Raw genomic sequence first — 1,153,433 nt, forward strand, 5'->3', positions numbered from 1 at the left:
ATAGAAGGAAGCCTCTGGAAAAGAAAAAAATCAATAAGCCAAGTCTAAAAATCACTCCAAAAGAAGGAATTGTATCCTGAAGGGCAATAGATGGCTTTGGTATTTGAAATGTGCTAGCTACTTACTGCTGAGCACCAGTTTTATGCCAGGCACTTTAGATTCATTATGGTATCTCCAGTTGTGTTGGTTAGGATATTGGTTAGGTTGCTGTGAAAGGAAGGTCCAAAATAACCATGACCAAAATAAGGTAGAAGCTTATTCCTCTGTCATGTAAAAGTCTGGGTAGTGGTCCGTGGCTGCTATGACAACACATAATCATCAAGGTTTCAGAGGCTTTCTGTTTTGTTGTCCTGCCAATTTCTATCTCAGCTCCCACCATTACAGCTCCATGACATCTGCATTCCTGATAGTTGGAAAGGGCAGTAGATAGCATGGCCCAGAATCACTAAGAGTGACCAACATTCAAGGGTAGGAGGATTAGATTCCCCTCCTGGTAAGGGAGTGACGAGGTCACAATGCTGAAGAGCAGGTGGGTAGGAATATACATTAACCAGCTAATAAAGCAAGTTCTCTGTGAATGCCGTTTTTTCATCTACCGGTATCCACAGAACAAATACTTTTTAAAAGTACATATTTCCTTCTCCATTCTAAAAGGATTTAAGGGATACGTGTTAGATTAGAAATGCCAGTAAAATGAAATAGTACTTAGAGATTTTGGTTGTCAGCATGTTGGAAATGCCCAGTGAACGGTAGCCATAGCCAACTGGGTTCTATTTGTGGATCTGCTTCTCACAAGCTGTGTGAATTTGAGCAGATCACTGAGCTTCTTTAGACCTGACTTTCCTCACTAGTAAAATGAGAAGGATAATATCAATAATTTCTAAGGTCCTTTCCAGCACTAAAACCTACATGAAGACTGAGTACTCTTTCTCTTATTTCCTGCTATCATGATTGGCCGAGTTATTGTCAACTACTAAGCAATTAATTATCTAGTCTATTAAGTGCAAAAGACAACTGTTAAGGAGCAACTAAGAATAGTTAAAACTGTGAGAGCAAAGGCTCTAATCAAATGTTTCTGAACATATGCTCATGGGCTTACTTGAGAAAAGCACTTATTCATTGTTCGCATTAAAATCTCATGTGATGAAATATTAGAGATTGCACAAATTTTGTTATATCCATAATAGTCAATAAAAGTATTATACAATGTAGCTTTACCTGACAGTGGAATACATTTAATTCACAGCTATGTAAAGTAGATCTTTTTAAAAAGTACCTCATCAAGGTTTGATGTTCAGCTTTTCTAACTCCTGCTTCCTTAAAATTCAATACTGGAATCGTTTTGGTTCCCACCCCACCCCTGACCCGCTCAGAACTATCCCAATAACCACTCTCCACCCACCCCCACATATACACATACACACAGCCAAGCTGCTTTGGATGCTCCTGCTCTGCACTCTAGAAGTCCCTCTTGCTTCCTTCTGTGTTGGTACTTGTTACGCTGTATTGTCATTGTCTGTCATTTCCTCACCTACAGTCTCCTCAAGCTGTGATCATCTCGAGAACAGAAGACAACTCTACTGCCAGGAGTTAGAGTGAAGCGTGGACATAGTAGGTGCTCAATGAATTCTTGTTAAATGACTACGGTTCCTTTATTCCCCTTAGGAGATGTTGAAATGAATACAAGCCATGTTCTATCTTATGTCAAATTCCCAAATTCTTCAAATATCCATAATTTCACATAAGCCAATTCTTATGTTGGTGTGCATAGTTGGAGTTTGTTTTGAATGTGCCCAATGCAGAGGTGAAAGGGGAAAGAGAAGCAACTAGTATTAAGGGGCCACTTTACATATTTTTTCCAATAATATTAAAAATCATCATCTTCATAACAACCTATAAGGTAAGTACTATTATTTCTATTAAATACAAACTGAGGCTCAGAGAGAAAAAGGAACTTGCCAGGGATCACGCAGCTTCTGAATAACAGAGGTGGAATTCATCTGACTCTAATACTACACAGCACTCCACAGGGAGGAGCTGGGCTAGGGGTGTGGGTGGAGACTCATTCTCATGCTCTGAACCCTCTGTTTTAAAATCGACCTATCCCCTACATCTATGCTTACTAACCCTGAATTTTAGCTCTTTACATGTAGGTTCAGCAACAAGTGCTCCCCACCATAACTAATACCTCTATTCCTCACCATTCATTATTTGAGCCATGGAGTTTACATGGATGCTATTGTTAAGTTGTTCTCATTAAGAGAGAAATAGGGCGGGACAGGGGAGGAGTGTGGCAAATCAAATCCTCAGGTCAGATCAACCAGATGAACAAAGAAACACAGGTGCTCTTATAATTGAGGTGCACAATGAGCTTGTAATGCATTTGTGTGAAGATTTGGGACTTTTAAAGAAAAATAACATTGTCCTTAATACAGGAATTGCCTTTCCAAGGAAGAAAGTAAGTTTCCATGCTCTTACTGATTGCTTTGTTACATGAAGTTGACTATTCTAGAGCCACAATATGACCAGTAATTGTAAAATTGTAGATTTTACACTTTTACAAATTTGGGCAAAATGATCACAGATACTATTTATGGTTTGTATTGGGAAGGAATATAAATTAATAATTTGCTTTGGAGATTTTTAACATAATTCTCAAACACTTACTTTAAAATAGTTAATACTATGCTGATAAAATTAATATTTTAATTATGTACATATATGTATACAGTCATATATATACATGAGCAAGCCTAAAAAAGTTTTCAACTGATGAGAAACTTTTTTTCCTATTACATGGTTCTTAATTCTATGATGATGTACTCTTTTGATAAAATTTTTCATGTAAGTGGTATTACCTTAATATATTTGATTCCTAGACCTTTCTTAGATTACTTCTGAAATATCAATAAGATAAACAGAAATTATAAAATTGGAGTTTATTTTTAAAGTCTCTATGTGGAGTTTTTCAACTGTTTTTGAAAGAGCTAATAAATCCAGAGAATAGATTAAATCATTAAATATAAAAAATAAAATGTACAATAAAGTCCTACGTATGGCAGATTTTTTATTTTGAATAATTCATAGCTGAGCTGACTTTGGAAAAGTTAAAACTGAAAGAATTAATAATCTTTGTATGTCTTGTGTCTGGATTTAACTTCTTTTTTAGTAATATGAGCATATGTAAATGCTACATGGGTTTCTTTTAAATGGGGACAGATTTCCACTATGAATTATGACAGGTCACACATTTACACAACCTTTTAGTGTTAAATAACAATATGTTTATATATCAATATAAGGAACATGTACTAAAATCTTTATATTAGAGTGTGACAAAGAACTTAAAATTTTTTTAATTTGTAATCATTTTTACCAGGGACTGTTCTTAATGCTTTCTGTATGTTAACTTATTTAATCTTTAGAACAAACCCCATGAAGACAGTTCTAATATTATGCCTATCTTACAGATGAGAAAACTGAGGCACAAAGAGGTTAAGTACGTTACCCAGCATCACAGAGTTACTAAGTGGTAGAGTTGTGAATCAAACCAAGACAGGCTTTAGAGCCCATGCCGTTACCCACCACACTAAACAGCCAAATTAGATTCCCTGGAGAGGTGATTTGAGTAATAAGATGGTTATAAAGAGCAAAACTTGCTACAGGGTTGTGTCTAAATCATCAAAAACAATAATGTGCATCAAGTTTTTGTACATAATGCCTACCAGTGTTAGGCTACGTGCTTTAAATGATCCCTTGCATTTAATCCTCACAATCACACTATGATATGTTTATCTAGCTGTGTAAATTTGGGCAACTTATTTAACTTCCCTACTGAAGCCTCAGTTTCCTCATCAGCTGACGTGGGGAGGATATTCTACAGTGATTAGCGCAGTGTCTAGTACAAAGTGAAGTCTTAATAAATGTCAGCTATTAATATCATTACTGTTTTTAGGCTTTAGAAAGATCAAGCAACTTGTTCAAGATGACATATCTTAAACAGGAAAGAGCTAAGATTTGAACTTAGGTTTCATCAATACCCTAACTACAGTGGTTAAGACTATATTCTTTACTATGCTAAACTGCACTGAATTTTTGCCTGCTGGCCTTTGCCAAAATGCTTTGCTCATTGTAGGTATTTTGATAATAATTAGAGATAGTGATACATTAAAACTAATCTATTTTATTTTAATTCTAAAATAATAAACATTTACTACTGATTTTTTTTAAAAACACAGGCAAAAGGGAAATATAAATCATGCATAATCCCACCTTCCAAAATAACCAGTTACCCTTTCAAAAAACATGATCACTCTGAAGATACAATTTTATGAACTGCTTTTCTCACTTTGAAATATATGGTGAACATCTTTTCATGTTGATATTCATCAACTGTATCATTCCTAATGTCTCCAGAATATTCCATTGTATGATCAGTCTCCTTTATTGACTGATCTGAAAAATCAGTCAACAAAGATGTTCACAATATCATGTTGACTGATGGAAAAGTTATAAATAATATTTACAATTTTTCCATATTTCGAAGAATGCCCCAGCAAATAATCAAAGACCCAAATCTTTGAGCATGTTAATGATTATTTCCTTAAAATAAATTTATAAAAGTGGAACTACTGGATCAATGGATTTGAGTTAGCAGAATTTTGAGTTGGTATATCCCCAACTGCTCAGGAGCAAAATTCCTTTGTATTATATAACCAAAGAAGATTGTAGGAAAAAAGCTCTTATAGCCATCAGTGATTGTTCAATTTTAAGGCTGCACTAAGAAACTTGAATTGCATGAGATAGTCCATGGAAAGTACATAGCGGTTGGCATAGTGTCAATAACATAGCTATTATTATAATGAAACCATCATCAAATTTGTTCTATTTGTCATCCCAAATCTTTTTACTACCTAGGATCTTCTTTAGTTTATTTGGGCCTATTTGAAGTTCTGAATCTTGCTCAAGTCTTAAAAACGGGGAAAACTTGAGAATGCTGACAATTGTGAGGTAAAGCAATAGGCTAGGGGTCAGGAGAACTTTTATAATTTTTCCTCCTTATTCTTTTGTAATCTGGGGCAGGTCTTCTCTGGACCTCAGAGCCTTCACCTATAAAGAGACATTGGATAAGATGATCTCTTTAATATTTCCTTTTTTTTTTTTTTTTTTTTTTGAGACGGAGTCTCGCTCTCTCACCCAGGCTGAAGTGCAGTGGCGCGATCTCGGCTCACTGCAAGCTCCGCCTCCCGGGTTCACGCCATTCTCCTGCCTCAGCCTCTCCGAGTAGCTGGGACTACAGGCACCCGCCACCACGCTCGGCTAATTTTTTGTATTTTTAGTAGAGACGGGGTTTTACCGTGGTCTCGATCTCCTGACCTCGTGATCCACCCGTCTCGGCCTCCCAAAGTGCTGGGATTACAAGCGTGAGCCACTGCGCCCGGCCTAATATTTACATTCTAACTCTTGATACTAAGCTTACCTTAGACCAGTAATTTTTACTGATACCTGTATTTCTTGTATTTTGAATCAAGGTAGATTTTCTTTAGGCAATAGTGGCCATTCTCAACAATTCAACTGTGAGTTTCTGAGCCCTAGGAGTAGAATTTTATGAAGGTCAAGGAGGGCCAAAGAAGCCACTTTCCCATTTTTAATGATCATCCCATTACCTACCACTGAACTAATGTTGTGTTATTCAAACATATAGCGTGGTTTAAAAGGCCACAGAGTAATGGAAGGGCCAGTAACTATTTTTACCTGAAATCATAGCTCACAAAGGACTTCGGCATTTTGTTTGGGTCAATTGTTTCCATTTCTCACTTTACTTTGGACATACCTTAGACACCAAACAGCCAAACATGACTTGAAGGATCTACTTAAGGTGTCTACATTCCCTGCCAAAGACAAGCCACCTTCTCCATGCTCCTCTCCCCAAAGGGTAAGATTTATTCTAAGGGTTCTGAATTCGTCGCATTTATAAACCCCCTGGGCCCGGCACAGCAATTAACATTGGTCCAAACGGTGTCAGTGAACTTTAGCTGCAAAGAAGCTACCTCATTTAAAATTTAAGCGGACCACAGGGAGCAGCATTGGAGGAAAAAGAGGAGACTTTCTCCTTCAACATTTTGAGCATACTGGAATGCCAACCCCCTAGGTAGGCGCCAGGGCCACCACAGGAACCTGACTCGCAGGAGTCGTCCTCCGTCTCTACGCGAAGCGCCCCCTCGAGGCGGCCAGGGGGTAGCGGCGGCGACGCTGGCGGAGCCGCAGAGCGAGCTAGAGAGCGAGCGCGGTGAGACTCTGCGGACGTCTTCCCGCCTGCCGCGCCCCGCCCCACCCAGCCTCCTACGCCTCGGGCCGGATCACCAGGCGAGGAAGATGCGCCTCAAGAACCAGGTAGAAGCGCCTCGGCGCAGGCCCCGCACCCCCGACTCCGCCCGCCCTCTGTTACGGACGCCCGCTGGGCCACGTGGTCGCGACTGGCTTCTCCCAGCGGCCAGCCTGGCCACCCGACTCCCAGGGAGGGGGAGAGGGCCCTTGCAAGAGGATCCTGCCCCCGCGCTGCCCAGACCCGAGGGCTCCTGGCGACCCCATCCGCAGCCCATCTGGCGGCTCTGGCCCCGCATGTCCGGGTCACACCCCTCCCGGCCTCCTGAGACTTCCCGGCCCCAGGGCAGACAGCCGAAACTTGGGTTGACGCGCGCCCCCTCCCCGGCGACAGGCGACCCCGCAGCAGCCCCGCGCCACTCCTCTCTGCGCCTTTCCGTAGTTGTCCTCGAGGTGGCTTTGTTGAACGTCCTGGTGGCGCCAAAAAGTCCAGGCAGCTTCGGGCGATCAGGGCCCCGAGGCGCTGGGCGCGCGGGCTTGGATCCTCAGGGAGCCCCTCTGTGTGACTTTCGCTAATTGTCAAACAGGGAGGGCAGCACGCTCCCCTGTTTTACCTCTATTACATCCCGCTGTGGACCTGGGACTTGGGTATTTCTAGACGAGATTGGGAAGGCGCTTGTGTTACACTAAGCAGTGCTCATGCTTAGCTGAGGAAGAAGGAGGCTCAGGTGTTCGTAGGGTGTACCTGTGTATGTTGTTATTGTTGTCTCTTTGGGCTGGGGGCTGTCATACCTGTAGGATTTAGTAAACACAGGTCTTGAAGTCTTGAACCTGCAGGAGACTCAATTGTTTCTACAAGGAGAGAACCTCCCCTCCCCCAACATATGTTAAGGGATTTAAGGAGACCACAGGGAAACCGAAGGGAGGGACTTCTAGAAAACAATTCCAGGTTTGGGGGAAAATGAGTCATATTGATTCCCAAGCTGTTAGCCAATACCACTCTAGGGTGATAATTCTCATAAAATCTTCCCACTGGGGACTTAAATACCGGGATCCACAACACAGTTTGTTGAGAGCTCTGTGGTGCCTTTAAGCCTATCCATGCCCCTTACCTAAATGCTTTAATTTAGTAGAGCTCCTTAAAGAAGCTGCCTCACATTATCCTCCTGCATTTGTGCGCCTAGCTTTTAATATTTTATAATACTTGCAAATTGACACTGAACAAGCTTTAACCTCCGTCATTTCAGAATAAGTTTGATGTTTTAAGTGAGATGTGAATGGAACTCCATTCATGAGGGAAGTAGTCTGTGTGAAGTGTTTTGTAAATGTGAGTGGGTTGAGTTTAAAACACTGAATAAAATTAACGTAACAAGGAATCAAAAGGTTCACTCCAGATGTTTGCTTCCTTGCTTCTTCAATAAAGTGACAGTACAATGCTGCATGACACCACTTGCTTCCTTAATAAAGTGACAGTACAATGCTGCGCAGCAGCTCTCCTTTCAGTTTTTAGGTAGGGTAGACTGTGGCACTGTGGCTTATGGGGTCAACCATGAGCAAGTGGATGGTTGGATTCCTTCCATTCATTTTTTAAAGCACTAACAAAATCCTTGGGGCCGATGGGGTTGTGACCTACCCACTTATACAGAGGATTTTCCCCCTCTACTAACTACTCTAGAAATACATGAGGGATTTACATGCAGGTTTTTAGTTGAAGAACTAAAGTAATCCTCTTTAGTTATCATTAGTATTAGCCTCTGAAACCTTTACTTGCTTGCTAAGATAAGGTACTTGGGTGTGGGTTGTAATAGAGGTGGAGTTGTGAGTTAGAGCTGGTGGCCTTACTAATTCCTCTACTTACTGTGTGTTTTGGGTCGACAGAAAACTCCTTAGCTTTTGTGTAAGTGCAATATAGTTTAGCATGAGAGATTTTAAATTAGATATTCTTGGTTCCGGTCTGACCTCACCACTCAGTAGTTATGTGACTTTGCATAATTAATTTTTTGGTCCTTCCCCCCACTTTTTTCGCCATAGACACATGGGGTTAATACCAACCTCGTAAAGTTGACATGAGAATTAATAGAATATTATATATGTACAGTGCCTGCCATGTGGGCACTCAGTAAATACTGCTGTTATCAACCAAACATAAACAGTAGCTATTACCACCATTGCTACTACATCTGCTTAAAAATGGCTCCCTGTAGTTGGGGAGGGAGATTTGGCTACAAAGGGACAGGAGGAAGCTCACTGGGGTGACTGAAATATGCTTTATCTTGATTGGGGTGTTGGTTACAAAGGTGTATCCATTTGTCAAAACTCATCAAACTGAACCTTTATGATCTGTGCATTTGATTTTATGTGCATTATATATCAGTAAAGTTCATGTTTAAAATTAACCTCCAGATGTGTAAAGTACATGCCTTTGGGAGGCCTAATTCTGCATAACAGCATACCTTCTTCGTAAGTTTATCCTGAGCCGCAGGAAAGTTAGAGAAGGTGCTTTAATTTTTCAGGTTGATGTCAGGAGTGATGGTCCATGGAAAATAGTGATTGTCTTGTGCCAAGATTATATTTAATTTGGTACTAGTTTTCATTAGTAGCTTAAAAAAAATTGAAATGTTTTATTTGAGCAGTACTGCTCATTTGCATAATATGATAATGGATATGATAATATCCATCCATTATTCACAGTTCCTGAAAAATCATAGTGATTTTGCATCCTTTTTCCTGCTTTCAATAAATTCTATGCATTGTTTTAGTTAAGTGAAATATGTAAAGTGTGTTTAGCACAGTACCAGGCACATGGTAAATACTGATACATGCTAGCTGTTAGTTTTTAAGTTGATATATTCAAATTCATCTTTTTTATAGGGCTGAATCAACACTATATAGATTATAATATCAATCTATCATAAATATGCTGTGAAAAGTTTTTGAGGTAGAAACAAGCCAAAAAATATTAATAAAATGTTGTAAAACTGAAATTTCACTTATCCAAACTTAGTGGTCATGAACTTTTTACAAGATTATGTCTTGGGAATACAGGCAAAAACTATGATGGAAGCAAAAACTTTTCTCAAAAGCAAACATATATCCACAAAGACTATGCTAACTCATTTACTCAGAGGCAAGCTCCTCTCATATTCCCTCAAGTCTTTTTATTTTTACTTCAGACATAGCTCTAACATGTTTAGTTCCTTAGTTTCTCAGCCTAAAGTAGTTTAGAAGCCTTGCTAGATACAAGTTTCAAGAAATATTAGCTGGATGTGAGGGGCGAATGAATTATAAAGATAAGACATGAGAAATCAGTCTTATTCTTGGGTCAAAGTAAAACTTGAATTAGAGTACTGAATATTATTGCTGATTTATTGGAAATTTTAATTTTTATTCCTTAAAAGAGTTAAATTGTATATTCTCTCTAAAAAGTGGGGCAGTATATAATGATGTATTTTAGAAACATTTGCATCTGATAGGATTAGATTACAAACTTTGGTTTGTTAAGGGCAAGCTTCAGTTATCTGGATATCTTAATGTGAAATGACTTATTCACTCATGGTACTGCATAAATGAGGCATCTATCAACTTAAGATTTTTTTATTGGGAACTGGATTTTTAAAATCTATTTCATCTTTTGATAGAACAATATGATGAGATGAATCATACATAGAGTGTTAGTTTGCTAGGGCTGCCATGACAAATATCACAGACTGGGAGGCTTAAACAACAAAAATTTATTTCCTCACTGTTCTGGAGGCTAGAAGTTGAAGATGAAGGTGTTAGCAGGGTTGTTATTCTGAGACCTGTCTCCTTGGCTTCTAAGATGGCTGCCTTGTCTATCTCTTCATATGTTCTTTGCTCTGTTTGCGGCCTAATCTCTTCTTTAAGAATACCAGTCCTGTTGGATTAGGGCCCACTCGCATGACCTCCTTTTACCTTAATTACTTTTTTACAGGCCTTATATGAAAATACAGTCACATCCTGAGATACTGGGGGTTAGCACTTCAACATATGAATTTGAAGGGACTTAATGTAGCCAGTAACACATGGTATTTAGTAAAAAGCTGTATTGATTCTTTCAAAATAATTCAGCATGCAGAATATGAAACAGGTGAGATTTTAATTCTTGTTTTGGAACAGTTCAATTTGGATTTACATGTGAGAAACCCCAAAATACTCATCATGTACCAACACACACACGTACACATACACATACACACACACCCCACACACTTTTTGTGTGTAAAGCTGATTATAACTGAAGCTGAGTTAGGGTCATTGTCCAAGCTGAGTTTAATCTGTGATAAGGTCCACTAGCAATGTCTTTCATTGACCAAAAAAGACAGCTGTGCAGTAGCTTCCTAATCTTTCTGGTTTTATAGTATCTTAGGTGATGGAAGCAGAAGGTTTGACTTTCTCAGAAGAAATCATTTACCACTTTGATACTTTCATACCTCCTTGTCATTTGAGCTCTTTGACCTTCTAGGTATCTCTGAAACAAAATAATTACACTAATCCCTTGATGCATCTTTTCCACATATTCAAACCATGAATTTATGGACCAAAATTTGCCACACAAGCACCTTTGTTCACTCAAATCAGAGTCTGGCAATAGTTTACTCAGAAGAACCTAAACTGCCTACTACATGGTTTATTCTTCTCACTAGTTTGAAGTTCATCTCTGTTCCACATGTTCATGCATCAGAGTATGATATTTTATCCAAAGAAAAGAAAAAAAAACCTCTAAACTTATGTTGTGCAAAAATGACTCCCAAAAGTACTATGTATGTTACTGTTACTACCAGTTTGTGCTAATTTGCACAGCCTCTGAACAACTGGCAAAGTGGCTAGTGTTGACATTGCAACTGCTACGGAGTTCCCAGTTGCTGTAGGAATTTTTAAATTTTATTATTATAATAACAGAGTTTACAGTTATTCACAGTATGTTAATTGCAAATGCTTATTATCTATAGTACCAGCTTGATACTTGATCTTATGTTTCTTTTAATAGAAATACTGCAGCTTTTACATTTCATTATAATGAAGGTTAATCATCACTATGAATTTTCACCTATGAGCAACAATTTTGCAACAAGTTATAGTTGGGGTGAGTCTATTATATTTAAAATATAACATCAAAATGGCTTCTTTTTGTACTTTTAATAGTTCCATTGACAAAAAGTTGCTCATGTCTCTGAGCCTCCTACAACCATTTCAGATGACTGATGGATGATTGGTTTTTGTTTTTTATGTTTTGTGTTTTTGAGACGATCTTGCTCTGTCACCCAAACTGGAGTGTAGTGGCATGGTCACAGTTCACTGTAGCCTTGACCTTCTGGGCTCAAGCAATCCTTCCACCTCAGCCTCCTGAGTAGCTGGAACTACAGGTTCACACCACCAAGCCTAGCTAATTTTTGCATTTTTTTGTAGAGACAGGGTCTTTCTATGTTGCCCAGGCTATTCTCAAACTCCTGGCCTCAAGTGATCCTCCCACCTCAGCCTCTGAAAGTGCTGGGATTATAGGCGTGATTGATTGGTAGATTCAGTGAATGTTTATTGAGTGTCTGGTATGGACCTGGCCCAGCTGTAGCTGTTTAGGGTGTATCAGTGAACAAAACTCAGCTATCCCTGTCAGCAAAGGAACAAGAGAAAGTAGACATTAAAAATAACCATAATCAAGAAGTGCATAATAGAGCATGTTAGACAGTTATAAATGCTCTGTGGGAAAAAAAATAGAGTAAGATAAAGAAGGATAAGGATTCCAGTGGAGGATTGCAATCTTGAATACAGTAGCCCTCACTGGGAAGTGATATTTGAACAAAACTTGATGAAGATGAGGAAGTTTTAGTTGTGTGGGTATCTGGGGGTTATAAGCAGAGGGAACAGCCAGGGCAAAGGACGTATGGCGGGAGTATACCTAGAGGGATTCAAGTTACAGCAAGGAGGTCAGTGTGGCTTGAGAGGAGTGAGCAAGGAGTAAAACTATTGTAAATTGAGTTATAAGTTTTATATGCTGAGTAAATGTTGATATAAATATTGTCTACCAGTAAGTAGATGCTTAGCATAGTGGTTCTCTCTAAATGCTTGTTGAATGTTTCTTTGGCAAATGAATTTGTGCTTATAAGAACTGGTTCTGAAGTGCAATAGAAAATGGAGTTCTGCTGCTGGCAGAAGTTAGATTAAGATCTGGAAAAGGGAGGAAGGCAGGAAAACAACCTGGTAGATGCTGATGTGTAGGTGTCTGAGTCCTGCCTGACCATTGTCACACCCATCTTGCCAGGGGAATTAATTTTTCACTTATCTAGTACTGAAAAATCATTTGGTACAGAAAATTCCCTTTTCTGTTTGATTTTTGTCCTCACGATTGGAACTTTTAACCAGAAATAATAAATTCCAGTGTAAAGAATATACTAGATTTGAAAGTGTGAGAGGTCTGTCAACCTTAGAAGACTCATACCATAGATTGGTATTATTCTTTTCTATTTCTTATAGGATAGACCTTATAATTATTATATTTGTGATTTTGTTTACAGCTTACAAAGTATTTTTACATATATTAATATTATTAATTTGATCCTCACAGCAAATCTATGTGAGAGGTGGACAGCCATTATTAAGTTTTGGGCTGAGTATCTTTCATTTGCCCTTGAGATGTTACTCTCTACCCTTTTCCCAATCCTTTCTGTGGCCTTAGGGCTGACCTTCATAGCTTCATCAACAAGCTCCCTTGCACTCTTGCTTCTGGAAGGATTCAGCCAATACGGAGCACTTACAGGATATCTCTGACAGATGAAAAGTGAGTTTGGAATATTTACTTCTCCAGCCCCCTCCTTTCCAGGTTACTGGCTAGCAGTGGCTGCATGGAGGCCACAGCACCTATCCAGTCTACAACTACAGCTTTCTCTATGAGTTCTCTCAAGATCTAGGGCTGGGTCTCCACTGTTTCTGTCTTCAATGACTTATCTTCATTAAATCCTGCTCAATTTCCCTTTTTGAATATGCCTTCTGTTTCCTGTTGAGACCCTGACCAAGACACCACTTTAAAAATGACAGCCTTGGAGAAGTTGGATGACTTGCCCAATAATAGATATCCAGTAAATGACAAGAATAGGGACTTAAATCCTGGTTTTGTGACTTCAAAGCATGATCAATTTTTTTTGTTTTGTTTTTTTGTTTCGTTTCTGTTTTTGTTTTTGTTTCTGTTTGAGGCAGAGTCTCGCTCTTTCGCCCAGGCTGGAGTGCAGTGCCACGATCTTGGCTCACTGCAAGCTCCGCCTTCCAGGCTCACACCATTCTCCTTCCTCAGCCTCCCGAGTAGCTGGGACTACAGGCGTCCACCACCACATCCAGCTACTTTTTGTATTTTTAGTAGAGACGGGGTTTCACCATGTTAGCCAGGATGGTCTTGATCTCCTGACCTCATGATCCACCTGCCTCGGCCTCCCAAAGTGCTGGGATTACAGGCGTGAGCCACCGTGCCCGACAATCAATTTTAAATATACCACAAAGGAACTTATCCCAACTGGTGGATAGTGTTGAAAAAAATCTTTCTACTTTGACCTTCAAAATTCTATATAGGTCAGGCACGGTGCCTCATGCCTGTAATCCCAGCACTTTGGGACTATCAGCAAGTTATTTATTGAGTAAATGACTTAGTATGAGGCTCCTTCAACCAAAACCTTTACAGGAAAAGTTTTGAAGTTGTGCTGACTTGAGTTAAAATTTCAGAGAGGTAGGGTGGAGATGGGAGTAAGGAGAAAATAAAAAGCAAAAGTTCTGAGTAGTCATCAACTGCAGACTGCCTAAATAGGAAGTCTATGCCAGGAAGTCATGTTTTTGCTGCTGGAGGTTTGAGTAGGACTCTGTACAACTTTGCTCTGTTATGCAACTTGTGATTGATCTGGGTTAGTTTGCTCTGCTGCTATTACAAAGGGATTTCCTTTTCTTTCCCTGAAGATTGGGTGCCCATCTTTTTCCCTACACTTCTGAAAGTAAAGGTCTTTTTATTCTCACAGCATGAGTTTCTGGACAAAAGGGTCATCTGAAAGCAAAAGTTTTGAGGATCTTACTCAGGTCAGTGGAACTAGTGTTCTAGAAGTGCCTGGTGCATGATGGTAATAATAGAAGTCACACCCCAAGTTTGTATTACTAATAAGAGTTTTGTACTACAAACTTTCCCTGTCTGTTCTTGTTGAGGGGGAAATGACACTGAGTGTAATACTGTATGGTCATGCACCACGTAAGTACGTTTAGGTCAACAACAAAGTTCATATGTGATGGTGGTCCCCTAAGATTATACTGGAGCTGAAAAACTCCCATTGCTTAGTGACTTCATAGCCATCGTAACATCGTAGCATAATACGTTACTCATATGTTTGTGGTAATAGTGGTGTAAACAAACCTACTGTGCTGCCAATCATATAAAAGTATAGCACATACAATTATGTACAGTATATAACACTTGATAATGTTAATACATTACTAGGTAGCTGGTTTATGCATTTACTATACTATATTTTTTATCATTATTTAAGAATGTACACCAGCCGGGTGAGGTGGCTCACGCCTGTAATCCCAGCACATTGGGAGGCCAAGTCAGGCGGATCACGAGGTCAGATCGAGACCATCCTGGCTAACACGGTGAAACCCCATCTCTACTAAAAATACAAAAATTAGCTGGGCATGGTGGCGGGCGCCTGTAGTCCCAGCTACTCAGGAGGCTGAGGCAGGAGAATGGTGTGAACCCGGGAGGCAGAGCTTGCAGTGAGCCAAGATCACGCCACTGCACTCCAGCCTGGGTGACAGAGCGAGACAGTCTCAAAAAAAAACAAAAAGTACACCTACTTATTTTAAAAAATAGTTTATTGTAAAACAGCCTCAGGCAGGTCCTTCAGGAATTATTTCAAAATAAGGCATTGTTATCACAGGAGGTGACAAGTCCATGTTTGTTATTGCCCTTAAAGACCTTCTAGTGGGACAAGATGTGGAGGATATTGGTGATTCTGACCCTGTATGGGCCTAGGCTACTGTGTGCATTCTTATCTTAATTTTTAACAACAAAGCTTTTAAAAGTAAAAAAAAATAATAGAAAAAAGCTTATAGAAAAGGATATAAAGAAAGAAAATATTTGTGTACAGCTGTACATGTGTTTATGTTTTAGCTAAGTGTTATTATAAGAGTCTAAAAGTTTAAAAATTTATAAAGTAAAAAAGTTACAGAAGCTAAAGTTAATTTACTATTAAAAGAAAAAACATTTTTATAAATTCAGTGTAGCCTAATTGTACAGTGTTTATAAAGTCTACAGTAGTGTGTAGCAATGTCCTAGGCCTTTATATTCACTCAGAACTCATTCATTGACTCACTCAGAGTAATTTCCAGTCCTGCAAGCTCCATTTATGGCAACTGCCTATAAACATGTACTGTTTTTAATCTTTTATTCTCTATTTTACTGTACTTTTTCTATGTTTAGATACACAAATACCAGCATTGTGTTACAGAGGCCTACAGTATTAACTACAGTCACATGCTGTCCAAGTTTGTGGCGTGTGAACAGTAGGCTATCCCATGTAACCTAGGTGTGCGGTAGTCTATACCACCTAGGCTTTGTGTAAGTGCATTCTGTGATGTTTGCATGATGACAAAATTGCCTGACGTATTTCTCAGAATGTATCCCCATTGTTAAACAACACGTGACTGTACTATAATATGATGTCAAGTTACCATGTTGTTTGGGACATATGACACAAGAACAGAGCTCAAGAAACTTTTGTATACATGGGACAATCTTGTGGGTTGAAAAAATATTTCTCTCACCTTCAAGGGTGTGATTTATTCTTTTTAGGTATAAATTATGCAAGCAAAGCTGGAGTATTCTTACAATAAAATAATTTTAAAAGACAGCACCAAAACATTTTTCCAAATTAAAGTAAGCTTGAGTTATTTTTTTCTGATTTTTGAAATGGAAGAACCAGTCTACGGGGGGAAGTGATCAGAGTAAACTAAAATTTAGTGCTGTGTCCTCTAATCACAAAGTGGTGTCATATAGGGGTCACAGTGGACCATGATCCACTTTTATAGATAAATGATGTTCTGTGGGAGATGTTCTCTAATTCATAAGCTAGAGAACAGACTTAAATTTACAAAACCAAGTTGGGATAACCAGTACTGTAAACACTGTCATTATAACCATGGAGTACTAGATTGATGTGAGATGGATTGACATTCAGCAGGGGTAAGGACAGGATAGGATATATAGGAGGAGAAACCAAACCACAAAAAAATTAAATGGGAAATTTTGAAAGGGGCAGCGTTCTTACCTTATGTTTCTATAGCACCCTTTCACTTTTCTTTTACACTTATCCACGTAGAAAGGTTGTTATAAAGGGATCATAAAAATTGAAGATTAAAAAGTAAAAATGGCTTCACTTGACTAGCCTAAAGAAAAAAAAGTAGTAAAAATGGACCTCCGCATTAATGGTAAGAATTCTAAGATAATTCCTTTTTTTTTTTTTTTTTCCTGACAGTGTCTTACTCTGTCACCCAGGCTAGAGTACAGTGGCACGATCAGGACTTACTGCAGCCTCCACCCCCCAGGCTCAGGTAATCCTTCCACCTCAGCTTCCTTAGTAGCTAGGACTATAGGCATGCACCATCATGCTTGTATTTTTTTGTAGAGATGAGGTTTCTCCATGTTGCCCAGACTGATCTCAAACTCCTGGGCTCAAGCAATCCATCCCCCTCAGCTTCCCAAAGTGCTGGGATTACAGGCATGAGCTACCGCACCTGGCCCAGGATAATTCTTTTATTGTAAGTGTTCTTGTTCCTATATTCACTATTCTGGTTAATGGCACCACCATTTTACCCAGTGGCCCTAGGCAGAAAAATATTGAATCTAGAAATTATCCTAGATTCATTTTTCTTTCTTACTGCCTGCATTAAATTTTTCAGTCTCTGGGTCCAGGTAGTCAAACTGATACCTTTAATTAGCCAACATTTATTGAGTGCCTAGTAGGGTGGTATAAATAAAAATTGCCAGCCTTGTAGAGCTTGCATTTTCTTAAATATCAATCATATTTCTCTGATTCTAAGATAAGATTTCTGAGATGGAAATGCATTTTACAATAAAGTTTAAAAAATACTACCCTAAAACTTAGCAAGTTGTGATGCAGTTGTCATTGCCTATACATGCACGGGCTTAGTGAAGCTCACAGAAAGTACCTGTTAAACTGTCACTTCATTTATTTGCATTTGGAAGCCTCATATAAAATGAAATTTTAACTGAAATTTGGATCCCTGATTGTTATTTAAAATGTTAAGACATAGCCAGCAAACACATAAAAAGATGTTCAGCGTCATTAAAACCATAATGAGATACCACTTTACACCTACTAGCATGGCTATGATTTTAAAAAAAAGTATTGGTGGAGATATGGAGAAAATGGAAGCCTCCTGTTTTGCTTTCAGTCCTTGGCATATATACCCAAAAGAATAGAAAACAAGTATTCAAGTACAAGTACACACATGTTCATAGAGGCATTATTCATAAATGGCCAAAAGGTAGAAAAGGCCCAGATGTCCATGAATGGATGAGTGCATAAACAAATTGTTTTATATAATGCAGTGGAATATTATTCAGCCATGAAAAGAAATGAAATTCTGATACATGCTACAACATGGATGAACCTCCAAAACATAAGTGAAAGAAGCCAGACACAAAAGGTCACATATTATATTATTTCATTTATGAGATATCCATAATAGATAAATCTATAGTGTCAAGGCAAATTGGTGGTTGCCAGGGGTTAGGGAGCAGGGGTAAATGGGGGAAAACTGCTTAATGAATAAGGGGGAATAATAGAAACGTTTTGGAACTTGATAGAGGTCATAGTTGCACAAAAATGTGAACCTACTAAATGCCACTGATTGTTCACTTTTAAATGGTTAGTTTTGTTATATAAATTTTATCTCAATAAAGTATTTTTCAAATATTCCACTGTGCTACAGGATTGAAATGAAAAGTTATTGTATGCCCTAAAGTTTGCCTGTCATATACTGTTCATTACAAGTAAAAACAGAATAAATTGTCAAATCTCTTTATACAAAACCTAGAATTTCAGAGTTCAGAGAGATTGTTATGATCTTTTCAAGTGTCATCAAGGAACGTCATTTAGGCACCTGCCATCTATTTGTCAAAAGCTCGACTTCCAACAGAAGCTGTTTGACTTTTCATGATACATAATTAGGTATAACAGGGGTGTCCACATTCCTTTTCCCCTCAGCAGCTCAAACTACATCAATATGCCGCAATCAGGAATCATAAGTGATGTCATGCTTTGCAGCTAAGTCCTAGAGAACTGGTGGCAGAGTCACAACTTGGCTCAGGATCAAGATCCAGAGCAGTGACTAAGGACTTCATGAAGCAGAATCTCCCGCTCTTACTATGGAGGAGGGCCTGGGTCGGCCTCTAGCTGAGAAGGTGCTACACTGGGTCCTCTGTTCTAACTACTGCACTGCCACCAGTATGATCCTACTTGTAGGGATACTTTCCCACTGTCACCTGCCAAGTCTCAAACAAGTCTCAGAACTCAGTGGCACAGTGAGCCTATGTCTCCACACCTTACAGGCCCAGAACCTGATTTCTCCACACCACTCCCTCTCTTCTTCGTCCATTGTGGCTGGACAAAGTTGTCTGCCTACTTCCCCCGGCCAGGTACCCTGACTGCCTTGTAGCACTCAAGCATGATTTATATCCCTCATTCAAGATAATTTTTCTTCTATTTCCCTTGTTGGAGAGGAAAAAGAAATAGACGTGTGTTTAATATCCAGCACAGAGTATCTCTATACATTTAAAAAAATCAAAGCTTTGAATAACCAAATGCAGAACAAGCCTCAATATTCCTTGATACCTCTTGAGATTATAATATCAATCCTAAAGTATCAAAGAGGTCAAGTTCACCAGCATGGATTTTGAAAAGTAAGGTCCTTATGATGCTCTGCACTTAACTGTCAATGACCAAAAGTGATGGAGAAGATATTTACATAATAGCTTTTGTTTGTTCATAAAATTATATGCCAATTTAGTTTTCAAGGTTTGACTCTTTGCTGGGCTTGAATAGTGGCTATTTTCTTTGGTATTGTTTTTAACCTGAATCCCTTAAGGCAAGGTATGTACTCTCCAGTTAGGCTATAGAGACCGTGGGCCTCCTTTCCTCTTTTTTAGGTCAATTTACACATTTATGTTTCCTACCTATCCCCTGTAGTCATTCGAGTTTATAATTACTAACATAGACTCAAGTTTTAAAATTATATGTAGTTGTATAGATAACTTACAGTAAGACCAAATCCTTAAATAATGCATACTAAATTCTGGGCACTGTTTAAAGTGTTTAATCCATAGTAACTAAAGGAAACCTCACAACCCCATCAGGTAGTGTGGCCCTCATGGAGGTGCACCATTCAGGTCTGCCTTTAAGAGGAAGCTTATGTTTGTTTGCAAGGAGTGCAGTTAGATGACAGTCTCCCGTTGCAGTGCCTGTAGGCCATGCTTTTGCTGGGCGGTCCTAGCCAATGACTGAACACTCTGGGAGTACTAAGGCCTGGCCATTTCTGCCCAGTGTGGGAACTCCCCTAATGGGTAGTCTTTATTTCAGAGCTCTCCATTAGGTTGGCAAGCCTTTGTCTGATCTGCCTCATAGTCTGAGGCTCTGTCTCCAATTCTACTTTCTTCACCCTCCCCACCCCAAAATTTTCACAATAAACTAATAAATCTCTTGCACTTCTGTCTGTCTCATTGTCTGTTTCTGGGCAGACCCAACTAATACAGATAAGTATTATTATTATTATCCTCATGTCACAGATGAAGAAACTGAGGCACAGAGAAATGGCTCAAGGTATCACAGCCAAGTGAGTTTCAGTGTTCTTTATCATGTTTTTAACCATTATGGTAAGTTGCCTTCCCTTTCTGAAATTCATGTTCATCCAGTTAAGTATCCTTTGTATCCCAGAAACTTGGCTGGATGCTAGAAGTATATAGATGAATAACATAGCCTTTGATCTCAAGGAGTCCACAATCTTGTGGAGAAAACAAGGAAAATAAGCAGATAGCATTGGTCTTTGCTCTAAATGCAATGTGAGATACGTGCAGGGTGCCCTGAGAGCCCAGAGGAGGGACCTAATTTGTGTCATTTCTCACTTTTTCTACCTCTGAATGGACTACTCTTCCTCTTCTTGTCCCTGTAGCCATGCCATCATATTTATCTGGGATGCCTTTTATGTCTTTGGACCACCCCAAATTGAGTTGGGCATGACTATTCTGTATTCTTACAGGAACCCTCTGCACTTACCATACCACACCCACCTTAGTTGATATTTCCCAGCCTGTGTCTTGCTTGTCTGTGTGCTCAGTGCTACTTCATGCCTGCCTTGGGCCCCGGCCCCTTGAGGAGCTTAGGAAGTGTTTGTTGAATCAGTGAATGAGGAGAATCATTTGTTTGCTTGGCCTGTAAGGTGTGAATAGAAAAGAGATTTGGAAGAGAATACACAGGAGGGAAAAGGTGGGGGCAGATGAATTCTACCGTTCTCTTGAGAGTATCTCACCTTATTTCTCACTGTCATCAGCAGGTGTGGATTTGGGATGTTTCCATTCCCCTTTAAATTTTTGGTTCAAACATGGACACATGCTTTCTATCTTGCTTCCCAATGATACAAATATGTTAAGCTGAGTTTTTATCCATTAATCCATCCATCCATTCACACATCTATACTTGTTTGTTAAGTCTACCAACCCATATTTATCTAGTACCCTCATGTGTCAGGCCCAGTGCCAGGTTCTGTTCACACAGTGGTGAACAAAAAGCACAATCTCTGTCCTCAAGAAGGTTTCATTCTGGTAGGATAATTGGATTCTAAACAAATGTAACCCGAATGTCCTCTAGACCCCTCCAGTTGGATCCTAGAAGAGGTCACTTTAAATATTTCCAGTGGATGTATAGTCTTCCACCTACAAAATGGCACACTGTCAGCCTTGCTCCTTTTTTGTATCTCTCTGGACATCCTCAAGGCCATTTTTTCCATATGAAATAATGCATATTATTAATAGATTCTTGGTAATTGAGTAAGCGCTTCATACATGGTGAATATTATTTTTATTATTAATGTTATTTATATAATGTGTTCTGCTACTTACAGTTTTGCCTTTCTTTTCTTCTGATGACTCTTCTCACCATATTTCCTGGTCATTGTCTACTGTTGTTTTGTTTGTTGCTTTAAAGCTGCCTGTACCTTTCTCCTATGCTACTGCCACTGTAGGAAACATATACATGTTATATTACCTGATGGTTTTTTAGCTTCCTCTATGGCCACTGTCTCCAGATCTCTGTTCCTATATCAGCATTTGCACTCATCTATTTTGATATGCTTATCTCTCTGGCTAACCACCCTCTTTCTGTAAGACCTCTTCTAGCGTTTCCACCATCACTTGGGGACTTTTGCCATTTTTCGTTTCCAGATCTCAGATGCTCCTCTCTTCCCAGTTTTTGGTGAAGCATTTTCTTCTTGTCTGGCCTGCCTTCATGGTAGTCCCATAGCATTGTGACATGGACCCTAGTAACAGAATTATTTCGTTCTTTATCACACTGCCTTCCTTTTCTCAGACTGTTAAATGTGGCTTTCAGTTAGAACCTCTCACCGAACCTGGAACCACCAATCTCATCTAGCTTTAGGCCCACCGTAACAGCCTCTTTCCTCATGTATGGTCTTTTCCCACCCAGGGATTCCTGTTTTCCCTATTTTCAACTGGAATTGACATTTAAACTAAGAAATAAAGGAAAAGTAGGAATTATCTAGGGGAAGGGGAAAGGCAGGATTGAGTATGGTACGTAGAACAAATGAGAAATCCCAGAGAAGGAAAAGCTTGTGCCAAGTCCCAGAGGCCAGGAGCAGCATGGGTGTGTAATAGAGGAAGGTGTGCTGAGAAACTGCAGTCATTACAATGTGTCTGGTGTGTCTCAGAGTGCAAGGGCGTAGGTGGCAAGAGGTACCCCTGGGAAGTTAGGTTGTATTAGATCAAGGTGGGTCTTTCCTGGGTGTTGAGAACAGAAAGAAAATAATCTGGAAGTGAAACTGGTTGAATTTTCTCAAGTGCAGGTGTTTTATTCTTACCTATTTTTTCCCTGGCCCCTAAGGGCTAGAACACCACCTGCTGACATTCTGTATGTATGATGCATGGCTTGCATTGCTTCTTGGTCCTTTTCTCAATCTTTTTTTCTACTCCCTGGGACTAGACTAATCTTACTATTCATTTTCTAGATCTATTGATTGGCATGACCTGGTAGTTGTTTCAAGTTTCCAGGATCCAGCTATCAGTCCTGCCAACTTCTGGATATGCTGGAACTCTTAGATGAATCTTTTTTGTCTACATACTAGGAATTGGCCTTGTCCAAAGTCACCAGATTTAAATAGTCACCACATGAATATCTTGAAGATACAGTCACCATGACAACCCAAAACAAGAATCATACACCTATGGCAGTGACAGGCTGTTCCCACAGGGAATTTCCCATCCTATTATCTCTCCCATGGGAAGTCTTGCTAGATAGATCTAACATACTTTTCTCTCACTCTCCTTTGAACTCTGGAATCTGTTCATTCTATTCATTTGACAATTAGTAATACCCTCTTACTTTTCATCTCTTACTGTTCATTTAGCCTTTTGTATATTTCTGTCTTGCATCCCCAAGTGGTGTTGAGTTCCGTGAGGGCAGGGAATATAGGTTTAACTGCTTTGAAGCCTCCTCAAGGGCCAGTCTTGTGCCTAGAGACATAGGGGATATTTGGTATATGTTCAGTAAGTGGAACAGTTGGCTGGCAACTAAGCCTAAGGAAGGCATGGAGAACTTGGAGACGGTTCAGAAGAGTGGCCAGGCAACATGGGTATTGGCTGTGGAGTTACTAGACCTGGAGTTACAGCCCAACAAGTCTGCTCACCCCCCGCCTTTTCCTCTCACCTCTGTAAAACAAAGGTGATGGTGGCAACTTAAATGCTTATTGTAAGGATCAAATGAAATAACATATCAGCAAATGAAGTCAGTTTTTACTGTTATTTATAGAAATGGCCTTTTGAGTTAGAATAATCAGAAGTGAAGGAAAAGGTTAGAACAGATTATCCTGGAGAAGACTGGGGAAAGTTCCTATTTGTTTGATTAAGGAAAAGATGCTCTTTCTTAGATTAAGTGCTGCTCTGAGGTTGGACTGCCAGATTTGAATTTTGGTCCCATTGTTTGCCAGCTGTGCAACACTGGAGCAAGTTAACTTAACCAATGTGTACCTTGATTTTATTATAATCTATAAAATAGGAATAATAATATTTACTGCATATATTTATTGTGAGAAGCAAGCGAAATAATCAAATAATCCCTGCAAAGTGCTTTTTAGCAGAATGCCAGACACATAGTATGGCTCGGGGTGGACTGGTTTATTTATTGCTACTTGTATCAGTTACCTATTGCTGTATAATTAACCACCTCAAATGCAATGGTTTGAAACAGTGAATGTTTATTATTGCTCATGAGTCTACAAGTCAGTTCTTTTTATCTCAGTTGGTCTTATTCTTGTGTTTTAGTCAGCTCTTGGGCAAGAAGGTAGCTCTGCTGATCATGACTGGGTTCTTTAACATGTGTGGGGGTTGAGGGCTATAGGCTCTCTAAGGATGGCCTTGGCTGGGCTCACTGGACTATCCTCCATGTGATCTCTTTTCCTCTAGAAGGAGAACCAGGACTTGTTCATATGACAGCTGGGCAGGGTACCGAGAGAGAGTGAAAGTAAGGAAGAAGTGACATGGTGGAATTTCTACTGCATCCTATTGGCCAAAGCAGATGACAAGACCAGCCCAGATACAGGAGTGGGGAAAGAGATTACATCTCTTTCTAGGAAGATCTGCAAAGTCACATTGCAAAGGGCATAGTTATAGGTAAAGATTGTGCTAGTTTTGCAGTTGATCTACCCTACCACCCTTACATTCCTTCTAGAAATAAGAGAAACAAATCATTGTATCATGTTTTACAGATTACAAAGACCTTTTGCCTGTAACCACTGAGTCTTGCAATGAGACTGTGAGTTAAGGATGTTTTAGCCTTCATAACATGCTAGATACTATCGTAGGCACATACTTCTTTTGAAACCTTTTTCTTGTCCTTCCAGCACACATTGATTGCTAAAATTTGAATAGTAAGTTTTCCTCCTAATCCTACTGCTTTCCTGATTCTTCAAGACTCATGTTATTTTCTTTCATCGTTTCATGTTCTACCCATATGCAGAGAAATTGATACTCCAGCCTAAATCCCCCAGAGCTTTGTTTTTCCATGTCTAACTGCTGTTGGCCAACTCTTCGTACTTGTCACATGGCTGCCTCAAACTCAGCATGTCCAGATGTATAACCAGACATGTTATTATTTTAAAATATAATTAGACTCATAATTTGCAGAGTAAAAAATACTATGAAGATACAAAATACATGTAGTAATTGTTTGACTCTTCTATGGCCTGTCTGTATGATTTTTAACCCTCTAAAGTTTTGGATACACTGAAAATGGCTTTCTATAATTAATATTCTTAGGAAAATACTCTCTACACAAAAGCATTTTTTACTCAGCCTTAATCTTAGGTCGGTAGGTAGGGTCCTGAATGCAGATGCCAAAGAGCTTAGGAAATTTTCAGAGTTTTTATTTAGGGTTTCAGTGGTGCTTCTAAATATAGCATGTCCCATTTTTCCTTTTCCCTCAAACTGTCTCATTGATGTAACATGAAACCAAATAGAACAGTGCCGAACAGCTTGAAAGAGTGAATATCATGTGTTGAAAAGGAATATCACAGTATCACCTGGTAAAAATAGCTTGTACCCACAGCAAGCAGAGATTGGTGCACTCTGGGAGAGTGCATGTTTTTTAAAGGTTTTATTCACTTTCCCCTCCCCAAGAAATTGACAGATGTTTGCAAAAGCCCTATCAAGTAAGAGGTTGATGGATTGTAGGAGGTGGGAGGAAAGAATCTTTAAGCTTAGTGGCCAAGTAATTCTTAAAAGGAAGCAACAGAAATGTGGTTAAAATGGTCCTTTACTTTTCCTTGTCACCAATCAAATATGTTCGTATTCTTGAGGATTGAGGTAGTGATTTGACAAAGTTAAGATTAAGAAGCCTGCAGAGGAACAAGTAGGGAACCATATCATGTATTTATTCCATTTAACAGACATTAACCAGGAAACACTCTACCTCAAGTGTCCAGAAGATACAAAGGTGAAATAGACATGGATCCTCAAGGAGTTTCCAGCCATGTAGGGAAGATATATGTGTGCATATAAATATGCATATAAATACTACCCAGTTGAAAGGGACAGATGTAGTCAGAAAGATATAGCTAAACTGATACAGGGTTTGTATGTTCTGTCGTTTATTTATTCTGACAAAAATTGATTGAGTACCTATTGTATCCAGGCACTGTGATAGGTGCTGGGGACAAAGTTTACATTCTAGCAATGCATGTAAATAACAAGCTTATTGTATTAGTCCATTCTCATGCTGCTATAAAGGAGTGCCTGAGACTGGGTAATTTATAAAGAAAAGAGGTTTAATTGACTCACAGTTCCGCATGGCTGTGGAAGCCTCAGGAAACTTACATTCGTGTCAGAAGGCGAAGCACACACGTCCTTCTTCACATGATGGCAGGAAGAAGTGCCAAGCAAAAGGTGGAAAAGCCCCTTATAAAACCATCAGATCTCCTGAGAACTCACTCGCTATCACAACAACAGCAGCATGGAGGTAACCGCCCCCATGATTCAGTTACCTCCCACCAGGTCTCTCCCACAACACGTGGGGATTATGGGAACTATAATTCAAGATGAGATTTTGGTGGGGACACAGCCAAACCATATCACTTATAAACCATTAAACAAACAAAATAATGCAGTTTCAGACCATCATTAAGTGCTGTAAGGAAAATAAGGCAGGTTAAGGGGGTTAGGTTAGGGGAACTTGTTTTCAGTAGGTGGTCAGGGATATGTAGAGATAGGGGTGGCAAATTGAAGATCTTCCTGAAATCCAAGACCATGCATAACTAGACATGGGAGAATAAGGATGTGTTCATGCAAGAGCAGTCCACTTTGGTATGGTGTTGGGTGAGAGGGGGTAACAAAGCTCAGAAATGTTAGTGAACCTCCATATTCTAGTATTTTGAAGGATTTTCAAGGGGTAGAAGACAGGACCAAACTGGGACCAATGGCTGGAGGTTTCAAGAGTGAAAATCTATGCTGTCTAATAGTAGAGTGTAGAAGGGCTTCTGGCATGCTGTTGTTAAAGCCTGGTCAACTGCTTATGAACTCCATAGGGGCACAGGAGTGGTGCCTTTGTCATTGTCAAATCCTTGTCATCTGCCTCAGTGTCTGGCATGTAGTAGGTGATCAAGGGTTGATTTTTGAATTGCATTTCTGACCATCACATGTCTGGTTGTGTGAAATCTATGGATATTCTAGGACATAGTAGGTGATTAAGAACTATGTTTTGAATTGCATTTCTGAACATCGTGACTGGTTGAGTGAAATATATGGATAAGTTGAGATGGCTATGGATTTAAATGGAAGTCTGCAGATAACATTTTCCAAAAAAAAGATCTATTCTGGTTTCAGCATCCCTGGATGAAAAGAATTAATAACAATGCTTTACTTAATAGACATTTTCTCTTTCTAGGATCACAGAGTGGTTTTATTGACCATAGAGCTGTACATGATTTAAACAGGGTATGGTAACTGAATTTCTATTTATTCCATTTATTCACAAAACATTTATTTATTTTAGAGAGAATAAGTATTTTACCCAGGATTTCACAGGTAGTAATCACTGAGGCCTTGTGGCTCTAAGTCAATGCTCTTTCTACTACATCCTGCTGTCTTACCTGAAACAGATTTTATTTCATTTTATGCATTTCTGTTTATGTATCTCTATGTCATATTTTAATTTCTGTAACAGTAGCATCATTTACCAGCTAAGAGGACTGCCTGCTTTGGATGGAGACCTAGCCACTGTGGTGACAAGGACACCTCATTCTCTGTGAGGTCTTCTGCTTAATGAAGCCCTTCGGACCTCTCTGGCCTCTATTATTGTCTCCTGTCTCTGATTACCTAGAGCATTTGTATACTGCTCCACACCTCACACTTAGCTTATTTTCTTGTTAATTCTGGTTGAGTCTTGTCTCCCTAGATGTAGAAAATCCAAAGGCTGTTTTTTAAACCAGGAGCTCCATTGTCCAACACTAGACATGGGTGCCTGTGATCTATTTGTTTGATTTAGAATCATTCATGGCTGAAAGGAAAGTTGAACTCTGGCCCAGAGAAGTTGTCCAATAAATATTTTTTGGATGCATAGTCTTGGTTCCCCTACAACCTTGCAATTTATTCTTGGCATCACTGTTTTCCAGTGTTCCTCTTAGTGATGTTGTTAACCTCACCATCCTTGAATCAAGGTCTGGGGTTTATCTCTGTAATAATAATAGCAGCTTATTTTTTAGCATTATTACTGCATGTAAAGCATCATACTAAGTACTTTATACAAATTCTGTTAGTAAGCCCTTATCATCACTCTCTGAACCTAGAGAGCCTGACCCCAGAAGCCTCACTCCTCACCTGGGTACTATATTTCCTTTGTAGACCCTTCTTGTGCTCACCAACTCACAACGGTTCAGCCCTTATGAATTTCTGGTGAAGGTGTGTTGAAGGTATTACCTAAGTATTGTAAACATTTCTAAGTCCTTTCTATTTTAGTGTCAAGGCTGTTTTTAATATCTTCTATAAAATTCTGTGGTTTCTTTTTCCTCTTAGATAGATTTACTAAGTACAGAAGTGTTGCAGAGAATAGCTAGACTAGCCTAGAATTGATATATTTGCCACTCCTGGATTTGCCAGGCAACAGGATTCCTTGTTTTCCTGAGCTTTCTTGACACTGTTAATGGTGTTGGACATAGAAGGATAATGTGGGATGTAAATAATGGACACTGGAATGGAGTGGGTAGCAGTTCTTGGGACAGTGTTTCTAGTTTTTAGGAAATAGAATAAAACTTCAAAGGCCAGAGAGGGCTGAAGACTGCATTTATTTTCCTGAATCCTCATTTGGATTCCCACTCATTTATTACTATTTGAGAGTGACTTATTGGGTATAGGGAGAATGGGGTCCTCTATGGGACTCCCTGCCTCATCATTTTCATTTTCCTTTTAACTACCCTGTGCTTTCATTTGATAGCAAGACTAAAGAATATGAAAATGCCACCATGGCTGGGCGCGGTGGCTCGTGCCTGTAATCCCAGCACTTTGGGAGGCCGAGGCGGGCAGACCACGAGGTCAGGAGTTCGAGACCAGCCTGACCAACATGGTGAAATGCCGTCTCTACTAAAAATACAAAAAATTAGCTGGGCGTGGTGACAGGCACCTGTAATCCCGCCTACTTGGAGGATGAGCCAGGAGAATCGCTTGAACCCAGGAGGCGGAGGTTGCAGTGAGCAGAGATCTTGCCACTGCACTCCAGCCTGGGTGACAGAGTGAGACTCCATCTCAAAAAAAAAAAAAAAAAAAGCCACTACTAAATGGTGAGGTTTCAGAAGGGCAGATAAAGTTACATAATATTTTTAGGCTTCAACTTTTGGCTTTGGAAATACCACATACTCCATAGGACTGTTGGTGGAATAAATAAGATCCAAATTCCTAACTGTGGCTTGCAACATCCAGTATTATCTGATCCCAACCTGCCTCTCAGACACTCAGATCTTGTTGACGCTTGCTCACCCCATTTCAGTCTCACTGGCCCTCTTGCTCTTGTTCCAGGATGTCCAACTGGCTCCTTAGCGCCATCCTGCTATACCTGCACCTCCAGACCCTCACACGGCTTCCTCCTTCACTTGGCTCAGGCCTCTGCTCTCAAGGACCCCTCCTCAGAACAGTCCTTCTCTCATCTGCGGTCCAGAAGAGCTCTCCCTCCCTCCATCGTTCTGCCTATCCACCTTATCCTGCCTTGTTTTCCTTATACTACTCATTGCTATCTAAAACTATTTTAATTTTGTATTACTTGTTTGCACTACCTTCATTTGAATGTAAACTCTATGAGGGCAAGGATTTTGTCTATCTAGTTTCCTTGTCTCCTCATTACACCATGGACGTAAATGTGCCTGGCACTATTCATTCCACAAGGAATGGATAGACTTCCTAATTTCAGCTTTGTAACAACTTTTTTCTTGAGTTGTGCATCTTTTATTTTTGCGAATGTAGCCAGTAAAACTTAATTTGACAATTTGACTAGCCTCAGAGTCAAATTGAAGTTCATCATGAATGCAACTTCCTACGGACCACATGGCTGCCTTTTGTGTAGGAAACATTAGGGGCAGGCTTATCACTAGCAGGTGATTTTGAGAGAAGCAGCTAAGGTGAGATGGAAAGAATTGAATTTGAGTAGATCAAGAGAACACCAAGAGCTGTATCTGAACATGATGGAAACTGTAACCAAACTGGATGGGCAAGGGGTACCAGAAGCCTTATACTTATGGGGTGACTTTGATCAAGTCCTTTTACTTCCTCTGCATTTCAGTTTCCTTGGGTGTAAAATGAGGCCCATAGATGGAGAAATGGGAGGAGGAGAGGCTGCCTATCACATAAGGGTGTTGAAAAACTGTTGAGAGAACATATGTGATAGCAGTTTATATTGAGTAGCACTCACATAAATTGACATAAATGCGTATAAAGTGCTTGGCATCCAGTAAGTAGTCAACAAATAGTACCTATTACTATTTATATTAACATTATTAAATCACTTGGAAATGATTTGAAACACTTGTAAAGATTTGGATCTCTTACTAGTGTTAATGATTATTTTCTTTGAATTTAAACAAAATTTCAAATTGTCTTCTGTTCCTGTTTGCATTTATAAGCATGGGAGGGCCCATGAGTGCAGTGAGTAAGAATCTGGACTCTAGAGTCAAGACAGAAATGAGTTCAAGTCCTGAAGTAAATGAATAAATAAATAAGCAAATTGACTAAAGTTCAAATCTAATCTTACCCCAAGCAAGCTTTTATTTTCTTTCTCTATCAAATTCCTGTCCATCATCTGAAGGAGACACTGTGGCCAAAAACTAGGAGCAAGAGAAATAAACTGTGAGCTGGGTAATTCATGGATGCCTTTTGTACCTCTCTATGAACGTGAACACCCTGTATTCCTTCTCCAGCAGAGACATGAGCATGCTTTGTCCACATAGCCCCGCTGGGCCTTCTCACTGTTTTGTGAGACAGATGCCAAGACCCATCAGAGTGGCAGCCCCTCACTGCCATCATCACTGATGAATGACAAAAGTTTGGAAAAGAAAGAGCTATGGACAAATCACTCTCTCCCTCAAGCTCATCAAGTGGGGACACAGATCCTCCTTGTCTCAGTGGTTAGAAACTGATGTACCTTGAAGGTCCTTCACATCTGTGGTCTTTGCAACTGCTGGGAATGACATAAATCATAATCCTGATATAAAGATTGATTGAATTCTTGCTAAATGCCAGATATTGTGCTTAATCCTTTATCTGAATCCTTCTACAGCACTAGGAGTTGTAGGTACTATTATTGTCCTCATTTTTACAGATGGGGAAACTGAGGTTTCAAGAGATGAAATAACTTTCCCAAGGTACCCCAGTTAAAAAGTAGAAGAGTTAGGCTGTCAATCAAAGTCATCTAACACCAGAGCTTGTCTGTTGTCTGCCAGACTGTAAACTCTTTGGGAGGAGAGACAACCCTCTCATTCACCTTTAGTCCCCATCTATACCCAGTTTCACCTCAGTTAGAAGTTGTTAAGATGAAATTTTAAGATCTTTTCATGTGGATTATGCCCTAATGTATCATGAGTGTATCTTGAGTTGCAAGGTAGAAGGTGTCTTCACCTGTGCATTCTACTCAGCCTTTGCGCAGACACGCAGTCTCCCTCTAGCCTCACGGCACCAGGGAGTGGAGGGTATTGCTACATCTCTACAGAGGAAGAAACATTCTGCCAGTCCTTCATAGTAAGTGGTGGAGTTGGGATATAAGCTGAGGGCCCTTAACTTCATATTTGACCATTTTCCCTCTTCTGTATCTTCAAACTTTAAAGAAATGTGGAGATTTTGTGGATGGGGACAATGATATTTGACACATTTTTTTTATTATTTAAAAAAATCCTAATTGTGAGGCAAAAGTTATTTTAATCTCTAATACAGGCAAAAATGCTCTACTGATTTTTTTAAAGTAAAGTAATAAAAATCCATGTCCTTTTTTTTGAATAAACATTATCACTAGGTGTTGAGGTCTACAAGATGCTAAATAAGGATTCAAGTAAAATGCTTTGCAAAACCATTTCAATGCAAAATCAATAATATGCATTAAAATTTATGAAAAATGAATTAAGAACAAAACAACGCCTTACCTTTTAGTGGATACACACACATGTGCACAAACACACATGTACACACACATACACACGAAACATTAACATGAAATGTTAACTTTTGGTCATCCACTGGAGTTTGAGGAATAATGGCTTTGTAAATGAGAAAAACACCAAGAGCTTTGTATGAATATAATGATTGCCATAACTAAACTAGATAGGTAAACTAAATGCACAAAGACTCTAAGTGCATAAGAAAGTAGAAGTCTAACACAGGATCCTAGAAATCCCAGAAACTCTAGACTTTCAGATAAGAATCCTATACCTTTAGTTGCCCTCTGGACATCTTTATTGGATCCTGTGAATGAGACTGTGAACTGGTATTTGGCTAGGCATGGCTGCAAAGCATGCTGAGTCATCAGCATGGTAGGTAAGGAGAGGTGAGTGGTGGCCAACAGTACAGAAAACATTATTTTTGAAAGGTTTTACTGGTAAAGCTTCAAGATCAAGGGTCCTGGGGCCATAGACATGCTGGCCTGGCTGGCCGGCTGGGCTGTGCTTCTCTAGTTTATGGCTGAAGCCCAGCCAAATTCCCTTATAGCACTTAGGATTTGTTTTATAGTTACTTATATTTTTGTCTTATCTCTCTGTGAGTTCCTTGAGGAGCCAGTCTCTGACCAGTTCATTATTTTAACTGTTCTTGCTGTATTTACTTCAGAGTAGGCACTCTAGAAATCTCTCTTGAGTGAATTAACGGATGATTTAGAGAGTATTCACAGGAAGATCAGGTACAGAAATGGTACTACAATAATAATGACAATAATTGCTACCATTTACTGAGCACCTTCTATATGCCAGGTGCATTGTTCACATTTCTGATTCCTGTCTTTCAGGTCAGCAACCTTTTGTCAGATATTCACTGAGGCTGATTATATGTCCGGTTTTGTATTGGCTCCGGAGTTTTCAGGGAAGAAAGGGACCCAGTCTATTACCTTGAAGAATTCACATTAAAGATAAAGTGCAATTACTGTATGGTGAGCTCAGTGCTTCAACAGCTATGGGAGTTTATGCACGGTGACCTAACAACCTTGGGAAAAGAGGGGCATGGTGGAGCTAAATCTTAAAGGTGAAATTAGGAATTTGCCAGATGAAGACACTAGAGGCAGGCAGGGGACAGTGGATCAGTCTGGGTAGACAGAACAGTAAAAGCAGAGGTAGGAGGATGCTCAGCTATGTGATGGGTTTATGGAACATTAATTAAGAAAATATATGGAACACTGGCTGTGTGTGTGCTAGGCACTGGGGATGTAATTATGAGCAAATCCTCATAGAGCTTATAATCTAGTATTTATGTTATCTAGGGGATAGCATAAATAATAGTAAAAAGACAAACATTTATCTACAAATTATAGTAAGTTCTATGAAGGAAACGAATTAGATTCTAAGAGAATAGAACATAATTTGGATTTGGTCTTTGTGAGAAAGGTACATTTAAGCAGAGACATAATGGAATAACGAGGAAGTGAGTAGGATGAAGTGTGTGTCAGATGGGGAATTCCATGTGTGTGTAAAGGCCCTAGGGCAGCCATGTTTAAGACAGTGTAAGGCCACCAGGGAGACAGCTAGAAAGAGATCACATAAATTCCTTTAGGAGACATTTTAGGGAATTTGCATTTTATCCGAGGTGTAAGGAAAAGGTATTGAAAGGTTTTAAGCAGGGGAGCAGCATGAGTTTTTTCCTTCATTTTTAAATGAAAAATTTGAAGCATACATCAAAGTTAAAGGAATTTTAAAGTGAGCTCCTGTATACCCATCACATAATACCATTTTCATTTTATTGGATACAAAGGTGATGTATTTTTAAATGCTCTGTCATCTTTGTAGAAGAGTACTGAAGAGGAAGGAGAAGGGAAAGTGGGAGCTCTAGCCCTAGTCTCATCATTTAGTGTCATCGTAGGTAAAGAAGAGCTCCGGCATGGAGGCCTGGAAGGCTGCACTGCACAGTGTGTGGCAGAGGCCAGACCACAGTGGGTTTTTTGTATCATGCCAGAGTACAGATGGTCCTATACTTACAATGGTTCAACTTACTATTTTTGACTTTACAATGGTGTGAAAGCAGTACACATTCAGGAGCTCCTCGACTTAACAGTGGGGCAACATCTTGATAAACCCATCGTAAGCTGAAAATACATGTTGTCAGCTGAAATTGCTTTTTGACTTATTAGATAGATAGATAGATAGATAGATAGATAGATAGATAGATAGATAGGGACAGAGAGACAGAGAGAGAGAGTCTCACTCTCACCCAGGCTGGAGTGAAGTGGCATGATCTCGGCTCACTGCAACCTCCGCATCCCAGGTTCAAGCGATTCTCATGCCTCAGCCTCCTGGGTAGCTGGGATTACAGGCATGTGCCACCACACCCAGCTATTTTTTTTGTATTTTAGTAGCGATGGGGTTTCGCCATGTTGGCCAGGCTGGCCTCGAACTCTTGGCCTCAATCGATCGTCCCACCTCGGCCTCCCAAAGTGCTGGGATTACAGGTGTGAGCCACTCTACCCAGCCAACTTATGGTATTTTCAATGGAGACATACCCCGATAGTAAATCGAGGAGCAGCTATATATGTAGGCCATGGGTAGGTTGTAAAGGATTTCAGTTGAGAGTAAGGTAACCTTTTATCGGTGGTTTTACTTTCCACAGTTTCATTGACCATTGGTACTTGACCTTGATCCCAACCTTGGTCCAAAAATGTTACATACAGTAAGATATTTTGAGAGAGAGAAAGAGATCACACTTACATAACTTTTATTACAATATACTGTTATAGTTGTTCTATTTTATTATTAGTTATCATTGTTGATCTCTTACTGTGCCTGCTTTATAAATTAAATGTTATCATAGGTACGTATGTATGTATACAAAAACACCATAGTATATATTGTGTTAGATACTGTCTCAGTTTCAGGCATCCGCTGAAGGTGTTGGAATGTATACCCAGTGGAGAAGGGGGAACTACTGTAGTGTGAGCAGGCTTGCATATTCCAAGGGTCCTGGAGGCAAAAATGTGTAAAGAAATGTCTGACATGAGATAGAGCTGGGCCTGGGAAGTGAGTCTGGAGCCTTTAGTTCTATGCAAGAAAGAGGATAAGCTGTGTTGTGTAAGGCCAGGGAGAATGGGAAGAAAGAGAGACGGGGAGGGGAAATATTTGACAATTATTTAGGGGTATAATGCCTGACCCATAATAGTTGCTTTATAAGCATTTATTGAGTGAATTAAAGTACAATCAGCAGGACTTAGAGAGTCCTGGTGATGAAAGACACAGAGATGAATTGTAACCTGTGCAAGTCACCCAACTTCTCTAAGCCTCAGCTCTTCATCTGTGAGAGAGGAAAGCTAAGGGTACTTCCTATTATATTAGTCAAAAATCTCCAGAGAAACAAAGTAAATGGGATGTTTCTCTCTCTCTCTCTCTAATACATATATGTTAGATACATGACCCTATACTGTACAGCTTATCCTCTTTCCTAAAGAAGACTAAAGTCTCCAGATTCACCTCCCAGACCCAGTTCTATCCCATGTTAGATACATGTATATAAGTAGATACATGTATATATTTATTAGGTATAGGGGAGACATATAGGGAATTGGCTCACATGATTGCAGAGGGTGACAAATCCCAAAATCTGTAGTCAGCAAGATGGAGACCCAAGACAATTGATGGTATAGTTTTAGTACAGATGCTGGCAGGCTTAAAGCCTGGAAAGAGCCAATGTTTCAGTCTGGGTTCAGTAGCAGGAAAGAATTGAAGTCTCACCTTAAGACAGTCAGGCAGGAGGAGTTCCCTGTTACTTGAGGGAGGGTTGGCCATTTTGTTCTATTCAGGCCTTCAACTGATTGGATGAGGCCCACCCAAATTAGGGAGGGCAAATGACTTTATTCAGTCTAGGGAGGGCAAATGACTTTATTCAGTCTAGGGAGGGCAAATGACTTCATTCAGTCTACTGAGACAAATGTTAATCTCATTTAAAACACCTCACAGACATATCTAAATAATGTTTGACCAAATATCTGGGCACCCTGTGACCCAGTCAAGTTGATACATAAATTAACTATCACACTTACCCTGCTTGCTGTGAAATGCTGTTAAGTTTTAAAATACTGTACACATGAAAGGAAGTATCACTATTGATTCAAAGAGAAAAGGTCACTTTAATGCTAATAGCTTAATTTTATCCAGTGCTTCCCATATCCCAATTATTATTCGGTCTTACTAGCATTATCTCATTTAATTCTCTCAATTTAATTCCCTCTGTTTACCCCTTAGAGAGGTCCATGTCTGTAATTGTTACTGCACACAGTTTCCCTGCATTAAGACATGGTGAAGAGTAACATAGTATCTGGAGCCAGCCTTCCATGGTTTCAATCCCAGCTCTGTCACTAGCTACATGACCTTGGGAGCAAGTTACTAACCTCTCTGTGCCTGTTTCCTCTTCTCTGAAATGGGATAATTGCAAAGTGCTTAGGATAGAGCCTGGCATTTAGTATACAAATATATATACCATGTATGTGTGTGTGTGTGTGTGTGTGTATGTGTGTGTGTGTATATATATATATATAGTATTTGTGTGTGTTTATATATCTATGTGAATATGTTGCAGTAGTAGTGGTGGTGATGACGACAGTGACTACATAGAGAGCAAACTCTCATGCCTTCAGGCACCAGTCAGGTAATATCAGTGTGTGAAGCAATCAATAATAGGTCAGTATGGAGTGGGGGAGGTGAGTGGAGAACTAGGGAGTGTCCTCTTAAATTGAAAGCATTAGAATCCAGGAATTTCCAAAACACTACTTGGGCCACCTAAAACTCATTTTTTTTACCCTCAGGTTGCCATCTGCCAAGCTGTGTAATGAGTGTTTCACAAGTGCTTCCCTTAACAATTGTGCTAGCAGAGTGGCCCATTTTACAGATGTCGAATTTGAAGCTCACTTACAAGATAGTCAGTACCAGGGGAAACTGGGACTGAAAAAAGGGAACAGAGGCCTGACTCCAAAGCCAGTAGGGCTGTTTGGATGGTCTCAAGGTTCCTAGGTGAGTGGAACTGGAACATTCAGTCCATCCTACTGTCTGTCATCTCTGACCCCTTTGAGGATACGATCTCTCACTGATCTCTGGCAGAGGTAGAGCAAGTGAAAGAGGAAAGGTGCCTGTGGTGCTTGCAGTCTCCCTGGAATGTCTTCTGTGCTCTCCCTGTGCAAATCCCACATCCTGCTAACACCACCCTCTCTTCTCCATTCCTGCGCCTATCACATGTGCATCTGTTGGTGGCCATGCAGGTTATGGCTGTTTGTGTTTGTGATGCTCCTTCCATTGTGAGCTCAGAAGGGTTAGACCCATATTCATTTTTCCATCTCCTACCTGTTTGAGTTTCCATTGAGTACCATCCATTAAATACCATCTGCTGGGTCTGAGTTCTAGTTATTATCCATCTCTCATCAAGTGATGAAGTCTGGGTGATTAATTTGCCATCTAAGATGTTCAGTTTCTGCATCTTTTAATTTGTAATTATTTATTATTATTTTTTAGATGGGGTCTTGCTTTGTTGCCCAGACTGGTCTTGAACTCCTGGGCCCAAGAGATCCTCCTGCCTCAGCCTCCCAAGTAGCCACGGCTACAGATGTGTGCCACAACACCTAGCTCTCCATATTTAAAACTGGGATAATAACTGTCACAAGTTGTATTCCCCAGGAAGTAGATTCTGATGTAGACTAGCATGTAGGAGATTTATTAGGGAGCATTCTTGGGATCATCACAGGGGAAGAGAAGGGAAGGAAGCAGGACCAGGCAAAGGGAGAAGAGAGGCTACAGTACATTTTTAATGAAGGTCTCAGCCCTTTCCATGAGAAGCTCTGAAGCTAAGATAGCCTTTGAAAATAGTCCTGAGTCAGGGTGAGGGTTTCAGGTCTTTATACCCTGTGTTGATCACTCACTGGATGTGGACACCTCAAGAAGGGGGCATGACCTTGGGAAAGACAATTCTCTCAGTCAAGGCAGTTTCAAAGAGAGTTGACAGTTGAGGGTTGTCTAAACTAAAGTTATTCTGTTTCAGAGGAGGACCTGGAAGGCATCACAGCCTCTCAGTAACCCAAGTACCCAAGTTGGTTAACCCAATTACTCAAGTAACAACTTCACAGGAAAGTTGATGCATGTGAAAGCATACTGTAAGGTGTTAAACTTAAGGTTTTAGTTGTTGTTAATATTAAGAGTAATATTACTGGGGCTGGGTAAATACTTCTTCAACTGAGTTGATTCTGTGTTTTTAGAGCAGCTTCTCAACAAAACTCATGCAGTTAGTATATACCGTTGTTTTATTCTTCTCACTTCCCAAAGACACCCTTCTCCCTCTCTTTTGTTATTAAGCTCATCTTAGAAGTGCTTATGCCATCCTATTTTAAAACCTCTAGGGTTGGTTTGATTTGATTTCCTTTCCACTGAAATGACTGTTCTGAACTCTCACCTTAATCTGGGATGGTTAGAACAGCTGGAAGCACTTTCTTGACTATCTATCTTCAGACTTTATATTCCATACAGGCTCAGAGAAAGTCTAAGTGCGGTCTTTAAACATTGCTAACATTAACAATTCCCATCAATGAAGTTAATTAAATGTAAATCAGTACTGGCGCTAGCATTCCCAACCTTGTACTGATTCTGGATAGGCTTGTAGGGCTCAGACGTCAGAATATCTTAGCAAAAGCTGACAACAGGAAAAAATGAAAGTTCTAAAGATCAAGAATATTGAGCAACTCTGAGTCAATTCCAGGGACTAGCTGTTTATAGAAAAGAACTGTATATGGGAGTTCAAAGGTGTAATATGTTGTTGATTTCACACACACACACACACACACACACACATACTGATGTGGTCAGCCAATTATTTCCTGAATTCCATCATCATTTGATTTCTCTCAAATATATATGTGTATATATTTCTAACTCACAAATCTCATTGTGTCACTTCCCTGATGAAATATCTTCTGTAGCTCCCTGACATCTCCATCACAAAATCTAAAGTCTTAGCAAAGTTCTTATGTTCCCTAAATATGCCAGAATTTTTATGCTGCTGTGTCTTTGTGCATGTCATTTCCTTTCTGCAGAAAGCTTTCTCATTGCTTATGCATCCTTCAGGTCTCAGTTCAGATGTTACCTCCACTGGACAGCCTTCCCTGGCTTCCCCACAATGACACTTGCTGCTCTGTGCTGCCTTTCGTCCAAGACAGTGAGCTGCAGGATGGAAGGAAATGAATTCGTGGACTAGTAGGAGGGGTGAGAAGATCAGGGTAGAGAGAGAATGGGAGAAATTATATGCAAAGCCTTTGTACTTAAAACTTTCATCTTGCAGAGTCCATACTCAGTTATATGTATCTCTAAAAGTGTGACTTAATATATCTGATATTTGATTTTGTTCTTGGCTTTAAGAAGAACTAGAATCTTTTGATTCAAGGATTAGAAGAGCTTCCAAAGGTAGGCTTTCTGACAAAAGGAAAACTTTCCCCTGACTGCCCTCTTGTGGAGGTGCCAAAATAGCCCAAAGATGGCAAGTCTATAAAATCATCATAAACCTTGATTGAGAGAGCAGTTTTCTGTACTGTCCGTTGTACTGGTTAGTCAAGCTGCCATATGCATATAATTACATATTTTTAAAGAGTTTGAATGTGGCAAGGCATGCCCCAAACTGAATTCAGTTTGTATCTGATAAATCAGATGGTTCTTCAAGAATATAGAATACCCAGAGTGAAGGTTATGAACAGCACATGGAGACAGGCCACATGTGATTAAGAGCGGTCTCTGGTGGATGAAGTGCTAGACGCACACTAGCTTTCACTAGCACTTTAAGTTCCATTTCCCCTAGACCACTGGCTCATGCTGTGCCTAAAAATCATCTGCTGAGCTATGTTAAAATGCTGATTTCTGAGCCATTCATCCAGATTCTGATTCAGTGTGTCTGGGCTAGAGCCCAGGAATCTGCCTTTAATAAGCACACCAGGGTGATGCTAATGGATGTAGCCCTTTTGAATCTTGCAGTGAGGATGGGTTTTATAGGGTCATTTACATACTTTTCTACAACTGGGGCAACTTTCCTATTTTGAAATTTTTTTATTGTTATACTTTAAGTTCTGGGATACATGTGCAGAATGTGCAGGTTTGTTATATAGGTATACACGTGCTATGGTGGTTTGCTGCACCCATCAACCCGTCATCTACATTAGGTATTTCTCCTAAAGCTACCCCTCCCCTAGTACCCCCACCCCCTGACAGGCCCTGGTGTGTGATGTTCCCCTCCCTGTGTCCATGTGTTCTCACTGTTCAACTCCCACTTATGAGTGAGAACATGCGATGTTTGGTTTTCTGTTCCTGTGTTAGTTTGCTGAGAATGATGGCTTCCAGCTTCATTCATGTCCCTGCAAAGGACATGAACTCATCTATTTTTATGGCTGCATAGTATTCCATGGGGTATATGTGCCACATTTTCTTTATCCAGTCTGTCATTGATGGGCATTTGGGTTGGTTCCAAGTCTTTACTATTGTGAACAGTGCCACCATAAACATACATGTGCATGTGTCTTTATAGTAGAATGATTTATAATCCTTTGGATATAAACCCAGTAATGGGGTTGCTGGGTCAAATGGTATTTCTGGTTCTAGATCTTTGAGGAATCACCACACTGTCTTCCACAATGGTTGAACTAATTTACACTCCCACCAATAGTGTAAAAGCATTCCTATTTCTCCACATCCTCTCCAGCATCTGTTATTTCCTGACTTTTTAATGATTGCCATTCTAACTGGTGTGAGATGGTATCTCATTGTGGTTTTGATTTGTGTTTCTCTAATCATCAGTGATGCTTTTTTTCATATGTTTGTTGGCCACATAAATGTCTTCTTTTGGGAAGTGTCTGTTTATATCCTTTGCCCACTTTTTAATGGGGTTGTTCATTTTTTTTTTTCCTGTAAATTTGTTTAAGTTCTTTGTAGATTCTGGGTATTAGCCCTTTGTCAGATGGATGGATTGCAAAAATTTTCTCCTATTCTGTAAGTTGGACTAGGGCAACTTTCTATAGAAGTCATGATTTTACCTATTCTCATCTATTGTCTCCATTAGAGCCCTATTTTTAGACCTTATGCCTTGATTTTTGACTTGAAAAACATGGTTTTCATTTCCATACATGAGATTGCTAGTAAGAATTAGTCATTTGATCTATAACTATGGAACAGACTTTCTTTCCTGTCTCCTTTCCTCCTTCCCTCCTTTTCTTTGTAGCTACCTACCTGTCTGCCTATGTACCTGTGTACCTACCCACCTGTATTTACAAATCAACCTTCATTGTGCCTTGTACCCAGTGAACCAATGTGAACTTCAGAAAAGCCAGCCTTTCAGAATGGAGATTACTCTGGGATTTTGACCTTTTTGATAGGGAAGGATGAAAAAGCATTGGCCAGGAAGTTTAGCTCTCCTAGAGAATAATACCAACAGCCATTTTTTTTAAGATGAGGAGTCTCACTCTCACTCAGGCTGGAGTGCATTGGCGTGATCATAACGCCCTGTAGCCTCAAACTCCTGGGCTCAACTGATCTTCCCACCTAATCCTCCTGAGTAGCTGGGAATACAAGCACACACCACTGTACCTGGCTAATATTTTTTATTTTTTTATTTTTTGAGACACTGGGTATTGGTTTGTTGTCCTGGCTGGTCTCAAACCCCCAATGTCAAGTGATCCTCCCGCCTCAGCCTCCCCCAGCTGCCATTTCTTGAACACCTGCAAGATACCAGGCATTCTATAAGACTTTTTAGGTACATTATTACTAATTCATCAAAGTAGTTCACAGGTGAGGAAATCGGAAGCTTAAAGAGGTTATGTACTATGTAAGTCATCTAGAGTCTTTAAGGTTGAACTATAACTTGAATCAGGTATGTCTGACTTCAAAGCTCCTTCCTCTCTCACTGGATGAGCATATATCTAACTACCTGCAGATGGACACCAATGCTCATCAGCCTTCTCTGGGTCTACTAATTAGTTTTGTTGTCATTAAACATAAAATTTGGGGAGAAAACTCCATATTCAAAAAAGTAAGTTAGCAAATCAATCATTTCTGCAGGGCACAGCTGCTATTTTCCCACTTTCTGAGAAATCTGAAAATCAGTATTGAAATAGAAAGGAAAAGAATGCTTACTGTGAATTTTTAGAAGTTTCTGAAGATTGTTTTAGGACCACACTGGGCAGCCACATATCTTAATTTTGCATTTTGTAAAGAACCTGTGGCATTGTTGACACTCCTGAAGGTCGGTAACAACTTGTTTGATATTTCAAGTTAATTGTGAGTTTCTGCATTTTTGCATAGCTGAGACTTTATTGTTAAAAGGTCCCTTATAAATGCTGCATTCCCCTCATTGTTGAGAGCTGCCTTGAATGCCTAGTATGCCAATGGAAATACATTTGTTGCAGTGGAAAGGCATTTGACTTAACACAGCGTAGTTTATTTTTCTTTAGCCATCAGAACATTTTTAAAAATCAAGTTTGTGTTTTCCTGATTATGAAAGAAGCACAGGTTCAGTGTTAACTGAATTTTATATGTTAGGAACATATAAAACAGTATAAAGATGATAAATCATCCATGATCTTCTTACCCAAGAGTAATTATAGTAGTAATTTTTTTAAAGTTCTTTAAATAAGGCATGTTTACCATGTGTCAACTCTGTTGTAAGGTAGGTGACATAATTCTAATTTTATAGATTTGGTAACTAAGCTTAGAAAGGTTAAATAATTGTCCTGCTTAGTTTACAACATTCTGTTTTCCCCTAGTTGCAAAGCCTGTACTCTCCCACATAACCACTGTTAACACTCTAGATTGTTTCCTCCAAGTCTTTTTTTATGCGTATTTTTCATGGCTGAGATCATACTGTGAACACAGTTTTGACCCTCCCATTTACCCTTCACATAATGGTATAAGCATTTTCCTTATATAATATGGCTCTGCCTCCCTCCCTGCCTTCGTCTCATACCTGCCCCCTTCTGTCTTGTATGCCACACTCCAGTCACATTGGCCTTTTTTCTGTTCCTAGAACAAGTCAAGAATGTTCTTGCCATGGGACCTTTGCACTGGCCATTTCCTCTGCCTCAAACACTCTTGTCTCAGGTCATAATGACTCAATGGTTAGTTTTTTTCTCATCCTTTAGGTGGGTGTCAGCTTAAATGTATAGGTTTTCCCTGAAAGTCTTATCTCACATAGGTCCTGTTTTCTTTCTTAGCACTTGGTGGATTTCCTTCATAGCACTTCTTGTAACTTACCATTAGTTCATTTTATTTGCCTTTTTATTGTGTTCTTGTATCACCTTCACCTTTATAGGTCTGGGCCTAACATGGGCTTATACATGATGCTGCATTGAACATTTTTCTATATAAAACGCTTTCTCTATCATTATGGTGGTTTCATAGAAGTTCAAACTAGATCAAAGTGTAGGAACATTTTGAGGGCTCTTGCTTCACATTACTGCAAAAATTTCATCCCAGCATCCCAAAGTGTATACAATTGTAAGTACTGTGTGGGGGTGCCAGTTTCACTGCACCCTTGCCAGCATCATCAGTTTTTAAAGTCTTAGCTATTTTGATAGGTGACTTAAACCGTGCCTGCACACTGTAGGTGCTCAGTAAATTTCATTTGCTAAAGAGATGATATATAAAGTTGACATTTGGCCAGAGTTCCAAGAACACACACATCCTTTCCTGAACTCCTTTTCCTTTGAGGTCACACAGAGAATATAAGTACAGAGAACAGGAGTAGCCAGTGCCATGGCATACACCTATAATCACAGCACTTTGGGAAGCCAAGGTAGGAGGATGGCTTGTGGCCAAGTGTTCTAGAGAAGAGCGGCAAGTAGAGGTGCCCAGATTGGCTCTATTTTCAGCCTTCCTAATCTGGGCAGGATCTTCTGAAAACTTTATTTTGCTAGGCCTAGAGGTAGCCGTTGCCTAAAAATACAGTTGCCCCTTGCTCCTTTTCCTCTAAATCTATATCCAAATAGTTAAGGAAGGACCTATTCAGAGCAAAGAGAGCATATTTGCGTTGTCATTGCTGGCATAGAGCTGTCCAAATGCCATTTCAATATTATCTCCTTGATAGATGAGGTACCATTTTTATTCAGATATCTAATTAGCAAACGCTTTAAAAATTCATCATATTTAATGCATAGCATGGTAAATACTTTATCCTCTGAGACTTTAACCCAATATAAAGCTCTTGAACCTGACTGTATTTACAGCTGCAAGCCTCCTTCTTAGGGAGGCAGCGAAGGGGGAGATAGATGCAGAGATATCCCCTTAGCATTATTTTCATATGTGAGTTTTAAAACTAGTTGTGAGGGTAGTTTGTTCACCAGTTGTAAGTCCTGTTTGGGGTGACTGTTCATTTGTTTTGTCTGAGTCTGTATTGTCTTTTGTAATACACTTATGTGAGTGCTTTAAGTAGTAAAAGCAGTGATCTTTTTTTTTTTGTATCTTTGGTAAATATTTTTCCAAAAATTCTTGTCTTCCCTGAAACTTTTTCTGTTTTAGACTTCCTGAAGTTTAAATGTACATGTAGGCCATTCTGTCAATATTTTTCCTTGTTAATTGCTTTCAAGCTTATAAGAGTCCAATATTGGCTAATGGGTTACTTTTTTTTTCCTAGTTATTTTATGGTTTGATGAGCATGTCTTGCTTAGAAGGTCCTTCCTACTTGTCTAAAGGAACGTTGAAATTGTATGAATTGTAAATACCTGGTTCCATAGCATTTTCCTTGAAATTGGGAAATTTTTCTAGTTTGGCTTTGAAAAAAATAGGTTTCAAAATAAGGTATAACTAGATAAGATTTAAAGGTATTTCTTTGTTTAGTTCCTTGGAACCATTCAGCTTTTTATATATATATACTCTCTCTGCTCTGCCTCCTGGAATAGTATGCGGAGGAACCCTTTAGCATACTAATATAATAAGGATGCTTTTTATGGCTTAAGAGATCTTGGGAATCCTTGGGAAATTGTTCAGTGACTCTCTGCAATGGAATTAATGTTTTAAAGCCAGAAGCATGCATTCTATATAAGAGATATATTTTCAGAGCTCTTCTTGCTATGAGCTCTCCAACCCCTGCCTCCTACCACCCTGGAAGTGGTGCACCCTCCACACCCTGCACCCTCCACCCCCAGATAATTGGATTGGAGCTACTCTTCTTTGTTGTTTGCTTTTCAGAGAGGGGCGGTTGTGTATTATATTCTGGAAGGAATAGGGACTGCTGTAGTGTGAGTGCATTCTCTCGGGGACTCTGCAGATCCAAGGCCAGTTCTTCATTCTGATCCCCTCAAGTCACTCCTTGGTCTCTGCTGTTCTTTAGCTAAAGGAAGAGATTCCCATTGTTCCCATCTATTTTTCCAAAGGGAGAATGCCAGTACTGAGGAAGAGGGTGGGCTTAGAGAGTCAATCAATTATCTTTTGGGCTTAAAACTAAAGAAAATTAACCCATAGTTCAAGGATATCTACTTCATCATTTGTTATTTTCCATATGAAAACCCCCTTGGAGCAGGATAATCTTTTTCTAATCACTGTACTGAATGGATCCCCAAAACAGCCAACCAGAAATGGAATTTCAAAACATGGTTTATTTTAAATTAATTTATTTTCTTTCTTAAACCAATATAATGAGGAAGCAGAGAGGCATAGAAAGGGCTAGGGACTTAGCCAAGGTGACAGAGCTAATTAGTGACAGAGCAAAGATGCTTGCTGTTCATGTCTTCCACTCTAGTACTTCCTACTGTCCCTTTTCTCACAATCTTCAGAGGTGTATAGTTTACAACTTTGGCTATGAACAACAGACTACATCTTCTAGATTGGAATTTTTTAAACTTAGATAACCTATTGAAGATAAATGTATTTTAATTTTTATAAATTTCACCTTAGCGATGTGACTTAAAATGTAACCACCTCAAGTAGATACTGAATTTTCTACATGAAAAGTTGCTGTGGACTAAATTGTGTCTTCAAAATTTGCATATTGAAGCTCTAGCTCTTGATGTGACTGTATTTGGACATAAGGCTTTTAGGGGGTAATTAAGGTTAAATGAGGTTATAAGGGTAGGGTCCTAGTCTGATAGGATTGTTGGCCTTATAAGAAGACGAAGAGAGAGATCTTTCTTTCCACCATGCAAGGACACAGTGAGGAGGCAGTCACCTGCAAGCTAAGAAGAGAGTCTCCTCTAGAACCCAACCATGCTGGCACCCTTATCTCAGACTTCCAGCCTCCACAACTACAAGAAAACACATTTCTTTTGTTTGAACCACCCAGTCTATGGCATTTTGCTAGGGCAGCCCAAGTTGACTAATATAAAAGCCTTATTGTCTCACTAAATTCTGGTTTCTAGACCCAGTAGACATACAAATTACAAGATCATTGAGGCTGATCTGTGTTTTAGAAAAATCATTCTGATAGTTCCTTTGAGGCACTGTGTGCCTTTTGTGTGATTGAGTTGTGAGTGCTTCAGAGCACTTGCTTTAATTGTAAGGAATAGCTTATTGTTGACTGGAAACATCCTGGCTCACAAATGAAATTGATGAAAGCTGGCCTGTCCTTCACTGAACCAGGAGTGAAGGATGTATTAGCATTGTGATGTCACTGTGGCCAGAGGCCTTTCCTGGACTGGGAACTCACTTCTGAGTTCCTGAAATCACTTAATTATAGGCGAATGCACATAATACCTGAACAGCATCACTGCACTATTTTTGTCTTCCCTTCCATGCTGACTTATTCATTAACATTTGTGTAAACCATCTGAACCATAGAATCCTTTTGGGAGGTCCTCCAGCTCATCTCTTCTCTCTGTAGACCAACTCTTCCTCGAGCATCTCGAACAAAACTCAGAGGCTCTCATCTTCCCCACTGAAGAGTTGGTGCCCTTGAACTGATGGATTCAGCTGATGTCAAAATTGGAAACAAATATTAACAAATATTTAATGCAATCTTGGACAAAATAAGAGATCTAAAAATGTGTGGTCTCAAGCCTCTTAAACTTCTTGAAATCAAAGAAAGCCAACTGCTTGCCTGAAGGTCTTGGCAGAATGGTAATGCTACTTCTATAACATTAACCACCAAAAGCCCTTCATCTCCAAGGACAGACAGGCTCTTTCGATCACTCAGGGCACTAGAAGCCAGGAAACAAGAAAGGGCACCCACCCACACAGCCAGCCAGCACCTCTCATATCCTCCCGCAGACCCTGTTCTCCAAATACTAGACAGCAGAATAATCAGTTAAGCCTTAGTGAGTGCCAGGATGTTTCAGATCCATTCAAATGACTGTATTGGTTTTACTCAGGCTTGGCAATTGTTGTTTGCAGAAGGCTGAGTCTAGCAATAGCCCCATTTCACAGCTGATGGTGCTAACCCATAGCAAGGCTTGAAGTCTCCACAGCAAAGGAATTGAGCAGCTCTGACTACAAGCCACCTGAAAGTGAATGAGCTCCTCAAATATTGTCTGCCATTCTGCCACACTGCCAGGCACTAGGATAAAGAGAACCAGAAATGGTCGATGGCTTTGTAGAATTCTCAATGTAGCAGAAAAGAAAGAATCATAAGAACTTATCATTACAGTGGAAAAGTGCTGTAATGTTGGAAAGGAAGCAAGGAGGCATAGGAGCAGAGAGGAGGGTGACCTAATGCAGATTCTTAAAAACTGGCTAAATTAAATTAAAGATATAAGGCATTGTTAACTTTAAAGGTTTTCCTTTTTGGATTCCAGGATGATCTCTGTACCTTCTAATACAGTTTTTTTGAAAAAACAAACTTGATTTTTAAAAACTTTGGTTTAATTTCAACATTCTCTCATGTTGGCTTTTAAAAATCCTCTTTCTGGCTAGATATGGTGGCTCATTCCTGTAATCCCAGCATTTTGGGAGGCCAAGGTGGGCAGATCAATTGAGCTCAGGAGTTTGAGACCAGCCTAGGCAACATGGCAAAACACCATCTCTACAAAAAAGTTTTAAAAATTAGCCAGGCATGGTGGCATGTGCCTCTGGTCCTGGCTACTCAGGAGGCTAAGGTGGGAGGATCACCTGAGTCCAGGAGGTTGAGGCTGCAGTGAGCCATGATTGCACCACTGCACTCCAGCCTCAGCGACAGAGTGAGACTCTATCTCTAAAATAAACAAACAAACAAACAAACAAAAACCATCTTTCTAACCCTTTCTGTTTTTAGAATGGGCTTGGGGAATGAGGTGTATTTTCTCAGTGATACCATCAGGGATGGGAAGGATAAGGCCAAGTGCAGTGAGAATACAGCTGGTTGCTAGGGTCACCTGCAGAAGAATAGCCAGATGGGGAAACTCAATGCCTAAGAGATTCAGATGTTTAAGAGTCATGTAAAAGCCTCAAAAGCATTTGAGGTCCCAACATGTAAAGTATAGGAATTCTCAGGCTGGTATTTGGGCATCAGAGAGTTGGGTGGAGGTTGTGAAAAGGTCTGCCACAGAGGACAGTTGGAAGGTTCTGGTGCTGAAATCAGTGGGGAATGACAGAGGCTAAACAGGCTCAGGCAGAGGTTATGTACAACAACTGAGTCTCTTTTTTCCTCCGGTTAAAAAGTTAGTGATTTTATCTATCTCAAGTTTGTCATAAGCTATAAATGAAACTCTCACATATAAAAAGACTAGTCCTTGAAAAAATCCCCACCTCTCCTTTCTCATACCCCCTTCCTCTGCATTCTCACACTACTCTTTTTCACTTTTCAGAAGCCAGTAGTGTAGAGAAAGAGCTATTCTAAAATATTCTATACAATGTGTGCCACTAGGCTTCTAAGGGAGATGGTGATGTAGTAACTTTCAAGACACTTAGTCTAGTATTGCGATTGAAAAAAAATTGAACAGTATATATTAGTCAGAATAGGCCAATTACTGTAACAAACAACCCTGAAATCTCAATGGTTTGACACAGTCAGGGTTAGCTCTTGCTCATTTCAAAGTTCAACATAGGTCCATAGGATGCTGTGCTCCACTCAGTCATTCAGGGATCCAGGTGCCTCTCATCTAGTGGCTCTGTTCTCCTTTAGGGCCTCAGGGTTCTCCTTTGTACCTTTTGCATCTACTTGGTAGGCAAAGGAAGAGAGAGAGTGAAGATGGCACATCATACAGAAATTGTTAGAGACTAGTCTTAAAAGTGATGTGCATCACTTCCACCCACATTCCAATGGCCAGAGCTCAATCACTCAGCCCCACTGTATTCCAGCTGTATGGCTAGGCAGAAAAGGAAATAGGACTGGGTGGACACTTGGCAGTCCCTGCACCGCAGTCAGAGGTAGCCCAAAATGAGGCAAATTATTGGAAAAGTAGTGAATGAGCTCCCTTTCACTGAAGGTATGTAAGCAGAGTCCAGTGACCCCTTATTTCCAAGTCCTACTGGGGTAAGGTGGGGGAAATTTAAGCTGGAAGAATGCAGAGGACCTTTCTATCTCTGAGGTTCTCTGATTCAGTAAAGCAGAAGGGAATTGGAGCTGAATTACCCATCTGAATTTCCGGTGACTTAAACTGAGTTCTTGGAGTAGAAATAGAATGTTGAATTTCATTTCATGAATTGTTCTTCCAGCTTGACGTATTGGAGATTTTTAGCACGCACGCTCACACCTGGCTGCTCGCCACCTTCTGCCATCGCAGATACGCTTACAGGAAACCGTAAGTGGATCTGCTTTTGATGCTGGCAGCGTCTTACTAAAATGCTTTTGCTGGCATCATGGAACAGGAGCAGAATTCAGCTGGGACCAATAATGAGGCTATTTAGAAAGTTCTCTCCTCCACCCCCTGACAAGGCAGATGTGGTAGGGATTTTTCCACTCCCATTCTGTCGATGGTGGCCGAAATTAGTTCAAGGCCATCAGAAGTGTTTAGACCTCAAGAGTTGAAACCCCAGACCCATAAAGAGGACAAATCCTCTTCCTCATGTCTAGCAAGAGAAAAAGAAACTCACCCCCAAAGACTCCCAACACAGAAATTTGTCACCTATTGTTCTGTAACAGACTTAAAAAAGGCACAGCCATGTGTCAGTTTGGAAGGAAAAGAAGCACTGACCTCCATTAAAAAATCTCCAAGTAAATTAAAGTTGCTAATGCTTTTCTTTTCCTGAAACCATGTTGTATTGAAACAACATTTTCTTCTAAGCACTTTCACTTCTATCATCTCATGTTAAAATCCCCAGCCATTGTAGTGTGAGGTAGGGATGTCATGTTTTATCCCCATTTAATAGATGAGACTTCTTGAGGTGCAGAGAGATTAAGTGGCTCGCTTAAGGTCTGTGACACATGTATGCAAGATGAGTACCCAGATCTCTATACTTCCAAACTCTTTTGCCTAGACCACACAAGATTGTATCAACTGATATGTTTTTTGGCCATTCTAGTTCATTGTAACTGACTCTTTCCATCTGTTCATCCATTAATCCATCTGCCCATCCACAAACTCTGTACCAGGCATTGTGCTTCAGATACAGAGATAAATAAGGGTCTTTGCCTTCACAGCTTAGTAGGAAAGATGGAAATAGAGATAAATAAATGACGGATACAAGTACATATATAGACAAGTTATGATGGATATGATATATGTGTGGGGAAGGGCCAGGATTGGAAACACAAAAAGAGCATGGTAAGTTCTTCCTTAGAAGGTCAGGGATGATGTCACAAAGGTGACATTTGAGCTGAGTCTTATAGGTGTATGACCATCAGACACACAAGGGGTCAGGGGGCATCCCAGGCGAGGCACCAACTTGTGCAGCATAAAACGTGGCCTATGCAGGGATGTTCTGGCATGTTTCGGGATGGTTTTAGAGAGTAATGAACCCAACGGGGGCACCCTAGCAGCATTGCTGAGCTAAAAGTAAAGGAAGATATTCTATAATACTTGTGTGCACCCTTGTTCCTGGACTCATGTGACATCTCAATTCTCTGACTTTAGGCAGTGGTTTGGGTCTGACCCACACAATTTAGTCTTTGATTATGTACTCTTGCCTTATTCTGCCCATGTTTTCATCATTAGGCCTGGGCTGTCTAGTCTGACTGTAAACACTAATAACAGTACATTGTGAGTGCCAAGGGACTGCTTGGTGATTTTTAAATATTCAGAAATCAAGCAGTGAGCTCAAGAGAATATTAGCAGGATGTAGCACCATGAGAGGAAAAATATATGGACTTTAGTTCAGTTAGGTAAACCAGCACCATGCCAGGCATGGAGGGCACAGATGTTGTTGACGTCAAAGAGCTTACAGTCTTGAGTGGAAGGCAGACAGGGAAGCTAGTAATCACAATTCGATAAGACAAGAGTAACCTGTGGAACAAGTTCTGTGAGAGCTCAAATAGGGAACCATTAATTCTGCCTATTCTCACTCCAATATAAATTCCCAGGGCAGGGGATTTTGTGTGCCTTGTTTATTGTTGAATCCCCAATGTCTGGTACATAGTAGGTGTTCAATAAATATTTGCTGAATGAATTTATTGAAATTAATACTTGAACTTGATTTATGATCATCAAGCAGAAGTGGGGACAAGTGTTCCAGACAGAGAGAGAATAGCTTGGGCAAAGAAACATACATAGGTGCAAGTTTTAATTTGCCCAAATGTTGTTTCCCTGAATGTACTGCCAGAGAGCGTTCTTATAAAGTTTGGATATCATTGAGATTTCTTGACAGTGGCCTTTCTTTCTTTTCTTTTATTATTGTTTGTTTTTAAACTTTTGATTGAATTCTCCCCACACATTACTGTGCTAAGTGTCTTGAGAAGATTGACCATACCGGCACATTTTAACAAGGGCCTCTGTCAACTGATGTCCTTTTGAACCACCTGCATTAGGGTGGACATTGTTGCATCCTCTACCCTCATCCCTCTGTTGGAAACCATAGTGGCTATCAGGTAAAATTGGTCATAGGTAATGTGACCATGTGACCTGGTTTGCCAGTACTGGTTTATGCCTGTTGTCTTGTTGTAATTATTAATAGAGACTCCTTGCACTCTCAAAAATATCTGGGTTTGCCCGAGAGAAGCATCAGTCAAGAAAAGTGGTTGATGTAGAAAGCCCCATTACCAGATATTGGGAGCACTAATTCAACACTTACTCAGCAGATATTTATTGAATGTGATTATATTCTGGACACTTCAGGGACCCATAAGTATGAACAAAACGTGGTCTCTCCTTTGCCCTTAATTCAAATTGATGATTGTACATATCCTATCTTTCTCATGGTTATAAGAATAACACAGTAAATACTCTGAATATTTGTTGAATGATTATAATGAGTAAATGATGTACGTTATTTAACCTCTTTCTTAGTTTTCCTCATATGTCAATGTAGAGATAATAATAACAGTACCTACCTTATAGGATTGTTGTGAAACCAAGTGAGTAAATACATATAAAGAGCTAAGAGTAGTATCTGACATAGTAAATGCTCAATAGATAGCAGTATTGTGTGAAAGCACTTTGCAAACACAACAGAGCTACCTGTAGCTTTCTGCAGCTTAAAAATGAGAAAAGCAGCTATTTGGAAGCTTTGTCTAGGAAAGGTTGCATTTGTTAATTTATTTAACTATCATTTATTATGAATCGGATATAAGCCCCACCCTCAAGGAGCTCAAGTGGGACAGACATGCAAAAGAAGACTATGAATCTACATACATTTACGTCATAAAACCATGTCCTATAAATTTGTGGGTTTTGTTAGAGGTCTGCTGGGTACCACTTTACAGACCATTCATTGACAGTTTCGGCAGAAGGGGTGGATGTTGATTGCTATTAATCAAGGAAGCAATGTGGTTAGATTGGAATTTAAGAAAGGTTACTGTGGCTGGTAGATGGCATTCATTTGAAACTGAAGGTAAAGATACATTGATGATAATAATTCAAGACAGGATCAAGATACCAGCTTTATTTTCCCAGCCCTCTCTCGGTACTTGTGAAACCTGTGTTGTCAAACTTGAGTGTTTCCATTGTTAATTGTTGTACTTCATGTTTCTATAAGTAAAGAATAATTAGCTGGGTGCAGTGGCTCACGCCTGTAATCCCAGCACTTTGGGAGTCCAAGGTGGACAGATCACCTGAGGTCAGGAGTTCGAGACCAGCCTGGCCAACTTGGTGAAACCCTGTCTCTACAATAAATAAATAAATAAATAAATAAATAAATAAATAAATAAATTAGCTGGGCTTGATGGCAGGTGCCTGTAATCCCAGCTACTGGGGAGGCTGAGGTGAGATAATCTCCTGAACCCGGGAGGCAGAGGTTGCAGTGAACCTAGATTGCACCATTGCACTCTATTCTGGGCGTCAGAGTGAGACTCCATCTCAAAAATAAAAAATAATAATAAAAAAAGAATGATTCGGAGGAAGATTAATTGTGAAGCATTCAGGTAGGTGAAAAGTGTGAGAGGAGTAAGCACTGTTATCCTGTATGCTTGGGAGGCCTCAGCAATGGAGACATTCCATTTGGGATTTCAGATAGCAATGACTGAATGGTTCAAAATGAAAGTAACAGACAAGGAGGCTTGAGTTCAGTGGAAGTGCTCAGGGACTTGCCTAAGGTCACATAGCTAGTTTATGGCAGCATTGGTGCTCAAACCCGTCTTTTGACTCCCAGTTCACTTTTCTTTCATTATAGTATTATTTAGACTAGACTAGATTAGTCCCTTCACTGATTACTGAGTTCCTTAGGAACTGCGTGGGTGTGGGGTAGACATTTAGTGAGACCCACCCTTCCCCCAACTAGGAGAACAGCACTGTTCTATTTGTTTATATATGGAGGGTTTTCATAATATTTTGCTTAGAAAAAAGCACTTGCTGTAAAAAAGAAAAAAAAGGTTGAAAATAAATCATCTGAAGCTACAAATTAGCTAAATAGCCTGATACTCCTGTAGTGTAAAACTATATACTCTCCTTTTAAACTAATTTTATATTTATATAATATATAATTTTTACACACACACACACACACACACACATCCATACATATTAACTAATGTCACTGCCTATATAGATACTCTGTTAAGTACTTGCACTTCCTAGGGTTTTCCCAGAGACCTGGTTGTATAGATCTGAGAATATGGGCTACAATATCAGCAGTGCCTTCCTCTTTTCCATAGCTTTCACACCATCCAGACCTATTGGAGTGCTCTGTGACTGAAGACTTCCCAGCTATGGAAGCACAAATTCAGGGGGCAAACCCTCACATTATTCACCAAATAAGGTTGCAGCTGGAGCATCCCCATCTCTATCAATAAAACAGTGCCTGTGTTGAAAGCTCATAGCATGAGCTCAATGGATTTGTTGAGTTTGAAGAGCAACTTCCACTTTCAAATTTCTGGTTTTAGTCACTTGAACATTTCTAAGAGGAATAATACCTTCCTTTCGCAGAGCTTTCTCACATCAGAAAAAAATGATTTTGTGGAAAGGTGGATTCCAAAAGTTTTTGAGTCATCCTTGGGATTCGTCTACTTTTCATGTGTTTCTAAGAGAGGCCATATCTCAGCCTGCCATATGAATATATTTATTTTACTTTAGCAAATATTTATTGAGCACCAACTATGACAGCAACTGTGCTCAGCTGGAGGGAAACAAAGACAAATAAGAACAGTCTTTGCTCTTGAGTACCTTGAAAACAGGTGGGAGAGACAGACCCATAAACAACTGTGGTAATGCTCTGACATGAGTTCTGTGGAGTCAGGAAGAACAAGCTAGTATGAAAGCTCAGATAACAAAGATCATTTTGCTTAGTAAGGCTGAGGCCTTGAAGGATGAGTATGATTTTCCAGAGAGAAAAGGCATTCTAGATGGAAGAAATTACAGGCACAAAGACAAGTGTTGTGAGAGAATAGATGGTCATATCTAGAGCTGTGTATATGGAAAGGAATGTCTTGGAGGTATCAGGAAACTTAAATAAAGACAAAATTGTAAAGAGCCTTGAATGCCATACTGAATAATTGGACTTGAAAAAAGCAATAAGGATCTTAGAAAGATTTTTAGGCAGGGGAGTAACAGAACATAGGGCAAACCATAAGAAATTGACCACGTTTGACTGCTTTTAACCTATAAAAACAATTTCATGTTTCAACCTAATAAAAAATAGTGAACATTTTTGAGTAATTAGCAGCATGTTACACCCCACAATACATGCCTTACATGGATTATCTCATCTAATCCTCACAAGTTTAGGCATTATTGTTGTCCCCAGTTTAAATATGACACTAAAATTCAGAGAGTATCTTTGGACTTAATCAAGGTCCTGGTCCCTGACTTTTAAAAGCCCATGGTTTTAATGATTTTAACCAAACGTCTCCAGTTCTGCATTTTATTAAAATAACTTGGTTAGGCACAGTGGTGCATGCCTGTAATCCCAGCACTTTCAGAGGCCAAGGCAGGAGGATCGCTTGAGCCCAGGAGTTTGAGACCAACCTGGGCAACATAGTGAGATCTTGTCTCTACTAAAAATAAAAATAAAAAATTAGCTGGGTGTTGGGGAAAAGGCCTGTAGTCCCAGCTACTCAGGAGGCTGAGGTGGGAGGATGACTTAAGCCTGAGAGGTCAAGGCTGCAGTGAACCATGATCATGCCACTGCACTCCAGCCTGGGTGACAGAGCAAGACCCTCTCTCAAAAAGAAAGAAAAAACAAAACCTCTGGTGACCAGACTGGACATTAGAGGAACATGCTACCACCCTGGCTCTTTCTTTGAGGCAGATTTAAAAATCTTCTTCAAAAGCTTAATTTCCCTTTAGCCAGCATTATTACAGTGTAAAGTCAGTTGAAAATCTGAGTAAACCCTACTGAAAATTTTGTTTGCTAATTAAAAACTACTTATTTATAAACTCTGACATATTAGAGCTGGCAGAGACTTCAGGAATCATCTAGTTTCATTTCTTATTTACTCAAGAAGATTCTGGTCCAGAGAGGAGAAGTGGTTTGCCTGAGGTCATAGAATTACTAGTAGCAGAGATGAAACTGGCCTTGATGTCTCCTGGCTCTTCCTTTATGTTCCCTAGTGAATTAAAATGGATCTTACTTTCACAAACATGCACTAAGCACCTACTGTGTATAAGGCCCATTGTTCTAGGTATATTCTTCAGTTTTCTTACACATGCAAATGTGTACAAATTCATGTTAGGTAGATGGTTCAGTTTGGCTAACTACTGATACTACGTCAAAGATATAGGGGGAAATCTGTCTTTTAGCTATCCATATCATGGAATTGGCAAACATACATTGATAATAAATTTTTAATACTGAAGATATCCATTAAGATTACTGTTCTGAGTCCTTGTGTGTTTTGTTTCCTTTTGCCCCAAGGTACCCATGTGCTAACAAATAATAAAGAAAAAATTTCAAGCAGGAGTTTTTACATTATTTGAGTTGTGAAACCTTGAAGATGATGTAAGCATTTCAAAATCCTTGAACAAGATGTAAATTTTAATGATATGCATAACATATATGACACACATTGACATTCATAGGATTTTTGAAGGCTAGCGAAATTTTTTGCAAGCATTCTTTTTTCACTGACAATGGAAAAATCATCAATGTGATGATTATTTGATTATCCCATGGTCCATTTTATGGATAATGAAGTGGGCAAAGTAGGTATCAAATAATAAAATTAGTAAATACTCTTTATTCACTCTTCTTAGTAAGGGAGGAATAGCAAGTGGTTAGACTGAATAGTGAGTTCAATATCAATAACCCTTTTAAAATAACTTAAGTGTAATTTCTATAATGACCTAGGATTAACGATGACTTGATTAAAAAAAGGAAAAGTTATGTTTGTGAGTAATTTTAGGGAAGGACCAAGGCTTTTCTAGACACTCAAATTTTGTAGAAGCCTAGCATCATTGTGGTTACCTCAAAATATCATAAAGGAAGGTTAACATGAAATAAGCACTTGTAGCAAATAAGGCTTTGGGTGTTGTAATGTTAAAACTTCTGTTCAAAAACCTTACATTAAAAAAAAGTACTCATCTTCATTAAAGATGTGATCCTTTTCACAGAGGTATTTTGAACTTCAAGCTGCTGTTGCTAAGGGGTTGCTAAGGGAAATGAGCTACTCAGCATTAATGTGTAACTTTACTCTTCTGCTTAAAAGTAGTTAAATCATTTCCCCAGCTTTAGAGTCAGAGAAGGGAAGAACTAAAAAGGGTCAAGTGGAGAGTTGCCTCTTTCTGACAGTTATATAGCATGCCTCTCTTGGTTTTCACATTTTTTTATTCACCTCTCATAGAGAAAGGAATAAACCTTTCTGGGCATAAGAGAGTTGAAAACTAGCCTACCAAGTAGGGCAGGGCTTATAATAAATGTAGAATGTCCCTGGCTAAGGCAGAAGGGAAGTGCCTGACCACTGAAAGAAAAGCAGCCATGGGCTGTTGATCTAAGGCTTCTGCTGGTGACCAACCTCAGGAAAGGGCTTTTTATAATAAGTCAGCATTAAGGATGACTTGATAAAGAAAGTTACATATTAGTGAATAGAGCATTGACCACCAAATAATTATGCCCTAAGCAATTGGTTCCGAAGTTTTTCTGAATTATTTGAAATCAATAATTTATATCTTTTCTTGAGTGCCCACTATATTCCAGGTACTGTTATTCTATGTGCTGGGGTTATAAGGCAAATAACGTACAATTTCTGCCATGCAAGCTCACAGTACAGTGTGAAAGTAACAATGAAATGGCTGGGTGCGGTGGCTCACACCTGTAATCCCAGCACTTTGGGAGGCCGAGGCAGGTGGATCACCTGAGGTCGGGAGTTCAAGACCAGCCTAACCAACATGGAGAAATCCCGTCTCTATTAAAAATACAAAATTAGCTGGGCATGGTGGTGCATGCCTGTAATCTCAGCTACTTGGGAGGCTAAGGCAAGAGAATTGCTTGAACCAGGAAGGCAGAGGTTGCAGTGAGCCAAGATCACACCACTGGTGTGATCCAGCCTGGGTGACAGAGCGAACTCTGCCTCAAAAAAAAAAAAGAAAAGAAAAAGAAAGTAACAATGAACTATAATCCATTGAATGCAATCTGTAATTGAATTGCTTGAAAATTACTGAAGTCTGGAATTATGTTCACAGTGGATTTTTAATAAATCAAATTTGGAAATATTTGTAAAGATTAATGTTTTGGGACTTTAGCAGACAATTTCATCTGAAGATCAGTCACTCTCTACACCACTTCCAAGCCTGAGGAATGGAATAGCACATGCACAAAATAACGTAGACAAAATGTTTCCATTGTAATCCTCATAGGACCAGGGTTCTGTTATCACCTCGTGGCAGAATACTGAATTTACAGGCATAGATTATTTTGATTGTTACTGTTTTAAATGTCAATAGAAGTCAAAGACATTATTTTGAATGTTAGTTTTTGAGTATAGAGTAACACAGAAAATAAGACTTAAATATCTTTAGATTCACACTTTCCTATGTAAGTTGGTATGTTATAGAGAAAAGACTGTGGACCGAGGTTGGGCATACGTAAGCATGAAACCTAAATTGGCCTCTTACTAGTTACATGATCTTGAGAAAATCAGTTAAATTATGTAATCTCTAGTTTTCTTATTGGAAATCTCGGAGTTGTGAGATTAAATGAGATTTATAGGCACAGCACCTACCGTAATGTTCAACACACAGTGAATGTTCCGTCAATATTAATTCTTGTTGCTTTTATAAAGAACGTACTGCATAAGAGGTCTGCCTGTCCACAGTCGTCATATCATAATATCCCTCTATTTATAGCTTTTAAAAGTGGAGGAGGTTGGAATAGATTCAGAGGAGCCTTCATAGGGGTTCTGGCTAGGATGCGATGGCTGTCAGTATCTCTTTCCTTTCCCCCTACCCCACCTCTATTCTTATATGAAAAATATTCTGCATTTTCCTAGCCAATTCTTATCATTCTTTGGACCTCGCCTCAGTTCAGGCTTCTCCCATGAAGCCTTCCCCATCGCTCCAGATCTCATCCTCATTATCAACTATCTCTAACACTTAATTTTGGTATTCTTTTTACATCCTTCCTTAGGCTATTAGGATTCATGTGTAAAAAGGAAAGCTCCTTCCCAACCAGATTTTAAGCTCCTTGAAGGTGGGGACTATGACTTCTATTTCTTTTTATTGTTCACACCAATAATTTAGCGCTGAACTTTGCCCACAAGATTAAGTAAATGTTGATCTGCAGCAGGCACTTTTTAATTAGAACTGGAACAGACCATTCAGCCTTTGTTAGTTATGATTTTCTTGTTATTCTCTAGTTGTTTTGAGAGTCTTTATATCATATCTTCCTCAACAAGATTGAATTATCCTGAAACTAATACTAATGTATGCATTTCCTCCCCATTCTACATATTAGTAATAATTGCTGCCATTTAGAGTGATGCCTCCACCAAGCCTATGTATGTCTTGTTTTTTTTTTTTCTGGCAACAAACCATAAGTGAAGTATTATTGTGCCCATTTTACAGATGAGGAAATTGAGGCTTATGGAGCCTAACATATCATTTTTCCCTAAGGAGATGTTCAGCGACCCCTGGTTGAATCAAACAAAATGGGCCTTGGGACAGTACTTGAAGTGTTAACCAGTGGAACTATTGATCTTCATTCATTCCCCATAACTCAGCACTACTTGGAAATAAGGACATATAACTTAATTCAACTACTGCTTGTTGAGCAACTACTGTATGTAAGGGGTTTTTTCAGGAAAAAAGAGGAAAAACGGGTAAGGTTGGGGACTTAGATACTCATCCTGCTTTCTAAAATGCTTTGCTTTCCAGCTTTAATCTTTTGTACTGGCCGGGCGCGGTGGCTCACGCCTGTAATCCCAGCACTTTGGGAGGCCGAGGCGGGCGGATCACGAGGTCAGGAGATCGAGACCACAGTGAAACCCCGTCTCTACTAAAAATATAAAAAATTAGCCAGGCACGGTTGGCGGGCGCCTGTAGTCCCAGCTACTCGGAGAGGCTGAGGCAGGAGAATGGCGTGAACCTGGGAGACAGAGCTTGCAGTGAGCCGAGATCGCGCCACTGCACTCCAGCCTGGGCGACAGAGCGAGACTCCGTCTCAAAAAAAAAAAAAAAAAAAAAATCTTTTGTATTTCTCCCACTCCAAATTTACAGCCTGATCATAATAATAGATTAAATGAGATATCTTGAGGACATACCTAGCTAAAAGCATGTCACAAAGAAATCTTTTTAAGAAAATATTTTTAAAGAATATTTTTTAAATTTTTTAATCTTGCTATTTTTTAGTTGAGAAAAAATTGAGCATGACTTTCACCTTCCCTTTCCTTTCTCTTCTAGTCTGTGCCCATCTTTCTCACTGATTCAACAAATATTTACTAAGGCTGGGCACAGAGGCTTATGCCTATAATATTAGCACTTTGAGAGGCTGAGGCAGGAGGATCTCTTGAGGCCAGGAGTTCAAGACAAGGCTGGGCAAAATACCGAGACCCCTATCTCTGCCAAAAAAAAAAATTCTTAATTAAAAAACACAAATATTTACTAAGCATATTCTTTTGTGACATAAAGGAAGAGATATCTTACTTTTAGATAAGGAAAACACCTTCCTAGAAGTATGCTTAGATACTATAATTGTCACTACTGTGGGATTGAGTAAAATTGTGTATGTCCAGTGCCTAATACAGTGTTTGGTATACAGTAGACTCCTGGTGAAACATAGTGTTTTCATTTGTGCTTTAGAATTCCTGTTAATTTCGTCCGGGTGCGGTGGCTCACGCCTGTAATCCCAGCACTTTGGGAGGCTGAGGCGGGCAGATCACGAGGTCAGGAAATCGAGACCATCCTGGCTAACACGGTGAAACCCCATCTCTACTAAAAATACAAAAAATTAGCCGGGTGTGGTGGCGGGCACCTGTAGTCCCAGCTACTCAGGAGGCTGAGGCAGGAGAGCCGCGTGAACCTGGGAGGCGGAGCTTGCAGTGAGCCGAGATGGCGCCACTGCACTCTAGCCTGGGCAACAAAGCGAGATTCCATCTCAAAAAAAATAAATAAATAAAATAAAATAAAATAAAAACTCTGCCCTAACTGGCAAGTCAAAAAATTCCTGTTAATTTCGTTATTTCTTCTTCTCCTCCCTTTCTCCCCTCCCCTCCTCTCCCTTTGACCTTTTCTTCCTTCTTTCTCCTCCTCCTCCTCCCTTCTTTTTCCATGGATGTACCTTCTTTGCCTTTTACATCTCTTCCTTTATTATTAGTTACAGAATTATAAATGAGTCCAGAATTTTTTTAAATTCCATATCAAGTCATTTTCAAAAATTTATTAAACTGACCAAACACTATATCCTTTAATGGTATGAATAGCTACTCCATACTTTACCTGCTCGTGCACTTAGATTTATAAAAATTTATATATATAGCAGGGTTTTTTGTTTGTTTCTTTGTTTTGGTTTTTTATTTTTAGTAAAGCTCATCTGAACTGATACGAAAAGGCCCCAAATCCCTTAATGCAGGGATCTTCAGAAATCTCTATGTGTTTTCACATTGACCCTGCTGAGTTTTTGGGGGGGTTATGATGAAGAATATATCAGGGAAAAGTCCAGACAGCCATTCCACCTAAATCAGATGCTTGGATGAATGTGTATTTACCTTTTTTTCCAGAATTTTGTAAGTAAGGTAGTTTTCCCGTACTTCAAACTTTCTTTCCCAGAAAGACATCCTAGTGCTTTAAGAGTATGGTCAAAGGCACATTTGAAAAAGTAAGCATACACTGACTCTGGAAAGGAACCTTTTACTTTCAGCTGCTGCTCTTGCATAAGGCTTAGGAATATGAAGAGAAAGCGGGAAGATGAATATGAATCTACTCTTAGGTCCATTTACCTGCACAGGTGAACTCTTGGCGATTTAGACAGGTTAGACATCCATTTGTCACATTTCCCCCCACAGTAGCATTCTTCTAGCTTTCCCACAATCTGTAGTAGACAAAACTACTTAGGAAGGAGAAAGGCATTATTGACTATCAGGTCATATATCTCACAGAGAACATTCGACAGTGAATTTCTGATAGACTCCTTCACATCAATCTGGTGCATCTTTCTTGCCCCTGTAGTGTGTTTGCGTTTTCCTATAAAAATTGATTTAATGTTTCTATATGATAAAGAAAAAAAAAGACAGAAACCAACACCACAATTCAACAAAGGAAAATTAAGCTTTAAATTTTCTCAAAAGCTTTTACATATAGTATACCATTTTCTGGGCGGACTGATTGTATTTTTCCTAAAGAAAGAAATGCCAGCAGCCTAGGTTTATTTTTCAAGGGAAGAGGTAAAGGATAAAACGAAATTGAACCACAGGAAAATGTCAGGTCATAGTCACTGATGACGCTATTTAAATGGTGTGCTATAATCACATTAGGGCAGAGCACATGGAATTCCTGATTTCTGCATGACAGTGAAGAAGAGCTAGCAATTATCTATATGTGTGTGTGTGGATATGTGAGTGTCTGTTCACTCTACCTTCCCACCCCATTTTGCTAATTCAATTGAGGGGCAAGAAGAGGTAATCCAGACAGCCGGAACAGGAGGAAAAGGTCTGCAGCTGTGTTCGGAGGGACTGGTGTGAAGAGAGAGGCTCAGTCTGACTTGGAGTTTTGTGCTGTTGCACGTGAATGCTCTGGAACTGCCCTAATCGACTGAAAATGAGCCGGCTACAGTCATATGGAACAGGTCTGTTTAGCCACATCGCTGGATAGCCTGGCAGATGGTAGACCGTCAATGGGTGGTATTGATTGGCTGGATTTGCCTTAGGGTAACAAGACTATGGGTCCTTAAAAACCCGCTTCATCTTATTTTCCTTTGTGCAGCTTCATACAGTAGTGGTTTTCTCTTCTCACTCCCCCCAGTCCCCATTATCCCCTTTTTCCCTTTTCAAATTAAAAGTCTTCCTTGGTAATCAAAATAGAGAGGTTACCTTGAGATAAACACTCTTTAAATTAGCACCAAGGCAAGAAAACTTGAGAATATTTTATTTACTAGGCTGATTACATTTTAATGTTTGAAGAAAGTGACATTTTTTAATTAGTGTTTAAGACATATGGTGAGTGTACAAATTAGCTTATTTCATACAACCAGAATTTGATGAGAGCAACTCCTCCTTCTCACTCCCCAGTTAAAAATTGTCACTTGAAACTTAATATATTCAAGGAGGTTCAATGGTATTAAGTGATGCCGTCTTGACTTAAAGATGAAGGACATAGTCACTACTGTGTATGGCTAAATACGGCCTGGATGGGCTGGGAAAATATTAGTGTCAACACCTGTGTTTGCAAGAAAATGTGGAGGTTCCAGACCTCTAATTTTGTCCAGCCAAGAAAAGAAAATCCCAGGTATCTGTGTGTGTTGGTTTCTGTTTTAGACACATGTGGAACATAGAATGGTGTTGCATGCTTTATAAATAATAAGATCCTCCTTAAAATCAGGCCATATAACAATATAAGTGATGTAATTTATTTTTGTTCAGGTGGTTCTATATCCTTTTAACATACCCCAAATCACTTGGAGCTTTCAACTTGGGACATTCTATTTATTCTTGGCAGAGGAGCAGATTAATTGGAATAGAGTGGTACAAAGGAGATACCAAGTTAGCTATACATCCAAAATAGTATACGACAGAAATGTTCCACTTCGAGGCAGATCTTTGGGAAAAAGAACAGCAATGGGTAGAGATATGTGATTGGCTTGCTCTTGTGGTTGTTTATCACTATTCATATAATTGTATTTTCAAAAGAGAGGCTTAAGATTTTGTATTTGTTTTTTTTCAGTGTCTTTACTTTTAAGCTTTCAGTTGTTTCTTATCAGGAAAGACCCATATTAAATAAACCTAATTTCTACTCAGAAGAAAAGTTGCACCCTTAAACTCTTGCCTCCATCTTGTATGTGCTTCATCCACATGCACACTTTTGAGTTTTCATCACTGTATGTGAATATTTTTCTGTTTTTGCTAAAGAGGAATATTTCCATGAGGTTTTTGGCCTTCCCCATTTCTCTGTGTTGATTGTATTTTCCTTGTTCATCCTTCGCTGAATGAAACAAAGCTTGCTTGTGTTTCATTCTTCACAGTTCTTATTAGAATTGGTGGCAGTGTTTTGTTTTGTTTTGTTTCGTTTCCTTGCTTTAAGTCAAGAGAAGGGAGTTTATTTATTTATTTTGACAAGATACAGTGAGAGACAATCTTGCCTGTTAGGATGCTAGTGTTTCTCATGTCACATTTTACACCCAAAAGCTATTCCAAGGGAAAAAAAAAAAGAAATCTTTTAAGATGGTTCATTTGAATCTGTGCACTCTACCCACCTGGTGGTTATATAGTGAACTGTTACTTTAAAGAGTAGTTTAAACACCAGCCATGTTTGGGGCAGGCTGCTCTTGCAAAGAGAGCAGTACATATAACAGGAGTCTACTGTGTGTGAGATAAGGGGAAAATTCAGCTCACTGACTAGAGGTTTTAATGTACGAACTCTAGGGAAATAATATATTGACTGTTCGGTGGTGCGCAAGAAAATTGAAGAACCCTTTGCAGACGGAGTGCTTTGCAAAGGATTCTATCTGTTTCTCTTAAAACAAAATCTGTGGCAAGATGTTTGAAATCAGCAGGACGCTTAATGCTGCTTTGTTAAATAATGAGGTAATATTTTGTCACTTTTTTCTGGGCAGCATCTGTTTTCCCCCCTCTTCTTTTTTTTCTCTATATTTATGAAGGATTCTTTTTTTTCCGCCTCATGGAAGTCAAGGAAATACAATTCACGCTTCCATTTCTGTTCCTTCCTTTTGGTGCTTTTGGAGCTTTTGGAGAATTTGGTTGTCTTTTTTTATTTGCAGTTTCAGCCGGCTGCTGTTTCCTAGCCCATTGTGCCACGTAAGGCTTCTCCACTGCGCGGAGTAGGTAGTTATTAACGCTGAATTGGCTTCTGGTACAGTCCATCTGGACTCTGTGTGGGAAAGCTGGCTGCCGGCGACTGATGCTGAGATATCTGCAACCTTTGGGATGTGTGCATGGTGGCAAGGGGCTGACTGATATGAGATTACTTCTTTTAAGGGAAATTGTTATTAATGAGTCAAGAAACTGCTCATTTATGGTAAGAGGAATACAGCGGCGCTGGCAGCCCCACAGTGCTGGGATATCATTTTTAGGTTGCCTTAGCTGCTTGAGTGAGACAAGTTTCTTTCTGTGGTGGTGGATTGTGGCAGAAAAAAAAAAAATCATGCATGACTAGGAGACTCGCCTGCCTGATTCTTGAGATAATATATTGAGAATCTGTTGCTTTACAAATGTCACATCACTGATGTAGCGGTCAGCCCCTCACTCTGAAAGATGAATGGTACTATTGGAAATGCGATAATAAGGTTGACTTTTCCCAACAATAGGATTCTGCCTTTGTCTTTAGAGAAAAGGCCTCTGAGGACATTTGTGCATTTGTTTGAGGATTCTGTTGAAAGACTTTAGAGTGGAGGTTTGTGGAAAAGTGATCAATATACGAAATGCATGAATTTTTAGCCTAGCAAAACCAGCTAGTTATTTATACTGTATATACAGCTACTATTTTGGAAAAGTGGCCAGAATACCTTTTAATATACCTAATGTTGATTTGTGGTTCATTAAGTGTACTGAGGTTAGTAAGGATGGGAGAAAAGTGTTTTTAAAATTTTTATCTTTGATAACCTCCAGAGAAATCTAAGTAAATATTTTGTTCCAAGTGACCTGTTTTTATTTGTGTTTGTCAGCATTGTCTTAATGTTTACTTTTCACAATATTTTAATATTGGTGAAATTGCACTCAGAGTTTATGTTGTTGATTTGGGGCACACATACCTACTCTGTGTATATATGCTGAACCATTTAGAACACTTTAACCTGTGAATTCACCCTCAGTACACAGTTCAACAGCTACTGTAGTACTATTATGACTCACAGGACATTTTATACATTTGCTAAATGAATTACTTTAAAAGTTTACTTAATTGAGTATTGTTCCACCTTAAGGAATTATAGTTTTAACATTTTTACTTTTCTATTTCATGTATTTTCATTTATGATAGCTGAACATATTCATACTCAAGTCTAATGGATTATGCAGTGTACCCAACACATATTGTTTTATGATGTATCTGTATTTTCTGAAGTGTGAATATATACGTATGTTTATATGTGTGTGTTCATGAAACAGCATCTTGGACAGAATAGTTTTGATCTTGAAAAATGTAAGGTTATTTTCTTTTCTAATAATTTTTCACAAACCCATTTATTCTTGGACTTTGAAACCCAGAAATATAGCATATTTTTTGATCTGTATTTCTACTCTGCCTAGTTCCGTCTCACTGCCAACTCTAGTCAAAGATTAAAGATTACGTTGAATTTTGTCTTTGGTAATATGTGTTACCACTGTGTATTTATTGAAGAACAAATTGATTAAATTATGAGTTAAATAAATAGTAACACATTAGTCTTTTGCATAGGTGTGAAGCATGAACTTCTCAGGTAAGCCACTTAAAAAACCCAAACCAGAACAAAAAATACACTACTGAAGGCTTGGTAGTGTAGAGGTTATTAAATGTGTAAATAGGCAGACAAACTGTATACCTTACCACACACTGGCTAAATGTCTCTTTGCAAATTTCTTAAGAGGCCAAAGAAAAAAAGACATCCCTTTGAAGGAGAGAAGCAAAATCACTTATTTAGTTAAGCAAAATGAGCATTCTGCACAGGTTTTGAAATGAGGCTGTTGTCAAAAGCATGTTTTGCCTTTCTCTAAAGCGGTAGGAGAATGTGTTTTAGTGGATTTTTAAAAATTCAGATCATGCTTCTATCCAACTTGAAAAATAAATTCATTTAAATAAATCATTCATCATCCTCAGTTTTGAAAAGCTCAGACAGAAGACAGAAAGGTAGAGGCTGACAGCTGCCCCTTCCTTACCCCCACCATTTTTTTTCTTTTTGTTTATTAGGAAATAGTTTTCTGAGACAAACTTGTATGAACCTAGTTCACGGAGCAAGCTTAATCCCCAACTTGCTTGCTTTTGAAATGTTGGCCATGTTAGCTGGAGAAGGAGCATTACTTACTAAAAATCAGCAATATCTGGAAATAATAAAGTTAAATTGTAGATGAATTAGCACATTAAAGTGCTTTTGTTGTATCTTTAAGCCTACAGGCAGATCATTAAATATGCATTTCGCTAGAAAGCAACTGTCTAGAAAGATAAGGTGGTTGAAAATATTCTACAGTGGAAAAGCCCTCCATCAGAGGAGTGGGATGGTTTGGCCCTCAGGACGAGAAAAGAAGGACCCTCCCACTGTTAGTTAAGGTTTGCAAGCCTCCAGTGACCTGCAGTTGTTACAGTACTTTTGAGCTGGGAGGAGGGAAAAGGTAAAAATACAAGTATGGCTGTTGTTGCTTCAGCCGGGCCTTAATTACCAGACACAAGAAGCAGTTCAGAAATCTGGTCTCTGTTGTTGTAGAGGTCACCAAATCATTAACATCGTCAATCTGGCAGTAGCTAATTTAAATAGCACCTGATGTTGCAACGCCTCCCTTCGTTTCCCCAGCCAATCAGATCCAGGCTTCGGCTGACAGATGGTCCCATAAATGGATGTAAAAAGGGGAAGCTTCGAGCCAATTTCAGCAAGGCTCTGTTCAGTTGTTCTTATCTACATCCTAGAATCGGGGGTTTCAGCTCACTGCTCCTTTTCTTTTTTTTCTTTCTCTCCCCCGCCCACCCCCCCAAAAATAATTGATTTGCTTTACAATCATCCACACTGTGTTTTGTGGATCTTTAATTATATATAACAATAGTAGTCATTTTAAATATATATTCTGAAATCTTTGCAAATTTTAACAGAAGAGTCGAAGCTCTGCGAGACCCAATATTTGCCAATAAGAATGGTTATGGTAGGTATGACTAGATTTATAATCTGTTGTTTGTGTTGCTGGAGGGAAGAAAAGCATCTACACCTTGACCAGTCTTATGTCTGCACAAGAGTTTAGTTCTGTGCTGCTGTTCGGTTCCTACATTTACTATCTCTTTTGTGTAGAGAGTGCGGGTAGGTCCTTTTATTGAAAAGCAATGGGGATATAAGATTGTCATTTTTAACAAGTCGTTGTCAGTTTTCCCTTCAACATAAAGGCAAGGGGTGGAGGGGGAGGGCTGAAATAATTGCCGGTTTATTGAAAGAGGTTATATTACTTGAGACATAATGGCAAAAGAAGGGTTTTCTTTTTTGTAAGGGAGAGGGGGTTTGTCTACGTGCCTGGGTTTTGTGGGGCTGGGGGTGGATGCAGCAGGGTTAGGAATCTCTCAATGTCCGTGCTGGAAATTTAAACCTCGAGAGGCAGCTCCTGGATACTGAACACTGAGATGGGCAGTTGTGTTTCGGGGGACTGCGCAGTCAAAACGGCAAAGAGAGTGATTTATTTGGGCTTCAGTAAATGCTGCATCTTGTATTTCAAAGAGTTTCCTGTCATGACCTCATAAAAAAGAGGAGGCGGCTTGTATGTGTAGCAGTGCCTGGCGTGTTGAGTTGTTGCTTCCTTCTCTGGGCAGCAGCTCTGTAAGAAGGAATGTCAGCTTTTACATAACGTTCCTTTCCGCTTTTGACACACTGTGTGAGGGTCCATCTTCTTCTGATCACAGATGGAGTGGAATGGCTTGAAGATGGTAAGTGAAAAGAGGAAGGCAGCCTGGAGGTCCCAGCCCTGTGTGTGTGTGTGTGTGTGTATGTGTGTGTGCTTGTATGTGTGTATGTGTAAGGATGCTGGACTGTGCGTCGTAAATCACTGTGCTGATCGTTTGTGTGTGTATGTATGTGTGTGTTTATTAGTATTTCTCTTTTCTGAAAACCAGAATCCATCTCCAAGTGTAATGGCACTGCATGCACACAAGGCACACACACTGCCTCTTCCAGCAAACACACATTTTAGCCAAGGAAGGTTGGTGTCTTTTTTGACAATCAATGTCACCGTCACTGTTGGCTGGCGTGTCCACAGCCTCTGTGAGCCTTCAACGGAATTACACGACTGCTAAAGTTAAAGGCACATTTCTTTTTCAGTCTCATGCTAGGAGTGATGGGGAAGGATGGGAATGAGGGGTGGAGGAGGTGAGATTCAGTACCAGCAGATGCAATTGTGAAACAGGACTTTCGGATGTGGAAGGGGAACTGGAAAACCTTTCTGCCGAAGTAGTAAATCTATTTTTAGCATCATCTTTTTCTGAAAAAAGAAGCAGGGAAACTCCTTGAGTGCCGCTTCTGTCGCCTGATGTTGACCCTGAAGATATGGCACGAAATGGCATGATTAGATGCCACGAGTGCCCACTTTGACTTTGAATTTTCACCAGCAATAGGTTTCACGGGGTTTCAGAGCTGGGTATGGGGGCAGGCTGTAAATTCATAACCATCTTACTTATTTTTCCCTAGAAAAGCCTGGGGAGGACTTTTTGCTCTGCATAGATGTTATAACAAAGCTGTGGTCTTTTTCTCATTCTTAGAGGATTGCCTTTGTCTGGCTGCTTGTTTTGATGGGTGTAAAACAAATAAGATTAGACCGAGCAGCCCAACTGAAAGCGATAGCTGGGAGGAAAACCCAATGAAAGGTTGCCGGGGAAACGAACAGAGGAGAAGCCGAGTAGGGAGCAGGTGGCTATCATGAGAACACACTGCAAACAGTGTAAAAAAAAGGGGAGGGGGACAGGACCTCGATTATCTTTGCTGTTCTTTGTGGCCAGCCCAACTTTAATTATTCGTTATTAATAGGTGTTAATTACATTTCTAACTCTGGTTTACAGTGATTTTTAGAAATCTATTTTTAAGCATCTATTCTGTCTCCCCTGTTTGTGTGTGTGTGTGTGTGTGTGTGTGGTTTTTGTTGTTGTTGTTGTTGTAGTTGTTGTTTAAAAAACCCAGAGAGGAGGAGAGGGGGAAGGGAGGGTAGGGAATCTTGCTTTTTTTTTTTTTCCTTTTTCCCCCTTTTCCCTGCTATGAAATTGTACATGCGAAAAATCTCAAGGAATTCTGTGAGACCATTTGAAAAAAATGTAAATTATATTGAATGAAGTTGACGGAAGCATAATAGTGAACTCCCACAGCTGATAGGTTCTGCAAATGATTTCTTAGAAATGTCCAGCAAATATTCATAGGAAAAATATAGGTAGAATAGATCTACCCTAAGCAATGATTTGGGGTTAGGTGATATTGGTATTTTTACTAAATCGGATGTTGATACTATAGTTTCAGGGGAATTCATTGTACCTCTCATTTTTTTTCCTCAGTAGAAATTACTTTACAAAATAATAAATTAAGAGCTTTTTGCTTTCCTTCTTTCCCCATGCCCACAGTCATAACCACTGCCTTCCATTTGGCATTTGGTCCTGGTTCTGGTCTTGGCACAAACTGAGAGAAAAGCTGATTTTTATATTAGTGTCTTTGAATGTCTGGGACCCATGTGTGCACTGGGTGACAAGCATCTCTCTTTTTTTCTCTAAATGCGTTTTACTAATTGTCTCTTTTTCTCATGATGGTGGGTACCATAAGGATTGAAAGGTGTAGTACTTGGGTGAACAGGAGATAGCGTAAAAACAACTGAAATGGTGATCCGTTAGGGTTTTTTACTAAAGGACAAAATAGATACATGATCAGAGAGCTAATTGTAAGCCCAAAAATGAGAGATTTAAAAATGCTGAAATACATTAAAAGATTAGGAAATATAATTGGCTTTATTGAAAGTACGCTTAATTTTTACTCTCTTCATTGCAAATCCCCCCCCCCCAATTCTTTTTTCCTTGCAGATGCATCTTTTTGTTTTCTCTTCTTATTAGGGGATTTAAAAATTTTGTTTTTACTCTTGAGGTAAAAATAAATAAACTTATGTTTTTTGTCATACACTTGAACCTTGCGGCCATATGTTGAGTGCATAAGCCTGTGTGTCACCTTTAAAAAAATAGAATTTTTTAAGTCTCTAATATAGTTTCCTTTTTTATTTTCTGAGAATTTTCTGGCAATTTTTAGTTAGGGGAAAATAATTTATGTAAGAAGTGTCAGCTTGGCTTGGGTTGCAAAAAAGACACGTGGTTCTGATGCTGACCTTTCTCGATCCTTTGTCTTAAAAATATTAATGCCTACTACCTTCATGTGGAGGTGTGCCTTTATGGAAGCACAAGGCTGAATGTGCATTTATTAAGAAACGAAAATCCAATTGGAAATATTTCTGCAAAAAACATCTGACTAAGTCGTAGTTTTAATGATCAGAATGACCATATATCTCATAGTAACATAACAGCTAAATCATTTAATATTTAAATTTTTGAAAGGGTAAAATTAACATAGATGGGGAAGTAGCTGAAAAATTACTTTGAGAATCGTTGATTTACAAGACAATTTAATATCTCATTTTTTTAAAAGCTAACAAACAACTTAACCATTAATTTGTGATCTCAGTCCCATTCATTTCTACCTGCCATTCATTCAAGTCATTCTCCTGGCCAGATACAGATGGCCTTGCTTCTGTTTTTTGGTTTGCACAAAACCTTAAAACTTTTTCTCTCCCAATACCCCTTCCTTGGTCCTTTGAAAATGAGGGTGTTGTTATGAGAGGAAGGCCAGATTGTTGTGAGATAATAACAATAGAGTATTTAAAAAGAGAGAGAAAGACAATGAACTGCGCATTTGCCTTTTAGTTCTAAACTTAGTCTTGAAATTGGGTTTGGGACACTTTAGACTTCAGATATTTTAAACTTAGGATTTCTATTAGGGATAGGCTATTTGAAATTTCATATCTAGAAATTATTGCATGAATGGTGCTTTGTGTGTGTGTGTTCAATATCTCTAAAAGGACTTGTGGATGAATTGAGGTGTTTTTCTCAAGTTAGAGTTACTATGAACAACAATAGGATTTCCTCAGAGTAAGTCCTTTTCTTTGGTTTGATTTCTTCCCTTTACACTTATTTCCTTATTATAGATGGGTTCTTTTCCTATATGTAGGCCAAATACTATTTCTTCCATGACGAGATATGCTGCTTCATTTAGCCCTGAGCATCTTAATACCTTATTTTAATTTTTTTAAAAAAAGAAACAAATTGTCTGTATGTACCTCAAGTAAGAAATGGTTGTCTTCACAGAGGTCATCATACATAGACAAAAGTACTTTGGCCTTGACAAATTTCTTCATTAGCTCCAGTGATCTGTGGCCACCAGGCAGTTAATTTATATGCCTAGACATTTAATATGTACATTTGTTGGTGAGCTGGCCAGCGGATGCTAAACACACGAGTATGCGCTGGCAAATGCTGCAATGCAGTATTTTTTTCCCAATGTCATTGGGAATTTTGGGGCTAGGAAGGGACATGAACATTTTCAAGCTTTTATCTTACTATTGTCCAGTCGACGGGCCATGTTGTACAGATTTGGTCAATTCTCCTTTTGAAAGTGAAATCAACCTTTCATTTACCACTATCCATTCCCCCATCCATTTAATGTATATGTGGAAAGTGTGTGTGTGCGAGAAAGAGAGGCAGAGAGACTCTGTGTGTATCAGTATAAGTGTGTTGCGGATTCCTGCACCTGTCTTAGGCTTTCCTTATTTGGTATTACTAAACATGTATACACACTTACTTGCAAGTATATGTGCATCTATAAATGGAAAGAAAACCAAACTGGGCTGCTTCCCATAAGAACTGGTTTCTCTTCATGACTCCAAGAGTTCTCTTATTAGAAAAATATGAAATTTCAAATATTCATTAAAAAAGATATATTCAGACCCTGCAGTCTGTTAGTAACCAAACACCTTTCTTTAGCTGCCACTTAAGAAATTATAAGTGTGCAAATCCATAACAATGTGTGTGAGCTAAAAGCCATCCCTTCAATCAAGGGCCTGGGTATGAATTAAAATGTGTGTATGTGGATATGTGTGTGTGTATGGGGTGGGTAGGCAGGATGTTTTTCTTTGAGGGCATTTGAACCTAGTCTTTACCATTGATAAAAATAAGGAGGAGGTAAGATGGAAGTGTTAACATCTGTGCTTTGCTTTGTAAGTTGGTGTGCAAGTGTGTGTGTATTAGGAACATCCTTATATTTTTGAAATCTCCACATATTTTAGGGGTAAAGGGCTTTTATAGGTCACTGGTTTTCTAAGGGTAAAAAAAAAAAAAGAAAAAGTGATCTGTGGGTGGGTGGGAGTCACAAGCAGTAATTGTCTTAAATTAGCTATTTAGCAGTGAAAAGGCAAAAAAGGCTGGAGGACAAGAGTGTAGAAGAGTACCAACATGTGGGTCTGCATCTTTCCGGTATAGGAGATAATGAGTGATAAATTTGAACTGGTGCAGTGCAGGATGCCCGATAATTTCTCAGAACCTTGACTTTGCAGGTCCATTACTTCCTTGCTTGCTTGTTCACACCTTTAATTATATCCAGTTTGGGATGCTAGCTGGGGGCACCAAAGATAAGCCATTTTGTTTGTTGTTTACTTCATTAAGTATTCAGGCAGTGTATTCACAGTAGCTTTGGAGCATCAGTGTTAGGAATTGAGCAGTTTGGAAATGGAATTGTTAAAAAAGAACAAAAAAATAAGACAGCAATCAGCCAGCTAGCTTGCTTTGGATGTTCACATCCACTCTGCTTAATGGTAATATTTATGCTTTCCCTTGTACATTAATTAAGAAATAACTTACGCAGTGTCAGGGCTCTTAATAGGCTGGTGACTTTCTCTCTCTCTCTCTCTCTCTGTCTCTCTCTCTCTCTCTGTCTCTCACTCCAGCTCCAGCTATCTCTTTCTCTCCACCCCACCCCTGAGACTGTCTTTGCTCAGACCATTTTAGGACCAACCAGTTTTGCTTTAGGGGAGCTCATATTCAGATCCTTGTTGTATCTAATACCAAAGGTATTTCTCCCCTCAATGAAGATCCCCTTCTACAAGGATCAAGAAATGCTGAGAGCCCTAAAGGAATCCTTAAATACATTTTGGTTGAGAAAGCAGTAGAAGTGTTGAGGAAATAAGGTCAGTGTAATTTTTGTGCTTGCGTTTTTGTTTTTTGTTGTTTTTGGAAAGTCTTATTTTTAACCCCAAAAGTAAAATGCAAAACTAGCATATGTGATTTTTTAATGAAAAAAAATATATGTCATAGGTCTCTCCTGAAAATAACTTCCCTTGGACTCTTCATTTGAAAAATAACATGTAACCTTTAGCTTAATTTTTGAATTACTCATTTTAAACTATAAAATACGGTTCATAAATATTTTTTCTAAAGAAAGTTTAGTTCTTTTTTCAGGCTATGGGGAAGCAGAGAAATGACCCAGCAAAGATGGTTAATTCTGAAAAAAACACAGCATGGAGGTTTCCTCTGTCTGCACTTCGTGGCATTGAATCTTCTCCTGCTTCTATGAGTTATCCTTTAGCCCTTGAAGTTGTTTTGCCAACAGTGTTCATAGTAGAGACTGGCTGTCATTCCTTGTTGGGTGAAGATGTATTTGTTGAGGACTTACTATGTGTATTTCTTTGGAACATGGAATCCAAGGTCACCATTTCTTTTTCTTTTGACAGTGGTCAAAAGACATAATTAATTAGAGGATAAGTCTCTGTCATTGGAGATAAAGTTAGGGTGAGGGATTTTTAAGGTGGCACATTGCACAATGAGGTTTGTGTCAAATAATGAGAAAAGGTCTTCTGGAACATTCAAGTACATATATGTCTTTCCTTCTGTATTTATAAGCATCTAGGTATGACTCCAAAAGATGGAAATAAGAGATCTTTTGGACATTTTAGTCTATAAGGTTTCATGTGTCCACATCTTCAGCCTCAGGAAGAAATATTGAAGTTTGGACTGTTGAAAGGAACTTGTCTTTCAGTCAGCGTCCCATGAAGCTTGGTTGGAACTGGTTAATTTTACAGAAACACGAATGTCTTGCCTCCTTGCTTCTGACATAAGTGGCTTTTTGAATTCCTTTTCCTCTGTTACCTCCCAGGAGCTTCTGAACAGATAGTGACCCTTTTGGCATGCCAAATTGGAAGTTTGCTAGTGGAGCAGAAATCATAGTTACTTTGTCATATGCATCTAAATGCTGTGGGGTGCTTGTGTGTGTGGCGTGTGTTGTAGACAGCTGTGAGCCCCGGTGTGCCATGGGATGTGCCAATGATGGCTTCTCAAGTACTCTGTGTTTTCCTAAGCTGCCAGTCTAAACCCTTTAAAGGTTTGCTTTCTAATTTGTACATGAAAAATAACAGGCTGAGTTGAACTTTTTGTTTTCAAGTGCCCCCTTTGAAGATGCAGCAGTAGTAAATACTGCTCTAATGATAAACTTTAGTTCTAAGTGCTACTTAAAAGTCTGTAGCAGAAAGGCTGAGAACTTGCCATCTTTACTAATGAAACTTCCATTAGGAAAATGCTCACTTAAAAGGGAGTAAACGACCAAGTCCCTGAAATTTGTGATTTTGACCAGATTTGACTTATCTTTTCTTATGTTACTTTTTGTAATGCAGCCAACCGCGCATCCAAAATTCTTGGTATTATACATGTCTTCAACATTAATTATCTCTGTTGACGCACTGGGTACAGATAGTACAATTCCCACAAGTCCAGATTCTTACTGTAACACCAAAACAAAAGTGATATTTGTGAATAATATTGGGAAAGTTGTCCTCACAGTAACCATTTCCCAAAGGAAGCTTTACATAAATGTGTACTTACTATTCAGGATATTAAAAGGGAATCCTTAGCTTTTACTTTTTAATTTGGGCTAAAATATGTAAATTGGTTTTATTTTGGAGTTTCTCTGTTTTAGGTGACTTTGGGGGAGGATAACTTTCTAGCTTGATTACATTTTAATCACCTCTGTAGTGGAAAAGTTAATCTTAAAAGCAACCTGGTTATTGTGATTAGGACCCAGAGGGCCTGTGTTCAGATGGGGCTAAAAACGTATTATATTGACCTGTACACATGTAGAAAAATTAGATTTGTTTCTACTAGATACTACTATTACCATGCTTTTGTTGGCAAGGCTATCTGAGAGACCAGAGAACCGTGAGTCTGCCTCTGGCCTCCGAGGAACATCATGGTGTGCCTGTACAGACAAGCCTCTAAAAAGATTGTTCTTTGTCTTAAGAAACTGGCAAGTGCAAAGGACTTCAGAGTTAGTTGAACTTAAGTTGGAATCCTAACTCTTCCAGTTACTAACTGGGCAATCACAGATGAGTTACTTCAACATGAGCCACAATTCCTCATCTTTAAATGGTGATGAGAATATCTAACTCACAGGGTTTCTGCAAGAATCAGATGAGAAACAGTATTTGAAGGCACCAGTTATACATAGGACTTGAAAATTGAAGGTACTTTGAGGGTGTTAAGTCTCTTCCAGTCTGTCAGTCTTTCTGTCCCTTGGCAAAAGCCCTTCCCCAGGAAGAGGCCCATCTGCCCATGCCAGATGTCCTGGGCAGTGACATTGCATGCTACCCTCACAGTCTCCATACTGTCCCCAGCATGCAAGAAGGGTGGCACACAGTGTTGTTGTTTTTTTCTATATAGACAAGCCCTCAGTTCTTTCTCGGAATTGTATGGCTTTATTAAGTTTTCTGTATCCTCCTAGGATTTTACAGGCTATATCCATGATCTCCTTTGGAATTAGAATTCACTTGGGATTTAGTTGTCAAAAGAGAAAAATGATGAAGATAAAATTCATTTTAACCAGTGCTGTTTTTTTAATTTCATGAAAGAGCCTGTTAGGAAAGTTAGAAGTCAGCCAGAAAGAAAATAAAAATAGGCTGAGCTTAATTGATATGGTCCCGTCTTTGCTGTCTGTATATTGTAACTTGCAAATTATTTGACTTTTTCCCAAAAACCAACTTACTTCAGATCTATTTTTTTCCTCTTCACTATATCAGCTTTTTTCCTCCTTTCCCCTTGTTTTCCCAATAGGCTGAACTTTGAAGTTCTGTTTCTCACGGAATGGTGAAGAGGTTGAGGCAAAAAGTGGCTTAATGAGATTTTTGTAACTTGCCGTCAGTTTTCCTTCTGCTTGGCAAGGCAGGATGATGGATGGCTTTGGCAGTGTGAACACCTCTAGAAGTGATCAGATTGACTGAAGAGATGTGCAGGATGTGAGCAGAATGCTGACCCTCAATTCATTACCCTCCCATTTGAAGAAAAAAAAAAAAAGAGAGAGAGAGAAAAGAGGAAAACAACCACAAAAGCCTTGGCGTAGTTGTTGATTACACACACTTGGGAAGGGGTAATGGGTGGCATCAGGACTGGTGTTAGGTTAAACCTAATTTTGTACCTTTTTCCCAAGGGTCTGAAAGGGGAAATAAATAAATAGGCACCATAAATAAATTCACAAATTGTTCTAAATGGGGACCTGTTGCTGTGACCTGTTCCCGTTATGAGGAAATAATACAAATTGTCCTGAAGGGATTCAAGATCCAAATTGAAAACACAATCTTGAAACACTGATTTTGAATTCTACTTCATATGCTTACAGGAAGGGTGTAAAGGGAAGTCAAAGTTTTTCTTCAATTTAATCCTTAAAACTAGGAAAAGGGGTTATTAGTTGATCTGATATCCCAAATGCCATTTTTGCAGGTCTTATGCTAAAAAAAAAAGAAAGAAGAAAGAAAGAAAGAAAGAAAGAAAGAAAGAAAGAAAGAAAGAAAGAAAGAAAAAGATCCTTTGCTATGAAACAGGCAGACAATAAAACTTTTCTCTTTCCATATGAATCTATTTTAATCTTCACCAAGAATCTTTGGAGGATTTTGCAGGTGTGTGTCTATACATATTGTATGTGATGTGCAAGCTCGCTGGAAGAATTTGGTTAGTTTTTAGACTGTGTTTGTATGGGCAGAAATATATCTGTAAAAAGCGGGAGGGACTTGATTTTGGAGAAGGGATGGTATAGAAGATGTTTCTCCATATTTTAGCCTTGGAAAATCTCATGCCTATTAATGAAGGACAAAAAAGAAATGATTTAGTGATTTGAGCAGGCAAAGTGAGAAGGTTGGATATTCTTAGGACCTTCTTGCTAGGTAGGTGTTTGTTTATTTAAAAGTTAAAAATTCATCCATATTTAGGTCAATACTTGAATCTCAGTTCCTTCTTTTTTTTAGATTTCTGGCTGAAGTTTTTCATGAGAAGAAAAAAGACTTGGAGCTTAGAACTGCTTTAGTAAGAACTCTTAAACAGGTCTCCAGTCATTGAATTTTGGAGACATGGGCTTGCAGTTGGTATAATTTTAACAGTATTCTTCCTGAACTATCCCATGTCCATTTCCCAAGAACAGAAGAACAAGTTCGCCTTCTAGAACTTCAGCTGTTCTCAGCATAATTCTGCTCGTAACAGATCTGTGACCATAGAGATCATCTTTCATATTCACTCAGCCTTGTATAATTTTTGCCCTATGGTGTCAGTTTGATCTCTTTAATGTAATTAGGGCAGGTACTCTTAACTCTTTTTTATAGAAAATAAAGCTTAGCCACTTGACTAAGCTTGCATGTTTAGTAATATCAGAAGTCTTTGCTCCAGAGCGTTTGGGAATATGTCCAGCTCAGCCAAAGTTTACTTTTCTTGGGGGAAAAATAAGGTAATTTCTTTTCTATATCAAATTTTTCATTGGAGAATCAACAAATATATATATATATATAATGTCTGTTGCATGTAAACCATATTCTAGATGCATCCTGGAACATCATAGTATTTAAAATATAGTAAGCAAGGACAATGACAAGCAGAATGATGTGGACAGTGTCTCAGCAGAGGAGGTACAATATACAGAAGAGGGAGACATTAGTTCTTGTTGGGGGAAGGAGACAAGCTTCATGGAGGAAATGCCATTTGAGTAGAGCCAGGGAAATTGGATAGATGGAAAAATTAGAAGAAAGGGGAATTCCACATGGAGAGAATCATATGAATAAAGACATAGAGATGGGAACTTACAAGGCCTACTTAAGAAACTGTAAGTAATCTGGTGTGAATGCAGCATACGTTGTGTAAAGATAAAGCTACAAAGAGATAGATAAAAGCTATGATTTAGGAAGGTTCAGTTGTTTTGACTTGGCTTTTACTTTGAAGTGGTAGCTATGGTATGTCTTAGGTCAGAGGACTGTCCTTTCTTAATTCTTTTTCAGGGTCAAGACCTGTCTTTATTAAGCCATTATTTCTCAGAAGTTGAAGTCACCCTAAAGATACTTCTAAATTAGATATTGGTTAGGGGAATTGGCATTAGAGCACTCTTCTGGTCATAATGTGATGTTATGATGATGATGCTCATTGGTGAAGTCACATTAAGGACTGCTTTTAGGGTTACAGTGGCAGAAAGCAGTAGGAGGAAAAACATCAACTTTACTTCAGATTGTAAAGAAATGTGTCATTAGAGGAGTACACTGCATTCTCTCACCAACAGGTACCCAGTGCTCATTTTGTGGGATAATGTGTGGCCAGAGAGAAGATGGTGGTGAGTGGGGAATATGCTTATTTTCTCCAGTATAAAAATGTACCCACTTCAAACTTGCAAGTACATGTACCAAGGCATGCTTGTCTTGACTGGTCATCTGTTAGCCCTGGAGGGCATAGATCATGTCAAATCCTCTCTTATTTCAATGTCTAGTACATAGTAAGTACTCAAAAAAATGTTTATTGAATTAGGTTGTCATAATATGGCTTTTGTTGGGGGTTTTGTTTTTATTTTTGATTTTTAAAGAGCCTGAACTACAGAGTTAGACTTGTGGATCTTGGATCTGTCATCAACTTCTGGGAGCCTATTTAGCCCAACTAACCTAACCTTTCTGACCTTCAATCTCTTAATCTGTAAAACAGAATGAATACAACTTCATGGCTTAATGGGAGGATCCGTTGAGTTGTATCCTTGATACACTGTATTGGACAGGATAACAATATTAGTAAGTTACTAGATTCTAGTTTTACCTGTGGATAGTTTATTGGGTCTTAACTGGCATTAAAAATTAAAACAATGGAATTATAGAATTGAATGAAATAGAAAAGAAAGTATCATTGGGTGGTACTTATTAAGGGTAAGTATTATTTCATGAATCTTTGTTTCAGTTACCTATGTTCTGAGTTGTGATATGAAGCTGTGGTGTTCAGTATGGTGTTCAATATGTTCCTTACTTTTTTGTTTTACTTTGTTGGGTCATGGTCAGAAAAGTTTGAGAAATACTGGTCTAGATAATAGTGAGTGCTGTACTATCCAAAGGAAAAATAACAGTCAGCTTTTTTAGAACTATGCAATGCAAGATTTCTGGTATCTTCCGAATTATTCAAGAAAGGATGACTTCTAGTTGTTTTAGATTTAATATGAAGCATCATATCCTATATCTTTGATAACTACTGATGTCTGCGTGTTATATGTTGGGGCTCTCTATTAACCAAAGTATTTATTAACTAGGAAACCTTATGCCTTGGTTGTGCTATGTAGCAAAACCTGCAATGTAATAATAAAAGTGACAATAATCAGTAGTGAAGGTGACCTAGAGGTGAGACTAGAAATCATAAGATTAGCTTTCATTTCTTGAGCTCTTGATATGAGTCAGGCACTGTGCCTTACAAACACCATCCCTTTTAATCCTTAGAACAAACTTGAAAGGTAAATGTTGATTTCTCTATTTTATGGACAAGCTAACTGAGGTTTTGAGGAGTAAATTAAGGTTACACTGCCAGTAATTGGTTGGGCCAGGATTTGATTTGAACCCAGATTTGTCTGATTCCAGAATAAAATTTCAAAAATTTATTCAGTTCCATGAAAATGTATTAAAGTGCCTACAATGTATTAGCTCTGTACTCCTCTACAAAGATAAGTCAGTCTCTGTCCTTGAGGGTTTACTAGCTGCCCTTTGTGTTTTACTATGTGAGAAGGTGAATAAGGATTTATTTTATCACAACGGGAGATAGGACAGGGACATAGAGTACTGTATATTTTACTTCAGAAGTGTTAAGTGCCTGGCACATAGTAGGCATTCACTAAAGATTTATTCCATTGAATTGAAGTTGGATTAATTGGATTAGTTGGATTAATTCTCCTCTAGGGATTAGGCAACCTTTGTACTAAAGAAACACTGTACATTTTTATATGTTTAGCTGTATATGCCTAGTGGCACGGGTATTCTTACCTGCAATGTAGGCAGATCCATCTGTCCCAAATCCATTCAGTGCCTTTTGGAGCTCCTAAAACTGGCAGCACAGAAAAGCCAACAAGAGCTCAAGAACTCAAATTGTAAACTTCAAGTTTCATTCAGCCAGAGAGAACATTTTCCATCTTAGTGTGAAAAGCAAATCCCATGGCAGAGACATTTGGAGAATGATAAATGGAAGGTGGGCTTCCTTAGAATGGAAAATTGTTACTATCATTGTTATTGTTATTTTTACAATGCCATTTACTAGCTTTATAAATTCAAGCAAGTTATATTACCTCTCTAAGCCTCAGTTTCCACATTTTTAAAAGGATTAATACCACTCGGGATTGTTAGGATTAAACAGACCCATTTGATAAAAACTTACTGAGACTTACTATTTGGTAGTCTGTAAATATTTAGTAGTAAAGGAGACATGGCCCCTGCCCTCAAAGAGCTGAATATCTGGTGAATGTGCTGTGAGAAGTGGGATTCAGACTCCCACCACCTGCACAGGTCACTACTGATAGGATGCAGCACTCTACAGTCCTCCTTGGGGTATGTATATATTGTCATATACATGTCTCAATTGCATCATCAGAATTTCAAGTTTATTGAGGGTGAGTGAGCTCAGATATTCATCTGTTTATCTCCGCCTACCCCTAAGTTTCATCCTTGCCTGTTGACACAATGTTACCTCATACAGTAGTTGCTAGATGAATCCAGCCCAATTCAGCAAATATTTACCAAGTGGCTCAGGGTATAGTGCTGAGAAAGGGAGGGTAACATTTGCTAAACAGGGTTGAATTTAAAACAACTTTAGAGCATAAAAGGGGAACAGTGTCATGAAGTGGTGATATACTACACTAGTGCTAAAAATACCTGTGATCTACTCAGGAAGAAAATAGGGCCCTAAAGAAAATTCGGCAGTAAGCCTAAAAAATAATGTATTTTTTCACTCTCCCAGTTCTGTTTTGTTTGTATTTCATGGAGAAACAGTGTATTTGCTATAAGCACACAATTAAGATGAGATTTCAGAGATGGCTACTTAATTCATCTGTGGCTCAGGACCAAGTCTAGGTAGCTTCACAAAACCCAGGAGCTCCTCTGTGGCCAGACTCCTTCTCTCCTTTCCAGCCTCCCATCTTGGGTCTCTTTGCCTTCTGTTCATGCTCCACTGTAAAACTGCACCACGGTGTTCCCTACCGATGCTCACACAGATCCCTCGGTCTCCAACATCTTTCTGCTTTCTTCACCTGGCTTCGTGAGACAAATAGGAGGCCTGTGTCACCCAGAAAGGCTTGCCTTAACTCACTCTGGGTTGTAGCCATCTGTGTTAACACTGCCAGCATCATTCCATCATTGGTCTTCCACACTCCATAATCAAATGTTTATTTTTCTAGGTTTCACCACTGCCTCAACAATCAGCACTGAGTTTATCTTTATGCTTGGCACCAAGTAGGTGCTCAGTAGTTAATTGTTAACTGATGTAGTCAGATATTAATTAGGTGTTTCATAATGTGTTCTCATCAGGTGCCCCCTAGCTTATGAGTGGGATATTGGACCCAAATCCCCCTTGTTATGAAGACTGGTTTTGACACAGCTATTGCTCACCAACCCCAGTTCTGTAACTTTGAGCTGAAGATCTTGAGTATATCTATTTACATGAAACTTTTTCCCTGATCACCATGACTCACCTGTAATTCCTCAGTAATTCTTCTTTCCTCTAGATTCCTTTATGTCACTTGCTGTCTGTACCACGCAGTTAACAATGACACATCACAATAATAGTGACCCTTTATGTAATGTGTGTGTCAGGCTTTGCAGAAAGAACTTTACTTAGGTTATCTCATTAAATCTCACAGCGATTCTAAGAAACAGATATTTTTATTCCCATTTTGAAGAAAGAGGACAACGTAGTTTAAGTAACTTGTACAAGGTTACATGGCTAGGAAAATATCAGACTGGGAATTTAAAACCTGGTTTGTTTCATTCCAAAGCCCATGTTCTGTCTCCTATTTTATATTACTCATCCCTTAAAAGGTAGGAATTAATGAGAAACATTTAGCCTAGTGGTTATTAATAGGGATTTTTTTTTTTGAGATAGGGTCTCACTCTGTCACCCAGACTGGAGTGCAGTGGTGCAATCACAGCTCACTGCAGCTTCAACTTCCCAAGGAAATAGAGACTTTTGATCAAGACTGCCTGGATTCAAATCCTGGCTTTATCAGTTGTGACCTTGGGCAAATCATTTCCACTCCCTATGCCTCAAAGTTTTCATCTGTAAACTAGCGTTGTTGTGAGGATGTGATGGACCAATGAATATTAAGGATTTAAAACAGTTGCTTGGCATATAAAGTGATAATGATCATCATCATTATTGTTATCATACAATATTAATTTGTGTCCCATTCTTCAAATTTTTGTTGAGTGCCTGCCAGACACTGTTCTAGGTAATGGTGATAGCAGTGACTAAGACAAGTCCTTGCCTTTATGGAGCTTTCATTTTAGAGGAAGAAGACAGAGAATAGAGTAAATAAGTAGTAAGTAGATCATGGCATAGTAGTGTGTGCCTGTAGTCCCAGCTACCCAGGAGGCTGAGGTGGGAGGGTCACTTGAGCCCGGGAGTTTGAGGCTGCAGTAAGCTGTGATCACACCACTGCACTCCAGCCTAGGTGGCACAGACTCTGTATCTTTATTAAAAAATAATAATAATAAAAGTAGATATTATATATTATGTGGTGTTTTATAATTTCACATAGTGAAATGCTGTTTAAAAAATAAGAGATGCTAGATTAGAGAGTTACACTAATGAGTCCTTGTTTGTGGCACACAGTGAGGCCACAATAGTTCAGCCAGTGCCTTGCTTCTACTTGATGAGCTGGAACAGTCAATGCCCTACTCTGAAGGGCTGAGCTTCATATGTCCAACTACTAACTCTTGGAGACAGGCTTGCCTGACCTGCATTTGGTGTAAGGTGGTCATCTGTGGAATGATTGGACAGTCGGACTGAGGTGTCTGAGCCTCAAGAAAACTTAACACAGAGAACTCATAAAGAGGCCAGGGGTCCCAGACTTTGAAGAGAGGTCCTATTCTGTTTCCCTATATTAGACTGTGAAATGGGATGAATGTTCCAGGAGGGTCAGGAGGAGGATTTGGCCAATCATTCAGCTAAGGACACAGGGTCAACCAGAATGTCTTCTCAAGTAAGGCTGTTAAGATCTCCTGATAGCTCCTTGCAGGAGCCTGAACCCGGAAGGTGAGTTAGTCTTGGCATTATCATAGGATTCTACCTTTCCATGAGTATTCTGCTGGTTAAGGGCATCTTAGGAGTCTTCAAAATGGGGTGTTTTTTTCCTTCACTTACTTGTAGTGGGGTCTAGGTAAAGTCATTAGCTTGTCTGAGCCTCAGTTTCCTTATCTGTAAAATTGGGCTAATAATACCTTCCTCCAAAGCTTGTTTAGAAGATGAACTAATTAACATGTTTAAAGAACCTGATTCAGGGCCCGGCACATAGTAGGCATCTAATAAAGGAAGATCTTTAAAATAAGTTCAGTCCCCCTAGGGTGTGCATTTTAGGTATTGGTAATTTATTTTGGGGCTCACAGGGAGAGAAGATTTAGACTGAAAAATGAGAGCTACTTCCCATTCTATAACTTTCAAAAAAGTGAGCAGATAAATCTCAAAACCAAAGATATGTCATCTCAGAAAGGACTGTGAAGAAAATAAGATTAGATTTGCTGTAAATCAGTATGATTGAGACTGGTTTCTGTCAAAAACAGAGACCCATCCTCTTGGTGTCACAGGCTCTTAGAGGCCTGGGGCTCTGTGAAGAAAAGCACTTGTTACAAGTTGGTTAAAAGGGCTCTGGAGTCTTAAATCTTGAGTCCAATTCTTTCTAGTAATAAGTTAGAATATTTACTTTTTAGTGGGGGGTGAAGGGGATGGATGATTTGATTATTTTCATAGGTCAAAAATTTCAAGGAAGGACTCCTGTGCTAACTGGAATTATACATAAACCTTATTGATGCTCTGGTGAGAGCAACTGGAAAGCACTAGTTTTAGAATGTAGACATAAACCTTTATGTATTGTATCTCCTCTCTCCATTGTGTATACTGTTATTTAAAATTAAAGATTAAAATTAAACTTTTAAATTTCACTGATTAAAATCAATTTACCTGATTAAAATTAAGATTGACGAGAGAGAAAAAAGCACAGTTTATTCTCATCCCAAACCTCCTTTGTTTTCATTAGCAATGTGTAGACTTGAAATTACCTTAAAAACAAAACAAAACTCCCCCATGAAACACATTTAAGAATAAAAGAATGATTTTCCAAATATTTGTCAGTGCACTTTTTGTACAGGGCACTGAATGAAACTCTAAATATTTTTTTCCTCTTGTGGTTAGTGATATGTTAGTATTGTGATTCACCCAGAATTTATTTGACCCCCTTGATCACTAGTTCACATTTGTTTTAATCTTGATGGCTGCACTCATCTGAAATAAACAGAGCAGGAAGAGTAAGAGAACGCTTTTAAAAAAGCATTTTAAAATAAAGAGTCACCCGTTCCTCTTATGATTATCTCAGCATGCTGAGAAAGAAGCCTGATGGGTTGGAGATAAGGATGTCTCCTCCTATGTCCCCGTGTGCTCTGCGTCTAAACTCTCCTAGCACCCTGCACCTGCCTCTGATTGCTGATCCATTCAGTGGGCATTGGCTGAATTCCCCAGGTACTGCATGCTGGGAGTAAGAAGTCAACCAAAATTCAGGCCCTATTTTCAAGGCATTCCCTGTCAGTGGGGAGACAGGCAGGTAAAAAGCGACTCAATATAGGGTGGTGAGTACCAGGACAGAGGAGAGAGAGGAGTTGTCTGAAGCTATGTAGGTCAGGGAGGTGGACTCCAGGGAGTCTTGCAAAATGGCAGGGTAATTTAGATGGCGATGGCGAAAGCATTTCAGTGGACACATACGCAAAGACATGAAAGGGACATACTGCCAAAGGCATTCAGATTATGGTACTTGCCTCACTGCATCTGGAACTTTGTTTTCAAATGTCTACTAACCTTCCAAGACTGAATTCCTAGAGGGCAGTGATCAAGTGCCATGGAACTCAGTTATCCAACAATAATAGATTTAATCTTTGCCACATTCCTGTGAACCACATTTCTGTGAAGCCTATAACATTATCCTATTGATATGCCCCAAGTTACATTTGGAAAACTGAGACACAGAATGGTTAAGTGACTTGTCCAAGGTCACACAGCTAAACAGGAATTTAAACCTGGGCAGTCAAGCTCTAGTGACTGTTTTCTTAACTATTATGCTATGCAATTAATATTTAATAAGTGTTTGAATTGATGTTAATTGAATGGATGTAGAAGTGATTACATGATAATTTATTTATTCACTTATTTAAAAGAAATAACATGCCACGCATGCCCAGATCTAATAGTTGTTGCAGGAAAATGTCAAGAGCCCCCATTGGCTTTGGCTTTGGCTTTGTGACTTACAGAAACTCTTACAGGTAGAAATGTTCTGCGGGGCTGTGAACCTCAAGATGGTACTGCAGATTTCAGCCAAATTCAGACGCAACGTGAAAATAAAATATGAGTTTAGGCCTGAAACAGAGGAGATCTAATTTCCTATGTGGAGATGAAGAAACAAAGGCTGTAAAGATGGCCTTACTTGGAAAATGGAAGGCCCTAGGTTTTGAAAATAGCCTCTTGGGACAGTCTGAAGGAAGTTGAGGGAGACAACAATGATAAGGGCAATATAGCTTTAAAAGAATGAATTCACTCCTACTTTTGCATTGATTCTGAAGAGGAGAGATAAGAGAGGTTTATGGTGAGAGCGAAGTGGTGATGAACAGGCAAGGAAAGCAGATTTGGCTATAGAAAGCAGGTGAGGACCTAGAGAGTCATCCATTTATTCATTTATTCTACCAGCAAAATCAGGAGCTCTGTGCTGGTCCCTGGGATTACAAATGAATCAAACACAGTCCCAGTCCTCAAGAAGCTCACAGTCCAGTGATAGAGAAAGATAGGAGTCTGGAGAGTTTCAATGCTGTGTGGCACATGTCCGTAATGGAAATGTGTATGAGGGACAAAGGTAAGAGCCATGATGGGGGATTGGAGAAGGGGCATGTTAGGTCTGATGGCAGAGAGAGGAGGGCTTTCCAGGCCAAGGGAGTGCTTATGTGCGGAGTGTGGCACAGGAGAGAACACAGTGTGTTCTGGTTTGTCATTGCTGGCTGCAGAAGGCTACAGAAGGCTGTGGCCTGGAATGTGCATTCCAGGGCTTATGGAACTTGTAGTGGGTAAAGAAGGAAGATGGGAGTCAGTGACCAGAAGATGGCAGTTCAGATCCAGGCTCTGCACCATGTGAATAGAGGCTAGTTAGCTTTACCTTCCATTTGCTCCTTAACCCTTAGTTTGCTCACCTGTAAACTGCAAGTGATAGCAAGGGAAGATACCACCTCTCAGGATCTTCAGGAAAATTAAGTGGGGTGGTGAGTGTGAACATACTTACAAAATCCTCTGAGTCCAGCATGGAATTTAATTATTATAAATTATTATAAAAAATTATTATTTTGTAAGTGAGGTTTTGTAAGGGCTTTGTAAGAGTCTCATTTCTTCAGGGGGAATAACACTTGCTCTGTTATCTCTACACTTCCCACCGCACCTTTCTGACTGTGCCCTGGAAAAATCCTCTTGAAGTGCATTCTGTCAGTTTAGCTGCTTCTTGGGGTATACAGTAAGAAAGGAGCAGTCCAAGTGGAGGATGGACCAGGAACAAGCCTGCTCTTCCACCCTGAGTTTCCTTGTGGAGAGCCGGAAAAGCCCTCTGCTGTCAGTATGCAGAGTGCACTGTGGCAGTGATCTGAAATTTCCCAGGAAAACATGATAGTTTTCCTTGTGGGAAATCAGAAACCCTAATGACTCTTATTTACATTTGAAGTACCTGACTTGAGCCATTCACAGTGGATGGCTTTTTGAAAGGGCAAAAGATACCAGAAATTGTGTTTGTAAGTGTCAAACATGGTACTTTCATTATTTCTTTTTTAGAATCCACGTAGCCCCTCCGCCTTGCTATGTGTTTTCTGGTTTGGCATTATTGTGAGAGCTTATTAGTGGATGTTTGTGGAGCATTGTGAAGATGAAAGGAATAGCTATTGGCATAGGTGGTGAATAGTGATGTCTTTAAGTATATTTTTCTATTTCAGAAATTAAATTCCAAGGATAAATCTTACCAGTTCTTAGATTAGTCAACTTTGCCACCTGCAGCACATTTTAATGGGCACATATTTCAGAATGTTACCTTTTGGACAAAGAAAATGAACATGTACTGAGTGCTTACTGTGTACTGAGCTCTGAACCAGGTGCCCTCAGATTTGTTGTTTTTCCTCACAGCAACCCTGCAAGGCAGATAGAAATGAGTAAACTTAAATTGCACTGCAGAGAGTCTGAACTGGCTAAACTAAGGTCAAGGCTGGTGGTGCATTTCCAACCCAAGTCGGATCACCTCCAAATCTCATGCTTTTTCCATTATACCATGTAGAATTTTGAATTATGATCTTTCCTATAATACCCATTTATTGGGCAGTATTTACTGACTAATAAACAGCAGATACACAGGCTAGTTGATTTTAATAGGATTAGATAATTTACATTCTCTAAGATTACTGGGTTGCATTTCATAGTGATAGGAAAAGTCCTCAGACTTAGAGATTGAAGAAAGGGCACAAATTTGGTTTCAGCCTTGGGTTCAAGTTACAATCCTAGTTAAGTGACAGTGGACACTGCCTGAAGCCTCATTTCTCCATCATGTGCAGAGTGACAGCACTTCTACATCTGTAAATGAGAGGAATGACAATACCCACTTCTCAAATTTGTGTGAGAATTAAGTGAAGTGATGTATGTAAAGACACCTCTCACCATTTCTTATTAGTAGTATTGGAAGGAGTTAATGATAATTACTTGCCTAAATATTTTCCTGTGTAACCCAAAGCACTTTTTAATCAGCATTGTAACAGGATTTCCCTTTATTGAGTGTTTGTCATATTCCAGGCACTTTGTATGTACTTTTCCATTACTACACCTGTGACATTAGACAGTAATTTCGTATTTACTTATTTATTTACTTCCTTGCAGGCAGGAACTCTTTCTCTCTCCTTCATATCCCTGGCATTCAACATAGTGGTTTCTGGCCCATCGAAGGAACTCATTAATGTTAGGGAATTTAGCTTGGCTTTTGTTCCTTCTTTTGAGAGCTAACTTCAGTTTGGGGGAAGGGCTGTTCCAATGAAGTACTAAATTAACATCATTAAATTGTGGCTCATAACTTGCCCTCAAATATATACCTGTAACTAAAGAAATTTTAGATTGCTCTAATTGACAATGGATGATTCGGAATATGTGTTAACATTTTACTTTTTAAAAAAGGTAAATTTCTGGGATAAAAAGAATATATTGAGTTGCAAGAGTTTACCAAACAAATTTTCTTTGTATCTGTGATTCAAAGGACAAGCTTACCCTACTCAAAGAAGTAATGTTTTAGTTTCAAAATACATGTATTATATCCATTTGATAAATATACATGATAATATACATGTATCATGTACTAAATATTCTTAGGGACATAGTAAATTAATTCTAAAAGGGTCTTATCTGAGAATTGTAGATTATGCAGCTTGAATTATAATACAAATGTAATTTTTGAAATTTTATCATGTCTTTTTTATAATTTAAAAGTTTTATTTTTGATTTTTAAAAATACCAACTTGACTTTTGCCCAATTAGTGAGTGTGACCTTTCAAAAGCATATTTTGAAAAGGTAAAAGATTGTGAAGACAGAAATACTAACTTATTTATTCTCTTATAATCTAAAATTCTATTTTTATATGGCAAATCATGAAAATACATATAGTAGGAGTTTTTTAAAAAAATAGAACAATTGGCCGGGCGCGGTGACTCACGCCTGTAATCCCAGCACTTTGGGAAGCCGAGGCGGGCGGATCACAAGGTCAAGACATTGAGACCATCCTAGCCAACATGGTGAAACCCTGTCTCTACTAAAAATACAAAAAATTTAGCCGGGCATGGTGGCACATGCCTGTAGTCCCAGTTACTCGGGAGGCTAAGGCAGGAGAATCACTTGAACCTAGGAGACGGAGGTTTCAGTGAGCAGAGATCACGCCACTGCACTCCAGCCTGGGGACAGAGCAAGACTCTGTCTCAAAACAAACAAACAAACAAAAAAAATAGAACCATGAAGAAAGTGAAGTTAAGGGAAACTAAGAGGATTTTAAAAAGATAAATTCAGAAGTAAAATTTATGTTTAAAAAAAACATAAGTTTGCAGTGAGGTCCTATGCTCTTTACACACAGAAAACTATAAATTTGGCACCCATTTTCCTAATATTGAAAACAAAAGCAAACCCATCACGCAGAGGACAGAGAATATTAGTGGTTTAATGTCATAAAAAGTGCTTGCCTCAGAGCAGACGTAAGTATTCTGATACTTGTGATTTCTGGATTTTGTTTGTTTGTTTTTTTCCATTTCTACTTTCCTTGCTTCTTGTTCATGATAGTTTTAATGGACACGTATTAGAAGGATGTTCAAATGCAAGAAAGAGAGAGAGAGAGAGAAGCTTAAAAAGCGTGGTATGGAATGCCGCTTGACAGTGTCATACATTCACAAGATGTCCTTGAAGATGGAGCACAGAACAGAGATCAGGGAAATTTTGGCAGCTGCAGTTGGGAAAATAAATGGCTGTTGTGTGATTGGGCAGATCCTGAAAGCAGACTCCTGCTCAAACCATGTAATTAACAAAAGTGGGAGCTTTTGTCCAAGTGCAAAATGTTCATAATATCAGAGTTTGTCAGCAGGAGCTTTTAGAACGGATCAGTACTTTTCACTGCCTGATCCAGGGAATGGTTTCCTTATAAATCATCTTCTCTCCTTGCTGTCCTCATGAAGGTTGCTGCCAGGCAATAGCCAGACTTAAGATTGTAACCTTGCTAATTCACAGTGATTTAGGTGAAGGGGAGACTGAACCAGAGACTGTTTCTAGAAATGTGATTTTTATTCATCTGGGCTCCCATGTGTACTCTAATGTAGGAACAAACAGAGTGTGTCCAAGGAGAGATCCTACAGGATAGCTCTGGGGAGGAGACAGAATCATTTTTAATACTGTGGCTCCAAATTGGTTTGAAGGACTTGACATTTTCTTTCTTTTTTAAAAAGCAACTTCCTTTCAGATTATAAAACTCCTGTATTCTCACTGTAAAAACAAAACAGAGTTGACAAATAAGATGGAGAAAAGTGTAACAATCACCTGTAATTCTGCCATTTATTGTAGTGTTTTTTATTTTTCCCTCCTACTCTGTACTTGTTTATATAATTGAGATAATCAATCTTTTATTTCACTTCTTTTTCTACATTGATCATATACATTTTCTCACATTATAAAATCCCATTATAAACATAACTTTAACAATTGCAGAATACTGTATCAAAAAACTGCACAATGAGTTATTTAGCCATCCTCCTTGTTGGACCCTTGGGCTGTTTCCATTTTTCTCACTCCTTTTAATATAACTCATTGTGTGTACTTTTGGTCTGCAGAATTTTGGATTCTTTTCTGAGATTCAGAATGGACCAGTGGGTCCAAGAATATGAACATACGAAGAGATGTGCCAATTTATCCTTATACCCATAATTATGAGAAAGACTATTTCACTGCATTTTAGAACTTGACAGTTGCAAACCTTAAATTTCTAGTTTCCATGTAAACATGTTGCCCACAAATAATTCAAAGGCACACTTCTCCTCACTCAGGCCTGAATTCTCACCAACATTGATTTGGTGGAGTCCAGTTTTACTCCTGCCTCCACTACCTTCCCAGGGAATGTCTAAGGGCAATGGTATCCAACTGGCCCTCAGAGGAAGTTTGAGGGATAAAGTTCTCCTATCAAGTCAAAGTGTTCTTTTTTTCTAATATTTATCTCTTATAAAAAGAAAGAAAGAAAGAGAAAGAGAGAGAGAGAAAAAGAAAGAAAGAAAGAAAGAAAGAAAGAAAGAAAGAAAGAAAGAAAGAAAGAAAGAAAGAAAGAAGAGAAAGAGAGAGAGAAAGAAAGAAAAGCAGTGAAGGGAGAAATTAACAATAAACTTTCAAGTGTGATAAAGTAATTTTCAGATTTAAAACTACTCTATCAGAATGACATTCAGGATCTTTTCATGAATGAACATGTAGCTATATGAGGCTATATGAATTGTCCATGAGTATAATTTATCATGGCCAGTTATATATGCATTGAGGTGCTAAGAACCATTTTATTTCACTTATTATCTTTACCTTCAGAATGACTTAATTTTTTGAATTGCATGATTAGAAGAGCCGTTGACCTTACACAATTTCTCTTAAAAAGAACAAGACTTCCACAAAGATTTTTCTAGAGACAAACTCCCTCTACTCCCTTTTACTGCTCCCCTCTTCCTCACCCTGGTTATGTTAAGAAAACAAGTGTTAATTTTCAAAATAAAATATATTTCTATGTAGATTTCTGAAGAATTTAATCTGAGTGTGCGTAAAACTTATTTTCAGAGATGTGACCTAATGCTTTAGATCATGATACATATGTAGAATAGCGCCTTGCTGTTTACAAGTAAACCTCAAGAGTTTGCTGCGACTGAGCTATTAGCCAGGCATTTTATAAATATACAATACTAATGTTTACATGAATTGTGCCATTGGCTATTGTTTATGCATTTAATTGGAAAGATAAGTCTGGCTTAATCAGTTTGTGGGCAGTTTTTCAAATGATTCATTAATTATGAGAAAGACTGTTCTTTGTATGGAAGATGAAGATAATGTATTTCCCATCACAACTGGTTCCCATCCCAACAAGTATCCAGAGATTATTATTAGGCATTTTAGTTATTTTATCCACATTAAACCTTCAGAGTTCAGAGGGACTTAGGGAGCAGAATGGGAAGGAATTGTTTTCCAATCGATTTTTTTTTATTAGAGCTGATACTTTTGCAGGAAAGCTGAGCTTGCCCACAAAATTGTATTTTTATTAAAATGCAAACATTTGTCTTTTTCAAATCTGACTTAAACAAAGAAAGCTTATTGAAAGTATGATACTGTATTTATTTATTTACTGGCCATTTTGGAAAAGAGAACTGAATTGTGGGGGATGAAGGAAAGGTTCCCTCATCTTTATAATGTGCTGAATGATCAAGCTGTCCCTCACCTCTGGAGAGTTTGCTGTAAAAGTCAGTTAAAACCAAATACCCAGGGGTCTTACCAGAACTGCATCAGGATGGACACACCAGGAAATCATCTTAGGCCCAAAATGAAGCTCTAAAGAAACACTGTAAAATGTAAAGGAGGCCAGTATTTATTTAGGAGGGGAAATGGGTGTGATGTGTCTGGGGAAGATGATTAAAACTTGGATTTCTGTGAATTTGAGAATGATGCCTATGAGAAATTAAATTTTGATTATGCTTTTCATATCCGTGCGGGCCCTGCTATTTTAAGTATTAATGCCTCTTGTTCTCTCCAGTGGCTGCTGATTTTTTAAAAGCCCTGACTACCACCACTGAGAATACTTTTGGCATGCCTTGTGTTCATCTCCAGAGCAGAAGATGCTGTTTGAAAGAAGGGATGCCTCACGCTTACCTCATTGTTACAAATATAAGTTCCTTTTAGATTATAAAGCGTTATATTCTCATTGTAGAAACAAAACAAAGAGTTGAGAAATAAACAAGTCATTTGTTTAGGATGTAGTAGGCATTTATACCAGGAAAAGGACTGTCAGTTCAGCATCAAATCAGGTAGGATTAGTCTGAGTGTATACGATTTATATGCTTTTGCTGAAGAGGGGGTGTCATTTGAGAAACTCTGAAGGGGACTGCTTAAAAGAAAGGGATATACAATTGATTTTAATGAATTATTTGTTTGCCTGCCCTTCTCTGCCATCCTCCCAGCTTCAACCCTCTGCAGGTAGGGACCAAATTATTTTTGTTTTCCCACCTTCTAGAAGAATGCCTTGGCTTATAATTGCATTCAATAAACTTGTGTTGAATTGAATACACTTGTTTTAAGGATATGCTGAGAATTTATTACCACATAACTTCCCAGAGTAAATAGGTCTTTCAGGTTATTTGTGCATCTGCCCAAAGGTATTATTAAGCTGTCAGCATGTGTTTCTTGGATGGAATTAAATATTTTTTTCTAGAGTTTTCTAGTTACCTTCTGGCAGAAGCTACAGAAACATGGTATGAATGGTTTTGGGGAAGATGAGTGCAGTCTTTAGCCACAGTCCCCTAGTCCAGTGGTCTTTGTGAGTCATTACCTGTAATTTGGTTGGAAGGGTGGTATTTCCAAGTTCCCTTTTCCTAGAGTTATCAGATCATCAGTCTCAGCCCCTCCTCTTGGGTGCCATTAATAACATATGTCTCCTTCACAGTTGAATCATAACCAGGAAAGTGTTGCATTTCAAAAAAAAATATTAACCTGAAGGGACTTGAGCAAATTAAAGCCTCTTGAAAAGAAGGACGGGAGAGAATAGATTTTATGAGCTGATCTAAGACACTTTAAAGAAATATGAAATTGGGGAATTGTAAGGACATTTTTAGTATCTTTTAAGGAGCAAGAAGAGAAGTGAGGAATTTTACAAAAAAAAAAAAATGTCTGTCTTCAGGAACACAGAGCCTGCTGTGTAATTTTCTAACTTTGGGAATTTGTTTTTCAGGCTTGGAAAGGCGGGTGAGATGCAGTAGTCTGGCCTATTGCATCCACCAGAGTCTATAACATACTGCATGTCAGAATTTTACAAGGGTTAAGTGGGAAATGCCTACAAAGAGAATTAGGACTTTTATTTTTGTTCTCATTAATTAAATCTATTTCTTTAATGGTTCAATTCAGTGACTGCCCTTGGTAAACATTATTCTTCATGCACCTGAGAGAGCTTGTTCTATTACATAAGGGTTAGCTTTATACATATATTTTCAAAAATCCTTCCAACATGGTAAAAGAAAACACCTTTACATACTCATTAAAATGTTTAATAAAATACATGCGTGAGTCTCAGGTGTACACACCTGAGACATGTTTGCAATCGGTACATTCCTTTAACATCTTTCTCATTTCTGGGAATACTGACATTGAAAGGTAGCTGAAAGTAGAGGATAAGGGTATTTGTAAAAGAAACATCATGTTCCTGTGACCTTCTTTGGTTCTTTCCTCTTGATCCTTTTGCATGAATTGTGCAGTGAGTCTCTAACTCTGCCAGAAAACCAGGAGTTAAGGACTGCCAAAAGTATGGTGACAGGTGTACAAGAACCCTGCACTGGGCTCTTAGATGATGAATGTCAGTAGTGAGTTCTATATCAGGTCAGGTTCCTGTAATGTAAAGTTGTAACCTTTGATTTGCCTCATGAAGTAAATCCTAAAAGTAGGTATAGGTTAACTAGATTAAAATATCTAAATGCAAAACAATAAAGTGACGTTGTAGGTAGGTAAAGTGGAGGGGATAGGGTAAGACAGGGTTCTAAACCTTGCTATTAAGAAGTAAAAGAGGCCGGGCGCGGTGGCTCATGCCTGTAATCCCAGCACTTTGGGAGGCCGAGGCGGGTGGATCACGAGGTCAGGAGATCGAGACCATCCTGGCTAACACGGTGAAACCCCGTCTCTACTAAAAATACAAAAAAATTAGCCAGGCATGGTGGCGGGCGCCTGTAGTCCCAGTTCCTCGGGAGGCTGAGGCAGGATAATGGCGTGAACCCGGGAGGCGGAGCTTGCAGTGAGCCGAGATCGTGCCACTGCACTCCAGCCTGGGCGACAGAGCAAGACTCCGTCTCAAAAAAAAAAAAAAAAAAAAAAAAAAAAAGAAGTAAAAGAGTGTTAGTCTACACTGAAGTATTCCAAAAATGTCACAGGCTTGAATGGGAAGGAACAGTTTGGGGACTTTCCATCTTTGTTTTTATACTACCATTTTTAGGGAAAATATTAGGACAAGTACACAAGATTGTGTGGTTGGCAGGATGGTAAGAAGACTATGGTAGCAACAATGATTCTCCTCCATTGTGAGGAGGGGGATCGATCCTGTAACTCTAGCCTGATTGCCCCAAACTTGAGAAAATTAAAGCTTTGTGAAGAGTGGAGGATGGAAGGAGGTATAAGAAAGTCATGAGCTAATGGAATAAATATCAACTACTAAGGAGGTCGAGGTGGGAGGATCACTTGAGCCCAGGAGTTCAAGTCCAGCCGGGGCAACGTAGAGAGATCCAGTCAAAAAACAGGGAAGGAAGGAAGGAAGGAAGGAAGGAGGGAAGGAAGGAAGGAAAAAAGTTTTAAGGGAGCTTTAAATACATTTTTAGTACATCCATACACTTTTAGATTTTAGAATAGTCTTGCTTAATATACTTCAAAGATTTTCCTGGTCGCAAGACATGCTGCTGTCTCTCCTCTGACATGTGGACCCTTCATCAATAAATATTTATTTGATTAGTAAATTAATGAATTCTGAGAGCAAGAAATCACATGAAAAGAGTGGTTTGGGAAGGAAGGAAAGGTTTTACTTTTGATTATATTGCTAATCAGCTTTTCTTGTCTAACTCTTAACCTAGTTTCTTAGGTATTGGTTTTTATCTTTCTCCTTGTTCTCTTCTAATAATATTAGCATCAGTCACCACTAGCATCTGTGGAGGGATTACCATGCCAGGAATAGTGCTGAGTGCTCCATGTACATTATCTCATTGAGTCCTTTTTATACCAGTAAGAGCAAAGGCTGCCCTGAACCACCAGGTTCTATTCTTTTCCTTTTGACTCATTAAATAGGGCTGAGATAAAAGTGTGGAGGGGCCGAGTGAAGATGATAGACACTATATGCTGCCAACATGCTTAATTAACAGTTCTCAGCCACCTTGGTGTGAGGTAGGTAGTGGGCAGAGGGTAGGTCAGTGGAAGGGCTGGTGTAAGGCCGTATTCTAAACTTTCCTATCAAGAAGTGAAAGAGTGCTAGTCTACACAGAGGTGCTCCAAAAATGCTGCAGGTTCGAATGGGCAGGAACAATTTGGGAACTTTCAATCTGGAGATAATAGATTGGCTTTAGTGAACATAAAATGCTGTTTAAGTGTACATTTTTCTGAGGATATAGGGCCAAGGCATTCAATAGATTTTCTGAGGATATAGGGCCAAAGCATTCAATAGTAGACCCATGCCAGCCAAAGGTTTAACCCTCCTGCTTGAATGAGTGCTTTTTTTTTTTTTTTTTTTTTTTTTTGAGGTGGAGTCTCGCTCTGTCACCCAGGCTGGAGTGCAGTGGCGTGATCTCGGCTCACTGCAACCACTGCCTTCCAGGTTCAAGTGATTCTCCCACCTTAGCCTCCCAAGTTGCTGGGATTACAGGCACAGGCACCTGCCATCATGCCTGGCTAATTTTTGTATTTTTAGTAGAGATAGGGTTTCTCCATGTTGGCCAGGTTGGTCTGAAACTCCTGATCTCAGGTGATCCTCCTACCTCGGCCTCCCAAAGTGCTGGGATTACAGGCATGAGCCACCACGCCCCGCTAACGAGTGCTTCTTAAAATCTGCATTTGACATAGAGATGGAAAGTAGAATGGTAGTTGCCAGGAGCTGGGGAAAATAGGGGAATGGGGAGGTATTGTTTAATGGGTATAGAGTTTCAGACTTACAAGACGACAAGAATTCTGGTGATGGCTGCAAAGCAATATGAATGTACTTAATACCACTGAACTGTACACTTGAAAACGATTTAGTTGGCAAATTTTGTTATGTGTATTTTACCACAATTTTAAAAATTGAAAAAAATCTGCATTTGAAATAATATTTAAGTGTATGCCTGGCATATAATAGGTGCTCAATAGGTGACTGCTTGCTTACCTGTCCTGTTCTTTTGTTATCTGTAAAATGGGGATGATATTAGTACTTTATTGGCTTGTACTTCACAGGGTTGTTTGAGAGATCCAGTAAGCTAATGGACATGTAAGGACTTTCATTCATTCTACAGTCCTTTATCTGGGACCTACCAATTGTTAGGCTTTATTCTACATTCAGGAATGCTGTAATAAGCAAAACAGATGTGATCTCTGTGCTGTGGACCTCACAGTTCAGGTCATGAATTTTAATGAACTGTAAAGTTCTATACTCAGAAAACTATGGAGGTAGACATGTCTCCACACGTCTGTTGAAGTACATTCTGGTCCTCCACTTTAAAATTACAGGGTTGGGTTTCATGGACCCTAATGTTCTCTGGTATCTGTTGCACATCCACACTGTGAACTCAAAAAGGGTCTGCTCTTTGTCTTTGTTATCTCTGTATCCCCAGAGTTCAGCACAGATCTCAGCTCCATCTCTGTTTATCTAACATACCCAGATCTAGCCGTAGTGGAAGTAAACCCTTTTTAAATGTGCGTATGAACTGACATATCCAGGAAGTAGTGTTACAGGTAACTTGGGTAGACAAAAGGAGCCTGGATTGTGTTGAGAGAGGTGCCAGAAGGGAACAGAGGGGTGGCTTTTTATTTTCCCGGAGCAGGAGGCTGGCTGAGCCTCTGCTCCTTACCTCCCCTCTGCAGATATAAATGACCCTGGTGATGATCCAGCAGCTGCACGTCTGAAGCTTTCCCTCTTGCTTTTGTTGTATATTTTGCAGAAAAGAGTGGTGGGAGGGGTGAGGTTAATGCGCTGAGTGTGAGTAATTAGTCATTCAAACCATCGACATTTACAATGACAGGATTTGAGTGCCTACGTTATTGTGCACCGCTCTAATAGTTTATCCCTGAAATTTTCTGCCTGTATAATGTTTCTTAAAATATATCACAGAAACATAAAAGATTTAATGTAGTGCTTTGTACAACCATTAGAGTTTGAAGTCAACTGAACCTCCTCAATGATCTATCCTGGATGCTGACTGTAATTCTGTTCTTAATTGCTATTCAAATGAGGAAAGGAGGGCAAGTCAGGGGTTTGGAACCTGGTCAGCTGCAAAGTTGGCTGTGAGACCCACACAGAATGTTTCATTAAAGTACATATGCACTCTTGAGTAACTGATATATTTATTTGCAATGAAAATTGTGCTGTTAGAATATCAAAGGCGTTAGCCTGAGGAAGCAAGTGTTCTGATTTTGCCCAGCCAGCCTCTGTACTTACTGGAGGATGTGCTTTCTACCAACACACATCTTTTCTACTCCTGTTCTGTCCCTCTGTTTCCCAAGTAGAGAGAACAGGTGTCCTGTCTTTGAGATCTATCACGTAACCTTAAAATGCTGTAGTTTCATATTCGTGCATTTAATATCTTTACATCTTGGCAACTTCTCTTATTTTCCAGGTAATGTTTTAAAATCCTCTTGGTTCATTCACGTGTCAGATTTGATTCTGATGTCTTACATTTCTAATTTTTTTTCAGACTGTGTTGCATACTAAGATGCATCATTAAGACCTGTGAGGGGTTTTATTATAGGATGTACATTAACACATTTGCAAATGTTTCTCAGCTTTCAGACAGTACATTTTTATTGAGAAGACTCTCTTTGTATGTGTCCATTTGTGTGTTTTCATCAGTTCCTTCTGGATACACAAAAGGATAACTGTGTAGTAGATGCAGAGCAAAGAGAGCTCCATCTACATTGGATGAGAATGACTTGACCTAATTTATAGATGTGGTCAGCTGAAGCTGCTCAGTGGTGAACATTGTATCTCATGGCTCCTTTTAGAAGCTAGTTGGGACCAGTTGGGCTGTCTAATCTACAGATAGGACTCACCTCCTGGAGTCAACATAAATTAGGAAATCCACATAGAATGCAAGGAAGGCCACAAAGCTGATGGAGGAACTGAAATTACTTTGCTGCAAGCTTGTTACTTCATAGGCCTTCCTGGAGGAGGTGGATCTGTGAGATGTTCACGTGGACAAGTTCTGGCTTTCACCACGTGTCTGAAAACGAAAGATGAACCTGACTGTCAGGTGACGTTTATGAGTTTTGGTCCCACAGAATCTCAGCATGAAATTCTTCCACATACTCCATCACTAGCACCAAATAAGCTGCCTTAGTGTGGGATATTTTCTAGGTGTTTGTCAGGGAGCTGAAAGAAGAGTAACCTGAAAAAGGTAGAGAATAGAGAAGGGTTTCTAAAGATTGTGGGGCTGGGGGGTTTTTGCCATTAAATCAAATGTAGTAGTCGGCCCTCCTGAATGGATAAATTCTGATTTTCATGTTCATTATCGAGTTGGCAGTGCTTCTTATGTTTGTTGCCTGGACACCTGACTCAGTGAAGCAGTGAGACAACACAGCAAATGGAGGCACTGCAAAGACCCAGAAGGCCCCACAGCTTGGCAGAGCTGAAACCTGCCTCCTAGCCAGGAGTTGTGCTGATGCTCTGTAATGCCATCCCTTTAGCATGCCTCCTTCCCTGGGGACCATCTCCCTGATTCTTTTCCTGGACCCTTGCCTCGAAGGCAAAGTGGCTGAATAAGCTTTGCTGGGTACAACTTCTATCAGTCCTGAGGGGAGCTTGATTTAAGAATCTTCTCAGAAGCTTTTTGCTTTCTCCTTGCTGTCTGGACCAGCCTTCTAGAATCCTAAAGTTGACCTGAAGCCAAGAAGAAAATTCTGGTGATGGGAGAAGTGGAGCCACTTAAATTACTTACATGATGGTAAAGAATCTTAGATGCTCCCCATCTTTCTCAGTCTGCTTTATTTCCTTGGCTCCTCTTGAGCCATGTTTTCCTTTTTGTTTCATTTATCATTTGTGACCGTCAGAAGATGAAAGAATTAGAGTAACACTCACCTACGTGGGGCATGATGAGGAATAATCATTATGATGCCTCTGGGCCCTTTGTATTTTAGACATTTAATGTACATTATCTCTCATCCTGAAGATAACCCTGCATAGCAAGCTTTTTATTCCAGTTTTGCTGAAGAGGAAGCTGTGGCTCAGAGTATTGAAGTAACCTGCCTCAGATCACACAGCTAATAAGTGGTGAAACTACGTTTTTGTTTGTTTGTTTGTTTTTTTGAGACGGAGTTTCACTCCTGTTGCCCAGGCTAGAGTGCAGCGGCACAATCTTGGCTCACTGCACCCTCTACCTCTCAGGTTCAAGTGATTCACCTGCCTCAGCCTCCCGAGTAGCTGGGATTACAGGCGTGCACCACCACACACACACAGCTAATTTTGTACTCTCAGTACAGACTGGGTTTCTCCGTGTTGGTCAAGCTGGTCTTGAACTCCTGACCTCAGGTGATCTGCCCACCACGGCCTCCCAAAGTGTTGGGATTACAGGTGTGAGCCACCGCACCTTGCCTAGAACTCAGATTTTAAATCACCTGTTGTCTTGACTCAAACACTCATTCCATTTTTACTATACCACTCTGCTTCAGATGAGAAAATCAACAAAAACAAAAACAAAAAATAATCTCTGAACATTGATGAGGATGTGGAGCAACTGGAACTTTCATACTCTGCTGGTGGGAATATAAATGGATATAGCCACTTTGAAATACTGTTGGCAGTATCTACTGAAGCTAAATATACATACACCCTATGATCCCAAAAATAGAATCCTAGGACTATCCCCAATAGAAATATGTACATTTTTGTACCAAAATTTTGTACATAATGCTCATAGCAGCATTATCTATAGTAGTTCAAAATTAGAAACAATCCAAATGTTCAACAGATAAATAAAATGTAATATTTCCACACAATGGAAATTGCTATAGCAGTGGGAAGAACAATGCATTGTTACATGTAACAGAGCAGATGACACTCCATACATGTGTGAAAAGGCACAAAAGAGTATGTGTTGTATGAGTCCATGTACATAAAGGTAAAAAAAATAGGTAAAACAAATCTGTGGACTAGAATTCAGAATAGTGGTTACCTTTGAGGGGTGAGGTAAATGACAGGGGTGAGAACCTGAGAAAGGCATTTGGGGTGCCAGTCATGTTCTGTATTGTGATCTGAAAGGTAGTTACCCAGTTGTGAATTGTGTTCACTTTGTAAACATTCTTTGTGTTGTACCCTTAAGATTTATACACTTTATTACATGTATGTTATAGTAAATGAAAATGCTTCCCCCCCAAATCCTCTGAGCAGGCAAATGGTAATAATAATGGAAGCTACTAGTTACCAGATGTCTGCTATGCCTTGATTTCCTCATCTATAAGATGTAGAGAATATTAGAATATGCCTCATTGCCTTCTTGTGAGGAGACAGTGAGAGAAGTCACATTGGATGATTGACAGAGGAACTAATAAGCATCAGTGATTGTGGTTATGTGGCCACCACTGTTCTGGTGCTTTACATAAGTCATATCACTGGATCGGTTCTTACCGCTCTGCAATACAGGTGGCATTGTTCCCATTTTTCAAATGAGGAAAATGAAGACTCTTAGGGCTTAAGTCCCTTGCCAAGGTCACACAGCTAGTAAGTGGCAGAGCACGATTTCATTTCCAAGGAGTTGATGATCAGTTTCTGAGGAGATGGAAGCCATTTTATGATGGACAAATAGAGGACGGTGTAAGACAAAATGGAAAGTTGCGAATTATGGGCTGCGTTTGGGGACAGGAAATCCGGGTGCAGGCCTGGACTTTGCCCCCATTTTTCCATGATAACAGAGAAGTAACTGGATATCTCTGGGCTTCATCTCGAATGTGAGTGTTGAGCTAGATTTTGTTCCCTTAAGTGCCTTCTGGCTCTGCAATTTTGCAATTCTCCATGTTTGTCATCCCATACAGGGCATCTTCATGACCTGACTTCATGAGCTTAAACTCATTTTTCATATAAAACCCTATTCTAGCATTTTCTCAGAACTGTCCCTGAATCTCCCTATCCTGTAAGCAGAAGTAATTGCTTCTGTATTGCATGATTATTGCCCTACACCAGCTGTTTGCCTGTCTGTGTCCTCTATAGACTATAAGCTCCCTGAGGATAGGGATTCATTCATTTCTTTATTCTCATGCATGCTACCTGGAACATTCACACCAGCCAGAAATCTTTGTTTAATTAAATATTTTAATCAAGAGAAAGTCCTTTTTGAGTAATATGTGAGTGGACAGCCTCAGGTGGTGTTGGACCTAACATGGAGACCTAGAGAAAAGTTTGCCTCCATGTTTTTTGTTTTATTAGAAGTCTGGGAGAAACAATAACAGAATGGCTAGATTTAAAAAAAAAAAAAGACATTAGATGACTTTGCAGCTCCCTAGCATGTACCTGTAAAATCTAAAATTTGATCAGTGATTAAGCATCAGTGAAAATTTAAACCCTTCCCATGTTGAACAACCCCACTTAATTTAATGTCATTTTATTTTATGAGATAGTTAATAAACAGGTACTGTATTTGATCTTGTGAGTGTAGTCCTCTATATTTAGCTTTTTCAGCTTTAATGGAACTATAATTTTAATCATGATTATTACTTTACATTTTAATTATAATTTGGTGTGGCTTAAGTATACATTTCTGAGAGTGATTGTGTAATGAAAACAGGAATTAGCTTTTCATTAACAAAATAATGGGAGAGTTCCTACTGCATTCTAGTCTGTGTTCAAAATCTATGGGCTGGCCTAAAAATAGAAAGGGGAGTTTAACATTTTGGTTAAAAACATGCTTCTAAATTGGCTGTGTTCACAACCCAGTCTCTTGCTCCATCTTGCTTTATCTTCTTCTCTTTCTTTTCAAAAAAATAAATAAACTTTTAAAAGAGACTTTAAGGTAATTGTGTCTGAGATTTCAAAAGACTTTTTCAATTGTTTTTATTTTTATTTAGATAATTAGCACCATGGAGCCTCAGGTGTCAAATGGTCCGACATCCAATACAAGCAATGGACCCTCCAGCAACAACAGAAACTGTCCTTCTCCCATGCAAACAGGGGCAACCACAGATGACAGCAAAACCAACCTCATCGTCAACTATCTACCCCAGAATATGACCCAAGAAGAATTCAGGAGTCTCTTTGGGAGCATTGGTGAAATAGAATCCTGCAAACTTGTGAGAGACAAAATTACAGGTATGCACAGGATTTGAAGCTATGTTGTTCCATTAGATGTGCAGATCTTAGCAGAAATGCACATGTGTGATGGTGCACCTGAATGTCTATATCATGTACCCTGCATGCAAGATGGCATGGATACACAGTCATAAACTCACACTACATACACCACATAAGACCTTATTGTAGATTGGTACTACTGGGGAGCAGATGAAGATTTTGGTACATCTTCATCTTCATGTAAAATGATCCTTTGATTTTGTCTCCTTTTATTCTTAATCAGCCATTCCTTCCCTTTGTTCTATAGTTTCCAGTCCCACAACTCTGCCCTCCCTATACTATACACTAGTTTTTGTTCATGTATTCTTCTCCTCTCAATATTTGCTTCGTGTGTGCCCAATGTTCTTCCATGTGCCTGAAACAAGTGTTTTAAAGGGGGCCACTGTGGATGTGTGGACGGTTGACACAACTGCCCTTGTCCCTGGGGTGAAACAGGCCCTAAGGATAGCAGATGTTTCTGGAATACAACTACTCTGCAGTAGGAGGGAGATGCTTAATGAAGATCTGCATTTGAGGTATTTTGTTTTATTTCATCTGTCTGTTCGTTTTGATGATACTCTTTGAGAAGTGAGGAAATTTTTACTTGAAAGTGAATCAACACCCTATACAACTTCAATACATGAGATTTTTAGGTTCTGATTTTCTCCTCATTGACAACTGTTCATTGAGAACCAAATGTTTGCCAGACACTGACACTATAATTCTTTGGGGGAAAGTTTCCCTATAATCTTACTGGCAGTGAGAATATTTTCTTAGAAATATATTAGGCTACATAATGATAGCAGTGAAGCTGCTACTCTTTGATACTCCACTCCTGAAATCATTCATATCCAACTTTGATACTTGTCAGTTTTGAGTCAATACTCAAAACTTTTGTTTCCCTTTCTCTAGACAGTTTAATTAATCAGCAACTGTCCTAGAGTTTTTTTTTAAAAGGAAGCTGCATCATTAAAATAGGGATATACATCATCTTTATTTTAAATCAAAGAATACATTCTATATGTGTGCATGTAAATATATACATTCGTCTGTTCTCATAATTCACATGTAAATCTGTTCCCCTTATAAATTAAGTAGTTTGCAAAATCATAAAACTTAAATACCACTCCTACTTTCCAAAATACAAGTCACATAACACTCCAGACATAATTTTCTTATTTGAAAAACTGGAAGATAATGCTTGTCTCAAAGGGCTTATTGTGAGGATTAAATGAGAAACTAGATATATTGCATCTAGCACAATGGCTACTGCATAGTGGTCCCTCAGTAAATAAATCTATCATTATAAGTACAGCTAGTATGCTTCAAGGAAAGTGGCCAGAACAGAAAAAAAAATATCTATCAAGTTCTCCAAATAGGGCCAGGCTTTGATGATCTTGTACCAGAGCACTGGAACATCTATCCTTAAACAGAATTTCCCATACGTTCAGAAAGCCAATATTTAGATTCCTGAATAATCTTTATATAATAGGATGATAATTCAAACCAAATTAAAACCAGTTAACCATATGATTCTTCCTCCTACTCCTATATAGAAAATGTATTTTTAGTATAGCCTTACCTTCAAAATACAGACTCTGCCAGCTATATTAGTGAATATTATTAATCACCTTTTCAGAATTCCTTCAGAACTGTAGTGAGATTTTTGAGAAGTACTGATTCATGGTGTTGTTCCTTGTTTTCTAAAGACACATGTTTAAACAAGCAGATTCCTTTACTGAAAGAATGCTAATTTGGTAGTTCACCGAGTGGATTTGAATAGGAGTGACAGCTTCGAAGACAGCCTTTAATTTGGTATACAAAACCAAAATTGTCAACTTTGGTTTGTTTAGCACCCTCTCCAGCACAAGCAGAGACATACAGTAGCATCTGAGCTTAAAGAAGAAGCTTATGGGGTTGAAAGCAGAAATACAATTCAGGCATAAATTTATAATTATGCATTCTTCTTAAATTCAGGCCCAAAAAATTTTTATTTGTAGAGAGCCTATGGGAATGAGGCAGAGAAATATGTAGAGAGACCAGAGATATTTGCCCTCATTTGGTAGCAGTGTTTAATAAAAGTACAACTTGTGGTTGTAAAGAGTGCTTATTAAATTCTTCATTTACACTACCTAATTAATTCTAGCATTTTAAATTAACAGTGAAACTAGTCCCTGCTGTACCATTCCATAGATGCAGCATATTTCCTCCATCCGCCCGTTGTTCAGGTTTAATTGGCTATGCTAAAAGTCAGAGAAGGAGGGAGAGATAGGGCTGTGGGGAAATGGGGAAGGAGTGGGAATTGCTCTAGCGGAGGACCTCCCCGAGGCCAGCATTTGGGGTTAGGTCACAATGCAGGCTGGAAGAGGTGAGGTATATCACACCAGGCAAGTGGAGAGGCTGCAGCTGGTGGTTCAGAAGTCAGGGTAAATGACATCATGGGTATTTTTGTTGCCCTGATTTTTAACATCCTAGTCCCCCCTTTTCCTCCAACACCTCCTACAGATCTCAATGCATCTCGATCCTGTGAAGTTTACAAGGAGTTCTAAATATCCAGTGGGAGGATTGGGGGGTGGGAGGTGGCAAAGAGATAAGAATTCAAGATTAAGATTTTCCAACCACTCCCTAAGAGAATGTAATGGATTCCCTTAGAAGGTTCTGGCTTCTGTAATGTTAAAATCTCTTTACAGAGAGAGGAAGTGACTCTGTTGATAGCCTTACCAGCAGGCTAGATTCATCCCTGGCTGTGAATTGTCAATGAATTCTCCATTTGAGAACAGATAGAAGAAATTTGGGCGTGGACTTAAGTGTTATGTTCTGAGGACATAAACATCACCATTTATCAAGCACTTCCTCTGTGCTGGATACTTGCTAAGCGCTGGACATACCCTATTTCATTTAACACGGAGAACAGCCTCCATTTTCTTAGATGAGGAAACTGAAGCTTAGTGATTTCCCCAGGCAGCACAGTTATTAGCAGGTGGTGGAGCTGGGAGTCACCCCTAGTTTCCAAAAGCATGATTTTATTTGGAGGCATGTACAGGGTAAAGACCCTGCCTAACCCCACTTCATAACCCAATGCAACATTGTGTTCTGCTGAGCAGAGGTTGCTGGGCACCCTCTGGAGAATCTATCTAATGCACCATGGCTTTAAACAAGACTCATGTGTATAAAGGGAGGCAAAGATAACAATATTTATCATCCTCTGGGGATGTAACTCAGCCTTTGTCTTCCTTCAGAGTAGAACCAAATTTACTGAAAATGCCAGTTTTAAGATACCTTGCTTTTGGACATCTCTGTTACTTATCTTCTCAGAGACATTACATTTTTCTTTTTCCAATTGGGAAAGGACACTTACCAGAATAATCCAGGTACCAGGGAGAAGAAAGGCATATCCTGAGTTGCTTTTGTGTACAGCCGTGATACATGATGGCATTGGAAGCTAAGTCTTTAGCTTTTCTTCTTCATCTACCTGCAGACTCTGCTGCTGGGGAAAAAAAAGGAAGTGGCATGTGACCCACAGAGTTCATGCAACCTAGAAACTCAGGCAAAGAACACCAAATACCTGGTAGAAATTATATTATTCCCATGGACTCCAAGGAGTTGATTTAGTTTCTTATTTTTTTGTTTTGTTACCATTTTGGTTTTGGTTTTGTTTTGTAAACATTGAGATTGCCTTACTGAATCCAAGTTCCTATGTGATCAGTATTTTAGGGGAGAAAACATGTGGCTTGACCAAGGCAAGGTTAGGTGGCTCAGGGTGTGTCTGGAAACCAGCAGAGCTGAATTATTATTATTATTTCTTTGCCTTTTTTGCATTTTTTAAGTGTTTATCTTGTTACCACCCCAAAACAAATAAGGAAAGGAAAAAAAAGGAAAAATCTCTAGAAAGAAATTAGGCCGGGCGCAGTGACTCACGCCTGGAATCCCAGCAGTTCGGGAGGCCAAGGCAGGTGGGTCACTTGAGGTCAGGAGTTTAAGACCAGCCTGGCCAACACGGTGAAACCCCGTCTCTACTAAAAATACAAAAATTAGCTAGGCGTGGTGGTGGGTGCCTGTAATCCCAGCTACTTGGGAGGCTGAGGCAGGAGAATTGCTTGAACCTGGGAGGTGGAGGTTGCATTGAGCTGAGATTGCACTCCAGCCTGGGTGACAAGTACGAAACTCTGTCTCAAAAAACAAAAAAAGAAAAAAGAAATCAGTGTAAGACAACAAACAATTTTGACCTGCCTATTTACATTGTGTGATTATTTGCATCACAGTGATAAAAAAAGAATTATATTTTTACTTCGTGTCACTCTCTGTGTATCCATGCAGTGTCCTTTTTTTTTGTGAGATGAAGTCTCACTCTGTTGCCCAGGCTGGAGTGCAGTGGTGCGATCTCAGCTGACTGCAACCTCCACCTCCTGGGTTCAAGTGATTCTCCTGCCTCAGCCTCCTGAGTAACTGGGACTACAGGCACCCGCCACCACGCCCGGCTAATTTTTGTATTTTTAGTAGAGACAGGGTTTCACCATATTGGCCAGGCTGGTCTCAAACTCCTGACCTTGTGATCTGCCTGCCTCAGCCTCCCAACGTGCTGGGATTACAGGCATGAGCCACTGTGCCTGGCCACAGTGTACTTTTTAAGGGTAGTTTTCTATTCATTTCAGGTGAGTGTGAGCTCTGAAGGGGAGTTTTTGAGGACAGGACAGACCAAACTGAACATTATCAATAACAAAACTGAATCTATTAAGAGACAAGTATATGGAACATGCTATTAATATATAAGTGCTATAGGTGGTTGGAAGAGGTGAGGTTGGTGTTAGCTAGAGCTGTTGGGGAAAGTTTAAAAGATAGGGTAAGGATTTAGGTAGAGGAAAGATAGGCAAAGGAATGGAGCTAAAATTTTAGTCAAAGAACAAAAGCATTTTTTATTCCTCTGTGCTTTGGACAAAAGAAGTAGGGCTGGAACGTGTCTCTTTGAAAGCAGTGGTCTAATATGAAGCAGCATGGTCAAATGAAGTTAAGCATACCAAAAACTTAAGTCAGTTAGAGTTGTACCCCAATGGACAAAGACAACATTTCATAAACACCACTTCCAATCCATGTCTTCATTTCTTCCTTTATAATACATCGCTTTGGTTTAATTAATATCATTTAGTGGAAAAAGAATAAGGCCAAATAAATAACCTTCACTACTGTGGGCAAGAGGGTGAATATTTTGCTGCTGCCTTTGTATCTGAATTTACAACTCTAATTAAAGGAACCAGCTCAGTTTTGATGCAGTAACACTGGGTAACTTGTGTTCTTTCTTGAATTTCTGAAAGTGCTAACAATCCTGTGTGTGTCTCTCTCAGTAGGTGAGATGTGGGAAATGGACCACAGCAGTGGCCACAGTATCTATTACAGTATCTAGGCTTTGAGTCATGACAGAGTACAGTCTATTGGGTTGAAGAGGAGAGGGGAGTGAGGGTTCTGGATTGTTTTAATGTACCTTAAATACTTTCATGTACTGGACTTATAGGAACACTATGGGAGTTTGGTTGAATTTTACTTCTGAGATAACTGTATGAACAATAAAAGGCTCTGAAAAAGCCTAAGATATAAAAATTCCTTGAACTCACTCCCAAAATGTGAATTCAGCCCCAAGGTGAGTTTATTGGCATAATTTCTTTTTTTTTTTTTTTTTTTTTTTTGAGACGGAGTCTCGCTCTGTCACCCAGGCTGGAGTGCAGTGGCGCAATCTCGGCTCACTGCAAGCTCTGCCTCCCGGGTTCACGCCATTCTCCTGCCTCAGCCTCTCCGAGTAGCTGGGACTACAGGCACCCGCCACCACGCCCGGCTAATTTTTTGTATTTTTAGTAGAGACGGGGTTTCACCGTGGTCTCGATCCCCTGACCTTGTGATCCGCCCGCCTCAGCCTCCCAAAGTGCTAGGATTACAAGCGTGAGCCACCGCGCCCGGCCTGGCATAATTTCTTACAACACCCAGCAGACATATAAGAATAACTGCAGCAGCGTTTATTTTTTGTGTGTGCCTTAATGTGTTTACTGGGCACTATAATAATGCTTTAAATATAGTAGCTTATTTAAATAATAAATCAAGCTATCTTGGAGAATCGTAATGGCCAATGCTTTTGAGTACTTACTATGTGCCAAGCATTGTGCTGAGATCAGTAGACGGAGTCTCACATAATCCTCAAGGTGGCCATTTTACAGATGCAGAAATTTGAAATTAGGAGCAGTTGAATTACTTGCCAACGTGACTTAGCTTCCAAGTTAAGGGAGCTGGTACTTGAACCCAGCACTGTCTAATTGTGAATTGTCAATTTTATACTTTATCTCTGGCAGTTTCCCCCAAAATACTAAACTGACTCCTCCCCTTTACAAACCAGCTCAGCTTGTATACCTAGGGAATGAAATTTTTGAATACAGGGAAAACATAATTAGAGCTCAGAATCTTTTGTTTTGGAAAATAGCACACCGTGCATTAAAAAGATAAATTTTTGGTATTAAACAGGTCACTGCTTAGCTAAACAAAGAAGACTAGACTTGGAGTGGTTTTTTCACTTCTGATATTCTCTTTTCATGAAATACTCTTCAATATATTCACCTTTTCTTTATTGTGCAAACACTGTATTGAAATGGATGCTGCCTACAATTTAAGCATAATAAAAACCCAGCCTCATTTAGGCATATCCAAGAAAATCCCAAGATATTGATTAGCTAAATGAACTTTTCTACATGCACATAAGACGGAGAGTGATTAGTGTTGGGAAGAGTACAGCAAATGGTAGCATTTATCAGCATATTTTGCTGCTGATTTGGAAAATGTGCTTAGTACGATGTGATGTATCTCCTGATTTCAGAGGAAAATCGGGCAGACTTGCATCTGTCATTTTATTTATCACCTCCCTGCAGTCATACATATTCTACAAAGAAGAATAAAAGAGTTTTGATTTGTTGACTCTGGAAGGGGGTTGGTTATTGTTGGAGGTGAGTGGAAAATTTTTAGGTATGGAGAAGATTTGGCAGCCTAATGGGGTTACTAAACAGGAGAATTGGAGTCTGCCTTATTAAGGGAAACTTGAAGAACGTCAGAACATGAAGTGCAAACAGTAAACCATGTAATCATTGTGCTTCTTACACACTCATCAAGGGGAATCAGAGACTTTCCATCCTTTCTAATTAGGGCAGGTTGGCAGTTGAGTGGAGCTGTGAGGTTTAGGGTTTGTGCAGGTACATTATGCATCTTCCAACACAATTTTTTCCCAGGATGGCAGTAGTCAGGATTACAGACCAAGTATGGTTTCCTTTTGCCTCCTGGCTGTGTTCCCCTTCATCTTACCTTCCAAATCAGACAGTTCTGCCCTGCTTCCGAACTCAGATAACCGTAGGAAAGTATTCTCACATCCCAGGAGAGATGTCTCAAAGGATTTTTACCTAGGATGTGAATCAGGCTGGGTATTTTAAGAATTTTCTATTTCTGTACTTTAGCTGACTGTTGGGTTCGTAAGACCAATTCCCCGTTCACGCAGCCTTCTCTTCTTCCCCCAACACACACACACACCCCCACACATTCACTCACTCACTCCTCCCTTCTCTGTAGAATGGCCTGGTTGATTGAGACTAGGAACTAAGGAGGAAGGTAATGTCAAACTGAAATTTCCACACATTATCTAAAAATGTAATTCATCAGCTTCAGGGTAGGAGGAAAGTGCTTTCTGAAATGTGTTAATGGGAAATTCATTTTCTTCTTGTCTTCTGTGAGGTGTAGTAGTGGTGATTTCTTTTTTCAATCTGCCCCCTCGCCCCCATTCCACATCTCTCTGACTGCTCTTAACTGATAAACTCTATATCTGTGTTTATTCCTCGTAAGAACTAAAGATCTTTAAGTTGCTTTTTCATTTTTTCTACAGTCCCAAAATTGAGCTTTGATAAGAGAAGATACTTCTAGTTTGGAGAGAAGATAAAATTCAGATAGAGATCATATATTTGTATAAGGTTTTTACATTTGTAAAACATTTTCAATCAACCAACAGTATTTATTTAGTGTCTACTTTCTCAGACCAAATAGATATTATTCCTTTTCCTTCCCTTCTCTGAAATTCTGTATCACAGTCTGTGAGGAGGTCAAAATGGATAAGACATAGTTTGTGCCCATGTGTTGCTACAGGACCAATGAGCCAGGGAAACCAGAACAAATGACAGCCCTTCATGAAAGTCTGGAAGTGACGGGGAGCTGGCTGCTTATTATGCATATTAACTACACATCTACCTTTGCTGTTTTGTGGGTGGGGGCAAGAGGGAAGTGGAGGTTGTTTTGTTTTGTTCTTCACCAAGGCCCAATCTTACCTTTCCTTGGTCCTGGCTATTAATGTCATTGAAAGGATAGTGAAAAAGGATTCATAATGATACAATGAAGTTGGAGGTTTGATGGAATGCCTACTGTGTGTCAGCTACAGTGCTAGGCATATTATAGATGTTATCTCATTAAAGCTTTATATCAGTTTTGCCTGATCAGTGATTTTAGTCCCATTTTGCAGATGCAGAACCCAAGACCTAGAATTAGTCAGCTGGTGAGTGGGGTTAGGGCATCTGACTGCAAAGTCTATGGTCTTTCTGTTACCTTACCACTCTGTCTGTGCTGAATGAAGACAACATCAGTTATGGGTGTTCAAAGGAGAAAAAGATGACAATAGACTGATTCTCAAAGCAAGTGTCAAAGAAAAGCGAGCCTTCGACTTGGCCCTGAATTTGGTAGAGATTAGATTGTAGGAGACCAGTCCATGCAGAGGAGGCAGCTGAGCCAAGCTTCAGAGACGTTGTTATGGAATGAATGTTTATGTCCCCCCAAAATTCTTATGTTGAAGTTCTAACCCCCAATGTAATAGTTTTTGGAGATAGGGCCTCTGCGGAAGTAATTAAGGTTAAATGAGGCCGTAATGGTAGATCCCTGATCTGATAGGATTAGTGATCTTATAAAAAGAGGAAGAGAGACGGGAATTTTCTCCATACGCATGAAACAAGCAAGAAGGCAGCTATCTGCAAGCCAGAAAAAGAGCCTTCACTAGAACCCAACCATGCTAGCACCCTGATCTTGGACTTCCAGACTCCAGAACTGTGAGAAAATAAATTTCTGTTGTTTAAGCCACCCAGTCTGTGATATTTTCTTATGGTAGCCCAAGCTGCCTAATACAGACGTCTTCAAGAGACAATGAATAGAACAGGCAGGACTACTCTGTTGGGTAAGTGGGGATACCACTTTTGTGTCAGTGAAATATCTGAAGCTCAGAGATGTTAAATAATTTATCCAAGGTCACAGTTAATAAGTGGTGGAGCTGATATTTGAACCCAAGTCTGATTCTGAGGTCTGCATTCCTTCTACTTTGCTAGTAACTAACTCTACCTAGCACAGAAGGAAGTTGACAGCTTTCAGACTTCCCATGGCGTCTGTGATCTGAGAATCATTATTTATCTCTCTGAGGTGATGTACCCGTTTGCTCAGTGACTTGCTTTCCACCTACTTAAAGTTCTTGCGGATTTCTAAGTTGAGTTTTCTGCATGTCCCTTATTTTGTAGTTGAATGTCTGGTGAGATACACGGCCTCATAAACACAAAGTGGATACAGCTAACTAAGGTAATAACTCTAATTCCTATGGCCACTAATGGAATTTCTCATCACAAACATCTGGAATCAGATCAAATAATTTTATTGGTGGTATAAGCATAAAATATACACTTAGCAATCCCTGATATTTGCCCTTTGTGTTTGTTTTCAGAGGCTTTTATACTCAGTACTTCCTTTGACGAGTCAAGAGCACTTGGCTTCTTATTTGTCTTGCTCTTTCTTCCTCTCTTTTCTTTGCCTGGTTTGTTGTTGTTGTTATATTTTGTGTGTGTGTGTGTGTGTGTGTGTTTTTGTCCTGCCTCCTCTTTCTGCCTTCTTGTTTTTTGACATGTCACTTTGATCCAAAAAGGATTTTCATTGACTTATTAGATAGTATGGAAAAAACTAAAATTGAAATAGCCATCAATTTTTTTAAAAAACAAAATAGAAGGAAATGGATATAGAATGGTAAAAGGAGACCAGAGGAAAATTAGTAAATTAATTGTGGTTAAATGACTCAAACGGACCACCTAGTTTGAGTTTTCTTTACATCAGTGAAATGAATGGTGACAACTTTGGTTCCTTTCTCAAGTGGTTACCAGAATCCCAACCCCACACACACCCTCTCCCACCACTGGCCCTGTAGCCCTTTCTCTGGAGACAGGCCTCTGATTGCAGAGACACTTGCCCACTATAATGCGGGATTGGATAGAAAGCCTGAAATCACATACATGGAATTTTCCTCATCTTTCTTGCCTGGGTCCATTTTGGATTGATTGACTTGCTTTTTATGGCTAGGGCAGGCAGTAACACAGAGAAGCTGCCTGAGTGGAGTTCTTGTTTTTATTAACATAAGGTATAAACAATGTGCCCTATGGAGGATGTGTTCTGAAGCAGGCCTTCCTTGCCTGCTGCCCTGAACTGAGGTATTACCGAGGTATTACTGCTTTCTGAGTCACTTCAGTCTTTCCTCTCCCTTCAGACCCCAAGGCTGGACATGCAGGAAGTTCAGTTTTCAGCTTCCGTCTTTCTGGTGAGGGTTTCTGCAGTGAGTTCTGTCTGGTTTCTCATTACGCAGAGCCCTGAGCTGGCCAACAAACAGGAAACTCAAATGTCACTCTCATATCCTGGTCCTAACTATGGAAACTGGAACTAGTCCTCAGCCACCTTTGCTCTTACCAGTGCCCCTCACCAGTCAATGGACACAGATCACCCTCTAAGTACGAGAGAGAGACAGCACTACCCAAGAGCTCCACACACCCCAGCACGCACACACATCCCCCAAACACTTTTCTGGCGTGCTTGTGCACACACAGGCACACACACATCCCCCAAACACTTTTCTGGCACGCATGCGTGCACGCAGGCACACACACACACACACACACACACACACATATCCCCCAAACACTTTCTGGTCAGAAATACCAAACCCAGTGCATCAGACTAACCAGAATTGAGACAGACTTCACTGAAAGTCCTGCCTTGCCTTCCCCACCCCCATACTTGATAGATGTATTTGAAACCTTATGTAAGTCGTGTTATCCGTTTGGAACTCCATTTCCTCAATATACAGTAGAGAAGATAAATCTTAACCCTACCTTCTTTGGATGGTACTTGTGAATTCAAACCAGGTGATACATGTGAAGGCACTTTGTAAACGAAAGCAATCTATAAATGGGTTGCTCCTATCTGATAACTCCTAACCACTTCTCATCAAGGGTGTTAGCCCTGGGCCAACAGATGGATAAAGGGGGAGGAGAGGGAAGGTGGATGTCTGTTCCTGGTTCAATCCTAGGTTATGTAATTCCAAGTAGGAAGTAAGAGATGGCATCTGAGAAGGCAGGAGAATAGAATGGAAACTTACATTTACTAAGCACCTGCTAGATGCCAGATGTTAGATGTCACCTTATATTTATCTCATTTAATCCTCACCACATCTACAGTAGGTAGACATTAGTGACTCCCTTATTTAGACAAGGAAACCAAGGTTCTTGAAGTTTAACGTGACTAGCCTAAGGTCACACAGCAAGCAAGTGGCCAAGCCGGCTGCATACCCATGTCCGTCTGCCAGCTGGGACGAGAGACCTTCACGAGAGAGGGTTTCCCACATTCTTGCTGTTTCATCCTGAGTCATGAATGCGGCTGTAGGTTGTATTCCAGTAAGCCTCAGGAATAGCTGCAGAAATAATGAACACCAATTTCAGTGGTTCTGGAAGATTGTAAATGAAAGCCTTTAGTTCAATAAGATGCTCCTCCATTTACAATGGGATTATATCCTGATACACCATCATAAATTGAAAATATCGTAAGTTGAAAATGCATTTAATACTCTGATAACTCCATTGTGAAGTCAAGAAGTCATCATAAATCCAACCATTGTAAGTCGGGGATGGTCTATAGTTGAATATGTCAGGATAATTTCTGAGATTTTTTTTTTTAATTAGGCCACTTCTATGAGTGGTAACATGATAAAGTGGAAGGATCCACTAAGTTCTTGTTCTCGGGCTAGCTATGGGACTTTTGGTGGATCAAGCCATTCTGTGCCTCGGTTTGTTGTGCATAAAATGGAGATAATACTGACTTTTCGCACTTTTCTGTATGTTGTGAGATCAGATGATTTGCTAATGTGCTGGTAAATTCAGGATATTACTGTGGTCACCTATAAGGACATTGTAAGCAGGGGATTTATGAGGGTAAAACAAACACTTAAACCCCCCGTGATAAGCTATCTTTCCTTCCTAGTCTGCCTTCCAGATGTTTTGTTCAGTTATCTACGTACATCTCAACAAAAGCTGATTAACTCTCTTAGACATCAGTGTCTAACTGTTATTAATGCTCAAGCTGATCAAATTACAATGCCACAGATCCTACTTGTGCTGTTAATATTAGATTTTGGATTCCGGTCTATAATGAATGATTTTTCCTCCATGCATTGGGAAAATTGGTTAGCAGAGTTCATAAGAAAGTTTAATTAGCAGGCTGTTTGTGAAAATAGCGGCTGTGAGTCATCATTCAGAATGAACTAACATTTCTCAGGCTTGAATTTGTTCTTCTCTTCCTTGAGCAGCCACATAGGATCCTTGTGTTTGGGAAGCTGGTGTCCACATGTTGCCCATTTGAATGGCACCATGTAATAAACTAATGACCAAAACATCAGATTTTAAAAACCAGAGAGGAAGAGGAGGTATAGGGTGTTCGTATATATAGATATGTGTATCTGTGTCTGCTAAGGGAATATTTTAGGCCTAAGCTAATCCAGCACTGTGCTAGACAGGATAGTCTAGTGATTAAGAGCTAGACTGCCTGTATCTACATCTCTGCCTTATCATTTACTAGCTGTGTAACAGGCAAATTCTTAACTTATCTGGGCCTCAGGTTTATCATTTATAAAATAGGGATATTGATAGGATTCTTGTGAACATTAATTTATGTAAACTACCCAGAACAACACCTGGCATGTAGTAATATAATTCTTACAGGAGTTCTGTGAGATGTAGGTATTATTAGCCCCATTTTATGGATGAGGAAACAGCTGTGTGATCTTGGATAAGAAAGTAACTTATCTAAGATCACACAGCTTCTAAGTGGCAAAGTTGAACCAATGTTCATTTGACTCCAAAGCGTCTGTTTGTATTTACTGTACTGTACTAGCTTCCAGGGTCATATGCCTAGATCATTAAGTGTAGATACTCTGTGTGTGTGTGTGTCTGCATGTGTGTATGTGTGTACCTATGAGAGTTTGCTCCTGTTTGACTATCCATACAGCCACACACACAATTGTTTTGCATATTTTTCCTTGGATCTTTGGTTCTCCTAGTGAAACTTTGGGAACTCACTGCTGACTACTCACACAGTGAGCTAGAACCAGACTTGTACAACGTGAAAATGTGTCTTCAGATGTCTGACTCCCCTCCCCACTATGCAATTCTGTCCTGTGTCTAGATTATCCCAGAAGCAAGACTGTGCGATGTCATCTGAGAAGCCAAATCATAGACTGTCACAGTGAAAAGAGACCTTGAAAGTACTCCATGGCAGCCAGGCCTGGTGGCTCACCCCTGTAATCCCAGCACTTTGGGAGTCCAAGGCGGGTGGATCACGAGGTCAGGAGTTTAAGACTAGCCTGGCCAAAATGGTCAAACTCCATCTCTACTAAAAATACAAAAAAAGCCGGGTGTGGTGGTGGGCACCTGTAATCCCAGCTATTCGGGAGGCTGAGGCAGAGAATTGCTTGAACCCAGGAGGCAGAGGTTGCAGCAGTGAGCCGAGATTGTGCCACTGCACTCCAGCCTGGATGACAGAGCAAGACTCCTTCTCAAAAAAAAAAAAAAAAAAAGAAAAAGAAATACTCTGTGGCTTGGTCTTATTTTCAACTGGCCCGATTGTTATCTCAGGAACTATAGTTCAGGTTTGGGGACCAGATCCCCCACCTTAAGTAAAAATCTTGAGACAGTATTCAGTCCTGTTTCAAATGGTAATATTCATTTGAGAATTCCGTCTAAAAATCTTTCCCAAAGGTGCTTAATTGATAATGTTTTTTAAAAGGGGTTCTGTGACCAAATGAGTTTGAAAAACTGAAGTGAACCAAGTTTAAAAGGGATTTCTTGGCGGGGCATGGTGCCTCATGCCTGTAATCTTGGCACTGTGGGAAGCTGAGGCAGGCAGATCACTTGAGGTCAAGAGTTCGAGGCCAGCCTGGCCAACATGGTGAAACCCCGTCTCTACTAAAAACCAAAAAATTAGCTGGGCTTGGTGGTGGGCGCCTGTAATATCAGCTACTCGGGAGACTGAGGCACGAGAATCACTTGAACCTGAGAGGCGGAGGTTGCAGTGAGCTGAGATCGCGCCACTGCACTCCAGCATGGGTGATGGAGCGAGATTCCGTCTCAAAAAAAAATGGGGGGCTCTTTTTATCATTACTTCTTTGAACCTGTGCTAACATGATGTAAAAAGGAATGGCATAATATGGAGCATTACCCAAGGAATCTTTTTCCCCCTGGCATTTTGTATACTCTCCTTTCCAAGCCAGGAGAGAAGAATGGAGGTCCTTGGAGGATAAATTTGAGGGTGGGAGACAAGGAGGCAGTTTGCAACAGTTCCTACATGATGACTTCATTTATTTCATTAAGAAAGAGGGGAGATCTGCTGCTGCCCCGGGGTGGGCAAGTAAAAGCGTTGGTGTCCTGGGAAAGTCTCACCTACTCCCGGGAGGAACAGAAAATGATGCCATATGGATCCAAACTCTAGCATCAGCACAGTCCCATCTCACACTAGGCATTTTTTTGAAAATTACTGAGTACTGAGCACATTCTGGGTATGATTCAAACCGTGGGTTCATTTGGTGTCCTGACTGTCAGGGTGACATTTCATTTTCCATTGCCTGGAAGAGCTCAGCCATTAGAAGGTCTTCGTATTTTGCACTCTCACTCGTATTCCTGGGCACTCCTTCATTTTCACATCTGCCAGGTACTTGACTCCATGTAATGAAGCTGGTCATTCTTGCTTGGTGTAGCCATTCCCCAAGAATCTCCAGCTTTTTAGAAAATCAAAGAAGATGACGTTCCCCCGCAATTTCTACCCTAAAGACCTATTTCTGCATGAGTTGTTCTTGGGTTTTTATGTCTTTATTTTGCCTTATTTCCTACCTGCAAGTTAAATAGCAATGAAAAGGGAAAACACACTTTTGTTTCTTGTTTTTTTTCTTCATGGATTTGGGAATTTCTTTCTTTTTAAACATTTGTTGAAATCAAACTAAGATGTTAGAACATGGTGGTGAGCTTCATGCCTGGCACTTTACTATCAGCAAACTCCTTGATGATAAGGACAGAGGTATCCATTTCTGCATTTCACACAGATATTAGTGGTAGATCCAAGGCCAGAGAACACCTTACCATTATTTCAGAAAGGACACGCTGACAGAGGTTTTCAAAGTCCTTCAGCTAACATTTGGCATCCTGACTTATCTCTGTATGGACAAGTTATTTATCTCATCTCCTTGAGTGAGAGCCATAAATGTCTTTTACTTTGAATAAGGCAGTTTTAATGGATTTATATTCAGTTAATGTTTATGAAGTATTACTCTGTGCCAAGCCCTCTCACATAACTTATCCCTTTTGATCTAAATCCCAACATGATATCAGGAGCTTCTACATGCCCTTTGTAAGAATGGTGTCTGGTGGGAGTTTTAGAAGCCATTGTCTTAGTGTTAAATATAGCAGTTCCTTTCATGCACAGACATTTCACCCACAGAAAGTCTCATTTTGCCCAAAGGCTAATTACAGTGTATGTAATTAGTATTAACCTGATAATTTTTTCTACCTCTTCCTCTTTTGTTGCTAAACCCTCGTGGTTAACATCAGCTGCATTGCCGGAATCACCTGTTGGTTTGCATCCACTCTGGGTGGAATGTCTTGTCTATCTGACACCCAGACCTTTGTTTCATGTGAGAGTAAGCCAACCAAGAATTAAGAATTCTGGTTCATTTTTCTGGCTAGCTGGGAGTTTGCCAAAATCATCCTCTTTTTTTTTCAACCCTTGTTAAAAATATTTTTAAATGTGTGACTATTCTTTTCTGTCTTGTAAGAATATTCTGAACATAATTTAATTTAATGTTGCTTCGATTAAGAATCTTTCATTGCCCCAGGGTCATCAGTCTGAATACTCCTTCTTTTTGTATGATAAATGCTGAAGGTGAGATAGTTGTCACTGAGGCTTCTATTGTCCTAATGGGCTACTTAGAATATCCTTTCCTTTTCAGTTTTTTTTAACTAAGTACTTGATACCAGCTTTTTATCTTACAAATTTCCTTTCTTTTCTGAACAAACAGAAGAAAAATCAGGTTCAGATTAGTTCAGTTTTTCATTTATTGAAGTGTATTTTTGAAATGTGTATTTAAAGATCTGTCATTTGGAGCAATTTATTTTATATAACAAACCAAAAGGGTGGGGAAGTGGAAGACAAGAAAATACCTCCTTTGAGAAATAGTTGGTTGGCCTTTCTTTTGTTTGTTTTTTTGAGACAGGGTCTCCCTCTGCCACGCAGCCTGGAGTGCAAGGGCAGCATCATGACTCCCTGCACCTCCTCCTCCCAGGCCCAAGCAATCCTCCTGCCTCAGCCTCCCAAAGTGCTGGGATTATACGTGTGAGCCACTGCGCCCAGCAGTTGGCCTTTCTTAATGAATAGTGTAGCTTTGTAATTGGTCTTTCCGCTTTTGGGACTGCTAGAAATGAATGTATATAGTCTGTGCATTTTCATGTTCAGAGACATCATTTTACATCTATGTGAACAATTTGGCTATCTTCTCTGAAATCAGAAACTCTATTAAAGGCCTGTGTGGGCTTTGGAGCTGGATGGATATTCAGATCTTGGAATCTGAGGCCTCCTTGATTATAAATTGCAATGATAATGCTTACCTTGTTGGATTGCTTTAGACAATAGATGAAATGATAGAAATAAAATGTTTAGTATACTGACTGGCACTCAAAAAATGATAACTTTTTTTTTTACTATTCATTCACTTATTGAATTCATTCATTCATCCATCCATTCAACATAGATTTCTTGAAAATCTACTATGTAACAGACATTGGTCATAACAAGATCCATGTGGGTCATAATAAGACTCACACCCTGCCCCCCCCGCCCCCCCGCCCTTAAGGAACTTAGGGTCTATTGAGAAATACATTCAGTTCAGCAAGCTTATATTAAATACCTACAGTAGGCGAGGCACTTTGCTTGTTGCCATCTTGATGCCACATGATGAGTACAAACATCTACTTAGGAAGCCAGAATATACCCTCCGGAAATAACCAAGGACTGGCCCAAGGTAATTTTAAATACTTTGGGAATTCAAAATAAGGGAGACTAGGTCCTGGGTTTGTTGTTGTTGTGTTGATGTTATTTTGAGACAGAGCCTTGCTGTGATGCCCAGGCTGGAGTGCAGTGGTGTGATCTCGGCTCACTGCAACCTCTGCCTCCCGGGTTCAAGTGAATCTCCTGCCTCAGCCACCCAAGTAGCTGGGACCACAGGCACATGCCACCATGCCCAGCTAATTTTTGTACTTTTTGTAGAGACAGTGTTTTGCTATGTTGGTCAGGCTGGTCTCAAACCCTTGACCTCAAGTGATCCACCTGCCTTGGCCTCCCAAAGTGCTGGGATTACTGGCGTGAGCCACTGTGCCCAGCCAGTCCTGTTTTTTTAAACAATATTGTTGGCAGAGAGCAGACACACTCAAAATTACAGATGTTTAAATGCTTCCTGAATCTCTGCCAGAGAGATAAGGAGATCTCATATACACATATGAGGATGGATTCAACTTAGAAATGGTATTGACAGTACAGGTTGACATCAACAACAAGTGGAAGTGATGACTATAAATTTCGTGACAGTTCTTTCTTCTCAAGGAATGGGTGCTCATTGTGTCCTCTCCTTCTGGAATGCCCTACTATACCTGTTGCCCTTGACTGCCTATTGCCTGGCTGTCTCCTGTCAATTTTTTCAAATTAGTCTCAATTCAGATATCACATCCTCCAGAAAGCCCTCTCTCATCTCACTATTGTAACACTTAACTATACTGTACTATCACTGATGATTCATGAGTCTGACTTTTCTACTAGATCATGAGCTCCTTGCTTCTTTCTTGGTCCTCAGTTTCCACATCTGTAGTAGGGATTTGAAGATGGCTGATACTAAAGTCTTTTCCAAGATCATCATTCTATGATGCACCAGATCCAGTTTGAAAGGCACAGCCAAGTTGGGGGATGGGAATGGGATACTTTGGGATATATATTGGAATTAAATGGGAGAACAAAGACTTGGAGTTGGTACTAGAAAACCCATGCTCTCTCGCCGGGTGCAGTGGCTCACGCCTGTAATACCAGCACTTTGGGAGGTCGAGGCGGGCAGATCACTTGAGGCCAGAAGTTCGAGACCAGCCTGGCCAACATGGCAAAATCTCGTCTCTACTAAAAATACAAAAATTAGCCGGGAGTGGTGGTGCATGCCTGTAACCCCAGCTACTCGGGAGGCTAAGGCATGAGAATTGCTTGAATACAGGAAGCAGAGGTTGCGGTCAGCGGATATCATGCCACTGCTTCTTAGCCTAGGTGACAGAGTGAGATTCAGTCTCAAAAAGCAAACAAACAAACAACCCAAACAAACAACCGCATGCTGTCTCAAAGTCTCAGGCATACTATGCTAATGTCAGGTATTTAGCATACAAATGAGCACATATTCAAGAAACCAGGGCACAGCAGAAAGTGCACTGGCTCTAGAGTCAGATGGACCTAGCCACTATTTTCTAGACAAGAAAGCTGCTTCTCCCTCTGGGCCGTAATGGGCCTTAATTTCCCCTTCAGTAAAACAGATATCAAAATACCTGCCTCAGAGGGTTGTAAACATTATGTAAGTAATGATGTAAGTGAAGTGCTTGGCCCATAATGGGTGCTCAAAAAATATTCGCTATTATTTTTATTTTCTCAGTTAGAAATAAGTATAAACTGAAACCCACTATGCGCATTGAGTCTAAAATAAATATAATTTAGAACCTTTGAAGGGATCTTATGGGTCAGTCTTACCGACTGCTCTAGCATCCTCGGACAAATAGTAGGCTTCTGTTTGCACATGTCTAGGCATGGGGCTCTCACCACCTCACAAGGCAGCCCATCCGTTAAAAAAGCAATATTAGAAAGTTATCCTTTTATAAAGGCAAAAATCTGTTCCCGAATTTTCTTCCACTGCCTGACTCTCATTCTCTCCTTCGGGGCCCCACATAGCAAGTCTACCCTTATTTTCCCATCATGACCTTTCAAAATATTAGAAGGGGCTTTGAGGTCAGGCACAGTGGTGCGTGCCAGTGCTTTGGGAAGCCTAGGTGGAAGGATTGCTTGAGGCCAGGAGTTCAAGACCAGCCTGGGCAACACAGCAATACAATATAAAAAATAAAAGAAAGGGCTTTGGATACCTCTAGAGTCTTCTGTCCTTCAAACTAAATGCCCACAGGTCTTTCACATGTGTCTTATGGGATCGGGTTCCGCTTACCAACTTCCAATGGACATGGGTAATGCTCTGGTGAAAAAAAGATTTTGCTGCTTTTACTGGTCCTTTTATGTTTGGTATTTGGGAGACTGAAGGTAGGTAGTTAAGAGAATGTAAATATCCATGTGAATAGATAATATTCATTAGTTTACCCAACAAACATTTACTGGATCTCCAATAATGTCATGGGCCCTTTGTTAGTTCCTGGGGGAACTGAAATGAATAAAGCAGCATCTTGTTCCCATGTTGTTCCCAGTCTAGTGGGGAACAGAGACACATTACAAGACAGTTTTCAAAAGATGTGTCAGTGAGAATGTTCACCTGATCTGCAAGACTGAGGGGAGGGGGCCGCTGTAGTTTTTTCATACATGTCTTATTCAGCAGCATGGTAATTCAGATTGAAGAAACTAAGGGTGCCCCTTTCCTCTTTTCAGTCATTTGACAAGCATGATAATGGATTGCCCTCACATTCACTTGTGCCACTGCTCCAACATGCCAAGCACATTCCTGCTTCAGGGCCTTTGCACATGAGATTCCTTCTTCCTGGAATGTCCTTTTCTCTGATAGAAGTGACTGGCTACCACCCTTCAATCACCCCAGCCCTTTCCCTCAGATCTCTGCTCTAACATCACCTTAGCAGTCAGGTCTTACCTGACCATCTGTATTAGTGAGGGTTCTCTAGAAGGACAAGAACTAACAGGATATATATATATATATATATATATACACACACACACATACACACACACACACACTCATATACATATAGGTATATGTATATACATATATACTATGTATACATATAGGTATATGTATATACATATATACTATGTATACATATAGGTAAATGTATATACGTACGTATACATATACACACACATACACATATATGTATATGTATACATATACATATATGTATATGTATACATATATATGCATTCTTATATATGTATATATGTATATATACATGTGTATATATGTATGTGTGTATACATATATATGTGTACATGTATATATGTATATATACCTATATGCATGTATATATACGTATGTATATATACATATATACACGTATACATACGCATGTATGTATATATACATACATACGTATATATACATATATGTATATATACATGCATATATACATATATACGTATGTACGTACATACGTATGTACATACATACGTATATATGTATGTATATATACATACGTATACATATATGTATATACATATATATACTTATATACATATACATATATGTATATATGTATATACGTCTATATACATATATACATATATGTATATGTATATATGTGTGTATGTATACATACATATGTGTATATGTGTATGTATACATACATATGTGTATATATGTGTGTATATATGTATATATGTGTATATATATGTGTATGTGTGTGTGTGTATATATGTGTGTGTATATATATAAAGGGGAGTTTATTAAGTATTAACATACACAATCACAAGGTCCCACAATCGGTTGTCTGCAAGCTGAGGAGCAAGGAGAGCCAGTTCGAGTCCCCAAACAGAAGAACTTGGAGTCCAATGTTCGAGGGCAGGAAGCATCCAGCACGGGAGAAAGATGAAGTCTGGGAGGCTAGGCCAGTCTCTCCTTTTCACGTTTTTCTGCCTGCTTTATATTCTAAGGCAGCTGATTAGACCATGCCCACTAGATTAAGGGTGGATCTGCCTTCCCTAGCCCACTGACTCAAATGTTAATCTCTTTTGGCAACACCCTCACAGACACGCCCAGGATCAATACTTTGTACCCTTCAATCCAATCAAGTTGACACTCAGTATTAACCATCACAGGTCCACCCCTTGTCGACTTGAACCCATACACATCTCTTGAGGTTATACTTAATCTTCAAATAAAGGCAGTAATAAGCTCATGATTACACCTAACATAATGCAACTATCCTTCAAACAACCAGAAATGCACCAATCCCCAACCCAAATACCATTATATTAAGTTAACAATACTTAAATGCTGATATGAAGTCAGTAAATCTTATGTCACATGATAAAGGAAAAGGAAATAAAATAAAGATATTTTCTTAGTACAAGTGTATACATGCACAAACATGTTTTTAGCAAAAGAAGGAGGAAATACCCATGACAATTACAGTCCCTGTTTCTGTACCCATTTGTATTCCCTTTGCCTTCAGCGAGCACCTCAGCAGGTCATGGTTTTTTTCCTGGTGGAATGACCCAAACCTTCATTCCTGAGGTGTCTGGGCCATTTGCAGTCCTGCCTGGATTGGGCTGTTGTAGTTTCCCATTGACCTTGATCACAGGGCGTGGTAATACTAAGAGACACCCTAATGAATCCCCTATATTCCATGTATATTCTTCCTTACCTCCATTGTGGAGTAGTAGACTAATTTCATCTTGATAGTCTGGGTCAATCACCCCAGCCAACACTGCAACTCCCTTCTTAGCCTGTTGACTTAAAGGTAGGAGGAGCCCAAAGTGTCCAGGCAGCAATCTTAACTTACAGTTTAATGGAATCATTATTGTGTCTCCTGTTGGCAGCGTTCCTCCCTCTGGAACTAAGACCTCTAGACCAGCAGAACGTGGTGTTGCAGGAACCGGAAACAAAAATTTTGCTAGTGGATCACTAGGGGTGATGGTGAGAGGTGCCACTTCCACTTCCACCCCTTGATTCCTGGACCCGTGAATCCTGGCTGTGGGAGAAACAGTACCATATATTGGACACTGATTCAGAGCATACACAGCCTTCTGGAGAACTTTGCCCCAGCCCTGCAAAATATTGTCACCTAGTTGGTTTTGTAATTGTGACTTCAAAGGCCATTCCATCATTCTGTCAATCCAGCTGCTTCAGGATAATGGGGAACATGGTAATATCAGTGGAATTCCATGAGCAAGAGCCCACTGCTGCACTTCTTTAGCAATAAAATTAGTGCTTTGGTCAGAGGCAATGTTGTGTGGAATACCATGATGGTGGATAAGGCATTCCGTGAATCCATGGATGGTAGTCTCAGCAGACGCATTGTGTGCAGGATAGGCAAACCCATTTCTGGAGTAAGTGTGTATTCCAGTGAGGACAAACCTCTGCTCTTTCCATGATGGAAGAGGTCTAATATAATCAACCTGCCACCAGATAGCCGGCTAATCACCCCGAGAAATGGTGTCATATCAAGGGCTCGATATTGGTCTCTGCTGCTGGCCAATTAGGCACTTAGCAGTGGCTATAGCCAGGTCACCCTTGGTGAGTGGAAGTCCATGTTGCTAAGCCTATGCATAACCTCCATCCCTGCCACCATGGCCACTTTGTTCACAACAGGGGTGGCTGGGGAAAGAGGCTGAGTGGTGTCCACATAACGGGCCATTCTATCCACTTAATTATTAAAATCCGCCTCTGCTGAAGTTACCCATTGGTGAGCACTCACATGGGATACAAATATCTTCACAGTTTTTGACCACTCATAGAGGTCCATCCACATACATCTCTCCAAATTTCTTTGTCACCAATTTTCCAATCATGCTTCTTCCAAGTCCCTGACCATCCAGCCAAACCATTGGCTACAGCCCATGAATCAATATATAATTGAACATGTGGCCATTTCTCCTTCTATGCAAAGTGCACACCCAGGTGCACTGCTCAAAGTTCTGCCCACTGGGAAGATTACCCTTCACCGCTGTCCTTCAGGGATGTCCTAGAAAGGGGCTGTAGTGCAACAGCTGTCCACTTTCGGGTGGTGCCTGCATAGCATGCAGAACCATCTGTAAACCAGGCCCTAGTTTTCTCTTCCTCTGTCAACTGATCATAGGGAACTCCTGATGAGGCCATTGATGCAAACTGAGGAAGAGAAGGCAGGGTGGCAGGAGTGTCCCCAGCTTCATTAGGATCCTCCCACACATCCCCATTCCAAGTTTCAGGGTCCCATTTTTTTCCAATCAATGCCCTCACTCTAACAGTAGACACCTGGCGAGGCTGTGCATGCATCTTTAGTTGCGGGTCAGCCACTCACATGATAAGAGCTCATGTCTGTTTTTCCACAATTTCAGCTCTTTCTCTGCAAGAGATAAGATTCTTACTCAAGGCAATCTTAGCAGATTTGAAGCTCAGTATCTGCTTCTGAAGCTGGGAGACAGAATCCCTGAGTTCATCATTTTCTTTCATCACTTTGTCCACTGAACTTAGGAGCAACCAACCAGCTTCATTATGTTCCTTGGTTCTCCACATACAGTCAAAGGTATTATGTATAGAGTCACTAAACTCCTTGCCACTCACGAGCGGTGAAATCAGGAGTATCAAATGCATTTATTTTGCATAACGCTCTAAACAGTTCATGCCAAAGACTATCAGTGTTCTCTGTACTATTAGAAGTAGAATCCTTAGCATTTTGGGGTCTAATCATATCAAGCAGCCAACTCCAAAAATCCCAAAACTAATTAAAGAACTCCATCCTTAATATTGTGTTCCTCGCCTATAATCCCAGCACTTTGGGAGGCTGAGGCGGGCGGATCACGAGGTCAGGAGATCGAGACCATCTTGGCTAACACGGTGAGACCCCGTCTCTATTAAAAATACAAAAAATTAGCCAGGCGCGGTGGCGGGTGCCTGTAATCCCAGCTACTCAGGAGGCTGAGGCAGGAGAATGGCATGAACCCAGGAGGTGGAGCTTGCAGTGAGCCGAGATAGCGCCACTGCAGTCCAGCCTGGGCGAAAGAGCGAGACTCCTTCCCAAAAAAAAAAAAAAAAAAAAAAATCTGTTCCTCTAGAACCACTCCTGGTACCAAAATCTGTATTAGTCAGGGTTCTTTAGAGGGATAGAACTGATAGGAGATACATATATATATATATATAAAAAGGGGAGTTTATTAAGTATTAACTTACATGATCACAGGGTCCCACAATAGGTTGTCTGAAAGCTGAGGAGCAAGGAAAGCCAGTCCGAGTCACAGAACTGAAGAACTTGGAGTCTGATGTTCAAGGGCAGGAAGCATCCAGCATGGGAGAAAGATGCTGGATCTCTGGGAGGCTAGGCCTGTCTTTCCTTTTCACATTTTTCTGCCTGCTTTATGTTCGCTGGCAGCTGTTTAGGTGGTGCCCACCAGATTAAGGGTGGATCTGCCTTCCCCAGCCCACTGACTCAAATGTTAATCTCTTTTGGCAACACCTTCCCAGACACAGCCAAGAGCAATACTTTGTATCCTTCAATCTAATCAAGTTGAAGCTCAGTATTAACTATCATACCTATTTAAAAACCATCATACCTATTTAAAAACCACAACTCCACCCCCTACACTGCCTTTCCTTCTTCTCTGCTTTATTTTCTCCCTACAACTCACTATCATCTGAAAAACGTTATATTTTATTTATGTATTTCTTGTCCATTTCCCTCAACCCCAATCAGAATGTAAATTCAGTGATGGCAGAAAACAAGTAGGTTTTGTTCTCTTCTATATTTCTAGTGAATGGAATATGCCTGGCACATAACACATGCTCACTAAATATCTGTGGGATAAATGTGGTACTTAGATTCAGCCCTCAAGTTGGAATGTCATCATCGTGATAGGGAAACTCTATCAAAACTCTGCTTTATCTTCAAAGCCCAGCTCAAATGTCTCCACCTCCATGAAGCCTTCCCTACTCTGCTCAGTCAGAATCAATTTCAGCTCCCTGTCTGTTCTTATATATAGCTTTAAAAGAAAAATACCTGTTATATGTATTGTTTTTGCTGGGCTGTAATTAGTTTTTATACCTGTGTTTTCCTTCTACATTATAAGCTCCCTGAATGCGGGGACAATATTTTGGTCATTTTGGGGTCTACCCATAGTGTCTAGCATGTGGTAGGTGCTAATTATATGTGGGATTTGTGTGCGTGTTGAATATTATATGCTCCAATGTAAAAGAAAGGCATCAGAAGCAGCCTGTACCTTCAAGAAGGTTGTGGTTTCATTGAGGAATAACATTCACATAGACCACAGTGTCAGATAGTATCTCGTGGGGCATGAGAGAAGAAGGAAAAGGAACCAACATCTATTGAGCATCTGTTTTATGGCAGTGACTTAACATGCATTATCACTTTTAATCCTCCTATTAACCCCTTGAAAAAAGTAATATTAGCCCCATCTTATAAATGAGATTATTGGAGGAGAAAGACGCAAAGTAAGAATGTAAATTTTGGGGACAAAAAGAAATAGCATGTACCAAGAAATTCTGAGAGCTTTCCCATCAGAGCTTCCCTTCTCTGTTACCATGAGTTGGGTGTGTAGTATCCCCAGAAACCAAGGCACAGGGAGGTTAATTTAACTTAGCCAGAATCACACAGCAGTAAATTGAAGAACTGGGATTCAGACACACGTCTGACCAACTCCAATTCCCTTTCTTTCCAGTGTTTCTCATCGTACTTTAAACCAATGCTTCTTAATCCTCCATGTGCATTTGACTTACCTGAGGATTTTGTGGAAGCACAGATTTTGATTCAGTAGGTCTGGGATGGGACCTGAAGATCTGCATTTCTCACAAGTCCCTGGGTGATGCCAGTGATGCTGATACAGGAACCACACCTTGAGTAGCAAGGTTTTAAACCATGCTTAAGCTGGGCATGGTGGCCTGTAATCTCAACACTTTGAGAGGCCAAGGCAGGAGGAATGCTTGAGCCCAAAAGTTGGAGACCAGGCTGAGCAACAAAACAAGACCTGATTTGTTAATAAACAAATAAATTTAGCCAGGTGTGGTGGCATGCACCTGTAATCTCAGCTACCCTGGTTGCTGAGGTGGGAGGATCGCTTGAGCCCAGGGGTTTGAGGCTGCAGCAAGCTGTGATCATGCCACCATACTCCAGCTTGGGCAAAAGAATGAGACCAAACAAACAACAAACCCCCACATACTTAGTTTGAGGAAATTGTGTGAATGACCAAAAGAAAATAAATCCTCTGACTAGTTGGCTGTAGTAACACTGAGCTTGCAGGAAATAAGCCAAGACTCATTGTAAGCCTCTCAGAGGTGGGATGGGAGGGAACAATCATAGGTGCTCCAGAACCCCAAGGGATCCCCAGTCAGTGTGTTAAGAAGGAGAAGAGACCCCCAGTGCAAGTGAATGTATCCCCTTGAGTAACTGCCTGATGCCAGACACTCTGCGGGACACTTAAACTTGGGCCAGTCCCTGTAGAGAGAAAGCAACAGACTGGAGTTCATTCAAATCCTAGCCTTGGAGCCTACTTGCTGGTTGACTTTGGACAGATTATTTAACATTTCTCAAGCCTCACTTTCCTTATCTGCACAGTAGGCCTGATGATACCCATTTCACACAGAATTAAATGAGGTAACATTAATAAGCCAGTTAGCACAGTGCCTGGCACAAAGTAGGCACTGAATAAATTGTAGCTGCTATTAGTCCCCATGTTAATATAATCTTCACAGTGATACTTTGATTGTGAGAATTAAGGGATTATCTCTATTTTTTCCAGATAAGAGAGCATACTGATAAAGCTTAAATGACTTAACCAAGGTTATACAGTAAGTAGTTTTGAACCACACACACATTGATACATGCAGTAACAACCATTCATCTGACCCTTTCTTGGGTGTGTTTGGGTAGATTTAAGCCTGCTGAAAGCACGAAAGACCTCTCAGAATGGGCAGTGAAGGAGTCCCAGGATATGGAGTTGGCTGCAATTAACCTAGTATGTGGATTATTGCCATGCATGTGATCTTGAGGTGACTGGGGATTGTATCACGCGCTTTGAGAACAGGATTTCAGCCCAAACTAGGGGTTCTAACTTCCATAAAAATTCCTTACTCAACTCAGAAGTTTTCAACAGCAGCTACCCATCTGGCTGCCTCCTCAGGGGCTTTGTAGAAGAGGGGAGTAACTGTTCGGTTTCTGGAGAATGATGATTTTTAAAGAGCGAAAGAGCAAGGTGTGCAGATTGGCAGTGCAGAAATGCTGAGGTTCTTTCTGGCCAGCTTCTCTACTGCAGCCATCAACCATGAGGATGTCAGGATCAGAATAATCCCCAGGACCCAAAAGGCAAGGAAAAACTACGTCTATCCAGAATGGCTGGGAAAATAAGGGGTTATAACCAGCTATACTCTCAACACTTTCTAGAGATTAAATATAACAAAAATGCTTAACACAAACTACTGAAGATAATTTACTTTTTCATAGCAGATTCAAAAATCCTCTGATACATTTCAGGGTCTCAGAATCATTGTTATTATAAAAACATTTTAGTTCAAATGGAGTAACTAGTTGTGGCAGAGAGTACAGGATTTGAAGTCAAATGATCTAGACCAGAAAATAACAAACTACAGCTCATGGGCCAAATTGGGCCACTACTGCCTGTTTTTCTAGAAAAAGTTTTATTGGAACACAGCCACACTCATTTGTTTACATACTGTCTACGGCTGCTACACAATGGCAGAGTTGTCAGGGACCATAAGACCTACCAAGCCTAAGCTACTTACTGTCTTGCCCTATACATAAAAAAGTTTTCTAACCCCTGATCCAGACTATGATCTAGCCTCTGTGATCTTAGGCAAATCACCATTTTCTCTGAGCTTCAATATCCACATCTATAAAATGATAATTATCTCTCAAACAGGGTTGTTGAGAGAATCGAATGCATAGAAGGATGGGAAAGCATTTCGTAAACTCAGAATCTCTGTGGAAAGGTGGATAAGGGTGATTTTTGTTGTCCATCTGATCTGTGCCGGAGGAGAACCTACCCAGGACATTTCTTGTTTGTGTTTTGTTTTCCAGTCCCCGGAGTCAGTTTGTTGTTGTGTTCTCTCTTTCTCACAAATGCAAAATTAATTCCCGGGTACCCCCTCTTTTCCCCCCTTCCCCCAAACTTACCAAACATTCTGGTCATATGCTTTCAGTAATGGAGGACTAGTACAAATGCATACATCCATTCTTTCATTTATCAAGCATTTGTTGATTACTTACTATGTGCAAGGATACAAACTTCTATGAGCTAGTTATTATGGGAAGATGTGTTTGGTTTCTAAGGGGAAAAGTTGGATATACAAATTATTATAACAGAATAAAGATGTTGCCATGTCATAGTAGGAGGAGACATTGTGTATTTGTGTGTGTGCCTATGTGCCTATGCTTTATAAAAACAGAAATATTGAAGTTCAGATTTAAGAACAGCTTGTTAAAAACAAAAACCTGTTTAATTCAAAATACTCTGAAGTGCTTTAAAGTGTAGCCATTATGTATAGCAATTTTCTCTTGGAAAGTACATTCTGAATTATAAGTTTCCATCTCAAACTGCCAAGAATGCATTTCCTGCCCATGCATGATAACTGGTGACCATTCACCCATGCCTGCTGGACAGGATTATTAGGGACTGGTCACAGTAAGGGTTGTAGGTCACCTGGGCACCAAGGGGCCAAATGCTCACTATAGTTTCTAAATTTTGGGGGCAGTCTTAATTTCATATCTTATTTTTTAATAAAGAGGATTCAATAAACATAACTGATGATTTCCTTTTTGTTTGTTCAAGTTCCCATCAAAATAAACTCATAAATTGGGAACAAAAATACAGCTTGTTTTAATTTTCTGTTCTGAAAATACTGTTGCCAACCCTATGTTCTCAAATCTTGCTACTGCTGATAAAGGGAGAAAATGTAGCCATTTAGAAAAAAAAAGAATAATAAAAAGATATTATTTCTGGAATGCAGATACAGATACACTAGCTCTAGGCTCCAGACTGGATGCCTCAGGCCCTCCCAGCATAGCATTTCTCTTGGTCCCCATAGAAAAAGTGTTGCTATTTTTTGTGAATGTGTTTCATCTATTTTTTTCTAGGTACACTTACATACAGAACTGCAAATCTAAAACCCATCACCAATATATGGCCACCAAAATTAAAACATAAAATTTTTCCTCATTTTACTCTCCTTACTACTGAAATAGTTTCTAAAAGAAGTAAAGCTTGGGTTTTTATATTTTCTACTTAGAGATTTAATCCTCTATAGGACATGTTAAAAGTGAATGCTTAGATCCATAGAGTATTTTTTATTAGACTTAGCTGAACTCCTATGATGGTGAGAAGCATGTTAAGAAAATCTGTTCATGAACTAGGCTAACCACAGGTAGTTTCACTGTGGTGCCAGACTATCTCATATCTTTCAATTCACAGGCAAGTTTTTCTGCCTCTGTCCTCCTCTTGTTCAATGCAGTGTTCTGTTTTAGAGCTTGCAGTTCATTATTTTATATCAAGGAGAATCATCATCTTTTTTTCCTCTTCCTTTCTGAAATGATGTTCATCTGTTTTTTTTTTTTTTCGTTTTCCCAAAAGCACCTTCATTCTTGATGTTAAATGCAATCTCTCTCTAAAGCTAGAGCAGGTGATAACACAGTTGTGCTAATTGCAGTCAGGAACTAAGGTGATGGTGGATTTGGGACTGATACAAGCGGGTGGCTTGACATGATACATCTTGCTGGGCAGGGCTCCTTTCCCTCATTTGACTTTCAGAATCTTCCTAGGACTTGAATGTATTTTCCTTCCTCCAGAAGCAAAGGTCTAAAACAAAAATAAAATATAGAATGTAAAAATTATGCCCATTATATTTATTTTAGATTTTCATCAATATATGAGCAATTTTAGAAAGATGGATAGTGTGTCAGGAGCATGTGCCACTGGTAAGCATGATTCCTTCACATATATTCCATCAGTATAAATAAATCAAGTACTACTCCAATGTGAGTTAGGTCTAATGTTTGCTGTTAAGTGGTATTTTGTTTATATTTTTCGTAATTTATTTTAATTTTACACAAATTAAATTGGGCTGGATAGATTGACCATCTGACCAGTTTCCTAGAACGTATGCATAAGGTTTATCATTGAGATAATTGTTTTAAAAATATCCTTTAAAAGCAGCTCAACTTGGTGAATGACTTTTTAAAAAGTGACTATAAGAATACTTTTTTGTACAGCAATTTTTAAAGCTTCTCATATATGCAAGGTAAATATGACTGAGAAATTTGCATGATGAAAATGTATTTAATTAGGTGAATTATTTAGCTAGGTTTGATGAGGTGGCGCCAAATTTCGGATAAATGATATTTTTAAACCAATGAAATTGGTCTCTGTATTTTTGTATTTGCAAAATGAAATTTTTTGGAACATATGGCAGGGTCTTGTAATTCACCTCTCCCTGGCCCCTCCACACACACACACATACACACACACACACACACACACACACACACACACGCACCACTCACACACCACACTTACACAGTGAGTTGGAAAGAGAAGGGTCCCAGCAGCTGGAGTGCACCCAGCATTCTCTCCTTCCTCTTCAGTTACTAATCCTGGCTGGTGAAGGGCAGGTCTGGTAAAGTTTGCCCCTGTCTTTCTTCTTCTCACCCTGTTCTTCCAAAACAAAGGAATATCCTAATGGAAGGTGTTGTCATTTTGGGTTTTCCATTTGGGGTCAAATGCCATTGAGCTTTCTTGTAATTCTCTTTGCTCCATCCTATAACAAAGTCACCCATTTTCTCATCCAGAACCCAACTTGTTTTCCCAGGTTTCCTCCTACAACCAACACAAACACAGACATTTACCAGCAAAACAGAAGCTGTTGGAAAGATTTTTTGGCCGCTGAAATGGGCTCCTGTCACCAGGACATGGCAGGCTTTTTGCTGTATTATCTCCCAGCCCTGGCCCCAGTACTCCAAAGAGATCTTTATGTAATCAGTCTTTGCTGACATGTGACGTCCTGTCATTTTCCTCCCCTTCGGCTCTGCTGCCGCCCACAAATCAATAACATTGCTTGGGAAGTTCAAGCTGGTTTTGCAGCCACCCCAAGCTCTGTGTTTCTTAAAGGGTATGTCAGAAAATGTAGTTTCCTAATGATATTTCTGGCTGATGACACATGGCAGAGCTGATGGACTATTTATAATCAGTGGCACGATTGCAAGCACATTATTTTTATTTCACTTGGGGGGAGCCCTGTCACTTGCTACCTCTCTTTGCAGACAAGTTGATGCCATCTCCACCTAAAGTAGCTAAATCCTCTTTTCAGAGTGTATTTGCACTCTTAGCTTTGTGTTAGGAGCTCCCCAGCTCTTTCCAGTAGAAACCCCCTCTCCTTTTTCTTTATTGTTCTTTGGCTCAGGGGATGATGAGGGTAAAGAATGATTTGTAGCAACTGCTTTAAATTCTAGCCATGCCTGCATCCTTCACTATACACATCTCTAGTCTTTGCTACTCAAATCTTGCTACATCCCTCTGAATGTGGGTGTGGCTGGCATGACTGAGGCAATAGACACTGCTACTGTGTCCAGCACTTGCCTCAATTTTACAGGCCTGAGCAGAGCATAGCTGTCTTTTGTTGAGCATCTACTCCAATCTAGGCAATGTACTTGGTAGGCATTTTATGCACAATCTCTCACTCTCTCAAACCTACCTGAGGTAAGTGCTGTTATCTCCAGAACAGAGATTGGAGGTGGGAGGGGGAGAGAGATTAAATGACTTCCTTACAAAGTCGCGGAGCTGATAGGGAAAGCTCTAGGACTCCAGTTTAAGTCTCTTCTGACAAACCACATCTGTTCTCTTTCCACTACCATGTCCTGCCTCTTCCTGATTATGTGGACACTTGTGTATCTCTTGTGTGGCTGTGCAGGGGCACTTACCCAGTTTTAGCTTGCACAGCTCCTAAAGTTTAATAGCCAATGAGAGTGAGAGTTGGAGGAATTGGAAACCTCTCAATCTGGGGGTAAACCCTGGTGTAAGAGGAACTGTATACCAAAGGAGAGTTTTGACTCACTGCAGTGGGAAGTGTTGCCTCTATAAAGATACTGAGCATGCTCTCTCTCTCTCTTTCTCTCTGTCTGTCTCTCTCTCCCTTTCTCTCTCTCTTTTTAATATTTCCACAGGACAGAGTTTAGGGTATGGATTTGTTAACTATATTGATCCAAAGGATGCAGAGAAAGCCATCAACACTTTAAATGGACTCAGACTCCAGACCAAAACCATAAAGGTAAGAGGTGATGTGCTGGCTCCTGATTCAGGAGGCACTGGTTAAATTTCATTCTGGTGATCTGGTAAATCCAGGCTATGTGGGGGCTGGAAGCAGTGTTCTTGATTTATTCAAAGAACATTTACCATCCACTATACTAAATGGGAGACACAGAGTGTTAACAGAAGAGTGAGCTGAGGGTTGAGTAGAAGGAAGGGACCACAAGCTGTGAGACCTCCAATTAAGAGGGCAGATGGGATATTTGGGATTCAAGACCCCACAAAGAGGACCTGTGAGCCTGAGTCTGCAAAGATGGCCAGAGCTGAGCCAAGGGAAAAGGCTGAGGCAAGGAAGCTGTTCCAGGCAGAGGAAACAGTGCATGCAAAGCTGTGAAAATGTTAAGACGTTGTGAGCAGGGACAGCGTATAAATAGTGTGGCCTAAGTTTGGATGGGAAGGTGAAAAGATGAGGATGGGAGGTGGCAGGGCCAAATCAGGAGGCTTTGCATGCCAGGCTGCAGCTTGGCTTTACCTAAGCGTGGCTAGGACCGTCCTAGTCGAGACTCGAAAAGGGAGCATCAGTTATAAATAAACGCACCAGTGTAACAGGGATGGGTACTATAATAAAATCGATGAGAACATAGTATGGGAATGACAGAAAAAGTAACATTTCAGCAATCTGAAAATAATTAGATGGGTAGATAATATCTCAGGAAGGGTTGTTTTAAGTCAAAAAAGAAAAACAGTAACCCAGAGCCTGCTCCTCCAGAAGGAGGTTTAAGTTTCTGTCACTGGATAGTCATACTCTCGTTCAGACTTCACTTGTGGGATCCTCCAGGAGGTAGTGCTGTTTGCCTTGGGGATTCCCTTGGGCAGCCGGTGGTGGTCTAGTGGATGGAGCCTGCCTCCTCCTCGGCCTTCCTTCCCTTTCTTCCCCCACCTCCAGGCAGCGTCCTGCTTAGGGGCAGCTGCCAGCCAATTAATGAGTCCCCATCTTTCATAGCCTATTAAACTGCAGGGAAGTGTCTCCTGGGCGCTCTTATCCTCACGACAGCAGGTCTGATGCAAAGTAGGACAAAAGAGAAACCTCTCCCAGAATGGAAATCTATAGATGGCACCAGCTCTCAGCATCTGAAAACACAAAACCAGAACTTTTTAGTCCAACAAAGCTACTTTTCCAACATCCAGCCTGATAGAGGAGACTACTGGTATAAGATAATCTTAGCTGGAAGGTAATCAAAACAAAAACAAAGCAAAACCTTTCTCTTTTTAGAATATGTGATTATCTTTCTTTCTTTTTTAAGCACCTTTACTTTTGCAATTGAGTTTAGCTTATTTCTAAAGATGATTGCTTTCCCTGATCTCATACAGCCTGGTACACAAAGATCCCAAAATGGACCTGATTCAGGCCCCTCAGTCTAGGCTTAGAATCATTTCCTATGAGTTCTCTAATGAGGAAATAATCAAGAGTTGTTTAATTATGGGGTAGTCTTCTGAGAGGCAGGAGGATTAATTTCTTTCAAAGTAAAAACATACCTATTTTCATGCTCTAAGTAAAGACCAGATGCTCATGTCACCTGACTCTTTGATGAGGCCACACTAGACTGAGAGCTGTATTTGTAGGTTTGATTGATTTTCTGTGCTATCCAGTTCAGCATTAGAATGTCAGACGTTTACTCTTCCCTTGACAGACAGCCTGACCTTGAACTGAAAAAGGTACTTTTCTTTACAGTTTTCTTGAAACCCCAACTCTTCTCCAGGGGCTTAGGATCAAATAATCAACCTTCCATTTTGCTTTTTTTTTAAGTATTCCATAAGGCCAATTTGGTTTCCCCAAAGACTGAGTAGACCTGGCTTTTCTGGTCTCAGATGTACCCCCTAGCCCATCATGCCATCAGATGCTTTATCTAAGTGGATCTTAGAGACAAGGAACATTGATTATTTTCTTTCTATAAAGAGTCAGTCTGCCTCCTTCCGTTATCTATATTCCTTTCCCCACCCCCTCACCCACCCTGTGCTCAACCTGCATCAAAACGCTGCCAACACATTTGCACCCAGCGGTAATGTGGGCTTCTGAGGCACTGTAGGATTCAAAATGCACGATGCCACGGCTGAATCAATAATTTCCATTCTCCACTACGAATGAAAATTTAATGTGCAAACCTGGGAATTTCAGCCCTTTCATTAAAGCAGTTTATTTGCTGTACTAAAAATTAAGTTTGAGTGATAGGTTCCTTTATTAACTTTTCTTCCCTTTTCTAAAGGGACACAATGTTTAAGGTAAAAATCATATTAAAGGGAAGAAAAAAGCAAATCCCTTTTGTGTGCCGTTTAATAGTCTCATCATTTATTAATTTTTTTAAATTGCTTTTTTGTCTTTTAGGCCACTGTTTACCTCTGCTTCAGTTTGCTTTGATAAGTAACATGAGATTTATCTCTTTGCTCTAACTCCCATGAAGGAATAGTTAACTTGCCTATCTGGAAAAAAACCAAGTATCTTCTTTGGAAGTGTACATTACAGAGGTCTCAGGACCATCTAGTACATGTTTGTGAACTTTGGTCAAATTTCCCCCTCCTTTTCAAATTTCTGGAGTGCAAAACATTCTACTTTAAATGTTATGCACAAAATAGGTTCAGGCAAATCAATAGTTAATTCCAAAGCTGTGAAGGTTAGTGATTAACAGCTGGATTCAGGGAAGGTTCTGGAAAGCTCTAAGGGAGTGGTGTAGACTGTAGTGAGCCGTAAAGAGGACAGCTATTCTGCTGCTGCTGCTAACTGTTTAAACCCAGATTGTTGCCAGATCTACCGGTTGTTCAATACACATGAAAATCTAGATTTTTTGGCTGGGCGCGGTGGCTCACACCTGTAATCCCAGCACTTTGGGAGGCCCAGGCGGGTGGATCACGAGATCAGGAGATCGAGATCATCCTGGCTAACACGGTGAAAGCCCCGTCTCTACTAAAAATACAAAAAATTAGCCGGGCATGGTTGCAGGCGCCTGTAGTCCCATAGTCCCAGCTACTCGGGAGGCTGAGGCAGGAGAATGGCCTGAACCTGGGAGGCGGAGCTTGCAGAGAGCAGAGATTGCACCACTGCACTCCAGCCTCAGCGACAGAGCAAGCCTCCATCTCAAAAAAAAAATAAAAATAAAGAAAATCTAGATTTTTTTCATGCCAATCTTCCAATTTTTAAAAGCTAGAAAATAACTCAAAGAATTTTAAGAATTATGTAGGTGGGCCAAACAGAACTTAATAGTTGACCTTTTCACAGGTAGTTTGCATACCACCCCCCAACCCACCCCCACCAAAAAAAAAAAAATGAACTCAGATTTAAATATGCAAACATCATTTTGCCAGTTGGTAGTGAATGGCTCATTACAGGTCCACTACAGGCTGAGCATCCCAAATCGGAAAATCTGAAACCCAAAATGCTCCAAAATTTGAAACTTTTTGAGCACCTACATGACACTCAAAGGACATGCTATTGGTGCATTTTAGATTTCAAGTTTTTGGATTAAGGACATTGAATCAGTATAATGCAAATATTCCAAAATCTAAAATCTGCAGTCCCATTTCTGATAAGGGATACTCAACCTGTACTAGGAGGTACACACAAATGATGGTTCCCACTCAACAAATATCCATTTCCCTTTTATTAGGGGCAGTGTTATGTGACTGTGTGTGAATACTGACAGCATTCAGAGAGCAGTCTGACCTCTGTTCTCCAGGAGCATGCAGTCTAGGCATTGGCACAGCACCAAAGCAGAGAAAGAGCATGATGTGTAATTAAGCTCCCAATGCATAGTGTGGATGGTGACTCCAGGGGAATTATTCTTTGGGTTATAACTTCTTTAGTGGGAGAAAGTTCCACACATCTTGGAGATCAGGCTCAGAGACATGAAGTGACTTGTCCAAAGCCATACAACAGGCCAACAGTGGAGCTCAAGTTAGCTTCAAAAGGGCCTCTCAAGGATTCTGCCAGAAGAGGAGCTGCTTAATATGTTAGCATGAGCTTGAAATAATAATAATAAAGATTAATAGTAATGCTAATTTATAGTGAGTATTCACTCTGTATCCAATACTATTATAACCCTTTTACATGCTTGATATCATTTCATCTTTGAAATATCCCTAGAGCTAGGTGCTTTACACACATCAACTCTAATTCTTAAAATAGCCCTGTCAGGAGGTACTATTACCTCCTTTATACAGGTGAGGAAACTGAGGCCCAAGGAGGTTTAGAGACACACCCAGGATGACACAATTGATAAGCGAGACTTGGAGTAAGAAAAAATATTTTAAAAATAACTCTCTGGCAGTAGGTCGTAAGTGTTGGAATGTCACACTGCCTGCTTGCTCAGCAACACGCGCATTCTGTGAGGGTGTGTGGGTGTGTATTTGGCTCTGTGCACACATGGGTTATACTCTCTGGCATGGGAAGGAGAATAAAAAGCAAACAAATGAATTGTGTGTCTCCTCCAGGTTCTTTAGTAAACAGATATGGCTCAGAGCTTCTGCCATCAACCTAGGGACAGACCTGACTTCATTTCTTCCTGGGTCCCTGCTTTCCAGGCTCTGTGCTAGGTCCTCAGATTTAGGTGAATCAGAAATGGCAGTGCCCTAGAGATTCTTCCATCCATGTGAGTCAGAGAGCTATGGAGTATGGACCATGGGCTTACATTCACTAGCCTGCCAGAGGAGCGTGGAACCCCACTTGGGAAACTGGGTCATTGTTCAGTGTTTCAGCCCTCAGCCCAGTGGAGATGACTTGCCTCATTTAGGAGTTTGGGATGCGATTTGTTTAGCTTTGTTTTTGGTTGTGTGTGTGTGTGTGTGTGTGTGTGTGTGTGTGTGTGTGTGTGTGTGTGTTTTAGACAGAGTTTCACTCTTGTTGCCCAGGCTGGAATGCAATGGTGCGATCTGGGCTCACCGCAACCTCTGCCTCCCGGGTTCAAGCAATTCTCCTGCCTCGGCCTCCCGAGTAGCTGGGATTACAGGCATGCACTACCACGCCCGGCTAATTTTGTATTTTTAGTAGAGACAGGGTTTCTCCTTGTTGGTCAGGCTGGTTGTGAACTCCTGACCTCAGGTGATCCACCTGCCTCAGCCTCCCAAAGTGCTGGGATTACAGGTGTGAGCCACCATGCCCGGCTGGCTTTGTTTTTTAAAGTCGTCTCCAATAGGGATCATTTTAGACTCTGGAAATGGCTGTGGATTCTGAAAAATTATTCCTGGTACTCCTTGACCCCACACCTGATGCCTGTCCCAGGCCTGACCTTCTGTTGGGCTCCAAAAGAACAGCTTCTGAATTTACATTGTAATTTTATCCTTTTACTAAGAACTGCTTCAGTGAAGTTGCATTTGGTCCAGCTCTGTCACATTAATCAGGAACAAAGAAAATTAGTACCTTCAAAAGAGAAATACGTTTACAAAAGTTTTGGATTGGTGTTCAAGTTACATTGAGAACCTTCAGTAAAAAGTGATCCAAAATGGAATGTGAGGGTTTGGTATCACACCCCCTAAACCTTTTGGAGTGTTGGGACACCTATTTGGGTTTTGACCTAAATGTGAGGAGTAGGATTAAACAAGCGTTCACTGCTGGCTCTGCCTCCAGAAGCTCCTGTCTCATGGGGGACACAGACATGCAAAGGACCAACTCTAAAGCAGTGGGACGGGGCAGTCATGGGGCTGCAGAGGTTTCTATTTGATATTGGGGTTGGGGAGATAGGGAGCTGTGCAAGGTTTGAGTGAGTGAAAGATCTGATCAAAGTAAAGTTCCAAGAAAGTTCATCTGTCAACAATGCACCACATAGAATGTTTGACAGATGAAACCAGAGCTTGCAGGCTGCTGTGGTAGGTTTTTGTCAGCCTTAGACATTGGTTTTCATCAGCTCTATTAGGAGCCTTATCCACTCATTTTTAAAGCAAAACATGCTTCTTTGTAAATAATTTGGTATGTACAGAATCATATCATGAAGGCAATATCAGCCATTCCTAAGCCAACAGTGTTAACATTTTTATATATTTATATATTTCCATCCTTTTTTTTTTAAATTGAGACAGGGTATCACTTGGGAGTGCAGTGGTGCAATTCTAGCTCACCATAACCTCCACCTGCCAGGTTCAAGCAATTCTTGTGCCTCAGCCTCCCGAGTAGCTGGGATTACAGGCACCTGCCACCACGCCCGGCTAATTTTTGTATTTTTAGTAGAGACAGGGTTTCACCATGTTGGCCAGGCTGGTCTCAAACTCCTGACCTCAAGTGATCTGCCCACCTTGGCCTCCCAAAGTGCTGGGATTATGGGTGTGAGCCACTGCGCCCAGCCGATTTCCATCCTTTTCTTATTGTATTATATGTACACAAATGACTTAGTGACTTACCTTTTTTTAATAATTATATTAAGCTATTACCCAAATAATTAAAATATGACTTTAAATATTTCCAGAGGACAGGTATTGTGGACGATTGCAGGACTGGATCTGGGATGAAGGGGTAAAAGAGCTGTTCCTGCCACTCTGAGCAAATCTATGAGAGTTAGCACTCAGGCAGGCAGCGGGTGAGAGAATAAGAAAGACATTTAGCCATGAGGCAGCGGCCCAATTCTGGAGGGAGCAGGAGCAGAGAAGGGGAAGGTGTGTGCGGGAAGGCTTTTCAGAAGGAAACACCTTCCTTCTCTGGGAAGGAGAGTGAGCTCCTTCATTTCCACCTCTTCCTGTTGTGATGCTGCTTAACCACTTCTCCATTTTCGCTTTATTCTTCTAATACACTAACGGTGCCTCCGGGGGTCTTTCCACACTTGAGCTTTGCAGGTTCCAGTTTGCCCCTCCCACTTCTTTCTCTTGCCAGGGTTCGTCAGGGAGCTGCGCCTCCCCCTCTCCTCCCTGCATCCACCTGCCTTGCTAAGGGTCTCCATTCTGCTGAGTCATCTTTTCTTTGCACTCGGCATAAGCAATTATTTCTCCTATCACTGCTCTTAATGCTTCCTGGAGAGTTAGCAGATTATTTTTTGCTGACGGATATCACCCCACCCAGAAATGATGGACTGCCTCCCTCAGTCTTGTTAATAATAAAAAGGCATTTTCTCTCCTCCTTCGTTTCCGCTAGAGTCACAACCTGGGCGAGAATGCTTCTCTGCCAAGGTCAGCAGGGGCAGCTGGATCACTGAATCCCCAGGGAGACAAGAGAGAGCACGTGGCAATGCCAGCGGAAACCAGAGACATGTTTACCCCAGTTGTACTAGCAGCCCTCTCTTTCTTGTGGGAGATTTTATTTGACTGCTCTGCTTCCCAGTGCCCTGTTCACTTCCTTTGAGTGAATAATTTCAAATACAAGGATAGGAGTTGGAGAAATGGAAATACAATTCCCCTCTTCTCTCTGCTCAGTGAAGGTGATACGATCCCAGTATCTTGAAGGTCATTCATAGTGTCCTGTGTCCACATCTAAAAAGGAGATTAGACCAGTATGGGTTGGGAAGGCACAGGTTTTCAGAAGTACATGGAATGGGGTCTGGGGGCTTTAGCTGTCTGCAAGTGTAAAAGAAGCCAACAATGTGATGTGAGCTGCTTCAAAAACAAAAAAAAAATCAGCACAACTTTAGCTGTGTTGGGAGAATTATGGACTCCATATCACAGAAAATAGTGGTCCTTTCTTGTCCACTCTGGTCAGCCCATCCTAGTGTCTTATGTCCCATTCTCAGCTTCATATTTTAAAAGATTGTCTAAAGGTGAATGACAAAGATGGGAGAGAAGTCTCTGCACCCACAAATTCACCTCACAATGGTTGCTTTTCTATTCTCTAGGAAAGAAAATTCTGCAGTGGCCCTGAGGCATTAGTTTGATCCTACATTTCAAGAATCTGGGAAGAGAACCTGTGTAGCTATCAGAGTAGAATGTTTGCCTTGGGTGGTAGTGAGGCTCCAATCATCGGAAGCATTCAGATGAACTCATAAGGGATGATGTAGATGGGATTTCAGCCCCACAATGGAGTCTGACTAAATGATCCTAAAGGTCCATTCTAGCTCTAAGATGCTATAATTTTGTGTTGTTTCTGGTTGTAGAGCTGCTCTGTCCAGCATAGTAGCCACTAGCGATACATGGCTATTTATATTTGAATTTAAATTAACTAAAATTTAATAAAATTCAAAGTTCAGTTTCTTAGTCACACTAGGCATGTTTGAAGTGCTCAGTAGCCACTTGTAGCTAATGGCTACCCATATTAGACAGCACAGATAGAGAACATTTTCCTGATCCCAGAAAATTCTGTGGGACAGTGCTGGCCTAAAACATCAGTGGCCCTGAGGATTAAAGACTCACTTCTCCATGGTGCTCCTGCAGCCTCTGGGCAGGATGGCTGGTCTGTCAGTGATCATAGAGCACCACACTCCTCTTCCTTCTCCCCTTTTGTCCATTCAAAAGAGCTCTGAGTTCAGATGGAAAGTCAAGTTCCAACTCTGTCAAAAACTGCTAAGGATGACCTTGGGCAACTTACTTTACTTCTCTGGACTGGTTTCCTCATCTGCAAAATGATTTTTTCCAGTTCCAACAGTATAACTAATGAATTATAGTGTGATCTTTCTGGCTTGGTAACCTTTCAGGGAAAGTAACAGTTTGTGCCAAGCACACGACTTTTATTTCACTGTCTGGATTAGTGTGCCATAGTGGAAACATCCCAGAACACGGAATTATATCCCAGTTTGTCTCTTAGTTCAGCTGTGTGACCTTGGATAAGTACTGATCTCACTGAGCCAGAGTTTGTCATCTGGAAAATGGAACTAATGATATGTTACTTGTAGGGAATCGTAGCTTACAGTGGATGCTCAAGAAATGCTCCCCAGGATGAAGATGATGGTGAATGGTGCTATCCCTAAGGTGAACATTACATGAGGAGAGGGGAGGACTTTTTTCCATCTACATGTTTCAGAGATGAGTAAGGGAGTAAAGAATGAGTCTGAATTTTACTAAGACTCGGGCAACATATATAAAAAGCTTTGTATAGGGGAAAGTATTATGAAGCTTCCAGCTGGCCACAGTAATCGTATCAGTCTTTTATAAAGCAGGAGCCAGGAGTTGCAGTCTAGTGAAGAGACTGAATCTGGGGCCCTGAGCCCAAGACGAGATATTCCACTAACCAGGCCATGAGACCTTTACACAGCTCTCCCTTCTGGAGGCCGCTACATAGACAGAGAGAACTTAGTACGTAATAAGTATGCCCCTTTGATAATTTGATAGATATTTTAGAAGAAGTTGCAACACACATGAATCTATCGTCACATCTTTTCTATTCTTTAAAAGAAATACTTGTCTGGCCTACTAGGTGCCAGACACCCTTATGATATTCGTAGATACCCTTTAACTGCTTGATTCTTTCTGGCTTCTTCATCACGTCAGAGTCAGCTCTTATAAAAGAAGCTAAAATCCGCGACATACAGTATATGACACATTTCATTTCACTTGAGAGAGCATTTTTTTTTTTTAGCTCTTGCCCTGATAAAGCTTTGAGACTAGATGCCACGGGGGTCTATGGAGGTCACCAGAATGCTCAGACTCATAGGGCAGGTAAGGTGTTATCACACTTGTAGTGCCTGGGATCAGCCTGGGATCTGGGATCAGGATGCCTGTAGTGGGAGGTAGGGTTAGTGTAACTATTGCCACTGAAATATACTGCCGTGTATCTTCTGTGGAGTCAAAGGAGAGGAGAGTAATTTGTGCCTGGGACTCGTGGAGGAGGTGGCATTCAGTATGGGCCTGGAAAGATGGGCAGGAGTTTATTCTGCCATGATGGTGAACAAACAGCAAAACAAAGACATGGAAGTAGAAATTTTCTGGACATATTCAGAAAACTGTGACCATGTTTTTGTCTGAACTGGAGCATAGGGTGCATGAAGGGGTTGGCAGGAGATGAGATGTTGGGCCAGATTCCAGAGGGCTTTGAATTCCCAGGTAAGGGGTTTAGACTCCCATCACAAAATGGCACAATTGGAACTCATTAGAACCATTACCATGAAGTTTTACCTCTGATAAAAGAATAGCACGTATCAGGTGGCAGGTAGGAGAAGTGTAAAGAGTGGTGCTACATAAGCAGATGCCTGTCCTGCCTGTGAACAGGCCTACAGCCACAGGCACAGAGGTAAACTGATCCTCACAATCAAAGCTGCTGTTTCCAGGAACCAGTTGGCTTCTTTCTTCTGTCCCTGCTCCTAGAAGTGGGATTGTAGGTCCTTGAGAGGATTTGTTCCTAGAAGGCCCTGGCAGCATCAGAATCTGTTCTCTGATTCCATTCTCCTCATCTCCCCAGGGATTTGTCTGCTCTGGGGAGTTTGTATGCACTCAGAGAAAAGGGTGTTACAACAGATTGGGGAAAATCTGCAGCCTGATCTTCTGAAATGATTGGTTTGTGTCTGTGTGTGTGTGTCTCCTCTGCTAGACTAATAGTCCTACATGTCAGGGACTGTTGTATTCATCTCTACACCCTTGGTGTCTAGCATAAGGCCTGATTACATAGCAAGTGTATCAAAGCCATTGTTTATTGAGCATTTACTGTGTGCCAGGCATTGTGCCTAGGAGTCTTAAATGCATTTTCTTGTTTAACCCTCAAACAGCTCTATAACAGAGCTTCTAAACTATGTATTCAAGTGATGCATCTCAGAAAGGTTAAGTGACTCACCCCATAGTCACACAGCTAATAAGGGTCAGGTTTCAAGTCCACATCTTTCCAACCCCAAAGCACTTGCTCTTAATTGCTGTCTCCTTTTCATTCTAGAGCAGGTGCTCACTTTCAGTTAAAGTAACATAAACAAGAACTTCTTTGGAGTGATTTGTCTCAAAATATAGTTACCCAATACTCTAACTAGCACCTATCAATGAGACTCATAGGATAAGGGGTGGTAGGGACAGAAAAGATGGCCCTGGAGTGTGAAGCTAGAATAATAATAGGAGAAGAATGGAAGCTACAGGGGAGACAGATGTGAACTCAGTAGAAGGAACAACTTTTCAACCATTAATGAGGCTGGGCATGGTGGCTCATGTCTGTAATCCCAGCAGTTTGAGAGGCTGAGACAAGCAGATCATCTGAGGTCAGGAGTTCGAGACCAACCTGGCCAACATGGTGAAATCCTTTCTCTACTAAAAATATCAAATTAGCCGGGCATGGTGGCGCATGCCTATAATCTCAGCTACTTGGGAGACTGAGGCAAGAGAATTGCTTGAACTCAGGAGGCAGAGGTTGCAGTGAGCCAAGATGGTGCCACTGCACTCCAGCCTGGGCGACAGAGTAAGACTTGGTCTCAAAAAAAAAAAATTAATGATGGCCAGCAATAGTGTAGGATGCCTCATGAAGTGGTGAGCTTCCTGTCCTTGGAAATGTATACATTGAATGTTTGGCTGTCTTGGATCATGCCGTGAGCTTTTGGGGCCACTTCCAGCATCAAATTTCTTTGAAGCAGATTTCAGGAATATAACTTTCTGCTGAGTTCACCATTGCCACCGTATGTCACCTTTATGTGACACTTACTCTGTCTCCACTTACTATGAACCACAGTTACAGAAATTTGCAGTTTTGTGAACAGAATGCCTAGCTCATGAAAAAAATCCAGTCGATGATAGAGGCCACGTCATTACTCTAATCCAGAGGGGCCCAACAAATGGCATTGCTGTTTTCCACATCCAAGTTCTAAACCAATTGAGAAGTAAGACAAAAGAGAAAAGTGTATGGAATCCGAAGGTCATTCTTATTGCCAATTAAGGCCTGGATGGGTTGCATGGACACAGTGGGCTCCATAACACTGAACTTTACACTTTGACAGACTGACATACCCTGTCACAAGTGCTCTAGACCCCACAGGCCGAGAGCAGAGCCTGCCCCCATAAGACTGAGAGCCTGGAACAGAATGTGTGCTTCCAGCTGGCGTCTGGCTCCCAGAAGGGAAGAAGCAGGCAGCATCTGAGCCTCACATGCCCATTTCTTTTATTGAAGCCTCCATTCAGAGGAGTCACTTCTTTTCCCTGGAGAAGAGTGGGTGAAGATTATTGCTATAATAGGCCTGGTCTGTTACTGCAGGGGGTCCTCTCCACATGGAAGGAAACACTGGGAGTGGGAAATGAGTATCTCCCTGTTGGAAGCAGCCCTCTGTATTGCATGCTTCATTTGTTTCCTTTCCTTTGCAGACTGGGATTCTTGAAGCAGAGACACTCCCAACACCCATCCCAGGGCCTGGCACACAGTAGCTGTTTAGGAAGGGGAGGAATGAATGAACTCCCATCTTCTAATGCCAGTGTTTTTCTAAAGTAGCAATTTTCTGGGGCTGAAAAGGATGCCTTTTCCCTCTCATTTTATCCTCCTCATTGCACCCAACATGCCTTTATCATGTTTTCCATGTCCTCTCCCTTTTCTGTATTATGGAGGACAGACAAGGAGTGAGGTATTGCTGGATGATTCAGGGAACATTCTTCCTCAGGTCATGCTGTTCTTCCCACCCTGCCCAGGCCAAGCCCTGTGTATGAACAGGTAAAGGGAGTTGTGGGTACTGCATGGGAAGAGGCAGCCCCCAGCCCTGGTCCTGATGCCCCATCTGTGATGAATGACAATGCCTGCCTTACCCACCTTGGTGAGACTTGCTGAGAGCAGAATTGGGAAGTCATTTTGGAAAGCGGAAAGTACTTTGTCGGCATAAAGCAGTGGGATCTGTGGAAATGTGTTAGAGGACATTCATGTCAGTAAAGTGGTAAAAGATGGTCCAGACCCACCAGGGTGGCAGAGGAGGGCAGTGCCTCTATAGGCATTCCCTGGTAGTGTTACACATGTTTTTTTTTGTTTGTTTTTTGGGGTTTTTTTTTTCGGTGAAATTGGAGGGTATGTCCCAATGGGAGCTAGATTCCCAGGCTGGCCCACAAAAGCCTGTATGACTCATCACATAATAATATGTGTAAGTATCTACTAAGTTCTAGGTATGTGCTAGACATATTAAATATATTATCTCAGTTCTTACAATAACCCTTCAAAGGATAATTGACCCCCTTTTTACGAGCAAAGATGTTGAGACTTACCAAGATCAAATTAGTTGCCCAAGGTCATGCAGCTAGTGAGTACTGGAGCTGACCCACAGTCAGGGATCATAAGCACGATGCTATAGCATCCTTCTGGTGGAGGATGGGAAGACTGTGAGCACCAGGGACGGGGAGAGCTGAGGAGCTTGGAGGGACTGCAAATCTTCCATAGAGATCATCTGTAAAGTCAGCTGCTCACAGTCACCTGGCTTTGAGCCACCCCTACCCAGAGAGAGGAGTGGCTTCTTCACTCCCAGCTCTTTCTGAGTTCCAGAAGGAGGTCAGTGCTGGCCTAGAGATGCCAGTCTTGTCTTCAGAGATTCTGGATGAATGAAGCAAACAGGATCCTGACTGAGGCAAGGGGAGTTCTCCAGGGCGCTGGCTCCAGTGTTGGAAGCCCTGTGACTCCAGGCCACTGGCCCAGGGGCATTAATATGCCATCAATGCTGACCCTGAAAATTGGCAATTTTTTGGAAATCTTTCAGCCTAACCAAGGGCCTGACCACTGTAGTCATTCAGTTAGAATTTAATACATGTATATGGAAAGTTGAAAATTTTAGATACTAGGATGAACATTTGGATATTCAATGCGGGAAGATCTTTTTTCTGTCATTTTTGTCTATCCATACCCCACAGGTTTCATGGACAGGAGACTGAGAGAACAATAGACTTAAGGTTCCATTTAGGTGAGAAATACTAAACAGGAATTAGACTTGGTAGAGAATGATTGATGTCTGTTCACCTTTGGGATTTGTTGCTGCCTTTGGGGATTTAGGGTCTGTCTCTGGAGACGTGTTGCAGTAATTCTCCCTGGCTGAGATTCTACCTATGTTGGAATCAACTTTTGGGGAAATGGTTTTTGTTGTGTCACCAACTTTCAAGTGCCAGCTCCTCTTCCCTGGCAGGGTTCACCCTGTTCCCTCTGTACCCTAGCTCTGGCTGTGCAGAACTAATGGGAGTTAAGGTCATGACTATCTATTATGCATTTATTGGGTCCCAGGTACTGTGCTAAGCCCTCGATCTTCATCACCTCATTTGTCCTCACGACAGAGGAAGGCTATTATCAGGCCACCATTCCCTGACTCCACCACCACCTTTCTCACCACCAGTCTCAGCTCAGCTCTCTCTCCTTCCTGGCCCTTTTAACCTTTGATTAATCTCTCCCTCCTCTGTGTTTCAGTCACACTCATATGTATCCCTGGCATAACACACACATCTTGTGGCACTGTGATAATTGGTCTATATGTTTACTCATCCAGTCTTCTGTTCAACACATTTTATTGAGTGCCTCCTATGTGTTGTCTGTTGCCCTCTTTGGACTTGGAGTTCCTCTGCAGCAAGAGACTATGCCTTGTTCTTGCTGTGTTCCCAACACATACCACTGTACCTGGCTCATAGTAGATCCTCAGGAAATATTTGCTAAGAGAAGGCCTCTATGTGATGTCTAGTCCTAGAACAATCTTCTTTCAGTCCTTCCAGCCCCAGGCATTGGAAAATGGGAAATTTGTCCCTTAGCTCTTAGCTTGGTGGAGAAACACAGCTGGGATTCTGGGTGCCTGACTCTCCGTGGTCCACCTTACTGGAGTTACAGTTAACTCCAAAGAGCCAGTAATATCAGCATCATTTCTCATGAGCTGTGGGTATTTATTCATTTTTTCAGTAGGTGTTGAACACTCTATAGGTATCAGGCTATGTGCTGGGAGCTAGAGTCACAGAGTTGAATAGGACACACACACACACGCAAGACCTACAACCTAAAGAGATCATCAGCCTAGATGGAGAGGTGGTCAGTTAAGGTTGAAACGGGTTAAGTACCATGGTTCATTGAGAACACTGCTGGGGAGATTTTTAGGAGAAGGTGAGATTAGAGAAAGCTGCCTAGAGAAGATGTCATTTGATCTGAGCCCTGAAGAGGAGTAGGATTTGGACTTGAGGAAGTAGGTAGGAAAAAAATGTCTGTATGAGCAAAGGCATAAAGGTGGTAGGTTGTGTTTTGAGGGAGCACAAATGTCATTCAGATAATTAATTTGTCAGTAATTGGCAGGGTGAAACAAGGGTGACCCTCATTGCCATGGGCATATCACTATGATGTTTTTATTTCCTTCTCCTACCACTTCTTCCTCCTACTCAAAAAATAGTTCTGCTAATGACACACTTTGTCCCTTAAAGAACAGGGGTGGAAGAACCTTCTGTGGAGTGAAGCCCTGTCCAGACAGTCACATGGGGGTTCTTAGTCCTTCAGCCCACACCCCAAATGCACACACTGGGACCCCCTATATAAAGGCCCCTCTACATCTCAGCCATGTGCTGGGAAGGAGCCCAGAGAGGCCTCCCAGCCCACCCATGAGTTTCTAGAAGATGGAGATACTGAAGGCAGCTGCCTCACTCCATCAGCAGGAGGAGGCCAGCGAGGCAGATTAGTCACTCACATCATTTTATCTGTTGAGTCAACATCTATTTTTAGGCATGGAACCCATAAAGGGACCTGGCATGTCTGTCATGGAAAGGGGGAGAGTGCCATGGATGAGGGTTCTGCTCATCCTTCATCTTCTTTCCTAAACCCGTTCTCTCCCCTGAAGGTCACAGAAGCAAGGCCCGTATTACTGCTGGAGGTTTAGGTCTTAATGTCAAAGGTCTGGTTTAATGTGTTCAATTCCTTTTGCGCACATGCTTTTGTGTGCACGCACACACACACACACTCTCACCCCTACAGTCTTAATAGGTCTTATGAATCAGTTATATGGATTAAATAAAACTTCCAACTGAAAAATGCTAAGGCATATAGGTCTCTTCCTGTCCAACGTTGTCAGATGTGCTCTGAAATGACTGTTTTCATCATCTATTCTGAGCCATAACCACCCCAGAAATAGCTTTAGCAGGAAAGTGCTTTTGTTAGACTAGCTGTAAATTGTATTTCAAATGTCTGATGTTGTTTTCTTAAAAAATAAATAAATAAGTAAATGAAAGTCTAAAATTAATGACTGCTGGGGTTTGCTTTGCTTATGTGTACTGCTACAGATTTGGCTTCTTGCAGATGGAATTTCAGATCTGTTTACACTTCTGTGTTAGCTTTTTGGGGGAAAAAAAGCAGTTGAGAGATCTGGGAGGACAAATTTACAAAGTCGAACTTATTATAACCATTGGTGAGGCTCTCTTCTCTCTCTCTACTGCCCTTTCCTTCCCTCCTTTCCATCGTGCCCCCATTTTGTTTGTTGTGGTTTTTATCTACCCTGCTTCAAAGTTAGAGGCAACTGGTCCTTGCAGATGTGACGACAAGGTCACATATCCAGTTTCGCAAGCAGATGTTCATTCAGCCCTATTTCACCAGCACTTTGTCATTTGGTGAGAGCAGACCTCATGGGAACAGACTGGAGCAACACAAAGGATGGAACATAAAAAAAGCTTGCAGAGAACCTGATTGCTTTTATGTATTCAGGAAGAAGGGGATGGGGGTAGGGAGGGTGGCAAGGAGAGAAATGTGCAGAGCAGAATTTCATGAGGTTTTTTTTTTTTGGTTTATTCGAAGATTATTATGTGTTGGATACAGTAAATCATCTATACACCCACTTCCAGGAGGTAAATCTTCAGAACTCCATGCGTGGGTAGCTCTGCATTTAACAGCTGCCATACAGTAGCTATTTTGTTCTGCACTTAGAGACCCTTATCTGTGCATTTGTTTTAAGTTATCGTCAACTCTCCTCTTGTTCCTCTATTGTTGTTCTCCTGGTTCTCATTACTATTACAGGGGTAGCTAAAAATGTGAACTACTGAGTGATTTAAACTGACACCATGAGTTGTAACGGTAGATGAGGGGCTGTCATCTTGGTTGTGGACTCAGCGTCTACTCTGAGGGTGATTGCCTATAATGGAATTAGCTCCTCTTGCCTTTTCCTAGGTCTCATATGCCCGTCCGAGCTCTGCCTCAATCAGGGATGCTAACCTCTATGTTAGCGGCCTTCCCAAAACCATGACCCAGAAGGAACTGGAGCAACTTTTCTCGCAATACGGCCGTATCATCACCTCACGAATCCTGGTTGATCAAGTCACAGGTTAAGTGTTTCTTTGTAATTTCTTTCCATGTATATCAATGTCATCAGCCCTGTTACTCATAAGAGCAGAAGGCTGATGGCTGCTTAAGGCAGATGATATGGGTCATGAATAGACAGATTTTTGACTTGGAAGAAAGACTTCTTATCGGTCAACTGCCCAAATTTAAAATGGGCCATCTTGGGAGGTAGGAGTTCTCCATCATGGTACTTGTTTTAGCAGCAGCTAAACTACTTGGCAGGGTTGTAAAAAGGATTCAGGCATCAGGTTGAGAGTGGAACTGTATGACCTTCAAAGTCTCTTTCAGCCCTCAACCAAATAACATTACTTTTGTATGTGAAAAGAACCTGTATGCATAGCTGTAACTCCAATTCATAGCATTATAGAGTTAGAAGGAATTGTCCCATTTCACACTTGAGGAAACAGGTTGAAAGTGGGGGATCTGACTCCCCAAAGCTAGTTAGTAGTAGTACAAGGATCCGAACCCAGGATCTGGTACTGGGGTTCTTTGTCCATAATAAAGAAAGGCAGCCACCACCTCTCAGTAAGAAATGTCAGGTACTCTGGGTTGCATTTTTAATGCCAAGGTGTTTTCGCCTACCTCCAATTTGATTCCAATTTAGAACTCACCCCCTGAGAATAGTTTAGCACGTTTATCATGTGATGCATGAGACAAACCTTCATAGAAGTCAGCTCTGCCCTAGACATTGTGCAGAGGGACACTGGAGACCAAGAAAGAAGCAGGCACTGCCCCGCCCTTACAGGACTCCAGTGTGGAGTCCAAATACTTGCTAGAAGCTGTCAAGTGCCCCTGAGAGCTCAGGAGAAGGTGTGCCATGCCTGGTGGGAATTGCTGGGAAGGCCCCATTGAGGAGGCAATGTTTGAATAGGGGTTTGGAGGATGTTTCAAAGGTATCCAGCAAAAAGGAGGGACAGAGCATTCTAGGTGGAGAGGAGAGCATATCCCAAGGCATGGAATCAAGGAAGAACAGTCTATTCAAGGAGGATCAGGCAGTTCAGGGTGGCTGGTGTGAGCCTCAATAGGGAATTTGGGGCCAGATTGCCAGAGGCATTGAATGCTGTGCCAAGAAGTCTGGACTTTCTCTGGGTGCAGAATGGAGCCATGGAAGGGTATTTTGTAGGTTTTGTTTGTTTGTTATTCATTTTAGAATGGGAGTCAGTGAAGAATAGGTACTATGCACAAGGTACAAAATTCAAAAAGTACAAAAGAGATATAGAAGATGTTTTTAAAGCATATGATGTGGTCAGAGTTCACTTTTCAAATAGATTGCACACTCGCTACATGTGGAGGACACATGAGAAGACTAGAAACTGGACAGTGAGTGATCAGTTATAGTAACTTTTGGGAGGTGACGATGGAGCAGAGCAGTGACAGAGGACTAGAGGGGCCAGATGCAAGAGAGCCCTATGTTCTGTGGCTGGGAGGCATCAGTCCAGAGCCATGATAGCAGGAATGCAGGTAAACGTGTTTTGATGGGTGAGAGAGATCAGGGAGCTGGGCTCAGCCCTGGCCCCACAGGTGGGCTTACTCCTCACACAATATCCATAGGACCCATCTCTTCCCAAAGATGTTTACCAGTTTGGTGTGTTCACTCTTTACAAAGGCTCTTTCTCTTTCCCCAGGAGTGTCCAGAGGGGTGGGATTCATCCGCTTTGATAAGAGGATTGAGGCAGAAGAAGCCATCAAAGGGCTGAATGGCCAGAAGCCCAGCGGTGCTACGGAACCGATTACTGTGAAGTTTGCCAACAACCCCAGCCAGAAGTCCAGCCAGGCCCTGCTCTCCCAGCTCTACCAGTCCCCCAACCGGCGCTACCCAGGTCCACTTCACCACCAGGCTCAGAGGTTCAGGTAGGCATGCCCAAAGAGGAAGAAGGCCTGCTACAGGGGTTCATAGCTGGGCAAGAGCCAGGGAAGCCCATGGTCCTGACAAATGGGGCAAGGGTAAAAGCTTCCACCCCCAGGAATCACTGTGCAAAACTCCCCCTGAGCCTCAGTTTCCATTCCTGTAAAATGAGACAGTTGGAGCAGATGCCCTTCTAAGCCCTCTTCCAATTTACTACTGTGACTGTATAAACTTCAGATTCTTTGGTAGAAACAAAATTTCTGTGTTTAACCAAACATGAAGGTTCAGTTTCAACAAGAGTTAATCACAGATCAGCGACCACATTCAGCAGATTAGACTTAAGGCTGGACAGCGGCTTTTAATAAATTCAAAAAATAGACCATAAGGCAGATCCTTGCCAGAGGGAGTGGTTTTTCCTGTCTTCTTTTCCCTCGGCAGGTAACTCTGTTGAGTTCAGGGGAGGGGGGACTGTCTTTGGTGTTAACCTTATTATGTTAAGTCAGTAGATTCTGGGAAGATAGGGAAGAAGATCCTGTCCAAGCCTGATTAGTGTTTCCTTCGAGTACCCAACCCCCAGGAAGCTCCTGGGGCAGGGGGGCATTGCCCTTCTCCTGGAACTTTTCTAAGACAGGTTTCTCTCCATGAAAGCAGTATGACCTTGACTGGTCTCTATTATACAAGAGATAAAAATATTTTTGACTTACCCATGATAAATTCTAAACAATTACTTTATTCCACACCACATCCCAGCTTCCCTTTGATGAAAATATTTTTCTATTTGAGAAACTTCACATGGGAAATAGTAGGTCCTTCTATCTAGGATAGTATGCTTCATCTGGCTACGTGAGGAGAAAAATCATCCTCTTTCGTGTCCTCCTATGCCCTGTGAATTTGAAATGGTTAATGATTTCATGAAGAGTCCAAGTCATCTAATTTTTATTTTGCTTGAGAGCACATGCAGTATTTATGTAAAAAGCCTCTCCAGCAGACTTCTAATGGTGGAAACTATGGTTACTACTGCCCTATGGTGTGAATAGCTTGTCCCCAAGTAAGGTAGTGAATGTGAGGAAGATTATCGCATAATGGCAGTTTGCTGGGAGGTGCTATCAGGCAGTAAACAGTAAGCCACTTTTTAAAAATCTTAACCTGCAAACTCCCCCTGCCTCCCAAAAATGTGTGTAGTAAGATGATTTAGTTAATGTAGCAAGGCTAACAGAAAAGTTCTGTTCTGATACATATTGTGTGCCTGTGTATTGTTAATCTGGAACAGAGACCTTTATTTACAAGTTTAATTATAGTAAAAAGGTGAACAATTTAAGAAGCCCCCGCTTTGAACAATTTCACATATAATATAAAACAAAATCCACACAAATGTTCTGAGAGGTGGGGGGAATGGTATTAATTCAGACCTTGAAAGAAAGGGAGACTCATTAGACACTTGCTTTAAACTCTAGCATTGACCTCAACATGAATTACTTGCAGTTAGAGACAGAAAAGGGGGAAACTACTGGTGGATAGACTCCTAAGCAGTGGGGAAAGTTGTTGAGCTTTTCTTCTTTGAAAATGGAGCATTCTTATTAATAGTTCCATTGAGCGATCTTGCCATCTGTGAGGCATTAACCCAGAGACCCTCCTTCTCTTTGCAGGCTGGACAATTTGCTTAATATGGCCTATGGCGTAAAGAGGTAATTAAAACTCCACAGATTGCCAGATGTCCATGTTGGCACAGACTGGGGCTAGAATTTTTTTTTTTTTAATTCACTAACTTTACTTTAAAAAAAAAAATTCTTCCTTTTTCTTCCACCAGCATGTCAAATTCTTAATTTTAATTTCAGACCTCAGTTGATTTTGTTTCTTTTAGGGCACACAAAATGAATTTGTGTGTTTGTTTCACTTTTTCTTTTATTTGCAGGTGGGCTTCTCCTATGGTTCAGGTGCCACAGCTACCAAGCCCTTAATAATCTGGTCCTTTGAATGGCTCCCCTAAGGGGAAAGGCTCCGACTCTTTGCTGGCTGGTTTTGCAAACTTGCAGAGCAAACTGTTTTGCATTAGCAATGCCAAGATTCAGTTAAGAGGGCAGATTCCAGCAAATCAGAATTAGAACGTTTTGCTAATTGTGGTTGACAATCTTATGATTTTTCGGTAGAAAAATTAGATTTTGGACTACCAGCTCTGGCCAAAGGATAAACAAACACATGGATGACTTTCTAACTCCTGCCCCCACTTCAGTGTGCATTTCAGAGCACATCCTGAGAATGAAGTGTATCTGTGTGCACCTCAACCAGGGGTTTCTTTTGTTACAGGTTTTAACAGTTCTTATAAATCCTCCCTTGGTTATATGTTATGTGTGTTTTAAACTTGCTGTTCCTTTCACTGAAAGGCTTTTTGTGGGGTTGGGGGCCCAGAGTCAAGGCTTTTGGGGCTCTCTGAATGCAGATTCAAAGTTTTCCAGACCCAGTATGAAATCTGAATCTTGGAAAGTTGGGTGTGTGATGTCACTGTGTCCATGAGATTCCCATATGTGCTTCTGATAAGCTCCACTGCACTGCTAGGGACATAGTGTTTTCATCATCTTGCTCAGTAGAGCTGCACACTTTAATTCCCCTTCCTACAGTCAAGGGAAAGAGATGTAGTCTTTAATAGTCCACATCACACTCCCAGTTCTTTCACTGGCCATGCATGGTAAGTACCCTGACTCCGGGAACTGGTGCACAGTAGAGGAAGTAACCTGACTGCAGACTTCACTATCAGAGGACCAGCCTCTCAAATCTCAATCCCGGCATCAGTGAGGTTAACTATGAATTATCTCCACATTTCCAGCACACTGTTTGCCTGTTCCCAGGGATTTTACATCTTTGCTAGCTCTATCTCATTCCTTTGCTCCTCTTTGACGTTAGTGAGGTAGTGCTAAATGTTGTGAAAAGAGAAATGCTTATAGATAAGATAGGGGAAGACACAGCTGTGGTAGGCCTGCCACCACCTCCTCCACTGCCCCACCCAGAGTAAACATCACTAGCTGATAATAGCATTCTCTTTTCCTATTGAACCCAGATTTGGATTTAGAATGCTTCCTACCAAAATGCTACAATTAACTGTCACCAACTAGGATAGAGGCTGTACTTGCAATCTCTTTGCTGGCCCTGACCTTTGACTTATAATAAATACTTAGCTGTTTTCTACCTATAAACAGAAAGAGGTCAGTTCACCAGGGTCAACTCACCTGGTTGGAGGAGGGAAGATTAAAAAGACAATCTTCAGGTTACAAATAGACATGGATCTGCATGTCTAAGAATCTACACCATGATATTTTTTGGCTTTTTCTTGTTAATAGTTTTTAAACAAAAGAGAAGATTGACTTAGTGAATAATAGCAAAGATATTGTCTATTGAGTTGTTATACTTAGCATATATTCAGTAGCCATTTGATTATCCAAATTCTAGTTAGATACAGAACTATTCTTTAATAGAACTTTCAAATCTCCAAGAATATTTGCTTATTTTTAAAAACAGTTGTAGCTCACATTTTACACCATGCTCTTCCCTAGTTTTTGCTTTCTCTCCTTTTCCTATCTCCCCCAGTAAAACCCCAGCCAAATGAAAAGTAAGAAACTATTCAGTGTATAGCATCAAAACTCCCTATATAAGCTCATGCCTATAATCCCAGCACTTTGGGAGGCCAAGGTGGGTGGATCACCTGAGGTCAGAAGTTCAAGACCAGCCTGGCCAACATGGCAAAACCCTGTCTCTACTAAAAATATAAAAAAAGTAGCTAGGCATGGTGGTGTGTGCCTGTAGTCCCAGCTACTCAGGAGGCTGAGGCAGGAGAATCACTTGAACCCAGGAGGCAGAGGTTACAATGAGCCAAGATAACGCAACTGCACTCCAGCCTGGGTGACAGAGTGAGACTCCATCTATCTCAAAAAATAAAAATAAAAATAAAAAAAATCTCTATGTAAGCTTGATATGAAACAAAACATTAACAAATATTGTTCTGCTGTAGGCACTGGTAACCTAATTGTTTCATCTGGTACATCCATCACAAATCACACAAGGATTTATTTCATCAGACAGTGAATAGAATTTAAAGAGTCATTTTTTCTTTTCAGGATTACACAAAAACTGAGATTTCTAAGCCTAATACAAAAGCAGTTGTAATAGGGCAAATAATTTTATGCTTTTCTAATGTACAGCGATTCAAGATATATAAATGCACAAACCACTTGAAGTCTTGCTCCAGTGATACTTAGGAATAAATTCCAGATAACATAGCATAAAGGAGTAATACATCTTTATAATTATTGCTTGAGTTTGTGGGGGAAACCCTTTTGAATAAATGCTAAATGAAACATCTGTTTAATAGCAAGACATGCCTGTTCATTGTCACGTATCTCCATCCTCACTAAGAAACATTTGACAACCATAGGTCAAGGGAGTGCAAAAATGGTAGACTTAAGCACTTTAGGGCCATCTCATAATCTGCCTTTAAAAAAAAAAAAAAAAAAAAACAATGAAATTTCCCAAGCACTGGCCAAAGTTAGTCACTAATTCAACCAATAAATATTTATTGAGCATTTTCTATGTGTCACTATATCTGTGAGATTCCCATATGTGCTCCACTGAATAAACAAGTAGAGCCACAGAATGAATGAAATAGACCCTTTCCCCCAAGAGCACATTGTCTATTGTTGGGGTGGGGTGGAATCAGGGTGGGGTACGCTATGAGCATATACTGTCATAGAAGTGTTACAGAGCCTTGCTCTGGGAGCCCTGGGAGTCCCTCATGGTTTTTAGAAATTGACCTAGGTCTTTCTCTCAGCATGAACATGCCCTAGCCAGTCAAGCCATTCCCATCAGAGGAAATGACATAGACATTAGTTTTTACATTTTGGTTTTTGAACCCTGAAGACTCTCCTGTAAACACTCACTCAGCCCTCTGCCCCGTGTCTGTGTCTGTGCATCTGTGTGTTATCCTTGGTCAGACTGATGTCTGGACCAGTCCCCCCTTCTGCTTGTCCCCCCAGGTTCTCCCCAATTACCATTGATGGAATGACAAGCCTTGTGGGAATGAACATCCCTGGTCACACAGGAACTGGGTGGTGCATCTTTGTCTACAACCTGTCCCCCGATTCTGATGAGAGTGTCCTCTGGCAGCTCTTTGGCCCCTTTGGAGCAGTGAACAACGTCAAGGTGATCCGTGACTTCAACACCAACAAGTGCAAGGGATTCGGTTTTGTCACCATGACCAACTATGATGAGGCGGCCATGGCCATCGCCAGCCTCAACGGGTACCGCCTGGGAGACAGAGTGTTGCAAGTTTCCTTTAAAACCAACAAAGCCCACAAGTCCTGAATTTCCCATTCTTACTTACTAAAATATATATAGAAATATATACGAACAAAACACGCGCGCACACACACACACATACACGAAAGAGAGAGAAACAAACTTTTCAAGGCTTATATTCAACCATGGACTTTATAAGCCAGTGTTGCCTAAGTATTAAAACATTGGATTATCCTGAGGTGTACCAGGAAAGGATTTTATAATGCTTAGAAAAAAAGAAAAAAAAAACAAAAAAATACCTTTGATGCATTGAATGTTCTTTCATAGCTGTCGTTGTTGAATATAATATACATAGATAGCGATGTGCAGGGATTTTTACCCAGCCAGCTAACTTTACTACCTTCCTTGAAGGTGGATCTTTTTAAGATGACCATTCGCTCATTTGAAGAAGAAAAACAAAAAACAAAAAAAATAATAAAAATACAACAATTTTTACAAAGTAATGGGATTCAAAGAAAGGAAAAAAAGATTTTTCTTTTTTGTCAAAATGTTGATCCAATCAGATTGGTAAAAAAAAAAAAAACCCCACACAAATTAAAGAGGAATAATAAAAATTGCAAAAATAAAAAAAAAACTTTTGCAAATTTTTTTATTTTTCCTTTTTTCTTTTATATCATGTGAACTAAAACAGTCTTCTGTTAGGGGATGGGGGCAAGGGGGATACCTGATGACATTAACAATTTAATAACATTAACATTGTTGCCAAAGAGGTGGTCTCTTTGCTGAAAATGGGTTTCAAGAAAAATCTATTTTTATAAAATATAAAGAATTTTTACAAGAGAATCTGGATTTGAGAAAAAAATATTTTGACTGGCTAATTTAGGGGAAATTGACAACTTTGTCGCGTTCATACTGCACTGGTAACTTTTTAGAGATCAAGATGTGTGTTTTAAACTGGATTCGTAGACTGTTTTTTGAAGGATGGGCTATAAACAGATGATCTTCATATCTTTTCATAGCATGTAATAATAATTAAAAAACAATTATTAATTACTAGGGGAAAGGAGTGTTCGTTCTACCCAGGGTACCACAGTTCCCCACAGTCAAAACCCAAAAGCAAGGAGATGAGTTGAAAGACAGTTTTTCTTTAAGTCATCAGTATGGGATGTCAGCAGAACAAAAATTAAAAAGATTAATTTTCCTTTTGATCTAAAACTTCCTTAGTTTGAGCAGTAGGTGCTACAAAATTATTTACATATCTTAGTATCATAGTTAAATGTAATGTGTTTAGGAGAGGAAAACAAAAGATACATTTGCTTTAAATTCATTAAGAAATTTTCAAATTCACTTTGTAGCCCATGCTGATAGAATTGGGCTGTGTTGGTACATTTGAAACACTGTTTATGTTGCTTGAAACACTTATTTATTTAATCGCCGATGTGATGATGCCTATGGCCGAGATCAAATATAGCTAGATTGGCTAGACTACTTATTTGTTTACTTAAACTATGGGAAGAAGCATATTATTGTGTCATTCTGTTGTGTGTGTATGTGTATATACAATATAAATATATATATATAAAGTTATTTTTTCTTTGGGTTAATTTATTATAAGTTGTAACACTTGGCTAGTTTTGTTTGTATATGTCTTAAAATGTTTTCTTATGATATTTAAGTGACAGTTAAAGAGGTATCAAGGTAACTTGTGTAGAACTATTGTTTGATATATTGTCATGTTTGTTGTGAATATTTTTTCTTACTGCACAGTAGAAAAATAAAAACAACTGAGTCTTTATTTTAATGTAACTCAGATTGGGGAAAACAAAACAGAGCTAAGGGAACAAAATGACTGAGGGAGCACCCTCCCACGTCCAGTGCACTGATCATTTTAGTATGTTTGTGCTTTGTACGGTTATATATTTAAAACAAAAACAAAACAAAAAAATACAAGGGTTCATGCTCTTCCCTGGGTAATAGAAACAGTTACTCGCTATGCATAATCTAGTTGATAGTTAAATTTGCTATTGCTTTTCTTGTCTTGTTATATAAAATCTTTTCAATACAAGTTTAGTCTTAATGGTAATAAAACGTTATGGTTATTTATAACTTGTGCTTATTTTGTGCATTTTTTCCCATGCTGAACCCACTAAGTGCATGTAGACAGGACTGTTGTTTTCACACTGAAGAGGCAAACTTTGTAGTAGTCGTTGTAGTGGTAGACAGATAACGAATACCAAGGCTGCATCATAGACTCCTCCTTTAAATTTTTTTTCTGTTTTTTTTTCCTCTTTTCAGTTTTGGATATAACACCAGATTTCAGTTCAGAGAACACTCGTTCAACATTCAGGGAAAACTTTTTACGTACCTGCTATGAATGAACGCAGTTTGCTGGCAAAGTTTTGATGCATTTGCTAAGCATTAGTGGGAAAGGCATGCCAAAATCTTCTCTATAATGTGTTCAATCTTGGGGGAAAAAAAAAGGAAAAAAAATCTTAGGACCAGGCAGTTGTATACTTTAGTTATTAATGAATGACTTCATGTTAATCTTGCTAGTTTAGATGATTTCCAAGGGAAAGTATTGTAAATGTTTTTTTTTCATAATCTTGTTGTGTTTGAATTATTTGTACTTTATCTGTCCAGACAATAAATGAAAGTGTGTAGAATGGATTTGACTTCCCAAATTTTTAAATGTGTTTATTTAAACTTTTTTTCTGTACCATCTTCAGATTTCCCCAATATTTTTATCATTAAACCAGGGAAAAGAAAAGGCAGAGTAAAATTCTATTTTACAGCTTAGCCCAGTCTCTTAAAGTCAGCTTAATATTCAGAAGTCACTGTTCTGGTTCCATGCTATTAAAAGTCTGGTGGTCCCCAACCAGCAGTATCAGCATCATCTGGGAGCTTGTTAGAATCTGCATTTAACCAGATCCCCAGGTGAATGAATCACTGGTACTTTCAAGTTTAAGGAGCACTGCCCTGGTTGATAAGCCAAAACACTTGGCTTTACCTTTGGTGTTATGATACATTAGCGCCTGTTATTCATTTATAAGAAGGCTTGTGACTTGTTCAGAGGACAGGGAGCCACCATTTGCAGAGCACGTATTATGTAACGGGCAGGCTGTATGGTATCCTCTGCATTCTCTCACTGTATCCTCAGCAACCCGAGGAGTGTAGACAACATTATCCTCATTTCACAGATGACAAGACTGAGACTCAATAAGAATAGTAACTTGACACCACAAGCAAGTTTCCAGCTGAGATTTGAATCCAAGTCTGATTCCACCGCACAGCACCTCAGCATTAAGGTTGCAGAACTTGAGCATTAAGAAATATTAAGAAAGCAGACCATTTGTATTGAAAGTGACAGCTAAGCAAGAAAGGTCACCTTTTTATTTTAGCACTCATTTCTTTTTAAAAGTAGGAAATATTTGGCTTTCTTACCTTTGAATAGAAACTCAAAACAAGGAATTACTCATAATGTGTCTAAAGAACGTGATTTAAGCTCAACCTAGGGAGAAAAATACTGCCCACATTATCATGAAGTCACATTAAAATATGCCCTGAACTTTACAGATTAGCTTTTTAGTGATTTCCTGATACAATCGCTCCCTGATGATCTACTGTCTTTCATTTTCATTTCCTCACTAACTGAAAATTCATACTCTATAAAACATTGCCATCCATAAACTGACACTTCATGAAATGCCCCCACTGAGCCAGATGAACAAATAGTCAGATTATCTTCTATTTCTAATTAACCTCTTTATTATTATTATATTAAGTTACCACATTGGTTGGAATAATTAAATTCAGGGCAAAGAATGAGATTTAATTAACCAAGCTAAATATTAAACCTCTAAGTCAGCCTAAACCTCATATAGTTGAACTTAAAGGTTCTTATTATAGTTTTATCTTAAAGACAAGCCCCTATGTTTCTTTTCTGGAGAAAAAAAAAATGGGCATTCAAAAGAACAGTTTCCCACAGGGATAACACAGCTTTACAACTGTGTTTGTAGGTCTAAAAATGTTGCTGCCAAACCTATGATAGTTGCCAGTCATCACCACCCCTGCTCCTTAAAAGTGTCATTTTAGTGTACTTTAAATGGACGGCTGCATTATTTTGGAATATCCGAAGTTGGTAGAATCTTCCCAGTTCATATAGTTCATTCACTAGCCTCCTCCTACAGATCTATGCTGAAAGTTTTACAAATAGTTGTAGGTATTTAAATAGGTCTTGAAAATGTCCATAGAAGACATTCTACATATACTCTGTCAGAAACACTTTCTAGCATCAGCACAATGTGTCTGCCTAACATCTAATAAAAAATTCATCTTGTTGCGAATATAAGCCTGTTGCCTTAAATCTCCAGGCAAACATAATATAGTTTCTGTAGGTGTTTGTGGAAAAGGTCTAACAAATCACAAGAATGCTGAGATTACTACATTTCTTTGAGGTCCTAGGTACATTGTATTTTGCTTGGTTGAAAAATTGCATGTCATAGAAAGCTGACGGCATTTACTTAGTGTTATTTTTGTCAACGTGATAGGAGGAGTGAAAAAAAAATGTGTTTATGTCTAAAACCACCTCACATCATCACCATCAACATCAAAACTTTACCGAAGATCAAACACTGACCAAATGGTGGTTACTGCCAGAAATTTTTATCAGCTGGGGTCCTGTTTAAATGTCTTTCATCAAGATCAATCAACCTTTGTTCATTTGTAAATAAAACATTTTAACCCCCAAAGAATAACATTTAAATGTACATTTGAAACTCACAAGGTCTTGTGGCACCCATACTCTCCTTGAGTCAGTATTTGGGTGTAGATACTTTTAACCTTGTCAAAATGCAGTACACAATTGCCTTTGCCATAGGTAATTCCGGAAACTCCCAGTCCTTGAAATTATTTTGCCCTTACTTCCTGTAGGCACTATGCATTTGTTCCTTAACAGACACACACAGGCAAACAAACAAGGCAAGTACTTGTATAATTATGAATTTTTTAACTTTCATCTGTGAATTCAAAAATGATACCTGATAAGATAGCGTTAACTACAAGAGTGTGTTTTCTAAACCACAGAGTCATTAAAATCTTAATTTGAGGCCATCCTGCCTGGATCCTTCCACAGCCTTCATGAAAGCTCACAGAACACAGTTTCTAATATCCTTGCACCCTTGACTGCCTTTGTTCTACCCGAAGAAGAGAATAATAAAAGGAAATTACATTTTATTTCCATGAGCTGAAATCAAGTTTTAATATTGTCCAAAAATGACTCGTACCATTCCCTTATCTTATTAGCTTTTTGGCATATTAGGTAATAAGATAATTTCTCATGGTACAGTATTTATGTAAGAATCATATTTCTCTCTGTGCAGATCACTTACAGAAGTGTCTGTTAACAGGAGAGAATGATACATAATCGGCACTTAAGATTAAAATAGACCTGAGAACATAAAAGTGTTCCTTCAATTAAAGGAATAGTGTTTCTCCTGTCTCATCCTTTTTGTTTCTGCAGCAGAATGAAAACTGGTTTAAAATCACCCAAACCCGGGTTAATTCCCAGAAGGCTTTTCTATGCGAGTTCAGCTTCATCTACTAGTGGTTCAAATGCAAAGTGGACTCACATGACATGCCAGTATGCCATGTAATTATTTCAAACAATTTTCAGCAAAGTCCCTAAGGTTTAAGAAATTGTTTCTAGAAAGACCACTGGCATTTATTAAGTTTTTCCTATGGCAGGCACTCTATATGTATATAGTGTTAGTGAGGGGTATCATCCCTCTTTTACCTTGAAAAGAAAGAAACAGAGAGATTAGGTATTTTGTGAAGGTGAGTAAGTAGGTGGCAAAGCCAGAATTCAAACTCAGGTCTGTCTGACCCCCAAGATCCCCAGTTATACACCGTGGCTCCAAGTCCATTATGCTAGAATTAGAGCCAAAACAATTACCAAGTGGTCCACACTTCAACTAAAGGTGAGATGAGTCCTATTATGTAGGAAATAAAGGAAATCACATTCATGTACTGTGCCTGAGTCTAACCCTCTCCCCAAATCTTAAATGGAAAAACAGACCAAATAACAATGGTTTACAAGCAAATTAACAAAGAAAAACTAAAAGTGATAGTTTTTAAGCACTGTTGCTCAGCAGTATTTAAAAATGAAATTAGTTTGTTAATAGGTCTATTTTAACCACCACAAATCATTGAGGTAGAAAGGAGTTGAGGATAGGACAGACAGGTAAGAATGTTAACAAGCCAACTTAAGGACCCTCAGAGCTGGCCCCATGGGTCTCCCCAAGTGATAGTTCCCACTGTGATACACAGATAGGTCCATTGTGTGGACCAAGAGCACCATAGTGGCCACTCCTTTCACTATCTGTATTGCCTCTGAATCCTCAGAACAATCCTGGGAAGCACATAACATAATCCCCATTTTACATCTAACAAAAACAGAGAAGTTAAATACCTCGCCCAAGGTTACACAGCATGTTGCAGAGTGGGAATTTGCACAAAAGTCATCCGGTTCCAATCCAATGTCTTTCCACTAAACCATATTGCTGGCTTTCAATGTGATACCATTTGTTGATCATCTGCCTAGCTGTGAGGTATGGCAGGGTGGGGGTTGAGGGGAATCAGCCTAAGCCTTGTCTACACTAGAATCCTTACTCTGAACACCTGCCATATGCCAGATACTGAGCTAGGGGCATGACAACAAATAAACATGTCTAGCTTCTTCTTTTTTTTTTTTTTTTTTTTTTTGGTATACCTGTTTTGTGCATGAAATTGTGCAGTGGGTTATGACAGAAAATCAAAAAAGCAGGAAGGGAAATTTAGAGTTCTATTACAAAGACAAGACCTGTGGAGCAATGATCTAGCCACAAAGATGTAGCACAGGTAACTTTTGTGTTGGAGGGAGAATTTCAGATTTTGAAAATCTGTGGGGAGTGAAAGGAGCATTCTGGGACCCAGGAAGGAAGGAGAGTTTGCCCTGATGGAAAGAGGACTAGCGTTAGTGAAAAAGTTTTGGGTTTGGGTCCCTGGGACAAAAATTTAAGTCTCTGAAATTCCTCATCAGAGAAGGGAGGATTAGAAGTAAAATATGCCAAGTTCCTGGCACTGAATGAAGAGTAGCAGGAATTAAACAATAGCCAGAAAGAGTTCCCAGAAGAAGAAAACTTGGGCCAGACCCTTTGGCAGGGAGAGGTGGGTTTGGTGGATGCCCCTGAATGTAAAGAACCCAGAAATCCTGTTTGATCACTTCAAGTGAGGGAGGGAAGAAATAGTAGGAATACATGTGGGAATAAGTTGCTGGGAATCTCACTTGGCCTCATGGAACTTAAGCTGCTTTTGAAATACAGTAACTCCAGCCACTTAGCAGCAAAAGCTCTGATTGCCCTCAGCAACCAGAGGCCCTATTGGTCCCTCCTCTGGTGTCTGGCCATTACAGTGACTCAGCCACTCCTTCTCATTCACCCCTGAGAATTAGACTGCTGGGAGCATCATGGAAGAGTCACAGAGACTTCCCCTCAGGGTAAAGGAGTGGTGGCCACACTAAGGAGCTTAGGTGGGCAGCAGTGGAAAGGGAGAGCACAGGAATAAGAGGAAAAGGGTTGGTCATGCAGGCTGAGGCAGGAAACATCTTTAGGAAAGCAGAGTACCAGAAGGCTTTTGAGCAAGGAAGTGAGGGCCCTTCGTTCATAAATATCTGGTAAAGGGCAAATATCTCCAAGCCCTACTCCTCCTGGCTGTAGGAATAAGAAAGAGTCAAAAGTTCTGTCTCAGCCAAGATGGGAAATGAATCCAATTAAACCATTTGTAAAGGGTAGTCCTCCCCTGCTTGTCACACAATCAGGCTTGTCATTGCCTGGTTACTTAGCTCTGGAAAGCCCTTGAAAGTCAGTTCAACTTCCTCATTTGAATCCTTGGGAGAAACAGGGTTTTGAGTTGTCCAGCCTCCACTTCACCCTATGTAACTAGTTTTCATCTTATTCCACAAATATTAGGGTTCTTCTCCTTAAAATGCCCTTTCCTCCACCCCAAACCCACATTTTTCTCAAAGCATGCATGCACCACCCACCTGGCTAATCCTGCTTGTTCAGCTCGGGATTCACTGCCTCTTGAAAACCTTTCTTGACCCTTGATAATCCCACATCCCTCTGCTTTCCTGCATCACAGCATACTCACATACCATATTTGTACTGCTGCATGCAACCTCCAGGGGGACAGAGGAATCAGGCATGGTGCCTGCGCTGGAAAAGCTCAGGTGTAAGCAGAGTATAGAAGGGCAAGAGCAAAGCTGCAGGGTGTTTGGGGAGCATAGAGAAAAGAGCAGTCAATTCTAACTTTGCGGGGTGAGGTAAGGTTGAACTGTAACAAGAAAGGAATCCTAGACATGTTTAGGAATCAGCTGTCTCATGAAGGATAGAACAGACTTGGACAGCTAGGCATTGGAGTGAGGCAAGGAGCATCCCACTGGGAACAATGGAAGTGATCCAGGACCAGGAGTCAGAATCCTCAGCTCTGCCCCTGACTTGCTGTGTAGTGTTGGGCAAGTCACTGCCTCTCTCAATTTCCCAGAAGTTAAAGGAAGGCGTGGGACGAGATGGTCTCTGATGGTTTTGCTCCTGCTGACTCCTAGACATTCATCTGCCCCTACATTTTTCATAGGGTCAGCAAATATTTATTGGCCACCTATTATGTGTCACTGAGGAAACAATGAAAGGACGAAAAAGACAGCTATATACAGCTGAGGTGAGTGCTGTCAAGGTCAAGTACAGGCTGTTCTGACAGTGAGCAACAGCACCAGCCTGGCTGAGGAGGAGGAACACCCTTTCTCAGACTGTGGCATTTGAGCCAAGATCTGAAGGATGAGGACAGTGTGTCCCATCCCAGGCCAGGAGAACAGCATGGGCAAAGGGCCAGAGTAGAGGGGAGCAATGTTCAGCTGAGGGACTGAGAGGAACCCAGTGACTCAGCAGTGGAGAGGGGAATGGGGCTGGTGGTAGCAGGGACCAGATTATCAAGGGTCTTGCAAGCCACAGAAAGGACTTTGATCCTTAAGAGTAATGGGGAGTGCCTACATTTCAGCCAATGGATTCTCTTCTCTCAACCTCAGTTTACTCATAGTGATGAGTAATAGTAAATAATAAACCCCCTCTCATATATCTATATCTAACCTATATATTTATATCTTTCAATCTATCATCTCCTGTCGGTTCTTTTTCTCTGGAGAACCTTGACTATTACACTTACCTGTAAAATAGAAATGACTGATAACAGTACTTATAAGGCCTCTTATAAGGGCCTTATTCAGTGTTGAGAGGGTCAAATGCATTAATGTGTGTTAAGTGCTTAAAACACTACCTGGCAGATAGTAATAACTATATAAATGTTTGCTATTACTATAGCTATCATTCTTATTATTCATCTGGCTAATTCTTACACATGCCTCAAAATTCAACATGAATATCCTTTCCCCTGGAGCTCATTCCTCAACCTCTCAGACCGTTATGAACCATTTCTCTGTGTTCCCAAAGTCCTCTCTTACCCTGTAGAATAGTTTATTGTCTACCTCTATGCCTTCTCCCCTAAACCATAAGCTCATCAACGGCAAGAACTGTGCCCTATTCATCAGTACAAGATTGTTCACAAAAAGAATGCCAGTGAAGGTGTGCAGCTGTGGTAGGCTGAATAATGGCCCCCTAAAGATGTCCACATTCTAATCCCAGGGCATGTGAATATGTTATCTGTCTTAGTCTATTTGTGTTGCAGGACTTTTCCTTAGCTCAGCTAAAGACAGGGTTCTTTGTCCCACAGCCATGAAAATTCAGGCTCGCAGACAATTTGGATGGTGAGTAAGACAGGGTTTTATTGGGTGAAGTGGAAGTAAAGGGGGCACAGGGACTCTCACAAGGCCAGAGTCCCTGCTAGAGCACTTCCCACCTGGCCATTCGAATCCTGGGTCCCACACAGGAAGAGGAGGGGCCAGGCTCCTCCCTGCTGCAAATGTCGGGAACTTCTCCAGGCTGCTCCTCAAATGGGAAAGCTGGATAGAGTTTCTTCACAGACCTCCTCTCACTTGACTGTCTCATTTGGGCTGCTATAACAAAACATCTTACAATGGATAATTCACAAACAACAGAAATGTATGGCTCACATTTCTGGAGGCTGGAAAGTCCAAGGTCAAAGCACTAGTAGATTTGATGTTTGGTGAGGATTTGCTGTCTGTCTCATAGTTGTCACCTTCTTACTGTGTCCTCACATGGTAGAAGGGATGACCAAGCTCCCTCAGGCCTCTCTTATAAAGGCACTAATACCAGTCAGAAGGGTGGATCCCTCATGATCTACTCACCTCCCAAAGTTCCCACGTCTTAATAACACAACATTAGGGATTAGGTTTAAGTTTACTAACTGAAGGAACATAAACATTCAGACCATTGCATTACCTTAAATGGTTAAAGGGACTTTACAAATGTAATTCAGTTAAGGATCTTAAGGGGAGATTATCGTGGATTATCCAGGTGGATATATATATATAAATGTTTGCTATTACTATTGCTATCATTCTTATTATTCATCTGGCTAATTCTTACACATACCTCAAAATTCAACATGAATATCCTCCCCCCTGGAGCTCCTTCCTCTACCTCTCAGACCAAGTTAGGTACTATTTCCAGGATTCCCCAACATAATCACAAGAATCCTTTTAAAAGGGAGGTGGGAGGATTCAGAGTCAGTAGTAGGAGAAGCAACAATGGAACCAGATGATTGTAGTAATGCAAAGAAGGACCCATAAGCAAAGGAATGCATTCGGCCTCTAGAAGCTGAAAAAGGTAAGAAAATTGATTTTTTTTTTCCTGAAACCTCCAGAAGGAACACAGCCCATCTAACAGCTTGACTTTAAACCTCTGACCTTCAGAACTATAAGAAAATAAGTTTACATTGTTTAAGCCACTACATTTGTGGTAAGTTTTTATAGGAGTAATAGAAAACTAATACATCAGCCAAGCATAAAGCAGGAGTTAGAAAAAGGATAGTTGTGTGGAGAAGCCAGTGTTCAGTCCAGACCCTCCCTGGCTCCTGGCATCGGTGAGAATAGGAACAGAGTTAGTGGTAGCCACTGTATCTACCCTCTTAGCACACGCTGATCACTCTGGGCCCTCAGGAAGCAAGATACCACCACCATATTAACATCATCATTCCTGGATCTCATGGACTTGGTGGATGGTGGAGGGGGAGAAAAATCAGTGGGTCCAAAGATATCAGTGAACTGTCATGCTGGGCTCCAGAAGAGACAATTTGGAGTGTAAATTAGGGTAATAGAACAATGGCCTGGAAGATCTAGTTCCTGACCCAGTTCCTGGGTTCAGTTTTGCATGTGATTCTGAACAAATTATATACTCCATACTTGCTCCTTCTCTTATGTTCCACATCTCAATTAATTTTGGGAAACCCAGGAGTATTCCTAAACTCCCTCCCCTCCCCTCAACCATCTAATCAATTACCAAACCCTATCAATTTTATTCTCCTGAAAATTTCTCAAATTCATCGCCTCCTACCCTCTTTATTGTCACTATCCTGATTTAAGTCTTATTACCTCATTCACAGGCTATTAACTGAGTTCCTTCTATGTATAAGGATTCAGACACTATCCTTATACGAGACCTTCCCTCCTCACCTTCTGCAACTCCACCCATCCCCTCCATTAGGACAATCTATCTAAAACACTCATCTGGCCAAATCATTGCCCCACCTAAATCCCATCAGTGAATTCCCATTACCCAGGTGATACAGTCCAGACTCCTGAGCATGACTTACAAGACCCTGAATCATCTAGGCTCTGGTGGCTTAAGCAGCCTCATCCTCTTCCTCTTCCTGCCTCACAGTTTGTGGTCCAACTCTGCAAAATTACTACCTGCTCCCCGAATACAACACAGTGCTTGTCACAGGCCTACTCCTATTAATTCTCTTCTTCCTTACTAACAGAATCCTGATTTTTTTAGGGCAACAAAATGTCTAGCTACAATTTGGCTAGACGTTCACATCACACAGCTCTGGCCAATGAGAAGAAAGAAGTCCCTTGTGAGTCTTCTAGGAAAGTTCCTTAAATGGGAGCAAACTCAACTGGCACACTGTTTTCCCTTTGCCATTGCCCTCTTTTCCCTCTCCCTTCTTCCCATCTGGAATGCTGGTGTGATATCTAAAGCTGCATGTGCCATATTGCAACTATGAAGGAACAGACAAAAACCATGAATGGCAGACTAGGAACACCTGGAAAGCCTGTGTCCTCAATGGTATCCCTAGGCGGCAACAGCCCCTGGATTATCTCCTCTGAACAGCTTATTATTTGAGAAAAATACACTCCTTACTGAAGAGCTTCCCAACAAATGAACACATTCTTTATTAATGTGCTTAATTTATTTCTTCAACCCTCTGATCAGACAGGTGGGGCCCTGTGCTGTTAGAGTCCCCAAGCCATTAATCTCTGGCCCCAAACAGCCCATCCCTCTACCCTGCTGGGCCATACAAACATTTTCGTATGTGTACTGCTGTGTAACAAAATGTTACACAACTCTGTCTCCCTGGTTTAAGTCTGATTATTGCTCTATCCCACTTGACCATTGCCTGTGCACTGAGATTTCCAATATTCCTCCACGTGTCTCCACTGCCAGAAGCTCCATCACCACCTGCCTCCAGATTTTCATCAACTTATTGCTGCCTGCATTAGTCTGCCACGCATCCAAGACTCCTCTTGGGCCACCGGTCCAGTAGCACTGATCTATCTTTGACCCCCAGTGCTCCTTGGGGCCTCAGTTCCTGCCATCATACTGACTAGAATGTCTCAACATCTTTGCCCACCTCCACATCTCTAGAGCTCCTGTCTCTCTCCCCAGCTCTCCAACCCACCCTCTTGCTCTCTCACTCTTGCTTGTCATCAAAGATGCACCTTTCCTTTCTTTCATCCCATTTTGATAAGGAAGGAACAGTTCTACCACAGAGTTGCTTGGATCCCTAATGACTCAGTACAATATATATTTGCTGGCAGGGCCCAGTCAGAGAAGGCTAAGAAGAGCTTTACACTATGCCTACAAATAGTGCTCTTTAGCCCTGAACCCATTTGCTACTGTGGTGCTCAGTGCTAGACTTTCTCCTCACCTAATATTTTTTTCCCAGGAGTCCCCATTATCCTTATTATAATCTGGATTCCCATGCAATGCCCCCATCCCCATGACCTCAATGCCCAGCAAATAGGCTTATATATGCCTCATCCTCCAATATGAACCATCCAAGTTCTTACTTACGGGGTCTATGCCAACCCAGGGATGTAGCTAGACATGAGAGGGCATGAAATGTACATAGAGTCCTGAGCTTCCTGCTACTGAATGAATAATTAAATTCTCCAAGTCTCAGTTTCCCCATCAGTAAATGTAATAGCAGGACTACCTGGTCTCGGTTTCATCAGCCTGACACCAGGAGGAACCCCAGGGACAAGCTTGAGGCCCCAGAGTACTTTAGAACCAGTATAGGAGCCAGGAGAGAAGGAGAAATGAGGGGGAGAGGAAGTTTTCAATCAGGTGCTGGGCTTTCACTGCCAAAAAATTTCCCACAAACAAACCCACCCCAGCAAAGGAAGCTACTGTTGGCTGGCATGCTGCAGAAAAGAAGGCGGGCATGAGGCCTCATTAATCCGGCGGCTGTGGGATCAGTTGCAGATACCCCCCAGCCCACCCACTTTTTGCCATCTGCTGCTGCTGCCGCTGAGCCAAACGTATGCAGCTCTGGTGGGAGCCCAGCCGGGAGCCAGAAGAGGGGCCCAGACCCTTGTGTATGGGGCAACCTCAGCAGCAGGGACCCTTGAGCCCAGGCTCTTGCCCCAGCTGTGTCTCCCAACCCCACCCCCATCCCCCATGCAATGCCACAACACTCCACAAGTTGGAAGCCGCTGAGGGAGAAGTCCCAGGGCCCTGAACAAATATTAGACAAATAACTGACTAAACTGCATTGACTGAGAACTCACTGTGTGCCAGACACATACATTATATCCCATAAATACTATCCCAAACCACACAAAGTTTTCAAAACTACATCTGTCATAATTCTTGATGATTTCAATATGCACAAAGACAATCTTTCCAATACCTCAGCTCCTCAACCTACACTCCTCCTTCCACCTACACTCCTCCTTCCACCTCAGTTACTCCCTCCCTGCTCCTCCCTTAGGGCTTAATAGCTTAATTTCAATGGCAAGCATCCTCTTGTCAATACCTACTTCCTATCTCACTCCCTTTACTATCCTGACTCAAAATAACCCTTCAACCCTCCTGGGACCTTCAACTCACTTTTACTGTCCCTCACCACCACCATGTCCTCACTTCCCTTTCTACCTAGTTTAAATTCCATATAAAACATATCGTCCTTCCCTTGTGTACACTTTCATTTTCCTCACCCCTCCCTCAGTTCATTGTATTCTTTTGTTTCAACCAAAGCTCTCCATCTATTGTGTACCTGCACCCTCACAGCTGAACATGCACTGCAAGAGAAAAACACATATTCATGCTGACCAGACTCCCTTTACATTAGTGACCACCAGCCTTGTGTGGGCCCTAAAACTGTCTGAAGCTCACACTGTATTTCTCTAGTTCAATCACTCTCCCTCTCTCCTAGATAGTATTTTCCTACTTTCTCCTCTTTCTTCAAACCTCTAACACCTCCCTCATCTCCCTCATCTTCATTCTCAACTGAAGACCCAGCTTCTTATTTCACTGGAAATTGAAGTAATGAGAAGAGAACTCCCACTAGCTCCCTGCTCCCCCTTCTCTTCTGTTACCATGGATGAGCTGTCCATTGCTCTTCTACCTGTGTGTTAAATCCCACCCCTCACCAACTCAAGAACATAGATCTAGCAGTTCTCCTCTCTTATCCTGCATCATTAGATTATTCCCTCTCTACTGAGTCATTCCCATAAGCATACAAACATACTTTTACTTCTCCCATCTTAAAAAAAAAAAAACTCGCTCTTTACCCTAACTCCTATTATTACCCCATTTCTCATTTTCCCTCAGCAAGAAAACTCTTAAAGTATAGTGATATTCACTGTCCAATTTCTCTTTCCCCATTCTCCATTGAACTTTAGTAAGATCTGCTTCCCCACTACTCTTCCCAAACTGCTCTTGTCAAAGTCACCAGTGATCTCTCCATTGCTAAATCCAAATGGCAAGTCTCAGTCCCCGTGGTACTCAATCTTGCAACAGTATTTGTCTCAGCCAATCACCTTCTCCTCCCTGAAATGCCTTCTTTACTTGCCTTCTGGGACTCCCCATTTGGCATATTTTCTTCCTACCTTTCTGGCCATCCCACAGTCACCTCCTCTGTTTGACCTCTAACTGTTGGAGACTGAGTTCTAGGAATTCTCTAACTACTGTCACTCCCCATGGTCACTCATCTAATGTCGTGGCTTTCAATACAATTAATGTTCTAATGACTTCTAAATATATTTCTAGCACAAACTTCTCTCCTGAACTCTGGAGACATATGTTCTACTGTCTAGTATACATTTCCACCTAGCTACCTAAAGGACATCTCAAACTTGCCCCTCCCCCTGCAAGAAAAAAAACCCACCCAATTTCTTTTTGCTCTTTCCACCCAACCTGCTCTCTCTCCATCTCAACACATGGAAGCACTATCCTCTCAGGCACTCAGGCCAAATCCCTTAGAGTTACACTTATTTCCATTTTTTCCTATTATTCTCTAAAAAGTCTTCCCATTATGTACAGATTTGTATCTGTTTTGCTTACTATTATAACTTCAGCTCCTAAAAGAGTGCCTGGCCCTTAGTAGGTATACAATAAATACTTGCCAAATAAAGGTATAACTAAATTAATCAGCTGTTCATTCAATAAATAAAATAATTATTACAGATTGTGATAAGGGATAAGAAAAACATGCTATGGAATAAGATAACTGAGAGGTTCTACTTAGAAAACAACAGAGGGGTTCTTTTTCCTGAGGAAATGACTTTGAAATGAGACGGAATGAGACATAGTGGAAAGAGCCAGGAAAAGAACACTGATGTAAAGGCCCAGAGGTAGGTATGAGCTTAATGGGTTCTAGGAAACAACAGATGGCCAGCATGGCAAAAGAACCAAGAGAGAAGGGAGAAAGGTACTGGGAGACATTGGGGAGCTGGAGAAGTAAGCAGGAGCGAAGTCATGAAGAGCCTTGAATGCCAAGTGTGGTCATTTTTGCATCAGCACAGAGATGAGGCCCAGAAAGCCTCAGGAGAGGGAGAGGATGGGGTGAAAGTTAAAGGCCAAGGGAGGGCCACCAGAGACTCCTCCAGATTCCGAGGTCTGCACCTCCTGATATATAGAAAGCCAAGGACTAGAGTGGCTCACTCTCTTGGTCCAACCCAGGGTTTTATTGTGGGTTTGACAAAACTAACCAACTAAAACTCCAGCTAAAAGCAGGAGTGGATTGGTTATTCTAACTTAGCTATAAATCTAGTAACTGCTTTTATTTACCTCATGTCACATAGTTTAACTGTCTCTATGGGTGCCCCAGAGGACAGACACTATCTGTGGTTGAAATATGTCTCTCTCTACAAACCATAATTCTAGGCCCTCCTAAGCTCAGGTCTGGTAAGAATCTCTACTGCCAAACAAGTCCCTATAAGATGGCATTTAAAAGCAGTCCCTCATGCACTGCAAACCTTGAGTGATAATATGGAACTCATAGCAATGGGCACTCTATCCCCATCCTCTGACTTTAGGACAGGGACTAAAATCTAGCACAGAGCACTCAGTGGGTACTCAAAAATGTCTGTTCAATTGAATAATAGGAAGGAATAAATTCAACATCAGTGAGAGCTGCATGGGTAACAATGAGTGAATGAATGAAATCCTTTAGCCTCTCTCACTTGCCTGTCTTCTTATAGAAGGTTCAAACCTCTTCCATCTTAAAAACAAACAAAAGACCACCTTGCTAGATCTCCAGCTCTTCCTTCTAGACTTCTCCTGGAAACCTTATCTCTCAAATTCCTTTATAGACAATTTCTTGGGTGTCTATACTTACCTTTTGTGGGAGATTTTACCCAATCATATAAGTACAATTTGTATTCTGATGCACAAATCTGTGTCTTCAGCCTCAACCTTTGAACCTAGGTTTCTGGTATCCATTAGACCTCTTCAACTGGATGTCAACAGGCACTTTTGGATATGTCAACTTGACACGTCCAAAACAGAACTTAGTATCTTCCCCTTGAAATCTGTGCCTCCTGAGGTGTTCGCATGTCAGGGGCTGTCACCTTTAATCATCCCCATTTTATCTGAGTTTTGCCCTTGACTCCCCATTCTCCCTTATACACATCCCACCAAACAGTAAGAATTTCTAGATTCTAAATCTTGTCTCTGAAATGTCAGTTCCCCTTGAATTCCTTCTGTAGGAGGCGTTGTCACCAAGGGTGGCCCCAAACTGTGTGAAGGATAGAGATCAGCCAGAAGCTCCTGGGAGCCTGAAGGGAAGGAGAGTCCAGTGGCCCAGCAACGCTTGGTCCTTACTGTGAGCCTTCCCAGAAATTCTCTCTATGGCAGTGACTCATGGTGGTGAGACATGTCCCAAAGAGTTAAATCAACCAAAGACTAACAGAAATTCTTAGTTTTCAGGATGGCAGATAAGAAAAGAAACAACCTGTCAAAAAATACTGAAACTCCCTCCTCTTATGAGATAAAAGAACAGACTGAAATCAGTTGGAAACAAGATGCCCAACTGGAGCTTGCACAGAGCGAGCTTGCTGACATCACAGCCACCATGTTTCATACCAACTCCTCCCTAATTTGCACATGCAACCCATGAGTTAGCATGAAGACATAATTGTGCATGCCCAAGGAATTTCCCAACCTCCCATTTCCTTCCACTGATCACCTACTTGCTAATCTCAGAATCCACCCCTTGAGCCTTTTCTGGTAAAAATACTGCCTTAAAGCCAGCACGAGGAGACAGGGTTGGGCTTGACTCCTATCTCCTTGGGAGTCAACTCTCAATACAAAGCTTTTCTTTTCTCAAAAAAAGCCGATGTCATAGTATTGGTTTCCAGCACATCGGGCAGCAAGCCCCTTTTGTTTTATAACAGTGGCACCTCTACCATCCCTCTTCACCTCCACCAGCATAAGTTCTGGTCAGAAACCCATGAAGATGATGTCTTGGGAAAAGCATGAGGGAGTTCACAAATACTTTGGAGGAGGCAAAGGTAGATATGAGCCACCCAGAAACCAGAAAATCAAGATGAACAGAAAGAAAAGGACTAGGGATGAAGTGGCTCCCTGAGGAAGACCCCAAGTGTGCAAGTTCTAAGATGGAAGTCCCACAGCATCTCCTGGCTAGGGTTGGTTATCCTGCAGATGAGATGGAGGTGGGGCACCAAAGTGAATGAGTGACTTCACAGTAACACCTTCTCTCTTTCTTCATCTCCTACATCTAATTCATCAGCCCATCAGCAAACTACCTTCAAAACAAACTCCAAATCTGACCATTTCTCACTGCCTGCCCCACCACTACTGTTGTTTTATACATATATATATATAGTCTTATACATATGTAGAGGTGTGTATATATATATATATAGATGTATATATAGAGAGAGACAGAGAGAAAGCGAGGCAGAGAGAGAGAGAGAGAGAGTCTGTTTGCCACAGTAGAAACTAAGCTGCATTGGAATGGGACCTTGATCTTGTTCACTGTTTTATTTCCATCAGCCAGTGGGGGAAAATGGCTGGTGCATAGTTGAGGATCAATAAATTTTTACTAAATAAGTGAATATAAATGGGTAGATTGATGGATGGTTGACTGAATGAACCAGAGAGACTGTAACTTGAGTGTATATCAGTCAGAATTAGCTAGGTCATGCTACAATAACAAATAACTCCAGAGTCTTGATGACTTAAAACAACAAAGGTGTATTTCTCATTAGATATCCATTGTGGATCACCAGGGAGGCCTTGCTCATTGCAGTCACTCAGGCACCCAGGATTATGGAGGCTTTATCTTGACTGACAGTGGCTTTCACCACAGCAGGGGAAAGAGAACAATCTTGCACTGGTTCTTAAAGCTACCTTTTGCAGGTATTACTTCCAGTCATGTAACTAACTAAAGTAAGTCATATGGGCATGCCTAAATACAAGGGAGCAGAAACATGCCTGAAAGGGGAAGATAAGTGAGATCTCTGTGGACAACCTTATGATTACCACAGAGTGAGTGGGTCATATCCATGGAAAGGCATGTGTGCGATGTGCAACTAGTGTCAATGATAGTGGAATGAATCTGCATGCAACTCCAGGGGAAATCAGTAAATGCTTACAAGAGTATGTTAGTCAGTTGTTCATATTCTCTCCCCCTCTTGCCCCCTCTTCCACCCTTGGTGGAATCTGGTCTTGTTACCCAAAGGCCTTTCCCTGTGTCAATGCCATTTTCAGAGTACTCTCTCTACTGAGGATAGACAGTCTGGGGCTCCACTGCACCTCAACACCACTGTCTTTTGACAGAAACCCTAAAACATTGGGCCTTGCTTTCATTAAAATAAAGCCCCTAGACTCCTGGAACTTGGTGATTTGACCACCTGCAAAGCAGACCAACAATTCTATTTCTTTCAATTTCCCCATTCCTTATGTTAGCCAGTTTCCACTTTTCATTTGCTCTTTCTTCTTTTCTAAGGACTCCTGATATACTGTATTGCTGGCCTTCTCCTATCCCCATCCCACATACGTACTCTAGCTCTGCTCTAAAAAAAGACACAAGCATTACGGAAAGAACATGGGGTTGGGGTCAGACCTAAGCTCAAATCCTGACTGTACCACTTACTGACCATATGACAGTTGGTTTTCTTGTCTTGTAAAATAGGGACAAAAATGACAACCATATGGATTACTGTGAGAGTTAAATGAGAAAATATATGTAAATCACACATAGTAAATTAAGACAGCTGTTTTTGCTGTGGTGATCTTATGGCCATGTGTCAAATCTTCCCTACTAGACTACAAAGTCCTTGATGGCAAAGACCTAGATTCTTGCCAACACTGACTCCCCGGCCTCAGCAACTAGGGCAGTGTCTGAAACCTGATAGGTGCTTAATAAATTTTGTCAATGAATATAAAGAGTTTTGTTAATATCAACTAAAGAAGATCCTGAGACAAGGCAGATAGCATAGACACACCAAACCAAAGCTGGATCTATCCTCTCTGAAACTGGCATCCAGTTGTTATCATTTTTATATATATCAAGAATTGCACACATTATTAAAATCTCAAAAAGTGACTTCCCTCCCAGCTGGCCTTCTGCTGCAATGAAATGACAAAGATCTGACATCTTCATCACACAATTACTAAAACATTCTTTTGAGTTGTCATTTTAAAATATTTGCCCAATTTAGCTGGAGTTTGAGTTTAATTACAGGAAGAAATGTGGGCTTGAGTTAGGTTACACTGGATTCGGGGAAGGGAAGAGCAGATAACTGGATCCCTCCCACTCACTGAAAGACTTCAGCTGGCCAAGACAACTCCCAAATAAGACTAGACATGTCAAATAAAGCAAGAAACACAAAAGAAACTTGGAAACCTTGAAAAGAAAGACAAGGTCATGGAACAGGAGTTTAAGCAGGCCTCGCTGAAGCTTAAAATCCTTCACTAAAAAAAAAAAAAAATCCTTCACTGTACCTCCACGGCCTCAGAACACAGGGCAAGATGCCTAGCCTGGCATTCAAGCTTCCTGGGATCTTGCCACCCCTCCAATCTCTGTAACCCTTTCTCTCCTCCCTTTCCCAACTTCCCCCCATCACTATGAATCCCACTGACCTATGGACCTTGGGGTCTCTTCCAGCTTCTTTCTTGACTGGGCCCCCTTTTATTTCTTCTTCACAGTGGCCTAGACTGGGCAGGCCTAGTCCATCTGCCAACAAATACTTATTTGGGACTTCTTATGCACCCAGCATGGTTCTAGATGCTGGGGACAAAGCAGTTAACACAATAAAATAAAATTCCCTGGCCTTGAAACAGACAATAAGAATAACCACATAAAAAAAAAACTATAGCCTTTTAGATGTTGACAATTTCTTACTAACGTAGACATTTTTTCTTTTTCTTTTAGGACTGGTAAGTGAAGGTAATGAAACAAAATTCGTGCTTGATTCAAGGTACAGTTTTTGCAACATCTTTCTTTGATCTTCTAAAAACTCAAGGCAACACCCAGAACCTTCCCTTACTATTGTATTGTCACCCATTAACTGATATTTCTTGCACATTATATTGTCCTTCTGACTTGATAGGGAGCTACTTGGGGGCAGGGATGGAGTTTGATTCTCATGAAGCCACTGGAGACTATCTGCTGAATGAATGAAGGGGAGATTGTGCCAACTCTGAGCTGTCTGTCTAAAAAGGTCTTCTAGGGATAAAATCCCTAAGAGCTGAGATGCCTGATGACTTTATAGCATCTTGGAGAGAAGCATGGCTATTTCTCAACCCAATTCCATGGAAATAATTATTGCAAAACTCACCATCTAGTGAGAATCTTCTATTGCCAGACACCATGCTGGGCCCTCAACATAGAATGTCTTTTTAGTAAGTAAAAAGTTCTCCTTGGTAATCCTCACAGTGCCAATAACTGTGAGAAGTACATGGAAATTACTAGCTGCTATCAATATTACTGTGTCTAAAACTACCGTTTTCCCCTGCATTAGAACAATCTGAACATTGTTAGGCAAAGACATCTAAGCAATTTTAAAATTATTTGAGTCATGACAGAGAGACTCACAACTGAAATATTTACCTTTCAATTTCAGGTGAGGACGTTCCCGGAGATTGAAGATGTGACAAGTTCCCGCATCGTGTGAGCATCAGAGAAAAGTTCCCCTGACAAGTCACGTGCAGAGATAGGAACTGTTGATTAAGGAGAGGATTAATTTTATCTTCCAAGTATTTCTACCGGGAAATACTCTTAGATTCATAGAATAGTGGGGCTGAAAGAGTCCTTCAAGGTCTCCTCCTCAGCTTTGTCTTATGGATGGGGAAACAGAGGCCCAGAGATCAGAATTGCATTCTAATTATTCAGCCCTCCTTCCACTCCCCCCTCCAATCCATCCTCCAACTAGAATTTATTGAATGATTAAAGGAATAAAAATGAAAGAGGCATTTGGTCTTGATTCACCCATTCATTTGTTCAGAAAGTATTTATTGAATATCCACTATTTGCCAGGCACTGTTCTAGGCACAGGGAACAAAGCAGTAAACAAACCAGACAAAAATCCCTGCCTTCATGGAGCTCACATTCTAGAGAGAGGCAGTAGACTACATAGATTGATGAATGGTTATAAATGCTAGAAAGAAGAATAAAGCAAAAAGGAGGGCCAGATATATGGTTTGGCTCTGTGTCCCACCCAAATCTCATGTTGAATTGTAATTTCCGATGTTGGAAGAGAGACCTGGTGGGAGATGATTGAATCATGAGGGCATATTTCTTCCTTGCTGTTCTCATGATAGTGAGTAAGTTATCATGAGATCTGGTTGTTTGAAAGTGCATAGCACTTCCACTTTCACTCTCTCCTCCTCCTGCTCCAACATGTGAAAATGCCCTTGCTTCCCCCTTACCTTGAACCATTATTGTAAATTTCCTGAGGCCTCTCAGCCATGTTTTCTGTACATCCTGCCAAACCGTGAGTCCATTAAACCTCCTTTCTCCAAAAATTACCCAGTTTTGGTTGGGTGCAGTGGCTCACACCTGTAATCCCAGCACTTTGGGAGGCTGAGGCAGGCAGATCACTTGAGGTCAGGAGTTCGAGACCAGCCTGGACAACATGGTGAAATCCTGTCTCTACTAAAAATACAAAAATTAGCCGAGTATGGTGGTAGGTGCCAGTAATCCCAGCTACTTGGGAGGCTGAGGCAGGAAAATCACTTGAACCCAGGACGCAGAGGTTGCAGTGAGCCAAGATCACACCACTGCACTCCAGCCTGGATGACAGAGCAAGCTACTATCTCAAAAATAAAAATAAAAATAAATTACCCAGTCTCAGGTAGTTTTTTTGTTTTTTGAGGGTTTTGTTTGTTTGTTTGTTTTTTGTTTTTTGTTTTTGAGACAGAGTCTCACTCTGTCACCCAGGCTGGAGTGCAGTGGCATGATCTTGGCTCACTGCAAACTCCGCCTCCTGGGTTCAAGCAATTCTCCTGCCTCAGCCTCCCAAAGTGCTGGGATTACAAACACATGCCACTATGCCTGGTTAATTTTTGTATTTTTAGTAGAGATGGGGTTTCACCATGTTGGTCAGGCTGGTCTGCAACTCCTGACCTCGTGATCTGCCTGCCTTGGCCTCCCAAAGTGCTGGGATTACAGGTGTGAGCCACTGCGCCTGGCCTCAGGTAGTTCTTTATAGCAGTGTGAGAATGGACTAATACAGAAAATTGGTACCAGGAGTGGGATATTGCTATAAACATACCTGAAAATGTGGAAGCAGCTTTGGTACTGGGTAATGGGCAGAGATTGGAACAGTCTGAAGGGCTCAGAAAAAGACAAGAATATGTGGGAAAGTTTGGAACTTCCTAGAGACTCACTGAATGGTTGTGACCAAAATGCTGATGATGACATGAACAATGAAGTCCAGGCTGAGGTGGTTTCAGGTGGAGATGAGGAACTTACCGGGAACTGGGAACTTACTGGGAAGTAAAGGTCACTTTTGCTAAGCTTTAGCAAAGAGACTGGTGGCACCGTGCCCCTGCTCTAGACATCTGTGGAACTTTAAACTTGAGAGAGATGATTTAGGGTATCTGGGGGAAGAAATTTCTAAGCAGCAAAGCGTTCAAGATGTGACTGGCTGCTTCTAAAAGCATATGGTCATTTACATAAACAAAAAAATAAACTGAAACTAGAACTTATATTTAAAAGGGAAGCAGATCATAAAAGTTTAGAAATTTTGCAGCTCAACCATGTGGTAGAAAAGAAAAACTAATTTTCTGGGGAGGAATTTAAGGCTGCAGAAATTTGCATAAGTGAAGAAGAGCGGAATGTTAATAGCCAAGACAATGGGGAAAATGCCTCCAGAGCATTTTACAGACCTTCACAGCAGCCCCTCCCATCACAGGCCTAGAGGCCTAGAAGGGAAAAATGGTTTTGTGGGCCAGGCCCAGGGCCCTGCTGCTCTGTGCAGCCTCAGGACATGCATGGCACCCTGCATCCCAAATGCTCCAGCTCAGCCATGGCTAAAAGGGGCCAAGATAAAGCTCAGGCCATTGCTTCAGAGGGTGCAAGCCTCAAGCCTTAGTGGCTTCCACATGGTGTTAGGCCTGTGGATGTGCAATAGGCAAGAGTTGAGGTTTGGAGTCCTCTGCCTAGATTTCAGAGGATGTATGGAAACGTCTGGATATCCAGGCAGAAGTCTGCTGCAGGGTCAGAGCCCTCATGGAGAGAACTCTACTAGGGCAGTGCAGAGGGGAAATATGCGGTTGGATCCCCCACACAGAGTCCCCACTGGAACACTGCCTAGAGGAGCTGTGAGAAGAGGGCCACCATTCTCCAGACCCCCAAATGGTAGATCCACTGACAGCTTGCACCATACATCTGGAAAAGCCACAGGCACTCAATGCCAGGCCCTGAAAGCAGACACAGGGGATATACCCTGCAGAGCCACAGAAGTGGAGCTGCCCAAGGCCTTGGGAGCCAACCCTTTGCATCTGCATGCCCTGGATGTGAGACATGGAGTCAAAGGAGATTATTTCAGAACTTTAAGATTTAATGACTACCCTGCTGGGTTTTGGACTTGCATGGGCCTATAGCCCCTTTGTTTTGGCCAATTTCTTCCTTTTGGAATGGAAGAATTTACCCAATGCCTGCACCCCCATTGTATCTTGGAAGTAACTGACTTGTTTTTGATTTTACAGGCTCATAGGTGGAAGGGAGTTGCCTTGTCTCAGATGAAACTTCCAAAGTCTCTTGGACTTTTGAGTTAACATCGGAATGAGTTAAGACTTTGGGGAACTGTTGGGAAGGCATGATCGTATTTTGAAATGTAAGAAGGACATGAGATTTAGAAGGGCAGAAAGATATGGTTTGGCTCTGTGTCCCCACCCAAATCTCATGTTGAATTGTAATCCCCAATGTTGGGGGAGGGGCCTGGTGGGAGGTGATTGGATCATGGGGTTGGATTTTCCCCTTGCTGTCCTCATGATCGTAAGTTCTCATGAGATCTGGTTGTTTTAAAACACATAACACTTTCCCCTCTTTGCTCTTTCTCTCTCCTGTCACCATGTGAAGATGTACTTGCTTCCCCTTTGCCCTTCCATCATGGTTGTAAGTTTCCTGAGGCCTCCAAGCCATGCTTCCTGTACAGCATGCAGAACTGTGAGTACATTAACCCTCTTTTCTTCATAAATTACCCAGTCCCAGATAGTTCTTTATGGCCGTGTGAGAATTGACTCATACAACCAGTGAAGGGGAAGTAGGTACAACTTTAATACGATGGTCAGAGAAGTCCTCTCACTTAGAAAGTGATGGAAGCAGGGAATGGAGCCATGTGGCTATCTAGTGAATAAAATCCAGACAGAGGGAATAGAAAATGTAAAGGCCTGGTGGGTCCAAAGAGCAGTGAGGAGGCCAGTGTGGCTGGAGTGAGCAAGACGTGAAATGTTTGTTGGACATCAGCCCAGAGAAATAATAGGGGCTGGGGAGGGGGCACCATATCCTGAAAGTCCTTGTACCATCAATGGTTAGTTTCCTCTCATACTCCTCCTCCCCTTCTCTGTACTGCTTCCTTGTCCTCGGGCTTCTGGCTAGATTTGGCCAATGGAATGCACTGTCAGGAGATTAGAGAGTAGGAAGGAAGAAAAACCAGGTCTCTCTTTTTCAAATGGTGTCTCTAGCAGGGGCCACATCTCTGGCTCTAGCTTCCAACAGACAGACCTGCCATGTTTCTAGCTCCAGTGGGGCAGCTCCAGCTCTCAGATTCCAGTAACATGGACTCCTCTCTTTATTCCCACATGTCTTGGGAGAATTGGTGGGCCCTACATTTGTTAAACTTGTGGTTACCCCACTTTCTCTTGGTTACTCTTTCAGCTCTTCTAGCACATTTATAACTAATTCCCTACATTAAATAATCTCTACTAAATTACCTGGTATAGATTGTGTTTCCCAGTTGGACTCTGACTGATAAAGACTTCATAAGCCCCTGTAAGACTTGGGCTTTTACTCTAAGTAAAATGGGCAGCCACTGGAGGGTCTGAGTAGAGATTCATGAGTTGCCTTGAAGACTGAATGAATAGAAAAACAGTTGTGTCTCCAAAAATGTTTCTTTAATTGAAGACACCTGCCCAACATCACACAGAATTTGTGATGGGACAGACTCATGGTGCCTGCTCCTCTGCTCTCCACTCCATTTTAAATAAATGGCATTGAGAACCTCAGAAACTTCAAAAACACAGAGAGATGTCTGCCTATTCTCTAATAGTTTTGTACAAGACTCCAACTCTTTGAAGGCCTTTGGAGGTCAGAGATGACACTGAGAAGGGCCAGTCATCATTGACAGGACCTCACCAATAATGCAGAGGAAGGTTTTTGTCTGTTTGATTTCCTGGGAGAGTGCCAGTTTTAGCAGAAAAGGGGAAGAAAATCCAGCCCCTGAGGAGCCCCTGCAATATCCTAGGCACCCTGCCAAGCAATTTTACATCCAATGGCTCATTTAATCTTACAAGGACACTGCTCAGTGGATATTAATATCTTTATTTTGAAAAAAGTGCTTTCAGAGAAGTTAGGTAACTAGTCTAAGGTCACACATCCTCTTATTCCATCAACAAGTGGATCAAGGACCAGTCTAACCCCTCAAGGTGGCCATGAAGGCAGCAGAGTGTGGGAGTCTTTGAGCAAATTCATTGAATGAGAAAGCCAGGTCTTTGGACTAAAAGTCATTTTGCCTCTCTGAGTCTCAATTTCCTCATCTTTAAAGTAGGAATAACAACAGTGCTATCCATTTCAAATGTTTCTGAGCATTTAAATGAACTAATGTGTGGGAAGCACTTGGCAAATTTTAAAGCTCTGTACTAAAGACCTTTAACCCCAGGTCCATGTCTGAGCTTTGAGGTCTATGAACCTCTTGAAGATGATGCTAAATTTTATATATACAAGCAGAGACCTGCTGGTCCATCACACAATCTGAATTCCCCTGTGCCTCTTATATGTAAGCTTCTTGCTGTGCTGGAAGTGATTCTATTATTTAAAGAAAGACTTTTTCATACAACATGGCTCCCAAATGTAAACCAACTAACTTCTATGTAGATACTGCACTATATACTCTGAACTTTTGAGGGCATTCACAGGATTTGCAAGGGTAATTTCAACTACATCTTATTTTTGTCTCACAGACTATCTTTAGAGCTGAACACCTGAACATGATGTGACTCCTCTGTGCATTTGTGACTGGAGAGTCCATGGCTTCCAGCAGCAGATTCTTAAAGAAGGTTATTTAAAGTTTATTGGGAAGTACCATTTTAGACAAATACTGGAAATATTAAGATGTTAAAAATGATGAATATGATACGATAATTATAAGTACATATACATTAACTGAGCATCTACTGTGTGTAGGGCACAATTCAAGAGTGAATTAGAGAATACACTAGCTGCATTCTATAACCATATCCCCTGAGGGCTCATAATGCCATGGGGACAACAAACCACATGTTGCTGGCAGATTTCTTGGAGGAGGTGGGATATGAGCTAGATCCTAAATGATGCTTGGAATCTTAACAGGTGAAGTTAAGATAAGAGCCTGCCAGACAGGAAGACTGTATTGACAAAAGGCATGGTGTAAAGAATGTAGCAGGGCCTGCACAGGGAAAGGTGTGAGCCTACTATAGGCTGAGATGTGGAATGAGCAGGGAGAAGGCTGAAGTCAGAAGAAGGCCTGGGGTTCAACGTCAGCCAGGATGCAGACTCTATTCTCCATCTCAATTTCCACAACTCATTCAGCCCTTTCTCTCCCCCAGCACCGATTCCAGAGCTAAGCACCCTATGGATGCTCAAGGATGTCTTGCTTTGGGGGAGGGAGACCCTTAACCTGACAAACTTGGATGCTGTCCTGCTTCACCTACTAGCCAGCTGTGTGACCTTGGGCAAGACCCTTTGCCTCTCTGAATCTCAGTCTCTTAATTTGTAAAATGGGAATTGTCATAATTCTCCTGCTGATCATGCAAAACAGGGTGTTTGCCTCTTAGTGGAAGACCATCTCATGTTAGTTAAACTGCCATCTTATGGGGTTCTTGGGGGACATCAAAGAGGCAGTAGATGGTTTAATGCTTAGGAACAAAGACCAAGGACAGCCTCAAAGTCTGCATTATTACCGTGGTCACCATGCTTGAGCAGCTCTCACGTCCTCCAGAGGCAGCAAACATTCAGCCTTCTCTCATCACGGCACGTTCCTCCTTCTGCAGCAAAGGAGACAGAAAGGAGATTGATCAATTGCCTGGGCTGAGGCCAGTCATTGAAAGTCTCCCAATGCATGCTAATGCCATCGACCCTTGCTGAGATGTACTGGGCTATCAAACAAACTTATTTGACCCTGATTCACCTCTGGATAAGGTAAAGGTTATGCTATTGGTATGAAGAAATACTAGGAGAAAAGTTGTCCAAACAACTCTCCCCAGACCTCAATTTCATAACTTCTGATTGAGTTAAGATGATACAACCCTTCTTAGAGATGCCATCATACTATCATTCACTCACTTGAGTATCTAACAAGTGCTCACTTTAAGTAGACCCTGTGCTGGGTCCTGGGAACACTGAGGGAACATAGGGAAGACTCTGTGCTAAAGAAGCTCACAGTCTATGGGCAAAAAAGGGGAAAAACCCTGAACTCCAACAATTGTGAACATTGAAGTATGATGGGTCATTGGACTGGGATAGCCCAGGGTGCTATGGGAGCCAAAGAAGAAAGCACTCACCAGCCTGAGGTGGGGTTTTAAAGACACAAGGCCTTCTACAGACTGGGCCCAGTTCCAGCTCAGCACTCCCTGTTGCAGCACCTGCTCACACCATTTGCACCAGCCATGCCAATGACTTGCAGCCTTTCATTTGCACCAGGCTATTTTATGCATTCTTGCCCATGGTGGAGCATGTAAAAACAAGGCTTGGGAACCAATAAATGAATGCCCTTCCAGAGGAGGGTTCAAACAAGGTCTCATAGGGAGGTGCTTGGTCTGGATCTTGGAATCAGTAGGAGTTCACCCAAGGAGTGGTCAAGGGGAGCTGCATGGCATTTGGGTAAAAGAGAAAGCATACACAGGGAATAGTAAGAAGTTCAATGTAACTAGAGCATTAGATAAGTGTAGGGGAATTTGTGAGAGTTGAGGCTGGAGGCAGGAGCAAGGTCACCAACGGCATTGGATGCCAGGCTAAGGAGTTAGGACTTTATCCTGTGCATAATGAAGAGGACTTCAATGAGTTTTAAGCAAGGTAGTGACTTGCTCAACCAGAATAATGACCCTGGAGCCCTTAAAGTAAGCTCATAAGAGCCCAGGCTTCTATAAACTAGTAGAAAGAAAGCCTCTGAAATTTGACCCAAAGGCAAGAAAGAGCATTCCAGGCCCCTACAGAGATTAGGCCAGCAAGCAATCCCTCCCCCTGCTAGACTCCAAAGGGACCAAGACTTCCCAAGGTCACCTTCTCCTGATAGCCTTTGACATCTCCACAATTTCTTCACCCTCCAAGACCATTGCCTTTCAGCAGTCTCTGTGCCAAGGACAGATCTGATAGCAAGAAAATGGCCCACTGGAGAAATAAAATGCCTGTGTTTCTTCAGCAGGGAAAGCTGTTGGGTTTTTTTTATTATCATTATTATTATTTTTCTCTGAGCTGAACAAGTGACAGGACATAATAATATCATTTATTCCAACTTGCTCTTGCAAATCAGAACTTTTTAATATTTTCCTTTCAAATGAAAATGCCATTTATCATTATCAAATGAAGTGCTAATGAAAACAACATGTAGAAAAAACACATTCACACAGCAGAGCATGATGGAGCACCTTGTCAGCAGTCCATAGTCTCGCCGTTAATTTGATTTCTGCCAAAAATCACTTAAGTGAGGCTTGGGGATTTTTTTTTCTCAATGCTCCAGGCCTTTCTGCTGAGGCCTGTTTATTCCTGTCTCCTGAGAAGGCACTGAAATCCCGAGTTCATTTTAATCTGACTTTTAATGGAACTCCCATTGATTGCATGAGGGAAGTGTGCATGTCAGGGTGCATAAGGAACTATTCTTGCCTGTCTGTGTGTTACTGCCCATTTCTTTCACCCAACACATATTTGGCTGGTGGGCTTTGGCTGTGTCCTTGTTTAGGTAGTGTGTGCTTGTGTACTTCAATCTGGTGTGCCGCTATGGGTGATTATATGTTTGTGTCCACGAGCCAGGAGGACAGTAATTATGTCTATTTGTTAACCACTGGAGGCCCAGCACCTGGCCTATTGCCTGACACATAGTAGGCCCTCAATAAGTATTTGCTAAATGAATAAGTGAATGTTTCTGTATGTTTTCATGAAGCATGTGTTTTAGTCTGTATGGGTTCAGATATATGTGCTTCTAATCCCAGGAGTGGGACTTTCAGGGACAGGAACTCTGAATCTCTAGTGTTTATGTAGTACTTGACATATGTCAGGCACTTAGCGGATATTGTTTGAGTATATATATATATATGTTTCCATATTTTTTAAATTAGGTAAAGTTTACATAACACAAAATTAACCGATTTTAAGAGTACAGTTCAGTGGCACTTTGTACATTCATAATGTACAACCATCACCTCCATCTAGTTCCGAAACATTTTCATCTTCCCCCAGAGAAACTCTGTACCCATTAAGCAGTCATTCCATATTCCTCCCTCCCCCAGCCCCGGCAACCTGCTTTCTGCCTCTATGGATTTACCTATTCTGGATACTTTATGTAAATGGAATAATATAATATGTGACTTTTTGTGTCTAGATTGTTTTGCCTACCATAATGTTTTCAAAGTTCTCCATATATGCTTTTACATCTGTGTGTATTTAAGTCTGTAGGTGTGTGTTCATGCGTGGAATGCTTGGCACCACAGCAGCATCCCTAGGGCACAGGGCCTGACAAAGAACAGCTGGGCAATGAGGAAAACTCTTGCCATTCCTTTCCCCACTTTCCTGCCAGGTACTCCTTGGCCCAGATCATCTTTCCTTCCTTACCCTGACCTCTGCTGTTTCCTGGCTAGCTCTGAATGATTACTTGGTGATCTGTCCAAGTGTCATCTATTCCAGGAAGACTTTCCTGACCCCAGGCTAGGTTATAAGACTCTCCTCTGGACTCCCACTGCCCTTGTGCTTTCTTTTGTCATCACCTTGCCCCCTTGTGAGATCACTGTCAATTTACTTGTCTCTCTCCATTAGATCATGAGTTCCTGAAGGAAAGGGACTGCATCTTCTTCATCTATGCAGTCCCAGTACTTAGCATGATATTTAGCTTACACTGGGTGTCCCACAGGTGTTGGTTGAATGAATGAATGAATGAATTTTGGGGGAAAAGTCATTCCACATAGAGAGAACAGCCTGTGCAAAAGCCCTAAGGCATGAGAGAACACATTTGTTATTAAAAAAATTATAACAGTTTGATATGACTTGAAGCCTGGCATATGTGAATGAGGAGGAAAGTGAGAGTTAAGATAGGAAATAAGAAGTAGGCATTGGCCTATCATAAACCTTCCTGATGGCAAAGGGAAATGCGTCAATGGTTTAAGCAAGGACATGACATAGTCAGATTTGTGGGCTAACCCTTAATAGCTAAGGATTCCTTAGCTATTAAGTGAAGAATGGATTAGAGAGGATGAGAGTGGATGAGGATGGAACATTTAGGAGACTACTGCAGAGTCCAGGCAAGTGATGATGGCTTAGTTCAGGGTGATGGCATAGAATTAGAGAAAGAAAACTTGAGCAGTGCTCAACAAAGTAGTCTCTGAACTGGGGCTGATCTGTGAACTATAGTCCACAGCAAGACAAGTACAAAAAGCAAGAGAACAAGGACTTTATAGTAATTCGACATTTCTGAGACATTTTTATTGTATTTTACAAAAGTATCAGTCCACAGCATATTGAAAATGGAAAAATAAAAGGTACTTCACCACAGATAGTTTAGGGGACATGCTAATAAATGGAGTACATTGGCAGGTGGGAGAGAGAGGAAGCAGGGATGACTCCGGCAAGACTATCAATGACACAGGCATGTCAGAAGCATTTCTCTTTCCTTCCTTGGGGAGGAAATGTTTGCTAACTAAACTTCCAGGGTTCATCAAAAGCTGATGGTTTTGAACAATGTCAGGGATTTCACAGGATACCAGAAAAGATGAGGACAAAAAGCTGGGTTCAGAGAGAAAATGTATCTGGGCCTAGGTGGTCATCAGCCACTGAGAAGAACAGCTATGCTTCCTTCTTCATCTTCCTCCAACTTTTCCCTTCCCCTGCTAAAAGGTGTAAGATAGTATGAGCTTTGGTGGAAACTGGGAGTAATGCTGAACTCCTCCCTGACTAATATGGTTTGACTGTGTCCCCACCCAAATCTCACCTTGAATTTTAGCTCCCATAATCCCCATGTGTTGTGGGAGGGACTCAGTGGGAGGTCATTGAATCATGTGGGCAGGTTTTCCTGTGATGTTCTCATGATAGTGAATAAGTCTCACAAGATCTGATGGTTTTATAAAGCAGGGTTCCCCTGCACATGCCCGCTTGCTTGCTGCCATGTAAGATGTGACTTTGCTCCTCCTTTGCCTTCCACCATGATTGTGAGGCCTCCCCAGCCATGTGGAACTGTGAGTCCATTAAAACTCGGTTTCTTTATAAATTGCCCAGTCTTGGGTATGTCTTTATTAGCAATGTAAGCACAGACTAATACAGTAAATTGGTACCATGAGTAGGGTGCTGCTATAAAGATACCCCGAAATGTGGAAGCGACTTTGGAACTGGGTAACAGGCAAAGATTGGAACAGTTTGGAGGGCTCAGAAGAAGACAGGAAAATGTGGGAAAGTTTGGAACTTCCTGGAGACTTGGAAAGCTCAGAAGACAGGAAGATGCAGGAAAGTTTGGAACTTCCTAGAGACTTGTTGAATGGCTTTGACCAAAATGCTGTTAGTGATATGGACAATAAAGTCCAGGCTGAGGTGGTCCCAGATAGAGATGAGGAACTTGTTGGGAACTGGAGTAAAGGTAGCTCTTGCTATGCAAAGATACTGGCAGTATTTTGCCCCTGCCCTAGAGATCTGTGGAACTTTGAACTTGAGAGAGCTGATTTAGGGTATCGGGTGGAAGAAATTTCTAAGTGGCAAAGTGTTCAAGAGGAAGCAGAGCATAAAAGTTTTGAAAATTCACAGCCTAATGATGCAGAAGAAAAGGAAACCCCATTTTCTGGGGAGAAATTCAAGCTGGGTGCAGAAATTTGCATAAGTAACAAGGAACCAAATGCTAATCACCAAGACGAAAGGGAAAATGTCTCCAGGGCATGTCAGAGACCTTTCTGGCAGCCCCCTCCCATCACAGGCCCAGAGGCCTAGGAGGCAAAAATGGTTTCTTGGGGTGGGTCCAGGACCTCCCTGCTTTGTGCGGCCTCGGGACTTGGTGCCTTGCATCCTAGCCACTCCACCCATGGCTAAAAGGAACCAACGTACAGCTCAGACCAGGGCTTCAGAAGATGTGAACCCTAAGACTTGGCAGCTTACATGTAGTGTTTGGCCTGCAGGTACACAGAAGTCAAGAACTGAGGTTTGGGAACCTCCACCTAGATTTCTGAGGATGTATAGAAATATCTGGATATCCAGGCAGAGGTGTGCTCTAGGGCTGGAACCCTCATGGAGAACCTCTGCTAGGGTAATGTGGAAGGGAAATGTGGGGTCAGAGCCCCCACATAGTCCGCACTGGGACACTACCTACTGGAGCTGTGAGAAGAGGGCCACTGTCTTCCAGACCCCAGAAGGATCCATCGACAGCTTGCACCATGTGCCTGGGAAAGCCACAGGCACTCATCACCAGCCTAGGAAAGCAGCCAGGAAGGGGGCTGTGCCCTACAAAGCCACAGGGGTGGAGCTGCCCAAGGCCATGGGAGCCCACCTTGTGCATCAGCATGACCTGGATGTGAGACATGGAGTTAAAGGAGATCATTTTTGAGCTTTAAAATTTGACTACCCTGCTGGATTTCAGACTTGAATGAAGCCTGTACCCCCTTGTTTTGGCCAATTTCTCCCTTTTGGAACATGGGTATTTACCTAATGCCTGTGTTCCCATTATATCTAAGAAGTAACCAACTAGCTTTTGATTTTACATGCTCATAGGCTGAAGGGACTTGCCTTGTCTCAGATGAGACTTTGGACTATGGACTTTTAAGTTAATGCTGAAATGAGTTAAGACTTTTGAGGACAGTTGGGAAGCCATGATTGGTTTTCAAATGTGAGGACATGAGACTTAGGAGGCCCTGGGGTAGAATGATATGGTTTGGCTGTATCCCCACCCAAATCTCATCTTGAATTGTAGCTCCCATAATCCCCACGTGTTGTGGGAGGGAGCCAGTGGGAGGTAATTGAATCATGGAGGTGAGTTTTTCCAGCGCTGTTCTCATGATAGTGACTAAGTGTCTGATGATCTGATGGTTTTATAAAGGGCAGTCCTTCTACACATACTCTCTTGCTTGCTACCATGTAAGACATGCCTTTGCTCCTCCTTTGCCTTCTGCCATGATTGTGAGACCTCCCCAGCCATGTGGAACTGTGAGTCCATTAAACCTCTTTTTCTTTCTAAATTAGCCAGTCTCAGGTATGTCTTTATTAGCAGCATAAGAACAGACTAACACACTGACCTTCATCCCTCACACTTAAGCAGCTACCAAGCACTGTGACCTCAAGAAGCAGTATAATGTGGGGTTTAGGACATGGACTCTGGAGATAGTCTTCTGAGTTCAAATCCTGACTGACTCCACCACTTACTAGGTATATAACCTTGAATATGTTTCTACAGCCCTCTGGGCATGTGTCTTTGGGTTATTGTGAGAACTAATTTAGTTATATATCAAGCACTTAGAACAATGCTTGGCATATAGCAAGAATTCTATGTGTTATCCATTGATTACTATTATTGTAGTGGTTGCTTCTACTTCTAAGTATCTTGTGAATGAACTCCATTCCTTGTACTGCTGCCCCAGTCCAGGCAACCACCATTCCTCCCCATATACAGCAACAGCCTTCACCTCAGTGGCCTCCCTGTCTTCTGTTGGGTCCTCTCCTATTCCACTCTGGCCCCAAAATGCTCTTTCTGAATCATAAATCTAGCATGCCACTTTCCTGCTTAAAACCTCTCTGTGGCTGGTTATCCATGGTACCCAGGCCTGGCATGATTCAGCCCTTTGCCCCTCACAGCCTCAGCGTTTGCTGCAAATTTTTTTGCCCTCCATGTGTCAGTGGCATGAGCCTTTCTCAGTTTCCCCCAATGGCTTTTGCATATTCTGCTCCCTCTGCTTGGGCCACCATCCCCATCATCAAACCAGTTCTACTGCTTCCTTCAAGTCTTAGCTGGGTAGTTATATCTTCTAAGGTGTCTTGCTTGACTCTCCAGGCAGAATTAGAAGCCCAAAATTTCTGTTCTCATAGCTCTTGTGCCTCCTTGACATAGCACTGACACAAGAATGCCATCTTTGCTGTCACATATCTGCCTCCCGAGACTGTGAGTCCCTCCAGGGCAGACCCTGGGCCTGACCCATCTGTGTAGATACTCAATAAACTCATATGAAATGGGATTGAATGGGAACCAGCCCAATATTGCATTTTAAGAGCCAGAAAGCAGAATAAAGTGGCTGAATCCAACTACTCCAGGAGCGGCTCATGCGTGGGCAAGGGGAGCATGAGATGTTCTTTTCTCACACCATCCTCTTCCTGCTGCCAACCCCCTCCTAGCCGCGTGAGTCTCGTGAGCCAACTCCAGAATGGATGGGCTTGGCAGCGACTGCCTGGCTGTGTGCCCACCACCCGTGGGCGCCCAAGAAACATGCCGAAAGGAGCTGAGCACCACCCAAGCAGTCCTGCCCTCTGACTCCTACCATAGGACATTGGAGACAGGAGTAGGTGGAGCACAGAAGGGGAGTCACCTGAACCTACAATATTTCTAGGCCTCAGTCTTCTCTCTGCTAGATGGATTCAATAATCCTGCCTTAATGGTTGCAATGGGGAGTTAAAGAGATCACAGATGTGGTCACATAGTGGTCCCAGACTTGCATGGGGCCTATACCCCCTTTGTTTTAGCCAGTTTCTCCCATTTTGAAGATACGTATTTACCCAATACCTGTACCCCCATCATATCTATGAAGTAACTAACTTGCTTTTGATTTTACAGGCTCATAGGCAGAAGGGACTTGCCTTGTCTCAGATGAGACTTTGGACTGTGGACTTTTAATGCTGAAATGAGTTAAGATTTTGGGGGACTGTTGGGAAGGCATGATTGGTTGAACCCTGTTAACCCTTCTGCTTGAACCCTGTTAACTTTCTCATAATCACCAGGGAAACTGAGGTGAAGAGAGTGAGGAAAAGTACAATTTTGGGTAGGATCCCACTTCAATGCAGCATAGGTGAAAGGTGCTCTGCAAATGTACAATATCTTCTGAGAATCCGATTCATTTTTAAAAGCCTTCACAGGTGGGGAACCTGGGCACAGATTTGTAGTGGTAAGGAGGCAGAGATGAGCCGTTCAGGAAACAAAAGATTGCATATGGAAAAAAAGTGAACTGAAATACACCACTGCCAATGGTATCTAACATTTATAGAGAGTACTTATTATGGACAGGGACTGTGTTAAGTGCTTTATATGTATAATCTCAATTAAGCCTCACGATAGCCCTATGAGTAAGGTATTATTATTATTTCCATTTTACAGATGAGAAAACTAAGTCAGAGGGAGTTAAGTAATTTCCCCAAGGACCAGAATTTGAACCCAGTGGCACCTGATTCTCAAGCCCCTGCTCTTTCCATCCTATGTTAGATGTGGTCAGTTCGTCTTTCATGTACCATCATGGCTGGAGACCCGAGAACTACATTTTTCAGACTCCCATTCCAGCTTGGTTCCAGTCTGCTCTGCAGCTGAGGGACACACATGGGCCATCAGAAGGCAGGAAGAAAATTGAAGCCATTGTTGGCTTCTGTCATCTGTGGGAGTGTGGGCTCTTGGATTCCAGGAGCTGCACTGACATCGGCTCTAGGAATGTCTCTTCAGGGGTGCAGCCTCCACTGTCTCCCTTTTACTTCTTCGGACCTGGGATCAGTAATGGCTTCCCTATAATAACTAATCTCTAAGGAGCACCCCCTTTCCCCTTTTGCTCTCCAGTCCATCGATAGCTTTGTAACCAAGTCTTCTGCTTGAAATGCCCAAAGGGATTTGCTTCACTGCAAAGTGAACCCTGGTTGACATGATGTTACTCTTTCTGCTCCTTCAGCTAGAAGGAATACCCATTTATAGGATCAAGGTGTCAGCCAAGTAGGCTGAGGGCAAAGCTGAGGCCTCTTTAGGACACTGGAGGTCTATCAGGGAAACTGCAGCAAGCATCTACTGGGCCACCACCAAGAAAGGAGGATATGGATCAGAGAGCTCCCAGCAGGCATCCAACACGCCAGGCTCAGGCTGTGAGCCCAATTCCAGAACCCACCCACTATTGAGGCTAAGCCCAAAGCCATCCTGCCAGCTTCAGGATGGCTCAGGGCCTGGGCAATGCAAGAGAGCCTTGGGGCTGGCAGCTGAGCAGGCTAGCAGGTGAGGACCAGCAGAGTGTCTTCTCCCCACCGCTACTGCCCCTGGGAACCCATATGTGTTGACTGGTCTCTTCATTTGGGAACTTGACTGAGAATAAGCTTTGGGAAATTGACAAATCTGGGAGCCCTCTGACCCATATTCCTTACCAGCTAGTTCTGTGAGTAATTTGGTTCCCCGAACCTGAGTCTCAGTCTCCTTATTTATAAAATGGGGGCTGTCATGCCCACTGCACAAGTGTGAGGATTGAATGAGATAATGTATGCAAAATACTTACTTCAGCTCCTGGCTGGTTGCAGGTGCTTAATAAATAAATCTCCCATTCCCCCTCCTTCTTAAAAATAAGCTTCCTTATTTAGTTATTTACAATATCCTACATACGTGTCTCTCAAGCTCCATGATAAGGTCTGAGAAAATAAAGATATGTCTTAGCCTTCTTTGCCTTGCTTAGAGCATCTAGTTCTTTAAAAAATAATAATATGCCTTTAATAATAAATTAAAACCTTCACACTCATAAAAACTAAAAAGAGGGAGATGGAGAAAGAGAAATGAAGCTTCTCTATTCATCCTGAATATTTTGCATCAAGAAAGTCTAAAACTTTACAATCGGCTCAATTTATTTTAGTATAAATTCATTCTTCTTTCCTTATCAGTCTCCTTTCTTCCCTCCCTTTCTTTCTACCACAGATATTTATTTTCAAGGCCTGAAAATGCAAAGACAAACAAGTAGAGTCCTCACCCCGAGGAGCTCAGATTCTAATGGGAGAGACATCATGTCAACAGAGGATGACAACCCACTGGTACAGACACAGAACATTATGGATCTACACTCCCGTAGCACAGATCGGTGCCATGACAGAGGGAAGCACAGTGGTGTGGAGGCCACAGAGGAAACCTGAGGAGCCGGGGAGGCTTCCTGGGAGAAATTACTCATGTGCTGCGTCATAATAGAAGAGTGGAAAGAAGTGGCGTGAAGGCGGGGGAGTGGGATGCAGTAAAGGAGCACGGACACAGAATCAGGCAAGCCAAGTTCAGAGCCCTCCCAGCTGTGTGACCCGGTGTGACTCATGTCCCCCCCTTCTGTAAGGCAGAATAATAATACCTGCTGAACAAGGTGGTCACAGGTTCAATGGCAATACAAAAAGTACCTGGTGTAAAGTAGGTGTCAAGGAAATCAGGTGCCTCCTACCACCACTGTGACAACGGCCTTTCCTGAAAGACAAAGGAACTCAAAGTTAGAAGTGTGGGAGACTAAAATCTCTCTCTCTTCTTTTTCAGAAGAGTTTACTTAGGTTTACAGAAAAAAATGAGCAGAAAGCACATATTTTGCATATATCCTTACCCCATCTCCACACGATTTCCCCTATTATTTTTTTTTATACTTTAAGTTCTAGCGTACTTGTGTGCAACATGCAGGTTTGTTACATATGTATACATGAGCCATGTTGGTGTGCTGCATCTGCTAACTCGTCATTTACATTAGGTATATCTCCTAATACTATCCCTCCCCCCACCCCATAACAGGACTCAGTGTGTGATGTTCCCCACCCTGTGTCCAAGTGTTCTCATTGTTCAATTCCCACCTATGAGTGAGGACATGTGGTGTTTGGTTTTCTGTCCTTGCGATAGTTTGCTCAGAATGATGGTTTCCAGCTTCATCCATGTCCCTGCAAAGGACATGAACTCATCCTTTTTTATGGCTGCATAGTATTCCATGGTGTACATGTGCCACATTTTCTTTTTTTTTATTCTTAAAAATAAAGATTTTTTTTTAATTTTATTATTATTATACTTTAAGTTTTAGGGTACATGTGCACAACATGCAGGTTTGTTACATATGTATCCATGTGCCATGTTGGTGTGCTGCACCCATTAACTCGTCATTTAGCATTAGGTATATCTCCTAATGCTATCCCTCTCCCCTCTCCCCACCCCACAACAGACCCCGGTGTGTGATGTTCCCCTTCCTGTGTCCATGTGTTCTCATTGTTCAATTCCCACCTATGAGTGAGAACATGCAGTGTTTGGTTTTTTGTCCTTGTGATAGTTTGCTGAGAGTGATGGTTTCCAGTTTAATCCATGTCCCTACAAAGGACATGAACTCATCATTTTTTATGGCTGCATAGTATTCCATGGTGTATATGTGCCACATTTTCTTAAACCAGTCTATCATTGTTGGACATTTACATTGGTTCCAAGTCTTTGCTATTGTGAATAGTGCCGCTATAAACATATGTGTGCATGTATCTTTATAGCAGCATGATTTATAATCCTTTACGTATACACCCAGTAATGGGATGGCTGGGTCAAATGGTATTTCTAGTTCTAGATCCTTCAGGAATCGCCACACTGACTTCCACAATGGTTGAACTAATTTACAGTCCCACCAACAGTGTAAAAGTGTTCCTATTTCTCCACATCCTCTCCAGCACCTGTTGTTTCCTGACTTTTTAATGATGGCCATTCTAACTGGTGTGAGATGGTATCTCATTGTGGTTTTGATTTGCATTTCTCTGATGGCCAGTGATGATGAGCATTTTTTCATGTGTTTCTTGGCTGCATAAATGCCTTCTTTTGAGAAGTGTCTGTTCATATCCTTTGCCCACTTTTTGATGGGGTTGTTTGTTTTTTCTTGTAAATTTGTTTGAGTTCATTGTAGGTTCTGGATATTAGCCCTTTGTCAGATGAGTGGGTTGCAAAAATTTTCTCCCATTCTGTAGGTTGCCTGTTCCCTCTGATGGTAGTTTCTTTTGCTGTGCAGAAGCTCTTTAGTTTAATTAGATCCCATTTGTCAATTTTGCCTTTTGTTGCCATTGCTTTTGGTGTTTTAGACATGAAGTCCTTGCCCATGCCTATGTCCTGAATGGGATTGCCTAGGTTTTCTTCTAGGGTTTTTATGGTTTTAGGTCTAACATTTAAGTCTTTAATCCATCTTGAATTAATTTTTGTATAAGGTGTAAAGAAGGGATCCAGTTTCAGCTTTCTACATATGGCTAGCCCGTTTTCTCAGCACCATTTATTAAATAGGGAATCCTTTCCCCATTGCTTGTTTTTGTCAGGTTTGTCAAAGATCAGATAGTTGTAGATATGTGGCATTATTTCTGAGGGCTCTGTTCTCTTCCATTGGTCTATATCTCTGTTTTGGTACCAGTTCCATGCTGTTTTGGTTACTGCAGCCTTGAAGTATAGTTTGAAGTCAGGTAGCAGGATGCCTCCAGCTTTGTTCTTTTGGCTTAGGATTGACTTGGCAATGCAGGCTCTTTTTTGGTTCCATGTGAACTTTAAAGTAGTTTTTTCCAATTCTGTGAAGAAAGTCATTGGTAGCTTGATGGAGATGGCACTGAATCTATAAATTACCTTGGGCAGTATGGCCATTTTCACGGTATTGATTCTTCCTACCCATGAGCATAGAATGTTCTTCCATTTGTTCGTATCCTCTTTTATTTCATTGAGCAGTGGTTTGTAGTTCTCCTTGAAGAGGTCCTTCACGTCCCTTGTAAGTTGGATTCCTAGGTATTTTATTCTCTTTGAAGCAATTATGAATGGGAGTTCACTCATGATTCGGGTCTCTGTTTGTCTGTTATTGGTGTATATGAATGCTTGTAATTTCTGCACATTGATTTTGTATCTTGAGACTTTGCTGAACTTGCTTATCAGTTGAGGAGATTTTGGGCTGAGACAATGGGGTTTTCTAGATATACAATCATGTCATCTGCAAACAGGGACAATTTGACTTCCTCTTTTCCTAATTGAATACTCTTTATTTCCTTCTGCCTGATTGCCCTGGCCAGAACTTCCAACACTATGTTGAATAGGAGTGGTGAGAGAGGGCATCCCTGTCTTGTGCCAGTTTCCAAAGGGAATGCTTCCAATTTTTGCCCATTCAGTATGATATTGGCTGTGGGTTTGTCGTAGATAGCTCTTATTATTTTGAGATACGTCCCATCAATACCTAATTTATTGAGAGTTTTTAGCATGAAGGGTTGTTGAATGTGCCATATTTTCTTAATCCAGTCTATCATTGTTGGACATTTGGGTTGGTTCCAAGTCTTTTCTATTGTAAATAGTGCCACAATAAACATTTGTGTGCATGTGTCTTTATAGCAGCATGATTTATAATCCTTTGGGTATATACCCAGTAATGGGATGGCTGGGTCATATGGTATTTCTAGTTCTAGATCCTTGAGGAATCACCACACTGTCTTCCACAATGGTTGAACTAGTTTACAGTCCCACCAACAGTGTAAAAGTGTTCCTATTTCTCCACGTACTCTCTAGCACCTGTTGTTTCCTGCCTCTTTAATGATCGCCATTCTAACTGGTGTGAGATGGTATCTCATTGTGGTTTTGATTTGCATTTCTCTGATGGCCAGTGATGATGAGCATTTTTTCATGTGTCTGTTGGCTGCATAAATGTCTTCTTTTGAGAAGTGTCTGTTCATATCCTTTGCCCACTTTTTGAAGGGGTTGTTTGATTTTTTTCTTGTAAATTTATTTAAGTTCTTTGTAGATTCTGGATATTAGCCCTCTGTCAGATGGGTAGATTGTAAAAATTTCTTCCCATTCTGTAGGTTGCTTGTTCACTCTGATGGTAGTTTCTTGTGTTGTGCAGAAACTCTTTAGTTTAATTAGATCCCATTTGTGAATTTTGGCTTTTGTTGCCATTGCTTTTGGTGTTTTAGACATGAAGTCCTTGCCCATGCCTATGTCCTGAATGGTATTGCTTGGGTTTTCTTCTAGGGTTTTTATGGTTTTAGGTCTAACATTTAAGTCTTTAATCCATCTTGAATTAATTTTTGTATAAGGTGTAAAGAAGGGATCCAGTTTCAGCTTTCTATATATGGCTAGCCACTTTTCCCAGCACCATTTATTAAATAGGGAATCATTTCCCCATTTGTTGTTTTTGTCAGGTTTGTCAAAGATCAGATGGTTGTGGATATGTGGCATTATTTGTGAGGGCTCTGTTCTGTTCCATTGGTCTATATCTCTGTTTTGGTACCAGTTCCATGCTGTTTTGGTTACTGCAGCCTTGAAGTATAGTTTGAAGTCAGGTAGCAGGATGCCTCCAGCTTTGTTCTTAGGGTTAGGATTGTGTCAGTAATGCGGGCTCTTTTTTGGTTCCGTATGTACTTAAGTAGTTTTTTTCAATTCTGCGAGGAAAGTCATTGGTAGCTTGGTGGAGATGGCATTGAATCTATAAATTACCTTGGGCAGTATGGCCATTTTCACAATATTGATTCTTCCTATCCATGAGCATGGAATGTTCTTCCATTTGTTTGTGTCCTCTTTTATTTTGTTGAGCAGTGGTTTGTAGTTCTCCTTGAAGAGGTCCTTCACATCCCTTGTAAGTTGGATTCCTAGGTATTTTATTCTCTTTGAAGCAATTGTGAATGGGAGTTCACTCAGGATTCGGCTGTTTGTCTGTTATTGGTGTATATGAATGCTTGTGATTTTTGCACATTGATTTTGTATCCTGAGACTTTGCTGAAGTTGCTTATCAGTTTGAGGAGATTTTGGGCTGAGACGATGGGATTCTCTAAATATACAATCATGTCATCTGCAAACAGGGACAATTTGACTTCCTCTTTTCCTAATTGAATCCCCTTTATTTATTTCTCCTGCCTGATTGCCCTGGCCAGAACTTCCAACACCGTGTTGAATAGGAGTAGTGAGAGAGGGCATCCCTGTCTTGTGCCAGCTTTCAAAGGGAATGCTTCCAGTTTTTGGCCATTCAGTATGATATTGGCTGTGGGTTTGTCATAGATAGCTCTTATTATTTTGAGATACGCCCATCAATACCTAGTTTTTTGAGAGTTTTTAGCATGAAGGGCTGTTGAATTTTGTCAAAGGCCTTTTCTGCATCTATTGAGATAATCATGTGGTTTTTGTCTTTGGTTCTGTTTATATGCTGGATTATGTTTATTGATTTGCATATGTTGAACCAGTCTTGCATCCCAGGGATGAAGCCAACTTGATCATGGTGGATAAGCTTTTTGATGTGCTTCTGGATTCAGTTTGCCAGTATTTTATTGAGGATTTTTGCATCGATGTTCATCAAGGATATTGGTCTAAAATTCTTTTTTTGTTGTGTTTCTGCCAGGCTTTGGTATCAGGATGATGCTGGCCTCATAAAATGAGTTAGGGAGGATTCCCTCTTTTTCTATTGATTGGAATAGTTTCAGAAGGAATGGTACCAGCTCCTCCTTGTACCTCTGGTAGAATTCGGCTGTGAATCCGTCTGGTCCTGGACTTTTTTTGGTTGGTAGGCTATTAATTATTGCCTCAATTTCAGAGCCTGTTATTCATCTATTCAGGGATTCAACTTCTTCCTGGTTTAGTCTTGGGAGGATATATGTGTCCAGCAATTTATCCATTTCTTCTAGATTTTCTAGTTTATTTGCGTAGAGGTGTTTACAGAATTCTCTGATGGTAGTTTGTATTTCTGTGGAATCGGTGGTGATATCCCCTTTATCATTTTTATTGCATCTAATTGTTTCTTCTGTCTTCCCCTATTATTAGCCTCATGTATGAGTGTGGTACATTTGTTATAATTGGTAAAATGCCTGTTGAAGATGCTTAGCTGGCTGCAGCATGTGAAACAGCTCCCACCTTCCCCCACTAGATTTCCTTTCTGAGCAGGGGTTACTGCTAATTACAACATTTTAAAAACAGCGAATAATGAAGAATCCAATCCCCTGCTCCCACCCCGACACACACATCCCTGAGGTTAGGACCACCCAGAACACAAGCAGTCCAGGAGACTCACCAGATTTTGGTGAGCCCCTCTCAGTTCACATCTTCTCTGCTCTTTTACATTTGAGACACCACGACACAAGAAGAAACCATCCCTGACTTTCTTCTTCCCTTTTCAAACTGAACAAGTTCCTGAACTTGTCAAACATAAATGCAAAATTATGAAAAACAATCGTAAGTGAAAACTCTACTTATTAAAATGTATGGGGACTAATTATTGATCTGATAATATGCTGAATAAAAAGAAAGAGACACGCTTGGATAAATAGAAATCTTTTAAAGTCATTAATATACATGTGCTTATTTTTCCTCATCTACACTGGAAGCTGCAGCAGGGCTGTATTGTCTAACAAATTAGAAGAGGTGACAATGCCATGTTCAGCCCTATGTGTGCTGTCTCTCTACTCAGACTTATTAATTTCTGCCAAATTAAAACAAGCCCTCCCCACCCCCGCCTGACAGGCTGTAGGAATGTGTAGTGCAAATACAAATGCCATCAGGAAGACCTCGCCTTTGGGCAGCTGCCGGGGAGCCTGCACACTGGCTTGAAGCTGTTTCAGCACAGACAAGAAACTGCTAGGAAATTGCTATCCCCAAACTAGGCGCTATCAAAAGGGGAGCTCTTCCAGGCATGGGTGCACCTTGGTTCTCTTCCTGGTAGGGTGATCCTTCCCACTTGTCTCTGCCTCAGTTTTCCCCAGGGGCAGTCCTGAGTCCTGTGCCACTGACCCACAACCCCATTTCAAAATGATCACCTTGGTCCTGAGCCTTGGTTTTTACAGGCATATTGGCCTGGCCAGCTGACCTCTGACTACACACTCTTCAGATTTCTGCAGGAAACTTGGGCCCAGGGCCTTGGCCTCAGAGTGTGTTTGGAACAAGTTTGAGTATCTCTGCTCATGTGCAATTCCTATCCTGCTATGCCACATGGCCAATCCTTCCAGTCTGTGTGGCCTCCTTCAGGAAGTCTTCCTGGAGAGCCCCCTACCGCCTCTGGTGCCTCAAGTTATGATTACGCCTTCAGATGTCCATCTCTCCCATCTGCAAGTGAGCACCTGGAAGGCAGGGTGTAAGTTGCACCCAGCTCTGAGCCCCAGGGCTCAACACAAGGCCTGGCCCTGGAAAACGGACACAGTAGCTAACATTTATTCTGGACCAGGCCCTGGGCTAACCAATTCACAAACACAATCTCATTTAACCTCACAATATTTCATAAGGTGAGAAGAAACATCATACAGTTTTACAGATGAGAAAATGTAGGCTCAGAGAAGTCAAGTCCCCTACTCAGAATCACAGAGTGAGTGAGTGGTGAATCCTGATGAGACTCCATGTCTGTCTTCCTTAGAGCTTTAGCCACTCAAGAGCCTCAACCTTAACCACTGCTCCTTAGGGGAAAGAAAGGAGGGGGAAAGGAGGAGAAATTGCCTCACTTGTCCCTCTCAGCTCTGACTGGGGCAGGGACATCAGTTAGCATCCAAATGGGTGAAACCCCGTCTCTATTAAAAATACAAAAAAAAAAAAAAATTAGCCAGTCGTGGTGGTGGGAGCCTGTAGTCCCAGCTACTTGGGAGGCTGAGGAAGGGGAATGGCATGAACCCAGGAGGCAGAGCTTGCAGTGAGCTGAGATCACGCCACTGCACTCCAGCCTGGGCGACAGAGTGAGACTCCATCTCAGAAACAAACAAACAAAAGCTGACAACAGCCTCACTAGGGCAGGGGGAAGATGAGCTGGTGGTAGAACAGAGAGATGCTTAGGAAGAGGCACCTTCAGGATCTGTCCACTTGCTGAATGAGGGAATGCCAAGGGAGACAGATGGATCAATAGGTAGATAGTGTTGCTGTTGACAGAAATGTGAACTTTGAATCATCACTCTATCATCAGCATCACAGATAAAGAGAGCTAACTTCATGCCAGGCACTGTACTAAGTACTCTTCATACATTGTCCCATTCAGACCTCATGGCAACCCTGTGAGAAAGTATTATTGTCCCCATTTTATATATGAGAAGATGGAGGTTTCCAAAGAATACCCTGTTGGGGACAGTTTACATAGAAAATTACCTGAACCTTATAGAGAAATATTTTTTTTTTTTTTTTTTTTTTTGAGACAGAGTCTCGCTCTGTCGCCCAGGCTGGAGTGCAGTGGCACAATCTTGGCTCACTGCAAGCTCCGCCTCCCGGGTTCACGCCATTCTCCTGCCTCAGCCTCTCCGAGTAGCTGGGACTACAGGCGCCCGCCACCACGCCCGGCTAATTTTTTGTATTTTTTTTTAGTAGAGACGGGGTTTCACCGTGGTCTCGATCTCCTGACCTCGTGATCCGCCCGCCTCGGCCTCCCAAAGTGCTGGGATTACAAGCGTGAGCCACCGCGCCCGGCCGAGAAATATTTTTACTGAACTCTTTTAACCATGAAATATGTTCCCTGGCTTCTCAGTCCTTCCCCTTAGCATAAAGAGATTGGGGTGGCCTGCAACCCCTACTTATTGCCCCATAGCCACAGTTCCAACATGGGCTTGGCCCATGTGGGACAGAGGGATTGAGGCAAGGAGAGACACTCCACAAAGTTCCAGTGTCCCAGGGCCTGCCAGTCCCCGAGACATTCCCCAGCTACCTCTCCAGCAGGTTTAACAAGTCTGCCCACAAGTAGAACAAACGGAATAGGCATCCAGGAGTTCTCCAGGGGCACAGGCAGATCAGCATCCCCCTCACTGAAGTACCCAGATTTCTGACGGCCACCTGGGGCCTACATTCCACTGCTCCTGAAATCCCCTGACTTTCCCACCCTTCCTGCTCAAGGACTCACTCCGTGTCAGGATCACAGCCACTTGGAGCTCCCACCCCTGTAGAGCTATCAGAATTGGGTAAATGCAGCTGTTGTTTTGAAGGAGTAAGTTGAAGGCACTTAGCGAATCAACTTCCTAATGAATCTTTTCAGGTCTTGATGGGAGCTGGTCCGTTACTATGGAACTTGGCTTGATTTGGAAATTAATGTGGTAATTTACAGCCACTCTGCCAGGCAGGAAGATTAAAAGAGAGAGAGAGAGTGAGGGGAGAGAGAGTGAGGGGAGAGAGGCCTCTGCAGTGGCAGAACCTTAAGAGGCACCAGCTTAGTGCATGTCTGGAGGGCTGGACCACATGCACTGGGCACCATGAAGGTGGTGTCAGCTAGGCTGGGCCCATGTGGGACAGAGGGATGGAAGCAAGGAGAGACACTCCACAAAGTAGATCAAAAATCAGTATCTCAGGCCCATTTGGGATTGTGCCAGTGCAGGGAGTCCTCTCTTTAGAGATTGTGTGTGTGTGTGTGTGTGTGTGTGTGTGTGTGTGTGTGTGTGTTTCCCTAGCTTCTGGGATTCATTTCCCAAAGTCAGCTTTTGCCATGACCATAAGTCACCGATATCATTATTTACTTTGTTTTTCTTTAAATTTCCTCAATTTATATCTTAAACGAGTTTTATATCACTTCTATCATAAATGGAAAGCCAATATTACATACTAAGAAGAAAAAGTAAATGTAAAATTAATTGCACTGAAAATAAAACAAAATTACTAAATTCTAGAGCAGTCCTTGCCTGCCAGAGGCTCTGAGTCTGAAACCTGCCCCTATTTGGGGAAAAGCATGTTAGAGACGTGCTCAAGACATATTAGTGCAGAACTGAGGTGTGAGCACCTCTTGATGTAATCAGACAGATTGAAAGAAGAGTTAAATGGAAACTACTTTTGCACTTGTGAGTCAGTGCTGTGTAATGCTATGATCTTCGCATTTTATTTATTTAGCAAACATTTACATAGCACATACTATGTGTCAGAGGCTGTTCTAAAAACTTTTTAAAAATCAACTCATTTAATTCTTTTACTAACCCTAGATAGTATAGCATTATTTCCATTTTAGGGAGAGGAGACTCACGTATGCAGAGGTTTGGTATCTTGCTAGAAGTCACCTTAAACCATCTAAAATCCTGTACTGGTCATTCTACACTTCAGTGGGCCAGGGTGGCCCAGAGCCCCTCCAGCCACTGTCTGGACCAGAGCTACAGACATATGGGAAGGAGCAGTATGCAGACAGGAGTTCTAGATAGCTGCAGACTGATTCCTCAGGGCCAAGGCCAGGCCAGGCCAGTGGTGGCATCGCTGGGTGGACCCTGGGGGTCACTCCTCCTAAGCCCTCTGAGGCTCTCCACCTGACTGTAAATCTGGGTTCTGTGGGTGGTGGGCAAAAGACAGTTGGATGCTGATCCAAACTATAGTCTCCAGGAGAGAAGAGAGTGATTTTCTCGCTTTTTGTTTTCTGAAGTTTTTTAAATATATAAAGAGATATAACACAAGCCCCTAGAGATGCTGCTTTTCTCTGCTAACTGTTCTTGGCAGAAGTCTCTGAAAAGTGCTCTAAGGATCAGACAGGGGCTGCCACTTGTAGTCTGGTGGCTGGAATCTGAGGAGATAGCAGGTTCCCTTGGCACAATGGCAGTGGTGGGTAGAGACGGAACAGTGTAGAGATGAGGGGCCCTCTTTGGAGGGAGGGCTTCTGTGACTAGCTGCCTCTGCAAGTGCAGGGAGGTGCCCTTGAGGGGCCTACTGTGGCAGTCCCTCCCTGGACAGCCCATGCCTTTTTCTGGCCTTGGGATGTAAGACATACTGCAATCCAAACTACAACCTGAATTGGGTGACGGGGCCCTGCATCATTATTAGGATAATAAAAAAGTAGCAGAGGGAATATTTTGGAAATTAATAAAGCATTATTCTCTTTTGCATCCCCAAGTACATGAGTCTTGCCCCATCTAACTAGCATGAAGTTGAGAATCTTTCAAAAGGGATTCCAAGAGAAAGATAAAGTAATATTCAGCCTCTGACATTTAAAAAGAGGCCAGAATTTTATGCTGACCAGAACTAAAAGCAAGAGAGGAGGCTCAGAAGGAAAGCCAGATCATCAACAGAAAAAAAAAAAAAAAAACATTCTTTCTGCAGATTTGAGTTGGAATGTGAGTTAAATTTGAAACCCTACTAAATAGCTCACATTGGGCATTTCCTTTGTGTCAGTTCATTTATTTGCCAAATGTTTTATATGTACAGCCTCTTTTAATCTTCTGAATAATCCTGAGGTTGGTGCTGTTACTATCCCCATTGTATGACTGAGGAAAGGGAGGAGGTTAAGTAACTTGGCCAAGGTCAGACACCCAGGAGGCAGTAGATCAGGGATTTGAATCTTCAGGCATTTCTCTAGACTGTAGCAATTGTCCCCAAGAGGCTACTAGGCCCCATGGCCACCATGATTCATACCTCCCAAGAGCAACCAGAGCACATCTTAAGAGAGAATCTGTCTTGTCTTCAGATGTCAGAACCAAAATTCTTGGGCTCATGTCAGTCAAGGCCTCACCCAGGGACCCTCCATGGGCGTTCTCAGGAAAGGAGTGATGATCCTCAGCCAGCCCGTCACAGATGCCACAGCACATAAAGGACGGAAAGGCCACTGGAAATGCATGGGCCCCACACTAGAGGATGTGAACTGTGGAGGCATTTGCCTCTTCTGGGCTCCTTACACAGGCTAGGCATGTACTACCACACAGATTCCAGATCTATCAATAATGCAGATCACACATCCTCACCAGGATCTGGGGCTTTACTAGTTTTCTCAGCAGCCCAGTGAGCCCCTCAGCTTCCAGAGGCTCAAGGCACCAGCCCACCAGCCCACTAGCCCCACTGAGGGTCCCTGGTCCCCTTTCTCCAGTTGGAAGCTCAAAAGTCAGGCAGGATCTGGCTTCCCCACTGGTCCCCTGGACATTGGAGAAGGTCTGCCTCACCTGTCTACCTTCCCAGCCTTGTACCCTTTAGACATAAGCCCAGCAGAGAAAGCATGAGGCCATGTTCATCTGCAGACCTTGCCCCCTGGGGTATCCAGATCTCTCCCCTTAAGCCCGAGGCCTGAAGGCCAGCCTGGCTCTGCTAATGCTTGCCACATGATCTTCAACAGGTGAGTTACTCTCTCTGCATCTCAGTTTCCAAATAAAGGGTTGGAGCCTCTGAGGTTTAGCAACCACTGTTCCCTCAGTCTGGAACACCCTTCCTCTCTACTTCTTAGACTGGCTAACTTCTAGGTCTTTCTAGACTCAACTCATCAGATTGTTTAGGAGGCCTTTTTCCATCCTCCATCTTCCAACTCCTATCCTAAGCTGAATTGCATTTCTCCTCTCTGCTCCAATAATTATTATTATGTTTTCGGTATAATGTCAAACTTTTATTAAGCACTTACCGTATGTCAGGCACTGTTCTAAGACTTCACATATACGAATTTATTTACTTTTCACAACAAGTCCATAAGGTGGATGCTAGTAGTGTCCTTATTTAACTAAAAAGGAAACTGAGAAATAGAGGCAAAATGAATTACCTGAGGTCATCTAGCAAGTAAGTGTCTGAGCTGGTATTTGAACTCCTCCATGGTTCTAAAGAATGATGAGAAAGTATGATGGGGCATGAGGGAAGCCACCTTGCCTGTCAGAGCTTCCACTGTGGTTATGTGATCCTGTTCAGGGAGGCCCAGGCAAAGTTTATAGTCAAATCACTTCTTTTACAGCTTAGCAATGGCCTCCAAGCCCAACTTGCTGCTCCCAGCATCAGTAATTTTGTCTGTTGTCATTGTCACGATTACCCCAAATTCACCCCAGAATAGAAGTCCGAGCTGTGGAAGGACAAGGACATGGCATCATGAATCAGAAAATGGGGTAAGATCTGAGGCTGAGTGTGATTTGGGCAAGTTACAGCTCCTCTCTGAGCTGTTCTCTCATCTGAAAAAAATGGAGATACAATACCTACCTTAGAGATTTGGGGAGGATGAAATAAAAGAATGGGTGTCTTGGGAAGCCAAGGTGGGAGGATCGCTTGAGGCCAGGAGTTTGAGATGAGCCTTGACAACAGTGAGGCTCCATCTCTACAAAAAAGTTTAAAATTCGCTGGGTGTAGTGGTGTGCATCTGCAGTCCTAGCTACTCAGGAAGCTGAGACAGGAAAATTGCTTCAGCCCAGGAGTTTGGGTCTGCAGTGAGCCATGACCACACCTCTTAACTCCTGCCAGTGACAAAGTGAGATCCTGTCTCAAATATGTATGTGTGTGTGTATATATATATATATATATGTGTGTGTGTGTGTATATATATATATATATATATATACATATGGCGTCAAGGCCCTGAGCAATTAATTCATTCAATAGCTATTCAGCAAGGACCTAGGGCTGTTGCTGTCAAAGAGGGAAAAATGTCCCTGCCCTCAGAGAGTTTACATTTGAAGATGGTATTTGCACTAGAGTTGTTCCCCAGATCAGCTCTTCCTGAAGGAAACTGTCTCTATTCATGAAATCACTGTGTTCCCATCGTAAGAGAATCTCAGAATCCACATTGACAGGTACCCTACTGCCCTACTCACTGCTATCTCCTCTTCTCCCTCCTCTGTCCCCACCTAGGTAAATGAGAGGCCTCTGACAGCTCACCCTCTTCTCTGGGTATTCTCCCTCCTCTCTAAAATAAGGAGTTTGGGTTGGACGGATTTCCAGATCCTTCAAGGTGGCCATTGATTACTGAATGGTTTACTACTTCTTCAGATGGTGAGGGTGGCAGATGGGTAGAAGGATAAACCAAGCATCTATGAGGACCTTAGGAGATTCCCAGGCATGTCCTCATTGAGCCTGAGGCACTAAATTTTACTCTCTGGTCACATCAACACCTTTAAATTCCCTTCACCTCCTGCTGAGAATACATTCTGGTTCTCACCTATGTGCCTTTGTCTATGTTGTTTCCTTTGTCTGGGACACTTTCCTCCATTCCTTGCCTTCCTAGCCAGTCCCTATATTACCTTTAAAACTCAGAGCAGAAGTTGCCCCCTCCCTAGTCTGCTACTTTTGCATTCAGTGCATTAAAGTATAATCTCATCATCTGAATATCTGTTTTTCCCACAACACTGAGGGCTCCTCAAGGACATGGACTGTATTTTATAAGGTCGTGTCCCCAGCCCCTAGGTCAGTGCCTGGCTCATAGTAGGTGCTTAATTGGTATTAGTTAGATTGAATTGAATGTGATTTAAAGTCACCTGCTGCAGTACCCAATATCAGGAAATGGCAGAACTAGGACTTGAACCCAGGCCTGAAGACTCCAAGTCCAGCACATATCTTCTCCCTGCAGCTGTCAGGAGAGGCAAAGAGAAGACCCACTGGCAGAGGAGGAGTGTTCAGACCAGCTGCTTTCATCAGCCTTCCACAAGGTTGGAGGAATCTGTGGGAGGGGTCCTCAGGGCACCCTGAGGCCTCTGTTTGTCCATGCTGCCCATACTGTTCACTTCCCCTTTTCCCCTTCAGCCCAGCCCCTGGCTTTCTGGGGATTGAAGTCAAGCCACACTTCCCCACTTCTGCTCCCTTTCCCCAGACCTCTGTAAATACAGTGGGAACCTGGCTTTCTGAATGAGATGGGAGGAGACAAAGAGAGCCACCCACCCCCATGCCTGTCGAGTGCCCAGTTCATATTCCTGCTGCGACTGTATCTAAATTTGCAAATCGTCACCCGGTGCCCCACCATCATGTGTCATCTTTTATGCATGGCCACCTCTGCCGCGCTGCTCGGCCAGTTGCTATGCAACCAACGACAGCGCCGCAGGGGCCTGACATTAGTGAAAGCAAATTGACCAGAGGAGCCTTCATCCTGCATGCAAAGCAGCCAGGGCCTCACTCTTTGGAGAGGCTGCCAGAGCTGAGGCTGGGCCACCTCTTTCTATGGGGGCCAGACCCTTTGGCCGCAGCCTCCCCAGCCTAAGCTGCAGACACTGGGAAGCCTTAGTCCTCCTACTTCTGGAAAAGGCTGAAATCTGACAAGTGACAAGAGCTGCTTCCAAAGGGAAGTGTGGGCAAATGCATCTTCAGGCTCTAAAAATCTAAACCTCCAGAATGATGGACATTAGCTCCTGAAGCAAAAGAGTTACTATTCATTGAGCACTTACTATGTACTGGGCACAATATTTGGCACAAGAACAGTACAATGCAAAAAGCTCTAACTTCCTGGATCCCAGCCCAGCTCCACCATTACTCAGCTGTGTGTTATGCATGCAAATTATTTATCAGGACAGAGCCAGCCACTGAAGGCTGTCCCTAGACATCTTGGAAAGCGATAAAAAGCTGGATAATGGGGAGGGGGAAGGAAGCCAGTATAGCAGCAGGAGTGAGAAGATGAGAGAAAAGAAGGAAGGGAGGATACTGCCTTGCACTCCTAGTATTGGAGGCCTCTGAGCCTCCTGTTGGGAAGAACAGAGGAAATTAGAAGCTGGTAGTTCTGGTCTCTCCTTCTGCACAACCTGCCATGGCCCCCACTCCCAGGTATGTGACCTACAGTTTCCCACTTGAGCATGCATACACCATTTTGCCCTGGGAGGTAGCAAGTTGTGCTGGAAATAACAAGGCTTTGGAATTCATTAGAATTGACCTCAAATTCTGGGGCTCACCCTTCCTAGCTGTGTGACTACAGCCATTTACTTCTTTTTTAAAATTTCAGCTTCTCAGTCTGTATAATGGGCATGATGATACCTACCTTCACAGGGTTAAATGGCTGCCATATGTAAAGCACCTAACAGAAAATCAGTAAATGCTACTTCCCTCCCCCAAACTTCAATGGCTCCCAATTGTCAGAAGAACAAATCCACTTCCTTAGACTGACATTGTTCCCACCCACCTCCCCAGCCTTGCCCTCCTGACTCCCTGCACCTCTGCACCTCTGCATTTTTCCTCTGGTGCAGCTTCTCCCTAGAAGCCCTTCCTCCTGCTTTTCGTTTTCTAAAATCTAGTCCACCTCTAAGGACTATAAAACAAATTAAAATTAACTTCAGCAAGGAATCCTGCCCACCAGGCCATCCCCCAATCCACTTTCCAGTGGGAAAATTCTTGGAGCGGGGGATCAAGAAAAGACTCTCTTTTCTTGGGTGGTGAGTTTGAGAAGCTATCTCTCAAAGCGCAGTCGCCCATTGAGGAATGTCGTTCTGTGGCTCCTGTATCCTGAGGGCTACATCTCACCCTGAGGATGGGCATGGAGCAACCTCACAAAACACAGCTCAGGGACTTGCCAGACACCCAGCATTATTCTAGGTGCCATTATACCACTGTGGTTTTGTCCAGGGTTTAACACTCACAACCACTAACTAATTCACAATTACTCATTAACATAGCAACATAATCTTTACTTTTCATACAAATCAGTGAGGTAGACATTACCCCCACTTACTGAGGAAGAATGGAGGCTCAGAGAGGAAAGGCAACATGTACAAGATCACACAGTGGGTGGGTGCTGGTCAAACTGGGGCAGGTGTGCAGTTGTATGTGAAAATGGGCTATGCGGCTGTAATGTGTGGACTTTGTCTACATCATCAGTCATCATTAACACTTCAGACTGGTTTACCCATGTAAAAAAACTCACAAGTTGAAACAAAAAACCATTTACCTATTTCTTGAAAAGACAAAAAACCTTTACCAAACCCAGAGAGAAGCAGCATGGGGAGTGCAAAGGGCACCAGCTCAGTTGGATGACCCTGGGCAAGTGACTCCATTCTCTTGAGCCAGGGGTTCCTCTCTCTGAAATGCAAGACAAGGTTACCTGCCACACTCTCAGGTCTATTTTGAAGGGCAAAAATGATATAGACAAAGAAAGTGCTCAAGTATGGAGTTTTGATAGGTATTAGTATACCCTTAGAAGTAGCATTCCTCCAAACCAGAGGTTCACAACCTGTTTCTGACAGATGCTTTTCTTTAATTATTCAAAGTTGAGAACTGTGTTGTTGCTGTTTAAAAGGAGATGTGCCGATTGTATTGCCTTCATGTTGTATTGAAAAGCATTTCTTCATTATTTGGACTAATTTCCAAACAAATGAAAAACTGTTGTAGCAGTCAAGCTCTGACTGCTCCATCCATTAGATTCAGAAGATGGCAAATTCCTTAAAACACAGATATGAACAATTCTGGTAACACAATCTGATTTTATAATTAATTTTCTGCCTGGGAAGGCAAAAGTTCTCCTTCTCATGTTCTTTGTCCTCAAGTTCCCGACTGTTCTCCCACTTCTGGCAGACTCTTAATTAAGGAAAAGCAGATTCTGTTACCTGGAATTCTGTTGTGTTGCAGGTAAAAAGGCAAATTTTTTCTCAAATGTGCTTTGATCACAGAGATGGTCAGGGTAGAGGCAGTCAAGAAGATCTTCTGTGATCAGACCTTAGTGGTTCCTGTTCCTACCCTACTGCAGCCACTGTGAACACATCCTCATCAGAGTGTGGTCACTCAGCAAGCCAGCCCTTGTCAGCAGCCTTTAGAGGCCCCATACTATGCCAGCCTGTGGAGGAAGATGTGTCCTGGGAGTGCTTAAGGTCTAATACATGTGAGGCTGAGACAAGAAACATGTGAGCAACAGGTTGTTTAAATATCAAGAGAGTGGCACACTGGGCCCCTTGTGAGATGATGAGCATATTAGATGGGTCCAGATTTAGTCTATGACTAGGTCAGGGCCAGGTTTATGACTCAATCTATAGCCAGGATCAGTCCTCAGCATGGACCAAGATCAGGGCTCAGGCTGTGACCAAGATTGAGGTTCAGAGAATGATCAGATTTAGGGTTCAGTCTGTGGCCAGAATCAGAACTCAGGCTAAGGCCAGGATCACTCAGTCTGTGGCCAAGATCAGGGCACTTAAGACCTGAGGTCTAGGACCAGTCATTGGCCAAGACCAGGCTAAACTGTAGTCAGGATCATGACTCAGTTTGTGATCATGGTAGTGGGATTCATGAACGACTTAGATCTAGTCTCTGCTCAAGTATTCCATAGTCTTCTCTGGGAAACATTAAATTGAAATGATTCTATCAACTATTAAGAGTTATGACAGAGGGAAACAGGAAAGAAGAACACAGGAGAATGCCTCCTTTCCAGTCTGGGGCTAGGGGTGGTGGATGTGCCAGGGAACACCTTCCAGAGAAGGTGATGCTAAAACTGTCCAGAAGGGCATGAGTAGCTTCATTTCAATTTCCTTTTTTTGTATCATCACCTTGAGCACATGGCTTCATTCCCTTTGCAATTTTCCAATTTCCCCCAACACTCTGCACTGGATACAATGTGTGCTTTGAGGGACACTCTTGTACTTCCTCTGGACAAGATCCTGGGGAACACATCATTTTCTTCAACCTCAGTATCTCCTATTATTTTCTGTCTACCATATAGGCACTCTGTGTGGCCATGACACTAACTCCCAGCTGCCTTTGTCTCTTGTTGGATGCACTGAATTTCTATACAGGGATCCATTTACTCCCTTGTACTACTCATCTTCATCTTGTAGCACAAAGCTATGAACATTTTCCTCATGTTTATTTATAGATCCAGTAGCTCACAGAGAAGCAGCATGGTAGAGAAAATCAGACGATGACATCAAGAAAACCAGGGTAGGTGTGTGGCCTCAGGTAAGTCACACAGCCATTCAGAGCTTCAGTTTCTTCATCTAGTAAATGAAGTTGATAGCTTCCCTGCCTTTATTGTAGGATGTTTTGGAGGCCCATTGAGAGAACTGATGTAAAAGGGCTCTAAAGATGAAGAGAATTACAACAAATCACTCATGGATGGAGGCAGAACAAGTTCAGCTCAGCTTCATGGGACTGGCCAGTTCTTACTGTGGTCCTAGGAGGTAGGATTCATGGTCTTCTGTGTCTGTTCACAGCCCAAGAACAGGAAGAAGGGACAGAACATGTTTCTGAGCTCCTGCACTGGGGCATGAACACATTTTGCCCTCCTGCTTATATGTCAATGTCTGTACCCATATATACAGTTTGTATTCACGTTTATATGTCAATGTCTGTACCCATGCATGGGTCATAGGTTGGCTTCTTCAGAGCAGACCTTGACATGGAGATTCATATGCAAGTGATTTATTAAGGAAATGTTTCTAGGAGAAACAAGTGAGGGAGTAAAGAAAGCAGGATAAGAAGGAGAAGGAGCCAAATAAGGCTGTGTTCTCAGGCAAAAGTCCTGCAGAGGGTAGATTTGAGCCTGATCCTGAAGGGGAAGTCTGAAGTATACATCATCCCAACTCAAGGCAAGGGAGCTGGGCTTTCACTCTCCCCCTTCCAACATCCAACAATCATTGTAAACTCCCAGACACCTCTAGCTGTCTGTACTAATGGGCTAGTGCTAATTCCCAGTAGCCTAAGAGCCATTCACCAAAGAAGAGCCAGGAGTGCTTTTGAAAGCATATTAAGTGAGGTGTGGGGACTTCTGCAGACCACCAACATTTTCTGCTAGAATGTTCCTAGGTGTGCTGGTCTTCCCAGCCTCACTGGCTATCTCTTCTCAGTTTTCTTTAAGAGTTCCACTTCCTCTATGCCTTAAATGATGGCATTTCACCTGCTTAAAACTCTTCCCTGGTTCCTGACTGCCTTGAGGATAAAGTCCAAGTCCCTTCACATGATTAAGAAATCCCTTCATCCTTTGCCCTCTGCTGACTACCCCCAAGCCTCATCTTTCACATGGCCCCTTGCTCTACTGCAACCAGACAAGACCTTGCTGTTGTATAGGAATTGTAGAGGAGTCCCACAAAGCCTTAAAACTGCTCACAGACCACTGGAGAAGACAGAAATGTGACAGGCAAATCTAGAACTTTATGGGAATAGAGATAAGGTACCTAACTTAGCCTGGGTTCAATGAAGACTTCCCATGGGGAACAAAAGGCAAAGCAGGAAGATAAGTGTAGAAAGAGTGATCCTGGCAGGATTTGCAGCATTGGGGAGAGGCGGAGAATTGTGAGCAGGCATGGAACAGAGTGGTCACAAAATAAATATTTGTGCAATGAATACATGGGTGAATAACCACATAAGTTTTACACATTATGGGCTTTGGAATTTAAAAGCCTTGATTCCTGTCTCCTCCTAATTACTCACTGAGAAACCTCAAACAACTTATTTAACCACTCTGAACCTCAGTTTTCTCATTTGGAAAATGGGGCTAATGAAAATATCTGATATGAAACAATGGATGCAAAAATATTCTGTAAGCTGCAAAACCCTGTTCAAATGTTAGCTTTCATTCATTTATTTATTCAAAGAATAGTTTTGAGTTCCTACTGTATTCCAGGTCATGCACTGGGAATTTGTCCTGGAAATAGGAACTAGATGGGGACTCTGTTTCCAAGTAGAGAGGAGAAAAGTTTAGGAGAGGAGGCAAGGAGACAAGGAGAGGAGAGAAGTTTAGCTCGTAATGAGATATGTTGCCATAATCACAATCTGGGAGCTGAGAGAGCTCAGTGAAGGTTTCACCAAGAAGGTAAAATTTGTATAAGTGTGCCCTGATGGCTGAGGGTGGGTGCGTCAAGTGAAGGAGGGGTCCAAGTAGAGAGACAACATATGAAGACACAGGGGGTAAAAAAAATGGTGTATTTAGACCACGGGGATTGGTCTGGATGGCATAGTGTATGGGGGATGGTGGTAGGATGTGAAAAGATATGAGAAAATCTTTTGAGGTCAAATCATAGAGAGGAAATTTGAATATTTTTCTATAGGTATTGGGGACCCTTTTGGGCAGGAGAGTTGCAGTGGCACTGAGATGACAGGAATAAGTGAGCAAAGCCTGTTTGAGGTCTAGGAAGAAGAGTTGTGGTAACAGTACCTTAAGAACTGGAGAAACTTCTGGACTTTCACTGCCAATGCACAACCATCACCGCCACCAAGCTTCAGCAATCTCTCCCTTGGACAGCTACCTGCTGTGAAAATACTTGCTCAGTATGGTTCCTCTTGAAAATGTTTTTCCTACATTATGACTTTCATTACACATTTCCCAATGAGCTTTGTTTGGTTATTTTACTTGTGTTTCTATTGACAGGGCATAGGATGAAACACCTTCTAATTACCTCTGAATATCTTTACTGGTTATCTATGGCTGCGTAACAAACCATCCAAAACTTAGTGGCTTAACACATCCATTTACAGAGCTCATGATTCTGTAGGTTTGTATTTGGGCTATCCTCAGGCAGGCAGTTCCACTGCTGATCTTGGCTGGGCTCATTCACTTGCCTGTGTATAGTTTTGGGTCAGTTGGGAAGCTCTGCTTTGGAGATAGGCTGGCTATCAACTCTGTGGTTATGGGTATCAACCGAGCCATGTGTTTTTTATCATCTAGGAGGGTAGCCTCAGCTTGATCACATGATGGTAGTCTCAGTATTCCAAGAAGAGCAAGAGAGGCACCTGCAAGGCCTCTTGAACTAGGCTTATAACTCACCCAGTGTCATTCATTTTATTGGCCAAAGCAAGTCACAAAACCAGCCTGAAATGCACTCCACCTCATGATGGGAGAATTTGCAAAGTGCTGTGGCAATTTTCCCAATATACTTCAAGGTGTATAAACTTTCTTCCATTAATCCTGGCATACTCAAGGAGGAAAGAATGGAAAACATTCCAAAGAAAGTTTTTGTTATTGTTGTTACTTTCTATAACCATAACAAATACTGGAAGCATGGTGAATTTCCTATTGTTTACACATTATCATTATTATTTATTGAGCACCTCCTATGTGCCAGAGACCAGTCAAATAACAATGAAAAAGATATACACAGTACTTGTTCCCATGGGGCTTACAGTCTAATAGAGAAAATATATTAAACAAGTAATTCCAATAACGTGATAAGTATTATGTCTAAAAATTTTATAGCTTTATTAATTTTTCCTTTATGTTTTTGTCTTTGGAGTCCTGAGTTTTAAAGACTTCTCTGGATTAAATAAATATTAATTTCTATAAAAGGGCTTTTGAAAGTTGCACCCCTAGCAGGAAGCTCTTTTACCTTGGGATGCCCAGTGAGCAAACCTGGGCCCAGCCAGAAATTTAAGACCAAAGGAGAGAAATCCCAGTTCATCTCCAGACGCAAGCTTTCACCCTTTCTGGAAAAAACCAATACTGTGCTCTTTTCACATTGTGTCCTCACCCCAGGTGATCACCCTTCTATAGAGGTTAAAGGCCCTACTCCATCAGCTTAGGCCTGATATTGACACCCCAATTCCAGGCTGTTTTCTGTTGCCCAAGTTCCTGTTGGGCCCCTACCACAGGTGCTTTAATGTACAACTTGATGGATATTTAGAGCTCTTGGAAGAATTTGACTGGACTTCATTCCAGTATATACATACATACATACATACATACATAGTGATAGACAGATAGCTAGATAGATGATAGATAGATAGATAGATAGATAGATAGATAATAGTTTTCTTTTTTCTTTTTTCCATTTAACATTGTATTCGGAATCTTGCCCTATGATGTTAAACAAACCCATCCTGGGGGATATATCATGGATAAATGTATATTAAAATATCCTAAAAGAGAAGCTGTTTGTCCAAGCATCTCTCCTTAGAGGGCCTCTCTACCCCATCCACCCATTGCAACTGGGTCAGCTCAGCACTGGGCATAGGGGTAAGCCCCACTCTCTCTTACTCACTCCCTCCACTTTTCTGGGCATTGGGTTAATATTTCCTTGAATCACAGTTGTAAGATATGAGACATAGATTTGGGCATTGGTGGCCTGCTGTAGTGTGGGGAAGTGCAATCCTAATGAGCTAGGGGAAAGGCACATGCCCAGCAGCCCAGCTCAGCTCCCTGGGGTTCTTGGTGCTAGGCATTGGAATGAAAACCTCAGTTTAGAGTAAACCGTGTCTGGTTGCTCCAGTTGATTTGCTAGTCCCCACCCTGTGCAGTAATATCCTTAGAAACATTGAGAGGAGAAAGGGAGGAAAGGGAGGCTTCACCATAATGGGATTCAGCTGGTCTTGGGTTCCTCAATCATAGCACCATGTAGTAGTAAACTGGTCTTACAAATATTTCCAACATTCAGCATGGAATGCCGTAGGAGGGAAGCCCACTTCATTCATTTATTTGTTCAATAAATATTGTCTGTTATGTGTGGAGCTCTTCTAGATTCTGCGGTTGCAACAGTAACTAAAACAGACCTAAATCTATGCCCTCCGAGAGTTTGCATTCTGGTGAGGGGCTGAACATAAAGTGTGTAAGAAGAAAAACAAGGGAAGCAATAAGCAATGTCTTGGGTAGTAGCTTTAGATTGGGTGGTCAAAGAAGGCCTCATGGAGAAAGTGACATCTGAGCAAAAACTTGGAGGAAGTGAAGGAGGGAAGAGTGCAGGAAAGCAACACAAAAATAAACAGCAGAAATGAAGAAGGGAGCAGAGGTATACCACATGTGAGCCCAGAGAACAACACCTAAGCCTATTTAAGGAAGCTTCCCAGGGAGATGATTGCTGAGAGGGGACTTCAGGGATGAGTGGAAATTTGGCCAGCAGACACAGGCAGAAGGGCATTCTAGCAGAGAAAAAATGTGTGTGCAAAAATACAGTGAAGACATGAAACATGTCTCAGCTGTGAACCATGAAACCCAGACCCAGAGGGGCTCAGCAACTCAGTCAAGGCCACTCAGTAATAACAATAAAACAAACTAATATTAACAATGATATGTATAATCAACACTTGGTGAGCCCTTACTGTATGTCAGACCCCATGAAATTCTTTCTTTATGTTGACTGCCTTAATTCTCACAACAACCCCATGAAGTACTGTGCGCAATCCCATTTTGCTAAAGAAGTTGAGAACTCACCCAAGTTTACACAGCTTTTAAGTGCTAGAGCCAAGCTTTGGTGCCAGTAGGCTGGTTTCAAAAGCCACACACTGGGACCCAGGACTGCATCCTTCTCCACCAGGCTGCTTCACTGACTTCTAAAGTTCCTTTAGTCCAGCCCCCCACCTTTGGACTAGTAAGAGAAGAATGGCCTCCTTTGACACACTAGGCCCCTGAGGCCCAGGAGATAAGAGCCCAGTCAAGGTCACACAGGTAATGATAAAGACCATTTCCATATTCCAGGGAATGTGACCATCTGGGGATCCACCTCACAGGAGACTTTCTTTTCTTTAAAGATGAAGCTCCTAGAGTTCATCCAGTCCAGTATTTCTCAGTCTTTTCTTAACACCACAAATATACTATGTACCTGTTTATGTAATACACATATATTGTTTTACACATTAAAATAAGAGTACACTCTTTCCACCCTCCCAAGAACCAGTTTTTATCCTCTTGAGGGCAACATCACCCGCTTTGAGAATGCATGATCCAATCTAGCCCTGTCATTTTATAGTTGAAGAGACTGATGCCAGAGAGGTGAAGGGAATGCCTCAAGGTCACTTAACTCAGACCAAATAGAATCAAGAGCAGATCCCAGGGCTACTGACTCCTCCACTCCACACTGCCTCAAGCATAATCATGGAAGCCTTTGCTACCCCTTCTCCTAATCTAACACTCTCTGCCTTTCCTTCTGCATCTAAGGGCTCCATCCAAATTCAGACCTCCCACTTTCTAAGAGTAAGATGGTCAGCAACTAAGGAGCCAGGTACCTCCTAGACACCCCGGGTTAACAGTCAGGGACCAGCCCATCAGGAGATCCAAAGGGGCACCTGGGCTTCCTTCACAGAAGGCTAGCATGAAGGGACAAGCATTGCTCAGCCTAGGTCTTCACCATTGGGCCAACAGAGATCACACTGACAGCTTCCTTAGAGGTTCAGCTCCATCACCTTTTCCAAATGCAAGACAAGCATAAAACTACTTCAGCAATGGAAAAAAAATAACTTGGAAATAATTAAACAGCAAGGCAGCCACCCATAATGATATTCTGCAGCACACTTTGGGGACAGTTTGCTGCAAAAGCGCCCGAGCACTCCGGTTGTTTAATTAACATTGAAACGGCAGTTCCACAAGAACTAAAAACCCTGTTAATTTATGTGTCTCTTAATGATGCTCATTTAAATACTGTCAACTTTCCGTTGGTTTAATATTCATGATTTTGCGTCATTAAAATGCAATGATCAGCTTGGGGTGAGGGGGGAGACTTTCTTAAACACCCAGAAACACAAACTGTCTGAAGACAACAATTTCTAAATCCATACGTTTCCAACCCTCCCCGCAAAAGTTCAGCCCCTTAGAGAAGTTGTAAACCTGCTGGAGTGCTTTCAGAGCTGCGGACTATGCAAGAGGTTGAGTGTAGTTTTATTATTTACTGCCCACTCACCTTTAAAACCAAGCTGGGCCTGATCTCATTGTCAGCAGATACAGAGCTGGGGAGCTCAGCTGGCAAATGCAGGCACTTGATATGCACCAAGAGACTAGGCTCCACACCCAAGGGTGTTCAGAAGTATTTTAATCATGTCTAGGAGACACGAGTTACCCTGAAATATATTTCTGACAGAGAGGGACATTTAGGGCTGGTCAGGGTAAGATACTAATGAGGGGAGGAGGCATAGGGCTCAGAAGGGGGTGGGAATACCCTTATAGGGAACATGTAGGAAGTCAATGCAAGGCCCAAACAGGAGCTACACACACCATGCAAACTATGGTGAGCCCACGCAGATAACCCACAGACTCAACACCCACAAGTACTGACAGAGACACAAGCTGACTCTCTGTCAGAGCATGGCCAGTAAGAATTCTGTCAATCCAATTCAGGATTACTGAACTCTGACTACAGTCCACACACTATGATGGGCTCTGAAGATTCCAACCTGATCAAGTGGGGAAGACAAACAAGTGAACAGGCAATGACCAAGAGAAGAGAAAAGAGCCAGGGCAGATGATAGTGGGAGGATGTGGGAAGCTATTTAGAGGAAGGGGCACAAAGGTGGGAAGTGGGACTGGCATCAGAACAACACGCTGGCACGTGAAAGACACATTCTAAATGTTAGTCCCACCCTCTTCTCAAGCTCTCTCTCTCTCTGCAGAACCAGTTCACAACACTGGATCCTGCTTTCACTGAGCTCAAAACCAAGTCCCAGGGTAAGTCAAATATCAGCAGCTCCTTATTTATACATCCTTCCCAGACAGACCATGATAAGTGCCATGGGAGTTGACTGGAACAGAGGTCAGAGCACTGACCTCAACTCTACCTAGAGCAGGGTTCCACTTACTACTCATATGACCCTGGGCAAAATCAGTTAATAAGTAAATGTCTGAGTTTCTTCTTTGCAAAATTGAGATAATAGCACCCAATGTTATTTGTATTAAAAATATTTGTTAATAGGCGTGTCTTCTCCACTAGAATGTGAGCTATAATATCTGATTTATCTCCATATTTTTAGGGTATGGCACATAGCAGGGACCAGAGGTATGCTGAACTGAACTGAACGGCTGACCTCACAGGGATGCCTTAATGAATTAATAAAATGAAAGATATAAAGAGCACTTAGTAGGTGCTCAACAAATTACTTTTGGCAAGGGAGAGGATTAAGGCAGGCTTCGAGAAGTTTGAATTTAAAGTAGACCTTAAAGGGTAGTGTAATGTGAGCCAAAGAGAAAAATTTCTTAAGTTGAAAGAACAGAGTACACAAAGAACCAGGCCGGGAAAGCCCAACCCCGCCTGTCTCCCTCTCCCCACACCTGGCTCCACCTATTTACCTCCTGCTGATCATACCATTCTCTTTCACAACTTCTTTTCTGTCCTCAGAATATTATATTCTCCCTCAATCACCCAGCTAACTCCTATTGGGTTTCAAGAACTGGTTCAGGAGTCACGTGTTCCAGGAAGCCTCCCTGCCCTCCTTTAGGTTCCCTTTCTGGGATCCTGAAACTTCTCTGTCTCAGCCGCAGCACACCATGTTGTCATCACTGCTATATGCCTGTCTCCCAACTTGGAAGACAAGGTCTGGTTCTGAATCATCACTGCAGGCCCAATGCCCAGCACAGAGCCTGACACAGAAAAGTTTTTGTCTTATAGATGGTATGATGGTTAATTTTGTATATCAGCTTGACTGGGCCAAAGGTGCCCAGATTAAATATTATTTCTAGGCATTTCTGTGAGGATGTTTTTGGATGAGATTAGCATTTGAATCATTAGACTCAGCAAAGTAGACTGCTCTCATCAATGTGGGTAGGCCTCATCCAATCCACTGAGAGCCTAAATAGAATGAAAAGCAGAAAAAGGAAAGATTCATCCCCTTCCTGCCTGCATGTCTGTGCTAGGACATCAGTCATCTCCTGCCTTTGGACTGAGATTTACATAATGGCTCCCCTGGTTCTCAGGCCTTTGGACTTGGACCAGAATCACACCACTGGCATTCTTGAGTCTTCAGTTTGCAGAGACAGATCATGGGGCTTCTCAGTTTCCATAACTGCATGATGATTCCTTATTTTGTGTGTGTATATGTGTGCCTGTGTATTCCACTGGTTCTGGATTCACTGGAGACCCTGACTAGTACAGATGACAAGCAAACAGTCTGGGTTTGAACAGCAATTCAAGAACATCGCCCTCTGTACACTGTACACAGACAGCTGTCTGTAGTGGCCACCTGGGCCAAGTCACAAAGGCCTGGGCCAAGCCAGCTTTTTCCTCTTCCTTCCTCCACCCACCATCCAGTCATCATGCACCAGAAGGTCCATTAGTCTAATAAGATTCTATTCCAGTCTGGATGTGGTGGCTCATGCCTGTGATCCCAACACTGTGGGAGGCTGAGGTGGGAGGATCGCTTGAGCTCAGGAGTTTGAAACCAGCCAGGGCAACATAGCAAGACTGCATCTCTAATGAAAAAAAAAAAAATTAAAATTATCATATGGGCATGGTGGCATGTGCCTGAAGTCCCAGCTGTTCAGGAGGCTGAAGTGGGAGGATTGCTTTAGCCCAGGAGATCGAGGCTGCAGTGCCGTGACTGCATCACAGTACTCCAGCCTGGGCGACAGAGTGAGACATTGTCTCAAAAAAAAGAAAAAAAAAAAAGATTCCATTCCATCCATCCCTCCATCTCTCTGTCTCTTGATCCCTATTCCCACTGCCCCCTACTCAGTCCCCAACAACTCTCTAGCCTTTTTATTACTTGCCTTGGGTTGCCACTCTCTCCTGCAATCCATTCTTTATGCCTAACCAAAGAAATTGTGCTAACAATCAGGACTCTTCCTCAGAGGAGATACAACAACCTGACCTGGAAGGCCCTCCGGATACCAGCACTGCCAACCCCTCTGCCGGTCCAGCCTCATCTCTCTACCCTGATGGCTCCAGCCATTCCCTCTCTCATCTCCAAACCTCCCACCTGCTATTTCCTCCACCTGGAAAACACTTTCTCCTCCTCACTCCCCTTTCCCAGATCACTTCTTTTCAGCTTTCAAGTCTCAGGTGCCAGTGTCACCTTCTCTAGAAAGCCTTTCCTGACCCTCCTCAGGCTGAGTTAGGCCCCCTTCTGCCTTCACTGAGTCTCTCCCTTAGACAATGGGCATTTGTCAGATAAGAGGGAAGGTGCTCGGGTAGTCAAAGATAACATTATGGGGAGGGAGAGAGTCTCCAGTAGGGCTTCTCTTTTCTGGTTTATTTTACAATTGGGGCAGCTCTAAGAAGGTCTCCCCCACCAGCACATCTGTGGGGAGTTGGCCAGAGCGGGTGAAGCTGCTAGAGCAACAGCAGTTTCCTCCTGACCTTCTGCCTCTGCATGTTCCCCTGACTCACTGATGGAAAACTTCCACCCTTCTGGGCCTCTTCCTTATTTCATCACTTTAATAAATTAAGAACAGATTGAAAAGCAGAAAACATTGTCTCCCGGGCCCCAGCACCCACATTCCAACTCAATGACAGGATTTGTTTTTGGGACTGGCCAGATGCAGAAGCAACTGAGATGCAGCAGAAAGAGTGAGAGAAAGAGTTGAGATCAAGAGACCAGAGAAAGTAATTCCTATCCCAGCTCAGTCACTGACCAGTGGCCTCAGGCAAATCCATTCACCTCCCTGAGCCTCCCCATCTCTCCTTATCTGGAAAGTGGGTGGTAACAATGACACATGCTTCACAGGGTGATGGGAGCATGTCAAATGAAGTAGAGGATATAAAACTGCTATGTAAATTGTCAAGTCCTAGACCACGTGAGAAATAGATTATTTCTATTCTACCAATTCTCTTGATCAGAGATGACATGGCATCAGGCCCTCCCTCCCTTCTAATAGCTTAGCTTTGGAACTTTGAACAAAAACTCTTGTATTCCTTGAGGTCAGATCTTCATTCTCCCACTCCTTGTAGCAACTAACACTGGAAAGAGGGACTCTGTGGATCTTCAGTTATAAATGCAACAGGTGTCATTGTTGTTGTTGGTGGTGTTGCTGCTGCTGCTGCTGCTGTTTTCAGTTGACAGCCAGAGTGCTCTTTTGGAAAAAAAAAAAAAAAGTATAGGTCTGGGATAGGTCTGGGTGCGAGCTGTGAGACATAGTTTTGTTCCTGGTTGCACCACTTGATTTCTTGCCAATTACATCACTTCTGTGGCTTGCAGTTTCAGTTTCTCCATGTATAAAATGAGGGCAGAGGGGCAATGAGTTAATCATCCTTATCTTGATAACCTCATAGGGTGGCAATTAAGATCGAATTAGACCTTTTATAAGCTGTAAATTTCTATAAAAATATAAACTGTTGTTAAAAGAATATTAATAATTCAATTATTGTAATAGTTACTAAATAGTGATGATGAGGAAAAATATCTTAGCTAGATGATAATGTCTCCTCTTCTTCAGGGGAGAGAATTGCACAACCTCTTTTGCTCAGCCCTTCTGAGTTCCCCACAATTTACAATATTGGAAGTCCTTCCTTTCTCTAACCCTATTATCTCATGCTTTAGGTTAAGCCAGTCTCATTTTCTGCTCTTAGTTGGAAAGGAGAATAAGGTCACCATATTCTTTAAGACAACTTTCACCCAATTTAAGGCCATTCATAAGTCACACTTCTTCCTTCTGACATGCTATCTGAAGACAGCATGTTGGAGGAAAGAGATGAATTCTGTTTTGGAAAGGTGAGTTAGAGCTGCATGTAGAACTTTCAACAGGGATGCACAATAGACTAGCTGGAAATAAAGTCAGGAGTTCAAGAGAGTGCTCTGTGCTGAAAATAGTGGTTCAGGAAGCCTCAGAATAAAAGTGGCAGCTGAATAGCTTCAGTCTCATTAAACTACTCTCTATTTCCTGGCCAAGCCATTCACTTTCATGCCTTCCTGCCTTTGCTCCACTGTTGTTTCTGCCTAGAATGTCCTTTCTCCCTTATCAACTCTGAAATCCTATGCATCACCTCCAGAGAGGATCTAACATTGCTAAAGTTTTCACTCACCCCACAGCAAAGTATTGCAAGGTATCTTCTATGTTTCTATGTTTGCTTTACTAGCTCTTTCCTACTTAGTCCTCACAACACCACTATCAGATAAGTATCATTTTTCTCACTTTACAGATGAGAAACTAACTCATCCATCTAAAGCTACACAGCTAGTTAGTGGTAGAACTAGGATTCAAACCCAGATCTTCAGATAACAGTTAGTCCAAAGATTTCAGTGCAACAAGATTCTGCCAACTACTCCAACAGCAAGAGATGTATGATGGAAAAGGACTAGCTTCCAATTCTGAAGTCAAATTCAGATATCAGCCTTACCTGGGCTGGGTGCAGTGGCTCACGCCTTTAATTCTAGCACTTTGGGAGGCTGAGGCAGGTGGATCACTTGAGGTCAGGAGTTCAAGACCAGCCTGGCCAACGTGGTGAAACCCTCTCTCTACTAAAAACACAAAAATTAGCCAGGCATGGCGGCACATGCCTGTAATCCCAGTTCCTCGGAAGGCTGAGGCAGGAGAATCGTTGAACCCAGGAGGCAGAGGTTGCAGTGAGCTGAGATTGTGCCACAGCACTCCAGCCTGGGCGACAGAGCGAGACTCCATTTCAAAAAAAAAAACAATAGATATCAGCCTTGCCTGAATTTTGGACAGAGTCACTCTGGCTTGGGATTGAGTTGACCAGGTAAATCAGCTGGTGAGCAGCCAGGGCTCTCCTTTGAGGTTGGCCTCCCTTGGAGCTCTCCGTGGTACTGACACAACTTCCATCTGCCAGCCCTGAAAGCTTGATGCATTCGCTCCATAGCAACTGCGTGGGTTTGTCAGGGACAGGACCGTGGCCATTTCCCAAACATATCCCCCATCTCCAAACTTTAATCTTGTTTATTCCTATGCCAGATACTGCTCCTTCTTGTACCTGGTGAATTTCTCATCATACTTCAAGACTTGGCTCCCATTGGCTTCCCAATATGAAGAAATCTTCTTTGGCTTTCTTAGAAAGAGTTCTTAGCTACCTACCATGCATGTGTCAGGCACAGTGGTGATGACTTCCATAGGCAATACCACTTATTACATACCAACATAATATATAATTTATTATTTATGATATTCATTATTTATTGTCTCTGGGGAGCCCTTCTGGAAGTACCTGCATTAGGATGAATCCTGAACAATATGATAGAAATTTTGGACTCTGTTTTAAAAATTATAAGTAGTAGGATAATCAGGGACAAATTCCAGGACTTAGGATCTTGGCCTCTTTATTGCTGTCCTCCACTCTATCAAACCTTACTGTAACCGGCCCTGGGAAACCCACACCATCAAGACTTAGGTATATGAGCATACTTTATTTAAAAGATCCTCATTTCCTGCCTCTTTGTGAACTTCCATTTGTAGGCAAGGTGGTAACAAGGGTAGGGTTTGCCTTCTCATGTAAAACAACCCCACTCCCCCTGAAAAAAAAACAGACAAAATATATAAAACAATGGTTTTTAAAACAGTGGATATGAAGCAAAAATAGTTTGTATTGTTTCTCAAAGAACAATAGTCATCTCTGAGAAACAAGCAAGGTGGGCCCTACCATTGCCCCCAACTTACTGCTTGAGAATTTCCATGCCTCAGCACATGGAGGGAGGATCTGGTGGACTCCCTGAATAGTAGAGTCAGAGCTGAGAGTCCCAGGAGAGCAAAACTACTAGAGTTCACAGGAAAGAGTACTGGAGAGAAAGACAGCACTGCACAAAGAGAGAATTCTAGAAATCTGTGAAGGTTTCCCACTGAACAATGAGTGCATATGTGTGAAGAAACTACACGAGGCCAGGGAAAGACCCATCAGAGTCCAGTACTCACACAGGATCAGAAACAGTATCTGTTCCTACCAGGCAACTTGAAAAAAAAAATCATAATTCACAGGGCATTGTGTAGAGCACTCAGAAGAGTCTTCTCTTAGTTACGGGGAATAATTTGCTCTAGATCACAAGCTGCTCTGATCCTGCCTAACAAATCTTAAAATAAAGACACAAAAGGATCAAAATGTTTCCAAGTAACTTAACTGCATCCCAGAACAAATCTCAAGAATACTTAAGGAAATATAAAAATAGCCAGCCCCAAACAAGGTAAAATTCACAATGTCTGGAATTCAGTCAAAAACTACAAAGCATGTAAAAATGTAGAAGAATAGGACCCACATTGAGAAGACGCACAGTCAATTGGAACTGACACAGATATTAGAATTAGGAAATATAGACAATAAATAGTTATTATGACTGTATTCTCTCTGTTGAAAAAATTAAGTAGAGTCACAGAAGACATAAAAAAGGATTGAAATTAAACTTCCAGAAGTGAAAACTGCAATGTCTGAGATGAAAAATTCAATGGAGTAAATTAAAGACAGATTAGACCTTGCAAAAAAAATAGTAAAGTTGAAAAAAATCGAAACTATTCAAAATGAGACACAGGAAAAAAAGAAGAAATTTTAAAATGAAAAGAACATCAGCGATCTACAAGACAACCTCAAGAAACTTAATATATATATAATGGCAGTCCCTGAAGGAGTAGAGATGCAGAAAAATTATTTGAAGAAATAATGGCTGCAAATTTTTCCAACTTTGATGAGAACTATAAACTCATAGATCCAAGAAGCTCAATGAACCCCAAACACAAGAAAAATTAAGAAAATTACACCAAGGCACATCATAATCCAATTTCTCAAAACCTGTAATAAAAGAAAAATCTTAAAAGCAATCATAAAGAAAAGAAATGTTATAAAAAGAGAAACAAAGATAAGGTGAAAAAGGAGTTCTAAAGAGAAATAATGAAGCCAGGAGACAATGGAGCAGCATCTTCAAAGTATAAAAAGAAATCTGTCAACCTAGAATCTTATACCCAGTGAAAATACCTTTCAAAGGTGAAGACAAAATAACTCTTTTTCTGACATATAAAAGCCAAAATAATTCACCACCAGCAGAATAGCACTAGAAAAAATATTGAAGGAAGTCCTTCAGTCAGAAGAAAAATGAAACCAAATGGAAATATAAATCCTCACAATGGAATGAAGAATACCAGATTTATAAGATTTTGAAAATATGATTTAAATCTCTTTAAAGGATAATTGATTGTTTAAATGAAAATAATAACTATGTATTATGAAGTTTACAAGTAAAATTTATGACTAAATTAGCATAAAGGCAAGGAGGAAAAAAGGGAGGTATACTATTTTAAGGTTTTATACTACATGTGAAGTGCTGCAACAATGCTTGAAAGCAGACTGCAATGTTAAAGATGTATACTATAAACCCTAAGGTAGCCATTGAAATTACACATCAAGGAGCTGATAAGACAACAAAAGAAATAAAATAGAGTCACTTAAAAAACTATCTGAAAGATACTGCCCCAAAAATGATAGACTGAAACCCAACCACATCAATAATTACATTAAATGTAAATGGCTTCCGTCTCCCTTAGCCTGTTGAAATGAACATCTGAAAAGTACTCATCCCTCATTATCTGGATTCAGCCCTCAAAGCCATCCTCTGAGATAGATAGATCACAAGTTATTGTCTCCTACCACAGATTAGGAAACTAAGACCACCTGAGGGAAAGTGACTTGCTCAGGTCAACAGTAAATTAGCAAACGAATCCTCAGTCTTCCCAATTCTAAGAAGAAGCTGCTTCAACCAAGCCCTGAAACAGACTCTTCCCTTCAGAAACTCATTTATTCCCACCTGCTTCTACTCTTCCTCTCTCTCTCTCTCTCTCTCTCTATCTCCCACCACCCCCTGCTCCCCCCCGACACCACCACCCCGCCCCCCTCCCCCTGCCCTTCTCAAAAGAAAAAATACAATTTGGCATGAATTAATGATAAGCCTGCTTGGCCAATTACCAGAGCTAAGTGCTCTCCCGCTGGGAGTGGCTCCCACAAAGCACTAAGTGATGTTGGACTAGCTAAGGGGCCCCGCCCAGCCAGGCCTAAGGCCCTCCTGGGTCCAGGCTTAGAGGAAGCAGCTTTCCAATTAGCTCTTGCCAGACAGACTGGCTTCTCTGCACAGCAAATTGGGTTACAGAGCTCTCCTCCAGCTGGTCTCCCTGTCTGGTCCCCTCCACCCCAGCAAAGAGGATGCTAATCAACTGTAGGCCAAGCCTGCAGATTTCAAGCACCATGGAGAGAGGTATGTGCAGACCCAGACCCTGTCCCAATAAGGTGGCATTCCATAAGCCAGTAGATATGCCCTATACCAGTCAGACAATGGCCTCAGAGCCCTGAAATCCAGGCTCTTGAGCTAGTCACAGAAAGCAGTGCCTAAAGGAAAGAAGCTGAAGTTCTACACTTTCAGCCTGCCCATAGCTATCTCCTGCTCCCACCTCCCACCCCCACAATAAGGCAGTGTTAGGGCTGACCCCTTGCCATCAGGCCGGGTTTTCTTTTTCTAATTTCCTTCTCCTCTAGCAATTCAAAGATAGCCCAGCTTGCTCTTTAAACCTGGAGAGAAGTGCTGAGGAAAGGGGAGCCAGGGACCTCAACGTGAAGCGTCCTGGACCCTGCATCCCCTCTTTCTAGGCCAGCCTGAGTTCTAGCGCAGAGCTGGCATCCACTGTCCCCATGTCTCCAATATAAGGGCCTGGCCTGCTCTGCCACTCCCCCTAGTGGGCATTGCCACCTGACAGCACTGAACTTTCCCCCACAGAGAGTAAAAACACAGCACTTCACAGTTTACAAAATAATTTCAGAGACATTGTTTCACTTGATCCTCACAATTACTCTACTAGGTATGATGAGCAAGGGTTGTAACTCCCATTTAAGAGGTCAGGAAATGAATTTAGACAGGTGAAGAGAGAACTCAGAACCAGTTTGAAGCAGAGCTGGTCCTGAAGCTCAGGCCTCTCTCCAACCCACTGTTGCACTGGGGAGTGTTCTCAGGTCCCCTTCATGGACAGTGTACCACTATTTGACTCAGAGCAATAGGGAAGGGTCTTAGCACAATTTACCCACATATCCATCCAACCATTCACCCATGCAGCACATACTTGTGAGCAGCTACCATGATCAAGGTACTAGGGACACCAAAGTGAATTAAACCAAGTGTCTGCCTTCAGGGAGCCCACAGACTTGTGGGGAAAATAAACAGATAATGACAACACAGTGTGAACAGTATAATGATGGAGGTGCCCCCAGAGACTGGGAGGTGCTCAGGGCAGGCTCCTGGCCCAGAAGAGAGTGACACCTGCACCAAGAAGAAGAACAAGTAGGAATTCACTAAGCAAAGACGGAAGCATGGGCAGATGGAGAATATCCCAGGCAGAAGGAACTATAAAGAAAAGTGAAATCACAAGTTGCCTTCAGGAAACTTTTCAGTAGTGCTGTAGCCTGGAGCATGGGGGCATAGAGGCATGGCATGGGGCTGAGATGTGGCAGGGCCAGACCATAAGCATTCATGCATGCCCAGATGTTCAGGTCAAGGCTTTGCCAGGATGAGCTCTCTGCAAGGTGCTGGCTGCAATCCCACAGCTAGCCAGGTTTATGGCCAAATGTTCTCATATCAGCCAGGGGGCTGAGCAGAGACAGGGCCTTTGGGGAGTGAGCAGCTGTTGATGCTGGAAAGTGTCTGCCAAGAGAATTCAGCTGAGAACACTTCCCATTCCCAAGAGGTCAAAGAGCCCTGTTGCTCCTCCCTAGTGGAAGCCCTGAGATCACACTGTCATTCATAATTCACTCAACAAACACTCACTGGGCCTCTGCTTGTGCCAGGCTCTGAGCCAAGCTCTGGGGACACAAAAATAAAAAGGCATGGTCTCTGCCCTTGAGGAATGCACGGTCCTGGAGTGGAAGAAGAACAGACTTGGAAGTTATTGCAGTACAGTGAGAGATGGGCACAGAAGGGGAGCAGAAAATCCTTTATGGGAGCCAAAAAGGAGCGGGTGTTGAGCTAGGTTTTAGAGAATGAGTTAGAGTCTGTCATGTAGGAAAGGGCATTCTAGAAAGTAGGAAGAGTGTATGAAGCATAAGCCATAAAGGGGCACTGAGACACAGGAGAAGTGGCTGTGTGTTGGGGTAGATTGGGGGAGATCAGACCACAAGAAACTGGTTTTTACAGGCTGAGCAGGGATGTTCTCCTAAGGTCAGGTTTGGATTTTATAAAGATGACTCTGGCAAAAAGAGTGACTGAAGCTGGGGGCTGAAGCAGAAGGATTAGGTCTCAGAAGCACTAAGACAGCGTTGACAGGGCCAGGGGACTAACTGACTGACTATGTGAGGAGAGACATTCATTTGTATCTTGCTTTTTAAAATTGCCATGCTTAGCTAAGTGAACCTCTTCTGCAATGCAAATGTGAGGATTCAATAAGCTAAGGTAAGTGAAAGCCCATTGTACAGACCCCCACCCCTATGCCCATTAGGTACAGAGTCAACATTCAATAAGGCTCTGCTATACCTGACTCTCTACATGATGCAGTGAATGAGTAATGAACGAACAAATGAATGAGAAAATTGATGGCCTATGGGTCCCCCAGCAGGCAGTATCAGAACCACACAAGTCTCTATGCTCCACCAGAAGTTCTCTGAAAAGAAGGCCAGCTTAATGGTGTGTGTTTCTCAGAGACACCCTCAGGGAAAGTCAATCTCAGCAGCTGCCTAGGGGCTTGAGGTCCAGCTGACTCCTTGGAGGATCTGGCCTTCATTCTTTTGGTAGATGTAAGGCAGTGGAGGAGTGATATGTCTGTGCCTGACTCTGGGAAGCCCTCATATCTGGGATACAGGTTTGGGCCTGGCTATACCAGCCTCACTGTGCAAATATCAATAAGACAGAAGACAACATGTGAGAAACAGAATAAAGCTCAGGGTAGTAATTGACATCATCTAGTCACCTACTATGCAGAGGCCTCCTGCTAGGTACATTATGTCTATTATCTCATTAAATATAGCAATCCTGGAAAAAGGAGGATTTATCCATAGTTACTGATTAGGAAACTGAAGCATAGAGAGATGTAGCTTTTCTTAGGTCATACAACAATATTCTGGACCAAGTCCATCAATTTATCTATACTTGAAGCAACACATTACAGAAAGTTGGAAACAAAGTAAAAGAACTTACAATTTCATCATCCCAACACAGCAACTATTATTTTGCTTATCTCCTGCATGTTGGGTACATACTTGAGATTTTATTATTCATACAATTTGGTATGAATTTTATTATTCATACAATTTACTTTTCTCCTTATTTAACATTATATCATAAGCATTCTTTCAGATTACTATGTTGCCTTCAGAACCATTATTTTTCATGACTACAGACTGTCAAATTGAGTGTAAACACCGGATTTTATTCAACCATTTCCAATGGCTAGGTACTTAAATTGCTTCCAATCATTTGATATCATAAATAATCAATCTTTTCTTTTATTTAGAATTGTCTTATTTTGGAAAGATTGTTTCCTTGAAGGAGACGCCCAGAAACAGAAATACTAGGACAAAGGGTATGAACATTTTTAAGTTTTTTGATACTTGCTACCAAATACCTTTCTTGTGGGGCCTTTCTCCTTCTCCCCCATGTCTGGATGCCTGATTTACCTCTCCCTCTCTCTGGTCCCCCTGGCAGAGGCACAACACCCCCCGGACCCTGTCTCCTCATCTATGAGATGGAGTGAATGACCGTCCTCTGCCAACCTCATAGGCTGGAGAAAAAGTGAGTCAAGACCCTATGACAGGCAATACCACAGAGTGGTTAAACAGCATAATGTTGGGACCAGACTACCTAGGTTTGAAGCCCTGATCTCCTACTCCAGAAGCTGTGTAACCTTGGGCAGGTTACTTAACTTCTCTGTACCTCAATGTCCTTATCTGAAAAACAAGAGTGATGAAAGTAATAGCAACTTTTTAGGGTTGTGGATGAGGCTTTAAAGAACTATTTTATGCAGAAATCATGTAAGGAGAGCTGTGGTTATTATAAAGGTGATGTCTGATGTGGAAGGCAGCACTAGCAAAAAAAGCTTCAGCATTCCTTCCCACAGGGGCTGCCCCGAGGGAAGGGGGCAAGAGCCAGGTGCCTAACAGGCTTTTTGTAGAAACAGCTGATCTAGCTCTAATGGTAATGACCATTACTCCCTCCCTGCAGCCTCCATAGTGCAGGGTCTCAGTCTCTTTTGCCACCCCCCCCGCCCACCACCACCCACCACCACCTCCGCCCTCTGGCTGCTGTGGCCAGATCTTATCCCTTTTTCATCAGGCTGCCTAACTAACCGGAAAATGCAAACGCATCCCTAAACGCATGCAACTGCTCCCCACCCCCAGCACTCTCCCCCTTTCCGGGAAGCCAGGCCCCAGCGCCAGCCTGACAAGCAGCACTTAATTCTTTATTGAAAACCATTAACTGGAGTTCAGTTCCCTGAGCCCCAGTTTCAAATTACTCACAGGAAACGCCAGACCAGGAGAGTGGCTTTCAAGGGCAGAGCCATCTCCTTTAACAGACTGGTTCCAGGACCCTGGCTATGAGGACTTTTTTATTTTGAGAGGCAATAACAACAACAAGGACACAGAAACAGCAGCAATAGCTTCAACCCCTACCACACATAAGAGCTGACAAAGCACCCTCCTCTTCCTCTCTTATTAACAATAGCCCAGTGCAGCAGGTCTGGCAGGAAGTAGTGCCACTCCCTGATAGATGAGAAAACTGATGGCCTCGGAGTCACACAGGCAGGCAGAAATTGAACTGGGCTCCAGATCCCCCTGCCAGTGAGCCCACGACCCCGGCCCTTCACAGACTTCACAGACCACCCACAGTGGGGCCTAAACTGTGGTAGGCACAGCAGGGGAGACAGGTGAAAAAGATGCGACACCTGCCTTGAGAAGCTACCTGATTGGGAGAGGGACGATGAAAAAGAGTCCTTGACTAGAGCCTCAGAAATCCTAGTTCTATCCTGGGTCTGCCACTAACTGCCTGGCACACTGTAGGTGTTAATTATCATTGATGGCACAGGCAGGAAGGAATAAGGCCAGGAGAAAATGGACAAGAGGAGTGAGGGAACAGAAAAACAAATGTGTCCTTGGTCACCTCTATCAATATTTCTAGCCAACCTAAAAGAAACTCTATTCAGTCATTCATTTTGAATTGCCTGAGGTCTTGTATGTGCCAAGCACTGAGAAAGTACTTTACAAATATTTCTCATTGAATTCTCCAAATAGCCTTTTGGAATAGGTACCATTACCATAACTATCACCATTGACCAATGAGGAAAGGGAGGCTCAGAGAGTTTAGGTAACTCATTCATGATTACACAGCAGTGTCAAGATTTGAACTCAGGTCAGCCTGACACCAAGATTCCCACTGCTCATTGTGTTACTATTAATAGTATCATTATGGTTCTATAAACAACTACACAGTGACCCAACAAGAGCAGAGAGAATAACAGGCCTGTGTGGGATGTCAAGGAAGTTTCCTCAGAAGCTGTAGAATCTGAGTTGAAGGATGGGTGAGACTTGGCCAAATTAAAAAGGCAGGGGAGAATGTTCCACACAGGGACGGTAGCATAGGCCAGGGCCAGGAAGTATCAAAAGACACAGCATGTTAAGGCAAGTCAGGAATTGCTGAAACGTCTGAATTAAGCACAGAGAGTACAAAGGGACACTGGCCTCCAGGAGTGTACAGCCCCAGAGAGATGGAAATATGTCAGATGACTTGGTTTTTGAGGTGAACTGGGTAAGAATTTTTATCCAAGAACAAACAGTGTTCTGCTTGTGTATCTCACTCACCTCTTCCATACAGCAGCCCTGAGAAGTAGCTGAACAAGGATGCCCTTGGCTGGGGCAGGCAAAGGGCTCTGGCCTCGGAGTCTAGGGGCCTGTTTCCCAGAGGTTGTGCTACTTACCCCCTCTGAATCTGGGTTTCCCCTTCTCTACAAAGGGGTCACTGAGAGCCACTTCCTAGCACAGTAACTTCCAAGTTACTGTACTTTCCAGTAGCCTGGAAAGAATACATTGGGGTTTATTTTCATTTACTTCCTTTTAAAAATGTGGTCACTGAGGCTCAGAGACTTGCTTGCGGACATCTTCAGAAAATGCTTGATCTGAAATTTGATCTCAAATCTGATGGATTTCTCTGCCATGCTGTCACTTCCACCTACTGAGTCTAGTTTAGCCCTCTGAAGTCTAATACAATAAGCCTGCTTCTCCATCCACAATACTCCCTTGGATGGATGAAGACAACAGCTGTGTCCCCAAATCTCCTCTTTCCAGCCAAACACTCCCAGATTTTCACCCAGTAGGATTTCCCAACCCTCAACAGGGCTTAGTTGCCCTTGAGGAAGAAACAGGAAAGAAGAACGATAGGAGTTGCCTAGTGCCCTGGCCAGGACTGAAGTATCCCCACCCTCAGAACCAGCAGCCAGGCACAGAGAGTATCAGCTGCAGCTAACGCCCCATGGAAAACAGCAGTCACAGCCTGTTTGCCTTCTCCAGTCCACAAACTGCCATGGCCAAGCTGAACACCAGCTTGGAAACCCAAGGGACCTGTCTCCATCCCAAACCTTGTCTCTTCCCTGCCCCAGATGGCCCTTATTTGAGCTGGATCCATTTTCTTGGCCACCTTACTGAATGCGGCGCACACTCATTCCAGAAAATGCTGACCTCTGCTCCAAGCCGCCTTGTCGGCAGTTTCCCAGACATAGCTCGACTGTTTATTTATTTATTTTTGTGTTAGCAAAGAGGAGAAAATCACATTGGCCTAAAATGAATACTAATGAAATGCCTTCGTTAGCGTCCTTTGTGATAAGAATGAAAAATCGGATTTCCACAGAATCACAAGCTATACATTTCTTTTCCCCAACCTTTTTTTTTTTTGCCCTTTCCTCTGACAGAAAGATTAGGGACAGCCTGGAAGGAGAGTAAAATCATTTCATTTAAAATATCTGCATTTTTAAGGGCGCCTTTGTTGCAGAGGGACGTGGCTGTGCAATTTCTCCAAACCCACTTTTCTCAGCCTGTAAAGCAAATGTACCTATTTGTCCTCTGCTGCAACAATGCCAGCTGCATTCAATCAACTGAGAAGCTGCAAGCCATAAACCTTCTTCCCCAGCTAAGGGGGGATGGGGGTGGGGAGAGGGAGCAAGCAAGAAAGGAGGCATGCCATAAAAATTCATCAGAATAATGTAGGGATGAGACGAGCTCCGATCGCTGGCAAGCAATCAACCAATCACTCATCCCGTGGCATTTACAGCACGTCTCATTCCCCTGTTCCTTAAGGACAATTGATTTTTCCTGATTCCATTAGCATAACAGCGTGGAAAATGTCTGCAGTGCAATATTTCTGGAAAGTTCCAACAAGTAGGCTGGGCACTGGAGTGTGACCATCTCCATAAAGCTTCCTCAGGCTCTGCGGCAGACGCTGCCATAGCCGCCACAAAAGGCCCAGAGAGAATGATTCAGTCTTCAAAATTTGGGGGCCAAGGGCACCTCAGGGGTGTCAAAGAAGGTAATTGGCACCGATGTGAAACCTCTTATCTTCTTGTCCCTGAATACAGAAGCACTCTTTTCTGCAAGATGTGATATCATGGGGTGGTAAGAAGCAAGTAAAACCCACCTGGCCTAGGAGTGACTATGTCACACATACTGAGTCCATTTGTAACCTTCTAAATCTCCTGCACTTAGAAGCTGAGGAAAGAATGCTTATTGTGATTATTCCTTTGTGTGTGAACAAGAAGACTGCAGGGGTGGGTGCCCAGGGGCCTTACTCTGCTCTTCTGTCAGCTAGGTCTCCACCACATTGTCCACTGAGACCACATATGCATGAGAAGGGAATGTGAAGCATTTGGAACCATGCAGACCTGGGTTCAAATCCTGCCTCTTCCTTTTATTTGTGTGTTTGGCCATGGGCCACAGGTAATTAACCTCTCTAATCCTCAGTTTCTTGTTATAAAATATGAAGACCTCATTACTTCACAGGTTGTTGGGAGAATTAAATGAGACTATGTAAAAAGCACCTAGCATAGTGCTGATGCATAACAACAGCTCAACAAATCAGATTCTCCTCCTTCCCTGTTTCTCTGCATGTCATTTTCCTACTGCCCGCCAGCAGTATAATTCCCCCAGTATCAGCTTCTGCTGGTCAAGAAATTGAAACTTTCCAATGCCAAAAGAAAATGTATAAAACACAGAATATTTCCATCTGCTTTTGCAAGCAAGATTAAAACCTGGCTATGCCTTTTTAAATGTGCTTTGGGAGACTTCTTCTTATTCAGTCTCCTGAGTCATTCCCTATCTCTTCTCTCACCCCTCCTCTATTCTCACATTGCACCAGAAATCTCTCTAAAACACATGTGACCTTGTCACACCCCTGCTTAAAACCCCTCAGTAGCTCCTCACTGCCATCTTCTGTCTTCAAGATTCACCTCAGGCTGTGTCTCCTCCAGGAAGGCTTCTTTGACCCTCACTCTCCTTTAGGATCCCACAACCCCTGTGCACATTCTCACACTCTGTGTCCATGTCTTGTCCATCCTAGACTGTGGGCTCCTTATGGGCAGTTTTCTAGTTCCATGTCCCCAGAACCTGTCATCTCACCTTATGTTTAGTAGATGTTCAGTTGATGTTCGTTGAGAAAACCAACTTACAAAGGCAGTGCTGATCTCATCACCAAGGCTCTAGGTTTATTTAGCTCAGTGTTTACGGAAGGCAGTGTGGGTGCTGGCCGTGGTCCTGAATCTGTAGGGCCTGAGGAGAGAAAATGCAATCAAGAAAACTTGAGTGTGGTGAATACAGTCCTCATTCATTCAAATAACCTCCAGACAGATGGCACTTTGTTTGGAAAGTGGAAGGAGGGCAGGGATTCTGGAGACTTCAGTTCCAGTCCTGGCTCTGCTATGAACGCTCTACTCAAGACACAAAACCTTTCTGGATTTCCATTTTTTCATATGTCAAGTGGAAAAAAAACCTGACCCTCCCATGTCACAAGATTGTTCTAAAGATTACAAAAGATGATGTCTGTGAATCTCTTTGTAATCTTTTTTAAAGTGCTTGCCATGGAAGACCTCAAAGGTTCCTCCCAGCCCTTTCAGTGCTCACTGGTTGAGAGTTATCTACACTGACCACCTCCAATTCTTCACCTCCAGCTTGCTCCTCGGTTCACTCCCATGTGGCTTCTGGACTTATCATCCTGACAAAACAACTCTCAATAATGACCTCATGCTGCTAAACCTATTCTTCAATCCTCATTATACTTGCTCTCCTAGGACTATGTTTTTCACACTCCAGCACTTACCCCAGGATATAAGTATACATTCATTTATGTGCCTGTTTTATTAATACTTTCTCTTTAACTAGACTCCATGAGGACCCAGAGTTCCATGAGTGAACTCCATGAGGCTACAAATCGTGTCTACTTTTGCTTGCCATTGCACTCACAGGTCCTGGTACAATGATCACAAGAAGCAGCCTCCCCCATGACTTGGAAGGTAGGCAATGTGCCCAGAGCAGGCCTGGCCATGTCCAACACTGGCAGATACCAAAAGAAATCCTGGAACCTCTATGGAAGTCCCAGAGTCAACCTTCCTGTGCTCCACTGCCAAGGCTTCTGCCTGATGTGACTTGGAGCTCCAATGAGGCCTCTGCCTCTTGAGAAATACAGAGAGTACAAGGAGGACTGCATGATACCCAGCAGCATAAGCACAAGAGGTGAGTATGTGGGGTAAGATCTGGAGCACCACTGAGCCCAGCTGCCCTGCTGTGTAGAGAAAGAAAACTAAGACCAGAGAAGAAATGTAATCTAAGATCTTACAATGAGTTGATGTCATTCACAGCCCAGAAAGAGCTAGAGGCAGGAAATGTGATCTCTCAGATCTCGTATGATCCCTGCTCTGGGACACCATGAGCCTTGGGCTGCCCTCTACTATAACACATGTCTGCCTGGGTTGCCATTGTCTGTTCACATGTCCACCTTCTCCTGGAGGACAAGGAGAGTGTCTGCTTAATCTTTGTATTCCCAGGGATAGCCCAATGCATGACACATAGTAGGACTAAATCAATGTTTCTTGACTAGACACTGGATCGCAAAGAGATTAGGAGAGTGGATGCCAAATGGTAAGAAGGCTGACTGGGAGCCAGCTCAGAATCCCTCTCAGCCTGAGACCCACCCACCCCCAAAGCCCAGAAATAAGGAATAGTTAGTCTCAAGCCTGAACATCCCCAAGATCCAGTAATGGGCTCCATGGTGAAGTCCCTAAAATAGATCTGCTACTGAATTCCTGCTGAATTTCCAGGCTGTTCATCCAAGAAAGCCAGTGCCATCCTGCAACCTCCTGGGAAGAAGAGAGCTTTAGAGTTTATGATTTGCCCTTACAGGTAACACAAAGCACAGAACATTATTTGCATTTGGAAGCCAGGGAAACTGAGGTCCTTTATCCATTCCATAAAGATATAGAAGCAAGGTATATTATTCAGGATTTTCCAGAGAAACAGAACCAATGAGATAGATAGATAGATAGATAGATACATAGATAGATAGATAGATAGATAGATAGATAGATAGATAGATAGATAGATAATAGATAGATAACAGGGGATTTATTATGAGAATTAGCTCATACGATTATAAAGGCCAGGAAGCCCCACAATATGCTGTTTGCAAGGTAGAGAACCAGGAATGTCAGTGGTATGATTCAGTCAGAGTCTGAAGGTCTCAGAACCAGGAGCTCTTAAGTTCAAATGCAGAAAAAAAAAGGATGTCCCAGTTCAAGTAGAGAGAGTGAATTTGCCCTTCCTCCACCTTTTTTTTTTCATCCAGGCCCTCAGTGGATTGGATGATGCCTTCCCACACTGATAAGGGAGATATTCTTTACTCCTCTACTGATTCAAATGCTTACATCTTCTGGAAACACCCTCACAAACACAACAAGAAGTAATGTGTTGCCAGTCATCTGGGTATCCCTCAGCCAGCCAAGGTGACACATAAAATGAACCATCACATAGGGGCTTTGCAGTCAAAACCCACAACTGTGAATTCCGACTCCTCTACTTACAGCCATACACCCTCAGTCTACGATGTGGATTTGAGTGGATATAGAAGATATTGACTCTACCTTCAAGGAGCTTACAGTCTAGTGATGGAAAAAATATGTCTACAAGAATTCTAGTGCCAGGCAGAATGTGATTCTAGCAGGAGGCTCACAGCCTACTGGGAGAAAAACTTAATGGAAAAGTTTCTCATTTGAGTCTTTAAAAATGCACGGGATTTTAATGGCAAAGAAAGGAAAACATTCTTGGTGAAGACAGAAGAGAGCATGGGGCATGTTCCTGGAATGGGAAGTAAGTCTGTTTGGCTGGAAGGCTTAGGGATGTGTGGAATATAAATGAGATCTGAGGCCATGAAAAAGGAGTTGGGAGAAAGAGAGATTTGAATGCCACTCAGGTGCTCAGAAAGGTTAAATAACTTGTCCAAGGACACAAAGAATCAGTGGAGGATCTAGGACTGGGCTTCAGGACTCTTTCCTTTCACCCCTCTGCCCTCATCTTCAACATTAGTAAGGCACAGTGGCTGGCAGGGGCCGGGGGCTCTCCCATTATAAAAGCACATGAAAAAGAAAGTCAGAATTAGTGTGGCTGTAGGGGAGGAGCTCAGAGCCGTTTGACAAATTAAAAAGGGAATTTCAGGATGAAAGCAAGTAAGTATGTTCTGTCCCACATCTCTACAAGTGGCATATTCTATTGCCCATCAAAGCCATGCTTAGAATGAGTATCAATCTTTGCTATGGGTACATCATGTTAATATAGTTAATATAAATTAAACATCCCTACACATATTTTTTCTTCAGAAATAATTACCTTTGCTAAGACTTTTCATGGAAAATGCAAAGGTAAATTTCAGGCCCACTCACAAATTCTGAATTTTTGCAAATTTTGAACGTTAGTAGAGAGAAACTGAGATTGGAAACATGTTGATTGACTGAAATATTCGGCATCTTCAGAATAGTCTATCAGAACGTTTCAGAATCTCCCAGGCTCTAACATATTTGAGCAGGGACTCAGCCAGACCCAGGTCCAAGGACCCACTCAGACTCTACCTGTCTGTATGACCCCGAGACCCTCACACCATCTCTCTGGACCCACCTCATATCCTAAATATAAAATAAATCAGATAATGGATTTGGAGTCCATCAGGGATCTCATAATCTAGAGGGGGAGACAGCAAAGGAATAAAGCAGGTGAAATAGGATGCCCCAGCTCTGCAGGGAGGATTCCAGGCCAGAGGTAGACAGCTATTTGGGTGTTGATGGGAGGCATGAGGCCATCTTTTCCTCCTGACACCCTGAGAGGTACTAAACTTAGACTTTTATGTAAGTTATGTCTTACTATTGTAAGGCAGGTTATTATGTCTCCATTTTACACAAGAGGTGAATGATGCTCAGAGAGATTAGTTACTTACCAAAGGCAAAAGAAGGGGCAGATGCAGATTCAAAGCAACACGTCTCTAAGGGTAAAGCCTGAATGCCCCATCTCTACACTATGCCACCTTCTGCGTGAAGTCTGCTGGGTGTCACTGGAAATCTCATCTGCACATCCACCTTGGAATTCTGGGATATCAGCAGTCTTTCTACAGTGGGGCTCCAAGAACCTTGGGAGTAATGGCAAAGGGAACTTTGTGACTGAGGCTCATGTAAGAGTCACAAATTAGAAGGGGAAATTCAGACTGTATCCACCCAGGATGGAGGACTAAGGCAGAGGCTCCATATGAGGTAAAAGAGCAGTCTCCCTGGGGAAACTAAAGAAGCCCCAAGGTTGGGAGGAGAGCTCCAGCTCATGAGTTCAAAAGCAAAGTGGTGAGGAGGGGTTGTGCTGGTCCCAGGCCAAGGCTCTCAGGCACTTCCTGCTTCCCACAAGGATGAGTGAGACTCAAGGTGTGGCTGAGGACAGGGAGGACCTAAATGTACCTGGCTGTGGAGGGGTCTGAGATAGAGGAAGAAGCTGAAAGTTGGGCAGAGACTCTTCTGATGCTCATCCTCTTAGGAAGGCACATGCCTGATCAAGGAAGAGCAGTACCCAACTCTTCTGCATCCTTCAAAACCCTACTTTGACTTCACTGGTGTTAAAATGATTTCCATGAGCTCTTCCCTAGATTTAATTAATCTCTCCCTCTGAATTTCTGTTGAAACATCTTCTTGACCACATTGCCCTTGTCAATGTACATATCTATCTCCTTGTCCAGAGTGGGAGATTCTCTGGGGTACAGACCTACATCTGAGGCATCTCTGGGTCTCTGAGGCCTCGCACAGAATCCTGCATGAGTACAAGCTCAAGGACTTTTTGCTGAAGTGGAAGACAAAGAAAGTGAGCATCCAAAAATGACTGCAGAGGCATGAGAAGAACAGGTGTGTGTGTGTGTGTGTGTGGTGTGTGCGCCGCGTGTGTGTGTGTGTGCATGTGTAGAAGGGATGCTTTGGGAGGAGGGACATGAGAAAAGGAAAGCTTTGTCTAGGGAGAGGAAGAGGCCAGGCTCTGCCCCTGACCCCTGTGGGGAGCAGAGCTCATTTTTGAGCTCCCTAGGACTAAGCTGAGCCTCTTGTCTGTACCAATTCCAGAAGTTGTTCAGCTGCCTTCACAGCTTTTAGGTGCTGTAATGGGGTTCATCAACAATTACTGGTGTTTTCTAATGAAGTTCAACTAGTTAAAACCATCCTCAAGCTAATGAACATTGTTGGGGACTTCCAGGAAAAAAATGCAGATGGACACCCCATCCTTTGCCAAACAAGTCCTCGAATATTTAAATTGGGGTGATTGAGCAGACTCTTCTTCACAGCCATCAGAGGGATCTTCCCTAAGCCTGTTCACATCATGGCCAAACTTAAATTTTAAGGCAGTTAGCCCTCTGCCTCAGCCATATTGCTCTCCTCACCCTTTGCCAAGCATAGCTTGCTTACTTCTGTGTCTTTGCAGATGCCGTTCCCTCTGCTAGAAATTCCCTCCCCATCTCCCCATCCCCACTTCATCTGGCTCAGCTGTCCCAAACATAGGGTCTGATGCATTTTAGGAACTTCCTCAGTTTGGGTTTCCCCAGAAGCAGATTCTAAAGTAAGGACTCAAGTGCAGGTAGTGAATTTGGGAAATGACCCCAGCTGACACTGAAGGGACATTGAGAGGTGAGACAGAGTAGGGAAAGCACCAACAAAGATGCATTTTTCAAGCAAGTTACCTCCATGAGTAACTAGAACCTAACTCTGGGAGCCAGTGTAGGACTCCTGTCTCAGAGTTATCCCACCCAAAGGAAGAAGTGGGGTTTCTATCCACCAGCTCCTATACACATTGGCTGAGACCTGCTCTGGGCAGCGGGGGCCAGAGGAAGGCGTGGCGTTAATGCCCCAGTACTTCTAGCCTGCCCCTTGTACTCAGAATTGGTCAATGCCAGGTGCATGTGAATGGGCACTGATGGCATCTGCTTCAGGCACATAAATTTTGCTGAATGAATGATTGACACACAAACAACTCAATAGTGATAATAATCATAACTACTATTTATTGTTTGGTATGTGTCAAGCACAGTTTAAGTACTTTGTACCTACTCACTTTCTGCATCCTTTTAATAACCCTTCAAGGTAAGCTATTATTATGTTCCTTTTACAGAGAAACAAACAGAAACACAGAGAGCTGAGTAACTTGCCCAAGGTCACGCAGCTAATGATTGACAGAGCTAGGATCGAACGTTAGCAATCTGGCATGGAGGTGCTGCAATCACTCTACCTGCACACTCAGGAGATGCTCCACCTCAAAGGCCTCTGCCATCTCTGACACTCCCAGTCTTACAATTCAAACAACTTCCTCCAACCTCCTAGGACCACCTCACTCTGGTACACAGACCCTCATGGGCTCCATTTTTCTATTCCATGAAGCAAAAGCAGCCCCAGCATCCTGAGGGTTCTTCCACTCTACCCACTGAGCTAAGGATCTCAACACATTGGCTACAGGAAGCTCCAACCCAGAGCCGGGGCTGGGAGTCAGATTCATCCTAGCTCTACCATCTCCAGCAGTATGGCCTTTAGCAAGTCACTTAACTCATTCACGTTTCAGTCTCCTCATCTGTAAAATGATGATCACAATCCCTGCCCTAAAGGATTGTGGTGAGCTTGTGGGAAGCCCCAGGCATATAGTGAGTGCTCAAGGACAGGCAATTTCACATTCTTTGCTCTGAAGAAGTACACGAATATATTTCCATCAGGGTAAAACAAAAATATCTTAATGTTCACTTTATTCTAAGCCCTGGAGGCCTTTAGCAGGGCTGACAACTTTGTCTGGAGGATGGTAAATATTTGTTTATTTCAGAGGCAGTATTTATCTTCTAATGCACTCGTGCCAGTCCCCATGCTGACAAGCAACTTGTTTATTTATTACCTTAATAACAAATATATTGTCAGGCCTGGAGGCTTCGCACACACTGACTTGAGGATGGGCCGCTTTGAGCCCCAGCCAGCCCAGGCTCTGTCCAGCCCTGGGGGTCTGGGGAGCTGCGGGAGTGGGGCAAGAAGGGACCTGGCTGCCTTCCACGTCCTGCCATTTATTCTTTCATTTGTTCTACCCGAACTCGTCCCCTTATCGAGCCCATACTGTGAGCCTTGCCATGGGCTGGCCCTGGGCTGCAAGGAAGAACCACACACAGCCACTGTCCTTAAAGGGTTCAAAGTCTAGAAAGAGGGAGATGATGGTGATAAAAATAATAAGGATAATAATAATAATAATTAATAATGGCCGGGTGCGGTGGCTCATGCCTGTAATCCCAGCACTTTGGGAGGCCAAGGCAGGTGGATCATGAGGTCAGGAGATCAAGACCATCCTGGCTAACAGGGTGAAACCCACCTCTACTACAAATACAAAAAATTAGCCAGGTGTGGTGGCAGACGCCTGTAGTCCCAGTTACTCGTGAGGCTGAGGCAGGAGAATGGCGTGAACCTGGGAGGCGGAGCTTGCAGTGAGCCGAGATGGTGCCACTGCACTCCAGCCTGGGCAACAGAGTGAGACTCCATCTCAAAAAAAAATAATAATAACAATTAATAATAATAATAATAATAACAGTAAACACTCTGTGCCAGGCACTGTGCTAGGTACTTTACACACATTGACTCATTTAATTCTACTTATAAGTAGATACTATTATTATCCCCATTGTATTGATGAGGTAACTAAGGCATAGAAAGTCAAGGGGCTTACTCAAGCTTACCCCTACAAAACTATTACAGTACACAGCAGGGGTAGATACCAAAACTACATAATAATTATGCAATAATAATACTTACATTTTTTATGATAGCCGCAAGGCTTCCTGGCTATTTTTCCCACATATCAGACACACTCCTGCCTCAGAGTCTTTGTGTTTGCTGTTTCCTCTTTCTAGAAGTCTTCCCCCAAAATCCACCTTGCTCACCTCCTTCAAATCTTTATTCAAAGTCACCTTTTCAGTGGCACCTCCTCCGTTTATCATTGCTGCCCCATCTGACCCTCCAACCTCCTTTGCTTAATCAGCTTCCATAGCACTTACCACTATAACATGTCCTACTTTTGTTTGCCTCTTCCCACTCAAGTGTACTGCCGTGGGGCAGGGTTTTTTCTGCCTTGTTCCCTGATGCATTCACAGTATTCACAGACAAGAGCCTGGCACATAGGAGGCATTCAGTTTGTTGAGTGAATAAATTATTCCTTACGGTTTAATCTCTGCAGCCCTCCCCTGAACTGCTGGCATTTCTCAGGATCCAGACACTGCTTCTCCTTTCTGGTGTCACCAACACACTCTCCTTGGAGGATTTCACACCTTCCAGGGATTCAGGTTCCAGCCTCCTCTGAGGACTCTAAGATCTTTGTCTGTAGACCAGATCTTGCTCTTGTGTTGACCTGCTTACGTAAGCATCCAGGAGACTTCTCCACCAGAGCTCCACCTAAGTCAGAGTCCAAAGCCTTCTCACCACCTTCTACCCACATGCACCCCTCCTCCTGGGGAACCAAGTCCCAGTCACCCAAGCCAGGAACCTGGGGGTCAAGCTTCAACTCCTCCCTCCTTCATCCCACTATCAACAGTCCCAGGTTCTAAAAAGCATCTCTGGTCTTCTCCTTCTCTGTCACCACCTCAATTCAGGCCATTATCGAAAGGGGACTATAGCTCCAGCCTTCCTCCAGGACTGCCACCAGTCCCTCCCTGTGAAACTATCCCCTATGGTGTTTCTAAAACACCAGCATGCCCATTTAACTCCCCTGCTCCAGGCTCTTTAGTGGCTCCCCATTGCCTACTGATTAAGGCCAAGGCCATAGCCCCAACCCACCTTCCCAGCCTCATCATCCCAGCCTTGGCATTCCCCCTTCCCCAAACACATCACGCACCCACATCTGTGCTTGGCTCACTCCCTCCACTTGAAATGTTTGTGCCCCTCTCCTCTGTGTGTAACACTCCTCTTCACCTTTCATGATCCAACTTAAATGTCACCTCCTGCATGCATCCTTCTCTGAGAGGAGAGGAGGGGCATTGTGAGGACATGGACACAGGAAAGAATGAGACAAGTTTGGGCAATGGACCTTGCAGCTTCAGGGACCCTCCATCAGGGCTGGGCTCCTGGAATCTCCTGTGGGTGGTGAACTTACCACTGGCTTCAAGGTGGGGGTTGTAATTGCCCGTGGCTGGGGCTCTCAGTGTGAGTCACAGACCTGACAGACACACAAAGCACCTGGACCCTCAAGAGCTCATGTTAGAGGTGTCTGGTGCCTGAGACCATGGGAACTACCAACCACATGATACGCTCTGGGGAAAAGACCTTCCAGATATCTGAGGTATCCTCTCCTGCTGCTAATCACAGGAGGCCAGGGCCCCAACAGTGATCCTGGGAGCTAGTGTGAGGCAGTATGCTGTGGTGGTTATGCCCATAGAGATCCTAGAGCTAGGCTGTCTGGATTTGAATCCTGGCTCCGCCACATTCTACTGCTGAGGCCTTGGATAAATTACAAAAATATTCTGTGCCTCAGTTTCCCTATCTAAAAAAGAGGAGTATTCATTGCACCTACCTTATAGGGTCATCATGAAAATTAAATGACTTACCACAAGTCAAACATGTAAAATATAGTAAGCATTATTTAGGTATGGTTATTATTGATGTGATTATTCACACTGTGGTTTGTGGTTTGGCAGGCGAAGCCCAGAAATGAGACAGAGCAATGACTGGGCATTGCCTTCCAAGAGGGTAGTGGCTTGAAGGGAGTGACCATGGGGCCAGGTGGGGCTCCTCTGTGTCATTCTTCAGGACTCAGCTCCAGCCCACGCTCTCCATTATCCAAGTAGCCCTCCCTGATCCTGGCCCTCCTGAGGTCCCCTGCAGCCCCCCACCTCTGTATCACCCTATGTTGTCATTATCTGCTTACGTGTCTGTCCCCACACCCAGGCTGTGAGCTCCAAACTGGCATGGTCCACCCCAGTGCAGCTCTTGGAGCCCCAGTGCCTTTCTTGGTGCAACATATACTCTACAACTGAGCCGAGCTGCCAAGTCCTCCCCAGCCCAGAGCCTGTGGCCTGAAATCTAAAGCCTTTAATGCCTGCCTCAGAGCTGGGTGCCACAGGAGGGGTCACACCCTCAGACCTGGACATCTTGGGGGAAGTTTTGTTTCTTTCCAGAAAGTAACACCTCCAAAGCCACTGAGACTCCTCACAAGCTGGACTTCAAGACCTGGGAAAAACCTAGGGTGTGTGTCTGGTAGAGAAGGATGGGGGCAGGGCCCATTCCCTGTGAGAATCTTCCCTAGGTAAAACTGGAAATTTAACAACAGGCTCGACCCAAGGCACTGACCAATCTGGAGACCCCTGCTATGCTCACCATTAACCCTGCACTTGCTTGACCACGGGAGGGCTGAGGATCCTAGGGGAGATGACAAGACAGCTATTTGCCAGCCAACATAAAAATATTTCAGTATTTTGACAACCAGCAGGTCTCTATTTGTACAGCCCAGCTATTAGACCTGAATACAGCAACGAAGGAGACTCAAGCTCTTGTCCTCCAGGAATTTACTGCCCAGTGGGTTGCTGGGGAGCCGAGGCTGAGAGACAAGCAAGCAGTCATCCCACAATGAGACAAATGCTATAAAAGAACCGCATGCAAAATGCTATGAGAGTCCAGTGAAGGAGGAGTACCCAGGCTTGGATGAATCTGGGGCTACTGAAGAAGGAGGAGGTATTTTGGAGGCCTTGGAGTTCTAGCCAGCCAGATTAAGAGGAACAGTCACTGCAGGCAGTGAGAACAGCAAGGACAAAGGCCTGGAACTGGGCAGGTATGGGGCATGTCGAGGGAACAAGGCTGGTAAGGAATGTAGGAGACAGTGGAGGAGGAGCAGGCAGGGGTCAGACTGTGAAGAGTGAGACTCATATGCCCCGTCAAGAAGTTTGGAGTTTTCCACAAGTGCCAAAATAAACATACGTGTGCATGTGTCTTTATAGCAGCATGATATAATCCTTTGGGTATATGCCCAGTAACGGGAGGACTGGGTCAAATGGTATTTCTAGTTCTAGATCCTTGAGGAATCGCCACACTGTCTTCAACCATCATTCATCTGTTGTTAAATTTCCAATTTTATCCAGGGAAGACTCTCACAGGGAATGGGCCCTGCCCCCATCTTTCTCTACCAGACACACCCTAGGCTTTTCCCAGGTCTTGAATTCCAGCTCGTCAGCAGTCTCAGTGGCTTTGGAGGCATTGCTCTCTGGAACGAAAGAGAAACCTTCCCCCAAGATGTCCAACCATTGTGGAAGACAGTGTGGTGATTCCTCAAGGATCTAGAACTAGAAATACATTTGACCGAGTCATCCCATTACTGGGCATATACCTAAAGGATTATAAATCATGCTGCTATAAAGACACACGCACACGTATGTTTATTGAGGCACTATTCACAATAGCAAAGACTTGGAACCAACCCAAATGTCCATCAATGATAGACTGGATTAAGAAAATGTGACACATATACACCATGGAATACTATGCAGCCATAAAAAAGGATGAGTTCATGTCCTTTGTAGGGACATAGATGAAGCTGGAAACCACCATTCTGAGCAAACTATAGTAAGGACAGAAAAACAAACACCGCATGTTCTCACTCGTAGGTGGGAATTGAACAATGAGAACACTTGGACACAGGGTGGGGAACATCACACACCAGGGCCTGTTGTGGGGTGGGGGAATGGAGGAGGGATAGCATTGAGAAATACATCTAATGTAAATGACAAGTTGGCGGTTGCAGCACACCAACATGGCACATGTATACATATGTAACAGACCTGCATGTTGTGCACATGTACCCTAGAACTTAAAGTATAATTTAAAAAAAAAGAAATTTGGAGTTTTATTCAATTGGCAGAGAAAAGCCAAAAGTGTATTTTAGATAGGCAAGTGACATGGCTAGATTTGGCAAGAAAACTAAATCTGGCTTCAATGTGGAGAGTGGGTTGGAGGGGGCCAGATGGGAGGAAGGGGGGCCAAGCAGAGACTGCTGCAGGGCCCCCATCAGGGAGAATGTGGAGTGGCCAGTGAGACAGATGAAAGACAGGGGGCATAAGTGGGCAGCATCTTCTCAGAAAAAAAATCAGCCACATTAGGCCAGTCTCAGTCAAAAAGAGTAGTTCATCTTCCGGATGGAGGGAACCACAAAGCATCTGAGAGCCAATGGGATCCTGATAGATAAGGAATTTAATCCTCATGCATTTAGCCAGACCTGGGAACAACAAACAGGGGCGGGTTATCGGCTGGGTCCCCGTAGTATGCTCCCATGCCATGACTATCTATCTGAGTCACCCGTTATAACCCCCAGACCTTGAAAAAGACAGGAAGAAGTAGCTCCAACTCACTGCACAAGGTTCAGTCGCCATTTATCTTTCAACGAGCGGCTCTGTGGGTCAGCATTTGTCATTCGACCCATCAGAGAACAGCTGCAAAGCATGGACTCAGAAGGCCGTGGTTTGAGGCTGAGCCACGGAATGGGTTCTGGGCCAGGGGTCCTGCTGCTGCCACTCACTGGCTGTGTCAAAGGGGACAAAGTCAATTCCCTGCACCTCAGCCTCAGTTTCCTCATCTTGAGAGGGGGACTGTTGTGCACCTCACCTGAGGATGGCACCTCTGCTTGCTGTCCATCTTCTGCTTTGAGGTAACGGGCCAGCTACCTAGCTTCTCAGCTGGCACAATGACAAAAGCAACTATTCATTAAGCACCTAGTGTGTGCCAGACTCTGCAAAGGACACTATAAACACATACATGCACACATACACACACACACACAGACAGACACACACACACCCCAAACCCTCCAATGCAGACAGACACTATTATTACCATTTCAGAAATATGAAAATAAGGCCGGGCCCAGTGGCTCACACCTGTAATCCCAGCACTTTGGGAGGCTGAGGCGGGTGGATCACTTGAGGCCAGGAGTTCCAGACCAGCCTGTTCAACATGGTGAGACCCCATCTCTACTAAAAATACAAAAAAAAAAAATAGGTGGACGAGGTGGCACATGCCTGTAATCCCAGTTACTTGGGGGGGTGGGTCTGATGACCAAAATGAATCCGGGAGGTGGAGGTTGCAGTGAGCTGAGATTGTGCCACTGCCCTCCAGCCTGGGCAACAAAGCAAGACTATATCACAAAGGAAAGGAGGGGAGGTGAGGGGAGGGGGGTAAGGGAGGGGAGGGGAGGGGAGGGGGGTAAGGGAGGGGAGGGGAGGGGGGTAAGGGAGGGAAGGGGAGGGAGAGGGGTAAGGGAGGGGAGGGGAGGAGGGAGGGAAGGGGAGGGGAGGGGAAGGGGGAGGGGAGGGGGGTAGGAGAGGGAGGGGAAGGGGGAGGAGGGGGGTAGGGGAGGGGAGGGGAAGGGGGAGGGGACGGGGTAGGGGAGGGGAGGGGAGGGAAGGGGGAGGGGAGGGGAAGGGGAAGGGGGGGAGGGGAAGGGGAGGGGAGGGGAAGGGGGAGGGGAAGGGGAGGGGAGGGGAGGGGAGGGGGAGGGGAGGGAAGGGAGGGGAAGGGAGGGGAAGGGAGGGGAAGGGGGAGGGGAGGGGAAGGGGAGGGGAGGGAGGGGGAAGGAGGGAGGGGGAAGGAGGGAGGGAGGGAAGGGGAGGGAGGAGGAAGGAAGGAAGGAAGGAGGAAGGAAGGAAGGAAGGAAGAAAATGAGACTCAGAGAGGTTCAGTCTTGTTAAGACCACACAGGGAATAAAGGGCAAACTGGGATTAAACATAGATTTGTTGGATGCTAATTGTACAAGTTTCTGCAAGACTAGGCAGATTAGGCAGGTATGAGAATGTGAACAGGACTCAGATGGACTCAGGGCTCCTTGTCACATTCAGCAAACTGGAGGGCTGGGCAACAAAGCAAGACTATATCACAAAGGAAAGGAGGGAGGGAGGGAGGGAGGGAGGAAGGAAGGAAGGAAGGAAGGAAGGAAGGAAGGAAGGAAGGAAGGAAGGAAGAAAATGAGACTCAGAGAGGTTCAGTCTTGTTAAAGACCACACAGGGAATAAAGGGCAAACCTGGGATTTAAACATAGATTTGTTGGATGCTAATATGTACAAGTTTCTGCAAGACTAGGCAGATTAGGCAGGTATGAGAATGTGAACAGGACTCAGATGGACTCAGGGCTCCTTGTCACATTCAGCAAACTGGAGGGCCCTTCCACTCCCTCAGGGCTTGCCCTTCTCTCTGAAATATACACAAACCACCTGAAATGGCACACTAACCATCTGCCCTCTCATCCTTTAAAAAAAGTCTTTCTACTTCCCAGTGGAAAATGAAAATATGATTATGGCTCCACCTCCTTATTGTTCTTATAGTTCAGTGATGAAGAGTTTTGACTTTGTTATCATTCAAACCTGTTACTTTCTAGTCGTGTGACCTTGGACAAGTTGATTAACTCCTCTGAGCTTTGATCCTATCATACATAAAGTGAGGACAATGACAACAATAATCTCCTCCTCATGGATTTGTAGTTAATTCATAGGGATCATTTTGCTCCAAGCCTGGCCCACAGTAACAACAGTATCCACAGCACAGATTCTAGACTTAGACTGGCTGGATTCCAATTCTGGCTCCACCATTGGGTAACCTTGGGGAAGTTATGTAACCTCTCTTTGTCTCAGTTTTCTCATCTGTAAAATGGGATCTTATAGAACCTATCTCATAAGTGGTTGTGAAGATTAAACAAGTTAATACATGTAAAATGCTTGGGAATTTTGGGGCATCTCATCAGCACTCAATAAGTGTTGCCTATTTTAGATCATCTTCACCATCTACTATAAGATATACTATAGAAAACCATTTATAGACACTTTGACTCTTATACAAATATCTGGCAACCTACAGAGAATAATTAGAACAAGAGAACTTAAATTGGGGAAAGGGGATAAAAGGGGTATCAACTGGGATCGGCAGGGTTAAAGAACCAGGTATATACTGGAATGTTGAAACGGAACTCAGTGCAAAGTGCTGGCTAAGACAGAAGGAGTTGCCTCTCTCTCTTTCTCTTCCTCTCTTCACCTCCCTCCCACGCTCCCTCCCACCTTTCTTTCAATTGTTGTAAAAATAAAATGGGATGATAATGCATGACAGAGACTAGCTAGCTCTTTACCAAACCCATGTCCTCTTCTCCTGGGCACATGTCTAGACTACACTTTCCAGTCTTCCTGTCATTAGGATTAGCCATACATCTGCATTCTGAACAATGGAATCTGAGCGTAAGTGATGTATGCTACTTCCTGACCTGGCACATAAAAAAAAAACTTTCATGCTCTTTCCCCTTCTGCCACTGGGTGTAGATTTAGAGCATGCCTCTAGAGCCACATGTTGAACTTGAAGAGCCACAGTACATAAGGAGCCTGGTCTGACTCACCTCTTGAAGGAGAGCTTCCCATCAGTCAAAACACCCATTCTGGGCTTTATCAGAGAAAGAAATAAACTTCTATAGTGGTTGAACCATATGCTTTCATGGACTTGTTTGTTATAGCAGCTAATGACAGCCTAACTAATGCTACTGCTTGCAAAAAGTTTAATACTGTATCTAGAACATAGTGAGCACTTAGTTTATAGTAGCCAAGAATTGAGGAGATCAGAAAGCCCAACAATGCTGCAGATTATAAGATATCAAAACTTGCACTGGTTTCAGAAAACAAGCCTTTTGCACCCTCTCTTCTAAACCCACAAAAGCATAGAGGAGCCTCTTTGGGTCTCTGTGAAAAAGACTTATTGAATCCATCCAAAAAAGTGACCCCGAGGTATAAAGAAAATAATTATAATAACTAACATTTAACCAAAATATGGATGTGCATTAGGCATTTAACCATTGACTTCATCTGTATTACCTTACTTATTCCTCCTAAGTACACTAATAATTCCCATTTTACAGGTAATGAAACTGAGGGTCAGAGGTTAATGCCCAAGTCACATAAATAGTAAGTAGGCAGCCAAGCAAGGACTTCAACTCAGGTTTGATTGATTATACAGCCAAACTCCTTAAACCACTCCCCTTCCCTGGGTGAGGAGAGGCCCTCCAGGGCCCATCTTGGCTGACTGGCTCCACACCTGGATCCTCAGCCAACAGGGAAGGAAAGTTGACCTTGGAGTCACAAGGGACAATAAGTTGAGACTCAGTGTAAGAGATTTTGGGTCTGTCTGACTTAACCCAGCTCTCCAGGCTTAGCTCCCTCCTCAGCCTCTGCGACCCAGCCAAGCTGCAGCTAGACCCAGTATTGATGCAGCATGTAAAAAGCTGGAAAAAAATAATGGGGGAAAATAGGTTACCAGTAGGGATGAGGAAACTTGTCATCCCACTCCCTTCCACCCCACACTGACTACCAGGAAGCAGTTAGACATTGGGCCCTGGCTTTCCCCGCCAAGGTCACCTTCATGACAGTTCCACCAGGGCTTCAGCTGGCAGCACCCGCCAACGCCAGTCCATGATGGATTACTGCTCACTCTGGCTACTGTTCACTGCACAATCCAATCTAGGAGACACACATATTTCTCAATTCAGGGACTTATTTTATTTTATGAAAAAATCTGCCAGCTGCTCAGGCACGAGTAGCTGGGCTTGGTGAGTGCTGTGGATTTTGTGAGTCTCCTCCAGCCCTGTTGCCTTCCTGAACTGCTCTTCCTTCTGTCCTATCCATTACCCACTCTCAGCCCCATAGAGTGTGGAAAAAAGAGCCCAGGCTTTGGAGCCAATTAGTCCTGGGTTCGAGCCCCACATCTACCACTTACTCTCTGGGGGATTTTGCACAAGTTGCTCTCTGTGCAACTTTCCCTGAGCCTCAGTTTCCTCGTGCATACTGTGATGGTGAAGCTACCCACACTCCAGAATTATTAAAAGGCATAAATGAGTCATGAGTGTGGTGTTCCTGGCACAGCAAAGAGCATACCTGCAACTACTACACATAGGAACCTATTCAGTTTCCTCTTCTCCATCTCTATTCTTATTCAATTTCTCATTTTCTCTGTCCTCTGCTCTTCCTCCCTCTTCCTCTTCTCTCATCTCTGCTCCTCTGTAGGTCATATCAACTTTAAAACTTCCAGAGAATGTCCCAGACTGTTCTGTCCTAAAAATAAGAGCAATTACTACCACAAGCCCCTTGAACTAAACTTCTTCTTTATGCTCTGCCTTTGTATGAACAACTATGGTCTATCTTGTGTTATCATTAGAACATAATCCTTACGACTTGGAGAGTGGTTCTGAAACTGTGTTTCTGACTTCTGGAAAGGCTGATTCCAACCCTTAAATCTCTTGTCACCACCCTTCCAAATTCTAGTAAACCATTGTTCTCAGTTCTTTGCCTGCTTTCTATATTTCTTATTTTATTGAGGTACCCCCACCAGCTCAAAGACAGAGGAAAGCATTCTCTGTGGGAAGTGATCAGGGGATTATCTTTATGAAACTGAGCAAAAGAAAAAAAAATAGGCTGGGCGTGGTGGCTCACGCCTGTAATCCCAGCACTTTGGGAGGCTGAGGCGGGCAGATCATGAGGTCAGAAGATCGAGACCATCCTGGCTAACACGGTGAAACTCCATCTCTACTAAAAATACAAAAAATTAGCTGGACGTGGTGGCAGGTGCCTATAGTTCCAGCTACTCAGGAGGCTGAGGCAGGAGAATGGCGTCAACCCGGGAGGTGGAGCTTGCAGTGAGCCGAGATCACACCACTGCACTCCAGCCTGGGGACAGAGCGAGACTCCATCTCAAAAAAAAAAAAAAAATAGTAGCCTGATCTGGCCCAGGAGTCCAAGCTCCCCACCACTTCATGAATCATTTGAGTCATCTTGTTAATAAACGTTTAAATGGAAAGAAAAGCAAGGAGATGAGTTAGATTGAAAAATCAAAGCTGGCCAGGTGCTCAAGCCTGTAATCCCAACACTTTGGGATGTCGAAGCAGGCGGATCACTTGAGGTCAGGAGTTCGATATCAGACTGGCCAAAACTGGCGAAATACCATCTCTACTAAAAATACAAAATTAGCCGGGCACAGTGGCTCATGCCTGTAATCCCAGCTACTCGGGAGGCTGAGGCAGGAGAATCACTTGAACCCAGGAGGCAGAGGTTGCAGTGAGCTGAGATCACACCATTGCACTCCAGCCAGAACAACAGAGCTAGACTCTGTCTCAAAAAAATAAAATAAAATAAAATAACACAAAATAAAATAGTAAAATAAAATAAAAATAAAAGCCAAATTAGTGCTTTAAATGAAGACGAAAATTGAGCACAATCTTAGAAGACATCTCTATGTCTCCTTTTGCTAGTGCCAGCTTGAGGGTTAGACAAGGTTGTTCCTTCATGTCAAAGGAGACCAGAGACCCTGGATCAGAGACAGCCCCACTCTGAGTACTGGCACCAACAGCCAGAATAGAGCTGGAGGCCTTGGGGTGCCTGAATTGCCTGCCGCCATGTCAACATCAGAACACAACATCAGAACATCTTCTCAAACACCTTGACTTCCCCGCCTTCCCCACTCAGACACTCAACCATTCTCCAAGCCCTCTCAAATACCTAGCAAGTCCATCCTCTTCTCTCCATCCCATTTCCTCTGTCTTATTCCAGGCCCCATGACCTCTCACCTGAGTCACTGCACTAGCCTCCTCCCTGATCTTTCAGCCCTTGCCCCACCCCAATCCTCTCTCTGCACAGCAACAAAGTGATCTTTCAAAAATACCAAATTGACTGTGTCTCTCTTCTCTGTGGAACCGTCAAAGGCCTGCCACTGTTCTCAGGCTAATCTAACTTCTTAGGCCAGAAAACTTCTGTGAAGGGCTACAAAGTAATTATTTTAGGCTTTGCAGGCAAATGGACTCTATTGTAACTACTCAACTGTGCCATTGTAGCAAAAGTGGCTATAAACAGTAAATAAATAAATGGACATAGCTGTGTTTCAATAAAAATTCAACTTACAAAAACATGCAGTGAGCCAGATTCAGCCAGCAAGCCATGGTTTGCCAACCTCTGTGACTTAAACCAACCCATGATGCCCTGGGTGACTTACCCACTGCCTCACAGAGGCTATCCTCACCAATCATCATGCTTAATTTTTTCTTTACAATCACAAAGTATGACTCAGTTCCTCCAAACAGGCTGTGTTTTGTCAAACCCCCATCAAAACTCTTTCTTTCCCCTCTCTCTTTTTCTTTTCTTTTTTTTTTTTTTTTAGAGACGGTGTCTTGCTCTGCCACCTAGGCTGGAGTGCAGTGGTGCAAATGTGACTCACTGCAGCCTCAACCTCCTGGGCTCAAGCAATCCTCCTGCCTCAGCCCCGCAAGTAGCTGGGCCTACAGGTGTGCACCACCACGCCCAGCTAATTTTTGTAGAGATGGGGTTTCGCCATGTTGCCCAGGCTGATCTCCAACTCCTGAGCTCAGGCAATCCACCAGCCTAGGGCTCCCAAAGTGCTAGGATTGCAGGTGTGAGCCACTGGGCCCAACCCAAACCTCTTTCCATGCTGTTCCTTTTGCCCATGGCTTTGTCTCTACTGAGACTCAGCTCAGTCTTTGAAGGGAAATTTGGTCATGTCCATCAAAATTTGGAACACATATGCCCTGTGTTTCCTCAACAATTCAACTTCTAGGAATTTGTCCTACAGACAAATTCAAACAAGTGCTTAAAGTTGTACCTGTGAGAATGTTTGTTGCAGTACTGTTTGGAGTGCTAAAGAAAATTGAAACAACTTAAATGTTGATCAGTTGGGGAGTGATTACACTGTGGCACACACATGTCATGAATATTATACGGCTATTTAAAATAATGTAGTAAAAAATAGAGTAGATCCAGATGTTCTGATCAGAAATGATTTCCAAGATTATTAAGAAAGCAGGATGCAAAAGATTGTATGTGACATTCCATTTGTGTAAAAAAAAAGGATACACACATACACGTAAATGTTTGATATGTATAGGACATCTGAAATGATACACGAGAAATGTGACAGTGGTCTTACTGCTGAGGAATGGAACTGCAATTGAATGGTTGAGTCAGGGCTGCCAGGTATTGTGGTAAAGCTTGTGCACTGTGCAAGCCCACTTGGAGCCACACATCTAGACCATAATGGCAACAGTGTCCCCTGGAACTGTGCAACATAGCAGAAGCTCTGATTTTAGAGAAGGGAAACTTTTCATTACCTGCTTTGATAATACTATTGGAATTTTTACCACACCAAAGTGTGGAGCCTAAGAGTGAGCCCTAGATTTGAAGACTGCAACATAGCTATTTGTCAGCCTGCCAGACTGTGAATCCTTTGAGGGCAAAAAGCCTATCTTATTCACAGCACAGTGTAAGTCATGCCATCAAAGAAAGGTGTAAAAGATACAAACAGAGCACAGGTTAGCCTGATTTGGAACTGGATCTTGCCAGATAGAAAAGCAGGGAAGAGCACTTAAGCCAAAGGGAAGAGCAAATGCAAAGGCATAGATAGACGAAAGAAGCTGCACAGTCAGGAGATGTTCGGAGTGATACAGAGAAATACCTTTTGCATATGTGCAAGTAGGTATTTGATTTAACAAATAGTCACCAGAACCTACCATGTGCCAGAAAGCACATTAGACAAGTCATGACGGTCTGTGATTCCAGGGTTCCTAGGAAGGGAAAGAAGATGAGAATAAGCTCAGATTCCCTTAGGATAAGACAAACTTTATTGGCATGCTGGAGGTCAGAGGCAAGAGACAACTTCTAACAGGGGCTGTAACAGAAAGCTTCTTGGGGAAGCTGGCATATGACACGGTGAATGAAGGATGAGGAAGATTTCACCAGGCAGAGATGGAACAGGGTAGTACAGGGGTGGGCAACACCTTAAGCAAAGGAAGGGAAATAAGAGCGCCCGGGACATGTTCAGAGAGCTGAAGGACAGAGCCACATGAGAGGAAGGCTGTAGAGAAAATAGGCGAGGTTGGTTTGTAGACGGAAAGAGCTTTGAACATGAGGCCAAGGATACTGGCCAGTTTCCATGCCTCTGGTAGAGTCTGGGTTTCCAGCTGACATTCTCGGAAGCTAAGGGTCATTATCCAGGACATTAAGTGGCTAATGGGCCCACCCCAGTACCCTGTGCAGCCTGGAGCACAAATGTTTTCCAAATGCCATTTTTATCTCCTGGCAACAGTGAGGCCAAGCCTTCTGAGCTACAAACCTGGTACTTGTTGTGGTTCACTCTCCTCTCTACTGCTCATGGCCTAAAGCCCTAAGAACTGTCTCCTCCTCATCACCCTAGCCCAGCCCCAACCCAGCTCAGCCCTTCTCCAGAAACAAAGCCAAGCCCACACCTGCTATCTCTGACCTCATTTCTTCCCCACTAATTGACCAGAATACAGTAATAGCAGGCATCAGGAGGACTAGTCCCTGATGGACCCAGGGCTCAGGAGAGAGCCTCAATTACTAATCCTGCACCAGCTGCTGGAGCCAACGGGTCTCCTGGGTGCCCAGAAGGGTTGCCTGGTACTGGATAAGGATGATGTCAGAATGGAGATGGTGGCTGAATAAGATGCAGCAGCTCATCTGGAGCCATGGGACAACAGGATCTGGTGCCCTGCCCTGAGTAGAGAGACCTGCTGGCCATCCTTGGTGATGCTGAGGGACAAGGCCATTTGGAAGGCCCTGAGGACACTCTTCCCTGGCCCTTCTGCCATAGGTGACTGAGGCCTCCCCTTCTCAAACAGGCCCCCTGCATAGAACCAGAGGGAGAAGAATAACAGAGACCTTTTCCAGCCATCTCAACTAGGTCCAAGCCCAGCACCACGCAAGTTTTCTCTCCATAACTCTGAGGGACCTACGCCTGGGCATACAAATACAATTCTCCCACCTCTGCTTGCCCTAGCTGCACCTAACCTCCATGGCTAACCTAACACAAGACTCGCCTCCTCCAAGAAGTCCTTGACTGATTCTACCCTCCCTGGCTCATATCTTTGCTAAATTGTTTTTATGCTGAGCCACTCCTTGGACTCCACAGAATTATTGCCTGTTTTGCAGTGTTCTTTTATGGCTGTGAGCAGCTGCTGTATTCTTATAAACTTTTTAAGGACAGGGCTCTGTCTTCTCCTTGCTTGTAGGAAAAGGGAAAAGGCGCAGAACTGGGAGTATACAGGAACAGGTTTCAAGCCTGATCTCTGCCACTAACAAGGTGTGTGACCTCAGAAGTCACCCAACCCCTATGAGCCTCAGCTTCTTAATCTGCAAAATGGAGAAGATAACAATTACAGCCTCCCCAGACACGTTGAGAGGGCCAGTGGCGCTGTGCTGCCCCCACCTCCTTATCAGGAAGTTCCACCTCTCACTGGGCCTGCTATCCCCACTCCCCACAAACATTCTGCGCTCTCCATAGGACTTTTACTTGTTTAATTAAAAATGATATAAAACAATGTATGTATTGATGATTTATTGCACTCACCAGGCTGCTGATATCACTTAAGGGGCATGTTCTAAACAGAACGGGTTCCATGCTCAACAAAGAAATACATAATAACAATACCTCTTAAAGTGAAATTCCCTGGCAGATAGGCCAGGAGCCAGGCATGACCCCGGGATAATTTTAGAACTTACTGCTCTTGCAAGAAGGGACTGAGAATTGTGGGAGCCAAGACAGCCATGTAGAAGTAGACCAGGTCTTGGAATCATCAAATATTAGGTGGTTCAAATCCTACCTCTTCTTTGAAAGTGGTCAGTTTTCCTCTGAGCTTGGGTTTCATAATCTGGGGATAATCCTACCTCAAAGCATTGTTGCAAAGAGTAGCAACAATCTCTGTAAAATGCCTGGCATATAGTGGGTACTCAATAAATAGTAGCTATTGTTTTGCTGTTTGGGGGCGGGGGTTGATCAGCTTTCTTGAGGATAATCCATATGCCATAAAATTCACCAATTTTAAGTGTATAATTCGATGACTTTTAACAAATGTATATAGTCATGTAGTCACCATCAAAATCATGATATTAACAATTCCATCATCCTAAAAGCTTTCCTTGTGCCCCTTCTCAAGCAATACCCACCCCCTGACTCATGGCCCCTAGCAGCCACCAATCTGATTTCTGTCCTTATAGTTTTCCTCTTCTAGAATTTCATATAAATGGAATAACACATTCTGGAGTCTTTTTTATCTTTCTTCTTTCACTTAGCGTAATACACCTGAGATTCATCCATGTGGTTAAATGTATCAGTAATTCATTCCTTTTTACTGATGAGTAGTTTTTCAGTGTATGGGTATACCATAATTTGCTTATCCTTTTAACAGTTTGATGGACATTTGGGTTGTTTCTATATTTGGCCTATTATGAATATCACTGCTATAAATATTGAGTACTAAAGCTGTGGTTATTAGTTATTTGGAATCACAGAAAATCAGAGCTGGACAGTTCCTCAGAGATCACCAAGTCTAGCACCTTCATATTGAAGATAAAGAAAATGAGCTCACAGGGGAAAGCTCATGGTTTAACTCCTTGCCACTGAAAGTGTAGCCCATGAATCAGCAGCATCAGCATCAGCATCACCTGGGAGCTCATTAGAAATGCAAAATTCAAGGCCCCACCCTGGACTTAGTGAATCAGAATCTGCATTTTAGCAAGATCCCCAGGTGTTGAATAGGCACATTCGAGTTTGAGAATCACTAGTCTAGCAGACAATAAATGAATTTGGGATTAAATAATAAGTCACCTGACTCCTGGCCCAGAGCTGCTGTCTTTGAATCACAATGATTGGCAGTGAGTAGTGGGCAATTAGGGCCAACAGCCTCAGGTCCTGAAGAGCTCTTCTAATCTAAGAGGATCTGCTGGTTTAGTGAAGGGTCTGCTGCCTCTATGGCCTCTTGGGGACATAGGGCCTCACAATGTCTGGGTCAGCTTAGGTCCCAGAGGTCCTGGGATCCTTAATTGAAAAATCATAATTATTTATTTAGATGACACTGCTGTTAGCATGCAGAATTAATGACAGCCATGTGGTCTAGGTTGAGGCAGGCAGAAATGGAGGGCAAAAGACATCTGGGTGGGGCTTTCAGAGCCCAGAAGTGCTCCATAAACTCATCTTCATGGACACCCCTTAACCATGTTATGTTTATTAAACAGATACACAAAAGCATAAGCACACTTTCCCTTAAAGCTTAAATAATAGCTATGAACTGTTTCCAGTTTTAACAAATTATAAAATAGTTTGTTGTTCTTATTACAGGTCAAGCATCCAAATCCAAAAATACAAAATACAAAATCCTCCAAAATCCGAAACTTTTTGAGTGCTAATATGATGGACACTCCAAGGAAATGCTCATTGGAGCTTTCTGGATTTGGGATGCTCAATTATAACTGCTAATATTCCAAAACCTGAAAAGATTTGAAATCCAAAACACTTCTGGTCCCAAGCATTTCAGATAAAGGATACTCAACATGTAATTGGTGATAATTTCAGGATGATGGGTTTATAAGTGAAAATAATATTGCTGTCATGAAATTTTCTTTTATTCTGTAATTGGCTCTTACAGTATGTTTCTTGGCTAGGAAACAAATGTGATTCACCCCAAGATGGGCCAACCAGCCAACTCATCACCTAAGAGAGAGGGTATCTCTTTAAGGTGTCACTGATCTTTAGACACTTACTGGATGTCTATGATGTTCTGCCAACTGAAAGCAGGGGATAGGAAGACTTGGATAAGTACCTGCTCTCTGAGAGTTTATAGGCTAATGAAGGAGGGAACAAGATAAAGCTGAGACACAGATAAATAACCATACACAGCAGCCTATCCGTGACCAGAAAGTGGTACCAAGTGTCAGTATTTGTGTAGCTCAGAGAGCAGAATACCTGTGACTGGACTGAGAAAGGCCTTTAAAAAAAAAAAGAAAAGGAAAATGAGAGAATGCACCACAAAGGAAGAACAGCTTGAGCAGAGGTGTGGAGGTGGGAAATCTACATGCTGCAAACAGTCCTTGTATGGCTAGAGTGAGGAGTGGAAGATGACAACGGTGTGAGAGAGATCAATCTAGAGATGGAATTAGGAACGTATTTATTTATGTAAATAAATATATATTTATATAAATACAAAATCAGTAGTCAAATATGTAGCCCCTATATAGCCCACACCAGGCTAAGAAGGCAAGACTTTATCTTAAAAACAACAGGGATCATTGAAGAGTTTATACAGGGGCTTGATGTGGTCAGACTTATAACTTTCTCTTGAGGAAATTATAAGCCCATAATGTATTAGATACAGGCAGAAGCAATTTGTGCACATGGAGTGTAGTCCACAGACACAATCACCTTATTGCTTGTTAGAAGCATAGATTCCCAGGGCCCATTCTGGGCTAAATAAATGAAAGTTTGGGAATATGCCTTAGTTTAATAACACTGATTTTAAGGCCCTTGTTTTTTACAAGGGGAAACTGAGGCTTAAAATGACAAATGAATTTCCCAAAGGCCATACAGCTGGTAAGTGGCAGAGCCAAAACTGCCTGATTCTAGATACCATCCCAGAGCTCTTCCTTCACCAGACTGATTGAAAGTGTGTTGTGTTTTGTTTTATTTAAAAAAAAAAAACACATTATCCAGACATTGTGCCCTTTAGACATATCCAATAGGACTATCCTACTCATAGCTTTTCCAGCAGGAAACATTCTAGTACTTTCTGCACACCCATCTCCACTAGCTGCCTTCCAACCTTAACTCCCATCCATGCCACTCAATACAGACCAGACAAGGCTGGTCCACATCAGTCTTCTGAGGATCTTCCTATTACTGTATATAGAACACTAATGCCTCTCAGCATCTGCCGGACCCAGGTGATGGGTGTCACATGAGCAGATTAGGAGTTGAGAAGGGAGAAGTCAGTCTAATTGCATTTCATGTCACAGAACACTGAGATTTCATCGAGGGTCAAATTATGCAAAACAGTTATGCCTTATCCCATGCAATCTTCCTTGATGTGTCCTGCCCTCCAGACTGAGACCCTCGGATCTCATTCTCACAGCTGGGCTAGAAGGAAAGGGGGCATGGAATCATACCTCCTGGTACAGGTGCCCCTGCTTTAAGTGAAGATCCAAAATACAAAATCAGGAGTCAAATAATAACATGCAGCCCTTATGTAGCACTCTGTGCTAGACACTGTTCTAAGTGCTTTACATTTTTAGCCCTTGTAACAAACCCATGAGGTAATTACTATTATTACCCTCAGTTTACAAATGAGGAAATTAAGACCCAGAGACATTAAGTGACTGGCCTTGGGTCTTCAGGCTAGCAAGTAGTAGAGTTGACATTCAAACACAGGCAGTCTGGGTCCAGAGCCCATGCTCCTAACCACAATGCAAAACCTACTGTGTGCCAAATCCTGTGATGGAAGCTGAATAAAAAGCTGAACCAGACCTAGCATTGAGGGAGCTCACAGTCTAAAGGAAGGACATAGTAGTCACCAACACAGACAATAACAACAGTGTAATCAGTGCTGGACAGAGAGAAGCCTAGGGCTCTGGAAGCCCAGAAAAGATTTTCCCAAACCCAACCCAGGGATCAGAAGGCATCCTGAAAGGGGAGGTACCTGGGTTGCCCGTGAAGGATAATCAGCTGCCAATAATTGCTCCTCAGGAGGCAGGCATTAGTGTTTCCTGTGCCTGGGCCAGCTCTGGTCCTGATAATCCCTTCCCTTCCTAATTAGATCTGTTATTCACAACCGGATCCTGCTCCTAGTGAGAGAAAACTCAGCAAAGCCCTGCTTCCTGGATTCCGAATATTCAGGTCCCATTGGAGGCTCCAGCTTAACAGTCTCCCAAATATCCATGACTACACTGTGGAAGAACATTGCAGTAAACCTTCCAACTAAACACAATTCAATTATGTCCCCAGATCCCAAAATAGAATGATTCTCTTCCCCTCTCTTTTTTAGAATCTTTATGGAGAAAGGAGCACACATGGGACACTGGCTTAATCCAGCTACTGGAAGGTTTCAGCAAAGGAGAGGCATAACAGGGAAGTGGACAATAGCCCCCTAGGTTCCTGCCCGAATTATGGGGAGGACAGTCCTTAACTGAGATTATGAACAAAGGATAGCATGTCTTGGCTAAGGCAGCCTGAGCAGCTGAAAACATGCCTAGGGAGTATGCCAGCTGTATTAGTCTTCCATCTGGAGTCCTTTGAACACATAACAAAGCACCTGTGGCTTGGTGTTTGTTTGCAGGGGCACGCCATGCAGAGATGGGCATCCTAACCCATCTCTGGGATTTTATCAAGCACTTCCAAGGCTAAGTACTGAATGGAGGAGAAGACCAGAACTGCCCCCATAGCAAGGGGGAAGTCCAAGAGAACATGACTCTGGCCTGTCTTCCAAACAGACTTGCATGAAGACAGATTTCTGGGCACTAGGAAACTGAGGGTTGGCTGGAAAGAAATGGGGGAAAGTGACCAAGATTCAGCTTCTGGGCTTATCACTTTCTCAGAGTCTCAGTTTTCTCAGCTGTGAGTTGAGGCTAATTATCTGTGATAAACTCATTCCTAGCTCACAGAACTGTTGAGGGAATTGGATAGGATAATGGCTGTGAATTCTCTTTGTAAATGGATTCAGGGTATAGATATGGGTTTACAATAATAAAGCCCAGTTTTCTTTATGCTCAATCACTTATCCTCATTCAGGAATACAACTACACTTTTGTTTGTTTACACCTATCATTTTATCATCATGGGTATTTTTTTAATTCTATACAATTTCTGTAAGGTAGATAGGACAGGTATCTCCCATCCCATGGACAAGAAATCAGGAGCCCAGAGATGTGACTCAAATATAACCCAGGACATTTTCTTCTGTATCAAGCTCTATATATAGGAGGAATAAAAACAATTGACATATATATTGCTTTATTAGTTTATAATTGACAAAACTCTTTTCCTCAGATATTTCTTGATTATCCCTGCAACCCTGGAAAGAGGAAAAGTAATCCTTCATCTTATGGGACAACTGATAGTCCTAGAAGCAGGAGCAGCAAGTGCAACGCTACACAACCAGAAAGAGACGAAGCCAGAACTGAAACTCAGCCCTTCCAATTGCTTCTCTCCAGTGTTCCAGCTCAAGCCACTCCTAGGCAGAAATTCCTTCTGGTCAGTGGTTTCAGAAGTTGGGAAATGGATTTTAGCTTTTCGTTCCTGACCTTGACTGACTTTGATTAGCTGAAATGAAGTCCTTTGAACTTCAAATGTGCTACTCTATAAATGGGTGCCCCTCCTTTGCAACTACTCTGAGCCCCACATAGACTCCATCATTGCCTGTGACACTTGAATGTACCCGATTATTTCCATGCCCCACCTTCTACTAGCCTGAGAACCCTCTGAGAGCAAAGACTCTATCTTACCCATCCTGTGGCCCCAGTGTCTACACACAAACGCCTGCCATAAATGACTTTATATTATTATACAAGTCACTCATTTATTTAGATTTCTGTTTCCCTGTCTATAAAATGAAGGAGTAGGAGGAGGAGCAATCACTCTCTAAGGTTCTTCCAGCATTAAAGTTGTTGGATTTCTTGAGAATTATGTTTCCTCTACCTATCAAAATCTCACTCACCTTCCAGTGACAGGTCAGCTCCCACCTGCTCTCAGAGAACTTCTCTAAACCCTGACAGGTCTTTGGAGTGAAAGCAGTGACTATCTGAGCCATTCATCAGACTTTAACCCATACCACCTCATTCTATTACCTTTTTCCTGAGTACTTGTACCTTGTTTCCACACATTGGATTGTGTAGCTTATTGCCACAACTGTATTGTAGCTTCAGAGCAGAAGCCATGTATTATCCTTCTATTTTCCCTCCCTATGTGCTAATTTCAGCCTTGGGTTCATGGATGGGAATCAGGAGAGCTGGGTCCTACCCCTAGCTTCTTCATTGACTCTCTATGTGACCTTGGACAAGCCACTAGACCCCGACCCTAGTTTCCTTTGGTGTAAAATGGGACTAACACAACCTGTTTCTAAGATTATTGTGAGAATCAATTTGAATAACAAGTAAAAGCACTTTGTTAACTATAATAATCTTACAAAGGATTGTGCAGTGTAATTGGTACTCTGGTATGGCTGTTATTGAGTACCAATTGCACTATGGCACTGAGGACTATGGAAGAATAAAAACAGCACGCATGTATTCATTTGTTCAAAAAAGCATTCCAAGCACTAAAATAGATTCCAGATGAAAATAAAGGTGAACAAGACATGGCCTCTACCCTGAAAGTCTTCACTGACTACAGGAACCTCCTAGTGAAAACAGATCTGAATTTAGTCAGAGACTTGGGCTTGAATCTCAGTTCTGTCACTTACAAGTTCTGTGACCTTGGGTCAAGTCATTTTACCTCTCTGAAACCCAGGCTCCTTACATTTATGAGAGGGGTGAACCAGGCCATCCCTTCTAGCTCTAAGAGTCTAGGATTTTATGAGCATAAGAAAATTCATGTCATTTTTCAAACTCTAGTAGATCTGGGGTAGTGGAGAAGGATACATGATTAACTTCTGAGTGGCTGCTGTCACGCATAGGAAACAGAAAAGTGCACCATGCCTTAAGTGGAAGGCACTGTCCTCAAATAACACATCTCATAAGCACCACCGGGTCCTGGCCTGCCTGTGTCCTTTGTCGAGGCCGCGAGGCAGATGCTGTTTCAGAACCATGGATAGCTCCATGGTGCTGCCCCCATGGCCTGCAGCCTAAACAGGCCTTTCCACCACCAACCAGATGTTCCTGTTTCCTCAGCCAGCTTAAGGCTAAAACAAACCTTTTCAACCAGGGTTTATCAGAGTTTCTAAATTACATACTGGGAAGAAATTTAATTGGTTTAATTAAGAAAGTTTATTTCATGGTAATTCAGTTTTGTTATGCTGCAGGACTTAATGTGTCCTCTGGTAGGAGCGTCTGTTATAAATATTCATTGCCTCACTCAGATACCCTCTCCTGACCCTAATCTCCCTCCCTTACCCCGTAAGTTTGAAAATGTGTCTGAAGAATATTGAGGAAAGTGAGGCCTTCCTGAGCAAGGACACCAGTCCTGGACAAGGTCAACTGAATTCAGTGTAGAAGGCATAGAAGGTTGGAGCTAAAAGGGACTTTACAGCTATAGTGTGCTGCTCCTGCATCTTATAGATAGGGAACTTGGGCTTAGAAGGGAAAGGAGAAAGGGTAGGTAACACACTTAGTCAATGGCAGAGCTGGACATAGGGACCAAATCTCCTGATTTCCAATCCACTGCTTTTGTCTCACAAATTCTAAAGTTAAACTATTTTAAAGCTAACTCTAGAGATCATCTGGTCAATTTTCTTATACACAGAAGAAGCTAACTTGTCCTAAGCCACATACAAACCCATCTACCTCCCTTCTTCTGCAGGATTCCCAAGCCCTGAGAATCATGCAACCTCTGCTGGATTACCCTCAGTGAAAAACATTACAGTATTACATTTGTGCACCTAATGCTGGTCATTAGGGGATGAAATTGAGATTTGACATTACTTTTCCCTGAAGGAGTTTACAGTCTAGTTGGGGAAAGGAGATAAAATGAAAATAAGAGACATAAATGATAATAATGGGCTGAGCTCAGTGGCTCACGTCTGTAATCCCAACACTTCAGGAGGCCATTGTGGGTGGATCACTTGAGGCCAGGAATTGGAGACCAGCTTGGCAAACATGGTAAAACCCAATCTCTACTAAAAATACTAAAATTAGCTGGGTGTGCTAGTGCACACCTGTAACCCCAGCTATTCAGGAGGCTGAAACATGAGAATCACTTGAACCTAGTAGACAGAGATTGCAGTGAGCCGAGATCATACCACTGCACTCCAGCCTGGGCAACAGAGTGAGACCCTGTCTCAAAAAATAAAATAAAAATAAATTATAAAAAGGAACACCCCTTATGCATTGCTCAAACTACTCACAGTTTCTCTAGTGTGCCCTGATCTCTCCTGCATCTGTGCCTTTGCACATGGGCACCATTCCCCAATGCAGCTGCTTTGTCAACCTCAACTCATTCTTCAAGACCCTGGAAAACTTTTCCAACCTCTCCCCTGACACACAAAACCATGACTAAGTCTTTCTCTCCTGCATGCCCCACTCTCCTCTACCATCCTTTCTCATAGCATTTATCATACTGAACAGTTACTTTTTTCACTTGTCTGTCTCCCCACCCGGGTAAGCTCCTTAGAATCACCAGTGCCAAGAGCATTTTCTGGCAAAGACTAGAAGTTCAGCAAATAGTAGCTAAGTGGATGAGTATGAAACGGATTTAATGTGGAGTTTCAGCTCACTGGGTTATAAGCCCAGAATAGTTTTATTTTTCCAATAATTGCTACCAACTGTGCTCTGTTGAACCCTCCCTTTTCCTGCTGGGTAGCAGACTGCCTTAACAAACTCAATCTGAGGCCATAACTTTTCAGTCACTTTCAGTTACTAGAACAGTTTCACTGGGTTCTTTAGGATTCAATCCTATTTAGTTATATTTTGTATTTTTGATTCAAAGCTCTTCCTACCCAGCCCCTCTTATTCTCTGCCTCCTCCCCTCACCATCCCTAATCCAGTTCCAGCATCTGCTCCCACTCACCTCCTCCCTCTTCCACTGCTCCGGCATTGAGGTGTGAGGAGAGAGACAGGAGGTAGCAGACTTCGGGTGTAACAGCTCACAGTGAGACAGTCCTCTCCTAATTGTACCCTAGCTGCTGACCTGATTTTTTGTCTGTGGGCTCCTTACAGGTGCAGGGGAGACCCCCATAAACTCTACCGATAGGGGCCCTCCCTGACCAGCTTACTATGCAGTACCAATCCCAACTGAGATTTGCCTCATCATTGACTGACACCCACTGTCATAGTCTCAGAAACCCAGTGCCCTGATGCCCCTCACTGTATGAGGTCTCTAATCTCACCCAAACTCTGTAGGGAAGAAAGTCTTTGCCCCTTTTGTCTGGCTAAACCACCACCCTTTTCTCTCTATGCTCTTCCTTTGCTATGGCATAATGAGGCCAGGTAGTTAAATGAAGAAACACAATGTCAGTCTACTTTTCTTTGGGAAAAAGTTCAATCCTTTGTTTCTCCCAGGGAAATGGGAGAGGAGGTAATAGCTTTTTCTCCCCTTCTAGGGAGAAGAGGTCAGAGTAGGGCTGGTTTTTAAAACAAGGAGCCCCTCAACCAGTCCTGTGAGAAGGTGGGCACCATGACTCTTAGTTTCTTTAAAATGTAAAGACTTTGTGCCTTTTTCTTTCAAGCAGTAAACTTTAGGTGTCAGTTCCTAGTTGGGGGCAGGGGGAATGATCTACTCTGCACTTCACTCTGTCCTTCACACTATTTCCTGGAATTGAGGCTAGCACAAGTGAGGTTTTAAAAAGAGTGCTTCTTTGTGGGTAAACAGGGGAAACTTCCTTAAAGCAACAGTCTGAAGTTGAACCTTAAAGATTAGAAAGAATAGAATTGCTGAAGAAAAAAATGTGATCTCAGCATGGGGAAGAGGAAAAGGAATCATCATGACATTGTTCAGGAGATAGCACAGTGTTCAGTGTATAGTAGGCATTCAACAAATAAAATGAATTAAACTGCTCTACCTACAACTGGAAGTTCTTTCTTAAACAAAACAAAAAAAAAGCAGGGACTGTGTAGCTGGACAGAATGAATTCAGACCACCACCCTCCCATTCATTTGGCATGTTCTCTAAGTCTTTTGATCTCTCTGAGCCTTTCTTTCCCCAGATTTTTAAAAAAGGATAATAAAATCATTTAGAGAATTGCTATGAGCACTAACAAGGTGCATAGCACATTGTAGCTGATAAAATGCCATGTGTCCACCAAATAAGTTTATTTTCCTCCTAGGCACACAGTTGCCTTAAGGAACCAAGAGTCTGAATCCTGGTCAGTAGAATGTCGGCAGAAGTGAGGCATGCCACTTCCAGCCTTGGCCCCTAAACCTCCCATACAATCTGCCATAATTTTCTCTTGCCCTTATCAATGAGGCTGAAAGTGAAAGAATCCAGGAAGGTAAAGTTAGAAAAGATCTGTTCCCAAGAGTCACTTGGTCTACCACTGACTATGGTGGTTGAGATATAAACTTTTGTTGTTTAATCCGCTGGGATTTGAAGGTTGTGTGCTCCAGCAGCAAGCACTTTACTTCAACTAATACACACATATAAAGTACTTGGTAAATGTTGGCCATTATTGTTAATCATATTTTTATATCACTCTTTAGTTCACAAGTACTTTTCATTTCTTCACACAATTGATTCTCACAGTGCCCTTGTAAATGAATATGGAGAACAGAGAATACTGCCCCATTTTATAAATGAGGAATCTGAGATCAAAACACACAAGTGAATAGAGGTGCTCACTAATTACACACAAGAAAGGAAGTCACATGACCAAGACAAAAACCATTATACTTGACTGAAGGCCCGTCTTATTCTGCCTGAATCTGAACAGCTGTTTGCTGGGTCACATTACCAGCTCTAGCCCTGCTGGGATCTTTCCAGTCCACAGAGCAACAGTGCCAGGTAGATACCCAAATTTCTTAGGGTCAGTGGCAAGACACAAGAAGTTAGTAATTCCCAGCAAGCCTCAAGTACGAGCAGATAGGCTGGATATCAGATACTAAAGTCAGGTGAGGTAACATCATCGATTCAGAAGACCACATGCCACCATGGAAAGAATGAGAGGATGTGGATTCTAGTTGTAGTTCTGCCATTATCTTGCTGAGCAGCCTTGGGCAAGTCACTGTGCCTCTCTGGACTTCAGTTCTGAATCAAAGTCTATAGCACAACATCAGGACTGACAGGTCAGACTTTCCCGGGAGGCCTGGGGCCCTCTTGGTTGCAGAGTGATTAAAGTATCCCACCTCCAGGGGACCTCAGGGTTTCCCCTCAGAGGCCAGCTGAGAGTGGGCCAGCTCCAGTCCCCACCCTTACCCCACTCAGCTCCTCATGCTCCAAAATCCCAGGCAAAAGGCATCTGTCACCAAAACAAGTGGCCTGCCATTCCAGCAGGGAGCAAAAGCTGGGAACAAATGGTGTTTTGTCTAAACAATTGTTTCTAACAGCAATTCGTTTTCCAGGATGGCTTTTTTTTAAATTATGTTGGTTCCCTAATTAGGTTGGGACACAAAAATAATTTCCAATGTACAGATAACAAATGCCTTCATCTGAGGGAATCAGCTGCCCTCAAACTGCCAACCCTGGTGAATCACCACCTGCCAGGGATGGAGGAGCCTCAGAACCAGAGACCACAATGTGAGATCCTAAGAGGAGAGGGTAGGCCAGGCGCGGTGGCTCACGCCTGTAATCCTAGTACTTTGGGAGGCTGAGGTGGGCAGACCACGAGGTCAGGAGATCGAGACCATCATGGCTAACACGGTGAAACCCCACCTCTACTAAAAAAAAAAAAAAAAAAAAAAAATACAAAAAATTAGTCGGGCATGGTGGCAGGTGCCTGTAGTCCCAGCTACTCGGGAGGCTGAGGCAGGAGAATGGCATGAACCCAGGAGGTGGAGCTTGCAGTGAGCCGAGATCGTGCCACTGCACTCCAGCCTGGGTGACAGAGCGAGACTCCGTCTCAAAAAAAAAAAAAAAAAGAGGAGCAGGTAAAAGGTCACACACAAATTAGAGACCAGAGACAATGCACTCTTGACTCTGAGTGTAATGTCTGGCCAGTAACTGTTACTAATATAAATATTATCATTATTGTCATTACTATTGTTATTATTTTAGAAGCAGACAGAGCTAGGCTTGAATCCTGAGCCTCCACTTACTAGTTATATGCCCCTTTTTAAGTGTCAACTTTTTTATCTGCAAAATGGGTGAATAATTTCCATCATCTCAGGATGATCAAATAAAAAAAATACGTAAATTGTCGGGCCCTTAGTAAGCAACTTATCATTCTTAATTAACATTTAAAAATAGGTAGAAAAAGACCCAGAGGAAAAAAATAGCACCGTGGTTAAGGGCACAGATTTAGAGCTGGATTGTAGGGGTGTGAACCCAGTTTATCATTTATTAGCTATGCGGCCTTAGGCAAGCTACTTACCCTGTAGCGCCTCAGTTTCTCCATCTTCTAAATGTGGATAACAATGATTATGATAGTGATGATGGTGGTGATAATTCATATGTCATAGGGTTGTATGAGAATAGATGCATACAGTAAGTATTATAAAAGTGCTAGCAGTTATTAATTCCAATTTTGCCTCATTCCCGCTAGGTCTTGAACTCAAGTTTCCAGCTATGAGTCCCGAGCTCCTCCCGGCCTCTGACAACAGCTGCCTAGGCCATGGGGCAGAGAGAGGAGAGAGGGGTCCCCCCCACTTTCCACCAACACTGCCTCAGTTCTGTGCCAGACCTAGCTCTGCCATCTCTTGATTGTGTGCCTTGAGCAAGTCCCAAGGCCTCTCTGAGTCTCCTCGCCTCCTCTTTAAAGGGGGTATAATAATTTTTGTCCTCCCACCTTCCAGGCCACAGTGAGAACTTGGTGTGAAAATTCTTTGAACGCTGAGCAGGAGTGAGGCAAAATTGGAATTAATAATTGCTAACACTTTTGTAATACTTACTGTATACACCTGTTCTCATACAACCCTGTGACATATGAATTATCACCACCAACATCCCTAGCATAATCATCATTATCATCCACATTTGGAAGATACAGAAACCGAGGTGCTAGAGGGTAAAAAGTGCTAGTGGCGGAAAGTGGACCTAGGAGCCACGTGAACCAAGAAGATGAGTGAGAACAGACAACACTGCATGGCTAGCTACGAAGGTGGGCAGGAAAAGCAAAGGGTGATAACTTTACCTGAATTGATTTGACCTGTAGGGCCATTAACTTAATGCCTCCCAGTTGGTTAGGAGCAAAGCCAAGCCTGACTGCAGCTACTTGCAGCCTATTGCCTCTGCTGTACAGAAGATTAGAGAGAAGAGAGCAGTTGCCACAGAGGAGGAGGCCAGTCAGGGTCGGGAGTAGGGTGAGATGAGCAAGGTGCCTAGGGCACAAAACTTAAGGAGGCCCCCACCCTCCAGATTGTGCAAGTGCCTCCTTGGTGCTTCACTTGCCTTACCCTAGCCCTGACCCTGAGATGAAAATAGGCCCCTGCCTGGGAATCAGGACCCCTGTATTGAGGTCCTGGTTCTGCTACTTGCCAGACAATTAGGGAACTGGATTTACCTCTTCCCAAAAATAGAGGTGTGCATCCCTACATTCAAGAGTGATGTGAGGACCAGGTGAGAGGTGCTGAGCTCATACAGTAATGGCAGCCTTTAGTGACCTGCCCTGCAGACAACGAGACATGCTCTCCACCTGCACTCACCAGCCTCTCCTTTACCCCCACTCCATAGCCCAACCTGTGTGTTCACTCCTAGTCTAGGCCCCACATCCCTGCACAGGCTGCTCTTACCTTCTCTCCAGGCCACAGGACCCTCCCCTTCTCATCTCTGGCTGTCCCAGTCTTCTACTTTTCCTTCTCTAACTACCAAGCTCCTCCTTGCATTCCTGCCCCATTAGCTCCACAGGACACACATGAGCTGCTCTCGCCCCAGAACCATTTTCTGTGTGCTGGCCTCAGATCTCCAGCAAGAAGGGTATTATGGACTTAATTGTGTACCCCTAGAATTCATATGTTGAAGCTCTAATCCCCAGTGTGACTTTCTTTATTTGGAAATAGGACCTTTAAGGGGCTAATTAAGGTTAAATGAGGTCATAAGTGTAGGGTCCTAATCCAATAGGACTAGTATCCTTCTAAGAAGAGGTAGAGATGCCAGGAGTGTGCACCCACAGAGAAAAATGCCCCGTGGGGACAAAACCAGAAGGTGCCATCTACAAACCAGGAAGAGAGGCCCTACCAGAAACCAACCCTGATGGCATCTCCTGAACTGTGAGAAAATTAAGTTCTGTGGTTTAAGCCTGTGGTATTCTGTTATGGCAGCCTGAGCAGACTGATAAAGAGGGCCTGTGTCACATTTCACATGTGATCTTGGATGGTCACTTCCTTCCTCCAAGACTCTTTCTGTAGCTGAGAAAAGGAGTTGGCATGGCTAGGTGGTTTTCCACCAGCGAAGTCACAGAAGCTTGAAACAGATGAACTGCACTGCCAGGGAAGGTGTGCTCTGAAGAAGCTATGTATGATGAGGCTAAGGGGCAGGGCCAGTTGTGGGGGTCCTGCTAAGCCACGCAAAGGGCTGTCTCCTTTCTGAGCAGGGCAGAAAGGAGCCATTGGAGAGTTTTGAAGAAGGGAGTGATATGGTTTGTGCTTTAGAAGGGCCACTCTGGCTGCTATGTGGGACCTGGATTGGAAAGGCAGTGAGGAAGGTGACATGGAAAGCCAAACATGGGGTGCTGCAGGAGGAGGGACAGTGTGAATGACATCGGAAGACAGAATGGATGGGATGTGCTTGTCTGGATGGGGGACAGGGAGGTTAGGGATGCTGTGCCCCATTCTCAGGCAGTGGCTGGGTGGGCTGGACCAGGGTAGAGAGGGGCCTATGGATGTGGAGGTACTTTCTACATTGTGGTGGCAGGGGCCAGCGGGGGGTGCTGTTGTCTACCCTAGCAGCAACAAAATACTAGGTACATGACAAATGCTTGAAAAATATTGGCTCAATAAATAAATATGAAGAAATGAAATGTTAAGGTTACCACCTTAGTCACACTCTTCTAAAATGGAATCTCAGCTCCCAATAATGAAGCTGGCAATCCCTTTAATTACCTCTTTGACCTCTCAACCAGCCATACCTCAGCAGGACCAGAACCAGAACTCAGATCCTCCTACTCAGGGGCCATTTGCTACGGGACAGATGCTTTCCCACTCAATACCTCATTTAATTCCTGCAACAACAGTCTGAGGGAGAGGAGATCAGCCCCATTTTAGAGATGAGGAAACTGGGGCTCAGAGAGGCTCAGCGGCTGCTTCCAGGCCACCTTCCTTCACTCCATCCCATGGTTTCTTGTTTCCTTGAAGGCTATGAACTCTTCACCTTTGATAGAGAACAAGAACAAATTCCTGGAAGTCCTCTGCTGCACCATTTGGCTGGAAAATATTTCTTTAAAAAGATATGCTGTCATCTTCTCCTTTTTTCTTCATATTTCAGAGTCTTGGGCTACAGCTCTTAATCTGCTGGAAAATATAGCCTACCCATGTATCCTGTCACTCTGATCTGAGGCACAGCTCTCAACCACAAATTATTTCCACTTCTCATTAAGAATATTCATTCATCACATTCTATCCAGGGCCCAGTTATTCCTCCCTGAAACATATAATTAGAATAAAATTAAAAATTCAGAGTGTCAGAATATTCCCTGGCCTGACCCCTTATTGTCACATGGGGAAACTGAGGCCCAGAGAGGAAAAGGGGCCAGCCCAGCGTCACATAGCCACTCCATGAACTTGAACCCCCATCTCCTGACTCCCCCTCCAACTGTCCTCCCACAGTCCTTGCGTACTGTAAATGAAATCAAAAACTACATGCAGGTCACTCTTGCCAATCTGCCGTTTTGTTTGAGATGGATTCTGTGTGGTTTTATTACTGAGTTCTGAGCTGCCCACTGGGCCCTCCCTTCACTCACTTGCTTCTAAAAGAGAAATAACTATGTAGCAGAAACACATGCTAACACGGTGGTGTAAAGACCCCATGGAACAAGAAAAGGTGAGCAGAAAGAGATTTGGGGCAGTTGAAAAAAAGGTGGGAGCTAAAGAGCAAAGAAGCAAATGAACCCCTATTTTGAACATCTACTCATCTCAGACACTGTGTTAGAAAAGGTGCGTTCATGTTCTTATTTAATCCCCTATGAGGAGATTATTAAGACTCCCATCTTAAAGATGAGCAGATTGAGGCTCAGGGAGATTAAAGTAACTTGTCCAAGGTACCTTGCCAATGGGGTGGAAGGATTCACAGTCTGTTTAACCCCAAGTCCAGTACTCAGTCTGTTACACCTGGCTCTCTCTCATGTACAGATTATGTGCCCCTGGGTAGGTCTTTTCCCTCAAGTGGCCCCATCTGGAAAATGAAACAAGTATAGCTTCATCACTGGAGAAAACCAAGAAAAAATAGAACAGTAAGAGACACTATTAGAAAGAGACAAAGGGAGAACCGAGCCTCTCTGCCAACCAAAGCCATTAACAGCAAACTCTGCTGATCAGAGCAGAGGTGGGTTTGTGTGCGTATCCACTGCCATCCCCACCCTACCCCCCAGGTGTCCACTTTAATATGACTCAACCTCTCCCAGGTTGCTCCTTGGCTCTTTGGAATGTCCTCCCACCAAGGGTAGGACCTCTGATGGGTTTCCTCTTCCCTGCACTTGGCTCCCAGACTTTTGAGGACCTCCCTCAGTGCCAGCCCAGCAACAGGCTCACAACCTCCCTTCCTGCCAGGGAGGCCAGGACAGGGAAAGGAAAGGAGCAGGGAAGCCTGAGTCCCTTCCAAAATGCCCATCCTGTCCATACTAGGTACTACAATCTCACAGTCATTCAAGTATGTGTGAGGCCCTATGCAGGGACAGAGAAAGACAAAACTGCAAACAAAGAGCATTAACCTAGTTGAGCCTCAGTTGCCTTATCTGTAAAATGGGCACAGTCTTCTTCATTTAATCCACACACAACCTGTGAGGTAAGTGTAATTGTTAACCCCATAAAAGTTCAGCCCAACTCGTAGGAAGTGCTCAGTAAACTAGAACTATTATATTACACAAAAGCACAGTCCCTGCCCTCAAAGAGCTCCCATCTTAGTGAGGAGGGTGTGTACCCAAGTAACAATGTTTGCTACCATTAGATGAACAGCTCCTCTTTTCAGGCACTCAATCTGTGGTATTTCTAACCTTCACAGAATCCTACAAGTCCTAGCATCTTCCATTTGGCACTGAGGAAGCTCAGGCCCCTAAAAACTTGCTTTGGGTCACTCAACTAGGATTCCAAATATTAATACCTCCTCTCAGCCCCCTCTGTTAAAAAGTAGAAATCAAGAATCTCTGGAGTTGGCATCCAGGCCAAAGTCTGTATTATTCCTCCTTAGCTCTTTTGGAGGCCTAGATTGGGACATTAGAAGAAATCAAGCCAGGAGGAAGTCCCAGCCAGCCAGCTAGGGGCTGGCCCAGAACTGTAGAGGCCTCCGAGGCAAGTGGGTAGCCAAGCCAGAGAGTGCCCACTTCATGGAGTTCTTAGAAGGAGCCACTGGGAAGGGCCAAGCTTCCCCGCTACAGAGCCTCTGGGAGGGTCCGGCAAGACTGACAAAGAGGCTGGGGCCATACCCTGGTGGCAGAGAATTAGGCCTCACCGTGACTATGAAGATGCAGAGGAAAGGATGCCCTGTCAACAAGCATCCACAGGACTATCCACTTCAACACTTTGGGGGATACAAGGAAAATGCCTGAACCCCCACCCTCCTGAAGCCTTCACTCCCCTCTGTGGGAGGGGCCCTAAACATAGGAGAAGGGAATAAATTATTCTTCATAACAACACCATGCTGCAAAAGTTATCACAAATCCCAATTTTCAGATGAGGAAACAAGGCTCTGAGAGGGGAAGCAATTTGCTCCAAGTCACACAGATAATGAAGCTAAGCCCCTCTAGTTTTTGCCCCTCTGAGCCACATCACTCATCCCCTCCTTGTCCAGTTTCTCTTGTTCTTATAAGAGGAGAGGAAGGAACATATGGACCTTCACCATGGTGTTCCTATGGGCTGGCTGCATGAGATGCACTTCTAAAGATTTTTAAACATACTGATCCCAGATCCTGCCCATGCAGATTCTGATTCAGATGGTTTGGACAGATCCTATAAATCTGTTCTTTTAAATAGGTGCTGAAATTAATTCCAACTTTCAGTGGGGGCTAAAAGCAAGAAGACTCCCTTGAAATATTCCTCATTTCCTACCTCTAGCTCAAGGCCCAGTGAGTAGCATGAAAAGCAGCTTCTGCAGAGCAAAAGAAGCTACCACCAGAGTGAACAGGCAACCTAGAGAATGGGAGAAAATTTTTGCAATCTACTCCTCTGACAACTATCCAGAATCTACAAAGAACTCAAACAAATTAACAAGAAAAAATCAAACAACCCCATCAAAAAATGGACAAAGGATATGAACAGACACTTCTCAAAAGAAGGCATTTATGCAGCCAACAGACACATGAAAAAATGCTCATCATCACTGGCCATCAGAGAAATGCAAAGCAAAACCACAATGAGATACCATCTCACACCAGTTAGAATGGTGATCATTAAAAACTCAGGAAACAACAGGTGCTGGAGAGGATGTGGAGAAATAGGAACACTTTTACACTGTTGGTGGGACTGTAAACTAGTTCAACCATTGTGGAAGACAGTGTGGCAATTCCTCAAGGATCTAGAACTAGAAATACCATTTGACCCAGCCATCCCATTACTGGGTATATACCCAAAGGATTATAAATCATGCTGCAATAAAGTCGCATGCACACGTATGTTTATTGCGGCACTATTCACAATAGCAAAGACTTGGAACCAACCCAAATATCCATCAATGATAGACTGGATTAAGAAAATGTGGCACATATACACCATGGAATACTATGCAGCCATAAAAAGGGATGAGTTCACGTCTTTTGTAGGGACATGGATGAAGCTGGAAACCATCATTCTCAGCAAACTATCACAAGGATAAAAAACCAAACACCGCAAGTTCTCACTCATAGGTGGGAATTGAGCAATGAGAACATTTGGACACAGGAAGGGGAACATCACACCCCGGGCCTGTCGTGGGGTGGGGGGAGGGGTGAGGGATAGCATTAGGAGATATACCTAATGTAAATGATGAGTTAATGGGTGCAGCACACCAACATGGCACATGTATACCTATGTACCAAACCTGCACGTTGTGCACATGTACCCTAGAACTTAAAGTATAATAATAAAAAAAAGGTCATTTCGCATAGTGTGAGTTGTGACACTTCATATTTTCCATGCACGGATTTTCTCTACAGTCTATAAGAATTAAGATTCATTTATTCTCTGGCTTACTAATTCTAAGAGACTAAGTTCTATGATTCTGCAATTTTGTTTATTGGTCTGGCTAAGCAGGGGATGGTGTGGACTCTGCAGGTTCCTGCTAAAGAATAAAGAGGAGACAGGCAGAACAAGCCTGGGGGCATTGAAAAAAGGCTTTGCCCACTATGTATCATTTGGCCAGCCTATAGCACAGAAGCTAGCAGAGTGTAAGTGGTCAATGAATACTTCTTAAGTGAATAATGTATTTATCAGAGTTACAAGTTTTGGAAAACCAGCTGAAACTTGGCTAGATTTCAAGAGGAAGGAGGCCAGGCACAGTGGCTCACACCTGTAATCCCAGCACTTTGGGAGGCTGAGGCAGGAGGATCACTTGAGCCCAGGAGTTCAAGACCAGCCTGAGCAACGCAGTGAGATCCTATCTCTACCAAAAAAAAAAAAGTAAATTTAAAATAAATTTAAAAGGAGAAGAATACTGAAGTATCTCCTATGACTGAGGTGCAGCTGGGCCTCAGAAATGTTAGAAGCCAGGGCCTCAAATGCCCCAGGCCTCTCTCTTCACTCATCTTGACCTCTTTCTGCGTATCAGAATTATTTCATCCATGGCAGAAGTGACATTGCCCCACACGGCACAAAATGAAACCACGTATACCTCCCACGCCTCATATCCAACAACTCCCACCATCAGAAAGACCTAGGACTTTCTTCCCTTCATTCCAGTTTTTAAAATCCCAAGGAAGCCCCTTGATCAACCCAGCTGAGTTAGGAGTGCACCTCTAGCCAAGTGGATGGGATTAGTTACTGCAGACACTGTTCCTAAAGAAGAAGGAATTGTTATGAGTCAGGCAGTTACTGCTATTGGTGACTATTACCAAAAAAAAAAAAAAAAAAAAATTAGTATTTCTATTGTATAGCATGGCAAAGTCAATCTTGCATTTTCATATTCTTATTTTTGGTCCTCAAAACAACCATGATTGGGGCAGTAGGAAAGAGATAGTCTTCCTTGTTTGACAGGCGAAAACACTGAGGCTCAAGAAGGTTACATGGGGCATAAGGGCACACAGCTAAGTTCCAGAGCTGGGACTAGACCCAGGTCTTCTGACTCCTACTCATGTATTTGATGAGCAAACGAATAAATGAATAACAATGGTAACAGTTACCATTCAGTGCCGGGCCCTTTACATAAATTTACACTTAACTCCTACAACTACCCTATAGGTATAGTTTATGGGTGAGGAATTTGAAACTCAGAGTTGTTCTGTGGCTTATTCACATCTAACTCAGAAGGGGCAAAGCTAGGATTGGAGGTATGATGTCTCTCATGTGAAAATCTGAGCCCTTTCTTTTGCTACATTCTGCTGAAAGGCTACAATACCAGCATCATATGGTTTGGGGAATGCCAGAAGGTCTCTCAGCTCAAAATCTTCTCTCCCATTGGCCAGCTAAAAATGTATGGCATTCCTAATTTCCTGAGTCCAAATCTGCTCTTATTCAAATGCATATGTATACCAGGGCAAGGGCTAACCACTCTAAGTCAGTGGTTCTCCAGGTGTGGTCCCTGGACCAACAGCAACAGCACAGCAGCTGGGAACTTGTTAGAAATGCACATTCTGGCCGGGCATGGTGGCTCACATCTGTAATCTCAGCACTTTGGGAGCCTGAGGTGGGCAGATCACTTGAGGTCAGAAGTTCGAGACCAGCCTGGTCAACATGATGAAACCCCATCGCTACTAAAAATACAAAAATTAGGCAGGCGTGATGGCACGCACCTATAATCCCAGCTACTTGGGAGGCTGAGGCACAAGAATCACTTGAACTTGGAGGCGGAGGTTGCAGTGAGCCAAGATTGCACCACTGCACTCCAGCCTGGGTGACAGAGTAAGACTCTGTCTCAAAAGAAAGGAAAAAAAAAAGAAATGCACATTCTATCACATTCTGTGGCTACGATGCAAAAGTCAGAAAATAACTGATGCTGGCGAGGTTGCAGAGTAAAGAAACACTTATACACCGCTGGTGGGAATGTAAATTAGTTCAGCCATTGTGGAAAATAGTCTAGATACTTCTCAAAGAACTTAAAATAGAACTACCCTTCAACCCAGCAATTTCATTATTGGGTATATACCCAAAGGAATAGAATCATTCTACCATAAAGACACATGCATGCATATGTTCATTGCACCACTATTCACAATAGCAAAGACATGGAATCAACCTAAATGCCCATCAACAGGATAAAGAAAATGTGGTACATATATATCATGGAATACTAAGCAGCTATTTTTTAAAAAATGAGATCATGGCCTTTGCAGCAACATGGATGAAGCTGGAGGCCATTATCCTAAGTGAATTAATGCAAGAACAGAAAACCAAGTACTGCATGTTCTCACTTGTAAGTGGGAGCTAAACATTGAGTACACATGGACACAAAGAAGGGAACAATAGGCACTGGGACCTACTTGAGAGTGAAGGGTAGGAGGAGGGTAAGGATTGAAAAATTATCTATTGGGTATTATGCTGATTACCTGGGTGACAAAATTATCTGTACACCAAACCCTGGCAACATGCAATTTACCCATGTAACAAATCTGTACATGTACATCTTGAAATTAAAATAAAAGGGAAAGAGCAAAAAACAAATGCACATTCTAGGGCTCCACCCAAGGTCTACTGTTGTAAGCTGAATTATGTCCTCCCCCCCAAATTCACATGTTCAAGTTCTAACCCCAAGTACCTCAGAATGTAACTCTATTTAGAGATAGGGTCTTTAAAAAAATAAAGTAAAATGAGGTCATTAAGGTGGGCCCTAATCCAATATGACTGGTGTCCCTATGAGAAGAGGAGATTGGGACATAGACACACACAGAGGGAAGACCATGTGAAGACACGAGGAGAAGACAGCCATCTACAAGCCAAGGAGAGAGGCCTCAGGAGGAATCAACCCTTTTGAAAGCTCAATCTCAGACTTCTAGTCTCCAGAAATGTAAGGAAATACATTTCTGTGGTTTAAGCCACCCAGTCTGTGGCACTTTGTTATGGAAGCTCTAGGGAACTAATACACTTAACTAAATTAGAAATTCTGGGGCCTAGCAGTTTGTGTTGAAACAAACCCTCTGGGTCACTCTGATGCACACTAGAGAGAACCACCACTCTAACCCATTATCAGACATTTCTCCCTCTTTGTTGTTGGGTTGTGTAAATGTAAGCCTGGGCCTAGCTTTGGCTATTGTTCTAGCTTGGTGGGGACAGTCCACCTAGGAGAATGAAGTCATATGCAAAGAGAAGCAAAGATTAAATATATATACAGAGAGAGAGAGAAGGAGTGAGATGAGAGTGTTCGAGGCCATCGAAAGCCACTCTAGGATGACCCTGGCCAGCTTACTCCAAAGTTTTGATACAAAGTCATCTTTGTCAGTTTTATGTCCATAAATAGAGTATAAGCTCTCAATAGATAGGGCTGGGATTTTTTTCCTTTTATATGCTCCACAGCCCTGAGCACTAGATTCATGGAATAACAGTTGTCTTCTAAGTAATTTGCCCAGTGAACTCTCTGAGAGCCACCCTCCTTTCCATCCCTATGGCCACGGCTGAGTGCTGGCCTCATCAACTCTTGCCTAGATCCCTGTAACAGCCCTTAACTGGTTATCCAACCTCTCTTCCTCACCCTCCCACATCTACCTTGTAGCTGGAATAAGCCAGTTAATCCTCTGGCACTTCCTGACCACATCACTTTCCTGATGAACACCCTTCAGTGGCGCCCCCTCCCCCCCCACTGCCCTTAGAGTCAAGATCAAGCTCATTGCTCAGAATCAGAGTCCTCACCTTTGGACTGCCGCTTCTCTGGGCTGGTGCATCTCTTAGTCCCAGAACCTGGGGCAGGAGACTGGCTAGCTAGTCATCAAAACCACTTCACTTTCCTTCTGGGAACACATCTAAACTATAGTCTGCAGACTGCCTTGCAGATGTCCATGAGTTAAGTTCTAGCCAGTGAAATGTAAGGGGAAGTGATGAGTGCCACTTCTAATCTTGGCCCATAAAAACTTCTTGCATCATCCTGCATGCTTTCTTTCCCCATTTGCGGGCTGGATGTCAGTGCCCAGTGTGACCTTGGAAGCCACATGGACAATGGCAGAGCCTCCGTTAGCCTGTGTTACTGAATAATGGTAAGGTGCAGAGTACCCTTCCTCCTCCATTGCCACTGATTGAACTTTATGTGAGCGAGAAATTAACATCTATTACACTAAGCTATTGACCTTTTAGAGTTTTAGCTGTTACAGCAGCTGGTGTTAAGTAGAAACCAAGGTCTTGGTTATTCCCGACTCCTTCAGGGACTTCAAAAGAGCTTTGCTATGTCTCTCTGTTCCCTCTGCTTCATCCTCCTCTCCAATGTCAACTACCCTTTAAGTCCAGCTCCAATCTCTCCTCCTTCACAGACACCCCACACTACAGGCTAAAATAGACCCCTCCTCTCTCTGCCCTGTGATATAGTTGGCATTTACTGAGTGCTAATCATGTGCTAGGCTCTGTAGTGAGCCACCACAATCATTACCTCTTCTAATCCTGGCTACTACATGAAGTAGATGCTTCTATTCTCCCCAATTTAGAGACGAAACAGAGGATTAAGTCACTTGCCCAAGTTCACATAGCTAGTAAGTGGCAAAGTTAGGATTTCACCTCGGGAAGACTGGCTCCAGAGGCCCCACCCTTCACTGTGACATGACACTGCCTCTACATACCACCACTAATGTTCTCATAACCTCCAAGAATTTCTCCTATGGTGGAATTTTTTCAGTGCAAATTAAATACAGTATGATCCTTTAATTAAAGAGTGCAATTTATACTGAGCAGATCACAGTTAGTTATAACACAGTGGAGGGGAGGAATCTGCTACAGGTGAACTAGAGAAGGAGGTGGTAGGCGCTGAAGAAGGCATGTCCTGATGTCTTTAGGATGCCTCCTTAGAGGGACTCGATGCTTTGTTACTCCAGCAGAGGATGGTCAAGGTGATTGGAGGTCTGAGCTAGTGATAGTGCTGGGTGACAGGAGAAAAAAGGCTGTTCCTCTTGAACAAAATCATGAGGAAGTCTAAAACTGGATTTGCTCTGTGATGTTCATCTTTTACAACCATACACTTATAGCTGTAAAAGCACCTTTATTATTGACATTCCTGAAGGAAAAATAACATTTTTATGGTGAGTCTGACACTCTCAAACCCCTAACCTCATTTTCCCCATTGAAGCAATTGTCTCTGTAATTCAATTTTTTATAATACAGGATTTCTTAAGAATGCAAACTCCACATCCTAAGAGAGCATAGCATGCAACTGATATCTTTCACGATGTCTGTCTCTCCCTGATTGAGCTCCCCAAGGGTGAACATAGGTCAGCTCCATAGCTGGGGCCTTAGAAACCAGCACAGAGACCAGTCCAGAGCCTGGCATGGAGCAGGTGCCCAACGGCTGTTTGCTAGGTGCTGCCTCTGCCACCACCTGCCATCCCTCCTGAGAACCCACCCTTTATTTCTCTTCTCTGTCATGTCCTTTGGTAAATGTAACATCTCCAGCTGGTTTAACCTCCCCTGATCTGTCTCCTGCAAACAGCCTGACTCATTGCATACCAGCATTGCCCAGAGCCCTTATTCATGTGAAATCAACACACACCATCTTATGCTGCCACCACTACCATTACAAAACTCTTAGCAGCCCATAGAGAACTGAGTTCAAATCCCACCTCTCCTTGCCACCAAGGAGGCTAGGTGGCAAGCCCTCGATCACACAGTTCCCACAGACCCTATCAGCTCCTTCTGCTTTCATACACAATTAATTTAGCAGACCCCAGAGGCTCCCTCAAGGCAGGAAACAGTACCCTGAGAGGAGGGCAGGTGGCTCTGATGGTGGCCAAGGGTTTGAATAGGCCAGCCAAGTCTACAAACTTAGACACTGTGAACTAGACCTGCTGTTTGCCTCAATTTCTCTCTAAAAGCCCAAGACCACATTAGCCATGGGATGGTGACACTTCTGCTCTGGTGACACCACTGACAGTCCCGCATCAAGAGCTGGAAGCACTGGGCATTACCTTCTATTCACACAGTCGGCAGCTGTGTGACTTTGACTTCCCCTCTCTGACCCTCCATTTCCTCACCTGTCCTTCTCCAGGGATGCTAACAACTGCCTTGCACAGTTATTCAAGGATCCCATGACCTATTGGGCATAAAGTACCTAATACAAGACCTGGTCCACACAGGTGTGCTCAGTAAATGGAAACTATTTGAAGATTATGATGATGGTGGTGATGATGACGATGATGATGATGATGATGACGATGACGATGAGGATGATGATGATGATGATGATGATGATGATGAAAATCTCTTCTCAGCAAAGTGAGACCAAGGCCTCAGTGAGATTTGGGGCCCACCTGAATAAGCACTGAGCATGTTTATCCTGATGGGTCAGGGGACACTATTAGAAACCAGGGTGAACCCAGGTGCTACTGAAGGTTATTATGCCCAAATCTGCCCTGCCTTCACCTTCTTCAAGTCCTTGAGTGAAGAAAGTAACCAGGACAATAATTAGAAAATAGAAAGTTAAGTGACACTGATTTTTAACAGAAGCTTTGGCCCCAAACTCAGTGCTGAAAATTGAGCTGGCCTATGGGGAAGGCTCCTTACCTGGATGAGGTGAACCCCTCTGGTCAGAAACTAAGCAGGCCTCCAACTGATTAGTTCAGTCCATGACCAAATGGAAGTTCCAAACATTGGCAACACAGCCCCTCTGCACCTGGATAAACAGAGAAGGAGACCAAGGATGAAGGAGAGAGGCTGACCAGTGTCAAGAAGAGCAGAGATGAAGCCCAGACTGCAGTGGGGGAGAAAGAAAGGCCACAGCCATGGGCCGAACCTTGGTCACCTCTGAAGTCTCTAGAAGCCCCTGACCCAGAAAAGATCCCTCAGAACAGCTCTCCTCTGAAGGACAATAGAGGGGCCCCCAGATTCCCCCAGGGCCTCTGGGTGGGCCCAGTCCTCTGCAGCTGGCATGGGAGCTGCAGTACATGCTGCAGGCCCTGAGCCCTCCCACTTCATTTCTTGCTGTCCCTGTGTCTCTGCTCCAGCCAGGCCAGCCCCTTGCTGGCTATGGCAGGCATTGAGACCTGGCTCTAAGGATTCACACAGACACTGTGCCTTGGGATCCAACCCAAATCCTTTAGTCTGGTGTTTCAGGCCCAGGTCTCTCCTCCCTACAGCACCAGACACAGTGCGACTCCATTCCACTCATCCACATCCCCATCTTCCCATGCTCATTCCAAGCTCTATTGCCTCCAGGAAGCCCACCCTGCCTGCCGCAGTCCCCTCCCTCTTCTGAGCCCTCACCATTCTTCCTCTCTGGTCCCTCATTTGATAAATCAGCTGTAAAATATTTTATCAGAGAACACCTTGCATTGCTCTGTCTTTATTTAGGTTCCTGATTCCCCAGCTCTAGAGAAAGCCCCTTGAGCTCTTAATCTGGCCAAGCTTCAGTTTCCTCATATGTAAAACAGAGACATTGACAACTAGATTTTTAGCACCCACTCTATTCCAGGCCCAATATTAGGGGTTGTGGGGAATACAAGAAGGAAAATGCACAGTCTCTGATCTCAAGGAGCCACTGGACACTCATAACAAGAACCCAAGGTGGTGTGCAGTAGAGGGACAAAGCAGAGACAAGCTTTGTGTGGTGAGGGTTCAGGGGAGGGAAAGACGTGGGCAGTCTTCTTGAAAGAGGTAGCATTTGAGTGGTCATGAGAGATGATTGGTCTTCAACAGGCAGATGTGGGATAGAGAGCGGATTCAAGGTAGAAAGATAACATGAGCAAGAACATGGAGGAGGGAAATTTCAGGGCCTGTTTGGTAAAGTAGATATTTCCATTTGCCTGGAATCTATGGTACCAGTAGGCTGTAGAGGAAATACTGCCAAGTGATTTCAGCCTTTGGAGTAAAGCACCTTGAATGGAAGAATGATAAACTTGCTCCTATTCTGTTGATGGAGTGTTTGAAGAAAACCAAGGATAACATGACCAAAATATCTTCATAGAAAGATTAATCTGGCAGGGCGAGAAGAATGGATTAAAATGGGAAGAAACTGGGGCACAAATAGGTCACAATGAAGTGCCATTTCACATTCACTAGATGGATCAAAATTAGGATGTCTAATAACACCAAGTTTAGGGAAGATATGGAGCAGTCGAAATTCTCAGACACTGGTGGTGGGAGTATTAATTACTACGGCCATTTTGGAAAACAATTTGGCATTATCTTACATAGCCAAACATTTGCATATGTTCTCTGCGACCCTATAACCCAGCAATTTCACCCCTAGACCAGTATTCTCCAGAGCAGCAATTCTCAAATTGTGGTCCAGGGACTTGAAACTTTTTCAGGGGATCCATGAGGTCAAAACTATTTTCATAATATATTTGAAAAGTATTATTTGACTTTTTTACTCTTGTCTCACAGGTGTACAGTATTTTTCAGAGGATGCATGGTGGATGATATTGCAACAGACTGACCATGGATGCAGATACAAGAATTCATCTGTCTTCTGTTAAGCCAGACATTAAAGAAATTTGCAGAGGGTGGAGCCAAGATGGCCGAATAGGAACAGCTCCGGTCTCCAGCTCCCAGCCCGAGTGACACAGAAGACGGGTGATTTCTGCATTTCTGCTTGAGGTACTGGTTTCATCTCACTAGGGAGTGCCAAACAGTGGGTGCAGGACAGTCGGTGAAGCGCACTGTGTGCAAGCCGAAGCAGGGCGAGGCATTGCCTCACTCGGGAAGCGCAAGGGGTCAGGGAGTTCCCTTTCCTAGTCAAAGAAAGGGGTAACAGACGGCACCTGGAATATCGGGTCAGTCCCATCCTAATACTGCGCTTTTCCAACGGGCCTGGAAAACGGCACATCCGGAGATTGTGTCCCGCACCTGGCTCGGAGGGTCCTATGCCCACAGAGTCTCGCTAATTGCTAGCACAGCAGTCTGAAATCAAGCTGCAAGGCGGCAGCGAGGCTGGCGGAGGGGCGCCCGCCATTGCCCAGGCTTGCTTCGGTAAACAAAGCAGCCAGGAAGCTCAAACTGGGTGGAGCCCACCACAGCTCAAGGAGGCCTGCCTGCCTCTGTAGGCTCCACCTCTGGGGGCAGGGCACAGACAAACAAAAACTCAGCAGGAACCTCCACAGACTTAAATGTCCCTGTCTGACTGACAGCTTTGAAGAGAGTAGTGGTTCTCCCAGCACGCAGCTGGAGATCCGAGATCGGACAGACTGCCTCCTAAAGTGGGTCCCTCACCCCTGACCAGCCTAACTGGGAGGCACCCCCCAGTAGGGACACACTGACACCTCATTCGGCCGGGTACTCCTCTGAGACAAAACTTCCAGAGGAACTACCAGACAGCTGAATTTATGGTCTCATGAAAATCCGCTGTTCTGCAGCCACTGCTGCTGACACCCAGCCAAACAGGGTCTGGAGTGGACCTCTAGTAAACTCCAACAGACCTGCAGCTGAGGGTCCTGTCTGGTAGAAGGAAAACTAACAAACAGAAAGGACATCCACACCAAAAACCCATCTGTACAACACCATCATCAAAGACCAAAAGTAGATAAAACCACAAAGATGGGGAAAAAACAGGGCAGAAAAGCTGGAAACTCTAAAAAGCAGAGCACCTCTCCTCCTCCAAAGGAACGCAGTTCCTCACCAGCAACGGAACAAAGCTGGATGGAGGATGACTGTGACGAGTTGAGAGAAGAAGGCTTCAGACGATCAAACTACTCTGAGCTACGAGAGGAAATTCAAAACAATAGCAAAGAAGTTAAAAACTTTGAAAAAAAATTAGAAGAATGGATAACTAGAATAACCAATGGAGAGAAGGGCTTAAAGGAGCTGATGGAGCTGAAAGCCAAGTTTTGAGAACTACGCGAAGATTGCAGAAGCCTCAGTAGCAGATGCGATCAACTGGAAGAAAGGGTATCGCTGATGGAAGATGAAATGAATGAAATGAAGAGAGAAGGGAAGTTTAGAGAAAAAAGAATAAAAAGAAATGAACAAAGCCTTCAAGAAATTTGGGACTATGTGAAAAGACCAAACCTACGTCTGATTGGTGTACCTGAAAATGATGGGGAGAATGGAACCAAGTTGGAAAACACTCTGCAAGATATTATCCACGAGAACTTCCCCAATCTAGCAAGACAGGCCAACATTCAGATTCAGGAAATACAGAGAATGCCACAAAGATACTCCTCAAGAAGAGCAACTCCAAGACACATAATTGTCAGATTCACCAAAGTTGAAATGAAGGAAAAAATGTTAAGGGCAGCCAGAGAGAAAGGTCGGGTCACCCACAAAGGGAAGCCCATCAGACTAACAGCTGATCTCTCGGCAGAAACTCTACAAGCCAGAAGAGAGTGGGGGCCGATATTCAACATTCTTAAAGAAAAGAATTTTCAACCCGGAAGTTCATATCCAGCCAAACTAAGCTTCATAAGTGAAGGAGAAATAAAATACTTTACAGACAAGCAAATGCTGAGTGATTTTGTCACCACCAGGCCTGCCCTAAAAGAGCTCCTGAAGGAAGCACTAAACATGGAAACACGGTACCAGCCACTGCAAAAACACACCAAATTGTAAAGACCATCGAGGTTAGGAAGAAACTGCATCAACTAATGAGCAAAATAACCAACTAACATCATAATGACAGGATCAGATTCACACATAACAATATTAACGTTAAATGTAAATGGGCTAAATGCTCCAATTAAAAGACACAGACTGGCAAACTGGATAAGGAGTCAGGACCCATCAGTGTGCTGTATTCAGGAAACCCATCTCATGTGCAGAGACACACATAGACTCAAAATAAAGGGATGGAGGAAGATCTATCAAGCAACTGGAAAACAAAAAAAGGCAGGGGTTGCAATCCTAGTCTCTGATAAAATAGACTTTAAACCAACAAAGATCAAAAGAGACAAAGAAGGCCATTACATAATGGTAAAGGGATCAATTCAACAAGAAGAGCTAACTATCCTAAATTTATATGCACCTAACACAGGAGCACCCAGATTCATAAAGCAAGTCCTGAGTGACCTACAAAGGGACTTAAACTCCCACACAATAATAATGGGAGATTTTAACACCCCACTGTCAACATTAGACAGATCAACCAGACAGAAAGTTAACAAGGATATCCAGGAATTGAACTCAGCTCTACATAAAGTGGACCTAATAGACATCTACAGAACTCTCCACTCCAAATCAACAGAATATACATTTTTTTCAGCACCACACCACACCTATTCCAAAATTGACCACATAGTTGGAAGTAAAGCTCTCCTCAGCAAATGTAAAAGAACAGAAATTATAACAAACTGTCTCTCAGACCACAGTGCAATCAAACTAGAACTCAGGATTAAGAAACTCACTCAAAACCGCTCAACTACATGGAAACTGAACAACCTGCTCCTGAATGACTATTGGGTACATAACGAAATGAAGGCAGAAATAAAGACGTTCTTTGAAACCAACGAGAACAAAGACACAACATACCAGAATCTCTGGGACACGTTCAAAGCAGTGTGTAGAGGGAAATTTATAGCACTAAATGCCCACAAGAGAAAGCAGGAAAGATCCAAAATTGACACCCTAACATCACAATTAAAAGAACTAGAAAGCAAGAGCAAACACATTCAAAAGCTAGCAGAAGGCTAGAAATAACTAAAATCAGAGCAGAACTGAAGGAAATAGAGACACAAAAAACCCTTCAAAAAATTAATGAATCCAGGAGCTGGTTTTTTGAAAAGATCAACAACATTGATAGACCTCTAGCAAGAGTAATAAAGAAGAAAAGAGAGAAGAATCAAATAGATGCAATAAAAAATGAAAAAGGGGATATCACCACCAATCCCACAGAAATACAATCTACCATCAGAGAATACTACAAACACCTCCATGCAAATAAACTAGAAAATCTAGAAGAAATGGATAAATTCCTCGACAAATACACCCTCCCAAGACTAAATCAGGAAGAAGTTGAATCTCTGAATAGACCAATAACAGGTTCTGAAATTGTGGCAATAATCAATAGCTTACCAACCAAAAAGAGTCCAGGACCTGATGGATTCACAGCTGAATTCTACCAGAGGTACAAGGAGGAACTGGTACCATTCCTTCTGAAACTATTCCAATTGATACAAAAAGAGGGAATCCTCCCTAACACATTTTATGAAGCCAGCATCGTCCTGATACCAAAGCCTGGCAGAGACATAACCAAAAAAGAGAATTTCAGACCAATATCCTTGATGAACATTGATGCAAAAATCCTCAATAAAATACTGGCAAACCGAATCCAGCAGCACATCAAAAAGCTTATCCACCATAATCAAGTGGGCTTCATCCCTGGGATGCAAGGCTGGTTCAACATACGCAAATCAATAAATATAATCCAGCATATAAACAGAAACAAAGACAAAAACCACATGATTATCTCAATAGATGCAGAAAAGGCCTTTGACAAAATTCAACAACTCTTCATGCTAAAAACTCTCAATAAACTAGGTATTGATGGGACGTATCTCAAAATAATAAGAGCTATCTACGACAAACCCACAGCCAATATCATACTGAATGGCCAAAAACTGGAAGCATTCCCTCTGAAAACTGGCACAAGACAGGGATGCCCTCTCTCACCACTCCTATTCAACATAGTGCTGGACGTTCTGGCCAGAGCAATCAGGCAGGAGAAGGAAATAAAGGGTATTCAATTAGGAAAAGAGGAAGTCAAATTGTCCCTGTTTGCAGATGACATGATTGTATATCTAGAAAACCCCATTGTCTCAGCCCAAAATCTCCTTAAGCTGATTAGCAACTTCAGCAAAGTCTCAGGATACAAAATCAATGTACAAAAATCACAAGCATTCTTGTACACCAATCACAGACAAACAGAGAGCCAAATCATGAGTGAACTCCCATTCACAATTTCTTCAAAGAGAATAAAATACCTAGGAATCCAACTTACAAGGGACGTGAAGGACCTCTTCAAGGAGAACTACAAACCACTGCTCAATGAAATAAAAGAAGATACAAACAAATGGAAGAACATTCCATGCTCATGGGTTGGAAGAATCAATATCGTGAAAATGGCCATACTGCCCAAGGTAATTTATAGATTCAATGCCATCCCCATCAAGCTACCAATGACTTTCTTCACAGAATTGGAAAAAACTACTTTAAAGTTCATATGCAACCAAAAAAGAGCCCGCATCGCCAAGTCAATCCTAAGCCAAAAGAACAAAGCTGGAGGCATCACGCTACCTGACTTCAAACTATACTACAAGGCTACAGTAACCAAAACAGCATGGTACTGGTACCACAACAGAGACATAGATCAATGGAACAGAACAGAGCCCTCAGAAATGATGCCACATATCTACAACTATCTGATCTTTGACAAACCTGACAAAAACAAGAAATGGGGAAAGGATTCCCTATTTAATAAATGGTGCTGGGAAAACTGGCTAGCCATATGTAGAAAGCTAAAACTGGATCCTTTCCTTACACCTTATACAAAAATTAATTCAAGATGGATTAAAGACTTACATGTTAGACCTAAAACCATTAAAATCCTACAAGAAAACCTAGGCAATACCATTCAGGACATAGGCGTGGGCAAGGACTTCATGTCTAAAACACCAAAAGCAATGGCAACAAAAGCCAAAATTGACAAATGGGATCTAATTAAACTAAAGAGCTTCTGCACAGCAAAAGAAACTACCATCAGAGTGAACAGGCAACCTACAGAATGGGAGAAAATTTTTGCAACCTACTCATCTGACAAAGGGCTAATATCCAGAATCTACAATGAACTCAAACAAATTTACAAGAAAAAAACAAACAACCCCATCAAAAAGTGGGCGCAGGACATGAACAGACACTTCTCAAAAGACATTTATGCAGCCAAAAAACACATGAAGAAATGCTCATCATCACTGGCCATCAGAGAAATGCAAATCAAAACCACAGTGAGATACCATCTCATACCAGTTAGAATGGCCATCATTAAAAAATCAGGAAACAACAGGTGCTGGAGAGGATGTGGAGAAATAGGAACACTTCTACACTGTTGGTGGGACTGTAAACTAGTTCAACCATTGTGGAAGTCAGTGTGGCGATTCCTCAGGGATCTAGAACTAGAAATACCATTTGACCCAGCCATCCCATTACTGGGTATATACCCAAAGGACTATAAATCATGCTGCTATAAAGACACATGTACACGTATGTTTATTGCGGCACTATTCACAATAGCAAAGACTTGGAACCAACCCAAATGTCCAACAACAATAGACTGGATTAAGAAAATGTGGCACATATACACCATCGAATACTATGCAGCCATAAAAAAATGATGAGTTCGTGTTCTTTGTAGGGACATGGATGAAACTGGAAAACATCATTCTCAGTAAACTATCGCAAGGACAAAAAACCAAACACCGCATGTTCTCACTCATAGGTGGGAACTGAACAATGAGAACTCATGGACACAGGAAGGGGAACATCACACTCCGGGGACTGTTGTGGGGTGCGGGGAGGGGGGAGGGACAGCATTAGGAGATATACCTAATGCTAAATGACGAGTTAATGGGTGCAGGAAATCAACATGGCACATGGATACATATGTAACAAACCTGCACATTGTGCACATGTACCCTAAAACCTAAAGTATAATAAAAAAAAAAGAACAAAAAAAAAAAAAGAAATTTGCAAACATGTCAACAACGTCACTCTTTTCCATTTATTTTGTCTCAGAAAATAGTTATTTTTCACGTAAAGTGTGTGATTTATGTTAACATACAATGAGTTTCTTACCATCATTTTAAAATGAATTAATAAGTACATTTTTCTCAGCTTTAATTTCTAATATAGTGAATATCTTTAGATATAACTCACATAAACAAAAGCTCTTTGGGATCCTGAGAGTAAAATGTTTGATAACCACTGCCCCACACAAACTCCTGCACATTCTTCTGAGGCTGTGAACAAGGACGCCTGTAACAGCACTCTCTTAGCTAAATATTTGTAGTAGCAAAAACTGAACACAACTCAAATGTCCACAGCCAGGAGAATGGATAAAATAAATTGTATATTTATTTTGGTATATTATACAGCATTGTATATTATAATGGTATATTATACAGCATTGAAAATAAATGAACTACAGCTTTAAAAAAATAGATAAATCTTAGAAAAATACATTGGTAAAAATAAGACAGGTCCAGAAGACAACAAATATTGTATCATTTTTAGAAAGCTCAAAAACTAAGCTAAACATGTATACTTAAGAATACACACATATGTGATAAAGCTTTTTTTAAGCAAGAAAATAATAAATACACAATTCACCCTTTTGGATGGAGTCTGAGGATTAAGTTAAAGGAGGAGCACATACCTCTTGTTGATAATGTTCCAATTCTTAAGTTGGGTTGTGGCTGATAGGCAGCCATGTTACTATTATGCTTCATAATTACATAAATAATACATATACTCTTTTGTATGTACCAAATATGATCTTAAAAAGATAACCCCTAGCACCCAGACTGTGGCCTCTAAATATCATTTCCCACTGAACAAACATAAAGGTTCCTCGGAGAGGCAGATTGCAGTTCTGGGGCAGGAAATGTACAAAATGGTACATCTTGTCATTCTAGAAAGCAGGGAAGCTAGCAGAGACTACTGGGATAATAATCAAAAGGGCTCGGAAGCCAAGTTGAAGAGGTTTCCATTAGCCAAAAACAGGATAATTTGAGTGTCAATAAGGATAAAAACTGAGCTTCTCCGAGAAAACACCAAATGGCAGATGACGCCGGTGCAGCAGGGCGAGGGGGAGGCCCTGGGGACCCTGGGATGGGGAACCACAGTGGCTTCCGTGGAGGTTTCGGCAGCGGCATCCGGGGGCCGGGGTCGCCGCCACGGACGTGGCTGGGGCTGAGGCCGCGGAGCTCACGGAGGCAAGGCCGAGGATAAGGAGTGGATGCCCGTCACCAAGCTGGGCCGCTTGGTCAAGGACATGAAGATCAAGTCCCTGGAGGAGATCTATCTCTTCTCTCTGCCCATTAAGGAATCCAAGATCATTGACTTTCTCCTGGGGGCCTCTCTCAAGGAGGAGGTTTTAAAGATTATGTCGGTGCAGAAGCAGACCCGTGCTGGCCAGCGCATCAGGTTCAAGGCATTTGTTGCTATTGGGGACTACAATGGCCACGTCGGTCTGGGTGTTAAGTGCTCCAAGAAGGTGGCCACTGCCATCCGTGGGGCCATCATCCTGGCCAAGCTCTCCATTGTCCTTGTGCGCAGAGGCTACTGGGGGAACAAGATCGGCAAGCCCCACACCGTCCCTTGCAAGGTGACAGGCCGATGCGGCTCTGTGCTGGCGCGCCTCATCCCTGCACCCAGGGGCACTGGCATCATCTCGGTGCCTGTGCCAAAGAAGCTGCTCATGATGGCTGCTATCAATGACGGCTACACCTCAGCCCGGGGCTGCACTGCCACCCTGGGCAACTTCACCAAGGCCACCTTTGATGCCATCTCTAAGACCTACAGGTAACTGACCCCCAACCTCTGGAAGGAGACTGTATTCACCAAGTCTCCCTATCAGGAATTCACTGACCACCTAGTCAAGACCCATGCCAGAGACTCCGTGCAGCAGACCCAGGCTCCAGCTGTGGCTACAACATAGCGTTTTTATACAAGAAAAATAAAGTGAATTAAGCTTGAAAAAAAAAGGATAAAAACTGAAATGGATTGAAACATATCTCAAGTATTTAAACCCATATGAACTCATTATGAGTTCATAATGATACAAAGTAATCTCATTGTTTACCTTTGGATAATGCTAGAGAACAAATTCATTATTTTTAAAACTGAAAACAAATGGGGAGAATCAAGCATTTACCCTGCCTTTCCTGAATGAACAGTACCTCCGGGTAACCAAGTAGTTTATGAAAGGATGTTACCCTTTATAAAAATCCAGCTAACAAACAAAAAAATGATAAACTATTACGGCTAAGTGCAGGGGCTCACACCTGTAATCCCAGCACTTCGGGAGGCCAAGGTGGGCAGATGGCTTGAGTCCAGGAGTTTGAGACCAGCCTGAGCAACATGGGGAAACCTCATCTCTACAAACAATACAAAAAATTAGCTTGACTTAGTGGTGCATGCCTGTAGTCTCAGCTACTCGGGAGATTGAGGTAGGAGGATCACGTGAGCTGGGAAGTCAAGGCTGCAGTGAGCCGCGATCATGCCGCTGCATTGGCGCAAGACTTTGTCTCAAAATAAATAAATAAATAAATAAATATTACTAATATGCAAATTCTGAAGAAATAATGGATCTAGTCAGTAATCATCAACGGCTGCTAATAATAAAAAGAGAGCGGACAATTAGGCAGTTTGTGCTCCTTGGTAAAAGTTTACAGCACCACCTCTGAGGCGTTCTTGCCAAAAATGAAATCCGAATCTGATGAGACCTCTAGATGCAACTAGTGATATACAGGAAACTCAGGGAACAGATGAACACATTAAACACCACCATGGGACTCATTCAGCAAAATCCAAATGTGGAAAACAGATAAACAACCCAGTTTCTTCAACAAATACACAGCTGAGGAAAAATAAGAAGAGGGATGAGCGTATACATTAAAAACGAATAAAGACACTATGAGCCAATTGCAACATATGAAATTATTGGGATCCTGAATCAAACAAATTGTAAAACAATAAAATAAAATTATAAGTTAACCTAGGAAGTTTAAATGCTATATATTTTATAATATTAGGGAATTTTTTGTTATTTTTAGGCATGGTAATGATATTATAATTATATATTTTAATGCATCATTACATTGATAGATGTGATGATATGCTGTTTGGGTTTGTTTCCAAACAACCTGGAGGCAGGATAGGATGAGACTAGTGAGCAGCAGCAGGTGAAACAAGATTGGCCACGGGCTGGTAACTGCTGAAACTCGCTGACAGGTACATTGGGTTCATCATGTTATTCTCTCTATTGTTGTATAAGTTTGAATTTTCCATAATAAAACATTTTTTAGAGAGCAGAGACAAAATAAAAATATTTCCAAACAACAACAAAAGAGAGATAATGAAGAAGTCGCAATTGTTCAGATGGAGGCCAGTGATGCCGTGAAGACAGAGCAGAAGCAGCCTGGAAATGCTGACTCTGAAATGCCACACACCATTGTTTAAATATCCAACCAGAAATCAGTGTGTCTTGGAAAGATCATCTCTGGGTCACTAAAGAAAAACATCAAAACAGAACCAAAGACAAAAACCACATGATTATCTCAATAGATGCAGAAAAGGCCTTTGATAAAATTCAACAACCCTTCATGCTAAAAACTCTCAATAAATTAGGTATTGATGGGACGTATCTCAAAATAATAAGAGCTATATACGACAAACCCACAGCCAATATCATACTGAATGGGCAAAAACTGGAAGCATTCCCTCTGAAAACTGGCACAAGACAGGGATGCCCTCTCTCACCGCTCCTATTCAACATAGTGCTGGAAGTTCTGGCCAGAGCAATCAGGCAGGAGAAGGAAATAAAGGGTATTCAATTAGGAAAAGAGGAAGTCAAACTGTCCCTGTTTGCAGATGACATGATTGTATATCTAGAAAATCCCATTGTCTCAGCCCAAAATCTCCTTAAGCTGATTAGCAACTTCAGCAAAGTCTCAGGATACAAAATCAATGTACAAAAATCACAAGCATTCTTGTACACCAATCACAGACAAACAGAGAGCCAAATCATGAGTGAACTCCCATTCACAATTGCTTCAAAGAGAATAAAATACCTAGGAATCCAACTTACAAGGGATGTGAAGGACCTCTTCAAGGAGAACTACAAACCACTGCTCAATGAAATAAAAGAGGATACAAACAAATGGAAGAACATTCCATGCTCATGGGTTGGAAGAATCAATATCGTGAAAATGGCCATACTGCCCAAAGTAATTTATAGATTCAATGCCATCCCCATCAAGCTACCAATGACTTTCTTCACAGAATTGGAAAAAACTACTTTAAAGTTCATATGCAACCAAAAAAGAGCCCGCATTGCCAAGTCAATCCTAAGCCAAAAGAACAAAGCTGGAGGCATCACGCTACCTGACTTCAAACTATACTACACGGCTACAGTAACCAAAACAGCATGGTACTGGTACCACAACAGAGATATAGATCAATGGAACAGAACAGAGCCCTCAGAAATGATGCCGCATATCTACAACTATCTGATCTTTGACAAACCTGACAAAAACAAGAAATGGGGAAAGGATTCCCTATTTAATAAGTGGTGCTGGGAAAACTGGCTAGCCATATGTAGAAAGCTAAAACTGGATCCCTTCCTTACACCTTATACAAAAATTAATTCAAAATGGATTAAAGACTTAAATGTTAGACCTAAAACCATTAAAATCCTACAAGAAAACCTAGGCAATACCATTCAGGACATAGGCGTGGGCAAGGACTTCATGTCTAAAACACCAAAAGCAATGGCAACAAAAGCCAAAATTGACAAATGGGATCTAATTAAACTAAAGAGCTTCTGCACAGCAAAAGAAACTACCATCAGAGTGAACAGGCAACCTACAGAATGGGAGAAAATTTTTGCAACCTACTCATCTGACAAAGGGCTAATATCCAGAATCTACAATGAACTCAAACAAATTTACAAGAAAAAAACAAACAACCCCATCAAAAGGTGGGCCAAGGACATGAACAGACACTTCTCAAAAGAAGACATTTATGCAGCCAAAAAACACATGAAGAAATGCTCATCATCACTGGCCATCAGAGAAATGCAAATTACAACCACAGTGAGATACTATCTCACACCAGTTAGAATGGCTATCATTAAAAAAACAGGAAACAACAGGTGCTGGAGAGGATGTGGAGAAATAGGAACACTTTTACACTGTTGGTGGGACTGTAAACTAGTTCAACCATTGTGGAAGTCAGTGTGGCGATTCCTCAGGGATCTAGAACTAGAAATACCATTTGACCCAGCCATCCCATTACTGGGTATATACCCAAAGGACTATAAATCATGCTGCTATAAAGACACATGCACACGTATGTTTATTGCAGCACTATTCACAATAGCAAAGAGTTGGAACCAACCCAAATGTCCAACAACGATAGACTGGATTAAGAAAATGTGGCACATATACACCATGGAATACTATGCAGCCATAAAAAATGATGAGTTCGTGTCCTTTGTAGGGACATGGATGAAACTGGAAAACATCATTCTCAGTAAACTATCGCAAGGACAAAAAACCAAACACCGCATGTTCTCACTCATAGGTGGGAATTGAACAATGAGAACTCATGGACACAGGAAGGGGAACATCACATTCCAGGGACTGTTGTGGGGTGGGGGGAGGGACAGCATTAGGAGATATACCTAATGCTAAATGACGAGTTAATGGGTGCAGGAAATCAACATGGCACATGGATACATATGTAACAAACCTGCACATTGTGCACATGTACCCTAAAACCTAAAGTATAAAAAAAAAAAAAAAAAAAAAAAAAAAACCTAAACAAACAAGTTCCAACACTGCCATAGAGATCCCGTCCTTAAATGCTTTTTATCCTGGAAAGTGGTTGCTTATCTCTCCCTTGTGTTTCCTGTCCATAAGCCAGATCTGCTTCTGTGACAGTTTCCCCAGTCCCATGGTGACTCAAATGTGATGCAGCAGTCAATACCTTGGAAACCATTGGAAAAGGGAAGAGACCCTGTTGGGGGTCCCAGAATGCTTCTCAGATTAAACGACTTCACTTCTCCTGCCAGAGAGAAACTGAAGCCTATAGAGCTGAGGTCACTCACTAGTGCCCAGTAGAACCACCTGAGAAAGCAGGGAATGGAGAGTCAGTCAGAGGACCCTGGAGCTGAGCCCAGCCCTGCACTCCCTGGGCAAGTGACCCTAGAAAGCCTTTGATTCCTCATTTGTAAGGTGGGGCCTGCAGTCACACATGCATCACACAGCAACATGCAAGCACACATGGCATGTAAACTGCTGAGCACGTTTCAATTCCTGGATGGTGGTTATTTATTATTTAGACAATTCAAGCCTGGTGCCTCCTACCAAGGGCCATTCTACTGTGCCATCACCAGCAATAGACATGACCTGAGCATCTACTCAATACCAAGCATGAGTCTTCTCTCCTTTCTTTCCTGGTCTTGTGTGAGACACTATCATAGTTTTCTCCTTGCTAATGAATCCTGCCCCAAAATAGCCTGGGAACTGAGTCTCCCCTACCTGAAGAGGTGCCAGGATGAGCACAGACCATGGCCTCTGCCTTATATTGGGCTTCCTAGAGACAGATTCTGGAACTAAGAGTTGTGTGCAGAAGGCTCATTGGAGAGTGCTCTTTGGAGTCGCACCTGCAGCTGGGCATGGGGCCAAGCTGACCCATAATGAATTGCAACATCTCAGTCTATCCTCTATGGAACTTTGGAGCTAGGGTGGCCCCTCAGAATTGTCTCAAGTTGGGGAAAGAGGGCTGGGCTTTTATATCCCTGCCTCAGCCAATCGTGGTCACAGCACCCCCTGAAGGGAAGAGTATGCTAGAGTGAGGCAGTTCCCATAGCCAATAGCAATTTCCAGTGAGCTGGCACAGGACTAGCCAGCAACCAAAATCCCCAGCAGGTGGGGGGTGCTGTGTCGACCCTGGAGAGGGGATCTAGACAGAAACACCACAGTATCCACTACAGCCTCAGAGAGACCTGAGTTTCAAACTTCTGTCACTTACAGCTTTGTCACCTTTGTGCAGATCTGCTGCTTACTGGATATTGGGAGTCTTAAATAAAAAAGACTGGATAAAATTGTCTGGATAAAAATGAATTGGATAAAAATTGAACTTTAAGTCTTATCTGCTTGCCTTCTCTATACTCTCTCCCTTAAAATAACAGGAAAAGAGAAGATATAAACCCGTAAGGACAGGAAGAAAGGAAGACGAGTCATTTATGGATGAGAGAGTTCAACAAATTTCTATAAGATTAAAGGGAGATGGAGGTATGAGTGGCAGAAGCCACAACACAACCTAAGCTTTCATGATCCACCAACACTGGGTGAGCATTCTCAGGAGAGCCACACTCGCCAGTCTCTCTACAAACATTACGGGCTGAAAACCTCGTCAGGTAGGCTGTTCCTTCGAATGCCCAAATACATCACTTCCAGTTCATCTGTCTGCTTTCCCAGAAACAATTGCTTATTCCCAAACTTGTTTATGCCAGTGGCACTTGCATTTGTAATTATGTGATTCCATTTAATATTAATAAACCAATAAAATATGGTTGTAAAAAGGGAGTTGTTTTATGAAAACCATGTTGGACGCTTTGAAAGACTCAATGAAAGCAGATTGCCATTTAAGAAAAAATGTTTATCTGAGTTACAGACAAGCAGTTGTAACAGACTTGGAGGAAATCACACAAATCTAGAAGGAATCTGTACTCAAATTGTTCCATAAGTGCCTTTTAAGTTTTAGTTGCACAATAAAGGTGAACCTGGAAACGGTGGACAATGTTTTATGCATTGGGATTTGTGCAAGAAAGACCTCACAGAATTCCAACTAACAGGTCCAAACTCAAAGAAAATGGAATAGGCATCAGTATGTTTTCAGTCAAAATAAAATAAAATCATTTTTAATGATTTATTGCTTGAAACAATTTTTTTTATTAGCCAACTGGTTTCTATTGAGTTAGATAAGACCTGCAGAAGGCGTACCAATGAGAAGAAAGGCAACTGCCTGTAGAGGGGGAAAAGGGCATGAGATTTGGAGGCCAGAAAGGGCTGAAAACAGCATGATTAACAGAATCTGCTTAGGGGACAGCCAGATCCCCCTGCCCAAGCCGTCTTCCCACTCTATAAAGAACATAGCAGTGACTCCAGACCTATCACTATATGCCAGGTTAAAAACTTTACATAAATAAACTCAACAACCCATGCAGTACTATTCTTATTAGGCCTAATTTACAGATAGGAAACGCAGAGAAAGATTAAGTGACTTGTCCGTGGTCATATAGCTAGAAAGTGGCAGAGTTGAGATTCAAACCCAAGTGGTCTGACACCAAAATCCATCCTCTTCACCATATCCATCCTACCTTACTGAAGAAACAGGGCAGTCCCAAAGAAAAGTATTCCCCTTTTTTGATATTTATGTGTCCCCCCCACAAAACAAAAGGCCAAGTCCTGTCTGGTCCACCCAGAGGGAAATCGGCCCCATCTGCCTTCACAGACATCCAATGCCAGTCAACTTCTTGGACACTTATCCTTAACTATGGACAAAAGCCAAGGACCAGTAAAGATTAAAGAAGCCTCCATCCAACAGGAGGAGAGATGCAGAACCACAGAGAGACCACAATAAAGCAACCAAACAAAAGAGGGAAGCTGGAAGAGACAGAGATAAGTCAGCAAACAGGAGGAAAAAAAAAATCACTATTGATATCCTCAGAGAGATAAACACAGAGGCTGTATCTATGTTGTGGGGTGGGGGGAAGGAAGAACAGAGAATGAACAAGTATGATAGCTGAAATTAAAAATTCAGTAGAATGGTTGGGACATATATATAACGGAATAGCCTAGAGAGTAGAAGAGAAAGACAAGGAGAAGGGAAATACAGAAAAGTGAAAAGACACAGGAAAAGCAGTGCTGGAGGCCCAAGCTCCAACTCGCAGGAGTTGTGGAGAGCAAGCAGACAGAAGATTACTAAGGAAAAATAAAGTTTCACAGGACTGAAGGACACAAGTTTCCACATTGAAAAGGGCCACCCAGAGCCTAGCACAATGAATGATAAAAGCCACCATGTGACATGTTTTGTGAAATTCCAGAATTCCAAAGATTAAAAAAAAAAATCCTCAAAAACAGCCAGAGAGAAAGAAAAGTTGCACATAAGGAACATTAATCAGAAGGCATGAAGCTTCTCAAGGGTCACTCTAGGTGTTCAAGACAGTGCAGGGCACCCATGTCTAAAGGAGAATGATTTCCAACCCAGAATTCTATGCTTAGCTGAATTATTGATCAAGTGCAAGGGCAGAATACAGAAAAGTCCACATGGATGAAAATTCCCCCACCCCTGCCCAATTTCTTAGGAAGCAATTAAAGTTTTCAAAAGAAGGGAGCAAACCAATAGAGACAGAGGACCATGAAATGATCCTGGAGAGACACCCTTGGACCAGAGGGTTCCTGCAGACAGCTGGGTAGTGCAGTTTGGGAGGGAGCATTCCTCAAGGCAGAATACCGAACATGACAGAGGAGGTTTTGTCGGGAAGCTATAGGATGAGAAGCCGTGGCAGTTCTGATACAGGTTTTGGGAAAACTAACAGCTCCATTTTCTTAAAAGGAATGCTGATCACTGAATTACCTAAAAATAGTGCTTCAAATAATACCAGGCATGCGCATGGGGCTGGAAGACAGCTAATTCCTTATTTATTCTAACAGGGAGACAACAAATAAAGTCTAGCGTTGGTAAATTAAGAAATCGCAGCATGAGCATATTATTTTGAAGCATGAGGGTAAATGCCAGAAAATACAGGTAAAAGTGGCTAAAGTGGTTGCCATCAGAGTGCAGAACTGGGAGGATGGATTGGGTGAGGCAGGAGATGGCTGTTTTTCGATAAAAGCCTTTCTATTTGCATCCAGCCCGGGCCTCAGATTTCCTGAAGCACTTTCACATACAATACGAATTGGTTTCCTCAAGAACCCCTCATTACAGAGACAGGAAACCGAGGCCCGGACAGAACAGTGACCGCTCGAGGTCACGCAGCAAAGCCTGGGACCCCAGCGCTGGTTTGGTAGACCCCATCCCCACCCCGCCACCCCGTCACCCCACACCCAGAACCAGAAACCAGCTAAAGACCAGCTGGGGCGCCAAACGACTCGCCCTGCCCCGTCGACGCCCCAGACGGTGTTGCCGACCTCCGCCCCGCAGCGCTGGTGTGGGCGCGGCCGGACCTCACTCAGCCTGCACTGCCCCGCGCCGCCCGCCGCGTCCACACCGTCCTTGGGAGGACGCGCGGGGAAGCCGCGCACGATGCGGCAGCGCCCCCTGCCGGGCTCCGGACGCTCCGCTCCAGCCGGCTCGGCGAGTGCTCCGGGAAAGGGGTCCGGACCCCACACGCACTGGGGTCCAGGACAGGCTCTCGCTCGGGCTGGGCCGACTCTGGCCCGCCTAGGCCCGGCGCACGCTCCAATGAAAGCGGTACCCTTACCACAGTCACAGAACGTGTCTGCTGCCCGCGCGTCCTCCCAAGGGCAGTGGACGGGAGCTGGGGCTGGAGAGGGTAACGACCTGCCCAAGGTCACACAGCACCGCAGTGGCACAGCCAGGACTGGCACTCATACCTCCCGCGGGACCTTGCAGGGGCCCAAACCACCTGGGTTCTGGAGCTCCTTGAACCGGCCTCTTGGGCTTTAGGGAAGAGCTGGGGACGAGGGAATGGGGTGGGGCCACACCACATTAGCACGGACCCTTGGGTGACTTGGGCGGGAAGTGCTCCGTCTCGGGGCCTCGGGGCCGCCTGCGCGCGCGTGACCTCCAAGGGTCCTTCTGGCGCTCCTCCGGCGCTGCGTGCGGCGCTTGGCGGCCGCCCACCCGAGACACCGGCGGCAGCCGCGGCTGCCCCCTACTGGCGGAAGGAAGAGTCGCCGCTCCGAGGCCCTTGGCCGCGGCTCTTCGCGCCTCCTTGGCCTGGCTGCCACCCTCCCACCCTCGGGGGAGTCCCCGCGCTCTGTGCTCACTCGGGGAAGAGAGGCTCAGTCACGGGCCCGGACCAGCACTAGGGGCCTAAACGCTCTTCTCAGTGTGCGTGAAGCCAGGTCCTCAAATCCGCCTTCAGTAAGGGCAGCACAGGGTCGTGGTTAAGAGCATGGACTGCAGAGCCTGGCAGTATGAGTCCTGGCTCTGCCTCTCCTCAGCTGTGTTACCTTAGGCAAGTTACCAAAACTCTCTGTGTCTCAATTTTTGCTACCATAAAGTGAAAATAGTACCTAATACATAGACATTGTATGTATGTGAACGCTTAATTTAAGTGCATAGCAACCCTATGACTTGGTATAGTTATTCCCATTGAATGATGAGCCACAGACAGGTCAAGTAACAACCAAGTTTACACAGGAAATAAGTGGTGGAGTTAGAATACAAATCCAAGTAATCTGGCTCCAGGATCCCTGCTTTTATACACCATGCTAGACCCGGATGGTAATAGAACCCACGTTTTAGGGTTGTCCTGAGGGTTCTATGAGCTGACAGATGTAAAGTGTTTAGAATGGTGACTGGCACACAGTAAGCAGGAGGTAAGTGTTCACTGAGCACCTACTGTGTGGCAGCACTGTACTGGGCACCTGGGATACAGCAGTGAGCAGGCTGATCCAGCCACACCCTAGTGAAGCTGCCAACCTAGAGAGGCAGACATTGAACAAGCCTGACAAACATTTAGGGTGCCCTGAGAGTGAGGATCCCAGGCCAGAGGGCGGCCCAGACCCATACCCAGCCACTGACAAGAGGGCCAACCCCAGGGAAGAATCCAGCACAGAAATCTCAGAGTAGGAGAGAAATACCCCAAGCTGAGAAAGGCACTCAGAGGAGGTGGCTTCTGACTTGAGCCCTGAGAGCTGAGGTGTTTGCCAGGCAGAGGTGAGATGGGATAAGGCCCCCCATCTTGCAGCCATTCACTCCGCCCCCACCTGGAAGTCCTCAAGTCCCCCCTTCTAAGGCAGGAATCGCTGGCAAGTTGGTTTGGATCCACAAGACAAATTATCTTGGTTTAAAGAACCACTCCCAAAGCCCAGAGAGAATATTTTTCCAGGTGGGGGAGAGGTGTGATGAGGGGAGCATGAGGCCCCAGAGAGATTAACTCTAAATGGGCCACCTCAGAAGGCAAAGAACTCATCTCCATCAAGGTGGACAAGAGGCTGGAAAGCCACCTGCAGGGGTCCTGTGGGGGCCTCCCTGTGTAGCCAGAGCAGTGGAACAAGCTAACTTCACTGGTTCCTCCCTGTGACAAATCAGATTGCCCTTTCAAAATGTCCTTGTTGATGCCCCTCGGAGGGCTGAATGGATCTCAGCCGCTCTTCCCCCGTGCCAGCCAGTTTAATCAGATGGCTTTCCTCCGGACTCCTGACTGCAGCCTGAGCTTGCCAGAGAAGGGAGATGTTAATCAGGTAAGGATGGATTCTAGGAGAACAAACAGGAGAACTTCGGTGGGCTGGACAAGCGGCAGACGTTTGTTGAGCCCTTCTTTTGTGGCAGATCCCTTACTAGATGCTTTATATCTACGGTTTTATTCTTAATCCCCAGAGCAGCTGTGTGAGGCAGAAGTAGTATTTATTATTCCCCATCGTCTATGTGATTGAACCAAGACTCCGGAAGCGGCAGAGCTTACCCCAAGATCACAGGGCTGGCGAGCAGCAGAGACAAGATTTGAAACCAAGCCTGGGTAACATTAGAATGGGAATCTTTTCCACCACATTCCAGTGTTTCCTCAGAGGGGCCTGATGCGGGGTAGAGGCGATGGGGGAGCAGAGGGTTGGGGAGAAAAAGATGGAGGAGGGGTTTTTGCCAGGCAGGCAAAGACAAAGAAATGCAGGTTAGAAGGGGACAATGTCTCAGCCAAGGTCTTCATTTTCTCCCTAGGCCACGTAAAATCAGCTGGGCCGAGGCCTCCTCCCTCTGCAGGGTATTTTTAAAACCACCCACCTGTAAATTTCTTCTGTTCCTGTGCTTAAAGTTCCTCTAAAAAGTTGGAATAAATTTGCCTGTCTTTTCTCCCAGACAAATGCAGAGGAGGAAAACAAAAAGAACACGTATTTTATGAGCGCAAATTTGGGACAGCGACACCTCCAATCATTATTTTATGGCATGATGATATACAGTAATTAGGTGTCAAGAGTAATCTATGGCCACAAGAACAGAGTCATCTCTGCGAAAAAAAAAAAAATGCTCTTTCCTCCCAGAAGGAAATCTGAGTGTGGAGAGGGAGGGGGCGGGAACTGAAGCCTGCAGAAGGCAATGCACAGCTGCCTACTGGGCATGAGGCGAGGAGGCCCAGCAGCTGGGATAGTGCTCCTGGGGGGAGGGAGGAAGGGCCCTTCCCTGGGGGTCAGGAGGAGGCCTAGATATGAGTCTGACCTCCTGGCTCTGACACCCCTTTCCTGTGACCTTGGACAGAACTCGTTCCCTCTCTGGAAGACATTTCCTTTAATTGCCAGGACCTGGAGCCCTCCTGGAAGGTTTCCTGAGAAGTGGAGCTGGAGTTGGGCCCCAAGAGATGGGAGGATGTGGATGGGCATGCAGAAGCAAGAAAGGCCTTCTGGACTAAGAAGCTGGCCCAGGAAAAGGTATGGAAGAGGGAAATCTGCCTTGAGGACCCACTTATGAGGAGAATTGTTTTTAAGACAGCATCATTCACGACAGCTGCCATTTATTCTTTTATTTCTCTGAGATAAAATGCCGAGTTTTTACCTTTGTTTTCTTTCAAAAACACTACCTGAAAGGGCAGTTTGTATCTGATGACCTGGGCTCAATTTATCTGTACCACTTCCTCAAGCAAGTAACTTAGCCTTTCAGCCTCCGAAAGAGGTATAATTTTATCTGAGGCTATTGAGAGAATTACATGAAATAATATAACCAATTCCTAGGCCAGGGCCTGGAATGATCCTCTCCCAGACCTTCACATGGCTGGCTTCTCCTTGTCACCTTTCAAACCTTAGATGGGTCAAAGGTTTCTCAGGGAAGGCTTCTCTGACCACCCAGCCTGGAGGAGGTGTTCCAGTTCCTTCCATCTCAACATCCCCTTCACCTCCAGGATAACATCACAAACGAAAGACAACCTGTTCATCCATTCAGCTGCCTGCTGTCTGTCTGCCCCACGAGAATATAAGCTCCGTGAGGGCCCTCTGTCTTGTTTGCAACTAGAGCGCCCCCTGGCACATGATAGGTGTTCAGTTAAATTCCTGTGAAGTAAATGAATAAATATGGAACACAGTAGGTTTCAATAAATGTTAGCTTTGTTCCTTACCCTGCCTCATCCTGTCATTTTTACCTTTCTCCTTTAGCCAGGATTCCACTGGAGTGAAGCAGAGAAGCCCAGACCATATGGCCTGCCTTACAGGTCTCTAAGACTTGACATCTTCAGCCTGTACTGTCTCAGGTTAAACGGAGGCATCTAGAGAGGGTCAGTATGTTGCCCAAGGTTACACAGCTCATAAGTGACAAAGCTGGAACTGACACTGTAGCAGCAAGTCCAGCTACAGAGTTTATGCTTTCAAGCACTATACCATATGCCTCTTCTAACTAACGCTATTAGGAGCCCAAAACAGCTCTAACTACTTCACATATTTTTTTTTTACTTATTTTATTTTATTTTTTGAGACAGAGTCTCGCCCTGTCGTCCAGGCTGGAGTGCAGTGGCGTGATCTCAGCTCACTGCAAGCTCCACCTCCTGGGTTCACGCCATTCTCCTGCCTCAGCCTCCCAAGTAGCTGGGACTACAGGCACCTGCCACCACGCCCAGCTAATTTTTTTTGTATTTTTAGTAGAGATGGGGTTTCATCATGTCAGCCAAGATGGTCTCGATCTCCTGACCTCATGATCCACTCCCCTCGGCCTCCCAAAGTGCTGGGATTACAGGCATGAGCCACCACGCCTGGCCATATTTTTTTATTTTTAAGTGATCACTATTCTCCATTATCTTTTCTTTTACAGTTGGCAGAAACTGAGGCTCAGAAAGTTTATGAATCTTGCTCAAAGTCACCGACAAGTCAGTGGCAAACCTAGCCTCAAACGAAGGTGGACTTGACTTCAAACTTATCAGTATATTTTTAACAAATTTTATTTTTTAAGAAGTTTTGGTTCACAGCAAAATTGAGCAGAAGGTACAGAGAGTTCCTGTATACCCCCTGCCCCCACACACAGCCTGTCCCACTATCAACATCCTGCATTAGAGGGCTACATTTTTTACCATCAGTGAACCTACAATGACATGTCATTATCACCCAAAGTCCATAATTCACATTAGGGTTCACTCTTGGTGTTGTCTCTGGGTTTGGACAAATTTGTAATAACACATATCCACCATTACAGTATCATACAGAATATTTCCACTGCTCTAGAAATCCTTTGTGCTCCACCTATTCATCCTTCATTCCCCACTTGGCATCTTTTTTAGTGAAGTGTGTGTTCAGGTCTTTTGCCCATTTTTAAAATAAGGTTGTTCATTTTCTTACTGTTGAGTTTTAAGAGTTCTTTGTGTATTTTGGATAACAGTTCCTTATTTGATGTATCTTTTGCAAATATTTTCTCTCAGTTTGTGGTTTGTCTTATTCTCTTGATGGTGTCTTTCACAGAGCAGAAGTTTTAAATTTTGATGAAGTCCAGCCTATCAATTATTTCTTTCATGGATCGTGTCTTTGGTGTTTTATCTAAAACATCATTACCATGCCCAAGAGCATGTAGATTTTCTCCTATGCTATCTTCTAGGAGTTTTGTCATTTTCATTTTACATTTAAATTTATGATCCTTTCACAAAATTAACAAAAATGATCTAATTTTTGAAAGGTTTAAGGTCTATATCTAGATCTGTTTTTTGCATGTGGAGGTTCAGATGTTCTAGCACCTTTTGTTGAAAAGACTATCTTTTCTCCATCGAACTTTGCCTTTGCTCCTTTGTCAAAGTTCAGTTGACCGTATTTATGTGATCCTATTTTGGGGCTCTCTGTTCTGTTCCAATGATCTATTTGTCTATTTTGCCAATATCACACCATCTTGTTTACTGTGGCTTTGTAGTAAGTTTCGAAGTCACGTAACGCCAATCCTTTAACTTTGTTCATCTCCTTCAATGTTGTGTTGGCTATCCTAGGTGATTTGCCTCTCCATATAAACTTTAGAATCAGTTTGTCGATATCTACAAAACAACTTGCTGGGATTTTCATTGAGATTGTATTGAATCTATAGATCAAGTTAGGAAGAACTGTCAAATAGATAATATTGAGTCTGTCTATCCATGAACATGGAATATGTCTCCATTTATTTAGTTCTTCTTTGAGTTCTTTCATCAGAGCTTTATAGTTTTTCTCACACAGATGTTTTACATATTTTGTTAGATTTATACCTCAGTATATCATTTTTCACGGTGTTAATGTAAATGGTAATGTGCTTTTCATTTCAAATTCCATGTGTTAGTTGCTGGCATATGGAAAAATCATTAACTTTTATATGTTAACCATGTATCCTGCAACCTTGCTAAAATTGCTTATTAGTTCCAGAAGTTTGCTTTGTTTTGGTTTTTTTGTCAATTCTTTCAGATTTACTACACAGATGATCATGTCATCTGTGAACAAAGATAGTTTTATTTCTTCCTTCCCTATCTTAAGCTTTTATTTTTTTTTTCATTATTATACTTTAAGTTCTAGGGTACATGTGCACAACGTGCAGGTTTGTTACATATGTATACATGTGCCATTTCTTGTCTTATCAGATCGACTAGAAATTCTAATGCAATGTTGAAAAGAAGTGAAGAGATGGGACATGCTTGCTTTATTCCTACCTTAGTAGGAAAGCTTCTAGTTTCTCATCAAGTATAATGTTAGCAGTAGTTTTTTGTCTGTTTGTTTGTTCGTTTGTAGGTTTTCTTTATCAAGTTGAGGAGAGTCCCCTCTATTCCTAGCTTGCCAAGGATTTTTTTTATCATTAGTGAATGTTGGAGTATGTCAAATGCCTTTTCAGCATCTCTTGATACAATTGTGTGATTTTTCTTCTTTAGCCTGTTAATATGAATCACAATAATTGATTTTCAAGTGTTGAACCAGCCTTTCATACCTGCCATAAATTCCACTTGGTCATGGTGTAAACAAGCGTCTCAATACTTTTTTAAACTTTTCATTATGGATATGTTGAAAAATATACAAAAGTAGGGAGAATGGTGAACCTGCATGTACCCATCTCCCAACTTCATCAGGTACCAATCCCTGGCCAGTCTTGATTCCTCTACATTTCTACTCAGTCACCCCTTCCAAACATTTGGGTTGTTGGGTTTTTTAAGAATCAAATTCCAGCCGGGTGTGGTGGCTCACGCCTGTAATCTCAGCACTTTGGGAGGCCGAGGTGGGTGGATCACCTGAGGTCAGGAGTTCGAGACCAGCCTGGCCAACATGGTGAAGCCTCATCTCTATTAAAAATACAAAAATTAGCCAGGCGTGGTGGCACGCGCCTGTAATCCCAGCTACTTGGGAGGCTGAGGCAGGAGAATCACTTGAACCCAGGAGGCGGAGGTTGCAGTGAGCCGACATTGCACCATTGTACTCCGGCCTAGGTGACAAGAGCGAAACTCCATTTCAAAAAAAAAAAAAAATCAAATTCCATTCATTTTATTCCTAAATATTTCAACATGTATCTCTAAAAAGCAAGGATTTTTTTCTCTGTTTCAAACAAATACCCTACCCTACCTTAAAATTTTAATAATTTATTAATATCATTAAAAATTAAGTCAGCCAGGTGTGGTGGCACATGTCTGTATTCCCAGCTACTTGGCAGAAGCTGGGATCCGAACAAAGGTCTACTTGGAGTCTAAAGCTCAGCACCCACCCACCCTATCCCAGGCCATCCCTCTTCTAGAATCACAGACTGAGCCTCTCTCACGCTTGCTGATGGCCACCCAGCCCCTTCCAGTGAGCATGTCTATTCAGTTTACTTCCACAGTCACTGAGCCAACAGTGCTGCTCAGGACTACCTAGGTGGATACCCAGGGTCCAGTACCAGGCCTTTCCCAGGTACTGGGGTTTGTGTACCAGAAGGAAAACCTCCACCTTCTGAACCTCAGAGGCAGACAGAGAGGCAGGGAGAAGAGGGTCTCCAGAGCACTAAGAGGAAATCAGCTATCTATCCGACACCTTCCCCTTCTCTCTCATTTCCCCCCTTCTCCTCCCTTCCTCTTGGCCTCCCCTTCCCATTCTCTCCAGTTTCGTCCCACTCCCCTCCTTCACCCCCATCTCCTCCTCCCTCCTCCTCCCAGTCTCCTCCGCTGTCCCACAGCCACCTGCACCCACCATCCCTACTGACAAACCCCCCATCCCCTTCACCAACTGTCTTCAACAAGTGAGGGGAGAAAACATAATTTAAACTTGACCCTCAGGAGAAAAAGACAAAGGAGGAAAGCAGAAATGAGAGTGGCTCCTGCAACAAGGAGTTGTCACTGCCTTTTAGGTCAGTGCCAGCAGGGAGACCACCCTGGACCCTGTCATTCTCTGGGCTTCTTATCACAAGCAACCTGTGCCCAGCCCTACTAAAAACCAGGAGGGAGAACAAAGGAAGAAAACAGGAAGAAAAACAGGTGTGTGGGGGAGGGCTGAGACGTGTGAGTAATGTCACTTAGTTTTAGCCACCTCTAATTTTTCATCTTGTCATCTCATACAATTTCTTCTTCCCTCTCCTCCCCATTCCCAGCTGAACAATGATTTCCAAATTAGTGGCTCATTCTGGCTTTACCATACAATAAATCTGTGGGCAGCACACTTCTCTCACGGAACACATCAAGTAGGTGAGTGCACTAAAATGGGCCCCCATCTTCTGAAAGAAAGGGAGATTAGGGGCGCTTGTCATCTTTAGCTCCATGACCTTCAGCAAGTTATTTGGCCTCTGGGCATCAGTTTTCTCATCTCTAAAGTGGGGATATATATAGTGGCTGTCTCATAAATTGATGGAGATTGAAGGAGTTAATATGTGTAAAGCACCTACAGTGCCAAGGACATAGGATTAAGTGCTCCATAAATGCTACCTAAGTTATTACTGTGATGGGCAGCATCCTCAGCTGCAGCTCTGTGGCCGAACTCCGCCTGCCTGAAGCACGGGCTGCTCCTGGGGGCACAGAACTGCTGTCTGAATACTCTTAGATTTCACTCAGGATACAGACTAAAGCTCAACTCTCATGACTCTGGGGTTTGCATGTGCTTTTGACCCGGGGCACTCTTTTCCTCCTTCTCCTTATTCCTCTTTGAAGAGCTGTGCATCTTCAAGACCCAGCTCAAATGTCACCTGTTCTAGGAAGCCTTCCTGACTTCCCAGACCCTTAGTCCCTCTTTGCTCAGTGTACCTGTGTCACGTTGTGCAGAACCTTTACCTAAGGAAGCAGAAGGGCTCTCTGTGTCCAAGGTGTGGTTAGTATCTGCTCAGCCACTTCTGCGCAGCAGGCGGTGAATACATGTTCCCTGTGTGGAGCTCAAAAATGGATCCCCTGGATGCTGGAGATTAGTTGTTGATTCATTAGCCAGCATTCCACCACAAAGAGTTAGTGAGGACCTGCTGTGAACCAAGGACCAGGTCCTTGGAGTTTTAATCCATAGCTGAAGAATTACCTATGTCAAGAAACAGTCCGTACCACAACATTCTAAACCTCAACCATGTCAGATGTTTGGTAGAAAACAGGACACACAATATCCTCACACTCAGAGTCTTTGTTCTACCCAGCCCAGCTTGTAAGTCAGTAGACATACACAGAGAGAAAGAAAATACAGAAATACAGCAAACCTAAGATAGATTAAAACCAGCTGTCCCCAAAGGAGATAAAAACCAGCATTGTGGATCAACTATTTGTTGCCGGAACTTTACATTCCCTGTGTCATCTCATCCCTGTGAGGCAGGGACTATTATCATTCCCTAGATAAGAAAGCTGAAGCTCAGAGAGGTAAAGTGACTTGCCTAGGCTCACAGTCAAATGCGGCAGATCTGAGACTGCAGCCCAGTTCTGTCTCACTGGGAAATGTGTGCCTTTTCTGCTTTATGAGGCTGCCCCAAACACGTGCCAGACGCCATCAAATAATCTCCCCTCCCTCCATTTGACTCGGCTGCCTCCTGAGCTTCGTTCACATCCTGAGGTTGTTTACGAGTTCACCATTAATCAGAGATCAGTTGTCCACATATATTCTGACTTTGCAGCAGCCATGAGGGAAAAAAAGACCTCCAATCTATTCAAAGCTCTGTGTCACCAAGGCCACCTCTAATATACAGGTGTTCAAGTGAATTACCATAGACATGTGTGTCAGGGACTCAGTCAGATGGCAGACAGGACTCGTGTAAACAAGAGAAATAAAACTGTCTGCTGCACATTATAACAGCTCCATAACTGGGTGCAGCCGTAAGGTTGACAACACATAACGGAAGATAGATGCTAAATTTCATCCCTATAAAACTCAGGTTAAAAAGGTGACATAAATATTTTAGCCCTTTATCTCAGGCTCTGCCATTAAAGAATCATGTTTTTTTGGCCTCTTTCCATTTTTAGAGAGCATGTCCAACCTGAAAGACCTCCCTCTGTAACACCCACACCAGCTCAAATCTCTAAGGCCCTCCCTCATGTCCTAAAAATAACAGCATGTAAAGCCCACTCCACCCCGCTCGCCTTTTCTTTCTCCCCTGCCACCCACCTGAATTGGGAAAGATTTTATGCAGCTGCAAAGGTGTTTGCTGTTTAGATGGCAACTCAGGTAGAATCCATTAGTAGCTAAACATCTTTCTGTTGGAAGCCTCCTGCTCCAAAGGACAGCAGAATTACACAGGGACTGCGGAACTGCACGGTGCCAGTGCCTGCCTTTTATTTTGTTATTTACATAGAGCAAATGCGTAGTGTACATGGCCCTTGCAAACAAGCACTAATCTGCAGAGAGCAACCATCCTGTGCAATATTGCTGGCTTCTCTGCCATGCCAGCTGGAGGGGAAGGCCATCCCCGGGACAGGGAATAATGAGTCCATGAGACTCCAACCTCCTTCTCCTGGTCCCTGGGCAGGCTCGTGATTTCTGTTTGGTGACATTCAGAGCTTTCCAGCTGCCCTCACAGCACTGCCTGCCTAGAGGCCTCTGTTGAGTTCTCCACCTCTGCAGCTGTTGCCCTCTCTCGTGTGGCCCTGGCCAAGATCAAGGAAAAGATCTGGAACAATTGAGTCTCTCAGACTGCAGTGCTAATTCTAGCTCTGCCAGTTAATGGCTGTGTGACCTTGGGGAGGTGACTGAACCTCTCTGAACTTCAGCTTCTTAAGGTATAAAGTATCTGACGTCCAGATTGTTCCAGTTCTCATTAATGGGCTTCCACAGAACATGTGTCCCATTCTCTTCAAGAACCTGGGACAAGTATTTGCTGGAAGTCTGGCCTGAAATACATGTTAGAGTCCCTGCTCAGAAGTTCCTCTCCTCTGAAGACAGATCACTGAGTTCAGTTCCTGCCTGGACTCCTTTCCCAGATTCCAGGGACAGGTTTTGTTCCCTTTTCTTCAATTCAAGGCTTAATATTGGTGTCCTTAGGTCAGAGTTTTCTTTACCCATCTTTCTCCCAGAAAACCAGTGCATCTCCCTGCAAACTGGAGTCCCGGTGAGCCATCCTAACACCAACACTAGCAACAACCTCAGCTAACAGAACTGGGTACTTACTAGGGCTAGGCCCTGTTCTGAGCCATGTGAGCTGTATTATCTCATTTAATCCCCAGCATATCCCTGTGAATAAGCACCTGCCTTTTACAGATGAGGAAGCTGAGGCACAGAGAAAGAAGCAGCTAACTCTGAGAGAATCACGGAAGACACCCTGGAGGAGGTGACTTAGGAGCTCACTTGCTGGATGGAGAAGGGGGAGGGTCTTGCACGTGCCCCTCTTCCCCACTGCCTTTGTAGCCTAGTGGCTGAAATTCTTTAAAGTTCAGATCCCAAGTTCTTCAGATCCCAGCCAGGCTCTGGCAGAAGCAAAGTTCTTAATTTTTGTGCCCATTTACTTATCAAACTAATGCAAGCTGAAAACACAATCTTTCCCAGTGCAGTTTAAGCACAAATTACAAAAGTTTCCTTTGACAAGGAACAGACTCTATTCTGGCAAGCATACTCAAGGAGGAGCGACCTGGGGAGTAGGAGTTGTGCCAGTGCCCAGCGACAAGAGAGAGAAGGTGGGAGAGGGACAGGGTGAGCTGGGCCCAGCTCACTCCAAAAGAGCAAGGGAAAGTGGAGGTGGGCATGACCTGGACCTGCCCACAGGGTGGGGTCCCCGGCCCCATGGTCAGAGTAACGACAACCTCAACTCTAGTCAGGGTTTCTGTATTTGTTGCAGAGTGAGGAGAGGCAGAGACCTTGGCCACACGGTGTGATCATGTCAGACGGCCTCATGCCCCACCTGCTGAGAGCTGAGAGGGCTCTGAATGGGGCAGGCCTGGACCTGGACATTTGGGATGTCATGCACCAACTGCACAGAGAGCTGGTGCAGATAATGGGGAAAGGATGTGAAAGAGGTTCTATCAGGAAAAGTTCGGACCTGCCTTCTCACCTGTCCCAAACTTCTGTGACCTCTTGACTCATTATAACTTCTAAAGAGTGCCTGAATGTATTAAAATTTTCTCCAGTTGCCAAGTTAGATAAATTCTGAAATCTCAATGGCTTAACATAATGAAAGTGTATTTCCTGCTCACATTCCTGGCTGGACAACCTTCCATGTGCTCCTTCAGGAACCCAGGCTCCTTCTATATTGTGGTTCTGCCCCCAATAGGTCTTTGGTGTGCCCTCCATCCAGCCAGGAAATGGAGAAAGAGAGGGCATGGGGGATTCCATCGGAGGTTTCAGGGGCCAGGCCTGGCAGTGGCTAATGTCACATCTGCCCACCTTCCTTTGCCAGAACTCAGCCACACAAACACATCTAACTGTAAGGGAGGCTGCAGAAACAGTCTGTGTGCCCAGGAAGAAAGGGAAATGGGTTTGACAAACATCAGGCCAGCGTTTGTCACTTCAGATCACTTCTTGGCACTTTGAATCACAGAACCCTAGAATCATAGACCCAGAGAATATAAGGACTATGAGAGAATCTTAAAAATAGGGAATTGTTGAACTTTCATGTCTCGTAATCATAGAATCCCAAAATAATACAATCCTAGCCTTCAAAGAGTTGGTTGTGGATGTGTCCATCTCCTCCATCAGATTGTAAGTTACTTGAGGGAAGGGAGGGTATGTTCTGAAACTTCTCAGGACCCACCACACTAATTATCATGATCATAGTGGCAGTCATGGTTGTAGAAAGTACATGGTGTCTACTATGTACCAGGCTCTCTTCCAAGCCCTTTGAATATTTTAATTCATTTAATCCTCACAACAACCCTATGGGGTAGGACTGTGATTATCCCAATTAACAAATAAGAAAACCGAGGCAGAGAGGTTAAGGGATGAACTAGGGTTCAGGCAGCTAGTAAGCATTCAATAAATTATCTGTTGAATGTGTAACTGTTGAACTAATGTGAATTGCTGTCCAAATCTGGCTGTTTTCCCTTCACTTTATCTCTCCAGTTGCAAAAGACAAGGACAGTAAGTCGTCAGGACATAATTGAAATATAAAATAAATCCACAGATGGAGAACAATTCACTTTGTCATTTGCTCCCCACACTTCTGAAATGAATTCCCTATCACAATGGGAAAGCTGTCAGAGCCTTATTAATTTCTGGGAGGGGGTCCGAAGTCGGTTTGAAGCAGAGCTATGGTGGGGCTTATCCAGCCGCTCATGGAGGAGGCCTCGCTGGCTCCATCTAATTAACAATAAGCCAGATGCCCCGACACAATCCACTTCTACATCTGTAACACGCTGACAGTCTAAAAATGCCAGCCTCCTCCTTGTGTGTCAGCTAAATGTCACTGGCGACATTTGATGCAATTCAGAGATGAAAGTAAATCCAATATTATCACTGACTAAATAACCACAGGCCCAATCAAGGGCCCCCAGGCCCCAGAGCAGGATAGGGAGAGGAGGCAGCACAGCCGGAAGGCAGGGGAGCCAGCTCCTTCCCCAATGTGCCCAACCCCCAGATGCCCACAAAGAGGAAACCAACTTGCTGGCCCAGTTCTGCTTGGGAAGATCAGGGCTTGCAACCCCCAAGGCCACTGGTTAGGGACAGAGGGCTATTTCTCCTCTCTGAGCCTCAGTTTCTTCACCTGTGAAAGGAACAGAGGCAAAACATGACTTCTAGGGAAGAACTGGTGCTGCTGTGATGTGCAGTAATTTATTCATTCAGTCAACCCCTATTTACTGAGCAGCTATTATGTGGCAGGTACAGTTCTAGGTGCTGGGGATATATCACTCCTTTAATCATCTTCTCCACTAGACTGGAGGCATCATGAAGGTAAGTACCAGCTGTTCTCTCATGTTCACCTCTGTATCCTAGCTTGGCCCACATAGGTGCTCAGTATATATCTGTGGATCTGTGGAATGAATGCATGGATAAATGAATGAGTCTACTTGCCTGTCTTCCCACTAGCCAGGGAACTTCTTGGAAGGCTGTGTAATCCTCAAGGGCAAGGATTAGGTGCTTCTTATCTCCCGGTGCCCAGTTCCCAGGAGAGCAATGACAATCATGATGCAAATCGTACCAATTCCCACCATGTGGGACACAGGTGAGGGGAGCAGGTGAGATACTGCCTTGTGTTCCCAGCATTTTAAAAAATTTAAAACACGGCCAGGCATGGTGGCTCACACCTGTAATCCCAGCACTTTGGGAGGCCAAGGTGGGTGGATCATGAGGTCAGGAGATCAAGACCATCCTAGCTAACACAGTGAAACCCTGTCTCTACTAAAAATACAAAAAAAAAATTAGCCAGGCATGGTGGCGGGCACCTGTAGTCCCAGCTACTCGGGAGGCTGAAGCAGAAGAATGGCATGAACCCGGGAGGCGGAGCTTGCAGTGAGGCGAGATAGTGCCACTGCACTCCAGCCTGGGTGACAGAGCGAGACTCCGTCTCCAAAAAAAAAAAAAATTTTAACACATAGACCAGGGGATCAAAATAGCATCATCAATGAGAGGCACATGGACATTGCTTGCCTCTAGATGTTACCCTGAAAAGGACACCTTAGTGTCATTGTTATTCAGTGCTGCAGCCAGCAATGCATCACCTGAATCTAATCACAGGGAAACATCAGACAAACCCAAAACAGTCCATTGAAAAAGGAGCTGGGGGTACAGGAGGCGAGGAGGAGGGTGGACGGACTGTATCTTCAAAAATGTCATTGTCAAAAAATGAAGAAATGCTGAGGAACTGTTCTAAGTTGTAGGAGACTAAAGAAATGTGACAACTAAGTAAGATACGTGATTGCGGACTGAATTGCGCATTGGAGAGAGAAAATGCTATAAAGAACATTACTGGGGCAATCGACAAAATCAGAATTGATGCAAGTATTCGTGTTAGTTTTCCATTGCTGCTATAACAAATTGTGACAAATTTAGTGCCTTAAAACAACACAAATTTATTTAGGATGTGAACATCTTTGGGGGGGCCAATATTCTGCATACAACAGTCATTGACAAAAGTATTATATCAATGTTAAATTTACTGAAGTTGGTAAGTGTCCTGTGCCTACGTAAGAGAATGTTCTTATTCTTTAAAAACCTACACTGATGTATTTAGAGGTGAAAGGTCAACTTACTCTCAAGCAGTTCAGGAATAATAAATAAGAGAGAGAGAAGAAGAAGTGATACAGCAAATGTGACCATTTGCAACAGGTGATTCTGAGAAAAAGGATGTGGCTATTCTTCCTCTTATACTTGCAACTCTTGCAAATTTGAAATAATTTCTTAGTTGCATGTGTGTGCTGAATTCTCAATAAGTGAGGCTGACAAAGAGCTGAGAGAAAAGTTTTCCCATGTCTTGTATCATAGTTCCATCTCACCAAGTAGATCAAGAGTTCCTCAGGGGCTCCCCATTGCAGACAGAAGAAAACCCCATGTCCTTAATGTGGCATTCAGGCTCCTTTGTGACCTCCAGCCTCCTCTGACAATCACATCTTTCATCTCCCACCTATTCCTCTACCACACCCGGTTACTCACCATCCCTCAAAACTGCATCATAATAATTGCTGCCTTCATTAAGCAACTGGTCTCTGGTACTGGGTACATCCCTGGGTCATTTTATTTAATCCTCACAACGGCCCTTCAACTTCGGTGCCAGTATTTCCTCTAACAGATAGTGAATTAGAGGCTCAGAGAGGCTGAGTGGCTTGCTTAAGATCACACAGCTAGACCCAGACTTTAAATCAGATCTCTTTGATCCCAAAGCCAGGCACTTTCCAACATATTGCACTGCTTCACCCTCCAAGTGCTGCTTGGATAAACATTTGCTAAGCCCCCACTCAGTGCTGGGCTCTGTGTTAGGCACTAGGGGTACAGATGCAATCAAACCCCACTCCCAGTCTCCAGGACTGATGATCTGGCCAGAGAGAGAGGGTCAGGGCTGAGGCACAGTTGAGGGTCCCCTGTCAGGGGTTAGTGTCAGTGTCAGGGTTCCAGAGTCTGGACCTCTGACCCTCGGAGCTGATCTCAGCAAGAAGGTTGGGCCTAGACCAAGTGGTGGTGCAGGTAGAGTTGAGAAATCCTTCCCCAGCCCCCGATCCTGTGAGTCAAGCTTGGCACGGGTTTCAGCCTGCTGCTGGGTTAAAGTGCTGGCGTTTTCCATTAGTCAAGTCTCTGCTGCCCTCTAGTGGTACATACAGAGATGACAGGGAAGAGGCTTCCCCAGGAAAGAAAGAAATCTCTGATAACTCCACTATGCTCAGCCTAGGGTTTGCGAGCTGGTTCCCAAGTTTGTGAATAGACAGACCTGAGTTTGAGCTTGCAGTTGTGCAGGGGTCAGTCTGCTTCACCAGGAGAGATGCTCGACTTCTCCCAGATCATACAGTGAGCACAAAAATAACCCCAGACAGAGCCCTGCTAAGACTGAGCCATGACCGTGGCCTGATCCTGACCTTGGCCATAGACTGAGTTCTAACTTTGTCTAGAGACTAACCCCACCTTCAGAATCCACCAAACATACGCTGTTACCCTCGCCTGCCTCCCGGGAGCCCTTTGGCAGCATTCTGCAGCCCTGGACCTCCTGAGGGCCTCTGGGCCTCTCCCCTGCTCTTTTCTTTCAGCTGAACCCACTGCTCCTTCCCCTGTTGCCTGGGTGACCCCAGGTGGATCATCTGAACCAGTACTCACAATACCCTGCACTCCTGCCCTCCTAGTCCACGGCCCAGTGACCCACACCCACACTCCACCATCTATCTGCTCAGCTGCTGTGCTGGCTGAAGTAGGCTTCCCTGCTGTGCAGAAGGCTCCACCACACCTGGTCCACCCCAGCAGGGCCCCCACACTGCCCCACTCTTGGCTCACTCTCTAGAAGCACTTCCTCCCATTCCCCTTTCAAGATGCCTGCACCACTGTCCTCCAGCTCATTCAGCCCCACCTGCTATGCTCACCTCTCACTACAATGGGAAGATTGAGGCAACAGGCTGGAAGCACCCCACACTCCCCTCACACACTATAAACCACTCCTGCCACTTCCCCTTCCATCTTAGAAGATGAGCATCCCTCCTGTGTCCAAGTCCAGCCTGTCCCCAGTGCCTGGACCCTCAGGGAGCACACATCAGCCCCTCTCAACTGGGCATCATTAACATCTCCTCTCAATCTATAAACACCTTCAAGTCTCTTCTGCCCTAAAGAGAAAGAGTGAGAGCGAGCAAGCAAGCGAGAGAAAGAGAGAGAGAGCCTCCCTCAACTCTTTTCCCTTGAGCTTTACCAGTGTCATCCTTATCCCATTTCATAGTCAAGCTTCCTCCAGAGGTATCTACCCTCATAGATGAACTTCCTCATTTGCGCACTTTCTCTGCATCACCTGCAGCCTGACTTCATCTGCATTCACCCAGCACTGTTCTCAAGGTCCCCATGCATCCTCATGTTGCAGTGGACTCTTTTCCATCATTCCTTGTCCTGGTTGCATTTGCAACCACCTTTCCTGATTTTCCTCCTGCTCCTCAGTCTTTTTTGCAGGGCCCTCTTTCCCTCCCCACGTGGGAGTAACATGCTGGTGGTCCCCAGTCTTCCATCCTAGGCCACCTGCTCTTCTCCCTCCACCTACTTTCCTTGGGAGATCTTGGTTATTTGCATGTTAGTTGGGACTCTTGCTGGTAAGGAACAGAAGCCCCCTGAAGTCAGCTGAAACCAAAAGGGTTTATAAGGCTACAGGAAATCTCAAAATCCCAAGGACAGATGGTCTGTGATACGGAAAGGAGGCAGGGAAGTGCTGCGTAGAGAGGGGCAGGGTCCCTGGTGAGGGCTCTACCCTCAGGCCTGTGCCCACAGACCTAAGTGAGGACAAGCACTCCTGTTTTTGCACCCAAATGCTGCATTTTCCAAGACCAGTCTGGCCCATCACACCCCCCATCCTGTGCCCATTAAAAACCTGGGACCACGGCAGGCACACGCACAAGCAGCTGGACATGAAGAGGAGCAGAAGAGCACACCAACAGATACCAGCAGACACTACAGGCCATTGAGGCAGGATGGTGCAGAATTCGGTCAGGAGTCCAACTCCACTGGAAGACCACCTTCCCACTCCATCCCCCTTCTGACTCCCCATCCACCTCACTGAGAGCTACCTCCACCACACAATAAAACCTTGTGCTCATCCTCCAAGCCCACGTGTAATCTGATTTTTCCAGTACACTAGGGCAAGGTCCTGGGATACAGAAAGCCCTCTGTCCTTGCGATAAGGCTAACTGAGGGTCTAACTGAGCTGATTAACACAAGCCACCTGCAGACGGCAAAACTGAAAGAGTGCACTGTAACGTACACCCACAGGGGCTTCGGGAGCTGTAAACACTCAACCCTAGACACTGCTATGGAGTCAGAGCCCCATGACCTGCCCTCTGCATGCTCCGTCAAGGGGTTTGAGCAGTGGTGCACCAAAGAAGCAAGCCACACCCCTGCTTCACACCCTGTGAGGGGGATAAGGGAACTCCTCCCGTTTCATCAGGATCAGACCAGACCAGGGCCTGGAGCACTGTAGGGAGCCCAGGAATTTCTTTTTTTTTTTTTTTTTTTTTTGAGATGGAATCTCACTCTTGCCCAGGCTGGAGTGCAGTGGTGTGATCTCAGCTCACTACAAGCTCTGCCTCCTGAGTTCATGCCATTCTCCTACCTCAGCCACCCAAGTAGCTAGGACTACAGGCGCCTGCCACCATGCCCGGCTAATTTTTTGTATTTTTAGTAGAGATGGTGTTTCACTGTGTTAGCCAGGATGGTCTCGATCTCCTGACCTCGTGATCCACCCACCTCGGCCTCCCAAAGTGCTGGAATTACAGGAGTGAGCCACCGCGCCCAGCCAAGCATTTCTTTCTCTTGGTGTCTCTTTTTTCTCTTAACATCTGCCTCATTTTTCTCTATTTCCAAAACCACTGGACAAAATATTCCTGAAACAAATAGTTCCCAAATTTATATCTCATAAGAATCTCTGAGTCCCAATTTCAAATTTCCAGGAAAGGATGCTGATCGACCCAGTGTCAAGCACCCTCCCCAATCCCCAGCAAACAACTGTGGCCAGAGCTGAGGTTTCTGAAGAATATGACATTTCTACAGCAACCATGAGAATGGGTCAGAGTGAGTCCCAATTCCAAAAAAGCAGAGGGGCTGGGCAGAGAGAGCACTGGTATCACGGGTAGTGAGCCAGAAAGCTGGGATAAAAAACAGGTCTGTGCTGGGCGCAGTGGCCCAAGCCTATAATTCCAGTAATTTGTGAGGCCAAAGTGGGAGGATCACTTGAGCCTAGGGATTCGAGACCTGCCTGGACGATGAGGCAAAAGCCCACTTCTACAAAAAATACAAAAATCAGCTGGGTGTGGTGGCAAGCACCTGCAGTCCCAGCTACTTGGGAGGCTGAGGTAGGAGAATCGCTTGAGTCTGGAAGGTCGAGGCTGCAGTGAGCCAAGATCATGCTACTTCATTCCAGCCTGGGCACCAGAGCGACACCTCGTCAAAACAAGGCTGGAGGGAATCTACCTAAATTTGATGCCAGTGCTCTTTTCACCACGATATTTCTCAGAGATTATATCTGTTTATTTGTTAATTTATTCATTCATCAATTATTTATTGGGCATCAACTGAGGACAAGGTTCTGAAGTTTCAGCTGTAAACAATACAAACAAGGCCTCTTTCCTCACAAACATCAGAGACTATTAGGAGCAGATATTGATAGATCATTTTAACATCACATCTAGTTTCTGCATGAACACTTCCAGTAATGGGGAACTTATTACTGCATGCAGAGGTCAAATCCATTATCAGTCATCTCCAGTTAGGACAACAGATGTCCACAGTTTGGAGAGGAGCTTCAAGATAAGCAGATCCAACCCCCTACATTCTTCAGGCCAATAAATGAATCAGTCTTCCAGGATGTGAACTGCTACACATGGCCTTAAAAACTTGGCAGGAAGGTTCATCCGTTATCAATGGCTTAAATGCAAGAAGAGTTTTGTTCTCTCTTTATCTCCAAGAAGTCCAGAAGTAGTCAGTGAATGATTAGTAAAACCCTCCACATGAGGGGGACCCAGGCTTCTGTCCCGTTTCTCAGCTATGCTTAGTCTCCATTTCCAAGGATACCTCAGGATTTAAGGCAGCTACTGGTAGAAACATCTATACCCACATTCCATCTAAAAGGGAAAAGAATAAAGAGAAGAAGGGCACATCCAATCTCTTAAGGACATCTCACATAAGTTTTGAGCATCACTTACATCTCATTGACCAGAATATAGTAACGTGGCTGCATCTAGCTGCAAGGAAGACTGGAGAGTGCAGTCTGTATTCTAGTCAACCTTATGTTCAACAATGAAATGAGAGCTTTATGGGTATTGGGGACCAGCAGTCTTTACCATAGAAGTCTTTCCTTATAGCTCCCTCCCAGTCATCTCCATTATTGGTATAGATTCTGTTAGGAGCTACTTAGAGCAAAGTTGTGCCCTTTTTCACCCAACAGCAGTGCTGTGCTGGAGCTGACTCATACCAGATTACAAGAGCCAATCATTAAATTTGGAAGTATCTTGCAAACCAGTTGGTAAAATCACTATTATTAAAAATTAAATTATATAGCCTGTAATCCCAGCACTTTGAGAGGCTGAGGCGGGTGGATCACAAGGTCAGGAGATCGAGACCATCCTGGCTAACACGGTGAAACCCCGTCTCTACTAAAAATACAAAAAATTAGCCTGGCATGGTGGCGGACGCCTGTAGTCCCAGCTACTCGGGAGGCTGAGGCAGGAGAATGGCATGAACCCGGGAGGCAGAGCTTGCAGTGAGCCAAGATCATGCCACTGCAATCCAGCCTGGACAACCAATCGAGACTGTCTCAAAAAAAAAAAAAAAAAGATTTAATGACAATAATTTTTTTGAAAAAGAGCAGATTGAGATGCAATTCCATCTGTCAAGTTATGGTTGAATCACAACCATCAGTTAGCCACAGATATGAGTTTGGCAAAAAACAGTGAAAGAATCCTGAGAAAATCAACTGGCTATTTAGAATTTACATTAAAGAATATTGTATATTTTATTATTATAAATTTGGTGTTACTCATATGGGTAAAATTTATAATGAAGTTATGTATGTATAAATATACATACATTTTTGGAGAGTTGGTTACTAAAATTTTGCTAGCACACTACTGGCCAGCAGCCCTTTCAACACCCTGAAGCAGGAAGCTCTATCCCTCCTTCCATAAAAGGCCTAATTTACTCACGTCTGCCTGCACCCAGCCCCCTGGTACTAGGGACCTCACCTCCGTTTTCCCCGCTCCCTTTCTCCAGAACCCCTACCTTTCAGAATTTGGACCTCTGATTTGTTGTATTTTTGCTTATACATTTTCCATCTCTGTCTTCCTGCTTTACCTCTCTAGATATTCCCTCAGCTTTATCTCATAACTCCTCATAATTGAGTTTTTTATTTATGCTCTCAAACGTTTAACATCCAAGAGTTTTTTTCTTCCCTGATCATTCCTTGTCATGGCATCTTGTTCTTCTTTAATGCATGCAACAGCTTCTCTTGGCTCTGAAAATATTAATGATAGCAAGTTGACTGCTTTTTAAGTCCTTATCTCCCTGGTTAGTCTCTGCTTCTGCCAAGTAACTGGTATCTGTTTCTTCTGTTTTGTGTCTATCTTTCCTCCTGGAAGCTCTCCTTGGCTTTCTCATTATCTTTGGCTGTCTTTATGTGAGGCATTATTTTAAAAAACAAACAACAACAACGAAAAGTTTCCTTGAAAAACTGGCTAATTCCTGGCCTGGGGTGGGAAAAGTAGTAGATGAGCCCAGAACATCTCTCTGTGACAGAAAGTATTCAAAGAATTCAGGACATATACCAAAATGACATAAGAGCCAGCTTGAAGGGGCCTCCAATGGGGAGACATAGAGCAAACTGGACACACACACACACACACACACACACATATATATGTAATAACAGACTATGGCTTTTGGTTGAAATAAAATCCAACAGTCTGCATTGATATAACTTAATAAATAAATATATGGGACAAAGATGTTTTGAGAGCCCCCAGCTAAACTGAAGTCCAGTGCCAGAGTGGCTATAGCCACCCAGCCCTAATGGGAGACAAAGGGAGCCTGGATGTGGGTGTTTACAGTGTGTCTTTCACAGGATGCTTCTTTTAGCTGGCAGATGGCCTAATGCCTACTTGCCTAAATTGTGACCGAGAGTCCCTCACACAGGAAACTTGTTTAGACTGCCAGATGTATAGACCGCTGTGACTCCTGTCTGACCCATGTCTGTTCATGCCTGCCTGACCATCACTCTGGCTCTGGGAACCTGACCTTGTGTTCTCCCTGGTAACCTGGGGAAAACCCAGCCTGAGGTCGTCCCTGGTTCTTTGGATGCAAGGCACAAATTCAATGCGCCACCATAAAAGGAAACAAGTTCAAAGATTCTTTACTTGCAGATCCTGGGCAGGGAGGGAGCCATGAGTTGGGAAAGTTGTCCTCCATCCCCAGATCATGTGAGGCAGGAAGGAAGAGTCTCTCGTTACAGGCTAATGCAGATGGTGACTGTCAGTTGAAGCCAATGCTCATTTACTATTCTAAAAATCCTAGGGCCCCTAAGCACTATGTTAAATCTACTCTGCCCGTGCTCTAGAAATGGAACAACAAAGCCAGGATGACAGCACATCTGTTTACGGCATGGTTTACTGAATATTTTAACCCCACTGTTGAGACCTACTGCTCAGAAGAAAAGATTCAATTCAAAATATTACTGCCCACTGACAATGCACCTGTTCCCCCAAGACCTCTGATGGAGATGTACAAGGAGATGAATGCTGTGTTTATCCCTGCTAACACCAAGTCCATTCTGCAGCCCATGGAGCAAGGAGCAATTTTGACTTTCAAGTATTATTATTTAAGAAATACCTTTTGTAAGGCTATAGCTGCTATAGATAGTGATTCCTCTGATGGATTTCAGCAAAGTAAATAGAAAACCTTCTGGAAAGGATTCACCATTCTGGATGCCATTAAGAACATTCATGATTCATGAGAGGAGATCAAAATATCAACATTAACAGGAGTTTGGAAGAAGTTGATTCTAAACCTCATGGATGACTTTTAGTGGCTCAAGACTTCAGTGGAGGAAGTAACTACAGATGTGGTAGTTACATCTGTAGTAACTACACTAACTACTTTTAGTGGCTCAAGACTTTGGTGGAGGAAGTAACTACAGATGCGGTAGTTACAGCAAGAGAACTAGAAGTAGAAGTGGAGCCTGAATATGTGACTGAATTGCTGTAGTCTCATGATCAGGTTTGAACAAATGAAAAGTTGCTTCTTACAGATAAGCAAAGAAAGTGGTTTATTGAGATGAGTCTACTCTGGTGAAGATGCTGTAAACATTGTTGAAATGACAAGAAAGAATTTATTATTTTACTTAAACTTAGTTTATAAAGCAGTGGCAGAGTTTGAGAGGACTGATTCCAATTTTGAAAGAAGTTTAACTGCCGTTAAAATGCCATGAAACAGCATCACGCACTACAGAAAAATATTTTGTGAAAGAAGAGTCAATTGATGGCAAACTTAATTTTCATCTTATTTTAAGAAATGGCCACAACCACCCCAGTCTTCAGCAACCACCACCCTGATCAGTCAGCAGCCATCAACATTGAGGCACCAGCAAAAAGATTACCACTCACTGAAGGCTCTGATGATTATTAGTGTTTTTTAGCAATAAAGTATTTTTTATTTAAGGTATATAAATTGTTTTTCAGATATGGTGCTATTGCACACTTAATAGGCTGCAGTATCATGTAACCATAACTTTATATGCATTAGGAAACCAAAAACTTTGTCTGACTTTCTTTGTTAAGATATTCACTTTATTGTTGTGGTCTGGAACTAAATATGCACTGTCTCCCAGGTATGTCTGTATATATATTTTTTCTTTTCTCACTCTTTCTGAATTTTTTCCTGATAACTTCCTGGTGGCATCAAGTAACCTCTGTGGTGAGTGGCAGTCTCCATTTGTGCTTCCCGCTTCTTGGTCCAGCTGATTATCTTGGGTCGTTTTGGTTCAGTGCATAAAGATGAGGAACACCTGGGGAAGAGGTGCCTCATTGTAGACTCATATGCCGCTTTCTCCTGTTCCAGAGTGTGCCCATCACTCCTCTGAAGGATCAGGGTCAGTATCTACCAGTACAATCATTTTTAAAATTACTGCTAGGGTTGGCTCCCAAACCCCAGGAGTGCGGCACTAGAGCTTTGAATGTTTACAGGCAGCAGCACTGAGCAAAACTCACGCAGCTTCCATGGGAGATTTGCATTTATCTAAGAGCTTCTTTACATCCACTGGTGTCTTTAGTGGGGCAGGGATCAGGTGTTCATGGCATTTGTATTTGCCCACTACAGTGCCAGTGATTAGACCCATGTACCCCCTCGAGTTGGGGACAAAAGGAGACAGCAGCAAGGATTGTGGCAACAGAAGAGGCACATGCCCCAGTGGCACCTACTCTTGCAAAGCTTCATGAGGACTCAGGTGAAGTCACCCCCCTCTGAGGTTAGGGTTAGGCAGTTTGATCCTTTCACCCCAGCTCCACGTCAGCAACACAGAAAGCCCAGCATTGTATCACCCTCTCTGACGTTCCTACGGGGGAGTCCTTGCTCTGCAGGAGCCTGGGAGCCTATATCTCTAACACCACCGAGATGGAGGTAGAGATCCACCATCCTGACCAGCTCGCTCTGGCTCAACACCAGGATTTCACAACCTATAGCAGCACAGTCCTTATCACTAACAAGATCTTAGGTCACTGGAACTGTGCACCTGGCACAAAGGGCTACATAACCTAAAGTAGTAGCCCATTGTTTAAGGACCCAATCCTAGGAAGGACAGCTGACGCCATGCAGGAAAACACATCCTTCTTATACTGGGACCTGCCTGCAGAGAGCTGCAGGGGGAGTCCTATGGCTCCAAGTGCTATCCACAGCCACCACAATTTCAAGAGAATCCCCAAGGCAATGCCTGACAACAGCATGACACAGCAGTGCAAAGCAGCTATAGTTACTAGCAAGCAGTGGTTCCTTCCCAAAGGGACTGGGCCATCTGGAAGAGGCCGTTAGTACGCCATTCACAGCTAACAGACATTGTGAGGTGTATACCCTGCACTAACACATCCCATCCTTCATGGCCAGTTGATTTGAGAGCCCCCAGCTAAATTGGGATTCCAGTACCAGAGCGGCTAGCAATGCTGTTCTAACAGGAAATGAATGGAACTGGATGAGGCTGTTTATAGTGTGCCTTTCACAGAATACTGGTTTTACCTGTAGGATGGCCTAATGCCCATCACCAGGGGGCGCCTCACACGGGAAACTTGTTTATGCTGGCAGATGTCCTGGCGGCTCTTGTCTGACCTGTCTAGTTTATATCTGCCTGACTGTCGCTCTGGCACCAGGAATTCAACCTTGTGTTCTCCCTGGCATACTGGGGAAAACCCAGCCTAGGACAGCCCCTGGTTCTTCAGATACAAGGCACAAATTCAATACACCACCACAATAGGAAACAAGTTCAAAGCATCTTTACTTGCAGATCCTGGACAGGGAGGGAACCATGAGTTGCGAGGGCAGCAGCTCTTCAGCCCCAAATCATACGAGGCAGGAAGGAAAAGTCAGGCAGAGACAGAAAAGCGTGAGGCAATTGAGAGGAAAGCGTGAGGCAATTAGTGGCATATATTAGGGAATAGGGTGAGTCACTAAGTTTACGAGCAAATGTCTGAAAGTCCATTTAAAGGAAGTGGCAGAAAAGTAAGGAGCCCACTCTGCTGGGTGGGAGAAATATCTCAAAGAACTCTCTGAACACTGGCTCAGGCCATTTGGGTGTGGTGTAGACCTGGAAACTGTGTCAAGGGTGACTGAGCCCTGCTCCTATTATGGGAAATTTAAACATATTCAAAATGAATGCAGAAGGCCAGGCGCAGTGGCTCAAGCCTGTAATCCCAGCACTTTGGGAGGCCAAGGCAAGCAGATCACTTGAGGTCAGGAATTCAAGACCAGCCTGGCCAACATGGTGAAACCCCGACTCTACTAAAATACAAAAATTGGGGCAGGGCCAAGATGGCCGACTAGAAGAACCAAAACAGCATGCAAATCCCGCACCAGCAACTGAAGTATCCAGGTTCTGTCATCAGGTCTGACTAGGCGACTGGCATGACCCATGGAGAGGAGGGAAGAGCAGGGTGGTGCGTCAGCCCACCCGAGAGCCACACGGGCCAGGGGAGCCCCTACCCGCAGCCAAGGGAGGCGGTGAGAGTGAGCATGCTACCCAGCCAGGGAAACAATGCTTTTTACTTGGAATTGTGAGCCCACACCACCGGGCCTTGGGTCCCAACCATGGAGCCACGCAGATTGTCAATAGCCACTCGGCTGGAATCTGCCTAAGACCACCCAGTTCCCAGTGGGAGGGGCGGCCATTATCAGTGCTGCTGCCGAAGCCATCTGAGCTCCTTGGGGGAGGGGCGTCAGCCATCACTGCGGCTGTAACGCGGAGCTCCCTAAGGGAGGGGCGGCCGTCACCACCGCTGTTGCCTGCTGTCTAAGCCGTCTCAGCTCCCTGAGGGAGGGGCAGCAGCCATCACTGCTGCTGCTAGCTACGTAAGACACTAAACTCCCAGGGGAAAGAGCGGCAGCCATCCCTGTAGTTCCAGGCCGCGTTTTTCCCCTTCTGGAGCCGGGGAGACTGGACAGCTTGGTCCAAGAGGTATTCCCCACAGCACAGCACACTGGCTGCGGCAGGCCGTGGCCACATTGCCTCTTTAGGCCGGACCCTGTCTCATCCCTCCTCACTGGGCAGGACCTCCCGGCAGGAACTCCAACAACTCCAGCCAAGGGCTCAGGGACAGAACTCTGATCTCTCTGGGCCTGAGCCCCTAGTGGGAGGGATGGCCATGGTCTCCAAGGACCAGCAGTCTTAGTCTTTCCTCCTGCAAGCTCTGAGGAATCCAGGCAACCTAGACAAGTGCATTTCCCCCAGCACAGCACACCCCCGCTACCAAGGGACAGCCAAAGTGCTTTGTTAAATGGGTCCTGGTTCCTGTACGCCGCAACTGAGTGAGACTCCCCAACAGGGGTCACCAGACACCCCATACAGGAATGTTCCCACTAGCATCATGTTGGTGCCCCTCGAGGTCAGAGATCCCAGAGGAAGGAGCAGGCACCCATTTTTGCTGTTCTCCATCCTCCTTGGGTGACACCTCCAGGTGCAGAAGTGACCCAGATGAATAGAGCCTGAAATGAACTCCCAGCAAATTGCAGCAGCCCTACAGTAAAGACAGTAGAGGGACTTGACTATTGAAAGAAAAACAAACAAACAAAAAGCAACAACAGCATCAACAAAAAAAATCCCCACGAAAACCTCATCCAAGGGTCAGCAGCCTCAAAGATCTAAACCAAACAAACTCATGAAGATGAGAAAGAATCAGTGAAAAAATGCTGAAAACCCAAAAGGTCAAAGTGCCTCTTCTCCTCCAACTGATTGCAACACCACTCTCAAGCAAGGGCACAGAACTGAATGGAGGATGAGATGGATGAATTGACAGAAGTAGGCTTCCGAAGGGGCTTAATAACAATTTCACTGAAGTAAAGGAGCATGTCCTAACCCAATGCAAAGAAGCTAAGAACCATGATAAAAGGTTACAGGAGGCCAGGCGTGGTGGCTCATGCCTGTAATCCCAGCACTTTGGGAGGCTGAGGTAGGCGGATCACGAGGTCAGGAGATCGACACTATCCTGGCTAACATGGTGAAACCCCGTCTCTACTAGAAAAAATACAAAAAATTAGCCAGGCGTGGTGGCGGGTGCCTGTAATCCCAGCTACTCAGGAGGCTGAGGCAGGAGAATGGTGTGAACCCGGGAGGTGAAGCTTGCAGTGAGCCGAGATGGCGCCACTGCACTCCAGCCTGGGCAACAGAGCAAGATTCCATCTCAAAAAAAAAAAAAAAAAGGTTACAGGAGCTGCTAACTAGAATAATCAGTTTAAAGAGGACAATAAATGACCTGATGGAGCTGAAAAACACAGCATGAGAACTTCATGAAGCATACACAAGTATCAGTAGCCAAATCAATCAAGCAGAAGAAAGAAGATCAGAGCTTGAAGACCAGCTTGCTGAAATAAGGCAGGCAGAAAAGGTTAGAGAAAAAAGAATGAAAAACAAACAAACAAAAAAAAAACGAACAAAACCTTGAAGAACTATGGGACTGTGTAAAAAGACTGAACCTACAACTGATTGAAGTACCTGAAAGAGATGGGGACAATGGAACCAAGTTGGAAAATATACTTCAGAATATCATCCAGGAGAACTTCCCCAACCTAGCACGACAGGCCAACATTCAAATTCAGGAAAAACAGAGAACCCCAGTAAGATACTCCATGAGAAGATCAACCCTAAGACACATAATCATCAGATTCCCCAAGGTCAAAATGAAGGGAAAAATGTTAAGGGCAGCCAGAGAGAAAAGCCAGGTCACCTACAAAGGGAAGCCCATTAGACTAACAGTGAATCTCTCAGCAGAAACCCTACAAGCCAGAAAAGAGTGGGGTGGGAGGGGCAATATACAACATTCTTAAAGAAAAGAATTTTCAACCCAGAATTTCATATCTGACCAAATTAAGCTTCATAAGTGAAGGAGAAATAAAATCCTTTTCAGACAAGCAAATACTGAGGGAATTCATCACCACCAGGCCTGCCTTTCAAGAGATCCTGAAGGAAGTACTAAATATGGAAAGGAAAAACCAGTACCAGCCACTGCAAAACACACTGAAATACAAAGATCAATGACACTCTGAAGAATCTTCATCAACTAGTGTGCAAAGTCACCAGCTAGTATCATGATGACAGGATCAAATTCAAACATAACAATATTAACCTTAAATGTAAATAGGCTAAATGCCCCAATTAAAAGACACAGACTGGCAAATTAGATGAAGAGTCAAAACCCGTCAGTGTGCTGTATTCAAGAGACCCATCTCACGTGCAAAGACACACAGAGGCTCAAAATAAAAGGATGGAGGAAAATTTACCAAGAAAATGGAAGGCAGAAAAAAGCAGGTGTTGCAATCCTAGTTTCTAACAAAACAGACTTTAAACCAACAAAGATCAAAAAAGACAAAAGAAAGGCATTACATAATGGTAAAGGGATCAATTCAACAAGAAGAGCTGACTATCCTAAATACATATGTACCCAATATAGGAGCACCTAGATTCATAAAACAACTCATTAGAGACCTACAAAGAGACTTAGACTCCCATACAATAATAGTGGGAGACTTTAACACCCCACTGTCAATATTAAACAGATCAATGAGATAGAAAACTAACAAAGATATTTGGAACTTGAACTCAGCTCTGGATCAAGTGGACCTAATAGATATCTACAGAATTCCCCATTCCAAAACAACAGAATATACATTCTTCTCAGTGCCACATGACACTTATTCTAAAATCAATCACATAATTGGAAGTAGAACACTCCTTAGCAAATGCAAAAGAATTGAAATCATAACAATCTCTCAGACCACGGTGCAATCAAAGTAGAACTCAAGATTAAGAAACTCACTCAAAACCTCACAACTACATGGAAACTGAACAACCTGCTCCTGAATGACTCCTGGAGGAATAATGAAATTAAGGCAGACATCAAGAAGTTATTTGAAACCAATGAGAACAAAGAGAAAATGTACCAGAATCTCTGGGATGCAGCTAAAGCAGTGTGAAGAGGGAAATTTATAGCACTAAATAACCACATCAGAAAGCTAGAAAGATCTCAAATCGACACCATAACATCACAACTGAAAGAACAAGAGAAGCAAGAGCAAACAAATCCAAAACGTAGCAGAAGACAAGAAATAACTAAGATCAGAGTGGAGCTGAAGGAGACAGAGACATGAAAAATCCTTCAAAAAAGTCAATGAATCCAGGAGTTGGTTTTTTGAAAAAAAAAAAAAAGTAAAATAGGTAGACTAATAAGAAAAGAGATAAGAATCAAATAGATACAATAAAAAATGATAAAGGGGATATCACCACTGACCCAACAGAAATATAAACTACCATCAGAGAATACTATAAACACCTCTATGCAAATAAACTAGAAAATCTAGAAGAAATTGATAAATTCCTGGACACATACACCCTCCCAAGACTAAACCAGGAAGAAGTCAAATCCTTGAATAGACCAATAACACAATAACAAGTTCTGCAGTTGAGGCAGTAACAAATGGCCTGTCAGCCAAAAAAAAAAGCCCAGGACCAGACGATTTCACAGCCAAATTCTATCAGAGGTACAAAGAGGAGGTCATACCATTTCTTCTGAAAGTATTCTGAACAATTGAAAAGGAGGGACTCCTCCCTAACTCATTTTATGAAGCCAGCATCATCCTGATACCAAAACCTGGTAGAGACACAACAAAAAAAGAAGACTTCAGGCCAATATTCCTGATGAACGTTGATACGAAAATCCTCAATAAAAACTGGAAAACTGAATCCAGCAGCACATCAAAAAGCTTATCCACAATGATCAAGTCAGCTTCATCCCTGGGATGCAAGTCTGGTTCAACATATGCAAATCCATAAATGCAATCCATTACATAAACAGAACCAATGACAAAAACCACATGATTATCTCAATAGATGCAGAAAAGGCCTTTGATAAAATTCAACATCCCTTCATCTTAAAACCTCTCAATAAACTAGGTATTGATGGAACATGTCTCAAAGTAATAAGAGCTATTTTTGACAAACCCACATCAAATATCATACTGAATGGGCAAAAGCTGGAAGCATTCCCTTTGAAAACCAGCACAAGATAAGGAGGCTGTCTCTCACAAGTCCTATTCAACATAGTATTGCAAGTTCTGGCCAGGGCAATCAGGCAAGAGAAAGAAATAAAGGGTATTCAAGTAGGAAGACAGGAAGTCAAACTGTCCCTGTTTGCAGATGACATGATTCTATATCTAGAAAACCCCATAGTCTCAGCTCAAAAGCTCCTTAAGCTGATAAGCAACTTCAGCAAAGTCTCAGGATACAAAATCAGTGTGCAAAAATCACAAGCATTCCTATACACCAACAATAGACAAGCAGAGAGCCAAATCATGAATGAACTCCCATCCACAATTGCTACAAAGAGAATAAAATGCCACCTAGGAATACAGCTAACAAGGGATGTGAAGGACCTCTTCAAGGAGAACTACAAACCACTACTCAAGGAAATAATAGAGGACACAAACAAATGAAAAAACATTTCATCCTCATGGATAGGAAGAATCAGTGTCATGGAAATGAACATACTGCCCAAAGTAATTTACAGATTCAATGCTATTCCCATCAAACTACCGCTGACACTCTTCACAGAATTAGAAAAAACTACTTTAAGATTCATATGGAAACAAAAAAGGGCCCATATAGCCAAGACAATCCTAAGCAAAAAGAACAAAACTGGAGGCATCACAGTACCTGACTTCAAACTATACTATAAGGCTACAGTAACCAAAACAACATGGTACTGGTACCAAAACAGACACATAGACCAATGAAACAGAATAGAGACCTCAGAAATAAGACCACACATCTACAACTACCTGATCTTCGACAAACCTGACAAAAATAAGCAATGAGAAAGGATTCCCTATTTAATAAATGGTGCTGGGAAAACTGGCTAGCCATATGCAGAAAACAAATTGGATCCCTTCCTTACACCTTATACAAAAATTAACTCAAGATGGATTAAAGACTTAAATGTAAAACCCCAAACCGTAAAAACCCTAGAAGAAAATCTAGACAATACTATTCAGTACCTAGGCATGGGCAAAGACTTTATGATGAAATCGCCAAAAGCAATTGCAACAAAAGCTAAAATTAACAAATGGGATCTAATTAAACTAAAGAGCTTCTGCACAGCAAAAGAAACTATCTTCAGAGCAAACAGGCAACCTACAAAATGGGAGAAAATTTTTGCAATCTACCCATCTGACAAAGGTCTAATATCCAGAATTTACAGTGAACTTAAATAAATTTAGAAGAAAAAAGAAAAACAATCCCTTCAAAAAGTGGGCAAAGGACATGAAAAGACACTTCTCAAAAGAAGACATTCATGCAGCCAACAAATGTATTTTAAAAAGCTCAACATCACTGATCATTAGAGAAATTCAAATCAAAACCACAATGAAATATCATCTCATGCTAGTCAGAATGGTAATTATTAGAAAGTCAAGAAACAACATATGCTGGCAAGTCTGTGGAGAAATAGGAACACTTTTACACTGTTGGTGGGAATGTAAATTAGTTCAACCATTGTGGAAGACAGTGTGGTGATTCCTCAACTATCTAGAACCAGAAATACCATTTGAACCCAGCAACACCATTACTGGATATATACCCAAAGGAATATAAATCATTCTATTATAAAGATACATGCACACGTATGTTTATTGCAGCACTATTCACAATAGCAAAGACATGGAACAAAATGCCCATCAATGATAGACTGGATAGGTACATATACACCATGGAATACTATGCAGCCAAAAAGGGATGTGATCATGTCCTTTGCAGGGACATGGATGAAGCTAGACTCCATCATCCTCAGCAAACTAACACAGGAGCAGAAAACCAAACACCATGTGTTCTCACGCGTGAGTGAGAGTTGAACAATGAGAAACATAGACACAGGGAAGGAAACAACACACACTGGGGACTCTCAGTGAGGCGAGGGGAGGGAGAGCATCAGGACAAATAGCTAATGCATGTGGGGCTTAATACCTAGGGGATGGGTTGGTAGGTGCAGCAAACCACCATGTCACATGTTTACCTATGTAACAAACCTGCACGTTCTGCACATGTATTCTGGAACTTAAAATAAAATTTTAAAAAGTAAATAAATAAATAAGTGAAAAAATGAAAACCTCACATTCTAAAAAGCAAATAAACCAACAAAAATTACAGGCACATGCCTGTAATTCCAGCTACTTGGGAGGCTGAGGCAGGAGAATTGCTTGAACCCAAAAGGTGGAGGTTGCAGTGAGCCAAGATCACATCACTGCACTCCAGCCTGGGTAACAGAGACTCTGTCTCAAAAAAAAAAAAAAAATGCAGAGGCAACATAATTTCTAAGAATTCACTACACAAGGGAAAGCTCTTCCTGATAGTTGAAAACAAACTGATAAATATAGAAAAAATAGTGGAATTAGAAAATTACCACCAGATAGCATCATTATAACAGTTGATTCAAGCAAGAATCATCAGAGATGCTAAAACTAGTAAGAGATAGGTGCTTATTAATTACAAAATGAAAAACAATAACTACACTGGAGAAACCTGGCAGGCACCTCCTTAAACATGTGATTAAAGTTAACTTCACCAGCAACGGTAATAGATACCATGTGCCTCCTGATATGATGCACCGAGAAAAACACAGCATCACTTCTGTGATGCTCCTGCCAACAGTGCACAACCTAAATGTAGCTTGTAGGAAACATTAAACAAACTCAAACTGAGGGACATCCTGCAAAATACGTGTCCTGTACTCTTGAAAAAAATGTTAATGTCATGAAGGCAAAGAAAAACTAAGGAACTGCTGCAGATTAAAAGAGACTAAAGAGACATGACAACTAAATGCAGTACAAAATCTGGAATTTTTCTGCTCTAAAGGACATTATAGGCACAGTTGGCAAAACTTAAGTAAGTTCGGTAGATAAAATAATAGCCCTGAATCAAAGTCCCTTCCTTCCTTCCTTCCTTCCTTCCTTCCTTCCTTCCTTCCTTCCTTCCTTCTTTCCCTTCCCTTCCCTTCCCTTCTCCTTCCTTCCTCCCTTCCTCCCTCCCTCCCTCCTTCCCTTCCCTTCCCTCCGCCTTTCTTTCTCTCTTTCTTTCTTTCTTTCTCTTTCTTTAACAGATTCTGACTCTGTCACCCAGACTGTAGTGCGAGTGGCATGATCTTGCCTCACAGCAATCTCTGCCTCCTGGAATCAAGCAATCCTCCCACCTCAGCCTCCTAAGTAGCTGGGACTCCAGGTGCCCATCTCCACACCTGGCTAATTTTTTTTTTTTTTTTTTTTTGTAGAGATGGGGTTTCACCATGTTGCCCAGGCTGGTCTTGAACTCTCAGCTCAAACCATCCTCCTATCTTGACCTCCCAAAGTACTGGGATTACAGCATAAGCCACAGCGCCCAGCCTACAGCCCATTTCAAAGTTTAAAAGCATGTAAAGGGATAAAGGGGCATCCTTATATTTTTTAAAATGCACGTATTAGGGCAATCTGGTGTGAAGAGTAGATAGGAATTCTTATAATTTTTTCCCTGTCTGAAATTAAGGGAGAAAAGTTTTTTAAAAGAGAAAATTTACAAGCTGGTCAGGAACTGTGTGCACATGGGTCTGGTTTGTTGACAGTAGGCATCCCTGGAGTGGGGGTGTTCTGACTGGGCCATTTCATTGGGTGTCTCCCCACACCAACTCAGTACCATCTTCCAGTCTCCTGCCTGGAAGGAGGTGCTAGGAGCCCAGTGAGGCAGCAAAAGGGTGCTGTGCTGAACATGCAGGACATAAACATTCACCTAATCTGTGTTCAGTACGGGGTTCCCACCCCCAAGCACCTCCCCTCCCAGGCCACAGACCCTCTGTTTTATCCTCTCTAAATAAACCTCTAGTCTTCCGGACTAGAGGAGGAGAGTGTCATCTGACTGCCGGAAGAAGAATCAAGGGCTCTAACTACTTTCTGTTTTCAGCCTAACCTACTTCTAGAAGTGCCTGAGTATTTTGGGGGTTCCCAGTGTAAATCCAGTTGCTCATGTAGACCTGTTAGGGTGTAAGATGCAGCTTTCTGAGGTCTGTTGAGTCAAATGTTGCTCTCTGCTCCAGCTTCCAAAATGCTGCTTGAAATGTGCTAGGAGAGTAAGCCTTAAGTATTCTCACTACACCAAAAAAGAAAAAAAAAGGTAACTAGGTGAGGTGACAGATACGTTAATTAGCTTAGTTGTGGAATCATTTCACAATGTATGCCTATATCAAAACATCATGTTGTACACCTTAAATATATACAATTTTTGTCAATTATACCTTAATACAGCCAGAAGAAGATTTTAATGCTACTGGCTTTGCTGTTGTTCTCTTTGTCCTTGTGGGTTTTAATATTTTAATAAAATCTCTTTGCTGTCATTTTAGTGGAGTTTCAGGAAAAACCACATGTCCAACCTGTCATCATCAATTGGAAGTCCTTTGCCATGTTTTCTAATCTTCTACAATGACATGCATTGCTTGTGCAATTTTAAAATATATTTAAGCACATAAAAGAACTAAATGTTGTGAAACCATATAAAACAGTTTAGAAATAGGATGTTCATCGGGCTTCTGACGGGAGGATAATTAAGCTCTGAAAAGCGGCTGGGTGATGTGAAAGAACTTGAAGATGCCTTGGGCTCACATCCCAATGCTGCCTCTCATTGGCATTGTGACATGAAGGAGAATACAATCCTCTGTGAACGCATTTTAACCCTCGATTACCATATGAGGGGAAGCGTCTGTAAGGTGAACTGCACAAGGCTTGAGAGTTCAAATCTCGCTGAATTCTAGAGGCAAAAAAGGAGCTCTTGCACCCAGGCCAAAGCCCTCCTTTGGCGCTGAGGCTCAGGAAAGAGCACGTCAGTACCCGCAGTTAACTCGGAACTGAGGCTGCAGCCAGGCCTCTGTCCCCCGCACCAAGAACAAGGTAAAAATAAATCCAGAGAGTGGGTCAAGTCAGGGGCTCGGCGCCAAACCCACACCCCCGGCCCGATGGATGCATAGGGCGGTCCACACCTGTATCTACCAGCGCTCACCTCCAGCTTGGCAAACCCAGGTGCGCGGCGGCCGGGGTAAAAGTGGGGCACGCGAGGAACTGACTTTCCATATTATACCACACGGGGGCAGCAGAGGACAGGCGGAGAAAACCGAGAGGGTCTTGGGAATGGGGTGGGAGAAGGTAGGAGACTGGGAGAGACTATAAAGGGACAGAAAATACACTAAAAAGAGATGGCAGAAAAAAGAAGGGCGCGGGAGACAGACTCGGGGCGATAAAGGGAGGAAGCATTACTAAGGTAGTGATCCCATACGTATGGACAGTTACTATCTGCAAGGTGCTGGGCACTCACTGTGTCATGGAATACAGGAGCTCATTTCATAGTTGAAGAAACAGGATGGGAGGTGGCGTGGCCAGTCTTCAGTCACAGCATGGGCACCAGCACTTACTGGCAGGGTTATTTAACTTCTCTGTGCCTTGCTTTTCTTATCTACCTCACAAGGTTGTGAGGATGAAATGAGATAACACGTGTAAAGCTCCAGAACAGCACCTGGCACATGGTTAACATTCAACAAACGCCAACGATGATGATGGTGGTGGTGGTGGTGATGATGATGATGATGATGGTGGTATAATGATGATAGTGATGATGGTGATGATGATGATGGTAATGGTGGGGGTGATGATGGTGGTGGTGATGATGGTGGTGATGATGATGATGGTAGTAATGATGATGGTAGTGATAATGATAATGATGGCGATGATGGTGATGGTATAATGATGTTGGTGATGATGATGGTTATGATGATGATGGTAGTAATGATGACGGTGATGATGGTGGTGATGATGATGATGGTGGTGATGATGGTAATGGTGATCATGACGATAATGGTGATGATGGTGATGGTGGTGGTGATGATGATGATGGTAGTGATAATGACGATGATGGCGATGATGGTGGTGGTGTAATGATAATGGTGATGATGATGATGGTGCTGATGATGGTGATGGTGATGATGATAATGGTGATGATGGTGGTGGTGATGATGATGGTAGTGATAATGATGATGATAATGATGATGGTGGTGGTGATGATGATGGTGAGATGAAGATGCTGGTGGTGATGATGATGGTGATAATGGTGATGGTGATGACGATAGTGGTGATAATGGTGGTGGTAATGATCATGATGGTAGTGATAATGATGATGATGGTGATAATGATGATAGTGATGATGGTGGTGATGATGATGGTGATAGTAGTGGTGATGATGATGGTGGTGATAGTGATGACAGTTGTGATGGTGATGGTGATAATGGTGGTGGCGATGATGATGGTGATTATGATGATGATGATGATGGTGATGATGATGATGATGGTGATGATGATGGTGATAATGATATTGTTGAATCCCTACATGGAGGAGGACCCTTGGTTTCCAGGTTTGTGGAGTGCTGTTAAAAAAAATCTTCCAGACCGGGCGCGGTGGCTCACGCCTGTAATCCCAGCACTGTGGGAGGCCGAGGCGGGCAGATCACGAGGTTAGGAGATCGAGACCACGGTGAAACCCCGTCTCTACTAAAAATACAAAAAAAAAAAATTAGCCGGGCATGGTGGCGGGCGCCTGTAGTCCCAGCTACTCGGGAGGCTGAGGCAGGAGAATGGCGTGAGCCCGGGAGGTGGAGCTTGCAGTGAGCCGAGATTGCGCCACTGAACTCCAGCCTGGGCGACAGCACGAGACTCCTTCTCAAAAAAAAAAAAAAAAAAAAAAACTTCTCCCATATTACAGATGGGGAAACTGAAGCCCAGTAAGATTGCATGACAGCACAGGGACCTAGAGCCATGCAATACAAGAGCCAGGATTCAAAATCAGGTCATTTGACCCTTTCCACCTCACCCTCTACCTGAGCACAGGACAGAAAGTGCCTGTTCATCCCAGTTGCTAAAATATGTGCCACACTTATCTGCTGAGTGCAGCTCGATGCCAGGCCCAGGGCTGACACCATGTTTTGCTCTCAAGCAGCTTACTCTTGGGAATGAAAGGTCAGAGCTGAAGAGCAGGTGGGAGGTCTGTTGGATGTGCTCACCATCCCTGTCGTGGACAAAGAGAAGAGGATCCGGTCCTGCTCGTGTCCCACATGCCCAATTTCTGACCTGTCAGGGACAAATATCTGGATAGTGAGCATGCCAAATAAATGGCACCAGGAGAGGGAACATGTTGCTATGGGAGGAAGGCTGCACCTGGTCTGCAAAGCCTGACCTCCAATTGCGGCTGAGTGCCCCTAGGTCAAGTACTTAAACATCCTCCTCTGCCGCAACCTCTTCATCTGCAAAACGAGAATAATAGTGATCCTTTCTTCCTCACAAGGCAGGGTGAGAAGATGAAATGATGCGATTAATGCAAAGGGTCAGCCTGGCACACAGGATTCTCCAAGCAGGGAGTTCTGTTATCTGGAAAAGCAGAATGATAATATTCTCACTGGGTTATTTCATAGAGTGAGAGAAATTATTGATGTTCCAGTGCCTGAGACACAGCAGAATTCAATCAGCTCTGCTGCCTTAAATCAGATCTGCTGCCATGCTTCATAGCATTTGAGGCCCTCACAGGGATGCAACGTCCCAGTACAGGTTGGCCTTTTCAGCCAACGACAATAACTTGGGAACAATGCCTTTGCACCTCTCAACCATGTACCTCAAGAAGAATGTGTGCATGGGACGGTGAACACTTCAAAGGAGAGTGAGCTTCAGGACCTCCTTCAAGGAGCCCTGGGTCAGCCCCTGCTGTGTCCACTGGTGACTGTATGGTCCTCTCTCCTGATGCATCCCCTCATTCCTTGGCCCTCACTCTTAGCGGGTGACCCCAGACTGATTCAGAGCCAACTGTGGCCCCAAAACAAGCCCTACCAGCTTTCTCTTCAACAGTGGCCAGCAACCTCCACAATCCTTGCCCCTGTCCTTCTGCCCCTCAGAAAAGCAGAGTCCTTTCTCTGGCCCAAAGCTGCCCTCTGCCCATGCACCTCTTCATCCACCAGTTCCTCTCTCCTGGCAGCTTCCCACCAGCAGTGAAGCTGGCTCCACACACCAGCAGATCACCGCCACAGTCTTCGCTTTCTCCTCTTCTGCCCAAATGCTCCTCTCCTCTCCCCTGGCTTCCACCTCCACCCCACTCCTCTGAAACAAAGGCCCCTTGTCGCCTCTTGAAAGTTCCTCATCCTCTCTGAAGAGGCTTAGTGAATTTTCCAAACAAGCAATGAAAGGAAACCTCTCTATTTACCAAAGCAGCCCTTTAGCAGCCTGAAGCAGTGTCAATCCTCCCTCCTTAAAAACCTCCCATGCTCCTTTGATGCCAGCGCTCCAGGTTTTCCTCCTACCTCTCTGACCACATCTCCTTTGATTCCTCAGTAGACTCCTCTTTTTCCCTGCTGACAATTCCCTAAATCTCTGTCTTCAGCCCAAATCTTTCACCTGAGCACAGACTCACATGCCCAGCTGACTCCTCTCCATCTCCACTTGCATGTCCCACAGAAACCTTTGATCCAAAGTGTCAACAACTGAGCTGACTTCCTTCTCCCCTCCTCAGACTTTGCCATCTCCATGCCCTCAGCCAACCAAGCCCAAAAACTCCGCCAGACCCAGTGCTTCTCTTGTTCTTATCCCCATGGCCAATCAACCTTCATGTCCTGTCAACTCTGCTCTCCAAAACTCCCTTGGGTCCACCTTCCTCCAGTCAGCCCAGGGAACACTCAAGACTACATTCCTCCAGTCCACCTGCTCTGGGAAGTCTTCCATGCTTGCCCCAGGCACCATTAGGGGCTCCCTCCTTGGAGCCCCCTGCCCTCTGTACACCACAGGTTGTGAACTGGCCACTCAAGGACCACAGCCAGCCTTCAGATGTATAGAGTTTTCCTTCACTATGAAGGCCAGCACAGCTTTTAAAAACAAGTCACTGCCAACTGTTGCCTAGAGCTGCGTAACATAACTGGCTGACTTAAAGCAACAGAAATTTATCCTGTCACAGTTCTAGAGGCTAGGAGCCTGAAATCAAGGTGTCAGTTAAGCATGCTGCCTCCAACGGCTCTAGGGGAAAATGCTTTCTTGCTTATTCTAGCTTCTGGTAGATGCCAGCAATACTTGGCATTCCTCAGCGGTGGCAGCATCACTCCAATCTCTGTCTCTGTCTTCACATGGTCATCTTCCCTCTGTGTCTCTGTTACTGCTTTCTCTTCTTAGATAAAGACACATTGGATTAGGACCCACCCTAATCCCTATGACTCCATCTCACATCTGCAAAAAAACTATTTTCAAATAAAGTCATATTCTGAGGTTCCAGGGAGACATAAATTTTGGAGGGAAACTATTCAACTCAATACTTTTTTTCTTTAAGTGATGAGGTGTCTCCCTATGTTGCCCAGGCTGGTCTCAAACTCTTGGCCTCAAGACATCCTCCCATTTCAGCTTTCCAAAGTGCTGGGGTTACAGGCATGAGCCATGACACCCACCCTCAACTCAATACATTTAAAATAAGGAAATTTCAAATAAATATCCAGATTACCACTTCTCTTTTAAAAAATTGGATTTGGCTCCACATCCTGCATCTCAGATTCTTGCACAGTTGCTAGAGCTGAGAAGCAGCCTCCTCAGCCCCATTTGCACCGGGCATATATTCTCCACTTATCACAGTCCCTTCCACAGGGGTTCCAACAACTGCAATGGCAGGAAAGTATTAAAGAAATATCCCAAACTTATCCCCCTGGAAACTAGTGGTAACTTTCTGTCAGAGTAAGAGAAAGCGGCAAAGGGGAGAGTTGTGTGCAACTTTTCAAGAGGAACCTGCTGTCACCCCAAGCACTTGTCTCATTTACGTTATCTGCCTTGCCCCTGTAGGAATTTTCATCTGGAGCACAGCTGTACAACAATGGCATGTTCATGAGACTCTCACTCACTGGATGACTCTGTCCATACCCCACCCACATCCCCTTGTCCTTATTTACCATTCCTCAGCCTGTCTACTCACCTTCCAACTTCGATCATCTATGTTACTTTACCTAAGGGCTTCCTCTGGCTACCAGAGCCCCTTCTTCCTACCCATGGGCCATCCCTTAAGCACGGATTGACAAAAGTTGGTGTATCAATACACCAGCTCCCTCACCCCTCAGGTGGAATCATTCTAAGGCATGAGTTCTACACTGGAGTGCTCAGAGTCCCCCCACAGGGTGAAGCTCCACCTACTCACAGTGGCAACTTGTTTCTGTACCATACCCTCTGTTGGCTCACTACCTGCCCTCTCTCATTTCCCTCTCTCCTGGAGAAGTGCTTCCTGGGATCCCCTCTCTAATAAGCTATTTGCACACGAGCCCTTCTCTCAAGGTGGGCTTCTGGAGAAAACCAAATTGGAGGACAGAAACATGGCCTGCTTGCCATATTCATCTCCCCATCCACAGAACACAGCACAATTAATGAACACATCATAAAGAGTATTCATTATTCATGCATTTATTCAGCTATATGTGTCTAGCTCTACTTCATGCCAGGCCAACATAGTGAAACCCCGTCTCTACTAAAAATACAAAAATTAGCTGGGCATGGCGGCACATGCCTGTAGTCCCAGCTACTTGGGAGGCTGAGGCAGGAGAATCTGAACCCTGGAGGTGGAGGTTGCAGTGAGCCGAGATTGCACCACTGCACTCCATCATGGTGGAGGGAGACTATAAAGGCTAGGTAGGAGATAGTTTATTGAAGTGGGTGCTCCTGTAAGTCGCTGCTGTAACTCAAGATTTCACATCCTAACAAGAATGTGCAAAGCCAGTCTTAACACATAGCTAGAATAGTTCCTTAAAGCGTGAAGTACTTTAAAGCTTGGGGTACTGTACAGGCCTACAGCAAATTAGGTAGAAATGCCGTAACTATGTTGGCAGAGTATTACGGAAGAGATCAGAAGGCTCAGAGAAGTGGGCATGCTAGAATGGATTTATGGCATAAGACCAAACAGCCACTAAGTTGTGTAAGAGGGCTAGAGAACACTCAGCTAGCTAAACGAGTGTGCACTATAGAATAAAGAATGCACTATGAGAAACTCAGTGGTGGTTTTCCTCTGTAAGCCAAGTTGATGGTAAAGATGTAACTGTGGAATTGAGCTATCTAGTGTAAATAGGAAGATAGATTCTTACTGTCAGGGTCCAGGAAGTGACACTTAAACATCAGAGGCAGGGTGTGTGTTATAGGCAGCAAAACTGGAATTTAGTTTTGTGGTCCCAGCTACCTCCCAAGTAGCTGGGACCACAGGTGTGCACCACTATGCCCAGCTTTTTTTTTTTTTTTTTTGAGACAAGGTCTCACCATGTTGCCAAGGCTGGTCTCAAACTCCTGGGTTCAAGTGATCTTCCAGCTCCCAAAGTGCTGGGATTACAGATATGAGCCACCACACCTGGCCTGTATATATTTAAAGTATGTGATGTTTTGGTATATGTATATATTGTGAAACAATTACCACATTCAAGCTAATTAACATATCCATTACCTTACATAGTTATGATTTGTGTGTATATGTATTTGGTGAAACACTTAAGGTCAACTCTGTTAGTAAACTTCAAGTATACAAAACAGTATTATTAACTATAGTGTTGTACATTAGATCTCCAGAGTGTATTCATCCCGAATAACTGAACCTTAGTACCCTTTGACCAATACCGTCTCATTTCCCCCATTCCTCAGCCCCTGGCAACCACCATTCTACTCTGCTTTTATGAGTTCAACGTTTTTTAGATTCCACATATGAGTGAGATCATGCTGTGAATCTGTTTCTGGCTGATTTCACTTAGGAGGATGTCCTCCAAGCTCATCCATGCTGTCCCAAAGGGCAGGATCTCCTTTTTAAAGGCTGAATAATATTCCATTGTATATATCTCTCACATTTTCTTTATCCATTCATTCGTCAACTTAGATTTTTTTCATATCTTGACTATTGTAAATAATGTTGCAATGAACATAGGGGTGCCGATATATCTTCAAGATACTACTTTCATTTCTTTTGAGCATATATGTGCCCAGAAGTGGGATTGCTGGAACATATGCTAGCTCTATTTTAATTTTTTGAGGAACCTCCATACTATTTTCCATAATGACTATACCAATTTACAATCCCTTCAACTGTGTATATGGGTTTCTGTTTCTCCACATCCTCACCAACACTTGTTTTCTTTTGACAATGCCATTTTAACAAGTGTGAGGTTACATCTTGTGCTTTTGATTTGCACATCCATTAGTGATGTTGCACACCTTTTCATGTATCTTTTGGCCATTTGTATGTCTTTTAAGAAATGTCTATTCAATTCCTTAACCCATTTTGAGAGAGGGTCTTTTTTTTTTTTTTTTTTTTTTTTGCTATTGAGTTGTTTGGATTTCTCACATATTTTGGATATTAACTCCTTATCAGATGTATGGCTTGCAAATATATTTTCACCATTCTGTAGGTTGCCTTTTGACTCTGTTGATTATTTCCTTTGCTGTGCAGAGCTTTTTAGTTTGATACAATCCTATGCAAATCCTTTTGCATTTGTTACCTTTGCTTTTGGTGTCATAGCCAAGAAAACATTGCCCAGACCAATGTAAGGATGCTTTATTTCTACGTTTTCTTCTAGTATTTTATGATTTCAGGCTTACATTTAAATATTTAATCCATTTGAACTGATTTTTCTGTGAGGTGTGAGTTAAGGGTCCAGTTTCATTCTTCTGCATGTGGATACCCAATTTCCCCAAAATCATGTATTGAAGAGACTATCTTTCTATTGCTGCTGATGTGAGTAGGCAAAGAATAAAATAAAACCAAATTTGAAAGTATAGAGACCATTCTTGACCCATTGTGTGTTCTTGACACCTTTGTCAAAGATCAGTTGACTATAGATACATGGGTTTATTTCTGGACTCTCCATTTTATTCCATTGGTTATATGTCTGTTTTTATGCCAGTACCATACTATTGTGATTACTGTAGCTTTGTAATATATTTTGAAATCAGAAGTGTAATGCCCTCCAGCTTTGTTCTTTAGGCTCAAGATTGCTTTGGCTATTTGGGGTTTGGTAAGAATTTTAAGACATTGTTTTTCTATTTCTGTAAAGAATGCCATTGGGATTTTGATAGGGATTGAACTGAATCTGTAGATCACTTTGGGTAGTATGGACATTTTACCAATATTAATTCTTTCAATTCATGGACATGAGATGTCTTTTCATCTTTATCTTCTTTAATTTCCTTCATCAATGTTTTATAATTTTTAGTGTACAAGTCTTTCACCTCTTTGGTTAAGCCTATTCCAAAGTATTTTATTCCTTTTGTTGTTATTGAGAATGGGATTACTTTCTTTCTTTTTTTTTTTTTTTGAGACGGAGTCTCACTCTGTCACCCAGGCTGGAGTGCAGTGGTGCCATCTCGGCTCACTGCAACCTCCACCTTCCGGGTTCAGGCGATTCTCCTCCCTCAGCCTCCCAAGTAGCTGGGATTACATTACACCTGGCCAATTTTTTTGTATTTTTAGTAGAGACAGGGTTTCACCATGTTGGCCAGGCTGGTCTTGAACTCTTGACCTCAGGTAATCCACCTGCCTCAGCATCCCAAAGTGCTGGGATTACAGGTGTGAGCCACTGTGCCTGGCCTGGGATTTCTTTCTTAATTTTGAATAGTTCATTGTGCATAGAAACACAACAGGTTTTTTTTTTCTTTTCTCAACTTCTGTTTTAGGTTCAGGGGTTACATGTACAGGTTTGTTACATGGGTAAATTGTGTGTTGCTGGGTTGGGTATCCAAATGATTTCATCACCCAGGAAGCAAGCATAGTACCCAATAGGTAGTTTTTCAACCCTTACCTCCTCTCATCCTCCCCACTGAAGTAGGTCCCTATTGTTCCCATCTTTGTGTCCATGTGTACTCAATCACAACAGATTTTTGTATGTTGATTTTTTTATCCTGCCATTTTGCTAAATTCATTTAAGTCTAACAGTTGTTTGTTGAGTCTTTAGGGTTTTCTACATATATGATCATGTCATCTGCAAACAGATAATTGTGCTTCTTTTCTGATTTGAAGGCCTATTTCTTTTTTTAATCACTAACCTCTTTTTAATTATTGATTGATTGATTGACTTTTTACAGATGGGTTCTCACTATGTTGCCTGTGCTGAACTTGAACTCCTGGGCTCAAGTGATCCTCCTGTCTCAGCTTCCCAAGTAGCTGGGACTACAGGTATACGTGCCACCCACCTGGCTTATTTTTTATTTTTTAATTGACACATGTAATTGTGCATATTTATGGGATACAATTTGATATTCCAATACATATATACATTATATAATGATCGAATCAGGGTAGTGAGCATATCCATCACCCATGTATTTATCATTTCTTTGAGGTGAGAACATTCAAAAGACTGGCCTTCTGGCTATTTTGTAATATACAATACCTTACTATTAACCATTGTAACCCTACTGCGTAGCAGAACACTCCTATCTTACTATAACTTTTTTTTTTTTTTTTTTTTTTTTTTTTTTTTTTTTTTTTTTTTTTTTTTGAGACGGAGTCTCGCTTTGTCACCCAGGCTGGAGTGCAGTGGCGCAATCTCGGCTCACTGCAAGCTCCGCCTCCCGGGTTCACGCCATTCTCCTGCCTCAGCCTCTCCGAGTAGCTGGGACTACAGGCGCCTGCCACCACGCCTGGCTAATTTTTTGTATTTTTAGTAGAGACGGGGTTTCACCGTGGTCTCGATCTCCTGACCTCGTGATCCGCCCGCCTCGGCCTCCCAAAGTGCTGGGATTACAAGCGTGAGCCACCGCGCCCGGCCCTATCTTACTATAACTTTGTACTTGTCTCTCAACCTCTCCGCCTTCCCTCCTCCCCAGTCTCTGGCAACAACTGTTCTACCCTCTACTTCCATGATTTAGTTTTAAGATTCTACATATGAGTGAGATTAAGCACTATTTGTCTTTCTGTGCCTGGCTTATTTACCTTAACATGATGTCCTTCAGAGTCTTCCATGTTCTCGCAATTGACGGTATTTCATTCTTTTTATAGCTGAATAATATTCCACTGTGTATATATAACATATTTTCTTTACCCATTCATCCATCGTTAGACACTTAGGTTGATCCCATATCTTGGCTATTGTAAATAGTGCTGCAATAAATATGGGAGAACAAATATCTCTTTGATGTGCTGATTTCATTTCCTTCGGATATATGCCAAATAATGGGGTTGCTGGATCATAGAGTAGTTCTAGTTTTAATTTTTTGAGGGACCTCCACACTGTGTTCCATAATGGCTATACTAATTTACAATCCCCCCAACTTTCTATTTGGATGCACTTTCTTTCTCTTGCCTGACTGCCCTGGCCAGGACTTCCAATACTATGCTGAATATAAGTGGTGACAGAGGACATTTTTGTCTTTTGCCAGTTTTCAAGGGGAATGCTTCTAACTTTTGCCCATTCAGTATGATGTTGGTTGTGTGTCTGTCATAGATGGCTCTTATTATTTTGAGGTATATTCCTTCAATACTTAGTTTATTGAGAGTTGTTAACATGACGGGATGTTGAATTTTATCAAAAGCCTTTTCTGCATCTACAATTTTTAATACACGTACTTGACTTAAGATCTAAAGTTAAAGAAGAACTCTACCCTCATTTATATTATACAGTGACTTAAATCTTTCACTCCAATCACTTCCTCATATACATGTTATCATTTTATAATATTTTTGTTCCAACCTTCTGTTTATACCACTAAAAATCAACCTTTATTATCACTTTATATAATAAATGCTTATTTAGTAAGCCGAAATTTATGTATAATTAAATCTATATATAATTTTTAAATTATCATTGTATTGTACATTTATTCCTGAGTTAGATTTCCTTCTTTTATAAGTATATCCTTTAGTTGTTCTTTAACCATAGGTCAATTACTGGTAAATATTTAAGTCTTTATCTAAAAAATTTTCCCCCTTACTCGAATGTTTCTTTATTTGGGGATAAACTTCTAGGTAGATACTTATTTTCTCTAGCTACTTTGACAATATAATACTGCTGAACAACTGAATACCAGCTTCTACTGTTGCTATTGATAAGTCTAAAATTACTCTGATTTTTATTATCTGTGGCTAATATCTTCATTCTCTCCAGTTATTTCAAGATATTCTATTTGATTTAGGGGTTTTTCATTTTCACTTCAGTGTGTATATGTATAGATTTTTTTTATCTTGCTTAAGATATTTTAGCCTTTCTACATCTGAAGATTTATGTCTTTCGTGAAGTCTGGATAATCCTTATTTGAAATTGCTTTGAATATTGTCTCTCCCTCCATTCTCTTTATTCTCATCTTCTGGAAATTTTATTAGATGAATGCTAAACTTTCTCTTTCATCCCCTATGTTTCTGAACCCATCTTTTACATTTTCCATCTCTGTATCTATGCATACATCCTGGGTAATTTTCTCAGTTCTATCTACCAGGTCACTAATTCTCTCCTAAGCTGTGTTTAATCTCATATTTAGTCATTCATGGAGTTTTTAATTTTAATGATTATATTTTTCATTCTAGGAGTTCTATCTGATTATTTTCCAAGACTTCTTTTTTCTATTTCATAGTGTCTTGTGCTTTCATTATGTTAAGCAGATTCAGGGTTGTTACTAAGGTACAGCCTGGCTTAGCCTGCCTAATTCAGTATGCTTATTTGCACTGTTATTGTATGTCTCCCTACTAGATTATATGCTTATGAGGGCAGAAACACATCTGTGCTTAATCAAGTGAGGTCGTTATTAACTTTTATACTCCAATTATTTCATCTTTGGCCAAGGAGAGCCAATGCTGGCTTCTATGTGCTTTTGACCCAGCTCCACTTACTTTTTTGACAGCATCATTACTTTCCAGTAAGAGAAGGTGTCCCAGACTCATCTTGTACATTACCAGCTTGTGACCTGGAATCAGTCATTTTTCCAAAGAGCCCTGGTTCCCCACAGTACCATGATGAGGAAATATTTAGGACCAAGTTCTGGGTGATAGGAGTACTCATTTCTCCTGGGATGCTTCTAAGCTTTTTCATTGAACACAGTGAATAAATAGAAATATGTTAATATTTTAAATAGTGAATTTAATTTAATGTTTCTAATTCAAAATTAACATTATAGGAGTCTTAGTTAATTCCTTTGATTTCTTAATAGCTTTATGGATGCATAATTTAGACACAATGAAATTCACTCTTTTTTTTTTTTTTTTTGACAGAGTCTTGCTCTGTCACCAGAGCAAGAGTGCAGTGGCACGATCTTGGCTCACTGCAGTCTCTGCCTCCCATGATCAAACAATTCTCCTGCCTCAGCTTCCCAAGTAGCTGGGACTACAGGCATGCGCCGCCAAGTCTGGCTAATTTTTTTGTATTTTTAGTAGAGATGGGGTTTCACCATGTTGGCCAGGATGGTCTTGATCTCCTAACCTCGTGATTCACCCGCCTCGGCCTCCCAAAGTGCTGGGATTACAGGCATGAGCCACTGCGCCCAGCCGAAATTCACTCATTTTTAGGTATACAATTGTGTAACATCAACACCCTAAAATATTTTCTCATGCCCCTTTGCAGTTGATTCCCTCTCCTGACCCTCAATCCCTGGCAACTACTGATCTACCTCTGTCATTTTAGTTTACCTTTTCTAGAATTTTACATAAATGGTATCACACTGTTAAGCAAAAATTATAGGGGGCCTTTTCTGGGGGGGAAATGGGGTCTCACTCTGTCACCCAGGCTGGAGTGCAGTGGCATGTCACAGGTCACTATAGCCTTGACCTCCCGGATACAAGTGATCCATCTGCTTCAACCTCCCCAGTAGCTAGGACTACAGGTGTGCACCACCACATTGGGCTAATTTTCTTATTTTTATTTTTTGTACAGACGTGGTCTTGCTGTGTTGCCCAGGCTGGTCTTGAATTCTTGGGCTCAAGCAATCTTCCCACCTTGACCTCCTAAAGTGCTGGAATTACAGGTGTGAGCCCATGCCCAGCCAGGATGCCATTGTTTTGGACTAAACTCCTACACTGGGCCACAACGGACGAGACTAAAACTCAAAATGGAGTTACCCAGGCTCACCAAACCAAAACTGAGCTGTTATCCGGCCTTTTGAGAAAACAGAAGTGAGAAAGAGCCTAATTTCCCAAACAGGCTAATTTCAACCTTCTATCAGCATGAGAATGAAGTTTCCTCTGTTTTAATCCTTACAACAAAGTAACCTGGAGTAACCTGTTGTTAACCCATCAGTTATCTTCCCATTGTTCTGTCTTCCTGTCCCTGACTTACAAAGAAAGTAACTTTGAAATGACCAATCCACTTTTTGTTATTTGTTTTGCTTTCTTCAGCCCTTTTACTGTCTATAAAGCCAACATCCTCTGTTTGAGCCATGGGAACAATTATTCTAGTTTATGGAATAAGTGTTGCCCAATTCTAGAATCTTGATAAAGCCAACTGAGACCTTTAAACTAAATTTGTTGCAACTTTTTTTGATAATATGATATGTAGTTTTTTGTGTCTGACCTCTTAATGCTTTTGAGATTCGTACATTTCTGCATATATTAATATTATGTCAGTTTTTATTGCTGAAAATATAATTCTGTTGTATGAGTATACAACAGTTTCTTTATCCATGATGGACATTTGCGTTGTCCCCAGCTTTTGACTATTATTAATAAAGCTGCTGTAAACATTCCACTACAAGTCTTTGTGTGGACATGTGTTTTCTTTTTCTCTTGAAAAAAACACCTAAGAATAGAATTGTTGGAAAATATCAGTGCATGTTTAATTTTATTAGATATGCCAAGCTGCTTTTCAAAGTAGTCGAACAATTTTGCATTCTCATCAGCATGTATGAAAGTTCTAATTATGCCACAAGCTTGTCATCACTTGTATTATCAGACTTTTTCACGTTAATGATTCTAGTGATTGGGTAATGGTATCCCATTATAGTTTTCATTTGCATTTCCCTGCTGATTGGTGATATTGAACATCTTTTCTATGCAACTCAATTTTATAATTTTCTCTTGCACTAAAATTATAATTTTATAATTTTCTTTTGCACTGAAAATTATGGTTGCTAACAGCTGTTTGTTTGCATTAATGGATTTATTTCCCTATATCTTTTCCACTGCTATTAGTTGCTGGCTGTAAGATTCAATAATTCACGGGAAGCAGCAAAGTGAGACAGTGAGGCTTTTGGGGTCTGTATTGACCCTGTACCAACACCTTCAGGCTGAGTGATCTTGTACAAGTCCCTTAAGATGTCCAAGCCTCTGTTTCTTATTTTTTAAATGGAGATTGTTATCATCAATAATGATTGCTATTATTAACTACTGTTCATTAAACACCTTCTAAATTCTAGGCTTTATGCTAAGTGCATTACTTACATACTAAGTATGGTTATGTTATGTAAAGTACTTAGAACAGTGCATAGAACAGAGTGAGCACTGTATTTGTATTATATTTTTAAAATTTATTTTTATTGTGGTAAAACAGTCACAACATAAAATCTACCATTTTGACCATTTTTAAGTGTACAATTCAGTAGCATTAATTACCCTCACCTTGTTGTGCAACCATTACCACCATTCATCTCCTGAACTTTAATCATCCAAACTAAAACCCTGTACCCATGAAACACTAATTCCTCTTTTCCCCTCCCTCCAGCCCCTGACAGCCACTGTTCTACTTTATTTATCTATAAGTTTGACTATTCTAAATACCTCATATAAGTGTAACAATACATTATTTGTCCTTTTTGTCTGGCTTATTTCACTTAGCATAGTATCTTCAAGGTTCATCTATGTTGTAATATGTATCAGAACCTCATCCCTTTTTAAGGCTGCCTTGCTTATTTTCTGCCTGGTTGTTCTATCCATTATTGAAAGAGGGTTACTGAATACTATGACTATTATTGTAGAACATTCTACTATCTTCAATTTTGTCAACTTTTCCTTCATATATTTTGAGGGTCTGCTATTAGGTGTATAAATGTAGTAATCATTATCATCATTGTTATTAATCTTGATGATTAATAATTTTTTTTGAGACGGAGTCTCGCTCTGCACCCAGGCTGGAGTGCAGTGGCAGGATCTCAGCTCACTGCAACTTCCTCTTCCTGGGTTCAAGTGATTCTTCTGCCTTGGCCTCCCAAGTAGCTGGGACTACAGGCACGGGCCACTATACCCAGTTAATTTTTGTATTTTTAGTAGAGACGTGGTGTCACCGTATTGGCCAGGATGGTGTCAAACTCCTGACCTTGTGATCTGCGCACCTCGACCTCCCAAAGTGCTGGGATTATAAGCATGAGCCACTGTGCCCGGCCAAAGTAAGACCATTTTCATCCCCATTTTGTATATGAGGAAAATAATATACAGAGAAAAGAAGTATCTTACCTGAGGTCAACACTTATGATAATATTTTTTTTTAAAGAGATTAGGTCTTGCTATGTTGCCCAGGTTGGTTTCAAACTTCTGGCCTCCAGTGATCCTCTCACCTCACCTTCCCAATGTGCTGGGATTACAGGCACGAGCCACTATGCCTGGCTCATAATGATAATTTTTAAAAATGCATTTATCACTATTGGAGATAGCTATGGTGTCCATTCTTAACTCTGAATTTGGCAATTAATGGAAATTATTAAGCATTGATCCTGACTTTCCTATTTAAACTGCATGTCAAATTATATATAACCATAAAGCCTTGGCTGATGAGGAAATATTTATTTCTTACAAAAGAATTCCAGCTAGAAAGTGTTGATGAAATTAGAAAAACACTTTTTTGTAACCCCTCATGGAATAATATTCTAGATAATAATGAACAATGGATACAAAATGCATTTGATGAAAGTTCAGTGGATATGTTTCCTATTGCTATTGTAACAAATTACCAGAAAGTAAGTGGCTTAAAACAATAATAAAGTAAGCGTATCATCTCATAGTTCTGAAGGTTAGAAGTCTAAAATGCATTTCGATGAGCTGAAATCAAGGTTCACACAGGCTGTGTTCCTAATGCAGGCCTGTCCTAGTCTGTTTAATGCTGTTATAACAGAATACCACAGATTGGCTAATTTATAATGAATAAAAATTTATTGCCTCACAGTTCTGGAGGCTGGGAAGTCCAATATCAAGGTGCCAGCACCTGGTAAGGGCCTTCTTGCTGCATCATGGCATGGCAGAAGGCATCACATGGTGGAAGGGCAAAGAGAGGCAGGAGAGGGCCAAACTTGCCCTTTTATAATGGCATTAATCTCACCCATTAGGGCAGAGTCCTCATGGCCTAATCACCCCTTAAAGGTGATTTAATTACAATGGCAATTAAATTTCAACATGAGTCTTGGGGAAGATAAAGATTCAAACCATAGCCAGGCCCTAGGAAAGAATCAAATTATTTGCCTTTTCCAGGTTCTAGAAGCTGCCTGCATTCCTTGGCTAGTTGCCCCTTCCTCTTTCTTCAATGCCAGCAGTGGAACAGCTTCAAACCTCTCTCTGACTCTGACCCCCTCTAAGCCTCCCTTTTCCACTTTAAAGGACCTTGTGATTAATTGGGTTCACCTGCGTTATCCATGATACTCCCATGATAATCTTTTTAAGGTCAGCTGATTAGCAACTTTAATTCCATCTGCAACCTTTATTTTCTCTTGCCATGTAACAACATATTCACAGGTTCTGGAGATCAGGGCATAAACATGTCTAGGAGAGGGCATTATTTTGCCTGCCACAATGGGGAACTGGAGACTTATGAGGCGTCAAGTTATCAACTCACAGATTAGAGGTTGGTTATAAGGTGGAAAACACACCTTAACAATGAAGGAGTCAGACTATCCCCACCTGAACCCACTGGTAGATCTTAACACTTCTAGAGGTGGAACCATCAAACATGGCATGCATTCTAATGTTATGTAATATAAATAACATTGCCTATGAAATATTCTTACCAAGAAAGCTTTATTTTACTTTAAGCAACCTTTTGGGTCTTTCAGTTTACCAGAAATACAGGGAATAGTAGAAACAGTTAAATGATACCATGAAAAAACAATCAGACAAATCCTGAAGATGGGTCATTCTAGTGGAAAGCTGCCTCTATTTCCTTAGTAAATCACTGGTATTAAAAAAAAACAGTTGGGGGTCGGGTGTGGTGGCTCACACCTGTAATCCCAGCAATTTGGGAGGCCGAGGTGGGCGAATCACGAGGTCAGGAGATTGAGACCATCCTGGCTAACACGGTGAAACCCCGTCTCTGTTAAAAATACAAAAAATTAGCCAGACATGGTGGTGGGCCCCTGTAGTCCCAGCTACTGGGGAGGCTGAGGCAGGAGAATGGCGTGAACCCGGGAGGCGGAGGTTGCAGTGAACCAAGATCGCGCCACTGCACTCCAGCCTGGTGACAGAGCAAGACTCCATCTCAAAAACAAAACAAAACAAAAAAAAGGTGGGGACTGCTCTGGATTAAATGATACTGGTTCCTCCAGGAGCAGACCCTGATACATGGATCCAAGTTTATTTGGGAGGTACTAGAGATACCAGTAGAGAAGTGAGGCAGTAAAACAGCAAAAGAAGAGAGTCCATGATGGGTTTGTTGTTGAACCGGCCACCACAGTGAGCAGCCGGACCTCAGTCCCAGGAGAAACTCACAGTGACACAAAACACCAGATTCACAAAGGGCAAGGCAGCTGAAGTATTTATACACTGACTCACAAAAGTAATTTGTAGAGAACTGGTCCTTGGGTGTGTTAATTTGGCACCTTGGGCCTGTGGAAAGCAGGGAAAGCTGTCTTTTACCAGTGGTGTGCCCCAAATATTTCACACCTGTGGGCCATTGCAATTGAAGTCCCTTTCTCTATATGAAAAATTAGGTTCATAAATTATTATGAAATGAAAGTAGTGGGAAAAATCACATAGATAGAAAAGAAATGCAGACAGTGACAGTTCTTTTGTTGAACTCTGTATGTGTAAGTATGACATTATAAAATAATATTAAATAAAAATTACAAGATCAAAAAGGAAAACTTAAACACTTTAAAGATAATTAAAACCTTACATTACGTTAAAGCCTTATAATTCAATTTTTTTTTCTTTAAAATGAGTGAGTTGTGTACAGGGGGGTTAAATGCTTTTTAGACAAGAAAAAAAACTGCACTAGAATCAACTTATTCATCATCATCTTCTTCACCTTCATCTTCCTCCTCCTCCTGATCCTCTTCATCTTCCTCCCCTTCCTTCTTCCTCTTGCTTTTTTCAGCCTTGATGACTCCCTTTTTTGCTGCATCAGGCTTTCCTTTAGTTCAATATGCAACAAGATCCTTTTTGTATTTTTCCTTCAGCTTCACAGCTGTCTTTTCATAAGGCTGCTTGTCATCTGCAGCAGTGCTATTCCACATGTCTCCCAGTTTCTTTGCAACGTCACCAATGGACAGGCCAAGATGTTCTTTGATTTTGGGGCAACACTCAGAACAGAACACAAACCAGGCTGCAGGAGGCCGCTTGGGTGCATTGGACTTGAACTTTTTTGTCTCCCCTTTGTGGGGGCATATAGATTTTCATTTCTCTTTCATAACGGGCCTTGTTTGCCTTTGCCATATCTTCAAATTTTCCTTTCTCTTTAGCAGATATGGTCTACCACCTCGCTGAGCACTTTTTTTTTTTTTCCTGAAACAGAGTCTCTCTGTCGCCCAGGGTGGAGTCCAGTGGTGAGGTCTTAGCTCACTGCAGCCTCCGCCTCCCGGGTTCAAGCGATTCTCTTGCCTCACCCTCCCGAGGAGCTGGGATTACAGGCACCCGCCACCACATCTGGCTAATATTTGGATTTTTAGAAGAGATGAGGTTTCACTATGTTGACCAGGCTAGTCTTGAACTCCTGACATCAAGTGATCCGCCTGCCTCGGCCTCCCAAAGTGCTGGGATTACAGGCATGAGCCACCGCACCTGGCCTCTCTCTGAGCACTTCTTAGAAAACTCTGAGAAGTTGACTGAAGCTTCTTATGCTCCTTCTGACAAGTTTTCACAAGAAATGCATATGATAACATTTTGCCTCTCGGCTTCTTAGGATCTCCTTTGCCCATGTTTAGTTATTTTTTTCCTCAGTGAGCCACAGAGTCACCCAGTGCTCATCTGGCTTGCCCTGGCGCTGTCTCTGTGGAGCTCAGTGTACTGTAACAGCTGTCAGAGCAGGCCTCCTCACTCCACTCTGTGAAAATTTCTTTTACATGAAGCAACCCATATATAAATGGTTTGTCAAAGATTCCTAAAAACCAATTTCACAAGTTCCAAAAATGATAATACTGTACATTACTTTGTTTTAGGGGGATGAATTCTAGTGGATTTCAATGGTCTCCAGAATTGAAAATTTCCACTAGAGCATTTTCACAATTCAACACAAAAACAAACAAACAAACAAACCCCCCCATTTTACTTTGAAAATCCGATAATATGGCTGAGTGATAGCAAATATTGGCATTATTTGAGTCATTGCTTTAAAATGAGTATATAGCTCTTGGTAGAAATGATCAAGTCATTCAAGCACAGTCTTTTTATTTATTCTGGCATCTTTTGTCACTTCTCCTGGGATTCTTCTTCAAAGTTTGATTCTTTTTTTTCCTTGTAAATATCCATTCTTTTTGTGTGGCATAGCCAAAAGTCTTCTCCACATTTTTTATGTGCCAGTGTTCAAGACTGAGATTTACTGTACATTACTCAAGGCTGATTCTGGCTCTTCACAAAAATTTTTGTCTTATTTTAATAAATGGCCACAACCACCTCAACTTTCAGCAATCACCAAGCTGATAAGTCAGCAGCCATCAACACTGAAGAAAGACCTCCACTAGCAAAAAAAATTATGACTTGCTGAAGCCTTAGCTGATCACCAGCGTGTTTTAGCAATAAAGTATTTTCAATTAAGGCATGTACATTGTTTCTTTAGATATAATGCTAGTGCACATTTAATAGACTATGGTATAGTATAAACATAACTTTTATACACACCAAGAAACCAAAATCTGTGTGACTTGCTTTATTATGATATTCACTTTATTGCAGTCATCTGAAACTGGATCCATAATATCTTGAAGATATGACTGTATTTCGAAAGTCAACATTAACCTAACATCGCAACTAAAAGAACTAGAGAGCCAAGAGCAAACAAATCCCAAAGCTGGCAGAAGACAGGAAATAACCAAAATCAGGGCTGAAATGAAAGAAATCGAGACACAAGAAATCATTCAAAAGATCAACAAACCCCGGAGCTGGTCTTTTGAAAAAAATTAATAAAATAGAACACTAGCTAGACTAATAAAGAAGAAAGAGAGAAGATTCAAATAAACACAATCAGAAACAACAAAGGGGATATTAACACTGACCCCATAGAAATACAAACAACTGTCAGGATAGTACAAACATCTCTGTGCACATAAACTAGAAAATCTAGAAGAAATTGATAAATTCCTGGACACATATACTCTCCCAAGACTGAAGCAGGAAGAAAATGAATCCCTGCACAGACCAATTAATGAGCTCTGAAATTGTCAGTAATAGCTTACCAACCAAAAAAAGCCCAAGACCAGATGGATTCACAGCCGAATGCTACCTTATGTACAAAGAAGAGCTGGTACCATTCCTGCTAAAACTATCAAAAAAAATTGGGTAGAGAATCCTCCCTAACTCATGCTATGAGTTCAGCATCATCCTGATACTAAAATCTGGTAGAGACATAAAAACAAGAAACAAAACAAAACAAAACAAAAAACCCACTTTAGGCCAGTAATATCCTTGGTGAACATTGATGCAAAAATCCTCAACAAAGTACTGGCAAACTGAATCCAACAGCACATCAAAAAGCTTATCTGCCACAATCAAGTAGGCTTCATCTCTGGGATGCAAGTTTGGTTCAACATATGCAAATCAATAAATGTGATGCATCACATAAATACAACTAAAGACAAAAACCACATGATTATCTCAATAGATGCAGACAATGTTTTCAATAAAATTCAACACTGCTTCATGTTAAAAACTCTCAATAAACTAAATATTGAAGGAATATATCTCAAAATAATGAGAGCCATCTATGACAAACCCACAGCCAACATCATACTGAATGGGCAAAAGCTGGAAGCATTCTCCTTGAAAATCAGCACAAGACAAGGATGTCCTCTCTCACCACTCCTATTCAACATAGTATTGGAAGTCCTGGGCAGGGCAATCAGACAAGAGAAGGAAATAAAGGGCACCCAAATAAGAAGAGAAGAAGTCAAACTATCCCTGTTTGCAGATGACATAATCCTATATCTAGAAAACCCCATAGTCTCAGTCCAAAAGCTCCTTAAGCTGATAAACGACTTCAGCAAAGTCTCACAATCCAAAATCAATGTGCAAAAATCACTAACATTCCTATAACCAACAACAGCCAAACCAAGAGCCAAATCAGGAACACAATCCCATTCACAATTGCCACAAAAAATTATAAAATACCTAGGAATACAGCTAACCAGGGAGGTGAACAATTTTTACAATGAGAACTATAAAACACTGCTCAAAAAATTAGAGATGACACAAACAAATGGAAAAACATTCCATGCTCACAAATAGAAAGAATAAATATCATTAAAATGGTCATACTGCCCAAAGCAACCCATAGATTCAATGCTATTGGTATTAAACTATCATTGATATTTTTCACAGAACTAGAAAAAGACTATTTTAAAATTCATATGGAACCAAAAAAAAAAAAAAAAAAAAAAAGCCCGAAGAGCTAAGGCAATCCAACTCCACTCAAAGTATACTACAGGGCTACAGTAATCAAAACAGCATGGCACTGGTACAAAAACAGACACATAGAGTAATGGAACAGAACAGAAAGCCCAGAAATAAGGCCACACAGCTGAAAGTATCTGATCTTCAACAAAGCTGACAAAAATAAGCAATGGGGAAAGGATTCCCTGTTCAATGAATGGTGCTGGGATAACTGTCTGCCCATATGCAGAAGATTGAGATTGGACCCCTTCCTTATACCATATGCAAAAATTAACTCACGATGAATTAAATACTTAAATGGAAAACCTAAAACTATAAAATCCCTGGAAGAAAACCTAGGTAATACCATTCTGGACTTAGATTTCATGATGAAGACACCAAAAGCAATGGCAACAAAAGCAAAAATTGGCAAATGGGATCTATTTATACTAACAAGCTTCTGGACAGCAAAGGAAACTATCAACAGAGTGAACAGACAACCTATAAAATGGGAGAAAATTTTTGCAAGCTATGCATCTGACAAAGGTCTAATATCCACAATAATGCAATCCACAATAATGCTATCCACAATAGTGTCTATCAGGAACTTAAATAAATTTACAAATAACAACAAACAACCCCATTAAAGTGGGCAAATGACATGAACACTTTACAAAAGAAGACATACATGAGGCCAACAATCATATGAAAAAAAGCTCAACATCACTGATAATTAGAGAAATGCAAATCAAAACCACAGTGAGATACTATCTCACACCAGTCAGAATGGCTAGTATTAAAAAGTCAAAAAACAACAGATGCTGGCATGGTTGTGGAGAAAAGGGAACACATCTACATATTGGTGGGAGTGTAAATTAGTTCATTGTGGAAGACAGTGTAGCAATTTCTCAAAGACCTAAAGACAGAAATACCATTCGACCCAGCAATCCCATTACTGGGTATCGACCCAAAAGAATATAAGTCATTCTATCATAAAGACATGCATGCATGCATAGGTTCATTGCAACACTATTCACAATAGCAAATACATGGAATCAACCTAAATGCCCATCAACAGAAGACTGGGCAAAGAAAATGTGGTACATATATGCCATGGAATACTATGCAGTCATAAAAAGAGTGAAATCATGTCCTTTGCAGGAACATAGATGGAGCTGGAGGCCATTATCCTTAGCAAACTAACTCAGGAACAGAAAACCAAATACCGCATGTTCTCACTTATAAGCAGGAGCTAAATGATGAGGCCACATGGACACAAAGAGGGAAACAACAGACACTGGGGCTTACCAGAGGGTGGAGGTTGGGAGGAGGGAGAGGAGCAGAAAAAATAACTATTGGGTAGTAGGCTGAGTACCTGGGTGATGAAATAATCTGTACATCAAACCCCTGCACCACGAGTTTACCTATATAAAAACCTGCACACCTGTATCCCTGAACTTAAAAGTTAAATAAAAAAATAAAAATAAATTGTCCTTACTGTGCACACAGCTTAATTTGCCTGGTATAATCTGTTTCACTGTTATAACTACATTTGGCAGCATTTTTTATAGATGAGGAGAGATTGAAAAGAATGGATAATGTTTTTTTCTAAAAAGATGAAACAAAAATTTTTTATTGTAAATTGACAATTTATATTTGTATAAATTTATGGGTTACAAAGTGATGTCATAAATTGTGGATACAATGTAGAATAATTAAATCAAGCTAGTTAACATACCCAATACTTCAAATACATTTCTTTTTTTTTTTTTTTTTTTTTGAGATGGAGTTTCGCTCTTGTTGCCCAGGCTGGAGTGTAATCGTAAGATCTCAGCTCACCGCAACCTCTGCCTCCCGGGTTCAAGCAATTTTCCTGCCTCAACCTCCCAAGTAGCTGGGATTACAGGCATGCGCCATCACGTCCAGCTAATTCTGTGTTTTTAGTAGAGACATGGTTTCTTCATGTTGGTCAGGCTAGTCTCGAACTCCTGACCTCAGGTGATCTCCTGCCTCGGCCTCCCAAAGTGCCAGGATTACAGGCGTGAGCCACCACAGTTCAAACACATTTCTGTGATGAGAACATTAATTTTGAAATGTATAATACTCCACTATTAAGTATATGCACCACTCAAAAAAAGTATAACAGAAGTGTACAATAGAACTCAAAAAGAGTATAAAACATATTTTTCCTGTCTGAGATTTTGCACCCTTTGATCATCATTAAGTTTTTTTTTTTTTTTTTTTTGGAGACATTCTCACTCTGTCACCCAGGCTGGAATGCAATGGCACAATCCTGGCCCACCACAACCTCTGCCTCCTGGGTTCAAGTGACTCTTCTGCCTCAGCCTCCCCAGCAGCCAGGACCACAGGCACGCGACACCACACCTGGCCAACTTTTTCTGTATTTTTAGTAGAGATGGGGTTTCGCCATGTTGTCTAGGCTGGTCTTGAACTCCTGACCTCAGGTGGTCCGCCCACCTCGGCCTCCCAAAGTGCTGGGACCACAGGTGCAAGCCACTGTGCCTGGCCTAAAATTTTTATGAGGCAAAATATCAATTTCAAAACAGCATCAAAAAGTGAGGAGGCCAGGCACGGTGGCCACGCCTGCAATCCCAGCACCCTAGGAGGCCAAGGCATATTTTTCTGTACTAAAAATACAAAAATATTTGTCTCTACTAAAAAATACCAAAAAAAGAAAAAAAAAACCCACCGGGCATGGTGGTGCATGCCTGCAATCCCAGCCACTTGGGAGGCTGAAGCAGGAGAACCGCCTGAACCCAGGAGGCAGAGGCTGCAGCGAGCCAAGATCACGACACTGCACCCCAGCCTGGGCAACAAGAGCGAAACTTCATCTCAAAAAAAAAAAGAGTGAGCGTATTTAACCACTCATTTCATAATAGAGCAAATAGGTCAACAGAATAATAATTCATGCTGTTGCATGAATAATGAACTGGCAACAAGAGAAAGTTGGTGGAAGGAAAGGCAGAGGAACTGTGTCTTGTAAGAATTAGAATCAAGGGGCCCCATAATCATCTGACATCCATTCAGTGTTGTATCTATGGTTAGAAATGTACATTATAGGGACTCCAGGAATCTTACAGATTTTTCTTTTAAGGTCCCAGTCAACTGTGGCCATAATGTAACACTTACGCTGAGTTATTTCTGTACTAAGCAGTCATCTGCATAGGTTCCTTGGTGTGTACATGGTAATAGTTCAAATCTTGGATCCTTGGTGATCCTTAGAGCCACTTGATACTTCTGCCCCAATATCTCAATTTCAGCCATTACACAATCAGTTATACAAGGGATACACTTGGCATACAGACAGTCCATCACTGACTGCACTAAGTCCAGTTTGGCTTTTATGGAAAAGTTGATAAAGTTGGTATCAACGAGGATGTGGTAAGGTGGGCCGAGCTGTGTATTATATTGGAAAAATAAGCAGGAAGGGTGTTGGGGAACTTCTCTTTCCTTTAATGTGCTGGGATCCTTCTTTTCTTTCTTTTTAGGTTTTAATCTATCCTTTTCTTTAAGCCTCTGATCTCTGAGACTAAGCATTCGCTTCATGGTTGCATGAAAACAAAAAAAAACATTTCCTTGTTTTATTTTGCTTCCCTATGGTCACACCACACTTCTGTTTCTTCCATAATCACCAACTGAATGGATAATTTTTTAAACAAAGTTTGAACAAATGTCACACATTAAAAACACTTCTGAAAGTGTGAACACCATAAAGATTCAGAGAATGATTATAAAAGAGACAAGTAAAGATTTGGGATTAATATCTCCCATTTTTATGTGAACTGCACCATGCATACCAAACAAAAATATTGTGCCTCAGAATTCACACTTTGTTTTACTGTTTTAAATTTTTAACACAAATAAAATCTCTAAGAAGGCACATAAAGTAACAGATTTAAATAACTCAGGTTCTGATTCTTCACCTTCAACTCACTAAACTATCATTTATTTCGCATCTACCATTTAAATAGGAATATGTAGTACAACAGAGTTTGGAGAAACAAATGGCACCCTAAGCAAGTGCCCACAGTTCCAAACCTTTACAAACTTACTCTTGAAATAAATGTGGCTCATATGCTGAGTCTACATATGTTGGGACGGACTGTTTAACTGGGATTCCTCTGAATTAACTTCCATGTAGAATACAGTGCATAGTGAAGAATATGTAATTTAAAAGTGATCATTTGGTTCTGGTTCCAGTTAAGATGAAGTAAGCACATTCCACCCTGTCTCTCACATTGAATGCAACAAAAAATCCTGGAAAGAATGCATGAAGCAGCGATCTGAGGACTCTGAAAGGTAAATAGTAACAAGAGGATTGGGAAAGGAAACCAAAACTTGAAGAATCATTACTATAGTGGTGAGTTTTCTTGGTTTTTATTCCTCCAATATCTCCCAGCCTGGACTTAGAGACAGCCCGAATCCCAGAACACCACACCCAGTACTAATACCATATTTAATGGGGAAAGACTGAACGTTTGCACTCCAAAATGGGACAAAGCAAGAATCTCTATTCTCATCACTCCTATTCAATATTGTAGTAAAACTATCCGTACTTACAGATGACATGATTATCCATGTAGGAAATTCCAAGGAATATACAAGCAAAGCTCCTATAAATAATAAGTGAATGCAGCAAAGTTGCTTGATACAATGTCAGCATTCAAATATGAAATGTTCATCTATATAATAGTAATGAACAACTGGAGACCAAATCGGTATAAATCTTTAAAAAAAAAAAAAGCAATAGGGGGGCCAGGCATGGTGGCTTATGGCTGTAATCCCAGCACTTTGGGAGGGAGGCCGAGGTGGGCAGATCAAATTGAGGTCAGTAGTTCAAGACCAGCCTGGCCAATATGGTGAAAACCCATCTCTACTAAAAATACAAAAATTAGCCAGGTGTGGTGGCACATGTCTCTAATCCCAGCTTCTTGGGAGGCTGAGGCAGGAGAATCACTTGAACCTAGGAGGTGGAAGTTGCAGTAAGCCGAGATTGTGCCACTGCACTCCAGCCTGGGTGACAGGGCAAGACTCTGTCTCAAAAAAAAAATAAATAAAAATAGAATTTAAAAAGCTAAAAGCAGGAGTGAAAGAAGGGACATTACTACTGACCTTACAGAAATAATAATGAACAAATTCCTTATTATAGATATATGTTATAGATCTGAACAGATCTATAACAAGAGATTGAATTAGTAATTAAAACCTACCCATAAAGAAAAACCCAGACCCAGATGGTTTTATTGGCGAATTCTACCAAACACTTAAAGAATTAATACTAATTCTTCACAAACTTTTCCAAAAAATCAAAGAGGAGGGACCATTTCCTAACTAATCCTATGAGACCAGATTATTTTGGTACTAAAACCAAAGACATCACAAGAAAAGAAAACTATAGACCGGTATCTTTTATGAATATAGATTTAAAAATTCTCAGCAAAATACTAACAGGCTAAATTCAGCAACATACAGAAAGTATTATACACCATGAGCAAGTGGGATTTAACCCAAGATTATGAAGTTGCTTTAAAATTTGAAAACCAATTAATAGAATATACCATATCATGGCAGGGTGCAGTGGCTCATGCCTGTAATCTCAGTACTTTAGGAGGCTGAGGCAGGCAGATCACCTGAGGTCAGGAGTCTGAGACCACCTGGCCAACATGGTGAAACCCCATCTCTAGTAAAAGTACAAAAATTAGGCAGGCATGCTGGCATGTGCCTGTAGTCCCAACTACTTGGGAGTCTGAGGCAGAATCATCACTCAAACCCAGGAGGTGGAGGTTGCAGTGAGCCGAGATCACATCACTTCACTCCAGCCTGGACAACAGAGCAAGACTCCATCTCAAAAAAAAAATAAATAAATAAATAAAATAATATATATATATATATACCATATCAATAGAGTAAATGATAAAAGCCATATGATTTTCTCAACTGATGCAGGAAAAAAAATTCTATAAAATTTAACACCTCATTATAATAAAAACATTCAGTAAACTGGAATAGAAGGAAACTTCTTCAACCTGATAAAGGACATCTACAAAAAATAATAACTAACGTGATATTTAATGGGGAAAGATGAAATGCTTTCACCTGAAGAACAGGAACAAAACAAGGATATCCAGTCTTGCTGCTTATATTTAACATTTTATTGAAGGTTCTAGCCAGGAAAATTAGGCAAGAAAATGAAATAAAAGGCATCCAGATTTGAAATGAATAAGTGAAACTATCTGTTTTCAAAAGACATAATCTTGTAAAAGGAATATCCTAAGGAACCCACTTAAAACAATTAGAACTAACAAATTAGTTTGGTAAGGATGCAGGATACTAGGTCAATATTCATAAATCAATCATATTTCTATACATTTGCAAAGAACAATCCAAATATGAAATTAAGGAAACAATTCAATTTACAGCAATATCAAAAACAGTAAAATACTTAGGAATATATTTAGCAAAAGAAATGCAAAACTTATACTCTGAAAACTACAAAGTATTGTTGAAAGAAATTAAAGAAGACCCTAATAAATAGAAAGACATCCCATGTTCATGGATGAAAGACTTAATATTGTTAAGATGGTAATACTTCTCAAGTTTATCTACAAATTTAATGCTATTCACGTCAGTTTCCAGCTAACTGCTTTGTAGAAATTGACAGGCTGATTCTAAAATGTATATGGAAATTCAAGGGACACCATGTAGTCAAAACAATCTTGGAAAAGAAGTTGGAAGACTCATACTTCCCAATTTCAAACTTACTACAAAGATACAGTAATTGATACAGTGTGGTACTGGTATAAAGATAGGTATATAAATCAATAGAATAAACTGGGAGTTCATAAATAAGCCCTCACATTTATGGTTAATTGAGGGATTATTTTCATTTAGGTTTTTTGTTGTCTTTCATTGCCAAAGTTCTTCTCAGGGTTAACTGAGTTTTGACAAGGGTCCCAAGAAAATTCAATGGGGAAAGAATAATCTTTCTTTTTAAAATCTTTGTACTTTTAATTTTTGTGGGTACATATCAGGTATATATCTATTTGGTATGTGAGATATTTTGATATAGACATGCAATGTGTAATAATCACATCATGGGAAATGGAGTACCTATCTCTTCAAGCATTTATCCTTTGAGGTATAGTCTTTTCAACAAATAATGCTGGGACAGTTGGATATTCACATGTAAAAGAATGAATTAAGATAGTATCTCATACATATGCAAAAATTAACTCAAAATGAATTAAAAACTTAAATATAAGAGCTAAAACTATAAAACTCTTTGAAGAAGAAAATCTAGATGTAAATCTTCATGACCTTGGTCTAGGCAGTGGCTTCTTAGATGTGATACAAAAAATACAAACTACAAAAGAAAAAAAAAAAACAGATGAACTGGACTTCATCAAAACTCAAAACTTTTGTGTTACAAAAGACACCACCAAGAAAGTGAAAAGACAAACCACAGAATGGCAGAAAATACTTATAAGTCATCTAACTGATAAGGGGCTTGTATCTAGAAGATATAAATAAATTTTACAATTCAGTAGTAAAAAAACAAATACAATTTCAAAGTAGTCAAATGACTTGAATAGACATTTTTCCAAAGAAGATACACAAATGGCCAGAAAGCACATGAAAAGATGTTCAACATTATTAATTGTCAGGAAATATAAATCAGAACCACAACGAGATGCCACTTCACACCCACTAGGATGGCTAGAATTAAAAAGATAGATAAAAATTTCCAGGCAAAGTAGCTCACACTTGTAAGGCCATCACTTTGGGAGGCAGGGGCAGAAGGATTGCTTGAGTCCAGCAGTTCAAGATGAGCTTGGGCAAATAAACATAAGGAGACCACATGTCTACAAAAAATTTAAAAATTAGCTGGGCATGGTGGCATGCATTTGCAGTCCCAGCTACTCAGGAGGCTGATGTGAGAGGATCACTTGAGCCCAGAGGTCAAGGCTGCAGTGAGCTATGATTGCACCACTGCACTCCAGCCTGGGCGACAGAGTGAGATTCTGTCTCGAAAAAAAAAAAAAAAAAAACAGACAAAAACAGGTGTTGGTGAGGATGTGAAGAAACTGACACCCTATTGCACTGCTTGTGGGAATGTAAAATGATGCAGCTGCTGTGTAAAAAAAAATTTGGTAGTTCCTCCAAAGGTTAACATAGAGAAAAATTACCCAGCAATTCCACTCCTAAGTATATACCAAGAGAATGAACACATATAGCAGAAGTATTCATAATAGCCAAAAAGTGGAAACAACCCAAATGTCCATCAACTGATGAATGGATAAATTTTATATATTTATATATATATGAATATATATATGAATATTGTTTGGCTATGAAAAGGAATGATGAACTGATGCATGATACAACAGGGATGAACCTTGAAAACATTTATGCTAAGTGAAAGAAGCCAGTCACAAAAGGCCATATATTGTATGATTCTATTTACATGAATTGTCCAGACTAAACAAATTTATAGAGACAGAAAGTAGATTAGATGCAGAAACTCCTCTAGGATTGGGGAGGTATTTACCTGGAGAAGTGAAAACTTGTGATCACACAAAAGCCTGTTTGTGAATGTTTATAGCAACCTCATTGGTAATTTCCAAAAACAGAAACAACCCAAATGTCCTGTAACTGTGAATGAATACACAAATAGTGATAGATCAATACAACTGAATATTATTCAGCAATAAAAAGGAATGGACTATTGACACGTGCAACAATTTGGATGGATCGCAAAGGGATTATGCTAAGTGAAAGAAGCCAGTCTCAAAGGCTACATACTGTCTGGTTTCATTTGTGTAACATTCTGGAAAAGAAGAAACTGTAAAGACAGAGAACAGATCAGTGGTTTCCAGAGATTAGGGGTAGGGGAGAGGGTTTGATTATAAAGGGGCAGCACAGGGAAGCTTTCTGGGGTGACAGAGCTGTTCTGAGTCCTGATTGTGATGGTGGTTAGACAAATATATACATTCATCAACCTTTTAGAAATGTACTATGAAAAAGTCAATTTTACTGTATGTAAACAAAAAAATAATAGTTGTGACAATTTGTGATATATATAAATAAAGAAATATGTATAGTGTGTGTGTTTGTGTGTATACACACACACATAATTTAAACTCAACAATCACTGCAGGGATTGTTTAGAATTTAGACCACCAACAAAAGTTCTCTGAGGTGAGAAATATTTTATCTCTGACATTGTTCAGAATTGCTGGGAAATGGTAATAACTTAAAAAGCAGACCAACTTTTAGTATTATTATTGTTTTAAATATTCTACAAACAATGAGCCTTCTTATTGCCTTCTCTAGGAAGGATGGGTCCCATCATTACAACCCTGGTATGTCTCTCCCTTTTGTGGTTCTAGAATGGAAGCCTTTAGGCACAGAGAAACTGATCTTGGAAGTTGGAAATCAGTAGACTGAAAGGTCAAGGGCTATGGGTGGGGCTCTGACAGTGTCTGCTACAGGCAACCAAATCCTGGTTTGAACAAATCAATTGTTAAATTTAAAAAGTATTTCCAACTGGGGCAATTAGATAAATGTTAATATACATTGAGTATTAGGTTATATAAAGGGATTATTTTTAATATTGATAGTATACTAATGTACTGTGGCTTTGTAAGAAAATGTCCTCATGTTTTAGGGATGAGGTATTCATACTGAGGTATTTCAGAGTGACATTTCACAATGTCTGTAATTTGCGTTTAAATACATCAAAGAAAAACTAAGGTGAAATAAATATGACAAAATGTTAAATAGTTATTAAAGTTATGAGATTAGTATACAAATATTCAGATTTATTATACTATTCTCTACTTTCTTATACACTTGAAATTTTTCATAGTAAAAAGTTTTTAAAATAAAAAACACATTGGAAAAGCATTTCTTAGTGCCAAAGCCAGTGAACCCTCACTCTAATAAGATCCCACGACCCTGTTACGGCACATCACAAGATGCTGAATCAAAGAACACCTGGAGCATCTCAGTAGGCTTTGGAAAGGAAAATGGAAAAGCAAGTAACATCCTTCTAAAGCTCCTACCCTAAAATGCTAAGACAAAGACAATTTAGGGCTGAAATGGGCAAACATTCAGCTATCCTGAAAGCTTAATTTTCCAGTAGGTCCCATTCCCTATTGGTTCTGGGATGGAAAGATGACAAAAGTCTAGTCAATGAGTCATTTCCAAGATGTTTTGTTTAACTACAAAAGAGAAAGTAGAATGCAAGCTGAGGTCACCGATGGCCATTTGCACTTCATTTGGAGAAAGTCTGCCTGACATGAAGACAACTTAGAGTACAGCTGATCTAAGAGATGGAGAAAAGCAGCTCAGGTGATGGTGTTTGAGCACCTGGTTCCGACTTTTCCTAAGATAAACTCTGGAAATTTTAGTTGTAAATGTCTGTAATTATTATTGTCATTACTATGAAGAAGAAAAAAAGGAGAAAATTCCTTCTTTTTAAGTCAGTGTGACTTGAGTGTCAATAACTTGCAAATACACTCTTGTCACATTCTCTGACCTATGAGGTTAGGTCACAAAAGGCCCTGTAGCTTCCACTTTGCTCTCTGGGACATCTGCCTTGGAACCCTGAGTCAACATGTAAAAAGTCTGATATCCTGAGGATACCATGATGGAAGTGCTCCAATTAACCGTCCAGCTGAGCCCAGCCTTCCAGCCATCCACACCAAGGAATCAGACATGTGACTGAACCTGTCTTGGGGTCTCCAGACCAACACATCTACCAGCTGAATACCACCAAGAGATCTTGGTCAACAATAAAAAAAGCTCTGCCCAAATTTCTGACCCATAAATGATACAATAAAATGGTTATTGTTTAAACCACTACATTTCAGGGTCATTTGTTATGCAACAATAGTTAACAGGAACAGGCAGCCATGAGGGTGCAGCTAAACTGGGCAGTGGCAGATGCAGTTTTTTTGGTTTTTGTTTGTTTGTTTGTTTTTTGTTTTTGAGATGGAGTATCCCTCTGTTGTCAGGCTGGAGTGCAGTGGCATGATCTCTGCTCACTGCAAGCCCCATCTCCCAGGTTCACACCATTCTCCTGCCTCGGCCTCCCAAGTAGTTTGGACTACAGGTGCCTGCCACCACGCCCAGCTAATTTTTTGTATTTTTAGTAGAGATGAGGTTTCACCATGTTAGCCACGATGGTCTTATCTCCTGACCTCGTGATCCACCCACCTCGGCCTTCCAAAGTGCTGGGATTACAGGCGTGAGCCACCGTGCCCAGCGGGCAGTTGCAGTTTTTAATGGGGCCTGAAGTTTTAAGATAGAAGTCACTTGACTGTATGCACAAAGTGCAAGACCTTGAGAGGAACATGTCAGGTGTGGAGACCTGAAGTTTAAGCTTCACTGGTTCACCGTGAGTCCACCTGTGAAACTGGACCCTAAGGAAGGTGGGGAGAATCCTTAAAGAGAGGAAAACGAGAAGAGCTTTCCAGGCAGAGGTGACCTTCATGGACGAGGCATGGTCTGTTATGTTAAGAGGCCAGTCCTCTTGGCACCAAGAGACATGGTGAGAGGGTCTCAACACCTCTCCCAGGCCCATGGCCTCCACTAAGGGAGTCCTGTGTCCTCGGGGGACAGGGAGCTGTGCCAAGATAACAGCTGACTCTTTCTACCATTTGGTATCCATGCTGAGAAGACCTACATGTCCCTCAAACTCTGAAGTTGAACATGAAGCTTCTTCTCCCTGCCCTCAAATCTTGTCTCTGCCCCAGGTGGGTATCAGCCCTCTTCCTTACTTACTCCCAACACTGGATCAACAGTGGGTAGTTTGGCTCCTAGCAGTTCTTGAATGGGCCCTCTTCTCTCCCTCACACTACTTCCACTGATCCCTTTTTGGCACAACCATTTGTCACGGCCCCTGAGGGAGAGGTTGGGCCTGTCTCCAAATAATCTACCAAATCCAGATGCAAATCTTACCAGGTCCTGTTGTCAATAGCTCCCAGTACTGAAGTCCAGGCCCAGTTTCTGGCACTCAAGTTTCTCCATGATCTAACCTCTGACTCTGTGCAACCTCAACAGCCTGTCTCCCCCTCCTCCCTTTCCATCTGCTAGTCCAGCGGGACCCCTGACTGCCTCCCCAATGTCCTACCACAGATCACAATGCTGCCCCTCACCAAACCCCTCAGGACTCAGCTCACTTCCTCTGAGGCATTTACAGAACCACACTCTCCCATCTGTCTGTGTGGCCCCATGCCCTAGGCGGGGTGTCTCCCATAATCTGTGACACTTTAGAGGGCTCAGAAGCCCCATTTGCTCCAGTCACTGGATCCCTCTGAGCCGTTGACTCCTTTGTTGAATGGGGCCACACCATCCACACCAAAGGATATGAGAATGGTAATAGTGAACACCTAGTGAGAAAGCACTGAGCTGAGAGCTTTTGGATATTATTTCATTTACTTCTCACAGCACCCAGAGAGACAGACCCCACTATTCCACCATTTAATTGAGGCAGAGTGCCTTGAGGAAGTGGCCTTCCCCGGCCAGACCTCCCTTGTGTGCACTTGTGTATCCCAGGGTCCTAGAACTGGGCCTGACATACATTAAGTATTTAGCAAATATTTGCTGACTGAAGTAATTCAAGAAAGAATAATCCCAGCCAGCGACTGAGCCTGGACCCTGGCTCTAGGCTCTTCCTGGCCCACTGAGCAGGATTCTGCTGGGTAACATGGTTGATACAGGACTTGGCATACAGTAGGTGCCAGTATGTCGCTGCTGCTGCTGTTGTGCAGGAGGGGTGGGGCGGGGAAGCTCCCCACCAGCCGGAGCTACCCGCGGCGGCCCGGGTTCGCATCCTCCCAGTGCCCAGACCCAGTCGGCTCCAGCTTGCTTTGGGAAGCATTCAGGAATAAACGTGGACTGTAGCGGTCAGGAAGGGGATTCCCGTTTCCCCTTCTCCCAGAAGCAAAAGAGGTAACGCTGCTGCCACTGCCCTCTCTTTCCAGGGTGCGAACGCCGCCCGAGACTGGGGTACCCCACACTCCTCCCTAGCGCTGATCCCAGCGGAGCTCAGGCCGCAGTCCCCTCCTGCCGGCTGCGGAAGCTCCCAGAAGCGGAGACTCACTCGCCCCCCTGCCCCTGCTACCAGGCCAGAGAGTCTGGAGCTCAGATACTGGCTCCCTGGGGCCTGGGTGTGCGACCCCAGGCCGGTCATTGCAGGTCTCTGCGCCTCCCTGTTCCTGACTGTGCAATGGGCAGCGGGTCAGGGGCGCACCGTGGGCGCAGTACGTTCCCAGGCGCCAAGGGCTGTGACTGACTTACCTGGTCTTCCTCCGCGGGGCCTGGGCCATGGAGACGCTCCGGGCCCTGTAACGGGGGACCTCGGGTGCCCCACTACCTCACTCCTAGAACGCCCACCGCTCACGAAGCCTTCCTGAGCTCTACCGGAAGGTGCTGACAGCCTGGAGCTGAGGCCTGGGCGCTTGGGGTCACGCTGCTTCTCTCTGGGCCTCCTGTGTTCACGGAAGGAGAGTTTCCGCAAACCTCCCACTCTCGGCCAGCAGACCCCGCCTCATGCGAGGAGAAGGAGACCCACTAGGGGCGGTGGAGAGGCGAAGTGATCCAGGGTCCGGGAAAGTTGGACAATTCCCTGGACCAGATGGCCCTCAGTTTCCTCCTCTGTAAAATGGGGCCGGTAGTAAGCAACTCTCTGGATTCACCCTGGTTTGCTGTGAGGGTGAACTAATATAATAGTCTTGAAGTCTGTGACGCTCCAGATGTTCTTGGGAATGAGTAACGCGGGTCCACAGGCCGCCCCCTCGGGTCCGGCCAGAGCACCGAGAGGAACCGAGGAGCCTCGGGGGACCCAGGTCCTTCCCGAAACCAACACCTTGGGTGCGGTGGGGCAGAGGACGGGGATGAGGCGGCCAGAACCGCCCTGCGGAGAGGCTGGGAGGCTCCGAAAACCTGGGGTAGGGGGAGCGCGCGGGGGCTTTAGAGGGCGCAGCGGCCAAGGGCAAGAAAGTTTACACTCCCAGAAGCTTCCGCACGCTTTCTCCCGCCTTCCTCTTTTCTTTCTAACTCTTCCCTCTCCTCTCTCCTCTCGCCCTCTTTTTTCTCCTTTTTTATCCCCTTTTCGTCCATCGCTCTTGCCGGCATCTTTCTTCTCTGGGTCCTTCTCCCCCACTTTCATCTCATCGCGCTCGCACTTCATCACCAGACAGCCAAACCCCCTTTCCAATTAAAGTGGAATTAGGCAACTCAATCAAATTAGTTCCCCATTAAAGCCCTTCTTTATTAAACCGTTTTCTTGTCCTGCTATTAAGTTTCACTGCCTGGCGGAACTCGAGCCGGCCCCAGAAGTTTACCTTGGGATGTCGCCGGACCCAGCCGAGGAGAGGAGTCACTCTTTTCCTGGAGCGGGGGAGTCACCCTGCGGGGAGCGGGAGGGACTGGAGTTTGAGGGAGAGGGTCGGCCCCGGAGCGGCTAATTTGCTCTGCTGGGCTTGAGGAGGGAAGGTGAAAAGGGTGAGAGACGAGGTCTGGCTCGAAGTCGCGTGCTCACGGCCATTCTCCCAGATTACACTTTTTCAAGGAAGGCAGCATGCCACCCCAACTCCCCAGAACTCCATAACTCCCAGGCTGTAGCCCTTGTCAGGAGAATGGTAGCAGCCACCCTGCCCAGCCGTCACCTTCGCTGCCTGTGGTTCCAAACCTGGGATGGGGAGCGCGCAGTGTGCGGCCCGAGCTACATCCAAATATACACCTGGGAAAGAGGGGGGACTGGGCCCCCAGCCTTGCAAGATCCCTGTGAGGACTCGGGCCGGCGATCCAAAAACTAAGAGCCGGGGCAAGGCGACCCCTCCGCAAGGGTGCCCGAGCTGGGGTACACACTGGGTTCCCGCTGCTCAACGGTCGCGGGTCCTTCGGGAGTTGTGAGCCCCGCGCCACTCTGGTGGGATAGGTCCTCCGGGTACCACGGGAAGTCTCCTCTCCCAGTAGCCCGAGGGTCGGAGGTCCCATGGGACCTCGGACAAGCGTCTCCTTAGCGCCGCGGCCTGAGCGGGAAATCAGGACCTTCCCCAGCGCCCCCCCCCCCACCCTATTTCTCGAGGAGCGGGACGGGATTCGGCATTGTTTTCTTAGAAAATAACATTTATTTCTAGCTCATATCTATGCAAAGGAAAGCACAAAGTGCTGCTCTGCAGCAGCGTTTTCCGCTGCGGGCCCTTCAGTCAGGGCGTTTGGCGAGTCCCGGGAGGCGAGGATGGGCCCGCGAGCGGGCGGTTCTGGCTCAGTCACACGTCGCTCTGTTCCTGCTTCAGTGCGCACCTTGACGGCTCCTTAGGGACAGACCAGCCGCAGGCAAGAGGGGCAGGTGGGCAGGGTTCATCCCGAGTTTCCAATATATTTAATCTATAAACCTGATAAGTACAATGCGCGCATAGTCTAATTTTTTTCCATTTTGTCCCTTTTTTTGCTTGTTTTTGAATGTTTTTCACGTTAATACCGAGGTCACCTACAGATTACAATTAATAACTTAGAATTCCATTTTATAACATTATACACTGGCTTGTATATATATATGTATAGATTATATATAGATTTATACATATATAAAAACACACTGCACCAAGGAAACCCATGCTTATCGGCATAAGCAACAAAGAGAGCGACAAATACCGCAACGAGGAAAGTGCACCTTAGAACTTGTTTCCTTTTTTTTTTTTACAATTGTATCGATATATATGTGTGTCCCAAAGACTCGACTCAGTGCCAAGAGATTTATACATCCTAAATTTATATTTGTTAGAGCGAATATTTAAATTTTTTAAAAGCGGGGGCTGGGGAGACACAGAAAAGACTCTCGGATTATCCTGCCATCCACTGAGAGCCGGATGAGCACAGCTAAGGAGCCGCAGGAGCCTGCGCTGCTGTCGCAGCCTCTGAATTCTCATGAATTCCCAGCCTTTTGGAAAGGGGGCCGGGCGAGGCTGGAAGAGGGATCCGGAGGTAGGAGATGAGGACCCAGGCCGCGTACCCCCTCCGAGAAAACCTGCACCTGTCTGTAGCTGCTCCCCCTTTGCTCAGCCTTCCCCACCCACCCTCCTACAGAAAACCCAAAAACCACCTTGCAGTGAGAAGACCCCAGCCAGGGCTCAGAGACAGCGCTGGGCGAAGAGGGGTCGACGGCCCGCGGGGACAGGGCTGGGGTTCCTGTTTGGGGACCGGCCGGCTGCCAGGCCCCTCGCCCTACTGCTTCTCCGGAGCGCCGTTGACCATAGGCCCGTACAGGCCGCCGCCGTAGGTCGGCTCCTTGTGCACCGCCGCAGCAGCGGCGGCCGAGCGGTCACGCATGAGATCGCTGAAGGCGTAGTCCATGGGCGGGCGGAAGCCGAGCGTGGGCACCAGGCCGGCGGTGGAGTAGGGCGCCATGAAGGCCAGACCGCGGCTGTGCGCCGCCGCCGCGGAGTAGGCCAGGCGCAGGGGGCTGAGGCCGAGCGGCGCGCCCAGCGGGTAGGCGCCCGCGTCCGCACCGAAGTGACCGGCGTTGGGCTGCAGCGGCGAGAAGGCCGAGCGGCTGCTAAGCGAGCCCAGCGCCCCAGGCGCCATGGCGCCGGCCAGCAAGGGTCTGTGGTGCGGGGGTGCGGCGGGCCCGGCCTGCAGCGGCGCAGGCAGCCCAGGCCCCGCGGTAGCGGCGGCGGCGTCGACGCGGCTGGGCCACGCGTCGTCTGCAGCTGCTGCAGCACCCACGGCGGCCTTATCCGGGGGCGCCGCAGGGCCCAGGCCGGCCGCCAGGCCTCCACGGTGGTGGTTCAGCACCTGCTCGATGGCCTGCACCACGTCGCCGCCGCAGCCCTGCAACACCAGCTCCAGGACGCCTCGCCGATGGCCTGGGAACACGCGTGTCAAGATGTCCAGCGGCGTCCGCTGCCGTGGACCCGAGCCTCCGCCCAGCCCTGGCGCCGGCGCGGCCTCACCCTCTTCTTTGTCAGCCTCTGAACCGGATTCAGAGCCCAGAGGACTAGCGGAGCCCGGGCTGTCCTCGTCGCCGCCACCGCCGCCGCCAGGGCCAGCGCTGCCTGGGCAGCTGCCACCTGCCTCTTTGGAGGCCCGAGCTAGGGGCGAACCCGAAAAGGACTCGCCATCACCGTTCTCCGAGCCTGAGCCGGGCCGCACCTCCGGGGACGACGTCCCGGGCCCCGAGTCTGCGCCGTCAGGTGATAAGGGCTTCACCGGCGGCGGCGGCGGGCTGCCCGGGCGGCCTGCCTGAAGCAGCGTCTTAGGAAACAGGTCAAACTTCTGCAACTTGGCCTCTGGGAGGGGAGAAAACGTGTCGTGAGGAGCAGTTAGCTAGAAGACTGCGGTCACAGCACCTCGGCCCTTTGGATCTCAGTTTCCTCTCCCTCAGCCCCACAGCCCTTATTCACTAGGCCCCAGTGCCCCTCTTTCTTTTTGCTCTAGCATTCCTTCCGCTCTGAGCCCCTACAGCCCTGACCACAGGGCTCCCTCTCTTTCTGTACTCCTCAGAACCCCAACTACCTGCGCCCTGTAAACTCGATGTTCAGTGCTGCTTTCCCCACATCTGTGCCCCAACACCTCCACCCTTAACTTCCTTTCCAGTCCTGCCCTGCCCTGGAGAAGTGGCCAGGTCCAGGGTTCAAACAAGAGACAACATAACTTCTGCCTAACCACGCTGTACAGGAGCCCACTGTATAGAAGATGCCTGCCCTGGCAGTGCAGCCTGTAAGGAAAGGCGCCCTTGATTATCTAGGAGGTCCCAAGCTTCTCTACAGGCAGAAGTAGAGCCCCTATTTCTAATCCACCCTTTCCAAAATTGAGACCTGAGAAGTTCTTCCCTCCCAAGTTTAGAGCTGATCCCTCCTTTCCCTCAACGCTGGCCTAATTTCTTCCCTCCCCACAAAAAGCCACGGGGGTCCGGAAAAAGAGGGTGGGGCTAGGCAGGGAGTAGGAAGCGACGCCAAGAGGAAAAGACATAGGAAAGCAGACCTGAGAAACCAGGGAGGGTGCGGAAGAAGCTAGAAGGAGGGAGGGCGGACCGGGTCCAGGGAGGGCATTAGGAACGCGAGAAGGGGAAAAGAAACTAGGGCGTCTCAGAACCTAGGGAAAGCAATGGGGTGGGTGTCAGTTAAACGGGGTGGGGGAATTCCTTAAGAGAGTTGGGAAGGAGCAGAGGGAAAGGGTCTGTGAAGAAGCGCAGAGCGAAGGAAGATGCGCAGGTTTCCACCTGGGGAGAAGACGAAGCAAAGAAGCAGGGACCTGCCTGCGTTTGGGTAGAGGCGAGTAAAAAATTTAAAGCGTGTACATTTGGGCCCGATGCAGGAGAAAGGGGTAAAGTGCAAATGCTCCAGAAGCGGGAGAAAGGAGAGTTTCCGTACCCACCCTCCATACCCGAGGCTGGGCGAGCGGCGAACCCTAGCAGTCGCGGCCACTGGACACGGGGGTTCTACTCTTTCTGAACCGAGACAAGCCCCTGGGCCGCGCGCCCCAGAGCTACGATCCTGCTGCCCCTACCTGCGGCCTGGCCGCGCTCTCACCTGAGCCCCCTGCGCCAGCTGCTCCGCCTCCGGTCCCCGCGGGCGCTCCCGCTCCAGGTCCCCCGCCGTCGGCGGCGCACACTGAACCGAAGACCTCGTAGGCGGGCCTCGGGGGGATGATGCCGTTGGCGGCGGCCAGCGCCAGCCCCTCGGCAGTGCCGTAGAGCAGCTGCAGCTCGCGCGCCTCATTCTCCTCCTGCGCTTGCTGCCTGCGCAGCGCCACCTGCGCCGCCATGACACGCTGGCGCTCGGCGATGAGCGTGCACTTGGCGCACAGGCAATCCTTCCAGCGACAGTAGCGTTTGTGGCCCTTGAGTGCCGACACCACGCCATGGTTGCGACAGCGCGCGCACTTGGGGGTCCGCGGGTACTTCTCAGCTGCCCGCAGCAACAGTGGCGGCCCCCGCAGCAGGCCGCCTGCCACGCTCACCGGTAGCGATGCGGCGGCCGCCGCGGCTGCCGCCACCGACGCCACCGACGCCACAGGCGGCCCCGTCGCTGTTGCCGCCGCCGCCGTCGCCGCGCCGGGCACGCTGGGCAGCTCCGAGCGCAGCTCCATGACAGGACCTGACGGGAAAGAAGGTGGGAGAGGGGAGAGATCTGGTGAGGAGCACACCGCGCGCTAGGCCAAAGCGCAGCCTTGAGGAACCCAAGCTGGAGAGGGAAATTTGGGCCGCGGAGGCTGGGCTAGCGGGGCCAGAATTGCTGGGAGGAGGTGCAGTCGGAACCTCCTTGTGAGCCCTAGCGCCTTCACCCCAGTCCGGCCACGGCTGCTCTTAGACTTGATTTACACGCTGGGGGTAAGATTTTGTCTGAATCAGTGATTCCGCTGGAAAAAATAAAGAGACATGTAAAGTGTGAAAGTCACTGATTCAGATGGCTGTAATGAGGATTTGGAAAAGTTAAGATGATACCCCAAAGCTTAGCCTAATCGGGGTGAGACGGGTGAGAGAAATGTTCGTTTGACGGGACTGGGATTAGAGCGACAGTTTTGGCCCAGAAGTTAGGCTGATGCCAAGGGCAAAACAGGAAAACCCGGAGCAAAACGGTCAGTTTGGTGGAAGGGTGAAGAGGAGAGAGATGTGAAGGCGCAGAGTTGAGCTGGTTGGGCCGGAGTTTTGTTTCTTTTTGTTTATTTTTAATGCAGTTTGGGGCAGAAGCTTTGGAGAGAAAAATCAGCAACAGAAAGAATAGCTTTAGGAAGCAGAGTGGGGGCGAGGAAACAACTCAGGCAAAGTTAGGCCCAGTGGCTCTGGGACCCATAAAAATGTGAGCCCTAAAAGTTCCACGGTGCGGGCCTCCAGAGAGTGAGAGAGAAAATGTGTGTGGAGTTTAGTTTAGGTCTGGTAGTATTAAAGAGAAAAACTCGGCCAAAGAAACTTTCTGTATAGGCAAACCCAGCCCAAAGATAAGCTTCACGGGCAAGGAAAACAGTGAAAAGCAGCTGATCTGGGTGTCCGGGATCCAGGGGCCGCGACTGGGAGAGGAGAATGTGTAAGAAAAAAAACCCACAGGCAAATGCCGGGGGAGGGGATTGGGTAAAACCTGTGGTGCAATTTTTTAGCTTCGCAGTCTGGAGTAGTAGTCGGGGCGGAAGACGTATCCTGCGAAAAGTTAGGCATTTCGGGAGGGGGATCTTTCTCGAAGACCACCTCGCACTGCCCTCCCCTCCCCTCCGGGTTTAGGGACAGAGTCGTCAGACACGCCCTCCCCGTCTTGGGGTCCCAGGGGACCCCGCTCGAGAGCAGGCTCCTGCGTTCTGATCTCAGAGTTGGGGTCCTAGGACACGGATGGCCCAGCAGGCTGCACCAGGCCAGGGGAGTCGCCTTCGCAACTGGCCATAAACGGACACCAGAGTCCCGCCCACGCCGCAGCCCCACAAGGCCCAAGCAGGCCCAGCTCCCCGCTTCTGCCGCAGTCTCCTCTGCTTCCCGCGTTCCCCGTCCCTGCCAGAGCCCGGGACAGAGTCCTTGTGTCTCCGTCCGAGAGTCCCAGACCTCCTCTCTATGAGCGTTGCCTCCTCTCCCAGACCCCTCGGGCGGCGCCGTTCCTAAGGCCCACGGGGCCCAGGCCTCCTCAACAGGGGCCGCAGACCAGGTCGCCACCCACTGCTCTCCCTGCGGCCCTCAACTACCTGCCTTGGGCTCCGGGATCCTCCTCCTCCGCTGGCGCTGCACGCGCCTCCCGGCTCCACTGGCGACGCTGGCGCTCTTGGCCTCTTCCCTTTGCCCCCGGCCCCTTATCTGACCACGTCACCCTCCTTCAGTCACCATGTCCGAACTTCTGGACCCCTCAGAACGCAGCGCAGTACAACCCTCCCTTCAGAAATCCGGGTCGGAGGCTCGTCTGCGGGCCGCTTGATTGGAACCCGCGACCTGACTCTCGCCGTGCTGGGTCCCCTCGCGGTGCGCGCCGGACGCTGCGCGCAGCCGGGGCCCAGTTGCCCGGCGCTGCCAGACTCTCAATGAGCCGCTCGCCCGCTCTATTGTTGCTCCTTAGGGCTCCATTAGACAGAATTGGACAACAATGTGGCGCCTGCCATTGGCCAGGGGAGGCACACGGCGCTCTGATTGGCCGGGCCCGCGCCCGGGGAGCCCCGCATTCTACAGTGTCCGAAAGATTCGAAACTCCAAAAGCTCCACTGTGTGCCTCCGGGAGGGGAGGGGGCGCGCCAGGAAAGGAGTGGAAAAAAGTGGGCGAGGAGGAGCGTTGAAAATTTCGTGACAAGTAGTTTCCGTGAGCCCGAGAGCGTGTGAATTGCTCCTAATTACCGTGTCCGGTGCGCCTCTCTGGGTAGACTTGTGTAACCTCTCGGCTTCTGGGGCGCCGGCTCGGCTGCGCCGCTCTCACTGGCCGGGAGAGCTTGGCAAAGCCGAGCTTCCCAAGTGGCCCTGGAGCCCTGGGGCGGAATGGGGGGCAGGTGACAATTCAATTACTGCGGTCGGGGTGGGGGAGGGACAGGGGTGCGGGGGTGGGGAAGGGCATAAAATCGTTCAAGGCATAAATGCCAGGACGATTTTTCCTGCCTTCTTCCTGCTGTGTTTGGGCGCGCTCCCAAATCCGACGAGTTTGGGGTAGTTGGGGGCTGCTTTGGTTTTGTCCTCCTGTCTCCTTTAAAGCTCAGTTACTTTATTTTTAAAAGTCCTGATACGATAGTCATCCTGGAGGGTAAGTGTGGTTTATGAAGATTTTCGTGTTTAAAGAGAAGCTAAGCGAAGAGAAATGAGATTGCGCTTCCTGTCGGTGCCTGCCGCGTGCCTCGCGCCCTGAGCCTTTCCTCTCCCCGCCCCTCTTTCGCGTCCCTCAGCCCCTTTTTGCTTTTTCCTCATTTTTCAGCATCTCGATTTCTTTTCCGTGGTGGAGGGATTCTTTTTGTCGTTATTGTAAATGAACAAATAGACCCCCCCTTTTATTTTCTTTTCTAAACGAAAGTAAAAAGTGGCCTCTGTGTCTTCGCAGATTCTCGTAAACTCAGGACGCGCATCGGTCTGTCCGACCTTCCCGGCAAGAGACAAAGTCACTGCTGGGAGGCCCCTCGGACAGTTTTCAGTTTTAACTTTCGCCTTATTCTCATCCTGTCCTGATGTCACGGCCCTGAGGAACAGCTCGTTCTGCAGAAGAGGTAACAGGTTTCAGATTTTGTTTCCTTTTTGAAAGGCAACATCTGGAGTTAATGCCGCGGCCCTCGGACGAGTCGCCCTCGGTTTCTGTAGCTCTGATTCTATCTCTGTGTCTTTTCATTCTGTTTTTCCCTCTAATTTCTAATGTTCTGTCACTCTCGTTTTTGTTCTCTACTTTTCTCTCTCTCCTTCAGAGCAAAGAAAATTCGTTTAAATAATGAGGAAAATGAGCGTTCCTGTCGTTCTCCCTCTACTCTTGACTGTGCGTCTCTGCGTCGCTCTTTCGAACCTCCAGGCCGGCGGGAATCTAGGCACGTAGACTCGGCCCGGGGCGTCGCGGCCTCAGGACGCAGCCCCTCCCGCCTGGCACGACTACTGGGCCGCACCTTGTCAGTCTATCCTCTTCTGAGCCCAGGAGTGGGGGTGGGGGAAGGACGGTGCGACCAACAGGCGCCCACCCGAAGACCACAGAACCTGGCGCCCCGGGAGAGCCCTGGAAGAAGCCCACCCGGAGGCTGAGGCTGGAGGGAGGAGTGGGTGGGGGTGATGCGCTGGAGGACCGGGCGGAGAGCTTCCAGAAAGTTCACCAGGCCCCAGCGCGAGGGCGCTCCGACACGGACAAGGTCTATGATAGCGATAAAAACCTGGTCACTCGCTCCCAGAAAATGCCACTTGCTGGAGTCTGTGAATGGGTTTAGGAGAGAGAAGGGTGTCAACCCCCGCGAGAGTCTCCCGCGTGAAGTGAGGATAAGGGAGTGCTTCAGGGAGAATATGTCCTCTAGGAGCGCAGGACCCAGACCCCACCTTCCAACACCTGGAGGTTCCGAGGCCAAGTACGTCTAGCCCCGGCTGCAGCTGGGGACGAGAGCCATGGGGTGGGGGGAAGAGCGCCCACGACCGCCGGATTCCGCGCAGGGGCCACCAGGTGCCTGCTCCCAGAGCTGCTTTGGACAAAGTTTTCGGGAAATTATATTAAACCGAAAACGAAATAAACTATACAAATCTGTCTAGCTTTTGGGGGGGCGGTGGCCCAGGTATGCTTCTTCGCGCTTGAGGCCAGGTCAGCGTGAGATTTCCCCACTCCGGACCGGGGATCCCGCAGAAGCCAAGGGTGTAGCCACGAGGACTCGGGAACCCGAGGCGGCCCCGCAGATGCGTGAGGAACTTCATTTTCTCAGGAGTGGGAGGAGGAGCATCCTGGCATCTAACACAGCCCAACCAGAGAGAATCCGCCCACCCCTAGTGGAGGCACCTCTCTGTTCTCTCGCCCCTCTTTTCTGGCATTCACATCCCCACAGGTCTGGGACCCACAGCCTTTTCTCCCACTCCCCGGAGGTTAGGGTGTTCATGTGAGTGAATGTGTTATGGAGAGAGGCAAAATAAACCCGTTACGGAGGGAGGCAAAATACACCCAAGGTCATCTCACCCACACTTCGACCGGGCAGGAATCCTCTGCCCAGCTTCCCAGGCCGCTCCAGGGCCAGTTCCTCCTGATTTGGATCGGGTTGGTCGGAGGGGAAAGCAAGGTCATGGCCCAACTGAGCCACCAGCACTAGAAGAGCACGCCCAGGTTGAGGCAGCAGGGTCTACCCCCTCCCCAACCTGAGTGTAGCTTCACACTTGGACACACCCCCTCCCACGTGCGTGTGACCACTCTCTGCAAAGTTTGGGACACACTCTCATGCCAGCATTCACAGAGCACCACCGGGCCCAGCTCAACTCTGATGCTACCCTCCGGTTCAAGGGGACCCCTTCAGTGAGTTTGACCTCACAGTGTTCTCATAAGCATGTCCGCATCCTGGGACATCCACTTGGTGTGTGACATTCCCAGACTCCCACAGATTTCCACCTCGGTGATAGCACACGCCGACAGGAGCACATCCTCACGCACGCATGCCCTGGTTTATGCTCGGAGCTCCAGTCTTACTTCTACGGTTGGGCCCTGGGCAGAAAAAGCCACAGCCTTCCGGGACAAATGAGGCGGCTGAGAGCAGACGGTCTTCCTCACAGATTCACACGCGTACTCTTAGCTCAGAATCATTTGCTGACGCCTCTGCTGTGCCAGGGGCTGGGGGCCCGGGTGAGAGGGCCCAGCCAAGAAAATCCACCCCATCCCTATTGGCCACCGGCCCCATCCCCCACGCCCACGCCCAGGAACTGGTGGCGTCCAAAGGGACTGCGCTGGGGTGAGGCCGGGGTTGAGGGCCTAGGGCGCAGAGCCGGCTCGAGGCGCGGCGTGGGGAAGGGGGCCGAGGGTGAGTAGTGTAGCGCTGAGTAAAAGAGCCAGGGGCGCCTACGGAGGACCCGGGAGGCATTGACTTTTGCGCTGTTTGCCCGCGGCCTCGGAGCAAGCAGACGCCATCTGTTTGCCGGCTGCGACGCGTCCCGTTTAATTACCCTCCCGGCAGCCTAATAGAGATGATATTAAACTAAATCTTTCTGACATTAAAAGTAATTATCCCCAAACCGGTGGCTCCGGGACGGAATGGCCCCTCCCGCACCCATCCCTTCCCTGGCGATGCCGGATTCCGTTAGTTTGGCTGATAACTCTCGCCCGGGAATGAGGCGCAGAGGAAAGGGGGAACGTGCCTTTGGGAGAAGGAGTCTCCACGGGTTGCCCGACACGCGTTTTCTCGCACAACCACAGACTCTCCTGTTCCTATGTGGACACACGCACGTGTACACACAGACACGTAGCGACATTTTCCTCCAGATCAACTCATGAGTCATGCTGATTAAGACCCTCAGCCGCTCACACCCTCTGTGGACAGGGAGACGCGCAGCTTGGTTTCCTGTCCCCGTCCTCTGACACCGCTAAAATGGTCATTTTCCGTGGTCATAGCCACGGATCTATGCCAGGACTGGGGACCGGGCATAATTTCGGAGACAGAAAGAACTCCTATGGTGGCGCCGGGTTTCTCAGGCGCTCTTCCAGCTAAGGGCCAGGCGCCCAGCGATTTCCCTACAGTTGCTTACTGAAGTCGCACCACTCTCTGCGAGGCAGGTCCGATTATTCCACTTGTCAGGTGAGGAAACAGACTTGGAGAGGTGAGATGACTTGTTCCACATATCACAATTAGTGCGTAACAGTGCAAAAATAAAACCCGGGAGTACCCTCAGCCAAAGCCAGGTCTGTCTGCACAGTGCAGGCGCGGCGGGCGCTGCGAACCGGCTCCTGGCCCAGTGCACCCCTCCACACCCGTTGGCCGGGAACCCGCTGGTGCTCAGCTTCTTCCCGGACCCTGGACCTAAAGGCCGGCCAAACAGCCAACTGAAGGTGGAGGAGCGAGGGCACTGGTGCTGAGTGAGCGGCAGGAGCCCCCGAGGCGGAGTTCCAGCGGCTGCAGCCCTCCTTTGGATCAAGCCCTCGCGTCTGTGGGGCAGGCGAAAGGGAGGCCTCTGCCCAGTGTCGCCAGGCTTCTCACGATTTTCTGGTTGGGAGCATCTAAGCCTGAGACAAACGCGTGGAGAGTGGTGTTCACCGCCCCACTATTCGTTTCTATTTGTGAGCGCCTACTGAGTACAGCCACTCTGCTAAACACTTGGTGTGTGCTGTCTTGCTTGGCACGCAGTCCTTGGGGGAAGATGCGATGTTCCACGTTTCAGACACGAGGTAGCCAAAGTTCAGCAAGGCGACATAACTTGCCTGGGGCCAGAGTGCTGCCGAACTTCGAAAAAGACAGAAATCCAGATCCAGACTCCCACTCTCAGGTTTTTTTCTCCTCACCTTCCGTTCCGGGTAGGTAGGATCAGACCTAGGGGCTTCCGTTTGGTTCGATTCCATTCAGTTCACTGATCATTCACAGAAACATGAAAGTAGGAGTCATTCATTCATTCACTTATTAATTCGTTTATGTAACAGCACTTGTTGAGCATCTAGTATGTGCCAAGCTCTACGGATCCGAGACAAATCAACCATAATGGGCCCTTACAGAAATTGTTAGCCAACTGGGGACACAGTCACCTATCAATGACCTCACAGTGAGAAGCTAATCTTGGGAATAGGGGAAGGAGGATGAGGGGAAGCTTCCCCAAGAAAGGGACCTCTGACGTGAGAGGTTAGGTTTCCCAAAAGGAAACACTGTTATTGTTTGTTCTGATAGAATAAAAGTCTTACAAAACATTTTAGAAAATTCAGCAAAATATATTTGGTGAATTTTGCTAATTTTTTTCCTGTGTACCCACACTGACAAAAATATACTTTACAGTACTTGGTTTTTGTTTACAAATATAAGGGTTTTAATATTAATCTATCTATATAACCTTTTAAATGACTGTTTAATGTTCCATTGCATGGATCCATCTTTCTTTGGCCATTTCCCTGTTAATAGGTATTTTGTTTCCCGTTTTTGCTCTAATAAATATTGCTACCACAAACATCCTTTGTGAATTTGCCTAATTATTTACCTAGGATAAATTCCTAAAAATAAGGTTGATCGGCCAGAGGCTTTTTACATTTTTTAAAGGCTTTTGATAGCTATCAAATAGCCCACAGGAAAGGTATCAATGAACACACTCAATGCAAGCACACCGTGCTGATCTTTTAAATCTTTGTCACTTTAAACAAGAAAAATACTATATCATTGTTATAATTTGCATTTCCTTAGCTATTCCTTACTTTTTCCTACATGGATCGGTCAGTTAAGTTGTTTTAAAAATTATTTATATATATCATTTGCTTATTTTTCAATCATAGAGCTTCTACTTTCCTTAATTTGTAATAGTAGTTTATATATCAAGGACAATAGTATCTTCTGTCTGTAACACGTGCTGCATTTCCTCACTTTTTTGTGACTGTCTTGCTATTGTAACGCTGGAGTTTTAAAACGTTTATGTAGACCAAAGTTTATATATTTTTTGTAGATTCTATTTACAGTTGTATATGTAAGTATTTCTCAAATCCAACCGTCTACAAGCATTGGCCTATATTTGTATTAGCTCTTTTTTCATTATTTACATCTTTAGTTTATTGGAAATTAATTTTGATGGAAGGTGTGGTTTGTAGCTTCATTTTTCCCCAATAATTAGCCATTTATCACGGCACTCTTCAATGAACCCTTTCCCCTACTGACCATATACTATATACCAAATTCTCAGATGGCTGTAGGTTGATCTCAGCATATTCTCTTCAAGGGAGCTGTTTACTCTTCTTGCACCAGCCTCACTATTTTAATTATTGTAGTTCTGTAGTATCTGGGAGGGCAAGTCATCCTTCTGATTTTTCTTTTTTCCACATTCTCATGGCTATTTTCAAAATACAGGCTTCTGAATAAATATTTTAGGAATTTTAAAGCTACTTCCAAAAAAGTAAAAAATATTGGGGGGGGGAATTTAAGTACCTTTAGAAATTAGTTTGAGGGAGATTATGCATCTTCACAATGTGAGACATTTCCATCTAGGACTTGGTGTGACGTTATCATGACTTTCATGTATCTTGGTAACTGCTGTCATTTTTTCTCAACAATTCTGTTTCTTAAACATATATCCTCCCTTCCATATTTTATGTAGCTATTGTGAATGGAATCTTTTCACCCACTACAGCGTCTAACAGGTTATGACAGGAGCATAAGAAAGTTACTGATAATAGTATATTTCTCTTGGAACCCGCCGCCTTTGTGACCTCTCTCCCATTAACAATTTTTAAGTTAGTTTTTACAGTTTTCCCACCCAGCTGAGTTTGGAAGGACGCGGAAATGCCCAGGAAGAGGGAGGGATGAGGATGTAGAGTGTGATTTGCAGGTCTTCCTGGGACATTGCGGATGGTGTGCACCGGCTACGTGGTCTTCTTTGGGCCATCCTTCTCCTGGTTTCCATCTCCCAAGAGGACCCCTTGAAATAGCGATTCCGAGAATCGGCTCCGGGGCTGATGAGCTATCCAGATACGGAGCTTCCGCCGCTCTGTGTGACCGTGAGCGAGTCGCCAGCCCTTTCTGGGCTCGCCTCCCGGCCACGCCGGAGTCAGACTGCCTGGAGGACAGCGCAGCCAGGCCACTACATGTGGAGAAAGGAGACTGTAGAGAGGAGGGGCATTCGAGCTGGTTCCTGGGCCGGGTCAGCCTGGGTTTGAGTCCAGACTTCCTCCCTCCGTAGTGTGGCGAGTGACCTTCGGCAGCCAGGTACTCCCAGCCTATTCCCAGCCTGTGACCTTCGGGTCACCGGTACTCCCAGCCTATTCCCAGCCTGTAACCTTTGGGTCACCCACCAAACTGGAGATAAGGGGAACAGGTCTGGGAGGGGGAAGCCTAATACACACACACACACACCCCTGTTGGCGGCTTTCCCTCAAATAAAGAGGGAAAGCCGGACTTCTTCCCCCACCCCTCACACTTCCTGCTGAGATGCAGTCTCCTAGGCTGTGTGTGGACTAGGGAGTTTCTAGCTACCTGACTGGCTCAGGGCCTGCCTGGCCCATCCTTCTTCAACTTGAAGCTCGATACTAGTTGGTGCACAGCCCAACATAACTCTTTCCTGGCAGGGTCGGGGTGGAGGAGCTGGCTCACAAGCAGACAGCCTGCTGCGCTGGGCGGTAGGGACTCCAGGCTTGCTGTGGCACTGATGCACATATGCCTGCCTCCTACAGATTCCCAGTCCCAGGCCAGTCAGTTACCTGGAGAACTTCTACTCACCCTTTACGACCCAGCCTCAGAGATCTTGTCAAAGGCACAATAGGCACACACTGACTCCGCAAACTCTCCAAGTACCTCTGCATTCTACCCTCTCCGATGCCACACAGTTACCCATCTTTACCTCTGATTTATACCAGAGGAAACTGAGGTATAGAGAGCAGGTGACTTTCCCAGGGGCATACAGCCAGTGGGGGGACGGGTGAGAACTGTTCTTTGGGTCTTCAGGAGAGAGCTGGTTGGAGACTTGGAAGTGGTGGGATTGAGGCCCCTTTCCCTCCCCAGTTCCCTGAACTGGCCCCGGGGGTTGGGGCACAAGGAAGGGAGCTTTTCCTTCGCTGTTTGAAAGAAGCCTCTTTCTTTAGGGGCTTCTTCACTCCCTTCTGTGCACCTACAGCCTCCTTTACCCCCCAGGATGGACTACCCTGTGTTCTCACTGCCAGTCAAATGCTTGACAGCCCCTTCAAGTGTCCTCAGCACCTCTGGTCACAGGGCCTGGGCTGAGCAGGGCTACTAGTGTGGAAACTGAGCTGGGCTGGAGTCCTGCATTTATTACATGTAACATGGGGTAGAAGCAAAACTTTCATTGGGTCATTGTGAGGATTCAATAATGCAATTCATGTAAAGTCCTTCTCAGTGCCTGACATAAAGCAAACACTCAAGAAGTGCTGGCTATTATTTATTAGGCAGTTACTGAATGAGTGAATCCCTCCCTGCCTTCAGTCCAGAGAGGAACAGTTCCCTTCTCAGCACCCTTCTGCCTTCATGAGAAGGAAGACTGGGGAGCTGGGATCTGGCAATAGGAGGTGCCTTCTCAGGTGCCTCTGATTTTGAACCATAATCTTAAAACTCCCTTCAGAACCAGAATTCTGGCAGATTTGCATGGCCCAGACCCTTTACTGGCCTGGGATGCTCAAGATCCCAGAGAGATTCTGGGCCATCTCCTTCCCTAGGTCACTTCATCCACTCCACTTACCACCCTCTCCAGAAGCTCCATTAACCAGAACCTGTTTGCCACAAGGCACAAAGTGGTGCTGCCCCAGCAAACAGGGAGCAACACAGCCCCGGGCCTGCCCCAAGCCTCTATGGGAAGTGTACCTGCCCCCCTTCACCCCATCTCTTCTCAGGGCCTCCACTCTTTGGGGCACACCCTAGCACTGCTGGCTTCTAGTGGGGCTCCCCAAAGGCAGGGGTTGGGCTCCATGCCCCCATGACACAGTGACACTTTTATTGCAGAGAATGTGTTCTTCTCTCTGAGCCCGTGACCTCCTGCAACATGTAAAAGATGCATAAAATGCACAGCTGGAAGAAACCAAGGCATCCAAGTGATAGCTGCACAAACTAGTTCCTCACTGATGCTTGCTATGGTTAAAGGCATGCCAGAATGGAGGCTGTGGCAAGTCACTTCACTGCTCTGAGCCTGTTTCTCCATCTATAGAATGAGGAAAGGTAGACCTACTGCATTTGGAAATGATCTGAAATGAGACAAGGACTATGTAAACACAGTTAGGAAGATTATGATTCTCGTGTGAGATGCTCAGCTGAGCCCTTGGTGCCCATCTCTGGGAATATACCAAAGTTCCTGACTGCCCACCTGGTTCCCCTTACCTGTGCTTCCACCTGACCCCCAAATCAGAGAAAAGTTTCAGTAAGACTCTCCTTGTTGTCTCCTCAGAAGTCCTATACAAATGTTACCAGTGTGTAAGGCAGGTAACATTTCCAGGAGCCTGGAGATCTGATCCCAGAAGGGCAAGCTCCATTCTGATCCTGTAGGATGCCTCCTTTTTCTAATTCCGGGATCTCAGACTACCAGGCTCCCAGATGGGGTTTACCTATTCCCAGAAGCCTTTCTGACAGCCCAGATTGGGGGCCTCCTCTGGGTTCCCACAGCTCCTGGAACTCTTCTAGCACCACCCTGAAATTGGTGGCCCCAACCCACTCCAGCTTGGAAGTTTTGGGTCAAAGGTAGAGGCTGATGATCTGGTGTTTAAAGACAACAATGAATGGATGAGTCAAAGCTAACCTGCTCTCCATAAGGCAAAGGTACTTAAGTAGTACTTAAATTAAATGCTGGTCTGCCAGAAATGCATGGTGGGAAAAATATTTGCTTTGGAGATAGACAGGCTCAATCATGGGTCATGGATATGTCATATAGTAGTTATGAGACTTTGGGCAAATGACTTAACTGCTCTAAGCCTCAGTTTATCAATGTATGAAACAGGTATGCTATGATCCACCTCATAGGGTAGTTTTGGAGTTCATTCATTCATGTAACACTTATTGTCTGTGCCCTGTGTCAGGTCCTGTGAAGATGGACCTGTCAGGATCCAGAGAGGGAGACTTGTGTACAGGTAATCACAATAATGTGATAACTGCTTTGCTAGGGGCAAAGAAAGGGACTAGAAGAGGACTTTGACTTGTCCTGGGGGTTGGGGAGCCTTCCTGGAGAAATAGTGAAGTATAGTACTAGCCTGAACTCTGGAGCCAAACTGCCTGTGCTTGAATCCTGGATCCTTCGTTTACTAGCTTTGTGAATGTAGGCAAATTACCTCTTGTGCCTCAGCTTGCTCACAAATAAGGTGAGGATAATAGCTCCTAGTTTATACGGTTGTTGTGAGGAGTAAACGAGTTAAAACAAATAAATCTCATAGTGACCGGCATACAATAAACATGATATAAGTGTTCACTATATTATCAATAGGTACTTATCAAGCACCTATGCAGGGTCAGACCTGTGATGAGGATAAGACAAGTCAGATTGACCCTACTCTCATGGAGTTTAGACCTTACGCAAAATCAAAGTACAAATTGCCTCTTATCTAAGGAGAGTTTAAGAGAAGAGCAGCGAACTGAGGAAGGAACTCAGGGGCTGCTGACGTTTAATAGGCAGGCAGAAAACCCTACATAAGAGACAGAGAAGGATCTTTCAGAGGGGTGAGAGGAAAATGAGGGCAGTACAGTATCCTAGAAAGCAAGGGGGGTGGGAATGTGTGAGGATTTTTATTATACTCTACTCTCTGTGGGTTAGAAGTTCCACCACTGAAGCATCTCAGGAACGGGGACCTCATCAATGAGGGAAAAGAGCAAGCATGAGCTTTGGGCACAGATCCAGAGTAGAAGCCCAGCTCCTCTCCCTACTACCTGTGCCTCTGAGACAAGTGACACAATCTCTCTGAATGTTTTCTTAGCTGTAAAGTAAGGATAATAATAGTACCAACATCACAGAATAATTCTGAGAATGGCATGGGAGGACAGAGTATATTAAGTCCCTAGCATTGGTGCTGGGCTTACCTAGGTACTCAAAACCAATTCCTTTACTCTTTTTCTTTCCTCAGCAGCTCCAGTTGGTTTTGCTTCAGCTCCAATTAATTAACAGTTCAGTAACCATTGGGTGTGTGACTGTTATGTGCCAGATCCTGGGCTGACTCTGGAAATAAACAGATGATTAAGATCTGGTCTCTGCCCTCTCAATGTTCCCACGAGTTGGATGCTAGAGATGGAAGTGGACATCTAATTAGTACATGGATGCCATTATTTATTTTTATAAATTCAGTTAATAAATCCAAACTTACTGTGTGCTTATTATGTACTAGCCATTTTACTAGGCTTCAAGAATATGAAGTGACTCAGGCCCTTTGCGGGGGTCCCAGTCTGGGGGTTAGGGGAGAAAGAGTATGCAAGCTGAGAGTTACAGTTCAGAGTGATCCAGTGCTATGAAAAGGGCAGCAAGAAGTCTGAAGACTCACAGCACTCCTGTGTCTAACCCGAGGAGTGTGAGGAGGGTGTGGCAATGGTCAAGAAAACATCTTGAAGGAAGTGAAGTATAAACTGAAAGTGAAGGATGGATGGATGGTAGGAGTCTATTAGGGCAGAGGACACAGTGTGCAAGGCCAGAGATGACAGAGAACTGGCACTTTCAGGAAACTGCAGGTAGCTCAGGGTGTGTGTTGAGGGCATGGCTGGAGATACAGATGGGGAGGGAGGTAGGGGCCAGATGACAGAGTTTTAAATCCAAGCCAAGAGTTTGGATTTTATTTGGAGGGCAACAGCAAGCCTTTGAGAGGATCAAAGCAGGGTGTGACACAGTGAAGCAGGTGTTTTAGAAAGCTCTTTTTGGCAGTTGTGTGGTGACCAGTCTATAATAGAAGGGACTGGAGAAAGGGAGATCAATTAGGATGCAGTTTTTTTTTTTTTTTTTTTTTTTTAAGATGGAGTTTCACTCTTGTTACCCAGGCTGGAGTGCAATGGCATGATCTCAGCTCACCGCAACCTCCGCCTCCCGGGTTCAAGCGACTCTTCTGCTTCAGCCTCCTGAGTAGCTGGGATTTGAGGCATGCACCATCATGCCCAGCTAATTTTGTATTTTCAGTAGAGACGGGGTTTCTCCATGTTGGTCAGGCTGGTCTTGAACTCCCGATCTCAGACGATCCACTTGCCTTGGCCTCCCAAAGTGCTGGGATTACAGGCATGAGCCACCGCGCCCGGCCTAGGGTGTAGTTTTATAACTCAAGTGACAGACAATAAGGTCTGAAGGGAAGAAAAGGTAGTGGGATGAAGGTTGAAGGAGCAGAGAATGGATTTTGAAGATGTCAATATAAGTAGAATATATAGGATCCGTCTTAAATCACTGCATGCACTTAAAAGGTATTGCTTAAATTCTAGCTCCTGACACATTTCTTTTTTTTTTTTTTTTTTTTTTTTATTATACTTTAGGGTTTTAGGGTACATGTGCACAATGTGCAGGTTTGTTACATATGTATCCATGTGCCATGTTGATTTCCTGCACCCATTAACTCGTCATTTAGCATTAGGTATATCTCCTAATGCTGTCCCTCCCCCCTCCCCCCACCCCACCACAGTCCCCGGAGTGTGATGTTCCCCTTCCTGTGTCCATGAGTTCTCATTGTTCAATTCCCACCTATGAGAGAGAACATGTGGTGTTTGGTTTTTTGTCCTTGCGATAGTTTACTGAGAATGATGTTTTCCAGTTTCATCCATGTCCCTACAAAGGACACGAACTCATCATTTTTTATGGCTGCATAGTATTCCATGGTGTATATGTGCCACATTTTCTTAATCCAGTCTATCGTTGTTGGACATTTGGGTTGGTTCCAACTCTTTGCTATTGTGAATAGTGCCGCAATAAACATACGTGTGCATGTGTCTTTATAGCAGCATGATTTATAGTCCTTTGGGTATATACCCAGTAATGGGATGGCTGGGTCAAATGGTATTTCTAGTTCTAGATCCCTGAGGAATCGCCACACTGACTTCCACAATGGTTGAACTAGTTTACAGTCCCACCAACAGTGTAAAAGTGTTCCTATTTCTCCACATCCTCTCCAGCACCTGTTGTTTCCTGATTTTTTAATGATGGCCATTCTAACTGGTGTGAGATGGTATCTCACTGTGGTTTTGATTTGCATTTCTCTGATGGCCAGTGATGATGAGCATTTCTTCATGTGTTTTCTGGCTGCATAAATGTCTTCTTTTGAGAAGTGTTTGTTCATGTCCTCTGCCCACTTTTTGATGGGGTTGTTTGTTTTTTTCTTGTAAATTTGTTTGAGTTCATTGTAGATTCTGGATATTAGCCCTTTGTCAGATGAGTAGGTTGCAAAAATTTTCTCCCATTCTGTAGGTTGCCTGTTCATTCGATGATAGTTTCTTTTGCTGTGCAGAACTCTTTAGTTTAATGAGATCCCATTTGTCGATTTGGCTTTTGTTGCCATTGCTTTTGGTGTTTTAGACATGAAGTCCTTGCCCACGCCTATGTCCTGAATGGTATTGCCTAGGTTTTCTTGTAGGATTTTAATGGTTTTAGGTCTAACATATAAGTCTTTAATCCATCTTGAATTAATTTTTGTATAAAGTGTAAGGAAGGGATCCAGTTGCAGCTTTCTACATATGGCTAGCCAGTTTTCCCAGCACCATTTATTAAATAGGGAATCCTTTCCCCATTTCTTGTTTTTGTCAGGTTTGTCAAAGATCAGATAGTTGTAGCTATGCGGCATCATTTCTGAGGGCTCTGTTCTGTTCCATTGATCTATGTCTCTGTTGTGGTACCAGTACCATGCTGTTTTGGTTACTGTAGCCTTGTAGTATAGTTTAAAGTCAGGTAGCGTGATGCCTCCAGCTTTGTTCTTTTGGCTTAGGATTGACTTGGCGATGCGGGCTCTTTTTTGGTTCCATATGAACTTTAAAGTAGTTTTTTTCCAATTCTGTGAAGAAAGTCATTGGTAGCTTGATGGGGATGGCATTGAATCTATAAATTACCTTGGGCAGTATGGCCATTTTCACAATATTGATTCTTCCAACCCATGAGCATGGAATGTTCTTCCATTTGTTTGTATCCTCTTTTATTTCATTGAGCAGTGGTTTGTAGTTCTCCTTGAAGAGGTCCTTCACATCCCTTGTAAGTTGGATTCCTAGGTATTTTATTCTCTTTGAAGAAATTGTGAATGGGAGTTCACTCATGATTTGGCTCTCTGTTTGTCTGTTATTGGTGTACAAGAATGCTTGTGATTTTTGTACATTAATTTTGTATCCTGAGACTTCGCTGAAGTTGCTAATCAGCTTAAGGAGATTTTGGGCTGAGACATGGGGTTTTCTAGATATACAATCATGTCATCTGCAAACAGGGACAATTTGACTTCCTCTTTTCCTAATTGAATACCTTTTATTTCCTTCTCCTGCCTGATTGCTCTGGCCAGAACTTCCAGCACTATGTTGAATAGGAGCGGTGAGAGAGGGCATCCCTGTCTTGTGCCAGTTTTCAGAGGGAATGCTTCCAGTTTTTGCCCATTCAGTATGATATTGGCTGTGGGTTTGTCGTAGATAGCTCGTATTATTTTGAGATACGTCCCATCAATACCTAATTTATTGAGAGTTTTTAGCATGAAGCGTTGTTGAATTTTGTCAAAGGCCTTTTCTGCATCTATTGAGATAATCATGTGGTTTTTGTCTTTGGTTCTGTTTATATGCTGGATTACATTTATTGATTTGCGTATGTTGAACCAGCCTTGCATCCCAGGGATGAAGCCCACTTGATCATGGTGGATAAGCTTTTTGATGTGCTGCTGGATTCGGTTTGCCAGTATTTTATTGAGGATTTTTGCATCAATGTTCATCAAGGATATTGGTCTGAAATTCTCTTTTTTGGTTATGTCTCTGCCAGGTTTTGGTATCAGGATGATGCTGGCTTCATAAAATGTGTTAGGGAGGATTCCCTCTTTTTCTATGATTGGAATAGTTTCAGAAGGAATGGTACCAGTTCCTCCTTGTACCTCTGGTAGAATTCAGCTGTGAATCCATCAGGTCCTGGACTCTTTTTGGTTGGTAAGCTATTGATTATTCCCACAATTTCAGAACCTGTTATTGGTCTATTCAGAGATTCAACTTCTTCCTGGTTTAGTCTTGGGAGGGTGTATTTGTCGAGGAATTTATCCATTTCTTCTAGATTTTCTAGTTTATTTGCATAGAGGTGTTTGTAGTATTCTCTGATGGTAGATTGTATTTCTGTGGGAGCGGTGGTGATCTCCCCTTTGTCGTTTTTTATTGCATCTATTTGATTCTTCTCTCTTTTCTTCTTTATTAGTCTTGCTAGCGTCCATCAATTTTGTTGATCCTTTCAAAAAACCAGCTCCTGGATTCATTAATTTTTTGAAGGGTTTTTTGTGTCTCTATTTCCTTCGTTCTGCTCTGATTTTAGTTATTTCTAGCCTTCTGCTAGCTTTTGAATGTGTTTGCTCTTGCTTTTCTAGTTCTTTTAATTGTGATGTTAGGGTGTCAATTTTGGATCTTTCCTGCTTTCTCTTGTGGGCATTTAGTGCTATAAATTTCCCTCTACACACTGCTTTGAATGTGTCCCAGAGATTCTGGTATGTTGTGTCTTTGTTCTCGTTGGTTTCAAAGAACATCTTTATTTCTGCCTTCATTTCATTATGTACCCAATAGTCATTCAGGAGCAGGTTGTTCAGTTTCCATGTAGTAGAGCGGTTTTGAGTGAGTTTCTTAATCCTGAGTTCTAGTTTGATTGCACTGTGGTCTGAGAGACAGTTTGTTATAATTTCTGTTCTTTTACATTTGCTGAGGAGAGCTTTACTTCCAACTATGTGGTCAATTTTGGAATAGGTGTGGTGTGGTGCTGAAAAAAATGTATATTCTGTTGACTTGGGGTGGAGAGTTCTGTAGATGTCTATTAGGTCCACTTTATGTAGAGCTGAGTTCAATTCCTGGATATCCTTGTTAACTTTCTGTCTCGTTGATCTGTCTAATGTGACAGTGGGGTGTTAAAATCTCCCATTATTATTGTGTGGGAGTTTAAGTCCCTTTGTAGGTCACTCAGGACTTGCTTTATGAATCTGGGTGCTCCTGTGTTGGGTGCATATATATTTAGGATAGTTAGCTCTTCTTGTTGAATTGATCCCTTTACCATTATGTAATGGCCTTCTTTGTCTCTTTTGATCTTTGTTGGTTTAAAGTCTATTTTATCCGAGACTAGGATTGCAACCCCTGCCTTTTTTTGTTTTCCAGTTGCTTGATAGATCTTCCTCCATCCCTTTATTTGAGTCTATGTGTGTCTCTGCACGTGAGATGGTTTCCTGAATACAGCACACTGATGGGTCCTGACTCCTTATCCAGTTTGCCAGTCTGTGTCTTTTGATTGGAGCATTTAGCCCATTTACATTTAACGTTAATATTGTTATGTGTGAATCTGATCCTGTCATTATGATGTTAGTTGGTTATTTTGCTCGTTAGTTGCTATAGTTTCTTCCTAGTCTCGATGGTCTTTACAATTTGGCATGTTTTTGCAGTGGCTGGTACCGGTTGTTCCTTTCCATGTTTAGTGCTTCCTTCAGGAGCTCTTTTAGGGCAGGCCTGGTGGTGACAAAATCACTCAGCGTTTGCTTGTCTGTAAAGTGTTTTATTTCTCCTTCACTTATGAAGCTTAGTTTGGCGGGATAGGAGATTCTGGGTTGAAAATTCTTTTCTTTAAGAATGTTGAATATCGGCCCCCACTCTCTTCTGGCTTGTAGAGTTTCTGCTGAGAGATCAGCTGTTAGTCTGATGGGCTTCCCTTTGTGGGTAACCCGACCTTTCTCTCTGGCTGCCCTTAACATTTTTTCTTTCATTTCAACTTTGGTGAATCTGACAATAATGTGTCTTGGAGTTGCCCTTCTCGAGGAGTATCTTTGTGGTGTTCTCTGTATTTCCTGAATCTGAATGCTGGCCTGCCTTGCTAGATTGGGGAAGTTCTCCTGGATAATATCTTGCAGAGTGTTTTCCAACTTGGTTCCATTCTCCCCATCATTTTCAGGTACAGCAATCAGACGTAGGTTTGGTCTTTTCACATAGTCCCAAATTTCTTGGAGGCTTTGTTCATTTCTTTTTATCCTTTTTTCTCTAAACTTCCCTTCTCTCTTCATTTCATTCATTTCATCTTCCATCAGCGATACCCTTTCTTCCAGTTGATCGCGTCTGCTACTGAGGCTTCTGCAATCTTCACGTAGTTCTCGAAACTTGGCTTTCAGCTCCATCAGCTCCTTGAAGCCCTTCTCTCCGTTGGTTATTCTAGTTATCCATTCTTCTAATTTTTTTTCAAAGTTTTTAACTTCTTTCCTGTTGTTTTGAATTTCCTCTCGTAGCTCAGAGTAGTTTGATCGTCCTGACACATTTCTATATAACAGTAGCACTAAGAACCGTTTGAAGAATGAGTATTTTGGAGAGCTGAGTTTACTATAAAAATATGACTTTACCCCTCTTAGCATCCACGAATACTTTAAAAATGTTATTATTATTGCCATTATTAATTGCAACGCATTAGGCTGGGTATGGTGGCTCACTCCTGTAATCCCAACACTGGTAGGCTGAGGCGGGAGGACTGCTTGAGCCTAGAAGTTCAAGACCAGCCTGAGCAACAGAGCAAGACCTTGTCTTTACAGAAAAAAAAAAAAAAAAAAAAAAAAAAAGAAATGCCTTGGTCAGATATGATACTTTCCTTGAAGACACCGTATTGTCATAAACACAGCAGGCGTTTTTGAGTCAAAGGTCTTGGTCCAAAACTCTGCTCTGTTCTTTACAAGCTGTTGAACTCAGGCAAATCATCTCACCTCTTTGAGCGTGTTCCCTCTTCAAAATAGGGCCAAGACCACCATCTCACAGAGTTATTGTGAGGTTACACGAGGAAAGAGGTCTGTAATGCTCCGAGCACAGTATCGGGCACACTGTAAGTGCCCAGCAAGTTCGTTCTCCTCCTCCTCTCTTCACATCATGTTCTAGGCTTTTCTGTAGACACCCAGAACACAGTGACATTGTGCAGGGCTCTCTGACCCTTCTCTGATGGGTCCTAGAGCAGTGCTCCTGGACTTCCTGTGTCTACTTTTCACATTTTCTGTGTCCTCGCCCATAAACAGACACTTCTCACTGCTGCCATCACCCACTCTCCCTTCCTATGATAATCCCATCAGTTTACAGAACTGGTAATAGCTTCCTAACTGCTCCACATTAATTCACTTAATCTTCATAAAACCTTATCAACCAGGTGCTGTTATTTTCAATTTATAGTTAAAAAGTTGAGGCACAGGAATGTAAATGCGAAATGACTTCTTAAGGACACGTTGCTAGTAAGTGGAGGAGTGGCTCAGACTCAGGCGACATGGTTCCAGAGGCTGTGTTCTTAACCACACATCATACCACCTCTGAGAGCCAAGAACCCCAACTAACAGACAGCATATAAAGAGTTTATAGACTGAAGACTGGAGATCATGTCTCTTTTATTAACATTTTCTTTCAAAATGCAGCAGTGAGGAGCTGTATGGCCAGTTGGGGTTAAGTGTCACCTTCCAAAGCAGATTATTTGAGACAAGGACAAAATACTAAATGCAGAGATATTCAAGGCAAGAAAGTCTCTTGATTGTATTTCATCCTCTGGAGGTTTCTTTTAGATAAAAATATGGCTTGATAAAAAGAATGGACAGATTCTTCTCCCCAAATAGAATGATGTAAATGGTGATTCTTAAAATTTTTTGATCAATAGGTCCCACTGAGAATCTCATGAATACAGATTCCCTTTCCAGGAAAATACATGTTTAACTTTTTTTTTTTAAGAGATGAGGTCTTACTCTGATGCCTAGGCCAGAGTAGCAGTTGCACTATTATGGCTCACTGTAGCCTTGAACTCCTGGGCTCAAGTGACCACTCTGCCTCAGCCTCTACAGTAGCTGGGACTACAGGCAAGGACCAGTATGCCTGGCTAATTAAAAAGTTTTATTATTTATTTTTTAGAGACAGGGTCTTGGTATGTGGTCAGGGCTGGTCTTGAACTCCTGGCCTCAAGCAATCCTCCTGCCTTTGCCTCCCAAAGTGACGTTTAACTTTTTATGTACAACTGTAGAGGATTCCAAGATCCGTTCTTGAATATAAAATTTAGAGATTCTTGGCCGGGCACGGTGGCTCACGCCTGTAATCCTGGCACTTTGGGAGGCCGAGGTGGGCGGATTACCTGAGGTCAGGAGTTCTAGACCAGCCTGGTCAACATGGTGAAACCTTGTCTCTACTAAAAATACAAAAATTAGCTGGGCATGGTGGCACATGCCTGTAATCCCAGCTGCTCGAGAGGCTGAGGCAGGAGAATTGCTTGAGCCTAGGAGATGGAGGTTGCAGTGAGCCGAGATCGTGCCACTGCACTCCAGCCTGAGCGACAGAGCAAGTCTATACTTTGGGGGAAATTCGCCAGAACTCTCCACCTCTTAAAAAGCTATTCCACTGACCACACACTTAGATGTTATTATGTGACTAATATGTTTCTAATGTAAGCAGCCAGTAAAATCTATAAAAGCCTAAATCTTACTCTCTTATGTTAAAGAGATAGATTACATAAAAGATGCTCTCGTTCAACTTTGATTCTGGATGCTTACAATCCAGAGATGAACATCTGTGTGTGCTATAAAACTAGTAGTGCCAGAGAATGGCAACATCCCAAACCAGAAACCTCCAAAAAAATCCCTGCACCTTCTTAAAGGCAATGGGAAATTGGCAACACTTCCTTTAACTTTCAAACTAATGCTGCAACTGCACATCCAGCAGTCCAAGAACACTAGGGAGTAAACTGGAATGGGGAAGGACAGAGTCCTGGAGCTTCACTGTCAATAGTTGGGCATAAGAATGCCGAGCAAATATTCAGATTGATTCACTTACTGGGCCTGGAGGCTGGGATATAAAGCCCAAGGAAGCCTAATGGTAGGAGGAAGAACTGCAGAGGACACTGCTATTTCTGCGGTGATAGGAAGTCATTTTAATGCTCTGCTTGTATGAAAAGGTATAAAATTGCTTTGGCCTTTTGTCTGAAGCTTAGTAGACCATCATGTCCTGAGCGAACAGTGACAATTAGCTGAGGCCTTTCCCAGTTATGAGTCCTAGAGCATAGGAAATCATGGGGCTGAGTAGGCCAGAAGAACTTTCCAAGGCAGGTTGAAAAAGGTTGTGTCAACTTCACACACATTCAAGTAGCATTTAATAACTTCCATGAAATTGGCTTTAGAGTACAGTCTATATTGTTGTAATACAGAAGTGAAGGTGAGTGGGAGGGAACAATATAATGAAGAAACCCAAGTCAGATGGAACAGGTTAAACATGAAGGTGAATTCAGAGTACCTTCCCTCAAGCCCCATCCACACCCCTGCTGCTGTTCCTGAGTATGACCTGAGTTCAGGGCTGCAGCTTCTTCACAGCAGCTACAGAGCAAGGTCTACGTAGAAAAAAAAGAGGTGGTGCCCTGGTGCATCTGTAGCACTGGAAATGACTATCCTGTAGAGCCATTAGATTAGGAAGACAGGAATAGAGCTGGATAGAAGTGTTCAGTTTGAACTCCCCTGAACACCCCCCCGAAGGGAGACCCATGGGTCTCTCGGCCTCCCTAGAGAGACCCCTGGTGCCAGAGAAAGCCCATACCTAGGCAGATGTAGCACTAGTCTATGCTAGATAGTAATCTGGAGAGGTCCCTGGTTGGAGCATCAGAGAAGACACAAGGTGTAATTTTCCTAGCCAACATCCACTTCTGGGCAGAAGGAAAATGAGCAGGCCTATCTCCAGCTTTGGTTAGAGTCTTCTGAGAACCCCTTGGCCGAGGCTGGGGAACAAACCCAGCACTTGAACTCTTTTTTGGACAAGTACAAAATGTTAAAATCAGCATCCTAACCCCTAGGATAAAACCCACAGGTGACACAAAAACAGATATGGAGAAATATTTCAAGACTAAAAATAAATCACTGGCTGTGAAGGTATAAACGGTGTTCCCACGATCTAAACCCCAAAACCCAAATCTTTAGATTAAGAAAAATCCACACTTACTAAATCAAATCAAAAATTATTATATGCAGGTTTCAGGCAACACATGTCTTCTGAGTTGAGTCCCCAAGTTTGCTCTCTTCAGCATATGAAGTCTGATTTTTCAGCCACAGAATGAGATCCCTTTCATTTGAGTCCAATATCAAATACTAAAACATTAAAAGAATAAAATAATAGAGTAAGTTCCTTATTACAGGAGAGTCCATGGGGCTGCTGATCAGATTTTGTTGATAGACAAGGTGCTTAAACACCAAGTGACAAGGTCCAAATGTGTGAGGGAGTAGAGAGAGAGAAAGCAAGAGAGAATTGTGTTCAGTTTACACTGATGGACTAGCAACTTGGGGGCTGGTATCTGTGAGGTTCTAACTGCCCAAATGCAAACCTAACAGTAGCCTCTTGCCACTGGGCCAGATACTGAAGTTTTGGTACTGGCCTCTCTGCACGTGATCTCAACATTTACACTGTGTGCTTGAACAGTTTCCCTATGCTGCAGTGGAACAGCAAATACCTCCTAGGTAGGACCTGGAGACCCAAGGCAGCAGCAGTAAATAAATATCTTGCATATATGTCAAATTCAGTCCTCAAACAAAACCTTCCATCTTAGTAAAGCCATCAGAAAGTACTAACAAAAATGGTATACTTTTTTCCTACAATGTTTAATCTCCATGCCGACAATGTCTCATTTGACTTTTTTTCCCTCTGCCCCTTAAAATTAGGTGATGAAGTAGAAATTCAGTCATGAAAATAAAGAGACATATATTAAATATACAGCATCCTGGCGTCACAGAACAGACAGAACTGTCCTAGACACTGTGGGGAAAAGATGGGCACTGGAGAGGTAAAAATTCTATTTAGTGATCACTCACACTTGAACAATGTATTCGTCATTGAAGGAGGGTGACGTACAGGGGGTAGGGGAGGGTGGCAGAGTTGTAATTCTCTGTAATAAGGGTTGGGAATATATACTCATGGATGGGAAATCTTAAGTAGCTATATTTATTATTACTTTTTCCAGCAATTTTGCAAGAGGCAGAAGTGTGACACTGAATTGAGTGAGACGAGCGTGTGGGTGGGTTGGCGAGGAGCCCTTCTCCTGACGCAGGCTGCTGGCTTGTCAAGGAATGGCTGGTTCCACCGCTGGGCCGTGTTTACTCTTTTGCTTCAAGGAAAAGGGTTTCTTGAGGGAACAACTTTACCTCCAATAATGATTTATTTGGGTCCAGTTGAGTTACCTAAAAAGATGAAGAACACATATTCAAAAGAGTGAAACAAGCACTATATCCTCTACATGGCCTTCATTTTATCTATGCACACTGATTCTGAAACTATGCACTGGCAATGAAGAGTCTCACAGTATCTTAGTTGATCTTCAAAATAACCTGCAAGGCAGGTGTTATTCTCATTTTATAAGTGAGGAAACCAGGGCTCAGGAAAATCGAATCTCGTAGTTGAGTTTGGGGGAGGTACCTTTCCTGCACAGCTCCGCCTGGCTGGCAGAACAGGGGGCCCTTGGGAAAGGTGCTGGTTAACAACTGACTGGCATTCCTAGGGACCTCTGCTTGGTTAGCCCCTAATAGAGGGGAGGGACTTTTCTGCTTGGTGGGACTACAGCTAAGTCTTTGGGGCTGATCTTCCTCTTAGAACTACATTATAAACTGTAGAATGGCCATTCCACTATGCCCAATGATGAATATCTCCCCTGGTGAGGGGAGGCATATCATATCCTTGTTGATGGTATATTTAGTTTGGAAAAAAAAGAGTCAATGTCATAATAAAACTTTATATCTTAAAAATTAAAAAAATCATAATTTTGTAATATGAACTATTGAAAGTCAAGCTAGACAAAATCTTGGCTCAGTGGGATACGTTAATCATACAGGGATCCTAAATTAGGTTTATGCCCTCCTAGGCAAGGGGTAGGGATGGGACATGAAGGTCTTCTGAATCTGTGAGTGAGAGAAGAAACAAAACTTTCCTGTTTATCAAAAGAGGTCATAATGTTTAAAAGTTGAGTAATACTGGTTTAGTGGAAAGGACACAGGCTTTGGAATTAGAAAGACTCTAGTTTAAATTACAGCTGTGTCGGCTATCAGCTTTGTGGCTTTGTAGTTAGTATCAACCTTGCAGGACTCATTGTGAGAATTAAATGAGAAAAAATATATAATTAGCAAAGTGTCTTGCCCAGAACAGGTGTTCCATAATGGCTGCTGTGTGTGAGAGCAACTGTAAAGATGGTGGACACACAGATAAATGGGCAACTCCAAGTGTGTGATGAGAGGGCAAACAATCTCTAGTCAGGCTGAGGCTGCTGCTCTGCTGCTCTGGGCCTGACTGCAGCACCTGAGGCAGGCAATCTTATCTTCTGCTTAACTCAAGCTGCTCCTAATAAGATGGTTCTGGTGTCTTCTTCCATGGAGGGGTGGGGGATATGGGGAAGCGGAGGCCCTGGGGGCCAAGGCCAAGTATCAAAGGCATGCTGGCAAGCGGAAGGGGAAACTATCTTCAGCTGTATCTAGATGGAAACCTGGTATGCTCAGGAGGGTCATTAAAAAGACACATCCGCCCCTGGAATCCTCTCTGCTTATAAGGAACTCAGAGCAAAGCACACTGTATTTGTATCTCTTGGGTTGTGGGCAGATGGACAGGCAAGGAGTGGGAAGGGCCTAGCCTGCTGTCTATCTTCCAATGCACTGAGGGGCAAGCTGCTGGCAAATGTTTACCCACTTCCCCAATTAACGTACAATACTCATTGGCTTCTGTCAACAAACAGAGCTACACTGCTTCTGCTTCTCATTCGTTGGCATTTTCTGCCCAGCTGTTTTTGATATTGTTCTTAATTAATATGCCAGAGATCTTCCAGCATCTTCTACTTTGTTATTTGTGGCTTGTAAATATGATGTTTGCTGGGAGAAACCATCATTGTAATAGTGTGCTAGGAAGCAAAAGAGGGTGGGAAGCTGAAGTATCGGGCCTGAGTTGCACCATGCTGGGGTTGTCATATGCAAGATTAGAGGTTCATAAACCACACCCAGTTTTCATATGAGAAAGTTGCGTCCAAGAAAAGTGGCTTTCTTTGGTCACTTTGAGTGGGAGAGCTGGAATTTGAGAAAGAGGAAACTAAAATTTCTTGAATGCCTACTATATGCCAGACAACATATCCATACAACAACTATGCAAGAGAGTGGAGATGATTAAATTGAAGCTCAAAGTGGTTACCACTTGTTTACAGCCATATGGTTAATAAGTGTCTATACAGCACAGAGGTTAAAAAGAGTGAAGCAAACCTAGAGTCAAATCCTAGGTCTGTCACTTCCTACCAATAAGACCTTGAAGAAATTATATAACCTGAGAGCTAGTTTTCTCACCTGTAAAATGGGAATCATAGTTTCTCCTTCATAGGTTGTTGTGATGATAGTTAAATGGAATAATGTTGGTGCAGCCTCTGGTACAGTGTCTGAGCCAATGAGTACTCAGTAGGGTTGTAGCCATTACTGACTGGGAAGGGGCCCTGATCTTTCTAACTTCAAAGCTGCAGCTCTTTCACCAAAACCTCCTGGAACCCTGATCTATACTAGGCTATCTTTCTGGTTTCTTCCCCACTGCCCAGCAAGAGTGCCCCCCTTTTCCTGATCAGGTAATGCCTCCATCTCTGGAGACCCCCGTCTAGTCTACAGCCTCGGTGAGGCTGTGTCACCATTGGATTGCTTCGAAGCAAACACGGCTGTGCTGACTGCTCCCTCTGGTGCCCTAAAAATAAAATCAAGCAATTTTTTTTTCTTTGAAGGTCATTTTAGGTAAGAATTTCAAAGTAAGCAAGGACAATCTCTATTTCCATTCTCATTTGCCTGGCTTGGACAAACCAATTGAGAGAAACCTAGGGGGATGTAGGACATCATGTTTCTCCCCAGCAAGATGGTGGCCATGCTGTGAAACTGTCCTGCAGTGCTCTGGGCTCCGTTCAAGAAGGACATGGAGCATGCCAGGAGGGACCTCCTGCTTAGGGAAGAGCCTAAAAACTATGTTCTCCGAGAGACAGCTAAAGAATGGGAGATACCTCCCTGGAGAGGGGGCACTGAGAAGTGGTGGCGTTGATGTTGCTATACGGGTAGGGAGGGGGCTGTGTCAGCCCTCTTTGAATATCTGAAGGGCTGATAAGTAGAAGACAGAGAAGATGTGTTCTGTGCAGCTCTGGTGGATACATCTAGGGCTGGTGAAATAAAATGACAGGGAAGCAGAACCCAGCTAGTCAGAAACAACTTTTTACAGACAGACAGCAGCTGCCGATGTGGCTACTACTGCTTCTCTTATCTTTCTCCCTCCTCTCTCTGTTCTTTATTTTCTTGTTCTTCAGTCATCATCATAGCAGCAACTATCATTTATTGAGTGCCTACTATGTAGCTGGGAACCATGCTAAGTACTTTATATACTTTTCGTATAGTACCTTAACTAGTCCTCACAACAGCTCAGTGAAATAGGTATGATTCTTTCCATTTTATGGATGAAGATACCATAGGTTATCTTGCCCAAGGCTGCAGACAGAATAAGGTTTCATACTCAGGTGTGACTCTAAAGCTGATAATATGAATGATTCTGACTAACATGTCAACAGGCTGCCTTGGGGAAATGGAGGGGTAGGGAGGGTGGGATGGGGCAACTCTCTGCTGTTCCCAGAAGCACTCAAATAGGGGCTTACTTGCAGATGATGACTACAATAGCTAATGTTTATTGAGCATTTACTTTGTGCCAGGTATATTCCAAGCACTTCAATATAAAAGGTAGGTTATCTGAGGTAGGGACAATTATATTAATTTTATTTTATTTTAATAGTTTTTGGGGAACAGGTGGTTTTTGGTTACATGGGTTCATTCTTTAATGGTAATTTCTAAGACTTTGGTGCACCCGTCACCCAGGCACTGTATATTGTACCCAATGTATAGTGTTTTATCCCTCATCCCCTGCAACCTTCCCGCTGAGTTCCCAAATTCCATTATATCATTTTTATGCCTTTGCATTGAAGTAAGGACAATTATTATCCCCATTAAGCCATAAAGCCAATGGAGAAATTGAGCCCTGGAGCAGATTAAGTAACTTGCCCAAGGTCTCAGAGCTATTAAGGGCAGAGCCAGGCTGTGAATCAAGGCAGTCTAGATTTGGAACCCGCTACATTATATTGTCAGAGGAATTGCTGAGAGTAGTTTCCACATAGAGAAAGAAGTTGGATGAGATGATCCTGAAGTTGTTTCTAACTAAGCTTCCGGGATATAAGATCTTCACTTTAAGAATGGCAATAGGTCAAGGGTCAGGAAAAAAGTCCTGAAATGTTTATAAAATATGAATACAAAAACCCAATCTGAGCTTGTGTTGTGCCATTTACTTGGGACTTTACTGAATTATTGACTCTCTAAATCAACAAAGAAGCCCACCTTTTGGGACTCCTTGGGGGAGAAGGGTCATTCTCAGATAAGAGGTATGGCTTGACTTTGTCTATGGTTAGAAAAGGAAAGTCAACCATCTTGACATTTTCTTCACTGTACTTAGAAAACCTGAATGGATATATTTTCTCATTAGCTTACTAATTTAGCAAATTGGCTTTGTGAAGCATGTTTATGTAACAAAAATGGGACAGGTGTTCTTTGCCAAACAGAGCTATTCCTTTCTAGATCAATTTTCTTAGCAGACTGAAATTTCATATACTGTTTCTATTACTTCCCTGGGCTTCGGTTCCTTTTCTAAAAAGCCTATCACTGCTGTTGAGAAAAATGTGAATCCATGTGACAGATTCTCATCCTAGGCCACACTGCGAATCCTGGAATGTTTGGGGTTGGGGGGAAGCTCCTTAAATGCCAAATTATCTAACCCCTTCATTTCATAGAAGGGCGATCTGAGGCTTAGAGAGGTCAAGTGACTTAGCCGAGGTCACACGGTTGAATAGGAGCAGATGCAGCACTGCATATGCAATACCCACAGCTTCTGACTTCTGTTTTGGGGCTCTTTCTAGTCACATCATTCTGCCTCTCACTTTTTAGTACCTGAGCATAAACTACAGGATGAGTATCACTAATGTAAAAATCCAAAATATTTCAAAATCCAAAACTTTTTGAGTGCTGACATGATGCTCAAAACAAATGCTCTTTGGAGCATTTCAGATTTTGGATGTTCTGATCTGGGATGCTCAACCAGTAGGTAAATGTTCCAAACTCTGAAAAAATCCAAAATCCAAAACATTTCTGGTCCCATGCACTTCAGATAAGGGGTACTCAACCTGTACTATTAGGTTGGGAGCGACCTGAGGGCAGGAGGTGAGTAATACTAAAAAGAATAGCAGCAGCAATACTTGCATAGCTCTTCATAGTTTGTAACATATTTACACAAACATTAACTCACAATCATGTGAGGAAGTTAGATCTTTTACATTAAATATTTCTGAGGTAATGCTTTTATTTTGAAATTGAATAAAAGAAAGTCTGGATCTAATATTTTACTTTTAGAAAAAATGTTAGGTTGGATTTTTTTCTTCTTTTTCTTTTTAATGTTCCTAATGCATTTAACAGTTTATGGCGGAAATGCATTGCAGTAGTACTTGGAAATCAGCCCCACTCTGTAGGTGAGGAAACAAGACCCAGAGACTGGATTTGTCTACGAGCACATAGGCAAGTGGTAGAGGCAGAACCAGAACCCAGGCCTTCCGCTGGTTCCCTAATAATTTTCATAGTAACTCTCCACCTCTTACAAGTAGCCTAAAAGGGTTCTCTCTCATTCCATGAGTTACAGGCTTCAGGTTCAATATGTGGAACTGGAAAACAATAAACCAACAGAAGCTTCTCAAAACATATTCCTGTTTTTTTTTTTTTTTGAGATGGAGTCTCGCTCTGTCGCCCAGGCTGGAGTGCAGGGGCATGATCTCGGCTCACTGCAAGCTCCGCCTCCCGGGTTCATGCCATTCTCCTGCCTCAGCCTCCAGAGTAGCTAGGACTACAGGCGCCCACCACCACGCCCGGCTGATTTTTTTGTATTTTTAGTAGAGATGGGGTTTCGCCGTGTTAGCCAGGATGGTCTCGATCTCCTGACCTAGTGATCCGCCCGCCTCGGCCTCCCAAAGTGCTGGGATTACAGGCGTGAGCCACCACGCCTGGCCTATTCCTGCTTTTAAAGTAAAATTTGCATTTGAGAAAGTTCCAGCATCTTAAAGGCAGAAAAGCTCTCGTTACCAAATTTTGTCTAGTATTTGTTTGCTTGCCTCTGGTGACCAATAACCTTCATTCTCTAGACTGTGTGCTGATATCACTGTGAGCTGAGGGGACCCTGCATAGCCTGACTCTCAGGAGCAACCCTTTGCCACGCTGGCAGAAAATCTGTAAGTCTCTTTGAGTCCACACAGAGATCAAACTCCAGAACCTCATCCATTCTCGTCTTACCTCTTACGCCAATGTCAAGGACAAGCAGGTCTCATCCTCTACATTAGACACAGACAGAGCAAAATAAGTTTCTCCAAGCTTTAGGAAATCCACCCCTTCAGTTATGGACTATGTACTCCAGAAAACCCTCTCCTCTCTGAATTCCTCTGTGCTGACTGCCAAGGCTGTACATTATCTAATGTTATCAGGATATAAAGGACCAGACTACATGGGTTCCAGTCCTGACTCTAGCAGTATGACTTTGGACGAGTCACTTTTCTTGTCTAGGCTTTAATTTTTGCATTTTTAGAAGTCTGAGGGCGAGTCAATGGAGTAAACTGGATTGCAGTTAAGCTCTGGAAATATAATACAAACACTTAAATTCAAATCTCTTAGCCGAGCCAGTAAGATGCTTACTTGTGCTCTAGTTCCCTTCTCCACTGGGTGAAAGGTTATTATAGGGGTTGAAATAGCCATCAAGGGCCTGACACATGGAAGCTATTACGATTCAGTGCCTTCTTTATGTGTAAATAGATGTTGTCTGTGTGGTCTGAGTTCCCCAGTGGCTGGAACTGTTGAAGTGTGATCCCAGGGAGGGATACCTGGGTTGGATTCCCATTGCTATAACCTCCTAGCTGTCTGATGACCCTGGGCAAATTCAGTGTTTATTTATAAAATTGAGACATTTTTTTGCCTCCCAGAGTTGTTGTGAGGAGTCAATAATATAAAACTTACAACTCTTGTTGGGGAAGTATTTATTTCACATTTATGTATCCACATGGAGTGACTTCTGGATGTATTCCCCATCTCCCACACAGGGGTGAGAACGAACTTATTTGCCTGGTGAATTTGGGAGAAGGATCTGAGCTCAGCCCCTTCCTTTTCCTTTTCTGGAACCAACCTGCTCTCATGTTACAAGGTACGAGGGCCTGCAGTGTCCAGCTATACCATGGACTGAGTGGACAAGTGTGTTTAATTTACAGGCAAATAATACATCAGCAAGGCTCTTGGCTGCCTAATCTCAAATCACAATCTCTGATCAACTTTTTTGGTGATATTTTTATCCCCACCTGAGTGCTATGTCTATCTTTCAACTGGTCTTATATCTTTCAATTAGTCTTGAACTAGTTAAGTGAAAGGGTATTATTTAATGACTCCTAAAATCCCAAAAACCTCAGAGCACTAAGCAAGTACTTAACAATTAGGTTTTGATGTAACATGATACAAGGGTCACAGCCTTTTTTTTTTTTTTTTTTTCCAAAGTCTGTTTGGTCTTGATTAAAAGATGGGAAAATCAACTAGTCAGGGCATAAATAAATTTTAAAATACATTTCCCATCTGTAACATAAAGCCACAACAAAGATTATTCTTAAAGAGATGCTTCTTTAAAGCCAAGCTATTTGAACACAAAATGAATGTGCTACTAAATTTCGTTCTGAAGAATGCATACATAATAATATTATTTTACAGTTCTCAAAACACTTTCACATATATTATCTAAACCTTAAAGCTATCCTAAGATTGGATTCATTTATTTTCATTTTTACAGATGAGAACACTAAAGCTCAAATACGGACATTTCTTATGCACAGTCGTACAACCAGAAATTGTCGGGGCTCAGACTTGAACGCAGGTCCTCTCCTTTCAAATACTAAGCTCTTTGTACTCTGAGGCATATTTATGGGCTGCATATGTAAGTTCCCAGATTATAGTGAAGCTGACTATATTTGCTTTTGATTTTGTTCAAAATTAGCATTTACTTTGAACTTGGGGGAACAACTTTTTCTTTTTTTTCTTTTTTTTTTTTGAGACAGAGTCTCACTCTGTCGCCAGGCTGGAGTGCAGTAGCACGATCTCGGCTCACTGCTACCTCCGCCTCCTGGGTTCAAGTGATTCTCCTACCTCAGCCTCCCAAGTAGTTGGGACTATAGGCATGCGCCACCATGCCCAGCTAATTTTTGTATTTTTAGTAGAGACAAGTTTTCACCATGTTGGCCAGGATGGTCTCGATTCTTGACCTCGTGATCTGCCCACCTCGGCCTCCCAAAGTGGTGGGATTATAGGCATGAGCCACCGTGCCCGGCCTAACTAATCTTTTTAGTATGCTATGAGTAACCTATTCTATTAGTTACTCTATTAGGAAAACATGCTATTAAATATCAGAAGCTTAATAAGTAATTATTAACATCATCCCTATAAAAAGTTACCATGGCTGGGTGTGGTGGCTCATGCCTGTAATCCCAGCACTTTGGGAGGCTGAGGCAGGCAGATCACTTGAGGTCAGGAGTTCGAGACCAGCCTGGCCACCATGGTCAAATACTGTCTCTACTAAAAATACAAAAATTAGCTGGGCGTGGTGGTGCACACTGTAATCCCAGCTACTCAGGAGGCTGAGACAAGAGAATTGCTTGAACCTGGGAGGCAGAGATTGCAGTGAACCACAGTTGTGCCACTGTACTCCAGCCTGGGTGACAGAGCAAGACTCCATCTCAAAAAAAAAAAAAAAAGCTACCATTCATTTGGTGTTAGGTGCTAGGCACTAGGCTAGTTGTTCTATATATTATCTAATTAAATGGTCACAACAATTCTATGAGATAAGTACTCCTATTATTTCAATTTTACAGATGAATTCTCTGAGGTCAAAAACGGTTCAGAGACTTGCTCAAGATTACATAGCTAGGAAAGAGAAGGCCAGAATTGTACCCTGGTTTGTGAGCTTCCAGCCTATATCCAATCATTACCCTTCACTGCCTCTCAACTTCTGACCTACTTCTAAACGGAGGACAGTTAACATGACTAACTGGCTTTCTGTTGGGCATAAAAAATGCTGCACTCTGCTGCTATGTCATGGCTCATGTCCCTAATGGGCTTTGTTGTTCCACACAGGAACTCAAGCTGTCTTTTGTTACTGTCAACTTAGTCCTAACAACTAATCGTCTATTTTCTTTAAACACCTTTTGATGAGCTAGGAATCCCTAAAGAAAGCAGTTATACCCACAAAGTATCAGAGGGGGAACTTAGGGGAATTGCTGGGCATATGCTGAGTCAGGGTATAAAAAAATCTTTGGTAATAATAAAGTCCTTTGCAACATAAGGGATTACGATTATTAATAATAATTATTATAAACAACTATGACAACAATGCCAATTGTAGCTCTTAGCAATTTCTTCTCTACCTTTGCTACACACCCCAAAATGAAAATTCCAATCTGGAAGGGTCCCACTATGAGACTACTCTGTGGTTTATCTCAGCTTCCTATGCAGTTGCTAGGCCAGTCTGTCTCACTGGACCACAGGAAAGAAGTGGCACTGGGGTGAGGGCTTCCAGGAAACAGTGACAGATGCTCCTCTTTTCATTACTGAACTGTGACAGATCAACTAGGGTGCTAGAGAGTGAGACTGGGTGGGCATCTGTGGCTGCAAAGCATAGGTGTCAAGGACATTTTCTTTCTTTGATGACTTTTTTAAGGTGGGAAAGAGAATGAAAGAAAAATTAAAGGAAGAACAAAGGGAGAAAAGACTAAAGTAAGAGAGGAATAGAAATTGTGTCTTGCAGGCTGCCCTGTTTGTTCTGTTTTATTAAATTATAATAATGGTAACAAGAGCTAACATTTATTGGGAGCTTACTAGGTGCTAACTGTGCTAAGTGCTGTATAAGCACTACTGCAACTCTATGAGGGAGGTATATTACCTCCACTTTAAAAATGAGGACAGGAGGCTCAGCGAGATTATATAATCTGCCTAAGAATGCACAGGCAGGAAGTGGCAGAGCAAGGATTTAAACCTAGGTCTGACTTCAAAGTCTGTGTTCTTAACCACCACACTAGATTATTTTAGTATTGTAGTCATGCACTAGACTATTTATTCTAAGTCCCTTGCTTGGGAGGACTCTACCCTTCATGTAACTGAAATGCATATTTCCCCCATAACAGAGTGTATTACCTTAGGCATTTGGGTGAAATTTAGTCATTCAATTATGACAGAGCTAGTAATTGTTAGAGCTAGATGGGTCTTTAGAGGTCATCTCTGTAGCACATGGGGACAGAAAAGCCCCGTGAGTGGAAAGAACTTACCCAAGTTTATTCAGCATTCATGGCAAATCTGGATTCTTCATTCCTAGCCTGTGCCTTTAGATGGACTGTTGAAGGCACCAACTCTAAGGTATTATAATGTTAAAATGGTCTCAAACTTGGCACACTGTCAGGGACACCCTGGACACCAAACAAGAGCTGTAACCTTCTCCTTGCAGTGGCATCCTTGATGGTGGCTTTGGTCACTATACTATTAAATGACAATATAAGTGGGGAAGGCCCAGAGAGGATTCTATTAAGAATGGAATGGGGAGGAAAACACCTTCTTAGTCTAAAAACAGGAGATGATCCAAGTCTTCAGAATGAGAATAAAGAACATAAAATGAATATAAAAAGAACAAGAACAGGCATGTTTCCCCATCCTGGAAAGTCCTGGAATCTGGAAGACATAATTTCAAGTAAATAAAAGAAAGTCCCGCTTTACAGAACAATTTGCAAGCTCATTGCCCCTGAAAGCATAAACTGGACACAGGCAAATTCATGAGTGAAGATTCTGTAGTGTGGCAAGACAAACCTAATGCAGATGAGCCCCAGCAGTGCGCCCAGCTTGCAGGTATGCTAAGATACTGATTCTTCTCAACTCTTGGGGCAGCCAGGAACCTCAGAGCTGGGTTGCTTCTGACTCTGAGCAGCCTAGTATGGTTCTCCAGTAAGACACACAAACACCATTTTCAATGTGTCTGGTGACTTGAAAAAGGCTGGGAATCACTGAGTTAGGGGACATGCCTCACTTTCCGAGGCCAATACCATGGAAGAAGCCAGGACCTTGTATAAAAGGTTGGTCCATAATGCTAACCACTGTGTTTGGAACAAGACATTGAGAGACAGATGAAAGGGGAGACACCTGTTTTCTGGTTAGATTTAGAACTGTTAATTCAGCTTAAAAGCCTTCTGAGAGATCCTGATTATTGTTAGCCTCAGAGTTTCACTAGTAGCATGGATTAAGTGCTAATTAGGGAGGCAGTAAAAAAAAGCACTGGTGGCTTTTAAATCCTAGCACTGCATGTGTGCTCTTGAGTAAGTCATTTAACCTCTTACCATGAGATAAGATCCAAATTTCTCATCTGTAAGTTGGTGACAACATCACCCAACACCACATGGTCTCTTAATAGACCACATCCTTCTGGGTCTATCTCCTTCACACTTCCACTCGTGAGAGTCGAACAAAATGTCTGATCCTGTCCTGCTCCTTCTCAAAGTTCTTAAATGACTCCTTGCCAAAACAGGACAGTCCCCTTTTGCTTTGGCCTCACTTTCCCAGTTTGTACATGGTAGTGTTTCTGAGAAGGCTCCCAGCAGACCTTCAATGAAAGACGTGGCTGGAAAGACAGTCTGGACATAGATCGTTAAGAGCTCAAATACCTTATTAGGTATCATTTAAACTTCTGAAAAAATCTTTTCTCCTTGGCTTCAGAGAGATCTGGAGTGGTGGGCTACATGTGCTTCTCAGGTCGAGTGGGCTAGGGAGAAAGTGAGCATTTTGAATGAATTTTAATATCCAAGCAGGGCCATGCGAGCTGGTGTGTGTATTGCTCTGCACGCAAACACCACTCAAGAGCTGGGGCTTTGAACAGGAGTTAAAAGAGTTTAGTCCCTAACGACATACAAAAGACTTGCCGGTGTGATTTATTCTGATGTATTTACTTATCCAATTACCAAAACAGCAGGAGATCATTAAATTTTCTAGTTACCAGATGCAGCACGTTCAATATCTTAAATGTTACCAAGGCTCTCTCTGAGCTATTTTGATAGTACATTTCATCTACCCAAAAGCTTATAAAACTGGAAGGCAAGAATCATGAACAGAGCAGGTGTTTTCTTTGAAGGCTGGTCCAGCAGCGGCCTGTACAATACCAAACCTATACCCCAAATTCCCAAACTCCTGGGCTTAAGCAAAAGTACCATGATGAGAAAGAAAAGTATTTAGGAAGAGAGGATGCTAGGAAAGTGGTACTTGAAGGTGGCTGGAGATATGTATTTTACCTGGCCAGCCTTTTCTTCATGCTTATTCCCTATCAGTTTAGTTGCCATATCCACAAAGGGTCAGGGCTCAGAACTGGGGAGGGGAGTCAGAGAACAAGCATCATTTGGGGAACTGCAAACCTGCCTCCTGACCCTAGCATACTGCTCTGATTACCTGTGTGCTCTAGGACAAGTCACTTTTTGTCCTCTGAGATTCCTTGTCTGTTAAACAAGGATGTTGATATCTGTCTGGTGTATCACCTTATGGACCTGCTATGAGCATCATCACAGCTTATCACAGTAACGACATTTTAGAAGTGGCAAAATATTTTCTCTCAAAAGATACATCAAATAAGGGAAATCTGGGTCTAAATTTTTGAACAGGTGGTAGGGGCTTGGCCCCAACATTGCTTACTATGCTGATCTCTAAATATTATCCTCTCATAGACCCTATGTGCCAGACAATTAGAGCAGTTTGCTATTCCTCAAATATGTCTTGTGCTTTTCCTCCCTGAACCTTTGCTGTGTTGTTTCCTCCACCTAGACTGTCCTCTCTCTCCAATTCTACCTGTCCCAACCTATATGTCCTTCAAGGCTCAGCTCAGATGCTACTTTCTCCATAAAATCAGGCCTGAGTGACAGAGCCTAAATTAATCTTTCTCCTATTCCTATAACAGTTAATCATAGCTGGAATCATTCCCTAGGCCATAGGCTCATGGAACACAGTGACCATATATGTTCATTGTGGTCTCTCCCTTATATGCCTATCCCATTATCCTGCATGTGGTCAATCCATGTTTACCGAACTAATACCTTTATTTTACCTTAGGATCCTCAGACAAGGCAGTTGCCAAGGTCTGCTGGCTGACACAAGGTCAGTGTTTAAAGTGGAAAGCAGGTACTGGCAATGCCAACCCTGTCTTTTGCTAAAACAGCATTCTTATACTTTGACCAGGCAAGAGATCCTAGAGGATCTAGCTCAAGGGATCAGCCACAGTCTCACACTGAGTTATCTGTTGTGCCTTTTGATTATTTGTTTATGAGTCTGTCTCTCCAGCCAGGTTGAATTCTGAGGGCACATAGAGATTTTACTGGCTACCTATCCCCAGGTCCTAGCATACTGCTGGAAACAGTGTAAGTTCACTACATGTTTGCTGAAAGACTGATCTACTGAATGACTAAATGGAAACTCCCCACTCCTCCCTAGAGCCTCCATGAATCCAAAGAAATAGAGTCTACAGGAGCTGCATCCTCAGACCTCTTCCCCCAGCCTCATTCCTACAGCAGGCAGACTCCGCTGGTGATACCATCAGCAGGTCATTCCAGCAGCTCCCTTGGCTCTGGAAGTTCTCTGGCTCTAGCTTCTGTCAATTCTGCTGCACAGACACAGGGGCTGACAGTAAGTCTGCATCAGTTGCCCTTTCAGAGGGGACAGAATTTTCCCTATTTAAACTGCTGTTGGAATTGGCTAATTAGAAGGATTTAAAAAATCTTAATACTCTAAACAGAGAAAACTGGTTCTGAATTATTAAGCAACACTTTCAATGCATTTGAATAACCTTAAGTGACTTAGCTGCCACCTGATCCTAAGCTCTAGCTCAGATAAATAAATGTGAAATATTGTCAAAGCCTTGGCTTATAGGAGCCTCCAGCTACAGTAAATAAAAGCTTAAGTCCTCACAAACTGCCTGGGACAGAGATACCGTCGTATAAAAAGAAAGAAGATGATCTTAAATAAAGCCAGTAGGACCAGGAAGCCAATGGTTTTGTTCTAGTTTTCGGAAGAGAGTTGTCAATGGGGCATGTATTATCAACATCCAGGTCATTTAATCACAGAATCACATAATATCAGAGCTGAAAGAAAATTAAGAAAACACTTAATCTCTTCATATTTTAGATAAAAAAAAAAAGACCCAGAGACATATGTACCTTGCTTGAGATCACATAACAAGTGGCTAGAAGAATTAAAATTTTGCCCCAGGAGATGTGGCTCCCAGCTTAACCCCCTTCCTACTGCACTACATTCTTCTCACTTTTGTTTTTTTGATTAAAAAAATTCTGGGGGCCAGGCGCATCACTTGAGGTCAGGAGTTCCAGGCCAGCCAGGCCAACATGGTGAAACCCCGTCTCCACTAAAAATACATAAATTAGCCGGGCAGTAGATGGCATGCACCTGTAATCCCAGCTACTCAGGAGGCTGAGGCAGGAGAATCGCTTGAGCCTGGGAGGCGGAGGTGGCAGTGAGCTGAGATGGCACCACTGCAGTCCAGTTTGGGTGACAGAGTGAGACTCTGTTTCAAACAAAAAAAAATTTTTTTTTTTTAAAGATGAGATTTCACTATGTTGCCTAGGCTAGAGTGCAGTGGCCTATTCAGGCTCAATTATAGTGCACTACAGCTTGGAACTCCTGGGCTCAAGTTATCCTCCTGCCTCAGCCTCCTGAGTAGCAGGGACTACGCTGCAGGCTTGTGCCACTCACATTCTTCTAAGAATGTCTTGCTGGAGATGTCAAAATGAGAGGCTGACAACTGGCTATAAAAACACATCTGAAAATTTTAATCAGATGGGTCACTTCTGGTGCTTGAGTTCTAGAAACTCCATGCTCCTGCCATGCCTCCTCCCCCAAACTTGGGAGTTTTACTTCCAAGACCATGTAAGGAGGAGGTAAGGGGAGGGTGAGAGAGAAAGAAACCAGGAATGTCACTATAATGTGGCCCCTCACTTGCCTGTCCTCAAGCTATGAAGATATATGAGTTTCTGACTGGTAAGATGGAAAATATAAAACCAACCAACCAAACAAAAACAGTGGATGAATAGCTGGGAACATTTTATTTCTTCTAATTTATTTACTAAACAAGTATTTCCGGAGTGTTTACTACATGTAAGAAACCATGCTAGGTCCTGGATTATAAGAGTAAACAAGACACTATTTCTGCTCTCAGGAGTATACAGTCTAGGGCAGAATGCTGACAAGAAAAGAATTTAGAACACTGAAATTCAGAACAGTAAAGGGCCACAAGAGGGAAAAGGGTACCAGGAAACTACAAAGGAAGGCAAATGCCTGGCTCAGCCCTAGGGTGTCAATTAGTTCCACATTTTTCTTTCCTCCTTGTCTCAAACTTCATGTGTACAATTTTTTGTTTAAAAAATGTATATCTTACCTTCACTTTGTGACTATGTAAACTTGAACCAGCCATTTCTGCTTTTGGTTTTCCTAACCCTTGGGCAAGTTACTTCCCATTTCTGCATCTCAGTTTTTTCATCTAGAAAATAGGTTATTTGCCCCTAGTTTTCACAGTAAAGAATGCATGCATGAGGAAGGCTTGTTCACACAAGGTCTTACATAAAGCCAATTAGAGGAGGGAAAGTGAAAAAAAAAATGGAAATAGCAAAAGAATCTTCAGGTTTGGGATTCAGCCAAACCTGAAGATTCAGATTTAGACATTAAACCTGAAGGCTTGAGGTCCTGGTTCTGGACGAAGAACAGGGTGTGGTTTTGGTGAAGTAGGCTGGGGATCCAGTTGGCACTGTGGTGAGGTCCTGGGGAATCTGCCATTTGATGCATGCGCTAATGACGCACTCTAGAACTCCAGTACTGGCTTTGAAAATTATAAGGAGTGTCTACAAAAGGTTAATCTGCGCACATACACATTTGCAGTTGTTTGTGTTTACAATGGGGTTGTTATACAGACTTTAAGTGAGCAAAGCGTGTCTGCGAAAGCAACTAGAATACAGAGCACAGAACTAACAATTTTTAATTTATGGCTGGATAGAATCGGATTAGATTGTATGTACAGCCTTCAAAACTTATTTGATTTCTTGGTCAGGTGTGGTGGCTCATGCCTGTAATCCCAGCACTTTGGGAGTCTGAGGCAGGCAGATTGCTTGAGGTCAGGAGTTTGAGACCAGCCTGGGCAATTCGGTGAAACCCCATCTCTGCAAAAAAAAAAAAATACAAAAATTATCCAGGCATGGTGGTGTGCACTTGTAGTCCCAGCTACTGGGGAGGTTGAGCCTGCTGTGATCACACCACTGTACTCCAGCCTGGGTGACAGGGTGAGACCCTGTCTCAAAAAAAAAAAGTAAAAGTTTATTTGGGGAAGGGTAAATAATTTTGAAAAGGTTATCGATCGGGCGCGGTGGTTCACACCTTTAATCCCAGCACTTTGGGAAGCTGAGGCGGGTGGATCACCTGAGGTCGGGAGTTCAAGGCCAGCTTGACCAACATGGAGAAACCCCGTCCCTACTAAAAATACAAAATTAGCCAGGCATGGTGGTGCATGCCTGTAATCCCAGCTACTTGGGAGACTGAGGCAGGAGAATTGCTTGAACCTGGGAGGCAGAGGTTGCAGTGAGCTGAGATTGAGCCATTGCACCCCAGCCTGGGCAACAAGGGTGAAACTCTGTCTCAAAATAATAATAATAATTTTGAAAAGGTTTAAGTATATCAATATACATAAACAGTAATAGTCACTCCATTTTATGTTCGGCATAGTATGGGGAAAGGACCTGGGTTTTGAGAATCAAATACTGATATTGACACTTACTGGACAATACTGAGAAATTTAAACTCTTTGAGCTTCAGTGTTCTTATTTGTAAAATGGAGACAATATCTATCTTTCAGGGAACTAATACCTGGCATACAATAGGCACAAAAAGAAATAGCTATATTCATTGTCATCGCTTCCCACCATTCCAAGTCCTTTGTAAATAAGTTAGAAAGCGGTAAAGGCAAATTTTTTAAGGCTCTGAATTCTACTCAGCTCATCTGAAATGGTTGTAATAACCTCAAACACATTTAAAAAATTCCTTTGTGCACTTCTTTGGTCAGAAGCATACAATGATGGGTTTTCTCATAAAATGCCACTGGTTCCCTCAATATGTCTGTGGTTTAGCAACTCTTTCCTCTTTTTGCCATCAATTTCATCATAATGGCTTAGAAATGCTGAGCATTTACTATGCTAGTGCTTTACGCATATCACTTCATTTCATTTTTACAACAGCTCTATGAATTTCGTACTATCATTATCCTTATCCTACAGCGAGGAAACTGAGCTACCTAGAGGCTAAGTAATTTACACAAGATCAAACACCTAGGAAATGGTAAAGATGAGATTTAGTCTGGGACTCCAGAACTCAGTCTCCCCTGCCCCGCCGTTTTTTTTTTTTTTTTTTTTTTTTGAGACAGAGTCTTGTTCTGTCACCCAGGCTGGAGTGCAATGGCACTATCATGGCTGACTACAGCCTCCACCTTCCAGGCTCAAGTGTTCCTCCTGCTTCGGCCTCCTGAGTAGGTGGGACTACAGGCAAGTGCCACCACACCTGGCTAATTTTTTTTTTTATTTTTAGTAGAGACGATGTATTGCTACATTGCTGAGGCTGGTCTCAAACTCTTGAGCTCAAGTAATCCTCCCACTTTGGCCTTCTAAAGTGCTGGGATTACAGGTATGAGCCACCACACCCGGCCCAGAACTCAGTTTTTTAACTACTACCCAATAAAGTCTCTCTATGGCTTATCTTCAAATCTGCTCCAGTCACTGCCAGGGGCATTTTCTGGTGTTGAGCCATCCTCACAGTTTAAATCTCTATTCTCTGCTAGAAAGTACCACCTAGACTTTCTCCTGGCCCCTCAGACTCAACAAATCCCAAAGTGAACCTGCCTCTCCATTTATCTGCCTTGATTTTTGCCTGTGGTACTATACCATCTTTTTAGTTGTTCAGGCTCGGGACCTCTAAGTCACCTCTGAAAACTCCTTCTTCTTATCCTCCCTCAACCTTGACATAGCCAATTATTAAATCCCACTGATCCTTCCTTCTTCCTGATTCTGCTGCCTTCTCTTCATCCCAAATTGTTGCCATCTTGGTACTGTCTCCCACAGCCTGTTTAATTTTCTAGTGCAATAGTCATATCTGGTCTCCCTTTCCCAGGCTTTCACTACTTTAATCCTTCCTAATCAGAATAATCAACAGTGTTGAGAAGTGGGGAAAAGGCAGAAATGTAGAATCAAAAGACCTAGGTGAAGCCACTGCTCTGCAACTTAGCTTGGTCAGTTTGTATAAGCCACTTGGCAGCTCTAAGTTCAATCTTTCATTTTTAACATAGGGCCTAATACCTACCAACAAACTAGCATTATAAATGGTTTTATGAGGGCAAGAATTCTGTCCTCAATTAGTGGACGTATAGTAGTAAAGAATTCTGTGGAGTACTATGCATGTAATATACTCATTTTTCCATGTATAGTTCTTCATAGAATTATTCACTACCATATCCCAAACGTCTTGTGCATAACAGGTGCTCAAAAATATCGGTTGGATTAATACGTAGAAAACTCTTCCATATTTTTTCATCTCTTATTTTATTTCCCTTTATACCTGACTTCATAGCCTAAATTCCAATCACAGAAAACTGTATGCAATTCCCCAAACATATCATACTGATTTATAATTCTATGATTTTGTTCACGTTTCTCCTGCTTGGCAAATGCCCATTCCTTTCTTTCTGTTTTCAAAATGTCTTTTTTTGCAGTATGTTTAGTGTCATGTTTTTCACATTTGTGTGCTTTTTGTTAGTGATTTTCCTGTTTAAAATGGTTCCCAATCATAGTGCTGAAGTGCTGTCTAGTGTTCCTAAGTGAAGGAGGGCTGTGATGTGCCTTGTGGAGAAAATATGTGTGTTACATAAGTTTCACTCAGGCACGAGTTTTAGGACTATTAGCTATGAATTCAATGTTAATGAACCAACAGTATATATTAATGTGTCTATACATATATGTGTGTATGTGTGTGTGTATGTGTATATGTGTGTGTGTGTGTATATACACACGTTTTTTTTTTTTTTTTTGAGGCAGGGCCTGGCTCTCTAGCCCAAGCTGGAGTGTAGCGGTGCAATCATAGCTTACTGTAGCCTCAACCTCCCAGACTCAAGTGATCCTCCCACCTCACTCTCAAGTATCTGGAACTACAGGATGCACCACTATGCCCAGCTAAGTATTTGTGTGTGTGTGTGTGTGGTGTGTGTGTGTGTGTGTGTAGACAAAGGGTCTCACTATGTTGCTCAGGCTGGTCTCAAATTCCTGGGCTCAAGCCATCCTTCTGTCTTGGCCTCCCAAACTGCTCACTGGCGTGAGCCACAGCACCTGGCCTAAGTAAAGTGCCTCTAAACAGAAACACACATAACATACATAACAAAGTTATGCATTGAGTGGTTGATGAAAATGTGACAAGAGGCTCACAAGAACTTAACCCTGTATTTCCCCTAGGAACAGTGGTTGAGTATCCACTAATTCAGTGTTTGTGGCAACATTATACAATATAACTACTGTGAATAATGGGAATCAATTGTATTTCCCAGTTCTAAAACCAATAGCTCCCCACAGCCTATAGAATAATATTCTAATTTCTTAACCTCAGGTGTATTATTACAGTCTGCACCACTGATAGAGGACTTTTTATTCAGCCAAATCTGTGTATTTTTCATGTTGTATCTAGCTTGACAGTATGTGCCACAAGTCTGTCAGGATGATCTTCTCCTGTCGTTATCTGCCCTGCCAGACTTGGTTGGCCCTTATAGACAAGACTGTGTTGTAATTATCATCACACCCTTCAAAGTGTATACCTGTCATTCTTCATCTATCTATCCATCTACCTACCCACAACTCAGCGAGCCCCTACTCTGTGCTAGACCTGTGTAAGTCCTGTGCCAGAAACTGGGGGTACAAAGGCAAATAAGACAGTATAGCTGCTGCCCTAAATGAACTTATACAGAGCAACTCCCAGAGGGCCCTGACATAAATGAGGTAAAAAATCTCTATGAGGAAATACACCTGTCTCTCACACTAGGAAAAACACCATAAAGTAACTCAGGAATATTTCCAATTATGAAAGAAATCTGCTGGTTTGGTAAAACAGAAGACAAATGTTAAACTCTAGATATTTCTAATTGAACATCACTCTCAATCTTTTGTTATTAGGCATGTAAGGCACATTGTTTGATATCTTTACTTGAAAACTGGTAGTTTCCAAACAGTTAATACTGGACAAAGATTCTTTGTCTTCTTGAAACCAAAACACAGAAAAAAAAAAAAGAAAAAAAAAAAGAGATAGGAAGGAGGGAATGGGGTTGGGGAGAAAAATAATCACCATTACCATCACACCAGCTACACTATTAGATTCTTACCCTGTGTTAATTTTATATATATTATATATTATATATGTTATATATATTTTATATATTATATTATATATTAATATCAATATATAATATATCAATATTATATATATACACACACACACATATATATATAAAACCTTGGGAGGTTGTGCCTGGTTTCTCCTGGACTTTGCCCATGTACCTTTTCTCTTTGCTGATTTTGCTTTGTATCCTTTTGCTCTAGGAACTCATAGCCCTGAGCATAATTATATGCTGAGTCCTATGAATCTTCCTAGGAAATCACATATATATGAATGAAACATTTTATATCGATTTTTAAATGCTCACTACATGCTTCTGAAGCAGGTATTGCTACTTCCATTTTACCAAGAAATTAAGTAACCTAAGATCACTCAGTGAAGAGTTGATCCATTTGACTCCACAACCTGTGTGTTTTCTTGATTCAGTCTACAATGCCCATGAAATGTGACTGGGGAGAGGTAGTGTTGATCCTTACAGTGTTGATCTGTATTTGTTTATTGTAACAAGCAAGAAAAACAAATATCAACAACTCTTCCCCTTTTTAAAGTAGCCAATTTGAAGAAAGTATTCTCCCTAGGCAGTGAGGGAAAGTGGCTGCAGGCTCAAGGACAACCGTAGGGGTTTGGAGCAGACCATTATAGAATTTGGGGCAAATTTGCATTGAACACGCTCATACTCTACACGCCAGGTGATGGCTATCTCTAGGGATTGTGCTTCCCTCATGATGTCTTGAAAATCTCCTTTGAAAATACAGGTTGATTGGTGCTTGTTAGGATTCTTCTGACACTACTTTTATACCCTTTGCTACGGGACTAAGTTATGTTTGAAGAGAAGGTGGCAAGTTTCTCTGTCTACAGAGGGCCCCTTACATACCTAGCAGTCAACTCCAGAAGTGAATTTGAGACAAGAGTATCTTAAAAAACAAAGTTACATGTTCAGAGAAAAGTTAACACAGCAGGACTGCTAGTGTTTGAAAGGCCTGCTTACAAGGTTGGCAACTAGAAACTTGGGTTTGAGAAGGGTTACCATTATTCCCAGAACTGGTAAGAGTAGCTCATTATGCCTAAACTGTTTGTGCAAACAATATAGTTTATGATGAACACTTGCTTTCCTTCTGGGAGTCTGGCATTTTGGTATATGTCTGGCAGAGTGTACCTATGTGGTCAGCCCCCAATAAAAGCCCTGGGCAGAGTCCCTATAAGCTTCCTTGGTTGGCAACATTTCACAAGTGTTGTCTCAAATCACTGCTGGAGGTAGTTAAGCACGTCCTGTATGATTCCATTGAGAGAGGACCCTTGGATGGTTGTGCCTGGTTTCCCCTGGACTTTGTCCATGTACCCTTTTTCTTCGATAATTTTGCTTTGTATCCTTTTGCTGTAACAACTCATAACCACAAGTGTGATTATATGCTGAGTCCTATGAGTCTTCCTAGGAAATCACTGAACTTAGAGATAGTCTTGGGGACCCCCAACACATTATATGAAAATGTTTTCTGTTTAGGGTAAAGAGCATAGACTTTGAGGTTAGAATCCCAATTATCTCAGTTACTATGTGTGTGGTGCTGGAAATAGCACTTAACGTCTCTTAGCCCCAGTTGTCTAACCTGTAAAATAGGACTATCTATGCTTTAGGGTTGAATGAAAATTAAATGAGAGAATACTTTCTGAAATGTCTGCACAAGGTCTGGCATGGAACAGAAATTAATAATTGTTAATTCCTCTGTCTGACTGAAAGCTAGAAAAGGCTGTAAAAACTGAAGAGGTCCTGAAATCAGCCATAAAAATTTCACAGAAAACCTTCACATCGGAGATCCACCACCTCTTGGAAGGCTCAGGCCCAACTGTTCTTAGAACTAGGCAGAAAATTCTACCAACAAAAGTCAATCAAAACTTCTCGGATGTTTGGTCACATTTCCATGTAACCCTTGCTGAGAGGATTTTGCTTTGTGGAAAAAAGTAATGTGGAGAAAAGACAGAATATGCTTCCTTAGAGGAAAGTAGGAGTGAAAGTGAGATGGTGTGGTGTCATCCTATACACCCAGAGGTAGGTCTAGTTGGTGAGCTGTGCTATTCTTTCCCAGCACAAGGTCTACACATCTTAAAGCCTCACATCTTGAATGCACCATGTACCATGTCTGTGTCCTCACATTACCTCACTTAATTCTTTATTTTTAAATTTTTATTTTTTATAGAGATGTGGGTGTCTCTCTATGTTGCCCAGGCTGGTCTTGAACTCCTGGGCCCAAGTGATCCTCCTGCCCTGGCCTCTCAAAGAGTTGAGAGGCTGCACCTGGCCTTCACTTAATTCTTATATCCAGCGCAAAGGAGGTTATTATTATCTGCCTTTTACAGGTGAAAGAACCAGTTTAGTGTGGTTATGTGACTTGCCCAAGGCCCCCCTAATTGTTGGTTCTTTGTGTTATATCATCATGCTGTCTCCCTGTCATTGCCAAGACTCAGAACACATTTTTACTGCATTTTACTAAGGGGACTGCAATAAACAGTGGACTTTCTTCCAAGGAAGAGTCTGTTATAATGCAACTGGCAAAGTGCAAGTCACTGTCATATTAAGAATGAAGAATGTGTCTAAAAACTTATTTTTTAAAAGGCCAGAGACAGGTCAAAAGTAGTGAATTTTGGGACATGGATTAAAGAGGTTTAGCCATTACCAACTCAAATGGCATGGCCCTCTGCCAGTTACCAAGTATTTTCATTATCACTTTTGATCTTATCATCACAATTTATCTGTGAGGACACATGACATTATCCTCACTTGAAAGATGAAGTAGCTGAAATACAGAAAAGAGTACTCAGAGTACCTCAGCTAACAGGTGGAAGTGCCAGCATTAGAACAAAGATCTGTCTGACTCCAAGTATACAGAGGACAGGAGAATCTATGGGCCATTTACCAAATACTTAGTCTGGGCATTGGTAACCTTTACATCCAACCATCTCTCCAATCTTCCCCTGCCTGGTGGTATTTCTATCATCTCATTTTAAAGACTACAACACCCTTAATTATTCTTCTGGCTTCAGTCTTTATTCCATGTTAATTCATCTTTCCAGGTTAACAGTGAGATATAACAGAAAGAATCACTACCGTCACATTTAAGTGCCAGGTCTGCCACTGCTTGGCTATGTGATCTTGGTTAAAACACTTAATTTACAGTTTCAGTTTTGAAGCTATAAAATGGAGATAATATCTGCCTGGTATAAAAGGTTTTGGACATGAGTTTGAAATCTGCTTCTTTGAGCTTTTGATTTCTTAACTGTAAAGTAAGGATACTCCAATCTCATAGGGTTGTTGTAAGAATTCAATTACATAATACCTGTAAAGTGCCTAGCACTTTAACATATAATGGGAACATATAAGGGGAACTCAGTAGATAGAAGACAGCATTATTATTTTTTCACAGGCTGTTTGTTCATTTGCATCATTCATTCATTCATTCAACAGGTATTTACTGCACATCAGTTAGGTTTCAGGTACTGTCCTAGGTGCCAGGAATGTATTAGTTAACAAATAAAGTTCTTGCCCTCTAAGAACTTTTATTCTAGTAGCAGGGAGACAATAAACAACTATATACTTATTATGTCAGATAGTGAACAGTTCAGTGGAGAAAAAGAGAGCAGGATAAGAGGAATAGGGGTTGTCAGTCTGGCAGGGTGGGGAAGGTAGGGCAGAGAGGGCAGGGAAGGAAGACTATTATTTTATATGGGTTGGTCAGCAAAGGCCTCAATACAAAGGCAGTATTTGAGCAGCTATCTGAAGGAAGTGAGGGCATGAGCACTATCTAGAGGAAGACTATTTCAGCAGAAGAAAGTGCAAATGCAAGGCCCTGAAGTAGGAACATGTTTCATGGTGTTGTACAAATAGCAAAGATGCCAAGGTAAATGGAAATGACTGAGTGGGAGAGGGGTCAGAGAAATGCCAGGAAGTTAGATCGAGAAAGGCCTTTCATTCTGAACTGATGGGGAGCTATTACAGGGTTTGAAAAGAGAAGTGACATGATTTGCCTTATTAAAAAAAATCACTGTCTTTTTTGAAAACAAGATTGAAGGGGATCACAGATGGAGGCAGAGGCCAGTAGGATATCATTATAATAATCTGAATAAGAGATTAAAGTGCCTTTGGCTATGGTTCAGTTGTAGAGGTAGTGAGAAGCAGATTCTGGGTATACTTTGAAAGTAAAACCAACAGATTTTGCTTATGAGTTGGAGAAAGGACAGAAAGAGGAGGATGACTCTAAGGTTTCTTGCCTGAACAAAAAGAATGAAGCTGCCATTTAATCAGATAAGGAAGACTACGGGAGAAGCAGGTTTTGGGGGAGAGTAGGAATCAGGAATTCAGTTTTGACTATGTTTCATGTGAGACGCCTACTGGATGCAAAGTGGAGATACTAAGTAGATAGTTGTATGTAGACATGTTTGGAGTTGAGGAGAGAATTTAGACTGGATATATATATTTGTGAGTGGTAACTCTGTATATCACATTTATTGCCACAAGACTGGATGAGAGCGCTTAGATAATGCCAATAGAAAGAGATCAAAGGACTGACATTTATTGAGCACCTGCTATGTGCCAGGTAATGTAAATCTGTAAATTACGGAATAATGTGTGGGTAGTTATTCTTACTGTGATGAGAATAATGGATGACTACATCATTCTGTTACTCAACAAATTTTATGTGGAATAAAGCCAAGCTCCTTTGCCTAGTATTCCAGTTTTATATATCCTGTCCCCAAACCTCCTTCAGCCTTTTCTCAGGATTTTATTAGACAAAGCCCTCTTGTTTCAGCCAGTCTGGTCTACACTCTACCATCTAGCCATGGCTTTGTGCTTTTCAACATTAGACCTTTTTCCTCAAGCTGTCCTAGCTGCTGGAGAATGTTCTCCTCTTAGCAACCTACCAAAAAATCCTATCCATCTCAGTTTTGTTCAACTGCTATCTCTTTTACACAATCTCTCTTTGTTACCCACGCAAGCAGGGATCTATTGCCCCTTTTGCTTAACTATTCTTTGGACCCACTGCATGAACTGCAGTATGAGGACTGTTTGTATGAGAGGCTGAAATATTCCTAAATGTGGGACCATGACTTATTCCTTGGCACTAAGCAGAGTGGCTGGCAAAATAAAACTGTATTGGATAAACAGGGTGTGAAATACAACTAAGTGTATATTTTACCAGCATCTGGCAGTGACCCAGAAATAGGAATTATAAGGTGAGATGAATAAATCAGAGATGATGAAATCTTTCCAAATATGTAACACCGAGCTTCATTTACACATTGAAAATATTTTTCTTTTTTTTCTTTTTGAGACAGGGTCTCACTCTGTCACCAGGCTGGAGTGCAGTGGCGCAATCTCGGCTCACTGCAACCTCTGCCTCCCGGGTTCAAGTGATTCTCCTGCCTCAGCCTCCCAAGTAGCTGGGACCACAGGTGCGTGCCACCATGCCTGGCTAATTTTTTGTATTTTTAGTAGAGATGGGTTTCACCATGTTAGCCAGGATGGTCTCGATCTCCTGACCTGATGATCTGCCCTCCTCAGCATCCCAAAGTGCTGGGATTACAGACATGAGCCACCATGCCCAGCCTTGAAAGTATTTTTCTAGATGATAATCCACCTGACTGATTTATTTCTTATTTGGCTCAGGAAGCATGATGGCATAAGGATTAAGAACACAGGCTCTGCAGTCATATACCTAAGGTTTATATCTAGTTCTGATATTTACTATGACACTGGGCAAGTTACCTAACCTCTTTTGTGCCTCAGTTTCCCTATTCCAAAGCAGGGATTGAGTATTTTAAACGTTCTCACCTTTAAAAAAAAGCAGGTGAGGTGACAGATATGCTAATTAGCTTGATTTACCCTTTCTACAATGAACACATATATCAAAATATCACATTGCACCAGGCACAGTGGCTCATGCCTGTAATCCTAGCACTTTGGATAGCCAAAGTAGGCAGATCATCTGAGCCCAGGAGCTCGAGACTAGTCTGGGCAACATGGCAAAATCCCATTTCTATAAAAAATACAAAAATTAGTTGGGTGTGGTGTCATGCACCTGTGGTCCCAGCTACTCAGGAAGGTGAGGTGGGAGGATCACTTGAGCACAGGAGGCTGGGGCTGCAGTGAGCTGTAATTGCGTCACTGCACTCCAGCCTGTATGACAGAGTGAGACTCTGTCTCAAACAACAACAACAACAACAAAACTGCATCACATTGTATCCCATAACAATATAAAATTATTATATGACAATTAAAATTTTATTTGTATTTATTTTTTTGAGACAGAGTCTTGCTCTGTCTCCCAGGCTGGAGTCCAGTGGTATGATCTTGGCTCACTGCAACCTCCGCCTCCCAGGTTCAAGCAATTCTCGTGCCTCAGCCTCCCAAGTAGATGGGATTACAGGTGCACACCATTACATCTGGCTAATTTTTGTATTTTTTTTTTTTTTTTGAGATGGAGTCTCACTCTGTCACCCAGGCTGGAGTACAGTGGTGCGATCTCAGCTCACTGCAACCTCTGCCCTCCGAGTTCAAGTGATTCTCCTGCCTCAGCCTCCCAAGTAGCTGGGATTACAGGCGCCTGCCACCGCACCTGGCTAATTTTTTGTATTTTTAGTAGAGACAGGATTTCACCATCTTGGCCAGGCTGGTGTTGAACTCCTGACCTCATGATCCACCCACCTTGGCCTCCCAAAGTGCTGGGATTACAGGTGTGAGCCACCGCACCTGGCCTAATTTTTGTATTTTTTTAGTAGAGGCAGGGTTTCATCATGTTGGCCAGGCTGGTCTTGAACTCCTGACCTCAAGTGATCTGCCTGCCTCAGCCTTCCAAAGTGTTGGGATTACAGGCGTGAGCCACTGCGCCTGGCCAACAATTAAAATTTAAAAAATTTAAAACTTAGAATTTAGAAAATAAATTTCTTAAACAAAATGAATAACCTGAAGAAATATAAACTGCCCTTGCCAGTATTTTTCCCTCTAATTAGGTTGCTGTTGTGTCAGATTAGAGTTTCATATATAGGCCTATTTAAGCAGCAGCTGTATTATTCTTTTAAATCTTTTGCCATTTACTATTTTTTGAATGTTGTAAATATTATGTAAACAGTTTTTACCAAATGACTTCTACTTAAAAATTAAGGTGTCCTGTCAAATAATCCAGGACCATTTTTCTTTACAACATAACTTTTGAAAATAAGCCAATCAAGAGGCCTGGACTGCAGTCCTCAGTGGTCATTAATTAATTGAATGTACACTCTCAAGAAAGTAATTTCACCTCAAGACCTCATGTTCCCCATCTGCTGAATGATATTAACACCACACCTGTCTTGGTATCTCCCAAAGCTGACAGAAGAGGAGTGGGATAATTCTGTAACTGTATTTTGTACCTTAGTGAGGTCTCTTGTTTCTTTCAGTCAAGCAGTTTATGGTTTAATGATGAGATGCATGTGCTGAGGAGGTAATCAGAAGAAGTGAGAAAAGGAGATGGTGTGAAATTTTGAAGATTTTGTATGCCATGGTAAGGAGTTTGGACTTTTTCCACAGGCCATTAGAACCACTGGAGGCTTTTAAGCAGGAGACAGACAGAGATCATCAAAACCGTTTAAAAAAATCACTCAAGAGACAGTGGGGAGCACAGATGTGGGGAGGCAAAACTGGAGGCAGGGAGATGAATTAGGAAGCCATAGGTTTAATTTGGGCTATGACGACTTGGGCAGTGGTATAGAGGGAAAGAGAAGAAAAGAACAGATTTGAGAGAAGTTTAGAGGCAAAATTAACGTTGCGACCATCTAGATACTAGTTGTGTTCTATTACACAATCATAGTTCTTTTTATCTGAATCTTGATTATTTAGGGATACTGAAAAATGTCAAATAACCAGATATAGTGATATAAAATACTTGAGGGGAATGGAACAAGCTCAGCAGTAGTACCTTTAACATATATTTCACCAATTAGATGCTTCATCTTGGTTTATTTTGAGAACAAAGCTTTTAAGATACAGTCATTCAATGGCATTAAAGTTTTTCCTTCTGGCTCTTGTTTTTTTAAAAAATAAAACTTAGTCTAATATAAATTGAAAATCAATCCCACTGCAATATTAGAGGTATTACCATAGGAAGGTTTTTGAAGTACAAAATATTTTTAAATACTGGTGCTTGCAGCTGCAATTTATTGCATTTACTAGGTGGTCTCTAATGTTGATTTTTCTAGTTCTATGACTCTAATTTTAAAATGGAGCTCTATAATTTATTAACAGTTTTTTAAATGGACTCAATAATCTCAAAAAGCAATGGTCGTAAGAAAACTTGGATGTCAGTATCAGCTCTGCTTTTATAATTGTTCAAGTGACTTAAGTGCTTAATTTTACCTGCTTTGATTCTCCTACCAGTAAAGTGGCAGCATTGGCCTTCATATCTCTGAGATCCTTTGCAAATATCAGATATTAAGATTTCAATGATATATTCTTAAGCCTGGGTTACAGCTAGATATTTGTAACTCAAATTTGATATCCATCACTGTTCTAGAGAAAGAATTCACTGCTGCCACATTTTCTTTAACTGTAAGCCCTTCCCACCTCTTCTGCCTCTCTCTATTTAGGATTATTACAGCAGATACTGTTTTATGTGCTATGAATATAGTAATTTATATTCACTTAATATAATTCTTACCACAACCCTGTCAGACATTATCATTTCTCTTTCAAAGATGCAGAAATAAAAGTTCAGCAGGGTCAAGTAAGTTGTCCAATGTTCAGTATGATGGAGTGGGATTCACATGCAAGACTAACTACCACTGAACCATTTACTTCTGACTTTGCTATTCTGCTTCCACTCACTGAACATCTCTCTGTGCAAGGCTCAGGTAAAATTAACTTCCTTTATAATACTTTCCGTTATCACTGCTGGCTGAAATTACTTATCCTTCTAACTGTGGGTATAATTTGCAATGCAATTTGTTTTGGATGTGTGTTTTTACTATAATGTGAACTCTTCAAGGTCAGTAACAATTTTTTTAAAATTTCTGTATCACCAGCACCTGGTATGAAGGCTGAAACAAGAGCGGTTGCCCAGCAAATGTTTTGCTATAATGAGAGAACAAATACATGAATTAAATGCGAATTAAACTGCTTCTATCTCCTTATGGTGGCAAATAGTATCCATGTGTTATCAATGAAGTCAAGTCAAACTTCACCCAGCTGTAGCTTCTGGATTCAGACTGTAAATTCTACAAGGGTGAGATCGATGCCATTGTTTTTCTTCACTGTGTTTGCAGTGTTTAGCTTGGTGCTTAGCATAATAAAAGTGGATGGGTGACAGAGGAAAGAATTTGTATACCCCGAATTTGAAAGGCTTTTCCCCCAGTACATTTAAACAAACTTTTACTGAAGGTCTACTCTAGGAAAACCATGCTGGAGCTTGATTATACTCATTCTCCTATTCCTTTAAGTCTTAGAGGGAGAAACAAAAATTAAGAGTTATAGTTACAAAGATAAAAACCTAGAAAGCTGGGGCAAAATATAAATTCCCTCATTACTTTGTTTTAGACATAAAATATAAGAAAACAGTTTATTCCTGAATGCATGTCTGTCTGTTTGGGGATTCACATCTATAGATCTAGAAAAAGGCATGTTCCCTAGGCTAGAACAGGGGCTGTGTCATTATATCATTGGCAATACATATGGGCTATCAGTGGACTCTTAGAGTTCATCTGCCATTCCTCATCCTCCTTTCCTAGGATTTCCACTCATTTTATAAATTGAAAGGTCTCACTTTCCAATTGTAGATAGAGCTCCTCTGAGGGATGTGGATATGGGTAGGCAAAAAATGGAAACAGAGTAGGCAGAAAGAAGAGTTGTGGGATAAAGAAATAAGGAGAAGGGAAGAATGGAAAGATGGGGGAGAAGATAAAACAGGTAAAATAGGATTGGAAAAAAGGGAAGGGGTAGAAAAGGAAGGAGGAGAGAAAAGGGAAGATAAGGAAGTGGCACAGAAGAGGAAGGCTGGGGGATACTGACAACCTCTTACCAAGTGGCATGAGTGATAATCAGCTTTTCTGGGAAGGGCCTATGTTTGGGCTACCGTAGGTCTGGAGGGGAGCTGGGGGAGCTGGCAGCAATCCCTTACTCTAACTCAGAGACAGGAGTTGGCCTACAGGAGGAGTAGTGGGGTGAGCATCATTACTCAGCTTTTAGGACTCAACTACCTCATTTCCAAGGCAATGCCCAAGTAAGGCAAATGGGCTACTGCTGTTCACATGGCTCTAACATGTCCAGGAGGTAGAGCTCCGGAAATCAATACTATTCCTTCTCTTGGTAACTGTTATTAGCAAAATTGGGGAAAACACACACACACACCACACACACACACACACACCCCGCCCAAAACCAAGTAACTCAATGCTTCCACAACTTGAATCAGCTTTTCTGGGGAAGGTCTATGTCTGCGGCTATTTTGGTTGTCCTACAGTGCTCAGTTCAAGGAAGTATGCTCAGCAGACATTTAGTAAATGGTTAGACAGCTGGGAAATATTAACATGAAGTATTGTTTTGGTTGGGGGCGGGTAGCAGGCATGGGAGGTACAGAAGAACACTTATCAGGTCCTCTGTTGAGAAACCAGTCTCTGCTTTGTGGAGAAAAGGCTGAAGACACAATTAAGACTCCTAGAGTTAAGGCTTATATTATTTGTTATTAAAGAGGCAAGGCCTTAAGATGTGCTTTTTAACAGTCTTTAGTTTGGCTGTAATTTAAGATGACTTTTACAAATTAGATCCTAATCCTTACAGACACAGATGGCTGTTACAGAATAGCCTTGCAAAAACACTAGTCATTTGACTTGAAAGAGAATTCAGAGAAGAATGAAGGGCCTTTAACTCTCACCCCACCCCTGGCTCTAGGAGGCCTAAAGAGTCCTGGGTGGGCTTTCTTAGTTTAGGTCTTGAAATCTGGGTGGGCCTAGAGCATCTGTTCTCATTTGGACCAGCCTCTCTGTTCATTCTGGAACCAGAGATTAGGGGAGCCTGAGGTTATTAACATTCAACAACAGTTACTGATGCTTATATATGAAGCACTATGCTGGCAACCACAGGGAGATAGTAGCAGGCCCAAGAACACTCTACATTTCACATCACATTTCCCCAGTTTCCTTTCAACAGCAACTTTCCACAGTCCAGAGTTTTACCCTGTGGAAAGAGGTTCTTAATAATGACCAAAAAGCCTAGCTCCTTTTAAGATATTTTCACCCCATCCCTGTCAGTAATAAGCTTTAAAAATTAATTTGAAAGAAAGTAAAGTTTAATTTTAAAATGCAAAGTCCTTAGACTCTATTTCTTTCAGTATTTCCACTTTTAAAGATGAGACCCATTCAGAAAGGGAGTGACTTAAAACTAAGGGTTGGGAAGGGCAAACTTAGCTCCTAAGTTTTTTGTTTTTTTGTTTTTTTTTTTTTTTTTGAGACGGAGTCTCGCTCTGTCGCCCAGGCTGGAGTGCAGTGGCGCAATCTCGGCTCACTGCAAGCTCCGCCTCCCGGGTTCACGCCATTCTCCTGCCTCAGCCTCTCCGAGTAGCTGGGACTACAGGCGCCCGCCACCACGCCTGGCTAATTTTTTGTATTTTTAGTAGAGACGGGGTTTCACCGTGGTCTCGATCTCCTGACCTCGTGATCCACCCGCCTCGGCCTCCCAAAGTGCTGGGATTACAAGCGTGAGCCACCGCGCCCGGCCGCTCCAAAGTTTTTTAAGTTCTCTGAGGTGAGATTTTCATCACAGAACATAAAGTATGAGAACCAGGCTGATCTTGAACCCTTTGATAATGGTTCTTTGTTAAATGTTCACACACTGAGAGTTCAACTTCAGTGACAGAAGTTAAGGTAGTTTTCATACTTGGCTGTGTGGTAAGAACATATGCAGGCATGTGTTCCCTTGTGCATGTTTGTGTGCCTTATATACAAATAAAGGGGATGACCTTGGAGCAGTAGGCAGGGCCAGTGAGAAAAGGAACAACAGTCAGCACCTGGGATCCACTACAGTCTCCTGGGCTTAGAAATAAGTGGCAAGATCCTCATTCCACCCAGAGGGGATATTACTAGTTTCTGTCTCTATCCTGCAAACCTGACAGCCAACGTGAGGAACTTAGATGTGCCTTAATGAAACTCTTGGTTTTGGTATGCTAGGTTACTATACCTAGATCATAATGGAATCACAGTAGATTTACTGTATATTTTAGAGCTAAGCAAGTCCAAGTCCCATCCCATATAAAGCAGGAATACCAGGGATGAATCCCTCTCCATATGTATCTGTTATTGCTGAAAAGAGCAGTACTTGGTAATCTCCAATGATAGGAAAATTAACACTTCATGACATAAGATATTCCTTTCTTAGAAAATGCTTTGTTACACTATGCCAAATTTGTCCCGTGTAACTTTCAACTCATTGGTCCCAGTTCTGCCCCTGGAGCCTCAAAAAATCAGATCCCTCTTTTACAAGGCATGCCCTCAAGTAGCTGAAGACAACAATCACATCTCTCATAGTCCTTCCTTCTTTAGAGGTAACGTTCCTTAAATGACATGATTTCCAGCTCCCTCACCTTCCTACCAGCCCTGCTCCAGACATGCTCCTATTTCTTCGGGCTTCGTTTTTCAGCATGAAGCCTAAAGACTATTTCAGGGGTAGTTTTTTTTTTTAAATTTTTTATTTCCATGGGTTTTTGGGGAACAGGTATTTGGTTACACGAGTAAGTTCTTTAGTGGTGATTTGTGAGATTTTGGTGTACCCATCACCCAGGGGGTAGTTTATCTTAGTGCAGAGTTAAACAGGACCATTAAGTTAAACCTCTGATTGGGATTACACCTCTAAAACAGGAGCTAGCTTTTTTGTTGGCAGCCACAACGCGTTATTAACGTGTATTCAGCTTAATTCAACCATAACCTCTACTAAAGGAATCTATTTCTACACATTTCTGTGAAATTTCTGCAGCTTCATTTTGTGTAAGTTTCAGTATTTTAAGATTTTCTTGAATCTTATTTTTCATAATCTATAAATCTGATAAAGTCTTCATTTAGGTTGCCAATAAATATGGTAAGCAATAAAAGATTAAATACAGAGCCTCTTGGTTCCCTAGAAGGAAATAGTGGTTAACATTTTTTGGACGTAACCATTTAATCAGCAATGAATCTAACACATCTATATCTCTCTACTTTGCCCCAGAATACTATGAGAGACTATCAAATATTGTGCTGTAATGCAAGCACACAGTGAATACAGGCCACCCTCTGTAACTTCCCAGGGTAGTAAGACTATCAAATCACAAAACACTCTTTGTTTTGCATGACTCATTCTTAGTGAACCTGTATTTGTTGACCCTGATATCTCACTGTTAAGCTGTTAAACATACAATTCTCAGGTATATTCTGAGGTCTACAGAATATATCTCATTTGAGGAATACAGATGAGACCTCAGCATGGAATGCTGGAGTAGGGAAAACAGCTAGGAAGGAAGATCTAGTACCTAATTTCTTACATAGGCTACTGGGTACATATCTGCTGGCCTGGGAAGCCATACTTTCTCCAAAAGCTAAGGAGAGAATGGTGTGCAGAACAAAGAAGGACTCCTGTTTGTCTTGTAGTTGCCTGCACCATGGGACTTTTCTTGAACTACTTTGTTCAGCTTTAATGATGGCACATCTCCCACCTGGATATAGTTCCTGAGATAGGTATGGGAACTTACATCTCTCCTAGGAAAGGTGCTCAGTAACTTGTACTCATCCCATGGAAATCCTTTGGAAGCTACAAAATCAAAGACAATCTGGAGCTTGTTGCTGGCCAGGAAACGCCGCTCCAAGAACTCGCCACTGGGGGTCCGGATCCGCAGTTTGCTCACAGGCTCAGCATTTTCTTCCTTTGGCTCAGGAGGCAGGGCTTGCTCTAAGGACAGCCGGATGGCCTAGGGAGAGCAAAAACCAGGTGTTAAAATGTGGGAAGGACTGGACTATGGAGAGTGGGGAGGAAGAGACCAGAAAAAAAGCTGCTGCTTTCTAGAAATTCATTGAAAAGTCACTGCCCCATTTATTAGCCAAGCCAAATGCTTGAACAATAGAATAATGTATTTTTCATTTTCTTAGTACTAGCCCAATAGGCAACTAATTAAAATAAATTCCACCTTGATGACACACATTATTAAATATATAGGAAACTACACAGAAAAGGCATTTTTTAACTGAAGGGCTCAGATATTTGTGATCAAAGACATTCATATCAATTACCCAATTGATACCTTTCTAGGGTATGAATTAAAGCTATTAGATGCATTCAGAAAAGACACACACAAACACAGAGATATATTTATATTTGAGAAATACAAGTAGAAGTAACTGCAGAGTTTGTAGAATATTGGATTGTTATGTTTATGTCAAAATGGAATGGGGAAATTCTGTTCAGGGTGATGAAACATTTTGGAAATAGTGGTGGTGGTTGGACAACACTGTGAATACAATCAGTGCCACTGAATTGTATACTTAAGAATGGCAAGTTACTGTATATATATTTTGCCACAATAAAAGTTTTAAAAAATGGAAAGAACTTCAAATATCAGGTTTATTGGCAGAAGGAGACCACAGTCCTAGTTCTGGCTTTGCCACTAACTCGCTATGGGATTTGGCCAAATCTTAGTGGTTGATTTCTGGACCTACAGATAGACCAAACCCTTCATTTGACTTAAGCACGTGAAGCAAACTGTTGGAAGGTCTCATGGCTAGCATGGGCTTGAATCCAGGTTTTAGTATTACATTGTTTCACATTTGTGACATTCCATTAGAAGGAGATTGTCTCTGAGGTCCCTAACAACATTGGAATCTATAAAAATCACTAAAACCTTTTTTGTCTAGAACCCTGAGAAAGACTTCATGTTAGAATCCATGAAATTCATCTAAAGCAGTGCTCTGAGGAAATTCACAGCCTTAACATTCGTATGCCATTATAAATTAAAGAATAAAAATAAGTGAATTAAGAATTAGATTTTAAAAGCTAGTGAATTATCAGTGTCTGGTAATAAAAAAATTTAAAAGCTAGTGAAAAAAACAATAAAATAAGTGGAAGGAAAGCTGAGAATAAAAGTATAAAGAAATAATTTAGGAAAAAAAGAAACATATAACTAGTCAGCTAATAAATAAGCTGGTTCTTTGGAGGTAATAAACTTACACAAATAAAAAGAAGCAAAAATGGTAACCCCCGAGGGTAGGGGAAACAAGGTGGAAGAGGTGACAGCTGGTGTTTTCTGCATATGCCTTTCTATTTTGACCTATGCAAATTATCTGTTAAAAAATGTTTAAAATAACCAACAGAAAAAGTTTGCTCAGATACAAGTATGGATAAGAAATTAGGTAATTTGTGTCATGCAGGTGAATTTGGTTGGTTCTAATACTGAAGTATTTTTTTAAAATCATTCAAAATTTCTGCAATGTATAGACAAAGCTAGTCTAGCCTATGACTGAGGTTACTTTCCTTCTGGAGGCACTGAATAACCACCTACCTTATAGGGGATTACAGAGATGGGAATTATATAGATCATATATATATAAAATTTTCAGTATGGCATCTGACACATAATAGGCTTCAGTGATAGTTGCTTTTCTTATAATGAAGAGATCTACACAGAATATCAGATCTGGAAGGGGCTGCATTTGTCAAACAGCCCAATACTCTCATTTTTTATATGGGGAAATGGATGCCCAGAAATGGAGACATAAGAAATATAGTTAAAAATATATTTTTGCTTTTTTTTCAGTCACTCTTGCCCTTTTTTCTGATAGCATGAGTGGCAGTTTACCAGATATTGGTGTTCTGCGACAGCAATGAGTTTCGGCTGAGTATTTCCAAATATTAAATTATTTTAGTAACATTATCATATATTAGTAACCCAATGAATGAACATCTGTGTATATCAAAATTAAATGCTAGTTGATATGTCAATTACAGCATTCACTATTTAGTACCATAGTTATTTATTTAATGCCTGGCCTTCTTACTAGCCTGCAAGCTCCATAATGGCACGGGAGCATGTATTACTTCTTATTCCAAATATAGTGCATAGCACAAAGTAGATGCTCAATATGCTCTTGGAAGGGAAGGAATAAACTAACATGCTAACTGAAATAATGTATGTAAAAGTGCTTAGTATAATTGTAGGCACATACTAGGTGTTCAATAAATGCTAGAAGAATGTGAATCTCATAGCCTCTACTTTTAGTAACTAAGAATTAAACATCTCCTTTCTCTGAGGTATGACTCCTCCTTGCATTAACTGTTCAGATTAATTTTCCACATGTGTCCCTTAAAGGGAAACCATGAGTTGCTTGTAAGTATAAACTTCTGTGGATTAGAGTTATACACATTTTCTAAACTGTTAATGGGATCATCTATTTCTCAGTTACAGTGGTGGTTCTTTTTTTTTTTTTTTTTTTTTTTTTTTGAGATGGAGTCTCACTCTGTCGCCCAGGCTGGAGTGTAATGGCGCAATCTCAGCTCTCTGCAACCTCCATCTCCCAGGTTCAAGCGATTCTCCCACCTCAGCCTCCCGAGTAGCTGCTGCCACATCTGGCTAATTTTTGTATTTTTAGTAGAGATGGGGCTTCGCCATGTTGGCCAGGCTGGTCCCCTGACCTCAAGTGATCCATCCACCTAGGCCTCCCAAAGTGCTGGGATTACAGGTGTGAACCACCGCACCTGGCCACAATGGTGGTTCTTTACAACCATATCTTTGAGATTATAAAACATTTTTCCTGATTACAAAAGTAATATAAATTCATTGCAAAAATAGATTAAAAGTAAAACATTAAAACTAATCTGTAGATTCACTATCAAGATAGCCATCACCATCATTGTTTATATCCATTAATTTTTAAAATATTTTAACCATTGTTAAGTGTACAATTCAGTGGCATTAAGTAAATTCACAATGTTGTACAACCATCATTACTATTTATTTCCAAAACTTTTTCATCACCCAGATACTCTAATTTTTCAGGCATATTTTATATATTTGAAACTTTTTTCAAAATTTGAGTCAGTGTTGTATTGTATAAAGCTTTATCCTTTCTGTTCAAAATCATGTATTTTGTAATTGTTTTAAAGTTTTTATTAAAATATAACATACATATGAAAAAGTGCACAAATCTTAAGTGTACAACTTGATAAAGTTTCAAAGTCAACATATCTGTAAAACTAGAACCCTGATCAAGTATCTCAGAAGCATACCCTTTCCTGGGAACTACTTCCCCTTAAAGTCAGTATTCTGACAGTGCAGTTTAAAAAGTTTTAATTAAATGCAATGTTATGGTTAGAAACATGGGTTTTGGGGTATGACAGACATGCACTCAAATCCTGGGAATTAGGCAAATGACAGTCTTTATGAATTTCAGTTTCCTCATAGGAACAAAGCCAATAACATCTTCCTCACAGCATCCTTCCATAAGGTGCAGAATGTTTTTCGGTGGGCCGCCACACCACACTGCTCTTCCTTCCTCTCTGTGGATCACGCCAGCTGCCTAGTCAGTTCTGACGAGAGAACCTGAATACTTGGTTGCTGGTGCAGGATTCACATGCTAATTATGGTTCTTTTTGATGGGCGACTCTGCTTCTAATCGGCCATCTTGGCCCTGTCCCTGACGCCACTTAGCAAATGCTGACACTTGGTCAGCACTCAGTGACAAGTGCTGAGCATTGATCCTCATGCGATACGTAATACTGTGATCAACATATGACAGTTGTTAGTGTTATCATTTTTGTTATGATTATTCCTTTTCACCTACTTTAAATCAGAACTTAATGTGATATTTCTTGGTTTTCCCTCCTTTTGTCCCTTTAATCCACCTGTCTGCTTGCTTTCTGTTTTGACATTTCCCTGCATAGTATAACAGATGCTACATTATTGTCTGAATTCAACCAATTATATTACAGAAGAATAAACAACAGTAGCTCGTTATTCCATTCATTGTACAGACAATGTCTGCTCCTCAATGTATACAGTCTCCAGGGCTTTTCCCCAGAAAGAAAACAGACCTCATACATCCCACACCAATGGACCAACGTGGAAAACAATGAAGAGATACGAGGTAAATCAGCAACCTTGAGATTTGAATACCCAACAGTTCTACTGCCAAAAAAATAACAAAAATACATCAGTAGTTCAGTTTCAAACATACTGGCTAAGAGCAAGGGCCTCCTGTAAGCAAACACTGTTGTAAAACAACAACATAAAGGACACCGACGCTCAAACAAGTCATAGTAAACACCAGTGTTAAACTTTAGTTTGATTTGCTCAACAAATATAGTTTATTTGCATTATTTTTGGTTTGTAACAAAACAAGGAAACCTGGTATAAGTTAAAATATGAACTGATCTGGGACTTTTTTTTTCTACTAAAAATACGTGAGTATTTAAAGCATATCTGAGGAATGAGAAATGGGGCTATTTTTTGAAGTGAAATTAGGCAGTGAAAATAGATACCCACAAAAGACTGTCGCTACACAGTTACATTTTTTAAACAGAAAGAATAATACACACAACAGTCTCTTACAATAAGAATCAAAGACTGCCTTAATTTACTTATACACACAGATGTATACATAAATACATACACACACACAACAACCTCTAGGCTTCTATGAGTATGTACAAATAACAGTTTATAGCTGGCTGAGGCACAGTGTTAAATAGGCTAAAGCTAACATTCATTAATTCCATGCATTCTTACTGAGCATCTTCTGAGTCAGGCATTATTCTAAATGATGGCAAAATAGCAGTGAACAAAATAGATAAAAAATTCTGCCTAAATGGAGCCTACATTCTAGTAGGGTAGGGATAAAGACAACAAAGACACACATAGGAAAAGACAGTATGTGCCACATAATGACTGTTCAGTCAACGATGGACTATATACCATGGAGGTCTCATAAGATTATAACGGAGCTGAAAAATTCCTATTGCCTAGTATTTAGTGCACTATACTTTTATTTGTTATTTTAAAGTACACTCCTTCTACATATTTTTTAGAAAAGTTAACCATAAAACAGCCCCAGGCAGGTCCTTCAGAAGGTATTCCAGAAGAAAGCATTGTTATAATAAGAGACGACAGCTCCATGTGTGTTACTGCCCCAAAGACTTTCCAGCAGACAAGATGTGAATATGGAAGACAATGATACTGATGATCTAGACCCTGTGCAGGCCTACCCTAATGTGCGTGTATCTTAGTTTTTAATAAAAAGTTTAAAAACAAGGAAAAATTTTTAATAGATAAAAACTTATAGAATAAGGATATAAAGAAAGAAAAGTTTTGGACAGCTGTACAATGTGTGTTTTAAGCTATTACAAAATAATCAGAAAGTTAAAAAAATTAAGTTTACATAAAGTAAAAAAGTTATAGTAAGCTAAGGTTTATTCATTGCTGAAAAAAGAAAAAAAGTAAACCTAGTATAGCCTAAGTGTACAGTGATTATAAAGTCCGCTGTAGTGTAATGTCCTAGGCCTTCATATTCACTCACCACTTGCTCACTGAGTCACCCAGAGCAACTTCAGTCTTGCAAGCTCCATTCATGGTAAGTACCCTATACAGGTGCAACATTTTTTATCCTTTGTACTGTACCTTCTTATCCTTTTTATTGTACCTTTTCTATGTTTAGATATACAAACACTTACCACTGTACTACAGTTGCCTGCAGTATTCAGTACAGTAACATGCTGTACAGGTTTGTAGCCTAGGAGCAACAGGTTATACCATATAGCCTAGGTGTGTAGCAGGCTATACTATCTATGTTTAAGTAAAGTCTAGGATGTTTGCACATCAACGGAATTGCCAATGACACATTTCCCCATCCTTAGGTGATACAAGACTATATCATTTTTCACAAAGTGGTGAGTGCTATGGAGGGAGTGCAGGGAATGCTGGTAGAAGGTGGGGGGAGGGGTAAAATTTTAAATACTGTAAACCTCAGTAAGCAAAGGTCTAAAGGAAAGAGGGTTCCACATGGATATTTAAATCTAAAAGAAGTATATTATAGGCAGCAGTCACAGTAAGTAACAAGGACCAGGTGCCTGGCTTGATTGAAGAATAGCAAGGCAGCCAATGTGGCTGGAACGGAATGAGCAAGGGGAGAGGGGTAGGAGTTAAAGTTACAGTGGAAACAAAGGAGATGGGTGATTAGATCATACTTGGCTTTGGGAGGGACAATTAATAATTATTTTCCTATTTTAAAATTAAGGTATAATTTATATACAGTAAACTCTATCCTTTTAAATGTACAGTTCTGTGAGTTTTGACAAATACATATAATTTGCATAAGTACCATCACCAATAAAGAAGAGTTCTATTACCTCTCTCCCCATTCAAATTTCTTCATCCCTAGCTACTAACCTCTAATCTTTATTCTGATCCTAGTTTTGTCTTTTCCAGAATGTTATATAAATGTAACCATAAATGTTACATAAATGACTTCCTTCACTTAGCATAATATATTTGAGATTCATCCATGTTGTTGAATAGATCAGTAGTTTGTTCCTATTTATTGCTGAGTAGTATTCCACTGTATAGATACACATACAGTTTGATGACCCCTTCTCCAGTTGAGGGACACCTGAGCTGTTTCCAGGTTTAGATGACTACAAATAAAGCTGCCAAAAACATTTTCATACATATTTTTGTATGAATGTAAACTGCTTTATGTGAAAGCAGTTTACTGTTACTTTCATTTCACTTGTGTAAATACATACCTAGGAGTGTGACTGCTGGGTCATATCATATATGTATGTTTAACTTTACAAGAAAGTTTCAAGCTAATTTCCAAAGTGGATGTACTATTTAGCATTCCCATCATTAATGTGTAAGAGTTCAGGCCGGGCGCAGTGGCTCACACTTGTAATCCCAGCACTTTGGGAGGCCGAGGCGGGTGGATCACGAGGTCAGGAGATCGAGACCACGGTGAAGCCCCGTCTCTACTAAAAATACAAAAAATTAGCTGGGCGTGGTGGCGGGCGCCTGTAGTCCCAGCTACTCGGAGAGGCTGAGGCAGGAGAATGGCGTGAACCCAGGAGGCGGAGCTTGCAGTGAGCCAAGATCGCGCCACTGCACTCCAGCCTGGGTGAGACAGCGAGACTCCATCTCAAAAAAAAAAAAGAGTTCAGTTCTTCCTCATCTTTGCCAATACTTGGTATTGTCCCTTTTTCTTTTAAAAAGTCTTCTAAAAGGTGTACATATATTGTGGTTTTAATTTGTATCTCCCTAATGGCTAAAAATTTTGAGCATATTTTGATGCACTTATTTGCCTTCTGTATATTTTCTTTGATGAAGTGTCTTTCAAATATTTTGCTCATTTTAATACTTGGGTTGCTTTCTTATTATTGAGTTTTGAGAGTTCTTTATGTATTCTGGACATCAGATATATGATTTTCCCCTTGTCTGTGGCTTGTTTTTTCAATTTCCTAGCAGTATTTTACAAACAGTAGAAGTTTCTAATTTTGATAAAGTCTAATTTAGATATTTGTTATTTTATAGGTTGTGTCTTTGGTGTCAGATCTAAGAAATCTTTGCCTGACTCAAGGTCATGAAGATTTTCTCCTATGTTTTCTTCTGGGACTTGAATAGTTTTAGATTTTACATTGAGGTCTATTACCCATTTTGAGTTAATTTTTGCTTGTGATGCAATATATGAATTGAAGCGTTTTAAAACTGGTTTTCTATGGTATTTTTTTCGATATAAATATTCAATTGTTGCAGCATCATGTGTTGAAAAGACTATCCTTTCTCCATTGAATTGCCTTTGTATCTCTGTTGAAAGTCAATTGACCATATATGTGTGGGTCTATTTCTGGACTCCATTGATTCATGGGTCCATTTTTTTTGTAAATACCACTATGTCTTGATTATAGTAAGTCCTGCACTCTAGTAATGTCCAACTTTGTTTTCTTTTTCAAAATTGTTTAGACTATTCCAGTTCTATTGCTTTTTCATATAAATTTAAGAATCAGTTTATCTCTACAGAAAATCTTATAGATATTTGATTAGAATTACTGTAATAATTCAGGTTTTATTTTGAGATGTAAGCCACTGCAAGTTTTTGAAGTGACATGATGTGACAAATGATTTTTAAAGGATTTATTAAGACTATAGGAAAGGCAAAAATGGAGATGTGGAATCAAGTTGGGAGGTTACTAAAGTAATCCAGATAACAGGCAATAGTGGCTTAAATGTGGGTGATAGTGGTGGAGTTAAACATTTAAGTTTTGCATATATTTGCAGAGCCCACAGGATTTACTCATTAAATATAGATGTAAACGAGAGAAGTCAAGGATAATTCCAAGGTTCTGGCTCTAACAACTGGAAAGATTTTCCATTTACTGAGACAGGGAAGACTGCAGAAAGAGCAGGTTTGGGTGGGGAGGGTAGGATCAGTTGTGCAATTTAAAACATATTAAGTTCTGATGTATATGAGACATCTAAGTAGACATGATGGGCCAGCAGTTAGATATTCAAGTCCGGAGTTCAGGGAAAGGGAGGAGCTGGAAATATAAATCTGGGAGTCAAACGTATAGACAATATAATATAGTCAATATAATAATCATAATACTGGATGAGATCACCAAAGGAGTAGAATGGATCCCATATACAGACAGTTGATTTGACCCGATTCTGCAGTCAATCTCTGCTCCTGGAAACCTGGAGAGTATGGATAGCTTACTGCTCTTCTACTATGACCTCATTTCTGAATAAAGTAAATAAGGCAAATGATTGTATTTCCTAAATCAAAATTCAAATAGATGATTTTTGGTTGCTTCTGGATATAAAGAACAGTCTGTAGGCTGTGATTTGGACACCATGAAGCTAGAATTTCTGGTCTGTTTTAATGGTTCATGAGAACAATGGAACACTTCACACTGGAACTACTGAAGAAATAGTGGAGATAGATATAGTCTCCATAATTATAATAAGGTATATTTATGTATTGGCACCTACCTTATTGAACTGTAAAAATTCAATAAGATAAGTAATGCCTATAAAGTGATCACCACTGAGTTTAGCACATATTAACTGCACGATAGTGGTGATAATGCCAATGATGATGATGACAGGGATGATTATTATTATGGCCCAGTGTGGACAAAAGCAACTTACATAAGATAAAAATACAAATTATAAAGAGCAGTTTTACCTTAATAACCAATTTATGGTCCCACCTTCATTCTTTGAATTTGGATTAATAAGTAGAATGAATACTGGATAGAAGCTCTGGTTCTGCTCTTATCAGGCTTATGTTAGCTAAAAATTTAAAAGTAGGCTTAAAAATATCTTTTTAAAACTATTTTTTTTTTTTAACCAAACACCACATGTTCTCACTCATAGGTGGGAATTCAACAATGAGAACACTTGGACACAGGAAGGGGAACATCACACACCGGGGCCTGTCGTGGGATGGGGGGAGGGAGGAGGGATAGCATTAGGAGATATACCTAATGTAAATGACAAGTTAATGGGTACAGCACACCAACATGGCACATGTATACATGTGTAACAAACCTGCATGTTGTGCACAGGTACCTTAGAACTTAAAGTATAATTTAAAAAAAGAAATTATTATTATTATTATTTTAAATAGAGATAGGGTCTTGTCATGTTGTTCTGGCTGGCCTTGAACTCCCAGGCTCAACTGATCCTCCCACCTCGGCTTCCCAAGTAGCTGAGATTACAGGTGTGTGCCACTGTGTTTGGCCAAAAATAGGCTTTTAAATCCTGCTATGATCTTACTTTCATCCTCTGTAAAACAGTAATAATAATATCATCCTTACCAATTGTATTAGTCTGTTTGCACACTGCTATAAAGAACTACCTGAGGCTGGGCGCGATGGCTCATGCCTGTAATCCCAGCACTTTGGGAGGCCAAGGCAGGCAGATCAGGAGGTCAGGAGGTCTAAGACCATCCTGGCTAACACGGTGAAACCCCGTCTCTACTAAAAATATAGAAAATTAGCCACGCGTGGTGGCAGGTGCCTGTAGTCCCAGCTACTCAGGAGGCTGAGGCAGGGGAATCACTTGAACCCAGGAGGCAGAGGTTGCAGTGAGCCAAGATTGTGCTACTGCACCACTGCACCCCAGCCTGGGCAACAGAGTGAGACTCTGTCTCAAAAAAAAAAAAAAAAAAACAAAAAAGCCAAAAAACCAAAAAAACGACCTGAGACTGGGTAATTTATTAAGAAAAGAGGTTTAATTGACTCACAGACTTAACAGGAAGGATGACTGGGAGGCCTCAAGAAACTTACAATCATGGTGGAAGGCGAAGGGGAAGCAAAGCCCTTCTTCACATGGTGGCAGGGGAGAAAGAGAGAGAACAATGGAGGAAGTGCCACATTTTTAGTCCATCAGATCTTGTGAGAAGTTCATCATGAGAACAGCAAGGGGAAACGGCGCTCCCATGATCCAATCACTTTCCACCAAGCCCTTCCTTCAACATGTGGGGATTACAATTTGATATTAGATTTGGGTGGGGACACAGAGTCAAACCATATTACCAATTTTGTAGAGTGGTTGTGAAGGTGAAACAGAAAACTGAAGAGAAAGTGCCAAGGTTTCTAATTCCATGTTCTTCTGTTTTCCCACTTAGTAGTCATTAATATTACTTAATATTTTCTACTTGAGGTGGCACGAAGGCATAAAAGGAAACAAGTTTGGGTAGACAGGCAAAAATTAACTTTTCTTTCTAGAGAACCATCAGCAAAAGGGAATAGCTTAGTAACTATTCTACTTCACCCATGATTCGCCAAAATTCAGGCTTTTTAGCCATAGCTCTAGTAATTTGACTATGTTCTAAGTTTGTTCATTTACTGTTCCCTGAGCAAGCCCTGTGCCTTTCTCCTTTTGTTCATGACTACTTAACTCTTGCACTTCGCTTTGATGTCCATCCAACCATCCATCCATCTATTCATTAGTCCAGACAAAATGTTCTTCTACTTCATCTTTAACCATCAAAGTCTGTGAAGTCTTTTTTTTTTTTTAAATTCACATCTCTACGGGTGCACCGTGAAGTCTTTCTTGTTGCTTTCCTAGTTAGATATCAGCTTCCTCCAAATAAACATCCTGTGCTATTTTAGTGGTTTTTATAATATATGGTATCTTTTCCTGTAGTGATTTTGCATTTGTCTACCCTCTTGCATTAGTAAGCTCCTTGAGGGCTGGAGTATGCCTTGCACCTACAGCATAATGTCCACAGCACCTGATTTAATAATTTGCACACAGAAGGAAATTAACTAAATATTTGCCAAATACTGAGTGAATAAAAGATCTGAGACTCAAAAACCTTAGCTGAAAATTTCTCTGCTTACCGAAAACTCAGTAGAAAAAAGCAGTACTCAGGAAGGCTTTCTTGGAGTATACATAGTTCACGCATTTCTCTAGTTACTATAAAGTCCATCCCTTAATCAGAAAAAATGTATTACTTGGGCCTTTGCAGGGATGATTTTACTGTATTATACTTCAGCCTTATGATTTAGAATTACATTTAAAAAGTTTTAAGGAGCTGTCATACATAACTTGCCATTGTCACAGTAGCTATTAGATATAGTTGGGGTTAGTATTCACCACATTGCACAGCTTCCTCTTGAACAGGAATACAGGAAACGTTGCTCTAAAATCTCAGTGCTAGAAAATGTGGAAAAATTCTGAGAAACTAGCCTTTAGATCTGATGTTACGCACAAAGTAAAACTTGTAAACTATCATATTTTCCTTTGTTTTGGCCCAAGATAAGTACAGAACAGATTTTATGGTACATGTGGAACAAATGTACAGCACCCTATCACATGGATTTGGTGCTTGTGCTAGATTATCTGTTGCCAACATGTTAGTCTTATCTTTGGCATTATCTTCCTTTGTTCTTTTCCTTTATTTCTATATCTATTCTTTCTTAATCCCTTTGAATTGAATGTATTCATGTAAGTTTCTTGAAACTGATTTTGGAAAGAATGAGTACATATATAAATTAATAAAACACGGGAGATCTTTGCTATTGTTTTTCCTTCAGAATAGTCTTATAGCCTTTCTCCTTATTAGGGCCAATGACCAGATCAATAAACTTTTCTAGATGTTTGATTTCACTCCAACAGTTATCACACAGCAAAATGAGGCTAACTATTAAGGAATTTCCCTGCAACCAAGGTGATTTGACTGTTCAATACTTCTTTTTTCTAAAGGATCTTAGAATATTGAAGATAATCAAAACAATAAAACCACTCTTGTTTCTCAATGTAATTATATGGGTTAGGATTTCCAGTTAGAAGACAGGTAGTGTTGCAGTGAAAAGTCAGGTGACCCGGCTTCTGATCCAGATTATGTGTTCAACCAGTTTGGTGACCACAGGTAAACCATATAATCTTTCTGGGTCTCAGTTTTTTCAGAGGTTGCACAATACCAGCTTTTCCCAAACAGTGGTTTGTGATACACTAGGGTGCCATGATATGTTAATTGTTGTTCCATTAAAAAAAGGGGCAAATAAGTTTGGATAAGATTGGACTAAATGAAAATAAACCTTTTCTTAATGGTGGGATTTATAAGAGCCTTTGTGACACTTGGTTGAGGGAGAATAGAGTGCATAGTATTATCCAAACTTGCATTTTATGAGAGCATATCAATAGAAAAGTTTAAGTAATGACTAGGTGCAAAATATGACCTGTCCTCTCCCCCGCTGTACCCCAACCTCTCACATGTTAACAGCTGGAACACATAAAGTGAATTTTGTTTATAGGGTCTTCTGTAAGATGATGGGCTTTATCTACATTTAGAAAGAGAGAAAGTTTCAGCTCATGGTAAATTAGATAAATCATCAGATGAAATTACATACGCTGCCAAGCTCTAGATCCAGAACATTGAGTTAATTGTGTACCCTTGACATTTTAGCAAGCCAGTATGGTTGACGATACACTAATACACACACAAACACACACAGAGCGAGAGAGTGTGTGCATGTGTGAATGACAGCATAAAGCAGCAAGAATCCTAAACTATATTTCTTGAAATAGCCTAAAAGGATAGTGACTAATTTCTCCCTTATCTAAACTTTTGTGAAACTTGGCATATATGAGTCCTGTGGACACAATGATATAGGGCTTTGTACTGGAATGGAGTATAAGAAAGAGCTTTATAGTCATAAAGTCCTGGATGAGAATCTCAGCTGTTCTCATTTTTGTATGTGTAACTCCTCAGTGAACTTCAGTTTTTTCACTTATAAAGATAAATCTCTAACCTTGTAGCTTGTTTTAATGGTTAATTGATAAGGATATGTAAAGCAGCTAGCAGACTATTTAATACACAGAAGACATTCAACAAAATATTTTCTACCTTCCATTATTGACAGTCCTCAGAGTGCAGAGACTAGGGTTTGTTTTGCATGCTATCTTGTATATATGTGATAGATACTCATAAGAGTTTTGACATGAATAAACTGATTTCCAAACAGTTAAGTTTCACATATCTTTTAAGACCTGACTCAAATATTACTTCATCTGTACATTGTCTGATTATCTCAGCTGTAAAAGATTTTTCCTTTGGCCTTGAACTCTCTTAAGTATTTGCTTTTATTTCTATGTCATTTAGCACATTTTTTCTTGATTTGCTGTTACTCCTAGACAGGCTGTATCTTCCCTCTAAGATATAACATCTTCTTATAGGCAGAAAACATTTCATTATCCTTTGTTTCCCTTGCAGTGCTCAGCACAGGTCTTCTTCAAAAAACATTTGTTAAACAAGTGAAAGTGGTGGCATACTTTGACTGAGAGTAATAACTAACAGAGTTTTCCTCAACCCCAGTTAGGGCCCTTCAGGCCTTTCCATTGCTTGTTAGATGGCTTCCTCTTTTTATAAGTGAATCTTGCCATTAATCCTACATCTGAAAAAAAGTTCTGAATGTTCTTTTCTATGAAGCCAGCCTAGGAAGTCATTTGACCCCCATTCTGTTTGTGCCTACTGCACCTTAGGCATACCTCTATAATAACGTTTGGTGGGGGTACGGGGGAGGGACAGCATTAGGAGATATACCTAATGCTAAATGACGAGTTAATGGGTGCAGCCCAACAACATGGCACATGGATACATATGTAACAAACCTGCACATTGTGCACATGTACCCTAAAACTTAAAGTATAATAATAAAAAGAAAAGAAAAAAAAATAACCTTTACATATAGTATTATAATTCTATTTTTGTAAGAGTAGGAACTCCTGGAGGGCAGGATCCATGTCTGCATCACTGTTCCCTAACAGATTTGGGGCATATAGTACATATCCCAAAAATGTTTGTAAAATGAGTGAATGAAAAATCCTCTATATTGCTATGGACATGACATGAACTCAGGGAAAAAATCTATGAAGCTACATGAATTTCCCATATTTGGGGGCTCAATGCAAGCTGTTACAAAAGTAACTCACAGTATCTTTTGGTGGGTAAAATGAAGGCTGTGGAAGGGAGAAGAGATACAATCTTTCTATTCTTAAGGTGAAACAATATCCAGGAACGATGAGAAATATTTGCCAACAAATATTTGTCGGCAACAAAACGGAAAGATTATAGAAAACCATGAATCTAGTACAAGATCAAGTTTTAGTTCTAAGAGTTCCATACAAGAGATCAGGAATAATTAAGAAAACATTAGGTCTTCCATACTAAAATGAGTCTAGGAAAAGTAGAGAGAAATAAGTTGTAAGAAATATTAACAGTTTTGCAGCTGGGTGTGGTGGCTCACGCCTGTAATGCCAGCACTTTGGAAGGCCAAGGCTGGTGGATCACTTCAGGTCAGGAGTTCGAGACCAGCCTGGCCAACACGGTGAAACCCTGTCTCTACTAAAAATACAAAAATTAGCCAGGCATGGTGGTGTGCGCCTGTCAACCCAGCTACTTGGGAGGCTGAGGCAGGAGAATCACTTGAACCTGGGAGGTGGAGGCTACAATGAGCCGAGATGGTGCTACAGTGAGCCCAGATGGTGCCACTGCACTCCAGCCTGGGTGACAGAGCGAAGACTCCATTTCAAAAAAAAAAAAGAAAGAAATATTAACAGCTTCAGTATCAAATACAGTGGAAATACAACCCAGCTTCTGAATAACTTTTCTTAAAATTATGCCCCACCTCACGTTCCTCTTCTTGTTCTTTGCGAATCTGCTCCAAACGAAACTGTTCTGCCATCTCTCTCTCGTGAGCTTCCCTCTGTTGATAAAACAGAAAAAGAACAAGCACTTAACACATACTTGTTTACAAAGAAAGAGAAATAAGTAAAGAGAAAAAAGAAAAGAGGAAAGAAAGAAAGAGTACGTGACATTCAAAGGCTCATTGTCAACATGACTCAGAGGTATATTGTGGTAATGGAAATGTTTCTTTCTAGAACAAGAATGGAAATGAAAGCAAAAACAAAGCATAGGTCTCTGATAATGTTAGGTTCCTATTCAAATACCTTTGATAGCTCTGGGTAAAGTGCCATTCAAGATCCTTTAGGACATCCTTTGGTCTTCCTTTCTGACCTTTTCTATCTACCCTGTACTGAAATCTAAAGCTATTTAATCAGCCTCTATCCATCCTCCATGCATTCTGGACCCTTGATGCTAGCTTATACTGCTTCCTCTTCCCTCCTACTGCTCTTTCTCTGTCCAGTTCACATATATTATCTCTTCTTTGAAACATTCCCAGTACAGTCCCACTCCCTGGCTCTCCAAAAAAAAACCTGGAAAAAAATTTCCACTGAAACTCCTACTCACTGAACTCTCACAGAACTCAGTGCTTCCCTTAGGACATTTAGGATTCTTGGCTTATGTTACAGCTACTTGTATTCTTTACTTAATCAACTCTACCACATTGTGAAACTTCCTTTGAGAGCAGAAATTGTGGCCTATTCATCTCTCTCTCCTTCAAAGCTCAACAGAGAAGCAGGTGCTTAAGAAGTATTCAATAAATCAATAGTTCCCAACGCTGACTGCACATGAGAATCACCTAAAGAGCTTTCTAAAAATTGCTGGTTTCTATCATAGACCAACTAAGAAACAAATGAGATAGATACTAGGTTCATCTTTGTTCTCATTTTTCATGAAACAAACTTTGTCAAAATGAACCATGCTTTAATAACCATGGATAGGATTATATTCTTTCTGTTAACTAAATCTAGCTTTCTCTATTGCAAACCCAATATTTTTAGGGATCAAAGTGATAAGGGCTGGCATTTAAATAATGAACAATTGAGTTCTTTATCCCAGAAGTACTTGACCAAGCCTACCTTTGCTCTGTCAGCCTCAAGTGAAAGGCGATAGGCTTCATCTTGCTCTCTCTTCACATTTTCTCTGGCTTCACGTTCATCCTTAAAAAGATTCAAATATTTGTTGACATATTACTTTTTTTTTTGAAGAAAAGAGAAAAAAACTAATGGTAATCCCCTTTTTTAAATTCCTATATGAACTTATAATTAAATAAGAGACTTTTAAAGTGTATAGGACATAAATAAGCAAACAAACAATAAGATGAGCAGCATGGTACATAGTGGAAATAAGAATGCTTGAATCCTAACTCTACAAACTGTGTGACCTTGTATAAGTTATTTAACTTCTCCAGGTCTCAGTTTCCTCAATTGCAAAACAGAAATAATATTTGTCTTATAGGGTCACTGTGAGAATTAAGTACAATAATATGCAAACTATCTAGCAAAGGACCTGACACTTAGTTCATTTTCATTATTAGTTCTCTTCTCCCTTTCTCCTGATTTTTCTGAGATAAACTTGGAGACTGTCAGTATTGGAACTAAGGACTGGGAGGGAGAACAAAGACTAGGAAGTAATCCCTGGGTCAGTGTAGAAAGAGGCCAAAAGCAAAATACTCTGGTTAACCTCATTCCATACCACACCACACCACACCACTAAAGCTCTGGTTACCAATTAAGTATTTCCCCATTACATTCACACTCATGAAGCGTGAATAACAAAAGTTATCTAAGTTGAAAATCTCTTAGAATATTTTTAGCTTCTGAAATGATTATACCATATGCCCATATTTAAATCACAAATTCATTTAAAATTAAAAGTTAATTCATGAACAGAATTTCCCATTTGTTATATTCAGAAGTATAGCCAATATACATATACTTAACTTTAATAATAAATACCCATACCTGTCTACACTAGAGTGTAGGTTCCCTTTTTGGTCATTTATTTATTAAGCAGAACCATATAAAGCTACCAATATTTGTGACCTATAAAACTGGAAATTTCATATAGTTAATTTCTCACTTTTTGTCTCCCCAACATATGCGTACTCAAGGCTGAATATATGCTCAGCATTCTCTTAGGTGAGATACCTAATTGAGACTGGCCTTATTCCTGAAGCCTAATACATCTTCTAGTTCCAATAATTCAACTAATTCCTAAAAGCTCTGGTATGAATAGGAATATTTCATTGCTTCCTAATCTTTCAAATAACAAAACATGAAAAACCATGTGAAACCTGATAATGTCTACTCTTTCAGTCATCGATTAAAGGATTAAACTTTTTTAAATTTTTTTTGAGGGGGAGTCTTGCTCTGTCACCCAGGCTGGAGGGCAGTGGTATGATTTCCACTCACTGCAACTTCAGCCTCCTGGGTTCAAGTGATTCTCCTGCCTCAGCCTCCCGAGTAGCTGGAATTACACGCACCCGATACCACGCCCAGCTAATTTTTGTATTTTTAGTAGAGATGGGGTTTCACCATATTAGCCAGGCTGGTCTCGAACTCCTGAACTCAAGTGATCTGCCTGCCTTGGCCTTCCAAAGTGCTAGGATTACAGGCATGAGCCACCACACCTAGCCAAGGATTAAACTCCTAAGGATCCTATGCCTCTGCAGATAAGTCTATCTTTTCAAATTTAGATATCTCTTGAATGTAATCAACCAACTATGAGAGTAATCTTACCTTTCTATATTTTAAATGAGGGAAATGTACAAGATGTTTAAAATTTTAATTTGACCTTACTTTCCTGACTTCACCCTTTCAAATTAAAGTTTCTCACAACATTCTGTACTTTCCCTTTAGAGCACTTACCATAATTGTAATTAATTATGACATAATTATTTATTTAATCCAAAACTACCCCATGACACTGTAAGCTCCACAAAGACAGGGAACTTGTCTATATTATGTGTCTCTGTATTCCACATACTGCCTAGTCTTTGGGAGGTGTTTAATAAGCATACGTTAAATAAATAAATTATCTTTCCAGGCATGAAATACTTATTGTCTACAGCAAAAATTAAAGAAAAAGATATAGCTCATCCACAAAATGGCTGGCCCAATCTGAGCCTGAAATTGACTGGCTGGGCAGGAATGACTTGTTATGCCACTGTGTACATATAAAAAACGGACCTTCTAAAAGCAATCACAGCTGGAAGCCCTTTGATCACAAATACGGTTTATAATAAAAGAGGGTAAACAGCTCTGTTGTAAAACAGACTGTAGCAGATACGAAAGGTCATCAAATACAGGGATCTCTGCCACAAAATGTGGCACCTGTTGTGTGTTCTTTCCCTTGCTCATAGCTCTCCCTGACCATCCTGACAGATGGGCTGGCTTGGGCATGTGGCTCAGGATTAATTTTCCTAAATTTATCATGGTCATAGCTTCTTGTATGTTTGGTAGTTGTTGGTGAATGGTTATCATTTCTTCTTATCTGCTCCTCAGATTTTATACTTGCCTCTCCAACTGTCCTCTTCAGAGTCATCTCCAATTTTGAGAAAGAGAAAACTGCTTATGTGTTTCCCCCAAATTATTCTATATTATCAGATTTTTTAGAAAATCCCAGGTATTGTGGTTAACACTTCATGTATAAATTTGTTCCCATAACCTGTAGATGTGCCTCTGGAACTTCTCCTGTGTCCTACAAATACTGTCCTTGTAGAGGTTCCCTTTGCTAAATCTAAGAGGGGACACATCAAAGTAACTAGAAATTTTTACACATTGATTGGGTGGAGGTAGAACGGCTAGATTATGAGATTCAGAAACAGATCTTACGTGTTGCCTCGGCTATGGCTTGGGCTACTTGTTATTCAAACACTCCTTGTCACACCAAAGTGAGAAGCTGGATTGCTCAGAAGTAAGTAATAGCCCCAGTAGGTAACTTTCTTTGTAACATACTTGTCACTGCTCTCATACTGCGCTGTGCTACACTCATTTGTGTATTTGTCTAACTGGTCCCTACCTGAGCTCTACACTCCCAGGGGTAAAAGACTCTATTTCATATGTCTTCGTATTTCCTATAGCATCTAGCGTACTATCTTACATATGACAAGCATCTAAAGTATATATTTGTTGGATGAATAAATGGAATTATCAGTGCTCAACAGTTACATACCAGAAATTCAGGAGCCTCTAGGTATTCTTCAGTCTAGTAACTTTTATGTAAATATATTTTCTATCCTGAGTATTATAATGAGTTGTTAAGAAGTGTCAGAATTATAATTTACTTATTTGTATTTAAAAAATTTTTTTGAGTACATAGTAGGTCTACGTATTTATGGGATATGGGAGATATTTTGATACAGGCATGTAATGGGTATTAATCACATCATGGAAAATGGGGTGTCCGTCCCCTCAAGCATTTATCCTTTGTGTTACAAACAATCCAGTTATAATCTTTGTGTTATTTTTAAATGTACAATGATTTTGACTATAGTCACCCTGTTGCGCTATCAAAGGCCAGTATTATTCACTCTTTCCATATTTTTTGTACCCATTAACCACTCCACCTTCCCCCACACCCCACTGCCCTTCCTAGCCTCTGGTAATCATCCTTCTACTCTCTATCTCCATGTGTTTAATTGTTTTGATTTTTACATTCTACAAATAAGTGAGAACATGTGACGTTTGTAGTTCTGTGCCTGACTTATTTCACTTAACATAACGGCCTCCAGTTCCATCCATGTTGTTGCAAATCACAGGATCTAATTTTTTTTTGTAGCGGAATAGTACTCTTGTATACATGTACCATGTTTTCTTTATCCATTTGCCTATTGATGGACATTTAGGTTGCTTCCAAATCTGGCTACTGTGAACAATGCTGCAACAAAAATGTTAGTACAGATATCTCTTTGATATACTGATTTCCCTCCTTTTGGGTATATACCCAGCAGTGGGATTGCTGGATCATATGGTAGCTCTATTTTTAGTTTTTAAAGGAACCTCTACACTGTTCTCCGTGGTGGTTGTACTAATTTACATTCCCACTAACAGTGTACAAGGGTTCCCTTTTCTCCACATCCTCTCCAGCATTTGTTATTCCCTGTCTTTGGGATAAAAGCCGTTTTAACTGAGGTGAGATGATATCTTACTATAGTTCTGATCTGTATCAGAATTAGAATTTAAACATAGTCATTCTCACCATAAAGCCTGTTTTTTCCCCACTGTGGCACACTAGGTAGTTCAGCATAGTCCTCTATCTCCGAGACAATAGCCATTGAATTTTATTACAATTCACTGAAAATGATGTCTATTAAAAATAAAATATTTTATGAGTTGCCAAATGGTTCCTACAGTAAGAATTTAACAACAAAAAAAGAAATTTAGATGTAATTTATGACACCCTCAGTAGTGTTAAAGATTAGTAATCAACAGTTAACTCCTAAAAGACTAATTCAAAGTTCCAAATTATTAAACTGAAGTGGCTATAGACTTTTTTCAAATACTTACCAAATGCATACACACATAGAACACTTATTGGTTTTTCTGAATCCCCAGGTTAGAATGCATGCGCTGCTCCTTGCTCTACCAATAGGTCCTTGTCATCAGAGACATGGCCCTGCTATCTATCTCTAGAGATACAGATCAAGATAACCTGAAGTTCTCTCAATATAAATACTTAGAGATAGTAGGTAAAACATAACAAATATGTTCAAAAGCATTACTAAGCATGTCAGAAAGAAAGAAACAAAGAAAGAGAAGTTTCTAGGTACCAGAAATAAACAGGAAACTGAAAGTGAGAGATGTAAATGATGAAGTAATTCAGAACCTGACAAGGTAGGTTATCCATCTTGATAACCTAGAAGCCCCACTGTGATCAGAGATCTCATTTTGGACTTAAGCAAGGTGAGGAGGTGTAAAAGTTATCTCTGGGGACCAGGCGCAGTGGCTCACACCTGTAATCCCAGCACCTGGGAGGCCAAGGCGGGCAGATCACCTGAAGTCAGGAGTTTGAGACCAGCCTGACCAACATGGTGAAACATGTCTACTAAATACAAAAAATTAGCCGGGCATGGTGGCACATGCCTGTAATCCCAGCTCCTTGGGAGGCTGAGGCAGGATAATTGCTTGAACCTGGGAGGCAGAGGTTGCAATGAGCCGAGATTGCACCATTGTACTCCAGCCTGGGCAACAAGAGTCAAACTCCATCTCAAAAAAAAAATAATAATAATAATAACTTTTGCAGCCTAATGTAAGTGAAGTTGGAGTCTGGGAATGAGGTGTGGGGGTGAGGGGAAGAAAAGTTACTTTAAGCAATAATGGTTGAAATTTTTTCAAATTTGATGAAAATGAGAAAGCCACTGATTCAAGAATCTTAACAAATATTAAGCAAAAGAAACATGAAGAAACTACACCAAGGCACATCATAGCCAAATTACTTAAAGTTAATAATAAAAAAAATCTGAGAAGCAGCAGGAGAAAAGAAAAGACATAATATGTACAGGAAACAATGACAGCTGACTTTTCATCAGAAACAGTGCAACTGAGAAGACGGTTGGGCAACATCTCTAAAGTATTGAAAGAAAAAAAACAAAAAACAAAAACAACCATCAACCTCAGAATTCTATACCCAGTGAAAATATTTTTCAAAACTGAAGGTAAAATAAAGACTTTTCAAACATATAAAACCTGAAAAAATTCATCAATAGTATATGTATTACAGTAAAAGTTAAAGGAAGTCTTTCAGGTAAAAGGAAAAGGATACCATAAAGGAATGGCTTTGTGTCTAGACAAGGGAATAAACAAAACTAGAAATGGGAGCTTCATAGGTAAATTAATAGACTTTATTATTCAAAACTCTTTTTTTTTTTTTTTTTGAGACGGAGTCTCGCTCTGTCACCCAGGCTGGAGTGCAGTGGCGTGATCTCGGCTCATTGCAACCTCCGCCCCTCCAGGTTTAAGCAATTCTCTGCCTCAGCCTCTGGAGTAGCTGGGATTACAGGTGCGTGCCAGCATGCTTGGCTAATTTTTTGTATTTTTAGTAGAGACAGGGTTTCACCATCTTGGCCAGGCAGGTCTTGAACTCCTGGCCTCGTGATCCACCTGCCTCAGCCTCCCAAAGTGCTGGGATTACGGGCGTGTGCCACCGCGTCCGGCCTCAAAACTCTTTAAGAAACAATTACTGTATCTCAATGCCATTTTTTACAGAAACAGAAAAATCCATCATAAAATTCATCATAAAATTCATACAGGGCCGGGCGCAGTGGCTCACGCTTATAATCCCAGCACTTTGGGAGGCCGAGGTGGGCGGATCACGAGGTCAGGAGATCGAGACCACGGTGAAACCCCGTCTCTACTAAAAATACAAAAAATTAGCCGGGCGTGGTGGCGGGCGTCTGTAGTCCCAGCTACTCGGAGAGGCTGAGGCAGGAGAATGGCGTGAACCCGGGAAGTGGAGCTTGCAGTGGGCTGAGATTGCGCCACTGCACTCCAGCCTGGGCGACACAGCAAGACTCCATCTCAAAAAAAAAAAAAAAAAAAATTCATACAGAATCTCAAGGGACCATTAATAATCAAAACAGTCTTGAAAAGTAACAAAGTTGAAAGACTCACCTTTCCTGATTTCAAAACTTACTATAAAGCTACAGTAATTGAAACCGTGGTACTGGCATAATGATAGACATATAGAACAATGAAATAGAATAGAAAGCCCAGAAAGAAATCCTCACATACATGTTGGATTGATCTTCAACAAGGGTGGCAAGACCATTCAACGAGGAAAGAACAGTCTCCTCAACAAATGTTAGGAAAGCTGGATATCCACATGCAAAAGAATAAAGCTGGACCCTCATCATACCTCATATTAAAAAAAAAAGCTTAAAATGAATCAAAGACCCAAATTTAAGAGCTAAAACCATATCATTCTTAGATAAAAACATAGGTGAAAATCTTCATGACTATGGATTAGGCAATTATTTCTTTAGTACGTCATTGAAAGCATAAAAAGAAAAAAACAGAAAAATTACACTTCATCAAAATTAAACCTTTTTCACTCAAGAGAGTGGAAAGATAATCCACAGAATGGAAGAAAATATTTGCACGTGATATCTGATAAAGGATTACTATCCAGAATATATAATAAACTCCAACAACTAAACAACAAAGAAACTAAACAAGCTAATTAAAAAATGGTCAAGGGCTGGGACAACTGTGATCCCAGCACTTTGGGAGGCCGAGGTGGGTGGATCACCTGAGGTCAGGAGTTCGAGACCAGCCTGACCAATATGGTGAAACCCCATCTCTACTAAAAATACAAAAATTAGCTGGGTATGGGGGCGCATGCCTATAATCCCAGCTATTTAGGAGGCTGAGGCAGAAGAATTGCTTGAACTTGGGAGGTGGAGGTTGCAGTGAACCGAGATCATGCCACTGCACTCCAGCCTGGGTGACAGAGCGAGCCTCTGTCTCAAAAAAAAAAAAAAAAAAAAAAAAGTCAAAGGACTTGAATAGACATTTTCCAAAGAAGATGTATAAATGGCCTGTACACACATGTTCATAGTGGCATTATTTACAATAGCCAAAAGGTGGAAATAATCCAACTGTTCAACAGATGAATGGATACACAAAATATGGTATATGCCTACAGTGGAATATTATTTAGCTATAAAAAGAATTTTAATTCTTATATATACTATAACATAGATGGACCTTAAGGACATTGTGCTTCAAATGTGAAAGGATCAACATTGTGTTTCCACTTACATGAGGTACCTAGAATAGGCAAAGTCATAGAGACAGAAAGTAGATTAGAGGTTGCCAGAGTCTGAGGGGAAGGAGAATGGGGAGTTACTGCTTATTAGACTGGCTAGAACTGCCAATTCAATGGTGAATAGAAGTCATATGAACAGATATCCCTCCCTTTTTCCTGATCTTAGCAGGAAAACATTTGATCTTTCCCCAGTAGGTAAGATGTTAGCTGTGGGGTGTTTTTTTGTTTTGTTTTGTTTTGTTTTTTTTTTTTTTAAATAGATGCCCTCTTTATCAGGTTAAGGACATTTTACTCGATTCTTATTTTACTGAAAATTCTTATCAGGAATAGATTAGCTTTTGTCTGATGCTGTCTCTGCATGCACTGAGATGATTATATCATAAATTACACTGATTGATTTTCAAATCTGATAAGGCAAGAAAAATTAATAAAAGGCATCTACAATGAAAAGGAAGTAGAACTCTCTTTATCCACAGATAAAATGATTAGAAATGTGGAAAATTCTATGGATTCTACCAAAAACCTATTATAACTAGTGAGTTTAGTAAGGTTGCAGAATATAAAATAAATAACAAGCAACCCCCTCCCCTTCCCTCCCCTTCCTCCCTTCTTTCTTTCTCTCTTTTTGCTAGTCAAGTGACGCAGTGGGAGTGGAGAAAGAACAAAGAAATTTGTTACTGGTTGTGGCCAATTAGCTGTAAACACCACTGCATTTGGACCAGCCTATATTTCTATATACTGGCAACAAATACTGGACTTACAGTTTAAAACTATTATTTATAATGGCATAAAATACATGAAATACTTGGGGATAGATTTGACAAAAGATGCAAACAATCTGTATGTTGAACATCACAAAACACTGCTGAGAGAAATTAAAGACATAAATAAATGGAGAGATAAACAAGTCATTCTCGTGGAATAGACGAATCAATATTTTTATGTCAATTCTCTCCAAATTATCTATCGATTCAACATAATTCCCACCAAAATACCACCAAAAACTTTTTTGGTAAGCTGATTGTAAAATTCATGTAGAAATGCACAGGACCTAGAATAGCCAAAAGAATTATGGAAAAAAAAAACTAAATTAGAGGACTTACACTACTTGATTTCAAGATTTATTACAAAGCTGAAGTAACAGTAATTCTGTATGGTACTGTTGTAAAGATAGAAAAAAACAAATGGAAAAAAAATAAAGTCCAGATATAGACCTATGCATATATGATCAACACACACGTTTGACAAAGGTGCAAAGGCAATGCAGTGGAAAAAGGAAAACCTTTTAAACAAATAGCACTAGAACTACTGGATATGCATCTCTTCCTGACTCTGAAAAAAATAACTTCAATACATACATCACACTATATACAAAATTTAACTGAAGTGGATCATAGACCAAATGTGAAGTCTAAAGCTATAATACTTATAAAAGAAACATAGGAGAAAATAGTGACCTTAGGTTAGGCAAATATGACCCAAAAGCATGATACATAAAAAAAAATATTTAAATTGGACTTCATCAAAATTTTAAATTTATTTTCTCCTAAAGACAATTGAAAATGATATTGAGTGTGCCTATGTTAAAATATCACGTGTACTCCATAAATATGTACAACTATTATGTATCCATAAAAGTAAAAATAAAAAAATTAAAAATCAAAGTTAAAAATTAAATGTGAGGTATGTAGAAGACAAATATTACTACAATTATAAGCTGTTCATCTAACAGTAGAATTAAGAGTTATAAAACATTTCTTGACTAGGGAAGTGCTATCTAATATTTATTCTGTGAATTATCATGACATAGTAAGGAATATTTTTGGATGGTAAGCAACAATAAAATAAATCTCTGTATATTATGTTCCCTCAATAAAACTATAATTCTACTACTAAATGCAAAATATTCACTGCAGAATACATTGAAATAAATTGGTATTTGTGAAAAAGAAAGTAATAGTGACAAAACCATAGACTGAGAGAAGAATCTTTGCAAATCACATTTCAAGTAAAAGACTTGTATCTAAAACACATAAAGAACTCTCAAAATACAAAAATAAAAGGACCCCAATTTTAAAATGGACAAAAGATTTGCAGACACTTCATCAAAAGACACATGGACAGCAAATAAGCATGCCAAAAAATAAATGCTGTCTCATTAATTGTCAAGAAAATGCAAACTAAAACCACAGTGAGACACCACTACACACCTATTAGAATGTCTCAGTTTAAAAGACTAACCAGGCCAGGCGTGGTGGCTCACACCTGTAATCTCAGCACTTTGGGAGGCCAAGGCAGGCGGATTATGAGGTCAGGTCGAGACCATCCTGGCTAACATGATGAAACCCTGTTTCTACTAAAAATACAAAAAATTAGCCAGGCGTGGTGGCAGGCACCCGTAGTCCCAGCTACTCGGGACACTGAGGCAGAAGAATGGCGTGAATCCAGGAGGTGGAGATTGCAGTGAGCCGAGATCGCACCACTGCACTCCAGCCTGGGCGACAGAGCGAGACTCTGTCTCAAAAAAAAAAAAAAAAAAAAAAAAGAAGAAAAGGCTAACCATACAAAGTGTTGATAAGGATGTGGAGGCACTGGAACTCTCTTATACACTGCTGTTGGGAATGTAAAATGGTAAAACTACTTTGGAAAACACTTCAGCAGTTTGTTAGAAAGTTATGCATCTAACTACTGTATGATCCAGTCATTCCAGTCTTAAGTAGTTACCCAAGACAAATGACCATATTACCATATGCCTATACAAAATGTGTACACAAATGTTCACAGCAGCTTTATTTGTAATAGCCAAAAACTAGGAAATAATCCAAATATCCATCAACAGGTGAACATTCAAAAAATTGTGAAAAATATAAACACTATTGAAAGCAGCAGTAGTGGCTTTTATTGGACAGAGCAGACAGGTATGGTAACCTCTGTTGTAATGTAACTATTTATCATCATAAGATTTCAAAAAATAGGCATAATAAGCCCTTTATCAGTGGCTTTCACATCAACTTTAAGCCAATCATAACTGGGTTTGGAGAACTGAGTTCTCTAATAAAGACCAACTCTCAGTTAGAGACTCAAAGGAAGAGTGTGCTTAGAACTGAGTGACTTAGGGTCAGCAACACAAGGCAGACTCTTAAAACCCAAGAAGACAGCACAGAAATGCAAGATGAGACTGCTCAGCCTCATTCCTAAAACAGGATATGGAGAGAAGAAACAATTTAGTGAGAACTGAAACTACCCATTCATAGCTTAGCCCACTTGATTTTATTAGCAAAAATAATGATGGTTACATACAGGGTTGTATCAAAGACTGACAATCTTTTCACTGGAGACGGGGCACATCAGTATTCTGAGTGAATTAGGTAAAAGTATAGTATTGGTTTCATTGACTGTTTGACAGGAACTAAGGTCAGGCAGTTGACTCACAAGTATAAATTGTATAACCATATCATAGTGCTCAGTGGCTGCTGGAGGCTGGACTTGCCCTATATGTCAGCAGCCTGTTTTAAGATCCAGGTTAGCTAATAATAAAGTATTGGGGTCTGTTGGAATACTATATTTTAGTATAGCTGAATATTCAAGCTTTCTTGGGTGTATGTGTGCATGATGGGCTACTCCGAAAGAAAAATACAATATATTGTATTTGAGCTATTTTGCTGTGTTTTTAAACTTTTTTTTTTTTTTTTTTTAAAGAAACAGGGTCTCACTCTGTCACCCAGGCTGCAGTGCAGTGGCATGATCATAGCTCACTGCAGTTTTAAACTCCTGGGCTCAAGTGATTTTTTTTTCCTGCCTGAACCTCTGAGGAGCTCGGATTACAGGTGAGCACCACCATGTCAGGCTAATTATTCTAATTATTATATTAAAAATGTTTTTAGAGATGGGGTCTCACTATGTTGTTCAGGCTGGTCTCAAACTCCTGGCCTCAAGCAGTCCTCCTGCTTTAGCCTCCTGAGTAGCTGGGATTACAGGTACGAGCCACTGCACCTTGCTCTTATTTTTAAAAAGGCATTTATTCAAAATTTTTAAATATAAATGTTAAATTATCCTATTAACACTGTCAATAATTGCTAAATGGTAGTTGTACAATATTGCGAATACAGTAAACGCCACTGAATTGTATACACTACAGTGGTTAACTGTATCTTATGTAAATTCCACTTCCATAAAAAAATGTATATATATTGTTAATGGGCCAGGTGCAGCGGCTCACACCTGTAATCCCAGCACTTTGGGAGGCAAAGGTAGAAGAATTGCTTGAGGCTAAGAGTTTGAGACCAGCCTAGGCAACACAGCAAGACCCCTGACTCTACAAAAAATTTAAAACAATTAGCTGGGTGTAGTAGTGTGTTTCTGTAGTCCCAGCTATAGGAACCTGAGAAGACTCACTTGGGCCCAGGAGTTTGAGGCTGCAGTGAGGTATGACTGCACCACTGCATTCCAGCCTGGGAAACAGAGTGATTCCCTGTCTCTTTTTAAAAAAAAAATGCTAAAACCAAAACAAAAAAAAGTAACATGATGGTATATCCATGTGGTGGAATACTATTCAGCAAGTAAAAGGAATGAATTATTGATAATATGCAACAATGTGGAGAATCTCAAAATAATTACATTGAATGAAAGTAGCCAGACTAATGAGTATATACCATATGGTTTAATTTTTAATAAAATTCTAGAAAATGCAAGCAAATCTATGCTGACAGAAAGGTCAGTGGATATGTGGGACTTGGCCTGACAGACAGAGACAGCAGAGAGGGATGACAAAGGTACAAGAGGAAGCCCTTGAGAGTGACAGTTCACTATTTTGATTGTGGTAAGGATTTCATGGGTGTATACATATGTCAAAACTTGTCAAATTATATACTTTATATAGGTGTGGTTTATTGTATATCAATTGTACCTCAATACAGATTTAGAAAATAATGAATACTGCAAAAAATTAATACATAGATGAAACAGTAGCTTGGACATAGGTAAAGGGAGAATTAATGAAATGTGAGTAATCTCAAGAAGTTATCTAAATTGCAACACAGAAAGATACAGAGAAATAAAATATGACAGAGAAGTTAAGAGACATGGAAGATACAGTCAAGAGTATCTAATATGCATCCACTAGGAAGCCTAAAAGAAGAGAATACAGTGGATTAAGCAATACCTAAAGAGATCATGTTTTTGAATTTTCTCGTATAGATGAAAGACAAGTACCCAACATCAATTTCGATGAAACAGTAGCTTGGACATAGGTAAAGGGAAAATTAATGAAATGTGAGTAATCTCAAGAAATTATCTAAATTGCAACACAGAGATACAGAGAAATAAAATATGAAAGAGAAGAGACATGGAAGACACAGTCAAGAGTATCTAATATGCATCTACCAGGAAGTCTAGAAGAGAATACAGTGGATGAACCATACCTAAAGAGATCATGTTTTTGAATTTTATAGTAAAGATGAAAGACAAGTACCCAACATCAATTTCAAATGGTAACCCCCAGTTTTAATGAAACTCCTAAACTGAATAAACAAATAAATTGGTTGTTCTCTTCATAGTCAAGGACTAGATCACTGAAGCCACCTCACCTATAGAATACCAGCCCTGATTCTTAATGCTGCTGATCCAATGATAAGACCCTGGATGACTAGGTTGTAGTAATAGAAATAGTACTTAGAACCTTGTTAACCAAAGTATGGTCCAAGGACAAGCAGTATTGAAATCAATTTGGAGCTTGTCACAAAAGGAGAATCTTGGGCCGCATACTTCAGAATAACTGCATCAGAAATATGAACTTTAATAAGACCTCCAGGTGACTCCTATCATACGCAGATTAAATTTTGAAAAGCACTGCTTATAAGACTGTAGAAGTCTTCTGAGTGGGGGATCTTACTGATCTTATAGAAAGCAAGAATATTTTGATTAAAGTAATATATCTAACACTGCTTAAGTGAAGAGTGGTTGGGATGTTATTTTTGCTTTCAGGAAAGACATAAATGGGGGAAGTTAATCCACACTGGAGGAGAAGAATGGTTAAATACCGGAACTGGGACCTAATCCTTTAGCAGCCAGTCAGGAGTTTGGAAGACAAGACCTGTGCTTTTGAACAGACACCTCACAATAGGTTCCCAAATGGATATGGAAATTCCTTACCTAGGAATATGTTCACTGAGAGCATACATTCTGAGAAAGGCAATAGAAAGAGACAGCCAAACACCTATTCCTCTCCAAAATGGCAGCCTTATGTGCTATATCCGGCTAAATGGTCTAGAGAATTTTGGGGGTGTGTGTATGTGAGTGTAACAAAGAGATGATATAATGGTCACTGATAAAAGCTGAATACTATGTTCTGTGGATACTTCTCCAGTCAGGATTCCTTCCTGAAAGGAGACAGATAAGACAATAGAAAAATGCTTACTTTCAATCACAGGTTAGTAAACTATGTATGGTCATTGGGCCAAAGCTGACTTGTGGCCTGTTTTTATCAATAAAACTTTATTGAAACATGGTTATATTCATTCATTTGCATATTGTTTATGGCTGCTTTTGTGCTACTATGACAGAGTTGAGTAGCTGTGACAGAAAGTATATGGTCCCCAAAGCCAAAAATATTTACTATCTAGTCCTTTATAGAAAAACTTTGCTGACCTTTAAAATCAATATAAATGTTGGTTTCAGCCTTTTAAACTTTCAACTTTCAGTAAGTAGGGAATAAAATCCTAATGGGATTTGAAGTTTAGAAAATCTAGGGAGAGCTTCAGGAAAAGGAAAGGTCAAATGGAAAGAGTAACTAATCTGTTCATTACAAAAAAATCAGAAGCTATAATTTAGTTCTGACACTAGTGTGAAAGATTTAAAGACAAAGGTCTCACAGCAGCCTTTACATGTGCCAATAGTAGAAAGTCTTGAAAGGGATTTTGAACCACAGATAAAAATGATTTGATTAAGCATATGAGGGCAAGGGAAGAATGGACAGGTTTCTAGGTATCTAGGAAAAGTGGAGGAATAATTTCTAATTATAGACACAAAAAACCCACCTGTCTCAGAGGCTTATATATAGAACTTTTTATTCTGAACCACTTGGTATTTCAGCTTTGTTTCAGGTAATGACTCTAATGAACACCTAATCTTTTTTTTTCTTCCCATAGTTTTTTTTTTTTTTTTTTAATTGTACTTTAAGTTTTAGGGTACATGTGCACAATGTGCAGGTTTGTTACATATGTATACATGTGCCATGTTGGTGTGCTGCACCCATTAACTCGTCATTTAGCATTAGGTATATCTCCTAATGCTATCCCTCCCCCCTCCCCCCACCCCATAACAGTCCCCGGAGTGTGATGTTCCCCTTCCTGTGTCCATGTGTTCTCACTGTTCAATTCCCACCTATGAGTGAGAACATGTGGTGTTTGGTTTTTTTGTCCTTGCGATAGTTTACTGAGAATGATGGTTTCCAGCTTCATCCATGTCCCTACAAAGGACATGAACTCATCATTTTTTATGGCCGCATAGTATTCCATGGTGTATATGTGCCACATTTTCTTAATCCAGTCTATCGTTGTTGGACATTTGGGTTGTTTCCAAGTCTTTGCTATTGTGAATAGTGCCACAATAAACATATGTGTGCATGTGTCTTTATAGCAGCATGATTTATAGTCCTTTGGGTATATACCCAGTAATGGGATGGCTGGGTCAAATGGTATTTCTAGTTCTAGATCCCCGAGGAATTGCCACACTGACTTCCACAATGGTTGAACTAGTTTACAGTCCCGCCAACAGTGTAAAAGTGATGAACACCTAATCTTAACATAGCTGGCCTTAGATACTTTTATCAGCTTCACTGTCTGCTTTTCTCTTCCATATACTCTACGCTTGACCCAAACAAGCCCTCTCACAATTCTCTGAACAGACTAGACTTTTGGTGACTCTCTGCCTTTGTCCATCCTTTATCCTTGGCCTGGAATACTCTCCACCCCTTCTCCTTCAGGCAAAATCACATTCATCTTTCAGGCCCAACCTAAGTGTCAGCTCTAAGCAATCACAGGTACTCCCTCCTCCCCAAATCCTGGATTGAGTGGCTTCACTTCTGTGCTCTATTCACACTGTATTATTATAATTATATATTTACATATTTGTCTCTCACTAGACTGTGAGTACTTAGCCGGGACACTTTTATTAACTTCTGAATTTTCAGCATAAGTTAACATATGGTTGATGTTTGGTAGTGAATGCTTACTATACATACCCTTCTAATTATTTTACACATTATTATCTTATTTAATCCTCACATATGTTGAGGGACAGATGACAGAAAAGAGGAAAGAAAAGAAGTGACCATATACACAACAATAGAAAAAAGGAAAAAAAGCTAAGGTACCTGCTGTAGAAACTCATGGATCTCAAAAGTGTCAATAGCGTTTGCAAGCTAAATGTTCTTGCTTTACCTTCTTCTTCCTGCCATTACTGCCATTACCTCTATCTTAAGTTCTGAGATTTAAAAGATGGCTGGAAGAAATGATAATAGGGAGGAATGGGAATGGGAAAATAGCTCTGCTGAGGAAAATTATCCTTTTGTGTGGAGTGCCAGGTTATTCCAGGACTACTACCCTTTGTAACATAATCTACATGCATGACATATTTCTTTTCATACTGGACACAGGGCAGGGCACTTAGTAGGTATTCAACAGATGTGCACTGAATTAAACTGCAAGGAAAACTAACTGACCTCCTGAGTCACTAAAACAGACAAGCAAGCCCCTGCCAAATTTGTAGACACAGTGATGTCAAAAAGAATAAAAGTAAAGTAACTCAAATATTTGATAATTTGAAGTCAAGTTTTCAAAATCTGCCCCCAAAGCTAAATTGATAATTACATTTTCTAAGTTAGTACCTGGCTGGTGTGAGAACAGAGGAAGCAGAGATATCAGTAATGAAAACATTTTTACGGGGATTAGGTAGGCACTAGGAAGATGTTAAGAATCTGCCGGGTACAGTGGCTCATGCCTGTAATCCCAGCGTTTTTTGGGGGCCAAAGTTGGAGGATTCCTTGAGGCCAGGAGTTCAAGATCAGCCTGGATAACATGGCGAGACCCTGTCTCCGCAAAAAATAATAAAAAAATTAGCTTGTAGTCCTAGCTACTCAGGAAGCTGAGGTGGGAGGCTGTTTGAGCCCAGGAGTTCGGGGTTACAGTGAGCTACCACCACGTCACTGCCTTCTAGCCTGGGCAATAGCGTGAAACCCTGTCTTAAAAAAGAAAAAAGGTAAGAATTTGTCTCAATTTCTTCTTTAGTGTTTGAGCGGTGAAAGGTTTTTAAAAAATTTTCCCCAGGTTATGGTCTAATCAGGATAGAATTAAAATTCAGATATTTCAGATCTTATTTTTGAAAATTTCTCAGGTCATAAGACATTCTGATAATCTTGCTTATGAAACAAGATATCTACATACTACCAGATATTTTCAAAGTGTCAGAATTAGATATTTCTACAAAGAAGATATATTAATGGCTAAGGACACAAAAGTATGTTCTACATTAGTCATTAAGGAAATGCAAATCAAAACCACAAACAAGATACCACCTTTATACCAGGATGACTTTTGTTTTTTAAAAGGAAAATAAGCGCTGGTGAAGATATACAGAAATTGGAACCCTTGTACATTGCTGGTTGGAATGTAAAATGGTGCAGCCTCTCTAGAAGGTTCCTTTTTGGTTCCTTAAAAAGTTAAACATAGAATTACCATATGACCCAACAACTGTACTTCTAGGAATATGCCCCAAAGATCTGAAAACAGAAACTCAAAAAGATTGTTAACACATGAATGTTCACTGCATCATTATTCACAATAGCCAAAATGTGGAAACAACCCGAATGTCCACCTACAGATGAATAAACAAAATATTATTTAACAACAAAAAGAATGAATTACTGATACATGCTACAACATGGATGAACCTTGAAGACATTAAGTGCAAGAAGCCAGACAAAAAAGTCATATATTGTATGATTCCATTTATAAGAAATATCTAGAACATGCAAATCCCTCAAGACAGAAAGAAAATGAATGTTGTCAGGGGCTATGTGTAAGTGTGTGGGGATGGAGAGTGACTGCCTGATGGGTATGGGGTGACAAAAATGTTTTGGAACTAGACAGATGTGACGGCTGTACAACCTTGTGAATGTACAAAATACCCCTGAATTGTATACTTTTTGATTCTATTTTATTTATGTGAGATGGAGTCTCATTCTGTCACCCAGGCTGGAGTGCAATGGTGCAATCTCAGCTCACTGCAACCTCCACCTCTCAGGTTCAAGTGATTCTCCTGCCTCAGCTCCCGAGTAGCTGGGATTATAGGCATGAGCCACCACACCCTGCTAATTTTTTTTTTTGCATTTTTAGTATTGACGGGGTTTCACCATGTTGGCCAAGCTGGTCTCGAACTCCCGACCTCAGGTTATCCACCCACCTCAGCCTCCCAAAGTGCTGGGATTATAGGCGTGAGCCACCGTGCCTGGCCTGAATTGTATACTTTAAAATGGTTGATTTTCTGTTACGTGAATTTCACCTAAAAAAATGATCAAAATTACAGAGGGAGGCCATACGAGCTGCTGTCTTGATGGCTACCAAGCCAATGGCTAAACAACAAAATGTGGTATTATCCATACAATGGAATATTATTCAACCATAAAAAGAATGAAGTGCTGATACTTTATGGCTAAACAACAAAGCTGTCTGTAGTGAAAAAGAGAGAAATATTTTAATCTTTCCACATTTAAAGTATAAAAGATGAGGGCAATACTTAAAAAAAAAGTTAAATTGGCACTCAAAAGAAGTGCAGGCCAGGCACAGTGTGTCATGTCTAGAATCCCAGCACTTTGGGAGGTTGAGGCAGGAGGATTGTTTGAGCCCAGGACTTCCAGAACAGCCTAGGCAACAGAGTGAGACCCTATCTCTACAAAAAATTTAAAAATTAGCTGGGTGTGGTGGCACAAACCTGTGGTCCCAGCTACTTGGGTGGCTGAGGTGGGAGGATTGTTTGAGCCTGTGAAGTTGAGGCTGCAGTGAGCTGTGACTGTACCACTGCATTCCAGCTTGGGCAATGGAGTGAGAATGTCAATAAATAAAATAAGTATCAAAAAAGCAAAAGAAGTGCCTGGTAGTATGGGCTTCCTGGAGTACTAGGACCAGGACATTCATCTTCCAGCCAAATGACTTGGATTCCAGTCCTCCTTTCATCTTGGTGGCCAAACAGTACAGGGAAAAGGTCACGGGCTTCAAATACAGATAGCCTTGGTTTGAATTATAGGTCTGCCACTTAATTTCTGTGCCCTTGGGCAAATTCCTTGACCGCTTCCAACACTGACCAATTTTATCTCTAAATTTAAAAAAAAAATGGTCGGGGCTGGGCACGGTGGCTCAAGCTTGTAATCCCAGCACTTTGGGAAGCCGAGGGAGGCGGATCACGAGGTCAGGAGATCAAGACCACGGTGAAACCCCGTCTCTACTAAAAATATAAAAAATTAGCCGGGCATGGTAGCGGGCGCCTGTAGTCCCAGCTACTCGGAGAGGCTGAGGCAGGAGAATGGCTGAACCCGGGAGGTGGAGCTTGCAGTGAGCTGAGATCGCGCCACTGCACTCCAGCCTGGGCGACAGAGCGAGACTCCTCTCACAAAAAAAAAAAAAAAAAAAAAATGGCCGGGTGCAGTGGCTCATGCCTGTAATCCCAGCACTTTGGGAGGCCGAGGTGGGTGGATTGCCTGAGCTCAGGAGTTCGCAACCAGCCTGGGCAACATGGTGAAACCCTGTCTCTACTAAAATACAAAAAAATTAGCCGGGTGTGGCGGCGTGCACCTGTAGTCCCAGCTGCTCTGGAGGCTGAGGCAGGAGAATTGCTTGAACCTGGGAGGCGGGGGTGGCAGTGAGCTGAGATGGCACCACTGCAGTCTAGCCTGGGCGACAGAACGAGACTCCGTCTCAAAAAAAAAAAAAAAAAAAAAAAATTTTTTTTTTTAAATTTAAAACTCCAGTAACTAGATTAACAGAAGGATGAAATGAAATCAATATATCACATAGCACCTGGGACTATGGTATGTAATTGATGAATATTAACCTAATAATAATTCCAATAATATTAATCTTCATCCTTCTAATAACTAGATGTGTGACTTTAGGGAAAATAGTTGAATTTTCCCTAAGGACTGTTTAGGGAGGACCTGGGGCAAATCAGCTGTCACTAATAGCATCATTTTTCTATAGGAAAAATGGAAATAGTAGAGGGGGGGAAGCAAGGGATGATGCAAGAATAATTACATGAACATGAGCCTCAGGTCTCTGAAGCGTCCTTCCATTAGTCCCTAACCGACTGTTACATCCCACCACCCAAGTCAGTCCCTATGTGCCAGGGCTCTGATGAGTGTCCCAGGGCCAAAAATAAGAACATTAGAGGTCTTAACCATGGATTATGCACCAGATGGAATTCAGAAGAAAATACTTAAACTGTAAATACATTTCGGAAGTCTGACAACATGCTTATTTTTCTCACAATGATTACTTTGACTTCTGAAATACCAAATTTCAAAAAGTTTTCTCTTTTTTTAAGGACATACATAAACGAGTAATTTTAATATACTAGTCAGAATAGAGATTACATGTAGAGGCAAAAGATATTTGAGAGGGTTACTAAAGCAGTTTCCAAAATATTGTTATTAGTCCATTTTTTAACTCAGTGTTGAGTACATAGGTGTTTATTTTAAACTCTGCCTACATATTATATACATTCTTTTATATGGAAGACGTATTTTAGCTATTAAAAAGTCCCCAAATTCTAGAAAGTTAATTTCTTGTCTTCCTAGATTATACATTGAGTAATAAGCTCATCAAATGGGAAAAATTATGTAAGGCTCTCCAAATGCATTTAAATACAGCAAAAGCAGTAACAGCCATGGTAGTAGTAATCTCTTCGCCCTAATTAGTGATTGCAGTTGAGGCAGATTAGTGAAGTGAGCCAGGAGACTGGTGACCCAAGTGTCATCTTTCTTTTTTTTTTAATTACTTTTAATTATTTTTATACTTTAAGTTCTGGGATTTCATTATTATACTTTAAGATCTGTGTAGAATGTGCAGGTTTGTAACACAGGTATACACATGCCATTGTGGGTTGCTGCACCCATCAACCCGTCATCTACATTAGGTATTTCTCCTAATGCTATCCCTCCCCTAACCCCCCACCCACCCCAACAGGCCCCGGTGTGTGATATTCCCCTCCCTGTGTCCATGTGTTCTCATTGTTCAACTCCCACTTATGAGTGAGAACATGTGGTGTTTGGTTTTCTGTTCCTGTGTTAGTTTGCTGAGAATGATGGTTTCCAGCTTCATCCATGCCCCTGAAAAGGACATGAACTCATCCTTTTTTATGGCTGCATAATATCCCATGGTGTATATGTGCCATATTTTCTTTATCCAGTCTATCACCGATGGGCATCTGGGTTGGTTCCAAGTCTCTGCTACTGTGGACAGTGCTGCAATAAACATATGTGTGCATGTGTCTTTATAGAATGATTTATAATCCTTTGGGTATATACCCAGTAATGGGATTGCTGGGTCAAATGGTATTTCTGGTTCTAGATCCTTGAGGAATCACCACACTGTCTTCCACAACGGTTGAACTAATTTACACTCCCACCAACAGTGTAAAAGCATTCCCATTTCTCCACATCCTCTGTAGCATCTATTGTTTCCTGACTTTTTAATGATCGCCATTCTAACTGACGTGAGATGGTATCTCATTGTGGTGTTGATTTGCATTTCTCTAATGACCAGTGATGATGAGCTTTTTTTCATGTTTGTTGGCCACATAAAAGTCTTCTTTTGAGAAGTGTCTGTTCATATCCCTCACCCACTTTTTGATGGGGTTGTTTTTTTTCTTGTTAATTTGTTTAAGTTCTTTGTAGATTCTGGATATTAACCCTTTGTCAGATGGACAGATTGCAAAAATTTTCTCCCATTCTGTAGGTTGCCTGTTCATTCTGATGATAGGTTCTTTTGCTGTGCAAGAAACTCTTCAGTTTAATTAGATCCCATTTGTCAATTTTGGCTTTTATTGCCGTAGCTTTTGGTGTTTTAGTCATGAAGTCTTTGCCCATGCCTATGTCCTGAATGGTATTGCCTAGGTTTTCTTCTAGGGTTTTTATGGTTTTAAGTCTTACATTTAAGTCTTTAATCCACCTTGAGCTAATTTTTGCATAAGGTGGAAGGAAGGGGTCCAGTTTCAGTTTTCTGCATATGGCTAGCCAGTTTTCCCAACACTATTTATTAAGAATCCTTTCCCCATTGCTTGTTTTTGTCAGGTTTTCAAAGATTAGACGGTTGTAGATGTGTGGTGCTATTTCTGAGGCCACTGTTCTGTTCCATTGGTCTATATATCTGTTTTGGTACCAGTATCATGCTGTTTTGGTTACTGTAGCCTTGTAGTATAGTTTGAAGTCAGGTAGTATAATGCCTCCAGCTTTGTTCTTTTTGCTTAGGATTGTCTTGGCTATAAGAGCTCTTTTTTGGTTCCATATGATATTTAAAGTAGTTTTTTCTAATTCTGTGACGAGAGTCAATGGTAGCTAGATGGGGGTAGCATTGAATCTATAAATTACTTTAGGCAGTATGGCCATTTTCATGATATTGATTCTTTGTATTCATGAGCAAGGTTTCTCTTTTTATTTTCACTGTCTATCTATTGATTTGGGAAATCTGCTCTGTTGGTGTCCATAAGTGCTTAGTCTGCCTTTAGGTAATCACACTCTAAGTGCAGAAAGTGGGGACAGATAGAGGAGGAAGGTACTTTTTTTGTATGAGGGCCCAGAGCAAGCCTCTAGGTTTGCTCTACGTTAGGGTAGTCCAGACTGTGAGGATCAGAGGGAAAAACAGATGGTGGGACTCTGCTCTGAAATGTACTAAGCAACTCCAGGCTGGAAGGAAAAATCAGCAATGACTTAGAAGGCCTTATCTATGTGATAAAAATGAATTCTCACCGGCTAGGTGTGGTGGTTCACGCCTGTAATCCCAGCACTTTGGGAGGCCAAGGTGGGCGGATTGCTTCAGCCCAGGAGTTCAAGACCAGCCTGGACAACATGGAGAAACCCTGTCTCTACCAAAAAAAATACAAAAATTAACCAGGCATGGTGGTGCATGCCTGCAATCCCAGCAATTAATACTTGAGAGGCTAAGGCAGGAGAATTGTTTGAGCCTGGGAGGCGGAGGTTGCAGTGAGACGACATCGCGCCATTGCACTACAGTCTGGGTGACCAGAGTGAGACTCTGTCTCAAAAAAAAGAATTCCCTGGCCCTAGGCCTAACTTATCACTGTGGTTTCCATTCTGCAAAAAGTTCTCATTTGGTTTCCATTCTGCAAAAAGTTCTCGTTTCCTTGTTTAATCTCACCAAATCTACCATTAACTAAGTATTTGCAAAGGAAAATGTACTAAGTACTAATGAATATCCTCCTACCTATATTTTTATCTAAGACTTTAAATCCTTTGAAGTCTTATATTTCAAAGTTTACAAAGCACTTTTACATGTGATACTCACAACAATTAGGCTGGCCAGGAAGGGACTTTTATCCCTATTCAGAGATGAGGAAACTGAGACTCAGAAAGCATAAGTGATTTTCCCAGAGTCACACAGCTTGTTAGAATGCAGACCTCCCGATACCTAATATACAGCTCTTTCTGTTATTTAATTTATCTTCAACCTACATGCTTATTGTATTTCTCCACCTCTACATTTTCTTCCTTCCAAACAGTACAAATACAATCCTTCAATTAGGGTAGCAGACTGTTACAGAATGACTTTCCTGGGTGTGTAAGGAATAATCTGTTTCAACTTGCTGAATGAATTGTATAGGAAAAACAAATATGGGTTTAGTTCATTTAATTCTCAATGGATTCTCCTTAGAGAAGAGCAAGATGCTAAGGAATGATATTTACCTCCAGCCTTATATTATTCTGCAGAGTTGTCACCATTTATTTATATGTCTATTTCTCTTTTCAGACCTTAAGCAAATTGAAGAGACTTTGTCATATTTATCTCTTTATTCTGACCCCCAAGCAGTGCTTGGTGCTTGGCAGATTTTTAAAAAATGACCACCAAATGAGCATTTCGTTCCACATACATCTGCATTATAAGTTCATATCTGCTAAATGGATTTGTCTGTAAAATCATTATCTGCTGGTGCTCAAAAACAGTGAAATAAGGATTATGGCAAATCTGACATGACATTCTTTCAGGTTACTACTTATTATATCAAAGATTGAGCCTTTAATATAATGTTAGACTAACTGGTTATTTTTTTAAACTCCAGTAATCAACAGTTTAAACAGAGAAATTTCAAAATAGTCCATGTAGGACTATAAAAACAGAGATGAATTCACAAGTAGCAAGTAACTTCCAAGTCCTAACTGAGATTGTCTTGCTTTGCTAGAATGTAAGTCTCTGGAATTTCTGATGGAGATATTTAGAAAAGATTCTTTTTCATCTGGATAGAAGTGGTATGTGGGAGTCAGCTAAAAAGCCGGATTTAGGACTGGCTTACTAATTTCTTTAGTGGCAGAATTTCAAACTATGGATTGCCATCTTAGTGTCTGCTTTAGATGAAACTGGCTAACTAGTGAGAGTTTATGTTAAGGCTAAACCAATCCAGAGACGATGTACACATCTGCCTGGTAACCTAGGATGGAACCTGCACATTTTCCAAGAATGATGCCTCAGTTGAGATCCTGTCATCACTAACTCACAGATTATGGCATTAGCCTGTTAATAAGTCTCCTAACTTCCCGTTTTTCCCCATAAAATTTGTTCATCCACTTACACATTTATAAATATTTACTGCACACCTACAAGATGTAGGCCCTGTGTTAGAAACTGGAGATAAGATGAGTAAGACAGTTTCCTTCTCTCATTAGTTGTATGAGATACATATAAAAGCTTAGAAGGGAAGTCAATATATAGGAGGGCCTATTATGGGTTAGTCATTTTACATATGCTATTTCTTTTCATTCCCACAATACCACAATGGGGTATTACTTCTACTTGACAGATGGGGAAACTAAGACTTGAATTGGCTATGTAACTTGCCCATGGTGTATATCTCATAAGGAACTGAATCAGATTTTGTATGTAGGTCTGTTTCTAAAGCCTATGTTCTTTCCACTAAACCAGTGGTTCTTAAATTTTAAGATACATAGAAATCACTTGTTATATAGGAAATTTGTGAAAACACAGACTCTCTGGCCCACCTGCAGAGATTCTGATTCAGTAGGTCTAGCTTGGAAGCCAAAGGTATGCTCAAAGACCACAGTTTGAAAAGCACTGTAGTTCAGAAAGCAAACAAAATCACAGAAATTGTAACAAAATGGTATTATCATAAAGATAGGAACAAAGTGAGTAAGCAAATGTCATGCCTATCAAGTTAGTTTCCTAAATTGCAAATCTAATCTTGCTAATTTCCTGCTTAAGAGAAGCGATGAATACTTACTGTCCACAGTTTAAGGTTCAAGCTTTATAGCAGAACACAGACATACCTTCAAAAAAAATGTGCCCTAATGCACATTTTCAGCCTTCTCCCTGCTCACTTCTGTCTATGAACAACTCCTTCTTGCCTTACTGAATTACTTCTTTCCCACATATCCCAAGCCATTCGACACTTCCAAGCTGTATCACACACCCAAATTTTTATGTTCTTCTTTCTTAATCCAAATGATTCTTCCTACTCATTCTTCCAAACTTAGTTTATATTATTAGTATTACTGCAGATAATATTTCCTGATTATTTACTAGATGTTAGGCACCAGTCTAAGCACTTTACATGTATCAACTGATTTAATCTTCACAACAATCTTATCAAGTGGCTACTAACTGAAGTACGTGAGGCACAGAAAGATGAAGTGATTTTTCTCAAGATTATACAGCTGCTAGGTGGAAGAGCTAGGATTTGAATTCAGGCAATACAGCACTGCACACTCTTAACCACTAACTTACAGCTATCTCTCATGAGTCATGGACTCTTCCATTTACCCAGGGCCTAATTCAAACCCTCTCTCTTAGATTCACCTAGCCTATCCTCATCTCTTATTCTTCTGAACTTCCTTCCATTCCACTTGTTTGTGGACTATATCCCTCCGTTTTGAACCAATCTGGTCTCTAACTGCTTCAGGTACTGAGGTTTCATTTTTAGAGATCAGTGGCAAGTACCCTAAAGGTAGAAACCATATTACCCTGTGTATCTTGGCTTGGACTTGTCACATGGCAGACACTGAATGAATTTTTCTTGGACCGAAATACCGAGCATGCATTTTACCAACTAAACTATATTCAGTATTTAAAGAGATAGCACATGAATGGGTAGAGTCCCTCCAAAGTGAAGAGGGAGTGAGTAGGCAGGTATATGTTAGACAGCTCCTTTCTTGACAAAAGACTGAGAAGCAAATGCAAAAAGGCTCTCAAGCATATGTAGGTTTGTTCTCCATGGTTGGCTGGTCCTGACTTTCAAAGTGAAATCCTGTAGTTCAATCTTCCAGTAAACAGTAATTAGATATCTACAGCTATACATTCAAATTTATCTTTGGATTAAAAAGCTGCATAGAAGGTTTCACTCCCTTTCCAGATAAGAGATTTTCACAAACACTTTGGATTGGTTGCAAAGTTGAATCTATCTACTGCTTTGCAGCATGAATAAACTAGTTCAGGATTACAAAGTGTATGTTCTTTGTCTCAGTTACACCTGGAATATTTGCAGTGAACAGATTCCATAGGTTGTATTCTTTGTATTTACATATCATTATTCTAGTATATCTTTTCCTCAGGGTAAATATTTTACAACCGCAAAAAATGGTATAATCAAATACATTCATGTGCATGTAAGAGCGTTATGAAAAAGAGAATTTAAGGCAGTATTTTTCTAATAAAAGTTCATGTACAAATTTTTTAAAAGAAAAATGCTATTTAAAAACAAAATGCTAGAATTCAAAATCATTTGCAAATCTTTTTCCCCAGCTCCTGCCCTTACCTACTGGATGCCTCCATTATAAGATAACTATTTAATTTGAATTAAGATAAAATAACACTAAAAGGAGAAAAAATAACAACACAAAAGGCCTGACTCTGTAAGTGATCTTGGGCAAATAACTCATATAGGTCTCAGTTTCCTAAACTGTAGAATAATGAAGTAAGATTAAGTAAATTCTAAAGTTCCTTTCAGATGAGCCTAGATTAAAAATAACAGCAATAATAGATACTTTTATTTACATAGTGCTTATTACATACTAGGTACCAGTGCATGTTACTAGCAGGTAGGTACTATCATTATCCCTATTTTATTTAAGAGGAAATTGGAAACTGGCAATAGATCAGAGGCCCAGGAATGTATTTTGAACAAGCTCCCCAGGTGATTGTGATGCTAGTAGTCACTGTACTATATTTTGAGAACTCCCACACCAATGGCTGCAGTCTATATTGGGAAAGATTGCGCAATCCCAACTGTTGTCTGTCAAATAAGACATTTATCCAATTAGCATATGACTTGGGAAAGTCATTAAATACTCTGTGTTACAGTTTCCTTTTCTATAAAACGGGTATAATAAAACCTGTCTTACAGATTTTGCAAATGGCCTAGTCTTATGCCTATAATGGTCACCATTATCAAAGGCATCCAAAAAGTTATTAACACAAACGAAAGAACAATAAAATTTTGTTACAACCCATTTTAAAATCCATTCCATAAACTGTTACTTTTCCTTCATTTTATTTTCAAATGAACATACAGTAAAATGGATTATTTTTAATGACCATTCTATGAATTCTAACATATGTATAGATTCATGTAACCATCACCACAATCAGGATACAAAACAGTTTCATCACACAAAAAATATCCTTTGTGGTATCCCTTGCAGTCACACACTTTCCTGAATACTCTCTAGCAACTGCTGACCAGTTCTCTGTCCCTACAGTTTTGCCTTTTCAAAAACATCATATAATAGAACTGTACAGTACATAACTTTTAGAGACTGATATATTTTACAAAGAATAATGCCTTTGTGATACATTCAAGCTGCTGTATGCATCAAAGTTCGCTCCTATTTATTTCTGAGCAGTATGCTTATTCGTTTACGCACCGAAGGTCAATAAAGGATACTAAAGGACATTTGGGTTGTTTTTAGTTTTGGCAATTATGAACACAGCTTCAGCTTCTATAAACACTCATGCACAAGTTTTTTTTTTTTTTTTTTTTTAGACGGAGTCTCACTCTGTCGCCCAGGCTGGAGTGCAGTGGTGCCATCTCGGCTCACTGCAAGCTCCGCCTCCCGGGTTCACGCCATTCTCCTGCCTCAGCCTCCAGAGTAGCTGGGACTACAGGCGCCTGCTACCATGCCCAGCTAATTTTCTGTATTTTTAGTACAGATGGGGTTTCACCGTGTTAGCCAGGATAGTCTCGATCTCCTGACCTTGTGATCCGCCCGCCTTGGCCTCCCAAAGTGCTGGGATTACAGGCATGAGCCACTGCGCCCGGCCACAAGTTTTTGTGTGAACCTAAGTTTTCATTTTTCTAGAGTAATACCGAGCAGTAGGTTGCTGTATCATAAGTTAAATGTATGTTGAACTTTCTAAGAAACTGTCATGAAACTGTTCATCAGAGTGGCTGAACCACTTTGTATTCTTGACGGCAATGAATAATAGTTTTGGTTGTTCTCCATCCACTGAAATTCCCAAAGCTGTGCAAAACCGTGATGTGTATTTTAGCATACAAGCAGTGAATTTCTTCAATGAAACAACAGTGGGCAGTTGAAAATTCCAAAAGCAAATCTATTAAAATAGTTTTCACAGCCAGGCGCGGTGGCTCACGCCTGCAATTCTAGCACTTTGGGAGGCTGAGGTGGGAGAATCACGAGGTCAGGTGTTTAACACCAGCCTGGCCAGCATGGTGAAACCCTGTCTCTACTAAAAATACAAAAATTAGCCAGGCGTAGTGGTGGGCACCTGAAATCCCAGCTACTCGGAGGGCTGAGGCAGGAGAATCGCTTGAACCAGGAGGCGGAGGTTGCAGTGAGTCAAGACCACGCCATTGCACTCCAGCCTGGGTGACAGAGTGAGACTCCGTCTCGAAAGAAAGGAAGGAAGGAAGGAAGGAAGGAAGGAAGGAAGGAAGGAAGGAAGGAGGGAGGGAGGGAGGGAGGGAGGGAGGGAGGGAGGGAGGGAGGCAGGGAGGGAGGGTAGGAAGGAAGGAGGGAGGGAGTGAAGGAGGGAGGGAGGGAGGGAGGGTAGGAAGGAAGGAAGGACGGAAGGAAGGAAAGAAAGAAAATAGTTTTCACTAGTCCGCTACAATTTTTGATGGGGGCGTTTTGCCTATGTATGTCCAGGTGTAAAACCAAAAACCTCTAACACATTTTGGTGTGGTTTATGCTAAAAATACTCTGCAAAGATGAGTATAATAGGAAATGAGAAGTATGTATGGCTATTGTTAAAGTGAAATATCTAATCTGAAATTAGAATCTTTCTGCCTAACCAAGTACCCCTAACTTAATCATGATGTGTGTTATTGGCTGATAGTGTATTCCTCCAATCTAACCATCAATTAGAAAAGTACCCTTCTTTCTTCTAGAAGATACTTCTCCACAAGTCTACCTGCCACAATGCTGCTAATTTTTTGTGTCAGCTTTAAAAAATTCTCCCTGGTGTGGCCTAACTCTCCTAGGCAGCTCTAACACCCTACATGTATCTCCATTAAGGAATTTATGTCATAATACATGCAATCCTTTGTTTGCATGTCACCGATCATATAAAGGAATGCATCATCCAAAGGAATGCATCATCCATATATCTCCTGGTGTTGAGCACAATGCGGATATATAGCAAGTCCCTAAAAAATGTGTAGATTTAATGGTCAAAACAAATTAATGGTAGTTTACCTACTAAATGTCTACATATCATCCTTTAAGACTCAAATGTTTACTCCTTAAGAAGTCTTGTTTGTGTCATTTCTGTATCATACTTATTGCCACTGCTGTTTTTCATACCATATTGTAAGTACCTGTTTCCTGGAATGATAGGTAATTGGAAAGAATAACCAGGGTCAAGGCAAATCTGTAACTGGAAGAAAAATGCCAGATAATTCTCAGTATCCCCCATGAGAGACATGAAAATCAGGATAAAGTAATTTGGAGAGGTAAAAGTGACTTGTCAAAAATACTAATGGAAGGCAACTGAATATCTTTCTCTCTGCTATTTTTTCTATACAAATTGTCTACTTTCTTCAAACTGGACCAACATGAATTCAACTTCTTTACACTATTCCTTTGCTCATGTTTTCCCAACCTTGCAATGATCTCTCCTTTTACCTCTGCACATGCAAACTGTACTGTGCTTTCCAGAACCAGATCAAATCTTACCTCTTAGGCCGTGCACAGTGGCTCACTCCTGTAATCCCAGCACTTTGGGAGGCTGACACAGGTGGATCACTTGAGTCCAGGAGTTCAAGACCAGACTGGGCAACATGATGAAACCCCATCTCTACTAAAAATACAAAAATTAGCTGGGTGTGGTGGTGCATGCCTGCAGTCCCAGCAACTGGGAGGGAGGCAGGAGGATTGCTTGAGCCTGGGAGGTCGAGGCTGCAGTGAGCCCTGACTGTGCCACTGTACTCCAGCATGAGCAACAGAGTGACACCCTGTCTCAAAAAACCAAAAAACTTTACCTCTTTAGAAAAGTCCTTTCTGAGTATAAAGATTGTTCCTTCTGAATTCTTCTAGATCATATAACAAATCTTTGCTAGGGATACTTTTTGTAAGGATATGCTTTGGCTCTCCAACATTAGATGACAAATTCCTTAAAGAACAGGACTGGCACTCATACTGTTTTTTATATATTAATTCATTTATTTTTAATTGACAAAAATTGCATATATCATGTATAATCTGATGTTCTGAACTATATATACATTGTAGAATGGCTATATTGAGCTAAATAACATATGCATAACCTCACATACTTATTGCTTTTTATGGTGAGAACTCACACTGTTTTTTTAATGTCCCCAGAAACAACAAGTGGTAGTCCCTCAGTTTGGTAGCAAACAAGGTAAAGGTACAGTACACATGAAAGTGTACTTTCAGCTCCCAAATTCTCAGAAACATGGCCATATAAGGCCCTGTGGGAAATAAAAATTCATGAGGAATATGACTGTCTCCAAACATAGGAATTTAAGTTAGTGTTATATTTAAGACAAGAACAGTTTCTTCCGATTCTTTTTAAAAGAATCTGTATAAGAAGAAAAAAATGTTTCTAGGTGCCTGTCAGGTTTATGACATTGGGAAGGTGTCAATAGCCTCTGGAGAAGGCTTTAGAAGGTTTTAATTTTTATTTGGAAAATACTGAGATGGCTACTTTTTAAATGTTACATAAAAGAAAATATAACTGGATATATTACCCCCAAAGTCAGCTAATATTTCATAACTAGAAAATTAAACATACTTTCTTAGGCCTTGCCATTACTGAAAACAAAAAGTGGACAGGTTGGGCCAGCTATTTAACAATGAATGCTTTTACAGTAATAAATGGTGACAGCCCAAATCAAAAAAGAATGCATTACTGAGATATCATCAATTGTGTTCTGTCATTACATGGCAACTCCACCCAGTCTAAGCTTGTCAAAAAGTGTTACTGTAATCCATGAAGAAGTCTTCACCTCAGGCAAAAGGGAAAAATGTGGAGGGCTGGCTCTGAACAGGTGTGCTGAATTGTAATGCCAATGTTGAGTCACAAATCTCTTTACATCAGTTTCATATATGACAATTATTAACTTCTACTGTGAGGTGTCAGACATGGATAAACTGATCTATCAGCAGGCACTTTAAGAACAACAAATGTAAACAAGGAGGGTATGGATACATCTTTTGAGCATTATTCCATGCACAAAAGTAGAAGTACGCAGTTAAGAGAAACTTTCTTATTCTAATCTAGTGAATATAATATTTGCGAATAGGGGAATGTCTGATCTGCTCTTCAGATCATCCCACTCAGATCCTACCTAATCTTGGTAAGAGCACTGATTCAGTTTATCCCATCAATCTTTAATATAATTGTACCTCAGTTTTACAAGGGATCATGATGTATCAAAAGCACGTAAGTGTGTATTCTGGCCTTTACATAGTTGTATTACCTTGGGCAAATTGCTTAACCTCTATAAGCCTCAGTTTCCTCTCTCCTCAGTAAATGGGGGCAATTACTATCTCTTAAGATTATCATAAAAACTAGAAGAGATGATTTAAAGGAAGTATCTAACAAAGTGCTTGGCCCTAGCAATTCACAGCACAAGCTTAGTCCCTTCTTTAAGATACTTCACCTGACTCCTTACTTCCCTATGAAATAAAAGTTTGGAATTTAATAGAGTAACAGACTGCTCAGGATTAAAGTTCATGAAGGCAGAGCTTGAATCCTTTACACTCTATGTCAGTTCCCAGTAGTACCCAGTAAGTACTGAGCCCAAGAATCAATAACTTTTCCAATTTCCAGCCCATAGTAACCTGTCACTTCTCTGCACTCAAGAATTGAAAACTATGTGTATTATTTGAGCTCTTTATTATTACTGTAAAATATACATAACATACAATATAGTATTTTAAGCATACAATTTAGTGGCATTAAGTACAATCATAATGTTGTGAAACTGTCACCACCATCTATTTCCTAACATTTTCATTACTCAAAAAGAAACTCTGTACCCATTAAGCAATAACTTCCCAATTTATCCTACATCTTTAGTTCCTGGCAAACTCAAGTCTACTTTCTGTCCCCATAAATTTGCCTATTTGATTGTTTTCAAAAATTTGCCTATTGATGAATCATACATTTGTCCTTCTGTGTCTGGCTTATTTTACTTAGCATATTTTCAAGATTCATTTATGTTGCAGCATTTATCAGTACTTCAATCCTTTATTAAGGCTAAATAATATTCCACTGTATGGATATACCATATTTTTATCCATTAATCTGTTGATAGATATTTGGATTATTTCCACTTTTTGGCTATTATGAATAATGATGCAATGAACTTTCAGGCACAAATATCTATTTGAGTCCCTGTTTTCAGTTCTTTTGGGTATATGGCCAGGAGTGGAATACCTGGTTCAAATGGTTACTCTATATTTAACTTTTTGAGTAATCAACAAACTGTTTTCCATAGCAGCTGCCATTTTACATCCCAATCAGTAATGTACAAGGGTTCTAAATTTGTGTCTACATCCTCATAAATTCTTATGTTCCATTTTTAAAATTATAGCCATCCTTCCAGGTATGAAGTGGCATCTTATTTGTGGCTTAGATTTTTATTTCCCCAATGACTACTGACATTGAGCATCTTTCCATGAGCTTGTTGGTCATTTGTGTATCTTTGAAGAAATGTCTATTCAAGTCTTTTGCCGATTTTTAAATTGAATTGTTTAATTTTCTGTTGTTGAGTTGTAGGAGTTAATATATTTAATATATTCTGGATATTAAACCCTTATCAGATGTATGATTTGCAAATATTTTCTTCCATTCTGTGGGTTATCTCATTCTTTTTTATGGATGTATAGTATTCCATGGTGTATATGTACCACATTTTCTTTATCTAGTCTCCCACTGATGGGCATTTAGGTTGATTCCATGTCTTTGCTATTGTGAACAGTGTTGCAATGAACATAGGTATGCAAGTGTCTTTCTAACAGTACAATTTATATTCCTTTGGGTAAATACCCAGTAATGGGATTGCTGAGTCGAATGGCATTTCTGCCTGTAGGTCTCTGAGGAATTGCCACACTGTCTTCCACAATGGTTGAACTAAATTACATTCCCACTAACAGCGTGTAAGCACTCTTTTTTCTCTCTGCAACCTCGCCAGCATCTTTTTTTTTTTGACTTTTTAATAATAGCCATTCTGACTGGTGTGAGAAGGTATCTCATCGTGGTTTTGATATGTATGTCTCTAATGACCTGTGATGCTGAGATTTTTATTCATATAATTGTTGGCCGCATGTATGTCTTCTTTTGAAAAGTGTCTGTTCATGCCCTTTGCCCACTTTTTAATGGGGTTGTTTGTTATTTGTAAATTTAAGTTCCTTATAAATGCTAGATATTAGACCTCTGTCAGATGCACAGTTTGCAAAAATTTTCTCCCATTCTGTAGGTTGTCTGTTTATTCTGCTGATGTGTGTTTTGCTCTGCAGAAGGTATTTAGTTTAATTAGATCCCATTTGTCAGTTTTTGCTTTTGTTGCTATTGCTTTTGGTATTTTTGTCATGAAGTCTTTGCCCATGCCTATGTCCTGAATGGTATTGCCTAGGTTGTCTTCTAGGGTTTTTATAGTTTTGGGTTTTCCATTGAAGTCTTCCATCTATCTTGAGTTAATTTTTGTATATGGTGTAAGGAAAGAGTCCAGTTTCAATCTTCTGCATATGGCGAGCCAGTTATCCCAGCACCATTTATTGAATAGGGAGTCCTTAACCCATTGCTTGTTTTTGTCAGCTTTGTCAAACATCAGATGGTTGTAGGTGTGCGGTCTTATTTCTGAGTTTTCTATTCTGTTCCATTGGTCTATGTGTCTGTTTTTGTACCAGTATCATGTTATTTTGGGTACTGCAGCCCTGTGGTATAGTTTGAAGTCAAGTAGCATAATCCCTCCATCTTTGTCATTTTTGCTTAGGATTGCTTTGGCTATTCAGGCTCTTTTTTTTGGTCCCATATGAATTTTTTTTTTTTTTGAGACAGAGTTTTGCTCTGTTGCCCAGGGTATAGTGCAGTGGTGAGATCTTGGCTCACTGTAACCTCTGCTTCTCAGGTTCAAGTGATTCTTCTACCTCAGCCTCCCAAGTAGCTGGGATTACAGGCACCTGCTACCATGCCTGGCTAATTTTTGTATTTTTAATAGAAGCAGGGTTTCACCATGTTGGTCAGGCTGGTCTCAAACTCCTGGCCTCAGGTGATCCACCCGCCTCGGCCTCCCAAAGTGCTGGGATTACAGGCGTGAGCCACTGTGCCTGGCCCCCATATGTATTTTAAAAGTTTTTTTTCTAGTTCTTTGAAGAATCTCAATGGTAGTTTAATAGGAATAACACTGAATCTATAAATTGCTTTGGGCAGTATTGCCATTTTAACAATATTGATTCTTCTTACCTTTGACATGAAATGTTTTTCCATTTGTTTGTATCTTTCAGATTCTTTACAGCTAGTATACAGAGATACAATAGATTTGTATGGGTTAATTTCATATCCTGCAAGTTTGCTGACTTTGTTTTAAGCTCAGTTTTTTTTTTGGTGTGGAATCTCTAGGGTTTTCTCATATAAGATCATGCCATCCGCAAATAGAGATCATTTTACTTCTTCCTTTCCAATCTGTATGCATTTCTTTTTCCTACCCTAGCTAGAAGTTACAGTACTACGTCAAAAGGCAGCAGGGAAGTTGGAATCCTTGCTTTTTTCCTGATCTTGGAAGAAAAGCTTTGAGTAGTTCACTATTGAGTACGATGTTGGCTGTGGGTTTTTCATATGCAGGCTTTATTATGCTGAGGAAGTTGCCTTTTTTTCCTAGTTAATTGTGTGTTTTTATCATGAAAGGGTGTGGATTTTGGCCAATGTTTTTTTCTGCATCAGTTAAGTCTTGTTAGTATCAGTTACAGATTATGTTGCATAATAATGTGAATGCAAAATACCTGCATGCATATTTCCAGTCCACTCTTTCATCTTAATTTGTGTTCCGTATAATTCATTGGTAAAGAAGCTGACATTAATTCCTTTAATACTGAGTACATGATACTCACCCAGATGCAAACCACAAATTTTAGGAAAATTTTTAAGATCATAACTTTTAGATAATAAAAATGAAACATAATATTTAAATAATACTAATGATAGTTTCTAAACAGTAGAAGTAATTGATATTGTTTGTGATATTTCACAAAGGTTATTTATATCCAGTTTAATGACTCCTGTTTTGACCTGTAGGTTAGCTTTCATATCCCATTTTTTGTAGAGATAGGGTTTTGCCATGTTGCCTAGGCTGGTCTTGATATCCTGGGCTCAAGCAATTTGCCTACCTTGGCCTGCTCATGGTGGCATGAGCCACCGTGCCTGGCCAAAACAATTTTAAAATTATTTATTATTTCTAGGCTGGGCGTGGTGGCTCACACCTGTAATCTCAGCACTTTGGAAGGCTGAGGTGGGAGGATCTCCTGGGCCCAGGAGTTCAAGACCAGCCTGCACAAAATAGCGAGACCCCATCTCTATTAAAAAAAATAGTAATAAGTTTATTATTTTTAAATAATTTAAAAATTTTTTCATAGAGATGGGAGTTTTTCTGTGTTGCCCATGCTGGTCTTAAACTCCTGACTGCATGCAATCCTCGTGCCTCTGCCTCCCAAAGGGCTGGGATTACAGGCATGAGCCACTGTGCCCAGCCTCCACCTTTTGGCTATTATGAATAATGCTACTATAAACAGTCATGTACAAATGTTTACATGGACACTGGTTTTCATTTCTCTTGAGTATATAACTAGGAGTGGAACTGCTGGATTACATGGTAACTACATTTAATCAATTGAAGAGCTGCCAGACTGTTTTCCAAAGCTGTTGCACCATTTTACATTCCCACTACCAGCCAATGAGGGTTCAGATTTCTCCACATCCTTGCTAACATTTGTTGTTACCTGATGACTTTTTTTTTTTGAGACAGAGTCTTGCTCTGTTGCCCAGCTGGAGTGTAGTGGCGTGATCTCGGCTCACTGCAACATCTGCCTCTCAGGTTCAAATGATTCTCCTGCCTCAGCCTCCTAAGTAGTTGGGACTACATGTGCGTGCCACCATGCCCAGCAAAGATTTTTATATTTTAAGTAGAGATAGGGTTTTGCTATGTTGGCCAAGCTGGTCTCAAACTCCCAGCCTCAAGTATCTGCCCACCTCCGCCTACCAAAGTGCTGGGATTACAGGAGTGAGCCACTGTGCCGGGCCCCTGATGACTTTTTTGATTCTACAAATTGTAGCAGGTATGAAGTGGTACCTCATGTGGGCTTTGATTTCCATTCACCTGGTGAGTAATAATGTTGAGCTTCTTTTCATGTGCTATTGGCCACTTGTATATCGTCCTTGGAGAAATGTCTTTTCAAACTCTTTGCCAGTTGTTGTTGGGATAATTTGTCTTTTTGTTATTGAGTTGCAAGAGTTCTTTATATATTCCAGATATAAGTCCCTTATTATTAGATTGATGATTTACAGTAATTGTCTCCCAATCTGTGGGTTGTACTTTCACTTTCTTGGTGGTGTCCTTTGAAGTAGTTAGTCAACAGCACTGATTCTGCCTCATCTTTTAAAATTTAACTCAGCTTGCAAAATAATCACTAAGTGAAAAACTTCTCTTGTAATATATATTTCTCATTGATAATAAAGAGTGATGACTACTTCCAGCTCTTCAACATACATACAGCACATATGACAAGAACTGATTCTTACTTTGCACACATTAGTAGTTTCATCCAACTGTAAAGTATCTCTCAAGTAGTGTCCACAATATAGTTATCAATCTTCCATCGACCACCCCATTACCATTGCATATGCCATCCAACAGTGTCATTTGATGAAGTATTTAACCCAAGAACTCATTCTGCTGTCTCTCTCTCTCTCAGAGAGGGTCTTACTCTTGCCCAGGCTGGAGTGCAGTGATGCAATCACAGTTCACTGCAGCCTTGACCTCTTGAGCTTAAGCAATTCTCCCACCTCAGCCTCCCAAGTAGCTGGGACTACAGACATGCACCACCATATTTGGCTAATTTTTTTTTCCCTATTTTTTGTAGAGATGGGGTTTCCACATGTTGCCCAGGCTGGTCTCAAACTCCTGGGCTCAAGTGATCCTCCTACCTCAGAATCCCAAAGTGCTGGGATTATAGGCGTGAGCCACTGCACCCAGCCTGCTGTCTCTTTTGAGCATTAGCATCTTATGGCCAATTTTGCAGCTGGCTTTACAAGTTTCTTGGCAATAGTAGAGTTTGCATCCATTTTTACCTCGAGTGTACTTGTAAACAATTTCTCCTCTGGGATTTTGCATCTTCTCTGCTTTTAGCAATAGATTTTTTACTTTAGTGATATTATTTTTCTTCTGTTTTGAAAAAAAATCTATTGATTTAACAGAGAAGTAGATCATTAGGCTTTACTTAATAATGAAGCAAAAACTTTGAAGGGCTCATGCTTTTATCAAAAAATGTTCTAAGAGAGAAACACTGACACTAGGGGTAAATGGATTCCTTCTCTTATATGATCAATTTTTATATGTTCACTTCCTAATCAAATTTTCTTTTATGGAAACTAGTATGAAAATAATCACACTCAGATTCAGCTGCCTTGGCATCTTCTATACTGGTACTGGAGTTCTTTGAATTATTTCTATACTAATGTTGAACTACAGTTGACCCTTAAACAACATGGGTCTGAACTGTCTAAGTCCACTTATGTGGAGAGTTTTTTCAATAGAAGTTACACCGAGTGTGCCTGCCTCTTCTGCCTCCTCTTTCATCTCCTCCACCTCTTTTGGCTCTGCTTCCTCTAAGACAGCAAGACCAACCTCTCCTCCGCCTCTCTCCTCAGCCTGCTCTACGTGAAGGTGACAAGAACAAAGACCTTTATGATAATCCACTTCCACTTAATGAAGAGGCAATATATTTCTTCTTCCTTAGGATTTTCTTAATAACATTTTATTTCTCTAGTTCACTTTATTAATGTGCTATATAATACATATAACATACAAAATATGTGTTAATCGATTATGTTATTGGTAAGACTTCTGGTTATCAGTAGGCTGTTAGTAGTTAAGTTTTAGGGGAGTCAAAAGTTATACCTGCATTTGACTGTGTCAAGAGTTGACACCCTAACCTCCACGTTGTTTAAGAGTTAACTGTAGTTTGAACTACACTAGTTTGTACTGGTTTGCAGTATTTATTATACTATATTCATCATTACTTTTATGCTTCAATGAACCATTGTTGAGCCATGATCCATTTTGGGAAGCTGAGAATATAATTAAGCAAGGAAGAATGAATGTAAATCTAACAATAACATATGAATGAAATGAAGTTCAGATGTCAGAGTCAAACACCTCTGTTAAATGAATGCTTGCCAAGACAAAACAATCAATGCAATCAATCCTTATTATCTATTAACAGTCTAATACGTTGTAACAGATATGACAAATTAAATGGGATTTGGAAGAATATAATTTATCTTACATTCAAAATGTGAAATAAATGTGAACAAAAATCAACCTGTTGCTTATTCATACCTAACTGCTTGGGAATCTTAGTAGATAGGTACTCCAGTAGTTCAGGAATCACACTGAGAAACACTGCCCCAGAAACCAGAAACCTAGCATGTAGCAGGAAGTCGAAGAATAGCTGTTATTATCTACATTCTTACCTGTTCTACCTGCCTTGTAGCTTGAGAACATGTCTGGCTCACCCTGGCTAGATGCTCCCTGGGCTTCATCCACCTGATTAGTTGATAGACTTTATTGGAATTTCTGGGTTGTAAGCCTAAGGACCTTGTTTATCTTGCTCACAGCTGCGTTCTTAGGCCCTACACAGTGTCTGCTATACAGTAAAAGCTCAATAAATATTTATGAAATGAATATATAAATCAAAGTGAGAGAAATTAATTTTCTGTGATATGGGCCTAAGAAAGGGAAAAATCACTGGATAAATAACTATTTTTCTAAGCAGAATGTAGCTACCTTCAGAAAGGCACCTATGGTGTGGTTGGCTAACCATTTAGTAACCTAATCATCAACAGTTAACACAGCCCTTTCTCCTTGAAGTTACTTCTAAATATTAGAACTTTTATAACTTTAGCATTTTCAGTGGAATTCTAATGCTTAAAAATACCATATTTTTTGGATTTTTAATCTCACATATAAATTTATATAAAGCTATCTCAGGGAAAACTCTCTTAACAGAACTACTGACCAGTGAGTAGTTCTGCTAGCTTTAAGAAGTGGTGTGTGTGTGTGTGTGTGTGTGTGTGTGTGTGTGTGTGTGTGTATGTATATATGTATGACTGTGTGTGTGTGTGTATTTTTCAAAGAATAAGAGTGAAATCTCCTTTTAAAGGTCTGTTTCATAAGTTTTGCTTTAATTTTTGTACCAAGAGATTGTTTTTGTTCTCTGTGTCTTGAGATGATTTATTCCTGCTTTAAAGAAAACAGCAATAACTCGTGGTCATAGAGAGTAGAAGGATGTTACCAGAGGTTGGGAAGGGTGGTGGGGGGAGGTGGGGATGTTTAATGGGTACAAAAAAAATAGAAAGAATGAATAAAGCCTACTATTTGATAGCACAACAGGATGACTACGGTCAATGATAACTTAATTGTATATTTTAAAATAACTTAAAGAATGTAATTGGATTGTTTGTAACTCAAAGAATAAATGCTTGAGGAGATGGATACCCCATTCTCCATGATGTGCTTATTTCGCATTGCATGCCTGTATCAAAACATTTCATGTATTCCATATATATATCTACTGTGTACCCAAAAAATGAAACAAACAAACAACAACAACAACAAAAAACAAACTGCAACAGAAGCCAGAATCAGTATTCTGTTTGTCATTGTTAGCTTTGCAAACAGAATGGGTATGATGGTGGTGAGATTTTAAACAGAGGAAAGGAAAAGGAATGCACTGCTGAAAACAGACTATGACAAAGCTTAGGGGAAATAAGTTACACACTTGTAGCAAACAACAAAGCCAACAATTTCCTTTGGCAACAAAAAGGCTGCTGTGAGGTAATAAACATATCTTCCCTACAGTGTGGCAATGCAGTTTTTAAATCCTAAACTAGAAGCCTTTAAAATAAGCCTAGAATGCCCCTCTGGTATATTTTGCCCATGTTCCACTAATGTATGCTTAGAATTCCTAGAGATGAGAATGATGTAACTGCCCTTGAAATCTGCCCTGATCTCCAGCATCTGGATTGTGATCATTACCGAGCTATTGTTCAGATACAAGTTAATCAGAGAGGTAAGCATGGAAGTGAGTAATCCTTGCAAGCAGGATAGAGGATTATAAACAAACTTGTGTTGAATGAATAAACAAATGAAACAATAAATAGATCACGAACTAAGTATCACAAACTCTTGATTATCAGAGGTTTCTAGGTAGCTTAAAAAATAGTGCATATAAAAAAATCAATCCATTTACATGTTAGAAAGCATCTATTATTTGAAATTAGGCTTTAGGCAAAAATAGATTCTAAAATATCCCTACTGTAATGCAGTAATACTTGTTTTCCTCCTCACCCACTCTTTGCCAATAGCCCCTCATTAAAGCAAAAGATTTCTTTGTCCCAAGGACCTAGTCCAGTGATATGTACTTAGTAGGTACTTTGTAAACCTTTACAAAACCAAACTAATACTACTAATGAAAATGTCTAAGAGAAAAAGCTACAGGCAGTTCTGTCAAAAACAGAGATCCATGTAATGTATATACCCTGGTTAAAAATAGAGCAATCAGTGATATAAAGGTTAGTCCTTTCTGGGCCACTGAAGAGTGATTCAGTGTATAAATATGGTTCAGGCTTGGGTTTATTTAACAAAATTTTAAACATAGGTGTCTCCGGTTGTGCTATGGAATCATCAAAGTGATGAATGTAATTTAAAGTTAAATTTAAATAAATTCAGGCCTAGGAAGCCAGCCTCCAAACCTGTTCACTGATTTAATTTTAATTTCAAACTTAAATAAAGTCTTATTTCTAATTTTTTAAAAATAAAGGCAAATTCACAATTACAAGGGACAGTGTTTCTTGTCACATATTCAGCAGCTACCAAATCATTATGGTCTATGTATAGTCCAAAAGAAGTCTTTAAAGTTAGAAATGCTTTTCTTAGGAACTCTATTATAACTTGAGCTATAACTTTCATGAAGACACACTAAAAACAAAGAGAAATCCTTACCTCTTGCAATTAAATTTCAATAAGAATTTCAATTATATGGAGCATTGGATTTTTCCTGTAACCCTCATATTAAATTTTGTGCTCAGTATTAAAGGAATTAAAGTCAATTTCTTTACCAGTGCATTATGGGGAACACAAATTAAGATGGAAAAATGAACTGGGAATAAGCATGCAAATATTGTGTATTCATATTCTTATACAGCATAATCTGTAAATCTGGTACTAATGAGACTCAAGATTTAAATGGCTGAAGAATGTTTTTAGTGAATTATTGTCAATCAATGCCTCTGTTCCAGGATAAATGTAATCTTGAAAGGCAAAACACCTATTATTACAAATTCCTAACTAAGTACAGTACTTCATTATTTCAAAATGTCACTGTCAATTTATAGAGTAACAGATAAACATCTTTCCACTATATATCTGAATGCCTTTCCTTCAGAGTAAATGAAACACTGACTATTAAGAAAAAGAATAAACAATATTTTTATAGCAATAGAAGATACCTAGTGAGCATTAAAACTCTATAAACTAATTACAGTGCTCCAAATTTTCATATTTGTTAATGTGGATATATTGGGTTTCATTTTTTAAAAATATTTTAAAATTTATCTGTTTGGTTTGTTTTTAAGAGACAGGGTCTCACTCTGTCACCCAGACTGGAGTATAGTGGTGCAAGCATAGCTCACTGCAGCCTTCAACTTGTGGGCTCAAGTGATTCTCCCACCTGAGCCTTCTGAGTAGCTAGGACTACAGGCATGCACCACCATGCCCAGCTATTGTTTTTAAAATTTTTTTGTAGAGATGGGGCCTTGCTATGTTGCCCAGGCTGATCTCAAACTCCTGGCCTTAAGCCATCTTCCTGTCTTGGCCTCCCAAACTGCTGGGATTACAGGTGTGAGCCACTGTGCCAGGCTACACTTGTTACAGGGTCCCACGTTGTTGCCCAGGCTGGAATATAATGGCATGAACATGGCTCCCTGTAGCCTCAGCTCTTCAAGTAGCTGGGACTACAGGCACGCAACACCACCCCTGGCTAATTTTTGTATTTTTTGTAGAGATGGGGTTTCACCATGCTGCCCAGACTGGTCTCTTAAATCCTCAGCTCAAGTGATCCACCCACCTTGGCCTCCCAAAGTGTTGGGGATTACAGGTGTGAGCCACCCCCTGGCCCTGGCCAGGTTTTATATCATTGTAATCAAATATATTTTTTTCAAGTTACTTTATTTTATGTAAATTCAAATGTTCATTTATTCAATCGCTTAACAAACATTTACTAAGTGCTGACTTTGTCCTAGGTACACTGTTAGGGGACAGACTTACAAACATGAATATGGTATGACTCTTGCCCTTAACGAACTCACAGTTTAATGTAATACAGGGATAAATAAAGTAAAATACAACAGTTCAGGGTTATATTAAAATTGTCTCTGTGTTTCACATTTGCAATACCTAAAGGATAGTCTATTAAAACTATCCTTAGAAACTTTTCGTCATTCTTCAGAAATAAAACTCTCCCTTACTTGTTCTAGGGAAATCTTTTAAAAAGAAATTTAAAACAGATAAATTAAAAATGATAATCTTACCAACATCTGTGAACATAACATCTCAAATTAACAAATGCTAATATTTGTTTCATACTTTAAGGCTATTTTCTAAATCCAGAAATTTCTTGAATGATCCAAGTAATAATGACTTCTTGAGATAATTATTTATAGCTCCTACCAGCTATATGGACATGGGCAAATTTACTTAACTTTGACTCTCAGTGTTTTCATCTGAAAAGGACAGATGATCATACCAATCTGTGCTAGATTATCTGCCATTTACCCGCTCAGGATCCATGTTCTCTACACAGCTTTTTGCCCATGGAGGCTCTCCTACCTTCCAGCTTCTAATTAGGCTAAATTAATAGGGATACTAGCAGAAGATTAGAGAAGGAAGGTGAAGCTATTCCCTAGTTTCCTCTCTGTTAGGCCACCAAGGTTGGCTATATCCCTCTGTCAGATGCAGTCCTCTCCATATAGCACCCTCTCCTAGGCTTTCAGGCCTAGAGATGATGATGGTTCCCTTTAGCCTTGGGGTCTATATGATCTTCTGTTGATTATTTTTTTGAGACAGATTCTCATTCTGTCACCCAGGCTGGAGTGCAGTGGCATGATCTTGGCTCACTGCAACCTCCACCTCCCAGGTTCAAGCAATTATCCTGCCTCAGCCTCCCGAGTAGCTGGGATTACAGGCACATGCCACCATGCCCAGCTAATTTTTGTATTTTTAGTAGAGACAGGGTTTCACCATGTTGGCCAAGCTAGTCTTGAACTCAGTGATCGACCTACCTCAGCCTCCCAAAGTGCTGGGACTACAGGTGTGAGCCCCTGCGCCCAGCCTCTTCTGTTGATTTTTGAAAACCCTGCCCACATTTTTAAAAATGGTCACCTTATTAAACTCTTCTTAAATAACCTAGTTTGAAAGTGTCTATTTACTGCCAGAACACTGACTGATATACAACTTCATGGGTTATTTTGAGGATCATATGAGATGATGATTAGTGCTTAGCACAGTGCCTAGCACATAATAAATACTAGGTAAGTATTGAACACTATTGTCATCAATAATGCTTTTATTATTATTTTATTTGAGGTTCTATGTTCATGTTATCTATAACACCTGAATATGTTTAGGAGGTTGAGAAAACACCTGAATATGTCTAGGAAGTTGAGAAATTCAGAATGCTGGAGATCTTTTGCTAATTCTCACAGTACTTCAAAAATATATTCAAATGTAAAATGGGTTTATTGCTAATTAAGCTCAATATTTAAAAAGAGTAAGAGGACCGTAAAAGTGAGTTTGATAAAATCCATATAGTAGACATAATTTCCTGGACTACAGTTTCTTCTATAAACATGCTTCTGAACTAATTTCTTGCAAATCGACTTCCTATAACCACCCCAAATCTAGCAAAGTGTAAACAGTCCATAAATTAAAACAAATTATTGGGTCTTGGGGTCATAAAAAGAATGGACTGAAAGGTAAACTCCATAGCATGAAAACCCTTGGTAAATTTGGAAATGCATCTTCATCATCCTTATTTATCGATCATATCATAGGCATGTACCATCATTTGACAAATTACCTCATCAAAATCCTGTTAAAGATCTGCATAACACAGCCATAAAAAATGATGAGTTCATGTCCTTTGTAGGGACATGGATGAAACTGGAAATCATCATTCTCACTAACTATCGCAAGGACAAAAAACCAAACACCGCATGTTCTCACTCATAGGTGGGAACTGAACAATGAGAACACATGGACACAGGAAGGGGAACATCACACTCCGGGGCCTGTTGTGGGGTGGGGGGAAGTGGGAGGGACAGCATTAGGAGATATACCTAATGCTAAATGACGAGACGAGTTAATGGGTGCAGCAAAACAACATGGCACATGGATACATATGTAACAAACCTGCACATTGTGCACATGTACCCTAAAACCTAAAGTATAATAATAAACAAAACAAAACAAAAAATCTGCATAACCTTACCTCGTCCTTTATATCTTCCTGTTGTTGGGCTGTGAAGATCTCCATTGCAGCCATGAGTCTCATCATTAACTCATCTACTGTTGTGTTCCCTAAAAACATATAGAGATTGCCAAACTTTAAGCTTTTTATATATAACTTCAAATTATTAAAGTATTAGAAACTGGAAAGTCATTCTAGAATTAACCAGAAAGGAATAATCAGTCTAAAAATATTACAGTTAAAATACTTTTGTGGTTTTATTGAAATGTTTCATATGTTCAGTAAGAAAGAGTAGTATACTGGCAGTTGAAATTTCGGAACAGTTATATTTGAGGGAGCAGTTTCTTAATGAGAAGGACTTTTAGCACCACATAGAAGAATGTCCAAATCATGAAGCTCAAAAGTTCTGTCAAATTATGAAAACATATCTAGTTAACAACACTAGCAACAACTACCAATTGTTTACATATCACTGATTAGGCTAAGCACTTTTATACCATCTCATTTAATCTGTACAACAAATCTATGAAGGATTCATTATGATTTGGTTTTAAAGAGAAGAAAAGTGAGTCTTAGCTCAAAAAAACCTGTCTGACTAAGGCCAAGCTGGTTAAGTGGTGAGGCCAGAATCTGAAACCAGAAGAAGCTGACTCAAAGCCTGTCCTCTTTGCCGTCCACCTCAGTCTATTACCTTTACTTAGAATTATCTTCTGTCACCAAAAATCCTCCAGTGAAAGAAATAGTAATTCAATTTCTGAAAAAAGTGATTTCTTTTTTTTTTCCCAATTGATATTTCTCCCTTTCAGCTGCTTTTAAATGACTCTTATGATCTTTATAGAGAAGGTATTTTTAATGTTTGATTTTCCTTAATGTCATTTTATTCCAACCAAGTCCACAACAAACATATAGCACATATGTGCCATTTCCTGAACACATTTAAGTCATTGTTATTTGCCTGGGATGTACTACAAGAGAAAAATTCATGAGGATATATAAAGATATGACAATTCTCTTCTCTCAAACCTACAGGCAGAAAGAGTTAGGTTTTCTCCAAGGCTTGAGAAGGGATCTTCTTCCTCATTAATGCAATGGCCACCAACAGGACAATAAAGACCAAGCATTCTTGCTGGCATTTTTCCAGAGGGCTTGACTAACATGATCTTTCAGTGGTCCTTTCCCTAATTATCCTTATGACCATTGGCAGCATGGGTTTAGGGAACATCTATGGTCCTTGGCAAAAGAAATGATCGAATTTGTTCACATCAGTACTACTCAGTAAATGAGCTACAGGACAAATGTTATCTTGGCACTAAGAAAACAGAACTGGTTTTATAGTCAGAGTTCTAACTCTAATTCCATTACTTATAAGCTATATAATCTAGTACCTGGAAATTGGCACATGACAAAGGCTTTAATGAATATTTATTCAATAAACAAATAAATGAATAAGTGAATAAATGGACTGTAGCTCTCTAAGGATCAATTTCCTTTTCTCAAAACAGAGATAACAGTATGTAATGTTCTTAGAAGGAGTGGAGATAATGTAAAGTATACACAAATCGTTGGTAGTTAATATTAATAGATATGACAGATGACAAAAGAAGTTTAGGAGCACCTTCGATGTAGAATTTTTATTCTTTTGAGACAGGGTCTCGCTTTGTTGCCCAGGTCTCAAGTGATCCTCCCACCTCAGCCTCCCAAGTAGCTGGGATTATAGGTATGTGCCACCACACCTAGCCAATGTAGATTTTATTATTGGGTAAGTCTCTGGGTTTCTATGTTTTATTTAAAAACTGTAGTGGCTAAGACTCAGAGCATGGGAAATGGGTACTATATGGAGTATACTGGAATCATCAGTGGGAAAATACTACAGTTGTATATAGGTTGACTACACACTGGCCATTAATTTTTAGGCTTAAGTCACTGCTTATCAGCTATGTTTTAGCCCTAACTGGAAGGATCCATTGCCAAACTGGACTTGTAGGTACTTCATACTTAAGCCCTTATTGATCAAAGACAGAGAAAAAGTATACCAGTTAATGCAGTTCAGGGCAAACTTACTCTTTATAGTTGATTGCAGCAGTTCTCAAACTTTTTGGTCTCAGGACCCCTTTACACTGTTAAAAATTACTGAGATCCCCAAAGAACTTTTGTTTATGTGGATTATGGCTATTAACATTTACTGTGTTAGAAATTAAAATAGAAATATTTAAAATAAATTTATCAATCCATTTAAAAGTAACAATAATAAACCCATTACATGCTAATATAAATATTACATTTTTAGAAACATGACTATTTTCCAAAAGAAAAAGTTTAGTGAGAAGAGCAGCATTGTAACATTTTTGCAAATCTCTGTAATGTGTGTGCTTAATAGAAAACAACCGTATTCTGTATTCTCGTACCTACATCTACACTAACCAGTTACAATATATTGTACTGGTTGAAATTCACGAAGAAAATCTGGTCACACAAAGATATGTAGTTGGAAAAGGGAGAAGTATTTTCATAAACGTGGATATTCTTTGATAATACACTTAAACTGACAAGTGTAAGTTTTCTTCAAATTAGATGCACATGGAATTTGAAACCATATCAATGAAATCTGTGTACTCTGTTACATTAAAATCTATTGCCCTTTGAAAGGATCTTTTATCTATACATGATTTTATAATATACATTGGTCATTTGTAAAATATTGGTTCACTGAGTTATGCATTTCTCTGCTGAATGCTGACACACTTCATTATAGGATATTAAAAAAAAAAATCACAGAAAACATCTTGGCAACTACCCAGACTACATAAGCATAGCTTGCCTGTCAGTAATATTTTCAAGTAAAAATAATTTCTATAAGAAATAAAAAGCAAGTATTTCAGTGTAAGCAACCACACCAGTGCTTTTCTTCGAGACCACCAGTATACTTTAGTATGCAGCAGAAGTGCTTTACCCACACCTCCCATTGTGCCACACAAACTATTAAAAGGGTTAAAATTTAATAAAAGTAATAATTTTTACTGCTTCATCAAAGACATTCTTAAGGCTTTTTCTTTTCTAACTAAATACATGGCAATGAAGAATAGGACTACTATTGCAGTTTTGTGTTATGGCTTTGATTCGTGCTAAGGTGCCAGGAGTTTTTATAAACTATTCCTTTTGAGCTACTAGTGCAAATGTCAACACAGTAAAGAAGGCAAAAAAAAAAAAAAAAGAAAGTCTTATTACAGTTAGGAAAATAATTTTGACCTTACAGATATCCTAAAAGGGTCTAGTCTGATGTCTACAAACCACACCTTGAGAACCATTAGTTCTTGCAACATTGCCTCTGACAGGGAAAGCAGGAAAGAAGTGTTATCTTCATTATCCATTTACCCTATGCAAATCAGTTCCCCTGGAGGTCTTTTTAAACACTGTTTATGAAATCGAATGCCCTGGCTATAGAGAAAACATAAAATGCTAGAGGTCTGGTTTTATTTGGGTTTTAAAGGCACTGCAATTTACACATATCCCCTCCTCCCAATCAGACTTAAATGGAGGCAGAAATTAGCATCACAGATACAGTTTTAGCTTGAGGCACTTGAAAAACCTTTTCCCCAGTGGCATAGAGAAGATACACTGTTCAACCTAAGCTTTGTAATGAACAAGGTAATATTTTACACCAACCCTTGGAGTGCATTAGGAACAGTAAACAAAACAAAATCATTCACTTCTTTTTTGGTAAAGAATGTGCACTGTGGTGAAATTCACAGGCATCCGACAGCTTCATGCTTCAGGGTTGCACCCTAAACATGGAATCATACAAATAAGAAGAAACAACTGTCACTGTGAAAAATTCAATCTTCAATATACAGTGACTGGATTTTCTATATAACTAAAGATAAGTACTTCTTCCAATTAATCAACATTACAACAACAAATCAATATAAATAGAAATGTCACACTTGACAACTGATTATGTCCTAATTGCTAATTATATAATTTAGCAATTCTGAACATTTAACTTGAACATCCTGTGCCCCAAGGGTTGTGCAATTTTATTAAGACGTTTCTTTTAGATTTTCATGCAGCATATTATTTTTTACAGCACCTATACTTTTTGAAGACATTTTTCAGGATGTTCTATATTTTCAAATGCAAACATATTTACTAATAGAAATATTGTCAGCTTCGGCAGAAAAACTATAAAGTTATCACATACCAAGGCTTTACTCTCCTCGTGACATGTACTTTACCTTGTATCACATTCAACACTTCATTAGATGATCGCTTTCCCATAATAATCAGGAAAAGCGGAAACTGATCTGTTTTTTGAGTCCGAATGGTTTGTGCCACAACACTGCCAAAGTGTCTATTGCACATAGTGAGAAATCTAAAAGGAGACAAAATACAAAGTAAGTTTTGCTTTGTAGTTTAATAGATTTACTAGTACTTCAACAAAGAACTCATTGTGTTATTAGTTATGTTAAATTAGACAGCCTGCCTGATATCAATATGTAAAATCTTGCTATATTGAGTTTTCAAACATATCTGACATAATACAGAAGTGATTATCATATAGAAAAGCAGGAAGCATACCCTAAACGCTGTCTGGGGCTGACAGCATAGGATTCTTAGTCTTTTTTATTTATTTGTTTATTTTTTGAGACAGAGTCTCTCTCTGTCGCCCAGGCTGGAGTACAGTGTTGTGATCTCGGCTCACTGAAACCCCCACCTCCCGGGTTCAAGCAATTTTCTGCCTCAGCCTCCTGAGTAGCTGTGATTACAAGCTCCCGCCACCACACCTGGCTAATTTTTTTTTGTATTTTTAGTAGAGACGGGGTTTCACCATCTTGGCCAGTATGGTCTTGAACTCCTGACCTTGTGATCCACCTGCCTCGGCCTCCCAAAGTGCTGGGATTAGAGGCATGAACCACTGCGCCCGGCAGGATTCTTAGCCTTAAACACTACAACACTACCTTTAAACTATGAGAAAAACAAACTAAATTAATTTCAAGAGGATAAAATTTCTTAAATAGAATAATATAGTGTTATACAAAGATAAATTGACTAGCATCATCCTAAAAAACAGAATTTAGCAACATTTTCACAAGTCTTCAGAATCAAGAACTGTACTTTACAATTATGTTTTCTCCAGTAGTAGTAGGTCTTTTAGTTTCATACTTAGCATGAGATAAAAATAATAATTCTAAGCTTTTGACCAAAAAAAGCTCTGAGATATTAGCATACTGAAGTCTAGCATTAGTATTCTTAACACGATCTGGAATAAATGAAAAAACTGATAAAGCTTTTCTCTTCTATTAGAGGACTGTTTGAAATTAGCATTTCTTTCAAGAGAAAAGGGTAGCTTATGATATGTTTTCAGATCTGATGGTAAAAAGTAAATGTCATAATAATAATGAATTATGAAAGACCAAATGCAAATATAGAATGCTTTAATAAGATCCAATTTAATAAAGTCTGTAAAAATAATGGACTTTTAATAACACAGGTCACAAAAGGCAAAACAGTGGAAATTCTGGGGACTAGCCACTGGTACTGGCTTATTAATTCTTAATTATGTTCATGAAAGGCAACTTAAATCGTGTGTTTTCTTATGCCTTATGATAATATTTTAGGTAACAACCCCTCTGAAATGTATGTTCTAGCTGATGAGCAAAGTCCTGTCATCACATGCATTAGAAGGTAAATCTATTTGAAAAGACAAACGGCATTAAAATGTCATGTATTCAGATTCATTTGATATCCAAATTCAAAACAGAATCAAACCTCTTAATTTTTAAAGCCAATACATTTTGTCTATAGAAATTCATCTCAGAAATTTAGACTGAATCCTCCATAAAATCTGTGCTATGACTACAGAAAGTAGGTGCTGTTAAGGGCCACTAGAACTGTTGGCAAGAGTGTTAAGTTAGCACCATTGCAATAAGTTCATTGGAAGGTAGATTGAAGAGCAATAACCAGACCTCATGGCAATTTCATATCCGTGCCACCATGAAAATTCAAATTCCCACATTCCACAACTATGATGGGATAAAAGGTGCTCGAGCAGCCTAACCTTCTATGCCAAATTTCACACCTATACAGCTTAACTCATCGATGGGGATGTATGGATTGTGAGACTAGAAAATTAGGATCTTTTTGTGCTTTTTTCTAAAATATTTTGAGTCAGTCTCGACTCTGGCCTGATCATTGGCAACCTCTAAAATAAAAAGATGTCAAAAAAATAGTTGGAACGTCATTTCCTACAAAAGGGAGTAAGTCCTTGTTGCTTTCACACCAATGGATTAATTAAGCAGATATAACAAATTACCTGCCCATAAGTGCTATTAAGTACTAGCTAAACAGGATACCTACCAAAAAAAGAAAGAACAAAGAAATAAAGGAAAGAAAGAGAGAGAAGAGAAATAAAAAAAAGGAAAAGCAGGCAAGTTTAGTGGTTTTAAGAATTCCATCTCAAGATAATTTTGCCTGGAAATTGTGTACTTCCCATATTCTTTTTGTGAAAATGGGCAAGAAGATAAAATAATTATGAAAATGTAAGTATCTTATTGGGCATAAAATATTATATAACAAAACTTTCACCACTATACAAAGCACATTTGAGGTGCAGATCGCAAAGCACACAGCCATTCAATAAATTATAAAAAAACAACAACAAAGTGATCAATTTTCTGCTAGTTATTGGAAAATCACTCTAATTTTTTGGAAGTAGTTGGGAGATACACAGGGATCACACAACCAGCTGACACTTTATGGTAGCCTTAACCAACAATTTGTTCTAATCAAAGAGAGACTTAAAATTTTAATTAATCTGATCAATCTTCCTAAAATATGAATTATGTTTGAGATTTTCAAATTGCAATCATCAAGAGCCTGTAGGGCCGATGGACAGTATGAAATTGTAAAAATTCCTACTTGTCAGTTCATTCCATTATAATTAATAAGAAGGTGGTACTTCATGGTACAGATGTCAAATCTTTCTCATGGCTAGGAGACTCTGCTTCTTGCTCCCAAGATCATTCATGCACAGGGCTACCATTCATAACACTACCAGCAGCAGAAAATTCAGTTAAAAACATTAGAAGGAAAATAGATGGGGAAAAACCAGTCATTTTAAGATAAAATGCATGGTTCTCATAATTGTGGTATTTTCTTCCTTTTGAAGAGATAAAAGTGTACCAGTACACCCAGTGGCAGGGCCAGAGTTGTCAACCCAACTGCACATGGCATTCATCAGAGTTAGATGTCGTGAAGGGATAAATGGTTTCCATAAGTAAATTCTTGCAATCTCAAACCCAAAGTGGGGAAGCAAGGGCAAACCACTATAACAAAGGGAAATGGCTCTGTTTTTAAATAATACAATTTCTGAATAAATCAAACAGCCTACCCATCATAGAACATTTGAGGAGGGGACTAACAAGTTGCCAAATCAACCCAAGGCCAAATGTTAAAATTACAAATTTGAAAAGACAAAGAATAAATGCCCTCACTAAAGGAATGATACAAGGGAAGAAGGGAGAGAAGGATGAAGGAAGGGTTGAGGCAATGAGTGCAACGAAATAGTTAATCATAAGTCAGATATACTTTTATATTTTCCAGTTCTTGCTATTAGAAAACTGGTAAGATAAGATGAAATGGTTTTAATCTAAAGTTTGGAGAGAAATATAAACAGAATATCTGATGGTTAGCATATATTAATCACATAAAATTTTTCATTGCTGAAGCATAGATATTTCTATCTTGTTAATGGAAACCAGGATTACTAATAAATCAGATATGGCAAAAAGTAATCTTGTTTAAATTCAAAACAGAATATTGTTTAATTTCTTTCAACTTAAGTCATAATTACCTAAGTCACTGGTTTTCACCAAGCTGTACTCTCACATAAAATATATATTAAATGGAACCTAGCAATTTAGGGGAAGGGAGATGAAATTCCACAAATGCTCACTGCCTACCTACCGTATACCAGGTACTGTAAAAGGAAGAATATTTGATAAAAAATAGAGGGCACAAAACTGTCAACTACTCTATTTAAGGGTTCCTGATTACTACATATTTCAGTGTGATTCTCATGAGTTTAAAAGAGCCTCAGGTATAGAGTGGGAATAACACTTACCTTTAAAACACTTGTCTTCTTGTAAGGATGAAATAAGTTAAGATACAGAAAACACTTGGACTTGTGCCTCAAATATGGTAGGCTCTTAAAATTGGTCGCTATTTTACTATTATTAAATGCATAATAACATTTAACACTTTTATCATCATTTCTTTTAGGATTAAAAATGATAGTTTATAGCTACAGGCCAGCTCTAAGAGACTTTATTTTGCACAGGAAGATACATTAGCAAAGATTTGTTGACTAAACCAACACTGTCACTGTTTTTTTTTTTCATTCAGAAAATGAATGGGCAGGTATCAATATTTCGAAAATAAGACAAGACATTATAGATGCTGCATTTGTACAATACCACAAAATTTTAAACATTTACAACTGGATACAAAACTAAAATCACTATTTTCTTTTAAATACATTTATATTTAATCATAACATGGCGAAAGGTCAAGGGGGAAGTGGATCCATGTGGAAAGGGCATCCTCTCTTTATAACAACTTGCTCTCCTGGGAAGACATCCATTCCTGGGATTACTAAACTAGCTTAATGAGAACAAGAGGGAGACCCCCCTACCATGAGAATAGTCAAGGACATGGTGGGTCCATGACCCAGACATCTCCCATTAGGCTCCACCTCTTAAAGGTTGCACCTCCCAACATTTCCACACTAGGAATTAAGGTTCCCATATGAGTTTCGGTGGGGATGCTCAAACCATAGCATAATCCTAAATCTTTGGTTTAAACTAAACTAAGTTAGGAAAACAGAGCGTATGACTAAGCTAGGGGAAACTAAAGGTAAAGGCAGTGATCCTAAACCTTTAGTGGCCTATAAATCACCTAGGGAACTTATTTAAAAGGCAAGTTCCTCAGCCCCATTCCCCCAGAGAAGGTGATTCAAAAGATTTGGGGTGAGGTTCAGGAAACAGCCTTTTTAATATGTCTCCAACCCCACCCCAGATAATTTTGATGCAAGTGATTAATGGCCACACTTTGAGACACATTGCTTTCTGGACACAGGACTCTCTTTGTAAGACTTTAATCTGTCTCTGAAGGCAGTTCTTAAAAGAAGTCATCATAAAAATGTTTTGGGCAATGACAGCTTCACTGGACCAAGTGTCTAGTCTCCTGAGGCAACCACTTTAAAAATATTAATTCCCACTTGCTTCATTTGTATGGATAGACTCCAATCTGATCTGAAAAAATACTAATAAATACCTCAAAAGTCTGTGAGCTCCATGTGATGGAGGGAGAACAAAGCAGGGAAGGGGAAGTTGTAATATAAAATAGAGTGGTCAGGGAAAGTCTCAATGAAATGCTGACATTTGATCAAAGACTCAAAAGAGGTGAACGAGGAAATGAAATATTTATCTCAGGGAAGAGAATTTCAGGTGTAGAGAACGGCAAATAAAAGACATTGAAGTTGGAAACTATCTAGCATATTTGAAAGGTAACAAGGAGGTTACTATAGTTGGAGCAGAGTGAAGCATAAAAGACAAAAATTGATGAGTTTTATTACACTTACATGGTAAAACACACACATACACACACACACACATACACACACACACACACACACACCCCCCACAGAAAAAAACAAAAACAAAAACACCATAACTAGGCCAAAAGATAAATAATAAACGGGGAAATTTTCTGAATTCCGAACCACAAAAAAGAGGCCAATTTACTCATTATATATAGAATTCTTACAAACTAGTAAGTAAAAGATCAACAAAAAATAAAGTTTCTAGAAATGGAAATAGTAATAGCACATAAGCATATTAAAAAGATATGTAAAATTACACATACTGAATTTGCTCCTAATTAAAGCTACATATATATATTCGAGATGGAGTCTTATTCTGTCACCCAGGCTGGAGTGCAGTGACGCCATCTTGGCTTACTGCAACCTCTGCCTCCCGAGTGATTCTCCTGCCTCAGCCTCCCAAGTAGCTGAGATTATAGGTATGTGCCACCATGCCTGGCTAATTTTTGTATTTTTAGTAGAGACGGGGTTTCACTATGTTGGCCAGGCTGGTCTTGAACTCCTGATCTCAAGTGATCCACCTGCCTTGGCCTCCCAAAGTGCTGGGATTATACAGGTGTGAGCCACCATGCCCGCCTAAAGCTATATTAAAAAAAAAAAAAAAGAAAAAAGAAAAAAAAAAAACCATTTTTCACCTGTCAGATTAGTAAAGAAAAAGAAAACTGGCTTTGGCAAGGTTACAGGAAAACCAGGAAAAAGTCACTACTATACACTGTTAGTATAAGTGAAACGGATACAATTCCTTCATGGGCAATTTGCCAATAAAAATTATAAATGCATACATACTCTTAACCAAGCATTTAGTCTACAGATATATTTTCATGTGGAAATCACCTATGTACACACAGTGAATTACTGGATGTTTGTAACAGCAGAATACTGGGTGTAACCCATCAATTACTGGATGCAGTAGCTCACACCAGTAATCCCAGCACTTTGGGAGGACAAGGTAGGGGGAGGAAATTGCTTAAGCCCAGGAGTTGAAGACCAACCTGGATAACAAAGCGAGACCTGCCTCTACAAAAAATAAAAAAAATTAGCTGGCATGGTGGCATATGCCTATAGTCCCAGCTACTTGGGAAGCTGGGGCAGAAGGATCGCTTGAGGCCAGGAGTTTGAGGTTACAGTGAGCCATGATCATGCCACTGCACTCCAGCCTGGGCAACAGAGTGAGAGCCTGTGTCTAAATCAATCAATCTTGGTTAAATAAAATTACAGTATATTATGGAATTTAGAGATACTATGTAGCCATTAAATAGATTTCTTTATTAACTGATATGGAATATCTTTATGAAGTAATGTTAGCGATAAAAGGAAGGTATTAAATTATGTTTACCATTTGTGTAAAACTGGGGAAAAATAAATACATATTAATTTGGTTTCTTTCTTTTTTTTTTTTTTTTTTTTTTTTTTTTTTTTGTGAGACAGAGTCTCGCTCTGTCGCCCAGGCTGGAATGCAGTGGTGCAATCTCGGCTCACTGCAACCTTTGCCTCCTGGGTTCAAGCGATTCTCCTGCCTCAGCTGAGTAGCTGGGATTACAGGCACACGCCACCACGCCTGGCTAATTTTTGTATTTTTAGTAGAGATGGGGTTTCACCATGTTGGTCAGGTTGGTCTCGAACTCCTGACCTTGTGATCCGCCTGCCTCAGCCTCCCAAAGTGCTGAGATCACAGGCGTGAGACACCGCACCCAGCCATTAATTTGTTTATATACAAAATAACCTCTGGATGGATAAATAAGAATGTTGCCTCTGGGGAGGGTCACACAGATATGGGTTTAAGAAGGAGACTTTTTATTACATACCTTTTTATGCCTTTGAATTTTGATTAATGTGAATGTGTTAGCCAATCATAAAACTGGTAAAAGAGCAAGTCCCTTACATGAAGAAAAACTGCATATAATCCCAAACCTTTAACAGTGTTAATCACATTTTTCTATTTTACATGAGTCTTCTGTTCAAATCTATCTTTTTTGCAGTGGTGTGATATTGGCTCACTGCAACCTCCGCCTCACGGGCTCCAGTGATCCTCCTACCTCAGCCTTTGGAGTAGCAGGGACTACAGGTAAGCGCCACCAGGCCTGGATAATTTTCGTATTTTTTTTGTAGAGATGGGTTTCACTGCATTGCCCAGGCTGGTCTTGAACTCATGGGCTCAAGCAATCCACTGGCCTCAGCCTCCCAAACTGCTGGGATTACAGGCATGTGCCACCATACCCGGACCTCAGATTTTTTTCTAAATGGACAGTATAATGCCTCACCATGCAAATGCACATATTGTATGCATGTTGGAGAACCCAAACCAAAGGTAATTTTAAGAAAACACAGGATGAGATTTTGGGAGAATTTAACCTAAAAAAGCATATCTCATCTGCCTGAGGCTTCCAGTAACAGTGAACTGTTAAATTATCTCAATAGATTAGTAGTCAGAGATTTAAAAAGCCATATTTTTTTTTTTTTTTTTGAGATGGAGTTTTGTTCTTGTTGCCCAGGCTATAGTGCAACGGCGTTATCTCGGCTCACCTCAACCTCCACCTTCCAGGTTTAAGTGATTCTCCTACCTCAACCTCCCCAGTAGCTGGGATTACAGGCATGTGCCACCACGCCCGGCTAATTTTGTATTTTTAGTAGAGACAGGGCTTCTCCATGTTGGTCAGGCTGGTCTTGAACTCCTGACCTCAGGTGATCCACCTGCCTTGGCCTCCCAAAGTGCTGGGATTACAGGCATGAGCCACCGCGCCCGGCAAAAGCCATGTAATTTCTTAATCTTTCTCCTTGTTGCCATCTAGAAATAACTCAAATGCAAAAGGCTTTGAGGCACTGAAAGTTTAATAACAAAGGTATAGCTAAACTATAGGAGACAATTTATCCTACTTTTTTTGAGGAACAATAATCATAAATAATAATTGGTTTTTCTTACCACTAAGTAAGAACATAAACATTTAAGTACTTGAAAATTTCTTCATAAAAAGGGTGTTTACTTTTTCTCAAGTGTTGATCATAGACTCTTAGGAGGGATAATAGAGAACATCTAATTCAATCTCTTATCAAATGCAGAAATTCATTCTCTAGCAATGTAAAGAAAAGATTCACTTTCCAGGGCCTGAATAAGAGAGCCAATTTATGTTTAATGTCATATAACATTTCTTCTGTGTTTTTGCCTTTTACCAATCAATAAATATTTATGAGGGCCCACCAAATATATGACGAGATAAGACATGGCTTTTGTCTTTAGCATAGTAAGAATATTTTGCCTTTGATAAATCAAGGCCCCCAAACAGTAAATGTAATCTAGTATATTACTGGGGCCTAGATTTAGTGGTTCAGATGAAGTGCTGGGGAAAATCAGAGAAAGGAACGGGTGCTTAGAAGTCAGGGAGAACTTGATGTTGTAAGGTGCAACTCCTAGAACAGCTAGTAGAAGAAGAACCATCGCTTACTCACCTCTGTATTCCTAGCACCTACTATATTTGTTGCATGAATGGGCCAACTCATGCTTCAATAACCTTTATCTTCACTATGACAATGTTGACCATGCAATCTTCCTTTTTCTCTTCCAACTACTTTTGAAATCAGTTTAATTCAAAGACAGTCAGTGTGAATAATTACAGTCTTCAGGACCCTTTTCACTGTGTTTCCACCTCCACAGGCCACTTGAACCCTCAAAATAAGCAGGTGTTGGTCCACAAGTTTATGATTCTAAACTTACTGTCTGATTTTTAGCAAACTGCACTTTTTATATAATTTCATCCTGTCACCACCCACTGACTGAAAATGTGACTTAGAAAAGGTGTAAAATATCCAAATATTAACATATTAGAGAAATTAGGAATTGCTACAAGCAGCATAGTATTGTGGGAAGAACAAAGACTATGGAGTCAAACAAATCTGATTTTGTAAATTAGCTGTTTCTTTGGATAACTTAAGGGCCTCAGCTTTCTAATCTATAAAATGAAGATAATGATACCTGCTTTTGGAATTGGTCTGTGGATTAATAAATACTACTTCTTTTTCTTTCTTTTTGTGTGCTTCAGAGTCAAAATTGGTTTTTCCACCCCCATCTCTCCAAATTAAAGGTATGGTGAAATGTTTCCTAAAATAAGTTATAGCACCAATCTCAGACTCAGATCACTAAATAGGAAGTTATTCTTTACACCATGCTTGCCACTGTATTATACTGCTGCATAACTTCTAGAATATGCACCAACATCATTGTAAGATAACGTCCCACTCAGAGCAGAGATTTAAAGTATATGTATCTCTACTTTAAATCTAGCTATATATTTAACATTGTCATGTTCCCTAATTTTTTCTAGCTGCCAAATTTAGAGACTTTGTTTTTTGTTTTGGATTTTTTTTTAAAGGGATGGGGTCTCACTCTGTTGCCCAGGCTGGAGTGCAGTCACATGATCATAGCTCATGGAAGGCTTGAACTCCTGGGCTCAAGCGATCCTTCTGCCTCAGCCTCCCGAGTAGCTGGGACTACAGGCATGCACCACCATGCCCAGCTAAGTTTTAAAAAAACAAAATTTAAGGCTGGGCATGGTAGCTCACAACTGTAATCCCAGCACTTTGGGAGGCTGAGATGGGCAGATCACGAGGTCAGTTCAAGACCAGCCTGGCCAACAAGGTGAAACCCCATCTCTACTAAAAATACAAAAAGTAGCCAGGGCGTGGTGGTGGGCACCTGTAATCCCAGCTACGCGGGAGGCTGAGACAGGAGAACTGCTTGAACCAGGGAGGGAGGTGGGGGTTGCAGTGAGCTGAGATCCCACCACTGCACTTCAGCCTAGGTGACAGAGAGAGACTCCATCTCAAAAAACAAAAACAAAAACAAAAACAACAACAAAAAAATTAACAGACACAGACTTGCTATATTGCCCAGGCTGATCACAAACTCCTGGGCTCAATCGATCCTTCTAAGTAACTGGGATTACAGGCATGAACCACTGTGCAGAGCCAAATTTGGACACTTTGTGATTTTTATCATTATATAAAATGTTTCAGCATCATTTATTTCAGGGTTGGTTGGTTTCTCTTGGAACCTTGACATTTACATATAATGTCCTTATGTATTTGAAAACAACTATCACCCTAATGGATATAAAAATGTGGGAGTGCATGGCCGGGCGCGGTGGCTCACGCCTGTAATCCCAGCACTTTGGGAGGCCAAGGCGGGTGGATCACGAGGTCAGGAGATCAAGACCATCCTGACTAACACGGTGAAACCCCGTCTCTACTAAAAATACAAAAAAATTAGCCGGGCGTGGTGGCAGGCACCCGTAGTCCCAGCTACTCGGGAGGCTGAGGCAGGAGAATGGCATGAACCCAGGAGGCGGAGCTTGCAGTGAATCAAGATCGTGCCCCTGCACTCCAGCCTGGGTGACAGAGTGAGACTCCGTCTTAAAAAAAACAAAAACAAAAACAAAAACAAAACGTGGGAGTGCTTCAGTTGCAATCTCACCCACAGGAGGAAAGTCTTTAACAGATAAATGACCAGGAAAACAGAATATTGGCATCTTAGTCACTCATCAAAGCTTTCAAGCAAGAGCTGATTGTAACCCCGCACTTATTAAGGCTAATTGAGACAGCTGATGTTTAACACAAAGAGCTGAATAGACAGGTTGACTGTGTAGGCTTTTCCTCTAAACTTTATACCTGTTATGAGTTAGGTAATCAAAAAGGAATATTTAAGGACCACATCACCTAAACTCCCTAAAGAATTATCATTACTGAAAAAAAGATTAAATACAAAGCCCTCTGCTTTTACAGGGGATTTATATTTTAAAAATCTATTTAAAATAATCTCTCTTCTGCAAAACAACAGTAGAAGTTTATTGTCTATTACTTTTCCTAAGGACTCTCAAATAAAATCATGCAACAAAATTCTCCCTTGACTTCAGTGTCAGGAAATCTTGAGAAGAACTATTATGATTCCATATGTCAGACAATGAGAACTGTAAATGGTAAAATGTAAATGCTCTCAGGTGTATGATCTGGCACATAAGAGAAATACAATAGATACATATGGAATGGACAGATGAATAAATGATTATATGCCTATGACATTTCCTTTCTCTCCTTTACCTGCTGGAATTCTACAGCTAAACTTCAACTCAGGTGCTTATAAATATTCATATCTATTTGCTACTTTTAATTGGTTTTCATCCAATTTTATTTATTTTCCTATTTTATATTGTATGTACAGAGATTATGAGATTACGTATAGAGATTATGTCAATTTTTTAAAGGAGGCAAACTGTAAATGCTAAATGGAAAAAAAACATATATACAGAGGGAAAATAAGAGGAGCAAGAATGTTTTCCCAATTCAAGCACAGTATATGGTACACAGCTTAACGGTATATAGTACACAGTATATGGTACACAGCTTAATGAATACCTTTTTGGATAAAGAAATGAATAGCTGGTAGAATGAACGAGACAGTAAAAAGCTAAAATTAATGATAATGAAGTAACTATCATGAGGAATCTGTGTCCCTAAAAACATGTAAATACCATGATTTTAAAATGTACAGACCAGTAAACTTGCTCACAATACCCTATAAAACTTTAAAAAGTCACTTAGAAAGATGGTTTATGAATAATTAGAATACAGTAGCGATGAACGGCAGGCAGCATAGGCCATTAGGAACATACTATTCCCAAAACTAACTGAGTTTCCTAGACTGAGAATGCATCAGCATTCCATAAGTTTTGACTATCTGGATTTCAGTAAGGCATATAATAAGGTGTTCCAAAAGATCCTTTAGATAAGATTCAGAAATACAGGCTAAGGTAGACAAGTTCATTTGTCATCAGGAAACTGAATCTGTAGAACGCTACCAAATTGAGAGTAGTCTCAAATAGTTTACTAGCTGGCTTTGTCCTGTTAACATTTTCATAAATATCTGAGACAAATAAAATATTTACATGTAGATAAATGCACTGAGCACTTACTCTGTACCAGACTTTAAAATCAATCATCTCATTTAATTCTAATAACTCTCTGATGAAGAGAGTACCATTTCATGGTACGAAAACTGCAGGCCAGGTGCCGTGGCTCATGCTCATAATCCCAGCACTTTGAGCTGCCAAGGCGGGCAGATCACCTGAGGTCAGGAGTTCGAGACCAGCCTGGCCAACATGGTGAAACCCTGTCTCTACTAAAAATACAAAAAAAATTAGCCAGGCATGGTAGCGTGCATTTGTAGTCCCAGCTACTCAGGAGGTTGAGGCAGGAGAATCGCTTGAACCCGGGAGGTGGAGGTTGCAGTGAGCTGAGATCGTGCCACTGCACTCCAGACTGGGCAACAGAGTGAGACTCTGTTTCAAAAAAAAAAAAAAAAAAAAAACTTCAGCTAGAGGGTTTAAGCAACTCACCCACCACAGTCACTATGGTGGCCTAGCAGCATAGCTAGAATTCCAATCGTGGTCTGAATAAATCCAAAGCTCATTCATATTCTTAATCATCATGATGTTCTGAATTCTTATAACATCAACAAATAATTATTTAGCATTTTAAGAAGAAACAAAAGTGGAAAAGATTGATATAACTCTTATCCTTATAAAGCTTATATTAATTGGAAGAAATAGAAAATAAATGTTAAAGTAAGCAAAAGTAATGGCTTATTATGGAAAGTTCTAGGAGAGTGCTATGAAAAAGAATGATGGTGAAGCCTTCTCTAGAAAGGTTCATCAGACCTTTCTGAAGGAATATATAGACAGGACAGAAAAATGGGCTCATTTCTGTCTTTCTGATAACTTATTCTCAAGCAACTAGTGGGGGCAGCTGGGGGGGAGGTAGAGAGGGGAATGATATATTTGGGAAATGAAGAGTAGTATGAAATAGGTATCTCAGTTAGGCGAAGAAAACTAACTAGAGAATCCCAAATCCCAGTGGGCTTGCCCAGCATTATTGTGTGCTTATTTGAAGCTTGTGTTTATTTAAAAGAGAGAGAGAAAAAAGAGAAGAGAAGAGAAAAGACAGTGTGATTTTCTCTAGCTCTGTTCAACTGCAAGGGTACCAGTATACAGAAGGTGAACAGGTGGGTCTGACAAAATGAGTGTAACAGAGAGAGTTTAAAGTATCACAAGGAAATTATAATGATGAACCTCAAAATCTAAGTAGGATGAGGAATATGAAAACTGGATACAGGAAAGGGTAGATGGGGTGAGAGAAAGGTCAATAGATTGGAAGGCATGAGGAGATAAAAAAATCTTTAGGACCAGTGATACTTGAACAAATAAATAGGAGTGGCAGGAAGTGATCAGAGCCAGATGTTTGAAATCAAAATATATGTGGTGATATAGTTTCTGTTAGTGACCATCTAAATGTGGTAAATACAGGGAAGAAGAAAAATTTTCTGGAGAACGTGTCTAAGAACCGAGAGGATTATCAAGAATGATGACAGGAGTAGAGATGATGAGGACTTAAGACTCATTTGTGGGTGATAAAACTTGTGAAGGTCAATAGACAGAATCTGAACCCCAAATGATCTTGCCAATCAACTGCATTAGTAAAGAATGGCAGAAATCTGGTTTAGCATCAACTCAAGTTGGAAAGCAACAATGGGGTTTTAGATGATTCCCTGAGTTCAACAGAAGCCCACAATAAAATTTCAGATAGAACTGTGCATAGCACCAGACAAACCTCCTCTAGAGCACTATGCTTGATCCCAGCACCTTTAGAAGGGGCTGGGTCTAGACACACTATCATATGAAGAACAGTGAAAAGAACTAATTATATTTGGTAGGAAGAGGCAGGGAAAATAGGACAAATGAGAGCTAGAGTTACACTGATAAAAGGCTATAATGCTATAGAGAAGTTAGGCTTATATCAGGTAACTGCAAAACCAGAACCAAAAAGGATAAAGTTGCGGAAGCTCTCTATAGAAGAAGCATTGTAGTAAAGACATTTCCAGTTTTCAGAGCAGCTAAAAAAAAAAAAAGCTATCTTTTGAAGCTTTCATTTCCTTGTCTTGGCAATATTCAAGCACAGGCTGGAGCAACATCAGCTAAGCATGCTATAGAAAAAAAGGCCTGAGTGGCTGCAAGTTGTACTGCTAAGGACACGTCTAATCCCTAACTCTAAGATTGGGTGAATTTCATGTTTATTTGTTCCTTGAACAAAAGGTCCATGGACTTCCCTTATACCTCCTGCAGGACTTTGCACACTAGATAATTATCTAGTACATTTCTGTTGCTGAATCATTCAGCATGGCAAGATCATGGGGAAAAAAGCATTATGTGGTAGAAAAGCACAGGTAGCATTTGGGATTTATAGCTGGTATAGCCATTGCAATGACCTCACAGAACCTCTCTGAGCCACAAATAGTTTCCTCACATGTGAAATGGGATCTTGCTATTTACCCTGCAGAATTGTGGAAAAGATTAAATGAGGTAAAAAAATATATATATACACACACACACACATACAGAGAGAGAGAGTATTAAATTAGCACATTTATATAGTGTCTGGCACTATAATTAATTAAGTAGGTACTTAATTAATGGTTGTAGTTGTCATTATGTAGTTTGGCTTTTTAAAAAGCAGTACTATAGTCTTGCTCTTAGCTACTAATATACTTTTAACAGATATTCCTTGTTACAAAATGAAAGAAGAAGAAAATTACTGTCGTCTTCTTCACTACACCCCACTAAAATCACTCTGATCAGATTATCACAAATTGTTAAGGGTAGCATGCTTATGTTATAATCTGATATATCAAACTTCACCAAAATTTATTTTAAAAATGAACCCTTGCTTACCTCACATTTTTCTACTGAAAACAATTGTATCCAAGTCAGAATATTACAAAGGTCTCAGGTCAAATAGGTGAGTCACTCTCCAAGAAAGATCTAGAAATGTTATACTACTTGTCTAATATCATCTTGTTTTTCATATTTCCAGCCTGACTGAGTCTTACTTCTCAATTGCTCTACATTCTATGATGACTGACATCTGTCTGTCTGCATAAACAATGAGAAAACAGTTGTACTGAAAAATCATAGTTTCTATGAGCCCAGAAGACCAGCCTGAGCAACATGGTGAAACACCTGTCTCTACAAAAAAAAAAAAAAATAATAGCTGGGCATGGTGGCATGAGCCTGTAGTCCCAGCTACTTCAGTCAGGAGGCTGAAGTGAGAGGATCACTCGAGCCCAGGTGGTCGAGGCTGCAGTGAGTCGAGATCGTGCCACTGCATTCCAGCCCAGGTGACAGAGCGAGACACACACACACATACACACACACCGGGACCCTGACACACACACACACACACACACACACACACACACACCCAAAATAAAACCCTTCTAAAAAGCTTCTGCATAGCAAAAGAATGGGAGAAAATACATCCGACAAAGGATTACTATCAAGAATCTACAAGGAACTCAAACAAATCAGCCAGAAAAAAACAAATAATCACATTAAACACTAGGGAAACAACATGAACAGACATTTTTCAAAAGAAGACATACAAATGGCCAGCAAACATGAAATAATGCTCAATATCACTAATCATCAGGGAAATGCAAATTAAAACCACGAGATACCACCTTACACCAATCAGAACAGCCATTATTAAGAAGTCAAAAAATAATAGATGTTGACACAGATGCAGTAAAAAGGAACTCTTACACACTGTTGGTGGGAATGTAAATTAGTACAACCTCTATGAAAAACAGTATTCAGATTCCTCTAAGAACTAAAAGTAGATCTACCATTTGATTCAGCAATCCCACTACTGAGTACCCAAAGGAAAAAAGTCATTATATCAAAAAGATACCTGCATGCATATGTTTATTGCAGCACAATTCACAATGGCAAAGATAGGGAATCAACCTAAGTACCCATTAACCAATGAGTGGATAAAGAAAATGTAGTATGTATACATATATATATATATAAATTAGGTGTGTGTATATATACATGGTGTATATATATGGTATGTGTATATATGGTATGTGTATATATTATATATATGGTATATATATACATATATATATATATATATATTGTGTGTATATATAATGGAATACAACTCAGCTACAAAAAAGAGTAAGGTCTTCAGTGAAACCCCATCTCTACTAAAAATACACAAAAAATTAGCCGGGCTTGGTGGCGGGCGCCTGTAGTCCCAGCTACTTGGGAGGCCGAGGCAGGAGACTGGCGTGAACCCAGGAGGTGGAGCTTGCAGTGAGCCAAGATTGCACCACTGCACTCCAGCCTGGGTGAAAGAGCAAGACTCTGTCTCAAAAAAAAAAAGAATAGGGTCTTCTGCAACAACTTGGATGAAACAGGAGGTCATCATGTTCTCACTTACAAGTGGAAGCTAACTATGGTTATGCAGGGGCCTATAGAGAGGTATAAGGGACACTGAAGACTCAGAAGGGGGAAAGTAGGAAGGAGGTAAGGAATGAAAAATTACCTATTGGGTACAATGTACACTATTTGAAAGACAGGTATACTAAAAACCCAGATTTCACCACTATACAATTCATCCATGTAACTAAAAACCACTTGTACCCCTAAATCTATTGAAATTTAAAAAGAAAATTGGCCAGGCAGAGTGGCTTATGCCTGTAATCCCAGCACTTTGGGAGGCTGAGGTGGACAGATTGCATGAGCTCAGGAATTTGAGACCAGCCTTGGCGACATGGTGAGACCCCATCTCTACGAAAAGATACAAAAATTAGCTGGATGTGGTGGTGCACACCTGTAGTCCTAGCTACTTGGGAGGCTGAGGTGGGATGACTGCTTGAGCCTAGCAGGTTGAGGCTGCAGTAAGTTGAGACTGTGCCACTGCATTCCAGCCTGGGCACCAGAGCAAGACCCCTGTCTCAAACATGACATGATATAACATAACATAACAACATAACATAACATAACATAACATAACATAACATAACATAACATAACATAGAAAATCAGTTTTCTTTAAGAACAGCAACTGGAAGAAAACCTAGACAATACCATTCAGGACATAGGCATGGGCAAGGGCTTCATGTCTAAAACACCAAAAGCAATGGCAACAAAAGCCAAAATTAACAAATGGGATCTAATTAAACTAAAGAGCTTCTGCACAGCTAAAGAAACTACCATCAGAGTGAACAGGCAACCTACAAAATGGGAGAAAATTTTCACAACCTACTCATCTGACAAAGGGCTAATATCCAGAATCTACAATGAACTCAAACACATTTACAAGAAAAAAACAAACAACCCCACCAAAAAGTGGGCACAGGACATGAACAGACACTTCTCAAAAGAAGACATTTATGCAGCCAAAAAACACATGAAAAAATGCTCATCATCACTGGCCATCAGAGAAATGCAAATCAAAACCACAATGAGATACCATTTCACACCAGTTAGAATGGCCATCATTAAAAAGTCAGGAAACAACAGGTGCTGGAGAGGATGTGGAGAAATAGGAACACTTTTACACTGTTGGTGGGACTGTAAACTAGTTCAATCATTGTGGAAGTCAGTGTGGCGATTCCTCAGGGATCTAGAACTAGAAATACCATTTGACCCAGCTATCCCATAACTGGGTATATACCCAGAAGGACTATAAATCATGCTGCTATAAAGACACATGCACACGTATGTTTATTGCGGCACTATTCACAATAGCAAAGACTTGGAAACAACCCAAATGTCCAACAACGACAGACTGGATTAAGAAAATGTGGCACATATACACCATGGAATACCATGCAGCCACAAAAAATGATGAGTTCACGTCCTTTGTAGGGACATGGATGAAACTGGAAACCATCATTCTCAGTAAACTATGGCAAGGACAAAAAACCAAACACCGCATGTTCTCACTCATAGGTGGGAATTGAACAATGAGAACTCATGGATACAGGAAGGGGAACATCACACTCCGGGGACTGTTGTGGGGTGGGGGGAAGGAGGAGGGATAGCATTAGGAGATATACCTAATGCTAAATGACGAGTTAATGGGTGCAGCACACCAACATGGCACAGGTATACATATGTAACAAACCCGCACATTGTGCACATGTACCCTAAAACTTAAAGTATAATAATAATAATAAAAGTTCAAAAAAAAAGAAAAAAAAAGAACAGCAACTGACACATTTTAATGTGTACAAGTCTGCTTCAAGAACTAACAAGTTAACACATAGCTTTCCTAATAGCCACATAATAAAATTTGTTGCTGAGACAGTAAATTATTTGAGAGCTGCTCAGAGAATCCAGTAGTTCATTTATTACTGGGACTGGGCTATGTAACTTCTCAGATTTGAGGTACGGCAATCAAGCCTTTTAATTTTTCACATAACCTTGCCTCATTCTTTCCTTAGCTGAGGTGTGTAGAAAAATATTTGCTGAAAAGGACTTTCTTGGTGCTGATCATGTATTGAGGGGGAAAAAAGCACATGAAAGCAATCTATTTAGGATTCTTAAATTGTTGCTGTAGCTACAGACTGAGTCAGCCAACAGTAGATAAACTGTCAAACGGCTTTTAAAAAGTCTTTATAGTTAACTCTGTTTTGAATAATATAAAACTATCTGTCACTCCTCTATTACCCTAATGCTATTAAGTAGAGAGACACAAACATATGCTTGAGGAAAGGACACCCAATCTATTCTTTAATAATTACCTGAACACATCAGAAACAGGATTCCACCTTACTCTCCAATTCCAGACTAACAGAAACTTTCCTTTTTTTGGTGGTATATTTACAGATTAGAACATTAAGATTGTTGGGCTTTAAAATATCTTTTAGCATCTATGTAGACTGACAAACACTGTAAAATATGTCAGAGGAACCAAATTACTTATGTGGTTTCATATCACTGAACTAACATGTTTCTTTTATAATTTCTCTGACTGTTTTACTATCAGTATTTATAGAAGAGGAGAAATGTGCTACCAATTTCAATGGCATAGGTGATATGATTTAGTAAAAAGTCTGCTGAAATATCATCAATATAAAAATTATTAATGAGAGCAGTTAAGGAAACAAATCTTTTCAGACCTTTTTAATTTCAGGCAAGAAGAAAAGCAAAATACATGATGGCATATACATATTTAAGATATTTCACTTTATAAATATTTATTTACTTACTTACTTACTTATTTATTTAGATACAGGGTCTTGCTCTGTTGCCCAGGCTGGAGTGCAGTGGTGCAATCTCGGCTCACTGCAACCTCTGCCTCCTGGGCTCAAGCAGCCTCCCAAGTATCTGGGACTATAGGCATGTGCCACCATGCCAGGCTAGTTTTTGTATTTTTAGTACAAACAGGGTTTCACTATGTTGGCCAGGCTGGTCTTGAACTCCTTGCCTTAAATGATCCACCTGCCTCAGCCTCCCAAAGCACTGGGATTACAGGTGTGAGCTGCCACACCCAGCCCAAATATCTTATTTTTAGAAGAAGATATTTATCTTATTTTTAGCAGAAGATATTTATCTTATTTTTAGAAGAAGACATTTATCTTATTTTTGGAATTTGTTTCATTAGATTACTCATGTTTTATATCAATATAAAAACTGTATGTTCTATAATACAAGCATAACCAGCTACTGAGAGTAACTATTTGCATATAACTATACATGAGTACACTGGTGGGGTGGGGGGACGGGTTACAGAATGGGGAAGGATTCAGCAACACATCACAAACAGGGAAAGGTTTGGAATTAACCTCAACTTCATCTTGAGACAGTGATGATTCTTTTAATTCTGTGACTCTCATAATCAAGATACCTAGAATATTCAAAAAATATTCAAAACACAGAGTAATTGGGAGATGACCAAGGAGAACACCAACAGACTTGAAGAAAGATCTAGTGCATGACAAAAATAGAATTTGATAGAAACTTAAAATGTTATTCTTTTGGAATGACTTGCCAATAATATCACCTTTGTATCTTAGCTTCTAACAACAGTTTTCATAGGCTATTTATTGACAACTGTATCTGAGTTAAATGCATATTTCCTGAATAGCATTAATTAGATTAGTGCAGAGGAAAATGGTCTCGTTTTTAAAAACAAATGCTTTGATTCAAATACGATGCATGTGCAACCAGGCAGTTACAACTGTAGTACTAGGTAGGAGCGTGGGAAGTATCCAAATCAGAGTAAAAAAGGCTCGTAAATTGGTAATTTTAAATTATCTCAAAGAACATTTTTAAAAGGATAATCTATTTTGGCCGGACAAGGTGGCTCATGCCTGTAATCCCAGCACTCTGAGAGGCCAATGCAGGTGGATCACCTGAGGTCAGGGGTTCGAGATCAGCCTGACCAACAAGGTGAAACCCCATCTCTACTAAAAATACAAAAATTAGCCAGGCATGGTGGCAAGTGCCTGTAGCCCCAGCTACTTGGGAGGCTGAGACAGGAGAATTGCTTGAACCCAGGAAGGGGAGTTTGTAGTGAGCCAAGATCACGCCAGTGCACTCCAGCCTAGGCAACAGAGCGAGACTCCGTCTCAAAAAAAAAAAAAAAAAGGATAATCTGTTTTAAGAATGTTGAATGTACTATAAACAGTTTAGCCATCAACTATACAGAGACTGGCTTATTCTCAGTTGTAAGTGGCCATCACTTTTATCCATTCCCCCTTTCCTTTCCTTTCAGTACTATTAGGAAACTATTCACAAGTGTACCCTTGGACAATGCTGAGCAGTAATTATGACTTGCTGACAAAGAGATATGAACAATTACTGAGCCCATTTTGAAACCCTACACTAATAAAGTCATTAGATGCTGCCCTTGCCATGATCCCTCTAAAAGCTTCTGAAGTTACAAGAACACATGGCATTGTTTGCAGGGACAATTGCTGCTGGCAGAACGCAAACCTTGAGTTAAACCATGCTGCAAATTGATCTTGACATTCTGTTAAGACCGCCACTAAAAATCAAAAGCAGAAGAGAAAAGGAGAAAATGAGTGGGTAGGATGTAATCATGGAACAGGAGGGGTTCCTCCTCATCTTCTCTCCTCCCTCTTCACAAAACAAACCAGGGAGAAAGTGACAAACTCTCCTGGTGTTTTGGAACCTTCATTTTAAAGCATTAATTAAGCCCTTGACCTGGGATGTTTAGGATGGCAATACACTTCCTTTAAAAGCACTGGAAGGAAAATGTTGCACAAAGGGAATAAAGAAGTTCAGGGAAAATTATATGGAAATCTGGCATGAAGGCTCTTCTGAAGTCTTAGTACCCTGACCACAACATGTTCATCTGTTTTATCAGCTACCTCTGCAGAATCCATATTTGTACCTAGGGTAGCAGCTAGAAATTAATACTCCTGTGCCTCCCATGCAGACTCCACACCTGGGCTATATTTGCCGGATCAAATGGAAGTGTAGGGTTAGAGTAACATGGTCAGCAAGGCTTCAGCCAGGCATGAACCACTGAGTAGTCTGGAATTAAGGGTAAGCCACTGTGAATATGGCTAATTACTGAGATGGAAAGTACATGTGAAGACAGCTTACTGATAATAAGTGCTTTAAGTCAATTAACTCTTGCCAAAGATTAAGTAATGTGGAAAACTATCACTTGAATATTAAGCCTAACAAGTACCTGTCAGCACAGCACCGGAAGTTTGCAGTGACCCGAAATACCACACCCAAGGGCATTAAGTTCAAAAGCTAATACTGACAGGCACAGAATTCTGTCTGTGAATATTGGTATTAAATGTGTGTACAAAATTTAATACAATGCTATGTGTATGTTACAAGCAACCTGTGTAACCCAAGCACTATTGGCAACTCCTGGGGAACTGTTTACAGCTACTCTGAACACTGCTTAGAAATAGTGTGCAATACCTGATTTAACACTTAGTAGCATGTACACTGATGTGCAAAACATTTTAATCTCAGGTACTTACATAAGCAATTCATTTTCCAGCACTCATAGCCAGCTGATTACCCAGTTGGCACTATTCCAGTCAAATTCAATGTTTGATTCTAAGTGTTCTAGAATTAGATAATCTAAACCAGCACCTATATTTGCTTTGTGGACCCTCCTATTCAGAATAAGAGATACCCACTAACCCACTTATTACTGGTTAATACTGGTGGTTCATTGTGTCACATATGTGATGTGGCTTTCCTTGATGAAGCAACTTCAGCCAAGAATCCACAGCTCAGCCTGGAGGGCACAGCCTTTATAGAGGGAAACAGATTAATACTTACTATGCTGGTGCTTTACATACTACTATTTGTGGTTAATTCTGATGGTGTTCTAATAGAACATGCCTGAATGCTTGGTCTCTTCCACCATGTAGCCACTCTAGCACTCCAGGCCTAGGGACATGTTGAATCAGTTCTCCCACCATTGTAGAAGGTTCAGTACCATCCCAGAATGGCCCAATTCGGGAGGCCAATTACTTCTGGGGTATCACACAGGTTTGGTGAAGTCTGGGGAAGAAACTCTAGAACCAGGATGAACTCATCTGGGTTGGAATTCAAGCCACTTTCCAGATGGCCTGGGAGCACCTGAGGCACATGAGCATACACCATGACATTCTGGGACCCTACAATGCCAGCAGAAGACCAAGTATCCAATCTGAACATTTTTAGTTTATTCTGTAAGGAGAATGAAGGCTTTAGTACCATATATTAGTACCATTAGTGGCTACAGGGGAAGATCACACAATTAGAGGAATGTAGCTGTATTTCCAATATTCTTGCCATTACCCAAACTGGTACTCTCTTGTTATTTTTCAATAAGCCTATTAGAGATTATTTGTTTATTATCAATATAGTACTTACTCTTTAAAAGGTAGTTGTGGCCGGGCGCAGGGGCTCATGCCTGTAATCCCAGAACTTTGGGAGGCCGAGGCGGGTGGATCATGAGGTCAAGAGTTTTAGACCAGCCTGGCCAATATGGTGAAACCCCATCTCTACTAAAAATACAAAAATTAGCCGGGCGTGGTGGCACGCACCTGTAGTTCCAGCTACTCAGGAGGGTGAGGCAGAAGAATAGCTTGAACCTGGGAGGTGGAGGTTGCAGTGAGCCGAGATCACGCCACCGCACTCCAGCCTGGGTAACAGAGCAAGACGAAATCTAGGACGGACAGACGGACGGACGGAAGGAAGGAAGGAAGGAAGGAAGGAAGGAAGGAAGTTGTGTAAAGCAATGGGATTACAGACATAGCTCCCTCAGGGAGCTGACAACCTAGCAGGGAGATAGACAATGACCATACAATGTAATGAGTGCTATTAGTACAAGTTAGTATAGATATATTATGGGAGCATACAGAATATGCATTTTAACCCTGACTGAGGCAAGAGAAGGATGGGGAGAGGCAAGACTTCCCGGAAGTGATACTTGTCTTGAATTTTAAGAAATTATTCTTTCATAGCTAAGCACTCATTCATTAAGAACACATTGTACTAGCAATATTTTTATTGTATTAGTTAAATCTATGATGGTTTTCTACATGTTACATATCCAAAAAAAATCTTATCCCTGCTTCACTGTCTGCCTGTAGACATATGCCAATGCTGGATGAATCATTAACAAAACATCTTCTTTGGATTTGTCCATGTTGGCTGGTTGACTTTAATTCTCAATCTGGTTCAGATTATAGAGGATTATATTAGCTGGCCGGCTCCCTCTATTCCTTCTGTCCTCAATTATTTCAACCACTGACCCTTTGTTCCCCATACGTAATTATGAGGTTTTAAACACCAATGTCCTTTAGTAAAGAACAGCAAAATCTGCCACCCAAAAGACTAGGAATGCTACTACGGTAATATAAAAATCTCTAAATAGAAAGAGTAAAGTTCTAACTTCATCTTTCTGTGTATCATCTCTTTCAAGTCCCTCTTTGACCCCCTTGGGTACAGCAACTCAGTATAAAGTTCATCTATACTCCTAAAGTACTTTGTACATACCTCATATTATATATTAGCTCTATGTCTGTTTTGCCTACTAGACTATGAGTGTTTTGAGGGTTAGGATTGTGTCTTGTTCCACCTTTCATTCTCAGATGACAGCACCATTCCTGGTTCATATTAAATATTCAGTGTTCACTCAATGAACAAACATAAGAAACACAGTTGGTCTTGTGCATCTGTCAGTTCTGCATCTGTTGATTCAACTAGCCAAGTATCAAAAATATTCAGAAAAAAATTGTGTCTATACTGAACATGTACACTTTTTTCTTGTCATTTTACCTAAACAATACAGTATAACAACTATTTACACAGCACTTACACTGTATTAGGTATTATAAGTAATCTAGAGACGACTTAAAGTAGATGAGAGGATGTGCATGGGTTATATGTAAATACTATGCCATTTTCTATCAGGGACTTGAGTATCTGTGGATTTTGGTATCTGCAGGAGGTCCTGGAACCGATCCTGCATAACTACAAAGTGATTTGCAGGATCTTCTAGTTTACTATTACCTATCTGTTTTTAGCTTTTTCTTTTACAGGTACATCCTACTATTTCCATCAGAATTACTGGTCAAACCAATATTTAAGAAATTAGAACAGGGCATGGTGTCCCACACCTGTAGTCCTAGCTACTCGGAAGGCTGAGACAGGAGGATTGCTTGAGGCCAGGAGTTTCAGGCTGCAGTGCACTATGATTATACACTCCAGCCAGGGCAACATAACGAGACCTTGTCTCTTAAAAAAAAAAAAAAAGAAATTATACCTTTAGCACTTCTCAAGACTACCAAGGGCTTCCTGTCACTGTTTTAAGAATGGCTCTGAAATCCAACTAGACATGGTGGCCCAAAAGATTGTACAATATTTTCCAAGGAAAAAACCTTCTATTTAGATATGCAATATTGAAATTATAAGCAACATTCTTAGATGGAAATAAATGCATACATTTATATTTGCTAAATGCTTTCTGGGTTTCTTTTTCCTAGAATTTAAAAAAGTGCCTTGTTTACTGAAACCAACAAAACGAATAAGCCCTTCCAGGAGATCACAATTTAGTAAGGGAGATGACAGACATTAATCATTACAGCTAAAGTTTCATGTTTCAGTTCATATTTGGAATGTTCTAAGATCAACCTAAGAATTATTCCAACATATTTTATACACAGTGGGCTGGAAAATCTAAGTATTCAACTAAGAAAGAAGGTTATTAGAATTATTTAAGAGGTGTAAAAATCCAAGTCATCAACATCACAGGGGTTATGACATTCTACAAAAATGTTTCTTTTTTTATTCCAATTTGTTAGAGAAATTAGGAAATTTAATTTATAATAGCAAGTGATACTCATATTCTGGTGACTTCATCAAAGCATTCACTTAGTTTAATATCCTTCACTTACCTCCTATATACATGAGAGATCCATAGTAAACTGTGATTGAAGAACTAATGCCTCTATAGGCTTAATCAGAGTAATCCTTAAGCAAAAGTATATCTGCTTGGCAAGTCTCTTCCCATCTTGGATATCAACATCCTCAGCTATAATATCAGATGGTAGTCCTAGGAAACCACTAAGAAAACATCCAAATAGCTTACAGGTCCAGGACTTTCTAAATTTTTATGGCCTGTCTGAACTAGGTTAACCAGATATGGGACCAGGAAAGCTATTAACCTGGACTTTATTTCCAAACGTACATCTATCATAAAGAAGTAACAGTTAAAAGGAAGCCCACAACAACAATCTTACTTGTGATGCCTAGAAATCCCTTCTGTATTTCCATATATTAATATATCTCCATTTCAGCTTGCTAACAATATGCAAATGATGTCATAACACCTTTTGACATGTACCCCATGGATCAATAAATATTAGTGCAAGCAGTCATCTACTGAATTGAGAGTGAAAGCTTGAGGTTTTGTTACTCAAAGTTAAAAGCATCTAATGAGTGATGCAATCAGTTTTCATGATAAACACCTCTGGATAAATGTGGTGTAAAAATCCAAGAAAGATAATACAGTAGGAAACCCAATTAGACAATTTTATTTAGATGAATCTGTGATATGATAGGTGGCAAGAAAATTGTGGTTAAGTTAAACCCTTTTTTTGAGCAATAAACCAGCCTAATTAATTATCTTACAGTTTCGTATGTCAAAGTCAATCCCCTTTTTGGGAATATGTCATTCTAATGAATTTTCACCTTGTGTTTATAAAATGTGTATTTTCCCATTTGCCTTAACAGTAATAACGATGGATCAAAAGTAGCTATGTAATTTTGTTACTTTTTTTTATTACTTGCTTTTTAATTTTTTGACATTTAAAAAAAACTTTTACGTTTGGAGGGTACATGTGAAGGTTTGTTCCACAGGTAAATTGGTGTCATGGGTGTTTGTTTTACAGATTATTTCATTAACCAGGTATTAAACTCAGTACCCAGTAATTATCTTTTGTTACTTTAATATAGAGAAATATAATATCTTTTAAATTTGTAATATGGAAGAACTATTAATAGATTTTGAATAAGGATGCCAAGTATCTTAAATTATAGAAATCATTCCATTCCCCTATTGCCCCATTTGTGGTTCCTATAAATGTTTATTAAATTGAATTCCTAGATGTTCCTATTTTCAGTCTTTAATATTACCTTTTACAAATTTTCATGACAGTTACTTAATTCAAAATGTAGACTGAAATATCCTATCATACTTAATAGTCAGTCCTGCAGTTCATTGAGAAATAGCTCTAAAGCCTTAAACAACACCTTTATTTAGTGTTTTTAAAAAAAGTGTCATAAGGAGTTAATAGGACACAGCTGTACTGGCTCTTTCTAATAAGCAGCTTCTGTCGCTTTGGTCACCACAGGTGTCTCTGTAACCTGCAAACTCTTATTACTAGTGTATCAAAGTTGTGCTACTTAACAGACTTCTTTAGTAAAACATAACAAAGCAATTACATGGCTGTTGATTGCCAGTCATAAAAAAAAAACCCTCAAACACTGTTTTTCAAAAGAAACTACACTGCAATTTTTTGTCATTGTAAAATAAAAGGAACTAAGGAATTAAATGGAGGATAGAACAAAATAACAGCAGGTAGCCCACTGAACTTAGCCACTACAGATGGTTTAGAAATAGTGTTTCCTTCTCCATCAAGTTGTGGATAAAAGGAAAGGAGGAGATTCCTCACTGCCAGTGAATGGCAAAAGATTTAGCCAAGTCTCCAGTCTCTGTATTTTGCCTCATGAAAGACCTTCGATGTGGCATTTTTATCTGTTTTTGGCACTGCTTTTCATCACCTTTAACTGAGTGTGAATAATAACCTGATTTAATTTAAACAAATACAGGTGCTAAAGATTCTTTATTTATGTATAACAGGGAACATTTCCAAGGCAAAACGAAGTCATCTCATGAAATTTCCTAACCATTTGCTTAAAGAAATGAAGTATTAGATTATGAAATAGCTTCAACATTATTTTGCCTCACATTTAAGGAAAGAATCATGTTCTTTTCTGATTCAGATTAAATAAAACAAAGTTTGAATGATGATCAAAAATTCAGTGAGCCATAAAATAACAAAAAGACAAATCAGATGGTTTCTAATTGTTCTATAATCGTTTAAATTAGGTAACTAAAATATGCTTGCCTTGAAATGAATTAATTTAATCTCCCTGTTCATAAACCAGCAGCCTGCGATTATGATTGTGTTAACACACCCAAAGTAGCATCATGGGATGTTACGGCCACATGTGTAATTAAACATGATGAAATATATTTCAGGTGGGAAACTGAAATAGGCAAAATATGAAGAATTGTTAATCACTTGCAGATACTATGATTAACAAACTAAGTAAACTCATCCTGACAACTAGGAAAGGAATTTTTTTTCCCTATTGAGAATATGGATGTATTGTTGGCTGTGTGCAAAAGAATGTGTGCAATAAAGCGATTACATCAATTAGCATATGCTAGAGTTAAGCTATTACCAACTCCACTGGACTTGTGCAGAAAGTCCTGCCTTCTTCACTGAAGTTATTAAAAAATAAACTTACTACTAGGATTATATATTAGACTTGTTTTGCCTTTTCTGAATATCATTAAAAACATCAGGTTTCTCTAAAAGTTCAAAAACATTAGAAATGTCTGTTGCACTGCAAAAATAAGATGAGAAATGCATTTTTGTTTTCAGGTTATTCTTGAATTTAAAAAGTTTTTATAAGTTAAGGCATATTTTCACAATTGCAAATAACTGCATGCATTAGCTGCAACCAGCAGCTTTTGTCTAATGAAATGCAATGGTAGAGAGTTTAATGCTGAGGACGAGAAATGTTTATGATGATGACAAACACAATGATTTTTTTTTTTAATAGAAGCCCAACTTACAGCTTGTGAACAACAGTATTACCTTGCTCTGTTGGAGTCCTTTGTTAGATCCCAAGCCCAGGTTATAAAATTTTGACTCAGATAAGAAACAATGGATTCAGCACAAAGCATTTGTGAGCAGAACACGTTGGTTAACACACTTTCATCATGGTGGAGGTAGATAGCAAGAAGCTTTCTCTGAAAAGGGGAGAAAAATCTGATCAATTAAAATATCCACTAATGAAAGATTTCTTAAATTTTAGAGAGGCATAATTAGTCTATATGAACAGCAAAGACAAAAATTAAATGCTACTCCCTAAAAGAGTACTGTACATTTTGGAGTTCCTAAAGCATCTAAAATATCAAAAAATTTTACTTCCTTACACTTTAAAAAGGCTGGGATGATTATATCTAATTTTGCAGACTGCTATTGCAGATTTCTGTTGACATGTGCAAGCCTATCTCAAATGAAGTTGCAAAAGAATTGTATTTTGCTTAAAGGAAATGGATTTACTATTCTTTTCATTTAATAGATATATGTAAAGAGAAATATTAACTTTGAACTGTTCAACAATACAGAGAAAAAATATTCTTTAAAACAGAATGACAAAATTCCTCTTACATATTTTTTATGGTTTTAATCGGAACAATGGATAGTCTCCTCCATTTGAAAGGAAAAGGTCTGAAATGAAGTTTTCTTTTTGTTCTATAGATAATTTTAAAGTCCTTAATATATTCTCATATTAAGCCCTTATTTATCAGCATGTAACACATAATTGCCATTTGAAGAGACAGAAAAATACTCAGTTCACATGCATTCTTTCTAGTTTATATTTCAGAAAATGTCCACTGTGGCTTTTCATATAGAAAATTAATTCTTTTCCTTTTGCCATAATAAAAGTTGCTTTCAATAAATGACATTTGGTCTCTTAAATGTGTCTTCTGTCATAGTTAGATACTCAGTGCAATAATTAAAACTAAAAACTGAAATTGAACAAGGTAATAAGTATAATAAAAACAATGGGTATAAGTAGCCATTGATGGTTTGCAACATGTTAGCTTCACCAACCATGACTATATAATGATTAAAGAGCTTAAATTGTTGACTAACTTCTTGGTACTACCTCAAAGAAGAGCTGAGTTTAACAATACTCACAATTACCAGGGAAAGGAAAGATAAAATTTTATGGTAAAGACAACATACAAACCAATCTTTGAAATTCTGTCAAAGGAAAATTTCAAGGAAGCTTAGTATCTTTCCCTTCATGTTAAGTAAGAATGTGATGACAGCAAATGAAAATTTGCTGTGTGGGATTCTGAACAAAAGAAGGAAACTTACAGAAAAATATAAGGCTCATGCTGATGAAAGGCTAATGAAATCTGATGTTAGGAATTATCTAGATAAAGAATCCAAATAATAGTAATAGTAATCATCATTAAAATTATTTTCTTCAAAGGTAAATTTCGTAATAGATGAGGGTAGCCACAGTTAGGTAGATTAAGATTCTAAAAGCATCTACTATGAATAGGAGACACTGTTACTTTCACAACCATTATCTACTTTAATTTCCAGAATAAATCTTTAAAATAGCATCCTTAACCCCATTAGCATATGAGGAAACTGAGGTTTAGAAAGCAGACTTGTCCCAAATGTCACAGCTAGTTAGTAAGTAATACAATGAGGATTGGCTCCCAGATTGTCTAACTCCAAGTCCAAGTAAGTGTTTTTTTCTCGATACTACAGTGGTAGCAGGGAAATCAACCACACCGTAGTCAAGGCTTATGGAAGCACTCACATAACATGAAGATGCCAGACTGCTTTGGACTGAGACTCAGAGACAGCTTGTAATGGGAATAAGGGCAGGACTCCTGGGTATAAGTAGCTCAGCTGATCCCACCCTGCTTCTATGTGTTAATTCATTTATTCATTCATTCAACAAGCATTTGTTGAAATACTCTTTGTGTCAGGCTCAGCAGGAAGCAGTGGCAATAAAATGGTGAACAAGAAAGACTCAAGGTTTCTTCATCTATGTTGATGTCTGCAGAGAACAGTATCAGGCTTCCAGGAAGTTTGTAATCAGATACATTGTTAGAGAGATACTTATCTAGTAAATTCCTACTCATCCTATAAGGCTCAAAACAAATGTCTCTATGAAACCTTTCGTGATTCCTCAGGCAGAGTTAAGAGCTTCCTTTCCTGGGCCTCTATCTCTTTCCATTAGTATTGTAACTGTTTACCAGTTTCCCCTCTAGACTAAATTTCTCAAGAGAGAGAATGAGGTCTCTTTCAGTCTTCTTTGCATCTTTAAACTAGCATGGGTCCCAGCCTGTTTGATGAAAGAAACAAGAACACTGATACAAGCCACAGCCCCTTGGCAAAAAAGATACCCAATAGCAGTGGCAATGCAAAATCAGTTTTAGTAAATGAATCAAGAATTCTGATGCTTTAGGGAAAGTAACGTGAACCTGGCACCATTAACAAATTCAGAGCTCTTCTTCTTAGGAGCTCTCTAACTGAATAGACAGAGGGATGTCAACCTCTAATTCAGCTTGATCGTATCTCAGCAACTACATTTAATGAGACACTGGGAACAAGAGAGCTGTCCACTTTTAAATCAGCATATTTCTAACCAAACAATGGCAATGGCTAAATCTTTAAAATGCCTATTTCTCTCAAGAACACTGCAATGGAACATTTAGACTTTGGGAAAGAGATTAGTGATTTACATTGCTATCTCACTGATTTAATTTAAATGCTCTTCCAAACCAAACACACATGTGCCGAGGAGGCTACTAAGAAACCCAACATGCAGAGTTCCCTATAAGTGCAGCCGACAGTGTTGACTGAAACTAAACTTGGAAATCCAGGGCACTAATGCACAACATCAAGCAATAAAACAGCATCTCTTTGGCAATATTTAATTTAAAAAAGAAGAAAGACGCAGGCGAAGATCAGGCACTGTCTGTTTTGGAGGATCAACCATTCTGCATTTCAAAGCATTGGTCCCTGCAATATCCAGGTTACTGTGCTAGAATCTCGACTATTATATCGCAGTTGTGAGAGGGAGGGCAAAGATGTGTTTACTCAGTGATTAGGCCCTTAGAATAAGCCTCTAGCTCCTAGAGAGACAGCTCACCACTTATTCATTTGGGCCAATTCACAAAGCCTAGGAAGATTAAACATCCATGCTGAGAAGACAAGCGAATGCAGACGGTGAAAAAGAAATAAAAATTCTTTAAAAACTCTGAGATGACTTCATTATTTTTCCACAAGGAAACTTTAGGAAAGTGTTTAGTTAGAGAAAAACCCACATTGACCTCTCTCTAAACCCTTAATCTTTCCTTTGTGGTGGCACTGCTTTGTGGTAAGCGACTGGCTCGCCTCGCCCCTCTTTTCACTGGAAGCTGAGAGAAAAAAGACTCTGGAGAAACAGTTTTCGTTCCAGGGACACAAACCCCTGACACTGTTAAACATGAGATGCCAGGAAAACACACTTAAAAAAAAAAAATTCCCACTTTAAGCTCTAGACTGAATGTGAGAAAGGAGATGATAAAAAGAGTATAACAAGAAGATCTTCAGGCTGTGGGTACCCCAAAGTAGCTTTCAAAAGGAAAACTAATAATTTTAAAATAATCTTTTCTCTGACAAAAAATTTTCTGTTGCTTTGTAACAATAAATAAGCAAAATATAAAGACTCAATAGTATGGAAGTGCTAGTAAATTTAGGCTCTATAAATCTGGTTAAATTACAGTCACAGATAAATGGACTCCAGACTCAGATTTCTGATTATCTTACTGAGCTCAATTAAGCACAGGCCAAAAAAGTGAGAACTGGGTTAAGCATATCAACCAATCTGGAAGAGGTGAAATGGCAAACTAATCAGAAAACTGCTTTCGTGAAGAAAAGCAGTACCACAGAAAACGAGTAAGAAAATGTTTTGATTTCTATTACTATAACCAGTTTTTCCTTTGGCCCATTAATAATTTAGTTCAATAACATTTAAAGAGTACCTATGTATTAGGGATTGAGACTATAATAAAGATGAATGAAACAGTTTCCTTACCCTCAAAAAGTTGTGGGCAAGAATGTGCAGAGGCAAACGTTTAATTGTAGTACCATGTAACAAATGATAATATTGGGGAATTAAAAAGAATATATTTTATTTGTCCTTTCTAATTTGGCAGAGAGGGTCTAAGTCTGGTGGACCACAAAGGCAAACAACCAAGCTACATTCTTCTGATTCCCTCTCTGTAATCTAAGTTTTAGTAACACAGTGCAAAAGGAAGTCTCCAAGCTTTAAAGTAACAGAGAGCTCTGTTCTAAACCCAGTTCTGCCATTTAGCAGCTGTGTGACCATGGGGCAAATGGGTTGTTGTAAGCATCGCAGATAATGTAGGTTAAATACCTATTTACAAGGCCTGGCCCATAGTAGGTGCTGAATGAAAGGTAGCTGTTAGGATGAAGATTCCTGAACTATCCATGCAAAATAAAGGGGTTTGAAAGCAATTTCAAGAGAAATAATGGCCATGAAAATGTATTAAAGATTAAGCAGCTCCTTCATTTTTCCTACTGGCAATAGTGTCTGGGATGCTTATTGTGTCTCTGAGTTCGGTGCCTCACTAATCTTCACATTCAAATCCAGGAGCTAAGGTACTAAGTTGATGCTTAAGAAATGCCCAGCTGACAGCAACCAATGTGACTTGGCCTTGGGCTACAGTAGCTATTGTATTTAGACTCTTAGTGTCACAGAACCATAGAATATTAGAGCTGGAAGAAATGCGCTGTGTCTCAAAATAAGCCAGGCAGAGAGCAGATACTAAGGAAATATTTGCTGATGAACTAAAAAGAAAGGGTTGCATTTTGAGTACCAGAATATTCATAATCTGCATGTTCAATGCTTTTAAAGTTGATATGACAATTTCTGGGAATGGTACAATGTAGTTCATAGTTTTTTTCAGTGTTAAAATTATAGTATAAAATAATTTCCTTTGTGTAAATTGGACCTGACTTGCTTCCTCTCCTTCCCATTTCTGTTCTCCTTTTCCCTCATCATTATCACCACCATAGTAATCAGAATCATTATCACTATCACTTTTTGTTTTTAAGTTTGGAGATGGCTCATTGATACAAACAATGGATACAATGATACAATAAACACCTATTTATTCTTCACCTAGATTTACCAATCATTAGCATTTTGCCGTATTTGCTTTATCATTCTTTTAATACTTTCCTGAAACATCTGAATGTTTGCAGACACCATGACACTTCTACCCTAAAGAAATCTGTCTTGAGAATAATACATTCCCTTACATAATCATCATATTTATATCACACCTAAGACATTTAATATTGTTACAATATCATCTAATATACAGTCCATATTCAAATTTCCCCCAAGTACTCCCACATGTCCTTTGTAGCCGTTTTATTTATTGTTTTAAATCCAGCATCTAATTTGGATCATTCCAGTACTTGCCAACTTCTACAATGCTATTCTTGTATATGGATGTTCACAGGTACCGCACAGCATACAATCACGACTCAAGATAAGTGCAATGTGAGAACAGAAGCAGGAGAGTAGGAAGCCACACTATCTGGGTTCAAATTCCTGCTTTGCCATTGCCCAGCTATGTGACCTTGGGAAAGTCACTACATTTTTTTGTGCTTGGGTGGCATACACTTCTGAAGGTTAGAAGTCTGTTAAAACTCTTTTCTAGATGGGAGTAGTGAGGAAGTAAGGCTGGCAAATTAGTAGTAATGAGTAGTAATAGAGGAAGTCCTGGGGTCTAGGCATGAACATCAGATTGGCTGCTTTTTTATGAAGATGATACTTTAAAAAAATTGTTTTTAATGGAGATGGGGTCTCACTATGTTGCCCAAGCTGGTCTCAAACTCCTGGGCTCAAGTGATCCTCCTGACCTGGCCTCCCAAAGTGCTGGGATTACACACCTGGCCTGCGAAGGTGATACTTGAGCTGAATTTTAAAAGTAGGACATCAATGCTATAAGTAGAAACAAACAAACCACAGTAAAAGCAGGAGAGAGTGACTTCTCTGTGACTGAAGCTGAATTTTTCTCTTTTTTTTTTTTTTTTTGAGACAGAGTCTTGCTCTGTTGCCCAGGCTGATGGTGCCATCTCAGCTCACTGCAAACTCTGCCTCCCCAGTTCAAGCTATTCTCCTGCCTCAGCCTCCTGAGTAGCTGAGATTGCAGGCACCTGCCACCATGCCCGGCTACTTTTGTGTTTTTAGTAGAGATGGGGTTTCACCATGTTGGCGAGGCTGGTCTTGAACCCCTGACCTCAGGTGATCTGCCCGCTTTGGCCTCCCAAAGTGCTGAGATTACAGGCGTGAGCCACTGTGCCTGGCCTGAAGCAGAATTTTAAATATACGTGACAGTGAGAAAAAGAAGAGTAAAAAGGATAAAAAACAAAGGAAAAGTTTGGGAAAGGCCCAGCAATGTCAATGGCCCCATCTGTTCAAAGAACTCCAAGCTAGTTATCTTTAAAGAGTAGAACACCAGACTGCAGGTTGTATTGTGAAAAGAATCACAAAACTTAGCCCTGTTTAGCTCCTGAATATGATTTCAGAGACCAACAGGCATCAACCAAATTGGAGAGGTTCCAAAAAGAAACAGTCAGCTACTGAAGATGAGGAGATGCCAGGATGGTGTCTTTGTCCCCTCACTTTTTGAAGCAGATGTTGGGATAGCATTCCGAAATCTTGATGACACAGATATCTGAATCTTGTATAGGGAGCACTGTCACATGGAAGTCAGAGGGTTAAAAAAAAAACAAAAAACAAAACAAAACAAAAAAACAAAGCCTTCCCTAGGTGCAGTGGCTCACGCCTGTAATCTCAGCACTTTGGGAGGCCGAGGCAGCTGGATCACCTTAGGTCAGGAGTTCAAGACCAGCCTGGCCAACGTGGCGAAACCCCATCTCTACTAAAAATACAAAAAATTAGCTGGGTGTGGTGGGGTGCGCCTGTAATCCCAGCTACTTGGGAGGCTGAGGTAGAATTGCTTGAAACTGGGAGGCAGAGGTTGCAGTGAGCTGAAATTGTGCCATTACACTCCATCCTGGGCGACGGGGCGAGACTGTCTAAAAAAGGAAAAGCCTAAAGTAAAATCAAACTCTCAAAATAAGCTGGCAGATGTTCATTGGGTATAGATCTTTATCAGTTTTCATTGCTTAGACTGTAATACTCAGGTAATATAATATATTTGAGGAAGGCCACCATGTGGCTAAAGTTTTTATGAATAAGGACACGAGAAGCTGAAATGATTGGCCCTTACAGCAAATTATAGAGAAGCAGGCATACTCTTTGGGGAGGCTGGAAGAGGGATGGGGTAGGCAAGGAAGTACACAGTGTCAGGCCAACTCTCATTGGTTTTCCAGGTAAAATTTAGACACAGTACTAAGGACTTTGGTATAGTAGTCTCTTAAAAGTGCAGGAAGGATTTTTCTAACCCTTTACTATTCTCTGTGGGGACGGATAACACTACTCCTAGTCAGCAATAGGCCTGTTAAACAAGCATGACAACAGGAGTGCGAATGTCAAGTGTACTCCTCTCCCCCACTTTTAGGACACTGAGGAAGAGAACAAGAACCCATAGCCTACTTATATCTACTTCCACATTCCAAAAGGTGACAGACTGTAGCAGTAAAGACTTGAAGATAAATTAATAATTTTTCATTAAAAATATATTAATAATGCATTCTTACTGAAAATCATAAGAATTACAATGATTTATGGGTATACATGTTCAGTAGCTTTTTAATACCATCAAATATTGTCTAACAAACAGATTTCTAAGTAGAATATTACATATTATAAAAACAAGCTGTGTTTAAGCATATAGAGTTGTATTAACTCTTTTTTCTTTTTCTTTTTTTTTTTTGAGATGGGTCTCGCTCTGTCACCCAGGCTGGAGTGCAGTGGCATGATCTCGGCTCACTGCAAGCTCCGCCTCCCGGGTTCACGCCATTCTCCTGTCTCAGCCTCCCGAGTAGCTGGGACTATAGGCACTCGCCACCACGCCCGGCTAATTTTTTATATTTTCAATAGAGACGGGTTTTCACCATGTTAGCCAGGATGATCTTGATCTCTTGACCTGGTGATCCACCCGCCTCGGCCTCCCAAAGTGCTGGGATTACAGGCGTGAGCCACTGCGCCCGGCCAAATGGCAGTGTATTTCTAAACTAGTAAGTTTTGAACTAATTTAAGAAATAATTTTAATATGGGCACTAAAGATTATTGCAATTTTAATTAGGCAGATCTGATAATTGGGGAATTAAAGGCAAATTCTAAATGGTACTAACAGATACACTATTTAGTAGAAACATCCAATTACAGAACAGCAGGTTTGGTATGGTTGTATTTATATAAACTATATCAGCTTTTTGACTGATATACATGTTTATAGATTTTTTTAAAAATCACATTTAGACAGTAAAAGCATTTAACAAATAGTGGTTATTTTCAGGTTTGGAATTATGTGGTGTCATTTTCTACTTAAAATGCATCTGTATTTTCATTCTCTTACAGCAAATACAGTATTTGTATAATTCAAATATATTTTTCTAAAAATATATATTAGCTTTCTAAGTCTTATTTCACACATGTGCAGGATGCTGTCCCAGCTGTCATACAAAATTACTATAAAAGACATTGTTCTGACTTTGAGGAATTTAAATGGAAAAAACAACACAGACAAGATAAGCAGACTGGGCATGTTTTCCAGAGCACAAAGAAGTTTGTTTGCCTGGTTTTCTGGATATTGTGTGGTGAGCTAGAAACTTACCAACTACAGCTGTGGCCTCAAATTTGTATAGAACTTATTTTTCTTAAAAGACAATGATCAATGATGGCATTTAGATTTCTTTCAACATGAAGCAATAGAAACAGCATGACTTTAAAATGGGCTGATTTAAAAAAAAAAATATAATAAAATTTGATAACTAAGAGCACTGTTAAACGTGAACTACTAATTTTAGTGGTAGAAATGCTCATGGGGTTCTCAAAATTCCTTTCTGAAACTGTTCCTAGAACTAGTTCATAATTGAATGAGAAAATCAGTTTTCTTATTTTACAAACATTTCTCAAATTTGTCCAAAACTGCTTAATGGCACTATCTATCTTATCCACAGTGCTGGGTGCACTTATGGGTAGCATCCCGCTTAAGTCTCAAAACAATCTGTATAAAGTAAATACTATCATCACCATCATGTTTCTTCCATATTAGACACAGGCTCATTACTCATTTAGGGCCACAGAGCTACTAAGTGGGAAATCAGCAATTGAGTACTGATTCCCTTAATTTATGTATAATATTTGGAAAAAGCACTGGTGTGAAGTCAGATCTTTGGAGCTGTAATGAAATTACTAATATCAAAGCTCAGACTCCCAAAGGGATGCTTGGGAAAGGAACAATCCTTCACATGGGAGATAAGCCCTGCCATTGACATTTTTATTACTGTTGATTTTTAGTTACTATAAATGTCTAATGATTCTCTAGGGTACTTTTGGTGGTGTAGAAGAAGAGAATTCAGGGACAGTAGGCATGAGAGGTGGGGAGGCTCCAAGGAAAAAAAAGAATCATCTCTGCACCACCCCCCTCCCCCCAGCCCCTGTACCAAGATAGGGTCTTGTTCTGTTGCCCAGGCTAGAGTGCAGTGGCACGAACATGACTCACTACAGGCTGGAACTTCTGGGCTCAAGTGATGCTCCTGATTCAGCCTCTTGAGTAACTGGGACTACAGGCACATGCCACCGCACCTGGTTAATTGTTTTTGTTTGTTCGTTTTTCTTTTTTTTTTTTTTTGTAGAGATGGTGATCTCACCATGTTGCCCAGTCTGTTCTAGAACTCCTGGGATTAAACGATCCTCTCACCTTGGCCCCTCAAAGTGTTGGGATTACAGGTGTAAGTCACCATGCCCAGCCTAAAAACAGATTTTAAATGTCAGCTAATGCCAGGGCATCACAGGCCCCTTCATGCCTTGGCCCCCACTGATTGTATCAGCATCATGCCTAGCAATGCAACTCTGTCCTGCATTTTTTTGCTCCAGTAATACCAAACTGGTTGTCGTTTCCTCACTTTAATCTTCCATTGCCTTTACTTTTGTTCTTCCTTCTGTTTAGAATTCTGTTACTTGCCTAAGTTTTTCTCATCATTTAAGATTCAGGTCAGAAATCTCTAGAAATCTTCCCCCTAGGCCGGGCGCAGTAGCTCATGCCTGTAATCCCAGCACTCTGGGAGGCTGAGGTGGGTGGATCACCTGAGGTCAGGAGTTCCAAGACCAGCCTGGCCAACATGGTGAAACCCCATCTCTACTAAAAGCACAAAAATTAGCAGGGTGTGGTGGCACACACCTGTAGTCCCAGCTACTCAGGAGGCTGAGGGAGGAAAATCGCTTGAACTCAGGAGGTGGAGTTTGCAGTGAGCCGAGATGGCGCCACTGCACTCCAAACTGGGTGACAGAGTGAGACTCCATCTGGAAAAGAAAAGAAAAAAGAAAAGAAAGGAAAGAAAAGAAAAGAAAAGAAAAGAAAAAAAGAAAAGAAAAAGAAAAGAGAAAAGAAAAGAAATCTTCCCCCTGAACTTCTAAGGTAGTTGAAGGTACCTCTTCTCTTTGCTTCTATGGTATACTATACTATATGGATCTGTTTATATTGTTTTATTTACCTCATTAGACTGAGCAAAAGCAGGAAACCTGTATTTCTCAGATCCTTAGAGAGCATGTGATAAACATTTATAGCCCTCAACTGGATGAGTGTCCTTCATAGTTAAGGGCAAGGAAGGAAGTCATAAAACTGATCAGTACATTATCAGAAGTCAATACTTTGTCACGATATACTTAAAAGAAACATGAAAACTTAGAATAACTACTTTATCAAAGTTGGAAGCTCTGCTTCATACAGTACTGTAAATTCCTCAAGAAAAAAGGCAAAAAGAACTATGAGTACTCTCACCACCAAGTGCTCTCAAATGAAATCAGTTTGAAGCAGTTTTCATTAAGATGGATTGAACATGGCATCGTGAGAAACACTTTATCAAATGTAGTGTTTTACTTAGTGATTAACTATATACCAGTTGATGAAGCTCCCCAAATCCTTTGTAATCCCACCACTCCAATAAACATTTAATGAGTATATAAGTTCAAAAAGCCTAGCAGAGGATTTAAACCTTCAATCTTGTTTTTATTTACTCTTGGAACTCAATTTCTCACTTCAAGTGAAGAATGCTGGTGTTTGAGGCTCATCTGTTGCCCTGGTAAAATTAATGTGCCTCCCACAGTTTAAATTAAACATGTGATATTTACGATGAAGAAAATTTAGTAAGAGTGCCACAGTATCTGTCACATTTGCCTTAAAATGTTTGAACATGACAAACTGTTTTCTGAAAAATGATTCATTCAAAAGTTTTAAAAAATAATCTTGAGCAAAATCTGTTTTAACTCTCAAGTGTGAAATATGAAAAGGAGAGATGAAGTTTGGTCATTAAATCCTGCAGTACAGCAGTTAGCAATGAAAACTCAAGTGTGATGGGATAATGTAAACCATATTTACCTGTCATGGAACATGTGAGCTCTTACTTGGTCCCTACTACTTACTATCAGTGTGTTGTAGGCAAGTCATGTAGCTTTTCTGGACTTTCTCATCTCTAAAATGGGAATATGAGGATTATATATCCCTATTTCACTGTTTGGTTGTGGAGTTCAAATGAGATATGTAGAGGAACATGTTTTATAAACCACAGAGCATCATAGAATTCTGAAGTAACATTACAATTACTATACTTACACAATTAAAAGAAGATGTATACAATCTGCTTGATGACTTCAATAAATGAACCTGTTTAGATTTAATTTTGAATAATTTATCTCTCATGGAGTTAAACTTTACTTAAGTTTATAGAAATGTAATAAACTGTACATAAACTGTTGATCTGTAACTTGGAAAAGAGAAATGAGGAAAAAAAAAAAGCCCTGGACCAAGGAATAAAGATAAAGACATTTTTATCAGTCCAGAGAGGTCAGTGGATTTTGGTTACAAATCTAATATGAAGCAAAATATTTAATTACATGAACCAATAATTTTTCATCTGCTAAAACACCTAGACACTAAGAAAAGCAAACAATCAATTGTTTCATTAGAAATATCCAGGAGTTAATAAACAAGAGCTTATATTCCTCAGAGGATTATCAGTCTGAATAAATCCAAATGCCAATTTACTGTACAAGACACTTAGTAAAAGTTCTTTTGTCTACGATACACTGTATTTTTAAGTGTAAGTTATCTGCATTTAAAGCTAAAATGTGTGAGGTATACATAGTATATCTTACAGAAACTTTGGAAATGGGTTTTTAAAAATATCTATACCTATTTTGGGAGCTACGATTTAAGTTACAAAAGGCTGTGACATTTTCTGCTTACTTCGACTACTGGTAAGCAGAGAAAGATATATCTTAAATGCACTATTGTCAAAGAATAAGTTGAAAAATACATTATTTTAAAACTATAATTAGATATTCTTTCAAACATATTTATGTCTAACATGGCCATACAATGAAAGACTCCATAACCATTAAAAATCCTTTTAAAATAAAATATTCAGCATTATTTTACAAAGCATTCTTTTACAAAGCATTTCACCTAAATCTAACAAAGCTTTTAGACCTAATACCCATTTTTCAGGAAATCAGAAAAATAATATAACAAGGAAACAATCACACAAATCCAGAATTTGGAACCATCTACAAGTCATCCAGTCTGATTTCTTCACAAAGCAAATGCCAGGGGGAAAAAATGGGGAGAGATGGTGCTTGCTTAAAAGGTATTTAAGATATCTAATACTCAAATATAACTTGTGATCCTTGAGTGGATTGTGGTTCCAAAAAAACAGCTAAAAAGAAATTCTGGGGATGACTGGTGAAGTTTGCATATGCACTGGATAGTAGATAATATTAGGGAATTATTGTTAATTTTGTTATATGTGAAAATGGTATTGTGATTACGTAGGAGAATATCATTATTTTTGGAAAATGCATGCTCAAGTTTTTAGGGGTAAAGTATGACATCTATAATTTATTTTGAAATGGCTTAGCAAAAAATAATAAATATACAGGATACCCTAAATGTTTCTGTGCAGTTTAAGTTTCAATAACTTCAAAAGCTTAACTGCTATAAACTATTAAAAAATTATTTGAAGTTTTAATTATTTATATTTATTTTATACTCGTTTGTTTTTGTGAATTTTGAATAAATTTTTAATTTATTTTCTGTTCCAGTCAACATTTGTCATTTTTAATCAGAGAGGAACTGAAAAATTTATCATAAAAATTGATTCATCAAAATCACAAATCCAAATCAGTATAAAAATATAAATAAATTTCAAATGCTGCTCTTTTGTCAATCTGTAGCATTAATCCTTTTAAGTCATTAAGCCTTAAAACTCCATTAAGATTTTGAGATGCCTATATATGGAAGATACAAATATGGCAAAATTTTCCTAATTATTAAATGTAGGTATAGGGGATTTGGCTATTTATTGTACTATAGTACTTTTTCTGTATTAAAATTTAAATAATTTTTTACAATAAAAAGTTAAAATACTATAAAAGAAGTTATAATTAAGAAAATGATCATATAATATTAAAAGGTAAAAAAAGCTGTTATTACAGGATTATAACATGACTAAATTTTATACTAAAAATCCAAAAATATGCTCACCTAAACATACAATAATATGCAAAGAGCATAACAAAGTTAACAGTTAATCTGTGTTAGAATACTTTCTCTTTGCTTTTCAGTATTTTCTTTTTTCCTTCCGAGAAAGAATATCACCTATTATCCAGGCTGGAGTGCAGTGGCATGATCTTGGCTCACTGCAACCTCCACCTCCTGGGCTCAAGCAATCCTCCTGCTTCAGCCCCCCAAGTAGCTGGGACTAGAGGCATGCGTCACCATGCCTGGCTAATTTTTGTATGATTTTTTGTAAAGATGGAGTTTCACCAGGTTGCTCAGGCTGATCTTGAACTCCTGAGCTCAAGTGATCCACTCGCCGTGGCTTCCCAAAGTGCTGGATTACAGGCATGAGCCATCATGTCCAGCCCAGTATTTTCCATAAACCTATATTTATGAACACCATAAACATATATTGCCATAAACATGCATTTCTTTAAAAATAGCCATTTTTATATAGATTTAACAGTTGAAAGATATTTGCTTAAAACAGCTTTTAAAAGGGCTATTCTGCTATTCTTAGGGTAAAGAAGTTTCTTACTCTAAATTCATTAGACTGTCAATTATAGCTCTAATTTGATTAATCATCTTGGAATTTGATTTTTAAAATTTATTTTTAAATGAATTTTTCTTTGTATCAGAATTTAACATAATCTGGAAAATAGAAATCTCAGAGGCATCCTTGCACTCTGTTCTCAAACTCCTTGCCCTCTTTAATTCCAATAGCTTTCCCCTCTACTCCATGTACACACTATTCCTTCCTTCTTCTCTTTCTTTATTCCTTGATTTATTAAACATTTACTGAATTTTTACTAAGTACAGGGACATAAAGGATAGTCCCTGCCAAAAGAAAATCAAAACTCCTGGGAAGACATATGTAGAATGGATAATTATAAAGACTGTGTTAAGTGTAACAATAAGAGATAAGCAGAGGGTTTTTCACTGGGAAGTGCTAAAGGGGTAGGTGCTGCCAATGTGAGAGAAGGGGAGGAGCTGGAAAAGGTAAGTTTCAGAGGAGGAGGAGGAGTCATCCAGGTAAAGAGCAGAATGAAAGGCATTTCTAGCAGTGGGGAAGCATGAAGAAAGAGTAAGATTATGGGGAAATACAAATGGTACACTATTGCCAGATTTATTAAGTGTGAGGCAGGGAATGGGAAGAGCTGAAGCTACGTAGATAGGCAGGAGCCAGATTACCGATGTCTTGACTGCTACGACAACATACAAATAGTGATTCAAAATTTATCTTCTAAATTCTTGTTATGGGCTTCTTATTATAGACTTCAAGATAACAAAGTCCATTTCTATGTTTAAAACCTTTTTTTTGGGGGGTGGGCAGGGGCCCAAAGTGACTTTTGGGGAAAAATATTGCAGTTGTTAGATATATATCACTACATAGAATAATCATTTTGGGAAAAGACTAAAGAACAAATCTATCAAGAACTAGTCATTTGCATAACTGAAAAGAATACAAATACGTAGCCTGGTCCCTTCTAAGCACATCCACCTTTTTTCCCATTAAAAAAAAAACACCCTATTTCAGCGCTTCACAAGGCCTTCTGCAAGAGCCAGCAGTACCCCTATCACATTAATGTCCCTTGGGAAATGGGTATCTTGGTGAAGACTAGGTTAGCAGATGAACCAGAAACAAATGAAGTCTCCAATCTCAAAATGAAAACAGAAAACGGTGCTTGCTTCAGCAGCATGTATACTAAAATTGGACTTATACAGAGATGATTAGCATGGCCCATGCACAATGATGACATACAAATTCGTAAAGAGTTCCATGTTTTTGGAAAAAAACAAAAACAAAAACAGAAAGCATTTAAGCATTGCCTCAGCCCTAGTGGTAAACCTGTGGGATGCACTTTTTAATCAGAAAAGGTCAAACTGTACTTACATCTCGGGCTTTCACATAGAAGGCCTCTTGAAAAGCAGCTTCTAATGAGCCAATAAAAAATACAGGATGGCAATCACCATATCTATAGGAAAAATTGACTCTATTAATTAGAATACATTTCAAATTCACTTCAAATTTCACAAGTCTAATCAATGACTTTTAAGTAAATGTTGGGGCTAACGTCTAGTGCATACTAAACATAAAAACATTTCTTTAAAAGCTTGGCAATGAGCTTTATTGGTTTTTAGAATTCTTCTTGGCCTATACTGATATACTAAAATACTGGAATTTTAAGTACACTTAGCAAATGAATTTAATAAGTGCTATAAAACCATGCCATTTATAAGAAGAAATTCCTGGTTACTCACTTTCATATGATTTTCCTAGTTACATTAGCGTTATTTTCCCACTTTAGTTCATTTAATCCAGAATTCCAATAGAGGGAAAAAACTGTTTCTTTTAAAAGTTTCCATATTATATTTCAACAGAAAATATCACTAAAACAATATCATTTACACCAAATTGGGGATTAAACATTAATTCTCTTAATATTTGAACACCTCAGCAGACTCTCAAATGCATATAAAACATTTTATATTTGACACTTAAGGAAGAAATGTAAAACAATTCCAAAAGAAAAAATTAAAGGAAAAAATTCACTTGGATTTAAAATGTTTAAAGTATTTTTAAATTTAATATTATTTTAAAGGATTTTCCATTTGACTGTCCTAAGATACACTAAAAATTATTATCCTATGTCCTAGTCCTTTGGGAATATAATAAAAATATTAAATTAGGATCCATTTATTGAACGTCCATAAAGATACAGAAATCAGTTGAATCTATCTCTGAAGTGGCATAAATGGTTTACTAGTTATTTATGTGTTTCACTATTAGGACTACATAAATTAACAAGTATATCCTTTGAATACTTTAAGGAGAAATTTTAAATAATCTATAATTAAAATTGCCCAAGAAAAATCACAGTAGCATAAAACAGCATCAATTTTATATAGTTAATATCCTAACCCTACCTTGAAGAAAACTCTGCTGTAAATTGTAATAAGGCATCTCCTTCATTTTCTGCGTTTTCTGGCACTAAAAAACAAACAAAAGAAAAAACAAAAACAAAAAAACAAAACAAATAGACACAAAAAACAAACCACATAACATCTAATCCCACATATAAGAAATATATTTAATCAATAAAGAGGAAATAAAATTAAATTTTAGCTTCTGTGATATATCTGAGGGGATAGTTTAACTCAACATATATTAGATCTCATCAAACCAGAATCAAAAAGAATCTTAAAATAGTCCAAGCTCATAAATTTTGAAAAACCAACGGACACAATCTGCTAAGCATTTAAAATATGTGCCCAGTTGTCATTTAGGATTTCAATGTTTTCTTGAAATAGACATCTTGTGATTAAATTATATTAAATGGGTCTGATATTATTTTAAGGACTTCATTAATTAGGAAAATAACCAATTTTATGTAAATATCACATCTATTTCTGCCCACAGGAGTTCTCTAATTTCACAAAGTAAATAGGCCATTATTATTTTAGTGGTCATTTTGCACGTAGCATGTCTTGTTATTCTATAGTACGCGTCTTGTAAGTGGAAGTGAAAGAGATGGTACATTTAGTTTACTTTTTTCCTTCCAAAGATGGGTACCGTTGAATAGAAAAGTAACATTATTACTCTTAAAACTGATATCTCTAATAAGATGTGGGGAAACAAGTATCAGTCACAGAAAGTACACCTGCTTGTTAATCAGCCTCTAGGTTTAAAGAGAGACAGTCATAATTAATTATACATGTAAAACAAAAGTTACACTACCTTGCATTTTTAATGAATTTTCCTAATGCACTGAGAATTTTTGAGTTTAATAAAATCTAAATTCAAAAGGCTCTGGTTCTAATGAAGAATGCCTACTCTCTATTATCTTATCTCCTCAAACCTGGAGGTCAGTAAGAGATGTTTAAGTTTAATGTTCTTCATAAGTTTGTGTACTAGGAGAAAGAATTCTATTGCTGGACCCAAAGAGCTATTAATACTCACTCATTGGAGATTTTCTCAAGGCAGATGACGCCATGCCAAATACTTCTCCATCATCCACCCCAAATTCTGTAGCATCTTCAAAGTCATCTCCATCGCTATCACTAACCATATGAACATCGGTGCTTTGCTATTTAAGGAAAGTCCTGATTAGTTTCATATGGATTTTGGCCTATCAAATTCTAAGAATAAGTTACAATAACAACAACAAGACATAAGCATTATAAAATTTTTATCAAATAAACTCATTTGCTAGAGTAAAGCTTACTATTTTTTCCTTTTAAGGCTTACATACTTTCTAAACTTTCTGTGATACCTGTAGACCAAAGGTCTCCAACCTTCGGGAAATGAAGAATGCTTACAAACTAAATAAAGACAGGGATTTTTGTCTGTTTTTTCCCCAGCATATAGTATACAAGTAAGTGCAAAACAAATGAGAAAATGGGTACAACTGGAGAAGTCAGAGACAAAGTAAGCTATGAGTCTCTCAAAAAGCTCACAGTAATTTCTATTTGGCAGGTAGAAGCAATGGTAGCATTTTCAAACTTTCCACTTCCTTACTGCAGTGGTTCTTAGGTTTCTCCTCGTGAAATATGGTACACTATCCTCACATTCTTATGAATAACATGAAATACACTATATATGAAAGCTCTTTGTAAACTGAAGATGAGATGTAATAATAATGTTTTTACATATGAGCTGTAGTAATAATGTTTTAATTCAGTAAAAATTACTGAGAATTTACTACCTGCTGAGCACTGAGGAATATGCTCTGTTTATTTTGTTTTCAGCAACATCAACTGAAAAGGTATTAAAAACATCTGCTTCAAAGAACTAGGCTGTTATTCTCTAGGTTAGAATGTGATTCTGAAATACTGAGATGTAAAACTTTTGGACTGGGCCGTAAGTACTGCTGAATATTCATGCCTTAGGTAAGAAGACGTCCAAGCAAGACATCTGGCTACATGCTTGTCTGTCCTATGTTCAATAAATAAAGTCTATAAATATTACTTAGTAAATAAAATTTCTATCTTTCAAAATGTGGCACTATGTACTTAAGTTATAAAATGGGGAAACTAATTGATCCCTCAGTCTATGTAGAATAACCTAACATAAATATTTTGCCAGAAAAGCATTAATAGAAACAAAATATAAGACTCATAATTAGCCTGGGCAACATGGCCAGATCTCATCTCTACATAAAAAAAAAAAAGAAGAAGAAAGTCTGGCATGATGGTGTGCCACTGGTCCTAGCTACTTGGGAGGCTGAGGCAGGAGGATCACTTGAGCCCACGAGGTCAAGGCTGCAGTGAGCCTTGTTTGCACCACTGCACTCTAGCCTGAGTGACAGAGTGAGACCCTGGCTCAAAAAAAAAAGACTCATAAAAATTTAGCTAGAGGGAATGTCAGAGGTCAGACAGTTGTTGAATCATAGATTTTAAAGCTGGAAGGATCTTAAAAAGCTGTCATCGGCGGTTTTCTAACTTATTTTCGTAGGGTTACCTCCCTCTCCTAGGCCCAAACAAAATCTTCCAATACAGAAAAGTAGGACTACTCTGGTTGATACAGGGAGAGGTCAATGGGGAGCTTAATGCTCTTGGAGTTGGCCTTTTCTTCCTTGTATCTGTTGACACCTGGGGTATAGCCAGAGGATCTCAGGACCCTGTTAAACACTTTTTAAAACTGCTGATCTAATGATTCTAAGAGTTCCAAATGAGGAAGTCAAGATATTTCTCATTTGACTTAGTGTCAAATGTCAGCATTTCCTCCTCAGGCATACCCAAGCATTAATGCAGAGAATCATAATCATAATATTTTCCCTCTCAACTTTAAGACAATCTTTCTAATGCTTTGAATAGACAAGACAATGAAGACACGTTTGTTGGATGAATAAATAAATGGTCCTTCCCTTAAGCATTTACCTCCTATCTTAACTCTATTTCTCACAGAAACACTGGTTCTCCTCCCTTAATAGTTTGTTCGTAGATCTAAGATCTCCTCCAGGTTTAAGCTAGTCAACAGCTTAAAAATCCACAATGCCTTCTCATTTTAGAGCAGTGAAAGAGCCTCCTCCACAAAACAACACATTTACTAGGACAACAGTGCTTGAGTTCCCGCTGCGTTTCAGGTAGTCAAATATCTGGCGCATGAAGTTCCCTTTAAATTTGAGGCTTAGTCTTAAACAGGTAAAGGCTCAAGATTTACAAGATATACCACATGTTCTTTTACAGTGCCTAGCCAGGTTCACAGGCAAATGAAAAGAAACAAAGGACGAGTATGACAAATATTCTCACATCCTCTATCAGGTAAGCTATCATCTCAGTCTTTGCTTAATCTTGCCTAGTACTCACCCCCTCCTTTGAGGCATCAGGTTAAGAACAAGGGGTGGGAGACACAGGGGAGAAAAAAGGGAATGTTCTATATATACTTCTTTCTATACTTACCCCTTTTACTTTACTGTCCCACATCTATCCTCTTTCTCCAAATCCTGTTCAATAAATTAGCTCCTTTTATAACAACAGGACCTTACTTCATAATAAGATAGTGATTTTAATATTCTTCATATGTCTCCATTATTCATTTTCCCTTCACAAAGTAGAGAATCCCCAAACCTCTTAAAATCCCAGAAAACAAAATCCTATAACCACAACATCTTCAAAGGGAGGTATCTAAAAAGCCAATTTTGTTGAAAAAAGTATATTTCAAATATGAATTATTGAAATATCTGCAAGAATGAACTACTTAATTATGTATAAGGAACTCCCAGTCTCTTCATATTTTCTTATCAGCCATCTAACAGGTTAGAAAAAGCTTTTTCTAAAAAATAAGATAAACAAACTTTTTTTCCATTAACGTTTGCTGATGAGAATAGATAATCTCTTGGTATCTGTCATGGCTGCCCTAAAATTCTTTAAATCCAGAAAAGGTATTTATTCATAATTTTAAAAACAGCTAAAAAATTAGTGATTATATTTTGGGCTGTTTATTGCATTCATTTATTACCTTTAACATTTAACAAACATTTACAAATCACTGTTAAGCGCTACGCTGTTTGGACCTGTGTGAAAGATACAGTATATCCTCTCTTAAGGAGCACCATATATTATACACAGAGCGATTAGTGCTATGACATGTAAATTCAGAAGAGAGGACCTAAATCATAGAGGGTAGGAATCAGGAAAAACTTCCTGGAGGAGATGATAACTAAACCATTTAAGGCAAACATTTAGAACTCATAACTGGCATTAAAGCAAGCTTGTAATTGACATAGATGTTCCTTTCAGCAACATTCACCAACTACCTATTATATCAAGGCACTATGTTAAAAACTAGGTATGTCAGCCAGGCATGGTGGCTCATGCGTGTAATCCCAGCACTTTCAGAGGCCGAGGCAGGCGGATCACTTAAGCTCAGGAGTTCGAGACCAGCCTGGCCAACATGATGAAACCCCATCTCTACTAAAAACACAAAAATTAGCCTGGTGCGGTGGCAGACGCCTGTAATCCCAGCTACTTGGAAGGCTGAGGCAGGAGAATCGCTTGAACGTGGGAGATGGAAGTTGCAGTACGTGCCACTACATCCAGCTAATTTTTATACATTTTGTATGGACAGGGTCTCACTATTTGCCCAGGCTGAACGTGAACTTATTTTAAACTATTTGTCAGGCAATTCGTGTATCTCTAATTCTTTAGGGTCAGTTACTAGAGTTTATTGTGTTCCTTTGGTGGTATCATCTTTCCCAAATTCCTTATGATCCTTGTATTCTTGCAAAGGTGTCTGTGCATTTGATGAAAAAGTTACCTCTTCCAGACTTTATGGGCTGCCATTAGTAAGGAGAGACCTTCACCTGTGGGTGTGGAGAGAGGGTAGGGAAGGAGAGAGGCACTCTGGGGCATGCTGTGGCACTGGGCCTAAGGGCACCAGATGCCAAGTGGTGTGTGTGTGTGGTGACTTGAGGTCTGGGGGGACACTGACTCTTGTCAGCTTAGACAGTTAAGAGTCTGTGACATTGGCACCTGTGTGATCCTTGATGGCAAAAGTTGTGGGAGGTCTGCAGAGGCTGCAAGGGCTACTGGAGTCCTCTGCTGTGCCTGTGTCCAGCAACAAAGGGCCATGGCTAGCAACAATGAAGGCCAGAGCCAGTGAAATGCACATCCTCTGGTGTAAAGGCTGGCTGCAGACATGCCTTTGGCAGCAGATCCAGATGTAGCCTCATGCACTGGGCTAAGTGCTGGAGACAGAAACAGGAGATGGGCAAGACTGTAAGAGCACATGTGGGATGGTCAGGGCTGGAAGCTTGCTTATGCTCAATTGCAGGCACCAGCTAGGGTTAGGTGACAGGAATTAGACTATCTGTGTATATGTGGGCTATCTGTGTATATGTGGGCAGCTGCAGGGCCATCTGTGATTGCAAGCACAGTGGTAGGGGCAGGAGCCAAGGGGCAAGATCACCTACTTATACACATAAAACTGTGGCAGCCAGGGCGGGCAGCATGCAGTAGCCTAGCTGCTGGGGTAAGCCTCAGGTACATGTAGTGGTGGGTTTGAAGCCTGTGATGAATGGTCACAGAGCTGTTTTCAGGCACACATGCAGTAGCTGTGTTTGTGTCCCTGGGCCAAAGAACCCATGGAGGCAGCAGCTGGGGTGGCTCTGGGGAGGAGGAATTTCAGGTGCTTATGCACCTGAAAAATACGAAGTCTGCTGAGGAAGGATTCTAGACCCAAGCAGGAGCAGCTCAGGTGACTCCAGGTAGGGGGGAGGGAGAGGGGTGGTAGGTCACACACCCAGAGACTGTCAAGGCTGCTGGGCTGTGGTCCCAGGCCAGAGCAACTACAGCAGTAGCAGTCTTGCAGCTCGGTCTTTGCCCATTTTTTAATTGGGTTGTTATATTACTTAGTTTTAGGAGTTCTCTATATTTTATAGACATTGATCCCATATTAGATGTATGATTTGCAAATATTTTCTCCCATTCTGTGGGTTGCCTTTATACCTCCATTGCTAGTGTTTTTTGATGCACAAAACTTTTTAATTTTCACAAAGTCCAATTTTTCTATTTTTTCTTTTGTTACCTGTACCATTAGTGTCACACCAAGACATCATTGCCAAATCCAATGTCATAAAACTTTTGCCCTATGTTTTCTTTTAACAGTTGTATTGTTTTAGATCTTACAGTTAGGTCTTTCATATATTTTGAGTTTATTTTTGCATATGATATTAGGTAAGGGTCCAACTTCATTCTTTCGCATGTAGATACCCAGTTTTCCCAGTACCATTTGATGAAAAAACTCCCCTTTCTCCATTGAATGGGATTAGTGCTCTTGTCAAAAACCATTTTATCATATATGCTGGCATGCTGGGGCTCTCTGTTATATTCCACTGGTCTATATGTTAGTCTTTATACTAGCACTGCACTGCTTAGATTACTGTATCTTTTTACTAAACATTGAAATCAGGAAGAGTGAGTCCTCCAGCTTTGTTCTTTTTTAGGATTGTTTTTGGCTATTCAAGGTCCCTTGAAATTCCATATGAATTTTGGGTAAGTTTTTCTATTTCTGCAAAAAACCACCATTGGAATTTTGATAGGGATTTCTGTAGACTGCTTTCGGCACTATGGACATTTGAACAATATTAAGCCTTCCAACCCATGTACATGAAATGTGTTTCATTTATATCTTCTTTAATTTTTCAGCAATGTTTGGTAGCTTTCATAGTACAAGTCTTCCGCTTCTTTTATTAGTTAATTCCTAAGTATTATTCTGTTTGATGCTTTGTCATTGGAATTGTTTTTCTAATTTTCTGTTCAGCTTGTTGACTGTTGGTTTATAGAAATGCAAGTGATTTTTGTGTGTTGACTTTGTATCTTGGTATTTTGCTGAATTCATTTTTTAATTCCAATAGTTTTTTAAAAATGTAATCTTTGGAGCTGTCTACATATAAAATCATCATCAGTGAAGAGAGATTATTTTAATTCTTCCTTTTATTTCTTTTTCTTTTTCTTGCCTAATTGTCCTGGCCAGAACTTCCAGTACTACGTCAAATAGAAATGGTGAAAGGGGTCATTCTTGGCCAGGTGCGGTGGCTCACACCTGTAATCCCAGCACTTTGGGAGACTGAGGTGGATGGATCACCTGAGGTCAGGAGTTCGAGACCAGCCTGACCAATATGGTGAAACCCTGTCTCTACTAAAATTACAAAAATCAGCTGGGTGTGGTGTTGTACTCCTGTAGTCCCAGCTACTCGGGAGGCTGAGGCAGGACAATCACTTGAACCCAGAAGGGGGAGGTTGCAGTGAGCCAAGATTGTGCCACTGTACTCCAGCCTGGGCAACAGAGCGAGATTCTGTCTCCCCCCAAAAAAAAAAAAAAAAAAGGAAAGGGGTTACTCTTATCTTGTTCCTGATTTTAGAGAAAAAGTTTTCAGTCTTTCACCCTTCAGTATGATGTTTGCTGTGAGTTTTTCATATATGTCTTTCATTATGCTGAAGTAGTTTTCTTCTATTTCTAGTTTTACCACGAAAGGGTGTTGAATGTTGTCAAAAAACGATGACGTGTTTTTTCCTTCATTCTGTAAATGTGCTGTATTACATTGAGGATTCCATTATCTCTTGCTTGCACTAGTACAACAGATTCATACCTGATTTCTGTGTCTTCTGTCTTGTTTCCCTTAAATCTAGCCTGTGTACAGCAGAGTGCTCTTCACTAAACTGTGTATTTGTGGGGAGATATCACTCCCCACTTAACAGTCTTTTACCGCTGGCCAAGTGCAGGGGCTCATGCCTGCAATCCCAGCACTTTGGAAGGCCGTGGCAGGTGGATCACTTGAGGTCAGGAGTTACCAGCCTGGCCAACATGGCGAAACCCTGTCCAACTAAAAATACAAAAATTTCACCAGGCATGTTGGTAGGTGCCTATAATCCCAGTTACTCAGGAGGCTGAGGCACGAGAATAGCTTGCACCCGAGAGGTGGAGGCTGCAGTGAGCCGAGATCGCACCACTGCACTCCAGCCTGGGCAACAGAGCGAGACTCCATCTCAGAAAAAAAAAAAAGGGCTTTTACTGCCTTCTACAGTTCCAAATTCTCAATCTGTCATACAAGACTTACTCACTTTCACCTCATCTCTTATCTTCCTTTTCCCCCGACTTTCTTCTGCACTAACAGCAACCTATACTTATCTCTTCTCATTTGCTACATCAAATCATGCTTTTTTCTCTGAATGGAATGAATGGAATATGATTCCTTTGATTCTTTATTTGGCTGTGACTCATTCTTTATAATCCAATTTGGATGTCACCTCCTCTAGTCTTTTTTTCTTTTATTTTCTTTATTTAAAAAATATTCATTTACAAATAACTATTCTGTGTCTGTTACATGCCAGGCACTATGCTAGGTGTTAGGGCTACCGAGGGGAGAAAGGCAAACAAAGTTCTTGCCTGCAACCCTTCTTGAAAGTTACAACCCACCCCCATATCTATGCTCCCCTAGCATCTCCTGCTTGCCTCAATTTTCTCATTAATCATATAATATAAAATTATCAATTTATATTCATCTGACTAGTACATAGTGAGCATTCAATAAATGTTTCTTTAACCATAGTTATAAACTAATGCTTTTAACATTACATTAAAACTTTTTTTTGTTGTTAAGTTTTTGGATTGCTTCTCCTTCTTCACTGTCAACTGAGAACTGAACAATTCCCAAGGAGCCAGGGTCAACAAGGCCCCTACACTATCTCACCCAAGCAACTGAGGATAAATTGTTACCTAGCTAGGTATCCAGAAATATGGGAAAATCATTACATGGGGGCTCAGGAATAAGGGGAGGATGAGAAAAAAATTATTAAATGATCATAAAGAAACTGTGTCTGTAGGGCCCAAGAGATGATGTAAGAATCAAAATTCTCCCAGCTAAAGGACATATAACTACAATCCATAAAATCTAAAACTTGAATTTCACTGCTGGTCTCAAATATTTCCTTCCTAACTCAAAGTTTAAGAAAGTCAATAGCAAAATGATTATTGTTGGCTGGGCGCGGTGACTCACACCTGTAAACCCAGCACTTTGGGAGGCCAAGAAGGGCAGATCACTTGAGGTAAGGAGCTTAAAACCAGTTTGGCCAACATGGCAAAACCCCGTCTCTACTCAAAATGCAAAAATTAGCTGGGCATGGTGGCACATGCCTGTAGTCCCAGCTACTTGGGAGGCTGAGGCACGAGAATTGCTTGAACCCGTGGGGAGAAGGCTGCAGTGAGATAAGATCATGCCACTGCACTTCAGCCTGGGCAACAGAGCAAGACTCTGTTTCAAAAAAAAAAAAAAAAAAAAAGAAAGATGATTGTCTTAAAACACACAAAGTCATGTAGGAGTAGAACCGGAAGACAGCAGTAGAATCACTGGGTAGAAGGTACAATTACACATATTTCAACTTAATATAAGGAAGACAACAGAAAAAGCTTCTCAAAAATGAAACTGGTTATTATAGGAGGGCAGAACTCTAATAATAAGATATTATTATTCAGTAATAATAAGATATTACCGAGGCTGTGACTGTTTTAGGTTGGCAAAGCCTCCCAATGCCACACTACCATTTTCTCAAAATAACCTAAATAGTGTGCTAGCCTCACAAACACTGCTCTTCACTATACGGAACTGACTTCTCTCTGCTGATGGGACCACCCAAATAACACATATAATGGTGAGGGTGAGAGAAGAAAATAAATGAAGTGAAACAGTTACCTGTCACCTCTCAGATAGGACACAGAATAATTAAAAATTTTGGTTGGGGCTAGTTGGCCACCTTTTAATGTTAGTGGATTTATCCATTAAAGAGTGGAAGTATGACCTACTCTAGCCGTTAAAAACAGACTCAAGCACTTTAAAGAAATATCTCATTAAATTATGTCCGGCAATTTCTGCCAAGCAGTGAAACTCAATATTATCTTTCTTTCACAAGGGCTAGTGAGATAAAGTGCTTTTAAAAAAAAATGGTTTGGTCTCTTGAAAAGGAATAAACATTTTTGGAGACCAAGTACAGTACAGTATAATACAGCACGGTCGTATTATTAGCAGGGGAAAACGCTTCCTTCTCTGTGGTTTTCTAAAAAATGTTAAAAACCGGAGTGGCAAATTATAATTTTCACAGGATGATTAGAGACTACAACTTCAATTACGTAGTAGCTCCATTTCTCTTTCACACGTTTAAGTGATATAAACACGTATTCAAAGGATGGCTGGAGAAGTCCTGTCGTAGCTTCCATAACAGGTGTCCAAAATATATAGGCAGGTTAAATAAAAATGAGCAACCACATTTTGTATAGAATGTAAATGGAAAACATTTTTTATCATACTAGCCTAAGCTTTTAAATACTTGAATCGTGCTCTGTCTTAAAAAATTCTAGTTTAAGGCCAGGCGCAGTGGCTCACACCTGTAATCCCAGAACTTTGGAGGGCTGAGGAGGGTGGATCATTTGAGATCAGGAGTTCAAGACCAGCCTGGCCAACATGGTGAAACCCCGTCTCTATTAAAAATAGAAAAAAATGAGCTGGGTGTGGTGGCGCGTGCCCGTAATCCCAGCTACTTGGGAGGCTGAGGCACGAGAATCACTTGAATCCAGGAGGCAGAGGTTGTAGTGAGCTGAGATCGCATCATTGCACTCCAGCCTGGGTGACAGAGTGAGACCCTGTCTCCAAAAAAAAAAAAAAAAAAAAATTATAGTTTAAATAAAGTTCATCTGTGCTATTTAGTTATGACCTCCATTGTATACACTTTTAAAGTCTTGGTGATGACTTTTCCCAGCACATAGTAAGAGCTCAATAAATATTTCTTAAATAAGTTAAAACATCCATGCTCTCTTTCCCATTTCCTTATAACCACGGTCAGAGTTGAGCATGAAAGTGCTGTTTGTAGCCATGGAATAGAATTTAGATATTTCCTTATAATACTCTTTAGGCTTGGGCTGGGCATGGTGGCTCATGCCTGTAATCCCAGCACTTTGGGAGGCTGAGGTGGGTGGATCACAAGGTCAGGAGCTCGAGACCAGCCTGGCCAATATAGTGAAACCCCGTTTCTATTAAAAATACAAAAATTAGCCAAGCATGGTGGCGGGCACCTGTAGTCCCAGCTACTTGGGAGGCTGAGGCAGGAGAATCGCTTGAACCTGGGAGGTGGAGGTTGCAGTGAGCCGAGATCGCTCCATTGCACTCCAACCTGGGCAACAAGAGTGAAATCCCGTCTCAAAAAAAAAATTTTTTTATATATATATTCTTCAGGCTCACATAGACCCAAATAGGCACAACACACACACAAATGTGTTCAATCTTACCTGCCCCTTCTCTTTGTTTCTTTAGGACCCTTGTGTGCAACACTATCACTGTATTTTTTACATTATGCCATCATTATTATTATTTTTTTATTTTTATTTTTATTTTTGAGATGGAATTTCACTCTTGTTGCCCAGGCTGGAGTGCAATAGCATAATCTCGGCTCACGACAACCTCTACCTCTTGGGTTCAAGTGATTCTCCTGCCTCAGCCTCCTGCGTAGCTGGGATTAAAGGCATGCACCACCACGCCCAGCTAATTTTGTATTTTTAGTAGAGACGGTGTTTCTCCATGTTGGTCAGGCTGGTCTCGAACTCTTGACCTCAGGTGATCCACCCACCTTGGCCTCTCAAAGTGCTGGAATTACAGGTGTGAGTCACTGCGCCCGGCCACTGTTATTTTATCTATCACCTTTGACTCTGAGCATTTTGGTATAAGTACAGTGTTATTCATCTTTGTTATCTAAAGATATCAAGCACAGTGTCTGCCTCATGGTAAGTGCTCCAACCCAATGAGTTAAAGGACTTCCAGGGTCAATCCTAATGAATCTACTCAACTACAGAGTCAATAGCAAAGAAAGTTTCTTTTTTCTTTTTTTGAGATGCATTCTCATGCTGTTGCTCAGGTTGGAGTGCAGTGGTGTGATCTCCGCTCACTGCAACCTCTGCCTCCTGGGTTCAAGCAATTCTCATGCCTCAGCCTCCCAAGTAGCTGGGATTACAGGTGTCTGCCACCATACCTGGCTAATTTTTGTATTTTTAGTAGAGACGGGGTTTTACTGTGTTGGCCAGGCTGGTCTTGAACTCCTGGCCTCATGTGCTCTGCCTGCCTCGGCCATCCAAAGTGCTGGGATTACAGGCGTGAGCGACTGTGCCCAGTCTAGAAAGTTCTTTGTTAGCCCAATGGTTCTAAGTAAAAATCATTTCAACCAATCCATCTGAATTCTGTCTGTTGAAACATGCAACTAACAGAGTGGGAAGGAGCACATTAGTAGTAACCTTGCATGGACAGTTTCTGCCTTCAAGAATTTACCGAGATTTAATTAATGCTACATTAACTCTATCTGTTCATTGCTCTGGCAGATAAAAAAGAAAGGGAAGTGGGCATGTAGGTGGGGGATGGGCCTTCTGTTCAATGAAAAGCTGGCAAACAGGCTTACTTCTTCCGACTGTTCCCGGGTCTGTGCAGGTGAAGATCTTCTTCCCACTGAAAGTCGATGGCAGGGATAAGAGAGCCCTGATTCAGCAAGACACATCTGCAAAAAGTAGAATCCATCATTTGTAAACAAAATACGGCCATGTTTCACAAAAGGATTTTACTTTTCAGGTATTTTCTATTATTGCTGAAGCTAGATTAGAAAGCTAACTCTAGTATCCTGGGTATTACATTACCAGGAAGGCTTTGAAAATTTGAAATTTTTCCACACATGGGATGTTATGGTAGCCAAGGCTAATTTTCATTAGATGATAGACTGAGGTTCTAGGAAACTGTAATGAGCCCAAAATAAGGCAAATCATACATATTTGCCCCCAATCCCCCACTGCCTCAATGTGCATCTGCTACTTTTCTGATTAGCAGAATAATACCTCATTTTCCTAACTCCGAGGGCAGTAGGGATAGAAATATAAAATTGTAGGTGAGATACAAAATTTAAAATTTCCATAAGATACATATATCAAAAATATACAAAAACCTAAGTTTAGGTTTTACACTAAAGGAAGCTGCCTTGTATTTGAGTAGTTACAAAAGTTCTCCTATTACAGGGTGCTTCCTCAAATACTTCATTTTCAATATGCTGTTTGGACAGATTAGCCTCAAATAACCTGAGTCAATGATGCTTCAGGTTCTCCCAGAGTTTACTTGTCAAAACTGGCTAATAAAGAAGACAATGATAAGACATGATTATTCCTAGAGCTCTGTATAATCTCACAATTGCAAGTATTAAAAGTCCTTATAAACCTGTCTTTAAAAGATACTTTGAAAAATGTCTTGGGAAGATGATGAATATACACACATAGGACAAATGAAACCAAAACAAAACAAAAAATAAGCAAATGAAAAAATTACAACTGTCCTTAATGACACCTAGATATAGTATTTGATTATTACTTTCTCCACAGTGTAGGGATAATAAGGTTGAGTTCATGGGTAAAGCAATGAGAAAATGCCTAGCACACAGTAGTGGCTCAACAAACATTACTTTTTACTAGTCTGTGAAGAATACCTGTGGCTTGAGATAAAATGTCCAGCGAGAAGGATGGACTCTAGAAAACATGACTTTAGCAGAAACACCTTCCTCACCTAGACTGTTAAGCCCACTGTCACCTTATATTCTGGGGTCTTTCTAAGTTAGCCTGTTCCTTAATTAACACAAGAGTAGTCATCTTATTCAATTCAATTATTTGGTCTTTACGATGTCAACCAAAAAGAAAAAAAAAAGTGACCCTAGTGGTGATGATGATGCTTATATATAAAAAATGCCTATAGAATTTGAATAAATATCATGAACTATGAGGGTAGCCACAAAAGCAGTATTTGTAAATTAACATTACATAATATTAACATTATTTTAGGTATATGTGTCCAATTAAATAATTTGACAATTATACTACATCAACACAAAAGGTTTATGCATTTAAATTATCCAAAGAAAACCCTTTTTCACAAAAATAATAATTATTTTACAGCATTTATATTTTTAAGGCCACATCTTAAGGAAAAAGTAGCTATAGTTGGAAAGAATTTAATTGTTCTTGTCAGCTGTCAATGATTAAAATATAAGGATGGTAAATCATTTTTTGACAAGACATGAAGAAAAATGAACAAAATTAAGTAAATTTGTTCTGTTAAAAAGCAATCCATGGAAAAGGCAGGCACTTAACAAATTCTTTTTGATCCCTAAAGGAACTTTTTCTATTTAATAACAGGAGACGGCTAAGTGTAGAATGGACTTTTAAACTCAGAGTGTCTTCTACTATTCACTCGAATCAATATTTTCCATCTCGAAACAGTTTCCTGGCTGGGCGTGGTGGCTCATGCCTGTAATTCCAGCACTTTGCAAGGCTGAGTCAGGAGGATAGCCTGAGCTCAGGAGTTCAAGACCAGCTTGGGCAACATAGTGAGATCTTGTCTCTAAAAACATAAACAAAAGATTAGCTGGGTATGGGGGCACACGCCTGTAGTCCCTGCTACTTGGGTTGCTGAGGCGGGAGGACCACTTGAGCCCAGGTGGTTAAGGCTGCAGTGAGCTGTGATCATGCCACTGTACTCCAGCTTGGGTGATAAAGTGAGACCCTGTCTCCAGAAAAAGAAAAACCAATTAGCTGGGCATGGTGGAACACACCCATAGTTCAGCTACTAGGGAGGCTGAGATGGGAGGATTGCTTGAGCCCAGGAGGTCAAGGCTGCAGAGAGCTGAGATCATGCCACTGCATTCTAGCCTGGGTGACAGAGCAAGAACCTGTCTTAAAAAAAAAAAAAAAAAAAAAAAAAAGGCTAAGTTTTCTGTTCTATAAAATTAACATGACCTTTCCTAACAGGCTTTCTGTGAGGATGGCTTAAATGAGAATACACTTGCTACCTAGTAGATATTCCATCGGTGAGTGAGTACTCAAAGTCCATTTGAAGTTTTTTCTTTTCTTCTTACAAACAGTATTTAGTGTTAAGAACATACTGTGCTGGGCACGGTGGCTCACGCCTGTAATCTCAGCCCTTTGGGAGGCTGAGGCGGGTGGATCACCTGAGGTCAAGAATTCGAGACCAGCCTGACCAACATGGTGAAATCCCATTTCTACTAAATACAAAAAATTAGCCGGGCATGGTGGTTCATGTCTGTAATCCCAGCTACTTGGGAGGCTGAGACAGGAGAATTGCTTGAACCTGGGAGGTGGAGGTTGCAGTGAGCCGAGATTGCGCCATTGCACTCCAATCTGGACGAGTGAAACTCCGTCTCAAAAAAAAAGAACGTACCATGTGATTTTCAAAGTATGTACTATAGGCACAGGGTTCTTGAGATTCTTTTAGGAGTTCCATAAGGTCAAAATTATTTCATAATAATACTGAAGTGGCATTAGACTTTTTCACTGTGTTTTATTTATTTATTTATTTTCTTGAGAGGGAATCTCACTTTGTCACCCAGGCTGGAGTGTGGTGGTACGATCTTGGCTCACTGCAAGCTCCACATCCCAGGTTCAAGTGATTCTCCTGCTTCAGCCTCCGAAGCAGCTGGGATTACAGGTGTGTGCCACCATGCCTGGCTAATTTTTGTATCTTTGTAGAGATGGGGTTTTAACATGTTGGCCAGGCTGGTCTTGAACTCCTGACATCAGGTGATCTGCCCACCTCAGCCTCCCAAAGTGCTGGGATTACAGGCCTGAGCCACCACGCCTGGCCACAGTGTTTTTATACTGATGTTAAAAAAAAGCAATAGTGGGCAAATCTGCTGGTACTTCAGCACAAATTAAGGTAGTAACACCAAACTGTTAAAAATCTCCAGTTCCATGTACTCACTGTAAAAATGGCAGTTTCATTTAAGAACGTCCCTGTTAAATCAGTAAAAATTATTATTTTTAATTAAATTTTGACTCTTAATACATATCTTTTAATATTCTATGTGACAAATGTGAAGTACGTATAAAGGACTTCTACAGCATACCAAAGTATAATGGATGGGTTGAAGAAAAAGCACTTGTGTTTGAGTTATATGCTGAATCAGCCACTTTTTTTCATGAAACACCATTACTACTTAAACAAATGATGGGCAGACAAACTGTGGTTATTTGGATTTGGTATTCAGACAAGTATCCCTTACTCAAAATGCTTGGGACCAGAGGTGTTTCAGGCTCAGAACTGTTTTGGATTTTGGAATATTTGCATCATACATACCTAATAGTTGAGCATTCCGCATCTAAAAATCCAAAATCTGAAATGCTCCAATGAGCATTTCCTTTCAACATCATGTTGCTGCTTAAAAAGTTTCAGATTTTCAGATTACGGATACTCAACCTGTGATTGAGTATCCCTAATTGCTGAACATTTTCTCCAAAATGAATGAAGTGAGACTACTACTTCAAGGAACAGATCTGACAGTATTAATTGCCAATGACAAAATTTGAGTTTTCACGTAAAAATTGAGAGTTTTAAAAACTATCAGCCATCATGAGCTTGACAGCTTCTCAATGCTTAAAGCCTTTGTGATGAGTTCAGTGGTTATATTAATATAATAGATGTGACTTTTTATATCATGTAATGAAATGTGTCAACATTTAGAAAATCTGCATAACTCACAAGACCAATATTCTCCAAATGAACAGTGATTGCATGATGTTATAAAATTATGTATGGATAAAGGTTTAATTCAAACTGTGAGGCAGACCAATGTATCTTACTATGACAAAGTATTAATACAAAATGTATACTGATAGGGCTTCAGATTCGATATTGAAAGTAACATTTAGCTTTACCCGAGAAAGCTCCTTGCCACATATACACACACACAAAAATTAAAATAAAAATAATAAAACTAACCTTTAGGAAACTACCACTTCTTGAGTTCTAGTGTAGTATCAAATAATAATATCTATAATTATTTGAAAAGACTATTAAAATACTCCTCCTTTTTCCAACTATAGATCTGTAGGAGGTCAGATTTTCTTCATATTTTCAATCAAAAAAATTCATTACAACAGGTTAAATGCAGAAGAAGGAAGACAAGAAAATCCAGTTGTCTTCTATTAAGACAGACATTAAAGAGATTTGTAAAAGTATAAAAACAGTGTCACTTTACTTACTGAATTTTTAGAAAATATAATTACTTTGTATAAAAATGCTATTTATATTAACATGTATTCACTTGTCATCTTAAATATTATTTTCTTCAATATTAATTTTTAGAATGGTAAATGTCAATGAATATAATCCACATAAACAAAAGCTCTCTGGGGTCTTTGATGATTTCTTTGCAAGTGCAAAAGGATCCTGAGACCAAAAAGCTGTGAACTGCTGAACTATGCAATGTGTACATGTGCAACTAATTTTCATGAATAATGACAACTATTATTTGAAACAACTGAGAAGACAAAAAAGCTCTTTCGTGAAATCTTAGAATCTTTTCGATGTTTCTTCTTTACACAATAAACAAAGCATATAGTATTTTCTTTGTATTATTCTTTATATTATTCTTCATATGAAAATAAAATACTAGGACAATATGCAAAGGGAAACTCCTGTAAACCATCATGACTGATTACTGGCTATGTCTAACAAGTTGTTAGTAAAACACAGTATTATCATGTTAAGCTTGTCCTCAGAGCATTTAAGGCCATTCTTAATACTTCTTTCTTTAAAAATATGAATTAGTAGGCTGGGCATGGTGGCTCACACCTGTGACTCCAGCACTTTGGGAGGCCAAGGCGGGCAGATCACTTGAGGTCAGGAGTTCGAGACCAGCCTGACCAACGTGGTGAAACCCCGTCTCTACTAAAAATACAAAAATTAGCTGGGCATGGTGGTGGGCGCCTGTACTCCCAGGCACTCGGAAGGCTGAGGCAGGAGAACTGTTTGAACCCGGGAGGCAAAGGTTGCAGTGAGCTGAGATTGAGCCACTGCACTCCAGCCTGGGTGAGACTCAGTCTCAAAAAATATATATACATTCATATGTGTATATATATATACACTATATATATTCATATGTGTATATATATATATACTATATATTCATATGTATATATATACATACTATATATTCATATACACATATACATTCATATAGACACATATATATTCATATACATATAAATTAGTTCTTCAAAGTATTTTTTATTTTATAGCCAAATTTTAACCCTCTCCCAAATACATGTTTGCAGTCTGTCTTTTTTTTCTAATTATAAATGACAAAGACTAAGACATTTTAAGAGTATTGGAAGCTATAAAACCTGTTATGGGACCTTGGGTCAGTAACCAAGAGTCTTAACATCTCCTTTTGTAAAATATAGGTACGACCAACTAAATGGCCTCTCAGATCCCTTCTAGCCCTAATGGGCTATGATCTTCATACATCACTAAGGAGATTTGGTTATGTCACCTGCAGACTCCTTGCTCTGCATGTGACACACCCAGTAACACAACTGAATGAGATTCAAACTACAGCTTTACTGTTTGTATCTTTTATTCACTCAGTTTGTAAAATACAATTCTCTTGTGTTTTAAGAAGAACAATTAATATGAGACTTTTTTTAAAACCATATCTCAAGCTTGTCATCATCCTAACAAGGCACTGACGTAATTTCATCCAGATTTGGGAATGCTACTGGATATCAGCATTGACTACACTGCACTGATGATCTTTTTAATCTGTGTATTTGTATGTCAAGATGTATCCAACTGTACACTTAAAAAATGTATGGCTTATTACAGGTCAATTATACTTCAATAAGGCAATATTCAGTGCTATTAATACATGCATTTATATCCTCATATAAAGTATTGCTTTTTTTTTTTCTTTTTTAGACAGACTCTCACCCTGCCACCCAGGCTGGAGTGCAGTGGTGTGATCTCAGCTCACTGCAACCTCCATCTCTCAGGTTCAAACGATTCTCCTGCCTCAGCCTCCTGAGTAGCTGGGACTACAGGTGCATGCCACCAAGTCCAGCTAATTTTTGTATTTTTGTAGAGATGGGATTTCATCATGTTGCCCAGGCTGATCTTGAACTCCTGATCTCAAGTGATCTGCCCGCCTCGGCTTCCCAAAATGCTGGGATTATAGATAGGAGCCACCTCCCCCAGCCTAAAGCATTGCTTTTTGACATATACACATACACCCAGGAAACCATTCAGTATTTTAAAAACAGTTGTACAATAACTGCTATTATTAAGAGCTCAATATGTATTGTTATTACACAAAGTGCTTTATACGCACTACCTCACTTAATTCTCACAATAACTCTGCCAGGTAAGGATTATAATCCCCATTTTAGAGATGAGGTTACTAAATCTCACACAGAATAAGAAAGTTGCCCAAAATCAAACAGATACTGACTGGTGAACCAAAATTAAAACTCAGGCACTTTATCTCACAACCATTTAAAAAGTATCCAATCAAACAACTATTAAGGCTCTAAGATATCTTGTCTTACTATCTGATAACCAATAATTACTTTCTTTGGCTTAATTAAAACAGCTACTCCTAGAGACCATCAATTAGTCAGAAACTACATAGTAAGTGCTTAACATATGTCTACCATACATGACAACTCTGTAAATTAAAGACCATCATGATTGTACAAATCATAAAATAACCTTAGAGTGGTGGAGTAACTTGTCCGAGATAAATCGGGTACCAGATGGCAAACCAGATTTAACTCCAAAAGCCATGGAGTTTTCTATTACATCACATTTCCAACGTAAATAAGGCTTTTTATAGTACGGAGTCCTGAAGATGACTTCTGGAATACCCCTTTTAAATTTTCAGATGCTTACTGTTCAGCTAAATAGATTACTGAGGTAGTTTTAAACCAAACTGAGTCATGAGGCTAAAATTTCATTTACTGCCAAGCAAAGCGCAAATCAAAAAACTTATTTATTTTTATTCGCAATCCGAGGTTTCTTCTGCCCTTCCCCCAGCCATTTTTTTTGTCACTTACGTGCTAGAAAAGTCACACAGAGCTTTAATTTGTGGCAGGTTGAAGCAAGCTTATCAAGAATGCTAGTTACCAAGTATACATGCACTTGTCTGGACTAGCCCACTGCCACATTCTTGTAGCAGGGTTAAACAGCAGTTTAGTCACCTCATAAAAAGGCACACTGTTAAAAAGGAAGTGACTAATAATATTCTGGAACCAACAGAATATTAAAAGACATGTGCAGGTCAAGATCAATTATCAACAAAACTCTTGTGTAAATAGCTCAAAAAACTGTTCTCTGCCTGGCCTTGCTGTGTTATTGTCCTCAATTGATTTGGCAAGTTGGTAAGTTTAATGAAATAAACACCAACAGTTACAAGTTCTCAGGCTTTTTGCTATGTACATAAACACAAATGCTACCATGTAAGCAACCAGAGTTGGAAGAAACAAGGATGGCTGCTATACATGGCTTCATTTTACACACAAGATACTAGATTTGGAAGAGTCCTCAGAATTCATCAGTTGCTTGTATCCCAACCAGGAGATCTTGAAGCCTTAGCCGAGTCGAGTGCTGCTGCCATACCTTCCCCCACCCAGCATCTCCCTTGTCCCATTCCAAGCTAGTAATGAGAATTTTCAGAGAGAAGGTATCAGCAGCCTTCTCTTAAACTTCTATCAGTGATCCCACCATCCCCAACAGATTCCAAATGAAAGGCAGTTTCTCCTCACAAGATAAGGGTCTAATCCTCTCACTTAACAGGAAAAGAAACTGAGGTATAGAGAGGTAAAGTGTTTGTCCCAAGTCTCACATCTGCTTAATGATAGCACAAGCATGTTCTCTTCTTGACTCCTAATCTCGGTTTTTTTCTTCTTTTTTTGTTTTTTGAGGCAGTCTTGCTTTGTTACCCAGACTGGAGTGCAGTGGTACAATCACGGCCGACTGCCACCTCGATCTCTCAGCATCAAGCAATCCTCCCACCTCAGCCTCCTGTGTGGCTGAGTCTGCAGGTGCATGCCACCATGCCCAGCTAATTCTTAAATTTTTTGTAGAAATGAGGGTCTCCTTATTTTTTGTAGAGATGGAGTCTCATCATGTTGCCCAGGCTGGTCTTGAACTCCTGGGCTCCCCATTTTGGCCTCTCTCAAAGTGCTGGGATTATAGGTGTGAGCCACCACACCCAGCCAACTATGTGTTTTTTAAAGATGATACAGTTAATTGTAAAATACTAACAAATATCTTGATTTAATTATCTTATAGTTTCTTTTTAAAAGCCTTTGGAAATATATATAGTAATTTTAAATGCTCCTGACTTACTTTTTTGGTTTCTTTCATTTAATCTGGTGGGACTCTCAAAATCAAGGAGAATCACCTGATGCTATTTTTCCACATTATAATTACCTACTTTTATGCTTCCTTATACTGTCCCAACATTATCTTGAGATTTTGGCTATCACAGAGAGGTTGCTCAATATAAAAGGTTTTTTTTTTTTTAATCTTCTAGGGCATTTCATCCCCTAAAACCAGATTATGTCATAGGGAGATAAAGAGCTGCTCACTGTAACAGAATTAGCACAATTTCTAAATGGATATGCTTTTATAACTAAACACAGACATCAATATTCTTGTACTTCATTACTTATTGATTTTAGTGAGTACACTAGAAGAGGTTCTGAAGTATTTTACATCATTAAAATACTTCTGAAGTCCGGGCGCAGTGGCTCACACCTGTAATCCCAGCAATTTGGGAGGCCGAGGAGGGCAGATCACAAGGTCAGGAGATCGAGACCATCCTGGCTAACACGGTGAAACCCCATCTCTACTAAAAACGGAAAAAATTAGCCAGGCGTGCTGGTGGGCACCTGTAGTCCCAGCTACATGGGAGGCTGAGGCAGGAGAATGGCGTGAACTCGAGAGTTGGAGCTTGCAGTGAGCCAAGATCACACCACTGCACTCCAGCCTGGGCGACAGAGCGAGACTCCGTCTCAAAAAAAAAAAAAAAAACTTCTGAAGAGCATTAAGTTACACAATAAGAAATATAGCCCCGACCAGCCTAACACTGTCTAATGGCATAGTCCCTCATACCTATTTAGAGAGAATGGTCAACTTTACCTATATAAAAAAGTACTATCCTCAGGTAAGTAAGTGCTCAAGATGTTATTTGTAAGGCAACTTTAAACCAAAGTTATTTCAGCTCAATCAAGAACTCTGTTTCAAAGTCAACTTTTTTTTTTTCACAGAGGCCAATAATGCACACTGTGAATTAAAATAGCCCTTCTTTCTCAGTTCCTATCACTACAGCTTTATGCCATTTAGTTGCTTATGAGCACCCTCTGGTGGAGGGCAGAAGAGGGAAAAGAACATATTAAACATATTGCCTATAACCAGTAAGAAGGGTGAGGGGGAAAGAGAGATCTGGAATATGTGCAGATTTCACTTGACTCTGCTTTTCTTCCTCATATTATTTGATAATTTAGAACTATTTGTTGAATGTTATACTAACCATATAGTTACTCAGAGTTGATAACTTATTAAATAAATATTAAGTTATTATATGTCAGGCACTTGGATCCAAATAACCTGGTCTTGGATCCTGGCTTTGATATCTAATGTCATTTCTCAGGAAAGCTGCTTATCTCAAAACCTCTCAGTTTCCTTGTCTGAGAAGTGGGAATAATATCTTTGTTGACAGCAATAAAGAGATAAGTGAAAAAATATGTAGCATAGTGGACTAGATTTTCTTTTTTTTTTTTTTTTTTTTTTTTTTTGAGACGGAGTCTCGCTCTGTCGCCCAGGCTGGAGTGCAGTGGCGCAATCTCGGCTCACTGCAAGCTCCGCCTCCCGGGTTCATGCCATTCTCCTGCCTCAGCCTCTCCGAGTAGCTGGGACTACAGGCGCCCGCCACTACGCCCGGCTAATTTTTTTTTTGTATTTTTAGTAGAGACGGGGTTTCACCGTGGTCTCGATCTCCTGACCTCGTGATCCGCCCGCCTCGGCCTCCCAAAGTGCTGGGATTACAAGCGTGAGCCACCGCGCCCGGCCAGATTTTCAACTTTAAAAAAATAAAAATCACACACCACCTCATCTTTGTCTCCTTGCCAGAAGGATTATCATATAGGTGTTTTCAGTTGCAATGCCCAATTATTTTTAAGAATCTAAGCCTAGATGGCAGAATTGGTATCATTTAAGTATTTTATATCAACTTATGTCAATTAAATTTAACTGTATTAGTATATGTTCTAAAACATACAACAACCAAATATATTATTCAGTCTTTTCCATACCAAAGATATCCAAATGATGCTGACCAATATTAAAGAAAAATTTCTTCCTAAGTGAACAAATTTAAATTATTAAGAGAGAAGGGTTTCTTATCATTTCCCACATAACATTCTTGTGAGTGCCAACCTGTGGAGAGCATTTTTGTTTAGATATATTGTAGCTGTGAGAGTTTCTAAGGGCCCATATCTTACATCACTCATTACCTGCTTACGACTGAGAATTTCGAAAGGATACATTACATAGCCATGTCCAAAAGTGGAACTTGCTTCAGGTTTCCCATTCAATTCCTGCGAGAGGAACTAAACCAAAATTGACAGAAAGAACAACAGGCTATTGGAGGCAAAAATAACAAGAACAAAAACAAACAAACGAAAAACTAAAAAGGGTATCTCTGTCTGCTGCAATGACTTTGGGGGACCAGTTAAGCCTCCTGAGAACATTTAGCTTAAAAACATTTAACTAGCCTGTAAGCCACTTTTTTTTTTTTTTTTTTCCTGTTGCCACCATTAAAGCAAAGCAAGAATTGTTCTTTTATGTCTTTAGGCTTCATGGTGCCCTTGTATGATTCCTTTCTGCCATAAGTCAGCCAGTGGTATGATTCCATGTGTGTAAATACTTGGGAAGAACACTATACATAGAGCAAAGGACCTGGGTTAAAACTCTAAATCTGCCTCTTATTCATTCTGTGACCTTGATCAACTCTCTTCTCTAAGTTTTATCACCTGTATGATGAAAAAATTGGACTAGATGATTCTTATGTTTTCTCTCACCCTGAAAACTTTCTCAGTCTGATGTTCAAGGCCATAACCCTGCCCACCTTTCCAGCCATTACCTCCCACTATTTTTGTATACAGGTTTGTTTGCTCAATGATCCAAAAATATGCCTTGCATGTGCCTACTCTTAGGCTTCTGCTCATTCCATTACTCTTGCCTGGGTTTCCCTCACCATTCTTTTCCATCTGTCTATTTCTTAGGTATGTGAAGATAATATGAGAAAAATTTAAGTGACAAAACTTCTTCAAAACTCAGCTCAATCACTTTCTGAAAGCCTTCTATATGACCTCCCCAATTTCACATTTTTCTCTGTCGCCAAAACACTCGGTATCTTTTGGTAGTCAATCGTATCCAGTGACACTTGGACAAACCTTCCAGATAAACCTCATTTATTCAGCTAGTTCCTAAGGGGAGACCCAGAATCCCAGGTGGGAACCGAGTAGACAGAGGCAATGTGGATGTCACAGTGATGCAGGGCAGGCGAGTCCCAAAACTGGGGCTTAGCACAGGAGGGTTCTTGGCTTTGCCCAGAAAAGAATTCAAGGATGGGCTGGAGGTGTTAAGACAGCAACTTTTACTGAAGTGGCAGTGTACAACAGTGGCAAAGCTACCGCTCCTTGCGGAGCAGGGCTCCCCCGTAGGCAGTGTGCTCAGAGTAGCAGCTCAAAGGCTGTTCTGCAGTCATATTTATACTTGCTTTTAATTACATGCAAATTAAGGGGTGATTATGCAGAAATTTCTAGGAAAAGGGGGGTAACTTCTGGGTTGTTTAGTTGTTGACAGGGAAAGGGGCAGTAACTTCTGGGTGTTGCCATGGTAATGGTAAACAGACATGGCACAATGGTGGACATATCTTATGGAAAGCTGCTTTTGCCCTGTCCCTATTTTAGCTAGTCATCAATTTGGTCAGGTGCCTGAGCCCTGCCTCTGGAGTTCAGTCCCACCTTGCACCTCAATAGGCAAAGGTTTTACAAGAGTGGGTCAGGAACTGGACCCAAAGGAGGGGAAAGCCAAATTCCTAGGGATCAAAAACTCTGTCATCCTATGTCTGTGGAAGTCTGCCCAGGCCATAACCATGTATGACATTTCTGTTCACTAGGGAAATGGTAGTCCTAAGACAGGCTGCAACATTGCTTCAATGAGTGCAACGGATGAGGGGACCTGCTGTCCTAGGAGGGGAGGGGAAGAAGTAGTATCTTACTGAAGAAGGAGAAATCTTACCCCAAAATGTCCCCCCATATCTCTCAAATCATTTGTATCATTGACAACGAAGTGTCTGGAAAAATGTGTCATTGTAAGGTAATTTCTTTGGTAGGTAGATGTCACTATACTTCGTTGGAGAGCTATAAAAGCAGAGAAATTACGAACTTGGACTCCAAAGCCATTCTTCTAGGGTTTGAAATCCTGGCTCTGCTGGTTAAGAGCTTGTATGACTCTGGACAACTCTCTCACCTTCTCAGTGCCTTAATTTCCACCTCTGTAAAGTCTTATAAGTTACAAGACTGTTGTGAAGATTCAAGAGTATGTGTATCTAAGTCTGTCTATCAACCAATGTATCTATCTATGCTTGATTGTATGAATTTTGCTAAATCACTCTAGGGGAACAGACAGACAGTACTATAAGTAGAGTGCAAAATACCATTATCCACTCACTTAACTAATAGTTACTGAACAACCACAATGTGTCAAGACCTCAGCTGAGTGCTAGAGATACAGACAACGGTGAACAGTTTCTGCTTTGATAAAGCCAATAATTTTTCAGGCTTTAGGTTTGTGAATAAAGTATAGATCATGCTAGTTCTATTTTATGCTATTCTGCCTAATCCTTGTTATTCCCTCTTAGTGAGAATGAACCTGGCATAGCTTGCCACATTGCCATTTCACAGACAAGAAAAATGAGGCTCATATTTTCACCCAGGGTTGATCACAGAGCTAACAGACAGCAAAACAGAGTCAGAACTAACTTAATCTCTAGTATTTATTTGAGGCAAGGTCTCACTCTGTCACCCAGGGTGGAGTGCAGTGGCTTGATCACAGCTCATTACAGCCTTGACCTCCCAGGCTCCAACAATTTTTCCACATCAGCCTCCTGAGCAGCTGAGACTACAGGCACATGCCACCACACCTGGCCAACTTTTTTTTAATTTTTAGTAGAGTCTTGCTATGTTGCCCACACTGGTCTCAAACTCCTGGGCTCAAGCAATCCTCCTACCTTAGCTTCCCAAAGTGCTGGGATTACAGGTGTGAGCTACTGCGCCTGAAGATTCCCAGCTTTTAAAAATGACATCATCTCCACCTGAAACGTAAACCAACCAGGCTGACTTGTCAAGCTTTTAATTTTGGGGATGCAGGAACATGGTAAAGCTGAATTATGGGGAAAAAAAAGTTAAGTCATTAGATTGCCCAAAATAGAACTATATTTTAAGACCATGAAAAGAATAAAGAGAACAACTTACGTTGCAAAACCACATGTTTCACCTGTTTCCTCCCCCACAGTTAGCTTCTATAGCCAGGAAATTCATAAACAAAAATCTCACTTTGACTTTTCTATACTCTACTCAGGTCAGGCAAACATAGTCATTAGTGATTTGAATTATTTTGCTAAATAAATTAAAGTATACTTTTAAAAGACAGCTGTCAAAGAAAAAGACAATGGATTGTGTTTGGAGAACAGATTGAAAGACATTGATCAAATCTTCCGTGTTCTTACTGTACTCCAATACAGTGGTGTTCTTATGATGACTTGCAGGTCATTCAGCTCATTCACATATATGTATTATCTGTTTCATAAACGATCCATATGATGACATGTTCAATACACTGAATACCTCTCAAAGAAACTGAAAACCAAACTTTCAAGCATTTTTCTAATTGTGGAAGTATCCTTTCCCAAAAGAGAGCACAATTTTCTACACATTACTTGAGATTTCACACCATAATGGCTTACCAAAAAAAGAAACAGGGAAAAAGTTTTCTGTTATTAAAACTACTTAAATATCAAAAAGAAACCATGTTAAAATAAAAACAAATGCATGTTTTTCAACAATTTATATTTCATGTTAATTGTTATTGTTGTTATTGTTTAATTAGGCTGTATGAAAATATCTCTTGAAAGGTATTTAGAAGTTTATACTAAATGGGTGAAAAATCTATCTTGGATGCAGTGTGCTCAGGTTATAAAAGCATCAGTGCTTATTTTATCTCCCCACAAAGTGTTGCTGAGATAATTACTGCTGACAGCTTTATTCAAGGTTCATTTCACTTTTTCTGCTGTTTTTCTTGGTTAGAAGTTCAAGAGAGCCCATGGGAAGCCACACCCCTCACACCTGTTAGGCTTCTTCATGTTACAGAGGGCCAGTATGGACATGTCACTTCAAATTAGCATTGTACCAAGGCACTAACTGTGACAATTACTTATCACAGGTTTAACTAAAGAAAAAAAAAGTTTCTAATTCAACCACAAAAACAGTGTCACAAAATGTAATTTAAACCTGTAAAAGCAGGTTGCATAAAAAACATTCAGAGAGCTACAAAATAGGTTCCCAGGGTCGAGCTTTGTACAGCATCTGAATTATGCAGGAATGCTATACAAGTGAAGATTTCCTTTAAAACAAAATCAAACCAAAAAGGTAAACAAGGCAGCGCCAGCAATTACACTTTACCAGCCAGCAATGGTGATGAGTTGGCCTCTTTAAATTTACTTCATTGTGCTGGAGTATTTGATTCACTTTGTTAATTCTTTTGTGTCAAGTTACTAATTCAATAATGAAATTTCTAGTTAAAGCAAAGCAGCTACTTTTAGACTTATGAAAGACTTAGCTTTATACTAGGGAGAAAGAATTTTCTTCTAATATTTGCTTTTTTCCACTTACAAACCAGAAAATTACCATTAGATAAGGTAGATATTAACACAAAAAGAAAAAGGAAAAACCTCACACCCTTGTGCTTTAAGCTAGTTATTATAAGCCTCTCTGTTTCAAGTGCAAAATAATCTCAAAATTATGCTACCTCTGAAAGACCTAGATAGTTTGAGGTAGTTAATACGGACTGCTGTGAGGCTAATTGTGGATCTTGAGTTAATTACTTTCTGCTGATAGCAGATTTTAAAAATAAATAAGATGGTCTTTTACTCCATTTTTACTTCAATTTAAACTCAAGGAAACACGAGATGATGATGGTTAGGCTCTGAATACTTCATTATTTGCTGCTGCTATTTAGATGAAGACCCAGAAAGTCTGAGAAATATGTCCACATCATAATCAATGCTAATGTTCACTAGGAAAACAAGAGTGGACAGATACATATTTTTCACAATGCACACAATTTGATTGACAAATACCCAGTGTACATTACTTGGTCAGAGTTAACAGGAATTAACTGTCATTTCTCACCCCCCACCAACCTCCCCACATACCAACACACGTATATACACACGCACAGGCTGGAGGACACAAAGCAGAGCTCATGGAAACTGGCTTTGAAAGAGAAAGTGTTAAACACTCATGAAAAGCAAAGGGCAAAATAATGACGCTGAGCAGGAAATTCAACAGAAGAAATTGCTTGTTTGCAGAAAATCACACATATTGGTGAACGAAAACAGTTTGATGGTAATCTTGGTATGGCCACATAATTTCAGTATCTTAATAGTTTGAAAAATTTAAAAACCATCATACACAGGAAAAGTGCATTATTAGAAATGTAACATTTTCTGAAGATATTTTTCTTCATTTTCCTAACATTTAGAAAGTCACATTAATAAAAGCATATAAAGTCAACACGTGAAATATTGATTATAACAGTCTAGGATCTTATCAAAACAAGCCCTTTACCTTATTCTACAATCACAACAAATTCACGGAGAATCAAGACGAAATCTTCAGTTATAATGAAAAGGTTATTTTACCTCAAGCAGATTCCTCATTTTATTATAAGTTTGATAAATAAAGAGGTTCTGTTAGTGGAGAAACCTCATTATTTTAGAGAGCTACTGTATTAATCAGTGGTCATTTCAGCTCATCATAACCACAGAACCTTCAAATATGCAAGGATACATCTCAAGCCTGCTTTGTATGCATGAAGGGTACCAACCAGCCACTTGGCACATGTCGAGTCAATAGTGAGATGCCATTTACCCCTCAACACTGTGGAACTCTTTGGATAGCAAATATAAGAGCTCTGGATATTTTTCCAGCAGCATCTAATTCCTTGGCAAAACCCAGGCAGTTATGCTAACAACTTTGGTCTCGGGACATGGACATGCTGCTGCTGGGCATCTTGTGCTGGCTTTTCCTCCTAGGAAAAAAGAGTCTGAATTAACTATACCATGTTAGGCACACCAGCATAAATGGGTACTATCTAGAAACAAGAAAAAGTAATTTCACCTTGCCAGTTAATCCTTGCTGGCTCAGCCTAGCCAAGTAATTTTTTTCCTTCTGCTCAACTCTTACAACCCTTATTGTGAAGCTCTAGAATTTGTGTTTTGTGATTTAAAAGAACTACAACTTTCATTGTATCTGTGTTTAGGTGACTCTAAGGTCCTTGAAGACACAGCCTGGATCTTACATTCTCATTTTTAGTTGTCACAGGGCTCTTAGTAGGTTGCTTTGTATATGCCATGCAATAAATGTCTAATGCTCTAATTTATATGGGTACTTTTCCTACTTCCCTTGCCAAGATAAAATATGAAAGACTTGTAATTTTCTAAATAAATATATACCTACCCGGTCCTATAATTCAAAGCCTGGAAACCACTCCAAAGTGAGATAAACACTAAAAACTATCATTAGAGTTTAAATAACTATCTGATTGACATCTGGGCCTCAGTGAAAAGTATAAGGTTCAAAAGCATTCTGACATGATATGGCATATTAAATTTAATTTAGTAGTCACAAAGACTTAAAACTACTCATCAAAATATGCAAAATAAAGACCAAATTTACCTTCAACATAATTTGAACTTATGCATCTTCATTTTCTGACAAAGACATACTGTTTTTATTTCATACTTAATGCTTCTGTATAATTAGCTTTGCATTCTAATGTATTTCATCTCTGTGGACTTCATGGGTCCAAATGTCATTCAGTAATCCAAATGTCATTCAGCTCTACTTTGTAAGACATGATTGCTCTTAAATTTATGGGGATGAGTAACGTAGCTAATAAAAACATTTTCAAATTTATATTGTATATTAAACATTAAAAAAAATCCAACAGACTTTAAATGTCTCACATAAGAATAATACACAAGGAATTATACTTTTTAGGACTCCCACTCAAATAAATACAAGAAACAGTAAGTAATCACTCAACATACATGTGTTTATTTACTGGTTCTTACATATACACATGTATTGCAAGAAAAATCTTTTATATTTAAAAAAAAAAAAAAACCAGGCAGGGCATCGTGGCTCACGCCTGTAATCCCAGCACTTTGGGAGGCCGAGGCGGGCGGACCACAAGCTCAAGAGATCAAGACCATCCTGGCCAACATGGTGAAACCCCGTCTATACTAAAAATACAAAAATTATTTGGGCGTGGTGGCACGTGCCTGTAATCTCAGCTACTTGGGAGGCTGAGGCAGGAGAACTGCTTGAACCCAGGAGGCGGAGGTTGCAGTGAGTCGGGATTCCAGCCTGGCGATAGAGCGAGACTCTATCTAAAAAAAAACAAAACAAAACAAAAAAAACCAAAAACCAAGAGACAAAAATGAGAAAACCCTCAGATCCAAAACTCTTTTCAAAAATATTTTGGCACATGGTAAAAGAATGATCCATTCCCAAGACAAGCCATGTATTCTTTGGGCAGACTCATACCTGCAGCACTTATTTACATCAATGCCACAAATCCGAAAGCTGTGAAGTGTTAACTCTTCAAACCAGGAAGAAACTATTGTTGTGTACTACTAATCCGATTATTCAAAAAACTAGTTTACCTGTAACTTCAAGCTGAATAAATGTATTGAAATATTAGAGTTAAGGGGGAAAAAAAGGAATGTTTATGTGAGTGTAAAAAAACTAAAAACTGAAAAATATTTTCTAGAGACTGAGAACAAATCATTTTATAAATTATTTTGATCAACACATAGTAATAATATTAGAAATCTTCCTTTAAAAACAAAACAAAATGGGCCAGGCGTGGTGGCTCACACCTGTAATCTCAGCACTTTGGGAGGCCAAGGCGGGCAGATTACCTAAGGTCAAGAGTTCGAGACCAGTCTGACCAACATGGAGAAACCCCATCTAAAAATACAAAATTAGCTAGGCGTCATGGTGTATGCCTGTAATCCAAGCTACTTGGGAGGCTGAGGCAGGAGAATCACTTAAACCTGGGAGGCAGAGGTTGCAGTGAGCCGAGATTGCGTCATTGCACTCCAGCCTGGACCGCAACAGCGAAACTCTGTCTCAAAAAAAAAAAAAGACATTTCCCAGCAAAATGAGAAAAAAATGACGTGAGAATGCGAGCATGATTTTTTTATTTTTATTTTTTAAATTTCAACTTTTATTTTAGACACAGGGAGTACATGTGCAGGATTGTTACATGGGTATATTGCACCCAGGTAGTGAGCATACTACCCAATAGGTAGTTTTACAACCCACACCCTCCCTCCCTGCTCTAGTAGTCCACAGTGTCTACTGTTCCCATGTTTATGCCCATGTGTGCTCAGTGTTTAGCTCCCACTTGTAAGTGAGAACACAGTGTTTGGTTGTCTGTTCGTGCATTACTTAGCTTAGGGTTATGGCCTCCAGCTCCATCCAGGTTGCTGCAAAAGATATGCTTTCATTCTTTTTCCAGGCAGCATAGTATTCCATGGTGTATATGTACCACATTTTTGTTATCCAATCCACCATTGATGTCCACCTAGGTTGATTCCATGTCTTTGCTATCGTGAATAGCACTGCAAGTGTCATTTTGGTACAATAATCTATTTGCGGGGGAGGGGCTGTATATACCTGTAATGGAACTGTTGGGTTGAATGGTAGCTCTGATTTAAGTTCTTTGAGAAATCTCCAAACTGCTTTCCACAGTGACTGAACTAATTTACATTCCCACTAACAGTATATAAGTGCTCCCTTTTCTATGCAATCTTGCTAGCATCTACTGTTTTTTGACTTTTTAATAGTCATTTTGTCTGGTGTGAGATGGTGTCTCATTGTGGTTTTAATTTGCATTTCTCTGATGATTAGCATTTTTTCATGTTTGTTGGCTGCTTATATGTCTTCTTTTGAGAAATGTCTGTTTATATCCTTCGTCCATTTTTTAATGGGCTTGTTTTCTGCTTGTTTGTTTCAGTTCCTTATAGATTTCTGGATATAGAATTTTTGCTGGATGTACAGTTTGAAAGTATTTTCTCCCATTCTGTATGTCATTTACTCCGTCAATAGTTTATTTTTCTGTGCAGATGCTCTTTAGTTTAATTAGGTCCTACTTGTCAATTTTTGTTTTTGTTGCAACTGTTTTTGGCCAAAAAAATCTTTGCCAAGGCCCTTATTGAGAAGGGTATTTCCCACGTTTTCTTCTGGGATTTTTATAGTTTGAGGTTTTACATTTAAATCTTTAATCCATCTTGAGATAATTTTTGTATATTATAAAATTTAAGGTGCCTAGTTCCATTCTTTTGCATATGGCTAGCCAGTTATCCCAGCACATTTATTGAAAAGGGAGTCTTTTCCACATTGCTTGTTTTGTTGGCCTTGTCAAAAATCAGATGGTTGTAGGTATGTGACTTTATTTCTGAGTCTTCTATTCTGTTCCATTGGTCTATATGTCTGTTTTTGTATCAATACCATGCTATTTTGGTTACTGTAGCCTTACACTTTAGTTTGAAGTCAGACAGTATGATGCCTCCCATTTTGTTCTTTTAGCTTAGTATTGCTTTAGGTATTCAGGCTCTTTTTTGGTTCCACATTAATTTTAGAATTTTTTTTTCTAGTTTAGTGAAAAGTAACATTGGTAGTTTGATCGGAATAACACAGAAGCTGTACGTTGCCTTCGTCACTGTGGCCATTTTAATGATACTGATTCTTCCAATGCATGAGCATGAAATGCTTTTCCATTTATTTGTCATCTCTGATTTCTTTCAGCAGTGTTTTGTAGTTCTCACTTTAGAGATCTTCCACCTCCTTGGTTAGTTGTATTCCTAGGTATTTCATTTTCTTTGTGGCTAACGTAAATGGGACTATGTTCTTAGTTTGACTCTCAGCCTGGGTGTTATTGGTGTATAGAAATGCTACTGATTTTTGTATACCGATTTTTTATTTTTTGAGACAGAGTCTCACACTGTTCCCCAGGCTAAAGTATAGTGGCACGATCTTGGCTCACTGTAACCTCCACCTCCTGGGTTCAAGTGATTCTTGTGCCTCAGTCTCCTGAGTAGCTGGGATTACAAGCATGCACCACCATGCCTAGCTAATTTTTGTATTTTTAGTAGAGTCAGGGTTTCGCCACGTTGGCCACACTGGTCTCAAACTCCTGACCTCAAGTGATCCGCCCACCTCTGCCTCCCAAAGTGCTAGGATTACAGGCATGAGCTACCGCACTCATGCTGTACACTGATTTTATATCCGGAAACCTTGCTAAATTGTCTATCAGTTCTAGGAGCTTCTGGCAGAGTCCTTCGGGTTTTCTAGGTATAGAATCATATCATCAGCAAAGAGATACAGTTTGACTTCTTTTTCCATTTGGATGCCTTTCATTTCTTTTTCTTGCCTGATTGCTGTGGCTGGGACTTTCAGTACTATGTTAAACAGGAGTGGTGAGAGTAGGCATCCTTGTATTGTTCCAGTTCTCAAGGGAAATGGTCACAGCTTTTGTCCATTCAATATAATGTTAGCTGTGGGTTTGTGGTTAATGATAGATGGCTCTTATTATTTTGAGGTATGTTCCTTCCATGCCTCGTCTGTTGAGGGTTTTTATCAAGAAGTGATGTTCAGATTTTATCAAAAGCTTTTACTGCATCTATTGAGATGATCACATGGTTTTTGCTTTTAATTCTTTTTATATGTTGAATCACATTTATTGATTTTTATACACAAATCAATACAACACAAAGTTGTAAACCAACTTTGCATCCCAGGGATAAAGCCTACTTAACTATGGTGAATTAAGTTTTTGAGGTGCTTCCGCATTCAGTTTGCTAGTATTTTATTGAGGAGTTTTGCATCTTTGTTCATCACAGATATTGGCCTTACTTCTCTTTCTTTATGGTCTCTGCCAGATTTTAGCATTACGGTGACGCTGGCCTCACAGCATGAGCTAGGGAAGGAGTCCATCCTCTTCGGTTTTTTTTTGTTTTGTTTTTTTAATAATTTCAGTAGCACTGATACCAGTTCTTGTTTAGGTGTCCGGCAGAATTCAGCTGTGAATCCATCTGGTCCAGGGCTTTTTTTGGTTGGCAAGTTTTTTATTATCGATTGAATTTCAAAGCTTGATACTGGTCTATTCAGGGATTCAACTTCTTCCTGATTCAACCTTGGGAGATTGTGCGTTTCCAGGAATTTCTCTATTTCCTCCAGATTTTCTAATTTGTGTGCATAGAGTTGTTCACAGTACTATGAATATCTTTTGTATTTCTGTGGAATCAGTTGTAATGTCATCTTTGTCATTTCTGATTGTATTTATTTGGATCTTCTCTTTTTTCTTTTGTTAATCTAGCTAGTGGTCTATCAATCTTACTTATTTTTTCAAAGAGCCAACTCTTGTTTTCATCTTTTGTACGGATGTTTGCATCTCAATTTCATTATGCGTTTCTCCAATTTTGGTTCTTTTCTTCTGCTAGCTTTGGGGTTTATTTGTTCTTTTAGTTTTTTTAGGTTTAATGTTAAATTGTTAATTTTAGAGCTTTCTAACTAATTCATGAGGGTGTTTAGAGCTATAAACTTTCCTCTTGGCCGGGCGCAGTGGCTCATGCTTGTAATCCCAGCACTTTGGGAGGCCGAGGCGGGCGGATCACGAGGTCAGGAGATCGAGACCACGGTGAAACCCCGTCTCTACTAAAAATACAAAAAATTAGCCGGGCGTGGTGGTGGGCACCTGTAGTCCCAGCTACTCGGAGAGGCTGAGGCAGGAGAATGGCGTGAACCCGGGAGGCGGAGCTTGCAGTGAGCCGAGATCGTGTCACTGTACTCCAGCCTGGGCGACAGAGTGAGACTCTGTCTCAAAAAAAAAACAAAAACAAAAACAAAAATAAACTTTCCTCTTAACACTGCTTTAGCTGCATCCCAGAGATTATGGTAATTTTCTCTAATACTGGTGTTCACTCAGGAGTTATTCTGGAGCAAGTTTTTAAATTTCCATCTGGTTGGTGTAGTTTTTAGAGTTTATTTTTTTTTTTTTTGTATTTTCAGTAGAGATGGGGTTTTACCATGTTGGCCAGGCTGGTCTCGAACTCCTGCCCTCAGGTGATCTGGCTGCCTCGGCCTCCCAAAGTGCTGGGATTACAGGTGTGAGCCACTGCGCCCAGCCACCTAAATCTTTTTTAACGCCAAAAACTTGTTTTATGAATCTGGGTGCTCCAATGCTGGGTGTGCATATATTTAGGATAGTTAAGTCTTCCTGTTGTGTTGTACCCTTTATCATTACATAAGGCCCTTTATTGTCCTTAATTTTTACTAACGTTTGTTTTATCGAATATAAGAATAGCAAAGCTTGCTTTTTTTTTTTTTTTTTTTTTTTGAGACAGTCTCACTCTGTCGCCCAGACTGGAGTGCAGTGGCACACTCTCAGCTCACTGCAGCATCTGCCTCCTGGGTTCCAGCGATTCTCCTGCCTCAGCCTCCTGGGGAGGTGGGATTACTGGCATACACCACCATACCACCATGCCCGGCTGATTTTTGTATTTTTAGTAGAGACATGGTTTCACCATGTTAGCCAGGCTGGTCTCGAACTCCTGACCTCATGTGATTCACCAGCCTTGGACTCCCAAAGTGCTAGAATTACAGGTGTGAGCCAGCACACCTGGCCCCTTGCTCTATTATGTTTTCTTTCTGCGTGGTAGATCTTTCTCCATCCCTTTACTTTGAGACTGTGGGTGTCATTATGTGTGAGATGTGTCTCTTGAACACAACAGATGGTTGGGTCTTATCTTTTTATTCAGCTTGTCATTCTGTGTCTTTTAAGGAAGGGATTTAGCCCATTTATATTCAAAGTTAGTACTGATATATGTGATTTTGATCCTGTCATTGTGGTGTTAGCTGGTTGCTATGTAGACCTGAATGTATAATTGCTTTTCAGTGTCTGTGGGCTATGTGCTCAAGTGTGTGTTTGTTGAAGTGGTATTATTCTTTTGATTCCAAGTTTAGTACTCCCAGAAGGACCTCTTATAAGGCTGGTCTATTTGAAACACATTCCCTCAGCATTTGCTTGTCTGAGAAGGATTTTGTTTCTCCTTCACTTATAAAGCTTAGTTGGCTGGGATATGAAATTCTTGGTTGAAATTTATTTAAGGATGCTGAAAATAGGCCCCAAATCTCTTTTAGCTTGTAGGGTTTGTGCTCACAGGCCTGCTGCTAATGGGGTTGTCTAGCCTGATTGGGTTCTCTCTGTATATGACTTGACCATTCTCTCTAGCTGCCTTTTTTTCTTTTACATTGACCTTGGTGAATCTGATGAGTACATACCTTGGAGATGGTCGTCTCACATAATACCTAACCAGGATTCTCTGTATTTCCTGGATTTGCATATCAATTTTTGTAGTGAGATTAGGGAAATTTTCATGGACTATATCCTCAAATATATTTTCCAAGTTGCTTATTCTCTCTCCTTCTCTCCTAAAAATGCCAATGAATAGATTTGGTCTTGCTCTTTTTTTTTTTTTTTTTTTTTTTTTTTTGAGATAGAGTCTTGCTCTGTCGCCCAGGCTGGAGTGCAATGGCACAATCTCGGCTCACTGCAACCTCTGCCTTCCAGGTTCAAGTGATTCTCTTGCCTCAACTTCCCAAGTAGCTGGGAGAACAGGTGCCCACCACCACACCTGGCTAATATTTGTATTTTTAGTAAAGACAGGGTTTCACTATGTTGGCCAGGTTGGCCTCGAACTCCTGACCTCATGATCTGCCCACCTCGGCCTCCCAAAGTGCTGGGATTACAGGCATGAGCCACCATGTCCAGCCTAGATTTGGTCTCTTAACATAATCCCACATTTCTTGGAGGTTTTGTTCATTGTTTTAAATTTTTTCTTTATTTTTGTCTGAATGAGTTGATTTGAAGAACCGGTCTTTGAGCTCTGAGAGCCTTTCCCCCTCTTGGTCTATTCTGTTGTTCATACTTGGATTGTATTATGAAATTCTTGTAAACTTTGCAGCTCTAGAAATTCAGTTTGGTTCTTTCTTAAAATGGCTATTTCATCTTTCAGGTCTTGGATCATTTTGCTAGATTCCTTGGATTGGGTTTCAATTTTCTCCTGAATCTCAATGCACTTCCTTGACATCCAGATTCTCAATTCTGTGTCTGTCATTGAAGTCATTTTGGAATGGTTAAGAACCATTGTTGGGAAACTAGTGGACTTGTCTGGAGGTAAGGGGACACTGGCTTTTTCAACTGCCAGAGTTCTCATGTTGATTCTTTATGTGTGGGTGAATTCTTGAACTTGGTTTCACAGGTGTATATATTAGCAGGATAATTTTTGTTGTTGTAGTTTGAGCTGCGATCCAGTAGATGGTGCTTAAGAGTAATGGCCAGTAGCTAGGCAAATATCCAGCCATATAGATCTTTTGTACTTTTTTGCATTCTCAGGTGTGCTCCGTGGTGTGGGAGGGGAGGAGATGGCTCCCTCACCAGGTCTGCTTCTGAGCCTTGGGGGTGCCCCCTCCAATCACTGGCACTGTGCCCGCATTTTCTTTCGTTAGGTGTTCCGGGCCATGGGGCCCCCTCAGGCAGAGGCTGGAGCAGGGAGACATGCCGCACACTTTCCAGACCAGCCCTGTGGAGGGAGGCACACCCTGCTCCTACCCTAGCCCAGGAACCTGCACTTCTCACTGTTCTCAGTCCTCTGAGGGTGGGGGCTCCTCCCCGCTCAAGTGTTGGCCTTAGATCTTGGCTCCATACTCCTAAGCTACATGCCACAGCCCTGGAAGTACCAGGAAGTCCCACAGCTCAGGGTGGGGTTATGGCTGTGCTGGGGTTTCTGATGTGCTCCTGGGTCACTGGGAAAGTACTCAGGTGGAATAATGCACTCTGGCTGGGCTGCAGAGGGGGTGCTGTGTACACGCTCCTGCAAGGCAGCTAGGAAGGGGCCTTTCGCAGGAGCCAGTGAGCAGGAGGGCTTGCAGAAAAGATATGCCCCAGTCTGACGGGGAAGTTAGCCCCGTACTTTCTTTTTTTCTCTCTTTTTTTTTTTTTTTTTGAGATGGAGTCTCACTCTGTAGCCCAAGCTGGAGCGTAGTGGTGCAATCTCAGCTCACTGCAACCTTCGCCTCTGGGGCTCAAGTGGTTCTCCTGCCTCAGCCTCCCAAATACCTGGGACTACAGGGGCGCGCCACCACACAGTTAATTTTTTTATATTTTTAATAGAGATGGGGTTTCACCATGTTGCCCTGGGTGGTCTCGAACTCCTGAGCTCAGGTGATCCACCTGCCTCGGCCTCTCAAAGTGCTGAGATTACAGGAGTGAGGCACTGCACCTGGCCCAGCCCCGATCTTTCTTAGGTTGGAGGTTACCTGGGGCCAGCACCTCCTAGAGGAAGATGAGGAGCCCTGGAGGGTGGGTGTCTATGGCTAATCTCTGCCAGAGCTGACCAGCACACAAAAGCTCCTGGGCTCCGTGCCGACCACACTCCTGTCTGTCTTGCTCCCTAGAAAGATTCCCCTGCTGGCCAGGTGCAGTGGCTCACGCCTGTAATCCCAGCACTATGGGAGGCCAAGGCAGGCGGATGGCCTGAGGTCAGAAGTTCAAGACCAGCCTGGCCAGTATGGTGAAACCCAGTCTCTACTAAAAAAACAAAAATTAGCCGGGCATGGTGACAGGTGCCTGTAATCCCAGCTACTCAGGAAGCTGAGGCAGGAAATCACTTGAATTCCGGAGGTGGAAGTTGCAGTGGGCCGAGATTGCACCACTGCACTCCAGCCTGGGCAACAGAGTGAGACTCCATTTAAAAAAAAAAAAAAAAAAAAAAGATTACCCTGCCAGCTCACATGTCCATGGAGGATAAAGGGTCCCCCATAGCTAGGTTGGTCTGTGGCAAGAGTGGGCTATCCCTCATTTCTTTCATATACCCCTTTCCCAAAAGCTATTCAGGGCCAAGAACTAGCACCAGCATTCAGATACTCCACACGAGGTTCCCAGCTTCCTCCCTCTTCAGCCTTGGCTTCAGCATCTCCTCACCAACCACTCTTGGCATTTTCTCTCCTAAGAGTTGCCCAAATTATGCTGACTTGATGATTTGGTCTCTCTCGGTAGAAGTGGCACTTCCAGCCTGCATTTAGTTAGCTATCTCGTCCAGTCTCTTGAGCATTATTTTTAAAGGATATTAGTACAATTGTCAACCAGGAGTTTAATATTACTTGAAATTTACCTATTTTTAATTGATCCATTTCATTTGCTGAAGGACATGTATTAGAATTTTACAGAATCATAAAATTTCAGAGTTAAAGGAAATCTTGGACTTGGGGGTGGGGAGGATGGTATAGAGGAACAGAGAGGATTCCAGTATTTATTGGACACCTACTATGACCTCCTCTTTACTAAAGTGGGATATCCCTGAAAATACTGTTAAGCGTAGGGGAATTTGGCTTCTCTGGAGAACGTTTGATGGTATACCTGTGCACATCAGGGAGCAGTGGTAGACACAATTGGTCATAAATGAGAGGTAGCTTGAAGTTTCTTTTAGATTCTACCCTTATTCCTCAAATCCTCCTCTAGGACCTGATTCTCCCCTCATTATCTTGGACTTGGTGGTAATCCCATACTGTACCCTAGTTTCTGCTCCCTAGGGCTCATTAATATCATCTTCTCCTACACCATGACCCTGTTCTCACTGGTTCCCAACTTTACTGAACTTTACCTGTATTGCTTCATTTCCTCAGATGCTCAAGTATCAATAAGCTCAATAAGTGCATCAAGTTCAAATCAGCCCATATGAAGTAAAGAGCATTTGAGGACACTGCTAGATTATATTCATTCATTAAAACTGTAGCATTTGGGAGATGATCTTCCATTTTGAGTGTAGTTTGGGAATTTTTAGAAATTTTGGCTCAGGTTAGGATGGGCGCGGTGGCTCACACCTGTAATCCTAGCACTTTGGGAGGTCAAGGCGGGTGGACTGCCTGAGCTCAGGAGTTCGAAACCAGCCTGGGCAACACGGCGAAACCCCGTCTCTACTAAAATACAAAGAAATTAGCTGGGTGTGGCGACGTGCACCTGTAGTCCCAGCTACTCGGGAGGCTGAGGCAGGAGAATTGCTTGAACCTGGCAGGTGGAGGGCAAGCTGCAGTGAGCTGAGATCGTGCCACTGCACTCCAGCCTAGGCAACAGAGTGAGACTCTCTCTTGAAAAAAAAAAAAAGAAAGAAAGAAAGAAAGAAAAGAAAAAGAAATTTTGGCTCAGGTTTAAAAAAATTCCTCATAAACCAGAGCACAAATGATGCCAGGTGTGGTAGCTCATGCCTGTAATCCCAGCACTTTGAGAGGCCAAGGTGGGAGGATCACTTGAGCCCAGGTGTTCAAGACCAGGCTGGGCAACTTGGCAAAACCCTGTCTCCACAAAAAATACAAAAAATTAGGGAGGCATGGTGGTATGAGCCTGTAGTCCCAGCTACCCAAGAAGCTGAAGTGAGAGCCCAGGAACCAGGAAGGCAAGGCTGCAGTGAGTTGTGATTGCACCACTGCACTCCAGCTTGGGTGACAGAGACCCTGTCTCAAAAAATAACGAAGAAGAAAGAAGAAGAAAGAAGAAGAAGAAAGAAGAAGAGGAAGAAGAAGAAAGAAGAAGAAGAAGAAGGAGGAGGAGGAGGAGGAGGAGGAGGAGGAGGAGGAGGAGGAGGAGGAAGAAGGAAGAAGAAGAAGAAGAAAGAAGAAGAAGAACCACAAATACAAATGGCACTGTTTGCTAGTGTTGCTACTAGAAAGACCACGTAGTTCTGTAGCAGACAGTCAAGTAGAAATGACTAGTCCTAGTCCAGACACAACTTTCGAACTTTTTTTTTGAGACAGAGTCTAGCTCTGTCACCCAGGCTGGGGTGGAGTGGCGTGATCTCAACTCACTGCAACCTTCACCTCCTGGGTTCAAGTGATTCTCCTGCCTCAGCCTCCCAAGTAGCTGGGATTATGGGTGCCCACCACCATGCCCAGCTAATTTTTTGTATTTTTTAGTAGAGACAGGGTTTCACTGTGTTGGCCAGGCTGGTTTCGAACTCCTCACCTTGTGATCTGCCCGCCTCGGCCTCCCAAAGTGCTGGGATTACATGCATAAGCCACCGCGCCCAGCCAACTTTCAAACTTTCTAGTGTTCTTGCAAAAGTAATTTATCTCTCTGAATCTCAGTTTCCTTATTTGTAAACAAAACAAACAAAAACAGTAACTCCTTTGCCTGATTAAGCAGATATGAAAAAAATGAGTTAATCTATATCAAAGGATTTTAAAACTGAAAAACAGAGAGGGCTTCAACATATGAAAAGGAAAACAAAAAAGGAAAAATAGATAATTGATTTTATTTCTCCAACATTTTCTTTTTTTTTTTTTTTTGAGACAGAGTCTGGCTCTGTCCCCCAGGCTGGAGTGTAGTGGCAACATCTCGGCTCACTGCAAGCTCCGCCTCCCGGTTCACGCCATTCTCCTGCCTCCGCCTCCCGAGTAGCTGGGACTACAGGCGCCCACCACCACGCCCTGCTAAATTTTTTGTATTTTTAGTAGAGACAGGGTTTCACCATGTTGGCCAGGATGGTCTCGAACTCCTGACCTCGTGATCCACCCACCTTGGCCTCCCAAAGTGCTAGGATTACAGGCTTGAGCCACTGCGCCCGGCCTATTTCTCCAACGTTTTCTAACTAGGCTTATCCTATGCTCTAAATAAGAACAGCATTACCATATCTCTAACTTTTCACATATATTCACTTTGTGTGACTTACAAGACCCCAAAGTAAAATCCAAGTGTCATAAGTAGATGTGCAATAAAAACATGTGATTGCTAACCTTCTCCACCCAAAGTGAAATCAGGTTTAACTCTCCCTTTTATACAGCACCAGAATCCCACAGTTTTTTGTTTTTTTTTTTTTTTGAGAAGCAGTTTTGCTCTTGTTGCCCAGGCTGGAGTGCAATGGTGTGATCTCGGCTCACTGAACCCTCCGCCTCCCAGGTTCAAGTGATTCTCCTGCCTCAGCCTCCCGAGGAGCTGGGATTATAGGCATGCACCACCAGGCCCAGCTAATTTTGTATTTTAATAAAGACGGGGTTTCACCATGTTGGTCAGGCTGGTCTGGAACTCCTGACCTTAGATCATCCGCCCACCTCAGCTTCCCAAAGTGCTGGGATTACAGGCGTGAGCCACCGCGCCCGGCAGAGAATCCTACGCTCTTAACAACAATACAGGGAATCCACTACTGCAGCATAAATTTGTTCTGATACAACTTCTCACACCTTAAAATCTGGCCATTCCTCATTTCTTCTGGGCATTCTTCTCTAATCATCCCGTCAACAAATATTAAGTATCTACTATGTACCTAAGGATAGAGAGAGAAAAAGAATGGTATTCTTGCCTTTGAGGGGTTCACAAACAGTAGTGAATAAACTTATACACAAGAAGTGTAACTAGTTTTACCAATGTGGTTAAGTCCCACAATCAATGCTCTGGTAGTACAAGAAGAGATAATGTCTAACTTCACCTGAAGACTTCAAGGGAAATGTCACAAAGGAGTGTCAGCTGAGTCTTAAAGGATGATTTAATTAAAGAGTAGGGCAGGTGGAGTGTAAGCACCTTAGAAGAGAAGGAAATGATATACACAATGGCAAGAAAAAAGGTAACACATCTAAGAAACAAGTAGTTTAGAGGGGTTGGAGGCCAGGTAAGGCACAAAATGGTGAGGAACACAGGTAGGAAGGGAGGCATTGGTCAGATTATGAAGAGTCAAATATGTTCCATTAAGGAGTTTAGACATTATCTTGTAGGCAATGGGAAACCACTGAGGGATTTGAAGCAAGTAAGTAAAAAGATGCAAATGCATTTAATAAGATAACTCACACTCCTCAAGTTCTGAAGAATGGAGTGAGGAAAGCAAGACAGAAAGATCTGAAACAGGGAAATCAGGAGAAAGTTATGAGAGTCTCAACTATGGTAAGAATGGTAGAACTACAGGAGAGACCGATCAATTGATCAAAAGAGCTGAAACCATACTTGTCATGTTTTCGCATATTCCAAGATCAAAGTGAAATTAAATAATTATAATCTTCAGTAGCAAGAATCTATCTGCTTGGGTATAATGATCCCAATTCCTTATATTTTGTTATTGTGTTATATTTTCACATGTGTTTCCAAATATGTCATCTTATTTGAACTGACAACAATGTCACAGTTGTTAAGAATTGGAAACTGAGTTTTAGAGAGGTTTATTCATTCAAACAATCTTTATTGAGCACCTACTATCCAAAGGGATTAGGTATGCAATAATGAACAAAAACAGATATATGCCCTTGTGGAACATACGGTATAAAATAGGAAATAATCTCTAAGTAAAATATAAAATCACAACTGTAAATGCAATAAAAGGACAGCTTCCATGAAGAAATGTTTGAGTTGAAAGAATAAGAATTATACAGGATATATCAGGGAATAGGATAAAAAGCCCCAATGATGGTACCTCAGAAGAACTCTCAGACCAGTGTAGCTAGTGAACAGAGAACAAGAGGCAGTAAAATATAAGATAACACTAAAGAAGCAAGCAAGAAGTAAGACTACTTTGCAGAAGTAAGCAAGAATCAGACTATGCAGTGCCTGGTTAGTCGTATTAAGGGGTCTGGTCTTTAGATGGGAAGATTTAAGCAGGGAAATTACTTAAGTAGATTTGTATCTCTTTTAAAAAGTGCTATTCTGATATAGTACAGAGAGCTGATTGAGGGGAAGTGAGAGTAAATATAGAAGCCCAATTTGGAAACTTCTGCAATAAACAGTCCACAATGAAAAGTTGGTATCTTATATTGGGGTAGTGGCAGTGGAAATAGAAGTGAATGAATGGGAGATACGTAGGAGCTAAAATGGACAAGAATTAATGATGATTTACATAAAGTCAGCAAGACAGACAGAAATTAAGAATAACTCTTATCTGGCTTGTGGAACTGGATGGATTGTGATGCCATTCATGGAATTAGAATACTTAAGAAGAAGATCAGGCATGGGCAGGGAATAATATGAATTCAATTTTGGATATGGTGAATTTAAGTTCCTTTGGGACCTCTAAGTGAAGATGATAAGAAGGCTCTTCTCGAGCTAACATGAGAAGATGAGGCTAGAAATATAAATTTGTTAACAATCTCACATGAGTGATAATTTAAATTGTAGATATGATAAAGAATACCTAGGAAGAAGACACTAAGTGAGAAGACATGAGTACATGGAACTGAGTCTTAAAGAACTCCTATATTTAGTGACAGGGTAAAGAAGGATGAGCTTGCAAAGGAGATAGAAAAGGAGAAACCAGGAGCCAAACGACAAAGTGTCTCAGGAAGGAGTTTTCAACAGGTTCAAATGCTCCTAGAAAGTATTTTAAATAGCCCAGAAGTGAAAACTATCTAAATGCCTGCCTCATCAATAGTAGAACAGATAAAGGGGTGAAATATCCACACAATGGAATATAATAAAGCACTGAGCATGAATGAGCTATAACTACAGAGAAAAATATGGATCCATCTCATAAACGTAAGGTTGGACAAAGAAGGAAGGAAAGGAGGAAAGGAAGGAGTGAAAGAGACAAATAGTACATACTGCATGATTCATAATATACAATGTTCAAAACCAGGCAAAACTAATTTATGGTCTTATCTTTTAGATAAAGGGAATGTGAGGGGGGCTTCTGGGATACTTTAAAATGTTTTCTTTCTTAATCTGGATGCTGGCTACATGGCAGTATTTACTTTCAAAAATTCATCAAATTGTACATTCATGATTTGTATATTTTCCTGAACAATTGCTTTCAACAAAACTTTTTTTTAAAATGCTGCTAAGAAGTCAAGAACAATGAAGACTGAAAGTCTACCTGATTTAGTAACATGGCAGTCATTCGTACCTAAAGAAAAGCTATTCTGGTGGAGAAACAAATTGAAAGCCAGAATAGCATGAGTTGAGGAATAAGTAGAAGGAAAAAAATTGAGATAGTAACTGCAGGTAACTCTGAATTTTGGCTGTAAAGAGAAGAGGAAGTAGTAGCTAAAGTCAGGGAGGATTTCTTGGTTTTGCTTTAATGGTATGTTTATGTTTCTGTGTGTGTGTATGCATGTGTGTTTCTGTTAAGATGAGAGACTTGCCATGTTTAAATGTGAACAGAATATCTAGTACAATGAGATCAAAGAAAAAATATATTAGATACTATTGATAACATATGGTTCCTGAGAAAATAGAAGGTGATGGGGTACAGAACACAGGTGAAGAAACTTATTTTACTCAGCTTCAACTAGAAACAACATTTTCTGTCCCCATATTCATTGCTCTTTTTCTACACACAGCTATCTGATTTGAAACTGTGGGATTTTGGTCAGTGGCAATACTCTAATGTTCAGTATAAGGAGGTCCCAAGTTTTAATCTTGTCTCTGTGGCCTTGGACAAATTTTAAAGTACCTAGCCTTTTATCTTCATGTTTAAATAGGGATATTTAATATCATTTCTGAAGTTTTATGGATCAATTAGTAAACCCTTGGCTAACAGTTTTAGAGATGAAAAAGGCTAGAAGGACAATACCTTCTCCTTCTTGGATGTCAAAAGCTTAAAAGTGATTAAACTTGTCAACTGTCTCTAGACCAGTGCAACTAAAAGAATTGTCAAACAGGTGCACACAGTAGTCACACCTCACAGTAAATTACAGAAAGACCTAGTTACCGTTTTCATCTCACATTCCATAAAAATGGAACTATGGCCACAATGTGTAGCATGCTCATCATGAGTTGCTACACAGTGAACACTATTCACCTAAAGAACACAGATGACAGGTTTTCACAGACATCCTGGCACTGATCTTCCTCTACTACTAAGAGAGGCAAATAGTGTGGTAAGGCCATTCTTTGGGGGTTCAAATCTCACTGCTACTTATTATTTATGTGGTCGTATCAATATAATTCAGTTTGCTCAACCGTAAAATGGGGTGAATAATAGCCTTCAGCTCATAGGGTTGCTGGGAAGGTTAAATGAGTTATTATATGTGCATTAGACTAACACCTTGTATATAATAATTTTTTTTTTGTTTTTTTTTTTTTTGAGACGGAGTCTTGCTCTGTCGCCCAGGCTGGAGTGCAGTGCCGCAGTCTCGGCTCACTGCAAGCTCCGCCTCCCAGGTTCATGCCATTCTCCTGCCTCAGCCTCTCCGAGTAGCTGGGACTACAGGCGCCCGCCACCGCGCCCAGCTAATTTTGTTTTTTGTATTTTTAGTAGAGACGGTGTTTCACTGTGGTCTCGATCTCCTAACCTCGTGATCCGCCCGCCTCGGCCTCCCAAAGTGCTGGGATTACAAGCATGAGCCACCACGCCCGGCTAATAAATATTTTTAAGTGATATCTATTATTGTTATTCCCAGAGAGGCATGAGCTAAGGCAAAAAGATTAATCTTACAGATCCAGATAGATTTTTTTTTTTTTTTGAGACAGAGTTTCATTCTTTCTTGTTTCCCAGGCTGGAGTGCAATGGTGCGATCTCAGCTCACTGCAACCTCCGCCTCCCGCATTCAAGTGATTCTCCTGTCTCAGCCTCCCAAGTAGCTGAAATTATAGGCGCATGGCACCACGCCCAGCTAAGTTTTGTATTTTAATAGAGACAGAGTTTCAGAGTTTCATCATATTGGTCAGGCTGGTCTCGAACTCCTGACCTCAGGTGATCTGCCTGCCTCAGCCTCCTGACCTCAGGTGATCCGCCTGCCTCAGCCTCCTGAAGTGCTGGGATTACAGGTGTGAGCCACCGTGCCCGACCTCCAGATAAGATTGTTTAAGGAAAATCTCTGACTGTGCATAATAGGTAAAACTGGGGAACTATGCTAGGGAAGAAAGGATAAGAACTTGGGATTTAAGATTCATAGGGAAATAGCCTTTAGTCAAACATGGGTCAAGATCCCTTTTCAATACCCCTTCTTTCTGTGTTATTCGACAAGTTATTAAACCACCCTAAGCCTCAGTTCCTTAATGTGTAAATGTGGGGATAATAACATCTACCCTTCGGGATTGATTAATGTGAAGATTAAAGATATAACATATAAGGCCAGGTGCAGTGGCTCACGCCTGTAATCCCAGCACTTTGGGAGACCGAGACAGGCAGATCACCTGAGGTCGGGAGTTCAAGACCAGCCTGACCAACATGGAGAAACCCCGTCTCTACTAAAAATACAAAATTAGCCAGGCAAAGTGGCACATGCCTGTAATCCTAGCTACTCAGGAGGCTGAGGCAGGAGAATCGCTTGAACCTGGGAGGCGGAGGTTGCAGTGAGCCGAGATTGCGCCACTGCACTCCAGCCTGGTGACAGAGTGTGCCTCTGTCTCAAAAAAACAAACAAACAAAAAAAAACAACAAAAAAACATATCGACGTTCAGCAAAATGCCTAGAACAAAGTAAGATACATAAATACTGTTCCTGTTACTAATCATTTATTAACAAAGCAAAAATAATACACAGGTCAAGAGAATGGTTACAGTTCATGTAAAAATTTATTTTGGTTCCCTGGAGTCAAGTCACAAAAATACTCCATGTTTAGTTGTAAGACATATTTTGCATTAAACTAAAATTCAAAAAGCGATTTTAGTGCTCACTTCAAAACTTGTGATGTCATACTGTAAAAGGCTAATTTTCATTATTTTTGACTTTACAAACATCTGAAAATAGATAAATATCATAGGTAAGAACTATGATAGCATTTTTGAACTTCTGGATTCAGGGATAAGTTGCCATGTTAGTAAAAAGAGCCAATTCCCTGAATATAATAACCGTTTTTTAACATGCAGTCTCTCCACATTTTTTGAGACTATATGCTCTTTCCCCCTATTCCATAGGTTGCATAATTTTGTTTGCTTTCTTATTTTGTTTTTAATAGCAATTATAAACTGATACTTAAGTATTCTAAAACACCGAGGGAATGACATCCAGTGAGAAAGACCTTCTCAGTGGATGGCAAAACTCTGAGAAAGACTCTTTAAATGGATAACCACAGTATTGAAAAGTATATCATATAATAATACAAGTCTTACAAATCTCTTTTCTCTCTTTTGTTTAATATCGTAGTCTCCCCTTATTTGTGGTTTCACTATCTAGTGTATCATATCTTTTTTTTTTTTTTTTTTTTGAGACAAGAGTCTCACTCTGTCACCCAGGCTGGAGTGCAGTGGCACGACCCCAGTTCAAGCAATTCTCTGCCCCAGCATCCTGAGTAGCTGGGATTACGGACACCTGCCACCATGCCCGGCTAATTTTTGTATTTTTAGTAGAGATGGGGTTTTACCATCTTGGCCAGGCTCCTGACCTCGTAATCTACCCACCTTGGCCTCCCAAAGTGCTGGGATTATAGGCGTGAGCCACCGTGCCCATCCTCTTATTTTCATTCTCCTACCATTCCTCTGCCACACTGCAGTTATCTCTACTGCCTAAACGCATTTTTTTCCTAGCTATCCTGTTCCATTGTTATGAAATGGAACTCCAGTAGTCCCTCCTTATACTGGACCACAGTTCATTCTACTTGCTTCCAGTTTAACTGTGAATTACATTTACATTTTAGGGGTAAGATATCTAAATGCTTCCTATCTCCCAGCAGATTCGCATAGTTCAATTTGGGGTAGTGTCTCCGATTCTTCTTGACATTTTTTGTTTTATTTTGTTTTTGGTCTTTTGCCTCTTTCTCAATAACATCAACTACCTAGACAGCGGTTTCCAGCTCTCAAGGTGTCCCACACTTGTGCATTGTTTGTGGTATTCTTCTTCTTCCAGAATTAAGATTATTAACTCTCCTAGCTTTAACAGTCTAGGTGAAAGTATTGGCTTCTTACGACCTCCTCTATGATCTTTCCAGGCAGAATTCTATTTTCTATAGTTATTTCTTGAACTGCTTTCCTTCTCAGCATTCTTCTCCATCATCACAGGTGTTTTCTTCTGAATTTGAGCAATTCAGATAAGGTGCTATTTTTAAATTATCTATTTTTAATTATTGCAATGCTGAGAATAGTGAAATTATAAATACCCCAGCCAAGAAAATGTTAAAATAAAGCTACTTACCTCTAAACAACAAAATGTTGAAGCAATAGTTTCAAATGAGAAAATGGTAACAGAATTGAAAGATAATTTCTGCACTTTGGGTGGAACAGCCAGCAGGGTTCACAAGCAATTCAGAAGTTGGGTGCATTTACTTATTGAACAAGTGGCTAACTATATTGCCACTAATAGCTTAAAATGTCCAAATTAACTTGTTACATATGGTTGGCGAACATGTATTGATTCTTTAAAGTTTTATTCGTAAAATCAGTCCTGTATCTTCTAACCTGTCATAATTAATTCTGTCTCCTTGCACTTTGAAATCTCCACAATAATAAGAACTTTATCAGGCTGGTGTTGGTATGAAGTGGCACAGCAAAACAAAATCCCACGGGGAGCAGTCCACAGACTTCTCTCCTAAGCAGCAAAAAGCTGTTATCATTTTCTGAATTACAGGAACTATAAAAGGACACTCTACTCAAGCTGCCGCTGAATGTCACCTGAAAAGCAATCACAAAAGGGCTCTGTCTTGGCTTATCTCTGAGCTCTGTCACTACGGCAACCAGCAGGGAATAAGTATCTGTGGGTCTATGAATTTCAGAATCCCATAAAAGCCAGGGCTAAAAAGGCATGTGCAGCCTCTCAGAGATTGACTGCATTAATACATTAGCAAATACTGTGAAACACTGGATAAATGTCAGCAATTATGGAAAAAGCATCTAATAACGATATTCGTTGCCTGTCAAACCCCCGTGAGGTTTGATATGTAACTGCCACTCAAAGCTGTCTGTAATTTTATCTCTTTTATACATCTGAATCCACAGCATTCAAATTTGTACTTTGAAAGTAATAAACTGTAAAGCAGTTCATTCCATGTTGATCACAACTGTCAACAAACATACAATAAAAGAACAAAAAGACTTTCATTGGCTCTGGGAACAATCAGTACCAGCAATCTCCTGTGGATATTTATTTTTTAAAAACTATATATGTTTTACATGTAGAATATTAAACAATGTCATGATGCGAAACAACAATTGATTTGACTGTTGATTAAGTCACCTTGGGTTCAAAAGGCTACTTACCATGCATAAATGTTCATTTTCAGCCTTCCTTTTGGGTGAGAAAATTTGTAAGACTTTATAGCCAATTAGACACAGTTGTAAGCACCCCTCTATTTTTGCACATCAGAAAAAAAAAAAAAGAATTTATGTTACCTCCAAAACAGGTTATAATGCTAGCTTCACAATCTTTCTCAAATACAGAATTATAGGTAATTGATTATGTTTAAAACCCAAGGGTCTAAAAGTACATCTTAATAAGCTGGACTACTACTTCAGCAATATTTCCATTGCTCAAGAAAATGACTTATTAAGAAATCGTATCACATATGTTACAGCTGTTCAAATGCAATAGACAGCATGTTAGCTTGCAAACACAAATGCCAGAGATTAAGTAGTGCACATATGTATTATAAACAACTTTCCATTTTTCAGTTATAAAATAGGGTTGGGCACAAGGCTGCCAACAAGACCTTTCTCTGCAACAAAAAAGAACGTGTTTGTGGTTTTTGTTTGTTTTAAAGAGCAGGGGTGTCTCTGGAGAAAGCAGTAATATGTATTAGAATACTGGGCTAGCAGTTATTAAATGCAATTTAGAGCCAATCCCTGACTTTTCAGTGCCATGCTTAATATAACGCAAGAAACTTTTACTATTCATTTTACGCCAGAGGCATTCTGGGCACTTTAGACACAAAGATGACTAAGATCTGTTTCCTGCCCTCAAGGAGTTCATAGTCTCATAGAAGGAAAATGATTACAAGCACTAGGCGGAAAAGGGTGGTTTCAAGCAACCCTAAGGAAAATTTAGGATAACAGATAGTAACTATATTCTACTGTATATAATTTCCATCAAAAATTAGTCACTTATAATCTACTACTTGGCTCAAATAAGATCATGTACAAGAAATACACTTTGTAAACTACAAATCACTATGTACATGTCTCTTAATATACTCACCTACACTTTAAGTAACTGTGAGTACCAAAATAGAGTACTACTGCTATTTCCTGACACATTAATAATATGGCTACCATTCAAGAACACACAGACATACAAACCAAAGTACCATGATGAAAATTTGAAATTCACTTATATTCAAAGACATAGTGCCTACCTAATAAAGGAAAATAAAGGCACATTTTTGCTTGTTTCTACCTTTCACTGAATAATTGTAAACCTCCACATTCAGTTTAATCATATGAAGACAAAGAAAAGCTCAGCCTAATTTCTCTACTTTCCCTCTACAACTTGAAATGCAAAGAATCTAAATTATTTTCAGCACACTGTCCTACTCCAGAGTAATCTGGTTGTTGTTTTGTTTTTTGAGACCATGTCTCACTCTGTCACCCAGGCTGGAGTGCGGTGTCGTGACCACGGCTCACTGAAGCCTTGACTTCCCAGGCTCCAGCAATCCTCCCACCTCAGCCTCCTGAGTAGCTGGGACCACGGGTGCATACCACTATACCCAAATAATTTTTGTATTTTTTATAGAGATGGAGTTTCACCATGTTGCCCAGGCTTGTCTCGAACTGCTGAGCTCAGGCTGGTCTCAAACTGCTAAGCTCAAGCAAACCACCTACCCTGACTGAAAATTCAACTGTATAGATGCCATTTAGCTCACTCATCTGGCCTTACTGACTCCTTGATGTCATGCCTGGCCTTTGCCATTGGTTTCTTAGACTAGTGCAGCGGTAAAGATAATTGCTCAACTGATAAACAGAAATTTAGGTCAGCTATTAGGGGAATAGCTAAATACTTTGGAAAGCCATCCATGCCTCTTGGTATTATAATTCCCAAACCTCAATAAAGGCATATGGTTTGGCCAGTGAGAGTGCAATTATAAGATAAATTGGACTGGATATCTTAAAACTGGAACTGTTCTGAGAAGCAGGGATATATAAGAAATGGCATGGTACAAGAGAAAGCAAAAGGGAGGGGAGACAGATTTGATGTCGAATCCTGGTTCTGTACTTTATCTTCTCCGTTAAGGTCTCAGATCAACATATTCATCCTAAATCCACTAATTAAAAATAAAACTGATTGAGGTCTAGTTATCTACAGTAAAATGCACCCATTTTAAAGCATATTTAGAAGAGTTTTTATATATCTATACAATCTTGTAACCACTAGTATAATTTTCAAATTATAGAAAATTTCCATCACTTCTCAAAATTTCCTTATGCTTTCTAGTCAACTACTATACCTGATCCGAGGCAAACACCATGAAATTTGTATTTTCTCTTAGTTTGGAGCTTGTCCTTTTTTTTTTTTTTTTTTGAGACAGAGTCTCCTCTGTCATCCAGGCTTGAGTGTAGTGGTGCGATCTCGGCTCACTGCAATCTACACCTCCCGGGCTCAAGCAATTCTCCTGCCTCAGCCTCCTGAGTAGCTAGAACTACTATATTTTTAGTAGAGAGGGGATTTCACCATGTTGGCCAGGCTAGTCTTGAACTACTGACCTCAGGTGATCTGCCTGCCTTGGCCTCCCAAAGTGCTGGGATTACAGGCGTGAGCCACCGCGCCTGGCCTTGTTTTTATTTCTAATCCTGTCTTTTGAAAAGCAAAAGTTGCAAATTGTAATGAAGTCCAATTTATCCATTTTTTTTCCTCTTAGGAGCTTTTAGTGTCTCTCTCAGAAATTTTTTCCTATCCCAAGATTTTCTCCTATATTTTCTCCAACAAGTTTAATAGTTGTAGCTTTTACATTTAAGTCATCTCTGTTCTAAGATAAATTTGTGTGTGTATATATATATATACACCAACACATGATCATGGTAGCTCATTCCATGTCTTAATTTTGTTAATTTCTCTCCAACTATTTGCCATTTTCAATGTACAGATCTTATAAATATTTTATTAATGTATCCTAAAATATTTTATGTTTTTGGATAGAATTGTGAGTCATATAAATTTTTTAAAACCCATTTCAAAATGTTCTTTGCTATTACATTGTAACACAATTGATTGTATATTGATTTCATGGCCCATGGCCTTGCTAATTTCACTTGTCACTTCTATTAGCTTTTTGGTGGATTATGTTGGATCTACCAAGAAACAAACTACTAAATATTTTGTAAAACAAAAAAAGTTTTATTTCCTCCTTTCTAATCTGCATGTGTTTTCTTTCCTCCTAACCTTACTGTACTAAGACTAGCTACAGTATAACATTGAATAGAACTTGCGAAAGTGAACATCCTTACATCATTTCCAATCTTAGAGTGAAAGTATTCCCCCATTAAATACGTTAGGTATTGCTTTTTCTTTTTCTTTTTTTTTTTTTTTTTGAGATGGAGTCACACTCTGTTGCTCAGGCTGGAGTGCAGTGGCGCAATCTCTGCTCACTGCAACCTCAAAGCAATTCTCTGCCTCAGCCTCCTGAGTAGCTGAGATTACAGATGCCCGCCACCATGTCCGGCTAATTTTTTTGTATTTTTAGTAGAGACAGGGTTTCACCATCTTGGCCAGGTTGGTCTTGAACTCCTGACCTTGTGATCCACCCGCCCAGCTATTGCTTTTTCTTTTCTTTTTTTTTTTTTTTTTTGAGACGGAGTCTCGCTCTGTCGCCCAGGCTGAGTGCAGTGGCGCAATCTCGGCTCACTGCAAGCTCCGCCTCCTGGGTTCACGCCATTCTCCTGCCTCAGCCTCTCCGAGTAGCTGGGACTACAGGCGCCCGCCACCACGCCTGGGTAATTTTTTTTTGTATTTTTAGTAGAGACGGGGTTTCACCGTGGTCTCGATCTCCTGACCTCGTGATCCGCCCGCCTCGGCCTCCCACAGTGCTGGGATTACAAGCGTGAGCCACCGCGCCCGGCCGCTATTGCTTTTTCATAGAGTCCTTCTATCAGGCTGGGGAAATTCTTCTCTATTCCCAGTTTGCTAAGTTAGTTTGCTTTTGCTTTGAAAAAAATTTATTTTTATGACTCATTTACATATATAAAATTCACCAATATTCCAGTTGCACAATATTCCAATAAGCACAAACACAATTCTAATACACACATTTCTACGACTCCCAAAAGTTTATTTGTGTCCCTATTGGAGTCAGTCTCCTCCATTACTCAGCAACCCACTGACTGGATTTCTGTAAGTTATAGCTCTGGTTTTTCCACATTTCATAAATGTGGAATCACACAGTGATGTAGTCTTTATGCCTGTCATCATTAACTTAAGTGTTGTATCTATGAGTAGTTTGCTGCTTTTCATTTGGAGTAGCATTCCATTGTATAGATATATCACAATTTGCTTATCATTCACTAGATGATGGACATTTGGGTTGCATCTGGGTTTTGTCTACTATAAATAAAGCTCCAATAAAAATTCAAGTACAAATCTTTGTGAGAACATGTTTTCATTCCCCTTTGGCAAATATGTAAGAGTTGAGATTGTACATTAAGTGTCTACTTAATTTTCTAAGCAGCTGCCACTGTTTTCCAGAGTGGCTACACTACCTTGCCTTCCTACCTTGCTGATAGATTTTTATCATGAATGTATGCTAAATTTTATTAAATGCTTTTCCAGGACCTATTCACCTGATTGTGTATGTTTTCTTAATGAAATTAGTTACACTGGTTGACGTTCCAATGTTGCACCATCCATGTACTCCTGAGATAAATCCCAGTGATGATGCATAACCCTTTTTGTTCTTTTTTTTGTCTTCTTTTTCCCATCCTTCCCTCTTCTTTCTTTTTTAAGTAACAGCTTTGGCTGGGCACGGTGGCTAACGCCTGTAATCCCAGAACTTTGGGAGGCCGAGGCGGGTGGATCACAAGGTCAGGAGTTCAAGACCAGCCTGACCAACATGGTGAAACCCTGTCTCTACTAAAAATACAAAAATTAGCTGGGCATGGTGGCATGCACCTGTAGTCCCAGCTACTTGGGAGGCTGAGTCAGAAGAATCACTGGAACCCGGGAGGAGGAGGTTGCAGTGAGCCGAGATCATGTCACTGCACTCCAGCCTGGGTGACAGAGCAAGACTCGGGCTCAAAAAACAAACAAACAAAAAAGTAACAGCTTTGTTGTTATATGGTACCATACCATATAACATAAAATTCACCCTTTTAAAATGTATTATTCATGTACTATTCTTTTTACTTATTGTGAAATTCAATTTGGTAAAATGTGTTAAAATTTTTAACATGTATTTCATAAAGGATATTGGTCTGTAGCTTTTTGGGGTTTTTTTCCCCTATGTCTCAGATCAATTTTGGTATAAATGTAACAGCAGCCTCGTAAAATGAGTTGGAAAAGAATATGAAGAGGATTAGAATTAGTTTACCTTAAATATCTGGTAGTGTTTGGCAATGTAATAAGCTGGTCCTGAAGTTTTTGTTGTGGCAAGCTTTTTTTTTTTTTTTTTTTTTTTTTTTTGAGACAGAGTCTCGATCTGTCACCCAGGCTGGAATGCAGTCATGCGATCTCGGCTCGCTGCAAGCTCTGCCTCCAGGGTTCACGCCATTCTCCTGCCCCAGCCTCCCAAGTAGCTGGGACTACAGGCGCCCGCCACCATGCCTGGCTAATTTTTTTTGTATTTTTAGTAGAGACAAGGTTTACCATGTTAGCCAGGATGGTCTCGATCTCCTGACCTTGTGATCCACCCCTGTTGTGGCAAGATTTTTAATTGCAAGTTCAATTTTTAAAATTATATTTGGGCTATTCTAGTTTTCTGTTTCTCTTGGATCAATTTGGTAATTTTAACCTTTCAAGCAACTTGTTCATTTCAGCCTAGTGTTGCAGAATTTATTGGCCCAAAGTCATTCACATTTCCTTTTCATCTTTTAACTGTCTGTATGATTTGTAGTGATGTCCTCTCATCAATTACTGGCACTGTTAATTCATATCTAGTCTCTTTTTCTCTTGATCAGTCTAGCTAGGAGTTTATCAGCTGATTTTTTTTTTTTTTTTGAGACTGGGTCTCACTCTGTCGCCAGGCTGGAGTACAGTGGCACCATCTCGGCTCACTGCAACCTCTGCCTCTGGGGTTCAAGCAATTCTCCTGCCTCAGCCTCCTGAGTAGCTGGGACTACAGGTGCGCACCACCATGCCCAGCTAATTTTTGTATTTTTAGTAGAGACGGAGTTTCACAATGTTGGCCAGGATGGTCTCGATCTCTTGATCCACCCACCTCAGCCTCCTAAAGTGCTGGGATTACAGGTGTGAGCCATCGCACCTGGCCTAATTGATCTTTTCAAGGAGTCAGCATTTGGTTTCAATAATTTTTCCTAATTTGTCTTTTATTTCATTGATTTTTTTTTCTTATCTTTACTATATCATTTAATCTACTTGGATTTAATTTGCTCTTCTTTATCTTCTTCAGGTAGATGATTATTTCATTGATATTGGACCTCCTTTTTAATATAAGCATTTAAACTATGAATTATCCTCTAAGCAATGTTTAACTGAATCCCACAAAGTTAATATGCTATGTTTTCATTTTCATTTAGTTTAAAACGTTACCAATCTTTTCTGATTTCTTCGACTCATGAATTTAAAAAAAAGTATGTTTTTTATTTCAAATATTTGAAGAGCTTCAGATACCACTGTGTTATTAATACGTAATTTAATTATGTTTGGTTAGTGATAATATTAATTACAATCATCTAATATGTATCGAGACAATAAATAAATATTTATGGCCCAGGTTATAGTCTATTTTTGTAAATGCATCATGCATACTTGAAAGGAATATGTATCCTGCTATTATTGGGTGAAGTGTCTACAAATTTAAATTAGGCAAAGTTGATTAATCATGTTGGCCAAATCTACATTCTTACCTATCATTTTTCTGTAAACCACTGAGAAAGGAAAATGAAATCTCTATCTGTGTGTCAGCTTTGGCTTTGCGTATTTTGAAACTGTTACCAGGCACATACACATTTAGGATCATTCTGTCTTCTTGATGAAATGACCTTTTAATTATTACAAAATCTCTCTTTAGTCTTGATAATATTCCTTGTTCTGGCCAGGCACTGGGGCTCATGCTTGTAATCCTAGCATTTTGGGAGGCCAAGACAGGTGGATAGCCTGAGATCAGGAGTTCAACACCAGGCTGGGCAACATGGTGAAACCCCATCTCTACTGAAATACAAAAAAATCAACCAGGCATGGTGGCGGGTGCCTGTAATCCCAGCTACTCACGAGGCTGAGGCACGAGAATTGCTTGAACCCTGGAGGTGGAGGTTGCAGTGAGCCAAGATTGTGCCACTGCACTCCAGCCTGGGCAACGAAGTGACACTTTGTCTCAAAAAAAAAAAAAAAAAAAGAAAAAAAATCCTTGTTCTATATCTTTTCTGATGTCACATAGTCATCCCAAATTTCTTATGTTTAGTGTTTGGATGGCAAATATTTTTATGCTTGTTTAGTGGAAGAATGTTAAAAGTAGATCAACCTATCGTTCTCATTTAAAATAAATTCTTGGGCCAGGTACAGTGGCTCACACCTGTAATCCCAGCACTTTGGGAGGTCGAGGTGGGGGGATCACAAAGTCAGGAGTTTGAGACCAGCTTGGCCAATACGGTGAAACCCCGTCTCTACTAAAAATACAAAAATTAGCCAGGCATAGGGGCATATGCCTGTAATCCCAGCTACTCAGGAGGCTGAGGCAGAAGAGTCACTTGAACCCGGGAAGCAGAGGTTGCAGTGAGCCGAGATCACGCCACTGCACTCCAGCCTGGGCGACAGAGTGAGACTCCATCTAAAAAAAAATAATAAAAAAATAAAATAAAATTCTTGTAGTCAGTTGAATCTTGTTTTTTAAAGTTCATTTTTAATAATCTTTTCCTTTTAACGTAAGTAATTTGTACTTACTGTAATTATCAATATGGTTGGATTTAAACCATATTGCTGTTTGTATTTATCCCATCTGTTCTCTGTTCCCTTTTTTTCTGTTTTCTTTTTTGTTGTTGTTGTTTGAGACAGAGTCTCATTCTGTCGCCCAGGTTAGAGTTCAACGGCACGATCTTGACTCCCTGCAACCTCTGCCTCCCAGGTTCAAGTAATTTTCCTGCCTCAGCCTCCCAAGTAGCTGGGATTACAGGCACCTGCCATCATGCCTGGCTAATTTTTGTAGAGACGGGGTTTCGCCATGTTGGCCAGGCTGGTCTTGAACTCCTGACCTCAGGTGATCCGCCCGCCTCGGCCTCCCAAAGTACTGGGATTACAAGCATGAGCCACCACGCCTGGCCTTTTTTCTGTTTTATTTGTACTTTTTTCAGCATTGCGTTTTATTTCTTTTAATGGATTTTTAGCTATATTTCTTTTTCTTTCTTTAGTGGCTGCTCTAAGGTTTATAACATGCATTATTAACCTAACAGATTGATTACCTTTGATTAACAGTACACAACTTCATTTATAATGTAGGATCACTAATGGTACACTTCAATTCTGGTTTTTTTATGCTACTGTTGTTAAACATTTTAATTCTACATTATGTTAAAAATTCCATATTGCTTATTAATTTTTTTCCTAAAATTTATCTTTTAATGGGAACAGTTTCTATTGCTGTATCTTTAAGTTCACTGATCTTTTCTTGGGCATTGTCTAAGCTGTTATTTATCCCATCCAGTAAAATTTGTACTTCAGATAGATACTATATTACTTATCTCTAGAAGTGTTACTTTGTTCTTTTAAAAAATTTTTTTCTTTTATTTGAGACACAGTCTCACTCTGTCGCCCAGGCTAGAGTGCAGTGACACGATCTCAGCTCACAGCAACCTCCGCCTCCCAGATTCAAGCGATTCTCCTGCCTCAGTGTCCTGAGTAGTTGGGATTACAAGCATGCACCACTATGCCTGGCTAATTTTTGTAGTTTTAGTAGAGCTGGGGTTTCGCCATGTTGGCCAGGCTGGTCTCAAACTCCAGAGCTCAAGTGATCCTCCCGCCTCAGCTTCCCAAAGTGCTGGGATTACAGGCAAGAGCCATCACTGTCCCCACTCCCACCCTGCCATGATACTTTGTTCTCTTTTATACATTTTATTATTTCCTGTTATGTTTTCACTTAAGTCCTTGAGCACTTTCATAGCATTTATGAAAGCTACTTTAAAGTCCATGTCTGCCAATTTCATTATCTAAGTAACTTCCACGTCTGTTTCTTTTGACTGACTTCTTTTCTGGTTATGGGTCAGATTTTCCTGCTTGTTCGTATGTGCAGTAACTTTTAATTGGATGCTGGACTTTGTTTTTAGAGGCAGTTACCTATTAATCAGCTTATTCCTTATTGAGGCTTGTTTTTAAGCTTTTAAAAAGTCCTAGAGTAGCCTTCATTCTACGGCCAATTTATCCACTCCACTAAGGTGTTAACTCTTCTGAAGATAGCTACTGAATGCCCTGTGTATTCAATGAGGTGTCTCTACAATGTGTAGTTGGAAGAAACTTGAAGCAGTTTTAGTTTTGTGTAAACTCTGGGGATTGTTTACCTTACAGCTCCAGTTAACTGTTCTTTTTCCTAACAATTTCTCTTTGCTTAGCCTCCTGGATTTTCAGCCTATGCATGCACAAAGACTGGTATTCAGCTAAAGACTTGGGGAATCCTATGCAGATTTCTGGAGATTTTTCTCTGCTGGAAGTCTGCTTTGCAAAATCTAGCTGCTGGAGCCTCCCAAAACTCCAATCTCTGTCCCTTCAACTCAGCGAAATTACCAAGTTCTGTTTTACTTTCCCTTTCCTGCTATGGGATCCAAAGTTGCCTCCAGGCAGAATTTAAGACTCTCACAGGACTCTTGTTTCCTTCTTCAGAGTCCTGTTGGCTAATATCTGAAAACAGTTGTTTCATGTATTTTATCCTGTCTTGTAGTTGTTTACAGAGAGGGGGAAAATCCCAAAGCAGTTATCCCTTCATGGGCAGAAGCAGCAGTCTACAGGTTTGGGATTTTAATAAACTGAAATCAAGACCCACAGCATCAGGTCTTAGTGCTTGTAAGTTTCCAATTGGGGGCTGTCTTGCTTCCATGTGTTCTTCCTCATATTTACTGAGCAAACATTTCCCTTGAGTGCTTCATCCACACTCCCAAACTTCTCACTCTTGCTCAGAATAGAATTCATTTCACAACTTTTCTTTTCTTTTAAACCCAAACTTTCTTCTACTGCTTTCAAAGCTGTTCTTTTCATCTGTTTAGTCTTTGCCTGTGTTATTTGCTAAAGACTCTATATGTTGACAAGGGCAATGAACCCTCTGAAGCTACTGAGTCTCACCACCATCAGAAGCAACATTATCCATGACCTTCCCAAATAAAGAAAAAGTCAGTGAAAATGTCCAAAGATTGCCTGAATCTGTCTGCCCTAGGACAGGCTAACAAAGTAATTTAAATAGCATAAGATGACCCTGAAGCTATTCAAAGAATGCTTCTGATTCTGCATGTGTATGCAATATAAAGAAGGTGCTTACTCAAGGGAAAGAGAGTTAATGTTTGCTGAATGCCTACTAAATGCCAGACATTACACCAGGGGTTGGCAGACTTTCTCCGCAAAGGGCCAGACAGTAGATATTTCAGGTGTTGTGGGCCATATGGTCTTTGTCTGCAACTATACATCCCTGCTTATAGTGTGACAGCAGCTGTGGCACAGTACATTAAGAAATCAGTGTGGCCAGGTGCTATGGCTCATGCCTAAAATCCCAGCATTTTGGGAGGCCGAAGGCAGGGAGAACCTGAGGTCAGGAATTTGAGACCAGCCAGGCCAACATGGCGAAACCCCGTCTCTACTAAAAATACAAAAATTAGCCGGGCGTGGTGGCACCTGCCTGTAGTCCCAGCTACTCTACTCAGGAGGCTGAGGCAGGAGAATCTCTTGAATCCAGGAGGCGGAGGTTGCGGTGAGCTGAGATCGCACCACTGCACTCCAGCATGGGGGACAGAGTGAGACTCCATCTAAAAAAAGGAAAAAAAAAAAAGAAATCGGTGTGAATGTGTCCCAAGACAATATTATTGACAAAAACAGATGCTGAGTGAGATTTGGGCTAACAGTCATAACTGTCAACCCCTGCATTATATTATGTGCTTTACATATTAGATATAATCATATGAAACTTCTAATCTGCAACCATTTTTGTCCCTAAAAAATGGCAACTTCATATGGTCCCACCTAATAATATGTTAACTCATGTAAGCTTCACAATAGGTTTTCAAGTGTGTTAATATCATCTCCATTTTGTAGATAAAGAAACTGAAGCTCAAACATTAAGTAACATCTAAATAATAGTAATGTTAGGATTCAACAAACTTGGACTGTTCTGCTCACTTGCATTCTCCCCCACCTCCATTTCCTCTGCCTCCCACCCATACATATATATACACCCATACATTGGTAAAAATCGGCTCACAATGTAGCTCTGCACACTCCTAAATCTGTTATTCTACTTGCTGCTATAAAATGCTTAGTTTTCATAATTTAATTTTTATTAGAAATAAATGATTCTCAAAATGTTTATCCAGTTACTATACTCACACAAATCGATCCTTTAGTTGTTTATTGCCATAGATGTCAACTTTGTGGAGCACTGAACAATTTAAATAAATGAATGCAATTTAAATAAATGCATAAAACACTCTGATATAAATGTGAAGACATTTCTTACTTCCAATGCTTATAATTTACAAAAGGAGGAATATAAGTATACAAATTAAAACGTAATCAAATGTCCCTTTCTTTGAGAAGTCATTTTTTCACTACCACTAACTGTTAGCAAAATTGGTTGTTCCCTCTTCTATGATCCCATTGCATTTATATACTTCAGTTGTCACTGTTTATATATGTCTCCCACTAAACTCATCAATCTCTGAGAAGCAAGATCTTACCACTGCAACGTTAAGGCCCAGCACAGTTACTGGCCTGTAAGAGTTGTTAAAGCGAACTAAATATGATCTGAGAAGGACTCTGTATTTCTTCTTCTTTCTTTTGAGACATTGTCTCGCTCTGCCACCCAGGCTGGAGTGCAGTGGCACACTCTTAGCTCACTGCAACCTCCGCCTCCCAGGTTCAAGCAATTCCTGTGTCTCAGCCTCCTGAGTATCTGGGATCACATGTGTAAGCCACCACGCCCGGCTAATTTTTTTGTATTTTTAGTAGAGACAGGGTTTCGCCATGTTGGCCAGGCTGGTCCCAAACTCCTGGTCTCAAGCAATCCACCTGCCTTGGCCTCCCAAACCGCTCGGAGTACAGGCATGAGCCACCATGCCCAGCCTAGGGCTGCGTACTTCCACATTTGGGTCCTGATGGAGGAAGCTTAACCTAACTTAATAGGTAGACAAGACTGAAAACCAAACTTATGAGTATATGCCTATAATAATAGTTGAGTCTTGGCCAATCTCAGCAGCCATTCTTCAACCACTGATATACTGCTGTATGTTCTGTTTCCAAATAAGGCAAACGCCAACCTGTAACCAATACAGCTGTTTCTGTACCTTGCTTCTTTCTGTACGTCACTTTCCTTTTTTTGTCTATAAATTTGTTCTAACCACGAGGCATTCCTGGAGTCTCTCTGAATCTGCTATGATTCTGGGGGCTGCCAATTTGCGAATCATTTTTTTTTTCTTGTTCAATTAAACTCCGTTAAATTTAATTTGTCTGAAGTTTTCTTTTAACAGAGTTGTTCCACAAATGTCAAGTGAATGAATAGATAAAAACAAAAATAAAACACAATAATAGCCCAAAGTCAACCATGTTAAGGCATTCTTTCTAGTACATACTACTTCAATCTTCAAAATAAACCTAGCAGTAACTATTCTTGTAACTACTGACTCTTTACTCTTCACAATAACTCTATGAGTTATTGTTCGACAGTTACAGAGACTGAGATCCATAGTAGTTGCTTGTGGTGATCAGATGAAGCCAGAGAGGCGGAAGGAAGGGAGAAATGAAGGAAACAAATAACAAAATAAGAAAAAAGTGAAAAAAACTTAAGTAGAAGAAGAGAACTATAAGTGAATTTCTAAGAGGGTTGGAGAAGGCAGCACGGGAAGAAGGGCATAGGCAGGGTTTCTTAAAGAAAGGTCTTGGCTGGGCACGGTGGCTCACGCCTCTAATCCTGGCACTTTGGGAGGCCGAGGCAGGTGGATAACCTGAGGTCAGGAGTTAGAGACCAGCCTGGCCGACATAGTGAAACCCTGTCTCTACTAATAATACAAAAATTAGCTGGACATGGTGGCACACGCCTGTAATCCCAGCTATCGGGAGGCTGAGGCAGAAGAATTGCTCGAACCCAGGAGACAGACGTTGCAGTGAGCTGAGATCGCGCCACTGCACTCCAGCCTGGGTGACAAGAGTGAAACTCCATCTCAAAACAAAACAAAACAAAACAAAAAGGTCTTCAAGGAAGGAGATAATTGTTGTAGGTATTCTAGGTGGAAGGAAGAGTATGATTAAATGACAGGGTGGGAGAGTACCAAGTATATTCGAAAAATAGTAAGTATTTAGCTAAAGCTGAGACACATATGGTGTAATATTCAATCATTCATTCAACAAATATTTATCAAGTATTTACTCAGAGCCTGTATGGGAAAATAAACCTGGAAGGGAAGTTTCAGACTAAAGAATGAAGGGTTTTGAATGCCAGCATAAAAATCTGTACATAAACGAGCCATTGAAAATAAGTAAGCAAGGCTGAATGTGATTCATGTTGTACTTCTATTTAGAAATATTAACTTCAGTTGGGCGCGGTGGCTCATGCCTGTAATCCCGGCACTTTGGGAAGCCAAGGCAGGCAGATCACCTGAGGTCGGGAGTTCAAGACCAGCCTGATCAACATGGAGAAGACCCGGCTCTACTAAAAATATAAAATCAGCTGGGTGTGGTGGTGCATGCCTGTAATCCCAGCTACTCGGGAAGCTGAGGCTGGAGAATAGCTTGAACCCGGGAGGCGGAGGTTGCGGTGAGCCGAGATCGTGCCATTGCACTCCAGCCTGGGTAACAAGAGTGAAACTCCATCTCAAAAGTTAGGGGGCCTGGCCCTAATTGTTTGTATCTTTAGTAGAGACAGGGTTTCAACATGTTAGCCAGGCTGGTCTCGAACTCCTGACCTCGTGATCCGTCTGCCTTGGCCTCCCAAAGTGCTGGGATTACAGGTGTGAGCCGCTGTGCCCAGCCATCAGATTCATTTCTATTTAAGAGTGGGGTGGGGAGAGGGCGATGTGCAGTTTTTATTTTATGTATTTATTCATTTTAATTTTTTTTTTTTTTTAGACAGAGTTTTGCTCGTTGCCCAGGCTGGAGTGCAATAGCACAATCTCTCACTGCAACCTCCGCCTCCCAGGTTCAAGCAATTCTCTTGCCTCAGCCTCACAAGTAGCTGGGATTACAGGCATGCGCCACACACCTGGCTAATTTTGTATTTTCAGTAGAGACAGGGTTTCTCCATGTTGGTCAGGATGGTCTTGAACTCCTGACCTCCGGTGATCCACCCATCTTGGCCTCCCAAAGTGCTGGATTACAGGTGTGAGCCATTGTGCCCGGCTCTTTTTATTTTATATAAAAGCCACTGTGTAATGGTTTTACTTGTAAGTTATCTCACATTCTCAATGTGAAAATACTTAATAACTAGCTTTCTGAATCCTAACACATGCCCAAAGAGCTTTGATTCTAAAATGCCTGGTTTCTCAATTCTGAGTGAATATTTTGTGGCCAATGACAGAAATACAGAAGACCATTAGTAATCACAAAAGAAAAGTCTGGGCATGGTGCCTCATGCCTGTAATCCCAGCACTTTGGCAGGCCAAGGCAGGTGGATCACAAGGTCAGGAGTTCAAGACCAGCCTGGCCAACTTATGAAACCGCGTCTCTACTAAAACTACAAAAAAAAAAAAAAAAAATAGCTGGGTATGATGACATGCGCCTGTAGTCCTAGCTACCTGGGAGGCTGAGGAGGGACAATCGCTTGAATCCAGGAGGTGGAGGTGTTGCAGTGAGCCAAGACCATGTCATTGCATTCTAGCCTGGGGGTGACAGAGTGAGACTCCATCAAAAAAAAAAAAAAGAAAGAAAGAAAGAGAGAGAGAGAGAGTGAGAAAAGCACAATAATAAAGTATTAAGCTGGGCACGGTGGCTCATGCCTGTAATCCCAGCACTTTAGGAGGCCGAGGTGGACGGATCACCTGAGGTCGGGAGTTCGAGACCAGCCTGACCAACATGGAGAAACCCCATCTCTACTAAAAATACAAAATTAGCCAAGCACGGTGGTGCATGCCTACAATCCCAGCTACTCGGGAGGCTGAGGCAGGAGAATCGTTTGAATCCGGAAGGCAGAGGTTGCAGTGAGCCGAGATCACACCATTGCACTCCAGCCTGTGCAACAACAGCGAAACTCTGTCTCAAAAAAAAAAAAAAAACAAACAAACAAAAAAAAAAGTAATAAAACTGAAAGAGTTGGCAGGGCACAGTGGCTTATGCTTGTAATCCCAGTGCTTTGGGAGGCCGAGGCGAGTGGATCACCTGAGGCCAAGAGTTCACGACCAGCCTGGCCAACACGGCGAAACCCTGTCTCTATTAAAAACACAAAAATTAGCTGGGCATGGTGGTACATGCCTGTAATCCCAACTACTCGGGATGCTGAGGCATAAGAATCACTTGAACCTGGGAGGCAGAGGTTGCAGTCAGCTGAGATCTCGCCACCGCACTCCACCCTGGGTGACAGAGCAAGACTCTGTCTCAAAAAAATATATAAATAAAAGTGAAAACAAACAAAAAACTGAAAGGGTTTTCTTTGTATAAGCATTATTAAATCCAGGAATTTAAAAAGAACTACATGTACTCATATTGTCTGCATTGTAATAAGGTGTCTAAACATAATTCACAGTGTTAAAATTATTTTTCCTATCTAGAAACCAAGAGCTTCCTTGTTAAAGTGTAAAATGAGATTTTGCCTGCTTGTAACTCCTTGTTCTCAAAGCTGAACTGTCACAGCATGAAAACATTTTCCTACTGGTGAAGCTTTAGATACCTATTTCCCTGATCAAAGAGTACAAAAGGAACGGAGTTACTGACAATTCATACAGTATCCCACACCCTATTCCAGTACGACCACAAGCAAAGAAAATACATTAACTCTGAAGGGAGATGGGCAACAATGTTATAAATGATTATTGACTTCACTGAGTGGCCTGAAAATGCCCAAGACTGAAGTCTATTAGGTTCATAAGAGACTCATGATTATAAAAGAATTGATTACAAGAGGTCTATTTCTTTGTCCTGTTGGGTGAGTCAAAGGTTAATGAGAAGTATACTGAACAAAACATCTCTTGTGTTACTGCAAAGTATTTCTCATGCAGGATAAAAATGTAAGCGAAAAAGTATTTTAATCTAGTTAATTAACTTCTTTTTTAAAAAAATAGCTTCACTGAGGCATAATTTATATGCCATAAAATTCACTCATTTTAAATGTTCAATTGCCGGGCGCAGTGGCTCACGCCTGTAATCCCAGCACTTTGGGAGGCCGAGGCGGGCGGATCACGAGGTCAGGAGATCGAGACCACGGTGAAACCCCGTCTCTACTAAAAATACAAAAAACTAGCTGGGTGCGGTGGCGGGCGCCTGTAGTCCCAGCTACTCGGGAGGCTGAGGCAGGAGAATGGCGTGAACCCGGGAGGCGGAGCTTGCAGGGAGCCGAGATCGCGCCACTGCACTCCAGCCTGGGCGACAGCGAGACTCCGTCTCAAAAAAAAAAAAAGTTCAATTATTTTTTAAAGCTTTAGAGATGTGCAACCTTTTCCACAATCTAATTTTTAGAACACTTTCATCACTCCAGATCCATTAATTTCTTGATCTATGGTATTTTCATAAATTCATAGAATCCAATGATATCTAAGGCTACTGTATATTTAAAGCGACACAAATTTCTTCAACTGAGCAATAAAAGTACAAAATGACCTCACTTTTAATGACCTTTATAACCAATCCTCTACTCTGGCACGAGGAAGCAAATGTTCAGGTGCTTTCTCTGAAAGTTAAACCATTCTAAGTATTAAGTTATGGCACACTGTCTTGGAAAGAAATTAATTATATTTTTGTTGGTAACACATTTCAGGCTGTTTACACAGCTGACATTTCTCAGCTGTACCCAATTCATGCCCTAAGCTGTGAGGACTATTTTGTTTTGTAGCAGATGCCTCCACTTGAATGATTTAAGTAAGTATAAAAACACCACTGCCTGCAACAAATATAGACTACAAGTACCAGTTTTATGAGTTTTTATACTCCTAATGAAAAAGGTTTTACGACATTATTTGGCTAGGATCTCCTCAGAATACTGGTTATAAGCCATTTTGGGCTAAATTCAAGCACTGGAGCTAGTGAATCTGCTGTGGCATCAGTTAAAAGCAGCCTGGCCCTGAACATCTTTGTTGTATCAAATCATGCAAGCTCAAGGCAACATCCTGCCAATGCGGCAACATTTGCTCTGGGGAGGTGTGGGCAGGCACCACTTCACAGGTTCTGGGACAAGGTGCAAATGGGAATAATGAGGCTAAAAGAATCAAGCCTCTTAATAGGGATTTCCTCTTGTGTTTGCTGTGACTTAAGAGCACCAAGTAGTATTACAGTCTTGGAAACAAACAGTTTTAGCTGCTTTCCATATTTTCCTATAGTAATTAGACTGCATGACAACTCTTTGGCAAAAAATTAAATATTATAAAAACCATTAAAACATGGGTCTCATAAAAGACCATGCCAACTCAATTCAATGAATTAGCACCTAAAATGTATATGGCACTATTCTGCAGGCAGAAGAACTGATCATATTTCATCGACTTTGCCTATCATTCTTGGAACTTGTACCTGATAAGCCAATTTCAGTCTGGTTTCTACAAGGGTGGGGTGCAAAAGCAGTTGGCTTTTCCAACACTGTGAAGTCCCACGTTTCCAGAGTTTCTCTATTATCTTATGTCCCTGCTCTTAAACAATTATTTTTGCTTTAAACTTATTATGAAAATGTTCAAACATATACAAAAGTTGAGAGAACAGTATAATAAACCCAATATACGTATCACCCAGATTCAACAATGATTGATAGATGCCTAATCTAAATTAGCTCTATCCTCACTCACTCTGCCACGCGTAGGTTATTCTGAAGCAAGTCTCAGACATCATTTCTTTAAACCAGCCAGTTCTTGCCTGTAATTGTAATCTGTAATTATAATAACTTTTTTTGCAGTTATCTTAATTATAATGTCGACTCATTTACTGAGTGTCTACTATGAGCCAGGTACTGTATTTATATTATCACTTATCCTCATAATAGTTCTGCAAATTAGTGAGAAAATTAAAGCTCAGAGAATTTAATGATATGCTCAGGTCTTAATTATTTTCTTCTATTAATATTACTATTTCTTGTAACAAGTTCTTAGACAATACTAAGAACATTTCTGTTTTCTTCATGCCTCCTCAGGTAAACAGTAGACCATCATGTATGAACATTATTCTTTTATTTTTGTAAAAAAAAAAGGTAGCACATTTTCTATCAAATTTCTCACTCAAGCAAGAAAAACAACAACAACAAAAAACACAAGAAAACCACAAACGCATCCCTATCCTTAGCCATAGATGACCAGCCAATAATTCTAATTATATACTATAACATCAATGCTAAAATCAGTTTTTCAGAAACAAATTTAAGCACCTAAACCTAAAGATTTTTTTTTTCTGGAAGTGTTTATTAAAAATAAAGGGGCTTTTGTTTTTGTTTTTCAGATGGAGTTTTGCTCTTATTGCCCAGTGGAGTGCAATGGCGCAATCTTGGCTCACTGCAACCTCCCCTTCCCAGGTTCAAGTGATCCTCCTGCTTTATTTAGCCCCCCAAGTAGCTGGGATTAAAGTCATAAGCCACCAAGCCCAGCTAATTTTGTATTTTTAGTAGAGACAGGGTTTCACCTTGTTGGCCAGGCTGGTTTCAAACTCCTGACCTCGGCCAGGCATGGTGGCTCATGCCTGTAATCTCAGCACTTCGGGAGGCTGAGGCAGGCAGGTCACCTGAGGTCAGGAGTTCAAGACCAGCCTGGCCTACTTGGTGAAACTTTGTCCTTATTAAACATACAAAAATTACCCGGGTGTGGCGGCAGGCACCTATAATCCCAGCTACTTGGGAGGCTGAGGCTGAAGAATCGCTTGAACCCAGGAGGTGGAGGTTGCAATGAGCCAAGATTGTGTCATTGTACTCCAGACTGGGCGATAGAGCAAGATTCCATCTCAAAAATAAATAAATAAACAAAGAAACTCCTGACCTCAGGCGATCCACCGGTGTCAGCCTCCCAAAGTGCTGGGATTACAGGTGTGAGCCACCGTGCCTGACCAAAAATAAAGGTTTTGCTATTTTCTGATTATTAAAGTTTCTGATTTTTAAAATTTCATAATCCACAAAGCATGTTCCAAAGGCATAGTGTTTACATTGTAATTAGATTCAAGTAGCATCTACCTAAATTGTCTTACAACTTTTCTGTCTTCCACAAAGAATTCTTTTATATTAAAACATATAGTGGTGATGCTGGAAGAGGAGTGAACTGTAGTTATTATCCAGGCAGAAACATAATATTTACTAGAAAATATTAAAAGATAATTCAATTCCTAGGCATAATCATTATTTCAGTATTGATCATTACAACATGTTTACAAAGTCCCAATTTCTTTTTAGCCCGGTTTATTTTAAAAATTAGATGTAACTTGAGATTTCCAGAAACATTCTCATTTTTACTTTTACTTTTTAAAAAAACTTAGGTATCTGGTTAGAACAAGCAAGTTTATGGGGAAAAGTGGCCAAAACTGAATTTCAGATGGCCTCCTTACATAATGAAATATACTCTCACAGAAAACAACAATGAGTGGAAATGACAGAGATAGGAAAGGCTTCAAACATTTACAATAGGGAAATCATTATAAAATATATAATAAGGGTAAAAATGACAGACTATTTTCTTACAGCTTCTTATGGTAGCAAAATTTATGGGTATGTTTGAGATTAAAGAGCTATTAATGTTAACTATAAAAATTAACTTTTTAAATATCAGTCTACTATGAAAAAGGTAGTTTTAAAATTAAATATAATGATTAGCTTGATTTTGAATTACCTGTAATTTAGGAAAGAAAATGTTTTTGCCTTGAATATTTCATTAGTAGTAATATATTCTTCTCATCAAGAAAAAAACTAAGTCAAAGTCAATCCAGCAGCATCAAATTCTTGCATTGATACTGTAACATTACCAACAGAATGCTGACCTGCTTGGCTTGTGATATCTGTTCTAAAAGTGAACTCAGATTATTACAACTTCTCTTACTTTCACATTGCTTGGTTTAGATAATTATTTCTTTTTTTGGGGGGGGATGGAGTTTCGCTTCTGTCGCCCAGGCTGGAGTGCAATGGCGCAATCTCAGCTCACTGCAACCTTCACCTCCCAGGTTCAAGTGATTCTCTTACCTCAACCTCCTGAGTAGTGGGATTAGAGGCGCCCACCATGATGCCCAGCTAATTTTTGTGTTTTCAATAGAGATAGGGTTTCACCATGTTGGCCAGGTTGGTCTCAAACTCCTGACCTCAGGTGATCCACTCGCCTCAGCCTCCCAAAGTGCTGGGATTACAGGAGTGAGCCACTGTGCCTGGCTAGATAATTCTTTCAATGGAAGACTCAAAGCATCTGATTGTGCTTATTATCAAAGCCAATTAGACTTAAAGTGGCAAAAGAGAAAGGATGATATAAAACTGAAAATTTGACTGTCACTTACTGAGTCGTCTGTAGCAGAAGTTGGCCAGCCCTCCCATAATTGGTGGCGAACGGGGATACTTGTAAGGTCATACACATTTCTCTTTACCTATGAAAAGAAAGAAACAGGACAATTAAAACAGAATTTTCACATGACTTATAGTTTCCAATCAATTTATGAGACATACAGTGTATTTCCTGTTTTCTTCTAGATTCAAAACAAGAATTTGAAACTATGAAAACCCAAGTCAAAAAATTTTGTAAAAAAGAACAAAACCAAATTTAAAAGCAGATTCTCAATGAAGACTAGATGAAATAAGAGTTAAGAAACATCCTTCCTCTCTTGTTTTCAACTCCTGGCTGACTTCATTTCTTTTCAGTCAAGAAACTTCAGGCACCCAATTCACTAAGGGCAAAGTACAATTATACATTTTTATAATTTATTTAATCGTTAAAATGCACAATGATTCAAAACCAAAAACATACATTTCAAGTTTCTATGTGGAATAGTGAAGGGTAGTGGGGTTTTATTGCAGGGCAAGGGGGACAGGGGAGGAAAAACCTAAAATTGTCTTTATATTTTTTATGTAAGTTTCAAAGATACAGAAACTTATTATTAAAGTAGCACAGGGCCGGGGATGGTGGCTCACACCTGTAATCCCAGGACTTTGGGAGGCCAAGGCAGGTGGATCACCTGAGGTCAGGAGTTCGAGACCAGTCTGGCCAACATGGTGAAACCCCATCTTTACTAAAAATACAAAAAATTAGCCAGGCATGGTGGCAGTGCCTATAATCCCAGCTACTTGGGAGGCTGAGGCAGGAGAATCGTTTGCATCCGGGAGGCGGAGGTGGCGGCGAGCTGAGATCACGCCACTGCACTCCAGCCTGGGCAACAGAGTGAGACTCCATCTCCCTACCACCGACCAAAAAAAAAAAAAAAAAAAAAAGTAGCACGCGTTATTTTTTTGAAATCAATCCAAATTAAAAACATTTCGTGTAATATTTACTAACATCAGAGCTATAGGCCCTTCCTGAAAATTAAATACAAAAAATGCGTTAAAGATGAGAAACTATTTTTCCCAACATGTAACATTATACCTTTTACTTTGAAAAGAAAGGAGGTAAACTTATCAGAATAAAGTGTTGGAAGGTTAAACCCTACGTCGGCCAGTAATTAAGAAGTGTTGGCTAGGCATGGTAGCTCACACCTGTAATCCTAGCACTTTGGGAAGCCCAGGTGGGCAGATCACTTGAGGTCAGGATTTCAAGACCAGCCTGGCCAACATGGCGAAACCTTGTCTCTATGAAAAATACAAAAATTAGCCAGGTGTGGTGGCACGTGCTTGTAATCCCAGCTACTCAGGAAGCTGAGGCAGGAGAATGGCTTGAACCCAGGAGGCGGAGGTTGCAGTGAGCTGAGATCGTACCACTGCACTCCAGCCTGGGCAACAGTGCGAGACTCTGTCTCGAAATAAAATAATAAAAATAAAAATAAAATAAAAGAAGTGTTACTAGGCGTGGTGGTTCACACCTGTAATCCCAGCATTTTAGGAGGTCAAGGTATGAGGATCACTTGAGCTCAGGAGTTCAAGATGAGCCTGGGCAACATAGTGAGACCCCATTTCTACTAAAAAATAACAAAATTAGCTAGGCGTGGTGGCTCATGCCTATAGTCCCCACTACACAGGAAGCTGAGGAGGGAGGATTCCTTGAGTCCAGGAAGTTGAGGATACAGTGAGCCATGATCACGCCACTGCACTCCCACCTGGCAGACAGAGTGAGACCCTGTCTCAAAAAAAAGAAAAAAGCAGTATGTCTCTCTTCAGGTTTTTTTTTTTTTTCTATTTTAGTTTTTATTCACAAATAAATTAACGAATCATAATAATGGAGAGATTATCCATTTTAACTAATTCTTCAAGTTAATTATGGCATTATTATCCTACTGTATCAAATGAAGTTAGGATTGAAATGCTCCCCATCATATGTTCTGTGTTAAGACTTGAGGCCAGGCATGGTGTCTCATGCCTGTAATCCCAACCCTTTGGGAGGCCAAGCTGGGAAGATCAGTTGAGCCCAGCAGATAGAGGCAGCAATGAGCCATGACTGTGCCACTGAACTCGGGGTGACACAGTGACACCCTGTCTCAAAAAACAAAACAAAACCCAAAGACTTCAATAGGCTTCTTCATACTTCAACAAGCATCATGCATTTATGTTTTAAAAATGCAGAAGCCTAAAGTATCATGTTGTCCAATTATAGCATTTTGTTTTCACATTACCGTTTCTTATACATAATCTTATCTAAGTTACCATTCCAGTGAAATAGAGATACAAGTTCACTACGGAAAGGAGAAACAAAAAATAAAACAAAAACACAGAACTCACTCTATTTTTATCTCTAATTCACACCTGTGGAAAAATGACTTAGTAAATGAGATCTGAGGAGCTTGAGGAATGGCTTGATCTGTACTCAATTCAAACAGGTTTTCTTTAGAGGTTCTTAGCAAATGGCTAGTCTACCATGCAACATTTTGTTTATAGTCAGTCACATCATTTTGAAATTTTTATCAGTCATTATCAACCCAAAAATTTAACCAAATGCAATTGGGTTAACCTCTAACCACTTTCACTAGCTGTTATTATTTTGTCATTTTTAAACATTAGTATTCTTAACGAGAAAGGTGTTCCACAAACCTAGAGTGTTACACTAATAAAAGATGAAGGATAGAAGAGGGAGTATGAGGAGTCTTTAGGCTTCAAGACAAAATAATTTCTTAAAACTATTTCTTAAAATAATTAAGAAATTATTACTTTAAAATAATTTCTTGAAATTATTTTTGATTATGTTATCTAGATATAACCAACCTTATCAGCTATTTTTGAAAAAAGCAGGACAAATATTTACATCCTTTTGGAAAGGCGGCAAAGCTACCCTAGCATTGTAAAGTATACACAAATACTATAAGTATACAAACAAATAACTCTGGAGTGGGATTCTTTAAATTCCACCTTAATTCCAAAATACAACAGTAAGGTATTATGAAATAAACAGTATTTTCTTCTTTCATTAACTCATCTGTAACTGCACTGAATTGAATAACATTCCTTTGCTATTCTAAGCCTGAAAAGCATGTCCTGGCTATAGTGTTATGTTGGTATAAAGCACAACGCCAGACTGATGTGCTGAACAAAAGTGATCAAAGTTAGAGTAATGTTAGCCATTGCACAAGTATTTGGCTTCATTGTTCTCCCCAGAATGACATCTGTTAAGCAACTTGTCATAGAATAAACTGGCTAATGCAGACAGAACTTGGCTGAGAGAGTCCCATGTAAAACATATTAGGCTAATGTTTGATTGTTCCAATGCAAAGGCTAAATTCACAGAGTATTCTGAGTTTAAACTAAAAGAATCTTATGTTGAACCACAATCACTAAACAATTTAGTGTTTTTCAAAAATAATTCCATGCATACCAATGCTGTTACCATATGTAGATGTTACCAGTATATGGACGAAGCACAAGTGATAAGATAGCAAAAGCATCAAAAGAGTGGGGATTTTACTAATATATTACAATTCCATTTTCTTTATTGATGGTTATATTTAATAAAAAATTGAAATCATAATCCTGCAAGGAAGAAAAAAAATCCAAAATGTACACAAAAAAAAACACGTAAAAACGATTCTGAAAAAAGTTAGTATTCTAGGAAACCTAAACGATAAAATACAGCTTTGTATAAAATGATACAGATGAATTTAAAGTCATCATGGATCAGATGAAGGACACAGTTCTTTCAGAGAAGGAGGGAAGATGAAGAAATAAGAGGAAGAAAGAGGGAGGGGGAAGAGAGAGGGAGAAGAAGGGGAAAAGGGAAAAGGAAGAAAGAGAAGAGAGGAAGATGGAGGGTAAAGAGACAGGGAGAAATAGATAGGGAAAGAAAGAGGAGAGGGAAGTGAGAAAGAGAGAGGGAAGGACACTGATTGATTTGGGATTTGAGAGCACTTTAGAGAAGTAAAAAGAACACACGCACAGGCTGGGTTGCAGTGGCTGGCATGCTCAGCTGCCAATATTGTGCTGCTTCTGACGGAGTTTCATCTTTACAGTGTGTTAAACTCCAGTTAAGGACAAGTGGCACTTCACAGGGTAACATTTCCTAAGGGCCTTTTTGTCTTACACATTTTTTTTTATCAGCATTGGCTCAAGATCATGCTGAACCTTCATAATCTTTTCAATTCTTGCTTTACGTGCAAATGTTTCAATTATTTCAGAAGGAATTTAATAAATGCTTTGATTACCAGCTGAACATTAAACTTACATTACAAACTATACTGTATTTGGATCTAGAGTTCTAGATTGACAACAGATTTTCTAATTTGCATTCAAGATTTTCTAAAGGTATAATTTCTTCCATATTGTTTCAGATAAGACAATCGTTTGCAACTGAGAAAATATATAAATCAGATTAACTTTTAATAGTATAGAATTAACATGGTACTGATTTGTTTCCTTATAATTTGTCATTGCTAATAAACACCTGTTTATATACTATAATTAATGTGAAAAACTAAGTAATAATCTCTACTTCAAACTTCATACCTCCTCAATGTCTGTGGGAATTTCAATCCTAAACACAGCACTGGGGAAAAGATCATTTCATTATAACCTACTCAATATAAAATTATAAAGTACCTTCATAACATATTCATCTCCCACAAACTTTTCTTTTGATTCATTTAAATTTTCAAACAGTTTTATTTTTTAGTTAAATGTCATCATAATTTCTTAGGAAAGTAATTCTTAGGAAAAGTTGCTCTGCTAAAGGCTAAACCATGAAGCTCAGATTAGCCTCAAATGAGTTGTTCTAAACTATTTTTAAATTGAAAAATACAAAATTCAGTAGATAACATTCTCAGTTATAATAAAACCATTCCTTGTGAGCTAAATATCGATCAAACTATTGAAAAACTTTTAGGGAATTTTAAATGTCATTCAGGTATTATTCTCGTGAAAGCAAACTAATAAAAAAGTCACAAAGTTTAAGGTGTTGCGGCATACCTCGAGGCAGAGAACTAGATTTCTTTTTTTTTTTTTCCAAGACAGTCTTGCTCTGTCGCCCAGGCCAGAGTGCAGTAGGTTCTCGGCTCACTGCAACCTCCACCTCCTGGGTTCAAGCGATTCTCCTGCCTCAGCCTCCTGAGTAGTTAGGATTACAGGCATGTGCCACCACACCCGGCTAATTTTTGTATTTTTAGTAGAGACGGGGTTTCACCATGTTGGCCAGGCTAGTCTCGAGCTCCTGACCTTGTGATCTGCCCACCTTAACCTCCCAAAGTGCTGGAATTACAGGCGAGCTACCTTACCCAGCCAGAGAACTAGATTTCTAATCCTAGTTCTGCTCAACTGTTACTGTGGGAAAATTGGTGGAGCCATTCTGAGACCTCATGTACTCCACCTTAGAAGAGAATAAAACATGATCATTTCCGATTTTCAAAGCTCCAAAATGTTACTATTTCATGAAAATACTGGAGTTAATCCTAGGTACAGGAAAAGAGGTGCTAAATATATACAAGACAAGGAAGTAATGAGAGAAAATTTAAAACTATTAATGCTACAAAATGGAGAAACAATAGAAAAAATATAACAGACATCAAAAAGAAAAATGGCAAATAATTTCACATGAGAAATAAAGATAATAAGCATTTTAGTATTTCTTTTGCATGAATCTTAGTATTTACTTTTATTACACTTTTAAAAAACACTAATTAATATTTTCCCCTTATGAGATCTCATTTAAAAATAAAGTCTGTCACACTGGTTTCCCAGAAAACTATTTTATCAATCTAATGTCATCAGAGTGGTTATATGATTTTGCCAGAATGCTACTAAGTGATATAGTTTTCAAGTTTTATTAATTTATCTCAACATTTAAAATTTTTTGAAATCTGGCCCACGATTCTTCACATATCAAACATTTTGTTATGGCAAAATATGAAAACAAAATGTTCAGTAATCAGTGCTTTAGTTTCTAGATTTTCTGAATTAAGATACTATCGCACATTATAGTACAGTCCTTACAAAAAAGTACCCTGAAACTACAGCCATCCATCTCATTCTTTTATCATTCTTAGAAGAAAAAGGACTCTGGTCATATGAAAACCTGAGCTTAGACCGAATTTTAAATATATCAAACTTAAGCTCCCAGTGCATCACATTATCAGATGTTCTGGTTAAGAGTTTGTTAAATAACTGCATTGAGCAAATAAGTATTTGTATGTGTGTGTGTTTAAATCAAAATAAGGCACACAAACTAGGCTTAATTCCAGTATCCTAGCAATCACTGGCACTCTGAAAGGCTTATAGTTAAGAAAGCAATCACTTCTGAATCAGAAGTGATTCAGAGTGCGTTCTGAACACATACTTCATACCTAAGGCCTTCTTTTTCTCTTGTTTTTAAAAGTATTGTATACACGTTGCAGTTGCACATGGATTTGTTTTACTAAGATGCAAGTTAAAACCCTCCTTAAAATCCTTTCTGAACAAAAAACGCTTGAAACCGGATGGTGCAAGGGGAATGAGAAGGTGGCATCAGTAATCAAATGTTAATTAGCAAGCTTTTTTTTCTTCCCCCTTCCCCCAGGGCTGGCCTGTGTTGGAGAATTCAAATCAGAAATCAATGCTCTAAGTGTTTAACTATTACTTCTTCTCATTAACCATTAAAAAGACCAAGCTATTCTCTTCTCATAAAAACAGTAACTGGAGACATTTCTTTTTCTCAAATACTATCTTTCCAGAAAACAGTGAAGATCTGTTTCAAGAAATCTATAAAATTGAAGTTGCTTTCAGTCAGGCTTTGAATTGACTGTATTCTGCAGTTTTAAAAAATCTTTTGCCTCTAAATGAATTCTTCATTCTAATAACTGTAACTTAGTTTTGCTTTGTACCATACTTTAAAAACTTATTTCAACTCTTACTTGGCTATAAAGAAATTTGACAATTGCCTTTCTAAGAGATTACTAGGATGATGATAGTAAAGTTAACCAAATATGGAAACTAATTTAAATATATTAAGTTGGAGATGGATTTTGGCCATCCTGAAACACTACCCAGCATAAGATTTAACACTTCCATAGGTAACATGGTTATGTTCGTAATTTCCTATACTAAAAGGGATGTGAGTGAAAGCAACTTGACAATTGCAGTTAGATATTATTTAAAGTAACAACTAATAATCACACATTTATTAAAATGAATTTGTATCTTTTTTTTTTTTTTGAGACGGAGTCTCGCTCTGTTGCCAGGCTGGAGTGCAGCGGCACGATCTTGGCTCACTGCTGCAAGCGCCGCCTCCCAGGTTCACGTCATTCTCCTGCCTCAGCCTCCCGAGTAGCCGGGACTACAGGCACCCACCACCACGCCCGGCTAATTTTTTGTATTTTTAGTAGAGATGGGGTTTCACCATTCACAGGATGGTCTCCATCTCCTGACCTCGTGATCCGCCCGCCTTGGCCTCCCAAAGTCCTGGGATTACAGGTGTGAGCCACTGCCCGGCCATGAATTTGTATCTTTGGTAAAAGGTCAAACCTGGATTTTAAGATAAAAGACAATTCCTAAAGTGCTAAGAAAATGTTTATAGATGAGAAAAGATAAACATATTTCACAAATTAAAAAGAAGCTAAATTTTAGAAGCTTTCTGAAAAACAAAAGTTTATAGAAACTGTGAAGTTGCAGGGATTAAAATTATAACTGAAAAAGAAAAAAAAAGGTTATTTTTCTACAACAGTGGTTCTTAAAGAGGGTGGCTGGACCAGGTATTAGTATCACCTGGAAACTATCAGAAATGCAAATTCATGGGCCCCACCACAGACCTAGTGTATAGAACACTCTGGGTGCCCAGCAATCTGTGTTTTAACAAGCTCTTTAGATAACTCTTACCAAGATAAGTTTTAAGAAGCACTGCTTTTTAAAAAATTTTTAATTTCAATTTTTTTTTTTTTTTTTTTTTTTTTTTTGAGACAGAGTCTCTCTCTGTCGCCCAGGCTGGAGTGCAGTGGCACAATCTCAGCTCACTGCAACCTCCGCCTCCCAGGTTCAAGCGATTCTTCTGCCTCAGCCTCCCGAGTACCTGGGACTACAGGCGCATGCCACCACACCCGGCTAATTTTTCTATTTTTTTAATAGAGGCAGGGTTTCACCGTATTGGCCAGGCTGGTCTCGAACTCCTGACCTTGTGATCCACCCACCCTGGCCTCCTAAAGTGCTAGGATTACTGGTGTGAGCCACCACGCCTGGCCAGAAGCACCGCTTTAGAATGTGCAAATAATATATAGACTCTTCTAGATAGCTATGCCTCTCGAGTTTACTGATACTAAAATTCTTTGAACTCTGCCTAAGGTGGCCAGTCACTTTTGAGAATAAATATAATTAATAATGATTTTTTACAGAAATTCTAAAAATGTTGCAATTTCATTTGGATGATGTGATTTTATTAGCCTAAGAAATTAATGAGAGAAGATACTACCTCTTTACTACAGACTTCATTGCATTCTTAGTTTAATCTAAATTTCTGCTAATTGAAAATCTGTTAATCTTTTTTTTTTTCTTTTTTTAGACAGAGTCTTGCTCTGCCACCAGGCTGGAGTGCAGTGACGCGATCTTGGCTCACTGCAACTACTGCCTCTGGGGTTCAAGCAATTCTCCTGCCTCAGACTCCCGAGTAGCTGGGATTACAGGCATGTGCCACCATGCCCAGCTAATTTTTGTGTTTTTAGTAGAGACGAGGTTTCACCATGTTGGCCAGGATGCTCTCGATCTCTTGACCTCGTGATCTGCCTGCCTCAGCTTCCCAAAGTGCTGGGATTACAGGCGTGAGCCACTGCGCCCGGCCAATCTTTAGTTTTTCTGTCTCAAGCTTAAGTGTGACTGCTTCCTGGTCATAATACATATTTGGAACTTGCAGTAAACCTGCAAACTCACAATAAATGACCTAAATAAACTTGGAAGATATCTATATATGTCAGATAAACTGAAGAAATGTCCCTAACCACTAGAGAACTATGTTTGAGCCATATAAAACAACTAAACAGTAGGCTGGGTGCGGTGGCTCATGCCTGTAATCCCCACACTTTGGGAGGCCAAGGCGGGCAGATCACGAGGTCAGGAGATCGAGATCATCCTGGCTAACACGGTGAAACCCTATCTCTACTAAAAATACAAAAACAAAATTAGCCAGGAGTGGTGGCAGGTGCCTGTAGTCCCAGCTACTCAGGAGGCTGAGGCGGGAGAATAGCGTGAACCCAGGAGGCGGAGCTTGCAGTGAGTTGAGATCACGCTACTGCACTCCAGACTGGGCGACAGAGTGAGACTCTGTCTCAAATAAACAAACAAACAGGTTATGTTTTCCTTTCATAGGCTAGCTGAAACAAGGCCCAAAAGAAATAGGTTAGTTTCCTAACAAGACCTTGTCACGAAGGGCAATATTTCCTCTGTACACTTTATGGAAACAGTGAGGGAACAATACTTTTCCAATTATTTAATGGCTTAGTAAATAATATGAAAAAAATGTTTCTTACAGCCTGCAATAAATAACAATCACTCAATAAAAGCTCTTAACATCTCATTTAAAAATCAAGTAAATTAATCAATTTATAATTCTTTCCAGGAAGGAAAGCACCAATTAAAAGCCCAAAGTCAATTTTAGAAATAACTGAAACAATTATAGAAACATTTTTAGGAATTTTACTTTAACCTAACACCATTTTGTGAAATTCAATTTTATATAATACTTTAAAGATTGGACACATAAATCAAGAAATACTGTGGACCTGAAATGTTTTGATTTTTAAATCTGAATTTTAGTAGACAATCTGATACAACGTCAGAAGCAATATACTAGTTAATCTTAAAGACATAATCACACCTGTAACCAAATATTTCGCTACAAGGATATTCACTGCAGCCTTGTTTATCATCACACAAAATCATATCAAAACACAAAATTGGCATAATATCCAATAATGGAACAGTTAAATAAATAAAATACTGTGCAGTTATTAAAGTGATGAACCAGCATCAGCAAAGCACAGCCCAGAGGTCAAATTCAGTCTACTGTCGGTTTCTGTCCATAAAGTTACACTGGAACACAGCCACATCCATTTGTTTACATATTTTCTCTGGCTGTTTTTACACTACCAAGATAGCAGAGTTGAGTAGATGCAACAGAGACTGCATGGCCTAAAAAGCCCAGAATAAGAATTATCTGTCTCTTCCCAGAAACAAATTTGCTGACCCCTAATGTGGAAGAATACTTGGTTATATAAAAAGTTGTTACATGATCTTTTTAAAAACCAGGTTACAAAATAATATGCATCTCTGTTTAAGTTATGTGTGTATAAACATAGGTACATATGTATGCATACCATATGTATGCATAGAAAAAAGACCAGGCCAGGTGCAGAGGCTCACGCCCTTAATCCCAGCATTTTGGGAGGTCAAGGTGGGCGGATCACTTGAGGTCAGGAGTTCGACACCAGTCTGGCTAACATGGTGAAACCCTGTCTCTACTAAAAATACAAAAATTAGCTAGGCGTGGTTGTGCATCCTGTAATCCCAGCTACTCAGGAGGTGAGACACAAGAATTGCTTGAACCTGGGAGGCAGAGGTTGCAGTGAGCCCAGATCGCACCACTGCATTCCAGCCTGGGTAACACAGCGAGTCTCCATCTCAAAAAAAAAATAAAAGACCAGGTGATCTGCCCGCCTTGGCCTCCCAAACTGCTGGGATTACAGGCGTGAGCAACTGCGCCTGGCTGTCCACTGGACACTTTTTTGTGTTGAGACAGTGTCTTACTCTGTCACCCAGTTGGAGTGGAGTGGGGCCATCACAGCTCACTGCAGCCTGGATCTCCTGGGCTGATAAGATCTTCCCAACTCAGCCTTCTGAGTGACTACAGATGCATACCACCACACCTGGGTAATTTTTCAACTTTTTGTAGAGAGGAAGTATCATTATTTTGCCCAGGCTGGTCTCAAACCCCTGGACTCAAGCAATCCTCCCACCTCAGCCCCGTCAAAGTGCTGGGATTACAGGTTGTAAGCCACTGTGCCTGGCCACTGGACACTTTTATAATTGTAATGTGTATGAATCTTCTATGAAACCATTTGTACTTAATTCTAAACAGTGGTCATTAAGTAGTAACAAGTGGGTGGGGTGCAGTGGCTCACACCTGTAATCCCAACACTTTGGGAGGCCGAGGCGGGCGGATCACCTGAGGTAAGAAGTTTGAGACCAGCCTGGCCAACATGGTGAAACTCCATCTCTACTAAAAACACTAAAATTAGCCAGGCATGGTGGCACACATCTGTAATCCCAGCTACTCGGGAGGCTGAGGCAGGAGAATCGCTTGAACCCAGGAGGCAGAGGTTGTAGTGAGCCGAGGCCACACCACTGCACTCCAGTCTGGGTGACAGAGCGAGACTCCATCTCAAAACAACAACAACAACAACTAGTAACATGTGACCAACTATGGGCAAAGCCCCTGTTATGAGAGCAAATGAGCCTTTTCACAGCTGCTGTGCTGCAATGGATAATGCAGTTACAGTCTGTCCACTTTGTACTTTTAAGTGCTGTAGAGGAAGAACAACTGCCAGAACGAATAGCAACTTGTTATTGTTTCAACAATTGAATGCTTCACAGAAAGGGGGCAGAGTTCCTGGTGTCACACACATCTGGGAAAGATGGCAAGATAAAAAATTTCCAAGGAAAACAAATCAAGGATAAAGGAGAAGAGCATATTAAAATAGTTAAACTTTATCATGAGAGTTACCAAGGCTCTTCCTCCTATACACTTTTGGCCAATGCCTTCTGAGTCTCCTTCACCCCTTACATTAGTAAGGATTTTGGCTGGAATAAAAGAATATGAAGATATTCACACTATGGGCCTGCTACTTCTACTTGGCCAATGGACAGTAAATCAATTATGCCCTATCCTGTTAATCTAGTTTTCTTTCTCTCCACAGTTGGGCACTCTTGCCAACTTCTCTTCTATGCTTTTGATCTGGACAAGTGAAACTCTTATCAGAAACAGCTGTGTCTTATTTGTAACCTCTGTAAGTTCTAAACTAAAACTGCATCTATAAGGAAGACAATGTAGAACAGTGCCATTAATCTACTCTGCCCACTTGTTTTTTATAGAATTGCACTTCCTTTTTATTTCATGTGATTTAAAAAACACAAGTGCACAAATGCGCAAACACAGACAAATTAAGCTACTTGCCTAAATGTCATTCACTTAGTTAATGTCTAGGTCAGAACAATAATGTAGATTTTTAAAATTCTTAATCCATTTTCCTTTTCTTCAAGAAAACATTTTTTTTCCTTAAAGAAAAGACCATTGCTTCTACAGCAAGCTTCAAACTTTTTAAAATGCTGACAATGTTAATGCTTTTGGCAAAGAACCATCTTTATATTTTGATAATGACTATATCCCTTCCCACTCTGGTAGCACCACATTGATGCTCAGACGTGATGTGATGTTTATGTTTGCTTTGCTGTTTTCTGTTGCCCATCCAGGCCTTTGCCTTTCTCTGAGATGTGAAAAAAGTGGTGGGAACCATCAGCAACAGAACCTCAGTCTATAATCACGTCTCTCATAATTTTATCTTTTCTAGTTAACAAAAAAATGCAAAAAACAAAGACAACAAAGGGACTTAGTGTTGGGGTCTGCCATGAATACTAAAGTGGCCTGGGGGTGTGGCTCATCAAGTGAAAATAAACCATTCAAGTCATCCACATCAAGAAGAAAGTTTGGGAACAACTAGGCCAGTGTTTGCATTTGGGGCCCTGGAGTCAGGAGAGTTACATTTCCCTTCTCTCTGCATAACTAACGCACCAGACAACCTACTTAACCGCTCCTTTAGGAAATATTAAGTAAGCTCCTCCAAAGAACAGCCCTGAGAGATACTTAAAAGTGTGTCTGATCAGGTTATCTGAGTCTAACTTGCTACTTTGCAAGATCAGCTTTCAGCATTACTCTCAGAGATTTGTAGGTGGGGGGGCAGAAAGCCTATCTTAAGAAAAGTAGCTGCCTTGGCCATGAGCAAAGTTGTAAGAGTAAAGTCACCAAAATTACACACCTAGTTAAGTTTAGGTGAATACAGTAGAGTTGGAAACTGGCTCCAAATGACAATTTAATTAAATCGTATCAAATGAATTGACACTACGAAAGAAAGTCTAATACTGCACACCAAACCCTAAGGACTGATGCTGCCAATGCTCAAAAGCTCTATACGACTGGCCTTTAATTAAGAAAGTAAAACCCAACCCAAGGATTCACTGTTACGGCTGGCTCTGAAATGTAGATATAGCTATTTTAGAAAGAAAATACCACAAATACCTTAGCAATCCCACTTAATGTATTATTAAGATCAGGAAAAAAAATTTAACCACATGATTCATTAAATAAGGAGGCATTCTGAATAAACTGCCTGAAGTCTCCTGTTAAAAAATTACTCCTATTTATCCATTAACAAAGCTATTCCTTAGCTCATCCCTGCCATAACCTGCTCTATTCAAAACCATATGGGAAAGGACATTAAAAAACCGCCACAAACCATGGACTTCTGGTATTAGTGCTACACACAGTATACCCCTATTCATTATTCTACCTCCCTTGTTTAATCTATCATTAAGACTCAGTGACCCTACACTAAATTTAAAGCAGATCCTTCCTTCCTCCCATGCCTAAATTCACATACTTTTCTAGTTGGGGATGCCCTCAAGTATTAACAACTCTACGGGGTTTCTCTAATCTCAGCTCTGAACTATGTCATGCTATAGAACCAAGAAATTGCTGTTTTACATCTCTAACTATGGAGGCTTCCATAAAAAAAAGACCATATAATTTACTTAATAAGATAAAAGGGGGAAAATCACCATTTAATAAGTAGTTTTTCACTGTACATGGTAAAAAAGGCACATGGACAGACACTGTCATAGACTGTGTTGTCTTAAAAATGAATAATACCTAGAGGCATTACTTTGACTGTATTGATCACAGAACTTAAAAGTTTTGAGGTAAAAATTGTCAGATGTTGACTATCTTAATGGAACAACAAAGGAAAAAAATGTTGATTTAAGCATATAGTTGATAAAAAAAATTGGGGGAAAATAAGATTTCAAGAAAGCAAAAGTTAGTATTTCTAGGACATATGAAACTGCATTATCAAGTTACAAACAAAAACTCTAATGATAATGTAGCAAAATAAAGGATAAGTAATTGTGTATGTAATAATCTATAAGAGCAAACAGAATTTTCTATGAAGATAAAAATGTTCTTTGTGCTGTCCAATACAGTGGCCACTAACCACATATGGCTACTGAGCACTTGAAATGTAGCTAGTCTGACTGAGGGATAAAATTTTAAACTTTAGGCCGGGCGCAGTGGCTCACGCCTGTAATCCCAGCACTTTGGGAGGCCGAGGCGGGCGGATCACTTGAGGTCGGGAGTTCGAGACCAGCAAGACCAACATGCAGAAACCTCGTCTCTACTAAAAACACGAAATAAGCCAGGCGTGGTGGCGCATGCCTGTAATTCCAGCTACTTGGGAGGCTGAGGGAAGAGAATCACTTGAACAGGGGAGGTGGAGGTTGTGGTGAGCCGAGTTTGCGCCATTGCACTCCAGCCTGGGCAACAAGAGCAAAACTACATCTCCAAAAAAAAAAAAAAATTAAACTTAAAAAAATGTTTTATTTACATTTGGAGCAGCCGGGGGTGAGATAGGGGAGGGACAGGGTATCACCCAGCTGATTTTTGTATTTTGTTTGTTTGTTTTTTTGTAGTGATGGGATTTCGCCATGTTGTGCAGGCTGGTCTCAAACTCCTGGATTCAAACAATCTGCCTACCTCGACCTCCCAAAGGCTTGGGATTACAGGCATGAGCCACAGCGCCTGGCCAGCAATTTAAGTTTAAATTGCCACTCACAGCTAGTAGTGACCCTATTGGACAATATATTGATATTACTTAAGAAAGTAGAAAATATAGAGCAACATAAAAACAGACTATTGAAAAACTAGATACTTATACATGCTTCACTTCATTCTTATTTCATTATAGTCCTTGAACTATAAAGGTAGAAATACTGCAGTTAAATTAATTCTTCAAAATTATACTTTTATTGTTTTTAATAATGTTATTTTAAAGTAGTCTGAGGCAGGGTGCAGTGGTTCATGTCTGTAATCTCAGCACTCTGGGGGCTGAGGTGGGTGGATCACTTGAGTTTAGGAGTTCCAGACCAGCCTGGGCAACATGGCAAAACCCTGTCTCTGCAAAATACAAAAATTTTAGAATGACCGTGCACAGTGGCTCGTGCCTATAATCCCAGCACTTTGGGAGGCTGAGGCAGGTGGATTACCTGAGGTCCAGAGTTCGAGACCAGCCTGACCAACATGGTGAAACACCGTATCTACTAAAAATACAAAAATTAGTCAGGTGTTGTGGTTCACACCTGTAATCCCAGCTACTCAGGAGGCTGAGGCAGGAGAATTGCTTGAACCTGGGAGGCAGAGGTTGCAGTGGGCCAAGATCGTGCCACTGCACTCCAGCCTGGGGACAGAGCGAGACTTTGTCTCAAAAAAAAAAAAAAAAAGAAAAGAAAAAGAAAAAAGAAAATGCATAATGTATTGCCAATAAAGGACTAGAATAATTTCCCAATGAATGTATAAGCAACTGATACACCTATTCTAAGTTTAACAAGTACACTGAGTGCTAATAATTCATGAGCATTCATTCCGTTGTGCAGCAGGCAATAAATACATACTGAGTACCTAATAGGAGGAAGGTATTATTTTGTAGTAGTGACTAAAATAGACAAAGCCTCTGTGTTCATGGAACTTATATTCACTCTATAGTATGCTCATGGTGGTAAGGGAGAGTGAGGGCAGAAGGAAACAAAAAGAACTAAGTGAATGTATAAATTCATAAATTTCAGAGTTAGATACGTGCTGTGATGGGTGATAACAGACTCTTGCCAGTCATTCTTTATTTTAGATGGGTTGAAATCTGAAGAAGAAGGTACAAGTTCCAAGGGTGTTCCAGATAGAGAAAACATAAAATGCAAAGGCTCTGTTAGGTATATTCATATATCCATTACACATATACACTACATATATATTCTCTAAAACTTAATGTCAAGTAACATATATACATTACATATATATTCTCTAATACCATCATCAAGTTCAGTGCAGCTTTTATTCTCTTTAAAAAATAAACTGAGGGTCCAAAACTCTCCAAAGTAAGTAGCAGAAGCAGGATTCAAAAGGAAATCTATGTGACTCTGAGGCTTTTTTTTTTTTTTTGGCATGGAGTCTTGCTCTGTCGCCCAGGCTGGAGTGCAGTGGCATGATCTCGGCTCACTGCAACCTCTGCCAGTCAGGTGCAAGTGATTCTCCTGCCTCAGCCTCCCAAGTAGCTGGGGTTACAGGCGTCCACCACCACACTCAGCTAAATTTTTTGTATTTTTAGTAGAGACAGGGTTTCACCATGTTGGTCAGGTTGGTCTCGAACTCCTGACCTCCTGATCCACCTGCCTTGGCCTCCCAAAGTGCTGGGATTACAGGCGTGAGCCACTGCTCCAGGCCCCAAGGCAATTTTTTTTTTTTTATTGTACCATGACACGTCCCTAAAAACTAAAACTGGAAAACTCTGTTCTCTTTCTGTAGATCATCCCCTCTCCCCTCACTCCTTGCCAAAGAAATTGTTACTCACACTATTCACTTACTTGGCTAACTCTTCCTTCATATATTTGGGAGATGCTTTAGTTCAACTAAATAATCATAAATCCTAAATTACTGTCAGGTACAAATTAATAAAGTTTGCTATAGTGATAGCTAACTCAAAGGGATATTTCAGAGATTCTGATCAAAGATACCTTGCCTTCAAACACAGGTGGGTGTTGTTTATATGGTTTTGTGCAAGTGAATAGATATTGTCATGCAGTCCAAAATAAATGGCAACTGCATTTGATCATATTTTATTTTTTGGCATGTTTTACTGCATTATGCCAGTAATAAGTAAATTTGAGATTGTCTATCCTTGAAAATTGTCACAGCCTGGCAATCACAGCCAATGAAAGTCACTTATTTCAGAGCATCATTCTCTCAATTCCCCAACATTATCACTCATGCTTCATACTCCATATTGAAAAAGAAAAGATGAGAATAGCTATTGCTAGAGCAATGCTAAACTCCCTGTCACCTTGTACTATTTTTTATTTTATTTTATTTATTTTATTTTAGATGCAGTTTCACTCTTTGTTGCCCAGGCTGGAGTGCAGTGGCGCGATCTTGGCTCACTGCAACCTCTGCCTCCTGGGTTCAATTGATTCTCCTGTCTCAGCCTCCCAAGTAGCTGGGATTACAAGTGCCCACCACCATACCTGGCTAATTTTTGTATTTTTAGTAGAGACACGGTTTCGCCATGTTGGCCAGGCTGGTCTCAAACTCCTGACCTCAGGTGATCTGCCTGCTCGGCCTCCCAAAGCGCTGGGATTACAGGCATGAGCCACAGCGCCCAGCCAGACCTTGCACATTTTCAAGTAAATCTGGTAAATTTTCTGTGTGTATATATTAATGGTTCTTCTTTCTTCCATTCAACAAACATTTATTGAGTGCTTCCTTGAGTTCCAGACTCTCTGGCAGTCACTAGAGCAGCAGTCGAAAATGCAAATTTCTAGAGCAGCCCAGTAAGTAACACAAATGAATGAAATGTGATGGGCAAATGGCATTCAGCCTTTGTTTCGAGGATACAATATTGGAATGTTAGGGACGATGGCAAATTAGAGAGCATGTCCTATCCAAAGAGGCAGATGCTGCTCCAGACTAGCTGATTGCTGTCATAGAAAATGTAGGGTTCAGCATTACCAGGATTTTCTGATTCTTTGCAAGATGCCAGAAGTCAGGAATCCTGTTTCATTTTATTTTAAATGTGAAACCTCCTAACTTTTAAATGTTGGCAACCAGTGCACATTTAAAACATGCTGGGACCCAAACTGGTTGCAAATAAAATAATCTTGCGGTTGCCAGTTTGCAACCTCTGCAGGAGAAATAAAAAGATAGATAAAGACACAATAGTCTTGCCTGAAAGGAACACAGTCCTCTAAAGGTCATATCCAGAAACAAATGTGTATGATACAATGTGATAGTTATAATGATAAAGATATCAATAAGGTATAAGAGGCCATTATAGTAGCTGAAACTACCATTTACTGAGTACCAGAGGCACTGGTCCAGGTACTGTGCATGTTACTCTATTTCATGCTCACATCAATTCTATGGGTATAGAAATTGCTTTATTATGTGGTAGAGCTGAATGTGAATTTGAACCGCTATTCTTTGTGACTTCAAAAATCAGTGGGTCTTTTTCCTAACATTTCACACTGCCAGCCATTCCTCCAACCAAGTCTTAGTGTTTGAAAATCAATCATATGAACATTTGAAAATGAAACTAGGGCCAGGCACAGTGGCTCATGCCTGTAATCCCAGCACTTCAGGAGGCCAGGGCCAGCAGATCACCTCAGGTCAGGAGTTCAAGTCCAGCTTGGCCAACCTGGTGAAACCTTGTCTCTGCTAAAGATAGAAAAATTAGCCAGGTGTGGTGGCAGGCAGCTGTAATCCCAGCTACTCAGGAGGCTGAGGCAGGATAATCGCTTGAACCCAGGAGGTGGAGGTTGCAGTGAGCCAAGATCACACCACTGCACTCCAGCCTGGGCAACAAGAGTGAAACTCTGTCTGAAAAAAAAAAAAAAAAAAAGAAAGAAAATGAAACTAATTTATTTGTCACTTATTTCAGCAAAAAAAGAAAAATTTAGATATTATTTTCAATGTAACAATCACCCTGGAATATAATATAAAAATATATTCAAGGCTGGACACAATGGCTCATGCCCGTAATCCCAGCACTTTGGGAGACCGAGGTCAGCAGATCACCTAAGGTCAGCAGTTCAAGACCAGCCCTGGCCAACGTGGTGAAACCCTGTCTCTACTAAAAATACAAAAATTAGCTGGGCATGGTGGCAGATGCCTGTGACCTTAGCTACTCGGGAGGCTGAGGCAGGAGAATTACTTGAAACCAGGAGGAGGAGGTTGCAGTGAGCCAAGATCATGCCACTGCACTCTAGCCTGGGCAAAAGAGAGAGACGCCATCTAAATATACATATATATATATATGTATTTTTTTCAAGATGTAATTTTAAGACATTAACACTTGAGATATAGGAGTACACACTTTGAACCAATATGCTACACTGCCTCTCTCCATTCTATTCCAACTGTGATATACATGAAAAAGGGCAATAAAATACACACAGCAACAAACACTTAGTAGTAAAGTTAACAATGTGAATTGGGTGCTTCAGTATTGTTATAAACCATTGCTATATGCACATTAGTCACTTTATAATTGAATAAATACTAAAGTAACTTGGTTCAGAAAGAATAACATTATTAAGATAAACCCATACACAAAGAAAAATGGGTAACTTCACTTAGTAATTAAGGAAATGCAAATTAAAACAAGATATCATTCTCACCTTTCAATTGGGCAAAAACTAAAAATACTGTTATATCTGTTGTTGGTAAGAATATACTTGTGTACATTCTAACATGCCTGCTCACATACTCCAGCTAGGTGAAGAAGTAGGTAACGCTTTTTTGAGGAGCAATTTGGCAATATCAAAATAAAATTAATGTACCCTTCAACCCTGCCATTTCATTTCTAAGAACTGATCTTGGAGAAATTCATGCAATTCATAAAGATGAGCTCTTATGTTTTACATTTCTGAATTCCTGAGTCATTTATAATAAAAATGACTCATGTATTTCTTTAGTAATTAAAAAAGTAAACACTGTGATGGAAAATTGTTATACTTCTGAATGTCAATCTGAATAAATGAGATAATTTCATTTTAGTTCTTATTACATTACTAAGTTTTAAAAATATGAATTGGGGCTGGACATGGTGGCTGATGCCTGTAATCCCAGCACTTTGGGAGGCCAAGGTGGGTGGGTCGCCTGATGTCAGGAGTTTGAGACCAGCCTGACCAACATGGAGAAACCCTGTCTCTACTAAAAATACAAAATTAGCTGGGCATGGTGGGCACATGCCTGTAATCCCAGCCACTCAGGAGGCTGAGGCAGGAGAATCGCTTGAACCCCGGAGGCAGAGGTTGTGGTGAGCCGAGATTACGCCGTTGCACTCCAGTCTGCGCAACAAGAACAAAACTCTGCCTCAAAAAGAAAAAAAAAAAAGAGCAACTAGTTTTTATCGAATTGTGCAGTTCTTGCCGTCTTCCTTGTATTCTATGTATAAAAACAGTGAGTTTTGTGAGATATGTAGGCTAGAGGCAAAACAGATTCTCTACAGTACCCTAGTCAATGAACTTACCCTTCCATATATGCTTGGCATTGACACTAATGAACTTGCCCCATTAATATATGCTTGACATTGCCTGACCCATGAGTTAATAAAACTGACATTGTGGTTTCAATAGAGTACAGTTGCCTGGTTACCCAGTCTCTATACACTTGCCTATGAGGCTGATGATGTTTGAACTTATGAAAGATTGGAGAAATTCCTATGCAGTTTTTAGATTCTATATTATGGGATAGTTCAAGGAGGGTGGGAGTAGTTAAAGTTGGGTGGAGCAGGTAAGGGCCTAAAGTCTAGAGTTAGTTTTGAATGAAAAGTGGTTATATCAGATTGTCTTAAGTTATCGAAAACATACAAATTAGTACTTTCCCTTTGTAATTTACACATTTGGCCAGATTTTCTTCCCCAGATCCTTCTTCTGTGCCTGGCCACTAGTTGCTTTTTAAAAAATACATTTTTCGGTCAGGTGTGGTGGCTCACACCTATAATCCCAGCACTTTGGGAGGCCAAGGTAGTGGATCACAAGGTCAGGAGATAGAGACCATCCTGGCCAACATGGTGAAACCCCGTCTCTACTAAAAATACAAAAATTAGCTGGGCATGGCAGCACGTGCCTGTAATCCCAGCTACTCAGGAGGCTGAGGCAGGAGAATGGCGTGAACCCAGGAGGCGGAGGTTGCAGTGAGCCGAGATCGCGCCACTGCACTCCAGCCTGGGCGACAGAGCGAGACTCGGAGACTCCGTCTCAAAAAAAAAAAAAAAACAAAAACATTTTTCTACGCCAGATCTTTTATCTACCAAACATGACAATTAACACACAGTACATTGTTTTGTAACTGCTACATGTGGCAACAAAATTACTGATGGAAAGCAAGCCAGTTCCAATTTTTTAAAGCTGTAGTTACAGGCTTTGAATATCAATTTCAGCTGCTCTGCCTATGGAGTAACCATTCTTTATTCCTTTACTTTCTTAAAAAAAAAAAAAGAAAAAGTACAAAAAAAAAGAATAGCAATTTCATTCATTCATTCAAGCATTACATGCCATGTGCTTTACACATTAACACACTCCTTAGTAACCCTATTAAATAGATGGCATTATTTCCACTTCACAGATGAAAAAAAAAAAAAAGACACCTAAGGATTTGCCCAACAGATGATCCTGCCTCTCTACTCAGACATTTAACAGACAATAAAAAGGTAATATAGCCAAAACTAAACTATCCTCCTACCTGGTCCTCTCCAACCAATAAATGGCACTACCATGAACTCAGTTACTCAAGTCAAATATTTAGAAATCATCTTTCATTCCCCTGAATCTCACTAGCCACATTTTTACTGATGAATAAAAGTATAACATTATGTAGTTAAAATGTAAAGCACATAGTAGTAAATATAAAATGAAAATATTGGTAACTGCTATTTATTTCCACAGGTATTTGCATGTCACAGACATTCTAAATGCAAATACTAAAACATAAATCACTTCTGTACATGCATTTACTTTAGTACAGTCTGAACCGCACATCTTGGCAACTAAGACATCTAATAACAATACTACATAAATTCACAATATATTCAATTTCTGGTAAATGACTTAAACAGGAATAAGTTCTAGAGCCTGGTAATAGTTTGTCTTAAGTTAAAATCTAGCTAAAATAGAAAAATCACTTTCACTGTGATAGATCTAGTAACACAGTAAATGCTTAAGAAATTACTTTTGTTTCATGTTGAATTAATTATAATTCAGAATTAGGGAATCTTAAAATATTAAAATGATGTTTTCCAAGTTGAAGAAACATTAATCTCTGATAGTGTATAACAAATTGATAATAGACATATTGAATTAATGTTTTGTGAAACTAGGGTTTGAGTGTTATTGACACTTAGTTTTATCACTAAATATTACAACTTGTTTTTCAGTTTGTTCCCTGCTATACTTTATTTAAATAAGGTACATTTTATAGAAAGAATGCCTTCACACAGAAGTTATAATATTCTCTCATATTATTAAGAAAACACTTAGAAATATAATATTCTCCCATATTATTAAGAAAACACTTAGAAACTCCATCACAGGGCCGGTGATTCACGTCTGTAATCCCAGCACTTTGGGAGGCCGAGGCAGGCAGATCACCTGAGGTCAGGAGTTTGAGACCAGCCTGGCCAAATTGGGGAAACCTCGTCTCTACTAAAAAATACAAAAATTAGGTGGGTGTGGTGGTGGGTGCCTGTAATCCCAGCTACTCAAGAGGCTGAGGCAGGAGAATCACTTGAACCCGAAAGGCGGAGGTTGCAGTGAGCTGAGATTGTGCCACTGCACTCCAGTCTGGGCGATGAGTGAAAACTCTGTCTCAAAAAAAAAAAAAAAAGAAAGAAAATCCATCACAGATTCTAAGAACTTCTGAGTCAAAAGTGACCTAAGGGATCGTCTAGTCAAAACACTCAATGTGGTAGCCCCCATAACATCAACTTCTGACAAATGGTCAGAATTGTGAGTTTTCATCTGTTTCCACAATGCTCAGATCAACTTAAACACCTCTGATTTTCTTGTTTGTGGAGTTAGAACACTGAAGCATAGAATTTAAGCAAACCAATTAAAAGTAGAGTCAACAGAAATCTATATGGTTACCTTAACAGAGAAGTTTGAGTTTACATACACAAACTAGCCATATATTATAGATTACAAACACTACATTCAGAATTATAATAATGATGATGATGATGATGATGATGATGATGATGATGATTTGAGACGGAGTCTCGCTCTGTCACTCAGGCTGGAGTGCAGTGGCATGATCTCAGCTCACTGCAACCTCCGCCTCCCAGGTTCAAGCGATTCTCCTGTCTCAGCCTCCCAAGTAGCTAGGATTACAGGTGCCTGCCACCATGCCCAGCTAATTTTTGTAATTTTAGTAGAGACAGGGTTTCACCATGTTGGCCAAGCTGGTCTTGAACTCCTGACCTCAAGTGATACGCCTCCCTCAACCTCCCAAAGTGCTGGGATTACAGGCATGAGTCACTGTGCCTGGCCTAATTAACTCCTATCACTTAACTTTTCCAGAGAACAGGCATGGTTTTATTAAAATTTCATCACTCCATTATTCTTTATTTTTTACATCTAGAATACATATTGGAGTAGTTATTTTTAAATATCTTCAATAGCTGTGGTATACAAATTCCATACAGCACAATCTTTCTTTCTTTTTTTTTTTGAGACAGAGTTTCACTCTTGTTGCCCATGCTCGAGTGCAATGGCGCAATCTCGTCTCACTGAAACCTCTGACTCCCGAGTTCAAGTGATTCTCCTGCCTCAGCCTCCTGAGTAGCTGGGATTACAGGCATGTGCCAGTATGCCCAGCTATTTTTTTTTTTTTTTTGTATTTTTAGTAGAGACAGGGGTTTCACCATGTTGGACAGGCTGGTCTCCAACTCCTGACCTCAGGTGATCCACCTGCCCTGGCCTCCCAAAGTGCTGGCATTACAAGCATGAGCCACTGTGCCTGGCCTTTTTTTTTTTTTTTTTTCCTCTTTTTGAGACAGGGTCTTGCTCTGTCCCCAGGCTGGAGTACAGTAGTGCAATCTGGGCTCATTGCAACTTCCACCTCCCAGGCCCAAGCAATCCTCCCACCTCAGCCTCCTGGGTAGCTGGGACCACAAGCACACACCACCATGCCTGGCTAATTTTTGTTATTTTTTTGTAGAGTCAGGGTCTCACTATGTTGCTAAGGCTGGTCATGAACTCCTGGGTTCAAGCAACCCACCCACTTTGGCCTCCCAAAGTGAAGGGATTACAGGTATGAGTCACCACACTTGGCAGTATTTCAATGTGTAACTGAGTAACTGATGCCAAAGGATGTACCTCTAGAGATAGAGGGTACTTGTACCTAATTAAAACTGTGAGGCTGGGCACGGTCCTCACATCAGTAATCTCTGCACTTTGGGAGGCCAAGGTGGGCCCATCGCTTGAGCCCAGGAGTTCCAGACAAGCCTGGGCAACACAGGGAGACCCTGTCTCTATTTAAAAAAATAAAATATCAGCTGGTTGTGGTGGCACACACCTGCAGTCACAGCTACTTGGGAGGCTGAGGTGGGAGAATTGATTGATTGAGCGGGGAGATTGAGGTTGCAGAGAGCTGTGGAACTGTGAAGGTTTTTGCATCTTTCAATAAAACCAACAAATATGCATGTCGTCTTATGTCACTTTCTGTTTTGATTTTACCAACAAAATATTAAACCTATTGTTTAAAATGAAGGCAGAACTCCAAAACAAAAATTATGTTGGTAACTGATTAGCCTACTTACCTCCTTGTTTACAAAAGTAAATCTGTTATATATTTAGTATTATATATACTGGCATATCTCAGCCATTTTGAAAGTAACTTCAGGTACTATAACCAACAGTAAATATGGTATACCAAACATAAAACTGAGAACTTCAGGGAGAAGCTGTATTTTTAGTCTTTTAATATTTAGTGTTAAGATCTGAATATGGCTGGGTGTGGTGGCTCAAGCCTGTAATGCCAGCACTTTGGGAGGCTGAGGAGGGCGGATCATGAGGTCAGTTGATCGAGACCATACTGGCCAAATGGTGAAACCCTGTCTCCACTAAAATACAAAAAATTAGCTGCTTGAACCTGGGAGGTGCAGGCTGCAGTGAGCCGAGATCACACCACTGCACTCCAGCCTGGTAACAGACCAAGACTCTGTCTCAAAAAAAAGAAAAAAAAATCTGAATATAGTGCACTTCTCTTATCCAAAATTTATCAAGAAAAATAGTTTCAGGTTTAGATGACAATAGATGTTACATAGGATGGTTAGAAAAACAGTATTTAAAAAAAAACATACATACATCATGGTTATGGAGGATGTTTTAGAGAAAATACAAAATCCTAATCACTCTTAACGCTATACCTCGGCCAGGTGTGGTGGCTCATGCCTGTAATCCCAGCACTTTGGGAGGTCGAGGCAGGTGGATCACTTGAGGCCTGGAGTTTGAGACCAGACTGGCCAACATGGTGAAGCCTCGTTTCTACTAAAAATACAAAAATTAGTTGGGCGTAGTGGCATGCACCTGTACTTCCAGCTACTCGGGAGGTTGAGGTGGGAGAATCCCTTGAACCCGGGAGGCAGAGGTTGCAGTGAGCCGAGATTGCGCCACTGCACTCCAGCCTGGGTGACAGAGTGAGACCCTGTCTCATTTAAAAAAAAAAAAAAATTGTATCCCAATTTCGATTTTATATAAATGTTACTTTTGATAAAACTGATAGGAACCTTAATAGAAAATACACGTTGTTTTAATATAGTAATTTTTTAAATGTTTTTGGCCGGGTGCAGTGGCTCATACCCATAATCCCAGAGCTTTGGGAGGCCAAGGCGGGCGGATCACCTGAGGTAGGGAGTTCGAGACCAGCCTGACCAACATGGAGAAACCCCGTCTCTACTAAAAATACAAAATTAGCCGGGCACATGCCTGTAATTCCAGCTACTCGGGAGGCTGAGGCAGGAAAATTGCTTGAACCTAGGAGGCGGAGGTTGTGGTGAGCCAAGATTGCGCCATTGCACTTCAGCCTGGGTGACAAGAGCAACACTCCATCAAAAAAAAAAAAAAAAAGTAATATTTTAAGGCCTCAAGACATTATATTTTTTATTTGTTGGTATTATAGCATCTATGACTAGGAAAAATTAATCAGTTAGTTACCTCTTACAATGTGAAAGGAAATCTTTCAGCTAATTTGAGATCGTTCACACTATTGGTTTACAACTTGGAAACTGAAAGGTGAGTTAGTCAAGCAATAGATGCCAAAAACTTAGTAGGTAGCAAAGTCATAGCAGGAGTAGCTTAACAAGGTGATAATAGACAGAAATGCCATCCTTACTGTGCTATTGAAACGTGTGTGTTTAATAGCCTTGATTTCCAACAGACTTTTTTTTTTTTTTTTTTGGTTCAAACTCTGAAGCAGAAAGAAACTACAGCCTATGACAATGGGCCATTTTAAAACTCAGTCTCAAAAAATTAACTAGATTCTGAAATTCGGTCTCTGCCGGCAGGGGTCAGGCAGCAGAGGAATAAAGCAGCTGATATACTCAATCACTTATTTATTCATTAATTCAGCACAGCATGTTCCTATCACAGTCGAGGCATTCAGGCAGAGATGAACTTGAAGAAGCTCATACTCTAGTGGGGGTTACAGACATACAACCAATGATATACTGGTAAATGGCTCTCCAAAAACAAAAAGCAGTGCTTTTAAGAGTTTGCCAATCTCCATGAGATAAACAATCCCACTGAAGCCAATTTCAAGGTACCAACACTTTGTCAGATTCACAAAATTCCCGAATATTTAATAATCAGCTTTCTTGCACTAAGCTTGAGCATTCAACTAATAACTTCAATGGAATGTTTGCAAGTTAACACCAGTAAGTGCTACAATATAGATATAATAGAAAGTGCTATAGTTTAGTTTAATGAAATTGAATTAATTTCAACATTCTATTTGTTCTTTGACTCTTCTTAAAAAATTCTATTCTATAGAGAATATAAACATCAGTAAGATATAGTACCCCTCCTCGAAGAGTATATAGGCTATAAGATGGACTAAGCCAATTATACAAATGAATGTTGTATGAGGCACAATATCACTGTGTGGTATTTCAAGGCTAACTCAGGAGATAAGGAGAGGTTATCTTCATATAGGACACAGAATTATAGAAGGTTTCCTGAAGGATGTGTCAGCTGAGTGTAGTCTTCTTGAAACACATACGGATCTTTGAATGGCATGAGGAGAAGGGGTAAGGCTGAGGGAGAAGAGCTGAGGGAACTACAGGAGCAAGAAATCACATCCTTTTAAAAAATTTATGTGTTCAGAGGCAGGTAAGTAAATATCAGTTGGTAAAATCTGAGGTACATGGAAAGGCAAATAACTTCTATAAAAAGTATTCTAGAGTTAATAAAGTTGTATTCACCTACATTGTCTCACTTTCATCCTCACAAACAACATGTGTCAGGGAAGTGATCCTACTGTTATGCTAACTTTACTGATAAAGAAAGAGTCCATGTAGCGAGATAGAAGGAGGGTGAGGTAAACTACTGCTATAGTATATAGTATAGTATAGTTAATGGATGAAAGATTTAGGAAATGGAATCAGAGAAAGCACTACAAATCATAAAATGGGAAAAAGCAATGACTTTATTGTGAACTCTTAAGTACTACTTACCTATCTTCTGCATCAGGACCTCTGTTTATATAGCAAGAAGAGTTGACTATCAAGTCCTATATTCACACCCTCACCAGGACCATTGTGTTGCACAGCCAGGAGATGCCATTTTCATCTTGTTCAGCTATATGTGTACAAGTGTACAGCTACTGACACTAGTAGATGCTTTAAGAATCAAATGAACTAAGGTTGGGGAAATGACTTGAAAAGTATAAAACATTAACTCAACATGAAGCTTCCTCCTCTTTCCCCTCAATGAAGTTGGCATGAACTTTCAAGGTCAGCAACTAGAATATCACTGACTAGCAGATTTTCCCCAGAAATACACTCAAATTACTATGAAGTAAAAACCATTCTCCTTTCTAATGGATCTCAACTAGAAATATAAATGATATATGATAATTTCCCCACTGAGAATATGTTTTCCTAACAGGCTAATTAATATCTTTATTCCCTGAAGTATTCAACCCCTGCTCAAATACACTTTCACTACATTATAGTAACAGAAAAATACTGATGGAAGCACTATGCAAGGTTAGTCACAGAAACTCTGTACTGTAAACAGTACCCAATAATAGTACCACTGTCTATGTTATAGCCTAGAAAAGTTGGTATTAACCCACTTGAAATGTTATTCTAGTAGCGCAACATAACTGCCATCTAATAGTCGGAAACAGAGTAGAAATACGTCCCCTTTAACAGAGGCTGGGCCCGGTGGCTCATACCTGTAATCCCAGCACTTTGGGAGGCCGAGGCAGGTAGATCACCTGAGGCCAGGAGATCGAGACCAGCCTGACCAACATGGAGAAACCCCATCCCTACCAAAAATACAGAATTAGCTGGGCATGGTGGCGAATGCCTGTAATCCCAGCTACTCGAGAGGCTGAGGCAGGAGAATCACTTGAACCTGGGAGGCGGAAGTTGCAGTGAGCCAAGATCGCACCATTGCACTCCAGGCTGGGCAACAAGAGCAAAACTCTGTCTCAAAAAAGAGGAGGGGAGGGGAGGGGAGGGGAGGGGAGGGAGGGGAGGGGAGGAGAGCGGAGGAGAGCGGAGGAGAGCAGAGGGGAGGGGAGGAACATGTATGAACTATGGTTCCATAAAACTATCCAGTGCTTAATATCAAACTCAAGAAAACTGTATCCAACATTACAGTCTATTTTTTCTTGGTTTAACTTCAACAGAGAGGAAAAACACCTACGCAATATGACAAAAAGAGTTCTTTAAACTCTTGGAAAACATTGGTATATTGAAACTTGTTTGTGTGTTTTTGGGTTTTTTTTTACACAGCACCACATTCTGTCACCCACGCTGGAGTGCAGTGGCGCGATCTTGGCTCACTGCAACCTCTGCCTCCCGGGTTCAAGCGATTCTCATGCCTCAGCTTCCTGAGTAGCCAGGATTACAGGCGCGTGCCACCACGCCCAGCTAATTTTTGCATTTTTAGCAGAGACGGGGTTTTGCCATGTTGCCCAGGCTGTACTCGAACTCCTGACCTCAGGTGATCCGTCCACCTCGGCCTCCCAAAGTGCTGGGATTACAGGCATAAGCCATCGTGCCCGACCTGAAACTTGGTATTTTTATATTTTATCCAAGTGGCATAATTCCCAATTCTCTAGTTTTCCTTTTCAGAACAATTTTTTATTTTGCATGTGTAGCTGTCTTTTAAGCTCTCAGTTCTCCATTTCATATTTAGTTTCCTTTTTATGTTTCAATGTACAACTCAGTGGTTTTCAATATATTCACAAAGTCATACAACCATCTTAACCAATTCCAGAACGTTTTATCAATACAAAAAAAAAACCCAACCTGAAAAATGGGCAAAGGATTTGCCTAGACATTCCTCCAAAGAAGATCTATAAATGGTCAATAAACACATTAAATGATGCTCAAAATTGGCGGGGCACAGTGGCTCATGCCTGTTAATTCCAGCACTTTGGGAGGCTGAGGCAGGTAGATCACCTGAGGTCAGGAGTTCGAGACCAGCCTGGCCAACAAGGTGAAACCCCGTCTCTACTAAAAATACAAAAATTAGCCAGGCATGGGGCACGCACCTGTAATCCCAGCTACTTGGGAGGCTGAGGCAGGAGAACTGCTTGAACCTGGGAGGCAGAGGTAGCAGTGAGCCAAGGTCGCACTCCAGCCTGGGGGACAGAGCACTCACTCAAAGAAAAAAAAAAAAAAAAAAGGAAATGATGCTCAAAATCACTAGCCATTACGAAAATGCAAACCAGAACCACGATGAGATACCACTTTACCTCCATTAGAATGGCTATTCTAAAAAATAAAATGTGCGGTGGCTCACGCCTGTAATCCCAGCACTTTGTGAGGCCGAGGCAGGTGGATCACAAGGTCAGGAGTTCGAGACCATCTTGGCTAACACAGTGAAATACTGTCTCTACTAAAACTACAAAAAGTTAGCTGGGCATGGTGGCAGGTACCTGTAGTCCCAGCTACTCGGGAGGCTGAGGAAGGAGAACAGCGTGAACCGGGGAGGTGGAGCTTGCAGTGAGCCAAGATCGCACCCACTGCACTCCAGCCTGGGCAACAGAGCGAGACTCTATCTCAAAAAAATAAATAAATAAATAAAAATAAAAATGAAATAAAACAAAACAGAAAATAACAAGTATTGGTTAGTACATGGAGAAATGGAAACTGTTCTGCATTGCTGGAGGAAATGTAAAATGGTATATTCACTGTGGAAATCTGTTCCTCAAAAACTTAAACACAGAATTACCATATGATTCAACAACCCCATTTCTTGGGTATATACGTAATAGAAATGAAAGCAGGACCTCAAAGATGTATTTGTACACCTATGTTTATAGCAGCATTATTCACAATACTCAAAAGGTGGAGGCCGGGCGCGGTAGCTCACGCTTGTAATCCCAGCACTTTGGGAGGCCGAGGCGGGCGGATCACAAGGTCAGGAGATCGAGACCACGGTGAAACCCCGTCTCTACTAAAAATACAAAAAAAAATTAGCCGGGCGTGGTGGCGGGCGCCTGTAGTCCCAGCTACTCGGAGAGGCTGAGGCAGGAGAATGGCGTGAACCCCGGAGGCGGAGCTTGCAGTGAGCCGAGATTGCGCCACTGCACTCCAGCCTGGGCGACAGAGCGAGACTCCGTCTCAAAAAAAAAAAAAGGTGGAAACAACCCAACGGTCTATCAGTGATGGATATCCAATGAATGGATAAACAAAATGTGGTACTTGGACGTATGATGGAATATAATTCAGCCTTAAAAAAATAATAAAATCCCAGCCAGGCACGGTGGCTCACGCCTGTAATCATAGCACTTTGGGAGGCCAAGGCGGGTGGATCACCTGAGGTCGGAAGTTCGAGACCAGCCTGACCAACATGGAGAAACACCGTCTCTACTAAAAATACAAAATTAGCCGGGCGTGGTGGCGCATGCCTGTAATCCCAGCTACTCAGGAGGCTGAGGCAGGAGAATCACTTGAACCTGGGAGGCAGAGGTTGCGGTGAGCTGAGATCACACCATTGCACTCCAGCCTGGGCAACAACAGCGAAATTCTATCTCATAAAATAAAATAAAATAAAATAAAATAAAATAAAATAAAATAAAATAAAATAAAATAAAAATAAAAAATAAAATAAAATAAAATAAAACTCTATCATGTGCTACAACATGAATGAACCTTGAAAACAGTAAGCTAAGTGAAATAAGCCAAATACAAAAGGCCACACACTGTATGATTCCACTTTATTAAGTACCTAGGGTGGTCAGATTAAGAATTTGACAGAAAGTAGAGTCGTGGTTGGCTAGGAGCTAGAGGCAAAGGGGAATAGGGAGTTACTGTTTAATGGGTACAGAGTTTTAGTTTGTAAAGACAAAAAAGGTTTTGAAAATGGGTTAAAGTGATGGTTGCAAGAGAATGTGAATGTTACTTGATGTAACTGAACTAAACATGTAAAAATGGTTAAAATGCTAAATTTTGTTATGTATACTTTACTACAATTAGAAAAACACAGAAAAAATCATATATATGATAAAGTTACCATCTGACACAGCAATTCTACTCCTAGATATGTAACAAGAGAACTGAAAACATATGTCCAGGCCAGGCGCGGTGGCTCATGCCTGTAATCCCAGCACTTTGGGAGGCCGAGGCGGGTGGATCACAAGGTCAGGAGATAGAGACCATCCTGGCTAACACAGTGAAACCCCATCTCTACTAAACATACAAAAAATTGGCCGGGCATGGTGGCGGGCACCTGTGGTCCGGGCTGCTCAGGAGGCTGAAGCAAGAGAATCCTGTGGACCCGGGAGGCAGAGCTTGCAGTGAGCCGAGATTGTGCCACTGCACTCCAGCCTGAGTGACAGAGCAAGACTCCATCTCAAAATAACAACAAAAAAATATGTCCAAACAAAAACATGCACATGAATGTTCACAGTAGCATTATTCATAATAGCCAAAAGGTGGAAGTAACCCAAGTATCCATTAATGAATGAACAAAAATGTGGCATATCCACACAATGGAATATCATTCAGTCTTAAAAAAGGAATAAAATACGGATTACATGTGGCAACACGGATGAACCTTAAAAACACGCCGTTCTATTTTCTGTTACTTTATTTTAGAATTCTGAAATTAGCCTATGTAGGGAGAGGTAATACAAAAAAACAAATTTGTACCCATTAAACATTAAGATTTAAACAGACTCTCCATGTTTATTAAACACTCTACAGTATACATAGAAAGATCATTGTGCTGTGTTTAAATTTCATTATATTTCTTTTTTTTTTTTTTGAGATGGAGTCTTGCTGTGTCACCCAGGCTGGAGTGCAGTGGTGCGATCTTGGCTCACTGCAACCTCTGCCTCCTGGGTTCAAGCAATTCTCCTGCCTCAGCCTCCTGAGTAGCTGGGATTACAGGCACGTGTCACCATGCCCGGCTAATTTTAAGTAGAAACTGGGTTTCAACGTTAGCCAGGCGGGTCTCGAACTCCTGACCTCAGGTGATCCACCCGCCTCAGCCTCCCAAAGTGTTGGGATTAATGGCGTGAGCCACCGCGCCCAGCAAATTACATTGTATTTCTTATATAAAATTGTTGCACACTGGCCAGGCGTGCTGGCTCACGCCTGTAATTCCAGTACTTTGGGAGGCCAAGGTGGGCAATCACAAGGTCAGGAGTTCAAGACCAGCCTGGCCAACATGGTGAAACCCTCTCTACTAAAAATAAAACAATTAGCTAGGTGTGGTGGCGCACGTCTGTAATCCCAGCTACTCGGGAGGCTGAGGTAGGAGAATCGCTTGAACCTGGGAGGCAGAGGTTGCAGTGAGCTGAGATCGTACTGCTGCACTCCAGCCTGGGTGACAGAGCAAGACTCTGTCTCAAAAACAAACAAACAAACAACAACAAAAAAACTGTTGCATACAAAGAAAATAATTATTTGAAGTTTAATATTTAAAATGCATTGTGCTACATAACTTGATTATTAATGAAATGTAAAAACAAAAACAACAAAAATTCAAACCCAATAGCAACCATTACCTATTTTCCCTTCCCTCCAGCCAGATGCCCCAGAGACTTGCCTACTCTGGGCATTTGATATAAACGTAATTATATAATATGTGGCTTTTTGTGTCTAGTTTCTTTCATTTAGCATGTTTTTAAGGTTCATTAACATTGTCATATGTATCTGTATTTCATTCCATTTTTTTATGACTGAAAATATTCCATTGTATGGATATACCACATTTTGTTTATCCATTCATTCATTAATGGACTTCTACATTTTGGCTATTATGAACCATCTACTATAAACGTTCACATACACATTTTTGTGTGGACGTATGTTTTCAATTCTCTTGTTACGTATCGAAGAGTAGAATTGCTGGGTCAGATAGACGGTAACCATGTTTAACGTGTTGAGGAACTATCAAACTTTTTCCACAGCTACTACATTATGTCATAATTCCACCAGCAATGTGTAATAGTTCTCATTTCTCAACATCCTTGCCAATACAACACTTGTCACTGTCACCTTTTTTTTTTTTTCCAGACAGTTTCACTCTGTCACCCAGGCTGGAGTGCAGTGGAGCGATCTCAGCTCACTGTAGCCTCCATCTCCCGGGTTCAAGTCATTTTCATACCTCAGCCTCCCCAGTACCTGAGATTGCAGGCATGCACCACAATGTCCACTTCACTTTTGTGTTATTAGTAGAGATGGGTTTCACCATGTTGCCCAGGCTGGTCTCAAACTCCTGACCTCAGGTGATCCGCTGGCCTTGGCCTCCCAAAGTGCTGGGATTACCAGCATGAACCACTGCATACAGCCCACCTTTTAAAATTCAAGCCATCCTAGTGGTGTGAAGAGGTAGTTCATTTTGCTTTTTTCTTTTTTTGAGACAGAATTTCTCTCTTGTTGCCCAGGCTGGAGTGCAATGGCGCGATCTCGGCTTACCGCAACCTACACCTCCCGGGTTCAAGTGATTCTCCTGCCTCAGCCTCCCGAGTAGCTGGGATTACAGGCATGCACCATCACGCCCAGCTAATTTTGTATTTTTAGTAGAGACAGGGTTTCTCCATGTTAGTCAGGCTGGTCTCAAACTACCGACCTCAGGTGATCCGCCCGCCTCGGCCTCCCAAAGTGCTGGGATTATAGGCGTGAGCCATCATGTCTGGCCATTTTTCTTTTAATTGGCAAATAATAATTGTGTATATTTATGGGGTACAAAGTGGTGTTTTGATATATGTATACATTGGGAAATGATTAAATCAAGCTAATTAACATATCCAGCAGGCCGGGTGTGGTGTGGCTGACACCTGTAATCCTTTGGGAGGCCCAGGCGGGCAGATCACTTGAGCCCAGGTGTATCAAACCAGCCTGGGCAACATGGTGAAACCTCATCTCTACAAAAAATACAAAAATTAGCTGGGCATTGTGGCACGTACCTGTAGTCCCATCTACTCAGGTGGCTGAGATGGGAGGATCAATGGAACCCGGGAGTTCGAGCCTGCAGTGAGCCTTGATTGTGCCACTGCACTGCAGCCTGGGTAAGAAAACAACAACAACCCCCACATATCCAGCACTTGAAGTATTTAGTGTGTGTGTGTGTGTGTGTGTGTGTGTGTGTGTGTGTGTGTGTGGTGGGAACATTTAAATTCTAATCTTTTAGCAATTTTGAAATATATAACACATTACTAAATATAGTTACCCTGCTGTACGAAAGACCATTAAAATTTATTCCTCTCGTCAAACTGAAACTCTGTACCCTTGGACCAACATCTCCCCTTTCCTCATTCCTACTTGTCCACACCCCACCACCAGCCTCTGGTAATCACCGTTCTCCTCTCTACTTCTATGAGGTCGACTTTTCTAGAATCCATATTTAAGTGAGATCATGTTTATTCACTTAGCATACTGTCCTCCAGGTCTTCCCATGTTGTTCCAAATGACAGAATTTTCTTCTTTTTAAAGGCTGAATAGTATTCTGTTGTATATATTAATATATACCACATGATCTCTATCCATGTATTCATTGATGAACACTTACATTGCTTCCGTATCTTGCTTATTGTGAACAATGCTTCAATGAACACTGGAATGCAGGTATCTCTTTAACACACTGATTTCAATTTCTTTGGATTTTTTATTTGCATTTCCCTAATGACTAAAGATGTTGGGCAACTTTTCATTTGCTTATTGGCTGTTTGCGTATCTCCTCCTGAGAAATGTCTATTCAGATCTTTGCCAATTTTCAATTAGATTATTTGTCTTTTTATTATTGAGTTGTAAGAGTTCTTTATATATCCTAGATACAAGTCTCTTATCAATATACAATTTGGAAATTTTTTTTCCATTCTTTAAATTATCATGTCATTTTACTGATGATGCCCTCTGAGGCACTGAAGTTTTTAATTTTGAAGAAGTTCAAATAACCTATTTTTCCTTGTTTGTAGTTTTAGTGTCCTATCTGAGAAACCATGGCCTAACCCAAAAACCATGAAAAATTTTTCCTGTTTTCTTCTATGAGGTTTATAGTTTTAAGTCTTAGATTTGGATCTGTGACTTAAGTTAATTTTTCTTTCTGTCTGGTGTGAGGGAACAGTCCAATTTCATTCTTGTGCATGTAGATATCCAGTTGTCCCAGCACCATATGTTTAATTTTCTTGCTAATCTTGCTGAAAATTAATTGACCATAAATGTAAGGGTTTCTTTCTAGGTTCTGAATTCTAGTGCACTGATCTGTCTGTCCTTATGCTGGTTCCACAGTCTTAATACCCACATGGAATTTTAATTCACTTACCACAAGTAAAGCTAATGATATCAAATTAGTACCATTTACATTTATTAACTCTCAATATTATAAAATCTTATGTATTAGAAAGACTTGTTATATATATATAATTTACTTTTACAATCTTATTGTAGCATATGCATATAAAGTAAAACTCTACTTTAAGATAAAAAATAAAATTCCTTATTATTCATTAAAAAAACTGATTTATAGAAATTCCAACACCATGGCAACAGAAAATGCTATTTCAACCCTGAGCCCTTTAAGTAATACCTTAAAGATTAAAAGATTACTTACATTTCATAGCAACATATTTACACATTTACTTCTACAGTCACTGCCTATAGACCAGCACACACCCTCTCTCTCTCTCACACACCCACATAAATGGTTCAACTGAAGCACATGAGATTTCTAAATTCCCACATAATGACCAAATTTTAGAATCAATATTTGAAATAAGAATTATCAACAGAAATCAAGACTCTTAAGATATTTACTATATTTCTGATATTTCAAATTTAAGCGAAGTGATCTATATGTATATATGTCATTATAAAAAAAACTGACCAGCAAAAAAATAGCAGCCTTTAAAAATGCCTTATTAAGATTTCCTTGTTTAGGATATGAAGAATAAGGGAAACATCTCCAATTCAACAGCAATGAACTGATATTTAAATAATATGCTTTTCTTATGATGATGATGACAATTACAGGACATTATAAACATACCTCTTAGGAGGAATTATTTCACATTTTCATTAGGCAAAGGCAGGCATGTAAATATAATGTGCCTTTGATAACAACACCAAAAGGACTAGAAGCAAATGCTAACAGCATATTTTGAATTTCAACTACATAACCTATAACTGTAATATTTGCTTTTGAAATTGAGTTTTCATTAAAAAAATCAGGAATCTTACTAATTATCTCACTTATAATTAATTTTATTTAAATGTGATTTTCTTTATAAGTTTTCCTTCATAGTAGTGATTATGGATCTCTTCTATAACACCATAGCCAGGAAAAAAAAACCCACAAAGGTCTCCAAACCAAAACTTTATTAAGTATTTACTATGGTAACTACCATAACGTGATAACAATATACCTACAAAAAGTTATGGCATGTAGGCCAGGCTTGGTGGCTCACGCCTGCAATCTCAGCACTTTGGGAGGCCGAGGCGGGCGGATCACCTGAGGTCAGGAGTTCGAGACCAGCCTGGCCAACATGGTGAAACCCCATCTCTACTAAAAAATACAAAAAAAAAAAAAAATTGGCCAGGCGTAGTGGTGGGCACCTGTATCCCAGCTACTTGGGAGGCTGAGGTGGAGAACTGCTTGAACCCAAGAGGTGGAGGTTGCAGGGAGCCGAGACAGTGCCACTGGACTCTAGCTTTGGTGACAGAGCGAGACGGTCTCACAAAAAAATTATGGCATGTATTAAATTGATAGATTTTAACTGTCAGCAAAATAGAAGGAAAGAGGCTGAAAAAGTCAGTGTGTAAAACAAAATTTTCTATTCATCTGAATAAAGCTCTAGTTACACATAGATTCTTAACTTTCCTAAATACTTTGAAGATTGTCGGTTGGGCGCAGTGGCTCAAGCCTGTAATCCCAGCACTTTGGGAGGCCAAGGCAGGTGGATCACCAGAGGTCAGGAGTTCTAGACCAACCTGACCAACATGGTGAAACCCCCCCTCTACCAAAAATACAAATTAGCCAGGCATGGTTGCATGCACCTGTAATCCCAGCTACTCAGGAGGCTGAGGCAGAGTATCGCTTGAACCCGGGAGGTGGAGGTTGTAGCGAGCAGAGATTGCACCACTGCACACACACACACACAAAAAAACCGTCCAGTGGTGCCACCTTGGATAGACATCCACTGTACTAACATCTAAAGGAGGCTTATTTCCAGCAGAGAACAAAAGGGGAATTATATAAATGAATACAAATTAATCCTCTGGAAATGTGCCATTTAACTATACATTTAAGAGGTCCCATAGGTATATAAAAATTCTAGAGTTGCTTATCTTTAAAATCTATAAAATGGAGGGTCCATCTCTTTTATAATATATATGATTTCTCTCTATAAAACAAAGTTTTTTTGCTTTTGTTTTTTTTTTTTTTCCCTGAGACAGAGTCTCGCTCTTGTCACCCAGGCTGGAGTGCAGTGGTGCGATCTTGGCTCACTTGCAACCTCTGCCTCTTGAGTTCAAGTGATTCTCCTGTCTCAGCCTCCTGAGTAGCTGGGATTACAGGAACCTGCCACCATGCCTGGCTAATTTTTGTACTTTTAGTAGAGACAGGGTTTTGCCATGTTGGCCAGGCTGGTCTCGAACTCCTGACCTCAGGTGATCCATTCACCTAGTCCTCCCAAAGTACTGGGATTACAGGCATGAGTCACCGTGCTCGGCCTTTTTTTTTTTTTTTTTTTTTTTTCTTTTTAACTACTTGGTATTAAATGGCTAGCCAAGAGAAATTCTATCAATATTATTTAAGATTCTCCACATGGACAACTTGAAAACAATTCAGGCCGGGCGCAGTGGCTCACGCCTGTAATCCCAACACTTTGGGAGGCTGAGGCAGGCAGATCACAAGGTCAGGAGATCGAGACCATCCTGGCTAACACGGTGAAACCCTGTCTCTACTAAAAATACAAAAAATTAGCCAGGCTTGGTGGCGGGCGCCTGTAGTCCCAGCTACTCGGGAGGCTGAGGCAGGAGAGTGGCATGAACCCAGGAGGCGGAGATTGCAGTGAGCCGAGATCACGCCACTGCACTCCAGCCTGGGCGACAGGGCAAGACTCCGTCTCAAGAAGAAAAAAAAAAAAAAAAAGAAAACAATTCAAATTATATAAGTCAAATAGGAAATCATGGCACCTTGATTTCTAACAATGGAAGAGGTATTACATGTGTAAGATAGAATCTTATTTTGAACATTGCCTAGCTCTCTCATTCCATAGTGTAATCCTGGATTTCCTCTGGAGTATATCTTACACTCCTCTCCCAAAATACATAAAAAATGAGGTTTACACTTTCCCAAGCAAAGGTAACTTAATGCTACATATCCTCCCAGAAACAAGCCTAATTTTCCTTTATACGGTCTTTTCTTGTTTTGGAGGAAGAAAATGTTCTCTTGTGTGCCTACAGTCATGTCAAAAGCTTTACTAGGTTACTGTCTCAGCTTCTTCTGGAATTAGTCAAATCACATTTATTTCTTCATTAGATTCTTTTTAATCAACCCCAACAAACATGTGCCTTTGATTGTTATGCCTCAATTACTTAAACTTTGTGGGCATTTGACTTTGCAGCATCAAGTTTTTAGGAAATTTAATCATAATGAATGTGTGGAATAACTGTAGCCAAAACAGAAAAAGATTCCTTCCTAGCCTTCACCTAAATGGATACCATATATCTCTGGATACTGCGGACTAAAACTGTACTGGCATTTTTTTTAAATTCTATTTTGAACTTTAAGTACAAACAGAATTGGTTTCCCTCTGTCACTCATGGGACTTTCCCAATATTATTCTTTTCCAAAGTACCTTCTTTCCTCACGCTTCCTTCATTCTTTTCCATCAAGTGTCCATGTTCAGTATTATTTTTCCTACTGCCCTCCCTCCACCCCCATGCATTAGCTGTAAAGTAGATGTAAAGCTTGGTGTAAGTCCAAAAATTTTATGATCAAAATATATACTTAGCAAATTGTTTGGCTAAATCTTTCATGTAGGATGAAAGATTATTACCACAATTCATTAGCAAATTATAGACTTTGAAATGTAGGCAGACAAATATTTGGCCCTGTATCAATCAATTTGGACCAGCTGGGTAGAAATTCACACAATCCCAGGAAACCTGGGAAGTGAGGTGCTCTTTCATTTTTCATTCACTTGAAACATTAAAGAAAAATTATCATTCTATAAAAATGTCCACTTTTCAAGATTTTAGCAAACAATTTTAGAATAGGTCTTATTTTCAGCCAATCACTACTTTAGTGACCAATAAACTAATCATTTTTCTTGCAATTGATTGTGGAAGAATAGTGCCTAATGCATACAGGGGCACTGTAATACTTAGCCATGATAACCCAGTTTAAAAAGCTAAATATTTAATAACAGTTCTACTGCTTTTAAAAGGTGGGGGGCTGTACTATAGACATTAAATAAGCCCCGAAACTAATTTTGCAGTTATTCATGATAAATAATATCATTAACATTCTCTCTCTGGGCCCCCCTAGCCTACTGAGGTGACCCTGTACAAAGATTCTGATTGATCCTATGTCTGTCTGTTTTGGTTAAGCTACAAGGCCGTATATAGGAACAGCTGCACTTTGGGAGCAACTTAAAACAAATTTCATCTTAGTGGCATCTAATCCAGTGCTTGGTACAAGACTCATGGAAAAGTCAGTGTCAAAATTAAACAATGCTGGCTTTGCAATGAGCAGATGCTTTTTGCCTTGCAGCTGTAAAACCCTAGAACAATCCAGTACTCTACTGTCTGGTCACGCAATGACCACAAAGCAAGGAATACATTTTGTCATTTATATAAAATGTTTACTACAAGCTTTTAAAATCTTTTTACTCAAAAAAAAAAAGTTTTTCAAAATAATAAGAAGAATACATTGAGGGTAATAAGGTACTATACTATGGCCCTACATTGAGCAGTAAGATTTTTTAAAAGAACATTTATCACAAAAAGTATGTTTGAAAGAGAAAACCTCCTTAACTGTATAACACTGAGTCATACACAAGACACATCAGACAAAAGAAAAATTACCATAAACAGATGTTTTAAGAGGTTGTAACCAAATAACCTTTGGTGTATAAAGATAAACATGTAAATAATTTTCTACATGCAGGCCTTATCTTAATATGCCAAGTCTTGGTCCAGCTTATATTTATGAGCACTTTATATTCACTTACCCATCCTTTGGTTTAATTTCTTGTGTGTGTGTGTGTGTGTGTGTGTGTGTGTGTGTGTGTGTGTGTGTGTGTGTTTTACAGAGGGTTGGGGAGGAACGAAGAGGTTGGTTACTATTTCTTATCTTAGGACTAGAAGATAGTTAAACGTTAAAATACTTCTCAGCTTAAGTAATGTGGTACTTACCACATCTATGAAGAAATTATAGCCTTTCCCAACACATACTCTAGGAAAATAACCTTGTCTCTGGCATTCAGGAATCTAGGAGTTAATATTTTAATACTGAAAAAGAAAAACCTCTTCTTCATGCATGAGGAGCACTGTCTCTGTGAAACCAAAGAATCAGCCCCATCTAAGTAAGTGACTACATGGTCATGATCAATCCACTTCTGCTAACTGAGGTTCTGGCTTTAAAGACAGCTTTCTATTATACCTACAAGAAAGAAATCTAGTACCTTTACCTTTATTTTAAATGGTCTGCTGCAAAAAATGTTTTGCAGTGAGTTTTTCTTAATCTTTCATATTTTTTCTTGAAATGTTTTTCTCCCCAAGGATATCAATTAATTAATGCCTCATTACTTACAAATTTCATTGTATATTTTGCTGGTGGAAGGTTTGGGAATTCTCCTTATATCCCTCCTCACCCAATAACTTACATTTGAATGAGCACTCCCAAAGTATGAGTACATTAATATGAATCAAATTTTATTTTAAATATATAAAAGGCATGCTATCCTCTTAAATGAAGTCTTTGAGAAAAAGATTTTTGTGGTTGCTTGTGCATTTCTGTGTTTTATTTTCTAAAAATGTAATTAAAACTTATTGACATAAAAAGCTTATTGATGCAATATGCCTTTTAAAACATAAATTCTAGACATTAATTTGAAGAGATGATCCAAACTTTAACAAGACTATGAAACATTTACAATCATCACGATGCACTATTGGTATGATTTTGTTGTATTCTTTGATAATAGCTATAATTAAAATGAACTGGAACATGGTGGCGGTAATATATGCCATCAAACAAAAGTAAACAATGCACTAAAATATACCACAAGAATTAAATTTAGAACTACAAAAACATAAAAAGCAGGTGATGTATATTCCTAAATTTGATTCCTTGTATCCTAACCCACATAGTTTACAGTAAGAACTAATTACTTCACAGTGTTAGTATTCCAAATTACAGTACTATACATGAACAGCTTTAAGGATAAGGAATAACTATAAATTTGTACAAACTGGACAGGTTTTTTTATCTCATAACTTTGGTTAATAATCAGAAGTATGATAACAGAACTGTGTGAAAATATTGTTTGAAAGCATATTCCAAATTAAGATTATTAATTATACAACTGCAATTCACACTTAATGTACTTTATTACATTACATATTTTTATAGGACCATCTAGAGATTTGCAAAAAATGGTTGGCTCAAATAAATGGTTCTCTTTTAAGTGCATTTTATCCCTTTAGGTTCACACAATAACAGCAATATATTTTTAAAGTATATATTTTACTCAAAAAATACATAAGTAAGTCACAAACCAAAAGCTAACAGATGTGTGACTTCTAATTAGTTATAATAATCTCTGCTTCAATGCCATTAGAATGAGCCTTTCTTTTCTTTTGAAAACTAAAAAAGCTTTCCTTTGAATTTTAAACTGTCAGGGTGCTTCAAAGTCAATGTACAAAATCTGCTTTGATTAAAATTTTAGACATCTACAGTGATAACTTTATGAAAGGAAAATATTAAATTATAATTATCCTAAACAGACACAGTCTTGTGAAACTAACCCTACATTCATGTTAAAACACAAAGAGTTGAATATAATGAATTTGATTCATCCTCGGACACAAAGCTTCACCACAGTAAACTCAGTCAACTGTTGCTCTTGCGCCTATATTCATGGTGCTTAAATAGCGCACTTTAAAACAAAAAAAACTCCAATTGGCTTTTCATACATCCACCCTCCCCAAAAATAACGCACTTGAAAAACTCAAATGATATGAAAGGCTTCAAGGCCTCTTTTCTCCCTTTCATACCCCCCCCTTTTTTTTTTATTTCTGTTTGCAGTAATCTGCCTTTCTCTTTCTCATTGCTACAGAGCAAGCGAGGAGGCTCAGAGCTTTGAAAAGGGGGCTCAGTGTGTAATGGGTCCACTAGAATTAATTTACTTGCACCAAATCCATTGAGCACAGAGGTTCTTTTCCCCCCTCTCTCCCTCTCTTCTCAAATCATTTGGAGTCGAACGCAGCCCCCGGCCTTTGTAATTCTAGTAAAGCACTTAAAGTGCACAGTAGGTGTTCATGAGGACCATCTGGTCAAAAGCAAAACAAGCTGCTGATTTTGCCTTTGAATAGAATGAAGCAAGTGTGAATTAGTCTCTTCAATTAGCACTATTACAACCTGTCAAGTGCATATTGTAAAACAGGATTATTACAGTATTGGTCACCAGTGCAATTATTTACTCTCTGCCTTTTCTTGCATATAAAAAAATCTTACGTTTATTAGTTTCTGATAACTGAACGTAATTTCTCTTAACCCAGGCATTTCAAAACTACCAACACATAAATCACAGATTATGAAATGTGGTCAGCTATCATGTTTGATAAACATATCTTAAGTAACAAAAGGCTAAAGATTGTTCTTAATTCTTAAAATGTCATTGCTTCTATCGTCTTGAAATGCAGGTATGGGCCAAAAAAGATATCCAATCCAGATTATTCTAAAATACTTCCAGAAAGGGGAAAAGACTTGTCAGTTCCAAAGAGCTGCATTATAAATATTAAATTTATTACTTCAGGGGATAATTTATTAAGAATCACAGGAAACCTCAATATTTATAAAATGATCCCTACTGATTTATACATTTGAAGTGGTATGATTTCAACAGATGTTTTCAAATGCAACTTGAAACTAATAATATATATGCATATTTAAAAGATGCATAATCGTCTTTTCTGAAAGCTGAATAAAGGCTCGAATTCACTGCCCAGTTGCAGAAGAAATTATCTCTTTCTTTCTTGCTAAAATGTCATTCGTGATTTCAAATTTTAAAAAATCAAACTATAATATGTTAATTAAATTGGTTCATTCTAATTGATCCAATATATGCCATTTATCTTGCAGTAAAAACAAACCACTTACACTTTTAATTAAATAAGCACACAACTTAATTTACCCTCTTGCATATGCACATTCTCAGTTACCCTACTCTTACTTCAGTTCTGTGCCAGCAACCCCAACCCTCTCCATACTGGAAAACAAAACAAACAAACCAAAAAAACACCCAATACTTTAAAACATTTACAGAAAGGCCATGTTAGCTAAGGAGTTATAGTCAACCCACTACTAGAACATCAATAATTAGCACAATCTGTGAAAGACTACATATTTTAATTACTGTTACTGGCCACCAGCATTAAAGGAGAATAGTCCAAAATATACGCTAGTCAAGCAAGTTAAGAAAGTAGCAAGTAGAAAAATAGACACAACACACAAAATCCGACGTTAGGTTCAAATGTTCAGAATCAGAGTTAGCCTTATGATTATTTAGCCAAGATTATTTTTAAGGATTGGTATAATCTATGTATTTAGTTCATTCAGTTCCTGAGACTAATTCAACTCTATTGGCTTCCCACTTAATCACTAGTTTGTACAACGCCGTAATAGTATTGAAATGTTTTACTACTCCCTGCAAGATATATCTTTACAGGTTGCCAATTTTCCCCTTTCATGCCATTAAGAACTAAATCAACATTAATAAGAATAGTGAGAATTCTGGGGTAAAGTGAAACTTGGAAGAGGATTTAAATAATTCCAATAGCTATTCATCATGCTTCTTGCTGTAACAGATAAGTAATACTCCATGATTCTGCACTAAAAATACTTAGGTTTCTTATTGTTATTCTGGGTCATGTGTATATTCCTTAAATTTATATGACATCTACAAAGAAAACAATATTTTGCCTAACAGAAGCTTCTGCAGTAGTAAGGCTGATAACAAAGAATCAGTTTCTAAGAAAAGTTGGCTTGATTTCAGAGACTTCATATCCTTTTCCACACCTGGGTTTTGGATTTGCTGAAAGCAAATCAATCATTTTTTCCCCTTAATTTAACCCACCCCAAGTGCATTTGTAACCACAGATCTTTAATAGTATTAGTGAGAATTACTAGAATCTGCACAATAAACTGTTGACAAATCTGAATTCTCAGCATAAAAAAAATTCATTAAAATAAGGTAAGCCTGTTTAAACTTAAGGAAACTCACAATTTTAAAGTGTGACAAATAGTTAATTTAGGACCCAAAAAGGTTGAAAAGACAGACTATCACAGAGTTACTGTCACATTCTTTGATATTTTTTACAAGCTGTTTGGTCATAATGGAAAAGAGAAAAGATTTTTCGTCTTTCAGACTACTTGCAACTCTCTCCAATCTGACCTTTTTATACTGTCACTGCTTTCTCCTCAACTAGGAGGATAATGTAAGTGAAAGGATTTGTACAGAGTTTTAAAAAAACAAAATCAAAATGAAAATCCTCAATAACTAACTGGCTTAAATTAAAATCTAGAGCACCTAAAGGACACAAGTCACGCATTGTGAGGCAGCAGACCACAAAGCCAGAATTGAACAAACACTTGTACAACTCTTGGTTTATCACCATTAACTTGCAATGACCATATGGTCATTGAATAGTTTATTTGAAATTCAAACTGCATTTTAGTTCTATTTTCTAACTCAGTATTTTTTAAAAATGTACTTTGTTCTAATTAAAACTTGAAATCATAGTGCCTTTTTCAATCCTATTTCATTTAATAGAAATTTCCCTCTGGGTGAAAGATAGTGCAAAGTTTTCTTTTAAAAATGCAAGGCTTTCAAAAATTAAAAAAAATATATATATATATACACTAAAAAAATGACCAGGAACTTTTGTGTTTTGAACATTTTTTCCTTTCCCTCAATTATATTAGTCAGGATTTATTCTTGGACCTATTAATACTGAAAAGAAATTCCTGAAACTGGTGAGACAGATTAATTTACAATTTAGCACATATGGTATCATTAAGCTTTCACATTAATAAAAAACAAATACTAGCACTATAAAATAAAACTACAAAATAGTTTCACAATTATATTTTTATCCTGATGCAATCAAACTAACTTTCCAATCATGCAACAGGAAAAAATGTACATACTTAAGTGTCATTGTGGATTGAATAGCTGTAGATAAGAGCACCTTGTCCTTCACCTGAAACTACCCCCTCCATCACAGGTGTTCCACAAGTTGAAGCAGAAAAGTCACAGAACTAGGCCCAGAGAGGTCCCATATCCTTTATCTAAGTTGTACAGAATAAAACAGCCTATGTGTACCTGTCTACTCACAGAAAAGCAAGTGACATAAGTAGCAACTGCATTTATTTGTTCCTGGCAAACTAGCATTTAAAAATATTATTTTAAATTAACTTAAAGGGAAAAAAAGGAAAAAGGAAAAGAAACCAAATTCTTGACAAGAAATACATAAGAATATCTGTCTTTGCAAAAGTATTTCTGGAACATTTTTAAAACGACATTTAGAAAATGGTATAAAAAAGATTTACTGTTTTTAAGTCCTTGAAGCTTAAGATATATTTGATAATCTAAATAGCAGGCCACGGAGAACAGTTTCAGCCAACCGTGGCACAAAATGGCACATTTACAGAATTTTAAATATTTCTTTTAATAATTGATGTAGTCATTTTGAATCATTCTGCATAGGATATCAGGTGTGAGCAGATTGCATTAACGCTGCTTAAACATTTCAACTTGTCAGTATGGCCAACTCGATTTCGGAAATATTTGCAGTATTTTCCCATCGAAACAGTAATAAAGGCAAAATAAATATATGCCACTACTTTATAATCACCGAACATTAATGAATATTTTATGTCTTTTTAAATCTCCCTGTTTAATTTAAAAGGGTGAAATTAAGTCTCCTCCCTGCAATATGCCAATTATCTGTAAATCAAACAATAACTTGGCCATTATGCTCCTTTTTGTTAATATAAGAGAAGCTAATTTGAAAACACTGAATGGCATTTTTAGGCTAGCTGCTGAATAGTCCTTTCTGCCCTCTTGTGGGAGAAAGCTGAAAACACACTCAAATAACAGAAACTAGGGGTGGGGGTTGAGAGGGTGACAGCAAAATTATGGCTAGAAAATTCAACCCCAAAGGAAAAAAAGGCAAACTATATTTATTCATCATGCATTATATTATTCTTCAATTTTCAAGTCAGCAATAAAATGAATTTACCTCTTATCTTTGTTATGTTGGTTAAACTGAAGTTATTTTAAATCTAAATTTCCTTGTTTCATTATATTCACATACACAATTTAGATTTTACTATCCTGTAAAATTTCAGATGCTATAATAACTCGGAGATGGAGCCACAGCAAAACATTATTTCTACCAGAAAAACAAATGATTCTTCAAGGAATTAAGTTTTTTAATTTAGAGAATAAAATACTCATTATGGAGGCTGAAAATGAAATTACAATTTATACATATTTAAAATCCTGAAAAAAAATTAAATAACGCAAACCTACGATTCAGTTTAGGAATCAGATCAGAAAAAAATTTTAAAGAGTTTAGTTTCTAGAGTCAACAAACTATTCAAGTAATCAATGAAGAAAATAAACTTAAAGCAATGAGTTATTCATGTCAAATTCAGAAGCTGAAATTCATTAACACAATATAAAAAAGGAAACCATTAATAGTCTACAGAAACAGTTCATATATTTCTGAAAGAAAACACTAGGGTGAAAACTGGTTCTTTCAAAATGACATTAAGTGATTATTTTAAGCAATGTAGTCTAAGAAAAAAATTATAAAATAATCCAAGATTAAGCATGATTAATTCTCTTTAGAAAAATTAGTAGACAAATGACTGTTGCTTTCCTAACTTATAAGGTGTAATGCAACATAGTCATCATTTCAATGTTTCTAAACACAAGTCCTGTCATAGCCTTAAATGTTTCCCCCACCCTCCATGGAGATAGAATTACTAGCTTTTAGGTGGGTGGGGCCCAAGGCACACGAAGAAGGTACCTCTTCTCTCTGGGGGAGGTTCTCTTTTGAAACAGTGGCCCTGGTTGGTCGTGTTGAAGAAAATACTGACACTATAAATAGACTCTTCACATATTCTAAGCTAAAAGATAGTCTCCAACAGCATCTTAGGCATACTGCCCAAGAGCAAGATGGAGCTGCTTAAGAAAAGTCCCCTCAAATTCCTTTTAGAAACAGGCAGAGTACACAATATAATCATTTGAGAGCAACCTTTCAAATAAAAGCATCCTCCAAAATGAATGTTGTCAACAATTTCCAAAGTAGTATTTTGAATAATGACTATAAAACCGTGAAATATATTACATAATAATCAGTTATTTTTAAGCAGCATTTCAAGTTGACTAGTTTAAAAACTATCAAGAGCTCCCATTTACATCTTTCTAGGTCAAGTCATTTACTATATCTACAGTAATCATTGATGCTCCAGTTAATTAAAATTTAAGAACCCAATAATGAAACATAAAGAGAATTTCCAACCAGAACAGATAAGCCCTCTTTAACAGGGTCAACATTAGCTATAATGAGCTACCTTTATTTCTTAGCTGTGAGACATAACTCACCTCTTGAATAGTACTGCTTCCTGAGAAGTTCAGGTTGTACTCCCGCTGGACTTCTCGGTGGGTGATGATCAGCATGAAGTTTTGATTTAATGACTCCTGCAGGGCACTGAAAGGGTTGAAAGAAAAACAGGGAACTTAGAGATGAACAAGTTCTAGCTTGCTTTAAAGCTAGCTGCAAAAACCCCAGGAGTACCCTAACCTCCACACAGGCATGTCCGGGCCCAATGTTATCATATTTTCAGCTCCTAAAGGCAAGAGAACACACTGAGAAAAACCAAGGGGAGCTAACCTGTTAACTCTTTCTCGACCAAGGTGTTTTTAAATTTCAAGTCTAAATGCTTTGTATACTTAAGAATTTTCTACAAGTCATATGCTAATACATAATATCTGCATATGTATGTCCTCCAACAAAACTGTCAATTATATCAACTCCAAATATGCTACTAAAATGTATATTCAAAGACTCTGGTTCAATTCCAAGTGAAATAGTTGTTCTAGAATAACAGAAGTATGAAACTATTATTTATATTCATGAATGTGGTATAATAGAATCTGATTTCAGTCAAAATTCAGAAGATATTGAAATCTACAGAACTTTAATTGCTATGTAAAAATTCATTCAAAATAATTGTGCTTTCACTTAGGACTCAGTAATACACAGAATTAAGAAACTGGAGAAATCATAGCAACATTTTGTAAAGCCTATAACAAAGTTCCAAAATTTAGAAATTTATCAGAACCATGAAGAGTATATGAAATTAGTGACAAAAAATTAAGAAACATAAGTCATGGTTCTATTTTTATCTCCTCCTGGAACTGTCAATTATATCAAATTCCAAATATGCTACTAAAATGTATACTCAGAGACTCTGGTTCAATTACAAGTGAAATAGCTGTTATGGAATAACAGAAGTCTTAAACTAATATTAAATGAGTATTAAACTAATATTAGAAATATTATTTTCATCAGTATTGAAAATAAAGACTTATCACTAGTATGCTTGAATAATTTCTACTGCCTGTCTCAAGTGTAATTTTGCCATGCCTATGGTACCAGGAAACTATTTCGGGTGTGCTCCGTGGTTTTAGCCTTCAACTTTCCTCCTTTGCCCATCTGTAACTATGTGACAAATACACACACAACATAAAGATTAGAATTAGACAGACAGGCCGGGCGCGGCGGCTCACGCCTGTAATCCTAGCACTTTGGGAGGCCGAGGCCGGTGGATCACGAGGTCAGGAGATCAAGACCATCCTGGCTAACATGGTGAAACCCCGTCTCTACTAAAAATGCAAAACATTATCCAGGTGTGGTGGCGGGCACCTGTAGTCCCAGCTACTTGAGAGGCTGAGGCAGAGGAATGGCATGAACCCGGGAGGCGGAGGTTGCAGTGAGCCAAGATTATGCCACTGCACTCCAGCCTGGGCGACAGAGCGAGACTCTGTGTCAAAAAAAAAAAAAAAAAAAGAATTAGGCAGATAATCTGTCTGCCCTATTGTCTTCCATAGCGTTCACAGGTTAATTATAGACTATACCTAGCAAGCACCAATATATGTATCATGAAATATTACTAATCAAAATAAAAGGAAATCACACCCAACTAAAATAGAATTTCTTGAAGCAAGGACCTTTGTCATTATATCCTTAGAAATTAAGCATAATGGGCTGGGTACACTGGTGCATGCCTGTAATCCCAGCACTTTGGGAGGCCGAGGCGGGTGGATTGCCTGGACTCAGGAGTTCGAGACCACCCTGCGTAACACGGTGAAACCTCGTCTCTACTGAAATACAAAAAAAATTAGCTGGGCGTCGTGCTGGGCTCCTGCAGTCCCAACTACTCGGGAGGCTGAGGCAGGAGAATCACTTGAACCCAGAAGGTGGAGGTTGCAGTGAGCTGAGATGGCACCATTGCACTCCAGCCTGGGCGACAGAGGGAGACGCTGTCTCAAAAAAAAGAAAGAAAAAAGAAAAGAAAAAAGAAAAAAAGGAAAAGAAAGAAAAGAAATTAAGCATAATGTGTGGCACACTACAGATATTTATTGAATAATGAATGAATTGTGAATTTCTAGAAGGCAAGAGTCTTATTCATCTTTGTATCTCACACAGAAATGTTGCCTTCTGGAAAACTACCATGGGAGTTAAAACTTTGATTTTATTCATTTATTTATCAACATTAACTTGATGACTTGCATTGTTCCAGGTGCTAAAGAGCTGCGTGCGCCACTACGCCCAGCTAATTTTTGTATTTTTAGTAGACATGAGGTTTCACTATGTTGGTCAGACTGGTCTTGAACTCCTGACCTTGTGATCCGCCCACCTCAGCCTCACAAAGTGCTGGGATTACAGGTGTGAGCCACAGCACCTGGCCCACCCCTGGAACATTTTATAAAGGGAACTAGCAAGATATGACTTACAGCCGGGCACGGTGGCTCATGCTTGTAATCCCAGCACTTTGGGAGGCCGAGGCAGGTGGATCACAAGGTCAGGAGATCGAGACCACGGTGAAACCCCGTCTCTACTAAAAATACAAAAAATTAGCCAGGCGTGGTGGCGGGCGCCTGTAGTCCCAGCTACTCGGGAGGCTGAGGCAGGAGAATCACTTGAACCTGGGAGGCAGAAGTTGCAGTGAGCCGAGATCACGCCACTGCACTCCAGCCTGGGCCACAGAGCGAGACTCCGTCTCAAAAAAAAAAGATATGACTTACATTTACATTTATACAAGATTCTTCTGGCTGCTCTGGCCACAGTGAGCAAAGACTGGGGGTAGGGAGAGCAGACAGGAGGCTGGTTCAGGAAAGAAGTGATAGTAGCTTGGACTAAGGTGGTAGAGGCACAGATGAAAAGCTGTCAAATTCAGAATATATTTTAGAGGTGGAAGTCAGACCACTTACTGATGGAGTGTGAGAGAAAAACATAACCCCAAGGTCTCTGGCCTAAGTAAATAGGAGAATGGAATTACATTTAACAAGAAAAAGTGGAGTAGTGGCAGGTGAGGTGGAGAAATTGAGAGTGAAGTTTTCGTTCAAAGTTTGAGATGTCCATTGAGATGTTTTGAGATGTCTATTAGACAGTAAAAAAAAAAAAAAAAAAAAATGTCATGTAGAGCTCAATATAAGGCTCAAAGGTCAAGTAAGAGAGCCCAGAGCAGGAGAGTCAGTAGCATATAGTCAGTTTTTAGGCTTTGTGGCCAAAACAAATCACCTAGAAAAATAAGTGACACAGACAAAAGAGAGGCCAAGATGGAACCCTAGGGCATTTCAGTCATTTGAAATCAAGCAGAGGAGAATGAGTCAGTTTAAAGGGGATTGATAAATCATCAGTGAGAGAAGAGAAAAATCAAGACAGTCTAGTATAAGGGAGCCAAAAGAAATAACTGTTTCAAATAGGAGGGTGGGATCAGTTACGCCAAATGCTACTGAGGCATTAAAGGTGGGAAGGGAAGAAAAATGACCACGTTCAGGAAGCAGCAAAAAGCTCAATATGACTGCGGTGAAGGCTGTGTGAGAGAAGTCTACTGGGAAATGAGGCTCAAACAATAGATGGCGTCAATGACCAATATATATATGTTGAATGAATATGAGGACGGAAGTGGCGAGTAATGGAAAGACATCTTGAGGTTTGAAGGCCTTTCAAAGGTAGATCTATTGTACAACTATTCTCCAAAATGTGGCTTTTTCTCTAGAGCTTGTCTGACATCCCCTTGTCAAAAACATGCTCACTACAATCTTTGTTCATATTGTTCTCATCCTCCTTTCCTCTGCTCCCTTCCAAATACTGCACAGCTTTCAGATCACCTTTCAGGCCTCTACTTGGGTTTACTAATGACCTTCTCTTCTCCTCTGAATTCCTGTATCACATACTTTATTGTCTTGTACAGTTTGCTTTGTTTCATGTGTGGATACCCTGAATTCTAGACTATATGTTTTTATAATAACTGATTACTTATCAGTATATCCCTTGGAAAGCAGCACACTAGAAGGTGATTCAATTCAACTGTATAAAGATTCAAGAAATACTTCCGCATATTCTGAACTGAATACAAAGAACTACTGATTAGGCCGGGTGCGGTGGCTCACGCCTGTAATCTCAGCACTTTGGGAGGCCGAGGCGGGCGGATCACGAGGTCAGGAGATGGAGACCATCCTGGCTAACATGGTGAAACCCCGTCTCTACTAAAAATACAAAAAATTAGCCGAGTGCAGTAGCAGGTGCCTGTAGTCACCGCTACTTGGGAGGCTGAGGCAGGAGAATGGCGTGAACCCGGGAGGCGGAGCTTGCAGTGAGCCTAGATCACGCCACTGCACTCCAGCCTGGGCGACAGAGCAAGACTCCATCTCAAAAAAAAGAAAAAAAAAAAGAACTACTGATTATCTTTTTCTTAGCCTGAGGTTTCATTTTACTCACAAAATTATACTTCTGAAAGGTTAATTGCCCCTGGTCATCAAGCTACAAAGAGGTGGAACTAATTGTCCCTGGTCATCAAGCTACAAAGAGGTAGAACCCAGCCCCTAACCTATATTTGATTCTATGTTCTTCAAACCTGAGCATCCTATCTCCTAAAAGGCTAGGCTGCTTGGGCGATACAAGGTGAACAAGACTCCTGCCTGCTGGAAGTTTACCGCTCATTTATTAACTCTATAATTATTTGATTCCTATTATCTGTAATAATGCAGGAATAAAAGATAGAAATAACTGACCTCAGAGAGGTTCAAAAAGATGTTAAGATTGTGGAGAAGGGAGAATACTTTAAAGTACTATGAAGAAAAATGGACAATAATTTGATAAGTAGATATGGAGGATGATTTCAGACATAGAACAGTTCAGAAATGAAGATGGGGGAATATTAAGAAACATGTTAGAAAGCAATGAGGAAGAAGTGTAAGGTGATGTGAGGAAAGGTTTGTGATAGAGAAAACCTTAACAATGTTAAAGACCTCCATTATGGAGGGATTCAAATGCTAGGCTAAGGAGCTCAGAGTTCCAGAAGTCTTGATTATTATATAGATCTGCCTTTACCTTTACATATGAATCTACGCATATATTTAATATTTTTAGTGCTTGCCTTTATGCAGTTCCTTAGATATGTTTCTTGATCTTGACTGGCAGACTTGTATAATAACTTTGCAAACAGGTTTGCCAGGACCAGTTTGACTGTCAGACTACTTTAGAACACCAATTTTGTCTAGTTCTACAATTCCTGGATAGCTGTGGAAGAGGGTAAGTTGGCAAGCATAATATTTATGGCTTTAAACTGCTTTGGAGTCATAAAGCCAGATCTGAATCCCTGTTTCACTACTTGCTAGTTCTTTGATCTCGACAAGTCATTCATTTTTTTTCCCCTTTCATTCTTTCAACCATATTTATTGGGGGTCTAATATGTAAAAGATCCTATTTCAGGCACTTAACTACACTGCAGATTCTTAGAAGAGGAAGATAATCCTTCACTCATAGAACTATGAGTATTACATTTAAAAACCCTTTTTTTTTTCGAGATGGAGTCTCGCTTTGTCACCCAGGCTGGAGTGCAGTGGCGCAACCTCGGCTCACTGAAATCTCTGCCTCCCGGGTTCAAGTGATTCTCCTGCCCCAGCCTCCTGAGTAACTGGGACTACAGGTGTGTGCCACCATGCCCGGCTAATTTTTTGTATTTTTAGTACAGACGGGGTTTCACCATGTTAGCCAGGATGGTCTCGATTTCCTGACCTCGTGATCCGCCCATCTCAGCCTCCCAAAGTGCTGGGATTATAGGCATGAGCCACCGAGCCTGGCCAAGTGACATTTTTTTTTTTTTTTCGAGATGGAGTCTTGCTCTGTCATCCAGGCTGGACGGCAGTGGCGCAATCTCAGCTCACTGCAATCTCCACCTCCCAGGTTCAAGCAGTTCTCCTGCATGAGCCTCCTGAGTAGCTGGGATTACAGGCACGCACCACCACATCCAGTTAATTTTGGTATTTTTAGTAGAGACGGGGTTTCACCATGGTAGTCAGGCTGGTCTCGAACTCCTGACCTCGTGATCAGCCCACCTCAGCCTCCCAAAGTGCTGGGATTACAGCCGTGAGCCATCGCACCCGGCCAAATGGGAATTTTTATTGCACCTAAGTTATAAGGTGACCTATTACAACTTACTGAAAACAACACTTTTGAAGGGTACTCATTCTTTAAAATCTTACAGTGATAGTGAAACATCAGCAAAAGGATCTACAGTGCTTTTGTAGCAGTTACTTTTCATGTTTTAGTTCTATCCCCGGCAGGAGTTCATACAGAATAAAACCTTGTTTTGATCACCAAACATAACTGTATATTGTGCCTAATATTATCCAGACTGACTTTTTTTTTTTTTTTTTTTTTTGAGATGGAGTCTCATTCTGTCGCCCAGGCTGGAGTGCAATGGCACGATCTTGGCTCACTGCAACCTCCACCTCCCAGGTTCAAGCGATTCTCCTGCCTCAGCCTCCCGAGTAGCTGCTACAGGCGCATACCACCATGCCCGGTTAATTTTTGTATTTTTAGTAGAGACAAGGTTTCACTATTATTGGTCAGGCTGGTCTTGAACTCCTGACCTCGTGATCTGCCTGCCTCAGCCTCCCAAAGTGCTGGGATTATAGGCATAAGCCATCACACCCGGCCTGTTCTTTTTCACAGAGGTCTTGTTTGAGGCTGATTCTACCACATTCATGCTCCTTATGAGTAGAGTTTGTTTGGAGAAGTCAGGTAAGTGTATTATCTTTAAACTTAGACTCTAGCCTGCTCCATTCACTTAGCCATTAATAATAATGACTAACACTTAACAAGTGCTACCACATACCAGGCATTAAGAGATTCATATCATTATGAAGTTATTATCATAATTTCCATTTTACAGATGAGGAAACTGATGTTAAGTTACTTGCTTAATTACTGTCATACAAAAAAGGTAGCAATGACCTAGGTCTAACTTCAGAGATAACACTCTTATGATTGGACCTCCAGGTACCAAGGAAGTGAACACAGTAAGATCACATTTCTGCCTTTGTTGAGTCTACTGAGGGATGGGCAAAGAAGCAAACTTGCAATTCACATATAGTACCCCTGTGCTTCTGTAATAACGATTTTCCTAAGGTGCTATGGAAACACAGAATAACAACTAAATTAGACCAGTGATGCTTTCCATAGAAACTGGCGTGTGAACTGCTTAAGTTTTGTTTTGTGATGACTCTGAGGAGAGGGGTTAGTGGGCAAGGCTGTAAGAAATACGCCGTGTTTGCTGGGCTTGGTAGCTCACGCCTGTATTCCTAGCACTTTGGGAGGCAGAGGTGGGTGGATCCCTTGAGGCCAGGAATTTGAGACCAGCCTGGCCAACATGGCGAAACTCTGTCTCTACTAAAAATACAAAAATGAGCCAGGCGTGGTGGCACACACCTCTAATCCCAGCTACTCAGGAGGCTGAGGCATGAGAATTGCTTGAATCTGGGAAGGAGAGGTTGCAGTGAGCCAAAATTGCACCACTGCACTCCAGCCTGGGCAACAGAGAGAGACTCTGTTGTAAAAGAAAAATAAAAAAATGCCATGGTAGTCTGTGTAATTTGCAAAGACATTTTTGCTAAAATGTTATCTAGGCAAACTGATCCTAGCTTCTAAAGCTATGAGTTGGGTCCTCAGCTGCAGCATCCAGGAGCAATTTTCTCTCACACAGTACCCCCTAATTTAGGTTGGTTATGATAGCCATGGTTAAGCCACCTTGGAGCAGTCTTTTACCTTCAAGTTGAGGGGGCGCTGTGGCTCACGCCTGTAATCTGAACACTTTGAGAGGCCGAGGTGGGTGGGTCGCTTGAACCCAGGAGTTCTAGACTAGCCTGGGCAACAAGGTAAAACCCAGACTCTACAAAAAATACAAAAATTAGCCCAGCATGGTGGCACGCACCTGTAGTCCCAGCTACAGGACGCTGAGGTGGGAGGACCTCTTGAGGATGGAAGGGGGAGGTTGTAGTGAGCTGAGATCACACCACTGCACACCAGCCTGAGTGACAGAGCCAGACCCTTTCTCAAAAAAAAAAAAAAAAAGTTCATGCTGCTTCAACTTTTGATCTTCAGGGTCAAAAGGATGAGTGTTAACCAAAGAAATAATGAAACAGTAAGAAATAAGGAAACAGTTAAAAAAAAAAGGCACGTTTTCTTTTTCTTTTGTTTTGAGACACAGTCTCACTCTGTCGCCCAGGCTGGAGTGCAGTGGCGCAATCTTGGCTCACTGCAACCTCCGCCTCCCAGGTTCAAGTGATTCTCCTGCCTCAGCCTCCCTAGTAGCTGGGACCACAGGCATGTGCCACCACGCCTGGCTAATTTTTGTATTTTTAGGAGAGACGGGGTTTCACTATGTTGGCCAGGCTGGTCTCGAACTCCTGATCTCAGGTGATCTGCCTGCCTTGGCCTCCCACAGTGCTGGGATTATAGGCATGAGCCATCGCGTCTGGCCAAAAAAACGATGTTTTCTTTTCAATTAGAGAGAGAAGAAAAGATATAAGCAAACATAGAACCTTTTAAAAAAAACAAAACAAGGTTTTGCTATATTGACCAGGCTAGGCTTCTCCTGGCTTCAAGCAATCCTCCTGCTGCAGCCTCCTGAGTAGTTGAGATTACAACCGTAAGCCACTGCGCCTGGCAAATGTAGAAAATTTTTTTTTTTTTGAGATGGAGTCTTGCTCTGTCGCCCAGGCTAGAATGCAGTGGCATGATCTCGGCTCACTGCAACCTCTGCCTTCTGGGTTCAAGCAATTCTCCTGCCTCAGTCTCCCACGTAGCTGGGTTTACAGGCACCCACCACTGTACCCAGCTAATTTTCTTGTATTTTTAGTAGAGATGGGGTTTCACCATCTTGGCCAGGCTGGTCTGGAACTCCTAACCTCGTGATCCATCCGCCTCTGCCTCCCAAAATGCTGGGATTACAGGCATGAGCCACCACACCCGGCCCGATATAGAAACTTTTTAAAAGCAGTTTGAATTTTAACTCAATTCAAGAAATGGTTTTGACAGACCATATATTCATTCTCTCCTCACTGGTTTAAATAATTTTTTCTCCATTATGATTTTTTTTTTTTTTTCAATTGAAATATTTGCATTATCTTCGCCTGGGTGTCGTGGCTCACGCCTGTAATCCTAGCACTTTGGGAGGCTGAGGCGGGTGGATTACTTGAGGTCAGAAGTTCAAAACCAGCCTGGCCAACATAGTGAAACCCCGTCTCTACTAAAAATTAAAAAAAAAAAAAAATTAGCTAGGTGTGGTGGCGGCCGCCTGTAATCCCAGCTACGCAGGAGGCTGAGGCAGGAGAATCTCTTGAACCTGGAAGGCAGAGATTGCAGTACGCCAAGATTGTGCCACTGCACTCCAGCGTGGACGGCAAGGTGAGACTTTGTCTCAAAAACAAACAAAGAAACAAAACAAACAAACAAAAAAACCTCCACATCTTCATGAACCCTCAGACGCTGGAGCTGGGTATCAGTTTTTTAGCCAGCTTTTGTGGGAACTGCCTTTGACTGACCTATTAAAGAAGGAAAGGGGGTATGGAGCCCCAGCCACTCAAGAGACTGGATATCCCCCAAGAATGGCTTGGGTTAACAGCTATGGACCCTTGGAAGATGAATCAAATCCTTCTCCTCACTGGTTTTTCTTTGCAAATTCATTTGCAAATTCATTTTATTTTTCTAATAACTCTAAGCTCTGTCTGTTTTCCATGTTCTCAGAGCCCCTGGGCAGACAGACACAGCTTGATTTCAGAGCAGACGTAGGCCAAGAAACCATAGCATTGAGTGTCCTGAGTCCAGACAAATGATATTTATATACACATCCAAATTTGAAGAGAAAATATGTTTCTTTAGGTTTCAAACACTGTAACAGATATAAAGCAAAAAAAAAAAAAAACCTGCTGCAAAGTTCTAAAAAAATATATATATATATATATATATTTGCATTATCAACAAGGACACAATTTGGTTTCTATAAACAGAAAAAGACTATTAAAACTAACAGTTCTTCATCTACCCTCAGATATAGACTGAAGTTAATGTTCAAAATATAATCAGAATCATAGACTTTGTCCCTGGGGCTCCAGTGTTATTTGCAACAAAATAAAATGAAAGTTAACATTATTAAGCACCTAGTATGCAAAATGCTAGACATTTTCACATACATCACCTTATAATTTTTCTGTACTGTTTCTTAATTTTAAAATTGAAGGTGGCAGGGTGGGAGCCAGGCACAGTGCTGTGTGCCTATAATCCCAGCTACATAGGAGGCTGAGACAGAAGAACTGCTTGAGTTCAGGAGTTTAAGACCAGCCTGGGCAACATAGAAAGGCCCTGTCTCAAAATAAACAAACAGATAAATAAATAAATAAATAAATAAATAAATAAATAAATAAATCTGGCATGTAATAGAAGATACTATAAAAATATAGATAACCACTTTAAAATTCTCAGTACTATTACTAAGCATTAATACCTATGCCATTAATAGTTCTAGAAATCTTTTTAGTAAAGCTTCTTTTCTCTACTCTCTTCTTTGTCCACAAGTCTTAGGCTTCCAGTGCTCTTTCATTAGCAGAATGTCCATCTAGCTATGCCTGGGGAGATCCCATTCCAACTTAACGATGAATATTTATCAGGAACAGAGAGGTTACCTGTAAAATACCAGCCTTCTAATGAGTACCAATGTAATTTTAAGTCACCGGCTTATTTTATACATTTTACATACCCCTCCACATTTTTTAAAAAGGGGGAAATTAGGTATAGCAAATTTTAAAACATAGGCCCTAATAAATTTGAAGCTCTAGCACAGGTATTTTTATATATATGAACATAGAAAGCCATATATTATTAGCTTACATATGTCAAGTATTGATAAAATCATCAACAACACAAAGAAAATAAATATAACACTATTGTCTTGACTGAGTTTATATCTCATTCAGAGAGTACTTCTGCAACCCACTTACGAGAAAGCACAGGGTTATTTTAATACACATAATAATTTTTCAAGGTGAACTTAAGGTTGCATTATGTTAGTAAAACAATCCACTTTATTAATTCCTGATGAAGAAGAGGAATGACTTCCCTCCTGCCAACTAGCAGCAGGCCCATTTCACAAGGTAAAACAGTAGTAGGCAAACTGTCTTGAACCAATAATAATCACAGTAATTTAAGGATTTCCTCTCTAGGAATTCCTTGAATCCAGAACTCCCTCTTAAAGTCTTCAGTAGACAGAAGAATTGGCTAAACTAAGCCATAGCCCACCTATTAATACATTAGCAGTACTAGGGGAAGCACTCACTATTATAAAGTATACATCAAAATTAAACAACTAGACTAGGAAAGATAAATTCATACTGAGAGGTGAAGCCAGCTGGACTTCCTGGGTCGAGTGGGGACTTGGAGAACTTTTCTGTCTAGCTAGAGAATTGTAAAATGCACCAATCAGCACTGTGTCTAGCTAGACGATTGTAAATACACCAATCAGCTCTCTGTAAAACCGCACCAATCAGAGCTCTGTGTCTAGCTAAAGGACTGTAAATGCACCAATCAGCACTCTGTAAAAACGCACCAATCAGCGCTCCGTGTCTAGCTAAAGGATTGTAAATGCAACAATCAGCACTCTATAAAAACGCACCAATCAGCGCTCTGGGTCTAGCTAAAGGATTGTAAATGCACCAATCGGCACTCTGTAAAATGGACCAATCAGCAGGATGTGGGCAGAGACAAATAAGGGACTAAAAGTTGGCCATCCCAGCCAGCAGTGGCAACCCACTCGGGTCCCCTTCCACGCCGTGGAAGCTTTGTTCTTTTGCTCTTCACGATAAATCTTGTTGCTGCTCACTCTTTGGGTCTGCACCACCTTTAAGAGCTGTAACACTCGCTGCAAAGGTCCGCAGCTTCATTGTTGAAGTCAGCGAGACCACAAACCCACCAGAAGGAAGAAACTCTGGACACACCATATTTAAGAGCCGTAACACTCACCATGAAGGTCCACGGCTTCATTCTTCAAGTCAGCAAGACCAAGAACCCACTGGAAGGAACCAATTCCGGACACAATACCTGGACTTCAGGGCTGCTATGAACTGAATGTTTGTATACTTTCCAAAATTCATACACTGAAGCCCTAACTCCCAATGTGATGATATTTGGATATGGGGTCTTTGGGAGGTAATCAGGTTTAGGTGAGGTCACGAGAGTGGGGTCTTGATGATGGAATTAGTGTTCTTATAAGAAGAGAAAGACAGATAAGAGCTTTCTCTCTCTTTCTGCCTTGGGAGGACACAATGAGAAGGTGACAAAGCCAGGATGAGGGACTGATTTTGTCAGCAACATGGTCTTGGACTTTTGACATTCACAAATAAAGGGCTATTGTTTAAGCTACCCAATAAATAGTATTTTGTTATGGCAGCCCAAGGGGACTAATATAAAGGCTTTTAGGGCCTCTGTATTCATAGTACTCAAGTAAACAGCTGCCATGAGTTCAGCACAGGCTTCTAATGTACAAATCCAAATTGAAATCTCACTCACTAAAATCCCTTTTCATAGGGTATCACAGAAAGCAATATACTTTTGTCAAAACTCTTATAACTCAGAGACACTCAAGACCTGGCTGGGAGTGGTGGCTCATGCCTGTAATCCCAGCACTTTGTGAGGCTGAGGTGGGAGGATGACTTGAGGCCAGGAGTTCAAAACCAGCCTGCGCAACATAGCAAGACCTCATCTCTATAAAACAATTTTTAAAACAATTGTATGTTTATTGTATATGAATTATAACTCCATAAAAACATTAACCATAAAAAAATGCCTGAAAAATCGAATAGTGACTACTTTTGCAGTTACATGGGCCCTATATTTTTGACTTCAAAAATACAATCCTTTATCTATCTATTTATTTATTTATTTATTTTTATTTATTTATTTATTTTTGAGACAGAGTCTCGCTGTTGCCCAGGCTGGAGTGCAATGGCGTGGTCTCGGCTCACTGCAACCTCTGCCTCCTGAGTTCAAGCGATTCTCCTGCCTCGACCTCCTGAGTAGCTGGCATTACAGGTGCCCGAGTAGCTGGGATTACCACGCTCAGCTAATTTTTGTATTTTTAGTAGAGACAGAGTTTCAACATGTTGACCAGGCTGGACTCGAACTCCTGACCTCGTGATCCACCTGCCTCAGCCTCCCAAAGTGTTGGGATTACAGGCATGAGGCACCGTGCCCGGCCACAATCCACTTTTAATCAGAGTAAATGGGAACCATGGACTTGCTGCATCAAGTATAGCAAATAACATTTTATGTCCACTGACACATACGAGCTGTCAGCAGTGAAATCATACTTCTCAAATCAGTGCTGTGTGTGCAGTTAAGACGAATAAAGTACTAACATCAATACAGTGACTGAAATCTCATTTCATTCCTGTTATGTGCGTATGTTATTTCTTTTCTTGCACTGTATATTTTAAACAAAAATAATGATTTAAAATTGGCTTGTAAGGTTCATCTTCACTAGATTTTATTTTTTAAATATGGCCTGATAGTGAAGCAAAAACAAAGACTTTATTTGAGATTACTGTGATTTTTTAATTATAAAAATGTAATAATTGTAAAATGTGGTATTGAATTTTTCATTAATACTTTATCATTTATATCTTTCCAAACACCCTAACATTTTTTCTCTCTTTTGTCTCTTTAGGAATATTTTGTGATCTACAGTATTATTTTTATCTCTTTAGATACATCAAGATTTTAAATTAAAAAGCGTGACACATGGCAATTTAAATTTCCATTCTAAACTTACAGAGTCATATGAGCTCTTGTCAACAAAAGACCAAATTTACCATAATTATGGATTATTTACACTAAAACAAAATAAGAAATCAATATGTAAATGTAATGTTTGTTGTAGCTAATGCAGCTAGCAATGACAGATTAGGTTCAAATAGCAATCAGTTTGAAAATCTGGCACGTATGTAAATGAGCTAGGGCCTTGATGTTTACATTAGATTGTATTTCATTCAGGATTTTTAAATTGTCTCAGGAACAGCATAAAAATAAAATGTTAATCTTTCCACTATAAATATGATTTGAGCTCTCATCACAACTGAAACTAGGTTTTGCTCCTGTCCAGCTAAACTAACATATACTAATAATTCTGAGCTGCAGATTACATCATTCTTAATTAACACTCTGCTACAGTTGTTAACATCCTCCAAGACACCATGTTATCATCACCACAAGTTCTGTAACAATCTTAAAACCATGTTTAACGAAGGTTGGCCTCTTACTCTACAGCTACTTTTAATTGCTTTCTTTGCTGACAATTAAACATGTCTAGATAAATAAACATTTGGTTTCACATAATTTCTAATAACATTTTTCATGATGATTTCAAAGTTCAGGTGGCCTTATGTCTATAATTACTGTTTAATCAATATAGTGATATATTGGATACAGCAAAATGTATTAACCAAAGTATGTAAAATTAATCAAAATGTGGTAATTACTGATGATAGTGATATATTGTGATGCATCAAGTAGTACATGGCAAAACTGTCAAAACACAATTCTAACCATCTAGACAAAATACGAAAAAAGCAAAGAAATATTTATAGATACATCAATTTTTGTTTCCTAGAGTAGTGACCAAGTTTCTGACTGTCCATTAACCATAGAGAATACCTGCAGTTCTTTATCAAAGTGTGATGCTAACAAGCTAATCTCAGTAGTCACTGAACTATCAATAGGCAGTAAACTGTATAAATGGGTTTGGTACCTTACTCCAATTAGATGTGTTGTGATTTCCATCAGTGCTTTAATTGAGGACAAGTTTCTTCTTTCATCCAGAGTGCTTAACTTTTGGGAAACGTCCTCTTCTTAAAATTAAACACCTTTTTTTTTTTGAGAAGGAGTCTTGTTCTGCCACCCAGGCTGGAGTGCAATGGTGCAATCTTGGCTCACTGCAATCTCCACCTCCTGAATTGAAGTGATTGTCTTACCTCAGCCTCCCGAGTAGCTGGGATTACAGGCATGCACCACTACACCTGGCTAATTTTTGTATTTTTAGTAGAGATGGGGGTTTGCCATGTTGGCCAGGCTAGTCTCGAACTCCTGACAGGTGATCCGCCTGCCTCAGCCTCCCAAAAAATGAGCCACTTTTAAGTGGCCCCTTATTAAAAAACATTTACCAGCCCAGTACTTTCAAATTTCACTTTTACAAAATCTAACAATGATGCTCACTACAATTAAATTTAAGTTGAACAGTAATCACAATGTACTTGAAATATTGATTATATCAATTTATTCTTGAGAAATGAAATTACTTTAAGAATAATATATCAAATCATGCATTGTCCTAATTACAATACTGGTAACTTAAAATACTTTTACAGATAAATATTGACAGAGTTCAGGAAATGCCAACCCCACAATATGATACTTTGGTATGCCGCTTACTTTGAACTGAGGGCACTTGGGGAACAGCTGACACAAACACAGGCTTTCTATGAGCTCTCCTTATCTGCCTAAAGACAGATCCTCCAAAAGGAACTCAACTGTCTTGAACCCCCACCCTAGGAATCTTATCAACCAGGGAAAATTAACTCATGTCACAGAAAAGGAGACTGAAGGCTGAAACCATACCCAGACAGATGATCACCTCTTCTTCTGAGGGCTGCTCTGAGACCATTTTTATTACCTGAGAGACCCTTTACTTGTATAAGACAACCTTTATTCACCATATATTTCCTCTCCTTACCCTCTCATAACTTGTATCACCACTGTCCACCAGAAGCCCCATGCTCCTATTCCTTTCTGTAGCTCAGGATGCTATGTAAGTTTCAATCATTTGATCATTCTTCAAGTCTCATATTTTCTGGGGCTTCTATGTGTACATATATAATTAAGTATGTTTTTCTCTTGTTAATCTGTTTTATGTAAATACAATTTGTACCCCAGCCAAGATCCCAGAGGGTGGAGGGAAAACATTTATTGCTTTCCTACAATATCCTTCATGAAAACAACAAAAAGTTGTTTCGTAAAGCACTTTGGGAAATTTTTTTTTTTTTTTTTTTTTTTTGAGACGAGTCTCACTCTTATCACCAGGCTGGAGAGCAGCGGTGCGATCTCCGCTCACTGCAACCTCCGCCTCCCAGGTTCAAGCAATTCTCCTGCCTCAGCCTCCAGAGTAGCTGGGACTACAGGCACGCACCACTAAGCCCAGCTAATTTTTGTATTTTTAGTAGAGACAGGGTTTCACCATATTGGCCAGGATGGTCTCCATCTCTTGACCTCAGGATCCGCCTGCCTCGGCCTCCCAAAGTGCTGGGATTACAGGTGTGAGCCACCGTGCCCAGCCGGAAAAAAAAATTACAACTGAATCATTCAGACATTTACTTACATATATAAAGTTTTCAAAAAACTTATTTATAGGCCACTTTAAGGTCTTGTTTTCTTTTTATTAAATCATTTTTTGTTTGTTCGTTTTTGAGACAGGGTCTCACTCTGTCACCCACGCTGGAGTCAGTGGTACAATCTCAGCTCATTATAACATCAACTTTCTGGCCTTAAGCAATCCTTCCATCTCAGCCTCGCAAGTAGCTAGGACTACAGGCATGTGCCACTATGCCTGGCTGATTTTTTACTTTTTTGTAGAGATGAGGTTCCACTATGTTGCCCAGCCTGGTCTCAAACACCTCGGTTCAAGCAATCCTTCCACCTCAGCCTCCCAAAGTGTTGAGATTACAGGAGGAAGCCACTGTGCCTGGCCAGGTCTCCTTTTCTGCTGCACTGCTAAAACCTCACAAATACTGATCACCAAAAAGCCAGCATGAAGAAGTCACACTCATAGAAAAATCATTTCAAAAGAAATTGTAGCAAATTATTTGGAGATATTAAAAAGTTAAAAACCTACTGTTTTTTCTACTTTGAAAACAAAAATACTTAGCCACAGGAGTCCCCCACTGGCAATTGCTCATCTGTTCCTGAAAGAGCATCATCGCTTCATCCGTTCACTTAAACAACTTACTGAGCATCTACAAGGGCCAAAAAGCACTGTTTCTAGTTTACTTCATAAATGAACTAGGTTGAAATGAGACTTTATGTTGAGGACCACATTGATTCTGACCTTTTGAGCAACCTGTGAGTTGGTTAAAAACTCACCTCTAGAATGCTCAAAGACATGAATAACTTGGAATTAAGAGCCCTATAAGGCCGGGTGCGGTGGCTTACGCCTGTAATCCCAGCACTTTGGGAGGTCGAGGTGGGTGGATCATGAGGTCAGGAGATAGAGACCATCCTGGCTAACATGGTGAAACCCGGTCTCTACTAAAAATACAAAAAAATTAGCCAGGTGTGGTGGCAGGCGCCTGTAGTCCCAGCTACTCGGGAGGCTGAGGCAGGAGAATGGCATGAACCTGGGAGGCACAGCTTGCAGTGAGCTGAGATCACGCCACTGCACTCCAGCCTGGGCGACAGAAAAAAAAAAAAAAAAAAAAAGCCCTATAAAATCTAAGTCCTGGCTCATCCATTAACTAGCTCTGTGACTTGGCAAAGAGAAGTTACTGAGCACATGCACTGTGCAAGGCCCGCTGCTCATATATGCTATCTTATTTTATCACATACGGACCTCTCTAAAATCCTATAAGGCAGAAATCATCCTGATCATTCTGAGTGAAGAAGCTAAGGCCTAAATCGACCATTTTACTTCTTCTTTCAGTACCTCTCCTAGTCAAAAATAGGACTGAATTGGCTGATTGATTTAGCTCCTTCCAAAGATGGTATCCTAGAGCTTTCCTCTCAATTCTAAGTCAGAGCTCTCATGGATGTGACTTATCTCGTATTAAGGAGGGACACCAAAGACTGAAATAGTAAGAAATAGATGAGAGAAAAATGTAAGGATTAATATTCGTGTAGAAATTATGAGGTGGTGGAGAAACAGAAATGGGATGAGGGCTGGGTGTGGTGGCTCACGCTTGTAATCCTAGCACTTTGGGAGGCCAAGATGGGTGGACCACCTGACTTCAGAAGTTTGAGACCAGCCTGGCCAACACGGCAAAATCCCATCTCTACTACAAATACAAAAATGAGCCAGGTGTGGTGACATGCTCCTGCAGTCCCAGTTACTCAGGAGGCTGATGCAGGAGAATTGCTTGAACCTGGAGGCAGAGGTTGCAGTGAGCGGAGACTGTGCCACTGCACTCCAGCCTGTGCAACAGAGCGAGACTGTCTCAAAAAAAAAGAAGTAGGATGAGAACTATTTGAAAGCATCCTCAGCATGTCCTTCTAATAACTAAGTCTCACAACAGTTCTATGACGCTTCTCAGTTATCTTTCATGGTTGGGATAACGGGGAGAGAGGAGAGTAGAGTGGCTAGAATGGCCTCGATACAGGATGACAGACAGAAATTACCAAAAGAAAAAGCCACATGGTATGAATATCAATACACATTCCGACCAGGTGCAGTGGCTCACACTTATAATCCCAGTGCTTTGGGAGGTTGACATGGGAGGATCACTTGAGGCCAGAAGTTCAAGACCAGCCTGGGCAACACAGCAAAACCCCATCTCTTTTTTTCCTCTTTTTTCTAAGACAGAGTTTCGCTCAGGTTGCTCAAGCTGGAGTGTAATGTTGTGATCTCGGCTCAGTGCAACCGCCGCCTCCCAGGTTCAAGCTATTCTCCTGCCTCAGCCTCCTGAGTAGCTGGGATTACAGGCGCCTGCCACCACGCCTGGCTAATTTTTGTATTTTTAGTAGAGATGGGGTTTCACCATGTTGGGCAGACTGGTCTCGAACTCCTGACCTCAGGTGATCCACCCGCCTTGGCCTCCCAAAGTGCTGGGATTACAGGCGTGAGCCACACCCGGCACAAAACCCCATCTCTACAGAAAATTTAAAAATTAGCCAAGCATGATGGCACACGCCTGTAGTTAGTCCCAGCCACTTGGGAGGCTAAAGCAGGAGGACGACTGCTTGAGCCCAGGGCAGTTCAAGGTTACAGTGAGCTATGATAATGCCACCATGCTGCAGCCTGTGTGACAGAGCAAGACCATCTTTAAAAAAAAAAAACAAAAACCATATATATATACACATATACACACAGACATACACACACACACACACACACACACACACACACACCCTGCTCAGTGGATGCATGCACCCCTTTGCTAGGACGAGGGCTAGGAGCACAGGTAGATACCTATTACCACTGCTGCTGGATGGTTATAAAAAGCAGAGATAAAGTAGTATTTCAGAATTTTTCGATTATACGAAACTTAATGGGTATAGTGGAGTGCATAATAAACACAGAGAGTCTGAAAAGACTTCAGGGAGAAGGTGTAAGTTTCTTTTGTTTTTTCTCAGGCTTCTGCCTCTGTTCACAGGGAAGATAAAATTTCTGCCCATGATGATTCTCCCCACAAGGGTAGAGTTTAAATGAGAAAATACGTAGCTTTCCCACTCCCCCTTCCTCCATTCTAGATTTGTTTCTCTTAGTGGAAAAATAGAGCCAATTAGAATTACTTACAAGGTCATACATACCACGTTAGATTTCACAGAAGGCAGGGACAAGACCAGCAGTTTCCTCTTTCACTTCCTGTGCCCTAGTTCACTAAGTGCTCTACCTTTTTTTTTTAACCATTGTGGTAGGTGCACTCTGGACAAAGCTTACCATGAGATCTCTAAGCTGTCTTTCCAAGTGTGACTAGGTTAGTAAGGCAGGTCTACTGCATCAGTCCATCAGGCTCTGAAGACTCAATCTTAACTCCTACAGACCACATGAGCATAAAGGTTCTAAGATTTAGATCTAGAGCAAGATTTAAATTTAGATTTAGATCTAGAGCAAGAGGTAAAAGACACCATTTAGGAGTCAGGTCTAGGCCACATCCTCTCCATCAGGTGCTTGCCTGGCCATTAAAGCAGTTTTGTTTTCCAATTTGGCTACTGATTTCTATGTGTGTAATCTACTGCTAACAACCTTAGAAGAAAGGAAGGATGAGTGGCATTACGAACACCTAAAACTCTAGAAGAGCCTCTATTTTCTGGTAGGATCTGAGGCCCAGTGCAGACTTCCCTAAGTCATACAGTGATTCTGAAGCCAAGCTGGACCTAAAACTCAGTTATCTTGACTTACTCCTCAATTCCTTCCATAGCACCCACTGGAAAATATAAGAACTCTATTCTCGCTTAATTCATGGCTACGTAATCTGCTTTCCCATCAATGGTTTTCCAAGGACAAAAACAAAAAGACATTAAAAAAAAATTTTTTTTTTTTTTTTTGAGACAGAGTCTCGCTCTGCTGCCCAGGATGGAGTACAGTGGCGCGATCTCGGCTCACTGCAACCTCCGCCTCCCAGGTTCAAGCAATTCTCGTGCCTCAGCTATGCGAGTAGCTGGGATTACAGGTGTGTGCCACCATGCCCAGCTAATTTTTGTATTTTTAGTAAAGAAGGGGTTTCACCATGTTGTCCAGGCTGGTCTTGAACTCCTGACCTCAAGTGATCCACCCTCCTTGGCCTCCTGAAGTGCTGGGATTATAGGCGTTAGCCACCACACCTGGCTAAAAAGCCATATATTTTAAGACCACTGGTTTACTCAACTATCACAGGAGTCCCATTTAGTACCCTGAATTTACTCCTGCTTGAACAAACAGCACTAATTCAAAGCCATAGTTAAATGCAACTTCACAACCCAGAGGCCACAGAAGAGTGATATGCTTGACTGCAGGACCAGAGCTCAATAATACCCTCATATGAAGCCATTAAAATATTAACTGGGGCCAGGCACAGTGCCTCATGCCTGTAATCCCAGCACTTTGGGAGGCCAAGGAGGGTGCATCATGAGGTCAAGAGTTTGAGACCGGCCTGGCCAAGATGGTGAAACCCTGTCTCTACTAAAAATACAAAAAAAGTTAGCCAGGCGCAGTGGCGGGCGCCTGTAATCCCAGCTACTTGGGAGGCTGAGGCAGGAGAATCACTTGAACTCAGGAGGCGGAGGTTGCAGAGAGCCGAGATTGCGCCACTGCACTCCAGCCTGGGCAACAGAGCCAGACTCTGTCTCAAAAAAAAAAAAAAAAAAAAAAAAAAAAAAGAGAAAGCTAGTGGAGAGTTTTGAGCAGGGTAGCTACAATCAAGTTGTAGTTTTATGGAGATGACTAGTTCATTTACATCTTAGTGAGACAATCTGAACTTGGGGGAAGATGCTGTTTGAAAACAGTAGAATAGATACAATGGAAAAAAAGTCGTCATTAAATAGTAAGACTGAGAGAAGCCAAAGAAAAGTTTACTTACATTTTTTTTTTTTTTTTTTTTTTTGAGGCAGAGTTTCGCTCTTGTTGCCCAGGCTGAAGTGCAATGGCACAATCTCAGCTCACTGCACCCTGCGCCTCCCGGGTTCAAGTGATTCTCCTGCCTCAGCCTCCCAAACAGCTGGGATAACAGGCATGCGCCACCATACCCGGCTTATTTTGTATTTTTAGTAGAGATGGGGTTTCTCCATTTTGGCCAGGTTGGTCTCAAACTCCCGACCTCAGGTGATCCACCCACCTCGGCCTCCCAAAGTGTTGAGATTACAGGTGTGAGCCACCACGCCTGGCCTATCTACTCATTTTTATTATCTATGGTCACAAGTGAAATATACCCGTATTTTTTCTTGTATTTTCTTTCTCTGATTTTGGTATCAAGATTATATGAACATCATAAAATAAGCAGCAATCCCAGCTCAGTGCAACCTCCACCTCCCAGGTTCAAGCAAGTCTCATGCCTCAGCCTCCTGAGTAGCTGGGATTACAGGCATGTGCCACCATGCCCGGCTAATTACTGTATTTTTGGTAGAGACAGGGTTTCACCATGTTGGCCAGGCTGGTCTCAAACTCCCAACCTCAGGTGATCCACCTGCCTCGGCCTCCCAAAGTGCTGGGATTACAGGTGTGAGCCACTGCACTGAGGCTGTCTCACAGAATTGTTTATGTAAGATTGGGATAGGCCAGGTATGGTGGCTCACGCCTGTAATCCCAGCACTTTGGGAGGCTGAGGCAGGTGGATCACGAAGTCAAGAGATTGAGACCATCCTGGCCAACATGGTGAAACCCCATCTCTACTAAAAATACAAAAATTAGCTAGGCGTGGTGGCACGTACCTGTAGTCCCAGCTACTCAGGAGGCTGACGCAGGAGAGTTGCTTGAACACAGGAGGCAGAGGTTGCAGTGAGCCCAGATTGAGCCATTGCACTCCAGCCTGGTAACAGAGAGAGACAGCTTCTCCAAAATAAAAAAAACAGATTGTGATAATCTGTTCCATGAAAATTTATGAAAAATCCTCTGGAGGGTGAAGGGGGTTGGAGCAGCATGTGGAATTTTTGACAACTAATTCAGTTTATTTAATAATTATCATTTTTTCAGGTCATCTCTTTTTGTACTCATTTTAGTACTTCATATTTTATATAAAATTTTCCATTTCATCTAAATTTTGGATTTTATTAACATAAAGACACAGATATTTCATTGTTTATTTTGAAATAATTTATTAATTTATTATTTGCTTAGTATTATTTACTAATTATCTTATTACTTTAAAAATCTCTTTTTAATCTGTAGTTTTAAGTCCCTTTTTTTCACACCTAGTATTTTTATTTATACTTACTCTCATTTTTTCCTGGCTTGACTTTTCAAGTAAATAGTTGTTATTCTTGTTGCTTGCCTCTGTCATTAATTTCTGCTCTTTAATCTTTCTTTCTATTTTCAGTGTACTTACTCTGCGGTTATTCTTCTATTTTCTTTCAATTATTTTCTATCTTTCTTATTGTAGTGAATTCTTTAATTTTATGTTGCTTCCACATTCATTTTGAACATTTAATTTTCTCATGCCAGAGGCAGGGCTCCACTACTCTTGACAGAGTTTCCAGTTCTATACTATACTCAAATGGCTCAGGCCAGTGGTCGGAAATAAGAACTTAGATGCATGTCTCCTGCCTGACAGACTAGGCTCCACATTTTCTTGCAGCTTCCTTTATCAGGACCATTCAGGTATTTGCTCTTGAACTTCCCTTATATATATTGCTAGTTGCTACATGCTTTTCTCTCTCTCTCTGCCCAACTCTTCATTCCTGCTTCACATGACACAGGGACAGAGGCTACCCTCCCAACTCATGTCCTTCTTGCCTAGGAACTGAAAGTAAAAATATCTCTGAACTTGTTTCCTATTGTGTTATACTGAATTTGCACCTTCCATCTGAAGAACTAGGAACTGCCCCAAGCTGGGCTTTCCCAGAGATACTGGAGAGAACAAGAGGTCAGGCTCCTAGAGCCAGAGTGATGCTCACGCAGGCAAAAATTGGACACCAGCTAGACAAGAGCCACAAAGGCATCTACCAGTAGAAACAAGTTTCCTGTGTGAGGGACCCTCTAGTCACAGGTTGGACAACTAGGCTTTAGGCTGTCCACCATGTGAAAGAAGCATCCCATGAAAGGCACACTATAAACACTCCTGTCCAGTTCCCCTTGATTTCCTGTTAAGGTAAGGTAAGGTAACCTAACTGCTGAGGTACTAGAACTCCAATTTAGCTGGGGGCTGTCAAAACACTTGTCTTCCTTTTTTTTTTTTTTTTTTATTTGAGATGGAGTTTTGCTCTGTCCCCCAGGCTGGAGTGCAGTGGTGCAATCTTGGCTCACTGCAAGCTCCGCCTCCTGGGTTCACGCCATTCTCCTGCCTCAAGCTCCCGAGTAGCTGGGACTACAGGCGCCCGCCACCACACCCAGCTAATTTTTGTATTTTTAGTAGAGACGGGGTTTCACTGTGTTACCCAGGATGGTCTCGATCTGACCTTGTGATCCACCCGCCTTCGCCTCCCAAAGTGCTGGGATTACAGGCATGAGCCACCGCGCCCGGCCTCAAAACACTTGTCTTCTAATTGGTGGACTTAAGACTACAAATTTCTAAGTATCATTTTGGCTGTATCCACAGTTTTAGTACCTAGCAATCTCATTTATGTTCACTTCTAAGTATCTGGTGTTTGCTATTGTAACTTCATTTTTACCCATAAATTGTTTTGAAGTAAATTATCTGTAGGATCCAAATGCATGGGGGATTTAGGATATATCTTTTTATTATTACTTTACTTCTAATTTTATTGCATAATGACCAGACAGTGCAGTAAATATGGTAGTGATTCTTTGATACTGGCTTTGTGTTCTACTACATGGTCAGTTTTCTAAGTATTCCATGAGTGCTTTATGGGGTTATTAAAATCTTCTATAGCTGACAAAGATGTATTGCTAAATACATTATTTTCTTTTTCTTTTTTTTTTTTTTTTTTTGAAACAGAGTCTGGCTCTGTCACCCAGGCTGGCGTACAGTGGCCCGATCTCAGCTCACTGCAACCTCCGCCTCCTGGGTTCACGCCATTCTCTCGCCTCAGCCTCCTGAGTAGCTGGGACTACGGGCGCCTGCCACCACGCCCGGCTAATTTTTTATATTTTTTAGTAGAGACGGGGTTTCACTGTGTTAGCCAGGATGGTCTCGATCTCCTGACCTCGTGATCCGCCCGCCTAGGCCTCCCAAAGTGCTGGGATTCTAGGCATGAGCCACCACACCTGGCCTTAAATACATTATTTTCTGAAAGATTTTGTGTTCAATGTGGGGTTGGTCTATATTTCCTTGTAATTCTGTCCAATTTTGTAGACTTGTGCATACAAGCCCGCAATTGTCATATCTTCTTGGCAAACTGTCTTTCAATGCTATTTGCCTTAAATTCAATTTTATGTGATATAAATATTATTACTATAGTATATTCTTACAGTTAATATTTGCCTGGGGTCACTTTCTTTTCCTTTATTTTCTCTGTCATTTCTTTAAAAGATGTCTCTTTGGTAAACAACGTATGGCTATTTTTGCAAATTCTATTTGAGAGTTTCTGTCTTTAATAGGAGAGTTTAGTACTTTCTTGTTTATGGAGAATTCTGATAAATTTGATTTTTCTTTTTGCCATCATATTTTCTGTTTTCTATTATCCTTGTTTTCCTGTGTTTCTGTTTCAGTTTCAAATTCCTGTTTGCTGATGTATTGACTGAGTTCCTCATTCCTTTTCTTCTTCTAGACATATGCAGGTTATTTACTTCTTTTTTTTTTTTAGTGTTTATTCCCTTTATTTATAACACTTATATTTAGATTTATGTTTTTAAAATACAGACTAAAGTTAATCAGTATTTCTTGCCTTCTTCAACTGTAGTTCCCAATAACCACTATCTCTGTGTCATCACCTCACCTCTACCCCTAATTCAATTTCTCCATCTGCAAAACAGGTAATCATATCTATTTGTGATTTACTATGATGACTTAATAAGATAACGTATATAACAGGCTTGCCAAAAAAACTGGCTTCATAAATGTTAATTACTGTGTCACTGTCACTTATCAAACAGTTTAGCTTCATACTTCCTTAACATCCTTATTCTCATAACTATTACCTATTTTCTATTTTGATGCTATCTATAATTTGGAATTTGTCATCAACCATTACTGTAACAGTACTGAAATCTAGATCCCAGAAATGTTCTCCATCTGTCTCCAATCTTCTATTATTACACCTTTCCTACTGTCTCTAAACCTGTTACCTAATGTCATTTCAACACTTAATCCCTGGGCTCCACCCATATCTCTCTGCTGTGAACTGAAGTGTGTCCCCCTAGAATTTATATGTTGACTCTCTAACACCCACTGTGACTGTATTTGGAGATGGCGTCTTCAGGATATAATTCAAGTTAAAGGAGGTCATAAGGGCTGGGTCCTAATCTGATGGGATTGATGTCCTTATAAAAAGATGGAAGGAAACCAGAGTTCTCTCTCTCTCCTCTCTCTCTCTGCCATATGAGGACACGGCAGGATGTTGGGTTTGTAAACCAGGAAGGGGGCTTTCAACAGGAAATGACTCTACTGGAACCTTCATCTTGGAGATTTCCAAACTCGAGAACAAGGAGAAATAAATGCCTGTTGTTTAAGCTACCCAGTCTATGGTACTTCATTATAGCCGCCCTAGCAAACTAAAACAGTTCCATACCTGCTCTGCAGCCCAGGCTGGAGTGCAGTGTTGCAATCTCAACTCACTGCAACTTCCACCTCCAGGGTTCAAGCAATTCTCCTGCCTCAGCCTCCCAAGTAGCTGGGGTTACAGGCGCGCATCACCACACCCAGCTAATTTCTGTATTTTTAGTAGAGATGTGGTTTCACCACATTGGCCAGCCTGGTCTCAAACTCTTGACCTCAAGCAATCCACTCACCTCGGCCTCTCAATGTGTCAGGAATAGAGGCGTGAGCCACCGCACTCAGTCTTTGGCCACATTTTCTATTTTGGTTTCACTTGTTTACATTTTTCCTACTTGCTGTCTCTTACTCCTTGTGCTTCCAATACTTCTCTAGTATCTTACCTTGACTTCTCCCTCAACTTCTCCTTCCCTTCACCATCAAGTTTTCTGAAAACAACAGTAATCATTTCTTCATTTCTTGTTTTTCCATGAAAATCTACTATAATCGGATTCTCATTCTCACCATTCTACCAAAAATGATTTTAACAAAGTTATTAATTACTTATATTCCCAACCCAATGGCTTTTTTAATAATCAACATTTTGGTTAGAATACACTTCAGTATTTTATACTGTTGGACATTTGAAACGAAAAACACATGTAGTAGTACAGAGACATATGACTTTGAATTACAGATAGGACACACACAAATGAAAAACTCCACAGGCAACTGGGACATGTGAGTTGCTAAATAGAGATCTGTAAGTTATCTATACATATTTAGAAATTGAAGAGTTGAGAGTAGATATCAGGGAGAAGGTACAATACGAAAGACTGTTAAGAAGAGAACTCTCTAGAATACCAACATTTAGAGCAGGTGAAGAAACGAAGAGTTTAGGAAGGAATCTGGGTGAAGCAATCAGAAAGAACACCAGGAATGAGTTGGTATCTAAGAATATTTTCTATACAGGAATAACTTAAGAAAAGGCCTAATCATCTTAATAAATAGGTTACAGGCTACCTGAGGACACAGCTTGTTTTTATTAAGTAATCAATAAGTCATTGATGAACTAAATCTTTCCTATAATAATATGAAACAGTATAATTAACAGTTTGTTTTCTCCTTCCTAATTTTACTGTGATTTATAACAGAATTTATAGTTGTATCATAGAGGCCACTGGAGTACTGCTTCACCCTTTCAATTAATTAGTGAAATCTGATTTCTTTTTTAAAAGGGCTTAAAATGCTTTTCAACTGTTATAAAGATTATGATTAAGAGTTTGCTCTTCAATTCTCCAAAAGCTTGAAATTCTGTTTTCTGAAACACATAATTTACTTTAAAAACATTCAGTTTATAATTATAGGCACTCATATGGTAATTTTGCTGCTCTTGGTTTATACCATTTCTTCCCCTAGAAAGAAATTATACATTAATACAAAGACTCAATTACCAGGCACCCCCTAGTGGCAGTAAAATCAAGTTAAGAAGTTTTTTTGTTTTTTGTTTTTTAATAGGGCATGGTTTGAGATACAGTTTTCTGTATGTATACTTCTTTAACAAAACTTAAGAGTGGGATGGTTCGTCAGTGAACAATTTAATAACTATTTTATTTTATTTATTTTATTTAGAGACAGGGTCTTGCTCTGCTGCCCAGGCTAAAGTACAGTGGCATGATCACAGCTCACTGTAACCTCGAACTCTTGGGCTCGAGCAATTCTCCTGCCTCAGCCTCCTGAGCAACTAGGACTACAGGTGCATGCCACAACACTCGGCTATTTCATAAAAATTGTTTGTAGAGATACAGTCTCACTATGTTCTCCAGGCTGGTCTCAAACTCCTACTGTCAAGTGATCCTCCCACCTCAGCCTCCCAAAGTGCTGGGAGGCTATATAACAGGCATGAGCTAATGTGCCCAGCCAACATGTTATTTTATATCTACATTATATTAAGTGATTAATAATATACTGTAACTAACAGTGAATTCGCACACTGAAATTTCATGCAAATTCTTAAGAATTGTAAGTGAGGTAATATATGCAAATGCAAGAATATATACATAAACCTTCCCATTTTACTCTACCATTTACAGAGTTGTTATATTCATTTGCCAATTCCCAAATATAACACTTAGAATCATAATTATCTTTTTTCTCCTTTTTAGATTATAAATTAAGTTACAAATTACAAATAAGATTTCTAAGAATCTATCAATTATAACAAAATTCTGCAAATGCAAATCAGTTTGATTCATTATGAAGTCTAGTACAAAGCAAGTTTATCTGTCTACCATTTTTGATAATATGATATGCTATATAACTTACTAGGATATTGTTTGTTTGATTCTATTATATAGTTAAGATGTCAAGTGACCGGGCACAGTGGCTCATGCCTGTAATCCCAGCACTCTGGGAGGCCGAGGTGGGAGGATCACCCGAGTTTAGGGGTTTGAGACCAGCCTGTCCAACATGGTGAAACCCCATCTCTACTAAAAATACCAAAAATTAGCCAGGCGTAGTGGTGGGCGCCTGTAATCCCAGCTACTCAGGAGGCTGAGACAGGAGAATCGCTTGAACCCAGGAGGCGAAGGTTGCAGTGAGCTGAGATCATGCCATTGTACTCCAGCCTGGGCAACAAGAGCGAAACTCCGTCTCCAAAAAAAGAAAGAAAGAAAAAAAAGATGTCAAAATATTTTTATTTGATGAGTCACAAAATAAAACTCACAACTTAAAAATAATTATTACCATCAGCTTTTAAGGTTCTGCATGGATTTTGTTTTGTTTTTTAAATTGTCTCCCACAAAATCAGCTTTCAATATATATGCTATTTTAAAAATCTCTGGTTTTATAGAAAGATATATTGAATAAACATACTACAAGAAGTAAATCCTGGCTTTTAAGTTATGTGTTAATAAAAAGTACATTAACATGACTTTTACATTAGCAGGAGTCTCCATTTGTCCCTCCTCCCACTACGTTTTTTGTTCACCTTTGAATTTTTCTCTCTTATTCTTCCAATACAAAAAAAGAATCATTATAACTTGGTAAAAATCCACAAAGCCAACTAGAGAAGTATATTTTAATGCTAGATAAAGTACTCATTCTCCAATAAACACTGCATTTCAGCAGCACTGTAGACTCCTGCTTGCCTAGGGAGTGAGTGACTGGCAATCAAACTAAGGTCAGCTACATGGCAATGAAGAACATTTCTATCAGCCCAGGAAGACATTTTGATAAATCCATTTAATCATGCTACTGGAAAGTAACAGATTATAAACAATGATATCTCCTGTCTGCTTTTAATTATGTGGATTAAATATTTTATGACAGTGATTACACTTTGTTAACTAACCTACAAAATAATGTTCTACCTGACTAGATACAGAACCATACCTATAACTCTTTATTAATCTCATCTGAGGTTTACATCAACATTATTATAAACACATGGACCATAAGTTTCTAGATTGTAATTTTGTAACTGTGTGCAAATTCCACTTCCATTAACATACGGTCTAATCATAGAAAATAAAGAGCAATCCAAGAACTCTTTAAATTCTTAACCCAAAACAAACTATTAACAGACCATCGAATACAACTACACAAGATTTAACTTTTCAGTTCAGTGATTTCTACTTCAGTGAAGCCAAATTTAATTTTATTTTTGCTACTATCTACCTAAAAATCAAGCTATTTGGTAAGTGGTGGGGGGAAAGCTTGACAATATTCAAAATTGAGGGACACAAGTCTCCCTACCACAAAAAAATCACCAAGTTGTTGTATTTTTTTTTTTTTTTTGAGACGGACTTGCTCTGTCGCCCAGGCTGGAGTGCGGTGGCGCAATCTCAGCTCACTGCAAGCTCCGCCTCCCGGGTTCACGCCATTCTCCTGCCTCAGCCTCTCCGAGTAGCTGGGACTACAGGCGCCCGCCACCACGTCCAGCTAATTTTTTTGTATTTTTAGTAGAGACGGGGTTTCACCGTGGTCTCGATCTCCTGACCTCGTGATCCGCCTGCCTCGGCGTCCCAAAGTGCTGGCATTACAAGCGTGAGCCACCGTGCCCGGCCAAGTTGTTGTATTTAAAAGAGAAAAATTTGTATCAACAACAGAAAATCTAAAAATAACTTAAACATAGTTCTGGAATAATACTGTATGAAAAGATTCCTCATAAAAGTTATTATCACTAGCATAATCATCCACTATAGGTCAGTTTGCTTCATTAAACAATAAAAAACGTAATGTATAATTAAAAATTAAAATCATGTGATCATTGTATAAATGTATTGAGTTCCACTGTGACAACTGAAAAAACAATGAGACCCTCTATTCCAGAGAGAAAATCTTAATAAAAAATTTATATCGCCAGGCACAGTGGCTCATGCCTGTAATCCCAGCACTTTGGGAGGCCAAGGTGGGTGGATCACCTGAGGTCGGGACATCAAGACCAGCCCGACCAACATGGAGAAACCCCATCTCTACTAAAAATGCAAAATTAGCCGGGCGTGGTGGCATATGCCAATAATTCCAGCTATTCAGGAGGCTGAGGGAGGGGAATTGCTTGAATCCGGGAGGCAGAGGTTGCGGTGAGCCAAGATCGCACCATTGCACCTCAGTCTGGGCAACAAGAGTGAAACTCCGTCTCAAAAAAAAAAAAAAAAAAATTGTATCAGTGTTTTTCAAGCTTTACTCTGCAGAGCTCAATGAATTTTCCTCAAAGGTATGTCTTCTTTAGCAATGAGAGAGATTGGAACTCCATTTATACTTTCTCTTCCTTCCAACTTGAATCCTTTCCCTTCAGTCAGAGAAGTACCATTCTGACAATTTTTAAAAATTATACTGGAGTTCTGCTAAAGATTTTAAAGTGGTATAAGAGGATTATACCATTAAAACAAACTATCCAGACCAAATTGTTTCAAACTTGATATACTTCATAGTAGTTGGTAAGGTCAAGTTTCAACAAGACTTGTATTTGATTTAATTTTGATGTTTATATACAACTTACAGCAATTTTAACAACTGAGCTTTTCATTTCAGGTTCCCAGGAAATATAAACAACTTACCCAGCATGACTAGATGATGAAGGCGGTGGCAAATCTGGTGTAAGGACATAAAGACTGTTGTTTTTTGGCAAGTGCAGCGATTTTAGGACCGTCTGAAAAAGAAAAAATACAGCAAAAAATGAATGTTGATTATGTTGATTATTCATTATTGATTTTTCCTGTAATTCTTGAAAAATTGTTAATTTTGTAGTTTGATTTTTTCATCTTTTGATAATTTCCTAAATAGGGTAATGCAAAAGAACTACTGAATCCAAGTAACCTTATTGTCCATATATATAATATATACATATATATGGGAAATATGGCTATATACCTATATATATTATATGTATACAACATTCAGGTTTATGCTAAGTTTATTTTATATATGTATATGTATACACATATATGTGTGTCTATATATGTGTTTATATACACACAGATACATATGTATATGTGTGTTTATATATGTGTGTGTATATACACAGACACACACATACAAAATAAATTAGCATAAACCTGAATGTTAATATATAAACTCTTTAGCTCATGAAGCAATACAAACAGATAAGAACACAGTTGGGACTCAATTACTTTTTCACTGAAGAAGTACATCCTTGCAACTAATATATACTTTGTTTCAGGGTCATCATGGCAAAAATTGGCAATATAGGTTTTCAGAGATCATTCGACCTTGAAAAGATTACTGAGAGCACCTCAAGCCAATGATTTTATAGATAGGAAGCTATATAGCCTGAGAGGTTAAGTAACTTGGATGAGGTCTCCAATGTTACCTATATATCTTTTACTCCAGATATCTTTTTTGTTAAAGCTCTCACTCTTTGGAATGAATAAATTACTATTGGACTACATATGACCTACTATCTTGGTAAGCATAGAAAATTTCATTCACTAAATTTCTTTGCCAGAAAACTCACATACATTTCAAACTCCTAACCTGAAGGTAAAAACTTGCTGAAGTACTTCAAACGTTTCTTGACACCAATACACATTAAGAAATACATTGTACACCTTTACATCATAAGCCAGGAAATGCACTTACTTGACAGATATTTATTGAGCCGCCTACTCTGTACTAGGACTACTCTAGCCACTGAGAATACAGCATTGAACAGAATAGCCTAAAATAAAATTCTCTGATCTTAGGGAGCTTACATTTGAGTAGGAATAAATAAAATAAGTAACCCTATATAGCTGAATGTTGAAGGTGACAATTTTTTGACTAAAAATAAAGCAGGGAAGGGGGGATAAAGAATGTGGGGTTGGGGAGCTTGGCAATTTTAAACAGGGTGATCAAGGTGGGTCTCACTTGGAGAATGTGACATTTGAGCAAAAACTTAAAAGGTGAAGGAGGCAAACTATGAAAATATATAGAGAAAGAATATATTCCTTCCTGGGGAGGGGCAATCTTACACAAGCATGGAACATAAGGAACTTATTCTTAACCCCTCCATGAGAGGACTCAGCTGATTAAGTGTGTAGTCTTAATCCAAGGGTATTGAGACTTACTCTTGACTCATATTAGTTATGTGTTAAATGAAGAGAAATACATAATTACCCTTATTATTTGAAATACAGTCTGGTGTTTCCTATTGTATTCATTTCTCTTTTTTCATTTCTTTCTTCTTCTGTTTTTTTTTTTGTTTTTGTTTAATGCTGCTGACTATAACCCACTCAATTAACTTCTGAATCCACTAACGGTTTATGGTCCATGGTTTGAAAAAAACACTGCATTTGGCAATTACCTATAACTTTACAATTTACCAGGAGACATGGACATCCTGAAACTTTATGTCAAATATGTGATATCCTTTTGAAATTGATGAGTTATCTCTATAGAGTTAACATGTAAACAAACAACACACACATACACACAAATTATTTTTCTCTTTTTGTCTTTCATTGTTTTAGTTTATGAATTATTGGTAAATGCTTGCCATTTGATCAAGTCATTATTGTTCTTTTTCCATGCCACTATCCAAAGATTTTCTATTAAATTTTCCCATCAAACCACATATGGAAAGATTAAATAAAATGGATACTTTCCTTAAGTCAGTCACTCATGCATTCATCCCATAAACATTTATTTCAGGTCTGTTACGCCAGGCTTTAAATATACGATGATGAAAGAAACAGATATGGTCCCTCTATTAATACTGGCGTGATGGAGAATGCTGGGGTGGGACCAAATCAGATACAGAAACCTGTTGGAGAAGGTAACCTTAAGCTGAGACTTGAAGGATGAAAAAGAGACACCCATGTGAAGAAGAGGAGGTAAAGCATTCCAGGCAGTTGAATAGCATCTGTCAAACAAAGATGTAAAGAGCTTGAGCCTATTAAAAGATTTCAAAAAAGGTTTCTGTGGCTGGAGCATGGAAAATGAGAGTAAGAAAAGCTCAAGATGATGTTGTAGAGGCGAGAATGGGGTAATACAATACCTTTTAAACTACTGTGGGTAGTCTGAATTTTGTTTGAAATGTAATAAAAAAGCTGTGTTTTAATGGGAGTGATATAATTCAATTTATGTTTTTAAAAGATCACTTTGACTGCTGTGTGGAGAATGCACTGGAAGAAACACTGAAAGGAAGCTGAGACAACAATAATGAAGTTACCATATTGCACCAGACAAGAGATGCTCATGGCCTGAATTAAGCAGTTGCAACTGAAATACTAAAAAGTGGCCATGGTTGAGATACATTTTAAAGATCGAATCTATAGAATTTACCAAAGGATTAGGTGCTGTAAGAAATGAGAAAAGACTGATGGCCACAGTTTTGGATTCAACAGTGGCTATAATCATTCTGCTACTTCTTGGGGGAAGATTGGTAGAGATATGGCATAGGAGGGAAAATCAAGAGTTCCATTTTAAACACGTTAAGTTTGAGACAACAATAAGATATACAAGTACAAAAGTCAATTACCAGTTTGGATATGTAAATTCAAAAAAGTATGAGCTGAAAATATAAATTTGGAGGCAATCAGAAAATTAATGGCATGGGAATAGCAGAAATCACCTAGTGAAGAGTACACAGAAATAAGTAACTGAGGCTGGGTGCCATGGCTCATGCCTGTAATCTCAGCACTTTGGGAGGCCAAGGCAGGAGGACTGCATGAGCCCAGGAATTCAAGATCAGTCTGGAAAACATAGCAAGACCCTCTACAAAAATTAAAAAAAAAAAAAAATTAGCCAGGCATGGTGCACATCTATAGTACTAGCTACTTAGAAGGCTGAGGTAGAAGGATCACTTGAGTCTAGGAGGTCAAGGCAGCAATGAGCCATGATTGTACCACTGCACTCCAGCCTAAGCAACAGGGTGAGAACCCATCTCATAAAAAGAAAAAAGAAGAAGAAAGAAGTAAATTAAAGTATTTGTAACCAAGGCTGTGTTCAAATTTGGGGGGCGGGGGGGCGGGGGCAGCAAGGGAGAAAGACTTGCTGTGTCTCCCAGGATGGAGTGTAGTGGCACAATCTCAGCTCACTGCAACCTCCACCTCCCAGGTTCAAGTGATTCTTGTGCCTCAGCCTCCCAAGCAGCTGGGACTACAGGTGTGCACCACCACGCCCAGCTAATTTTTATATTTTTAGTAGAGACAGGGTTTTGTCATGTTGTCCATGCTGATCTCAGACTCCTGGCCTCAAGTGATCTGCCTGACTCAGCCTCCCAAAGTGTTGGGATTACAAGTGTGAGCCACGCCACCCAGCTGACTGATTCATACCCAAAGGTTTCTCAATGAATGAATGAATAAATAACTACAAAAACGAACTCATTTTGTTGTTTTCTTTCTGTCAAGGTTGTTGATTTACTCAGTCAGCACTTTTAAAAAGTTTTAATCCATGCATCAACAGCAGCGGGGGACAGCAAACTATGGCCTGTGGGTCAAACCCAGCCTGCTGCCTGTTTTTCTATGGCCTGTGAGTTAAGAATGGTTTTCACTTTTTTTAAGGGTTGGAAAATAAATCAAAAGAATATTTTATGGCATGTGAAATTACATAAAATTCAAATGTCTGCGTCCATAAACATACTGAAACATAATTATGCTCGATGCTTCACATATTGTCTATGGCTGCTTTCCCACTAAGAGAGCAGTGATTAAGTAGCTGTATGGCACACAAAGCCTAAAATATTTACTATCTGACTCTGTACAGAAAAAGTTTGCTGACACCTAATACAGCACATCTAAACTTACCTGTATCTTGCCAACCCAAACTTCTTGTAAATATCTCACTGAAATACTCAGAACATCTCCAAATTTCAAATGAACTCACATGTAAGTACTTATAAGCACAATGACTGCAAGAAGCCATTCACGAAGAAGAACTGAACCAAAAGTTGAAGTTTTTTTATTTTTATTTTTATTTATCTTTTTTTTGAGACAGGGTCTCGCTCTGTCGCCCAGGCTGGAGTGCAGTGGCACGATCTCAGCTCATGGCAGCCTCCACCTCGTGGGTTCAAGCAATTCTTCCACCTCAGCCTCCCGAGTAGCTTGGATTATAGGTGCGCACCACCACGCCCAGCTAATTTTTGCATTTTTAGTAGAGATGGGGTTTTACCATGTTGGCCAGGCTGGTCTCGAACCCTTGACCTCAGGTGATTCACTTGCCTTGGCCTCCCAAAGTGATAGGATTATAGGCGTGAGCCACCACGCCCAGCCAAAAGTTGAAAATTCTAAGTTTATGCCTGGCCATTAAAATGACCCAGTAACTAATGTGAAAACATTCAATAATTATTTCCACCTCAACATCTAAAACTCTAGAACTAACTCACTTTTTTTTCCCTCTTTCTCCACTCTCTCTGGAAGAAAAAAAAGTGTGTAAGGCCGGGCGCGGCGGCTCACACCTATAATCCCAGCACTTTGGAAGGCCGTGGCAGGCGGATCACAAGGTCAGGAGTTTGAGACCAGCCTGGCTAACATGGTGAAACCTCATCTCTACTAAAAATGCAAAAATTAGCTGCGCGTGGTGGCACACACCTGTAGTCCCAGCTACTTGGGAGGCTGAAGCAGGAAAACTGCTTGAATCCAGGAGGCAGAGTTTGCGGTGAGGCAAGATCATGCCACTACACTCCAGCATGGGCAACAGAGCGAGACTGTCTCAAAAAAAAAAAAAAAAGTGTGTAAAAAAATGTTGTATCTGAGGTTGCTACTGGATCCCTAAGAATAGCAACTATTTCCTTAAAATTGCAATACTCTCTGCAAATTCCTAAAATATAATTCATTCCATGCACCTGCCACTATCCAAGTCAACAAGGAAAACAACATTCTTATTTAAATTCTCCAAGTTTAAAAAATTTCCTATTATCTTTGTTCCATAATCAGTACTTCACATAAATGTATACACTGCATGTGACTTCTTTCGGACCAATATGTAATTGCTCAGAAAATTATTATTCCAGGGCATTCACTGATACTCTAGGAGGTTTGAGAAAAAGGTAAAGCCTCTCAGAAAAAGGGCCAAACTCCTTTAAAAGTTAGAAATAGGAAAAGCATGCCATATACTGTTTTCATTTACAAATCTACTCATTTACAATTGTTATTGGTTTATCGTGAAATATTTTAGCTTAGAAAACACTACTTGCTGATTCCTTAAACTAAATTACTATTGCCAAATCTACTTCTGCCATATGTAACAACATTAGTTAAAACCAATTTTTACGTATCATTTAATCAATGGCATAACTTAATTTTCTTTTATTTCTATGCAATTAAGAAACTCACACTGTCTTCCACATCTCCCGTCTTCCAGCCTTTTAACAGCATTTTGGACACAGGTATCTGAAGTTCATTTTCTAGAATCTGTTTAATCTCTCCTGTATAAATAAGAAGAGATCAAATATTACTAACAAAATAACACAGTTAACATTTGTCCATATCCAGAGCTAACACTAATATGTGGCATACAGTGTACAGTCAATGACATTTGTCTGATGAATATTTCTGTATCTATAAAATGGGAAATAATATTATTTATCTTATCTTGCCCTAGGATCTGAGGATGACAAAAGATAGCATACATTAATGAAACTAAAAAATAAAGCTAGGCTGGGTGTGGTTGCTCATGCCTGTAATCCCAGCACTTTGAGAGGCCAAGGTGGGCAGATCACCTGTGGTCAGGAGTTCAAGACCAGTCTGACCAACATGGTGAAACACTGTTGAAACCCTGTCTCTACTAAAAATACAAAAAAATTAGCCAAGCGTGGTGGCGCACACCTGTAATCCCAGCTACTCAAGAGGCTGAGGCAGGAGAAACACTTGAACCCAGGAGGCAGAGGTTGCAGTGAGCCGAGATCGTGCCACTGCACTCTAGCCTGGGTGACAAGAGAAAAACCCCATCTCAAAAAATTAAAAACAAAAAATAATAAAGCTAATATATAGATAATATATAGATAATAATATATAGGAGACAATTTAAATTGTGTTAAAGAGAAGAGCAACAAGAATTTCAGAAAAGAAAAAAATGTTGATATGGTTTGAATTTGTGGCCCTGCTCAAATCTCATGTCAAATTGTAATTCCCAGTGTTGGAGGTGAGGCCTGATGGGAGGTGACTGGATCATAGGGGGCTGATTTCCCTCTTTGATGCTGTTCTTGTGGCAGGGTTCTCAGGAGATCTGGTTGTTTAAAAGTGTGTGCTACCTTTCCTCTCTCTCTCTTCCTCCTGCTCTGGCCTGCTCCCACTTTGCCTTCTGCCATGAGTAAAAGCTCCCTGGGCCTCCTTAGAAGCAGATGCTGCCATGCTTCCTATAAAGCCCACGGAACAGTGAGACAAACCCTTTTTCTTTACAAATTATCCAGTCTCAGGTATTTTTTATAGCAGTGTGAAAACAAACTAACAGAATTGCTACTGAAAAGTGGGGCATTGCTATAAAGACACCTGAAAATGTGGAAGCATCTCTGGAACTGGGTAATAGGCAGAGGCTGGAAGAGTGTGGAGAGCTCAGAAGACAAGATGGGGGAAAATTAGGAACTTCCTAGAGACTTATCAAATTGTTGTTAACAAAATGCTGACAGTGATATGGACAATGAAGTCCAGGCTGAGGAGATCTCAGATGGAAATAAGGAACTTATTGGGAACTGGAGCAAAGGTCACTTTTGTTATGTGTTAGCAAACAACCTGGTGGCATTGTGCCCCTGCCTAGAGATCTGTGGAACTTTGAAGTTGAGAATGATGACTTAGGATATCTGGAGGAAGAAATTTCTAAGGAACAAAGCATTCAAGATGTTGCCTGGCTGCTTCTAGTATCCTGTGCTCATATGTGTGAGCAAAGAAATGACCTGAAACGAACATATACATATATATTCTTTTAATTTTTTTTTTTTTTTTTTTGAGATGGAGTTTCGCTCTTGTTGCCCAGGCTGGAGTGCAATGTCGTCATCTCGGCTCACCACAACCTCCGCCTCCTGGGTTCAAGCAATTCTCCTGCCTCAGCCTCCTGAGTAGCTGGGATTACAGGCATGCACCACCACACCCGGCTAATTTTGTATTTTTAGTAGAGATGGGGTTTCTCATGTTGGTCAGGCTGGTCTCAAACTCCCAACCTCAGGTGATCCATCTGCCTTGGCCTCCCAAAGTGCTGGGATTACAGGCATGAGCCACTGAGCCCGGCCAATGAATTTATATTTTAAAGGGAAGCAGAGTGTAAAAGTTTGAAAAATTTGTAGCCCAGTTACGTGGCAGAAAAGAAAAGCCCATTTTTAGGGGAGAAATTCAAGCAGGCTGCAGAAGTTTACATAAGTAAAGAGGAGCCAAGTGCTGATAGCTAAAACAATGAAGAAAAGGCCTCAAAGGCATTTCAGAGACCTTCACAGCAGCCCCTGCCATCACAGGCCCAGAGGCCTAGGAGGTGGGGGAGACCCAGGGCCTCACCACCCTGCGTAGACTCAGGACACTACTCCCTGCATCCTGGCTGCTCTATATCCAGCCATGGCTCAAAGGAACCTGGGTACTGTTTGGGCCACTGCTTCCATGTGGTGTTAAGCCTGCAGGTGCACAGAATGCAAGAGTTGAGGCATGGGGGCCCCCACATAGATTTCAGATGCTATATGGAAAAGCCTGGATGTCCAGGCAGAAGCCTGCTGCAGGGGCAGAGCCCTCATGGAGAATCTCTACTAGGACGGTGCAGAGAAGAAATGTGAGGTTGGACCCCCACACACACAGAGTCTCCATTGGGGCACTGTTTGGTGGAGCTGTCAGAAGGTGGCCACCATCATCCAGACCCTGGAATGATCGATCCACTAAATACCCTGCACCTGGACAAGCTGGAGGCACTCAACACCAGCCCTTGAGAACAGCCATGGAAGCTGAACCCTTCTAAGCCACAGAGGTGTAGCTGCCCAAGGCCTTGGGAGCCCACCCCTTGCATCATTGTATCCTGGATATGAGACATGGAGTCAAAGGAGATTATTTGGAACATTAAGATTTAATGACTATCCTGCTGGGTTTTGAACTTACACAAGGCCTACAGCACCATTCTTTTGGCCATTTTCTCTCTTTTGGAATGGGAGTATTTACTTAATGCCTATACCCCCATTGTATCTTGGCAGTAAGTAACCTGCTTTTGATTTTACAGGCTCACAGGTAAAAGGGACCAGCCTTGTCTCAGATGACATTTTGGACTTTTAATGCCAGAATGAGTTAAGAGTTTGGAGGACTGCTGAGAAGGGATGATTGTATTTTGCAATGTGAGAAGGACATGAGATTTGGGAGGGGATATGGGTGAAATAATATGGTTTGGATTTGCATCCCCACTCATGTTAAATTATAATCCCAAGTGTTGGCAGTGGGGTCTGGTAGGAGGTGACTGAATCATGTGTGACAGATTTCCCCCTCTGGTGCTGTTCTTGTGATACAGTTCTTATGAGATCTGGATGTTTAAAAGTGTGTGCCACCTCCCCTCTCTCTCTTCCTCCTGCTCTGGCAATGTGACAATGTCTGCTCCGGCTTTGCCTTCCGCCATGAGTAAAAGCTCCCTGAAGCCTCACCAGAAGTAGATGTTGCCATGCTTCCTGTACAGCCTGCAGAACTGTGAACCAATTAAACCTTTTTTCTTTATAAATTACCCAGTCTCAGGTATTTTTTTATAGCACTGCCAGAACAGACTAATACAAATGGGTTGTATCAGATAGTCAGAGAAAGCTTTGTGAGAGAAATGAGACTTAAATCAAACTTGAAGTATAGTTGGTCTGTGAAGGACAGACAAACCAAAATAAGGAAGGATACTCTATACAGTAAAGAAAAACGCCAGGCGTGGTGGCTCATGCCTGTAATCCCAGCACTTTGGGAGGCCAAGGCAGGTGGATCACCTGAGGTCAGGAGTTCAAGACCAGCCTGCCTAACATGGTGAAACCTGTTTCTACTAAAAATACAAAAAATTAGCCAGGCGTGGTGGCACATGTCTGTAATCCCAGCTACTCAGGAGGCTGAGGCAGGAGAATCACTTGAACGTGGGAGGCAGAGGCTGCAGTGAGCCAAGATTGCACCATTGCACCTAGATGACAAGAGTGAAACTCTGTTTCAAAGAAAAAGAAAAAAAGAAAAATGACTGAAAGCTAAAAAAGCAAAAATAGACATGATGCTAATGAGAAACAGTGAGAAATCACAATTTTCTCTGTGCCCCACAATTATTTTTCAAGAATCAAATCTACTTATACATTAATCAGCTGATTTCTGGTACTACACTATTTTAAAGATCAGTGAATCAGAATGTACTTATCTTTCATATATCCGCTTATGTGAGGTTGCTGCTAGTCTACAGTTTCAGATTAAAATATAATTCAATTCCATTTATAGTAAGTACGTGAATACCAAAAAGACTGATTATATTACATATTAAAAGAAGAAAAATAATTCCATGATGACGAATAAAAAGAAGAGTGGAGGGAGAACTTATGATACACAAGTTCTATGGGAACACAACTACCTAAGTAAGCGATGCTACAATGCAATTATTCATGGTCTCAATGACACTTTTTAACTTTCCTTAAAAAGATCCCTATCTGCGCACTTTGCATAGTGATTAACTATCATAAAAATAATTCTGGTTCAACACTATAGTTGTGGAAGCAAAAACTTTAATCTTGGCCTTCAAAAATGTCACTGCTGACAAAGGATCATTCTGTTTATGCAATGAGTAGAAAAATAAGTCACAGTTTTTATACCAAACACATATAAACATTGCCTTTTTGCTTGTGGCTGAGGTTGATATTTCTAGAGCTGTACCTGTCTGGAACTGAGCTTATGCATTTGCAAGTCTGTCCAGTGCTCAGAAACCAATCTCCAAGATCTGACACCACCTTCTTACACTCTTGAACACACTCTGAGCCCTCATGACTTAAAAGAAGTTTCTTAAAGGAAAAACAAGAAGGGATTTTAACTTAAAGTCCCAGTTACTCTTGCAGAAAGCCTAGGTAACACATAAGACAAATAGCCTTTTGTTCCACAGAAAGAGAGGACGAATAGAAAACAAAGCTGGAATCATGACAGCAACTTGAGTTCCTCATATTTTAAAAATTATTCTCTATTGCAAGGTGGCTCATGCCTATAATCCCAGCACTTTCGGAGGCCAAGGTAGAAGGACAGCTTGAGCTCAGAAGTTTGAGACCAACTTGAGCAACATAGCAAGACACCACCACTACAAAAAATTTTTAATAATTAGCTAGGCATGGTGGTACATGCATGTAGTCCCAGCTATTCAGGAGACCGAGGCAGGAGTACTGCTTGAGACCAGGAGATGGAGGCTGCAGTGAGCCATGATCGTTGCCACTGCACTCTATCCTGGATGACGGAGTGAGAACCTGTCTCAGAGAGAAAAAAAAAAAAAAAACGATTCTCGGCCTCAATCTCTTCTTCTGTAAAGTGGAAATGATAACTGTAGAACCAACACTTCATTGGGTTGCTGTATTAAGTGATATAATTCATGAAAAATGTTTTGCAGAGTGCCTAATACATACTAAGGAACTCAAAAAAATGTTATTTTGAGTTGTATTGTTATTATTACAATTAATGAGATAACATACACATAAGTGCCTAGCATAGTACCTGGGCAGTATAGGTTCTCAAAACACAGTAGTTATTGTTTTTAGGATATCCAAAATAATTCAGGGGAACAAAGTACTGGAATGTAGCAAGTTTCAGAGCCAGAATTCATATTTGTGTCTGCCTAACTCCAAAGATCTTACCACAAGATGGCACTGCCACTGCAGTATCCCACCCCAGGCCACGTTCCTTGAAAAACTGTGAGGACATGCAGATGTCATCAAGAACAAATCACTGAATCCAACAGCGTACTTTTGTATTTAAAAAATTAACTTAAGTGCTTGCTTTGGCAGCATATATACTAAAATTGGAACAATACAGAGAAGATTAGCATAAAAAATAAGAATTTAAAACATTAACTTAATTGGATTATGATTTATATGTAATAAAATTCACTCATGAGTTTTGACAAATATATAGTGTTATAACCACCATACAATCAAGATAAGAACATTTCCCATAGCACAAAAACTTTCCTCATACATTCTTAAAAGCCTGCCCCTACCCCACTGATCCTCCTTCTCACCCTAAAGATTAGTTTTGTCTGGGTTCCTTTGTTTGGAGTAATGTTTTAGAGATTTATCCTTTTTCTTTTCTTTCTTTTCATTTTTTTTTTTTTTTTTTTTTCATTTGAAACAGTATCTCTCTGTTGCCCAGGCTGGACTGCAGTAACGCAATCTTGGCCCACTGCAACCTCCGCCTCCTGGGTTCAAGTGATTCTCCTGCCTCTGCCTCCCGAGTAGCTGGACTACAGGCGCATCCCACCACACCCAGCTAATTTTTGTATTTTTAGTAGAGACGGGGGTTAACCATGCAGGCCAGGCTGGTCTCGAACTCCTGACCTCAAGTGATCTGCCCGCCTTGGCCTCTCAAAATGCTGGGATTACAGGCATGAGCCACCGCACCTGGCCAGATTTATCCATGTTTATATGTGTACAAACAAATAGCTCTGTTTTGTTGCTGAGTACTATTCTATTATATGGTGTGATAGGATGCTTCTGAAATGGCTTCTAATGATCCCTACGTCCTGGTATTAATGCCCTTCATAATCCCCTCCCTTTAGTGTAGGCTGTACCTAGATATTTGCCTTTAAAGAAAAAAATACAGTAAAGGTTATGGGATGTCACTTATGAGTTAGGTTACGTAAGACTGAGACTTCCATCTTGCTCTGAGGCCCCCAATTCAACAGCTCACATGAAAGAAATCCTGCCAGCAACCACCAGTGATCTCAAAGGTAGATCCTTCATTAGTCAAGCCTTGAGATGACATAATGATTTCAATCTATAAAATACCATTTGTGCCCCTTTCCTGACCTATATGAACTGTGAGATAACAACGGTTTGTGTTTTTTTGTTTGTTTTTGTTTTTTTTTTGTTTTTTTTGTTTTTTTTGTTTTTGAGACGGATTCTCGCACTGTCGCCCGGGGTTGGAGTGCGGTGGTGCAATCTTGGCTCACTGCAATCTCTGCCTCCCAGGTTCAAGCGATTCTCCTGCCTCAGCCTCCCCAGTAGTTGGGATTACAGGGGCCCACCACCACGCCCGGCTAATTTTTGGTATTTTTAGTAGAGATGGGGTTTCATCACGTTGGCCAGGATAGTCTCGAACTCCTGGCCTCATGATCTGCCTGCCGCAGCCTCCCAAAGTGCTGGGATTACAGGTGTAAGCCACCGTGCCAGCTGGTTGTTTTTTTTAAGACACTAAATTTTGGGCAATTTATTGCACAGCAACAAATAACCAATACATATGAATACAGCAAAATTTGTTTATCCATTCACCAGTTGATGAACACATGGGATATTTCTGTTTTTCCCTATTATAAATAAAGCTGCTATGAACTTTATTGTGTGAACTTTTTGTGAACATGTTTATTTCTCAAGTAAATAACTGTAAAAACTGCCAAAGCGTTTTCGATGATTGTTCCAACTTGCATCCCACCAATATTCCAGTGTATCCCTGATGACAATTGAAATTTTAAGTCTTTTTAATTTCAGCCATTCTAACAGATATAAAGTGGTTTCTCATTGTGGTTTCAATTTAAATTCCCTAATGATTAATAGTAACCAATGTCGTTGAGCATCTTTTCATGTGCTTTTTGACTATTTGCATATCTTCTATGAAATGTGAATAGTAGGCTGGGTGCAGTGGCTCACACCTGTAATCCCAGCACTTTGGGAGGCCGAGGTGGGTGGATCATGAGGTCAGGAGTTCGAGCCCAGCCTGGCCAATGTGGTGAAACCCTGTTTCTACTAAAAATACAAAAATTTGCCAGGCGTGGTGGCATGTACCTGTAGTCCTAGCTACATGGGAGGCTGAGGCAGGAGAATTGCTTGAACCCGGGAGGCGGAGGTTGCAGTAAGCCGTGATCATGCCACTGCACTCCAGCCTGGGCCACAGAGTGAGACTCCATCTCAAAAAAAAAAAAAGAAAGAAATATAAATGCTGAATAGTGTTGAGTGGCCCTAGCACTGCTCTTGATCATAGGAGGGAAATACTTAGTATTTAGTATTTCATTATCAACTATTGTAGGTTCTTCAGCAATGTCCTCTATCAAGTTTACAAAGCTCCCTTATATTCCTACTTTGCTCCAAGTTTACTTCTTTTTTTTTTTTTTTAACATGAAATGGGTGTTGAATATTGTCAAATGCTTTTTCTCATTTACTATACTAATATGGGGACGTAGAGTGATGGATTATAGACTGTTAAACAGGCCCACATGGCCTACTTGGCTATGATGTATATTATAAACATATTTATATATTTTATTACATTCTATTGAATTCAGTTTGCAACTATTTTGTAAAGGATTTTTCCCTCCATAGTTATACGAAATATTTTCCTGTAAAAATCTCTATCTAATTTTGGTATTAGGGTAATGATAGCCTCATAAAATAAATGAGCAAATGTTTCATCTCTCTCTTTTTTGCGAAGGACTGGTAACAGTTCTTCCTTAAATATTAGATAGAATTCACCAGTAAAGCCATCTAGCGTTTCAGGTTTTCTTTGTAGGAAGGTTTTGTTTTTGTTTTTGTTTTTTGAGACAGAGTCTCCCTCTATTGCCTAGGCTGGAGTGCAGTGGCACTATCTTGGCTCACTGCAACCTCCGCCTCCCAGGTTCAAGCGATTCTCTTGCCTCAGCCTCTTGAGTAGTTGGGACTACAGGCGCGTGCCACCACGCCAGGCTAACTTTTGCATTTTTAGTAGAGATGGGGTCTCGTCCTGTTGGCCAGGCTGGTCTCGAACTCCTGACCTCAGGTGATCTGCCCACCTTGGCCTCCCAAAGTGCTAGGATTACAGGCGTGAGCCACCATGCCAGGCTCTTTTTGTGGGAAGGTTTTGATTGACAATTCAATTTACATATTTGATGTACAGCTATTCAAATTTTTTACTTCTGTGAATGTGGTAACTTGTACCTTTAAAATAATTTTTCTAACCTTTTAGAGTTTCGTGTAAATTTACCAGTGTAAGTTTGTTCTTAATATCACCTTATAGTCCATGTAATGTATGTAGGCACTTCTTTCATTCCCAATATGAATAACTTGTGTTTTCTCTTCTGTTCTTGTTTTTCACACTAGCAAAATAATTATCAGTTTTATTAATCTTTTTAAAAAACAGCTTTAGGTTTTGTTCATTTTCTCTACTACTTATCCATTTTCCACTTACTGTTTTCTGCTCTTATATATATTATTATGCTTCTGCACTTACTTTGGGATTGATTTGCTCATTTTTTTTTTGTTTGGTTTTGTTTTGTTTTGTTTTTTTGAGACATAGTCTCATTTTGTCACCCAGGCTAGAGTGCAGTGGGTTGATCTCAACTCACTGCAGCCTCCACCTCCCGGGTTCAAGTGATTCTCCTGCCTCAGCCTCCAGTGTAGCTGGGACTACAGGTGCACACCGCCACACTTGGCTAATTTTTGTATGTTTCAGTAGAGATGGGGTTTCACCATGTTGGCCAGGCTGATCTCGAACTCCTGACCTGAAGTGTTCCACCTGCCTCAGCCTCCCAAAGTGCAGGGATTACAGGTGTGAGCGGTTGTACCCAGCCATCATCCTCTTCAAAAGGTCTTAACAGCTTCATTAAGATATGTTTAACATAAAATAAACTGCATATTTAAAATCTAAATTTAATAAGTTTAAACAATTGGATCCAACAATGAAATCACCACCATAATCAATGTTATAAATTTATCCATCACCCTCAATGGTTTCCATGTGCCCCTTGGTAATTCCACCATACCATCCCCAACCTCTTCCCTAGAGAACCACTAATTTGATTTCTATGACTGTGCCTTAGTTTGAATTTTCTAGAATTTTACATAATGGAATTGCAGAATGTATTCTGGCTTCTTTCACTCAAAATAAACTGTCTGAGATTTTTCCATATTATTGCAGGTAACAATAGCCCACTCCTTTTATTAATAAGCATACCACTGTATGCATATACAGCAATTTGGTTTATGCACATTTGGGGTTGTTTCCTGTTTGGAGCTATTACAAAGAAAGTTGCTATAAACAATAATGTACATGTCTTTGGTGGACATATGCCTCCATTTCTCTTGAGAACCTATGTAGAAACTACCAAAGTGTTTTACAAAGTGGCTTCCATTGCAATGTCTTTAAGTTCACCAATATTTTCTTCAATGGCAGATCTGCTGTTAATCTCATCTGGTAGCTTTTCACTTCAGACATCATAGTCTTCATCTCTAGTTGTTCAATTGGGTCATTTTCACATTTCCAATGCCTTATTTTAAATCTTCCCTCTCTCTTTTTGGACACAGGTAATACAGTTATAATAACTGTTCTAATGTCATTATCTGCTCTTTTTTTTTTTTTTTTTTTTTTTTTGAGACATAGTCTCACTTAGTAGCCCAGGCTGGAGTGTAGTGGCGTGATCTCGGCTCACTGCAACCTCTGCCTCCGGGATTCAAGCAATTCTCCTGCCTCAGTCTCCTGAGTAGCTGGGATTACAGGGGTACACCACCATGCTCAGCTAATTTTTGTATTTTTGGTAGAGACGGGGTTTCAACATGTTGGCCAGGCTGGTCTCGATCTCCTGACCTTGTGATATGCCCATCTTGGCCTCCCAAACTGCTGGGATTACAGACATGAACCACCGTGTCCAGCCTATCTGGCTCATTCTAACATCTAGGTTAGACCTGGGTTGGTTATGATTGATCAATTTCTCTCCTCATTATGGGCCAGGTTTTCCTATATCTTTGCATGCCTGGTAATTTTTTATTGGATGCCTGACATTGTAAATTTTATCTTGTTAAGTGCTGGATATTTCTGTATTCCTATAAATATTCCTGAGCTTAATTTTGGGATGCAGTTATGTTACTTAGACACAATTTAATCCTTTTGTGTTTTGCTTTTAAGATTTGTTAGTCAGCATCGCCTAAGCAGTATTTAATCTTGTACTAGTACTCTCCACCACTGAGGAAAGATCCTTCCGAGTAGTGCAACCAAAGCCACATGAATTATGAGGTTTTCCAAACTAGCTGGTAGGAACAGACACTATTCCCAATCTTGTTCCCACTAAGCCTTTTGGGTGGTTTTTAGTTGTAATAGGAATGACAGTAAATCTGATTCCTGTTATTCTATACTGGCTGGAAATCAAAGTGAGGACTTTTCTTACTTCTTAGATGGAAGCTTTAGTCCTTGCTTTTACAACTTTCCTTATTTGTAATTAAGCATTTGAACCGTAAGTTTCCCTTTCAATACCAATTTCTCAGTATTAAACAAATGCTGACATGCCATGTGTATTAGTCCGTTTTCACACTGCTGGTAAAGATATACCTGAGATTGGGCAATTTACAAAAGAAAGAGGTTTAATGGACTTACAGTTCCAAATGGTTGGGGAGGCCCTATAATCATGGTGGAAGGCAAGGAGCAGCAAGTCACATCTTACATGAATGGCAGCAAGCAGAGAGGTTGTGTAGGGAAACTCCTCCTTACAAAATCATCAGATCTGATAAGACTTACTCACTATCCTGAGAACAGCACAGGAAAGACCCACCCCCATAACTCAATTACCTCCCACAAGGTCCCTCCCACAACACGTGGGAATTCAAGATGAGATTTGGGTGGGGACACAGCCAAACCATATCATTCTGCGCCTGGCCCCTCCAAAATCTCATGTCCTCACATTTCCAAACCAATCATGCCTTCCCAACAGTCCCCCAAAGTCTTAACTCATTTCACCATTAACTCAAAAGTCCACAGTCCAAAGCTTCATCTGAGACAAGGCAAGTCCCTTTGACCTACGAGCCTGTAAAATCAAAAGCAAGTTAGTTACTTCCTAGATACAATGGGGATACAGGCATTGGATAAACACATCCATTCCAAATGGAAGAAACTGGCCAAAATGAAGGGCTAAAACCTCCATGAAAGTCCAAAATCCAGCAGGGCAGTCAAATCTTAAAGCTCCAAAATGATCTCCTTTGACTCCATGTCTCATATCTAGGTCATGCTGATGCAAGAGGCGGCCTCCCATGGCTTTGGGCCGCTCCGCCCTTGTGGCTTTGCAGGGTATGGCCTACCTCCTGGCTGCTTTCAAGGGCTGGCACTGAGTGTCTGTGGCTTTTCCAGGTTCACGGTGCAAGCTGTCCGTGGATCTACCATTCTGGGGTCTGGAGAACAGTGGCTATCTTCTCACAACTCCACTAGGTGGTGCCCAGTAGGCACTCTGTGTGGGGGCTCTGACTCCACATTTCCCTTTCGCGCTGCCCTAGCAGAGGCCCTCCAGAAGTGCCCCACTCTGACAGCAAGCTTCTGCCTGGGCATCCAGTCACTTCCACACATCTTCTGAAATACAGGCAGAGGTTCCCAAACCTCAATTCTTGACTTCTGTGCACTTGCAGGCTCAACATCACATGGAAGCTGCCAAGGATTGGAACTTGTACCCTCTGAAGCCACGGACCGAGCTCTGCATTGACTCCTCTCAGCCACAGCTGGAGCAGCTGGGATGCAAGGCACCAAGTCCCTAGGCTGCACATAGCACCAGGACCCTGGGTCCAGCCCATGAAACCACATTTTCTTTCTAGGCCTCTGGGTGTGTCATGGGAGGGCCTGCTGTGAAGACCTCTGACATGCCCTGGAGACATTTTCCCCATTGTCTTGGGGATTAACATTTGGCTCCTCATTACTTATGCAAATTTCTGCAGCTGGCTTAAATTCGCCTCAGAAAATGGGATTTTCTTTTCTATCACATTGTCAGGCTGCAAATTTTCTGAACTTTTATGCTCTGCTTCCCTCATAAAACTGAATGCCTTTAACGGCACCCAAGTCACCTCTTGAACGCTTTGCTGCTTAGAAATTTCTTCTGCCAAATACCCTAAATCATCTCCTCAAGTTCAAAGTTCTACAAATCTCTAGGGCAGAGGCAAAATGCTGCCAGTATCTTTGCTAAAACACAACAAGAGTCACCTCTGCTCCATTTCCCAACAAGTTCTTCATCTCTGTCTAAGACCACCTAAGCCTCAACTTTATTGTCCATATCACTATCAGCATTTTGGACAAAACCATTCAACAAGTCTCCAGGAGGTTCCAAACTTTCCTACATTTTTCTGTCTTCTTCTGAGCCCTCCAAACTGTTCCAACCTCTGCCTGTTACCCAGTTCCAAAGTCGCTTCAACATTTTCAGCTATCTTTTCAGCAGTGCCCCACTCTCAGTACCAATTTACTGTATTAGTCCATTTTCACGCTGCTGATAAAGACATACCTGAGACTGGGTAATTTATACAGAAGAAAGGGTTTAATGGACTTATAGTTCCACATGGTTGGGGAGGCCTCACAATCATGCTGGAAGGCAAAGTGGAGCAAGTCACATCTTACATGGATGGCAGCAGGCAAAGAGAGAGCTTGTGCAGGGAAACTCCTCCTTACAAAATCATCAGATCTCATGAGACTTATTCACTATCACGAGAACAGCATGGGAAAGACCTGCCCCCATAACTCAATTACCTCCCATCAGGTCCATCCCTGTGGGAATTCAAGATGAGATTTGGAAGGGACACAGCCAGACCATATCATCATGTTTTCATCACAATTCAGTTCAAAATATTTTTTACTTTCCCTTGTGATTTCTTCTTTGACCTATGGTTTATTTAGGAATGTGTTTAATTTCCAAATATACAGGGATATTCCAAATTCTTGTGATTTCTAACTTAATTTCATTGTTGTCAGAACACTTGTCACATAATTTAAAAAATTTTAAACTTGTTTTGTGACTGAGCATATGTTCTACCTTAATGAATGATCAATTGCCCAAGAAAAGAACATGTGTTTTGCTGTTATAATGTGGAGTATTATATACGTTTTAAGTAAGTCAAATTGGTTTCTATGCTGTTCAGATTTTTTGTCTGTTGTTCTGAACATTATTATGAGATAGGAGTGTTATAATCTCCAATTCTGAATTTGTCCATTCCTTACTTCAGTTCTGTCAGTTTGGATTTGTCTATTTCTTACTTCAGTTCTACCAGTTTTTGCTTTTAAATATTTCAAACTCTGTTATTAGATATGTACAGTTGGGATACTTATGTCTTCTTGATGAATCTACAGTTTCATTATTATGAAATGTCCCCATCTGTCCTTCATAATATTATTTGTCCAGAGTCTAGCTCATCCCATATTAACATAGATCCTTCAGGTTATGATTACAATTTTCATATTATTTTCCAGTTCTTTTCATTTTTAGTTTTTATTCAATTTCTATACTTTATAAAGCAGGTTTCCTGTATGTATCATACAAATGGGTTTCCCTTTTTTATTCAGTGTAACAATCTCTACCTTTTAATTATAACATGAGATCATTTATATGTATTATAATTATGTGGTCTTATTTCTTTTCTGTTGGTCTTATCTATTTCATTTATCATCTTTTTGTCTTCATTGGGGATTTTTGAGTATTTTTTAAGTACTCTATTTCATCTCAACACTGAGCTTAATGACCATTATCTGTATTCATGGTTTCAGTGATTGCTCTAAAGTTTACAACATAATTTTTTTTAATGTAGTCTCACTCTGACACCCAGGCTGGAGTGCAGTGGCATGAGCTCAGTTTACTGCAACCTCTGCCTCTGACATTCAACTGATTCTCGTGCCTCAGCCTCCCGAGTAGCTGAAATTACAGGCACATGCTACCACATCCAGCTAATTTTTGTATTTTTAGTAGAGACGGGGTTTTGCTATGTTGGCCAGGCTGGTCTCAAACTCCTGACCTCAAGTGATCTACCCACCTTGGCCTCCCAAACTGCTGGGATTAGAGGAGTGAGCTACCATGCCTGGCCTAATTTTTGTATTTTTAGTAGAGACAGGGTTTCACCATGTTGGCAAGGATGGTCTCAAACTCCTGACCTCACATGATCCACCTGCCTCAGCTTCCCAAAATGCTGGGATTAAAGGCATAAGCCACCATGCCCAGCAAAACATACATTTTTAACTCAACAAAGACTACCTTCAAATTAGACAGGAATCTGTTTTACAACAGTATACTTCTAGTTTCCTTTCCTATTCTTCATGTTATTGTTGTCATACCTGTACTTCTACACATTTTACAAATGCTATAATACATTGCTATAATTTCTACTTTTAAATTTCAATTCTCATTTAAATAAATTTAAAAATACAGAAAAGGTTTTTAAAAAATGTGTATCCAAATATTTACAATTTCTAGTGCTCTTCATTTCTCTGTATTAACTTAATCTTCCATCTGTTATCGTTTTCTTTCAGCCTGCCTGGGTACTTACTTTAACATCTCTTATAGCTTTTGTTTATCTGGAAAATATCTGTAGTCTTCATTTCTGAAAGATTATTTTGTTCGATATAGCATTCTAGATGAACATTTTATTTCTTCAACACTTACTGCATTGCTTCCTGGTGTGCGTTGCTTCTGATAAGAAGTCTGTATTTATTATTATTATTATTATTATTATTATTATTATTATTATTATTTTGAGATGGAGTCTTGCTCTGTTGCCCAGGCTAGAGTGCAGTGGTGCAATCTCAGCTCGCTGCAAGCTCCGCCTCCTGGGTTCACACCATTCTCCTGCCTCTGCCTCCCGAGTAGCTGGGACTACAGGCACCCGCCAGCATGTCCAGCTATTTTTTTGTGTTTTTAGTAGAGACAGGGTTTCACCGTGTTAGCCAGGATGGTCTCGATCTCCTGACCTCGTGATCCGCCCGCCTCAGCCTCCCAAAGTGCTGTGTATTTATTATTTTTAAATCTCTCTTTTAAAATACAGAATGTAGGCCAGGTGTGTTGGCTCATACCTGTAATCCCAGCACTTTGGGAGGCCGAGCCGGGTGATCACCTGAGGTCAGGAGTTCAAGACCAGCCTAGCCAACATACTGAAACCCTGTCTCTACTAAAAATACAAAAAAATTAGCTGGGGCATGGAGGCATGCATCTGTACTCCCAGCTACTCCAGTGGCTGAGGCAGGAGAATCGCTTCAACTCAGGAGGTAGTGGTTGCTGTGAGCCAAGATCATGCCACTGTACTCCAACCTGGCTGACAGATTTAGGCTCCATCTCAAAAAAATAAATACATAAAATATAAAATAAAATAAAATATAAAATGTATCTTTGTTTCTCGGGCTCTGGCTGCTTTCAAGACTTTTCTAGTACTGATTTTTAACAATTTGATTACGTGCCTTGATAATGTTTCGAGTTACTCCTTCTTGTTGTTATGAAACTTCTTACATTTGTGAGTTTATAGTTCTCACCAAATTTGGCTAGCATTGAGTTATTCTTTCATTAAAATTTCCCCCTTTCCACTCTCTCCTCTATTTCAGGGGCTCTAATCAGACATACATTGTACCATTTTATATTTGCCTAGAAGTCATTCAGACAACATCCTTCCCTCTCCAGCCCGTAGCTCCCAGTGTTTTTGCTGTGTGTGCTTCAGTTTGCATTGTTTTTATTGCTATGTCTTCATATTCACTGACCTTTTCAACAGTTAAACTGTTAAATCCATCAGAGTAAATTATCGATATCATGTAATGTATCAACATTTTGTTAATATCATAGCAAAGTGAACCAATATTTTCCAAATGACCAATGGATTTTAATATAACAGAACATTAAAATTTCCTTGAAGTGGTTTCAGGTTTTACATTGCAATAAACTTTTAAGAAACCACCATTTGCCAAGTTTCAGTGTACTATCAATTAAGAATGTCCATAATTATCTGGCTATTAAAATATCCCTCCGTTCACCAACTATATAGCTGTTTGGTGGCATTTTCTTTATATACTTCAACAGAAGTAACATACTGCAACAGAATAAATAGAGAAGGAGATATAAGAATCCAGCTTTTATATGGACAGATATTGAAGAGCTTGCAATGCACCTAAGAGAATACCACTTTCTCATTACTTTTTTTGTTCTGAAAAATTATTTTTCATTGAGTCTTATTTATGTTAATATGTAATGAGCTCATTACTATTATTAATTAAGAAATATTTTTAACTTACTCAGTTTTAATTACTAATATGGAAAATATTTATTCTGGGGTCTCAGTACTAACTGTACCCTGTGTGCAACAAAGTCTTTTTCCTCTGGTGGGAAGGAATTCAATAGTATTCTAGTCCTATGTATAAGGTCAAGGAATTGTTCAGTGTACTCAATCGTGTACAGATTACTATTCAGCCAAAGATTTGCAAAAAGCATCATTCAGATACCTGCATGTTTCTGTATGTAGCAATCTTTCTCCTAGTACTGGGCCCTATCCATTCCAATCTCAGTCTCAGGGAATCTCCTAGCTCTTTAACTCTGCAGGACTGTTGGGCTCTGCTTACATTCCCTTTTTCATGGACTGTTGTATAGAAATTTTCTCCATGCAGAAATCAGGGGCATCTACAGGGCTGACCTTGCTTGTTTCCCATTTCTCATGAATCATAGGCCTACGCTGCCTAATGCCCAATGCCTGCAAGCAGTTGTTTCATATATTTTGTCCAGCTTTCCAGGTGCGTACAGCAGGAAGACAGGTACTATATCAGTTATTCCTTCAAGGTCAAAAGTAGAAATTCTGTTAATTTTCTACGGTTCATTACTGCCAAGAAAAATTTCAATGTTTTCTCAGATTTAGAGTTTCAGATACACTAATCTGTCAGAGATGTAATTTACAAGAGCTTATTCCTCCATATTTTGGACACATTAATTCAATTTTACATGAAAATGTCTATCTTTACATTGGAAACTAGGGTGGTTCACATTCATGTGGCTCTATGTTAACACAAACCAAGTTATTACTATAAATCATTTCACCTAACAATTTATCTTATAGATTAATATGGATATTGCAAATGTTGCTCTGAGTACAATTCTTTGCTTTATGTTTTTAACAGCAATCTTTCTCTAGAATTCTCCAGGGCATAGTGACAAGAAGGCTACAAAAAGAAAAAAGGTCTACCTCAAACCTAAGTAAGCAATAATTCCAAGTGGATATTTGCCTGCCCAGGAGAGAGATAATTAGCAAAAGCTCATTCAGTTTAGTTGGCTACACTCCAATAAACTGAAAACACTTTACACGCACTCTATCTGCCTGAAAAATAGATCATTTGGAATAGTGTTTTTATTTTTCTTCAGAGTCTCAAATTTTAACCAATACATTATCTACAGAATTTACTACCTTTTTTCAAGGTCATTTGGAAGGAATTTATTCCTTAAATTTATAGTATTAAACCTTCATAATTTCTAGAAGGCAACTAAACATTGAGGATAGAGGACTCTGCTCCTATAAAACAAGTGGCTATTAATATAGTCCAGTTATTTCCATTCAGAGAAAAAAAATGTAGTGAAAGTTGGATACTGTAGCTCTACTAACCATTTCTAATCAGAATGTAGCACATTATTGCAATCTTACAATAACTAAGATGAAAAGCATAATCCCTACTATACGACTAAATGACTATTACTGAGCCAAATTACAGGCCCTCTATGGGCCTCTGGACCTCAAATTCCACATTATTTAAAAAAGAAAAAACTACTAAACACATTTCATATTAATACTGCCTGTTACCACTTTGTAAAATTTAAAATATCAACATTAAAAAGAGTAAAATAGGGCTGGGCATGGTGACTCACACCTGTAATCCCAGCACTTTGGAAGGCTGAGGCGGGTGGATGACCTGAGGTCAGGAGTTCAAGACCAGCCTGGCCAACATGGTGAAACCCCGTCTCTACTAAAAATACAAAAAATTAGCTGGGTGTGGTAGCGGGTGCCTGTAATCCCAGCTACTCGGGAGGCTGAGGCAGGAGAATCGCTTGAACCCGGGAGGCGCAGGGTGCAGTGAGCCGAGATCGCACCATTGCACTCCAGCCTGGGTGACAAGAACGAAACTCTGTCTCAAAAAAAAAAGTAAAATGAGACCTAGCCCATCTCAGAGTAGAAACAATAAAAAACTCAGATCTGTTACCCAGAAGCAACAAAACATGCAATAATATTACATCATTTGGATTTTTCTCAAGCACAGTTATCAAAAGCGAATTTCTTCTCTCTTTGTACTATTAACGTTTTATAATGTGAGAAATCATTTACTGCCTCCATTCATTTCTTTCTTTTAAACATTATAAGCCATTACCCCCTAGAATACTTATTGTTTATAAACTATGAAAGTTATTGCTTTGAGCAAAATCAAATTAAGATTCTATATGGGAAGAGACAATTCAGACTCTTATGGCTGGAAAGGACCCATCCAAGAAGATGTTTAAAACCACTCTGGGGAAGTGCTGAAGATGGCCAACTAGCTGCAGCCAGGATGAACATCTGCTGCCACCAAGAGACTGGGACATTAGGAAGACTGGGGCATTCTAAGCAGATCTTTGGAGGGAAGGCATTCAGAGTGGATGAAGGGAGGACAAAGATGCTGGACCAAAGGGGTAGGAAGCTGGGGATCCGGCACAGGGCTACCGTGCACAGGGATTCATTCTTGGCCCCCAACAACTCCAAAGGAAGGGAAACGAAGTCAGTTGACTAAACTCACCTTATACCACAATCAAACCCCCAAGGGCATCAAAGAAGATAAAAACAAACAAACAAGCAAGCAAGCAAGCAAAAAAAAAAAACTACACATCCAAAAGACAGCAACTTCAAAGACTGAATGCTCAGCTCATACAGATGAGAAAGAACCAGTGTAAGAACTCTGCCAATTTAAAAAGCCACAGTGTCTTCTCACCTCCAAACAATCACACTAGTTCCCCAGCAATAGGTCTTAACCAGGCTGAAATGACTAAAATGACAGAAACAGAATTCAGAATATGGATAAGAATGAAGATCATCAAGGTTCAGGAGAAAGTTGAAACCCAATAAAGGATTCTAAGGAATATAATAAGATGATTTGGGAGATGAAAAATGAAATGGCCATTGTAAGAAAGAACCAAAGTGATCTGACAGACTGAGAAACTCACTTTAAGAATTTCAGAACACAATCCAAGTATTAACATTAGAATTAGCCATCTGGAAAAAAGAAACCCAAAGCTCAAACACTGGTTCCCCAAAATAACTCAGACTAAAATTAAAAAGACTCAAAAAAGAACAAAAAAAACCTCTAAAAAAATTTGGCATTACATTAAGAGACCACATCTACATCTCATTGGTGTCCCTGAAAAAGAGGGAGAGAAAGCAAGCAATGTGGAATATTTTAGGATATAATTCGCGAAAATTTCCCCAACCTCACTAGACATGCTAACATTCAAATTTAAGAAATGCAGAGAATGCCTCTGAGATACCATATAAGACAACTATGCCCAAGACACATAGTCATCAGATTCTTAAAGGTCGAAATAAAAGACAAAATAAAAGACAGCTGGAGAAAAGGGACAGGTAACCTACAAAGGGAAACCCACACACTAACAGTGTACCTTTTGGCAGAAAACCTACAAGCCAGAAGAGATTGGGGGTTTATATTCAGCATTCTTAAGGAAAAGAAATTCCAATCAAGAGCTTCATATCCTGCCAGATTAAGCTTCATAAATGAAGGAGACATAAGATCCTTTTCAGATGAGCAAATGCTAGGAATTTGTCACCATGAGACCTGTCTTATAGACACTCCTTAAGGGTGTGCTAAATATGGAAAGGAAAGACCATTATTAGACACCACAAAAACTCACTTAAATACATAGACCATTAGCCCTACAAACAATTACACAATCAAGTCTGCATAATAACCAGGTAACAACCCAATGACTGGATCAAATCCACACCTATCAATATAAACTTTGAATGTAAATGGGCTAAAAGCCCCAATTAAAAGGCGCAGAGTGGCAAGGTGGATACAGAAGCAAGAACCAACTGTATGCTGCCAAAAAGAGAACCATCACATGTGCAATGACACCCATTGGCTAAAAGTAAAGGAACAGAGAAAAATCTACCAAGTCAACAGAAAACATAACAAAGCAGGGGTTGCTATTCTAACTTCAGACAAAACACACTTTAAACCAAAAAGATTAAAAAAAGATAAAGAAGGGCATTACATAATGCTAAAGGGTTCAATTCGACAAGAAGACCTAACTATCCTAAATATATGCACCAAATGTAAAAGCACCCAGATTCATATAGCAAGTTCTTAGAGATCTACAAAGAGACTTAAGATAACCACACAATAACAGTAGAAGACTTCAACACCCCACTGATAGAATTAGATCACTGAGGCAGAAGACTAACAAAGATAAGATCGGAACTCGATATTAGACCAAATGAACCTGATAGATATCTACAGAACTCTACACCCAAAAACAACAAAATATATATTCTTCTCATCTGTACATGGCACATACTCTAAATTCCATCACATAATTGGCCATAAAACAATCCTTAGCAAATTAAAAAAAAATCAAAACAGTAGCAATTACACTACTGAACCAGTGCAATAAAAATAGAAATTGATAGTAAGAAAATCACTCAAAAGCATATAATTTAATGGAAATTAAACAACTATCTTGAATGACTATGGGGTAAATAATAAAATAAAGGCAGAATTAAAGCAATTCTTTGAAACTAATGAGATCAAAGATGCAATGTAACAGAAACTCTGGGACACAGCTTAAGCAGTGTTAAGAGAAAAGTTTATAACACTAAATGTCCACAGCAAAAAGTTGGAAAGACCTCAAATTAACAATCTAACATCACACATCCCACCTAGAGGAACTGGAGAAACAAGAGGAAACCAATTACAAAGCTAGGAGAAGACAAGAAATAACCAAAATCAAAGCTGAACTGAGGAAACTGAGACATAAAAAAATATACAAAAGATTGAGTCCAGGAATTACTTCCTTGAAAGAATATGACTGACAGATTACTAAGTAGACTTAAAAAAAAAAAAAAAAAAAAACAGGAGAGAGAGAAAGAGAGAGAGAGAGCTCCAAATAAACACAGTCAAAAATGACAAAGGGGACATTACCACCAAACCCACAGAAATACAAAAAATCCTCAGAGACTACTATGAACACCTCTATGCACAAACTAGAAAACATAGAAGAAATGAATAAATTCCTGGAAACATACAACCTCCCAAGATTGGACCAGGAAGGTCCAATCTGGACAGACCAACAGTAAAGTGAAATTGAATGAATAATAAAAAGCCTACCAACCAGACAATGCCCAGGACCAGATGAGCTCACAGCTGAATTCTACCAGATGCATAGAGTGGAACTGGTATTGTTCCTACTAAAACTATTCCAAATACTTGAGGAAGAGAGACTCCTCCCAAACTCATTTTATGAGGTCAGCATCATCCTGACACCAAAACCTGGCAGAGACACAACAAAAAATGAAAGCTTCAGGCCAGTATCACTGATGAACATGGATGCAAAAATCCTTAACAAAATACTAGCAAACCAAATCCAGCAACATATCCAAAAGCTAATCCTTCATGATCAAGTGGACTTTATCCCTGGGGTGCAAGGTTGGTTTAATATATACAAATCAATTAATTGATTTACCACATAAACAGAACTATAAGCAAAAACCACATGATCATTTCAACAGATACAGAAAAGGCTTTCAATAAAATTCAACATGCTTCACGTTAAAAACCCTCAACAGGCCGGGTGTGGTGGCTCACGCCTATGATCCCAGCACTTTGGGAAGCAAAGGCAGGTGGATCACTTGAGGTCAAGAGTTTGAGACCAGCCTGGCCAATATAGTGAAACCCCATCTCTACTAAAAATACAAAAATTAGCTGGGCGTGGTGGCCCATGCCTATAGTCCCAGCTACTTGGGAGGCTAAGGCAAGAGAATCACTTGAACCCGGGAGGCGGAGGTTGCAGTGAGCCGAGATCACGCCACTGCACTCCAGCCTGAGTAACACAGTGAGACTCTGTATTAAAAAAAAAAAAAAAAACCTTCAACAAACTAGGCACTGAAGAAACATACTTCAAAATATTAAGAACCATCTATGAAAAACCCACAGCCAACATCATACTGAATGAGCAAAAGTTAGAAGCATTCCCCTTGAAACCAGAACAAGAAAAGGATGCCCTCTCTCACCACTCTATTCAACATACACAGCACTGGAAGTCCTAGCCAGAGCAATCAGGCAAGAGAAAGAAATAAAAGGCATCCAAATAGGAAGAGAGGAAGTCAAACTATCTCTGTTTGCAGATGATATGATAGTATACCTGGGAAACCCCACAGTATCTGTGCAAAAGCTACTAACTCTGATAAACAACTCCAGCAATGTTTCAGGATACAAAATCAATGTACGAAAATCAGTACCATTTCTATATACCTACAATGTCCAAGCTGAGAGTCAATCCAAGAACACAGTCTTATTTACAGTAGCCACAAGGAAATGCAATACCTAGTAATACAGCTAACTAGGGAGGTGAAAGATCTCTACAATGAGAATTACAAAAGACTGCATGAAGATATCAGATATGACACAAAGAAATTAAAAAACATTTCATGCTCAATAGGAAGCATGAATATTATGAAAATGGCCATACTGCCCAGAGCAATTTACAGATTCAATGCTATTTCTACCAAACTACCAAGGACATTCTTCACACAATTAGAAAAGACTTTTAAAATTCATATGGAACTAAAAAGGAGCCTGAATAGCTAAGATAATCCTAAGCAAAAACAACCTAAGCAGAAAGCTGGAGGCACCACGTTACCCAACTTCAAACTATACTACAAGGCTGCAGTAACCGTAACAGCACGTTACTGGTATAAAAACAGACACACAGACTCATGGAATGGAGAGCCCAGAAATAATGCTGCACATCTACAACCATCTGATCTTCGACAAAGTTGACAAAAACAAATGAGGAAAGGCTCCCTATTCTATAAATGGTGTTGGGGTAGCTGGTTAGTCATATGCAGAAGACTGAAACTGGACCCCTTCCTTACAGCATATACAAAAATCAACTTAAGATGGATTAAAGACTCAAATGTAAAACATAAAACTATAAAAACCCTAGAAGACAACCTAGAAGATACCATTCTGGACATAGGCCCTGACAAAGATTTCATAACAAAGACGTCAAAAGCAATTCCAACAAAAACAAAAATTGACAAATGAGACCTAATTAAACTAAAGAGCTTCTGCACAGCAAAAGAAACCATCAACAGAGTAATCACACAACCTACAGAATGGGAGAAAATATCTGCAACCTACAGAATGGGAGGAGATACTTGCATCCAATAAAGGTCTAATATCCAGAATCTATAAGAAACTTAAATTAATGAGCAAAAAACAAACAACCCCATTAAAAAGTGGGCAAAGGACACAATCAGATACTTTTTGAAAGAAGCCATATATATGGCCAAAAAAGCATACACAAAATGCTCAGTATCACTAATTATCAGAGAAATGCAAGTCAAAACCACAATGAGATACCATATTATACCAGTCAGAATGGCTGTTATTAAAAACGAAAAATAATGGGCCCAGCACAGTGGCTCATGCCTGTAATCCCAGCACTTTGGGAGGCTGAGGCGGGCAGAACACCTGAGGTCAGGAGTTCAAGACCAGCCTGGCCAACATGGTGAAACCCCATCTCTACTAAAAACACAAAAATTAGCTGGGAGTGGTGGCGGGCGCATGTAATCCCAGCTACTCAAGAGGCTGAGGCAGGGGAATCACTTGAACCTGGGAGGCGGAGGTTGCAGTGAGCCGAGATCATGCCATTGCACTCTAGCCTGGGTGATAAGAGTGAAACTCCATCTCCAAAAAACAAACAAACAAACAAACAAAATGCCAATTATGTTTAATTTTGAAATTTCTCTTATAAATGCAAAAAAAAATTGACAGAAGTAGAGCTCTTGGGAAAAAGCAGATTATGGACAAGTTGTAGGGAAATACAGAAAAAGATTACATGTAGATAAGTATAATAGTGAAAAATTGTGGATGTTGCTCAACTGCAAGAAACATTTTTTCTCAAGTTGATCACTGTCTTTTAATGTATAATACCATAAAAGTCCTTAGTAAAAACAATATTCTGAAAAATAAATAAATAAATAAATAATAGATGCTGGCAAGGTTGCTAAGAAAAGGGAATGCTTATACACTGTTGGTGGGAATGTAAATTAGTTCAGCCTTTGTGGAAAGCAGTTTGGCAATCTCTCAAAGAACTTAAGAAAGAATTACCATCCTACCACACAATCCCATTACTGGGTATATACACAAAGGAATATTAATCATCACACTATAAAAGACACATGTACTCATATGTTCATTGCAACACTATTCACAATAGCTAAGACATGGAATTAACCTAAATACTCATCAATGGTAGACTGGATGAAGAAAATGTCGTACATTTACACCATGGAATACACCACAGCCATAAAAAAAGAATGAGATCATGTCCTCTGCAGCAACATGGATGGGGCTGGAGGGCATTATTCTAAATGAACTAACACAGGAACAGAAAACCAAATATTGCATGTTTTCACTTACAAGTGGGAGCTAAACACTGAGCACACATGGACACAAAGAAGAGGACAACAGACACTGGGGACTACTTGAGAGTGGAGAGTGGGAGGAGGGTGAAGATCAAAAAAACTATCTATCAGGTACTATGCTTATTACCTGGGTGATGAAATAATCTGCACACCATACCCCAGTGACACACAACTTACCTATATAACAAACCTGCTCATGTACCCCTGAACCTAAAATAAACTTTAAAATAAATAAAATAAATAATCATTAGGGCAAACACTCATTAACATCTAATTAATAAAATGTTTAAAATAAAAAACAAAAGCACTTTGGGATAAGGCTACTCAAGAACAAGAAATGATTTAATAGCAAAGACTACAAGACAATGCCCACTGGCTTTCCCTGTGTACTATTCTGACATCACTAACTGAAAGACGTAACTCCTGTATATCTTGCTACTTACAGACATGTTTACATTTAAAATGCTTTAACATAACACCTACAATTAAAAAAGAATTATAAATATGTGAGTATTTTGAGGTTCTGGACAAAGGATTCCAGGAAGCTCAGCTGGGGAAAATTGTTTGAGCCTAGGAGTTTGAGGCTTCAGTGGGGGCATGACTGCATCACTGCATTCTAGCCTAGGCGACAGAGTGAGACTCTGTTTTTACTTTAAGTACAACATTTAAAAATGTGACATCAGATCCAGCCATCCCACTTCTGAGTCTATAGCCAAAGTAATTAAAATGTGTTGAAGAGATGTCTGCACTTCCGTGTTCGTTGCAGGATTATTCACGATAGCCAAGAGATAAGAACAATCTATGTGCCTGTCAATAGATGAACGGATACAAAAATGTAGTATATACACAATGGAATACTATTCAGCCTTAAAAAAAGAACAAAATTCTGTCATTTGCAACAACATGAATGAGTCTAGAGAACATTCTGCTATGTGAAATAAGCCAAGCACAGAAAGACAAATATCGCATGCTCTCACTTACATATGGAATCTAAACATCTGAATCCACATATGAAGTAGAGGTTAGAATGGTAGAGGTAGAATGCATCACTGCATTCTAGCCTAGGCGACAGAGTGAGACTCTGTTTTTACTTTAAGTACAACATTTTAAAATGTGACATCAGATCCAGCCATCCCACTTCTGAGTCTATAGCCAAAGTAATTAAAATGTGTTGAAGAGATGTCTGCACTTCCGTGTTCATTGCAGGATTATTCACGATAGCCAAGAGATAAGAACAATCTATGTGCCCGTCAATAGATGAACGGATATAGGGTGAGCTCCGTGGATAAAGGGGAAATATCAATCAGAGGGTCTCTTTGATCAGTTAGATAGAAGGAAAATATTCTGGTGATCTAATGCACAGTAAGGTGAATACAGTTAAGAAATAATGTTATCACTCAAAATTGCTAAAAGGGTGGATTTTAAGTCTCACCACAAAGAAATGGTAAGTATATGAGATGATAGATATGAATTTGCTCATTCTACAATGTACACATGTATTGAAACATCATATTGTACCTCATAAACATACACTTATTAAACATCAATTTAAAAATCTAAAGCTGAATTAAAGAATATTTCTAACGCACAAATAAAAATAAACTATGCACATTGAGACCACAGTTTGAGATTCAGGTTTTAAAATGACCCAATAATAAATTATTTGGGGAGTACACAATTGATGGCACGGAGGCAACAGACATCACTTTGCAGGTGGACTAAGCAATACTACTAACACACAACATTTGCTGTCTTTCTTCCCCCAAAATACAAGCTATAATCAATTGCATTGTCATTTCATGCTCATAGCATCTTTCAAGACACACAAAATTGTCACTCTTTCCTTCTTTTCACATGTACTAATAACAGAAGAACATTTAACTGGTATTTATTATTCATAAAGCATGGCTGAGGCATGTGGGGGAGGGATAAGGCATTTGCCAAACACTACAGCTAGTAAGAGTCACAGAGTCAAGATCAGAATCTAAATTTATAGATTCAGGACAAAACCTGGTTTGAAATAACCTGAACTACTTTTTCAGACTGAAAATGCACTTGCTAAATGTTTTAAATCTTTCCATATTCAACCTGATTTCTTAAAAACTAAAATAGTATCCAATATAATAAAAGTAGCTTTAAGAAAGGTCAAAAAGAGAAAAAATAAGATAAATGGTTCAAATAATAACAGACCTATTTTTCTCCTATATCTCAAAAATAAAATTAAAGCTATGCCTACTAGGCTCCAGTAAATTAGGTTTGTTAACAGCACTGACTTAACAAACTTTATTAAACAAACAGCTGCATGTTAGGTTCAATCTATTGCTAGATCTTAGAGACCTAACAATATACAATAATCCCTACCCTCAAAGAGATTACAATACTTCACATCAGACAGCATTTTATAGGAGGACAAATGCTTTAAAATAATTCTTTAAATTTATTCAAGATAAGAAAACAGAATTCAGGTTTTGGGTATTGAAATGAAACTGCAATAAGGACCCTAAAAACATTAACAACCCAGCGAAATTACCACTAGATGTCACTGTGATCCAAAGTTCTTAGCTGCCTTTGGGCTCGCTTTCAAACCTTGTTGCATCTTCCTGGTAATAACATGGAAAAGGTGCATAATCTGATTGAGCATCTCTTTGCATTGTATTATTTATATGTATACAGCTACAGAAAAAATATTATTTATATAATTCCAGTAACACTGAAATGAGTTATATCTATAATAATTCTATTGCTGGTCACATAAACTTCAATGAGTGTACATTTTTAAAATTTCCTATGATGGATGAATATATACACATATATTCATATACTCATTTATTGAGCCATTTGTTTCCTCAACAAGCACTACTCTGTGCCAAACCCTGCGCTAGAATAAAGAATCTAGAGAGGAATAAGACCTGCTCTCTAAGCGTGAGGAGTTAACATTCACAAGGAAAATCTGAAACACAAAGGGTAAGATGTGCTAAATCCATGTTTAAAGCATATACAAAATTTTATGGGATCATAGGGGATGATTCAACTTAACTGTATATCCAGAAAGGTTAGGAAAGGCTTCATAGAAGAGGAAATATTTACATGGGATCTTGGAAGCTGTGCAGGAGTTTTCTAGAAAGCTAAAGCAAGAAAAGGTCTATCAAACAGAATAGGGGAAATACAGAGCCACTGAAAGGCACATGAGGAGATGTGTGTTTTAGAAAAATCACTACAGGGCAACTATATAGAAAAGATGGACTAAAGGAAGAAAGAAACGAACATATGGAAATCAGGGGAATTATTTTAATTCATGAAAGAAATTCTTGAACTGTAACAAAGGGGGATGAAAAATAAAGGACAGATTCAGTCATAATGTGATAGAATTCACAAAACTTTATTGACTAAATGCAGTGAAGTCAGAAAAAAATTCTATCAAGTCTAAGTATTATCCTTAAGTATGCCTTCCATAGTTACACATACAAACATGCCAACAGGGAAAACAGAGAAAGTATATAACATGATTCTCTGCCTGCCATAATACTCATAATAAGGCAATAACTATAATCCAGAACAAATAAAACTGGAACAGCTAGAAGAAGCAGGAGCAAGTACATATCATATAATAACAATATCTGATTTAAAATTCATTTTGAGTCAAACTGTGTTTATAGTATGTCCATAACTATGAAGAATATGACTGGAAATATTTTAAAGCTTTATCATAGAAGTATATGAAAGAACTTCCAGGAATCACTTTCCGCAAACTTTTGGCTTTATCATCCACTGTAAAAGCTAACTTATGCTCAAGTATGATAGAGTAGGAACAGTCAAGCTGTCATTCGGTTTGAAAACAAATACAATTAAGACAGCTACAGACACATTATAAATACAACCGGACTCAAAATGAATTTTAAGCCAATATGTATCTACTCCTGCTTCTAGCTCTTCCAGTTTTATTTGTTCTGGATTATAGTTTTACCTTATTATGAATCATATGGCAGGCAGAGAATCATGTTATATACTTTCTCTCTGATATATTTAAAGTGTAACATTAACATATATAATCCAGAGAAGCCAGCCATTTCTGATCACCACACTTGAAATAAGCAGAGGATTTTTTTCTTAGTTGAAAAATACTTAATGTGATCAAAATATCCATGAAGTTCCACCATACACAAAATAGTCCCTCAAAAAAAAAAAACCAGGGTTTTTTGAGGTGATACACTATTCACTCACATGAATCAGACACATGAAACAAGATGGCAGTTAAAATTTATTTAATATATAATTGCATTCCAGTTTTCTTAAAACAAAAAAAAAATCTGAGGTAATTTTAAGATTTAAAAGAAAAAGTGTGATGTGAAACTAAATTTGCCCCCCTTGGATAATAAAAATATTTGTCATTAAACTAAGAAAGTAAAGGTTAAATCATATCCCTTTCAGTGGTTCCCGACTAGTAAACCTGAGATGCCTTAGCAATACTACTAAAAATCCATACGAACAAGAAGCATCATCAATTCTGACCAATTAATATTGTAAAGATAAATAACATTACTTTTAAAATATCAACAGAGGAGGTTTGGTGATTTAAAAAAAAAATACAGAATCAGCCAGTGTAAGTAGCTCATACCTGTAATCCCAGCACTTTGGGAGACTGAGGCGGGAGGACTGCTTGAGCCCAAGAGTTTAAGACCAGCCTGGGCAACATAGTGAGACCCCATCTATAAAAATGATAATAATAAAAAATTAAATAATATAGGCTGTCAAGTTGGCTCACACCTGTAATCCCAGTGCTTTAGGAGGCCAAGGAAGGAGAATCACATGAGGCCAGGAGTTCAAGAACAGCCTGGGCAACAAAATGAGACCCCATTTCTTCAAAAAGTGAAAAAAAAAAAAAATCAGCCAAACCCTGGTGGTGTGCGCCTGTAGTCTCAGCACTCGGGAAGCTGAGGTGGGTGGGAGGATCACTTGAGCCTAGGAGTTCAAGCTTAACAGTGAACTATGGTTGCATCACTACATTCCAACCTGGGTGACACAGCAAGACTCTGTCATTTAAGAGAAAAAAATCATTTTAAGTCACATGAATTCAAAAACGCCATAGTGAATTTGTAACTGCATTTCACTATTATATATTTCCTAAGTCAACACCATAAAAATATTTTTCAAAGAGACCTTAAATTGGAAAAAAATGAAAAAACACAGATATGGTAAACTATACCAGAGGTATCCTCAATGCAGCTAAGAAAATTTGATAAGTTTGGACAATCAACCTGAAATAAGAATGCAGATGGCTACCAAATTAGAAAAAAGATATCCAGCCTGTTATGAGGCCTAAATTCGAAATGAACTTTGGAACCTGAATTCATTTTAAGAAAAAAAAAAGGAAATTCAGAAAGGATCAGGAATATGGCTAAAATTTTAAAGATTAACCAGATTAAGTGATGGCAAGGAAAGGGAGTAACTGGAACCCTGTTCTACTGGTGGGAAGTGAATTGGTTCAACGATTTTATAAAAATGTTTTGCTACACCTGCTAACTCTAAACAAACATATATCTTTATGCTATGATTCAGTAGCTCCACTTGAAGGTCAGGAGAAGAATGTTTATGTACGCCAAAAACATGTACAAGAATGTTCACAGCAGCTTGATAACACTAGAAAGAATCCAAATATCTATCACCAGTAGAATGGATAATTTACGGTATTTTCATATAATAGAATTCTACATAGCAATTAGAATGAATGAATTACTGAATCTCAAAGACATAATATTGAGTGAAAGAAGTTAAACACAGTATACAATGTATGATTTCAATTATACGAAGGTCAAAATACACAAATGCAATCCAAGGTGACAAAGGTCAAAACAGTGGTTTCAGAGGGGAGATTAAATAGCTAGTAGGGGGAATGAGAGAGGCTTCTGAGGTGCAAGAAATATTTTCTATCTGGATCTGGGTGGTGGTGGTTCCAAGGGTATAAACTTAATATTTACATATAATTGACTCTTGAATAATGGGGGTGGGGAGGTTAGGGTACCAACCCTTCCACACAGTCAAAAATCTAGGTATAGCTTTTGACTCTCCAAAAACTTACTAATGGCCTACTGTTGACCAGAAATCTTACTGATAACATAAACCATTGATTAACAAATCTTTTGTACATTATGTGCATTATATATACATTACCCACAATAAACTAGAGAAAAGAAAATGTTATTAAGAAATCCAAAATATATTTACTATTCATTAAGTGAAAGTGGATCATCTTTCTCACTGTCTTCATGTTGAACAGACTGAAGAGAAGGAGGAAGGGGAGGGGTTGGTCTTGCTATCTCAGGGCTGGCAGAGACAGTAGAAAATTTGCTTGTGCCCAGGAGTTCAAGGCCACAGTAAACTAAGAGTGTGCCACTGCACTTCAGCCTGAGTGACAGAGCAAGACCATCCCTTAAAAAAGCTAAACCACACACACACACACACACACACACAATACAGCTTGCCACATCGATTAACTTCCTTTCATGAAAAGTTTTGCTGTAACATATGATGCTGTCTGATAGTATTACCCACACTAGAACTTCTTTTACAGTTGGAGTCAATTCTCTCAAACCCTGCCACTGTTTTATCAATTAAGTTTACGTCACATTCTAAATCCTTTTTTTGTCATTTCAACCATGTTTATGCATAGCATCTTCATCAGCAATAGATTACATCTCAAGAAACCACTTTGTTTGCTCTTCCATCCAAGTTTTATGAGACTGCAGCAATTCAGTCACGACTTCAGGCTCCTCTTCTAATTCTTTTGCTATTTCTACCACATCCGCAGTTACTTCCTCCACTAAAGTCCTGAACTCCTCAAAGTCATCCATGAAGGTTGAAATCAGCTTCTTCCAAACTCCTATTAATGTTGACCTCCTCCCATGAATCATGAGTGTTCTTCATGGCATCTTAGAATGGTGAGTCCTTTCTAGATGGTTTTCAATGTACTTTGCCAAAATCCATCAGAAGAATCACTACATATGGCAGCTATAGCCTTATGAAATGTATTTCTTGAATAACAAGACTTGAAATTTGAAATTATTCCATGATCTATGGGCTGCAGAACTGATACTGTGTTAGCAGGCAGGAAGACAATATCAATCTCCCTGTATATATTTATATCTAAATATATATTTAGATATGAGATAAATATACAAAATTATATACAAAATACTCTATAAAATATGTAAATGAATACAAAATTTTAAAAAATATAATTTGTGACACCAATAACAAAAAAAAGTTTGGGGGTGGAGGGAAGTAAAAGAGTATTTGTATGTGATTGAAGTTAGATTGTTATCAGCTTAAAACAGATTCATATAACTATAAGATGTCTCACGGAAATCGCAGATGATACATTTTTTAAAAATTAGAAAAGAGCTGGGTGCAGTGGTGCACACCTGTCATCCCAGCTACTCAGGAGGCTGAGGCAGAAGGATCACTTGAACCAGGGAATTCAAGACCAGCCTGGGCCACTTAGTGAGAGCCTGTCTCTTAAAAAAAGAAAAAGAAAAAAAAGAAATCAAAGCATATCACTACAAGCATGCATGCACAGACCACACACACACACACACACACACACACACATACACAGAGGACATAAAAGAGGAAGTGTAGGGGGATCTACAAGAAAGAAAACATATAAGAAAATGTTCACAGTAAGTCCTTTCCTATCAGTAATTGCTTTAAATTTAAATGGATTAAACTTCCCAACCAAAAGACATAAAGTAGGTGAATGGATATAAAAACAAGATCTAATTCCTTCCTTCCTTCCTTCCTCCCTCCCTCCCTCCCTCTCTCCCTCTCTCTCTCTTTCTCTCTTTCTTTCTTTCTTTCTTTTCCCTCTGTGGCTCAGGCTGGAATCTAGTCGGCTCACTGCAGACCCCCTGCCTCCGACTCCGGTGATTGTCCTGCCTCGGCCTGCGGGCTACCTGGGATTGCCGGCAAGCGCCACCACCGCTGCCTGCTTTTTCTCCTTTGGCTGGAGGCGCGGTTTCGCCATGTTGGCCAGGCTGGTCTGCAGCTCCTGACCCCGAGTGCTCTGCCCGCCTCGGCCTCCCGAGGTGCTGGGACTGCAGATGGAGTCTCGCTCACTCGGTGCTCGGTGTTGCCCAGGCTGCAGTGCGGTGGCGTGGTCTTGGCTCGCTGCAGCCTCCGTCTCCCAGCCGCCTGCCTTGGCCTCCCAGGGTGCTGGGATTGCAGCCCCTGCCCGGCCGCCGCCCCGTCTGGGTGGTGGGGAGCGTCTCTGCCCGGCTGCCCCGTCTGGGAAGTGAGGAGCGCCTCTGCCCGGCCACCCATCGTCTGGGAAGTGAGGAGCGCCTCTGCCCGGCCACCCATCGTCTGGGAAGTGAGGAGCGCCTCTGCCCGGCCACCCATCGTCTGGGAAGTGAGGAGCGCCTCTGCCCGGCCACCCATCGTCTGGGAAGTGAGGAGCGCCTCTGCCCGGCCACCCATCGTCTGGGAAGTGAGGAGCGCCTCTGCCTGGCCACCCATCGTCTGGGAAGTGAGGAGCGCCTCTGCCCGGCCACCCATCGTTTGGGAAGTGAGGAGCGCCTCTGCCCGGCCGCCCCGTCTGGGAAGTGAGGGGCGCCTCTGCCAGGCCTCCCCGTCTGGGAAGTGAGTAGCGCCTCTGCCCGGCCACCCATCGTGTAGGAAGTGAGGAGCGCCTCTGCCCGGCCACCCATTGTCTGGGAAGTGAGGAGCGCCTCTGCCCGGCCGCCCCGTCTGGGAAGTGAGGAGCGCCTCTGCCCGGCCTCCCCGTCTGGGAAGTGAGGAGCGCCTCTGCCCGGCCACCCATCGTCTGGGAAGTGAGGAGCGCCTCTGCCCGGCCACCCCGTCTGGGAAGAAGTGAGGAGCGCCTCTGCCCGGCCACCCTGTCTGGGAAGTGAGGAGCGCCTCTGCCCGGCTGCCCCGTCTGGGAAGTGAGGAGCGCTTCTGCCCGGCTGCCCCGTCTGGGATGTGGGGAGCGCCTCTGCCTGACCGCCCCGTCTGGGAGGTCTACCACAGAGGCCAGAAGCAATGTGGGGGCTGGACGTGGTGGCTCACGCCTGTAGTCCTGGCGCTCTGGGAGGCCGAGGCGGGTTGATCATTTCAGGCTAGGAGTTCGAGACCAGCCTGGCCAACATGGCGAAACATACGAAAAATACAACAGACAAACCAACCAACCAACCCAGCGACAACAAAACAGGTCTACCCTGGAGTCATACTCTAATTTTTTCTATTTTCCTCCCTTTCTGATCCTTTATCCCACTTTCTTTTTCTTCCTCTTCCTTCTCCTTCTTTGTCAAATAGAGGATTGAGTTATTATCATTGATCCATACAAAGTCCCTCTCTCATTCATTTTCTTTAATTCCCACTCCCCATTTCTATTCCCCGTCTTCCCATGTGCAACCTTCCTAATATGTTTGATACGCATCTTTCTGTTTGTATGTATTTTTAGAAAATGTTGTTTTGTGTGCAAAAAAAATTAATAAAAAAAAAAACAAGATCTAATTATATGCTGATTACAATAGACTCACTTTAGATTTATGGACATGCAAAGTCTGAAAATGAAAAGATAGAAAAAGATACCCCAATGTATAGCTGGGGAATTCATGTGGAGGTCAGAGTGGAAGCAGGTGTGAGAGGGTCCAGCAGAAGGAAACATAGCTGCCAAAGGGTTTTAGCCCATAAGCAAGTTTGACCTGGCCTTAGCCATAGCAGAAAGTATGGTGAACTCTGCCTCATATAATGTGGATGCTGGGTACAGAGCTATCATCTTTGACCAATCCCATGGAGCACACAACACAGGTAGAGACAGGGACTCACCTTCTCATCCCCTGGGTATGGAAACCAATGATCTTTGACTGTCACTCTTGACCACACAACATGCCAATCATCACTGGTAGCAAAAATTTACAGAATGTCAGTGTCATACTGCACATCCTCTTTCAGCCTGTCTCTAGCCAGCTTCCTCACATCTTCATCAGCATCAGAGAGCATTATGATGAGCATATGCTGCCACCTATCATCACAGAAATCCTCAAGTCAGTGGTGACTTGCTGTGATGCTGGAGAACAAATCACCCCGAGAGAGCTGGTCTCCACACAGGTGAGTGATGGACTTACAGAGTGAGCAGCCACTTTTGGGTTTATCCTGGATAACGTGTCCTTGATGCATCTTACCTTCAGGAGGAGTCACAGAAGTGGTGGAAGCCAAACACATGGCTCAGCAGGAAGCAGAGAGGGCCAGAATTGTGGTGGAAAAGGCTGAGCAGCAGGAACAGGAGGTCATCATCTCTGCCGAGGGTGACTCCAAGGCAGCTTAGCTGATTGCCAACTCATTGGCCACTGTGGGTGACAGCCTGATTGAACTGTGCAAGCTGGGAGTCACAGAGGACATTGAGTACCAGCTCTCACACTCTCAGAACATCATTTACCTGCTGCCAGGGTAGTCAATACTCCCCCAGGTGCCCCGGTGAGGGTCTACCCTGCCTGTACCTCTTTGGCCAACTAGGCCAGAGCCTCAGTGATTCTTACCACCACCTTCTTTCTGCCTCCACCCCAGAAATCACTGTGAAATTTCATGATTGGCTTAAAGTGAAGGAAATAAAAGTAAAATCACTTCAAAAAGAAAAAGAAAAAAAAAGATACTGCATGGGAATGGTAATAAAAAGAAAGTAGGGGGTGCCATATTTATATCAAACGAAATAGAGTTTAAGTAAAAAACTGTCACAGGAGATAAAGAAAGACATTATATAATGATAAAATGGTCAATTCACCAGGAAGATATCCACAAATATATATGCATCCAATACTAAAGTACCCAAATATATGAAGAAAACATTGACAAAACTAAAGGGAAAAACAGACACCAATATAATTATAGTGGGAGATTTCAACACCCCATTTTCAATAACGAATAGAAATATCCAGACCAGATGATCAATATGGAGACTGAAGACTTGAACAATGCTATCAACCAAATAGATCTAACAGACATACACTGAACAACCATTCTACCACAGCAGAATACACACTCTTCTCAAGTGCAGAGAATATTCTATGATATAGCACATATTACGCCATAAAAAAGTCTTAAACTTAAGATGACTGAAATCATATTAAGTATCCTTCCCAACCAAAATAAAATAAAGCAAAAACTAAACAATAACAGAAGGAAAACTGGAAAAGTCACAGATACAGTCATGCTCCTCATAACAATGTTTCCATCAACAATGACCACATATATTACACCAAGGTGGTCCTGAGCTGAATAACTCCTATCATCTAGTGACATCTTAGCCACTGTAACGTTGTAGCACATTATTCACAAATTTTTGGTGATGCTGGTATAAACAAACCTACTGCACTGCCAGTAATATAAAAGTATAGCACATAGAATCACATATAGTACATAATACTTGATAATGACAATAAACAACTATGTTACTGGTTTATGTATTCACTATACTATACTTTTTATTGTTATTTTAAAGTATACACTTTCTTTTTTTTTTTTAAGTTAACGGTAAAACAGGCTCAGGCTAGTCCTTCAGGAAGTATTCTAAAGGTATTATTACCCATAGCAGATGATACCTCTATGTCTGTTACTGCCTCTGAAAACCTTCCAGTGGGACAAGAAGTGGAAGTGGAAAACAGTGATATTGATGATCCTGACCCTGTGTAGGCCTAGGTAATGTGTGTTTTTGTGTCTTAGTTTTTAACAAAAAAGTTTTAAAAGTTAAAAAATAATAATTAAAAATTTTCAAAACAAAAAAGCTTACAGAAAAAGGATATAAAGAAAAAAACATTTGTACAACTGTACAATGTGTGTTTTCAGCAAGGTGTTATAAAAATGTCAAAAAGTTTTTTATTTTTATTTTTTAAAGTAGAGACAAGGTCTCGTTATGTTACCCAGGCTGGTCTCAAATTCCTGGGCTCCAGCAATCCTCCCACCTAGGCCTCCCAAAGTGCTGGGATTACTGGCATGAGCTACTGTGCCCATCCTCAAAAAGTTTTAAAAGTTTTAAAATTTATAAAGTAAAAAAGTTACAGTAAGCTAAGGTTAATTCGTTATTAAAGAAATATATTTTTTAATAAATTTAGTGTAGCCTAGGAGTACAGTGCTTATAAAGTCTGCATCAGTGTACAGTAATGTCCTAAGTCTTCACATTCACTCACTGCTCACTCATTGAGAGCAACTTCCAGTACTGCACACTCCATTCATAGTAAGCATTCTATTAAAGTGTTACTTTTTATACCATATTTTAATATACAGAAATAATAGGAAAAAAATCAATACTAAGAATTTTTTTAAAGATCAACCAAGTTCATCAACCTTTATCTAGAGTAAGAAAAAAACAGAAAAATTAAATAAAAAATAATTATAAGAGACTACTATGAAAAATCATATGCCGACAAATTAGATAACATAGAAGAAATGGATAAATTCCTAGAAACATACAACCTACCAAGACTGAATCGTGAAGAAACAGAAAATCTGAACAGATATACAACTAGTCTGTTATAGAGAGTGAATCAGTAATCAAAAACCTCCCAACAAAGAAACATGCAGATGGTAACATTAGGGTATGTTATCGAACATTTAAAGAATTACTGCCAAGCCTTCTCACACTCTTTCGAAAAACCAAAGGAGGGAATACTTCCTAACTTCTTTATGAGGACAGCATTACATCAATACCAAAGCCAAAGAAGCTATCAGATGAAAAGAAAACTACAGTCCAATATCCCTGATAAATACAGATGCAAAGATCCTCAACAAAATATTAGCGAAACTAAATTCAACAGCACATTAAAAGGATTACACACCATGGCAAAGTAAGATTTATCCCTGGGATGAAAGAATTCTTTAACATATAAAAATCGGCCAGGCGCGGTGGTTCACGCCTGTAATCCCAGCACTCTGGGAGGCTGAGGTGGGTGGATCACTTGAGATCAGGAGTTTGAGAACAGCCTGGCCAACATAACGAAACCCCATCTCTACTAAAAATACAAAAATTAGCCAGGCATGGTGGCTGCATGCCTGTAACCACAGCTACTGAGGAGGGTGAGGCATGAGAATCACTTGAACCTGGGAGGCGGAGGTTGCAGTGAGTCAAGATCACACCACTGCACTCCAGCCTGGGTGACAGAGCGAGACTCCATCTCAAAAACAACAACAACAACAATATATGAAAATCAATCAATGTGATATACCACATTAAAAGCAAGAAGGATAAATGTCACACAATCATCTCAGTAAACAAAAAGCTTTTGACAAAAGTCAACATATTTTCATAATACTGAACTAGAAATAAAAGGAAATAACCTCTACATAATAAAAGCCATATATGAAAGTCCTACAGCTAACATCATATTCAAGGGTTAAGAACTAAAAGGTTTTCTTCTAACATCAGGAACAAGCTAGGACACCTTCTCACCACTTCTATTCAACGTAGTACTGGAAAGCCTAGCTAGAACAATTAAGCAAGAAAAACAAAAGGCATCCAAATTGGAAAGGAAGAAATACAACTATCTTTGTTTACAGACAACATGATATTATATGTAGAAAACACTAAGGATTCTACCAAAGAAAAAAAAACTGTTAGAACTAATAAATAACACAAAATTCATCAATCTTTTATAAGATGCAAAATCAACACATAAAAACTAGCTGCATTTCTATATACTAACACTGAACAATCGGAAAAGGAAATTAAGAAAACAGTCCCATTTACAGTAGCTTCAAAAAGAATAAAACGTTTATGAATAAATTTATCCAGAGACAAAAGACTTGTCCACTAAAAACTACAAAACATTGCTGAAAGAAATTAAAGAAGACACTGGAAAAGCTTCCCATGGTCATGGACTGAAAAACTTAACATTGTTAAAATGTCCATACTATCCAAAGTGATCTGCAGATTCAATGAAATCCCTATCAAAAGGCCAACGGTATTTTTTGCAGAAATAAGGAAATAATCCTAAATATCATAAGTAACCACAAGGAACTCCAAACACAATTGTGAGAAAGAAAAACAAAGCTGGAGGCCTCCTACTTCCTAACTCCAAAACATATTACAAAGCTAGAGTAATTAGATCAGTTTGGTAGTGGCATAAAGACAGACACACCAACTAATGGAACAAAACAGAAATCCCAAAAATAAACCCACACGTATACAGTCAAATGATCTTTGACTACAGTGCCAAGACCCCACAATGTGGAAAGGATAGTTTCTTCAACAAATGGTACTGGAAAAACTGGATATCCACATGCAAAAGAACTTGGAACCTCAAAACATATATAAACATCATCTCACGGTATTGTGTGAATTAAAGACATAAACATAAGACTTGAAACTATACGAGCAAAGACCTTGCCACTGTCCTCCAGCCTGGGTGACAGAGCAAGATCCTGTCTCAAAAAAAAAAAAAAAAAAAAAGACTTGAACTATAAAACTAGTAGAAGAAAGCAGAGAGGAAATGCTTTATAACACTGATCTTGGCAATGGTTTTTTGGAAATGACTCCAAAAGCAGAGGCAATGAAAGAAAAAATAGACAAGTGAGACTTTATCAAATTAAAAAGCTTCTGCACAGAAAAGTAAACAACAGAGTAAAAAGGCAACCTACAGAATGAGAGGAAGTATGTGCGAACCATATATCTAATAAGGGGTTAAAATACAAAATATAGAAAAACTTCTATAACTCAACGATAAAATATCAAATAACCCATTTTAAAAAATGGACAAAGGACTTGAATAGACATTTCTCCAAAAAAGACATGTAAATGGCCAACAGGTATATGAAAAAATACTCAACATCACTAATCAGACAAATATAAATCAAACCCACAATGAGCTATCACTTCACATTTTTTAAGATGGCTACTATAAAAAAAAAAAGAAAAGGGAAAGAAAAGAGAAAAGAAAGAGAAAATAATAAGCTGTTAACAAAGTTGGGGTTGGAATGTAAAATGGCGTAGCTGCTATAGAAAACAGTATGGAAGTTCCTCAAAAAATTATAAATTAAACTACCATCTAATCCAGCAATCCCACTTTTGAACATACTGCCAACAGAATTGAAAACAGGATTTCTATGAAATATCCACACTCCCATGGCTGGGCATAGTGACTCACGCCTGTAATCCCAACACTTTGGGAGTCTGAGGCAGGAGGATCACTTGAGCCCAAGAGTTCAAGACCAGCCTGGGCAAGAAAGTGAGATCCCTTCTCTACAAAGAAAAAAAAAAAATTAGCCAGTCATGACGGCACGCGCCTATAGTCCTGCTACTCAGGAGGCCAAGGCTGGGGGACTGCTTGAGCCCAGAGTTTGAGGCTACAGTGAGCCATGATCACACCATTGCACTCCAGCCTGGGTGACAGCGTGAGACCCTCAAAAAAAAAAAAAAAAATCACATTCTCATGTTCACTGCAGCGTTATTCACAACAGCCAAAAGGTAGAAACAACCTAAATGTCCATTTATGATGTTAATGAATAAAAAAAATGTGATATATACACACAATGGAATATTATTCAGTTTTTAAAAAGAAGAAAATCCTGATATACGCTACAATGTATATAAGCATTGAGGACATTATGCTAAGTGAAATAAGCCATCACAGCGGGCAAATACCGCATTATTCCACTTCTATGAGGTATTTATAGAAACAGAAGATAGAATGGCAGTTGCCAGGAGCTTGAGGGAGCGGAAAATGGAAAGTTGATATCCAATGGGTACAGAGTTTCAGTTATGTAAGATGAAAAAGTGCATAAACAATCTTGTGCTGTACACTTAGAAATATATTGACAGGCTAAATCTCATATTATGTTTTTAACAAAATTTTTTTAAAATAAAAAACAATGTACAGGAGAATATTTGGGGACGTGGAAATGGGTACAGCGTGAAGGGGTTTATCTAGAATAATCATCTACATAGAAGAAGAAACAAGTACAAAGGCACAGACCTATTTGGTAAACTGAAATGAGTCCATTACGGCATAGGCATAGTGAACTAGGAGAGTGGTAATAGATGAAACTAGAAATGCAGGTAGGGGCTTGATCAAACAGGGACTTACAGGCCATGTTAAAGATTTGAATTATATCCTAAAATCAATGGAAAGCATTTGAATGGCTTTAAGAAAAGGAATAACACAATCTGAGTAGTGCTTGGGAATGAACTGTTAAGAGTTTAACAGCCTTGGCTGGGCGCGGTGGCTCACGCCTGTAATCCCAGCACTTTGGGAGGCCGAGGCGGGCGGATCACGAGGTCAAGAGATCGAGACCATCCTGGCTAACACGGTGAAACCCCGTCTCTACTAAAAACACAAAAAATTAGCCGGGCGTGGTTGCAGGCACCTGTAGTCCCAGCTACTCGGGAGGCTGAGGCAGGAGAATGGCGTGAATCCGGGAGGCGGAGCTTGCAGTGAGCCAAGATAGCGCCGCTGCACTCTGGCCTGGGCGAAACAGCGAGACTCCGTCTCAAAAAAAAAAAAAAAAGTTTAACAGCCTTGCTTTCCAAGACTCAATTAATGAAATAAAATTAGAAAAGGATCTCCCCTAAAAGGAATAAAGGGAAATTTCCAGAAACATTTAGAATTCAGATTTAAGGTAAACCACATTAAGAGAAAATTAATATGTGGTTCTACAATGAAAATGAATCAGATAATCTGAATCAAATATAAGTTCAACATAGTTAAACTATAGTAACTTGATAAAGTCTGTGGCAGGCATATACTTTCACCTCCTTTTGAAAAACAGCATTTTTTCAACTGGCAGAGAGAAAAGTGATGGAAACATGTCTCATGTCTGGTTTCTTATTAAACATAGTGTGATGGTTTGAATGTATCCCCACCAAAATTCAGGTATTGTCTATGTGGTAGTATTAAGACGCAGGTCCTTTAAAAGGTGATTAGGCAATGAGAGCTTCGTTAATGGGATTAGGTGCCCTTATAAAAAGAGTTTGATGAAGGGAGTCTGTCCCTTTTGCCCTTCTGGTTTCTGCCATGTGAGGACACAATATTGCCCACTTAGGCGGATGCAGCATCAAGGTGCCATATTGTAAACAGTGAGCAGCCCTCTCCAGACACCAAACCTTCTAAGCCTTGATCTTAGACTTCTTAGCCTCCAGAAATGTAAGAAAATAAATTTCTGTTCCTTATAAATTACCCAGTCTCAGGTATTGTTATAGCAGCACAAAAAGGATCAAGATATATCCTACGAAAAATAAGTCTCAGTTGTAAAGTGTGATATGCAATGTACTTGATTAGGGTATTTTTTTGAAGCTCTTAGATGTTTGATTTGCATCAGCCCTAAAACAGCATCATATACCATTCTACTTGCATGGAACAAAAAAATTATTCTCAAACTTACCTCAATCTCAACACAGTATTTAAAAATAAAGCACAATAATCAGTATTGGAAAGTTACCAGTTTCAACTTGCTTTTTTTCCCTTCTTGCACTGGTAGTCAACTCGAAATAAAAAAATATAAACTGAATGTTTACCTAATTATTTATTTGTGAAGGCTTTATGGCAGGAAAAACCTTACCAACAGTACAGCTGTCTTCAAGTACCACATCAACATTTCTGTCTCTGTATTCAACCCTGAAGTCCAGCATCCGAGGTTGCCTTTCTACAATCTGCCTGGATGGCATTACAGGTCGAAACGCTGAAGAAGAAGAGGAAGTAGGAGCTGAAGCTGGATGACTTGCTGGATTAAATGCAGGTCCTGGTATGGTCTCACCTCCATATTCACTAAAATGTTGACATAAAAGAAGGATTATTGTCAATTAAATCATTACAGAATACTACTAGGGACCCTCTCCATACTTGGCTTGTGTTGTTCTTCCCATCAAGTAAGTTTGCCTACATGTGTGTCAAGGCCAAACTTGAGTTCTACTTCCTCCATAAAATCTTTCCCATTGACTGAAGGCCACATTACTCTCCTTCCCATCCTTGTCTTTCTATGTTTATTAGCAGTATCACATCATTTAGCATTTAATCAGATTTTTACCTTGTGTTGTTACGTTACAATATTGGTAAAACATCATTTTTAACTCGGTAAATTAAGAACAGTGTCTTCTTCACTCACTCTTATTTACTCACTGGATCATTATTTGACTCATTAACTCTGCTTTCCACAGATTATTCTGAAACTTTTACAGTCCTTAAACCTCAATTTTTACAGTCCTTAAACCTCAATTCTCCCCAATTCTCCCTATCTCACATCTCAGTGTTAAAAGGTATCTTTTTCCATTTTGTCAAGAAAACAAAAGCCATCAAGAGAAATTTCCCTTATCTTCTTAACATCAAATCCACAAACAAGCCCACATATGCACTCTCTCTTTCTCACTTCCTATAAAATAGAGGGGATATCATTTTTTTAATCTGTTCAAAATCTAAAACACTTTTTGTTTGTTTGTTTGTTTGAGATGGGGTCTCTCTCTGTTATCCAAGCTGGACAGCAGTGGCACAATCTTGGCTCGTTGCAGCCTCAAACTCCTGGACTCCAGCAATCAATCCACCCCAGCCTCCCAAGTAGCTGGGACTACACATGCATGCCACCAAGCCCCAGCTCATTTTTGTATTTTTTTGTAGAAACGGAGTCTTGTTTATGTTGCCCAGGCTAGTCTTCAACTCAAGTGATCCTCTCACCTCTGACTCCCAAACTGCTGGGATTACAGGCATGAGCCACTGTACCCAGGCTAAAACAATCTCCTCATTAGCTCTATACTAGGTATTATCCCTTTTATATCCAGTATCTTTGACATCTCTTTTTTTTCTGGATTCTTTTGAGTAACATTTAAAAACGTTCAAATCTCTCCCTTCTTAAAAAGTAAAAATGAAATCCTGGCTCTACCCACTTAATAGCTGTCCCGTGTGTAAAATGGGAACAATAATTATATTTGCACAACATCTGGTACTTAGTAAGATCCCAGACCCCCAACTCAGTATGTCCACAGCTTAGTTCATTAGTATTTCCTCAAGTCTGACCCTCTTCCATTACTCCTAGTATCAACTCAATCCAGAAACCTGTGGTGTTATCCTTGATCCCTTCTTCTCTTTCATCCCACATATCTAATCAGTCCTTTAAATTATATCTCCTAAGTATGTTTTGTATAAGTCATCCACCTATACCCTCTGATGCTGCCACTCTAGTCCAAGCCACAATTACCTCTTGTATGAACTAATGCAATTGCCACCTAACTAATCCCTTTATATGTACTCCTGCAACACTGAATTCCATTCCATCATGCCCCTAGAGTGAAATTAAAGACACAAATGTCTTCATATCATTCGCTTTCTCAACCCTACAATTACTCTCCTTTACTCTTCAGATACTTAAAGTGGCGTATGAGGCCCTGTATGGTCTGAATCCTACCTAGCTTTCCATCTTCTTGTGCTACACTATCTCCAGCCCTCTATGCTAACAGGCACATGGTCTTTCATTTCTTCTCTCACCTTAGTCATTCCCATTTCACAGAGGAACACAGGCTATTCCCTCTAAGAATATCCTTTCCTCCATTACTCATCCACTTCTATCTTTCTTCTAACAAATTATACTCAACCTTTTGTATCTCAGATTGAATGTTTTTCAACTCAGCGCACTAGGTCTAATTCCACACTACTAACTATAATTATAAAGTTAGTAGCATAATTAATGATTTGACATCTATGTCTCCACTGGAATATAAGTACCACAAGAATAAAGCTCTTATTTGTATGTTTTGTTTTTTGTTTGTTTTTTTTGAGACACTGTTGCCTGGGCTGGAGTGCAGTGGGGCGATCTTGGCTCACTGCAGCCTCCACCTCCTGGGTTCAAGCAATTCTCCTGCCTCAGCCTCCTGAGTAGCTGGGACTACAGGCGTGCGCCACCACGCCTGGCTAATTTTTGTATTTTTAGTAGAAATGGGCTTTCACTATATTGGCCAGGCTGGTCTCGAACTCCTGACCTCATGATCCTCTTGCCTCGGCCTCCCAAAGTGCAGGGATTACAGGCATGAGCCACCGCACCCGGCTTTATTTGTGTTTTTAATGGCTGTATCCTCTGCCCTGAGCTTAAGATTTTACACACAGGAGGTACTCAAATACTTGCCAAACTAACAAGTAGAGGAATAATTATTTTAAAATTTGACTTTTCTCTGACTTAATTTGTCTTATGTATTGCCACTTCTTTTTTTTATTCTCTGAGAAGGTGGTGGGGAGAGAGGGAACCATAGGAGTGTTTCAGTTGCAACATCAGTATTGTATGTATCTTCCACGACCACTAGAACTCAAGACTAGCTCTAAAACATCTTTCTTCTCAACCTGAATTTAAGAAAAAACAATGTTCAATTGTTCATACAATTAAGCAGAAAAATATTTATATTTATATTTAATTTCCTTTCTTCATACTATTGCTTTGAACAGTGTTCATCAAACTATAAATTACATAGTCGACTTGGTGAGTTGTGATCAGTCTTTTAAAGATTAGAATAGAAATTATCAGTATTGCATCACTTAATAAGATCAACTATTGTTCCATAAAACTTTTTATTCTGTTACATAGTTATATATGTGTGTTTGGGACTCCAAGTATTTCTCATTGTAAAATCATACTCCAACTGTGAACACAAGTTGGTTCACAGACATAAAGCCCCTGGATTAAATGAGGCATGGTCCCCTAAAACACAACAGTGCCACAAGTATTTACTGTAAATTTTCCTCTAAGATTTCCATTAAGACACTTGCAGCTGTTTACTACAGTATCTGTGTGCCAATAAAAAGAAAATATCCAGATTTTTAGGAGATTACTAGATGCTAACTCTAAAATGATGCTAATTACTGGGGAATTTACAAAAGTGAAAAATTAGAATTGGAAGTGAAGTTTTGGCCCAAATCAACTCACAGTAAATTTGATCAGTCAGTCAATCTACCCTGCAGTTATTTCCCTAGGCCCTGGAGGTATAATAGAAAAAAACACACTCAGTAACTGGTAGATATTCCATATTGGTTTTCTGATCCATGGAGTTAGGGCTGTAACGTAAGAAGGGACCACTGGAAACAAATGATCTTGCATATGTGTTTTATTTTCTATACTAATTTGTAAGCACTGGGACGTGCATTTTGCTTTCACGCAGCAGGGTACACTAATATCTTCATTGTCTTTTCCTAAAGATTACATCAACTCTCCTGCTCTTTGTCATAATAATAGTCTATAGAGATCTTGATTAACTTGACATTCCAAAGAATGATACTACACTGATGACAACATAGATTGCTCCTGAAGTGCATAAGCAGCAAGTATAGGTTAAGTCTCCCTAATCCATAAGTCTGAAATCTGAAATGTTCCAAAATCTGAAACTTTTTGAGCGCTGAGATAACACTCAAAGGAAATGTTTACTGGAACATTTCAGATTTCAGATTTTTGGATTAGGGATGCTCAACCAACCAGTACGTATAATGCAAATATTCTCAAATCTGAAAAAAACTGAAATGTGAAATACTTCTGGTCCTATGCACTTCAAATAAGGAAAACTAAGCCCATACTTTGATACTTTGGTAGGACGCATGCATGTTAGGGATTAGCAGACACACACCACAAAAATACAAGGGCTGCCACCTTGGTAAAGTTTCTAGAATGCAGTGGTTGAAAGCACATGAGGGTGAAAGCTGTACTTTGTATTTCCCAACAATAAATAAGAAATAACTAAGTTAAATGAGGGAAAAAAAATTTGGCCTGGGAAGAGAAAAAACGATTATGTACAATATGCTGGGACCAGCCAAAATTACACTGCTATAGTACTACGACCGCAATCAATGATAACCCTGAAAGACAGCAGTGAACGAAAAGCCCCTCACTGGGGAGAACTTCATGTTGTACTATGTTCACCACTTCATCTGTAAGGAGAGATAGCCTGAGGTATAAATCTACGTTGAATCATAGGCAACAGATGGTGGGTTGGCCAGCTGTTCAGGTCCTGAAAAGAGTAAAATTGGAAAACTGGGTGACAAGAAAGTCTGGAGAAGAGATATGAAAACAGATCCTTTAGAATGCACATAGAATATAAATATATTTGCTTTTGTTTGTTTGGAGACGGAGTTTCACTCTTGTTGCCCAGGCTGGAGTGAAATGGCGCAATCTTGCCTCACTGCAACCTCTGCCCCCTGGGTTCAAGCGATTCTCTTGCCTCAGCCACCCAAGTAGCTGGGATTGCAGGTGCCCGCCACCTCACCCAGCCAATTTTTTTTTTTTTTTTTTTTTTTGTATTTTGAGTAGAGACAGGGTTTCACTATGTTGGCCAGGCTGGTCGCAAACTCCTGACCTCAGGCAATCCACCCCCGCTTGGCCTCCCAAAGTGCTGGGATTACAGGCGTGAGCCACCGCACCTGGCTAAATATATTTGTTTCTTAAGTGAATATTCTCTAAAGGCTAAGCAATTTAAAAAAGGATCTTAATAACATGAATAAGAAGACATTGTTCAGTCAGCTTTTTTTCCCTTGCTGCTGAGGCTGCTTGATGCATTAACGTACAATGTGGCCACGTCAACAGAGATGGAGGTTAGGCATGGACACCACAACATGGACTGCCCGCCACCAAGGCTGCATCTAGCTAGAGAAACTATGGAGTGCCTAAACTGCAAAAGACACAGACTAATATTGAGTCCCCAATAAGGTGCCATTTCCCAGGGACCCGGAATAAAATATTTCCATCATGGAGGGGGCAGTGATCTATCTTCTCTGAAAAAGACACTTTTCTAAATAGGAACTTGACTTACCTGACAGCAATGCATCTGTCAGGACCACCATTCAAGGACTTCGGAAATACCATATTGATGGCTTCCCACATAACATTGGTTCTAACTAAGGAACTTGTTTCACAGCAAAAGAAGTGCAGCACTGGGATCATCGTGTATGCCATTACCTAGGAGCAGCTAGCTTGACAGAACAATAAAATGACTTACTGAAGATTCAGTTATGACACTGGTTAGGAGATAACCTCAGAGCTTGGGGCTCCTCCTTAAACTATGTGGTATAAATGCTTTATATCAGTGTCCAAAACACCACACTATTTTTCATACTGCCAGAAAACACATGTATGGGAATTAAGTGTTGACAGTGATTCCTCTTACATGCCTAACAGCTTACTAAACTTTTGCCTCCTACAACTTTGGGTGCTGATGGTTCAGAAATCATGCTTCCCAAAGATGTAACATTTCTACAACACTTCCATTGAATTGGAACTTGAGAATGTTGCTTGGCCATTTTGTACTCCTCATGGCACTGAATTACCACCTAGGGAAGGAGTACAGGATAGAGTGACTGGTCCTGATTACCAAGAAAAAAATTGGGCTGCTGCTACACAATGGACTATGACTGGAGCCCAGGAGATTTTCTGGGGCATATCTAGTAAGAATGGAAAATTACAACTAACAAAAAAGCAGGTAACCTGAGGGATTCTGACTCTTCAAAAATGAAGGTGTAAGATGCTTCGCCAGGTAAAAAACAACAACAACAACAACAAAAAAGCCCTGACCATTTGAGGTGCTGGCTGAAAACAGGGAATACAGAATAAATGGTGAAAGAAGAAACTCACAGCATCAACTATGGCCTTATGACCAGTAACAGAGACAAAAACCTTGGCAGCAAACACACAAACACACACACACACACCCCTATCTTCTTGCAGTTTGCACACTGATCCTATCAACATCACTCTAGCAGTGACGTATCACCCCAATGGTGGCACTCATTTTGTTTTAGCATCAACCACTGATGTTAGCTTCTAGCTTTTTTTTTTTCGGCACCTTTTCCGTAAGTCTCTCCGCATCCTGCCAAAGCTACCAGTATCAGCTGAACAGGACTTCCTTCTCATATGTCTGGCGCCAAGTTCCTAGGGCTCTTCCGCTGAGCCACAAATAAAGTTCTGTTAACCTCAACCTCCATCAGCCTCTTTCCTTTGTTCCTCTATCACTTTCCTTTGTGCCCACTGGTGGTCAGCAGGGGGCTCTCCCTGGTAGATGTGTTCTAGCTGCTGCTTCTTGGCCTGGAATGGGAATCATGACCTCAACATCCCTACCCTTCTCACTGAAGCTATGAGTCTGCTCTTCCCCTGGGCTCCTTTTCTCGCCAAGCAGAAGGAACCACCCATACCTGGGCTTGGTGGTCCAGCTGCCTCCTGCAGTCACTCTATCTAGGTTGTCTCAGTATCCCTTTTCTGATCTTTCAACCTTCCCCACATCTATGTAACTGACTCCCTATATAAAATTCCCTCTGGTAAAATTTCTTGGGTAGACCAGGTGCGGTGGCTCACACCTGTAATCCCAACACTTTGGGAGGCCGAGGCAGGAGGATCACTTGTGCTCAGGAGTTCAAGACTAACCTGAGCAACATGGCTGGGGCGTAACCCCATCTCTACAAAAAATACAAAAATTAGCCGGGCTTGGTGGCACATGCCTGTAGTCCCAGCTACTCAGGAGGCTGATGTGGGAGGATCAATTGAGTCTGGGAGGTAGAGGTTGCAGTGAGCTGAGATCATGCCACTGCACTCCAGCCTGGGTGACAGAGTAAGACCTCATCTCAAAAAAAAAAGGCAATCCAAAAAATGAGAGAAGAGAGAGATATTACCAGTCAATGAATGATCCCATCAGTTTTCACTAACATTTAATGAGATCCAAAGACTACGAAAGCATCCAAAATTATTGAATCAAAAAAGAGTAAATGTATTTTTTAAATCTCCCAGATGTGAAAACCACCATCTTATAATCTGACCTTGCTATTCTTTTCTATTTAATCATCTAACCATGTAATCATTATAGATTTACTAATCTATAAATACCTTTTTTAAAAAAAGATATTGATTGAAGGCCAGGTATAGTGGCTCATGCCTGTAATCCTAGCATTTTGTGAGGCCATGGTGGGAGGATGGCTTGAACTCAGGAGTCTAGAACTCCTGGGCAACATCATGAGACCCTATCTCTACAAAGAATACAAAAATTAGCTAGGTGTGGTGGCGAGCGCCTACAGTCCCAGCTACTCAGGGGGCTGAGGTGGGAGGATCACTTCAGCCCAGGAAGTCGAGGCTGCAGGAGGCTGTGATTGTGCCTGGGCTACAGAGCAAGACCCTGTCTCCAAAAAAAAAAAAAAAAAAAAAAAAACAACAACAAAAAAAGATACTAATGGGAAACTGGGCAAGGTGTCACCTGCCTGTAGACCCAGTTACTCAGGAGGCTGAGTCAGAAAGATTGCTTGAGCTCAGGAGGAGTTCAAGTCCAGCCTAAGCAGCATAGCAAGACCCCTGTACCTTAAAAATAAATAAATATAAAAATGACACCGATTTGGAAGCTCTATGTAGAAATCTATTTTAGTTCTAAAACTTCAACCAAATAAGTGTTTTTATCCTTACTCAACTTTCCTCTACAAACAACTCAGGCTCTTGGAAGGCAATGAACAGAAAGAAAAGTAAACAGGAACTCTGTACTTGTTTATTATTTCAATTTTTTAAAGTCCATGCCATGGCAAAATCTTTAGGTACCTCCTTAAAAAAAAAAAAAAAAAAAAAAAAAAAAACTCCACATTTATTTTAGAGATAAACTTGTGAATCAAATCAGATTTTTTAAATGGAAATTAGACAAAGCAATACATAGAAACTAACTGGCTATAATGGCTGTTTTCTAAGTTACGAAACCTGGGCATTCTGAAAGCCTAATGGTCAAGGTCTGAAAATAAACGTCTTATCTAGGTGTTCTCAATGAATTAAACAATGGACAAATGAACATATTGTACACCTGTCTGGGTAATAAAACAAATATGAGTTAATAAATACCATCCACTTAGTGAGTGGCTAAAATTATGCTATTTATAAAGTTTACTTTTAGAAAACATAGCATCAGCTCTCCAATTATACAAGTAATTCGCTAACATTTCTTCCTAAAAATATCTCCAAAAATAATTTTTAAAGAGGCTCTGGACAACATGTTAAATAAATAATATACTGAACCATGTAAATACACATACTCAATGTCTTGTTTATGACTGAATAGTTTACATTTATGACTGCATAAGTTACACACAGTATGCTGTGTTAGCAATATACTGTCTCGTGAAATAAGCCTTGGAGAAAGAGTCAGAAGACTTGCTTATATTCCTGACTCCATCAACATCAGGCTGTATCATCTGGGCCAAGTCACTTTATGAATTATCCTATCTACCTGTAAAATGAGGAATAATAGTATCTGCCTTTAATAGCTTACAACTAAAATAATAACTATAAAAAACCAAGCTGTGGAAGAAAGACATTATGTACATGTATTGGATTTCAACTTCTTTACCCAAAATAAAAGCTTTTTCTGTTTGTGTTTTTTAAGATGGAGTCTCACTCTGTCACCTAGGCTGGAGTGCAGTGGTGCAATCTTGGCTCACTGCAACCTTGGCCTCCCGGGTTCAAGTTCTATTTTTAGTAGAGACAGGGTTTTACCATGTTGGCCAGGCTGGTCTTGAACTCCTGACCGCGAGTGATCTGCCAGCCTCGGCCTCCCAAAGTGCTGGAATTATAGGCATGAGCTACCATGCCCAGCTCTCAAAGGAAAAATCTTACAAGTCTGGAAATATCTCATTGACTGATCTTGAAGAAGACAGTAATAGAGACAATAGAGCATAGCTTTTAAAATAAGACAATCTAGACTTCACTACCTACTTCTATGCTTGTGAACTTGGGCAAGTCTATGTAAACTCTCTAACTTTGAATTTTCTCATATGTAAAATGTAAACATTTACCTCTTACAGGTTGTAGTGAGTATTAAATGAAGAAAAATATGTCAATTGCCTAGCACACTGCCTTAAGCATTCAAAAAAAAGTTTCTTTCCCTTGGAGTTTATGGTTACATTACAAATCATATACCCTCTTGGATTCACACAAAAACCTGATTTCAAGAAAAGCTATACAGCACACACTGGCTCTTCTTTCTCTTTAAAAAAAAAAAAAAACTTTCTTAGATTGCAGATAATTAGTGCAATTTTTTGTTTTGAATAATCTCCGGTCAAAGGAATTTAGTATCAACACATGTATCAATGAGGTGGGTATTTATCTCCTACCAAAAGTTCATTATCTCATGAGAATATTGCTTTATATAGTAATTTCTTTATAATATTTGATACCTCCTTTCTTTGTTAAGGGATGGACTAACAATTTAACAGTCAGTTGTATACACAGACTGTATATATTCGACTTTATTATAAAAACCAAACATATAAAACAAAGATCCTTTTAACTGCCTGCATATACCATTTCTAGCATCGTGCCTTCTACCTTCAGTGTTAACCTTATAAGAAAGTACACAAAGAGCCCTCTTTTGTTTTCCTCTGGTCAGCAGACATACAAGAGGAATTTTCAGTTATGTTAAATCCGCAATGATTTCAAAGCTAAAGAACAAGGTTAGGAAGGAAATAGTTGAAGAACATTACTAGATACAACTGATTTTCTCATGTAGACATATGATTCATTCCTTCAAAAAAAGCAAACAAAGCCAACAAAATCCTACTCTGATCACAGTTCAACCCCAAATATTATAGTAACTTTATGAGAAATCAGTTTAATACTGAATTTCTAGTCATAAAATATATTAAATAAAAAGTATAATCTGTGACAGGAAAGATGGAATGTTTCCAGGGGAGAAGAAGTTTCTACAGTTCACCTATGGCAAATGCTATTAATTGGATGATATATCCAATATGTACTCAGAATCCAGTAGCTGAACCCAAAAAGATTTTGCATAGCAAAAATTTTGGCACAGAAAGTGGCAATAACATTTACTCAAAAATAAAACTGGAGTGATATTTAGCAGTGTAAAACTTTCTAAACTAAGAAAAAAATGACCATAAAGGAAGTTCATCTGGTTTGCTTTCTAGACAAGGGCTTCGATAGAATTGAATGCTCTGGAACAAACAACAACAAACTAAAGATTAAACAAATAGAAGTTGGTAGAAACTCTGGAAATCTGCCACATTTACTCTGGATGAAAATCTTTCTGACAGTTTAGAAGAGAGGAACGGGGGTATAGGTCTGTTTTATCATTGCTTTCATCTAGAAACCATTAATCATTAAAGGTGGTACAGGATCAAATAAATTTTGCTTCCATCTTAAATATATGGTTTCTTATCAAGAACAGCACGTCTTGCAGTTCATGGTGAACTTCCTGATGTTTCTGCAAGAGTACTTTTCTTGCTCTCCAAAACGACCTCATTCCTAATCTGCTGTTTCTGTTTGCCTCATCTGCACTTAGCAGATCATGCTTCAGTGACTTAGAAATCCCAGCCACCAAAATTCAAGCCAATGTTTGAATTGAGAGGAAAGGGGGGAAAATCAAGTAATTAAACTACACTTGGAAGGGAGAATGGTTTTACCTCCTAAGACTTTATAGAGTGTTCTTTAATCCAGAACCAGAGTCTCCAATTTTAAGGAGACAGAAGTTATGACTTTATTTTTAACTTAAGGAATTACATTGTAACTATTATAATTCTCTTGGCCACATCTTCCAGTTTTACCTTCTGGCCATAACACAAAACCTCTAAAACCATTCCACTTAACACTGGACACTTCAAGTAAAATAGTTCAGTACTCTGAAGAGTTGCATTATTAAGAACTGCCTCAAATTGTTGCAACTTATCATATACTTGATTTAGAACCCAAAAGGGAAGGAGAAAAAGTCTGTAGTAGGCCTGGAGATAAAGCTTGTATAGTTAAGTTCGATAACCATATTCTGGGGTTATTAAACCAATAGCCAGTGCTAATAGTTTAAAAAACTCACTTCCTTTCATCTTATAAATCAAAGGATAAGCTTGAAAAGCTTTCTTAAAAATTAAAACCACCTTAAAAGATGGTGCTACCAAATATGCAATAATTTTATACAGTTAAAAGTTGGAGACTTTGGGGAATTAATATAATACATAGAAATATCTGAAAGAACAATGTTAATGAACTTATATACTGCAAATCAATGCTCTATTAAAAAATTAAAAAATTAACAGCTAGCTCTGTTTTTTGTTCTGCTAAGTCATCTTAACTGGTAAGCACTTTATAACATACCTTTGTAGAATGCCATTTTCCTGGGGTATTACACCATTGATAGCTGCCTGCAAACAAGAAACAGAGAAGGCCATTTAAAGAAACAGATAAATGCCCAAGTGTGGAGAACACTTTAAAAGGAAATAAGTATATTTTTAAAAATTTATTTAAACATAATACTAATTTTTTTAGTGATGCAAAATGTTGTCTATTAAATAAATGTTTCTATATTTCTGTTATAAAATTGTATTTTAGAAAATTTAAAAACATGCGTTTGACATGTAATATCCCCAAACCTTGAGTCATAAAGTCTACTTCTGTGGTTCTAATTCAGGCAAAACACTCACAGAACCCAAAGTTTAAGAATGCCAAAACAGGAAAAATCAGTAACTTAATCTTATAAACATTATTTCCTTTGTCAAACTGAGAAGAGCAAGATATAAAATCACAAATGAATGTATTATTTCATGTTATGATTATTATTCTTTTTTTTTTTTTTTTGAGACGGAGTTTCACTCTTGTTGCCCAGGCTGGAGTGCAATGGCGCAATCTCAACTCACCGCAACCTCTGCCTCCCAGGTTCAAGCAATTCTCCTGCCTCAGCCTCCTGAATAGCTAGGATTACAGGCATGCACCACTACACCCAGCTAATTTTGTATTTTTAGTAGAGACGGGGTTTCTCCATGTTGGTCAGGCTGGTCTCAAACTCCCGACCTCAGGTGATCCGCCCGCCTCGGCCTCCCAAAGTGCTGGGATTACAGGCATGAGCCACCGCGCCCGGCCATTACATTCCTAATGAAAAGAACATTGAGAAGAAAAGAATATAGGGCAAAAGTCCTTCAATAAACCTAAAACCATGACTATTAACAGGTAACAAAAGGAGGTAGCATTAGAGGAGAGGTTTCCTTACATTAAAACATCCCTAAAATTAATCTCTAAGCTAACAAGTTACCGAGTAGTCAGAACATAGCACAGGTATGACAGGACATGGATGTTTTTGAAGGCTATTAAGCAAGCAGGCTGTCAAATCCTGGAATGTAGACAGCTTACTGCAGGGTAACAGAGAATATTCTCAGGAAAACCAAACAAAAACAAACAAATAACAACATAAGCCCAACTTTTCCAACTCTGTCTTTATACCATAACAACTTCTCCTTCCCTACCCTTCCGTATCCACATCAAAATGAATAACCCACAAAAACAAAAAACACCTACCAATTCAATGTTTTATCAGCTGCCTGGAAATCAACTGCCAAAAGGAGTTTGGGTATTTTGTGAAATATTAACTTAAGTATTTGCCAGAGGTTTGCCAAATTCACACCATCGTACTGTTGAATGGAAATAAATAGAGTGTAGGGTGTTTGCTATGAATTTTGAGAGCTGTAATGTTCCAGTGGAAAAATAAAACAAAGAAATCCATAGATTAATACAGACAATAGATACCACAGAACCCTGATGACCCTGGAGGCTTGTAAATCCTTTGAGTAAAGCAAATGCTAAAATTAGTTTTCAAAGACACAAGTTCAGTGGAAGTATTTCTGCCCAGTACCAGGTTAACTATCCTCTTTTGGTCAATAGCATTGGTTCCATGTACACGTATCTCCTTTGCTAAGTAACAGTAAATGGTTAAGAGAATGCTCTGTGGTGCTGGAAAAGAAACAAAATACCAGAGCTTAGAAAGATTTGGTTCAAATCTTTCAAAAAACATTTTCACTGAGGAATGCCAAAGTATAATGGAAAGAACACTAAGGACTCAGAAAGTCCAAAGTCTGAAACCAGGCTCTCCCATTTATTAATTTGGTAACCTTAGTATATTCACTGAACTTATCTGAGCCTCAGTTTCCTTATCTGTGTAATACGTAATTGTATAATGAGCTAAATATTACATACTCAGCCACAAAAGTCCTACCTTTTTGTTTCTCAAAGGCCTGTCTGGCACAGTGTCTGCACAATAAAGGCACTCAATAATTATTAAATGAATTAATAATAGAGGAATACAAAGAAAAGTCACCTATTCAAGACTTTAAAGCAGGCTCAGAAAAACCTGGATAAAATAACGCCTCACCTGAGGCTGAAGAATGAGTGAAAAGTAGCAAGATGGGGAGGGGATTCTATACAGAAGGAACAGTGATACAAATCCACTTTTCAACCCTTTCCTTTCCCAAAACCTTAGATTATTTTAAATAGTTAATTTATCTTGGAGAAGTTAGCCCCTGACCTCAATCTTATGTACAGCAAACTCTGTACATAAATAAATAAAATGTAATCCAGAATAAAGGTACAATAAAAGTATAATTTGGTAAAGGAATAGAGAATAGGGAAACAGATTTTTGACTGTGATGATTAAGGAAAACTTTAGGGAAGAGGGGACATTTGATCTCTGCTTCAAACAATGGGAAGGTACAGAAGCAAAGGAAAATTCCAGATTCCAACATGTTCAATTTTGAACATGTTAACTTTCAGGTGACAGGAGAATATCAATTGTTCATATAATAAACGTGTATTAATTGCCAACTATGTACCAAGCACGATGCTAGACAATTAAGATATAGTGATGAACATAACACAGCTTGCCTTCTACGAGGGACCAAGTATATTCAACAGTTAGTTTTACTATGAAAAATTCAGCTAATACCAAAATGGAGATGTCCAAAAAGTAACTGAAAAATCACAGCTACATTCAGAAAAGCAACATCTGTTTAAAGGCAAATAAATGAAACCCTAGAAATATTTTAATTCACTCCCTCACTCAGCTATCTTCTTTGTTGAAGAAAAAGGAGACGAAGATAAAATCTGGAGTAATTCATTAAAAACAAAACAAATAAAAATAAAAATGTAAAGGACAGATAGGAGGAAAAAGACTGGGAAAGTGTTATAGAGGAGGCAAAGAAGAAACTATAAGGAGATACTATACAAAAGCTAGAAAATGTGAAAATACACTAAAATTATGAAGCCTAAAGTTATTAGACATATTTTAAAACAGTTTAACAATAACTAAATTATAAAAACTAAAAAGATAAATGGGCAACTAAGAATAATTGACTCTCTTAAAACATTTGTGTGAAAAGCCGGAAGACAGAAACTGTAAGAAGAACAGCTGCAGTAAGTTTTTGTCTGCTTTTTTTTCCTCCATAAGAATATTGATTTCTTGAGTTTATAGAATCCACAGGAAAAAGGGACAAAAAAAGGCACAAGAAACGAGTATATTGCATTGGTGAAAGTACATTAAAAGGCACAAAAAGGAAACAATAAGAAATTAGAAGTGACAGCACTATTGAGATGAAAATTCAATTTCTAAATTAAAGGCCAAAATCGTGAGTTAGATTGTTCAATGTAGAAAATAAAATCTATTACAGAGAAGACAACTTCAGGAAGTTTTCCAATATCTCAAAGGTGGATAAAATTGAAAGTTTGGTTAAATACAACACTCTTACCAATTGCCTATTCATTGCCAAGCACTATGTAAGACTTTGCGGATGGCCCAGTACCTGATCTAGGGCTCAGGAGAGGGGCTCAGATGGAGGGGATACTTTCAGAAAAGAGATCAATAAGATCTGAACTGTAGACTAAAAATTATACTGAGCTTATTACAAGAACTACATCACTTGCTAAATACTAACTATCTCATTGCTTAATATTAATTTTGCTAGCAAGATATTATATCTCTCACTCTATAATAGGAAAATGATAGACTGATTAAATATTTGGTCAAAATAATAGAGAACAGAATCAGGACAATATCTCCATTTCTGAGACTGACTCAAACAACTATGGTGGATCATTATCATACTGTAATGTATTTTAAGAAGAACATCTTGCCTTGACCTAGTTTATACTCATTTGAAACTCCATTTTGGTATAAATAACTATTACTGCCTTCAAGCTAATTATGTTCATGATATTTTTAATCCAATTAATGTACCTCAATCAAAATCCAGCCCCTAAATTCTGTTTAGCAAAACTGACAACGAAAACAACACCCTCTAAAATGCCAGTTTCCATAGTACACTAAAAGGCATGTAAGGTATGCATAAAATACAGTGGAAGCCAATGTCAGAGATGGCCAAAGGAGCCTTAACAAAAGGGGAAAATCATGACATTCATGGTGGGCTTTAGACCTTTTGGGGAAAGGAAATGGCAAAAATTTCTATAAATCTCATTGTAACATCACATATGAAAGGAAACCAAGTCACTGGTAAATTGGTAGATTACAAAACAGTGGCATGTAACATAAATCATACCCTACATGGAATGCTAGGATATCCTTTCTCTAATATATAGAAAATCTTAACTTTAGTCCCTTTTTGTAAACAAAAGACCCTTAAAGAAAATGGCAATGACAAATTTTTAAGAGGAATGGAGATGAGACAGGGATGTAGAGACAGCATCCAAAAGCCTCAAAAATAACTTATGAGTAAAGGAGTTGTGGTAACAATAATGGCAGCTAACACTATACTATTTTTATTAAATGTGAGGCATTTTCAAAGTACATTACATATATCAATTCATTTAACTCTCACATTACCTCAATTTTACAGAGAAGGACACCAAGAAAACAAAGAAGAAAACTGTCACAACAATGGGTAGGCAAATGATGAAAAATAAAGAATTGCTAAATTGGACATCAAAATTCAAAGTGTTTGCCCTTTGAAAGATACCATTAAGAAAATAAAAAGACAAGCTGCAGACTAGGAAAAAGTATTTATAATACATGTATCTGAGATAGATTTATATTAAAAATTTATAAAGAATTCTGGAGACTTAAGACAAGTCAATAAGAAAATGGGGGAAAGATCTGAACAGATACTTCTCAAAAGAAGATATGTGAATGATGAAAAGCACATAAAAAGATGTTCAAATTAGTCATCAAACAAATACAAGCTAAAACCACAATAAGATACCACTACACACCCAATGGTTAAATTAAATCAGATAATACAAGTATTAGCAATAATATCAAGCAACAGAACATCTCATACACTGTACAAACAACTTTCAAAATTGTGTGGTAGTTTGATATGTAGGTAAATATGTGACGGAGGCAGCCACCACCAGTGGAAGCACATACCACAAACCTGCTTCCACCAGTACCCCACTCCATTTTACGTATGTGCACCCTGCCACACTACCACAGCTGCTGAAATACACAAATGAACACAGAGCCCGCTAACGCCGCCAAGACAAAGGGCATTGGCAAGCACCACCCATGGAAGTGTCATGGCCAGAGGATTGGGAACATCTCAGAAGCTCCAGTACAGCATGTTCCTACCTCAAGAGTCCAGACAAGAACGCTGGGGGCCTGGTGTCAGGCCCCTAAAGTGAGAGCATGAAGCCTAGGAGGGATGAGCTTAGCCTTAGCTCCCTAAAATCTTTCACAAAGGAAGTGACTTCACCGAACTCACCTTATACTACAATTAAACCTCCAAATGCATCAAAGAAGACAAAAGCAAAACAAACAAACAAACAAACACATTCAAAGGATTAGCATTTTCAAAGATTGAAGGAATATCACCCACACTGATGAGAAGGAACCAGTGCAGCAAGAACTCTGGCAACTCAAAAAGGCACAGTGTCTTCTCACCTAAAAACAACCACACTAATTCCCCAGTACTGGGTCTTAACCAGACTGAATGGCTGAAATGAAAGAAACAGAATTGAAAGTATAAATAGAAACAAAAATCATCTGGATTCGAGAGAAAGTTGAAACCCAATAAAAGGATTCTAAGGAATACAATAAAATAATACAGGAGATAAAAGACAAATGGCAATTATAAGAAAGAATCTGATAGAGCTGAAAGACTCCAACAATTTTAAAACACAGTCACAGGTGTATTAGTTCATTCTCACACTGATATAAAGCATTACTTCAGACTGTGTAATTTATAAAGAAAAGAGGTTTAATTGACTCAGTTCCACAGGCTGTACAGAAGGCATGGCTGGGAAGTCCTCAGGAAACTTACAATAATGCCAGTAGGGCGAAGGGGAAGCAAGCACATCTTCACATGGCAGCAAGAGAGACAGAGAGACTCAAGGGGGAAGTGCCACACACTTTTAAACTATCAGATCTCATGAGAACTCACTATCATGAGAACACTGGGGGTAAATCCACCCCCATGGTCCAATCACCTCCCACCAGGTCCCTCCCCCAACATTGGGAATTACAATTCAACATGGGATTTGGGTGGGGACACAGAGGCAAACAATATTAACAAATATTAACAGCAGGAAATCAACCAAGGAGAAGAAAGAATCTCAGAGTCTGAAGGCCAGTTCCCCAAAATAATTCATTCAGACAAAAATAAAGAAAAGAGATTCAAGAATAAACAAAGCCTCCAAGAAATATGGGATTATCTAAAGAGACCAAATCTACATCTCATTGGCATCCCTAAAAGAGAAAGCAAGAAACATGGAAAACATGTTTTAGAGTGTCATTGATGAAATTTTTTCCAACCTTGCTAAACATGACAACATCAAATTCAGGAAATGCAGAGAACCCCTGCAAGGTACTATAAAAGACGACCTTGCCCAAGACAGAGTAATCAGATTCTCTAAGATCAAAGTGAAAGATAAAATGTTAAAGGCAGCTAGGAAGAAGGAGGTCACCAACAAAAGAAACTTCTTCAGGTTAACAGTGGAACTTTCAACAGAAACCCCACAAGCCAGAAGAGATTGAGGGATTATATTCAGTATTCTTAAAGAAAAAGAATTCCAACCAAGAATTCCATATACAGCCAAACTAAGATAAGCTTCATAAGAAAAGGATAAATAAGATCCTTTTCAGACTAGCAAATGCTAAGGGAATTTGTTACCACTAGACCTGACTTGCCAGAACTCCTTAAGGAAGTGCTAAATATGGAAAAGAAACACCAAAACAGGCCATCACAAAAACACACTTAAGTACATAGATCACTGATAATATAAAGCAACCGCACAATTAAGATGTGTAACAACCAGGTAACAACAAGATGACAGGATAAATCCTCACCTATCAATATTAACCTTGTATGTAAATGGGTTAATGCCCCAATTAAAAGGCACAGACTGGCAAGTTGGATAAGGAAGTTAAGACCTAACTGTATGCTGTCATCAAGAGACCCATCACACATAAATGCAAGAGACCCATCACACCCACAGGCTCAAAGTAAACAGAGAAAAATCTACCAAGCAAACAAAAACTCAACAAAGCAGGGGTTGCTATTCTAATTTCAGATAAAACACACTTTAAATCAATAAAGATTAAAAAAAAAAAAACTTTTCTCCCTAACACTGCTTTAGCTATGTCCCCGAGTTTCTGGTATATTGTATCTTTGATCTCATTAGTTTCAAAGAATTTCTTGAATTCTGCCTCTATTTTATTGTTTACCCAAAGTCATTCAGGAGCAGGTTAACTTCCATTAAATTGTATGTTTTTGAGTGATTTTTGGATCATTCAAAATACTAGCAAACAAATCCAGCAGCACATCCAGTAAGGGCATTACATAATGCTGAAGGGTTTAATTCAACAAGAAGACCTAAATATCCTAAATATATATGCACCAAACACAGAAGTACCCAGATTCAAACAGCAAATACTTAGAGATCAATGAAGAGACTTAGTAACCACACAATAATAATAGGAGACTTCAACACTCTACTGACATTATTAGACAGATCATCAAAGATACAATATATCAGAAACTCTGGGACATAGCTAAAGCAGTGTTAGGAGAAAAGTTTATAGCGCTGAACACCCACAGCAAAAAGAAAGACCTCAAATTAACAACCTAACATCACAACTTGAATTAAAGAAACAAGAGGAAACCAACCACAAAGCTAGCAGAAGAAATAACCAAAATCAAAGCTGAACTGAAGGAAACTGAGGCAGGAAAACAGCATATAAAAGATCAATAAGGTCAAGAATTAGTTCCTTGAAAGAATAAATAAAACTGACATAATAACTAGCTAGACTAATGAAGAAAAAAAAGATACATGCTCCAAATGAACACAATAAAAAATAACAAAGGGGACATTACCACCAAATCCAGAGAAATACAAAGAATACTCAGAGACTACTATGAACATCTCTCTATGCACAAAGGCTAGAAAAAGTAGAAAAAATGAATAAATCTCTGGAAACATACAACCTCCCAAGATTGGATCACGAAGAAACTGAATCTCTGAACAGACCAATAATAAATTATAAAATTGAATGAGTAATAATAAGCCTACCAATGAAAAAAAGGCCAGGACCAGACACAGTCATTCACAGCCAAATTCTACCAGATGTATATAGAAGATCTGATACCATTCTTAGTGAAACTATTCCAAATATTTAAGAGAGAGTCCTCCCTAACTCACTGTTTGAGGCCAGCATCATCCTGACACCAAAACCTGGGAGAGACAACAAAAAATGAAAGCTTCAGGCCAATATCATTGATGAACACAGATGCAAAAATCCTTGACAAAATACTAGCAAACCAAAGTCAGCAACACATCCAAAAGCTATTGCTTTATGATCAAGTGAGCCTGGAATACAAGGTTGGTTTAATATATACAAATCAATTGGCTTGGCACAGCGACTCATGCCTGTAATCCCAGCACTTTGGGAGGCTGTGGCCCGTGGATCACATGAGGTCAGCAGTTCGAGACCAGCCTGACCAGCATGGTGAAACCACATCTCTACTGAAAATACATAATTAGCCAGAAGTGGTGATGCATGCCTGTAATCCCAGCTACTTGGGAGGCTGATGCAGGAGAACTGCTTGAACCTGGGAGACAGAGGTTGCAGTGAGCCAAGATTGCACCATTGTACTCCAGCCTGGGCAACAAGAGCTAGACTCTGTCTCGCAAATAAAAAAATAAAAAAAAAATACACAAATCAATTAATGTGATTTACCACATAAACAGAACTAAAAACAAAACAACATGATCATCTCAACAGATACAGAAAAGGCTTTCAATAAAATTCACCATCCTTCATGTTAAAAAAACCCTCAACAAACGAGGCACTGAAGGAGCACAATTCAAAATAATAAGAACCCATCTATGACAAATCCATAGCCAACATCACACTGAATGGGCAAAAGATGGAAGCATTCCCCTTGAAAACCTGAACAAGAAAAGGATGCCCTCTCTCACCACTCTATTCAACATGGCACTGGAAGTCCTAGCCAGAGCAATCAGGCAAGAGAAAGAAATAAAAGGCATCCAAATAGAAAGAGAGGAAGTCAAACTATCTCTGTTTTGCAGATGATATGATTGCAAACCTAGAAAACCTCATAGTTTCTGTCCAAAAGCTACTAACTCTGATAAACAACTCCAGGATTATTTCAGAATATAAAATTAAGGTACAAAAATGGTCAGGCCAGGCACGGTGACTCACACCTGTAATCCCAGCATTCTGGGAGGCCGAGGTGGGTGTATCACTTGAGTCCAGGAGTTTGAGGCCAGCGTGGCCAACATGGTGAGACCCCATCTCTACTGAAAACACAAAAATTAGCCGGGCATGGTGGCACCTGTGGTCCCAGCTATTCAGGAGGCTGAGGCAGGAGAATCGCTTGAGCCTGGATGGCGGAGGTTGCAGAGAGGTGAGATTGTGCCACTGTTCCAGCCTGGGTGACAGAGTGAGACTCTGTCTCAAAAAAAAACAGACCAGGCATGGTGGCTCATGGCTGTAATTCCAGTACTTTGGGAGGCTGAGGCAAGAGAATTGCTTGAGCTCAGGAGTTCAAGACCAGTGTGAGCAACATGGCATAACCCCGTCTCTATAAAAAATACAAAAACAATTAGCCAGGCAAGGGAGCATGCATCTGTAGTCCCAACTACTCAGGAGATTCAGGTGGGAAGATCACTTGGGCCCAGGAGGCAGAGGTTGCAGTGAGCCAAGATCGAATTACTGCACTCCAGCTTGAGTAACAGAGGGGTCAAACAACAACAACAATAACAACAGCAAAAACAACAACAACAAAACCAATATACAAAAATTAGTAGCATTTCTATACACCTACAATGTCCAAGCTGAGAGTCAATACAAGAATGCAATTCCACTTACAATAGCCACAAAGAAAATGAAATACCCTAGGAATACAGCTAACTAGGGGAGGTGAAAGATCTCTGTAATGAGAATTACAAAAGATTGCTCAAAGGTATCACACATGACACAAAGAAAGGAAAAAACATTTCATGCTCATCAATAGGAAGAATCAATATTGTGAAAATGGCCACACTGAGTAAAGCAATTTACAGTTTCAATGCTATTTGTATCAAACTACCGAGGACATTCTTCACACAATTACAAAAGACTACTTTAAAATTCATATGGAACCAAAAAGGAGCCTGAATAGCCAAGACAATCCTAAGCAAAAAGAGCCTAAGCAAAAAACTGGAGGCACCACATTAACTGACTTCAAACTATACTATAAAGCTGCAGTAACCATTACAGCATGGTACTGGTACAAAAACACGCAGACTCATGGAACAGAATAGAGAGCCCAGAAACAATGCCACACTCGAACAACCACCAGATCTTTGACAAAGGTAACAAAAACAAGCAATGGGGAAAGGACTCCCTATTCAATAAATGGTGTTGGGGTAGCTGGTTAGTCATATGCAGAAGACTGAAACTGGACCCCTTCCATACAGCATATACAAAAATCAACTCAAGATGAATTAAAGACTCAAATGTGAAACCTAAAACCTCGAAGATAACCTAGGAGATACCATTCTGGACCTAAGTCCTGGCAAAGATTTCATGACAAACACGCCAAAAGCAACTGCAACAAAAACAAAAAATGACAAATGAGACATAATTAAACTAAAGAGCTTCTGCCCAGCAAAAGAAACTATCAACAGAGTAATCGCACAACTAATGGAATGGGAGAAAATATTTGCAACCTACAGAATGGGAGAAGATATATGTATCCGAAAAAGGTCTAATATCCAGAATCTATAAGAAACTTAAACAACTTAATGAGCAAAAAACAAACAACCTCATTAAAAAGTGGGCAAAGGACATGATCAAACACTTTTCAAAAGAAGACATACATGCAGACAGAAAGCACACGAAAAAATGCTCAATATCACTAATCATTAGAGAAATGCAAATCAAAACCACAATGAGAAACCATCTCATATCAGTCAGAATGGCTATTATTTAAATCTCTAAAAATAAAAGGTGCTGGTGAGGTAGCAGAGAAAAGGGAGTGCTTACATGCCGTTGGTGGGAATGTAAATTAGTTCAGCCATTCTGGAAACCAGTTCGGCGATTTCTCAAAGAACTTAAGAAAGAATTACCATTCGACCCCACAATCATTACTGGGTATATACCCAAAGGAATATAAATTGTTCTACCTTAAAGATACATGCATGTATCTGTTCATCACAGCACTATTCACCATAACAAAGACATGGAATCAACCTAAATGCTCATCAAGGGTGGACTGGAAAAGAAAATATGGTACATTTAGACCACAGAATAACTACCCAGCCATAAAAATGAGCAACAATATGTCCTTTGCAGCAACACGGATGGTGCTGGAGGCCACTATCCCAAACTAACGCAGGTACAGAAAACCAAACATAGTGTGTTCTCACTTATAAGTAGGAGGTAAATACTCAGTATACATAGACACAAAGAAGGGAACAACAGACACTGGGGCCTCCTTGAGAGTGGAGGGTGGGAGGAAAGTGAGGGAAGAGAACTACCTATCAGGTACTATGCTTATTAGTGATGAATTAATCTGTACTCCACACCTCCGTGACACAAAATTTTCCTATATAAGAAACCTGCACATGTACTCCTGAATGTAAAATAAAATTTTAAAAAAAGAAAAGCACAGGGGAAAAATTGAAAAAAAAAACTTTTTTTTAAATTATTAAACTTATACATACTTATTGCAAAAGAAATCAGAAAATAGAGAAAAGTATAAAGAAGAAAATGTCACTGAGAGGAAAACCATTGCTAATATTTTAGTGTATATCCTTCCAGTCTTTTTTCCTCCTGCATACACATTTTTCCAAAAATGAGATCTTACTATATGTGCTATTTTATGCTTTCCTTTAAAAAAAATTTTTTTTTTTGAGACAAGGTCTCCCTCTGTTGCCCATGTTGCAGTGCAGTGACACAATCATAGCTCACTGCGGCCTCAACCTCCATGGCTGAAGCAATCCTCCCACCTCAGCCTCCTGAGTAGCTCAGACTACAGGCAAGCACCACCATGCCCAACTAATTTTAAAAATTTTTTTGTAGAGACGGAGTTTCACCATGTTGCTGAGGCTTGTCTCAAGTTCCTAGGCTCAAGTGATTCTCTCACCTTGGCCTCCCAAATTGCTGGATGCTTTATGCTTTTCATTTAACACTGTATTGTCGGCATCTCTCTATACCACTCAGAATAAATCCACAGCTTCATTTAAAAAAAAAATGACCTAGCAATTCCACTCTTAAGTATTTATCCTGAGAAAATGAAAACATACGCTCCAAATATTCATACTATAGTTCCTCCTTGTCTTCAGGGAATACATTACAAGACACCCAGAGGATATCTGAAACTACAGATATTACCACACCATATATATATATACTATGTTTTTTACCTATACATACAGTTATGATAGTTTAACTTATAAATTAGGTACAGTAAGATATTAACAGCAATAATAATATAGAACTGTAACCATATATTGTAATAAAAGTTATGTGAATGTGGTCTTTCCCTCCCTAAATATCTCACTGTACTATATATACTGCAGGTAATTGAAACCACTAATAAGAGAAGACAACTCTATACTAACATGCATAGCTGCATATTAGGCATAATATGCCTAGGGAAAGTAATACTAGGCATAATATTAGCCTCATATTATAGCTGCATATTATGTGTACAGAATACATAGTAACTATGCATATTAGTGTATGCTATATTGCAAAATAACATTAGGCATCATATTACTTATACCCAATATTAGAAGCAAACCAGATGCCCAACTACAGACAAATGTTGTTTTGGATATACCATATTGTATGGGTACAATAAAACAAACAACAAACCGACTGTAGATAAATTCAAAAAAACCGACTACAGATACATTCATCTACATGGATATATCTCAAAAACATTATAGATATTCAAAAAACAAGCCAATTATAGATATATTCAACTACATGTATGTGTCTCAAAAACATTATGCTAAGCGAATAGTTAGATACGTAAGAGTAAATACTAACTCCAAACAAACAAAAACCAACAACCTTATTTAAAAAATGGGCAAAGAACTTGAATAGACATTTCTCCAAAGACATACAAATGGCCAATAAGTACATGAAAAGATGCCCAACATCACCAATCATTAAAGATGCCGAGCTCCACAAATCATTAGAGAAATGCAAATCAAAACTACAATGAGATACCACCTCACACCCATTAGGATGGCTACTATCACACACACACACACACACACACACACACACACACACACACACACAGAAAATAAGTGTTCGCAAGATGTGGAGAAATTAAAACCCTTTTGTACTGCTGATGGGAATGTAAAATGGTATCGCTGCTGTCGAAAACAATATGACATTTCCTCAAAAAGTTAAAAAGAGAATTATCATATGGTGCAGCAATTCCACTTCTGGGTACACAACAAAAAGAATTAAAAGCAGTCTCTTAAAAAGATATTTTAAAATTATTTTTAATAATTTCAATAATTATTTTAGATTCCGGGGATACATCTGCCGATTTGTTACATGGCTATATTGCATGATGCTGAGGTTTGGTGTATGACTGATCCCAGGTCGTGAGCAGAGTACCTAATAGGTACTTTTTCAACCCCTGTCCACCTCCCCTCTCTCTCCTCTAGTAATCTCCTGTGTCTACTGTTGCCATCTTTATGTCCCTGAGTACCCAGTGTTTAGCTCCTGCTTATGTGAGAATGTGCTTTGGTCTTGAGTTAATTCGCTTAGGATTATGGCCTCCAGCTGCATCCATGTTACTGTAAAGGACATAATTTCATTCTTTTTTTATGGCTGCATAATATCCCATGGTGTATATGTACCATATTTTCATTATCCACTCTGTTGATGGGCACCTAGATTGATTCCATGTCTTCGCTATGGTGAATACTGCTGTGATGAACACATTTTGGTAGAAAGATGTATTTTCCTCTGGATATATACCTAGTAATGGCATTGCTGGGTAGAATGGCAGTTCTTTTTAAGTTCTTTGAGAAATTTCTAAACTGCTTTCCACAGTGGATAAACTATTTTACATTTCTACCAACAGGGTATAAGTGTTTCCTTTTCCCTATAGCTTCATCAGCATCTGTTATTTTTTTACTTTTAGTAATAGCCATTCTGGCTGGGCATGGTGGCTCATGCCTGTAATCCCAGCACTTTGGGAGGCCAAGACGGGCGGAGCACTTGAGGTTAGGAGTTCGAGACCAGCCTGGTCAACATGCTGAAACCCTGTCTCTACTAAAAATACAAAAAAAGTTAGCCAGGCATGGTGGTGCATGCCTGTAGACCCAGCTACTCTTGGGGCTGAGGCAGGAGAATCGCTTGAACCTGGGAGGCGGAGGTTGCAGTGAGCTGAGATCAAGCTACAGCACTCCAGCCTGGGCGACAGAGTGAGACTCCGTCTTAAAAATTAAAAAAAAAAAAAGCCATTCTTACTGGTGTGAGATGGAATCTCCTAGTTTTGATTTGCATTTCTGTGATTAGTGATTTTTTTTCATGTTGTTGGCCATTATATGTCTTATTTTGAGAGGCGGTCATTCACGCCTTTTGCCCACTTTTTTTTTTTTGAGACGGAGTCTTGCTCTGTCGCCCAGGCTGCAGTGCAGGGGCGCAATCTCGGCTCACTGCAAGCTCCACCTCCCGTGTTCACGCCATTCTCCTGCCTCAGCCTCTCGAGTAGCTGGGACTACAGGCGCCCGCCACCACGCCCGGCTAATTTTTCGTATTTTTAGTAGAGATGGGGTTTCACCGTGTTAGCGAGGATGGTTTCGATCTCCTGACCTCGTGATCCGCCCACCTCAGCCTCCCAAAGTGCTGTGATTACAGGCGTGAGCCACCACGCCTGGCTTTTGCTCACTTTTTAATGGGGCTATTTGTTTTTTAGCTTGTTCAAATTTTTAAGTCCTTTTGTGAATTCTGGATATTAGGCCTTTGTCAGGTGCATATGTTGCGAATATTTTCTCCCATTCTGTAGGTTGTTTGTTTACTATATTGATAGCTTCTTTTGTTCTGCAGAAGCTCTTTAGTTTAATTAGGTTTCACCTGTCAATTTTTGTTTTGGTTGCAAATGCTTTTGAGGACTTAGTCATAATTCTTTGCCAAGACCGATGTTTAGAATGGCATTTCCTAGGTTTTCTTCTAGATTCTTATAGTTTGGGGTCTTACATTTAAATCTTTCATCCATCCTAATTTAGTTTTTGTGTATGGTGAATGGTAGGGGTCTACTTTCATTTTTTCTGAATATGGCAAACCAGCTATCCTAGCACCATTTATTGAATAAGGAGTCCTTTCTTTGTTGCTTATTTTTGTTAACTTGTTGAAGATTAGATGACTGTAGGTGTGCAGCATTATTTCTGGGTTCTTCACTCTGCTCCATAGGTCTATGTGTCTGTTTTTGTACTAGCATCATGGTGTTATGGTTACTTTAGTCTTACAGTATATTTTGAAGTCGGGTAATGTGATGCCTCCAACTTTGTTCTTTTTGCTCAGGATGGCTTTGGCTATTCATAAAAGAAATAATTGTACACCCATGTTTGTATGTTCATAGGAGCATTATTTACGATAGATAAAACATGGAAGCAACCCAAGTGTCCATCAACAGACGGATAAGCAAAATGTAATATACCCATATACAATGGAATATTATTCAGCCTTAAAAAGGAAGGAAATTCTGACATGCTACAATATGGATGACCCCTGAAGATATTATACTAAGTGAAATAAGCCTGTCACAAAAAGACAAATAGTCTATGATTCCATTTACATGAGGTAATGAGTGGTCAAAATTATAGAGACAGACAGCAAAATGTTGGTTGCCAGAGGCTGGCTATACAAGTTAATGGGGAGTTACTGTTTAATGGGTACAGGGTTTCAGTTTTAAAAGATGAAAAGAGTTAGAGAGATGGGTAGTAGTGATGATTGCATAAAATTATGAATATATTTAATGACACCGAACTGCAAACTTAAAATTGGTTAAGATGGTAAGTTTCATGTTATGTGTATTTTATCACAATAAAAAATGATTTAAAAAAATTTAAACAGAAATAGAGATTCACTACCAACAGGCACAGAGTTTCTTTTGCTGGCGATGAAATGTCCTAAAATTAGATTACAGTGTTGGTTGCATAACCCTGTGAATATATTTAAAAACAATGAATTGTACTCTTTAAATAGGTGAATTCCATGGTGTGTGAATTATATCTCAATAAAGCTGTAAACAAAGAATAATGATATTTTATCTTTAATTCACAAAATATTTTCAACAGTACATATTCTGCAATAATGAAGGGCTCAAAAAAGGTAAATACTATATGATTCCACATATATGAAAACTCTAGAAAACAAAAATCTAATCTATAGTTAAAGAAAACAGATCAAAAATTGCTTGAGGTGGGCAGAGAATGGATAACAAGAAAATTTAAGGATAACTATGGTGTTAGTTACACAGGTGCACGTATCTGTCAAAACTTATCAAATTTTACAGTGGAAATGAGTTTATACATAAACCATACCTCAAGAAAGTTAATTTTTAAAGAAGAACCACAAAAAATTCCATCTCAAACACACTGAAGTGGGTGAAATTAAAAAGACTATCAACACCAAATAATGGCAAGGATTTGGAGCAAGTGGAACTCTCATACATTGCTGGTGGGACTGTAAAATGGTGCAGCTACTTTGGAAACAGCTTGGCAGTTTCATATAAAGCTAAATAAAACTTTCGTACAAAGTTAAGCTATATTCCCACAATTCCACTCTTAAGAATTTACCCAAAAGAAAAAATGTCTACCAAAGACCAGTATACAAATATTCACACCAGATACAACCAAAATGTCCATCAACCAATGAATAAGCAGATTGAAGAATATTCACACAAAAGAATGCCATTCAATAATCAAAATGAATTTCTTATACATGCAACAATATGGATGAATCTCTCAGACATTATGTTGAGAGAATAATGCCAGGTATAAGAGTGCACACCGTATGATTTCCTTCATACAACTTGAGTATCCCTTATCTAAAATGCTTGGGACCAGAATCATTTTGGATTTTTTCAGATTTTGGAATATGCGCAGACCCACAATAAGTAATCTTGGAGGCCAGGCGTGGGCCGGGAGGTGGAGCTTGCAGTGAGCCGAGATCGCGCCACTGCACTCCAGCCTGGGCGACAGAGTGGGACTCCGTACCCCACCCCCACAAAAAAAAAAAAGAAATCTTGGAGATGGGACCCCAGTGTAAACACAAATTCATTTATGCTTCATATATCTCTTATACACATAGTCTAAAGTTAATTTCATACAATATTTTAAATAATTTTTTGCATGAAAACAAATTTTTGGCTTCATTTAGACTGTGACCCATCACATAAGGTCAAGGGTAAAATTTTCTACTTGTGGCATCATGTTGGCATTCAAAAAGTTTCAGATTGTGGAGCATTTTGGATTTCAGATATCCAGACTGGGGATGCTCAACCTGTATAGAGTTCTAGAATAGACAAGACTACCAATATGTGGTAATAAAAATTAGATCCGTGCTTGCCTAGAGTAGAGTTGGGGGTTACTAACCAAAAAAGAAATTTTCTGACATGATAGAAATCTTGACTGAGGGAGGGGAGATTGGACACATGATATATATGTGTGCCAAAATTCATAGGGCTATCTACATTTAAAATCCGTATGTTTTACTATACGTAAATTGCAGTGGTGCATGCCTGTAATCCCAGCACTTTGGGAGACTGAGGAAGGGAGATTGAGTAAGCCTAGGGGTTTGAGACCAGCCTATGCAATACAGCGAGACTCTGTCTATAGAAAATTTAAAAATTAAAAAAAAAATTAGCTAGGCATGGTGGTACACACCTGTAATCCCAACTACTTGAAAGGCTGAGGCAGAAGGATCACTTGAGCCCAGGAGTTCGAGGCTGCAGTAGCTATAATCACACCACCATACTCCAGCCTGGTCAACAGAGCAAGACTGACTGACACACACACACACACACACACACACACACACACAGACACACACACACACAATCTCTCTCTCTCTCTATATATATATATATGTATATAGTATTGTATACCAGCTATTGTATACTAGCTCCAGCACTTACTAGGAAATTTATTTATTTATATATGTAAATATATTTACATATTTATATATATTTATTAAATTTAAATAATTTTCCCACTTTAATTGACAATTTCATGGAATGCTAGAAAAATGCAATCTCAGATGCATGTGTTGCCCCATTAGCTAGTATAGCAATCCATATGTCATTTGTACGTGCCCAGTATCCTTTCTCCTCCCCACGCCTTTTTATACGAGGTACTTAAAGTAGTTGAATTCACAGATACAGAAAGCACAACGGTGGTTACTAGGGATGGGGTGGAGAGGGTAGGAAAGGGGGAATTGTTGCTTCATGAATATAGAGTTTTAGTTTTGCAAGATGAAAAAGTTCTGGGGATTTTTTTCACAACAATGTGAATATAGTTAATGTTAAGTATTCGTATTCTGATAGACCTGTTTTCAGATCCTGGTTCTAGCATGTATTTATTACCCATGTGATGTTCGTGATGTTTTTCTCCCCAGGCTTAATGGGGTATAACTGACAAATAAAAGTTGTGTATATTCAAGGTGTACAATGTGATGATTTGATATATGTATATACTGTGTAATGATTACCATAATCAAATTAAGCAATACATCCATAACTACACTTAGTTACCTTTTGTGTGCATATGTGTGGGTGTGCATGTGTGACAAGAACACTTAAGATCTGCTCTCTTAGCAAATTTCAAGAAGTAAACAATGTAGTATTATTAGCTATGGTCACTATGCTGTACATTAGATCCTCAGAATTTATTCATGTTACAACTGAAAGTTTGTACCCTTTAGCCAACATCTCCCCATTTCCCAGCCCCTGGTAACCACCATTCTAACCGCTCTGTTGCTATGAGTTTGACACTTTTAGGTTCTACATGTAAGTGAGGTCACACAGATGTTGGTCTTTTTGTGTCTGGTTTATTTCACTTAGCATAATGTCTTCCAGCTTCTTCCATTTTGTATTTGGCAGGATTTCCTTCTTTTAATGGCTGAATAATAGTGTGTGTGTGTGTGTGTGTGTGTGTGTGTGTGTGTGTGTGTGTGTGTACACATACCAGATTTTCTTTATGCATTCATTCATTGATGAACATTTAGGTTGTTTCCATATGTAAGCTAATGTGAATAATGTTGCAATGAGCACAGGGCTTGGTCATGTTACTACTCTAAGATTTGTGGTTGGTGCAAAAGTAATTGCGGTTTTTGCCATTACTTTCAATGGCAAGAACCGCAATTATTTCTGCACCAACCTAATAGTTTCTTCATCTATAAAATGGAGGAAATAATGCTGCCTGACACCACAAGGTTGTTATAAGAATTAAATGAAATAATACAGATAAAGTACTCTGTGTTAGCTGCCATAATTAGCTAACATCAATATGTAACTTTAAAAAAAATCTATTTTGTTGTGTGTTATATGCCAGTGGTGCATAAATAACTGCCTCACACTGGGCTAGAAATTCAGATATATCAAACTCCTGCTTCCAGTGAGGTAGTATGGAATGAGTGCCAGAAATCATATTTTTTTACAAGCTCCTCAAATGATTCTGAGGCACAGCCAAGTTTGAGAAAAATTCAGATAGGTTTTAGCATACATATTAAAGGCACATAAAAAAACTTTTACTATGCCATACCATTCTTATTTCCCATGGGCCCTTTATTATTTCAGAAGTTAATGTCTAAAGGCATAGAGCTTTCATAGAACTCATATATTATTAAATATGCTCAAAGTACTCAGGCTCTGGAGCCAGAACGCTATTGTATACCAGCTCCAGTACTTACTAGGAGCATAATTTTGAGAAAGTTACTTAGTTTCTCTCTGCTTCATTTTTCTCCTGGTGAAACAGAAGAGGATAACAATACCTATTTATCAGGTTTTTATGAAACTTGCTAATACATCAAAAGTGCTTAAGTAATGCTTGATACACAGAAAAGTACTCAATAAAGATGAACTGCTTTTACAGTAATTATTATCATATTGATACCCTTTTTTAAAATCACAAATGGTTTCTAACCAAAATTTTTGAAGGCAAAGAATGAGCACTATAAAGAAGTAGATTGCAGACAACTTATTTCTCAGAAGTTTCCTCTTCACTTGTTAAACGGCCTACGATCATCGAAATGCTCTATTGATTACAGATAAGATGAGGAGACCAAAGCAGAAAAAAACTGGGTAGGTTAACAGCCCTACAACTTAAAATTTAAATTTCTTTTTATTAACCCTGCTGTATATTTTTATTTTATTTTATTATTATTATACTTTAAGTTTTAGGGTACATGTGCACAATGTGCAGGTTTGTTACATATGTATCCATGTGCCATGTTGGTGTGCTGCACCCATTAACTAGTCATTTAGCATTAGGTATATCTCCTAATGCTGTCCCTCCCCCATCCCCCCACCCCACAACAGTTCCCGGTGTGTGATGTTCCCCTTCCTGTGTCCATGTGTTCTCATTGTTCAATTCCCACCTATGAATGAGAACATGCGGTGTTTGGTTTTTTGTCCTTGCAATAGTTTATTGAGAATGATGATTTCCAGTTTCATCCATGGCCCTACAAAGGACATGAACTCATCCTTTTTTGTGTCTGCATAGTATTCCATGGTGTGTATGTGCCACATTTTCTTAATCCAGTCTATCGTTGTTGGACATTTGGGTTGGTTCCAAGTCTTTGCTATTGTGAATAGTGCCACAATAAACATACGCGTGCATGTGTCTTTATAGCAGCATGATTTATAGTCCTTTGGGTACATACCCAGTAATGGGATGGCTAGGTCAAATGGTATTTCTAGTTCTAGATCCCTGAGGAATCGCCACACTGACTTCCACAATGGTTGAACTAGTTTACAGTCCCACCAACAATGTAAAAGTGTTCCTATTTCTCCACAACCTCTCCAGCACCTGTTGTTTCCTGACTTTTTAATGATTACCATTCTAATTGGTGTGAGATGGTATCTCATTGTGGTTTTGATTTGCATTTCTCTGATGGCCAGTGATGATGAGTATTTTTGCATGTATTTTGGCTGCATAAATAAATGTCTTCTTTTGAGAAGTGTCTGTTCATGTCCTTTGCCCACTTTTTGATGGGGTTGTTTGTTTTTTTCTTGTAAATTTGTTTGAGTTCATTGTAGATTCTGGATATTAGCCCTTTGTCAGATGAGTAGGTTTGAAAATTTTCTCTCATTTTGTAGGTGGCCTGTTCACTCTGATGGTAGTTTCTTTTGCTGTGCAGAAGCTCTTTAGTTTAATTAGATCCCATTTGTCAATTTTGGCTTTTGTTGCCATTGCTTTTGGTGTTTTAGACATGAAGTCCTTGCCCATGCCTATGTCCTGAATGGTAATGCCTAGGTTTTCTTCTAGGGTTTTTACGGTTTTAGGTCTAACCTGTAAGTCTTTAATCTATCTTGAATTAATTTTTGTATAAGGTCTAAGGAAGAGATCCAGTTTCAGCTTTCTACATATGGCTAGCCAGTTTTCCCAGCACCATTTATTAAATAGGGAATCCTTTCCCCATTGCTTGTTTTTGTCAGGTTTGTCAAAGATCAGATAGTTGTAGATATGTGGCATTATTTCTGAGGGCTATGTTCTGTTCCATTGATCTATATCTCTGTTTTGGTACCAGCACCATGCATTTTGGTTACTGTAACCTTGTAGTATAGTTTGAAGTCAGGTAGTGTGATGCCTCCAGCTTTGTTCTTTTGGCTTAGGATTGACTTGGCGATGCAGGCTCTTTTTCGGTTCCATATGAACTTTAAAGTAGTTTTTTCCAATTCTGTGAAGAAAGTCATTGGTAGCTTGATGGGGATGGCATTGAATCTATAAATTACCTTGGGCAGTATGGCCATTTTCACAATATTGATTCTTCCAACCCATGAGCATGGAATGTTCTTCCATTTGTTTTTATCCTCTTTTATTTCCTTGAGCAGTGGTTTGTAGTTCTCCTTGAAGAGGCCCTTCACGTTCCTTGTAAGTTGGATTCCTAGGTATTTTATTCTCTTTGAAGCAAGGAGGAGCTGGTACCATTCCTTCTGAAACTATTCCAATCAATAGGAAAAGAGGAAATCCTCCCTAACTCATTTTATGAGGCCAGCATCATCCTGATACCAAAGCCTGGCAGAGACACAACCAAAAAAGAGAATTTTAGACCAATATCCTTGATGAACATTGATGCAAAAATCCTCAATAAAATACTGGCAAACCGAATCCAGCAGCACATCAAAAAGCTTATCCACCATGATCAAGTGGGCTTCATCCCTGGGATGCAAGGCTGGTTCAACATACACAAATCAATAAATGTAATCCAGCATATAAACAGAACCAAAGACAAAAACCACATGATTATCTCAATAGACGCAGAAAAGGCCTTTGACAAAATTCAACAACACTTCATGCTAAAAACTCTAAATAAATTAGGTATTGATGAGATGTATCTCAAAATAATAAGAGCTATCTATGACAAACCCACAGCCAATATCATACTGAATGGGCAAAAACTGGAAGCATTCCCTTTGAAAACTGGCACCAGACAGGGATGCCCTCTCTCACCACTCCTATTCAACATAGTGTTGGAAGTTCTGGCCAGGGCAATTAGGCAGAAGAAGGAAATAAAGGGTATTCAATTAGGAAAAGAGGAAGTCAAATTGTCCCTGTTTGCAGATGACATGATTATATATCTAGAAAACCCCACTGTCTCAGCCCAAAATCTCCTTAAGCTGATAAGCAACTTCAGCAAAGTCTCAGTATACAAAATCAATGTACAAAAATCACAAGCATTCTTATACACCAATAAGAGACAAACAGAGAGCCTGCTGTATATTTTTGCAGTAGAAAAGAATTCCAACCGGCAATCCTAGAACAGTTCCTAACAGCCAAATATTTTGTTTTAATAAGTTCTAATTTGATTTTTTTTCCAGGAGAAAAAAAAGAAACCAGAATGCAGAACAATGTAAGAAATGTAACCATTCCACAATCTGTTTTTAGTCAAATGCAAAGAATGTTCACCGAACTCTTCCAAGTAGATATCACTATCAAAATAGCCTAACAGGCAGTATCAAGACTGGTCCAGACGAAATTAAACACAAGGGAATATGAGGCAGATCCTAAAACTAATGGTACCTTAAACAATTCACCTCTTGTCAAATTAACATCTATGAGTGAAAACCAAATAGCAGACTGGAAAAACTACAGGGCTACGAACAAAAGGATTTGACAACCGACATTTCATTTACTGAAACCAAAATATAAGAAAGGTGTTTTGTGTGACAGTCACCTACTTCTCCTTCACAGGTCTTTGCCCCACTCTGGGTAACACAGTGATTAGACTTTAGCCAGCCTCACATAAACACCCACTCACCTCTCTCCCTTCTGCTCACTGTATAACTGCCTTCTCTATTCAATGAAATGTGGAGAGGAAAGGAAGATTGTCAACTAATAGTCCTTCCCCAGCTTGAATTTGCAAGCTAAAACCTAAAAGCAACAGAAATGTCTAAAGGCTAGTAGTTTTTTTGGTGTTTTTTTTTTCTTTTCTTTTCTTTTTTTTTTTTTTTTTTTTTTTGAGACGCAGTTTCACTCTTGTTGCCCAGGCTGGAGTGCAATGGCACGATCTCAGCTCACTGCAACCTCTGCCTCTTGGGTTCAAGCAATTCTCCTACCTCAGCCTCCTGAGAAGTTGGAGTTACAGGCATGCACCACGACGCCCAGCTAATTTTGTATTTTTAGTAGAGACAGGGTTTCTCCACGTTGGTGAGGCTGGTCTCGAACTCCCGACCCCAGGTGATCTGCCCGCTTCAGCCTCCCAAAGTGCTGGGATTGCAGGCGTGGGCCACCGCGCCCGGCCAAGGCTAGCAGTTTTAAGGGTTTATGAGTTAGACATCCCGCAGTATGCAAGGGAAGATTTTTGGATCGGATGGTTGAACAAAGCCAACAAGCTGTATCTGCTTTATATTACAAGCAGCAGCAGAAGGAAAACACTCTTCCTTGTTAATAGCAACCCTGAATATAGCTGCCTACATTTTGAGGTTGATGTACATTTAAAATCAATTTAATTCAGGAAAGTAGGTGGCAGTTACTCTGTACAAAGAACTGTGCTGAGTATTGTGAATAATACATGGACAACACAGCCCCAAACCTTGGGGAACTAGAAGGAGGAATAAGATAAGCACAGAAGGAATAACATAAGCACATAAAAGGTCTACAATATTAAGCAGAATACAGCAAGTGTCTATACCTCATTAAATGGCAATTCCATTCTTCCATCTGGCCAGGTCAAAAATCTCACAGTTATCCTTGACCCCCTCTTCATCTCATTACCATCATTTAGATGGTAACAGTGAACATAAGGTAAAGTTCTTTTCCCAAAAATGTCCCAAAGAAAAGAGAAAATTACCTTACCAATGAGTTGTTCTACTTACTTTATTTTTGAAAGCAATAATAAAAAAACTGTTTGGAAAAGACATACATCCTGAAAAACAACTTCAAGGAATATCGGTTTGGGACACTGAAAAGAGGTTACCCAGCGAAAACAGTTAAAAAGAATGGCAAAGAAATTAAAAACAGATTTCATAATTATTTGGGGGGTACAGACTCACAATTAAAACTTTTAGATCCCAATATAAATAGGCCCATTAATGATCAATTGAAAGGGTTTCATTGTAAAGCTCATGAATAGCAAATGATTACTTGTGACAGGAGATAAAAATTCCCAGGGAAAGTATCATACTTAGATTTTTAAAAAATGCTTTATTTAAAACCATGTAAGTAAAAATTAAAATCATGTGTTCTGGAAAATTATAAAAGAGACTAAATCTGGTAAAGAGAAAGACTAATTTTAAAATGCATATGAAGAGTGTAAATAATGTTATTTCATAAAACAGGTATAAAAAATTTTCTAAAGTAATATATACTTCTAAATATGCATGTATGACTATTTTAACAAGCTAAATACAATAACTATTTCTTCTACTAGCTTAAAAGTTTATACATTCAAGTTAATCAAAACATTTTCACTATCATGTCATTAGAAAAATGAGAGTCATATTCAGATTTTTCATTTTCAGATACATATTCAGATACATATAATAAATCCTGAATAAACCTCATATTCAGATACATATAATAAATCCTTATATTTATTTTAAAAGCATCTAGGCTTATCCATTCCAGTAGGCACCAAGCCCAATTCAAGTCTCTCCTCCATTATGTGAACGTTCTCAAACATTCTCATCCTCTCTCAATTTTTACTGCCAAAACCTATTTGAAGATACTTATTATAATGATCATTCATTTAGCACATACTATAGTCTGTCTTATAATAATTTAATCCTTTTTCTCCTCTATATTTCTTCTTTGCATCAACCATAGCACTTAAAGTTGACTGATTAATGCGAAAAAAAAAAGGGAACACTTGTACATTGTGGGTGGGAATATAAATTAGTACAACTACTATGGAAAACAATATAGAGGTTCCTCAAAAAACTAAAGATAGATTTACTGTATGATGTAGCAATTCCACTGCAGGGTATACATCCAAAGAAGAGATAGTTGCACTCCTATGTTCATTGCAGCACTATTCACAATAGCCAAGATATGAAATCAACCTAAATGCCCATCAGTGGATGAACAGATTTAAAAACATATGGTGTATATACACAATGGAATATTATTCAGCCATAAAAGAGAATGAAATCATGTCATTTGCAGCAACATGGATAGAAATGAAGAACATTATATTAAGTGAAATAAGCCAGGTACAAGGAGACAAATTACATGTTCTCATTCATATGTTAGAGCCAAAAAAAATTTTATATCATGAAAGTAGAGAGTAGAATGATGGGAGGGATAGGGAAGGTTGGGAAGGGTAGGAGAAAGGGGAGATAAGAGAGTTTAGTTAATTAGTATAAAAATATAGTTAGAAGCAGAAATTTCTAGTATTCAGTAACACAACAGAGTGACTATAGTTAACAATAATTTAGTGTGTATTTCAAAATAGCTAGAAGTGAAGATTTGGAATGCTCCCAACACAAAGAAATGATAAGTGTTTGAGGTGATGGATATCCTAATTACTGATTGTATCATTACATACTGTACACATATATCAAAATATCACATGCAACCCATAAATATGTACAATTATGTGTCAATTTTTTTAATTGGGGAAGAAAAGCCCAAAAATATTTCTGAGACAAACCTTAAATATAAAAACCTAAAAATGTTAAAATGAAGTTTGTAAAACTAGAAAAATAAATACCATGAAAATACTAACAGAAGTTTTGTATCTACTAACTATGTAACAAATATTACAAAGTCCTATGTAATACAAGACATAGGACTTTAAGGCAAGAGGGAGGTCTTTTTCATAATGATAAAAGGGTCAGTCTACCCGGAATATGTATCATCTCTAAATCTGTAGATACCTAAAGAGCACATGATCAAAACAGAATTAAAAAAAAAAATAGAAAACTCCATAATCATAGAGGAGATTTTAACATGTATCTACCAGTAATTTATAGAGAAGGGGAAAAAAACAAAATTAGTAAGAATATAGAAGACCTGAACACAAAAAAACCTGACATAATAACAAAGATACCTGGATCTAACAAATCCAGACTAGGCATTCTTTTCATGTGTACAAAAAACATTTACCAAAATTTCAGTATGTATTGACCAATAAAGCAAATCTCAATGAATTTCAAAGGACTGAAATCACATAGCATATTCTCTAAACAAAGTGTAGTTAAGCTAGAAAACAGTACTAAAAAGTTAAATAGAGAATGCTTCTATGAAAATCAAGCAGTATACCTCGAAGTAACTCTCGAGGTCAAAAAAGAAATTAAAACAAATTACATATTTAAATTAATGTTTAATAATGAAAATACATGATGGCAAAACATATGATATGCATCTAAAGCCATGTTTGAGTGGAAATGTATAGCCTTAATGATACATATTAAGTATGAAGACTTTAAGAAATGATCTAAGCACTCATATAAATAAATTACAAAAACGAAAGCAAATTAAAACCAAAGAAAGAAGAATTTAAATGTAAAGATAAATATGAAAAATTTTAAAAAGAGTAAACAAATACTCTTTCTTGTGTGGAGAAAGCCACAAATATTTTCAAAAGTCCATAAAAAAGAATCCAGTAAAAACTGGATCTTTTAAGCTGGGCACAGTGGCTCATGCCTGTAATCCCAGCACCTTTGGAGGCTGAAGCGGGTGGATCACTTGAGATATGGAGTTCAAGACCAGCTTAGCCAACATGGTGAAACCCCGTCTCTACTAAAATACAAAAATTAGCTGGGCGCAGTGGCACACACCTGTAATCCCAGCTACTCAGGAGGCCGAGGCAGGAAAGTCACTTGCACCCGGGAGGGAGAGATTGCAGTGAGCCAAGATCGTGCCACTGCACTGGAGCCACCTGGGAGAGCGTGAGACTCCATCTCAAAAAAAAAAAAATGGATCTTTATTAAGACTACTAAAATTAATACACCCTTGGCCATAGTCAAGAAAAAGAGACAGTGGATCCACATGTTCGGTATTAGAAATAAAAGAGGAAAGTCTGTACAAATCCTACAAATATTTAAAAGATCATAAAAGAATATTAAGAACTTTATGCCAATAAACATGAAAATTTAGATAGACAAATTCTTAGCAAAATACAACCTGTGAAGACACAAGAAAAAATAGAAAAATCAGTTTAGTCTTATATCTACTAAAGATACCAAATCTTTAATTAAAAACCTTCTCACAAAAAAATTCCAGACACAGCTTCACTAATGAATTCCACCAAACATACCTAAAGATTATTTAAAGAATACCTAAATACCTAAATAAAATATCTGAATAAAAAAAATCTAACAAATATCTTTAAAATACCTAAACCAATATCAAAAGAAAAATGTACATAATTACGACAGAGAGCCTAAAAGAGTACTAAGAGATAATCAAAGACAAGTTCAATAAATGGAAGGATATTCTATGTTCATAGATTTGAACTATAGGGATATTCTATGTTCATAGATTTGAATATATAAAGTATATTTACTTTATACTATAAATACGTTAATTCTTCCCAGATTCATCTTCAAATCTGATATGATCTCAATTACAATCCTGGAATATTTTTTGAGGAAATTGATAACCTGACTGTAAATATATGTGAAGATACAAAGACCCAAGAATATCCAAGACCATCTTAGTAAAGAAAAAGTTCAAGGACGTACACTACCAGGTTATCAAGACTTTTAATAAATAAAACAGGGTAGTATTGAATGAAGCAAGTATAGACAAATAAATATAAAAGACTAGAGAATTCAGAAACAGTCCCATACAGGTAGGAATACTTGATTTATGACAAAGATGGCACTGCAGAGAAGTAGGGAAAGAAGGGTCTTATCTTTTTTTTTTTCTTTCTTTTTTTGAGACGGAGTCTCAGTCTGTCACCCAGGCTGGAGTACAGTGGCACAATCTCGGCTCACTGCAAGCTCTGCCTCCCAGGTTCGCGCCATTCTCCTGCTTCAGCCTCCAGAGTATTTGGGACTACACGTGCCCGCCACCACGTCCGGCTAATTTTTTGTATTTTTTAGTAGAGACGGGGTTTCACCGTGTTAGCCAGGATGGTTTCGATCTCCTGACCTCATGATCCACCCACCTTGGCCTCCCAAAGTGCTGAGATTACAGGCGTGAGCCACCACGCCCGGCCAAGAAGGGTCTTTTCAATAAATGATGGTTAAATGGATACCCCATGAGAAAAACAAAACAAAACTTCAGCCTCTCTTATACCAACACAAAAATTAACTTTCGATAAATTACAACACTAAATGTAAAAGGTAAAAACAATGCTTCTAAAAGAAACGCAGGAAAACATCTTCATGAGCTGAAGGTGGACAGATTTCTTTGAAAACAGGATCCAAAAAAAAACAAAATCAATAAAGGAAAGAATAAACTGAACTACACTAAAATTAGTTATTCTTGCTCATTAAAGACTCATTAAAAGGGCAAAAACACAAGCCACAGAATAGAAGACGATCTCTGCAACACACAACAAAAAGCTTCTATCCAGAAAATAAAAAAAACTCTTGTAAATCAACAGGAAAAAGACACACAGTTCAACAGAAAAGTAAGAAAAAGATTCGAATAGGCACTCACAAGACAGCATCCCCAAATGGCTATTAATAATCTGGGAAGTATAATTTAAAACCACAATGAAATGCCTCTAAGCTCCAAATAATGGATTAAAAACTGAAAAGGCTGATAGGTAGTGAGTGGCAAGAATGTAGAGCAACTGGAACTCTCAAACTCTGCCAGTAGAGAGTAGGAGATAGGTTGTACTGACAACCACTTTCATGAAAGCAGTAATGTGATATAATCATAGTGTGGTGAGGGGTGGGTAAGGGAGAGGCATTCTTGTGAGGAGCTGTATTTTAAAGTCAAAGCAGATGATGGTACCAGGCCAAATTGAAGGGTCTGTTGTGTGGTGGGGTAAAATAAACAAAAAAGGCATTATCCTTCAATTTCTTTTTTAATGAGATCTCACAGTTTTGCTTTCACAGTATCACCTACTATGAATACAAAATGTACTGTAAACTATAAATCAATTCACCACCAACAAAGCGACCTCTCATTAGAGTTTAACCTCAACAGTGTTGACAACCATCTGCTGCCTTCCTTAACACATTCCACAAAAGGAAAACAGGCATGTGTGCCAAAGTAGGAAGCTGAGACTGCAACTCAGGATTAAAGGCAGTCAAAGGTAACACCCCTTCCCAAAAGTCCATTTCTCTTTCAGAGCATTCTGTACTTAGTGGAAACATCAGGAAACCAAGAAACTACCTACACACTCTTCTCTTTTTTCCTATTCCACTTGTTTCTTCTAAATCTGGACAGCTGACATTATATCCTGTTACTGAGCTGCCAATTATTGACAAACCAAGAGCCAGCATTCCAGTTGTTTAAACCTCATGAGCCAAACTGCTTTTGCAAGTGAGAAGAATAAGAAAAATATCATTGTAAATCAAAAAGCACTACTAGTTTGAAAGAAATTGTGAGGTTATAAAATAAATAATGGTTTGGTAATTAGAATCTGGCATGCAGGTACCACCTAAACCTTGGTGTCTTGCTATGTCCCTTTTAGGTTCAGGTGGGCTGATGGAAGAGAACTGCATCTACATCAGAGACATCTAGATTAACACAGTATGTCTAACTCTCTCTTCATGACCCCCAGGGTATCATTCTTGTTTCTTTTTGTTTTTGTTTTTTTGGGTTTTTTGGTTTTTTTGAGACAGAGTATTGCTGTGTTGCCCAAGGTGGAGTGCAGTGGCATGATCTTGGCTCACTGCAACCTCCACCTCCTGGATTCAAGCGATTCTGCTGCCTCAGCCTCCAGAGTAGCTGGGACTACAGGCACGTGCCACCATGCCCAACTAATTTTTGTATTTTTAGTAGAGACAGAGTTTCACCATGTTGGCCAGGCTGGTCTCAAACTCCTAACCTCAAGTGATCTGCCTGCCTCAGCCTCCCAAAGTGTTGGGATTACAGGCATGAGCCATTGCGCCCAGCACCTCAGGGTATCATTTAAGACACAGAGACACTGGGAAAAAGGTTGTTCTTATAAACTTTCTATAATAGTTATTAGAGTTAATTCAAATTGACCATTAGATCAATACAGACTGACCATCTCAGCAACTAATATATCTTCTATAAACATTTCCAAGTTTTACCAACCTATATTTTGTAATCTGAATAGAATTTGTTATTAGTTTATCAAGTAGATTAGTCAGTGTATATTGTGGCTTCCTCCAGGGCTCAATTTTTTTTTTTTTTTTTTACCAACTCCAATGGCTTCCCATCTCATTTTAAAATAAAAAATAAACACATTTAAAACTTTACTGAAGAACATAAAAAGGAATGTTGAAAAAATGAGAAGTTATTCCTGACTGCAAAGACTATTGAAATGATGCCAATTGATCCCAAATGAACTAACTTATAAGAATAAAGAAATTCTAGAAGTAATATCAACAGAATCTTTTTTGTAACCTAAACCCATTTGGAGGAAAAAAAGTTGAAAACAACCAAAACATTTTTGTAAAAGAGTATAATGAAAATATACTTGACCCATCATTTGTAAGTAAACATTACAAAGCTACATTAAGGAAAACCATTTGAATCTAGTTCAAAAATAGATTTTTAAAATCACAAAAACAACAAAGGAATAGCCCCAAAGAAACAATAGTATATAGAAAAATTCAACATATGCTAAAGGTGACTTGAGTCAGTAGACAAAGCAGGGATTATTTTTTTTTAAAGTTTCTAATTAACAAATAATTAGCTGAGAATTTAAATCACTATTTACACAGTAATAGATCTTTAATGCACTCTTTAAGTGCACTCCATGATCCAGTAGCACTTAAGAACCTATGACTTCCTAAGCTACTCTCTTTTGACCCAGTGTCTTTACACCTGATATTAGCTTTTTCAACAAATTCCTTGTCTTTCTTCAAGATTTAAATGTGCAACTTTAGGCCCCTCCAGAACAAATATAGAATCTGTCTTCTGTGTTCCTACAGCACCATGCCCAGCCTGTCATATTGTACTGCAGATACTGGTGTCTACATCTGCCTTCCAGTGACACTGGGAGCTCCTTAAGAGCAAAGAATATATCTGCCGTCTTTCTCTACACCTTCCCCTTGTACAGTGTTGGGGTTCTTTAAATGTTTGTTGAATAAATGAATGAATATGACCAAGAGAAAACAAGACCCCTACTAATAAGAATTTTTTCTAATTGCTAGTAGCTTCCTATAGTGGGTCGAATAGTGTGTCTAAAAAATTCATGTCTTTTTCTAAAAATGTGAGCCTTACTTGGAAACGGGATCTTTGTAGATGGAATTAAAGTAAGGATTGGGATTACATAATGTTGGATTATGGTAGATCCTAGAACCCATAAGAGTATCCTTATCAGAGACAAAAAAAAAAAGGGACTGAGACACAGAGAAGGCCCTGTGAAGGGTGGTAATGTGAGCCACTCCCCATCACTCATATTACCACCTGAGCTCTGCCTCTCGTCAGATGTGCAGCAGCAGTAGAGTTTCACAGGAGCATGAACCCTATTATGAACTGTGCATGTGAGGGATCTAGGCTGTGTGCTCCTTATGAGAATCTAATGCCTGATGATCTGTCACTGTCTCCTATCACCCCCAGATGGAACCATCTAGTTGCAGGAAAGTAAGTTCAGGGTTCCCATTGATTCTATAACATAGTGAGTTGTATAATTATTTCATTACACATTACAATGCAATAACAGAAATAAAGTGAAGAATAAATGTAATGAGCTTGAATCATCCCAAAACCATCCTCTACTCCAGTCCGCAGAAAAAATGTCTACAAAACCAGTCCCAGATGCTAAAAAGGTTGGGGACTGCTGATTTAGATGACTACTAGCAGAAAAGACGTTAGCACCAGCAGCTTCAACAGTTGTTACCACTGTCCGGTACTGGTACAGAATCCAGCAGTAGCAACAGGAACAAATTGGTCACTCAGCACTTCCCAGACTTAGTATCAACTTTGGTAAAGAAAGATTTCTACCTCTCTTGATTGCCTGGGCTAGTATAGCACCCTCAGAGTACAGTAAAGATGTTTTCTAAAGCTCCCTGTTTAACAAATATGAGAGTTTGACAAACACTAAATTTAAAGTGTGCAATTTCAATAATATTAAGAAGACCACCTTCCTCACAGTGCAAGTCCAAGTGAAGAAAATCCTCAAAACCAAAACTTCACAACCTTGGAAAATGATGAGCAAGTGCGGATAGTTATTTGTTTTTACTGAAGGTTCCCAACCTCTTATCCCTGTCTTTATGCTGTTTCTGACTGATAATCCTCTTTCTGTGTGTTTTAGGGAGCTGTTTCCCCATGTGGGAAAATAACATTTTCTGTGTAAATCTGAAAATAACTATGTCTCTAGTTATAAAGTTCCATTTCTTTGCATCCTCTTTTGAAGCTAAGGCAGAAATAAGAAAAAAAAATTAAGCTATTTACTTCTCTCAAAATAGAATACCTAGTTCTCTGTTTAAGCCAATACAGGCTTCAAATCTTGGAGTCCTTTTTTGCAGCGAAGACAGGATCTGCAGAGAAGACAATCACTCTACTATGCTGTTATGGCCTTTTTTTTCCCCTTACACCAACCAGTTCTGATATCAACTTTACAATTCTCCAATCCTCTGAACATCAACTGGGTCTCCAATAATTCAGTTCTATTCTGACACTAACTACCCAGAGTTAGTGTCAGACTCCGTAGGCTTAACAGTCCACAAGATTGCCCTCACTTCAAATGCCAATTGCAAGTATTAGGTCCCCTGGTTACCCACAATGCAGTCCATCTTGGCTACAAATCTGAAGTTTCCACAACCCCCTCCTGAGGTTTGATATTTGGCTAGTACTCACAGAACTCAGGAAAATGCTTTTTCCTTACCATTACAGGCTTATCATAAAAAAAAAAAAAAGAACTCAGGAACAAATGGAAAAGACACACAGGGTGGTAAGGTGTGTGGGGCGGGTGTGTGGGAGACAGTGCTTCTATGCACTCTCCAGGTATGCCAACACATCTCAGCACCTCACTGCATTCACCAATCTGGAAGCTCTCCAAATCCTGTTGTTTAGGGGTTTTATGGAGGTTTCATTACATAGGCACAATTGATTATCATTAGCCACTGGTGATCAACTTAATCTCCATCCCCTGTCCTCTCCCCAGAGGTTGGGGAGGTCATGCTGAAAGTTCCAAGCTTCTAATCAAGGCTTGTTCTTCTTGGCAACTAGCCCCCATCCTGAAGCTATCTAGAGACCCACCAAGAGTAGCCTCATTAGAACAAAAGACACTTTCATTACCCTTATGGCTCAGGAAATTCCAAGGGTTTTAAGATCTCTGTGCCAAAAATCAGGGACAAAGACCAGATATCTTTCTGTGATACCACATCTGCCCTTACCATCTCATATTGTAAAGTTTCTTTCACAATTATTTCTCCTTTTCCAAATATTGATCACATTCCAGGCGCTCATGAAACCACATTACTCTCTTAACTGGTCTCTCTGCATTCATCTGGTTTATCCCCTTTGATATGGTTTGGATTTATGTCCTCGCCCAAATCTCATGTCAAATTGTAATCTGCAATGTTAGAGGAAGGGCCTGGTGGGAGGCGACTGGATCATGGGGTGGATTTCCCCCTTGCTGTTCTCATGATAGTGAGTTCTCAGGAGATCTCGTTGTTTAAAAGAGTGTGCCACCCCTCCCTTCGCCATCTTCCTCCTGGCGCCAGCCATGTAGGACGTGCCTGCTTCCCCTTTGCTTTCCTTCCACCATGACTGTAAGTTTCCTGAGGCCTCCCCAGCCATGTTTCCTGTACGGCCTGCAGAACTGTGAGCCAATTAAACTTCTTTTCTTTATAAATTACCCCGTCTCAGGTAGTTCTTTATAGCAATGCAAGAATGGACTAATACACCCTTCCAACCCATCCTACACATTCTGTCAAAGTGAAACTCATAAGACCACTACCAACATGTCATATCTCTGCTCAAAACCCTTCCCAAGAAAATCAGAGTCATTGGGAAAGACAGGTAAGAGGTCAGGAAACACTTAATTCGACCTGCTATTAAATGGATGAGATAATTGAGGCCAAGAGACCAAGGCCAAATGACAGTAAATTGCCTAAGAAAGTATGGCGAATAAGTGGCAGAGCCGAAACTAGAAATCAGGTCCCCTAATTACTATTCCAATACTCAGGATGAACAAAACAAATAAATATAAAAGTCACAACAACCTCTGTGGAAAAACTGATATACGTTAGCCTCCCTAAAGAAAAGTATATTCATAGTGTGGGGATTAGAAGGAGGTCCACTAATCTCCATTCAGTAATAAACATTTACTGAACACTGAATATCTGTGAGGTGTGACTTTCAAGGAATTCACAGTATTACAGCAAAAGGAATGAAAACAAATAGTTATAACGTAGTTCTATAACAGATGTATGCACACGGCAAAGAAAAAATACCTAATACAGCTAGTGAAGGCATTATAAAGACTTCCTATAGGAACTTACTCTTTGGAGTCTTGAATAATGAATGCAACAGATAACACAGCAAAGAATGAAAGACTAGGGTAGTAACAATCATAAGGGCAAGCAGTTATGACAGACTAAAGCTTTAATTCCATTTTTCAGTGTGGCTGAAGAGTAGCACAGATGTGAGGAAGTATGTGAAGATGAGAAAAGAAGGCAAGAACTAGATTATATGAAGTGCTTTATTTGCCATTTTCATTCTATCAATGAAAAGAAGCACTATGACCAGAGTGGGATTTTAGAAAGATCACTCTGTCAACAGCACAGAAGCTTAACTAAAGGAAATAAGGTTGAATACTGAAAAATTGAGTAGGTAGGCTCTTCCAGTAATCCAAACTGAGACTTAAGCAATGGTGGTGTTACAAAAAGTGAAGAGAAAGATTTAAGAGAAATTTGCTTATGTACATTGGAAAGAATGCAGACTTTAGAAAGTTTAAGACCTAAATTCAAATCCCACAGTCACTGTCTATGAGCTTTGCAACTCAGAACAAATCATTTAACAGGAGGCTGAGGCAGGAGAATTGCTCGAACCCAGGAGGTGGGGGTTGCAGTGAGCCGACATTGCGCCACTGCACTCCAGCCTGGGTGACAAAGCGAGACTCCACCTCAAAAAAAAAAAAAAAAAAAAAAAAATCACTTAACCTTGTTAAGCCTATTTCCAAATCTCTATTATGAAACTGTAAAATTGGAGACATCGTCTAAACACAGTAGCTGCTGAAAGAATTTAATAAGATTCATGAAAATCATTGAACACATAGAACCAGATATTAAATATGTACTTGAAAAATATTAGCTCTCTTCCCCATTTCTTCTCCCCCTAGAGCCAATTAGGTAAGGGTATAGTAATTGTAGGATGCCTTCCAGATATGCGACTGGTCTATTTGGGTATATCAAGGCACCATTACCAAGGAATAATCTAAAGAGGAAAAAAGGAACAAGTTTGTGGTACACTGCATTTAAAATAATCTGTGGGACATCAAGGTTGACAGGGAAGACTGTAAGGCTTAGGAGGAAAGTCTGGGCACAAAAGTAGCTGGCTATGATCTTGGGAATATTTCTCTGAAACACACTGTTCATTTGTAAAGTGAGGAAAATACCACCTATCTCGTCTATTTCACAAAACAGAAATAGGATGTACATAAATACTCTCTCTGTATGTAGTTTTTGGGGGGATTTTTGTGTGTGTGTGTTTTTGTTTTTTGTTTCTGGTTTTTTTTTTTTTTTTTTTTTGAGACAGGGTCTCATTCTGTTGTCCAGGCTGGAGTGCAGTGGTGTGATCATAGCTCACTTTAACTTTGAACTCCTGGGTTCAGGCGATCCTCCCACCTCAGCCTCCCAAAGTGCTGGGGTTATAGCATAAGTCACCACACCCAGCCATGTTTTGTAAACTGTAAAACATTCTAAAATCATGGAGTAGCATTATTAAACTGTAGGAAACAAAATAATAAATAAGTATTGAACATATATTCAATAATCTCTTACAAAGGATAATGTTAGAGACAAAAATTGGACCAAAATAGTAAGTTGCACTGTCCTAATGTTACAGTTTATTCTTTGTGGAGATTTTGTCCCCAGCTTTTTAAAAAAATTTCCTTCTAGAGAAAACTTGAAAGAAAAGTACAATGAACATCAATGTACCTTTCACATGGATTCAATAATTGTTAATACTCTGACAAGTTTACTTTCATTCTTTCTGGCCAAATACATATACCATTTCTTTCACATTTGAAGGTAAATTGCAAACTTATAAACATACACAATTATTATGTGTCAATTAAAAATAAAACAATTTTAAAAGAAAGTAAATTGCAAGCATTATGATACTGTCCCAGCATTTAATCTTAAGAATAAGGATATTGTCTTTATAAACACAGTATCATTATCAAAGTCAAAAAATTAATATTGACTCTATATTACAACTACAAAATAGTACATATTTGAATTCTTCCAACTCTTCCAATTGTCTCTTATAAGTGTATGTTATGTTTCTTTTTTTTTTTTTTGAGATGGAGTCTTGCTCTGTTGCCCAGGCTGGAGAGCAGTGGCGTGATCTCGGCTCACTGCAAGCTCTGCCTCACAGGTTCACGCCATTCTCCTACCTCAGCCTCCTGAGTAGCTGGGACTACAGGCACCTGCCACCATGCCCAGCTAATTTTTTGTATTTTTAGTAAAGACAGGTTTCACCGTGTTAGCCAGGATGGTCTTGATCTCCTGACCTCGTGATCCGCCCGTCTCAGCCTCCCAAAGTGCTGGGATTACAGGCGTGAGCCACCACGCCCGGCCGTATGTTATGTTTCTTGTTCTTGTTCTGGATCTAGATCCACTTAGGGATCATGCATTGTTGTATTTAGTTGTCTTTTCTCTTGGTCTTCTTGAATCTGTAACAACTTCCCCACCTTTTTGTTTGCTTTACATGCCATTAACAATTTTAAACTAACTATAGAATAACCTCCAATTTCGATGTGCCTGGTTGCTTCCTCATGATTAGATTCAGTTAAACATTTCTGGCAAGAATACTACATAAGGGATTTCTTTACAAATATTTTAACATGTTGATTTGAAAATGGATTATATGTTTTCTACAAAAAGAGTAAAACGCTAGGCAAGTAACTTCTATTGTATAAACTCAAAGACAACAATTGAAGGATAATTACTGGATCTAGCATTGACCACATTGACCTATAAAGTTTGTACCAAATACATACCCAATCTGGAAACTAAATTCAGACCTCAACTTTATGAAAACAGTAAAAAATAGGGTTGGGAAACGGGAAGCTCCTTTTTTTTTTTTTTTTTTTGAGACATAGTCTCACTCTGTCACCCAGGCTGGAGTGCAGTGGCGCGACCTCAGCTCACTGCAACCTCTGCCTCCCGAGTTCAAGTGATTCTCCTGCCTCAGCCTCCCGAGTAGCTGGGACTACAGACGTGTGCCACCACGCCCAGCTAATTTTTTGTATTTTTAGTAGAGACGGGGTTTCACCATGTTAACCAGGATGGTCTCCATCTCCTGACCTTGTGATCCGCCTATCTCAGCCTCCCAAAGTGCTGGGATTACAGGCGTGAGCCACCACACCCGGCCAGATGCTCCTTTATACAATGTGTCCCTTAAAAACATAAAGCACCTCTATCATCCCTTAAAAAAAAAAATCAAATCATAAAGGCATGCACAGCTTTTTAAACATATTTTGGTAAATCACAACAGGGTGGTTTTATGGGCTGAACCATCTGGGGTGAAGCCTGCAGATACCATCAGATGGTGGATGTTTCTTTAAAAAATAAAATAAAATGAAGAATCTATACTTGAGGATATTCATCAACTGATATTTTCAAAGCTCTGAATTGTTTAACAAAAAATTTTATCCTATGAAACTCATGTAAACTATAGGATTAACATATATTACATTAACTTATAATTGTACGTTAATGTAAAAATTTACATTACTTTTAATTTTACATGTTAATGTAAATATAATTTTACATGTTAATGTAAAATTGTAAATTACAAATATATAATTATATATAAATATAAGCTATGTTTTGTTATACATAATTTTACGTTAACATAATTTTACATGTAGTATTATAAATTAAAAATACACATTTTATATAATTATAAAAATTAAATTATAAATACACATTATTCTGCAATTTCTCTAGAAAATATCTGTGACAACCAGCTGCTCCCACAGATGTTACTGGGTTTTGCAAATATAAACATTCTAAATAATGTAATTTTCTCTCAGAGAAATAACATGCAGAGGATTTTATTTTGAAAACTCCTTAAATGTGATAACTATAAAGAATACATCACTATTACTATTAGATTTAGTAATAACTCTTTCAAAATTGTAACAATAAAAGTATCCAAATCAGACTCAAATTCAACTCTGACCAATCCGTCAGATGGTGTTCTTCATACACTAACACTGGAAGCTGAATATATGTTTCCAGTATTCACTACCAAATTATAAACCCCTAAGATCAATGTTTGTGACAAAAACACAAGGGGGAAAATATCCAACTTAACTGTGTTACCAGGCACACCTATGACCTCAGGTACTGCTTTTTTTGATGTGATCAGAGCACAAAGAATTCTACTGCAAGCAGCAGAGAAGTTTTCTTCATAAAAAGAAATAAGTATTTATTATATTTATTACCCTGCTGCTTAATGACTGCATATTTTGTTGGCAACTGTGCAAGAAAAGCAGAAAAAATAGGAGTTCATTTCATTTCTACTATTATTTTTACAAACAAGAAAAAAATCAAGCTACTGCCTACTTATAAGATGCATTTGCTTGCATTAGTTTATAATGATGACACCAACACCAAGCAAATGACTACTATCAAATGGTCGTGCACTCCAAGTTCACATACTCCCGCTAAAAATTCACAATATTTGTTTGATATGCAAAGAAGTCTGGTATTAATAGACTTTAGTCGCATTTCATATTTATAAATTACTATTTCTCCAGGTACTTTATTCAACCAGAATTTCGTAAGGCCATGATCGCTAACAATAGCCTGACAAGAGAAAAAGATGTCAGTAAGTAAAAGTAATGAACAAAGGGCCTAAATACTGTTGATCAGATTTTGCTAATTCCAACATTTTATGCTTTCACAGGAAGCAAGAGTGAGGTGTTCTACACAAGGAGACTTATGACCTGTCAGGTCCTTATAATACCTATTTCAAGATGGCTACGAACCTGTTTAATCTTCAATACCAGAAAATGGTTTGACAAAAACTAGTAATTGAAAAAGAAGAAAGAAAAATATCTGGACATGCCACGCTGAAAACGAATACATTACAAATCACATTCTACTACAGCCATCCCAAGATACTTGAACAAGAATTAAAGACAAAGAATTTCAAAAAGCTAAGGCTTTTCAAATTTAATCAACTTCCAAACATACAAAGCCTACATCCTGACTCCTTATACTTCAATACTATGAACAAACCCATTCCTCAAAGCCATAGCATAGTATCTCTGTAAATCTAACTGATGTTCAATAAGGGACAAGGCAATTTAATAAGGAAGGAATAATCTTTTCAAAACTGGTGCTAAAACAAGTGAGTATCCATTTGGCAAAAAAAAAATAAAATAAAAAAACTTCAAACCTACACTCATACCATACACAAAAATGACCTCAAAATGTATCATATACCTTAACATGAAAGCTAAAAACTGTAAAATTTCTAGAAGAAAACATAGGAAAAAATCTTTATGGCCTTGGTTAAGGAAACAATTTCCCACAGAGGACACGAAAGCATAAACAATAAAATAATTCATAAATTGAATTTTATTCAAATTAAAACCTTTGACTGTCAAAAGACCCCACTAAGAAAATCAAATGGCCAGCCACATACCAAAAATGTGTTTATTCTATAAATACATGACAAAAGACTAGTACCCACAATATATAAAGAACTTCTATAACTCAATAATAAGAAGAAAATCCAAATATAATGCAAAAAAGATTTTAATAGATACTTCACCAAAGGAAAAAAAAATAGATGGCCAGTAAGAACACAGGAAGATTTATAAGGAATCTTTCTGGGACAATGGAAATGTTCTATATACTGCTAAAGGTATTAAATACACAGACATATAGAACTGTCAAAATACATCTAACTATATATTTTAGATTTATGTATTTCACTTTATAAACACTATAACTAATAAAAGTATTCCATAATGACTAGTGTTAGCAAAGACCACAATGTTATCTATAAATTGGTATACTTCTCAGGCCCAATCAGGCAACTGACATCAAATTTGACTAAGCAATTTCACTTTTAGGAATTTATCCCAAGAAAATTGTCAGACAAGTAAATATAAGGGTATTTATTATATCATTGTTTTACTTATGGTAGAGAAAAATTACAGAGCCTAAATTTATATTAATAGATGATTAATTAAATAAATTATATCCTATAATGAAATACCACTCAGTCAAGAAAAAAATGATCATATGGGTTACTGAAGTTAAGACTGGTACTGATGCCACATACTACTGAGTCTGGAAGTCCATCAGGACCCAGCCACTTCACACATGAATGCTATTATTTGATAAAAATAGTTAATAGTGAACACAAACTGTAAGAGTGGTAACAGTAACCTTACATCCCAATTATAGCACTACTATAGCCAAAGATCTGGCACAACAATGGCTCCACTACAGCAGTAAGAAAAAGATTTAAAAGAAGTTTCAACAACAGCACATGATAGTGAATGAAAAAGATCCTTGCTGATGACTGATTCCTAAATCCCCTTGACATATATATATAAAATTTTGTCTTCAACATTTAACGTATTTTCTCTCATCTATAGGCTTCAAAATTTTTAAGATATTTGTGACCCAAAAAAGTTTAAGAAAAATTGTTATGTATGTACACATGCTTATATATAGATCACAGGAAGAAAAAAAAACTAGAAGGAAACATACCAAAGTGCCAAAAGTTGTAGTGTAAGATGATGACTTTCTCCTTTGTGTTTCCATATAGTTTTAAATTTTTCAATAATATCCATGTATATTCATGCATTAAAACAAAATATATTTAAAAAATAATTAATGTCAGTAAACTCAGAAGAAATATAGGATAAACCAAGCTTTTTTTTCCCCCTTTCTTTCTTTGCCTTTAGGGTTGTAGTAAAAAGGAAGATAAAGGCCTAGGCCTCTGACTAGCAAAGAAAAGAAAGATATGAAGTTATCTGAAAAACAACATTTTGAAGTAGCCAATCTGTTAACATGGCAAGAAATGAAGATAATTGTAAAAAATAAAAAGCCAGATAGTAAAATTTTTTTAAAGTTATTAAGGTAAAAAGAAAAACCCACATATGAGGCATAAAATTTTAAGGAGATCAATTAAAAGTATGGCCTGAATAAATTAATGATTCCAAAACTTCACCTTAACCATCAATTTGTTTCCTTTCCATCAACATTCATACCAGTTGCTAAGCAATAGCTGCCTAAGTGCTGGACTGTTATACTTCCTGACTAAGAATGCTGGATCATTACATTTCCAAACTAAGAGTTTTGGACTCTGTTACACTTCCTGACTGACCAGGAATGCAAGGGCCTCATTATACTTTCTAACTTACTTGGAATTCTGAACTTTATTTTTCCTTACTGACCAAAAAACTTAAGGCTCTGTTTCATTGTAAGTATATTAAGAGTCATTACCCGGCCGGGCGCGGTGGCTCACGCTTGTAATCCCAGCACTTTGGGAGGCCGAGGCGGGTGGATCACAAGGTCGGGAGATCGAGACCACGGTGAAACCCCGTCTCTACTAAAAACACAAAAAATTAGCCGGGCGTGATGGCTGACGCCTGCAGTCCCAGCTACTCGGAGAGGCTGAGGCAGGAGAATGGCGTGAACCCGGGAGGCGGAGCTTGCAGTGAACCGAAATTGCGCCACTGCACTCCAGCCTGGGCGACAGAGCGAGACTCCGTCTCAAAAAAAAAAAAAAAAAAAAAAAAAGAGAGTCATTACCCTAAGCAGGAGTGTTGGATCCTCACTAACTAGGAGTACTAACCCTTTCACATTGACTAACTAAAACCAATACTTTCATTCTCATGTAAAAACTCTAGATTTTGAGTTCCTAGGTTGATGCAGCCCAAATGCTGGAAGGGAGGTAGGTAGATAACAAGAAAAAGAGTCAAGGGTCTGGGTAATTATTTCCTTGAAACAATAATTAGCTTTTAGCTTGCCATTTGAGGTCTGTATTAAGAGAAAACCATTTTGTAATCCAAATCAGTATAATTTTAGATCATTCTTAAGCATGTATTTTAATATTACATGCATTACTGAAAAAATCATTTTTGGATTATGAATTATCAAACTAAAATATTCTTGCCACACACAAAATTCTTGTCTACAAAGTCCTATAAAACCAGACCCCTACCTCTGCTTGGTCTTCTCCTCTAAGCACACTCCTTTGCTCACCGTATTCTAGCCACATTAGATTTCTATCTCTTTTTCCAAGACATTTGCTCTCACCTCAGGGCCTTTGTGTTTGCTTTTCCTTCTGTTTTCACCTGGCTGGCTCCTCGTTCTCACATTTCAGCTAAAATGCTACCCCATAAATAACCCTACCTGACTCTACAATATAAAATAACCCCCTCTATATCTTTAGTCATGCTATTCTATTATTCTATTTGGTCTTCTTCGTGGTATTTATCATATTGTAAAATTACACTGTATATTTATAAATTTACTTTTGCAGATTATCTGACTCCCATCTACTCAAGAATATAAAATCCAATAAGACAGTGGACTTTCTTTGTCTTGTTCACTGCTACAACCCCTGTGCCTAAGACAGTGCTAGCACATAGTAAGGGACTCAACATAATATTTGAATTCATTCATAATAAGAGAATGAGATAAATTCATTTTGGAATTATTTACTAGCTTTATAAAATATCATGGCAGGTGATGGAAACAGAGATGTTATCTAATGCCAATTACCTTTGTCTAAAACCAAAACCTAAATTTGCTACTTCAACATTCTACTAGTGATCACAACTGATTTTTTTTTTATGAGGGCTGTGTGTCACATATGCGATAAGAGGGTTTGCCTATGGTTTCTGACCTAATTCTTTTTCTTCATTTTATGGATATACAATAGCTGTATATATTTATGGAGTACATGTGATATTTTGATACAAGCATACAATGTACAATGATAAAATCTGGGTAATTGGGATGACCATCACCTCAAACATTTATCATTTATTTGTGTTGGTGACACTCCAAATCTAGCTATTTAAAAATATACAATAAATTATTGTTAATTATAGTTAGTCTATTGTGCTACAGAACATCAGAATTTATTCCTTCTATCTATTTTTGTACACATAAACCAACCTCTCTTCATCCCCCGCTCCCTACCACCCTTCCAGCCTCGGGTTACCACCATTCTGTTCACTACCTCAATGAGATCAACCTTTTTAAGCTCTCACATATAAGAACATGCAATATTTGTCTTTCTGTGCCTGACGTTTTATTTAACATAATGTCCTCCAGTTCTATCCATGTTGCTGTAAATAACAGGATTTCATTCTTTTTATGGCTGAATGATATTCCATTGTGTGTGTGTGCGTGTATTGCATTTTCTTTAATTCATTCATCCTTTGACGAACACTTAGGTTGATTCCATATCTTGGCTACTGTGAACAGTACTGCAATAAGCATAGGGTGCAGATATCACTTCAAAATACTGATTTCCCATATTTTGAATATATACCCAGCTGTGAGAATTGCTGGGTATATGGCAGCTCTTTCTGTTTTTTGAGGAACCTCCATACTGTTTTCCATAATGGCTGTACTAATTTACATTCCCACCAACAGGATATAAGTGTTCCCCTTTCTCTGCATCCACCAGCATTTGTCATTTTCTGTCTTTTTTATAGTATCCATTTGAACCAGGGTGAGATGATATCTCATTATGGTTTTGGTTAGCATTTCCCTGATGATTAGTGGTGCTTAGCATTTTTTCACGTACCTGTTGACCATCTGTATGTCATCTTTTGAGAAATGTCTATTCAGATCATTTGCCCATTTTTTTAATCATAGTATTTGTTTTTCTGCAGTTGAGTTGAATTCCTTATATAGTCTGGTTTTTAATCCCCTGTCAGGTGAATAGTTTGCAGATATTTTCTCCCATTCTACAGGCTGTCAATCACAACTGATTTTTAAGACGCTTTGAAACAAACATGGCTACAGGGAGAAATATGTGTACGTGGCAGATACTTAGATATTCACTTTTTCCTGTTAAACCTGTACATAATTCCATAAACCTTAATATATTGCTTGAGGCAGACACTATCAATGGCCTTTGCACACAGCAAAATATAACTGAACAGAATTGGCTTAAGTGTTAAAACTGTTTGTCATCTCTAGTATACTGGAATCTGAATCTAGAGTCTGAAGACCTGGGCTTCGAGTTTTCGTCCCACAGCAGTGTTAACATAATGATGGAGCCAAGAAACTGATTCAGGAAAAATGAATACAAAGAATCTGCAAGATAATGTGAAGGTAGCAGTATCAATAAATTAGAGATGCTACTGTGCTTAAGTATTTTCCAAGTCACTTTACGGGTACGAGATGGTGTGAGAAAAGAGGGGTACCTGAAAATAAGATTATAAAGGGGGTGGCAATGATTGGTAATGATAAAGTTATGGTCAAGATTATAACAGAGGGTGCCCTGAGCAAGATAAATGTTTGAAAGGCTGTGTGGAAGAAAAGGTTTTAAGTACCAAGGAACAGCGATTCCAAATAAAGGTTTAATAAAAGAAAAATAAAGGTTTAATAAAATAAAAGGTACTGAAACGTAAAATGTAGTGGGACTTCCAGCTAACTTAAGTCAACAGTGACTGCTTACTATCTGTCATCCAATATCTCCATCTGTCTCAGTTATCAATTTATTGACTCTGAGATCCAAAAGCATCCTTCAATTATGTTCTGTGATTTAAGAAAAAAAAGAAAAGAGAAATCTCTTTAGATATCTCTCTTCTTTAAAGTAAGCATGATATTAACCTTCCTCTGAAAAAGGCACTGGAAGGACACTGCAGAAGGAAGATGTTCGCCTGCAGTTTCTGGCTGCAACTTGGGAGCCGGCAGTATGAGCGTGAGGATACCCAGTATTCTCAGCCATGGTTCCAGAACACTCTCTTTCTGCAAACTTGCAGTCTTAGCCTACCAATAACCTTTCCATGGCCTTCTCAACATGCAAACGAGTGTTCAAAGGGCTCCTGTCCACCCACTAGGACTCTGACTTCCTCTGTAAAACCCTGTACACAGCCTGCCTGTGGTTAGAGGGTTATCACCAGGCTGCTGCTCCTGCAAATTGCCCACCACCATGTGCAGTCTGTCCATGCACAGAGGGACCCCACACTCTTTGCAAGCCCACTGTGTACCCACTCTTCTGCTTGCTGATTTGCTCCCCCACCTGCACAGAAGATGCTAACTGCTTGTCCAGTGACTACGAACCAGCCCTAGCCTGGTATAGCCAAACCAGTGAACATCTTTTCTGTTCAGTAGGCTGAACTACATCTTCAACAACATGTGAATCCCTTCTAAGCTTGCCCTTCCTTGGGACAATTTCTTGAGAGAAATTTCCTGGGAGAAATAAATCTCAAACGAAACCTAACTCAAAATTATACTCAAACTCTTAGCATAAATAAAGGGAGACTCGAGGCCAGGTGCGGTGGCTCACGCCTGTAATCCCTGCACTTCGGGAGGTCAAGGCAGGTGGATCACCTGAGGTCAGGAGTTCAAGAACAACCTGGCCAACATGGTGAAACCCCGTCTCTACTAAAAATACAAAAAATTAGCTGTGCGTGGTGGGGCACACCTGTAATCCCAGCTACTCAGGAGGCTGAGGTGGGAGAATCACTTGAACTCAGGAGACGGAGGTTGCAGTGAGCCAAGATTGTGCCACTACTGCCTTCCAGCCTGGGCAACAAGAACAAAAGTGAGAAAGGAAAAGAAAGGAAAAAGGAAAGAAAGGGAGACTCGTTTCCAGGCATAAAATCTATTTGCCTTTGTCTATACTATGCTACATACGATGTACAGCTTTCAATAAAAATTACAATGCATACAAAAAAAAAAAAAAAACCAGAAAAAGTACATTTGCAAGTGACAAGCTGTCATCAGAAACAGACTGAGGAGGCCCAGGCTCGTGCAGCCGGAGCGTGCTTTTGCCGCCCAGGAGACGTCAGGCCCGGCCACCTCCAGGTCCCCGCTATCCCTGCCATCCTGCCCCTTCGCGTCCTGGGAAACAGCTCGCTTCCGAGCCACAAACATTGAGACTCTCCAGGCACGCCCCGCTATGAGCTGGCTTTAATCCTGAAAGGCATGCCGCGGCCACAGACTGCTGCTGCTTTGAAACATACGATAGAGGTTCTGATGGAAAAAGGAGCAATAGTGAGGAACTTGGAAAACCTGGGTGAGCGAGCGCTTCCTTGTAAGATCTCCACCCACAATCAGTGGCACAACAGAGGCGGGTATTTCCTGGTGGATTTTTATGCACCAACCACAACTGTTGAAAGCATGATGGAGCACTTGTTCTAAAACGTGATTTTAGAAATAAAAAAAACAGACTGAGATAGGACACAGATGTTAGAACAGGAAATTTTAGATGACAATGATTAATATGCTAAAGGCTCAAATAGAAAAAACAGACAATACCTAAGACCAGATGGGTAATTACAGCAAAGAAAGATAAACTATGCCTGAAATTTAAAAAAAAATACAGTAACAGAGATGATAAATGTCCACAACAGGCTCATCAGTAGAACTAACACAATCAAGGAAAGAACAAGTGAAACTGAAGATAGGTCTATAGAAATTACTAGAGCTACAGAAATTACTCAAACTCAAACACACTGAAAAGAACAAACAAAAGGTGCAGAACAAAAAACAAACTATTTAATATACGCATAGTCAGAATCTTAGAAAGAGGAGAGAGAAAGAAAAGAAAAAAATAATCAAGAATTTTCAAAACCAACCAGAGGGAGCTGGTGGGCTCACAACATTGTGAATACACTAAATATCCCTGAATTGTATGTTTTAAAATGGTTAACTGTGTATAATATAAATTTCTCCTCAATAAAAAAGAAAAATATTTCAAAATCACAGATCCAAGAGCACCAATAGTACCCAAGGCTGTCAGGCTTTAAACACACACACAAACACACACATACACACACACACACACACACACCCTTCTAGGCATATCATATTCAAACTATGAAAAACAAACACAAAGAAACATCTTAAAAAAGGCTGTCAACATAGAATTCCATATCCAGTGAAAGCATCTTTCAAAAATGAATAACAACTTCCCCAAACAAAAAACTGAGAATTTATTGCCAACAAATGTACTCTACAAGAAATGCTAAAGTAGTTCACCCAGAAAGAATATTATGCCAGACAAAAACTTAAACTTTTACCAAAAAATAATTTTAAAAAAACACTGGAAATAAAACAAATGATAATAAAATTAAATTAAATTAACTTTCTCCCCACATTTAATTGCTCGAACAGATAACCGACTACCAGAAGTAAAAACAGTAGCAAAATATTATGTTCCTGGCATATGCAAAAGTAAATTGCATGACAAAAATAATACAAAACAAGTGCGAGAAGAATTGGAAATACAATGCCATATAGGGCTGTTAAATGAAGCTGTATTATTACCTAACTGTAGATTCTGTCTGATTATATTGTAAAACCTAGGATAACTACTAAAAATAATTTTAAGAGGTATAATTATGTCAATGGAGAATAAAAAATTCATTGGCAAAAGTTTAATAAGAAACAGGATATTTGCATAGTCTCAAAATATTTCCCACAAGATACTTACTAATTACAAAGGGAAGCATGGTAACTCTCCATTGCAGAAAACTGGGAGACGCTATCTTAACCACATGTCAAAGTTAACAGCACCAGTAATAACACATATTGACATAATGTACCTCCGGTTACACTGAGAAAAATACAAAATCACACCTGTGATATTCTTTCCAAGAATGCATAAACTCACTCTCTCATGAAAAAACATCAGACAAACCCAAACTGAGGAACATGCTCCAAAATACCTGATCAGTAATCTCTCAAAGTGTCAAGGTCATGGAACAAGGAATGGCTGAAGAATTAGCACAGGTTGGAAGAGGCTACAGAGATGTGAAAACTAAATGCATTGTGGGCATTAAATGTGATTTTGAACCAGAAAAAGCACATTAGTAGAAAATCTAGTAATAGTCAAATAAGGTCAGTAGTTTAGTTAATAATATTGTACTAGGCCAGGCACGGTGGCTCATGCCTGTAATCCCAGAACTTTGGGAGGCCAGGGTGGGTGGATCACGAGGTCAGGAGTTCGAGACAAGCCTGGCCAATATGATGAAACCCCGCCTCTACTAAAAATACAAAAAAAAAAAAATTAGCCAGGAGTGGTGGCACATGCCTGTAATCCCAGCTACTCAGGAGGCTGAGGCAGGAGAATTGCTTGAACCCAGGAAGTGGAGGTTGCAGTGAGCCAAGATCACACCACTGCACTACAGCCTGGGCAACAGAGTGAGACTCCATCTCAAAAAAAAAAAAAAAAAAAAAGAAAAATTACCAATAGCACTATGCCAATTGTTGTGTACTGTATTCATAAGATGTTAACATTAGCAGAAGTTTGAAAAAGGGTATTGAAAGCTCTACACTATTTTGCAATTTTTCTGTAGTTCCTTTACATTTTTAGATATCCTTGCATTCTAAACACACCGCTATCACTCATTATACATTTTAAAATATTAATCCTCTGTACAGTAAATCAATTACTAAGAAAAAACTAAGTCCAAAAACTCAAGGATAGAATTTGTGAGAGTGCTATTGGACTTGCCATACTCCTAAAATATAGACTATATTTTAATCTATACAGACTATATAGACGATAGTCTACTATATAGAATGACTGACTATATAGACTACTAACCTCTAGAACTATACGTCAGTTTTGGCATAAGTAAAACATAATAAATATCCTTGTAAAAAAAAAAAAAGAGTCAAAATGCCAACATGTTGGTAACAACATAGCATTACAGTAGAGCTACTTAAATATCTTCAAAGACATCTACACAGCCGCTAGTCATGGCTTTATTAAAGGTATCACATAATGCATTTCCCCTGCTATATCTATGAATTAAAGTGTACATTTCTCAATACAGCTCTTCCTTACACACCCTAGCTGGAAATCATTTAAATCCTTTCAATGATACACATTCTCTTTAAATGCAGAATTGTGTGTGTGAGGGAAAGAAGCAACAAAATAGCGTCAGGTGTCCCCACTGAAAGAATAGTCTGTTAAGGAATAAAAGGGATAAAACTTCAGGTCAGCTTTAAAGGAAAGATGAAATTTGGATAGTTCCTGAAGGGTTAGGAGCTATGAAAAAAAAAATTGAATGGTCAACAAGAAACAGAGGAAAACATCCAAGGGAGATCTATAATAGCAAAAAACTTAGAGGTAGAAATACATATGGTATGTCTGAGAATATAGGCTAACTAGCTGGATTACGAAGCTATACATACTCCAGGAGTTATGGAAACTCATTCATGATGAAGAGGAGGGGTTAAATGCTACAACTTTCAACATCAAGCTAAAGAGGAAAGCCCAAATTCAGTAACAGAGGCCTTTAAAGAACAATTCCATTATTCAGTTTCCTGTAACTAAAGCAGATGTATGTACACAAAGATTAATCTTAGAATACCTTGGAATCTGAAGAATTATATTTATCATACAGATAAATTTTAAACTTGGCTTTTTAAGTTATAGAGCAAGTATGTGTTTGAGAGAAACTGAGTACATGCACAAGAGATAAAGAAGTATTTAGGTGAGCATAATATAAAAATATAAAATATTAAAACATAACTAAAGCATCAAATTAAATCAAATCCAAAAACATCTTATTAACAGATAAAAAAATGAGTACCTGGCAGGTATAAGTAGGAAACAGAAATTTTGTACATGAACACTTTAATTAATATTTTACTTAAAGATATAGAAGTATAACTAGAAATTTTAAGAAATTATATTACCATTAAATAGCAATTTTTTAAAAAACTGACAGTATGAACAGGAATTTTAACTGTCATATTATTTTTTCTTTTCCAAGTACACACTGATTTATGTCAGCTGATTTTTGAAACTAGCAGGAAGAACTGCCAAGGCATCATATTACAGGTGTGCTAAACCACTGACTTTGCTACAACGATATTTTGTTTAAACTTACAGTAACAGAAATAAATTAAATCAAGCTAACTTGTAGGTTAGTAAGCTTTAAAAAATATCAAGTACACAGTGCATCTGATTGATATGAACAATCCTAAAAATGGAGCAATTTACATTTTTCTTTTTTTTTTTTGAGACAGTCTCACTCTGTCACCCAGTCTGTCATGCAATGGTGCGATCTCAGCTCACTACAACTTCTGCTTTCCAGGTTCAAGTGATCCTCCTATCTCAGCCTCCTGAGTAGCTGGGACCACAGGCATGCGCCACCAAGCTGGGCTAATTTTTGTATTTTTTGGTAGAGACGAGGTTTTGCCACGTTGACCAGGCTGGTCTCAAACTAAGTGACCCACTCGCATTGGCTTCCCAAAGTGCTGGGCCTACAGGCGTCAGCCACTGGACCAAGTCTAAATTTTTATTTTCTTTTAAATATCCAAGTCGTAAGTAGCATATGCTACTTCTTTCAGAATTAGCATAAAGCCTCTAAATTGGTTTTCCTGCTGTGAGCTGAATCTCTATTTCATTTAGTTTATTTTCTAAAACATATATTTATACTGTCAATTTACATAAGTAGTACCAGATATCAAAAAACAGTACATATCAGCCACATTTCCAAATTGCATTCAACCATGGGCACCAGCATGTTCTGCTAGAGGATTAACACAACACATTTTTAGTGGGTCCTCAAGCCTCTGAACTGTTGTCTACCATAGATTTTATAAAACAGATGTTTCTTTCATGGAATAAAGTAATTCTAGAACTAGATTATATTTATAGGAAAAGTGATACAACAGGCAGAGCAAGATCCAACGTAAAAATAAGCAGAAGGTAAAATTGCCATCAAGAAAAATTGTGAACCTCAAAAGGTTTCAATTTGATCAGGTAAACCAATGTGAGTTTAGTGAACTGAAAATTTCATGTTTCTAAAAACTGAGATTTTCCTCGGAAAGGTAAAAAAATTCTTTCATACCTATTTAATTATAGTTTAGCAGTGTTTTATCACCCCCAGTTTTCTCCTGAGAATCAGAACTGATAAAAACTTTCAAATAGGTTAGGCTATATAATGAGCTTTCCTTATAGTAGAATGGCACAACCAAATATAAACAGGAAAGAAAAAAAGATTTGTATGACCTGCTTAGAAAAAAAAATGCAAAGAAAGGATTCATGAAAAGTATTTCTCAAAAAAGCCACAATAGGTAGAAATCATGTAATTTTACTAGTTAGATATCAAAACTAGCCCTTTCTTATTCCTTGGCTGTCTGGGTTATCCTGCTCTTTCCTCAAACCTTATGTTTGCCAGACAAGGAAAAGTAATATCAGCAAGAGTCAGAAGTCTTAACAGCAAAGACGTTCAAATATCCAAACAACAGAGAAAGAACAGACCTAAAAGTAAGCTTGCTAATAACTCAATCAGTCAAGTATTCATTAGGCAATTGCTATATGTCACAGACAAAATTAATAAGAAACACAATTCCCTTCCTCTAGAACTGAGAATCTATTTGAAAACAAAGCAGAAACGTATTTAGAGTAAAGCACCACTATGTGATTACAGCCAAAGCTCAATATGACATTATTTATAAGTGGTAGGAAGAAAAAAGCTAGTACAGAGAAGAAAAGCATACTAGGTAGGGAAAATGTGATAAGTAATCTTAAAATGTGGTTTACTGCTATGACAATTCCTCATGAACTGACAGGCCTGGGTTCAAAACTTTACCCCTTAACAGCTATGTGGGCTTGGACAGTTTACTTAACTTCGTTAGCCCTCAGTTTCTCATCTATACAATAAAACTAACATTTACCTATTTATTTTTGGGGACTGCTGTGAGGATTAAGTGAAATAATGTAAGTGTATCACTGGACATGATGCCTAACACAAAATAAACCCTCAATTAAAGAAGAGACAATAGAAGATGGAATGGTTGTCAGGTTAAAAACACAGAAATTGAAAAATTTTGTAAATAATGGGCTGTAGCAAAGCAGCAGAAATTGATATGATGAGCTATTCTTTCACAGTAACTTATCTTTTGTTATAGCAAGCATCTGTGAAAATATAAACCAGTGTCTGATGGCCACTGATGAAGGGTAGTGCTCAATGCTTGGCTGCTTTCAGATGAGGACAGAGACTCTATTATCAATGGTTAGTCTATTCATTCATAAAACTGCAGGTGTTCATAACACCATAACACTATATAAAGTAGAAAAGCAGTGCACATTTGAGGACCTCTACAGCCACATCCTGAGCAGAGTAGTGGAAGAAACTGTTACGTGAAATTTTAGGGCAATCATTAAGATATGCTTCTTCAAAAGTGAAAATTGGAGGAAATTTCTCAAAGTACCTCAATGGATCTTAAAATGAGGCAGATTATGTGCAGTACAATTTTCCTTAGTTTTGACTCTTCAGTGTATATGACTGTACTATAAGCTTCTATTAGTACAAAATTATCTTCAAGGACTAAAAATTCAATGACAATATAGAAATACATATGCGGATTTGTTTCACTCTTGTAGGTTGAAACATGCAGTTAAAGACAAATATAAGCACTCTGAATAGAGTCTTTCTTCAGCAAAACAGCAATGTCAGCACAGGCAGCAAACTACAGCAGAAATTGAGTGCAAAGTTCAAAAATCATTTCCTAAGAGTATCAAGTACTTAAAATGTAGTATGGCTAGGTTAATGTTTACTTTCACTTTATTTCACTTAACATTGGGTTATCAAGTATATGTCAGATATCTTTCCCTGGATCTGCTAGAGATTATTGGAAATTTTAATTTATTGAAGGAGTTTCATATCTAGAGACCATGTGTAAAATAACTGGCAGAGCATCTTCTCCTGCCATCATCTACACTATAAAGTTGTCAAAATAATTTTTAATAGGATGTATACAAATGTTTCAAATTTATGAAGATCTATTAAAAATCTGTACTACTATTTATAATTGACTGCTATTCACTGAATTTTAACAAAAAATTAGGACATAATAGATCCTTCAGAAATACTTCATATATCATGGAAGCTTGAGTATAATCTAGGGTACAAACCCTTTATTTTATATGAGGAATTCAGAAGTTAGACAGAAGTAACTTAGCCAAGGCCATACTCAATAAATTACTAAGAGGTCTGAAAAGCCAGGGCTCTTCATTCAATTAATGCAGTATGTTTACCACTATAGCTAACATTTTGATTAGTCAAAATTACACAAGCCATATCAATTTTTATTCTCCCCTGGCCCAAATTCTTCTATAATGAAAACAGAAAGTGAGACATGGGTCAATTCTGGGGCCCAGATTAGAATTTATAATGTTGATGTAGCACACTTCCACAGAAAAAGACAGCCCTTTGGTAGAAGATTCTAACTCATTGTCACTAGTTCCTCCTTATGTACTTACTTTTCTGGATATAAATGGAAAATACTCATCTCAAGGGAGGAATCTCAGCTGTAATGACATTCATCTTCTCTTAACTCTAAGCACAGGACAATGTGAAAAATCGTAAAAGTCAGAGGGAGATAACCTTGGGAGAGACCTACAGGGTTCCTGTCAAGTAAAACAGTAGGCTGAGACATTTCCTAAAAGTATTAGTACATGTTACTTTGTTTTCAGAATTTTGATATATATAATCTAACCTGTAGTTACCCCAAAATAAGTAGAGCCAACTGTAGAGTACTTAAAACATAGAGTTTGGAATACCTCTTTTGCAGACAGCAGCCCACATAACAAAAATAATGTGCCAGGTCTGGGAAAGTGACTAATAATCAGAACTCCTAGGACTGGGCTCTATTTTCATATAGAATAGTTGTTATCAGTGTGTTTAGATCTACGAAATAGCTAAAATATTTGCAATCACCATTTTTTTAGGAAGTTACTTTGAGCATCCCTAATCCAAAAATCCAAAATCCAAAGTGCTCCAAAATCCTAAATCTTTTGAGTGCCAACATGATGTTCAAAAGGAAATGCTCGATGGAACATTTTCGATGACGTTTGAAAGGAAATGCTTGATGGAACATTTTGGATTTTAGATTTTTGGAATAGCGATACTAATATTCAACAGTATAATGTAAATATACCAAAATCTGAAAAAATCCAAAATCTGGACATTCTTTTGGTCCCAAGCATTTCGGATAAGGAATACTCAACGTGTGTAATACACATGGATCAGAGACCATGTGTCTTATTGATTTTTCAGCACAATTCTCAAAGTTAGAGACTACACCTGGTTATATTTTTTAAGCCCCCACTGTATCTAGCAAAAATCTGGATGCACTGTAAGCACCCAATGGTCACTGAATGTGTTTTTTTATTAGATTTTTTTTAAGTTCACCACAATTCCAGATTGTAGTGCCTAACTCAGATTCCTTTACACTTCCCTAGCAAAAATGTGCACAAAAACATTGGAGGAGAGGTCCAAGTGATATGTGCAGGAAATATAAAATACAGACATGCCCGAGGTTACAACTCAATTAATGCAAACTGTTCTATAAACCCTAGAAAATGCAGATCAGTGATAGTCATAGTTTAGAAACACAAAATACAACGCATAGGCAAAATATAGAGGACATCACATAAAGTTCCATGATGCTACTGAAAAGTTTAAACTAGTGATGGATTATTCAAAATATTTGTTTCATTTTTAAAAAACAACAAAGTGAATGCTGCATGAAAACAGGATAAATGATAAAATGTAAGCAGCAAGATAGTTACAAAGCACAATAAATCTTTACTGTGAATAAAAGTGAATTATTTGTGAAGAAAAGCCAGCTAGGAGATAGATGTATCTCAAAAGAAAGCCAAAATTTAAGGTTCTGAAAGATAGCCTGATGTTTTTGCTTGGGCCTGATACAGTGTATGATTGCATTTCTGCACAAATATAACACCAGTGTTTTAAACCCAAGTGTTGTTAGAATATTTTCCAAAATAAAATAACTCAGAAATAGTGGAAGAGTACCTTACCATTCAATTATTCAACATTATCTGGGAAAATTCTCCTTTTACAATATTCTGCATAGGCTGTACTAATAAAATATTCACTACCAGTAAGTGTTTTAACCTTCAAAATTAATGGACACGAACCAATAAGAAGCAGATAAGGAAAGAATATACATCCATCCCCAAAACTGGTAATTCCTCCACTAACGACTTGTACTCCCAGCCCACCATCACCCTTTCCTCTATTCCATATCCCTCTTACAAATACCATGCAAGAGGGGCTTGGAGGAATTTTTAACCACCCCAGTAATTTCTATCAGCCTCTCTAATAGACACTCCCAAAATATACAACTAAATAAAGCAAAGCACTTGTTATTGCAAAAGAAGACTCAAGACAAGAAACTTGGGACCATCATTTCAATTAAGCCACTGCCCTTTCTCCCTACCTCTACATGGCAATCATGGAGCTGTCACCTATATCATGCTTTGTTGGAGTATAGCAACAATGGTTAAAAGCATGAATTTAGAGTCAAGCTATACAAATATTTCTAAATTTTGACAAGTACCAAAACACAAAAAAGATAAGGAAGCACTGGCTTAATGAAATGGAAATATCAAAAATATACATAGTTGGTAGAATTTTAAATTAGTAAAACCAATCTGGAAGTCCATTTGGTTAAAGTATTCAAAACTCCAAAAATATGCATGTAATTTGACTCAGAAATTCAATTATGAATTGAATTTATCCAATTTCTTCTGAAAAAATAGGTTAAATATTTAACATGCATATGCAGGAATGTTCTCTACAGTAATGTTCATAATAGCAAAATGCCGCAAAAATCTTAAATAACCAACAGCATAGGACTAGTTGGTTAATTATGTTACAGTGACACTATGAAATACTACGCAAACATTAAAAAGAATGCTGAACAGCCACAATTAAGTGAAAAATGCAGATTACAGAACAGAAGGTATAAAACAATCTCACTTGTATATTTTTTAAATTTAATCACATAATTATAGAAGATAATCTGGAATAATATACCTTAAAAATGTGAAACAATTATTATCTGAGTGATGGGATTAAAGGTAATTAATATTTTCTTTGTAAATTTTTCATCTCATTTCATTACATTAAGCATCACTACTTTTAATCTGAAAAGAAAAGCTTTTCATATTTTGAGTTTAAAAAAGTAGTAAGTCTACACAAAGCACACAGACACCGAGTTAATTATGTAAGTCCACATAACATATGTGTGCATATACCTACATATCTAAACTCATTTCTATAAGTACACATGTTAAGTTTTGACTTTTGAAAATCAGCACTTCTTCAAAATTACAATTTAAACTTTTTTTAGCATTTCTAAGGCATTAAGAAACATCTGTGTCATCCTGGCACAACCAATACTGCTCCAATGCCATTATACAATCCATTTTTGGTTTGCTTTGTAATAGGTGAATGTTTAGTGCTATGCTGTGCCTTGCCTTTTGATTATTGCCAAAAAAGAAAAAACTAAGCCACCTCTATAATATACTGCCCGAAGTTTCTAAGGAAAACCATAGCAGAATGCAACTATTTTAACAGCTTTAGAAAAGATTAATTATCAGTGAAGGTCCCAGAAGTGAGGGGGAAACATCAAATATGTTATTCAGACAGACAACTCGGACTCTTCTCTCCTTCCAAGCATCTCCACCAAAATACTACATGGAAGATGAACCACAACACACAGTAAAATAAGAGAACAACTTTAAAAGTCATTTAAATTATCTAAGTATTCATAATAACTTAATACTGAGCTAAATATAAACTTCATATTAAAGATATGGCATTTAGACTTTATTAACTCAGCTTAGTTATAGATGAGCTACGGTATGCTGAACCCATCTATAAAAAATAAAGACATTCAAGAATTCATAAAATTTGATTACTCGTCAGAGAAAGAAAAAAGTACTTACCACTAAGTCCCAATTATTTTGTTCAAGCAATGTAATAGCTTCATCAATGTTTTCAATGCCAGTACATGCCTGGAAAGAAAGTAAATAAGCATTTTACATATAATTTTAGAAATAGGGAGGTAAATCAGACTTAAAAATGTAAATAGCATAATATGTAATTTAAATTCAAATAGGTATATGAATAAAGCCAAAACACTAAAAGTTTAACAGTTCTAAGCATTTTACAAATATGGTGTGAACATTAATTACAAAGTAAATTTACATTGCTCTGAAAAAAAGACAATAAAGCAGCAAAAGAAAGTGTATTTAAATTTTGAGCTTTGATACCCAGGATGATCTCTAATTACCAAGAACAACTTTTAGTCAAAGATTCTGATGGACAACCACATGTAAAACAAATGAACTTCAATCCATACCTTGCACTTTATATGAAAACTAACTCAAAATATATAACAGACCTAGACCTAAACTAAAGTCTAAAACTATAAAACTTCTAGATCTGTGTTGTCTGATAGCCACTACCAGCCGCTCTCTGGTAGCTGCTAGACACATGTGGCTAGTGAGTCCTTGAAATGTGGCTCAACTGAGTTAAGATGTGCTTTAAGTATGAAATACACACCAGGTAAGACTTAGCAGCAAAATTAAAAATGTAAACTATCTCATTAGTAATTTTTCCTCTGAATACATGTTGAAATGGAAATTTTTTACATACTGGCTTAAATAAAACATAATGTTAAAATTAATTTCGCACATTTCTTTTTACCCTTTTAACATAAATACTAAGAAAAAATTAACTACATATATGAAATTATATTTCTGGTGCTGTTCTTGAAAAAAATATATGAGGACATACTTGTGACCAGACTAAGCAAATATTAACTAGCAGGATGCCATTTTTAAGCTGGGCACATTAATAAAGTCAGCCATTCTCTGGTGACCCAGCTCGTAGCAGTGTAGGCATTTTATTCTCAGGCCACCAAACCAAATCCAACAGCACATCAAAAAGTTAATTAACCACAATTAAGTATATTTCATTCTTGGGATATAAGGTTGGTTTGACATATGATTCACCACATAAACAACTAAAAGCAAAAACCATACAATCATCTCAATAGACGCAGAAAAAGCTTTCAATAAAACCCAACATCCCTTTACAATGAAAGCCCTCAAGAAAGTAGGCATCAAAGGAACATATCACAAAATAATAAGAGCCTAACTCACACCTAACATACTGAATGGACAAAAACTAGAAGCATTCCTCTTGAGAACTGAAACAAGGCAAGGATGTCCACTCTCACCACTTATATTCAACGTAGTACTGGAAGTGTTGGCCAGAGCAATCAACCAAGAGAAAGAAATAAAAGGCATCTAAATAGGAAAAGAAGAAGTCAAACTATCTCACTTCACAAATAATAAGATTCTGTATCTAGAAAACCATAAAGACTGCAAAAAGGATCCTGGAACTGATAAACAACTTCAGTAAAGTTTCAAGACACAAAAATCGATGTACAAAAATCAGTAGCATTTCTACACACCAATAACACTCCAGCTGAAAGCCAAATCACAAATATAATCCCATTTACAATAGCCACAAAGAAAATGAAATACCTAGGAATATGGTTAACCAAGGAGATGAAAGATCTCTACAAGGAGAACTACAAAACACTGCTGAAAGAAATCAGAGACAACACAAATAAAAAACATTCCATGCTCACAGGTTGGAAGAATCAATATCATTAAAATGGCCACACTGCCCGATACAATCCAGAGATTCAATGCTATTCCTATCAAACTACCAATGTTATTTGTCACAAAACTAGAAAAGACTATTCTAAAATTCATATGGAATCAAAAAAGAGCCCAAATAGCCAAAGTAATCCTAAGCAAAAAGAACAAAGCTGGAGGCATCACATTATCCAACTTTAAACTATACTGTAAGGATACAATAATCAAAACAGCATGGAATCAATACAAAAACAGAAATAAACACTCATGGAACAGAATAGAGAACCCAGAAATAAAGCTGCTTGCACACCTACAGCCATTTGATCTTCAACGAAGCCTACAAAAATAAGCAATGGGGAAAGGACTGCCTATTGAATAAACAAACAGTGCTGGGATAGCTGGCTACCCATGTACAGAAGAATGACACTAAACCCCTACTTTTCACCATATACAAAAATTAACTCAGGATGGATTAAAGATTTAAATATAAGACCTCAAACTATAAGAATCTAGAAGAAAACCTAAGAACTGCCATTCTGGACATCAATCTTCGCAAAGAATTTACTACTAAGTTCTCAAAATCAACTGCAACCAAAACCAAAATTGACAAGTTAGACCTAATTAAACTAAAGAGCTTCTGCACAGCAAAAGAAACTATCAACAGGGTAAACAGACAATCTACAGAATGGGAGAAAATATTCACAAACTACACATCTGACAAGATCTAATATCCAGAATCTATAAGCAACTTAAATCAACAAGCAAAAGACAAGTAACCCCATTAAAAAATGGGCAAAGGACATGAACACACACTTCTCAAAAGAAGACGTACACATGGCCAACAAACATGAAAAAATGTTCCACATCACCAATCACAGAGAAATGCAAATCAAAACTACAATAACATACCATCTCACACCAAAGTGACTATTATTAAAATATATTTAAAAAAAAACAGATGCTAGTGAGGCCGCAGATATAAAGGGAATATTTATACACTGTTGGTGGGAATACAACTTAGTTCAGCTACTACAAAAGCAGTTTGTAGATTTCTCAACTTAAAACAGCATTTAACTCAGCAATCTCTGTGTATGTATTAAAAAAAAAAAAAATCATTGTACCAAAAAGACAAATGCACTCACACGTTAATCGCAGCACTGTTCACAATAGCAGAGACATGGAATCAACCCATGTGCCCATCAACAGTGCACTGGATAAAATGTGGCATGTATACACTGTGGAATACTATGCAGCCATCAAGAGAACTACATCATGTCCTTTGCAGCAACATGGATTAAGCTGGAAGCCATAATCCTAAGCAAATTAATGCAGAAAGAAAAAACACATCACATTTTCTCACTTATAAGTGAGAGCTAAACATTGGGTACTCATGGACAGAAAGATGGCAACAATAAAACTGCACTACAAGAATGGGGAGAGAGGCAAGGGTTGACTATTCGGTACTATGTTGAGTACCTGAGTGACAAGATCATTTCATACCTCAAGCATCACACAATATATCTAGGTAATAAACGTCTATCTGTACTCCCTGAATCTAAAACAAAAGTTGAAAAACAAAACACTAGTAGACCACAGATTAAAAACAAAAGACTGCTATGGATTGAATATCTGTATCCTCCTATGGTGACATCCTAAAATCCACTATGATGGTATTTGGAGATGAGGTCTTTGAGAGGTAACTAGGATTAGATGAGGTTATGAAGGTAAAACCTTCATGATAGGATTAGTGCCCTTAAATGGATGAATCTGGAGGCCATTATCCTTAATGAAATGATCCCAAAACAGAAAGTCAAAAACCGTATGTTCTTACTTGTGAGAGAGTTAAACAATGGATACACATAAACATACAGAGTAGAATGACAGACACTGGAGACTCCAAAATGTGGCAGGGTAGGAGGCAGTAAGGGGCAAAAATGCTACTTATTGGGTACAATGTACACTATTCAGGTGATAGGTACACTAAAAGCCCAAACTTTACCACTACACAATACATCCATGTAACATAACTGCACTTGTACTCCTAAGTCCATAAAAAGTTATTTAAAAAAAAAGATTAATGCCCTTGTAAGAAGAGATACCAAAGAACTTGTTTCAAGCTTGAAAGACTAGAAAGGAAAACTAAATAATTAAAAAAAAATTTCTGTCTCCCTCATCACCTCATCAGGTGAGAACACAGCAAGACAGCAGCCATCTGCAAGTCAGAAAGACAGCCCTCACCAGAAACTGACCACTCTGGTACCCTGATGACACACAATCAGCTTTCAGAACTACAAGAAGATAAATGTCTTTTGTTGAAGCCAACTAGACTATTGTATTTTGTTATGATGGACAAATAGAGAGGAACCAGTTGTGACAAAGAAAACAAAGTTACAAAAATAGTTTAGAAGTCATTAAACAAACAACTGCAACCCACAGAAAGCAACGAAAAAAAAAACATGAGAATGAGGACCAATCTAACTTCCAGAGATATCATACTGTATGTTTTAAATGTCCATTTAAATATATGTAAAGTATGCAGAGAAGCAACAAAGTATGTGGCCCATTCAAGAGAGAAATTAACAGAAGCTGTACAGAGGAAAAACAGACATCCGACTCAGCAGACAAAGTCTATCAATCATCATCTTAAACATACTTATAGAGCTAAAATATCATGAACAAAAAGCTAAAAGAAATCAGAGGAATAAAGTGTCAAAAATAGAGAATGCTGGATAGAGAGTAGAATGACGGTAATGAGCAACTGGCAAGGGCAGTGGGCAGAGGAGAATAAAGATGGGGTAGTTAATGGGTACAAAAACACAGTCAGATAGAGGAATAAGATCTAGTATTTGTTAGCACAATAGAGTAACTGCACCTCACATCTCAATACTGACATCGAATGTAAATGGCCTAAATGCTCCACTTAAAAGATACAGAATGGCAGAATGGATAAGAATTCACCAACCAAATACCTGCTGTCTTCAAGAGACTCACCTAACACATAAAGACTCACATAAACTTAAGGTAAAGGGGAAAGATATTCCAGGCAAATGGACACCAAAAGCAAGCAAGAGTAGCTATTCTTATATGAGGAAAAAAAACAAACTTTAAAGCAACAACAGTTAAAAAAGACAAAAAGGGACATTATATAATGATAAAGGGACTAGTACAACAGGAAAATATTACAATGCTAAATATGTATACACTAAACACTGGAGCTCCCATTTATAAAAGCTCTAGGAAATGAGATGGATGGCAACACAGTAACAGTGGGAGACTTCAATATTCCACTGACAGCACTAGACAGAAAGTCAACAAAGAAACAATGGACTTAAACTATACTCTAGAACAAATGGACTTAACAGACATTTACAGAACATTCTACCCAACAACTGCACAATATACATTCTATTCATCAGTACATGGAACATTGTCCAAGATAGACCATATGGTAGGCCACAAAATGAGTTCCAATCAATTTAAGAAAATCAAAATTATATCAAGTGTTCTGTCAGACAACAGTGGAATAAAATTGGAAATCGACTCCAAAAGAAATCCTCGAAACCATGCAAATACACGGAAATTAAATAATCCGCTCCTGAATGATCTTTGGGTCAACAATGAAATCAAAATGGAAACTAAAAAATTCTTTGAACTTAACAATAATAATGACACAACCTATCAAAACCTCTGGAATACAGCAAAAGTGGTACTAAGAGGAAAGTTCATACCATTAAATGCCTAGATCAAAAAGTCTCAAAGAGCACAAATAGACAATCTAAGGTCATACCTCAAGAAACTAGAGAAAGAAGAAAACAAACCCAAACCCAGCAGAAAAAAAGAAACAACCAAGATCAGAGCAGAATTAAATGAAATTGAAACAAAAATACAAAAGATAAATGAAACAAAAAGCTGGTTCTTTGGAAAGATGAACAAAATTGACAGACCATTACCGAGATTAACCAAAAGAAAAGATCCAACTAAGCTCAATTACAAATGAGAGGGGAGATATTACAACTGATACTAACCAAATCCAACTGCATATCAAAATGAGAATCCACCATGATCAAGTGAGTTTCATACCAGGGATGCCAGGATGGTTTAATATACACAAGTCAATAAATGGGATACACCACATAAACAAAATTAAAAACAAAAATCACATGATAATCTCAATAGATGCAGGAAAAGCAGTTGACAAAATCCAGCATCCCTCTGTGATTAAAATCCTCAGCAAAATCAGCATAGAAAGGACATACCTTAAGGTAATAAAAGCCATTTATGACAAACCCACAGCCGACACTATACTGAAGTTCCAGGAAAAGCTGAAAGTATTCCCCCTGAGAACTGGAACAAGATAAGGATGCCCACTTGCACCACTTCTACTCAACATAGTACTGGAAGTCCTAGCCAGAGCAATCAGACAAGAGAAATAAAGCACATCCAAATCAGTAAAGAGGAAGTCAAACTGTTGATGTTTGCTGATGATATAATCATATACCTAGGAAACACTAAAGACTCATCCAAAAGGCTCCTAGATATGATAAATGAATTCAGTGTTAGTTTCAGGATACAAAATCAAATATACAAATCAGTAGCACTGCTATATGCCAACAGCGATCAAGCTGAGAATCAAACCGAGAACTCAACCCCTTTTAAAATAGCTGCAAAACAAAAAACAAAAAACCTTAGGAATATACTTAACCAAGGAGATGAAAGACCTCCAGAAGAGAAACTACAAAACACTGCTGAAAGAAATCATAGATGACACAAATGGACACATCCCATGATCATGGATGGGTAGAATCAATACTGGGAAGATGACCATACTGCCAAAAGCAATCTGCAACTTCAATGCAATTGCCATCAAAATATCATCATCATTCTTCACAGAACTAGAGAAAACAATCCTAAAATTCATATGAAACCGAAAAAGTGACCATATAGCCAAAACAAGACTAAACAAAAAGAACAAATCTGGAGGCATCACATTACCCAACTTCAAATTATACTACAAGGCTATGGTCACCAAAACATCATGGTACTGGTATAAAAATAGGCATATAGACCAATGCAACAGAATACAGAAGAGAAATAAAGCCAAATACTTATAGCCAACCGATCTTCAACAAAACAAACAAAAACATAAAGTGGGGAAAGAACACCCTATTCAACAAATGATCCTGGGATAACTGGCTAGCCACATGCAGAAGAATGAAACTGGATCCTCATCTCTCACCTTATAAAAACTCAACACAACATGGATCAAAGACTTAAATCTAAAACCTGAAACCGTACAATTCAAGAAGATAACATTGGAAAAACCATTCTCGACATTGGCTTAGGCAAAGACCTCATGACCAAGAACACAAAAGCAAATGCAACAAAATCCAAGATAAATAGACGAAACTTAACTAAACTCAAAAGCTTCTGCAAAGGAAAAGAAACAGCAGCGTAAACAGACAACCCACAGAGTGGGAGAAAATCTTGGCAAATTATGCATCCAACAAAGAACTAACATCTTGAATCTATAAGGAACTCAAATCAGCAAGAAAAAAACAAACAATCCTATTAAAAACTGGGCTAGGGACATGAATAGACAATTCTCAAATGAAGATATACAAACGGCAAAAAAAAATGAAAAAATGCTCGACATCACTAATGATCAGGCAAATGCAAATCAAAACCACAATGCGATACCACCTTACTCTTGCAAGAATGGCCTTAATCAAAATCTCAAAAAATTATAGATGTTGGTGTGGGTGTGGTGAAAATAGAACACTTTTACACTGCTGGTGGGAATGTAAACTAGTACACCACTATGAAAAACAGTATGGAGATTCCTTAAAGAACTAAAAGTAGATCCATCATTTTATCCAGCAATCCCATTCCTGGGTACCTACCCAGAGGAAAAGAAGTCATTATATGAAAAAGACTCTTGTACACACGTTTATAGCAGCACAGTTCGCAATTACAAAAATATGGAAACAGCCTAACTTCCCATCAATGAGTGAATAAAGAAAGTGTGGTATATATATTCCATGGAATACTACTCAGCCATAAAAAGAAACAAAATAATGGCATTCGCAGCAACCTAGAAGGAGTTGAAGACCATCATTCTAAGTGAAGTAATTCACGAAGGGAAAACCAAACATTGTATGTTCTCACTTGTAAGTGGGAGCTAAGCTATGAGGATGCAAAGGCATAAGAATGGTACAAGGGACTTTGGGGACTTGAGGGGAAGGGTGGGAGTCGGGTGAGGGATAAAAGACTACACATTGGGTACACTGTACAGTGCCTGGGTGATGGGAGCACCAAAATCTCAGAAATCACCACTAAAGAACTTATCATTGTAATCAAACACCACCTGTTCCCCAAAAACTATTGAAAAATTTTTTTTTTTTTTTGAGATGGATTCTCGCTCTTTCACCCAGGCTAGAGTGCAGTGGCGCGATCTCGGCTCACTGCAGGCTCCGCCCCCCGGGGTTCACGCCATTCTCCTGCCTCAGCCTCCCGCGTAGCTGGGACTACAGGCGCCCGCCACCTTGCCCGGCTAATTTTTTGTATTTTTAGTGGAGACGGGGTTTCACCGTGTTAGCCAGGATGGTCTCGATCTCCTGACCTCGTGATCCGCCTGCCTCGGCCTCCCAAAGTGCTGGGATTACAGGCGTGAGCCACCGCGCCCAGCCTGAAATTTTAAAAAAAGATAAAAAATGTAAAAAAAGAAAAGTACTAGTATTTGCTTTCATTATTTTCTCTATTTTTTATTTCACTCATTTCTGGATTCATCTTTATTATTTCCTTCTTTCCACTTATTTGGCTTAAGTTGCTCTTCCAGCTTCTTATGGTGGAAGTATAGAGCAATGATTTTAATCCCTTCTTCCCTTCTAATGTAAGCATTTACAGCTGTAAATTTACCTCTAGGCACTGCTGTAGCTACATCTCCCAAATTTTTATATGTATTTTCATTATCATTCAGTTCAAAGTTTTTTCTAAAGTTTTCCTCACGATCTGTTTTTTGGCCCATGTGTTGTATTTGGAAGAATGTTACTTAATTCCTAAACACATACAGTTTTCCAAACATCTTTTTGCTGTTGATTTCTAATTTAATTCCATTGTGGATGGAGAACTTTATCTGTATGATTTCCGTCCTTGGAAATTTATGAAGACTTAATAGCCCAATAATCTGTATTGCTAATTGTTTCATATGCACATAAATGTGTATTCTATCTGTTATTGTGTGGAATTGCCATTTAACTCTATAAATGTCAATTAAGTCTAGTTATTGATAGTACTATTCAAATTATCTGTATCTTTACTGATTCTACTTGTTCTATTAATTACTGACAGAAAACTGTGAAAATCTCCATTTGTACTTGTGGATTTGTCTATATCTGCCTTCAGTTTTGTCAATTTTTGCTTGATAATGAGTGTACACAAATTTGAAGTGTTACCTTCTTGAAAAATTGATTCTCTTGCGATTATGTTTCTTTTATCTTTGGTAATATGCCTTGTACTCAAGTCTACTTAGTCTGGTATTAATAGTGTCATCTAGCTTTTCAATAATAGTTTCATAGTATATAATTTTCCATATTTTTTAACTGTGGCTTTACTCATATAGTACATTTCTTTTAGACAGACTATAGTCAGGTCTTGCTTTTTATCCACTACAACAACATCTGCCTCTGTATTAAAGTATTTAAAGTACTTATATTTCGTGTAATTATTATGGTTGAGCTTGAGTCTGCCACGCTCCTACTTGTTTTCTAATCATCCCATTCTCTGGTGGCTTTTAGTGCTTATTTTTTATTTTGCTATTATGAGTTAAGTATATGACATGGTGTTTGTTGCATATTTTAATAAATCTAAGACATTCTCAACTTTTATTCATTTGAATATTATATCTCCTACATAATCAATTCTGCTCTTTCAGAGCTCCTACTTGCCATGGAGGTGCATCACATTCTAGCCTCCATATCATCTTTTAAATTTTCTATACAAATTTGTATAGTGATGATTCACTTTATCTTCTATACCATTTTTTTAAACCTATAGTTTTCCAATTTACCTACCTATTATAGAGTTTTTTCTTTGAAGATGTACTTTTAGATTCTTTATAAAATCCAATCTATTCTATTTTTTCACTATTTCTGGCTTATAAGTTCTATTCTCTACAGTTTTATATATTTTGAACATATCTATCTTAAAGTCTCTTTGTTACCAGTTCTCAAGTTGTTAGTTCTATGATTTTGGCATCTGCTGAATGTGATTGTGGCTTCTCCTGTGGTATATAACATCTAACAACTAGGTTCATCTTCAGAAAGATTTATTTTCATACCATGCATTATGATGGTATCCTTATAAAGTGTTTCCTGTATATGCATTGGCTGGAACTTTATGGACTTCATTAGTTCTAGACCAGTTTTAATTTGCATGAATTCAATCTTAATCATTTGACAGAATTTTGTATAAGCAAACTCATTTTATTACACTCTACAGCACTGTGAAGATATTGCATTTTTAAAAAATTGAAGGGGGCCGGGCACATTGGCTCACGCCTATAATCCTAGCACTTTGGGAGGCCAAGGAGGACTGACTGCCTGAGCTCAGGAGTTCGAGACCAGCCTGGGCAACACAGTGAAACCCCGTCTCTACTAAAATACAAAAAGTTAGCTGAGCGTGGTAGCATGTGCCTGTAGTCCCAGCTACTCGGAAGGCTGAGGCGGGAGAATCACTTGAACCCAGGAGGCACAAGTTGCAGAGAGCCAAGATTGCGCCACTGCACTCCAGCCTCAGCGATAGGGCAAGACTCCATCTCAAAAATAAAAAAGAAAGAAAAAATTAGAGGTTTATGGCATCCCTGCATTGAGCAAGTCTATCAGAACCATTTTTCCAATAGTACATGCTAATTGCATGTTTCTGTGTCACATTTTGGTAATTCTTGCAATGTTTCACACTTTTTCACTATTATAATATATATTATGGTAATCTACAATCTTTGATGTTACTATTGTAATCGTTCTGAGGCGCCATAAACCATGCCCACAAGACAATGAACTTCATCAATAAATGTTGTATGTGTCCTGACTGCTCTGCTGACCTGCCAGTTTCCCCATCTCTCTCCTCCTTGGGAGTCCCTATTCTCTTAGACACAATATTGAAATGAGGCCAATTAATAACCCAACAATAGCCTCTAAGTGTTCAAGTCATGTTTCTCATTTTAAATCAAAAGCTTAAAATGATTAAGCTTAATGAGAAAGAAATGTTGAAAGTTGAGATAAGCTTAAAGCAAGGTTTTTTTGCACCAAATAGCCAAATTGTGAATGCAAAGGAAAAGTCCTTGAGGAAAATTAAGTGTTACTCTAGTGAATATACAAATAATAAGAAAGCAAAACAGCCTTACTACTAATATACAGAAAGTTTTAGTGGTCTGAATAGAAGATTAAACCAGTCGAAACTTTTGCTTAAGCCAAAACCTAATGCAGAGCAAGGACCTAACTTGCTTACATTCTGTGACACAGGTGAGGACACGCAGAAGAAAAGTTTGAAGCTTGCAGAGGTTGGCTCACGAAGTTCAAGGAAGGAAGTCATCTCCACAACATGAAAATTCAAGGTGAAGCAGCAAGTCCTGATGTAGAAGCTGTAGTAAGTTTTATTCAGGACCTAACTGATGAAGATGCTTACACTAAACAGCAGTAGTAACAGTCTATGTGGATAAAACAGCCTTCTATTGGAAGAAGGCATCATCACAGCAAAAGAGAAGTCAATGCCTGGCTTCAAAGCTTCAAAGGGCAGGCTGACTCTCTCATTAGGGGCTAATGCAGTTGGTGACTTTCAACTGAGGCCAATGCTTATTGACCATTCTGAATATCCTAGGTCTCTTCAGAATTATGCTAAATCTATTCTGCCTGTGCTCTCTAAATGGAACAACAAAGCCTGAGTGACAGCACATCTCTTTACAATATGGGTTACTGAATATTTTAACCCAGCTTCTGGGACCTACTGCTTAGAAAAACAGATTCCTTTCAAACTATTACTATTCATTGACAATACACTTGGTTACTCAAGAGCTCAGATGGAGATGTACAAAGAGATCAAAGTTGTTTTTCTGGCTGCTAACACAACATCCATTCTGTAGCTCATGGGTCAAGGATTATTTCTGAATTTCAAGTTTTATTATTTAGAAAATACATTTCATAAAGCTATAATAGCTGCTGTAGATAGTGACTCCTCTTATGGATCTGGGCAAAGTACACTGAAAACCCTCTGGAAAGGATTCACCATTCTAGATGCCATTCATAATTCATGGGAAGAGGTCAAAATATCAACATCAACAAGAGTTTGGGAGAAGTTGATTCTAACCCTTATGGATAATTTTGAGGGATTCAAGACTTCAGCAGAGGAACTACAGATATGGTGAAGACAGCAAGATAACTACAATTAGAAGTGGAGCGTGAAGATATGCATGAATTGCTGCAATCTTATGATAAAACCTGAATACATACGAAGTTGCTTCTTATGGATGAGCAAAAAAAGTGGTTTCTTGAGATGAAAATCTATTCCTGATGTAGATGCTGTGAACACTGTTGAAATGTAAACAAAGGATTTAGACTATGACATAACCTTAACTGATAAAGCAGCAGTAGGGTTTGAGAGGATTGACTCCAGTTTTGAAAGAAGCTCTAGTTTGTGTAAAATGCTATCAAACAGGCTGGGCGTGGTGGCTCATGTCTACAATCCCAGCACTTTGGGAGGCCGAGGCAGGCAGATCACCTGAGGTCAGGAGTTCGAGACCAGCCTGCCCAACATGGTGAAACCCTATTTCTACTAAAAATACAAAAAAAAGTAGCCGGGCGCGGTCGTGGGCGCCTGTAATCCCAGCTACTCAGGAGGCTGAGGCAGGAGAATCGCTTGAACCCAGGAGGCGGAGTTGCAGTGAGCCGAGATTGCACCACTGCACTCCAGCCTGGGCGACAAGAGCGAAACTCCGTCTCAAAAAAAAAAAAAAAAAAAAAAATTGCTATCAAACAGCACTGCATGCTACAGAGAAACCTCTCGTGAAAGAAGGGCCAACCAATGCAGCAAATGTAATTGTTGTCTTATTTTAAGAAATTGCCAGAGCCACCCCAACTTTCAGCAACCACTATTCTGATCAGTCAGCAGCTATCAACGTTGAGGCAAGACCCTTCACCAGCAAAAAGATTAATACTTGCTGAAGGCTCAGGTGATAATTAGCATTTTTTTTTAACAATAAAGTATTTTAAAATTAAGGTACATGCTTTTTTTTTTTAAAGACATAATGCTACTGCACACTTAATCAGCTACATAATAGTGTAAACATAACTTATATGCACTGGGAAACCAAAACATTAGTGACTCACTTTATTCAGATATCTACTTTATTGCATTGGTCAGGAACTGTGCCTAAAACATCGTTGAGGTATGCCTGTAGTTCTCACTTTTTGAGGCTAACGATGCCTTTTTCCCCTATGGCCCTGGGTAAATGGTCACCTTTTTTACTGCTTCCCTGAATCTTCAGGTAAAATTTTACTAGACATTATTTGAAATGTACACGCCAGGATTTTATAGCTCCTTCCTTGTATGACAAGAGACCAGCGGGACTTACTTCCCCATCTGGGCAAGACAAACTGAAGAAAATGGCCAGAACCTGCAGATGGCGCCAAAAGCAACCTCTAGTGACACTCATTGTTCATTAGCATAAGATACTCCCACCAACACCATGATACTTTACAAATAGCACAACTCAGAAGTTACCACTCCTTTTCTAGGGATTTCTGAAGAACCTGTGCCTTAATTTCCATGTAATTAAAAGTGGGTGTAAATTATTAGCCAACAGCCCACAAGGGCTCTCGGCACACTGCCTAGCCTGCTCCACAAGGGGTAGTGCGAGTTTAATAAAGTTGCTGTGTTTCACTGCCGACTCATTCTTGAATTCTTTTCTGTGCAAAGCCAAGAAACTTCCCAGGCTAAGCCCCAAATTTTGGGTCTTGCATACCCTGCATCATTCCTAGAGAACAGAGGTCTTATATCTCATCTCCAGTCGTAAGACCAGTCTTCAGCCCCTAGTATCTATATCCAGTTGAGAGGGCCAGTTGCTGAAAGCAACTGTAGAAATGATGCAGGGTATGTGAGACCCAAAATTTGGGGCTTAGTCTGGGCGGTTCTGATAAAACCATTGCAATGACACTGATTTCCCTTTTTGGTTCTAGTACATGACAACTGTCTATTTTTGCTTTCTAGTTTGACCATATTTAGTATTTTTGTTGTTGTTACTACTTTATTCTACTGGCTGATTTTATTTAGTATTAAAGAGGGTCTTCAGTCTACCAGACCATTTGAAAGTCTATTGTTTATTATTTTCTTCATTCTGTCTTAAAACTAATTTCTTAAACATAAAAATAAAACCATCCCATATCCTGGTATACCCTCCACCAACACTTCATAATTTTAATATTTGCTATATGTTTTTAATTTATTGTTTGTTTTGAGACAGAGTCTCACTCTGTCACCTAGCCTAGAGTATAGTAGTGTGATCACAGCTCACTATAATACTGAACTCCTGAACTCAAGTGATCCTCCCATCTCAGCTCCCAAGTAGCTAGGACTACAGGTGAGCACCACCAAACCAGCTAATTTTTTTACTTTTCGTAGAAATGGAGTCTCACTATTACCTAGGCTGGTCTTGAGCTACTGGCCTCATACAATCCACCTGCCTCAGTCTCCCAATGCACAAGGATTACTGGCATTAGCCACCATGCACAGCCAACTGCCCTATATATTTCAAACCCACTTTCTAAAAAAGTCAGAAATGTTTATAGATTATTAAAGTCTCCAACCCTTCTCCATCTTATTTTCTTTTTTCTTTTTTTTTTTTTTTTTTTTTTTTGGAGACAGGGTCTCGCTCTGTCATCTGGGCTGGAGTGCAGTGGTGCAGTCACAGGTCACTGCAGCCTCAACCTCCTGGGCTCAAGCAGTTCTCCTGTCTCAGCCTGTAATGTAGCTGAGACTACAGGCATGGACCACCATGCCCAGCTAATTTTTGTTCTTCGTTTTTTGTTTTTGTAGAGACAGGGTTTTGCCATGTTGCCCAAGTTGGTATCTCATTTCTTTTCCTTCTTCCCTTCCCAAAAGTGTGAGAAAGTTATACCAACATGTTTTTATATTTTTACATTATATATGAATTCGTATTAAAGAATACTGAATTTTTTTTGTTTTTCAAAGTATTCTATGAATCATACCAATCTGAATCTATTGTTTTGTTACATAAGTAATGGTTTCCAGCTGTCACTATACTCATTTATTTCTTATTTATTTTATTTATGTATCTATAGTCTTTCAGACTGTAGATTTTGGGGGTTTGTTGATTTATATATTTTAATTAACAAAAATTGAATATATTTATCATGTACAATATAATGTTTTGAAATATGTATACGTTGTGGAATGGCTAAATGGGGCTAACATATGTATTACCTTACATATTTTAGCATTTTTTTGGTGAGAACACCTACAATCAACTCTCTACCCAACTTTCAAAAATACAATATTCTTTTTATCTTTTTTTTTTTTGAGACAGGGTCTCACTCTGTTGCCCAGGCTGGAGTGCAATGGCACAATCTCAGCTCACTGCAACCTCCCTCTCCCAGGTTCAAGCAATTCTCCTGCCTCAGCCTCCCAAGCAGCTGAGATTACAGGCACTCGCCACCACGCCCAACTAATTTTTGTATTTTTAGTAGAGACGGGGTTTCACCATGTTGGTCAGGCTGTTCTCGAACTCCTGATCTTGTGATCCGCCCCCCTTGGCCTTCCAAAGTGCTGGGATTACAGGTGTGGGCCACTGCACCCAGCCTCTAATACATACATTCTTATTAAGTACTGTCATCATGTTATACAATACAGCTCATGAACTTACCCCCCTAACTGAAATTTTGTATCCTTTGACCAACACCTCCCCAACTCCCCAGACTCTAGTTTTGATAAAACCAGTCATTCAAATCCTCCTTTAATTATCACTACCATCCTTTTCCTTAAAAAGACAACTGGTTTAATTTCGTATGTGTGTTTTTGTGTTTTAACAAATAAGAATGCCCCAACTATTGCCCTGAAGCAGCTCACTGTCTAAGACAGAAACATGTAAACAATACTATAGTAGGCTATGTGCTATAATAGTATGTAAAATGTGCAAAAGGACTAAAAAGAGACAGTAAATGACCTACAGAAAATAAAGGTACGCATTCCAGAGGACACAGTACTTGAGCAGGCTTTGTGCTTCTCAAGATGAAATGGAGTATGTCAGGCAAATAAAAGGTGGAGAACATTCCACACAGAGAAAACATCATGGCCAAAGACATAGATGCATAAAATTAAGGTACGTTCTGGAAAGTAAAAGTAGGTCAAATCAAGAATACCTAGTACCCAGATCTTATTTTCTAATACCACTGTTCAATAAAAGGAACCAGTGTTCCTTGTAGAAATGGCTAATTCTAGGACTGATATTAGGAAGGCAATATACAAGATGAACCTGGAACACCTTGTAGTGCCAGAATGCAAGTAAGTGTTCAAACGTAAACACACCACACATACATACACATGTACACTAATGATGGGGATATGACAAAGGAATACGTCAAAGGGATATAAAGCTAACTGAACTCCCAATGGCCAAAGCTAAAACATTTCTTTTCCTTTTTTTTTTTCTTTTTTTTTTTTGGAGATGGAGTCTCACTCTGTCACTCAGGCTGGAGTGCAGTGGCGCAATCTCAGCTCACAGCAACCTCCGCCTCCCAGGTTCAAGTGATTCTCCTGCCTCGGCCTCCTGAGTAGCTGGGATTACAGGAGCACCACCACACCTGGCTAATGTTTGTATTTTTGGTAGAGATGGGGTTTTGCCATGTTGGCCAGCCTGGTCTTGAACTCCTGACCTCAGGTGGGCCGCCCACCTCGGCCTCCCAAAGTGCTGGGATTACAGGCATGAGCCACCGCACCCAGCCAAAAGCTAAAACATTTCAACAAAATGAAGTAGTATTGAATTACAACCTAAATTATAAAATAAATATCCATGAGTCCAGATAGATATAAATAAATGATTTAATAAATAAATAGGGAAGAGACAAATTCCTTATGTAAAAGAATTTCAAATCATTTATGTAGCTACTCCACCCTCAAGGAGGTTGAGTATAATTTCCTATTCCTAAAGTATGGGATGCACATAGTAATTTCCTTCCCAAGGGCGACAGCACAGGTAGTGGGAAGAAAGAGTACCTTTACAGTGGAGAAACCTAATAACACTCAGCCAGGTGATCAAGATCAATATCAACAATGCTAAGTCATGTTAAAATATAATGTGATGAAAATGGTACTTTACCTCTGTGGTCTTCCTTCCCAAGTCCCATAGTTCCAGTTTAATCATGAGAAAAAGATTAGACAAATCCCTACTGAGGTACATTTTACAAAATACTTGAACAGTACTCTTGAAAACTGTCAGCCATCAAAAACAAGGAATGGCTGTTAAACTAACACAGAAGGAGGAGCCTAAGGAAGTATAGTAATTAAATCTAATGTGGTATCTTAGATGGCATCCTGGAACAAAAGAACATTAGGTAAAAATATCATATATTATGTATTAAAAATACATGTAAATATATATTAGGGTTAGAGCTACCTACACCTAACCCTAATATAGGTATAAATATGTGATGTTTACAATAAATATTTATATTACATATGTAATATATGTATGTTCCACTAGTTACATTATTCCTTTTTTATACCAACATGTAATAGTTCTTTGTTTTCTAAGTACCCTCCTGGCCAGGAAGAAATGCTTCCTCATTCTAATTAGTGTTTTCTCCCTTCAGTTTACTGCTGACTAACAGAAATGGCTATTGTGAAAGTTAATTATATAAATTCTTGTGATACCCAACTAAATCGGAGACAAGGGGCCAGAGGGAAAAAGCTCTCAGAGCACATAGCACTTGCTCCAAGAATTACTTTCCACAGGCCCAGTTGCTGAAATGGCCTTCTATAACCCTAAGAACAGCTTCACCTAGCAGCTGCTGAAACAATCTGTTGTGGCTCTAAGACTGGTTTTACCTACCACTATCTCTCGCCAATCTGAGCTTGCCAGCTCCCAAAAGCTTCTGTAGTACCAGTTAGCTTTCCTTCAAAACAATATATAACATTTCTCTTTTTAATAAAACTAACCTTTTCTTTGTTCTTCAGACATACCAAAGACCACCCAGTCTGTGTGTATGCCCGAAACTGCAATTCTTGCTTCCCAAAATGTAAGGCTAAATTTAGAAATTTGTCTCCATATTTTACTGACTTCAACACTGTGAGCTTTGAAACAAAATGAACTTAGTAAGCATGAAAGTTGTTTTTGATGAGTTACAGTGTTGTCCACTGGTAGTCAAAGCTATCTATTTTCCTAAGCAGTCCTCAGAGAACTAAATTCAGCTATTACTCGAAAGCCAAAGAAACCAATAAGAGGCTAGGATTCTAGTCAGGTAACTCACAACCTTTCGAAACAGACACAGAAACATCTGCTGTGGGTGGTTTCTTCTCATTTCACCCTAAGACCTCGAGCTAAGATATAAAAGTTATCAAAACACAACAAGGAATATTCAAGTAACAGAATTCTGAAATCAAGGAATTAAGGCCACAGAAAACACTCAAAATCGATTTGGCATCCTCACCATAAAACTCTTACACATTAACAGCAAACTAAGAAGTTATTTATGATGAGCCAAGCAATTTACAGTACCTTTTAATCCTCTCAATGATACCACAAGATAGATATTATTATGCCCATTAAAACCCTCACACATTAAAAGCTAACTAGCAACAAGTTATTGTGGACCAGGCAACTTAGTGTATCTCATTTAATCATCTCACTAACACTATGACGTAGATACCATTATGACCATTTTAACAATGAGGTTAAGCAATGAGCCCAGAATCACAGTGTTAGCAAATATTAGAATTACAATCCCAGAACACTTTCCCCCATAGCACTGTCTCTCTTGTTAAGTATTACTAAATGAAAGCATAAATGAATCAGATTAGGGCAGGCACGTTGGCTCACGCCTATAATCCCACCATTTTGGGAGGCCAAGGCGGGCAGATCACTTGAGGTCAGGAGTTCAAAACAAGCCTGACCAATATGGTGAAACCCCGTCTCTACTAAAAATACAAAAATTAGCCGGGTGTCATGGTGGGCACCTGTAATCCCAGCTGCTGGGGAGGCTGAGGTATGATAATCACTTGAACCCGGGAGGCGGAGGCTACAGCGAGACAAGATCGCGCCACTGCACTCCATTCTGGGCCACAGAGCGAGACCCTGTTTCAAAAAATAAACAAATAAATGAATGAATGAATGAATGAATCAGATTAATGTGATTCATCTATGACTGGTTACCTCAATTCATTAGAAACCAAATGGAATTTGGTAACTGTTCTCTGGTGGGAGGGCGAATACAAAGATGACCATATATTCCCTATACTCAGAAATTCACAACCAGTATATGTACAAACAATTAGCTTTATGAACCAGAATGAAAATAATTGCTATAATAGATGTTAAAAACTGTATCTGATGAAAGAGAAAATAAAAAATTAATTCCAATTAGGTAGATGGGAAAGATTCAGGGGCAGAAAACATTTAAGCTAGATCATGAAAGAGAACTAGGATTTCAACAACTGAAAATGGGAAAACACATCAAATTTACAAATGTAAATGTCTTTTGAGGCTAGGTAGGTACCTTAAATTTGTGGTTCTCAAAGTGTTGTTCCTAGACCAGCAGCATCAGCACCACCTGAGAACATGTTAGAAATGTAAATTCTCAGGCCTGACCCCATACTCCTAAATCACAATCTCGGGTTGGGGCCCAGTAATCTGTGTTTTAACAATTCCTCCAGATGATTCTGATGCAAGCTAAAGTTTAAGAACCACTGCCTTAATTGGCTAAGGTAGTCAGAAGAAGTAGGATGATAAGATGTGGAAGGGACTATGGGAATCTGCCTAAGAGAACTCCAATTCAAATTTCTAGAAACACTGAACCAACAACAACAAAAAGCATAAGTCTTGACAAAGTAGAGAAAAACACACACCATTTAATCTTCTCTATTATTCATGCTAAAGCAAACACAAGATAGCCTCGGTTAAAACTTCTATTTTGGCCAGGACACAATTCCAATCCACTGACTCCTTTCTAGCCTGCTAATATTAAGGAATGTTACTGGTTTCTATCCAGTAGTGTCTAAGGAGCATGCTTTCATGAAGAATTAAATTGATGTCAAGCAATAAACAGACCAGCCAAGGAGCTGATATTCATGTCATGATTAAGAAATAAGATTTCTGTTAATTAAAAAGAGGGAAAAAGGGCTATCAGAAAAAAAGTGGGGGTAGAGTGAGAGGAAAGGATTTTGTAAGAATATCACGCTCCAAAATATAAAGTATTAGGAACTGCATGTTTATGCCCCTCCTCAATTCATGTTAGAACCCTAACTCCCAATGTGCTGTACACGGAGCAAGGAAATAATTAAGGTTAAATGAGGTCACAAGGACGGAGCACTGATCCAACAGGATTACTATCCTTATAGATAGAGATACTAGAGAACTCGTGCACTATCTCCACATGTACACACCAAAGAAAAGTCATATGAGGACATAGTGAGAAGGCAGCCATCTGCAAGCCAGGAGGAGCCTTCGCTAGAAATGAAATCACGTGAAACATTGATCGTGGACGTGTAGCCTCCAGAACTGTGAGAAAATTTGTTTCTGTTGTTTAAAGCACCCAGTATACGGTATTGTTATGGCCGCCTGAGTAAAATGTGGCATAACAAGAGCAATTAATGTAGGGCGGAACAAAAAGAGAATAAGTTTGACTAACAATATTATAAATTTCATGAGTAGTTCGGTCGTAGAGTCACCATCATAGAAAGGAAAAAAACTAAACTCTAGCACACCATTTGGCTCTGCAATTTCAATGATATTTATTGGTTTTCAGCTTTGGAATCACCTTCTGGACCAGTGGTTCTCAATGCTTGCTATATAAAAGAATTGCCTGGATATATATTTTTTAAATGTCAACATCACTAGCTTACAAACTCAGAGATTCTGATTGTAATTAGTCTGAGTGGGGTTCAAACATTAGTACTGTTTAAAAAGCTCCCCAGGTGATTCTAATGAGTGTAGCTAGTATGAGAATCATTGATCCAGACAACATACAAGAATTATTTTGCTAAAACTTAAAAGTGAAAGAAAAATAAAAATTCCTAGGCCCCATTCCCAGAGACTCTTTTTTGGTTAGTTTTTGATGAGGCCCAAGAATCTGTATTTTAGAAAATTCACTAGGTGGTTGTGATGTAGGTGGCCCCCCTTATACAATCTACTGAACTTCTCCGGCACAAAAATATTTTTGGTATTGTTCTTGTGCACATGCTGCTTCCTTGGTCTGGAAGGCTACTTTCAAAGTTGTCCTCCTGGTGAACTCATCCTGAAAGACTGAAAACTTAAATACTGTCTCAACTTGAGTTTCATGGTAACTGATTATTTATATGACTGAGTTAATTATTCCAAAAATCTACCATCACACTCCCTCACACTACCAAAAGAAGGAACATCCAGGCTACAATTAAATCTTCCACATATTATGATACAGAGCACTGGGGATTTGAGTAAATACTTCCATACATGTCAGTAAGTCGAAAGTATCAAACGGCAAAACCCTTGGCAACACCTGCAGGTACTTTTGCAGAACTGACGTTGTTTTCCATATAGCAAAAAAAACAAGCTTATCACTGTTATCTCTCCCATTACATGAGTGGTTTCTAAAACATTTGAATCTTATTTCATCTACCACAGAGGATTGTATTAAATGCCTATATATAATTTTAATGTTGAACTAAGAAATTCGTTAATAGCTGCAGAAAAAGTGCATTTACGAGAAGGCAATATTAATATGTGCATTGAAAACATATACAGGTAAAGCATAAATTTTTAAGCTGGAAACCCTGAAAATTGTAAGATTTTTGCTCTTCAGTTGATGTATTTGGAGATTATCTATGTATTTTAATGGTGACTTCACACAAAAGGCATTGTTTCAATACCTGAAGAATAACAATGCTTTAAAAAACAGTAAGCATCTAAAATGTCAAGTCATTACTCTGAACAAAGATTATTGCACCAAAATACAAATACATAAAATATATAATACATATAAAAACACATAGTTGAAAAGAAACCAAGTTCCATATTACTTAAGCCTAAGCCCTAAATTAAGCCCCAAAAGAAAACACCTTGGAAGAAAAAGCTCTGGCTAACAAAACAAGAATGGTAAATGTACATTGTAAGATCTAAAATGAAAGATGAGTTGCTGCATTAAATATACATATGTAGGCCGAGGACACTGGCTCACACCTGTAATCCCAGCACTTTGGGAGGCCAAGGCGGGTGGATCACTTGAGGTCAGGAGTTTGAGATCAGCCTGGCCAACATGGTAAAACCCTGTCTCCACTAAAAATACAAAAATTAAAAAATTAGCCAGGCATGGTGACACGTGCCTGTAATCCCAGCTACTCGGGGGGCTGAGGCAGAAGAATGGCTTGAGCCCGGGAGGCAGAGGTTGCAGTCAGCCAAGATCACATCACTGCAGTCCAGCCTGGACAACAGAGCAAGACTCTGTCTCAAATAAATAAATAAATAAATATATGTATATGTATGTATGTGTAAACACACACAAACTAAAAATACTAGGTTAATGGCTGGGTGCGGTGGCTCACACCTGTAATCCCAGCACTTTGGGAGGCCAACGTGGGCAGATCACCTGAGGTCAGGAGTTCAAGACCAGCGTGGCCAACAAGGTGAAACCCTGTCTCTACTAAAAATACAAAAATTAGCTGGGCGTGGTGGCGGGAACCTGTCATCCTAGACACTCGGAAGGCTGAGGCAGGAGAATCACTTGAACATGGGAGGCGGGTTGTAGTGAGCCAAGATTATGCCACTGCACTCTAGCCTGGGCAACAGAGTGAGACTCTTGTCTCCAAAAAAAAAAAAAAAAAAAAAAAGAACTAGGTTAATGCATTGATTTTGAAATGCAGCTTAGAGATCTAAAATCAGGACTCATAAATGCCCACCAGATTTGATAACTAGGAGGTCACTGCTTGCCCCACCTGGAAACCCCTATTTACCCATCTAGGATGCAATTCAAATGCCTAAGTGTCCAAAACAACACTGGGCAACTAACAGATGTATGGGACAATCTGAACATCAAAAATAAAAATGTCTGAAATAAAAAGAAAAATAAATAAAAATGCCTATACTGAATTATAATACACTGAATAAATAAAAATCCATGTTGATTCTTTTAAAAATGGATTTTTATTTGCAAAATGCTAAAGTATCACCCCCAGATTACTTGCTAATTTGCCAGTTACCACCTAAACTAAATGACCAAACTAAGCATCACAAATACTAAGACAACGTCAGGTTATAAGCCTTCTGTTATAAGATAATAAAGTTGACAGTATCACTCATGAAGCAAAGTCTTTCACCAATGTCTTATCGAGCCTCTAGACTTAAAGGAAGAAGAAGACAAGTCAAATGTCACCATGAAGGAACAACTGAACAACTCTAAAATGCACATTTCACAAGACTATCCTGGACCCCCTCACAAGTTAATGTTATTCCCTCCCCTCCTTCCACAAAGAGTTAGGAGACCTCTTCCACACTAAAAGAGACTAAAGATACAACCATCAAATGTAATATACAACTGTAAATTAGATACTGACAGGAAAAGCTGTAAAAAAATTTTTTTCGACATAACTGGGAAATTTTCAGTGTTGCTTGGATTTCAGAAGATATTATGGAATTATTAATTTACTGAGACGTACAGTATTGAGTATATGGGAAATGAGGCCAGGCACAGTGGCTCATACCTATAATCCCAGCAGTTTGGGAGGCTGAGGCAGGCGGATCACCTGAGGTGAGGAATTCCAGACCAGCCTGGCCAACATGGAGAAACCCTGTCTCTACTAAAAATACAAAAATTAGCCAGGCATGGTGTCGCACACCTCTAATCCCAGCTACTCGGGAGGCTGAGGCAGGAGAATCGCTTGAACCCAGGAGGCAGAAGTTGCAGTGAGCCAAGACTGCACCACTGCACTCCAGCCTGGGCAACGGAGCGAAGAAGTAATTAACAATGAAGTATAATGATGTCTACAAGTTACTTTCAAACAACAAAGCAACAAACATGTATGTATACATAGAAATAAAACACATGACATGTTAAAAATTCTTAAATATAGGCTAGGCACGGTGACTCATGCCTGTAATCCCAGCACTTTGGGAGGCCGAGGCAGACGGATCACTTGAGGCCAGAGGTTCAAGACTAGCCTGGCCAACAGGCGAAACCCTGCCTCTACTGAAAAAAAAAAAAAAAAAAAACACAAAATTAGCCAGGCATGGTGATATGCACCTGTAGTCCCAGCTACTCAGGATGCTGAGGCAGGAGAATCGCTTGAACCTGGTAGGTGAAGGTTGCAATAAACCGAGATCACGCACTACAGTCTGGGCCACAGAGCGAGACTGTCTCAAAAAAAAAAAAAAAACAAACTTTTTTTCTTAAATACAAGCAGATTTACTTGTGTGTGTTGAACCATCCTTGGATCTCTCAGATACATCCCCCTTGGTCATGATTAATAACTTTTTTAATGTGCTGTTGAATTTTGTTTGCTAGTATTTTGTTGAGGATTTCTGTGTCAGTATTAGTTGGGGATACTGAACTGTAGTTTTTTGTTTGTTTGTTTTTTGTTTTGATGTGCTTTTTTCTGATTTTGGCATCAGGGTAATACTGGCCTTGTAGAATGAGTTTGTAAGTATTCCTTCCTCTATTTTTCAGATTAGGTTGAGTAAAATTGATATTCGTTCTTCTTTATGTATATAGTAGAATTTAGCAGTTGAGACCATTGAGTCCCAGGCTTTTCTTTGCTGGCAGAATTTTCGTTACACCTTTGATCATGTTGCTGCTCATTATTGGTCTCTTTGGGTTTTAGATTTCTTTATGGTTGAATCTTGGTAGGTTTTATTTGTCTAGAAAATTACTTCCTTTAGATTTGTCAATTTATTGGCATATAGTTGCTCTGAGTAGTCACTAATGAACCTTTGAATTTCTACAGTATCAGACGTAATGTGTCGTTTTTCATCTCTGATTTTATTTATTTGGGTCTTCTGTCTTTTCTTAGTCTGGCTAAAGATTTGTCAATATTGTTTACCTTTTCAAAAAAACCAACTTTGCCTTTCATTGATCTTTTGTATGTTGAAGCCTCTAGCTATTATTGTATTAAGGTTTCCCATTCTCTCCGTGTCTCTCTCTCTCTCTCTCACACACACACACTCTCTCTCCCTAATATTTGCTTTACATATCTAGGTGCCCCAGTGTTAGATGCATATATATTCACAATTGTTATGGCCTTGCTGAACTGAGCCCTTTATCATTATACAGTAACCTTTGTCTTTTCTTATAGTTGTCTTGAACTTTATTTTGTCTGATATAACGATAGTTATGCATACACTTTTTTGGTTACCAATACATGGAATATCTCTTTCCATTCCTTTATTTTCAGTCTATGTGTGTCTTTATTAGGTGAAGTGTGTTTCTTGTAGGCAACAGATCATTTGGGTCTTGTTTTTGTATCCATTCAGCCACTGTCTTTCCATTGAAGAGTTTAGTCCATTTACATTCACTGTTACCATGAATAAGTAAAGATTTACTCCTGCCATTTTCTTACTTGTTTTCCAGTTGTTTTGTGGTCTTCTTTTCCTTCCTTGTTGCCTTCCTTTCTTCCTTTTACAGAAGGTGACTTTCTCTGGTAGTATGAGTTAATTTCTTGCTCTTTCTTTTTTGTGTATGTTCTGTATGTTTTCATATTTGAGGTTACCACGAGGCTTCCAAATACTATCTTATAACCCACTATCTTAAGCGGATAACAACTTGAAACTGTTTACATAAACAAAAAAAAGAAGCAAAAAGAAACACTCTACATCCTAACATCAGCCCCCCTCTTTTTAACTTTTTGTTTCTATTTATATCTTCCTGTACTGTTTTGAAAAGTTGTTGTAGTTATTTTTGATCAGTTCATATTTTAGTCCTTCTATTTGAGAATGGTTTACACAGCAAAGTTATAGTATTATATTATTCTGTGTTTTTCTGTGTATTTACTGTTGCCAGTGAGGTTTTTTTACCCTCAGGTGACATCTTATTGCTCATTATCATCCTTTCCTTTCGGATTGAAGTACTCCCTTTAACACTTCTTGTAGGATAGGTCTGGTGTTGATGAAATCTGTCAGCTTTTCCTTGGCAAACTATTTCTCCTCAAGTTTGAAGGATATTTTCACTGAATATTTTATATTATTCTAGGGTCAAAGTTTTTTTTCCTTCAGCTATTTTTTTTTTTAATTATTATACTTTAAGTTCTAGGGTACACGTGCACAACGTGCAGGTTTCTTACATATGTATACACGTGCCATGTTGGTGTGCTGCACCCATTAACTCGTCATTTACATTAGGTATATCTCCTAATGCTATCCCTCCCCCATCCCCTCACCCCACAACAGGCCCCAGTGTGTGATTTTCCCCTTCCTGTGTCCATGTGTTCTCACTGATCAATTCCCACCTATGAGTGAGAACATGCGGTGTTCGGTTTTTTCTTTCTTTTTTTTTATCTCTTTTTTTTTTAATTTTATTATTATACTTTAAGTATTAGGGTGCACGTGCACAATGTGCAGGTTTGTTACATATGTATCCATGTGCCATGCTGGTGTGCTGCACCCATTAACTCGTCATTTAACATTAGATATATCTCCTAATGCTATCCCTCCCCCATCCCCCCACCCCCCAACAGTCCCTGGAGTGTGATGTTCCCCTTCCTGTGTCCATGTGTTCTCATTGATCAATTCCCACCTATGAGTGAGAACATGCGGTGTTTCGTTTGTTCTCCTTGCAACAGTTCGCTGAGAATGATGGTTTCCAGCTTCATCCATGTTCCTACAAGGGACATGAACTCATCATTTTTTACGACTGCATAGTATTCCATGGTGCATATGTGCCACACTTTCTTAATCCAGTCTATCATTGATGGACATTTGGGTTGGTTCCAAGTCTTTGCTATTGTGAATAGTGCTTCAATAAATATACGTGTGCATGTGTCCTTATAGCAGCATGACTTATAATGCTTTGGGTATATACCCAGTAATGGGATGGCTGGGTCAAATGGTATTTCTAGTTCTAGATCCTTGGGGAAATTGCCACACTGTCTTCCACAATGGTTGAACTACTTAACAGTCCCAACAACAGTGTAAAAGTGTTCCTATTTCTCCACATCCTCTCCAGCACCTGCAGTTTCCTGACGTTTTAATGATCACCATTCTAACTGGTGTGAGATGGTATCTGATTGTGGTTTGAGCATTTTTTCATGTGTCTGTTGGCTGCATAAATGTCTTCATTTGAAAAGTTTCTGTTCATATCCTTCGCCCACTTGTTGATGGGGTTTTTTTTTCTCGTAAATTTGTTTGAGTTCTTTGTAGATTCTGGATATTAGCCCTTTGTCAGATGAGTAGATTGCAAAAATTTTCTCCCATTCTATAGGTTGCCTGTTCACTCTGATGGTAGTTTCTTTTGCTGTGCAGAAGCTCTTTAGTTTAATTAGATCTCATTTGTCAATTTTGGCTTTTGTTGCCATTGCTTTTGGTGTTTAGACATGAAGTCCTTGCCCATGCCTATGTCCTGAATGGTATTGCCTACATTTTCTTCTAGGGTTTTTATGGTTTTAGGTCTAACATTTAAGTCTTTAATCCATCTTCAATTAATTTTTGTATAAGGTATAAGGAAGGGATCCAGTTTCAGCTTTCTACATATGGCTAGCCAGTTTTCCCAGCACCATTTATTAAATAGGGAATCCTTTCCCCATTGCTTGTTTTTGTCAGGTTTGTCAAAGATCAGATTGTTGTAGATGTGTGGCATTATTTCTGAGGGCTCTGTTCTGTTCCATTGGTCTATATCTCTGTTTTGGTACCAGTACCATGCTGTTTTGGTTACTGTAGCTTTGCAGTATAGTTTGAAGTCAGGTAGCATGATGCCTCCAGCTTTGTTCTTTTGGCTTAGGATTGTCTTGGCAACGCAGGCTCTTTTTTGGTTCCATATGAACTTTAAAGTACTTTTTTCCAATTCTGTGAAGAAAGTCATTGGTAGCTTGATGGGGATGGCATTGAATCTATAAATTACCTTGGGCAGTATGGCCATTTTCACGATATTGATTCTTCCTATCCATGAGCATGGAATGTTCTTCCATTTCTTTGTATCCTCTTTTATTTCATTGAGCAGTGTTTTGTAGTTCTCCTTGAAGAGGTCCTTCACGTCCCTTGTAAGTTGGATTCCTAGGTATTTTATTCTCTTTGAAGCAATTGTGAATGGGAGTTCACTCATGATTTGGCTCTCTGTTTGTCTGTTATTGGTGTATAAGAATGCTTGTGATTTTTGCACACTGATTTTGTATCCTGAGACTTTGCTGAAGTTGCTTATCAGCTTAAAGAGATTTTGGGCTGAGACAATGGGGTTTTCTAAATATACAATCATGTCATCTGCAAACAGAGACAACTTGACTTCCTCTGTTCTTAATTGAATCCCCTTTCTTTCTTTCTCCTGCCTGATTGCCCTGGCCAGAACTTCCAACACTATGCTGAAAAGGAGTGGTGAGAGGGCATCCCTGTCTTGTGCCAGTTTTCAAAGGGAATGCTTCCAGTTACTGCCCATTCAGTATGATATTGGCTGTGGGTTTGTCATAAACAGCTCTTATTATTTTGAGATATGTCCCATCAATACCTAATTTATTGAGACTTTTTAGCATGAAGGCTGTAGAATTTTGTCAAAGGCCTTTTCTGCATCTATTGAGATAATCATGTGGTTTTTGTCTTTGGTTCTCTTTAGATGCTGGATTACGTTTACTGATTTGCATATGTTGAACCAGCCTTGCATCCCAGGGATGAAGCCCACTTGATCATGGTGGATAAGCTTTTTGATATGCTGCTGGATTTGGTCTGCCAGTATTTTACTAAGGATTTTTGCATTGATGTTCATCAGGGATATTGGTCTAAAATTCTCTTTTTTTGTTGTGTCTCTGCCAGGCTTTGGTATCAGGATGATGATGGTCTCATCAATTGAGTTAGGGAGGATTCCCTCTTTTTCTATTAATTGGAATGGTTTCAGAAGGAATGGTACCAGCTCCTCCTTGTACCTCTGGTAGAATTCGGCTGTGAATCCATCTGGTCCTGGACTTTTTTTGCTTGGTAAGCTATTAATTATTGCCTCAATTTCAGAGCCTGTTATTGGTCTATTTAGAGATTCAACTTCTTCCTGCTTTAGTCTTGGGAGGGTGTATGTGTCGAGGAATTTATCCATTTCTTCTAGATTTTCTAGTTTATTTGTGTAGAGGTGTTTATAGTATTCTCTGATGGTAGTTTGTATTTCTGTGGGATCGGTGGTGATATCCCCTTTATCATTTCTTATTGCATCTATTTGATTCTTCTCTCTTTTCATCTTTATTAGTCTTGCTAGTGGTCTATCAATTTTGCTGATCTTTCCAAAAAACCAGCTCCTGAATTCATTGATTTTTTGAAGGGTTTTTTGTGTCTCTATCTCCTTCATTTCTGCTCTGATCTTAGTTATTTCTTGCCTTCTGCTAGCTTTTGAATGTGTTTGCTCTTGCTTCTCTAGTTCTTTTAATTGTGATGTTATCAATTTTAGATCTTTCCTGTTTTCTCTTGTGGGCATTCAGTGCTATAAATTTCCCTCTGCACATTGCTTTAAATGTGTCCCAGAGGTTCTGGTATGTTGTGTCTTTGTTCTCATCGGTTTCAAAGAACATCTTTATTTCTGCCTTCATTTCGTTATGCACCCAGTAGTCATTCAGGAGCAGGTTGTTCAGTTTCCATGTAGTTGAGCGGTTTTGAGTGAGTTTCTTAATCCTGAGTTCTAGTTTGATTGCACTGTGGTCTGAGAGACAGTTTGTTATAATTTCTGTTCTTTTACATTTACTGAGGAGTGCTTTACTTCCAACTATGTGGCCAATTTTGGAATAAGTGCGGTGTGGTGCTGAAAAGAATGTATATTCTGTTGATTTGGGGTACAGAGTTCTGTAGATGTCTATTAGGCCGCTTGGTGCAGAGCTGAGTTCAATTCCTGGATATCCTTGTTAACTTTGTCTCATTGATCTGTCTAATGTTGACAGTGGGGTATTAAAGTCTCCCATTATTATTGTTTGGGAGTCTAAGTCTCTTTGTAGGTCTCTAAGGACTTGCTTTGTGAATCTGGGTGCTCCTGTATTGGATGTATATATATTTAGGATAGTTAGCTCTTCTTGTTGAGCTGATCCCTTTACCATTATGTAATGGCCTTCTTCGTCTCTTTTGATCTTTGTTGATTTAAAGTCTGTTTTATCAGAGACTAGGATTGCAACCCCTGCCTTTTTTTTGCTTTCCATTTGCTTCGTAGATCTTCCTCCATCCCATTATTTTGAGCCTATGTGTGTCTCTGCACGTGAGATGGATTTCCTGAATACAGCACACTGATGGGTCTTGGCTCTTTATCCAATTTGCCAGTCTGTCTTTTAATTGGAGCATTTAGCCCATTTACATTTAAGGTTAATATTGTTATGTGTGAATTTGATCCTGTCATTATGATGTTAGCTGGTTATTTTGCTCGTTAGTTGATGCAGTTTCTTCCTAGCCTTGATGGTCTTTACAATTTGGCATGTTTTTGCAGTGGCTGGTACCGGTTGTTCCTTTCCATGTTTAGTGCTTCCTTCAGGAGCTCTTGTAGAGCAGGTTTGGTGGTGACAAAATCTCTCAGCATTTGCTTGTCTATAAAGGATTTTATTTCTCCTTCACTTCCAAAGCTTAGTTTGGCTGGATATGAAATTCTGGGTTGAAAATTTCTTTAAGAATGTTGAATATTGGTCCCCACTCTCTTCTGACTTCCAGAGTTTCTGCTGAGAGATCCGCTGTTAGTCTGATGGGCTTCCCTTTGTGGGTAACTCGACCTTTCTCTCTGGCTGCCCTTAACATTTTTTCCTTCATTGCAACTTTGGTGAATCTGACAATTATGTGTCTTGGAGTTGCTCTTCTTGAGGAGTATCTTTGTGACGTTCTCTGTATTTCCTGAATCTGAATGTTGGCCCGCCTTGCTAGATTGGGGAAGTTCTCCTGGATAATATCCTGCAGAGTGTTTCCCAACTTGGTTCCATTCTCCCCATCACTTTCAGGTACACCAATCAGATATAGATTTGGTCTTTTCACATAGTCCCAGATTTCTTGGAGACTTTGTTTATTTTTATTCTTTATTCTCTAAACTTCCCTTCTCGCTTAATTTCATTCATTTGATCTTCAATCACTGATACCCTTTCTTCCAGTTGATCAAATCGGCTATCGAAGCTTATACATTCATCATGTAGTTCTAGTGCCATGGTTTTCAGTTCCATCAGGTCATTTAAGGACTTCTCTACATTGGTTATTCTAGTTAGCCATTAATCTATCTTTTTTCAAGGTTTTTAACTTCTTTGAGATGGGTTTGAACATCCTCCTTTAGCTCAGAGAAGTTTGGTTGTCTGAAGCCTTCTTCTCTCAACTCATCAAAGTTATTCTCTGTCCAGCTTTGTTCCGTTGCTGGTGAGGAGCTGCATTCCTCTGGAGGAGAAGAGGGGCTCTGATTTTTAGAATTTTCAGCTTTTCTGCTCTGGTTTCTCCCCATCTTTGTGTTTTTATCTACCTTTGGTCTTTGATGATGGTGACATACAGATGGGGTTTTGGTGTGGATGTCCTTTTTCTTTGTTAGTTTTCCTTCTAATAATCAGGACCCTCAGCTGCAGGTCTGTTGGTGTTTGCTGGAGGTCCATTCCAGACCCTGTTTGCCTGGGTTTCAGCAGCAGAGGCTGCAGAACAGCGAATACTGCTGAACAGCAAATGTTCTTGCCTGATCGTTCCTCTGGAAGTTTCGTCTCAGAGGGGTACCCGGCCATGTGAGGTGTCAGTCTACCCCTACTGGGGGGTACCTCCCAGTTAGGCTACTCGGGGGTGAGGGACGCACTTGAGGAGGCAGTCTGTCCGTTCTCAGATCTCAAACTCCGTGGAGAACCACTACTCTCTTCAAAGCTGTCAGACAGGGACATTTAAGTCTGCAGAGGTTTCTGCTGCCTTTTGTTCGGCTATGCCCTGTCCCCAGAGGTGGAGTCTACAGAGGCAGGCAGGCCTCTTTGAGCTGCAGTGGGGTCCACCCAGTTCGAGCTTCCCCGCCGCTTTGTTTACCTACTCAAGCCTCAGCAATGGCAGATGCCCCTCCCCCAGCCTCACTGCCACCTTGCAGTTCGATTTCAGACTGCTGTGCTAGCAATGAGCAAGGCTCCGTGGGCATGGGACCCTCCGAGCCAGTTGTGGGATATAATCTCCTGGTGTGCCGTTTGCTAAGACCATTCGAAAAGCGCAGTATTAGGGTGGGAGTGACCCGATTTTCTAGGTGCCATCTGTCACAGCTTTGCTTGGCTAGGCAAGGGAATTCCCTGACCCTTTGCGCTTCCCGGGTGAGGTGATGCCACGCCCTGCTTCGGTGCACGCTCGGTGCGCTGCACCCACTGTCCTGCACCCACTCTCCGACAAGCCCCAGTGAGATGAACCTGGTACCTCAGTTGGAAATGCAGAAGTCACCCGTCTTCTGTGTTGCTCACGCTGGGAGCTATACACTGGAGCTGTTCCTATTTGGCCATCTTGGAACTGCCTCCCTTCAGCTCTTTAAGTATGTCATGCCACTCTCTCTAGCCTGTAAGGTTTCCACTGAAAACTCTGCTGCCAGACATGCTGGAGCTCCATTGTATGTTGTTTCTTTTCTCTTACTGCTTTTAGGATACTTCATCTTTGATCTCTGGGAGTTTGATTATTAAATGTCTTGAGGTAGTCTTCTTTCAGTTCAATCAGCTTGGTGTTCTATAACCATTTTTTAATTATATACTAATATCTTTCTCTAGATTTGGGAAGTTCTGTTATCCCTTTAAGTAAACTCTCTACCCTTATCTCTTTCTCTGCCTCCTCTTTAAGACCAATAACTCTTAGATTTGGCCTTTTGAGGCTATTTCCAAGATCTTTTGCCCAGAATGAAGGCATGCTTCATTCTTTTTTATTCTTTTTTCTTCTGTCTCCTCTGACTGTGTATTTTTAAGCAGGTTGTCTTCACACTCACTAATACTTTTTGTCTGATCAATTCTGCTACTAAAAGACTTAAAATGCATTCTTGAGTAGTTCAATTGCATTTTCAACTCCAGAATTTCTGCTTGATTCTTTTTTAATTAATTCAATCTCTCTGATAGACTTCTGAATTCCTTTTCCATATTATCTTGAATTTCTTTGATTTTCCCTCAAAGCAGCTCTTTGGAACTCTCTGTCTGAAAAAGGTCACATATCTGTTTCTCTAGGATTGGTCCCTGGTGCCTCATTTAACTCATGTGGTGAGATCATGTTTTCCTGGATAATCTTGATGCTTATGGATGTTTGCTGGTGTCTGGGCATATATATGAGTTAGGTATTTACTGCAATTTTTGCATTCAGGGCTTCTTTGTATCTGTCCTTGGGAAGACTTTCCAGGTATTGGAAAGAACTTCGATGTTGTGATCTAAGTCATACCTGCATTAGGGGGCACCCCAAGCCCAGTAACACTGTAGCTCTTACAGACTTCTAGAGTTATTGCCTTGATGGTCTCGGATAAGATCTGGAAGAATTTTATGGATTAGCATATAGAAACTATTGTTATCTTCCCATACTTTCTCCCAAACAAATGGAGACTCTCTCTCTCTCTCTCTCTGTACTGAGGTGCTTGGAGCTGGGGGTGGGGTGACACAAGTACTCCTATGGCTGCCACCACTGGGACTGTGCTGGGTCAGACCTGATGCCAGCACAGTACTGAGTCACATCTCAGGCTGCCTGTAACTACTACCTGGCTACCATGTTCGCACAAGGTCCTATGTCTCAAAAATCAGCAGATAGTGAAGCCAACCAGGCTTATATCCTTCCCTAAAGAGTGAAAATTTCCCCCTAGGCCTTAGGGCAGGTCCAGGGATACTGCACAGAAGCCAGACTAGGGTCAAACACCTTAGAAATCTACCTGGTATTCTATTGTACTGCGGCTAAACTGGCACTCAAACCACAAGATACAGTCCTTCCCATACTTCCCTCCCCTTTCCATAGGAAGAGGAGCCTCACCCTGTGGTTACCACCACCACAGACCCATAGGGACTACTGCCAGGCTACTCCAATGTTCTCTTGAAGCCCGAGGGCTGCCTGTAATTCCAGCACTTTGAGAGGCCAAGGTGGGCAGAACCCTTGAAGCCAGGAGTTCAAGACCAGCCTGGCCAACATGGTGAAACTCCGTCTCTACTAAAAATACAAAAATTAGCCAGGTGTGGTGGCGCATGCCTGTAATCCCAGCTACTCAGGAGGCTGAGGCATGAGAATTGCTTGAACCCAGGAGGTGGAGGTTGCAGTGAGCCAAGATCACACGACTGCACTCCAGCCTGGGTAAGACAGAGAGACTCTGTCTCAAAATTAAAAAAACAAACAAACAAACAAAAAAAACTCCAAGGGCTCTTCAGTCAACTTGTGGTGAATGCTGTCAGGCCTGGGACTCTCTCTTCAGGGCAGTGGGCTCCCCGCTCTCGTTGGTCCAAGGCACGTCCAAAAATGCCAACCAAGAGCCAAGGCATGGAGTCAGGGACCCCAAGAGCCTACCTGGTGCTCTACCCCTGTGGCCAAGCTGTTACTTAAGGTGCAAGAAAAACTTATCTTTAATCCAACAGCTGCAGAATACACATTATTCTCTTCAGCACATGAATCATTCTGAAGGGCAGAACATATATTAGGCCACAAAACAAGTCTTAAGACACTTAAAAAAAATGAAATAATATAAAGTACCTTCTCTGACCACAATGGAATAAACCTAGAAATCAATAATAAGGAATTCTGGAAACTATACAAATACAAGAAAATTAAACAATATGCTCCTGAATGACCAGTGGGTCAATGAACAAATTAAGGAAGCCCTTGAAAAACTAACTGAAACAAATGATAATAAAAACACAGCATGCCATGCCAAAACCTATGGGGTTACAGCAAAAGCAAGAGGGAAGTACCAAGTATCAAGAGGGAAGTTTATAGGTGTAAGCACCTATATCAAAAGGTGGAAAAGTAAACAACCTAAAGATGCATCTTAAAGAACTGGAAAAATAAACGCAAACCAAGCCAAAAATTAGTAGAAGAAGAGAAATAATAAAGATCAGAGCAGAAATAAATGCAACTGAAACAAATAAAACAATATAAAAGATCAATGAAACTAAAAGCTGGTTTTTAGAAAAGAAAAAAAAAATTGACAAACCTTTAACCAGACTAAATAAAAGAGAAAAGAGGAAAATAAATAAAATCAGAGATTAAAAAAAATTACAACCTATACCACAGAAATTCAAAGGATTATTAGAGGCTACCATGACCACCTATATGCCAATAAATTTGAAAACTTAAACGAAATGTGGCAATTTCTAAACTCATACCACCTACCAAGACTGAACCCTGGGGAAATCCAAAACGTGAATAGACCAGTAACAAGTAACAAGATGAAAGCTGCAATAAAAAGTCTGCCAGAAAAGAAACCCCTGGGACCCGATGGCTTTACCTGATGGCTTCACTGAATCTTACCAAACAGTTAAAGAAGAACTAATACCAATCCCACTCGAACTATTACAAAAAACAGAGGAGGAGAGAACACTTACAAACTCATTCTACGAGGCCAGTGTTACCTTGATACCAAAACCAAAGACACATCAAAAAACAAAAACAAATAACAAACAAACAAACAAAAAACTACAGGCCAATATCCCTGATGAACATTGACGCAAAAATCCTCAACAAAATACTAACAAACTGAATTCAACAACACATCAAAAAATCATTCATCATGACCAAGTGATATTTATCCCAGAGATGCAAGGGTGGTTCAATATACGCAAATCAATCAATGTGACACATCATATCGACAGAATGAAGGACAAAAACCATATGTTCACTGCCATAGATACTGAAAAAGCATTTGATAAAATTCAACATCCCTTCATGATTAAAAAAAAAAAAAAAGCCTCAACACACTGGGTATAGAGAAAACATGACTCAACATAAGAAAAGCCATATATGACAAACCCACAGCTAGCGTCATACTGAATGGTGAAAAACTAAAAGTCTTTCCTCTAAGATTGCAAACACAAGGATGCCCACTTTCACCACTGCTATTCGACATAGTACTAGAAGTACTAGCTAGAGCAATCAGACAACGGAAACAAAGAGTATCCAAATTGGAAAGGAAGAAATCAAATCATCCTTGTTTGTTATCAAAAAAATAGAAAAATTAGCCCAGCATGGTGGTGCATGCCTGCAGTCCCAGCTAGCTACTTGAGAGGCTTAGTTCGAGAGGCTTAGTTGGGTCACCTGAGCCTGCGAGGTTGAGGCTGTGGTGAGCCATGACTGCATCACTGCACTCCAGCCTGGATGATAGAGTGAGACCCTGTCTAAAAAAAACGAGTATATGGATTGTTTGTAACACAAAGGATAAATGCTTGAAGTGATGGATACCCTATTTACCCTGATGGGATTACTACAGTGTATGCCTGTATCAAAATATCTCATGTGTCCCATAAATACATACACCTATAAAATGTTTTTTAAAAAAAGAAAAATGAGAAAAGATGTAAAAGGAATATCCACATTCCCATGTTCACTACAGCAACATTCATAATAGCCAAGACATGGAAGCAACCTAAGTGTCCATGGATGGATGTTAAATGGATAAAGAAAATGTGGAACATATGTGCAACAGAATATCACTCATCCCTAAAAAGGCAGGAAATTCGGCTGGGCACGGTGGCTCACGTTTGTAATCCCAGCACTTTGGGAGGCCGAGGCGGGTGGATCACGAGATCAGGAGATCAAGACCATCTTGGCTAACACAGTGAAACCCCATCTCTACTAAAAATACAAAAAATTAGCCGGGTGTGGTGGCGGGCGCCTGTAGTCCCAGCTACTCGGAGAGGCTGAGGCAGGAGAATGGCGTGAACCCGGGAGGCGGAGCTTGCAGTGAGCCGAGAGTGCGCCACTGCACTCCAACCTGGGCGACAGAGCGAGACTCCGTCTCAAAAAAAAAAAAAAAAAGGCAGGAAATTCTGACATATGCTACAACATGAATCAACCTTTAAGGACATTATGCTAAATGAAATAAGCCAGTTACAAGAAGACAAATACTGAATGTATCATTCAACTAAAATGAAGTACCTAAAGTAGTAAAACTCATAGAGACAGAAAATAAAATGGTGACTGTCAGACAATGGTGTGAGGGGCATGGAAAATTTGTGTTTAACGCATACAGAGTTTCAGTTTTGCTAGATGAAAAAGTTATGGAGATGGATGATGGTGATGGTTGCACAATATAACTATACTTAATACCACTGGATCTGTATATTTAAAAATGGCTTAAGATGGTGAATATTACATTATGTGTATTTAACTAGAAAAAAAAACATAAAAGTCAATTGCTTTCCTACATACCAGCAATAAACAAGTGGGATTTCAACACATTTCAACACAACACTATTTACATTAGCTCCAATTAAAAATGAAATACATGGGTATAAATCTAATGAAATATGTGCAAGATCTATGAGGAAAACTATAAAAGTCTAATGAAAGAAATTAAAGAATATATAAATAAATGGAGAGATATTCCATGTTCATAGACAGGAACACACAATATTGTTTAGATGTCATCTCTGAATAACTCCCCTCATATCACTGCCCCCTTATAAGGCAGTGTCAAACTTTCATCATTTAATACACCACTTATTCAATATACATTGACATGCATGGGCAGAGGAGAGTGTGATTGTCTGCTCCCACAATTTAAACATTCTGGAAAGACACATCTATATTCCTTTTTCTATATTAAATAAATGGATAAACATATAGATGAAAAAATAAATGAATTTTTTAAGTGGCCAGCCGATCATTTTTCAGAGGTATTATAAAATATATTTCAGAGGGAACTGGACTAGGTCGCTTCCAATGTGACTCCCCACACTATATCCTATGTATTTTATTATCTCCAAAGCTATAATAAATGAGAAAAATGGCTGACAGTGTAAATGTTCACTATAAAGTCGACCTAAAAACATTTCTAATTTTATAGAACAAGGACAAAATGGACTGTGGTATTGAACCCAATTCTTCAACCTTCCATGCATCCATACCATTCAACTCTATAGTCCCTCCTGCTAATGTATATTTTCCATTCACTAGGCTCAGACATAAGACTTTACTCTACCAATGCAAAATATGGTCAGAAGTCACATTGTGACAATTCTGAGCCTATGCCTTAAGAAGAACCATGAGTTTCTGCTTGCAGTCTTAACTTTGTGTCATCATGATCATAAGATCTTTCCTTTGATTTATCTGTGATCTCATCAGAGGATATGAGGATAAATGCACATGGAACATATCTGAGCCCAATCTGTTCCATCCAACCAGATCTGCAACTTGAAACAGTCACCCAAACAATCAGCCAACTCCTGGCAAATATCTGAATGAGAATAAATAATTGTTGTTTTCAGCCACTTTACTATGAAGTTGTTTGCTACACAGCAACAGCATTAGTTTCAAGTGAAATACTATGTCTGGGATTTGCATTTTAAAAATACTCCAGCCAGGCATGGTGGTGCATTCCTGTAGTCCCAGCTACCCAGGAGGCTGATGGGAGGATCACTTGAGCTCAGAAGTTAGAAGATATAGTGTGCTATGATCATACCTGTGAACAGGCACTGCCCTCCAGCCTAGACAAACATAGCAAGACTCCATCTCTTGAAAAAAAAAAAAAAAAAAAACAAACTCTAGGAGTACTATGCAGCTATAAAAGAAATAAGCTGATATCTATACCTATACAGATAGACACATTAAATATATATGTATATTTGAGCTTGTCCTATATTCTACAATGAAGAAATCTTCAGAATATATCCTTGAATGAAAAACACAGCATAGAAAATTTTGTATAATATGCTACCATTTATTATTCATAAGAATATGAAAATAGACACATTTACTTCTTTTTTTTTTACAATGAAAAAATAAAAGATAATTTCTGTAATGTTTCCTGTAGAAGAGAGAAAATAGGGCATTCTCTAGGACAGACCACATAAAACTCTACCATACACTTTAAAAACATATTCCTTCACTGACTTTTGGCTTGCATTATTATTGGAAGTCTTGTGTCAGTCTTATCTTTGCTAACTTTGATATCTTCCTTTGACTGTTCTTAAATTTTTCGATTTTCACAGGTTTTAAGCAATTTGATTTGATGCTTTCTAGTTTTCTTCATGTTCCCTGTGTTTGGGGTTCAATGACTTCCTTGATATGTTGGTTTATGGTTTTCCTCTAATTTGGAAAATGGTGGTGGTTATTTCCTCAAATATTTTTGTCTTCTCTCCCCTCCCATTTCTGCCTTCTGCAGATTCCAATTATACATTTTTTAGACTGCTTGAAAGTGTCCCACAAATCACTGCTCCTCTTTTGATTTTTTTCCAGCTTTTTCTCTGTGTTTTGTTTTGCATAATTCCTACTTCTCTGGAATTCACTAGTATACAAGTTCACTAGTATTTTTCCTCTGCAATGTCTACTCTGCTGTTAATCTCATTCGTTGCACTTTTCATCTAAGACATTATGCTGTTCATCTGAAGATGTTTGATTTAGGACTTTTTTACATATTCCATGTCTTTCCTTAACCTATTCATGCTTTCCTCTACTGTCCTAAACATATGAAATATAGGTATAACTTTTAATGACCTTCTATCATCTATATCATTTCTAGGTCTCTACTGATTTTTCTCATGATTATGGGTCATATTTTCTAGCTTCTTACATGCTTGATAATTTTTGATTGGGTCTAAATACTGTGACTTTTATCCTTGTTACATGTTAGACATTTCTGTATTCCTTTAAACATACATATTTTGAGACAGAGTCTCACTCTGTCACCCAAGCTGGAGTGCAGTGGCAACAACCTGTGCCTCCCGTGTTCAAGCAATTCTCCTGCCTCAGCCTCCCGAGTAGCTGGGAACACAGGCACGTGCCACCACACCCAGCTAATTTTTGTATTTTTAGTAGACACAGGGTTTCACCATGTTGGCCAGGCTGGTCTTGAACTCCTGACCTCGTGATCCACCCACCTCAGCCTCCCAAAGTGCTGGGATTACAGGTGTGAGCCACCACGCCCAGCCTCCTTTAAATATTCTTGAGCTTTGCTCTGAGATGCTTGAAAATAATTGATCTTTCCCAGGCTTCTTTCTAAGTTTTGTTAGGTACCACCAGAGAAGGCTTTAGTATTAGGGCTATTTTCCCCCTACTACTAAGGCAATATCCTTCTGAGTATACTAGGGTGCCCATTTATTTAGGATGTTCCATTTATTATAAAGTATTTTTATTCAGCTGGTAGGAAGAAGAAATAGTCTACGCTTTGTGTGAGGGCTGGAGATATTTTACTTCATAAATACTTTCCATTTACTTTACTTTTGCTTCATTTTTTGTTAATAGCTCTAGCATTTCTCAAAAAATTGTAATCATCTGAGAAATGCCTGGAAAAATGGGTTTCATGGCAAGTAAGCTAGGAAACTGTATACATTCTCTCTCTCAGACACAATGAATTTTAGCATATTAAAGCCTACATAAACACTTCAGAAAAGAAATTCTTGCAACTTTTCTAAACTAACTTAATGAAGACTAAAAGCTTCATTTCACATAAAATATATTACATCTCACAATCTTAGAAAATACTGTTTTTCATCTTTATTGCTTTCAATTTTGTTTCTCTTAAATTAGTCTAATCTTTGGGGAAATTAAGGTGTTTTTTGTTACAATGGTGATTATTGTTTTCTTCATAATTCCCTGCATTAAACAGAGTTATGATGGATTGATGGACAGATGGATGGATGGAAGCAATTTTGAGAGTGACAGAGCAAAGAGCATAGGCTTTGGAGTCGGACCAGTCTGACTCCAAATTCACACACTTTGAATTCACAAACTTTACAACCCAGAGCAAGTTACTTCACCTCTCTAACTATTATCTACATAGAAAAATAATAACTTCCTTATGAGGTTGTGAAAACTAAATGAGATAAATTAAGCAACAAGCTCACAGCACATGCTCAGTAAGTCTCTTTCTCATATTTCCCTTTCGGTTAAATATAAAGGTTTCCAATATAAATCATCGTTTTTTATAAATATCATCAGTACTAATATATAATATAGCCTCAAATGAGTAATTTATTTATTCACATTCATCTTTCACTTAGTAAATTCTATTTATGTGTATGTGGGTATACATATACATATGCTATGTATAACTATATAGATTTCTAATAGAGGTAAAATCACTTCCCCATGTACTGTTACAATTTAAAGATTTGATCTTGATGCGACAGTGAATTGTTTAAAACATTAAAAAAAAGTAGATAGAAAAATATGGAAGTACTTCAAAATGTATTATATATTTATCTACTTGTTTTTCATTAATAACATCTGTATGAAAATAATCTGAATCTATGTTCTTCTAATCCAGCTACTTATTTCCTCTTAAAAAATACAATCCTGCTTGGAATGGTTAGGATTCCACCTGCAGGGCTAAGATTTATTGCTCTCAGAAAAAGGCAACAAAAACCATCAAAAGAGAAAAAGACAGAACCCAGGGCCCCCTAAGGGGATGGGGAAGAAGGGAATAAACAATGAAAGATCAATTATTTTAATTCTAAGCAATTTTATTATAAATAATACTTCAGCTTCCCCAAAACACATTTGTGCCTCATTAAAGCCAACTGTTACAGGGCTGAACATGGTGGCTCATTCCTGTAAGCCCAGCACTTTGGGAGGCCAAGGTGGGAAGATTGCTTGAGCCCAGGAGTTCGAGATCGGCCTGGGCAACATAGTAAGACCTAGGTTCTATAAAATAAAATTTAAAAATTTAAAAAGAGAAAAAAAACTGTTGGCTGGCCACAGTGGCTCAGGCAGACTCATGCCTGTAATCTCAGCCCTTTGGGAAGCCGAGGCAGGTGGATCACTTTGAGCTCAGGAGTTCAAGACCAGCCTAGGCAACATGGTAAAACCCTGTCTCTACAAAAAATACAAAAATGAGCCGAGCATGGTGGTGCATGCTTGAGGTCTCAGCTACTTGGGAAGCTGAGGCTGGAGAATCACTTGAACCCGGGAGGCAGAGGCTGCAGTGGGCCAAGATCATGCCACTGCACTCCAACCTGAGCAACAGAGTGAGACCCTGTCTCAAAAACAACAACAAACCCTGTTACAGCCAGTTAACAATCACATGGTTTAGAAGTACTATAAGCAGATCTTTTAGAACAGCTCTTCATGCATCTTTGCACACTGTAAACCATCTCTAGATAGCTTTGATTAATGAAATTACAAAGTACCTAATTTTCATTAGGAAATAATGAACTTCCAAAGAGTGTAACTTTTGTTATTGCATCACTCTCAAAGTTCCTCATAAATTCTACTAATATAAGGATTTCAGTCCACGTCACAGATAGAGGTGATCAGTTGATTACTGTAAACAAGATCCTTCTATAATTATAAAAGGAAAAGTACTTAAAGGATTTTTTAAAACTATTCCAGAAATTCTCATTGCTTTTAATAGAATCTTAAAACCTGTGCTATCTAATATGGTAGCCACTAACCATATGTGACTACCAAGCATCTGAAATATGTGTAATAAGAACTGAGATGTGCAGTAAGTCCAAAATACACACATTTCTTAGAAATTAAAGAAAACATTTCATTAATAATTTTTATGTTGATTACATGTTAAAATAATACTCTGGATAAACTGGGTTAAATGAAATGTATTATTAAGTTTAATTCATCTATTCTTACTTTTTTTAAAAGTAGGGCTACTTAAAATTTTTAAATTACATATGTGGCTCACACTCTATTTTGGACATGTACTGCCCTAAACTCACCTCCCTTTATTCAAAGTCACACAAACTATATGCAGTTGTCTCTTGGTATCCATGGGGATTGGTTCCAGTACCCCAGACACCAAAATCTAAGAATGCAAGTCTCGTCTATAAAATGGCATAGTATTTGCATATAACTTACGCACATCCTCCAGTATACTTTAAATCATCTCTAGATTACTGATAATACCTAATATAATGTAAATGATATGTAAGTAGCTGTTATACTGTATCTGTTTTTTATATATATTATTTTTATTGTGTTGGGTTTTCTCCCGAATATTTTCAATTTGTGGTTGGTTGAATCCGGAAATGCCGAACTCAAGAATATTAATAAAAATCCTACATTAACTCATTTGTGGTGGGAGTTTCAGTCAAATCACACTTATCCAACTACACACTTTGGGTGTTATTTCTGGTAATCTTGGTCCTTCTCATTATTACTCTCCAACAAAACCTGGGCACTTATCAGACTATAATTTTGTTTACATACCTATCTTCTATCTCCCCTACTAGATTCTTATCTCTTAAAACGTAGGAACTGTCTTAAGTCATCTTTTTATCCCCAGTGCACAACACAGATATCTGTTCATGTCTAATGCATATTCAAACTACTCTCACACCTTTTGCTCAAGTTGTTTCCTATGTTATTTCCTTGTTTATCATCTCTGCCAGCCAAGATATTTCATTAAGTAAAGCCTTCCTTAATTATCCCTAGCCTCTAACCCTCGAAAGAGTTACTTACCTGTGTTTTCCTAGGACTTTGTATCTCAAAGTTCCTGAGATACTTATAAATTATAATGATTAGCACACTGTGTCTTTATATAGTCTCCTCAAGATACGACTGGTGTCTTGTCCATTTTTGTAGCTCTGTCATCTTATAACTGTATCTAGTGTAGTTAATGGTAATAAATGTCTTTCAAAGGAATTAAATGATGTATCTTTAGTATATGTATAAATTAAATCACTGTACATGCACTAGCAAAAATTCCAGTTTCATAACAAAAAATGTTGAAACATTTGGGCACCTAATAAAAATGACAATAAATAGAGGACATTAGGAGAAAAAGGGAATTTTAAGGAAGAAAGATAAAAGAAAAACTTCAATTTGCTAACCAACCACATTAGTGATATTGTAATATACGTCTGGTGACAAGTCCAATAGCAGCAACAGATACTAATTAGCAAAGAACTGAATTATCCCTGGCTCCCTTAACAAGAAATTAAGGAAGAGTCTCCTCTCTGTTATTTCTAGTCTCCTGCTGGCTTGGTTTCCAGCATGTTCTCTCTACAGGTTGCACGTACAGGATACTTGGTTTCCAAGTCCCTCTACTGGAACCTCACAAAACAAGCTATGTAAATGAAAACTGTATAAAACTTCTACATAAGTATGGCAGCCCTCAAAAAATTAAATTTAGAATTAACATATGATCTAACAATTCCACTTCTGGGTATATATTCCAAAAACTAAATGAAAACAGGGATTCCAATAGATATTTGTATGTCAATGTTCATAGCAGCATTATTCACAATAACCAAAAGGTGGAAACAACCTAAATGTCCATTGATAGATGAATAAACAAAATGTGGTCTGTACATACAAGAGTATTATTCAGCCTTTGAAAGGTAGGAAATTCTGAACATGCTACAATGTGGATGCACCCTGAAGACATTAATGAAATAAGCCAGACACAAAGGGACAAATACTGTATGATTCTACTTATATGAGGTACTAGAGTAGTCAAATTCATAGAGACAGAAAGTAGAATGGTGGCTGCCAGAGCTGGGGAATGGGGAAATGAGGAATTAAAGTTTAATTGGCATGGAGTTTCAGTTTGAGAAGATGAAAAAGTTCTGGAGATGAATGCTGGTAATGGACGCAAAGCAATTTCAATGTACTTAATGCAACAGAACAATACATTTTAAAATTATTAAAATGATAGATTTTATGTTATGTATACTTTATGTTATGTATGTATGTTTACTTTCCTAAAATCCTGTTTAGGACAAGCCCTTAGTAATACCTAGTGGTGCTGAGAATTTCCTACCTATGTTCTCAAAACAAAGTTTGCAAATATTTCCCTAGTGGATTTTATTTGGGCATTTACCATCCCAAGGGTAGAAATATTCCCTGCTTATAAATATTACTAATGGTCCTAAATAACAATGTTTATATTTCACTTTTCCCTATTTTGAGCAACGATGAACTGCCAGTTTCCACAAACCTCCTGAAACAAATATAACTACTACTCAACTAAAAAAATACATTATCAATACTTTTAAGCCATCTGAATAATATTTCCAATTTTTTTCCTTTTTCTTTTTTAATATACTTTAAGTTCTAGGGTACTTGTGCACAACGTGCAGGTTTGTTACATACGTATACATGTGCCATGTTGGTGTGCTGCACCCATTAACTCATTATTTACATTAGGTTTATCTCCTAATGGTATCCCAACCCCAGCCCCCCACCCCACAACAGGCCCCGGTGTGTGATGTTCCCCACCCTGTGTCCAAGTGTTCTCATTGTTCAATTCCCACCTATGAGTGAGAACATGTGGTGTTTGTTTTTCTGTATTTGCGATCGTTTGCTCAGAATGATGGTTTCCACTTCATCTGTGTCCCTACAAAGGACATGAACTCATCATTCTTTATGGCTGCATAGTATTCCATGGTGTATATGTCCCACATTTTCTTAATCCAGTCTATCATTGATAGACATCTGGGTTGGTTCCAAGTCTTTGCTATTGTGAATAGTGCCGCAATAAATATATGTGTGCATGTGTCTTTATAGCAGCATGATTCATAATCCTTTGGGTATATACCCAGTAATGGGATGGCTGGGTCAAATGGTATTTCTAGTTCTAGATCCTTGAGGAATCGCCACACTGTCTTCCACAATGGTTGAACTAGTTTACACTCCCACCAACAGTGTAGAAGTATTCCTATTTCTCCACATCCTCTCCAGCACCTGCAGTTTCCTGACTTTTTAATGATCACCATTCTAACTGGTGTGAGATGGTATCTCACTGTGGTTTTGATTTGCATTTGTCTGATGGCCAGTGATGATGAGCATTTTTTCATGTGTCTGTTGGCTGCATAAGTGTCTTCTTTAGAGAGGTGTCTGTTCATATCCTTCACCCACTTTTTGATGGGGTTGATTTTTTCTTGTAAATATGTTTAAGTTCTTTGTAGATTCTGGATATTAGCCCTTTGTCAGATGGGTAGATTGCAAAATTTTTCTCCCATTCTGTAGGTTGCCTGTTCACTCTGATGGTAGTTTCTTTTGCTGTGCAGAAGCTCTTTAGTTTAATTAGATCCCATTTGTCAATTTTGGCTTTTGTTGCCATCGGATTTGCTGTTTTAGTCATGAAGCCCTTGCCCATGCCTATGTCCTGAATGGTACTGCCTACGTTTTCTTCTAGGGTTTTTATGGTTTTAGGTCTAACATGTAAGTCTTTAATCCATCTTCAATTAATTTTTGTATAAGGTGTAAGGAAGGGATCCAGTTTCAGCTTTCTACATATGGCTAGCCAGTTTTCCCAGCACCATTTATTAAATAGGGAATCCTTTCCCCATTGCTTGTTTTTGTCAGGTTTGTCAAAGATCAGATGGTTGTAGATGTGTGGTACTATTTCTGAGGGCTCTGTTCTGTTCCATTGGTCTATATCTCTGTTTTGGTACCAGTACCATGCTGTTTTGGTTACTGTAGCTTTGTTTTGAAGTCAGGTAACGTGATGCCTCCAGCTTTGTTCTTTTGGCTTAGGATTGTCTTGGCAACGCAGGCTCTTTTCTGGTTCCATATGAACTTTAAAGTACTTTTTTCCAATTCTGTGAAGAAAGTCATTGGTAGCTTGATGGGGATGGCATTGAATCTATAAATTACCTTGGGCAGTATGGCCATTTTCACGATATTGATTCTTCCTATCCATGAGCATGGAATGTTCTTCCATTTGTTTGTGTCCTCTTTTATTTCATTGAGCAGTGTTTTGTAGTTCTCCTTGAAGAGGTCCTTCACGTCCCTTGTAAGTTGGATTCCTAGGTATTTTATTCTCTTTGAAGCAATTGTGAATGGGAGTTCACTCATGATTTGGCTCTCTGTTTGTCTGTTATTGGTGTATAGGAATGCCTGTGATTTTTGAACACTGATTTTGTATCCCGAGACTTTGCTGAAGTTGCTTATCAGCTTAAGGAGATTTTGGGCTGAGACAATGGGGTTTTCTAAATATACAATCATGTCATCTGCAACCAGGGACAATTTGACTTCCTCTTTTCTTAATTGAATCCCCTTTCTTTCTTTCTCCTGCCTGATTGCCCTGGCCAGAACTTCCAACACTATGTTGAATAGGAGTGGTGAGAGAGGGCATCCCTGTCTTGTGCCAGTTTTCAAAGGCAATGCTACCAGTTTTTACGCATTCAGTATGATATTGGCTGTGGGTTTGTCATAAATAGCTCTTATTATTTTGAGATACATCCCATCAATACCTAGTTTATTGAGAGTTTTTAGCATGAAGGGCTGTAGAATTTTGTTGAAGGCCTTTACTGTATCTACTGAGATAATCATGTGGTTTTTGTCTTTGGTTCTGTTTATATGACAGATTATGTTTATTGATTTGCATATGTTGAACCAGCCTTGCATCCCACAGATGAAGACAACTTGATCGTGGTGGATAAACTTTTTGATGTGCTACTGGATTTGGTTTGCCAGTATTTTATTGAGGATTTTTGCACTGATGTTCATCAGGGATATTGGTCTAAAATTCTCTTTTTTGGTTGTGTCTCTGCCAGGCTTTGCTATCAGGATGATGCTGGCCTCATAAAATGAGTTAGGGAGGATTCCCTCTTTTTCTATTGATTGGAATAGTTTCAGAAGGAATGGTACCGCTCCTCGTTGTACCTCTGATAGAATTTGGTTGTGAATCCATCTGGTCCTGGACTTTTTTGGTTGGTAGGCTATTAATTATTGCCTCAATTTCAGAGCCTGTTATTGGTCTATTCAGGGATTCAACTTCTTCCTGGTTTAGTCTTGGGAGGGTGCATGTGTCCAGGAATTTATCCATTTCTTCTAGATTTTCTAGGTTTTTTTGCACAGAGGTGTTTATAGTATTCTCTGATGGTAGTTTGTATTTCTGTGGGATCAGTGGTGATATCCCCTTTATCATTTTTTATTGCATCTATTTGATTCTTCTCTCTTTTCTTCTTTATTAGTCTTGCTATTAATTTTGTTGATCTTTTCAAAAACCAGCTCTTGGATTCATTGATTTTTTTGAAAGGTTTTTTGTGTCTCTGTCACCTTCAGTTCTGCTCTGATCTTAGTTATTTCTTGCCTTCTGCTAGCTTTTGTATGTGTTTGCTCTTGCTTCTCTAGTTCTTTTAATTGTGATGTTAGGGTATCAATTTTAGATCTTTCCTGTTTTCTCCTGTGGGCATTTAGTGCTATAAATTTCCCTCTACACACAGCTTTAAAAGTGTCCTAGAGGTTCTGGTATGTTGTGTCTTTGTTCTCATTGGTTTCAAAGAACATCTTTATTTCTGCCTTCATTTCGTTATGCACCCAGTAGTCATTCAGGAGCAGGTTGTTCAGTTTCCATATAGTTGAGCGGCTTTGAGTGAGTTTCTTAATCCTGAGTTCTAATTTGATTGCACTGTGGTCTGAGAGACAGTTTGTTATAATTTCTGTTCTTTTACATTTGCTGAGGAGTGCTTTACTTCCAACTATGGAAGTTGGAATTCCAATTTTGGAATAAGTGCAATGTGGTGCTGAGAAGAATGTATATTCTGCTGACCTGGGGTGGAGAGTTCTGTAGATGTCTATTAGATCTGCTTGGTGCAGAGCTGAGTTCAATTACTGGATATTCTTGTTAACTTTCTATCTCGTTGATCTGTCTAATGTTGACAGTAGGGTATTAAAGTCTCCCATTATTATTGTTTGGGAGTCTAAGTCTCTTTGTAGGTCTCTAAGGATCTGCTTTATGAATCTGGGTGCTCCCGTATTGGGTGCATATATATTTAGGATAGTTAGCTCTTCTTATTGAATTGATCCCTTTACCATTATGTAATGGCCTTCTTTGTCTCTTTTGATCTTTGTTGGTTTAAAGTCTGTTTTATCAGAGACTAGGATTGCAACCCCTGCTTTTTTTTGCTTTCCATTTGCTTTCTAAATATCCCTCCATCCCTTTATTTTGAGCCTATGTGTGTCTCTGCATGTGAGATGGGTCTCCTGAATACAGCACACTGATGGGTCTTGACTCTTTATCCAATTTGCCAGTCTGTGTCTTTTAATTGGAGCATTTAGCCCATTTACATTTAAGGTTAATATTGTTATGTGTGAATTTGATCCTGTCATGATGATGTTAGCTGGTTACTTTCCTCATTAGTTGATGCAGTTTCTTCCTAGCATCGATGGTCTTTACAATTTGGCATGTTTTTGCAGTGGCTGGTACCAGTTGTTCCTTTCCATGTTTAGTGCTTCCCTCAGGAGCTCTTATAAGGCAGGCCTGGTGGTGACAAAATCTCTCAGCATTTGCTTGTCTGTAAAGGATTTTATTTCTCCTTCACTTCCAAAGCTTAGTTTGGCTGGATATGAAATTCTGGGTTGAAAATTCTTTTCTTTAAGAATGTTGAATATTGGCCCCCACTCTCTTCTGGCTGGTAGAGTTTCTGCCCAGAGATCCACTGTTGGTCTGATGGACTTCCGTTTGTGGGTAACTCGACCTTTCTCTCTGGCTACCTTTAACATTTTTTCCTTCATTTCAACTTTGGTGAATCTGACAATTATGTTCTTGGAGTTGCTCTTCTCGAGGTGTATCTTCGTGGTGTTCTCTGTATTTCCTGAATTTGAACATTGGCCTGCCTTGCTAGGTTGGGGAAGTTCTCCTGGATATCCTTTAGAGTGTTTTCCAACTTGGTTCCAGTCTTCCCGTCACTTTCAGGTACACCAATCAGATGCAGATTTGATCTTTTCACATAGTCCCATATTTCTTGGAGGCTTTGTTTGTTTCTTTTTACTCTTTTTTCTCTAAACTTCTCTTCTTGCTTCATTTCATTCATTTGAGCTTCAGTCACTGATACCCTTTCTTCCACTTGATCGAATCAGCTATTGAAGCTTGTGCATGCGTCACGTAGTTCTAATGCCACGGTTTTCAGCTTCATCAGGTCATTTAAGGTCTTCTCTATGCTGTTTATTCTGGTTAGCCATTCGCCTAATCTTTTTTCAAGGTTTTTAGCTTCTTTGCGATGGGTTCGAACATCCTCCTTTAGCTCGGAGAAGTTTGTTATTACCGATTGTCTGAAGCTTTCTTGTCTCAACTCGTCAAAGTTATTCTCCGTCCAGCTTTGTTCCATTGCTGGCGAGGAGCTGCATTCCTCTGAAGGAGAAGAGGCGCTCTGATCTTTAGAATTTTCAGCTTTTCTGCTCTGGTTTCTCCCCATCTTTGTGTTTTTATCTACCTTTGGTCTTTGATGATGGTGATGTACAGATGGGGTTTTGGTGTGGATGTCCTGTTTGTTAGTTTTCCTTCTAACAGTCAGGACCCTCAGTTGCAGGTCTGTTGGAGTTTGCTGGAGGCCCACTCCAGACCCTGTTTGCCTGGGTATCAATAGTGGAGGCAGTAGAAAAGCAAATATTGCAGAACGGCAAATTTTGCTGCCTGATCCTTCCTCTGGAAGCTTCGTCTCAGAGGGGCACCTGGCTGAATGAGGTGTCAATCAGCCCCTACTAGGAGGTGTCTCCCAGTTAGGCTCACACCCTACTCAAGTGGGTCAGGGACCCACTTGAGGCAGTCTGTCATCCATTCTCAGATCTCAAACTCCATGCTGGGAGAACCACTACTCTCTTCAAAGCTGTTAGACAGGGAAGTTTAAGTCTGCAGAAGTTTCTGCTGCCTTTTGTTCAACTATGCCCTGCCCCCACAGGTGGAGTCTACAGAAGCAGGCAGGCCTCCTTGAGCTGCAATGGGCTCCACCCAGTTCGAGCTTCCCCACCGCTTTGTTTAGCTACTCAAGCCTCAGCAATGGCGGATGCCCCTCCCCCAGCCATGCTGCAGCCTTGCAGTTAGATCTCAGACTGCTGTGCTAGCAGTCAGCAAGACTCCGTGGGCGTGGGACCCTCCAAGCCAGGCTTGGGATTAATCTCCTGGTGTGCTGTTTGCTAAGACCACTGGAAAAGCGCAGTATTAGGGTGGGAGTGTCCCGATTTACCAGGTACGTCTGTCACGGCTTCCCTTGGCTAGGAAAGGAAATTCCCCAACCCCTTGTGCTTCCTGGGTGAGGCAATGCCCCGCCGTGCTTTGGCTCACACTCCGTGGGCTGCACCCACTGTCCGACAAGCCCCAGTGAGATGAACCTGGTATCTCTGTTGGAAATGCAGAAATCACCCGTCTTCTGGGTCGCTCACACTCGGAGCTATAGACTGGAGCTGTTCCTATTTGGCCATCTTGGAACCTCCTTTCACCTTCCTTTTTCTCCTAAGGTAACCACTATCCTGAATTTTGCTTTATTTATTTATTTTTGGAGACAGAGTCTCACTGTCACTCAGGCTGGAGTGCAGTGGTGTGATCTCGGCTCACTGCAACCTCCGCCTCCCCATTTCAAGCAATTCTCCCGCCTCAGCCTCCCAAGTAGCTGGGATTACAGGCCACGCCACCATGCCCAGCTAATTTTTGTATTTTTAGTAGAGATAGGGTTTCACCATGTTGGCCAGGCTGTTCTGGAACTCCTGACCTCAAGTGATCTGCCTGCCTCGGCCTCCCAAAGTACTGGGATTACAGGCGTGAGCCACCACACCCGGCTGCCTTTATTATTATCTTGTTTTCTTGAGAAAAACTTCTTCCTGGCTGGGTACAGTGGCTCACACTTGTAATCCCAGCACTCTGGGAGGCCAAGGCAGGCGGATCACTTGAGGTCAGGAGTTTGAGACCAGTCTGGCCAACATGGTGAAACCCCATCTCTACCAAAAAACACAAAAATTAACCAACCATGGTGACACCTGCCTGTAGTCTCAGCTACTCGGGAGGGTGAGTCATGAGAATGGCTTGAACCCAGGAGGCAGAGGTTGCAGTGAGCCAAGATGTTGCCACTGCACTCCAGCCTAGGCAACAGAGTGAGACTCTGTCTCCAAAAAAAACACTTCTCCCATGAATGGGTAAAACAGCCATAAAATTTATACTTGGGTCAGGCATGGTGCCTCATGCCTGTAATCCCAGCACTTTGGGAGGCCAAGGTGGGTGGATCACTTGAGCTAAGAGTTCAAGACCAGCCTGGGTGGCATGACAAAACCCCACGTCTACCAAAAACATACAGAAAAATCAGTCAGGCATGGTGGCATCCCCCTGTAGTCCCAGCTACTCAGGAGTCTGAGGTGGGAGAAACGCTTGGGCCTGGGAGGTCAAGGTTATAGTGAGCCAAGATCTCACCACTGCACTCTAGCCTAGGTGGCAGGGTAAGACACTATCTCAAAAAAAAAAAAAAAAAAAAAAAAAAGGCAGAGTATTTGGAGGACCTGAGGCACAACAGAGTACACTATTATTGTCAGTGCTTCAATGGTGACATCATTATTTCAAAAATACCACCGACTTCAAAATTATGGAGAGAGAAGGGCTTGAGCTGCCGCTAGACAAGTCACTATTACAGAAAGCATAGGAGACAGGAATGGTGTATTAAAGTGTTTACAGTGTTGTCCTCATCCTTCCTACATCAGATTTACCTGAGATGCTTGTTTAAAATACAGGTTTTTAGACTCTGTCTCAGACTACTGAATCAGACTTTCTAGAAGTAGGATTCTAGAATCTACATTTTACAGAGTATCTTGGGTGATTCTTACATTGATTAAAGTTTGAGAAGCATGAGTATATTGGAAAAAGAGCCTTGCCCACCACCTGCCCCATCTAGGTGGTGGTATTCTTAGAAAACCACTTTAACTCAGTGCAAAAGTTTTGGTGTTGTTAAAAAGACGATTGAATTATACTAAATCTTACTAAGCTTAGTGTGTTGTTCTTTTTAACATCATTACTCTGCTTATCACAACCTACACAGATGCTTGAATCGGCAGTGTGTACTCAGAAAAATCATGTCTCTCTACTGTTTCCCAAAAGAAGTTGCCACATGACTCTACACTATGCAATCTACTCACATGTTTGTAAATGCTTATAAATGCCAGTGCCACAGTGTAGGTGCATGCAAATTGTGTCAAACAGCGGTTTAGTATTTGAAAATATTAATCGCTTACCCATTTCAGTTTCTTAAATAACTTTTCTTTAAAAGTTTTTGTTAAAACTTAAATTTAAAAAAAAAGTGAACTGTAGAAGCCACACCAAAACTGAATTCTGATAAACTATGTTTCATACAACATTTCCTTCATATAACAAGTTACGCATACATTCAACTCAATTAACAGAAATGAACCAGCCAGTTAGTGAACTGGGGCATTCAAGCCTTAAAAAGCCTTAAACATTTTCGTGCTGCATTTTTTACAGCACCTCTAAAAACACTTATAAAAATGCTCTGTCACTTATTATAGCACTTACCACACAGTTTTATAATTGCCTGTTTATGTGCCTCTCTTCCCCACTGTACTATACATGGCATGAGTGCAGGGATTATGACTATCATGGTCAGTGTTATAACTCAATACATAGCAAACTGCCTGGGACACAGTAGATTGTTCAATTAATACTTGTTAAAAGGATGAATGGATGGATCGATTTTATACAAATACATTTCTTTTGCAGTGCTCAGATATTTTAAACACATTAATTCATAATTGCCTCATCATCCATACAAGAGAAGGTACACCAATAACAAAATACAAGCTTAAAGAGATCAAGTGGCATGTGCAACTTACTCAGCTACTTGGTGGCAGAACCAGAATCTGAATCTAAAGCCACAGCACCAAAGGGCTGAATCTATCCATTAGAGACCTTGCAGATTTCTTCAAGATGTTAACATCAAAAAAGGAAGAGAAATCTGTATCACAGGCTTACAAAGACTTGAATGGTTCTCAAATTTCATCAAGAGTAAACTGTCAGCAACAGCAGATAATTATCAATCAAAATAATGACAATAATATATGTCTTAATGAGTTTCTAATGGAAGTAGTCTGTACACATTATATTGGGGGAAAAAATGAGAAAGAAAGAATTTGTCTATTACTTTCCAAAAGACTAAAGATATTATAAAGATACTAAAAAATAGTACTGATGGAACTGATGGATGAATATCCAAACAGTAGAAATAGAGCAGAAAGAACTTCCTAGACTTACTATGGCCTGAGTAAACCATCCCCCAAACCAATGCAGGTAATTTGTTCTGTTTCCATGCTCACCAATCCATGTTTTGATGACCAAATTGGTTTTTCAGGTATCCTACCAGGAAGAAGATGCTCTGAATAATGATTACAAGTCTCATGGTCAATGTAAAAATGTCTATCTCTTTGTAAATTAATATTCCACATAACAGATCAATCTCCTGTATATCTGTTACTCTGAATCTATTTACCAGAACATTAACAGTGATGAATAACAGAAAAAAATCAAATATTTAAGTCTGCAAAGCAAAGGACGAGACCATGGATTCCTGATGACTCAGCCAAACTCTTATTTTTTCAGCCACATTTCACAGAAATATCAAAACCTGGTATTAACAGCTATGATTTAATTTTAGCAGTGTTTTAAAGTTAGATCTTCTTCTCCGTTCATCAAATACACCAAAGAGGAAATTTGGTTTATGATACCAAAGGCATGGAAATAAGTATACAAAACTATATAGGCCAGTAAGAAGTATTTTTAATATAAGCTAGAATAAAATCGATGCTACTCTCTAATTGTCTACCATCAATTCTTAATTCTTCTTCAAGCTTACCCACTGGCAAACTGCTTTTCCAAGACTATTCTAGTTAGTGCATCAAAACAAAAACGCTGATTTACTTAGCACATTTCATTTTGAGAATGTGACAGATAAAACAGGCAAAAGATGACAGACTTTATGCCTTTATGCTTAGGCTACTGAAAAACAGTTATGCCTATTCTGTTATCTTCTGAGTAAATGTATCAATCACTGCACATTTAATTATACTGTGTCTCTACTATTTGCCTTATAATGTTATTTAACTTCTTTCTTGTCACTTTCTGATCCCTCCCACATAACTGAAAAAGCAATAGAAGGGACAATGTGCTATACTTAACACATCCCTTCTATCTCGCTATCAAAGTAATGTCCAAATGGTCATCCTAGACCTCCCCTTTCATCTCATTCCCTAGATCCAAACAAATCACTATCAATATATGCATCCACCTTTTTCATATCCTTGTTTTCACCAGCCTAGACCAAGCATGTTTCTCTCTATCTTTGGATTTCTGCAATAGTTTCCTAACTGGTCTTCCTAAATTATGAACTCCCAAATCAGCTCTCCACATTGCAAAGTTTTTAAAACATATCTGAACTTCTGGTTTTAGACTCACAGAGGAAGATGCTTCTGTCCTCTTCTACTCTTCTTTTTCATCACTTAAAAACAAGAACAGCCGGGCGTGGTGGCTCACACCTGTAATCCTAGCACTTTGGAAGGCTGAGGTGGGCAGATCACCTGAGGTCAGGAGTTTGAGACCAGCTTGATCAACATGGAGAAATCCTGTCTCTATTAAAAATACAAAATCAGCTGGCCATGGTGGTACATGCCTGTAATCCCAGCTACTTGGGAGGCTGAGGCAGGAGAATCGCTTGAACCCAGGAGGCGGAGGTCGCAGTGAGCCAAGATCACGCCATTGCACTCCAGCCCTGGCAACAAGAGCGAAACTACATCTCAAAAAAAAAAAAAAAAAAAAAAAGAACAAGTCACTGAAAAACAAACTCCATCTTTCATTCAATAGAAGATATCGATATGCCTGAACTATGTTAGGATGCAGTTAAAAATAGTCAACTACTTAGAAGAGTAGAAGATAAAACCTAACTGTTTACAGAGATGATGTCTGGTAAATAAGCTGATTTGCCCTGAAGAAAGGCTCAGGAATGGTATGTATCAGGTACCTCAGGAGGCACAGGTAAGGCAGGGGGCTGAAAATAGGAGATTTTTTTTTTAATCCACAAGGAACCTCCTAGTTCCCAAACTCCATCTTCACACAGTGAAGCAACTAACCTTCCTCTTGACCTTCTTACGAGAAAAGAGGTATGTATTATAGAGATGTTGAAATAAATATTTCAGGCTCATGGAAATCAGTCCCATAGGAGGATAAGAGTGAACTGGTAGACTGAAAATAAGGCTAAGTCAGCATTCTGAAAGGTGAGATCCACAGTCCCTATTCCCATCCAACTCTAGAACACTAGTGGATAAGCAGGAACCTTTAAAAATCCTTTTTTTTTTCCCTAAAGCTGAAAATAACTTCATACACTGACACTTGGATGTTCCCAAAAAGCAAATCAAACAATAACCTTAAGAGATAATACAGCCCTCTGTTTGATAATTCCAGCCCATATCCTCTGAGCTTCTAAGTAATTTTTCAGTACATACTCTTAAATGTGAATAACAAAAGCACCAGACATTTGAGGAAAGCCTAGCACATGAAAGACAGACAAAAAACAAACAAAAGGGGGTGGGAGGAGGAAGGGTAGAATGCAGGACAGGCACCATGCAAATTCTTATACTTACTATTTACTGTTGACATTGTTCAGTCTTGATAACATTCTGTAACTTATTATTCCCATCTTCTATATGAGGAAATGACACAGGGTTAAGTAAATTATTCAGTCACACAGCTAATTTTGTGGTAAAGACAGGAAAGGAATCCAAGGCTACCTGACCCCAATACCTGGGCTTTTAACCATAAGCATTACCATTCCCTTTAGGATTTATCTTCACATACAAACACCTCAATTTCATAATAATGATGCCTCTTTCTTGTAGCACTACCCTCCTCCTAATGGACAAGTTGAAAGGTGCTTTCTCAGAGTTCTAGAGCCCCACTTCCTCAGGAGCCTCAATGTAAAATGAACCTCTCTAAACGTAGAAACAAAGATCTTCAAACTGTTCAGAGCATAATAATTTCCCATATGACATACTCCCTGACAGGTTGCAAAGGTCTTGACAAATGAAAGGAGAGGAGCACTAACAAATCATAGATTGGAAAGAGTATGGAAGCCTTCATATTACTTCTCCTAGAAGACTTAGGGAAACATAGAAATGAAGTTTTAATAATCAAATGCTGCTAAGAATGGCAATTATTAGCAAAGGACAGAATTGATGTCAATAAGTAAGTAAAGACAGTATCTATCCTATCCATTCATGGATTAGAAGCAAAAGACAGAAATAAAAAGCAGATAGATCAAAGGAAATTAAAGATATGGAGAAATGAACGAAGCCCTAGTTTTAATTTTTAATTAGCCAAGTCCTAGGTAACTGGCAATGAGAGAAAGTTTCTGCCAGATGAATCATGTGATAACTACAATGTCCCAAATCTATCATCCTAAGAGAATCAGCTATCAAAAAAGACAAGGAAAGGAGGAAGAAAGAACAGTGAAAGATGATGGCTTATGCTTGGGTAAACAGCAAAACTTAAAATCCAAACTGTTTTTAAAAAGTATTCTCATCAATGCATTCAAAAGGTTTTGCTTCCAGATGGGCTAGAAGACTAACTCTTGCTGAGAACAAATTGAAAAGCTGAAAGACATACTGCAATAATCTATTTGCAGGCTCAGAAAAGCTTCTTCACAGAGGCAACAAGAACAAGATGGCATAAGATCCTGAAATCGAGAGAACTTAAAAGAGGTAAGCTGACTTCTGCTAGGGACTTTTTAATTCCGAGCAAGAAGTTGAAAATACAGGCTTTGCATCAACAGAACCAACAAATAAAAACAGAAACCAGCAGAGATTTTTGCAGCAATCAGAGGGCCTCAAACATAATGCCAGATTTTTTGCCAAGCAATATTTGCTAAATTCAATGTATTAATGTATTCACTGAGTCAGAGAACTAAAAAGCTTAGTTTAGTTAGAAGCCAAGGAAAGGAAAAAGGAAAGGAAAAGGGATAGGAAAAAAGGAAGGAGGAAAGGAAAAAGGAAAGGGGAAAGGAAAAAAGGAAGGAGGAAAGGAAAGGAAAGGAAAGGAAAGGAAAGGAAAGGAAAAGAAAAGAAAGAAAACCAACATAGTTTTTGGCAGTTTTACAAAACAAAATTACACATCAGGACCAGCCAGGGTTAAGACCTCAGACTAAACACCAGAATCTAAGGTGAAATAAAAAGATAAGTCACACACTGGGAGAAAATGTTCGCGATACATTTATCTGATGAACCTCAAAGGCATTAAGCTGAGAGAAAAAAGCCATACTCAAAACACTGCATGCTGTATGACTTCATTTACATGAAGTCCAATAACACGCAAAAGTAATCTACAATAATAGAAATCAGACCTATGGTTTCACATAGGACATGGAGAAGGATTGAGACCATGAAGAAACCTTTCTGGCCTCAAGTGATCTGCCCACCTCGGCCTCCCAAAGTGCTAGGATTACAGGAGTGGGCCACCACACCCTGCCTATATAATTATTAAAACTCATCAAATTGTCCACTTACAAAGAGTACATTTCATTGAATGTAAATTTCACATAAACCAAAACTTTTTAATTATAAGGAACAAAATAAATGAACTTTTACTTATCAATAAAGACAGAATAATAAAATTACGAAGTGTCAGGAATGTTATTTCCTTAATAATTTTGTTTTATACTCTTTACCAAAATGTTTTTAAATACCCAACAGATAGGTTTACCACTAACTCTAACTCCTAAATGAAAAACATGCAAATAATGAAAAATCAAAACAAAGAAATTTCCAGATAAAAACTGAGAGAATTTCTTACCAACAGATCTGCATATAAAAAACAGTAAAGGTTTTCATGCTGGAGGGAAACGATACTAGATGGAACCGCTAATCTACACAAAGAGCATCAGAAATAGTAAATATAAGACTTTTTTTTATTACTTCTTATACTCTTTAAAAGACAACTCTAAGCAAAAATCACAGAATGAATTTTGAGCTATATAACATGTATAAGTAAAATATATGAAAAGAATATAATAAAGGCTGCAAGGGGGTAAATAGAAGAATTTTTTTTTTTTTTTTTTTGAGACAGAGTCTCACTCTGTTGTCCAGACTGAAGTGCAGTGGCACAGTCTCGGCTCACTGCAACCTCTGCCTCCCGGGTTCAACCGATTCTCCTGCCTCAGCCTCCCGAGTAGCTGGGATTACAGGCACCTGACACCACACCTGGCTAACTTTTTTTATTTTTAGTAGAGACAGGGTTTCACCATGTTGGCCAGGATGGTCTCAAACTCCTGACCTCGTGATCCACCAGCCTCGGCCTCCCAAAGTGCTGGGATTACAGGCGTGAGCCACCGCACCCAGCCTAAGAATATTCTTATAAAGTTCTTATACATTAAGTAGTATAAAGCAATTAAGAAAGACTGTGGTAAGTAAACCATGTATGTTGTAATCTCTAGAACAAGGGTGGGAAAAAAGAAATGTAAGAAGTATAGCAAAGATGAGATCTGCTGGTTTCATACTGTATCAACTCAGCTAAACTGAAACTAAATTCCTGAAAATTCCTTCCCTGAGTGGTCTGAGGTCAGGAATGGCCACAAGAAAACATGTGCAGGCCAGGCAGTGGCTCACACCTGTAATCCCAACACTTTGGGAGGCCAAATCAGGTGGACCACCTGAGGTCAGGAGTTCGGGACCAGCCTGGCCAACATGGTGAAACGCTGTCTCTACTAAAAATACAAAAAGTTAGCTGGGTGTGGTGGCACTCGCCTGTAGTCCCAGCTACTCGGGAGGCTGAGGCAGGAGAATCGCTTGAGCCTGGGGGGCAGAGGGTTGCAGTGAGCCAAGATCGCGCCACCACACTCCCGCCTGGGTGAAAGAGCAAGACTCCGTCTCAAAAAAAAAAAAAAAAAAGTAAAGAAAGAAAATATGCTTTGGAAGGTGGAAAACAGCAGGCATTACTGCCCCCAAAAAGTATAGGTACAGCCCCAAGTACTACTGCAGATGACAGACATTGTCCCTGATTGACTGGCTCATGTCACTTATACATGGCAGGTGCGCCCAAGATTCCTCTAAATCCAGGCCAATTTTCCTATGAACATAGATGCAAAAATCCTTAACAAAATATTAGCAAATCAAATCCAGGATTATGTAAAAGGATAACAAATCATGACCAACTAAGGTTGCTCCCAGCAATGCAAGGTTGGTTTAACATTCAGAAATCAGTATAATTTACCATATTAACAGAACAAACGAGAAAATCTATATCACCATCTCACTAGAATATTCAAAAAAAATTAATAAACATTCATAATAAAAACTCTTAGCAAACTAAGAATAGAAGGCAATTTCCTTAATCAGCAGAAGGACATCTATGAAAAACCTATAGCTAACACCATACTTAATAGTGAAAGACTGAATATTTATCCCTAAGATTAGGAAAAAGGCAAGAATGTTAAGAATGTTTGCTGTCACCACTTTTATTCAACCTCTATTGTACTAGAGATCTTATCACATGCAATAAAGAGAAAGAAAGAAAAAGTCATAAAAATTGGAAAGAATTACAGCTATCTTTTATCACGGACAAATGATTATATGTAGAAAACTCTGCATTCTTTACATTAAAAACCTCTAGAAGAAATAAGTAAATGTAAACAGTAACAAAATACATCTATGACAAAAGCCCACTGTGTCCCCCAAAAAATCAAACATACAATTACCATATGAGATACACACTGTCCATGCGCATTAGGTTGGCCCACCCTGCCCACAACCGCCAGAGCATGGGTGAGCCATCACAAGGCCTAGGGACCGACCTACCCCACCTGCAGTAGCCAACACCCCCAGATGCCATCCTAGAGCCTGTGGACTGGCCTGCCCAACTCTGCAACCCACTGTCAGTGGCTGCATGCAACATCCAAGAGCCTGAGAATCAGCTTGACACCACCCGCCTGTCACCACTGAGGGAATTCATAACAACAAGACCAGCTCTACAACAAATGTTTAAGGAGGTCCTACATCTGCAAGTAAAAGAATATCTATCATCATGAAAACACATTAAAGTGGCCAGGCACATGGTGGCTCACACCTGTAATCCTAGCACTTTGTGAAGTCAACAAAGGCAGATCATTTGAGCCCAGGAGTTCGAGACCAGCCTGGGTAACATGGTGAAATCCTGTCTCTACTAAAAATACAACAGTTAGTCAGGCATGGTGGTGCCTAGCAACTAGGGAGACTGAGTACACAGAGTAGTCCTAGCTACTAGGGAGGCTGAGGTGGGAGGATCACCTGAGCCAGGAGGCAGAGGGATGCAGTGAGCCAAGATCACACCACTGCACTCCAGCCTGGGAAACAGAGCGAAGACCTTGTTTCAAAAAAAAAAAAAATTAAAGTATAAAATTCATTGGTAGAGAGCAAACACACAAATGAGAAAGAGAAAAGGACTCAAACGTAACCACTACAGAAAACTACCAAATGGCCAGACATGATGGCTCACACCTGTAATCCCAGCACTTTGGGAGGCCAAGGTGGGTGGATCACCTGAGGTCAGGAGTTTGAGACCAGCCTGACCAACATGGTGAAACCCCGTCTCTACTAAAAATACAAAATTATCCGGGTGTGTTGGTGCATACTTATAATCCCAGCTACTTGTGGGGGCTGAGGCAGGAGAATCATTTGAACCCAGGAGATGGAGGTTGCAGTGAGCTGAGACCATGCCACTGCACTCCAGCCCAGGTGACAGTGCGAGAATCCGCCACAAAAAAAAAAAAAAAAGACAAAAGATCAACAAAAGTCGGTTTTTTGAAAAGATAAAAAACATCAATAAACTGCTCATGAGACTAACAAAAGAAATTCAGAAATGAAAATGAAGTCATCCTAACTGATACCAAAGAAACACAAAAGATCATTGCAGGTTATTATGAACAGCTGTATGCCAACAAATTGGAAAACCTAGAGTAAATGGATAAATTTCTAGATACAGATAACTACCAAGATTGAACAATGAAGAAATAGAAAACCTGAACAGAGCCATAATAAGCAACAAGACCGAATCAGCAATAAAGTCTCCTAAGGCTAAGTGCAATAACTCACACCTATAATCTCAATGCTTTGAGAGGCTGAGGTGGAAGGATTGCTTGAGCCCAGGAGTTCGTGACCAGCCTGGGCAACATAGAAAAACCCATCACTACAAAAAATATTCCAAAAAAAATTTAGCCAGGCAAAGGGGTGCAATACCTGTAGTCCTATTGACTTGGGAGCCTGAGGCAGGAGGATCCCTTGACTCTAGGAGTTTGAGGCTGCAGTGAGCTATGATCATACCACTGTATTCCAGCCTGGGTGACAGGGTAAGACCCTGTGTCTTTAAAAAAAAAAAAAAAAAAAAAAAAAAAAAAAAAACTTCCAAGAAAGAGAAGCCCAGGACCAGACGGCTTCACTGCTGAATTCTACAAAACTCTTAAGAAAAACTAGCACCAACACTTCTCAAATATTCAAAAAATTAAAAAGAAGGGAATTCTTCCTCATTCCTTCTATGAGACAGCATTACCCTGATATCAAAACCAGGCAAGAACACAACAAAAAAGAAAACTACAGGTCAATATCCCTGATGAACATAGATTTGAAAATCCTCAACAAAATACCAGCAAACTGAAATCAATGGCACATTAAAAAGATCACTCACCATTAAGCGGGATTTATGCCAAGAATGCAAAGATGACTCAACATGCACAAATCAATAAATACAGTACATCACAATAACAGAATCAAGAACCAGAATCATATTTTCATTTAAATAGACATTGAAACAGCATTCAATAAAATTCAACATCCATTTCTGATAAAAACTCCCAACTGAGTATAGAAGAAACATATCTCAATGTAATAAAAGCCATATATGACATACCCACAGCTAGCATCATACTGAATGGGGAGAAACTGAAACACTTTAATATCTGGAACATGACGAAGATGCCCACTTTCACCACTGTTATTCAACATAGTACTAGAAGTCTTAGCTATAGCAACCAGACAAGAGGAAGAAGTAAAAGGCATCCAAATTGCAAAGGAAGAAGTCAAATCATTCTTGTTTGCAGACGACATGATCTGCAAACAAGACTTCACCAAAAAACTCTTAGAACTGATAAACTCAGTGAAGTTGCAAGACACAAAATAAACAAAAATCGGCAGTACTTCTGCACACCAAAAATGAACAATTTGAAAAAAAAAAAAAAAAAAAACAAGAAACCAATCCCATTTACAATAGCTATTAACAACAACAACAACTTAGGAATCAATTTAACCAAGAAGGTAAAAGACCTCTACAATGAAAATTACAAAACTCTAATGAAAGAGATGGAAGAGAACACAAACAAAGGCATCCCATACTCTGATTAGAAGAATTAATATTGTTAAAATGACCATACTACCCAAAGCAATCTACAGATACAGCATAATCTCTATAAAATACCAAGGACATTCTTTACAGAAATAGAAAAAGCAATCCTAAAGTTCATATAGAAGCACAATAGACCCTGAATAGCCAAAGCAATAATCAGAAAAAAAGAACAAAGCTGACTTCAAAATATACAGCAGAGCTATAGTAACCAAAACAGCATAGTATTGATATAATAAAAGATACATAGGCCAGGCACAGTGGCTCACACCTGTAATCCCAGCACTTTGGGAGGCTGAGGTGGGTGGATCACCTGAGTTCAAGAGTTCAAGACCAGCCTGGCCAACATGATGAAACCCTGTCTCTCCAAAAAATACAAAAATTAGCTGGGTGTGGTGGTGGGCACCTGTAATCTCAGCTACTCGGGAGGCTGAGGCAGGTGAATTACTTGAAACCAGGAGGCGGAGGTTGCAGTGAGCTGAGATCATGCCACTGCACTCCAGCATGGGTGATAAGAATGAAACTCCATCTCAAAAAACAAAACAAAACAAAACAAACAAAACAGATACATAGACCAATAGAACAGAGAACCCTGAAATTAAAAATATTAATAAATCCACATATTTTTAGCCAATGATATTCAGCAAAAGTGCTAAGAATACACATTGGGAAAACAACAGTCTCTTCAATAAGTGGTGCTGAGAAAAATGGATAGTCATATGCACAGGAATGAAACTAGACCCCTATTTATCACTACATACAAAAATTAACTCAAAATGGATTAAAGACTTAAACATAAGACTCAAAACTATAAAACTGCTGGGTGAAAACACGTCAGGACAAAAACACAGACAACAAGAACAGACAAATGGGACTGTACTAAACTAAAAGGCTTCTCCATGGCAAAAGAAACAATCAACACAGTTAAGAGCCTGTAGATAGGAAAATACTTAACAAATCCTTTGACTAACAAAGAACTAACAACCAGAATACACAAAGAATTCAAACAACTTAGCACCAAAAAAAAAAAAAATCCCACTACTACAAAGTGGGTGAAGGATCTGAACAGACATTTCTCAAATGAAGACATAGAAATGGCCAACAAATATTATCTCACCCCAGTTAGAATGGCTATTATCAAAGACAAAAAATAACAAATGCTGGCAAGGATGCAGAGAAACGGGAACTCATACACTGTTGGTATATCTATATATATAAATTGGTATAGTGAATATAAATTCGTATAGTCACTATAAAAAACAGTGTCGTGCTTTCTCAAAAAACTAAAAATAGAACTACTATATGATGCAGCAATCACATTACTGGATATTTATTCAAATGAAAGGAAATCAACATCAAAAGGATACCTACACCCCCATGTTTACTGAAGCACTATTCATAATAGCCCAGATATGGAGTCAGCCTAAATGTCCACCAACAGGCAAATGGATAATGAAAAATGTGGTTTATATACACAACGGAATACTATTCCTCCATGAAAAAGAATGGAATTGGGCCAGATGTAGTGTGCCTCATGCATGTAATCCCAGTGATTTGGGAGGCTGAGGCAGGAGGGTCGCTTAAGGCCAGAAGTTGAAGACCAGGCTGGGTAACATAGCAATACCCTATCTCTACAAAAAGTAAAACAAGTTAGCCAGATGTGGTGACACATGCTTGTAATCCCAGTTACTCGGGAGACTGAGGGGGGAGGATCGCTTAAGCCCCAGCGTTTAACATTACTGAGACACATGATCATACTACTGCACTCCAGCCTGGGCAACAGAAAGATCCTGTCTCTAAACATAAAAAACAAACAAACAAAAAAACTACAAAGAAAAAGAATGAAATCCTATCACTTGCAGCAACATGGATAAGCCTGGAGGATACTATGTTAAACTAAATAAGGCACAGAAAGATAAATACATGCTCTCAGTCATATGTAGGAGCTAAAAAGAATTCCAAGCTCATGGGATTAGAGTACAGAACTGTAGATATTAGAGACTGGGAAGGGCAGTGAGAAGGGGAGAATGTGGAGAACCTGGTTAACAGATATAAAATTACAGCTAGACAGGAGGAATGAGTTCTGGTGTTCTACAGTGCTGTGGGGTGACATGGTTAACTATAATTTATTGTATATTTTCAAAAAGATAAAAAAGCAGACTTTAAATGTTCCCAGCAAAAAGAAAAAAAAAGTTTGTGAAGGATATGCTAATTACCCTGATTTGATCACTACACATTGCATATTCTTATGAAAAGATCACTTGTATCCCATAAGTATATACAATTATTACATGTAAACTAAAAATATGAGGGAAAAAATTACCGTATGATCCAGTAACTGCACTTGTGGTTATGTACCCAAAAGACTTGTAAGGAAGCAAGGACTCAAAACATATTTATCCACCCATGTTCACAGTACCATTGTTGACAATATCCAAAATGTATAAATAACTCAAATGTCCATCCATAAATGAAGAAAATGTAATATGTTCATGCAACAGAGTATTGTTGCTCCTTAAAAAGGCAAGAAATTCTGACATACGCTCTAAAATGGATGTACCTTAAAAATACTATGTTAAGTGAAACAAGCCAGACATAAAAGAACAAACACTAAATAATTCCACATCTGTAAGTACTCAAACTCACAGAAGCAGAAGGGGGAATGGGGAATTAATGTTTAGAAGCAGAAAAGGGAATGGGGAGTTAATGTTTAATCAATAGAGTTTGGGAAGATGAAAACGTTCTAGAGATGAGTGGTGGTGATGCTACATAACAATGTGAGGATACTTAATACCACTGAACTGTATGTTTAAAATGGCAAAAAGGGTAAATTTTATGTTACGTATGTTTTACCAGATTTTTTTTTTTAAAGCTTACTGCATGGGGACCAAGCACGGTGGCTCATACCTGTAATCCCAGCACTTTGGGAGGCCGAGGCGGGTGGATCACTTGAGGTCAGGAGTTCGAGACCAGCCTAGCCAACATGTTGAAACCCCGTTTCCACTAAAATGACAAAAAATGAGCCGGGCATGGTGGCATGTGCCTGTAGTCCCAGCTACTTGGGAGGCTGAGGTTGCAGTGAGCCAAGATGGCACTCTGCCTGGGTGGCAGAGTGAGACCCTGTCTCCAAAAAAATAAAATAAAATAACTTACTGTGTGGTTTCATAAAGTTTTAAAACTGGCAAAACTAACATATATGTAATGTCAGAAGTCAATGTACTAAGTTATCCTAAAGGGTGAGGGGTAATTGAACGGAAGAAGGAGGCTTCTGGAATTCTGATTATATTCTGCTTCTTTTTTTTCTTTTTGTTTGTTTAAACATAAACTTTTTTTCTCACAGTTCTGAGACTATAAATCCAATATCAAGGTGTCAGCAGTTTGGGTGTCTTCTGAGGCCTCTCTTCTTGGCTTGTTGATGGCTGTCTCCTCCCTTTGTCTTCACATTGTTCTTCCCTGTGTCTCTATGTGCCCTAATCTCCTCTTTTTCTTTTTTCTACTCTTGTTACATATTCAGTTCTTTTAACCAAAGAGTTGTTTATATGGATGTGTTCATGTTGTGCAAATTCAAACTATACTCTTACGATTTGTGTTCTTTGCTGAGTATTATGCCCTCATAAAGTTTAGAGTTTTCATTTGCTTTAGTTAATGACAGACTGTGATTTTGCTGAGGTGAGGATCTGGATGATGTTCATAGCCAGACTGGTTTTCAGGAACAAGTCACCTGCCTAGCAAGTGAGCCCTGCTTAAGAGTCCAACATCCATGCTATAGTGCACTTTTACTGCATGCTCTCTGTCTTTGGCACACAGATGACAATTTTTCTGAAATGGCAAAAATATTGGTTCTATTTCAAAAGTGGCCCAAAATGAAAGTCAACTTCTACTATAAATAATAGAATAGAAAAGGAAAGTCTAAGAAAGTAATATGAAAGTCTCTTGAGTATATGGAGAAAAGAATGTCAAGAATCTATACCTTTGTTTAAAAGATTTATTATACATATCAAAGCATTTCCAAAGCCCAGCTGCTTTTAGTTTCAGTGGCATTAATTCTTTAGAATAAAAGTATCACACTTAAAAGAAAATAGGTGTTCTGTATCTAAAAACTGAGGAAGGCGACCAGGCGCGATGGCTCACGCCTGTAATCCCAGCACTTTGGGAGATCAAGGCAGGCGGATCACAAGGTCAAGAGTTCGAGACCAGCCTGGCCAACATAGTGAAACCCCATCTCTACTAAAAATACAAAAAATTAGCTGAGCATGATGGCGGGCGCCTGTAATCCCAACCACTCAGGAGGCTGAGGCAGGAGAATCGCTTGAACCTGGGAGGCGCAGAAAAGAAAAGAAGTTTTCACTTCTTTGCAGTGAACCGAAATCGCGCCATTGGACTCCAGCCCAGGCAACAGTGCGAGACTCCATCTCAAAAAAAAAAAAAAAAAACTAGGGAAGGCTGGCCAGGCACAGTGGCGCATGCCTGTAATCCCAGCACTTTGGAAGGCCAAGCCGAGCTCAGGGGATCGAGACCAGCCTGGCCAACATAGTGAAACCCCATCTCTATTAAACATACAAAGAAATACCCAGGCATGGTGGCATGCATCTGTGGTCCCAGCTGCATGGGAGGCAGAGGTGGGAGGATTGCTTGAGCACAGAAGGCACAAGTTGCAGTGAGCAGAGATTGCACCACTGTACCCCAGCCTGGGTGACACAGAGAGACCCTGTCCCAAAAAAAAAAAAAAAAAAAACTGGGAAGGCTAGCAAAATGATTCTTTTTTTAATCAAAATAAAAAATGTTTTGAATTATTAGGAAATGATGTGTTTAATAATACTCTCAAAGGATATCCCACAATATTTAATAGAGTTTTATTAACAGAATTAAAACAGAAAGTTCTTTCATTATTCATACAATTTATACGTAGGAAAGCAGAAGGAGTGGGCTCCAAAAACAGTGCTATTTAAGTTCTAAATTGAGTACTAGTATATAAATTTTACCCTGGATAGTTTTAAAAAATGATACTTGAGCAAGAATTATGCATGTTTTATGAATATATGTGAACTAAAAGATCTTTGGTTGATAAAATTGTATTCGGATCCCTTCAAAAAGATAAAAATTTCAGTAAATTTTACACACTGTTTATATTATATCTTTTGGTAACAAAAAACTAGAGAACAGATTCATTGTAAGAGCCTACATTATCTTTTCTATCCACAAGAGGGAGCAAACATTTAACACATCTTGGGAATTTCATTACACGCTAGTTTTCACACAAGACTTTCAGGAAATAATAAAACTGCCAAAAATATTCATTGAATATCTATCATGTGCCAGGCATAGAGCTAGGGTCTGGAAATATAGTGAGTAGAAGATTTGGCTTCTGCCCTCATGATTCACAATTATTCAGGTAACAAAGTACATCTAAAGATTTATAAGATTCTTTAAATGAACACAAACCATACTTAGCTTTTTTATAATTATTATAAACTATAACTTGTAAGTATTCTGTCTTACCAGAAGCTATAAATATAATGTAACGCTATACAAATTATCAGTAATTTACAGTCTACAACTCTTAAAAAGCAAGTAACATATATTAGGCAATTTATCGCATAAAGAATTAAGCACCAAGATGCAAATACCTTCTTTTTTCCAAGTAGACTCCAATGATCTATGCCACTCATTTTTTTCATTTAGCTTAACCAAAATGTTAGCAAATTAACATTTATTTAGGGTAATCTGGGGGTGTAGTTAACAAAGCATTTCAAGAGAGGGATATCTTTGAAATGTACTGATAAGTAGTAAAATCATAATGCCAAAACGGGAAATTCTCAATTATAGCCTATTAATGACATTTTAATACATCTTGGTTCTTTTGTTTTAAAGAAGATTGGATTCCAAAAGGGCATAATGAGCTAAGCAGGTAACCTCAGGAGAGTTCTTCCAAGTAGGTGTGTTTATACAGAAGCAAAGCTTAGGGTACAGTACTATTCAGGAAGGTATATTGGCAGGAAACAATGTGTAGTGGAAAAAAAACTCTGACTCAAAGCACAACTAGCTTCAAATGCAGTTTTACCATTTAACTAGCCCTATGACTTTAGTTATTAACCTATCTGAGTCTCAGTGTTCTCACTCATACAATGGTAATAACAACAGTCTTGCAAAGCTGCTGTAAGGATTAATAATAATGCAGGTGGCCGGGCGCAGTGGTTCAAACCTGTAATCCCAGCACTTTGGGAGGCCGAGGCGGGTGGATCACGAGGTCAGGAAATGGAGACCATCCTGGCTAACATGGTGAAACCCCATCTCTACTAAAAATACAAAAAATTAGCCGGACATGGTGGCGGGCACCTGCAGTCCCAGCTACTCGGGAGGCAGAGCTTGCAATGAGCCGAGATCGCGCCACTGCACTCCAGCCTGGGAGACAGCGAGACTCCGTCTTTAAAAAAAAAAAAAAAAAAAAAAATGTAGGTAAAGCACCAAATAGCCCAATTTTACAATAAGAAAACTAAAGAAGGCAACATAACTTAACTAGGGTTAGAAAGCAGAAAAACTGTGGGCCAGAACTTCTTTATTTTTAGTAATACTCCTTAACTTGAAGTCTTAGTCTAACATTATTAATTAATTACAGCAGTTTTGTTATGATTAGTGTCTACATGATATATTGTTTGTCCATCCTTTTATTTACAACCTAGAGAAGCATCTTTATATTCCAGATGCTTCTCTTATACACAATATAGATCAATATTTAATTTTCATCCAACCTGACGGTCTCTACCTTTTGATTACTATTTACCCTATTAACATTTAATGTAATTACTGATATGGCAGTAGTTTACTGTAAGTTTACTATCTTGGTTCTTAGTTTACTATCTTGGTTCTTTTATTTTGTTTTCAATCTGTCCCAATTGTTTTTCTTCAGTTATACTTTCTTATCTGCATTCTTTAGGGTTGAGCACATGTATTAGTTTGTTTTCACGCTGCTGATAAAGACACACCCAAAACTGGAAACAAAAAGAGGTTTAATTGGACTTACAGTTCCACATAGCTGGGGAAGCCTCAGAATCATGACAGGAGGCAAAAGGCACTTCTTACATGGTGGCAGTGAGAGAAAAATGAGGAAGAAGCAAAAGCGGAAACCCCTGATAAACCTATCAGATCTCATGAGACTTATTCACTATCACAAGAATAGCATGTGGCTGGGCGCGGTGGCTCACGCCTGTAATCCCAGCGCTTTAGGAGGCTGAGGCAGGTGGATCACAAGATCAGGAGGTTGAGACCATCCTGGCTAACACGGTGAAACCCCATCTCTACTAAAAATAAAAAAAATTAAAAAAAATTAGCCAGGCATAGAGGCAGGCGCCTGTAGTCCCAGCTACTCGGGAGGCTGAAGCAGAATGGTGTGAACCAGGGAGGCAGAGCTTGCAGTGAGCCGAGATCGCGCCACTGCACTCCAGCCTGGGTGACAGAGCAAGACTCTGTCTCAAAAATAAATAAATAAATAAAAATAAAATAATAATAATAATAGCACGTGAAAGACTGACCCCCCATGATTCAATTACCTCCCCCCGGGTCCCTCCCACAACACATGGCAATTCTGGGAGATGAAAACTCAAGTTGAGATTTGGATGGGGACACAGCCAATCACATCATTCCGCCCATGGCCCCTCCAAATCTCGTGTCCTCACATTTCAAAACCAATCATGCCTTCCCAACAGTCCCCCAAAGCCGTAACTCATTTCAGCATTAACCCAAAAGTCCAAAGTCCAAAGTCTCATCTGAGACAAGGCAAGTCCCTTCTACCTATGAGCCTCTAAAATCAAAAGCAAGCTAGTTACTTCCTAGATAAAATGAGAGTACAGGTATTGGGTAAATACAGACATTCTACATGGGAGAAATTGGCCAAAACAAAGGGGTTACAGGGCCCATTCAAGTCTGAAATCCAGCGGGGCAGTTAAATTTTAAAGCGCCAAAATCTCCTTTGACTCCAGGTCTCACGTTCAGGTCACACTGATGCAAAAGGTGGGTTCCCATGGTCTTGCACAGCTCCGCGCCTGTGGCTTTGCAGGGTACAGCCTCCCTTCTAGGTGCTTTCACAGGCTGGCACTGAGTGTCTGCAGCTTTTCCAGGCACAGGGTGAAGCTGTTGGTGGATCTGGCATTCTGGGATCTGGAGGATGGTGGCCCTCTTCTCACAGCTCCACTAGGCAATGCCCTAGCAGGGACTCTGTGTGGAGGCTCTGACCCCACATTTCCCTTCCCCATTGCCCTAGCAAAGGTTCTCCACGAGAGTCCCACCCCTGCAGCAAACTTTTGCCAGGGCATCCAGGCATTTCCATATATCTTCTGAAATCTAGGCAGAGGCTCTCAAACCTCAATTCTTGACTTCTGTGCACCCGGAGGCTCAACACCATGTGGAAGCTGCCAAGGCTTGGGGTTTCTACCCTCTCAAGCCACAGCCCAAGCTCTATGTTGGCCCATTTCAGCCACAGCTGGAGTGGCTGGGACACAGGGCACCAAGTTCCTAGGCTGCACACAGTACTCCTGGGTCCAGCCCACGAAACCGCTTTTCCTCCTGGGCCTCCAGGTCTGTGATGAAAGGGGCTGCCGTGAAAGTCTCTGACATGACCTGGAGACATTTTCCCTAGGTAACATTAGGCTCCTTGCTACTTATGCAAATTTCTGCAGCCAACTTGAATTTCTCCTCAAAAAATGGGTCTTTTCTACTGCGTCAGGCTGCAAATTTTCTGAACTTTTATGCTCTTTTTTCCTCTTAAAATGGAGTGCTTTTAACAGTACCCAAGTCACCTTTTGAATGCCCTGCTGCTTAGAAATGTTTTCCGCCAGATACCCTAAATCATCTCCCTCAAGTGCAAAGTTCCACAAATCTTTAGGGCAGGGGCAAAATGCCGCCAGTCTCTTTGCTTAAAACATAACAAGAGTCACCTGTGCTCCAGTTCCCAACAAGTTCCTCATCTCCATCTGAGGCCACCTCAGCCTGGACCTTATTGTTCATATCACTAATAGTATTTTTGTCAAAGCCATTTGACAAGTCTCTAGGAGGTTCCAAACTCTCCCATATTTTCCTGTCTTCTTCTGAGCCCATCAAACTGTTTCGACCTCTGCCTGTTACCCAGTTCCAACGTCGCATCCAAATTTTCCAGTATCTTTTTGGTAATGCCCCACTGTACTGATACCAATTTACTGTATTAGTTTGTTTTCATGCTGCTGATACAGACACACCCAACACTGGGAACAAAAAGAGGTTTAATTCGATTTACAGTTCCACATGGCTGGGGAGACCTCAGAATCATTGAGAATCATGACAGAAGTCTTACATGGCAGCGGCAAGAGAAAAATGAGAAGGAAGCAAAAGCAGAAACCCCTGATAAACCCATCAGATCTCGTGAGACTTATTCACCATCACGAGAATAGCAAGGGAAAGACCAGGCCCCATGATTCATTTATCTCCCCCTGGGTCCCTCCCACAACACGTGGGAATTCTGGGAGATACAATTCAAGTTGAGAGTTGGGTAGGGACACAGCCAAACCATATCAGCATATTTTTAGTAATCTATTTTATCTCTTCTGTTAGCTTTTTAACTATATTTCTCCTATTTATTAGTGGTTGTTCTCAGAATTACAATATCCCTCCAGAACTTATCAGTTTACCTTGAGTTAATATTACCGCACCCCATATAATGTAAGACCCCTACAATACTTCTTTCCTTTCTGCTACTGTTGTCACATATTTTACTTCTACATAATATAATTTTTTAAATACTTACCCATATATATGAAATTTTCAGCGTTCTTCATGTCTTCCATAGATCCATATTTCCATCTGATACCATTCCTCTACAACCTAAAGAAATTTCTTTATAATTTCCTATAACATGCAGGTCTGTGGGCAACAGATCTTCTCATATTTGATCATATAACACTGTCTTGGCCAGGTATGGTGGCTCATGCCTATAATTCCAGCACCTTGGGAGGCCAAGGCAGGAGGATCACTTGAGCCCAGAAGTTCGAGACCAGCCTGGGCAACAAAGTGAGACCCTGTCTCTACAAAAAAATTAAAAAATTAGTCAAGCATGGTGGTGCACACCTGTGGTCTCAGCTACACAAGAGGCTGAGACAGAAGGATCACATGAGCCCAGGAAATCAAGGCTGCAATGAGCCATGTTCACACCACTGCACTCCAGCCTGGGTGACACAGTGAGTTTCAAAAATAATAATAAATAAGTAATGGAAAAAAATTTTAAAGTCTTCACTTTTGGTTTTGAAGGATAATTTTGCTGAATATAAAATTCTAGTTGATATTTTTTTCTTTCAACACTTTAAAGATATTATTCCATTATCCTCTGGATTCCACTGTTTCTGATTAGACGTTAGCTATCACTCTTGTCATTGTTCTATTCATGAATGTTTTTCCCCCTCCTCTGGATGTTTTAAAGATTTTTCTCTTTATCTTTGGTTTTTAGCAATTTGATTATGATGTGCCTACATGTGATTTTCCTTGTATTAAACCTACTTGGTATTCGCTAAGCTTCTTCGATCTGTATATTTATGTCTCATACCAACTAACTGCAAAGGTATCGAAAAATGTGGCAATAAGATCCATATAACCAACAAGAAATCTTTGAGAATTGTTTTAAATAGGAGAAATGGTAGAATTTCAAAAGGAGAGAAAAACAAAAATTAAGATAACTACAAACTTTGTATGCTGCCATCAATTAATGCCAAAATTTTGTAATTAATAAAGATGCTGGCCTATACATATTTTTCTAGGAAGGATGATCATTACAAATCACCATGAATTCATTATGAATAATTCATGCCAAAATATTTTTTTGATAGATAACTTGACTAGCATGTCAAGAATATAACATATATTTCCCCAGGCTGGTCTCAAACTCCTGCCTTAGCCTCCCAAAGTGCTGGGATTACAGGCATGAGTTACTATGTCCAGCCTGATTTATTCTTAAAGCTAACATACAGAAGTAATTATGAACACTACTAGTGATATGGTATATTTGCAGCATCAATGTTTTCATCTGATTTCAACTTCATTTGCCCCATTTTAATAAGTACTCACATCTTGACATTTGCTAGGCAATGTATTAGGTACTAGTAATACAGAGATGAACTTGACACAGTCCCAAATCTCAAGGCACTCAGACAGTGTTAACTAACAAACTAATGTTCATTTACATATGCAAATGACAGAAAGCTAAAACAGCTACATTCTGATGACAAAATAAATATCCAAAGACCCAAATATATCTTTTCCTTCTTATTTCCACAAGATCAAAATTAACTAGTTCAGTTCAATTTAATATTCAGTGAGAATGTACTATGTGCCAGGAAACATGCTAGGTACCAGAAATAGCAAAACAAAAAGATATACTTCCTGGCTGTAAAGAACTCACAAATTAGTAAGAAAGACAAACAGATATTTACAAAGTAATGTGACAGCTACAATGACAGATGGATACATAGGAATGAGAACTACATATGGGTATTGCAGATCTATTTTTTTAAAAAAGAAGAAGAATGAGAAACACAGAGGAGGGAGTAAGTTAACTGTCAGAGAAGACTTCACAGGAGATAATAATGCCTACACACAAGTCTATGAAGACAGAGTCAGGAAAAACTGAGAGTCAGGAGAACTGACAAAAGCAGAGACACAAAATGACGTAAGTTCAAGAAAATTACAAGCATCAAAGTATTACTACCAGCACAAGACATAGGGCATATAAGGCCAAATTACAAGGAGCTTTGTTAGCCTGCCAGTGAACTCGACCTTCATTCTATGTAAGCAATTTAATATGGAATTCAAAGGAGGACAGAAATGAGGCTGCTGCTTTTGGACTTAGCAGCATATATATAATGGATAGTAAAAACCAAAGAAAGGATGATTATTTGGAAACCATATGAGATGCAGTAGAGTGGAAAGGAAAAGGGGACAGGACAGACTCTTAATGTACATTAACGCTGAAGAGACATATGAGGGGAAGGAGAGAGAAATATGGAATCATCTAGAATAAAACAGGATCAATGAAAGGTATTTTTACACTGGGAGAAACTTGGCAAATTTTTAAACCTGAAATAGGTTGAGAAGAGGGAGTCAGATGAAGCAGAGATGCAGAAGCCAAAGGAAATGTAGGAGAAAACCAATGGAGCAAATTCCTACAGAGATGATTTAAGAGCAGGTAGAAAGATTCAAGCTGACAAAGTTCTTCATTGAGCTGGAGAAATTCAAATGATTGAATTTAGGATGAGAGAGGTATGCCTTACTCAGGTGGGATCTTCATGTTACCACCCACTCAATATGTGTCAAAATTGTAAGGTATTACTATTAATTGTGCATTAATAGTAATACAATGTGCACAACTAGGGGAAAGTCCATTCTACTGTATTCCAGATCTCTTTTGGAATATTGTATTGACTCTTGATCTCTTCTTTTGAAGTGTTTCATTGACAGACAAGCACATCCAGAGGGGAGCTAAGTAAGAGTGGTGGAAAGAACTGAAAAATTAGGACTCAGGTAAGAGTTAATGCTAACATAGTTGCCTTCATATGGGGGGGTGGGGCGGGGCGCAGATTCTGTATAGGTCCAGAGTAAATCAGTAAGTTACAAAGAGGTAAAATTTTATTAGCTGCCTTACAAAGTAGTGATCCCCTAATTACCAAAATTTTCAAGCAAAAGATGGACATGAGGAAAGATACAGAAGGGATTTCAGCCCTGGGACTTTGTACCATATGATTCTCATGGTTTTACCAACCATCTGATAGATAGTTATATTTTGCCCTATGACATATCTAATATTATTGGTTTAAAGTACTACATGAGTATACCCATTTTAACCACTGGAGCCAAGTTCTATATTCCTTTATTGTTATTCTGCACTATAATTATTTACAAGGATTTTAAGAAAAATGCCCCTATCTTAATTTATGTATCTCTTCCTCCTCTTCCTAATCCCTATTCACCTGTACCTAGTATAATGCCTGCCATAGAGCAGATAATCGATAAATCTTTGTCAAGTGAGTGAAAATATGAATAAAAACCAGGTCAGGTAATATGTATTTCTCACATCCTTGCATCACAAGACATGTGAGGTCATTTAAATATCTGTTGAATAAATTAATGTCTGGTATACCCTCAGTACATACTGATTTAAAGCAGTAAGAATTAAAGACACTGTTTTTTTATTAGGCACAATCGCTTATACTGACAAAACTCCATGATATACCCATCTCTCTTCTCTGACCGCAATGCCAACCATACCACTAAGAATATTTTGAGTAAATGCCTGGTTAGGCAAGCTCAGAACATCCTATCTGACATTACTATAGCAATTGTAGAAAATAACTAAGAGCCAGGACTCTACAGTTTCACGCATTTCCCATGGGTAACAAATAGCAACTGCAAGACAGATGTTCCCTGGCCAGGAGGGAGCTCCTTGCCACTACCTTCATAAAGGTCTCCTAAAAACTCAGTAGGAATGTATATGAACTGAGTCCTAGGACCAGCTATGTATGTCACCAGTACCCTTTTATCAAAAGATGGCTCTGTATCCATTATTAACTCAGGGTACCCCCAGGATCCATCCCCTGGAAATGCTATGGCTCTGCTATAAACATACACAATCTGCATAGATTTGCAAATATTTTCTCCCATTCTGTAGGTTGTCTGTTTACACTGTTGATAGTTTCTTTTGCTGTGCAGAAGCTCTTTAGTTTAATGATGTCCCACTTGTCAATTTTTGTTTTGGCTGCAATTACTTTTGGGGACTTAACCAAAAATTCTTTGTCAAGGCCAATATCAAGGATATTTCCTAGGTTTTCTTCTACTAGGATTTTCCTAGTTTGAGGTCTTTCATTTAAATCTTTAATCCATCTTGAGTTAATTCTCATATATGGTGAAAGGTAAGGGTCTAGTTTCATCCTTCTGCATACAGCTAGTTATCCTAGCACCATTTATTGAATAAGGGGTCCTCTCCTCATTGTTTTTGTCAGCCTTGTCAAATATCAGTTGAAATGCAACTTTATTTCTGAGTTTTCTATTCTGTTCCATTGGTCTGTGTGTCTGTTTTTGTACCAGTACCATGCTGTTTTGGTCTCTACAGCCTTATAGTATACTTTGAAGTTGGGTGGTATAATGCCTCCCACTTTGTTCTTTTTGCTTAGGAGTGTTTGGCTATTTGGGCTCTTTTTGCTTCCATGTGAATTTTAGAATAATTTTTTGTAGTTTTGTTAAAAATAATCTTGGTAGCTTGATAGGAATAGCAATGAATGTATAAATTGCTCTGGAGAGTGTGGCCATTTTAATGCTATTCATTCTTCCAATGCATAAGCATAAAATGTTTTTTCATTCGTTTCAACTCTGATTTCTTTCAACAGCGTTTTGTAGTTCTCCTTGTAGAGATTTTCACGTCCTTGGTTAACTGTATTCCTAGGTATTTCATATTCTTTGTGGCTATTGCAAATGAGATTGTGCTCTCTTAGAGTCAAATGACTCTAAGCCTGGGCATTACTGGTGTATAGAAATGCTACTGGATTTTTGTACATTGATTTTATATCCTGAAACCTTGCTAAAACTGTTTAGCAGTTCTAGTAGCTTTTGGCAGAGTCCTTAGGGTTTTCTAGGTATAGTTTGACTTTTTCATTCAGTGAAATTTGATAAATTTCATTGACATTTCATTTGAATGCCTGCTCTGACTAGGACTATGTACTATGACCAGTACTATGATGAATAGGAGTGGTGAGAGTAGGCATCTTCATCTTGTCCCAGTTCTCAAGGGGAATGGTCCCAGCTTTTGCCCATTAAGTATGATGTTAGCTGTGGGTTCGTCATAGATGGCTATTACTTCAAGGTATGTTCCTTCCATGCCTAGTCTGTGGAGGGTTTTTATCATGAAACGATGTTAGGTTTTATTGAAAGCTTTTTCTGCATCTATTGAGATGATCATATGGTTTTTGCTTTTAATTCTGTTTATGTGGTGAATCACATTTATTGAAGGTCATTTTGAAGTAAATTCTAGATATAGCATTTCACCCATAAGTATTACAGTATGTCAATAAAAGTACTTTTTTATTTTCTTGTTTTTTTCTTTAAGACAAGGTCTCACTCTGTCACCCAGGCTGGAGTGCAGTGGCATGATCTCAGCTCACTGCAACCACTGCCTCATGGGTTCAAGTGATTCTCGTGCCTCGGCCTCCCGAGTAGCTGGGACTACAGGCACGCACCACCACACCTGGTTAATTTTTGTATTTTTTTGTAGAGATGGAGTTTCACCATGTTGCCTAGGCTGGTCTCAAACTCCTGAGCTCAAGCAATCCGCCCACTTCGGCATCCCAAAATGCTGGGATTACAGGCGTGGAGCCACCATGCCCAGCCACAGGACTCCTTTTCTTAAAACCCAGTAAGTACATTACTAGATTTAAAATATATATATATATATATTTCATATCATCAAATATCTATCCAGTCCAGCATTGGCAGAGTATTTTTACTACATTATTCCAAAGTAATCAGTAAGCATTATTTTACTCTTCTAAAATACAATGTAGTTTACAACAAAGTTCCCATGTATCAACTTTTGCCACTATACCATTATGTTTCTGTTGTTCATTTGTTTTGTAGAGATGGGGTCTCAATATGTCGTCTAAGCTGTTATCAAACACCTGGTCTCAAGCAATTCTGCCTCTGCCTCCCAAAGTGCTAGGATTATAGGCATGAGCCAACATGCCCAGTCTACACCATTATTTTTGTTTCAAGTTCTACTACTAGGACATTGGGAATATACCCAAAACTGACAGTACTCCCAGAAAAATTAAGCAAATTACTTTGCATTGACATAGATTTATACTAACATAATTATTTACAGGCACTTTCAGTACTTTCAAGAAAGAATTTTAAAAATGAAAGTAATGTACAGGCACTGATGAATGTAAAAGTGACATAAAAATACTAGTATCTATGTAATCTCAGTAGCAACCATTGTCACACACAACTTCAAGATAAGCAGTCAATAAGCTCTCGTTTTTTGGGAAGATTTTTTTTCTCCATCTCTATTAGCCTTGGTCAATCCAGGGACACCAGAAAAACTACACTGTCCTCTCTTTTTGCATACCATAAAGCTACAATAAATTTTAAAAATCATCTTTAAAGAATAAAGATAAAGAAGGAATCAAAAAATACTTGGATGCAGTTTGGGGTTTTATTTTTGTTTGTTTCTTGTTTTTAAGACAGAGTCTCACTCTGTCACTCAGGCTAGAGTGCAGTGGCACAATCTTGACTCACTGCAACCTCCACCTCCCAGCCTCAAGCAATCCTCCCACCTCAGCTTCCTCAGTAGCTGGGATTTACAGGTGCACGCTGCCACGCTCAACTTTTTTTTTTTTTTTTTTTTGGAGACAGGGGCTCACTCTGTCGCCCAGGCTGGAGTGCAGTGGTGTGATCTCAGCTGGCTGCAACCTCCACCTCCTGGGTTCAAGTGATTCTTGTGTCTCAGCCTCCCGAGTAGCTGAGACTACAGGTGCCAGCCACCACGCCTAGCTAATTTTTGTATTTTCTTTTTTTGGTAGAGATGGGGTTTTACCATGTTGGCCAGGCCGGTCTGGGACTCCTGATCTCAAGTGATCCACCCACCTCAGCCTCTCAAACTGTTGAGTTTACAGGCATGAGCCACCGTGCCAGGCCTCAGCTAATTTTTCAAGTTTTTTGTAGAGACAAGACCCCACCATATTGCCCAGGCAATACTGAATTCCTGGGCTCAATCGATCCTCCCATCTTGGCCTCCAAAGTGCTGGGATTATAGGCATGACCCACTGAGCCCAATTTGGATGCATTTGAATTTGCTTTATAAAAGACAAAGTGGTAAAGTGCAGTACTTATTAAATTTTTCCACAACTGTGAGCATAACAATAGAAGGGAAATATGTTCCCTCATTGGAGGGAAACATGTTCCCCCATTGGGCCCAAAGAGAAGCAAGCTACCTCCTTACAATGTCTTTGAAATCTAATTTTCTATTTAAAATTCATGTAAATTTCATATATACTTTGTGAAAATGATTTTTAATATTTTTTAAAACCATGTTTTTTTTATTATGCCAGTAAATTGCTGCTGAGTACTGCCTAGCATACCCATTTGAGAAAATGTGGATATATAAGATCATACATACGTTTTACTTTGTAGTCGAACAAAGTAAATCTCAATCCCACCCTTGTTACTGTCATTAGATAATTACTTAACCTCTTTACCCCTCCATATTCTCCATCTTTATATGGAAATAATAACAATGGCTATTACAAATTAGATGGCATATAACAATTAGATGAGATAATGCAAATCAAACAGTTATCACAGAGCCCAACAGAAAGAAAACGTTCAGGCCAGATGCAGTGGCTCATGCCTGTAATGCCAATACTTTGGGAGGCCGAAGTGGGCAGATCGCTTGAGCCCGGGAGTTTGAGACCAGCCCGGGCAACATAGTGAAACCCCATCTCTATAAAAAGTGTATATACATGTACACACAAATTAGCCAGGTGTAGTAAGCCATGATGGTGCCACTGCACCACATCACATGTGAACTTTGCTGTAAACCACACTGTATTTTAAGGAAGGGGAGGGGAGGGAAAGGGAGAGGAGACGAAAGGGAAGGGAATTAAATGTTCAGTAAATGTTAGTTGTAGTTATTATAATTACTGTCTCTAAGATCAATATGCAAAATGAGGGATTACCTACCTTGCAGGGTGGTAACAACTACAAAAAAGCTAAGAATCCACCCTACTTACTGGCAAGCTAACAACCTGGCCTGTTACAATTTCATGGATATTGGAGGAAGATACAGGACTCCTAAGACAAGGACAAAGCAATTTACTCCTCACAACAATAACAGCAGCCAGAGTTTTAGCTTTTTTTTTTTTTTTTTTTTTTTTTACAGAGTATCGGCAATTTTTACACCAATTCCCAAGGCCAATTTCCCATAGGGTGACAGAGAGTGGGCCATACACCGTGGATTGCATTACGGGAGAGGAACCCTGAGCTTAGGGAATGTGACTCTTTTATAATGGATTGTAAGCATACCTGACCTTTGCTGTGGAGGGAGAAAGTATCTTTACCTTCAAGGTGTAAGCAACCAACCCTTTGGGGAAACACTATCTAGTCTGGTAGCAATACAACATCCTTGAGAAGAAAATCTAGAACAATCAGTACCCTATTCATAAGATGTGCAGAAACATATGAGACATAGAGAATTGTGCCCCAACAACATCCACTCCTCATTTCTAACCATCTTGGCAGCTGATAAATTTTCTCACAAATATGCCACTATCAGGTACTCTGATTAATCCAACTGACAGAGGCTTGAACTAAATCTGATCAATGGGTATCATACATCATTTAATTAAAGCTACTATCAACAAGACTCCAAGCAGCAGGATGAGGTCAATTTTCAGAACTGATTTCAACCATGTTTCTTAGAATCCCACACCCAAATAAGATAATGAAATCCCATAAGCCATCAGGGCCTACCTCAGAAAGCCAAGTAGCTTTCTGTATTGACCTTTCCTTTTGGCCTAAGGCATTAATCTAAGAACAATAAGATATATTAGTGATTGTACAGACTCTGCCTTGGCTCACAAGAAAAAAGTCCAGGGCAATTTTATCATCCATAATAACTCTGCTCAGTGAATTGAGGCTGACCTTAATGCCTTCCAGGGCCAAGGTGATGTCATTGGTTACTTCAGTTAAAAAGTCAGGAACGAATTTTGCACTGCCTAGTCTAATTGAATGACTCCCCTTATAAAGATAATTGTTCATAGGGTGTGCCTAAATAACAAATCAGTTATCATTCCAGGAAGTTTCCCCAAGCAAGCAAAGATGGCCTCATTTTAGAGAGATCTACACAGTTATTTAAAGGCAACAAGATTTAATGGTGTTTCCTTAAACATTCAAAGGTGGAGGAAGGTCCATGTTTCTAGAAGGGAGATGTGCTAATACCTGGGTTACACAAAAGAAGTACAGTCCCGGCCGGGCGCGGTGGCTCAAGCCTGTAATCCCAGCACTTTGGGAGGCCGAGGCGGGCGGATCACGAGGTCAGGAGATCGAGACCATGGTGAAACCCCGTCTCTACTAAAAAAAAAAAATACAAAAAATTAGCCGGGCGTGGTGGCGGGCGCCTGTAGTCCCAGCTACTCGAGAGGCTGAGGCAGGATAATGGCGTGAACCCGGGAGGTGGAGCTTGCAGTGAGCCGAGATCGCACCACTGCACTCCAGCCTGGGGGACAGAGAAAGACTCCGTCTCAAAAAAAAAAAAAAAAAAGTACAGTCCCAAGGACACACATGGTACATCGGAAAAGAGTGGGTTGTTTAGAATCACTAGGTCTTTCCAAGGAGGACCTACATCAGTCAAGGAGGCATTGTCAAATTGTGTTCCAGCACAAGGTTCCCACCCAGTTCAGTTCAAAACAGTGAGTCTAGTCCTTGTTTTTGAAAGGACTGCATGACGGCAGTCAGTCCAATCTATCCCATTTGTCCAGGCCATAAGCCAGGTGGCCAAAATCTACCCCACAGAATCTGAGTGAAGTTGATGAGATGGGAGTAAAGAAGTGTTCACAGGTGTTTTGCATGGAAGGTACATGACCTGGAGCCAACCACTGCTGTTTCCAGCAGACCTCCCAGTAAGTTTACAGGGAATGACAAATCATGATCAGAGTCATGGGGGATGGCAGACCCAGCAGTCAGCTAAACTTAATGTGATAACAACAATTTGGAGGAGCTACACCAGAGTGTTTTCTTTATGAGGAAGGCTTCAAGGGTGATTCTGAAAGAAAATGAACATTAATGTCTTTCCCTTCTCTAAACCTCCTGGGGTCTAAGGTGGTCCCTCCACCAAGTGTCAGGATTGCCGCTCTCTGTCCATTGCTACAAAATCAGTATGTCCCATTCCAGCAGCTATAACTTCACCTTTTTCCCAATCATCTTTTACTCACAACACCCAGACCTTTCATCTGGAAATGTCAGGTGCAAGAGGGTCAAGGGAATTTGCATAAAACCTACAGAAACCCATTATGGTCCCCACTGTCTACCACACAGAAACTCAGCAAGCAGTATACTCAACCAAATAGTCACTAACCTGATGACCTAGAATAATATCAATTCAACAAGAGAATCCAGGTAACTAAACAAGAATTAAGTCTGAATTCCTTAAGCCATCTTTTGGCCTAGCTGCCACATAGAAGATAGATACCAACCAGGCTGGCCTTGGGTTGTTACTAGGGGGTAAAAAGAAACATCATGCCTAAAATTGGTCAGGGTGGAATCCTGAATTCTCAAAATAGGGCTATATAGCCTCCCACCCCTTCCATTCTGATCATTACTCAGGAGTGATCAAGATGAGATAATCCTTTTCTGGGGACAGCTACCATCAGTGGCAAAACTGGCTTTCTAAGTAAGGTGTGTGGATCAAGAGGAGGTCAAGGATGTAGAATCAGAAATCGTTGAGTCAATTTTTGAAGAAGCTATTCCAATATTCAATGTTTATCCACATACCAGATGCCTATGAACGGCAGGGAGCATGGAAGCATCAAATACCTTGACAATCAGTTCATTGCTGAGTGGCTTGTACGATAAAAGGTACACTACTGTTAGACTGCAAACAGTCCAGAAAGCCAAAAGCATAACACAGATTGGTTTCTAGGGTCACGATGGTGTGGCCAGAGGCAGCTGATTGGACTAGAACAGCAACATCAAAACCATAAAAAAAATGGCAACAGGAGTGAGGCACCACTGATAGGAAGTTGGCTGTAATAGGGAGGTCAAAGGTCCAATGTATTCAATCTGCCAGGGGCAAGCAGGAGCCACATCCCATGCCACTGGCTTCTCTCATCATGTGACAAATGGTTAAACTTTTAGCAGGAGGCGCAAGTCTGGCATGTAATGGTACCCTCTGTGTCACAGTCCTTTGCTTTGTGTCCAGTTTATGATAGTTGATATTCATCATATCCAATATAATGAATATGGCTCTGGGCAGTGTACACTCAATCAGAAGCTTGATTCCAGTGGGCTTCATCAGAAGAGAGGCCCTTACTAAGGGCATCTAGATGAGTGATCCAGATGGTTTGATCAGCAAGTACAATTTGTTTTCATAGTTCACAGCTTTAACAAGCGCTATCTTTAACTTGCCAGTCTATAGCTTTCCAAGTGGCAGACCAAAGAGCTAGGCCATTAGCAACAGGCAAAGGTCAGTAGAAATATAACAAGTTTCATCGAGAAGAGTACCAATCAGAGCTGTAAGAAAAGCCTTGAGTTCTGTCCAGAGAACAGAGCAATCACATCCATTATCAGTCTGCATAGCTAGTACAGAGGTTGAACAGCCCTAGAAGTCAAGCAGACACAGTAAGCTTGCAGCTTGACTAAACCATCAGCAAACCAGGACCAGGTTTAGGGTGAAACCTCTATGAATTAATGACCCCACTGAGCCGACGGCTTTGCTTCAGACAGTAAAGTGGGAACTAAAGTTTCCTCCAGAAGAGGGGCTGAGCCACAAGACATTATGCACTCCATCTCTTAGGCAAAGCAAAATTCTAACAACTTTCTTTTCTGCCCACGTAACTTACAAATTTGCCTCCCTTCACACTCAGTGTAGGTACACATACATCTGTAACTCTTGTCTGAAAGGGAACAGAAGCTTTTGCCCAATCAGGACAAATCTCCCTAGTTGTTACACTGGGGAGGATTTGAGGGTGACCTCCAGATTGGTGAAAAATATCCTCCCCACCCAAAGGAGAGTTGGCAACAACCAGAGGAATGTTCAGGCAGCTGTCTTCGAACCTATGTCCTGGAACTCAGTCTGTAACTACTTCCCCAATATCTCATCATTAACAGGCAATAAAGTAGAGAACCACTTAATTTGGGCAACATGTTTCTACCAAGGACTTCCCTCAAATTCTGTTAACCAACCTGTGAAGACACTCTCATCTTTCTTCTTCCAGAATGTCATGTGTCTGTCAACATCCATCCTTGCTGCCAAAACTTAAAAACTAAAGGATCTGAGTTTTATCCTGCTAGCAAGCTAACAACTTAGCCTGCCAGTTTCGTGGATGCTGGCAGAAGACATTGACTCCCAGGTCAGAGACAGTGAACTTTATGATTCACAGCAATATTAGTAGTCAAAGTATCAGCATGTTCCTGTGCTGGTTCTCCAGTCCCATTTCCTATAGGGCAACACAAAATAGACCAAGTGATACCTGCACATGCAGTGGAATGCAATACAGAAGAGGAACTCACAGCCTAAAGAACTCAAATCTTTTAGAGTGGAAAGTATGCCTACCTCCCTTCACCCAAGAGGGAGACATTATCTCTATCTTTCAAGGCTGTTCAGAATACAAAAATCTTTGGAAATATAGAAACAAAGGCATTCAGTGCCTCTGTTGAGAAGATATACAGAAACCATGCATGGAGAACCATATCACTATATCCCAATAAAAGATCACTGTAAAGATTAGATGTTAAGAGCCTAGCATAGTACCTGACATATACAAAGTAACCAAAAGCTAGAAGTTACCGTTATTACTCTTTCCCTATTAAAGAAGGGATACATCTAAAATTGATTTTAAAAAACAAATTCAACCACTACTTTTCCTTAGGGAAAAAGAGGATGGGGAGGGCAAAAGAGAAGAAGCTTTCCTCTCACTAACACTCTTCTATTATAGCTCAATCATTAAAGAATCCAGGGAGCCAGGATGAACTGCAAAGAGAAAAACTAGGCGACTCAAACCCCACCTGAAGGCCATTAAGGTGCACATAACCTGAAAACTCTTCCTTCTTCTTTTACCACAACCTGACATCTCATTCTTCCTATCTCTATTATTCCCCCATAACCACAAGTAAATATAAAGCCAGGTGTAATTATTCTGTTAATTTTACCAGACTGCTTTTTGAAATTATCTCAAACTCACCTTAAAGTCAATGACTAGTGATTTAACATGGTGAACAATTTTGACTTGAAAATAAAATGTATGCCTTAAAAACCAATTGAGAGTGAAATTATAATCAGGAAGAGTGAATAAAACAGTAAATTCAGCAGCAGCATTCAAATTTTACAAAGTTCTTGGCCTCAAGACCTATATTTTATCACATCTCATTGAGCCCCTCAATAAAAGCTAAACAAGAGCGGAAGTGTTTTGTACTTCTCTATATATGTGTCACTTTAAAGTTATAACCCTCAATTTAGTCAAATCTTTATTTTCCCAATGAAAGATTTTATTATTCAAAATCATGTCAATGATATCAAAAATACATAAAAAATTACAATTCTATTCCATTTGTACCATAACAGCCTAAACTAAGAATATTCCTTCAGTAAATAGTCACTGAGCACTTTTTACTAGATACTGCAGGAACAGATGGTTAAGATCCAGACAGTTGTTCCCCCACAGAGCTGACAGTAGGAGAACGAAACATGTAAATTGATCACTGACAATCTAACATAAGACTCAAAGGAAGAGAGATGCACAAAATACAAAAGAAACTATTAACCCTAACTGGGTACAAGGTATGAATGTTACAAGCAAAAGGTAGGAGGTGGTTTTTGAAGGAGAAATAGAAACTTTCCAAAGGAATATGAAAAGTAAGGATCCAAAAAGGTGGAGTCATGAAACAGCCTAAGCATCAAGCATCAGTATACTGAAATATACTCTTAGTCCATTCTTGTATTGCTATAAAAAAAATCGGAGGCTGGGTAATTTATACAGAAAAGAGGTTTGTTGGCTCATGGTTCTCAAGCTATACAGAAAGCATGGTGCCAGCATCCGCTAGCTTCTCGTGAGGGCCTCAAGGAGCTTACAATCATGGTGTAAGGCAAAGTGGGAGACGGCCTCTCACAGTCAACCCAGACTATCATATGGCGAGAGAGGGAGCCAGAGAGAGAGAAAATGGTAAAGATCTCAGACTCTTATTTCTTTTTTTTTTTTTTTTTTTTTTTTTTTTTTGAGGCAGAATCTTGCTCTGTCGCCCAGGCTGGAGTGCAGTGGCGCAATTTCAGCTCACTGCAACCTCTGCCTCCCACGTTCAAGCGATTCTCATGCCTCAGCCTCCCAAGTAGCTGGGACTACAGGTGCACACCACCACGCCCAGCTGTATTTTTAGTAGAGATGGGGTTTCACCATGTTTGCCAGGCTGGTCTCAAACTCCTGACCTCAAGTGATCCACCAGCCTTGGCCTCCCGAAGTGCTGAGATTACAGGTGTGAGACACCACACTCGGCTCCAGACTCTTCAACAATCAAATCTCACGTGAACTAACTGAGCAAGAATTCACTCATCACCAAGGGGATGGTGCTAAGCCATTTATGAGGGATCCACCCCCATGATCCAATACCTACCTCTAGGACCCACCTCCAACTTTGGAGGTCACATTTCAATATAAGATTTGGAAGGGACAAACATCCAAACCATATCATAAAACCGTTTTGCTAAGTCACAGAAATGGAACAGTACTTAAGATCACAAAATCAAAGAATCACAGGAATGGATGGAATTTCAAAAGTCACCTAGCTCAGCAATTCTCAAGTGTAGTCCTTGGATCAGAAGCATCGGCATAACCAGGAAACCTGGTAAAAAATGCAAATTTGCAGACCCTACACCAGACCCACTGAGTCAGAAACTCTGAGGTGGGGGTCCAGCAACCTGTGATTTAACAAGCCCTCCAAATTATTCTGATGCAAACTAAAGTTTCAGAACCATTGGTTTAAATCAGGATTCTCCAATACTGTCAATATTTTGAGCCAGAAAATTCTTTACTATCGGGGGATGCCTGTGCATTACAGAATGTGTAGCAGCATCCTTTGCTTCTGTGCACTAAATGCCAGTAGCAGCCCAAAGCTGTGACAACCAAAGTGTTTCCAGACATTGCCCAATGTCCCCTGGGGGACAGAAATCACCCTTGGTTGAAAACCACTGATCTAGATCAAGGATCAGCAAACTCTCCTAAAAGGAGCAGGGTAAATATTTTAGGCTTTGCAGGACATGCAGTCAACAACTCAACTCTGCTATTAAGGACAAAAATAACCAGAGACAACATGTAAACATACGTGCACGACTATATTCCAGTAAGACTTTATCTACAAAAAAAGGTGGTGGTTTGGCCCTCAGGCTGTAATCTTCTGAACCCTAATCTAGGTCAGTTATCTGAATTACAATTGATTGTCCTCAGTCCCATGGCTGCCAAGTGATTCTCTGGATTCTATTTGGCCTGACCTAATCCAGTCTTCTGCTTACAAGTACATATGGCTCTACACAGATCACCATTCCTTTTTTTTTTAGAGACAGGGTCTCTCTGTCACCCACCCAGGCTGGTGTGCAGTGGTGCAATCATATCCTCTTACCTCAGCCTCCTGAGTAGCTAGGACTACAGGCACATGCTACCACACCCAGCTAATTTAAAAAAAAATTTTTTTTTTTTTTGGTAGAGACAAGATCTTGTTATGTTGCCCAAGCTGATCTCAAACTCCTGGCCTCAAGTGATCCCCCTGCCTCTTCTTCTCAAAGTGCTGGGAATACAGGTGGGAGCCACCACACCTGTCCCAGATCACCATTTTATAGACCGAATAAATGAAGCCCATAAAGGGCAAATGACTTTCTCAAAGAACCACAGCTAAGAAAACCTAAAACAAAACAAAAAAACAACAGCTACAGCCAGTCTACCTAAGTACAATGCTCTAACAACTGCCCCATATGGAGGTGTAAACACATATTGCCACCTAGCAGGCATTCAAACACTCCAGTCCTCTGAATTTACTAAAACCTAGAAAAGTACTGATTTCATGGGGGGAGGGGAGAAATAACTTTACCTTAAATGCCCAGACAGTAAATATTTTAGGCTTGTAAGGCCATTAAAATCTCTGTCTCAACTACTCATCTCTGTCACTCTAGCAAGAAAACCACCACAGATAAAGGTAAATGAACAGGTATTGCTGTGTTGCAATAAATCCTTATTTATAAAAACAGGCAGCTGGCCTGCAAGATATAGTTTGCTGACCCCTGATCTACAAGGTCCATAAAACCAGTCAGGCAAACAACAGGCATCAATTCTATCATGCTCAGCTAATCTAGAGACACTATGTGCATTCCAAGGCTTTTGAACACCTGTGAACACAGAAGCATGGCACTAAATGGTAAACAAGGAATAGACAAAGTGCCACCTTTCTCTTCCTTCCTTCCTTCCTTCCTGAAGGTCCACTACATGATAGCCAGGCACTGTTAATTTATTTTATATGTAAGTTTCCTCATTTGGAGAAATTTCTAAAGAGCAGGTTTTGTTTTCAAGAACTCCAAGCTGACAAATCAGCTAGAAAATGAACACTCTTATATGCACCTGGATAAAATATTTGTTTCAGCCAGGCAAAGTGGCTCATGCCTGAAATCCCAGCACTTTGGGAGGCCAAGGTGGGCGGATCACTTGAGGTCAGGAGTTCGAGACCAGCCTGGCCAACATGGTGAAACCCCATCTCTACTAAAAATATTTAAAAAGTTAGCTGGGTGTGGTGGCACACGCCTGTAATCCCAGCTACTCAGGAGGCTAAGGCAGGAAAACTGCTTGAACCTGGGAGATGGAGGTTGCACTGAGCCAAGATTACGCCACTGCACTCCAGCCTGGGTGGCCGAATGAGACCCTGTCTCACACAAACAAACAAACAAAAATTGTTTCAAACCAACCTATGACTTTATACAAGCCACTTCTCTTTTCTGGGTCTCAATTTCCACAAAGGGAAAACTGGTAAGCTTCAAACAGATGACCTCTGAAGTTCCCAACAGAGAACAAGTACTTACCTTAAAACTGTCAAAAATAACAGCTAAAATTTATTGAACACTTTCTATGTCAGACACCTTTTCTAATCACTTTACATGTGCTAACATATTTTTCATGTGGGGAAACTGAGGCCGAGGGGTGTGAAGTGATTGGTCAAAGATCACCAGAAGAGTCAGTGGTAGGGCTGTGATTTAAACACAAGTGGTCTGAATCCAAAGTCCACGTCCTTAACCACCAACCATTAAACTTTATTCTACATGCAAAAACCTTATTTTCCCAATGACCTACAACCCAAATACTAAAACAACATGATTTGTCTCTCTAATAAATAAAGAGGACACAGGAGAAAGGAAAGAAAGGACAGGTAACAAGATTACTTGCTCCCAGGAATGAAATATGATGTTCCATGGATAATTAGTTTGGTCCCTAATCCGCAACATCACAAAAGATATCTGTTTGGATCAATACCATTTCTTCTCACACAGTCTGGCATTGTCTTTTGTAGACGATATTTCTTTGTGTCAAACTAAAAAAGAAAGAAGTGGGATTCACAACTCCATTTAGAAAGAGAAAATGTTATAAATGTACAGAAACTACGTATGTGTCACTCAACATAAGTGACTTATCAGTATGCAACAGAAAAGTCCATACTTCAAAGAGGAGCTCATATGCAAAGGAAAGTTTCAAAGACCCATGGTGATAACCCAATATAAGAAAATTTGGCCGGATGCGGTGGCTCACAGCGCCTGTAATCCCAGCACTTTGGGAAGCCACGGTGGATGGATCACCTGAGGTCAGGAGTTTGGGACCAGCCTGGCCAAGATGGCGAAACCCCATCTCTATTAAAAGTACAAAAATTAGCCGGGGGTAGTTGGTTCTCATCTGTAATCCCATCTGCTTGGGAGGCTGAGGGAGGAGAATCGCTTGAACCCAGGAGGCGGAGGTTGCAGTGAGCCAAGATCACGCCACTGCACTCCAGCCTGGGCAACAAAAGCGAAACTCTGTCTCAAAAAAAAAAAAAAAAGAAAGAAAATTCATCAAGCAATTTAGGCAGCAAAAAGTATTACTAGCTGGAAAGACTAGGGGTGAAAAACAAAAGCACATTTGTGTGTTACAGAAAACATAACTGAAAATAACATCAAATCAATGCCAAATTAGAGAAGAAATGAAGGGACTCTTAATCTATGACCAATGGAACTAAATTCAGAAAGAATACTTTTTTTTTTTTTTTGAAATGGAGTCTCGCTCTGTCACCCAGGCTGGAGTGCAGTGGCGCGATCTCGGCTCACTGCAAGCTCCGCCTCTCGGGTTTACGCCATTCTCCTGCCTCAGCCTCCCAAGTAGCTGGGACTCCAGGTGCCCACCACCATGCCCAGATAATTTTTTGTTTTTTAGTAGAGACAGGGCTTCACCATGTTAGCCAGGATGGTCTCGATCTCCTGACCTCATGACCCACCTGCCTCAGCCTCCCAAAGGCCACCGCGCCAGGCCAAGAATACTTTTTTAGCAAGGCAGATAAGGGCTTCTCAGAAAGCCTAAAACAAAGTATTACTACTATTGATAGTTGTTCTTTTTCTTTCTTCACTTGAGTACAGCTATGATGTCTGCCTCTGTATTAACAGCACCAGAGAAACATAAATAGAAAAACAGGTAACACCAGGCCAGGTGTGGTGGCTCATGCCTATAATCTCAGCTCTCTGGAGGCCGAGGTAGAAGGATCACTTAAGGCCAGGAGTTCAACACCAGCCTGGAAAACGTAACAAGACCCTGTTTCTTAAAAAAAAAAAAAAAAAAAAAAAAAAAAAAATTGGTTTTTTTTTTTTTTTTTTTTTTTTTTTTTTTTTTTTTTTTTTTTTTTGAGAGAGTCTTAACTCTGTCACCCAGGCTGGAGTGAGGTGAAATGATCTTGGCTCACTGAAACCTCCACCTCCCAGGTTCAAGTGATTATCCTGCCTCAGCCTCCCATAGCTGGGTTTACAGACACCAGCCACCATGCCCGGCTAATTTGTGTGTGTGTTTTTAGTAGAGATGGGGTTCCACCATCTTGGCCAGGCTGGTCTTGAACTCCTGACCTCAAGTGATCCGCCTGCCTCGGCCTCCCAAGGTGCTGAAATTACAGGTGTGAGCCACCATGCCTGGCTTAAACATTTGTTTTTAATTAGCCAGGCTTGGTGGCACACATCTGTAGTCCCACCTACTCAGGAAGCTGAGGTGAGAGGATCACTTGAGCCCAGAAGTTCAAAGGGGCAGTGATCACTCCATTGCACTCCAGCCTGGGTAACAGAGTGAGACCCCGTCTCGCCAAAAAGAAAGAGGTTAAGGAGGAGAAGACTCTAGACCAAAAGAAGTAACTGATATTATTGAAATTATTTGATAGCAATCACAATTATTTGGATAACTATTTTCACATATGTAAGCAAACCAAATAGGGTCTCAAAAGTTTGAGACCAAATGATTCATGTTCTCTACTTCAACCTAAAAAAAAGTTAAAGAATTCTACAATTACAAAAAGAACAGTTATTCTATAGTTACAAAAAGACTTGAAACTTTCACCTGAATGCATCTCTTTGTTACAAAACCACTAAGGGAGGTAGGGGGAACTTCATGATTCATCAATGCTGCCTGCTTTTTTAAACCCAGGAAATTCCTTTACACCCCCTCCTGGCTCTAGCCAGCAAGAACTGTAGGTGTACTACTCTAGTCATTCCTTTATCGGTAACATACTATGTTAACACTATGTATATGTAAAACTGATTTTTGGTCAAATATTCCAAATTGTAAATTAATTTGCTCAGATCTGATTTTTAAAATAATTTATTTTAAAATTATTTAAAAATGTCAGGATGCTGACATTCTCTCCATTCAAAATTTTGGTGGTGCAGCCACTATAGAAAACAATATGACAGTTCCTCAAAAAAATTAAAAATAGAATGACTATGTGATCCAGCAATTTAACTTCTGGGTATGTATGCAAAAGAATTGAAAGCAGAAGCTGGAACATACATTTGAACACCAATGTTTATAGCAGCATGGTTCACAATAGCTACAAGGTAGAAACAACCTAAATGTCCATGGAAGGTGAAAGAATAAACAAAATATGGTATATACATACAATGGAACATTATTTAGCCTTTAAAAGATATAAAATCCTGACACATGCTAACATGTATGAATCTTGGGCACATGACACTAAGTGAAATAAGCCAGTCACAAAAAAGGGCAAATACTGTATGTTCCACTCATATGAGGTACCTATTAATAGAAGAGTCGAATTCAGAGATAGAAAGTAGGATGGTGGTTGCCAAGGGCTGAGGAGAGAGGGATACAAGGACTTATTGTTAAATAAGTACGGTAACAGATTTGCAAGATGAAAAGCTTTCTGGAGATGGATGGCGATGATAGTAGCAAAGCAAAATGAATGTACTTAATGCCGCTGAACTGGCATTAAGACTTTAAAATGGCTAAAATGGTAAATTTTATAAGGATTGTACCACAATTTTTTTTTTCATTAACAGATTGGGGGAGGATTTTCTTAGAGGACAATTTGGGGTAATATTTGCTTTGTAATAAATTCACCCATCTATAATATTCCAAATCTATCCCATTAAGTCTGAGCTGTAATCTTCCACCCACTACTTATCACCACTTCACTGATTTCAACAGAATTCTTTTCTCTATTGACTTGAAATAGTCAAAAAAAAATACAAAAATCCTTCTCAAAGGTTTTTCCACATTTAGACACAGTATCTAGCAATGATCAAAATGTGATTTATTTTCAAATTCTGATCAAATTTAGAAATTATGTCTTTTCTACAAAGACAATACTAAGCTCTCAAACTAATATTGAGTCTCGCAATCATATGATATAAACATGTAATTTCACCATATTCACTTTTGGTGAGGAAACTAATTTGCCCAGTTACAGAAGAAACCAGTGTCATCCAAGTAACCATATGCCAAGTCTTAAGCTGCAATCCTTAAATTAAATGACTTGAGGCCGGGTGCGGTGGCTCATGCCTGTAATCCCAGCACTTTCGGAGGCCGAGGCGGGTGGATCACCTGAGGTCGGGAGTTCGAGACCAGCCTAACCAACATGGAGAAACCCCGTCCCTACTAAAAATACAAAATTAGCTGGACATGGTGGTGCATGCCTGTAATCCCAGCTACTCAGGAGGCTGAGGCAGGAGAATCACTTGAACCCGAGAGGCGGAGGTTGCGGTGAGGCAAGATCGTGCCATTGCACTCCAGCCTGGGCAACAAGAGTGAAACTCCATCTCAGAAAAAATAAATAAGTAAATAAATAAATTACCTGGTTTTCTCATAACTGAATAAATGCTTACTTTTAAGTTAATCCTATAAAAATTGAGATAATATAAAAAACAGGAAGAATAATCACTTTTTACTAAGACCATCATTTGTAAGAAAACTCCAGGTTCCTAAAAACACAAATGGCTAATGTGTTTAAGGTATGTAGTTTTCCAAATAATTTTTTCTTCTATCAATAACATTCTTTTACCTATTTGACAATATAAAATTAACATTATTAGGCAAACAACTGTTCACTGCAGATGCCATTCTATTTTTCCCATTTTTAAACAATTGTGTATAGCATTACCATTGGTCTGAAGAGAAAAACTTATTCCCATCTTCTTAATGTGATCGAAATTTTCATTTTCATTTCCAAACCAAAATCCCTGGAAAATCTTGCTTTGCCTGAGTACGAGAAGCCTAAATTTCCTGTCCTTTAGCCAATATAAGGTTAACAGTTAAGCATAATAATTGTCACACACAAAAAATAGAAAGCAGATGCAAGTTATTAGAGATAAAAAGGTAAAATCAAAACAAAGTTATAATTACCTTATAAAGTTTTTAATGAGGGAAATCAGAAGACAATTTTGTAACATGGCAAAACTACACCTAGAAATATAGAGTCCTTTTTCAAACAGTGCATTCCACATTAGATAAAAAATTGAACTGGAGAACAAAAACAAAACAAAAAGACAATGATGAAAAACTTAGGCAGGGCTGGGTGTGGGAGCTTACACCTGTATTCCCAACACTTTCGGAGCCTGAGGCGGGTAGATCACTTGAGCCCCGGAGTTCAAGACCAGCCTGGGCAACATGGCGAGGCCCATCTCTAAAAAATTTAATTAATTAATTAATTGAAAAATGTTTTAAAACGTAGGCAGGCAAAAAGCCTCAGGCCAATCCTAAACCTACAAAACATCAAAATCTTATGGTCAACTTTTATTATAACGACACTCCTTTATTAGTTTGGAGGTTATGGTTTAATCAAAGTGTAGATATACGCATATTCCTAATACCTGTATATCAGATTCTACTAGGTAACCAAAACAGCAAACTCTGAAAATGGTTATTTGAACGTTAATTTGTAAAAATAAGGGCCAGGAGCAGTGGCTCATGCCGGTAATCCCAGCACTTTGGGAGGCCGAGGAGGGCGGATCACAAGGTCAGGAGATCGAGACCATCCTGTCTAACATGGTGAAAGCCTGTCTCTACTAAAAATACAAAAAAATTAGCCAGGTGTGGTGGCCGGCGCCTGTAGTCCCAGCTACTTGGGAGGCTGAAGCAGGAGAATGGCGTAAACCCGGGAGGCAGAGCTTGCAGTGAGCCGAGATCGCGCCACTGCACTCCAGCCTGGGCAGCAGAGCAAGACTCTGTCTCAAAAAAAAATTAATTAATTAATTTTAAAAAAAAATAAGGAACTTAATAGAACAGAGAGAGAAAAGCCCAACAAAATTTCAGTAAGGAAAAATACTGCCTACTAAGCTAGTGTTAGAACCTGTGCAACGATGAGTGTTAAAAAAGAGGGAAAAGTCTGCCTGTACTTCACAGTAGCTTCTAAGTTGATGTCAAAATGGCTAAAAATATCTCACTAAAATAATTCCTTCACCAAACATCAAAAGGAAAAGGTAGCGCTCACAGGATATTAGTGCAAGCTCCAAGTCTTTCACAATGCATACAGTTCTACTTTCAAAGGGCCTCCCTAAGATACTTACATGTCAGTGGCACTACAGCTGGGTTTATTAAGAGAACAGCCTTTACTTATCCTTTAAAGTATTCCTGGAGAAAGGACACCAACCAAGCAATTCAACTCTGTAGGGGAGGGGAATCCGCAAATATGAATAGGTAATTTATTAAGCTTGTGAATTCATTGCAGAGATACTCTGGAATATATAGTCTTATCTGTCTCCTCGTTATCTTCTTACCCTCCAAAGATTCCAATTAGGCAAAGTCTCAAATGTTTACTCCTCTTTGAAAAGGACCTCAGTACCCCATTGCCATTGCCCTCGCCATCTCATCATTCTGCTTTTTTACTCTTCCCTTAATACAATATAAATACACCACGCCCATAACACCACACGCTCCACGCTGACACTCCATACATCTCTCCCCATAGAACAACCCAAAACATCCCATACTTAATGGTCCAACACCAACTAAAACAAAAACTCTACACGTCCCCCCATATAATACATGAAACACTACACATTCCACACACATAATAACCCAAAAGTCATTAATACCTCCAACCCCATTCAACCCGTACTTAACACATTCTACACACTCATGATAGCATATAAATTATACTCTTCTCCATAACTCGCTACACACACACACACGCCACGCACCGTATAAAAGCCTAAACGACACACCACTGCAGCGTTCAAACGCTGGGAAGAAGACTCCCTTGTGGCACCGGAAACCCACGAGGTTGGAAGTGGGAGGGGAAGAGGGCCAGATACTTCACCTGAAAATCCGCCAGGATCATCTCCCGGTCCATGTTGGACGCCATGGCGGCCGCCGAGTTCCGCGGCTCCGGGAGCGAAGCGCGCACCTGGGAAGCAGACGGCACCTCCTGCGACCGTCGCCGCCGCCGCCGCCGCCGCCGGGCGCCGAGGGGCTGGCGGGCGAGCCGGCGGGCGGGCCGGCGGGCCAGCGGGCGGGGCAGCGCGGGAGGCGCTAGGCGCTCATGCACTCGGTAACCTTCAGGCGCCCCGGCCGCCCGCCTGCAACCTGCGGAGTCCGCGTCGCAGCAGCCCGGACAGGGAGATTGGTCTGGATGTGGGACCGGTCTTACAGTCGCGGGCCAGGATGAGGGCAGGTTGCAACAGCGCGCACCCGGCTACCTTCAGCGGCGTTAAGCCCGGCGGGGGCGGGGAAACCGAGAGAGCGAGCGGGCGGGCGAACGCCGCGGCCGCCTCCGCCTCCTCCGCTTCCTCCCTGGCCGCCGCCTCCGCCCCTGGTTGGCCAGCGCCACGGCTGTCGCACATTTTGCCTGTCATCGAGGTCGCAAAGCGCCGCTTTGCGGCTTCCACGTGACCACCCTCCTGTCAAGCGCAGGGCGCGCGACTACCCGGCCAGGATCTGTTCGCTGGCGGCAGAGACGGCAACCTGCAGCTGCGGAAGCTTCAAGTCTCGCAACAGGTTATTCCAGTTTGGATTTAAGCAAAGGCCTCGGGATAGCGCCTCCCCCTAGCTGAGGCGGGGACCAGATTGTGCACCTCACGTGGTTGGTCACACAAATACACACCAGCCTCACAAACCAACTGAACACACTGTTACAACTCGTCTAACAGCATTTCAGAAATATACGTTTTCTCTACAATGTTTCACCAAAATACAACTTCATATAGTCTCTCACGCTCAACCTGTCAAAACCGAATCCACACTGTCACACCCAGTCCCAAGCTCCCTGACGTCTGCATCCTTAGACTCCGTAACACAGAAGTAACCAGACTGCCATGGTAGACATGGGAGAGACGAGGAAGCTGAGAAAAGTAAAAATCTCGTCCCAGAGAAGAGGAGGAGCATTTTTTTTAATTGATAAGGTAGTTATGAGAAATAACAACCTCCAGTTAATAGGGTTGCTCCAAAGGGGGAAAAAAGGGAAAACCTTTCTACTGCTGCAGTTATATTTGTTTTTTTTAAGCTGAGACATCTTACAAATGGGGTAAAACTTGAATCCAGCTTTGAATATAGTCAGTCTATTTTTATTTATTTCTTTATTTCTTTCTTTATTTTGAGACGGAGTCTCGCACTGTGGTCCGGGCTGGAGTGCAGTGGCGCGATCTCGGCTCACTGCAACCTCCTCTTTCTGGGTTCAAGCGATTGTCCTGCCTCAGCCTCCAGAGTAGCTGGGATTACAGGCGCCCGCCACCATGCCTGGCTAAGTTTTTGTTTTATTTTTAGTAGAGACGGGGTTTCACTATGTTGCCCAGGCTGATCTCGAACTCCTGTCCTCGTGATCTGCCCTCCTCGGCCTCCCAAAGTGCTGGGATTACAGGCGTGAGCCACCGCACCCGGCCTATTCATTTTCATAAGAAACTATTTTGGAATATTCACCAATTATTGAAAGTTTCAACCCATGGTCAGAAATTGACAGCCTCTGTAACTAAAACAGCCAAAGACTATGTACAGTGAAGTGTGACAGTTTGTAATTGTCGTCCAGGTTAGAGAAAGTGTGACAGTGGAAGTTGTTCATCCTTGATTTGGGAAAATATCAGCTTCTGGATTGACATGGGGCATTTACTTGCTTTGGATAGTATATAAAAGCTTGAAAATGTGAAGTAAGATTGCTGATTTTATCCTGTAGAGCTAAAATAAAAACTAGTGAAATCATCATGTAGCATGAAGGCCTAGGCTTCCCTTAAGAACTTTTTAAACTTGTATTATTTATTTACTTTTTTAGAGACAGGGCCTCACTATGTTGCCCAGGCTGGCTTCCAACTCCTGTGCTCAAGCCATCCTCCCACCTCAGCCTCCTGGGAGTGGGGATTACAGGTGTGAGCCATACCACCACACCCAGCAAGGCCTAGGCTCCATAAACCGGGAATATATTCATGAGAAATCAGAAATATGACTTAATTGTTCAGTTTCACTGAATATAAAGAAGTGCACTATATTATGATCTGAGTTTATTGTGTGTTTTCTTAAATGAAAATAGGCTGGCCTACAACTCTTAAGTAATGATCTGTGTTTAGACCAGAATTAGCTAGATAATAGAACCCTCCACAGTCACATGAATCAAAATGTCTTAATTTTTATCTGTAAGAAAATAATTCCATGGCCAGGGCAGTGGCTCATGCCTGTAATCCCAACACTTTGGGAGGCCGAGGCAGGCAGATCACTTGAGGTCAGGAGTTCAAGACCAGCCTGGCCAACATAGTGAAATCCCATCTCTGCTAAAAATAATACAAAAATTAGCCGGGCATGGTGGCATGTGCCTGTGGTCCCAGCTACTCGGGAGGCTGAGGGACGAGAATCACCTAAACCCGGGAGGTGGAGGTTGCAGTGTGAACCAAGATCACACCACTGCACCCCAGCCTGGGTGACAGAGTGAAACTCTGTTTCAAAATAAATAAATATTTTTTAAAAAAGAAAGTAATTCCAAAAGTCAGCACAAATGTGAATCATGAGGCAAAACACAGCACCGTTAATATAAATGTGGCAATTCAGTTGCCCCATTCATATAGGCCACCCTCAGTATAAGGCAGGTGAATAATTGTTTCTAGTTATATGGCCAAGGATTAATGCAGTCCTAAAAAGTTGAGGGTTTTTCTCTGTGATGATCCATGTGTACCTCAGAACCCATTCAAATCCCATGTTGCTCCCTTTTTCTTTCCTTTCTCTCCATCTGGAAATTAAAACAATGTGGTATGTAGAACGATGGAATGAACACACTAGACATTCAGGCATATATTAGTACTGCTTTTCCAAATAATTAGCTGAGGGAACGTGGATGAGTCACTTAATCTCTCTGACTTCAGCTTCTCACAGGACTATTTCCTCTGATAAATGAAAAAACAATATGTAAATGCATGGAAAATATAAAATATTGGTATCACACTAACATAAATTTAATAGTCAATAATTGTAGTTTGAGTTCTAACTCTGCTCTTTAACAAAGGCTCTCTGGTTCTATTTCTTTATATCTAAAATTGGGCTAGTAAAACTTGTGATTTTGAATGTTGAATGATAAAATGCTTGTGAAAATTCCTCATAAACCTTAAAATGCTCCAAACATATTAGTTATTACTCTGTATACCAATTCCTAAATGCTTTTCTCAGGACCACCCCTTTCATAAAGTTTAAGCCAGTAAGGATCTTTCTCCTTTCTAATCACTGCTTTTAGTATCTTTACAACACAACTTAGTGCTCCAGTAAATTCTGCAATTTTTTTTCTCTAATTGTTTTCATATATGTATGTTTAATCTCCCCCCAAAGGTTGAAAGTTTCTTGAGATTATAAACCGCTTTATGCCATGTGTTTTTATATTCACCATAGTGCAAACATAGCAAAGTCTTGTGAACATAACAGATAGTAAATGCTTTTGAATTTATTAATTTTTATTGGGAGTCTACTGTGTACAGATACATTACAAACTTTATCTCATTTAATGTTTACAACTACTACTTTACAGAATATAAAGCTGCTCTGACAAGTTAAGAATTTGCTCAAAGTCATGCTACAAAGTGACAAACCTAGGACTCAAGGCTAGGTCAAATTAGTGCTCTTTCCACTTACCATGTTGCCGCTGTACAATTTCCCTTCCATGCTGCTTAGTTTACACCGTTCCCAAAGACACTGTTTCTTCCCTATGGCCTAACTCTTCATGGTTGGATACCTAGCATCCAGAGTAATTATCTACTACAGATAAGAGGAGGGAAGAAAAATAAATACTGAATTAGGAGAAAAAAAATCATTTTTCATTTCTCCAGAATTCCATCCTTAAGAGAAACAATTTCAGTTAAGTGTCATAAACCAAAAGAAGGAAACGTAAAGAAATTTGGTGCATGCATGAGCAAAGAAAAGTAATTTTAATTTATCTATTCTCATAGTTGGCCCATAGTAGGAGTTCATGGAGCTCAGCCTAAGTTAAATACAGATCTTTTTCTAGAATCTCCATGTTCTTTTAAAAGAAACTTTTATATCATCTTTATTTCCAATATAAATAATAAATATTATTTATATTTTACTAAATTTTTATTTGAAATTATTTTAGAATAGTTCCAAAGACAGTACAGAATGTTCCTGCATGCCTTTAGCCCATTTTTCTCTAATGTTACCATCTTATTTAACATGGTACATCTATCAAAACTAGGAAATTAACACTGCTAAATACTACTAGTTAAATTCTAGAGGCTCTATTTGGATTTTTACACTAATGTCCTTTTCTTGTTCCATGGTCCAATAATACCACATTACATTTAGTTGTCATGTCTCAGTAGCCTCTTCCAATCTGTGACAGTTTCTCAGTGGACACTTCTGAAGAGTCAGGAACTTTATAAAATCTCCCTCAATCTGGGATTGCCTAATGTATTCTCAGAATTACACTGAGTTTACGCATTTGGGGGAAAATACCGCAGAGGTGATATGTCCTTGTTACATCATATCAAGGCCATGTGTTATCAACTTGAGTTATTACTGGTAGTGATAACCTTGATTCTTTGGTTGAGATAACCAGTTTCTTAAATAATACTTCTTGCTCATAATGTAATTCATGAGAAGACTAATGCTACTACACATAGGTGTTTCATCTAGTGATTTAATGTTGTTTAGGATACTAGTGGCTGACCCTGGACTAATGGAAAAAGTATAAGGTTTGGAGCCCCAAGAACTGAATTCAAATCCTATGTCTACTATTTACTGACTTTAAATCACAATTTCTGCCAGCCTCAATTCCCTCACCTGAAATATGGGGATTATTATCATAGTCACTTCACAGAATTGTTGTAAAGATTAATATATGCATTGGCTGTGTGTGGTGGCCCACGCCTGTAATCCCAGCACTTTGGGAGGCCGAGGTGGGCGGATCATGAGGTCAGGAGTTCGAGACCAGCCTGACCAACATGGTGAAACCCTGTCTCTACTAAAGATACAAAAATTAGCGGGCATGGTGGTGCGCCCCTGTAATCCCAGCTACTCAGGAGGCTGAGGCAGAAGAATCGCTTGAACCTAGGAAGCAGAGGTTGGAGTGAGCTGAGATTGTGCCACTGCACTCTGCCTGGGTGACAGAGCGAGATTCAGTCTCAAAAAATATATATATATATATATAGAGAGAGAGAGAGAGAGAGAGATATGCATCATATTTTATAACCATGAAACACTATACAAATATTAATTGTTGCTATTATTTTTCAGCTTTTGGGTTGCTTACTGGGCTTTTTTTTCTTCTTACTTTAAAAAAGAACTTTCAGGCCTGGTGCAGTAGCTCACACCTGTAATCCCAGCACTGTGGGAGGCTGAGTCGGTCAGATCATGAGGTCAGGAGATGGAGATCATCCTGGCCAACGTGGTGAAACCCCATCTCTACTAAAAATACAAAAATTAGCTGGGTGTGGTGGTGGGCGCCTGTAATCCCAGCTACTCAGGAGGCTGAGGCAGGAGAATGGCTTGAACCCAGAGGTGGAGATTGCAGTGAGCCGGGATCGCGCCACTGCACTCCAGCCTGATGACAGAGCGAGACTCCATCTCAAAAAAAAAAAAAACTTTCAGCCTGGCCAATATAGGAAGACCCCATTTCCACAAAATTAGAAAAATTATCCAGGCATGGTGGAGCATGCCTGTGGTCCCAGCTACTCCGGAGGCTGAGGTAGGAGGGTCACTTGGGCCTGGGAAGTCAAGGCTTCAGTGAGCCATGACCATGACCAAGCCACTGCACTCTAGCCTGGGCAACAGAGTGAGAACCTGTCTCAAAAATAAAATAAAAATAATAAAAAATTTTCATAAATAAGTACCTATATGAAAAAAATCACTGAATCTCAGAAATAAAATGCTGAAGCCACAATTATAAAGTGGCAAAAAAAGGCTGCCTGGGGGTGCCCAGTCTGTTTTACACCTGTGTTGATCTATAAATAACAACAAAAAGGAAGACTTTGAGACCAGTTAAAGAAATAGTAAATACCACATACACATTTCCAAAAGTTAATCATTCAGAAACTGTACCTACTTGAGTCAATGAGGGAAAAGCACAGAATAATTTGACTAAATCACATTTCTATTCTATGTCTCTCTCTCTTTTTTTTTTTTTTTTTTTGGAGACTGCTGGAGTACAGTGACGCTATCTCGGCTCACTGCCACCACTGCCTCCCAGGTTCAAGCAATTCTCCTGCCTCAGCCTCCTGAACAGCTGGGATTACAGGCGCCAGCCACCACACCCAGCTAATTTTTTTTTGTATTTTTAGTGGAGTTGGGGTTTAACCATGTTGGCCAGGCTGGTCTCAAACTCCTGACCTCAGGTGATCTGCCCACCTTGGCCTCCCAAAACGCTGGGATTATAGGCGTGAGCCACCGCGTCCGGCCATTTCTATGTCTCCTTAAATGATTATGAACTGCTGGAGCAAAAGGTTTCCATGACTGTTAATATTTAATATCTAACTATAAAGGCTATATTTCAGTATTTGATGTACTTATCATTTTGATGTGAAAAGGGAAAGCACCACTCTCAATATAGTAGAAACTTAACTATGAATTTTTCTTTTAAGCCATGTTAGAATATAAGCTTATTGAGGGTAGAGATACCCTTGAATCTGCTTTAGTGAACCAACCCTCAATAAATACTAGATTTTCACTGGAGTTACTGTGTAATACTTACGTATGCCTTCTGAACTAAGACCCTAACCTCTGCACTGCCAATTCTGGTTTACCCAACAGGCATATGAAGCACATGCTTCAGGGCACCAGCAAAATCAGAATGTTAAAAAAACAAAACTTTGCCAAATAATTTAATATCTCAGCAAAACCACTGAAGTAGCCATCATGGGAAAAAAATCAGAACTTTGTTGGACTTTTTTACTCTTATTTTGGGGTTCTGTTATTTTTCTTTTTATTTCTATATGAGGAAGAGGTGGTAGAACATCAAAATCTTTTTGGTGCTTAGGGCCTCCAAAAATCTTAATACAACTCTGTGTACATCTTAAATTATCATAAGTTTTACTTAGTTATTCAGCAATAAGCATTTTATTTCATGAAAATTATAGTACGTTTACCCGTACTTTATGTAATCATACACTTTAAGATTCTTCCTCTTTACAATTTATCTCTAAGCAGGAAACCATAATAAATGCTAGAAGGCAATCCTCATAAATTGGACTAATACCAGTTCTCTCTTATCAGCCAACAGTGCTAATATGTCCTCACACCCTCTTGCTGTATGAAAAGATTACACAGTTCCCAGAATAATCAAAAGTAAATTATTATTTATTTCTTACTGGTATAAATGGAATCTTAAATGTTTCTATTTGAAACGTCTACATATATGAAAGAAAAAGAGAGTTAATTTCTTGTTTTGTAGTTCTCATTTGAGTCACAATTCAAGTTTAGTTACCTAAGAAAAGAACTCCAGTTTTTTTCTCAACAATTATGTTAAAGAAAACACTGCCGGATTCTTCCCAGTTTCAACTTTCCCTCTACCTACCAGCCAATCTCTTGCTGGATGAGTATCCAGAGGTTTCTGGTGTGTTTTGTTAATACTCCCAGTGTACTTCAAGAAGGGTACAGATATTGCTTGAGGATCCGCTTGCCAAAGGCCGGTTCTCATTAGACATGTCATTTTTTGCTTGGTTTCATTTTGACCACTGGGTGCATCATGCAACTGTGTTGGATATTTTTAAGAGTATAAAAATACAGAAAGCAATAGTTAATTAATCTCACATAGCTAAAAGAGGAAGTTAAAAGTACTGGAAATTGGTGTCGGATGATTAAAGGATTAGGAGAGAAACCATTCCTTTACATCTAGAAAACCAAGCCACTTCTAAGTAGTGAGAGAACTTCGGCAACCAAGAAATGGCTTTGTTAGAAAACACTTCACACGACTTATTTTAAACTTTGCTTTAAATTTAATTGCTTTTCGCCTTTTTCTCTAATAATAGGACTATTTCGCAGTTTCTAGTCCTTGATTAATTAAGGCTTCAGAGTTCGTTCTTACATATGCCATGTCTTAAGTTTTCATAAAATTCAGTCTATACAAGACTTGCTTTTTGTAAGCACTGTGCTTAGTGGCAGTCCAGATTTTCCCCTCCACCCCCGCGGCCACCCCTGCCCACCGCACCGTCGGGCGTGGATCTGGCAGGTGCGAGGCCGAGGCCCAGGGCTCAGCGAAAGAGGCCGAGTTTACGGAGCGCGCGCGCCCTAGAGGAGGCAGCAGCAGCCGCAGGCCTGGCCGCCCGAACTTTGCGAGCCTGGCGGGGGAGCACAGAGGCGGGCCGACCTGCCCCGCTAGCGCTGAAAGAACGACTCCCTTTATGCCAGCTCGCTGTCCGCCTTCCCGCAGCCTACGCTGCGGAGCCTCAAAGACCCTGCGGCCCTCCACAACCGTCTTAAATAACAAACCCCTGTCCTCGCCCCCGTAGGAATTGGGGCAGCTGGGGGTTCGCGTCACAGACTCAAGCCCGCCAGCAGGAGAAGGGCAGGCCGGGCTTCGCGGGGCCGAACCCCGCTCCAGCTGGGGACAGGCCGCCTAGCCGGCGGGAGGGAGCCGGCGCGAGAGACTTGACGGGAGGAGGTGGAGAGCGGGAGGCGGGAATGAGGGCGCGGGACCGGGCGGGCGGAGCGAGCGAGACTGCGAGCGCGAGCGCCAGCAGGGCGGAGGGCGGGGCGTGGGCGGTGCCCGGCCTTCCCGCTCCCGCGGCGCTGCAACTCTGCCGAGCCTCCTTAAAACTCTGCCGTTAAAATGGGGGCGGGTTTTTCAACTCAAAAAGCGCTCAATTTTTTTCTTTTCAAAAAAAGCTGATGAGATCGGAAAAAAGGGAGAAGAAACCGGCACCCTCTTTGAGAGGCAACAGAAGCAGCAATTGTTTCAGCGAAAAAAGCAGCAACGGAGGGAGTGAAGGAAAAAAGCAAAAAAGGGGGCGACACGCAAGTGCCTGTAGGGGTGAAAGGAGCAGGGACCGGCGATCTAGGGGGGGATCAGCTACAAAAGAAACTGTCACTGGGAGCGGTGCGGCCAGGGAGGAAGCAGTGCTGCCAGGCTCGGCTCCAGGGCACAGCTGGCTGGCGGCTGCCCTGTCCGCAGCAAAGGGGCACAGGCCGGGGACCGCGAGAGGTGGCGAAGTGGCACCGGGCGCCGAAGCTGCTGAGCGCTCGCCGAGACGGCGACGGGACTGGCTGCGCCCTGGAACTGCGGCGACTCTCCCTACTCTGAACTTGGCCTACGTTTCCCAGGACTCTCCCCATCTCCGGAGGCCCCCACAAAACCGGGAAAGGAAGGAAAGGACAGCGGCGGCAGCAGCTCAATGAGTGCCTACGGCAGAAAGCCTGAACGAGCGCGGTCGTAGGCGGGAAGTTCCCGGGGGGCTGCCCAGTGCAGCCGCAATGCTGCCGCGAGCTGCCCCAGCACTCCGGGCCCCGTAGACGCTTCCCGCATCGCTCTCCTTCTTCAGGCTGCCGGGAGTCCCGGGACCTGGCGGGGCCGGCATGACGGGCTTCTCGGGGGCCCGCTGCACGCCCGGCAGCCTCCGGAGACGCGCGCCGAGCCCGGCTCCCACGGCCTCTGAGGCTCGGCGGGGCTGCGGCTGCCTGGCGGGCGGGCTCCGGAGCTTTCCTGAGCGGCATTAGCCCACGGCTTGGCCCGAACGCGACTAAAGGCTCTTCTGGAGAAGCCCAGAGCACTGGGCAGTCGTTACGACCTGTAACTTGAGGGCCACGGAACTGCTACTCCCGTTCGCCTTTGGCGATCATCTTTTAACCCCCCGGAGCACGTCAGCATCCAGCCACCGCGGCGCTCTCCCAGCAGCGGAGGACCCAGGACTATCCCTTCGGCGAGACGGATGGAAACCGAGCCCCCTGGAGGACCTGCCCCTGCAGTTCTGCCTCACACGGCTCAAGTCACCACCGTGAACAAGGGTGGGTGAATGCCTTTTCTTCCCCCTGAATGTCTTTCCTTCCGCGGCATTTTCTGCCCCGATCTATAGTCCCTTGAGTCTCCACACACACTCCTCACAGAGATCTGTAGCGTAGGTACGTGACAGCTCTGCCTACATCTGACGTCCGGAGTCATTAACCAGGAATGTATGTGTGTCTGTGTGTCTCTCTGTGGAGTCGTCAGAATTCTTCATAGGGGTTAAGCTAAAAAAGCGAGGCGAGGTGCCCCTCTCCAATGGCTCAGTTTTGCTGAATAATCACGTGTGAATCGAGGGGCGGGCTTTTGGCAGGCAGATCTTACTAGTATTTACTACCAAGCTCTACTCCAGATTAACCATCCCAGTCCTTCTGTCAGTCTCCGATGCCATCATGCAGCCTGGTTAGGAGCAAAGGAAAGGGGAAAAAGAAAAACGACTAATTCATCTTTTCCTGATCGTCAGGACCCTAGAGAATGGCCGAGCCTTGGGGGAACGAGTTGGCGTCCGCAGCTGCCAGGGGGGACCTAGAGCAACTTACTAGTTTGTTGCAAAATAATGTAAACGTCAATGCACAAAATGGATTTGGAAGGACTGCGCTGCAGGTTGGTATTCAGAGAGGTGGGGAAAACAAGTCAATAATGTTGCCTACGTGACCCGGGTTACTAGATTTACAGCTTTTAAGCTTTCAGGGACATAAAATTTCACTGTTTTTAAACCTAGTTGGTTGCCATATTTTATATCTTTAAGTGGATGCAACTTCTCAAAATGACGTACTTTGAACAAACTCCTCAAATCCAATAACATCCTTGATATCAAGTGGGGTCCAGATTTGGTCTTAGTTTTTGGAATGTTTTTGTGACGGTGGGGATTTTAAAGTAGTCATTGTAGGGCCGAGGTTTGTTTGTTTTGTTTTGTTTTTAAAGACAGCTCTGTAAACACATTATTATGATTATTATTTGAAGTAAATACACTGCTATTAGTGGTTTTACGTACTTTGCCCCCAATAATAGACTTTAACGTTAATTTTCTTGACTACTGGTGAGGGTGTTTTTCCTTCAAATGCTTCAAGTTTTGACAAACGACCTTTCCTCGTTTGGAATGGGTGGCCTGGGCACCGGGACAGGATGTACATTTTACAGTTAATGTAATACCATCCACTCATTCAGGAGTCGGGAGGAATAAAAAGTTGAATTTTCTAATCAGAGCTCAGCTGCAGTGTCTTTGTCTCTACGGTCATGCCGTGGTGTGCTCTAATTTTCAGTAATTAGATTTACAGGCAACAATTGACACATGTCCAGCTGCCAAGTATTGTACCTGATAATTTTTTTCCTCTTCGGAATGTTATCATGTAACTTAGGTGAAAGGCTTAGAAACAGAAAAATGACAAAATAGTTTAAAATAGTTGCTTTATCAGAGTCTGATGATATTCTTATGAGCTATTCTTATTTGGAAATGCAACACTTGAAGCTGTTTTTGAAAACCCAGTGGGGAGAGGGTTTTTAGAGGGCTTTGTTTCGGTTACAAGAATTAAAAATTTAAGTGCCAAGAGATATACTACTAACAAACAAAGTCCATACAGTCTGTACATTTTCAATCAGAATACAATGGCGTTGCAAAAATTTCAGTGTTAAGGAAGTTTATGCACAGATACTAAATTATTTATCTCGTATTGCTGCTACATTAAGTAATGATTTTTTTTCTTTTTCTACCTAGTAGTTTTGAACAGGTTTAGTGATGATAGCAAAGTAACAAATTTAATATATTGAAAAGTTTCCTTTTGAAAACTCAAAAGATTATATAAACTTCACAAAGAATGAGCTACTTAACCCATGTTCATAATAAGATTTTACAGGATTTTTGATGAACAGGAAGACTGGGAAATTAATAATATTCTTTTAAAAAGTTTTGACAAACATTTTTAATACAACTTTACAATCTTGTTTATATTAAACATACTTGTCAAGATACTAACACCCACTTATTGTGGCTTAGTCCTTGTACATATAACGAAACACACACACAGAAACTGGAGTTTCAAGGCTTATTTTCAATATGTATAATCCTGACTCTGAAGTTGTGTCATAAGTCAAGAAATAACTTTCTTCAAAACCATTTCCAATATTGCTATTATCTTCTGTGAAAAAAGGTGAATTTTCTTCTACAATTATGTTTATTTACTCAATTTCAAAAGCCTTTTCCACCTTCCTAATGTACATTTTTCTATCAGGTTAATATCAAAGGCCTTAATCGTATGTTTGCTTTACAAAGATCCAAGGTATCTGTCTCTTATTTTTCTCATTCCAGGTCCTTAAATATTATTAAATCTTTAGAGACAGTTGTGGTCGTATCAATTTTTAATAACCAAAAAGTATGTTTCATTGAAGTTCTTGAAATATAAATTATGTATCACTGTTTACCACTGCTCCAAAGGAAGAGCTAAAAATCAACAGTTTTATCAACAGGGGAGCTTAGTATCTTGTCCATCTATGTAGTTTGCATTTACAAAATATTACTCATTCTAAATATATTTTATTATGTTATTTAATGTGTGATTAGATTTTTTTAACAAACGTTTAAAAAAGATAGAATGACTTTGTATTTTCCATTAGCATTTAATTTCATAAACATTGAGTGTCTATTACACAAGATATTTATTATAAATTTAGATTATTATGGATATACCTAAATATAAATAAACCAGTGTAAATGCTGAAAATGTGTGGCATGTTAATGAAAGTAATATTTTTTCACAACTAAATTTTATGCATTTTATATTTGCACGCTGTTCTACAAGATATTTTATAAGAGACCACTGATAGAGTGAAATATATTCAAACAATAGTAAATAATCTTTGTTATGTGAATTATTTGTATGTTGATAGCAAGTGTTAATACCACATTCTGACTTTTAAAATGTTGGCAGTTTACAAATAGCTATTCCTTAAATGCTTGATAATAACTGAAAAAGGAACTAACACAGGATCACCAGTTGATTATTAAATGAGCTCAAACCACAAGACAAGGCTGTCCGTGTCCCAAAACACCCATTAAATATCTTATTTTTTCTTCTTTTGCTCATTTGAAAATCAGGAGGCTTGTCAGAACTTTGAGAAACAGTATATAATGTAATGGAGTGACTATTTCATTATTTTCAAGAACAGTTGTCATACAATAATTTCCTACTGTGATACAAGGCATATCAGGAATTTAGTTTTATATAAATTAATATCATAAGCAATTTAGAACACTGTGGCTTATTTAACACCTTAATAATCAGTAATGTTTTGTAACTTAAAATGAAGGATTCTAAACATTGAATACACCTAGTAGCCAATATTAAATAACTTGCAAATAAAAAATATTTTTAAGAAATGCTTGGAAATTTGGAGCCATATCTATTTGGAGGGAACTTGTAAAAATTGATCATTTAAGAAAATATCAGGCCTGGATTTTTAAGACATCATTTTTACACTCGCTGATGGAGTTGGTTTAGAGAAACTCAACATCCTTATTTGTTTGCAGTAGCTATTTAGAAAATAAAGTTTAACCACATTGATTTTCTAGAATTAATACCACAGGCACATTTTTATGATCATGAACAATCAAACAGAAGGAGACTCTTATTTAAATCCCAAATTCCATTTCTGTTATTTTAATAAATTCGTGAAATTACACAACTCTTCATGCAACATAGAGAACTGAGTTGTTAGCAAATGCTATACATGTTGCACAAATTCTATCTTATTGATCAATTTAAGACGTTAGACTTTTGGGCCCATTTAAGACGTTCCATCACAGAAGCTCAATTTTTAGAAGTTGTCTTCTACTTTCACCTACTAGCACTTTTCTGCATTTGACTCCTTCAAGCCTCATCCTATGGGTCTTCCGCAAGAACTCCATCAAAAATAAATAGTTACATAAATGGAAGGACAGGCAGATATTTTAAAATATTTCTGTAGCATGAGCACTTGAAGTATTCTACCATTTCTACTTCTTTTCCAGGTTATGAAACTTGGAAATCCCGAGATTGCCAGGAGACTGCTACTTAGAGGTGCTAATCCCAATTTGAAAGACCGAACTGGTTTCGCTGTCATTCATGATGCGGCCAGAGCAGGTTTCCTGGACACTTTACAGACTTTGCTGGAGTTTCAAGCTGATGTTAACATCGAGGATAATGAAGGGAACCTGCCCTTGCACTTGGCTGCCAAAGAAGGCCACCTCCGGGTGGTGGAGTTCCTGGTGAAGCACACGGCCAGCAATGTGGGGCATCGGAACCATAAGGGGGACACCGCCTGTGATTTGGCCAGGCTCTATGGGAGGAACGAGGTTGTTAGCCTGATGCAGGCAAACAGGGCTGGGGGAGCCACAAATCTTCAATAAATGTGGGGAGGGCTCCCCCACGTTGCCTCTACTTTATCAATTAACTGGGTAGCTCTCCTGACCCTTAATGTCATTTGTTAAAATACAGTTCTGTCATGTTAAGCAGCGAAATTTTCTGAAACTGCATAAGTGAAAATCTTACAACAGGTTTATGAATATATTTAAGCAACATCTTTTTCACCTGCAAAATCTGTTCTAACATGTAATTGCAAATAGCTTTGACTTTCTTCTGAATATTTTATCTTTCCTTGGCTTTTCCCTTGCTTCCCCTTTTGCCAATCTCAACACCCAACTTGAAGACTTTGTTTTTAAAATGGTTTGTCCTGATGCTTCTTTTGTCTAATTAAAATACTTTCAAAATAGGACAACATTTTTCTGTGATTTTCCTTCCTTTAGAACCCATACACAACTTATCACTTGCTAAGGAGAACTGTACTAAAAGTTATTGATGTCTTCAGTCTTTACACTAGAAGAGGTAGACCAACTGGAAAACTAGACATACTCTCTTAATGATTCAGTTGTTTTCATCCTTTACCCATGTCCTGTCCACCTTGGTGCCTAGTATTTCTGCTTTAAAACAAAATAAGGACATTTTTTTTTTGAAGATTAAGCCTGAAATTTCAGTGTGAATTTCCCTTAATGTCCAATCTTCCCTTTTTCTCGACATTAAGTCAAATAGTTGAAGGACAAAGTTCAGAAGTAGCAATCTGAAAACATATTTTAGCTCTAAAGTTTTAAAAGAAAATGCCACCTTAAAAATGCTTACCACTAATGGATTTTTAATCACAAAATGAAGCAAATGGTTAAATAATACATTTCCCAAAATTATATCATAAATACACTAAGTGTAATGTGGACTTTTTCTCCCTGAGTGTAAGAAATGTAAAATTATAAAATGTTTAAGTATTAAAGTGCAAATATCAATTTTTAGGGAATGAAAAACAGCGAGACAAATGTATAAATTACATATAAAGGTCATAACTATTTTAGGATCTGCAGAATAATAAATGTAGAAACTTTTAAAATAATAAATCAGCCACTCTCACAAATGGTACTTAATTTCCACAAAACTTTTTAGTAAAAGAGTATACAATCTTTTTAGGAGCACATTTACATAAAAATTTTTTTAAAATTTTTTTTAAGGAAGTAGAAATATTAAATTTCCAAGACAATTCTCCAGCATCTACTACTCAGTCATTTTAATTTACACTTTTTAACAACAGATTTCAATACAGTTATCATTTACAAATTCATACATACTTTATTCATCATCTCCCACATGATCAAAGATGTTTTATGTGAATGTTCCCTCCTACTTCATAAGCTCTCTGCCCTCACTCCAAAAAGAACAAAATGCCTCAAGGTTTATTGAAGGACATGGTTCTGATGCCTGACCTAACAAGGATTGGAATGGCTGGGTGGCAGGCAAGTGGTTTTCAATAATTTATTTTCCATGATAGTATAAAAGAATATAGAAAGAAAAGATTAATCCTTTTAATTTTGCAGTAAAATTTACATTCCCTAAGTGCAAAAAGACCTCATCCTCTGACACCTTTAACCACAAATTACTAAATAAATTTATTTTTGATGGCAACAAAATAAAACACTTAAGAAAAACAGAGATTGAGGTGGTTTTGAAGTAAAAGTGTCATATTTTGGATTTTAAAATGGAGTCAATATACAAAATATACTACTTTAATAAGCCGACTATTTTTGAACAAAACACTAACTGAAAGTAATTTTAAAAAAAAACCCTCTTACAAGTTACAACTGTAAAGATGGACGGTCATGATTTTAAAATCCAGTTTAATGGACTTCACAGCATCCAACATGTCTCGGCATTTACTTTATTTAATAGAATAAAATTTCCCTTTAGAGATTTCAAATATAAAAGCATAGGACGTTCATAAAGCAAAAGAGGAGTTACTTCTGCAGTTGCTTTGTTCTCGGGTGGTCAGAGCACAATAGAGGGAGAGGACGCTCTATCTTTTCATCAGTCTAAATGTTGTTAGGCATTAAAACATCGCCATATTACTCTAGCTCTGTGCGGGAAGTAGCTTTGCTAATCTAAGTATTTTAGAAATGAGTTATGTGGTCCCCTCTAGGAAATATGAAAAGCCATTATTCAATCTCAAAAACCTCAACAATATTCTGTAAGCCTCTTGAACATGCCGAAATGTATAGGATGGATAAAACGTTGCTGCTGGGGACCTATTTTTCAGCGACCTGAGGTGGGGAGGGAGGGGTCTGAACTTATTCAGATGCAGAGAGTGGGGATGCAAGTGCTAACTAATGGAGTGTCCAGAGCTCCAGGGGACGACGCTGTTGTAAGGATGGAGGATACAAAGCAGAGGATGCGCTCTCAAATTCAGTTCTTCACCGCTGCGTCCGCATTCACATCGGGAAACTTGGGCTCAGCCTTTGCCCACTAAGCTGAAGCCAGGCTTACACCTGGGGTGGAGGGCACTAACATGACCTCGGTTCAAGTTCTGGTCCCCGAACTGCTAAACAAAGTGTCTTTTATCACATTTTGGTAGTGAATTAAGTTTTCTGATAAACATTATGCATCTTGCAACGGTGTGATGAGTTCATGTACACACACACCACAATGGGTGACTGATCAATAAGTAGATTAAGTATTCTGTCCCGAGAAAGCAATATGATGTATTTCCCTTATCGTATTGATCAAAAGAACGTTGTGGATGGAGTCCGTGGCCCAGGACTGGTTTCGAAATCTCAGTTCCCAAAAAGGTGCTTTCGGCTTTTGCCGGGTGTAGAAGTAAATAGTCCATAGGCGCCGGGCAATCACAGTGCTGGAGCAAGAAAAGGTCGTGCTCACAGCCTTCCTGGCTGCCCTAAGCAACCTTCATCAAAAGGCTACGGGGGAAAGTCCCTGTCTCGGTCTCTGGAGACTGTTGTGCTTTTATATGGCAGTCCCATGAAAACAGATCCACGCAGGAACCTAGTGAGAGGCAGGAAACAAACTTCCCACCTGAGACCCCGGGTAAAGCTCTGCCCATAGCCAACCCAAGCCTTCCACGGAGGGGCTGCGAAGACATCTTTTCTGTCCCTCTGAAACTCCTTCTCCAGACTCCAGCTCCAACTCCCGGGGCCCTGGTGATAGGAAGCTGGAGCCCAGAGCTCCCTCAGGGCGCGCAGAAAAGCCCGGGGTGGGGGTGGGGGAGCTTCAAAACCGTTAGCTCGCGTTTTTTCCCCCTCCCTCGCTAAGGTTTCTTTTCTTTTCTCTTCCTGTCCAAATATTTCAAATTTCCGCGCCTTAAATAACAGTCTCCTTTTATTTAGTTAGTTTCCTCGGCAGGTTTGGCCGCCCGCTTGTCTCTGCCCCCCTACGGGCCCGGGGCGCCTCGGGCGCCTCGGTGCTGCCTGCAGCCCCCGCGCGCTGCCCCCAGCCCAGCTTGCGCTGTACGGAGCGCGCCCGCCGGAGTCACAGCCCCCTCCTGCCGCGACCTCGCCTGACCCGGCCGTCCGGGCACCCGGAGCCAACTAAGGCCGCCCCCTGCCCAGATGCCGGCCTGCCTCTCAGCTTGACTTCCCTCCCCGGACTTTGGAGTGTCTTCTGCGTTAGGATTTGGATCCCGGTGGCCCTGGAGCGGCAGAAGGGCCGCGGCGATAGGAAAGCAGCGAAGGAGGCCGGTGGCCGGAGTCTGCCCCAGCCCCCACCCGCGGGTAACCTTGGAGGCGCCCTCGGAGTGAGTGTGTGCGCGACCGCGCGGCCGGCCGGGGCGAGCAGGAGCACCGCGCCGCGGGCAGGAGGCGGGAGCGGGGGGCGGGGAGGGGGAGCGGGCGCCGGCGCCTCCCGGCTGCCGGCGCAGCGCCCCGGGAGCTGCGGGTTCCCCGGGCGGCCAGGCGACCCCGGTCCTGGCCCTCAGGCAGAGGTCCCCGAGGAGGTGGCAGCCATCCCACTGGACGGTTCTGGCGACCTGTGCCTGAGGACCGGGGCCGGAGGGCGGCCAGGGAGCAAGGGCCAGCGGGCCGGTGAGTGCCTAGCTCTTCGCGGAGGTGAGCTGGCGGCGGGACGCAGCGGGGAGGCTGAGCAAACGGCGCCCGACCTCGATGCCAGCACTCCCTTCCCCTCCCCCCATGACAGCTGAGGACAGCCGGGTTCTGAGCCTCGCGTCCAGTTGCGAGGAGGCAAATGCCTCTCTGGCTTCTTAGCCCCTCAGACTATTCGCGAAGTTGCCCTATGGTTTTGTCGGTCCCCCCCAACCCCACAAATTACCAGACGCCCAGGACTGAAAATGCACGTTCAATTCCGAAAGACCCTCCTCCCGAAACACCGTGAAATGCAGGGCTCGGGTGCGCAAAACACCTAGAAAGGGGTCTTTTTTCAACCCGGAATAGTTTTGAAAATCGAGTACTGTAGGGATCATCAGCGACGCCTCAAAACAATTTTAAAAAAATCCCCAGATCTGGACACAGACTTGCCAAATTAAGGTTGCAGTGAAATGTTTTGTCATTTGCTCCAGAAACATTGTGCGAGCTTCAGGTGTTAGGATGTGGGTTTGGAATTTTCTGTGGTGTCTTTAATCCTCAAAGACATTAAATAACAGCATGGTTACACCCCCCGGCAAGCGAACAAAGGTTATCCTTGCCACCACAGCACCTGCAGAAGCATAGTGGAACTCACATATTTTGCTTCCTGAGTTCTAAAATGGCTTCTGAACCGTCCAGAGGTACCAGCACATAGGAGCAGGGGGACCGGAGACCGGGGGAGAGATTGTACATTTAAAAAAACTACACAGATACTATTACACTTCAGTTGTTCCACCTCACCTTTCTCCCCCAGCCCTCATCCTCATCGGACAAGGAAGAATTTTAGTGTAGGCCTGTTCAATAATTCTAAATACAGCCTTTTTCTTTTCTCTCATGTCTCCCCCCACCACCAAATAAAAACAAAAACAAAAAACAACCAGCCAAAAACATCAGCTCTTTGGGGGAGGAAGTAAAAAACCACCAATCCTTATCCAACTACACGTCATTTCTTTTGAGCACTAAGAAGAAATGCTACATAAAACCAATGCTATGAAAGAAATAATTTATCAGGACTTCATACGCATTTAATTTGGTATAATTAAAGTGATATTGTCTTTTAACATGAAAATAATGGGACAGTTTCTGAAACTGATGCATGAAAAACTCAAAAATCTTCCTGGACATTTTTGGAGACAGAAGCTTCTGCTCTTTAAATTTTCTAAGTAACTAAGAGTAGTTACTTAGAAAAAGCTGATACTTTATCTTGACCATATAAAGCAGTATCATGCGAATTTTATTTTCATTATATGTCTTAGATTTTCGGATTAGTTGTATGAATAGTGAAAGATCACATAAAAAGGAAACTGCCAACATCTTTTAATGTTGAATTTTTAATTTAGAAATGCAACTAAATTATCACAACTCTATTAAAATACAATCCACTCCCTGTTCCTTCTCAGTGGACAGTCTGCACAACTGGCTGGTAAAGAAGTTTGTCCTGAGCTTAAAATTTATGCTTTGGAAACATTATTTTCTAAAATAAAAAAACAACTTACTGATTTTTAGGAATAATTATTCTATAATTTGGCTATTCCGTGCACAACTAATGTAACAGTATATCCTGTCTTACATTTTGGAACTTTTTTGGGAATTCTTGTTCCATAGTTTTCTCCTTCTGATAATTTTATTAAAAAGTAACTGTCCTCAGTGATATATCAGCATTCTGATACCGATTCTGCTAATTTAGGCACTTCACACCAAACCTATACAGGCCATTTAAAAATGAACATGTATTCTTATTTTTGTCAAACTTTGGGACAGCTGTGAATAAATACTAACAATTGAAAGGCCTAGAATAATTAATTTGCAAATCAGCAATAATGTTATAGTGTGGTGATGATTCAAGATGAAATAAAAACTCATATATTAGAAGAATAAATAGGATGAAATTGTTAAATTAATCAGCACTTGATGATTAACAGGATAATATTCCTGTTTCAGCATTCACATAAACAATACTGTATACTGTGGTGTGCTTTTTAACTATGAAAGATAACATTTAATAATCATCGTGAGATATAAAAGTAATTGATCACTCCAGAGTCTCTTTTTCAAAATATAATTAAAAACAATGGTTTACAAAATATTTCACTATACTACCACCTATAGTTTTGGCTGTCCACCCCACTTTTTAAAAAAATTTCTCTGTATATTTTTTTTGTCTCCACATTTTAGGTGATGAACAAAAATAGCATGTAGATAGAGGTTTCCAATACTTCTTTATTCCTGATTCTTCAGCTACCTATTTGCCTGTTCACAAACATTACTTCAACTTTTAAAGTCATATTTAATGATGCTAAAAGTAGTTATTATCCCCATTAATTCAAATTTATCATAGGCCTATGAGTGAAAAAGCATTCAGCCTATATTGTATTTAAAATAAAGTTAAGTGAAAAAAAGTGTACATTAGGTTACATCAATTGTGTATTTATGTTTGGCATATAAATTAGTTGAAATGTTTTATAATATTTAACATTTCAACACATGCTAAGATTTTCAGCATAGAATTAAGATCTAGAAAATCTTAATTTGTGATCTTCAGAAAATAACATATTCTAATTTGTCATATTGATAAGACTAATCATTTTAAGAACATGTTAAATTGCTAATACTTACAGAAAAATGTGAGGAAAAGACTATGGTATGAAATCCAAAGCAATTTTTTAAAAGTAAATTATTCCTACTGGTAAATTACGTATTTTAATTGTATTGTTGTTATTTTATAGTTACATTTTGCACTTCATATGTGGACCAAAGCTTGCTATGTTTATCCATAAGTATATAGTTGGTACTAACCAGTTAATCAAAATAATGTTGTTGGTCCTGTCCTATATGAGTATCCTTATGTATATGTGGATATGCTGAGATATTTCTTACTAAAGTTCAGTACTGAGCAAATGGATGTGGAACAAATACTATCAATTCACTTCACATTACTATTTTAAGATGACAAATTATGATTTACTAAAGAAATATAAGCTGATAATTTTTTAGATATAGGTTAAATCATTTTAATTAATGATCCTGGGAAAGATAGAAATTAAAATCTTAGAACTGAAAACACCAATGCAGGTCCTCATTCTACCTAAGTTAATGTTTCAAAAGCTTGTCATGAGGCACATATATTAAAAAGCCACTTATCTGCAATTTAGAAATTTCAAGCATTAGAAAAGAAAGTATGATAGTGACAAGAGGAATAATGAATATTTTAAATGTTTTATATAGCAATGCCTATAAGTTAATTTAATATTAATTACATGGTGGACAACTTGCTAAAGAATCCAAAAGCAAGGACAAAAAAAGACCAGTAAAAGACATTTGCCCAAGAATCCAAAAGCAGGGCAAACAAGACCAAAAAAATTTCCTTCATTATATCACAATGGTAAATATAAACAAATTAACTTTCTTGGTATGAAACATTTTCCGGTTTTGTGGGAAGTTTTTCATCATTTTCATTTGGATAATGCTTTTGAAACACATAGTAGAAAAACACACTACTTGATATGTATCATGTATAAATTACATACATAATTTACATGTTTTACTAACATACAGCAGACACATATTCCATCTAAAAATAGCAAGCACAACATCATTCTGAAAGGGTGAGTGGATACAGTTGGACATCTGGACTAGACTGAGGGACTATTCAGTGTGAAGCCGGAGTAGAGCCACATAGGAGAGAGCACTGAACTGACTGAAGGCTAGTTAATTTGCTCAAGACTGATCAAAATGACTCTGAGCTAGTATAAATTGCCTGCAGTTGTTTAAATATACCATGCACCTAATGGAAAAGCAAATAACTGTATAAAGACAGTTAACAGAAAGAATATATATATGTCTTTTTAGTCCAGAGGGACATCACAGATGTCATAGAGAAAATATTAATTTGGCAATATAATAGAGAATTGTACATAACAACATCAGCTGAAGATCAGTGATTGCTTTCATTTTCTTTTAAAAAGGCTTATTTATCATATTTTAAAGGTTCAAAATGCACAGTTCTTCAAATATATGACTACTATCTATAAACAATACATATTAACTTATTAATATTCTAATTTTTAAAATTTCCTCAAGAAGTATTCCAGAATACTTGTTGGTTCATCAAACCTTATTGAAAGATCTTGCACCATGCCCTAAGATCAGCAAGTAGAGGTTTTGGCTTACCAACATAAAAGAATTTTAAAGATTAGTGCCTTCTAAGGAAAATATTCTGTTTGGAATTACCAGGATGGAGATCTGGGAATTTTTAGTAGCACTTTTTTGTTTTCCACAAACAAAGATATTATCTTTAAAATCAATGTACAATTAATTTATCATTTCTACAGTAAAGTCATGTTTTATATCATTGTTTTGAGTTTAAATACATAGAATTTAAACAATAGAACAGTCTATAGCCATTGTGAGGTTTCTCTACTCAGCAACAGAACATGCTGAAGAGAAAGCGGATAGAAAAGAAACACATAAAATTCAAGCTATGGAACAACAATGATACTAAATTACCTGATAGAAAAATCACCTCACACAAAAATCATCTACTAATTTGGGGAAAAGGAGTGGTGAAAAAAGCATTTAAATATCTTTCCATTACATTAAAAGATTACTGTCTCCTATCCAATATTGTAGAAGGAAATAAAATCCTAGATATTTAGGAAAAGGATCTGAACATGCTAAAAACAAGGTCTCCATTTACAAGTGTGATGGTAATTGATCTGAGAGGATGATCTGAAGATGTTTTAATGTAGTTGTGAATATGTTAGCATAGAAGAATGCTAAAAAATATTGAATTATGTTGAATTTTGTCATAATTTGTAGGCTATTAAATCATATTTATACAAAAAAGATACTTTGATAAATGTCTTTTCTTGGTACTTCTTAATTTATTCACTTATTCATTCAGTGTATATTTCAGTGAGAGAAAAGAAACACATAAGCAAGCGAGTTAATAAATCAATATTTATTTTGCATGTGTATGACCTAGTTTAATATTTAAGACTTCTTCATGGATTGGGCTTTATTATCCCATTTTACAAATCAGGAACTCAGATTTGATGACGCTAAGTAACTAGTCCACAGTCACAGGCTAGTAATTTATAGCATAAGGATACAAACTGGTGTCTTTTTCTACTGCACTATGGCCAGATGGAAAGATCTTTCAGGAAAATTACCACAAATCCATCAACTCAACAATCACATATTAAGGACCCATCATTATGGTCACTTAATAGGTTTACAGTCTTGGGACTAATTATATCTGAGGCTTTCCACATCTGTGAAATGGGGGTAATAATACCTAATTTGCCATGTTATTGTAAATAATAAATGAAATGTGTGCAAAGTTCCTGGTACTCAGTAAGCCTTTAATAGATGACAGCTATTACAGGAATACACAGTAATAGAAAATCCATGCTTGACCTCAAGGAACTTAAAAACGATTTGGGTAAATGAAGTTTACATATGGCATACTAAAGCAACTGGAAAGTAAGCAGGGTATAAGCAAGTGCATAGCAGTGTATGGTGCAGATTGCACCCAAAAGCAGCCTTATTATGGAAAATCTTATAGGAGGCTAATGATATGGATTTGAATGTCCTACAGTGGGAACCTTTCCTTACTGAGAAGAAAAAGGAAAAGCAACCTCAAAATGTTTGTTTTTCTAGCATGTAACCTCTGAGGGTGTTTATGTCTAACAAATATATCAGGTGAACAATGGAAAGTGACTACATGGACAGAAAATATAAAAATCATACATAAGCAGGTATTTTGAAAGATACCTTTCATTATTTTGGAATAAGTAAATATGATGATACTCTGATACAAATAGGAATAGAAAAACAGCAAGGAGTTTCATAATCATTACAAAATGGGATCCATAATAAGTAGTATAGAATAGTGAATGGCTTTAGGGCAAAATAAACTTATTTCTAACTCTGGTACTTATTATGTATCACACCTTGGAACAGGCATTTAATCTTTCTGACCTTTACTTTCTGTATTTGAAAAATGGGTATAATAATGTTTACAGAGTGGTAATATTTACAAATAATATTTATTAATAAAGTCACTTCAAACTCTAATATAGGAAACTTGAAAGGCCGTAAACCTATAGGTTTCCTGAGACCTAGATTTAATTATATTAATCAGAAAGAAAAGAAAACCCATCCTAGGTGACCATGACCCTGAGTAACACAGACATTTGTGAATTAATAAAAACTTCAAATTAAGACTTAAAGTTATCACTCCAAGCAACTTTACATACCTATGCATCTGCTCAATATACAAGTACATTCAGTTTAATGACCAATAGGTAATTTAGGAAATACCTATTATATGTGAGGTATTGTTCTATGTGCTTGTATTCAATGGTAAGTAAGACACCATCTCAACTCTCAAGAAACTAGCAATTTTGTGAGAAACAAAATGCCATGTACAGAATACAGTAGAATATTAGGCATAATTGAGATGTAAAATAAATAACAAATTTCACTTGGAAAGTAATAATAAGTACCTGAGAGAAACCAAACCCCATTTTCAGAAGAATCAAGTAGACTTCCATTTCCAACAACATGAAAATTAAATATCCTAAAAAATCTTCCCAGCACACAACAAATAAATTTTTGAAAACATATTTTGGAATGCAGAGTTGCATTAGTAAAAAAGTAAGAAAAATCTACAGAGACCAAAAATGAGAGAAAGCCAAGTCCTGATGCCAGCTGCTCTGGGAGCAGCTACTGATCCCTGGTGTATTAGTTTCGTGGGGCTGCTGTAAAAATGTAGCACAAACTCAGTGTCTTAAACAACCAAAATTTATTGTCTCACAGTTCTGGTGCCTGGAAGTCTGAAATCAAGGTGTTTATAGAATTGGTTCTTTCTGAGGGCAGTGAGGGGAATTGTTTCATTCCTTTCTCCTGGGTTCTGATAGCCTCAGGCACTCCAGGCTTGTAGATGGCTTTCCTTCAGTGTCTTCACTTTTCATAAAGACATCAGTCATATTGAATTAGGGCCCACCCTAATGACTTCATCTTAATTCGATCATCTGCAAAGATCCTATTTCCAAATAAGGTCACATTCCCAGGTACTGGAGGTTAGGACTTCAGCATCTTCTGGAGTGACACAGTTCAACTCCTAACACCTGGTAAACTACAAATTTCATTTTAAAGGGACTCAGAGAGGGATAACAGCCAAAGCTTAGGGAAACTGCAAAGTGAGAAGACTGATAGAAGGTCCCTTTATAAAGCTAGTATCCCAAAGGGTAGTACACCTAGGGAAAAGTTAAATTAAGTGTTTATTCGAAATTTTTGCTCATCTTTATGTTTCTGTTTTATTATTATTGAGTTTTGAGAGTCCTTTGTACATTCTAGATATAAGTCTTTTATCAACTATGTGTTTTGTAGATATTGTCTCCTAGTCTGTGGCTTGTTTTGTCATTTTTCTTGTGTCTTTTTTTTTTTTCCCCCAAGACAAGGTCCCACTGTGTTGCCCAGCTGGGCTCAACTCCTGGGCTCAAGTGAGCCTCCCACCTCAGCCTCCCAAGTAGCAGGGATTACAGATGTGTGCCACCATGCCCAGCTTGTGTCTTTCGAAAAGAAGTTTATAATTTAATGAAGTTAGGAAGCACTGTATAAACTGATATGGAGTGATGAATAGATGAACAAAATATTATATCTATACATAGAAATATTTTTAGTCATAAGAAGTGTTGATAAATGCTACAACATGGATGAACCTTGAAAACATTATGCTAAGTGCAAAAAGCCAACAAAAAGACCACATATTGTGTAATTCAACTTATATTAAATATCCAGAATAGGCACATTTATACAGACAGGAGTAGATTAATGGTTGTCAGGGGCTGTGAAAGGGGGAGACTAGGAATGACTGCTAATGGGTACAAAGTTCCTTTCAGGGTGATGAAAATGTTGGTGAACTGGATTGTGGTGATTGCTGAACAACTTTATGAATATACTAAAAACCACTAAATTGTAAACTTTATTAAAAGGCTGAATTTTATGAGATGTAATTATGTATCAGTTTTTTAAAAAGAAGAAACAGAAAAATTTTTTTAAAGATGTATATCTACTGCCGTTTACTTAATACAAAGATAATGATGACTACAAATATAACTTGTTCTTTAGATTTTTAATTTATGTAGCTTCTTGGAGTACTGAAAAGAGTTTGTTTCCTTATTTCTTTCCCACTATAGACAATGAAGAAAAGCGTTTATTTTGCTCACTTCACAATCTAATTCACTAGCATGGTAACTAGAACATGGTAGGCACCCAGTAAATATATGTTGAATTTAAAAAGTAGAATGAGTGATAGAATTAAGAAACCCTATTTTATTCCCACCAATGTAATATTCAATTAGAAATTATTGTATGAAACTTTGCTGGGGAACAGGATATTTACATAATCTCAAAGTATCCAATGGAGCGATCTTTTGGACACCACTTTAATCAAGTGATCAAACTTAGCATGACCATAACAGAATGAACTCACAGTTGCCTCCTGATGTGATACAGTGGGAAGTACACAATATGAGCTATGAAGTATTCTTGCCAAGAATGTTTAACCTAATTTTTGAAAAGCAATACTTAAAAACAGATTGTGAGACATTCTGTGACACAATTGGCTAGACTATTTTTTTTTATTTTTTTATTTTTGAGAAGGAGTCTCACTCTCTCGTCCAGGCTGGAATATGGTGGCACCATCTCGGCTCACTGCAACCTCCACCTCCCGGGTCTGAGTGATTCTCCTGCCTCAGCCTCCCGAGTACCTTGGATTACAGGCACGTGCCACCACGCCCAGCTAATTTTTGTATTTTTAGTAGAGATGGGTTTTCACCATGTTAGTTGGCCAGGCTGGTCCCAAACTCTTGACCTCAGGTGATCCACCCACCTCGGCCTCCCAAAGTGCTGGGATTACAGGCGTGAACCACCACCACGCCTGGCCTTTTTTTTTTTTTTTTTTTTTTTTGAGATGGGGTTTCACTCTTGTTCCCCAGGCTGGAGTGCAATGGCGCGATCTCGGCTCACCGCAACCTCCACCTCCCAGGTTCAAGCAATTCTCCTGCCTCAGCCTCCTGAGTAGCTGGGACTACAGGTGTGTGCCACCATGCCTGGCTAATTTTGAATTTTTAGTAGAGATGGGGTTTCTGCATGTTGGTCAGGCTGGTCTCGAACTCCTGACCTCAGGTGATCTGCCTGCCTCAGCCTCCCAAAGTGTTGGGATTACAGGCATGAGCCACCGCGCCAGCCCGCCTGGCCATATTTTTATAAGTCAATATTATCTAAGGGAAAAAAAGCAAGGGGAACTTTTATAGATTAAAAGTGACTAAAAAGATAATACATGCAGCAACAATGCATGGTCTTTGCTTGGATTCTCAACTGAATAAAGACAACTTCAAAGGACATTTGTGGACAATTAGGGAAATGTGAATATGGACTGAAGATTGGACAAGATTATCATATCAGTTTTAAATTTCTTGGGTGAGATAATGCCATTATGATTACGTAGGAGAATATCCTTGTTCTTAGAAAATACCAAGAGTTGATATTTTGAAAAGGTTAATAATACTGATATACCTTTAGCTAGATTGACCAAGAAATACAGAAAACAAAATTTATTACTACAGATATTTAAAGGATAAAGGAAAATACTGTGAACAAATTTATGCCAAAAAGAGAGAAAAAGAAAGAAATTGAATTCTTAATTTAAAACACTCCTGTAAAAGAAACTCCAGGCACAAATGACTTTACTGGTTAATTTTACCAAACTTTTAAGAAACAATACTACACAGACTCAGAAAATAGAGAAGGGAGAAATAATTTTTGATTCATTTTATGATGTCAGCATAACCTGATACTGAAACAGGCATTACAAGAAAATAAAAGATTATCCCTCATGAACATAGATACAAAATTCCTTTTTTCATTTTATTTATTTATTTATTTTTGAGACAGAGTCTCACTCTGTCACCCAGGCTGGGATGCAGTGGCACGGTCTCAGCTCACTGCAACCTCCGCCTCCCAGATTCAAGTGATTCTCCTGCCTCAGTCTCTTGAGCAGCTGGGACTACAGGCATGCGCCACCATGCCCAGCTAATTTTTTTTATTTTTTTTTAGTAGAGATGGGGTTTCACCATGGTGGCCAGGCTGGTCTCGCTCTCCTGACCTCAAGTGATCCGCCTGCCTCGGTCTTCCAAAGTGCTGGAATTACAGGCATGAACCACTGCATCTGGCAACAGATACAAAAATTCTTAACAAAATATTAGCAAATAGAATTCAGTAATATATAATATAGTTTGAGCAAGTGAAGTTTAGTGCCGAAGTCCAAGGTTGTTTTAACATTCAAAGGTCAATCAATTTAATTCACTACATTCACAAAATATAGGAGAAAAACCATATGGTCATCTCAACTGATGTAGAAAAAGCATTTGCAAAACTCAACACCAATTCATGATTGAAAAATAAACTCTCAAAAATAGTAAGAAAATAGAACTTCTTTATTCTCTAAGGGGCATTTAGGCAAAACTTACAGCTAACCTCATTTTTTCCCCCCGAGATAGAGTCTCGCTCTGTCACCCAGGCTGGAGTGCAGTGGCGCTATCTCGGCTCACTGCAACCTCCACCTCCCAGGTTCAAGCGATTCTCCTGCCTCAACCTCCTGAGTAGCTGGGATTACAGGCACATGCCACCACACCCGGCTAGTTTTTCTATTCTTAGCAGAGATGGGGTTTCACCATGTTTGCCAGTCTAGTCTCGAACTCTTGACTTTGTGATCCGCCCGCCTCGGCCTCTCAAAGTGCTGGGATTACAGGTGTGAGCCAGTGTGCCCAGCCAGCTAACCTCATATGTAATTGAGGTTTCTCTCTCAGACAGAAACAAGGTGAGGATGCACACTCTACTTTTATTCAATGTTGCACTGGCCATCTTAGTCAACGCTATCTTAGCCAATACTAAACCAACTATGTTGGCTCCAGCACAACACTAAAAATGCACGTAACCTTTGATCCAGCAACTCTACTACTAGGAATCTACCCTAAGGAATTATAAATTTCCCTTAGACTCATTTGTACAACTGTTTACTTGACATCTCTTATTGTGTGTCTAGTAGGCATCTCAAATTTATGATGTCCCAAACTAAACTTTTAACTTTTATTCTTTTAACTTTTATTCCATAAAACTTTTAACTTTCATTCCAGGAAACCATGTTTCCTCTCAGTAAATGGCCTACAATCACCCAAATGCTAAGGACAATCAATCTTGATTCTTCCTGTCTGTTATCTAAATTATTAGCAAATTCTGTCAACTGCATCACCAAAATATATTTATGTTTTATATATACTTATATGTATACGTATTATGAATCTGATGACTTTTTACCTTCTTCATCATCGTGCCTTACTGGCTCTAATTAGCTGGTATACCAATCTCTGATGTAATCACTATGGCTTTGGCCAACCTTGAGTCATGCCCATCTCTGGGGCATTGAGTGATTTCTCCCCAAAGCACCTGGATGAATGGATACTGACAAAAAGATAAATTTTGGCTAAAATGCTGCAAGATGACTGTTTAATTGCTTATGTTCTGTGTTATAAACATTAAAATTCTATACATATGTGGTAGACTAGGAAAAATGGAAAGAAAAACAGCATTTAGTGTTTATGGTGTGCTATAAAATATTCTTATGTGTAAACATAAGAAAACATGCTTGTTTTCAAATGTGAATTAATTTATGCAACCTAAACAAATCTTTTTTTAGCATATTTTAAATTATCTAGAGCCAGTTTATTCTTTTAAAAAGTCATATTAATAATAAATCCTTTTTGACATAGAATGGAACAATTTGATGTTAATGCAATCATGATAAATTCCTTTATATGGCAAAAATGCTTTCTGTTTTGTGAGACAGAGTCTTGCTGTGTCACCCAGGCTGGAGTGCAGTGGTGCGATCTCAGCTCACTACAACCTCCACCTCCCGGTTCAAGCGATTCTCCTGCCTCAGCCTCCTGAGTAGCTGGGATTACAGGTGCCCGCCACCACGCCCGACTAATTTTTGTATTTTTAGTAGAGACCGAGTTTCACCATGTTGGCCAGGCTGTTTTGGAACTCCTGACCTCAAGCAAGCCACCTGCCTCAACCCCCCAGAGTGCTGGGATTACAGGAGTGAGCCACCACACCCAGCCTAAAAATACTTTTTTCTTTGTTTGTTTTCTTTCTTTTTATTTATTTTTATTTTTATTTTTTTTCTTTAGATGGAGTCTCGCTCTGTCGCCCAGGCTGGAGTGCAGTGGTGCGGTCTCGGCTCACTGCAACCTCTGCCTCCTGGGTTCAAGTGATTCTCCTGCCTCAGCCTCCCGAGTAGCTGGGACTACAGGCATGTGCCACCACGCCAGCTAATTTTTTTTTTATTTTTAGTAGAAACGGGGTTTTACCGTGTTAGCCAGGATGGTCTCAATCTCCTGACCTCGTGATCCACCCACCTCAGCCTCTCAAAGTGCTGGGATTAAAGGCATGAGCCACCATGCCCGGCCAAAAATAGTTTTTTCTAAGGAGCTCTTTAATTCAGTGCTCACACACTTAAACATGAAAGTAGACCTGCTTTACATTTTTGTTCAAGTATCCTTTAAAACCTCTGCTCAGTCTATTGCTGATTTATCTGGTTTCTTCATTAGACCCCCAAGAGAACAGTTTTCTTCATTTGAAATATATAATTGCCAATTAGGGCATAGTTCTAAACTTGAAACACAGTCTTATAAAAGTTACCCTATGTAACTGTAGTAACTGCTTTAACTGCAAAATTTTAGAAGAATTATAACTCTTTAAAAGAAATAAGTTCTTTACATTTAATCTCATATGATTATTGCTATTCAAGAAAGTTATGTTTGTCGGATGCAATTTGTACGTTCAATACACATGTATAAATTACATCCAACAGTACCACTATATGTGAGGACTGTAATAGGTGCTGAGGTACAAAAACTTAATTTTTGCCTACATGGAATTATAATTTAGGACTATTTATATAGAAGTGGTTTGTGGTGCCTCCATATGACGTATGCTTAACCATAATTTATTATATTTATTATATTTATATTGATATAAATATAATTTATTTTCAGCTGACACCTAATGCCTTGTTCCCGTTGACTCCCTTGTCCTTCAGGTCTAAGGGTGTTGCTAATGGCTTCTGGCTATCTTTGGTTCTTAAGATGTTTTTCTTCCCGTTGTTTGTTTGTTTGTTTGTTTGTTTTGAGACAGTCTTGCTCTGTCACCCAGGCTGGAGTGCAGTGGCACAATCTCAGCTCACTGCAACCTCTGCCTCCTGGTTTCAGGCTATTCTGCCTCAGCCTCTTGAGTAGCTGTGATTACAGGTGTGCGCCACCGCGCGCAGCTAATTTTTTTGTATTTTTAGTAAAGACGGGGTTTCACCATGTTGGTCAGGCTGGTCTCAAACTCCTGACCTCGTGATCTGCCTGCCTCAGCCTTCCAAAGTGCTGGGATTACAGGCGTGAGCCACCACACCTAGCCTCTTCCCTTGTTTTTTTCCCTTAATATTGCCCACACCTCTGTAAATAGTTTTTTCTTTTTTTTTTTTTTTTTGAGATGGAGTCTTGCTGTGTTGCCCAGGCTGGAGTGCAGTGGCACAATCTCAGCTCACTGCAATGTCTGCCTCCCGGGTTCAAGCGATTCTCCTGCCTCAGCCTCCCAAGTAGCTGGGATTATAGGCGTGTGCCACCAGACCCGGCTAATTTTTGTATTTTTAGTAGAGACGGGGTTTCACCATGTTGGCCAGGCTGATCTCAAACTCCTGACCTCAAGCGATCCGCCCACGTGGGCCTCCCAAAGTGCTGGGATTACAGGCGTGAGCCACCGCGCCCAGCCCATAAATAGTTCTATAAAACTCTCTTAATTTAAATCCTTTTGAGTATGCCATCCGTTTTATGCAAGGACCTTGATTAATACAATCTTTGTGAATATGTGATCTGAATGAAGGTTGATGTTTGAAATACTCAGATTCTGGTTAGCTATAGATTTGTCTGAGTAAATGCATTGAAAAGCTAGCTGCTTATTTTTGAAAGTAACGCTGCCTCCACCTCCTTTATTCTTCATCTCAACATTGTTTGTTTCCATAACTTTTATCTAAAGAGTTTTGTATTAATAACTGTTATCTAAGATTTAACCTTTTTACTTGCTTTTTAATAATCTTCTCCAGTAGACTGTAAGTTACATGAGGACAGGGACCATGTTTATTTTTTCACCATTATATTCCTTGTGACTGCCATATAGTAGATAATACATATTTGCTTGTCCACTTATTTAACAAACAATTATTAATTGAGCACCTACTATGTGCCAGGCCGTTTTAGGTTCTGGAAACAGAAAAACATGGCCCAAGTTCCTTCTCTTATGAAATGAATAAAACATTGCATTCCAAATATAGGTCTGTGTGATATTAATCGCCCTTACATTAAAACAAGGCATTCTGTGAACAAATATATTTGGGAAATATTTACTTCAAAGTTAATTTTTTGTTGATTTTTGTCTCAGTTACTTAATAGGCACAGTAGAATTTCCAAGAAGGGGTTGATATATATGCAGTCTTTTCCAAACTTTTAAATCACAAAGCCCTCTTTTCAATGAGCAAAGATTAAGACTTCAAGCCTGGCATTGTGGCTCATGCATGTAATCCCAGCATTTTGGGAGGCCAAAGTGGGAGGATTGCTTCAGTCCAGGAGTTCAAGGTTACAGTGAGCTACGATTGTGTTACATGGTGAGACTCTGACTCAAAAAAACAAAAAAATCAAGGTAGGTCATAACTTTTTTTTATGGAAGGTAGGAGAATGGTTGTTGTTTTGGATTTTTTGGGTCAGGAAAAATTTGACTAGAGGTACAAATTACCTGTCAAGTCCATTCTCATTTGTTATCCTTTAATTGATTAAAATTATACAATGCCCAATAATCTTTATGAATTTAGGAACCAGTGATGACTCTTTTAAAAGATACAAAAGAGGGAGACCGACGTGGGTGGATCACTTGAGGTCAAGAGTTCGAGACCAGCCTGGCCAATGTGATGAAACCTCATCTCTATTAAAAATACAAAATTAGCTGGGCATGGTGGTGGGCACCTGTAATCCCAGCTACTCGGGAGGCTGAGTCAGGAGAATTGCTTGAACCTGGGAGGCACAGGTTGCAGTGAGCAGAAATCACGCAACTGCACTCCAGCCTGGGCGACAGAGCAAGATCTGTCTCAAAAAAAAAAAAAAAAAGATACAAAAGAAATTTAAACAGTTTTGCAGTTGACTCATAGGGTGATGTATAATTAATAATAGATCTTTAGTATAATAATTTGCTCCTCAAGAGATGTGCATGACATTTAAACAGTTGGTATAATTTCAAAATCATCAGTGTTCAATTCAGGATCATACCAGCATAACTTTAATCTATTTTACTGACTCATCAGTATGTACTACTGCACAAACCATATACCTTCTCAATTCCACAACTTGTGTGTTCTTTTTCCCCCAGAAGAGGTCCTAGTTACACCTCTTTTTCTTTTTAAATTTTTTATTTAGATGGTGGTCTCACTGTGTTGCCCAGGCTGGTCTCAAACTCATGGGCTCAAGTGATCCCCTTGTCTCGGCCTTCCAAAGTTCTGGGATTACAGGCATCAGCCGCCATGTCCAGTTTAGTTACACCTCCTTATCGCTATGTATTTGAAAAAGTTTATCATCAGTTTCTTCAACTTCAATAGCCTCAGTTTCTTCAACTATAAAATGAGGTAATAATAGCTACCTCACAGGATTAAGTAAGTTCGTATACATAAAATTTCTCTCATGAGTGGGAGATTACAGACAAGCCAGGGGAACAGGCTAGAATAATCCATGTGGTAGTGGACTAGAGTTGGAGACATCAGTAAGAACTCATGTTTAACTTAATATAGATACAAATGGTTACATTTATAAAGATTTACAGATATGTGTTGTATACACATGGATTAGTATACGCACATATATTTCTTTGATCTATCAGCTGAGAAGGCCTAGAAGAAATGATACCCCATTAGCAATGAGCAGACTTAGTGCCCAGATCTTGGTTTCTATTACTATTCTCTATGAAAAGGATCCAAGGCTTCTTGGAGAAATAGCTGATTCTAGGGACTGGGGCAGCAAATACACAAGATGAACCTGGATCATCTTGTAAGTAAGGAATTTTTCAAAACACACCCCTCACCCACCCACCCACACACACACACACACACACACACACCCACACCAATGGGATATGTCAAGGGGGCACAAAAGCCCATTGAAAGAACCCATAATGACCAAAAGTGAAACAATTTGAGCAACAAAATAAAGTAGCATTGGATTATACCCAACGTATAAAATAAATATCTAGGAGTCCATACTAATATAAATAAATGATTGAATAAATTGATAAATTGAAGCAAATAGATAAATCTCTCATACCATAGAATTCCAAATATATTATGCAGATACTCCACCCTAAAGAAGGGGAGCCTCTCCACTCCTGAAGTGTGGGCTGCATATAGTGACTGTTCTACCAAAGAGTACAGTATGGAAAGGCAGAAAAAAAGAGACATTTTACAGTGGAAAAGCCTGACAAACACTACTTTAGTTGGATGATGAAGGTCAACATCAACTGTCCTAAACCGTGTTGGTGGTGTATAATCCTGCTATGTGATAAAAATGGCACTTTACATTTGTGATCTTCCTTTAAAAAATTTATAACCCCAGTCTAATCATGAGAAAAACATTAGACAAACTCTAATAGAGAGACATCCTACAATATAACCTACTATACAATATATAGTAGTATATAATAGTACTCCTCAAAACTGCCAAGGTCATCAAAAACAAAGTCTGAGAAAATGTCACAGCCAACAGGGGCCTACGGAGACAACAGAACTAGATGTAATGTGGGATCCTGGATGGGATTATGGAACAGAAAAAGGACATTAGGTAAAGCTTAAGAAAACATGAATAAACTGTGGACTTCAGTTAATAATAATGTATCTTTTGGTTTATTAATTATAATAATGTACCATACTATAATGAAAGATGTTAATAATAGGGGAAGCTGTATGGATCGGGTCGGGGGTATAAGGGAACTCTCTGTACTATCTGCTCAATTTTTCTGTAAATCTAAAACTGTCCTAAATAATAAACTTGATTAATTTTTAAAAAGCCTCTCATGATGCCTTGTATGTGAAAGCTGATAATCATTGTTATCATCATTATCATTGTTAATAATGTAATCTATGTTTTTCTAATTTGTACTAGTTTATGGTCATAAATATAATCTTAACTTATAATAATCATCCTTGTTTCAATGGAAGCCACTGTGGCATAGAGAAGAAGCGTGTGAGCTTTAGAGAAAAGCACACAGATTAAAAGCCTGGCCCTGAATCTTTACAAGCTTTGTGACCTTAGGCAAGTTGTACTTTACCTCTCTAATTCCTTCATTTTAAGGATGGGGATAAAAATAGCACCTACAATGACTGTATAAGGTTATTGATAGAATGACATGTAGTAAGGTAAACATTCTTTCATTCATTCTATTCATTTTTATTGAGTGCCGACTGTGAAGAGAACCAAGAAAGAAAAGGGCTTTTTTTTTTTTTTGATGGAGGGAAGACAGAAAATAGTAGGAGTTCAGTTTTAGACCTGTTGAATTTGAGATGCTTATTAGATCTCCAAGTGATAAAGTCAAATAAATGATTATATATAAGTGTCTTGAACGCTGAGAAGAGGTTAAACCTGGAGATAAAATTTAGCTTTACAGTTTTGGAACTGGGTAAGTTAACCTGGGGAACATGCCAACAATTAGAGCTCAGAAGAATCAGGAAAAAATAAATAAATGGCTGAAGAAAAGGAACCAGAGAGGTGAGGAGAAAAATCAGGAGACAATGATGTCATAGACATAAGAAAGAAAAGTTCAAGAAGAAAAGTGTTGAAGACTGCAAAGAGGTCAAGTAGAATGAGGAAAGATTGGATTTGGTAATACTAAGGTTGTTGGTGACATTGGCAAGAGTAGTCTCAGTTACATATGAAGTAATAAGAGCAGAAGCCAAAATGAAGTGGGTTGAAGAGTAAATGGGAGATGAGGAAGAATGGACAGTGAGTGCAGAAGAGCATGAGAATTTTGCTGTGAAAAGGAGCAAAGAAATGAGGTGATAGTTGAAGGTGAATTTAGTGTCAAGGGAAGGTTTCTAAATATAAGATACTGGAGTGTGTTTGTAGGAGTAGAATGATCCTGTGAAAAGTAAAAAATCTAGTGTACAGCTGGGTACTTAAAGAGGTTTTTTTTAGGTATTATTATTACTATTATTATTATTATTGGATCTCCAATCTCCCACCTCCAAAATCTCACCCAGCTATGTCTGAAAGTCTGAGCATATCTCATGTGAAATCATGAATAGTTCCTCTTCTACCATCTGTCATGTAGTACTCTTCTGCTAGACTCCCTTCAGTGAAATCTCCTGACTTCCCACCGCCTGTAGTGTTATTTAATGATGCCTCTGCACTGCCACTGGCCCTGATGCCTATCATCTTGAGTATTCTGATGTTCATTCTAAAGGCATTATCCCCTGATGCTCCCAAAGCTGATAGAAATCCTTTAGGTGCCAAAATAGTGTAAACTTCTTCAAGTTCTCAGTGGGCAATATTTGGGGCAGAAGAGGTGAGAATGCCCTTCTCCTTCACTTTATATACCTGGGAACCAAGCAAAGCCAATTGTGACTTATGGTGTCCCAGAGTAATTTCTAAAAATAGCTGTTTGGGGCAATCAGACAAGAGAACAAATTAAAGGGCATCCAAATTGGAAAAGAGGAAGTCAAATTATCATTGTTTGTAGATGATATTATCTGATATTTGGAAAAATCTGAAGACTCCACAAGAAATGATTAGAACTGATAAACAAATTCAGAAAAGTTGTAGGATACAAAATCAACATACAAAAATCGGTAGCATTTTTATATGCTAACAGTGAACAATCTAAAAAAGAAATTAAAAAGTAATCCCATTTACAGGCCAGACGCCACGGCTCACGCCTGTAATCCCAGCACTTTGGGAGGCCGAGGCGGGTAGATCATGAGGTCAGGCATTCGAGACCAGCCTGGCCAACACAGTGAAACCTTGTCTCTACTAAAAATACAACAAATTAGCCGGGCGTGGTGGTGGGTGCCTGTAATCCCAGCTACTTGGGAGGCTGAGGCAGGAGAATCGCTTGAAACTGGAAGGTGGAGGTTGCAGTGAGCCAAGATCGTGCCACTGCATTCCAGCCTGGGTGACAGTGCAAGACTCTGTCTCAAAAAAAAAAAAAAGTAATCCCATTTACAATAGCCACAAATAAAATTAAATACCTAGAAATTAACTTAAACAAGGAAAAGATCTCTATGAGGAAAACTATAAATCACTGATGAGAGAAATTGAAGAGGACATCAAAAAATGTTAATGGAGTGGAAGAATCAATGTTAAAATGTCTATACTACCCAAAGCAAGCTACAGATTCAATGCAATCCCTGTCTAAATACCAATAACATTCTTCACAGAAATGGAAAAAAAATCCTAAAATTTATATAGAACAAGACCCAGAATAGCAAATCTTAGGATAAAAAAAAGAACAAAACTGGAGGAATCACATTACCTGACTTAAAATTATACCCCAGAGCTATAGTAATCAAAACAACACAGTACTGGCAGAAAAACAGACACAATAGACCAATGGAACAGAATAGAGAACCCAGAAATAAATTCACACACCTATAGTGAACTCATTTTTGACAAAGGTGCCAAGAACATACATAGGTGAAAGGACAATCTCTTAAATAAATGGTGCTGGGAAAATTGGACTTCTATCTGCAGAAGAATAAAACTAGACCCCTATCTCTCACGATATACAAAACTCAAATGAAAATGAATTAAATAGTTAAATCTAAGACCTCAAACTATGAAACTACTAAAAGAAAACTTGGGGAAACTCTACAAGACATTGGTCTGAGCAAAGTATTTATTGAGTAATACCCAAAAAGCACAGGCAACCAAAGCAAAAATGGACAAATGGGATCACATCACATGAAAAAGCTTCTGCACACCAAAGGGAACAATCAACAAAGTGAAGAGACAACCCAAAGAATGGGAGAAAATATTTGCAAACTATCCACCTGACAAGGGGATTAATAACTGGAATATATAAGGAGCTCAAACAACTCTATAGGAAAAAAATTTAATGATCCAATTAAAAATGGACAAAATAGTTGAATAGCCAGGCGCGAGGTGGCTCACAACTGTAATCCCAGCAGTTGGGAGGCCCGAGGCGGGTGGATCACGAGGTCAGGAGTTCAAGATCAGCCTGGCCAAGATAGTGAAACCCTGTCTCTACTAAAAATACAAAAAAATTTAGCCAGGCATAGTGGTGGGTGCCTGTAATCCCAGCTACTCAGGAGGCTGAGGCAGGGAATTGCCTAAACCCAGGAGGGGAGGATGCAGTGAGCCAAGATTGCGCCACTGCACTCCAGCCTTGGCAACAGAGTGAAACTCCATCTCAAAAAAAAAAAAAAAAAGTTGAGTAGACATTTCTCAAGAGAAGACATACAGGCCAGGCATGGTGGCTCATGCCTGTAATCCCAGCGGGAGGCCGAGGCGGGTGGATCGCCTCATGTCAGGAGTTCGAGACCAGCCTGGCCAAAATGGAGAAACCCCGTCTCTACCAAAAAAAAAAATTAGCCAGGCATGGTGGCGCGCACCTGTAATCCCAGCTACTCTGGAGGCTGAGGCAGGAGAATCCCTTGAATATGGGAGGCGGAGGTTGCAGTGAGCTGAGATCATGCCATTGCACTCCAGCCTGGGCGACAGAGCGAGATTCCATCTTAAAAAAAAAAATAAAGACATACAAACAGGCATAGATGCTCAACATCCCTGATCATCAGAGAAATGCAAATCAAAACTGTAACGAGATATCGTCTCACCTCAGTTAAAATGGCTTATATCTAAAAGACAGGCAATAACAAATGCTGGTGATGATGTGGAGAAAAGGGAATCTTTGTACATTGTTGGTGAGAATGTAAATTAGTGAAACGAAAATAGAGAACAGTTTGGAGGTTCTTCAAAAAGCTAAAAATAGAACTATGACATGATCCAGATTTGGAAGCAACCTAAGTGTCCATCAACAGATGAATGGATAAAGAAAATGTGGTACTTATACATAATGGAGTACTATTCAGCCATAAAAAAGAATGAGATACTGTCATTTGCAACAACAACATGGATGGAACCGAAAGCCATTATGTTAAGTGAAATAAGCCAGGCACAGAAAGATAAACATCACGTGTTCTCATTTACTCATGGAGACAGAGAGTAGAAGCATGGTTACCAGAGGCTGGGAAGGATAGTGCAGGTTGGAGGGAAGTGGGGATGGTTAATGGGTACAAAAAAATAGAAAGAATAAATAAGACCTAGTATTTGATAGCACAACAGGGTGACTATAGTCAATAATAATTTTATTGTACATTTAAAAATAACCAAAATAATATGATTGGATTGCTTGTAACACAAAGGATAAATGCTTGAGGAGATGGAAAACCCATCTTCCATGATGTGATTATTATGCATTGCATGCCTGTATCAAAACATCTCATGTACTTTGCAAATATACACACCTACTGTGTACCCATAAAAATTAAAAATTAAAAGTTAAAAAATAAAAATAGCCTATTCGGTTTCTAGACTGGAGTACTGGTCCCTAAGGGGCTCAAACTTAAGTTTATTAGGGGGGCCCATTCTTTAGGACTCCCATGCTACCTTCCCAATTGTTACATTCACTTAAAAACAATTTTTTAAAACAGGGTCTTGCTATGTTGCCCATGCTAGACTCAAACTCCTGGCTCAAGAGATCATCCTGCCTCAGCCTCCCAAGTAGCTGGGGTTACAGGCATGCAACCACAGCACCTGGTGTCACCCTGCTATTTTTATGACCTCTTCCTCCTCTCCAAACTTCATGCAAATCAATTCATGCAAATTCCTAGTTGGCCTAATACACTGGTCTTTTAAGTCTAAATACCAGAAATAGGGATATAGCTTAGACTAAAACTAGAAACCTACCTAGAGTCAGTGGTGTGCCAAGGATTGGGTGGTGGGAGTAGTCTGCTCTGAATGAATGCATTAAGGAGGTAAATTAAGTGTAGAGAATTTGAAAGTAATAGTAAAACTGACTAAAGATAGATCTACTTTTTACTATCACCATGCACCAGCAATTTTAAACTATGTCAGTGATAAAATACCCTCTCCTCAAAATGTTTTGTTGGTCTAAGTTCTAGACAATTGTGCAGTTACACTATGAGTTTTAACAATATATACGTGTTTCCAATTAGCACATTTAAATTACTTAAACAACGTATTCTACATGGAAGTTTATTCAGAGTCAGCCTGTGACACAATCAGACTCAGCTGCACATTTGTTTTGAGTAAGTTCATAATGGTTCAGAATTGCTTGAGCTCACTGCAGATGCTGTTCTTGTCTCTAACCCCTGCATTTAAACAGTAAACTTGGTATAAATAATGATACTAGATTGTAAAGATGAAGAAACAACATGAGTTACTTTATTTCTGTCATTTTACATGACTTCATGGAGTTATCTGTGTTTAACAGCTAAAATTTAAAACACAGAAACATTTGAAAGCCACTCAAATCAATCCTGAAGAAACAGACATATAATTTTTAAACTTTATTGTGAAAGGGGATTGCTATGAAGCTCTGCCACAAACGTTCTTTTTGTTTAAGACGTCCTATTTGTAGATAGGACGCTTCATTTGAAGAAAACTTTTCAAAATTAAAATTAATAAAAAGTTCTTCAATCAACAGTAAGTGAAGACAGATTGACAAATCTGGCTATACTGTCTATTGAATATGAGTATGTGAAGATTAACTTTGATGAAATCATTGACAAATATATAGAAATTAAGGCTCAAAAACAAAATGTCATTTGTTACTGCAACACACCAATATGTAAGTTATGTAAGTATAAGTTTCTTCCCCACTTACTTTTTTTTTTTTTTTTTTTTTGACACAGGGTCTCACTCTGTTGCAGTTGCTGGAGTGCAAGTGGCATGATTTTGGCTAACTGCAACCTTGACCTCCCAGGCTCAAGGAATTCTCCCACTTCACCCTCTGGAGTAACTGGGACTACAGGTGTGTGCCATTACGCCTGGCTAATTTTTGTATTTTTTGTAGAGGCAGGGTTCCTCCATGTTGCCAAGGATGGTCTCCAACTTCTGGGCTCAAGGGATCCGCCTGCCTCAGCCTTCCAAAGTGCTCAGATTACAGGCGTGAGCCACCGCACCCAGCCTTTCTTTCCCATTTAAAAACTAAATTAATTAAAAAGTATTAATTTGTTATTTTTTCATTATTTCATACTTTAATACTTATTTTTCTCTTTTGAACAAAAGAAGATTTTCACTGTTTCTGTTTATTTTCTGGCCATTATGATTATTCATTTCATTTTCTGATTTTTATTATAGATAATCTTGTCATGTAGAGGAAAAATGTGTTAACAAAATTATCCAATCCTGGTGTCAAACATACTACGTATACCACTAGTTATAGTAATAACAATTTAATATTTTTACAATGACATTTAAGGTGTTCTTATGTCCTGAACAATCTATATCTGAATTCATGGAACTTATTTTTTATATTTCATTCTGAATCATTCACCAATTTTTGTATCTTACAAATAAGAATTATCTTTTCTGTCCCAAATAGATTGCAAATTCCTCAAGGTCAGTTCATGTAATAGAAAATAAATAAATAAAAATGTAATAAATATTCCCACTGCATCTTAACCAAAAACTAAAGTTGATTTTGAGAAAGAAAAAGGCTAACCGCTGAAATATATTGATTCCAAATTTAGCTGCTCTTGTACCAAAGCAACTTCATTTTTTTTTTTATTTTTTTTTATTTTTGAGACAGTGTTTTGCCCTGTCGCCGAGGCTGGAGTGCGGTGGCATGATCTCGGCTCACTGCAAGCTCCACCTCCCTGGCTCAAGCGATTCTCCTCCCTCAGCCTCACAAATAGCCAGGACTACAGGCGTGCACAACCACGCCTGGCTAATTTTTGTATTTTTGGTAGTGACAGGGTTTCACCATCGTCTTGAACTCCGGCCTCAAGTGATCCTCCCGCCTCGGCCTCCCTGGGTGCTGAGATTACAGGCATGAGCCACCACTCATGGCCTAGGCAACTTCATTCTTAATTGAGAATAATTATTGTAACAATGACATGTCTCCCTCTGTAGCAGATGTCTCTGGCACTCACGTTATATATTCACAGGCCATCTCTTGATTTCAGCCACATCTGTGTTAGTCCATTCCAGTTCACCTCACATTGCCATTTCCTCCTCCAGTGAGCCTGCATTCTGCCTTAGGGCCCTCTCCAGACATCATGGAAGCATGCTCAGCCCATTTGGCAAGCACAGTCCAGAGTGAGGGGAAGAGAGGGGAGGGAGAAAAGTTAGAGATCTGAGGTGACAGACGGTATGAATAGTTCTCTGTGAGAGTGGTAGAGTAATATAGTACAATTTCTGAAAAGCATTAATGGCCCACTTGAGACTAGGGGTGATACATTTAAAGTGAGAGTGGCCGTATTGTTATGTTCCTCTCCAGTCACATTTAGCTATATGAGAATAATGGTACAGAGTGTAATTTAACTAGTCTTGCCAAAGTGAGAGGAAAGCAAGGCAGGTTGTGTGGCCCTCCACACAATTATAATCATTAACTATAGAGTTTAAAGTAGGTAAGAATGGTGTGAGGTCATAAGTGGGATGAAGGACAAGTAAAAGGTCATAGGAGCAATAGGGTCTAAGTCTCAGGTGACTTTGAGAATTATTAAAGTCAGGAGCTTAAAGGGAGTGAGTGGAAAGACAGGAGATGATGGTTAGAGACTGACATGCATGAAATTGATTAGGGAAATTAGAGAAAGGTTATAGTTTATAGGTAAGACAAGATCTAGGGTGTTAATATGGTAGTGAGTAGCAGAGGTAGGTGGGAAAAGGGGTCAGGTAATGAAATATGCATAGCCTAATGGAGGTTATATCTGGGGTAAGAGGGGTGACCTGTGAACTGACTTTTTGTAGTGATTGATATAACAGAGATAAATGGCATGACAAGATTACTTCTGAAGGTCCCAAAGAAGATTTTGATAGTAAAGTAGTAATTAGTGCAAGAGACAGTCTTGCTAAGCTGAGAGTTTTGGGCCACCCCTTGACTTCTAATGGAGGCACTGAGGTATAACAAAACTTAGCATTTATTGAATGCTAAGGTGCTATACTCAGAATAAGTATAAGAAAATCTTGTGTCAACTTATTGAGGTCTGGTTTCAATTTCTGTCCCTGTCCTAGAAAGGTGCCAGAGAGCCAGATTGGGTCTCGAGAGGGACAAGGCAGATGGGTGGACTGCCAGAAACTAAGGCTGGATTTTTATTTTTTATTTTTTAACTAAGGAAGATTTTTTTTAAAATAATGTTGGGTGGAGTTGTAATTAATATGCTGGAATAGGCATTGAGAACAGAGAAATACCGGGGGGACTTAAAAGAGGGGGTCTACAAAAAAGCCCACAAAAGTGCTCTATTAAAGTTAGAGCCACTGATTGTGCAACTGCCACAAAGAGCACCCTGGAGGCAGATTATAACTGCATCAGTCAAGTGAGATTTGTCTGCCCCTTACCTCCTCCCTCTCCCTTGTTCTAATCCAAAATATAGTCTTGTGAATGGGGGAGTAGGAGTGGAAGCACAAAGTGGTGAAGTAAAAAAGAAGTCAATTATGTCACTCTCCCCAACTAAGGCTGTTACATGGAAAGCAGGCCAAACTGTGTACAGGATAAGTTTAAATTGTATGAGAGTTTGAAGTAGCAGAGTTTGGACTGGACTTTTCTTATTTTAAAAAAGAGACTTCATTTGATTAACTGGTAGGTTTTTTGTTTTTGTTTTTTTGTTTTTTAATTACTAAAAGTGACCAACAAAGCTGTGGAGCTTGCCTGAGATGTCATCTAGGGATGGAGATACAAAAGTTGAGAGAGTAGGCTTGAAGAAATCAGTGAGAAATAACAAAATTACTTTGTGCTAGTACTGTACCAGGTCCAGCTTGTTCAATGAAAAGGTTACAATTATAAGGAGAAAAATGGTAAGTGTCATAGGAAAAGAAGAGGAAAAGTTCTAGCAGGGTTGAATGAAAAAAAGAATCTAAGAAGTAAACTGGAAAAAGCACTATTTGAGCAGGACCTGAAAATAACATTGTTTACTTCAGAGGAGGGAAATGGATTGGGAGAGTGGATAGAATTTAAAGGAGAGAAGGAAAGACTACTAACTTACAAGATTTGTAGGTTTGGGTTTCCTAGAAAACAAATCCTGAGGCAAAGCTGAATTGTTTATGTAAGAGTGAGGGAAAAAGGGAATTGAGACAGGAAAAAATTGGGAGCAAATTTAATGTGGCTCATTACTAAACTGGCCATTACTTCTCAAAGTTACATAACCAGAAACACCCATGCAGGACATCTTTGGGCAGGTTATAAAGAAACACCATGTGGAGGTGGCTGGTAAGATGGCCAAATAGGAACAGCTCCAGTCTGCAGCTCCCAGCGAGATCAACACAGAAGGAGGGTGATTTCTGCATTTCCAACTGAGGTACCTGGCTTATCTCATTGGGACTGGTTAGACAGTGGGTGCAGCCCACGGAGGGCAAGCCAAAGCAGGGTGGGGCGTCGCCTCACCCGAAAAGCACCAGGGGTCGGGGAACTCCCTCCCCTAGCCAAGGGAAGCCATGAGGGATTGTGCACTTTGGCTCAGATACTACGCTTTTTTCACAGTCTTCACAGCCCGCAAATCAGAAGATTCCCTCAGGTGCCTACACTACCAGGGCCCTGGGTTTCAAGCACAAAACTGGGCAGCCATTTAGGCAGACACGGAGCTAGCTGCAGGAATTTTTTTTCATACTCCAGTGGTGCCTGGAACCCCAGCAAGACAGAACCATTCACTCCCCTGGAAAGGGGGCTGAAGCCAGGGAGCCAAGTGGTCTAGTTCAGTGGATCCCACCCCCACAGAGCCCTGCAAGCTAAGATCCACTGGCTTGAAATTCTCACTGCCAGCACAGCGGTCTGAAGTTGACCTGGGACGCTCGAGCTTGGTGGGGGAGGGATGCTCACCATTACTGAGGATTGAGTAGGTGATTTTCCCCTCACAGTGTAAACAAAGCCACTGGGAAGTTCGAACTGGGCAGAGCCCACTGCAGCTCAGTAAAGCCACTGTAGCCAGACTGTCTCTCTAGATTCCTCCTCTCTGGGCAGGGCATCTCTGAAAGAAAGGCAGCAGCCCCAGTCAGGGGCTTATAGATAAAACCCCTATCTCCCTGGAACAGAGCACCTGGGGGAAGGGGCGGCTGTGGGCGCAGCTTCAGCAGACTTAAACATTCCTGCCTGCTGGCTCTGAAGGGAGCAGAGGATCTCCCAGCACAGCACTCAAGCTTTGCCAAGGGACAGACTGCCTCCTCAAGTGGGTCCCTGACCCCCGTGCCTCCCGACTGGGAGACACCACCCAGCAGGGGTCGACAGACACCTCATACAGGGGAGCTCCAGCTGGCATCTGGCGGGTGCCCCCTGACAAAGCTTCCAGAGGAAGGAACAGGCAGCAATCTTTGCTGTTCTGGAGCCTCTGCTGGTGATACCCAGGGAAACAGTGTCTGGAGTGGACCTCCAGCAAACTGCAGCAGACCTGCAGCAGAGGGGCCTGACTGTTAGAAGGAAAACTGTGGAAAACAAACAGAAAGTAATAGCATCAACATCAACAAAAAAGACGTCCACACAAAAACCTCATCTGAAGGTAACCAACATCAAAGACCAAAGGTAGATAAAGCCACGAAAATGAGGAAAAGACAGCACAAAAAGGCTGAAAATTCCAAAAACCAGAATGCCTCTTCTCCTCCAAAGGATCACAACTCCTCACCAGCAAGGGAACAAAACTGGACAGAGAATGAGTTTGACAAATTGACAGAAGTAGGCTTCAGAAGGTGGGAAATAACAAACTCCTCCGAGCTAAAGGAGCATGTTCTAATCCAATGCAAGGAAGCTAAGAACCTTGAAAAAAGGTTAGAGGAATTGCTAACTAGAATAACCAGTTTAGAGAAGAACATAAATGACTTGATGGAGCTGAAAAACACAGCATGAAAATTTTGTGAAGCATACACAGGTATCAATAGCTGAGTCAATCAAGCAGAAGAAAGGATATCAGAGATTGAAGATCAACTTAATGAAATAAAGCCTGAGGAAAATATTAGAGAAAAAAGAAGGAAAAGGAATGAACAAACCTCCAATAAATATGGGACTATGTGAAAAGACCAAACCTACGTTTGATTGGTGTACCTGAAAGTGACGGGAAGAATGGAACCAAGTTGGAAAACACTCTTCAGGATATAATCTGGGAACTTCCCTAGCCTAGCAAGACAGGCCAACATTCAAATTCAGGAAATAGAGAGAACACCACAAAGATACTCCTTGAGAAGAGCAACCCCAAGACACATAATCGTCAGATTCACCAAGGTTGAAATGAAAGAAAAAATGTTAAGGGCAGCCAGAGAAAAAGCTTGGGTTACCCACAAAGGGAAGCCCATCAGACTAACAGTGGATCTCTCTGCAGAAACCCTACAACCCAGAGATAGTGGGGGGCAATATTCAACATTCTTAAAGAAAAGAATTTTCAACCCAGAATTTCATATCCAGCCACATTAAGCTTCATAAGCAAAGGAGAAATAAAATCCTTTACAGACAAGCAAATGCTGAGATATTTTATCACCACCAGGCCTGCCTTACAAGAGCTCCTGAAGGAAGCACCAAATATAGAAAGGAAAAATCGGTACCAACCACTGCAAAAACATACCAAATTGTAAAGACCATTGACAGTATGAAGAAACTGCATCGACTAATGGCCAAAATGCCAGCTAGCATCATAATGACAGGATCAGATTCACACATAACAATATTAACCTTAAATGTAAGTGGGCTAAATGCCCCAATTAAAAGACACAGACTGGCAAGTTGGATAAAGAGTCAAGACCTATCAGTGTGCTGTATTCAGGAGATCCATCTCACGTGCAAAGACGCACATAGGCTCAAAATAAAGAGATGGAGGAATATTTACAAAGCAAATGGAAAGCAAAAAAAAAAAAAAAAAAAAAAAAAAGCAGGGGTTGCAATCCTAGTCTCTGATAAAACAGACTTTAAACCAACAAAAATCAAAAAAGACAAAGAAGGCCATTACATAATGGTGAAGGGATCAATGCAACAAGAAGAGCTAACTATCCTAAATACATATGCACCCAATACAGGAGCACCCAGATTCATAAAGGCAGTTCTTAGAGACCTACGAAGAGACTTAGACTCCCACACAATAACAGTGGGAGACTTTAACACCTCACTGTCAATATTAGACAGATCAACAAGACAGAAAATTAACAAGGATATTCAGGACTTGAACTCAGCTCTGGACCAGGTGGACCTAATAGACATCTACAGAACTCTCAAATCAACAGAATATACATTCTTCTCAGCACCACATGGCACTTATTCTAAAATTGACCACATAATTATAAGTAAAACACTCCTCAGCAATGCAAAAGAACAGAAATCATAACGAACAGTCTCTCAGACCAAGTGCAATCAAATTAGAATTCAGGATTAAGAAACTCACTCAAAACTACACAACTACATGGAAACTGAATAAACCTGCTCCTGAAAGACTACTGGGTAAATAATGCAATGAAGGCAGAAATAAATAAGTTCTTTGAAACCAATGAGAACAAAGACACATCATACCAGAATCTCTGGGACACAGCTAAAGCAGTGTCTAGAGGGAAATGTATAGCACTAAATGCCCACAGGAGGAAGTGGGAAAGATCTAAAATTGAGACCCTAACATCACAATTAAAAGAACTAGAGAAGCAAGAGCAAACAAATTCAAAAGCTAGCAGAAGACAAGAAATAACTAAGATCAGAGCAGAACTGAAGGAGATAGAGACACGAAAAACCCTTCAAAGAATCAATGAATCCAGGAGCTGGTGTTTTGAAAAGATTAACAAAATAGCTAGACCACTAGCCAGACTAATAAAATAGAAAAGAGAGAAGAGACACACTGGCTATTGATGCAGCCACTGGGGCAAAGCAAGCAGCTGATGGTCAGGAAGACTAGTGAAGAATCTGAAGCAATTCATAAAGTGTCAGGTATACTCCCAAATCTACATCTGTGGTCCAGATATTAGCACTTGGATAGGCCACAGGTGTCTCAATCTCAACATCTCCCAAAATATTTTTAACCTTTTTTATTATGATGTATTACATACTGACTGAAAAGTACAAAAAATTCACAGAGGGGGAAGAGATATTTGTAATACATAAAACTTAAAAAAGACCCATTCTAGAAGAATATGTAAAAATCTCCTTCAAATCAATAAAAAGTAAACAACCTAGTAGAAAAAAGAGGCAAAAACTTAACATATATTTCATAAAAAGAGAAATCCAAATGCCCAATAAATATATGACAACAGCTCTACTTAATTAGTAATATGGAAAATTCGCTTCAAGTCACAATAATTCATCTTGTAGATAGGATGGAGTAGGAAAGATAGATTAATATTCTGCTGCAACAACTAGATAAAAAGATAAAGCCGGGCACAGTGGCTCACGCCTGTAATCCCAGCACTCTGGGAGGCCAAGGCAGGTGGATCACTTGAGGCCAGGAGTTCAAGACCAGTCTGGTCAACATGGTGAAACTCTCTCTCTACTAAAAATACAAAAATTACCCAGGCGTAGTGGCATGCCCCTGTAATCCCAGCTACTTGAGAGGCTGAGGCTGGAGAATCGCTTGAACCCAGGAGGTGGAGGTTGCAGTAAGCCGAGATTGTGCCACTGCACTTCAGCCTGAAAGATAGAGTGAGACTCTGTCTCAAAGGAAAAAAAAAAAAAAGAAAAGAAAAAGAAAGAAAGAACACAAAAATCATTTTTCAATACATCAGTGTTCATTTAGATGAATTAAAATTTCAGCAGGAAGAGTTTTTTTTCTAGATAAGCTGGCAATAACTTCTCTTTTCTCATACTATCATATTCTAGGCACAGACTGAGGAATTGGTCTTGGCCTAATAAGAATGATTCCCCTGGAGGAAAGAGACAGAAGAGCATTTGACAACTACATGGGCTGGCATAATGGATTTTAATTTAAAGGTGCTACAAATGTGCCACCAGTTTATCACATGGGACATTTTCTCACAGAGTAAAGCAGGAAGCTGGTGGTTCTGGGCCAGGAAGGCAGAGTGAAATTTCATGATGCTTAGAAGACAAAGAGCCTTGCTAAAAAAAGTGAATGGTCCTGCAACAAATACACAACAGGTCTCTCTTCTTAAGAAATCCGCCAGATTGTAAAACTGCATGGGGAGAGAACCACGAAAGAATTAAGTTTAAAACTCCAAAGCACAGAAAAATGCTGAGGAGACAGGGACTCACAAGGCTTTCAGTCAGAAGCCTGAAATGGTCACACTTGAGCATGTTGCTGGCTGGAAAGGCAGAGTAAAATGTCTTGTGATTTCATGGTGTTCAAATCTCTGAAGGACAGATGACTCTCCACTGGTATTTCAGGCTTTCCCTACAGTAGGCAAGTACTTTGGACCTATCAATCTTTCAGCCAAGAGCTCAGAAGGGTCACCTCTAAGGAACAGGTATAAATCAGAAGTGAACTAAGTTTCATTACAATTATACCTCAGCTGCAACCTAGCTCAATTCCAGATTGGATGTGGTGATTTTCACCTTACCACATCTAGTTAACAAGGAAAAGTTTGCACCATCTCTGGGGGAAAATAATATCACCTGTACTTTCTACTATACACAATATATGCATATAGTTAAAATTATAACACATATAAGAGGAAGAAAAAGATATCAATAATAAAGATAAAAAACAAACAGAGCCAAATCCACCCATGATCTATATGGTGGAATCAGCAGACAAATATTTTAATTTAATTTAATTTTTTTTTTAGAGATGGGGTTTTGCCATGTTGGCCAGGCTGGTCTCAAACTCCTGGCCCCAAGTGACCAGCCTGCCTTGGCCTCCCAAAGTGTTGGGATTTACAGGAGTGAGCCACCATTCCTGGCCCCCAAAAAATTAAAAATCACTATTACAAATTTAAAAAAAAAAATTGAAGAAGAGATACAAAAGTAGGTGAAAAAGTAGAGTGAAAATGTCGAGTGAATTAAAATTTATTTAAAAGAATCAAATGAACAATCCAGAAATGAAATAATAAACTAATCAAATGGGTTTAAGGACATATTAGAAAGACTAGTGAACACAAAAACAGGTCCAATAAAAATATTCAAACTGCAGCATAGAAGGAAAAAAGAATGAGAAAAACAACAGTAATAAAAGACATGCAGGACAGATTCAAATCGCCTAATATATATATAATTGGAATTTTGAATGGAGAAGAGAAAGAGAATGGGGCTGAAGCAATATTTAAAGAAATAATGGCCAAGGATTTTCTTAAATTGATTTAAAAAATATATCAGGCCAGGTGCAGTGGCTCACGCATATAATCCCAGAACTTTTGGATGCCAATGCGAGTGTATTGCTTGAACTCTGGAGTTTGAGACCAGTCTTGGCAACATGGTGAAACCCCATTTCTACTAAAAAATACCAAAAAAAATTGGCTGGGCATGGTGGTGTGCACCTGTGGTCCCAGATACTCACAAAGCTGAGGTGGGAGGATTATCTGAGCCCAGGAAGTTAAGGCTGCAGTGAGCCATAATTGCACCACTGAACCCAGCTTGGACAATAGAGCTGTCTCAAAAAATACATGTATATTAAATAAAATACATATTCAAAAGGTTCAGGATAAATGCAAAGATTACCATGCCCAGATACAATTTGGTAAAACTTGTGAAATCAGAGATAAAAAACTAAAATCTTAAAATCAGATAGAAAAAAAATGAAGCATTATCTTTAAAAGAGCAACAATAAGATTTCCAACTGACTTTTCAGCAGAAGCAACAAAGAATATGGAATGACATCATTCACTTGCTAAAAGAAAAAAATTCCCAACCTAGAATTCTATACCAAGAAAAAAGTTTTTTCAAAATAAAGTGAGATAGGTTGGGCACGGTGGCTCATGCCTGTAATCCCAGCACTTTGGGAGGCCGAGGCGGGCGGATCACTTGAGGCCAGGAGTTCAAGACCAGCCTGGCCAACATGGTGCAACCCTGTCTTCACTAAAAATACAAAAATTAGCTGGGCATGGTGGTGCATGCCTGTAATTACTCCCAGCTACTTGGGAGGCCAAGGCAGGAGAATCGCTTGAATCTGGGAGGCAGAGGTTGCAGTGAGCTGAGACAGCACCACTACACTCCAGCCTGGGCGACACAGTGAGACTGTGTATCAAAAAAAAAAAAAAAAAACTTTGGACCAAAGGTAAAAACAAAACCCAGAAAACAAAAATTAAGTGAATTTATTGCTGGAAAATCCACACAATAATAAATTCTAGAAGAAGTTCTTTAGGCTGAAGGAAAATGATCCCAGATGAAGTACAGAGCTGTGGGAGAAATGAAAAATAATAGAGGGGTAAATATGTGAGTCAGTATAAAAGTAAATAGATTTTTAAAAAAGCGACAATAATACAGATAGTTCCCAACTTGCAATGGTTCAACTTAAGAGTTTTCAACAGTACAATGGTGCAAAAGCAATAACATTCAGTAGAAATCATACTTTGAGTACCCATACAACCATTCTGTTTTTCATTTTCAGTATAGTATAGGTAAGTTACATGAGATATTCAACACTTTGTTATAAAGTAGGCTTTGTGTTAATTTTGTCCATGTAGGCTAAGGTAAGTGTCCCGAGCATACTGAAGGTAGGCTAATCTAAGCTATGATGCCAGGTAGATTAGGTAATTAAATGCCTTTTTTTTTTTTTTTTTTTTTTTTTTTGAGATGGAGTCTCAATCTGTCGCCCAGGCTGGAGTGCAGTGGCACAATCTCTGCTCACTGCAAGCTCCGCCTCTCGGGTTCACGCCATTCTCCTGCCTCAGCCTCCCAAGTAGCTGGGACTACAGGCGCCCGCCACTGCGCCCAGCTAATTTTTGGTATTTTTAGTAGAGACGGGGTTTCAACATGTTAGCCAGGATGGTCTCAATCTCCTGACCTCGTGATCCACCTGCCTCGGCCTCTCAAGGTGCTGGGATTACAGGCGTGACCCACCGCGCCCAGCCTATTAAATGCTTTTATTAAAAAAAAATTGAGACAGGGTCTTGCTCTGTTGCCCAGGCTGGAGTGCAGTGGCAAGAACAGGACTCACTGCAGCCTCAACTTCCTAGGCTCAAGTAATCCTCCCGCCTCAGGCTCCTGAGTAACTGGGACGACACGTGCATGCTACCACACCTGGCTAATTTTTTTTTTTTTTAATTTTTGTAGAGGCGGAGTCTCCCCAGATTTCCCAGGGTGGGTTTTAACTCCTGGACTCAGGTGATCCTCCCACCTCAGCCTTCCAAAATACTGGGATTATAGGCGTGAGCCACTGGGTTTGGCCCTAAATGTATTTTTGACTTAAGATACCTTCAATTTAGAATGGATTTATCTGAACATAACCCCATCATAAGCTGAGGAGCATCTATGGTGTCTTGTGAGGTTTATTCCATATATAGAAATAAAATATATGACAACACTACAAAAGGTTGAAGGGGGATAAAAGGAATTAAACTGTTGTAAGATTTCTCTATTGTTGTAGAAGTACTGATTTATTTTTACCGTATTTACTGCCTTATTGATTAGTGAGTATAATGAGTCAAATACAAAGAGGTCTCGAGAGTATTGTGTAATTTGGTAGCTACTAGCCACATGTCACTATGGAGCACCTGATGTGACTAGCTCAAATTGAGATGCACTCCAGCCTGGGCAACAAGAGCGAAACTCCTGTCTCAAAAAAAAAAAAAAAAAAAAAAAAAAAAAGGGTATTTAGCAAGGTAGGTGGATACAAGGTTAATATATAAAAATTAATTATATTTCTATATATTAGCTACAAATAGTGGAAAGTGAAATTTATAAAGCAACACCATTGACAATAGTGCTTAAAAAGCCAATACCTAGGAATAAATCTAACAAAAGATGTGAAAGAACTTTACAACGAAAACTCCAAGACATTGCTAGGAGAAATTGAAGAAGATCTTCATAAAAAGATAATTTATGTTAATGGAGGAAAAAACCTTAATAGTAATAAGATGCCAATTTCCCACAACTTTACCTATATATTAAATGCAATCTGAATCAAAATTCCAGGTTTGAACTTTGTGGAAATTGACAAGCTGATTCTAAAATTTATATGCAAATGTAAAGGACCTAGGATAGCCAAGATAATCTTGACAAAGAACAAGATTTTAAGACTTACTATAAAGTTAGAGTGATTATTGTGGTATTGGCACAATAATGGTGCAGAATAGGGAGTTCAGAAATAGATTCACACATGTGCAGTCACCTGATTTACAATGAAGTTGTAACTGTAATTAAGTAGAAAAAATTTTTTTAAACAAATGTTGCTAGACAATGGAATACCTGTATGAGAAACAACAAAACTTAACCTCTAACTCATACCATCCGTAAGAATAGTTGAGATGAATCACGAATCTAAATGTGAAGACAAAACAATAAAGTTTATGGAGGAAAAACATAGAAGAATATCTTTATGACCTTGTTGTAGACAAAGATTCAATGAGGATACAAATAAACACTAACTGTAAAATAAAAATAAATAAATTGAGCTTCATTAAGAGCTTTAATTCATCAAAAACACCAGTAAGAAGGCCGAGGTGGGTAGATCACCTGAGGTCAGGAGTTCAAGACCCGCCTGGCCAACATGGTGAAACCCCGTCTCTACTAAAAATACAAAAAATTAGCCGGGCGTGGTGGAGGACACCTGTTATCCCAGCTACTCGGGAGGCTGAGGCAGAGAATTGCTTGAACCCAGGAGGCATAGGTTGCAGTGAGCCAAGATCGTGCCACCACACTCCACCCTGGGCAATAAGAGTGAAACTTCGTCTAAAACAAACAAACAAAAAACAGCAGTAAGAGAGTGAAAAGGAAGGCAACAATGCAGAGAAGAGATTCACAATACATACATATAGCCTTTGTTTGTATCCTGAGTTTATACAGAATTCCTACAAATAAGATAAAAGAAAACATTTTTTATTTTTATTTATTTTATTTATTTTTATTTTTTTATTTTTTTTTTGAGACAGAGTCTAGCTCTGTCGCCCAGGCTGGAGTGCAGTGGCGCAATCTCTGCTCACTGCAAGCTCTGCCTCCCAGGTTCACGCCATTCTCCTGCCTCAGCCTCTCCGAGTAGCTGGGACTACACGTGCCCGCCACCACGCCCGGCTAATTTTTTGTATTTTTAGTAGAGACGGGGTTTCACCATGGTCTTGATCTCCTGACCTCGTGATCCACCTGCCTTGGCCTCCCAAAGTGCTGGGATTACAAGCGTGAGCCACCGCGCCCGGCCAGAAAACATTTTTTAAACATTAAAATGGACAAAAGAATTGAACAAGTCCTCCTAACAGAAGATATTTAAGTAACCAATAAGTAGCCACATCATTATCATCAGGGAAATGCAATTTACAGCTACAATGAGATATCACACCCCACCAGAATAACTAGTAATGAAAAAATTAAGAATACCAGGTATTGAAGAAAAGGTAGATCAATTAGAACTCATGCATTGATGGTGAAAGTATAAATTGGTACAACCATTTTAGAAAACTTTTGGCAGTATCTACTAAGCCCAGAAATCCAAATCACTCCAAAAGAACCCACTCAAAAGAACTGGATGCATATATGAATTCAACCAACATATCAACATATGCAAAGAACATTTATAGTACTTTTATTTTATTGTAGCAAACAAACGAAAACAATGCAAATGTCAGTGAATAGTAGAATGTGCAAACTGACAAAATCATACAACTAGAGACTACCCAGCAATAAGAAAACAACATCTAGTACTGCGATATATTAACATGGATGGATCTCACGAATATTATGTTGAGTGAAAGAATAATTTTTTTATGTTTAGAAAGAGCATGAGAGAAGGCAAAATTAATCCACGGTTATATAAGTTAGAATAATGGTTGTCTGGATGAAGGATAGTTATAGATAAGAAAGAGGCATGAGAGAATCTGGAGTGCTAGAAATGTTCAATATTTTAATCTGAGTGGTAGTTACAGAGGTGTTTACGTATTTCCATTCATAGAGTTTTAGACTTAACGCACTTTGCTGTATGTATATCTCATACAACCTCAGAAAATGGTAGTATGACTACTACAAAACTGTCTAACAATGTGTCATATTCAGAATAAAATTTTAAATCATAGGATTTTCTTGAAAACACTTCTTGACCTGGACTTTGCCTTTCCAGAAATATTTCTGCACTCTAACAATAAGCTCCTGTTTACTGCCTATACCAAAATATTTAGTGTTCTTTAACAATATACCACACACTCTTTAACCTCTTTGCCTTTGCAAATGCTGTTCTTTGCTTGGGATATACTCACCATCCTCTTATTTTACCTTAAATGTTCCCTAGTAATTTCCACAAAACTTGCATCTTAATTCAGTCATTACCTTATCCAGTTAACCTTCCCAAGCCATCTCAGGTATAATTAGGTACATCTTTGCTATGTTCTTTTAGCACCCTATCATAGCATTTTCAAACTGTATTAAAAGCTCTTCTTATTTTTCGGACTCTCACTAGATTATAAAGTCCTTGAGAATGGGCATTTTTGTTTTGTTTTTAAAATATTATTAATACATAGCATAGGGTCTGACATAAAGTAGGCACAATAAGAGTTTTTGTAAGTGTTGGAACAAGAAAACAATTAGGGAAAATCCTAGTTGGTTCTATATTGAATTTCTCCTACATGTTCAGTAGTAGATTGGGGCTTTTCTACGGTCCACAGGCTCAGAAGACACAACCCCATTATTACGGACTTGAATATTGCAAAGATGGTACTAAATTTACTTTCTTTAGTTACAGGGAGACATTCAAACATAGAAAATTGTTCGTAATCCCAGAAACCATTTTATCAGCCAAGTGACCTAAATACTGGATAGAAAATTCTGTCCACGGCAGGCCCAACAATCAGTAGATCTACTCTCTTTCCTTAAGAGTAGCCATGAGAACAAGGAAAACTGGGGCAAATTAGGCTAACACAACTTGTTCATATGCTCATTCATCAGGAACACAATGGCATTAAACATTAGAAAACATAGAAATGGCTGTCTTCATAGCACTTTTAAAGCTCATTTATCAGAGTTAAAATTTTGAAAAGACCCATCTTCATTTAATAATTATGAAAAATAAATTTTCATAAAATATCACCACAACAGTTATACAGGATTGTCTTTTATACTGAAATGATGGATATTTAATTGGCAAATAAATATATACCTAAAATTCAGCCTAGTTGTGTTACCATAGGTCAATACACTTTTTTCCTTTAAATCAATAGATGTTCTCAGTAACACACTAAAGCTACTAGAAATCATGTTTGGTCTCTATCGACATTTTTAAAGTAACTTTTAAATGGAAAACATTAACTTAGCAAAGATATAGTCAAATGTGTTTTTAAGACATGATTATCACATTTATTTCATTGTAAACCACTTTTTAAAAACTAGAAATTGAGCTAAAATTCTCAAAGGACATAAATTGGCTGCTGGTTAATCTCTCAGAATTCAGTGTTAAAATCTATTGCAGTTGCTTATTTTGTTGAAATTTATATTTGAGATTGCCTTATCCGTTACATTCCTCTTGATTTTGATAGCGATCTAATGTAAATTTTTTAGCCAGATGATCTCTAGAATATGTTATAAAGTCTGGCATAGATTAGTCTAAACAACTTATGATGTTTTAATAGCAGGAAATTCTATTGCTGAATTTGTTAATATCCATCTACTTCTACTAGAATTTTAATAGTAATTTTGCTTTTGTAAACATAAGGTCAAAAATATTTGGGAATGTGTATGCAAAACCAAATTTGGAAGAAAATGAACCACAGTAAACTTTTAACAGAAATAGAACTTGAGAATTTAGAAATTTATCATTTTAATGACATTAGAAATAAGCATTTTTCCTAAGAAGCCACCTGTAACACATTAAGTATAAATCATAGTTTCTTAAGTGCTGTTTTGGGACCTTTGTGTTGCAATTCCAGATGCATAAGTTAAGTTGGTTAAGCAAGGGAATTGTTGCATTTGGGGTGAGCAAAAAGAAAGTGATGAAAGCCAGGTCTTAAAATAAGTTAGGGGTGAAACACTTTTGAATTTAAACTTCATATAGAGTAAATGTAGGGGAAAATAACAAAATAATTAAGTTTTTAATGTGTAAACATTAAACATTTACATAGACAGGATCATTAATTCACTGACCTTATTAGATTTATTATTTTTAAATTATAGCATGAAAAGACTCCCTGTTATTTAAAAATAAAACAGCACCAAAAGGTCAAAATGAAAACAAAAACTATGTATTTCAACATTTAAATGTACGGTATAAAATAGAGTTCAATCTTAAACCTAGAGCCCCTTAAAACCTTTACTAAAAATCCTCATTATTTTTTAATAACACTTTTATAGTGCTTACAACATACCTGTTACTGCTCTAAGCGTTTTATAAATATTAAGTCATTAAATCTTTATAATAACCTCATCAGGTAGGAACTACTATCTTCATTTTACAAATGAGGAAACACATTGCTTTTGTCTAGATAAAGCCTCCAAGATACGGAAGTTAATTGACCAAGATCACAAAGCTTTAATAGTAAGTGACAGAGCCAGACCTAAACACAGACAATCACTCCAAAGTCTATGATCTTATCAAATATATGTTCTGCTGCCTTCCCAACATCTAATATCAAGCCTTCAGAAAGTTAACTAGTATCAGAAAATAGTAATATTTGAAAATTTTTAATTGAATGAAATGTCAAAGATCTAAAGGCTAAGGAGATACACTATATTAAACTAAAACTCTTCATAAATACTTGAACTCTTCATGAAGATCTTCAACAAAAGATCAGATAGACTTTACTTCAATACCTCCAGTGACAGGAAACTATATTAAGGTAGACAATTTTATTTCCTGAAATCTGCCTCCTGTAAACTACCATATTTCTTTTAGAAGTAGGGTCTCGCTCTGTTGCCCAAGTGGGAGTGTTTTACCCTGTTTCTATCCTATCTTCTAAAGTCAAACAAAATTAATCTCCCTTCTCTTTTACACTGCTGCCTTAAAATATGTGAAGAAACCAATTATGTTCTAATTCACCACCCCACAACCCTTGGTTAAATATTCTGTTTCCTTCAAAATTTCTTCATGTACACAGTGGAATTTCCTCACATTTCTACTTTTTTGTTTCTGGACATGCTCCAATTTTTCTTCTATCTCTTAAAGTGCACCATTCCCAAACTGAATTCCATATTCAAGAAGTTTTTTTTTTTTTTTTTTTTTTTTTTTGAGATGGAGTCTTGCTCTTTCACCCAGGCTGGAGTGCAGTGGCGCGATCTCGGCTCACTGCAAGCTCCACCTCCCGGGTTCACGCCATTCTCCTGCCTCAGCCTCTCCGATTAGCTGGGACTACAGGCGCCCGCCACCACGCCCGGCCAATTTTTTGTATTTTTAGTAGAGACGGGGTTTCACCGTGGTCTCGATCTCCTGACCTTGTGATCCGCCCGCCTCGGCCTCCCAAAGTGCTGGGATTACAAGCGTGAGCCACCGCGCCCGGCCTCAAGAAGTATTTTTACCACAGTAGATTAGCACCATTACCAGTCATTCTATTTTTACTTTTTTAAATTTATTTTTTCCTAATCTTCAGGAACCCCAATCAACCATTCATTCTAAATGGTATTAATGTAGATGAATATTGACATTTTAGACAGCAAAAACATATAGGTTCATATCAAGTTTACTACAAAATAATGCCTCTGTGATATTTTCCACATATATTGGAGCTAATAAACTTGATTTTTGAAAATAAATTCAAAATTATTTACCCTTATGAAATTATTATAAATCAGTATCTTATTAGAAATCAGTCCATTATTCCAGCCTGTTGAGATTCTTTAAAATCTTGATCATCTTACTTAGCAAGTTGGCTATCCCGTCTAGCTTTTCTCAGCCAAATCATTGGGAAACTATCAATATTTATGATAGCCTTTTTTTTTTTTTTTTTTTTGAGATGGAGTCTCACTCTGTTGCCCAGGGTGTAGTGCAATGGTGTGATCTTGGCTCACTGCAACCTCCGCCTCCCGGGTTCAAACAGTTCTCCTGCCTCAGCCTCCCTAGTAGCTGGGACTACAGGCACAGGCCACCACACCCAGCTGATTTTTGTATTTTTAGTAGAGACAGGGTTTCACCATGTTGGTCAGGCGGGTCTTGAACTCCAATCTCAGGTGATCCACTGGCCTCGGCCTCCCAAAGTGCTGGGATTACAGGCATGAGACACCACTCCTGTCCTAGAGTATTGTTTTTAATATAATTAAATACTCACTTTTTTTATTACTTATCAAGTAAACATGCCCTGTGTTATATACCATCTGTTGTCAAAGTAGATTAGGTCTAGAGAGAGTTAACTGAAATCCAGACATGATCTATAATGGTTTTCTTCTTCTAATAAAAGTCCATTAATAATTTCTTCTTTTAAAATTATTTATTTATTTATTTTTAAAGAGATGGGGTCTCATTATGTTACCCAGGTTCGTCTCGAACTCCTGAGCTCAAGTGATCCTCTAGCCTCAGCCTCCCAAAGTGCTGGGTTACGGGCATGAGCCACCGTGCTTGGCCCCTATTAATAATTTCTAATGACACTACTCAAAGAAAAGAACGGGATTATTTTATATGGTTTCTTATGGAACACAGGTTATGGGCAAGCATGATTGAAAAAGATTTAGGCCATGTGCAGTGGCTCATGCCTGTAATCCCAACACTTTGGGAGGCCAAGGCAGAAGGATTGCTTGAGCCTAGGAGCTCAAGATGAGCCTGGGCAACATAACACCACCTTGTCTGTACTACAAAAAAAGGAAATAAAACCAGCAAGGCTTGGAGGCAAGTGCTTGTAGACCCAGCTACTCGGAAGGCTGAGATGGGAGGATTGCTTGAGCCCGGGAGATCAAGGCTGCAGTGACCAATGATTGCGCCACTGCTCTCCAGCCTGGGCATCAGAGCAACGCCATCCACACCCCCATCTCAAAAAAAGAAAGAAATGAAAAAAAAAAAAAAAAGATTTGAAGAACAAGGTATCACAACCTGAAAGTAATTCTAATTCTGTAAACCTGTTAAAAATGCAAAAAAATACTAGCATGCATAAATGAAGGGCAATATGTAGCAAGCATTTTGTAATTATCCTTCTTCACACTGGGCAGATACTTACTAGATTGTGAGCCATGTAATACATGCTTGCTTTCCCATCATTTTTTGCCATGATCATAAGTTTCCTGAGGCCGCCCCAGCCATGCTTCCTGTACAGCCTGTGGAACCATGACCCAATTAAGTCTCTCTCTCTTTTTTTTTTAATTATACTTTAAGTTCTAGGGTACATGTACACAACATGCAGGTTTGTTACATATGTATACATGTGCCATGTTGGTTTGCTGCACCCATTAACTGGTCATTTACATTAGATATTTCTCCTAATGTAAATCCCTCCCCGATCCCCCCACCCCACAACAGGCCCCGATATGTGATGTTCCCTACCCCATGTCCAGGTGTTCTCATTGTTCAATTCCCAACTATGAGTGAGAACATACAGTGTTTGGTTTTCTGTCCTTGCAATAGTTTGCTCAGAATGATGGTTTCCACCTTCATCGATGTTCCTACAAAGGACATGAACTCATCCTTTTTTATGGCTGCATAGTATTCCATGGTGTATATGTGCCACATTTTCTTAATCCAGTCTATCATTGATGGACATTTGGGTTGGTTCCAAGTCTTTGCTATTGTGAATATGCCACAATAAACATACATGTTCATGTGTCTTTATAGCAGCATGATTTATAATCCTTTGGGAATATACCCACTAAGGGGATGGCTGGGTCAAATGGTATTACTAGTTCTAGATCCTTCAGGAATCGCCACACTGTCTTCCACAATGGTTGAACTAGTTTACAGTCCCACCGACAGTGTAAAAGTATTCCTATTTCTCCACATCCTCTTGAGCACCTGTTGTTTCCTGACTTTTTAATGATCACCATTCTAACTGGTGTGAGATAGTATCTCATTGTGGTTTTGATTTGCATTTCTCTGATGACCAGTGATGATGAGCATTTTTTCATGTGTCTGTTGGCTGCATAAATGTCTTCTCTGAAAAGTTTCTGTTCATATCTTTTGCCCACTTTTTGATGGAGTTGTTTGATTTTTTCTTGTAAATTTGTTTAAGTTATTTGTAGATTCTGGATATTAGCCCTTTGTCAGATGGGTAGATTGCAAAAATTTTCTCCCATTCTGTAGGTTGCCTGTTCACTCTGATGGTAGTTTCTTTTGCTGTGCAGAAGCTCTTTAGTTTAATTAGATCCCATTTGTCAATTTTGGCTTTTGTTGCCATTGCTTTTGGTGTTTTAGTCATGAAGTCTTTGCCCATGCCTATGTCCTGAATGGTATTGCCTACATTTTCTTCTAGGAATTTTATGGTTTTAGGTCTAACATTTAAGTCTTTAATCCATCTTCAATTAATTTTTGTATAAGGTGTAAGGAAGGGATCCAGTTTCAGCTTTCTACATATGGCTAGCCAGTTTTCCCAGCACCATTTATTAAATAGGGAATCATTTTCCCATTCCTTGTTTTTGTCAGGTTTGTCAAAGATCAGATGGTTGTAGATGTGTGGTATTATTTCTGAAGGCTCTGTTCTGTTCCATTGGTCTATATCTCTGTTTTGGTACCAGTACCATGCCGTTTTGGTTACTGTAACCTTGTAGTATAGTTTGAAGTCAGGTAGCTTGATGCTTCCAGCTTTGTTCTTTTTGCTTAGGATTTTCTTGGCAATGCGGGCTCTTTTTTGGTTCCTTATGAACTTTAAAGTAGTTTTTTCAAATTCTGTGAAGAAAGTCATTGGTAGCTTGATAGGGATGGCATTGAATCTATAAATTACCTTGGGCAGTATGGCCATTTTTACAATATTGATTCTTCCTATCCATGAGCATGGAATGTTCTTCCATTTGTTTGTGTCCTCTTTTATTTCGCTGAGCAGTGGTTTGTAGTTCTCCTTGAAGAGGTCCATCACATCCCTTGTTTAAATCTTTTTTATTTATGAATTACCCAGTTTCAGGTATTTCTTTATAGCAGGGCGAGAATGGACTAATACAAAGAGCAAGAAAGAAAACATTAAAGAGACTTTAAGAGCTGTTAGAAGCTCTAACATATGTCTAAGTAGATTCCAGGAAAGAATGGAAGAAATGTAATACTTGAAGAGATACTAGCTTAAAATGTTCCAGAATTGAAGAAAAACATGGATATACAGATATGAAAAATCATAGCATATATTAGTCAGGATAAGCAGAAGAAAAAGAAAAAGGAAATGAAATCTACTACTAGATATAGTGCTGAGAAACTTAAAAACATATATATAGATGAAAAAGCATAGACCTTAAAAATAGCCAGATAAAATGTACAGGTCACCTTTCTAGAGAAAAAGGACAGCTCACAATATTTAAGGCCTGGGAGAAGACCTCCCAGCAGCTATCACTGAAGCCAGAAGAAATGAAATAATACCTTTGAAGTGCTGAGAAAAAATAACTTTCCCCCGAAACTGTATAGCAAAATTATATTTCAAGAATGAAATGTACCAACATGTGTGTGGTGTACCAACATATATGTAGTGGAAGTCTCAGAAGGAAAGGAAAGGGAGAAAGGGACAGAACAGTTCACTGAAGAATAATGGTTGAAATTTTCCCAAATTTGATTAAAATAAGAAAACATTAAATACTCCAGAAGCTCAACAAACCATAGGTATGAAGAAAAAAATCAAAAGGAGCAAGAGAAAAAAGGATTTAAAGATAGGGAAGCAACAATATGATTAACAGCTGACTTCTCATCAGGAATAATGGAGGACAAAAGGCAGTGGGATAATGTTCAAAGTGCTGGGGGCAGGGTCAGGGAACTGCCACCATTCTATAATTATAATAAGGAAAAAGATATTCCCAGATTAAACAAAGACTGAGTGAATTCATTGCTAGCAGTCCTACCTTATAATAAATACTAAGGAAGTCCTTTAGGCTGAAAGGAGATGACATAAGACAGTAACTTGAATCCATAGGAAGAAATGAAGAGCATCAGAAATGGCAAAAATGTAGGTAAACATAAAAGTCTATATAAATATCTATTTTTCTATTTTCTTGATTTCTTTAAAAGACAAGATTATATGAAGCAATAATCATAACTGTGTTGCTGAATTAATGGCATACATAAATATATATAACAATATTAGCACAAGGAAGTTGCTATATTTTACTGTAGTTGAAACAGTATTAACCTGAAGTAGATGGTCTTATTAAGAAGCATATTGTGATCTCTAGAACAAATACGAAAATAATTACAAAATATTCAGATAAAAAAATCAACAGAGGAATTGAAATTATACATTAAAATATGTGTAACACAAGAATGCAGTAAAGAAAAAATAGAGCAATGAAATAGACATTAGACGTTACCAAAACAGCAGATGTATATCCAACCACATCACAATGAATTAAATGCAAATAGACTAAACACCCCAACCAAAAGGCAGAGGATTTCAGGCTTCTTTCTAAAAGGCAAGATTGAAGAACTATACACTGCTTATAAGAGACACACTTTAGATTCAAAGACACAAATAGTAAAAAGTAAAATGACAGAAAAGTAGAATTAAAATGACAGAAAAATATATATCATGGGAACAGTAACCATAAGAAAGTTAGAGTAACTATACTGACGTCACACAAAATATATTTTAAGACAGAGTTTATTTTTTGGTTTTTTTTTGAGATGGAGTTTCACTCTTATTGCCCAGGCTAGAGTGCAATGGCGTGATCTTGGCTCACTGCAACCTCTGCCTCCCGCATTCAAGCAATTCTCCTGCCTCAGCCTCCCGAGTAGGTAGGGTTACAGGCATGTGCCATCATGCCTGGCTAATTTTGTATATTTAGTAGAGACAGGGTTTCTCTATGTTGGTCAGGCTGGTCTCGAACTCCTGACCTCAGGTGATCTGCCTGCCTCACCCTCCCAAAGTGCTGGGAGTACAGGCATGAGCCACCACGCCCAGTGACAAAGTGTATTTCATAATGTTAAAAGGTTCAATATACCAGGAAAATATAGCAATTTAAAATACGTATACACCTAAAACAGAGGCATGAGATACATGATGCAAAAAATAACAATTAAAGGGAGAAACTGACAGTTCAACAGCTTGGGGTACAAATTTCAATACATCATTCTCATAACTGATAGAACAACTAGGCAGAAAATCAACAAGAAAAGAGAAAACATGATCAACCATCTTGTCCTAGGAGGCATTTTTAGAATAGTCCACCCGACAACAGCAGAATACACCTTTTTGGCTGGGCATGTTGGCTCATGCCTGTAATGCCAGCACTTTGGGAGGCTGAGGTAGGAGAATTGCTTGAGGACAGGAGTTCAAGACCAGCCTGGGCAACATAGTGAGACCTCATCTCTACTAAAAATTTAAAAACTGAGCCAGGCATGGTGGCTCACACCTGTAGTCCCAGCTACTCAGGAGGCTGAGGCCATAGGATCACTTAAGCCTGGGAAGTCAAAGCTGCAGTGAGCTGTGATTATACCACTGTACTCCAGCCTGGGCAACAGAACAGTCTCTGTCTCAAAAAAAAAAAAAAAAAAAATACACCTTCTTTTCAAGCACACATAGACTATTTTTCAGTACTGACCATATGCTAGGTCATATGATTATATAAAACAAGTTCCCAAATTCAAAAGGATTGTAATCATTAAACACATGCTTGCCAATCCATAGAATTAAATTAGAAACCAACAACAGAAAGAAATTTGGGAAATCCCCAAACATTTGAAATTAAACAAAATAATTTTAAATAACTCATGGGTCAATGAATAAATCACAAGAGAAATTAGAAAACATTTTGAAGGTAATGAAAATGAAAACATAACACACTAAAATTTTTAGATAAAACAGGGCCAAGATGAAAATGTAGCTTTAAACACATATATTAGAAAAAAAGTAAAGGTTTCAAGACAATATCTAAGATATAACCTACAAAACAAACAAAATGAATTAAACTCAAAGAAAACAAAAGGAAGAAAATAATAAAGAGCAGAGAGAATCAATGAAACAGAACATAAAAAACAACTTTAAAAATCAGTGAAAACAAAATTTGGTTCTTTAAGATAATCGACAAAATTATTAAACCTTTAGCTAGATTGGCAAAGAAAAAAAAGACCCAAATTACCAAAATAAGAATGAAGGAAGGGATATGCCACCAGCTGGCAATCCTACGAAAAAAAAAAAAAAATCAGGGTTAAAGAGATTATTGTGAACTGGTTGGGCGTGCTGGCTCACACCTATAATCCTAGCACTTTGGGAGGTCAAGGTGGGTGGATAACTTGAGTCCAGGAGTTCAAGACCAGCATGGCCAACATGGTGAAACCCCATCTGTACTAAAAATACAAAAATTAACTGGGCATGGTAGCACATGCCTGTAATCCCAACTACTCGGGAGGAGAATTGCTTGAACCTGGGATTCTCCTGGGAGGTTGAAGTGAGCCAAGATGGTGCCATCACACTCCAGCCTGGGCAACAGAGTGAGACTCTGTCTCAAAAGAAAAAAAAATAAAGAAAAACAACTTTATGCCAAATTAGACAATTTAGATGACATAGACAAATTCCTAGAGAAGCACAAATTATCAAAACTAACCTGAGAAGTAACAGAAAATCTGAATAGACATATAACAAGGAAATAAATCAGTAATAAAACAATTACACACACACCTGTAATTGCATATATATGTATACACACAGGCTCAGATAGAATCACTGATAAATTCTTTTTTTTTTTGTGCACGTTTGTTACATATGTATCCATGTGCCATGTTGTTTGGTGCACCCATTAACTCGTCATTTAGCATTAGGTATATCTCCTAATGCTGTCCCTCCCCCTTCCCCCACCCCACAACAGTCCCCGGAGTGTGATGTTCCCCTTCCTGTGTCCATGAGTTCTCATTGTTCAATTCCCACCTATGAGTGAGAACATGCGGTGTTTGGTTTTTTGTCTTTGCGATAGTTTACTAAGAATGATGTTTTCCAGTTTCATCCATGTCCCTACAAAGGATATGAACTCATCAATTTTTATGGCTGCATAGTATTCCATGGTGTATATGTGCCACATTTTCTTAATCCAGTCTATCATTGTTGGACATTTGGGTTGGTTCCAATTCTTTGCTATTGGAATCACTGATAAATTCTATAAAACATTTAAAGAAGAAATAATGCCAATTACATATAAACTTTTTCAGAAAATAGAAGGAACACTTCTAACTCATGAAGACAATATTACTCTGATACCAAAACCAGAAAAAGACATCACAAGGAATCTGCAGACCAATAGTCTTCATGAACACAAATGCAAAATATTTAACGAAGTATTTGCAAATAGTTTTATTTTAGATTCAGGGGTACACGTGCAGATTTGTTACCTGGGTATATTGTGTGATGCTGAAGTTTGGAATATGGTGGATCCTGTCACCTAAGTACTGAACACAGTACTCAATAGCTTTTCAATCCTTGCCTCCCTCCCTCCCTGCCCCCTCTAGTAGTCTTCTGTTTCTATTGTTGCCATCTTAATGTCTGTGAGTGTCCAGTGTTTAGCTACCACTTATAAGTGAGAACATATGATATTTGCTTTTCTGTTCCTACATTAATTCACTTAGGATAATGGCCTCCAGCTGCATTCATGCTGCTGCAAAGGACATGATTTTGTTCTTTTTTGATGGCTGCATAGTATGCCACAGTGTATATGTACTATGTTTTCTTAAATCACCAATGATGGGCACCTAGATTGATTCCATGTGTTTGCTTTTGTGAATAGTGCTGTAATGAACATGTGAGTGCATGTTTCTTTTTGATCGAATAATTTATTTCTTTTTGGATGTATACCCAGTAATGGGATTGCTGTGTCAAATAGTAGTTCTGTTTTCAGTTTTTTGAGAAATTTCCAAATTGCTTTCCACAGTAGTTGAACAAATTTACATTCCCAGCAACAGTTACATTCTCTTTTCTTCAGAGCCTGGCCGACATCTGATTTTTTTTTTTTTCCCCTAAGACAGGGTTCTTGCTCTGTTGCCCAGGCTGGAGTGCAGTGGCATGATCATGGGTCACTTCAGCCTTAATCTTCAGGGCTCAAGTGATCTTCCCCCCTCAGCCTCCCTAGTAGCTGGGATTATAGGGGTGCACTGCTGCACCCAGCTAATTTATTTTTATTTTTATTTTGTAGAGATGGGGTCTCACTATGTTACTCAGACTGGTCTTGAACCCGTGGGCTCAAGTGATCCTCCTGCCTCAGCCTCCCAAAGTATGGGATTACAGGCATGAGCCACTGTGCCTGACCTTGGCTTTTTAATAATAACCATTCTGACTGGTGTGAGATGGTATCTCATTGCAGTTTTGATTTGCTGCATTTCTCTGATGATTAGTGATGTGGAGCATTTTTTCATGTTTACTGGCTGCTTGTACATCGTCTTTTGAGAGTGTCTGTTCACGTCCTTTGCCTTTTTTTTTTTTTTTTTTTTTTTTGAGACAGAGTCTCACTCTTATCGCCCAGGCTAGAGTGCAGTGGTACAGTCTCAGCTCACTGCAACCTCTGCTTCCCAGGTTCAGGTGATTCTCATGCCTCAGCCTTCCAAGTAGCTGGGACTATAGGTGTGTGCCACCATGCCCAGCTAATTTTTGTATTTTTCGTAGAGATGGGGTTTTGCCATCTTGGCCAGGCTGGTCTCGAACTCTTGACCTCAGGTGATCTGCTCTCCCAAAGTGCTGGGATTACAGGTGTGAGCCACCGCACTTTGCCCTTTGCCCATTTTTTATGGGGTTATTTGCTTTTTGCTTGTTCAATTGTCAAATTCCTTATAGACTATGGACATTAGACCTTTGTCAGATGCATAGTTTGCAGTGAGCCAGGATGGCACCATTGCACTCCAGCCTGGGAAACAGAGTAAGACTCTGTCTAAAAAAAAAAAAAATTAGCCAGGTGTGGTGGTGCACACCTGTAATCTCAGCTACTCAGGAGGAGGCTGATAATCACTTGAACGTGGGAAGTGGAGGTTGCAGTGAGCCAAGATGGCACCACTGAACTCCAGCCAGGACAACAGAGCAAGACTCTGTCTCGAATTAAAAAAAAAAAAAAGTATTGGTATATGATCAATAAGAAATAAAAGCAATTTTTCACCATACAGAATTTGAAAAGCATTGCTCTGAACTAAATTACTGTCTGATCCTTTCATATATTGAGATTCTGGAACGACTTCTACAGATATTGAAGTTTCTGTTCAGCAGGCAGAGCCAATGCTATACAACAAAGGCTGTTAGACCAGTTAGGCCTTATTTATTAAATGTATTAATGAATCTAAAAAAAGAATATTAGAAACAGGATATGTCATCCAAGAGCATAGAAAAAAAGCAAATAGTAGCAATACCTGTCTAAGTAATGTCCAAGGGTAATGGTAGGTGGCCAACTCCTTTGTTTATTTCAATCATGTTTGCAAAGTCATGCCTAAAAGACAGACTGATACAAAGAGTTATAGCCAAAGGAAGTGAAATAGTCTCACTCTTGTAGCATTATCATTCTTTCTATAGAATCTTAGCTGTGGCATTAACCATTACATTCAGACTCTGAATTTGTGATTTCGTAGAGCAGCGGTCCCCAACCTTTTTGACACCGGGGACCTAGTTTCGTGGAAGACAATTTTTCCGCAGGGCTGGGGTGGGGGCAGGGATGGTTGATTCCTCTAAGGAGTGAACAACCTAGATCCCTCACATGCACAGTTCACAATAGGGTTCGCGCTCCTGTAAGAACCTAATGCTGTGGCTGATCTGACAGGAGGCAGAACTCAGGCAGTAATGCTCGCTTGCCTGCCACTTGTCTCCTGCTGCGTGGCCCTGTTCCTAACAGGCCACCAAATACTCGTCCGTGGCCCAGGGGTTGGGGACCCCTGTCATACAGGATGGCGAACTAGTTGTAATTGCTGGCTGTCTCAGTTATTACCTTACTATTCTTTTTTTTTTTTTTTAATTCACCTTTCTTAGTGACCCAAGTATAAAATCTTCTGTTCTCATAACAATCTCATCAATAAACAAATGGCTAAAAATCTGGCAACACATTCCATAAGTGATATACATCTGTATTTTACAAAAACTACCCTGGATATAAGTATATTACCTTACTATTCTTAAGCTCCAATTTTATTCTTCTACAATGTAGAATCTACACTATGCTTTGTGAGGCTATTGCTGTGATTCTGCAAACCTTAACTAGGTAGCTGGTAGATTTCAGGACAATTCTCAACAACTAACATAAGAACTGTGAGAAAACTTTCAGGAGATTAAAAGTGGTTCTACTATAGCTGGTAACTGAGGGGGGCTACAAAGATGCAGGAGAAAGAAGAAACTTGCTCTTTTCTATTTGTTCTGTTTCAGCTTCTGTGAGCCTCTGTCTGCCTACATTTCCCACGAGTGGCATCCCAGTAATTCTTCACCCATGACAGGAGTTCCTTCCCATCACCTCAACTAAATCCAGGATGCAGTTATTCCAACACTTGCAGACCCAGCTTCATTGTTCTTTTTTCTTCCCAAAGGTACTAGCTTCAGCCTGTGGATGCCCCTTTTCAGAGGTTTGGGTCCCAGGCCTGTGAGGCCCCTATTCAAACTCAGAGTTACCAGTAGCAGTCAAGCAATACTGCCTCCTCAGGTGTCTGAGTCTGTCTTTGTGGCACTCATTCTTTAAGTTTCCACATTTTAATAATTCTCATCTCTTCCCTGTGTTCTTTCAGCCCTAGGAGTGACAGCTGCTTCCTGCAGTTGCTACTTCTGGCATACCTTACAGTTCTCTGTTGCCCTTTCAGTTACCTAGTTAAAAATCTTTATATTAAATTCTTTATGTATAAATAACCTGACCAGGCATGGTGGCTCATCCTGTAATTCCAGAACTTTGGGAGGCCAAAGCGGGCAGATCACCTGAGGTCAGGAGTTCAAGAACAGCGTGGCCAACATGATGAAACCTCATCTCTACAAAAATACAAAAATTACCCCCGCATGATGGTGGGTGCCTGTAATCCCAGCTACTCGGGAGGCTGAGGGGGGACAATTGCTTAAATCCGGGAGGTGGAGGTTGCAGTGAGCCGAGATCGCGCCATTGCACTCCAGCCTGGGTAACAGAGTGAGACTCCATCTCAGAAAAATAAAATAAATAAATAAATAAGTCTTTATATATAAATAACCAGTATGACCATTGTCTCTGATTGACTCTAATTGATCCACTGGCTCTCTCCATTAAATGCTATACTAGAAAGGCCGCAGGAAAGGGGACTTGATGGATCTCAGATCCATTCTCATCAACTAACTCAAGAGCTATAAAGAAACTTCAGAGAGATTTCTCCTACAAAGTGTAGGAGAAAGAATGTCCTGTAGTCAAAGGGGGCTAGGGACCACAGACAAGGGACAAGATAGAAGAGAGATTTCTAATTGCACTCCTTTCTCTTCCGTGTTGCTTTATGCAAGTCCAACACCAATGAAAGTGTGATCCACATTGGGGAGACTGGGTTTTTACTGGCTGGTGATTCCCTATTACTTTAGTACATTGAGAATACAAATGAAATGGCACACTAAAGCAGAACCGATCAAAAGAAATCAGTAAAAAGAGAAAAAAAGAGAGAAAGGGAGAGAATATAGAATTAAAATCAGAAAACAATCACAGCTCTCTTGTTCTGCTTTCCGTACTTCACATCTTTCATTTTTAACTGTTTTTTTAAAATTAAATATAACCCCCCTTTAAAAAAATTATTGTGTTCTTTGGGGGTCATTTTACTTAGAAAAAAAAATCTTTTAAAAAGTGCCATGTTCAGGCACAATGGCTAATCATAGTTTCAGGTGGCATAGAGACCAATTTTTTTTTTTTTTTGAGATGAAGTTTCGTTTTTGTTGCCCAGGCTGGGGCACAATGGCGTGATCTCGGCTCACTGCAACCTCCGCCTCCCAGATTCAAGCAATTCTCCTGCCTCAGCCTCCCGAGTAGCTGGGATTACAGGTGATAGCCACCACACCCAGCTAATTTTTGTATATTTAGTAGAGATGGGGTTTCACCATATTGACCAAGCTGGTCTTGAACTTCTGACCTCAGGTGATCCACCCGCCTCGGCCTCCCAAAGTGCTGGGATTACAGGCATGAGCCACCGTGCCCAGCCCCCATAGAGACCAATTTTACCGACCTTGTCTTTTACATCTGATTTTGGAAGAGTCAAGATGCCCCTCGGATAACAGTAAAGGGGATGGAATAGTGTGAAGTCCTTTGCAACAAAGTGCAAGATTTTCCTTCTGCTGTTATGCCCTGGAAGGCTTATGTTCAGCTTTGTCCGTCTGCCAAGAGCATGGGTAGAATGTTATGCTCACTCTCTGTAGACAAGAACAGTGGATGATGATGATATGAATGTAGATAGCTGTAGAAACTAATTTGCGATGTCTCCATTTGAGCTGTGTCCTTCCACTGCCCCTATTCCCTCTCCATACATGGTTGCTGGTTGGAGGAAGCAGGTATGTTTCTTTGAAAAACAGTGAGGGGGCATGTGGCTTTTTGTTTATTTAAGGGTGGGCCTCTTTGGGCTCACCAAGAACTGTTTACTTCCTGTGTGTACTTGTACAAAATTTGGGTTCTGAGAGCTATGTGGTGAATTCACTGTTAGCTCCTCCCAGACCTCAGTGTTAGCTCCTCTAGGCAGTAGGACATCTGTGTTTCTTAGGGCAGGCTCAGGTTTGGGGTCCTCTTGGGGATAACTGGCATTGGAAGGACACAGGTCATCTAAATGGAGCTCCAGTGTCCCTTCTCAGGGTCCAGTCAGAACTTTCCCCTTGGTCCCCCTAGAAGATACTGCTGTCTTACACCTGGACACACCTTGGCTTTGCGGTATACATCTCTTCTCTCCCTACTGATTGGTATTATAATATCAAACTGCTCCAGGCCTGATGCGTGCTCTCCAGGAGAACCAACTGGGAAATTCCCCAACAGGTAAAGTCCTTAAAAATGATACTTTTGGCCAGTTGTGGTGGCTCACATCTGTAATCTCATGACTTTGGGAGGCTGAGGCAGGTGGATCATTTGAGCCCAGGAGTTCAAGACCAGCCTGGGCAAAGAGGTGAAGTCTCTTATATTTTTTTAAAATGATACTTTTAGCTACCTAACTTTGGGGACCAAATGCCTAAGAGGGAAAGGAAGCAGTCTAACGCAAATTTACTACATCATACCAGAGTCTGGGAAAATTAATTAAATAACACAGGGTAGTCATAAAACCCTTGTGGGGTGTTACAGATGTAATAACCTAATGCTTAATATGTTGCTACCTTAAAATGAAGAGATAAAATAAATAACCTGTGAATTTTCTTCATAAAGCTGATAAAGACAAGTTCCAGTGGCTATAAGACATAATTTTGCCTGTACCCAGGGGCACTTTTTTATATGACATAGGATATTAAGCAATGTAAAGTTGCAGACCTAATTAGCAAATTTGCTTTTAAATGTCATTTACATATTTCTATTGAAACTGCAAACCTAAATTATTGAAATTTAGGAATGCACAGGGACTTAAAGACTCTGTCACACACACCCATACATGCACACACACACACTTACTGAAAGCTGTTGTGAGATGAAGAAGACCTATGTGACTAACAAGTTCAATTTCTTTGTGCCTGGAAAGAAGGGACTGGACCAGCCAAGAGACTCACTTTCCCCGTCTCACTTGAGTCTTTCTCTATGCCTGAGTCTCTCCAGCACATGCACACATGCATGCACACACACATGTGCCCTACCCAAAGATGGCTGCGGACTTCTCCTGCCGGTTCTGGGAGGCAGGGTGGTCCTGTAGAATTTGTTCTGGTTTCTAGGATATAAACAAGATAACCCGAAACTATGTGAACATTGCCCGGCTTTCTAGAAGGTGGAATGTAACCCTGCACCTTTAGAAGCACAATCATTTATTAATTTTTTTTTTGAGACAGGATCTGGCTCTGTCACCCAGGCTGGGTGGCAGTGGCACAATCTCTGCTCACTGCAACCTCCGCCCGCTTCCAGGCTCAAGCCATTCTCCCACCTCAGCATCCTGAGTAGGGGTTACTATAGGCATGCGCCACAATGCCCTGCTAATTTTTCTATTTTTTGTAGAGATGGGGGTTTCACCGTGTTGCCCAGGCTGTTCTTGAACTCCTGAGCTCAAGCAACCATGCCTGGCCCAGTAATTTTTTTTTAAACTCCCATCTATCCACATTGGAGAAATCAACAGGTTCTAGGAAGTAAATATGTCTCTTTGTAACCTAAAAAAAGAAAAAGAAAAAACAATCACAGATAAAACCAAGATTTTAAACTTGCATAAGAAATGATGAAGCCAGATGTGGTGACTCACACCTGTAATCCCAACACTTTGGGAGGCCAAGGTAGGCAGACCACTTGAGCTCAGAAGTTTGAGACCAACGTAGGCAACATGGCAAAACCATGTCTCTACCAAAAAAAAAAAAAAAGCAAAAATTAGCCAGGCATGGTAGTGCTGAATTGTAGTCATCCCAAGTAGGGAGGTCAGGATCACTTGAGCCCTGGAAGTGGAGGTTGCAATGAGCCCAGATTGTACCACTACACTCCAGCCTGGGTGACAGAGTGAGATCTATTTGCCAAAATATTTGAAAACTTAGATAAATAAATTCCTGGAATGATTTTTTAACTGGAAAAAATGGTACAACATGCAGCAGAACTTTCATAAACAAATAACATATAAAGATGATGAAACAGAAATCAACTCCCCTTCTTCCCCATTTTCTCATTCCCAATGCTAGTGTCAAACAGTAGAGTTCTATCAAACTTTCCAAGAATAGAATGTAGAAATAGAGGGAAAGCTAATTCTTTTTGAGATAAGAATAACTTTGACACAGCATACATATAAGGATAGTATTGAAAAATTTACAAACCAATTTCATTTAAGAAAATAGATGTAAAAATCCTAAATAACTAAATCCAACAGTGTATTAAAAAACTGCAACATGATTAAATGGACTTAGCTTAGCAATGCAAATAAATTTGTTTTTGAAATTAGCCATGTTAATGGACTGTGGTAACTCTTTTAGACTAGTTTTCTCAAACTGTGTATTTGGAGAGATTGGAAAGCTTTAAAAAATACTTCTCCCAGATTCCTTTTGCAGCTAGAGTTCTAGATATGGATGAGGTTCCATCAATCAAATAACACCCAAATGAGAGTTGGAAGGCGAAAATATTATAGTTGCTATTATCTATAGGTCTGGTCTATTGCCGCTAAAAAGTAAGATTTGTAAATGTACAGCTTTCTGTAATAGCATTCCAGTGTCTTTGACCCTGTGAGTAAAGAAGCAGTAGTCATGGCAATGTTTCTCTACCTGAACTCATACTTTGCAATCTCTAGTTTGCTGTGTTAGTACTCATTCTTTACCTTCTTTGGCTAAGAGACAACTGTGGCAGCAGTTTTTTAAAGCATAGATGCAATGGTGGTCTCAGTGGTGGTTGTTCCCCAGTGTAGCATGTCAGACTTATTTTGGTAGATATTCTAGGTGTTAAGCAGCTGCTCCCTCAACTCTCCAAAGATTTTGTAAGCACCTAACTCCCTATGTTAAATCACTTTCTGCTTAAAATGTCTAGTGTCACTTCTGTTAACTGGACCAAACCCTGACTGACAGAGTATTTAATATTAAAAGTGGCTGATGCTATGGCAAAATTACTCCAATAAGCAGTGTCTGCTTAATAGTCTAGCAGTTCAGGGAAAGGAAACAATTGCATGCTGGAAAGCTGATTATCTTTGTATGCTGTGGCAAAATACTTCATAAAATTGTTGCCTCTGATATCATGGAAGTACAACTATGTGCCAACAGACCCTGAATTTCTAGATGAATGAGTTAGAAAATATCAGAATGTAATGTGTATGGCTCTTCATTGCTGTTTGTAGCAAGATATAAGAAAGCAATGAATTCAGGCAAGAATTGGCCAATTTTCAAACAGATATGAAAGAAAATTCAGTTCTGTTAAAGGAGTCTTTCTGCTGGTGGACTAAAATCTAAACTACTCATGCCCAGGAAAGTTAAAAAAACTCAAGTGCTTGTGTTCCCCCAAACAAGAGAGTATAAGTCCCCAGCGTTTTCTTAAGCTTCTTCCATTTAGATTTCTCTTCCAGAAAAATTGCAGCTAGTATATCTGCAAAGATTAAAGATGATGCCTTCCCACCCAAGCCTGTTATTAATTTAAATGGACTCAAGATAGCTGCCATTAAATTAGAAGAGGATAGGTCTTGTACAGACAAATATGCAAATAAATTAGTCTTGAGAAAACAATTTTGCAGTGTGATTATTAGCACATAGAGCTTTTTGGAAGCAAGTCAGAAATCTACTAAATATTTCCTGTAGTATTTTGGGAAATTGTGTTGCCAAAGGAAACATAAACCTGGCTTATAGTAGCCTATGATTGTGTCTAGGTGTGGATTTCTTTGAGTTAACCCTACTTAGAGTCCATTAAGCTTCTTTAATGTGTAAACTAATGTTTTGGGGTCAAATTTCAGAAATTTTGGGCCATTATTTCTTCAAGAATTTTTTCTGCTCCTTTCTCTTTCTTCTTCCCTTCTGGGACTGCCATTATGCATTATGTATATATACCATTGTGAATATGAGAATGCACAATTGAGATTATCTGGTTTGAGGAACAGAAAGAAAGAAGAATGAACAAAAATAAATAAGAGTTTCAGAGACCTGTGGAACACCATCAAGAAGATCAACATATGCATAATGGGAATTCTAGAAGAAGTGAAATAAAATATTCAAGTATTCTTTCCAGGCAAGAAAAAATATTCGAAGAAATAATAGCTGAAAACTTCCCAAATGTTATTAAAAAAACATTAAAAACATATCTACATATTGAAGTAGCTATATGGACTCCAAGTAGAATAAATTCAAAGAGATCCACACCTAGACACATCATAATCAAACTATTGAAAGACAAATAGAGAATACTGAAAACAGCCAAGGAGATGCAACTTATCATGTAAAAGGTATCCTCAATAAAATTAATCACTGATTCCTTATAAGAAACCATGGAAGTGAGAAGACATGGGATGGCATATTTAAAGTGCTAAAATAAAAAGACTGTCTGACAAGAATTCTATATCCAGCAAAACCATTTTTCAAAACTGAAGGAGAACTTGTCTTTCCCAAATAAACAAAAATTGAGAAAAATTCATGGCTAGCAGACCTGCACTACAAGAAATATTTAGGGGAATCCTTGAGGTCAAAAACTACACTCTGATACCATTTCTCACCTGTCTAATTGACCAAACATTACAAGCTTTTCAACACAATGTGTTAGAGAGGCTATCAGGAAACAAGTGCTCTCATACTTTGTTGATGGGAATGCAAAATAGTATCTTCCCAGCCAGGTGTGATGGGTGACATCTGTAATCCCAGCACTTTGGGAGGCAGAGGTGGGCAGATAACTTGAGGTCAGGAGTTCAAGACCAGCCTGGGCAACATGGAGAAGCCTGGTTTCTACTAAAAATACAAAAACTTAGCTGGGCATGGTAGCACATGCCTGTAGTCACAGCTACTTGGGAGGCTAAGGCAGGAAAATCGCTTGAACCTAGGAAGCGGAGGTTGCAATGAGCTGAGATCGCACCACTGCATTACAGCCTGGGGGACAATGTGAGACTCCATCTCAAAAAAAAATAGTATCTTCCCTATAGAGGATAATATGGCGGCCAGGCGCGGTGGCTCACACTTGTAATCCCAGCACTTTGGGAGGCCGAGGGGGGCGGATCACGAGGTCAGGAGATCGAGACCACAGTGAAACCCCGTCTCTACTAAAAAAATACAAAAAATTAGCCGGGCGTGGTGGCGGGTGCCTGTAGTCCCAGCTACTTGGAGAGGCTGAGGCAGGAGAATGGCATGAACCTGGGAGGTGGAGCTTGCAGTAAGCCGAGATAGCGCCACTGCACTCCAGCCTGGGTGACAGAGCGAGACTCCATCTCAAAAAAAAAAAAAAAATATATATGGCAATATCTAACAAGTTAAGAATACATTTATCCTTTGAGTAGCAATCCCATGTCTAAGAATTTGCCCTAATGACACATCTCCAACAATACAAAAATACACATGTACAAGGTTATTTGTTGCTCCTTTATTTGTAATTACAGAATACTGAAACAAACCTATATACTCATACATAGGAGATTAGTTGAATAAATTGTGGTACATCCACGCAACAGAGTATGCAGCTGTAAAAGCAAATAAAGCTCTATATGAACCAAAATGGAGGGGTTTCCAGGATATAGTGTAATGTGAAAAAAATAAACTGTAAGAAGAGTAAATATGTTACCTTTTGTGTAAGAAAGAAGGATAAATAAGAGAATATACACATATATCCTTATTTTTACAAAAAAGAAAAGCATATGACAAACAAACAAATAACTGACATAATTGACTACCTAGGATTGGTGGGAGAAAATAAGGTGAAAGGATTAGGTAGGTATGGTAGACAGCCTTCATGATGGCCCCCAGTGATGTCCACCTCCTGGTATTCATGCTCTTTTGCAGTCTTCTCTCACTCTGAATCAGGGCTGGTATGTTCCACCACTAGAATATGATGGAGCTAACAATATGTGTAATTTCCAAGGCTAGGTGATACAAGGCATTGCAGCTTCTCTTTTGGTCTCAGATTTACTTTGGTTTTTTGCTCTTGGGGAAGCCAGCCACTATGTTGTGAAAACACTCAAGCAGCCCCAGGGAAAGGCCTACGTAGAGAGAAACCAATGAGCACCACGCTGCCATGTGAGTGAATAAGATATTTTACACGTAGATCTTCCAGCCCCAGTCAAGTCTTAAGATGGCTGCAACCCTAACCAATATCTGACTACAACTTCATAAGAAATCTCAAGCCACAACAAGCTGCTCCTGAATTCTTGATCCACTGAAAGTGTGAGAGACAGTGAATGATTACTGTTTTAACCCAGTCAGTTTTAGACAGCAATAGATAACTAAGGAAATAACACTTCTTTGAGTATACCTTTTAATACAATTTTGACTTTTGGAATCGTGTTAATATTTCGTACTTCAAGAGATAAAATAAAATCAAGAAAAATAGGAATAAACCTCCAGAATTGAATGCAAGCAAAAAAACGAGCCAACTGTATTCCAAATGGATAACATAACTACTCTAAAGAGAAAAAGTAATCTAGGTAACTTTTGAACCCAGTTCTTTGACTATATGACTGCAGTCTAAAAACAAAGAGAACTCTCAAAAAAATTTAATATCTTTTGGCAGGTTTGTTGGGTTATTTTTCTACTGTTACGGGTATAATAATTCTTAACTATTTTATGTGTATTGCTGGATTGAGTAAATGAGTAAATACATTGATGCTATGATGCTGTGGGTAGTCAGGGTTCTAATTGTGGGAAGATATATGTGTATATACTTGGTTGAGCAATATGAAATTACCATTTCCTTCAGCTCTGTTCCTACAAGGGCCTAAAAGCAGTGATACTCCAGTAGCAATAAAAATGGTAGAGCCCAGGGCTGAGGCTGGAAAGTAAAAGCCGAGTATGGAGCATCTTGATATGTCAGAGTAAGAAAGTGCTAAAAAAAAAAAGGATGCATATGTGCCAAAAAAGAAAACACAAAGCCAAATTGAAGGGGCTCCCACAGGCCAAATCAGAGACAATTTGAACATCAAAATGAATAAGGATAACAATGGATTATAACCTATAGGAAAAAATAAATATAAAAATAATTAATACAAATGTTCTCATTATTAATAAATAATAAATTACTATTATTATTATTTTTTTGAGACAGAGTCTTACTCTCTCGCTAAGCTGGAGTGCAGTGGTGTGGTCTCGGCTCACTGCAACCTCCGCCTCCTGGGTTCAAGCGATTCTCCTGCCTCAGCCTCCTGAGTAGCTGAGACTACAGGTGTTCGCCACCACACCCAGCTAATTTTTATATTTTTAGTGGAGACGGGGTTTCACCATGTTGGCCAGATGGTCTTGATCTCTTGACCTTGTGATCTGCCCTCCTCGGCCTCCCAAAGTGCTGGGATTACAGGCATGAGCCACCATGCCTGGCCTATTATTATTATGATAACAAATAAGAGAGAAGGGAAAGCCCTTCCCTACAGGAGAATGATAAGTAATAAATATAGCAGACATAAGGGTGTTAGAAAAATCACTTTTGGCTGGGCATGGTGGTTCATGTCTGCAATCCCAGCACTTTGGGAGGCCGAGATGGGCAGATCACCTGAGGTCAGCATATCACCAGCCTGGCCAACATGATGAAACCCCGTCTCTACTAAATATACAAAAATTAGCTAGGCATGGTGGCACATCTATAGTCTAGCTACTTAGGAGGCTGAGGCAGGAGGATCACTTGAGCCCGGGAGGCAGAGGTTGTAGTGAGCTGACAGCATGCCACTGCACTCCAGGCTGGGTGATGAGAGTGAAACCCTGTCTCAAAGAAAGAAAGAAAAATCACTTTTTTGCAAGAATTATAGTAATAACTGGTTCAGGCATGAATCATCCATGGATGCTAAAACTATTCAATGAAAGTTTGGGCCGGGCATGGTGGCTCACACCTGTAATCCCAGCACTTTGAGAGGCCAAGGTGGGTGGATCACTTGAGCCCAGGAGTTTGAGACCAGCTTGGGCAACATAGTGAGACCCCATCTCTACAAAAAATACAAAAATTAGCCAGGCAAGGCAGTGCATGCCTGTAGTCTCAGCTACTCAGGAGGCTGAGGCAGGAGGATCACTAGAACCCAGGAAATAGAGGGTGCAGTGAGCTGAGATTGTGCCACTGCACTCCAGCCTGAGTGACGGAGCAAGACCCTGTCTCAAAAAACAAAAAGAAAAGAGAAAGAAAGAGAGAGAGAACGAAAGAAAGAAAGAAAGAAAGAGAGAAAGAAAGAAAGAAAGAAAGAAAGAAAGAAAGAAAGAAAGGAAAGAGAGAGAAAGAAAGAAAGAAGAAAGAAAGAAAGGAAGAAAGAAAGAAAGAAAGAAGAAAGAAAAAAAAGAAAGAAAGAAAGAAAGAAAGAAAGAAAGAAAGAAAGAAAGAAAGAGAACGATTGAAGAGAAACAATATATTTATATAGTCTCCAACTATGTCCTTACAAATTACTTACAGATTATGGGGCAAACTGACATGATCACTTATGTATTGTATTAGTTCGTTCTCACACTGCTATAAAGAACTATCTGAGACTGGGTAATTTACAAAGAAAAGGGTTTAATTGACTGGTAGTTCCACAGGCTGTACAAAAAGCATGGCTCTGGAAGTCTCAGGACACTTACAATCATGACGGAAGGGAAACAAGCCCATCTTCACTTGGCGGCAGGAAAGAGCTAGTGAAGCAGGAAGTGCTACACATTTTTGAACAACCAGATCTCATGAGAACTCATTCACTATCACAAGAACAAGGGGGAAATCCACCCCCATGATCCAATCACCTTCTTTCCAGGTCCACCCCCTCAACATTGGAAATTACAATTTGACATGAGATTTGGGTAGGGATACAGAGCCAAACCATATCATGTTGTATTTGGCCAAAAATGTATAACCTGAATCTAATCATGAGAAAACATCAGACAAATCAAAATTGAGGGATATTTTGCAAGACAACTGGGCTGTATGCTTTAAAAATATCAGTATCATGAAAGACAAAGAAAGGATGAAAATCATTCCAGATTAAAAGGAGATGAAAGAGCTGTAGCAACAAAATGCAAGGTGTAAGCCTAGATTAAATTGTGAATCAAGGAAAAAAATGCCATAAGGAACATTACTAGAAAATTGGCAAAAATTGAACATGGACTGTATATTAGATAATACTAATGTATTGATGTTAAATTTCCTAAATTTGCTGATTGTATTGTGAATATAGAAGCATGAGTTTTCTTATTCTTAGGAAATATACACAAAAGTATTTTGGAATATTATAACTCTCAATCTCAAGTGACTCAGGAAATTCTATCCACACATTCACAAATATACTTATATATCCTAAATATGTATGTATGTGTGTGCATGTAGGGAGAGAGAGAAAGCGAGAGAGAGAAAGATGATTTTTTTTTAAGTAGCAGAACATTTACAAGTAGGGAATTTGAGTGAGGGATACACAAGACTTTGTAGCATTCTTGTTATTTTTTGTTGTGTTTTGTTGTTTTGGTTTAGAGACAGGGTCTCACTTTGTTGTCCAGGCTGGAATGCAGTGGCGATCATGACAGCCTTGAACTCTAGGGCGCAAGCGATCTTCCTGCCTTAGCCTTCAAAGAGCTGGGACTACAGGTGTGAGCTACCATGCTAGGCTAATTAAAAAAAAATTTTTTTGTAGAGACGGGGGTCTCACTATGTTGCCCAGGCTGGTCTCAAACTCCTGGCCTCTAGTGATCCTCCTGCCTCAGCCTCCCAAAGTTCTAGGATTACAGACATGAGCCACTGCACCTGGCCCAGACATTTATCTTCTCACAGTTCTGAAGGCTGGGAGTCTGACATCAGTGTACCAGCACAGTCAGTTTCTGGTAAGGGATCTCCTCCTGGCAAGCAGATGGCTATCTTCTAGCTATGTTCTCCATGGTGGAGAGAGAGAAAGCAAGCTCTCTGGTGTCTCTTCCTATAAAGGCACTAATTCCATCATGAGAACTCCACTCTCAAGAACTGATTAAAGTTACCTCTCAAAAGTCTCATCTCCAAATATCACATCGAGGGTTAGGACTTCAACAAATGAATCTAGGAGGGATTCAGTTCAGTCTGTAGCTAGCAAAGACCTTGCCAATAACTAGGTTTAACATAAACTAGTTAATGGGATGCCATTCGAATATTATTTTAAATCTTGGCATTAAAAGTTGAGATCATTAAAAACATACCCATTAATCTATGAAGTATAAAAGGTCCAATTTATGTTTGTGTTTGCAACTTGCATATCATTTTATTACTTAATATTCCATATGAGTAAATATATGTTTACAAATAACAAAAAATTTTGGTAATGAAATGTAGTAATTTGAGCATCTGAAATGCATAAGTGACTATTATTGTAATAAGAGCATAAAAATTGATGGTAATTTTGTCATATACAATGATGCGTCGAACACTTCTACATTTTAATTCTTAAATTCCCAAGTTAACATGTTAACCATGGCACCATCTTGTGGATATTTATTAAATAGTCAGGCTATACAAACATTTATTTGGAAATGTTGTAAATGAAAGTTATTTACAAGAAAATGAACATGAAGAATGTTTAAGTTAATAAAATAAAATGTTTGTAAGTAATCATCCTCACTTTCAAAGTGCTTCAACTATATAAATAAACGATTGAAATAGTTCTAGCATGGTTAAATTGTTTATATGAAATTTCAGGCTGTGTGCCATGGCTCACGCCTGTAATCCCAGTGCTTTGGGAGACCAAGGCTGGAGAATTGCTTGAGCCCAGGAGTTCGAGGCTACAGTGAGCCATGATCATGCCACTGCACTCCAGCCTGGGCAACAGAGCAAAACCCTGTCTCAGGAAAAAATAAAATAAAAATTAAAACTGGCCAGTGGTGCTTAACACATCAAGTGGATATTTTAGTTTGATGTATTTTCGTGTGTACAGTGTATGTGTATGTGTGTTTACATATATAAATACAAATGTGTATTTGCATGCTACTGTTTTTATTTTATTTTATTTTGTTTTATTTTATTTTATTTTATTTTATTATTTTATTTTATTTTATTTTATATTTTTTGAGACAGAGTCTTGCTCTGTCACCCAGGTGGGAGTGCAGTGGCGGGATCTTGGCTCACCGCAGCCTCTGCCTCCCAGGTTCCAGCCATTCTCCTTCCTCAGCCTCCTGGGTAGTTGGGATTACAGGCACGCACCGCCACGCCTGGGTAATTTTTGTATTTTTAATAGAGACAGGGTTTCACCATGTTGGCCAGGCTGATCTCAAACTCCTGACGTCAGGTGATCCACCCGCCTCAGCCTCCCAAACTGCTAAGATTACAGGCATAAGTCATTGGGCCTGACCTGTCATTTTGATTTAACTTTAGGATCTGTAAAAAATGGGCATATACAATGGCTGGGCGCGGTGGCTCACACCTGTAATCCCAGCACTTTGGGAGGCCGAGGCGGGTGGATCACAAGGTCAGGAGATCGAGACCACGGTGAAACCCTGTCTCTACTAAAAATACAAAAAATTAGCCGGGAGCGGTGGCGGGCGCCTGTAGCTCTAGCTACTCCGGAGGGTGAGGCAGGAGAATGGCGTGAACCTGGGAGGCGGAGCTTGCAGTGAGCCAAGATCGTGCTACTGCACTCCAGCCTGGGCGACAGAGCGAGACTCCGTCTCAAAAAATAAAATAAAAAAAAAAAAGGGCATATACAAAGTAGTTTTTTTAATGGAAAAAAGAAAGTTTAAATAAATCTCAGTTTAATCAACCACTGGTTATGAACCACTTCTTTTAAATCAAATCATGGGTGCAATTAATATAATTTTTCAAGAAGATTATGGAATACTTTTTTTGGTAACACTTTCATTAAAAGGCTTCGGTATTTAGAGTTTACAATTACGTTTAAAACTTTTCAGTTGGGCTCATACTTGTTATCCTGGCACTTTGTGAGGGTGAGGGAGGAAGAATACATGAAGCCAGGAGTTTGAGGCCAGTCTGAGCCACAAATTGAAACTCCATCTCTATAATTTTTTTTTTAATTAACTGGGTGAGGTAGCATGCACCTGCAGTCCCAGCTACTCAGCAGGCTGAGGCAGGAAGATTGCTTTAGGCCAGGAGTTTGAGGCTGCAGTGAGTTATGACTGTGCCACTGCATTCCAGCCTGGGCAATAGAGCAAGAGTCTCCAAATTATAATACGAAACAAAATAAAATAAAATAAATAAAATATATTTTTAAAATTTTTTAAAAAGGAAAAAATTTTTCATTACTATATTTACACAAAGGAGAAAGGAGAAATAGCCTTTACTGTAGACCCTAGTATAAGCTAGGCATTTAGATACATTATCTAATATAATTCCTTCCAACAATCTTTTGAGGGTTTTTTTTTGAGACGGAGTCTTGCTCTGTCGCCCAGGCTGGAGTGCAGTGGTGTGATCTCGGCTCACTGCAACCCCCATCTCCTGGGTTGGAGAGATTCTCATGCCTCAGCCTCCTGAGTAGCTGGGATTACAGACATCTGCCACCACGCCCGGCTAATTTTTGTATTTTTAGTAGAGACGGGGTTTCACCATATTGGCCAGGCTGGCCTCGAGCTCCTGACCTCAAGTGATCCGCCCACCTCGGCCTCCCAAAGTGCTGGGATTACAGGCGTGAACCACTGCACCCAGCCTTGAGTTGGTATTTTTATTTCTACTTTGCAGATGAGTAAAACTGAGACTCTTGGTAGTTACATAACTTAATCAATCTCACAAAGCTATTAAGAGGCCATGATTTTAACCCAATTCTACAAAGCCCAAATTCTTGTCACAACACAATCCTGGTTCTTGGAATTTCAGACTATATAAGAGATTTTAATATGGAAATTTAATTTAAAGATCTATGTACCCAAAGTCCTACAGACATTTCAAATTAAGATTGTTTAATTTTTGTATGCAAAATGTTAAATGTACTACATTTTTTCTCATTGTATTCTGAGACAAAATTCTTTTTTAAAATTTCAACTTTGGCCAGGCATGGTGGTGGCTCATGCCTGTAATCCCAGTACTTTGGGAGGCTGAGGCAGCTGGATCACTTGAGGTCAGGAGCCTGGCCAAAATGATGGAACCCCATCTCTACTAAAAATACAAAAATTAGCCCGGCGTGGTGGCACGTGCCTGTCATCCCAGCTACTTGTGAGGCTGAGGCAGGAGAATGAGCTTGAACCCGGGAGGCAGAGGTTGCAGTGAGCCGAGATCGCGCGATCGCACTCCAGCCTGGGCAACAAGAGCAAAACTCTGTCTTAAAAAAAAAAAATTCAACTTTTATTTTAGATACAGGGAGTACATATGCAGGTTTGTTACATGGGTATATTACACCCAGGTAGTGAGCACAGTATCCAAAAAGTCAGTTTTCAACCCATGGCACACCCCGAGGCCCACTCTAGTAGTCCGCAGTGTCTGTTTTTCCATTTTTATGTCCATGTATGCTCAACGTTTAGCTCCTATTTATAAGTGAAACCATGCAGTATTTGGTTTCCTGTTCTTACATTAATTGTTTTAGGATTATAATGTCCAGCTCCATCCATGTTGCTGATAATGACATGATTTCATTATATTTCATGGCTGTGTATTATTCCATGATTTTCTTTATCATAAGTACCACATTTTCTTCATCCTATCCACCACTGATGGGCACCTAGGTTGATTCCATGTCATTGCTATTGTGAATAGTGTGGTGATGAACATGGAAGCTCATGTATCTTTTCAGTACAATGATTTTTTTTCTTTGGGTATATACCCAGTAATGGGATTGCTGGGTAGAATGGTAGTTCTGATTTAGGGTCTTTGAGAAATTTCCAAACTGCTTTCGACAGTGGTGGAACTAATTTACATTCTCACAACAGTGTATAAGAATTCCCTTTTCTCTGAAGCCTTGCCAGCATCTGTTGTTTTTTGACTTTTTAAAATAGCCATTCTGACTGGCATGACATGTTATCTCATTGTGGTTTTAATTTTCATTTCTCTGATGATTAGTGATGATGGGCATTTTTTCATATGTTTATTGGCTGCTTATATGTCTTCTGTTGAGAGGTGTCTGTTCATGTCCTTTGCCCATTTTTAAATGGGGTTCTTTGTTTTTTCCTTGTTAAGTTCCTTATAGATTCTGGATATTAGACCTTTGTCATAGGGATAGTTTCCGAATACTTTCTCCCATTCTGTAGGTTGTCTGTTGACTGCTGATAGTTTCTTTTGCTGTGAAGCACTTTAGTTTAATTAGGTCTCACTTGTCAATTTTTACTTTGGTTGCAATTGCTTTTGGGGACTTAGCCAAAAATTATTTGCCAAAGCCAGTGTCAAGAAGAATATTTCCTAGGTTTTCTTCTAGGATTTTTCTGGTTTGAGGTCTATCATTTAAATCTTTAATCAATCCAAAATTCTTCTAATAATGCAACATAATAAAACTATGGGAAAGCTGATTATATTATGACAACATTCTAGATAACTATAAACAAGAATAGAAAATAAATGGGAGGTAAATTGCCTTAATGATTATGTGAAAGCTGTCAGAATCAAAATGTTCTTTGTGTTAAAAACTCTGACAACTAGAACTGGGGAAGGTCATGAAGGGAGAGTTCTCATATGAATGCCTGGTAATAAGAGCTATCATAAAAGACTGTAGAAACTACAACCTTGCACAAATGCCATCAGAACCTTACAAAAACCAAAAACTTTCTATGAGAATATCTGCCCAGCATGCCCAGCAACTGCCTGTCCAACCTTGGACAGGAGCCACCCTTGTGAATGATACTTATAGTCAAGGGTAATTATCTCAAAAACTATGATGTAATCCTCCTCATTTTTCCTTCAAAAACGTTTGTCTTCCTTTACCTCCCTGAATACACACATAATTTACTATGGCATGTAATTCCCATTGTAATGTCTATTCCTGAATAAATATTTTAGACAGTCTCCCTCTTTGTTATGTAGGTTGACAGTTAATATCCTTTTAATCATTATTTTGTTAAAAAACTGTACCTTAAAACTTTTTACAGAAAGTGTTTCTAAGATACGTATTTTCTGAAATTCATCTATTATAAAGTGAAATGAACTAGAGGCTTGAAATAAATTGTTCAATTTTCTTCTGTTACATATATAGCTACATCAGTGCAGTTATCATATGTAACTAGAATCTTTGGTCCTTGCAAACTTCCCTAACTCTTTTCAGGAATACTTTTAAAAAATAATCTAAAATTAAATGACAGAAGTGTTTTCTGGTCTATAATATTATTCAGAAAAAGGTTTGAAACTCATTTTCTCCCTTAAGTCTTGAGCAACAGACAGCTCACAGAAAGAACATACAAATACCTCAAACACATTAAAAATAATTTTCCTCCTAATAAGAAAAATAAATTAGAATTACATTGTGATATCGTTTTCCCCACTAAATTGGCAAAGGAAAAAAAGTTGAATATACTACCATGTTAGTGAGGATGTGGAGAAACAGTAATTCCACTACATTGTTGATATTTGCATGTAGTAGACTTCCATGAGAGCAATTTGGCAAAATCTATCAAAATTACAAATGTACAGGCATACTTTGAAGATATTGCAGATTCAGTTATAGACCACCATAGTGAAGTTAATATTACAATAAAATGAGTCACATGACTTTTTTTATTTCCAGTGCATATAAAAGTTATGTTTACACTATTCTACAGTATATTAGTATGGAACAGCATTATGTCTAAAAAATGTACATACCTTAATTTTAAAATACTTTATTGCTAAAAAAATGGTAATATTCATTTGATCCTGTAGTGAGTCATAATCTTATTGCTGATGGAAGTTCTTGCCTCAAGGTTGAAGCTGCTGACTGATCAGTGTGGTGGTTGCTGAAGGTTGGGGTGGCTGTGGCAATTTCCCTTCCTTCCTTCCTTCCTTCCTTCCTTCCTTCTTTTCTTTTCTCTTCCTTTTTTTTTTTGAGACAAGGTCTTACTCTGTCACCCAGGTTGATGTGCAATGGCACAATCATGGCTCACTGCAGCCTTGAATTCCTGAGGTCAAGCAATCCTCCCACCTCAGCCTCTGGAGTAGCTGTAACTATAGGCATGTGCCACAATGCCTAGCTAATTTTTAACACTGCTTTGCAGAGAGGGGGTCTCACTATGTTACCCAGGTTGGTCTTGAACTCCTGAGCTCAAGCAATCCTCCTGCCTTAGCTTCCCAAAATGCTAGGATTACAGGCACTAGCCACTGCGCCTGGCCGACAATTTCTTAAAAATAAGACAACAGTGAAGTTTCCCACATCAGTTGACTCTTTCATGAAAGATTTCTCTCTAGCATGTGATGCTGTTTGATAGCATTTTGCCCACAGGATAACTTCTTCCAAAATTGGACTCACTCCTCTTAAGCTCTACTGCTGCCTTATCAACTAAGGTTATGTCATATTCTAAATCCTTTGTTGTCATTTCAACAATGTTCACATCATCTGGAGTAGATTCCATCATGAGAAACCAGTTTGCTCATCCATAAGAAGCAACTCCTCTTCCATTCAAGTTTTATCACGAGATTGCAGCAATTCCGTCATATCTTCAGGCTTCATTTCTAATTCCAGTTCTATTGCTATTTCCACCAATCTTCAGTGACTCCTTTCACAGAAGTCCTGAACCACTCAAAATCATTCATGAGGGCTGAAATCAACTTTTGTCAAACTCCTGCTAATGCTGATATTTTGACCTCCCATGAATCATGAATTTTCTTAATGGCATCTAGAATGGTGACTCCTTTCCAGAAGGTTTTCAATGTACTTTGCCCAGATCTGTAACAGGAATCATAATCTATGGCAGCTATAGCCTTACAAAATATATTTCTTAAAGAATAAGACTTGATACTCAAAATTACTCCTTGACCCACGGACTGCAGAATGGATGATGTGTTACCAGGCATAAAAACAACATTCATCTCCTTGTACATCTCCATCAGAACTCTTGGATGATTGGGTGCATTGTCAATAACCAGCAATAGTTTGAAAGGAATCATTTTCCTGAGGAGTAGATCTCAAGAGTGGACTTAAAATATTTAGTAAACCATGCTGTAAAGAGATGGGCTCTCATCCAGGCTTTGTTGTTCATTTAGATGGCATAGGCAGAATTGATTTGGCATAATTTTGAAGAGCCCTAGGATTTTCAGAATTGTCAATGAGCATTGGCTTCAACTGAAAGTCACATTCTACATTAGCCCCTAGTGAGAGAGTCAGACTGCTCTTTGAAACTTTGAAGCCAGGCATTGACTTCTTCTCTTTAGCTGTCAAAGTCCTAGATGGCATCCTCTTCCAGTAGAAGGCTATTTTGTGTACATTGAAAACCTGTTCTTTAGAGTAGCCACCTTTATCAATTATCTTAGCTAGATCTTCTGGATAAAGGTTGCTGTAGCTTCTACATCAGCACTTGCTGCTTCACCTTTAACTTTTATGCTATGGAGTTGGCTTCTTTCCTTAAACCTCATGAATTAACCTCTGCTAGCTTCAGACTTTTCTTCTGCAGCTTCCTCACCTCGCTCAGCCTTCACAGAATTGAAGAGAGTTAAGGCCTGGCTCTGAATTAGGCTTTGGCTTAGTACAATATTGTGGCTGGTTTGATCTTCTATCCAGGCCACTAAACTTTCTCTCTGTCAACAATAAGGCTGTTTAGCTTTCTTATTATTCATATGTTCACTGGAGTAGCACTTTTAATATCCTTCAAGGATTTTTCCTTTGCATTCACAACTTTGCTGTTTGGTGCAAGAGTCCTAGCTTTTAGCATATCTCAGCCTTTGACATGCCTTACTCATTAAGCTTAATTGCTTTTAGCTTTTGATTTAAGATGATAAATGTGCAACTCTTCCTTTCACTTGAACAATTACAGGCCATTTTAGCATCATTAGTTGGCCTAATTTCAATATTCTTGTGTCTTGGGGAATAGACCCAAGCAGGCGGAGAGAGATGGGGGGAATGTCGGTTGGTGGGGCAGCAAAAACACACCCAATACTTATCAATTAAGTTCACCATCTCATATGAGTGCAGTTTGTGGTGCCCCAAAACAATTACAATAATAACATGAAAAATCACTGACCACATATCACCATAATAGATATAATAATGACAAAAAATTTTAAATATCAAAAGAATAACCAAAATGTGACAGAGACCCAAAAGTGAGCACATGCTGTTGGAAAAGTCACAACGATAGACTTGGTCAGTGCAGGGTTGCCACAAACCTTCAATTAATAAAAAATGCAGGATCTGTGAAGCACAAAAAAGCAAACTACAATAAAATTAAGTATGCTCGTATCAGTTTTCCCCACACCACTTATGTAAGAGGTTATCCTTTCCCCATTGTGTGTTCCTGGCACCTGTGTCAAAGATCGGTTGACTGGGTTCTCTATTTTGTTCCATTCATCTATATGTTTGTTTTTATGTTGGCAACATGCTGCTTTGATTAATGTCACTTTGTAATATATTTTGAAGTCAGGACGTGTGATACCTCCCGCTTCATTTTTCTTGCTCAGGATTGACTTGGCTATGTGGGGTCTATTGTGGTTCCATATAAATTTTAGCATTATTTTTTCTATTTCTATAAAGAATGCCAGTGAGCTTTTGATAGAGATTGTATTGAATCTGTAGGTCACTTTGAATAATGTGGCTTTTTTTTTTCTTTTTTTCGAGACAGAGTTTTCCTCTTGTTGCCCAGGCTGGAGTGCAATGGCGTGATTTCAGCTCACCGCAACCTCCGGCTGCAGGGTTCAAGGGATTCTCCTGCCTCAGCCTCTTGAGTAGCTGGGATTACAGGCATGCACCACCACGCCTGGCTAATTTTGTATTTTTAGTAGACACGGGGTTTCTCCATGTTGGTCAGGCTAGTCTCAAACTCCCCATCTCAGGTGATCCACCCACCTCAGCCTCCCAAAGTGCTGGGATTACAGGCGTGAGCCTCTGTGCCTGGCCTAACGTGGACATTTTAACAATATTGAATTTTCCAATCCATGAACATAGGATGTATTTCCATTCATCTGTGTCTTCTTCAGTTTCCTTCATCAATGTTTCATAATTTTCAGCATGCAAGTGTTTCTGTTTTGGTTAAGTTTGTAGCTATTGTAAATGGGATTGTTTTTTAAATTTCCTTTTCAGGTAGTTTTGCTGTTTGTGTGTTTTAGTATGTTGATTATCCTGTAACTTTACTAAATTGGTTAGTTAGTTCCAACAGTCTTTTTTTCCTTTAGGGTTTTATACATATTTGATTGTGTCACCTGCAAACAGAGATAATTTTACTTATTCTTTTACAATTTGGATGTTATTTTGGTCTAATTATTCTGGCAAGAACTTCCAGTAATATGTTGAACAGAAGTGTCAAGCATGAACATCCTTGCCTTGTATTGGATCTTGGAGGGGAAGCTTTCGACCTGTCCCCACTGATTATGGTGTTAGGTTTGGGCTTTTCATATATGATCTTTGTTGTTTTGAGGTAAGTTCCTGCTATATTTATGTTGTTGTAGCTTTAATCATGAATGGATGGCAAATTTTGTCAAATGTTTTTTTCTGCATCTATTGAGAAGATCATGTGGTTTTTTCTTTCATTTCGTTAATGTGCTGTATCTCATTGGTTGATTTGCATATAGTGAACCATCCTTACCTCCCAAGGATAAACTCAAGTTGGTCATAGTGTATGATCCCTTTAATGTGCAATTGAATTCAGTTTGCTAGCATTTCATTGAGGACTTTTGCATGTATATTCATTAGGACTATTGCTCTTTAGTTTTCTTTCTTTCTTTCTTTCTTTCTTTCTTTTTTTTTTTGTATAGTGTTTTTGTCTGGTTTTGGTGTCAGGGTGATGCTGGCCTCATAGAATGAATTTGGAAGTATTCCTTATCTTTTTGGGAAGAGTTTAAGGAGAAAGGATATTAATTCTTTTACAAATGTTTCATAGAATTCACCCAGGAGGCCATCTGATTCTGGGTTTTTGTTTGCTGGAAGGCTTTGATTATTATTCAGTGTTCTTACTTGTTCTTGGTTTCTTCAGGCTTTCTATATTTTCTTAATTCAGGGTATATGGTTCTAATCTTCTAAGTTATACAGTTTATTGGTATATAATTAAATTGTTCATAATAGTCCCTTATGATTCTTTTTATTTTATTTTATTTTTTGAGTCAGTCTTACTCCATCATCAAGGTTGGAGTGCAGTGGCATGATCTCAGCTCACTGCAGCCTGCACCTCCTGGGTTCAAGCAATTCTCATGCCTCAGCCTCCCAAGTAGCTGGGATTACAGGCATGAGCCATCAAACTCGGCTAATTTGTGTATTTTTAGTAGAGATGGGGTTTCACCATGTTGGCCAGGCTAGTCTCGAACTCCTGACCTCGAGTGATCCACCCTCTCTGGCCTCCCAAAATGCTGGGATTATAGGCGTGAGCCACCATGCTCGGCCAATTTTTTTTATTTCTGAGGCACCCTTTGCAATGTGTCCTCTCTCATTTCTGGTTTATTTGAGTCTTTTTTCTTTTTTCTCAGTCTAGCAAAGACTGAGATTTTTTGTTGATTTTTTGTTTTCAAAAAACCAACTCTTAGTCTTATGGAATTTTTTCTCTTGCTTACAAAATTCTCTATTCGAGGCCAGGCCTAGTGGCTCATGCCCGTAATCCCAGCAGGAATTGAATCCCTGAGGTCAGGAGTTCGAAATCAGCCTGATCAACATGGTGAAACCCCGTCTCTTACTAAGAATACAAAAATTAGCTGGGCATGGTGGTGGGCACCTGTAATCCCAGCTACTCAGGAGGCTCAGGCACGAGGATCACTTGAACCCGGGATCATGCCACTGCACTCCAGCCTGGGTGACAGAGTGAGACTCTGTCTCAAAAAAAAATAAATAAATAGAAATATTCTCTATTTATTTCTTCTTTGATCTTTATTAATTCCTTTATTCCACTAATTTGGGGCTTAGTTTGCTTTTTCTAGTTCTTTGAGATGTAACATCTTATTTGAGATCTTTCTCCTTCCTCCCTTCCTCCCTCCCTCTCTCCCCTCCCTCCCTCCCTCCCTTCTTTCTTTCTTTCTCTTTCTCTCTTCTTCCTTCCTTCCTTCCTTCCTTCCTTCCTTCCTTCCTTCCTTCCTTCTTTCCTTCCTTCCTTCCTTCCTTCCTTCTTTCCTTCTTTCTTTCTTTTTGAGACTGAGTCATGCTCTGTCACCCAGGCTGGAGTGCAGTGGCATGATCTTGGCTCACTGCAACCTCCACCTCCCAGGTTCAAGTGATCTCCTGCCTCAGCCTCCCACGTAGCTGGGATTACAGGCACACACCACCATGCTTGGCTAATTTTTTGTATTTTTAGTAGAGATGAGATTTTGCCATGTTGGCCAGGCTGGTCTCAATCTCTTGACCTCAAGTGATCCTCCCACCTCGGCCTCCCAAAGTGCTGGGATTACAGGCGTGAGCCACTGTGCCTGGCCTTCTTTCTTCTTTTAATGTAGGCATTTATCATTATATATTTCCCTCTTAGTATTGCTTTTGCTGCACCCCATAAATTTTGGTATGTTCTACTGTTTTTCTCTTTTTTTCCCCCTTTCTTTCTTTCTCTCTTTCTTTTCTTTTTCTTTCTTTTTTTTTTTTTTTCTTTGCCCAGGCTAGCCTCAAACTCTTGGTCTCAAGCAATTTTCCCATCTTGGCCTCCCAAAGCAGTGGGATTATAGATGTGAGCCACCATGTCTGGCCTCAAGATACTCTTAAAATTACCTGTTGATTTCCTCTTTGACCCAAGCATTGTTCAAGAGTTTGTTGTTGAGTTTCTATGTGTTTGTGATTTTTCCTATTTTCTTAAGATTATTGATTTCTACTTTCGTCCATTGTGGTCCAGAAAGATACTTGGAATAATTCCAATCTTCTTAAATTTAGGTCACTTGTTTTGTAATCTAACATATGATCTATCCTGGAGAATGTTCCATGTATGCTTGAGAAAAGTGGGTAATCTTCTGTTGTTGGGTGCAAATTTCTTTATATATCTGTTAGGATCATTTGTTTTATAGTGTTTTCTGTTTCTTTTTTGATATTCTGTACATTATTATAAGTGGAGTATTGAAATCCTCTACTATTATCATGTTACTCTCAAATTCTGCCTTCAGATCTGTCAATATTTGCTTTATATATTTAGATGCTCTTTGTTGAGTATATACATATTTATAATCGTTACATAATCATGTTGAAATGACCTTTTTATAATTGTATCAAGACTTTGTCTCTGCAGGCAGCTTTATTTATTTATTTATTTATTTTTGAGACGGAGTCTCGCTCTGTCGCCCAGGCTGGAGTGCAGTGGCACAATCTCGGCTCACTGCAAGCTCCGCCTCCCGGGTTCATGCCATTCTCCTGCCTCAGCCTCTCCAAGTAGCTGGGACTACAGGCGCCCGCCACCAAGCCTGGCTAATTTTTTTGTATTTTTAGTAGAGACGGGGTTTCACCGTGGTCTCGATCACCTGACCTCGTGATCCGCCCGCCTCGGCCTCCCAAAGTGCTGGGATTACAAGCGTGAGCCACCGCACCCGGCTGCAGGCAGCTTTAAACTAAAATCTGTTTTGTCTAACATAAGTACAGTTACCCCTGCATTTTCTTGGTTACCATTTGCATGACAAATCTTTTCTCATCTCTTCACTTTTAGCCTATATGTGTCTTTAACTCTAAAATCAGTCTCTTATAAACAACATATCATTGGATCCTGTTCTTTCAAATTACACAGCCACTCTATGCCTTTTAATTGGTGAGTGTAATCCATTTACATTTAAAGTAATTAGTGATAGCTGAGGACTACTATTGCCATTCTGTTAACTGGTTTGTGTCTTTTGCAGTTATATTGTCCCTCTCTTCCTCTCTTATTATATTCATTTGTTATTTGATGTTTTATAGTGATTTGCTTTGATTCTCATCTCTTTATGTTTTCTGTATCTGTTACAGGTTTTATTCTTTGTGGTTAACTTGAGGCTTATGAAAAATATCTTGTATTTCTAACCTTCTATTTTAAGTTTATAAGTATTTCAATCACATCCAAAACCTTTATACTTTTGGTCAGGCATGGTGGCTCACACCTGTAATCCCAGTGCTTTGGGAGGCTGAGACAGGAGGATTGCTTGAAGCGAGGTGTTTGAGACCAGCCTGTGCAATGTAGTAAGACCTTGTCTCTAAAAAAAACCAAAACCAAAAACCATTTTACATTTTTACTCCCCACCCCTGCACTTTGTGTTCTTGTAGTCAGAGTTTGTTGACTTTTATATTGTATATCCTTTGACAAATTTTTATCTTTTAATTTTTATATTAGGGTTAAAAGTAAGTTAGGCCCCACCATTATAGTTTTATATTAATCTATATTTGTCCATATATTTCCTTTACCCATAATATTTATGCTTTTATATGTTTTCATTATACTATTTAGTGTGTTTTCATTTCAATTTGAAGAAATAACTCTTTTAAACATTTCTTTTATGGCTGGGCTAGTAGTGACAGACTCCCTTTGTTTTTGTTTGTCTAAGGAAGACTTCATCTCCCCTTCATTTTTAAAGGATAATCTTGCCAGTTGTAGATTCATGGTAAGTAGTTTTTTTTTCCAGTTCTTTCAATATATCATCCCATTCTCTTCTGGCTTGCAAGGTTTCTTATGAGAAAGCCACTGAGAGTCTTATGGTGATTCCCTATATGTGATGCATTACTTTTCCCTTGCAGCTTTAAAATTCTTTCACTGTCCTTTATTTTAGACAATTTGATTAAAATGTACCTTGATGTAGTCTTGAATTGACGCTCTTTGAAAACCTGTAAGCTTCATTAATCTGGATATCCATTTCCCTCTCAAAATTTGAGAAGTTTTCAGCCATTACTTCTTTATTTTATTATCATAATTTTTTGAGACGGAGTCTTGCTCTGTCACCCAGGCTGGAGTACAGTGGCACAATCTCAGTTCATTGCAACCTCTGCCTCCCAAGTTCAAGTCATTCTCCTGCCTCAGCCTCCCGAGTAGCTGGAATTACAGGCGCCTGCCACCACACCTGGCTAATTTTTGTAGTTTAAGTAGAGACAAGGTTTCACCATGTTGGCCAAGCTGGTCTTTAACTCCTGACCTCAGGTGATCCACCTGCCTTGATTTCCCAAAGTGCTGGTATTACAGGCATAAGCCACCGTGCCTAACCCATTATGTCTTTAAAAAAAGCTTTTTACCTCTTTCTCTTGCTTTTCTTCTTCTAGTACTCTCATTATGCATATATTGGTTGGCTTGATGGTGTCCCATAAGTCCTATAAACTTTCTTCACTCTTTTTCATTCTTTTTTCTCCTCTGACTGGATAATTTCAAATAACCTGTCTTCAAGGGCACAGATTCTTTCTTCTGCTCAATAAAGTCTATTTTTGAAGTTCTCTATTGTGTTTTTAATATCATTCATTAGGTTTTTCGGTTCCAGAATTTCTTTGTTGTTTTTTTTTTTTTCTTTTTTTGAGTTGGAGTCTCATTCTGTCACCCAGGCTGGAGTGCAGTGGCATGACCTCAGCTCACTGCAACCTCCGCCTCCCAGGTTCAAGTGATTCTCCTGTCTCAGTCTCCTGAGTAGCTGGGATTACAGGTGCACACCACCATGCCCGGCTAATTTTTTGTATTTTAGTAGAGATGGGGTTTCACTGTGTTGCCCAGGCTGGTCTCAAACTCCTGAGCTCAGGCAATCCACCCACCTTGGCCTCCCAAAGTGCTAGGATTACAGGTGTGAGCCACCACTCCCAGCCTGGTTCTATTTTATAAGTTCTATCTTCCTGCTGAACTTCTTGTATTGTTCATGTATTCTTTCTCTGTTTTCAGATGAAATTAGACATGTTCGAGGTGGTATGGCCGTAAACTCTTTTTCTGTTTTCACTGAGTTGTCCAACTGTATTCTCCTATTGCATGCTGAACTTCTTTAAAAACAATTATTTCTAATTGTTTGGAAGGCAATTTGTAGATATCCATTTCTTTGGGGTTGGTTATTGGAAAATTATTGTGTTCCTTTGGTGGTGTCCTGTTTCTTTGATTTCATGTGTGTGTATTTCTTGTAGCCTTGGGCTGTTTCTTTGCATATTTCATGGAGGAGTAACTTCTTGAATATATGAACTGGCTTCATGGAGGAAGACTGTCACCTACAGGTTGGTGCAAGTGATGGCAACAGTGGCCTGTCTGGAGTAGCCACTGTGAAGATGGCGGCTTCAGCAGGGGAAGCACAACTGGAGCTACACACTCTGCTGAGCCCACGGGGGCTGGGAACAGATGGGAGCCTCACCCCCTAACAAGTCAGTGGAGCAAGAGCCACATGCTCCCAGGCACAGCTGCAGCTTCTCAGCTGTAGCCACGGACCCAGGCATCCCTGAGTTCTCAGGGGCCCAGGAAGCCCCTTGTTCCCACAGGCTTGAAAGTGCCTGCTCCCACTGCCTGGCCTCTCCCTGCTCCTGGCCCCCACTCTGGGGCAGAGCAAAGTTGTGGCAGAGCCCAGGCACTGTCGTGACCCAGCTGGGTACCCACGCACTCAGGGTAGTGCTGACATGCCAACCCCCTGCCATCTCAGGCCATCCAGACTTTGGGAACTGAAGAGCACAAGATGGAGACCAAGGGGGTGCTGAGGGTGGCTCAGTGTGGGCCTGTAGGCAACCCTCAGCAGGAACATCCTGGGCGGCATAGACAACATGTTGATGGTGACAGGAGGCAGACAGGCTCCTGGGCAGAAAGCGGTGGGTTCCCAGTGAAATGCAACCTTCAAGCCATGGATGGCATGAAGCCTGGGGGCTGGGCTGTCAGTTCCAGGTGGAGTCTGCGGTCCTTTTGATTTAATCCTAGTGTATTAATTTGTTTTCATGCTGCTGATAAAGACATACCTGAAACTGGTCAATTTACAAAATAAAGAGGTTTAACTGGACTTACAGTTCCACATGGCTGGGGAAGCCTCACAATCGTGGTGGAAAGCAAGGAGGATCAAGTCCTGTCTTATGTGGATGGCAGCAGGCAAAGAGAGAGCTTGTGGAGGGAAATTCCCACTTTTAAAACCATCAGGTCTAGTGAGACTCATTCACCATCAAAAGAACAGCACAGGAAAGACCCACCCCCATAATTCAATCATATCCCACTGGGTCCCTCCCACACGCATGGGAATTATGGGAGCTACAAGATGAAATTTGGGTGGGGACACAGAGCCAAACCATATCATTCTGCCCCTGGCCCCTCCCAAATCTCATATCTTCACATTTCAAAACCAATCATGCCTTTCCAACAGTCCCCCAAAGTCTCAACTCATTTCAGCATTAATTCAAAAGTCCACAGTCCAAAGTCTCATGTGAGACAAGGCAAGTTTATTCTGCCTACGAGCCTGCAAAATCAAAAGCAAGTTAGTTACTTCCTAGATACAGTGGGAGTACAGGCATTGGGTAAATACAGCCGTTCCAAGTGGGAGAAATTGGTCAAAACAAAGGGGCTACATGTAGGGCCCATGCAAGTCTGAAATCCAGCAGAGCAGTCAAATCTTAAGGCTCTAAAATGATCTCCTTTGACTCCATGTCTCACATCCAGGTCAAGCTGATGTAAGAGGTGGGTTCCCTTGGTTTTGGGCGGCTCCGCCCCGTGGCTTTGCAGGGTACAGCCTCACCCAGCCCAGCTTTCATGGACTGGCGTTGAGTGTCTGCAGCTTTTCCAGGCACATGGTGCAAGCTGTCGGTGGATCTACCATTCTGGGGTCTAGAGGATGGTGGCCCTCTTCTAACAGCTCCACTAGGCAGTACCCCAGTAGGGACTTTGTGTGGGGGCTCTGACCCCACAGTTTCCTTTCACACTGCCCTAGCAGAAGATCTCCATGAGAGCCCCACCCCTGCAGCAAACTTCTGCCTGGGCATCCAGGCGTTTCCATACAGCTGCTGAAATCTAGGTGGAGGTTCCCAAACTTCAATTATTGACTTCTGTGCACCTGCAGGCTCAACACCATGTGGAAGCTGCCAAGGCTTGGGACTTGCACCATCTGAAGCCACAACCCAAGCCCTACGTAGGCCACTTTCAGCCATAACTGGAGTGGGTGGGACACAGGGCACCAAGTCCCTAGGGTGCACACAGCTCGGGGACCCTGGGCCCAGTCCACGAAACCACTTTTTCCTTCTAAGCCTCCATGCCTGCCATGGGAGGAGCTGCCATGAAGACCTCTGACATGCCCTGCAGACATTTTCCCCATTGTTTTGGGGATTAACATTTGTCTCCTCACTACTTATGCAAATTTCTGTAGCTGGCTTAAATTTCTCCTCAGAAAATGGGATTTTCTTTTCTATGACATTGTCAGGCTGCAAATTGTTCAGACATTTATGCTGTTTCCCTTTTAAAACTGAATGCTTTTAACAGCACCCAAGTCACATTTTGAATGCTTTGCTGCTTAGAAATTTCTTCCACCAGATACCCTAAATTATTTCTCTCAAGTTCAAAGTTCCACAAGTCTCTAGGACATGGGCAAAATGCCACCAGTCTCTTTGCTAAAACATAACAAGAGTCACCTTTGCTCCAGTTCCCAACAAGTTCCTCATCTCTATCTGAGACCACCTCAGCCTGGACCTTATTGTCCATATCACTATCTGCATTTGGGGCAAAGCCATTCAAAAAGTTCCAAACTTTCCCACATTTTCCTGTCTTCTTCTGAGCCCTCCAAACTGTTCCGATCTCTGCCTGTTACCCAGTTCCAAAGTCGCTTCCATGTTTTCAGGTATCTTTTCAGCCATACCCCTCTCTCGGTACCAAGTTACTATATTAGTCAGTTTTCATAGTGCTGATAAAGACATACCCAAGACTGGTCAATTTACAAAATAAAGAGGTTTAATTGGACTTACAGTCCCACGTGGCTGGGGGAGCCTCACAATCATGGTGGAAGGCAAGGAGAGGCAAGTCCCATCTCACGTGGATGGCAGCAGGCAAAGAGAGCTTGTGCAGGAAAATTCCCATTTTTAAAACCATCAGATATAGTGAGATTCATTCACTATCACAAGAACAGTGCAGGGAAGACCCACCCCCAAAATTCAGTCACCTCCCACTGGGGTCCCTCCCACAACATATGGGAATTATGGGAGCTACCTACAAGATATAGGTGTAGGCAAACCTCTAGGGATAGTTCAATCATGCCAAGCTCAATACCTGTAGTAGCCAAGATGCCACCACCCCTAAGCCCAAAGAGACAAGGAAAGGGAGGTTATAATTTGAAAAGGAATAATTTTGTAAATTTAGCTATCTTGAGAGGAATAGTCTTTTGTCAAGAGATACAACCAGGTGACCTTGTAAGAAGAAATCCAGGGGAATAATTACCCTGACCTCAGCTTTATCCCTTTCTCCAAGGTCTTGTTGGGGATCCTTCACTTGGATTACTCACTGCAATACCCTCCTAATTGGTGTCTATGCTTCTTCCACTGCTGTATTCTCAACACAGCAGCCAAACTTATCATGTTAAAATAGAAGGCAGATGAGGTCACTCATTATTTCAATATTCTTCAATAGTTTCCATCTCACTCAGTAAAAGTCAAAGTCCTTATTACAACCCACAATACCCTTCATGATCTGAGTCTCCTTCCATTATCACTCCAACCTTACCTTAATATCTATGCCTCCCATATTCGGTTCCTGCCACACCTATGTCAAGTCTGCGCTTGATATTCCATCCATTGGAATACATTTCCTACAAATCTCTGCTTGGCTCCTTTAGATACTGTCCTTACTGTCCTCCCTGGCCACAGGGAAGATTGCAACAGTCCCCACCATAGCCTTCCTACCCCCATTCCCTACTTTCTTTTCTTTTTTTCTTTTTCTTTCTTTTTTTTTTTTTTTTGAGATGGAATTTCACTCTGTTGCCCAGGCTGGAGTGCAGTGGCACAATCTCATCTCATTGCAACCTCCGCCTCCCGGGTTCAAGCGATTCTCCTGCCTCAGCCTTCCGAGTAGCTGAGATTACAGGCGCGTAATGCCTGGCTAATTTTTTGTATTTTTAGTAAGGACAAGGTTTCTCCATGTTGGCCAGGCTGGTTTCAAACTCCTGACCTCAAGTGATCCACCCACCTCGGCCTCCCAAAGTGCTGGGATTACAGGCATGAGCCACCACGCCTGGTCCCTACTTTCTTTCTCTTTCTTTTTTTTTTTTTTTTAGACGGAGTCTCGCTGTGTCGCCAGGCTAGAGTGCTGTGGCATGATCTCAGCTCACTGCAAACTCTGCCTTCCGGGTTCAAGCGATTCTCCTGCCTCAGCCTCAAGTAGCTGGGACTACAGGCACACACCAACACACCCAGCTAATTTTTGTATTTTTAGTAGAGACGGGGTTTCACCATGTTGGCCAGGATGGTCTCGATCTCCCGATCTCATGATCTGCCGGCCTCAGCCTCCCAAAGTGCTGGGATTACAGGTGTGAGCCACCGCACCCATCCCCTATTATTTTTCTATTCAACACTTACCAACTAATGTGCAAGATATTTTTCTGATTTATATTTATCTTTTTTTGCAAGGAGAAATAAACAAATTATTTATATTTATGTTATTGCCTGCATCTCCAATCAGGATGCAAACTCCATGAAGAAGGAACTTTTGTCTGATTGCTCCTATGCCTCACACAAAGAAATCAACAAATACTTGTTGGATCAATGAATAAAAGACTACGATTTAAGAAGTAATAAGAAGTAATCTCCCTTTGATATCCGTTAAAAATGGCTCATGTATTTTCACCAGTTTGCATAATGTTTTTCTGAGCTGCTTACAGTTATAAATGCTAGCCTGGGCTTGCTAATTATAATTTAGAACTCTGTCTATTCCACTAGATGGTGTCTGCTTTTCCTGTATGACATAAATGGGGCTAAATGAACTAGAGGCAAAGACCAAAAATATATAGAAGAGGGACACAAGTTTAAGCTTTGGAATCAGATAGACCTGGATTTGCATCCCAAATACTCCACTTGAAAGTGTAGGTGACTTAACCTCTTTGTGCCTCCACTGTTGCAAAATCTATGTGAAATTAAAACCAGCCCAATTTTCCCATAAAACTGAAGCTTGAGAAATTTACATTTGTCTTATCTGAGTTTCTTTCTCAGGAAACTACCATCAGGCCTCCCAGATGGTAGCAGGGAGCTGAGGCTTTCCAGATCACCACACCTGAACAATGAGAGGCACCTGCTCCTTGTTGACCAACTCCTCTTCCTTGTCCCTCCTGTTTTCCTTCCCTATTATATAAGGCCATAATTTTAGCCAGTTAAGGAGAGACAGATTTGATTATTAGGTTGACGTCATCTGCAATAAAGCTTTCCTTCCTGGGCAATATTTCTTTTCTCAGTGATTGGCTTTCTATATGGAGAGCAATAAGACCTAGGCCGAACTCCTGGCATTTGGCAACAAAATAGTGGAAAGAGCACATTGGCTTAGGAAGGTGAGTCTTGGATTCTAATCTAGCTGTGACTTTGGGCAAGTTATTTAATTTATTGCACATTCTCAAATTCCTCACCTATAGAATAAGGATAATATCTCCATTACAGGATTCTTCTAAAAGTGAACAACAAAGCACCTGACACAGAAGGTAATTGGTAAATGTTAATTTCTGCCACTAATATAGGGTAGTCATGACTTTTCTATCAAAGACAACTTTGTTCATTGGTAAGAAGACACTCACTCTAGAGGAATTTTTTCCCATGACTTCTATCCTCCTAAGGAGTCTAGGGTAATTGTGTTTCAATATGACTAATAACCCTATCACTAGACACTAAAACCAGAAGCATATTCCTACTAGTAAGATTTCACCCACAAATATACATTCCTAACAGAATGGAAAGTGATAGCGAGTACTGCCAGCTTACAACATTCCTTTTGCATACATTGTCTGTTTTCTATTACAGGTGGAATCCATTTTAATGAATACCATTTTAAACATCTGTTTCTACATAGTAAGGCTATTTTTGTGTTCTAACAGATGGGCTACAGGAACCTTGCTTTGTTGACTTGGCTAAAACAAATTCTAAAAAATGAAAATTCTTTCTTCACAAATACTGTCCCTGCAGAAGTAAGTTTTTTAAATAAAAGGTAATTATCCTTTGTAAATGTGATAAATTAGCCTAGGCTAGTACCAAGAAAACAGATAAAGGGCTGGGTCGGTAGATGGCAAAGTAGACTAGACAGCCAGAGAAAATAAAAGATAAAAATGGAGCAAAGCCCTCAAGTAAGGTCTGTTAGAAAGTACTTGAGCCAGAACTCTACTTATAAACATAACCTCTCCTTCCACGGCCAGCTCACTCATGTTACCTCCTCTACAAAGCCTTTCCAATTCCCTCTATACATATAACTCAGTTCTCTGTCTCCCGTACTTTCGATTGTTTAAATCTGGGTAGTGGCATTTAAATATCAGTGTTTGTCTTATACCTTTAAAGGTAATCGTTTTCTGCTCTTTCCCTTTCCCCCACCAAGACTGTGAGCTCAGAGCACTAGGACGAAGAATGATTCAACTTCCTACGTCCAATAACTAGCACAGAGCTTAATACTAATGGATGCTTAATAAATGCTCATTGAATTTAACACCTATGAAGAAGTATTGCTGTGCTTGAATTGAGCATTCTTACCTAATTTGGGTGCTCCCTGAGACCAAGAACTATGTTTCATTTCCTTGGGATTTGGCACAAAGACTCTTAGTACCACATGTTGGTTGAAAAAAATTAAATTACTATGCCAAAGTTAATATGCAAAGTCAAACTGTTTGACCTTTGTTTCACGACATATAAATCTACTACATGCTGCTGAATTAAATGCTAATAGTAAGTGACTTAACTACAGTGTGTCCTGGGGAAACTCAGCCTAAAGCTCTTCCCTGTAGCCACTGCCTAGAAGGAAGGGCAAAGGCGAAATTCTCCAAGACGAAGACTTTACACTCCACCGGGTTTGGCGAGCTGCGGAAACAGGTTACCTCAAAAAAACCTGAGCCTGGATCGGGGACTGTGGCAATTGACTTGAAGGAGACCGCTGGGGGCACAGTGGGAGGCTTGGTCCCCTTCCATCAAGTTACATCCAACCAGGGCCTGGCGCCAACTTCAGCTAACCATTCCAAAAGAGGCGACAGCTTCTCACCCCCGAGCCCCAGGCTTCCTGCCTTCAAGTCCTGGCTTTCCAGAGACTCTAGCTTCCAGGCCTGGCCCGGCTTCAGGCGCAAGGCCCTGGCTTCCAGCCAGTAGCAGAGGCACCGCCCAGTTGCGAAAGCTCTGGGCACGCGCATCACCTGTAGGCTCATGAGTTGGCCTGGTTGGTCTTCCCACTCCTCACTCGTCCTCAGTCCTCACTCTCCATTACCACCACTCAGCAAGCTTCAAGCGTACTGGGTGGGGGCGGGGGGAATGGCCCCCGCTCCTTTTGCTCCTATGGGGATTGGTGGCCTACGTGGAGTCTCCTATTTGCAGGTCTGAGTTAGCAACATGGCACCAATTTTCACTCGTTTTCTCTTGCTCCCATTCCTTGGCCTCCACTGGGCTTTGGGGGTTTGGAGTCAATGGCTTTCCTCTCTCTGATCTAGAGTCACTTGAAGAGTCTGTGCTCTAGTTGACGCCTGCGGCTTGCAATAAAGGAGCCCTTGTACTGATTGTAAGGGAAAGGCTCAAAAAATTTTTAAAAGAAGAAAGTGTTCACTCTAAAACTAAGAAAAGTTGCCTTATTCTCACCCTTCCAAAATGGTCTTTGGAATAATGACATAATCCTCATTCCCCACTTCCTTATATCTGAACACTTTTCTGGAAAGAAAATTATTTCCCACCACATGCTAATTAAGGTAGAAGTCAGGAGCCTCTCCTTTATGGATGACCTTATTTTTGCAGGGTAATGATAATGAAATGTACTAGGGGTAAAAAGTAATATCAAGGCTAACTTATTCCAAAATTAAGATTTGCTGAAACTTAACTTATGAAACATAAGCATAGAACATGATAAAAGCAACCAATTCTGCTTGAATATATTTTCTGTTAGTATAATCCATCAAATGTTCTTCAAAATGGGATCCATCTTACTCACTGTCAAAAATGATGTGTGTTCAAAGTTAGTATTTCACTTTTGAATTTCTATAGCCCCACCCTCTGAGTTTATGCCACATATGAATATAATTGCCAGCCTATGTAACACGCCTAATGAATTGGAAAAAGAATGTTCAAAAAAAGTTAAAACATAGTATAAATATAATGGAGTGTGGGCTATGTGGACACATGAATCTAAGCTATTTATTCGCTGTGTATTACTTTAAGCAATTTATTTGTCTTAAATTGGGCTCCCACACAACTATGGCCCTAAGACAAGAATTAGGATACAGAGAACTTTATTTGGGAAGCATGGTAAGGAAGTGAGACTGGTAACAGAGGAAAGCCAATAAAAATTGTGTCAATAAATAAGGTTTCTACTGAGGGCAACTGGAACTCAATTCTACTGGAGACCCTCTGAAAGACTATATAAAACAGAACTCAGAATTATTCCACTGAGGGGCAAGAAAACTGGGATATACCAATTCCCTTCTCTCAGTGGTTGAGGGTTACTCCTGGGAATGTAATTCTCTGGTACTTCCCTTGGCAGCCTTCCCTTGAGCAGCATGCTCTTGCTGCCAAAAAGATAAGTAGTTGAGATTTGAAGCCATTGGCATGAGATGCATGGGAACTCCCATTGAAGCTGCAGGTGGCCTTAGTGGTGGGCAAGAGGATGTGGGCAGGGTATTGATTATGTCCGTATTCATTCGCTTTTTTCTGTGTAAACTGGAGATAATAATTACCCACCTCATAAAATGATGTTAAGTCTCTGGCCCATAAAAATACTAAAAAATTATTTAAATATGTTAATATAATGTGTATACAATAGGCACTTCTTTTTAAATTTTTGGCATACATTAATATTTGATGGTGCTGCCACTCTATTTGTGGCACACATTCCTGTTTTCTGCAGTCTACTTCTATTCACACTTGTTAGGATTCTTAACCATTACTTTACCTGGAATATGTTTCTAACCTGATTCCTTAACACCCTGCTTTTTCCCCCTAGAATTATTTACGCATCCCCACTAGACCATGAAGAGAATGAAGACAGTGTAATTTATCCTTCAAGAAAAATGTATGAAACACTTCAACAAACCAAGGAATATAAAGATTAAAAAGAAAGTCCCCAGCCAGTCACAGCCAGTCACAGTTGTTCCTGCCTGTAATCCCAGCATTTTGGGAGGCCAAGGCAGGCAGATCGTTTGAGATTAGGAGACCAGGCTGGGAAACATGGTGAAACCCTGTCTCAAAACAAAAAAAGCCTTCACTCTCAGGATATTCACAATTCAGGCTCGATATAAACCAAAAGTTAAACATAAATACATTATGGTACTCTGATAAAGGTAAGAAGCAAATAGGAGGAGTTAACTGATCCTGTCTATGAGAATCAGAGAAAACTTCAGGAGGAGATGGTACCTAAGAGATGGTACCTAAGCATAGGGTCAATGAATAAGTAGAATTTAGTCCAGAAGAATACAGATCAGACTGTTAACAGTGGTTATCTGCGGAGAGAGAAGTGTAAGAGTGTGTGTGTGTGTGTGTGTGTGTGTGTGTGTGTGTGTAGTTTCGAGAGGGGAGATCAAGATGAAGGAATATTTACCTTTTTACTGCGTGTGTTTTTGTGTTGCGTGAATGTTTTACTAAGGATGTTTAATCATCAGTTGTTTGTGTAGTTTAAAAAAAGAACATTAGCTTGAAGGTCTAATATATGCCAGCCCCTGTGGTAAATGCTCTATATACATTATTGCATTTAACTCTAACAATCATCATTATACATATACCAAGAGAGGCCAAACATCTTGCTCAGTTCTCACAGCTGGTAAATAATAGAACCATAATTTGAACCCAGGGTTTTTCTGGCTTCAGATCCGACGACTGATAGATACACCATTAGGATTAACAAAACCCAAGGGAGTGCTATTAAATTTGTGGACTATGGGGTTTTGTGCTGCATAGGGAAAGAAGTAGGGCTGGAAGTAAAGCCAAAGAGTGGTTATAAATTGGGGGTATGGGAAGGGAAAAGTCAAGTGTATGGGAATCTCAATGCACTAAAATTATAGTGGAATTAAGGTAGTAAAAACTGAAATAATGATCAGAGAGAAGTGTATTATCATCAAAGAATGGAATATAAAAGTTGAAATTTCAGAGGCAAAGCAGTTTGGGACTAAGGTGGGGTGAGGGTGGAGGACAGCATGGAAAATAGGGGGAGAGTGATCATAGTTAGCATTTATTAAGTTTTTAGAGTACTGGGTACTATACTGAGCACTTTGTGTGCACTATCTTACTTAATCCTCACAATCCATAGTAAGGTAAATACTATCATTACTTTCATTTAATAAATGATATGGTTTTGATTACTTTCCCAACTTAAGCTAATAGAATCAAATTTTCATAAGGCAGCTTCATTTCATAGTCAATTTTATTACTGTATTATTCAGCAGATTTTTTCCAATGTTATTTTTAAATCATTTCTTCTTAGAGTTTTACAAAATAATTATAATCACAAATATTAATGATTTAATATTAACGTGACTTAAAACACCTGTTTTGTTATATTATGGTCGTATTATGCTTTTCAGATCAAATAAAAGGGAATCAATGTGAGTGCTTAACTAAACTACTTACATTGGACAGCTACCATTTTAAAATGCAGAGCAGGCTATACTTCAAAGAATTTAATTTATGGGAGGAAAATGATTTTATGGATATTCAAACTAAGAGTTTAAACACAAAATAAAAGTAAGAACTGGCAACAAAAACTTTTATTTGGAAATATTTAAAAATCATTTTATAAAGCAAACAGAAGAAAATGTCAGCAAGATAAAAATATCTATAAAAAATCAACAAGAAAAAGACACTCAATTCTACCTTAACAGAAAAAGTGATATTGCTGGGAATTATAAACTTGAAGAAACCTAGAGATATCAAATTATGTATTATAAGAAAGTTTTAAATTAACCAAAAAGAAGAGAAAACAGTTGAGAAGAATACCTAATCCAACATACTTTAATAAATATTAACAGTATGATCTGACACATGGTTGGTAAATGCATTGAGAAATGCTCATGGAAATAAAAAAAGGCTTAGTAAGCATCTTAGTGTTAAATTTAACTAACTCTCTTCGGAATGACAAAAACAATCATTTCAAACTAAAAACAAAAAATAGATATTATGTCTCTAGTAGATTGTTAACATTTCTCAACTCAAAGATAGAGTTTCAGAACATGAAAATCATATGACCTGTTTAAACAACTGCCTTCAAAACTATTCTATGTGTTAAATAGGAAAATATAGGGACAAAAGTCCCGCAATGTTTTATTTAAAGCATGTCATGAAGGTTTATGGTCTTTACATAGTTTAATAAATGGTAGAGACACTTGGCAAGTGTTTTCAGAAGTATCATTTACCAATCAAAATGCACTCAAAAAAGGAAGTCAAAGTCCCTAGTCTTCCTAACCTCTGTTGACAAAAATCAACCAAAGTTCAAAAGAGTCAAGTTACAGAAAATGTAGATTTGATTGTAATACGACAAGAATATTCAAGGTATTAGTCAATGTCACATTTGAGTTATTAAATCACATTCAAATAATGAAAACGTATCAAAAAGCCATTAGATTTATTTAGAATTCATGGCAGTCTCTTAACAAGTTGAATGTATTACTAAAAACTTAAAAAACTGTCTTATTATAAATATAAGTATATATATTTTTTTAAACTACAGAATAGTAACATCAGGGAAAAACACAAAAAAGTAACCATTACATTTATTTAAAAATTCATGACAGTCTCCTAACAACTTCAAATGTATTTAAAACCAAAAAAGTTGTCTTATTGTAAATATATATGTGTGTGTGTGTGTGTGTGTGTTTTAACTACAGAATAGTAGCATCAGGGGAAAACACAGGAACATTTTTCACAAATGTAAAGTATAATTTTCTTCTCATGGATTTAAAACTTGAAGGCCAGGAAGTCTTATGCCAGATAAACAAGACAAATAGGAAAACTAATAGTTAATTTTATATATTCCTTAGTGAGATGGATTACTCATCATTAAAATTGAACTTTCATAAGCCTGCTGCTTCAAGTACCTTAAATAAAAGAAAGACGTGCACCATAGATGATCAAACTGTCACAATAACTGTAAGTAAACTTGAGATCACAATGCTTTTCCTCTGTATGAGTGCACATTATTAGTATTTTTAAATGTTATTTCTGAGATTTGAAAAAGCAGTCTATAGGCTATATAGTTGTCCAAGAATTTCATAGATTATACTTTTGATAGTTAACCGGTTCTTCAATTTTCATTATTTAGGCTAATGTCATTGCATTGAAGTATATCCTAGGTTACTAGAGAAAAGCTTCTGAAGACATTATTTCCTTATGTCTAACATAAAAGAACTGTCATAAGGAATATGGACAACTGTGACTTTTATACATATCTTGAACAAGAAATTAATGATCCAAGTACTTTTCCCCTGTTCTCAAAACTTCTGTCAGTTGTATGTGTCAGTCTTGTACTTAACAGGGGCTCCTCGAAATAAGAGTTTATGCAAGCAGAGTGAAAGGGAATCACATAGTGAGGTTTTAACAAGTCCTCTTTCTAGCAACAGATTATTTCTTTGTTGAAAACACTTGAAATTAATTGTGGAACATTTATGATTATTTCTTTCACTTTAATGTAGTTCCCACCACAAGTGTACTAAAAATTTCCTCTTTAACCATGTAAGTATGATTAAATGGATTTTTTCAGGGTAAGTAGGATGAAGTCTAATACGTGTTAGATTAGACTTCATCCTACTTACCCTGCGTGTATGTGTGTGTGTATTTTTTTTAGGGACTAGTCTCACTCTGTAACCTAAGCTGGGGTGCAATGGTGTGATCATACTGTGTCTGGAATTGGTGGGTTCTTGGTCTCACTGACTTCAAGAATGAAGCCGCAAACCCTCGCAGTGAGTCTTACAGTTCTAAAAGCGGCGTGTCCGGAGTTTGTTCCTTCTGATGTGCGGATGTGTTTGGAGTTTCTTCCTTCTGATGGGTTCGTGGTCTCGCTGGCCCAGGAGTGAAGCTACAGACCTTCGCAGTGAGTGTTACAGCTCTTAAGGCGGCACGTCTGGAGTTGTTCGTTCCTCCAGGTGGGCTCGTGGTCTCGCTGGCTTCAGGAGTGAAGCTGCAGACCTTCGCGGTGAGTGTTACAGCTCATAAAAGCAGCGTGGACCCAAAGAGTGAACAGCATCAAGATTTATCGCAAAGAGCGAAAGAACGAAGCTTCCACAGCATGGAAACGCACCCGACTGGATTGCCACTGCTGACTCGGGCAGCCTGCTTTTATTCTCTTATCTGGCCCCACCCACGTCCTGCTGATTGGTAGAGCTGACTGGTCTGTTTTGACAAGGCGCTGATTGGTGCGTTTACCATCCCTGAGCTAGACATAAAGGTTCTCCACACCTCCACCAGACTCAGGAGCCCAGCTGGCTGCACGCAGTGGATCCTGCACGGGGGCTGCAGGTGGAGCTGCCTGCCAGTTCTGCGCCGTGTGCTCGCATTCCTCAGCCCTTGGGTGGTTGATGGGACCCGGCGCTGTGGAGCAGGGGGTGGCGCTCGTCCGGGAGGCTCCGGCTGCACAGGAGCCAATGGAGGGGGTGTGAGGCTCAGGCATGGCGGGCTGCAGGTCCCCAGCCCTGCCCCGCGGGAAGGCAGCTAAGGTCCGGTGAGAAATCGAGCGCAGTGCCGGTGGGTTGGCACTGCTGGGGGACCCAGCACACCCTCCGCGGCCGCTGGCCTGGGCGCCAAGCCCCTCATTGCCTGGGGCCGGCAGGGCCGGCCGGCTGCTCCGAGTGACGGGCCCGCCAAGCCCACGCCCACCCGGAACTCCAGCTGGCCCGCAAGCGGCGCGCGCAGCCCCGGTTCCCGCTCGCGCCCCTCCCTCCACACCTCCCTGCAAGCCGAGGGAGCCGGCTCCCGCCTTGGCCAGCGCAGAAAGGGGCTCCCACAGTGCAGCGGTGGGCTGAAGGGCTCCTCAAGTGCCGCCAAAGTGGGAGCCCAGGCAGAGGCGCCAAGAGCAAGCAAGGGCTGTGAGGACTGCCAGCATGCTGTCACCTCTCAATACCTCACTGCAGCATCAAACTCCTGGGCTCAAGCAATTCTCCTGCCTCAGCCTCCCGAGCAGCTAGGACTACCAGGCGCACACTACCATGCTCAGGTAAGTTTTTTATTATTATTATTTCTGTAGAGAAAGGGTCTCGCCTGTTGCCCAGGGTGGCCTCAAACTCCTGGGCTCAAGTGATTCTCTCACCTCGGCCTCCCAAAGCACTGAGATTACAGGCGTGAGCAACCATGCCTGGCCTGAAATGTTATATATTTATATAATACAATGTTTTTGCTAGTTTTGCGTACATTGTCTCATTGGACTTTCTTACAGAAATCTTTCTTTTGTTTTTTGTTTTTTGTTTTTTTGGTGTGAGACGGAGTCTCGCTCTGTCGCCCAGGCTGGAGTGCAGTGGCACAAACTCGACTCACTGCAAGCTCCGCCTCCCGGGTTCACGCCGTTCTCCTGCCTCAGCCTCCGGAGTAGCTGGGACTACAGGCGCCCGCCATCATGCTTGGCAATTTTTTTTTGTATTTTTTGGTAGAGACGGGGTTTCACCGTGTTAGCCAGGATGGCCTGGATCTCCTGACCTCATGATCCGCCCGCCTCGGCCTCCCAAAGTGCTAGGATTACAGGCGTGAGCCACCGCGCCCGGCCAGAAATCTTTTTCACTTTAATCAAAATTTAGAGAAGTGAATGCCTCATCCAGAATCCCCCAGACCATAGCAGAAATTGAAATCAAGTCTCTTATTACTCCAGATCTCATGTTTATCCAGACTATCCTGTCTCTATATGATAGGTAAGTGGTAATTCCTCAGTACCTGTACTCTCGTTTATATTTAGAGTCTGTTCTAGATAATCGGTTTAAGAAAAATGAAATATGTTCTATCTTTAGTTTTGAATGATGACTATGTGATCATAGTACTAGGCTCCTTATCTAAGGCTTCAGTGCCTTTTGGGAAGAAAAAAAGAAGACTCAAAGAAATAAAATATGTTTAACAGTCAGATGAGTTCCAAGAGAGATTTTCAATTTTTTTCCTTGTCACCTACTCCAGATGTATCTCAGATGCCTTATGCTAATCAGAAAAGGGAGTAAAAATGTTTCCCTCTCTTCTGATTGAACAAACAAGGAAACTCAAATAAAGTTAAATTAATTCTATACTCCAGTTTTACGATGGTAAAATTTAAATCATGCAGAACTTGCATGAGAGAGACGAAAAGTTGGGCATGCAGGTGTGGCAGTGTGTTCCTGTAGTCCCAGCTTCAAGGCTGCACAGTGAGCTATGATTGTGCTACTGTACTCCAGCCTCAGCAATAGAGTGAGACCATGTCTCAAACAACGACAACAACAACAACAACAAAAGTAAACAAACAAAAAAACAGAAATGAAAAGTTGGCCATGGTATCCCCAGTCCAGCTCATTGTGCACCAATCATGTGTCTAGGACCACATCGCTTTTCTTGGGCATTTCCTCTACTATTGAAAAATATCCTACAGAGAACTTTCTCTTCCTTAGAATACCTTCTTCTCTCTTTTCCCTGTGCCTGGCACATTTGAACTCTTTTGTCACTTCTTCCATACTCCAAAACACCCACAATCTGTCCTCTTCCCCTCTACTTCAGGTTGTAGCCTTTCCTCTAACAGGTATCCTAGGAAATCATGCCTTAGTCATGCAGTGGCACTTTATCATTATCATTTATCTTGCCTATTTTCTCTGCTGGATGGAGAAGAATAACTCCGAGCTTTTTCTTCCCATTTTCTCTTTTGTTTGTTTTTGGTTACTCTGGATATATAAAAAAAAAATCAGACATCTAGACATCTCTCACTGTGAAAATTCATCTTGTATCAATAGCTCTCATCTGACATGTACACTACATTCATATTCTTCTTACTAGCCTAAGTTTTAGATCTTTTAATGCTAAAAAAGCATCTGTCTCTACTGACCCTTTGTTAAATTAGCGTTAGTACATGCATGCTCAATTGCTTCCTCCTGACTTGCCTTGTCTGTCTCATCCCGTCCCATCCCTTCTCTTTGCGTCCTCTCCCTTCTTTCCATTCCTTTTCTTCCTTCCTTCCTTCCTCCTTCCTTCTTTCCTTCCTCCTTCCTTCCTTTTCTCTCTCTCTCTGTCTCTCTCTTTCTCTTTCTCTCTCTTTCTCTCTTCCTCTCTTTCTCTCTCTTTCTCTCTTCCTCTCTTTCTTTCTTTTGAGACAAGGTCTCACTCTGTCACCCAGGCTAGAGTGCATAGCTCACTGTATCCTCAAACTCCTGGGCTCAAGCAATCTTCCCACTTCAGTCTCCCAAGTAGCTAGGACTACAAGTGTACGCCACCACACCTGACTTTTATTTTTGTAGAGATGGGGTCTTGCTATGTGTCTCCTGATTCTTGAGGGATTTTTGTTTTTCCTTCAATGTAGCAAATAGGGAATGTAGTCAGGGCACTCTGAGAAATATGAAAACATAGCTCTGAAAAGAGTTTATTATCTAGTGGAAAAGACAACCTCTTAGCTGTAAGAGGTCCTGCATTTCCTTAAAAAGGAGCTTAAGGAATGTGCATTCTGATTGGAAGTGAGAGTTAGGAGATTTGTCTTGAAATTGACAATAGCAAGCACACAAACTTTAGACTGTATTTGGGATGGCTTGAGTAGAGACGTATTGAAATTAAGGGAGAACTAAAGTGACCAAACTGCCCCTCGGGCTGTCAGTCTCTTTCAGGTTCCAGTTCTGACTTTATGTAATTTTGTAAGGCAGATATATTCGTGAAATAGACTGATGGTGCTATAGATAAAATACAAACAGAGGTAAGAAAGGTGAAGGAGAGGCCAGGTGTGGTGGCTCACGTCTGTAATCCCAGCACTTTGGGAGGCTGAGGTGGGTAGATCACAAGGTCAGGGGTCAAGCCCAGCCTGGCCAAGATGGTGAAATCCTGTCTGTACTCAAAATACTAAAAATTAGCTGGGCATGGTGGTGGGTGCCTGTAATCCCAGCTACTCGGGAGGCTGAGGCAGAGAATTGCTTGAATCTCTGCCAGGAGGCGGAGGTTGCAGTGAGCCGAGATGGTGCTGCTGCACTTCAGCCTGGGCAACAGAGCGAGACTCCATCTCAAAAAAAAAACAAAAAAACAAAAAGGTGAAGGAGAATTAATTCCATCTGGTGAAATCTGAGATGGCTTCAGAGACAAGGTGGCATTTATACTAAACTTTTAAAAAGTAGGTAAGCTTCCAAAAAGTAAAAAAGTTGAGTGAAAAGCATTCCAGAAGTATGGAACTAGGTAAACGATGACTAAAGATGGAAAGCCTGGTGCATATTTAGGAAGTGATGAGTATTCTGGTGTAAAAGAAAAAAAATATGTATATGTATGGCAAGCAAATGCATTGGGAGATAGAGTTTGAAAGACAAGTTGAGGCAAAATCTAATTTAGTAACTAAAGTAACAATGCTGCTAAGTATTGGAGCAAGGACTTGAATTCAAATCCTATTTCCAAATCCTATCTCCAAATCCTTAAACCATGTGGCCGGCTAGCAATAAAGAATTAGTAATGCCTTTGCATTCTGTTTGTATGCTTTCTTTATTCATAAAAAGATCTAGAATCCTATGATAGAAATTTGAACTTTAGGGATCTATTGAAACTATTTGAGCAGGAGTTTTTATTTTTTTCTAGCATCACATACCTGTCACTTCACAGATCTCTTAATGATATAAATTTAACAAGTTTGCTTTTTTCCCCTCAATGTGTAAAAATGCTTCCTATCTTGCATGTCTGCAATTTTCTCCTCTTTAAGCAGTTATAAACTGATGTCTACCTCAGCTCTTCATTATCTAAAGCTTAAAAAAATGACCTAAGTTGGTGGGCGATTTAAGGGTGATATACTCTCAAGTAAATTTAAATTATTTTTCCTCTTTTTTTTTTTTTTTACACCACTGCCCCCATTCTACCGTTCTATACTATAGAAGAGAAAAAGAGAAAAAATAATTTCTCCACCACCACTTCGCCCTCCACCACCATTCTACTCTCTACTTCAATTACTTCAACTTTTTTCTTTTTTTTGAGACGGAGTCTCACCCTGTCTTCCAGGCTGGAGTGCAGTGGTGCAATGTTGGCCCACTGCAACCTCTGCCTCCAGGGTTCAAGTTATTATCCTACCTCAGCCTCCAAGTAGCTGGGATTACAGGCAGGCACCACCACGCCCAGCTAATTTTGTATTTTTAGTAGAGACGGGGTTTCACCATGTTGGCCAGGCTGGTCTTGAACTCCTGACCACAAGTGATCTGCCTGCCTCAGTCTCCCAAAGTGCTGGGATTACAGGCATGAGCCACCGCGCCGGCTCAACTTTTTAAGATTCCATATAAGTAAGATCATGTGGTATTTGTCTTTCTATGCCTGGCTTATTTCACTTAACATAGTATCTACCAGGTTCATTTATGTTGTCACAAATAACAGGATTTCCTTCTTTTTAAAGGCTGAATAGTATTTCATTGTGTATTATACCACATTTTCTTTATCCATTCATCTGTTTATAGACACTTAGGTTGTTCCCATATTGTGACAATTGTGAATAATGCTGGAATGAACATGGAAGTGTAAACATCTCTTTGATATACTGATTTCATTTCCTTAGGGTATATGTCAATTTTCTATATCCACAGGTTCCACATCCATGAATTCAACCACTATGATTTGTGAAGAATGTCATTGGTATTTTGATAGGGATTGCATTAAATCTAAAGATTGCTATGGATAGCATGGTCATTTTAATAATATTAATTTTTTTTTTTTACGGAGTTTCACTCTTGTTGCCCAGGCTGGAGTGCAGTGGCACGATCTCAGCTCACTGCAACCTCCACCTCCCATGCTCAAGCGATTTTCCTGCCTCAGCCTCCAAGTAGCTGGGATTACAGGCATGTGCCACCATGCCTGGCTAATTTTGTATTTTTAGTAGAGACGGGGTTTCACCATGTTGGTCAGGCTGATCTCGAACTCCTGACCTCAGTTGATCCACCTGCCTCTGCCTCCCAAAGTGCTGGGATTACAGGTGTGAGCCACCATGCCCAGCCAACAATATTAATTCTTTAGATCCATGAGCATGGGATGTGTCCATTTGTTTGCCTTCTTCAATTTCTTTCGTCAGTGTTTTATAGTACTCATTGTAGAGATCTTTTACCTCCTTGGTTAAATTTATTCCTAGATATTTTACTTTTTGTAGCTATTAGAAATGGGATTGCTTTCTATATTTCTCTTTCAACTAGCTTGTTATTGGTCTATAGAAACATTACTGATTTTTGTATGTTGATTTTGTATCCTGTAACTTTACTGAATTTGTTTGTCACATCTAAGAGTTTTTGGTTCAGTTTTTAGGATTTTCTATATATAAGATCATGTCATCTGCAAAGAGGGACAGTTTGAATTTCTCTTTCCAATTTGGATCCTCTTTATTTCTTTCTCTTGCCTGATTGTTGTGGCTAGGACTTCCAGTACTACACTGAGTAAGAGTGATGAAAGTGAGCATCCTTGTCTTATTTCATTTCTTAGAGGAAAGGCTTTCAGCTTTTTCCCCATTCAATATGATGTTAGCTGTGGGTTTTGTAATACACGGACTTTATTGTGTTGAGATATATTCCTTCTATGCCGAATTTGTTGAAGAGTTTGTATGATGAAGGGATGTTGAATGTTACCAAATGCTTCTTCTGCCTCTATTGAGATGGTCATATGGTTTTTGTCCTTCATTCTTTTGTTGTGGTATATCATGTTTATTGATTTGGATATACTGAGCCATCCCCAGGATAAGACCCACTTGATCATGGTGTCATGATCATATCTTTTTGATATGTTGTTGGATTCAGTTTGCTAGCATTTTATTGAGAACATTTGTGTCTGTGTTCATGAATGACATTGCCCTGTAATTTTGTTATTGTTGTTGTGTCCTTGTCTGGTTTTGTATCAGGGTAGTGCTGGTCTCATAGAATGAATTTAGAATAGTCCCCTTCTCTTCAAATTTTTTGAATAGTTTGAGAAGAATTTGTTAGTTTTTCTCTAAAAGTTTGGTGGAATTCAGTGGTAAACTCATTTGATCCTGGACTTTTCTTTGTTGGGAGACTTTTTATTACTGATTCAATCTCATTACTTGTTATTGGTTTGTTCAGTTTTTTCATTCCTTCTTGGTAAAATCTTGGTAGATGGTATGTGTCCAGGAATTTATCAATTTCTTCTAGTTTTTGTTTTGTTTTGGTGTATAGTTGTTGATAATAGTCTCTACTAATCACTTGAATATTTGTGGTATCTATTGTGATGCCTGCTTTTTCATTTCTGACTTTATTTGAGTCTTCTCTCTTTGTTTCTGAAAAAAGGGGGAGTGTTATGGCTCAAGGAGGTTAGTTAAAAATTAAAAAAAAATTTTAACGGGAGTTAGTTTAGCTAATGTTTAGCTAATAGTTTGTTAATTTTGTTTATCTTTTCCAGATACCAACATTTTGTTTCATTGATCTTTCGTAATTCTTTTAGTTTCTATTTTGTTTATTTCTTCTCTGATTTTTATTATTTTTTTCTTTCTACTAATTTTGGGTTTGATTTGTTCTTGCTTTTCTAGTTCCTTAAGGTGCATCATTAGATTACTTCTTCGGTCTTTTTACTCGTCATTAGTCTGTTCAAGCTACCTATTCTTTCTGATTGAGTCTTATTAGGTTATAATTTCTTTCAGGTTATCCAACTTGTTGGCATATAATGTTCATAATAGTCCCTTATGACATTTTTTTTGTCCTAAGGTGTCTGTTATAATGTCTCCACTTTCATTTCTGATTTTATTTATTTGAGTCTTCTCTTTTTCATACTTAGTACTTAGCTAGGGGTTTGTTGATTTTGGTTATTTTTTCAAAGAACAAACTCCTGATTTTGTTGATTTTTTTCCTATGGTTTTACTGTTCTCTATTTAATGTATTTCTGTCCTGATCTTCCTTCTGCTAATGTTAGGTTTAGTTTGTTCTTTTTCTAGCTCTTTGAGGTTTAATGTTAGGCTATTTATTTGAGATCTTCCTCCTTTTTAAACATAGACATTTATTGCTATTACTCCCCTCTTGGAACTGTTTTTTTACTGTTGTCTTCTAGTTGTTTTGTAGGTCATTTTTTCCTTGCCTTCTCTCTGTAGTCCACCTTTGTGATTTGGTAATTTTTTCTAGTAGCTAAGCTTTAATTCCTTTATCTTTCTCTTTGTGTATCTGCTATAGTCTTTTGCTTTGTTGTTACCATGGGGTTTACATAAAACTTCTTATAGTTACAATAGACTATTTTAAGATGATAACATCTTAAATTTTGTCACATATAAATACTGTAGACTTTTACTCTTCCCTCCTAATTTACATTTTTGTTGTTTTTCTGATCTTGAATTATCTGTTTGTATTCTCATATATCTTGCTGAGCTTCCTTAAGATCATTATTTTGAATTTCTTTTCAGGAAATTTATAAATTTACATTTCTTTAGGGTCAATTATTCGAGGATTATTTTGTTCCTTTGGTGATGTCATGTTTTCTTTTTCATGTTTCTCTGTCTGTGCATTGGTGTCTGCACATCTGGTGGAATTGTCAGTGCTTCCAAACTTTACAGAATGACTTTCATAAGAAAAGGCTTTCACCTGCAGATGAGTCTTAGGGTGCCAGCTGGGAAGGGTGTGGTGGCTTTGGTTACAAGTAGATGTAATAGTATAGCTGCCATGCAGAATCTTCAGCTGCAGTTAACGTCAGTGATGACATGGGTGTCTTAGTGACCTAGGCTGCAGAAGTTTGTTGCAGTGGCAGCAGCAGCATATGCCATTAGTGTCCTCCGTGGCAAGGGCTTTTAGGGTCCTCCTGTGTTTGTTTTCCCCAAAATGGGAAGTCTTTACTGAGGAGATCTTTCTTGGTATCAAGTCTGACATGAACCACAAGCAACTGCAGTGGCGCTGGGATTCCGGGAGGAGGTGCTCAGAGCAGCTGTGGAGCCAGGGTCCTGTGCTCAGGACCTCACCAGTCTACTGTGGCACCTGGGAATTTGGACACATGTTCACTCTCTGAGGCATAGGTAGGTGCTGACTGCCATAAAGCTAAGGTCTGTGACTCTGGTGCATACCTCAGCTGCTCAGGCCTAGGGGGCTGGGTTGTTGCTTTGACTCTGCCCCTGCTCCTCAGGGGCAGCACTGGCCCAGCTCTGGTAAAGAAGGGGTGCTCTGGGCCGGGGGTAGTGGCTCACGCCTGTAATCCCAGCACTTTGGGAGGCCGAGGCAGGTGGATCACCTAAGGTCAGGAGTTCAAGACCAGCCTGGCCAATATAGTGAAATCCCGTCTCTACTAAAAATACAAAAATTAGCCGCAGTGAGCTGAGATTGTGCCATTGCACTCCAGCCTGGGCGATAAGAGCAAAACTCCGTCTCAAGGAAAAAAAAAAAAAAAACCAGGGGTGCGCTGGAGGTTCAAGCTTTGGGAAGCAGGGCACAGCTGCAGTTTGGGAACCAGAGGCCTATAGAGCACAGGAGCCACTCCGGCCCTGGACGGGGATGAGAACCTGTGTAGTGGGGACCCTGGACTATGGGATGGTAGGACACAGCAGCATTCCAGGCTCTGTGAAGTCAAGTGCAGTGGCACTAATGTCCCAGGAATGGCAGGGCATAGCTGTGGCTTGGGCCCTGGGGTACAGGGAGCAGCACAGTGATGACTCCACTCCCTGGTAAATCAGGGTGCATCCTCTGCTAGGGGATAGTCCGGTTTCATGGAAGCAGGGTTCTGCAGTTGTTCAGCCTGGAGAGTAGGTTGTTTCAGTTCACCCAGTCCTCTGTTTTCCTGGGATGTGCAGCACCACATTGGCTCAGCCCTGGGAACTGCAGCTGCTTGGCTCAGCCAAGGGACCCACAGTCTTGTGAAGAGGAGTGATTCTTCAGCTCCAACACCTGGGGGGTGACTGCTCTGGGTGACCCACAGCACCAGTTCCCTAGAAGGCACTACCTCAGGTCTAGTACAGGAGGACATGACTGCTCTGGGTAGCCAAGCCACCAGTTTCCCAGTAGGCACTGCTTCACCTCCAGTGCTAGGGGCATTACTGATCTGGGTGGCCAAGGCACCATATCCCTGGAAGGTAGGATACTGCTGCTGCAGCTCCTGCACTGGGGGGCAGGGCACAGCAATCACTGGGAGGGGTAGGGCACAGCAGCTTGACTCCATGGGATAGCATGTAGCAGCAGCTTGATTTAGGGATGGTGAACCACCAGACAGTGGTGGTACAGGTGTAACAAACCCTCGGGAATGGAGAGGTGCAATAGCCCCTCACCTCCAAAGCAGGACTTCCTCCAGCCATGGTTCTGGATCTAAGATGGCACAGCAGAGTAGCAGCACATGAAGGGCAGAGCACAGCATTGACTCCTTCTCTGGAAGAAGTGCAGCCATATGGACACCAGGCAGTTCCCTCTGCTGGGCTTAGCACCTTTGAGGAATACAGGATTTCCCAGTGGTGAGGACTGTAGTAACCTCAGTGGTGATAAGGGCTGCTGGGTTCCTCTTGCTTACCTTTTCCCTTCACTGAAAAGTTCACCCCGGTTCTGAGCTGGTCCTGACTGGAGTGTGGATGGGGTAGGATGTGAGCTGCTTCCTTCTTTTCTCTATGTAACTATCCTGGGTTTCTATGCTCTACAGACTTTATACTACTACTTTTTTTTTCTTTTTGAGACGGAGTCTCATTCACTCTGTCACCCAGGCTGGAGTGCTGTGGTGTGATCTCGGTTCACTGCAACCTCCATCTCCCAGGTTTGAGCGATTCTTGTGCCCCAGCCACCCGAATAGATGGGTTTACAGGTGTGCACCACCATGCCCAGCTGATTTTTGTATTTTTAGTAGAGATAGGGTTTCACCGTGTTGGCCAGTCTGGTCGCGAACTCCTGACCTCAAGTGATCCGCTGCCTTGGCTTCCCAAAGCGCTGGGATTACAGGCGTGAGCCACTGCACCAGCCTATACTACTCCTTTGACATATTTCTGTTTTCTCCTTCAGTTATTTTCATCAAAATATAGTTGTTTATTCATTTCTTTGGCTGTCTTTGTGTGGGAGACAAGCACAGGAGCTTCTAGTCAACAATCTAGCTAATGTCCTCCTCTTAAAATTTTAATTGAACCTATGCATGGTGGCTTATGCCTGTAATCCCACTGACTTGGGAGGCTGAGGTGGGAGGATCGCTTGAGGACAAGAGTTCTAGGCCAGTCCGGACAAATAGTGTGATCCCACCTCTAAAAAATAAGAAACAAAAAAATTAAAAATTAATTGAGCATGAAGACATGCATCTGTAGTCCCAGCTACTTAGGGAGGTTGAGGAAGGAGGATCACTTGAGTCCAGGGGTTCAAAGCTGCAGTGAGTTATGGTTATGCCACTGCATTCTAGCCTAGGCAACAGAGTCAGACCCCAACTCTAAAAACTTTTTTAAGTTGAAGAGTTTTCATAATAGCATATTACCACTTATTAGTGGTAGTATTAATATTATTTGTACTTATATAATTGTATTTCTCTTATATATATTTAAATCTTACAATAAGCACTAAATGATGCTTTGGGATGTTAATACCTTAATGAAAATAATGAAGCACTATATATTTTATTACTATACCAAAAGCTATAAAAGCTATTCCTCAACAGTTATAAAAGCCTTTCTTAAAAACTATAAAGTATAATGCCCAGCAGAGGATGCTGCAACTGCATGAAGAAAAGCAAACAATATCCTTAGTGACATCACATCTTCCCAATTCAAGTCAGGGAAGCTAATACCTACTTATCCTAGACAGTGATCCACATTTGTCTTCTGGCTTATGACCTACTGAACTTTTGGAAGGAGAGTTACAGTGAAGAGAACCCAGGAAAATTCAGAGGAAACTTGAGGGATAAAATTGGAAGATTACCTTGGTTTGAAAGTCAGCAGACTTCTCTCGTTCTCTAGTGGCATCAAAATGTATTTATATAATTCAACATCTATTTTGGCATCTTTAAATAATACTCCCTAACACCATTTTAAAAATGCCCTTAGTGATTGAATTGGTATATTAGCTGTTCTTGCATTGCCATAAAGAAATATCTGAGACTGGGCAATTTTTAAAGAAAAGAGGTTTAACTGGCTCATAGTTCTGCAGGCTATACAAGCATGGTGCTGGCATCTGCTCAGCTTCTAGGGAGAGAGCTTTTACTCATGGCAGAAGGTGAAGGGGGAATAGGCATATCACATGGCGAAAGCAGGAGCAAGAGAGAGTCGGGGGGCACACATTACAACAAAACAAGAACTCAATATCATGAAGACAGCACCAAGCCATAAGTGATCTGCCCCCATCATCTAAACACCTCCCACAGGCCCCATCTCCAACCTTGGGGATTACAATTCAACATGAGATTTGGTGGGGACATATACTCAAATCATATCAATTGGTGACACATGTATATAGTGTGTCTTTCATATTGACAATTCAGATATTTCTATTGATGATAGGATAAGAATATATATTTTCTTGTGGCATCCTTTGCAACTTCCACTTAGTTATTAGATGATTTCTTTAAGACCTGGCATTTTAAAAAGTAAGGAATTCAACAGGTAAATTACTAAGAATCTCTAAGCAAACATACCCAATAAAAATCAAAACAAGTGAGATACAGATTACTGGAATAAATAATCTTTCAGTGCAAAGACAGACATACATCCATAAGAGAAATCTGCAAACAGAGATCTCCCCAAACGAACAAAGAACCAGTGACTGATCCTAACAAGATGACAAAATATGAGGTCTTTGACCAATTATTCAAAGCAGCAGTTTTAAGGAAACTCAGTGATCTCCAAGATGACACTGAAAAACAATTCAGAACATATAAAAGAAATTTAACAAAGATATTGAAATAATTTTTTAAAAATCAAGCAAATCTTGGAATTAAGAAATACACTGGCAGAAGTGAAAAATTCATTAGAGCCTCTCAGCAGCAGAATGGATCAAGCAGAGGGAAGAATCAAAAAGCAGGAAGAGGCCAGGTATGGTTGCTTATGCCTGTAATCCCAGCACTTTGGGAGGCCAAGGCGGACGGATCACTTGAGGTCATGAGTTCAAGACCAGCCTGACCAACATGGTGAAACTATGTCTGTGCTAAAAATACAAAAATTTGCCGGATATAGTGGCATACACCTGTAATCCTAGCTACTTGGGAGACTGAGGCAGGAGAATTACTTGAACCTAGGAGGCGGAGGTTGCAGTGAGCCATGATCATGCCATTGTATTCCAGCCTGGGTGACAGAGCAAGACTCTGTCTCAAAAAACAAAAAAGCAGGAAGACATTGCCGGTTGTTGTGGCTCCTGCCTGTAATCCCAGCACTTTGGGAGGCTGAGGCAGGTGGATCACCTGAGGCTGGGAATTCGAGACTAGCCTGGCCAACGTGGTGAAATTCCATCTCTACTGAAAATATAAAACTAGCCAGGCATGGTGGTTGGTGCCTGTAGGTGTCTGTAATCCCAGCTACTCAGGAGGCTGAGGCAGGAGAATCTCTTGAATTCAGGAGATGGAGGTTTCAGTGAGCCAAGATCGCGCCATTGCACTTCAGCCTGGGCAAGAAGAGTGAAACTCTGTCGCAAAAAAAAAACAAAAAAAAAAAAAACAGGGTATTTGAAATTATACAATCAGAGGAGGAAACAATGAACAGGAGTGAAGATTGCCTAGAAGATATATAGAAAGTTACCTCAAAACAGGAAGTTCAGAGAACACCAGAGAGACTTGACCCAAATAAGACTAACCCAAGGCATATAATAATCAAACTTTCAAAGTTCAAGGACAAAGAGGATCCTAAAAGTAGCAAGAGAAAAGAAGCAAATAACATAAAAGAACTCTAAGTTGTCTGGCAGGAGACTTCTCAGTGGAAACTATGCAGGACAGTAGGGAGTGGGACTACATTTTCAAGATGCCAAAAGACTGTATTATGCATTTCCCCAAACCACTTAAATATGTATTCCTAATACATTATAGTTTTAAATATATCATACAAAGATTAATTGAAAAGAAAGATAAATCGGCACATTTGATATTATCTTAGGTGACATTATCACAAAACCAACTGTTTTGGTATATAATAAATATATGAACACAATAAATGTGTATTCTATGTGCTGTACAAATATTAACCACTATGGTTCGTGAAATTATTGACCATTGATAAAATTCCTCACTTATAATATTATTTTGTATTTTTTCTAATTACAAGCTGCATTTTTTATGTTACTAAATTTTGGCACAAAAGAAGATGTAGGCTCAGTCTACTATTTTGATAAAACTCAAAATCAAATGGCATAATTTCTTAATTTACTTCAGATTCAATATCTCATTTGTCTCATACAGTAAGTCTGAGGGGTAGGGAGCTATAGCAGTTATAGTCGTTTTCTCTCTCCTATATCAGAGGACCTTTAGACATAGGGTATTTGTGGATTGACTCATTCTCCCACATTATTTTTGTATATCAACAACCATGACAATGAGAGAAACTTGGAACACTAAAAATTATAAGCAAACTTATGTAAAGATAAAAATGATTGAAAAGAACTCAAGAAGGAATAGAGGACATCAATAAATCTATAAAAAGTAAAGATATTCAATTGATTTTTAAAACTTTTACAAAGAATATCCCAGATCCAAGTGGTATCACAAATGTACCCTGCCAATTTTTAATGAGGAATTAAAAACAATAATTCAAAAATACTTTTACAAAAGACAGAAGAGGAGGGAACACTTTCTCATTAATTCTACTAGGCCAGGATTACTATAATCTAACAACCACACAAAAGCAGTACAAGAAAATAAAACTACAGAACATATCTCTCTTAAATGTCCACAAAGAAATATTCAAGATAATACTAGCAAACTGAACACAAAACATATAAAAAGGATTATACACTATTACTAAGTGTGATAGTATGAACAAATACATAGTTTGTCTAACATGTAATAAACTGTTAGCTTTTCTGTCCATATCCATCACTTCCGGAGTTTCTTCATGTGTGTGTGTGTGTGTTACTTGTGGTAAAAAGACTTAACATGGATATGTTTGTTATCCTGATTATGATGAGAGTATCACAAGTATATGCATAAATCCAGACTCAAATAGTATACGCTAAACACGTGTGTGGGGTGTACTAATTATCCTTCAATAAAGTTGTTAAAGACAATGTAATACACCATATTAATAAAACAAAAGGACAATTTTTAAAAGGTGCTGAAATAAAGCTGGGCATGAGGGCTCACACTCGTAATTCCAGTGCCTTGGGAGTATGAGGTAAGAGGATTGCTTGAGACCAGGAGTTCAAAGAGCTGAAAGAAAAGAACTGCCATCCAAGAATACTGTATTCAGCAAGGAAGGATAGTCTTTCCATGACAAACAAAAACTAAGAGAATTTACCACCACCAGTCCTGTCTTACAAGAAATCATAGAGTTTTTCAATCTGGAAGAACAAAACACTAACGTGCAAAAAGAAAACATTTGGAAGTATAAAACCCACCAGTGAAATTAATTATAAGGACAACCACAGAATATTTCAATATCTTAATTATGGTGTGCAATCCATGCATACCTCTAGAATGAAGCCTCAAAGACAAATATATCAAAAAAATAGCTATAGCAACCTGTTAATAGATAGACAATATAAAAATATGTAAATTGAGGCAACAAAATGTGTGTGGGGGGTGGAGTTAAGATACAGAGTTTTTTTAGTTTATCTTTTGTTTCTATTTTTTTGTGATCTAAGTTGTCATCTCTTTAAAATAACTAGTTATATAAGATTTTTTGTAACCCTCATCATAACCATTATGCAAAAAGCCTATAATAGATACAATAAAAATAAGATGCCATGAGTTAAAACATACTACTAGTAAAAACCACTTAACCACAAAGGAAGATGGGAAGAAAGGAAGAGAAGAGTTACAAAACAACCAGGAAACCATCAACAAAATGGTAGGAGTAAGTCCTTACTCATCAATAATAACACTGAATGTAAATGACTCTATTCTTTAATTAAAAGTCACAAAGTACCTGAATGTATAAAGAAACAAGACCCAGTTGTGTACTGCCTGCAAGAAACCCACCTCACCTATAAAAACACACATAGACTGAAAGTGAAGAGGTGAACAATGTTATTCCATGCAAGTGGAAAGCAAAAAAGAGCAGGAGTAGCTAAACTTATATCAGATAAAATGGACTACACATCAAGACTATAAAAAGAGATTAAGACGGTCACTGTATAATGATAAAGGGGTCAATTCAGCAAGAGGATATAACAATTATAAATATTTATGCACCACCACTGGAGCACCCACGTATATAAAGCAAACTTTAATAGATTGAAAGGAAGAGATAGATTGTAATACAGTAATAGTAGGTGATTTCAGCAGCCTACTCTCAGTAATGGACACATCATCCCCCCACAGAAAATCAACAAAGAAACATTGAGGTTAAACTGTACACTAGACAAAATAGAACTAACATTTACAGTCCATTTCACCCAAGTACTGCAGAATACACTTTTTTTTCCATCAGCACATGGAACATTCTACAAAACAGACCATATATGAGGTTGTAAAACAAGCCTCAGCAAATTGAAAAAAGTAGAAATAATGCCAAGTATCTTTTTTGACCACAATGGAATGAAACTAGAAGTCAGAAACAAGAGGAACCCGAGAAATTACACAACACATGGAAATTAAACAGCATGCTACCAAATGATAAATGGGCCACTGAAGAAATTAAGAAGGAAATTAAAACACTTTGGGAGTGGAGGCAGAGCAAGATGGACAAATAGAAGACTTAATTGATTGTCCTCCCAGCAACTATCCACAACAATTGAACAACGGTTCAATCCACAATTGAACAACTATCCACACAAAAAAGCACCTTTATAAGAACCAATAATCAGAGGAACAATCATAGTATTTGGTTTTAAGTTCATATCACTGAAAGAGGCACTGAAGAGGGTAGGAAAGCATTTTGAATTGCCAGTGCTACCCCTTCCTCATCCCCCACAGCAGCTATGTGGTGCAGAGAGAGAATCTGTGTGCTTGGAAGAGGAAAAGTGTAGTGATTGTGGGACTTTGCACTGGAACTCAGTGCTCCCTGTCACAGCAGAAAGCAATGCCAGGCACAACTCAGACAGGGCCCGTGGAGGGAGCATTTAGACCAGCCATAGCCAGAGGAGAATTACCCACCCTAATAGAACCATTGTCAGAACTTGAGTTCCAGCAAGCCTTGCCACCACGGGCTAAAATGTTCCAGAGCCCTAACTAAACTTGAAAGGCAGTCTAGGCCCCAAGGACTGCAATTTCTTGGCAAGTCCTGCTGCTGTGCTGAGCTTGGAACCAGTGGACTTGGAGGCAAGTAACCTAGTGAGACACCAACCAAGGCAGCCAAGGGAGTGTTTGCACATCCCTCTTCCGTCTCCGGGCAGCACAGCTTGCAGCTACAAAAAAGACTCCTTCCCTCTGCTTGAGGAGAGGAGAGGGAAAAGTAAAATAGAGTTTGTCTTGCAACTTGGATACCAGATCAGCCACATAGGATATTGCACCAGGCAGAGTCTTCAGGCTCCCATTCCAGGTCCTAGCTCCTGGATGACATTCCTAGACACACCCTGAGCTAGAAGGGAATCCACTTCCTAGAATGGAAGGACCCAGTCCTGGCAGGATTCATCACCTGCTGACCCAAGAGTGCTTGGGTCCTGAATAACCAGCAGCAATATCCAGGCAGTACTTGCCATGGGCCTTGGGTGAGACTCAGAGACATGCTGGCTTTAGGTGTAACCCAGCACATTCCCACCTGTGATGGCTATGGGGAGAGCCTTCTTCTGCTTGAGAAAAGGAGAGGGAAGAGTAAAGGGGACTTGGTCTTGCAGCTTGGGTACCAGCTTGGCCATAGTGGGGTAGAGCACCAAGCAGGCTCTTGGGGTCCCTGATTTCAGGTCTTGGCTCTTGGACAGCGTTTCTGGACCTGTCCTGCGCCACAGGGGAGCGCATTGCCCTGAAGGGAGAGTCCCAGGCCTGGCAACATTCACCACAAGTTGATTGGAGAGCCCTTGGGTCTTGAGTGAATATCAGGGGTAGCCAGGCAGTACTTACTATGGGTGTAGTGTAGTGATGGTCATGGGGAGAAACTTCTCTGCTTGTGGAAAGGGGAGGGAAAAGTGGGGAAGACTTTGTCTTGTGGCCAGGGTGCCAGCTCAACTGCAGTAAAATAGAGCACCAGGTAGCTTCCTAAGGTTTCTGACTTCAGGCTCTCAGATGACATCTCTGGGCCCACCTGGAGTCAGGGGGAACTGGCTGCCCTGAAGGGAAGTTTGCAAGCCTGGCTGGCTTTGCCACCTGCTAATTGTAGAGCCCTAAGGCCTTGAGTGAACATAGGTGGTAGCCAGGTAGTGATTACCAGCAGGCTTTGGGTGAGACCCAGTACCATGCTAACTTCAGGTTTGAACTAGCACACTCCCAGTGGCTCTCCCAGCTGTAGGCATCTGAGCACACAGAGCAATATTCCATTTGTTTGACAGAAAGTAAAGGAAGGGAACAAGAGTCTCTGCATTGTAATCCAAAGAGTTCTTCCTGGTCTTATCCAAGACCACCAAGGTGGTACGTCTAGGAGTCTGTAAGAGCTATGGTGTTACTCAGCTTGGGGTGCCCCCTAATACAAATATGGCTCCAATGACCAAAAACTTAGATCACAACACCCAAGTGCCTTCAAATATTTGAGAAGCCTTACTAAAAAGAACAGGTACAAACAAGCCCAGACTGCAGAGACTACAAAAAATATTTAACTCTTCAATGCTCAGACACCAACAAACATCCACTGGCATCAAGACCATCCAGGAAAATGTGACCTCACCAAATAAACTAAGGCACCAGGGACCATTCCTGGAGAGAGAGAGAGATGTGACCTTTTAGACAGAGAATTCAAAATAGCTGTTTGAGGAAACTCAATGAAATTCAAGATAATACGGAGAAGGAATTCAGAATCCTATCAGATAATTTAACAAAGAGATTGAAAGAATAAAAAAGAATCAAGAAGAAATTCTGGAGTTGAAAATGCAACTGACATACTGAAGAATGCATCAGTCTTTTACCAGCAGAATTGATCAAGCAGAGGAAATAATTAGTGAGCTTGAAGATAGGCTATTTGAAAACAGAGGAGACAAAAGAAAAAAGAATAAAAAAAAAAAGAAGCACTCCCACAAGTTCTAGAAAATATCCTCCAAAGGGCAAATCTGAGAGTTTTTAGTCTTAAAGAGGAGATAGATAGGGGTAGAAAGTTTATTGAAACATAATAACAGAGAACTTCCCAAATCTAGAGAAAGATATCAATATTCAAATACAAGAAGGTTATAGAATGCCAAGCAGATTTAACCCAAAGAAGACTGCCTCAAGACATTTAATAATCAAACCCCAAAGGTCAAGGATAAAGAAAGGATCCTAAAGGCAGCAATGGAAAAGAAAGAAATAACATGCAATGGAGTTCCAATAGGTCTGGCAGGAGACTTTTCAGTGGAAACCTTACAGGGCGGGAGAGAATGTGTGACATTTAAAGAGGTGAAGGAAAAAAAAGTTTATTCTATAATAGTATATCCAGCAAAAATATCCTTCAGACATGAAGGATAAAAAGACTTTCCTAGATAGACAAAAGTTGAGAGATTTCATCAACACCAGACCTGTAATATAAGAAATGCTAAAAGGAGTTCTTCAATCTGAAATAAAAGAACGTTGATGAGCAATAAGAAATCATCTGAAGGTACAAAACTCACTGGTAATAGTAAGTACACAGAAAAACATACTATTATCACGCTGTGATTGTGGTGTGTAAACTATTAATAATATCTTGAGTAGAAAGACTGAAACATGAACTGATCAAAAATAGTAACTACATCAACTTTTCGAGACATAGCAAAATGAGAAAAAAAATTTTGATTAAAAAAGGGCAAATGATCTGAACAGATATTTCTCAAAAGAAGACATCCAAATAGTCAATAAATATATTTTCAAATGCTCAACATTACTTATCACCAGCTATCTGCAAGGAAAAATCCCAATGAACTATCATTTCATCCCAGTTAAGATAGTTATTATAAAAAAGACAAAAATAGCAAAGCCTGGTGAGGATGCAGAGAAAAGGGAACTCTTGTATACTATTCATTAGAATATAAACTAGTACAACCACTATGGAGAACAGAATGGAGGTTCCTCAAAAAACTACAAGTAGAACTACCACATGATCCAGCAATCCCACTACTGGGCATTTATCCAAAAGAAAAGAAATCAGTATATCAGAGTGACATCTGCACCCCTATGTTTATTGTAGTACTATTCACAATAGCCAAGATACGGAATCAATGAAGGTGTCCAGCAATAGATGAATGGATAAAGAAAATGTGGTGGCCGGGCATGGTGGCCCATGCCTATAATCCCAGAACTTTGGGAGGCCAAGGTAGGAGGATCACTTGAGGTCAGGAGTTCGAGACCAGCCTGGCCAAAATGGTGAAACCCTGTCTCTGCTAAAAATACAAAAATTAGCCAGATGTGGTGGTGGGTGCTTGTAATCCCAGCTATTCGGGAGGCCGAGGCAGGAGAATTGCTTAAACCCAGGAGGTGGAGGTTGCAGTGAGCTGAGATTGTGCCGTTGCACTCCAGCCTGGGAGACAGAGACAGACTCTGTCTCAAAAAAAAAAAAAAGGAAATTTTGGCATAGATACAGAATGCAATACTATTCAGCCACAAAAAGAATGAAATTCTATCATTCACAACAACATGGATGGAATTGGAGGACATTATGTTAAGTGAAATAAGCCAGGCACAGAAAGACAAAAATTGTATGTTCTCACTCATATACGGAAGTTAAAGTAAAGCTGACCTCATAGAAGTAAAAAGTAGAATTGAGGATACTAGAGACTGGGAAGTTTAAGGGGAAAGGAGAATAAGGACAGATTTGTTAAAGGATACAAAATAACAGCTAGATAGGAGGAATAAATTCTAGTGTTCTATACCACTGTAGGAGAATTATAGTTTGAAATAGCTAGAAGGTGGATACTGAATGTTCACAACACAAATAAATGATAAATTTGTGAGATGATGGTAATTACCCTGATCTGGTCACTATATATGTATGCTAACTACCCTGATCTGGTCACTATATATGTATGAAATATCACTATGTATGCTGTGAATATGTACAATTATTTGTCAATTTAAAAGAAAAATGTGGTGGCCAGGTGCAGTGGCTCACATCTGTAATACCAGCACTTTGGGAGGCCAAGGTGGGTGGATCACCCGAGGTCATGAGTTTGAGACCAGCCTGGCCAACATGGTGAAACCCCGTCTCTACTAAAAATACAAAAAATTAGCCAGGCGTGGTGGGACATGCCTGTAATCTCAGCTACTCCAGAGGCTGAGGCAGGAGAATCGCTTGAACCTGGAAGGCGGAGGTTGCAGTGAGCCAAGATCATACCACCACACTACAGTCTGGGGGACAGAGCAAGATTCCATCTCAAAGAAAAAAAAATAGAGAGAGAGAAAAAGAAAAAAATGTGATATATATACACAAAGGAATATTATTATATTGTTAAGTCATAGAAAAGAATGAAATTCTGTCATTTGCAGGAACGTGATGAAACTGGGGGTCATTGTTACATGAAATAAGCCCAACACAAAAATACAAATACCTCATGTTCTCACTTATATGTGGGAGCCTAAAAAATGGATCTCTCCTAACACAGAGAAATAATAAATATTTGAGGGGATGTTTATTCCAATTATCCTGGTTTTATCATTATACATTGTGTGCTTGTACCAAAATATCACATGTACTCCATAAATATGTACAACAATTATGTATCCATAAAATTATAACTAAAAAAGGGGATCTCATGAAGATAGTAGATTGGTGGTTACCAAAGGCCAGAAAGAATGTGGGGAGGGAGTTGATTAATGGATATAAACATACAGTTGGATAGGAAAAATAAAACCTGGTATTTGATAGATCAGCAGGGTGACTGTAGTTAATATTAATCTATTATGCATTTCAAAATAACTAGAAGAGAACAATTTGAATGTTACTAGCATATAGAAAAGATATAGCCGGCCGGGCGCGGTGTCTCACGCCTGTAATCCCAGCACTTTGGGAGGCCGAGGCGGGCGGATCACGAGGTCAGGAGTTTGAGACCATCCTGGCTAATACGGTGAAACCCCGTCTCTACTAAATATACAAAAAATTAGCCAGGCGAGGTGGTGGGCGCCTGTAGCCCCAGCTACTTGGGAGGCTGAGGCAGGAGAATGGTGTGAATGTGGGAGGCGGAGCTTGCAGTGAGCCGAGATCACGCCACTGCACTCCAGCCTTGGCAACAGAGCGAGACTCCGTCTCAAAAAAAAAAAAAAAAAAAAGATATAGCCAGGTACAGTGGCTCACATCTGTAATCCCAACATTTTGGGAAGCAGAGGCAGGAGGATCACTTAAACCCAAGAGTTCGAGACCAGCTTGGGCAACATAGTGAAACCCTGTCTGTACAAAAAAAAAAAAAAAAAATTGTTTTTAATTAGCTGGGTGTGGTGGTGCACACCTGCAGTCCCAGCTACTCAGGAGGCTGAGGTGGGAGGATGACGTGAGCCTAGGAGGTCGAGGCTGCAGTGAGCTATGATCGCACCACTGCACTCCAGCCTGGGTGACAGAGCAAGACTCTGCCTCAAAAAAACATAAAATAAAATTAAAAATAAGATACATTTAAGGTGATTGATATCCCAATTACCCTGATTTGATTCTATTATATCAAATTATCACGTGTACCCTGTAAATACACATCTATTATGAATCAGTAAAAATGTAAAGTAAATATGAAAAGACATAGATCAGCTACATTGTTATCCTTGATAGAAAGAAAAAAATAATTTCTCATAGCATCTTATTTAGGGACTATTTGGGAATAACGAACATTATTTAGGGATGTGGCAAAAGCCATCCTCAATAAAAATCTTGTAGCAAATATAGTAATGTTTCTAGTCAGTTTATGCAAAAGCTGATCCAACTAATTTAAGAAGAAATTTAAGAAGGAAGGTTGAAATATCACCTTGCTTTATATAACGTTGAAATTTTCTGCAATCACTGTAACTATAAGGTTTATAGCACTTTTAAATGTGGGAAGAAACGCTTTGATAGCATAAGGTGTGAGAGGTCATCTGAAATTAAGGATAGTGGTAGATGGAATTGAAAGCTTGAGCAAAAAGCAGAGGCTTAGAATAACCGCAGTACATTTATAGATCATCGAGAATAAAATGTCAAATAAGCTGACTGAAGATGAAATCCTACTCCAAAGAGTTAAAGAAACTAACAACAGATATTCTTGAGTTTGCAGGATGACACATAAGAAACAACTTGCTGAAAAGCTGAAACTTCCTTTGCTATTAATAGTAAGAAAACGAAACTGACTAAAATCAGTTGAAACCAATATGGCCAATTAGAGTTTGTGCAGAATGAATTTGCTGACATTACAGCCTGAATTTCCACCATATGTTTTTTATTAACTCCCCCTGAATTTGCACATGGGACCCATGAGAAAGCATGAAGAGATAAGTACACATGCCTGAGGACTTTCCAGACCTCCCTTGCCTTCCACCAATCACCTACTAATTTCAGAATGCACCCCCTGAACTTTTCTAATAAAAATACTGCCTTGAAGCCAGCATAGGGAGACAGATTTGAGTTGGACTCCTGTCTCTTTGTTGGTTGACTTGCAATAAAAAGCTTCTTGGCTGGGTGTGGTGGCTCATGCTTCTAATCCTAGCAGCTTTGGAGTCTGAGGTGGGAGGATCACTTGTGCTCAGGAGTTTGAGACCAATTGGTGCTGGACAATATAGTGAAATCCCATCTCTATGAAAAAAAATGTAATTTAAATTAGCTGGGTGTGATGGCACATGCCTGAAGTCCCAGCTACTTGGAAGAGTGAGGCGGGAGGATCGTTTGAGCCTGGGAGATTGAGGTGGAAGTGATCCATAATCAAGCCACTGCACTCCAGGCTGGGCAACAGAGCAAGACCTTATCTAGAAAAAAAAAAAAAAAAGCGTTTCTTTTTTCTTTTCTCAAAAACCCAATGTCATAGTATTTGCTGCAATCACATTGGGCAGTGAGCCTCTTTTGCTTGATAACAAAGATATATATAATTCATTGGATTTAATTTACTTTAAAAATAAGCAAGCTGGGCACGGTGGTTCACGTCTGTAATCCCAGCAGTCTGGGAGGCCAAGGTGGGCAGATCACCCAAGGTAAGGAGTTCAAGACCAGCCTGGCCAACATGGTGAAACCCCGTCTCTACTAAAAATACAAAAATTAGCTGGGTATGGTGGTGGGTGCCTGTAATCCCAGCTACTTGGGAGGCTGAGGCAGGAGAATCAGTGGAACCTGGGAGGCGGAGGTTGCAGTGAGCCAAGATCATGCCACTGCACTCCAGCCTGGGTGACAAGAGCAAGACTTCGTCTCAAAAAAAAAAAAAAAAGCAAAGCAGAATTAACCAAAAAATGTTCCATAGCCTACCTGACTACTCACATAAGCGATTAGATTATGGAATGTACATTTATAGTTCATCAAGAATAAAAAGTCAAATAAATTTGTGATGAAATATATAGTATAGTAATGGATCTATAATTTCAGAAAGCTAAAAGGTTGCCCTTTTTTAAAAAAAATGGTAGATTATACCCCATAAGTACTGCTTTAGTGGCATGCTGTAAATCCTGATATACTGTGTTTTCATTTTATTTGTTGAAAATATCTTTTTATTTTCCTTTGAGACTTCCTCTTTAGAGTAATGATTATTTAGAAATGTGTTATTTAGCAGTTATGGTAGTTTTCAATGATTTCTCTGTATTAGATAATGTATCATGTGTACTTGGAAAGGATATGCCTTTTGCTCTCGTTGGGTTGAACGTTCTATAAATGTCAACTAGATCCAGTTGATTGATGGTGGTAACATCAATACGTGGCTTCCAAGGTTTCCCTGGGGATCATCTCCACCCCCATCAGCCCAAAGGGAGAAAGATCATAAAGAAAATTGCCTGGAATGTTTTTATGACATCACTTCCACTCAAATTCTATTGGTTAGAACTCAGTCATATGGCTTCACCTAAAGGTATGAGAAGCTGGGTCATGTAGTCTAGCTTTTTGCCTGGGAAGAAGAGGAAAATATATTTAGATGAACAACCAGAAATCTCTTTCTATTCTCTGGAAGAGCTTGTATAAGATAAGAAATACTTGAATCATAGGTATACAGTAGAAATTGTAAAGTTATTGGGGCTTTCTATTTTCTTTGGGGGAAATTTTGTAACTACTGATTCAATTTAATGGATACTGTTCATGTATGTTTTCTATTACTTCTTGAGTCCCTTTTTGTAAGTTACTTTTTAGGTATATATTATTTTGTGTAAGTTTTAAAATATATTAGCATAAATTCATTGAAAGTATTTATTTTAACCTCTGCTCTGTGATTATGTTTTCTTCATTTTTAATATTATTTATTTATGCCTTCTATTTTTTTCATTTGGTTAATCTTACTAGAGATTTGTCCATTTTATTAGTCTTTACCAAGAATCACAAATTTTATTTCATTAATTTCTGTTCTTTATTATTTTCTTCCTCTACTTTCTTTGGGTTTATTTTGCTGATCTTTTTCAACTTGTAATTTGTATGCTAAGCTCACTAGTTTTCAAACTTCTTTTCTAATATATGCATTTAGGGCCGTATATTTTCCTTAAATTTGGCTCCAGCTGTGTTCCTATGAGTATTTATGCATAGTATTTTCATTATTATCTGGTCCTATGTATTTTCTAGGTTCCGCTGATTTCTTCTTTAATTAATGAGTTATTTACAATGTGATTTTAAATTTCCCCAAGCACAGGAGCTTTTCTTAGGGTATATTTTAGGTTGTTAATGTAGAGATTAATTGCATTATTGTCAGAGAACATGGTATATATAATAATGATTTTATAAAACTTGTTGAGTCTTGGCCAGGTACAGTGGCTCACACTTGAAATCCCAGCACTTTGAGAGGCCGAGGTGGGAGGATCCCTTGAGGCCAGGAGCTCAAGACGAACCTGGGCAACATAGAGAGATTCCATCTCTACAAAAACTTTAAAAATTAGACAGCGATGGTGGCACACGTGTAGTCCTAGATACTTAGGAGGCTGAGGTGGGAGGATCAGTTGGGCCCAGGACTTTGAGACTACAATGAGCTATGATCATGCCACTGCACTCCAGCCTGGGCAACAGAGTGAGATTTTGTCTCAAAAAAAAAAAAACCCAAAAACCACGAAACAAACAAAAACTTGTTGAGTCTTGCTTTATGGCCTGATATTATATGCATGTTAAGTTTCAGATGTTTTCCTTTTTTTTTTTTTTTTTTTTAAGACTGAGTTTCACTCGGTCACCCAGGCTGGAGTGCAGTGGTGCAATCTCGGCTCACTGCATCCTCTGCCTCCTGGGTTCAAGCAATTCTCCTGCCTCAGCTGCCCCGCTAACTGGGCACCATCAGGTGCGCGCCATCATGCCTGGTTAATCTTGTGTATTTTTAGTAGAGATGGGGTTTCACTATGTTGGCCATGCTGGTCTTGAATTCCTGACCTCAGGTGATCTGCCTGCCTTGGCCTCCCAAACTGCTGGGATTACAGGCATGAGCCACTGCACCCAGCCATTATGTTATTAATTTCTTATAATATTATCTTATTTATTCCTTGCTGTAATTCTGTGAGATAGTATGATTCTCATTTTTCAAGTGAGAACATTAAGATCCACCCAATATAATAAGTAGCTTTTCAAAGTTCACAGATCCAGTTAGGCTTATATCAGATCAAAGCAGACACCAACTATAAACAATCAATATGGTCCACTTTACATACTGGCTGCATATCAGCCCTGCATATATTTCATTACAGATTTTTAAACCTCAGAGTAAGGATTATTCTTATTTTAAACAGATTTTTATCCCCCTTAGGTCCCCCATGCAATGTTTCACACATATTTGCTGTTCAACAGATATTTGTTGATTGGACTAAACCACTTATATACAGCATAAACCTAAGAATGAAATCTGGCAAAACTCAAGAAGAGCAAAATAAACAAGTATTTTGTTAATACTCAAAAGTAAAAGCAGGACTTATAGCTCTGGAAGCATTGCAAAAAAAATCTGAAAATACTCCTGGTACAAATACTTAGTACTTCTGATTTAATATATAGGTCTATAACATATAAATATGTAACACATAAATATATAAATATGTGAATATAGACAGGCTGAGGAAGAAGAACCTACAAATGCAATTATAGACATAGAGTTGGGAGGAAAACCAAGTGAATTTAAGTTACAGACATTAAGGCAAGAGAGGGAGAAAAATCAGTAGTGACCTTTGGATTTTGTGTTAATGAAGTTATTAATCACTGTGGAAATAGAAGTTGCATGGAAGTAGAAATTTTTATTTTAAGAAGTTTGGCTATAAATGGTAAGAAAAGGGCCAACTGTAAGCTGGAGGGTGCTGTAGTGAGACAGTTTTATTTATTTTCATGTGGAAAAGTCATAATCAGGTTTAAGACTTAATCCCTTTGACTACACTATTTCTTACAGTCTAAATCTTAAGATTCGGCTTAAGTGTCATTTCTAGAAAACTGTTTTTGCATTGGGCCAAACTGCCTCTGTTGTTATACCACTGTAAACAGGTTATTCTCTTAGCACTGAGGACATTTTAAGGAACATATATGTTTAAATGACTTGCCCTCTTCTAGACTGTATGCTCCATAATCATGTGTTACTTTTCTTCTCCTTTTTTTTTTTTTTTTTTTTTTGAGATGGAGTCTTGCTCTCTCACCCAGGCTGGAGGTGCAATCTCAGCTCGCTGCAACCTCCGCCTCTTGGGTTCAAGCTATTCTCCTGTCTCAGCCTCCCAAGTAGCTGGGATTACACATGTGCGCCATGACGTCTGGCTAGTTTTTTGTTTTGTTTTGTTTTTAGTAGAGAAGGGGTTTCACCATGTTGGCCAGGCTGGTCTTGAACTCCTCACCTCAGATGATCCGCCTGCCTCGGCCTCCCAAAGTGCTGGGATTACTGGTGTAAGCCACCACGCCCCACCTGTTACTCATCTTCGAATCACCAATTCTTGACTAGTAATTGGCAATAGAAGATTATCAGGCAATATTTAACTATGCAGCCTTAAAAAAAAACTTTCTCCTATCTTTCTATAGATCTTCCTATGTCTTTATTTTGTATTATTCTTCCTATTATTCTTCCATTATAACACCCATAATACTTTTAAATTGAACTTAAAAAATATGTATGTCCTTCCTACTAAGCAGCATACTTCTTGAGGGAAAGAACCTTATCTTATCCATGTTTTAATACTGGCATCTATCATTATCCATTGAATATTTAATCATTTATTGAGCAACCAGTCATTATTCTAAACTCTGAGAATACTATAGTGGTTCTAAGAAGACAGACAACAGACAATAAACCAATAAATAAAGAATATTATTAACGATTATTATTAAAGACAAAGAAATAGAGTGATAGAGTGACTACTGAAAGTGGGGAGTTACTTTAGATAGGAGACTTAAGAGTGGAGTCAAAAAAGTAAAAATACTGTCTTTGTATATAATATGACTTTATGATATATATTGACTAAACCTTTAGAGTAGGAGCAGAACTTAGTGATCACACAGTCAAGCCTTCTCATTTTACAAATTGATTTAGACAGAAAGCGACACTCGTTGAAGGTATTAGCAAATATGTAATTTTTCTTTCCCATGGTAAAATGTTTTGGAAACTTTCATGTTCTTCAGATCTCATTGAAATTCCCCTGAGAGGTAAATGATTCATTTAAACCAGGGGCCGGAATGATGTACTAATCACACTTATTTTCTGTCCTAATAGAGAATTTTTAAGGAGAGGAAAGGTAGGAGGGCAGAGATTCTCAGAGGTGAAAGCTAAGTGGGATATAAACACAGTGATAAAAATATAGAAGGTGCTACAAGGAGACTTGTAATATCTAAATAGATGAGTCAGGAATTATATATGAAGCATTAAAAAAATTTTTTTCTGATTTTTCTAAGATATTCGTGGTAGCAAATTTGATATAAAGGTCTAGAGTGAAAATTGTACCTATAAGCCCTTACCCCAGGAATAACCAATGTTGATTATTTTCTTTATACAAATAGTTTTTGCTATCTCTCTCCCTCTCTTTTTTTTTTTTTTAACAAAATTGAGATTATATTATGTCTATATTTTTTAAATATTTGAGAAAAGGAAATCAGCCTTGGCAAAAAAGTGAGACTCTGTCTCAAAAAATTAAAAAGATTAGCCAGGAATGGTGGCATGTACCTGTAGTCCTAGTTACTTGGGAGGCCAAGGCAGGAGGATCAGAGGATCGCTTGAGCCCCAGGAGCCCAAGGCTATAGTGAGCTATGATTGTGCCACTGCATTCCAGCCTGAGCAACAGAGTCAGGCCTTGTCTCCAATACATATTGGAGAAAAGCAGGAAAAGGAAAAGGAAAAAGAATAGTAAACACCCATGTAATCTCCTCATAAATGAACATTTTTTTGTTCAGCTAAGCTTCAGATCTGTAATTTTTTTTTTTTTTTGAGAGAGAGTCTTGCTCTCTTGCCAGGCTGGAGTGCAGTGGTGCAATCTCAGCTCACTGCAACCTCCAACTCCCTGGTTCAAGTGATTCCCCTGCCTCAGCCTCCCGAGTAGCTGGGTTTACAGGCACATGCCACCATGCTCAGCTAATTTTTTGTATTTTTAGTAGAGACGGGGTTTCACCGTGTTGGCCAGGATGGTTTTGATCTCCTGACCTCATGATCCGCCCACCTCAGTCTCCCAAAATGCTGGGATTACAGGCGTGAGCCACCGCGCCTGGGCCAGATCTGTAATTTTTTTAAAGAAATGAAATATTGGGCATGGTGGCTCATGCCTGTAATCTCAGCTACTCAGGAAGATGAGATGGAAGGATCACTTGAGGCCAGGAGTTCAAGACCAGCCTGGGCGATATAGAGAGACCCCCCACTTACCCGGCACTCCATAAAAGGCTGCTCCAAAGGTAGTGAGTCTTAATTGATTGTGCACAGTCAGTTGCAGATCAAACTCCTTGTTCAGTTCTTTCTTCTCTCATCACTACTGCACTTGGCTAGTCTAAAAAAGTGTTTAAGAAAAGAAAAACCAATGAAATATTATAGATGAAGTCTAAGTTTGTGTTCTGTCCGCAGTACCATCCACTGCTTTCCCCACCGAAAGACAACTAATACTAAAATTTGGTGTACTTTAATACTTTTTAAATATTTAATTGTTAAAAATAGTATTTTATGTTTTCTTTAAATGTGCATAAGTGAAATCAGTACATAATTGGAATCATTGAATATACATTTGTAGAACTTGCTTTTTTATATTATTTTTTCAGTTTTATTCATACTGACACATATAGATCTAGTTTATTGATAAGTCATAAGTGGTAAGTTTGATGAAGTTTCAGTCAACAGACCTATAGAAGCAACACCCAGATCAAGAAACAGAACATTCCCAACATCCCAGAATTCCCCCGATGTCGGTGTTTGAACTTTTTGTCTGCCTTCTTTTGCTCAGCATTACGTTTATAAAATTTATCCATTATGTTGTGCATAGTTGTAGTTTATTCTTTCTCATTGCTGTAAATATTTTGTTTTCTTTAATTCAACTTTTAAATTTATCCATTCAACTATTAATTGGCATTTGGACAGTTTCCAATTTGTGGGCCATGTCAAGTAGTGCTCCTATAAATATTTTAGTACATGTTTTTGTGAACACACGTATGCTCCTCAGTTGGGTATTTGTCTAAGAGTTGAATTACTGGATCATAAGTATGCATGTGTTCAGCTTTCATAATAATGCTAAACAGTTTTTTAAAGTATTTTACCAAATTACATTCTCACCACCAGTGAATGAGAGTTCAGGCTACTCTGCCTCCTTGCCAGTACTTCATGTTTTCTTTTCCATTTTAGGCACTGTATATAGTGGTCATAGTATCTCATTGCGGTTTAATTTCACTTCCTTAATGATTAATAACATTTTTACATGTTTATTGGCCATCTAGATTCTCTTTTATGATACTCTTAAAATTTTGGTTGTTTTTTGTAATTGACATAATTGTGCACATTTATGGGGTACAGTGTGATATTTTGATACATGTGAACAATGTGTAATACTCAAACCAGGGTTATTGGGCTATCCCTCACCTCACACATTTATCTTTGTATTTAGAACATTACAATTCTTATCTTCTAGCTATTTTGAAATATATAATACATTATTGTTAACTGTTGTCACCCTGCTCTGCCATCAAACATTAGAGAACATATTCCCTCTAACTGTATGTTTGTACCCATTAACCAATTTCTCATCATCCTCCCCTCCCCCACTCCCTTCCCAGTCTCTGATAACCACCATTTTACTGTCTTCTTCATGAGATCCCCTTTTTAAGCTCCCACATATGAACGAGAACGTACAATTTTTGTCTTTCTGTTCCTGGCTTATTTCACTTATGACTTTCAGTCCCATCCATGTTGCTGCAAATGTTTCATTTGTTTTTAGGACTGAATAATATTACATTGTGTATATATACCTTTTCTTTATTCATTCATTTATTGATGGACACCTAGATTGATTCCATATCTTGTCTATCGTGAATAATGCTGCAACAAATACAGGGGTACAGATGTCACTTTGGTATACTGATTTCATATCTTGTCTATCGTGAATAATGCTGCAACAAATACAGGGGTACAGATGTCACTTTGGTATACTGATTTCCTTTCCTTTCCTTTGAATATATATGCAGAAGTGGAATTGCTGAATCACGTGGTAGTTTTATTTTTAGGTTTTTGAGAAAACTCCATATTGTTTTTCATAATGGCTGTACTATTTTGCATTCTCACCAACAGTCTATAAGTGTTCCCCTTTCTCTGCATCCTTGCCAGCATTTGTTATTTTTTGTCTTTTTGATAATAGCCATTCTAACTAGGGTAAGATAATATCTCATTGTGGTTTTGATTTGCATTTCCCTGATGATAGTGATGCTGAACATTTTTTCATATACCTGTTGGTCATTTGTACGTCCTTTGAGAAATGTCTATTCAGATCATCTTCCCATTTTTAATCAGATTATGTTTCTTTAATGCTGAGTTGAGTTCCTTGTATATTTTAAATATTAATCCCTTGTCAGACGAATAGTTTGCAAATATTTTCTGCCATTCTACAAGTTGTCTCTTTGCTTTGTTGATTGTTTCCTTTGCTGTGCAGAAGCTTTTTAGTTTGATATAATCTCATTTATCTATTTTTGCTTTTGTTACTTGTGCTTTTGAGGTCTTATTCATAAAATCTTTTCTCAAACCAATGTCCTGAAGCATTTCTCCTATTTTTTTTTCTAGTTGTTTTATAGTTTGGGCTCTTACATTTAAGTCTTTAATCCATTTTGAGTTGATTTTTGTATATGGTGAGAGATAAGGGTCTTCTGCAGATGGATAGCCAGTTTTCCCTGCAAGAGGTTGTTCTTTCTCCGGTGAGTGTTCCTGGCACTTTGGCAAAAATCAGTTGGCTGTAGACGTGTAGATTTATTTCTGGGTTCTCTATCCTGTTCCATTGGCCTATGGTGCTGTTTTTTATGCCAATGCTATGCTGTTTTGGTTATTATAGCATTGTATAATAACCAGCATTGTAGTATATTTTGAAGTCAGATAGTGTGATACCTCCAACTTCTTTTTACCCTCAGGATTGCTTTAGCTATTCAGGGTGTTTTGTGGTTTTGTACACATTTTAGAATTTTTTTCCTATTTCTGTGAAGAATTTCATTGTTATTTTGATAGCGATTGTATTGAATCTGTAGATTGCTTTGGTTACCCTAAATTTTTAACATCTATACTTAACTGTTTTTCTAACAAAAAAAATCTAAAGATATTCACTGCCTCTATTCCTTACCCAATCTAGATGATAAAGTCGGACCCACTTACCAGTTCTATTCTTTTGAGAAAGCTATTTGGCCTCAATTTGCCTCATCTGTTTTCTCATATGTAAAGTGCAGAAATCATAGTATTTAACTTATAGAATCTGGAGAAGTAAATAAGTTAATGTTTATAAAGCACTTTGAATAGTGCCTGGCATATAGTATTTGCAGTATAAATGTTAGATATATTTTTCATATATAGCATCATTATAACTTATTTAATTGATTTCCTAATTTGGGGCATTTGGAGTTTTTATATTAAAAGTATCACTTTGAGAAATAATCTTATATAACATTTTTGTACCACTAATTAATTCCTGAATGTAGACATTTCTGATCTCAAAGAAAACTAAGATTTGACAGGCACTATCTTGAAGCTGGAAATTACTTAGGAAACAATAAAAATAGGGAAATGACAAAAGTCTTTATCATGTCGTATTCTTAGTGGAACTTGATAATATATTCACACAAAGATCTTCAATTAGTTTTATACTCAATCTTTTCCCAAAATAATATACTCCTCAGTTGTCTTAAGGTTCAAGTTCTATAAAGCCGCCTATGAAAGCTTTCTTTCTCGGCTGGGCGCGATGGCTTACGCCTGTAATCCCAGCCCTGTGGGAGGCTGAGGTGGGTGAATCACTTGAGGTCAAGGAGTTAGAGACAAGCCTGGCCAACATGGTAAAACCCCGTGTCTACTAAAAATACAAAAATTAGCCAGGCGTGGTGGTGTGCGCCTGTAGTCCCAGCTACTTGGGAGGGTGAGGCAGGAGAATCACTTGAACCCGGGAGTCGGAGATTGCAGTGGGCCGAGATCTCACCACTGTACTCCAGCCTGGGTGACAGAGCGTCTCGCTCAAAACAAAACAAAAAAACACAAAAAACAGAAAGCTTTCTTTCCTTCTTTTGTTTTTTGAAAGCTTTCTACACTTTATGCAGCTTTCAGAATTTTAAGGAAGACTTGACCAACCTATAATTACCCCATGCCTTCTTCATTCCTAATTATTTTTAATACATACCAGAATTATGATAATTTGTAGCAGGGATAGGATAATAGGAAAAAAAAAAACCCAGAGGTCTGGCTTTAATTTGCTGCATAACCTTAGTTTATTACTTTTCTTTCGTGGACCTCAGTTTTACCATCTGTAAAATAAAGGGTAATACCTTATAATTCCTATAGGCTTTTCCAATTATAAAATTGGTGATATACTTTTACTTTATATTGCTTTCATTTAGCTTTCTTTCCTTTTTTTTTTTGAGAGACAGGTTTTGCTTTGTTGCCCAGGCTAGAGTGCAGTGGAGCAATTTTAGTTCACTGTAACCTCAAACTCCTGGGCTCAAGCAATCCTCCCACCTCAGCCTTCTGAGGAGCTGGGACTAACAGGCAAATGCCATCACACTTGGTTAATTTTTTTTTGAGACGGAGTCCCAGGCTCGAGTGCAGTGGTGCTATCTTGGTTTACTACAACTTCCACCTCCCAGGTTCCAGTGATTCTCCTGCCTCAGCCTCCCGAGTAGCTGGGACTACAGGCATGTACCACCATGTGCAGCTAATTTCTGTATTTTTAGTAGAGACAGGGTTTCACCATGTTGGCCAGGCTGGTCTCGAACTCCTGACCTCAGGCGCTCCGCCCGTCTCAGCCTCCCAAAGTGCTGGGATTACAGGCGTGAGCCACGGCGCCCCGCCCCTGGTTAATTGTTTTTTAACTTTTTGTAGAGATAGTATTTCACTCTATGGCCTGGTATCCAACTCCTGTCTTCAAGATCCTTCCGCCTCAGTCTCCCAAAGTGTTGGCATTACAGGCATGAGCCGCCACGCCCATCCTCATTTTACCTTTTAGATCAAACTTGTAAAGATTTCTAAGATCTTAAAAATTCCTCATATTTGTTACTTTATTACTCTTATCTGCCTCCTTATAGAGATTGATAACACAAATCTTAAAATGAAAATCTTAAAAAGTCTTATATTGGAGGCCTGCCAGGAATGATACTGGAGAAAAAAGAAAAAAAAAAAAAAAGCTAGACTTGAGAAGGAAGAAAAACAGATAACAAGGTGGTGGCAGCTGTACAAACACAAACGAAACCTAGGTTTCAAATACTGGCATCGTCAAAGAAATGTGCCCTGGGCCATAATCATCAGGAGGCCCTGTGTAATTCTCTAATCCAGGGTCTTGGAGTTTATTAGAATTGCGTGGGACTAGAATTCCCATCTCCCAATCTCCTGGTTAATGTCTTAACACTACAACATGCTATATCATTTGAAGTTTATCATTCAGTTTTACCTAGAGAATAAAAACACATGCATGAAATAATCTTTTGTAATTTGTTTGTATAGGTTTTTTTAATTACTTGACCTATTTTCTGGCTGCTGGTGCTGTCACTTTGGGAATTGGTTTCTTTGCGTTGGCATCAGCTTTGTGGTTCCTGATTTGCAAACGAAGGTAAGGATTATTCGAATATTTCTTTAACCTTTTTTTCTTTTAAAAATTCAATAAAAGACTTTTTCAAATGAAAGTAAACCTAAATAACTATGATAGTATTGATTGTGTAGTTTGGGATTTGGTTATAGACCCTTTGGTTGGGGATGGAAGGCTTTACATTTTTTAAGTAGCCTGAAAAAAGAAGTACTGGTGATAGGAATGTTCATGCATTAAAATTTTGAAGGATAACAAGACCTACTTTCTTTTCTTTTCTTTTTTTTTTTCTTTTTTTGAGACAGAGTCTTGCTCTGTCGCCCAGGCTGCAGTGCAGTGGCACGATCTTGGCTCACTGCAAACTCCACCTCCTGGGTTCACACGATTCTCCTGCCTCAGCCTCCCAAGTAGCTGGGATTACAGGCTCACGCCACGATGCCCGCCTGTTTTTGTATTTTTAGTAGAGACGGCGTTTCACCATGTTGGCCAGGCTGGTCTCGAACTCCTGACCTCAGACGATTCGCCCGCCTCAGCCTCCCAAAGTGCTGGGATTACAGGCATGAGCCACTACACCCGGCCTTTATTTTCTAGAAGACATAGGTTTGATTGTAATGGAAGGTGAAAACGTTTTTAAAAATTGACTCCCCATTTTAGAGATTGAAAACATTACAGAAAAGGAAAGAAACATTTTCTTTAGGAGAGATTTGAGAAAAAAGCTGACAGAATGCCCTGGTATGGTCTGAAAGTAGTCTTTTGCCAGAAACAGAAAAAAGATCATTTGACACCTTAATTCCTTTCAACTGTAAAATTTGCTGTTTCTAATTATTAAATCATTTCAGGCCGGGTGCCGTGGCTCACACCTGTAATCCCAGCACTTTGGGAGGCCAAGGCGGGCGGATCACCTCGGGTCAGGAGTTTAAGACTAGCCTGGCCAAAATGGTGAAACCCTCTCTCTACTAACGATAAACAAAGTTAGCCAGATGTAGTGGCACACACCTGTAGTCCCAGCTGCTCGGGAGGCTAAGACAGGAGAATTGCTTGAACCCAGGAGGCAGAGGTTGCAGTGAGCCGAGATTGTGCCATTGCACTCCAGCCTGGGTGAAAAGAGTGAAACTCTACCTCAAAAATACATACATACATACATACATACATAAATTCAGTGTTTACATTGTCTAATGTTTAAAATATATAAATTGTAACATAATCTTCCCACACAGTCTTCCAGTGTTCCTCGTTGCAAATGAATACACACTACCCATCTACATTCAGAAGTCAGAAACCTAGAAATTATTCACTTATTCATTCTTCCAACAAATATTTATTAGGTGCTTGCCATTGTTCTAGGTATTGAGGTTACAACTGTGAACAAGTTAAAAAAGTTTCTGTTTCATAGATTTGCAATGCCACTAGCAGGGGACAGACAATAAACAAATAGTCAGGATGTGTGTGTACTAAGGTAGGTTGTATTTAATCTAAGATCTGAGTTAGAAGGAACCAGACATATGAAGACTTTGTGCAAGAGCTGTCTAAACTGAAAGCAGAGCAAATACAAAGACCCTAAGGAATGGTCTTGACATGTTTAACAAACAGAAAGAAGGCCAATGTGAATAATCTGCAGTGAGAAAGGGAAACAATCACGAAATTGAAGAGACATGTAAGAGCCAGATCACTTAAAAATTTGTAGGCTAGAACATGGAGTTGGATTTTATTTGTGCCACTGGCAGTTTCTAAACAAGGGGAATAGCACCATCATCGTAATAGCTAACACTGACTGCTTTCTACATAGGCACTGTTAAAAGTGCTTCATATGTTATCTCATTCAGACTTAGCCCCCATGAGGTAGAAGTAATATTACCTCCATTTGAAAGACTATCCTAGGCCTGGTGCGGTGACTCACGTCTGTAATCCCAGCACTTTGGGAGGCCGAGGCAGGTGGATCACTTGAGGCTAAGAGTTCGAGACCAGCCTGGCCATCATGGCAAAACTTTGTCTCTACTAAAAACACAAAAATTAGCCGGGAATGGTGGCGTGTGCTTGTAACCCTAGCTACCTGGGAGGCTGAGACATGAGAATTGCTTGAACCCTGAAGGCAGAGATTGCAGTGAGCCAAGATCCCACCACTGCACTCCAGCCTGGGTGACACAGCGAGATTCTGTCTCAAAAATAAATAAGTAAATAAAGACTATTCTATAGCTGATTTACATTTTAATAACTGTTTAAAATTGAGGTGTAGTTTACATACAAGCAACTGCATAGATCTGAAATGTACAGCTATCAGTTTCAACAAATATACACCTATGTAACCACCACTCTATCAAGATACAGAGCTTTTCACTGCCCTAGAAAGTTCTGTCATGCTCCTTTCCAGGCATCATTCCTGACCTCCTACCTCAGAGGCAAGAATTATTCCTGTTTCTATCACCACAGATTAATTTTGCCTGTTCTTGGATCATATGGACTTTTTATGTCTGTTTTTTTCACTCAACATAATATTTTGGAGGCCGGGCGCAGTGGCTGACATCTGTAATCCCAACACTTTGGGAGGCTGAGGCGGGCAGATCTCTTGAGGTCAGGAGTTGGAGACCAGTGAACAGTGAAACCCGGTCTCTACTAAAAGTACAAAAATTAATTGGGCATGGTGGTTCATGCCTGTAATCCCAGCTACTCGGGAGGCTGAGGCAGGAGAATCACTTGAACCCAGATGGCAGAGGTTGCAGTGAGCCGAGATTGTGCCACTGCACTCGAGCCTGGGCAACAGAGCAAGACTCTGTCTCAAAATAATAATAATAATAATATTTTTAGATTCATTTATATTGCATTTATCCATCCATAGTTCATTGTTTTATTGAGTAATATTCCATTTTATGAATATACCTTGGTTTATCTATTCTTTTGTTAATGGACATTGGGGTCATTTTGTTTTTAGCTCTTAGGAAAATGGCTGCCATAAACATTCTTGTATAAATCTTGTACGTATAAAGTACATGTACTTTCACTTTTCTTAGGTAAATACCTAAAACTAGAATTGTTGGATCATATGATTAGCTTTATTAGAAACGGCCAAACACTTTTCAGAAGTGTATATACACTCTCACCAGCGATGTATGAGAGTTCTGATTTACACTTTTAAAGATATTTTTAAAATATCTTTATGTCTCTATGAAGCCTGAATTTTAATGGAGCAAGAGTGAAAGCAGAGAGACAAGTCAGGAGACTATTGCAGAGTCCGGGTGAGAGTTTACGGTGTCTTGCACTAACATGGAAGTAGAGGAGATGAAAAGATGGAGTTGGATCTGGGATAGGTTTTGCAGGTAGAGTCAGCAGATCTTGTCGACAGATTGGATGAAAATGGCAGAGTTAATGCTGACACGTAACTTTTTACCGTAAGCAGATACGTAGTTTATACTTTACTCAGCTCAGTTAAGCTCAGCCATTTACTGAGACAAAGAGATGATGAAAGGGAGGAGCAATTTAGGGGGCTGGTGATAAAAATGAAAGACATCCTTGAATCTCCCCACTCCCACTAAACTTGAACTATCATTAAATTCTATTTACTTTACTTTGTATAAATAAGTAAGTAAATAAAGACTATTCTATAGCTGATTTACATTTTAATAACTGTTTAAAATTGAGGTGTAGTTTACATACAAGCAACTGCATAGATCTGAAATGTACAGCTATCAGTTTCAACAAATATACACCTATGTAACCACCACTCTATCAAGATACAGAGCTTTTCACTGCCCTAGAAAGTTCTGTCATGCTCCTTTCCAGGCATCATTCCTGACCTCCTACCTCAGAGGCAACTTATTTATATCTACTCAATTATCTCCTTTACCACTGCCACCATCCTATCCAAGTTCTCATTATCCCCCACAGAGACTACTGCAAAAGGAGTTAAAATTGACTCCACCTTCAGTATCTTACTCATTTAATCTTTTCTCCACACTTCTACCAGATATTCTCCAAGGGCAAATCTGATCAAGTCACCCTACCCTTTTTTTTTGAAATGGAGTCTTGATCGGTCACCAGGCTGGAGTGCAGTGGTATGATCTTGGCTCGCTGCAACCTCTGCCTCCCAGGTTCAAGTAATTCTCCTGCCACAGCCTCCTGAGTAGCTGGGACTACAGGTGCATGCCACCACATCCAGCTAATTTTTGTATTTTTAGTAGAGACAGGGTTTCGCTATGTTGGCCAGGTCGATCTCGAACTCCTGACCTTAGGTGATCCGCCCTCCTCAGCCTCCCAAAGTGCTGGGATTACAAGCCCAAACTACCCTTCTACCCCACACTCACTGTATTTTAAAGGACTTTTCATTGCCTTTGGATTAAAGATAAAACTTTAAAGGGCTTACATGGTCTACCCCGGCGCATATTCCCCAATCTCATCCCCCACTTTCCCTCTTGCTTTCTATGTTTCTGTTACATTGTCCTAATCTGGCCAGTAGGTCTTTGTGTATGATATTCTCTCTGTCTAAAATATACTTACTTTTACATGTCCCCTTTTCCACCACATTCTACCTAATAACTACTGCTGTTTCTTCAGATGCCCAGTTAAATCATCCCTTCCTTAATAATAAAGGCTTCCCTGGCCAGGAAGCCTTTCTCTCTCTCTCACTTACTTGTGGTTGCATGGGTAAGAAAAGATTACAGTACTCTTCCATTGTGAGTCAATTCAGTTTTCTTCCTCCTATTTATTTATTTTTGAGGCAGGGTCTCACTCTGTCACCCAGGCTGGAGTGCAGTGGTGCAATCTAGGCTCACTGCAACCTCCACCTCCTGAGTTCAAGCAACTCCCCTGCCTCAGCCACCCTAGTAGCTGGGATTGCAGGCGTGTGCTACCATGCCCAGCTAATTTTTGTGTGTGTGTTTTTAGTAGAGACAGGGTTTCACCATGTTGGCCAAGCTGGTCTTGAACTCCTGACCTCAAGTGATTCGCCCGCCTTGACCTCCCAAAGTGCTGGGATTACAGGCATAAGCCACCGCACCAGCCCCTCTTACTTTTTGCCAGAAATATAATTAAATACCAAAATTGACCAATGAGTTGCGTTTTATTTAATTTCCTTCGCCATTAAGGATAATTTTATGAAAAGGCTAATTAACATTAAAGTCAATTAATTTTCTCACAACCAGAAAGAAATATATCAAAGACTCCTGGCTGATATTCAAACTGAAAACAATAGCCCTGCATACATAGCTTAATTTACATTTCATGAATAAAATAAGTGGCTTAATTTATATTCTATGAATAAAACAGATGTAATGAAATCTAACATGTGAGTGGGGAGTATGTAAATTGACTTATGCTTTTAAAAATAAATATGCTATAATGTATTTATTCTGATTTTAAAGCTTTATGTATAAATATTGGAAATAATGATTTTAATTGTTTTATAATCTAATTCAGGTTTAATAATATTCTTTATAAAATATTTTTCAGAGAACTATTGCAAAATTCCAAATTTAAAGCAATTGATGAGAGATGCAGGCAACGACCATCAACGGCAAAGATTAAATCTCATCCTCAGTGTGTTTTTATTTCTCGAAATTTTCATACTGGGAGATTCCAATTACAGGTAGGGTGTAATATTTTATAGTAATCTTTTCAAATAATTTCTTTTTTTATTATTATTATACTTTAGGATTTAGGGTACATGTGCACAATGTGCAGTTTTGTTACATATGTATCCATGTGCCATGTTGGTTTGCTGCACCCATTAACTCGTCATTTAGTATTAGGTATATCTCCTAATGCTGTCCCTCCCCCCTCCCCCCAACCCACAACAGTCCCCGGAGTGTGATGTTCCCCTTCCTGTGTCCATGAGTTCTCATTGTTCAATTCCCACCTATGAGTGAGAACATGCGGTGTTTGGTTTTTTGTCCTTGCGATAGTTTACTGAGAATGATGTTTTCCAGTTTCATCCAAGTCCCTACAAAGGACATGAACTCATCATTTTGTATGGCTGCATAGTATTCCATGGTGTATATGTGCCACATTTTCTTAATCCATTCTATCGTTGTTGGACATTTGCGTTGGTTCCAAGTCTTTGCTATTGTGAATAGTGCCGCAACAAACATACGTGTGCATGTGTCTTTATAGCAGCATGATTTATCATCCTTTGGGTATATACCCAGTAATGGAATGGCTGGGTCAAATGGTATTTCTAGTTCGAGATCCCTGAGGAATCGCCACACTGACTTCCACAATGGTTGAACTAGTTTACAGTCCCACCAACAGTGTAAAAGTGTTCCTATTTCTCCACAATTTCTTTTGATACCATGTTATTAGCATTGCTGTCTTAAAATCTGAAGGACAGAGAATCCACTGTTATTTTTTAATTTGAGGGACAAACTAGTTAGAGTTTATACTATAGGAAAACTGAAAAGCTAAATGAAAATATATCACCTTCTACAGTTGTTTCTTCATATCTCTAGCCCAACAACCTACATTCCACATATTGGGATTGCTATAGGGATAAAGATAAATGGCATAAGGAAAACTGAAAGCAAAATTACCAGGCTTGTCAAAGGAAAAAGATCTGGAGATAAGAGATACTCCAGATAGCCTAACCATACCAATTGAAATTAAATTCACTTTGACAAGGATGTACTAAGCCTTTACTATATTCCAAGCTCCTCTGGGCCCCTTTATTGAAGATAGTAAGATATGGCACCTACCTTCAAGATATATGTGTAGTACAAGTGAGAAAGGCAGACACCTAATTAACTTTGTGTGATATGGTGTCAACACAATGCTAAATGAACAAAGGAAAAAAATGCAGAGACTAAAACTACAATAGCTAAGCAAAACAGTGTTTGTTTTGTAGATAGATAAATAGTGACAAACTGATAGGTTGTCAGAGTTTCACTATATATCTTGAGTATTCAACTCAAGTTGTACTCAGTGTTCACTGATTTAACAAACATTTGCTGGCTGGCCATGGCAGCTCAGGCCTGCAATCCCAGAACTTTGGGAAGCCAAGGGCGGGAGGATTGCTTGAGCCCAGGAACTGAAAACCAGCCCAGGCAACATGGCGAGACCCCATCTCTATAAAAATTTTAAAAATAAAAAAGTAGTTGGATGTAGTGGCTCATGCCTGTAGTCCGAGTTGTTCAGGAGGCTGAGGCAGGAGGATCCTTTAAGTACAGGAGTTTGAAGTTGCAGTGAGCTATGACTGTGCTACTGCACTCCAGCCTAGGTGACAGCGAGAGAGACCCTGTCTCAAAAACAAACACATTTGTTGAGTACTTCATGTACATCGGCACTAGTTTTGCCACTGAGGTTAATAAACAAATAAGATATGAGCCCAGCCCTAGATGAGCTCAAAGTCAGTAGAGAAGAAAAATACATAAACTAAATAAGTACAACATCATATGATAAGAGCTCACAAAGTTGAAGAAGTGCAGACAAAAAAGGCTGAATCGAGGAGGGCTTCACAGAGAAGACATTTTGAACTGGGTTTTAAGAAATGAAGAGAAGTTTGTCAGGAAGAAAGAGAACAAAGGACATCTCATGTTCAAAGGCTTGTGGCTATGAAAGGAAGCAATATATTCAGTAAAAATGTTATAATGTTTGGAACCTAGGATTCAGAAGAGAGTGGTGGAAAAAGACGCTGGGGATGAGATTGCGATGAGCCTCATTTGCACCCTAAGGATTTTGAATTTTACTCCTCAGGCTGCACAGAACCACTGAAGGATTATAGTAATATGGTCAAGAGCATTGTCTGTAGAGCCAGATTACAGATTTCAATTCTGACTGTACCACCAATAGCTGTATAATGTTAGGCAAGTTACTTAACTTCTCTGTGTCTCAGTTTCCCCATCTGCAAAATAAGGATAATTTCACCTCCATAGAGTTGTTGTGGGATTAAAGAAATTATTATGTGAAAAAGCACTCAGAATAGTGCCTGATCCTGTAGTGAGCACCATACAATCCTACTATTATTTTTACTGGAAGATTTTAAGCAGGTGGATGTAAACATCAAATTAATTCTAAAGGTTATTTCCTCTGACTTTCAAATGAAGGACAGTTTGAAATAGAGTTTGCATTGCAGAGAAAAATTGTTTCTATGTATGCATTTAATATTAATTTATTCAGTACCCATCACGTACTAGGCATTTTGCTAGCTACTAATGATATAATAATACCACCATACTTAAGGATGTATAGACACTAATAGACAATTACAAAAGTGTCATGAGTGCAATTTTAGTTAGGTTGTTTATTATTCATTCAACAAATATGTAAGAAGTGCTTATATGCCAAGCATTGTATTAGGCCACTGGGAATTTGGAGATGAACAAGGGAGATAACAGCTCCTGCTTTTATGAAATTTTTAGTGTAGTGGGAGAGAGAAATAATGCACAAGTAAACACAAAATATTATTCAGGATTCTTTTTAATTATTTTTTTAATTGGCAAAAATTGTATATATTTATCATGTAAAACATGATGTTTTGAAATATGTGTACTTTGTGGAATGGCTAAATAATGTTAGTTAACACGTGTGTTACCTCACATACTTGTCATTTTTTGTGGTGAGAACGCTTAAAATCTACTCTCTTCGTGATTTTCAACAATACGATACATTGTTATTAACTATAATCACCGTGTTGTACAATAGATTCCTTGAATCTATTCCTCTTATCTAACTGAAATTTTGTATCCTTTGACCAACATCTCCTCTGTCACCCTGCCACCCCCAGCCCCTGGTATCCTGCCATCCCAGCCCACCATCCTACTGTCTGCTTCTACGAGTTCAACTTTTTTAGATTCCACATTTGAGTGAAATCATAGGGTATTTGTCTTGCTGTGCCTGGTTTCTTTCACTTAATATAATGTCCTCCAGGTTCACCCTGGTTGTCGCAAATGACAAAGTTTCCTTCTTTTTTAAGGCTGTTATTCAGGATCCTTGATATTCAGTGACAGGAACCTCATTCAAACTAGAATAAGAAAAAAATAGTATAAAAAGTATAAGGTAGTGCTAACCTCAGCCAGTCGATTTCAGTACAAAAGAACTCTTTTGTATTGTCCCTCTTTTTCTTATCTCAATTTCTGCCTCTGTACTGGCTTCTTCCTCTTCTACTACAGGCAGACTTCTATGGGGCAGGAGGATAAAATGATAACAAAAATAGGTTTAATATAATAAAAAACTAGAGATTGATTTCTAGCAAAAATTTTTATTGTGAAATATGACATACATACAGAAGAATACATATACACATACACATGAAATTTAAATAATAAATGGATTTTTTATACTCACTACCCAGAATAAAAATAGAATGTTACCAGTACCTTTGAGATATTCTGAGTCTTATATATCTGTCACACCTCCAACTCCCACCCTCCACTAAAGGAACCACTATCCTGTAATTTCAGCTAATCATTTCCTTACTTTTCCTTATAGTTTTGCCATAAATGTTATAGAATAATATATTATTGAATTTCATGTGTTTTGAACTCCATATCTAATCTTTCCTTTTTTGTGCAGTATTGCATTTCTGAAATTCCTGCAGTTGATGTATGTAGCCATAGTTCATTGCTTTTACTGTTATTTGGTATTCCATTGTGTGAAAATATCAAATTTTCTGTGGTTGACATTAAGTTTGGGGTTGTTTTCAGTTGTTTCTCTATGAAATCTTTATAGGGGCTATACCTAAGAGTAGAATTGCTGCATTATGGGGTAAGTGCATGTTCAACCTTATTAGATAATTCCAAATTGTTTTCCAAAGTAGCTGTGTCAATATACGTTCCCCCAACACATATATAAGTGCACAGGTTACTTCATACCTTCAACAATCTTGGCATTTTCAGGCTTCTAAATTTTTGACAATCTAATGGGTGTGTAATAGCATCTATAGTCTTCATACCTAATTTTTTTCAAGCCGTTGTAGATTCATAGCAAAACTGAGCAGAAAGTACAAAGTCCCACTATATTCTTTCCCCCCACACAGGCACAGCCTCCCCAACTATCCACATCCTACACCAGAGAGGTGCATATGCTACCACTGATGAACCCACATTGACACATAATAATCCAAAATTCATAGTTTACAATAATGTTCATTTTTGGTATTATGCAGTCTATGGGTTTTGACAAATGTACAATCATGTTGTTACAGTATCATACAGAATAGTTTCATTATCCTAAAAGTCCTCTGTGCTTCTCTGATTTATCCCTCCCTCTGCTCTAACCCCTGGCAACCCCTGATCCTTTTACTGCTTCCATAGTTTTTGCCTTTTCCAGAATAGGCACATTTGTCATGTAGTTGGAATCACACAATATGTAGTCTTTTCAGATTGGCTTCTTTCACTTAGCAATGTGCATTTAAGCTTTCTCCCTGTATTTTCATGGCTCAATGGCCTGTCTTAGTCTGTTTTCTGTTGCTTATACCAGAATACCTGAAACTGGGTAATTTATAAAAAACGAAATGTATTTCTTACAGTCTGGAGTTTGGAAGTCTAAGGTCAAGGAGGGGCACATCTGGTGAGAGCCTTCTTGCTGGTAGGATTTCTGCAAAGTCCTGAGGTGGCATAGGGCATCACATGGTGAAGGGGCTGAGTGTGTTAGTTCAAGTCTCTTGTCTTCTTAGAAAGCCACTAGTCCCACTCCTGTGATAACCCATTAATCTATAAATCCATTAAGCCATTAATGGATTAATCTTTTTATGACCCAATCACTTCTTTTCTTTTTTTTTTTTTTTTTGAGACAGAATCTCGCTCTGTCACCCACAATGGAGTGCAGTGGCATGATCTCGGCTCACTGCAAGCTCCGCCTCCTGGTTCACGCCATTCTCCTGCCTCAGCCTCCCGAGTAGCTGGGACTACAGGTGCCCGCCACTACGCCTGGCTAATTTTTACTATTTTTAGTAGAGACAGGGTCACCGTTTTAGCCAGGATGGTCTCGATCTCCTGACCTCGTGATCTGCCCACCTTGGCCTCCCAAAGTGCTGGGATTACAGGCGTGAGCCACCACGCCCAGCCGACCCAATCACTTCTTAAAGGCCCCACCTTCTGAATACTGCCACATTGTGGATTAAGTGTGGATTAAGTTTCAACATGAGTTTTGGAAGGACAAACATTAAAACTATAGCCTAGCCTATTTTTTTTAGCATGGAATAATGTTCCATTGTATACCATAGTTTATTTATCCATTCACCTATGGAAGGACATTTTGGTTTTTTCTAAGTTTTGGCAATTATGAATAAAGTTGCTATAAACATATGTGTGGAGGTTTTTGTATAAACATAAATTTTCAACTTATCTGCATAAATACCAGGGAACAAAATTATGGGATCTTATGGTATGAGTGTGTGTAGTTTAATAAGAAAATGCCAATTTTTCTTCCAAACTGTATCAGTCTGCATTTCGACCCGCAATGCATAAGAGTTCTTGTTGCTCCCCATTCTCACCAGCATTTGTTGTTGTCAGTGTTTTGGAGTTTTACCATTCTAACAGATGTATAGTGGTATCTCATTTTAATTTGCAATTCCCTAGTAACATGTGATGTTGAACACCTTTTCATGTGCTTATTTGCTATCTGTCTATCTTCTTCGATGAGGTGTCTGTTCGATCTTTCATTCATTTTTAATTGAGTTATTGATTTTCTTGTTGCTGAGTTTTAAGGAACGTAAGTTTTAAAGAACTTATATATAACAAGTTTAAAATATATATTTTATACACACACATATATATACACACACACTATATATATATATATATATATATATATATATATATATATAAAGAGCAATAATCCTTTATCAGATATGACCTTTGCAAATATTTTTTCCCAGCCCATGGCTGTATCTCTTGGTATTTCAGTGTAGTTTTTTTTTTTGAGACAGAATCTCGCACTGTTGCTCAGGCTGGAGTGCAGTGGCACGATCACGGCTTACTGCAAGCTTCGCCTCCTGGGTTCACACCATTCTCCTGCCTCAGCCTCCCAAGTTGCTGGGACTATAGGCGCCCGCCACCATGCCTGGCTAATTTTTTGTATTTTTTTTAGTAGAGGTAGGGTTTCACCAAGTTAGCCAGGATGGTCTCGATCTCCCGACCTCGTGATTCTCGCTGTAGTTTTGATTTGTATTTTTCTGCTAACAAATGAGATGATTGTCTTTTCAAAAGTTCAGAAGTACGTTGGGGCTGGGCGTGGTAGTTCACGTCTATAATCCTGGCACTTTGGGAGGCAGAGGCAGGCAGATCCCTTGAGCTCAGGAGTTCGAGACCAGCCTGGGCAACATAGCGAGAGCCTGTCTCAAAAAAAAAGTTTATTGGCCATTTTGGTTTCCTCTTATGTAAATTGCCTGTTATCTTTTACCTCTTTTGTTATTAGATTATTTGCCTGTTTATTATAAAACTTTGAAAGAGTTATTTATTTGGGATATCTAATCCTCTTTCACGTACGTAAATTTGAATGTTTTCATCTATTCTTTGACTGTTCTTTGCACTTTCTTTTTTTTTTTTTTTCTGAGACAGAGCTTCACTCTTTTCTCCCAGGCTGGAGTGCAGTGGTGTGATCTTGGCTCACTGCAACCTCTGCCTCCCAGGTTCATGAAATTCTTCTGCCTCAGCCTCCCGAGTATCTGGGATTACAGGTGCCCGCCACCACACCCAGCTAATTTTTGTATTTTTAGTGAAGATGGGGTTTCGCCATGTTGGCCAGCCTGGTCTTGAACTCCTGGCCTCAAGTGATCCGCCCACCTTGGCCTTCCAAAGTGCTGGGATTGTAGGCGTGAGCCACTGTACCTGGCCTCTTTGCACTATTTTTAAGGTGTGTTTTTGTTGCAGGGCAGCCACCTCAAAACCGGGGTTTAGCCTAGGAGAAAGCCAGGAAAGAATTCAAGGGCAAGCTGGTGGTGTTGGACAGCAATCTTCTGTTGAACATTACTGCTCTTTGCAGAGCAGGGCTAATTCATAGGCAGCACATCCAGAGATAGCAACCTATGGAATCTTATCAACTGTGATTATACTCAGTAAACCCACATTCAATTACATGCAAATTAAGGGGTGGATCAATGCAAATGGAGGAATGGATTACTTAGAACTTTCTAGGAAAGGGGCAGTAATATCTGAGTCATTGCCATGGAAAGTGGTCATAACTTCTGGGTCAATGCCATGGCACTGGTGATAGTGTCTTATGTTAATGAGCAGTGAAGGCAGCCAGGGATCACTTTTGTCACCATCTCCTGGTTCCTATGGGTTTCTTCACTATATTCTGTCTGGACAAGATCCTGTTTTGGTCAGCAGGGTTGTGACCAGAAAACAAGTCTTGCTGGTTTCCTAACCTCATTCCCCACCTCAGAGATTACTCTTCCTTAATCTTAAAGGGCCTGTGGAAGGGCAGAGGCCCATCTTCTGTAACTGCTTCTTGCTCATTTTATGGGTATAGGCCTTGTCTAGCATTGGAGGAGTAAAAATCTCTGGATACCTTATCCAAGGGGCCCAACGGGAAGGTGTTTTTGTTTTCCCGGTCAAAAGATGGGATGTGGTTGGAAGCCTTGTGCCAGCATCATCTTTATGTGTAATCTAGAAAGTATAAACTTTACGAGGAGGTTAAACAAGAAAAGGAATTAGAAGGAAGAGAAAAATTAATGCTCCTATGCCTACCCACAGCATCACATTATCTATTTATGCATTTGTGAAATAATAGCTTTCAGTCTTTTAGGGGCTTATAAATGTAAGTCTGGTATCCTCCTTTCAGGCTTGTGAGGACTTATAAGAAACAGGCTTAATCCTGGACATATATCCAGCTAGTGATTCCCTTGAAGTTTAATAGCAGTATGGTTTTTAGTTTTAAGTTTTTAGTAACACTAAGTCTTCCAGGAGGAGGCAATACTTTATTTCTATATTCTTGAAGGGCCTTGTAAACCTATCCTAAATTATAAAGGGGGCATAGTGCTGGATTGTAGGAATGAGTCACCATGCCCAGCTATAATTAACTTTAAAGAAGTCTTGCATATCTTATTTTGTTACCAAGCAATGGGCATTCTGTCTGACATGCATAGAAGCCAATACTATGGCACCAGATTTTGAGAAAAGAAAAAGCTTCATTGCAAGGTCGACTGGGCAAGGAGTTAGAAGGCAGTGCTCAAATATGTCACCCTGAGCTGGAGTCTGGGAGCAGATTTGAAAGGCAGAGAGTAACTATGAAGGAGATAGAAAAATGTAACAAGGCATCATCTGATTGGGTCCCAAAGAGGAGGTGCCAGGTCCTTAGGTTTTAAATTTGCACTTCAGCAAAACAGGAGCTAGGAGCGGTGGCTCATACTTGAAATCCCAGCACTTTGGGTTGCTGAGGTGGGTGGATTGCTTGAGCTCAGGAGTTCAAGACCAGCCTGGGCAGCATAGCAAGACCCCAGCTCTAAAAAAAAACAAAAACAGGGCACCCCCTCACTTCTTAATTGGGTCCCTCTTCCTCAACTCAAGTTACATAGGTTCTGCATGTGGTTAACTTTTCCATTCTGGTCAGCTCTGGGTCACGTATCAGGCACGATTGGTTCATCTGGACAAGCTCAAGTGTGACTTGCAACCTGGGGGCCCACTGCCACTGAGAAACTCAGTATTTTGTTACAATTGCTGACAAAGTTTAAGCAGAGTGAACTGGTTCTATAATTACATTGTTAGTTTTTATTACTAGAATTTTTTTGAGACAAGGTCTTGCTCTGTTGCCCAGGCTGGAGTGCAGTGGCACAATCATAGGTCACTGTAACCTTGAACTCCTGGACTCAAAGGATCCTCCTGCCTCAGCCTCCTGAGTAGCTTGAACTACAGGTACACACCACCATGTCGACTTTAAAAAAAAATTGTACAGATAGAGTCTTGCTGTGTTGCTGAGGCTAATCTCGAACTCCTGGGCTCAAGTGAGCCTCCTGTCTCAGCCTCCCAATGTGCTGATTACAGGTATGAGCCACTGCACTCAACTACTATTACTGAAAAATGTATATATTTGTGCTTTTGTTAAATGATTTTAAGTAACCTTTTAATTTTAGAATAATCTATGATTTATAGAAAAGTCATACAGATAATATAAAATTTTCCTATACCCTTCACCCAGTTTTCCTCCAGTGCTAAAATCTTAAGTTACCATGGTACATTTGTCAAAACTAAGAAATCAACACTGGTACATTATTATTAACTAAACTCCAGATGTTATTGAGATTTCACCAGTTTTTACGTGAATGTACTTTTGCTATTTCAGGACCTAATCCAGGATCCTACATTGCATTTGTTTCTTTAATTTCCTCTGCTCTGTGACTGTATCTCCATCTTTCTTGTTTAACCTAACCTTTACAGTTTTGAGGAGTGCTGGTCATGTTTGTAAAATGTCCCACAATTGGGATTTGTTTAATTTTTTTTCATTATTTATAACTTGGGTTATGTGTTTTGGGGAAGAATACCACTGAAGTGAAATTAATGTGATTTTAAAAATATTTTATTGATACAATTTTTAAAATATTTTGAGATTAATTGCCTACAATAGAATGCAAAGAATTTAGATATTCCACTTAATGAACATTGACAACAGTATATACATTCAACCAACACCTAAAACAAACTACAGAACATTTTTATCACCTAAGAAAATTCTCTCATGTCTCCTTTCCAGTCAATTCCTCTACCCATCCCAGGTATCAGCTTTCTGATTTTTTGTCTGTTTTTTTTTTTTTTTTTTTAAGATGGAGTTTCGCTCTTGTCGCCCAGGCTGGAGTGCAACGGCACGATCTCAGCTCACTGCAACCTCCGCCTCCTGGGTTCAAGCGATTCTCCTGCCTCAGCCTCCAGAGTAGCTGGGACTACAGACGCATGCCACCAAGCCCAGCTAATTTTGTATTTTTAGTAGGACACGGTTTCACCATGTTGGCCAGGCTGGTCTCGAACTCCTGACCTCAGGTGATCCACCTGCCTCGGCCTTCCAAAGTGCTGGGGTTACAGGTATGAGCCACTGCACCCAGCAGCTTTCTGATTTCTGACAAGGTTTAGTTTTTATCTGTTCCTAAATTACATGTAAATTAAATTATATCTTTTATGTCTGACTACTCTCACTTAATAAAAGTTTTGGGGCTCACCCATGTTATTGTGTGTGTTAGAACTTAGTTGTTTCTATTGATAAGTGGTAGTCCATTATAGGAACATTTTATTTATGCATTCTCTTGTTGATGGATATTGGGTTGTTTTTAGTTTTTGACTACGATGAATAAGGCTACTCTAAACAACCACATACTTTTAGTGAACATATATTTTCATCTTTCTTTCTTTCTTTCTTTCTTTCTTTCTTTCTTTCTTTCTTTCTTTCTTTCTTTCTTTCTTTCTTTCTTTTTTGTTGAGGTAGAGTCTCGCTCTGTCACCTAGGCTGGAATGCAATTGCATGATCTCAGCTCACTGCAACCTCCGCCTCCTGGGTTCAAGCGATTCTCCTGCCTCAGCCGCCCGAGTAGTTGGGACAATAGGCACGTGTCACCACGCCCAGCTAATTTTTTGTATTTTTAATAGAGATCAGGTTTCACCATGTTGACCAGGCTGGACTAGAACTTTGACCTCCAGTGATCCGCCCGCCTTTGCCTCCCGAAGCACTGGGATTACAGGCGTGAGCCACCGCGCCCAGCCTGTATTTTCATTTTTCATGGGAATGTACCTGAACCTGGAATTGTCAAGGCTTGGGGAGACATACATGTAACTTTATAAGAAACTGCTGAGCAGATTTCCAAAGTGATTGTAACTTATTTCACTCCCACCAGCAATAAGTGAGAGTTTCAATTTTCCATGGACTTGCCAACATACGGTAGTGTTATTAGTATTTTTAATTTTAGCTATTTTAGTGAGTGTAAAATGGCATTTAAATGTGCTTTTAGGCCAGGCACAGTGGTTCACTCCTGTAATCCCTGCACTTTGGGAGCCCGAGGTGGGCAGATCACTTGAGATCAGGAATTCAAGACCAGCCTGGCCAGTATGGCGAAATCACATCTCTACTGAAAATAAAAAAAAATAGCCAGGTGTAGTGGTGCTTGCCTGTAATCCCAGCTACTCGGGAGGCTGAGGCAGGAGAATCGCTTGAATTTGGGAGGCAAAGGTTGCAGTGAGCAGAGATTGTGCCACTGCACTCCAGCCTGGGTGACAGAGCAAGTCTTCGTCTCCAAAAATTAAATTAAAATAAAATATAAAATAAAATAGCTTTTAATTTATATTTCCCTGATGACTAAAGATGGTGAGCTTGTTGGCTAGCTGTATATATTTGTGTGTGTGACCTGCTTATTTCAGTCTTTTACCCACTTCTTAAACTGGAATGTTGGTTTTGCTCTGTTTGCTTTTTTTTTTTTTTTTTTTTTTTGAGATGGAGTCTGGCGAGGTCACCCAGGCTTGAGTGCAGTGGCACGATCTTGGCTCACTGCAACATCTGCCTTCCCAGTTCAAGTGATTCTCCTGCCTCAGCCTCCTGAGTAGCTAGGATTACAGGCATGTACCACTGTGCCTGGCTAATTTTTGTATTTTTAGTAGAGACAGGGTTTCACCATGTTGGCCAGCCTGGTCTGAAACTCCTGACCTCAGGCGATCCGTCTGCCTCGGCCTCCCAAAGTGCTGGGATTACAGGCGTGAGCCACCATGCCCGGCCACGCAGCTAGATTTTTAAATTTTTTGTAGAGATGGGGTCTCCAACTCCTGGCCTCAAGTGATCCTCCCTCCTCAGCCTCCCAGAGCACTGGGATTATGAGTGTGAGCCACTGCACCCAGCCCATGCTACCCTTTATAATCACTCCTTCCCTCCCTTTCCCTAGCTCCTGGCAACCAGCGATCTGTTGCCCATCTCTGTAATTTTATCATTGCCAGAATGTTATATAAATGGAGTCATGTAGCATGTGGTCTTTTGACATTGACTTTTCTTTTGAGATTGTGCAGTGGCACAATCATAGTCACTGTAATCTTGAACTCATGGACTCAAGGGATCCTCCCACCTCAGCCTCCTGAGTAGCTAGGACTACAGACATGTGCCACCACACCCTGGGAGACCCAGTTTAATACCTGTCTTATTCATTTCAGGCTGCTATAACAAAAATAACATAGATTGGGTGGCTTAAACAACTCTTATTTCTCACAGTTTTGGAGGCTGAGAAGTCCAAGATCAAGATGCTGAAAGATCCGGTTCTGGTGAAGGCCCTCTTCCTGGTTTGGAGATGGCCTTTTTCTTGCTGTGTTTTCATATGGCAGGGAGCAGAGAGAGCAAGAGCGCACTTTCACATCTCTTCTTATAAAGGCACTAATTCCATTCATGAGAGTCCAAGTCCTCATGTCTTAATTACTTCCCAAAGGCTCCACCTCCTAATATCATCACATTGGGGGTTAAGATTTCAGTGTATGAATTTTTAGCTGACACATACATTCAGTTGGTAATAATATCCATATGATCCCTCCAAGTTGCTGCATCAATAGTTTGTTCTTTTTCATGGCTGAGTAGTATAACATTGTGTGTTATACTAATGATTAAACCACAGAGTTTAATCATTTATGCATTGAGGGATATTTGAGATGTTTCCAGTTTGCAGCTTGCAAATAAAGGGCCACAAACATTCATGTACAGGTTTCTCTGTAGAGGTAAGTTTTCATTTCTCTAGAATAAATGCCCAGGAATGCAGTTTCTGGTGAGAATATATTTAATTTTTAAGAAACTGTCGGGCCGGGCGCGGTGGCTCACGCCTGTAATCCCAGCACTTTGGGAGGCCGAGGTGGGCGGATCACAAGGTCAGGAGATCGAGACCATCCTGGCTAACACGGTGAAACCCCATCTCTACTAAAGATACAAAAAATTAGCCGGGCGCAGTGGCAGGCGCCTGTAGTCCCAGCTACGCGGGAGGCTGAGGCAGGAGAATGGCGTGAACCCCGGGGGGTGGAGCCTGCAGTGAGCCGAGATCGCGCCACTGCACTCCAGCCTGGGTGAAAGAGCGAGACTCTGTCTCAAAAAAAAAAAAAAAAAAAAAAGAAACTGTCAGACTTCATTCCAGAGTAACTGTACCATTTTACATTTCCAACAGTAATGTATGAGAGATCCAGTTTCTTTCTTTTTTTTTTTTTTTAAGAGACAAGGGCCTTGCTATGTTGCCCAGGCTGGACTCTTAACTCCTGGGTTCAAGTGATCCTCCAACCTCAGTCCCCTGAGTAGCTGAGACTACAGACATGTGCCACTACACTCCAAGAAATGCAGTTTCTAAGCATCCTTGCTGGCATTTGATACTATCTATATTGTTTATTTTAGCCATTTAAAACTATGTGTTTTCATGTATGATATATGTGTCCGACTTTATTCACTTGCAACTCATTGTCCCAACATCATTTGTAGAAAAGTCTTTTTTTCCCATTCCATTGTCTCAGCACACTTATCAAAAATCAGTTGACTGTAAGTGTGAGCATTTATTTCTGGACTCTGAGTTCTATTTCACTGATGTGTATGTCTCATACCAATACCATGCTATCTTGATTATTGTAGCTTTGTAGTAAATTTTAATGTCAGGAAGTATGAGCCTTCCAGTTTTGTTCTTTTTCAAGATTATTTTGACTGTCATAGTTTTACATCTTACATTTCTATGTTTTGTCCATTTTTAGTTAATTTTTCTTTTTCTTTTTTGAGATGGAGTTTCACTCTTGTCGCTCAGGCTGGAGTGCAATGGCGCTATCTTGACTCAACAGCAACCTCCACCTCCCGGGTTCAAGCAATTCTCCTGCCTCAGCCTCCCAAGTAGCTGGGATTACAGGCATGCACCACCACGCCTGGCTAATTTTGTATTTTTAGTAGAGATGGAGGTTTCTCCATGTTGGTCAGGCTGGTCTCAAACTCCTGACCTCAGGTGATCTGCCCACCTTGGCCTCCCAAAGTGCTGGGATTACAGGTGTGAGCCACTGTGCCCAGCCATTATTTGTTTTGTATAAGGTGTGAGGTTTAGGTCAAGGTTCATTTGTGGCAGTACGCATGTCTAATTGTTCCAGTATTATTTGTTGAAAAAGTAAACACATTGAATTGCTTTGCTTTGCATCTGTGAATTGCTTTTGCAATTCTTCTCCCATCTATGGCAGTTCCTCCTCCTCCTCCTTTCGCAATTTTAGTCAGTGGTAAGAGCTACTGTAGATGTCTTCTCTCTTATTAAGGGTTTGTCACCTTCTGGAATTTAGTTTTTTGTTTTATTTTTAAACGATGATTATTGGCTGGGGTTGGTGGCTCCCACCTGTAATCCTAGCAGTGTGAGAAGCTGAGTTGGGAAGATCATTTGAGCCCAGGAGTTTGAGACCAGCCTGGGCAACAAAGCAAGACATCATCTCTAGCAAAAAGAAAGAGAGAGAGAGAGAGAAAGGAAGAAAAAAAATTTAAAAAGATAGTTAAGCTTATCCATATTGCTTGTGTCATTAGAGTAAGAGCAATAGTCTTTTACAACTTTCTACATTTAAACCTAAAATAAGCAATGATTGGCCATGGATTGCTGGCCAGTAGAAATAGTCGTTTTCTGGCTAGTATATAGAAATGATCCCACTGCTGCCACGCTACTAAATGCTTTGGCTGACACCACCCATTGGAGTGTAGTGACCAGTGGTCCAAGAGCACCTCGGCGCCCCCAGCAAAGTGAATTCCCAACCTTGAGCCAGAGAACAAAGTCAGGGCCCAATGCAAGTCCCTTAGAGTTACAGCACATAGTCTAGGAATTGGGAGCTGAGGATTGGCCCCCTAAAATATTCTAGAAATGAAGCCAGTTGGCTGAATCCACCTTATACCACAATAAAACCCTCAAGGTCGTCAAATAGGTGAAAAGGAAAAAGAAAACATCCAAAGGTCAGCAACCTCAGAGATTGATGGTAGATAAACCCACAGTGCAAAAACCCTGACAATTCAAAAAGCCAGAGAGCCTTCTTTCCTCCAAATGACCACATCGGCTCTCCAGCAAAGGTTCTGAACCAGGCTGAGATGGCTGAAATGACAGAAATAGAATTCAGAATATGAATAGTAATGAAGATTATTGAGCTACAGAAGTGCATTGACACCCAGTGTAAGGAAGCTAAAAATCATGATAAAACGATGCAGGAGCTGACAGACAAAATAGCCAGCATAGAAAAGAACCTCACAAACCTGATAGAGCTGAAAAACACACTACATGAATTCCATAATGTGATCACAAGTATTAATAGCAGAATAGACTAAGCAGAGGAAAGAATCTCAGAACTTGAAGATGGGCTTTCTGAAATTAGATAGTCAAACAAGAATAGAGAAAAAAGAATGAATAAAACTTCTGAGAAATATGGGATAATGTAAAGAGACCTAATTTACGACTCATTGGTATCCCTGAAAGAGATGGGGAGAATGGAATCAATGTGGAAAACATATTTCAGGATATCATCCATCTCTTTCAGGGGAATACAGAGAACTCCAGTAAGATACTTCACAAGAATATTATCCCCGAGACACACATAATCATTGGATTCCCCAAGGTCAAAATGAAAGAAAAAATGTTAAAGGCAGTTAGAGAGAAAAGTCAGGCCACCTACAAAGGGAAGCCCATCAGACTAACTGCAGACCTCTCAAAAGAAACCCTACAAGCCAGAAGAGATTGGGGGCCAATATTCAATGTTCTTAAAGATAAGAATTTCATATCTGGCCAAATTAACCTTCATAAACAAAGGAGAAATAAGATCCTTTTCAGACAGGCAGATTCTGAGGGAATTCATTACCACCAGATCTGCCTTACAAGAGCTCCTGGAGGAAGCACTAAATATGGAAAGGAAAGACCCTTACCAGCCACTACAAAAACACTGAAGTATACAGACCAGTGACACTATAAAGCAACCACATAAGCAAGTCTGCAAAATAACCAGCTAATGTAATGATGACAGGATCAAATCCACACATATCAATACTAACCTTGAATGCAACTGGGCTAAATGCCTTAATTAGAGGACACAGGAGCAAGCTGGAAAAAAGAAGCAAGACCCATTGATATGCTGTCTTCAAGAGACCCATCTCACATGCAACAATACACAGGCTCAAAATCAAGGAATGATGAAAAATCTACCAAGCAAATGGAAAACAGAAAAAGCAGGGGTTGCAATCCTAGTTTCAGACAAAACAGACTTCAAACCAGCAAAGATTTTAAAAAGACAAAGAAAGGCATTACATAATAGTAAAGAGTTCAATTTAACAAGAAGATCTAACTATTCTAAATATCTATGCACCCAATGCAGGAGCACCCAGATTCATAAAGCAAGTTCTTAGAGACCTTCAAAGAGACTTAGACTCCCACACAATAGTAGTGGGAGAGGTTTACACCCCACTGACAGTATTAGACAGATCAATGGGACAGAAAATTAACAAAGATATTCAGGACCTGAACTCAGCACTGAATCAAATGGGCCTGATAGACATCTGCAGAACTCTTCACCCAAAAAGAACAGAATATACATTCCTCTCATTGCCACATGGCACATATTCTAAAATTGATTATATAATCAGAAGTAAAACATTCTGGCTGGGCACAGTCGCTCATGCCTGTAATCCTAGCCCTTTGGGAGGCCAAAGCAGACAGTTTGAGACCAGCCTGGCCAACATGATGAAACCCTGTCTCTACTAAAAATACAAAAATTAGCCAGGCATGGTGGCATGTGCCTATAATCCCAGCTACTCAGGAGGCTGAGGCAAGAGAATCACTTGAACCTGGGAGGCAGAGGTTGCAGTGAGCTGACATGGCACCACTGCACTCCACTCTGGATGACAGAACAAGACTCTGTCAAAAAAAAAAAAAAAAAAGTAGAACACTCCTCAGAAAATGCAAAAGAACAGAAATCATAACAATCTATCTCTCAGACCAAAACACAATCAAATTAGAAATGAAGACTTGCAGTGAGCCGAGATCGTGCCACAGCACTCCAGCCTGGGCGACAGAGCGAGACTCCGTCTCAAAAAAAAAAAAAGAAATGAAGACTAAGAAATTCACTCAAAATCATATAATTACATGGAAATTAAATAAACTGCTCCTGAATGTCTTTTGGGTAAACAATGAAATTAAGGCAGAAATCAAAAAGTTCTTTGAAACTAATGAGAACAAAGGTGCAACATACCAGAATCTCTGGGACATAGCTAAGGCAGTATTAAAAGGGAAACGTATAGCACTAAATGCCCACATCAACAAGTTAGAAAGATCTCAAGTTAACAACCTAACATCAAACTAAAAGAACTAGAGAATCAAGAGCAAACAAATCCCAAAGCTAGCAGAAAACAAGAAAGAACCAAAATCAGAGCTGCACTGAAGGAGAATGAGACACAAAAAAAACATTCGAAAGATCAGTGAATCCAGGAGCTGGTTTTCTGAAAAAAATAAAATAAAATAAAATAGACCATTAGCTAGACTAACATAGAAGAAAAGAGACTGTTCAAATAAACACAATCAGAAATGACAAGGGGGATATTACCAGTGACCCATAAAAATACAAATAACCATGAGAAAATATTATGGACACCTCTATGCACATAAACTAGAAAATCTAAAAGAAATGGATAAATTCCTGGACACATACACCTTCCTAACACTGAACCAGGAAGAAATTTAATCACTGAACAGACCAATAATAAGTTGTGAAATTCAGTTGGTGATAAATAGCCTACCAACCAGAAAAAGCCCAGGACCAGATGGATTCATAGCTGAATTCTACCAGATGTGCAAAGAAGAGCTAGTACCATTCCTGCTGAAACTATTCCAAAAAATTAAGGGGGAGGGACTCCTCCCTAACTCATTCTATGAGGCCAGCATCATCCTGATACCAAAACCTGGCAGAGACACAAAACAAAAAGAAAACTTCAGGCCTATATCTTTGAAGAACATTGATGCAAAAATCCTCAACAAAATACTGGCAAACCAAATCCAGCAGCACATGAGAAAGCTTATTCACTGTGATCAAGTAGGCTTTATTCCTGGGATGCAAGGTTGGTTCAACATACACAAATCAATAAATGTGATTCATCATATAAACAGAACTAAAGACAAAAACCACATGATTGGACCAGGCACAGTGGCTCATGCCTGTAATCTCAACACTTTGGGAGGCCAAGGTGGGCAGATCACCTGAGGTTGGGAGTTCAAGACCAGCCTGACCAACATGGAGAAACCCCATCTCTACTAAAAATACAAAATTGGCCAGGCGTGGTGGCACATGCCTGTAGTCCCAGCTACTCGGGAGGCTGAGGTAGGAGAATCACTTGAACCCAGGAGGCAGAGGTTGCGGTGAGCTGAGATCATACCATTGCACTCCAGCCTGGGCAAGAAGAGTGAAACTCTGTCAAAAACAAAACAAAACATGATTATCTCAATAGATGCAGAAAAGCCTTTCAATAGAATTTAACACAACTTCATGTTAAAAATTCTTAATAAACTAGGTATTGAAGGAACATACTTCAAAATAATAACAGCCATCTATGACAAACCCATACCCAACATTGTACTGAATGGGCAGAAGCTGGAAGGATTCCCCTTGAAAACAGGCACAAGACAAGAATGCCCTCTCTCACCACTTCTACTCAACATAGTACAGGAAGTCCTGGCTAGGGCAATCAGGCAAGAAAAAGAAATAAAGAGCATCCAAATAGGAAGAGAGGAAGTCAAACTATCCCTGTTTGTAGATGACATGCTCCACTATCTAGAAAACTCCATTGTCTCAGCCCAAAAGCTCCTTAAGCTGATAAACAACTTTGGCAGAGTCTCAGGATACAAAATCAATGTGCAAAAATTACTAATGTTCCTATACACCAACAACAGTCAAGTTGAGAACCAAATCATGAATGCAATCCCATTCACAATTGCCACAAAAAATATAAAATACCTAGGAATACAGCTAATTAGGGAGGTAAAATAACTCTGTAAGAAGAACTACAAAACACTGCTCAAAGAAATCAGAGATGACACAAGCAAATGGAAAAACCTTCCATGCTCATGGATAGGAAGAATCAATATTGTTTAAATGGCCATACTGCACAAAACAATTTATAGATTCAATGCTATTCCTATTAAACTACAATTGACATTCTTCATAGAACTAGAAAAAAATCATTTTATTTTATTCTGTTTTGATTTTGATTTTTTTTTTTGAGATGGAGTCTTGCTCTGTCACCCAGGCTGAAGTGCAGTGGTGTGATCTCAGCTCACTGGAACAAAAAAGAGTCTGAGTAGCCAAGGAAATCCTAAGCAAAAAGAACAAAGCTGGAGGCATCTGCACTTCAAACTATACTATGGAGTTACAGTAACCAAAACAGCATGGTACTGGTACAAAAACAGACACATAGACCTACAGAACAGAATACAGAACCCAGAAATAAGGCCACACACCTACAATGATCTGATCTTTGACAAACCTGACAAAAACAAGCAATGGGGGAAGAATTCCCTATTCAATCCATGGTGTTGGGATAACTGGCTAGCCATATGCAGAAGACTGAAACTGGACCCCTTCCTTATACCATATACAAAAATTAATTCAAGACGGATTAAAGACTTAAATGTAAATAAAACCCAAATGTGTAAAAACCCTGGAAGACCACCTAGGCAGTACCATTCTGGACATAGAAATGGGCAAAAATTTCATGATGAAGACACCAATAGCAATTGCAACAAAAGCAAAAATTGACAAATGGGATCTAATTTAACTAAAGAGCTTCTGCACAGCAAAAGAAATTATCAACAGAGTGAACAAACAACCTACAAATGGGAGAAAATTTTTGCAAATTATGCATCTGACAAAGGTCTAATATCCAGCATCTATCAGGAACTTAAACAAATTTACAAGAAAAAAACAAGTAACCCCATTAAAAAGTGAGGCAAGGACATGAACAGATACTTTTCAAAAGAAGCCATACATGTGGCCAAGAATCATATGAAAAAAAGTTCAATATCACTGATCATTAGAGAAATGCAAATCAAAACCACAATGAGATACCAGTCAGAATGGCTATTACTAAAAAGTCAAAGCTAGACATGGTGGCTCATGCCTATAATCCCAGCACTTTGGGAGGCTGAGGCAGGTGGATCACTTGAGGTCAGGAGTTAGAGACCAGTCTGGCCAACATGACAAAACGCCATCTCTACTAAAAAATACAAAAATTAGCTGGGTGTGGTGGTGCACACCTGTAATTCCAGCTACTTGGGAGGCTGAGGCAGGAGAATCACTTGAACCCAAGAGGCAGTGGTTGCAGTGAGCTGAGATCATGCCACTGCACTCCAGCCTGGGTGACAGAGACTCTGTCTCAAAAAAAAATAAAAAATAAAAAATAACATGCTGGTGAGGCTGCAGAGAAAAAGGAACTCTTACACACATTATGGGAGTGTAAATTAGTTCAACCATTGTGGAAGACAGTGTGGCAATTCCTCAAAGGCTTAAAAACAGAAATACCATTTGACCCCGCAATCCCATTACTGGATATTACCCAAAGGAATATAAATTGTTTGATTATGAAGACACATGCATGTGTATGTTCACTGCAGCATTATTCACAATGGCAAAAACATGGAATCAACCTAAATGCCCATCAGTGGTAGACTGGATAAAGAAGATATGGTACATATACATTATGGAATACTATGTAGCCATAAAAATGAATGAGATCATACCCGTTGCAGGAACATGGATGGAAATGGAGGCCATTATCTTTAGCAAGCTAACACAGGAACAGAAAACCAAATACTGCATGTTCTCATTTATATGTGAGAGCCAAATGTTGAAAACACATGGACACATAGAGGGGAACAACACACCCTGGGGCCTATAAGAAGGTGGAGGGTGGGAGAAGGGAGAGAATCAGGATAAAATAACTAGTAGGTACTAGGCTTAATACCTGGGTGATGAAATAATCTGTATAACAAACCCCCATGACACAGGTTTACCTGTGTAACAAACCTGCACATGTACTCCTGAACCTAAAAGTTAAAAAATATATATATATTTAAATTAAAAAGACATTTATGTTTGTACATCACTTATTTTTATTTTTAAAATTGTGATAAAATACACATAACAAAATTTACTATTTTAACCATTTTGAAGTGTACAATTCAGTGGCATTAAGTGCATTCACGTTGTGCAACCATCATCACCATTCATCTTCAGAATTTGTTTGTTTGTTTGTTTGTTTTGAGACAGAGTCTCGCTCTGTTACCCAGGCTGGAGTGCAGTGGCGCGATCTCGGCTCACTGCAAGCTCTGCCTCCCGGGTTCATGCCATTCTCCTGCCTCAGCCTCCTGAGTAGCTGGGACTACAGGTGCCTGTCACCACGCCCGGCTAATTTTTTGTATTGTTAGTAGAGATGGGCTTTCACCATGTTAGCTAGGATGGTCTCAATCTCCTGACTTTGTGATCTGCCTGCCTTCACCTCCCAAAGTGCTGGGATTACAGGTGTGAGCCACTGTGCTGGCCCAGAATTTTTTTTTTTTAAGACAGAGTCTTGCTCTGTTGCCCAGGCCGTAGTGCAGTGGTGCAATCTCAGCTCACTGCAACCTCCGCCTCCCAGGTTCCAACAAGTCTCCTGCCCCAGCCTCCCAACCAGCTGGGATTATGGGTGTGCGCCCCTATGCCCAGCTAATTTTTGTATTTTTTGCAGAGGTGGGGTTTCACCATGTTGGCCAGGCTGATCTTGAACTCCTGACCTCAAGTGGTCCACCTGTCTCGACCTCCCAAAATGCTGGGATTACAGGCATGATCCACTGCGCCCAGGCCGTGATGTCTTTTCTTTTACATATGGATGATTTGATTTGCTAATATTTTACTTACATTTTTTACATGTCTGTAAATGAATGAAATCAGCCTCAAATTTCCTTTCTTTTTTTTTTTTTCTTTTTCTTTTTTTCCCAGAGACAGAGTTTCACTCTTGCCAACCAGGTTACAGTGGAATGGTGTGATTATAGCTCACTATAACCTCAAACTCCTGGGCTCAAGCGATACTCCCACCTCAGCCTCCCGAATAGCTGGGATTACAGGTGCTCGCCCCCATACCCAGCTAATTTTTGTATTTTTTTTAGTAGAGACGGGCTTTCACCATGTTGGCCAAGCTGTTCTCAAACTCCTGGCCTCAAATGACCCTCCCACCTTGGCCTCCCCAAAGCACTGGAATTACAGACATGAGTTACTGCACCTGGCCAAATCTTCTTTCCTATACTGTGCCGTCAGACCTTTGTATCAAGGTTATGCTAGGTTCATAAAATGATTGGGGTGGGTTTCTTCTTTTTCTGTACTCTGAATAGTTTTTGTAAAAGAGTAAAACTATTTGTTTTTTGAATGTCTGTTAGGCTCAAATAGTCTTGGATTTAAACTGCCCTTGTAGGAAAATATTTAACTATTAAATCTATTACTTCACAGTGTTGTGTGACAAGGATAATTATTTATAGGAAATACAATATAAATGGTGCCCCCTAGAGTTACTATTGTTGTCTTAGATTTTCATTTTTTCATTTTTTAAAACTTGTACGAACCATTATCATCGTTTTTGTATTTTTCTCAGTAACACTTCAGTAACACATAACCCAAAATCTTAGTGCCTTATAACAGCCAAGGTTTATTTCTCACATTACATATCATCTGTGGGTCAGCATTGGCTCTACTTGGCATGTTCTTTTCATTCTGGTATCCAAGCTGAAGGGATAGTCTCTATCCTAGAACATCCTTTCCTTGTGACAGAAGAGAGATGTGGAACCACAGTGTTGGCCCTTAAAGCTTCTATCTAGAAGTGGTCACTTCTGCTCACATTTTATTGGCCAAAGCAAATTTCTTAGTCAAGCTTGATGTCAGTGATTCAAAAAAAGTATAATAATTAGCTCACTGAGAATGGCAAATAATTAGGAACAGTAATGCGCTCTACTACATACAGGTACCATACAGTCAGTGTTTACTTAGATTTACCAGCAAATTGATCACTTTCATTGTCTTTCATGCCTGGAACATCAAACTGTTATTCTGGGATGACTTTTCTTTTTGTGCAAATTACATCCTTCAGATTATTTTAGTGGGTATCTTTTGGTTCCAAACTCACTTAGTTTTTGGTCATCTGAAAATGACCTTTCTTATTCTCTTTCTTTCAATGGATTCTAGGTTGACACTTCTTTTCTTTTAGTAGAGGGAAAATATGCCTTCTGGTTTTCATAGTTGCCACTGAAATAATACTAGCAGTCTAATCATAGTTTGTTTTTGTTCAGTTTTTCTAATGTGTATCTTAGGTTTAGATTGCTTTATTTATGTTTAATGTTGGTTGTGATTTGTTTGGCTCTATGAATCTGTGGATTTTTGCCTTTTTCAATTGTGTAGAATTGGTATCATTTGTTCCCCACATGGTTGGTATAATTCACTAGTCATCTAGAGTGTCCTTTATGGAAAAGTTTTTAGCTATGAATGCAAATTCTTTGGTAGACATAGGGCTATTCATGTTACCTATTTCTCCTAGAATGAGTTTCAGTTATTTGTGCCTTTCAAGGGATTTTCCACTTCATCTAAGTTGTCTAATTTATTGGCATAAAGTTGTTCATGATATTACCTTATTACTTATTCAATGTATCTGGTATCTATAGTTGACATTCTCTTGCTCACTTCTGATATTTATTTGTGTTTTCTCCCTTTTCCCCCCAATTTTTCTGGCTAGAGTTTTATCAATTTTATTAATATTTTCAAAGAACTGTATGCTTGTTTTATTGATTTTCTTTGTTGTTTTCTATTTTATTGATTTCTGCTCTAGTTGCGTTATTTCTGAGCTCAGACTTTTGATAGGTTAGCTCCACCCAATTCAAAGGAATAAGTGATCAGACTCACCTAATGTAAATTATTGTATCTTAGTAAGGAGAAGTGGAGAAGAGAACAAAAATATTTAAAGGAAATAAATTTTCCTCTAGGAAACTAGAGAAATGGGAAGAACTCTACTGAAGTTTTGCTATGTTTAACAGATGTGTACAGTGATATTAAGAAGAGATAAGGCCAGGGATGGTGGCTCATGTCTATAACCCTCGTACTTTGGGAAGCCAAGAGAGCAGGATCACTTGAGCCCAAGAGTTAAAGACTAGCCTTGGCAACATAGACAGACCCCGTCTCTACACATCCAAAAAAAAATTAGCTGAGTGTATAGGCACATGCCTGTGGTTCCAGCCACTTGGGAAGCTGAGGTGGGAGGATCAGCTTAAGCCCAGGAGGTTGAGGCTGCCATGAGCCCATGATTGCACCACTGCATTTCAGCCTGGATGAGAGAGTGAAACTCTGTCTCAAAAAAAAAAATCTAGTACTTATAATTTGCCCTGAGGTACTCCAAACTTTAGAGATTTAGCACTAGTCACTGTGGTAGAAAGAGAACCAAGAGGTGTCCCAAAAGCCTAAGGAAGAAGGTGTTTAAGAGGTAGGAGTTATGAACTGTGTCAAATGTGTGTATGAGTGTGTATTTTTATTTTTTCTGAACCACTTGAAAGTAGAATGCATATTCTTTTCCTTCACTCCTTAATACTTCAGCGTACACACTAAGAATGAAGATACTCTCTCATATTATTATAGCTTAGTTTTCAAATTAGGGAAATTTAATATTGATTCAAATACTCTCATATATATATATAATTTTTTTTCTTTTGAGGCAGAGTATCGCTCTGTTGCCCAGGCTGGAGTGCAGTGGCACCATCTTGGTTCACTGCAACCTCCGCCTCCCGGGTTCAACCGATTCTCCTGCCTCCGCCTCTCAAGTAGCTGGGATTACAGGCATGCGCCACCACGCCTGGCTAATTTTTGTATTTTTAGTGGAGACAGGGTTTCACCATGTTGGCCAGTCTGGTCTCGAACTCCAGACCTCAAGTGATCTGCCTGCCTCAGCCTCCCAAACTACAAGTGCTGGGATTACAGATGTGAGCCACTGCACCCAGCCCAAATACTCGCTTATATTTTTATAGCTTAGTTTTCAAATTGGGGAAATTTAATATTGATTCAATGTTTTCATATAATCTAAAATCCATATTCCATTTTTGTCTATTATCCCAATCATGTCCTTTACAGAATTGTTTCCCTTTAGTACAGGATCTAGCCCAGAATCACATTTGCATTTAGTTGTCATGTCTCTTCAGTCTTCCTTATTCAGGGACAATTCCTCAGCCTTTCTTTGTCTTTCGTGATATTGGCATTTTTGAACAATCCACGACAGCTATTTTATATATAGTAGGTGGCTCCTCAATTTGGCTTTTCCTCGTGATCACATTTAGTTTATCACATCTAAAGGCATACAGTGTTTATCTGTGGATTTTTGCCTTTTTCAATTGTATATAGAATTGGTATAAATTATTCACCAAATGGTTGGTATAATTCACTAGTGAAGTCATCTAGAGTTTCCATTGTGGAGAAGTTTTTAGCTATGAATTCAATTTATTTGGTAGACATAGGGCTATTCATGTTACTATCTCTCCTTGAATGAGTTTTGGTAATTTGTGCCTTTCAAGGGATTTTCCACATCATCTACATTGTCTAATTTATTGGTGTAAAGTTGTTCATAATATTCCCTTATTATTTATTTAATGTATCTGGTATCTATAGTGATATTCTCTTGCTCACTCCTGCTATTATTTTTTGTTTTTTGATTTTTGTTTTTAGGCAGAGTCACTCTGTGACCCAGGCTAGAGTGGCATGGTGCAATCTTGGCTCACTGCAACTTCCACCTCCAAGATTCTCATGCCTCAGCCTCCCAAGTAGCTGGGATTACAGGCGTGCACCATCATGCCTGGCTAATTTTTGTATTTTTAGTAGAGATGGGGCTTCACCATGTTGGCCAGGCTGTTGTCAATCTCCTGGCCTCAGGGGATCCACCTGCCTCGGCCTCCCAAAGTACTAGGATTTCAGATGTGAGCCACTGTGCCCAGCCTCACTCCTGAGTATTATTAATTAGAGATTTTAGATTGATCACACAATCAAGATGTTTGTTTTTTGTTTTTGCCACACTGTATTATTCCTATTTTTTACCCTTCCGATTAATAAACGACCTGTGTGAAGACATTTTGAAACCATACGAATATCCTTCTCTTTATCAAACTTTACTCTCTAGCTATACAAATTATTTGTGCCTGAGTAAATCTTAACTAAACTGTAGCAAAATGGTGATTTTCCAACTCTGCCATTCCCATCCACAATTGTCATTTAGCTTTATATGAATGTAAGGAAGCAGCTGTCCCTTCTCTGTCATTTTATTACCACTATGGATTCGTGGATTTCTATTTCATTCAGCAGATTATAATCCATTACTACCATTATTTAGATGCCCAAATTTTCCCAAATTTAGTTAGTAGGTACTGTTTCAAGATTGTTCTTCTGTCTTTTTGATATGTTCCCACCATTTTTTAAATTATTCCATAATTGCTGATATGTAGCATCATTTTTAACAGTTGAAAGAATATGCATTGTATTAATATCTATGTATCATAATGCATTTAACTATTTCCTTACTCTTGGGATTTTATAAAAATTAATTGATTAATTAATTATTTTGAGACAAGGTCTTGCTTTGTTATCCAGTCTGGAATGGAATGGCGCGATCACGGCTCACTGCAGGCATGACTTTCTGGGCTCAGGAGATCCTAGCCCCTCAACCCCCAGAGTAGCTGGCTCTACAGGCATGCGCCATCATGCCCGGCTAATTTTTGTATTTTTTGTAGAGATGGGGTTTTATTATGTTGCCCAGGCTGGTCTCTAACTCCTGGGCTCAAGGGATCCACCCATCTTGGCCTCCCAAAGTGCTAGGATTACAGGTGTGAGCCACTGCACCCAGCCATAGGCTTGGGATTTCAAACTGCGGGTTTTAAAAAACAATGTTGGATGAATATTCTGGTAGCTGAATGTTTATACAAAACCAAAATTATTTACTTGGCATAATAAATTTCTAGAAGTGGGTTTATTAAGTTTCACTAGAAAAAATTCTACCGGTATACATGTAGCAGTATATAAGAATGCCCATTCGGCATTCCCTTATTTGGGGTAGAATTTTAATCAGTCTAGGGCCTTAATCTTTGGTTCCCAGACCAGCAATATCAGCATTACCTAGGTGAGCCTATTAGAAATGCAGACTCTTATACCCCATCCCAGACCTACCAAGTCAGAATCTGCATTTTAACAAGCTCCCAGGGTGATCTGTCAGCACATCAAAGTCTGAGAAGCAATGTTCTAAAGTAATTTATACAGGAGTCACAGAATGAATTGGTCTTAAATCTAGCCAAGGTAAGGCCAGGAAGCCCATACTGGCATTTGTTAATAAAAGGTGAAAGTGACAAAGAATTAAAGTTGGCTTTGTAAAAAGTGCTGGTTGGGTGCCTGTAATCCCAGCACTTTGGGAGGCTACGGTGGGAGGATCACTTGAGCCCAGGAGTTTAAGACCAGCCTGGGGAACAAAGTGAGACCTCATCTATACAAAACATTTTAAAAATTAACCAGGCATAGTGGCATGCACCTGTTGTTCCAGCTACTCAGGAGGCTGAGGCAGGAGGATCACTTAGGCCCCAGAATTTGAGACTGCAGTGAGCTGTGATCATGCCACTGCACCCCATCCTAGGTGACAGAATGAGACCCTGTCTCAAAAAAAAAAGGGAGTTATTCTAACAAAATGAATATAAGTATCCTAAAGAAGCTTTTTTGGGAGACTGGCAAATGCAGATCAGCACAGAGCACTGACACGTTTTCTCCCAGAACATAAGACATGATACTATTATCTCTCCAGCTTCATCTTCACTCACTCCATCCCAAACGGTCTATGCTTTCACCTATTGTTTATCTAGTGATCCAAGAAAAACTTGAACTAGAATCACTTGCAGAATGTGTTACAGTGTATACTCCCAAGCCCACTTCTAGAGAATCTGTTTCAGTAGGGTCTGATATTATAATCAAGAATAAGAATTTTAACATGCACATCAGGTAATTCTAATGCCCTAAAGTTTGAGAACTACTACAACACTACACTTCCCAGAACATATCTGGAATGTATTGTTTAAGCAATGTTTTATTTGCTATTAAAAAAATTCCCAAGCCAGGTATGGTGGCGTGCACCTGTAGTCCAGCTACTCAGGAGGCTGAGACAGGAAGATCGCTTGAGCCCAGGAGTTCGAGGCTGCAGTGAACTATGATCATGCCACTGCACTCCAGACTGGGCACAGAGCAAGACCGTGTCTCTAAAAAAATAAAAATAAAAATAATATTCCCATTTTTATAAAGACCTTCAACCAGAATTCACTTTTTTGTTATTATTGCTGTTAGTTCATTAAACAAGTCTAGGAATTCTCATTTTTTAGCATTCTCTAGTTACGACCAAGTTTCTGAGGATGGAGAGAATGAATCCTATTTGAACTGTTATTCCTTATTTTGGAGACTGCCTTTTTGGACCAATCCAAATTCATTTCAGATGATACTTCAACTTCTTCTTTTCTGTCAATATATTTTGGTGAAAGAAATTCATACTGTGGAAAGAAACATTTTCCATTAAAAATTATAATGTTAAAATGTATTACTCTCATATAAAATATATGAAAGAAGTTATATCAAAAATTATTCTGATTTTAAAATACAAATAACTTTTTTTAATGTAGGAGGAGCAAAGAAAAAAGGAAGCAGCACATATAAAAGGTATTTTTTTCTCAATAATTTATTAGAAGAAATCTTAATGAACTTTAGCAATTCACGTCTTGAGGAATCAAGAGGCTTCCTAAATGTCATCTAAGTATCTTAATGGTATGAAAATGTAAGGGAAACATTAATTTATTAGTATGTAAAAGGGCATAAATTTTTTAGAAAAAGCGAAACTTGCAATATCGCATCTTAAACTAAAGTGAGAAGTTTTAATTTTTATCTCTTATTTGTACTCAAAGGTATCATAGTCAATGTCACATAGTAATGCTTGAGGATAAAAAGATATTGCATATTACATCTTAGTACGTCAAAACATTACCTCTTACATAATTTAGAGATGCTGAATATAAAATATAACAAGATATTTTGCAGAGCTTTAAAAATGTAGAAAATACAAAAGTTAATATGTTTAGACCAGGCGTAGTGGCTCATGCCTATAATCTCAGCACTTTGGGAGGCCAAGGTGGGCAGATCACTTGAGGCCAGGAGTTCAAGACCAGTCTGGCCAATATGATGAAACCCTGTCTCTACTAAAAATGCAAAAATTAGCTGGGTGTGGTGGCACAGGCCTGTAATCCCAGCTACTTGGGAGGCTGGGGCAAGAGAATCTCTTGAACCCAGGAGGCGGAGGTTGCAGTGAGCTGAGACTGCGCCAATACACTCCAGCCTGGGTGACAGAGCAAGACTTTGTCTCAAAAAAAAAAAAAAAAAGTTAGTATGTTTGCAAGAATGGCCTTATACATAAATTTTTAAAAAAGAAAAGTTAATATGCAAAATGTTATAAAAGGTATTATAGAATATTGTATAAATATTATATTTTCTAAAACAGCATATTTTAATGGCAAATGTGCAGCCTAAATACTATAATGGGAAAAGCATGAGACAAAGTAATGAAAATCTAGGCAGCTAAGATCTATTTTGTATCTGATCTGTAATGGGTCATTTATCTAAGTCTGTTTATTATTTTCGTGAAGTGGTGCTAATAGTAACTACCTTGAAGAATTATTAAGAGTATAAATAAGATATAGAAATATATCAAAATGCTTTGTAAATTGAAAGTCTCTACAGGAAGATTTGTTATTATTATTGGTATAAAGCCAATTCCTACACCCTTCCCAATGCAGACCAAGTATTTTCTAATACATGCTTAAGGAGGCATGTACTTTTCTTTTTTGAAGTTTAGTTGTCCCTATTTTAAAATGAAACAAATTAGTTATAAAATCCTTTGCTCCAAGTAGAAACTATGTATATTACAAATGTTTTTTGCTTGGTTTTGAGTTTTAAAGATTACTGTAGTAGTTATTTCTAATATCATAAATAATTATTTCTTTCTCAGAAAACTTTCTGAATTTGTAATGCAATATTTACACAAATTGAATAAGTGAAAAATGATAGTTTATTAATTATGCCAGTATAGTTAAAATTTATTTTTAAAACAAGGCAATCAGTCCTTTCTGATTTTAAGGAACATTTTGAAACATTTCTAGCCTAATTAGTCTTTTTCTGTTTAAGCAGGTTGATTTAATTTAGAATAGTCTTTTCTATTCTTGATTATCATGAAAATATTGCTAATTCCTAATTACATATAACACTATGTGGATGATAGCAACTCAGAATTTCTTTATAGCATTATCCTGCCCATTCTGACATTGTCCTTATAATTAAGAGTTGGCTTGTGAATATATAATATTCATAGTAAATCTGTTTTTACAGCAATTAAAGATCATTCTAAAGATGAATCCCGACTTGCAACAAAAAATGTCATTTGTGATCCCTCAGAGACCAGCTCCACAACAAATCGCAGCAGTGTTACCTTAAGCTTATCAACATTACCATCTGATTCTTATTACAGCCGAAGTATAGAAGCAGCTGATGACTGGTTTTCTGATGATTCTCTAGTGAAAAGGAACTCTCCGGGGCCTTCTCTCGGGGAACCTCTAATGGAAAAAGTATTTTCATACCTGTCAACCATTTCATTAGAAGAGGGTACTGAAAGTGTACTGAATGACACTTTATGATCATCAAAAAGATGACCACATTAAGGGAAAATGTTCATGAAGAAACATAGAGGTTGAAATACAAAATCTTCAACATAATACTGAATGACTTTTTTCTTTTGAAACCTTGTATACACTGAAATCAGGTAAAGTTGAAACTGAATTATCAGCTTCTGAGTCTCTTAACATGTCCATGCTAATATTACTTTTTTTGTTCTTTACCATAGAGCGGCTCTACGTCCCTTGCTGGTTCTTATTTCTAGAAACAAAATTAGGAAGAACTAGAGTGATGTCATGAACATTAAGCTTAATTTATTGTATCTCATCCAAAGACATATTAAGTAAAATGAGTGTATGTCAACAAATAGGAGAAAAACATTTAAAAATCTTCAGCACAAAAATAATATATATATTTTCTTTGAGACTGAGTCTCGCTCTATTGCCCAGGCTAGAGTGCAGTGGCGTGATGTCAGTTTACTGCAACCTTCGCCTCCAGGGTTCAAGCGATTCTCCTGCTTCAGCCTCCTGAGTAGCTGGGATTACAGGCACCTATCACCACGCTGGCTAATTTTTGTATTTTTAGTAGAGATGAGGTTTCACCATGTTGGCCAGGCCAGTCTCGAGCTCCTGACCTCAAGTGATTCACCCGCCTCGGCCTCCCAAAGTGCTGGGATTACAGGCATGAGCCACTGCGCCTGGCCAAAAAAAAATATATATTTTTGAATAAAATATCCACAGCATTTCCTTATACTTTTGATGTTTTCAATTTTATTTCAATGTGGGTAGGGCTGGGTGGAATATCTATTAGTTTTTCTGAATTTAAAACACATAAATTATTTATAATTCAAATATTACCATGTTATGCTTTTAGTAAGCAGTATAATTTTGCTCCTGCAAGATAGCTTGAAATGCTGAATCCAGAAAAGAGGCCAGGCACAGTGGTTCATGCCTTATATAAGAATTATTATATCTTACACAATTGTAAGAGGAACCAAGGAAGTGAAGTTTAAGGAGAGAAACTAGAGAATCAGAGAAGGAGTCACCAGCAAGATAATCTGAAACTCTGACCAAGAGATCTTTTGAAAAATAAATAAATAAATAAAAATAAAAAGTAAAACATCTTTTTAAAGTGAATAACTAGAGAAACCACTGTCCAACTGCCACAGTAAGACTGTAGAGGGGAGGCTTGTGGGAATGTTTACAGGAAGCTATGCATCAGCAGCAACTGCCTTTGGGTATACAACCTAGTTCCATGATTCCTAGCCTGGAAATATGGGATAACAATTAAAAATTTATTTTATTTTTATTTATTTATTTTATTTTTATTTTTTGAGACGGAGTCTCACTCTGTCACCCAGGCTGGAGTGCAGTGGCAATGGTCTTGGCTCACTGCAACCTCCGCCACCTGGGTTCAAGCAATTCTCTGCCTCAGCCTTCCACATAGCTGGGATTACAGGCGCCCGCCACCATGCCTGGATAATTTTTTTGTATTTTTAGTAGAGACGGGTTTCACCATCTTGGCCAGGCTGGTTTCGAACTCCTGACCTCATGATCCAAACACCTCAGCCTCCCAAAGTGCTGGGATTACAGGTGTGAGCCACTGCGCTCAGCCTATTTTATTTTTATTTTGTTTTATTGAGACAGCCTCACTATTCTGCTCAGGTTACAGTTGAACTCCTGGGTCAAGCAACCTGCCTCAACCTCCCGAGTAGCTGGGACTACAGGAGCACGTCACTGCACCCAGCTCGCAACTGCCTTTGACACTGTGCTGCCAAGCATCTTGTGGCAGACCCAGGGCCATTGTTTGCCAACATGATCAGCAGTTGGGAGGAAGAACTGGACACTGAAAAGAACTGGACATAGGGCGGAGGAGAAAAGACAAACCGGAATCCACTGGCCTCCCTATAGTCTGTTTCCACATATACGCAGATTACCTTCACAGAATAGTGGCCTCTGCTTAGATTCTGCTTTCCAAATATTGCACAAATGCCTCTTTAGGCCAACTTTAGCCAAGAACTATACATAGAAAAAGATTCTGAGAAACATAATTCCAGCTTAACTAAGTTAACACAGTACAAACCACAGTCTACCCATTAGCAATTTAGCATTCATTTACACTTTTTTTTTTTTTTTGAAACAGAGTCTTACTCTCTTCCCCAGGCTAGAGTGCAGTGGCACGATCTCGGCTCACTGCAACCTCCACCTCCCAGGTTCAGGTGTGTCTCCTGCCTTAGATTCCCAAGTAGCTGGGATTACAAACACAGGCCACCACGCCCGGCTAATTTTTATAGTTTTACTAGAGATAGGGGTTTACTATGTTGGCCAGGCTGGTCTTGAACTCTTGACCTCAGGTGATCCACTGGCCTTGGCCTCCCAAAGTGCTGGGATTACAAATGTGAGCTATTGTACCCAGCATTATTTACATTTTATCCATACTTGAAACCTTCAAATAAAAACAATAGCAGAGTGATGTTGACAAGACATCCCTCTACAGCAATAGTAATTTAACAGGCATCCACAGACAAAAGTGCCTTTGTTAAGCTTTGGGATCCAGGTAGGAGTTTGTGAAACCCTGGTGCAGCCCAAGACCAAAGAGGGCCTTTTCTTTTTTTTCTTTGGGACAGAGTCTCACCCTGCCACCCAGGCTGGAGTGCAGTGGCATGATCACAGCTCGCTGTAGCTTTAAACTCCTGGGTTCAAGCAATCCTTCCATCTCAGCCTCTTAAGTAGCTAGGCCTACAGGTGTTCCACCATGCCCAGCTAATTTTTTTTATTTGTTTCTAGAGACAGGGTCTCCCTATGTTTCCAGGCTGGTCTTGAATTCCTGGGCTCAAGCAAGCCTCTCAAAGTGCTGAGATTACAGGTATGAGCCACTGCACCTGGCCTAAAGAGGGCCTTTTGAGAGGGCAGAACTGCCCTTGCTGGCCGATCTGGAAATGACCCATTTTCCCTATTGACTCAGCTCTGAGTCCTGTTTGGCCCTAGTCCTGCTACTAGAACCATTAGCCCAGGGACCTGTGAGGAGTCACACCCATTTATGCTTCAAGCTGACAGACCTGCTGACCTCAGTCCCCACAGTGTACTCAGAAATGGCTCTGAAACTTGACTGTAGCCCCTCTCAGCAGTGGTCAGAAATCAGAAGTCCTGCTGGTGGCATAGGGTCCCAGAAGGAGACATACCCACCTGAGTCCCCAGGGCCATTTTGCCAACCTCAGTTCCACAGCAGACTCTGAAATAGTTGTGACACTTGGCTCCAGCGCCTCCCAATAATGGTCAGAGATTAGTACTGCTTATGACACAGGCACCTAGAGAGAGATGTGCCTGTCTGAGTCCGTGGAAAAGGCTTGCCGACCTCTGTCTGGCTGTGGACACTGAAATAACCCTGTGACTTCATTCTATTCTCTCTCAGCCATGCACCAGGATAGTACTGCCTGCCAAGAGACCCAGTAAGTGACCCAGTAGGAAGCTTCCCAGGAACACAGAGGAAGCCATACATGGCTGCATACCTAGTATCAGCCCCACTGTCTGCAGACCCTGAAGTGGATCTTCATCCAAGCACCAGCCCTGTGGAACAAGGTCCTAGAAACATTCTAATCTCCTTAGGAACCAGAAAGGATCCATATCCATTAGAGCTCCTGGTAACAGGCCTGCCATCTGCAGATCCCACTGCAGACACAGAAGCCGCCATGTGACCTAGCTCCAACCATGGTCCCAGAGGCAATCTTATTAACTTGAGAGCCTAGTAGAAGTTCTTAACCTACTTTAACCTACTGATACCAATCTATAAAGACTAGAAGTGGTGCTTATGCCTTCAAATGCAGACACCAAAGCAAACCTACATGGATAATGTAGAATCAGGCACACATCATACCACCAAAGGAAACTAATAAAGCTCCAGCAATGGAATCTAAATAAATGAAGATCTACAAATTGCCTGAAAGAGAATTCAAAATACTTATCTTAAATAAGCATAAGGAGATGCAAGAAAATACAAATATACAACTAAATAAAATTAGGAAAACACTGCATGAACAAAATGAGACTTTAATAAAGAAATAGTAACCATGAAAAAGGAACCTAACAGAAATCCAGGAGCTGAAGGATACAGTTGAGAAAAGTGTAATAGAGAGCTTCAACAGCAGACTCAATCATGCAGAATAAACATTAGAAAACTCAAAGACAGGTCATTCAGTATTAACCAATTAGAGGAACAACAACAACAAAAGGAATGAAGAAAGCATAGGGAACCTAGGGGACACCCTCAAGTGTATGAATGCACAGATTGTGAGAATCCAAGGAGAAAGATCCCTGTCTGAAAATCCCCAAGTCTTGGGAAGGAGATGAACATCTAGATTCATGAAGCTCAAAGAATCCCAAGAAAGATAAACCCAAAGAAGAATATACTGAGGAATAGTACAGTCAAATTGTCAAAAATCACAGAGAATTTTGAAACTAGCCAAAGAAAATAAACTTATACAAGGGAAACTCCATAAGGCTAACAGACTTCTCAACATAGACTTGCAAGCCAGGAGGGAGTGGATTGATACATACAAAGTGTTGAAAGAAACAACTTTCAGCCATGAATACTATAACCAGCAAAGCTATCCTTCAGAAATAAAGGAAAGATGAAACTTTCCTAGACAAACAAAAGCTGAGGGAATTTATCACCACTAGACCAGCCTTCGAAGAATTGCTAAATGAAGTTCTTTGAGTTAAAACAAAGGATGCTCATTAACAAAGTGAAAACATATGGGCAGGGCACTCATGCCTGTAATCCCAGCACTTTGGGAGGCCAAGGCGGGTGGATCACCTGAGGTCAGGAGTTCAAGACCAGTCTGGCCAACACGGTGAAACCCCACCTCTACTAAAAATACAAAAATTAGCTGGGTGTGGTGGTGCATGCCTGTAATCCCAGCTACTTGGGAGTCTGGGGCAGGAAAATCGTTTGAACCTGGGAGGCAGAGATTGCAGTGAGCCAAGATCTCACCATTGCATTCCAGCCTGGGTGAGTGACAGAGTGAAATTCCATCTAAAAAAAAAGAAAAGAAAACATATGAAAGAAAAAAACGCAATAGTAAATATATAGTCAAGTTCAGAATACTCTAATACTATAATGGTGGTATGTAAATAATTTTTATCTATACTATAAAAGTTGAAAGACGAAAGTATTAAAATAACTATAGCTAAAATAATTTGTTACCTAAAACACAATTTTAAAAGATGTAGTCTGGGTATGGTGGCTCACATCTCTAATCCTAGCACTTTTGGAGGCCAAGGTAGGAGGATCACTTGAGGCCAGGATTTGAGACTAGCCTGGGCAACATAATGAGACCCTATCTCTACAAAAAATTTTTTTGAAACAACAAAACAAAACAAAAAAAGATGTAAATTGTGACATTGTTCTGCAGTGGGCAGGCATATGCAAACCTACCCCCAAATTCCAAAGAAGCTGAAAGGCTGAAGAAAGAGACTGGCATATCTAGTTTCTCAGAAAGAAACATTTAATAGAGTCTTACAAGCAGAAGCCATGTCCCAGCAGCCACAAGATGAGATGGTGGATCTCCACACCATTACTCTCCAGGCCCAAGGCTTATATACCATAGGGAGGAATGTGTAGGACAATTGAAGTCAACTCCTCAGGGAAAGGCAAAAATGTTATGTGAATCTGTATAAGGGCAAAATTTATGGTCACGGTTGTTTTGACTTAAGGCCAGGATTGACAGTAGTTAAGGTAGAGGTCTTAGAGGCATTTCTCTGATTAACAAGGGTTAATCAGAAGTCAGCATGGCAGATTAGTATCCAAGATGGAGTTGCTCCACAGATATCAGAAACAAAATTTGAGGGGAAGGAGTAAAAGTGTACAGTTTTTAAGATGTGATCAAAGTTAAGTTGTTTTTTGCTCAAAATAACTTGTTATAACTATAAGATGTATGTAAGCCTCACAGTACCCACAAAGAAAACACATATACAAATAAACAAAAGATGAAGAGAAAGGAATCAAAGCATACGATTATTGAAAATCATCAAGTGACAAAGGAAAACAGCAAAAGAAAAAGAAGATAGCAAAAGATCAATGAAGTAATCGTAAACACCAGGCACGGTGGCTCACAACTGTAATCCCAGCACTTTGGGAGGTAAAGGTGGGTGGATTGCTTGAGCTCAGGAGTTTGAGACCAGCCTGGGCAACATGGCAAACCTTATCTCTACAAAATATTTAAAAATTAGCCAGGCATGGTGTCACACACCTGTAGTCCCAGATACTCGGGGGCTGAGGCAGGAGGATCACTTGAGCCCAGGAGGTCAAGGCTTCAGTGAGCCAAGGTCATGCCACCCTTCTCCAGCCTGGGCAACAGAGCAAGACCCTGTCTCAAAAAAGAAAAGAAAAAGAAAACCAAAGTAACCAGAAAACAACTAATAAAATAGCAGCAGCAGGTCCTTATCTATGAATAATTACCTTGAATGTAAATGGATTAAATTCTATGGAGTGGCTGAATGAATTTAAAAGAAACACAAGATTCAACTATATGCTACATACAAGAGAATCACCTTGGCTTTAAGGACACACACAGACTGAAAGTGAAGAGATGGAAAAAAATTTTCTATGAAAATGGAAACTAAAGAGAACGGGTAGCTATATTAAAATCTGACAAAATAGACTTTAAGTCAAAAAACTGTAAAAAGAGACAAAGAAAGATATTATATAATGATTAAAAGAGGTCAATTCAGTGAGAGAATATAACAATTAGGAATATCTATGCACTCAATAGTGGAGCACCCAAGTATATAAAGCAAACATTCATAGAATTAAAGGAAGACATAGACTTCAGTACAGTAATAGTAGGTGACTTTAGTACCCCACTCTCAGTAGTGAACAGACCATCCAGACAGAAAATCAACAAAGTTAAACTATACGCTAGACCAAATAGACCTGACAGTTACAGACCATTTCACCCAACTGCTGCAAAATACACATTCTTTTCATCAGCACATGGAATATTTTCCAGAAAGATCATATGTTTGGCCACAAAGCAAGTCTTAACATTTTTTTAGCCTTTTTATTATTGTCTTTTTATTTATTTATTTATTTATTTTAAATCGAAGATCCCTTACTGGCCCTGCTTCCATGAGTAGAATGACCAGGGGAAAAGGGAGAGGAACCAGCCGGCACAGGGAGGGGTCATCTCCACAACATTCCATTTATGCATAGAACTAAACAGACAATCACAGAGTCACTATTGCGGTTAGAAGTTGGCAGCATGGGAAGGGGGAGGAACAGGTGGGGAGTAGGGGTGTTGTTAAAAAAAAATACAGGCCACTCCACAACTGGAGTTCCTGGGGGGAATTTGGTCTGCTCCAACCAAAGAGGAATCAGAAGATCAAAAGCAGTTTGGGAAGGCCAGAACCGTCAGGGATGAAGGGAGGAGGAAAATCCAGGGGGTTAGGGTTCTGTTTGGCAACTGGGGTGAAGGGATTGCCCTCCCTCTGCTGGGATCCCCCCAGCCCCTCCGGTCTGGCAGGAAGGGGGCAGCCTGCAACCCCCGAGGGCAGGTGTGGGGCTGCCAGATGCTCCAGGCAGTGGGCCAGAAGGGGCTCACAAAGGCTTGCCCTCCAGGGAGATGACGGCACTGCCCCCCAGCATCTCTGCCAGGGTGCAGCGGTCCTTGACCTCCTCGTAGCAGTTTGCTTGTAATGCATGCTTGATCCCTGTCAGCTTCCTCTTGATGGTGTCCTTGGAGCTGGCATAGATTATTTTGCCCTTAAGGGGCGCAGACTCAGGGGCCCAGAAGATAAACACCAGGTCCTCCTCCTTGCTCTCCTTGGTCTCGTAGGTTGCATCATAGAGGGCGTAGCAGTAGTCCTTATATGGCAGCTTCTTGACAAAGGTGGCTTAGAGGTTGTCGACAGTCTGGCCCACATCGCCCACCAGGATCTCCTTGCCCTCCTCCAGGATAATGTTCTTCTTGTCCTCACTCAGGCAGAAGAACACCACCTCTTGCACTTCTTCGCCTCCTCTGGCGTTGAAGACTTACACATCTTCATGTCCTTGAACACCTCGATGACACCATCAGAGACAGCCACCCCTGAAGCCATGTTTCCGGAAATGAAAAGAAGAGGGCACGGAGAGCCTCAGAAGACACCGCTGCTAGGACTCACCTGAACCAAGTCTTAACATCTTTAAGAAGATTTGAATCAAATCAAGTAGATTTTGTGGACAAAATGGCATGAAACTAGAAATCAACAAACAGGAGTAAATTTGGAAAATTTACTACTATGTGTAAATTAAACAGTGTGCTCCTGAACAACCAATGCGTCAAAGAAGAAATCAAAATGGAAATACAAACATATCTTGAGATGAGCTAAATAGAAACAAACTATCCCCAAAATTATGGGATTCAATAAAAGCAGTTCTAAGAGGGAAGATTATAGCAATAAACACCTACATTAAAATGGAAGAAAGATCTCAAATAAATAAGCTAATGTTATACCTCAAGGAACTAGAAAAAGAACAAGCTAAGCCCAAAGTTAGTAGAAGAAATAAAGATTAGAGAAGAAATAAATCGATACTAGAAAAACAATAGAAAAGATGAACAAAACTAAAACTTAGAATTTTTGTATTATATTTATTAATACACAATTATTATACATATTTGGGGTATTTTAGTATTTCGGTACATATATACAATGTGTAATTATCAAATTAACATTATTGAGACATCCCTCACCTCAAACATTTATCTTTTCTTTGTGCTGGGAACATTATACTTCTTAGCTGTTTTGACATACATAATAACATTGTTGTTAACTGTAGTCACCCTACTCTACTAGCAAACATTTTAACTTATGGCTTCTATCTAACTCTATGTTAGTAGCCATTAACCAACTTCTCTTCACCCCCCTCTCCACCATTCCTTTCCCAGCCTCGGTAACCACCATTCCACTCTTTACCTCCATTAGATCCACTTTTTAAGCTCTCACAAATGAGTGAGAACATAAAATGTTGTCACTGTGTGCCTGGCTTATTTCACTTAACATAATTATTTCTAGTTCCATCCATGTTGCTGCAATGACAGGATTTTATTCTTTTTATGGCTGAATAATATTCCATTGTGTATATATGCCACATTTTCTTATTTATTCATCCTTCGATGGACACCTAGGTTGATTCTATCTCTTGGCTATTGTGAATAGTGCTAGTGCTGCAATAAACACAGGAGTGCAGGTAGTCTTCAGTATACAGATTTCCCATCTTTTGGATATATCCCTAGCAGTGGAATTGCTGGATCATATGGTAGTTCTGTCTTTAAGTTTTTTTTTTTTTTTTTTTTTTTTTTTTTTGAGGCGGAGTCTTGCTCTCTCACCCAGGCTGGAGTGCAGTGGCGCGATCTCGGCTCACTGCAAGCTCCGCCTCCCGGGTTCACGCCATTCTCCTGCCTCAGCCTCTCCGAGTAGCTGGGACTACAGGCGCCTGCCACCACGCCTGGCTAATTTTTTGTATTTTTAGTAGAGACGGGGTTTCACCGTGGTCTCGATCTCCTGACCTCGTGATCCACCCGCCTCGGCCTCCCAAAGTGCTGGGATTACAAGCGTGAGCCACCGCGCCCGGCCTGTCTTTAAGTTTTGGAGGAACCACCATGCTGTTTTTCACAGTGCTTGTACTACTTTACATTCCTACTACAGTCTACAATATTTCTCCTTTCTCTGCATTTTCACCAGCATGTGTTATTTTTTGTCCTTTCTATAATAGCCATTCTAACTATGGTGAGATAATATCTCATTGTGGTTGTGATTAGCATTTTCCTGATGATAAGTAATACTGAGCATTTTTAAATATACCTGTTGGCTATGTGTATGTTTTGAGAAATGTCTATTCAGGTCTTTAGCTCATTTTTTAATCATTTTTTTCTTTTACTGTTGAGTTGTTTGAGTTTCTTAAATATTCTGGTTATTAATCCCTTGTTGGATTGATAGCTTACAAATATTTTTTACCATTTTGTAGGTTGTCTCTTCACTTTATTGATTGTTTTATTTACTGCAACAGAAGCTTTTTGGCTTCATGCAATCCCATTTGCCTATTTGTGCTTTTGTTGCCTGTGCTTTTGAGGTCTTACCCAAAAAATCTTTGCTTAGACCAATGTCCTAGAGTGTTTCTCCAATGTTTTTGTCTATTAGTTTCATAGTTTTAGGTCTTACATTTAAGCCTTTAATCCAAGAGTCCCCAACCCCCAGGCCATGGACCAGTACGGGTCAATGCAGTCTCCATCAAAATCTCAATATCACTTTTCACAAAAATAGAAAAAAAAACATAAAATTAATATGGAATCACAAAAGCCCCCTAATAACGAAGGCCATCTTTTTTCTTGTCTTTTTTTTTTCTTTTTGAATCAGGGTCTCGCTCTGTCACCCAGGCTGGAGTGCAGTGGCACAATCCCAGCACACTACAACCTTCACCTCCCTGGCTCAAATGATTCTCCTGCCTCAATTTACAGAGAAGCTGGGACCACAGGCATGTACCAGCAGACTGGCTAATTTTTGTATTTTTAGTAGAGATGGGGTTTCTCCATGTTGCCCAGGCTGGTCTCAAACTCCTGAACCCAAGTAATCCACCCACCTTGGCCTCCCAAAGTGCTGGGATTACAGGTGTGTACCACTGCGCCTGGCCAGTCAGGGCAATCTTTAGCAAAATGCACAAAGCTGGATGCATTACCTTGCCTTACCTCAAAATCTACCATAAAACTATAATAATCAAAAAAATGTGGTACTGGCATAAAAACAGACACATAAACAAATGGAACAGAATAGAGAGTTAATAAATAAACCCAGGAGTATATGGTCAACTAGTTTTCAACAAGGGCACCAAGAAGATGCCATGGAGGAATGGATAGTTTCTTTAATAAATCATGTTGGGAAAATGAGATATCCACATGCAAAAGAATAAAACTGAATCTTTATCTTACGTCGTATACAAAAATAAACTTTAAAAGTATTAAAGATGTAAACATTAGACCTAAAATTATAGAAGAAAACATAGAGGGAAGGCTCCTTGACATTGTTCTCAGCAATGATTTTGTGGATAGATCACCATAGGCACAGGCGGCAAAAGCAAAAGTAAACAAGTGGGACTACATCAAACTTAAAAGCTTTTACACAGCAAAGGAAATAACCAAATTAAAAGGCAGCCTATGGATTGGGAGAAAATATTTGCAAACCATATATCAGATAAGGGGCTAATATCCAAAATATATAAGGAACTTACACCGCTCAATAGCTAAAAATAAAAAAAGAATAATCTAATTTAAAAATGGGTAAAGGACCTGAATAGACTTTCTTCAAAGAAGACATAAAATGGCCAACAGGTATAAGAAAAGGTGCTCAATGTCACTAATCATCAATGAAACGCAAATTAAAACAATGCAATGAAATATCATTGTATGCTTGTTAGGAAGACTTTTATCAAAAAGAGAAAAAGTAAGTGTCTGATGAGGTACAGAGAAAAGGGAACCCTTGTATGCTGTTAGTGGGAAAGCAGATTGGTGCAGCCAGTGTGAAAAACAGTATGGAGATTCCTTTAAAAACTGAAAATAGAACTATTACATGATCCAGCAATGCCTCTTCTGGGTATATACCCAAAGAAAATGAAATAACCCCTAGTAAAGATATCTACACCCCCATGTTCATTACAAATATTATTTATAATAACCAACATATGGAAACAACCAAAGTGTTCATTGACAAATGAAAGAGTAAAAAAATTAAACTGGACATATTACAACTGCTACCACAGAAATGCAAAAGATCATTCAAGGCTACTATGAACACCTTTATGTACACAAACTAGAAAATCTAGAGAAGACAGATGCATTCCTTGAAATATACAACCCTCCCAGATTAAATGAGGAAGAAATAGAAATCCTGAACAGACCAATAACAAGCAGCAAGATTGAATCAGTAGTTTTTTTAAAATATTGCTGGCCAGCCATGGTGCCTCACGCCTGTAATCCCAGCACTTTGGGAGGCCGAGGCAGGTGGATCACAAGGTCAGGAGTTCGAGATCAACCCAGCCAACATAGTGAAACCCTGTCTCTACTAAAAATACAAAAAAATAAACCAGGCATAGTGGTGGGTGCCTGTAATCCCAGCTACTTGGGAGGCTGAGGCAGGAGAATCGCTTTAACCCAGGAGGCAGAGGTTGCAGTGAGCTGAGATCACGCCACTGCACTCCAGCCCAGGTGACAGTGTGAGACTCTGTCTCAAAAAAAAAAAAAAAAAAAATTGCCAACACCAACAAAAAATGATCAGGACCAAATGGATCCACAGCTGAATTCTATCAGACATTCAAAGAAGAATTGATACCAGTCTTACAGAAACTATTCCAAAAGATAAAGAGGAAATCCTCCCTAAATCATCCTGTGAAGCCAGTATCACCCTAATACCAAAACCAGGAAAGGACATAACAAAATAAGAAAACTACAGACCAATATCACTGATGAACATAGATGCAGAAAATCATCAACAAAATACTAGCTAACAGAATCCAACAGCATATCAAAAAGATAATACTTCATGATCAAGTGGGGTTTTACACCAGTGATGCAGGGATGGTTCACTATACGCAAATCAATAAATGTGATATATCACATAAACATAATTAAAAACAAAAATCATATGATCATCTCAATAGATGCAGAAAAAACATTTGATAAAATCCAACATCCTTTTATGATTAAAAACCCTCAAAAAATTGGCATAGGGCCGGGCGCAGTGCCTCACACCTGTAATCCCAGCACTTTTGGTGGCTGAGGCAGGCAGATCACGAGGTCAAGAGAACGAGAGGTAATACAGCCCTGAGGTAGAACAGTGAAGGTGCAGTGCTGATCCTTCCAGGTGAAATAAAACTACTTCTTGTAGTCTATAATAACAGGAAGAGAGAGAAAAGCATTTGCCAGTGGAGTAGCTGGATAACAGATTCAAAAGAATGTGTTTGTTTGCTCCAGCAATGAATCAATGCCTGAAACAGTGGCTGTAGTTGGAAGAATCACATGATTACATTTGCAACAATCTACTTTCATTTTCTAAGATCTATTTTCTCCACAGACCAAATAGGCAAGTTCAAAGGAGATGTGGCAAAAATCACCACCTCTGCATCCCTTAAGCAACACTAATCACTACAATCTATGTGGTATTGCTCTTGGTTTACTATTGTGAAAGGCAAAACCATTTTAGTGGCTTCCATTTGGCATTTGCTACCACAATAACCCTCATTCCATGGGTCAGGGAACCTGTGTGGAGATTTTGCCATTTGCTAAGTATGTTTATTTCAAATACACATTTTGGAACTGGAGTAATAACCATGGGCCCACTGAGATGAACCCAAACCAAAACTCCATTAATAACCTGACCTCCATAAGCCTCTATTTTGACTAGTAGACCACTGTGACGTTTTAGGTCTCCAGGAATTATGTCAGTCCACAGCCATTATCTAGTAATCCATAAGACAAATCTAGTTTTTATTTCCCTTAGCCTAATATACTGTCACTCTGGTAAATGGCTGCAAAGCTTTTGTGGAGAGCCTAGGAGAAAGATTTACAGTGTAAATTTTAAACAGAGAGGTAGGGTCTTTCTTCAAAACTCATTCTTTATCCAAAGGGATCTGGGTCTGTGAACGCTCAAATCTGCAAAGTCGTTGAGGAGCCACAATTCTATATTGTGGTAGCTCAAGTCAGACATATTTATCAGAGCTAGAGCTTTTCCTCTTTCAAGTCAAGTAAGTCTTTAAAGATTAAAGTCTGTCTCCGCTGTGGTTGACAACAGCTGAAGCGTCTGCTTGGCTCTATCAGTCCCCAGCTGTTGTTTTCTCCAGATCCCTTGGATTTTCACCCATGCATGTGCAGTTCAAAAGTGAGCCAAGGATTTAAGGGGCATTTATGTACAAATTTGGGGCTCTGACATCCGTATCTCCCTCCTTTCTAGGATTTTCTCCCTTCCTTAATTTCCAGGCACTCTCGCAGTTTGAAATTCCTTTTCTAACTCCTCAGGTAAATAAGGCCCTAGCTTTCTGCTTTCAGATCTAGCCTCCAGGTATTACAGAAAGTCAGGAATATCCTAAGTGGGAAAGCCTATTAAACATATATCTTAACTAATGTATTATTGTTTCCTTCTTTCAAATGCCAAATCTCCAGCTTCTGCTCTGTTTTAGTGGCCCTTCAGTTTATAATTGTTACCTGCAGGAGAATTTATTCAGTATAAGCTATTATGTCATTACCAGAATTTTCTACTTTTTTTCAGTAGTTTTTCAGTTATTTCCCAAGCATATTATTGAGGGCAACTGTCATATGTAATCAGTCTACTATCTTTTTTTTTTTTGAGACAGAGTTTTGCTCTTGTTGCCCAGGCTGGAGTGCAGTGGCACGATCTCGGCTCACCGCAACCTTCTCCTCCTGGGGGTTCAAATGATTCTCCTGCCTCAGCCACCCGAGTAGCTGGGATTATAGGCATGCACCACCACGCCTGATCAGCCTGCTATCTTGAAAGCAGTGTTCCAGTTTTATAGTCTGTAAAGGCCTCCAACCATTGATCAAACCAATATCTAAAAATTTTACCCTTCTAGGTCCTAGCAAGCAAGAAGAGGTGGTAAACTTATCTAATGGCTGGATTTCAGGCAAAAGAAAATCTATGATGCCCTGTTCTTATTTCAGTATTGATTGGCCTCACAGCAGATGTGGAAACTAAGAAAGAGAATTGAAAAGAATGACCTATCACCATAATTGTATGATATGTCTTAAGTTATAGTAGTTTACCTTAAAATGCTATTATAGTATATTTGTATACATTTTGTATACAGTAATGCACCATATAATTTTTCAGTCAACAATGGACCACATATATCGCCATGGTCCCATAAGATTACAGTGGAGCTGAAAAATTCCTGTTGCCTAGTGATGTTGTACCCATTATAACATAATAGCACAACATATTACCTTTTCTTTGTTTAGATACATTTAGATACACCAATATTTACCATTGTGTTACAGTTTTGTACAGTATGCAGTACATTAACATGCTGTACAGTTTTGTAGCTTAGAAGCTATAGGCTATATGCTATATAGCCTAGGTATGTAGTAGGTTATACCATCTAGGTTTGTGTAAGTACACTCCATGATGTTTGCACAATGATGAAATCACCTAATGACACATTTCTTAAACCATATCCCTGTTGTTAAGCAATGCATGACTGTATCTAGTGCATATAGTATATTGTATAAGTATCTTACAAGAGTATATGTCATTTCCCCCCACCATTGTTTGTGCTTTGTTGTCATGCATTTTACTGTTACTTTTGTTTAAAACACCACACTACATCATTATTATTTTTACTTGAAATAGTAAATTATTTTTTTAAAGAATAAAAGCGAGGGCCAGGCGCAGTGGCTCACACCTGTAATCCCAGCACTTCAGGAGGCTGAGGCAGGCAGATCACTTGAGGCCAGGAGTTCAAGACCAGCCTGGCCAACATAGTGAAATCCTGTCTCTACTAAAAATACAAAAAAAATAAATAAATAGCTGGCTGGGGTAGTGCACACCTGTAATCCCAGCTACTCAAGAGTCTGAGGCATGAGAATCGCTTGAACCTGAGAGGTAGAGGCTGCAGTGAGCCGAGATGACACCACTGCACTCCAGCCTTGGCAACAGAGTGAGACTCTATCTCAAAAAATAAATACATAATTAACCTTTTTTTTAAAAAAAAAAAAAAGAATAAAAGTGAGGAAAAAGTATTTTCTATTTACCTATATATTTATAATTTCCAGTGCACTAAACTTTTTCATGTAGATTCTACTTTCCATCTTGTATCATTTTCTTTCTGCTTGAAGAATTTTCTTTAACATGGTGCAGGTCTGCTGGTGATGAATTCTCTTAGCTTTTGTTTGTCTAAAAATAATCTTTATTTTGCCTTCAATTTTGAAAGATATTTTCACTGCTATAGAATTTTAGTCGATAGAGTTTTTCTATCAGTACATTAAAGATGTTGTTCCATTGAATTTTGCATAGTTTCTGATGAGAAGTATACATTTGTTCTTACCTTTGTTCCTGTACATAATATGGCTGCTCTTTAAAAAGTCTCTTTTTTTTTTTTTTTACTGGTTTCTAGCATTTTGTTTATGATGTCCCTTCAAGTAGTTTTCTAATGTTTATTTTACTTGGATCTGTGAATATATAGTTTTCATCAACTTTAGAACACTTTGACTATTATTTCCTGATTTTTCCCTCTACTGTTTTCCCCCTTAAACTCCAATTACACATACATTAGACCATTTTATTTTGTTTCACAAGTTATTGATGCTCTGTTGATGGGTTTTTTTTTTTTTTCTTGAAATGGAGTTTCTCTCTTGTTGCCCAAGCTGGAGTGTAGTGGGGCGATCTTGGCTCACTGCTACCTCTGCCTCCTGGGCTCTTGTGCCTCAGCCTCCTGAGTAGCTGGGACTACAAGCATAAGCCACCATAGCTGCTAATTTTTTTGTATTTTTACTAGAGACGGGGTTTCACCATGTTGGCAGGGCTGGTCTCTAACTCCTGACCTCAGGTGATCCATTTGCCTCAACCTCCCAAAGTGCTGGGATCACAGGTGTGAGCCACCACCCCGGCCTCTGTTCATTTGTTCTTTTTCAAAATTCTTTTTCCACTGTGCTCTTTCCCTTGGGTAGTTTCTGTTGCTCTGTCTTCAAGTTCACAAATATTTTTATTCTGCAGTATCTTATCTGCTGTTAATCCCATCCACTATTTTTTATTTCACACACACACACACACACACACACACACACACTGTTCAATCTGGGCCATTTTTATATCTTCTATTTCTCTTCTCATTATATTCATGTTTTCCTCTACCTTTTTGAACACATGAAGCATATTTGTTTTGTTTCCTATACAAGCCATTTATTTGAAATGCCAACTATATGTAGGATAAAGTCAATGTTACAGGCTTATCAGTAACAGTAGAAAAATGGAACCAGTAAAAACCTCTGTACAAGTGTAATGTTGCTCAAAAGAGAAATGTAGGCCGGGGGCGGTGGCTCACACCTGTAATCCCAACATTTTGCGAGGCCGAGGCAGGCGGATCACGAGGTCAGGAGCTCGAGACCATCCTGGATAACATGGTGAAACCCCGTCTCTACTAAAAATACAAAAAAAAATTTAGTTGGGCGTGGTGGCGGGCACCTGTAGTCCCAGCTACTCAGGAGGCTGAGGCAGAAGAATGGCATGAACCTGGGAGGCAGAGCTTGCAGTGAGCTGAGATCATGCCACTGCACTCCAGCCTGGGCGACAGAGCACGACTCCATCTCAAAAAAAAAAAAAAAAAAAAAAAAAAGAGAGAGAAATGTATCATTTTCCAATGCTTCACACACAGACAAATTAAAGTTTGAAGATACCTAAATTAAAATAGTATATATTTCTTTTTTTCTTTTTTTTTTTTTTTTTTTGAGACAGTCTTGCTCTGTCGCCCAGGCTGGAGTGGAGTGGTGCAATCTCCACTCACTGCAAGCTCTGCCTCCCGGGTTCATGCCATTCTTCTGCCTCAGTCTCCCAAGTAGCTGGGACTACAGGTGCTTGCCACCACGTCTGGCTAATTTTTTGTATTTTTAGTAGAGACGGGGTTTCACCATGTTAGCCAGGATGGTCTCGATCTCCTGACCTCATGATCTGCCCGCTTCAGCCTCCCAAAGTGCTGGGATTACAGGCGTGAGCCACCGCGCCTGGGCAAAATAGTATATATTTCTTTAAAAATCACTATGTATTAGAACATGTGGGAAAAGACAATAACAAAAATAAGAAAAAAAATTTTTTTAATCACAATGTACTATTGAAGTGTAAACAAGTTTTACAAAGTACTGCTTATACAGGTTGTAGAAAACACTTTCACAGGACCTGAAATCAGTTTAAGGAAAATGTCTGAGCATTAAGCATTGAAGGCACTTGACTTTATACCAGCAACAGCACAATTACAAGAAATGCAGTGTCATAGATGATTCCACCTCTCCAAAGTACAAATGGGGTACATACGCAGCAAGTAGAGTTTGGGAACCTTTATCTTTCAGCCACCCCATCCAAGAGCAGGATTTCGCCTGCCAGTATAACCCAGATGCACAGTCATATGCAGATACATACAACAAAGCTTCCAGAGCTTATCTGACTTCTTAGACAGAACTCACATAAGCACACAAACACAAACTGAAATAATAACAGTCTCTTGGACCACAGTGCAATCAAATTAGAACTTAAGATTAAGAAATTCACTCAATTGGCTGGGTGTGGTGGCTCACACCTGTAATCCCAACGCTTTGGGAGGCAGAGGCAGATGGATCACCTGAGGTCAGGAGTTCAAGACCAGCCTGGCCAACATGGTGAAACCCCATCTCTACTAATAATACAAAAATTAGTGGGGCATGGTGCCACACACCTGTAATCCCAGCTACTCAGGAGGCTGAGGTAGGAGAATCACTTGAACATAGGAGGCGGAGGTTGCAGTGAGCCAAGATCACACCTAAGTGACAAGAGTGAAACTCCATCTCTGAAAAAAAAAAGGAATCCTGAATGACTTTTTGGGGTAAATAATGAAATTAAGGCAGAAATCAAAAAGTTCTTTGAAACTAATGAGAACAAAGATACACTGTACCAGAGCCTCTGGGATGTAGCTAAAGCAGTGTTATGAGGAAAATTTATAGCTCTAAATGGCCATATCAGAAAGCTAGAAAGATCTCAAGTTAACAACCTAATATTACACAAACACAAGAGGGTATTTCAAGACACACACTTGCAAGTACTCTTTCTACAGAAACAGCCAAAGTATTATAATATTCAGAATATGGAAGATTGACACAGAGTCTGAGGATTTTTTTTTTTGAGATGGAATCTTGCTCTGTTGCCCAGGCTGGGGTGCAGTGGCACAACCTTGACTCACTGCAACCTCCACCTCCCAGGTTCAAGCGATTCTCCTGCCTCAGCCTCCCAAGTAGCTGGAACTACAAGTGTGTGCTGCCACGCCCGGCTAATTTTGATTTTTGGTAGAGACGGGGTTTCACCATGTTAGCCAGGATGGTCTCCATCTCCTGACCTTTTTATCTGCCTGCCTCGGCCTCCCAAAGTGCTGGGATTACAGGCGTAAGCCATTGCACCTGGCCAGTCTGAGGATTTTTTAGAGGAAAAAAAAAACAAAAGACTTGACAATATGATAACTACGTAACAGATATGGCAATCTACAGGACAAAAAGACAGCATTTCATAAAATATTGTTCATACAATGCTGTTCATGGAAAACAGTAAAACACCTTTTGGCAGAGTGCATGTTAACTCTTTTAGTAAGATTATCTGTAATGAGGTTTGAAAGTAAATCACTTAGTAGGCAAAGTAAAGCATTGCAGAACCAGGAAATAGCACCCATCACTGCTGCTTTAATCATAACTACAGAAAGCTGAAAGTCAAACAATTTTTTAAAAGGCAAAGAAGCCTTTCCCTTTGAATTCAGTCCTAAGATAAAAACATGAATGTTTTATAATTAATTTCAAAATAAGTATCTTTCAAGTGTTTTATGAAACATTTTTCCCTAAGAGGAAAATTCAACATTATGAAAACATGTATTTTGCCAAGTGGTTACTGAGAAATGTCAATCCTTCAATTCTATAGGGAAAAAGACACATGGATGTCGTCTCTGAATCCCACGGCCACTTCCATGTTCACTGCTTCTGCTTTACATTCTGCATCGGTCTCTTAAGGTGGAGACAGAAGTATGATGCTCATTGCTAGAATTTCAACAACAAATCGAAAGAAAAATCCAGTAAAGGATGGCAGGTGTAATAAAAACAGAGTTTCTGAGAAAGCAAAAACAAGAATTAAGTAAAGTTTTATAAAGAATTCTATAAAAAGACTTAAATATAAAAAACTCAGTAAAAATCCTTAAAGCCTAATAGATTATTGCAATGTCAAGTTAGCTTAGGTCTACAGACATGTTGCTAGAAACAAAACTAAAGGGGGCATGTGAGAATATGTTTCAAATAATTTCTGCCTTTCAGGATGTTGTTTTTTTCCTTAGAAGCCACAGGTGACTTTGAACTTAAATTATTCACCAAAATCACAAAACCAAAACAATAATATAAGAAAAAAACCAACAGCATCATTAAGAAACTTGAATCTCCTCTTTTTGCTTTAGCATATAAATGGTAGTTATCTAAATTTAACACATAACAGGCACTGGAAGTGGTGATTGTCTGAACAGCCTGATTATCCATGGCCTCAAAAGGAGATCTGGTATTTTCGTGATTTGGTTGTCATTAAATTCCTATACCAAGTAAAATGCCAGTGCCTGTGGCCTATATTTTAAGATAGATAGATAGATAGATAGATAGATAGATAGATAGATAGATGATGATAGATAGATATACTTTTATATAAATATACTTTTTTCTGAGAGCAACCTTACTCGGACTTATGAAGTGTATTTGCAATAGCTGTTCTAAAATCCGTGTCTGCTAATACCATCATCTCTGTTATTTCTGTGTTTCTTTTGATTGATTTTTTTCCTGATTAAAGGTCATATTTTTCTGCTTCTCCATTTGCCTGGTAATTTCTTATTTGATACTAGACATTGTGGGATATTTTGTTTTTTTGTTTTCTTGAGACAGGGTCTCACTCTATCACCCAGGCTGGAGTACAGTGGTGCCATCTTGGTTCACTACAACCTCTGCCTCCCAGGTTGAAGTGATTCTTGTGCCTCAGCCACCCAAGTAGCTGGGATTACAGGTGTGGGCCACCACCCCCAGCTAATGTTTGTATTTTTAGTAGAGATGGGGTTTTGCCATGTTGGCCAGGCTGGTCTTGAACTCCTGGCCTCAAACGGTCCACCTGCCTCAGCCTCCCAAAGTGCTGGATTACAGGCATGGCCCACTGCGCCTGGCTGACAATGTGGTTTTTACATTGTTGAGTGTATTTGCTTACAAATTCATCATTGGTAGATTTTTTAAAATTATTTAAATAATGTTGGACTTTGTCACACATTTAAAGGACATAGAATCAGTGTGATCCTTTTGAGTCTTGCTTTTAAGATTTGTTAGATTGGGGCTGGTCGCAGTAGCTCACGCTTGTAATCCCAGCACTTTAGGAGGCCAAGGTAGAAGGATCACTTGAGGTCAGGAGTTCGAGACCAGCCTGACCAACATGGTAAAACCCTGTCTCTACTAAATATGCAAAAATTAGCCAGGTGTGGTAGCGCTCACCTGTAATCCCAGCTACTCGGGAGGTTGAGGCAGGAGAATCGCTTGAACCCCAGAGGCGGAGATTGCAGTGAGCCAAGATAGCACCACTGCACTCCAGCCTGGCCAACAGAGAAAAAAAAAATTGTTAGATTGGGTCCAGATCAGCCTCTAAGCAAAATTTAGCTCCACCACTAAGGTGTTCCCCTTCTGAGGACTCTATCTGATCCCTTATGTATTATTTTGTCTTCCCACTCCGGCTTTGCACACAAAATATTCCCAGCCCTGGGTAAGCTATGGGAATTGTTTGGCCTGCTGCTTTCCAATATTTAGCTTCAGATAATTTCCTCATACATGTGCACAGATCAGTCCTCAGCCAAAGATTCAGGGAGAATCCTCTGCAGTTCTCCAAAACTCTTTCTTTTTGCAGTTCCCTCCTCTTTGACAGTCTGCCTCACCAGTACTAGCTGTCTTAGCCTCCCCAAACTCCAGTGATTGTCTCCTCAACTCAACAAGACCACCAGACTCTTTAAATTCCTCTTTCCTTATCTGCAGTGTGGAAACTTCCTCCAGGCAGTAAGTCGGGAACTCAAGGGTTCACTTCATTTATTTCCCATATCTTAGGGTTGATATACCTGCAATGCCTGTTACCCAATGTCCAGAAACGTTACTTCATAATTTTGTCTGGGTTTCTAATTAACTAGAACAATCCCTGTTATTACATGATGGCTGGAAGTGGAAGTTCCTCCTACCTCTAGTTTTGCATTCCTCAAATCTATCATTTTCCTTATAAGGTCAGAATGATATTTCATAAATGCAAATCTAATATTATCATTTCTCACTTAAACCTCCTCAATTGCTTCCACCTGAGACTAAACCCATTCTTAAATTCTAGGTTTCATTCATCCTAAAGGGTTTTTAGAATTCACCAAGCTGTTTCATGCACCTACACCTATTTTACTTTCTACCTTTTTATCCTGTAAAAGACAGCTCTCTGTTCCTTTGTGAAGATTTATGTAACTACTCCCTGCATTCGGGCAGTAAATTTCTTCCTCTTTTGGACCTGTGTTTTACCTCATGCTTAATTCTGTGTTCATCATACAGTATTATAATTATTTATATATCGATCCCCTCTACTGTTTTATGAGCTCCTTAAAGGTAAGGCTTGTATCTTTTTAATGTTTCTATCTCCAGGATTTAGCACAATGCATAGTACATAGTAGATATATGAATTCAAAATTCATTTGAATTTTCAGAATTCATTTAAGAATTCAGAATTAGTCCAACCATCTCTACCTCCAAAATATATCCCAGATTTGTTCTCTTCTATCTCATCTCTGTTACCCTAATTCAAGTCATTATTTTATCTTGCCTAGATTACTGTAAGTCTTATAAGTATCTCCCTGCTTTTTCTTCAACAATTCATTCTCTATGCAATGGCCAAAGTAATCTTTTGAAACATAAATCAGATTACCACAATCGCCTCAAAACCTTCCAATGCCTCCCTATTGTACTAAAATTCCAGTCTGGGAGCCATGGCTCACGTCTGTAACCCCAAAACTTTGGGACGCTGAGGTGGGGGGATTGCTTGAGGCCAGGAGTTCAAGACCATCCTGAGCCACATAGTGAAACCCCATCCATACAAAAAATAAAAAAATTAGGTATGGTGGCCTGCACCTGTAGTCCCAGCTACTCAGGAGGCTGAGGCAGGAGGATCACTTGAGCCCAGGAGATTGAAATCAGCTTGGGCAGCATAGTGAGACCATGTCTCTACAAAAAAATAGAAAAAAATTAGCTGCGCATGGTGGTACACACCTTTAGTCCCAGCTACTCAGGAAGCCAAAGTGGAAGGATAGCTTGAGCCCAGGAGGTCGAGGCTGCAGTGAGCCATGATCATGCCACTGCACTCCAGTCTGGGCAAAGAGCAAGACCGTGTCTCAAGAAAACAAAAACACAGGCCGGGGCAGTGGCTCACGCCTGTAATCCCAGCACTTTGGGAGACTGAGGTGGGTGGATCACCTGAGATCAGGAAAAGACCAGCCTGGCCAACGTGGCGAAACCCCGTCTCTACTGAAAATACAAAAATTAGCCGGGCGTGGTGGCAGGCGCCAGTAATCCCAGTTACTCAGGAGACTGAGGTAGGAGAATCGCTTGAAGGCAGGAGGCAGAGGTTGCAGTGAGCCGAGATCGCACCACTGCACTCTGGCCTGGGCAATAGAGTGAGACTCCATCTCAAAAAAACAAAAACAAACAAAAAAAACCAAAACAAAACAGAAACCCGAACAAATAAAGTTATACTAAATTCTGGTCTGTGTATATACAGAATATTTAAACCTGAAATAATGTGAGTTTTGAAACACCTACTTTTCAGTATTTTTCAACCACTTTAATGTTCTGAGAAATAAATAACCAGCATATACCAGCTTCAAAAAATTAGTTAAGGAGTCCTCTCTATTTCTAATCTCAGGAACAGCAGGGTTATCTGTACCTTACAAAATGTGCTAAAACTCACTTGGTACATTTTTGTGAGTAGACTTTTTAAATTACTGATTTTTTTTTTTTTTTTTTTTTTTTTTTTTTTTGAGATGGGGTCTTGCTTATGTTGCTCAGGCTGGTTTCAAACACCTGGGCTCAAGCAATCCTCTCACCTCAGTTTCCCAAGTAGCTGGGATTGTAGATGTGAGCCATAGCACCTAGCTTGATTCTTTTTTTTTTTTTTTTTTTTTTTTTGACAGGATCTCACTCTCATCCAGGATGGAGCACAGTGATGTGATCATGGCTCGCTGCAGCCTTGACCTCTTGCACTCAAGTGATCCTCTCACCTCAGCCTCCTGAGTACTGGGACTAGAGGTTCACATCACCATACCTGACTAATTTTTTTTTTAATAAAGATGGGGTCTTGCTATGTTGACCAAGCTGGTCTCAGCCTCTCAAAGGGCTGGGATTATAGGCGTGAGCCACTGAACTCAGCTCAATTCAATTTGTTATCATTATGGTATTAGCCAGGTTTCCAATCTCTTCTTGAGTTAATCCTGTTGACTTATACTTTTCTAAGTAATTACCCATTTTCATGTAAGCTTTCAAATTTACTGGCATAAAGTTATAGTTACTCACTTATGATTTTTCATCTCAACTGGGCACAGTGGCTCACACCTGTAATCCCAGCACTTTGGGAGGCAAAGATGGGCAGATCACCTGAGGTCAGGAGTTCAAGACTAGCTTGGCCAACATGGTGAAACCCTGTCTCTACTAACAATACAAAAATTAGCAGGGCATGGTGGTGGGTGCCTGTAATCCCAGCTACTTGGGAGGCTGAGGCAGGAGAATCGCTTGAACCCGGGAGGCAGGCAGAGGTTGCAGTGAACCAAGATCACACCACTGTTCTCCAGCAGCCTGGGCAACAAAAGTGAGACTCCATCTCAAAAAAAAAAAGGATTTTTCATCTCTACTATACAGGTAGTTGTTGCTCATTTTTAAGTCTTATTTATTTGTACCTTTGCTTCTTTTCCCTAAAATGGTCTTACCAGGATTTATTTCACTATATTTTTTCATAGAGCCAGCTTTCAGTTTATTGATGCCCTTAAATGTTTGCTTCCCACTGCAGAACATTGTTCTAGGCAAAGATTTTATGGCTAAGACCCCAAAAGCACAAGTAACAAAAACAAAAATAGACAAATGGGACAATATTAAACTAGAAACATTCTTCCTAGCAAAGGGAACAATCAACAGAGTGAACAGATAAACTGTTGAATAGGGGAAAACATTTTCAAAACTATTCATATCCAGAATACACAAGGAACCCAAACAACTCAACAGTAAAAAACAAACAAACAAACCCACCCTGTAAATAATTCCATTAAAAAGTAGGCAAAGGATCTGAATAGACACTTCTCAAAGGAGGACATATAAATGGCAAACAGGTATATGAAAAAATGTTGAACATCACTGATCATCAGAGAAACTCAAATCAAAATCACAATGAGATATTATCTTACCCTAGTCAGAACGACTATTATCAAAAAGACAAAAAATAACAGATGCCGGTAAGGATACTGAGAAATGAAAATTCTTATACACTGTTGGTGGGAATGTAAATTAGTATAGCCATTTTGGAAAAAAAATTATGGAGATTTCTCAGAAAAACAGAAATAGAACTACCATATGACCCAGCAATCCCACTACTGGGTATTTAACAAAGGAAAGGAAATCAGTATGTTACAGAGATACCTATACCCACATGTTTATTCCAGCACTATTCACAATAGCTAAGATATGGAATGTCCAATCTAAATACACATCCATCATGGGCTGGGTGCAGTGGCGTACCCCTGTAACCCCAGCACTTTGGGAGGCTGAGGTGGGTGGATAACCTGAGGTCAGGAGTTTGAGACCACCCTGGCCAACATGGTGAAACCCTGTCTCTACTAAAAATGCTTAAAAAAAAAATTAGCTGGGCATGGTGGCAGGCGCCTGTAATCACAGCTACTGGGGAGGCTGAGGCAGGAGAATGGCTTGAATCTGGGAGGCGGAGATTGCAGTGAGCCGAGATCACACCACTGTACTCCAGCCTGGGTGACAGAGCAAGACTGTCTCTCAAAAAAAAAACCCAAAAAACTGCCATGAATAAATGGATAAAGAAATGTGGTATATATACATAATGGAATACTATTCATTCATACAAAATAATGAAATAGGGCCAGGCGCAGTGGCTCACACCTGTACTTTGGGAGGCTGAGGTGAGCGGATCACCTGAGGTCAGGAGTTCAAGACCAGCCTGGCCAACATGGCAAAAACCCCTCTCTACTAAAAATACAAAAATCAGCTGGGCATGGTGGAGCATGCCTGTAGTCTACTCAAGAGGCTGAAGCAGGAGAATCGCTTGAACCCAGGAGGTGGAGGTTGCAGTGAACTGAGATCACACCACTGCACTCCAGCCTGGGTGACAGAGCAAGACTTTATCTCAAAAAAAATAAAATATAAGGCCGGGTGTGGTGGTTAACGCCTGTAATCCCAGCACTTTGGGAGGCAGAGGCGGGTGGATCACTTCAGGTCTGGAGTTCGAGACCAGCCTGGCCAACATGGTGAAACCTCATCTGTACCAAAAATATAAAAACATTAGCCGGGTGTGGTGGTGCATGCCTGTAATCCCAGATACTCGGGAGGCTGAGGCAGGACAATCACTTGAAATCGGGAGGTGGAGGTTTCAGTGAGCCGAGATCATGCCACTGCACTCCAGCCTAGGCAACAGAGTGAGACTCTGTCTCAAAATTAATTAATTAATTAATTAAAATACAAATACAAAAATTAGCCAGGCATCGTGGTGTGTGCCTGTAATCCCAGCTACTTGGGAGGCTGAGGCACGAGAATCACTTGAACTTGGGAGGCAGAGGTTGCAGTGAGCCAAGATCCCACCACCGTACTCCAGCCTGGGCAACAAAGTGAGACTCTGTCTCGAAAAATAAATAAACAAATGAAGTATACCCACTGCCACATCAGCATAAAGATTAGTGTTTTGTATCTCTTGCTGGCTGCCTATAAAATCATACAATCATTGTAGAGTTTCGAAAATGCAGAAAGTGGGAAAAACTATCCATAACTTAAAAGTTCACAGTTGCATTCACTTTTCTTCTCTTAAACATAAAAATATACATATTTACAAAATTGGTATTATGCCATATATAAGATTTATATCTTTTTACTTATGTATCATGACTATTTTCAGCAGTAATTTTTAAAATTTAGAATGGTGACTAAGATTTCCTGAGTATAAAGTAAAATGATGAGTGTAGGCAGGCAATAAATGTGACATCCAGTTATAAAACATCAGAGTTGGGCCGGACGTGGTGGCTCATACCTGTAATCCTAGCACTTTGGGAGGCCAGGGCAGGAAGATTGCTTGAGCCCAGGAGTTCAAGACCAGCCTAGGCAATGGAGCAAGACCCCATCTCTAAAAATAATTAAAAGGCCAGGTGCAGTGGTTCATGCCTGTAATCCCAGCCTTTCGGGAGGCCAAGGCAGGAGGATCACTTGAGGCCAGGAGTTCAAGGCTGAAGTGAGCTCTGATCCTGCCACTGAGCTCCAGCTGAGTGACAGAGTGAGATCTTGTCTTTAAAAAGAAAGGGGACTGGGTGCAGTGGCTCATTCTTGTAATCCCAGCATTTTGGAAGACCAAGGCAGGCAATCACCTGAGGTCAGGAGTTTGAGACTAGCCTGGCCAACATGGTGAAACCTCGTCTCTACCAAAAATACAAAAATGAGCCAGGCAGTGTGCTGGTAGGTGCCTGTAGTACTAGCTACTCAGGGGGCTGAGGCAGGAGAAGCGCTTGAACCCAGGAGTCAGGGGTTGCAGTAAGCCGAGATCATGCCACTGCACCCCAACCTGGGTGACAGAGAAAGACTTTGTCTCAAAATATAAAAAATAAATTTTTTAAAAAATTAGCCAAACGTGGTGTTACTGCACCTATAGTCCTAGCTACTCAGGAGGCTGAAGCAGGAGGATCACTTGAGCCCAGGAGACTGAAATTGCAGTGAGCTATAATCACAGCTCTGCACTCCAGCCTGGGTGACAGAGTGAGAATATCTCCCTAAGAAATAATAATAATAATAATTAATAAATAAAATAAAATATCAGAGTTGAATTAGGCCTTAGACATTATCTTGTTTAAAATTTTTGGTTATAGTTGGACAGACTTAAGCCCAGGAAGCAAAACTGACTCATCAAAGATAATTTGCTTAGGTAAACAAATTTATTGATTGAACTATTATTATGTATCAGAATCTGTGGTAGGATAACCAGTTGTCCTGGTTTGCCTGGAACTGAGGAGTTCCAGGGACATGAGATTTTCAGTGCTAAAACTGGAACAGTCGGGGTAATCACTCTATGGTTCTCCCCGTGTACATGTTAATAAATTTGTATGAGCTGGGCACAGTGGCTTATGCCTGTAATCCCAGCACTTTGGGAGGTTAAGGGAGGTGGATCACTTGAGCTGAGTTTGAGACAAGCCTGAGCAACATAGCAAGACCTCGTCTCTACAAAAAAAAAAAAAAAAAAAAAAAAAAAAAAGAATAAATGTGTGTGCCTTTTTTCCAAAAACCAACACTAAAAAACAAAAAATAGCCTGGAGTCTGGTGGTGTGTGCCCATAATCCCAGCTACTCGGGAGGCTGAGGCAGAAGGACTGCTTGAGCCCAGCCCTGGGCAACATAGCAAGACCCCATCTCAAAACAAAACAAAACAAAACAAAACAAAACTGGAATAATCCCAAGCAAACCTGGACAGTTGGTGGCTCTATTACTAGGCTCTGGAGACAGAACAACTTATGAGATTTGACTTCTGCTCTCAAGTCGGAGAGACATGTGAGCAAATCATTACAATATGATATGTACCAAAAGAGCTCCCGCACTGTAAGTGAGGCAAGATTTCTGAGGTCCTGAAACCTCTAGGACAAGAAGGGAGTTAAGCAGATTAAAGCCAGAGTAGGAATGGGGCCATTTGGAAAGCATCGAGTCTGAAGGATCAGTACAATAAAAGACAAAGTAGTAAAAAATAATAGCTAAGAATTTACTGATAATTTAGCTATGCGCCCGGCACTATGCTATATATTATCTGCTTTAATCTTTACAACCCCATAAGGTTGGATTTGTCATACGAGTGATGAAGACACCGTTGGAGAGTTTTAAGCAGAAGAGTAATATAATTGTGTGCTTTAAAGATAAATGATCACTATGGCAGTATGTAAAGAGCTTTTTAAAAATCCAATGCACGTACACACTCTTTTGAAATATCTGTAATCCCCCAAACCCAGTTTCATAAAAGAGATTCCAGATTCACAATACAGTTTAAAACCAAATTGTTTAACATCTTAACTCCTCTATTCTTTTTCTTTCTTCTGTTCTTCCATTGGCTTTCTACCAATGTACAAACTCTGTAAGGAAGTTATTAGGTTCTATAGCAAGGGCTCCCTCTGTTGGTTGTGTAGCACAAAACAGCAGCCATTTGACATCCAGCAGAAACAATTGCTTTAGGTTTTTACAGTAATCCTTTTTTTAAGAAAATCAGAGATCTTGCTTCTAAATTTCAATAATTTGTGAAATATTCTAATGAATATAAGACCCAGTTATTCAGTCTTTGAAGTTTAAACCAAAGAAAAATTTTCATACTTGCAGTCACCATTTTCATTGGCATCATTCCATGTCTTCATCAAAGAGCCATTTACATTCATTAAACTGGACAGCTATTTGAATTTCATAATAGAATTATCCAGACCTTCATTTCCTATTATGCCCATAGTCATACAAATGAACTGTGTTATCACTTATCAGTAATAATCACTCATTGGGAATGTCATTTCTATACAGCTCCCAGATCGCCTAAGCCCATGACAGATTGGCTCCCAATTCCTCCAAATGAATGCCTGGCAGCGGCTGCAATAAAAGCTCCACCATGTAGGACTAACCCCTTCAGGCTGTAGACAGAATAATTTGCTCATTCAACCAAGATCCACTGCTACTTGCTCCAAACCAATTCTGTTCTTGGGAGACAGTTTAATAACGTAGACACTAAACTCAAGAACTCCTTGGTGTAGTGTGGGAGATATTTAACATCTGAAGCATGGCTCCAACTTGAAGCAGACTATGATAAATGTCATTAACGTAGTACAATGTGCCATAAAAGCAGAAGGAAATGGCAAGTATGATTGAGAGACTTCAGGCAGACATCTTGGAGAAGGTACTATCTGGCTTGAATAGGACAAAAGATCCATGGTGTAAGGAGTGTTTGTTTTGTTCATCACTGTATCCTAAGTTCCTGTAACTGTCATTGGCACATTGTAAGTGCTTAGTAAATAGTTACTGAATGAATGAGTAGATTTTTGAAATCAATAGGAATTTTACTTACAGGAAAAGGCAGAGAAAAAGAATTTCCCTTTTGAAAATGCTTGTTTTCAACAAAACTTTTGTTTGCTTAGCCTGCCAAAACCCTTCCCTTGGCTCTCTAATTTATTTAGGATGAAATACTGTCCCTGTCTGCCAGGCATGGTGGCTCATGCCTATAATCCCAGCACTTTGGGAGGCCGAGGCAGGAGAATCACTTGGGGCCAGGAGGTCACCAACCTGGGCAACATAGCCAGACCATGTCTCTATATATTATTATTATTATTATTAACAGAGTGTGTTGGCACACACCTCTAGTCCCAGCTACTCAGGCGGCTGAGGTGGAAGGATAGCTTGAGGCCAGGAGTTTGAGGCTACAGTGAGTTGTGATGGAGCCACAGCACTCCGGCCTGGACAACCTGGTCTCAAAAAAAAAAAAAAAAAGAAAAGAAAAAAAAGAGCCCACGTATTTTCCCTTTATCTGCCTTTTTCACCGTTAGCTTCATCTTCAGGCTGGTAACAGGATGGCTACAGAGGTTTCAAGCATCACAAAATTCAGAGGAAGAAGAAGAACTTCCTCTTTTGGTAGAATAAGGAAATATTTTCCAGAAGCTCCCCACAATACTTTCCCTTGTCCACTTGGCCATCCCTAAATCAGTCACTAGCAAGGGGGATGATGTTCCCGTAAATAGTTTGGCTGATCATCTAAGGTAGAGTGGAAGTTGGTGACCTTTTATGTTAGTTACTGCAGTAAAGTCTTGCTGTAACTCCTCAGCCCCCAGAATTGGATACCTTATGTCTGCGTATCTGCTTTTGTGACCCTGCCCTGAAACTCACTACCATGTTCATACCCTAGACCTTGTCCCTACCAATAAATGTGTCTCTCCATAACTTCAATTTCAAGGATCCCACCCTCTGACTTTCTATATTTCCAGCTCATTTTATTTAATATCAACTCCACAATCTTTCAATCCCACAGGGACCTACATTCCACTGATGATCTTACCACAATCTTCCATCCCCTTCTTGTTCTTAGTTCTTCTGTATCCAGCTTAAATATCATGGTCAATCATTATAATCACTCCCTTGCATATCCCCTGGACTCCCTTGCTCCCTTCACTTCATGGTACTCTCTTGGCAAATCTGCAGTCCTGCTTGTATCCAACTCTCTGCTTACTCAGTACCTGGACCAAGACCTGGAGTAGGACTGGAGAAAAATACATACCAATGTTAATTAGTCTTACTCTACGCTTAATGTCTTTACTGCTGAATAGTAAAGCTGCTTAGCAATTACAATGTATTTCTCCAGTCCATTTTATATTTCATTCTCTGAGATGACTTCCATGAGCTCTCCTGTCTCCTAAAACTTTCAATACCTCCTTTTGATTTTTTTTGTTTTTTTCTGCAAATGCTATGGTGACCTACCTCCTTTTCAGTGCTTGTTTTCCAGCTGCTTACTTTGCTTATTTTACTGAGAAAACAAAGGCAACTAGAGGAGAATTTCCATATGTTCCCACCACCCCCATCTAACTCCTAGCTACATCAGTGCTCACACCTCTGCTTTCTCTGTTAATGTGGATGCAGTCTGTGATCTAGCAGACTCATTCTTCTTATCATGCAGTAGATTCCATCCCTTCCCATCAACTCAAAGAAATTTCCCCCAGCAATTCTTCCATTCTGTATTCTGCATCACCAATATTTTTTATTTATTTATTTATTTATTTATTTTTATTTTTATTTATTTATTTATTTATTTTACTAGATCGGGAATAATTTTGCCATCCCCCTTCCACAAGAGACATTTGGCAATGTCTGGAGACTCTTGTGGTTATCACAACCCAGGAAAGCGGGCACACTACTGGCCTCTAGTGGATAGAATGCTAAGAATCTTTCTAAACATCTTACAATGCAGAGGATGGCCTTTTGTAACAAAGAATTATTCTGCCTAAAATGTCAGTCCCAAATCGAGAAACCCTGTACTAGGCCATTCCTATAAGCACACAAACACACACACACACACAAGTGCTATTATTTCTCCCATTTTAAAAATCACCCTCCCGTGACTCCACATACCCTTCCAATTTCAATCCTATTTCCTGCTCCCCTTTACTGAAAGGTCCTCAAAAGTCTTATCTAATCTCACTGTGTCCACTTCCTTTCCTCTAAGTCTCACTTAGACTTTCCCAATCTGGCTGTGACCCAATATCCCATTGGAATTGCTTTTGTCAAGACCACAAATGGCCTCCATGTTGTTAAGTCCCAGTGTCAATTCTCAGCAGCACATGATTGAATTGATTATTCCCTTTTCCTAGAAGTGCCTCCTTCATTTGACTGCTAGAATCTACCCTCTCCTTGCTTTCTTTCTATTCTTTTTTTTTTAGGTTCATGCTAATTACTTTTTTTACTTTTTTATTAATACATGATAATTGTACATATTTGTGTGGTACATGTCATACTTTGATACATGCATACAATGTGTAATGATCAAATCAGGGTATTTAAGATATGCATCACCTCAAATATTTATCATTTATTTTTGTCAAGCACATTTCAAATCTTCTCTTCTAGCTATTTGGAAATATACAGTACATTGGTGTTAACTATATGTACCCTACTGTGCTGCCAAACTCTAGAACTTATTCCTTCTATCTAACCATATGTTTGCACCCGTTAACAAATCTCTCTGCATCCTCCTACCCCCACCCAGCCTCTGGTAACTATCATCCCATTCTCCACCTCTATGAAATCAACATTTTACAGCCTCACATATGAGTAAGAACATGGAATATTTGTCTTTCTGTGCCTGGTTTTTCTTCACGTAATCTAATTTGAATAATTCCCCTTCAGTCTCTCTTTCTGGTTGCCCATATACTGACCTCTAAATGTTGGAGTTCCTGAAGCTCATTCCTTGCACCTTTCTTTTGTATGTACTTGCTCCCTGGGTGGCCTCATTCAGTCCTGTGACTTCAAATATCATCTACATACTGATAAATCCCACATTTTTATCTCTAGCCTGGGTCTGTCCCTTGAACTACAACTCATGTGTCAAACTGCCTACTTAGCAGCTCCACCTGAATATTTAAAATGCATATAAAGCTTAGCATGTCCAAACTGAGCTTCAGATCTTTCCCTTAAATCCTACTTCTTCCTCAGTCTCATTCTTCAAAGTAAACAATTCCAGTCTTTCATTTCCTTATGCTTAAACCTTGGTATAACCTTTGACTCTACTCTTGCACACCTGAATTTGACCTGTCAGCAAAATCTTAGAAAGCTCTACCTTTAAAATATGGTATAGAGGCATACCTCAAAGATATTGTGGGTTCAGTTCCAGACCATCACAATAAAGTGAATATAGCAATAAAGAGAGTTGCACAAATTTTTTGGTTTCCCAGTACATAGAAAACTTATGTTTACACTATACTATAGTCTATTAAGTGCACCATAGCATTTTGTCTTTAAAAATGTACTTATTAGCCAGGCACAGTGGCTCACACCTGTAATCCCAGCACTTTGGGAGGCTGAGGCAGGTGGATCACTTGAGGTCAGGAGTTCGAGACCAGCCTGGCCAACATGGTGAAACCTCGTCTATACTAAAAATATAAAAATGAGCCAGGTGCGGTGGCAGGCGCCTGTAATCCCCACTACTTGGGAGGCTGAGGCATGGGAATCGCTTGAACCCGGGAGGCAGTGGTTGCAGTGAGCTGAGATCATGCCACTGCACTCCAGCCTGGGCAACAAAAGCAAAACTCCATCTCAAAACAAAAGAAAGAAAAGAAAAAAAATGTACTTATCTTAATTTTAAAATACTTTCTTTTTGTTGTTGTTGTTGTTGAGACAGGGTCTAGCTCTGTAACCCAGACTGGAGTGCAGTGGTGTGATCTTGGCTCACTGCAGCCTCCACCTTCTGGACTCAAGTGATCCTCCCAACTCAGCCTCCCAAGTAGCTGGGATAACAGGTGTGCACCACCACACCAGGCTAATTTTTTTATTTTTTGTAGAGTATTTTTTGTTTTTTTTTTTGAGACAGAGTCTCACTCTGTTGCCCAGGCTGAAGTGCAGCAGCGTGATCTTAGCTCACTGCAACCTCCACCTCCCAGGTTCAAGTGATTCTCCTGCTTCAGCCTCCTGAGTAGCTGGAATTACAGGCACATGCCACCACATCTGGCTAATGCTTGCATTTTTAGTAGAGATGGTGTTTTGCCATGTTGGCCAGGCTGGTCTTAAACTCCTGACCTCAAGTGATCCGCCCGCCTCAGCCTCCCAAAGTGCTGGGATTACAGGCGTGAGCCACCGCTCCCAGCCTGAGATGGGGTTTTGCCATGTTGCCCAGGCTGGTCTCAAACTCCTGAGCTCATGCGATCTGCCCACCTCAGCCTCTCAAAGTGCTTACAGGTGTGAGCCACTGCATCTGGCCCCAAAATACTTTATTCCTAAAAAAAAATGCTAACAATCATCTGAGCCTTCAGCAAGTCATAATCTTCATGCTGGTGGAGGCTCCATGTTGATGGCTGCTGACTGATCAGGGTGGTATTTGCTAAAGGGCGGGGTGGCTGTGACAATTTCTTTTCTTTCTTTTTTTTTTTTTCTGAGACCGAGTCTCCCTCTTGTTGCCCAGGCTGGAGTGCAGTGACACGATCTCATCTCACTGCAATCTCCACCTCCTGGGTTCAAGCAATTCTCCTGCCTCAGCCTCCCGAGTAGCTGAGAATACAGGCCTGCCCCACCATGCCCAGCTAATTTTTGTATTTTTAGTAGAGATGGGGTTTCAACATGTTGGCCAGGCTGGTCTTGAACTCCTGACCTCAAGTAATCCACCTGCCTTGGCCTCCCAAAGTGCTAGGATTACAGGCGTGAGCCACTGTGCCCAGGCTTCTTTTTTTTTTTTTTTTTTGGTGACAGAGTCTTGCTCTGTCACCCAGGTTGGAGTGCAGTGGTACGATCTTGGCTCGCTGCAACCTCTGCCTCCTGGGTTCAAGCGATTCTCCTGCCTCAGCCTCCCAAGTAGCTGGGATTACAGGCACGTGCCACCATGCCAGCAGTGACAATTTCTTTAAAAAGACAACGTAGCATTTGCCACATGAATTGACACTTCCTTTCTTGAAAGATTTATCTGTAGTATGCAGTGCTATTTGATAGCATTTTACCCACAGTAGAATATCTTCCAAAATTGGACTCAGTCCTCTCAAACCCTGCTGCTGCTTTATCAACTAAGTTTATGTTGTATTCTAAATCCTTTGTTGTCATTTCTACCATTCTACATTTCACAGTATCTTCATCCGGAGTAGATTCCATCTCAAGAAACCACTTTCTGGCTAGGCACGATGGCACACACCTGTAATCCCAGAACTTTGGGAGGCCAGAGTGAGAGAATCACTTGAGCTTGGGCATTCTAAACCAGCCTGGGCAACATAGTGAGACCCCCATCTCCTCATAAAAATTCTTTTTAATTAGCTGAGCAGGGTGGTGCACACATCTAGTACTAGTTACTTGGAAGGTTGAACCAGGAGGATGGCTTGAGCCTAGGAGGTCAAGGTTGCAGTGAGCCATGATTGCCAGCCTGGGCAACACAGCGAGACTCTGTCTCTATATAAAAAAAAAAAAAAAAAAAAAAAAGAGGCTGGGCATGGTGGCTCACACCTGTAATCCCAGCACTTTGGGAGGTCAAGGCAGGAGGATCACTTGAGGTCAGGAGTCCGAGACCAGCCTGGTCAGCATGGTGAAACCCTGTCTCCACTAAAAATACAAAAATTAGCCAGTCATGGTGGTGGACACCTGTAATCCCAGCTACTTGGGAGGCTGGGGCAGGAGAATCGCTTGAGCATGGGAGGTTAAGGTTGCAGTGAGCAGAGATCACATCACTGCACTCAAGCCTGGGTGACAGAGCGAGACTCCACCTCAAAAAAAAGAGAAAAAAAAGAAAAGAAGAAGAAATCACTTATTTGCTCATCCATAAGAAGCAACTCTGCATCCATTTAAGTTTTATCATGAGATTGCAGCAATTCAGTCACATCTTCAGGTTCCATTTCTAATTCTAGTTCCCTTGCTACTTCCATCACATCTGCAGTTACCTCCTCTAGTGAAGTCTTGAACCCCTCTGAAAGTCATCCATGAGTTATAGAGTCAATTTCTTCCAAACTCCTGTAAATGTTGGTTTTTGGCTTCCTCCCATGAACCACAAATATTCTTAATAGCATCTAGAATGGTGAATCCTTTCCAGAAGGTTTTCAATGTACTTTGCCCAAATCCATCAGCAGAATCACTATCTATGGCAGCTATAGCCTTATGAAATGTAATTTTAAATAATAAGACTTGTAGGTTTAAATTACTCCTTCATCCATGGGCTGCAGAAAGGATGTTATATTAGCGGGCATGAAAACAACATTCATCTCCTTGTACATCTCCATTAGAGCTCTTGGTTGACTAAATGCATTGTGAATGAGTATGAGCAGTAATCTTTGTAATCTTTTTTCTTTCTTTTTCTTCTTCTTTTTTTCTTTTGGCAATAACCTTTTGAAAGGAACCCTTTTTCTGATCCATAGGTCTCAACAGTGGACTAAAAAATTCAATAAGGGCCAGGATCAACGGCTCACACCTCTAATCCCAGCATTTAGAAGGTGGAGTCAGGAGTATCTCTTGAGGCCAGGAGTTTGAGGATCAGCCTGGGCAACATAGCAAGACCCTGTCTCTACAAAAAATTTAAAAAATTAAAAAATTGGCTGGGTGTGGTGGCTCATGCCTGTAATCCCAGCACTTTGGGAGACCAAGGCAGGCAGATCACCTGAGGTCAGGAGTTCAAGACCAGTCTGGCCAGCATGGTGAAATCCTGTCTCTACTAAAAAAAAAAAAAAAAAAAAAAAAATACAAAAATTAGCTGAGCATGGTGGTGGACAACTGTAATCCCTGCTCAGGAGGCTGGGGCAGGAGAAGTGCTTGAACCTGGGAGGTGGAAGCTGCAGTGAGCCGAGATTGCACCATTGCACTCCAGCCTGGGTTACAGAGCAAGACTCCGTCTCAAAAATAAAAAATAAAAATAGGCTGGGCACGGTGGCTCACGCTTGTAATCCCAGCACTTTGGGAGGCCGAGGCGGGCAGATCACGAGGTCAGGAGATCGAGACCACGGTGAAATCCCGTTTCTACTAAAAATACAAAAAATTAGCTGGGCGTGGTGGCGGGCGCCTGTAGTCCCAGCTACTCGGAGATGCTGAGGCAGGAGAATGGCGTGAACCCGGAAGGCGGAGCTTGCAGTGAGCCGAGATTGCGCCACTGCACTCCAGCCTGGGCGACAGAGCGAGACTCCGTCTCAAAAAAAAAATAAAAATAAATAAAAATAAAAATAAAAAAATAAAATAAATAAAAATAAAATAAAATAATTGAGTTCCAGGTGCAAGGCAGCCACTGAGGAGAGCAGAGTGCAGCAGCTGAAGGCTGGTGAGTCAGAGCCATGATGTTCTGGATTGAGGGCCTCACCACTGAAGCTGGACCTGGAGGAGATGAAACAGAAGACATGCAAAGATGTGATCTCCTCCATACGGAACTTCCTCAGCTACGTGGCCCTACTGCAAGTCACTCCTTTTATCTTAAAGAAATTGGACAGCATATGAAGATTGGGCATCATGTGTGAATGCATAATACGAAGAACCTGGCTACAGTTTCTACTCCTCTCTGCAAGTGAAAAGGCCCAGAAAGGTGTAAGAGACCCTTCGAATGGACATAAAAATTCTGCTTGTTAAGAACAAGTTTGGCTCTGGTAACTGACCTTCATAGCTAAAATATAAAACTATTAGGAAGTAGAAAAAATAAAATAATTAGCTGGGTGTGGTGGCACAGACCTGTGGTCCCAGCTACTTGGGAGACTAAGGTGGAAGGATCACTTGGCCCAAGAGATCAAGGCTGCAGTGAGCTGTGATTGTGCAACTATATTCCAGCCTGAATCACAGAGCAAGACCGTCTCAAAAAATATATACAGGCCGGGCATGGTGGCTCACGCCTGTAATCCCAGTACTTTGGGAGGCCGAGGCAGGGGGATCACTTGAGATCAGGAGTTCAAGACCAGCCTGGCCAACATGGCGAAACCCCATCTCTACTAAAAATGCAAAAATTAACCAGGCATGGTGGCACACGCTTGTAATCCCAGCTACTCAGGAGGCTGAGACAGGAGAATTGCCTGAACCCAGGAGCCAAGATTGTACCACTGTACCCCAGCCTGGGCAACAGAGCAAAGCTCTGTCTCAAAAAAAAAAAAAAAAAAAAAAATATATATATATATATATATATATATATATATATATATATATTTATATATACATCAGCACTTGCTGCTTCACCTTGTACTTTTATGTCATGGATATGGTTTCTTTTCTTAAACCTCATGGACCAACCTCTTCTAGCTTAAAACTTGTCTCCTGAAGCTTCCTCATCTCCCTTAGCCTTCATAGAATTGCTCTGGATTAGGCTTCAGCTTAAAGGCATATTGTAGCTGGTTTGATCTTCTATCCAGATCACTCTTACTTTCTCCATATCAGCAATAAAGCAGTTTTGCTTTCTTATTATTTATATGTTCACTGGAGTAGCATTTTATTTATTTATTTGAGACAGTCTCAAATAAATAACAATAAATGTTGCCCAGGCTGGTCTCAAAATCCTAGGCTCAAGCGACCCTCTGCCTGTCTCCCAAGTAGCTGGAATTACACATGTGCATCATGCCCATCAACATCTTTTTTTTTTTTTTTTTTTTTTTTTGAGACAGAGTTTCATTCTTATTGCCTAGGCTGGAGTGCAATGGCACGATCTCGGCTCACTGCAACCTCCGCCTCCTAGGTTCAAGCGATTCTCCTGCCTCAGCCTCCCTAGTAGCTGGGATTACAGGCACCTGCCACCACACCCAGCTAATTTTTTATATTTTTAGTAGAGATGGGGTTTCACTATGTTGGCCAGGCTGGTCTCAAACTCCTAACCTCAGGTGATCTGCCTGCCTCGCCCTCCCACAGTGCTGGGATTTCAGGCGTGAGCCAACGCACCTGGCCAACACTTTTAATTTCCTTCAATAACTTTTCCTTTGCATTCACAACTTTGCAAAAACTGGCACAAGAGGCCTAGTTTTCAGCCTATCCCTGCTTTTGACATGTCTTCCTCACTAAACAATAATTTCCAGCTTTCGATTTATAGTGAGAAATGGCCAGGCACAGAGGCTCACTCCTGTAATCCCAGTGCTTTGGGAGACAAGGCAAGAGGATCACTTGAGGCAAGAAGTTCAAGACCAGCTTGGGCAAAATAGCAAGACCCCCATCTCTACAAAACATTAAATAGGCTAGGCACAGTGGCTCATGCTTGTAGTCCCAGCACTTTCGGAGGCCAAAGCAGGAGGATTGGTTGAGCTCAGGAGTTCAAGACCAGCCTGGGCAACACAGTGAGACCTCATCTCCAAAAAAAATAAATAAATATGGCCAGGAGCAGTGGCTCATGCCCGTAATCCCAGCACTTTGGGAGGCTGAGGTGGGTGGATCACCTGAGATCAGGAGTTCCAAGACCAGCCCGGCCAACGTGGTGAAACCCCGTCTCTACTAAAGATACAAAAAACTAGCCAGGTGCGATGGCAGGTGCCTGTAATCCCAGCTACTTGGGAGGCTGAGGCAAGAGAATTGCTTGAACCCAGGAGGTGGAGGTTGTAGTGAGCCGAGACTGTACCATTGCACTTCAGCCTGGGTGACAGAGCAAGACTCTGTCTCAAAAATAAATAAATAAATGAATAAAATATCAAAAATTTAAAAATAAGTAATAAAAACAAAGTGAGAAATATGCGACTCTTCCTTCCACTTGAACACTTAGACACCATTTTAGGGTTATTAATTGGCCTAATTTCAATATTGTCATGTCTCAGGGAATAGATAGGCCTGAGGAGAGAGAGACACAGGGGAATGCTGGTTGGTGGTGCAGTCAGAACACCTACAACATTTACTGATTATGTTCACCATTTTATATGGGCACAGCTTGTAGCCCTCCCAAAACAATTTCAATAGTAGCATCAAAGATCACTGATCACAGATCACTGTAACAGATAAGGACAAAGTTGTATTAGTTTTTTGTATGTTTGGTTTTCTTTTCTTTTTTTTAATAAATTGATATGGAGGTCGTACTATGTTGCACAGGCTGGTTTCAAACTCCTGAACTCAAGTAATCCACCCGCCTGGCCTACCAAAGTGCTGGGACTACAGGCATGAGCCACCGCACTCAGCTATGTTTGGTTTTCTTTCGAGACAGAGTCTCATTGTGTCACCCAGGCAGGGGTGCAGTGGCAGTGGCATAATCATAGCTTTACTGCAGCCTTAAACTCCTGGACTCAAGCAATCCTCCAGCTTCAGCCTCTGAGCAACTGGGACTACAGGTGCATGCCACCACAACCAGCTAAGACAAAGTTTTAAATATTGTGAGAATTACTAAAATGTGACACAAAGACATGAAGTGAGCACATGCTACTGGAAAAATGGCACCAATAGACTTGCTGGATGAAGGGTTACCACAAACCTTAAATTTTTGGAAAAAAAAACACACAATATCTGTGAAGCACAATAAAAACAAGGTATGTGGCTGGGCGTGGTGGCTCAGGCCTGTAATCCCAGCACTTTGGGAGGCCAAGGCAGGTGGATTACGAGGTCCAGAGTTCAAGACAAGCCTGGCCAACATGGTGAAACCCCGTCTCTACTAAAAACACAAAAATTAGCCAGGCATGGTGGTGCACACCTGTCATCCCAGCTACTTGGGAGGTTGAGGCAGGAGAATTGCTTGAACCCGGGAGGCGGAGGTTGTGGTGAGCCGAGATCGCACCACTGCACTGCGGCCTGGGCAACAGAGTGAGACTCCGTCTCAAAAACACAAAAACAAAAAAACAAAAAACAAGGTATGCTTGTATCTGTAATCAGACCACTTACTACCTTTACTGATATCACCCTGAACCTAGCCACCATCATCTCTGTTCTGGACCGTTGCAATAGCTTCCTAACTGATCTCCCTACTTCCTTCTACTTTTTTCCTCCTTCAGTCTATCATCAACACAAAAAACACAATGAAAATGTGATATCATAAAGTATAAGACTTCTTGGTTCATAACCTTCCAGTGGCTACCCATCTCTTTCAGAAAAAAAGTCAAAATTCCATTTTTTTTTTTTTGAGATGGAGTCTCACTGTCACCCAGGCTGGAGTGCAATGGCGCAATCTCAGCTCACTGCAACCTCTGCTTCCCAGGCTCAGGCAATTCTCCTGCCTCAGCCTCCGGAGTAGCTAGGATTACAGGTTCAAACTACCACGCCCAGGTAATTTTTGCATTTTTAGTAGGGATGGGGTTTCACCATGTTGGCCAGGCTAATCTCGAACTCTGGACCTCTAGTGATCCACCCACCTTGGCCTCCCAAAGTGCTGGGATTATAGGCGTGAGCCACCATGCCCAGCCTCAAAATTATTATAATATTTACTCTGCTCCAGTTAATCTAGCCTCCTTGCTGTTTCCAAATTACACCAAGCATACTCCAGCCGCAGGGTCTTTACACTCTTTCTTCCCTATACCTGGAATGCTTTCCTCTTTGTGAAAATACAAGGTCTTTGCTTAAATATAAACTTTCAGAGGGGCCTTCCTGGACTTCTCTATCTCATTGATACTTCCCATCCTCCTTTCTTGCTTTATTTTTTTTTTCTGGCTCTTCTCACCATCTAATATAATATATATGCTCTTTCTTTATGCATTATCTGCCTGTTTCTTCCTAACAGAAGCTAAGCTCCATGAAGGCATGTTGGTTCTGTTCACTGATGTATCCTCAGTGCCTAGAACAATGCGTCACACACAGTAAGTTCTCCATATGTATTTATAGAAAGACTGCGTCAGCCTCAGTGACCACTACAGGGAGGGACTGTGTCTGACTCTTCTCTGAATCCCTAGCGCCCACCTGAGAGCTGGCACAGGATAGGAACTAGTAGAATAAATGAATTGTTATTGTTGTTTTCAGGAGTTGTGCCTGTTTTGTCCTTCAGTGCTTTCTTGATTCTCATGGGATAACAATCTCTACTCTTTCCTCACCTCCCAAATATTCCTGTGGAGAGACAGAGGTCTTCCTGGGGCACTCTCTCTAAGTCACTTGATACCTGGGATCTCACTGAATCTCTCCCCTTTTCCCATACTTTTGGACTGAGACTGCGTATCCCAGCTATGCCCTGGACATGTATGTCACCATTACTCCTGCTGGCTCCATTTCTAGAACACCTATGTTTTCTACCTAATTTTAGGTGTCTGGTTTCTCCTTCAGGGCAGAAATGATATTTGACTTCTCTGTGTCCCTAGGACTAGCCATGGGGCCCAGCACATATCAAGCACTCTATAAATGGTTCTTGGACTAAACCTTTGCCTATTTCCACCTGTTTCCTGTAATTTCATAGTTCTCATTCTCTCCATAAGTCCACTGTAGCCACCCAAATACCTTAGTAAATGTATTAGTATACATGTCTCTGTGGTGTTGTAATTAAGAGCACAGGCTTTGGAATCCAATAGGCTTAGTCTTGGCTCTGTTACTTACTGGTTGTGACTTTGAGCAAGATATTTTACTTCTCTGAGCCTCTCTTTCTTCATTGGTAAAATGAAAATAATAATGCCACCAGAGGTTACAGTGAAGATTAAACTCAGTAGTGTATACAAAGCCCTAGCACTCTAGCACATAATAGCTACATGAATGATAACAGTGGTATCCACTAGCCAACAACAATAAAACTATGAGTATTTTGAGGGTCAGGGACTGTATCTCTAGCATCTAGAGAATACAGACTTTGTCAGGGAAGGAAATGATTAGAGACGGGGCTGGTGAAGTCAGTTGGAGCCACATTATGAAGGGTTAAGCAGTTTAGCCTTTATTCTTTAGATAATGAAGACTGATGAAAGAGTTATGGTAACACCTAAAGCTAAGAGCAAGTCAAAGACGATATTTTTGAGTACCAAATGAGGAAGGCCAGGAGAGCTGCCTGGGGCCATGTTAGCAATTCATTGAACCTTATGGTAACTGACATCAGTTATGAACTCAGGCTATAGTTGCATGATGTCAGCCTTTCAGATGAAAATGAAAACTTCAGTCAAACATCTGGTTGTTTAGTCTACCCAACATCAAAGACCTGGCTGTTCTGAAACTTTCAGATGTTTGGCTGAATGGTTTAGTTTTCATCTTCATCTTAGGGGCCTGGTAGGCACAATCACTATGATTTTTGTCAGCTTTGGGCTTGAGGGTTTTTTTTTATCTTTTAATTATGGAAACATTTCTATAACAACATAAAAGGATTTTTTTAAAAAAAGAAAAACAGTGGAGGTGGGGGTTAGGGTGGGAGGATCGCTTGAGGACAGGAGTTCAAGCCCAGCCTGGATAAACAGAGAGGCCCTGTCTTTACTAAAAATAAAAAAATTGGCTGGGCATGGTGGCACACACCTGTAGTCTCAGCTACTCAGGAGGCTGAGGCAAAAGAATCCCTTGAGCCTAGGAGTTTGAAGTTATAGTGAGCTATGATCGTACCACTGCATTCTAGCCTGGGCGACAGAGCAAGACCCTGTTTCTGTTTCTAAAAAAAAAAAAAAAAAAAAAAAAAAAACAAAGAAAAATAAAACCTCCCTAATTCTACCTTGTTAAAATAACTGGTTTTATTTTTGCATGTTCCCTTAATAGATATATAAAGTTTACATTGCTTATCCACAGGAACATGTTTGTGCCCTTTTCATTGCACTTATTGTTATGTTTGATTTAAATGTAATTCATATTTTTTGTATACTTTTTATAAAGATAAGGTCTTACTATGTTGCCCTGGCTGGTCTAAAACTCCTGGGCTCAAGCCATCCTCCTTGGCCTCCCACAGTGCTAGGATTACAGGCATGAGGCACTGTGCCTGGCCTCATATTTTAAAATAATTACTATATAATATTATCAACTGGATATGCTAGAATCTACTGAATTTGAACATTCTGGGGTTGGTGTAAATTTTTGTGCCTCTTGGCCGGGCACGGTGGCTCACGCCTGTAATCCCAGCACTTTTCGAGGCCGAGGCAGGTGGATCACGAGGTCAGGAGAACGAGACCATCCTGGCTAACACGGTGAAACCCTGTCTCTACTAAAAATGCAAAAAAATTAGCCGGGCATGGTGGTGGGAGCCTGTAGTCCCAGCTACTCGGGAGGCTGAGGCAGGAGAATGGCGTGAATCCGGGAGGCGGAGCTTGCAGTGAGCCGAGATCGCGCCACTGCACTCCAGCCTGGGTAACAGGTGTAAGCCACTGTGCCCAGCCTCTATGAAATTATTATAAACAAAAACGATTGTTCGTATATATGTATGTATTTATTTAGGTGAGACTAGTCTCACCCTGTCACCCAGGCTGGAGTGCAATGATGCAATCTTGGCTCACTGCAAAATTAGAGGCACAAAAAAATTTTTTTTTTTGAGATGGAGGCTTACTGCAACCTCCGCCTCCTGGGTTCAAATTATTCTCCTGCCTCAGCCTCCCAAGCAGCAGGGATTACAGGCGCCCACCACCACGCCCAGCTAATTTTTGTATTTCTAGTAGAGATGGGGTTTCACCATGTTGGCCAGGCTGGTCTCGAACTCCTGACCTCGTGATCCACCTGCCTTGGCCTCCCAAAGTGCTGGGATTACAGGCGTGAGCCACTTTGCCCAGCTGGTTGTTTATCTTAATGAAAAATTTAGCAAATAAAAAATTAATATCTCCAGCAAGAAAAATGTATACGAGGAAATGTAATTATGGTATATCATTTAGCTTAGCAGTAAACAACATTCATAATAATTCAGTAAATTTTGATTTAGTGAAAAAATAATTTTTAACTAGATTGGGGGAAAAATAGAGATCTAGAGTGATGAAAGAGGGCTAAATCCTCATCTTTCATCACAGAAATTCAAAAGATAATGTCTAAAATTGATAGGTCGAAAAAAGTACGTATACAACAAGCAAATTGCCTATTTAATGGAAGTAAATGCCAGATGGCTACAAAAGTTTGAGGAGGGGGTTTGAGGTTAAAGATGAGCAAGGATAGGGAATCATATTTTTTAATCATAAGCCTTATGGTATTATCTGACTTTTTAAACCATGTGAGTATGTTACTTTGATTGATATTTAAACTTTTTTTTTTTTTTTTTTTTTTTTTTTTGAGACAGAGTCTCGCTGTCTCCCAGGCTGGAGTGCAGTGGCGCGGTCTCGGCTCACTGCAGGCTCCGCCCCCCGGGGGTTCCCGCCATTCTCCTGCCTCAGCCTCCGGAGTAGCTGGGACTACAGGCGCTCGCCACGTCGCCCGGCTAATTTTTTTGTATTTTTAGTAGAGACGGGGTTTCACTGTGTTAGCCAGGATGGTCTCGATCTCCTGACCTCATGATCCGCCCACCTCGGCCTCCCAGAGTGCTGGGATTACAGGCGTGAGCCACCGCGCCCGGCCGATATTTAAACTTTAAACTTTATTCTTTTTTTATTTTTTATTTTTTTTTGATATGGAGTCTCACTCTGTCACCCAGGCTGGAGTGCAGTGGCGCAATCTCCACTCACTGCAAGCTCTGCCTCCTGGGTTCAAGCAATTCTCCTGCCTCAGCCTCCTGAGTAGCTGGGATTACAAGCGACCACCACCATGCCCAGCTAATTTTTGTATTTTTAGTAGAGATGGGGTTTCACCAGGTTGGCCAGGCTGGTCTTGAACTCCTGACCTCAGGTGATCCACCCGCCTCGGCCTCCCAAAGTGCTAGGATAATAGGCATGAGCCACTGTGTCCAGCAATTTTTAAACTTTAAAAATAACTTCTAATGTTATATCATTTTCATTTGAATTTGCTTAACTGAAGATTTTTACCATGTGTTTACATACTGACTGTAAATTACTTAACAAACATTTATGTATCTATTAGTTGTTTTGCCCAGCATGGGAGATAATTAAATGAGCAAAAGTAAATCTTTACCCTTAAATAATTCACAGTACAGGTGGGAGAGAGTAAGTAATCAAATAATTATTAAACAGATGACAAGCGCTGTAATAGAGAAATATGTAGGGCACTTATAGGAGCAGAAAGGAAGACCTACCTGGCTTTACCTTGGGATAGGTGGATCTGAGCTACATCTAGAGGAGGACAAGCTTAGCTTAGCTCTCTAAGCTCTTAGGGAGAGCTTCCTAGGCAAATGGACTTGATGTGAAAAGGCTTGGAGGGGTCAGCAAGTTTCCTTTGCCAAGTTTGTGAAGGCCAAAAGGCAGGATTTATGTGGGATTTATCTCATCCTTTGTTCAGTTTTATTTGAGTTGAGCCAAGTTTTGTGGCCTTCTGTGCTATGTAGGAAAAATGATCTCAAACTACGTTTTTCCTTTGCTCTCACACCACCACAATAATTATCAACATAGAAGATTTCTGTGACCAAAAAGGTGTGGGGGGTTTCCCCACACACCAAGCAGCAGATGCCAGCTGGGTATCCTGCGATACTGTCTACCCAGATACAGTGTCAGATCTCACAGATTGAGGGCTCAGTCCCACAAAACTGTCCTCTCCTTCCCCCTAGTTGTATCTCCAGATCTCTGAAACTTCTGACTGACCAGCTTCAAGTTGGGGTTCCCACAACCCCCACTTTGGGTTTGATTAATTTGCTAGAGTGGGCCAGGCGCGGTGGCTCACGCTTGTAATCCCAGCACTTTGGGAGGCCGAGGCGGGCGGATTACGAGGTCAGGAGATCGAGACCATCCTGGCTAACACGGTGAAACCCCGTCTCTACTAAAAATAAAAAAAATTAGCCGGGCGTGGTGGCGGGCGCCTGTAGTCCCAGCTACTCGGGAGGCTGAGGCAGGAGAATGGCGCAAACCCGGGAGGCGGAGCTTGCAGTGAGCCAAGATCACACCACTGCACTCCAGCCTGGGTGACAGAATGAGACTCTGTCTCAAAAAAAAAAAAAAAGAAATTTGCTAGAGTGGTTCACAGAAACACATTTACCAGTTTATTAGGAAGGATATTTTAAAGGATACAAATAAACAGCCAGATGAAGACATACACAGAGCAAGGTCTGGAAGGGTCCTGAGCATGGGAGCTTTTGTCCCCATGGAGTTGGTGTTGATCACCCTCCCGGCACATGGACAAATTCTTCTGCATCTTCCTGTCAGCCTCCACATGTTCAGCTCTCTGGAAGCTCCCTGAACCTTGTCCTCTGGGCCTTTTATGGAGACTTCATTGGTTGTCCATGACTGAAGCATGTCAAAATGTGATTGGACAAAAAGGATGTGATCTAAACCCAGCAAGGCCTATCTGTTCAGATTCTTCTTGGCCTCTCTGTTCAGTATTCCTTCCTCCAGAGTATGGGACATGACCCTCTCTGAAATGAGGGTCTTAAGACCCACAATCAGAAAGGTAGGGGAATATTAGAGTCCTGTCTAGGGACAGGTGAAAGGAGGGCAGGAGAAAGATTCTGTGTCCTGAAACCCCCAACATTATATTATAGAAAAGACTATAACAAGGGCTATGGGAATTATGAGCCAGGACCATGGACAAAAACCCATATATATCATAATGCCACACGTGGGCATTTAAAAATCTCCGAGATGTGTCTGTTCTTAAAATGCAGCTGGGGTCCTGGCTTTGAAGTGGAAATAATGCAAACAACTGTAGATGGTGCAGTGTCACAAATGTGAAGGCCAGGAAAACACTAAAGTATTCCAATTATTTTGATATGTGTGTCCTCTAATGGCCAAGAGTAAAGATTTTCACTTTTGAAAATCTTTGACCCAGCACTTTGGGAGGCCAAGGTGAGTGGATCACCTGAGGTCAGGAGTTCGAGACCAGCCTGGCCAACATGGTAAAACCCCATCTCTACTAAAAATACAAAAATTAGCTGGGCATGGTGGCGGGCGCCTGTAATCCCAGCTACTCGGGAGGCTGAGGCAGGAGAATCATTTGAACCTGGGAGGCGGAAATTGCAGTGAGCTGAGATCATGCCATTGCACTCCAGCCTGGCGGGGAGGGTGAGACCACCACCTCCCCCCCAAAAAAAAAACTTTCTGCAACTTATATTTGTATAAATGTGTTATTAATATGTGTTCCAAAATTCCATGACATTCCTAAAATTCTGGTATGTCTTAAATCAGTAATAATTGTGATTATTATGTTAAATTGTTATATGACACAGAAATAACCAAATTTCTTATTTTTTTTTTTGAGACGGAGTCTCACTCTGTTGCCCAAGCTGGAGTGCAGTGGCACAATCTCAGCTCACTGCAACCTCCACCTCCCGGGTTCAAAGTGATTCTTCTGCTTCAGCCTCCTGAGTAGCTGGGATTACAGGCATGCGCCAGCACACCTGGCTAATTTTTGTATTTTTAGTAGAGACGGGGTTTTGCCATGTTGGCCAGGCTGGTCTCAAACTCCTAACCTCAGGTGATCTGCCTGCCTCAGCCTCCCAAAGTACTGGGATCATAGGCGTGAGCCACCACACCCAGCCATGAGTATTCTTAATTTATTGCAATATGGTTATTTGCATAAACTCAATAGAATCTGGTTTTTTTATTTTTGTAATAGGACACAATTGGAGACACTGGATTTACCAACGCTTTGACAGGAATATCATATTTTTAGATATGCCCAGGCTGCTTTAAGGAATAGAGGTTAAGGCCAGGCATGGGCCCATGCCTGTAATCCCTTTGGGAGCCTGAGGCAGGACAATCACTTGAGATCGGGAGTTCAAGACCAGCCTGAGCAACATAGCAAGACCCCATGTCTACTCAAAAAATAATTTAGGATGGGCATGGTGGCTCATACTTGTAATCCCAGCACTTTGGGAGGCCAAGCAGGATTATCACTGGAGCCCAGGAGTTTGAGACCAGCCTGGGCAACAAAGTGAGATCTCATCTCTACAAAAAAATTTTTAAAATAGCCGAGCATGGTGGTGTATACCTATGGTCCCAGCTACTCAGGAGGCGGAGGTGGGAGGATCGCTTGAGCCTGGGAGCTTGAGGCTGCAATGAACCAAGATCATGCTACTGCACTCCAGCCTGGGTGACAGAGTGAGACCCTGTCTCAAAAAGAAAAATAAGTCTGGGCGCAGTGGCTCACACCTGTAATCCCAGCACTTTGGGAGGCCAAGGCAGGCAGATCACTTGAGGTCAGCAGTGTGAGACCAGTATGGGCAACATGGTGAAACCTTGTCTCTATTAAAAATACAAAAATTAGCCAGGTGTGATGGCAGGCGCCTGTAATCCCAGCTACTCGGAGGCTGAGGCAGGAGAATCACTTGAACCCTGGAGGTGGAGGCTGCAGTGAGCCGAAATTGTACCACTGCTCTCCAGCCTGGGTGACAGAGCAAGACTCCATCTCCAAAAGAAAAGAAAAGAAAAATAACTTTTTAAATAATT

At 40.2% G+C, this 1,153,433-nt stretch overlaps 5 protein-coding genes, 1 long non-coding RNA gene, 1 other non-coding gene and 7 pseudogenes across 22 annotated transcripts; 8 read left to right on the forward strand and 6 right to left on the reverse strand.

Annotated features, from left to right (window-relative positions):
- Window positions 1-6,230: 6,230 nt before the first annotated feature.
- Window positions 6,231-163,458, forward strand: ELAVL4 (ELAV like RNA binding protein 4). Of its 11 annotated transcripts, none has more exons than XM_030823884.1 (8): window positions 67,412-67,690; window positions 100,494-100,580; window positions 103,693-103,933; window positions 136,474-136,577; window positions 153,492-153,645; window positions 155,288-155,513; window positions 157,155-157,193; window positions 160,488-163,458. In XM_030823884.1, the coding sequence occupies exons 2-8, from the start codon at window positions 100,575-100,577 to the stop codon at window positions 160,855-160,857; spliced, it is 1,140 nt and encodes a 379-aa protein (XP_030679744.1). In that variant the 5' UTR covers window positions 67,412-67,690; window positions 100,494-100,574; the 3' UTR covers window positions 160,858-163,458. The 11 variants fall into 11 exon arrangements, with proteins under 11 accessions (XP_003259048.1, XP_030679743.1, XP_030679746.1 ...); XM_030823887.1 differs by having other exon boundaries at window positions 160,530-163,456; XM_030823885.1 differs by lacking the exon at window positions 67,412-67,690 and adding an exon at window positions 67,999-68,456.
- Window positions 163,459-280,387: 116,929 nt separating this feature from the next.
- On the reverse strand, window positions 280,388-288,497 carry LOC100607301. Its single transcript, XR_121242.2, has 2 exons — window positions 288,406-288,497; window positions 280,388-280,887 (listed from the first exon to the last, which is right to left on the reverse strand). It is a non-coding gene; the product is annotated as an uncharacterized LOC100607301 (long non-coding RNA).
- An 11,223-nt stretch (window positions 288,498-299,720) lies between these two features.
- Window positions 299,721-300,603, forward strand: LOC100606962 (annotated as a pseudogene).
- Window positions 300,604-363,235: 62,632 nt separating this feature from the next.
- LOC100606609 lies at window positions 363,236-364,147 on the reverse strand (annotated as a pseudogene).
- Window positions 364,148-369,825: 5,678 nt separating this feature from the next.
- On the reverse strand, window positions 369,826-370,431 carry LOC100586216 (annotated as a pseudogene). Its single transcript, XR_004032533.1, has one exon. The product of XR_004032533.1 is annotated as an rRNA-processing protein FCF1 homolog pseudogene (transcript).
- An 11,522-nt stretch (window positions 370,432-381,953) lies between these two features.
- DMRTA2 (DMRT like family A2) lies at window positions 381,954-387,841 on the reverse strand. Of its 2 annotated transcripts, none has more exons than XM_030823219.1 (3): window positions 387,514-387,841; window positions 385,376-385,942; window positions 381,954-384,133 (listed from the first exon to the last, which is right to left on the reverse strand). In XM_030823219.1, the coding sequence occupies exons 2-3, from the start codon at window positions 385,932-385,934 to the stop codon at window positions 383,070-383,072; spliced, it is 1,623 nt and encodes a 540-aa protein (XP_030679079.1). In that variant the 5' UTR covers window positions 385,935-385,942; window positions 387,514-387,841; the 3' UTR covers window positions 381,954-383,069. The 2 variants fall into 2 exon arrangements, with proteins under 2 accessions (XP_030679079.1, XP_030679078.1); XM_030823218.1 differs by having other exon boundaries at window positions 387,510-387,720.
- Window positions 387,842-409,935: 22,094 nt separating this feature from the next.
- FAF1 (Fas associated factor 1) lies at window positions 409,936-921,704 on the reverse strand. Its single transcript, XM_030823889.1, has 19 exons — window positions 921,210-921,704; window positions 824,344-824,412; window positions 766,306-766,352; window positions 754,792-754,997; window positions 712,031-712,122; window positions 706,316-706,407; window positions 675,255-675,360; window positions 626,782-626,868; window positions 568,171-568,266; window positions 556,697-556,823; window positions 555,664-555,727; window positions 554,630-554,711; window positions 539,027-539,181; window positions 510,329-510,465; window positions 506,118-506,206; window positions 460,891-460,971; window positions 459,756-459,833; window positions 444,334-444,549; window positions 409,936-410,194 (listed from the first exon to the last, which is right to left on the reverse strand). The coding sequence occupies exons 1-19, from the start codon at window positions 921,252-921,254 to the stop codon at window positions 410,111-410,113; spliced, it is 1,953 nt and encodes a 650-aa protein (XP_030679749.1). The 5' UTR covers window positions 921,255-921,704; the 3' UTR covers window positions 409,936-410,110.
- On the forward strand, window positions 554,417-554,523 carry LOC115837709. The gene has a single exon (XR_004032769.1). It is a non-coding gene; the product is annotated as a U6 spliceosomal RNA (small nuclear RNA).
- Window positions 716,166-747,727, forward strand: LOC115837501 (annotated as a pseudogene).
- Window positions 717,624-717,680, forward strand: LOC115837747 (annotated as a pseudogene).
- Window positions 921,705-922,180: 476 nt separating the features above from the next.
- Window positions 922,181-936,044, forward strand: CDKN2C (cyclin dependent kinase inhibitor 2C). 3 transcript variants are annotated; one of them, XM_003258997.3, is made up of 4 exons: window positions 922,181-922,239; window positions 929,332-931,303; window positions 931,762-931,901; window positions 935,302-936,044. In XM_003258997.3, exons 3-4 carry the CDS (start codon window positions 931,773-931,775, stop codon window positions 935,677-935,679), a joined length of 507 nt encoding a protein of 168 aa, XP_003259045.2. In that variant the 5' UTR covers window positions 922,181-922,239; window positions 929,332-931,303; window positions 931,762-931,772; the 3' UTR covers window positions 935,680-936,044. The 3 variants fall into 3 exon arrangements, 2 of the variants coding, with proteins under 2 accessions (XP_003259045.2, XP_003259044.1); XR_004032591.1 differs by lacking the exons at window positions 922,181-922,239; window positions 931,762-931,901 and having other exon boundaries at window positions 930,064-931,303; window positions 935,302-935,378; XM_003258996.4 differs by lacking the exons at window positions 922,181-922,239; window positions 929,332-931,303 and having other exon boundaries at window positions 931,605-931,901.
- A 120,975-nt stretch (window positions 936,045-1,057,019) lies between these two features.
- C12H1orf185 (chromosome 12 C1orf185 homolog) lies at window positions 1,057,020-1,104,039 on the forward strand. The gene is made up of 5 exons (XM_030823182.1): window positions 1,057,020-1,057,035; window positions 1,067,251-1,067,356; window positions 1,072,769-1,072,904; window positions 1,101,906-1,101,942; window positions 1,103,659-1,104,039. Exons 1-5 carry the CDS (start codon window positions 1,057,020-1,057,022, stop codon window positions 1,103,961-1,103,963), a joined length of 600 nt encoding a protein of 199 aa, XP_030679042.1. The 3' UTR covers window positions 1,103,964-1,104,039.
- A 7,350-nt stretch (window positions 1,104,040-1,111,389) lies between these two features.
- Window positions 1,111,390-1,112,033, reverse strand: LOC101177209 (annotated as a pseudogene). Its single transcript, XR_180518.3, has one exon. The product of XR_180518.3 is annotated as a cofilin-1 pseudogene (transcript).
- A 29,460-nt stretch (window positions 1,112,034-1,141,493) lies between these two features.
- LOC115837510 lies at window positions 1,141,494-1,141,650 on the forward strand (annotated as a pseudogene).
- The last annotated feature ends 11,783 nt before the right edge of the window (window positions 1,141,651-1,153,433 follow it).

The sequence above is a fragment of the Nomascus leucogenys genome, chromosome 12 (genome assembly GCF_006542625.1).
Source record: "Nomascus leucogenys isolate Asia chromosome 12, Asia_NLE_v1, whole genome shotgun sequence".
Classification (NCBI taxonomy): domain Eukaryota; kingdom Metazoa; phylum Chordata; class Mammalia; order Primates; family Hylobatidae; genus Nomascus; species Nomascus leucogenys.

Excerpts from the sequence above, each read along its gene's own strand:
- ELAVL4 (XM_030823882.1), top strand. The coding sequence starts at position 68,433 with ATGGAGTGGAATGGCTTGAAGATG. Across the intron at positions 155,514-157,154 it reads CACCAGGCTCAGAGGTTCAG|GCTGGACAATTTGCTTAATA; the intron begins GTAGGCATGCCC and ends TTCTCTTTGCAG. Across the intron at positions 157,194-160,487 it reads ATGGCCTATGGCGTAAAGAG|ACTGATGTCTGGACCAGTCC; the intron begins GTAATTAAAACT and ends ATCCTTGGTCAG.
- DMRTA2 (XM_030823219.1), bottom strand. The coding sequence starts at position 385,934 with ATGGAGCTGCGCTCGGAGCTGCCCAGCGTGCCCGGCGCGGCGACGGCG. Across the intron at positions 384,134-385,375 it reads AGCTGGCGCAGGGGGCTCAG|AGGCCAAGTTGCAGAAGTTT; the intron begins GTGAGAGCGCGG and ends CTCCCCTCCCAG.
- FAF1 (XM_030823889.1), bottom strand. The coding sequence starts at position 921,254 with ATGGCGTCCAACATGGACCGGGAGATGATCCTGGCGGATTTTCAG. Across the intron at positions 754,998-766,305 it reads GAAAATGGCATTCTACAAAG|TGAATATGGAGGTGAGACCA; the intron begins GTATGTTATAAA and ends TCAACATTTTAG. Across the intron at positions 555,728-556,696 it reads CTTGAGAAAATCTCCAATGA|TGCCAGAAAACGCAGAAAAT; the intron begins GTGAGTATTAAT and ends TTTGTTTTTTAG.
- CDKN2C (XM_003258997.3), top strand. The coding sequence starts at position 931,773 with ATGGCCGAGCCTTGGGGGAACGAGTTGGCGTCCGCAGCTGCCAGGGGG. Across the intron at positions 931,902-935,301 it reads TTGGAAGGACTGCGCTGCAG|GTTATGAAACTTGGAAATCC; the intron begins GTTGGTATTCAG and ends CTTCTTTTCCAG.
- C12H1orf185 (XM_030823182.1), top strand. Across the intron at positions 1,072,905-1,101,905 it reads CTGGGAGATTCCAATTACAG|GAGGAGCAAAGAAAAAAGGA; the intron begins GTAGGGTGTAAT and ends TTTTTAATGTAG. Across the intron at positions 1,101,943-1,103,658 it reads GGAAGCAGCACATATAAAAG|CAATTAAAGATCATTCTAAA; the intron begins GTATTTTTTTCT and ends CTGTTTTTACAG.